We start from the raw sequence: 889,102 nt of genomic DNA on the forward strand, positions 1-889,102 counted from the left end.
ATTAACGATATTATTATACATATTTTCTACACTTCGGACAAAAAGAATTCATGAAAAAATGTAGTTTCGTTTGTTGAACTATGGACGGTAGGTTAATACTACAACCAAGTTACATAGAAAAAAAGTTTTGCTTGTCGGTTGGTCCGATATGACCGGTTCGTTTCGCTGAACCTTTTTCGAAAATTTATATGGCAACTGCAGCCAACATGCTTCCCTTGATGTCAGCTAACAGAATATAGAGTTTCGATGATTGGAACGACTTTGAGTTGTGGGACGACATGACGAGAAAAATTTTCGTTCCCAAACCGATACGACTACCTGGTTTTCGCAACTTTTCAATGTAACCTAAACCACCTTTATCTTCGTATTTAATCAAACGAGAATTCCTTTTATAGATTATATGTTTTAAATCCATATGATTTAAAAGTAATCAAAAGCGAAGAAACAACTTTAAATTTCATATAAACAGCTTTACTACTTTTGCATTCTACCGTTTAAATTCCAAATTCAAATTATTATTATATTATAGTATTAATATTATATGCATATATTATATCGAATAAAATCATATAAAGTAATACCTGATCATGTTACATAAAATTCTCTTATCATTCATAACCGTACTATTATCCTGTGAAATTTTGAACATCATAATCATCCTTACAATATCCACATTTTCATCGCTTGTGTTACATACGTCATATCTGTGAAAATGAAAGATCTAAAGGCTGGTAAAAAACTGCTTCATTGGGAAACAAGTAATATTATAATAAAAATAAGTAATATTTAACGGAATATTAAACATTTATATCGCTAATATCTAGCGATAGATGTATTATCGTTCATTCGCAATCTATTAATACAAACTGGAAGAAAATGTATATTTTTTAAATTGGTAGGAAATTGCCATCCATCTATCCGGTATAATTCCATAGACAGAAAGCAATAGCAGTGTTACCCGCGGAAGCTGAGTGATAACTCGGAAAATCGTAGGAACGGTTGCGCAACTTTTTTCGAACAACCCATTTTTAACGAGTCCGCGTGCACACATTTCCAGTATAACGGCGCATCGAACTCCCGCTACGTTCGCGCTCGATTTCAACGTTGGAAAACGCTTGAACGGTCCGAAAGTGGCATAGAACGGTCCAGCGACAAAAAAATTGGCTCTCGTCGAGCGTCGTCGCGAAATAGAAGAAGTTATCGATTCGAGTATTAATGAGAGTCGTGGACGAGCATGAAAACAGGACGCGACGAGAAAGTCGAGCAACCATCTTCGACGTTAACACGTCGTAAACGCGCGTGCTGCGTCGTAATCGTAAACACTTTTCTATGCGACGTTAAATACCATTGCCCCATCGTTTCATACTCTCGGCAATAAAAAAAAAAAAAATGTAGAAAAGAAAAAAGAAGCAAACTTTCGATGGAAATCAGAAACGTGCAGCAGATGCGCGTCAAGTACTCGTACCGCAGAAAACATTTGCAAAAACGGACGATCCACAATGTGAATAGCAACGATTCAGTCTACGAGTGGTTATATTCATATTGGCGAAGGATAAAATAATATTGGCATGATCGAGAAAGTTATCATAGCCGTACAGATAAAAGTGAAATTTTCTATCTCGCGTTTTTCACTACATACGCCCCTTTCATGGTATTGTAGTATCGAGAAAATATTAGGTATACAATTTCTTTGATACTATTTATTATTTGTAATTTATTTACAATAAATTAGTTGTACAGATATTAATGAGACAGAAAACGATGGTTGTTTAATATGGAACTAATTGTAACAATCTTACTCTAACTTGACCACTCACGCAACTGGATAACGCCAACAACTCAACCTCTCAGCTACGCTAGTAACTCACGCAACTCCACAACGCTAACACCTCTCGCAACTCGACCACGCTAACCACTCTACTCTTCGACTCCTCGATTAACTCTGACCTCTCGACTCACTCTCACTTCTCGACCAACCGCTCAACGCTTCTCGATCAACAACTCTTTGAATTCAAATCGTCCCCCTCAATTAGCGCTATTTTTTCCTCTCTCTAATCCCATCCTATTAACGCTCCGCAAGAACTAGGTGACTTTAGTCACATAGGCTTTTTTTCTATGTAAACTTATTAGTTTACATAGAAAAAAAACTTATTAGTTTACATAGAAAAAAGGACCGAAGGATATACCGAAGGATATACCGAAGGATAGACGACATTGATTTGGTTAGTTTCTAACCAGGTTTTCCCCTCACGATACTACAGTATTTATGTCGCAGAGACTCTTCTATGTACATACGGTTTACGAAGACGATTATATTGTAGTTTTTTTTATATAACTAGATTAAGATTACGCATGACGGCGTAGATTCATTAAGAAAATGACAAAACAAATTGAAGACATGAAGTATGTAGTTCTTGAAGTATGTAGAAATATGTAATTATAACAAAAAGTTCGCAGTGGGAGGTAAATTTCTAATAGGAGTAAATTTCTTCAATTTCGAACAATATGATTGATATACAACATTTACAAAACATTTACACATTTGTATGATGGTCATCGTTACATCTTTGACTCAGTTTCAGAACATGTTAGACTATCACAGACCCATCGAAGTTTACCCCAAGTTCAGAAGAGGCAGAATTAATTAAGACAACGTTGCAGTATTTCTATTGTTATCGAACAGAAGAAATTATAGAATTACAGAGGAGAGATATGATAAGCTGCACTTGCTGTTTTTTATGAAAAAAATTAGTTTTTAAATTCAATACGTCGTCAACTAATTCCATATTAATTTAGCTGTTTTCAATTGATCGAGGCATTAATAATAATAATAATAATAAATATATGTAGTAACTTAAATGGATCTTAGAGGAAAGGACAAGTAATGATGTTTTGGTTTAACAAATGATATTCAAAACAACGAACTGATTACAATATTGTCGCACGTCTTATTATCATACTCGGCTCTCGACTTCCCGATTCACACTCTCCGTCTTCTGCACTCGCTCACTCTCGCTTCTCAACTCACACTCTACGACGTCTAACTAAACTAATACCCCATGGGCTAGCATCCCTTTGTCTTTTCTTAGCCCCACCACGCATGTGTTCCGCGAAAGCCCGTAGCCAGGGTCACGTAGGCCTTTTCTACGAAACTATTCACTTGAAGGACCAACGACACATTGAGCCGTCTCGGCTCTCGCGACATTGTTTATGGTTCGACCGATATCTTAGGCCTTTTGTCCACGATACTACATATATATATATATATGAACTGCCACCCACTCACAAGCTATCTACTATACCGAGCAATACAAAAATCAACAAGTATAGACTTATCGCGTTTTTTCCGTTCAAAAGAAGGCAAGCTTTTACGTTTTGACAATGCAATAGCATTTACTTATTGCGATATTTTGTCGTTCCTTTGTATCGTTCGCGGGCTGTTTGCCGTGCAACTGAATCACGGTATTCCGAAGCAATACTACCGCCACTTTTGAACTACATTCCGCTGGGTATCGTTTGAAGTTCTTGCGACAGCGGAATTATCGAGGAACTTGTATACTTTCGAAATGAAGTTTTGTGCCTTGCTTCGCGTTGTTAGCGAACATGTTGGAAGCTTTTGAACTTCGGGACGTTACGAAGAAAAAGGAAGTGTCTACAAAGCGGACTCGACATTTCTGGTAAATTTCCCGTTAAATTTGAAAGAAATCCTCGTTTCAAGTTATCTTTTACAATCAGATACGTTGCAGCACTTTGTAATTGGCTTATTAGCGTTACTTAATGCTTCAGTATGATCGTTTGTAGTAAAAAATGTAAAAAGGAACGAGGTCGTTAAAGACACAAACCATCCGTTTAATTTTCTCGGGTAATTGGAAGGGAAGATCGACTACGTTCGATCGGATCTCGAATCGTCAATTCCATTGCTACACGTCGTAAAGATAACAACTACGTAAGAATTCAATGTCTCGGTCAGAGAATTTCCCGAATTTATTCGTTGGATAATTAATAACTTCTTCTAGGTGTATAGATCAATCTAATTGTATAATAATTTTTGAAGCTCATTAAGAGAAACAATGGATAATTTGTATATGTTTTAAGATGATTAATAGATTAATAGATATTAATTATAAAGCAGTGGAGGCACTTAAAGAATATCAGATCGAACGAGATTGAAACATTGTTAGATATATGACATTCGGTTTAAATAAATGAAGATATTACACGTCTCTTATTAATTCTTTAGAAGAGGAAATATATGTGTTGATTTATAATTAAATTATGAGCCAAGATTATCAGAGATTTTATCTTCAATCAGCTTAAATTTGAAAGTAATTAGAAGAGCCAAAGGAATTTCGTATGCAACAAACGGCTTTGAACTCTCTCTGCTGGAACGAAGATATTTTTATCGTATGGTCAAAGGATCGTACGAGAGACAATATATGTAATTTCTTCGGGCATCTTCATCGTTATGCAAAGGAATACCTTGCATGATGCATAATCGAAGCATAATTGAAGAAAAATATTTGCAACATCGTAACACATTTTCGGAAGAATGTATAAATAAATTTTAATTACAGATCTAATTTCCACATTTTCGCTATGAAATCAAAAATTAAGTAACGCTAATAAGCCAATGTTATACAAAATTGAAATATAAAATCTACTTCGCGTTATCGACTGCGGCTTTATTATTTAGAGTGCTACAAAGAAAAATCAAAGACTTGAAAGGCTCCTGATAGTTGTGAAGAAAAATAAAAAATGCTTAATTAGGAAAGGTTCTAGATATTTCTCGTTACAAGGATATTTTAGCATAAAACGTGATTTCGTATGCAGCATGTGAAATATTTAGTATTACAATATAATTTATATCTGATAAGACTACTCGGTGAGCTTATTTTTCTAGGCCATAATAAATAATAGAGAAAAAAGTGTGTTTCGGACAATATCAAAATTAATATCAAAATTTATACGTACATGTGAATATTGCGTACGAAAATTTCAAATAAAAATTTCAAATATGTTATTACATTTCACTGCAAAAGGTTAGCCTTACACACCATATTAATTCTTCTCAGTGAATGTCATAAACCCTTAAATTTTTATTGTGTAACATTTTGTATATTCGTATATTTGCAAGATCGCAAAAAACAAACATCATTGAAAATAAACGGATTAAAATCACGTACGGCGACGCATTATCTCGAGTGGAACTGTTAAGATCAAAGGCAGACATTCGTATCCCGCTGCAAAAGCACGTTCACGCGCCCGTTCGAATTATCCGTTCAAATCAATGCCGTGAACTCTATAATGCGTTTCTGATGCTTTGTAGAGTGATCGGAAATCCGCGCGCAACTCCTTTGCTCACGCGAAAATCAACTTCTCGATGTACCGCGTGTCGGAATTATTTCTACTTAAGACTACTTAATTCTCTCCTATTTTCAACCATGTCGACGCGCCGACTTTTCGCCAACGGCGATAACTCTCGTCATGTAGTATCGTAGAACATTGACTACACAGGCAAAATACAGTCAACAAGCAGATTGTACGATCGATGCGATTCAACATAGAATCGCCTGAATAAATATGGTAATTATTTAGAAGTTTGTCTTCTCGCCGACTTCAATGACCTAGAAATATGTCAATGTCATCGTTCTGAACAACTTTTTCCTATGTATGTTACCGCCGTTCGGTTTTAATTTCCAAGATATTCGCAAAAAATTTTTGTTAAACTTACCTTATGAATATATTCATTCATGGCGTGAATTGTGATACAGGTACTGGCCTGACCGTGACCATATTCTTATAATATAGTCTAAGCTACGCGATAAAGGAGAAAAGCTAAAGTTGTTCAGAATGATGACCTCAAGATAATGATGACAAGATATTTCAAGGTCATTGACATCGGCAAAGAACCTACACTTCTAAATAATTACCATAAACATTGTTATACCGCGTTCTCGGTGATTCGAATCGAGGTCGAGCGACAATCCTCAACCTACTCGATTCCTCTGCTTCCTTCTTTAAGGATTTTGCGAAAGAATTTCCACTTGAACGTAGAATTTGTTTGAATTAGAACTTGTGTATTAACTTTCGATAAGCAATATGACATTATTTAATTCAATATACATTATATCAGACGATAGGTAAGAAGTTCCTCTTTGAGAAAAAATAATGCTATTGTGAATCCGATGCAAACCAAATAGACCGCATATTTCCTCTAAACTCATACAATAATAATAATATTAGGCGAGAAATAAAAACAACTTTCTTTGCAGAAAAACGATGGATATTGTAAATGATTTGATATAACCAAATAGAGCAAATTATATGTGTCTACGTGTGAATAAAATGGCTGCCTAATTGTGAATAAAACTTAATCTATTTTAAGGATCCGCCTAAACGTAACTTCTGTTAAATCGTCTAATTACACGCGAGAAAGAATATGCGTTCAAAGGAACCAGAGCAGAATTCGAAAAATGATAGGAAGATGTCTTGTTCTATGGTGGACAATCAAAAGACTAAAGGAAACTAAAATTGCCATCAAAGGTAATCCGAAATAATTACTAAAGGCAATAGAATTTCTCACATGTCAGACGGCGCTGTACCTTTATCAAAATACCGAAGATGATGGCCTCTGGGAACGGTTACCGTCGAAAGGAAACATTTTCATCGGGACAACAACGTCCGAAGTTGAGAGTGGACTTCCAAAGAGAAGAATGTTGACTTTAAAAGATCCTCAAAAGCCGGCGAGTACGTGTAGATAACGAGATAGCAGTAGGTTTAATATACTTACACGCGTGCAACCAGTTTCTGTAGGTGAATCTACCGACTCGCACTGTGCTCTTTCTTCTTCTTTTTGTCTCCTTTTTTCCACCGCTCGTTCTAACTCCTTTTCCTTTTATGTCTATATGTACACCTCCGTTCATAAGTATCAAAACATTTGCAAAAACTTTAGAAAATTTAAGTAACCTCAAAAAATCATTAGAAAGTTATCATTAAGAAAACTCCGAGAATTATTATTTCATTTGAAACGTTAGATTATATAAGATCCATATATTCAATATTATAATAACAATCTCGTTAATTTGATATAACAAAATTAATTTTCTTCTTGTTTACGAATACCTGTCGTTTCTCTTGATTATTATTTTGTTCAATTTTGACATGTAAATTGTTATTCCATTTCTTCTTATTTGATCCTATGCATGCTACACGTAATTTAAAAATACGAATTCAGATTTTACGCAGTCTTCTGGAGAAACTTTCTAATTCGTTTTTATAATTATATATCGTTCTAATTCGTTATTATATCTAATTCGTCTGCAATTCTCTCAACAGCATCTTATAAACTGTGTATGTCAACGCGTTATTGTTATAATTTGCTACATCACTGTAATTCTTCTAAATAGCCTCAGCGCTTTTTTGTTTTTTACATTTTGGTTCGGAACCTTGCATGAATATAAAGTTGTAATCGATCAATTCCTCGATACATTAGATTAAATGTCACGTTTTGTATGAGATCAGCGGAAGTTCATATTTACTTATGAACGGAAGTACATGTGCATCTCGTGATGTATAAATCGGGTTGTGTCGGTATATACGCGTACGAAGTGATAGTATGGTCGAATGTCTTTCCACTGGAAATTCCCACCAAAACCGTCCCAATTTCGACGTTTTTCTCTTTTCGCGGAAAAGGACGGGTTCTCCAACGATGGCTCCGTGTACACGCTCTATGTAGCCGGATTCTTCAAGACGTCTTATCGGATTCCGCGCACGCTGAAAGAAACGACGCGCATCTCGTCCCAACGTTCTCTATGACTCGCCTTTGTAAAAGGCTGCCGTTGCCTGTGGACCGCTCGCAACCGGCAAGAATTCGAGCCGTTTGAAGCGGTTGATAGCGCCAGTATCGATTCCGATGGACTTCTTTGCTCGCCTCCCTTGTTTTTTTCAACCTACCCCCGCTTCCAAAAGGTATGCTTTTTCCTTGCCACGAATTCGCTGCAATTTCGAGCAACGTCTCCTCTGTGTCTGTCTAGTTCTGTCTGAGTTGCTGGCTGTTTGGCGCAATCTCGCCTTTCCTTCTTGTAGATCGTTGCTTTAGTCCCCTTTTCGTGTAACAACTGTTAATTCGTATCAGTGGTACTTAAGATAGAAACGCGGGCTAGTAATGTATCTATCCGAAGTGATGACTGAGAGAGAGAGGATTATATACATATATTATGAGCACATTGCGGATTTTGATGCATTTATGGAAAAGGTGAAAATTGTAAAAATACACAAAATGCAGATAATACGAAAAATGTATAAAATATTCAAAGTATAGTGCTTTCTATAATATTCGGTAAGTAAAACAATTCTCTACCGACGATTTACTTTTTAAATTATATCCTCAAAAGTTTGAATTTACATAAAAAAATCCGAAATTGTCGGCAACGTTTAAAGGAAATTCAATTTTCTACGTGTGTCGCGAGTTATGGAAAAATGTGGTAAATAGCAATTTGGTGATACATTTGGAATATTCAAAATAAGTAGAGTGCGTTAAAAATAGAGATACAAACAGCATGGGATTACGATAAGGAAAGAACAAAAAGAAAGCTGTTCTAAGAAAACGAAGAAAGGAACGTGGAGGAGCAATGTTTGCGGTAATAATTGATGCATTTATTCTCATCAGAACTGTCGGTGACGATGCCGCGATTAATTACAACATTTATATTAAATGAACAAATATATTTGTACTATTTTCCGTACTTTTGATGTAAACAACAAGGTGCCTAAACAATTTTATTCGTATATCGTATATCGAAAGATGCGCCCATTTGATAAAGGATATATCACGTCCATTTTCATTGTTATTTGTGTTTTAGCGCAAAAAACTTACACAGTTTCTCACCGGTGCATTACACTATACGCACGCTGTGCTGAAATAAATAACACCACTCCAGTTATTATGGGAAAGGTATATGCCATTCGTTCAGCACTCAACCGACTAACCCGTCGTTGCAAACACGAAAAGAGATCCGTAGATTTGAATACTAATTCCCGCGACGAACCGTTTGCTTAAAACAACCATAAACCGTATAGTCCATTAATTGGGGGCGATGAACCAAAAAATAACAAAATTTATAAAAACTAATTCCGAAAAAATCAGCAATATCTCACCGAGTAAAAAAGAGTACAGCTACCTTGGAATTTATGTTCTCGGAAAAAAAGCATCCCTATTTCAAGAATGTCCAGCGACCTTTATTCCGCTTAATTTGTGTGCGACTCAGATGCAAACAAGATGCGAACAAGATGCAAGAGGACATCTATATAGTGGACAAGCACGCGTATAATATCCAGGAACATGTGGAACGATTCTTTAATCGAGACTGCACCGAACTTTATCCCCGTTTAGTCTGACAGTTTGCATTTAAATCACGTTCGAACAGGGACGTTGCTCTAATTACCTGACACCAGTAGTGAAATTAGGAACACAGGTCGGGGTTATATGGTGCGTGTTACGCGCGGAGCCAATAACACATAGGAGAACGAGGACGTATGAGCGACATCGTTCCTGTCGGTGACAAAGACTCCCCCGCAGAACTGCGGGCTGGGACAAAAGAAACACGAAAACCGTGGAACGACCGTAAGGGAGAAGAATAAAAGGGCCGGCGAGGAAATAGGGTCGTCGGACGAGAACTGCGCGCAGGTCGTGCATAAATGTAGAGCGTATATTTTGTTAAACGTAAGAGGGGAGACGGTGCGTTACCGTACTTTACTGCCCTCGAAAGCGAACGTCGATCTACCGTGGAACTTTTAACCTCGCTCCCAATCTAGTTTCAAGGTCTTTTTTTCCTTTTTCCCCTTTTTCGCCGATAATCCTTCTCAGTGTTCGATAATTCGAACGATTCGACCGGAGAGAAGGTAAGAGACGAGCCTTTAATTTTTCAAACTATTACGTTTCAGCTTCAAAGGGCTGAATCTGGGAGAGAGGCTTCGTATCGTGTCAACGGACTTTGATATTTATAATATCGGTGACGATGCGATATCGATTGTGGCGCTACTTGCAGATCGGATTACAATGACAAACGCCCATTCGATGATACCTCAGGTTACGTCGAAAGGGAATGAAAAATACGAGTTTGTACGACAAGCTTCGTGCGACAAACTGTGCGGGAGAGTGACTACGAGTGGCGTTGTTAATAAATTTAATCGAGGATGCCTCGAATTTAATTGGTCGACTCGGTTGAGAAACGTGGAAACAACACAAAGAAAGATATTTTTAAAATTTGCATGTATTGAGTCGTTTATTAAAATAATACGGAATTCAAATTCCAAATATCATAGCTGTGATGTATAAAGAGATACGTATAAATAATTTTATTATTTAATAATTATTATAAAGCTTTGTATTTCCTTCTGGTTTTTAGTTTATTTTTATCGGCTTTGGCGGTCGTCGAATAACGTGGAAAGAGCACAAAATGAGATATTTTTTGGTATTTTCATAAATTCAATCGTTTTAAATTGCAAATGTCGTATCAAAATGTAGATGATGAAAGTTTATAAATAATTTCACTCGCCCAGATTTTGTGTGTCTTTCTGTTTTTTAGTTAATCTTCGTGAAATAAAATATATATGTGGTTTAAAGAAATTAAAAACACCTCTCCTTTGATCAGTTATGTAAGGACGTTTTTCGCGTCCTATATTCACATTAATTTCACGGCGGTGTGAAAATAGAACGAAATCAACTACTACGGTGATGCATATCACAACATTTCATCCCGATACACCTACCATTTAGGCGATTTAATTCCATTTGCAATCATAAGACCGGCTCGTTCGATTTCAATTAATCTAGCACTATAAGGATCGTACCTACCTTTCTAGTCTTAATCGAACCGGAAGTACTCCACGTTCTCGCGATATAGAGACACAACAACCATTCCCGTTCCCTACGCTAAAGAAAAAGAGAGAACTCATTGAATACTTGTACACGTTTTAATCCCTGTAAAATATTTACCGACTCTATTTTATTTCTTAATTAAGATCCGCTTCCCACGAATTGAAAGAAAAAGTGCAAAATAAAATAAGAATGTTTGCACAAAAGTGGAAAGTTAGTTTCGAGTGAAACTAGTAAAGTGATAACTTAAACCTTTCCCAATTTCACGGAAATTACGTCATATTTCATTTTGAAGAAAGATCTCTGACATTGACATGGCAAAAAGTAATCAATTTGAGGCAGAATGACACGATGTAATTAAGAAACGACGCAGTATTGAGCGAATCGTCGAAGAGTTGAGAAGCAATTGGATTTCAGAAAATGGAGTCATAACGAATAAAGGTCTTATTTGGATCAAAATTGCTTATTTATAAATGTAGTTTTCATTGTTTTATATTTTTCAATAAAAACCTACTTGTAAACCTAACAGTTTTATAATATAAAATACTATATAATGTACACTTTATAATTAAAAGCACGAAACCATCGTACGTGTACAGTGTACATGAACGTTACAACTTATCGCGAAAGGATCAGTCATCGCGTTATTTATGAAAAGGATTACACGAACATAGTGGAATTCTTGTTCTGAGGCCGTGCAGCCTTTATCGAGAAAACGAGTTCTTGTCGAATAAGTGGTACCCAGATAAAGATAAGGATAGTTCATATGCATACGAGCTTCCGTTCAACCAGCAACGAAAGTTGCCGCTCAAGGCAACTGCGAGGACCCCCGTAAAAATTCAACAAACGAACCCAACCAAAATCGTTCCGCTCTTCGTCCGTAGATAAAGATTGAAACGACCTGAACGTTTAATGATACCGCTTTGTAACCGTGACGTTGAAAGCGATACGATACGAGCCCTCGTAATACCGAATAAATTAATCACATTCTTTTATCAGATAGATTCTTGTTTTTATTAAGCTTCGACGTTTCGTGTTTGCTTTTATCTCTTACCTAATTCGACATCGGATAATTTAAATGTTTGGCATTTTCTGAATAGATTTAAGGTTATTTCAGGTCATGTTCTTTACATGATTATATTTAATTTGTATATATTTCAATAAAGCAATATTCTTCTTATATATATATATATATATATATATATATATATATATATAAAACTAAATATTGCTTAAACTAAAATATTACTACCATAAATATTACTACAACTGTTATAAATAACAAAATCTCAGATGATAAATAATATAATGTTGTATCGATGATATATGCAAATGATAAGTGTATGATACACAAACAAATGAAATAAATGAAACAAATATCATATATTAAGTTTCTGCTCTCATCGCACGTGAGCGTCGAAGTATACGAAATAACGATTAGTGTTATCGAAACTTCTACGCACTTTCATTCTTCTTCGCATTATTTCCAAAGATCTCATTACGTGTAATATATGATTAATCTTGTTAATCACCTGTACAAAAAAGGATTTCTAATTACAAGGAACATCTTCCTGCGGATTCTAGATTTAAATTGCAAATTAGGCATCTCCGATTTCATAGCTCCCATTCCCAGCTAGTCTCTCGTAACCTACCCATGAAAGCACGAGAATCGAGCACGATCAAAAGGAAGGAGAATTTAATAGAATTCTAAGTCAAATTTGAAAGGAACGACAGCAAATTGCCCTCGGGTGCAGCTCACCTAATGCTCCACTTATTCTCAATCTCGTACGACGTACCTGTACCTCTACAACCGCTCTACTTGACAGGTAACCGGATTGCATAAAAGGCAGTAAATTAGGAAATCGCGATTATTATATAATCCCGTGGACAATGACGGACACAGTATGACGTAGAATGGCAATAGCCGGAAGTCTAATCCCAGCGCTGAACGAGTGGCGATTGTGTTGGTAAGCGTGACGCGATAATGTGTCGCGCGGAGAGACGCTTGGAACCATGAAATCGTTGATCATTTAACGGAGTATCGTTATTGGTCAGCCACAGGGTTATAATGAGGCAGCATATCGGGATTAAATGTATTACTCTGCTGTGTACATGTAATGCCTGATATACATCGAGTGTAGATATACATCGAGCGATGCATTTGAGGGTGATGGGCGAAGAGAAGAACGGGCTGGACCAAAACACAAGCCGATAAACAGCATCAACAAGCTAAACAACATGGTTAAACAATCCACTGGTGATAGAGCTACACGAGTGCAGCGTTGAACTTGCACTGATTAATATAACGAACAGTCTAGCGCTCGTTCAAGGTATATGCTGATACACACGTGTGGAAGCTTAAGGGCGCGACGATAACACATATACCACTACAAGGCTCATTATCGCAACTTGAACAACGACTTCGTCAAATAAAGGGTTAGTAACATCCCCTCGTCATTCCTACTGGTTTTTTGTTTACCTCGATCTGGCCTAGTATCGAACGGCTACGGTTTTACCCGTGATCCGTTTGCTTTGCGTTCATTCCTTTCTTTCTACCAACAGTTCGCGGCTACTGGTCTTGAAAACGAAACATCGATCGATCGATTTACGCTCAACACGTTGATCAAGCGGCCGAAGCCACGTAGCTGTTCAACGAAATTAAAATTTTTTTTTTTTTGACACGAGTGTTGATGACGTCAACGTGGAATAATCCGCGCTCAACTTCGTGCGGTTCGATATCTATGCGTAGAAACTAGACGAAACATGGACTTATGATACCGATTGCGGCAATAACTTAATGGATGAATGTGTTCTCGTCGTCGTTAATGATCGCGTGCTAAGTTACGATGTAAACTTCCTAATACTTATAGTAACCTTGATTATCATGGAGGTAATTAAGGAACAATACGCTGGTAGGTGACTGACAGACGACGGATTTGGAGAAACTGTGAAGGAATTGTATACAGAATGTTTCGGTTCAGATTAAACGTATCCTATAGTGAAATTTTAGTAAACTTAACTTTGGTAAAAATACATTTCCCATGTTGTTACGGCATGTGATTAAACGTAATGAACGATATGAACGTAAACATATAAAAAGTGATACATTCAGTCACTGTAACGTCTCATGTATAAGAGTAACGTAAGTAAAAAAAAAAGAGAGAAAAAAGGAATGGAGAACGGAAGGGCAAGTGAATTCATGTTATGGTTTCATAAGTAAGGCTTTCCTAACAGACCCGTGCTTTAGACGCCGAGATGGCAAGGGTTAGGTCAGGAGATGTATTTATGTAAAAGGGATGATTAGGAAGGGATTTTCGGGAATTGTGTTTGGTGTACATCTTCAGTGGTGAATGGAAATGGGCAGAAGCACGACTAATAAGCTATAACAATAGTACTTTTGAATATCAAGTTGAAGGTGTTACGAGGAATATGCCAAGGTGATACTGTATAGGTTTGTAAATTAATGTCTGGAATGGCGACATCATCATTTAAACTATTACTCTAAACAAGAAATTGCGTTACAGTTGAGAAATATATGACTCCGGTTAAATATATATAATTCATAAATCTGTAGAATAAATTCTTTAATATTCACACTATAAACCCTTCAATTAGTCGCTATTAATTTCACACTCTATTTCATATATCTTTCCCAACGGTTAACGCCCAAATATTTATTAAAAAGTTAAAAATTAAAATTGTAATTTAAAATGCTACAGTAATTTCTAAAAATCGACGAATCGACGTTATATGCGATTCTCACAGGTGATAATTGGCTGTTCGATGAGCCGTTATGAATCAACGCAGCGAACCCCTCAGATCTGTTTGTTAGAGGTCCTAAACAGTGGCAACAGCTGCGATTAGCTGAACGGCGAATCCTTCGGGGCGTATCGATAATTTATCCGCTTATAAAATGAAATCTCGCCGGTGCGGCCGATCAAGGCAACGCCATCAATATTCACCGACGTGTAAATAACGCGACAAAGGGACACGTTAATTTCAGTCCCAGCTCGATATCCCAGTAACAAGAGAGAAAAAAAAGGTTGGCCAAGGTAAATCAAACGTTGAACGTTCTAACTTCCGAATATATTATGAAATATTCATTGCCATCGTAGAATCTGAGGAAGCGCCTCGACTTTTCATCTTGCGACCCGTGTCTCGAGGGCCGTAATTTTCGTTCGTCCGTGAGTTATATTCAGGCTCCTAATGAGCCACGCATAATGGAATAAACAATCCGCCCTCCTTTTTTTCGATCTTCCGCTCTTCGTTTCTTTTGATTATTTTTACATAGTTTTCTTCTTTTATTTTCGTACATCACAAATCCTCTCCGCAGGAACAAATTGCTCCACAGAACTAATGATCGACTTTCTGCTGGTTTCCTTTTTTCTGGCCCGGCGGTAGGCATTACGTCAAAAACGCATTACAGTGAAGACTTTTTTAAATTATACGTTCACAGACTGAATGAAATCGTGACATCGTTGGCAACAGGGTAATTTCTACGGGATGGACATGTTGAGTCGAATAACAAGCTCCGTATGGAATTTGAGAGATAAAAGGAATACGAATACCGCAATGTTAAGGTTAAAATCCTATATTAAAGGATCGATTCTTTCTTTCGTCGACATTCGCTGAGATGATAAAAAATAAGTAACATCGAGTTATTAATAAAACTCGAATTCCTTCATTTACCTAATTTACCATACAATTTCCGGAATTTCGAAGATGATAAAAGGCTATAATGTAACATTTCTCAAAATCGTATAATAAAAAATCATTAACTCTTTCCTTTATCAACAATCCTAACAAAGCCTAAATTCTTTCAATCACCTAATTTACTCAATCTCCATAAATCAACGTCAGGTACAAACCAATCAAAATAAATCAAACGCTGGAATATTTCGTAACCCGGCAAACTAACCAGTAGATTAGCGATAATTCGTTCCCCTTTCTATACGCACAGAAACATTCATCGGAACGAGAGTAATTAATCAACAGTTCGAATAATAAGAACTCAACAGCAGGTTTGTCGTAAATTAAGCGAATCAAGAATTCGGCAAAACTGCGTATGAATAAATGGATTTGCGCGGCGTATTACATATACTTAATTAAATAGCTGAGAGCCGAGATCAGCGATTTATGTCATTTTCAACCGAATTCGACGAGGAAGGGTAAACGTTTTGGCTTTCTCTGTTGGCTACCTTACGTAAAGGCGATGCACGGTTGTTTAAAAAGGTTCGAATGGATTTTTCAACGAGGAGAAACATTAAAACTCGGGTAATCTTTATGAATGCAAATGCCGGTACATCAAGCACGATACAAACGAACCCCCGCGCGTCTAACCCCCGGAACTCGGCCAGCTGGTGTATTCATAACGGCCATAAGTTTCTTTTCCTTTCTGCTGTGCTGCCGGCAGAAAATCCGGCGGGATTTTGAAAGAGGAAGGTGGCCTCCTATATCAAACTCATTATCTATTGTAATAAAAGGTGAGCGTGCTTCATTGTCGTGATAATATAGCCGTTGAGCCTTCGCCATTCGTGTGTATTGTGCGGAATCCGACGAGGTCACGTCGCGCCGCATAAAAACTGGCGATGAATGCGATTAATTATGGGACCATGCAAATGGCGAACGACGCGCGGCCGCGGATTATTGAATTGAAAATTGCAAACGCGTTAGACTGAAAATAATGGCGAAAGGTACGTTGACTTCTCTGGTGGGTACAGGTAGATGGACGAGAATGAAGAGTTCGGTCGTCACGTTGTAAATTAGGAATTTTCTTGGCAATGCTTGTAAATATTCGAACACTTGCGGGAATTATTTACGAATATATTAACGTGTATTACACTATTTTGACATATCGTTGTCATTGTTACGAGCATGTTTTAATCTTTTGTAATAAGAGAAATAATTCGTAATGTTTCAAGAAAATCTTTAATATGCGATTGAATCGAGAAATCGCGTATAACGATATGAATTTTAAATATTTTCTTCAGTTTAAGTAATTTTCTGACGGTAGGACAATACTGATAAGGAACAGTTTTACAGTCACTATATATTTCATCATTATGATGTTACTGCATTCCAAAATCTTCAACGAAATATCTCTCTCGAGTATTCTTTTCTCTCTCTCTCTCTCTCTCTCTCTCTCTCTCTCTCTCTCTCTCTCTCTCTCTCTCTCTCTCTCTCTCTCTCTCTCTGTAACTGAAAATTGTGTTTTTATTGAACTTCTCTTGTGTTTACAGAAATAGTTTTTTTGTTAAAACTGAAGTCTCTTTCGGAAAAATAAAAAAAATAAGAAACGACGATTCACTCCGAAGCTTCGCGATGCTAATTAAACACATCGATAAGTAGCGCGATAATCCTACGTACAAACACGGCAGGCTGTTAATCGTTTGTCTCGCTATATAAATCTGGATGATATCCAGCAAATTGAAACGATGTCGGATTTCTTCAGAGAAGAAAAGACAGAGACCATGAACAAGAAAGAGGGAAAACGGGAAACGAGTCTCGATAACGAAGCCGGTTTGCGTAATGCGTCGTGAGCAACAGCTTCTAACAATTCCTAAGGAAAAATGAAAGAAAATGGCAATGAAACGATTTATACCGTGAGAAAGTTAACTAATTTTTGACAGGGTGGAACGCGAGGCTTCGCTTCCACGGGAAACGTATCTCAAGCTGGCACGTGAGCAAATAAGAAACTGACCCGGACAGGAGAGGGGAAAGTACACAAAAAAATTAGGAAGAAGAAAGCAATGGGAGGAAGGTGGAGTAAAGGCAGGTGAGAGAGGAGAACGACCACCGGAGATTCTCGAATGAGACCGAACAGTCGACTGACTTGCATTCAGCGTTTCGATTCGCCTCAGGCTTCTCCTCTTACTCTCTTTCTTTTTCGCTCTGTTTCTCTTTATTCAATCCCCCTTCCATCTCCATCTCGATCGCTATCGACGTCCGTTTGAAATCAAGACCAGCTACCAGTTTTTCCTTTTCTCTCATTCTTCCCTCTTCCTTTCTTTCTTCCCTTTCTTCTTCTTTTCTTTTTTATTTCGGTTTCATTTCTTTTTATTTTATGATCATTATAACACTGTGCGACGAATACCGGTTCCGGCCTAGCTAAGTCCAATTATTTACAACTTCCCACCGAATCGAGATTTCATAGGGTACGGAGGAGTCTCTCGACTATTACGCGATGAGACGGAACGTGTTCGATTATCGACGGTCACTCTGCAACGTCGAAAGATAACGGAAAAGTAAACGATTGTTTTCGAGTAGCCGCGGTATCCTCATTCGTCCAGTTCGTCGTCGTTCATCGTCATCCCTTCGCTTCGTTCGATTTGTTGCTCTGTTTCAAACGTCTCCTTCTCTTTACCTTTCCTCCTCTCGTCATCGTCGAATTTCTTTTCTTTCCCCCGATTATTACGGTCTGCCCCCTTCCTACCCACCCTTCTTTCTACCCCTGGACGAAATCCAATTATTTTCCGCTCCATTCACTCACGCTTTTCTTTTTTGCGCGAACTTCGAGTACCCTTAACTATTATGTGACTTCAAACTGGTTCGACGTATCGATAGTCGTTCACGAAATTCAGCAGCGAGATATAATGAAAGGGACTACGATCTGGGTCCTACAGAAACGTCGTTTCTGCGCCGATCGAAATCACCAGCGACTCTTAATCTTATGCACCGTCACGTATCAACCATAATTATCTTCGTCAGATTTGTTATATCGATACCATATACGTTCGTCGATATTTTTTATTCTTTTTGGTTTTCCGACCAAAGAAAGTTTGAACACATTGTAGTCTACGAGAATTTTCCTTTTAACAGTAGAGGGACTGAGAATCATTTTTATTCATTAGAGAGAGAGAGAGAGAGAGAGAGAGAGAGAGAGAGAGAGAGAGAGTCAAGATTAAGCCGTTATTTCCATTTATAATTATTTGCAACTTCTGTTTTTTCAGGAAAATAAGCGTTCTGCTATGATTTGTTTGAAATGATAGCAAGTGATAATTAGTAATAATTTTGGAAGTATATCGGGAATTGTACTTGAGGCAAATATTGAAGAAATTCTAGTATTTCTGTAATATAACGTTGTAAAGAGCGGCGATATTTTGTGTTACAAGGTTTTCCAAAGACCGCAGCTTCTTGCGCTGAACTCTCGTAAAGTTATAAACATTATGAAATCAAGATCACCGACCACTTCGTTGCCCCACTGTTAGGATCGTCCCCTCGATCCTGCCTTAATCCAATCATTTCACGCCTCTTCCTTTTCGACAACCTTTTCGACATTCACGATGTCTACATGGAGCCTGAATCAATCCAGCCGTTTGAAGCTGATGATACAGTCGAAATCCATGAAGACAACAATCTTTAAAGTTACACTGAATTTCTGCATCAATCAAAAGTCAACCTTCCAACAGTGAATATTCCTTTCTTAACGTGTTTAATAATCAATTTCCATTATAATTATTACAGCTAATCGTGCATAGTTGCAAAAATATAATTCCGATGAAAATCGTTTCTTCTCTGTGCAATTTCGTTCTTCTTCACTATTCATCGATTTTACCAGAAAGTATAAATCAATTCAATGAATTTATAGAATCAAAATTTGCGAAATTGGCAATTTTTAAAATTGCACGAATTTCTTTGAAAATAAAAAGTCACTGGTCTTTTTTCGACACGTTCAATTTCCGTCGTAATAATTACAATGGTACATCGCGGAAAAAAGAGAAAATCATAATGAAACGAATTCCCTGAACCGGAACATTAACGTAAGGTCTCTTTCTCCCTTTTCGTTTCGTTTGACCCTCTTCTCTCGCTCTTCAATCAATTCGGGGATTGAGGAGTTTGACATCAAGAACAGAGAGTAACTTCGTTCTCCGGTGTTTTACGGTGAATTAAAAGGGCCTTTAAATCCTTTCAAATCGTCAAGCCGGGAAAGCTTCTTCCTCCGGTAATCCTGTCTTTTTTTCCTCTGCAATCTTGCCCCTATTGCTGCCAGCGAAGAAGAGGCACGATCCCAAAGAAACAAAAATCAGAAGCTGAGCTTCGATTTGCAGTGAGGATTTCCTCGTACAAAGTTTATCTCATTCCGTTTGTCTTTTCGTTATTTATTTATACACGTAATTTTAATTATGAATTGTTAATTGTATCCTAGGAAATCGATTGGCCTTATTGCAAATAATAGAACTCCTTATGAAAAAATCTCTCAATTATTATAAATAATTTTTTGTCAGAAACAGAGCTTTACGTCGATGCTCACCAGTCAATTGTGTCCTTGCATGCAAAAACTCTCTTCGCTCTTCCGTGACGATCGCAGGGAAACTGGGAGAGATGCAGCGATTGCAACGATAATCTAATTATTCCCTGACCATTTTCTCTCTCTCTATAAGTACATATATATTCCGTTTCGTTTGACTTCAGGATTCACTTCAGACTCGTTTTTGCGGACGTTCTTGTTTCCTCGAACAGTAAGTCAGGTGGCTGCAGTTACTAGCGGTGGCTGCTTTGCCGAAAAACCTGTGGGGTTTAGAAATAAAGAAGAACGAGAAGATGGTCCGGACCCGATCTCACGGCTAATCAAAGAGCTGTTTCGCGTGTACCCTTATTTTGATCGTAATCGAAAGCAGACATCGTCGTCGGTAGTTCCATCGTCGTTCGAAACGCTTCGAGGCGACTTCATTCGATGTCTCTTCTTTTTTCCTTTGTTTCTTTTTTTCGTTCTATCCTCTATCTTGGTCGTTCTTCTCCGTTGTCAACAGGCTAGTTGTTGGAAGATGATTTTTGGGCTTATAATAGATACACGATCGATCGCGAAAGATAACGATGCCGATAAACGACGAAACAAAACTGGAAAGTCCAGTCGGCTTATAAGACACTGTTACTGATCCTACGCGGCTTAAACTGTCGTCACGACAAAATCCGCTTATTCCGGCTTCCTTAAAAATCCCACTTGGTATTCCCGACCTTGGTTCCGAGACTCAAGGTTCTTGAATTTACGTGTGAGACGAAGTGATAATCGATCCCGTTTAGATGTAAAAATTGTGAATTCGCGTATTAATTATTGTTATTGTATATACGTATATTCGGTTGAGATTCATATAACGTAACAAATCATCAGGAGATAAAATCATAGATAATTCCATGCCATATTATTTGTTGAAAAGCTACTTCAATAAATCTTCGTTATTTACTGACACTGTAACATTGTGTTAAATGAAAAATGATAAAATATTATATGTATAATTTGTATATTCTCGCATACTATCTGAATTGTTACATCTTTCAATTTTCCACAACTATCCACTTCCATCGTAATACACTTCCATCGTAACTACCATCGATACCACAATTTTCATCTTTTCCTTTTTTTTTCCTTTTTTTTTTTTAGATTAACCTCGATCCACGTAACGATCGAAAGTCTAACGACGACAAATGATTTCGTGTTCAGAACAAACTCGATTACTCTTCGGTCTTTCAGTTACCTTTTTAAACTCTGTCTTACATGATCAAGGAGACTCGTTATCGGTGATTTTAAGGGGGATACTGCTTCATTTTGAACGTTGAGGTGGTGCATTTTGACGAGACGAATCGAAGAGTTCTATAGAAAATGGCGACGATCCTCGGACGACCGAGTTCACTGCTGCGTGATTTCATCAATCGGTTGAACGACTGATATAAAACAAGGATGCATTTCAGACTAAAGCTAGGGTGGTCCCGATCGTATTAGAAATTAAAAGAACAACCTATTCAACCGGCGACCTGATCAAATTCTGTCCTTGTCCCATGAGAGAATTAGTGTATTAATTATTGTCGGAGTAATCAGAGAACGGTCCTCCATTGAATCGAATCGAGAAGTGTTTAGGCGATTTCATGTTAGAAGGCGGATTATGTGAACGTGTCCGTTGGATAGGTGGGTTATAAGAAGATATGTGAAGCATAACTTAGATGCTTCCGATGGACAAGCACAATGGTCGTAATCCGGTTGCCTGTCCAGGCCTCTCTTCTCAGAGTTGTCAAGATGAAGAATGCTTCTTTTGATGGAGCTGCATAGTTCTTTTATCTCTTTCCTTGTCTCATAAAGTGGTTAACGATGGAACACGATAATTGACGTCTTAACTTGAACTTGTTAACTATGCGGAGCGCAGGTTGACATTTGATAGAAAATAATCAAACTGCAATATACAGATAAACGGTAGAAGTATTTCGACTCTTGCAGAAAATGCATCATTGCAATGTTTTAATAAAGCCGTTATAGAACCGATAATAAAGTGTTAAGATGTAAGTTCAATCAATGCCGACTTGAAACGAGTATATAATGCTACGAGACGATCTTCACACAAGAGTCTACCAAGCTCCTAACAGTCTCAGACCGTCTAATAAATATTTTCATAACAAATCTTTAAATACGCTCTGTTATTTATTATGATTAAATTCATAATAACATTTTATTATAAAGCACATGCAATAGAACGATTTAGTAGGATCGACAGCTAGTAAGATGGTCAAAAAGATTCCTGGTATTGCGAGAACAAACCTATGAATTGTTTTAAATTGATCAATATTTTGCTAATGAAATTACCAATAATAACTCCCAAATCAAACGCTTCTTAACGACGAACAAAGGATTTAAACCAACACCGACTACTCTTTATATTCACTTCAAAAGCAAAACATTTCCGTTCTATAGTCTCAGCCATTCGCATAGAAACGTTAAACTATCTGTGAAAATACAAAAGAAGAAGAACTGGAGTTGCTTCAGTTTCACGATCTTCGCTTCCATTCAACTAAATTCAATCATGTTACGGGCACAACTACCTCGTCCCGGGGACGAAAAGAAGGAACTTCCAACAATTTCGAGGCCGTTCGACCAGCGTAATAAATATATCTCTCCCTAACTTCAAGAGTCTGCCTAAGAGACGCGGAAAGACAGTTCTACGAGGAGAAAGTAACAATGGACGCGGAAACGTTGGCCAGCGGGGATGGTTCGTGCTCTCGAGCTCTCGCATCGTGCCAAACACCGATGAAGACTTCATTTTCCGCGTTTGCCTTTCGAACAAAGCAGGCCGACCATTCGGTCGACCAGATGCATGGCCATTCTGCGCGGCTACCTCCGATAAATTCGTCGTCTGACCGCGAGAGAGCGGCGAGAGAAAGCCCGTGGCCGATAACGCGAAGATAAGAGACAACGAACGAGTGAGAGGTATCGGGTACGAAAGGGACAGAGGAAGGAGGGTGAATAGCTGAATGAATGGACGAGTGACGGTGGTGGTGGAGCAGGTCGGCGGCCATTAATTGGAGCGTCTCCCGGTCGGGCCAGCGATGTGATTATTTTCATGACGTTTCGATTCAAATCAAACGCATTGTTAAACGGTGCCTCATTGTGCGCCCGCTCCAATTTGCAGCGGTATTTTACCAGCCGCGCTGCCCGCTCAACGCCACTGCCAATATGCAGCACGCATGACTTCAAACAATTCCGATGACATCTAGGAAACGGCCCTGGGACAGTCCATGCCGCAGCCGCGCAGGACCTCTTTTTTCCAACCTCGGTCTCATTCGCAGGTTCCATTCTCCCATTTTCTTCTTTTTTTTCATCCAAATTTCTGCTTTGCCTGGCATGCTCTAGATATTTCGATTTCTAATGACGTTTGAAGGATGCTGAAGATTCTTGCCTGTAAAGCGTCTTTTTATTGGAACTGTTATTCTTTCACCACGCGAAGAATTATATCAGTAGATGTTATGGAGAGTCTGAAAAGGCTAGATCTCGAGAAGCTGAATCTAGATTCAATCGAGGAATTATGGAGAAAGACGGTATTTGTTACGTACATAATCACTTTGGCGGCTACAGTCAAATCGATTTCACAGGTTGTTTTCCTCAAACTTAAAAGAAAATTTCTAGTAATGAAAAGATACAATTCGTGGAAGAACCTAGAGAGAGGTTAAATTACGAGGTCCCGTTCGCTTTAAATGGCATATAATCCCATTATTCACCTAACTTCTACCTTAGTCAACCCGATCTCCAGACCCAAATAATCAAATATTCCACCACAATATCATTCAGATTCTACCCGAATTTCGGCTCGGCACGGACATTCGTGCGCGTCTTCCCGATTAACCATCGTTTCACACGAACGACCCGAGGAACCATCCCTCGAACCTCTGAATCAAGTCCAAGCACGATCCGGAAACGGCCAAGCAGAAACCAGTTGTTACGCGACGGAAGAAATCTCGACGAAAGTTCGGTATCGTTGATCGATGCGAAAGTTTCGTGCTCGCGGATAGACCAACCATGGAATCTTCGCGATTCTTTTTTCACCGATGCGAACGAATAGCTGAACGTCGAAAACCTGGCGCGAATCGAGCGGATCAGAACATCGATAAACAGAGTCGGTCGATAGACAGAGAGAGGGAGAGAGAGAAAGTCGAGAAACTGGAAGAGGAGAAGGTGACCGAGGGGCAGTAAGGTAACCGATAGGGACTGGTTTTCGGAGAGGAAGATTTAATTAACGTTTTCCCCGTGAAAACGGGACTGCTCGGGAGGACAGAGACAACGACCTCGCCGACACTCGTTCGTTTTTGCTTGTTAACAGCGCAAAACATTGCGCCGCGTTCAGCTTTTGCTCTTCTTTGCTAACGTGGATTGCCGCGACTTAGAAACTGCTAGCCTCGTTAACCGGTTATGGTCATAAATCTCGTTTGGTCTGTTTGCTTAGAACGGAAGGACTGTTGAAAGAAAGGGGTAGGAATGGTGAATAATATCCAGGTGTCTTCGTGCTGGTGCTTTACTATAAGTAAGTGCTGGGTGTTACAAGTATCCAACCATTTGGAATGTCTTGAGGATCGCATGAGCTTGATACAATTTAACGATCCTTTAAAATAAATGATAATTTCAAAGTTCACGCTACGACATTCGCTTGTGCCAAAACTGTTTGACCGAAAGATTTAAGTTTAATCTATTTGCCATTTACCCCCTTTTTAGATTTAGTCTCTTGCATTAGAATGACCGACAATAACAATAAGGAATGCGATAAAGGTGAAAATTAAAGAATCTCTTTTGTTTTGGAATTGATACATTTCACGCTTTCATTCGACACAGGAAGTTAGTTCAATATAGTACTCCGTTAAAAAAGCCATTAACAAAACTCTCTTTTTACAGTCGGAGAATTATTCTATTACAAAAATCATAGAAATGATCGTTGAAAATCAAAAGGTGACTTATATACAATTATATACAAAAAATACACTTATATACAAAGGTAACTTATGCACAATATAGTCTCAGAAATGTAGGTATAGAATTTTAAAAAATAATTAAAGAAGATATTTTATAAAAACTATAAGAAGTTTCATAAAAAGGAAGAAATCTTTTCGCTGTCTAGCTGCAGACAGTTAATAAGATACTAAAAGATCGTCGAAAGAGAAATTAATACCTCGACGAACTCTACAAAAATCATATACCTTTATTTGTTAACGCGAACGAGCGAGAGAACGAAATTTCATGGAAATGGGGACAAGATCCACCGTTCACATGCATAATTAAGGAATATAATGAACGTTTTATTCGCGAAAATTTCAGATGTCATTTGTAATTTAATACCCTCGACAGCCGTGACTCGTTCTGATGAAGAAACACCGCATTTCATTTCGGATGCGAGCCGATGTTTAATATGACTGAAATTGCATTCAATTCAAGAATGGTCGCTGAACTCGTCTCGAAATATCGCCTGACACCAAGCCTTTAATCCTTTTAATCCCTACAGTCCTAATCTTCTTAACACCGTCAAACTACACGAGTCACGTTAATTTATGCATCCACCCTGATTATTTGAATCTACCCCAACCCCATCACAAGTCTTCGCCATTTCACAAATATTTATTTACAAGGTGAACGCTTCTCACGCTCTGAACCAAACTAAAGGGAAATTTGCGCTTTTGCATTCGAAGACTGCGTGGGGAACATATAATAAATCCATTTTTGATGATTTTTTATCTTACTACTTCTTTCTAGATCGGTAGAATTCAATATATATGCATAAATTTGAATCGTTCGATAGTCAGATAAGTTCAATATCTATATAAAATTCTAGTACGTTACGTTTAGGTCTTATAAAAAATTACTTAGCAATTTTAATTCTGCGCAAAAAAGAAGTACAGGTATTCCCCGTATAACACGGTATTCTTACAACGTAATTCGCTCTAATTATTTAAAATATTAATTATAAACATAATGAAAATTTGTCCTAATTTTTTCGGACATTCCTTAGTCGAGCAAACGTGGTATGTTGTCTCGAATTTGTGTATGGAATTCTTTTATACTGAAATTTTTAATCTATTCTTGTTTGTCGAATATACTCGAAAACTTTTATACTCGAAAGCTTTTTCATTATAGGGACTGTAATGAAACGACTGCAACATAAATAAGCAAGTAGGAAATAACATAAACAGTACTAATATGTAATACTTGAAGTTAATTAATGTTTGTCTTAATAAATATATTTCTCTTAATGATGAGGAAATAGTATATGTAGGCACTTTTGTTAACTATTGAAACCTAATCACGATTTTTGCATTAATTTTTTGTATAACACGGTACTTTTTCGGAACCTAGCTACCGCACTATATGGGAGATACCTGTACAATAAATTAGATGTTACACCATACAAAATTCTTCATTATATAAATTATAATCCAGCCAGTGGACACTCGACATTTCATTCAACCATCACATTCACTGTGAACCAATTGTTCACAATACATATTCAATGTCTAAATTCGCCCTAACCGAAACTTTCCTCGTTTTTCTCCTTGCTGTTTTCGTAGCGTCGTTACACGCGTCCTCCGCGACCACTCCTTCCCTCGTTGGATTTTATTTCGCGTCTGCACAAGGCTCGAGCCTTTATCGGGTGCTAACGACATTTAATTAGCGTTGCGAAATTAATTCGCGCCAGCGCCAATGATACAACCGCTCGTTACCCGGCTATAAAAAAAACACGAGGAAAAATGGGTGAGAATAGAGAAGAAAGGCGAGGGTAAAGGAAAAATAAAATACATCACAGGGGGCATATTTTTGCAGGAAAGTGCACATTACAAATGCAAAGTGCCATTTGGACGCAACAGCGTCGATCGTGTGGCACCGCATTGCCGAAAGCCAAATTGGCTTACTTAGGAATTCGCGGGAAATATATACATGGCTGGCTCTTTGCGCGTTACGCCGCAACTTGTTCTCGTAACTTTTACACCGCTATGATCCCTGACCTCTCGCCCCCCCCTGACCCCTCGTTTGCTTGCCATACTACCTTTATGGCGGCCTGATGCAACAAAATTCGACTTCGAAGCTGCCTAGAGGAACCCGAACATGCCAATTTTTCATTAATATTCCCTGTAATTCCATGTAATCGCATTACTTTCCAACTTCCGCTTTCTCGTTCGATCTTCCTGCCACGCGGAAAAAGACTCGCGAACTTTGTTAAGTACAATACTCTTTCGGCCCCAATTTCACATCCAATTAGGTATTATTGAAAATATTGCAATTATTGTTTAATTATTGTTTCTTTGCAATTATGGTAATAAAAGGTGTCGATTTAAATAAATTGTAAGTGATTTGTAATGGAAAAAACAATACGAACAAACAAGCGGTAAGATATGATTTCTTATGTTCGATGTATGATTCTACAATATACACGTTACATATCCCTCTAACATGTTCGTAAAATTTGTTTTTTTTTTCAAATTTCTATTTCTATGCCACAATATTGCTCATTTGAGGCATGAGCAAAGATGAACAATTAGTGCGCCATATTTTTTCTGAATGCGAATTTATGTTATTGATTTATTCAAGGAAATTGTATTAATACAGAAAAATGGAATAATTCATTTGCTTCAAGTCAGACTCAGAGAATATAAGGAAATTAGACACTACATTGAATATTTTGTGTTCACAGGGAATTACTGAATTTGACGAGTCTTGGCGTTAGTACATTTTTACTCTCAACAGTTCATTTTTGATCAATTCTTTTTATCAGTAGTTTAACATATCATTTGATTAACAATCGATAATTAAACGCATTCGTTATTTACTACAAATGGAAACTACGTACATCATAAAATTACGAATATTTATATTCTAGTGTTAAAATTCAGATATCCATAAAAAAGGTGTCCATTATAAAAAAAAACACACACACCAAATTTGTCGATACTTTCAAGCACGTGTCAGAACTTAAAGAATTTGTGACTAAGGATGCATTGGATAAACATCGAAGTAATAAAAGATCAAAAGACAACGATGACGAATGAGGAATGGTCGAAAAACTTACGAGATGAAATCATAGGAACCAGCAATATCAAGGTACAGAGAGTCGAGAAAGAGTTAAAGAGGAAAAAGAAGCTGATTTATTTGACTAACGCCGGTCTCGTCACGCAAAGAGGCGAATAATAATAATCAAAGCGAAAGAGAATGTCGGTGAAGAAATCGTATCCGGTTAAAAGAAAAGACAAAGAGGTTGGAAAATACTCGAGAAAAATAAGCAAGTGCTGTCGACGATCAGAAGATGAAATAGAGCCGAGACGAATTTTTAAATAGAACAGGCGAGTCACGAATTTAACAATGATATTTCAATAGTCTTAACCCTTTGAATGCTGTGGGCGCATATAGGTGTCTGGCGAAAGCTATCGGTGTGGACTAAGGACATATATATGCGTTTTCTGTAAGTGCCCGGCATAGACTAAGGACGCATGTATGGGTTTTTCAATTTTTCCGAACATCTACGCAGAAGTAATACTATTACGTTTATGTGAAATAAATATAAATGCATTCCTTACGGCAGTACACAAATGCCAATAGTGCCTCGTTATTGTTGAAGTGGTCACCACTTGTAAGAAAACTCTACATCTGGTTTTTTTAGTTTTCTCAAGCACTGAATTTTTCACACACAACTAAATTATTAACTTGTGTTATATTTACTAAATTTAGTTTTCTAGTTTATTGTTTTCTAGTTTATTACCCAAATTCTAGTTAACTGTAAATTTCAATGTTTATAATAAATAATTAAAAATAACTAAAAAATAATGCTCTTGAATCATTTAATCTCGTGCAAAAGAATTACTATAACTTATTATGATTTGCGCTTTGAATAATCAATCAACAGAGTTCAGTCTAACGAAAAAGTATTCCGTCCACAGCGATCGTCAGCGCTAGACGCCCGCCGTCCGTACGGACGGCATAGGCCGCGAGTATTCAGCACTCAAAGGGTACGAACATTAAAATCAATGTTAATAGTAACGATCGTTTCCCAAATATTTCTGAAATATCTCCATACCTTCGTACCATTTACTCGACCTATAAATTATCAGATCATTCTACATATGTACATTTAGTCGAAACAGTAGACATATTTTAGTCGCAAAGGACGTAGAGCGATTGGAATGGACACTACGATATTGATCTCAAAAATGCAATAACTCTACAAAAATTTAATTATCGAGCACGGTAAGAGTATTCTTTTATCATTAATTAGATGTCACAACACGTCTTAAAAAATTATACTCATAATACACGCAAAAATCGATGCTTTTAAGAAATTATTCCTTTTTGTGTGGTGCGGGAAAATGCAGGGTTGAATCAAGTAAAAATGTCGATGGCACATAGGAACGAACTGCATCCATAAAAATATTTCGCACTCTGTCCATGGCACACGTGTTTTCAACTCCCGTGTGTACACAAACATCTCTTGCATCGAAGAGCAGACAACCTAGGAACGGATGAGTGCAAACCACTTGTATAGGAGAGAAAAAAAAATGCAGGGATAACAAGACAGGAAGGGGGGAAAAATAGGGAAGAAAAAAAAACAACGAGCGAAACTTTTTCAGTGGCCAGTCCTATTTCACCGCGGTCTCTCTGCCTCGCTCTCGTGGATTCGGACCATTTTTATTGGCACCAGGCCATGAATTTAAAATTACGCCAATGGGGCACATTTAGCTCTTTGCCAGACTTTGGCTAATTTATTTCGCGACAAGTTTCTACCACCGCCAGATATTCTTACGCGTTGTAGTTGAGTGCTTTCGCGGCATATACATCGGCTGTCATAGTCCATGTACTTTTAGGTAATTTCTAATGTTCGATTTATTATTTTTAGAGCATGTTAAATAATATCAGATAGTAGGAAAATCTTTCGAAGTTTAAAATTCTTTATTAAAACAAGCGAAGATTCGAAATATAGCAATATAAGAAAAATGTCTGATAGCGACGATGCCATCAGTTTTAACATCCATTTTTAAGTTACTGTAAGTTATCAGTATTACAGATTAAAGAATTATGAACGTCTATGGGGACACAACAACAAAAAATGGAAACTGGCTAAATATACTAAATATTATAACTGGTACTACACTTTGAATATTTGCACATTGTGTGCATTATATATTTTTTTGCACCTTTAAATTTTCTATAAATTTTTTATCACATTTTTTGCTATCATATAAGTTTTCTGATATTAAGAACAGAATAAATGCAAAAAAGAAGATTGTAATAAGATTTTTACCTTTTCTTATGCGTCGAACATGTTAATTTATTCGAATTTTAGGGTAATAATGTTTAACGAGTCTGTGCGATCTGTTAATGGGATTACTCGATCGAGAAATTGAATGATGATAATACATGGGTCGTCGGGAGCAAATATCGATAGCTCTGAGTAGTTGGATTCAATAGTGATATGTCTGCGAAGGCCGAGTCTCAAGGGTTATGAGACACCAATTCACACAGTGTTAAATATCATCAGCAATGAATTCAACGAATAGGTGTTACGATTATCGATTCGTATTAAACTATGATCTTATCCGAATCCTGATTCACGATCTGATACACATACCATTGTTATTAGTCATATACATGTCATAAAATGCATTAACCTTGCAGTAAAAATTTATAATATTTATTGTAATAAAAATGGCCATTTTGTATGAAGATGTCTACGGTTGTTCGTATACATCTCGTGATAGACACAATTCTTAAAAAATAACTCAAGTTTGTGTAACATATTTTAACGCTTGAAAAACACGACGTTTTCAGAAACAAAAAATTTCTTCGCAAAATCGCTGAGATACGATTGTCTTATCGAGTTAATCCTAAACTAATTCGTGTATAACATCTCTATTGAAATCTTTTTTGTGACTCTGAGAGTGTCTGTTTCGAAACTGTCAAAGATAGATTACCGTTTTTGGCCAAACCGTGTTATAAAACTTGTCTATCAGCTAACTTATTTAAAAAAAAAATCTCTAAAAAGGTGTAAGCGCCTCACGCTTTGACACGATTAATAAACACATCTTTCTCCTTACATCGATAATAGAGGAACACCATTAACGTCTCATAGCATTTACTCATTCTCGTAAGCCTAATAAGGCAGCCTGCCGAAATTACGTCTCGAACAAATTTCCGTCAATTTTCTTCAATTCTGAAAATTAATTTCATATTAATTGCAAGGCCATGAAGCATCGTGCCGTTTCAACGAACGAACACAGAGCGAGAGTATCAAGGTGGGAAAGACAGAGAGCGAGGGAGAGGACGAAGGAATTTCGACGTTTCATTCAATAAACAGAGAAACGGTGGGATGGATTCACAGACGGCGAACTCGCAAGCGTACCTCATGCGCCGATTGCAATCAGAGCTATGAGAAGCGTATTTCACGAAACTTCGTTCCTCGGCGCAGCGAGCAATTGGACCAAAAAATCCGTCGAATTGCGGTGTGCCTTAAATTTCATCGGAAGAAGGTTGAAATTGGTGTGGCACGGATCAGAGCCATCTGAAATGCTAGAGAGTGCCTCTGCTGAAAATTCGTCGATGTGGAGAAAAGGGCAGCGAAGAAGAAGAAGGTGGTGGGGAAAAGTAAAGTAGGAAAGAGTAAAAGAAGGGCTAGAAAAAAGAGAGAGTGGAAGAGAGAGAGAGAAAGAAAGAGAAGAAGAAGAGGGAGTGCACGACGTACGAAAATAAAAGAAGAGGAGACCGGGTTTGGTCCAGTGTTTTCTAGCACTCTTCGAAAATTGCATGGCAGAGCCAGCATAAGTATTTTATATCAAATAGTTCAATGTTTGCCGAGCAACCGGAGCCAATTCGCCCGATGACTATACGACGCCAAGTTCAAAAATTTACGATAAAATTATTCGCGAATATTTGAATAGCGAAAGAAGTATCAGCGAGGGTGGGGGTGAAATCGCTCGCTCTCTAATAACGCTCTCATCGAGCCACACGGTTCAGACAGAATACGGCAGTGATTGATTGATAGAATTCTTTAGAATTTGCCCCCGTTGCATCCGCTCTCTTCAATTTTCTATCCATTTGTTCCTCTTTCGATGATGCCGCGCTGTTACATCAGACCGTTCCAGGAACAGAATATACCATTTTCCTCCGTGTTCACCGGCCACATTAACGACAGATTTTCGTAATGTCGGTCGGCTGGAGCATTGTTAACGTCGCCGTGATTTACGTCTCGTCCCGATGATTACTTTCGTTTACGATTACAGGTTAGAATAACATTTGGAATTTTTGAAATTGACAGGCTCATAACAGAATCGAATCTTGTCAGATTTATCGACTTTTTACAATATTGAATATTTCGAAAATATTCAAGAGACTGCCTAAAGTATATAAGAATCCCAAATAAAGGCACAATTTGCGGATTACATTACACTGTAATCAAATTTTTAAATTCCTTTGCTGTGAAAAGCGTATATGATCTATCGTGATTTCAATTGTATAGTATGACAAATATTTTGTTTAAAGAAATTGAAATGTATCGAACATATTAATATATATATTAATAAGAACATATATGCATAAGGGTAATCGTTTTTATTACGAACCCTTTAATTAGAGCCAATTAACATGTTAGAAAAATTACTCGAATGTTGTCAGTTAATTGCGTAAAGTAGCATTTTCAACATTTTCATCGCGTTCATTCGGCGAGTTCATTTCAACGAGATCCAACGTCAGCGCGCGGCGACGTTTATGAAATTTTGATAAAGCAGCGCGGGACATCCACGCTTCTGTCTCGTCTTATAATAACGTCGCGTTTAAAATCTCGTAAGTAACATAAAAACAGAGAGTGGAAAAGAGACTAGTAGCGAGGTAAATCTCCAGCCATCCCTCTGTCGTCGGTGGGACAGGTCCGGTAGTTTCATTTCCTTCACGCGCGTTCTACTCTCTGTTATTAGCCTAAGCGTCTGAAGTGGCTCCACGAGAAATGTACGACCATTTCATGTGGTTGACCCTTCCTGATGAAAGTATCAAAGGAACGCACGTTTTCCGAAATTACGTACGCTTCGGATAAACGCGAGTAACGACGTTGCACGAACAATCTCACAGTAACTCTAACACCGTGTTTTATACCCACTCGAACTGTGTGACTCGCTGATGAAAGTAGCTGATTGCTTCTTGGAAATTGAAGACGAAGTACCATGTTGAATTGTTCGTTAAATTTTTCGAGGTCGATTAATGATTTTACGCAGTGAATTTGAGATAAAAATATAGGAATTTCATTGATATCAAAATTACCAGAAACTGTATTTATTATCTTTTTATGAAGTTCTATAACAGACTATAAGTTTAAATTATCTCTTAAAAACAAGTAAATCGGGTCAAAAATGGTCGAGCGTAGGAGTAATTTTGTACAGTGATATAACTACTAGTCTGGGAATGTTTTTTAACAATAGTATAATTGCTATCTTGTGTTCGATAACACTGAATTCACTACAGCTTGCGACAGCAGTAAGTTCATTATTAAAGTTCTTTTCAATAGTAAATCATAAGCTACCGATTGTCCGAACTTCGTGAAATTACTCTTCTATGTCTTTTGTCTCCTGTTTCACTGTAATGATCGTTATCAACATGGATCGCGCGTTGGCCGTTTGCAAAGTCCGAAAATATCCGTATTTATCAGGAAACGAGCGAAACTTTCTATCCGCGCAATTTCCCCGAGATTCTTTTGTCGCGCGAGGCGTATATTTCTCTCGAATCCGCGTTTCAGGAAAGAAAACTTTTTTACAGCGCGCGCAATATTTCCCTACCCGCCCGCTTACAGCTGTATTTAATAACGCAGACTAATACCACATGCCGGTACGTTCCTTATTTATTCTGTTCTGTGGCGCGGTTCTCTCGCATTATGCCTCGCCAGTGCTTTATTGTGACGCACCGCATAAAAACATCATTACGTGATTTCTCAGAATGATAAATTGTTTGTCCTGTTGAAATATTCTTCACCTCCTCTTCACCCTCCTCTCTCATCCTTCGTACCCAGACGCCATCGTCATCGTCTCTCCTTTCGCTCTCGTCTTTTCCTTCTTTCTCCCTCCGCCCCTTTTTCTACGAGAAAGTGAATAATATCGAAGAAATAAAAATTCATTACCTACTTTCAGGAATATACAGAGCATTGTATTGAAACAATAGGCGCGGCGGAAAACAAAAGAGTAAAAAGACGGGAAGAAAAGACGGGAAGAAGAGGAGGGGCGAGGCATAGGCGGAATATAATAATGCTCACGAACGGATAATGCGACGTTGTAGCAATTTACTTCTCTACGAAGGTATGAAATTATTTCGACGGTACCGAGGACTAAAGAGAATTAGTCACAATGGTCCAGACCTGGCTATCGTAGCCACCTGCACGATCGTAGATAGAAATCCCCGAAGGAACTAGCTATGACAATGGACGAGAGCGTGAATTATACCGTTTCAAAGATTATATCGACAAAACTTGACCAAAACTCTTGACTGTCCGATTCGATTCGTTACTTTATCGCAGTTGAATCAGTAAAGTTTGCCAGGGTTTCTCGATTACAGCTCTCGAGTACATCCCTGACAGGTATCGTCGGGGAAAAATTCGCGTGAAAACTCCAGGCAAGGGAAATGAAACCCGCCGATCCGACCTGTTAACTACCGTGTAGGTTTCACTGAATTGGACAGAACCGTTGAGTCGTAATCTCATCTCTCTGAACGCGAAAGACATAAAAAGGTTCCACAGGTGAAAAATCCACGAGATTCTCTCGAGTTTAGCTAGGATAATTGCACGAAGACCCTATTTACGTGTTGTAATCTCGTTCGTCTATCTCGTCGATGCACGTTCCACTGTTAAAAATTGTTTTCTCTTTGGCTTTTTACATTTTGCTTCGTTGATGTATGTTCTCTTATTTCACTGTTTGTTCTTATCTACTACAATTAGATTCTATAGCCAGGAATTCACTTCATTTTCTTTATACCTCCGAACCTCTCTTGAAATCTTCCTAAGGGTACCTTAATCTTTAATACGTATTTGACGAATATATTGTATTTATATTTATACAACGTTGAATCTTTCAATATTTTAATAATCTATATTGAAATGCAACGTCCATTTTGGATGATATAGATGCCAGGAAAACAGCACCTATATCAGGTTTGACAGATCTGCCATTAATCCTCTAATACTGAAAAGGCGAAGAAATCAAAGAAAGATTTTATTGACCTTCTGATTCATTCTTTATTACCATTCCATTCTCGATAAATTGATTTTTCAAGAACTATTATTGAATCTCCAATTTCCCTAGCCCGCAATTAAATACGTCTAAACAAAGGGTCATCATTTACTTTCGGCTGTTGGAGTGGCTCGGAATCCTGCGCCGTTTCAAAGCAAACACGGCTCGTCGGAAATCAAGAATTATCCCAACACCCAGATACATCCCAATCCCGGGGACGCACGTTCGTGCGAGGAACCTTTGGATCGTAGTCGATGGCTTTTGTGCCGACACTGAATAACATTCCGCCGTTTTTCACGCTGCTGGTGCGCGTGCAACCGATATGTACTCCCGTTCATAAATATCAAAACATCTACTGGTTTCATGCGAAATGTGATAATTGATCTAAATGATCCAGGAAACAATTAATCGACTAGAATTTCGTATTCGGAAAATTGTGCGATTCGATATAACGAAAATTTGTTGGAACTGCCTTCAGAAACTATTTGCGGTAATATAGTAAATTATGAGAACTGTATGTTGGCCTCCACAGTTTCCTGACCTAAATATAACTATAGAAAAAATTTCAGACGAAGTAGATAATAAATTTTGAGAGGTCTGCACACAATCTGAATCTGTGCTGTAAAATCGTTTGTAGCGTACGAATACAATACGATAATAACGTGACTAACAAAACTATTTCGATCGAAGCAATCGAATTTGTAATCAAAAGACATGGCAGATATAGATAAGAGAAAATATTCTAATTTTATTACATTCAATTGATATGATTGCTATTGTAACATCGAATACGGACTCTTCTTTATAGCTTGATGTTCCAAATGACATAACAGTATCTAAAAGCTTCAATAATCTCGTAACGATTTTCCAAATTCACGTAAGCCTCCATAAATGTTCTTGCTGATACTTATGATCAGGGATATACGTTTTTTCCCATCGAACCACGTGCCTCCGTACGTGTCAATGGTAGGAAACGTACATCTCATCCTGTATTAACCTAGTTTCGGCCGTTTTTTTCTTTTTTTTTTCCTCCTTCCTTTTCTCCGACCAGTCAGTTCAAGCCAATTTCCATGGAAGTGGCGGAATTTCAGCGTGACGGTGTATGTAAGGATGATATATCGATGGTACGCGTTAAGGCCGTGTTTGTGTTTTCTATTAGGCTAATCAGGACCGTGACTGGGAATACATGGCGGAGTAGATGTGTGCCAGCTTGCCTAAGGAAGACATGTGTATCCGACCCCGTGTACATGTATAGAATGCCTTTATGCGAGTATGTAGGGTACATGAAAGGTGGAATCGAGGGTGAAGTGTATGTACCATGATAATACAAACGGAAACGAGCTGCTACGAAACTAACGACTCGGCCAACTAGACTGTAAACTATAGAAATTGAAACTTCAAGGAACGCAGAGGGTGGTGGTGAACCATTGTCGCGATGGAAAAATTCAGATGGAACCCTGATGTCTGAATGGTTGATCCACGAAAAAGATTTTACCACCGAATGAAACTTGATACATGGATATGCGTCGGCGGAAAGATTGTTCCTGTCGAGTGTGCGATAAAATGAAGATGAAGCAAAGTATTATTTGTCGTCCACTCTTCTTGTACATCATACGGTGGATGAAAGTTGTCTTTTTGCTTCGTAGACGAACGTACATGCGTTTCTTATTTGAACGAGTTAATTGGACACCGATTTATTTGATTTTATTCAAAGATTAGATTTTGGGTTGCAACATAACTTCGTTCTGTTAATATATATTATTGTGTATATAAAAAAAACAAGACTACGTAAACCTTTCAGGTAAATTTGACGTAAATGACTTTCAGTGGTGACATGCAACTTATAATTATGGCTTATAGTTTAGGTCGATTTACAATGTTCGACTAATTTGTAACTCTTAATACTCGAAAGGTGAACCTAGCTCAGAGATAGGACGAACTTAACCCAGAACACACATACATATATAAATATGTCTTATTAAACAATATCCTACACAACACGATTGTTTAATAAGAATCATATCCAAAATATGTAACACTCGAGCGTTAAACATCTTCCTAAATGAGAAAACGACAATTCTTAGATCTCCTTTATAAAGCTCAAACAGAAAAATAATGAAATAACACAACTCCTCCCTTCCACGTAAATATCAATTTTCCTAATGCCCTAACACCCATCTTAACAAAACACAATGTACACATCTCAACGGGAATAAACAATTTTCTTAGGAGGCGCATAAAAACGATTCACCAGTTGTAAGGAGCTTTATTCGTTGTCAAATACGAATGGCAGCAGTTCAGGCCGTAAAAGCCAGTCGCGGTTCGCGTCAAGAAAAATGAATCGAGGGTTGGGTGCGACTAAAGTACGATTGTCCATATTTTATGGACGATGAGATCAGGGGTGGAAGATTCGAAAAAAACATATCCGAGAATTGGTCGAGTCAGGGATAGTCGACAAGAGCGGCTTCGTCGTCGAACCAATTGAAAAGGCACGCGTTCGGTATTGATAATGATCGAAGGAATTCTCTTCGAAATGCTCAGTTCAAAAGAATTTGTAACTTTGTATAATCGGGCAACTCGGTGCGCTCGACGAGCGCCGCATGGAAGTATTAAAGTACGGCGATATACGTATATAGATATAAAGTATATTTACTTCCCTGGCCAGTGACTGTCGGGATTTTCAAATCGGCGATCGAATCAACGCAGACTTTCAAAAGGGAAGCTTGCCGCTCTACTTACCCTCAGGCACGAATCTCTACGGCACGACATACCGATGAAACTCAATATCGTTCGCGAAAGTAGGGCCCCTGCAGTTTGTAAACTCGATTATTCAACTACTTGGACATAATCACGCGTGGAAACGTACGATCCCTGACCTTTAACCCCGCTATAAGTCTACTCGCTTCGACGAAGATAACGTGAAACTTTAGAATGTCGAGTTTTGTTGCCGATATTGGAATAGAAACGTGCACGCAATCGATGCAAACGAGCTGTGAGAGATTACTGTAATCTTCTTGGCATAGGGTTTTGTTTAACGTTTGTATTTTTATGAAAAGGAAAAATGTAGATACGATGTTAGCGAAAGGTATGAATTTTATTAAATTTCAGGGGCAAGAAAATAGTTTTTTTTATTTTATATTATATATATTATAGTTTTTGTATTTTCTGTATCTATTCTTTTTTTTCGACGTGTTTGCTGGCAATTCCTTATTTGCTTACCTAAACTGTATGAAAAATACTCTCATAATCAATTTCCTAGAAATTCTTTGCTATATTGAGTACAAGGATCGGAAAAAATAGCGAATGTTTTGAAACGTATTCTTTATTGAACGCGAATTGAACACGACAGTGTGAAAAATTGCGATAGGTTATAGAGGACAGTTGTCAAATGTAACTATAAAAAATATTTGACACTCGAAAAGCATAACTTAAAAATATTTGAATAATATCATTGGAAAATTGCGGAGAGCAAAAGTTTGCAGGACTTTGTCAAGTAAAATAATGATTTTAAATATAATTTGTCTAAAGCCTAAATTGACATTGATAATGTGAAAATTGTTCCTCGTATCAACTTTCAACGATGAAAATGAAAATAAAAAAAAAATCACTATATCGATACATAGATAAAACAACGATTTTTTAAAAAAAAAAACCTTTAGTTCAAAAAAATTTGGTTTTAAAACTTTGCTAAAATTGCAGATCGATCGTATCATAGAAATTTTCGAAGCGTAAAGTATTAATAAAAATCGAGTCGATATAACTGACACCAATATACCTATAGGAGTGAATCAATGTTGCAGTGGCGTTTATCCCGCGTCCTCCCCTCGGCAAGCCCACTTTCGCGGGAAGCCAGATTCGCACGAATTCGCAGGCGTAATTAACGTAATGACTGGAGAAACGTAATTACAGGGGGCGGAAATGTAGAAACGCAAGATCGTCGGCGGTCTGTCGCTTTGCGTTGCGTCGCATTACACTTCACGGTTGCCTCCATTCGACCGAGTTTATCTCGAATGACGGCGAGTATACATTGAACTGGAAATCTGTAATGTCCCGGGACGGCGCGACATTCTTCAAGCAGGCCGCGAAACTCTGGATTAAACTGCAGCCAAGGAACCTTCCGTGACGAATCTCGTGTGCCACGAGAAAGTTACAGCGAACGAGACAAAGTTTTTGTCCCGGGCGAAGGACGGAGAGACAGAGAAAGGTGATAGAACGAAGAGAAAGGAAATGCAAAAGTACAGGGCGGTGGGTGGAGAAAGAGAGAACACGCGGGCTGGGACAAATGCAAATTATATTGCCAACGAGCATTTGCAAGGACTGAGGAACGTCACGGTGGCGATACAGTCCAGACTGGCATGTTTTAAAAGCAGAGCAGAACGGTACGAAGCGTAACCAGTTAAGGCAGTTACCACTCATTTTTTCATGTACGCGCACTGAGGTATTGTGCAAACTGACGTACGCAAAAATGACGAGGTGCTGCGTTGTGAATTCCCCAACGCGTCTAGAAATATGTTTACCAGTTGGATATAAATTAAATTAAATGAAGAGATAGAATCAAGCTGGGGAAACTTTGTTTAACTGAGCTTGTCGACTGATTCTGCCCGTTGTGAGCAATTTATTTTAACTTTCTCGCCAGTTTTGTCATATGTAAGGAGCACGGAAAGTAAATAGCTTGCACATCTTGTTTCGAATTAACGCTAAAAATACCGACTAAAGTATAAACATTGTACGGTAAAAATTTCAAAATGGAAGGTACGCTACATTAAATATTAGGACACCTGCTATGTCTGAACTAATATGCTACTTGATATAAGTAAATTGGGTATTCGCTACTTTTACTTTGCAGTTATTTTATCATAAACCTGTTATTTCATTCTGGCTGACCCTGTATATGAAAAAAATACGAGATGCAAGCCTATAGCCATATGCTTTAACGAAAATCATTGAAATTTCCAAAAATACACCGTTGAAAATAAATAAATAAATTGATCGTTCCAGCTACTTTCCGTAATTCTAGTACCTTGTAGAGCAATATAATTTAATATACCTCGAAAAGTAATAGAATTTAAAAGAGCTACGGCGATCTTCATTATATTACCTGCATCTGCATAGTATTACTACTCTCAATAACTCGACCTGCCGTCGAATCGTTTCCTAAATAAATAATTACCTTCATTGAAATCTACAAGCGGCATTCGAAGGAACGACACGAACCAGGTGCCGCTTTGTGTATCCCGCGACACAAACGAATATACCATTCATGCCACGTCGCCGAATGTTAAACTCGTTAATTAACAGCCGCAAAATCGCGTTATCAGGAATCGCGTGACGAAGGGACCTCTACGACGGGCTGGAATGTTTGTTTATGGTCGACATGCGTACTGAGGAGCGATAAATGGGAACGTTAATCACTGTACTCCGCGTAGTTCGTAAAAATGATTGTGCATTATCCAATTATGCATACAACCGGTCGCCATATCGCGTGGAGAATTGTAGCCTAGCTTCGAACAAACCGGTTAAATAATCGCCTATAGCAAGGCGGGTATCGAGCATCGCCAGATGAAATCGTTTTCGCAAATTGTAAATTATATTACTTCGATAACACCGTTGGCTAAGTCGTGTTATCGTTTACTCGTGACTAACGTATGCGTTGACAAGGAAAATAATAAAAATGGTTGCATTCTTACGGCAATAAAAGTCGCGAGGCGGAACATTGAACGCCGCCAGGGTGATAATCGCTGTCTTACGTTTCTCTTTCCTTTTCTCTCCGTATGGAAAGAGAAGAAGACGGCCATTAAATGAAGTTTACTATTCCATACGATGCGACGAGGAAACAACGCGCGCCATTTGCGACGCAACGCTTCAGAAGTGGAACTCGCTTAGTCGGTCAACCCGAGCTGCGAGTTATAAAATCGCAATTTGCCGGATTTTCCTACTACAATGGCGACTAACGAGTGTAATATTGCTTGGCTCAGACGGAAAAGTAGGTGTTTGCGATCTGTAAGGCGGCTCCCCTTCGAATACGAAACGACTGCGCGATTTCAAAACTTTGGGAAGAAACGTCTTTTCCAGGAAAATATCATCCTCACATTTACTTCGTAGCTATCTTATAGTCTACGTAGTTTAAAATATGGAATATTATACGTTTATAAACACTTTGCATATACATATAATATCTTTAGAATGATCGAACAGTAATTATTCAGGACCTACAACGAATCTAACCGTAACTCTTGAATAGTTATGCTGCACTAAGAAGAAAAACCATTTAATCTAACTACCACGAAACACATTTTCAAGTAATAAATCAATTAAAAGTACTATACTACTCCCAGGGAAACACAGATCAGTCAATAAGGACGTATCATTGTTATTGGTAAAGAAAAGTGGCAAAAATTACTACATTAGTATTGGTAAGAAATACAGCATACGGGGAAATAGATAAAATTCAGACAGACGTCGTTAAGAAGACATTAGAATTCAATGAAACTTTAATTAGAACTCAGTCGGTTATTGTGTAGTCTTATAAATATACATTGCAGTATACCACAATCAAAGTGTATACCATGTAATCACCTCATTAATCATTACTTTCGTTACATTCCAAAATTCATCATAGTGTCGCGAAGAAGCTACGTCATTGTAATATGCAGGGACTATAAATAGACGTATATTGCAAAGTATAGTTCATTTTTTGCATAACATGCGCTAAAATCGTGCAGTTTTTTGGCAATTCCGTCGTGCATAGACATCGTGTCTAGAGACATAGACATTCCGTCGTGTACAGCCTTCCTTACAATTTCTTTGTTCATAGGCTCTACAAAGGTAGTATGACCATGTCGAACTAATGCAACGCGGAAAAAGCATTTAATCGATGAGTCCATTCAAGAGTCAAAAGTCAGGATTCCATTATCAAACCAACGAATCATCTATTCGATACCTTTACCTACCTCGAGCATGAATTTACTCAAAGCCCCGTGACGCATCAGAGAAATTTTTATCGACAAATCGTCACTTTTTTTGTCTCAACACGGTATAAAATAGGAGAAACGTGTCAAAATTAGAATTCTTCATTTCTGTCTCCTCCTTTCCACCTCGGCTTTACGGTGATTACCATTTACACAACAAAATAGAACCATAAGAATGACCATAATAAATACACATACACACTAAATCAGAATGACAGACATAAACTTACTCCTAAACAAAAATATAATAAATAAATCATAACAATAATCATAGCTTGACATAAACTCTGTTAGCTATACGTTCAATTACATACATCTGTCCTTATAATTGAAATCAATTTCTACCTATGTAAATCTATCTCTTAAATTGCTCATATTGTCCCCTATCTTCATAAAAAGAATATATTTTTTCTACTATTTGTTCATTGTGCATGAACGAATAAACAAAGAATCACGACGAGGAATTCGCAACAATTAGACCCGGAGGGTGCTTTAACTTTCTAATAAAGAGACGGACGTTCTCTTTCCTGTTTAATTATTCGTGGAACGGTTGAACTGAATTATTAGCTTGAACAAACGCGAACGATTATGTTTAAACAAAATAACATGCCACATGTAACGAAGGTTCGTTACCACGACACGGCTGGAATTTTGAATAAGTATTCAACATTTTAGCCTATTTCACCTTGCTCTCTGTCTCTCTCACGATTCCACAGAACGCGGTCGGTCGAAACCGACTTAATATCTTAATTCAGCGAAACTCGCCGATTCAGCACGCAAGACGTTCCCGTAATAAGAAAACCAGTGACAGTAATTAACGTGATGGGAAATTTGTAATAAGTAAGAGATACTAACGAGATGCTCTCATCCCATTGCTCTTCACGATTGCGAATCATTGTGAACATAAAAACAGACTGAAGTCACATTAAAGTTCTTCGAAGTTCTTCGAAGTATATCATTCCCACCGAAGTATTGATAAGCATTCGAGAGAATGTTTGAGAAGATATTTATACGCTATGGAGATAAATTTCAATCCGTAACGTAAATACGAGTGCATTGCCCTCGTCGATCTGATTTTGTCTTCAACAGTGAAGAATCCTCGAAATACTCTATGTTACAAAGGGATTCTTTGTATATATTCATCTTATAAATAATGGATACTTCAAATATGGAAGTCGAATGAAAAAAAAATTGTTTGCGAAATTCGATAAATTAACTAGATACACTATTCTGTCGGAAATAACTGTTAGTCGTCATAGTGTGAATTCTAATGACCCTGCTTGGCACAAACATTATTTTAGACATGTTTGATATCCATTATTCTAAAATTCTTTGGTTCTATATCTCATAATTTATCACAGACGTTACATTTGTCTTTTATAAGGAATTTCTTAATCAAGAAAGAATATTTCTGATATTTCTGATTGATCGTGAAGATCAAAAGAAATGAAACGACAGATATATAGTACCAACAATCTCATTTTCTGTAGAAATTTTTTTCTCCTGAATTTAAGTACGTAAGCTAAACGATACGAGATAATACCTAACCAACAACACCAGAGGTTAAATCACACGTAAAGTTTGACAAGGGCAATATTTTAATGGCATAATGAATAGAATCGGATCGCGAAGATCAAGAGGAGGAGGAGCGGTATGATAGGAGAACTTGACTAAAGCGGTGCCATAGAACATTATAATTCAATTCCAACGGTTAGTCGAGCCACGACAATAAATATTCTCGCTTGGCGAAAACTTGCGCGTTAACGCGCGTAAGTAAATCAACGTTGTTATACGATGAAGCGTTGCGCACCGAACCCACCGCGGAACTGTCAGCGCGATTCGCATTACTGTCGATCGTCCCGACCAACCCGATGACCGACTGTTTCGTTACACCAAATCTCGACGATCGATCTTGCGGTGCACAGAGATGTTTACCGCGTCTTCTGTAACTTCCCATTACCGTTGGACATGGTATTATCATTGGATATGTTCATCGACGATGGTAAATTGTGGCGTGAAAGGTAAGTCAAAAGTGAATTCATTTAAAACCTTCGCGAACCATTGGACTAGCTTTCCGAAAGAAGCTAAAATATCAGAACGAACGCTTATATTCCTGTAGCTTGAAATTGATTGTGAAATATAATTCTTAATTTGGAATTTTTATGTATACGTGAAATTGAAATAAATTAATCAGAAGATTTTTAAAGAATTTATTTGGATATGTTGCATCGAGATGTAATTTCGTAATATATATTAAAATTAATAGGCTAACGAGAACGTTTAAGTCAGCATAAGTTGGAAGAATCTCTCTTTATCGTTTGACAGGGTATAGTTTATGTCACGTGTAAATAAATATCTCTATACGTTCGAATTAAACAAATTCCAGTAAACAAAACCATATTTTACTCATAGTCTCGTTTGATTTACCAGGGATTAAACGGAAATTTCCCAAAAAATGTTGCGCCTTTCTATCACCGCGCGCACTATACGGAATTTACTAGTATACAAGCATAGCAACTAATAAAAAAAAAAATTCTAAAACAAAATCGCGTAACGCGAACTGAAATTTTTGAAACGCGTAGTGATCAAAATCTGTATGGATCGCGTAATCCTACAAGTTTTAGCTGCATGTACTTTGGTTAGAGAGAAACGCGATTCAAATCCCCTCCGGTAGGCTTACCTTTCAAACCACTTAGCATACTTTATGCTCATTATGATCAATGTATCCAACATGTGCATGTATACACCAAAATATTCGCCAAATAGAGCGAAACTAAATAACCATTCGGGAATTCATTGAAGCTCGACGAATAAACACCGTGGACCTATTACGAGGGCTTTAACTTCGGTGAAAACCTCGAACGGGTCGTTCCACCAAGGAGACGCGACTCTGACGAAATAAGCGTGCTATAGGGGCGCCAAAGTCGACAACCAGGCAGCTTTTCATTATCAAACAGAAGCTTTAGCGGGTCCATTACACTTCACTCCGGATCCAGACGCATTAATTGCTGGCCCCTTTTCAGCTCGCCTCTCTTTTCGTCAATGAATCCAAAACGAATCTAACGATTATTCATTGCCCGTGGAATAACGTTGAAGACAGCACGGTTAAAGTGGGTGTAAAAGAAATAGAAAAGAAGCGAACGAGACGAGATAAGTTTAGTTAATTTAAAAAAAAGCCAGCCACAAATTGGTAGCAGAAAAAGAAGTTCTATAATTTGAAAGAAGATAGTTCGTTATAATGCTATAAAATATTCCAATTTCTTCAAATTTTACAGAATGATTGGTACTTAAATGTAAGAAAAGACAGTGACGCAAAAAATGTTTAATAAATTGTTGGAATTCCTTTCTATAATCGTCACATGAATTCAATAGAACTCGCTAATGTGAGTTAATTAACGATAAGAAAAGATTACAAATGAAATTTTGCGTTCACGCAAAATCAACCTTTAATGAATGAAATACGTTACGAATAGAATATACGTTATGAAGAGAAAAATAAGGGAAACAAAGAAAATGAAAGCTTTATTCTTAGATACACGACATTATTCCGTTTGGAATCTTTAACATTTTCTCATTGTTAGTGGCGCAGCTGCATCGAAATGCATGCGGCTGACACACGAGATTCACCGATCGACAAGAAATTTATTCGTTCAATAAATAACCGTGATTAATTCTGATCGCGTAAGCCGGCCTGCAACTCTCTTTTTTGCCTCTTGTTTCTACTCCTTCCCAGTGTCTTTTAGTTTGCATCCAGCCCCTGTCGTTGTCCTTACATCGCTACCTAATTACCTGCTCTCTACCTGTGTTTGTTATTTAGTACAGCATAATTTCTCTCCTTTTTTTTCATCGATTTCCGATTCATCTTTTAACCCTTCCATGATTATGTGTATTACTAGCGACGCAGTTGCGAGGTTCAGTTCAAATTTGAAAGATGTCTCGTTATTGTGAACGTTGTTAACATTAAAAATGTTTTTTCTTACGATTAAGAAATGAATTCTGAATAAAGTAATTACCGATAGGACGAATTGGATCTGAATATGTGATCACCATTGTACGTTTATTCTACATTAATCACTTTATCTTTTATAGTGGAAGTATTATAATTTAAAGACTTCATGTATCTGTATACGTTTCTTCTAGAATGTTCATAAAACGAATGTCAGCGTCAGTATTATTATCTTGGATAGTATAGTATTAGTATAAAATAAATATAAGTAGAACTTGTTACCACAAATAAAATTATATACATATGTATGTATATTTAATAATCAATAATTGTATATATATATATATATACATATATATATTATACTTATTATATATATATATATATTAAGTAATTGCTTTGAAAACAAGTAAAGACATTAGGAAAGTAGTAAGTGGTTTGAAATATCTTGAAATTATTCGTGAAGAAAATGCTTTCGTAAAATAGAAATAGCAATAAAAAGATAGTAATAAGACAGAAATTTTTATTTAGTTTATATCAAGTATAAAAATTCCTGTTCGATAAAATCAGGATACACGTATGTAGTAGCTAGTGTTTTTAAGCACACTTGCACGTTCCACTTATCCCCTTTCGTTTGCCTTGTCAAATACGGTCTGACATAAATTCTACTTATATCACTGGATTCACCGGGTCCCACCTTGGGAAGATTTAAAATTCGCGTGCCTCGAAAGCTTCACGGTCCTACGAGCGCACTTCCTTTAGAAAGGCTCCATCTCGACTCGCTGCCCCTGACTTTATCGAGGATCACGCTGATTTTATCGTTCGTGTCGTCCAACAAATCCGTCTGAAAAGTGCGGTCTGTTACTACTTCCGTAATCGCGAGCTTACTGCCTCTATATCTCAACGGTATTCTCCCTCCTCTACCCCGCGCATGATATACGATACGTTAATAAAAAACGAAGGCATGTCTCAAGATCGACTTTTAGTATTCGCGATCGCGCGTTCTCACCAACCCGAAGAAATTTATTCGATGTTCGTAAACTTCCTCGTCCGTGCTTTACTTGTATCATCAAGCTCTGTCACGTGGCCGACTTAGATTGCAAGACGCTGTTTCGCAAACACAAATTTATGGGAATTGTTGGCAACTAGTTCCCCGTTAGTATTTAAGACTGCACAAGACAACTACAACGTATGCCCTCACATATTTTTTCCTCGCACGATGTTAGTACACGGTTATTGCAAAATATTTGGAGTGGTAATAATTTCATAAATTGTGACTATGATTTTATATATGGTACGTATATAATAATATAATGTCAGAATTAGGATACCAAAAAATATTAAAAATTTGAAAGATTAAAAAAATTAAACGATAGAATTTAGTATTAAAATTTGATAAAAATTTTGCCAGAATTTTAGATACATTATATTTACACTCACTATCAGCCACACATTTCTATTTTAATAATTTAGGAATGATAAAGACTTGAATCATAATTAACACAAAAATAACACGAAGCTGATTGTTGCAAAATGAAACTTGGAAATTCAGCAACTTATAAAATTGAATAGGTAGAATAATCCTTTGCAAACCTATGCCTATTTATTATTTGTGCCGTGGTCTGATTTTAGGGGATAAAATTTCCCCCTAAAAAAAATACGTAGAATCTTCTTATTGATCGAATATTTCCAGAAAAATAGGAAGTATTAACAAAGAATGAATGTTATCCAAAGTAACTACGATATAAATACTCATGCGAATAAACGATGATAGACAGATATTAATTCTTAAATCAAAATCGAGCAGCTCGAGAGTAACGACGTAATAATGTGACGGTCATTCTCTAAAGGCGATAAACATCGCCATTTGCTGCAGGTAAAATATGAGAAGGCGATATTTCTCGTTGATCGAAAGGTTCCTCTTCTTGCAAGGACGTATTAAACTGCTCCGGCTATCTCGCATCCACGTGACAAGGCCCATACGAAAAACACGTATTATTCCCATCGATGCAAATGATATAAGAATGATATATCCTCCGGCATGTCACGATGAAATATTTTTCCGAAGGAGTTTGAAACCGCACCTATGAAGATTGCGATATGTTACGATTTTCGCGACGTATCATTCTCTATTGGCTTCGTCAAACAGTAGACACGCACGGATATCCATAAAACTGAATTGAATCGAAAGGTATCGCTCACTTTGGATCGACAAAATAAATAATCCCCCGTCAGTGATCGGCCCCCTCCTGTTAACGTTCATCGCGTCGCTCTAGATTCATCCGCCCAATCAGATTATTCCATTTGAGAATTACAATTGTCGGGCATCGTAGTTGCTCGCGTTATCGCTTACGCGATAGTTGTGCTTCGATGTATGATGCGAAAATGAAAAGAAGAAATATCAAGAAAAAGAATATCAAATAATGGGATTTCTTTGAAATGTAACGAGCTTTGTATTTTTTGTCTTTTCCAAAATTCTACGAAGAATATGCTACGAAGGGCAAGAAAGATTTACTTAACCTCAAGAGAAGAACCTCGGAGCAGTAACTGAATATCTTGTCCGAAGATCTGAACTATTTTCCAAAAAAGACATTTAAAAATTATCGATGATTAATTAAAGATGGTTCCAGAAATAATATATTCTAAATAATTTATAAAAATGCTAACATTTTTACTTATGAAATGACTTAATGCTTTATTGTTTTGGCATTGAATTAAGGTGCAAAATGCTGTCATAACTGTTCGGGAATATGAAGAAATTCGTTTTTACACCTCCTTATAGTCATTATTATTTTTTTTACAGTTGAACAGTATGTTTGTATTATATATTATAGACGTGTGTTACATATTTCTTTTAGACTAATCGTTAGGTATGTCAATCTTTTTTATATTTACTACACTAATTTAAAAGTCGGAGAAATTTTTGCTCGCATTGAAAATACTGAGGCTCCAAACAAATGCAAGATAAATAGCTGTAAAATAGCGCGAACATATCACGCACAGCATTATCAGTGGATAAAAATTCCGCCGAAATTCCACTCGGAGGAACGGATAAACGACAAACGATGAATTAAAAAGCAGCGCGAACACGTCCGAAAAACACTAAAAGGCATTAAAGAACGGTCGAGGAAACGCGGGAATGGCCTGGAAATGCTCGATGACAAAGACGAACAGGGAAAAGAGGGACAGGATCTTTCTTTATTGACTGTACATTCGATCCATCGAACAATGCCTGGCGGCGGGAAATATCGACCGGCTACGCGCCGCATTCCGTGGAAAATAATTTATTTGAACGCACATAGTGCGTCACAGGAACACAATTAAAAACTCGGCAGATTTCTCTTTAGCTACGGAATAAATTCCAATGAACGAAAATGACGAAAAAAGCATGAAATGAGCAAAAATCTATTAGAAATATAATAGCTCGCGGAAGTATATAAACACTTACCATAGAAACCTTTTATAAATATATTGCGTGTGTTATACGAAACATTTTGAAATTTCATTAGAACTGTGATGAGACTCGACTATTATGATTACGTTATAAAGTTTGAAACAAATCGGAAAATATACACGAAAATTAAAAGTATTTCGTACTAATAACATTCAGTTATCCATTGTATTAATAAGTCTCGTTATTTAGAGCGATCATTTTTAACATTTACTATACCTTTAATATTATTCATATTGACTATTTATATTATATACTAATTTCTTATTAAATATATGTTTTTGATAATTATTTTGTAACCTTTTTATACACATTCAGATCGGTTTTAAATTTTATCACCATAATCATATCGACCGTATCTCGTTACAATGTCACTGAAATTTCAAAATCTGTCACATAACACAACCAATACATACATAACATAACCATACATAACAGTTTTCTATGATAAACATCCAAATGCTTTCGTGAGCGACTGTAAACGCAAATGAGTAGAGGACCGGCGAAGGCTGGATCTCGCAACGCGAATCAATTTATCCTCTCGCACTAGTGGTTGAACGAGCCCTCGCGTGTATGACGAGCTGCACTTTTACCCAGTTCTCTCCATCGTTACTATCACGCTCTCCATTAGCATGCATCAGCATTATTACCTTAGCTAGCATTATTCGAACTACCGTTAGCCAGAACTCGCACAACTCGGCTGTGGCAGACCGAAATACGCGAAGCAACAGACGAAGGAACGTCCGGATCATAACCAGTGAAACAGAGGCATACATGAATTTTCGATGATTAACGTCATAGCAGAACATTCTCTGACCCAATCTTTCGAACTTCGTTGAACGTCATCAAACGTTTTTTCTTCGCGATTAGCCTTTTCGCTAACGACGCTAGTTTGCCGCATAGTCACTTGTCAGCAACCGTGATGCTAATTTGAACGGAATGAAATCTAATAATTATTTTCATTGAGGAATTAAACGCGAGTTGGCAGATTACTGATAATACTGATAATAAACCGCTTGGAACGACTAAACAAAAAAACATAAATTGTCGGTTAAGAATGACAGTAGCCTGTATGTACCTATGGTTTCGATAATACATCGTTTCAGTTCTTAACTGTTCTATCTTCGCTAGTTTGTAAACTGAGAAAATTCAGTTTAAAATTTATTAAATTTAATGTTATTTCGTGCAATTAAGACTTAAACAGTTGTTGCTTTCTACTTAGAATTATTATTTGTATTATAGCGAATTTGTATTCTTACTAAAACACACGTGGATTGGTTAATTACATTTTTTTTTAAATGGTGCTAGAATAGTTAAAAGGCGGAACGACTAATTGTCGTCTGTAGCTGACGTTCAACCCGTGGAAATATATTTGACGGTTGTTAAATATAATCGACGGTCGTAACGAAAAGGTTAAGCGAATTGTATAGAAACCAACCGATCGATTGCAACCCCGCAAACCGTCGTTATTAAATTTTACCCCGTTTACTCTTCGATCTTTCTGATGGAAAATCACCGCTTGGACGACCTTCGCTCTGTCATGTTGGACAGCACGATGAAACCGCTTTTGGCCAGCTCTCCGATGTTTAGAATCCCCAGGGAGTTCGTTGGATCAGTCGCTGCCACAGGATTAACGGAGGTTATGAAATTTAGCGATCGATAGATAGTTTCCGTGCGAGTGTACCACGATATGTACCAAGAAGCAGAGAAGGTAGTGAGTACATACTTGGGAACTTTGGTCGAAGGCCGTTAGCGGTTCGATGTCGAAGAGTGAGAAGATATATTAGGTCTTTGGTAGACGACAAGAGATTGAAGAGTATGGTGGATGGGCTTTTTTATGTTCTATCATCCTTTTTTTGTAAAATGCTGGATATACTCTTTTGTGTGTGTGTTTTTTTTACTCTTTTGTGCACTGGTGTAAAGCGAAATAACATATGCGTGGTATGATTTTTAGATGTTTTCTTAGATATTTCAATCTTTAAATTATATAGAGATTGTAAATATAAAACGAACGAAGTGACTTCGCTCACTAGGTTATTGCAGCTGCTATCGAAAGAAAGAAAAACTGGCAAGAAAAATAGGTGAAGTATTAACAAAAGATCCTTCGTCAAATGCACGAATAATCGTACAGGAATCATCGTTTGTCAAAAACACAGGAAGGGAAAAGAGCCTCTCTAGTTCTACCCACAGTGCTGTTCTTTTTTCGCCCCGACGCATTGATTACTTTGACAGATAAATAGCTCTCGCGGCGCCATATACCCTATCGACCTATAATTATCGTCGAAGGCCGACCACGGGATAGAACTCGTGGAATGTTGCACAACACCATCACGAGAAGTCCAACTAGTCGAGTAAATAAGGCGCTACGAATCGTGTCTCATCGGCGAACGACTTCTATTTCCTTTCATCTCGTGTTACGGTTGACAGTAACTGTAATAGTGTATCTCGGACGCTATGGAATGGTTTACAGTGGATAGAATTCCTGATGCAATTTCGCTTATCACCAAGTATTCGCATAGGAAGAAACAAAATGGAGAAACATAATGTAAAGCGCCATTATGAATTTTCATGATACAGAAGGAATACTGGAAATCGTACGATAGAAATTGCCACTACGACTACAAGACTTCCTTTGATCGTATCTATGTAAAAATGATGAAAATTCTTGGTTGCCTGTAGCTGTAAATTTCAGGATAACACAATTTTTTATAACGACACAATGGCATTAAAGTTTCGTTCATTCCTTGGTGTTACATTTTGAGAATTATTATAAAAACGTTACATAGCTTTTGTAAACTATCGTGTGATAAGTAGTATGACAAATAGAAAATCATAATGGTATAGGTCAAGATTTTGAATTTAATCACGTGCGATATTTCAACTTTTGAAAATATCGATATATTAATTGTTTTAATATTCGTAAACAAATTTTTGAGTAATAGTTAAACGATTTAAAGAATGTAAATGTATACATATCGGAATTTTTTGATAAAACGACAAAGGATTTGAGAGTAAATGAATATTTATAAAAGAAATACTTAAATAATTAAAAAATGACAGAGTGACATACATGTTCATGAACTAGATCTCATGCAAACAAACTTATTACACAAGCTAACGGTTCCTTGAAAGGAATGGTTGTTTTTAATAAGAGTCAGATGTGGATAAAGACTGCGATGAAGGGAAATTTTATTCGAATCTCGAAAAGACAGATCATGATGTATGAAGAACGCGTTTGGAAACGAACACGAAAACACAGGAGGATTTTCCATTCATGACTATTTGAACGACAGGGAATTTTCAGGTTTGCATTCACGAGGTTCGAATAAGAAACTCACGCGTGCGGAAAAATCAATGGCGTCGACCGGTTGGAACAGAGAAAGATTCCATCTTTCGGATAGAACCGCAAGGAACCGGTCGAAAATTTTAGAGTACTCGTGTCTCGTTAACGTATTCATTGATCCTCGATGAAACGCGTGAACGTCATCCTCGAGGAGGCAAAGTTTCAAACGCGTGGTATATTCATGGCACGGCTGTCGCAGAAATGTTGCGTTGAACGTGTCAAAAGTATTCAGCCACGATAACTTTCCGAGCTGCGCCGGGAACAGCGTCCACCAGGCCAGCCGCTGTCACCTGTCACACTTCCCTCCGTTCGTTTTCGATTATTAATGACGCCCGCTAATGATAATTGATCGTCAAGGATCCAACTCTGGAATACACGTGGGACCGAAAAATACAGCGTTCACGTCGCGCCATCGGCAAATTAATATACGATGCGACCGCATTAGCTAATACTTCCAACATCCTATGCTATATTCGTGTTGATTATTTGCAATATTTCTCGTTTTCTTTCTCTTTTCCTTCTTTCCTTTTTCTGCTAATACTTTTCTTGCAAATTTTCATTCCATCTTTATTTTATTGCCTCATATATTTGTATATAGCGAGAAAGGACTTATTTGCGTTATCTAAGTTTCGATATCTTAAAATTCACAGGATAATTAAGTTTATGTTTATGCATAAGAGAAAAATATGGTAAGTACATATTTGTTGATTCTCGCTATATGATTTACGTATTATAATATGATTTACATATTATAAGTTGCCATGCATCTTATATACATATAATAACGAGAAAATGAGAAAATATTCTATACAAGAGCATAGCAAAGAAGATATCAGCAAGGAGAAAATGACTCAAATAAACTACCACATGATTGTTTTAGTTAGCGAGGGAGTATAAGAATTAATAAAATAAACAGCAAAATAACTTCCAGAAATAACGTAATACACGCATGCTACACGCATGTGATAATGATTATAACTGAAAATATTAACATTAGTCGAACAAACTTTTTTTCTTTAATGAATAAAAGTTATTTCCTCGCAAAAGCTACGGCCATCGAGCTGTCAATGTATATGATGTATTTCGCTATTTGTCACGCAACTAACAACGAATGAAATATATTCAAACGTAGATCGCTTAAAAACTGTTCACAACCAAATTTGGCGAATCCCAAGGCTTAGCTTGGTTCAGATATCCTACTAATTCACATAATTTTACCTTACCTATATGTATAGGTGAATAGGCGGGTGTAATTTAGAAAAATACGAGGCACTGACGGCCCGTGACGTTTCATTAAACTGGATCGATCGAGGTGGCACTAAATTCCCTTATTAAATGTAAATACCAGATACAAGATAAATTCTGTATCGTAACGGCCACGCGATTTTCAAGCGTACGCTAAGCCGCCAGAATTTGATTTATACACGATCGGACCAATAAATTCTGCTGTGGAACGTATACCACCGTATCGAGGGATGGGTCAAATAACTAATCAAGATGTCGGTTTCATTAACAAAGGCCTTCATCACTCTTCGGCTGAATTACGGGCGCCTCGTTTGAAACAAGAACGAACAATATAAAATACAGCGGAGCCGATCGTAAAACAATTTACACGTATATAAAACGCGGGTGCCCTGCAGCCGAAATTTTATTTCGACGAACGAATAAATTTTTGTGCAAACGGGCTATGCTAGGAGCCGAAGAGTGTAGAGGGGTAACAGCTGGACGTATCGACGCGTTTTCGCCAGAAAATTCCTACATATTAAATTGTTAAAACCTCAATAAATTCTCCCCGATACTAATTCTCTTCTCTCGTTACAACGCGCCACTGCGATAAGTTTCAAATTGTATCATTTGACAAATTTACGAATTATAGCGTCCGCCGTGAGGCTCATATGCGTTTTCCGAAATCGTCGATGAATCGTCGGCAATATAGTAAATATCTCGTTGCTCGAAGATTCGACGTTTACGCCCGATTAACAGTTTGAAACGTACATCCCGTTTTAATTCGAAAGGTCGTAATTGCACGCAAAGAACGATTAAAAATGGCAGAAATTTCGAAACTAAATTCTAGATTCATTTTACATACCTCTAAATGTATGTATACATAATATATAACTGTCTGTTACAGTGGTAAGTGCAATTCATTTTCATTTATACATGTATAGTTATTATTATAAATGTTTAGGAATAATATTATTATATATTTTAATAATAATATTATTATTAGGAATAATATATACATTTGAGTATATTTAATAATAATATAGGAAATATTCCTTTTTTTATTTTTATATTCCAACTGTATGAATATCTTGGTACTCTCACAATATTGTTATGTTATAATATTCCATGGAAACGTAAAATTAAAAAATATGTAATTCATTACTCGCAAAGAATGCTACAAACTGATGGAATCCTCGAAAGTTATTACGTACTAGATACATTTCCTTTCTGCAAAGAATTCGAATAGGTTATATAATAAAATGCGTAACATTTATAATGTTTCATCGAAACATAAATTTTTTTCTGAAAGAAAAAATAAGGATCTCATACCATAAATGCCATACACGAGATTCCAGCGTATTTGTGGAACGAATTCAAGAATTTCGATGAAACGTTTCGCGGACTGGTCGCCTCGATTGTGAGCCCGTGATCCACGAGCCCTTTTTCTTCTTTCAGCTTTACCGAGATAGATCAGACGACCACGCCACTCGAATCCGCACAACGTATTCGTGGTCACGATTAATCATCGATATTTATAACGGAAATAAATTTCAACGCGATTTTCGGCTCGTCGTCGTTCGGTGAGGGAACAACCATTGCCGAGAAAACGCCAGAAAGGAAAGCACACGAGGGTTAAAAAAAGAAGAGAGTGAATAAACCACGTTCGTGGTTTCGTTGAACACGATCCATTCAACCCTCGTTTGTACGTGAAGTTTGTAATACCAGGTATATTTTTAGTCACTTTAAAGGCTGCATAACAATGTACTTAATTACATAGTTGTTGTACGATGTCAAATCAAAATGGATGTAATTTGTATTTAATAAACAAACTAATCTAAGACCATCCTTTTTCAAACTTCTGTTTTATGTACACATGCTCACGAAAGTATTTAAACACTTGCACAAAATTATTTTTAATATACTGTATGTAACAATACATTTTGTACGAGATACGATATGATATAATTACCGTGAACATATCGGAAATATTAAAAAAAGAAAACCCTTAGATATATGTAGAAGTTACAAGATATTTAGAGCAAACATACACTTTATAAAAACCACAAAATTAATTTAGTATCCATTGTACCAATAATCCTCGGTGAATTTAATGAAACCGTATCGACAGGCTTCATTCACAACGAACGTTGGACGTGACAAAATACGAACTTCGATTTCTAAGAATTTAATTTGAAAATAAATGAAACTGTAATCACGGTTTACTCGGGACGAAGGTTTAAATTTCAGTTTAATCCTGATAGTAACACACGTTCAATCTACAATACAGAGAATTAAAAACCAGAATCCGAAATCTATAGACCTCGACTGCCATTAACGAACTTCCCAACTACGAGACGCGGGAGCACGTACACGAGATTAGGAATAGAGACTTTGAGAGGATGAAGAAGTGTTCGAGGATGAGGCGTTCCGAGAGACAAGTAAGCGTGGATGCAGCGTTTCCACATTCACAATAAGTACAAGTATAGCAGAGTCGCGGAGGATCGTATTCTAGAAAGCGACCAGTTGCCCGGGAAGAAACGAAAAAATAATAAAACCAACTCTGGGATAAAACAAAAGAGGCGAGATCTTCCTATGCAAAAAAAAAGGAAAAAACAAAAGGTAAAAGTAAAATAACAAGAGAAGATAAAAGTGACGAAAAAACGGCGAAGAAGGAGAAAAAGAAACAGGAGCGTACTACGCGAATGCAGAGGATGTGCAGATGTATTATATAACGCGATGCCGATAAACGCGCGTCGCGGCGCGGCCGACGACGAGAGCATTAATTTCGTTTCAACCCGTTGAACGCTCAGAATCCCTAACGAATGACGTGCTTTTTTCGACGATCGCGGACGGCTGGTCTTTCACATACCACTTGCCGTGAAAAGCCTCTGCCTGCGTTTCTCCGCGTAATACGACGTGTCCGTGTCTTTGCCACGATTGGAGCAAAAGGCAACGTCGAGAAAGAGCGAACTGCGAGAAGAGAAGTGTGTATAATGCCTATAAATAGTACCGGAGCACTAACAGGAGCGGTGGTCGCGGACGAGACGATGAAGACGTGCTGTAGGACAAGTGCGAATAAAAAGATCGCAATTAACGGACACCCGTCTGTGGCATTCGGGAACGACAGTGTCGCAACCGTTTCTCATCAGCCTAAAATCTATATCCTCCTGTGTATACAGAGCGTTTCAAGATAGCGGGTAAATGTAATAACGCGAGAGATGTTGACAGAAATACCTTGATCCGATACATCCCATCTCGCTTGACTTTTTATTCAAGTTTAGGAAAGTTAAATGAAACTTTAAAGGTGAAAGTTTTCGGCGCCTGTCAACGAGCAATCCGCCATACATCAGCTATTTCTCGGGAGTTTAATACGGTGCTTGGAGTAGGAAATTGCGTGTTTGATACGAGCAATGTGCTAGTTCGTTTCCGAGTTTATATTTTAATAGAATTTGATAATATTGTACAACATATGCATATATGAATATAATATACGTACATGATCGACTATATTCTTGTAAAAGAAAGTAATTGTGCCATAATATACATATACAATGTCTTCCTATTTCAGTTTCTTAAATCTCATAAAAACGTAATATCTAAATGAAGAAGGAAATACGAAAAAAAACTATTGATCAAATTCTTGAAATTTCTTTTGACAAGCACACTGTGAATTCGATAGATTTCAATGCCATAAGTTGACTAAAAAGTGATTATAAATGAAATGTTGCGTCAACGCAACTTTGTTCCTCGATAGATTAAAAACTAACCAGAGAAATTAAAGAATAATTGAAGAACGATTAAAGAACAATCAGTTAACATATTAATTCCTTATCACAAGCAAATAGCGCCAAATCTTTCATACCTTCACTAGGCGAAATACCAATTTCTCTTTTATAATTGTCAATCCCCTTTCACTTAGTTGATCCGTAGTTCTGGAACAGCCTGTATAAGCGAGAGACGTAGTTCCATTGAATGGGACTCGCAAAGCGTGCTTGCGATACTCGTTCAGGCGACACGGAAACGCCGGCAGGGGACGACATCCGGCGCGCAATACCTGTTGTAACACCGTTACCGTCGTAATATGTTAGTCGATCCGCGTGCATATGTTTCACCCGTCCGCCGTATAAATACACGCGTGCAATCGTATCACGCACACGCGCCGCGCCCCGTCGCGACGCGACGGATGCCCCTACGGGCGCAATTTATTATCCGCGAGATGAAGCAGCCAGCCGTCTCGTGGCCGCCTCTTGCGATTGCAACCCCTTCTCCTGTCATACAGTTCTATGAACCGAAGTTGCCTTCTGTATCAGCTTTAAAAAGCTGGTGCTTTAGCAATTAGACGTGCGGATGATGGAGTATCGTTGTTTCGTTCGATAGCCAACAATGGAGAAACGTTTTGCGAAGGTAAACTCACGATCGTTGTTCGTGGTACGATGACATATAGATATTGTGCGACGGATTCATAGTAGGTTTTTCGTTCAATGGATGTTGGAGTTCGTATTTTTGAAATGTTTAACGTAACTTTATGAAAAGTGATTTGTATTTTTAATTCTTGATTGTCATGGTAAAATGGAAGTAGATCGATTTACTGGGGTTTTAAGGTGTGCTAGCAAAAAATTAGATCTAAGACAACGTATAATTATATAATTGCAAGCCTTGTCTGTTAGTTACAGACACCGAGACATAAAATTATCTGCTATACTTACTACTACTATTGCTATTGCTTAATTATAATATTTTATTAAAGTAGTTCAATGCACTCGCACAGATTAGAATTATATCTAATTAACCCTCGTTTCATAAGACGTACATATTCTTTTACCTGATTTTATTGTAATCTACCTCATAATACATTCTGAGATGGTAACATCCATCTAGTCTATAGGAAAATACTTCACTCGTGTACATTCGTATATAGGATGGTATAAAACGAAATAAGAGTATGATACGTGGAAAGTGTAGATTTTAAGTACGAGTACGTGACTTCGACAAATCAATTAGTCAATCGAGTTACATATAATAAGGGTGAGTTTCCTTTAAGAGACAGAGTGGCGTAACGTACAAAAATCGTTTAAAAGCTAGAAATATGAATAACTTGAAAGAGATTCTCTCAAACGACAGTCAGCAGAACAAAACGTAGCAGAACTCGAATCACCAGAACCGAACGGATTTAGAACATCTTCTTTGTATATCCTCGATATCTGAAACCGATCGATTTTAATTTTCCGTTGTTTCCCCTGTTAAACTCACAAATCCACAATGAATTTACATATATGTAAATCCGTCCGCGGAATGTAAATAGAAGGAAGGATGCTTTCGATTCAGAATTAAAACAACGGGAAAAAAGCCAGAACGCCGACTCGGGTGGCCGAGCGGAATCAAAAATGTAAAAACCGAGAGCGGTACGGTACGCGATATTGCCAAACGCACTGGTTCGTTGTCCGACATACGAGGACAACTCGGCTAAACAAAAAGCATCGTAGAATATATCTATCGACTCGTGTGGGTTGCATGACCACTAATAAAGAGCATTCTTCGCGCGCGTGAGCGCGTGGATCGCAATCGTGAGAAGGGGCTGAACAACGTTTCTATCCCAAACCAAGTAAACGAACGTCGCTTTACCGTGAACCATTACTTAAATTGAACGAGTCCCGCGGCCCTGTGCCTCGCGTTGCATTATATATACACGACTTTTCATATTCAAATATTTATCTGAGAAACGGAATAAAGACAAGGACAAAATGAGGATCGGGGTTAGAAAATGGAAAAAATGGCTGAACTTCGTTTTGGTATACCGAATTTGTCAATTTTCTTTATAAAACGCGATATAAGTAAAGCAGGGCTACTTCAGTAGTCTAAACTTTAATTTTTTAAATTCATGGCAAGGTGAAAACATATTCGATATTACGTGACACTGTCAGTTTTTGATATAAGAAAAGGAAAAATGGGAAAATAGAGTATATTCAGAGTACAATAAAAAAAAATACCAAAGAGAAAATGACTGGAATAACCTTTTCCTAGTTTTAGATTTCCTAGTACAAGATTTTGTAAATTTGACTTCATAAGAACGTATTTTTGTTTTCACGCTTTTAAACTAAACATTTTTCGAATCGAGTATACTCTTCTGTAGAGAATTAAAAACTGCATCGAATCGCGTCTAAAAAATGTATCTTACCATTTACAAAAACAAAGACCACCCCCGAGTCTCAGAGGTGCATCCACCTAGAAAAGATCTGCGACCATGGCCAGATAGCTTTCTCGAAATGGGACAAATTCTATTTGAAACCCTTTTTCCGAATAACGTACAGTTTGTATTTTACGAGATTATTTATCGTAATTGCATATTATTTTTATACCACATTCTTTTATATTTTATTAGATAATTCTATAAAAAATTATATGCAATTTTTTCATTTCCTATTTTGTATATTATAGTGATCCGAGTCTCTTTCGGAATTGTAACAAATTGCTCTTCGTTTTCTATTTTCTAGCGACATTTTCATGTTGAAGATTGTAAAATATTGTAAGGATGCGGGTCGGCATGTTAAAAGGGGCATCTAATAATGGCATATTTATTTTAACGGAAAGCAACAATTGATATCCGACACTGGCGTATCCGAAACAGACTATATATTCTGCCTGTATATATTGTTAACGCTGTTATAAAATATTGCGAGGACAAGAAAAGTGTGAAGCAAGACAAATGAAAAAGTGCGTTTAGTTCAAACGGTGGCCGAAAAAATATTCGAGGTTGCTGGTGTAGGTGTATAAAGGGGGATCCGATTCCCGGCGGAGCCAGAGCATCGTCTGACATAGACACGTAAAGTAGGCAGATTAGTATAGTCAAACATTGACATTCGAAATTTTTTCGAAAACTTGTGGAATATGAGAATGTTACAACGTACGAACGACCGGTTCCGAGAAGGAGTTCCTGTCCGGATGATTCGAGTCGAATCACTTATCACCATGTGGATCCGTTTGGTTGGATGTCCGAAGATAACCCAAACACTCAATTTGAAGGTGATGGAATATCCCATGGAGTACTTGCTGAAAGCGAAAAGTTTGAGAGCAGGCATGCTCGACGTCGTGCTAGCAGATCTTAAGAACGCTAACGCTTGGGAAAGAGGCATCCTTTTGCAACGGACCATGACTGGCTACATGGTTTTTTTAATCGATTGGGAGTTAGAAAGTGAGCAATGTCTCAGTTCAATACGGTTGTTGCCACGGAATTTGGCAAAAATGGCACCGTGGGCTAGGAAAATCATCCTGCCAGGTGTCCGAGACCAACCGAACCAAGCGAAGAGACATCGAGTGGCCCAATTTACCATGTTGAGACGGACAGGGAGCCTAATCAACATCGATCCTTTTCCAGGAGAAGCAACAACGGCAAGATTGCTGCTGGATCGAGAGCCGTTGGAATCCGCAAGAGATATGGCAGCATACTAGCTGGAGTGGGGATACCTCGATTCCCAATAATCGGTACTCTTACCAGACTCTTTTTTCTATGTATAATAATTCTTGCATGTATAGTTTTGTATGTATGGTTTTGTATGTATGGTTTTATATGTATGATTTTGTATGTATGATTTTGTATGTATGGTTGTACGTACAGTTTTATGTGGATATTTGTATTTTTCTATATATATTAGTACTGAATTGCATATTTTTAGTTAAGACTATTAGTGAATAAAAACTAATGAAAGCTTAAAAACTTGAAAATTTCTCTCTTATCCTTCGTTCCCATTCACACAAGTCCTACAATATTAAATTTAATGTTCATCTGGACAATTGTCTGAGTTCCTGCGTAGATGTGCATCGGAGCAAAAGTCCATATTAACGAATTTAACGATTCGTTATTATTTTGGGTTTCAGAACCCAAAGATCGTTCCGATTGAATTATTAATTAAAAAATACATTAAAAAGAGATAAAATACAATAAAGATTTTATAAGGGTATTCATACGTAGGTACTCGAGCAGCGTCTACCGTCTATCGTTCATTTGTTCCGGTCGGACCAGAGCAGATGTCGCGTTACAAAAATAACTGTAACTCATAAAATAACTGAAATTTTGAAAAATTCTTTTAAAGGCATATTCTTGAATGTATAAACTTTGGAAATATAAAAATAATTTTTTTCCATTTTTTCAAATTTGTAGACTAGAATACCCTCTTAAATGTAAACTAATTAAGTTACAATAATACGTTTCCATGACTTGAGAAGGAGTAATTATCCTTTTTCTAATAATAAGTGTTAATTAATTTACTAAAACTAGCAATGACCTGGGATATCACTGTACGTATAATTCTCAGCCCTTCGCGTATTAAAAAAAGGGTCATAGATTCGATATACTCCAAAATTCCACCAAAAACCAAAGTAGAGATATGGGACTGAAAAATGAAAAAAGGAAAACTAACGTAGAAAGGGGAAAATAAGGGGGGTGGGTGCAAGATAGAAGAACGAACGAACATACGAAACGGGTGGAAAAATGAGTTCATCGACACTGACGAGCGATAGCTTTTAATCTCGCGTTGTAGCCGCGGTCGTTTTTCTGCTGGTTCGATGTAATATCCGTTGTAAATGCACTCCGGGGAAAATGTTACTCAATGCGAGCGCCTGTGCGCACACAAGTCCTGTGTACGGTGTAATTTAGTATCCGCCGTATGAACGCTATTCGCCTACCTAACGGTACCCGAGCCCCAACGGTGTAGTCGAAATCGCGAGCGAAAACTTTTTGACAACGCGATCCTAAATTCTGAATTCCGGATTGTCCAACGACGAAAAGGGACGACGAAAGATTTCCATCGAAATTCTCTTGTTTCTAAATAGTTTCGTTCAACCATTTTGGATGGAACTTGTTTCCTCCAGGGGATTGCTACATATTCGGTGATAAGTCGACGCTGACATTCGGTTTGTTTAACGCTAAATGAATACACTCATGCGCAGAGTGATAAACAAATATAAATATTATGCTATTAAAAATCTCAGAGGAAAATATGGAATTTATCAATTGGGTTAATCGAAAGTTTGGAAATTGAAAATCACAGGGGAAGGACACGATACGTCACATCTCTTTCATACAGGAACAATATTATATAATTCAGTTTGCTTGATTAATCTTGTATTAACAGTACTATACTTTTATTTGATTTTCGGATTCGATACGTTCAGTGGTCTACGAAAATATTCTAATATTTATCATAGAAAATTCTGATGACTCTGATCATGTTCGGTATAGGAACATTTTTGAAAGAATGGAATTAACGAACTAGGCGTTTGATTAGTTTTAATTTGATATGTTGTTGATTTTGTATAATAATTCGCAGATGTATCACCTATTTTTACAAAAGTTATATGTATCTTTAGACCTGACAAATTGATGCTTTTTCCAATCATATTATATTCTATGGAGGTATCCATCAAATAGTGAAGAAATGAAAAAATCGATCGAATTTTCTTTTTTTATTCGTTGTGACGATAAAATTCTTAATATTGTTTTTCTACAAATAGAATATCTACGTATAATTGAAACTTTGGCATTGGTCAAGCTAATTAGGGGAGCTTAAACAGCGAGGTTTCCGCCAATTTGAAGGCATCAAATAGCCAATAAGGATATTACCCTATTAAACGTTCCTCTCATCCCTGACGCTCGATTAATTCCCCGACCGTTCCGCATGGGCTAACAGCATTAAAAAGGATAAGAGACTAAAATATGATGGATATAAAAAATGCACTCCACCCGTCGTATAATCGAGAGATGTTTATAGAGAAGGAACATTTACATCGAAATGGTGCCCAGTTGGCTGGTACATTATTTATCCCAATTAAACTAGCCAACCTGTATTATTTACCGAACGATACTTTGAAATGTACAGTAAACGGTGGTGCTCGCCAAACGGAGTAATATCTGTGATCGAGAAAGGATGGCCGACGCTCGATTAGCTAAATAAACCGCGTTCTATGAAAATATTCCTCGTTGCTGGTCCAACGAAGCTGAAGGGAACAACGTTCTTTCAAAGAAAATAATCGAGGATAATGGAGCCACAAAGTGGCCATAATTAAGCGATACAACATGAAAAGCTTAACATAGAATGTCGCGTAGATGCCTCTTTGATAGAAAATAACCGGCGGTATTCGTTTGGTCCGCCGATGTTCGTCATAGGACGAGAAAAAAGAAACGAGGGAGAAGAAAGCGGTAGACGAGGAAAGTTATTTTTCCCATGGACTTTACGTTATACCCGCGTCTCGGTGTACAAAATTCTGCGCAGATGGTGGGAAAACTTCAAACGGATGAACAAGAGAATGGAGTTGGGAATTCGATAAACGTATTCCATCGGTTATATAGATCCAGTGAAAATATTGTTCTTTAAGCACCGACGACACGTTCTTCCGCATGGAGAGAAAGAAAGATGGAAGAACGGGGTAAAAGTGGAAAGGAAGGAAGGAAGGAAGCAAGCAAGGATACCGAACTAAAAAATCGCTGTTTCGTTCAACCGGTGTTTTGCTTTCATCGATCTTCCACCCTTCGGACATCCTCTTCTCCTCGCTTTATCGACAGGAATCTCGTTTCGAAAGCTTCCGAAATTATCGTTCGAGTATTACACAGGTACACGGCGCAGGTAGCTTGACTCGTGTATACACAGGTTCGACCGAACTCCCATTATCTCTTAACTGATCCTGCGGCGCAGACAACCCGACGAAATCCATTCCAAGCTACTATCCACTGCCTACATAACGAGATTTGAAATATGCCTACGCGACACGCTAGACATCGTGTAATCCGATTGTATGTCAGAAATAAAAAAATGTTATGCGACACGAAGGGAGGGCTGAATTAATTTCAATCTCTCTCCTCTCTCTCTCTCTCTCTTTCTCTCTCTCTCCCTCCCTCTTTCTCTTTCTCTTTCTCTTTATCCCGGCGCGTCAGCTTGTCAAGAGGGTGCGTTACCCTCGTGCAAGCGCACACGAGGCGAGGATGAAGAGGTGTTTGTTTGAGAAAGAGATACGTACCAAACATTAAGTAATCGTTGTATTACGGATATTACGACGATGTTGTTACTGAAACGCGCATCTGTTGTTGTCGTGTGTTTACGGATAATATTTAAGTTGCGCACGATATAATGACAGATAACACACATAGATACGCGTAAAATTTCGCGACAGTGTATTCGAACGAAGAGATGACCGTAGGAGGATGTTCTCGTTGAACTTTTTTCAACGATAAACGGAATACCAAACGAACTATCGATTAATAGGATCGCGTCATACGCGAATAAGGAAAGTCAAATATTTGAATGAAATTAAACGAATCGAGCGGGGTTCGTTCGGAAGCGAGGTTCATTGTTTAAATCGTAATCGAATCATTACGATCTGTAAATATCGAGGTAGTCGCAATAACACCGATACGTCAGCGCCGCTGTGTCAACCGACAGCAGTAATTTACAGCGAGCTCCAATAATTTCGCGAAATCGCTTCTAAAGCGCGGACCATGGTACAACGAAATCCCCGTTATCGAACTCGCGAGTTAATTACAAGCCTCATTTTACGAGGGCTGCCGCGTATCCTCGAACCGACACGCGAGTTATCAACCCCCGATATCGTTCGCCATCCCTTTTCCTTCTTTCTCAGCATGACGACGTACGGTACGACATCGTCCCTTGTCCCTTGACTGGCCTTAAATCTTCTAATGTTTCAAAATCATATTTCACCGTTCTTCTCATTCGTCTTCGTCGATGGAAAATACACGGCCGGTCATACGAACGAAATATCGCGCGATATTTATTCCCTTCATGCATCACAACGAACTTTATGTAACCGTGTCCACTTATTTTTCCGAAGCACGCTCACCAGGCGATCTTCCTACGACGTCATCGTCGTCGTTCGGCGAAATGAACGACGGGGGGTTTCCGGTTAATGCCAATCGACGCTAATAAAACGAAACCATTAGACGGCGCCTGAGTATCTTCTAAACGATCATCTTCTTTCAGTGGATGAGCTTGGCGCGGGCTCCTTGGAACTCGAAACGGCCGATAGAATGGAATAGAACGAAGAAGTAGAGGGGCAGCCGGGGCAGAAACAGACAACAGAACCGAATCCACTCCCGGAGCACTTTCCATTCCGCGGATGTTACGCTTCTGAATCTCTCTCTCTCTCTCTCTCTTTCTCTCTCTCTCTCTCTCTCTCTCTCCTCTCTCTCTCTCTCTCTCTCTCTCTCTCTCCTCTCTCTCTCTCTCTCTCTCTCTCTCTCTCTCTCTCTCTCTCTCTCTCTCTCTCTCTCTCTCTCTCTCTCTTCTCTCTCTCTCTCTCTCTCTCTCTCTCTCTCTCTCTCTCTCTCTCTCTTTGCGTTGGAACTGTTCCGGGGTTGAGGATGCATACAGTGTACCATCGATTGGCGCGATGCAGTATAGCTATTGGATGACTGAGGCAGCACGATGCACAGGAACAGAGAGGAGCCGAGAGGTTACTGTTCAGGGTTTGATCAACTGGTCTGCAGACCCCTATTTCCTCTTACTATCAGGAGGAATTGCCACTTCATCAGTTGGATAGCGCGAAAGATTAATGTCCGTCGCTCTCTTGTCATTTACACAGTCGGGACCAACCGACAGGACTCGCCGCGACTCTGATGGAACTTCGGAAAAAAGCGCGCCCCAACCATAACCCGATACCTCCATCCAGCAAGGTATAGATATAAGGGTGGTCTTTTGCTGTCATAATGCCAAAGGTAGACGTGGTCGTGTCGTTAATTTTGTGCAAAGATAGTTCAGTTAACAGGTTCGGTGTAGATTTTCGATCTGTGATATAAACTTTTGTCGTACGTGAAGATTACAGAAGGAAAACACGATAAACACATTCTTGCAAAACGAATATTAGTTGAGTATGAATTTATAATACGTCTCGAAAACCTATTTAACTTTGATTAACTTTCACTTTCTTCGGTAGCCGTTTTGTAATAAATATACTTTGCAATGTAACTTTTCATTTTCTTATTTGATAAAGTAATTTTTAAATATTAGACTTTTTAAATATTAGATTTTAAATTTAAATATTAGATTATAATTGCAATAGAAAAACCCTCTAAAATATTCGTATGGACAGTACAGAATTCAGCGCTATTATGTTTTTCCGTAATTAAATATTCCAACGCAGCTCTTTCCAGAACAATATTTTCCACCCAAGTTGTAACTCGTTAAATAGCCGTGAAACAAGTGTACCTTTTCGTTTTGCACGTTGTTTTGTGATTGATACAGTATTGCATCCGCCGTTGTTTTAACAGAGAAACTTTCCATAACGCGACGAGAACAAAACCAGGAAAATGTAAGATTCCATTTCCATCGTAATAAGCGTTGCTTCGGGTAGTCCGATCTTTAGACGTATTTGCATTTTAAATTCGAGAAAAACAGGATACAATAAGATGTCCGTAATTATGTAGGAAAATAACAGTTGGATAGTAATGATGCACGTTGATGCTTTTGGCAAACGATGGAAAAACGAACAGTAGCATGGAAAAATACACAAAACTATTAAGATACTGTCCCCAGAGAACTCGAAATCCTTCTGTTTATACCACATCTCGTCACTATATAATCTTATTCAAAAGCCAAATAATAGAATTGAAATAATTACGCCTGAAGGAATGAAATAATAATATAGAAGAAGGATACGGTGAGTTACCTTTTTTCGCTTTTCATAGGAGAGTAGTTTTAAAATTCAGTACGTCGTCAATTATAGTCCGGTCAAAATAGATATTTCAAAGAACAGAAATTCCAATGAAGCTAAATTTTGGTAGAGACCTTGGATATACCTGTAGAAATAAAGTGCCAAAAATCCCTATTGATTCCATGCGGGCTGAAAAAGTTATTCAAGGTCAAAGTCAAAATTTTCTTGAATTTTTTTAATTTTTCTTGAAAACGGTAAGATTTATCGAAAATATAGCCCAGACAAAAATTGTAGATCATAAAATTATCTACAAAAATGTTTCCCATACTTTTTTTCCTAAGAATCACCATTCCTAAGATATCGTCATTCTAAAAGTTGAAAGAGTTACATTCTACATGATATGCACATATTTCCACACCACCTATGAGGTAGTGTAGAGCATAGAATGCTCGATACAAGTGTTGATGAGCAGAAGCCGATGTTGGAGGAAGACAAGATAGTTGTACTTGTTTCTTGTTCCGTGTATCTTTTACAAAAGTTAAATATCTATACTTGTCTATACAATCAATTTTCTTTGGAGCTCCATAAACAGCAAGGAGAAAGCGAATTCCTTTTGTGATTATCGTTTGAGGAGAAGAGTCAATTTCTTCAAATATTTTAGCGCAATCAATTAAATCCTTTTTTTCAAATAATTTTAATACTGATGTTTTACCCCTTCTGAACATTGTCTTGGTAATTGTCGACGAAATAAATAAATGTTAATTTTCCCGGCTTTTCTGTAATAATAATTCTACTGCCATACTTTACTTTCAATTGTATTTTTATAATTCTGTTATCTAAAGCTACATTTTTACTAATATTCTTTAATTCATCCAATGTAAACTGGCAATCATCACTACATTCTATAAACTTATAAATTTCCTCCATCGCAGAGTTTGTTGCCTCATCTTGAGGACGGCCTACTCCTACCGCCATTATTGGGTCTCAGGAAAGATTTGTAACAATTGTCATGATACTTAGCCTCAACAACAACTAAATCATACTCAAAATTAATGCGTGCAGTAACAGCTTTTCGTACGTCATCAGAACGATCTTGAGCTACTGACAAAACGGATTCTTTGAATGAAAATGTAGCAACGTTATAAATTTTTTGTCGACGATGCAGCGATTTTTTTTCAGCCTCTTCATCTGCTTCATCGCCACAAAATAAACAATATTTTTTAAAACAAAAGTCGGATTCGCTTACTCGTGCTCTAGTACGAGGTGGACTTACTTTTGATGTACTAGCTTGTCCATCCTCATGTTGTCTTCTGATAGCAACAATTGAACTTTTGCGGATGTATGATTTTCGGCAATCCATGTGAACTGTTACAGACTTTTCACTTCTCAGATAATCAACAAACTCATCGTCTCTTTCGATACTTGCATCGATCAAAGTTTTCATTCCACGACTAACTGTAACAGTTTCACCTTCCGTCAAAAGTTTATTGCAAATAAAGCACAATTGTGACATTTTTTTTAAATATTAATGGGTACAAATTGTAATAGTAGACGCTGGCAATAAATACATGTATTCACTCGAAAGAAACGTTCAACACTCAAAGTATTTCATTTAAGCCACTTCAGAAAAGCAGGTATATGAGCGTCGCCACGTGGACAATAGAACTTCAACTTTTAGAATGGCGACATCTTAGGAATGGTGATTCTTAGAAAAAAAAAGTATGGGAAACATTTTTGTAGATAATTTTATGATCTACAATTTTTGTCTGAGCTATATTTTCGATAAAACTTATCGTTTTCAAGAAAAATTTAAAAAATCCGAAAACTATGACTCTAGCCTTGAATAACTTTTTTAGCCCGCATGGAATCAATAGGGATTTTTGGCACTTTATTTCTAGAGGTGTACCCAAGGTCTCTACCAAAATTTAGCTCCGTTGGAATTATTGTTCTTTGATCACTATTTTTATGTCTATTTTGACCGGACTATTAATCCCAGTGATAAAGCGACGTATCCTTATAAAATTGCATAAACGCAATTACAAGACGTAAATAAAATTAACTTATCGCTTTATCAACCTACAAAATATATACCAGGATAATGAATAAGGATCAGGAAGTGTAATACCACAAATCAAGGACATAAAGAAAAGATTCTGTAATTATGTTACAAATATTTCAATTACTTCGAACACGATTCACTTTTTAGGAGATAGAATTAATAAAAAATATTAAGTAAATCGTTTGGATCCTCTTTCATAATTATGATGACAGAGCTTAAAATTCTATTAATTGAAAATCAGACAACCGTTAACGCAACGTGGATCCTTAGAACGGTAAAATAAAGAACATCAACAAAAATGTATTTATCATATCTTTCTTGTATAATTTTTAAATATCAAAAAGTCGGCGTTCTATCGTTTTCGTTATTATTCAAACGTTTTCACAATGTTTGTACGTACTAAACGGATCAAGGTAAGATATCAGACGAAAGCAGAAATCGTGTTTCGAGTACGGCGACATTTTTCCTTGGTTCAACATCGCGCTACAGCTTGCAGAAAGACAGACTTGAGGTCGAGGAATCCCACTGCCCCTCGGGACCGGCTATAAAATCTTGTTGCTACTTGGAAATGGGCACTGGCCAGGAACTGAGCAAATGGTTATTACACCGTGAAACAGGGAACGGTGAGGACTTATCATACCGAGGGGAACCGCAGAATAAGTCGAGCCAAGACACCCGGGGATTCCGCGCGAAGAAATAAGCTTTCTCGGTTACATCCGCTTTTCCTTTTTAATTACGATCCTGATCCGTTTAAAAGATATCGCTGGAATATATCTCGCGCCTGACATCGTATCCCCGGCAAAAAGAAGGAATAGAAACGAATCGTGTTCGAATGTAAAGGACTCGCTTAAATATAGCCTTTCGAGTGTATGCCAGGATGTTCACGATGGAGGTTTAATCACTGCCATTAGATTAATATCGGGAGAGGAAACAAACTTGGATTGTAATTAAAAGATATGAGGCCACGCGTGGTCGTGGACATTTGCATCGACCTTTTTGAGTCGATCGAACTTCGTTTCGATTATATTCGTTTCTTTGCAGAGTGGTGTTTCTTTTTTTTTTTTTTTTTTTTTTTTTTTTGAATACTCGACACTGAGGCTATGGAGTTTAGAGCAAATGTCATCTAGTTTGCGTGTAGAGTACTAACATGTTCTCTGGATCGTTTCGTTTGAATGGTTAAGAAATCATCTTCTAAAATTACCAGATTGGAAATTAATAAATAATTAATAAAAAATATTAATTCCTCCACATCTACATTAGAGTATATATTTCCTAAATTAATGATTTTACATATAAATATCTCTTTCATAATCGTAATATGCCTCAATCGATACATCAAAAAAGTATATAATACTATCAGAAAAGATCAATTTGTCTTGATATATGCTCTACGTATCCATCTACAAAGAAGTTAATCACGTCAAATCATATCCCTCTCGAAACCGTTCAACCTTCATCCGAAACATCTGCCGGTATCATTGACAGTTTCAAAGATATGGATTTAAATTAGACATTCTGTACGCGTATCACGTGTCAAGGACTGGGAAAAAAATTTGAACATGCAGATCAAAGATAAATCGACGAGATGTCATTTTTCTTTTTGGAAGGAAAAAGTCATATACGGGGCAATAATATCCCGTATCGAGCAAGGACACGGTACTGTCAGAAATGAAAAGTCTCCGGTGTTTCGTCTTATCCGAGGAAAGCGTTCAGAGAAATCGGCTCATCGGTATCTGGATGGCCGCGTTTTGTCTCTTTGGATGCAGGTATAACAGGACGCGTGACTGGTATTTTATACTTATCGCGAACCCTGGAGAAATCGGTATCATTTATTCGATTGACGTGTGTGATCGATCATCCATCTCGTTCTTTTTTTGTTCTCATATTATTCTTCGTTCATAATGGTGAAATCCCAGTAAAAATATGCAAGTCAAATATATATTATAATATTTGAAGTTATACATTGTATTAATCAAGTGTTATCATGCTCTAACGAGAGACGACTAAATTTTACTAATGTATTTACAATAGTCTCCCGTTTCATTTCCGTATTAATAAAATTTCAAAATATTTTATATAATACACGTAATATATCGTTGTATGTTTCTATGATGTCTTTAAGATATGTGACATCTGTGTGCGCAAGATCTATCACAAACGCTAATATGACATCTACGCGCGAACCTTGCGGATGACGTAGTATTCGTAGAGAGCAGAAACAAAACGAACCCGTGCAGATAAGACTAGAACAAATCGTTATTTTCTTATAAGTTAGATCTTGTTTTTTTATTTGAACCACCTTAATTAATAAAATTCAGCATAAAACAGATGCTACAATATTCATAAAATATTACTACAACTGTTCAAATACTTTCATGGATCACTGTATTATTAAATCATGCTATAAACAGATAAATCATTGTTCTACAATAATATACAAGTCAATCTTTCCTCCCCCACAAGGAATGTGACGATATACTTAGAGAAAGACGAGCAAAAATAAACGAAATCGAACGACTCCAATCATGTACATCTGATGAGCGAACAGCACGTCAGAAGATGTTAGATTTTTGGTTCCTTTCCAATTTTCTCCAGCATCAAGCATGAAGCAAGTCGCGAGGCGGGTCGCTTAAACCGGTCGTGCACTTTTGCTCGAGAAATGATTGGGATTGCGAGCCGACACTTGGTTAGAAAGAGTTTGAAAATGGGAACGCACGCTTGACCGCGTCAAATCAAATGTGCTTTGATCATCCGAACGCATTTTGCCTCGGATTCGAATTCGGCTTAAGCTTAAGCGATTGTTTCTAACCAAAGAAAAGGTCGCGAACGGTCCGGCTCCGATTTCGATAAAACTTTTTAGGCTTGAAAAGCAGACAAAAGCCGGTAGACACGTATTTCTCTTTTTCTTAATTGCAGTAATTCAAGTTTAAGAAATAAAATCATCCTCCAAAGATCATATCCTTAAAAGATAACTCAGAAACGGTTGCAAATAGGAAAAATATTTTTTAACAAAAATTCAATGCTTTCTAACACGTTGGAGGAAAATTCTCGAGTTGGCCCAAATTAACGAGTAATGCAATGTTCGTTTGGAAAAATACAACGATTGTGCTTATTGTAGACAAACGGACAACCATATGTAAACATTTAGTTTCAAACGGAGTCATTAATAAGTACCTGGACTACGGATGTTTATGCATTCATGGATAATTTAAAAGTGCAATAGTTTAGAGAATGCACATACCATGCATAAATATATAAAATATTCAAGACAAAGTGCTCAATTTAGTAAGTGATAGAAGCGAAAGAAATTTCTATTTAAGTCCTATTGTTTTAGTTGTGTTAAATATGAATATAAAATATGAATATTTAAGTATAGAAATATGAATTTGTATAAACATGCGTAATTTATTAATTATTAAGTATTCCCACATCTTAAACTCAATTAATGAAGTATTTAAAGGGTTAACGAACGTTCCACTACCCGGAATAGTTGGAAAATAAGGGTTCTAGGAACGCGTGTGTGTTTCAGACTGGCTAAGTGGCGGCGGCGAGTATACGTATGTGCGGCTGAGTGTTTTTAAGGGTAATCGCTGCATAGAGAGAGCTCCGTATTAGATAGAACAGCGAGTTAAGCGAGTATATGCATATCTAGAGAGAGTTTTGGAGTAAACGCTCTGCTAGAGTTTTTAATGGGCGAGCTTGAAGAAGGTGAAACTGTTATGTTTGCATTCGGTTCATTATCGCGACGTTATGTTTAATCTTCTAGGGAAAAAATGTTATGAGAATAATAAGGCTTCTACGTTGCAGCAGTATCTCTATTTAGCAGTTGTATATACAATCAATTATACATCCCATTACGAAAGAGTCATTTAAGTATTAAGCCACTTATGGAAAAAAAGATTAACTTTTTACTGAAAAATCAGTACGAGAATGGTTTTTATCAGAACCCTTGAGGATTATTACCCTGTTTGAAGCGTTATACTGTAAACTATTTACATACGTACTTAGTATTATAAAAATCTTATCCATTATGTACACAAAAAAATTAAATATGTAAAACGTCTATCATTTAATAGAAAGAAAGAGTAAAACAGATCTTTTTAATAAATAAACGAATCTAGGCGTTATCATAGATAGATTTTAAAATAGACACCATCCTCGAAGAATAACAGTTATTGGAAGATTCAATCCAGCGATTTTTCCCCGAAAACGTTACGTTTTTCACAAGATAAATATAAAAAAGAAAAACCGTATGCAGGAGCTTAGGTAATTTCACGTAGAATAACTACGTAAAACTTCAGCCAAATTGGTTCAGCAGTTTTTGCGATATTTCTGCTACCTTTTCCGAATACGCAGTACCGAGAAAAGGCTGAATTTACAACTCCATAACATCGTTGTTTCAAGGAACGTTTACGTAAAATTTTGTAGAGATATTCTAGTAGGAATATCGTACCACCAGATAAAAGCGTATTTTCTGAAAAATCAGCGCTTTTTCCACCTCTTCGAACATTTCGATCTTTACGTTGTTATATATCAGAAACAACCCTCATTCTTTCCCTCTGTATAGACCATCACCAGAAAAGAACATGATAAATATATTTTTATTAATTTTCTGATTTCAGTGTCATTTCATGAGGAGGAGAATTTAATACGATATAATTAAAAGTGAAAACAACCTGCTTGCTCTAAAGGTGCAAGGGTAATAACTGATAAGTGGATGTAGTTTTACAAACACAAGATGGGATATACAATTACTAAGACGAGCAATATTTTAATGTTGCAATGAGAGATGTTTTTTAAATTTTGAAAAGGGTGAAAAAACGCATGTTTAACATGAGAAGCAAATAGAAGCGAAATTTTGGTAATACGTTACTCATTGACAACGTACTGAATTTTAAAACTATTTTACTGTAAGAAGTAGAGAATATAACCTATACTATAGGGTACAGTCTTCAAATAAACGTGTTTATATTGTATATAAATTCTAATAATATGTACATCTCGATTTTCAAACGTTTCATTCGTAGCATGGCTTTGCTCGAACAATTCAACAATGTTAATACCAAACGATATAAAAGAACCGCTTTATCTGTACGTCAAACTTTATACTCGGTTACACGTTTCACGTGTGCCAGCGCGACACGTCAGAGCCGCAACTTTCAAGATTTTTATCGTGTTTGGAGCTCAGACAGCAATGTACAACGATATAAATACGCCAGAACAAAATCCAATATACGCAGACGGAAAAAGCGTAAACTCGTCGCCGAGAACGGACCCGGTATCCAAGCCGAACGTGTGCCCAACGTGTGTTCCGGCGTGTCACGTTGGAAAACGCGTGCACACACGCGCGTTAGAACACGGCGAGACCATATTCGTGCCACAAGAATCAAAAACACCTGCGTGCGAATTACGAGGTGACTGGTATCACGATATCAACTCGGAAATACGAGCGTGCCCGTAAATCCCCTCCCTCGCGTTTAATATGTAAACGACCCCATCAATCAGAAAAATCGAGGCACGCTCTAGCTTATGTTCGATAATATATCAGATCAACGAGAATCACTTTTACTGGATATGATAATTTATATCCCTTAGAAATTTTTCCAAAGATCGTATTACAATCCGCGCCGCAGCCGTTCGATCGTCCGGAAATATTGAAAATATTGACGCTTAATTATCGGCAGCCCGTAAATCAACAAAGAATTATAGAGGTGGGGGTTAACGATAACGCTAATAGGTGAAAAACGCCCTCGTTCGAGTAATTTTTATTAATTGGCTGTCGTACATCATTTACCAATGCTCGATACGGCCGTATCATTAAAAGAGATCGTGATTTGTGATTAATGGTGGTTTTGCCAGTTTGAATGTACATCGTCGCTCGTAAATGCTGAAATACTTATAGGAAACGAAGTGAATCTGGCAGTTATTAGGAAATTGGTGTCAGCTTTAAAAATTGCTATCATCTTATTTGAAACCTTGAATACACATACAGTAAGCGTACATGTTTTTAAATCTAATTCGTCTGGATATTTTTCAATGGAGTTTCATTTAATTCGATATCTGTCTAATTATTTGTGAAATTTTCTTCGCTAATCTGAAGCAATTATCGCATTTTATACGACATGTAGATGTCCTCATATTTAAACTATATTTTCACATACGACGCACACCTGATGTACATAAGCGATAATTCTAAACTTTATCCAATATTTATCGATGTTATTAAACGAAAAAAAAGCAGAAAAACTCGATAATAACTACGAAATTGCGTCCTCGAGAGATAATCTTAAAACGTCAACGAGTGCTCGAAAATTCTGAGAAAAGCTCGGTGTCCTGTTTTCCCTTCGGAGGACAGTGATGTTCCTTCGCCGATTTCTCGGTAAATATTACATTCAGCGTAACGTTCTTAAGCGTCGTTTTGCATAGAACGTGCCGGCTTTAAAGCGAGCGAACGGACCCGCCACACCGGTGCATCCTTCTTCACCGGATCACGGTTTGTGCATTCGGAAGGATATCCCTGAAAACTCGAAAAATCTCAGAGCAACCGACGACGTCGGCGGCGCGTCATCGACACAAGGAATCCTTGAATTTCATTATTCAGATGAGCATCGTTCCGTGACTGATCGATCGCGGGCCAAAGTGAGTGCAGAATTACATGAATAATCTATGTCGCCCTGAGTGCCGGATCCTCCTCTTTCGGGCTTTCAGACCATATCGCCTTTGAGCCAATTCATCCACTTCCGGTAGAGCGCGGCACTTCCTTACCTTTCTCGCCACTCTTTCTCGCGCTTTCCCTTTGGCACACGATGGCACGTGTACGCAGTGACAACACACGTATGTATATGCGTACGTATACATACGATGAACAGCAAGGATGATTCTTGATGCCAAAAATTCCGCCCGGGCCATCACGTCCGCTCAACTGCACAAGTTTTCTCGTGATCGTTTGCGTTCGCTCCATATTCCAAGCCGGTCATGATCGTCGAGCAAAAATTTGCCTGCGTGCACGCTCGCGATCTTCGAAGATTTCGGAAACCCTTTCTGATTGTACACGCTTCAAAGATTCTGCTTACGTAATCTTTTATCAAGTCGACGCACGCCTTGAGCAACCCCAAAGAACGCGATTTCTCAAGGCTCTCGGGATTGAAGATGGGTTTGCCAAATATTTGTGAATTATTGATGGGATGATGCTAGTGTTGTGCAATGTGGTATGAAACTAATGAAGTCTCGTGTAAATATACTTTCTAGAATAAATTTTGTTAACTCTGTTGTTCTCTCCGGGTCTATGTGCACCGAAGTGGATATTACATTTTGATAGATTTTTTGATGTTTGGTTTTAATATTCATTATAATTTCACTACTTTCTATATGTATTTTATACTTTTCATGAATACTAAAGGTTTCTGAAAATAGAATATCCGAAGAAGAGCGGAGAACGTGAAGAACCAGGGATAATTGTAAAAGACTAACAGTTACAATTTCCCGATATCTGATTAACAAATTCACTGCTGATCGAAATTTACCCATAATAATGTATATTAACTAGTAATTCTCACACAAAATATATTCCGGTATTTTACATTTTTTCACGTGTACACGCATTACATGAATTATTATGAGAAAAACTTTTCTTCCGATTCAGCAATATTTAATTTACCATTTACTTCCAAAATACTAAAAGTTCGAAACAAATACATACAATGAACTTATTAGTAAAGAAGAATTGGGACCAAACAAAATAAAGCGTTAACATTATCGAGTGATTAACGAATACTTCTACGCCACATGTACAAAAATTATTAGATTAAATATGCGTTCCTACTCGATTATTATAAATTTATTACTCAAACGAGTATTTATTTTATTTATTTTTTATTTATATTATTGTTTTCAAGTGATAAAAGGTATAATGAACAATTTAGCAAACTGGAAAATTTTGTAAATTTATAAAAAGCGTTATTATCGCTATTAAACACGCACGAGGAATATTATTCGGCTGACGCGATGCTTAGCGTAATTAGGGCGATAAACATGGATGGTTTATGGGCAAGCGTCAATGAGTTACACGAAGGTTGCGATCGTAGTTGCATAAATTGATTTGAAATTCATTGTCTGCAGTAAAACAACGATCGGCGTCCGCATTAAGCTCCATGCAAATGAACGTGGAACAGAATCACAGGACAATGTTCTACATTATCGTTTACATCGTTAATACCCGTTGCGCCCTGTTCGAACCGTTTCAGACATTCGACGCTCTGATTTATTTTTAAAGAACGCCGCCGTTCAAACGGAGTCGCATTGAGCAAACTTATCTAAAAGCAAACATTTATTAATCCTAGCCTAATTTTTTAAATGCCACATTAAATTTCTGCAATCTTTAATCGCTTTATTTAATTAACTGATCTAAGGAAATAAATTGAATAAAATTGACACGAGCACTCATATTTAAAGTCATTTAGAGTCTAACTCAAGATTGTTCGAAGATCATTTCAATAACATTTAAGACCATTGGAAAATCGTTCGAAGTAATTAAGAACACTAAAAATTTGAAAATTGTCAGCTCATCCAAAACCATCTAATATTCAAAAGTCATTTCCTTGATTTGTCATTTCCTCAAAAACAATACTACATCACCTAAAGTCCATGTACCAAATACATTTTCAATTGTATAAAACATAAATTCAGCACCATGATCAATTTCGATATCACATTTCCCATCCGCGAAACAAATTTCAACAACCGACATTTCAAATAAACCAAAAGTCAAATTGTTCGGTACGACAGAGCAAAAAGATTGCTTCTTCGAAAATATGTACACGCGTTCTAACAAACGAGTCCGCGGTCGCAGTTTAACATGCACACAGAGTTCTCAAACTCTGCCACCAATATTTTTTATTCCTTATTTTTCCATAAATTCATTTAGCCGATGTGTGCCCTTACGTCGCGCAATTTGTACTGGTTTACAGGCGCGGTAACAATAAAACTTCGGTTAAAAACAATTATTTATCTGAGTCCCGCTGTTCCGCGCAATGAGGGAAAATGAGTCGAAGTTATAAATAGTAGAGCCCCGCGGGGTAGTCGACCGTATTTCTGGCTATACTATGGGAAGGATAAAAGGGGAAGATCTATGGAGGACAGAGGAGTCCACGGATACGGAAAGAAAAATAAATCTATTTTTTCAGTTTCGCTCTTTTGTCTCGCTCGACCGTTGCACCGCGCGGGCTCGAAGAATTACAGCGCGGCTCTTAAGTTACCGGATGTGATTAGAGGGAAAACCCGCAGAAATGCGATACCCGGTTTTCAGACGCCCTCTGATATACTCGACGGAAAACTGCAACAAGCTGCGTGATACATTTAAAACCGTTTGTATCCCGTCTAAATGTATGTGTATCCACTGGTCGCCGTTAAAACTCTCTCTCGTTGAAAATTTCGCTGTTATAATTACGTTTTTAATTCAGTCGCATTTGCAGACGTTCACTCGCCGGTGAAAATTACGAGAAATAAAAGGTAACGGTTCACTTTATCTTCTAATAAACAGTACCATAGCGCAATCATATATTTCTCTTTTCTTTATCATTTGGTCACCTGAGAATGAAGACTTGAAACAGAAATATTAGTTATCTATCTTTGTTGCAAATATATAATAATAAAATATATCTATATCATTTTCGACGAATAAGAAGCTTACGTGGCATGTCGAGAAACGTATGTCCAAAGAAGTAGCCGTTTAGCGATTAAAAATATCGTTCACCAACGAAGAAACGAGCGCTGTCTCAACGACGGGTATTAATCCCAGCAAAAAATAAATTGATCGGAAGCTGCTCGACGTGAGACGATGTTACAGCTTGCGACGATCGCTTCCAATTTCCAAACGCGTCCCCCGGGGACACGATATCTTCCGCGAGCTACCCCTTTCCTCGTGGTAACCAACAATTGCGACTGCGCGCTACCTTCCATCTATTCGTCATGGTTTCCCATAAGGCAGAGAAAAGAGTAGAGGTGAAAATGAAAAAGAGAATGAAAAAAATTGTTCGCATTCGTAGATGTGCAATGCGCAAGTATAATAGCACCGTTCGTCGCACTGTTGCGATAAAAATAGTTGGACATGGTTAACAGGAATCGAAAATTATGGTCTACCCTGTTCGAGGCCGGTGGACGACCAGTGTACCTAACGTTGGCAATATCGCCGTCTGGCGAACCGCACATTACAACTCGCCGATCCGGTACGATGTTAACCATCCTGTATATACGTGTGTCTCCACCCACATCGCGTGCTCCCATCCCCCATACATGCCCTCCCTCCTGGTTTGTCCACACCATACACTTTCGACTAAAGTAGTAATGAACGCGTTCTGCAGTTTGCACTCGGCGCAACCCCGCCATTATTACATTGCTCCAGCTAAATAAATTATTCCGACGTGCTACCTCCGTAGCTTTCGTCCTATCGCCATATGCGAGAATGCTCACGCTACCTCGTCCGCATATCACCTCGAAAATTCCCCACGCATTCTTACTCCCTGCCTCTTCCTCGACCGGTCCACCCTTGTCAACTCTGTCGTGCTAACAGTCACGGCAATTACAATGTACCGAGGCATGTTTTCCATGCATACGAGTCAAACATTCGATCGATAAGCGCTGTAGAAATATAAATTGGTTGTCTTCTTTTATAATAGTACATTAGAATAGTAAATCACCGTATAAGGGATCAGAAGAGCTTAACACTGTACCATAATCTTAAATTTTGTTTTTGAAAATGCGATACTCGTCTCTTGTTTGTCTATATATAGAGAAACTAATAGTTACAAAAGATTAGAGAAGTAAAATTTTACCTTTTGCGTTTAAATTGGTATAATCTTCTAACGAGTTCGCATAACGTGATTTCCTATAACATCGAGTGTAGCCACGTAACCTCGCGTTGCCCGCTATATTTCCTAATTACTGAAATCATCTCTTTTATATCGCAATTACAGATTAAATTCTAAGAAAATACGATAGTATACCGTGTATAGAATCGTACACACACAAAAAGTGACACATGTACCTTACGTTGTCCACTGCATTTTCTAAACATTACTTTTCGTATATGTCAAGTCCAAATTAAATTCTAAGGAAATAGAAATTATTTACAAAAAATTCAACTAATTAACTTAATAATTCAATTAATCGTCGCGAATCTACGGAAAGACGGATTGCTCTGGAGGCAAGTGACCAAGACGCTAATTTTCAGGGAAGGCGATAGGAAAACAGGTGCGGATATCGTACGTCCGCAGTTAAATGCAGCAACCGTAAGACAATAATCGCGAGGATAATTATATTAATAACGGATGGAGGTCAAACGCGACTGGCTGGCATGTGCTGGCGTGCATACGATAGTAAATACATCCAGCGTGCGTACGTGCGGAATACATATGCACGAAGCTATGTCGTGCTCAGTACGTAACTCACCAGGATATTGGATACTCTGTTATCATAGTAAACCTCCATCCCTTACTGAAGCCGGTGACGACGTAATTATCTCTAGTAATTAAAGTACACACCTACTTTGCTCGATATTGGCTCTTTAGAGCCTGCCGCGGACGAAGTGTACGGAATTATGGAAATCATAAGCAAACAACGACGTTTAGATAACGTTGCATAAGAACGATACTGACCGTCCAGCGATCCTAACGGACCCCGCGTCTCTCAGTTCTCCGTCGAGATTGCGCAACTTTCACGGAAAACATTGGTGAAGAGTAGATTATAAAGATGCAGATCGTCATGAATATTCCAGTTTTCTATTGATATACACAAAGTATTTCTTCTCAATTCTTTCGAGGCTAAGCGCAGAGCAATTCGTCGCTAATTGAACATCCTAGAAATGTAGCTCAGTTGAAGAGACAGTAGCAGTTTCAAACGGCGAATTACGTAAATGGATATATTTAAGAAAGTATGTGCAAGCGAACAAGTTAAATATATCGAAGTTTGAAGATACTTGATACAATTGGAATATCGAGAATAAAGATCGACGAATAGTAATTGCAAATGGAAATGATATTCTATGTTCTTAAGTAACCTAGCTTTATAAAACTAAATGTATTTTTACATCTATTTCTTCGTTTTCCCCATATCGTATTTAACTTTCAACTCCCAGGTGTCTATATTTTAAAATTTTAATATATTAATGTAAACGTCCGTTTATAAATATCAAAACATCTGTTGGTCTTGTACTCGGTTATTCACATTGATAAAGAAATAATTAATTAGTTAAAACTTTATACTTTTCCATGATAACGATTCAAAATACATGAATATCTTGTTTTACTATAAGTGTTCTAATATTGTACTTATGAATAGAGGTATGTATATATGTTAATATCCATCAATTCGTATCCATTTCATAAAGCAAGTATTTCGATCAACATAAATGGAATGCGTTCGTAAGATTTTTTACTTTTGGATGGCTCTGCTATTCTCATAGATTGCGATCGATGTGGGACAGCCAATAGGGAAGGCAGTTACTCACGTTATACGATGAAAGCATTTGGCACCTGAAGCCTTGCATTTGCAGATTTGTCTGCGTCTCCCCTAGACGTTCGCCATTCTCCTTTCTGGAAAATTGTAATGCACCGTCTTCTTGCCGACCACCAGCTTTTAAGGGATTTATCGAGCTCCACATTAAATGGCACTGATCTTAGTAAATCCAGATGGAATTCCCGTGTTTCCGCCACTTGGCGTGGCTTCCAGGATTTGGCGGTAACCGTCGTATCCCTACGCCAAAAATCGATTTATTCGCATTAATCGTCGGCTTGCGGAGTGCACGACATATTTCCATATTAGGATTAAGTGCCCCGTCCCGGAACGACGGACAAAAACGCGATGAGAAATGTCCTCGATAACGATGAGCTATCGGTTGTAATACCAATGTCGCGATGCTTTCTCGTTTTACGCGAAACGTAGTTTAACAAATAAAACTCTGTTTCAACCCTGTAAACGTTATAATCTGTGTAACAACCAAGAACGTAATATCGACAATTTCATGTTTGTTCGACAAACATGAAAGATTTTAATTTTCAATAGGTGCCGCCAGTTTTATCTTCATCGTCTAAACTTCTAAACGACTCATACTTCGTGAAGTGAGATCTCAATCAGCCGTTTTTTAAAATTAATCTTCTAATCTGTGTGTCTGTGACAAACATGAATTAGGAAAATATATTATATTAACAATGTTTAATATATAATTGGGTAGATGTTTGTGTGTGAAGAGGACGTAGGTCGTGAGGATTAATGACGAGACGTTTGTTATCGTAACCGTCGAATGTATTTAAGACAAATAAGTTAAAGTATAAACGTAGACATTAGTCGTTAATACGAAGTATAAATCGCAATATAAAATCGCGGAATAAATACTCGCAAATGCTTATCACGTACTTGATAGACGCTCGCTAGATATTCAAAGTCATTCCGGATGCCGCTAAATACTTGCTATGAATTCTTTACGTACTCGGTAAGAACTATTGCTCGCGATAGGTAAGAAGTATTGCTCGGTTTATTTATACTAGTCGGAGGGGGGGGGGGATCAGAGAATTCGAATTTGTCTTCCTATGACGGTTACTGGTAGCGATGACATTGTTTTTACATTACTTGTAATCTAGCGATCTTGATACTTCGAGGCAAAACAACTACATGATTTTCTTTGTCCTATGACTCATGTGCCGCTACAATTGTATCCGGTTATCTCAATAAATATGAAAGTTTGCACATTAGTTATCACGCAGATTTATGTAAAGCTAGCATATTACCAACCTTAAACGCTATGTCCAAAGTTCGCATTCAGTTCGGTCAGTTCGCCACTCAAAGTGGCTTTATGAGAACAAAGGATTAGGACTGTGTGCATAGCTATTACGGTTACAAGTCCCAAAGCTAATGAAAACAGGATTGTAATTAGTCCAGCAACAATTATACATTTTACGTAAAATAACCTTCTCCACTCGCCTATAGTTTCTCGACTATGAATTTCTAAATAATTTTATATTTAAGGAAAACAATACAGCCAACAATTACTACCTTGCTTTATTAGGAAAGATCGCAATATAACTCGAGACCATAATTCTATTTTACAATTAATTATAATGTACAAATCATCTATAGAATATAAACTAACTAATGGAAAGGAACAGAGAAAACAAACAACTGCCAATTTTTCTCATAGAACACTGGCGATAAAAATCAAGATTTTCTGAAAATGATGTCGTTACTCAAAGATTTTATTCTCTGGCGTGATACAAGATGACCGAATAAAAAACCGTGCTAGAATGACCAGCAGGTTCGGTGGACTGGCGCATCTCGCGCTTACGTTTCTTCCAGTAGAATAGAAGAGTGGGTGGAGAATAGACACAGTGGAGGTAGTAAGTGGGCTAGTAAGTCTCACGATAACAGTTATAAATGACCCTCTCGAAGCACGGCGCCGTACCACCCAACCCTCAGCTATGCGCCAGACACTGGCTGCTCCGTAATCTAACACATGCCCGGACAATATAGTCGTAAAAGGTACTAAACAAACATACGCTAAGTGGCCTGGTCGCCGCGTGTGCGCAACTATACCACGGCTGTTTACGTATCCTTGATCGATAATCGTATATACGTGGGATATTGTGCGGTCGCAAGTCGATCCTTCCTAGGAGGGCTGTTACACTACGGATGCTACTTTTGTGAAGAACATACATCTCCGTTTCAAGCGTAATTTTCGCTGCAACATGTCCGAAGTACTTTACACTTCCGCAGTTACTCCTTTGACATAATTACGATGTTTTCTAGACACGCGACCATTGTCTGAAACATGAACGTGGTTTTCTACTGTGATCGATGCTCTAGGAAAGGCTAGAGGATTTTTCTACTTTACGAGATGCTAAATTGACAGAGTTGAGGATTCAATTCAATTCTATGAGCATTGTTATAGATTTTTATAATAAAACCTTAATCCACAATGGACCTACTCTTTTACGAGTGCTGCTTGGAGTGATGTCGATGCTCTACCCTTTCTTGCCTATCGATTGTTACGCTCCGCTTTTAATTAACCTCTTACGAGCGTATAGCGTTAAGTAGGTTGTCTTTGAGTGTTCAATTCCTTTCCTGGCAGTTCCTATTGATTGTACTTGAAGAATAATACACAAACTGTTAAGTATATATAAATAATATTCTCTTTCTTTATAAATTTGCAAAAATAAGAAATGTTAGATGATAAATATATATTATAAATTATATATTATAACAAAATGTTCAAACATTTACAATTAATTTAATTATATAAAACAGCTTACAAGTAAATCAATGAAAATTACTTCCTACAAACTTGCATTTGGTAAACATTGCGTCTGATAAAAGATTGTACGTATTGAGAAAAATGCACGTCAAAGTGACTACGAAACATATAAAAAATCATAATACAGTACACATCATTTTACCATAGAAGAAAGGATGTATCGAATATATTGAATTATTAGGTACCATGAAAAATATCTCTATCGTAATTATACTAATAAAAAATTTGTATAAAATACAATTTCATAATGATGTTCTGTGAATAGTATTCCAAAAGAATTGCAAAGGTGCATCTGGCTTCTACTGCATTATAGTACAGAGTGCGCTACCTGACGAACAAGATTCATACAATGTCGGTAATTCATTTTTAAGAAATCTGAATTAAAACGTTCAAACAAATAATATTTGCTACCTAATTAAAATACAAAAGTAAAAAACAACTAACAATTCATCTTAGTTACCTTTATGAACGCATTGAAACGAATACAGCTTAAATCCACTGAAACAAAAAAAACGAAGACAAATCTTAAGACGAAAAATGCTTGTACGTGATTTGGTACAGACTGAAGGCGCCAACCTATGGACGATTTGAAAAAGATGTGCGCGCATCGTTAATGCGCATGCGCTAAGATGTGAATTTGTAACAGACGAAATACATTGAAGTGCAAACTGGAGCAAGTGTCATGGCGCTAACTTCGGATATCGATTTTGGTCCAGTGGGATGCAGAACGCTCATTTTCTACTGATAAGGTTTTCCATTTGTTACCTGGAAGAAAAATATCTAATATGATATCGATTCTTTTTACATTTAATTAGGTTAACTTAAAAATTATTGTATATGTGTGCATAGGTGAAAGTGTTTTTACTGGGAGTGGTCACTGCCATCTCAATCTTACACAAATTTGTAAATAGTTACATTTAAAATGCGAATATTGACGTTTAGTATTCTTTTTAATGTCCTTCATATTATATTCGGTAAGTGTTTCACCTTTTTACATTGTAAGTGGTTGAGAATCATTTAAGTTTCTTAAGAAATATATCGTAATGTATGTTTCATGTTGTCATGTGATTTGGATGCGATGAACTCGATTGTTCTTACATAAAAAGTAGAAATTATAACTAAAAAGATTTATGTTTCTTCTAGGTGCTATTGGGTTAAAAATTTACGAGGCAAACCCTGACACAAAAAGACTTTATGATGACTTGTTGTCGAATTATAATAGACTTATACGTCCTGTGAAGAACAACACCGAAACCTTAACAGTAAAGCTTGGTTTAAAGCTCTCGCAGCTAATTGAGATGGTATAAAGTCATATTTTGCGATTTTGGTTTTTTATTTTGGATTTTTTTTTTTTTTTTTTTTTTATTGAATAAAGGTATTGTTAATATTTTTTTAATTTACAGAATTTAAAAAATCAGGTGATGACTACCAACGTCTGGGTGGAACAGGTAAGAGTTCCTGAAGAAATATACCATTATAAATATAATATATCATTATAAACATATTTTATTCACTGCCGATATTATGCATTTTAGAAATGGATCGACTATAAACTACGATGGGATCCAGAAGAATACGGTGGCGTAGAAATGCTATACGTGCCTTCCGAAAATATTTGGCTACCAGATATTGTCCTATACAATAAGTAAGTTTTAATGTATGTTACAACTTATTAGCAAGTATTGAATTTCATAATCATAAAAAAACATCAATTAAATATAATTTCATAGTGCCGATGGCAATTACGAAGTAACGCTTATGACAAAGGCTACATTAAAGTATACCGGTGAAGTGTCTTGGAAACCGCCTGCGATTTACAAATCATCTTGTGAAATTAACGTCGAATATTTCCCATTTGACGAACAATCGTGTATTATGAAATTCGGCTCATGGACGTACAATGGCGCTCAGGTTATAATTAAAAAATGTCGTTAATCATAAACAATTTTTTTAATACAAATCAAATAGAAATAAATTAATTTGAAGATACAAATAATTGACGTTAATGTTATTTACCAAAAATATACTTTGTAAAAACTTTTACTGGCAGGTGGATCTGAAACATATGAAACAAGAAAGTGGTAGCAATTTGGTTGCAATAGGAATAGATTTAAGCGACTTCTATTTATCAGTTGAATGGGACATTTTAGAAGTACCGGCATCCAGAAACGAAGAATATTATCCATGTTGCACAGAACCCTATTCTGGTGAGTAAATAAATATATTTGACATCAATATTAACATACAATTTATACAACGATACGAAATGTAAGTGCATTTTGACATAATTCATACAGATATTACATTTAATATTACGATGCGAAGAAAGACGTTATTCTACACAGTCAACTTAATAATTCCTTGCGTGGGTATTACGTTCCTTACGGTACTTGTCTTTTATCTACCAAGTGATTCAGGTGAAAAAGTAAGCATTACAGAGAATAATAAATAAACGAAAAGTTATTTATACTGCAAAAAATTGAATTTTTGCAGGTATCGTTGTGTTCTTCCATTCTCCTCTCGTTGACGGTGTTCTTTCTACTATTAGCCGAAATTATTCCACCAACGTCACTAGCTATACCACTTTTAGGAAAATATTTGCTATTTACCATGATTTTAGTCACTTTGTCGATATGGATTACCGTATGCGTTTTAAACGTTCATTTTCGGTAAACTAAATTCCATCGTAATAATTCCAGATTAAACACTAATTATAGTATCCTATTTATAAATTACCTAAAGTTACGTATAAATTTCTTATATAGGTCTCCATCTACGCACAACATGTCACCCTGGGTTAGACAAGTATTTTTAAATTGGATGCCGCGTCTTTTAATGATGCGTCGAACGCCGTATTCAACTCCAGAATATGATGATACGTACATGGATAGTGGATATACTAATGAAATAGATTTTAGGTAATTATACTACTGTTTATCGAATCCTAAAATAGAAAACTTTTCAGGAGTATACATTACAGTTTTCCTAATAGTGTTAGTGATTACCCACTGGAATTAAAAGGAAGTCCAGATGGGTTCGAAAGTGTTACCTCGCAGTATAAAAATATACGAGAAGACGATGCCCGGCATATACCGCATGCATCAGGTAAATATTTAAATTACTCTACAATATGTAATATAATTGATACAAAATTTTATTAATCAAATGTATTGCGACAGTGCATTATATGACACATATAAAGAATTACATGACAGTGATTGAAATAAATAAACGTGTATTGGAATTAACAGTAACCCTATAATTCATGGATGTATATAGCGCGGCACGTTATATTACAATTAATGTCATGTAATAGTTTCTGAAATGTATACTAACAATGAGATACTGTTGCAGTCACTGATAGTGAAAATACGATGCCACGACACTTGTCCCCCGATGTCATATCAGCTTTAAAGGGTGTGCGTTTTATTGCTCAACATATAAAAAATGCAGATAAGGATAATGAAGTAAGTTGATCAATAATTCAATAATTCAACAATTCATTGTTTGAATATTCATGTTTTACTTTTGATACTTCTCTTGACAATTTAAGGCTTCAATTCTAAAAATTCTTTTTTAAAAATAGTATATATATATAACTTCTCGAAATAATATATGATACATTTTTCCCTCATATATTTTTTAATATTTCCAGGTTATAGAAGATTGGAAATTCGTAGCTATGGTTTTAGATAGACTTTTTCTTTGGGTTTTTACATTGGCATGTACTGGTGGAACACTTGGCATAATATTTCAAGCACCAAGTTTATATGATACAAGAGAACCTGTGGACCAACAACTTTCTGGAATATCGTTTCGCAATTATATGTATCCAAATGTAAATGCGGCTACGCAAGACGAATAAACTTTGAGATTCGTGGAACATATGACTCACGTATAAAAACCATAATACAAAAGTATTAAATTATTAATATTCTATTTATATGAATTTTACCTATTTTATTCCTTATAACTTTAGATCGAATTTCACAAACAGAAAGTCTATAGCAAATATAGTCTAAGCAATTTTATTAACCCTGATCAACTAAGAAACTCAATAAAGAAACAATTTCAAGAGGACTCAAATTTAATTACATTAATAACGCTAGTAATATAATTAACATATTTATATTAATATAAATATTTACACCTTTTATTTTCCTCTTTCATTTACATGTCAAGGTTAATAAGAGGCTTATACTACAAAATAAAAATAGCTTTATTATTTTGGATGAAATTCCACAATGATGTTTTCGATAATGAAAAATTATACTAAGGTATCTTATTAGTTAGATTGAGTTTGATTTTCGAGACGTTAATTTACATTTTTTTCTTTCACCAATTAAAATAATATGCAATCACTCCCTCCCTCTCTCTCTCTCTCTCTCCCTCCCTATATATATATATTGATTATACAGAGGAATGCTAAGTTGTTATAGTTAAAAAGAAATATTATTTTGCTCCTTTCTTTTTCAGTTTTAAGTACCAAAAGTAAAAATGTCATGAATTCACTTATACTTAACTTTATGTAGTAACTTTTTTTTTAAATGATCACAGAACTAACAAAATTTTAGTTTTTGTTCTGTACAAAATTTGGCAATTTAATAGTAGCAATAGATGTAAAATATTCTATTCTAAATCAATTATCATCAATTCTGGTGATTCACTTGTACTGCTAATGGAGCTAGTTTGTGACTTCTTTGGCGAAGAAGTACCACTAGTTATCTTTTTTGTACTTTGTGTTGGTGTGGTACGTTCATCATCGTCATCACTGTCTGATATTAAATCAATAATAACAGCTCGTTTCTTTTCCTTTGGAGGTGTAAGATTGCTTTCATCTAAACAGTGATATGATTACCCATTTATATGTAAACACTCATAAACATAAAAACATTTATTTTTAAATATGTCATATCTTTACACATATTAGAATGAAATAAAATCTCACCGAGGTCGACTGTATCCACATCGATTTTACGATCTTGCGAATTTGTAATAACTTTCGTTTCACTCTTCTCCTTATCCTTTTCTTTCTTTAGAACCAAATTTTCCCACGACCCATCTTGCAATAATTGAATTTCATTTACATCTGGTAATAGTTTCTTAGAGTTCAACACTTCTTGAAAGTAGCCATCGATAACGAGATTATCATATAACGCTGACTTATCACAAACTGGGCAATTCCATGTTGGTTTTCTTTCATTCATTTGAAGGAATAGGGATGCATCAAAACATTGTAAATGTGAACATGTTGATGCACGACATGGTGTACACATTCGCATCTTGCCTAACGGACAAGCTAACGATACTCTAAGCGATGTTGTCGCTATTTCACTATCCGCATCTTCGTTAAGTTTCTCCTTAACTAAAAAGATTATTTCAAAAACATTATTTCAATAGTATTCATTTTCAACAATACCAAATAGTTCTAACTACATAACTACTTACTTAAACCTCTTGTATAATCCGAATGTCGAACTCCCCTACTTTTTAACCTTGATAATAATTCAGCACTTGAAAGCTTTCGAACTAAATATATCGCAATTGCGTATCGTCTGCCGTAGTCTGCCGACCACGTTACGTGAATTTGATTCGCTACAGTAGGAGATAATTTAACTAGAGGACTAATATTGACAGGCCGTGGCGGCCTCTTTGGTTCTACCCCCGGCTTATTAGTAGGTATTGGATTCTGAAATAAAAAAATAAAACATTTCATTTGTGAAACATTTCATTTTACTATACTATTAATTTAGGGTAAAGAAATAATATTTTCATGTGTATATGTATATGTATATTCTTTATATTTCTGTCTACTAACAGGTAAAGGACACAGTTTTCCATTAACTTTTACTGCAATGCTTGGTGGAAAACAGTCCTCCTGTTCACACGATGTTTCTTGCAAACAAAACCGCATCTGTATCTAAAATAGCCATAACACAGATTATAGACTCAAAAATACAAACATAACATTAAGAAACAAACTCTCCCTGTAAAATGTACCTGTACTGTGTAATCCATTTTACTTCCTGCACGACAATCTCGTGAACTTGCTACATCTGTTGACTGCTGTGGTGTTAGATGAAACATAAATGTATTCTCTTGAAGTCTCATAGATCCTTGAGGCATTAAACTAGATGGCTTCAGCAATTCAGCCAATAAATCAAAAAATGGTAGCTTTCTAAGTCTAACATCTGGATGAACAGGATATTGATTTCTAGGTTGTATTTGCAATGGTGATGGTAAAACTTTTGGTGCATATGGATATGGATTATAGGCTGCACTTGTTGTTTGCTGAAATATTAATATGTCATATGAATATTAAAAAACCACTACAAAATTAATATAGAGGTTTTATACAATTTTATATAAAAATTACATTACATAACTTACTTGCGGTGTTACGTTGGCATATGCTGTTGACTGATAGACTGGATTTGTTCTAGGTGCTTGAGGTAGAGATGCTTGATGTGCAGGTGGTAAATCCTTTCCACTAGAAACTGAAGACTGTGACTGTTGCTGTTGACTGATTGCTTGTCTTTACATTAATTACAAGTAAAAAACAACATTGTTAAATATATCTTATATAATTAATTATATAAGTTCTTCATAAATTTATTTTCTTTTTGTTGCCTATCTCTTTGTTCTATATATTTACCTTGTTGTGTAATAATTTCTGGAATGCATGTTTTGATCTATTTGTGGTTCCCCAGAACTACCTGTTTGACCATACATTTGATGTGCAGCTAATTGATCAGCTCTAAACAAAATTTAAAGACAAAAAATAAGTCTGAGACTTTATCTCAATAATCCACTGACATTTATAATACTTAAAGTATAACAATATGCCATAGTAGATATAAAATGAAAATCATTTTCGACACTTTACTAAAATAAACAAACAAATAAAATATTTAAAAATTTCATAAATGGTGATAGAGGTAGTTAATGATTTAGTACAATCTGCAAGAACAATTGTATTGTCATTAATAAATCTTATACTCACTGTATGGATTTATATAATTCACGTATTTTGAGCTGAATTGGATGGGATCTCAAACGTAACAATTCTAGTGCACGTGCTTGTAATTCGTTCTTTCTACCTGATTTATTTCTACCAGCAAAACCAAGAAGCATCTGAAGTTCAGACACTCGAAAACTCAATATCATATTCTGCAATCATAAAATTATAGCATGCATACATTTTATATAGTACACTTATTCTAAACTGTTATTTTGATAAAAGAAAAATATATTTTATAAATAACAATGTATTAATAAAAAACAAATTAACATTTAAATTTATTATCAATTCTATTTATTTCAATTCAATTACATAATAAACATTTTATCTATTATATTGGCTTGTATAAACATAATTGCAGAAATACGGAATAGAATTTGAAATACCAGGCATAAAGATCATACTTCAAGTTTTCTATTCTAAAGACAATCACACCACACACATAGAGTATTTTCATCCATATCCATATTGAATGAAAAAAATACAATAATGAAACAGAATTTTTTTTTGCAATCATAGATAATATCATTCGTCCAACAATATTTACAAATAAAATACATATGATTAATAACAAAAAAACAGTGAGAACGATTTTAATTTAAAAAAAAATATTTAGGTTACCTGTGATTATGAAGATATTGACGTTTTTTATAAGCTTTATTCGGTAAAGGCAACATAATTATAAGCACAATATATCGCAAAAAAATTCTATTGATTAATCTCAATATTTCACCGAAGAAAAAAATAATTATAACAATAATGAAGAAAAACACGCTTAACAAGTACTAAGCGTCTAGTAATATAATTCACTGACGCAAATAAATCGCTGATAACCCGGATATAACCACGACAAATTCACAATGCAGACCTGCCGACTTTTCTCTAAAATGTCACACATAATCTAACTGCACTGCACCACTTTTAATACTTCACTCACCTCTAATTCTTTGGTCTCCGCCATCTTCTTAGACGATTTTTTTTGCGAAGCCGTCTTGTCTATATTATTTCCAACTTTCAATACAAAAATTCTCCTACCCCTTACTTATTCGAGTTGTTTGTATCGCAACTCGCTTCTATATTTTTCTTGCTTTTTAAGTGCGAGTATCGAATAATACTATTTTATGGCGCGAAATTGATTTTTACATTTCAATTTCGAGATCGTTTTAAAAAATCTAACTTTTCTAAGAAAGCTCAATTCCCATAAAAATTTTTAGTTCAACCGCGTGCGATGAAGTAATTATCGATATTTGACACTTCGTTCGTTCGAAATGCGAAAAAGGGTTTTCCAAGATGGCTGCTAACAATTTATTTGGAATTCAACTTCAATTTGTATAATTCAATAAATGTACATTATAATAATTTTTTTGTTAATTAATGTTGGAAAAAGAGCTATAAAGGAGGTACTAAAGTTTCAAGAAAATCATAAATTCAAGTTATCTTCGTCTTCTTAAACTTTTAGTGAGTTTACACGCGGAGGAAAATCTTTGAATATATTTGTTGGTTATGTTTCATCTATTAGATTGCAAACATCCAACCAAACCTTTAGCATTCCTCTGTAACTGACGTGCAATGTAAAATGTTTTAAAAATATATAAAAATTTCAAATGCACATTACGATAACGAAACACAGTCATATATTAGGAACACAAGTGCACAATATGATATAAAACCTACCAAATTTTTTGGAGTATCTATTTTTACAGTAATTCATCTTTACTATATTCTTGATATATTCTTACTAAATGATCTACAATATGATTGGATTATATCTAGGGCAAACATAACTTTTATTTTAGATTTTATCTATGTATTTTAAATAATTCCCCTAGTTTATTTTAAATATTATTGGCTATCACTTCATGAAAACGCACCATTATGTAAATACGTGCTGCATAAAAGTCTGTGGTGTGCTGTCTCTAGTGAAAAATATATTTGTATCATAAAATGATGATACGTGCATCTATCTTAAAACATTCATGTGCACCAATATTTAGAATGCAATTATAAATACACACACACACACGCACAAAGTATCTTTAATAATTCAAAACATGGCTACCATGTGAAAAATAAATTAGTCGCATTACAGTTTGTAAACAAATTTCTATTTAGTTTTTACGGTAGTTTTGTTTCGTGCTAGCAGTCGAAACTTATCAGCAGTAAAAGGAATATATTTCTTCAATGAAATTTATAAGAAGCTCATGTGGCTTTCAGAAGTGAGTCATTCGTGTTTTTTAACAGCTCCAACTACAAATTAATGTCCGTTCAATGTGATCTAACGGATTTCTGGAAAATAAAAATATATCTATACGTTAATATTCTATGTGTTGTGAGATACAGCTTCCAAATGAACACTAAATAATGGTAACCTTACTTTATGATCTAAGGAAAGTTCTGAGAAATAATAATAAACTATTTTAATAGCCATGCTATGGAGTAGTTTATTTAAGAACGAAAATGATAACTTGTTATACAATTATAAGTCTCCATATGTAAGTTGAAAATAGTAAACAGTTTGTATGTTTTGACTGCACAACTTAACCTATTTTTTAGATATACGTCTGCAATTAAACATATCGACAAGTAAACACTTCTATATTCAAAAATTATTGTAAAAATTTACGCTAAAGTGTGTTAATAACGTGTGTGTAAATAATAAAGAAAAGTACTCTTTGTTAATGTCATGAATAAAATGAAAATCTGCACTTAAGGATATATTTTTCAACAAATTTGTTTTTGAGAAAGGTAATAAACTGATTCTATTATTTGGCTTTATTCACTGTGTTGATAATTGTAATATGTTAATAATGACAATTATTTATAAATCATTTAGTTTTATCGTTTATAATGCTAATTGAGTATTTATTATTATTACAGATTATACTATGTTGAAATATTGAATAAGTCACTGATGTGATAAAGATTATATGTATAATATTGTTTGTAAATTGACCTCAATGGATTCTATTGAATTTGATGCAATTATCAGACATCCGAGAACCATAATTCATATAGATGTTGATTGTTTCTATGCTCAAATAGAGATGCTTAGGCATCCAGAGCTAGAAGGCAAACCATTGGGAGTGCAACAAAAAAGTATAGTAGTGACAAGCAATTATTTAGCACGAGAACATGGAATAAAAAAATGTATGTCAGTACAAGAAGCTTTACAATTGTGCCCAGAATTGGTGTTGGTAAATGGTGAAGATTTAACAAACTATCGTCACTATTCTGCTAAAGTACTGGAGATATTGCATCAGTTTACTCCATTAGTTGAAAGATTGGGTCTTGATGACAATTTTATGGACGTAACTTCTATTGTACAAAAATATATGAATTCTGGAAATAATTCAGAGTTAAATTTAAGTATTAATATGGAAGATGAAAATCCAGTTGGTAAAGTATTTGGTCCCTCCGAAGAAGAATGTCCTTGTGGCTGTCATGCTCGATTAATTATAGCTTCCAAAATTGCAGCAGAAATAAGAGAACGAATTTATAAAGACTTGCATATTACATGCAGTGCTGGAATAGCACATAATAAGCTTTTAGCAAAACTGGTGGGATCATTGCATAAACCAAATCATCAAACACTAGTATTCCCATGCAGTGCACCTATGTTCTTGTCTACTATAGGATCTGTATCTAAAATACCAGGTGTTGGGCAAAAAACTGCGCAATTGTTAATTTCCAACAACATAAAAACAGTGGATGATCTAAGAAAAACACCTTTGGAAACCTTAGAGATGAAAATTGGTATTGACTTAGCACGAAAATTAAAAGATAATGCCGAAGGTATTGACGAGACCGTCGTTAAACCAACAGGAAAGAGACAGAGTATAGGTTTAGAAGATGGCTTCAAGAGTGTTTCTTTGGTAGCTGAAGTAGAATCAAGACTAGGAGCACTTCTGAGAAGATTAACAGAATTAGCTATGGAGGATGGTAGAATTCCTATTGCTATGAGATTAACTGTTAGGAAACATGATTTTAATAAAACAACTTCTGGTAAAAGAGAAACTCGACAATGCGCTTTACCGAAACACCTATTGCCTTCTACAAAATCTGGTGTTTATGATCATGCTAAAATGTTGGCACTAGCAATGAAACTATTTCACCGTACTGTCGATGTTTCTAAACCATTCCATTTAACTCTTTTAGGAGTTGCTTTCACGAAATTCGAAGAGAGATCTTCTGGAAAGAATAGTATTACATCTTTCTTGCGAAAACAAGTCGCTGTCCAGTCTGTTCTAGATATAAGCTCGGAAGAAGGCGTTTCCGACATTAATCTCGGATCACCAATGAGCGTAAATCAAGATAGTAACGACGGTTCTGCGATGAGTACCACCTCCTCTCCAGTTTCGAAATCAATAGGTGCTAACAACCAAAATGCGGACGATGATGTATTGAACGAAATAGAACCTTTACCAAAAAAGACTAGATTGGAAGTATGGTTGAGTGGACGTAGAGAATCTCCGAGCAACGAAATGGCTGATCTTCGACTCAGTCCTTCATCACCAATGCAATTATCTCCAAAAATTGATGCGGCAGTTCTTAAATCTTTACCCATCGATATACAAAGAGAAGTGACCCGTTCCTGGCCGACGACTAGTAAACCAAAACCCAATAATATACTTAAATACTTCATAGCCAATAAGTGACGGAGTTCTATGGCCTAGAATATAATATAGCCATCATTATGTACACACTTACACACCTACAATATTGGATGGCAGCACCATGTGATACTATGAATTTAAGTTACTAAATATTTTAAATCAATTTACGATTTTGGGTATTAACTTTCTGTATACACATATTTTCTAGAACATTTACATTAAATGAATGTTAATATAAAGTAACTTTATCGTATAATTTTGATCATTTCATTAAACATCACTAAAAAAAGACCAATGTGAATTTGCATAACACAGCTATATAAAACATATTTTTATTCATTTCTTTTTGACGAAATCAAGCACAATTGATGCTTAAATTACCTAGAATAGTCGGACTTTTTTGAGTTGCTTTGCATTTAAGGTGTATTTACAAAAGTGAAAGAAAATGAAAATGTAAATTGACTATCAATGAAAAGTATTTCTATTTAAGTAGAATTCTTTATTATAAATCAAAGATAAAGTATTGTAAAATAAGTTTTATTTGCATCTTTCACACATTCAATATGTATGTTTTATATGATCCTTAATACTATCGCGTATTTCTTAATGTTTAATATTGTTCGGATGAATAAAAATTAAGATTAAGTAAGTTAAATACTTTTGTATTAGAATTATGTTCTATATAATTCGCCTCTTTTTTTTTTCTCGCTATCTTCACAATTATTTCACTGTGAGTATTTCAACGGCAGGAAAGTATTTTTTTTACACTTAACTAGTGTGCGTGATTGATGCACTTCCAAACGTAATCCGTCTCGTTAAACGAGGTGCTGGCATTTGATTTTGTACGTACTATCTAGCTATTAAATTATAATTGTATGATTTAAAGTTTAAAAATGAAACGAAATAATGTTTATATTTTTATTACTATCGATGTTATTCTATATGTAACGGGTGTTACAAAAAACATGCCGTACAGAAATACTCAATCGCCCCTGGCGTGCTACTGGTAAGGAGCATCGTTAGAATAAGATAAGCGTAATTTATAATGTATAGTTATATTAAAAATATTAGACAATCATAAAGTTTTATCGATTCGGTATGGTACAAGGTGAATAATTATAAAATACGTTTAAGCGAACACGGATAAGACAAAACGAAAAAAAATAAGCCAACGATTTACGCAGTTTCAAATTATATTATATTATACACACGTTTACTTTCACACGATTTACCGAAAAGCATATGTGCATTAAAGCGTGATCGACGGCAAGTGATACTGAAACAGTAGCTTTTGTAAACGATCATACTTACATAAGGGAACGGACAATTTATATATATATATATATATATATATATATATATATATATATATATATATATATATATATATATAGCTCGAGTAATAACAAAATAAAAAAATATATATATTATATTATATTATATATATATATACGCGATGAAAAAAGTTACTTATGGCCAAGCTTTTTTCTATGTTTATTTATTTTCTTATATGCACGGGAGAAGCGGTACAGTTCTGATTATTAACTTCTGGTTGTGAGATATATGAGTATTTTATAGGTATATACCACGGGGAATATGAGCGGTTGCGACACCCATATCCGTTCGTCAATGTCGAAGTTCCGATTAATTAGAATAACACGCAATAGCTCGCACTTCTCAGATAATTGCGTTGATAGTATTCAAAAATTAAAAGCAGCCAATGCAGAATGAAGTTGAGTTTGATTTTTGTACAAGCAACGTTACATCGATGGTTCATATTACCTCTGATTCATTTAAATAAAGGAAGTTCAAGTTATACGTCTTTGATGTCCTCTTCTTTATTATAATATATTCCATTGCGTTAAAACATCCTTACTCCTTGTCCATTTCACAACTCATCCAACATCTTTTTAAACCACACCTAGTAGCTGAAATTATCGAAGTAAATCATCTGAAATCATATGTACATCTCCACTCAAGTTATTAGAAATGAAATAGTTTCTGTTTACGTATGCGCCTCTATAGGCATTATTGCTCCAATGTAATATAGCGATATTTAAAAGCAATATGAATTTAATTTGAGTACACAGTGCATTCGTGTATGACGACAGAATTAGACTTTTACCACTACCATACAATTTGAATGAGGCCAATCACCCAGTCACCGTCTCTGAATGGAACATAATCAGGGTGAGTCATGTCATAATGGAATAAATTGTGCAGCTTTATGCCTTTTTAAATTGTCCTGCGCGCTCTTTTAATAAGGCTCTCGGATAATCCTCTTTGAGTCACTGATCGACAAAGAAACATGAATCGGGCAAACCAAACATGTAATTATTACCACAAGTCGTAATTCTGAACTATTATGGCAAAACTAATTTGTCGCCATTTTTTAACTCTTTAAAGAATATAGTGTATCAGCAGGCGTGATATAGTTAAAAAAGAAAATATATCTTAACTTCTAATGAACTACAATTTCATCTCATAAAAGTAAACAGATTAAAATATACTTTAAAAGCTATTTCATTTGTAATTCTTAAAGGAGGTGAATATAAAACAAAAATAAGATTGGTGAAAGTGAAACAAGACAAAAATAAGATAGAAATGACACCTATTACAAATATTTTCCTATGTTGGCCCATGGTCAAAAAACCCCTATCGAGAGATAAAAGAATAGATTTTGACTAGAATTGCTAGTTTATGACTGTTCTCCTCTTAAGTGGTAGCGGTACCCGGTCGGTCACGAATTTTCTTCGGTTTTATCGCAACATACGTGAGATACATTCGAATAAGCTTTTTTTTGTAGGTAATATCTGACCTAAATTTAAATACTGGCCAGGTGTGTTTTTAATTCCCACGGTCATTAAAATTACTTGGTATAAATACTCCTGAAATGTGTCCAGTATACCAGATTGATAGCTTATTCGTTACAACAAAAAAAAAAAACAAGTGTCTTAAAATGTTTTTGTTTCTTTATATCTTCGCCATTATAGCAATACTTGAAGCATCAGGTAATGATTCTATTTAAAAAAATTAGCATTTATTCGTAATTGAACTTTCAAAATACAACGACTTAAAACTGTAAATTAAATTTAAACGCTAGTGAGATGTATTATTATATAAGATTATTAAATATAGCCGCAAGTATAAATGAAGTTCCAAAAATCGTCGGCGGTTCTGTAGCAGAGGACGGACAATATCCGTATCAAGCTTCATTACGTTACAAAAATCGTCATTTTTGCGGAGGATCTGTACTGAACGAGAGATGGGTACTAACAGCTGCTCATTGTTTATCAAGGTAGATATTAATTCAATTCCTGCAGAAAAAACTAGGTACCTTTTTCTTTCACTGCTTATACCTACAACCTATCGTTTTAGTTTCAACGATACGTCCATAGCTGTCGTGCTTGGTTCCAATACTTTAGACAAAGGTGGCGACGTGTATCAATCTGAAAAAATAATTGGCCATCCAAAGTACAGTTCTATATTGATTAGAAACGATATCGGACTGATCAAAGTGGACAAGGACATCGTTTTCGGAGACAAAGTGAAGCCCATCGCGTTACCTAATGAAAACTTCGGCAAAATAGATTATCCCGCTGTATTATCTGGTTGGGGAACTACTAGCGTAAGTACCAACTATTGTGAATTATAATTTTAGCATCTTTCTTTTATCAAAATAATTATATTCGTTAATTTTTCTTTTTCCTTATACTTGAATGGTTGTGAATGCGGTACCAATTACATACAAATGATTAAAGTATCCCGGACAAACGCCGAACGATCTATATTACATACAGCTAAGTGTAATCGATCAAAAACTATGTTTAAACGCCAGCTTCCGTGTCACCAACGACAATATCTGTACACTTAACAAGAGAGGTGAAGGCGCTTGTCACGTAAGTGCATTACGTCTAGTACTCGAGAAGAGAGCCCTTTCATGTCAAAGGACCCCTCAACTAAAGCAGCACTTTTTTTTCTTATTTGTCGCGAAAACCGTGTCGTCGAGAGTGTAACAACGAGCATTTAAACGACTATTAAGTTTCTCTCACCTAGTTCGAAAAAAATTACTCGAAGTACGCGGAGGAAATTCCAACCTTCTTGTTGTTAGTTAGATCGAATGTTTGATAAAATATTAAGCTTTTACGTTAGTATTATGATTTACAATATGATGCACACTTATCAATATACTTATATATATTTGCAGCTTGCAAACATTAGTTTATTTTATTAGTTAAGGATGAGATATTGCTCTCTCTTTTTTTTCTAGTAAATTATATATATTGAATTATTTATCTTCAAACAGGGTGATTCCGGTGGCCCTTTAGTTGCCGACAATGAACAAATTGGAGTTGTATCCTGGGGAATACCATGTGCAAGAGGTCGACCGGATGTCTTCACCCGTGTCTACAGTTATATTGATTGGATCAAAGATCACATAGAAAATAAGAATTAGATAAGGAGATGATTGAATCTAATTAAATTACTGTTAAATGAATATTACATGGTGGATTATGTATACCTTCGCACTTTGTGATTTCTCGAAGAATACAACTATGAAATAAATCATTTAATTAATTACAAATGTGATATCTTTCTTTAATGTTACTTATAAGAGGAGAAAATGTTAAAGCAAGAAGGGTAGTCCAAGAACTTTTAAAACAAAACTGTAATCTGGGCGAGAGACTAAACAAACGTGTTCCGTCTTAATAAACGAAGACATCGCATTCGTGCATTAGCAAAGTATCAATTTACCTAGCAGTTGTTCTGTTCGTTTTATACAATTTCATTTCCAATATACTATTTGCATTTCTTGTATGTTTTTCACATTGCATGATAGCTGTAATTTATGTTAAGTTATATACGCTGCAGTGCGTCCTACGCTTATGCAAATACACTTTAAGGTGACACTAATTTTGCGGCTCGTATGCACAAATTAATGTCACACGTACCTAATTCGTTGAATTAGATAGAACATTTAGGAAGCTTATAACATTTATACGGAAAAATACATGATTTGTTATAAGCACAGTTAGAATTAATTATAAACACTTAATATATATCTAATACTCAAATACCGCATAAATCTTATAAGATAAATCTTAAATCTTGATTTGTAATACATACTTTTGTTTCATATTTTATTATTTTATTTCTCACTATTACATGTATAGTCTTCCTTTAAAAGGTCATGCATTCGCTAAATTTTAAGAAATTAAAATAAAGATGTTGAACTTACGCATATTCAATCCTTGAAAACGAAGTGATAAAGCTTTATTAAAGTTAGAAATTTATTTCCGCGTTAAAATTGTGTGACCGGTGATTGTAGAGAGCGGAAGAATAAAAGGTATCCTTGATATTAGAATGCAGTAAGAAATCTTCAATCTTAATTTCGGTCAAGCGTCGAATAACCTGAATTCAATAGCGCATGTCCGAATTGTATGCATCGAAAATCGTTTCAGGACTAAGAAGGATGCTGCACGTAGTAATATATCCTTGGAAAGTAAATTTCGGATATGCATAAGATTTCAAAATTATTATGTATTTCACCGACATATAAAATATTTTATTGATACTATTTAATCAAGTAAGAACATAATTAATTGAAGTAATAAAGGTTCTTTGTGATTAAAATCTAACAGAGATCACAATACATTTATAAACCCCTCTGGCTACACCACTGGTAGCACTTATTCAAAGATTGCCAACATCGAGGCCAAGGATGCGCATTGCTACCCCGACCTCGCCAATGTTTGCAAAGCACGTGTAATCTATGACAGATTGCCAATACTCGAGGTGCATCGGATCTAAAATAAGTATCAAGTTAATGCAATAATTTTTTTAGGAAATTCGATGAAGAACAATGATAATTTAATAGAGTGAGAAAGAAAACCCTGGACCGTGTACTATAACTAGCGTTTATCTGTAATGAAACGTATGACCTAAATCACGCCGCGCACGCGCCATCAAGCAAGGACAGTTTCGAGGGTGTGCTTTCATCCCCTGTTTCTCGTGTCTCGCGAATTTCTCATTGCCTGTGCCTGTCCGTGTGATTTTGTGAGAAAAACAGAGTGCCGTGAAAGACGAGGACCGGTGGCCGTGCCACCTGCTGGAGCTTAACGTACATTGTCTGAAATCGATATCGCCATCCTTGTCTTTCGTCTTAAGAACGTCATTCTAGTAGTTTGCAGAAGAGAAATATGACCGCGATGGAAACTGTACACGGGGGATTGTGTTAAGAGTGGCAAAACCTTCGATGTTTGTAGTGGGAAAAAATAATGAATGTTGATCTGGCACTTTTATTAATTAACTACGTAAAAGCTCTGTAGCAACTGCAAACCGTTCGGACATTGTTAACAAGATAATTCAATAATCTGCGTGCTAAAGTATCGAGTGTGTACAAGACAAAAATTTGTATATACGCAAAACGATTGTCGAAATCGCGATATTCATTGACCAGAAAATTGATGAAGATTGATATACTGATAAAAATTATGTCACGTTGCCTATTCGCTATTAGCCAAAAAGTGACTAGACACTGATCAGTTTCGGCTCGTGACATGTATCGGAGATGCATTTATATCTATATTCATCGATTTCATTGTTTACATTTACAAAGTGTGAGAACGAGTATTAAATAAAATCTGCAAACGCATATGTTTATCGATATCAATGTGCACGCCTTTAACTCCTGACATCGTACAATTCTTTTGAAACTAAAAAGGATATATAAATGTTTTATTATGTCTCGGCACCTTCTATTCGTGATAAAAAATCCGACACTGAACATTTGAACATAGCTTGCTAGGAAATGCTGTTGTAAACAGTCGTATGATATTGAAGATCCTGCCGTACTTGAATCGCTGTATCATGGTGCTTTATTAGTGTGCATATCACGCCTGTGTAAGATCCTTAGGACGCCATAAATAATATATCGCGCCAATACATTGCTTGTATAAAAATAACTTATCTGAGTTTATCAAAGGAAGCTTCATGAGCTGCTGTCCATTCATGTAAGTATGTGACGAACTTTCTTAAGAGACGCGTAAACATCTACAATATAAAGTTTTATAGAATTTATGTGTATCTATTATAGTATGTCACTCGCATTTTAGGGGTTGATAAAAATGGTAAAATAAAAATATGGTCCTTTTTGAAACGCTACATGATATATATTAATTTTTGTTTTTAAACAAGTTGACAATCTTTGTAAAATGTAAAATGAGAAAATTTTCAAGAAACAAACTTACATAAATATCTTCTCTTCGTATTTTATTTTTCTTAGCCCCTTCGTAAAAATTAATAGAACGATACAATTGAACTTGAACGATGAAATTTATCTACTTTTTTATCATTTTAGTTTCTAACTCTCATTCAATAAATTTTATTTTTCAATAAAAGAAGTTTCTAATCAGATAAAGTTATCGTATGATTGAAATCGTGAAAACTTAAGAAACAGGTTCTAAATATATTATAAGGTGAATGTAATGCTGCATATAGATGAGAGTTTCTGAAAACATGAAATTCGTGACTATAGGAAACACACAGCTGTCCGAGAGGCCGGCTGTAGCAAGTGCATGTAAGTAAGCAAAGCATACACACATCAGACGCTACACCTTTTAACGGGCGACTGCGCAGTAGACAATTCAGCCAGCTATGTGGCCGTGTACCTCGCACAAGCATACCAGGCATTTCTCCGTCTTTGTATCGCCGTTGGTGTTGTGCGTCTCTTTACCCTTCAGCAGACGCGTGTATCTCTCTTTCTTTATCATCGCTTTCTCCTATATATTTCTTCTCGCTCTCGTGGCAAACGCTTGATGGTACGCCAATACTCAGGGACGTATGACGCGGCGCGTATAACAAACTTCGAATTGAATATTATCTCAGAACAAAACAACTTTTATTTTGTGCATCGTAAACGCTACGCTTAATCGTTCCACGTAGATTATAATGTATTAAAAAATTCACACACGAAAAATAAAGCATTTGTCAGTGTTATTTATTCACTAGTATTCGCGACAAAAATTCTTCGTAAAAATACATTTATCTATTCAATCTACTTATAAACAGAAAATCATTGGAAATCGTGATACGATTCGAATCGATCGAATCGTTTGAAATTATTGTTTTTAAACGTTTCACGAAGATGGTGGTATATCGGCCGAAGGAATTCTCGCAGAAACATAAACGACGAAAGAAAGAAATGGCATGTTGGTAGGCCGTAGCCGCGGGCACCCGCATAGTATACGTATTATTTCGTCCCTGGTAGTGCTGCCGGCTGTGGATGCAGGCGAGAACGTGCGCAGCTGTAAAACGTGAGTCGCTGCGCTCCGCAGCTGATGCGGTTCGTTGTTGTCCGTGTTTGTATTTGTTTGGAAAAATGCGACAGAACACTAACGAATTTCGACAGTATTATTACTGCCATTTGAACGGACTAGGCACGTATGTGATTCGGCAAATATATTGCGAGTGATAGTGACGCACAATAGGGCAAACATTCGAAATGACATCAAATATTTGCAAAAATAAACAATTTCAAAAGTGAAGTAAAAATAAGTTTAAACTTCAACATTGTTGAGTTCAGGATTGTCCTTTGCATTTGGCTTTTAATATCATTTACGAATTACATTTGTAACAAGTTGTTCAGAATACAAAAATTCATCTTAGTAACAATTCCCGTCTCGAGGACAATAGGTATTTCGAAAGAAAGATAGACAAAGAGTTTCCATCGGCATATGCTTTGTACTCTGTGGCTCCTTTGCGAGGAAGAAATTGTGAAAGAAGTGTTATGTTTATTGACAACATTTTGCGCGAACGTGCGTTTTATTCGAAGCAATAGATATTAATTAAAAAGCAAAGAACAATGCATTGTGTCATTTTGCCTGAGAATATTGTAGATATAAAAAAAAATTACACGTAGAAAGTTCCTTACTTTGATGCCTCTTAAAAACACGATATTTTGTTGTTGATATGTGCACATATTTTGATATTTAAATTCGCTAGCATAGTAGGAATTAAAAGATGCGATTTACACGAAAGTTATTTGACGAACCTGTTTGTGTTATTCTGTTCATCTGATAATAAAAATTTATACGAAAAAAAAAAGAAGTATATTCTAAGCGTGCACCGACACTCCGCTAAAATGTGTGTAATGTAACGGATGTATATATTTCTTAAAGCAACGACAGGGCTAACTCCATTATGGAGGCACTGCGTTTAGCTATACAGTGAGTTTATTATTAAACAAATGTTTTTACGAATAATTTGTTTTAATACTCTTGATATTATGGAATTTCTTTTATACTTAATCACTTGCTATGGTCAAAAGACCAAAGTGGACTGCGAATGTCAAAATGCACTACTTGATCACGATTGATAAATCGGTAAACTTTTCCGACACCCTATATAATTTTTATTTTTAAGGAATTATAAACAGATAGAAAGTGATACTGTCATAACAATTAAATATGTATCATATATTGAAATCAATTGTTATATACATATAAAAAGTTGCTTTATATATATAAATTTATTATGTTATTTAAATAACTTTTTATATTTAAATACATTGTAGCGATAATATCCCATATTTCTTATTATGTGTAATGCCTGATATATTAATAAATGAATAAATCAGTATTCTTCAATAATATTATTAATCTTTTTTATATTTTTCAAGATCACATATGTATATAAAGAATAATGTTTTATTCAAATATATTTTAAATATTACAATTGCATGTGAAATTTCTTTATAAGGACAAGCTTTTTTATTTACTATAAAGTAAATAAAAATATTTAATTTTTTGCAGGACACGGCTAGGGGAGAGGATGGTTAGTATGAGCTCTATGCTCGTGGAAACAGTTAGTATAAACTATGAAGATTTTAATGAAAGTTTTTTAACATGTGGCACATGTCTTTGTGTTTATGATGGTGGAGAACATACTCCTAAATTATTACCATGTTCACATACGGTAAATGTCATATTAATATTATTTATATTTATTAAATAGTAAGCTTTTAATGTAATGAGATAGTATATTAGCTGTTTGTTCATACTTACAGGTATGTTTACACTGCCTAACAAGAATTGCTGCGTCTCAGACTCGCGAGACCGGTGCCTTTCGATGTCCTATTTGCAGAGAATTAATAACAATTCCTCGTGGTGGAGTAGCTGCTTTACCACCTAGTTTCCTAGTGAACCAATTACTTGATCTCATGTCCAGACAAAGACGGGAGGTTTGAAACAATATTTTTTATATAACTTCACTTTATATGTTACTGAGCATATTATGTAAAATTTTTATTGATATTACAGGTTATTCCAAAATGTTCAGTCCACATAAATCAAGAATTGTTATTTTGTGAAACATGCGATACAGTATTTTGTACAGTATGTACAGGTGGTAATCATGCAGGAACATCTCCAGGATGTACTGAGCATACTATCATACCATTTAGTATTGCAATAAAGAGGATGTCTGAGATCTTGCTCTACAAAGCCAATGAATGTATATCCAAGGTAATAGTATATCTTTTTCACGAGTTGAGATTTATTAACCATAGAATATTATTGTATTTATAAATAGTATTTTGCTTGTTCTAGTTAACACAAGCTCAAGATTCTGTGAATACAGAATTACAACGTTTGGAAGCTTCAACAGAGAGGTGTTTGAGTGCCGTAGATACTGAATTTGCTGAAATTATATCAAAAATTGAAAGGAGACGTTCAGAATTACAAGCAGCTGTTACTGCTGCTGCAAGAGATAAGAAACATGTGTTAGAGGAACAACATGCTCTGATAGAAGCTGAAAAAAATAAAGTGCAACGAGAATGTGAAGGCTTACAATATCAGGTATAGTATCATTAATAAGTCCATATTGCATATATAATAAATATGTGTATAATTCTTAAAGGTTGAAGTTCGAAATATTACACAAAGAATTGGTAGTTTATCAGACCAACTCGATGCGGCATCAGCACTTAGTGAACCTAAAGAAAATGCTTTTATAACTTTTGAATTTAATCACAATAATGCTCTTTCTCAATTAGAGGAAGCTCTTAATAACTTGGGAAGAGTACGTTCTAGTACAACATTGCCAGGTACCCTGAGGATTGATAATACAGTAAAGTACCTGCTTCAAACTTGTTATTTATTATTATGCAAGCGTTATTGCTTTATATTTTTAACTTACAGTTCATGAGAAAGAATTATTACTTATAGTGGTAACTTATATTTTATAACAGGGTTATGCAGAGCCCGGTTAAAAGACCCCGCCATAGCGAAACTGCAAGCAGCTGTAATAGTAGAAACTATTGACTATCATGGACATCCTAGAAATGTTGGAGGAGATCTTATTACTGCAGAATTAACCTTAGCAGATAGTATCCATTCAGAAAACCAAAGTTCCAATATTGATACTGAAATTGTAGATTTAGAAAATGGTACATACGAAGTATTGTTCCGACCTCCATCTGCAAGCCGCTATATCTTAAAGTTGTCAGTTTTCGAGCGGCCTATTAAAGATTATCCTTTATTTTTTGATGCAACTGAACATAATGAACCTATTAAAATATATGGAAGACGAGGAATTGGAAAAGACGAATTTCATCAACCAGTTGCAGTTGCTGTTGATGATGATGGCATGATATATATTTTAGACACTGGGAATTCACGTATAAAGGTATATTTAAAGTTATAATGTATTTAGAATGATAAATATCCCAGTTGTATTATAAATAATGTTACATTTTTTAGGTACTCAATTGTGATTTGGAGTTTCAAAGGCATATAATTAACGAAGGTCTTGAAGGACGTAGTTGTACAGGAATTGGTATTTCTCAACAAGGTATTGTTGTTGTCAATTGGAGAACGAGAAGAGTAACTGAAATGAGTTCTCTAGGAGACACTATTAAATCTTTTTCCCATAATGCATTTCAAGTTAGTATTGTCTATTTTTAAAATATTTTTTGAAGTCTGCAGCTTGTTTAATTATTCATCATATTATTAATTTTGTTCTGTAGGAACCCATTGATGTTGCAGTAGATAAAAGTTATGGTCATATACTTGTTGCAGATAATGGTCAAAGTTGTGTTTTTGTATTTGATTCTGATGGCAAAATTCTCTTTCAGGTTAGATAGTATTTAGTTCTTTAAATTCGTTATTACTTTTAATGTTTCTCTGTGTTTATTATACTCGATATTATATATATGTATTTTTAATATTATTTAATAGGTTGGAAAAAGAAGTACATTCAAATTAATTACTTCTGTAACTGTTGGACCTAATGGTGAAATCGTAGTTGCTGATAGTCGTATACAAGTATTTTCCGCTAAAGGAGATTTTTCTGAGGAAATTTATTCAGAAGGCAAAGGTAAATTATAATTCTATGTCATTCTTATGAATTAACTGTCATATTTGACACCTATCGCGTGTTGCAGGAAGAGGTACTTATGGAGGCCTTGCTGTTGATGCAGAAGGCAGAATACTTGGAACTCGCACCGATAAAGGTCGCAGTATAATTCAAGTTTTAAAGTTAGGAGGAGGTAATATTTTAACTGAAATTGATTCGCATAGTTCAAAACTACGACGTCCTTCAGGTATTGCGGTACTACCTGACAATCACTTAGTAGTTGTAGACTTGGGAAATGATTGTATAAAAAAATATAGATACTGGTAAAAACAGTTGAGTTTCAAGTATCAAATTTGTTGTATGTCCAACAAAACTAATTCATTCATCGCAGACATATACCAAATATATATTTAATGTAGCTTAAATTATTTGCTTCTCTAAAAGACTTTTTTTTAAATAATTTTATGTATCAGTTTAATATCTATATTTCTTAAGTTTTTCATCTACTGTTTTTTAAAGTTATAGAGTTGGATCAATCAAAATAATTTCTTTGATATATATATTGGTGATATTTAATAATATAAGTGTTACATATCAATCTATGTGTGTAATACTCGTATGAAACAATATTAATTTATTTATATTTTAGATTTTACGACGTAAATTGTTTTCCTACAATAAAACAGACTTGATTAGTATAATGCAATTTATAGTGTTTCGTGTCATGTTTACTAATTTAATTTTTTATACTAAAAAGTAATAAATATGATTTTTTTTTTATTTTTTGATGTTTACCTTAGTTGATGTTGAGACATATTGTAATACATATTTTACACTGCCATAGTCTAAATTCATAACAGTTATCATTAGAGTCCATTTATTTCATAGAAATGTATGTGTATAAATGCAATAGTAGATTATTGAAATTTATATTTAAAGAATTTTATTTACGGCAAGTTAATTTAAACGTTAAACGAAAGAATTCCGCTTATTCACAAGACTTGAGATATTGTAGAAATTTTTGAATAGAATCTTTTATCTCCTATATTTGATTCTGTTTAAAAAAGCAGATCATTTATATTTATTAATGCCATTAATGTTGAATGAAAAATAGCAAAAATTAATAATTTCACAACTAGTGAAAAATGATTTTGTAATTACTTTTGACAAGTAACAAAGACGACGCTCATCATAAGATTAAAGTGTGTAATAAAATTAATATTCAATATTTTCTTTGATAAAAATTCGAAAAATATTTTTATATAATTTACCAAAGGAACTTTTCCGTTAATTTCTTTTTTTTTATTTATAAGTGATATTTCTTTCATTTCCACTGAATCCGTCTTACATTCTATATGTCCTTTTTTATGGCATTCTAGATTTTTGTAATAAGAGTAAAATCTTATTTTGTGAATATTAAATTAATGAAAAGTATTTACATGTTATTCTTTTATACTTAAAAATATGTAAGTGCTTTTGTATGAAAATGTCTTAAAGGCAATATCATTATGAAAAATTATTTTAAACCAATTACATTTAGTATGTTTAACACAGTATTTAAATCATTTATTTTATACAGATTTATTAATTATTCTCGATGAACATTATAATCCATTTAGTTTTTATTATCATTCAAAGCATTTCCTACTCTGATTTACATACTCATTAAAACTTTTAATTTAGAAATACATGGCTTTTTTATGAATCCATATAAGAAATAATTAGTGTATTATAAGTAGATAAAAAAATAAAGATAAATTAAGATGCATGCCAATATTTTTCCAGTATTATTAAAAATTGAAACAATATACTTTATTTGTATAAACTTATCTTAAATTTTGTATAAAATATAAAATTATGAATATATATAATTTATTTATATATATGTAAATTATTGCTATTGCTATTATTACTAGCAATAATTTACACATTTATAAATGATATCACTTTCATGATATACTTACTATAAATAATTGGCGTATCTATTTTTTTATATCACAACACAATTTTTTTATTCACAAAAATATTTGAACGGTACTTAAAATTTTGAACTTTGAATAAATTTGTAATAAAAGCGATTAAAGTGATAGAAAAGTGCTAAAGAAAATTAAAATCTTTAAAGCTTGAAATTTAATCTTATTTTAGCTCTTATATCGATTTATTATGTTTAATATTTTGCGGTCCTTTTCGTCACTATTAGTAATTAAAGAAAGAAGTAATAACATGTGTAGACTAAGATGGACTGATGTATGAATTAAAACACGTCAGTGTTGTGTTCAGTTACTAAGAAACAAACTAGTATAATTAATATAATAATAATATTGTTATAACAGATAAATATTTGTATAATGTATAACATTTCACTATTTCATGTTTGTCAATTTGATCATTATACTTGTATTTTTCACATCATTTTGTAATTATGCTTTCCTTAATAATGCTTTAAGATTCTGTTAATTAAAGTACATAATTTCCAACAATTGGTGCATACATAAGATGTACAAAATATTTACTCTTTTATTACTATTTAAATATATTTTTTGTTTTACAATTAGCATTAGCACACTATTATAATACAAAATTTCTTTGTGAATTATAAGATATTATAATTTGACATAATTATTTTTGGAATTGATGTACAGCATTCCTAAAACTATTTTGCAGAGTGATTCAGCATTACTTACAAAAATTGTATACATATGCATACATATTTTATATGTATGAATATTTATACATATAGAAAGGTATAATTAATTATAAGTACATTATGTCATTAGCCTTTAGCGAGGAGCATGGCAGTGCCTTTATTAAACAAATTTCCATGCAAATACATGTCACAACATAAAATTTTAATTTTAATACTTTTATGCTGACAACATATGACAAGTGACTTAAAGCTTAATAGTTTAAGTTGGATCATAGATTCAATATGCTTATACATATATTTAGATCATAATTTTACTGTCTTTTTAAGTTAAATATCAAAATAATAATTTTATAGTGTTTTAAGTGCAAGACATAAATAATATATACAAGTTAATGCCTGCACATACATATACACATTTGCTTTACCTTTATCTTCACATTTACAGATGCAACACATGAAAGAAGCCTTATGCCAGGTCAAAATATGTTACTTTTATTTTCACATTTACTAATGTACTAAAAGTTTTGACTGATGTTTAAAAGTTTTGGAATCTTGGATATTATTTAATCTAGTCATATGTTATCAATAGTAACACTTAAAAAAACAATGTAATGAAACTGCATAGTTTAATGTATAATATATTGTAAATAAATATACGAGCTTAATTCATAAAAAATATAATTTTTTAAACCCAACTGTTAAAAATGAAAAACAATTTTAACGCACCAATATTCTCTATCTCACTAATTTTTATAAAAAGTTGTATAGAAGGTACGGAATCATTCAACAGGAAAAGTATCTCGTTTGCCCTCGAAAATTTTGTACAAAAGACATAAAAGTAACGAAAGTAAATAAAGTAAAGAAATAGGATTTTTGTAGCCAGAGAGATCATAAAAATTTGGTATTATCAATAACATTGAAATCAAGCTCGCGCGTAAATATCAGTTCGATAGTAACGAATTGAAACGATTATATCTCGAGATTTCTCCTAGCGAGAGTATCGAATGAACGTAGCGTGCACGCGCCGTAGCTGAAAAACGTAAGCTTGGATACTACGCCTGTGCTAGTACGTGCTCCGTACACGAAAGTTATTCACACACGCTATTCATCGGCTTGTGCTCCTCCATTACGTACATAACGTGAAACGTAAAACGCTACATACTAGTCTGTACGTGTGTCGTGCAGGTGTATATAAGCAGAGTTGCGCACGTCGTACATGAACACCAAAACATCATTTTGATTCAGAGGTGATTTCTTGGTAAAATAAACGAATATAAAACGATTAGTGTCTATTTCTTGGTGGATTGGTAGGGTAATGGACGTTAGTTAAAAGAGAAGTGATTCGTGGATATCGAGAACAACCGGTAAATAAGATTTTGGACAAGAGATCAAAGCAATCGAGGAAAGGGCGAATTTGAGTGCCACTGCACAAGCGCGAATAAGACAGAGAGACTCAAAGAAGGTTAGAGTGAGATAGCGATAGGACGCTAGGTACGGTGCTACGGTGGTAGTGAATGGAACGCGGCCCCCACGGGTGAGCGTAGTACGACGCTCCACGGGCTAGCGTTGCACCAATGACCAGCCGGGACGGGCGATCACGTGACGTGCGTGCCGAGGCAGCAGCAGAACATTGCAAATGACAAGACGCGTAGGGCATTGTCGTCGCGCCGCCGCTACCACCGCTCCTGTCGTAGTTGCTAGTGAATTCGTCGCGCCATTGTCGTCGTTGCTGCTACTATCGTTGATGAGATCTCGCCCGCCACCGATTAGCCGAAGATTGTAAAACGATTCTGAAAATCTGTCTTCGGTACTGTCGGCACTACCGCTGCTGTCGCCGCGTGTGCGCGACAAAGTCGCGGGTGCTCGGAGGCCTCGTGCCCTGAACGGTGCCCGCGGCGCCCCATCCTTAGCAGAGCATATTCGAAATACAGTGTACCATCAGATACACCAGCATCGACGGCCTGAGTGCCAGCTGCCTATATGACAAAATGTCGGGATCACAGCGAATGCGAAAGTCCTCGCCATGCTCGACATCGAAGCAAGGCCCAATGCGCGCGACTCTACCCGTAAGCTCGCTGTTACGACAAGGCCGGCAAGGCAGCAGTCTCAGGAAGAGTAACAGCAACAGTCCTACTGTATCGCCAACAAACGCGAGTGCGTGGCGGGCCCGCATCTCGCCGGAGACTTCTTCCTCGGGACAACGAAGCCCCGGTTCCCTCTCTTACAAAGGTATTTACGCTCACTGCTCCACATCCTCACGTATTTACTATACACTGTTATCTCTCGCTACACTTTGTTGTGTCTGTCATTTTATGTTTTCCATACCCTCCCAACTATATATTCCCCCTTAATTAAACCAATACTTTTTATTTCTTGTTTCTTTTTATTTCAATGTTACAACACGGCCGATTATAAATGTTTATTGTGTCATTGTACCATGCATCAATTTTTCATCGATCGTCTATTTGCAAGTGTATCGTTCTGTTTTTCTTGATTGCAACAATTTTTAATATTATTTTTACGAGATTCGGTACAATTTGTTCGTGTCAGGTACGTGTCATACGTACAATCGGTTGTAAATATTGTAATTGTGACGAAGAAATTTATATTATCTTGATTCTGATATATGTTTCTTAAATCTGTAATCATTTTTGATGATAATCCTAAAATATGCAATGATTTTTAAACGTTTTCTAACTTACACATTCGTTAATTATAATTTAGCACGTTGAATTTTATATTGATTTACAGTTATAAAACAATGTAATATATTTGTAAATGTAAATTGTGCATTATGATTTTGATTGTGTCTAATAAGTAATGATATGTATCGATGGACTGAGCAATGATGAATGTTTTGTTATATATATATACAAATATGGTATATTAAGTTATATGTACAATACAGTCATTAACATGTGATAACAATTAAAAAGCAAATTAATCTCCTTTTTTTCTTTTTATCATAGATTTATAATTTTTCAAATTGATTGATTCGGTAACCGAATACATAGCTTTAGATCGGTTCCACAATAAACAGTTAAAAAACTCATTCCTCCTTTACCCTATTATTGCATTATTTAAATTTTGCTTTTATTTTTGTTTATTTTATCCAGTAACCGAATACACTGTTGATAGTCCGGTTCTGGTTTATGTTTACACAACAGTGATATACCTTTGATTTCATCCAACTGCAAAAGTTATGTTTATCTAACATCTTTTTTATAAACAGCAAAATCAAAAACATTAAGCGGAAGATGCAGCGAAAGTTTAAGTGGAAACCAAAATATTCGAAGGACAGCATCACTAGATACAATTTATTTGAAAGGACAATGGCCTCGTGATTCGTATTACATTCACTCTAGTCTTCTATTGGTTGATAAATCTACACAGGTAAATTTTATTGTATTTTAAATATGTGTATTTGTATGTTTGATTGTTCTAGTTTTATAAATATTTTACTCTATTGTACAATGTAATAACATTCTGTGTGTTTCATGCCAGCATAATTTACAAACTAATAAAATTATGTTTTTATAGACAGAAGAATGGTCCAATGAACCAAGAAAATTACACACCCGTCATCCTACAGAACAAACTACTACAGATGAAAAACTAGAAAAGTATTTCAGGCATCGGTATGTATAGATCATTGAAATTATTCTATTTTTATCTTCTAAATAATAATGACAAATTTTACAATAATGATGAGTTTTAAATGTCATATTGTAATTTGCACACAACATACTACTACGACATTTACCTATGTGTTCTAACAAAAGATGTATAACATAGGTTGCAACGTTCAAGTAAAGAAGGTACCAGCAGTAGAGAACGAACAGCAGCATTTGGACTTATAATGCCAGGTGGACCACCACCAGCTTTTCCTGCAGATCACACAGTTTTACCCAGTATTGCTTCACAAACATCTATACGTAAGTTCATTGAAGAATAAATTTCCACATAACAAATCTCTTTGTTTCTAAAATTGATTGATATTTTATTATTATATCTAGACAATCAATTTGGTTTGAGTACAAAGGCAAGTCCTATGAATATCCCTGTGAAACCAATGAGGCCTCCAATGCGTTCTTCTATTGAAGGATTAAATCAAGAAATTGAAGGATTGGTTCTCAAATCTGCAGCTAACCCTAGTGACCCTGATCATCCAGTGGAAGACAAAGCACGTGTTCATTTCTATTTATGATGATGTATAAACATAATTCCTTATGACAATATATAACTTATTTACAATAATTTAATTATTCTTATAGTATGCACGGTATCGTGAACAAATTACACCGGAAGGTCATCGTGCGCCATTAGCAGACCTACTAAGGGCTACTCGTAGTGTGAACACACAAACGCCAGCTACTGACCTTCCCTCCAGTTCTTATTCTTCAGGTAAGTTTATGTTTTGTTTTATATTATTTAATAGTGTTTAGATATATGAAGTAGTTGTCAATGTTTTTAGAAAATATATATGAACTTGATAAGTTTTATGTTGAAAATTATGGGAACCTAATCCGAACGTTAACTTTAACACCACCAGATTAATAATTATATGCAATGTTTGTTATTAGTATTCATAATACTAGTAGTATGTTTTCGTGATTTAAAAGATATAAAAAGAGTTATATGTTCTTGTTTTTTAAATGAGAGTATATACATATATGTATGTGTGAAGTATTTCTGGTTACTGGTAACACTATAAATAACAGACTAACTATGGTGTGTGCCTGTTGAGACAGGCCCTCCATCTAGGAATTCTGAGTCTCCGCTGATTCCTGGTCTTATGGATGCGTCCCGTCCGCCTAGCGATCTCTTACAAGGTTGGCGCATATTTGCGGAAACATTCTTTTTATTTCTCATGAAATCCCTTTTAATCAAATATGTTTGTTTTCTTCTTTTTTTTTTTTTTGAATGCCCTTGTTCAAATAGTTACTGACATTTTATACATCTATCTATAAATTTTTTACTATTTCGTAAATATGTATACATATACATATATATGTACACACAATATTTTAAGTCTGAAGTATATGCATGAGTTATATATATTTTATAGGATGCCAAAATCAATTACCATTAATATTACACCTGGAATTATTTTCTGATTTTACACAATTAATTAATGTTTTGTACTGATCAAAAATTTGATGTGTTTTCATAGAATAATAATGCCAAATTAAATGTTCACAATATATTATGACATTATATGGTAAACGAATCTATCTTTAATAAAATGTATTTTTTATTATTGCATTGATGCTTGCATGTAGTATTTTGTTTTATATAGGATTATATATATATATATATTCTTTTTTAAATCAATATTTTTTTAACTGTTCTTATTTAAAAATAATTATTGAAGCACTATGATGTCATTTGAAGTATGTTATTGCATGATAATTGATCATATATGTAATTTTTAGATTTATTAAATTATGTATTAATTTTGTAGCGATTATGTTTAATACATAATTGCCACATAGAGACTATTGTATCTTAAATCTTAACATTGTATATACACAAGTATCATATAAAATATCTATACAACTTTCGCAAATCTATCCAGATATGTTACTGTTAATAAAGTGGATTGAAGTTTAGTTTTAGTGTACAAAACTATTACACATTTATATTATTTTTTATTTTTTATATGAATGAATTTATAAATACAAGAATTATATAATTTAGTTATTAAGAGCATGGATTAAAGATATTTACTTTTCAATTGATATATACAATGTTGTTTGCTTACTATTTTTATATGGTTATTAATTCTGATGTTCTAATTTATCTTTAAGGTGGAAGTCGTGGCTCAACCCCCGAACAAGATAGAGAAGGGCGCCTTGGCACCTCTCCTCACATTAATAGGTTCCTTGCAAGAGAACCACCTGATGGCTGTGAGAAAGTCAATCTCAAATTTGTAGAGGATGCCAGGTAATTGTCATGCACGTTTTTTTTTTAAATTAGGATAATTTGTAGAAAATCTATTATGATAATAATTAATTTGTAACTCCTATCAGATTTTATGTCTTACATCAAATTAAATATGTATAATATTCGTATTGCCGGTAAAAATAACTTAAGTTCACTAAGGTTGAAATTCAGTTAGTTAAAATTAACATCCCTTCCTTATTTAAGAATATTAACATATTAGCATTATTGAAACAGTTATATTTGTATGTATAGGCGACCCATGATAGACTTGAGCAAACTAGACTATTGCCCAAAGCCGTGTGTAGCATTCCAGTTAAAACCTAGCTTGGGATCAGCGTTCCTGCCATTACAACAGCCAGCCAGTCCAACAATGGTTGCCAGTGCATCACCCTCTTCGCATACAACACCAACTACACCTCCTCCAAACCCATAGTCCTGCTCTTTACCTTACAGAATAATGTTCACAAACCCAATTGGTATATATATATTTTTTTTGAATGACCTCATGGGTAGAAAGTGGTTTACTTTGATATGAAAGCATATACCAACAAAGAAAAGTTACCGAAAAAGCAGCCTGTTTTCAGTGCGACCCAACGTTCGGGCATCGTGAATGTGTAATTAAAAAGTTATAATTGCATTGATACAAAATATTGAAAGCATCTGAGCTCCGTTAATGTTTCAAACCATAATAAATACGAGGAACAATAATTTGTGATAACTAAAAAAACGACATTTAGGAATGAACATTGTGTTCTACAGGGAGAAAGACTAATAAAAATTGTGTATTCTAAATTTAGTGCTAAAATGTGCTAAACAACTTTAGTTTTGTATACAGGGATAAATATTCAAATGTCAGAGTATTAAATTTGATTGTTGGAAAAAGCAAAATTATACAGATACAAAATGGGTACATGTGCCTGGATATGTACATCGGTACCCCTTTATAAATTTTTCATTAGATCTTTCACTGAAATTATTCGATTGCATACTGGAACGAAACACTTGTTAAAATTTTGTATTGTTTTATATTATTACTTATATGCTGAAAATATTGAAATTATTATTATCTGAGGAGCTCGAAAATAATGTGTCCCTATGGTACATTATTTTTTAGAATTATATTCTCTTAGAATTATTCACGTACATTCTTTACTCCTTTTTTTTAAGGTCGCGTATGTAAGATAAAGGCGTAAATTAATTGTCATGATAGTTTATTTTGTATTACGTGTACAAATGTGCACTTTTGCATAGCTTCTTTTTATAGTAATGTCTCTTAGATGATAAGTTTTTATTTTGAAAGTAAAACAAGCACTTTGTTCAAGTATAGTGTTCAGTGTCATAAAGCAACTTATGGAAGTTAAGTTAATTGCAAGAGTATATTCTGTTGTTTAATAACTAAATTACCATAGGGCTGCAAAATTTTTGGTTTAATTTGTGTTATGTTAGTTTACTATCTGAATATGTACAACCAATACAGCATGCAATGACAGGTTGACGGATGTATGATAGAATGAACCTAATGATATAAGGTGGAAATATAATGAGTAAAAATATGGCGAATGGTAAAATTAAACATTGATTAAAGTAACAAATAACGACATGTGCTTTAGCCAGTGTGGTATCAGATGTGCATACACCTGGCTCCCTAACTTGGCACAGTATGGGTGTGCGTGTAGGGTTTTGTATAAACGTGGATCATAGTAAAGAAATTTATAATCTGCGTTCTATACAAATAACAGTATGCATGTGTTGTAATATCAGAATCCTGATTAAGCCATCCACGAATAACGCTAAGGCTTATGGTATTATCGAAGTACGTATTGTATGAATATTATAAGTATTTGGAGTACTCTGAAATTTAATTATTTAAATTTGTAGTAGTATTTGTGTGTGTGTGTATACTTTAAATATATTTTTAATAATTAGCAGTTATTCGTTTCTCTATTAAATGTTTTTACAATAAGAATAATCAAAGGGATATCAAATATTGTTAAAAATATCTTTGTATAACAAACTATTCACTCTATATAAAGAAAAAATTTTGTAAGAGTTATTCGTGTGATGGCTTAACTTATTATTTAGTATATGCAGACATAGCCACTCAAGAAGTTCAATTTATTTTTTGCTTTCTAATACAGAACGTTTTGCAAACGATTTTATAGTTATGGTCTGAAGAATAAGGATCTTAATAAAATGTAAGATCAAGAGCAGGGAAGAACAGTTTTTTAAATACAATAGTAATATACTTTCTAATATTATATTGTATCTAGCTACAACAGTGAAAAATGTTAACACATAAAGTACCTGGCACACTGGTCTATGCTCTCTTTTATCCAGCTCACTAGAAAGTTCATGCCTTAGAATGCGTGGCAAAGTGTGCTAAATAGACAGGAAGGTTAATGAGAGAGTCAGGATATATACAAGATGCACTGGCTAGTTAACAAGTATACAATACAAAACTAATCTGCTATCTACTAGCTTAAGAAGATTTTCTTTTATTTATTTTCGCTATGGACCTAAATGACATCTATCCCATTGCTGTAAGAATACATGAATGTGAACGTTAAGTTTGCAGGCGCTCTAAAGAAAAGAGACAAAATTTATCAACCGCGTATTTCATCTGTTGGTATTTTCACTTAAACGGAGGAGAAGAAAAAATGTTTTAATATAAACACATTGTATTAATCATAGTGAATAAAAAGTTTCATACTTTTACTAATAAGCAGAAAAAGAAATTACTTTAGAGAGAAGCTAGCCTTATTATTTTTGACTACACTCATGAGGCTCCACTTTTTAACCTTCATGTACTTGCATAATGTGTTATCATTATTGTTAGCTTTTGTTGTCAATTTCATAAACAAAAGAATGTGTGTAAAGACTGCTAAACTAAAGATTACTTGTTATTTGGATATACCTAAATTTAAAGTTAAATAAAATTAGGCTCAAATTTCTCCGGTTACCTATGAAACAATATAGGTACTCTTTAATTCGTTAACTAAACGATCCTTATGTGACTACTGTTCGGTACATTCTCTTTACATATCTAAATCTGAGCAGGCTTCAGAATGGCAAAATGATTATGTCAATTACGAATTTATTTATCCCTAGGACTGCCCAGGACGTATCGTTGTAGTATTTCGTACAATAAAAAAGAACACAGAGATTGTTAAACATGATTGTAATTTGTAAGATGCTCAGAATTGTGTAAATTTTTTAACGCGTAAAACTTGTAAAAAGATATGTACTTCGAGAATTTTATATATTTGGTAAAGTTAAATGCAGCTTTTATTCATTGTTTTTTAAATAAATACGTAGAATATTATTTATCGTTTTTTATTGAAAGCAGAGAAATATGAAACCTTCTTTATGTAATGTTTTCTTGTAAGAGTATATTTTCGTACGTACAACTTTATAAATGTTTACGAGATTATTTAGAAAATTGTTATAAATTTTATATTTTAAAAATTATATTTTATTTTTAAAATGTATAATTTTTTTTTATAAAGATTCGTTATAAATATAGCTTCTTCTTTAATCTCAGTTACACAATGTTTCTTAGCGAATGGAGTTATAAAATAATATTATATATTGTGTAAAGAGTATCTTACAGTACAAGGCTATAAACATCTTATTAGTAGTTCACAACGGTACATCGAAAATTAATAATTTATACATAAGGATCTATCCACCTTCTAGTCTGTCCTAGGGCTAAATCAAAATTAGTCAGCGAAGAGAGCTAGTGAATGTAAATAATAATTTAAAGCCGTTTACGATGAAATCTTTGTACGGAACGTAGTGACTAAGGCCAACGAATTCTATACTTTTCGTGCGTCTCGCGAAAGTTCGTTGAACGAAAAAACTTGTGGAACAATGCGAACTTTAAAAAAATATGTGTATAAAAGAAATTACCATAATACGAGCTGTCCATAGTCAACAGAGATTAGACTCCTTTTCCGAACGGCACAATGCAATTGTCAAAATCATAGTAAATATTAATTTTATATATATATATATTTTTTTAATTTTACATTTTTTTATTATATTTCGAAAATTTCGAATTTATTAATTTTATTTAAAATTTTATGCGTTTCAACATCTTGTTTTCTATTAACAACACATACAACACACATATTTTACATTTTATTATCATTTTGTTCTTTATTTGCTTGAAATGTCATTTATCTCGGCAATATATTCTCTAATTTAAACAATAGATAGTCACACGCATCTCTATGAATCGTAAATTTAATGAGTACTGTTAATCATTTTTCAAATAAGTACCGCGTATCAGTATTGTAAAGTATGTTAATTTCTCGTGATCGAGATTTATTTTTTCTTTAATCTTGATAAACCTTCATGAAACGTTATATGTATAAATAAACTTATATTTTCTACGGAATAAAATACTCTTTAAGAGATAAGTTATTATACACTGTATTTTTCGTGCAGTATCAAATTTCAAAATATAAAAGCAAATTAAAGTATAAGATTTAGTACATAAAAAAATATATATTACCTTATTTTTGAGTATTTTATCATAATAATGCATTATTTATATTTGATATTGAAAGTTTTAATGTTATAATATGTTTACGAATACTTTAATTGCTTTCAACAGTAATCTTTGTTTTTCCTTTCTTTTTTTTATATTTCTGTTAAAGAATTGTATTTGTCCATTAAATTTAAGTATCGAATTTATATTCTTATCGAAACTTTAAGAACTTATTTAACGAATATATTCGATTATTTTTTTTCTCCCTATTGCAAGTCAGAATATTATATTATATGATATCGACTTGAAATGAATGTGTCTGATTTGTAATCGATTTTATAAGTAATGTAATCATGTACCATTATGTTACGAAACTTACTATGATTATGATGCTATGATTGCGATGCGCTATAAATATAGATTCCATAGATTCGTTTGAAGTGTATGTAATTGCAATTAATACATTGACTGCCATGCAACAATGTCTTTTCGATACATTTCGTATCGAATTAAATGTAAGCGGCTTCGATCTTTAAAGCAGCAAATGTCGATTTATCGGGATTTGTCATTTATATTGTTGCTTGCTCGAGCTACAATATAAAACTCTTGTCGCAACATCATCGAATGTATTATAATATATAACAATAATATACAGGTGTATCGTTGGTTCCTTTGTAACGAAAAAATACATTATGGTTCCACAATCGGCAGTCAAGGTATTAATGATGATTATATTAATGACTCGATAAACTTTGCTATTACAAGAAACTTTTATATCTCAATATGGAAAGGTAAAAAATAATTCACTGTCTGTGTCGCTCAGTATAAATACTAATTCACATTACGATTGAAATTTCATTGTTATAACGTATATTTATTATTTGATAAGAGTCACGTTCGAGGGACAAAAATTTACGCCTGAATAGGTTCTTCGATGATTGGTTCGTTGTAAAAATTCTCTTATCTTACCTCTCCATAGTGAGACTCCTATGCAACTTGTTAAACCTGTGAATCTTATATGCGATTAGTTGTATTATTTACCAGCATAATACTGTATGTACTTGTTCCAATAACAATATGCACTTTTATTTTTATCATAAAGTATAAATGGAAAAAGTGTACCTTTTTATATTACTGTTAAGGCGCCTTACATGAATAAAATTTTTAGAAAACGAGATTAAACACCCTATTATATAATTTAATTATAAGAACAACGTATAATGATTTATTTTTCGTATTCTGTGCATTGTCCTAGTTCTTTGATCTAAATTTGTTAATTCATTAAATAATATCTTTTATATACATTTTAATGATCATATTTCTTTTTATCATATAACATGTTTCAAATAATATTTTTTAATACGTTTATTAATTTTTAGTTTTTTAAATTTTATTTATTCTAAAATATAAGATATATAACAAATTTTGTATAATATATAAGAAATATATTTTTTTATCTGATTCAAAGATTAAAAATAGGATTAGAATTTCTCTTGAAATATGAATTAGAGTTTCAAACAATATTGCACATAAATTTGTGTAAAAAAATAATACATACTTTTGTGTAGAAAAAGAATTAACTTTTAATTAATTTTACTACATATTACTTTTATACATACATCGTCTATAAACAGCATATGTATGAATGTATATTAATTATAATTGTATACATACAGACATATGCTCGTATCTTCAATTGTCAACAATATATATATATATATACACACACACACACACACACACACACACACACACACACACACACACACACACACACACACACACACACACACACACACACACACACACACACACACACACACACACACACACACACACACACACACACACACACACACACACACACATATATATATATATATATATATATATATATATATATATATATATATATATATATATATATATATATATAGAACAATATAAGTATTTTATACATTAAATTAAAAAGCCTTCATGTATGTACAAATTATCTATAAAAACTTTAATAATTATAAACCCATGTATTGAGGGGAAGAAGAAAACGTGTTTCTTGTAGAGTTATTTTTCCTCGAATCCTCAGTATTAGGGTTATCACTAAAAAAGGTAATATTTTATAAGATCAGGATATTAAAAATACTTTTCTATAGATTTTTGAAGTTTTAGAATCGCTTGTCTATCATATTATATTAATATTAAATTAGTATTGTGAGATAAATTACCCAAAGAAAGGCATTAGGGATATAAGCGTTTGTCTACTTGGTCTAGAAGCAAATGCTGGGGAGCATTGTGCCAATCTTCCAACAATTCGTCTTAACCATTGTTGCAATTTTTGTCGTCGTTCTTCTACAAATTTAGCATCCTAGATAAAAATGAATAAAAATGAACTTCGAATATTTCCTGTAATATTGTATACTATTCTTTCATTAAGATATTTTCTATAGTATATTCTTTAGTATACTTCTGTAATGTACCTTATTTCCTATTGTCTTCTTTGGCGGAAATTCAAAAGTAGTAACAATTGCATCATGTTTCTTTAATTCTCTATAAAGTGCATGAAATTGCGCATATCGTCTATATATATTCCATTCGGTATCCCTAATACGTACGTATATCTGTAATAATTAATAAACTTAGATATATTTAACAATAATTTTATTGTAATTTATATCTACTTTAGATACCTGATAAACATGATGTATATCAGAAGACTGTCCAGTAAGGAATGCAGATGGAATCCATATATGTATGAGACATGGTGGTTCTAATGGTAAGTCGTCTTCATTTATAGGGCCACGAAGGCACTCTAATTCAGCTTGTAACAACTTAACTAATCTCTCCCTGGAAATTTCCCGAACATTAATATAAAATATAGATATTGTTACTGTTAAATATAGATATGTAATAATTTTACCTGTCATTTAATTGTAAAGTTAATCTAGCATTAAATTCCATTAATTCCGCATGCATGTCTGCAACTTGAATTAATTTTTCTTCGTATTGTTGAGCTTCATAATGATAATCTAATGATGGATCTTCTTCGGAAACTGTAGTAGAATCCGAATCTCTTCTCAACATTTGTACTGCCGTTACATATTTACGTAATTGTTGTCTTAATAATTCATTTTCTCTATTAAATCATAATTATATTAAAGTATAAGTTATTTCTATGCCTTATAAGATAAGGTGAATTATATTGCGAATTTTACCTATTTAATGCTTGTATTTGTAATTCGTGTCTTTCAAGATAATTTTGATGTTGTCTTTGTAAACGAGCAAGCTGTAATCTACTAGTCATAGCATCTTCTTTAGCTTGCTCTAACATTTCAGTCATAGCTAATAATCTTACTCGTAACACTTCAATGTCTGCACTATCAGCATCTGTATGAATATCTAAATCTGCAAATGGTTCCGTAGCTTCTACTGCAGGTTCTGCTACTTCAGATGAATCCTAAATAACAAGAAAATATAAAATGGATGAAAAACATTAAATTAAAAGATATAAAAATACGGAAGAGATGCATTTTATACATACGTCTAAGTAGCTTGGTAATGCTATCAACATGTCGTCTAACGTTTGATCTAAAGGAGACACGGGAACTAGTCCACCCATACTTCTGGAATTTGTAACTGGTGTTAATACTTTTTCTTCTTCAAAGTTTTCACTAAAAATATTAAAAAATTTTGTTATTTAAAGTGTCAATATTAAAATGTGAAATGGCAGATGCATTTACCTGTTTTCCCAGTCAGAAATTTCTTTATTGACTATTGTAGTAACATTATGTGTTTCTGGTTGAGATTGTGAAATTGTCGAACTAGGTGATGTAGAAGTTTTTGTTGATGTTACTGTAGGAGAATTGAGACAAGTTGGAGGTGCACTAACTGAAATGGAAGCTTCTGTACTTTCTTGTTCATCATTTTCGTTATCGAAAGAAATTATATGGGTTGGCACTTTTTTCCTTTGTCTCTGTTTTGAAGTAGGTCCTAATCGCGATATTAATTATATTCGTATAAAATTATATGTAATTTTATGCACTTGAAATGAAAAGCAATTACCTGGTATAGTAGATGATATAATGGGTTCAGATAATGAAATCTTTTGTTTTTCCATTTCTTTGCTTTTTGAATTATTATCTAATTCTTCATTATCTATCCTAATTGCAAATAAGATACTACCAAGTCCTAATAGTTAAAATGATATTTAATTATCTTAAATAAATAAGTTAATATAATACAAAATTGAATGAATGTTATTAAACCTGCTGCTACATCTGGTAATACAGCACTTCGTTCCTGGTCAAGTAAAAATGCCCAATCTTCATAAAACGAAGATAGTATCGAGGGGTCAATTATAGCATGTAAATGACGCTCTAAAGAACGTTCATTTAAAACAGCTCTAAGCCATGCTCTACCCCTACCATAATCAGTGTGAACTTTTTTTAGTACACTAAAACGTTCTTGTTCATGCCATGTTAATTGTTCCTTTATACATGGCCAAAAAGCCATATCTGATGTACTGCATGATTTTGTATTACCACCAGATACTATGTCTGAGACATGCCTATAAAGATATAAATAACATAAATTAATGTAACAGAATATATCTTTAGTTATTACTCATCACATAGCATTATCTTATAAACATACATCCGTGTAGTCATATTTGAGGTGATAAGAAGTACAAAAAAAAAAGTAGATGACTATATGCATAATATCAATATATATCAATCTTATCTTGAACAGACAAGGTAAACAAATGTCATTGTTTCTGTAGAAGTTTCCATAATATATATCTTATAAGAAATACTGATGAAATAAATGGCATTTTAATTTATATATGCAAGTATTATTTAGTTTATTACCTTAAAGCTGAATTAATTTTTTCAATGCATTTTGTACGTAATCCATGACTAAAAATTGATTCAAATATGTGACATAGCTGTGTAACACATATATCAGATTCAGTTGCTAATTCAGTACGCCCACCAAATCTAACATGACACTTTTTTGCAGCAGCTAATAAATTTTCCAATAGTTTCTGTCTCTCTGTTGCATGGTCATAACTTTGATTAGAATCAATTACATTATGTGTGCTTGGCACTATCGCTGACATTATACGTAAAGCCTAAAACATATAAGCCCAAGATATATGAAACACAGATATAAAATATAATCACATGCATTATTATTTATTTAAAACCTAATGCTATATGAAATTATGTAAGAAATTTATTTACTATATTTATTTATTAAAACATAAAAGAAAAACGTGGAAATCTTTGTTCATTAATACATTTCCTAAATTTTTAAAGTTTTTGCAAAGTTAAAATACAATGACTAAAGTATTTTTTGATATTTTTGTCCTTGTATCAGATACATGATGATAACATGAATTACGTATTATATAAATTAAAGGAATAAATTTTTAGGACAATTACACTTTTTATATGTATAACTCATTTTTCATTTAAATACACGCATTCATTTAAATATACTATTTAAGTAGAATATGCCACAGATATAAGCGCAATTTCTATTGTTCATTCCAGTACACAAAAGAAAGTTTACAGGTGTTTTCAGCAAGTAGTACAATGTTTAATCGTTAATTATGTTAATTGAAAGCATGTGTCGTATCACGAGATGCTTATTAATTTGTGAAAACAATGTTGACAGTATATAATACAACGATAATTCGATGATGTATAAAAAATAAATACATACCATGAGTATCAATCACTGAAGATCACGTTAATTTCCTTTCAAATTGTAATTTATTATTAAAAAGAGTTGTACAAAAAGTGTACATAAATATACAATCACTTCTAGGAATTATTATATACAGGATTTATCAAAGAGTACTACGACGTAACTATCTCATGACAATAAACAGAAGATTTAATTTTTCCAGTGAGTAATATATAAATTTATGTGGCAGGAAAACTGTAGGGGCGGAAACAGTCCCCTCATCTTTGCTCTTTTTCCTTGAACACAGATGTGTCATGTGAATTAGTTGGTATATATAAAATAGGCATAGAAAAAGTGACTCCGTTCGTCGAGCATTTTAGTATAGTACGTTGATCTCCTATATCCTGAGTATAGTAGTTCTATAGTATTCTTGTCAGTTATAATCTTGACACATTTAAGAACGCTTGTATTATTTACACAGTGATTGGTATAGTAGCTACAATTTCGTAGTTGTGGTGTTTAAAAGTATATAAAATATCACTAATTTGTTCGACGTAAAACTATAGTAGCAAATATAATGATTGTTTAGTGTCCTGTATCTTGGCAATAATGAATATTATTTTAAATTGATGAGCATAGAGATTGTCTTCTTTTTAACTTGGTACCACTGATTTCTTTATGTATGCCACAGTACATATTTTAGATATGTACGAGCATTACTATTTTAGATACAAGTCATGGTCAAACTAAGTCTGATACGTAATTGATAGGATTCTCGTCTCGTTATAATCTATGGATGATTGTAAATATAACTTGGTCAACTCTTTACAGAGTTTGTGCGATTTATAAGATGTTAGTTATGCGGTCATAGTAAGAGGTACTAAACAAGTGTATAAACAATAATGAAACAATTACAGTACAATAGAATGTATAATAATATATATCATATATTGTCAGAACAATTTAGATAAGAACGTTTATAAATCTTTGAAATTGAATTTGCGGTTATTTTAGCGCGCTTGGATTCTACGCAGTGTGAATTAAAGAAGGCGCTAAATTTAACATTAATTAAAAAGAGTTTTAAATATATGTTGCACATATAAGTAAAAAATTCATAATTATGTACTTTATTAATTGTTAATATTTAAGAAGAAAGAGATCAGTATAAAATCAACTAAATATTTAAATAATTACGTTTGACATTTTATATTTTAAGGAAGAGAGGATTTTAAGAGGGAAATAAATCTCTGATTTATAAAATCTCTTTTTTATTGATGCTTCGACAACATGGGTTGAGACACACACATTTGCTCATATGAATTTATACCACTGCGTGTTCCAACATATACATACACAATTCGTTAAATTATTGCATCGCGCTGCACTAGATGTAATAAGTAAGTTAACTTAGAATCGTGTGTTTCATATTGTTTGATAATTATTTAAGAAAATGTTAATTGTATAGAAGACTTTTACGGTCCGGTAATTTAAGTTGACAAGCTAAGCGATAATTCGCAAATTTTTGATAAAACTATCGCATTTTTATTTATATCTCATCTTAATAAAAAAATATTATTTTTACACCAAAGAAAAAGAAATGTTTTCATAATAAAGGCAATAATTTAGCTTTTTATGACAAAATCTATTTTAGAGTAAATTTGTCTATTTTTCTAGTAGATAAATTTAAACAATATGAATCATTATAAATTAACTATAAAAGATATGTTTTGGCGATAATTTGTACGATTCAGTAATAAGGCAAAGCAACAATTTTTTCTTGAGAAAATACAACGATGGAAAAAGATCGTAATAAACCTAAGTATACAAGTGTTACGATAGCACGATTCTAATGAAGTGTTCCTCTGTGCATAATTGCGTGATACCTTCAGATTCGATAAGCTCCTTCGCACCATTTATCATCATTGAACTTGATCTACACGAATAGTAATTTTATCCAAAGTGAGAGAGCGAGAGAATTGTTTCGTTTTTTTTTTAATTTTCGATATCAAACGTCTCGTTTGTGATGTGTGCTCGTTTTTTTCTTCTTTTTCTTTTTTGTCTTTCTTTTATTTCGTTTTGTCTTTTTTTGCAGCATCGAAATATGAAAAATTCATTTTCGACCATTCTATATGCATACATACATGCATACACACACTTACATATATGTATATACATATATATTTGAGGAGATCCACATGGGTCGCAAGAATAGGTTGACAGGATAGACTCTTCTAATAGACTTTGCAGACGGACATAATAGAAATATTTAATATATAGCATCATATATTAATATAATATTTAGTAATAATATAATATCTATTATATATTAATATGTATGATATTTTTTTGTTTGTTTTTAATAATAGCATCCTTTCTCTTCTCGCTTTGTCTGAGGTGTGATATCCAGCGATTTTCTAATTTTCCTTACATTCAAATTCAGTACAGGATGTAAGTACGATTTCGCTTCAGCCTTATTTGGATACTAATCCTCATTGTATTTATCAGGCATTTTGTACGACCTGTTGACTTATACAACCATCGTCTGGTCGTTTCACAACGTATGCATATTCTACCATAGAAACAAATATACACGATTTCTTCCGAAATGCTTCTAATCGAAGATAAAAATAAACGATTTTCATGTCCGATCTTAAATAAAAAGTACCTAAAGTTTACGTAACAAATTCTTACGATCAGTTTATGCATTTCTTCGACAAATTAAACGTGGGGTAGATGTTGTATGAAGGAGAAGCGGTGAATATCATAAAAAAGTATGTTTACTTCTTCTTTGATTCTTCAGAAGGATCAACGAGAATCGAAGAATTCATAGGATCGAAAGACAATGATTCATAATTTCGGTAAAGTCATCTAAGAAATTTACTAACGTTGAATATATAAATATTTCGGAGAAAACACCATTCACATAAACTTTTCTGTTTCTAGTCATCAAAGTGTTTCACAAAAATCGGAACAATTTAATTTAAGATTAAACAGATTCTATTTTAAAGGTAAGTGGTAAATGAGATATATTCATTGAAAGTTCACAGTTTCGTTTGTTAGACGCGAGTTTGCAATATCAAACATCATGAAACAATTTGATATATCCACTTAAGGTACAAGAAATAGAATCGTTTAATGTGCCACAATTTATTTAATTGATATAAGTAAAATGTTCCGAGAGATTTATTCGACGAACTAAGCGATTCCCTTAATCGTCTAATTATACTAACAAAAATCAATGTCTGACGCGCACGATGCTTGCGAATGATGAGATCTAAAATGATGATGATGATCGTCGATAAATAAAAGATATGCACGGCTACACGCTAATAGCTAAAAATTGCCCAGGAACCTTGTTTCAAGCGCGAATACAGGAGAAAATTGAAACGCACGATATACAAATGAAACGCGTGGAACAAGTGCAATTTTTCTACGCGCGATGAAAATGAAGCTTACTCAGTGTCGCGAGATTTTTGTACAAAAATGCTTCGCTGTTCCAGCGAAACGATCTCCACGAACAAAGTTTATACAAGCATATTACGAAGCTTGGAGAATTGTTCAGAGATTGATACACACACACACACACACACACACACACACACACACATTGACGTTGTTAAAAATTGTGCTAAGAAATGATAGGATGGAAGAGAATAAAGGAGAAGAGAAGGAAGGAAGGAAGAAAGGAAGGAAAGAACGAAAGAAGGAAGGAAGGAGGCAAGAAAGGGCGCAGAAAGGAAATGAAGTAAAAGTATGTCTCCGAGAGATCGGAGTTTTAAAATATTTTCATCTCGTGCGTGACTTCACTCGCGAATAATCGTTTATTATTATAGTATTATACTTGCCTACGTAACTACCATTCATCTTTGATATTCTTTTTTCCCTATTCCACTTCTTCATTTATATAATTTCAAGAAAATAACATTCGTACAAAATTGACTATAGCCGATTGCTTTTACATGATGTGTACGAGTTTGATCGTTCGAAGTTTTCAAATCATTCCCGTGCAAAACGGAGAAATCAAAGTGTATATATTCATCTATCCCCCTAACCGTTGTTCATTATTATTCTTTTTCCGTATCCGCGTTCTCGTTAAGATATGACATGTATACGTATTGACCTGACCGATAGATTCCGACCGGTTCCTTTCTTTTAACCCATTCGACGTTTTTATTCATTTATCGACATTTTCCAAGTATAGCTAGAAATCATTTTGTCGATATACATACAGGTAGACCTCTAAGTGAAACGTTAACTAAATAAACGTTATTACGTGTTCACGAAGATAAAGTTTAGCTTTGCGAACTGTTACACAGTCTGTCAAATCGATTTGCACGAATTCGCGTAAAACGAAGTTGCAATAAAGTTTTACTGCCTTTTTGGAACTACTATGTAGTATAACGGAACACTGAATCAGTTGATAGGAATGCCAAACAAGGCTTTAGAACTTTGTTTCCTATAATCTGTAAAGTTACGTAACTATCGATGAAACAACTTTTTTTTCTGAGGTTTAGTGCCGGAAAGTGCTCGTCTTTTTCGATACGCATTTATTCCAATTTCTATTCCATTCGTGAAGTTATTCTTTTTTGAATTGTTTATGGTTCTATCCATATCGTAGTCCTCGGAATACTTTCGGCTTATTTCTTTTATCATTTTAACTCTATTGTTTCCTTTCAATTTACCACGTCGAAGGGGTTAACATGTATATCAGATCCGTTCGTTCAGGGTCGCTTGGAAAAGTCTTATCGAATTAAGAAAATATGCGGGGACATCTTCGTAATTAAGTCGCTACTTTTTTTATACAGATATTTAACCGTTAGAACGTGCAGCTCGGTGCTTCTTAAGCGGAAACGTCGAGGAGCGTACACTGCCAGCTACGGAAGTACCTTACGAAGCATTAGTGGTTCTTGTAAAACACGGGCGCGCAAATCTTCTGCACGCATGATGCCGATCCTCTTCATCTCGCGTGCATGTCGAGCGGACGCAAAAGCAATGAGAACTTTGAAAAATTGCCGGTTATACATAGGGAAGATATTTGTACGTTCCAAAATTGCGATTCTACCGTCATATTTATTTTTCAAAGAAATATTTCGGATGGATTAATATTCCATCCATCAATAGAATTTCAAATTTAATATATTCATCTTAAATATGTAAGATCTTATTAATTTCGAGTAAATTAACGAAGCCTGAACAATGGAAGTATCATATTTTCGTGTTTAAGAGGAAAAATAATTTCTCCATGTACAACGTTCGATTTTCCCCAGAAATTCTATTTGCTTTTGCATCGTTGTTAAAGGTGTTAATTGCTTTTGGTCCTTCTTGTACCTTTCGTAATTGATTTTACGTTCTGTTCTGAATCTAATCCTCCCTATCGAGTGTTCGAGGCGTGCTCGCTCGAACGAGAAACAAAATGATCGCTACATATTGGTTGTCGCGTGTCGTGCGGTCACCAAAGAAAAGATATCGTGAGAAATCTTAGATGATGATCTAAGAGGTGTGGTGTGAACTGGTTGGACGTATTTAAGGTGCCTCGAGGTGTTCGATTACTTGATTGATTGAAACTGACAATGCCTCGCAATTAAAAGATTTCGCGTGACATCCGGTCGGAGAGCTTAATAAAAATTGACGCGACGGGGTTATGCTTGTTGTTTTTCTCTTTCTCATCTTTTTCTACGTACTTTAATCTTATTAGGCCATAAAGCCGTCTTCGTGACGCGCTCTATCAAGTTCTTAATCCGGCCGGAGATAATCGTAGTTGTGACTAGACGCACATTCCTTACGTAACAACTTCCGTCCAAACGCGCGATAGGAACGACGATTCGCAGGAACTCAGATCGGGGAGATTCGACAATGTTCTTTAACATCGTTCGACTCGCGTTTTGGATCCGTGTAGTTCGCGCGTGCAACGCAACGCATTCAAACGCAACACCATACTAAAGATAGGACAAGTTAGAGTTTTTTTTATTTATTTTCTTCCTTATCATCGAATATCGAGGTCTCGATATCGTCTTGAGATCGAGTAGCCCACGAGACACGAAGATGTGTGCAGACAGGAAGTTGTCACCGAACGGAAATATATCTTGAGGCGACTGACAGATTTCCAAATATCTTTCATTAATATTTACAGTAAGCTGTCTACTTTTTCGACGGTCTCACACGACGTAGTCTTTCGCTTTCTTTCTCTATTTTATTTTCTTCCTCTTTTTATGTGTATTTTATTTTTTGTTAGCCCTTCCTTTTTATCTTTTTCTTTTTCTTTTCTGTTACTTTATTATTCTCTTCAGGAGAATTTCGTCGTTAATGAGTCTGTACAAAAATGATAAACCGTGTGATCGGTGTGTATAAATCGTTTTCCACGTCGAAACGTGGTTCAGCGTTCAAGGCGTCTCAAGGCGGCCGCGATTCACCTTAAACGCTGTTGCAACGACGTCGATCTTTGGCTTGGCCATCGCATTTTCATATTCTAAGCGCTGGTCCACGCGGACCTAACCATCTAACGTCGGACGGCATGGATATCTTTCAGGGGATACACGAGTGTGTGTTGGTGGCTTGTCCTGGTGACGATAGCGCTACGGAGAAGTCTGAGTCGAGGACCAGGTCGCTGATGCAACCAACAATACCCTTCGTGTATTTTCCTCCCGTTGTCCTCACGATATCCGGTGCACCACCTATCAAACATTCGCAGTTTTTATATTTTTATCATATTGTATTTTCAGTAACATTAGCGCATAAGAAAGTTAAATAACTTTATTACCAATGCCAAATTAACTGAAGTAGTCCACAAAAAATTATATTATTTTATTTCGTTACATTTACGTTATATACTAATTAATTTTAAATTAATCGAAATAAATGGTTTATTTTATGTAATAAATTTCTCGAATCGAAAGAAAGACATGATTTTGTCATCCTCTCTTTGAATTCTCTTTTCTTTTGTAATTAATTAAAATAAGTTTTACAACTAATAAAAAGTAAATAAAGCGCCAATAAAATAGTGCAATAATTGGATGTTAAAGGTTTGTGAAAGTCAAGTTTTATGATATACACGAGCTATGAATTTTTCAAGTTTTGACACGAAGTTTCTATGCTCCGTTGTTAATGCGATGAAACATGGTAAACATGGTACATTCGACGAATTAAGATGCGCTCCCATAAATTTTCTGAGAGTGGAGCAATGTATCAAGCTGTTTCTTTACGAGTTCAACAGCTTAGCGGAAGTTACCGAGAATACATAACGCGCTCCCGAGGATGACCCACTTGGTAATTTCTGTAATAACTCAAAGACAGCTAAACTCGAATGTATAAGTCGTTTCTACTGGAACTTTCGAGTAGTTAATCTTCGATACTTATGATTTTCACACGGAAATATGATCCGAACCACAAAGTGCTTCTCCTCTAACTTTCCTTTACAATATTCCGCTGTTTTGTAATCGCAAAGCGTTTCACAACACGAGAAACCTCTTAACCTTCTAAATGAGATCGTTAAATACTTTGAATCGAGACAACTGCAATAAAAGTGGATTTAAGAATTAAAAACATAGAAGAATCTCATATTTTTTATACATATATTTAAAAAGGAATAAAAGCCTGCAAAGAATCTTCGTCACTCTAATTGTTTACAAAAATACGATATATCTTTTGCAAAATTTGTCGTTTACTCAAATTTTTAAAACGTAGAAATTTCAAATTCAAAAAAGTTGTCGGTTCTAAATTAATCGAAAGAATTGTTTCATTGTTCAAATTTGTTAAGTCATTTTATCGAACTAACACGTTTAAAACACACACAACATTCAAAATATACATATAATATTCTTTGTAATATTTAATGGATAAAATAAATCTCTGTCTAAACTGTATCCCTTTAGTTATACATAACATATTCATGACAATATAATTTTAAACTTCTGTAGTGGGGGTACTAAGTCACAATTTATTTCCATCGAAATACTTGACTTACCGACGTAAAGACCCGTGTCAGTGTTCAGCTGTCTGAGCTGTCCAGGCGATGACGCAGATACTCCGGTTCCGCTATCGACGACCAGCGACGCCCACTGCTCGTTCCTGAAGAAACATCAGTCAATTTCAGAACATTGAAACTCGATTAGGAAGTTTCCGTTGTATTAAAAACTCTGTTGATACATGGTTAACGACCAGGGAAAAGGAACTTTCTAACAGCGTTACCTGACTGCCCGGACCCGGTGCCATAGATCATCGTCCAGTCTCGTTAAGTTGTATCGTAGAACAGCCTCACCGGAACCAAGATTATAGGCTAAAGACAGATAACCATGATCCAAGCCGAGAGCAAGAAAATCGTCGTTCTCGTCCCTTTGTTCTTGTGGATCTGCTTGGCGCCCGCTCCATAGCAACAACCCACTACTGCTACTCGCTCTGAATCTCATATTAATGTCCACCCTGTAGCTTATTATCCTGCGACAAACGGATTTCTTTGATTAAGAAGAATAAAAAAGCGATCGTAAAAGCGATCGTCTATCATGAGATTGCACGGCAGCTACTTTGAGGATTGAACAAGGGAGATCAAAATGGAGGTCGCATTGAGTTAGGAAGCTTCTTAACACGTTAAACACGACCGGTGGTTATTGGTAACCTATGTTACTAAATACCTTAGAACCATTTAAAATGAGATCAATTTTGTGGACTAAAAAATTTTCAATAATTTAGATGATATAGATAACATCATGAAAAAAAGTACGCGAATGCAATGGTAATATTTTATGAGAATGAAACACTATGGTGTAGTATTATGTGTATATTTTGATCTATCGTGGCGTAGTGCAGATATAAATAATAGCGAGAAAGATCGTAAGGGAAATGGTTAAGGTTTAGTTTCCATTGTCGCGACCTGTTAAATGCAAGAACGTATAAGATCGATTAATAGTAACTTTTAAATTTCGTAATTTTTCCATACCTTTTCATTGTGTCAGCGTCATTGTAATGAAGGTAACTCTCGCTACCGGAGAAACTAGGCACGGATCTCTCGTATCGCGTACCACTGTTCGGTTTCACCAGAGAGCTGTCCAGAATCGTGTTGTCGTCCGGTGCAGGACACGGATGCGGTACGCCAGGTCGACAACGACACGTGAATCGGTCCCGGAGCGGACGACACTCCGCATCTCCGCAGGGCCTCGCCTCGCACGCGTGTCCACAATTCCCGATGTTCACTCCACCCAGTGCCTCGGCGAGAATTCCAATCTGTGCAACGTAATCACTTTGTTAATAACGATTAACATATCCGCGGCACCTTGTTGCAATAAATGATCGTCTGAACGTGAATAAACCGTTATCAGACCATTTTGTTTGCGGAATTATTGACTTATACTACTCGAAGGAAAGACGAGACAGTCTTAGATCGATCTGACAAATTCCGTAATATAATGTTGCATGTTTACAGATTTATTTATGGCTGATTGAAATTTAATGTTAATTTTACGTTCGTTTTCTAGGTGGAGAGAGGAAGACGAATGAAAATTGTAAATTCATATTGATTGTAATTCTAGAAGTATTTTGTCTTATTTGAAGTATAATCGGTATATCTTTAGAAAATTAGGGAGATTTAAATAAAATTGCTCAAAAGTGTATTGATATATTTAAACTAAATATTTAACTCCTTACATTATACGCCAGTGTATTTGTCTCATTTTATTCTATCCGTTTGAATAAAAAATATTTCGATTTGAAGATTACCATTGACAAATAACCGACAGGTATTAGCTAAAATATTTTTTACAAACGAGTTAAATCAGTCTAGATCGGGTAATGAAATTACAACGATCAAGTATCTATTTAGAACTGCTCAGTTTTTCAGGTTAAGCTAATTTTATCTTAGAATATTTTTATTATTCATTGCACAGATCACTTTGAAAAGTACCAATATTTTATAGCGTCCTGCTTATTAACTTTTCAGTTTCAAGGAATTAACAAATTCTATCTATAAATAAAAATCGCGTTGGTTGTATAGACAGACCTATACTCCACTTATTCTACTTTCCCCGACAATTTCTGGCTTGTTATATGAGAATTTCTAGCTTGTGCTACTTATCTGATCAGTTAGACCATGCTACTTCGTCGCTGAATCAGCATTGACCTGAATCTCTGACAGGTCTGGCCAAATCCCAGTTTCTCTACTTGTCCGATACAACTGACCGTACTACTTGTTCAACAATAAGCAGCTTTGACGGTATTCAATTATATTTCTTAATTATGCCAATTGTATAACCATTTAAGCATGCTTCAACTGAATAATAATATACTCTACTGGTTCCATTTAACAGACCGCTAATTATCGATAATTATCCGTACAAAAACGATGCTCGTGACTTGATTTCAATTAGACATAAAGTTCTGAAGGAAGTAGTTGTAGTTTCGTGTTTGATTCAACGTTGTGGCAGCTATATCCGTGAATTTATAAGTAGACGATAATTCTTTCGTGATAAAGGCAAACGCGAGTAGACGAATGTAATAAAAGAGCAAGCTGCACCAGGTTGGATTTAATTCTCCTAAAGTCACCGAGGGAAAGAACGAAAACATACAATGCGTGCATTCATACAGTTTAACGCCGTACTAATATCTATGCCTGGTCGTTCTACAGGATAATTCTTTATGAATGAAATCGTTAGAGACTTTAATAAATATCCGCATCCTCGTTAACTGTATTTTCTTTTATATTCTCGTTTCTCTTTGCTTTCTTTTCTATTTCTTGTATATTTTTTTTTATCTAAAATTATCATTTTTAGAATTAATGTTCTATTATATTCCGCGTACCATAAAATTCTTTCCTTCTTTCTTTTCCCCTTCCTTTTTATTTCTACTATATTTTATATTTTGGAGTATTTTACATGTACGAGGTGTTTTACGAGCTGTTGTAAAAACTTTGTGAAATGGATTTTGTCCATTAAAATTGTCCATTAATGCCATGTTTGGCATTAATGTCATTAAAAAGGTATATCATTAGAAATAGAGACATGAGATGTGAAGGGAAGCGATGGTGAATTTATTACCAGATAGAAAACAAGAATGAATGAACGATGTTTGCGTACCATATTGATTTACTGAATTAAATATAGTGCATTAAGTATATCAATTGAAAAATTGGCTTATTGTTTAGTTCATTATACCTATATAATAGTTTATTACTAACTTTTATTCACTTTTATGAATATAAGCCTAATACATATCTTGCATACTCTCGACTGAATTCAATAAATTAAATATTTATTCGCTGAGTTTAGTTTTTATAGTAAAATATCTTTCAAAAGTCTGCAAAAATCTATAAAACCCATGTACAAACGCGCTATACACCTGTATATTAATTTCATCATGTATAAACACGCTATATACTTGTATATTAACGTTTCATCGTGTGTGTACAAGCAATATATTAACGTTTCAGCATACTATGAAATATTTCACGATATTCTATATTTTCTAATATTCTAGGTTTAATAACAATCATTGTTCAACGAATTTTAACTTGTTGCCCCGATTTTGCAGTCTTCGATAGGTGACTCTTGTAGACTTTCGTGAGCTAAACAAGAATCCGCAAACCGTTTGTTTTTCTAGAATTCATAGTCTTTGGAAAAATCAATTTCGAAAAAATCAATATAGCGAATATTAATAAAGTGAAAAAGTTTGACGAAACACGCGATAGCGGCAATTCTACTCAATGCCAAGGCAATCGCCAAATTGACTATCACTGCCGCTGCCTCGTGTTTTGTTAAAATATTTCGCTTTTATATCAGAAACAGAACACGATTCTCTGGTTTCTTTTGATACTTCCCTTAGCAGGAATTTCTGCTCTACCTGCGTATCGCTATGATTAGGTCATTTTTTCTTAAACCTTTAGTTTTTCAAATAAATTGAAAAATGTAAACAAAAAATGTTACGTTTTGCGTGTCCTTTTTACTTTTATCATTATTTAAACACAATTAAACGTTTCTAATGCAACAACGATGAATATCATTTTATTCAGGAGAGTCAGCAGAATTTTTTCGTCCCAACAGTAACTCGATAGTTGCTACTATAAAGGCGCAAAACATCTCCAAGATTGAAAATTTACAGCTTTTTCCAAAGCTGATTCCTTCGAAATTTATTTTTCACAGCGCCTCGGTCTACCGTAGAAGCATAAAACATAGCCAAAGTTGAAAACTTGCAATTTTTTTTCCAAATTTGATTTTTCGAAAATGTGGCTTCTAGAGGGAGAAACGGTTTGCAGATTCGTGTCTAACTCACGAAAGTCTGCAAAAATCGCCTATCGAAGGTTCGAAAATTGGACACACGTTGAACAGTGAATATGTCGCTAATCACATTTATAGAGTTCGAGTTAAATCGTTAAACAGTTCGATAAATTGTCCGTGAAAGTGCAATTTTCCAAATCACAGTTAATCTCCTCTTTTTGTAGATAGGTCCTTTCTGCGAACTCATATGAGCAAAGTTTCTTACCTCGCGACGATTCAAAATGACCGTTTGAATGCATCCCACGAAGCTGGCGGTCGTTTTCATCTTCGGTGAGTACATGTCAGTGGATGGCGCGCCGCCCAAGTAAAGATTTAGTGGCAACGACAGTTGCGTGAAAGCTCCTGGCGCCAGGATTTCCTGCGGAGGGTCGTCCTCGACTTCGAGCGAGGCCAAACGTCCGGTTCTTGACACTCGCACCTCCACCCATTCACCCAGACGAACTGGATTCTCGCTCCTGCAATCGCGAGTCGTTAAATCTCCATTTTCTACGATTTATGATCTTACAAATAAGATTATTATTCAGTTTAGAATTATTGTTTATCGCTTACTAATGCTGATATCTTATGATATGAACAAGACATGATAATTGAGGTTCTTGTCAAATAATTGGCAATTTGAATAAGAATTGGAGTATTATCGATATCTTCGAAAAATTTTATTAACTTTAGATAATTTCTTCAACGTCTTCGAAAATTTTCGTTAAATTTTTTCTAACAAAAGATTCTCTCTGCTCATGATTAAGAGAACATGATTATGAAAAGATTAAACTCTCAGTAGAGCAAGAAGGAGGATTTTCGGTTTTGTTACTAGGGATCGAAAGAAAAATCCGACGTTTCCCACGTCACTGTAATAAAACGTCGACGCAGACTGTGGGAGAATCTCTGACGAAGGAAAAACTAGTCAGAATGGAGAGTTCCGCCGCCGTAATTCCGGTCAAACGTCGTGAATGCGAATGAAGTTTGCTCACGGATAATATTTCGCTGCTCGGAGTATACTGAGAATCAGTCAGAGTGGAAAAATCTCACGTATTGAACGACCCCACTGAGCCAAATGCTGGGTAACTTTCCTCTCGAGAAGAAAGAGTCAAATGTTGCGTGGTCACTTAACAGTCAAAAGAATCCTGTACTCGTAGATATCGAGAATTCCGGAGAGCGTGGTCGATGAATAATGTGAAAGACCAACATTAGAGTGGAATTAGATTCTTGGGTAAAACTATACTTGGTATTATATATTATTTTATATTATTATTATACTAATAATTATATTCTTCATACACACAATTAATGTTATTATATCATTAATTACATGGTACATTAGTTATATAAGTTTATTATTAAAATATCTAGAACATTTGTAATATTTGTAATATTTTTGTAATTATAATATGAAATATATTTCTTATTTAATTTGAGTGCGACTGGGGTGTAATGTGAAACGTTTGTACTGTATAGGATTTTTGAGTAAAATCATTAAGATTTATCCATTATTGATACATCATGTAATATTTTAGTCATATAAGTTTGCCAATGAATGTTATATTTTTTAATTAATTCGCATGTACTTTGTAAATAATACAGAAAACTTCAAAAGCAACAGCAGAAACAATTTTATTATTTTTTGAATAAATTGTAGTAGGACGATTTCCATTGTTATTGTATTATCGTTATTTTAAAAGACATCTTTAATACTGTAATATGTATTGAATATTCGTATTTGTTAATTAATTCAGACATAGCCGGCTAATAATGCGAAAAGCACGTCATTATGTACAAATTTCGAATAAAGGTAAACTAGAGAATGGTACTACAAAGATATTTAACGGTTTATTATTGTATTATTGGCATTTTGAATGATTCTTTTAATTCGTGATATTCTTATTAAATATATATATTCGTTAATTAATTCGGACATAACCGACGAATAATACGAAAAGACTATCATTAGACGTGATTTCGGATAGATCCGAGTTTGACAATAATATTACAATGATTCCCATTACTACTGCGCGTCACTGGTGCATATTACACGATATTCTTATTGTACAGGCTTTTATGAATCAACTTTACTCGTTAAATCAATTCAGGCGTGGCCGACGAATAAAGCGAAGGTCTCGCCATAATGTACAAAGTTCTTGGATCAAGCTAATTTCGAGAATAATATTACATGCTTTGCATATTATTGCATTACTGCCGCTTTATACGATGTATTTAATAATATTTATATTTCGTATCGAATATTTACGCTTGCTAATTAATTCAATCTACCTAAACAAGTTTGTGTATATCGTTAAAAGAGAAAAATTTCGCGATGTATTCATAAACATCGTCGATTGCCTGCATCTCGTATAAATATTAACCCCTTCCCGTGCCATTTAGTTCGACGAAACTCGCGCCCAGGCGGTAGACATCGACGCGTGCTAAACAGATAACGGGCAAAAAAACAGTCCGCGAGCTCGGCTTGTCATGTTTACGTTTGGCCCAAGTATCTGGTCGCGAGTCAGACTCGCGATATTCATGTTTGGGCCAAAATCTTCATCGCGAGTCTGACTCGATAAAGTACGGGAAGAGGTTAATAAACGATACGTCTGAACTACTTTGTACAGCAGCCTTTGAGGGTGCCTGAACACTTGTAGAAACCTTTCATGAATATATCACGTGTGTCATATGTAATATTTTGGAATTTCATTAGCTCTAACGGTTGACTTGACGGTTACGATTATATTGATAAAGCGAGAAACATCCGAAAACGTATATGAAGGCTGCAAGATATCTAGCGTGAGATCTATCCCTCAAAGATCACAAAAGTTTCTTAGTAATCCAATACATTGTATTCAGCATATACTCCATTACTCATTACATTAAGCATATAATAATGAATGGTCCTATCGGAAATATTAACGTTTATTAATACAATCGATATTAGAAATACTATAAGTATACTAATTATAAGACGTGGTATACTAAATAATTTTTTACTTTCTTCTCTTTCTTTTATTTTTCTTGACTTTCGTCAATCACTGTACATCCACGAAGGGGAAATTCACGCGTCTGTGGGAATTTTTCCTCAACTCTTACGCTATTACGAAATCTTTCGTCGCCATATGCGGGTTACCGTCATATCGGTTAATATCGAGAGCGTGGATGGATTTCGATTACAGCACTCGCAAGGGTGGAAATAATGGCGGCTCGGTGGTTGGTTGACTATCTAACACGACGAATACGAATGAAGTTTACCTACGGATATTATTTCGTCCAGACGAACCGCCGCCAGAAGATCGACACGAAATAAAAAGGCTATTTATCGAAGAGTTTCATAAAGCGGGCAAACACGGTTTCGTTTGCCTCCGTATGTAAAATAGAACCATATTTGATTTTCGCGAAATCAATGTAAAAACACGCTCGAGCCATGACGAGTTTAAATGGATCGGGATTAATTAACGGGAAATATTTTTACGTCGTGCAAAATCGTGTTTCCCGTCGATTTGCCACCACCATTGCGACAAGGAACATAATCAACGTCCTGTCGTTATAAATTGTAACTTAATTGTCGAAATGCTTGTGCCAATACGGTCTACCATGTTTGTTAACGTATTATATTATCGATTCGAAGACTCATTCGATTGGCTATTATGCGGGAAGTGACTTTTATTAGGGTAATTCTGTTGCTCAGGAGTAATTTTTAGCTTTCCCCTGTACGTCGTTTATTGTATACGAAAATCAAAATTTTTATTTCTTTCATTTATTGTGTCAGCCCGATAATCACTAATATCGGGGTTTCTTTTCGTATGAAGTATGGGGTCATTTATATCAACTGTGATTTAAGGAAATTTACTTGATACACGTGTAGAAATCTTAGAAAAATATTTTAGAAAAACAACTGCAAGCTATGACAACGCGTATATCATGAAAAAAGATAGTATCATGAAAACACCAAGTTTTTCTACATTTAAATTCTCCAGAACCCGTTTCGATATTTTTAAAAAATACACATATCTTCTGAAAAAGATGAAAGAATTTCTGAGCCATTTCTGTATCGAAGAAATTGTTGAAAAATAAAAAGGAATATAAAAATGGTTACCCAGGTTGGATTAAAAATTATATCTACCTACCCATAGAAATTCGTATCATCGTCTCATATGGATTGTAGATTTCGAATTCCCTTAAATTTCTTACCATTTGTTATCGAACAAATTCTGTACGCTCAAAGACCCTTCATACGTATATGCACATTATCTATTGACGCGACGAAGAAACAACAGCAAGTCGAATCAGAGAGCGGAATATTCTAAACAATTTCCCACTCAATCCCCTAATCTCGCGCGGGGATTTTCCATGAGGTAAGGGTTAATCCTCGTAACGAAAGCAGCAAAAATGGTAAGCTAACTCGGACCTGATTAGAATATCTGATACGTGAGAGGATGCGCTCGCGCGCACTGATTTTCCATCATGAATATTCAGAGGTTTAATTCGCGATGAGGCCGATCGACATCGATACATTGTTAGCCGGCGATAGGACGGATTAAACGATCGGTTCGGTTCTTTCGACACTGACGTCGAGCTTGGTTAATCGATCGCATCGCGCATAAACTCGTTATACAGCGTTACAAGCGACGTAATCCAAGCGTTTCGTTTCTATTCGAAACAATGCGCGAATATGGAGAAAACTATCGCGAAAGAGACGCGAGATTCCTTCCCTCTTTTACGCTTTGCAGATAAACTCGTTCTTTTGCTTTTAACCCCGCTATATTCTTTCAGCGATTCTCGATTAAATTATATGTGTTCAACGTTGGAAAATATTTTCGCATATTAGTTCGAACAAAATAGGAAAAAAGTCTCATTGCTACGCACGACTTTTCTTTTTAACTGTATGTAAAATATTTTCTGAGGACATTACGAATTCTTTTTATGCCCTAAGATGAGAGCAAGATCGAAATATATAAAAATTCGAGGATCGTGCCAGGATTAATCGCGACTCTTCGATCCACTTTGATTAGTTGATCTCACGGAAGATTTGAAGAAGGATAAGCGGAACCTGGGAATCGAACGTTGGAGATTTTAATTACGTTACGGTATTTGGATTGAAATGCTTGGAGAACTAGATAGAAGATTTGTTTCAGTAAGAAATAGTGAGAACGATAATGAGATCTGTGAAAAATGATTTCAAGAGAATTTATCTGTATTTTATGTTACTGGAGATAGGAGAAATAGAGAAAGGAATGTCGAATCTGCTTTTTTAAATAATGGAACTGTCTTTTTCGTAGGAATCCATATTTTTCTTGAATAATATTATAGTACCTTTATTCGATTTCTGTAATTAATCAATCTCTCGATACTCGTTAACTATACGTTTAAATCACAATGAAATAAGAGAAGTGCTATTGAATGTATGTTAACAATAAAAACGAAGATAACATAAGGATTCGAATATGTAAACATATATTTTATAAATATAAATAAATAAATAAATAAATAAAATAAATAAATAAGTAAATATCGCAATATTTTGTTCGATTTCTTTAATCATTTTGTTTGATATCTACTAAGAAGCTTTTATTACTGTAAATAAAGAAAAATATTATCGAACATACGTTATCAACTGAAAAGGTAGATCGTTCCTACAAAAACCTCAGTGTCTTTCATAGAAAAGTACATATATTCTTCTTAAATAACGTTACGTGTACCTCGTTAAATTTTCTTCAATTAATTAATCTTCTCGATACCTTTCAACTAATTTTAACATTTGCAGAAAAAGAAAAATATCGAACATATGTAAATGGCAAGAAAAAAGAAGATAAGACGACAATGGCCTGAATTTGCCAGTTCGAAAACCTATCAAGCTGCCACTACGTCAACCACAAATCAAGTCACTGCCTCCAACAAATTAAAACACGTTTCCCCATCCAATCAAGCGGGAACGAGGCATCCATAACTGGCCGACCCATTTCCCTTTTTTTCACCCCGTACGCTAGTTCCCGATAAAATTACAATATCCGTTCATCCGTTGATCGTTCGTTCGATGGGGACTCAGCATGCAAACGACTCAATTAGACACGGTTTGAATTGAAAGGAGTTACGGAGGAAATTGAAAGGAACAGGATGGTCCGAGGTAGTTTTACGCGCGTACATTTATGCCCGTCCACGTGCGCAAGTCCTTGCTAATAGATTTTCTCGTAGTAACAATAAGCTTGGCAATAATCGTTAATCCATTAATCCGTTTAAATAACGATTTCCTTACTTGGAGATTCTGTATCTTTTTACATCTAGTTTCATTTTTGTTACAAATGAATTTACCCAAATATATCCGATTTATCTTTACTATTAGTTCTTTTTCCGTAACTTGACGATTTATTAATATTATCGGTGAGTAATATCAATTTGATGATAATAATTCAATAATAAATTTGTCAATTCAATAATATTATCGATTAATAATATATTGTCAATAATAATATAATAACATTATTATTGACTAATGTAAATTTGTTAATTAGCTAAACTAATATTGTTAGTTAGTAAATTATTATGCAGGTTGGTCCAGATAATAGAATCACAAACTAGACAGTGTATCAGGATTATGAAATCCTAAATCGGCGTGAACAAGAAATTTTGGTAAAAACCTACGAGAGCCGTATCGAATAATAAGAGTTCACATTCACGTAAATAGATTTAATCGACACAGGAGTTCAATTAATTTACTAAAATTTCATATTGACTAAATTTTCCTACATTTCCATCTTATACTGCTGCATTTAAAATGTCATTCGATCAAAGGAACTCCACGTAAACGAAGTTCCATTATAACTTACACTTGTGTCGGATGACGATTTCGTCGTTCGTGAATAGAAGAATCGACTCACCTCAAACTAGCTGGTCCTGTTCCCAGGTCAAAGGTAAACTGAACATGCCCCGACGACAAGTACAGCGCGATGAAGTCGCCAGTGGCGTCGCTGTGGTGGCCATTGTAAAGTATAACTCCGTCTGCGGCAGTCGGTTTCAACGTGACAGCCAATTCCAGCCAGGATAGAGACGTGTCGGCCAATCCCGGGTAACGCAGATAAGAGGAGCCGTTGAACGACGGTACCTGCGCCCAGACAATTCATTCGAAACGGTTATTCCACGGACTCTCGGCCCTCTTTTTACTCGGACATCCTTCCCCAGGAATCTGATCCTTTCTTGTAACAGACAGAATCGTTGATCTTGTCGTAAATGAACGAGAAAGGGGCGTGAATGGTCAGGAACATGACCTCGTAACGCTTTCGTTCCACGTTTATTAGATTTAAACCGCGTTGCAGTATTCTAATTTGTTAATGTGCGACGAGTAATATTACGTAGGCATGAAGATAATGGATAGCGAGAACGTTGAGGAAACAGGCGGGATAAGAAACATGGCAGATATAGCGGTTCGTGAAAATATTTGAGCAGATATAGAAACTTTTACGGATATATTATGTGTGTTACATGAAATATTTAAAAATTTTATTAGAACCGCAATCAGAAGTTATTATAATTATGTCGATAATGTTTGAAACAAGTCTGAAAATGTATATAGAAGCTGCAATATATTTGATACAAATATGTATATATTTCAGAGATCATCAAAGTATTTAAAGGCTTAGTCGATTGTCTGTTACATTTAATAAACCTCGATATTCGGTGGAACTATCTTTTGACGCTTATTATATATTTGTGATAGCTATTCACGCCATATATATTAATTTTTACTAAATACATGTTTGTGATAAATATTCCGTGAATTCTCTAAACTTCCTCGTGCCACTATCATCTCCGCAAGAAGCCCCAAAAGACCTATCAAACACCTTCCTGAAAAAGTCACTTCCGTGTTGAAGTGACTTTCAGGAACATCGCTCAGCCACGGGAGATATTAAGCGCTATCGCTTTCTCACGCAGAACCGACAGGCAAGAGAAAAGCGACGTGTAAATCGCGGTGATGTTTCATCGGTGAACGCGAAAAATCGAGGGTGCTAGGTCGCTGGTTTTCTAACGTCTTCTACCGTGTTTCGAAGTCTTCTGACAACGACGTTATTTCCCGGCGGTCCGGGCCCCGTTACTTCTCCCGTTATCTTCACCCGCGTCAATTTTCGAAATGACGTAGTTACCGAACAGGAAGATGCTCTGCCCGTGTACAGCCAGTAAATTAAACGCAGTTGCTCGCCCGTTATATCTCCGCGTAAATCCCATCGGCGCTGCTGCTCGCGTTTTGTTACACGAACTCGAAGAAATGTACAGTGTACAGTGGCCTCGGTGAACGCTGCTATAACGAGACCAGGGAACACGAGAGCGGCGATAGAACGTGCTTCATGAAATTTACGTTTATCGAGGAAGGAGGAGCTGGCGAAAAGAAAAATTCGCCCTGTATATAAAGTGGCTGGAAAAAAATTTGCTCATATACTTATTTTTCAATGAGGCGTCTTATCGGATTTTACAGTTTTTCATTATCATTTACAATTCATTTTCATTAGTATTATCAGTTTCGCTTGATATGAAAGCACTACTATTACGAAATGGAAGATAATATTAGATTCGATATACTTGGACCTAGTTAGCATGTAAACGATATTAACTATATATATGTAATATAATGTAATATATATATATATATGTAATATAATTATATATATGATATAACTATAATAAATATATTAATGTGCAAGTAGGTATTTTTGTACTGTATGATTGGCATCGAGAGTGGTACCGAGATAATTTATTGATCGTGGGGTAAACGAGCTTCTCAGAAAGCTGATTAAATCTACTTTTTGACAATAGCTTAATTTCATTACGTAAGTAATACAATCACACTGTTGTTATTGTCAAGAAATTAATAATTTACCTTCATAAGTTTATTTATTGCAAGAAGATATTGTGGAGAATAGTCAATTCTAAGATACATTTAAAAAATAATATTTGCAACATCATCACTTTTTTCTGCATTTAACTTATGGTGTTGATCAATGTGGTTCCTGAACAGTTCGAACGACTCTTTATTTCTGGTTTTCTACTGCCGAAATTTTTAACTGCTTTGAAAAGTGACATATCTACATCATCTGGTCTTTTCTGCGTTTCTACGATTCAAGTAACAACATTGTCAGAGCCGGAAGCTTCCTTATCTTTCCTAACTGAAGAAGCTACGCCTGTTAAAAATGAGGATAAAGGTGATGATAAGCGTAAGCGGAATTTTTATGATTTATGATGGTTACTATGAGTGAAACAGTGGAAAACTGCGGAATAAAATAAGTGAAATAAAAAATCGAGGCTTTTAAGAGAATACTTCCGAAATAAGATGCCAGATAAAACGAAGCAGAATGAAAAGCGTATTAACTTATATTCTCGAGAGAAGTTAAAATTGAACAACGAAGAAGAGAAGAGATGGAAAAACAAACAACGAACGATTTTACAGATCTAAATCAGCACCAACTTAATCTTTTAAAAATGGTACAACCCAACGAGTCAAATAAACTTAACTATCTGCTTTCATAATCAGTTCATTTCCATCGCTTTTCTTTCTGTTTCCACGTTTATTCTACAACTTTCAATATTACAGATCACTTTTGCTTCCATTATAAATTAACCGTTTGCTATCTGTATTTTCGAGCTATCGCGGGGAGACGCGGTCGCGAGAATACGCGTCAACGGGAGTCGTAAATTCCCGTTACGATTATAATAATCGACGCCACGAATAGTTCGATCCCCTGATTTCGGTTAGGATAATAGGGGTGGTTATTGTGGTATAACACTGGGATTCACAGAGTTATAAAAATATATATTTCCAACACTTTATACAATCACACAAAGTAGTAACGCCGTTGATTAAGATACAGATAACGAAGAGAAGGATTATTCTTAGATGAGAGAGTGAGAGCTATAGGAGCTCTAGGCCCGTCAGATCTGTAGGAGCTGTCGGACTTCTGGATACTGTGAGAGCCATAGGAGACTCTAGGCCTTGTAGGCACTTTGAGAGCTGTAGGAAAACTCTGCGCCTTGTAGGCACGTTGAGAGCCGAAGGAAAACACTGAAGTTTTTTCTGATGTGATTACAGAGGAAAGCTCGGTATGGGTGTGCCCTTTGAACGAAGAACGCGAATTCGTTGCTTACATTTTTAGTTAGGAAAGTGAGGGCAATAATCCGCGATGCCGATTGGTTATGACCAATGTTGGGAAGGAAGATAGGAGGAAGAAGCCTCCTACCAATGTGGGTCCTAGGCGACATTGTTTATGGGAAAACTCGGGTTTTCCGTTAGGTAGATCTCCGTTTTTTACGTTAGGCCACTACCCGCTTTCTCCGTAATTCTTAAGAGCGCGTAATAAACACAAGGACCTTTCTAAAAACCGGCCGAAAACACTTCTAGAATTAGAAAGTCTTTTCGGGCAGACAGATTGACTTAAATCATATGTGCGAACAATGCAGTTAGGATTTCAATTTTATGGTGGGTCCTTGGGCCTATGGAAGGTTCACAGGACGGCACATAGACCGTTGGCTGTCAAGCCGCACGGGATCAGTTCCGCCTGTGAAGGCGACCTAAACGGACGTGCGAAACAGTGCTCCAGTGAAAGTGCGGCAAGAGGGAAGAGAAAGCGGCAAAGTAAACGCCCATCGATAAAACGTGGAATCATGCAGATTCCACCAATAAAAATAACTAACACAGGAGAAGCATATTTTATAAATAGAGCTACAGACTCTACATATGCAGAAAAAAAGACGAGAACATGGAAATATCACAAGCCAACGACGGGGACAACGAACCAACACACCACCAAGAAAGCTGGACGGTGGCAACTTCCAGCAAAAAACGCAAAGTAACCCCGTTCACAAGCGGGAGGAAAACCGAAACACTAGAAAAAAAACAATGGCTTCAGGATATCAAACTGCATAATTCATTTAGCGTCCTGCCAGAAGAGAGAGCAACGGACCCAACGGAAAGTCCGACAACCCGCATTCCTAAACCACCACCAATATACATAGATGCGAAAATAATAGACCCCCTCATTAAACTGCTAAACAACACTGCAGGGAAAGATAACTATGTTATCAAACAGATAAAAACAGACCAGATGAAAGTGCAAACCAACACCCCAGACACATTCAGAAAAGTGACAAGATCACTAAAGGATAAAAATGCAGGGTATCACACCTACCAGCTCAAATCCGATAAAAGCTATAAAGCAGTAATCAGGGGATTACACCAAAAAACAAACACCGACAAAATATGCGAAGAACTAGCAAAAATCGGACACCAGGTAAGGTTAATAAACAACATAAACAAGTATGATACCAAACAACCATTACCGCTATTTCTAGTCGAACTAGAATCTAGAAACAATAACAAAGACATATACGATATAGAAAAATTACTAAACACAATAATAAAAGTGGAGCCATCTAGACATAAAAAAGATATCCCACAATGCATAAGGTGTCAGCAATACGGCCACACAAAAAACTATTGCAATAGAACCCCGGCATACGTTAAATGCGCAAAAAATCATCTAACGATACACTGCCCATCCGCGGGAAAAATAGAGGAAGTTAGATGCTATTGCAACGGAAAACACCCAGCCAGCTATAAAGGTTGTGAAGCTAGGAAACAATTACAACGCAAACTGTTCCTGCCTCTACGAAACAGGACATACACTAACATACAAGTCCAACAGGACAGCACAAAACCTGAAACAATACCAAATACAGAGCACGCAATAAACACTAAACACATCAGCACCAACACCTTTGGTAGTCGAAGCTACGCGCAAGTAACCAGCCAATCGACACACTCAGACAACCAAGACCACAACAATAGTAACAACGACACTACAGAAATCAAAGAACTGCTCAAACAATCCATCAAGAACACCGAAATGCTAACCAGAATGATAAGCGAACAAAATGCAGTACTCAGACAGCAAACTCAACAAATCACAGTTATGCTACAACTGCTTACAAACGTGCTAAGCAAAAAATAAAAACGGACACGTTAAAAATAGCAGCCTGGAACTCAAACGGCCTACAACAACGGGCCCTTGAAATTAACACATTCATATACAATAACAATATAGACATACTACTTGTCTCAGAAACACACTTCACTACAAAAAGCTACATGAAAATACCATACTACACCATATATGATACCAAACACCCCGCAGGAAAAGCGCACGGAGGGACAGCAGTGATAGTCAGAAACGATATCAAACATTATCTGCACAGCCAAGTTAATAAGGAATATTTACAAGCAACCACCGTTACAATTCAAACTAGCAGCAACTACTTCCAGTTGTCAGCAGTATATGTGCCTCCGTGACACAAAATAACATCACAAATGTGGGAAGAATACTTCCAGCACCTAGGGGACAAGTACATCGCAGCGGGAGACTACAACTCAAAGCGCATGCTATGGGGATCAAAAAACACTACACCTCGAGCCAGAACACTGGAAAAATACATTAGAAATAGTAACCTCAATATATTATCCACAGGAACACCGACATACTGGCCGACTGACCTGAACAAAAAACCAGATCTTCTGGACTTTGCAGTTACAAGGGGACTAAACACAAACAAACTAAAAATAACACCCAACCTCGAGCTTAGCTCCGATCATACACTCATAATAATTGAATACAGAAACAAACCAATACTTTATAGCAAACCAGAAAAGCTATGCAATAAAATCACCAAATGGCAAACTTTCAAAGAAATAATAGAAAGCAAAATAAACTGCAACATCCCGTTGAAAACCCCTGAACACATAGAACAGGCAGTAGCAACATTGACAGCAACTATTCAAGAAGCAGCAAGGACAACCACTACACCCGAATCAACCAGCAGGCAAACAATAACAATTCCGCAAGAAATACTCGACAAAATTAGAGAAAAAAGAAAAGCGAAAGCAAAATGGCAAAAACACAGAACTCGAGAAAACAAAAAACACCTAAACAAACTTGCAAAGGAAATAAAAAACAAAATAAAAGAGCACAATAATAACGAATTCGCAAAGTTCATAGGGACACTCTCTACACACGAGAACTCCAACTACTCCCTATTGAAAGCCACGAAAAAAATAAAGAAGCCAATAATACCCGTCCCAGCAATCAGAAAAGCAGACAACACATGGGCAAGAAGCAACGAAGAACAAGCTGAAGTATTCTCCAACCACCTCTGCAACACATTCACACCACACATTAACAACAACAGCAACCTCAAAAGTCATACGGAGGAGGATGCGCAAACCACTATTATCACAACCGACAAAGAATACACCATACCTAAAACAACAGCACAAGAAATTAGAAACATAATCGATAAAGCAAAAAAGAACAAAGCACCAGGAATCGACCTAATCAATGGTAAAATCTTGAAAACCCTTCCGCCAAAAGCGATAAGACTAATGACAATAATATTCAATGCAATTCTAAAAATTCAATACTTCCCCAAACCATGGAAATTAGCATAGATCAAAATGTTACCTAATCCAGGCAAAGACCCACACCAAACTGCATCTTACAAACCAATATCACTGCTTCCAGTATTTTCCAAAATACTGGAAAAAATAATATATTACCGGATAGAAACAATAATAGAGATAAAAAAACTAATACCGGAACACTAATTTGGATTTAGAAACAAACACTCCACGGTAGAGCAAATGCACAGGCTTATCAACGAAATAATAATAGCACTAGAAAACAAGGAATACTGCACAGCCCTCTTTATGGACATAGAGAAAGCATTTGACAAAATTAACCATGAAAGTCTACTACAAACAATTAGGAAACAATTCCCGGAGCAAATACACCAATTAATAAAATCCTACCTAAGCAGCAGAACATTCGTAATAAAAATCAAGGACACATATTCAAAAGTTAAAGACATCAAAGCCGGGGTACCACAAGGAAGCGTCCTAGGCCCAATACTATACACATTATACACGGCGAACATACCAACAACTACCAACAGCACAGTATTGACATTCGCGGACGACACAGCTATACTAGTCAGGCATACTAACCCAGAAACGGCAGTCAAAATATTACAAGAACATATCATAAAAATAGAAAATTGGCTACAAGAAAAACAAATAAAAGCAAACCCCAATAAATGCAACCATATTACATTCACGCTACGAAAAAAGATACCACCAAACATCCTATTGAACGGTACGCATATAATACAAACAAAGCATGTCAAATACCTAGGACTCCACTTAGATACACAACTCACATAGAAACTACATACCAAATCAATAATAGAAAAAATACAGAAAACAAGGAGACAAATGCATTGGCAAACAAGCCGAAAATCCAAATTAAGCATAGAAAATAAATTAAAAATATATAAAACGATCATAAAACCAATCTGGACGTACGGAATACCACTATGGGGGACAGCAGCAATGAGCCATATAAACAAAATAGAGATAATACAAGCTAAAATCCTTAGAACAATAGTAAACGCACCATGGTACGTCAGAAATGATGACATACGGAGGGACCTGAGGATCCCAACGGTCAAGGAAGAAATTAGCAGATACTCAGAAAAATACAAATCAAGAATAGCAACACACCCAAACCGGCTAGCTGCGGAAACGTTCAAAACCATAAACATGGACAGAAGGCTATAAAGGAAGCACCCAGCAGACCTCATAAAGGATATAACCTAGCAAACGCGAGGATGGTACCCCGCTGAGGAGCCACCAACATGTTAATATAACTGTTAAAAAATTCTACCAAATGTCCAAAGTGGACAAATTGTGAATTTCAATAAATAAATATAAAAAAAAAGCCGCGCGGAATGGCGTGCAGATGTATTGCGCGACGGAACATCCTCCCCCCGTTGAGAGAGCACCGATCAAAACTCTGTAAAGATAGAATCAATTAAATCTTCTATCCGCCTCCTTGTTGATTGTTGTTGCCGTGTGAACTGTGGCCGTCCAGAGGGTGCCGTGGTCGCCAGGATGAATTTGACGATATGGCCGAAAGGTCGGTGCGTTGAGGGTATTTGTCTGTCCTGGAGTCTGGTTCGACGTTGCGTGGAGGGCCCGTCGAAGTTCACGATCCATGAAGTGTCGTGAAACAGCTTGGCCCATGAAGTATCGTGGAACACCTCGGCCCACGAGGTGTCTTTGAATAGTTCGCCCCAAGAGGTGTCATTGAATGAAACTCCGGTGGTGCATGGTATAGGTTCAAACACGTCGCAGAGTTTTGTGTTTGACTGGGGGACTGAGCTCCCCCCGATAATCTGCCCCAATTGAGTTATCTTGTCCCACGTGTCGTAGATTGTTTCGTGGTAAGACTTTGAGAAGGTTTCGTCTTCCTTGTATGGTATTTCCGCAACATCAGACCCGTGAAAGTATTGCATGTCATTTGGACATCCTCGTTCTCGTTTCGGCTGTGGAAGCGTGAAGGAGGTCATGGTTGATTGAGAGACAAGGCTCCCCCTATTGACCCGATCGGATTGCGCCTTCTCGCTGATGCCTGGTGGTTGTACCGGCGTGGTCCAACAATCCGCAAAAGACAAAATCAGAGATTTGTCCGACGTAGTGATCTGTGGGCTTAGTGGACAAGTGTTGAGATCAGCTGGCGCGTTCTGAAAACTACCGACAATTAAATGATTAGTCATGGTGGTAATAACGTGGAGATTATTTCAATTTGGATCACTCGCAGGCGTGGCTACTCTTGGCCATGGCGCTGGAGGATTCTTCACGTTAAGTCCCGGAGAAAGACTCTCCGATATGATGTCCATGTCAGGTGTAATATGTAAAGTGGTGTCCTCCGTCGGCGGAGTATAACCGTTTTTGTCCTGGTCGTGATTCAGTTCCTTTCGGTCTTGCAGATCTGGAGCGTTCGGCTGATTCGAGACGTTTTGTGTAGTTGAATCAGATGGTTGCGGTGCTGACAATGGGAACGTGTTTGTCGTCAGATCGCGTGCGTGTGACACGTAATGAGTGTCACGCGATGAGCTCCGCGTGGTATGCGACGGGATCGCCGTTTGAGTGGATGCGATGGTTTCCGTCGGCGGAGTTTGATCCTTGTTGTCCTGGATGGGGTTCAGTTCCTTCCGATCCAGTGGATCGTGAGGAGTTGGCTGATTCAAGGCATTTCGTGGCGATTTGATACCAGCGGCTGATTCATTGTGTGTCGGTCTCGATGACGGGGATTGTCGTGCGATACGCTGGTTACGTCTTAGCCGGTCGGATATATCGTAATACTGCTTTCTGATTTCGAGACCGCGCGTTTGTTCTTTCGGGTCTAATAACTCTATCTCAAGTTAGACAGCTTCGAATTGATGCGTCGACTCGTTTAGGTCTTCCTCGAAATCTGCCAGTCGGTTGATGTTCTGACTACCGGATTGTTCATAATCGTCCAATAGTTTTTGGAGGGATGTGAATCGACTGCACCAATAGCCTCATTTCCGGCGCAAGATGGTGATTTCGTCTCCGCTTGTCATTGTTACAACGGCGCGTAGGTGGTAGATATGAGGAACGAGCTTACCTTATTATGAAATGGACCTTGGTCCGGTAATCGGTTGCTACTCATTACAGTGCGGCGTAGGCTAATGAAGATACTGAGCGAAGGAGGTGTTCCTCTCCGTTGGCCGCTCGTTTGGTGGTGTGCTTAAAGTCGTTGGATTCTTGAATTCAGGATTGTCCGGCTGCGGCGGGAGGTTACGTGGTTGCGTTCCTTGACCAATGGGTTATGCCTCTTCGACGATGACGTTCCTGATGTCACTGATTCCGAAGGAGTGATAACGCTTCCGCTGCGGGACTTGATGTGATCACGTGGCACTGTGAGGTCACTGACGCGTACACTGTTCACTGGCACGTGATCCGGCTCGAAGGACCATGTATTTACGAGCTATCGCGGGGAGACGCGGTCGCGAGAATACGCGTCAACGGGAGTCGTAAATTCCCGTTACGATTATAATAATCGACGCCACGAATAGTTCGATCCCTTGATTTCGGTTAGGATAATAGGGGTGGTTATTGTGGTATAACACTGGGATTCACAGAGTTATAAAAAAATATATTTCCAACACTTTATACAATCACACAAAGTGGTAACGCCGTTGACTAAGATACAGATAACGAAGAGAAGGATTATTCTTAGATGAGAGAGTGAGAGCTATAGGAGCTCTAGGCCCGTCAGAGCTGTAGGAGCTGTCGGACTTCTGGATACTGTGAGAGCCATAGGAGACTCTAGGCCTTGTAGGCACTTTGAGAGCTGTAGGAAAACTCTGCGCCTTGTAAGCACGTTGAGAGCCGAAGGAAAACTCTGAAGTTTTTTCTGATGTGATTACAGAGAAAAGCTCGGTATGGGTGTGCCCTTTGAACGAAGAACGCGAATTCGTTGCTTACATTTTTAGTTAGGAAAGTGAGGGCAATAATCCGCGATGCCGATTGGTTATGACCAATATTGGGAAGGAAGATAGGAGGAAGAAGCCTCCTACCAACGTGGGTCCTAGGCGACATTGTTTATAGGAAAACTCGGGTTTTCCGTTAGGTAGGTCTCCGCTTTTTACGTTAGGCCACTACCCGCTTTCTCCGTAATTCTTAAGAGCGCGTAATAAACCCAAGGACCTTTCTAAAAACCAGCCGAAAACACTTCTAGAATTAGAAAGTCTTTTCGGGCAGACAGATTGACTTAAACCATATGTGCGAACAACGCAGTTAGGATTTCAACTTTATGGTGGGTCCTTGGGCCTATGGAGGGTTTGCAGGACGGCACGTAGACCGTTGGCTGTCAAGCCGCGCGGGATGAAGTGCAGATGTATTGCGCGACGGAACACTATCCACTTAACTATCTCAGTTTGCTGGTGAGTGCCGAAGCGTGCAGACGTGTGTCCGGTGCCCTGTGAAGTTCACAAAACAACACATGACGCCCATCTGTCGAAAGTGAATCCAACAAACCTAGCCAAGTGTTCACATAGCCTCTCGACTAGTATTTTCATATTGAATTAACTAGATCGATGATGGCCCAATCATCCCAAACAGGCTCTACGGAGCTTAGTTACAACAACGCCGCTCTTCCTCTCCCGTGGCAAAGGGGCAATACACCCCTCTTTGCAAACGACCCTCATACGAAAAAACGCAAACTCGAAGCCAGCAGGACTAATGTGAGCGGGAGGCAAACCAACCCGCCAGCCAGCCAAGTGACCACCCATAACAGGTTCGCGATACTGGAGGCTGATGTCGCTATGGACACAATCGCAGAGGTAAATACACAACTTACACAAAAAAAACCCCTCCCCCGCCAATCTTCATTGACGATGTCGTTGACATTCAATCAATGACAAAGACAATTCAAAAAGAAATCGGCAAGGAGGAATATAAATTGAAAATCAGCAACAACAGTGTAGCGGCACTCATCGGTAAAATTCATAACGGTTTCGGTCCAGTGAACCCGCTACACAAAAAATCGTGTATACAGAAAGATGAGTTTATTATAGATCCGACAACCTTAGGCGGTTACCGAAGGTTAATCAAAATCCGTCGTTTTTGTCGTGATCATATGCCCTCGAGTCGACTACCCGAAAAGTCAAAATTCGTAAACAAGGTCGAGAGTTCAGCGTCCGTTGGGATCTTTCGAGAACATCTTCAAAATTAAAATCCCAACGCCTTTTGTCAACTCCGATGATTATAAATATAGCGAACAGGGTAGCGAGGCATTCTTTTGTTATCGAGTGACACGAGCAGTAGCAGCTAAGTCGATACTTCCCTTGCGCCGATCTATACGTAATCACGAATCAAGACAGCAGTTGTTTTATACGACTAGTGTACACGTAGGGTATACTTTAATAAACTACATAGTTAAATATACTTTGGTGTTTTTAAACCTAAATCGCTTACATACACCTCAACAGTGTAAAAGTCCTGCCGACCAACCCAGACGCATACAAAAAATTAACGAAGTTGTTAAAAACCCTGAATGCCAACTTCCACACATACCAGCTCAAGCAAAAAAGACCATTTCGTGTGGTGCTACGCAACATCCACCACTCAGCCGATCTTGACGAACTAAAGTTCGAATTGTTAAAGCACGGCCACGAAGTAACTAACATCAGCAACATAAGACATAGAATCACAAAAAATCCACTATCGCTATTTTTCATAGATATAAAACAAAAAGAAAATAACAAAGAAATCTACAACGTCAACCGGCTAATGAACTCCATAGTTAAGTTCGAACCACATCTTGTAAAGAAAGAGATAGTACAATGCAAAAGGTGCCAAAGGTACGGCCACACGTAGAAATACTGCAATCATAATTTCCGGTGCGTAAAATGTGCAGGTAGTCACCCCACTGACCAATGCACTAAACCCCAGAAACCCCCGCGAAGTGCATCCACTGTCAAGGAGAGCATCCTGCGAACTACAAAGGATGCTCAGCCTATAAAACACTAAATAATATTAAGTATCCAAAACTGAGACCCAAGGAAATAACCAAACAAGAACCTAGACCCCAAAAATTCATCACACCATCAATGTCCTATGCCCAGGCAGCACAAGGAAACATAAACAACTCGAAAACCCACAGTGAACACTCAAAAAATAGTGTTCCCACCCCACAAAACACAGACAACTTCACCAGACTCGAAAAACTAATCGAGAAGCAACCAGAGCAAATTAACAACTTGCTGTCACTACTCACACTCTTCATGGACAAATTAATACGCACAGAAGCAAAATAAAACCAATGCGTATAGCTCTGTGGAACGCCAACGGTCTAGCTCAGCACAAATTTGAACTAGAACTATTCCTAAAACAACAGCAAATTGACGTAATGCTCATATCTGAAACCCACTTCACCAACAAGAACTACCTCAAAATACACGGCTACAACTTCTACCACATCCAACACCCCAGTGAAAAGGCACACGGCGGCACCAGAATCATCATCAAATTTAGCATTAAGCACTAGGAGCATCCATCATTCCAGAAAGACTACCCTCAAGCCACAAGTGTAGCAATAGAAGACCGCCATGGTACAATCACCACCTCAGCAGTATACTGCCCTCCCAGACACTCGATTGCTAAAGAGAACTTCCACAGCCTCTTTGACGCCCTAGGCAATAGATTCATAGCTGGAGGAGACTATAACACCAAACATACCCAATGGGGCAGCAGACTTGTCACAGCAAGAAAAGCATAACCACCAACAATCTCAACTATCTCACCACATATGAACCCACATACTGGCCCACTGACACTAACAAAATCCCCGAATTACTCGACTTCTTCATAACCAAAAATATCTCGCCCAGATATGTCCAAATCAACTCGATGTCCAAATCCTCGACTGAACTCTCTTCCGACCACTCCCCCGTAATAGCAACAGTCGGTTCAGCAATAATCAAGAACCCACCTAATGGCCTTATTCACAACCAACTCACCAACTGGCAGCTCTTTAGAAAAGTCTTTAATCGCTCAACCTCTGCCTCAATCCCATTAAAAACAAAGGAAGATATCGAAACTGCCACAGAATACTTAAACACGAGCATAATAAACGCTATCCGCTCCTCAACACCTACTAAGACTTCTATCAGTAAACACGAATATCCCCATTACATATTAAACAAAATCACAGAAAAACGAAGACTAAGAAGAGTATGGCAAACCCATAGAACACCGGACGACAAACGCAAGCTAAACAACGCAACCAGGAAGTTAAACAAAATCATTAAAAAATACAAAAATGACTGTTTCCAAAAGTACCTCGTCAATTTGTCCCCCTCTGCCAACTCCAACTACTCACTATGGAAGGCTTCCAGGAAACAAACGCGTCCCCCGCAAATAATCCCACCAATTCGCTATCCGCAAGGCGGATGGGCACGAAGCCCTATAGAAAAAGCCAACCTCTTCGCCAACTACCTATCCAACGTTTTTAAACCTCATTCCTCCAATACCGCTCCTGAAATAACAGAATACCTGCATTCTCCCTTCCAAATGTCTCTCCCCATTAAATCTTTCACTTCTCTAGAGGTTACTGAATTAATCCATCGTCTGAACCCCAGGAAAGCACCGGGACATGATCAAATAAGTAACAAAGCAATTAAGGAACTACCTGTAAAAGGGATTGCACTCATTTCTTCAATCTTCAACGCAATTCTTCGCCTTGAATACTATCCCAAAACCTGGAAAACGTCACAAATTAAGCTCATCCCTAAACCCGGAAAACCAATACACGAAACTAGCTCCTATCGCTCAATTAGTCTTCTACCCACTTTGTCAAAACTATTCGAAAAGTTGCTAACGAATCGACTCCTTCCACTCCTAGAGGATCTGAAAACCTTGCCAGATCATCAATTCGGTTTTCGGAAGCAGCATTCCACAATAGAGCAAATCCACCGAATAACACACAATATCAGCCAAACCCTCGAAAAGAAAAAATACTGCTCAGCGGTATTCCTTGATATTCAACAGGCATTCGACAAAGTATGGCATGAAGGGTTTCTTTACAGACTTAAAAAAGTCCTACCACACACTTACTACTCCATCCTAAAGTCCTACCTAACCAATAGGCAATTCATGGTTAAATACGCAGACGCCATTACCACAACTTTCCCAATAGAAGTGGGCATACCCCAAGACAGTGTCCTCGGACCCCTTCTGTTCTCCATCTACACTGCCGATTTACCAATATCGACAGAAATAACCATAGCAACATTTGCCGACGACACAGCGCTATTAGTGTCCCACGCCAACCCGATAATAGCCTCATCCACTGTCTAGCGAGGTCTCGACTCAATGGAAAAGTGGTTCCATAAATGGGGCTTCAAAATTAATGAAAAAAAAATCCACACATGTAAACTTCACGTTGCGAAAACAGACCTGTCCACAGGTTTCCATTAACAATATAACAATTCCTAACAAGGACACAGTCAGATACCTGGGCATGACTCTGGACAGGAGATTAACATGGAAACAACACATCATGGACAAATCGAAGTAACTCAGGGACAAACTCAAAATATTTTATTGGCTCATTGGCCGTCGCTCCAACCTAAACACGCAGAACAAAATTACGCTCTATAAGATCGCAATAAAACCTGTCTGGACATACGGAATCCAACTATGGGGAACAGCGAGTAATTCTAACATTAAAATACTCCAACGCTTCCAATCGAAAACGCTAAGATCCCTAATAAATGCACCCTGATATGTTACCAACGAAACAATCCACCGCGACCTCAAGATACCCACAGTCAAAGATGAAATATATAAGTCTAGAAGCAGATATAACGCAAGAGTCAACAACCACCACAACTCATTAGTCACCCAACTACTAGACACGACGGACCAGATCCGCAGACTAAAAAGAAAATACCCTCTAGATTAAATCCTTAGATTCTACTAGAACCAACAATATAAAACTATTATAAGCCATGTCATTGTATCACGCCAAATGAAGTTACTGAAAATTGTCAACGAGAATTGATTGTAAATATTCTAATAAAAAAAAAAAAAAAAAAAAAAAAACTTAACTATTTTGAATTTCGAATGAACCAGAGTTGAGGTAAAATCAGTTGTGCATCATTAGACTGTGGATGTTTGTGCAGTAAGCGTGGCTGAAAATTATAAATCGAGCAGTTAATCATCGATTAAATTGATTCAAGCGTTTGAATTAAGTAATATCGCAAATTTCTTGTTCAGTTTAAACGAGTTCTGTTTAAACATCGAGATAGACAAGATAAATTTTATATTTCCCACTACGCACTTATACTATCTTACATACATTGGAAGAATCATAAAAATAAACTGCCGTCACGGAAAATAAAAAACAAGCAGCTGAAAATATTTCTCCGAGATAATTGAAGAGCGTTCAATCCCTATGGAATACTTTTTCGAGCACAAGCAATGAGAAACTCGTCCAGCCAGTGGAATCATGTAAAATATGAGGAACGATTATGTAAAACGAAAGAACGTTTAAAGAGACCGTGGAAATTGCGTTGATATCGCCGACGATGTTAAATCGTGTGCAAAGTATCACGCTTAATTACATCCTGCGCGGAATGCCGTGCATCGAAGCATTTTTCGAGCGGATTAAAACGCGACTGAACTTGGGATATTTTGTATCGAATTAACCAGTGACGTGTTTTTTGAGGGCTTTTTTCGTGTTTCGCGAGATCGAAATTTTCCATAGCAAATTTTTCTTCTCGTTTCTGTTGTCTCTTTTTCATTTTCTTCCTATTCTATGTGGTCATCTTTTTGATGGTGTAAAGTTACAACGAGCGTCGAGTACAATTAGCGATAGGACTTGAAACATTTCGACCCTCTTCGAATTTATATCGTATACGTGGCAATAAATTCACTTCGAAGTTAAGACTCTTGAAAGTCTTGGAAAACCTCGAGTCTCATATTTATGATAATTCAAACTTCCCATATTTTGTTTAATATTTTATGCGTAGACTACGGATTTTTATGCATTTTTGCGAAATTGAAAGATACAAAGTTGACGTATAAAAATATATAAAATGTTGAAGACAGGGTATTTATTATAATATTTGGCAGATGAAACAAATTTCTATTTAAATTCCATTTCTCTAGATACGTTCATAACAATATAAAAATGCATAAAAGCCCACAATCAATTTATGTCAATCGTATCGTTTGGACAAAGTAGATCAAAATGCTTAGAAAATATCGAATACTCGCCATCGTAGATGCTAGATATTTACGCAAATTCATGTTTTTATGAATACGATTACGAAATAGGAATTTCAATAAAAATAATGTTTCCCTATTGAATATTAAAAAAGAGTACCGTTCTTTGGATATTTGTAACATATTATTGTATATCACGTGCATTCTGTGCATTTTCACATCTTCAAATTTTCCATAAACACAGAAAAATCCCCAGTTTACTCGTCAAGCTTTTAAAACCTATCTAAATTCTCAAAACTTTCAAAACTGTATTGATAGATATTTGACAGTTTTTACTTTTAAATCATATGTCCGAAGCGATTCGAATTTTTTGCCAGATACATATACACAGATTCGAAGAGTTCCAGGTCTCATCACCAAGTATTATATATTTGTTCTCTCGTCCGCAGATGCCACTTCGTTTGCAGGCACAAAATATTATATAAAGGATTATACGCAAGCCACATAAATATATATATATGTCGGAGATGAAAGAAAACCGGAACCTTCCCTTTGGAATTTTGGGAAGACCCCTCAGTACTATAATCTAGATTCCACCGTAGCCGTATTAAGAAACTGTTGTCATTCGATCTGACTGTATTTATTTAAGATTTATGATAGTGAGCTCGGGCTCGAGGCGACAACCAGTCGCCGAACGTAGCCGCGGTCAAGGAATGAACGTTTTGTCTAACAAAGGCATAAAGTAACTCTATAGCTCTCCTTAAAAGAAATACTTGGGACGGGGCACGACGGTAAGCATTTCAACGATTTCTATCCCGTGGCTCGCCACACGCGGACTCTATTCTTCGAGTAAGACGATTACCAGATGTTGACGCGTCTCCACAGTACATTTTCAGCTAGCCCGAGGACCCGCTATAAATCTTAAGATTTATTTAACGAAAGTCATTCAAACCGACAAACAGTCTTTGTTCCAACTATAGGAAAATTGGAGAAATCTATTTTTCTCACGAACGACGCTACCCGATAGCAACTTTCTCTTAAGGGCGGCTAGCACCCTTCTCTAACCACCAACATGGAAATTGACCAATTAACAGTAACGTCAATTTCCCTCACTTTCCGAACGAAGACTTTTCTCCACGAATCCGATGACCTCGTACCCTTAGACACACCCATCATAGTTTTCCTCGACAGCGTTACCGTGATGGAGAACTACTTTCCCGTACGATCTCAACGACGATTCAAGTAACTCTCGGATACGTAGTGATTGCCCCATGCATTAACATTGAGTACAAGTTAGACGCTAAAGAAGAGTAGAGTTCGTCATCCCGTTGACCGCGGATTCGTTATTGAATCTAGGATCATTTTCATTAGCTTCTCGAGTATCTAATTATCGTGATTACTTGTCAAATTCTATTATAATCATACTTGCACTAGTAAATATCTCCTCTATTGCATAATGATCACGTCTAATGCCAATAAGGACTCGTTTCACGCCCTTAACCCTAACTCTAATCTTAACGCCAACCCGACATATATATACACCATGTATCGATTATAACAGTGGCGGAAGCATTAAAGCGAGTCTCGTAAACGCGTGGAGCTGCATCTGATAAAATTACTATCGGCTTGTCAGTCGATATTACTTCCGGGATACTCGAGCAGTTTCACTGCCATTAGGTATGCACGGAGAAAATTGATCCTCCTTCTCCGATGTTTTGTCGCGTCTGATTTATTGAATATCTTTTTGTCTTCTCTTTCCGATCTGCTTTTCTATTGTTCGTATGCGATCTGGTTGATGCAATCTGTACATAATAACATTGCACCAATTACCGAATGAATTGAGGCAAGGAGGCGAGTGTTCCGTCGCGCAATATATCTGCACTCCATCCCGCACGGCTTGACAGCCAACGGTCTACGTGCCGCCCTGCAAACCCTCCATAGGCCCAAGAACCCACCATAAAGTTGAAATACTAACTGCATTGTTCGCACATATGGTTTAAGTCAATCTGTCTGCCCGAAAAGACTTTCTAATTCTAGAAGTGTTTTCGGCTGGTTTTTAGAAAAGTCCTTGGGTTTATTACGCGCTCTTAAGAATTACGGAGAAAGCGGGTAGTGGCCTAACGTAAAAAGCGGAGATCTACCTAACGGAAAACCCGAGTTTTCCCATAAACAATGTCGCCTAGGACCCACGTTGGTAGGAGGCTTCTTCCTCCTATCTTCCTTCCCAACATTGGTCATAACCAATCGGCATCGCGGATTATTGCCCTCACTTTCCTAACTAAAAATGTAAGCAACGAATCCGCGTTCTTCGTTCAAAGGGCACACTCATACCGAGCTTTCCTCTGTAATCACATCAGAAAAAAGTTTTCCTACAGCTTTCACGGTGCCTAGAGTTCCTACAGTCCCTATAGCTCTCACCGTTCCTATATCTCAGAGTTTTCCTTCGGCTCTCAAAGTGCCTACAAGACAGAGAGTTACTTCGGCTCTCACAGCTCCTATAGCTCTCATGGGCCTAGAGTCCTTATAGCTCTCACTCTCTCATCTAAGAATAATCCTTCTCTTCGTTATCTGTATCTTAATCAACGGCGTTACTACTTTGTGTGATTGTATAAAGTGTTGGAAATATATATTTTTATAACTCTGTGAATCCCACTGTTATACCACAACAACCACCCCTATTATCTTAACCGAAATCAGGGGATCGAACTATTCATGGTGTCGATTATTATAATCGTAACGGGAATTTACGACTCCCGTTAACGCGTATTCTCGCGACCGCGTCTCCCCGCGATAGCTCAAAAATACAGTGAGTATCGATTGATTAATTCGCTTTTTGTTCGTGATATTGCGTTTTCGAAGCGCGTGATCATTGACATTTATGTAAATTTATATTTTTATGAATACGGATTAAGAAGATGGCATTAAGATAAACCATAACGGAGGCAGTCTATATTTGCACATGAAAAAATTAAATTCTTAAACTTTAATTCCGATTCTAATTTGTAAAAGGGTAGATTGTCGAGTATAAGTCATGTATAATACAAAGTTTCAGTGCTTTGTAATAAGGTAATAAACAATGTCCATCCACACACGTTTACGAAAAAGATCATGAGAAAAGCAAAGTGTTAATATCAAATGCAAACTATTAAACTGAATGATTAAAAATACAGAGTATTTCTGCCAGAGAAAGAGTTTCTTTAATAAATATTTCCAATACGAAACCTAAAAAAGAACAGAATTCTTGCTCTCGTAATTTCATCTCATTTCCCCTCTATAAATCTACCGCCACAACTACCAATACTATTCAGATTCCCCGCTTCCACTCTCCGTGTACACCTTAAGCTCGTTTTAATTCGTTAAAACAAAAAGAAAGAAGATATTTCCACAAAATCGCATCGATCGCGACAAGTTATAGGGGAACGAGTTAAATCCAAAGCTCGGCTGGTAAACAACCAGGATGAATCAGAATCAGCAAACACTCGAAATTCAAACTCACCCTCTCTATCGTTTCCTCTTTAACTCCGCGCAGGTTCAATAGAATTTTTTCATGAAAATGTTATCAAAAGCACGCGCAATCCGCGACCACAGGTTCGAGCCACGATAAAGGATTAAACGTAAAGTTTACGGGGAAATGGGAGCTTGGTCAAGATTTAATTAATCGCCTGAGCGTTTCGGGCGTATTTCAAATCGTGGCAGCCATAATAGTTAATCGTTCATGGCTTCGACATTCGAAATCGGTTCGCGAAAACAAGTTTCCATTGAAATTTACGACATTGTAATTTCAGCCAATGGTACTATTACACCTTCCGCGTTCGATAACTCCCGACACCGTATTAGACGCTCTTGAAGGTTGGAAGTTAATACGATTAAATAATTTCTGAATTCCGCTTTGGATCTGAATTCATTGATTTTGGAAATTTTGAAATTAAACGAAGCTGAATTTATTATTACGGTCTTGGAGGAAAATTGTGTGAAATAAAAATGAGTAAGATTTTTAGAACCAGAGAGAGAATTGGGGATAAAGATAAACTCTGCTAGAAACGTCTCCTGTAGATTCTCCGAAATTGAAATTTCAACCTCGAAAACTATCTTCAGAACTGTCTTGGAAATTACCTTTGAGAATTATCATTTTCCTTCTTAGTAAGTATTTTATATATCGTCTTAATTTTTTTTTTCTTTTTTTTTTTTTTGGAAAAATTCACATGCTATTTTTTTTACTGAACTCTTTATTTATGAAGCGAAATTTATGTCATGATACACTTGTATATTTCCGCGGATTTTCACTCAAAATTTACTGGTATGCTCTAAAATAATAGCTAAAAATAACACTGAGGTATCATATAACAAAAAGTCCATAAATATCTTATTAAAAAAATATAACAAAAATGTGAAACGTGAAGAATAAACAGCTTACGATATATATATATACATATATATATATATATATATATATATATATATATATATATATATATAAACTTTCCTATATTCTATGTAAAAATCTTATATAAAAACGTTCTTTTCGTGTTACATTAAGTCGGATTTAATCATCTTTCTGTGTCCTGATGTATCTTTAAGAATACACTTTAACATTTTTCTAAGAGTGTACTTTCGACAAGTTTGAGTTTTGTTATCGATTTCCTAGACGTTCTGACATTAAAAATGATAGTCCACAGTAATCGAATGTGTACGAACGTTTTAGATTGAGAATCTTCGTGTCATTGTACGTGACTATTGATCTAAGTCCTTTCTACAGGTATAATTTTAATGTGTTTATTTGTTATAAACCAATTTTGAGTTTGATCTCGATACTGATTACTTCGTATGAAGGTAGCTAAAGTTGTATATCTTTGTGCAGTAATCTCAACAATACTTAATATAACATAAAATCAATGGATACATTTCAAATACTTGACATTTTTTCATAACTTACATTTCTACGAATGATCATTCCTATATATATACCAATTCGCTTGATTAGTATAACAGAACGATTTATAATATTAGCCATCTTCTAATTATTTTTTACTTAGATAGCTAGAGAACTCTTCCATCGAATACATTTTTACCTATGTAATTCAAAATCAGCAAATCAATATACATATACGAAGACCGCAGTTGATAAACGTGACAAGTACATTATTATCGGTTTTCTGATTTCAATATCGTTTTACAATTAAACGAACAAAGAAGGATATTAATATAATATAACTGATAATGGAAACAACCTGTTAAATTAAAAAATGCCAAGCTTTTAAAAATACTTGAGAAATGAATCATGTTTCCTAGAAGTTACAGTTATAATTACTAAGACAAAAGATATTTTAATATCTTAGGATAGGATGAAAGAGGCACATGTGTAATTTCAAAATCAAATAAAAAGACAATTGTGATAACGTGATATCGATCGACGACATACCGAGTTTCGAAATAGGTAGGCTTGTAGAAAATAGGAAATATGACATATCATGTTCTTTTCCTATAGTTCCCGTACAGTTCTTGTAGGTCCGGGAAAATTTACCTGAAGATCCACTCTGGTCTCGCAAAGATCGCCGGTGTATCCGAGGGGGCAGAGACATACAGCTGTGTCGCCTCCAGTAGCCAGGCACTTACCGCCATGGGAACAGGGCACCTTGCTGCATCTGTCCGCCGTACACTCCTCTGCAACGACAATAAATCAAACGGATCAATGGATCGAGTACGTCAACAACTATGAATACGACCGCGGAATCGCGTATGCAGCGCAAGAAATCTTCGATAAAATCGACGTGAATAGCAGGGCTCTGTTTGTATATTACGCGGTCGGAAAATATCGGCCAGTTCACTCTTTTGACTTTTCGCGTGTACGCGTCGATAGTATCGCCGACGTAAATATTTGACGAAAATACTCCTTTGCTACTATCATTTTCTGTTGCTATCCGATCTCGTTCTATCTCGTTTTCTATCTATTCTGACGACGGTAGGAAACGGAAACTGGTGAGATGTCTGCGAAATTATCTTCCGCCACGCTCGTTCGTCGACTCTATCGGAAATTTCAGACGAATGAAAGAGGGGCTTTCTTTCCCGTCTTTTTCCCTTCCTTTTTTCTTTCTTCTTTTTGTTTTTTGTTCTATTCGAGAGCCGGGTTGCGGCCGGGACTAAACCCGAGGACTCTTGAAAAATCGATGCTTCGCTTGTCGATTTTTCAATCGACGAAACGAGAAAATATTGATGATGTTCTGCGCGCTCGTGGCAGGATTTCAATCGCGCTGGGTTTGTTGCATTTCGGTTTCCAAAATTCGCATGACGTAATTTAGCAATGAATAAGGAAACAGCGAATAAGTTGTGGAAAGTTCTAAGAGTATTTCACACTCAGGTAAAAATAATTTGGCGAATCTTATAAACGATGATCGTATAAAATTCTCTAAAATTCTTTGACGATTAAAAAATACAATCTGTAGCAGACTTCTCTTTAATCGATCCATATGGAGCCTAACTTCTAACTGTGCCATAATTATAATATACCAAATATCATTTATTGTTTGTAAAAGCTATATACATATATACAATGTATTTTGATTACGTACAAAATTGCAAATATATATTACGAATATTACGAATATTACAATACAATTACGATACAATTAACGCATAATACAATTATATACATGCAAAATAATAATAATAATAATTTATTTCATTTTGCCTTCGTGGTCAGGAAATTCGACTTCGTTGCAATTTTTCTAATTTCGCACTTTCTCATCCGGTCTTCTCACTCGGTTTCATTTTTATGCTATCCTTAACCTAGATACCACATACTAAGAGTCTAAGAGTCTACGCTGGAAGTTCTTCCTATCCTGAAACTATTACTTTCGCCAGTCGTACTACTAAATGTCTGCTTATTGCACACTTTAATCTTTGATATTTCTTCCACCATTTCGTCCCTTACATTTTTCCTCTCTTATTCTTTCTATCATTTCTTAACCATTCCACCACCTGCTCCAATCTTTTATCCCTTGGAATCTTTTCCAGACTTGTGTTTATTCTTTCTGCTTCTATGCAGTCTTCTACCAAACGTTCTAACGTCTTAATATTTCTTTCACAGATTTAACATTCCTGTTCCATCCACCTGTTCCTCTTTTCCACGGTTTCACACCTCGCTCTAGTTACAATGCTTTGGTTCCCCGCTGCTCCTTTCTCCTCTAAATAGCGCGACATCCTGACATCTTATACGTATTTTATATAATGCGTATATTTTGAATTTCTGATCCTATTATACATATCATATTTATATATTGAATTTTCCTGAAATTATTCTTCCAACGTTTACATCCAATACAGCGGAATAAAGTTCCGTCTAAAAACAGATTTGACCATGTGGAGATCAAAGAAATAACTATACAAGATAACAAAAAAGTGGAACCATGGAAGGTATAAGCGTTCCAAAGGGCCAGCGTAATCGATATCGAAATTACGATACCCAACAGGAACGATTGTTTTCAAAGCTAAAAATTTCGAAGTCGCCGTGTAATCTGCAAGTTAAAAGAGTCGAAGCTTTCTGGGAAAAGTCGGTACATATTTGATTCGTTTCCGGGTATTCGAGAAGTTGAAGTGGACACAACGACGTGGAAACGATTACTTTCGAAATAACTTGATTTCCTGGAAATTAAAGTTAAGTTTCTGGTCTTAAAGTAACGTTCCCTGTGTTGAGTAGCTATTTCTTCGATTCGTTCCTCCTTAAGATGGCGATCAATATGAACGAATGCAAGGCTTGCCGTGTTGGAGACGCCATTGGAAAGACACTTTCGGTTCGGTTGTTCACCTGATTCAGTTATACACTGACACTCACGCATCCACGTGAAAATGGTTAAATTGGGATCGATCGAAAATTCTCCAACAGCTCCTCCGGATTACTTTTTTCTCGTCCCCGAAAAACTCCTTTTGTCTGCGCGATTCCGCTTAATAACGGGAACTAGCAACTTCCGCGACGAGTTTCCTCTCTCAAGTTCACTGGTTCGAAGTTGCTGGTTTAAAGTTCGAATGTACGGACTATCGATAACGGTAGTGGATTTCATTCTAGTTCTATGTTTTTTTTTTTCTTCCGATATATATACACTTACTGACAAAAGTCAAGAAACATAATAATCGCTTGAAAATTATTGTATTTTTTCTATCTTCTCAGATACATTGTTTGGAATTAAAAATACCACAAAGAGGTAACAGTTCATACATGAACATGCAATCAATTTTAATGTTAGATACCTAAAACGAACTGTGAAATTTGACGGTAATAACGTAATAGCGTGGGATCGTTTCTCACGTAATGATTCTGGTACGCTAATGCAAATGAAAGAAACTATGGATGGATTCGAGTATTTCAATATTCTACTATCTCGCATATTGCCATTTACAAACGAGAAAATGCCACGGTGGTCATTTCGACGCGATAGCGACCTGGAACGTCCCACTGAATTAATTAAGACGTTTCTTCTAGAACAAAATGTTAATATGATTAAGCGATCAAGTCAATCTCCTGACTTGAACCGAATTGAACATTTATGGGATCATGTTAGACGTCCATTGGGAGTTCAATCATATACAAATAAAGGAGAGTTAATGCATAAAATTACAAAAATATGGTGTGAAATATGGATTGCGTTTTGTGTTCGATTAGTTGAATCCATGGCACGCAAATGCCATGTAGTCATCGAATTTAAGGATTGTAAGGTTATTTAACGTCTTGTTGTTATTCAAAATTTTATTAGGTTATCTTTTATTTAGCTTTTTTTAACTTTCGTCACAAATTTTTATTTTGTTCATACGATTCAATATTAATTGTAGATTTTACATGAATATAATCGAAAGAAAACATATTGTCATCTCATGTATAGACTGTTATTTCCTTATACTATTTTTAATTTTATTCAATGTATCTCAGAAAATAAAATATATATAGTAATTTTCAAGCGATCGTAATGTCTCTTAACTTCTGTCAGTAAGTATATATGTAGGTATATTATAATCTATGGCATTGATGTTTGGAGAGTTCGCGTATAATTTTGTATCAAATTAATATTAGATACAACATAACTAGACTCCTAGTACTTTCGAGCTTTTTTTAGAAGGGCAGAATATTCTAGGAATTTAAAGGTCTTTCTTTGTTTACTTTAATATCTTGTAGAATACTGTAAATTCCATATTTTATTTTCAGACACACTTCCTTTTTCGTGGTCATATATGTTGTATGGTACATCGTTTCCGATATCTCTGTACCTGAAACTGTTCTCACGTCTTTTGTATAGAATTCTTCCCTTTTTTCTGGTAATCTTCTGTTTTTGGTGATCTTTATTTACTTCATTAGTGCACCTTTTTTTTAGCTATCCTATACTTGTTTCTTCCTGTGATTCTATTTTTAAATCTTCATGCTGTGTTTTTTGTTTGTTTCTCGTGGTCTCTTTTCGAATATCTATTTTATTATATCAAGCTCTTATAACTGCCTTTTTTTAGTATCGCAATTTTTCCTTCTTCCATATGTACTCTTTTATTGTTGTAATCTTTATTCCGTTAAGCACTTTTCTTCCTTAGAAATGTTTCGGAGATTCGTACAGCTAACAGTACATTTCCTATCATTGTTTTCTGGATATTATCGCCCACAGGAATAGTTGGAACAAATACGTTTCCAGAAAAAAAGTTCACGGTAGTCAAGTAATAGTCGTCAGAATCAATTTTGGGAAAAGACCACTTTCGACAGATCATTGTAGGTAACGTAGGGTGAAGGACGTCGTCCACGGCAGACACTATGTTGAGAGGCAGTTGATAACGTTACTTTGAAGTTGTTGAACCATCTTCGACTCTTTGATGCTCGGTAAAAATCGAAGACGTAGAAATGGATTCGAACCCTCGTGAAAAGTGCCAGTGTGACTACTCACTGCTTCCGTGAAGCTCCGGCAAGTGATTTTTAACATGGAATAACGCCTGGTTATCCTCAAGTGCTCCGTGGTATCTTCACACTCAAGTCAATTCACTACTCTTTGATAAGGTACATAAGCTCCATGTACTATGTATGTGACTATATCGCGTCAATTCCTTATGCGGTAGTATATCTTTGATTATTTATTTTTAATATGCGATTGTTAATAAACTGTGTGTATGAGTATATTCTTATGCAATTTATTTTTATAATTTTTGTTATCAAAAATTCTTATTGTATACTTATAGTTTAAATATATTAAATAATTAATTGTAGATAAAATTTTGTTATTTTAAATTATGTACTTCATTTTATTGTATTTTATTAACGAATAAACTGACTTAGAAGCATTAGCATTTAAATTGTAAATGTATTCTCAGTATATAAATAGCGACACGAAAAGGGTAAAGATTCATATCTAGAAAAACACGAGGTCGAGACAGGTTGCAAGAAAATTTCTGACTTTTATTATAAAATACCTGTTTTCTTCCTACGTACCAGTCATTTATCCCTTTTCTTATTATCTCTCATGCAAAGTAGATACCATATAGACACGGCAGTTCTTCTCATTCAGTCATCTAATCAGATATCTAGGAAGATTTGAGTTATTCTTTTTTCCCCGGCGAATCTTTTATCTTTCTGGTATAACTTTACTTAATAACGTCTCGGAACTTCCCGAAGCATGCCAGAAAAAAAAGGGAAAGAGAAATTGTTCGGAGAATCTTCTCAAACTTGGTGTTTCGAGATCAATGACGCGATATGGATGGAAATAATAAAAGGTATACATTCGAAAAATTATAGGTGGAGGGAAAGTTTCTTTGTCGAGAGAACGGAGCCGAGTTGCTAGATAAATATCCAACGGTACAAAATTCTCCGAATAAATATCTCGCCTATATTAATTTATCTTTTGCACAAATTTGTCAGATTCCATTTCATCAAACTATCAACGATGAAAAATCTTTTGTTAAAAAATCACCTTCTTTAAATTTTGTTTTCTCATTTGTACTTATTAGATGCAGAAAATTCTTTCCGTATTAAAATCGGAAAAAATTACAACGAATTTCGATCTTCAAAGACGATTAGATTTTCGTTAATCTAATTATAAATTAACGAATATTTATTAAATTGCGGATTTATACGTTTATACTAAATTTAAATATACACAAGATTAGATATGAATGAGTATAAACGCAAAAATGTATCAAATATAAAAGACAAAATACATGTCACAGTATCTAAGAAATAAAACATACTTTTATTCAAGTTTCATTTTTTTACCAGTATCTATAAAAATTAGAATTGTTATACATTTACCCAGTTTACTAATTGTAAATTCCTAGATTTTTGTTACCAAAAATATAAGTTCCTTCAAAAGATAAATTTTGTCTAGTACGTTTCACTAATTTTTATTTTTTTAATTGTAATTTTTATTTTCGCACGCATTCCACATCAACATACTATGTCGATTTAATTTTTTTTAAATTATGACCAATTACCACTTCTCGAATTACAAATGAGGCAAAACAACATAGTGTACACAACAGACAAAGCGTGTTTTCTCGCGCTGATCCGTTTTTCAAGTGTTTTATTCGAGCGAATAAATCGAAGCCGGTTGCAGACCAGGGAAGAAAAACTTCTGCCGCTTCCATCTGTTTAAAATTTCACGCGTGTTTCAGCCACTCCCATCGATAACGTATCGCGTCTACGCTTCGAACTCCTTAAGTCTACTTCATTCGTCTATACTTACTAATGCAAAGGAAATTTCGTTTCCTTGAGGATAAACGCGAGAAAAAGGAACACGTCGAGAGAGAAAAGAAAAAAATAGTATGGCGAATAGCGTCTGGTAAATTGAGAAACTTCGATTTGCGCGATTTCTATTGCCCTGGTTCGAACAATCACGATTCTTCGCCTTCGAACAGGTTCCTGCTAAAAATCGTCTAACTCATCCATTATAGCGTAATTCGTACCAGTCACGTTTCCTCTGCTTTCCTTTTACTACTGCCATTTCTCTGTTTGAATTATATTTCGTTCATACATATATCGGACGAAAAGGGTAATTCGGCTAACTGCTCTCGAAACGAGTTTATTCCACGAAAACTTTTGCTTTATCGAACGCCCCTTTCACGAGTCTGTATTACGCTTCTTGTATTTTACAATTTTATCATTCCTTTGGCGACGAGTCTTTTTGAAATTTTTATAAACTTCCCTCCGAGAACTCGATTTTTCTAGTTTAATTGAAATGTCGTTTGTGAAGATCGTTTTACTTTCGTTTTTGTGAAATTTCTTCTTTAAGGAATTCTGTAACGTATTTATACTATGATCTTGGATTTAAATTTGCATAGAAACCGATGAACATTTTTAAATTCGTATCTGAATTTTGATATGTATTAGCTTTATTACGTTATAATGATTTTATTAATACTACGTTATAATTCTTATTCAAGGTTTAATGTTGTATTGAGAGCGAAAGAGCGTAGCACGATGCAAGGGATTTTGAATCTCTGTCCGATTAGAAGCAACGATAAACGCTATGAAAAATTGATTACGATTCAAATTGTCTTTTCATACAGTATATTTTAAGACATACTCAATAGGATATAACCCAACTATCTATAATCGTATTGAACTGTTGAAAGGTTAAGGAACCCCGTTTCTCTAGAAATAGAGTTCGAAATAAAGTTAACAGTTAAAAGAAGAAACTCCTGTCTTGATTAATCTTCTTCCATTATCCAATTTGATTCATTTTAAAACATACATTCCCTAAATGTTATAAACGTATATATATTTGATCTATTTGTAGTAATGTTATTTTTGTCACGTTCTTATTACATACTGATTAACAGACGATTCGAAGCAATTTTTCAACCAATGATAAATTTGACACTTTCGTAAAAATCTGTAACTTAGCGATGATAATAACAAAGGATAAAATCGTTTCAAATGACTCGTTTATCAACAACGTTATAATTAAATTCTACAAAATATATTATATACCACATCGATAGATATTATACCAAATTTATCTATTTACTAATTTGCTAGAAAATTACTTTTACTGCAAAATTTGTTTACTGAATATACTAAATATTCTAACTAAATTATATCAACTATGTACAAAGCAAAATAAACAAATTTTACTATGTAACTAAAATCAAATTAAGCAAGGAGTCGCTATCTCTGACGAGCGCACGATAATTATCACCTAATTACTCTCCCGCGATGATGGACCCTCATAGCGTAGGTTAATTTCACATGTAATAAAAACGGTGGCGTGATGACAAGCCATTCGTTGTCGAAGAAATCTCGATACCACGCGAAACGATCACAGGGATAATTGATCAACACTTGATAATTAACGCTAGCCCTCGATTCACAACATGACGTCATCGTACGCTCTCTTGTCTTGGCTTTGATCATTAACTAATTAGCCGACATCGTAAATGCACACGGGAGATACCGTGTAGAATTTCGTTCAACGAATTCTCAGCCGACATAACGGTCGCTGGTGTTGCGTTATCTAATGGCTATAAAAGGACGAAAGAATTTGGTCATTTGTACGTTCGATGATTATCGCGTTTCAGAGCAACCTTGTATTTTTTAGCCTCCCCGAAATCGAAAGTACGATGTTCGTTTTACGTTAATCTATAATCTATGAGAAGAGAAAAATGTGTAAAGTACGATAATGAAGGATTGTAGTGATTTTGGATATTCGTATGGAAAATAACAAAATCATTTCGGCAGCGTATAGTTATGTACAATATATGTATATAAACTGCCTAAGAGTTCAAACGCGGATAAACAAAGGGACTTTCTCTGTTTAACAGACAATGCGACCTTATTTGTCGTTACGAACAACCGATTTGCCAAACAGTCAGTTCACAGACGGACAGTGAGAGAAGAAGAACGATTTCAAGCGTTAGAAATAGACACGATTATAAGAAAGGATTATTTAGAACATTGAAGATTTACAGAAGAAGAGTGGTAGTTTAGGACGTGGAAAATCGAGTCTCGATTTTCAGACTTAAGAATCGATCCTTGAATTATCCGAGAATTGAACATTATATGTATATAGGATTACAGATATCGAATATTGATACAGTTAATTCAAGAATGGAAGAACTCGATGTCAAGTATTGGATTTTTATTTACAAATTCAATATACAATTCAATATAGAATTCAATACTATAATTCAATATCTTAGGGGATTTAGTTAATTTCGAGACTGTGAAATTTGATTACTTCAGAATTCGTCATTTGTCACATTCATCCGTTAACGTTAAGTCAGTTAGGCTTGAGATTATACTGAGTTTCGCTATTCCAGATTACTCGTATCGAATTAGAAGTAAGCGTGGTTAATCAATAGATTGCTGGAACTCGAACATCGTCATATTTCCTTTTCGAAAATAAATTATGATTTATCAAAATATATTTCGTAGTTTTTGAAATTCAATTAATACCGATATTTCATTAAGTACAGAGGAAAAACTGAAACAATGGAAAGAAGATATTTCCTGGCAAATCGGGAGATCGTATACAGCGAACGTTGGAGGATTTTCTAACTAAATTCATGTGACACCTGTTGTATGTTCGCCGACATAGGAGCTAATTCGAGCAGCCGATATCGTGCGGCTTCCTACAGCCAAACAAAATGTAGCTTCAGTACGCCTAATTATGGGCCGCATTGTTTTATCGTCGCGATTATTGCTCGCTTGGAATTACGAATCACCACAAGTTAATCCGTTAAAGTAGTTTCACATTGTGACATTTATATCGTTATTTCGCTTGGATTTATCGATACCAGATCGTATATTTTATTCTATGTATTAAGTTGATCGAACAATTTTGCTGGTCTATTTCTCAAAAAGAAAGCAATCAATAGATAATATTAACCATATAAAATTTTATGACAAACATCGATCTATAGATTTGAATTCTCTTCTGAGAAACGGAAAACATATATCGAATATTGTTTGGAAATGTAAAAAGAAATTTTTGTTCTTTTATATCAACAGAATTGATTCTAAAATTTATGTTGAGAATTTTGATGACTCGTTTTAATTAAACTAGTTATCCTACGATTTTTTAAAGTACAAATTAATTTTAAAGGAACCATAACAATTCTTTAACGATTTCGGTAATTGTTCCTTTAGTTGGTACAAATTTCACAAAATTTAATTTCAAGTTTTACTTTTGAAAAAAGCTACATTTCATACGTATCAACCAAAACGTAAATTCTTCCAAAAGGTAAGCAAGGAGAAAGGTCGTTATAATAGAAATTTCCAATATAAAACCACCTACGATGCAGTAAATCCCAACTGATGCTCTCAAAATGTACGAAAACAAAATGTCAAAATGGCTCCCTTTCCCGAAGGTACAAGGAAATATTTTACCAGCAAGTACTCGCGAAACGAATGGAGACGTCCGAACGATTTGCTTTGATATCATCCAAAGAATCCTCTCTCTTTGATGCGTTTTCTGGTGAAGCCGCATGTTTTAGAATTCACGAAGGACCTAAACTAGTGGACAGTAGAGCACCAAAAAATGTACCGATTCTCAGGGAATTTGATCCTTTGATGCTTTCTGTATTCTGTTCGAGAATAGAGACGTGCACGACGAAGCGGTAGTACGTATATCGTTCGTACAGAAACCCAGAATCGTTCTTAAAAGCTATCTTTCGAGAGGTTACGCTTCAAGAGATTACACGTATTTCCTTCGAACAGGTTCAATAGAGATTTGACAGTCGATAGAACGGTCTCGACCTCCGTGGTTTCAGATAAGAAAACGCAGCAACTTTAATCGACACTTCGTTCTGATCGACTGCTTTGCGTGTTAGAAGTCGTATACGCGCGTGTGGAAGGATCGGACTGTGAAAAATTGATCTTTCAGGAAGCAGATACTCGGAGAAGTTTAGTATCACGTTTTAGTGACGATTTTATGTTCTTTTTCACAGTAAAAGAGACTTGAGAGATAAACAGACTTTAAACAAATGTAGGAACTTACTACAATTAGTCTATATAAAATGGGTTAAAGAGATGTTGGTTAAACAGGAAACGATGGTTGTTTAACGCGAACTAAATACAATAACGCACTATAATTAAGACAACTAAATAGTTAATTTGCAACTCTCGTCACTACGGTTCCAACGCTCTCTCTCACGCGGACCACACTCTCTCGACAACGCAATTCGCACTCTCTGACTTCTCGACTCACACTGACTGTTAATTCGTCTTTCTCCCTTAGCATCCCTTTCTCTTTTCTCTTAGCCCCATCACGCACGTGTACCGCAACCGCTCGTGGCCAGGGTCACGCAGGCCTTTTCCGCGTAACTATTCGATTGAAAGGCCGACGATACACCGACGATGGGCCTGTCAGCACTTAGGCTTTCTCGCGACATTGTTTGTAGTTTGCCCCATATTTCTTAGACCTTTCGTCCACGATACTACATAAATCTGGTCCAAAGCTAATTTGTTAATTTTCTTATACTTTCAAAAAAGCTGAACAAATTCTGGGATACTCATAGATGTTTCTATCGTATCATATTAATAATATTTAAATAAAATCACCAAAATTAAAGTTAACTAACTAATATTAGTTAATATTAAGTTAAACATTGGAAACTTGTACAGTGAATGGAATAAATTAGATTAAATTATTAATCTGCTGCAGACAAATTTAGTTTAAATCCATATTTTTTAATCGTTTCAGCTTTTTGAAAACCCTGAGAAAATTCTATAGCATCTCTGCTACAGTATACAATCGTTCATTGACTAAAACAATTGAAACTTTTGCAGTCAAAGAGTTACGTTAAATAAATAGATGATCGATAGTAGGTTCCAATTAAAAAACAATATTCGTTTCAACGAAAACCTTGATTTTAAAATGTGTCTTTCACATTCAATTACTACAGTCATCGAGCGATATTCAATTTAAAAATTCAAATTTACTATAATATCAAACATATTATACGATAGCGACATAATAAAATAAATTTCGTTTCTCTTCTTAAAATCGAGCGCGAAACATTTCTAGCTGTCTGCTCGAAAACATCCGAAAAATATTCGTCGCGAAGCTAATCTCGGACACGAATATTTGCAGATTCGAAGAGCAGGTGCGTATGAAAGAACAGGTTGTTACTCGGAGAAAGTAGAAGGTCCGTTTAATTAGTAAGTTGTACTCACCAATGTCGAAACCATTCACCGCGTCTCCCTGCGGCGCAAGGGGGAAACGATAGCGGTATTCATTGGCTTCCAGATGCCGGATGCAACCCTTAAATCCGATCCTCACCGGAAGTCGCTCGAGGCCGGTTGTGTTTCCGGGGCCGCCAACGAACAACGGTTCAAGGAACGTAATCCTCGCAAACAACCCCTGCAATCAAATACAGAACAATCTGGTTCACGTAGCTGTAGAAAATCGTTGTATAATTCGCGATCTTCCACCAGACTACCTATCCGCGACTGCCTGGTTTGTGCGTTCGTACGGCTTTCGAGTGCCGGCCCTCCCCCTTTCTTTTTTTCCCCTCGTGCGATTCTACTGTCGCTTTTGGCCGAATTTCGCCGACGAAACTTTTTTTCCTGTTTGAGATTGGATAGGCCTCTGATGAAGACTATTTCATCGGAAATTTTATTCATTGAAAAGGATTCTAGTTTGATGGTTCGAGGATTTGTAAATGGGAGAATGCAGATATTTTTGTCAGACTATGTTGGGAGAGAGGTATTGTGTTTGGCCTTAATGTACGTATGTATGTATGTATGTATGTTAGTTTATTTGTGCCCCTAACTTAACCGATTTTGACTTAATAGCTCTCAATTGATTCGCGTCCGCCACAGGAGTATTGTACGCTATGTAGAATACTGAAAAAAGCGAAATGGCGGCAGATACAAACTGTAAAAAAAGTTCATGTATCTAGATCGCTAAATTCAAGAAGGGGATGTGCCTATTTTTTTCATTATAGGGTCGAAAAAGATTGAACAAATATTTTAGAAATATTATCCCATTACGTAAAACTGAAAAAATAGAAAAGCAGGATGTATGTGTTTCACTAAAAACTATGAGATGCACGTACAGATATTTTTAAGTAATAGTTGCCGAATTTACAGATAAACAGGTTTAAAAATGTCATAATCGGACAACGGCACTGATTAAATGTTGGTAATAACTAACACTCCTGTAAGAAGTTTCGATGTTGCACTCGACATAATATTAATTGGTATACTTTAAAGCATCGCCAAAATGTACGAAACACCTATTGCAAATTGTATATGGTTACAATGACGATTAAACTCCGTAAATATTGTGGCTCCCGACATTATTAAACGTTACTTATCTGCAAATTCGGCAATTACACCGGTTACTTAAAAATATTTAAATGTGTACCTCACATTCTTCAGCAAAACACGTACATCTAGCTTTTTCATTTTTTTTTTCTTTTCTTTTTTTTTCTTTCTTTTTTTTTTTTTTTTTTTTTTTTTTTTTTTTTTTTTTTTTTTTTTTTTTAAGTTTTCCCACTCTGTTGTTCTTTTTGGGTTCACATGATCCGAAGTAGATGTTACGTTCCAATACATATATTTCCACCGTTCGCGGACAGACGCGATCGCGAGATAACGCGTCAACGAGAGTCGTAAATTCTCGTTACGATTAAACAATCGACGCCACGAACTGATTGATCCCCTATTTCTATTATGAGAATAGAGGTGGTTGGAATGAGTGCATACGGAATACTACAATTGATTTGTTAACAAAAATTTTAATAACAAGTAAGACGAAAATATAACAACTAAGGTTTTGTTAGTGGTTTGCTTATAACGAGACCTTTCGTACTTCCCAGCTTGAGATAGACTGACTGATTCTTTTGTTCGAAACCACGAATTCTATCCTTTGTTGCCCTTCGATATCCTTACTACACATGCGTTTATTAGATGTACCGCGGCGGTTGCTGCGTATGCGTTCTTCCGAGAATTTGGCGAAAGAAACGTAGAGATATCGATGGTACATTGGGCATGTCGATATTATGCTTTGACGGCATAGCTCTTTGTACCGCGAAGTCGTTGAAAAGTTCCGTGGTCGACGCCGCCATAAATTAAAGTTTCCTTGAACACTTGATTAGAGAGATGATTGGCAAACCGTAACAACATATTATTAAAACGTAGGTTGTTTCTAAATATTTGGTTTTAGTATTTAATATAATTCTATTATCTTTTGTATATTGTGTAAAATAAATACGACCGGATTTAATATTACCAAGAAATATCAATGTGATTTAACATTTGATATCAACAGAATTTTGTTTAATTTTTTGAACACATATTTGACGATTTTGTTAACGAAAATGTATATTACATTCCCAGAGGTTTCAGTTTCTAGGGATCGTATACTTGTTCTGTGGCAAGGAAATTATTTTCAGGACATGTAATTACGAAGGAATTTGGTTCGTGCTCCGTGAGACACGTGTTAATATCGATGGGGAGAAGCATTCGACTTTGTGATAATTCGGCGAGTTTCGCAGTTACACTTCACACGATTAAATTCATCTTCGGTGCAGACTACATATTTCTGGTAAATCGAGCGTGTCTGATGTGGCGAACGAAATTGATTTGACACGCTTCTCGCGCACCCCAGTGTATGAAACTATTGCTCCTCATACTGGATTCTTTAAAACCTTCTGCATTTTTCTAAATGAAATATAGATTAAGAAATTATGTAAGGAATATAAGGTTTATATTTCCGCTTTTTAAAAGATACAGTTTTATTAAAACTAAGACATTTCATATAGTATATAAAATTCACTCAGTTTGTGGATATAAAAAAATTAGAATCGATTTTAGTTTCTAAAATAATTGAAATTTTTCAAAAAATTTATCTAGAACCATCAGCGTTATTTTTTGAAAAATAATTTTTTTTCCATAAAACATTCACTCTTTCGTTTCTCTTATTAAAAATCTTGCTCCCTTTAATAAACAGATCTGAAAATATCATAAAAATAGTATAAAAGATTTGACAAAGTATACGGATTGGAGGAACAAGTCTCTTAAAACATTCTGCATAAAAAACACTAATTTTTGAAAATATTTTCTCCAAATAGAGAATGTCTTTTTTTCAAACTCCTGGGATTCTCCAGCTTCAACATCTCCTCAACGTCTTCAAACCTCAAACCCTGAATACACAAACTCCCCTTATTCGGGCGTCTTAACTTACCCTTGGCACTTGAAAGTCACACAATCGACCAATTCGTATTCACAAATTTCCACATTGTGAGCTCGATTTTCGTTCAAAATGACACTCTATCACGATGTCGGAGAAATAAGCACGTGGTTGTAACGTAGCCCTCGGAAATGACGAAAAGCTTCGGCACGGCGGTAAAACGCGACGTGAGATGCTAGGTAGCAATTTACGTGGGATTATACATCCAAGGTGGCCCATATTTGCCTACTCGGTGCCTGAGTATAGCTGTTGGGAATTTATTGTATTCCTAGTTCGCCTAGAACCTCCCTGTGCATCCTTATACGGGTATACTCGTGTCTGTGCATTAATACTCAAAAATATATGGGCACATATGTTTATATTTATACTCATTTATACTATATATACTTATTTTTAACAAGATATAAATTAATTACAAAAATTACAAATAGAAGAACTTAATATCGTAGAATTAATTGTTACTTTACAATGCAAAAATTTGAAATTCTAGAATTTTATCCTTTATCAAAATTATCATATTAAGTTGTCCGAAAAGTGTCTCTCTTTTACAGACCCGTCTTTTACAACGATACATCTTTACACAAACATGAAACTTAATCTGTCGAATGTTGTGATCTTTATTTTGATAAAACAAAATGGATCATACGTAATTCGACAAAATAATATAAAACGTAAAATATTGTGCATCCATTATTTCCTTATAAAACGAAAGAAACTTTTCGGGCGATCTAATAGAATATCAGCATGCGATAAAATTTGATTTTAATTGAAAGTTAATATGCAATAAAAAGATTGGCATCTATAAGTGTCAAGTATGGAGCGGTCAAGTATGATTATGGAGCGGTTTTTTAAAATTTAGATTTATAGAGTTTGTTACATTCAGTTCATCTGTTTGTCATGATTAATCTTAACGACAGTATTTAAAACTGTATCGTACGTTGGCAGATGATATATTTAATCTTAATATACGATTGATAGCACAAGAAGACATTAAATATTGCTTTTAAATCATTAGTTTGTCGTTTATTAATATAGTCTTAGTAATCATTAGACGCTATAAAAATCGACCAAAATGTCCACATATTTATGAGCGATAGTGTACTGTACGTACGTATCAAACACGATGTATGAAAAGGGCTAAGGGTTGACTTGTATGTACGCGCGAATCCTGGCTCGCAGCCTTCGAGTTAATGCACTTACAAAAGTCTCGAAAGTTTCAGCGTGAGCTGTACGGACCAGTTTGCCCGGGAATCATCTAGTTCCAGCTCCGTCTAAAAGGTTTCTCTGTTAGTTCGAAACTCGCGACGAAGAAACTATCGACCTGCGTCGATTGGAACGAAAAATAATTTTGATCGGATTTCTTTTCGGATGAGGAAAGTTTTCTAGTTATCCTGAGGAAATCTACAAATTAGGGCGCTTGGATTTTTGCTTAATTATGCTAGAGAGATTAGTTTAGATGTATTCTCATTTAGATATAATGTTGAATTAATTTAAAGTGTTTTAATGTTTTCTTTTTTTTATTTTGTTTTCTAAATATTTCTTTGTCCCTATGTTTGGCTACGTTGCAGAACTTGCAGAAAAACTATTAACTGTTCTATTATTAATTCGTAAATTAGAAATTACCAACGTGTATACAGATTTTACTAGAAACTCGCCGCTCATGTATTAAAACGATACCAACAATGAATTGACCAAACTTCTGTTTTAAACAAGTTTCCGTTAGTTATTGCAATTAATTCTCAGGCCAAACTATTTTACTTGTGAACTAAAAAAGCTCGTTAATGGAAAATCAATAAGGATCAAACGATTTATTAAAAACTTTTATCTAATTAATCCATCTCCGTAATTTGCTAAAATTCACGTGACCTGAATTTCTGTTTTCCTCCGTTTCCAGCAACGTGTCGAATTCAATTAATTATCAAATTATAAAACAAGCAGAGATAAATTTCTTAGCGTGTTAAATCTGCGCTGATTATAGTGTCATATCTCGCTGTAAAGGGTATCGTTTAGGTTAATCCCTCTTTCTACTTGGATTTTGTATTGTGTTCTGTTAGCTTCTCATTAAACAAAAGAGACAGATCGCAATCAACGTTACGTGAGCAATATTTCGTGTAGATGAGAAGGAAAAAGAGAATCGTTTCGTAAATAATTCTGTTTCCAATTAAAATACGCGCGTAGATCGTGCTCGACGAGTGGTGAGATTGTTTCGACGTCAAACTAAACGAATCCTTGGACTTTTCTTGGAGATTGTTCGTCGTGCAATGATAACTTGTAATTGACTTTCAAGTTTTAATTTCATCCAATTCCTGTTCTACCATGAAAACTTTTTGTTAATCAATTCCGGAACTGAACGCATCGGATCGTTTTTTCTTCATCGAAAACCAGGACTATCATCGTTAAAAGGATAAAAGCTTCCACGACTGAATTATATTTATTTAGATATCTTGGAAATTAGTATGTCGACCTCTTAATTAACTAAGATCTTGTATTTCGACTTAGGAAAAGTGGATCGAATAAATTGCGAGATACGTGATGATGCGAGATGAGAATGAAGAGAAAGACTCTTGCGCGGAAAATATAACATAACAACATAAAAGACACAGATACTTTAAAAAATGTCAAAGTATGGTAGAAGGATCTAATGAAAGCGTTAAATAATACAAAAAGGATATAAAGTACATGAAATTTATGTAGGAAGTAAAATATAAAAATCCAAAGACCAGAGTCAAAATCTCCTCCAGTTTGCCCTCCAGTTTGGATCAATCCTCTACTCCAATTTCTATAACAAGCTTTCTCCATTAAACGCGACAAAACGTAAACCAAGATCGTGACTTTCAAATTTTCTGTATTTTCAAATTTCCCGTAAAAAGGTGAAAGGGCAGAATTTATGAAACAGTTTCTATTTTTTAACAATTTCCATTCGAACGCATTTTCTATATAACATATTGTAGCATCCGCACAGTTTCTCTCACACGTTCTTGTAAAACCAACGTGTAAATAATATCAGAAGTTTTAGTCATAATTTTTTTTTAACTATTACCTACACTTGCATTAGAAACTACAATGACTCTTAAAGGACTTTGTTCGTTTCATGTTTGTAAAATGAACAAAAATTTCGTAAAATAATCCAACTATTTAATTGAAAAATACACGCTTGCACATATATATACGTAATATATTTACTCTAAACGTAGAGGCCTTTTCTTCAGGAAACTATTTAATCACATCGACTGGCCAAAACTAATTGTCGATAAATGCTCAAAAAGGAAATAAATTTTTCCTGGGGTATTTACGTACTCGCGAAGAAAGAGAAAAGAATCTTATGATATAGTATATCTATGATATATTTTTCGATCGTTCGCGGAGGTTGCACTTCGCTATTATGAAAATATTAAGTTGCGTATTGACGTGCAACGAAAGTGAAGCGGGCCACGATTAACATCGAGTTGTGAGAAATGATACATGTATCAGCCTAAATGAGATTTTACGGCAAAGATGAAAGGATACGCTCTTTTAGAAATGCAGGTTAGCCCAATTTCCCTTTGATGTTGCCTCACCGAAAGTCCGGTCAGTGCCGCGCGCGTGGCAGGATTCATTTTCGAAACGCGTGATTCCTCTTTGCGCCGCGGTGGTCTGTTGAAAAAGGCGCACCATGCGGTAAATCCGAAATACGCTTCCCTCGTCGCTTTTATTAACTCCGACTGTTCATTGTCGGACCAAGGATTCCGTTTTTGAAATCCAACGAATATTCTGTACGTTCTTTTCTCTTTTATACGATATGAAGTTTAATATTATATTTTGAAGCGTCAAAATTTGAAATTTTTCAATAATCGATTTACTTAGCCAAATATAGATCCATATTACAGTTCTATACAGTCTATACAGTGTCGCCGATGCTAGTTTTAATTACATAATATTAGAAATAACCCAGTATTTTTACAGAGTAATAATTTGATATTTTGGAAACATTCAAAGCATAGTACTTGTTACGATATTTAGTACATAAAACGAATTTCTGTCTAAGTTTTGTTATTTAAATTATTTTGCGCACTGTAATTATAACCAACTTATAATTTCGTTTACTCTCAACTCCTTCACTATCTTTGATTTCTATTGTTATCACGTGCCGTACAAAATCCTTTCCATCTTGTCTACCGGCGAATCACCATCTTAGACCGATCATCCGTCCGCATCCTCATCGCGCGGAATTCTTTCATTCGAGATTTCAAGCAAGGTTTCCCACGGGGGACAGCGTACAATTTATTTCTCTTTGCTCGATCCCTGTCGCTCGACCCATTTTTCACGCGAAAACTGCGAGTGTGTTCTCGAGTTGGAACCTCGTGGGGGACAACCACGAGGTCGTTTGAAGATGGAGAATGTGGATAATCCGTCGTTTTCAAGCGAATTCGCGAGACGACGCGATACAATCCGGTTTCTCGTCGTTCGTTTCAGTTTCTTTCTGGCGAAACCGACAGGGAACAGTCGGTTATCGTTACGATGAGTTATCAGATGTGTTTAATCTGACGTTACTTCCCAACGAAAGACTGGTTTTCTACGACTCAGAAGATCTTATTGAAGGGATGTGAAAGATGGGGACAAGAAACATACTTTTTAACTAATCCCATTAATTCCACGGTGGAATACCAGGCTCTGTGCATTTTCCTTGCTTTTTCATGCTTTCTTTCTTTCTTTAGAGTTGCTTTCCTCGTCATTGAGGATTAAAGACGTCTCTTCCAGTTGGAATGAAGCGAAGGAATGGCGTGTGTTCCGTACCGCGACTCAGTCGTTACACACTCGTCGATTTCTTCATCACAACAACCTTTCGAGAATAGCCGTTTCTAACTTTCTAAAGATGCCATATATCTTCTCCCAGTTTTTTTCTCTGCCTATACTTTCCTTAACATATTCTCCAAGTCAGTAATAATCCCCAAGTAGCCGTTACTGCCGCGTCGAAAATTAATCTCTATTATCACTGATTTCATCTGCCCGCCATAAGGTTTAATGTTTGCCGTCGAGTTCTTTGTTTTTACGATGCATTGTTTAAGTCGAGGCGCTGCTTAATTTTATTAACGGCAACGGTTAAACGTTGAGACACGCGAGATTTCAGTTTAAGGGTGATCAGTTTTCATTTTTCCTACCAGTTTTTCCAACCAATTAGCAGCAACGACCGTTGCCCTTACTTACTCACCGAAAATTGTAATTGGCGAATCAAGTTGCTCCATGTTCTAGGTACGCCCATCTTAAGTTTTCATCTTTTCCACATGTATCACCGATACTTCACTTGCACTCAGCTCTCCGCACAAGACACGCAGTAAAACCACACTATTCCGTTCACCTAACGTACACCTAACGTTCATCCGCACATTCAGTCTTTGAAGGTGTTCTTTGTGAAATATACAGTTATATTTAAACTTTAAAACCCTGTGTCAGATTCTGTCTAAATATCTCTATCATCGTAATCGAGATAGAGAATTGGCTGATTCGTGGTGTCTACTAATCGAGACGAGAATTTATAACTGTTGACGAGTCACATTGCAGATGCGTCTCCCCGCGAGTGTGACATCAATCACATATCAATCCGCATCAAAGATAGGATATCAATCGCCGAGCTTCGGACTCCTTTGGACACATCACCACCTTATCATCATAGCCTACACAGAAGCCATGACACACCTTAGTCCACATCATAGATAAGACATCGACCCCCGACCTTCGGACACTTTTCCATATCATAACCTACACCGAACCCCCTCAAAATCCAAAAACCAAAAAGTATATAAACCGAGACTTCAACCAGCTCGGGCGGTTCTTGTTCTAGCTCTTGTTATTGTACAACCCTTTCTTCCAGTTCAGTGTCAATCTATAATTGTAAGTGTTAAGTTTATAATAAAAGTTCGATGAAAGAAAATTAAAAGTTGAGTTACGACTCAGCCTTCTTTTCCCTTACAATTCAAGTGTCGGTTTTACGTGACACGAGCATAGTCGAACAGCGTGGAACGTAACGGTGAAATGGCGTTGCGTTTGAAAATTCGTCCTGCAGAAAATGTTTTTGATATCTTCAATTTGATGTCTGTATTTCGAGGGAATTCTCTTTGATACTGTTTGAGGACGATATCTTTCTGTGAGATTAGATATCGATCTCTGAAAATTAGATAGTGCCGACAATGTGTATTTGCTTGTTTCAAAAATCATAATTTAGTGACCTTTGAAATATTTTTGAGAAATGTCAAATTACGAGAACGGATAACGTGAAACATGAAAATAAAGTCGTTGAATTTCAACTATGCTACTTCTATTCGTTGCTGTATGTTTTAGGTATAATACAGGTTTATCACCGAATAAATCGCAAGGGATAAAACAGACATAGCGTAACGAACGAGACCAACGAAGGATAGTAATGGAATAAACGTTTATGAATTGATAAAAGAATAACAAAGATCAACGTCACAATTGAACGAAAGGAAATATATTTTTCCGACACGTGACAAATGAAATATTAAATTATTATTGTGATATCAAATATTTAATCCCAATCACGTGGAAACCATTCATTTAACGGACTCTTTTACAAGCTTGCTTCCTTTCCCGTTTTGCTTCCTTTCGTCCCACGTCGTCATTGTCTAGTTAGGAAAAGGAAAGAAAAAAGAAAGAGTGAGGACAAATTAAAGTAGCGACGATGAGTACTAGTTATTCCGCGACCCGTTACAAAGTAGAGAAAATTAGATACCCAAGAAACGTGTTTTGTGTTTCAAGCAGATTACGCTCATATTATTCAGTCAACAGCGAAAAATAAAGGTATCATTTGAGTCTCGAGCTTCGCCAGTGGAATGCTGGAAAATATAATTATCGGGAGAGCTACTTCCATCGTTTTGTCAATTATTTTATTATAAAATAAGTTAATACGTATTAGAATGAACAACGGATCAGTGTTGAATTTCAGTGAATTTTAAGCATAGATGACAATTTAATCTTCGATTTGATTGTTTTAATTAATAAAAATTGTTAAATCGTTAAAACATTAGCAGAATTTTCGAAAAAGTCACAGCGGCTATAAGTAATTGCAATACGTAATTCTCAAAAGAGTTACATTAATTAACTATAAGCAATTACAATATAAGATTCTTAAAAAAATTATAGTATTTGTAAAAGAACAGACAACCTATCGTTGGTATGAAAAATAATAATTAAAAAGTTTGAACGTTATAAAAATAGACCAGAAAATTGCCAGCAATAATCAGCAAACGACTTTAATTCCAACAATTCCAACATTCTTTTATAATGATCAAAATATATTAAATCCGTAAAGCCGTATTTTAATTAATCCTGGAAGAGGCAAACTGGGTGGTTGATTCATGAATTTCACAAAGACCCAACTATTTATCAAAAATCCTCTCGCGATGTGAATTCCTAGCATTTCCATGAATGAACCGCAAACCAATGCCAAAGGATACGTGCTAAACTATTCGAAACAAAAGGCGAAAAGGTAAAAGGAGAGACTCGTCAATCTCGTGTGGCAACGTCTGTGTTATTGCTCCTTTGTTTTGAGACTTGTGACGATTTTGTTGCGACTCGTCGGAAAAGAATAGGACGAAACAGAAAGTCAAGAAGGGCCGTGCGAAAGACGAGAAAAAAGCAAATGTAGAGACGAAAAAAGAATATGCGGAATGGTCAGAGGTTGGCTCCTCTAATTACGATGCTGTCGTTAGGATGCCGGTGCTTAATGGCACTTCGAGATAAAGTGAGCTCGGTTCGCGGACCCATTTGCCAGCGATGTCCGCTGATTTTAAAGGTAATTAAACTCACCTCCAGGGAAAATAGACGGTCCGTCTTCGAATCGCGCGGCCAATCCTCGAGACCGCACATCGATTACCCAGTTTTTTTCGATCCCAGATAAAATTTTTGCGAAAACATTGGATTGGAACGTTCGTAAATTTCAAACCTTTGTTTCCGCATTTTTATTTTGGATTAAAGGTTGATAATGATTAATCGCCTTTTTAAGTTAAGAATAGTTTTTGAAGTTGATCGAATAGAAATGTGAAGGAATTCTGATTCTTAACGTTTTAGTCTCGTGGAAAATAACGTTTGTAAAGTTCAAAGTTTTAAAGTTATTTGCCTTGACATACCCTTTTTGTTAATTTTTTTGTCGTGAAAACATTTTAATATCGCACATATGTGTAGTATCTAAATAGGTCTAGAGCAAGGACAAGAAAGGATGCTTTATTTTAAGTTAAATTAAGTTTTAGTTTAACAAGCAATACCCAATACAAAAACTGATTACAATATCTTCGTACGTCTTAGTCCAACACTCGGCTCTCAACTTGTGTCTTCTCAGGTCAAAAAATGCTGACCCTCAACCCTCGCATCCTTCTCCCACTCCTTTACTCATTTAGCTTTGACATCACCAAGGCATACACTCTTACACTCTCTCTCTCTTTCTCTCTTTCCCAGCACTTTTACGATTCTTAGTTTATATCTTAAATATATAATAGATCAAGCGTATACCCCCCCCCCTCTTTTTTTGATACTACATGTGTAAATATAGAGTTGTTTAAAATAATTCATTTTCACTATTGTGCATCGCTACTGTGATACGAATTTTTGTTGTTCTGTCTGACTACTCAGTGACCTATTCTACTTCATCGATAATAGTTCAATACTTCATTTTTCTTTCATTTATACCACATATGTACACGACGAATATACTTAATTTGTTTAATATAAATATATTAACATATTAACGAATTTGTTTAGGAGGTTAGTTTTGCATACATATTATCCCATCTAATAAATCGAGAATATACATAATCTTTCCTACCCGGCTAATTACACACATGACTTGTTCTACTATTCTAATCTTGCGTGGGATATGTTCAAACAATCTAATCATATGCTCAACCTGTCTTTCACGTCTTTTATACAAAGCTCTATTCCACTCGCCTGATCGTATCTCCACCTATTCTACTAGTTCGGTTGCGTGCGAATTCTTATTCTACTTATTCGACCATGTATCTACTACGCTTGACTTATCAAGAGCTCTAACAGTTTACATAACAATCGCGAATTAATGCAAATTTCATATAAGAGATCATATAATTTATAAAACGATAAACGTGGAAAATATAATATTGGTAATTTTTTGAAGTGTAGAGGTGGTATATGTTGTCCGTGATGATTGTAGTTGCCGGCTGTAGATGTACTGCTTATTATTCTTCTAATTGATGCGTGGACTAAAAATAGGACTACGAGAGCCGGGAATCGAACCCGCTAAGACGCTAACAACTGCTTTTTTTTGTTTATTATTACCAGATTTTGAGTACTACATATTTGTATTTTCCATTATAAACGATGAATTCCGGTTGTGAGGTGGTTCAGGCAAAAGTACCGATACGCGACGGTACGACATAGCCATGCAATATTACATTTTTTTTTGGGGGGGGGGTTACATTTGTAACTTAAATTTAAGTCGCTGTAGAGCGGTGCTTATGTACGATATTGTTTCTTTTTTTTTTTCTTTCCATTTTTATCCTGAAAGCCTGGTCGCAAAAACAGGACAGTTGCTAACAACTGCGCTACCGTGTCCGTTACTTAGTAAGTGTCAAGTGGCGGTATTTGTTGTTGAGTGCCGCCACAGAAGTAATATTACTTTGTACTTTGAATTTCTGGGACAAAATAGAAAGATTCCGAATAGAAGCAGCATCGATACAAAAATAAAAATCACACGATCTCCAATTGCACAGCGCAAATAACGTTATGTAGATAAAATATATAAATAGTATAATTAGAAATTATTGCGTCATTCGCTTTATTCCTTATTCACATTTTCATTTCTTTCGATCACTATAAGATGCTATAAAAGGTAAGAAATTTAATACAATGAAGGACTTCAAAGCAGTAAGAGAATACTTTGCGTCAAAATCTTAACAATATTTCAAGAGAGAAGTTAAAAAATTGCCGAAAAGTTGAAACATAGAAGAAAAGATAGTTAATATACCATTCATTTATAAATAAGATATCCGTATTTCAAAATCATTTAATATTATAAAGTTACATACGTATAGTGACCTCTATAATTGTCACAACAACCTTTGTAAGTGGCTAACTTTTTTAAAATTGGGCCAAACGAATTGCGTTTCTTTTAGAACTTAAAAGGATTAGTTTACTAGATAACGTATAAAAAAGTGGCAAAGAACAAAGTAAAGATATTTTTCAACTCTTTTACCTGGCCTTGTAATGGAGATTTAAATGATACATTTTGAACATTTATATGAGTTGTGTACCCGCTAAAAATTTCATCGAAATCAGTTAACGTTGCTACGAGCTGCAAACGGTTAAAAATAGCGAAAATCACGGTTTTCATGACTTTTGGTATAAAATCTATACCTTTCGATGACTGTCGCTTGTTTCCGCATTGACCGATTTCGATAAAATTTTCAGCATATATATAACTGACATAAATGTTTATAACGCGTCGTTTATATTTTCATTACAAGATCAGATAAGAAAGTTGAAAAATCCTTTACGACATTTGTTCTTCTCCTTCCAATTCCGACCAATTGCAATTTCTTCAGAATTTTTTTTACTACGTCATCTAATAAACTAATCTTTCAAACTTCTAAAAAAAACCCAAATCATTTGGTCCGATTTTAAACTACTTATTCAGTACCAAAGGGCGTTGCAATAGGTTTGGGAAGCACTGTATGAACACGATACTATTGGAGTTAATAATAATAGCGCGGCGAGAAAGGTAAAAAAATAGACAATGATATTTTTTGACTTGCAATGAACTTCTTTAAAAAACGACAGTGTTCTTCGCGAGGATAAAGCACAATTATCAGTTAATAAGAGGCCCTCCATTGTCGCGCGGGGAGAGCCGTGATTTCTTGCTCGTTGATTTAAGATTTCTTTTCGCCCCGGCGAGCCGCGATGGTCGACAATATTCTTCGATTGTTTCTCGGAACTTGGCCGTAGACGAACTTGGCTCTGGTTTTAAAGGAGCACTCGAAACCACTCTTCCCCTGGCCGAGGAAAGTAGCGGGTCTTTCTCTTCCCGAGAACGCGGCGTACTAACTTATTACGAAACAATTTGCAAGTCTTATGAGAATAGCTGAGAGGGAAAGCTAGAACGAGAGGAAAGAAGAAGAACGACCGAGACCAGAGAGAAAAGAAAAAGAGACACCGAGGGACGGAGGCTTAGAAAGTAGGTAGCTTTTAAAGACTTTTAATTCGAGAGCGAAATGCCGGCTAGCCCCATCGTGTAATTTAAAGAAAATGCTGCTGCGAGATGTAGTAAAACGCTGTTTTCTAGTTACTTAAATGTTTTGAAAGAAAAATAAGTATATAATAATAATTATTATAGAGAGAATATAAATAATAATAATAGACTTGATAGATAGTCTAACGATTAGAAATAATAAGCATTAAAATGCATCTCGCAGGATGTTTGAAAAAGTTGAAGTCAAGCTTCAAAAATATATATAATGTTCAAATTTGGGTAATCCAGGGATCGATTTTAAGTCTGGAAATCGAGTTTATTATAACAATACTTAAATAAAATACAAAGGTAAACAACAATAAATAATAATTAATAACAATAAATAATAATGAATAACAAAGCTTTGTCTACCTGAAAATCGAGAATCGATTTCCCATGTCCTAAACTATCACTCTTCCTCTGTCAATCTTCAATACTCTAAATAAAAATTTCCATCTCGTGACCGTGTCTATTTCTAATGCTCGAAATCCTTCTTCTCTAATCGTTCGTCTGTGTAATGATAGTTTGACAAATCGGTTATCCGTAACGACAAATAAGGTCACATTGTCCGTTAATAGAGAAAGCCCTTTCGTTTGTCCGCGTTTGAACTCTTAGGAAGTTTACATATATAATAATTGAAAGAAAAAAAAATGTCTTAATAAATGTCAAATATCATTAGACGTTTCCAACCAAGAGCTTAAAATGAAGGGAATTCATATATATTGTTAAGAATTATTTCCTTGCCTTGATGGATACTTTATGCTCCAGGCTCTGATTTTTTTAAATACTCTTAAAGAAGAGGAAATCCATATTTTTCAGAAATTATTAGCTTTTCACATCGTTTAAACGAAAATTCTAAACATTAGAGAATGATCAAAGTTTAATTTTCACCAACTATTGTTAACCCTGTATTCCAATCCCCAATTAAATATTACTGGATCATAAATAAGCACAATAGTAAAGTTTGGTCTACGTTAGCGCGCTAAATTAACAACGTCCTTTAATATGTAAAGTATAGAGTATTAAATAAAATTAATTGTAATTTATTAAATTTATTAAATAAAATTCACGAGCCTAATCCAAAATGACCAACTATTATACACGTACATAATAAAATTTAATTCATCTGTAGCGAGAAACTATGGTATTTATAACGCCGAAATACCGAAATATCGAAATCTTACATTTTATTGGCGAAAACGTCGCAATGTTAGCTTTCGAGGATTTAATCAAGTAAAATCGCAGCTTTCGTTGCTGCTATGCCACAAAAGGATTATAACAATTTTCATAAAAATCATGTACACACGAGAAACATCGTACACCGTCCCAGTTTCATTATACCGGCGTACGTGAATTAGGGTAAAATTAGCCTTCTCTTAGAACAGGGTGAACGAGAAAATCGATAAACGCCGATGATACGCGACATCGCGGTTGAATTTCCTTAATCGAGCAAACTATGGGCAAGTTTTACAGGTAACGCTGCACTTTACTGATTACACAGTGTGGCGTAGTCCGTTTCATGGGCGTGGTTCGATTATTCATCGTTCACAAGATCGGCCATCTGTCTTTATATGTCCGACCGTGAGCCATAAACACGAAGGGGAGTTGAAAATACATCAAACCTTTTCACGTGAACGTATTATGTTGCACGATACGCGATCTGCAGAGATTTCGTGCCGTGTAAGATGATAATTTCGCGTTATAGTACATGGATGAAAAATAGAGAAAAATAACAGACATTAGTCTGGTTTCGTTACTGACCAACGGAATTATTTTTCAGGAGTTGAATGTTATAACGTTACCTTAATTTGCATAAGTCTTTTCTTCTCCGTTATTTTTCTAGATTGTATATCCGTTTCCACGTGCTGTATAATTATCACGAATTTGCAATGTTAATTCGCATATACTGTGTTCCCTTGACATCAACCATCATCAGATTCTCTAATTACATCGTATCCATGTTGTTTCTACGACTTAATTGCACACGTGCGTATATACACGTTATTTACCATGCCAGACTGCAATCAAATTCAGATAGAATATTTCTGCTCTAAGACGGGTGGATATCGTTCTGAGAAGAGAAACTTGAAGAGAAACATTTTAACGTTTTGACAGAGAGACTCGTTATTAACCTATGAGAATGATATTTTTAACCTGATGTGTTGTAATGTCCATGTGATACGTATAATTCATCAAACAATAAAATTGCTTAAGTATTTTATACTTGTTAATATTTATGTAGCCTTGCTATAATATTAAAATTATCAAAACTTTGATAGATGTGACTTTGTATAATTTATATGTATGATAATAATTCTCATATCCTAATTTATTTCAAGAGAAATGCTAAGTTTCACAGAACTTATAAAACGGTCCATTAATTAAAAACCATCGACTAATCACTCTGTCTATACTGTATAATTTTACTCTTTGCTCTGACGCATCGTGTGATATTAAAACGGCTCGAAAATCCGGGGACAGAGGGACGGGCTTCTTCATAATTCCTGGGATTGTCGAAGCGTTAAACGCGGTCATTAATTGGCAGCCGATCAAACGGCTCGGGACAATCGCGAAAGAGATGAATTCTCATACGAGTACCAGGCGAAAGTCTGTGGGCTTGACTCGTTTTCACGCTCCATTTGGCCGCGTAATTTGCGGGCTGTCGTTCTCAAACGAGTCGAAAGTAATATTCCAACCCTGTGTCGACCCTGTTCCGACGCAAACACCGGAAAATCTTTGACGTGCCGTCCCTGTGAATGTCTTTCGCACGCCGTAGCACAGTCTTTTCTTTTTTTTTTTTTCCGCCTCCCTAACAAACACATACACGGCACCGTCCATTATTCGGCTCCGTTTTAATCATGCTCCGGCACTTACTCGTCTCGGTTTTATTCTACGAGTTCTCGCGACTGCACCGGGGTCAACATATACTTTTGTCCCTCTCTACCCCCCTTTCACTCGGATTTTTCTTTCGCTTTTCTTTTACTTTGTCCTGTTTCTTCGTCTGTCTGCCTCTATCCGTCCTTTTCTTTTCTTCTTTCAAGGTTCTTTTTGTTTCTTCTCTTCTTGTATTCTACAAATGAGACACAACGACGATGCTGGTCTTTTATCCACGGAGAAAAGTCTAACGTAAGTCAATTTCACTGCCGACGCGACCAACTATTTTTGTCTACTCCATTCCGCTGACTCTTTGATCTCTTCTCGATGCCTTTTGCATCGCTGCAAAGAATACTTTGTTTCGGTGATCGCACGTGTCGAGATATGTGCAGCTTTTTGGCAGTTTTACGGGGGTTGTAATTAGCTTACTTTTTCTGGCTCGATCTGCAGTTATTTGATCTCCTTTGGAGGATTACCGAGAACTGTTGTGTCTCTTTTGTAGATCACTGCTGACCTAGTTCTTTTCTTCATCAGTCGCCTGCCTTTTGAGATAACTTCTCCACCAATTGAACGTTTGTAGTCTTATTTGAATATCGTATATTTTATTTCCAATATGTATTTGTCCCCCTGGCCATTCTGTATGTGAATATCGTTCAATAATTTGAAATTGTTTTCGTACTTTTTTTAAAATCAGAATTATATATAGAGATATCATGAAGAAACATTTCGAAATATTAATTTCACGGAAACTGAAGCTTCGAAATCGAGAAGCAATTTATCAATTCGTCGAACAATTTGTCGTAGCAATTACTAGTCGATCAGCTATCAGAACGAGACAAGGATATACAGAGTCATCGGAAAAAAGTATCTCCCTTCGCTCGGCAGTTTTTTTATATTCTCCTTATAATTCTAAACTAATCAATATCTGTTCGCTCAAAATACAGCGCAGGCTTTCCAACTGAATAAAAAATGCACGAATGAAAATAAGTCTACAATAAGAAGATGGTAATTAAGATCACAAAATTCTCCTCCAATTCATTCGCATATTATTCTCAGTTTTTCTATTATTTTTATACTTCCCAAGCAAACAAATCAGTTCCCTCAAAACATGGAGCATATATCTGCATTAAGCTAAAGAAAAGAAGAAATAAAAATAAATATACCGCGATAAACCATAAAACAAGAAAGTAAAGTATTATGTAAAGCGGAAAGAAAAATTAATACTGTTATAACATTCTTCGAATTTGTTTCCATGATTTTATCAAATTCGATATTATTCTCATATTTTCGGCAAACGATAATAACCTTCAAAACATAGACCATCGTAATACGAAATTAGATTAGGAAATGAAGAAATGAGTATAAGGCAAAAGATCAAGAAAATACAAAATTAAAGTATTAAGAGTTAAGGTACAATATATCATATAAACGAAATGCTAATTGACACAGTAAGTCAAACTGGAGGAATAATCGAAAATCGTTGTTAGACAGACGATTTCCTTGGAAAATAACATTTTCGTCGGGAAATCTGTATCGTGGATGGAATTGCATGCAGGTGAATAACGATGACGTCGGCGTGCACTGAGGTAAGAATACATGGTGAGTCGTGAAAAGATTTGCTCGCCCCTCTACCAAAGACGTCAGCCAGTCCGGGATTTTAAAGGGAAACGTCTAAGCGAGTGCCGCGTTTTAACTGGCGGAAAATTACGCCGAGGAAAACGGATTTATATACGAGATGTCGTTGTGCAACAATCCGGCACAACTCGGTTATATCTGTCAATGGAAATTTGTCGCGAGATCCTTGTTCTGCGATCGATCGTGAATTTTTGTTGAAACGAGAAATGCCGATCTACGTTACGCTTCCTTTTAGTCTGTAATTTTAATCTCATTAAGGGTAGCTTGTTAAAGTTTACTTATCTTATAACTTTTATCTTATAACTTTATAGATTTAATCAGTAAATAAATCTTTAATTAATGATCTTTGAAATTAGAAATGTTACATAAAGTTGCTTCATGTGATAATATACTATAATTTAAAATATATCGTTTGCAGAATTTTACTTATAGATTTTCCGAGATTTTGAAGTGTAATTAAAATATAAAGATTTACAATAGACTCATGAAATCTGTTCAATGAATAAATTTGCAACGAATAATCTTTAGAACTTGAGGTTTATGTTATATTCGAAAAATAAGTATAGTTCAAATTTTACTTATGAAGCTGCTTTCTGCAATGTTATAATTTATCAAATTTAACATTATATCATTTTCAAAATAACATCTGATAATTTTTCGGATAATTAAAAAAGTTGTCTTAAAAAATTATTTTTTGGAAAGTAATTTTCACTCTATATAATCACATGAAACGTTTCATACTGTCTTCATTAATTCTTTTTCGTTTCAGCGCTACTTCAGCTAATCCTCTAACAATTATCCTTCTTCTGAAATCATCCTCGAAACGTCGAGTTTCCAAGAGTCATTGGCGCATTTGCATACTCGTGAGACTATTCATCGTGTCTTTTGGAAGTGATCATCAATTTCAATTCTGGTTTCTATAAATGCTGACAATCCTAATTCCAACATGAGATCGCGATTAAGTATTTGCGTGTCACGTCGACAAATCTCTTCCCGTTTTATTGACAATCGATCGTTCCCTTTTTAACCAACACGTAACGCCTCATTGAAGACCATTGAACTTATTCTTACCTTCGATCTTCCCTCGACACGTTTGTCTTGATTCAACCGAATCGAGGCGTCCCATCGATGTCTGTAGACGGTCAGGATGTTCCATTCGTTCAGCCTCACTGTTTGCGTGCTTCTAACTATGCCGACTCCGCTCCCACAATCGAACCTTCGAACAAATAACAATATCTCGTCACTTTTGCTTATTGCAATGAAATAATAAATTTCCGTCAAATTTATGCATAAAGCTTATTTGAGTAAGAATATTTCATTCAATAAATGTCTCGTAAAATATCAGCTTATTTTTCTGATATTTATGTAATAAATTTTTCCCTGATTCATGCATAATATGTACTATGTTTTAATGTTAAAAGTCTCGTAGAATTGCAGCTTATTTTTTTTGATATCTGTGTCGTAAATTTTTTTGCGATATTTGCATAATAATTTGATTTCAACTTATTTTCCCGGCATTTGTATCATAATTTCTTTTATGATCTAGATATAATTATATAATGTAGATTGGGAGAAAAGTTAAAACTCGAGATCGTAAGATTATGTATGACATTTTAGCACATTTTATACATTTTACACATTTGTGTAATCTTTAGTACAGAATATTAAATTTTGTGGCAGAATATTAAGCTTTCCGATCGGAAGTGTTTTATAGGTTTGGAATTAAAGACGAACAAAGCATTTATTCCCTTTTGTTCCGGTGAACAGGATAGGACGATATATTTTTAATATATAGTCATGAAATAGTAAGAATTTTATTCGATTGTCAAAAAGATTGCAATTCTTATCGGATTATTGCCTTCGATTTTTCTCCTGTTTCAACGTTTCGCTTCAATTTTTTCAATTACGTATCCCTCATTGTTCGAGTAACGCCATTTATCTACCAGCAGGAAGTGTGGTTTCCCGCGAAACAGAGAAACGTATGAAGTCGGTCGAGTATCTTAAACACGGATCTGTAAGGTTTCATTGGTGCAAAAATCGTTCGTGGACTGTTAGAAAAACTTATTTCCGGTATAATGGATCGCGTGGTACGTGAATCTGAAACATGTTTCTCTATCATGAAAAATAGTCTTTCGAGCGCTTTAAACTTTTTCAGTCGAAGTATCGGATGATTAAAAATAAAATTAAAGTGAATTTCATATAATTTATGAAAATATACAGTTTCGAACACTTTGATAGATTCTTAATACAAAGCTGGAGATCTTTTAAACATGTAAGGTATTGATTTTTATAATGCAGTTATAATGCAGTTATAATTTTGTATCCTCACCCATAAGACGATTAAATACGACGAATGAATACAAAAAATAAAATATTTGTGACTATGAATAGGAAGCTGAATTTTACAACATTTTATATTATACAAAATATTTCTGTACTTCCAACAGATTCGAGCGTTAAAATACATTTCTATACATACTCATAATAAACCAAGACATTTAGAAATCCATTTATGCACTTGGAATCGCACCATCACGCAATTTTAATATACTATTTTTATCGTTTGAAAAACTTTTCCCAATTCAAAACGGCACACGGCACATTATTTAAAAATCGTTGAGCGATTTCCGATTACCATAATCGATCGATCATTTTCAATTTGAACATTTCAATGTATAAACTAGCTAATACCACGTTTCAATCTTGCAATATTCTTAATCAACGATCTCTTGAGTCGATAATATAGAATTTACGCGCACGTCGGCGCGAGAATGAAAAAGCATTATATTTATTAACTATTCCATAACAGAGACGTCAATCAGAGGTTGGAAGCACGAGATATACAGTCATGACGAGCAAGCCTTCGCGCGAGGCGAGTTCTTGCCAATATCCTCGAAATTTTTATCGATGAGAAGAGAGGAAGGATTTGTTGAAACGAAATGATGCGATCCGACGCTGCAATTACTCGTTTGCGGCGTGCTGTGCAACGCATCGATTGTATAGATAGAATGTCGTATGTCCGTCATTGTCTTCACCGATTCTTCGCTCCTTTCATATTTTGAATGAATTGAATGTTAAATTCAATGTTAATGAAATTGAATGTTAAACCGATTACGATGCTAACTACACCCGAAACGATTTCTTGAATTGTTAGGATTTTATTATACTTTTCTGGTTGAATGTGTATAGTGGGGTGGAACAAAATATTTAATATTATTTCTTTAATTAGAGACAGTTCTAACAATCTTCTATTGTACTATACGAAAGAAATAAAAAGAAAGATACGTGAAAAATTTATGATGTAATGAAAATAGAACGTATACCGGATAAAAAATTATTTAAATTCTAAAAAGAATGCACCGTAGTAAATCTATAAAATTTCTATGCAGAAATTACGAATTGGTCATTTTTATCAGTATGGTAATTTTGCTATTAATCCTGAAATGTTACAGTAAAATGTTATTCATTCTTCAATTATTTTATTTAATTGTTTTGAAAAAACAATCTGTGAGAGATTTCGTTATATTTTTGGTAACTTTCCTGTAGAAAGGAGGAATAGGTGTGTATTAGTTTGAAGTGGTTGTTATGTTCATAAAGTCGTGTTACGTTCAACCATCTAAACTGTATTTTCACAGTTGCGACATTCACATATTCGCGTGATTTAAATTTTCCCCGGTATAGCGTTAATGGAGTTCTGTAAAGCGCAGAATTAGAGGGGTCACTATTGTACTTGTTAGGGTATACTTCCAGGGTTTAGTTTTGCCTTCGAGGCAAAAAGTTTACGAACTATTCGAATAATTGGTAATTTGGTCGTAAATGTCGCTTCGTGGTATGAATTTTAATTAAACGTTTTTTCATAAGAATGATATTGTAAAGAGAATGTATGCATATTCTAATAGATAAATAACTTTGGATAGTATTTTAAGCACGCGATCATGTTCGTTATTAATCTATCAGTTTTTTTATTTAACTTTAATTTTAATTCCTGACTATTATTACGATAACTTGGATTATTTTAAACATTATAAAAATCTTTAATAATCATGAATTGGTTGAGCTTCATAATTATAACTTCGACAATTAACTTAAGTTTATAATGTCAGTAATTATCTTAAGTTCAGATCTAAATTTTGTAATAAAGTACCTCGTAATATACATTATTACTATATATATATTATTATTATTATTATAGTAGACGTATCTCCATATCATAGCAATTAAGATTAAAAGTGTCTCATACTTCTAACCTTTAACCTCATTTACATTCGAACGATCCGAGAATAATTAATAATTACGTCTGAAATAATTATGCATAACAAATTGTCTGTCTCTATTAATCTATCGTTGCAATAATAATTATTTAATACTTCAGTTTATTTTTCGAAACTATTCTGCACGAGTACAACGAAGGACAGAAAGGAGCATGCTTAGTCACGGTGGCAAGGGGTTGAGTTCTAAGTTGTGGTAATTATCACTGTCGGAGAGTAAACGACATGATAATGAGAAATTTTAACGAGTTACGCTGACTGCAGCGTTAATCCCACGCAGTCGAAGCACGTAATTAATAACACGCTGCTTACCGCACGCGTCCGCTACTTCTAAGTTTTAAGGCTCACCACAAGTACCTCGCCAGTTTCGATTCTAATCTAACGAGAATAAGACCTATATCGTTTTATGGGTATAACAATTCCCTATATTTCTGATAATTATATCGAAAAATTTTTTAAATTGTAAAATAAACAGCGTAATAGTGACACAGTCTTTAAAATGTATCTTGGAATTTATAATTAATTATATCATCTTTTCGAGATGAATATTAACCATTAATATTGTACATTCTCATTTGGTAGTCAATAAATTTTATCTTATTTATTGAATAGCATTTTCTAAATTTGCATTTCCACTTGTGAGAAACATAATAAGAATGAGAAAAGGAAAAAGATGAAGAGTCACTATTAAAATCTCTATTATACTTAATTTCGTATTACGATAAAAATTAATCAAATAATGAAAATAATTTGTGATTCCTAACATTGTAAACATTTTGCACACACAATCTTTAAAATACGATAGAAGCATCGCGTATCGAGAACGATATAAGATCAGATAACTGTAAGTGCAGTTTATTTTTATTTACAAATTCTTATTCGTAACGACCTATACCGGAAGCTTAGCACAAAAGAATTTCATCCCTTGTAATACTCAAAGCTTTTTATTCTTTACGCACCATACAAAGTGGCATTTAAAAAATATATCCGTGACAACGGGTCGTCGTTATTATTATCACGAATACATGGTTCGAAATGATTTAAATTAAATAGCGATGCAAGCTACACTATGCATTCTGCATTCGTAGCGATCGTGAGAAAAGCCGATTAGCGAGCCAGAGGATACTCGAAGCCGAAACGAAAAGGCGGAAATTCAATTCCGGCCATTGTTGCGAGATAATATCCGGGAGAATCTAGTGTCTCTTAAAGTACGAAGATAAAAGCAGAAACAGCGGAGGAAATGGCGATTTTTATCGTTCGAAAAGTCGTTCACATTGGCCTTGTTGGCAATTTTCAGAAATATGTGCGAAATAATTAAAAATTCCTTCGGTGGCGAAGATCGCAACGGGTCGTGACCCTGACCTTGTTTGAGTGAATGCTCCTCGCGATATGCAAGATGCACTTGACATTTTCGCGACCCTCGCGTCATTGCACAGAAGTCACGTACTTGTGGCTACATGCCTCGCATGAGCGGTGAATCACGATTGCTGACGTAGTAATTAATTTATAATCGATTAAGTATTTTTGAAATTTCGTAGATATTATTATAATTTTGGTTAGGAATTCGATAACTTTGGTTAAGAGTAAGGAGTTAGGATAATTTTCTTACATTTCTCGTTTTTCTATTTTTCATATTAGTGATGATACTAGATAGATAAATGTGTTCTTTATTTCTGCATCACAGCCAAGGAATTTGGTACACGTATGATATTATTATATTTTTTTTATATTTTTATATTTATAGCTCTTTCTTATTTTTTTCTACTTTATGGTATTATGCTGATTTGATAATAATTTTCGCTATTTATATACATATGATAAAATAGAAGTTGTATCTGCACATTAAATAATAAAAAGAAAAAAGAAACAGTCATGCACGAGTAGCTCAGAAGCTATAGAATCAAAAAAATTAATTTTTGGAATTTTCCTCTGCTGTTTGTCCGTTTGTACTCGCATCACGTAAGAACTACTGAACATATTTTAATGAGGTTTTCTCTATTATATAGCCTAGTGTCTAGGAAAGAAAATAGGATATGTTTCATCTTGATCCGTTTTGTAGAAGTTGAGAAATAACCTGGCATCTAAGTTGTATGCGCTCCCAGGCCAAGAACCTTTTTACAATTTAATATTTTTTACTGCGGAGGATAACTGTTAGTATAAATGATACGTAAGTGTTTCATTCATAAAAATTTGTCTGCTTAAAAATTGTTTCGTACATTAGTAGTCCACGTGAATGACGTCGTGGACAAGAACTACGATAGATGGAAATATTTTCACTAATGAATCTCTTTTCGACGTTCTTTCCATTGTTTGTTTTTCATAGCTGGGATTATTTATCGATAGATCGATCAGATAATTTTTATCGGTGAATTTTTTTTCTTACATTATTCAGCTGACTTTTGTCACCTTTGAATTTTCTTTTTAATGTACCCTAACTGCTGTTTCTTCTGTGTTTTTTACTTCCTCTCCTGTGTCTTTCTAATTCATTTTTTAGTTGCATTATTGCCCTATTTTTTTTATTAAAAAATTATCTGTTTCGTGCATTATTTCCTTTCATTTAAACGATCATATAGTTTAAATGATGATTTTCCCGTAGCGTCTGCTTTTTTGTACTTGAAATTTTCTTTTATGTGCCCTTATCTATTACTGGAAATTTTCTTCCGATAGGGCAAATTTTTTATAGTTATGGAAGCATTATTTTCATTAGGTATTATATTTCGTTCCCACAGTACGAAATCTCTGCAACCATACGAAGGTACTATTGAATGATACAAAATTATATATCCAGTATGTAGACGCAATAATAAACGCTCTAATATACAAATAATACCTTTTGTAGCCACTGTATACCTTAGCAGGTCAAGTGTTAAATAGTTACATCCGCTCCCAACATATATTTCACGCGACCGGGTGAGAAGAAAAGAGAACAGCAGCGAATCCACACGGTTTCTTTAACAGAATCTTTTGGACACTGTCCAGGACCCAATTTCTATTTTCGTCCGATCCTCGGCTCACGCGATATTACTTCCGTTTCGAGCACGCTCGCCGTTCGGCCGTGCATGTAACCGTAATGCGGACATCCGTGTACGTGAAAGTGATTCTTTGAGCTTTCGACGAGAGAGAATCCTCGTCTGACTAACCCCGTCCTCCCTTCATCCTGGTCGAAAGACACAGCCTCGCAGTGACGGGATACGTGCACGCGGCTTAACCGAAGAAAAGACCACTCAGATTGGATAGCTAAGCCGGAAAACTCGGGCGGCGAGATTTTGTTCCAACGTTGAAAGCGAACGGTAACTACATGGCCGCATATAGGATCACGCGGATGCTTCTTTCAGGCTCGGCTGGCTTGCGAGAAGATTTCATTTCGTCTGAAAGCGACACCCGCTCAAATCATCGCCGTTTCTACTCAGGAAGGTACTTTATATCGCTGATGTATTGTGAACGAATTGAACTGTGTGCGCGAGTGTGATTAATAACAAGTTGACTGAAAATTTTTGTGGATGGAAACCTTTAGTGGTTCTGATTAATCGGTGAAGAATTTTTCGAATAGAAGATTTTTCGATATTTTGGAAAATGAAACTCAAGTAATTGGAATTTTTTAAACACATTTGCTTGGGCATGTGTCGCTAAAGGAGGAATATTGAATCTTGAAGATATCATAGAAATTGGAATATTTTGCTGTAAGTGACAGGTTGGCTTGTACATTGAGATTCCAATTTATTGATTAAGAATTTTTTATGCAGGAAATGTAATTAATCGGTGAAGAATTTTTGGAATAGAAAATAATAGATATTCTAGTGAACGAGATTTAAGAAATTGGAATTTTTAGAAATGCTTGATTTGTTATCAGCGAGTTTTCAGTGATGAAATATTGAATCTTACAGATATCGCAGGGATTGGTATATTTCGCTGCCAATGATAAAACGGATCGTGATATGAAACTTTGATGTTTCTGATTAATTGATGATGAATTTTTTCGATAGAATAGATAGAATAGATGTTTTAGAAAATTATAAAATTGGAATTTTTAGAAACATTTGGTTCGTTGTTACCGCACAATAACATTAGAAGTACTTCTAATAACGAAATTTTAAATTTTGCAATTTTAAAGGAATTGATAATGGTCGATTATTAAACGTAAAGCTGGTGCTTTAGCGATCAAGATAGAGTGAGCTTGATTTAGCTTTTCATCTGCCATTCAGATGAGTTTTGTCGATTCTTCGATTGATTAATGCATTCGACGTTCTGCATTGATATATGTTCAGCAGAACGATAAATTCCACGACCAATCGTTTGATACACGGTTAATGAATTATGGAAACGAAATCGACGAACAATGAACGATTAACACGGCAACATTGAATGAATTACGCTCTTTATTCAAACGAAATATCTATAGAGACTGTGTTTCGATTCTTTCGACGCGGTTATTTCGATAATTAACCAGAAACTTTTTTTAACTCTTGAGTTGATGGATGCGCGCTTGAAGATATGAAATTTATTTAATATTTAACGAAACAATGTGTGTACGTCACACTAAAATATTTTTGCCAATTATACAGACATTTTTAAGAGGGTTAAATTTACGTTATAATTAAACACTGTGTATGTTCAAAAGGGAAATTCTGGTAAGGGAGTTTCTCAAAGCCCAGAATTTCTAAATTCTGCAATCGTTTCAAATCTACAAGAATTATTCTAAACTTTGGACAAATATAAAATATACGTTAAATTAGGATAGAATATTTAAAATTTGTATATTTTTACGGTTGCAGATTCTATATTAAAACGGTTTAACGAATTTTCAGTAAACTTTCAAATCTCTAAAGTAACAAATTTTTGAAGAAATAAAACGTCGTACAGCGTAAAGAAAAACTTTTGTAGAAGACTTTCCAACGTTAAAGCCTAAAATTGCAAGTTTCCGAATGATCGTACTACCCCCTCAAAGAATATTTTTCCTAATTAATGTAGTATCGTGGACAAAAGGCCTAAGATATCGGCCGAACCGTAAACATCGTCGGGTACATCAATGTGTCGTCGGTCCTTTCAAGTAGATAGTTTCGTGGAAAGGGCCTGCGTGACCCTGGCCACGGGAGTTTCAGGACACGTGTCTGACAAAGAGACGCTAAAGACAGTGTTAGTTGAGAAGCGAGAGCAAGCGAGTGCAGAAGCCAGAGAGTGTGAATCGGGAAGTCGAAAGCCGAGTATGAGAATAAGACGTACGACAGCATTGTAATCATTTCGTTGTTTTGAATATTATTTATTAAATCAAAACATCATTACTTGTCCTTTCCTCTAAGACCCATTTAGATACTATATTAATAATTTTAGATTAAAGGAATACACGCTATTCTCCAGAGAGAAATTCTTACGACAGAATTTACAAAGCATGAAAGAACGTTACGTTACACTGGGAAGAAAACATTTTTCCTAACTCCGCGGGTATTTTCAAAGATATAGAGTATAAATTAAAATGTAACACCCTGTATTCCAGTGAAAAACTCTCGCAACGGAGTTTGCAAAGCGCTTCGTAAGTCGTAGGTAATGAAAACTTCGACTGGGACGGTAAACGACAACGCTAGCGCTAAGAAATACGGTCAGCACGTCGACGTGGCGAACTTCCGGGCGAGACTCGAATCTCCGAATTCATAAATCGGCCCCCAGCCACGGCTACCACTCACGAGTTGTTAGCTGTGCACGAAAAATTAGCTTACGAGCGGAATTCTTAATTAACGACCGCGTCAAACGACGCATTCAAACGATAACACCGACGTTATAGTGGCCGGTAAGCGTATGCCGTGAAGAACAGCTCCGGAAAAGTTCTTCACTTTCTCACGTTTCCTTCCTTCACCGTTAGGGAGATATACTGCTGGCGAAGTTTATCAACACGATGTTTTAACGAGATCTTAAGGCTAGTTTTCACGTGGCGAGAAGTGAAATTCATTCAGATAATGGCTATCGTGAGGAGGTAAGACTATTTTAATTTCTGTCAGCGGGATGCGAGAGTATGGATCGTTTTTCATGAGAATTTTCGTTCGGAAAATTGTTTTATCGATGGATGAGCTTATATGAACGATTTTTCAAGTTATTTAGCGCGACTGATCTATAATTGAAATTTGGAAGTTCAATCATTAATAACTGTCAGTTAATGTGCGTGTTTGATTAAGTTTTTTAATTATTTCATGTGTTTGTTTCTAGCTGGCACATTTAAACTGTTTCTGTTTGCGATATGAATTATTAAAGCGAGTTGAAATCAAACGATATATTGCAGTCGTTGCTCGTTTCTCGTAGAAATCTCCCTCATTCGATTGGAATACAAGGATTTAATTATTAATAAGTTGCATTTATTTCATCTATTTTTTAAATCGTTTAATTTATTAATTTATTTTAGTATTTGTTCAATTTATATTATCATTTAATTCATTAAATTTAAATTGTTCCGCTGTCTGGGATATAAATTGTTCGAGTTGGAAAATATAGTATCTTGCATATTACGAAATTTGTAATTTGTAATTTATATTCATGCGCTTTTTGTAGATTTTTATGCACGCGTATGCTCATTGTTGGCATATTTTCTGTATATATTTATATGTATAATATACTGATTTCTTTTTTTATATTTTTTATATGTTCTCTGGCTTGTTATCTTATTATATATTATAAAATACACTACTAAATTAACATTTTTCGAGATATAGTTGCGTTTGGATTTTATCTCTCTGTGTAATTTGAGAAGATCCAATCATTTTTTCCGATTGCACCTGTTCCAATCTCACTTTTTCTATCCTTAGCTCTCTTGTTCCGTACTTCAAAGCTCCGATCTTCACGAACCTCTTTGACTTCCTTGTGATCATTACGAATAATAAGTCTACTCTCGCCACTTCACTATTTCCAGTGCTTGTTGCAGGGCCACGAAATAAACGAGAACGAAAATTTCCAAAACGAAATCCACACACGAAAACAACCCACGAATAATTAAAAATCCTTTTAAAAGCAGACTGCAAACGCAGCAAAGTACACGCTACGATAAATAGAAACTAAAGTTTCGCAGCAGACTTGGATATAAACTGAATTAAAAAGGAATAACTTCCAAAATTATTACTCCTAACATTTTTTATTGAAATGAAGAAAATTAATTATGAAGGGAGGTTTTAGACAAATTATTCTTTGATCGTGCACCTTTGATCGTTGACCTAAAGCACCACTCGAATTAAAATTTTGTATGTTCATTTATGATCTCAGTATTAGTATCTCAATAATATTTTACAATATCCATTCAATAATTTTATAATAGTCGATCGATATATTATCCATTTTAAACATTTCTAAAATTACAAATTCATTTCGTAATATTCAATTTTACAATAATTACAAGGTCGATACAGCTATTGAATACGTTCCTAATAATCTATTTCGCAACATTTCCAAGTATCCAATTAATAATATCTAATATTGATAATATCTAATCAATACGTTAATTTTACATATTTCTAAAATTTCAAATCAGTGTAATAAGACAAATGTAAAGAAAGGAAGTCCTTTGAGTCGCCTAAACGTAGATCAAGTAGCCGTATATACGCGACAGTAACACGCGAGTATTCTGCCGACGTTCCAACGATGGAAAATTAATTCTTCGAGAGTAGACGAGCGCGTCTTCGCGACAAGTTTCATCGAACTTTATCGATCACACCCTGGCCCCGATAGAGCAAATGTGTCTCGCAGTAAATTGAAGGAAATCGTGGTTTCGCGCTATTCCTTTGATGTCCTACCGTTAATGGGGCAGTGAGGTTCCCAGGGAAACTTCCGTTATATCGGAGGAAGTTGCGGAAAGTTGGCATAATACAGTGATACATAACATCAACGAGGTTGTGCAGTTTGCGGCAAACAAGCAACTCGTTATGCTGTTCCGATCGATCGAGTTCCATCGATGCGCTTGTTCATCGGCCACGGACTACGATTTCCGTTTCCTCTTTTTCATTGGTTTTCGCGATCTTCATCGAATCAATTATTTAGCGGACTGCAGAAGTTAGCGCGGTTTATTGACGTTATCGATGGTACTAACGCCGACCGAATAATTTTAGGTATCTGGATTGTTGCGTATTTAGATGTTTGTCAGTTTGCGTGGAATATATTACATTCGAATTTAGATTGGAGTTTTGTAAGAACTGTGTGGTGAACTGATAATGATTAGATTGTGGATACGTGTGGAAATTTATGCTTCTATAATTTAATTTATACGATATAACTTAATCGAAAGATATATAGGTTAATGTAAATTTAGATACGTTTGTCAGTTTCAGTAGAATTTAAGGGCAGAATATATCCCCGAATTGAATTTGTAGTTTTACGATAATTGTATGGAGCATGAAAACTTAAAGTCCTAAATTCCTGAACTAATAATTTTACTTGTAAAAACTACAAAGAAACTTTAAAATTTCCAAACTTTTAAACTGAAATTCTACCAAAAGACTCAGACTATGAACTCGCAACGCTATAAAAAAAGACAGGAAGTTCGTAAATTTCCAATTATCATTCGACTTAAACAACTTGTTTCAGCCCCTTTTTCATCTCAATCCCGATTACATTGGGAACCACACTGAAACTCTGATCGATCTCGGACTCTACGCTCCGCCTAAACTATTTACATTTACCGCAGCACTTTACAACGCCGCTTCGACGATGGTGAACCCGCGATTAACGAAGTAATATCGTTACCTGAACTCGACGAAGCCGTGATGCAGAATCAAGGCCATGAAGTCACCCCGAAGATCGTCTCTCTCGCCGGTTAGCAGCATTATACCGTCCCAAGCCTCGGGCCGGAATTCCAGTTCTAATTGGACGTGCTTGTAAGCAGTCTTTAAAGCGGGGAACGCCAGCCAACCAAAGCCGGTAAACCGTGGTGATCTCACCTCGGCCTCTACAAAGCAAAAATTACCATCGTTAGCCAACTCTCGTTATTATTATTATTACGCATCAGTCGCGACACGCGTTGACGCGCTTAATGCGCTTGACAAATTGTATCATTCGTCCTGGATTATTCACGACCGTCCTGTTCTTCGTACAACAATCTTACCAACTTGTCGACGCTTCTATCGCCATTTGCAAAGACCATTCGCATGATGCTTGTAAGTCGTTGGCGTTATATATTTTAGTTGCAACGAAGTTACAGTGGCTGATGAAAGTATTTGGATGCTTGTCATTAGATTGCAGATTTTAATACAAATACATATTTTTCAGAAGATGATTAAAAAATGTAGAATCTCGGTAGAAAATTGTTCTATTTATCAGGTATTACAAAAAGTATTATACTTTGGATATTTGCGTATTTTTTTCATAATTTTATACTTCCAAATTTCCTTCAACTTATCATGAAAAACTTCACGTACTTATACAATCGGTGTAAGAAGTATTCTTATAGTACTTAACTTTAATAAAATTACCGTAGAGCATCATTTGGTAGGAAAATTTTAAGATATAAAAAATATATACATATTCTTACAAGTACCCAGAATAATTTTCAAACGAAGAAAAAAGAAATACCTACTTCTTTTATGAAGATATCAATAAATATGTAGAAAATGTAATAATATATGTAATAAATGTAATAAATATGTAATAATATATTCGTAACGAGTGTTACCTCTTCATAAAATAGAATGTATAAAAACATTTTAAGAAATAATCTAAGCGCAGAAAAAATGGGTTTGAAAGATAATTTCATCCTGATACAAGATAACGAACCGAAGCAAAATGCTACTAATACGAAAGCGTGGATTCTTACAATGTTCGAAAACACCTAAAAACACCTTCACAATCCCTAGATATAAACATTATTGAAAACATATTGGATCACTTGAAACGAAAAATACTGAGTCACCATATTTCAGTAAGAAATGATTTAAAGAGAATTCTGTTAGGAGAATGGAAAAATATTTTAAATAAAATATCCATCAATTTTATAAATTCAAGATCACGACGGCTTCAAGCCATAATAAGATGAAAAAGAAACCCTCCTGATAATGTGATTTTATCTCCTAAATATTAGGTAAGCTTTATTAATTTTTCCCATTAAACTATAACTGTACGAATACTTATCACGCACATATTTTTGTCGCTATTCTGATATTTGTTAATATTTTCGCAAAGTATATAGATATCTCATATTATTTTTATGAACTTTTCTGCAGACTTGTAGAAACATGTACATATTTTTTATTTGTTAGAATTTCGTTAATTAAAGGTTGTTCTATAATATTTTTACTGAAATTAATTACTGTACGAATACTTTCTATACTGTATGTATATTACTAACACTGTAATGACTGCTCATCTATGTTCTGTGTTGCATTCTGAATGTATATATTTCTTTTATGACAATAAAAATCTGTAATATGGTGCGAAAATTGCAAATATTTTTGCAAAAATGAGTTAACTCGCTCGGTATTGAGCTTGTAAGTAATTGAATATTCTATACAGAAAAACGGAGATTTCAAATTCTATCTAGAAATGACTATAATAGCATTTTTATATGCTAATATCAAAATCTTGCATTAAATAAAGCTTTTGGTGTCTTTAATAAAAGATACCAAAGTTAACCTAAAAGATACAAATAGCGTAAGAATTAATTCACTCTTTTTTGCATTAGAAATAAAATTCGAATCAGAAGTAGCTTTCATGTTAGAAATTATTTAGACATGATCTTTTTACATAACTTCAGATGCTAATATCGTAACTTTAGAAATACTGGTAGTGATATACTCTCTGCGCAAGCTAGAAAAATATTATATGCAATACATCTAATATACAAACAATAATACAAGATCGAAGCTACAGGAGAAGATCATTACCCTTCTAACCTGCTGCATTTCTAATGTTATATATCTTTCTTACAAACAACAATTTTCAGAATTTTCCAAATATTACAAGTTATAGATCAGTAAAAAAAAATTATCAATTCAGCACATCACAGACCCGTAAAACCCACCCGGCGTGGACAGAATATCGTAAAAAGATCGATCTGTCGAAAACATACGAAACGAGAGCGATATTTCATAATAAAACCAGGGATCCTATCCCGGATCAGGGTTTATATCGAACGAGGATACAACGTTTGAATAAAATAGACCTCGATACATTGCAAACACAGTTGAAGGGTTGTTTCGCGCCGCAGCCCCATATTTCGTTATCCACTTATCTCGTTCAAATTAATTGCACCATATATCGATAAACCTTGGATTGCCAGACCAATGCTTCTCCGCCTTCGTTCCTTTTCCCTTCTAGTTATTCGGGGGAACGAAGAAATATGGTTGGAGTCGAGGCTGGCAGGAACGGGATAGACAGAAAGCTGGGAATCGGGAATTCCAGAGACGTGCGAGGCTTAAGGAACGTCCTTCACCCTGGCCAATCTGGATCCGACTATCAGGTTGCACAGTACTGTACATGGAAGAAGCTGGGCCCGTGCCCATACTTATTGTATACAAGAAAGTATAGGGTGGCTATAAATCAAGCAGACACCAGGAATAGAAAAACTTGCGCCCGTAAGACCGGAAAATGGAATAACACCTCTTGATCTTCCGGTCGGCTGGCATAACAAACCGTTATTCGACAAACTGTATCGCAAGTCGCGAATAGGGGCGGAGTTTTCAAGTTGCTGACTGGAATTCTCCGTCTTTCTATCGGATCTTCATTCGACTACTTTTATTTTGTTTTATTCAGCTCCCATTTGTTGGTGCTCCGAGAGGCTTTTATTGCTACACTTCGCGCTTTCGGATGAACAGGGTTTAAAACAAGTGCAAAATTTGGATGATGTTTAATAGTATTCTTTATAGATTTTTTAATGATAGTCTTATCTATTTTATGGTTATTAAACTGCAGATGTTCATGCATTTTTGGAGCAATTCGAGGATACACAAATGTACAGAACGTATATAATGTATAATGTATAAAAATAAAATATAATAATAAATAAATATAATAAGATATATAATATAATAATGAAATATAATAATAAATAAAATATCAAAGTAGAGTATCTATTATTCAATTTCTCTAGTTATATTGGTACAAGTATGGTACATAACAAACTGGTACATAAGCGTTCCTAGTCTAATGATTATTAATAGCATAGATTGTTTGTTAAGATTGTTAGTATATATTCATATTTTATTAGTGTATTGGTATATTTTAGGGGAAAATTGGCGCCAGTGACAAACTTGTTCGTTTGTTTTATCATCAAAGTTGGTCATATGCTGTATTACCAAACTTGTTAACATTCTGTAAGACTATTTATGATGCTAATAACTTACATTTGTCGCATGTAAAATTTCGCTAATAATGTTAGAACTTCGTATAACGCGTTAAATTTCAATGAATGGAGCCAGAGAGAACATATTACGTCGTCTGTAGAGCAGCAACGATGTAAATGTACACGTAGTTTGATACACGAGTCCTCGAGAACGAGAGCGAGTTAAGTCAATTTAATCTTGCGGTTTTATCTCAGGTAAGTCAATATCCGCACAGAGAAATAAGAATACGAGGTTAACTCGATTTCCCGGTTTAATTGGCTGCTGCCGCAACCATCCTGGATTTAACAGTTGTTCATTCTAATTAGTTCGTTGCGACTGGGATATAAATTAAAGATCGAATCAAGCCGACTTACAATACAACTTACTATTGTAGTGATTTCATTAATAGCGCGCCTCTTTTCAATCGTTCTATCAATAAAAATCTCAAGTGCTTTCCTTCTTTCAATGGGATTGAAACGATAGATTCGAAAGAGAAATATATAGAGAGTGGAAATATTAAATTAATTTGATCACGGAAATAAACTCCATCTGCATTTAGATTTCCAAAAATTATATTTCTCTTCTACGTTATTAAAAGGTAGGATAATTCGGCTAATTATTTTTTTCTCTTTTCCTCTGTGTATTTCTATTGAAATAAATTAACGTATTATTATACGGTTCCATACGAAGAGGTTGGAAGTTAAGTTACATTTTCCACTTTTTACTGGAGAGCAGTTTTAGAATTCTTTACGTCGTTATTATATCGTTATTTATACGTCTAAAATTCTATCTATCATTTTACTAAAATTAGAACTTGAAAAAAATAAAAATTCTGTTTAGTTTTGAAAAATCGAAGAATTACCTTAAAAATGAAATTACTGTAATTCTTTATACGTTTCAGTAACCCTCTCTTCGAGTTTAAATTCGTCCTTGAAATAACATGGTACGTCTGATTTGGGATTATGATTGTATATGATTACAACAAATGCATTCGTTGTTGATACGGTTTCCTCGTTTTATTTGAATTATATCATTATTCACGGCGCATAAGCCGCTTAGTTTGATCGTTTATAACCACCGACTAAATCGTTCACCTATTTGTTGCTATTTATCGCAGCTAGCTTGTTTGTTACTGGTATCGTTGAATGATTTTATCATCTTCGTTCTGAGAAAACATCATGTTGCTCTTTTAACGTTGGGAAATTGAACGAAAAATTGATATTTTCTATGCTTCGTAAACTCGATATCAATATTTTAATAATAAATTATAATACAATATTTCTTCTGATATTAATTCTCAATTTTTAATTTCAATATAAAATATTTATAAAAGAAAAACACGATGAAATAGACAGAAATATTTTTAAACATCACATAGGACAGTGTATTTTATGATATGTTACACGAAAATGTATATTATATCTTATAAAGCATATAGTATCTACTCATCTTCGTTTTCGCTTCTTTATTATAATGAAATTTAATTATTTTCATTAGCAAACAGAAAAAAACTTTGTGCGTTAAGGAGGTAACGTTATACTATTTTATACAGTAATTTAACTTCCTTGATGAAATTTAACAAATCATAAGTTTATTTTTGTTCGTACAAAGTATAGATTGTGAAAATTAATAGTGAACACAATAAACTGTAACACCGGTGGTAATAAATGTAAACAAGGGTAAAGCCACGCTTCTAGTTGCTTGTATATCTGGTGATTTGTATTTCTGGACGGGAAAGTTCCGATGAATCTATTCTTGTTCATTCCGGAGAGCTGCACTGATGAAATTTTCATGTCTTGATTGTCCGTTATGTTGTTTATCATGGACTAAGTGGCTTCAATATTCGTGTAAGCCCCAGAGGAACCACTTAGCCCGGTAAAAAGCTTTTACACGAAAGTTTTAGCTCTTTCAAATTATCAAGAATTTAACAACTCGTCGTAAAATTGTCTTGCGTGCATACTAAATTGTTTATACGCTCAAAAGGGCAATGGAATATTAAGATGATGAAATTGAAGGAAATTAAGTCGTACAATACTTATATGATGGTTGAAGGCAATTAGTATGCGCTAGGTTTGGGATTTGTAATTCGTCTCTTATTCGCGAACGGTCTAAAACCAAAATGAAATAGACGAAATTTTAAGAAATTATAATTTAGCTCTATATTTGCAGAAGGTAATTGGAATAATATAGATTTATCATTTTATTAAAATTAATCTATTTTTTACTTGCGAATAATTGAATTTAGGTTACGGAGAAAGTTATAAATATGGAATCGTTGCAATGTTAGATTTTACAAAATTGTCGATTCGCAGAAATTTATTCGAGTGCGTAACAGTGTCGTGATTCTGAAACAAATTTGTGTAATTATAACAGAGTTGGACGCTATTTCGGTGAATTCTGCAGGCTGTTTGCGTTTACTTTAAAGCTTTTCAAGTTATATGTAACTAGAATATTGTTGTTGGAATGAGCAATCTGCAGGAAGGCAGCTATGAATAAAATATCAGAGGTTCGTTAAGCATCTTAGAAAATTACAATTTAATTTAAATCGAAGCAAGAAATTATTCAAACATACCAAGATATCTCATGTTTCAAATAATAAATAAAATTACACGTATTATTAAATTACAGTAAAAGCTCTTAATTCAACTTAAACTATGCACTTTAAATACTTGTGTAATCTCTGTGAAACATAGGTATACTCGTACTTGTACCAAATACCATTTAATTTATGCAATAGTATATTTTCAAATTTGTTTATATAATTTACTAATAATTAGACTTTGGATTTTTATGCTATTTCATATTTTTATCAACGTAATTAACTTACATAAAGATTTATTCCCACCATTAAATCTTATAACAATTATTTCATCTTGAATATCTTTTGTATTTTTGCATCTTTGAATTTTTTATTAATGCATAAAAATCTGCAGTCCACTTACAACGGTGCTAATGAAATTTCAAAATGTTTCATACATAATTATTTATATACATAACTATCAGTATGTATTTCGCACGTAATAAATTCGTAACAGGTGTCCAGAAGTGCTCAAATACTTTCGTGAGCTGTGTATTTTCACGAATTTTTATCGGCAATTCATCAAGCGTCGTATAATAACGCGCGGACGTGGCGTAGATCGCGTAATTCTTCGGAAAGCAATTTCCACATGAATCGTAACTAAAATTAAACGTCGCTAAAACGAAAACGGTCAGTTGATCGCTGATGGCAACAATTTCACTGGCAGAAATTATTCACAGCTTTCCGAAAATTCGATTTTAACGACACGACGCTGTTGTAGTAATTCATCGAATTTTCCACGAATAGATTTTTGTAAATAATTTCCTGAACTCGATCACGCTTCCAAATGGATTTAAGTGACGTTCAGGCTCATTTAAATGATTCGTACATATTATTTAGTAGTTTGTTCGAAATATTGTACTTAAAAATTGGAATGGCCGGTATGTATATAAAAATAATTTTTAATCTGTCTTCTATTAAATATATTTTATTATAATGGTGAAAGTTTAATTCCTGTTGGAATTGAAAGTTATTGGAACGGAATTACTCCATTGAATTATTTCTCTGATCTAATTCTCCGAATTTTTACGTCAATTTATATCCTATTTCAAATTCTTCGTCATTTTATTACATTCTTAAATGGTTAAAAACAAGAGTTGTAATATGTTCGTGTGTTGTAATTTGAAGAAAGATTCGAAACTCTTTAAAAGTCACGAGGATCAAGTTAAAATGACGAAATGGTTTAGTACGATCGATCCAAAAGATAATAAGATCTTGGCGAAACGTTCGTGTAACAAACAAAAAGAAAAGAAAAGAATGGAAGATGGTATGATCGGTGAAATTATCGAGTTGTCGGGATCAGTAACCTCCGCTTTTCTGTTCCACGTGTACGATCAGTCACTTTGGCCCGTTGCCAAAACCAGTTCCTCACCGAAGCCTCAATTAACCACTTCACTTGCTCCAGACCATGGGGCGCGATTTATCGCACGCGGAGATTTGCAAGCTATGCCAAACAGTAGAGCGTCGCGATCGAGCTTCCACGCGATTCTCTAATATTGTGGTCCGTCGAATCTGTTTCGAGAGTTCTATGGAACTCCTACAATCCCTACGATCCCTACGACTGTTTCTTACAGTTAATTTAGAATTGATTTCTCGAGTCTGTCATTTCTAAATCAGTTAAATTCCTCAGAATTTACAGGCGTGCAAAATTTCGTAAAATTCCGTAAGGTGTAAAGGTATTCTTTTTTATACACTCTTAGACGCAAGTTTTGAAATTACTTTGCGCAATTTGTATTTGTATGTGTTTAGTGAAGTCCTTAATTAAAGACTTCTTGTAGGTAACGCCGTAAATGGCAAACATCAGATTTTTTGGGAGCAAGGAAGAACTTCGGACAAAATTATTTTTGAAATTTTATTTGTTTTGATCGTTATAATATTTTAAGCGTACAATAATTCAGATGCATCCTAGTATTTTCTATTTTTTGCACTGATACAGTCGAAATTCGACAGAAAAGGAATTGTATTTGTACAAAAGCTTGTACGCGTTTACTTCTTAGTTGTAGAGAGAACCGAATGTGCTGTTCATTTAAATGTACAAGTATTGTAAGTATCAATTCTGTTTGTTTCTAGATAAGTTGTATAATAAATAAAGAATATATATGTTTTCTAGATGTTTTTGTTATTTTCATTACAAAAATGTACTTTATAACGTTTCTGCTAAAAAAAAGTGTTATTGTTTATTTGTTCTAGTATGTCTATTGCCTAATGGCAATTACAATGCCCTATACAGAGACAATATGGACGTACTGGTGGTATACCTTTTAACGCTGTTAGTAATTATTTACAAACAGAAACTGCTTTTAAATTCTATACTACAGGTACCATTGGCATATAGGAAATCATACCATGAAAAGTAATTTTTTAATTTTTGTACCTACAATATTGCCAAGGAAAAAGGATTTTGAACTTGATTTAGGTTATAGAGCATAGATAAGTGATGGAAAATGACACGCTTATCAAGATAACTAAATCAGTACTACAGTATATGATCCTTGTTTCAAGATCTAAGACATTACCTATATAGTTCATAGTTTATACATAAACTTGATTTAGAATTCAAAAAGAAAAAGCGATTAAAAAAATTGCAGATTACTCCAGAAAGATCAAATCCAACTACATTGCCGTATTTTTATTTATACAAAATATTCGATAAACTAAATGCATTGTTAAAACACGTCAAAATCCGCTTCAAATACTAATTTATTAAAAACTACCCTCGAGTACCATTCCTTTCCTCGCCATATTCCTGGCAGCTTTTTAACAATCTCCCACAATCTCGTTAGAATATTCAACTCATAATACACATAATATATCTAATTTCACTTTGAATTTTCAACCTTCGCGCAAAAAAGGAACAGAAGGAAAAGGAGAGGGATGAAAATAGGAATAAAAGGTCGAGAGAAAAAGAGAATTCTATTCAAAGTTAGCAACTGTGCATGTGCATTATGTGCGTACGCGTATACAGCGGAATACACCGCGAGGCATATTTGCATGCAAACAGCTGGCTATTACGCGGCAAAAGCGGAAGCTCTAACCAGCTAATATGATTCTCGACGCGAAAGTGCGGTCAATTTAAGATTCACCGAGGCGTGGAAGAGCTTCGCGCCGGTGTAGATTGCGGTCGATCAGAACGAACTAAGGAGATTCACGAGCTTCTAGACGGTGATCCCCATTCCTCTGCCATCCTCGTCGACGTCTAAGGTCGACGTCGAAAGGATGACAATGGTTGTTCCTCTCGTGCCGACTTGATTGATCGTTTCGCCGGCTCTGGGACGTGCCTTTATGCAAATTACCGGGATCAAGAGGCCTCCGCGAAGCAGACTAGACAGTCGCTACGTTACGCTCATGACATCGTACGATAAGAATATTAATAAGGTCGCGTGTTTTACTTTCTTTCCTTACTTTTCCATTTTCGTTGCCAGCGGACGCAGCTACTCTGTTAATTTCTTTCCTTAATTGCACAATTCCTTCCGGTTTTATCGCCGTTTCTTCGTTTTTTGTTTTTCGAGTTCTTTCTTTGCAAGCATTTCGTTTTTGCTCCTTACGCTTCTCCACTACATTCCCTTCTTCTGGTTTGCAATATTTCCACTCGTTTTTTTCCTTCCTATATATCGTTGCTTCGTCTTAGTCGTTTTTGGACGATTTTATACTAGTTTGAACGTAGGTCTTTGCACTTCTTTCATTCTGTGTATAAGATATTGTTTAGTGCTACTGCTCCGTTTCCCTGTTTGAATTTATTTTTATAATTTTGTTTTGAGTTACTAATTAGTAATTATTCGTGAGTGAAAAGCTACAATATGATTCTTTAGGAACGTTAAATTAGATCTAGACAGAGATATTTTTAATTCGAAAAGTATAAAAAGAAATTTGCTCTTTCAACATTCAACTTCTATCGCTGATTCTCCGTAAGCTTTCAATTTTATTTGTTAACTGAGACACATATGAATTCTTTGCAATTATATAGCGCCAAAAATTCCCGGTAGCCTTGATATCTCGTCGTATTTATCAAACAGAAGGGGAGTTGAACGATCTTTTTGCACGACAGCGTTCCACGCGAGAATTTTCAAAGTTTCCTGAACAATTGCTCGACAAGCTCGTTCCGAGAAAAATATCTACACGACGCTTAAGTAGCCCTGCATCGCTTTCGGGACGCTTTCGAGTCGAGAACGTATAGCGTGTAATTTAGCCACCCTCTTACTTCGCCATAAGACATTGGTCAAACGCAACAGACCTGCTACTTGTCTCTGTTTTCCCAGAAAAACGACGACCATCGCAATAATCGTGGCCCATTTCACCGGAAGCATATCTTCGTTCATTCGTGCGTTGTATAAATTGAGAATAATTTTAGTCGAGGTAAAGAGGATCGACGAAATAAACGTGAAATTCGCTGTTACCGAAAGTTTTCGGAAGTTTTCGTCCTGGTAAGCTGACTGATCCCAATAAATTCGTCTATCTTGCGCCAATCGATCTTCGTAAAATCGTCCGACGTACGAAGTCTCTGGTCGTTTTATCGAGAAAGATAATACTTCTATAAGTGGATATTTTCTTCGGGATGTTACGATATTTGTTTTAAGACCTCTGATTCTATTTCTCCTCCTTTTCTTTCTTTACCTTTTCACTATTTCTCCCTTTTCTACAATCCGAGAAAAGTTCTTAGGTGATTATGTTGTCTTTGATAAGTTTAAAATTAAGGTAACAGTAGCTTTGAAGATTATGTGTATACGTAGGTAATAAAATATGGTTTTCTTGATTATACTGTCTTTTATAAATGAAAATTAACCCAGATATAAGGTCGTTTTTGTAGGATGTTTTTAAAGATATTTTCTTTCAGTTTGGTATTTGAATCGGATGTAATTAAATTCGTTTTACTGTTTATTATTCATTTATAAAACAGAAAAATAACATTAAACATCTAAACAAATTGCAAAAATGAAAAAAGATACAAAAATTATCTTGTAGTTATTGTACCGAAAGAAGACTGAAATATTAGTATTGAATAACAATGGCGAATGTGTGCATTGGAAAAGAAATACCAAAACACATTTCTTGATTACTTTTCTTTAGACGAAAGTTTTTACGGTAAAGTAATTACGGTGTCTTTGATGCGTATAAATGAGATCAAAAGTAGCTGCAGGAGTTTTATATATATATGTACGTTGAAAAGAAAACAGCAATTTAACGTGCCGTGTAATTATGCAAAAGTCTAGGCAGAGTTTTCTCGTTTCGATCGGATCTACGCGCGTCAAATTGGCCGGTTTATCGAAAATTGCAGCGTGTACGCTGCGATTACCAGATGTCTACATGGGCATGCGTTAATGTGCTTTTGCTTTGAAACGAATCAGGAAGGAACGCTGAATTTAATACGACCAACGGTAGCAACATTTTAATAATAATAATAATAATAATAATAATAATAATAATAATAATAATAATAAAACGGGAAATACTTCGTTGGATTATGAATATCTAAGCAAATTTAAATTTTTTTTGTAAATTTTACTAACAATGGACTTTTTCATTCATAAAATGTTACAATTAGTTTTCGTACGAAGCTTTATTTCTGAATAAATTGTTGTTGAAAATTCGTGTACCATGCATACACCTACGCGCGAGATCTGTTCGGTCTACATTTTTCAGTGTTGTTCAAATTTATTACATTAGGTAGTACAGGGATGAACGATGAAATAAAAGCATCCTTTACTTAAGAATTTTTAGCATAAATGTAAATGTTGTTAGGAATGTATTCTTATTTCTGTATACGTGCGTAATCATGTCTTTTATATTACCCTTTTATGAACGTTTTTCAAAATATTTTTTCGTCTCAAGAGTTTGGAAAAATGTTTACAATGTACCGTGAAATGCCCACATACTTGACGAAGCTTCAACATCAATCTATTGAGAAATGAAGTTTCATACAGAAAGAAAGAGTCATTCTAAATTGTTAATCTACTCTTTCACGTAAATTCATTCTCTTCCAGATAATAGGTTTTTGATTTAAAAACACCGATTATTACATTATTTTCGCACATTATATATACCATTGAATTTGTTATAAACGCGTAAACATCCGCAATCTATACATCGGTGTTACAAATAACGATTACTTCCAAACGAAGAAGAAATTTGTTCGCCATTTAAACAAGTTTAATTGACAAAATGAGATACGAAATTTAAATTGAATTTAAGCTGCAATCGCAAGCTCGATTATTTTCGAAACAAAATCGCGTATAGCGGTATTTGCCGAGTCATTCTCGGTACGATATATATTAATATATATGACAAATACAAGCATTCGCAGTTTACCTATGAAAATTAATTTCCATGATTAAAATCAAACAGAGGTCGACTGTTTCCGATTGTGTCGTACGACGATATTAAAATGTTCGCGATTATTCGGTATTATTCAACGTTCTGTTCATCATTTTTCGTGTACAAGCCTTGGAGAGAGAAAGATTCTTGAAACGCGATTAATGGAAAGCGTATTAACCGTGTCGTTTGTAAGAAGGGAAAGTAAAAGAGATGTACAAGCGGAAAATGCGGTGAAATTAATTATAAGAAGAGGACAGAGGAGCCGGGACGTGAAATGGTGAAATAAGAAGAGGACTCGGCATAGAGAAAAACCGTGTGGAATAAATGGCACTGGTTCCCAAAAGTATAGTAGTAAATAAAGTCAATTTCTTTCTCTTATTCGAGGATTCCGTATTTCCGCCAGCAACGTTTTACTCGATTTAATTTAAACAATGTGTCTGTCGTTTTTACGCGAGCCACCCTATCTAATCCGGATTATGTCGTCTTCCTTTTAACCCTATCGTTTCCTTCTCAGGCAATGCCGCTGTACACGCCAAAACTCCTCGAAGCGTGCAATTGCTGAATAATTGGCGTACCGTGGAAATTTAACGAGCTTCGAAAAAGTTTCGTACAAATCTCTTCCGGTAAGCTAAGTTTTTCAAGTATATTTTGGAATCGTAAATTAGAGGGAAATACTTATCCAGGAGGGAATATGTCATAGACCGCAGATGTTTACGCATATTTGGAGAATTTAAGATTCCAAAAATTTACAGAGTTGATATAATATGTAGAAATATCTACAATATTCAAAGCAGAGCGATTACTATGATATTTAGTAGACGAAACAAATTCCTATTTAAATTCCATTTGTTTAATTACGTTCATAAAAATATAAAATAGCGCAAACAGCCAATTACATAGTCATAACGTTAAATAGTTAAGCTAGTTAATGTAACTTTATAATTATTAGTAGATTGCCAACGTTTATGCATTTATACGTAAATGTGGAAAGATAGATCAGAATGAATAAATAAGAATAATCATACTCATTTAAAGTAAATTTAATTAAAATTAAATTATCTTTGAGATAAATGAAATAAAATGCATATTAAACATATTCTAAAATTCTACAGTTTTATGCCATAAAATTCCCTCAGAAACATTTTACATTCTATTAAGAAAATAACATAATATATAGACACCTATAGTTATATCTAAATACCTAAGAAAAATCCTACAAAAAGATAATTTCATCAAAATTAAGTTACTTCTCAGGCAAATGAAACAAAATTGCATCAAGAATATCCTAAAATTCCCAATTTCGCCCCTTAAACTAAATTCCCTTCAGTCACTTTTAGAAACATTCTTTTTCTACTAAAAAAATGCAGAGTCCTGCACATAACAGGTAAGTAACGACGAAACAAAGAAGGGACGTTTATCGGTCATCGGCGATGCATCGACGCGTGTCCCCAATCATGGTGACGTTGAGACAACGCCAGGGAACGGTCGGTAACAAGAGGAGAACCATGAAATTCGATGATAGAACACGCACGGTAGACCCAGCAATTGATTCGACACGTCGAAAGGGGCGAGAAACAAAGAGGGAGAAACGCGAGTTTCCTGTTTGAAGCGCCCGAGGTCCGCAAGAGGGTAAGTGGCCGCGCGCTGCATGTGTATACGTGTGTCGCGCGAGTGTAGTGAAAAATGCAGGTGGCGGAAAAGGAGCGTCGGATATATTTTCAGGCGGCGAAGGGCCGCCGCGAGCCTCTATTAATGCCACCCCTAGCGTGATCTGGCTGGGGGATAATGGTTTTGAACACGTTCGTGCTCCGCTCGACCACCCCCGCGCGAAAGTGCACTTCTGCGCCACGAATGGGACGTCCTTTGCCGATTTAACTCCCCGTGGACCTTTGTTTCTGGGATCGATGCTGGGTCACGAAAAGAGAAACGGGGCGAGAATGGCATTGTATCGAGTTGAATTTCGTTTTCAGTGAAGAGAAGGTGCCGCGACGTAAAGGGAACGAGCAGCAGTGCTATGTGGATGTCGCACGATGTATACGCAATAAAGCGCAGACAATTGCAGACAGAGAATTCTGAATCTCACGAATGGAAATCGTTTGAGATAAGGATGCAAGTGCAGGCGTTTAGAGCCATCCAAGAATTTTAGGAGAACGCGACAGTAAATCTCGTCGGAAAGTAGGCGCAAGGTTGGAATGATAATGAGTTAGGATGGATACAGACACAGCGCGTTAGGTAGTAGATGATAAGTCGGAGAAAATGTAGTGTTGGTTGGAATATAGAATGAGTTTCGAGAGCCGAGGTCAGAGTTCGTGAGTGCTATGGCGAATTGCGAGTTAACGAGTTCATTATGGAGCGGATACCGCGTTCCTCGAAAAAAGACGTTTTCTCTTTTTTATTCGAATAATTTTAATTTAGTCACATACATACGTCTATTAATACAATATTTCCGATATTATAGCTTATACTAATATTGTAGTTGTATCTACTCGTGAAAACTGTTACATAAACATTTTTCTATAATAAGAATTCTTAGCTTGGGAATCGTCGTAGAAATTCTAATCGATATTCTTAAAAATGACAAATCTGCAGTAATCTATCATATAAGGAAAATTCTATTTATTTTTCGATTTTTCAATTTCTAAGGATGATTGAGGTTATGCAAAGGCTTTATGACAATATTCTATGGAATTATCTGTGGATCGTACGGTATGCACCAGGAATGAGGCGAAAGCGTAAATAAGGAATGGTGTCCGATCGATGGATCGAAGACGGTTGCCTCATCCATGAAAATTGGAATTTCTATGGAAGATTCCTTGCGTTATTTCGGTGAACGAAAGAATTTCGATTGAAAATTTGCAACGATTTTTTACATTTGACATATCGCATATCAGCATTGTACATCTGCTGGCATTATTTTTATTCTTTAAATATGCCATTCTTGTATCTCATTGATAAATTATGTGCGAAATTATAGAAATTGAGAAGTTCTCTGAAAAGCAGAACCCATAGCTCCATGACAAATGTACACATAGAAGTTGAGTGTTTTCTAATCAAATAGTTGCATTATTTTATGAAAAAATCTTTCTGTTTTGTAAACATAAAAAGAATACGTTTCTTTAAAAATCGTTATCCTTATGAATTCAAATATAGATAATATTAAAAAGCGACCTTTTTCCCGAACAGGTCTATAATTTTTCTGCTCCAGACGTCTGAAGCAATTTTAAATTGACCAGAAACAAATGGAGTTTCTTTTGGCTGCTCGCCAAACGTCCTCCGCGTCAAATTATCGATCGTCTTCGATTTATAAATCGTTCTTCCATTCACCGATTCGTTCGAGAAAACGCGCTATACCACCATTCTGCCCTATTCACCAGACGGTTTTAATCATTTTTAATGCTGACATTGGGGAGTAGACAAGTGGACTCTAATACGTGTCAAGTTTTACGACGTGAATTAGGTTTATAGTACGGGGTAGGACTCTGTCGCGCCATTTTCGAAAATTAAACTCGGTCCCCTACATAGTTTTGACTTTATCCGTAACCCTTCGGGGACATCTTAGTTACGATCTTAAAAGACACAAGTTTTCTTTACTATGGATCCTTTTTAGACTCTGGTTCGAAACTTTCTATAAGGTGAACTTTCGAAGGATTCAAATTTTATAACATAGTGAAACAGGGTTTTGGAATTTTACCGGAGTAATATTGGCAGACTTTTATATAAAGTTCGATGAATTTATTTTCCGTTACATTAAAAACGTGATATAAAATTGGTCTAAGAATCGTACGATAATTATCAATGGACAATATTTTAGTTGCTACATACTTGCCATAAAACGTATATATATTAAGGAACATAAATTCATTGCATCATACATATAAATTATTACCGATAGGCACTGAATATTCTTGCAAAAATTAAATCGTGTCTTTATCTCTGAAAAATTTCTAAACGTTGGAATCCCCCTGCAATATTTTCGGTACAGAAATAAAGTTCTAGCAACTCACTATTACGCTCGTAATAAATTTCTAATACATACTGATATATCGTTACAAAAATTCAATTCTCTATTTCAATTACTTTGCATTTTTCAATTACATATATTTGAAATATATCTATCTGCCTTATAACAAATATCAATCCCTAGGTCAATATTTACCGTCCCTTCCGATGGAAAATAAATTCCCACTGATAGAATATAAATTCCAAATAATAAAAAATAAAATTTTCAATTTTGTGCCGAAGGAAAACGAACGACCAATCTAGATTTTAATCCGAAGATTTCACATACGGGACAAGCGTTGCGAGCATTATGCACGCATACATGCGACCGTGAATGCTTCATAATTAGTTCCACCCGCGTCTGACTATTAACAGCTTGGTTGGAGGCGGTTCGTGACACGGACACCGCCAATAATCATACGGCAAATCGATGGTCCATTAGAAACACATGCCATCCCTTTTCTACGGAAAATTAACGCTGGGAATTAGCGGACTCCCATTATATTGATTAATATTACCATCTCACGTACGAATATTATTCCAACCTTGAGCATGGAAAAACGATATCGTTAATTGATTTCAATTTGAGATGATCTCCATCGTTGTTGCGATCGAGTTTCTTATCTTGAATATTGGATACGAGGGTAGGATTGGCTTAAATTGGATCGTGCGGCGTTTGTAGGTTTGCTAGCATTACAATGCTTTGCTGCATTCGAGGAAAATTGGTGAGGATAGGACATCGTGAGAATCGTGCCAAATGCACAGACTACGATCAGTTTGATTTGATTTTCAAGTCGATTATTGATGCCCGCATTAGGACTCGATTTGACTTTTATGACGTAGCGGCAGATTTTGTTGCGTGGAGTGCACTGATATTATTCGATTTGCAGGTTCAATTGGCGTGTCAAAGCAGAAGGGCAGAAATGGGAACAATTACAACCAGAATGTGTCAATTGAATTAAACGCATCACGTTTATCCGGGTCATCTATTTCGTTTATTTCGTGTATTCTCTTTAGCTACGCAGAACGTTAGTTTAATCTCATTCAGTTAATTAATCTTGTTTAATTGCGTATTAACTTATCTTTTGACGAATGATTTGTCAATAAATAAAGAATTAAATTCTGTACATGGAATTGTAACAGTTTTGCATGAAATTAATTAGATGCTCAGTGTTTCAACAATTTAGGAGACAAATTTACTCAGTTCATTTTCGAGAAGTATCTAACACTAGTTATTAAAAATGATATTATCACTATCGGGGAAGAAATATCAGAAGATTTTTATGTGAGAAATTTTATCAGCTAAATGTTTAGTGTAGAAATTTACAGGCCACCTCGGTAACATTTATAGACCGACTTTCTGCAAGGCAAGCGCGAACGAATGAAAGGACAATTCAGAAAGCAAATTTAGCGCGACGAAAGTAATGTGATTAAAAAGTTAAACAAAGTATCTAAATCAAACGCACATCAATCTTGCAGCTCCCTAAACCGAATATCTCTCTTCGTTTCCCTCACCTCGAGTCTAATTAGCTCGCAAGCCACACGTACCTACCTATTCCTTAATTACACCCACACCGCACCTGGAGCACAATAAATCACCTTCATTAGCAACGGAGCCTCTCAAATTAAAAAAGAAGACAAACACAACCGGGTGCACTCAACGAAATATAAATTCGTTGTATGAAATGTGACGGACGAAAAAAAAAGAAGGAAAGAAAATACACCATAAAAGTATGAGATAGGAAAACATCGACGAAATTTTCTTCTCGAGCACAGCAAGGCGAAGAAATTTAATTAACAAAGAAAGAATTTAAGGGATGTCTGATGAATCATCATTAAAGCAGAATCAACGGCATATGGCTGATGCCTTGGAATCGTTCCGACGTGAATCATTGGAGAGGAAAACGACGAAACACCTTGGATCGTCGCGTGTACGCGTATTATCGATTTTACAATCAAGGGAAGAGGAAGCTGTGAGTTTTCTGCTAGCCACGTTTTACCATCTCGTCTAGAACACGTTTTCGACTTTCCGTGGTGTACGTGTCATGGCACCCACGTGACTCGTTTCGTTTAATTCATCGGTTTGAAAGGAATCCTCAAATTGAACATATGGGTGCTTTGTAGGTAATACCTACAGTTTTACATAGTATGTAAATGCTAGTTAGTTAAAGTCATAAAGTACAGGGGCACGTTCATCATCTATTAATTTATGTAATTTTCTACAGGAGTATCTGATTACTTAATTGTAAATATATTATATGTAATATGTAACTTTTTCACTATGAGGTGGAAATTTGATATCGTGATGTAGTATAACGAGAAAAGTGGCGTAATATGATATAACTATATTACATAGTACAATTATGATGTAATATAATGTGAACGAGAAGATATTGATTAACGTTCGATTAAAGTTATAATATAAAATTTACTTATTCCTATGAAGCGAGATATATTTGTAAAGTATGTCGTTACGACTTTTGATAAATATTTAAATGAATTCTTCTATTCTACATACCAATTACAATTATAATTTAACTTATATGGAGGTCAAATAAGAAATTATAACTACTTCCATTATTACACAGAATATTTAAATCTAAGTGGCAAATAATGCACATATAATTGGCAATATTTTTAATTGACTTATAAAACATTAGTATCGCTTTAAATTAATAATGTTTATAAAAATCACCGGTAATCAACAAATCAAAATTAAATTTCCCTTTTTGTTTCTTACTGTTTAATATAGCTTCTAGGATGAAATTTTAGAGACAATTTGCTAAGAATTCGTAATAAAATTTTTAAATTCTGGGAATAGCAAGAAAATCTTTATGCAATATGTTTAAAGAATTAAATTTAAGAAGGAAAGCAAAGAATACTTGGAAACTTCTCTTTTTTAACTTCTAACACTGAATTCCAATAATTTCAAGAAATTCTCCGCTGCAAATATTGGAAAATATAGTTTATGCATACGAGTGCATTTTATAATTGTGTACATATATATCAGATATATCAGATATCTCATATATATCAGATTTTCCAAGAGATTGAAAAAGTATGTACGATCGTTGGCGAGTTGGACCAAAAGAATTCTAATTATGCCACCTCTACTACTTGCACGACGTGCCTTTTCTCTTACTTCTCGTGTTTTACACGTTCTCTGACGACACATCGAGACACGATGCAAAACAGTGTTAATTAAAAAATGGAATTCCTTTCCGATGTCTGTCGGGTGCAGTAATTTGATGGATTACTCGTTCTTAGGAAGTGGCGAAGAGTCGTCCCAAGTGCTTTTCCTATAGACTGTTAATGATGTAGCAACATTCTAGAAGTCAAGTCGTCTGTGTTTTAAGTTTCCACAAACTTCCGGAAATTGTAATCTTAAAATTCCATTAATAACTATTTTATTAATAACTATTACATTTGATAACACGAGTTACAATACGTTATATAGTAATATGATGATATAATATAAAAGTGGTAGCAATTAATATATCGAAAAGACAAACAAAGCTATGATATTCTACGAACTTGTAAATTATCATAACATAACAACACGAAAAAGAGTTAATCTAAATAAACAGCATTATGTAAGATTAACTTAAACAACATAAAAGAAAGTGATTCGATGATCATATGCCTTCTGACACCAAAAATTCGATTGAAGGAAAAATAGTACAGAACCAACAAATATTTCAATACTTTAGAAATACATAAACATTCGCGGTTCGGCCATAACAATCTCCATATCCAAAATTCTTCGCAATGCTCATCATTGCCCTCCCAACGACGACAGAAAAATAACCAAAAAGAATATGAAAAAAATCCCAAGAGCCACGTGGCAGCGTGCCAAAGATCACCCAGGAGAATTAGCCTGCATTCCGCCACATTGTACGTATCCGAAAGATCCTAGGATGGAACGTTGCAACCGGCGCCAACTTCGTCCCATCTCAGATAGGCAGTTAGAAATCTGGCCAACAACGATCAGGAAAAATTTGCGAATACCCGCCGATAAAACTTTCGCGACCAAATCGAAAACGCTAATTTCACTCCTCGTGGTCGTGCGTACACTCTTTACATACTGGAATCGCTCGTTCCTAGTTTTTGTTCTGACCAAGAAATTGCACCAGTTGCTTTTGAACGATGCACCACGCGGAAAGTTAGCGTGGCGGACGAAAAATGCCGGCAGTTCGAAGTTTTCCTCGTATTTTCACCCCTTCTGGGGATTCGTTCCGCTTAACGAGAAAAAACAACGCGATCAACTCGCTGCCTCTCGGTTCAAGAGCGAAAATTGAGAGGGCGAGACCGGTTCGTCTGGGCGAACGAATTTTTTGCGCTCTGGACACGTTGTATTTTTTTTTTTTTTTTTTTTTTGTTTGCACGAGGAACATGATAGGTTTGTTGTGTATGGCGCCGGGAATTTTATGAAGTTTCGGCCGGATCGAGATTTTGGCTTGCTTGGTAAAGAAGCCTCTATGAAACTGAGGCTTTTAAGCACGTAGCGAGACAAGAGGTTCCTAAAATTTTTAGAATTTTTCATCGAGGTTTTCATACAGTTTCGTTTCTGAATTTTGTTTAATTGCAATTTGGAAGTGAGTTTACAACCACAGTATATTTTATATTGTTATTTGATTTCGTTTATACCTGTATACGTATTATATTATATAATGTGACCCATACTTGTATGAAGCCATAAACCAAAAAGCCAAAAATTTTTTAGTATCTGGCAAAGGAAAACCTTTGATTTATGTTTCCATCAGAGTTCTTTGTCTTTTTTCTGATTTTTTCTCATACTCTTTAATTTCTTGCCAATTTCATGTTTTGTATTCACAAATTTCGTTAAATTTTGTTATCATCACCTACCCCGATTTTTGATTTCCTTTCTTCTGTTTCCCACAGCTGAAACACGAGAATTTAGTTTGTAACATGAAATTACATAAGTACATGTATCAATATGCCGCGTTATATTTGAAAATATCTAACATTTTGTAACATCAAAACATATATATGTATACACGATATATGATATATATAATAAATATACTATTTATGTTAAAATGTAGTAGCCTGGAACTCGAATTATGTTAGGTCAAGTATAATCATTCCATTTTAATCAATAAACAGCTTACCCCTTATTCATTTCTCGCAAGAGCTTTCAATAATTGACAAGATCGTTCAATATAGGAGAGGAGACGTCATGACCAATCATCGAGTACGCTATTTATTTCTGTCTTATTTTATAGAAATTTTATTTTGTATTGTAAATACATAAATTATATGTAATTACTGAAAATATTCAGCTACTAAGAACAGTCTTGTCAAAATAGGATTTTTTTCAACGTGTCAAATTATATGAGATATAAATTATAACGAAATATATAAACTGTAAAAGAAAATAGTTGTATACATAACATTAGATTGATCGATGTACATCTGTTTCGTAAAGGACCTATCGTGAACGCCTCCGCGACATCATCAATAACCTCTATCCACCACCTATCATCCAACCATCAACCCACCTGCCCTGCTCCCCTATCCGTTCGACCAATCAATTAAAAGAAATCGATCCTACGCGACAGCTTACACCTCGTATTTACCCCAATTGAAAGCCTATTCTACCCCAAAGCTGGGTGTCGCATGAAAAAAGGGGAGACGTCGTTGCGAATTGAAAACGTCCCTCGTTTGCCATACATTCACTGACCAAAGAACATTCTCAATCTGTGGAAAAGAAAATTCCCAATTGCCTATATGCTTTTTTATCTATACCGAAAGTACTAATTAGTCGGACTGTAGTTAAAACAATGTGCGTTGCGTAGTTATAAAAATATATAATTATAATAAAGGTAGATACCAGAATTAGTTTACAATTATCCTTCTAAAAGCACAATAGCCGCATCTGGTTTAATCTCATAAACCTCCAATGTTTCACTTTACAACTTCTTGAGTATTAATAGATGCGAATGCGTTAGTGATACGATTGTTACAACTCAACTAATTATAGCTAAAAAAATACGGTTATAAAAAATTGTACACTTGTAAATATTTAATTACGATAAAAATATATGCAAGAATTGAAATGGAATATAACAAAGATTTAATAATAAAGGCAATAAAATGCAATAATTAAAATAAAATAAAATAAATACAAGAATTGCTTCTCAATAGCCGCGTCTGTCCTAATCTCTCTGCCATTCCAGATTGTTCCGAAAATTAACATCTGGAAACGTTTTAAAATGATACAATTATTACAATTTGATCTATTAGCTGGGCTGTAGTTAAGATGATATGATTATTACACCGATCGTATGGAATGTGATAAGGTTTAATTGAGAACGAGACGTCAAGTCGTTAGGCATTGAAGTTACGGGGCATCGTAGACGATGTCGGGACGGGCGTAATCCTGGGTCGGATGTGCTGCACATGCACCTGTGGCGCACCCTGCATCATGTATCTAATCGATTGACTATCCGCTGTGACGCGACAAATTGTGTTTGCACGAGCCTGCTGCATTATACTCGGCCACAATAGCCTAGGACACATTTGTGTCACGTGTGTCCGTGTTATCCTTTGCACTCCTCCGCTTCTACATCTAGGACGAACCCTTTTTTCTTTTTATTCTTTCGAAGCTTTTCGTCGAGGAAGAGCATGAATTCACGCGAGCCAACGAACCGGCTCGGCTCTTTTGCCTGGAGGGTTCAGGGAAACACGACGTTGGTAATGTAAAAAAAGGGGCTGTGTGTCGTTTGTGATACGATGCGTGGAAGATTTTTTTTTTTTTTGACTCGCCAGCATGTGTGGATTTTGTCAGCGATGTTGGCTTGGTTGAGACGAATTACCCGGATGGATGTATGTAAATATCGCGTGAATGTTGCAAGCGGTGATCAGAAACGAGGGAAATGTGTGAAATAGCGGAGAGATATATTTTATATTTTCTACTTCGTTGTCACAATAATTGTATATCATATAGTATACTGATTGTAGATAATGTGATGCATTGCGTTCATTTGTTTTTATTGTTTGCAGTATGAACAAATAATGTAAATACAGAATTTTTTCATGAACGATATTTGGATAAATATTTGTAGACAATTATATTGTAAATTTATAAGTTTCCGTGAGCATCTATAACAATGAATTTTTAAACTTAGTTTCATGTTGTCCAAATTTAAAAATGTCGGTTTATATAATACAGTGAACATTTAAGGGATAAAAATTATTTTTAAATATGGCAGATTCGTAGTTTGTTCGATTCGTAAAAATTCCAGGACTTGTCGTTATTAGTAGCAAAATACATATTGTGGTGTTTCCATCTCGAGCGTCAGTTATTTATACCACTCGTTAATTTATTTAACGACACGTGGTTACCCACGAAGAAACAATAAATCATACGATTTATATAATTCACAGTAGAAACATGTTTTTGCCTGCAACTCAATATTCTTACAGTTCTTCGTACGAGAAAAATTCCATTCATCCTGGTAGTAGATATACCTGCAAATATGTTAATAAGCAGACTAAATCCTCAGACAAATAGATTCCCACTCTGAAAGGTAGAATTCATTAAAAAATTCCACTCCACTCCCGATCCAATGTCAAAAGAATTTACAAAGACGTCTGAATAAAAAAGAACTGCTGTAATTAAAAAAAAGATTTTTTGTCACAAAAAATTGTTCGATTTTTTATTTCCTTTTTAACATGTTGACTTCCACGTCACCCATATTCGGGTGACAGCAAAGTTTCTGCTCGGGCCGCGTAATCCATATTCGAGTGTCGCTTATTTGACTACTTGCGAAGGATCGTCATAGGTATTTGAAAAAATATTCCATAATAATAAAACTGTTGAATTGTTATAAAAGTAATACGAAAATGGTTTATTAAGAAAATTATTTATAATGTAAAACTTTGAAGCATTCTATACAAAGCTGAATTTGGTCGGGACAATTTGGACAATAAGTTGTTCGTTTCTTTAAATTCTCCCGTGTCTTTGATCAGTCCGTTCGACGTCTTTTATACAAGGATTTTTTGTATTTTCAGACAACCCTAATAATTTGCAGCTAATAATTCTCTAAATCTTCTAATATTTACATGCTTCCTTGTTGTAATTTTCTGAGTAAAGTAAGTAACAAGTAAGTTTATTATTTCGTCATCAACGAACAGCTATTTGACTTACTAAGAAATAAGTTTTCCATTTTTCTTTTCGACATTGTAACGAATTAGGGCAGAGATTTTAAGTTATCTAAAATATCGGTGGGAGTACCTAGCAGAGTACGCTTGGTACAGCGGCACTCGTGGCCTGAAGGAGATTTCATTGAAAACACGCGCGGCAGTCAACGTGTTAATCAGAAGCGAATTTCGACAAACTTAAACAAACCCTTTAAAATCTGTTCGTTTCTTCCAATCGGCGAGACGAACCGCGCAGCAAACTCTAGTCTCGATTCTCGATAGGCCCGCATGGAAGAAGACAGACGTCCAATTACGCACAGGCATAAATATTCAACAAGTCTCCGCGATTATTTCCCGCCTCATCGCGAACTTTCGTGCCGAGCTCGAATCAAGGACTCGAGCCTCGTCCCCGTAATTTATCGGTGAAACAGCCGTCCGAATAATTTGGGGCGTTCCACGTGGAACAAGCGGAACCAACTACGGAGCTCTGCATATCGGTGAAATTAAGTGTATCGTCGTGACGCTTCGCCCGACGCTGGCCCATCCTGATATTTACAACTTCCTTCGAGTGTCCTACTTCTAAGTCTACAGAGGCATACTGTAGCAGCGCTTTGTTCAAGAATGGCATAGGGAAGCTTGGTTGTCGAATTGGACAAGTTTACTGGACGATTTGATGAAATGTGGAATCTTAACTCTTATTATTATTCTCTTAGTATTATTGTTTAGGGTAGAAATTTGATTTATAAAGGTTCGTTTCAGAGGAATTTATTTAGTATTTATTTATTTATTTGGTAAGAATTTATTTATCCGATAAAAGAGGATCAAGAGAAAAAATCGAGTGGAAAATATGCATAGTATATGAGTAATAATAAAGCCCTACTTATGGTTAATAGGGTTAAGTTGGGGAAAGATAAATGATTATTGTAGGTACAGAATTCACGATTGATCATTTTCATGTATCTGGCATGTTAATTTTATGATAACTCAGTAAAATAATTTTTTAGTAAAAGTACTATCATCATTTATATAAAGTCATTCTGAGAATTTTCCAAATACGGTATATATATCGATCCTTTTGAAACGTGTGCACACACTAAACTACACACGCGTGTGCGTGTATGTTATGCGTGATAATCGTTTCGTCGATACCCTTTCCGAAGCGGTTGAGTCACGCGACTTCCGAGAACCCTCCATTTGCCTCGGCAATTTGCTGTGTTTTTCCCTCTTTTCTTTTCTCGTTAATGATAGACCCGGTAACATAGTATACTTCGCTTAATTTATTTTTTAAGGTACATAAACAATGACTAAATATGTATTTATGCAAGGAGTAAAAAATTGTACAGGGGTGAAAGATCTTTTAATTACAGGGAGAATATCATATACGATATTTCTTCTGTTATTAAAGCGATTGTTTCAACTAAAAATCGCTGGCAAGATCTAATGTGAAGTTGTGAGAAAATTTATGATAAGTAAGTATTTTTTTTATATCGTACAGATGTTGAATAAACAGAAAACGATTGTTGTTTAACGTGAACTAATCACGATAACGTACTATAATTTGGACAAATCAGACTCTCTCTCTCTCTCTCTCTCTCTCTCTCTCTCTCTCTCTCTCTCTCTCTCTCTCTCTCTCTCTCTCTCTCACGCGGACAACACTCTCGACAACACAACTCGCACTCCCTGGCTTCTCGATTCACACTCTCTGGCTTTTCCACTGACACTGCCTGTTAATTCGTCTTTCTTCCTTAGCATCCCTTTTGTCCCTTTGTCTTAGCCCCACCACGCACATGTTCCGTAATCGCTCGTGGCCAGGGTCACGTAGGCTTTTTCTACGAAACTATTCAATTGAAGGACCGACGACACATTGATGGGCCTGTCGGCACCTCGGCTCTCTCGCGACAATGCTTATCCACCCGATATCTCTTAGGTCTTTCGTCCCCGATACTACAATACTTTTAATAAAAATGTATGACATATAAACTCTCACAAATAGCACCAACTCGCCTAAACAATAAAACAGAAAGTACAGACTTGGTATTTTATCGAATTATCCAGTGCACTTTCCAAACATATCTAGTTCGGTTCAACAATCAGCCTGCCTCGCAAAATAAAAGAAATTATTACAACACGAATTTTTTACGCAAAAGATCTCTGTAAACGAAATATATGGGAAACAAAGTTTCATGACAGATTTCTATAAAATGACTTTCTAGGTACAAAGCACTTTCATAAAAAAGATTTCTACAATTTTCTGTGAAATAAGCTGTTACAAAGCAAATTTTTATGAAAAGAACTTCCCTTAAAAAGTAAATATCCCCGAATCGAATCTCCGGATAACAAATTTTTATTAAATGATTAAAAGCTGCAACTCTTCTGGTTTCTAAATGTATAAAAGCCTTTGACGAAAATCCCTGCAAAACAAATCTGTGCTGGTTCCGAATGATTTTCCACATTTCGGAGAAATAAGAGGAGGATGGTACGCAGGAACGCGCGGTGTTCACGTCAAGAGCAATTTCATCGTCAGTCTAGCGAGGGTCGAATGGCAACGAAAACGCCGCAGGGTGCGCTTTTCAACTGCATTAGGCCGAAAGTGGCGCGCGACCCCCAATCTTCCTGCCATTATTCCCTTCCACGAGGCTCGTCCATGGTAGAAGGTTGGTACGACTAACGGCACTGGTGTTCGCGTTTCTTTAAATTGAGTTAACGCTGGTAACCGGGCCTGAAGCGCCACTTAATATCGTTTTTCTTAGCTTTAGTCACGTTTCCGGTAAATTGAGTTTCCCTGGGGCTCTCGTTCGCTCACCATGGTGTGTATAAATAATAGAACTGACGCTTGTTTCTTGTCGAATTAACGGGTCGATCGCGTTCTCTTTTTTCTCTTTGTTTTATTTAGAAGTACAATTTTACCCCTTATCTAGCGTGGTCGCGCTAGAGCACTTATTTTTAAAGAGGTTTATTTTCAGAATTTTATACGTGACATGATGAAAATCTTCAACCATACTTTTTAAGTTTACAATATCAAATGAAATGTATGTGTAAAGATTAAATCCGCAGACGAACAATTGCGTACAGTAGCTTACACAAGTAGGAGTGCCAGTCTATATGTACTTGATATATGATAAACTTTATTTAATACCACAGAGATTGCTTTCGATAATGTTGAAATATTTCTTTAAATTTTAGTACTATTACAGATTTAATACCACGGAATACTTGTTCGTGTCATAATGTATGATATAAAAGATTTAATTTAACACATTTCATTAATTATCTTTTTCGCCTGGAACAAACTGTAATTTTCTGATGTCCCAGTAACAAGTGCAACGTGTAATTAACTTGCTACCGACTTCTAAAGATACTTTCCAAATTTTTAACCGAACCTTGCGTCGCATAAGGAAATACAACTAAATCTTTTAAAAATGTATACGCTTTATTTGATATAGCGTACGTAACTGTCTGTTATACTGGCAGTGAGTTAAAGAATAGCCGAAATTTTTAGTACACAGCAGGATTCTCACGGTTTGAGTTGGGTTTGAGTTGGGTTTGAGTTGGGTTTGAGTTAGATTTGGGTTTAATGTTACTTATAAATTTATACGGTCTATCAGATATAGCCTAAACCGCTGAATATCTTATTAGAAGTAAGAGTATTAGAAGAGAAGGTAAAATTTTCACCGCACGGCGCGATTACACGATTCGAGTTACATTTTGATTAGATTTTGATTTGATATACTTCCGAGATCTATACACTATATTCGATATAGTGTAAATGACTGAATGTCTTATCAGAACTATTAGGAGTAAGAGTTTAATCATAACGGCGAAATGTTCAGCGTGCGACGCGATTTTCGCGATAGTCTGTCGCGTTAATGACAGACCAATTCTACTTTGCGCGCTCCAACGTTTCTCCTGTCGTGTTAAAAATTTCCTGCGAACAATATTACTACATCGTGCCCTCTAGAGTCGTGGAAAAAAATTTCGTTGTTAGCCTTTGTGGTAGGAATACCGCGGAAAAAAAGAAAAAAAAGAAGAAGAGAAGCCCGAGAACGAATAGAACGAAGAGAAAAATTTTAAATTATTCCCACGTTATTACGGTCACGTTGGGAAAGTTCGTTTCGTACCGGTTCTTTCAGCATCATTCCGGGTGTCGAACCTGAAATAGTTAAGTGTCAGTGGTTGGACGTTGCACAATGTATACAACGGATAGGATTAACGAACGGCGGCCAACTTGCACCGCGAAACGTCGATTTTAACTTTAACGAACCGAGTATTTCGTCTATGTCAAATTTCTCGCCACGGTCAGCTAACTTCTTTTCATCGAAAGATCGATGTGTCAATTATCTCTCTCTCTCCCTCTCTCTCTCTCTCTCTTTCTCTATGATTAGCTTCAAAGTAATAGTCTAGATTGAAAATCATATTAAAGGAGAATTTATAAGAATAGGTGATGTGAAGTTACGTGTCAAGTAGTTTCGATAGATGAGTTGTAAGCGATAGAAATCGAACAGCGAATATAGAATTGTAATTTAGTGATTATAATTTCTAATTCAACAAATTCCCGATGTAGGATTTTTTATGTTTCTTTCATCTTGATGTCGAAGTGACCGCACGATTTATTTTAACGGGAAATTAGATTTGGAGACTTTTACGTGACATTTTGGAGATTTTCGACGATTCTTAAATGTCCACTGATAAACAGACGACGACTCAACGATAATTTACAAGGAATGAGAATCTAAAAATCACTCCATCTATACGCTAATATGCTTTATTTAACGAGAGATATAGTTTCGGTAAGAAACGAGGGGCATTTAGAAGTCACATGAATAATGAACGAGATTTGTGAAATAACAGCGACACGGAAAGAAACAATATACACATTTCACGTGATGCCGGATCAAATTAATTCTGAACGAGATTACGGCATTGGCGGGTTTATCGGTAGCGCAGAAATATATGGGCTAAATTTCGTGGCTTCGCCGGTCGAAAGAGTTCTTATCTTACCGCACGTGTACTCATATATCACTTTCCGCTTACGGTAGTACTCGTAATTCGCGTTTTGCATTGCGAAACAAGCTTAACAAAATCCATACACGCTGTTCCAATATATCAACAAAACTGTTCGCGTGCGTTTTCTATATTTCCGCCTATGCAAGAATGGAATCCGTGCACGTTGAAAGATGTTACTAATGAATTACTGTTACATCTCTATGTTACGTTAACATCTTTGTAGCTTAGTATTTTATCGATTTTATTTCTAATTCTCATACGCGTAACTGTTTACGATTTAATTAAAAATATTTTTATGTGCCATCGGACGATAGTCTTTATTTTCTTTCTTCACGCAATGAATGCTTCTATTAGTAAATTATTTAACAACTTCAAATATTTGCCTGTAATTTGTATTTCCGTTATACGGTAAAAATAAGCGATTTCTGTATAAACACCTTGACATTCACGAACGTTTAAGTATCGACCATTTGACAAGAAACGGTTCACGAAGAAAAATTAAGCATGATGATGAAATGACACTTGCATTAAAAAGAAATATTTCCTTTTTTATTGTATTTACTCAATTGAATTGAGTTGTAAACCATTATTACTTTTTCCAATTGTTAATCTTCCAACCTTTAATCCTTTACAAGCAAACTAAATTGGAGATGAATTAAGCGATATTTCACTCTTGAGTTCCTTTAAGAAGAACGTTTATTTTTATCAAGAAAGTTTTGGACATCTGATTTAACGAACAATAGTATAATGTAACAGACATTAATAAGCATTCGCGAATCTTTTCACACTTTTTAAGAGGGTAAAAGAATAAAAAGATTAAGCTCAAATATAAAAGACTCAATTCATCTATGAAGTGTGAAAAAATATATTTGCCAAGCACCGAACTACCACTAATTATTAAATGACTCAGCATACATTCAATCGACACGTTTTAGTTCGAATGGCATTTTTCGAGAACTTAGCCAGGTTGTTATTCACTTTTTTCTTCCCTTTTTATTATTCCCCCATTAACCAGCTTACGTTCTCTGGTCTTTTTATGTCCCGAGGCCACATTCATTTCAGCGTGCCGTTCGTTTCATCGGTGACCAACTTTCATCGTGGAGTTGCGGGGAGAGTTATAATAACGCTTGGGCAATAAACCATGTTTATTACTGCCCTTATTATGACGCACGCAGAGTGGAAAGTGCGGCGGACAATAGGTTGCACAGCACGGAAATACGGTTTCCAGTGGCCAACACCGTGGTTCGCCTTCCAGAAGAAATGCTTTTGCTGGCTGGAACTTAGCATAAGAAGATATTGCACCCTTGTGCAGAATGCTTGGAAATGAAACAAAGAAATAAGCAAGATTTTAATAAAGAGTTACCACTTTGTGGTATGATACTTTTGCAAATAATAATAGAGAAGCTGTACGTATAATTAAATTCACAGAATCACCGGAGAAGTCGCTTAGAAAAGATAGAAGAAATATTAAATGGAGAATTTTTTGAAATTTTATAGATAGATTTTGAACATGTCAAAGCGAAGAGGCACAATGTTTTCGATTACGACTCATTCTCTATTTATGAAATTTAAAAATGGATTGTTATTGTAGTTATGCCGTAGTTTTACTTAAACCTTTGGAATACTTATTTAAAAAAGATACGTATAAAAATCATTGTCTTATCCAATTTAAGCTTAAACCGTCAGCTATGATCGACTTTGTGAGATTATTATTTTGAAAAGGAGTAATAAATAGTAAATGAAAGATTTTAGGAGTTCTTCGACATATCCTAAACAGTCAGAGTAGATGTAGAAATTTTCTCAGCTTACTTCCTATAAAATTTTAGCCTTTATATCCTCAACTTTACTTCACTCGCAATAATATAGTTTTTGCATTTTACGCTACTACTTTACACTATTTCATGAAAACCATAAGGAACCTGGCAAACAAATGCTAAACAATCTTTTCCGCTAAAGAATAATTTAGCAAACCTATCTTCTTAAAGGAGGAAGAATTTTCTTATATTTTTTACCCAAATACTTCACCTTCGAATAACTATGAAATATTCAACGACGAAGAATTCTTGGCACAATTTTCTCCAAGAAGAGCGCGCCGAGACAATCCCGGCTCCGAACCAACGAAATTTTAAGCTCTGTCAAAGCCAGCATCTTCAAACGTCGCTTTTATTTCTTAACCTCTCGAACGTATCCCCGCTCGATCGTTGGTCGTGGGTCAACCGTTTCCACCGCAAAAAGAAACATCCTTGAAGTTGTCCAATCGAACGAAAACTAGATCGTGTCTATTCTGGAAAACAGGTATACCATGGTCTTTTTCAACATGCTCGCGAACTTCACTGACTTCTGAAGGACTATCTGGACCAAGACTGACCGGCGTTGCTTGGCGATTGGCCAAAATACCGATCTTACATGCTAGATTAAGCGGATTAACCGTATTCTCTCTTTTGATATGGTGGTACAAACCTATATATCATGGTACAATGAAACTCCATATATCTTAACTTGTCGGAAGACAAACAGTTCATATAATTCAGTTCATACAAGTTCATATAATAGGAACTCACCAATTGTCCCCAATACCTACTGCTTTCATATAATAAGGACTCAGTTGCAAATAAATAAATTCCACCAGTAAATGTTTAATAAATCGGGCATTAACTAAAATTTCATTTAAATAAATGGTGTTCTTATAAATATAGGTTTACTGTATTTTAATTCGTTCAGAATAAGCAAATTTGATTGACATTTTATTGACAGGATATTTTCGTCACGAATAGCGACTGTTGAAATTGTATCTTTTATCCTGAATCCTGAATAATTAATTAAGAATCGAATTGATAAGAATGATGAAGTAATTCATCTTTTCTGGATTATTGCGCTATTGTGAGAATCACTTTAAAAATTCAATAGAAACTTCGAACAAACGTAGATTTTAATTAATTTTAATAAGAGACAATAATCTTATAGGCGATCGATTAAAACTTTACATATATAATAGAAACATAGAGGACATATTGGTTTCGTGTTGGTGGTAGCGTTTCCTGTTTCTGACATGATTCCAGTGTCAGAGAGAGAACACGTGTGAGCGAAGGCAATATGTTGGCGACAACCTCGTCTGTTCGCCGATCGTGTGGAAAGTGAAACATTGCTCGGAATGTGTTTCCTTTAAGGTTCGAACAGATCATTCTGACTCCTGATTGATCATTGAATGGTATTCTTATTAGCATACACATGAGAAAAGATACAGAAACTTTTAAAGATTAACTTATATGATTTCAAACGATCGACGTTTTCTTACTTATAGATCATTGATGATCCCGAAATCTCAAAAATCCTGATTTCAACAAAAAAGTTTTCCTTTCTCTCTGTAACAAACTTTGTTTATATTTTTATATCATTAGGTCACGCAAAGAAACTTTTATACATTTAGTAATTCATCTTTTTAGTATCCATTCTTTTCATTCCCATTTATCCAATAAGCACATATACACAATGAGTAGGCTGCGGAGGTTCACATAAATTTATGTTCTTTTGAATACAAACTAAGAGGATGGAATCACAATGAAATCTGAATATGTTTATTTTTGCACATCTTCCACATATGCGCACAACATGCACAATCTAACGATCACTTTCCCTTTCTCAACCAGTCTATTTCAAACTCTCCCCTCAACGAATCTATTTCAAACCTCTTTCTCAACCAGTCTGTTTTAAATCCCTTTTTAAACCCCTTTCAAACCACATCTATACAAATGTATTTTTTCATTCGCAATCAATTTCTAAAGCTCGAACATTCTCAAACATCGACCCACAATTGTGTAAGTACGTCTATTCGGCGGATTATAATGGACTTTTCATTGGCGATCCAATATCACAAGACAATCTACAATCCGACAATATCCCAGCAATTATCCCCGACATCGTGCCAGACATCGAAGCCCGGAAACTGTTCTCTCCTCTTGTCCGAGGAAACCACAAATTGGTCGGCACGGCGAAATCTGATAAACGGCAGCGGCGCGATTAAAATCGAACAAGCTTCACCGTGTAGCCCGCCTTTTAACGAGAAACTTGCGTTGTGCCACGCTTCTCCGCTTCTCTCGTCAACTTTAAATGTTAGTAATTGCTGCTCGTTTGTCGATAAATCCAATCCTGTCGGCGACTTAATTGGTCATCGCGAGTCTGCCGCGCGTCGTTCGCCGTTCACGACGTCTAGTAATGACCGAGTGGACGACAAACGACGTTTTTCCATTATTCCCTCGTTCTCCGCAACGCCCCTTTCGACGAGTACCACCCTCCTCGTTCTTCGACTTTGTCCATCCGTTTCCTCGCTTGATCCTCCTTTCTCTTTACTTTTCTTCTTTCCTGACGTTCTCGTACGTTGACGTACTTTGAAAACGCTCAGCCAACGGTTCCGCCTTGCGCGCCACGCCGAGCAGAAAACTACGAACGAACTGCAACAGGCTACTTGTGATCTATAAATGCAATATCCAAGTCATTCATTTTCGCGTGTCAAACACACTCGCGAAACGGTCGTTTCCGAGCCAAGAACTCGAGGCGAGCTTTTAGCGAGTAACGAAGAAAAAGCGCGGTTTTTGTATTTTAAACTAGCTTCATAATAAGGATATGCGAGTTTGTGATGAATAGAATGCGTGACGTGAACGTGGGATGAGTTTGTGTAAATTCATATTTTTATGAATACGTTCTCATCAGAGAATGCTATCTATGGATATCGATTAGGAAGTTATATTGAACATGTTATTCTTGGAAAAGCATCTATGTAATATACATTTAAAAATGTGTCGTAAGAATCTTAAAAGTTCTTCCATTCTAAAGTACTGAAAAACACACTCGATTACACGAAACAGATATAACGGAAAAAGTATCAAATCGTAATAAAATTTGTCTATCAGATAAAAGTCAATTGTAAAAATATCACGTTCAAACCGTGGAGTATTATGCAGGATTGAGAACTTACACGAAGTTCTTTGCGCCGGGAATTATTCTATCTTCCATTGCCACGTTGCGTTCATAAATATTTATCTTACGTCGTACATGTAACGCTAGCTTCGCAACAATAGTTTTTTACGATATTTCTGAGAAAAAATCGTATATTACTAGGTTAGGCGAAAGAGGAAAGTTATCGCGAAATGTAAAATCATACTTCTTCTTCACGACGAAAAAAAGAGCACTGGTATATTAACGTCTGGTGTGAAGAAATTTGATTTCGCAAAGAAATAGCGCGATTGTTTCTCCTATAGTTATTTTATCGCCAAATGGACAGATTATTTCAAAATTATCACGTTACCGTAGTTATCAGTTACTCGAACACGATCCTTTCGAGTGGTCCTCCATATTGAATTGTTTTAAAGTATTTAATCCGTGGAAAAAATTGAGTTAGAACAAAAAATGCAACAAAATACGCTGTCAAAGTGTCCCTGGTGAAGGACTTTACGATAAAGTCACGGTTTATTATAACAAACTTTGGAAAGTTTCTTATTTCTTTCCTGGCGTTGCGAACCTACTATACGAGAAAGTAAAAGAACAGGGGAAGAAAAGTAATTAGTTACATCAGTTTAGAATGTTTTAATAGTTAGAAAGTAAGAAGTTCGGGTTAAGTATAAGCCGTTTACGGTTAAATGTCTGGATTGAGTTATGGCAAAACAGATTTATAGTCGGGTAATGGAAGATACAAAAATTGCAAAAGGCATTATTCCCGTACTGCTCCTAATTGCATTCCTTCGTTTTTCTTTCCTTCTTCCACCCTTCTTTCTTCCTGTTGGTTTATATTTTCTTACCTTACTTTTTTCCCTCTCCCCTTCTTTTTCTCTCTTCCTACTTTTCTTCTCGATTTTTCCCTTCTGTTTTACCTTTATTCACATTCTTATTTTCTTCTTTGCATTCTTTTGTTCCTTTTGATCCACCTTCGTTCTGTTTCTATCTACTTGCTTGCCTTCTTCTGCGTCTTCTTGCCTTTAATTTTCTCTTCTTTCTTTTAATTTACCATGATCTCGAATAGCAATTAAATGTTAAAAAAAGAGTTAAACTGTGTTGAAATTTTTTGCCTAAAAGTACTTACACGGGTATAATAGCCTATAGTTTTGCACTGTCGCAAGTCAGACGCTGATGGAGAACGGAATGTAATGGCTGGAACGTGCAAGAAACTTTAACACGATGTCCTAGGCATTGCATGTATTCGTGTGCGTATGTATACACGTATATGGCTTGCATATTGAACATTGTTTCGCTCCTTAAGTGCATGCTCTAAGGGAAGATGTATATAGGCATTACTTGACTGTTGTATTATCGGCTCATAGAGTTATTATCATCAACTCGTATCATTTTAATACCTTTGAAATACACATTGATAGTACCGCATAATAATTTCACGATATGCTTTATCGTTCTATCACCTAGGTATAGTCACACGTCTAATGGATATTTCAGTTTATCGTTCTATTCAACTTATATTTCAATCAAGAAGTCAGTAGAAATCAATTTCGATAGAGAAACTGTGTATATCTATAAGAAGTTTCCAGTAACAGTTCTCTGTGCAATTGAGTATATTTCAATATGCAAGATATATAAAACAATAAATTTTACACACAAAATTAAGTTCTGAAGATTAGATGTTACATCGCATCATTATTTCGTATCAAGGAATTAATAATAATAACGCGATCATTCTCATAATTTTCTAAGCCGAATCCTATTCAAAATCTTCAAATGAATTAAACGAGAAATTCCAAAGAAATTGAGACGATTTAGAGAAGTCGTTCACCGCTTGCATCGAGTCTAGTAATAACAAAATAATCGTATGAACGTAAAAATTAAGTAATAAGGTGACAGAAAGATACTGAAGAAAATTAATTCCATTACTTTATTATATTACTGGTATTAGATTCAATACATTCTTTGTAACAAAATTTTATACGAGATAAAAGTTTCAATAATTTTTAAAACTTGTAATAATTTTCTAATAATTTTTTAGACCACTTAAACCTTCCTACGTGTCTAAATGCTCATAAACAGCAGTGTACTTTTCTCCACTAAAACTCATATAAAATCATTATTAGCTTACTCACATTTTCAATGCCAATTTACGACGAGGGTTTGCTTTAAACCGTCCTCTCGATCCGACTAAATTCGCAGGATGTTCGGAAGGAACCGTATAGCCTAATCATCATAACTTCCCCTAATGGTCGCGTGTTCGTGTCGCGCGAACCGTGACCTGCCCTTCTTGCGCGGAGGAATTCGAGGGTGTCGTCATTGCTCCCGTGCTGTTGAACGGCTGCTGATATTCCGACGATGCGAGAAACGTGGTTCGTTAGGTCAGTGGATAATTAGTGCCGGCATTTTGCTTGCGGCGGTGCGGTTTTCTTGCGCCACGACACGATCGCGACACGATGCCAGCCGCATACAAAGAACCACGTTGTTCCTGCAGCTTGGATTTGACAACTTTTTGCTCGCTACGCCCGAAAGAAACGTCTCCTATCTTCTACGGAAACCTCTCTAATTTTCGGTTCGAGCTAGGCGGAATTGGCACGTGGCGTAGCAAACGCGTAGCGAATTTCTTTTACACAAAGACGAAAGGAATTCTCCAAATGTAACTTTAAATTAGACGACGGAACTTCGCAATTGTACAGCGTTATCTACAATCTGTGATACGCTGTTTCTTGTTTTTTTTAAATTGGAAGCGGCAGATTGCAAGAATTACTTGTTGTGCCGTTATATATTTGGTTTCTTCTTCTTTTTTTTTAGTATTCTAATATTGCGTTCCTTTAACCTAATGAAAAATAATGCGGAGAACAATTATTTCATATATAGATCCATCTCATTGTCTGGAAAATGCTACATCTTCTTTGACCGTTATTAACATTTCAAAATGCGAGTTGCATTTGAAATTTCGTGCCATCAATTCCAGACTAATAAATTGCCCTCAATATCTGGCCATAATTCAAACATATTTTCCTATTGCCGTAACCAATAACATATTTACATTACAATACTTTCATTAAATGAAGTCATAGCACAAAAGAGTATTCGTACGAGGAAACCAAGAAAGAATTAAACAAATTTTAATATCTACTACTGCATGTGGAGGTAGCTAATATAATCTGCTGGTCATTCAGCAGAATATTTCTCCAAATACATAACAAAATATTTCCACACAATGGACAAAAAGGTTTCCACTTTTGAATTCTCACTGCTAAAAATATTATGTCATGCATACTAAATTAGATAAAAAATACTTAGCTGCCCTGAAACAATTCTACGCATTTCGTCATACATTCCCTGACACAATGGATCGCGAACAATCACGAAACGAATAACGTTCGCGGCTTAACCAGCCTTCTACGTGCTCATTTGTCAGATAACACCCGGAACGAGATTCTGGAAAATGCGGCATACAGTACAATGCTACGAACTTCATTGTATCCAGCTCGAAATAATCCACGCAATCCGGAGGCTTGACCATAATATTGGGTCGTAGTGGTACCCAGCTCGTTCGATCTGTCGTATGGACGTTCGTAATTGTCCGGTTGGTGTTGCTGGGATTCCGTGAGAGACGAGTTCTCGCGACCGGAAGTGACGAGAGGTCGTTGATCTCGCTGCCCTCTCGGCCGTTCTTCCCTTGAAGAATCTTTTCTCTTCCCAGCGACGAAAGAATCGCCCCTGGCCCACCTCTGCTTCACTCTCGTCCCTAGAGCCGTCTAGACGCATCGAGAGTCGTGATGGAGCTCACGATGGATGATGGAGGCTGGGAAATAGCTTGTGATGTGGATGAAACGCGTGTGTATCTTTGTAATAATCATTGCATTATTTTCTAGGTTTTGAACTTCCACGACGATTAGATGGTATATTTATGATTCTTTATACAAACACGAAATAAGCAGATCCGGGACAGATCACTCTAACGTTACACATTCGCATCTTATCAAAAAAAGCAGAATTCCGAACCCTGAGAATATTGCAATACCAACATCATCGAACGTCTGCTTTGCTATAGCATCAAATTCGAAGATACACAGGCCGTAATGAAAAAATACCGAACAATATGCGATCGTTTTTAACTAATAGAACACAATGTAAAGGAAGTTGCAAGTTTCCTAAAAGAATTAGATCTTTTGTACCGCTCATAGAAGTATACAAAATTGTACTAATTCACCAACTAACTAATAACCAATTAATTATTAACTATTTAATTGAAAGCACTAACTAACGTAACTGCATCAATTGTAGACACTAATATTTTACCAGAAAATGTGACGAAAAACAATTAATAAAGAAGAAATGGTGTTATTAGTATGTTGCGCTTTGTTCCGACGTTTCGTGAATGTTTCAGTTCAATTACAATTCACGCATAAATATGTACGTCATTACACTATTGCGACTTAAGTGACATAAGTGAGGATTGTTGGAAGACATTTTTTATACAGATTCGTGAGATGTAAAATTTAAAAAGCAACAAAGACGATAAGACGAATAAACTAGATTCTAGACTATCCACGTTTTATCTATTGACCTCATATTTCCATCTCACGGTACGCTAATAATTTTGGAAAGAAGTTATCGGGGAAATTGTCGGGCTTCGAGCATTTTACATTCTCTTCACGACCAGCAATATGTTTGAGAAGTTTGAGAAGAATGGTCGGCAATTTTCGAAGATTTCACAGGGAGACGAGGACGTCGTCTGCACGATGACGAGGAAATATCGCGATAATTTCACCGGGTGGGACGAAAACGCGAGGGAAATAAACAGTTTTCCGACGCAATCCGCTCTTCCTCGCCGTTTGGCAGCGAAAAATGAAATAATCCTTTTACGGAGTGTCTTTTAAGTTCCTTCGCTCTCCCTTCTGAATTACGATCTACGCTCGAGGAGACGCACTAAAGCACTGGTTTGTTATCCAGACTGCTTGAACTTCGAGTTTTCGCGTAAAGCGATATGAACAAGAACAGGAGAGGAGGCTAAGACTGAAAATTCCACGGAGCAGACGGCGGACGTGACGCGGAACTGCGCGTTGTTTACGTGAATTTACATATTCAATGCGAGAACAGCTCGAAGAACGAATGAAAGTGGTGGCATAAATAGAGACATATTCCAGCGGAAGTTGCACTCCGATGAAAGCAATCGAAGTTCCTCGCCGTGAGGAATTGAAATCTCGCAAAATGAAATTTCACCGCTTCGCGGCGAATATCGTTGAAAATTACTAGCCGTGATCCTTATGGTTCTACCGATTTCCAGGACCGAGAATCATGTTACGAATGAAATACCTGCTTGTTTCGGAAGTATCTCTTCCTATGTTTGCTTGAAACCGTTCTTGTTCCGTGGAAATGAAATTCCGTGCGAAGCTAATCCGTCTCCTTTAACGAAGCTAATATTTGGAGCTTTTCATTGATTTGCTTCAAATGAGATTAGTTTGTTCTAATTTGCCTACTCTTAAACAAGTAAGAGATTTTAATTCATATATTTAGCCATTTCGTATTTTTGGCCAGAAAATTGATTAGAAAAATATCAGAAAGCTAGTAATTGTCACTAATTTTAATCTATAGTTGTACAATCACCTTCGATATTGACTGTTTCGCTGCAGCTATATCTGTTATTAAAATGTGTTCTTCTCCACGAAATAATATAAAACTTTCTCGTGTGGTTCCGAAATAATACAACGTACAAGGTACATCGCTTTTCGTATTTGTCTCAACGTGTCCGATCGATACAAGTAATGGACTTACATAATATCGTGCTAGCAGATGAATAAATTCGAAAATCCTACGTTGCAAAACTACGATCCACGGACGATCCATGGACGATCCACAGACAATCTTCCATTGCAGCTTCTATCCGTTTAACGAAGCAACGCGTTGCGAAATTATCTTTATGTCGTGACGGCAGGAAATCTAATAAATTTAGACGGAGGTTCGTCCGTGATGCTCTGCGAAGGGAAAGACGAAGCCGTTCACCTCTCGGTAACAACGTCGCCGTTCTTATTCCTTACGTCGAAACAACGTGCTCTTTTTGCGACTAGTGAGAGTGGGAAGCGGCGTACCAGCAATTTCCTTCGGTCTCGTACGCCCCGTACAAGTAGAACGAGCTTTTCGCGAACCTCGATATATTCTTGGAGCTTACACGCGTGGACGTGTGTGGTGAAACGTTCTTCTTGTCTGCAGTTCTACATGGCCGTATTGTTTTCCTCGGCTAAAGGGCCAAACATTGGGCCGACGTCGCGCGGCCATTGTTGCACCTTGATCTCCCAGTCAGGACGTTTTCGTCGCCATTGTTGCGGGCAAGTAAATTTTCGTGTTCCCCATGGAATAATTTCTGCGGCTATTTTCGTTATATAGTTCGTGTAACATGATGGTTGCATCGAGAAACTTCGAGTCTTCGAATTTCTTTGATGATTCGCTGATATATGCGGTGAATTTTTGAGCATTTATCGATAGGAGAATAAAATTTCTCTTGCTTCTAATGAAGATATTCGTTCTCTTCCATGATAATGATTTCTTTGACTTCTAGGAGCTCGCTATTGTGACAATTTAACCATTTCAGCACCGTTTTGCGTTTTATGCACGACTATAGTTGCTCTATTTATTTTCTATGATAGTTTGCAAATATGTTGTAGAGTAAACGAAATTTTACGTAGAATATTGCTTAAAATAGAACTGATCAGGTAATTTAACATAATGTATACAATAAGTAGTACAATCATAACATGTAATTACATGTTACCAAGATTATAAATGATTACATATAATGCACACGATTAAGGAACCGCGCAAACATCCGTTCAAGAAAACGATAAATTTCCTCTTCTTAGTTTTTCAGTTCCTCAACCGTTACTTCATAACACGTTCGTACCCTTGTAAATCTGTATTTACCTGGCCTTCAGAGGCACCGTGTACGACATCGAGTCCCGAGCGAGTCTCCGTTAGTCCCTGAAACACAGCAGGAAGAAGGGTGACGAAGGTTCAAAGTCATCAGAGCTATCGACTCTTCACAGCGGTTGATTCTTCGCCTCGTAACAATGCGAGGGTATTGTCTTTTCGTTGAAAAAACCAGACACGATAACCGGAGCGTTCGAAGGATGGCATTGTGACTACCACCGGTATCTTTTTCGCGTCGCCTTATACCACTTACCTGTTATTCTCCGCGGAGCCCTCGATTATTTTCTATTCAAAGCCGCCGGTTCGTCGAGCGTCGCGTATCGTTCCACGGCGTTCGACTTCCTTTCTTTTCAAACGTCTTCCCGTCTCTTCATCTTTCTTCTTTTTTACTTTGCTATGCCTGTTTCTTTTGCACACGCGGATCCAATGATCTTACACGTTGCATCAGTCTCGTTTGAATATCTCTCAAACGTGTAACACGAATTTCTCTCCGCCTTTTCCCTGCTTTCTTTTATTTCCACCCTCCTTTTTTCTCCGTTCTCTTGTACCGCTGACCCACATAACAGGGAATACTGAATTGAAACCGAAAATTCTTGCTGAGAGTTTTCGCTTCCATTGTATCGTGAATTTCCTCGGGTATCGTTGCTATTCGCGTCTGTCGAAAGTGATACAGCCGATCTATCTTGCTGTTCAGCGTTCTTGTTTTCCTTTTGCGGTAAAAGCTGTGGTTTGTACTTTGAGTGATTTTTTTCAGACTACGTATTTATGATTTATGAGACTGTTAGTTGTAGACTTTAACTGCGTTAGCCGTTGACATCACGTTTTATAAATAAGTCATTTTCGAACAAAATAGTCTAATTTTAGGATTTAATCGATATTTCTAAAGATAAGAAGTTCGGTCAATTATTAACGTTCCACTCCACGCAATGATTTATTTATCGTTTCTTTAATAGTTAACACAATGAGTGAGAGAGCACTACCGTCGTCCGTTGGGCAACATACAATTTTTATGTTTTTAACTAAGTTAAAAAGACAGAAACATGAGGGTACAAAATCCATTGAAATTTTACAGATATTGCGACTACAGTTTAGGGATGAAACATCATTAAGAACCCAAACGTTTGCGTGGCGTAAATTGTTTTTCAGTGAACGTCAAAACATTGAAAACACATCGCAACCGCAACGCCTCAAGACAAGCGTAAAGCTAGCAAACATTGAAAGGCTGTTAGGAAACTAATCGACGCGAAACAATAAACGAAATTTGTTCGAAAGTTAATATTAGCAATGGAAATGTGGTTCCCATCATTCGAAAGAGCGTAAAGTTCCTCAAAATCACGACTACTTAAAGAGTCGTTAGGAGGACAACGCTTCAACAGCAACGAAAAAGTAAAGCAATTCGTGTGCAATTGGCTTCTGACCTAGCGCTCTCTGAGCCTCTCAGCTTCACGTAACTGAAATGAAAAAATTACCAATCCGGTGGCAAAAAGTATATAGAGACAAACGGAACATATATAAACAAGTAACTCGATTGTTCTTTTTGAAACAGTTGCATTGAAATGTATAGTTACAAAGTAGTTTGAAAAATTCTTGTTTCGTTCGTACGTTCACTGACTTTTTCGAGCATGAATTTATTAAGACAACAAAATAATTATTTCTTTCTTTTTCTCAAAGTATACACTCGTGGAACGAATTTGTAATAATATTCATTCTGTTTTTGTCTTCCTGTTTGAATTGAAAAAGAACTACATCTTCGTGAATGTAGCACTAACATCTCTCGAGACATAATTCTAAATATTCTCCAACAAGTACATCCAAAACTCGAACGAAACAAACAGCTCCTAAAAATAACATACATCACACTAAAAACTCAAATTCCGTCTATGTATGCTGCTCCATAAATCACTATCCGGAATAAAACAACGAACGCCTCTAAAACAACACTTTTCTTCAAAACTAACCTATACCACTATAAATCAATTTTTGATATTTCGTTATAAATCAATTTTAATCCACATTATCTCTAAAGTGACGAAAAATCCGCAGAATTATAGACGAATGAAATATATATATATATAAAAAGATGAACAAAGGTTAAAAATAATTAAAGGAACAAAGACTTTTTACATAATTCTCATAAGGTTAACTCAATCCACTTCGTTGCCTCTTTTATTACATACAAATTTTCGAATGAAAAGTAAATAAAAAAAGACATTTCCATGGTCACCTAACGATAAACTTACGACCGCCAAAGTCCAGAGGAACAAAGCTTAAACTCTCCTCTTAATTCCATACTCTCAACAAAAATTCAGCGACACTTAATTCCGCGACATTATACCACACGGAAAGACCAACAACTTCTGGCCGGTGTGTCCGCGTAGTTAACCACAGTTATTCCTGCGGCAGGATTATAAACTACCCAAATGCTTGGCCAAAAACTTGCAAGCAAGCTGTTACCCGGAGGACATTACATAACTTGGTAGAGAAGGGATGCCGCTCGACGGGCCTCGTTTTCACTAGGTCGAAAACGAGACCTGCTCCGAGGGTTGGAAAAACGGTGTCGCGCAATTACAACGGTCCCCGTGCACGGCTGCCAACTTATTCGGTAAATTACCCTCGCATCGGCGGTCGTCCACGAGTTTGTCGAGCGAAACGAGCGCGAGGACTGCTCCTCTACCTTCGAACTTGCCTGCTCGTTAGGCACGCGCGCGTTTCGTCACGAAGTTACGTCGTTACAACGACATGGGATAAAAAGCACCGATACGCGGAGTCTGCCGAAAGGAGTTTCGAGAAACAGATTCTTTCGGTTTGATGAACTTTCGGAGCGTGTAGAAGTTCTGAATTTTGAGAATTTTCCTGAAAAGGGCTCGTGCGCGATTGGTAATATTGATAATAATATTGTCTATCCGTTTCAATGTTTTTGAGGCCGTACACGGTCAATAATATTGTCAATATCGTCAAGTATCGATAGTAATTATATTATTATTACTGTTATTATTTACTTTATTTAAAGCCGTATCGACTATTACTGTTATTAGCGATAATTTTTATATTCGTGTAGATCTTATACTACAATTAATTTATTTACAATGAATGGATTAAACAGATGTTGATTAAACAGAAAACGATGGTTGTTTAACGTGAACTAAATACAATAACGTACTATAATTTAGACAACTAAATTAGTTAATTTGCAACTCTCGTTACTACGGATCCAACGCTCTCTCTCACGCGGGCCACTCTCTCTCGACAACGCTATTAACACTATCTCCCTGATTTTTCGATTCATACTCTCTGCTTCTCAACTAACACTGACTGTTAATTCGTCTTTCTTCCTTAGCATCCCTTCGTCTTTTGTCTTAGTCCCACCACGCACGTGTTCCGCAATCGCTCGTGGCCAGGGTCACGTAGGCCTTTTCCGTGAAACTATTCGATTAAAGGACCAACGACATATTGGTGGGCATGTAGGCACTTCGGCTTTCTCACGACATTGTTTATGGTTCGCCCGATATCTCTTAAGCCTTTCGTCCACGATACTACATTCGTCTTGTTAAATCTTACTAAATTTTGTTCCATATCTTAGTAATACTGTATTATTCGCGATCGACACTGAAATAGTGAATATTGAAGAAAATTTTGGTATTTTGCGATCCAAATTATTAATACTGATAAATGATGGACATTAATGATAGTAAATCTCATGGATATTAATAGTATAAACGACATTAATATTAGAATATTAACAAACTAACAGAAACAATCGGTGACGGAAAGAGGTGCGTTAATAATAAAAAAAGAACGGAAGGTGTAATATTACAATAAATACTACATACATTGCATAAATTTTATATACGTAGAACTTTTAAAATAATAATCTCCACGCTGTAAAACAAAGATTTTTGCACTCTACTCTTCAAAAATTATCACGTTTTATTTAAAACAAGGTATAAATTCGGTATGTGCCGAAAAGAAGTTCTGGTTTTTCGTTTGAAAAACGTTCGCTGGCTGGAACGTAGGGGATTTAGTCGAGTGTGATTCTCGACGGAACGATCAGGTCTTGGAGGAACATTGATTCGATGGAATTGTATGTAAATTCGGGAGGGTGGATGTATCGGTTGTCGAGCCTTGGGAGAGTTTAGGATTGAGGTTATGCGTTGTTTGGTGGTTGGATTTCCAGTCTGAGTTTTCTTTAGGGGCTGTGATAAGAGAGAGTTGAATCGAGTAGGTATTCGTGGTTTCGCAGTAAATAGAAATAAGTGAACTTCTAGAGATAACTTTCATTTTATTGTGCCTATACTAAAATTATATATATAATAATAATAATTTGGGGGATAATTTTAACCGACTAACGGTATTTTGTATTTCATTGTTGTCTTCTCAATAATTTTTATTGCACAAAACTTGAAATATTTATAAACTAACAGTACGCATATATAATAATATAGATTTATTTCATAAAATAACAAATATGACGAGCGCTATTGCGTCTCTTGTTTCTCTTCGCAATCGATTAAGACAAGCGCTATCGCGCTGTTCGGGATTTTTCGACCCTGCTTTTTCAAAGACCCCTGGGACTCAAACGGTTAATATCGAGATTGGTGTTACTTGGTAATTGGTTTTCAAGTTTGATTCTTCTCGTAAAATTAATTAATATTGATTGGTTATTTTCTGTGTATGCGTAACGCCCATTATGTCCACTATCTTGTGTAAAACTTGGAATCGGGACTGTAAGCCTCGTCGCTGTAGGAGCATTTCATACATTCTCCATCTCCAGAAGCTGAATTAGAAAATGTCAGGAAAGATTCACCGCCAGCTCGGAGAGTACATACAGACACCACCATTGCAGGCTTCGAAAATACGGTTTCCAATGCTGAATTTTAACCGATCCTTCATATACGGTAACCACTTCGACCATCATGCTCACTTTTAACAGCCTAGATTCAGCCAACTGCTAATAATACGTTTCCTTTCGTTTGAAACTTACACATATCAGTTTTCTCAGAATATTACTTTTTCAGAATTTATCTTATACTCTCATAATATAATAAACGATAAAATCATTGTATTTCCATATTATAATTTTTTAATATTACAAATGGTAGCACATACCTTTTCCTAATCTCTTCAGGGACATATTTGTTGAAATAAGGAAAAGACAAATACTTTCTACTGTTCTGTGAGAAATAATAAGTCATCTTTCCACTAAAGAGAACGATATAGAAATTACCATAATGTTACGAAACGAAATAGTATTTCAGTCTTGTGATACTTATTGATACATATGTGCATACGTGAGAATTACTAACTTCTCTATTGAATGTCTTATCACATTGATTAGTATTTATCAAAATTCATTTATTATATTAATGTCCATTAATAGACATTTAATTAAATTTATATCTATCGATATCTATTCAGTAAGACTAATGAACAGATATGATCGGTAATATTAATTAAAGTGATAGTTTCGTATGATAGGTTGAATAGATAAGATACAAATTCTCGCATATCTACACAAGTATTAATTTTCTATTTCTCCTCTGCCACGATATACATTCTCGAAAACTTAATTTTACATTTCATAAAAATCTCGATTCGCGGCCTACGAAAAAGCATGCCGATAGCGGTGTTGAAATTAATCGCGCGGCTTGAAAGAGTGTTAAAAAGTGCAGGCGAGCGAAGAGTGAGCGGGGCTGGTCCTTTCAATTTTCCGCTCAGAAGGTCTAGATGTATCTGGTGCCCCTGGCAAGTCGAGCCACTTTCATCGCACGAAACGTCGTGGAAAAAGCATGGTCCCGCGGCGTGTTTTACAGCGCCACATGCCAGAACGTACAGCCACGTTGTTTCCTCTCTCTCCGCTCCCTCTTCGTCAGAAGACGTACAAAGTCTAGGCTAAGTATCGGATCCACGGAAGAAGGGTCGCCATCCCTCTTATTCCTCCCATGCTACCCTCATCGTCTCGCGTGTAACTCACGCGCCCCTGTATTTTTTCACGGGGAGACGTTTACGAGCGGCTCGTGATAACGAACAACTTTCGTCGTTCCTTCTGCTGTTCATCGATCTCTCTTTCGGTCATTTTTATAAGTTACAAAGTTTCCGCCGTGAAATGGAGCCATAAAACATCGTTTTTCTGTGTTTGCCTTTTTTCTTTTCCCCTTTCTCCTTTTTCTTTTTTTTTTTTTTTTTTCTTCAGGGGAGAAGATTCTTTTTTGCTAAAATCGGTAGCGAAGCCGCGGCAGACGTTCGAAAGAACGTTCAAGTGGAATGAGAAGGTACATGGTCGGATCACGAGGCTCCAGCGCGTTTACATTACCGCTTTCGCGCTATAAATCGTTCCCGTTTTCATAATATCCGCCAGATGCAGGATAATTCAAGATACATCCATTACAATATAGTTCCTTATTTTACATCCCATTTTAATGTAAACGAAAGACGAAAGGAATTGCAAGTAGCTAATATTGTTCTCATCGGGTTTGCGTTAACTACTTTTACTATGTCGAGTCACGATTCTGATACAAATTACGGTTGCGATTTAATATAGTCGCGTGTTTGTAGCAAATGTATTTTTCGATTTTAGGCTGGATTTTTCAGCGAGGATCGTTGAACACAAATTACTCATACCAGGAAAACATCCTGTATCCGATAGAAAATAAGTATCTGATACAATTATGTAATTAATAGAAGTTTGTAAGACGTTAATATCCATAGCAACTCTTTCACACTCGCTATCGGAATAATGCATATCGAAAATACAATTCTACGGCAATAATAATAGGAATAATAACAATAGGAATAATAATAATAAAGAAATACTTCATTAGAAAATAAGGTTACGCAAATAGTTTTTAGAGCTACTCTTCTCATTCACATCAGGCCTTTCTTCAGAAATTTTCTTAATTACAACGGCGCTATTGTCACTATCAAATTCTCTATATTTAACCAAACCCCTAATACAAAATTTACCACCCAATTTGCAATCCATGATGTTTAACAGTATTACGAGGTCTATCCGGCCAGTCCTACAGACCGATTTTAAACTTTTACGTTTATCGATTTCCCAAGGTGATTTTTCGCGTCCCTCAACCTTCTCTATACGCGAATACAAACACATGTACGCAAGAAAAAACGAGGGGGATGCAAGCAAAAAATTGCCAATGGCTTTCTGGGCTACGATGATCCCGCGAACGATGTACCATAATGGTTCCGCGAACGTTTCACGAGGCTCTTTCGACCCGCGTCGTCTCTATAAAGGCGCCATTCCAAAGGTGGATGGAATTACGTGCATGGAATTACGCCGGTCGAAAAAGAACGGTGGGAAGGCGGTGAGAGTAGAGGGTGCGGATCGAAGGGTCGCAGATTCCGTGACTAAAGGGATTTCACGAGTTTGCGTGTCCGACGCGGCGCTCTATTGCCCTGACGCCGGCAATGTCTGACTCGGGTCAGCTTATTACCATTTTCATTGAAACCCGCGATACGGCACGCACCGAGATCCAAACTTCTCCCTAACTGCGCTTGGCTTATCAATAATTTCGCTGTTATCGCGAAATCTCCCGAGAGAGAAAGTGAGAGAGAGAGGGGGGGGTTTCTTCCTAAATTGCTACTCTCTTTGATTTTCCTTCGTGTTTTATGCACGATCGGCACGCGTTTTAATTTTCATCGCAACTTCTTTTGTTTCATCCGAAGATCTTTCTTGGAAGATTTGTTCCTTTTTATAAAACATATTAATTAAGGAGGGTAGAAGAAGTAATAAGAAAATTAAAAAGAATACTAATAATAGAAGATACTAATAGAAACTAATACTAATAGATAATAATATATAATAACAATACTAATAGAAACGCGATAAAATACGAAATGCTGAGAAATATGAACGTGTAGTGGCAATAACAAAAAAATAGAAGATATAGGAAAAGCAACAATGGATACTGATGGTTCTATGAGATGCATTGGCTTCGTCAGCCGTTTTTGATAATTCACGTCAGCTAAACAGAAACCAAAAGCTTAAGTGCGGCCTCATCCATTAGCCAGACTCTGACTCTTCACCTTACACGATGACCAAGGGACGATGAAAGGCATTCCTCGCGTTGTACCATAATCTCTTTTGGCCTTTGACTCCTGTTCTACGAGTAATTTTGTTACCGAAGCACTTATAGTAAACACGAATGGAGTGATGTTTGTTGGAATCCTAGACTTAGAGATAAGTGCCGAATAAATTGATTTTTGAATACGTAAAATATAACAGAACGGTAAAAATGATGAAATGTTAAATACAATATATTATAAAGAGTCAGAAACTATAAAAGTCCGAAGATTTTATAAATTTAATTAATCAAGTAATCTAGATAATTTAGTAATTTTTGATCATTGGATTTTTCGTCTAATTCTGATACTTTAGTTCTTTATAATTTTTAAAAAATATGTAGTTATTTCATTTATAAATAAGGTTCGGTAGAATCGTGGTGCAATTAATCACATTTAAGAACGTTTAATACCAAGGTTATTTCCACATTTTACTTTGAGCTCTAGGTATCTCCTGAAACGCATTTCCTGTGTTCTCCGCAACTGTTCTCCAAACTGGTTGGCTAAAGATTTACCGCGTTCCGCGGGAATAAATATATTACACTTAATTGAAAGTACACGTTGCAGCAAGCACATGTTCGTGTATTACACGTGAGATTGAATTTTACCTCTCCCTTTCTTCAGATTTTCCGAAATCAACCAGTGACATCTGTAAGATTAAAGAATCGTAGGAGAATGTAGCTACTCGAGAATCCCATTTTATGATATTTTCCCATCGTAAAATTGATCTCTGGTAGAACAAACATCAAACAAAAGAACGAACTGTGTAGATAAGTGTACATAACATGTAACTAACTGTGTACATAACCTGTTATAATATCTAATATTTTGTTATGTTCACATCTAAATTTTGTCTGTACAATTATTTGATTAATTTACCAAACTAATAATTAATTTGACCTTCAAGCTAATAATTGCATTAATTTGCCAACTAATATGTAATTAAATCACAAAATTCCTTTCTTTCATCTGTAAGATACGAATGTTTAAAAGATAATTCTGAAGATAACTCTTTCCAGGCGTTTATCTGCACCTTCAAGGATCATTTCTAATTTCCAGAATTTTCAAGCACGAAATTGAAATTTTCCATGTTGCCTCAATGAATTAATTATAACGTGTTATATATAAAATAGGAAGAAAGATGCGCTAGCATATGGCTGATAAAAATCTCTATTTATCAATCATTTTATATGTTTAATATACAGCATTTTATTTTGAATTAATATACATACTTTTCCAGATCCTATTTTGAACGATTGGATTGCCACTCAGTCACCATCCTTATGAATAAACAGTGACGATAAAATTTATTGAAACATTTGAATTAAATAAACAGTCATATATCTGTAAAATTTTCAATACCTTCAACGTTTGCAATATCAATATTCAGTGAATAAAAGTATAAAAACAAAATGGTCTCTATCTTAGCAGATTTTCTCTCGAAGCAGAACATTTGCATCGTGCTTGCATGCGTGTATTATGCCACTTGCGCGCGATCGGTTATGGTAATCACGGACCTAAGTTCGTCTCGGCCTAATTCTGCTAATTTATCACTGTGGCCAGGTTTACGATCCCGCACATCGCGTGCATCTTCGCGAGCTACACGTTTTGTCGCGGAAAATACGATAATAACTCAACTTCACCCGGCTGTTCTCCAAGCAACGGTAATGAAACTGTAACTTCAGCCGCGTCATTTCTTCCCGCCGTCACACTCTCAACGTGAATAATTATTTACTTGCTGCGTGGCGGCTAATGCGAGCCACGCTCGAACCTCGTTCTTTTGGGGGATTACAAATCGAGTTCGAGTCAGAAACACGCTACGCGCGATCTTGTTTCGACCAGTGGTCATTTTTATGGACACCATGGGATGACGATGATAGCCTTCGTTAAGTCGAATGTGACCTAAATCATGTGGAGTTAGGGTTTCTTATGCTGCCAAATTTATGCACGAGTGTGTCATTCGTTGGTGAAAAAATAGGTTAGTTAACCAATTAATAGCTCATTTATTATTTATTTATTTATTTTATTTATTTATTACGCACTTTTATATTTTTACGAGCATAATTAAAGAAATAGAATCGAAGTAAAATATATTTTATGTATGAATACTGAGAGTCAATTTGCCGAATGAAACACGTGCAGTGAGACATCGGTCATGCAATAAGCAACTCACTTAACTAACTATTGTAGTTTCGAACTCGCGCAACAGGACATCGAAGTTTCCAAACGTTTCCCTTCCTCCCTCATTTCCATCTTTATTGAACATTTCAACCGGCTCCCCGGGACATCGTCCATCTCCAGCCAATCTTCTACACAGCAGAAAGAATGTGAAAGAAGTCCCTTTTTAAGAGAAAACATGATTACAAGGATCTACAATGACGTCCACTATGATTCAACGATCAGGAGTATCAAACTGAGACGTGTAAGGAATCATTTCAACGATTCAAAAATTCTAGTAAAAATATGCTAGAGGATAAAATAAAAAATAAAATTAGAATGAAATACGAATACAATTTTCTTTTGTTTGAATTTAAGACCGTTTTCTATTGATTATTTAGTCTCTTTCTTTTAAGTTTGCAATGTTTGAATATTACAATAGTCATAGTCTAAATCCCAAATTCGTAATCCATTATTAGTTCTACAAACCTAAATTTTACTAAACAAATGGAATGGTCTATTATATTACCTGTATATCACTACCCATAGCCTAATCTGTTAATCCACCACCCAAAGATATTAATCTATCAATCTAAATATACATGTAAATCCATCAATCTAACTAAAGCGCCAAATCATCATTGTCGCATCAATCATACGGCTAACAAATACCTATATGAGGCTCCGCAACATAACCATAACCATAACCATAATAACCATAATGCTAAGTTAATTTAATGATTATGAATGCTCATGCAAACGTATGTTCTCATAAAGACAATTAGCTAAAAGAGCCTAACTGGGGATTTCTTTCATCATATAAGTGATATAACGAGTGTTTTTAAATATTTTATACATTCATGCGTGTTATGCAGATTCTATATAACAATTCCGAACATTTCGGAATTTCTCATAAATGAGAACATTTCTTCTATCTATAATATCAAAATCATATAATCTACCGAATATCAGCGCTATCTAATATCAAAAGGGAAGGAATATTATTAATATTAATTACAGTAGCCTAAATCTTCGCCGCTACCACAGACATATATATTTTCATGAAGTTCTATTTCTCAAATTACTGTCTTATAAAAATATATAACCTTTTCGGTTAATCGGACATTGTAGAAATATTTCAACGCTGGGGTCATTAAAATTTCCCATTAGACCACGATACCAAAATAAAAATTCAAAATCCTTTCTAAACCGAACGATTAATAATCAATGGTTAACAAAACCCTCATCCGAGCTCCTGCTTCATCCCAGAGCCAGCATCATTCAAGGTGTCATAAAGTCGCTTGAGCAAACTGCTCGCCATACTCCTCGGAGACAAGATCGAATTTTCTCGATCCGATTTCCGTCACGTTAGTCGGATTTCTTCGACTCGTAGCAGGAGACGTTGATTTTCCGCGCGCAATCGCGTGAGAGCAAGACTTACTAGGACTTCATGCATCCATTACCCTTTCACGAGTCCGTTTACCTCGAGAGAAAACGTTACGAAGCTTCGGGGATGGTACACTGTCGATTCTGACGACCGATGCATCGTCAAGGAGCATACGGTCGCTCGTTTAGCCTCTCCATCTGCCGCGTCTTTACGGTAGGACGATTTTCAGACCGACTTTTTCATAAATTAGAAGCCTGTAATCACGTGTGCGCTTCGTGCTTACTTTTATATACAGAACAGGGTACGAGGTTTCGTGTTCTTGAAACGAACGCACGGCTCGTTTGAAATTCGACGGGAGGGATGCAATCGATAACTGTGGCAACGTTATCTTGCTGGTATTAATGTTGATCCTCGATGTTTGCTAATTTACTGGGAAACCCGTAGTCGCCTGCAATTTGTAATTGCGTGAATGTCGATCGAGCGATGTGATGGTCGCTTGAAAATGGCCGACGTCTGTCTGGCCAAGGATTACTTGCTCCCCTTTCTTCCCTTCTTTTATTTTTTTTTTTTTTTTATTTTTTTTTTTACTTGAAAAACCTTATTTCGAAGTGGCTTTAGTTTTAAATTGGATTGATTAATAAGTTTGAAATTACCTTGTTTGAGGGAGAGTTTACGAAGTTTCGTTGAACGAGAAAAGGTGTAGTTAGAAGATTGAAAAAATGCAAGATTTTATATATATATATAATATATTTATAATATTATATATATATATATAACTCAAATGCCTTAGAATAAGATGTTTAATATAATAATATCTTAAATACCTAGAATGAGAAACTATAAATAAATATTTATTTTGTTTAAATATCTATGTATGTATCAGTGCACACATGTGAACATGTGTCCCTACATTTTAACACGTTGACTGCCACGCGTATTTTCAAAGAAATCTCTGTCAGGCCACGCGTGCAGCAGTACCAAGCGTTCTATGCTAGGTGCTCCCATCGATATTTTAGTAATGCGAGTCGCTCATGTGGTGGTCTCAAGAATGATCTTTCGTTTTGTTTGTTCGCAACATTAAAACCACTAGCTGTCATTGAATATAATGAAGGAAAGTGTGGTATAGATTATTCCGACGAAATGGCTTTTTATGCCACCACAATTAGAAAAGGAATCAAATGGTACAGAAAACTTGGCATTCAACTCCTTCTGGGAATTTCTGTTGTAAACACTTTGACGGTTTACAAAATTACAACAAGGAAGAATATAAATATTAGAATATTTAGACAATTATTAGTCAGCATAATATCGTCGTTCGGAAAAATGATTCCGGAAGAAGCATTAGATGCGCATGCAAACTATGTTATGCTAATAAAAGACGTCGAACGGACCGAACAAAGGCACAAAAGAATTTGAAGAAAACAACAACTTATTGTCTAAATTGTCCCGACCAAACTCAGCTTTATATAGAATGCTTCAAAGTTTTACATTCTAAATAATTTTCTTAATAAACCATTTTCGTATTACTTTTATAACAATTTAACAGTTTTATTATTATGGAATATTTTTTCAAATACCTACGACGATCCTTCGCAAGTAGTCAAATAAGCGACACCCGAATATGGATTACGCGGCCCGACCAGAAACTTTGCTAGCACCCGAATACGGATGTCGTGGCAGTCAACGTGTTAAATCGAGACGATTTTAAAGATTGATATTGCTTATTTGTGGTTTTTATTCTTTTTCTATTGGAGAGTACGAAATACATATGACGAGGAACGATGATCGCAACAGAATGTGTAAAAACTTCAACCTATTTTGCAGCGTCACATCGGACGTGGCATAAATCACAACAGAGCCAGCGCAACATCAGTTTTATAAAAGTGAATAACTCAACTCTTCCTAAGTTATGAGTAAGCTGCATCGTGTAGAATTAGAGCTAGCCATATGTTGTATCAGCGTTGCGACATAACGCGTTTAACGGATATTAAAACACATTTGCGGCAATTTACTGTGTACGTGTTGCCACCAATTTAACGACAGTCTCTATCAGACAACGACGCATCTTCATGCAGTTACGAGAGCGACAAGCAACTTATGAATTCACGCGAACCCTATACCTTTAGAAACATTCAATTTGTGATTGTATTTTTAAAAAAATTTATATTTTAAAGTATTTGCTAGAGTTTGAGAATTTTTTTGAAAGTCATTAAAGAATGTTCAGAACAGACATTTTTGGTTAATATTAATATAGCTTTCAACTATATTTTCTAATTCTTTGAGAGGAAAATTATACGATACGTTATATTCCAACTCTTTTCTACTGTAGCATAGCTGATCGCCATTCACAAGCGAAGACCGAAACATTTAAAATAAATAATTCTTTTTGATTCATAAACTACGATCCATAATCTTCAAGGCAGCGTAGGATTTTAGGAAATTTTTAATGATTGTAAAAATGTAGTACTTTGAACAAGGAGAAAACCTTTCATCAAGAAATAAGCTTAAATTGTACTTCAATCTTTTGTGTCCTTTACGAAGAATAGAATCAAATATCAGTGTTCCATGATTTATAAAATAATGTAAGAGTAAAGAAATTTGGATGAAAAGTGAAGCTGTATGCTGGTGCTAGAATATTGGTTACGTGTGAAGAACGACTCGAAGAATGCAGGCGAAAATTTGGCATACACAGAGCTATGTGGAGATTTGACTACACGTGGCAAGAATGTTTGTTGCACGCGTGAAATTTTAAAAAGCGCGTGCATAATTGAAAATCGTAACGGAGGCTTGCTCGTAAATTGTCACATAGCCGACCTGACTTAACTTTATAACAAGAAAAAAAATTTTCGCTAAATTGCATCGTCGCTAAATTGCTGTCACGTCACTGTTACTTTAATAATTGAAACTTTTTATCGAAAAATGCTTGCGGCATCCTCCGATGTTAAAATTTCTCCCGAGACTAAAATAAAGAAAGTTTGCTCGATGTTATTTTAGAAGAGAAAGGAATTTGTCACTTGTACTATATTGTGTACAAAGAATAAAGTTTGCACAAGCTCATGAAGTGTATATCTTGACTATTCCGTTTCTAGTCGCTTCATCTTTCTCTTATCTAACTTATCGTGTAGCGACGCAGAAAAAGCGAGGGAATAAATAACAAGAAACAAAGTGAAGAAGAAAGTCATAGGTCTAAAGTAGCATGATTCGAGATCAGATAACAAACAGTGACGAAACTTTTTGCTTCAACTACAGAAAATAAATCTAACAAATCTCAGTTGTATAGGAAATGGGAATATCCTATAGATTTGTTTTCCTTGACACTGGACTCTATATCTCGTGTGGATCATATGTCTTTTGCGTGACACAATGCACTTTAGTAATCACAGGCAAGATTCACAACCAGATGGAAGATCAAGAGAAATGACCCTTGCTCGTTTTACGAAAATTAAACTGCAGATACAAATTCTTATCGGTGTTGTACAATTTCTTGAAGAAAAATTAAAAATGGCAGGTAAAACTGTATTCTTTAGTTTTCTTGTAAAAAGACGAACATGTAAGAACATATATGAAGAATTATTCAATTACAATGGAATAATGAGACAGTTTTAATAAAGAAACGTTTTTCCATCGCTTCAATAGACCTAACCAATAGAATGTACTATAACACAATCTTTATAATACCATATACATAATTCTATATAGCGAGAAAAATTTTCCATAGAAACTACCATACTTCCACCTACTCTCACAATATCCTACCAGAAGCCTGCCCACTGCATTCTCCTTGTACTAACAAGGTTAGCACTACAAACCTGATTCATCAAAGTAACTCATTTCGTCTTACTACACCCCGTAACATTAACAATACGAAGTTCACACACGAACGCGTAAAAATAATTCCCTAGATTTCAGAACAACTAAAAACCAACATCGAGGTAAAACAGTCACAGAGGTAGATGTGTTTTCGCGCTGCTTTATTCGCCGAGTTCCGCGATGGGATTATGCCCTGTAAAACTCGGTTCCTTCTCGGCGAAATGGGGAGTTAGGTTCGGGTGCCGTGGCCAACTTTTGTTCTTTCGACACCTCCGACTGTTTGAGCGACGCGCAGGGCCACTCTCATCGGGATCGCGTGAAGGAGACTCGGGAATTCAACGTAGATGAAACTCGTTACCAAAGTTTCACCACGATCCCACAGCATAGAGACTGTTACGACCGCGCTCTGTGTACGTGTGTCTCTATATTTCGGTCGAAGTTCTGGCTGCGGTACTTGAATGAGGAACCAAAATCAAAATTTCTGGCCCACGTTCGCACATTTACAGACCACGTTTCACAGTACCATATCTGAACGAGAAATATACGACAGAGATAAAAAGATGCATCTTTTTCCTGAAACTTGATATCAAGGGATCCGATGCGAGTAAAACTTTGTTTGTCAACTCTCTGACTCGGTTGAAACATCTTGAATATTTATTTCTTTGTCTAACCGCATACGCTGACGTTTAAATAAATAGCCCCGACATGAAGAACAATCTTCCCGTCTTTTCGCAAGTGCCACACAGAAATCATTTATCCTTCCTTGGATTTCTCGTCGGACATTAACATTTAGTGAAGAACGGAGTTTTTGTGCAACTTCTAAAATTTTCTTGGAAGAAGCGTAGTCATAAATCCACTCTTCAATCAAGTCATGATTAGGAATGAATTTCACCAAAAAGGATAAATAATATCCAGTGTAACAGTTTGTAACGTAGAAATATTATATATAATTGTTGAAGTAATTACTTCTAGGAAAACTCTACATCTTTTTCTTTTGTATACCCGTGATCTGGATACCGCTGTTACGAAGAAAATAGAATTTAGTGAAACAAATAAATGAAAAAAGGGGAGAGGTCCATATTATTGTGTCCTTGAATATGAATATTGTTTTTGTGTTACAAGAAACAAAAGAGCTATAAGTAGATTTTTATTGCTGCTTCTTGCAACTTTCAGCTAGAGTTACACACTAAGGTTAATTTTTTGGTAATGTTTTGCTATAAATGTATCAACGTGCTTCCTATCATATTCCTATTATAATGTAACACTGCTAGAAGAAAGATCTGGATACACTATACCTGTACTTATACTTAATTCAATATATATTTCTATTACAAATTCATCCACGTGTTCCTCTATCAGATAACCTCAACAATAATATAATAAGATATCTTTTTAACACAGAACAATTTGGATTACAGGATGGTTTGAACATGGTCTTCTCCGATCGTTCTTTAACGAAAGAAAGAAATTTTTAAATTGGAAATTAAAATTACACAGATCTTTGTTTAAATTCTTCACATTTAAGCTGTAACAAACATTATTCGATAAGATTTGACAAACAAGAATGTGTAATGAACGAGTTTCAAGTGATTACATTTTGATGGACAAATGATTTTTGCTAATTCTCTATCGATTTTTTGGAGAATTATCGTTTACATTTATGCTACTTACAAACTGATGATATTATCGTATAATAAGATCGAAATCGAACCCCACTGTGACCAGTTAGAAAAAGAACAAACGCCGTAGACTTACAATTTGAGAAACTTCTCTTTAATATTTGTCTTTGTTGAATTCTGTGTTTTTAGTTACTTTGAATTTTTGAGAAAAATTGTTTTGAGCAGATTCTGTAAATTTTGAGCAGAGTAATAAGTTGTTATGATCATTCGATTTGGTCATATTTCACGTGAATATTTTATCTCTTATAATTATATACAATGTATTCATTTATATTGCAGGTTTTGCACCTTTATGTATACACAATTTAATATAAGATATTGTACATCTAGAAATTTGATCAACTTTATCGATTGTATCGAATGTAACAATACAGAAATAACATACTTAAAAACATTCTTAAGGATCAATTTTTTAAATAAATTTTTCCATCAACGATAAAAACGGTAATAAGGAAAAGCAGATACTAAGTGTTTACATTTGTTAAGAAAATCGTTGAAAAATGGTAGCTGTCGAAGTACGATTAACAGATAGGGAACGGCTAACTCATTGATCCGCTCATATTTACTACTTTATTACGCAATGGATTCGCTTAGACGAGTAAAGAGATGCTCGGGTAAGAAGTTCTTAGGCGCATTATAGCCCGAAGAAACTTCCCGCCCCGATCTCAAAATCCTCTTAAGATCTTTTTCGGTTCTACACTTTGTTCTACTTTACCGTTCCCAACCGGTCAGAGATCTTGGCACGACTGAAACTCGTACCTCGTCTAAAACCCTCTTCGACGTTACGATGATATGGAAAAAAAGAACGACAAATAAAAAGGATATTCATTCCCGTGGAAATAAAACGGGCTGCCTTTGCAAGTCATTGGACCTGATCAACAAAAATCACAGAACCTGTCGATTCGAGTATTTCTTTCATTTGCATTTTTTTTGCACTTTTTACATTTTTCATATATACGAGTATGTATATACGCTTATGTACGTATAAAATATATTTGATATCAGAGAGTACGATATCTGAACAGCAAATTTTTCATAAAGGATACGTAAATCTGAAGGCACAAATTGTCATCGATTATATAATACGTACACGTAATGGCAGCCACGATGACAATGAATAAGTTGTCAATCTCTGTACATTATTGTATTATAAATATAACTAAACACATGGAATCTAACTGACGATTTGTTATATTTAATAAACACTATACTTCATCGTAGGTATTATATATATTTTTGAAAATTAAGTGTAGTCTATACATTACTATTTTCTTAAACTTCTCACAAATACAGCCTAATTACAAGGAACAAATCCGTTGCACCTCGGTTTGGGTATGATTTAATAATTAAACTACATTTTGTCAAGGTCAAGTAAATATTTAGATAATTCTGAACAATGTGTAAATTATTCTGAACATATGAAGTGAACCTTCGTAGAATACCCAAATCAAAATCTACCACGTCTAGAAGTCTCTTCAACGGACTCCTACAACGACGCGGATAAGGACAGTAAGCGAAAAAAAGGAAGAATCAAATAAGAGCGATACCAGTTGCCGTGAAAATAAGACAGAATACCTTTACTAGTCGTCGTGCCAAAAAAAAAAGAGAAAAAAATACGACAAAACCTGTCGATTTGATCACGGACAGTTCGCCACTCTTTGTTCGTATTGTTCAAAACGTAGTAACATCGAGAAATGAACGTCCTAATTGTTATCGATATCCGACGAGATCCTCCGAGTTTCCCAATCTTCGGCCCAGCCCCCGATAGAACGAGAATAGAACGAGACGTGGAAACGATTTGTGAAGCGGTTAAAAGATCGTGCAGCGTCGTCATCTATCGAACCGCTAATCGAAAGTCGGTCGTTACACGCTCGTGGAACTTTGAATCGAGTTCGTCAGATTGTTTCGACCCTTAGGGGCACAAACCGCTCTGCATAGCCGCTCTCGTTCGTTGAATTAGACTTATTAGAGAGAAAGAGGAAGGTCGAGAATTGGTCACGGATCATTTATGGTCGAGGACATGCTTCAGAAGTTGTTCGCCCGATGAAAGGACAATTAAAGGAAGTTCCCGCTAGTGGCTGGTCCAAGACGCGCCGGATTCGGAGAGCGACGAAGTTTTCACGGATTTAAGTTCGAAACGCTCCAGGGACCTCTGAAACTCTCCACAAACCGACCGGTGTATCTCCGAAAGTGGAACATCTTTGAAAGTTTAGATCAAGGGTGACACGGAATTTCGAGTGGCATTATGCTTTCTTTGGTATTTTTCATGGAATTCTTATGTCTCGAGGAATTTTAATGAACCTGCGACTTCCAGGAATATCGAGAAATTTAATCGTTACGAATTTCTTTTGGAAACTTGGACCTGAAATTTCAGAGTCGAAGAGTTAGCAATTGAGAATTTCGGGAAGTGTATTTATCAAGAATTTCCGATAATTATTTATTTCTCCTTTTCTTAAGTTCTGCAAATTCTAACGATTAAAAAAGAACTGAAAATTACCAATGCCATTAAGAAGGAAGTTTCTCGAGGTATTTAAAGTATTTGAAAATTTATGTTTCGTCAACTTTTTAGAATTATGAAAATATTAGAAGCAATAAAAAGTACGGAGAATTTCAATTAGACAATTGTCTGAACCGTAAGGACTTAAAAATCTTGAAATATTCATCTTGATAACTTTTTGAAATTTTGAAAACTCTAAGCATCATAGGAATTCGGAATATCTTAAAAATTCCAACGATTCTGAGAATCATAATGCTCTTGATACGGAAATTCTCTAGAGATTCTCAAGAGTTTACTCTAGAATTTTACATAGACCTCGTAGTATAGTTACTGACAGGATAAAAATATTTGAAACATAATAAATAATAATTCGTATATCAAAGAGAGTAATGAAAACTCATAAAAAGGTTTTAAGCTTTAAAATTAAATGGAGCTGGCGAAGGTCTGACATACGACCACAAATCGAGCAACCACGAGTGGTATCAGTGGCTGCCCTTTCGGCAGTTTGAACACTAATGGAACCGATTTTTCAGGAGTAGGTACGACAGCTGCTGGCACTACTTCGCCCCACTCATAGTCAAGGATTCTGCTGCTCACACACGGCATTATGACTCTGCCAATTTTCTTGTCCATTCCAGCATTTCTTTTTCGCAGCAATCTAGATTTCATAAGGGCATGATATTCAACCGATTCACGAAATTTCACCTTCAAATGACTTCAGACGGGTCGTATTATATTGTGCACATTAAATGTCAGTTCTTTTGAGTTTCAATCTTACCCTGAATTTGATTCTCCATATTAAGAAAAAAGAAAGTTGTTATAAGATGTGTACATTGAAAGATAGAAAAGTTTGCAGTACGAATATTAAAATATTATTAACTTCTATAAATAATTAGAATATCCGTGTGATACTTTTGTACGAATATAAGAAGATATAATGTAATACATAAATATGAAATATATGAGGAAAAATGATATGAAAATTACTGAAAACGTAAATTAAATGTTTATATGATACCTATCTAATGTATAAATATAAAAACACGTTAGAAAAAACTGTGAATGATACAGCCTTTAAATCAACCAACCTCTTATACGCAAGAGTCTTTGATATTATCCATTTTTCCGCATATTTCAAAGAACGTAGGAATTATACATTTCAGGAAGAACGAGAAATATACAGCAGAAATTGCAAGAAACCTTCTGTCACGGGTAAGTCTTCAAACGAAGCCAATTAGCATAGTTGATTTAAGAAACCACTACGGAACGAATCTAAAAGAACCCCGTTTGCGACTTTCGTAGCCAGACGACTGCGAGGAAAGTTTCCAGAGGAGACAATTAAAGCGACGAATTTCACCTTGGTTGATCATAATCGGAACAATGCGGTTGTTTGATAATTTCCAAAGTTATAGCGAGAACACTGAGAAACTTTCGTCCGCTTGTGATTTCTATATTTTCTATCTTTGGCCTATTTTTGCGAGTGAGCAACTTTTTCTACGTAGTAAAAAGGGAAAGAAAGAATGGAAGATGGTTATTGTTAGCAAGGTTCGTTTGCTCTGTTTCTTCGGTCGATACTTTTCTTCTTCACTGAAAAAGGAAAAGTTTAATTTCTTCGAAGAACCAAGAAACGTCTAGTGCGAGGAAAAATAGAAACTCTACAAGATGATGGCAAATGGTGAAAAATTGTGTGTTACGTTAGTTCGTTCGATAGTTTCCCCTTTCGAGAATGAATTTTTTGAAGTGGGCATGAACTTTTAAGTGTAAACTTCTTCCTAAGCTACTCGTCGAAGGTACATATTACATGCTTTTTCGTTTCGTGTTTTCATGTTCTGGACAGTCGGTTTTTGAAAATATAGATTAATTCCTAAGAGCCAATTGTTTACTAAAAATACATATTATGATATGATCTGATATGATGATATTATCGTATGATACGACACTCGTTCTATAGTTTCGTCTTTTATAATATGAATTAGTTCTTATATATAAGGTCATGTTTATTGAAAATACATGTTACGTATCTATTTGTTCCATGTTGTAAAGAAACTCGGAATTGTAAAAAACGTAAGAGCAATTGCTTGTTCGAATCCTTCGAAAGACTCTATAAGATATAATTCATAAAAGCAAAAAAAGAAAAAATAGGAACGTTTCCGAACTTTCATTGCAATTACTAATAACATTTCGCTGCTCTTCCCTTCGTTCTACGTTATGTTTTAACGGTTGAAAAGAAGGTTTCCTTATTCGCCAATCAAACAATTCCCCGAACTTCGTTCAAACTAATATTACCTAGTTCACGAATCAACACATTCTTTTCCCGACAGCTTTTAATTTTACCTCTTCCTCTCAAAATTTGAATATGAGTCGAGAATTAGTCAAGAATCTAAGGTGGAATCAGACTTGTGCGATTAAAACGAGGTCGAGAACATTTCTGAAGCTCGCGAGGGCGTTCCAATATTTCACCTTCGAATCTTCTACAAGCTTTGAAAACTTGCTTGCGACGCTGGGTAAAAAGTTGAACTGCGAGATTTCATTCAGTTTCTGAAAGCCATCGACTGTTCAGCTAAACTTTCTTCCTCTCTCGGTCATTCCGCTGGTTTCTGACCGTGTTTTTGTCACATCGGGACAAAACTCGACAGTATTGTCCTCGAAGCTGCATGACACGCGGGAAAGATTAATTACTGTCAGCCGTGTCCTCGTGGAACCGTTCGTTTTTCAGGGACACGCGTGGAAAATCCAATTTTCCAGACACGTCCTGCGGTACCAATTAGAGGCTCCATGGGACGTTTGAAGTTGCGAATCATATAGTCGAGGAATTTTATTTGTCCATCGGCCGTTTTGATGAAAAGGCGCGCAAGTCTGCGAGACAATTTTTCATCGAAAATTAAATGTAGATAAATTTTTTGAGATATAGTTATCGAACGTGTATCGACACAAAATTACAATTTGATAATACGTGATTTGATAATGATAAATGTCAATGAGACGTAAAATTGTTATTTTTAACTGTACCTGAATTATGTTCCAAAATTGTTTAACATATTGTAGTTTTCATTTTCATTCAACGATTATCTGACCACATGTTGTTTTCTCTACTTGTTTTACTTTTAATACTTGGAACTCACTATCAATTATTTGTCACAAGCATTTGTACCAAATTCTTTTTCACACAATAGACTGACGAAGATTATGAATTTATGACATGAACGAAATATAAATGTTAAACTTTATAATGACGTGTTATCAATCTTCAAATAATTCAGCCAACATACATTCAACCAACAATCTCCTCGTTAAAAGAAAAACAGACTAAAAAAGAACTCCATCATCTCCATAGATGTAGATCGATAAACGACAATCGTTCCGTGGTCAAACAATCGGTGAAAACTAAACAAACGGCTATCAGCAATCGAAAAGAATTATAAAAAGCAAGGGGATTTGTTTCCGCACGTTTCTCCTAAGTGATCGAGTAGAAGTGACGGCCAACTACATAAGGGTTTGTCCGCCCAATTCGAGGAAGCGCAATTACGTGACCTCTCGAGGAAGTCAGCGAATTTCCACGGAGGGAAGTATCGATAAAACCTGAGAACAAGTACAAACCATCGAGAAGCCTGGCATTCGACGAAAAAAGCCGACGTGTATACCGAACAGCGATGTAAGGGGGTGGAAAGAGAGTGGTTTCCGGAACCGGGAAGGACGTCGAGATTGCGTAGCTCGACGATCGGCTAACTTCTCGTTGAGAACGGAACAAAAGAGGAGGAAAGTTGCGCCGAGGCGATCTTTTTTAATCTCTGTCTCCAACTCCCCTCTGTTCGAAGGCCGAGCTAAGCTTCTCCCTTCCCTTCTCCCGAAATCACCTGCCACACGAACTGTGCGCCGTGTACATAGTGCAGATTAATTGCTACAGATAGTCCGCGGTCCTCCCCTTAGCCTCTTCTCTGTTGTCTCCGGGATGAATACATGCTTTGCTGGTATTTATGAAGAACCAAGAAAGTCGGATAGATTGCGGTTGATATTTGAAAAGAGAACCACTGCTAGACTCGGCTCAACACAGTTATGGTTGGTGGATTTCGAAGTTGATAAGAAGCTACGATAAGGAAGATTGAGAAGTTGGTCAGTTTTTTGATTAGAATCTTAGGAGACGATCTTTTCGAGGATTGTATTGCAGTAAGCATTAAGCTGTGTTTGATAGGATTTTATATTCGTTACGACGTGTGCTTTCGTAAGATTAGGGAGAATGATGTGAAGAGTTTGGCATAGTTTAGGTGAGTTGTTGGAGCTTGTAATTTATCTGTACTTTTTGAGGAATTTTGCGAAGATTTGAAGTGCGAAAGGTGAGGAATAATGGCAAGCACTTCGAACAGCGTTAATTACATTTATGTACAAATAACAAATGAAGGAGATATGTATGTTCAATATGGAGAGAGTATCTTTACTACTTAATTTGTTAATTATACCGTTCGTCAATCAGGAATTTTTATAACCAGGAAATTAAGAGATAATAAAGATAAGAATTTTAGTTAGATCGGTTTTAATTTTTCGAGATATAATCTATTTTTAACAATAGCAAAATGAGATATGGAAAAATTGTTATGTCCAAGAGATTAACAATTCAAGTAACAAGTTAGCTCATGTTCCTTGGTTAACGGATTAAAAATTACATCCGATACGATACAAAAAGTAGCATAAAGCAAAAAGCATATCCCTTGGAAAGTCTACAAATTCGACCGAAAGAACCAGTTCCCATGAACAATAACAAACAATCTTTCAACGAACAAATCTTCCATCGTCAAGCTGCTCTGTTCCAAACAACATTTATCTCTCCCATCAATAAAACATTGTTCTTCCTATCCGCGGTCCACCCCCTTTCACGTTCAACAATTCTAAAATTGAAAAACTTAACCCAGTAGCAGAGGCTATCGACAGTTGACGACGTAAATTACAGTTTCAAGCTGTCAGTTACGAAGTTTCAGAAACCAGAATCGATCTGTTCGACGTGGTTTGATTAATATCTAGCCGTGGAATCGGATGGTCGAGGCCGCGAATTCGTGAAACCGGATAGCGATAAAAGCCAAATCATGGAAGCTGCCGCTTTCACGTAATCCCCGAAGGAACGACGATCTGTCGTCGCTCGACTATTCGCGATCCAAACGTCTCATGCATCAAGCTTACGCCAGCTCGTGTACAGTGGAAAGCTGTTTCGTCAACCAAGACGCTGAGCCTCTGTTAATTTCGAGATATCGCGTTTTAAGGCGAACGATACAATTCGTTCTGGGATTATGCACGAGACAATATCTGCCTCGTGGTACAGCGTGATTCGACGATGTTTCGGTTATAATGCTGCGTGTCCCTTGATGTATCTGTCAGGTCGTTATGACTTTGTTGTTGTTGGTAAGACGACGATATGCTGTGATTGATAGCGACTGCAGTGTGTATGGAGAAATTAGTTGCATCGAAGAGGTTGGTTAAAAAGTTATTTGAAATAATGATTTCTAAATATATATTTTAAATAATGTCAGTTATTATATGATATATAATGTATTCCAGGTGATGTTATGTTCTTTATTTTATCCATAAGAGAAATTTAAAGCTAAGTGTGAGAATAATAAATGGAAAACAGATTTCTGGAGGAAATAATAATGATTATTTGTTAAATGAAAATTAGTTTTTGAAATGGCATTTTAAAAAGGCATTGAACTTTAATTGAAAGAAACAAATAAACCAAAAAATAATAAATAATTTATTTGATGAAATGAAATGAATCGTTTAATTGCAAATGTCTGTAATTAATCGTAAATGAAAATTACGCAAGCGATAATAAAATGATAGATATCCTTTAATTTGGTACTTCGTATGATCCAGAAAGTAACTGATATATAAAATGCTAACTATATTCAAAGTTCTATTAAAACCGTATATGCAATTTAAAAATTATACCAAATATTGCGATTTTATTAAAAATAAAAGATGTCCCCTGATTTTTGTGCAACAATCTACACACATATCGCAAATTTTGATACTCCAATAACGATATTTTTTTCACTAGAGCTCGACATTAACAATTGGTCGTCTCAAAATTTAAATCGATTCGAATGAAATCAAACTGGAGTAAAGAAGAGCGAAATAATTTGAGCGCAACAACTGGAAGCTTCTGTGACACTAGCTGTAGATAGATTTTCAGTAAATTCCATTTTATCCAGCAATACCTATAACAAAGCGTTATAGATTTACGAGAAGATTTAAATTCCAATGAAAACTATATTTTTATTCCGATGTTGTACATGTTTCTGTCCCCGTATACTCATCGAACAGCGATAAAATGGGAGAACCTATTAGAACAACTTGGTTTGATTCTCTAAACTAAAGTCAGACTGTGGAAGTTCGACTAATGTTTGTCAAATATTTGCCTGACGGGTTGTATAGTTGTTGCAATAGTTTAGCGCAAATAAATTGTAGTTTCATTAAATCCTGTACTAACTCTATCAGCCTGGGGCTCCAACGAATTTTGCCACGAGCATTTCTAGGATCGCCAAGGGATCCGAATGGCCTTGTTCCGTGATTTCGAACCTCTAGGTAAACGTGAGCTAGCTCGATGCTCGAAATAAGCCAATAAAGGCCAATAAACTCAGTTCCACTCGTTAATATTAGCTGACGCTGATTGGAACCAAATGATTCATCGTATATGTACAAGTACTTCTTTAGGAAATCTATCAGTTACGTCAACTTTTCTTAATTATAGGAAAATGTGATTGATTTCTAGGGATGAATCGGCGTGGATTATTTGGATTATTTATGAAATATAAATATCGTTTTATGTATTTAATACTGTTATTGAAATATCGATTTTATATTTAGTAAGAGAATAAATTAGCTACTTTGAAAATAGTGAGAATTGTGGAAGAGTTTATATAGTGTAACGAGTTGGCTTAATGGTTAAAAAAAAAAAGAACGAGATTAAAACCGATCATCAACGAACGGTTCGATGGTAGGAATGTTAAGATTGTCGGCGCTCGGTCTGCCGCGAACACCGATGACTGAAACGGGTCCTCCATAGAGGTTACACGTTTTATCGCCTACAATGGAATTATTGCAATGTTTCGCGACATTGTTTTTTAAACACTCGATGGTAGTTATTTTATTTTTTGTTCGAGCAACCGGAGTCTAAAGAAAAATTTTCGCAACAATTTTTACTAATTGGTTTTTGTTAATTATCCAGTTTTATTAAACTACCCATCATCATAAAATCAAAACATAAAAATTCGCAATAAATCTTCCATGTATTTCAGTACGATCAACGACAAACTTTTCCCAATTACCGTTACCAAACTATCTTCAAATTTGCAATATTAGGAAAAATTCTAGCAAAATAGAATACGCAATTGTCTTACATACAAAATCAACAAAGGCATTGAATCGATATGAACGACACGAGAACGCACAAATCTTCATGTCTCCGCGATAGCGGTTAGTTCGTCAGCTTATCGATCGTCATTGCTGAGAAATTCTTCCCCTAGCGTTTCTACAAAATAGTTAAATAAATCTCGTTCGCTGTGATTCACCGTGACCATCAAGACTATTTGTTTACGCGATCCATCCGAATATTCTTTTTCCTCCTCTCTGTCTCACCGTTCTATTTCCTTAATCGTTCAAAAAATATCAGGAAAACTAAGTACACCGATAGATACTGGATCGTGGTGTTTATTTATTTATTCGAGTAATAGAGGAAAACAGGAATTGGAGGATTCGAGGGATCGTCTGCTTATGTTCGCGGTGGGTTTTAGGTCAGAGGAAATGGCAAGAATTCGCTCTACCTTCTCGTCGATTATCGTGCTTTCAAGCTTCATCCGGCTTTTCGTTCGACTTCGCCAATACGTTCCCCGGCGGTTATCTCGTAGTTTCGCGATAAACACCGCGGAAAATAAATAAATGATAAGCAAACTAGAATTCACCGGCTCGTGGGAAATTCAACCACCGATTCGTTTCACTCCTGTGCCCGATAAATTGTTCACCAGCTATTATGCCAGGCATCTCCGAATTCTGACGAATTGTGACCATATCTGTTGAATTAAAGCTTTCGACTTTCTTTTTTTATTTTTATTTGTAGCCCGGTAGTTTAACGACATTTGATTTGAGCAGAATTGATAGAGGAAATTGGTGTACGTATAACATTTGTATTTATCCAGGGAATTTTGCTCTAAAAAGATATTTATAGAATTGATGGAGCTTATTAGTGTCCTGCGAAATATTTTTAATTGTTTATATATTTAACATTTTTATCGAAATCCTAATCTTTCGTTTCTTTCCTCTTCTTTCTTTTTTTTTTATTTCTAGCGGAGGTTTATACAGTATCCGCTGATGAAACTTTGCATTTGCCCGAAGCATTTGTTTCGAATTTGATCAACTTGAATAACTACGCTATATTTAGTATCTTTTTTCTCCATTCGCTTAAAAATTTTCCATGAGGATGTATAATTTATATGTTACGATTTACAATTTTATTCCCGAATCTACGTTTCCCTTTATTTGTATCATTCTGCTGTAAAATAAAAGTGTATATTGTATAGAATAACGATATTCGATGAAATAAAACTGGTTATCACCGCATCGATACGATGGTAGAACGCAACCGACGGTATACTCACAGACCTTTCACCGGAACCGCGCTAACAAAAATGTCGCATCGTGGGAAACAAAAATGCTTGTTGTGGTATCAGCATTTCCCGTGAAACAAAGATCATCGATCATCGATGGTGCAGAAATGCCTCAACAATAAAATGAAAACGGTTTTAACAAATTCATCTTGCGCATTTTATAAACTAGATCAATTAAATAATACTATGTTTGACCATATTCTTATACCGAATAATTATCATTAAAAAGCACTCTACTCAGTTACACTATCTCATTATCTAGTATCATTACATTATCCAATTTCTACTAACCTCTAATAATTTTCACGAAACTCTCAACGATTTAATATACATCATCACATACTATTCTGTTATCCTCATGAAGGGGTTGAAGTTAAAATAAAAAATTCGATAAAAACACCAGCAAAACCTCACGATGTAACCTTCAATGAAACATCGCGCAATTCTAAAGCGGGTGAAATTTCAAATTTCCAGAGGATGTGGAACGCGCACATTTAGAAAATCGTTTTTAACGATCATTTCACAGCACAGCAGGGCACGTTAGAACAAAGTTAAACGTCGAGCGCATATAATTGCGTTAGCATGGTGAAACTCTAATTGCACGATGGTCTCGCGTTGAATTGAATTGTGTCACCCGCTGCAGTTGAGCGATACCGTGGAGTAATGGTTCTAAGATCAAAGTGTTGTAACCCGGACGAACCCTAGTGGCCTGGTGAACGGAATTTGCAATTCGCAGACGCGTGTTGGCGCAAAATCACGTGGCACCATACCGCAAACTAGAGCGGCAACATGGTTCCCTGTTCTGATAAGTTGTCTTCTAAATCTGTCTATGTACCGATCAACGGCTTCTTAACGCTTCGCTTATTCGCGAAATTGAAGCAGTTTCGGTGAGCAATGGACAATTATGATGTTAACATAATTTTATTGAAGGTTATCTTTAATTTTATAGCTTTATTATAACAGCCCCTAGATATTAAACGAGGACCATATGCAGAAATTTCAATTTCCTAATTGCAATATGGCATAACACACATGCTTATTGAGATATGTATAATTTTGTGTGCTAAACTAGATTGGCCGCGTAGTAGTGACATACGTATATGAATATGAGTGTGTGGAAGTATGTGTGTGTGCGGCGTCTTGAAAAACAGATGAATGTAACTGTTCCGTTGGCAGTGTGGTATGGAAGATGGTGAGACAAAGAGAGTGCTGAGACGCGTGCAAATGTATATCGACGAAGATCCTGGAAATCGTTTATTAAATAAATCTAAAATTATTTTAGTATGAATTCTAAGTGTAACCTTAGCGTTCCTTTACTTTTATTTCGGCAATTAAGATCCACAATTATCAACAATACTATATTAGACAAATGGCAAATTATTCTTTGTTATTACTGTATTATTATTTCTAGATATGTAGATATTTCTATAGATATAATTATGACTAGATACGTAGACGACGGATTATGTAATAATTATACGTAGAAATTATTATTTAGTTAATTCATTACTTCAAATATAAAGTACTGTCCAAATGTGCCTTTCATATGGCAAATATAATCCTTTCTTATCTAAAAATCGTTATAGACTGTCACGCTTTTGTTACAATAGATTGGTCTACTTGCAGAAGTAAGAATGATTGATTTTTTCCATCGTTTAAATTCTGTATAGTAGAATAGCACCGCATGCTACAGTATCCGTTCCAGTATTCTGAACTTCGAACCCCTTTTCAACCCTACCGAAAGGTCCAGTTGGATAATTAAATGTGCTCCCCTGTGAAATCCCCAGGCGATCGATTTCTCGAGTGTCACACGCTGATGAATTCTCGCTCAAGTCGAGCATTGGCTCTCGTCCAAGAGCCCTATGCACTCTCGATGTCAACGAACTTCTCCACGAGATACTTTCGACCCCGTATTCGATCATACGTATTAGTATCAAATAGTGAAACGCAAAAGGGAGAACGCGAAGCATGCTTGTAAAAACAGTGGCGACGAAAGGTATCTGTATAAACCTTTATCTTTTTCAATGAAACACTTTTTAATTAGGTTTTACGTATTATTTACACAATAACAAATTTTTGTAATTTTCGCAAAAAATTGTAAAATTTTTGAAAGTACTACCAAATAATATGAAATTTATTACAGTTGGATTTACAGTAGGAAAAATAGCATAATTTTACAAAACAGAATAATATTTGACAAGAGCGGCGAATAAATGTAATATACATTTTGAAATAAATGAATCAGCAACATGATGAAAGATAGCTGATACAGCAGTTGCTAATACATGCATATACACAAACAAGTTCTTTCAAATAGCAACTGTGCAATTTTAAACTTTGCTAAATTTGAACTCCCTAAACTCGAGCAACTTTAGACTTTCTTTTTCCTATTGTACTATGAGTACAATAATAAATGCAATAATATAATATATGCATAATATAAGTAGAGGTACAAATATTTTTTGTACCCACTATATATTAGACGTATGCTTGTATTCAAATTGAAAAATATTACTCACCGAGTTCACATCGATCTCCACCTCTGCCAAGGGGGCATTGACACCGTTGCCTGAACGGTCCTTGCTTCCGTCTCGGTGCCACGTCGTTTCCTTCGAGATCCATGGCCATCGAGGCATCGTCGTTTGCATCATCGTTGTCGATTAGGTCAACGTCGTCCCCGTGGTTCAGCTCGATATAGCAGTTTCCGGCTGGACCACAATCTAGCGAACATGCTGGTTCCGTGGTCACTATACTCTCCATCGTGGATGGTAGCTTCTGTTCCAAATTCGGACCCTGAATAGACAATGAATTGTTCCTCGATAAATTAACATGCATCTATATTTGGTTTAGATTTGTAAGAAATTATGTTATTCATTTTCTTTTCTCGGATAGAATAGCTTTGCGAGACATTGAAGAAATATCGGTATTTTTATCGATTAACCTAAATGGAAGCGGAGAGAAAGATAAAAGCTTTTGCTTTTAATGTAGATTTCCATTAGGCTAAGTAAAAAAGAGAATTATCTGATATTATTCTATTTATATTTGAAAAAAAGCAAAGAAAGGAGTCGTTTTCTAAATGTTAACTTTACAGGAATGTAGGAAAGAAGGTTTCAAATGTAACTTTGGAAATACATATGTAGAGAAGTGCTTGTTTTCCTCGTTTCAGTAATAAATTTGAAGGAAAATGGAGGATTATTAAAACGAGTGAATAAATGGATAAATTTCCGAAGTAAGTATATGCTGCTTTTATATAAATAAATAAGAGCAGAGATATAACGAAGAAAATTATCCTTCGCCTATTAATGCACACTATAGGATTGGAAAGAAATAAAGGCAGACATAATCTTTTAGTGTTAACATAGCTTTGAATATAAGTAAAGGTTCTTCTTTGCTCGTTCTTTTGATGCTAACGTAGATTTGAAAGGAAGTAGAGAAAGAGAGTTATTTCTTTAATGTTAGCGTAGATTTGGAGGGAAACAGAAATGATTCGAGATGGCAGAAACGAAATGGAGGTGGTTCACGGAGAACCTGTTGCACGCGTCGCGACATTTTTAGCCGGAAGACCGGGTGAACGAGGCCGGAGGAAGTCCGGGTTGTGTGGAAACGAGCGGGGCTTTTTAAAACAGCCGTGTTTCCACTCTTCTTTCTCTGTTTTTCATAGGGAAATGAGATTAGACGCGGATAAGGAGTGTAGTTTTCAGAGACTTTGAAATTTTATTGAGGATTAATTGAAATGAGGAAAGGAAAGCCTTATGAAACGCGTTTTAGCTTTCTCTACCTTTCGAAAATTCGTGTTATATTTTAACTTCCTATTTCTCTTTGAATTTCCGTATCCATAATTAATGTATTATGATTAACATTGCTATCGACTGTTTGCGATGCACAGGAAAGTAAAGCTTATGGAATGTTTTACTCTGCTTTAACGATGTATTATCTAGCTTTAAATAAATGAAATTTCCAAATGGCAATCGCGAACGATAAATAATCAATAAGTTCGTAACTTCATTCAAATACACCTTATAGTTTTTGACATTTCAGGTGCTGAAATTGAAAATAATTTATCGGGCGTTCCAATTTCGCGAGCGAGAAAACCAAACCTGTCGATTCGACTAACCATACGTAACTGATATGTTTGGCGTAACGTCAATATTCCAGTAGAGAAGTTTTCCTGGTTATAACTTTGTATCTGTTTCGAACCCGAGTATATTCGTCTTATTAAGCTTTTATTAACTATACAAAATAATGGAATATAAGAACACTGTGCTCAAATAAAATTCGTACATCTGATGTGAACAAGTCTGCATATATACAACGGTTATAGAAAGTATTCATACATGTCCCTATTCTCCAACGAAGCATTTTTCTATCTCGTTCTACGTTTGATTTTGAGAGTATTAGACTTTTGTAGTCATATGAAAGTATACTACTACATAATACTGTAAGATCTTTACTACAATTAGTTCATTAACATAAAATGGATTAAACAAATGTTGGTTAAACAGAAAACGATGGTTATTTAACATAAAATGGATTAAACAGATGTTGGTTAAATAGAAAACGATGGTTATCTAACATGAACTAATCACAATAACGTATTATAATTAAGACAACTAGATAGTTAATTTGCAACTCTCATCATCACGAATCCAACGCTCTTTCGACAACGCTAGCAATACTCCCTCGATAACGAAATTCGCACTTCTCAACTCACACTGACTGTTAATTCGTCTTCGTCCCTTATCAACCCCTTGTCTTTTTTCTAAGCCTCACGTCTTTTGTCTTAGCCCCACCACGCACATGTTCCGCAACCGCTTGTTTATAATTCGCCCGATATCTCTCAAGTCCTTTGTCCACGATACTACAATATGAAATTCAATATATCTGAATCTAATTAATTACCATGTAAATGCTATAATAAATAATATAAATATTGTAATTAGTATATATAAATTATATAAATATAATAATAAATGGTGTATCAATGCTTGTTACGGCCACTGTATATCGAATATTACAATCAAAATTTCCATGACGAGTAACAACCAGTGGATAGGATTTTTAGTAACCCAAAGGTTCAAGTGGATCGCAGAAAAACCAACGAGAATGGATACATACGGATTCGTTTCGCTATTATAGAGCTGAACTCCAGACTGCAACTATATATGTACATCCAGCGAATAGCTGCACCAATTTTCCAATTACCCTGATTACTTTGAACCGCGCGATATTCTACGTTTACGTTTTAGAGTTAATAATAAAATAATAAAGATAGAAAGAAAAAAATAAAAAATACGAAAAAAAGAGGGAAACACGCGGAATGAATACGACGAACCGACGAGGAATGATAATAAACAACGGATCGCAAAATTGCGTTCGAACGCTTCCGGACAAATCCCGCTCGGATAACTGCGCATCGACGGCTGTTAGATCGATCATTCAGAGTTACAAGGAACGAGATCGCAGCAGAATAAAAAAAAAATAAAAACAAAAAAAGAGGATAAAACAGGATTTGTCATTTCGAGGCGAAAACAATTTTTTCTGTCTCGAGACTTATGATTCGTAACGCAAAATTCAAAAAATAGAAATTTTATTCGCAAAACTCTATTTGTATAGGGATCTTTGAAAAGTTTGTAATGAGAGGGAAATATTCGAAGATATTACATGTTTATAAAAAAGTTTTTCTTTCTTCCTGGAAAACGATGCACTTTCTATTAATCGATGCCACAGATTTTTTTTTAATTGCAAATTTTTTTTTTAATTGTTTGATGTAAAAATTAAAGCAGCAATTCTTAGGAAGGTTTATGCAAAAATGCATAATAAATGTACGGAATATAATAAAATACATCGACTGATCAAGACTACCACTTTAACATTTGGAGTAACACAATATTTTTAAAAATATATGAAACATGGTTAAATACCATACTGAACTTTTGTGAATATTCTGTGATAGTTAACTGATGAAATCAGGTAGTAAAGCAGATTCTAATTCGATAATGTTAATGTGGCCACAGATAATGTTTTGAATCGAATAAGGGATGTTTTTATTAATTTAACAGATAATATAATATCAATATTATCACTTATTAATTAATCGATTTATATCAATCAGTTTGTTGCATAAGCTAATTTATGAATTTCCGAAACAATATCAAGCTTCATTGTGTTGTATCGTATTATACGCCTCTGAGAAAAGTTTATCGCTAACCTGAGACGTGGCTCGTAGCTCGGCTCGATCGAGAGGAGCGCCAGTTTCCTCGCTAATCTTCGTGGAATTTGTAGTTGAATTTTCTGGCGGCGGGTCTAGGTGTATCGTGAATGACGCGCCACGCATGTAAAGGATATCTTCAACAGTATCTTCATCGTCGTCTGTGTCCTTGGTTAATTCATCGTTCTCGACGTCTTCGACTAATTCACCCAGTTCGCCTGTCGACGGAGACGTCGAATTCAACTCTGGAACGAAATAAATTTCTAAAGAAGACTGTTCTGTCAAACGTAATTTTCTATAAGACACAATTAATACAATACGTTATACACTGAATGATTTAAGACTGAAAAATTGAAAGATCTCTTAAAATTTTCACCCCGCTATTGTTAACTTCAACTTACGAAGGCTAGATTGAAAAGTTTCCAGAATGACAATAACAAATATTCCTTTCAAATAGTTGAATTAAATGTCTATAGCAATTTCTTTTATATACATCGCGAACAATTGTAAAATAATTCCTTACTCTGTCAATCTTTCTTTGTATCTGTGGCGCATTCAGCAGTCTATAAAGGTCAAGAATCTCAACGAACAAGAAACTAAATCGTTAGTAAGGCTAAAGAGAAAGAAGAAAAAGCTCGCAAGATATTTTGAGACTTGGTCTTTCTCAGGCAAAGAAGCAAATATTTCATTACTTCAATGGTAAATTAACTGTTGTTGATATTAAAGGTTGATTTATACTCTCTTGATTCGTAAACAACCTTTAACAAACCAATTCATTCGTAACTTCGACGCTGCGTCGGTGCAAAGTGCAAAGTGGCGAACTTCCGGCCTCGACAACTCATAAGTTCGCGAGCCGCCTTCGAATCGCTGTAAACGTTGAATTTTAGCATGTTTGGAGATCAAGTTTTCGTTAATTGCCACGAAACGAGATAGGAAAACTCGCGTAAAACACGATCCGATTCTTATCGAGATACTCATTATAGAAATATAAAAATTTTAACGAATTGACGACGAAATAAAGTTTCTTCGATGTGGGATAACTAACGTTAATATCGTGCCTTTAATATATACAAACTATTATTAGCACTATTTATTAGCACAGATTATTATAATATTATTATATTATATTATATTATACTATATTATATCATATTATATTATATTATATTATATTATGTTATATTATATTATATTATATTATATTATATTATATTATATTATATTATATTATATTATATTATATTATATTATATTATATTATATTATATTATATTATATTATATTATATTATATTATATTATATTATATTATATTATATTATATCATATTGTATTATTACCATTATCAGAATGATGTATTTTAAAATAAGAAAAATCATGGAATATTTGAAAAACATTGAATTTTTGCCAAAATCGCGGATCGATCATTTGTTGAATCTATTATCATCTCAGATGTACCTATTATTTTATCGAAGGAATGACTACTAGATAATTCGTGTATTCATCTTTCGAATTTTTACAACATTCATTCATTTGCACGCACAATTGGAACGATAAATGAATAACAAATGATACAGAATTAGTTGAAAGATTCAATTGAAATTCTAAATAGAGGGAAAATCATTTTCGGAAGCCAACGAAAGCTAATCTAATTAAAAATATCTGGAAAGTTCCTCGCCCTCGAAATTATCACGGGACACGTTAATTCGATATTCAATCAGCCCCTTGTCTCGAAGCAATGATTAAACCGTAGCTTAAATTCAGAATGTCCTCGGCCGTACTCGAGAACAGGAATTAAAACGACGAGTCGCCATCTTCACCGCAAAATTATTTCACTGAAACCGAACGTTGCAACCGACGACACAGGGCTTATTAAATTTTCAATGGTCGGATTAACGGCGTGTCTTCCCCTGTTCCGTTCCTTCGGACAAGATCGTATAGCCGTCTATATTGTGAATGATAAATCGAAGGAAAACCAGCTGCCTTGTTTGAAGAGCAAGGAAATGGTTCAAGGACTATCCTAGCCACCGTTTTCAGTGGCCTCGAAGCAGCGGCAATTAAGCACTAATTGCTACAATCGTCCTGCTTCAACATCTCGAAAAGAATCAATCTAAGGGCCACTCTCGACTCCGTCGAAATCGCGGACGATCGTCGATTGGCTCGCGATCGAACCGAGTCGAGTGGTTTGATATAGTATAGTAGAATAGGATAGGAAAGGAATCTAGACAACTGAAGGAACATTACATTAATTTCAACTGTATCTTGGAACAATTGAAACTTTCTCTTGGTTGTACATACAAATTTACTATGGATTTTGAGAGGATCTTATTAGTGATGCGAGTTATTAGAAAATAAGAAAATCTAATCTGATATTTGCCCTGACATTGCCTACAGTACTTGACAGAAAGAATCGTATCGAGCTATTTTAAAGAAGCAAAATGTAAAAATGTGGTTTAAAACGAAAGAAAATGGAATGGACTATTTATTAAAAAGTAAGGGAAATTAATCCGATTTTGCTGATGAATTTCTCTCGATGTTATCTGCGATATCGTATAGGAAGAATTGTATGGTGTTATTTTAACAAAACTATAATGACTCTGATTTTTTATTAAATAAAAATTTGTTGACAATTTTTCGTCAGAACAGGTTTTTGTCAGTTTATTAAAAGTGTATGTACATCATGTAAATTATTTTCAATTGCAGTGATATGTTACAGTGTTTTTCTTTTTTGGACGAAGTTTAAATTTTCTTTCTTTCTGTTTCAAAAAGAAACTATTCAAGAATTTTCATTTTGCGGCATCAGTATTCAGTTAATAATTATAATTTCATTGAATATATATTCGTGAAAATATTAAAATACTCTCGACTATGATATTATGAATAATAAAAAGCAGATATTGATCCGAAACTAAATCAAGATTCGACCCACTTCTTTCAACACTTAAAAAAGATAGGTTGTGTATTGATTAACCTGAAACGATTTCTGAGTTTTGGATTTCTATATTAGATAGCAAGATCAAGATACACCAGTATATTTGAAGTTCCAGATAAATAACCCAAATGAATGATGTAAAAGAAGTATTATAAAATAGAACCTATGAAAATACAAATGTCAATGTGTTTCTAAAAAACTTCTCATCGTTTTCATGTCTAAAGTCAATCTTATATTTTGTGACACCGTGTTTAGATTCCTCATACTTCAAAGTTCCAAACAAAATAATAATTTCAGAATTTTCAATAAGTTCTGAATAAGTTCTTTCGTTTATTTTAGTTTTCGTAGGTGTTATAATATTTATGAGAGCGATTATACGAAAGAGTCATAAAAGTAAAAATAAAAATTCCAAGTATATTTAGAAGCCAATTTCCTCTGCCTAGGATCTCTCAAAACCATAAATCCAGACTTGTAACATTCCACCCGTATGCCGCAGGAATTTTTAAAACGTGCAGTACTTGATCTTTCAATCAGAGGCACTGACCTCTTTTCCTTTTCCTTTTCTTTTTCTTTTTCCTTTTCCTTTTCCGTGAGCCGCAGAATTTCAGTGATTAATATATGTGTGCGATGAGACGAGAACAGTTGAAAATCACTGATCCAGTCCTTGGAAATTGCAACTTGAATTACATTTCCGTCCATACGTTATCTGACACTTGCCTTTGGACAAAATAATTGCTAAAACGTATATGCGTATCTTTCACAATATGTAATTTCAACATTTAAAGTAAATGCTAATTGATACTTTATTAATTCACGTAGATAATACTTTATACCATAATATAGGTTATTTTATAGTATAAAGTCTTGCGTATTGCAATTCCACTCGATATAATAAAACCTCACAACTCCAAAATTTATATGAGCTTTTTGGGCAACAAATAATTCGTATGTATTCGAGTTTGTATAATAGCAGTGCACAGATTCGTGATCACGTTTAAAAAATCGACTTCAACACGGAAGAATTTATTTAATCGGATGCTCGAATAAATAGAATTTATATAAATGAAGTTTTACTTATAGACGAACGAAATCAATCTAGAAAGTCGTATTCACATTCTAAAAAACCATTTTGTCCAAAAAATAAATAAGTGTCGGTTGATTTATTAATCCCGGGCGGAAGCATACCTACTAATGCAATTTGAAGATCCACGTCCACAAGTGCTTCACGATTAGTTTACCAATTCAAAACAGCCAAATACCAATGGCAAACCGTTCCCATCAAACGACTGAAACCATCTCGAATTCGATCTTGATTTGCTCCATAGCATGGATGAAATGAATTCCAGGGTGCATTCGCAGCCAGCTAGAAAATGACGGACCGTGATTTCTCGATATTTAATGAAAGCCACGGTTTTAATTTCAATAAATAAAGCGAAAATCGCAGACGGAGCGGCGGCGTAGTGCTCGTTGAATTAATGAGAACGCATCGACACGTTAATTAAAGCAAATTGTCATTTTTCAATTTGCAACGGCCGCGTTTATTCCGATAGGAACGAATTTATTTGTTCTATTATCGTCTCTCGGTTTGCTCGATGACCATTTGACGAATGAAAAGGAGAAAGAAGGATAAAAAGACTAAAAAGAGAAAATCATCAAAAAAAGAAAATCAGAGATACGTCGACGAATCGAGTGTGAAACTTTTATCGTCGCGTGCTTTTAATCTGTTCGCTGGTGAACAAGAATCGATTTCACCAGTGCGTTCGATGACTGCACGTGTACTACCCTTTATTGCTATAATGAAGGGTTCTTCGTAATAATTTCGCGCTTGCAACTTTGTATTATATAATTGGCACCAGTGAATTATTTTTTTACGATCATTAGATTATGGATGTTTGCGCAAGTTCATGTTTTAATGAGTACAATTAAAGAAACAGAAAAATCTAAGCAAAGGTTTGTTTCATCCTGTAAATATTATAACTTATACTATACTTGGGTATCTTATATAATTTTTAGTAGCGCATGCATTCTGTACATTTTTGTATCTCTAAATCTCTTATAAAAACATAAACATTTAACGACAAAGATTCAAATTTTATATCTTAAATATCATCATATGGAAGAAAATTTAAACGCAACAGAAAATTTGTGAATATTATATTCACTATTCGTTTTTCCAATTTATTCAGTGCTGTAGATTATTGATATCATCAGGTCTGTATTCATAAATGTGCACGCGCAATACACTTATACAATCGTGCATGCTTGCAATGAATGTCAGAGCGACGAGTATCTCTTTAAATATTCCCCTTTTCGATCAATTTTACGTCGTGCAACCGGCTGGAAAAATTTTAACGAAGCGCGCGATGAAATTAATTGTTCGAAAGTTTGTCTCGTGTAAAGAGTAAGACTAATAAGCGTCTCGTTTCAATCTGCTCGTCCTATTTACGCGAGCGCTCGATTCTCGATTCGATAATAATTGTTCTACAAAGAAACGAATGAAGATTTCAGTGAATGATGCGAATGATCTGCACGGAATTAACATATTCACTACAGATCCGATTTTCATCTCCTACGATGCTATATACTAATAAAAAAGCAAAAAATTTTTGTACGATATCTGTCGTTATATCGTGAAACTTTAAATACGCGTTTAGTATGTACGAATTATTATGAAATATTTTTTCCGAATTTCAGGATTCTTAATTTACCCCTCACATTTATGATACTGTACATGAACTATGACTCGTAGATATGTATATGCGTCGACTCAAATGCGTGCCATACGTGGTGTACGTGTTAATCCGTTTAGATGGAAAATTCGCGTAGATATTGTCAGCGGGCAACAATGTCGCGTGGAGACAAAGGATAGAAACAGGTTGAGTGTAGAAAGGTGGGCAACTTGCACGGAACAAAGTTCGACAGGAGTTCGAGAACTTCTCGCAAAACGGTGTTATCGACTGCGCGGAATTAAGGATAATTCTCTTTGTCGCGAATTGCCGCCAACGTCGACTATAGTTCGGTCCACGGGATGTTCACCGGTATATGAGCAAGTTCAAGGAGGGTGAAGAGCCACGAATGTCCCACGGTACTTCTCGAGATCGTGAAACTATAGGAAGAGCTCCGTCCGAGTTAAAACTAACGCGATACAATGTATACAAGTTGTATGGGAATCGGTTTTATTGGAAACGAACTCGGAACTTCTGCTAAACGAGCTCGACAAAAATTGGATCCATTTTTATAGCCCTAATGATCAGAACAATAAAGGAAATAACCGAGGTAAGTGAAACTTCACTTCGGAATAAGTTGCTATAAGTTAGAAGTTCGATCGTCGAAATTTAATTTTTGAACTTCCCTTAAAGTTCTAAATGCGAACTTGAAGTTCAAAGTGTGCATAGCACTTTGACCCTGCAACCAATGATTTTTGCGTGTGACACTTTAATGATCCCATTGACCTTCTTTCGTCACGCACACACACCTCACTTCCATTCCAATTAAAGTGTTTTCTCAGACATTCGTTTACAAACCAAACTAGTATACCAACCAATTGTGAGAGCATAAGACTGTTTCGGAACATTTAGAGAAATGTTAGCTTTTGTGAGCTAAATGCAATTGAAGTGCGCTTATAGGAAACAGTGTAAATGCCAAAATTGAAAAATTTCGATTTTCTACTGGAGAATGTCTACATATAAATAACAACATGGCGGTATAGAATTTAAGTGCAATTTCTCTTTCTGAATAATTATTAATAATGCTAGAAAATGGCGACATAAGAAAAATGTAAGTGCTAATAAACATTAGTTAATCGTTTCTTGGCTTTTGTCCATGCGATCTATCTAAATCAATGCAACGTTGTCTTTACAGTTGAAAAGTGGCACATATAGGGTTCTCTAGAGATAAATTTTTCTTTTTCATGGATTTGAACTACATTAGTACATAAGTTTTTTTTTCTTCCTGAAAAACTCATTTTCTGCTAATTACAGTGTTTGATACAAACACTCTTTAATTATCAATATCTTGACAAAATTCCGAGATAACGGTAAAAATTAGAGTGAAAACCGGTGGGTAAAGATTGAAACATTTAAAGGTTCGTATTTTTTAAACAATTTCGGATTCAACAAAGTGATTTAAACCGCCCCCCTCCCGAACTTTAAATAAACTACATCATATTTCACTTTGAAGAGGCTACATCATCGATTTAGCATTTAATGACCTAGTGTATCAAGCTTATGTTACGTTACCAGTTATCTTTTATCATTTGTCTTCATTGTCTTCGTTACAACAATTAAAAAATTCCAAACATCATAATCACTATTTGAAGCATAGACAATCTCATAGAACTAACAGAACACCCACTATCGCGAATCCAATACTCTTGCAAGTGATTATCAGTTATCGTTATCGACTTTCCGAGGAATATTGCAAGCAAAAATATCGTCCATGGTCAGACGTACGTAAGGAGAAAGTCTGATCGCGTCACTCATAGGTAAATCCTAACGTAGGAAGTCTAAAAGTTTCTGATCCCAAAGTGGCGGAACGAGAGAGTTTCGACAATAATCTTCAAGGTACTGAAGAACGCCCAGTTCAGCATATAAGTTGACGCTTATTCGAGCGTGCTGCTAATCTGGCGGGTGCATTTAGCCGGCTCGTGAAATTTGCATGAATTTTAACAGCTTTCCAGAAGAGGCGAAAGATGGAATTCTGCGACAGAATGTCTTTCGCGTCCACTTTCATCTCGTTCGTTTTCATTTCTTCGACCTTTCATTTCTGGGCGTTTCAACGAGAATCTCGTCTTTTTCCCTTCTGGAATCCGTTTCACTGTTTTTCCTTCCTTTTTCTCTTCGCCTCTCGATCTTCATTGTTCCACATCCTCTTCATAACTGTCTTTTCAACATTAATCGTAATCCATAGAAAGTAATCTTAAATTTCCTTTCGAGCACCGTCAGCCACTGCCATTCTCTCCCCATTATACCCTGCTTTATTGTATGATTTTCAAGTGAACCTCGTGCGCTGCATTATCTTCCCCCGTGAATGAAACATCGCGCGCTTTTTCGTCGCTTAAATCGCAGATACAGTACCCGCGAAAAGCATCGTCGTAACGTATCCTTATTTTTCAACGAAGTATTTTTCTATTAAGTTTTCATAGTATAGTATTCATAATATCTTCGTAGTATCAAAGTTTTGTAGTCATACGAAAATGATAGGAGAGAAATACCATAAGTCTATTTTCGCTGACTTTTCAACTTTAATCACGAAGTACATTGATATAAAATAGTTGAAAAGTTCGAATGATCTGAGAATATATACCTATTGAAAATACTTATGATGCTCTATAAAAAAAATTAATAACGTAGTCTGCATAATTAGTCATTAATATTCTTTTAATATTAAAAGCGCGACAAAGACATGTATCTATTTTGAATTTTAAAATTGCTCGTCTACGAGAGACTGAGAGGAGAGATATAACTTACCATGATTTTCACCTGTGCCTTCATATGAAAGTAATTAATACGAAATTTAATGCAGTTTTGCAGCCGTTGTATAAGAGTCTATTTAATAAATAAGACCAAATGATTATGTATATATGGTAAATATGTTTCGCGAATTATATTGCGCGAATATAAACCAAATCTAATAATTTGACAGAAGTAGTGGCGTTAGCGCGTCGTGAATCAAATTTACTATTATACTAAGCCAACGACGTAATTCCACGATATAGCACTTCGAACAAGAGGCAATGAGCGCGTTGCGTTCGTTGCAAGTGTTCCACCCTCTTCTTCCATCTCTGACATCTTTCTTCAGCACGCCGGCAGGTTTAATCCTTCGAGGCTGATCCGCGCATAACACGCTCGCAAACTTTCGCGAAAGTGCGTCAACGTGCAAGTTGAGTGACGTTTTTCATCACACTTTTAGATTATGGGCGGATCATGCAAGCAGTAAAACTAGCGATAGCAATTTGCGAATTGAATTTCAGGAGGAACAACCGGAAGTTTCTTACGTTATAACAGTTACTCTGTGCCAAATTCTGTGTAGTAGTTCGGAGATATAATATCACGTCGTCGTATTATAAAGGTATTGTCTCAAGATAAATCCTATCGATAATTACAATTTGTTTTACTAACAAAATTTTTGATCAAAATAAGAAGCAGTTGAAGTTTCCATATAACAACGTTTTATTTTCAAAATTGAGCTTGAAAACCATAAACGAGCAACATCACGAAGAGAACACTTAGAAATTCGTTAAAGTATATTTATTTACCGTTAAAAGAATTGATTTAAAACTTGTGCACAATATATAATACGGACGATATCCTTACGACCGTGCACTTTACTTTGGTCTCGATATCTCTATCTCTCCTGTTTAATCCAGGCAAACGTCGTAGACAATCACAGGGAATATTGGGTCACGTTCACCCTTAACCTTAGGTGGCCTTCCACTCCTTTTCGCCCCTAATCTCAAGCACTCAGTGCAAACACTGCTCTTTCGCACCTCCAACGTTTGAAACTCTGTCACTCGTAATAAACATACACACGAAACTTCCGTCGTTAGAATAATTAGTGAAATCCATACTGGATTAGTGAATTAGAATAAGCAAAACAGACTCGTAAAGGAATAGACAGAGATAAATACAATAGAACAGCTAATGACGCTCCAGCTGTATCATTTACTTTGTCCTTCGATTTAAATAAAAAAAGATTCCAGCTTCTAGGGATTATTTTATATTAAGGATTTAGCCTTGAATGCGTCAAAGATTTCACACATCCAACACACATTTTTGTTCTGCTCATCCCTACGAATCATTCTTCAGACGCTACTCATGGAGACGATGATTACTTACTCATTAAATCTTTATTACTTGTATGTTTAATTTATGAACTTGAATGTATATCTTTCGAACGTTTGCTCGCCTCAATGATTCTATAAATAATATAGATATTCTACATCGGAGTAGCAAAAAAAGAAGAAAAAAGAAAAAGGAAACAAAAGAAAAAACCGATTATGTGATAACAGGTACGTTTCATTTGAAAATCCACAGTCACACTCGCCGTGGACTTTCATCGTCGCATTAAATTATCGTGACCCGCATGCGCTGCCTCGATGCTTTACTTTTAATTGAAACGTTTATGAAACGAACGGTTGCGAAACGGGCGTTAAACTAAATTTTCCTCGAACAGTTGTATTTCAAAGGGGGTAAACGACGTGTCGCGGTAGATAGGCGCACTTATCTGCTAGATTTAGCGCGTCGCTCCAAAGGCAAATTTACAATTAAGCCCAGCGCACCGAGAAAATAGACGCATGCCATGCGTCAACCGTACACAAGATGTAATTTCGCGTTATCGCGCCTGCGGATGTTGTAAATCGTTGGTGTCTGAGCAGAAAAGAAGAGGATCCTCAACGAGCCCCTTAAATTACTGTCAGAAAGAACTTGTTAAGATGAATTCAAATTACCGATGCAATCGTAATTATTGTAAATACTGTAGAATCCTAATTGGATAAACGACTTGCTGCTTAGTTAGAAAATATTAGGTTGTCCGAAAAATTTCTTTCGTTTCATAAAGTGATAATAGATGAACGACAATTTCTGTTTTATATTATTGTATCGAATTAGGTATGTTCGTGCATAATTCAATAAACTAATATAAAACAAAAAACATTGTGCGTCTATTATTTCCTTGTAAAACGAAAGAAACTTTTCGGACAATCTAATACAACCCCATTTGTAAATATCAGAATACATCTAAAGAGTAAGATAAAATTATAAAAAGATGTATATTCTATGTTGTAATGTAAAGATCTCGTCAATAATAAATAGTAAATAACGCAAATTTTTTTTACATTAACAATGAATTGTTTTTTACACTTGTCTACTTACGAATAAGAATATGTATGTTAAAATATGTATGTTAAAATAAAAAATACATTTAGTAGAATTTCATTTCTTTGAACTTTTTCGTGGAATTCACACAAACATCAAAAGTTCACCGACTCTCTCTTCTACCTATGATTTTTTGTTCATATAATACGAGCTTCTAGCTAAGAGGATCTGTTTGATCAGACTAATAAAAATTTCATCCTAATACTTTCACAATTAAATCCATTTCACAATTAAATCTAAAGAAAGTACTTTTTCATTATATCGAAGTTTTTCTACAATAAATACGAATAATAATAGATGAGCTATGTAACAGGAAATATATGTAGTATCGTGGACAAAAAGGCCCAAGATATCGGTCGAACCATAAACAATGTCGCGAGAGCCGAGGCGTCGTCGGTCCTTTCAACTGAATAGTTTCGTGGAAAAGGCCTACGTGACCCTGTCCACGGATGTTTGCGGAACACATGCGTGATGGGGCGAAAAAGACAAAGGGATGCTAGAGACAGTGTGAGTTGAGAAGTCGTACAGTGTGAGTTGAGAAGTCAGAGAAAGTGAGTGCAGAAGCCGGAGAGTGTGAGTGGAGGAGCCGGAGAGTATGAATCGGGAAGTTAAGAGCCGAGTATGATAATAAGACGTACGACGATATTGTAATCAGTTCGTTGTATTGAGTATTGCTTGTTAAACTAAAACATCATTACTTGTCCTTACTCTAAGACCCATTAAGTTACATATATAAATTCTTTTGTCAAGAGTTGAAATAAAGATAATTTAGTTCTGTTTATATATAATTTAGTTTAGTTAGAATCTAACATATATTAAAGTAAAAACTTAAAGCGCAGTAAATGTATACACTGTGACCTTTAAGGGAATCGCATAAAGTTGTGGATATTTGAAACGAAATTGTAAAAAAATATGAATATTGAATTACACGATTTTACAAATATGTTTCTTGCTATTTACAATGCCACGGATAATCGACTTTACGTTCTTCTCCTCGCTATTATTAACATCAAAGGATCGTATTTCTACAACTTATAAAACATCACCGTCGTCATCAAGTTTCAAAATCCGTCCGTTAATCACTCTCGACAAGACGTTCCACTTCTTCATCCCATTAATACCCATCCTTCCTTTCAACGCGGAATTATCGTATTTCCTCGCAACGAAATCCTGCACCATATCATCCTTCTTTCACTGCAAATTTTCTTACCGACCTCTTCCTTTTTTTTCCTTTCCAATGTGAAACTACGTAGCTCTATTTCTGTCGAGAAGGTAATTTTCGAAGTAAATCCGAGTGTTAAATAAACCGCTCGCATGGAGGGACGATCAAAAACAGTCTGGAACAATCGCAGTTAATAGGAATACGAATGCGTTCGAATTCCTTCGGTGAATGGTTCACTTGACCCGTTTCGACTTGGAACAAAATCAGATCAGGCGAACGAAGAGATACGCTCGCTCTTTAGCTGGTATGCAAATGAATTACAAACGAAGCATGATGGAATCCCCAATGTATTTTGTGCACGAAAACGACTCGACGAACTTTGTTTGAAATCCAGCGTGGTTTTAGTTAAGTAGAATAAATAAGTATATAAATAATATAAGTATTTTCTTTGACACCGGAATTGGAACGATCATGCTTTTAGCAGGATAAAAACTACTAGGATGGTAAAAAAAAGTAGTGCAACAATCTTTTTCAAACGCTACTATACACTATCGGCTAATTGAACCACGTAATACATTCTCGACGGAACCTCTGAATTGCAGCAGGAAGTTAGACGAAAGTTGGAAACCAAACGGTAACACTCATTCGCAGGAATTCCATCGGTAACGGTGTTTCAGATGAGGCTTGGCTAAGTGGAGGTGAAGTTTTATCGCGATCCAGTCGGCTCGCGATTCTACTCTACCCTTGATTTTCCGGGCAAACGGTGCGTGATTACCCACGGTTAGTTGTTCTGGCTTCAGTTTCTGGAAGTAGTGAAGCAACTGTCGGAATGGTGGAGCGGACGAACGCAAGTATCGTTGCCTCACACTCGGCAAATATCGATGACTAATAAAAAATATCGCGAGCTTTAACGAGGAACGCCACAATTTTCATGGCTGCCGAAGTCGATCCCCATGAAATTGCGAAAATATTCGAAACGCGCATCGTTCGGCTCGTTAAACCGAATCTGACCGTATGATTAAAAAGCTGGACTGCCCTCTGTCCCTGAGAGAGGAATCAAGATCGGAAAAAAAGAAAAAAAAAAACGAAAAACAAACCGCCACTGCATGACGTTTAAGCCGTGATGTTTAATATTTTATGAACGACTTGCCGCTCTATCGAAATTCGCTTCTGTTAAATTAATAACGAGCCGATTTAATTAAAATTCACGCGGTTACTTGTTCGCTTTATAAGTAGCGGAAAAAATATAGTCAGGTCGTAGTTCACCGGCCAATTTATGGAGAAGGCAATCACTGCAAAAATGCGTTTGGGAAGATAGGTCGATTGAGTATGTTTTTCTTAGATTTCTTTTTGATATTGAAATAGAAAAAAATTGCGAAAAGCGAATGTAGGATGGCTGTGAATATACGTGTACATGTATTTGTGTGTGTGTGCGCGCGCGCGCGCGCATGTGTGTGTAGGATAAATGACTCGAACAATACAATCGAACATCACAGGTGAAAGAGGTTTGGTATATTGCCAATTAGTTTCACGTCAAAGCTATCTTTTCGTTTGATTTTGGGATTAGATCAGTACTTTTGGCATTCTTTTAAACATTAAAAAAAATAGTAGCAGTAATTATGCGAACTAGTATTAATTAAATTAAATTGACATAAGAAATTAAGCAAGAGCTGCATTTCATCATAGTTGGACCGTAGAATTGGTTAAATGTGACAGATTACGCCTTTAAGTGTTTTAGCGAACGAAGAGAGATCTGAATGAATAAAGTATAGTATAGTTATTCAAAGATGCAAAACGTAATCCCACCTGTTAGTGCACTGATTAAGGTTGTTACTGAAGCAAAATATATGTCGTCTAACAAGTATATCAGTTTATCCACGATATCTTCATAGCAAGGAGCATAGCTTCAGATTAAATGAGTAGTCAATCATATATTACAATTTAATAATAAGTCTTTGTATTTTACAAATTTTACAAATCTTTGTGTTTTATCATAAATAATTTTAATATGGACAAAAAGAATTTCGGAGACAAATTTTTAACTCTAATATGTAACTATACCCTCTTGTTGGTTCTAAAAAGTTGATAAATAGTCATTATGATATTTCAGAATTCTCGTATAATACATATTATGATTGGAAATAGGAAGTTGGAGCAGAAAATCGAAGAAGAATTAGGAAAAATTAAGAAAAATTTTAATGCGCGTATATAAATATTAATTATTAAACGAAGCATAATAAATTCCCGTAAATCTTGGAGCTTCTATAGCGAATTCTTCTATCGATGGTTCATAACTGTTAGAAGCTCCCTGACGTAAGCTCCTTACAAGGGTGCTCTGGCGTTTCATCAGCATTGCAAGTAATTTCATCAGGGGTTGAGTATCAGAGCGTTATCAGACACCTGATGAAGCTAACTACGGTGTTGGCGTAACATGGAAAGACAAAGAGTTAAATCTATAAGCTATAGACGCTATTAATACCATGTTACAAAAAAGCTAGAAATAAAATTAAACTGTATAAAAATTCTAAATATTCGCAAATTGAATAAATAAAATTCGCAATTTATTCGCAAATTAAATATAATTGTATATAATCGAAATAAGATCGCATAGGAAGTACTTGGTCCATTACTGATTTCACGTTGTCAGATAATATCTCAATATCAAATACTGTTTCACGTATATTATAATGAAAAAGTCATTGTTCTTAAAGTTATGAAAGTACGTCTCAATAGATAGTGTAGCGGCACTCGACAACAAATAGCGCCACTCGACACTAAGTAAGTGTAGCGAAGTGGTTAGCGTTCTAGGTTTCGAACGTTCGGGACCGGGGTTCGATTGCCGGCGCCCGTGATCCTAGTTTTCTTCCACATATCAAAATAGAAGAATAATTAGCAGTACCCCAGCAGCGACATCTACAGCCGGAAACTACAACTATCACGGACAACATATACCACCTCTACAATAGCAAACTAATAACCAAATTAACGTTGTGACACTAAAAGGAAGATATATTTAGGAATCGAATAATACGATTAACTTAAATTCGTAAAATCTTGGCCATAATTCTTAACTTGTCATGCGACGTAATATAAATTAAGAAAAGAAAGAATTAATAATAAAATATAATCCAACCCTACATAATTAAAATTCGAGATTCAGAGGCTTTCAACACTCCTCGGGTAATCAAATGGAAAGCAAACACCCTCAAGCGTCTAACTCACCCCTTGTCTGCCCAGACACAAAACTAACATTCGTAAATACAACCCTCGTCCAAAAATAAGAGGAAGATCAAAGAGAAACTCTAATAAGCGACCGTACACTGTAGCCTATTAACAGAATTCACCGAAATACCGAAATTCACCCTCTCGTTTAATAATTCCCCTCTTCGAAATTCACCTCGTTTAATAATTCCCTGCCTTCGATACCCAACTTCTGATCGCCTCACCCCAAACAGATAGACATTTTCAAAACATAAACACACGGGCGAATGAGACGAAATAGCCAATATTGTACCATCTTTCAGATTTGACGCAAATGAGATTCGATACACACGTAGAAGTACGCACAAGTGGTTACACATATCAATTCAGTTATATCTATTATTAGATCTCTGGTTAATTCCATTATCCAACTGAATTCGAAACGAATGCCACAGAAATTCGTATATTTCCGTAAACTCTTGATTAAAATGTATGCCTACCTAACATTTTATTAAATTGTTGAATTCCATAAAATTGGCTAATTCTGTTACTCATTCAAAATCAATACCGTGAAACTTCTTATATTTCTATCGATTTTTGACTTCTAAAATGTATCCCAAGCTGACGGTTTTCTAAATTCTTAAGTCTTATAAAACACATATTGGTTTTATTTATACCTGCACTAAATCTCTCTCAAATTCAGTTATTTATTGACGATGAATGCCACGGAATTTCCTATACATCCAGAGTAAAAACTCGCGAATAAAAAAAGATTTCAAGCTAACATCCCAAATTCTTCGATTCACTAAACACATACTGAATTTAGTTATACCTGTACTAAATCTCTCCTTAAATCTACTACTTGTTCAAGATGAATCTCAAAGGATTCCTATATCCAGACACCCTTGAACAAAAAGAAATTCCAAGCTGACATTCTAAATTCTTCGATTCTATAAAACAGATAACGGTTCCAAACTTACGTGCATTGCCCTCTGTTCGATAACGTCACGCTCTTATTATGAAAGTCCGTGAGAAAAATTCGCTAATTCACGTCGAGCCTTTCACAGTAGCTTCGTTCGTCACGTTTTTGTGCAATGGTCTAATCGGTTCAATGGATTCGCGGTCGTGTTACGTGGTGCACGTCGTTCACCGCGAAACGAGTACGCGCGTATCCGCAAATGAGATTGACGGGCTCGCGCCTAGCTGCAGTGCGCGCGGCACGTCGCGTTACACGAATACGCGGACACTAACCGGTTGTTATATCGGCGGCGAACAACCATGGATGCGGTCGTCGTTCGACCGCTTCCTCCTGTCTCTCTTTCCTGTTCATTCAGACTCTCTGTTGGTCGATTAAATCTTCGCCAAGGAAAATTAAACGACGTCACGCCGTTCACCATGAATATTAAACGTATGAGGTTACAAAGACCGCCGTGTTTCGGTAAAATTAGTTTATTGTCGGTCAACGTCACGAACCCTGCTATACTTGGATGGACACGTTGCATGATAGTCTTCGTAGCTATGGAGAGAATTAGATATGGAATTTATCGGAAATTGTTTGGTGTTTGCTTGAAAATATGTTAGATAGATTTTCTGGTCGACGAAATAAAATGTTGCAAGTGAAAATATAGACTAAGCCAAATTTTGTCTGAACAACAATTTATAGCATTAACTCGTTGCGATAAGCTGTATCAGTTATACGTATAAAGAAGATACAATTATTTAGCAGGATTCATGAAAAAGATTATTGTTTTGCAGAAGAGTAAATTACGAGGATCATAATTATATTCAAATAGTTGCCAAGTAATAGCAATCAATTAACGTTAAATATATTTATAAGAACGAAGTATTTCCGCCTGGTAAACGATCTAAGTGGTAGATTTCCAGACCACGATACTGTATATGAATTACGTTAAATGTTTGAGAAATTCGTTGATACACGAAAATGAAAAAAATGGAAGAATGATGAAAAAAAAGTTAATACTGATATTAAATACCTATCACGAATGTTATAACAATTTACAGTAATAGACGTAATAATTATATTATCGATATCTTTGAAAGTTTCGCTCTAAATCCAATGAAAAGCCCTCTTTCCTATATAACTGTCTAAAATACTTCTAATTTATTGCAAGAATATTGAACATTTTGGGAGAAAGATTGCCTCGTGTCTATAGCATCCTACGTTCTATGGTAACAAGGATCCACGAGGTAAATATCACTTCAGGTTGTTCCAACCAGAGTGGTTGACTTTAGAACAACGAACACCGTTAATGCAGGAAGTTTGATTGTTCTTGACACTTTAGAGATTGACCCGGCTTGAGTGAGATTTAGTATCCTTTAGATGCAGAAGGTCGATTGGGATTTACACGTTTGTTCTGATTAATGTAGTTTCCAAATTGGATTCAAATCGAACACTTGCTTACCGACAGCATTGTATATCAAAAGAAATCGATCGTTCGCTAATTTTCATCTGTTTCTCATTCATTACAACTTTCTGTGTGTTCGACGTTGATTCGAACGACGTAAAATTTTAATACATCGCATAGATTCGCCTATTTCTTGTAATAAATTTTCCCCTAAGCAAAGAGTTTAGCCACCGTACACGGTTTAATCAAATTCGGAATAAAGGCAAATAAATTTGATTCCATTGTACTGTTTCACGTTAACGTTGAATTAAAAAATACCGCGTGAAAGATATTAAAATACGCTTTCAACGAAGAATGAAAAGAGTAACTTTGTTTGCCAGCGAGCGTATGTAAAAAAAAGGAAGCCAGCGTCAAAAATGTTACGTAGCGAGCGGTGAAAAAAATACGGCGGATTAAAATTGTGGGAATTCGAACGTGTGTTGCGTGTAGCCTCTAGATGCATTGGCAACGCGTAACATGTCGGATTTGAATACGAAAGGGGGATATGACCGTCCGCGGATCGGTGAATTCATTTGACACGGCCTGAGGGTGCAAAGATTAGAAGCGGTTCGTAAAACGCTTCGCGCGAACGAGTTTCGATAATCAGGTTTCTGGTCAGACCCGTCAACCAAATTTCAGCATCCGTAATTCAATGAAATGTCTGGAAACGATTAGGCAACGTTGTTCTCATCGACGATTTGTTCGGACTGTCATATGTCATAAATCATACGACATTATGCAACAGATGGAATCGCTTAATTTATAATCGCCGATTTGAGGTCCGCTGCAATCAACGATTTACGAGAAACTAGATACGGATATTTGATATTGGAATTTTTGTTTTTTCTTTTTTATTTTTTCGAGATCCGTAGTTTACGATGTCCAGTTAGCGAGACTTTTTTTCATGAAAAAATTGGAAGGGATAAAAAGAATTGATATTTTTTGTAGAAAAAGATGGGAAAGACAAAGGATTTTAATTGATATTGTTCTATAATTATTAGAATTGAAATTTAAACTGGATACTGAATTATTTAATTTTATTCGGCGTGATTGAAATTGGTTGGATTTCATCGTAAAACCCTTTTGGATTATTTAATTTCATTACATTTGATTAGATTTTGATTGAAATTCGATTGGATTAGAAACCAGATATGAATATTGGATATTGGAATTTTTTCAATAATCATGGTTTGAAATATCGATTTCTGTTATTTTTCAGTGAAGAAATTAAAGGAAAGGAACAGAAATTCTTCGTTTTATGATTTCAAACAATTAAATAAATATGTAATTATTGAATATTAGTAATCCTTTGTGTATCGTCAATAACGATTTGCTCGCGTTCCTCGGTGATTTACTATACGCGATATAATTTTCCAATTACTGAACCGTTTAAATACATCAGATTCGATTAGAATTAGAATCGAATATTACTAAATATGATTGTCTGAATTAAGTAATTTTAAATAAATCAAAGCGCGCGATTCATAGCTTAATGCATAATTCCACGTTTGCAGTGAGATATGTATATGCTCTATGCAACCGCTGCACGTGTTAGCAACATAAATAACATACGTCGTAGATAGCAAATGAGCATTATAGAACGATGCTTATTAATATCCGATAGATAGCAATCTGTATGAACGTACTGAAGGAACTACAAATTGAACGTACTGGTAACATGTTTGAAAATGAGAATTGACTAGTTCATTAACGTGATATCGTTATAACGGATGAAATTGTTTATCTGAAATAGATAGTAGCAATTCTATTCAGTTTAGCTTCGGAGATCAGTTTATTAGGAGAGTTTAGATCTCAATGTTTAATTATACAGGCTAAACACACTAAATTTTCCACTTATTGTTAAATTATATAATAATGTAACAGCATTCCTAGTTTAGATTCAAATATACCTTGTACAAGTTTTTATATGTTTGCAAATGGATGTTTCGTAAAATACCTACATTTACGTAACTTGGTGTGCTTACAATTAGTTAAATAATGAAGACTGTTTTAATGATTGGATTTACATTATATATGTATGTTATATAATCTTCTTTACAATGATATCGAATTAATTTACACACCGATATAATGAATACGTACGAAACTTTAATCAATTTGCTTTATGGGCTTAAACTCGATAATTTTGTATTCGAAGCTGCACGTAATGATAATCCTGCTATATCCTTTGCATCGATTTCTACTCAACTCTGTCGTGTTTCTTTATCGTTAAAAAATCTTTTTAATTTAGAAAAAATATAATGCAATATCGTCATTCTTCTTGAAATAAAGATCGAGGTACAAATATTTGTAGATTACAACAGCGTTAATTTTGCTTAGAGGTGACGGTAAATCATCGTTCATTTCTTACAATTTCTGTCAGCTACACCAGCTGAAAATGAAAAGCGAAGTAAACTTGCCAGAAAAATGAAAAAATTAAGATTCCTGAAGTGTTGTTAGTTGAAGTAAACCCACGTCAGTCTATATACTTGCTGGATAACCTGTTTTGATTTCACCAGCACGTACCAGCTCTGATAAAAACTGATAAAAACATCAAACGAAGTCCGTTCATTTTGTTTCATACGTTACGACGCAATATTAAATTTCCCACCATCAGACAGTAACATTTTATTTATAGTCGAAGAGCTTCGCGCTGTGGCAATAAAATACGCGACTTAATCGAAAAGGATATTTTAGTTTTCAAAATATTAAAACACACATGCAGGATCTATTAGGCTGATGCATACGAAATGTAGTTTCTTGAAAGCTTAAATATAGCGAGTCAATTCGAGATTTATAAAAATTACCAGTTCCAGGATCCATAAATTCTTAGAACGGAAGCTGCTACAGTTTCTTGGTTTAGAGCTCCTTTTAAAAATAACTGATCCATTGAAAGATGAAATTTTTATTAATATTCAAGAATAAATTTTTCAAATATAAAGGGAACGGAATAAGTTTCATAGACGTGATCGCGACGAGTTTCTATCAATCAGCGGAATAAAGGAATCCACGATTCGACGGATATTACGCACGATAAATTCGGGAAACAGGAACTAAACGCTAAATTTATGTTTTGAACCATTTCCATGGCAATCTATCCAAGTTTGAACTCGTCAAAATATCGCCCAAATATTTTGTTTATTCACGAGTTTTATAATTTCGTTAGCTTCTGGTATTCTTCGTATATCTTGTTCTTTGATACGATCTATTGTTAACAAACTAGATGGAATATGCTTCAATCGGTAATGACTCGGTACTGACTCGGAAAATTCGAACTTTGAAAAAACGACGTTTCGTACGCATCAATTTAAATCCTCTGTTTAGTTCGAATACGTAAAGTCTCAACTTGAACGTTACATGCATTTTTGAGGGTAGGAAACTAGCATGCAAATAGACGATTCAACGCTGGAAGACTCGATTCGTCATCCGCAGGACGAGTTTTCGCGGGATTCAATCCGTCGAAACACGAAATTCTTTTACCGTTTCTTTATGCATACTAACACGTGCCTCCTCGTAGCCTGTGTTAGTTCGACCGTACCACTCCGTGGAATCACTACAAGGGAAATTTTGCGTGCCTTTCAATGCGATAGAAGGAAACCTCCTTTGAATGGGCCAGGCAGAAAGCGAGGCGGGCGAGCCGCTTACTTTTCGATGCATTTCAAAAGATCCTCTTACGCGGCGAATTTACCGCGTGTAGCATCCTTCGAATCGTCGATTCCTTTATTCTGCTGATTAGTAGAAACACTCCGCGGAATCTTTCGTCGCGACCACGTTTATGAAATTTATTATGCAACATATATATTCTTTCCTTTTATGTTTCAGGAATGTATTTTTAAATATTAATAAAAACTCCTGCAAGTTATTTACGGTTCTCGTCGCAAAAAATTCGGACTGATAATGTTTCGATTGACTACGAGACGCGATTCATCGTTTCCAAGCTTCGAACTGTTATCTTCTGCAGGATATTGTCAGAGATTCTATCGAGATTTCCACTAAAAGATCTCTTCGTTACGACATTCTTCATTCAAAAAAAAGCACAGAACTGTTACGCCTTGGCTAACCAAGAGATCGACCAGTCTCGAGATTCAATTTGTCATTCGTTACGATAAATTTCTAGAATTCCAAGTTTTATTTCATTCGTTTCGTTCAATTTATTCTTTCGCGGAGAAATTATCATATCGAAAGAATGTTTCATTACGATATCTCTCGTTTAAAAAGAGACGCTGAATCGCAATGTCTCAGCTGACCGAGCAACGCGACTGACCGGTACCAAACTTCAATCTGGCATTTCCCGCGAGAAATCTCTATAAATTCGCTTCGCCTCTCCGCAATTTCGTCGCCACGTCGCGATGTCGACGAGGATCAGCATATGGAAGGCGTAATGGCAGAAATTCGTGCCTGGACCGTCGAACGCGTAGAAAAGAGACATATTTTTCAGAGCTCACGATTCGAACAGACCAGGGTATCAAACGAGTTTTCAGTGTCTCTGCGAGCGAAAAACGAAGATGGAGGGAAATATACAGGCGGCTATATCGTTATTTTGAGAGGCGGATGACCTACGTGCGTGAAAATTTTTCCCATAAATTCTATGTATGTACTTGCGAAGTTACGAACGACGGACAGGATGCAGAGCGAGCACCAGGAAGGAAGAAACAATTGAGATACGGGACAAGTTCTGCGAAAGTCGCTGCATAACATCGCGTCTCAAGCAGCTGCTATGCGTTTCGTGAAAAGACTTTTTCGAATAGTAAACATCGTGCGCGTGGTATAAAATTTGGATATACAGCGTGTCTCAGTTTTCCGCGTCAAGCGTTATCAATATATTCCGTAGGCCAAGGTAAGAGGAGAATGTCATTAAGAGTTCTAACAACAAAACGACGTACGATACGAGCGGTAACGAAGGTGTCTTACTACGGTACAAAGCATGAGTAGAGCAGGTATATTTACCTCCAGTAGTTGTCAAAAAGTATATGATAATTCTACGAATCCAACTTGAACGAGATTTTCAACTTCAACTAACCGAAAACTTCGGAGTATAATAAATTCAACTGATAGGAATGATAAACCGTTTGAAATGAGCTATAGTTGGAATTGTGGAAGTATTATAAGTATCATATACATTCTGACTATTGCTGCATGTAAATATTTCTGGTCTATTTATAGTTTGTACCGTGATAATATGCGTTCGTTACCGCTCCTTCCGTATATCGTTTTGTTGTCAAAAATCTTTAACGATGCTTGCAATGGTATATATATATATTAGCTTGACCTAGAATATACCGACAACGCTTGGCTGGAAAAAGCTGAGATATTCTTTATTTCTAATTCGTGAAAACATAAAAAACTGCTAAGTTTGTCTTATCTGATGAAGACCATCGTGACCGTTTTTGCATAATAATGAACTAATATACTAACATTGATCGATTCTCGAAAGTATAAGGGAGCAAAAACATCAAATTTTTCAAATTCTCAATAGAGAGAAGTTAACCCATATGACTTTCTTTATAAAAGTTTTTTTTTATTGAGTCTGATTATTTCGTAAAACGAATCGTGTTAAATGAAAATCAAGAAGAGTAAATTTCAAGTGTATGAAGAAAGTAAATAACTAATGAAATGTTGAAAAGTTGAAAAACAAGAAATTCTAACATCTTACAGTACATATGGATTATAATTTACAAGGGGGGAAAAATAGAATAAGTCAAACAGGCTTGGTACCGTAAAATAAAAATGAAAAAGATTGAAGCAGGAAGGGAAACAGCAGAATAAAATAGAGATTTCAAAGTAATTACGGAGCACACACCGAAAGGAAATACAAGGGGAAGAAAAAATCTTGGTAAGATCGTTAAAAACCAAGTTAAATACAATAGGAGCCAAAATGAAAAAAGAATATATGAGAAAGAGAAAACTGCCGAAGAAAAAATTTTCTGCGCGACGAAAGCGACAGACTAAATATATAGAAAACGAAAAGGTATACAGAGTAATATGAAAAATAAAAAAGAACTTCCGTCGAGGAAATGAAATGGAGAAAAAAATATCCAAGATAATTAAAAACTCAACAATATTTTATTACGATTTTGAATAAAAACAATGTATATTTCACCCGTTATTCAACTCGTTAATTCGTTGGAAAAGAAGATGCATAAATATATAGTGTACAAATACGCAGATCACTGAGCAGTTAACACGCGACGTACTTCAAATACGGCGATTGCGCGACGATTATATTCAAAAAATTTGTGAGACTTAGCGAGAACGATCCGAGTAATCGATTAGGTATGCAAGGTGCTCCGACAATTCCAATTGGAATGCAATTGCTCGGTCGATTTAGAAATGATGCCCATACTGCACTGGATTCTCCGGCTGGTCGCAATTTCGTTATTAAAAAGGAACGCCATCATTGGTATTTCTCATTTGGAGCTGTCTCATACATATCACACTAAATTTATTCCTTCGTAAAAAATCAAGTGAGATTTTAAAAGAATCGACGTTGTTATTATTTTTATTATTATTTTTATTATTATTATTATTATTATTATTATTATTATTATTATTATTATCATTATCATCGTCATCATTATTACTATTATTATTATTATTGTCCTTTACAGATCATATAACGGATTCTTGTTTATTAGTATTACGTGTTTCTTCACTCAGAGGATTTCTTCCTGGCTTTGATTAAATATTCAAAGCTCATACTAATGTGATTATCGTAGAAATTTTGCTATTATTATAGTTAGTATTACTGTTTTCAATCTATATGAATATCGATTACATCAAAGATAAGACATTAGTCAATAATTACTCTACATACTGACAGAGTCACTAATTCGATTGCTGACTTGTATTAATTATCCCTTTATTCGTAAAAGAAAGGAGCAACGAAGGAATTGCTTAAGTAGAAGGGGAGAAGAACGAATTAACGACTTAAATAAAATAGGTTATTTGTAGTAATATGAATACTCAATTCGCGATTAGAATAGTGTTTAAGGGAACGAAGATAATTTAATTTCGATTCTCGGTCGCCATCGTTTGCTTTCGCATAATTTATCCTGTCGTTTCATTAAGGGATGAAACTAACAGAGAGAGGAACAGAAACAGACCCTTACCGTTGCAAAGCTATGCAAATATTGCTTGGTGATTAATGCCAGCTACTGGCCGAAACACTGCCGCTTGTGCAATGGCAAATATTTATCCTTCTACCCTTCGATCTAATTGTTTAATCGATGATTGCGAACTAGGTTATACTTCCGCTCGATAGAACGCTTGATTTGAAACTCAGGAAGGACATGATCGAAAAATGAACGAAAACGTTACGTCAATGAGACAATTTCTAAAATCATTCTTTAAATATTAAATTCTTCAGAAAGTTTACAATATTTCTGACAATTGATATAAACTCGTTTTGTGTATTGCATATGTCCCATAAGTAACGCGGTTTTTCTAATATCGTTAGATCATAAGTAATTATAGTAATTCGAGCTCGATTACTCGATTGCAGTACTCAATTTGAATATTCATTGAAATAAAGATTTTATTATTTTTGCGAAAATAGATTGCCTTTAATATTGTTCAAATTCCTCGACGAATTTTCCAAACAATGTAGTATTTCAAAGGAAATAGTGAATCGGATTTATCAAAACTGAAATCTTTTTCGTTCCGATAGAAATTAGCTCGTACTGAAATGACATAAACAACGAAGTTTAATAAGAAGGATATCTCTGGCAAAATCTTAATTGACGTACTAATATCCTTACCTATACCAACAGCACTCCAAGAAACTTTCCGAGAAAGTCATGGGTATATCTACTTGCAAGATAACGTCCTATTCAAAATCCCAAGAAACAGTAGGACCGTGAATCATACGGTGAAAGTAATACATTACTGTGTTTTAATCCGTACAATTCATTCTCAACGATTTTATAACTAGAAGTTTGGATTGAGTTATTTGGAGACGGATAGTGAGATTCTGGGATACAGAAATCTGAGACAGATATTAGATTATCTCTGCTTGAATTCTGGTAGGAATCCCTCTTTTCCTTCTCTTGCTTTCTTTTCTTTCTTTCTTTTCCTCTTTCTCCCCTATTTTCTCCCTATTCCTTTCTTTTTTCCCATTTCATTTCTCCCTCGTTTCTACCTATTCTTTCCTTCCTGTCGTGCACTTCGAAACTCGAAATGCGTCAACGCACGCCAGCAAATATCCCAAACAACTACACATCGCAAGACATTTGCACCTCTATAGCGGAAGAAATAGCGAAAGGACATTTTAGCCGATTGTCTTTTATGGATATCGTCCGCCCTTTAGAAAAACCAACCGTAGTATCGCCAACGCGAACCGACGATACCAAAGAGAATAAAAAATTACGTAGCCGAAATTGGATGTCCATTCCATCCCTTTATTCCCGTCGCTTTTCTTCTATTACAATACCAACCAACCCCAACGACTTTCAACGCCATTGAACCTTGTCGAGCGAAATTTTCGTCTTCGCAAAACAAACCGTGAAAACGGTTATATGCCAATAGCGCTTCTAACAGGGCGATTTTCCTCCGACTGGACTTTCAATTAAAATTTCATTGGCTCGGCGAATGCGGCAAAAAACAGAGAGGGTGAAAAATTAATTACGGTGCGTGGCGTGGCCTTCGCGGACAAAGGTGCAAACAGGGACGGTGAATGGGCGCAGAAGTCGCGATATGGAAGGATTAATGAACCACTAATCGAGTCTCAGGGCCGAGGGTCAGGGTAAACGAACGGGCATCAGACAAAATAAGAGGAACGTCGGACGAAAACACGCTCGAGAGAACGAGAAACGAGAGTTCGAACATCAAAGTCGATGGAGGATAATGGCATTCGTTTCGGACGCTGGTGTACGAGCTGGATGAAACTTATCGCCGTTGGCATCTGGACGTCGAATACTGATTAAAGTAACGGAAACGCGGATAGCAACTTTCTGTTAATTAAACAGACGATGCCGGTTTGACCTCCACCGGTGGGATTGGTTGCTTATTGCTCTCGAAATTGTTTCGAGAACGAAAAATTTAGACGAGCGCCGAACGGCTAATAGATTGTGGCTATCCACGCGGATTCATATTTTTATAAATACGACTCGACAAATGAAATCTAATGATCTATGAAAAGATAAGAATATTTGTTAAAAAGAAGAGGGTTTGAAAAATCGTTACGACGAAATCGAACATCCCGTACATTATTATTAATACGATATTTTACTAAGTAACTTTATCCAGGAACTAATATTAAAAGTAAAATTATACGATTTACGAGCTACAGATTATTATCATAAATTTCCTTGCACAATAATAATAAGCTGGTAATAAAGCATATGAATAAGATTATTACATGAAATTTGACTTAGAATTGCAAGATAGTAAAGTAGATCACAATTTGCCAGTTCGTAAAATTTATTAATTAGTAAATTATTGTGCAAGAAGATTTTAGTATTAAAATTCTCCATTAACAGTCATGTTTCTCATCAATATGATGTGTAATTGTTCAGATACGTGAAACGCGCCTAACTGATGTACCAACCTCCAGAGATGGTAATTCAACCGTTAAGCCGAGAGCCATGTTCAGTTCGAGGCACAGTCCGATCCGACCTCTTTATCACTAGCAACCCATGGGCATAATTTTGCAACAGTATCTCGAAAGCGGAAGCTACGACGCTAGAATCCAGTAATTTCGTTGGCTGTGGCTTAATCTGTATCGATTCATGTGTTCGGAACATCGTGAACCTTCCGAGCTGTTTCTACAAATGCAAGTTTCACTTAGTGATCGATCAATGCTCTTTGTCACGAATTATCGATAGAATTTATCTAACAGAATGTTGTTTGTTTCTCATAAATGATAGGTTTGAGAGAAAAATAAGATAGTTACTATCTTTTTCATATGATGAGTCGAATAGAGTTTTGTATTTCAGTAACCTTAATACTCTATCGTGTTTTAAATCGAATTCTATTTAAAAAAAGAAATTAACCTATTCCTATAATCTGTAATTGGTAATATATTGCCACAATTTAAGGAAATAATTACATTACGTTGAACTATATTAAATTTTTAAAAATTCATTCAGTCCATCCTGCTGGGCATGAAAAATTGCGAGACATCGCCCTCTCCTGTTTTTCTAAAAAATGGGCTACTAACGAGAAATCAATACGGTAAGCACCCTGTATACTACTTAACGAGAACATAATGCTAATTAAAGATAAGAACGTTGGATTTCGTATATTTAGTATAGAAACGCATCGTTCGTAGCTCCAGTTAAGAGGACTACCAGCAGGCAAAGGACAAAGTAAGTATAAGGACCATTTGATGTCAGACGAGCTTCGAGTAAATCGAGAATACCATTTGTAGGTTAATTAGACTAATCGTCGACATACAGACGGTGCTTAACGAGTCTTGCCTTTCCGACGTTTCCATTAAGCCAGTCAATCAGATCTGTTTCAACGGTGAAAGAGACTCCATTCTCGCGTTATTTTGAATTTCAATAGAGACCGATGTTATCGAAGTTCTGGAAACAGGAAATTCTGCACGAGATTCGCCGAAATTGAATTTAGGCTGCTTCGAATTCGACGAAGGAAGATGCAACAAGAGCCTCCTCGACGATGCAACTTGAAATTCTATAACTTATCGAACTAACAGGGTGATAACAAATATAACTTCCAACGAGGATGAACGTTTCTTACGAAACTGGCTGTTGCGAGCTCGCGTAGGATTGAACACAAATTAAAAGGAAATCGATACTTCGTGATTTCAGATTATCGTCTAGAGTTTAATAAATCTCAATGCAATTCTAAAATCATTATAGGGAAATTGAAGTTATTAAACTATTGCTTGAATATTTTAGAAGTATAATTTCTATGAAAGAAATAGTAATATTTACGTTTACTTTTAGTTAGTATATATAATTAATTAATATTATCTTTTTATATTATTATATTTAATATTATTTAATTAATATAAATGGATTATTGTTCTTGAACACCTCTATCCATCTTCCAAACGAGTTTTTAATCTTCTCGTTTTTTGAATTAGGACACACTTTCACTCCGATATCCAATGTATATTAACTTCGATTTTATCTCTTTATATCTCTGAAAATTGAATAACTAAAATTACCATAGATTAAAATAGTTCCATCTGAAAATCTCATCGATTTTCAACAACGCAATGGTCCATTACTCAAATTGCCTCGAGCTAGAATTCTTGATCATCTCAAGTGCACAGTGTTACGTAGCACAAAAAGGGAACCTTCAGCAAAGTTTGGGCCATCACAAATGCAGATAGCATCTGGGGAATAAGCTTTCTCGCCGTTTTCTACCCTGGCACTTTCTTTACTCGCGACTCAAGGCGTGGTAGGAAAGATGCCCAAACGCTCGTCGAGCTTCCTTCAGAATTCGATCCGATATCCCTCACGGTAGCGGCTATATCCGGCGAGATTCTGTTGTTCGATTACAGTACAGATTTATTTATCGCTGGAAGCTTCTTACGCAAACAACTTGCGATGCAGAAGAGACAGAAATAGCAGCTTGTTGAGAAAAGTAAGGACGAAGTAGTCGGTATCTTTGACGCGCCGTCATGTAGAAAATGTTATTTCGATAGAATAACGTTATTTATGCGGCAACGAATACGTAACGTAAGATTTATTTATTGCGATCTTCTGCAATTAAATGGAAGAAACATCATTCGCATTTGCAAAGACTGATGTATAATGTAGTAGAACAGATCATATCGGTTTCGATGTTTAATTAGAATTCTCGAAAGTTTAGCTCAGAGTTAACTAAATCTCAAAATTGACGTTTGATGATTTATTTATTATTCTTAAAAAATATTGGCCATGAAATTTGCATTTCTTGTGGCACATAAATTTACAAAGATAGGTCACTCGGTTTTCTGAAATATTCGACATTATGTACGTGAGTAATAAAATATGGCACTTCATAAGAGAAAGGCCGTGAAAATCGCAAAAATTAACTCTTCGCAATCTCGCTTCGAAAGAGACTCCATCTATTCCATCCACAAACCTAATTGAACTGCCCCTTTAAATAAACTTCCAGTTACTCGATAAATTTACTACAGCCATTCTTTCGTTCACTTAATTCATTCCCATCTATGAGTTCTCTAACCTCGTAGCTTCGTAGATCGAGCGCGTAATGTGTGCGTCGGTGTCGCTAAAAACACCATTGCGCCTCTCGCGTATACATTAATAACACCGTAGAGGTCCAGCAGGGGCAGTAAAAAGACCAACAAAGTCATGTAGGAAGAGAAAAAGGGAGAAAAGAGGGAAATACGCGTGGACCAAACGATGCATCATGGTACATTGTACCTACGCGTTTCGACTGCTTCGCGTCGGTTACGGCGTCGAGTGGCCTCGCACGGCGCTACAACAACGTCGCTGTGTCGCGTCGGGACAACGTATTCTCATTAACAGGTGTCGCGGTTTTATTTTTCCATTTTTCCCGCTTGCTTCTTCCGGGTCGAAGTTATAAAACGATTATTCTTCGCTTCCGAACTTTTGACATTTTTAAATGGTTCGATTTTACTAAATAAACAAGATTGTATAAGTAGGATTGTAACATTTCGCCTTTCTTTTATCTTTCTCAAGCATCGCGATGCACTATTTATTTATTTCACACCTTCTATATTTACGATATCACAAACTAAACAAGAAAATCAAAGTACTTCTCAGGAGAAAAATGTTTAAAACTTTTATATTTCAACCTTTGTTCCCAGCGCGCGTTTCACTCTCCTGTGATATTACTTAACGAATTTTTAACACCAATTTACTCCGAAATGAAACGTCACACGGGAAGAACTTTTACAAATTTAGCTCGCATTTTCATATGAAATGGTCCCTCAAGGATCGTATCGACGATTCATCAAACAGCCTGTAAATTCCCATCCAATCAGACAGACATTGCGGGATCACCATTGTCACTCATAAAACCGTATCTGGTTTCGCCCTCGCGTAGCTACGGAACAAACGGTTTTCCGATAATCTTTCTGTGCCGCGTAAGTTTCAATGGCATCCCATATCGGCGTGTAAGCAGGCTGATGCACGGTTATTTCAATAGGAACCTGTACGTGGCGCGATGAACGTGCAAAATGCAGTCGACGAGGCAAAAGGACCGTTCGTTTGGTCGTGTGCACGCCTTGTCGTACATTTCCAACTGAAATGAATCCACCCCTGTCAAAGCTTGACGCGTTTTGCCCTGGCGAGCAAGACAGATTCGAATGCCTTTCCGCTGCCTTCTGCAAACGTGATCCATCTTTCCGTCTTTCCACCATCGGAGGAAATGTTCTTCGTCGCGGCACGTGCGACGAGTTTTTATATAACCGACATTTCGAATACTCGTATATTCAAACGAAGAGTCAAATGGATCGTGCGAAGTAAAGTAAATTTCAGAAACATTCGTGCAAGCGGATGTAATATTCGTAAAAGTTGGAAACGTACCTAGTCGAGAGATACATATTTAAAATTTTCGTGGCAAGTAACGTTGAGTACGGTGGTCAATAGACCACCGCGTGTGATATACTCGATTGGTGTCGAACACATTGGTGTTGCGAAACAAGAAGAAATCGGCTATGATGAATAAAATATAACGTGTCTGTAAACGCATTAGAACTACAGAATATCAGACTAGAATATCGGTACTGAAGGGTATTAAACGATGACTAATTCGAAGAATTCATGTGAAAATTTGTCATGTATGATGTGATACGTGACAATTTGCCTGCCTGTGACAATAATGTGCTACGAAAATGCTACGTGTATATGAGCAATTGAAAAACAAAATAGTTTCTTATGAAATAAAAAATAAGAATAAAAAATAAGTGTCAGGGTTGAGAGCTTACAGGAATCAAGTCGTACTGAGTAACATTTGAGTACAGTTGAGAGGGACTTAAAATCTCTATCTGATATTTAAATATAGTCTTTACTATCTTATATACTATCTTATTCTTTGATAAAACCTGAGATCCAAATATAAAGAACGCATCATACAAGATCTTTCACGTGAGTTACATCTATTAAATTAAACGAAAATTTTTGCAGTTTCTATGAAATATATCGAATCATGCTATCTGCATGAATAAAAATTTCCAATAACATTGTCATGTCCTAAAGATCGTCGCAAACGATAGCAACGCCAAGAATTCAACGTCCGACACAAACCGCAGAAAAAGACGAAGACTTCTCGTCCAGCATTTAAAGTACCCTATAATTTCAAATATTTTACTTCCACGCGAATATTCAGGCGAAGCGTAGCCAACAGTCTTGCCAAGATAAGGCCACATTTTTAACAATGTACCGCACCGCAAGCTCTATACAGGTCGAAAACGAAACATTTTCCAATCGCTCTGTTGGCCCTGCATGGAAACTCGGTTACTTATTTCCAAACTGTTGAACTCGTCCCGGACTTAGACGAACTTCCCTATGCGGTAGACGTTCGTTTTCGATTCGAACGAGCACGAGACCTTTCTATCAAGGATCTCACGACGACGTTCGCTCCCAGGCCAGGATATAACTACTTCCGACGAATTGCGGACGGAGGTCGAAAGCGCATCGAGGCGAACCGTTCGCCATCGCGCTCACCAACCAACCCGCTGATCTCTCAACCACGCGCAGAACGACCCCAATGCACAATTTACGCGCGAACAACCTTCCATCCAAGTTTGCTTCCTCCTTTGATTCGCGTTTTCTCCGGCGGCCACCGCGGATATACTGTTCCGGTTCATAGAATAAAGACATGAAGCTCTATCTGTTCGTCGTTTCGAAACGGTTAATGGTTCCTGTATTGAAAAAAGGATTATGAGGCAAAGCAGGTTTGATAGGTTAAACAAAAAATTTTAGAATAGGTAGATAGCCTTTGGACGAAGTATTAATTTAATAAATAGGATTTTGCGAATTTCGATGCGTCTTCGCATAATTAAAAGGTACAAAAATGCGCATACGATATGCGAAGATGTATAAAATATCCAAAATAGAGTATTTATTATAACATTTGGTGGATGAAACATATTTCTATTTAAATTACATTTCTCTGGGTATGTCCATAAAAATGTAAAAATGCATAAAAATTCGTAGTCCAGTAATTTTCATTTATGCATCCAAACTGACTGTAAACTTCACCATCTATTTTTACTATAGATCTGATTCTTCGACTTAATTGTTTGTATTATAAATTATTATCTATATAGCTACATCAGTTATAAATGCCTAACCCCACTAAACTAACTAAAAGTTTGATAGACTATTAAAGTTCGATCGCGATTTACTTTGACAAAACGGACTGTTCTTGTTTTCGCGGGCAACAAGATTGCGAAAATGCCGCGTAACGAGCCGCAACGTTTTCAAAAACTAAGCTGAGTTTTCGTCGGTTTATTATTAATAACAACCAAGTGACGTAACAGGCGTGATTTCAGCTAGTTTCGTACCGGATTTTCTTGTTGCACTGTGACCAAAAAGGACCGCGCGACGAAACGATGAATTATTAGAGCGTTTACGGAGTACGTGCTTTCAACTGGTTTTAGTAAGTAGATATTCCGTGCTTCGTCGCTACGTCGAGAATTTTTCGTGCAACGACGGAACGTCCTGCTTTGTACAAGAGGAATTATGAGAGGAAGTTGTTCTCTTTTATCGGACCGACTGAACAATTTCACGCTTGTTTACGGCGAATTTTTTCTCTCTTGTGCGAAGAAATTTTGAAATCGGCGATCCCTGTTAGTCGAATGCCGTGTTACTTTTATTCGCGCTAAAATTTTAATCATTGTTACTAGGAATCTGCGATGAATAATTTCAGAGAATCTTGTCATTCTATATCGAGAGAAAATTTCCCTGAAATTCTGCGATTTTAATTTATTTTAATCATACGAGAATGTAAATAGAGGAAGTTTTTGTATTAATTACAACTTAATTTAGTTCGTAATTACTATTCGAGATAAAAGTTTCGAAGTGATTTTATATTTATAGTACTTCAAAAAAGAAGTATTTTTATTTTTCAAAAAATGAAACTTCAAGGCGTTATTCCTTACTCGCTACATAATATATTAACAAATTTTCATTAACAAATAATCTCTACGCAGATTTTGTTTCCAAAACATTGCACATGTATCCTAGAAAAAATTATATAAAAAGTCATATTTGTAAAACGTCCGCCGTATAAATGAAAGCTTCTACTCCCTTAAAAAGGAACAAAAATTAAAATTCATGATTTTCCTCGTTTAATCGATGCATGATCAATCAACACTTGAAGTTTCTAGATAATTTCCATTCGATCAAATTGATTCTCGACCTCTGCGATGATTTATATTATCGAAAACGAGTTTATTTTTAAGCTGCAGAACGTTACGATTAATGTAAGAAATTGTTTAAAGATCGAATACACAAGTCGAAAAACATAGTGACGTTGACATGATCGTCGGGTGTACGAGAAAGATTGAATTCCAGCCATCAAAGACTGGGATAAATGATAAAAAGTAGAACACGAACAAAGTGTGTATCGAGTACTGCAGACTCATATCGAAATTGAACGTCGAATCGTACGTTTATCGCACTCTAATGAACCCAACCTTAACCTAAGATCCTTTTTATCTCTGATACGCTAGTTGTCCTATAGTTTAGAGTCAAGTGTATCTTGATACGAAAGAACTGTACGTAAAAAAGCCTGCCATCTCCGAATAAAATGTCACGACACGATTTTCCTAAGGCATTTCGCGTAATATGCTACGTCTGAAACGTGTCACGCGGATACTGATTACGTGTCACTCGAAGAATTTTCCCTCTATGAATTTTCCTGATTGATGCTACTTGAAATGTTTGGATAAAAATTGGTGTAAAAAGATGATGATCTTAATATGAAATTTGAGATTGGGTTAAAATTTTATTCCTAAAATTTATTTACTGCGAATTTCATTTTACAATGGCACAAAATAATTTGTACTGTAAAACGTGTATATATACGTACAGTTAACAAAATTGAATTTTACTTATTGCACGTTAAAGGAACAAAGTTTAATTCTCTTAATTGTACATAATGTTATGATACAAAAAGAAAGTGTCCGAAAAAGTCGATACAAAACTTCTGCTATGTGTTAATGAGGTCAAGTAGATAAAGAAAGTTTATATAAACTGATGTCCGAAATTGCTTTATCGAAGAGTTATAAGCTTTCGAAGATTCCCAGGAAAGTTGTTCTTAAGACTTGCTATACAAAATCGTAGACAGACAAATGCATTTACTACTATTTCTACAGCGGCGGGAATATTGAAGAAAGTTTGATGAACTTCAGTTCGACGAGTATTCTTGCAGAAGGAAGAAATTTCGAACGTTCATTATAACTGCCAAAATGATTAATATAGATATTTTAACGCTTACAATTCTTCGATAAAGCATTTTCGGACGTTGATTTATATAAACTCTTGTTACCTACTTGACTTCATTAACACGTAGTATAACTTTTATCGCGACTTTTTCGGACGCTATAATACCTTCAATAAGTCGAAATTACAATTCATACGTGTTGATCCAGATAAGAAATTTACTTTTCAAACGACGATGGATATATTCATTTGAATACTTTTTACATAAAACAGAGAAAGGAATACGCGTGACGAAACGAACATTTTCTAAAATCAGTCTCCTATATTTCTTTCGAAATCGGAAAATCCAGGCAAGTTACGTGAAGCAATTTCCTAGAGAACTCACGAGGCAAAATTCACCGAAGTCAAGGAATCGAATAAACAGATTCGTCTACGGGGAAATCGGGGGAGACGCGTGAGGATCGCGAGGAAAGATATGCAGGGGGTAAGTTTCAGGATCAACTCACCGGCGCAGCTGTATCCATTTTTATGAAGAATGTAGCCGTCCTTGCAATCGCACTCGTACATCCCATCGTGAAGTTCGTAGCAGAGCTGCTCGCACGGAGACCCGTGACCGCATCTTCCTGAAATGCAAAAAGGATTGTCATGGTGAGAGGCTTATTTGTATCCAGAATGCGAAGAAGAAACAAACGAATGATGATAAAACGTGTTCGAAGGATATTCGACGTCGCGAGTTCAAGATAGGTTCCATTTTCGACGACTTTAGAAGGAAGAACATTTCACCATAAAAATGGAATTTTCTTCTGTGATTCTGTCGTGATATCATACTTTTGTTTTGACACGTGCAGTATCAATAGGGGCTAGGCTAACGACGAAGCTGTTGATCGTGTCATTTCTTAACACTTCGCGGTCTTGATATATTTAATATTTTATCAAGACTGGCTTAAGTGGTCACGATTAGACGACGGATATTTATATACGCGTAGTTTTACGAATGTTATCAAAGAAATGGAAGTTAAATAGAGATCTGTTCCACTTGCCAAATATTATAAGATATATAATGAATGCTTTACTTTGGATATTTTATATATTTTGAATATATGTGCGCTCTTTATGTTTCTACATAGTTGAATTTTCTATAAATGTGCAAATATCTAATTATAACGAAGTATATTTACGACATATATTGTAACACAATGAATCGATTAATTTCTCAACGAACTTCAGCAATAAATATCCCCTTCCATAATAGATCAACGATTTAAACATGCAACGATAGATACATAGATTCGATAACAATATCGAAATAACATACACGTACTTGCACGTTTAACGTTCGACAAAGCATAAGTTACCAAACAATAAATATCACAATCTCTAACTAATAATGCACGAAGAGACACCACGAAAGGTCCACGAAAAGTCCTCGAACAATCAACGACAACGTCCACGAAGAAAGGTCGTAATAATTACATCAAGCGAGCCATCTCGAATTTATTAAGTCGCAGGATAAACGGAGGATATTTCGCCGAGGGAAGATAAATCTCGGCGATTGCCAGCGTCGTATTTTCTCTAGCGGTGCACGGGCCGACGAGAAAGCGCTTCATTTACCTTTGAATTATTCTGTGCCCTCATCGAAACGCTGGCTCAGCGTCGTTGCTCTCGCTCTGCGCTTTAAGGATTTTCCAGCAGCTACGCGACGACTCGACGGTCGATCGACAGCGACGACCGCCAGAATAATTCACGTCTAACCGCGAACTTCCTGTAGGATTACAATTTCCTGGCCTTCTCTACGGTCGTAGACAGAAACAAGTGGACAGGTAGTAAAGGTAGGTACCAATGAAGTTTATTCGAACAAGTAGCAGTATTCTACACTTAAGCTTTATTTGCTATTGGATTGCAGGTTTGTATGCAACTTCGTATTTTTAAGAACAAAACTAAGGAAATGGAACATACGTAATGGAATTTGTTTAGCATACGACAAATTATAACGGGCACTCCAGTTTGGATGTTTTTTATACTATCGTATATTATATACATCCTAGACACTTTTTCGTCTTTAAATATATTACAAATGCATAGAAACCTTCAGTCTATTTATTATATATCCTTATAGTACATAGGTCATTTAGCAAACTTATTCAAGTTCATATTTACGTTTAGGCGTATGCAAACAAGTCTGGTAAATAACTGAAATTCATATTTAGCTTTAGATGTACCTAAACAAGTTATTTTTAACGAAACTTCATTGCTATGTATTTCTACTAGCTGTCCACTTATTTCTATCCCCGACTATACATATCCTCTTACAGTTCGAACCTTATTGCCCCCAGCCTTTTCCACTGGCGATACGATGACCGCCTTTGGAAAGCCCTCGATTTTCCCTCGCGTGTACTTCGTGCATGTATGCTACGTACACCAACCGTGAATTGTAGACTCTCCCTAAATTCAATTCCAAGGAATCGTAGCTGAAGAATAGGATTAACGTGAACTGGATATAGCATGGATATACAAGGGACAGTTGAAAGGGTTAGGTTGTTTTCTAAACCGGCGATTTTGCACACTTTAGTTTCTGGGAAAGTGATTTCTATTTTAGGAGATGCTGGAGAAAATGAGTAAACGGGTTACGAGGATGGTTTCAATTTTTTGAGAGTCTTCTTGTAAAGTTTAACCTAAATTATTTAGGAGTTAAAAATATTTGTTCGTTGATTTTGTATAAGTTATTATACGACATATAAACAGCTCGTACAAATATTTTCATATATAGAATTGTTTTTCGATACATTGATAAAATTTGTTCATTTTACTGGTAAATCGAGAGAAACTTCGTGCGTTAAGGAATTAATTCTTGCGATGTAAAATCAACCTGACGCAAATTAAATCGAGAGAACTATAGACCAAAGAAAAGATAAGGATATTTCTCAACTCGTTAATCCATAATCCCTCTACAATTCCCTTTGAACCTTGGCAAAATCGTACAGCGTCAAAATAAAATTACACATCTGAATTTCTGGTGATTTTCGCACGCATTCCGAACATCCGGCACGATTCACAGAAATTCTGTTTACACGTCGAAAGCATTGTTTCCGCGGATCAGGAACGTTGCACGTAGCTTCTATAAGCAATGTAGCCAGGTGGATTTATTCGAAAAGTCTCAGCCACGTAAATGCACCATAAATTCGCGAAGTGAAGAAAAATGGATGATTCGCTAACTCCGTGGCGAACAAACCCTCGCCAGCCCCCTTTCTCGCATCCTCTTTTGCGTTTTTATGGCTCGACGTTAGAATAACTTTTCGTGCCCCCTCCCGAGGAAAGCTGTGCCGCACATCTTTCGCGTTGTTCGCATAATAAATAACGATAAACCCGAGCGAAACCTTCCGTCGCGTCGTCTCAAACGAACGAATACATCGTTCCATAGTGGTCGCATCGCCTACCATTATTTACGATATCCTGTGGCGTGATCGTGCAAATAATTTAACATTTACCTACCTGCTGCGATTAAAATTAATATACACGTGCGTAGAAATTGCATTGATTGTAGATTAATGCTGGGGGCCGTTTCCGAACTTACCTGATCTTAATTAAAATTCAAGCTAAACAGTGTGCTTAGGATAATTTATGAGAATTTACGAACGATATTATAGAGAGCAGGCGGAATCATGATATCTCGACGTGGTGCTATTTTCTAGTTTGTTTCCCAACACAACTTTGAAAATGAAAATTCATGAGAAAAATTGTGAATAATACAGGTATAATTAGACTGCGGGTGTTTACGTATTTATGAGGGAGTGTGTAGATCTGTCTGAAATTCGCAGAGCAAATATTTAAAGGTAACCAAAATGTAATGTAATTATAATATTCAGAAGCTGAAACGAATTTTTATTTCGGCTGTTTTCCATTACTTGTGTCTATAATAAAATGAGGTTGCATAAATATGGGCAACCCATCTGTGATATTCCGACAAAATGATTAACCTCCTCACAGAGAAGAAGGTTTCGCCATTTGATAAAATGATCTCTACAAATCTGAAAGAGAAATTGTGAGTGCGATAGAGCTTCGATTATCCACCATGATGTCTGTGTCCTATCTCGAATAATCGAAAACTCATATAATACGAAAAGGTCTAACAGTGTTCGTCAGTAAATCGCATAATAAAATCGTGGAAAACATTTTTATAACGTAATATTGTACATGTATTTAGGTTTAATTCATCCTTTAATCGGTCAAAAGTTTGATTAACTGATCTCACAATTTCTGACTATTTACACTTTCGTATTCTTGGTGTTAAAATTTCAAACAGAATGAAGTCGTGGTAAAGTTCAAAACACCTTCGATTAAACGGGATTCGGATAACCGAGACCTTACTGTTACAAGATTATACAATAATATGTCGACATTCCTCTACCATTTAATTTATTTTACGTTACTTTCTACTATCTAATTACTATAAAACTATCGCAGTTTTCATACGAGACTCTCATTTGAAAAATTCACTACAATTTATCACATAATTAATATAAATAAGTAATTCAGAAGGAAAGGAGTTTCATAACCTCGGTGTTGTTCCCTCGTGTACGAAAAAATCTTAACCATAACAGAACCGTCTTAAAAGTATCAAAACGATATGCACGTTTCGCTGTTATTCATGCGTCGCTTCAAACATTTCGGCGCCGCTTTTTAATCCACCGTTCTATATTAAAATCCAGCTACGTGGATCGCATTTTCGTGTTAAGAAGCCGTTGGCAGATAGTATAATATAAGAGACGAGTATATAAGCCGCACGATGGCAAAAGCGATTTCGTAACGGCGTCAGACGCTCAGACGGTGCAGCCTCATTTTCCTAACAAAAAAAACCCAAGAAAATATGTGATTACTTTTACGCTTTCTGCCGGCTGTATTTTCAGAGATTACTCCCTTAAATTTCGGTCACCGTCGTGTCATGCTATTCTTCTCCGCTCCATTGTCCCGCACATTCAAACATTTCCACCCCCGGTATCGTCGTTTCGCATCGCGTTACTCATTCCCTCGTCCCTGATCCGAATCTCTCATTTTTCCTCTCCGCGAATACAGAAACATCCAGAATTACCGAAGACAGAACTGGGCCATGCCGTGCGCAGGAAACGAAATAATACAAAATGACCGGCTAGGACGAGACGACTTTAGAACGAACGCGATCAGAGAATCACCGTCTGGAAGAATCTAACAGAGAAGAAAACAAGACACTGATTCCGTTTCGCGAGCGACAATTTCGTGGCGCGCGATTACGGGCCTTCTCATTCATTAGGATAATTAACGTCAGCGGCGGCGTCACTCGTGCCAAGTGCTTCTATTATTCCCACGTGCGAGACATTCCGTGTACTCCGCGAAAGTTCCGCCCGCGTATGCATTCGTGACCCGCATTCCACCGCGGCCTCGATTGCACCAGCGAACACCACGCGCAGCAAATGTTTTTGTTCCAACGACGTAGGAAACGAGGAAACTAGGGAAACGCTTTAAACGAAGACAAAAGTTGATGGTGGAATTGCAGGATGTTGTAGGATGCGACGTTAGGATGTGTACATGACAAGAAAAATAAACGAGATAGTCGAAGAATTTGAATTTAGCAAATAGTGATACGTTGCTAGGTTTAATGAAAACCTTGATAGAGGAAGGTTCGATCTTTTCGTTTGTAATAACGACTGTAACCGACATTTACAAAATTTATCTAAATAAAACGTTTGATTGTTCATTTTTGTTGAAGTGATTCTCATTTCTAGGAAAACTCTACATCTCCTCTAGTGTTTAGTTTTCTTAGTCTTCGAAGACATTGAGTATTGTTTAGCTCTAAATCAATTTGAAGGGCCCCTCAGCCTCATATCTTGTTTTAGGAACATACCTTGCACAGATAGTGTAGCGGGATATAGACGGGCCAGTTTTTGTAATTATATAAATACCCATATGTAGATATAAAAACCCATGGCTTCGGAGCTCTATTGTAAAGTAACGCTGCTAGCGTGCGGATCTCGACTAACATACACTGTAATTATACTTATACTTACTTCAATATATTTCTATTATACATTCATCCATGCATTTCCTCTCTCTATTCCGAGATAAACTCAACGGTTTTGCGCGTTGAATTTCTGTTACGAATAGTAGGTATACTTAATGCGTGGTGTGTTTCATGCATTTTTGAGACGTAAAAAAGCACTCGCGTATGTTTATACTATGGCATTTAGTTATAACATTTTACTACAACAATTAAGTACAACGTTACATTGGAACATTTTACAGCAACATTTAACTATGACGTTTTACAGTTCTCAAGAAACTTAATTAAAAGCTGATTTCCAGGGGTAGTATACGATCTTAAATACGAAGAATTTAGACGCCCGAAAAAGGAATGGATAGAGACAACTTCCTGGTACACATGCATCAACTTGTTGGACACCGCATAGCGTCTCGAAGCACTCGGAAGGTTTCAGAAATTCTGAGGACGTCGGTGGGTTCCAGAGTATCCGGAAGCCTGAACAAGTTTTAGGGTGCTGAAAGACATTAAGAGGTTCCTTATGAGAACATTTGAAAGTCTTAGAAGGTTCTGAGGAATCCAAGAGGCTTTAGGGGATTCTACAGGATTCAGGCTCCTCCAATAATCTTCCTAAGATCACATCGAAGACCGTCTGAATTGTTTCAGATTGACAAATACCCCTTATTTAATCTAAACTTGCGGATAACCTCAAAACATTCTAAGATATTTAGATAGTATGGAACCTATCGGAGTTTACAGATGTCGTAGTATTCTCAGAGATCTTTGGAAACTATGGAGTCCTTGGATGTCATGGTATCTAGTGAAACCTTTGAAAACCACGAAACTTGCAAAGACGTCAAAGGCTTTTGATGGTACACCAGTACAATGTCTGGGCACCGGACTTGATCAGATCTGCTTCTACCGCATCTCGACCGTTGTATTAGCTATTGTTTTTCAATATTTTCAATCTGTTAACTTCTGTCATTTTTTTACGCGTTTAGGTTACATATAACAGTTTTTACTTGTTTCGTATACTACTGGAAAATTCAAATTGTACTAAGAAAATATCTCCGTAAACTATTTAGTCAATGAACTAGGAACAGAAATATAAAAATAATATATCAGCATTGTCTCATACAGTCAAATTCGTATCAATTCCAATTCTACGTAGCTAAAAGTTATTTACTATATAGAGTTTCACTAAAAATTTATTTTCAATCAATTTCTACATATTCGAAATTCATCTACGTCAAATTGTTATAGACTTAGAATGGTTTCCATCGCGTTTCCAATGTTCACTCGCAGTCGGCAGGATTGAACAACATTATGGTCGTTTACGTCGAACCCCACGGGATTGGAATTGGTCATATCGGCTATCAACAATCCGAAATCGTATGTATCGAATCTCAAAGTTTCGTGTCCCACGAGTGGTGGGTCAGCTATATCTGATGCCAACCATCTAGAGCCATCGCTAGTACCGGTCTAAATTGTCCATGTCGCGCTTCACAAACCCATTCATTATTCGATCCAAGAGAGTTTGAAATCGTCAGCAATAATATACACGAGTTCCAACTCGTATATGGAACATGTAGGGATTTAACTGAATCAATTCTATTGAGATTATTCATATAATTTTTAAATAATTGACTCATCTATGCTTTCACAAACATGACTACATGTGACATTTAGCGCGCTTTTGTGTGTGTGTGTGTGCGTGCGTGCGTGCGTGCGTGCGTGCGTGCGTGCGTGCGTGCGTGCGTGCGTGCGTGCGTGCGTGCGTGCGTGCGTGCGTGCGTGCGTGCGTGCGTGCGTGCGTGCGTGCGTGCGTGCGTGCGTGCGTGCGTGCGTGCGTGCGTGCGTGCGTGCGTGCGTGCGTGCGTGCGTGCGTGCGTGCGTGCGTGCGTGCGTGCGTGCGTGCGTGCGTGCGTGCGTGCGTGCGTGCGTGCGTGCGTGCGTGCGTGCGTGCGTGCGTGCGTGCGTTCGTGCGTGCGTGCGTGCGTGCGTGCGTGCGTGCGTGCGTGTGTGTGTGTGTGTGTGAAATTGAAATTTGTAGTATGTGAGAAGATTAATATATATATGTATATGTAACTGAATAAAATTTCTAAGTTTATGTTATCATACTGTATTATAGCAATTCTAAGATTAATATACTATACATAACATATAATTCTTCTAATTCTCATAAAATCGATAGCGTTTTAAAAGAAATAAATCGATCGTTTTAAATGAAAGATATCTATATAGCCATAGAGTCAGACAGTCAGTCAATCAGTCAATCAGTCAATTGAGAGGGGAGTTTAAATGACAGACGAGAGGGTGAACAGCCAATACCGAAGCATGGCAGGATGTGCAATGGATGTGCTGATTAACCCACATTAGCCTAGTGACACGCGTGTAAACGCGTACAAAGCTGCTCTAGCTATGTCGCCTAACTCGTAATGAGACATCCTAAGCAGGAATCTGATTAATAGTCTTAGCAACAAAAACACGCATACATCTTTATTACTCAATATTTCATGCCACTGATAGCGATGACGCATCGTCAAAGGCTTAATTATGTTCCATCAATTCTGTTTCGTCGTAAAACTTGTAATTATATTTAAATGCAATTATGTAATATGTAACTTCTGAGATTTAGTAGTTAGTTACTGCGTTGTTATGCAAATGCAAAATGTTAAATTACGATGCTACGTAAATGTTGAATATTAAGTTGTGTTCTTGTGTAAATGTAAAGTAAATTTTTTCAAACCCTAAGATGTAAGAAATAACTATATGCAAAATCACTTTATTCCATTTGAAAGATTAATGTCATAATTCGCCCCTTTCGCTGTTTTCTCACAGATTACCTAACAAGGCGTAAATACTGTGAATCAAACGATCCAAGTCAACCATAAAAATATCGCTAGTCATTAGTAACGGAAAAAAGGTTAAAAACGAGGAAAGACGTTCCGATTGAAAATAATTGAAGTTAAACTTTAAGTAGCGAGATTGGCGATTTAAAAAGGTGGCAGCAAGAAAGAAGTTTCAATCTTTTAAATGGGTTAACTTCGTGACGAATCAATCCCGTATACAACTGTATCGACGTGAATCGAGTCGACGACAAATTCTCTTGTCTATTTTCTGAAACGACCACAGAATTTATATTCCCCATAATTTTCCGCGTTCAAGTTAAATCATTGTCGTATCGTGCATCCTGGCCCATTTCGAATGTAAAAAATCAAAAACATTAAAATACGGACCAACGATAAATTTTACGGCTCTTTGGAATCATTAATCTCGCAAGTTCGCTTAAATCATGTATGATTACGTTTGCAACATTGCAAACTAGACGTTATATTGCTAATTAAGTTTAATATCCAATTATTGGATTGTTGAGAAACTTCGTAGTGCCCTTGACGATAATCAATTAAAATAGATGTAATCAGAGATATTACATTATATTCATGAAATTTCCATCAAATATTTAAATATTAAATTTAGAACAAATACCGTTCTTGATACGAAAAAGAAACAGAAATCTATCGATTAATATGATTTCTTTTTTCAACAAGATGACAATAAACATTAATTGAAATGTTTTTCAATTAATGTTTATTGTGTGATGTTTATTGTGTAATGTTTATGTGATTTCTTCTCCTCGATCTATTGAACATTTCGTTACGAGTGAAAGATCACTGTTATATTAATATAATATTTTGAGATATAGTTTGTTTCAATAATCATGATGTAGTAAAAGAGAAAACGATTCTACGTAAAAATATAAGCCGAAAGTATGGAATAATATTTGCCTATGTAAGCCTCTGCTTTCAAGAAAATTAATTCTGTATATTCGTAATGTTACTCCACGTTTTTAATGTATTCTCCTTATAGTTTGTTTCAATAATCATGACATAGTAAAAGAGAAAACGATTGTGCTTTCAAAAAAATTAATTTATGTTCTCAAACAAATTAAAGATAGTAATATCCTTGTAGTCTTAAAAAATTCGCCTCCCTAATTAAAATTAATCCCGTTGCATATTTTTAATTTATTATCTAAGAAAAATTCATAATAATAATTTTCTACTAATCGCAATAAATCTGTCTCTAAGAACTTCAAATAAATCGTATTTATCATTCGTAAATTAAAAATCCGTGAAACAAAGGAAAATAAATAAAAAAGGAGATAGTAAAGAGAGGAAAAGGAACGAAAGCGACCAAAATGAGGAAACAAACACGGATGCCGGAGGACAGTCGACGTATGTTTGCATGTATGTACGGTAAAGTCGATCCTCTTTACGAGGGAACAAATTCGCGTCGCGACCGGGCATCCGTAAATACGGGTTCCGATTTCCATCTCCGGGGGTTTATCGCGGTACACAAAGTTGCCTCAGGGTCAAACGCCACCCTAACAATAAGTCGACGATCCGAACGAGCACGTCCCGTACCCTGTCCCATCTGGATTGCCTGGCAATGGCTTCACAAGGAAATCGTCGAAGAAACTTCCTTCTCCTCGCTGTCGAATCCGATTGTTCGACGGACTTAACGCTCACTGTGTGTTATCCACCGGACAAATAAGTCGAACTTCGAGGGATGAAAAAGAGGGATCATCGTATTCCTATTACATCGTAACAGATTTTTCAGGAAGAAGATCGAGGGAACACGGAGCTGATATTTTTGAATGGATTTTACAGGAATAGACGTTCGAACCGTTTCGTCTTCCTCTTTCTTTTTCTCATCCCGCGCGCTCATCGCGGAATTGCGTCGCTCGAAGAAAATCTATGATGACGAAGGGACATTGAATTCGGGGGAACGTCTTACTGTAGCTTCCACCGGATATTTGACTAGTTCGTCCTACTTCTTACGGCTGCTCGAACGTACATACGTGACTTGCACACCGCGTTCCATATCTCTCCAGTATTAAAGTTACGGACGGCGGTATGTTCTAAGGTGGTTCAATCGGAGTTTGAATCTCCACGGTGGAATTACGGATCGAAGAATACTGGATTAAAAAGTCTGGACCAGATTAAAAAATACTGGACCTTCACGAATGTACATGAATATACATTTGAACAATTATTACATGTAGTAATCTTTTATACGTATATTATACGTATAATATAACACGTTTTAAAATTTCATTAGTACGATAATGAGATATAAGTGTTAAAAATAAACTTAGTAAACTTAAAATAAATATACTTAAGACTCGCGTTGTATAAAATACCTTTGTGAAATATACATTTTGTAAAAAAAAAAAAAAAAAAAAACTATAGTGGTTTAGCATTTTTGTAATTTCATATAGAATTACACTTGGCAACCTTCGTGCAATCATTGTCGAAAAGATAATTCTGTGGTTGACTGTATCTGCTTCCTACGAATCAATTATCGCTGAAAGACATATCAGAATGAAAATAATTTACGACACATTTACGATTGCAATAAAATTTGTAAAACACCCAAATACCAAAGCCCACGGTGTTAAATACTTCATCGGACATTAAAACCGTTATTTCGGATGTCGTGTCCCCGATACGAATCAACCACTGGCAAACCAACGGGAGGAATAAAAACAAGCGCAGAAAATCTGATTTATCAAGATCCACCGGAGGTACATTTCAAGGTTCAATGGCCTCCGCGTTAAAGCGTTACATCCGTATACCATCGTACGATTCTCCGTGTACATCCAGTACATCTCATCCCCCGCATACACTATCTTTGACGATACATTTCAACGCTGTCGTATGATTTCCACGAATCTTTTTACGGATCATATTGTTCGTTGACGAAAAAAAATTCCAAGTATTTGTTCCCTCTACGATCTCTCTGTTAGGACGATACGATATTATTTTCTTTTTCAACCTTTTTCCTTTCATTACTCCCCCTTTGTCATTTTCGACTATCGTCCAGCATTCTTCTGCTCCCTTTCATCGCCGCGTTTCCGCATTTTTACCGATCGTTTTGCGATGTCAGATTTCACCTGGCCATGGTTCACGGGTAGTCGCCGTTTTGAGAACCCCTGACGCCCACCGCCACCCACGCCACAACGAGGGAGTGGGTTTCTATAGCAACGCGCCACTCTCGGACACGTCGTCTACCACTCAAACGAGTAGTATCGTCCGATTTCGAAATCGGACGAAATCCGGGAACTCCGTATTCCTTCGTGAACGCCGTCGATTAGTCGCAATTATAGATTCGACATTTTTCTCAAGACGCGGTATAGAATTAGCAGAGCTGGTGAATTCGGACTTTTTTCTCCCTTAACGAAACCGATCGACTGCTGTATTGCAAACGGGACATATCGATCAGTGGTTAAACAGCGAAGCCTCGCACGAAATTTCGGCTTCATTTCCCCTCCCTTCCCCTCTCCCGTAATCAGCTTACGCGACGAAAGCACAAAATTTCCGAATGTAGGTCTGTACTTTCATGCGCTTTTTATAATCAGCTTTCCATCAAGTACGTTCGTCGCGACTCGTAACTAGAACAAGGTTAGATAAATAAGTAGGTAAGTACGAAGGCACATTGTATGTTGTTTTTAACTGCTTTTTCAAGCTAATGGCAAATTGTTTGTTAGATTCTCTTGTTACTTCGTTCTTCGATATAGCAATCTTAAGTACAATTTTCTACTTATCTATTATTTATTAGGTAACCAAGATTTAGAAGATGTTCTCTTTCGTCTTTTTATGGCAGGAAAGAAAGATGAACAATGGACGACGAAAAAATTATTCATCGTCGTAATCGTTAAAATAATTTCTCTGTGTGCGTTTGATGCAAATTTATAATCTTGTTAACACTACTGCGAAATGGTAAACGAAGGTTTCTTTCAAGAAAAATTGAATAATGTAACAGGTGTTCTACTCTGGGAAGTGTGAATGTTTTCTATATTACAATACACGTATTTTCATATAAAATTCGGTGTACATTGCCTTTCTATTATAAAAGAAATAACAAAACTTCCTCAATGACTATATAAAATTTTGCACTTCACTGAATTTTGTCAAAAATTCGTCCGAAGAATTTTGCCGCGAATTAAGACGGGAAGCTCGTAAGCTCGAAAAATACTATTGCGCAACGTGTACGAGAATTCTGAGAAGGGAGAATCTCGATGAAAACTCGATTCGATCCAGCAGAGAAACAAGGAAGTACGATTTTAAAAATTCAAGTGGGCGATGGAAAGCGCGGCAAACAGAATTATTGCAAGCAGATTACATCGGTCTATAATAAATAAGTCGGAAAGGAGATTTGAATTCGACTTTAAGAACAGGAATTGCGGATGGCCAGCAGGAATGACCAAGGGAAAATCCTGACGGAGAGGCTGCAAGTCAGACGCGGTTCCAATCGTCACACACATACCAACTGCTGACACAGTCACCGGTCGGAATGTTTGTTTTAGAACCTCAGATCGTTAATCCTGGATCTCCGAAGGCGTGTGGCGATTAACGGCTGGCCGGATCAAACGGATCTACTGCCGGGATTTGTTCTGAAATTTGTGCAAACGGAGGATAAAACCGCCGTATGATCAAATGAACCCTCAAAAAATATTAATCTAACGTCGAAAATTCATTTCGAGATTCTCTTTGTGACTTCGTGTAGTTTTACAAAATAACGGTTACGTGGATTTATGGACTTGGAACAAAATCAATAGTATTGATTTAATTTTCCGTTGTGGCGATCTTTTGTTCTAAGAAATCTGTTATTGTTTGACATCGATGTAAATATAGTTAGTTACCCTAAGTTGATTATTTCATTAGTGAAATATAGTATGGTTCACGCGAAACTCAAGAGAGTTTAACTCACCATTTACTTAGTTTCGAATTTTTTCGAGAAATATAGAATTCAGAATATGTATTTGAATTTTGCTTCTTTTGTCTCGTGAAAAGTAGTATTATCTTGTCACAGTCAGACACATCAGAGTTAGGAGATTGTCCTAATTTCAAAGTATCGTAAATTGCTACAACAAACTAGATGATTCTCAATTCTTTTAAATGAAGGTTAAGCTTTGGATCACAAGCTGCGCTATATGTAGGAGTAAAATACATAGGAATTTTAATTGATATACTATAACTACAATCCATACGCGAAGGGTTAAGTTATATGTACGTCACATTATATTATATATGTTAGATCAGACATCTCGTCGCCATATTTTACGAATTTTTATAAATTTTAGTATCAGGCTATTATTGTCATATAGTTCATACGTAAGTTAGTAAGTTATAATTATTGTATACAGTGAGTTATAATTATTATTAGTCATAGAATAAAATTTCTCAAAGCAAACTATTTATATGCACAGAATCGATCAGTTTTGTTTTCGCATGACTTGTATTATACTCGTATATATGTACATGTATGTATATTATTATTCGTAAAAAGTTTATAAGATTCTATAAATAGATAAGAATCTATTTTAAGAAACTACTTCTAGAACAGGCAAAAATTATCCGAAACCAGCAGATACTACCATTTCCTGTTTGTAAACATAAATGCTTTGATTACATGACAATTTATCGATCTGTCAATTACTCGGTTTGCCAACGCGTGCAAAAATAACCGATTCGATCGCGAAAGCTCATTGGTCGACACGTATGCGAATTAGTCACGCAACCGCATCAACCACTACCATCACCGCCATCAATGTCTGAAAATATTTTTCTCGCTATTGTCGACCATCTGTTATTGATATTCCACTGACAAATAACGTAAATATTCTTCAAAAAGCACGGTATTGCGTTAATATACATAATATTCAAATATCACAATTTCATTGCGCCTTATAAATTCACTGCTCGGAAAAATTATATAGTCCCCAGTGCAAACAATTTTTATTAACCAATATGCATACATATATGTGGTATATCGCCTCATTTATCGGTTATAATTTCTATTTAAGTTCTTGAGAGCTTCGGGGATTCCCTTGGCAATTTCTAGATGACCTTCTATTTTGAAGTTAATTAAAGCAGATGAATAATTCTATGAAACAAATTATCGTAGTATATAACAGATTTTGATAAATGAGTTGAAACACAGAATATGAATTACAATATTGAATAAAAATGAGAATACCTGTAAGATCTTTACGGGGTAATCTGTTTGATGTTTAATACAAATCGCTTTTCATAGTCGACGATCTATTTGTATAGATTAGGGCGAAGGTCTACTTTAAGGACGCGTTTTCTTAAAGTTTCGTGAGTATCTTATTGGTTAAGAAATTTAGATATTGATGGAAAGAGCGATGTAGCTAATAGAGATTTGAGAATATGTTGATCACTTACACTTACTATGCCTACAAAAATTTGACACTACGAAAATAACATATACATATATGGAAGCTGATAGAAAGAATAAAGACATGTATGGCCACTTAGTCGCTGCAACTGAACGTTTGTCTTTCACGTGGGGCCCATAAAGAACTGAAAATCTTGATGAGCCAGATTTGAATTTGAGTTGTTCCAAAAATTCCTATAGGGTCCTGATGAAAGATAATAAAAGCTTCGAATATGGACCACATCCATAGTGAAAAACTATGGATACCATCCGCAATAGAAAAGAGGGGAAAGAACTATATATATTTTAAAAATACAATATCGACTGCAAGTATCATATGTCGACCAAAAGTATAATATGTATCTTTAGCTTTTTTTTTTACAGTTACATCCGAGTCAAAGACTAGTCTGGAGTTCAGCCAACAACTGCCAGCTATTATTCGTCAGCCGGAATATCATTCCACGCGTTGTTCCCGATCGATTCTCATCGAGTCGCGTATCCCGCATGTGCAACGCACGCACGTGCGTGCGCAAATTTCCCGTACGATGGCATGGAACGTAGCAAAACGTTTCATGCGATGCGATCTGTCTCGTGGAAAATCCAGCCGACCGATGAAACGATGAATAGGTCGATTCCTTTTCCCTGAACGGCGAATAGACGCGACTGTCGGCTGTTGAACGTGAAAATGAAACGGATAAGGCTGTTTGCACTGAACGTGTCGTCGAGAAGCTGCACTCTCGATGAATAACGAGTGTACCTCGCACACAGAAGAAGCTTTCTGTGTAGAAAAAGTGTGAACAATCCATGAAATCACCGTTTAATTTTCGCTTAACATAAATCGATATAGGAGGAGAAGGAGGGTGGTTAGAATATTTATGACTAATGAATAAATTCTTTCTCGTTACTTGCTCGCAGCGTTTAAATCTTCGTATAATTATAACGCAACCCTTTTAATATTAAACACGCAGTTCATTCATAGTTCTGTTTATACCGCATGTGATTCCTTCATTTCTAAACAACAGTTTCCAACTCTGATTTTCCAACGAACATACAGGTTTCCATTCATAATAGACACTTACATTTAGCAATGTTAAGACGACAAGAAATTACTCGTTTCTCCCTCGAAACTCTATTAAAATTAACCAATTAAAAGAACGCGAATTAAAAGAACCTCAGCAAATTTGATCTCCAAATCTCCATCCTGAAATCTCATTCCAAAACCTACAAAAACATCAAATAATCAAACTATCATCAACATCTTAAAGTACTCGATACTCGATAAGATACTCGAAGAAAGCAGTAATTACCGAACAACCTAATCTAAATTTATTAAAAAGAAAAAAAATACAGTCTTTTGAAGACTAGCAGAAAAAAGCATCGATCCACCGAGGGGTTGTATCAAATTCGGTTGACGAGGTTCAACAAGTGCGAGGACAATTACAGCGTAACGGGAACACGCGCCGGTGACGCACAAAATGGCCTCTGCTCTTTTGACGTTCGACCAGGAGGGTAGTGAGCGGGCCGTGCTTTAAAAAGTCTAGTTGAAGCTCGTCTGGAGAGGCGAGACGTCCCGGGAGCCGGCGCGACGACTGGGTCCCGGCTTTACAAGAAGATCGCGCATGCATGCGCACGAGACGCCTTTCCGTTTGCACGGCTAATTAACCGTTTATTTTAATTACGGGTCGGGGGAAATTGTCGACGAAGCGGACCCGCTGACCGGCAAACCGTGCAAGCATCGGGAGACCGGAAATCGTTCGCGCGGAAGTATCTCAGCGAGATTGCAAAATTCGCGCGAACTTATCACGAAAAAAAGGATATCGTGATAAGTAGACTGTGAACATTTGCGCACATTCGTATTTTTAACAAATAGAACCTAGATAGAGATTTGTTTTATCGTTTGAGTTTTAGTACACAGGGCCCGCTCTAGTGACATGTAAAAACGAGCACGATATGGTTGTTTGCGGAAAGATGTAGAAAAACATGTTTTCATTCTGGAATTTGTTTTCGAGGAAATCGAGTTTGCAAATTTACCAAGTATGCTTGAACTTGGTTTATTTCGAATATATAATCAAGACAGGGATATATAATCGAAATGGTTGGAAGTCGTTCTACGTGTAAAAGTACGTGAAAATGTAGAATAAAATTATTCGATTTAAGGCTTTATTTTTAAGAAAATAGAGTTTGAACACGTTTGGTTAAGAATCAACCTTGTGCATTCGTATGGTAAACTTTTAAATTTATTTATCTTGGAAACAAAGAGACTAGCAAGCAAATTTTATTTTACATTTTCCATTTATTTTTACACGAGCAATGACCCACTGTCGATTATTTAGTCCTGTCCAATCGGAAATGAACTGACTCAAGTACAGTTAATACATTTCCAAACTCGATCTTCTTGAAAACTATGCCGAGAATAAAAAGATTTTATTCTATATTGTTTTCTTATTTTTCCAAAAGAAATCACGTCTTGCCCGCTTTTACATGTGTTACGCTTTATTTTGGATATTTTGTATATTTTCTTGCGTGTATCGTATGCATTCCGTGCATACAAGCGTCCAGCGTTTTAATTTTCTATAAATTTAGCCTAGCAATAAATAGACTGTGATATTCCCAGATATTTTTGCAAATTCAAAGTTTCAAACCTTCGGCGATAAGCTTAGAATTCTACGGGAGTAGAAAAATTATAAATGTTTGCAAGTATAAACTCAAATATATTTATGATTCTTCGAAAAGGATAATCGCAAACTGTATAATATGACTGTAGTATTATTTACGCTGTCCAATATCCTTTTATAAGGACGCTCATTTTTATGACTTGTTAAAACACAGACATAGGGCAAACATTTGCTCTCGGTTATCAATCAAATAGAAGGATCATATTTTGGCAACGGAAAAAATAATTTCGAGTGTATTTGCATCGAATGATATAAATACGATACGTTCTGGATAATTTAATGTTCTCGACAATCGTATTGGGCAAATACGTTTCCAAATGAAACGAATGATATTGTTTAACTTGTGTCTACATTATTGTAACCATCGGATCATAAATTAATGAGAAACTAACAAATGAACGAATGTTCGAACTAACAGAAGGAAAGAATATATTATTGTATATTATATGTATATCGTAACTAGGAAAGAAAACAAAACTAGTCGCTTAACCGAATATTGATCCATCAAGGAGAACTGCGATGCTTCTGCTTCGAAAAACGAGAACAAACATCCTCTTCTCGTTACTGTTTCCTCACATATTAATTATTTGATAAAAGAATAAGTTTATTTCAACGAGAAGGGTTTCATTAATACGTTCAATAAAACGACTAAAGGCGGTTGCTCTCGCTGTTTAAGTACCGCATCTTCATTTTGAATTAGGTAAGAAATTGTTTTCTCCTTTAGCGTAAAAATTTCTTTACGGTGTTTTAAGTTACTTTTATTAATTTCGAAACACTCCGCAGCTGAGAAAGTATTTCTCAGAAAGTATTTCTCTTCGTGAAAGAATAAATGGGAAATACACCCAGAAGAAAATTAAATTAGAACGAATAACTCGATTTTCTAAAAAAAACGGAGTTTTATTAAAGCAAAAATTACATTACATTTCAACATTCAGTTTTTATTATACGTTATTATCTCTATAAATCATAAACGAACTTTCTTCAATCAATTTATTTGTAATACACAACAATTATTTTTGTAAAACGTACTAATAATATTCGTCATTTAATTTGTAGAAGCTACAGTTTGTAATTTCTAAATTCATTACCATTACTGTTTGATAAATTATTATGTAGGAGCTGTCCAGCTTGTAGAATCGATGAATGAATCATTTTATAGAATAAAGATTGCAATATGGCGATAAGAAAACTATGTCGATTACATTTACTTATAGCAAACCAGAATATCGAATGAATTTATGCCGCGAATAGGAAGCCAAGCAATATTATTAAAAAGAATCTGTAAAAATTGTCAAGAATACTTTCACCATCGATGAGAAATCATTTACATGGGCGGAGTTCTTAATGAAATTAAAAAGGAAGGAAAGGGTAAAGAAAAGAAACAGAAAGAAAGGAAGAAAAGAGTCTTTGACCAAGTATCGATCCAACGACGGCCGTGTTTAAAGAAAATAAAAGAGCAAGCACGTTTTCCTTCGTTGGTTATTTCATCTTAAGTAAATTCGAAAAGCCAATTAAATTTCGAATAGAACCTTGTTACCGTTGAGATATAATTGCCTCGGAATTTTCATCCCTTTATGGCGTTCCTTTAACGATCGTAATTCTTAAACGACGTGACGTTAAAAAACTCGTCAAGCTTCTCTTGGCTTTTCGATCTAATGTAGCAAATGAACGTGATTTAAAATTCCTCCTCATTTTACATACGAATTTAGATGCTCTTCATGGGAACTTCCAGATTGCGCTGAATAAAAAATACGATTTTCTTAAATGACTGGACATGCTTGAATTTTTCATGACGCGTCTTTTAGAAACATTCTAGATACTACCGTCGTGATATAGAACCCAGTCTTGAATGTCATCCGTTTTGTATCTCTTCGCAAGCAAACGTCACTGTAGCATAGTAAAAACCACAAACGGAATAACATTCTATTGCTTATTTAGTTACAAAAGCTCGCTTTAAAATCATTCAGTTTCTCGACGTATCTGTCTTACTTTACCCTTGCTCTCTTTAATTTTGTAAAACGTGATGTATTATTAAACGATCCACCTCCTCAACGTGCCACAAAGTCAAATATTTCGTAGTACCCAAGTATTTCTTACAGAATTGCTATCGTATTTCCCTGGCATGTTTCTGTTTCAAATCCATGCTATTCCCGCTACAGCAGTTCTAATTTCATATCTAAACTAATATATCCCAACTGCACGCGAGCTCAAATCTTTGGTTACTAACGCTCCAAATCCAGGATATATGCGCTTTGCTCCGACTCGTATGTACTTACATTACTCCTAGTATTCAGTCTCGATTATAAATGTGCTTTACTTAAAAATACAAGTATGGCTTTACTTAAAAGATTAAAAAACTGGATCTTCAAATATTTTAACAGCTGAAGAAACATATTTGAAGAATGAAAGAATGCTGGACAGGAAATTTTAACTACGTAGAACGGAGAGCGTAAAGTACTGACTGTAATATATGGTTGTCTCGGATAAGATCAGAGACCAAAGTCAAATTAAAGAGTTTTATTTGAAATATATTTGATACATTTTCAAGCTCATGAAAAATATACACGGAGTCCATTTTTCGCATCTTAATCGTGAAGTCACGTTGTTTTCATTACCCTCTTAACGTCTATGCCTATGTAAGACACCTAATTGTCGAAAATACACAATCGATCAGTTTTAACACATTTCCTGTACTAGCAAACGCGTTTCTGTACTTATAGAAACGCTTATTTTCTTTCATTTCCTATTTTATGCTTTGCATCTTATTGTACTGGAAACTTAAAATATAGCGATAGAATTACAAAAATATACACATACAGTTACTGACAAAAGTTAGAAAACGTAATGATCGCTTGAAAATTACTGTATATTTTCTATCTTCTGAGGTACATTGGTTGGAAGTAAAAATACCATAGAGATAATAGTCCATGCACAAATATACAACAAGTTTTAATGTTAAGTACCTAAAACGAATAGTGAAATTTAGCGATAACAATGTAATGTTGTTTCTCCCATTCTGCTAGTACAAATAAAAGAAACTATGGACAGATTCGTTTATCGCAATATTCTGCAAAGTCGTATGTCGCCATTTGCAAACGAAAAAATACCAACAGAGTGGTCGTTTCGATACGATAATAGCTCGACGTTCCACTGAATTAATTAAAACATTTCTTCTGATACAAAATGTTAATATAATTAAGTGACCAAGTTGATCTTCTGACTTGAATTTAATTGAATATTCGTGGAATTATGCTAGACGTCAATTAGAAGGTAAATCTTTTACAAATAAAAGGAAATTGATGTAAAACACCACAGAAACATAGTATAAAATATCGACTGCGTGTTGTGGTTGACTAATTGAATCAACGGCACGCAAATGTTATGCAGTCATGAAATCCAAGGATTACCCAACCTCTTATTAGATCATTCTTTATTTAGTTTTTGTTAAAAGTAGTTATAAAATTCAAACAAAATATGTTTCTTTTAACTTTAAAAATATTAATTGTAGATCTTACTCGAGTATAATCGAAAAAAAACATATTGTAATTTCCCGTATAGATTGTTATCTTTTTATACCATTTTTAATTTCACCCGGTGTATCTTAGAAGATCAAAAATATACATTTTCCAAGCGATCATAATGTTTCTTTACTTTCGTCGGTAAATCTACATCGTTATATAGCCAAGAAACAATTTCGCTAAAAATAAAAATTGTGCGTTTTTGATCAGAATTAGATATAAAAAAAAAAAGAAAGAATGAATTGTACCAAACCCGATGTAAAAGCAGACTAGTCGCGTCGCCGCAGCGCAATCGGTGGTTGAAAATACCACTTCCACTCCAATTATCTCGTCATAAAGTCATATCGCGTTCGCCGGCGATATTTTTCATTTAGCAAACAGTCCGCTTTCGAACGAGACAGCAATGCAGATTTCAGCGTGCGACACGGACCGGTTCTCTCTCTCTCTCTCTCTCTCTCTCTCTCTCTCTCTCTCTCTCTCTCTCTCTCTCTCTCTCTCTCTCTCTCTCTCTCTCTCTCTCTCTCTCTCTCTCTCTCTCTCTCACTCACTCTCTCTCCCCGGACATGAGCCAGAATTATCCGCGCGACCAAGAGGAATGATTTATTGTCGCAACAAGTCACATTAGCGCGCGTTAATTGCGAAGGGTTCGTTACAGCCGCGCGTTGTCCCGCGGCAGTGAGCAACGCTGCAAGGCGCGGCTGAATATTGCACAACGATTCGGCCCTGTGACAAGTTCGGAATCGGGTCGACCGCGATTTTCGGTGGAAAATCAGTCCATCGTCATCCAACGTCACGCCCCACTTCCTCCTCTTCAGAATGTCCACAGTGCCGAACACGGCAACCAACATTACGATTATTTCTCGTCCCATGATCGTGTCGCATTTCCCGATGAACTCGCGATGATATCGACGCCGGCGACGATGGACCATTGTTTCTGCTCGTTCTTACACTTCGAGATGCTCAGACGATGGCACGCGTAGCCTTATCCTCGTCCTCGATCGCGAGTTCGAATAATTTCGCTGAAAGCTCATTCTGGCTTTAACGCGTGATACACAGTGGCTGATGAAAATATTGGAACGATCGTAGGTAGAGTTTTATGAACATATTACGCGCGTCGTAAGGGTCATTTCGAAATTTCATTGGCATCGTTGTAAAACTTTACTGTTATAATTAAATTGGTAAAATTTGAAACAAGTCTGAAAATTACATGAACCTTCCAGTAACTCGTTACTTTACCTTTAATACACGATCAATATTCGCCCATAATTGTAATCATTAATTCCCTATACGCAGGCTCACAAAAGTATTTGAACACTTACCATATTTTATGTGTTACATAATATGTTTCGAAATTTTAATGGGTCCATAATGAGACAGAATTGAAATATATTAACTATGAAGATTGACAATAGGTTAAATTACCCGAAATAATAGTAAATTTTTTGTAAATTAACCAACAGATATAATAATATAATAATAATAATAACAATACTTTATCATACATCAGACTTTACTTTATTTAATATATTTTTTCTTATTTTAGGAATAATTATAACCTTATAACGTATGCTAAATGTAGATATAGTTTATATAATAATAATATAATATTGAATCAATAAATAACTCATTTTCGTTTAATTAAAGTAGATTACTAATACAAAAGAAGTCTTATGAAGTATAAATACGATAAAAAAAATTAGTTTATTGGGGAATAAACGAATGTTTGAAACGATTAGCTTTTTCTCGAGGCATGTATGAATTTTCTAGTGGTAACTCGAAAAGCGATCACGACGAATTGCATTTACGGTAGATGAGAATTCGCAATTCTCATACAGATTAAACTGTTTAATTTTGTCAGGTGTTCTATATGTTTCAACGCAGATAATTGTTTTGACGTTCACGTCATGTATCGCGGGCGCAATAAATTGACACGTCAATCTTGATATCTAGTTACTATTGAACTATTACACGTACTTCGTCGAGAAATATCATCGAGCTACTAACTGATCGATGGAATCAATGTTAGAAGATAGAATCTGCTATCACGTGTTTCGTGCAGTTCGAATTATTCAAATGCGTCCAAAAATACATTCACCTTTCGGTAGAACGATATTAAAATATAAAGTGTCCAGCAATTTAGCTAATCTTTTCATCTACGATCTTCTGTTTCTAAAAAGCATATTTCTCACTGGCAAAAGATATAAGAGGATACAATAAAACTGTTATAATTATAGTTGGAAGAAATTAAACAGAAAATTCTACGATTGACTGTCCACATCTCATATAATTTACAAGTCGAACATACATTCATTCATCGCAATTTAATTATATTGTTTCTTTAATACTATCTTACCTTATTTCTGCATCACTATATTAGTAATCCTATTTATGTATTGTAGTTGTTGGTTCCCAACTTCCAAATTAAAATAAAAAATGGATAATCAATTACAATTTTTATTTTAAAAGAAAATTTCAAATTTACAATTCCAGCGGTGGGTAGTTAGTAGTCTCCTGATGTGTGGTCAGAAGATTAATAATAGCTTAGCATAGTAACGTTATATTACAACATTTGCATACGTCATTCATCTCAATTCATCTCGTCACATAAGCTGTAGTAAGCTGTAACCGTACCATTACATTAGCATAAGAAGAAAAAGATTAAATACAACATAACAAATATCCAAGAAAGAGCCTACAAATATTCACATAATTTTTTTTATTATTACTTGTGGTAATTCGAGGTAGACGAGAAACCCTCCTAATTATTTGTTATTATTTCTTCTGTTACTTTTTGCTGAATATGAAAACCTTGATCTTATTTTATTATCAGCTTTGTTATAATTTATAGATTATATTTTATATATATATATGTCATAGACAAATTCAACGTACATCCTTACGTAATATACGAATGTAATGTTTTGTTCTACAAAGGCAACTTGTAACCAACCGCCTGTACATGCAGAAGTCTCACTGTACTGTAAAACAATGAAGGAAAACAGCGAAACAAAGAAAACAGTGCTAGCGCGAGGGTGAAAACTAAAATTCGAATTTACGTAACATGAGAATACAGACGGGGGTTCCCGTTCCTGGATATTTCGAGTTTCTCTTGCAGCGTGTCAAAGTTTGCTTGCGTTTGAAAAATTTCAAGCTCGTTCGAACCTGAAACTTTCCAACGTTAGAGTCCTCGACGATAAAAAAAACGACATGTTTTTCCAAGAAGATACTCGAATATAAAAGAAAACTTTCTGCTGAATTGGAAATCTCGAAAGTCGTACGAAATTCGTCGTACAAATTTTATGTGAATTTGAACAATTTCTGACTTTTAATTTATGTCATAAGAAAAAATGTATGAATGAAAGGAAAAGAGAAAGTTTGCATGCTTCAGAGCCGTAACATCGTTCGGATGATCCCCGTAAGCCATTTTCCTCCAGAAGAAATAAATTAGAAACGACTGTTCCGCGATTCGATCCTTAGATTTCTGCGTAGCACGCGTTCCCTGGCGCATCTCTGTCGATTTATCGGCCGATAAAATTTTATCTTCGACCCACGTACGTATAAACCGACGACGACTACGCTTGCCAATGCACCAGGTTTACACGATTGGAGTCCTCACGAACTTGCATCATGCTGACTCGGTCGCTGTCGCAAAGTACCAATTTTTCTTCGCGTTAGAACAGGAGACCTTAACACTTTGACCATAAAGCAATTGGCGTTTCAATCAAAAATATTGTTGCAATGCGAATGCATCAATTTTTAAGTATCGCAGTGTGAGTATTTTAATTTTAAAACAGTACATTGTGCATATTTCGATTTCAAAACGAAACATTGCGTCATCGTTTCAATTCTAAAATATTGGAATGTGAATATTTCAAATTCAACGCATTGCAAGGTGAATATTTAAAATTTACAAAGTTGCAATGTGGATATTTCAATTTTACGACATTCTAATGTGAGTATTCCAATTTTACAACATAGTAATATAAATATTTGAATTTTTAGACATTTCTAAGTGAACATGAAAAATTTTCAATGTTACAATCTGGACATTTCAGTTTCACGATATTCCAGTATGAATATTCCAATTTCACAATATTACAACATGAACGTTTCAATTTAGAAATATTGCAAGGTAAATATTTCGATTCTTAAGCATCGCAAAGCGTATATTTACAGTTTTCACAGTTACAATTTGAATATTTCTATTATACAATGTACTATTTTGACTATTGCAATTTTAGAATATCGCAATGTGAATATTTTGCATCAAATGTGAATTGAATTTCCCTGATACGTAACGTAAGCTTTCAGTACGTCAATTGATGTGACCCAAACAGTGAAACGTTAATAGATGCAAAAAAAAGTCACGAACATAAATCATATACAGAAATATTTTCACGACTTTAGAAACACGTCACACTACGTATGTTGAAGTAGAGCCACATTCCAGATGGAAGATTTTGCTGGTAAGTAATTTGAAAATGGAAGCAGGGAACACCGATTAATTTTACTAACGAGAGTTATGGAAGAAGGAAGTGCAAAAAGAATAGAAGAGTACGAGGTAAGAGTTTATACAAGAGGTGTGAAGAGAAAGGATGACGTAGCCGATCCGGAGAGAACGTCCGCCCCAAGCTCAAATATAATTCTTCGCTTGACTAATAGATTTTTAATTACGGGAAGAGACCAATCTGTGACTAGAAGAGTATGACACTTGTAAGATGAGGCAGAGACATTAACAAGGTGTCATACAGCGACACGGAGGACCTATATATATGCTGTCATATATGCTATTAACGCTTTATTTCAAATCATGAAATCTTAAAGAAAGAAAAACGAAAAGTAATATAGATGACACTGAAACAAATTCAATGATATTATATAAGAATGCTTATCTGTAATAGCATGTTTATAAAATCATTTCTACTGAGCTTCGTAATTACTAAAATAAGTACATTGTACAGTGACTATGAAACGTATACGCGGATTCTCTTATTATCTAGTGAAACGAGTTTTTACCAGGCTTCACATTTCATTTTCATAGCGTAAAATGCGTGTAGTCGTATAAAAGTACTTCTAACTGAATGATATAAAATTTAATATATGAGGACTTAATTAATTAATATGCAAGTGTTATATGTAATAGAAACAATATTGTGCAAATATTTTTTGTAGCCACTGTATGCATCTTAAAAATAGATCATTGAAATTTTTGTTGGCCAATTTAACTAAATTCAAGTGGCGATACAGCATGATAACAACGTTTCTGTCCGTACAGGTCGTTTGGATAGAGGCAAAAAAGGATCTAACAAATCGCTGTTCTTGCTGATGCATGCTCGTTGGTGGACGAGCATTTTGTGACGATATATTTTCCCAACTTAAAAGACTTGACAACGTTTTCACAGAAAGTACCGGTCGCGTCCATAGAAGTCGAACGAACGTCAACGTGATTAATTGCACGCTGACCAACATGGGAGAAAGTAACCGCTGCTGCAGAGACTCCGAAACCGACTATCGATCCATGTTAAGCAGTCGACAGCCACTGTCGTTGCTCGCGCTGCGAGAGCCCCGACCGGCCATTAAACCCGGCAACTTTTTATCCATCGGGCTCGCTCTGTTTCGACGGGGTTTCTTTTTGCGTTTCACGTGGCAAAGTGGACTCTCAAGCTGGATGCACGTATCCGACAGAATGAGCCACGTAGAATTCGTGCATTTCTGTTAACGTCCTTACTTGTGCACAACGTTGTAGCATAATTCTGTATTATTTATCCTGAGGCGAGAAAAGCGTTGAGAATTATTGTGAATTTTTATTATCTATCTCAGGAGGTTCGTGCATTTATGGGAAATTTAGAGGTGCAAAATATACACAAAAATTGCTTTCACGATGGGATTTGTGTGACACAGTTACATGTTAGTGACTATACGAATTCAGAAGAGTATTGAGGATTACTGAAAATTTGTATTATCTTTTTGCGAAGGTTTATCCATTTACGGGAAATTCAGAGGTGCAAAAATACACAGAATTTCTTTCTCAGCGTGATTTTTTATGTACGTTCTTGCAACATAATTACGTACAGGTATCGCTGCGTTCACGGAGGCCGAAAATAAAAAAGTGGAAATAGCGTTAGATGGTAATTATGAATAGACAGTTTTCGTACAAGAATAAAAATTGTAATTGATCGCAGTTTCTCGAATTTATTTAAAACCTAGAAATTAACGAACGTAAAAGAAATAGTATGCTTCTGCAATTTTATTGCAATAATTTGAATAATCTTGTATTTAAATGTACAGAAATTTCAATGTTTTATTGTCGATGAAAAAATTGTAAATTTATACATCAACTATATATCGTTTCGTTAGATTGATTTTTTACCGTTATATCGATCCAATATCAAGGAATAAATTCAATTTGAAAATCGAGGAACAGACTTAAGCGACGAACGTGGAAGTGTCTCTCTATTTAGAATACTTTTAAGAAAATCCAAGCTGCTACTGCAAAGCACGAGACAAAGTTTAATTCGCGTTTCTAGCGATCATCATTCCCTTGGTTGTTTACAAGCGTGGACCTACCGCATTCAGAGGATTGCGAAGCTCCTCGAGCCCGATTGAATGAGTTTAACCGGGTGTAAAGTAGTGTCTGTCGGTCGTTTTCCTTTTCATCGTGGGCGCGGTGAAACGGAAGTTGCTCGAAACTTGTTGCGTCGACAAGCCGAAACCCTCGCTTTCCGGGAGTTGTCTGATGAAAGGAGACGAGTCGCTTTGGAAAACGAAGAACAAGAGCCTGTCCCCAAAGGAGTCTATGTTTTACGAAAAATACCTTGTCAAATTAAAAAGAAAAAGCATAGTACAATTATTATTAAGTCTCTATCGTCTAAGTCTATCGTTTTTGACGAATTTTACCACCAAGTTTCGCAATTGGATAGTTGCGAAGATAGAAGTTTCTCGCGAGAATCGAACAAAATTGGCAACATTTTGAGGTTTTATATCTATCAGATAATTTCGAAACCAAAATAAAATGATAGCTTGATCCATTGATAGTTCGAGATTATAATAAGCATTTCAGTTTGAATATTCTTCTACGTTTTGGCATATTGTACATTTTTGCACAAAATAAGTGTAAAAGAGCTGTAATTTAATAATATATGTCAAAACATATGTTACACAAATTTTAATAATTCCTCGTAATAAGTTGTGTTATTGTTTAAACGCGTTTTTCCTTTAAATATTACAGATATGTAATAGAACTTTCCACGGAATGTTACATTTTGAAGAATTGTATGTAATAGATGTAAGAACAAAAAGATCACTGTAAATCTGTGAATCGAACAATAAAATTTAAAGCACATGCACCAACGCGTACAGGAAAATTTCTCGGATAAGGAAGCTAATGAGTTAACCCTCTATCTTTGTATAGATAACAACATAGTTGAAAATGGACAAAACCGAAAACACCGAGTACAATAGCGATTAATTCGTCGTGCAATGGCCTAATACCTATTAACCAATAGTCAAATCGATTAAATTCTACGACAGAAAGTTTCAAATCCCCGTTTTCGAATGTCTAGAATTTGGAATTTTTTCAGAAAACTATAGAAATAATGCGAAGTGGGAAGGAGAATAGAAACGATGATTTTGTGTAATAGATTCTCAGAAAACGAATATGGAAGTAATAACGCCATGAATGTTGAATACCAAATAGCTGACGTGAAAGCGAAACCTTTGGTCTATCGAATATCGATGCTGAACTACTTTATTGTAATACATTTTCAATGGTAGGTTAACCCGTTACGCGATTCATATGGCTTATGATCGATTAAGAACGTACGCGAAATATGCTATTACTTTCTAGAAACTCTTTCAAAATAGTTGAAGATCTCTCTTTCTATCACTCGGTATAATGAGTTGTAAGATAGCGATTAACCAAATGATATGTGTATTTGTTTTCGATAAAAGGCTCAGATTTCAGTGCGTTATGTCGATTATAGGAAATCATCCAGAAAAGATGCGTTTTTTTATTAATAACGAATAAAAAATCATTTTTCTCGCTGGTTAAAAAAAAATCGATACAAGAAGGAAACTTTCCCGAATCTTTTCTTTCAATGAAATATCGGAGAAATTATAAAAAGGAGCCTGAAAATTTAATAAACCTCGTTGACCAATAAGCCCCGAGTAAGAGACCCTAATAAAACTGATACGTCGTCTAAATCCATGTAATGAACGCGCAAGCTCCGATGATCCAATAAAACCGCAATTAACTCTTTTACGATACGACAGTGGAGAGAGTGTACGATTTACAAACTCGGCCATGGAACTGCACCCTGAATCCAATACAAATTAGCCTCCTAATTACTCTCATTAATAACGATATTCAACGATCCTTTCAGGCCATCCGACGGCGTGGTACAAAAAAGCCTTGCGATCGTTCGATAAAAAGCTGCTCAGACGTGGATTAAGCCTCCGGCACTGAATTCACTGGTAATGAAGCACGAGTTCGATGCCAAGTGGCGATCACTTCAGAACGAGGGTCGCTTCCACCTCCTTTTGGTCTCGATCCATTGCACCACGTAAATATTTATCGATGGTTTATTAATCGCACAAATTATATTTTTGAAATGAAGCGCATTACGTTATGGATTTGATGGACATGTATATACTAAAAGATGTGCGGGTGTCGTCAATTAACCACACGTATAATACAGAGATGAAAAGATGGTTAGCCAAAGGAATGCGCATGAGATTGGTTATTGGATTGAACTGATAGATCCAACACGATCACGAAGATAGGTGATCAAGTGAATGATAGAGAGTACTTGCCTGAACACTTCTCCAAATTAAAAAAGTTGTCGTATAAGAAGTAATATCTTAGTTTAAGTGATTTTCGGTAGGAATAGCCATTATACAATACATTTTTTTGCTTACCTGTGACCATTATCGATGGAAATTGATGTTGGTTACAAATTACCATTGTAGATGATGAGGACATTTTTTGATCATTGGTAACCGATATTGGTAACCGGAAATTGGTTTTGGTTACCGATAGCCATTATCGATGACGCAATTTGTCGTTTTGCAACGATACGATATATAATGCTTTATATATTTACATGATATATACTATTATGTACTTTTGCTAAGTGTTACGGTTTGCCAATCATATCTCAAATGAATCGTTCAAGTAAACTTTAATTTGTGGCAGCATCGACCACGGAACTTTCCAACGGCTTCGCGATACAAAGAGCTATACCGTCAAAGCGCAATACCGACGTGCCCAATCTACCATCGATATCTCTATGTTTCTTTCGCCAAATTCTCAGAAGAACGCATACGCGGCGACCGCCGCGGTACATCTAATAAACACATGTGTAGTAGGGATATCGAGGGGCGACAAAGGAAAGACTCCGTGGTTTCGAACAAACGTATCAATTAGTCTATCTCAAGCTGCGAAGTACGACAGGTCTCGCTATAAGCAAACCATTAACCAAACCTTGATTGTTACATTTTCGTTCTTAATTATTGATCGTTGATTGTAATTGTTGTTTTTTTTATTTTTTATTAAACTTTTATTCACAAATCCAGTGCAGTTTTCCGTATGCACTCATTCCAACCACCTCTATTCTCGTAATAGAAATAGGGGATCAATCAGTTCGTGGCTTCGATTGTTTAATCGTAACGAGAATTTACGACTCTCGTTGACGCGTTATCTCGCGATCGCGTCTCTCCGCGAACGGTTGAAACACTAAGATACGAAATATACTACGATGTAGTGCGATAGTATAGAAATAAGTACGATACTATAAGAGCATTTGTTTTATTAAAATTGATTACTTTGCCACTAATTCTTTTGTCGTCGACAAAGATTAGAGACATCTGTGGTAAATTTAATTAACGTTTGAAGCACGACATGTGGATGGATCAGCGTAACGTTATACTCGTAGTTCTTTCAATAATATATTTATTACTGCTACATTGGGTGCGACTGTTCCGTTGCAGTGAAATACGTGTCGGACGTGTCCCGACTTTAAAGAGCGAGAAACAAATTGAAGCGTCAGAAAAGACCCAATACGAAGTCGGTCACGAATGAAGTTATAACAAGTCCAAAAATGAAGCCGCGCACAAAGTATATGCACATTCGTCTAATTTACAATTTTATGGTATTAACACCTCACGCGGAGTTCTTTCTTTTTCAGTAATAAAAAGAACCAGCTTCTTTATATGTATAAGCTTTTCATCGTAAACATAAAATCGCATCTTCTTAAATCTCAACGGAAAAACCCATTTTCCTAGGAAACCTTTACTCGACCATCGTGAGGTGATACTTCTCTATAAAAGTGCAAACAAAATCGCGTGCAAGTGAGCGAGTTGACAAAAGGGGAGTGACAGAATCGTGGCTGATCGAACCGTTTCCGTTTAAAATCGCGACGATAGTCGCAAACAGAATGGAGACAATCGTGAAGAAGAAGCTGCGAATATCGTGGTTTTGCTTTATGGAAGCTTTTTGCACACAGCAATTTGGCGCATCCTTCGGGACGTTGCTACAATATTCTCAAAATCGATGGATTTTCGGGTTTCCTGTAACGCTAATGTCCCAATAGTTGATTTTCGCCACTGTTCGATGTTCGCCGATGGATAACAAACGAAATAAAGAAGGAGCGCGCGATAGTCACAAGATAAACACGAATGGAGATAAAACGGGTCGTGATCTTTGAGAACAATTGCAACTCGTCCGTACTGAGAACTTCTCCCTCTAAACTGCTTAGCGACCATCTTGTCGACGTTCGACTTTAGCTAAGGATTATCTAGAAGAAGCAACGAGAACGTTATCCATGGCACCGGTGAAACGAAGTTTGACGTTGGAATTAAGATCTCGAAGCTCCTTTTCTTAATCGTATTCTCTATTCCTCGGAATAGTGCGTGTACAGCGTAAGAGAGATAAATTGCGCGAGAATAAATGTAAATGACAATTTGAAATGTCATCTGAGATCGTTGAGCAACACTCGTCAATTTTTGGAGTTACCTGTAAATAAGATTTGAACTGGAACTCTAAATCATTATTGGATGAAGGTTACTTGGAATAAAGAAAAAAGATGATAGATAATTTTGACTTATTCGTTAGTTACAAATCTTATTAAATAGCGACATGAAAAATGTGAAACGCCGTACCTGTCATATTTAAATCGACGAAAGTGCATAGAAATGAAATAATAGGAAGTAAAAATCTCTGAATGATGTTTGAATCGGAACTCAGTATCTTTTAAAGAGTTTGATACTCAAACGATGCTAATTTGCTCCTTAATTTATCCCGCCTAAGGAGAGAAATTGCCTCGAACAAAACAAAGAACTGGCGTTAATCAAAATGGACGCATACCTGGTTTCACCAATAATTACCAATTTCCCCATGAATTTTCACGTCAAAGAAGAAACAATAAAAGGAGGATTTCCAACGCTCCATTTTCTAATAATATAATATTAAAACAGTCCGTCGACCGTTAAAATACGATGGACACTCGGCGGTTCTACGCATATCCCACTGTCTGACCTGTAATCACGCCAGCTACATCCGAGCCAACTTTTTCATGCATATTGGTGTAAGAGCGCCGATAGCTGACTCGGAAATTAAGCGTGTAATTTGATCTATTCTATTGGGAATACTATGACCTGCATCTGTGTGCCATGAAATATATTACAAGAAGGAATAGGGAAAAGATAAGCGAGAGAATAAGATTCACCTTGTAAATCACATATTACCAAAACTTAATTTAAACGATGAGATCTCCTTGAAAAAGATTTGCTTTTTTTATCCTTATATAATTATAATATATAATGTTATATATAACAATATATAATATTCTTTTTTACTCTTAAACTTTTGAAACAAAATCTTTCGGCCTAATAAACTGTTTCTCCTTTTAAGAGTGTTACATATTGAAGTACACCTTTTTCAACAAAATTAGAAATTCAACAAAGCCGTATCACATATTACTTCTGCAATCATCAATTACGAGCTGGCCTGAAATCTTGCAGAAGCGGTCTATGTACATAGAGCGGACCAGCGATCATTTACGAGAAGGTTAGATCTAGTGGAGCACCAGGCCAGATCACGCGGTTCGTCGCATCTCTATCTACTGTACTTTCATGGTTGTTGGCCGGTCAGCGTAGGACAACCACCGAAAATTCCAATATCCGGGTCTGCGCGCAGTCCTCTATCGTATTTTACACGGCACACGTGAAAAAAATTGGTTCATCGATGTCGCGTCGCTAGGGAAAAATGTCCGGTATTATTTCCATCGTACTGGCAACGTGTTGCGGAAGTACATCAAATGTATCTACGCCTGTGTCTCATTTGACGATAACCCTGCGTTCCAATGCCATCAAGATGGAAGGCCCGAATCTTTCAAAACCTTTGCTGAAATATCATCGACAACGGCCGATAACGAATTACGAGTGTGCTTATCGTTTGCCGTATTTATAGCTAACGCGAATTCCAAACTGGATCCCGAATACGTGACCCAGTAACGACCAGCGAGATTGCTGAAATCGAATACGATTTGTGACGAAATAATTATTATTTGTTTAAATACTGGAATCGCTGGAATCGTCGAAATATACAATTCGGGATTTTTCAAAGAAATGTTGCAATTTCACAACAGTGCATTTTTAGAGGTTTGAATGGACTTGTAAAATTTATGGAAAGGTTGCCTTTTCGGATTGTATATTTTTTTTATATGCCTTTCACTTTGATGTTTTTTAGTACGAATTTTATATCGTCGTTGTTTGTAGTTCTAATCGTAATGTTGTCGTGGTTAAATAATATTCATTGGCAAAGGAAAATGAATTCGTATTCGTATTTGTATATGAATAAGTAAATAATCTCGATTATTCTTCCATAATGAATAACATATCTTTGATGTAATTGGAGAAGTAGAACTCTAGAAATATTAATAAATGCGCTTGCAATGTCTGGTTCAAATTTATTCAGTCAATTTATTCTACTCTGTTCCTAGCGATGAAAAAATCTTTCTGATACTCGAAAATATTTCGTTTTTAATTCATTTATTTATTCCTTTATATTCTCTCGGAGATTCTGTTCAGAATTATTCTTTAAACGTCGAGATCGCCACTCTACGTCGGATTATTTTTATTATTTGCATCAAATTATAATTTTCCATTAAATTTAAATTCTTCCGATTATATGGTGAGTATTTTTTTTATATAACATGTTCGGCAAATTTCTAGCTAGTGTGGAGTTTAAACTGGATGGCCCAATAATAACAGATGAGATTGGAGAAATCGAATGCGATTTGTGCTGAAATAATTATGCATTTTAATGTCGTAACGCTTTACCAACATTCACCAATTATGAGTTCACTAATTAATGGCAACTTGTTCGGTCACATAGCCGTACGGGATCGGCATGAGAATATGTAATGAAATCTTCAAATAGAATAGAAATTTCGAAATAACCAGTCATTTCAATAAATTCCTACGTAGGTCTCAACGTTCGATGACTCTAATCCAGTACACAAGAACTCTGTACTTTGTGCGTCTATAATTATCTTCGGCGTATAGCGATCGCTGAACATTGGACGACGACAGTCACCTTTAATAAAAGATCAGATTGCCGCAAGAATATTTACACATCCTTAAAATTAAAGTACGAAAATCACAACCCTAGCAAAATTCAACACAGCGAATCATAATTTTCCTGTCTCTTCTTTCCCGCTCCTCTATCTCTCTTTTCCATTACGGCATCGTAATTTTATCCGCAGAAGGAAAAATTACACAGAAACGTTAAGAAAGAAAAAAAGAAGTGATTCTTCGAACTTGAACATGCAAGGAGAAAACACGAATTGTTGCTTCTGATACGAACAAAAGGATCCGATGCAGTTTAGTCCTCAAAACTTTTATAGTACAAACGATTTCGAATTAACAAAGATAAGTAAAGCCACACGTGTCTGGCCAGCTGTTCTTTTCAACTTTCCTGTAAGGGGGGTCGTAACGACGTGCGCATATTTCTGTTCGAAATTGTATACGGTACGAGAAAAGAGACACGTGCAGCAGTCTCTCGACCTGGGATTATTGCGATTGTTCTGTAGCGGCGTATAAATACGTTTTGTACGGTTTCTTTCATGCAACAAGCAAGCGTATTTCACAATCGCGTGGTGATATTCATACGTTTGTATTACTAACAAGGAACTGCTTTGGAACTTCGTTCTCGGTCTTCCATACAAAGTATACTTGTATTCTGTTTCGTCCTCTTTTTCTTTTCTTTTTTTTTTCTTTCTCTGAACGTAATTCATATTGTGAAGGACACTAAAAGGATTCTCAACGACAAAGAACAAATACACGGTTTTAGCTCTTTCGGCGGAGATTAGAAAGAGCTTCAAAAACGCGTACGACGTAATGAACGTGAAAATCGAAACTAAACACAGCGATTAAATGATGTAATTGGAACATTAACTCGCTGATAGAATATGTATTTCGGCGAGCAACGGAAATCAATTGAACGATAAGCAATTGAACGAATTGTCACTATGTTCGAAGCATTGTTGCACTAAGGACTGAATAGTAAATTTATGAAAATTTATATATAAATAAGAATTTTAATTGAAATATTATTGAAGAATGTAAGCAAAGTAATTTACGTACTGTGTTAACGAGGTAAAAAAATGTATAGCGGCACGTGAATCAACGGAAGATTCGAATTGGAGAGATTCATATTGTTGTATCTTGGTGTACCAAACGTTGTTTTGGTTTGCTAGGTTCAAAGGTAAACGAACTCCGGACAAAACATTATCGCCGTTATTTGTAATCGTCAACCGGAGTTACATTCGAACTTTTTATAATACCACCGATCGATCTAAATAGACGAACATGCTCTCTAGGACAGTCAGTATAGCGCGTCATTATAGCGAGTCAGACAGTCGAATAGCGAGCGTAGATTACGACCGGCATACACTATCTCTGTACTTATATTTAAATTGATTTTAATATACGCTGACTATTACAATTTTCTCGTCTCTTTAATAAACCAACACGTATGATAAAATTCACTTCAAACGCATAAAATAGTAGATACTTTACAGTCTACAGAATTTCTTTAACCCTTAGAGTGCTGAATACTCGCGGCCTATGCGGTTCGTACGGACGGCGCGCAACTAGCGCTGTGGACGGAATACTTTTTCGTTAGACTGAACTCTATTGATTGACTATTCAAAGCGCAAATCGTAATAAGTTATAGTAATTCTTTTGCACGAGATTAAATGATTCAAGAGCGTTATTTTTTAGTATTAATTATTTATTATAAACATTGAAATTTACAGTTAACTAGAATTTGGGTAATAAACTAGAAAACTAAATTTAGTAAATATAACACAAGTTAATAATTCAGTTGTGTGTGAAAAATTTCAAAACAATTATCGATACATAATCCGACATCGCATTTTCTGCATTCCCTTATTTTTCACACAAACAACACATTTTCCTCTTGATAATTAGATGCGACTGTCCGCGAAACAGGTAGACAGCTGTTATAACGAGGCATTATTGGCATTTGTTTATTGCCGTTACTAAGGAATGCATTTATATTTATCTCACACAAACGTAATAGTATTACTTCTGCGTAGGTGTTCGGAAAAATTGAAAAACGCATACATGCGTCCTTAGTCCATGCCGGGCACTTACAGAAAACGCATATATATGTCCTTAGTCCATACCGATAGCTTTCGCCAGACGCCTATATGCGCCCATAGCACTCTAAAGGTTAAAGAAAAAATTGATAAAATGACAGAATCCAGATAATAGCGAGAAGTAGCAAGAAAAAAGTATTAACTTTTTCGAGAAGAGAGAATGCAGTATATAAGATCTATAGAAATAAAATTAAAGTCTTGTTAAATAATTTATGCTCCGTTCCTTTCACGGTAACTTTCTAATATTTATGAGCTTCGCAATTAGAAACACCTACGTAATTTTACTAATTGCGAAAATACAAATTCTGAAAGCACCTTTCACGAACACAATATTAAAAAAAACAGAACTCAGTAATATAAATTATCTGGAACGAAATCGCGAATGAAACATTGCTTCGGTAGAACGTTTACTTCTAATGGGTTAACTGTATCCATTCCGCAGCAGCGTAAACACAATACACTATACACATATCGCGGTGCGCGATGCACCATGACGAAGTAAATTTCGTTAAAACGACAGAGAAGAGAGTGGCTTCGCTATTATCAACGGAAAGATCAAGATTAATGAATTCCATCGGATACGGATAAGGTATCTAAGCTTAATACGAAGTCGGACTCGTATATCTTTGCAATCGACCGCAAAGACTCGGTACCCGAATCGATAACCAGTCGAATGGATGGCGGCGAATTGGGACCGGTTTGCATGCAATGCGAAACCGCGATCGAACAAACTTTGTGATTCATTGTAGCCCAATTAAACACTCTGTTGAACCGTGAATTTGAACCTACACCTCTATCGTTCCTCTATTATACTTTCGCAACTACGTGTCCGTGAATCTATCGCCGCTTTTGTTTCCTCGCCGTATTGTAAAATTTTAAGAAGATTACATCGAGTCAGAAACACGGTACGAGATAGATACAAGCGCCTGTTTACAGAAGTAGGTAACGAAACAAATTTTTCACCGTCCGCGATGCTTACTGGTCATCAACAAAATTTTAAAAAGGAAGTTTCGATTAAATTTCCATCGCTCTACCAATAACGACTGAAATAATCTGTTTTTTTTTAATATTGATCGTGAACTTTCGACCACTCACGGAGAGACGTGATCGCAAGGAAGCACGTCAACGGGAGTCGTAAATTCCCGATACGATTAGATAATCGACACCACGAAATGATCGAACTCCTATTTCGATTAGGATAATAGAGGTAGTTAAATTGAATATGACACTAATATAACAAGTTACAAATCACAGTTTATTCCAAGAATTTTGTAAGGAAAGTAGTCACACTGGTGCGTATGGATTAGTTAAGTAAGTGACTGATCTAAGGGTGTAAACCCGGTCAAAAGAATGTTGACTGTTTGAAAGATGGAAAATCAGTGAAACTCGGCGACGATGCCGTGGCGGAGGAGAGCTAAGGATGGGTGTGTCCAGCGCACGGGACCATCGGATTTGTTGATGCCAATTTTGGCTAGAAGAGTGAGGGAAATAGGCTTCGTTCTTAATTGGTCATTTGCTATGGTGGTGGGTGAGGAAGAATGCCAACCGCCCTCGAGATAAAATTGCTAGTGGGAGGGCTCATACGTGGGAAAGGCAACTTTCCCGTGTCAACCCATGGTGGACAATAAACTTTTGAAAACAATTCAATGAAAGAATATTTGTCCGATCTGAAGGACCTTAACTAGCAAATTCCTGGGATTTATGGAGGGTACGCAGGAAGGATCTGGTTGCCATCTTGCCCGCGGTGTGTGGCCTGATCTAGGCAGAGTGTCACCCGACATAACAGATTACTTCAAAATTGTTCATAATCAGATTTCAACAATTGATACAAGGTAAATTACTTGGGTTAATGAGTTTGATTCGGAACGACGAAAAAGTATTAACTTGTAATTGTTCTGGTTACAAATAACTGCAGCTTACGCCACCATGAGTATTATATTGTTGAACATGTATCGTATATCCGTATCACGATACACGTAGCGTGGTATGAAACAGCCCTTTTATTGTAGCCGATGCAAACGCTAACCTCGACCCGTCTGCATTTTCCAATTTCGTTCGCATCCCTAGCTACTTCTCACTTTCACGAAAAATCCTCACCGTTTTCCCCAATCCGAATTTCTCCATCTTCTCCTTCAACCCCTGGAATCCATCCCTGACCAGTCAACGTCTGCTCTACGTTCCCGTTTCGGCTGCCTCGTTGGAAGCAAACCGCTCCAGGCCTTGGACATCTCCTCAGTCTGTCTTACTTTTTATGCTTACTCACCTCTCTCTTTCCCGCTTCTTTTCTTTCGTTTTCCTTTTCGTTTCTATCCTGTTCCTTCGTGTCTATCCTCTTATTCGACTCTCGACCCAACTCGGTATTTCTAGTAGTTTCTACCCTTCCGTCGTATCCCTCGATTCATCGTACGATACACACTGGATAAATTGTAGGAAAACACCTTTCCAATGGCAATAAATCTGTGATGGATTTTATATCGTATATACGTATTGTGTGTATTATATGTTTTGTATTGTTATTGTATGTATACATATTATATCTATGTATGTATGTATGTATTGACATGTATTGGCGATGAATAGTAACAAATTACAATACACCAATATTATTTATTATATGTAAACTATTATATATAAGTAATTATAAGTACTATAGATTGTAGTTTAACCGTTCTTTATGGGACTGAACCTCTGGTCAGATAAACGAATGATCAATTAATTCAAAAATATATACTAATTATTTATCATGGAAAAAGAGTATGAGTGTGTCTATCTATAAAAAATACATTTAATTGAGCGAAAAGTAATGACCAGGGAGTGTATCAATGATTTTTCTGCTGGTCGATCGTTTTTATCCCAACAAAAATATGATAAATCAAGAGTGGATCACCGACAGTTTGCTGTACGTATATTATACACCGTATAGTAATAAATTAATTGCTATATACACAAGTGTTTACATTATGTTGAACAATAGATAACCAAGAACAATTTACTACTTATGGTATAGCGTCGCAATTCGAAAAATGAAACTTTTTTACGTGGTCTTATATCGGCAGCAATTATACAATTAAAATGAAATAATGAAAATAAACGGGTATATATATATACACAAGGTAAAACACAATATTAATTTTCCTTACCCCTTCCGTTCTCTCTTTGTTTTTTGTGTTACTTCGTGTTCATTCTCTTATTCCGATTCTCGTTTCGTTCTAGCCCACAATTTGTAATCCCCCATGGTCTCTCTCCTTCCATCGTGCGATACACAGTGGGTAAACTATCGGAAAATACTTGCATCACCACGACGAGTCTCATTTGTTGGTTGTGGTGGCCCCGAGCTGTAGATAGGTGGCCACCCAACAACGCCGCGCTATAGCTTTCTGTATCCCATTATAAAGTTGCTCGACTGTTATATCGTTAACCATGCTGCAACGTTAGCTTCGCCGACACGTCGACCTCTCTTCCTTCTCTTGTCCTTCCGGGCTAAATACCATCGCTTACCATCGCTCCAACGTTCGCGATTAATCCATAGGCGTCTCATTTTTCACGCTGGTATAAAAGGTCGCATCGACTAATTACCCGAGAGCCAACGACCGGACCGATTTCACGCTTACGCGACAGTGAACGAGTTAACCTTTGGAGCCGCGCGTTTCGAAGGCGATTCCAAGGATGATTGCTCGAATTTTTTAGCTATTATACAGGGCGAGACTCCGAAAGAAGAAGCTTCTTTTCTGGTCGGACATTATTGCGACATCAAAGGTGATAATGGCTTGCTACATTGTATATTTTAAAAGTTTTGTTTTCTATGAAAAAATCTGAAGAAGTGGAACTTACATAGTAATTCGTGTCGTCTATTGAAAATTATGACTCATTTTGGATATTTTATAACTTTTTGTATATTATAGTACAGGCATCCTATGAATTTTGAATCTTCAAATTCCGCAAAACTTCACACATGACATGATCGATAATTTTCTCCTCTTCGAATCTCCAGGGAAGGCATCAGTCTGTATGTTCGTACTAGGCAAGGTATGATACTCGTTCCTTACTCGGTAAATCTAGCAACAATGTTTCTAGAATGTCTTTAGAATGAGTTGTTAGCCTCCACGTTTCGCTTGGCTAGCAGCCAGACTTTGCGGTAAGTATGGGAATTATGAGGCTAGTTGTACAGCAGGAAACGTTATAATGAAAGAAGAATGTATTCAATATTCAAAATGTTTTATATAACTCATACGATATGGACAAAAGTTTTCTACGGTAAGTGTATATATACCTTCCTAAAGTAATGTAAATAAAAATATTCTCGTTGGTCTAATTACATAATTTGCAAGTAGCAATTTCAGGAAGGAGAAGATAAAAGTGTTTCAATTTCAAAGTGTAGAAATTAAACGTTTGAAAGAAAAGAAACGCATGTTACGTTTGCATCAATTTTTGCGTTGTGTTTTGAGGACGACTCGAAAGATGATATCTAGAATTTTTTAGTAATTACACGAGACGGAAAAGGTGTACTCATTCTCTAATCGTTAGATCAAGCGACAATGCCTCTATCTTGAGTCGTTAACCCTAATGTTTCGCTTGGATGAGTGCCAGACTTTGCAATGAATATATGGATAGTGGCGTTAAGTGTTCGGTAGCAAACGTTATAATGAAAAGGAGAATAACAGTGGTCGCTTTTTAGAGGAGGAAAGCTGGTGCAAGTCAGTACGCTGCTGTGGCTCCATATATGCATATAAATGATCTGTAATATGCAACGAGGCTGAATAGAATAATAGGAGAGGCAGTATGCAGGGGATGTGAATGGTAGAAAATCGCCCGGAAAGCCACGTCCCGAGTATTACGAGCGTTGTACAGTACAACTCGCTGTTTAGGGGATTTGCGCATTACTATGGTAGAATTTTGTCACAAATTCTAGGTAAGATGTAAATAAGATATATGATGGAAAAATTGAAAATAAATTCACTGTATTATTTGACAAAAATTGATATAAAGTTAAGATATTAGATTAGATACAAAATAATAACGTACGTTTCTCGTAAATTAACAATTTGTTCAATCTTTCAAAAATGGAGTCCTTTCGCGCATTTTTCTCACACAAATATTTTAAACTACCATAAAAATTACAGAAAAAAAAAACGAATTCCAGGCACCCTTGAAATATTGAAATCTTACAATAGTGAAGGTAAAGTTTGCGATGTTTCTCACGTAATCGTTGAGCTAGACTGTTTTCATCTAAAAGTCTTTCCGATAAATCCGTCAATGTTGACCGTGTCACATGAGTAGTTTCGCTAACGTGGATTACTCGCAAGGATAACCAAGGGTATAATACAAGTTACATTTTTCATACGGATTTTTTCAACACGGCAAACTTAACGAAAATTTTGACCTTACAAACGCTTACGTATATTATAGATGCGTACATACGTATGAATCGCGCAGAAGACAAACTAATCAATCGAAATAAATCGTTTGATTTCTGAAAAGTTGAACTCCAATAACGTAACTTTGGTATCAAAATTGAGAAACTTAGAGACCGTAGAATTAATCAATTTGTGTAATTGAAGAAATTGCTGAGAAAGTTGAAACTTGTCCTTTATCTTGAAAATACAAGCAACATTTTCTTATTGTATAATATTAAACTAACTGTGAAGTACAAACTCGTCCGTAAATCGCAAACCGACTGTGCTCTTGAAAAATGCTAGAAAAGTTCCGTCATTACTTAAACCATGACACAACATTTTCTTATATCCCACAGCTATTGGAAAAAATTTAATGATCAAAGTTGGCCCCTTCTCGTTCAAGATAATCGAACAATCAGATCTCTGCTTTCGAAGATTATCTTTAAATTAATCGCTCACAATATTTCTAAAGAACCTAAAAGCGACGAACGTGCCGTACCAAAAGACTCAATAATAATTTAAATCACTAAAGAAACATTGATATAATGACAATCGTCGAAAGATATTTTTAATGCGTTAGAAATCAAATTAACTGAAAAGGGAAAGTTTGACAACTTGGTAATTAAAAAAAAATTGGAGCTTTGCAAAAATGTAGATTCTGTGATGTTAATAACGAAAAATTTTTTGTTTCCAATAGGAAACTACAGTCTCGTAAATATTTAAGAAACTATATAAAATACAGGAAAGAAATTCAGTTAAAAGTTGTAATGTTCTTTGCGATCTATATCGCGAATGTGAAAAATTGTCAAAAACAAATTTTTTCAAAATTTATTCCACCAACCGTCGTTTCTTAAAGTTTTAGTTTTTTCTGTTATACGAATAGTGTCTTTGAAGAGCTTTTAACAAATATATAAATGATTTGAAACAACAAAATTTTTAAACACACAAGATCGACAGGTGTAATGCTGATCGTGAGCTTATAATATTAAATTATATACGTAATTTCTTATATTTACAAGTACAGGCATTTGTAGCAGTGTTTTTAATATTTTCTAACATCTTTTTATAAAATCTTTATTTATATATTAAACTTCCTTCGATTCAAACCGTACAAACCGTAATATTTACATGTTTATAAAGAACGTTTCGAAGATTGTGTAACAGTAAAAAATAAAACTTAAGGAAGGGTAACATGGGGAAAATTTTGTAAAATTGTTTCTCTAAATTTCTCACATTCCCGATGTAGATAATAAACAACACTACAACTTTTAATTTAACTTCTTTTTCTGTATCTCATATAGTTCGTTAAATATTTATGATAACATGAAAAGTCGAAATTTCTTTGGGGTTGTTTTCACCCCTAAGATCGTTTCCCGGCAGAAAAAGAACCGCTCCGTTGCTAGCAGCGCATGTACTACATTTATGCAAAGTTTCAAATTTTTTTCGAATTTTCGAGCTGCCGAGCTTCTCTTGCGAGAAAGGAAACACAAAGGGATAAGAAAAAGCTTCAAATTTCGCTAGATAACAACATCGTGCCTCGGAAGACGACGCTGAAGACAAAGCCCGCGAGCTGAATCCTCTTAATGAGCGGGCCAACTGACGCAGGAAGTCAGGATCGTTGCTCAATTTTGATGTTAAGTGGAGGACAAAATTAAGCGAGCTGCGTTTCAGTTCGCGGGACTAATTAAAACCGTTTTCATGCGTTGGCTGCGCGATCAACTTCCGTTGAGTTTCATTAAATATCGTCTCTAATTATAACGAGAGGGTTGAATTCCGCTGGGAACACTGGGGATATACACTAAGTGACTCTACTGCAAGGATACTGTCGGGATACTGTCGGGAATAATGTCGCAATCAATTACGCTATCCGCGGAATGACGGGGACGATTGAAAATTCGCGTGATTTTCCTTCGATACCACTGAACCGATCCATTGGACTTCTATCTTTATTTCGTTGGATACCGCTCTTTTTAATTCTGTGTATTATTAAAGATGGTGGAAGATGAAGTTCATAATTGGAATTATTTCTTCTATTTTTTTTATACAGTATATAAGCGTAGAAAATTACAATTTATCTCTTTAGGAACGAATTTATTCGGGTTGGAGAGAAATGGTCATATTTTTTTAATTTTGATTAATAATATAATTTTAATTAATAATATTTTTAATGAAACAAATAATATAAAAGAGCAATATTTAAAAAAGTTTTCCATTCCTTAATTATACGTAAATTTTTAGACATTTCTGTAGTATCCTATTGATATTTCTTTGCGTTATGGCAATCTTCATAAATCGACAAAAATCATAGTCTGGCTATAAACGTATCTTTCCACTTTAAACGCCCCATTGATATTGACGAATATAGAACAACGACCATAAGCAAAAATGTCAACCTCGTTTGCTGATATTGATATTGAAATAAAGCTCGGTTGTTGTACTGTATCAGTTCCTTCCGCTACATTTTACTATAATGGTTAATTATTAACGAATAAACGAACGCGAGGTCTGTTAGATTTCATTGAAGAGGAATATCTTCGTGACGTTGAACGGTCGCAAATTTTAGTCTAATTTTTCTAAACGAGAGATAAGACGTATTTGTATAATGTCACACCGTTAAACCGTGGCAACGTCACGTATAAACGCGTTTACCTGCTCGTTGTGGTGTAAACTGGAAGCCAGGCGTCTAATTACCTGACGCTAATGGCCAAGATGAGCGATCCCAGAGCCGCCGTCATAAATCGAAGTAGGTCGCGTTATAAATAAAGAAAACTCGCCTATTAAAATTCCGTCCGCGGGGAAATATTATTGCATAAAGAGCTGTGGCGCTCTTCGTTATCATTTGAATCGTTACCTTTAACCTGCACGGAAAATTAGAATAACAGGGACAGCCAGGCTAAAACGGAGAAGCTTTTGGTGATTGTTGCCAGAGATATACAAAAATATGCAAGCACTCGCCGAGTCGTAAATATTCATAGAGAGCGTCCGAATTCCTTGCTCCACCGTCCGGAGTTTCACGCCTTCGTTCTCATTTGTATTTGTCACTGATACGTGGTATTAAATGAACCGTTTATGCAACCTAGTGAAATACTACTAGGAATTACCAACTTTTAAAGTGCAACTAAATATACTACGCGAATGATTATGATTAATATTGAAATTGCTGAATCGGTCAAAATGTCGAATTGATGGACGGAGATTTCTTGTCTTTGCAATTAAGTACTGAAAACATATGGAATGTTATTTAGGCGAAAATATAATTATACTCGTGAAAGTATTTAAACATTTACCATAAACTTTTATGTCATGTAAAGCTTAAATGCATATTGTACTTACGTGTTTAACCATAATCACAGGTTTAGACATAAAGTGATGTTAAAATAAAAAAATTAATGCAAATATGCTTATTACGTTCTTCAATTATAATCATATTCCTATGTGTGTATCTCAGTAAAAGACATCATTAATTTGGTTACCATAAAGGTAAACATTTTCATGATTTTCATATTTTTAGTGTCAAAAATGTTTTCGTTTGAACAGAGATTAAACTCGACTGTCTACGCAATAAAATTGTTGTATTTAGACGTTTCAACTCTATGAATGCCTACATCTATGAACACATGCAATCTACGTGTCTGAACACTCGCGGTTGTATGCAGGTTGAGGGAGAAAAGGAGTTGCAGGCCAGATAGATTGATTACAAAATGGACTACATGAATTTATTGGATGCGTGACTATGAAGGGACTGTTGTCCTTTCTAAGATATACAGATACACACAGACCAGAGTAATAGAACATTTCCGCCACATGTCAGGTCCATTTGCTACGATCAATGAAATTTGTTAAACGTTTATAAAACATAAATACACGTAGAAAAGCGTAGTTTCGAAAGTTATCTTTGCATTATATGTTTCTAATTTTTGTAAAGGGGCTAAAATCTTAGTCTGACCATAAACGTATCTTTCTACTTTACACTGCCTACTAATGAATATATGCGAACCACATATAATAAATGATACGTAAAAAACATAAATGAAAGCAATTCCTATTGAAAGGATTAATCGAAACCTTGTTCGTGACTCCATGAATAACTACATCACTGACAAAATTATCATTTTCGATCCTCCTCTACGCGATACAGTTTCAATTAGACGATCCTCATTTCTACATCATACAGTTTGACGATTGTTCAAGTAATCAGCCCGAATTTGTACAATACATAACAGAGAATTTTCATCAAGAATACAGTATTCATTCATCGGAAATCCTCTCACCGTCTCGTAACAATACGCATTATATCAAAATACATACTCATCTAATCGTTATCGACGCGGTAGTTATTCATCGTGCGCATACTGCATTAATTTCGACATCATTCTCGCGCAATGCTATTTATTATCCGAGGTATATTCACGAAAAACAGATCAACCAACCAGCCTCAAAATTAGTCTGTACGCACAGAGTAATCCTGGTTTACGGCATCTCTAAACGCCTGGCAACCGCTGCAAACGACGTTCAAACGTGCTTCGTTCGTTCATTGCATTCATACACGTTTCGAAACGTTTTATCGTTCAATAATACGTGGTTTAAACGAAATCGGGCGATATCTAGCTGGTTAGATCGTGTTCCTCGATTTGAGTTCTTTGCAAAAATGCGATTTGTGTTGAAATTATACGTTTTAATGATAGATTCGTTCTAGGCATTAAAATAATGAAAGGTTCGTGCATAATATGCTCTCTTTTTCTCAACGAATATCTCTCTTCTCAATGCTCAATTATGCGAAATTTTAATTAATCTGCTCTACTTCTTGAATCACTTTAATCGTTTAATAATACTTGGAATTTCTTGAACGATTACGAACGACTACACACGACTTCACATTTCAATTCATCAAATAACATACACATTTCGAAGTGTCTCATTGTCTAGTAACACGCGATTTACGCGACAGAAACCAGACAACGTCTGGCTAGTTATAGCGTGTCCCCTGATTCGAATCCTTTGTTTATAATCCACTTTCGACAAGCTGCGACATGACAAAGGCTTTCATAGTCCCGCCACGTTACTGAGGGGTTTATTGCTTTATCCTCGGCGGAAGGGTCGAAAATTCAAGTTTCGAATCGTCTTCCAGGCGATCGTCTCGCGAGCGTTCAAACCATCGTGTCTGCTCGTCTTTACGTTCCTCGTAATTGAACTGCTCGAGGAAGTCGCGCGAAACTGCAGCCAACGTGAACCAAACGGACAACCCTTGTTCGACCCGTGACGTAATCTAGCCGGCAATTTCCAGGGATACGCGTAAAGAAAATACTGATAAACCTTTCGATCCGAAACTTTCTAATCTCGAGTAAGATTCGGTAATTTTGAATTCTATAGTTGGAAAAGAGCGAAAAGTATTTCTTCGATACTTAAATGTTAATAACGCCGCCGGCGAGTTTCAGGGTAAAAAATCGCTGATATTTGTAGGTTACAATTAAATTTTCTGCCGGAGATTTTGGCAAGTTTTGTAGTAACGAGGGTGAGTAAAGATTCTATAGACTCTTGTCTATCTAACTGGTAATATAAATACAAGTTTCTCACTGATTTACTTAGATAATTCTCAGTTAAACAGCTTTCCGAGGGTGTAGGTGCGGATGTTTCGAATTGGTAATTGATACGACACTTTTAACGAACAGCTACGGAAGGTGAAGCGAAAGTTCTGAAAAAAAATTCGTTAATCCCTGTCCGTCCGCATCTTAATGCGTCTTTCGGTCCCATTTGACATCTAACACAATGGTAAAAAATCTATGAAATGGAGAGATAAATCATTAATTTTGGAAATTATTTTATTAGGGTTTTGCATTCATCGCGAGGAATAAAAAAAAGTGCAAGTCAAGAAGCTGCAGAAAAATTGTTCTACGAATGGCCGAATAATGTAGTCTTTTATAGGAAAAGTATGTAAAATTGATACGAGGGACAGACGAGGGTTAAAAGAAAGAAACACATTTTCAAACCAATTTTCAAATTGCTATAAATTTATAGCATTCTAACACATACCGCTTTCTCGCTTGTCTCTTCGATTATTAATCGTGTTGTAAATTGACTCTAGAAATCGCCGTTTATTACCTGATATATACATTGTCGTTTAAAAAATGGCATTCTATACGCAATCAATCTCGTAAAAGGGGTACTTGAAATGTTACAAACGGTCGATATACTTCGACTTGTTTTAAGAGGTTAATAAAGAACCGAATAGCTGTATTCAGTGTGGAAAAAAGAATCACCCTTGGGAAACGTTATTTACGCGCAATAAAAGAGCGATCGTTATTGTATGGAGCAAAGCAATCGGCAAGTTTTAGAACCGCGCGTAAAACACATGTGAAGTGATCGAATTGAAATGTTTATTTCTTAGTTTTATTTAGAATATTTATATATGTATCCGGACTGTTTTATACGAATGTTTCTATAATATATATAACACATATCAATTCAAGTACAAAATAATTCAACATAAATTTCTTCGTCCCGTTGCCGAAGAAAAAGAGGACCCTATAATGGTAACCTGTCATAACTATGATCATATACCAACCAGTATTAATCTTACGACTTTAGAGTACAGGAGAAAGGTATTTGATGTTTCGTTTGTACGTAAAGCGTTATATGGCCCAATAACCTATTCTGACATTATAGAGAAACTTAAAGTTAATGTTCCATTCAAAAACTTACGTTATTCTGAACTATTGCGAGTTGAACATCATCGTACGGTTAAAATATCATTGTACGATTATTTCAGCCACTTAAGTCATATGATATCAAGTACATGCCAATAGTGTACATCCACTGATTCTTTCGTGCAATCATCTCGCTTACTTAAACACACCAACAATCTATTATACCGCATCAAGTCCTTTTTTTGATTACTAATTATTGATATTTAAATTCTATTTAAGTACTTAATTATTATTTGTTAAATACGTCTTAACCAAAACTAATGTTATTTATTAAATTCCTAATAATTATAATTATCAATTAACTTCTCGCTTACTTGCCTCTCTTTGTATCTTCCCTCTTTCGTATTGCAAATTATAGATTTCCCCGTGAATATAATAAATAAGTAAATAAATAATAACCTTAAAAGAGGTATAACTAAGAAACTCTTTCTGTAATAACACTTAGGAAAGAATCGATTGTAACAATCGGAATGAAAAAGGATTTGCAATAATACCACGGCTACAGTAATTAATTGGCTCTGTCGCTCGACTGAGCCGTATTATCCGCCCAGCAAGGGGTGACTTTTTTCCAGCTCGCACTCTCTAACGCGTCCATCATCTTCTTTTTCAATTAATACCAACATCGAGAAGGTCCATCATCGTACAAGCTGAGAGCCGGATCGCTAGTTTTCTTATCGTTCCCAGGAGCACCCTGTTCTCGATTCTCGTTCGACTCTCGAATTTTAAGGCCTTTCATAGGCCATATAAATCCCCCGTGTTCTCGAATGCACACTGGAAACCGTCGACCCCTATCTATATAAAACAGTTTTCGTGAACATGCCACGAAGAAGATAGAGTTGAACGCCTGGACCACTTAATTCTCTCCCTTTCACGAGGAAATTTTCAACCCTCTTCTATGCTCGTTCTACGTTCTAGGTTCTACGTTTTAAGTTCTACGTTCGAAAGAAACAAACCCCTCGAATTGTGTTAAGGAGTAAATCTTTGAGGAATCGATTTTTGCTCGTGAAATGTGTGTTGAAAGAAATTAATTAAAAGAAATTCAGTTGAGCCAAATCTCTGAAATTTTGTTTTAAATCGTGAAGGTATTTGCATTTAAAGAAATTGAAGTGAACCTTGGCTCGAAGGTGGAATAATACTGAGAGAGAGTCATAAATATTTGGAAATTTGTCTCTGATCATAATATAATCATATTTAAAGAAACTGGAATAACAATCATACTTGCTAAATGAAATACTTAGAAATAATGGTCACTTTTGTCCCGATTGTACATGTAAATCCCTGGTATGCCCGAAAGTACACTGGAAGCTATCGATCGCATCTATACAGAACGGTTTTCGTGAACATACCACAAAGAAGATTCAGTCGAAAGCCTGGACCATTTAATTTTCTCCTTTTCACGGGAAAATTTCCATCCAACTATCCTTCTCCATCCTCCTACGCTCATCCACGTTTCAGAAGTTTTATGTTCGAAGAAATGAAACTCTCGAATCGCGTTAATTAGCCGGCAAAGCAATATACCAATGAAATAAAGAGAAATTTAAGCAAAGGATGAACGATGAGAAAAGACAAGTTGCTCCATAGATCGTAAATTTTTCATTTATTTCTTGTTGTATCCTCCTTTCTTTTTTCTTCTTCTTCTTCTTTTGTTTTTCTTGTTTGATTTTGTTTCATTAAAAGTTCGTGTTTCTATTTAAGAACAATCGCAGAAAGCCCGAATCGATCTGTCGTTTAATTCCTGTTCGCTTTGCATCGCGAATGGATCTCAAACATCGTTTCGAATTCATTCGTTAATTGATTCTTCGACGAAGGCGCAGCGTATCATGTTCGAACCGTCGGTAATGAATTTCCGCCTCTACCACGTAGGTACTGTATTACACGCGAACATCATTCTGTACAGTTGAAGGTAATTTAATAATCATCACAGTCCGCTTCGTGGAACGTTCTACGGCTCTTTTAATAGGCAACGTAGCCTTGTTTTGATTAAAATTTGCTTCGAATTATTTGCACAATGTAAATTATTATGCTCCCACGGTAAAGTTTGATGAATTTCGACAATGCAACCGGATTTCCGTATTTAACGACTGTTTTTAACTCTGTTAATTCCAAATTTCCTGACTTATGGATAATGTATCTGATGTTTTATGCCTTACACGAGATTTAATTTTACCGAGGCTACAGTGAAATTTTAGCGAAATACGTTCTATCGAAATCTATTTGCGGAAGTTGTTAGAATATCGTAAGGTTTATTTTGCACGCCTATTTCTCTTTGTGTCGCTAATTAAAATTAGTATGTGAAGATGATGTGATTCTATTTCATGTGTTTATTCCTTGTAAAGATTTTTATATGCAAAAGTTATAATATATTCCCATTAAACGCTTTGACATGGAGTAGCAAGTAATGGAAATAGTGTTTACAAGAGAAGACAGCAGATAACAGTCTTATAAATAATGAAAGAAATGAAGTCTGAGATTTTTGTAAGTAATTTTGTAATTTGTGTAATTGGCATTTGAAGATTACAAATAACTATATATAAATATATATAAATTATAAATAATACGATTACATGTAATAAAATATGTAACTTATATAAATATAATAATTTATTATAATAATTGCAAATTATTAACTGAATAAAATTTATCAATTATAAATTATACCACATATTGACCCCTGATATCTACAATAATCTACAGGTTAACAAGCAATTATTCAATTAAAACTCTGAAATCTGTACCAAAAGTATGTGCTACGCGTTTCAACGGCAAACTGCAAACTACCCCTTTAATCCTCTTTCAATATATTTACATCAGACTCGTATATCACCGTACAACTGCTCGACAACGATAACTTCAACCAAAACACCCCGTAATATATAATTTCATAACTTACGAAGTGATAATTACGCAGAAACTGACACATTCGTTGCACAGTGCCGCATGTAGTAAACAAAAATTGAAATAATCATCGCTCCATTTTCATCTTATTATTCAATGGAACCATTATTCTGTAAATAGGTAATATAATTGTAAACAATAATTCCCCGAACATCTGATAAACAGACTTTTACTCCTATCATGTCGGATCCCCTGATATCAAGTTTCAGGGAAACTGCACATTGTATACATTTGCACTTTGTATACATTTGATCTTTATCCCGAATCGGTATTCGAATGTCACATCGTGGAACGTGAGAACGTGCGAACGTGTCTGCGAACGTGAGAACACGCGAACGTACCTGCGAACGTGCGAATGTAGGCCGCGAACATGCGAACCTGGTCTGCGATTGTGCGAATTTTTATTTTTATTCCGAATCTTTGTTGCAATGCCGCATCGTGCGTCGTGTGACGAACAACTTTACAACGTCAACGACGAAATATCCAACTAAAATATCAAACTCCTACGGTCGCAGGTTCATTAATTTCTCGAGAAAACGACGGTTCTTTATCCGCGAGACGCATCGGGTTTCTATTAGTCTCGACCGATCGAGTTAGCAAAGTTTGCGCACAAAACTCGTAGTCGTTTCTTCTACGACGCGAATGAGAAACGAAGTTGGCTTATGGATCGGTGGGTGCTCGTCATTAGTTTCTTTCATTGATCGATGGATCTTGCGAAGAAGAAGAGAGAAAACCTCTATCACCGCGAACGTTTCGCGAGCGGTACGGTTTCTTGTCTTCGAATTATATTTTTCCCTTGTCAACCGTAGTAACTAATGGACAGGAAAACGAGCCAGCAAAAGAAACGCAATGGCAATTTCACGACACGATTTATATTTTACCAACACAACTACGATTTCCTCGACTATTAATCGTTCGATTGAAACGATAGCAGGAAGAACGAAATGAAATTCAATATCACGTATAAAATTTCCATGATTACCAAATAACGAAACGGTATTAACATTGGACCAGTTATTCTGACTAATTTGATAATTCGAATGGTAATGCGGGTATATCAAATAACAATAAGGAATTTTACTAGCATCAAACTATACTTCTCAAGGGTAAATCTGAGCTAAATGCCGTATTGTTCCTCATAATTCTATTGGTAGAACGTACTTTCCCAGAAACTCACTGGAACAAATTTCAGAAATAGAGATCCATTCCGTAGAAGTAATAAGATGTTATTTAATAACGCCTTTATTATTTCTAGATGTTCTAGAAATAATTCCTTTATTATGAATAAATTCTTGCATAAACACACCTGTGATAACAAGTATGTAACTGAATAATATGTATTACAAGAATAACACAAGGCATCTGTGATCGAGGAATATTATCCGAAATAATAAATGAAAGGAACAACGATTCTCTCCAACATCGCAAATACTTTGCTTTCTTTATCATCTTTCCGATATACGACAAACCTTGGCGTTATGAAAAATTGAATCGAAGGAAATACGTTTGTACAAAACATAGGAAATATACATTATGCAAAAGGAATACATATGAATTCCGTATACGATGAACAACGTTTATGCTTAACCGATATCGATACATATCGAAACGTCGGATTTATACAGCTGTTCGTTCCGACAAGGACGCTAATATTGGCCGACGAGAAATCTGACTGGTTCTCTTCCCTGCGACACAACGGGTGTAATATTCTATTCCAAAGTCGAGACACCATATTCCCACGAATCCGTATCGACGTTCGACGGTACGCATCGACGTCTTACCATTCGAGAATCGATATTACGCCCGAAAAAGGAGCTCAATGGAATAACCTACATACGAGGGCGTTGCACCCTAGTGCATCGAATACCGAACCGCAATTAAAAAAATACAACGAAACTACCACGACGAAGTCTTCTTGTATTTTGTTTCTCTATGATTTTTTCTTCTATTCTCTATCCTATTTTTTCTACTTTTTTTCATTTAGTTCCATAAAAATGGAAACGAAAACTGTCCGTCATATTCGTTACACATCCAGACAATTATTCAAACAGCACGCTTTTTCTGGAAGTGGAATAGTGTCACGCGCAATTAGCAAACAAATCGAACGGGGATCATTCTTGACACATGAAATCATGGTTGGAATATTAAGATGAAGCTTTTATCGATCCCGTGGGAAAAATAGCAAGCCAATATGTCGAATTTTGTAAAATTGCATTTGTCATGTGTGAAACGTAAAACTGACTTTATATTCGTTATAAAAAAAGGTGAATGAGATTGTAGTTTAAGCCATAGTGCTCTTCGGAAATCATAATCGAACCTATTTAACCCAAAATCAAATCTCTATCGTTTTGACATGACAAATGGTTACATGACGTATCGTGGATATATCGCACGCTGATCTTTGTAAACCCAGGGAGATGAAAATTTTCTTAAATCAACGCGAAAGTCCAAACTTTCGTTCCCGGTAACCACGAAACAAGTTAGCGGCCACGAAGAAGACGAGAGCTAACGATTCACGATTCGATCCATCTTCCAGGCCACGTTGGAATTCCTTTCTAACAAAATTGAATGCAACTCAAGCCAAGAATTAATACGAAGCTGGACGATTGATTAAGCGTTCCCTCGACTGACTGGCGTAACGTCGAAATTTAATTGGAAATACTGTTGGTGCGGCGTGCAGTTGTCTATTTAATTACACGTCACGACACGGTGTTCGCATTAAACATCGACGATATTGCCCTCTTTTCAAGCGGACGCGTGGCAACCATCGGCGGAATAAGGAAACGCCGGCTGTTCGCGAAATACGACGGACCATTTATTATCTGAAAACATCGCCGTGTCACTGAGTCCCGTTCGTTTATTTACTTATTTGGTCTCATTTTCTGGGGTCAGCCGGTCAGAAAGTAACTGTCACCGCGACGAAAATGAAACGATGAGAGAAGAAAGAAAGTGAGCTGAAGCGAAAAGAAGTCCGGATAACTCTGCCCACCTCCCTTTCCATCGAAGGATGGAAGGTTTATTACCGTGAAAACGGAATAAGGGGAAATGTCGCAAAAAGCAGGAAACGCAACGAGGATCGTCACTTTACTCTTCCACTTGGAATAAGAAAACATTTAAGAAGAGTAGAGTCACTTTGCGACATTCGTTTCAGAGGGAACGTATCAGTGACGATGATTGAAACAGAATGTTGCGAGGAAGAGCACAATTATAAAGAGGAATTAAATCTTGGGAAGATTAATTTCTATTTGTGAAGTTATATGGGTTTGGAGAAATTGGAATTAACATGACTACTATAATGTTTAAGAAAAATTTCCAATGATGAAAGAAATCAGGTCTTTAGAATTTTGTTCTGAATTAGAAACTTATTTATGCTTTAAGAGATTGAGGCGAAGCAAAATAGAACATTTAAAAAAGTTACGAATAAATAATAGTCATCAGTGATCGAAAACCTGTCTATTACGTATGTTAACTTATTTATATTAAAAAAAGAATGAAAGATAATCTTTTTTCCAAAATGAAATATTCAAAAAATAAGAAAATTGTCTGAATGAAAAAGGATCAAATTCTTTGAAAATGTATCCAAAATAATACAAATCTGTTTATACAATATATGTATATATCAAAAAAATTTTAATTGATCTTACATCTAAATCTTTAATATGCCTATGATCAATAATTTATGTATAAATAAACACACTTAAAAAGACAGATTTTACACATTTATATTTCCAGAGTAGGAAAGCAAAAAAAAGTCCTTAATGGTAAACATAAAAAATATCTTTCGAAGCGGATTTCGATGGATGAAAAATTCAAGAATATTAATGGACCGACAATGTTTCGATGTATTTTTCGAAAGGTGTAGAGAAAACAGACGTGAATACCTCGTTGCACGTTCCATACGGAACTCCGTCGTGCGGTATGACTGGGAGTGTTATATTTTTTACGACAGCTGTGCTTGCGATTCGTTGGTTATTTCAAAGTAAAGCGATCACAGCACACGTTCACGCTGTTGCTGCAGACGAGAGTGGGAAAAATAACAAACGACCCTCCTCGCGAACTTATACCACAATAGTGACCGTAGAGAAAGGAAATTACGAACATCAATTTTTTAACTAGTATTTATTTTTCATTCATTGACTTGATGCACAAAATCAATTGTAAAAGTGGAGAGAAACTCTCTACTAGTCATTTTCGTTAACACTCGGCTACTCCGACCAACAAACTCGGCTACTCCTATGTTCGAGCAAAACGATTTAAAACTTTCCATTTGCGCGCTCGTTTCGTATTTTCCTTTGAAATAACTCGCAAAATAAAACAAAAGAAAAGATATATATAGTAAAATAAATGCAAAAAAGACACGAGAGTGCGGAGTGGAAGAAATAACGCCAGTGATAACATATTTTTGCCGGGGGAAAAGGAGTAGAAGAGAAAAAAGGAGAGAATGAAATATAATTGTGAAATGTCACTCTAAGTTCCTTCTATTCTCACGAATCTCGTGACCTTTCCCTTTCACGGTTGGCGCTCGACTGACCTCTCAAATGCCAACACTCGTTCGCTTCACGAAAGCGCGCACAGCATTTTTCCACTTTGCGATTAAACAGATCCTCGGATGTAATTAAATGCTAACTATGGCTCCCCGGTAGACTAGGGCTACTCTAAAACTAAATGTTTTCGCAAAATAACGTGCTCGAGATTCCTTTCTTCTATCCTACTCGTTACGCCGGAATAAAGGATAATATCTCGAGATATTTACCGAGATATTTTACTCGTATTGTATAATATATTCACACAGAAAGCTGTCTTGAGATAATGATTCGTAATGAACTTTATTTATGACTGAACGGACGTCTCATATTGGTACTTTAAGAATTATTGACTACATATTTCGCAGAACATACACTGGTATATAATATAACAAATGAATTTTGTAACTTGTTACGAATTAATCTTACATTCTGAGTGTTACTTCGCATTAAAAATATCAGAGAATCCCTTTGGTTCTATTAGATAATTAATTTGCTGCTATTTCAACCCTTTTGATATAGAAAATCTTTTGATACAATCGATCGACGATACCAGCGCTCTTTTGGTTTATAAAATCGAGGACTTAAAAAAAAACACTGTAAATTTACTTATATATGTAATATTAATTTTTCCCTGTTCCATTTTACATGATGAGAACAAAACAATTTGTGCGTACATTTTCAATGGCGTCAAAGCAGTATTTGCAGAATATAAATAGTTAAACACAGGAAAAGCTTTTAAATCTCTTAAAATTCTAATTTTCATTTCATCAAATTAAAGTTTCACAAAAATTTCAATCTCTTTTATAAACATAGCTAAAGAAATGGAATCCGCACAGGAACCTGTTTCGCGCTCTAAATATTATAACTGCAATACTTCATTTTGGATATTCTATTATGTATACATCCTGTACATTTTTACATCTTTAAATTTCTCATTAATGCGTGAACATTCGCAGTTTGCCCACGAATAAACGAATAACACGCCGCATTCGAATAAGAAGTAAACAACAGCGCAAACTGCACGCTATAAAACCAAAAATACCAGCTACAGCGTCGATTTTCTTTTTTCCTGTTTGGGTGCGAAAACCTGTGTCCCGTTTCTATTTAATATTGCAGACAACGAGCAACGACATGGATCGCTTCCCGGCAAGGCAAAGGATGGTTCGACGGTGCGCGATCAATTTTGCGGCGATCGAACCGGTGGTGAACGATGCCTGTTGTCGTCGAACTAATCCGCGGGGCGTTTACCTTCGGAACCTGAATAATTCGCGGTTCAAAAATATCGTTGGAAACCGCAGCCGAACGATTACGAGCCTCGATAAAAAAAACACGACTTCGTCGAGTACGATAATACAGCAGGGTTGAACGCGGCCATTGCGTAATAACTGTGAAATTATTCAAATTCGCGGTCTCTGCTGAGGCTGAAATTCGTCACCCGTTATACCTATGCGAGAACCATCCGTTTTAATCCTTGATAAATACCTTCAATGAAAGTGTGTTTCATTGCATGGTTAATCCCGATACGTGCACCGCGTTCCGTCACGATTTGCAGAACGATTTCGGGAACGTCTGAACGATTAAGAGCTAATTCCAACAAATCCCGCGCAATCAACCAAATGGAGATATTATAGCTTAAAGTGTATTTTGTTTTTGGATATGTTCGGGATATGACTAACGATGTAATGTTTTCTTTAACGCTATTCACTAGGATGATATTTGAAATTTATTGCCCTTTCGGAAATTTATTATTATATTATGGATGTTTATACATTAATGGGAATTTAAAGATGCAAAGATGGAAAAATTTATATGCAAAGGTATATAAAATATTCAGAGCGTGGTATTCGTTATGATATACATATGTACGTATAATGGACGAGGCGAAACTCTGTATAGAGCAATCTACTTCTTCGTGTTAATACTAGATAGATATTAACGTGATTTAAATTGTGGTTTGAGAAGATTAGACAGTTTGAGTATCGAACACGCGTAGAATATACGAGGATGAAACGTAAATATAACAAAATTTGATAGTAATAATAACATAAGATATACGTGTACAAATTTGAGGCCTAATAAATGTAAATGGTAGTACTTTATGTAATGATTAAATTAGAATAAAGACTAACTCTAATATCTGTATCTAAGTCTGCTTAATATTACCTGTTCTTTTATGATCTACAATTGCAGTGGTTGAGTGAACGACGGAACTTATACGATTATATATAACTATTGAAATAGCCGATATTCTGCGAACATCAAACATAAAAGTTATAACAGAGTCAAATCGTCTGGTGAAATAACAAAATCATCGCTTTCGCGCGATAAAGTAAACGCTGGCTTCTAGTCATTGACGAAAATAGATAACGGTATTGATCGCAGATATCTAGATTATACGCGAATCAGCCAATCAAAAGGTACATATGCTATCTGTGTGTACATTGTATACAGTTTGCGAGACGTCAATGTATTGTATATGAGCAGCGCAAACTGTGTGTACCGCTGCCTTAAGTTTGACCTACGTACCTATTTGACTCTATGCAGTCAGTAGCAATGAACGGTAATGTTGAAGTTGACCTATGCTCACGCATCGAATTGTCCATGTGACTATAGCATGAGCAAACGTTACCGTACACCTGTGAATACCGTCGAAGTATCATGTTCTACTTTAACGCGGTGCAAACTGTTGTTTGGTACAATAGACAATCCTTAGTAAGATTAATAGGTATTTCTATGATACGATCCCATAGGTGCCACAGTGTATCCATGCTGCGGAGCCATTAATCAACGTTGAGTCGTAAATAGACCCAAACGAACCGAGATGATGTGTTAAATAATTGAATAGAGGCATTAATCTCGTATGCTGTTCTATCCTCCGAACCGGTAGTGGTTTATAGTAAATAATTGAAATAGATTAACCCTCGCTGTCCTGCACAAATATTTTCCTCCGAGGCAAACATTTCCTGCTACCTGTCTTGTAAACCTCTTTATGTACTTAGACTTGACGTTCGACGTTTGAGATATATCTAGGATTATGCTGATTACTTTAAGGTTATTCCGGTAGTAGATTGCTCGAGGATCTCAGTACTTGCTCGAATATTTAAACCTGGAACTTTTAGTTTATTTGTTCCAATATCGATTATTCTACTTGATGTTCGTGTATTCTTATGGTTAAATATTTACATAAATAGTGATATGCCAGAGCACTTGGATGTTCAAACACTTATTTTTATTTCCGAGTAAACGCTACAGTTACTACTAGTGCGAATAAAGATGATGGAATTGTTACTATGACTTGATGGCTGATCTCAAATCTCAGAAATAGCAATAGCATCACGTCCATGCCGTAATCAATTATTCTTAACGGCCTTCCCATGAGGTACCTACGTACATAAATATCATAAGTGATAGAACTGCTTTCATATTTGAAATTCAGATCGGATCGAAGAAACGCAATATTCACCGGCGAAGAACTAGGAACATAATGATTTGTAGTTTCAGACTTCATTCCCAGCAAGCATGTTAAGGTCAAATGAGTTCTCGGCTATAAGCTCGTGATGCGCCTCGCAACGAACGCGAAACAGTGCCATCGGCGGAACGCAATTTAAATTCTCTTAGAACAGCCTATTCCATTATTCACTCGTCCCGTTCATAACCTGAAACGTGCATAAAGAACCGATGCAGCCGCAAACATGAACATTACCAAACACAGCTTTCGTAAGAGAAATAACTATCATCTCTCTTCGTTCTTTCTAAATCCAGTTCCTTTATTTGGTCATCAGTCGTGATGACGCTTGTACAGTGAGGAATTTGAAGATGCAAAAATTTCGACTCTTTTCTCGGCAAACTTGCTTTCCATCACATTTCTATAACGAATTTTATTGGCACGTCAAACGAAACGAAGAATAGACAACAATAAGTACAATTACAAAGCTGACACGTAAAATCATCGGGAGGAATCAATTCAATTTTTCTCAAGGCAGATTTTCTCGGTAACACGATTAGTAAATATCGCGCGTCATATTTCACTTCTCTTTACATTTTTATCGTTTTTAAATATTCGTACGCTTCTATCGAAAAATATGGAAAATATGGATAATATAGACAGATATTCGATAGAATCGGGGCAAGTAAAATTGACGGCGATATTCGCGATTCTACACGATTAACTCGCACCATCATTTACAACTGCACTTACTAAAATAAAATCGAAAAATATACAACTGCGAATCGTAAAAATTACAATGGACAACCGACCTTTTACTCAAGCCTGATTGATGGAGATCGAAATGGATTATACGCGTGTTCACTTTCTATTTTATACGTCGAAGTACAAAGTCTCATTTGTAACATTTTATAATAATGCCTAAATGTATGCAGTCTCACGGATTGAATATCAAGAACATATTATATATTGAATAATTTATTCCGAATAGAGATATTTCACAGTCCAAAGCTAGAAGTTAGAAGTCCAAACACCATATTCTAGGTTTCAATCCAACATCCAGCTACTAACAATATCTATGAAGCGGCACTAGGTCGCAAAGAACAACTCTCTTTCCAACGATTTCATCGGTACATAGTATAGCATCGAGGGAAGACCGTTTACGAAAGACCGACGAAACATAAACAAGGCCGCGATAAAACGTAAATGCTGACAGGCCTAATGGACATCGATATCCCTTTGGTCCTTCCGTCAAATACTCGGAAGAAAGCATACGTGACCACGATCGTGTCACGTAAAATAAAAAAAAGAGGTAGCTCGAACGAAAAGATAAAAAATAAGGTAACAAAAAACAAGAGAATTTATTTCTTGTACTCTGAGTTTACACTGACTGCGATTTGGTTCTGAGCTCCAGCCGTGACTTTCCACGACTGAAGCTCTTACAATTTGGCTTTCGGTGGGATCTGTTTCTTCTTTGTTTGTCACCCCTCAATATCCCCACTACCCTCCTGTAGGCGTACGTAACCGTTGGCCACGCTTCTAGAACATTCGGTGGAAGGACCGTTAGGATATAGATGACTCATTAGGCATGTAGAGGTTGTGTGGCGTTATGTTGTCGTCGGCGATAGTAGTAGTTGCTGGTTGTAGATGTCGCTGCTGGGACACTGCTAATTATTCTTTTATTTTGATGCGTGGCAGAAAAATAGGATCACGGGCACCGGGAATCGAAACTCGGGTCCCAAACGTTCGAAACCTAGAGCGCTAACCACTTCGCTACCGTGTCCGTTACTTAGTGTCGTGTAGCGGTATTTGTTGTCGAGTGCCGCTATAGGCACTTCGGCGATAACATTGTCGCCAATTCCGCCACATCTTTATCTCCATCATCGGTCCATCGGATTTGAAGTATGCCGGTCGTGACAATCGCGGAAGCTTAACGAAAATTTGCGTAGTGGGGATATCGAAAGATGACAAAAGAGAAGAAAGCGGATTAAGAGATGAATTGTCAGCAACAGTTGTTAGTAAGCAGTCGTCAGCACCAGTCGCGAGTCGAGAGTTGTGAAACAGCCACTAGTCGAGTTAATAAAAGAATTATTAAATAAAACGCCGATTATTTCTTTGGCACTCTACACGTCCTATACCTCATCTGCAATTCAAAGATCATGTTCAGAAAAGCTAATTGTCAATTAATGATAAATTTTTGCACACACTTGATCTGCTCCACAACTTCCCTTTCCCACTCCAGGTCTATAAATTCCGCGCCTAGGAAAATTCAAACTCGCTGCTTCAATTTTCAATCACTAAAAAGTTTATAATTTTCATAAAATCATCCGTAGAAGAATTAATTTTCGATCAATGTATGTTAAATTCTTCCTCGTGCTTGATTTATCTTTCCACGTTACAAATCTAAACAAATTCCACATCTAAACAAATCCAAACATAGTACTCCAGTTTCAACTACCATCAGTCTCAGCCCAATTACCCGCTTCCGTCAAGATCCGCCGCGAGGAAGAGAACCAGCAGGTTTCCCTGCGCATACATCCACCGAAATCGAACCTTACGGTATAAAATTTCCTGTAACCCAACTAGCTCCACCTACGCCAGTACATTTTTATCGCGCATCTTCGATCCGGCCTCATAAGAGATTTTATCGGCAGCGGCGATGGAACTTCTCTCGAGTGCATTTGCGAGCCGATGATTGCTTCTCGCTGCTATCATGTTCGACGAGAGCAACTGGCCCGCCCCCCGTTCCGACTCCCTCGTTGTCAAAGCTGGATGAGGGAGGAGGTAGAAAATAAGTAGAAAGGTAAAAAGAGTCGAGAGTACGAGGGGAATAAGATGGACGGCGTTGTCCTTTTGCTTCCCGCTGCGAGAAGGAAAACGAGAAAAGCAAGCAAAGTAAGGGAGCACGATAGAGAAACCCGAACAAACAAGAAGGCGAAACGAGCTGGAATTCGTTCGTTCCAAGGAAGGCACGTCTCGGCTTTCGTACTTGAAAATACATAATTCACCTTTGTTTACAGCTGGGACGAAATCGATCGATCGCTAATCCATTTTCTTCTTTCTCCGCCTATTGTTCCGCTCGACCAGAGAATTACGTCGCTCGAATGCACCAACTGTGTGAATTAACGCGCCCTTTCTTCTGTTGTTTCCGGCCGTCGATTTTGTTTCCCTAGGTTCAAATTCACCCAGGCAATGCCGCTTTCTCTAATCGTTAAAGTTACATCGGCTACTCGCCGATAACTCTTTTGTTCGCGTTTTGCGACCCCCTGCCGAAATGAACAACCTTTCCGCCCTTTTAAATGAACTCAGCCGTAACTGGATCATTTCAGACAATGGAATAAAATAATCGTGCTAGAAACAATTTTTCCTTTCGAGCTTCATACTGTTAATGAATTTCTCGAGGTTTCTTAACAGGATTAAAATGAAATATCATTTTGGATATCGTTTAGAGAATGGTCAAAAAAAGTTGAATACACGACGAAGAAGATTTATGAGAAATTAGATATTTTAATTAATAAATTGCTCTTTAAAAGAAAAGAAATCAATTGTCTTAATTCTTTTAAGTCATCGATAAAATTGTTATCCTTATTTCTTATTATCTCATACATGTGTGTGACGATTTTGTTGTTATAGAATCTTTCATTCTTCTGCGTTTATGCTGCGTTTATGATTCTCGGTATTGAACAAGTTCCATACGGATCTAAAGAAGCTATCAATCTAAAGCTATCAATCTAAAAAATACTGTGAATGCTGCCACAGTTATACATTTTTCTATATAACAACTTCATACAATGTAATGCCTAAGATACACTCTATCAATGATTTACCGATAGAATTTACGTTACCAGTTGACTTCTTCAACAATACTGCACCATCTTGTTGTAACTTATATTTCAACGACTACGTACACTTCTTCAATTTGCTGCAATTGGTGAAAATTCCTAGGTAAATATACAAAATTGCAAACATGGACGAAATCTGATGACAGAATTTGTTGACACACTCCGACATTTAGAACCTGAACTAGCTTCGAAATCTATTTCAAGATAAGTGCAAACGTCACTGACATGATTTCTATTCCAAAAATTACCTCACACATGCTCGCCTAAATTACCCCAATGAACAAACTGGAATTCCAATAACGTAATTTACCTTATTGTTATCTTTAGGAACAATTCCTCTACGACATACATAAAAGTCCCAGTTTCATTGAAATTCACGTTCGCCAATGAAGCCCTCCAATGACAAATGGACTTTATATTCGTCGGTGAATTCAAAGATTCGCCAGAATTACATGAATGACGCGCGAACTGTAACATGGGAATATTTCTAGGTTCGGACCTGGCCGTTATATAACTAACTTAGTGCGCATCGGTGATGTCTAAAGGGCAGTAACTGACCGTGATATTAATTGCTTCCTGGCTATTAGCAAATGGGCCCGCGGAGATCTCGCAAAGGGAGCGGCTTCCCTGCGCGAGTTTGCCATTAACATTAACGCAATCTGTCGTGTTATACGTGGCACGCTAGCATTGCAACACGTACCAGCGCTAAAATCCCGCGCAACCAAAATCGAAAATGCAAGGAGCATTGTTACCCATAAAAGGACAACCGTGTATACGACTATGGCTAACTGAAAGTTCAACCAAACTCGAGATACGCTCTTAGGTCGCTAATCTTGTTCCCTACTGACCTGTTCGGGCTTAATTCGTTCGAGAAGTTGAGATCGTAACGCTTGCGACGTGGATATTGGATAAGGCTATTTTTGAGGAAACGCTGACTATTAGGTTTTAATCAAGGACCAAAAATAATAGGTATGTTTTAAATCTTTTATGAGAAGTTACATGAACTATAATATGAATCATAAACGAGAAATCATGGATAATGAAGGGGATTGTTATAACTGTTGTATGAACTACAGTCATCCGGACTATTTGCTTAGTTTACTGCACTTGCAGAGTTTGATCAAAAAGTTCAGTAACATGATACATAAAACGTGGTAGGAATAAGCAATAGAATATAATATATTATGTTCTATTTTATGTATTCCATTATATATAATATTATATTATTATTACATATGTAGAGGTGTGTCAGGACAAGGATAGTGCAAAATGACGAAAGCAATTATTGCTGTCACAGCTTGTTATATGTATTTCTGGTCCTTAAATAGCTCTACGTACACAATATACAAGTATTGCGGAGATACCCGTTAGTGCTGATGATTTCTGTGTATATTCGCTTGATATTGTATTACATTCTGCCCGCCCACGAACGTGTCTGTTTATTAATACTGGTCAGAGGAGAATCGGAAAAATTTGAATTTGTTCTGACCCGACGGTTGTCTGTAGCGGCGACATTGTTCTGCCCGGAGTTTACGTTACTTGTATTCTAATGGTCTTGATGCTCCGGGACAAAACAATAACATGATTTGATTTGTCCTCTAAATCATGTTCCGTTGCACATACATATGTGTATAATTGTATAATATATTTAATTAAATATATATATAATGGAATACATACAATGGAATATAATGGATTAATAACGATAGAAGCATTACATTACAAAAATTTAAATCTTTCCTTTCTAATCACATCCATCTTGATAAAAATGACCACGGCTAGAACAGAATCAAAGTCATATCATAGAATGATATAAATCATAGAATCAAACATATATAGCTAGAAAAATATGGCTTCATTTTGACGAAAAATACCCTGTGTAAAAGTTATAATTTTTGTTTGGATCGAATTTCGGTACGTAGGAATCCATCGAATATCGTGGAAATGTTGAAAAATCGACAACATGCATGATACTTTTTCCTTTCGAGCGTTGCATATTTTTCCATTTCATGAAAAATACATATTAATGAACATCGTCGGGGATATCGATCGCTGGATTGATATCACATTGATAAACAACACCGTCCAATGAAAGTATGCTCTATACCGGAGCAATGAATCCGTATGAAAATGGTCGGCAGATTCGATTCGTGTATTGGGCAAACACTTTTCTTATACAAACTATTTGCAGTAACTACAATATTTACGGAGGTGGCATTTGCGTATTCAGAATAGTTTCGAAAATTTGTTAATGCATTCGAGTCGACTTTGTCAATACGGATTCATTTGCAGCCGACAAAACCCCGTGCGCAAATATACGAACGTTAATTAAGTTTCGATTTCGACATGCATACGCGCGGATATATGCGTTATAAAAATGCTGCCGAATGGAAAGCCGCCTTGACAAATGGATCCGTAATGGCGTGATTCGCTGTTGGCCAAATCCTGAAAAGCATCGCGCTCAAATTTTCATCGCATCGATAAAAACACTCGATGAAATGTTAATGAATATCTGAGCATAACACAAATGTATTTAATGTATCGAAACGTTTACCAGTAATATTTACTGTCATAATTAGTAACCTGTAAGCTCACTGCACATAACCAAACGCATGCAATACGCATTTGCATAAAGACAATTTCTCATTAATTGAAAAGTTTGTATCAAAGACAATTTTTGTCGATTTTTGTATTTTACCAAAACAACAAAATACTCTTTGATTGTTATTGGATACACAACAATACGTTATTTAAACGAAGCATTTATCAGATTACATATTTGTAATTATATAGCAGCAAAGTAAGTCACAATGTTGTGTATTCCATGACTGAAACTGTTTGTCAGATAACAACTTTTTTATTGAATTAATAAAAAGTGATACCTGCACTTGAACTCAGTATTCCTCACGAAATAAAAATCAAACATATAATAGAGTATTTGATACCAACATTTTTTTCTTCTTCATTGCTGTTATTAAATTGAATCATTTGAATATATGAGTCACTGTTTGAGAAAGCAGTACTCGTGATGCTATTGTACAACTCCCTCTGAACAGATTCACTGAACAATAAGATTCTCGTATTATAAGACTCACCTCTAGCTACGAAGATGCCTCATTATTTTAAAATTCGAAAAGCTTAACAAATAATCTAATAATCTCACTTCAACTGAATATCCCTTACTAAATAAAAACATATGATAGAACCCTTAATATCAACATCTTTTTTGTCCTCGTTACTATTAGATTGAACAACCATCATATGTGAATCGTTGTTTACAAAAGAAAGACAAAAACACTTTCGTCAAAAATGTCTCGTTTTCATAGAATCAGTCAATTTTTACTGAATGTGTAATAAGTTTCATATATTACAAGTCACGTCTCTGATTACTAGAACATACTACTACTTTAAAATTCGAAAAATTTAACTGGAGTTATTTTCTTTACGAGCTTTTCAATTTTTATTTTCTACTTCAATTAATGCATCTCATAACCTAAATCATTCTATTTTATGGCTGCTAACTTAACATAATCAACTATCGACGACGACGACGACGACGATGTAACGTAAATCACGTCAGAGACCGGGACACGCACGCACCGCTGGCGGGATGGTGTCGCGATCAGCATACTTCGAGTCCGATGGACCGATGATGGAGATGGAGATGTGGCGGCCTTGGCGACAATGTGTATCGCCGAGGTGCCTAGTGAATTATCTGTATCCTAACGGTCCTTCCACCGAATGTTTTAGAAGCGTGGCAACGGTCACGTACACCTACAGGGTAGTGGGAATATTGAGGAATTTTTTTTTTTTTTTTTTTATTTATTAGAATATTTACAATCAATTCTCGTTGAGAATTTTCAGTAACTTAATTTGGCGTGATACAATGACATGGATTATAATAGTTTTATATTGTTGATTCTAGTGGAAACTAAGGATTTAATCTAGAGGGTATTTTCTTTTTAGTCTATGGATCTGGTCCGTCGTGTCCAGTAGTTGGGCGACTAATGGGTTGTGGTGGTTGTTGACTCTTGTGTTATATCTGCTTCTGGACTTGTGTATTTCATCTTTGACTGTAGGTATCTTGAGGTCACGGTGGATTGTTTCGTTGGTAACATACCAGGGTGCATTTAATAGAGATCTTAGCGTTTTCGATTGGAGTATTGAGGAATGACAAACAAAGAAGAAACAGATGCCACCGAAAGTCAAATTGTAAGAGCTTCAGTCTCGAACAGTCACGCCTAGAGCTCAGAAGTGTATTATAAGTGTATTATTAAGTGTATAAACGAGGAAAAAATAAAGTTTCCTTTTTTTTTTAAATTTCTTTTTTATTTTACGCGACAACGACAACGACGACCGTTAGATATAAATCGACAAAGAAACAAGAACACGAATCGTAAGAATATACGTGAGAATGAACAATCGTAAGAATGAACACGTTCGAACTAAATCGATCGATGTATGGAAGATATCTATACCGTCATCGAACCATCGATAAATGTAATCGATAGAACACTTACCTTGAAAGGCAGCCTCGAAGGTGGTCTTCTCCTCGATGGGGTTTTGGGCGAGAACCAAGACGACCGCCAGATGAGCAAGGATCACAAAAAATCGGCAAACACAAAGTTCAGCCATCGTCCTGCGATGTACATGCACACGCTCGCTCCGATAATGTTCACTTTCGCATTTCTAGGAAATCAACCAACCAACTTCTTGATCGACTATCGATTGTCGCGCGAGTTTCACCGTCGCGTAGAAACGCACACTAAAAACTTCCCCCGATTTTAACGACCGATTCTGCAATACAAATAAGAAAAAAAAAACGCGTATCAAAGGCACCATATAGCGCATATGCATATGCAAAAACATCAAATAGCGCAGATAACACTCCTTTCGTTTTTGTACTTTTACCGTATTTTCTTTTCTCTTTCTTTCTCGTATAGACAGTACGAAGACACTCGGTCAAGTGTCTCGAAACACGGACGTTATACGACCGAAATTCTCTGAAGGTACTACGAGGTCGTGTCAAGAAGACGTATACACCGTATCGGGTATACTGCAACGATAACACGGCCACCGGCGCAAAAAGTGGACAATTGTCCGCCTTCCACTTTCAGCGTCTGTGTAAAGCGTATACACATCGAAGCACGCCGGGCCAGCTACTATCACGAATACATGACTATATACGCGGTACACGGTCGCATACTTTTAAGCTCGTGTCGTCCTTTCATGTACCATCTCTGTCCTCTCTATCGGATGAGGAGCTCTTTTCACCTCGCTTTTTAGTTTAACATTTGACTGCGCGCATAATGAGATCTCTTACCGATATTTACCGTACTTGTTACCCGTCAGCAAATGATCGGACTCTATTCTGCCGGTGATATTCGATGCAAATTCACTCGGTTACGTATGCATATCAATATCGATATCGATATGCATATATTATAACGAGACAGTTCAAAGAAAGATACATTTTTATCCAGAAAAAACAGAGAAAATATGAAAGTCTAAAGATAAAATTTGATGAATTGGAATTTGACTTCGAATCGAAATTATTAAAGAAGATTTAATTTTGATATTATTGAACGTACTTGAAGCTTGTAACACATAATTGGAAGCTGTTATAAAAATTTTTGAATTAAAGAGAGAATAACAATAAAGCTCATTTAAACGAACAATTGTTATTCACTTACGTTAATCACTATAAATTTTACGATAACGTGTTTGTAAAAAGCGGGTAGAAAAGACCTCGAAATCGAAAGGCGAACCCGGCGGCGGGTCGCAAGCGTTCGCGGCTACCCTCGAAAGCAAACTGAGAACTATGTATCTAAATTCAATACGGTTCTCCTTGACACTACCGAATGACTTAAGCTCAAACGTCAACTATCGACTGTGGTGAGCCTCGGCTAAACTCTCTCTACCTTCCTTAATCTTCATAAAGTTCAACGACCACAATCGAATCGCTTGAAACCATAGTTATGTCACACGAATCGAAACTACGCAAATATACGATCGACAGCGCCACGAGAAAACTGCCGCTGAAATATTTCAAATCTTCGTATCGTGCATATACACCATATATCGCGATATAATTAGAATTATAAGATTGATTTAATCTTGAGACGATATCTCAAAGCTCGTGAAGAAAACATTTCGCCGCGATAGAAAAGGAAGGCAGACGAGAATGATGGGAAAAGAACAGAGAAAAGTAACGATCGAAAACGTTCGTTTGGTCGTCGTACCTGTCCAAAACAGTCTCACGGTTGTTGTTCGACACAAAAGAAGAAAAGATACGGTGGCTAGAGAGACTTTAGCACACACGCGAACCCGAAGGTGAAAGGAGCTTCGCAACAGCCGTCGACGCCGGCCGGTGTCTCCAATCGAACTGCGGAGGTTGGTCGATGGTGGCGCCGCCGAGGGACGCTGAGCGTCGCCGTGTGGCATGCGTCATAACGACGTGGAAACGCCACCGCCTTCGATCGGCCGCCATTTTTTTTTTTGAAGCGCGTTACTAACCCCCTTGAAAACATTCCACCCCAAACGCTGTTTCCCGATCGGAGCTCAGGAGCGTACGATTTTCAGGTAGCAGAAAAAATCGGTTGAAAATTTAACAATTATAATTTCTTCTATGTACATTAAGAATATATTTCTTACTAAAATATTAACAGATTGTGGATGTTTATGCAGATGTATATATTTTCATAGTTTAGTAATAGAGTGAAACTTACATATGAAAATTAATTTTGTTTCTAGGTTTTGATTACATACTATTTATTTTGTATATTTCACGTATGAAATACGTTTCATCTATTTATGTAATTTAAATATACATATGCAGAAGAATTAATTTTAGTCAAGCGATCGTTATCAATTTGATTTAACTATCAAATAACATAAAATAACAGTTATAAATAACATTTAAGGTATGTAATGAGTATAACTGAAAATAGGGAAAGAAATACGTATGTATATGTCAAAATGAAATATGATTTTGGAGCAAAATTTCAATTTTAAGTGTAGTTAGAATTTAAATTATAATGATGGCATATGATTAATGAACATTCCGTTGCTATAGTATATTTTCAATGTACTTATTGTATAACCTTTACATACATTGGTGTATATCTACATACGTTTATATATTTTATCTGCATATTTTGACATATTTTAATTGCATAAACATTCACATTCTAGACATTAACGTTACAGTATGTGAGAATATTCTATAGAATATATGCACGTCAAAATCTATTAATTTCGAATGACGCCATGAATAAATGTTCCTATCTCATACAAGGATTTAATTACCAATAAATAATTCGCGAACTCTACCGAAGATGGAAGATTATATAACACTTGTCAAAAGCTGAATGAATAGATTCGACACACACATGTTTATATAATACATACTAATTGTACAGTCTATTCAAACCTATTATAATGTACATAATAATAAAGCGTAATAACGAACGAATTGAAGTACGCGGTTAACAATACCATAACTTGAGTATAACGATAGCATGGATGCTAAAAATGCTAAACTCCTCGAGAAGCTTTCTCTGCATGATATTTTCAATTTGAAAGGCAATGAGAGAGGGTTAAAACTAACGACAAAGGTTTTAATGTAAATGAAATAAATACTGGTGATGTACTTGACCTGCAACTTTCACTTATCGTTTAAATTAATTCAAATTTTGTTTAAACCGATTAATAATGGCCTCTTACAGTTAACCGAGTTCAACCATCGTGTCCTCTGTAGGATCTTAACAATAAATGGATAACCTTTCCTATAGAAAACTCGAAGCAGCAAAAAACTGGTACGAGTGTAGCGAAATAAAATTGTAGCAATACGGTAACGTTGAAAAAAGAACTTGCACATTGTGAAAAACGCTGACGATGCTTTTATCTACACTTACGTATACGTATCTAATATCGTTTAGTACAATGAATTCAAGCCAAAAAGGTACTTTTGCTGAGTTACATTATTTCTCACACAACACACGATTCTGTATATACTTTTATTTATTAACAATCAATAACATATGAAAACATTATGATGTCAGTTAATTAAGCGCAATTCCATAATACTTCTACAAACTTTTATTTGCACTCACCTATAGAATAACACTTATCGTAGTACAAAATAAATCTAAACACGTGTAAAAATCGAAAATACATATGTTGTAAAAACTAATACTGTAAACGTTACATCATAAATATGGATAATCTGCGTATATCTTACCGATAAAGACAACTTAAATATAAAAGTACCTTACAGACAGAACTCTTTGAGAGCTTCTAACAACAATATATGTGTTGCGAATAATCTCGCAGATATAAACAAACTAATGCCTTCTTTCATATATAGAAAAAAATAAAATATGTTTTTATATTTTATGTTTAAGTTATACTCTTATTTTAGACGGACATTTGTACGAATAATTTGCACGAATACTTATTCAATCAATTATCAGAAGTCAGTCTACCAAGTAAAAGGAAGCGAAGATTGAAAATATGCGAAGATATTTAAGGTCGATGGGAGAATACATCGAATCAATGCACTTAGATATTCTACGTACTACCGCTTGTAACATGATATGATATACCATTTATTATACTTCTACTATGAGAAACTTCAAACTATGTACTTTTCAACATTCGATGTATCAAATAATATAATACGTATTATCATATAACTCACACTTTGGAGTTATCTCTGTAAACGATAATTTATCTCGATTCGATGCTCATTTACATATTTATAAACAGTCACTCGAGGACATACTCAATGCGAAACAGTTTGTAACTTATCGCAATAATATTCCTGACACAGCAGTGTACATAATTCGTGGTCAAACGAATCTCACGCACAGTTTATCGCTACACGGTAACTTAATAATTTTTAATGTTGTTCATGAAGGTAACCCATAAGTCTTCTATAGGCGCCAGTACGGTGATTGCAATGAGAGCTGAGGTGAATAGGACGATCATGGTGAAATATATACCGAAGATAAATTTCCTGATTACAGTGTACTATCGAACAGAATGAGAAATGAGACGGTGAAGATTTTCAGAGATTCTCGGCGCACCGCGCCGATTCTTATTAGCAAGAAACTTACAGGAGCATCCTGTCTTGCATCCGGATGGACCATTGAACCACGAGAGTGCATGTCTTTCATCGGAAATGAATTCACCCTCTGACTCGCCTGTCTGTCAGAGGCATATCCAATGAGCTATAACATACATTGATTTCCTTCGTTACATAACGATCCTCTATAAATATCCGACTTAGTACCAAAGCTGATCCAGCTTGCCTGTCTCGAAATCGCGCTTGTATAATTGAAGTGATTTTCAACAGTGGTCTGCATAATAAAATATGAAATATATTAGACATGATATGGAACTACTAATTGCATACGGGATCAAAGAAGACTGATTCCTCTAAAACATTAATAATCCACGGCGAATTAATTCGAAACTTTATGTCGTTAGTAACTATCTGAATATTAAAAACGATAAATTATAGCCTATAGTGAAATAGAAATATTATATAATAATTATAATCAAGGTGAATGTATTTTTCATTTACAAATGGATATCATCGAAAGCGTAACAACAAAATAGCACGGTATTTGAACAAGTTTGTCAAGGTTAATTGGAGCAACAGATAAAAAAGACGCATTAAAAAAAAAGTTAACCTTAAGACAGTCTTGACACATTTAGTTGTTCTTTTGTAAAATTTCAACTACCACCCTTTTTCAGTCTATTTATTCGACTTCTTTCAAGATATCCATTTATAGATGAAAATAAGATATCCGCTATAGATAAAATAATGTACATTGCCCAAACTCGTACAAATCGAATGAATGTACAAGAATTTTGATTTCGAAATATCAAAAATCATTCTTACCGTTAAGATAAGGTGAGTCAGAATATGGAATACCACGTAAGCTGCCAGAATCCAGTCAACCCATTCCGGCAGTCTGGCCTTATTTAGTCGGACCGCAAAGAAAATTGCGATTACTGTGAAAGGAATTTCAATGCGTCGGTTAATCCATTGTCCGTGGAGAAAAGAAGTACACAAAAAACACGTGCAGTATGAAAAAGAAGAGAAGCTTACTGCCGCAAATCTGTGCCGTGTTTCCAACTAACCAATGCGCCCAATTAAAAAGAGGTCTTCGCGGTGCTCCTGGGTGAGGTCTCGCGGCTGCCATAAACGGTTGAATAAAGGCTAAGATCGTGGTCGCTAGTCCCAAGGACGCGTGTATCACCTCCAAACTCCACTCACCCAAGTCGACGAATATTATTACAAAAGCCGCTATTGTCATCGACCATGTCAGTATCATAATGAATCTGTGCCACTTGAGTAAACAACAGAGCAAAATAACATATTCTTGTCGATAATATTCATTGTATTTCATCGATAGAATTAAATTCTCATAATGAGTGACATCAAAGTGAGGAACATAAGTGACGGCGATATTATTATAATATATGAATACTCGAACCGGATATTAAATAATCTGAAGTTAATAAGTATCCTTCAGCCGTCTAAGATACGTTCAATATCATCCTTGGACATCGGCCAAAGTTAAGTGTTCTTTCGGAACGTTTAGACTCTCGAGTTCAACAACGTCAAGTACAGTACGCTGTTTAAAAAATGTAGCGTGCTCTGCATACTAAAAGCCAAATTAATAAGTATTCATCGCATTACATGAAAAATATCTAATTGTCGAGCAAAATCGATACGTTTAACCAATCTCAATAGCAATTTAATTCTTGTCATTTCATTATGAACGTAACATTACGAGCATATTTATTGTCGTATGGACCGTACGCCATAAAGCAAACAATTCTCACGACGATCGGTACAATTTCACCCGGTGTCTCCCAATTAAAATCTGATTACGCAAAATGATTAATGTGTTCGATTTAAATTGCAATCACGCTGTTCGTGCGTCGACTGGTAATTTTCGGAAAGAGCCACCCCCGTGACATTATCAAATTGCCCTTCCATTCGCGGTTCCTCCGATTAACCTCGATCCCCAACTCATGAACCCAGAGACAAGAGCATCGCCCCGTCAAATAGGTGCCATCACACGCAACCTCGGAGTCGTTACTTCCACTGGGTCGAGATCTTACCAGTAGCCCAGTTGTGCGCGCGATTATAGGAAAAATTGGATACTTACGGTGAACCAATGGTCCTTTCCGCACAACTGTGACCTGACCCATGTCTGCTTGTAGTATCTAGCCAGAAGAATGCCGATCGACGCTGTACCGATCCAAGACGCCAACATTAGAGCGCCGTGAACACGAATTAGAATGTTGCTCGCCGTAGTGTAACCACCAACGTCGGATAATAACTTTGCGTCACCGGTCGCGTCGTACGCCGTGTCATGGAATCCGATACCGTTACCTAAATGTTTCGACAAATGTTTCTTTAAACGTTTCTCCGTTTTTCAATCGTTTCACATCGCGTGATAAGGGAGATGGAGAAAAAGAAAAGTTTCAGCAGAGTTCTTGGAAAAAATCATTTCATCAGAAACGTGTATCTAGGTTCATTGTAGAGTATCCTCAATCGCGAAATTATTGCATTTATTCATTTTTATTTTCTTTATTTCTAAGAATAATGATAGATGAATAAATACTTTGTCATTGCACTAATAAAATTATGTCTTTTACTTATTTTAAAGTACTTTGGAATATTTAGTTTCCCAGAATAGCGTTAGAAAGGTTGTATAATATATAATTGCCAGCCATAAGTATTAAAAGTCCTACTGATATTTGATCCAAATTGGATCCTTCTTATTACCTTTATTTTTTTATTTATTTTGTACCTCGTAACGTAAAATATTAAATAAGGTAAAATCTCTTAGAGATTTTCAGTAAATATAACGTATCCTAATAAAGGTATCCTAATACTTATGGCCGGCAGAGTAGTTGTAGTATCGCAGGATTAAATGAAATTGAACGTACTTTTTAAACTTTTGCCAGCTGCCACGAGAAGATTGTATGGTGTGCTGACGAGGTCATACTCGCGGCCTTGAACAACCGTGGTCTTCTCTCTCCAAAATCTGCACGTGATTATGTCATCCTTGATCGCACTCGACTCCAATTGGACTGCTCCTTCCTGCTATAAAGGAAATTGCAAATGGATCAAGGTCACAAGAGATTTCTCGTAAACTGCGAATCGATGCAATCATTCCCACAAAGAACTGATCGGTAACAATGTTACACACAGGTGAAAGTCGGCCATCGCCGCGGGGCTCATTGAATCAAGATCGTATTAATTTCACTTGCTCGCGACTCGCGTGATCACGTAACAGTGACCTCGATATTGGTCGCAGGTAGAAATTTCTTCTTTCTTTTTGATCCTAATTTTATTCAATTCGAATCATTGGATGCTTATTCGCCGTCGAACGATTAATAAAATAAGTTCAAAGTTCGTTTTTTAAATTTGCAAATTGCGATGCAGACTCACTGACCTTAGCAATCAGCCACAGAATAAAATTTGTTATTACTACGACAGAATTTGGTATTCAGTTCGTATCCTGCTTTAATATGATAAATAATAGAATACGTACCATGGGCTGGCGTATATTACGTTTTCCAGAGTTCCAAGACATGTGTAATGCAATTTCTCCTCCTTCGTTCGCGCATTCAACTACACTGTCATCGCCCTGCATATGTAACATACGAAGGATTAAATAATCGTTCACCGTAGAATTACGTGAATTGAATCTAATATTCTACATACTTTCTAAGCCTACACTTCTCTAATCAATATAACCATTGTTGTATAAAATTTACCACGATCTAAATTAGGTACCGTAATTATTTAGGTAGCAAATAATTAATGTTATTCAATTTAAAATAATTTAATTTAATCGACATTTTTGGGTGACTAAGCACGATATATCAAAGTACATTATTTTTAATCAACAAGAAATTACCATTTTACTGTCATCGGATAAACCAACAGCGACATATTTACTATCACGTCCTTGCAATTCAAACAGATATCGCTCTCCTTGAACAAGTACAGTAACCGCAGCGATACAATTTTTGGCTTCGATGCATCCAGTTGGGGTACCAAAGCAATTCTTCGTGGAGCTACATCCGGCGTAGAAAGGATCCTCAACATCTTTCGTCTAAAGAATAACACGTTAAAATACAATAACTCGCCGTCATCAAAGTTCTGAAGAAATCATACGTCGGTTAATACTCAAAGCGTTTGTACAATCTTCAGATTCGAGAATCGAGTATGAAGAACACAGAGATTTATACAGGACCGAACGCAAGTTCTTCAACCGAGAACAGAGTTTCCAGGCAGCTTTCCTAGTTTCTCTAGAGAAACAGAATAATCTTTCGCACGGAAATAGAAATAGAAGTTCGTCGTGTCAATACACATCTCATATCTGGCACGGACAGTATCTACGTATAATTTAATCTAATAATACGAAAGGATGAACAAACGTTAACACGCAAAGTTAAGAGTACGGTTGATCCTAGAGCCAATAGATTCTTCAACCACGTTTATCGTCTGGCATGAATCTGGCGGTAAAGTTTCAAGAGATTTCCGAAAGATTTATTTTCATCCAAAATACGAAGATATTTCCGCGGCGAGAAATCCTACACCGGCGATACGTGTGTGCAGAGAAGCAGCTCGCGTCGCAGCCGGTTAATGGAGTAGTTTCAGTCCGCCACTCTGGAAACTCCTCAATAAAGTTTCCAAGCGAGAAACCGGCGTGGATTCATTCGCGTGTCGCCTTTTCTCACGTCGATCTCGTTTCGAAAGTGGACCGGTAACGAGGACGGTACGCAAAGAACGCGTCGACCTGTATCTTTTCATTTGTCGCGGAAGTCAATTCAAACAAAACACGCTTGCAGCTCGTATTCAAGATGACACTCGAATCAAAATTATAACCGCGGTGCACAATGCATACGCAACGCAATGTGATTAACGTTGAATGCTCGAACATAAAGATATCAATTCAATGATTAATTACAATACAAAGTGGTCACGAATGACAAAAGAGACGCAGATTGGTCGAAGTCTCGGAGGGACGGGAAATATGACGACCGACCTTCAACTTAGACACAGTTCGCGAAACAGAATAATTGCGGACTTCGAGAGCTGACTATTACCAACTTCATGTATGTATATACATTTTTCATTTCTATTAAGCACACCTGCGAGTTCGTCCGATTTTGTCGTAAGAAGATTTTTGTACATCACACGGAGTAATTGGACTCGTGATTGCTTTAATTGTTCGTTAAATAAAGATAAGATGAACGCGTGTCCGTATTAGTGACCGTAGTGGGATACGCTATTTTTCTGTTTCTTTCCATACTAATACGTTCTTACAGGCAATAAATGTTTCATATATTATTTATAATATGTTTAATATCTTACCGCTTTCAAGTACATGAACATTTTGATTTAACTATTTGTATTAATTATACATAAACGTTACTAATATATATATATGAAATAATGGGAAATTGATGGTGAAAAAGGTTTATTATCTTCTACTAAAATTGACAGACGATATTCGAATCATTTGTCTAAAAATTGATCAGTGATAAAATTAGTCATAGTCTATCTGTCAATACCAAGAAGCATCCTAGTAAAAAGGGAAGTAAAATTAAAATATGACTCGAGTAAGCAGTTTATCGTCCCCTTTTGTTTCACAACGTTTCACCGTTTCGCCATTGGCCCAGATTAATCCTCGAGGCGCGTTGCGCGTTGATGCGACGAAGATAAAGTCACGTAAAAATAAATGGACAATGGAGCAAAAATTACGGGGCGCGGTCGGATCGGAAGATACACGAAAGTGAACGGCGAAAGTATATAAAGTATAAAACCAAGAGCGTATCCCGTTCGATGGAAATTATGCATTTGTACGAAGCTAACTAGCGTGCAGATGTGCGCAATTGTGCATACATAATACATGTAGCAGCATATCGTCCAACCAATGTACATCGGAATATAAACTTACTTTCAACTCGTAATTATTGTACACGCATATCCCTTATCAATGTACTCTTTGATTAATTATACCCTTCTGTTTTGTTATTAATTATACCTTCGTGTTTTTAGATACATTTATTCACATATATCGTTAATTATCGTGAAATCTATTTATCAAAAATTCCTTTGAAAATCAACTTCAAAAGATTTCTAAAATTTCTCTCAAGTTTGTAGAAAACCATTATATTGCTTTGTACTTTCTATGTTAAAACGTAATAGAAATTCTTAACCGATCCAAGTAACTTAATATGATCGATTTATTACTTCAAATATTTATTTAGTATTCTAAATTACTACTTCTTATTAGGCCCGTACGCAACGTGTATGTACATATGTATTAACTAAATTGTTGACCTACTGCGAATATACGCCTGTGTGCTTGCAAATAAATTAATTTACGCGATTAACAAAGCATAAAATCATTAAAGTAAGTTTTCATTAAAACATTGTTCGCTGTATGAGATAGTGTTTGCTAAATTATATAGAAATGCGGTTATTAAGAACTCAATCTTTTTATTATAAGTACTGGCATATATCAAAGTTATAGTAATAAGAACAGAATATGGTTCATACTTTTGTCTGCGAATTTTTATAAAAATTAATATTTTTCAGAATATAATAAAGAAAGTAGAACCTCGATAAAAAAAATTCTTTTACTTACGAAATATTGTAGAAAGCACTATACTTTTGATATGCTGTATATTTTTCAGGCTACGTTCATTTTATGCAATTTTTGCATTTTCAAATTTCCTATAGATACATAAACATCGGCAGTCCAACCGTTACCATGGAATATTCATAGAAATACCCTATGGTACCGGTTAATTTCTCCATAAAATAGCCAATCAGTAATTTGTCAAAAATATAATAGCAAGAGAATCTAGTTCATATTTCTGACATTCCGAACCGATATAGTAAATACCATAGCGCGTCGATCAAAGACGTTCACAATCGTAAACAGCTATCAAAGAGATAGTGGTTGAATATTTCAATGTTAGGGCACGATTTCACTTCGCCAGCCCTTTCTCTGCATAGTCGATGATCAGTCGCGGCTATGATTATCGGGTGTGAAAAGCACGTTTGCCTCGTGATCAGCGGTCGGGATGTAATGGGACGCAGAATACTTACCTCGTAATCGACGGTCGGACTGTAATAGGGCGGCGTGGTAGTTCTCAGTGTACTGATCGGCGTAGACGAGGTCAATACGTCGATGGATCGCTTGCGAACGTTAACTGGCGGCGATTCCACGCCGACCCAGTACGTACTGTAATCCTGCGCGAACGTGGACCTGCAACGTGGTAGAATAGGGAGAAAAGAAAAAAAGAAAGAAACGATCGACGAGAGTTACGAGAAACATGTATCGATCCATGGACGGTGAAAAGGGAAATGGGTGCGTTTCAGCGAAGTACAAATGACTGATAGGAGGACGAAGATACCGTACTGGTATTGATTGCGGTAATTACGGTATGTTGGTTCTTTGAGAGAGTGCAATAGCCAAATGTCCAAGGAATATCGTGTGTTTCATTCGGAGCTATATTACCGACAATGGACACTTCGATCAATTTCAGGCAAACATATGTAAGCGAATTATGGATGTGCTCGAATAAACGATATGCTAAAATTCATGATGGACGAATTAAGACTATTCGTATTTTTCAGTACTTTCGATTTTTTTTTTTTTTTTTTTTTTGTAAAATTGAAGGGTCTGAACGAATTCTATTGACGAAGTTTATTAATTACGATGGTGTGGTAGACGTGTTAATAACTGTGCTTCCGTGCTTTGCCTTTATTACCGTTTATTACCGTTTCATGTCCTCATTACGGTAACAAACATTTGGGACTTTTATCCTCAAATTGGATGATATAATGAACGATGCGGATATTCTTTGATATGGTGTGATAATGGATTAAACAAATTATATGCACATGACCATCTACGTATTTACTTGTAATTAGGACATATTGTAATTAACAAAATGGAAGTATTGCGTATGATCCTAATTTGATGAACAGTGAGCTGTGTACGTGAATTACAGTGGAGTGTGCTGCGACATACGATGTTAAAACGAGTTAATGTCGTAGCTTTTATCAACAGTTTTTATCAGTAACATCAGAATGTTACAATAAAAGCAGATGATGCAAGTATTACCATTTATCATTTTCATTTGTGTTAGGTTATTTATACTTTCAATCGAAAGTTTGTACATAACTTAACACGAACGAAGTTATCTTGCACACGACTATATTTATTATAGCATTTACATACTAATTAATTACTACTTAGATTTCATATCATTTGGTAATACCTCAATATGATCGCAAAAATTATATTAAAAACGAAACGCTTTATTAAAAAAAAGAGGTACATATATGCAAATACTTTGTGTAATCAAATTGTTATGTAAATTGTTATTTCACTCGCAAGTACTTTCATAGTGTACTCATAAACAAAATATTTATTCAGATTACTGTACACGTTCTCGTTTCTTTGCTGCAACTAGAAGCATTAAAGTAAATAATAATAAATATACTGGTACTCTTAATATCAACTATGTACATTTGAAAGCAGCTAACTAAGCAAATAAAAGGCATACCAAAGTTTAGAAATCTCAACATTTGCAGTTTCTTTCATTTAAAAGTTTAAACAGACAATACAGGATGCAAATGAACTTACAGGTGCAAACTTTTAAATACCAATGAAACACCAAACGAAACTGGAAAGTTTCCCTAATTACATATACAGATATTTCTTCCGAATCGAACAAACAGAGGATTGTCAGTTGGAAAGTCAAACCATCTTCGAGTTACTCCATTTAATGATCCTACAATTACTCTAGCCGATGCATCATAATCGGTCACGAAACGTAGCCTACGTTCCTCTCCGTTTCCGTAAAGAAGGAGAGAAAAAAGGGTTATTGGAACGTCAATTCGTATTCCAACATCTCGGCAGATAAGACTATAAATTACGATCTTCCGGGTCAACGTGATGCAACCCATTACCAGTGCAGGCGTGGAAACAAAAGATAACAATGTTGAGAACGAATAACGAGTCGGAGTCTAATGTTGAAAAATCGTTTCGATAGCGAGGAGGAAGGCTTCGTATCGAACTGAGAATCAACGAATGAACAATCTAACTGGACGAGAGTGGACCAGATATCAGACTGTGTTAAAAGCAGAAATCAAACAAACCATAAATTTCTAGAGATTCGAGAAAAGTATAAAGAGATTTATTTATACGAATGAGATTTCTCGTTTTAATTACATATACGAAGATTACAGACGAAAAACATGATAAGTCATATATTCTATGTTTAAAATTCGTTGTTGACCAATTCCCGATAATTGAAATCTTTTTATTTCGGTTTGAATCCAAATATGTGTTTCTTAATCCCTTTAAAAATTTTCAAAATACTACTCGTCACAATAGTAAGATCCACAATAAAGGGTTCATTGTTCATACGGCAAGGATATTAAAATATCGTTTTAATAATTATTTCTTTGGCTTCCATAAAACTTCGTCCGCTTGTCAGTTACTTTTAACAGGTTTTTATCACATCAATCCTAACAGGTTGTTTTCATTTTCAATTACATCGTACTAAAGTGCTTCTATTTAGACGTAAGATGACAATGGAATTATAAAATCAATAACGATATACTTATTATTCCCTTCTATCGTGGTTTCCAAATTAAAATAAGGATCGCTTCGATATCTAGAACGATAACCCGAATCAAAAGGAGAATAAACGAATGAACTACGTAGCATGAACGAGAGTACCGGCGACATGTCAAAAGCGGAATTCGAACGAACCGAATGGTTATTTATGGTTATCGGCATAAATTTCTCGAGAAGTTTTAATGGAGCTCGCGCAGCACTCTGTCCCCCGTATTAATTGAGCATTCAGAAATAACCGGTGGCACCGATTACCAGCGGAAAAGTTTATAACGAATGTCCTAGCCGTTTCACCGTTCACCGTTAACTGTGTTATATTGTATTCCGTGCACGGGAGATGCCGAGGCGCCTCCGTGCCACGCGCGTTCGTTCGTTCGTTTCTAATCGTAATTCATACGTGCGACAGATCGCGGCATATTACGTGCGTGAGCTATATACACCGTGATCCGAAGACCGAGTTTTGTTCCAGAAATTGAATGAACGATTCATCGATACTTTGCAGATGAATTCCTGCATTAGCTTTAAATACGATGAATCGTCAATTTCCATTCGGTTTATTGTATGATTGCAGAGTCAATTTGTTTTATGCGAACTGGTGTAATAAATTGCAATCTGACAGAAAATCGATTCTGTTCTACTAGTTACAAGAGTTTTTGTATTCGAGTATTCGAGTTGCTTTATTTGATTTAAAACTTAGGTATCTATATGTCTACAAAGGTAGGCGTAGACAACTTTTGTATATGTATCGTACGCGTTATGTAAAACACTTTAAAACTTCATTAGCACTGTAATAAGACATAATTGATACGATTGTAATGGTAAGCATTGGAATGAATCTGATGATATATACAGAAATTATTTTTCCGTGATGTTTTATTTTATTGCTTCATCTTGTAGATAGTAAGCAAGCTATTTGTATCGATTATTATAAAAATCAGGGATGAGTAGTCGATAAAAATGATCAAGCAAAATAAGCGGTGAATATAAAGTGGCGTTTTACAAACCGTGTAAAAACTTGTAATTCATTCGTTACGATGAAAAATATTCCAAATACAAATATTTCTTTCAAGAAAATGTTTCTTCAATATCAGGAAGAATAGAAGGTTCGAGGACGCGAGAAAATAAAGAAAATTTAAATGAATTTAAAAAAGATAAAATAAATGGAAGTAGAGAAGTATGAGACAAATTCACTACTAAAAATAATTGTAACGCATAATAATTCTATTGTAATTAGGTGTAAATGAAAGAGTTATACAACCTTGAAATGGCAGTATTGAAAGTACAAGATCTCTGAATGCAAAAAGTCTTGACAGGATTACGAAAGGATTAATGTGAAAGTATTGAAGTACGACAAGGTTTGATTTTCATGATCTGATACATCTTGCTTCCGCATTCTTACAAACCATACCTCTTGCACATTCAACTGCCATATCGTGGCAATACGTTTATTGCAATATATATCATTCAACCGAAGTAAAATAAATTCATTGTAAAAACAAGAAATGCGTACGATATTTAAATACATGATATCATCGAATTACCTGCGATACTTTTAGTCAGTATCAAAATTTCCTAAGGATATACAACAATTGGTAGAAATTTGAACGAGATTACGAAATAACGTAAACCCGCGAGCGTTCTATCAAATACTCACTTGAAAACAATGGTGCCTTCGTAATTTACAGGTGCCTCCCAATCAAACTCGAGATTGTGCTTCTTGCTGACGTTCGTGTGAGTCACCGCGTTCTTAACAAAAGGAAAAGGAAAAAGCATTTAATCGTCGTGTCGTGTAGCACTTTGCCTCTGTCCTTCGGGAGCGCACGACATCGTGATTCACGTAGCCTTCGAGAGCTCGCTAACTACGATCAAAACGATCCTATCGGGAAATACTATAAATCATCAAACTTTCTAATCATTCGAAAAGAATCGTACTAATCGTTCGAAGAACACCTTTCAAACCCTTATTCCACCAATATGCTAAATTATTTGTTAGTGTATCTGATACTCGTGTCGTTATTTAACATTTGTATCATATTATGTAATCAATATACTTTATTTATGTTATCTTATCTGGTACTTTTTATTTCTTATTTCGATCAAAACGTACGAAACATATTTATTTATTTATTAATTTATCTGCTCCTGTATGTATATTATTTAGGTCGGTACGCTTGTTATTCATAGCCTTATCCTACTTATTATTTAATGATTATATAATATTATCATAATTAAATATATATATATTAAATAGTTGAAATTAAAAATGGCCTATTACCTTCTAAAAATAGATAATGATTTCAAGAAATTTTATGTGAAACCAATAGAATAGCTAATGTTGGAACAATCAATATTTCTAGAAGTCTAATAAATCTAATAAATCGAATCTAAATTGAATGGAATAACATCTTACGTAATGTGGAAGTAGCTGATAGTATGTAATATTGAATTCTAAAAGTGATTTTCTATAAAAGACAGAAAGTGTAACTTGTCGTGTCTCTTTCCTGTAATCCTTAAGAATATATAGTAATTATAGAATAATATATAACATTATTCCAATATTTTATGAATTTATCATTTTATCTATTTTTTATTTTAAAATTGGTAAATATCTGAAAACTTTAATAAAATAACTCATGACACAGTAACGTGTTTACCTTTATACCCGGTGTGCACTCGACGATTCTTGCCGAATCGGGTAAGTTGGCGAACTCTCCAACGAATTCACCGGTCTCGGAGTCATGTGCAAGTATCATAAAACCCTCGTAGGCAAGACCGTGAGGACTTCCCAGAATTAACCGGACTCTGCCTTGTCCTGCAGCTGGTAAAACTTGGTAAGGAGGAGGGTAAGTTTCCTGCTTCGCGCTTCCAGGATGACGAGGCATCAGATCTTTGCATGAATCTGGCGGTGCTCCAGTCGGCAGACCCAGCGTTCTCAACGAGAGAACGCTTAGGAAGATTATAAACGTTCCTTTCATTACTGTAACATACAAATTTTACACATTTAATCATATACGACCTTCCTTTTAAATTACGAAACTTAATAAATTAAATTGCTTAATTGAATTATTAAATAAGTACTACCGCGATCATACTTGTTGAGGTTATTCAGTATATAAAGAGAGAAAAACGCGTGGATGAAGTGTAAGATACAAAGTATATATTTGACTTAATAATGAAATACAGGAATACAATTTGAGCTGGTCGAGATCCGCACGCTAGCAGTGTTACTTTGTGACTGAAAACCCCGAAGCCAACGTCGCCTGTCTACAGTTTATGGTCTGCCTCCCTGCTATTCTTTTGTCTGTGTGCTGTCGATGGCTTCAGCGCTTGAGAAAGCTAAAAAGACCAGATGTGGAGTTTTCCTAGAAGTGGTGACCACTTCAACACCCTCCCTAAAACTCTACATCCCAACAAACTGTATATTTTCTAACTCTCGTCGTAAATATCTGAACCTTGATTTTGTCAATGTCTTCACAAATACATTTGCCAGCTGCCTTTCTCTTTTCCATTCAAATTAATTTATTACTAAAAAAAACTACGAGAAGACTAAACAGATCATGTAGAGTTTTTTTTTTTTTTTTTTATATTAGAAGTGATAGTCACTTCGACACCCTCCCTAAAAACTCTACATCTCTATAAGCAATTACCTCTTAACATCCTTTTTATTTTTCAAACCTAGCTTTTGTCTTAAATATTCAAATCTTGGTTTTGGCAACGCCTTTGTACATATATCTGCCAGTTGCTCTTCGCTTGTTACATATGTTACATCAATTTCGCCTCTATTGTATAAATCTCGCAAAAAGTGGTATCTTACATCAATATGCTTACTTCTTTGATGGAATTCAGGATTCTTAATTAATTTTACGGCACTAGTATTATCTACACATAGTGTATACTTAAATATCTCTATTTTGCATTCGAGAAATATTTTCTTTAGCCACATAATTTCTTTCTTTTCGGATCTCATCGCTTCGTTAAAATCCACTGGTAATTTTTCCGCTACGTACGTTACTGGTGTAACGTAAATCACATCAGAGACCAGGACACACACACACACCTCGGACAGGATGGTGTCCCGGTCGGCATACTTCGAACCCGATGGACCGACGAGAGGAACACATGGCGACCTTGGCAACAATGTATATTGGCGGAGTACCTGAGGATTAATTTATGGCCTAACGGTCCTTCCACCAAATGTTCCAGAAGCGTAGCAACGGTCACGTACGCCTACAGGGTAGTGGGGATAATGAGAGAACAGATGACCGAAAGTAAAAGATTGTAAGACTCACTCTCGTACGGTCACGGCTAGAGTTCGGAAGTGTCTTATACTTGTATAAACCAAGTGAAAATAAAGTCTTCTTCTTCCTTATAAAATTTCTCTTTATTTTTACGTGACACTGGGTTACCATAAAAATCGGTTCGCTTGATCTTATCTCTATCTCTCAATTGTCTCACATTCTCGCTAGTTATAAAAGGTTGTTTTTCAGTTTCACTCTCTGCACTTTCATGCGTACATACTCTATCGCTCTGTGCACGCACATCTTCGCGCTCGACAATTTTCGGTAAACTTAAATTAACGAATTTTTCAGTTTCTAATTCGGGCTTAAATATTACGTCACGGCTTAATATTACATTTCTTACGGTCGGCACGTACACTCGATACCCTCGTCCGTCATCTAGATAGCCTACCAAATATCCTTTGTTAGCCTTTCTGTCCAATTTCCTTCTCTTTTCCGCAGGTATGTGTGCAAAGCATTCAGTACCGAAAACTCTAAACTTTTCTACATCTGGCGATTTCCCGTACCACAGTTCATATGGTGTTTTCTTGTCTTGTCTTGTCGGCCCGGTCTTATTTATGACATGCACTGCGGTGTTCATGGCTTCGGCCCATAAAAACAGCGGTAGATTAGATTTCGAATATAACATCGACCTTCCTGCTTCTACTATTGTTCTATTTTCTCTTTCTGCGACGCCATTCTGTTCAGGAGTGTATGGGACGTTAATCGTATGCTTAATTCCCTGACTTCTTAAAAATTCTTTAACTTCTTTATTTTTGAATTCTTTCCCTCCATCGCTATGAATTTCTTTAATCTTATCATTGAATTGATTTTCGACTTCTAGGCAAAAAGTTTTTAACTTTTCGATTACTTCTGACTTATGTCGTGAGAAGTAAATCTTTGTGAATTTGGAAAAATCATCTTTAAACGCAAGAAAATACAATTTTTTGCCTAATGACTCGACTTCCATGGGTCCACATACATCCGTATAAATAATTTCGCGAGGTTTAGTCGCATGCTTGGTTTTCTGGTGAAAACTCGATCTATGGTGTTTCCCGTACGCGCAACCTTCACAGAAAAAGTTACTATCCTCTACAACTTTTATATTCGAATTCTTTAAAAATTCCTTAACGTGTCTGATGTTTTGATGACATAGCCGTTCGTGCCATAACTGCAGTGTGTCCGCGTTTGACTCCGCTCTATTGCTAAGATTACAAACTGACGGTATGATAACTCGCATGTCGACCTTATATAAATTTCCAATAACAGAACCCCTTGCTATTATTTTCTGATTTTGTAGAAACATGCAGTTTTTCCCTTCCCTTAGAATACAGAAATCTATACCTCTTCTTACAACAGATCTAATGGAAAATAGATTTCTTTTCATACCTGGTACATACAAGACATCGTTCATTGTACATGCTACCAATTTGCCGTCCACAAAAGTCTCTACCTTGATTTTTCCTTTGCCGTACGCATCCATGAACGTACCATCGCCGATTTCTATCTTTACCGTGTTATCGAATTTTTCGAAGACGCTGAACCATTCTTGTCGTCCTGTCATGTGATCCGTAGCTCCTGAGTCGATTATCCAAGCATCATGGTTTGCCACTTGTATCGTTGAGGTGCTTCCTAATAGACCAATTCCGCTGTGATCTCGATTTTCATTTCTGGGTTCCTGGTTGTCTCTGCTGTTGTTTCCTTTCTTATTTTTGAAGCAATTTTTGCTGGTGTGGCCTTTCCTTTTGCATGTAAAGCATCTAAAACAATCTTTCTTTAGATGGCCAACTTTTCCACAGTTGAAACAGCTTGGTCCTTGTTTCTCGTATTCACGTTTGCTTGACTGCTTCTGCTGTTCCCTTTTATAATTGTTACCTTTTGTTACCAGCGCCACCGATGTTTCCTGGTCGTCTTTCTTCCATCTGATTTCTTCCGCCATCAGCCTGGTACTAAGCCTGTCTAAGGTCTTCTTTTCTTCTTCCACCGAATCCCACGCACTGTGAAAATGGTCAAATTTGTTCGGTAACACCGATAAAATGCGTGTTATCAGCATTTTCTCGCCAATTTCACTCCCAAGAGTTTTCATCTTCGCCGCTATCAATTCCAACTTTGATAAGTTGTAAGATACATTTTCAGATTCTTCCCATTTAAAATTGAAGAACTGCTTCTGGACCATACTTAGATTCTCATCCGACTTCATGTCATATACTGTATTCAACTTTTTCCACATTTCATGTGCTGTTGTGCAACATAAAAGAAGATCCAACGGTTTCTTTCCTACTGAGGTCACAATTAATTTTCTCGCTAGCCGATCTGCCTTCAAAAATCTTTTACGGGCAATTTCTTTCTCCGCACTGTTACCTGGATGACACAGATTCCCTTCACACACGTCGATCAGGTCGTCATCTTCCTCCAAAAGTGTACGCATGACAAAACGCCACTGGAGCCAGTTTTCTTCGCCACGTAACATCTCGATCTTCGCACTTGCAGATTCCATTTTGGCACTATCACTTACTTTACTAAGCACAATACTTTGACAATTTATTCACTTCGCGTTGCTATCTTACACTTTACAGCCCTGGGCCCATAACCTGTTGAGGTTATTCAGTATATAAAGAGAGAAAAACGCGTGGATGAAGTGTAAGATACAAAGTATATATTTGACTTAATAATGAAATACAGGAATACAATTTGAGCTGGTCCAGATCCGCACGCTAGCAGTGTTACTTTATGACTGAAAACCCCGAAGCCAACGTCGCCTGTCTACAGTTTATGGTCTGCCTCCCTGCTATTCTTTTGTCTATGTGCTGTCGATGGTGTCACGACCGGCATACTTCAAATCCGATGGACCGATGATGGAGATAGAGATGTGGCGGCCTTGGCGACAATGTATATCGCCGAAGTGCCTAATGAGTCATCTGTATCCTAACGGTCCTTCCACCGAATGTCCTAGAAGCGTGACAGCGGTCACGTACGCCTACAGGGTAGTGGGGATATTGAGGGATGACAAACAAAGAAGAAACAGATGTTACCGAAAGTCAAATTGTAAGAGCTTCAGTCTTGGAAAGTCACGGCTGGAGCTCAGAACAAAATCGCAGTCAGTGTAAATTCAGAAATAAATTCCCTCGTTTTTTTTGTTATCTTAATTTTTTCTTTTCGTTCGAGCCTCCTGCTTCTTATTTTACGTGACAATGGCTTCAGCGCTTGAGAAAGCTAAAAAGACCAGATGTGGAGTTTTCCTAGAAGTGGTGACCACTTCAACAATACTATATATTACTTGCCTTAAATATACCTACATTTTTCTATTTCTTACAAACTTTACGAATGTAATCATGATGATTTTGATGAACACGACATAATATACGACTTTTATATAACGCATACAGTATATTTGAAACCCATTGTTTAATTCGAATTAGTGTAACGAGAATTTGCCAATATCAATTCTTTTACCTACGATTTTTCTTCCAAATGATATAAGTTTACGTTCGAACAATGTAAATTCTATCGTAACACGAGTTTAGTTAATCGAGTATTAACTACAGTTCTGTTACAATCCCGAATAAATGGAGTCCAGATAAGTGGGAGTTCTACAGCTACTAGTAGCTACATTAATAACGTATCGAGATAAAATTAGATAAGGATTTAGTTGGATAAATTATTGAAATAATTCGCGAGTTTCATATTCGCATTAATTAGACCAATATTAGTCGATCAATCTCTCTCTTCTCTCTTCACACGCTTTCAAGTATTTCAAAAAACACCAAAGGTCGCTCTTTAAACTTTCTACTTTAATTTCTGTCTTTCTTCAAATTTTTTCTTCGTTGGTCGGTCCGATGAAGATTTCATACTAATGAACGAGCGTCAAAGTCGTATCACGTTAGACAGTCCCATAACTCGTAAGACTAGTCTGTACAGAAGAACAAATACCATCGACGAACTGTCCTTATACGAAGCGGACGCGCATTATTCAATCTACTTTTTACACGTTCCAGACTATGGAATAATTGCGAAGACGATACAAGGATATCGACACAATTCCAAGAATATCTACGTGCGCATAATAAAACCAGCTACATTTTATAACGTTGGAAAATTCGTAGTAGTTTCTTAGTGACAGAATGTGTATAGATACATGACTTATACGACTACTTTTCCGTATACGTCACCCGCGACTATCGAACAGTTTAACATTGTGAATGTGAAGCATTAGTCACCGCTCTAAACTGACCGGAATTCCCGCTGCTCCATTTCTGCACTTGCTTCGATTATATTTAGTGCCATCAACGTTGAGAACTTTCATACCTCTTTTTCTGTCCTTGTATTAACCATTTCATAATGTATATAATTTCGTAAATTAGATAAACGATTTATAGAAAAATTAGATAAACATTTATTAATGATTTTCATAAATTAAATACTTTTCATCGATATAAATGTTTCTATAAATGTTTCTATATTACAGAATAAAAGTAATTCGAACGAAAATGAGAATAATTTATTCAAAAGTGAAACGTAAACCATGTAGGAATTCTATGATTTTCGAAAAGTATTAAGAATTTCAAATGAAGTAAATTTTTAAAAAGTTCGATTACTTAGAATCGAAACGATAACTTTGATGTTGCTGTTCATACTTTACCATCGATAGGCGAGGGCTATGTATTCTAATAAATAAAATAAAATAATACTAGAGTATATCACTTCGCGTTTTCTTTACATTATAATGAAACAAATGAAGCGTATTTTTGTACTACTTAGTAATAAATAGAAAAAAGAGCAGAGAGATCGAAAACGAGCAGAGAGATTAAAAAGTCGAACTTACAGTTCATACTCACCTTTTAATCAGCTTCGCTCTGAAAACTTGAAAAAATTTTGATCTATGTTATCCTCGCAAGCAGGATACGCAAGCTTCCTTTCGCGAGCATTTTCATAATCTTGTAAAAGAGGATGAAAAATTAAGAGAGAAATTCGGATAAGGGAAGATAAAACAAATCCGTGCTTCCCTCTATTAAATCGTATAGGTTCGCGTTAGGTATTTTTCTTCGTCGGTGAAAAAGATCGAGAACGTCTAGTGCATCGGACTGTTGGTTATCGTGGCGCAACTTTATGCATTTAGCAATACCGTAACCGCAGATTCTGCTGTCCAGATGCGGCCATGATTCATACATCAATGAGAAAATAACGCAATCCGCGAAACAAAAATCTGTGGACTTATTAGTAGACTGCGGATACTTATGCGAAGCTCACATTTTCACGAATATAATTAAAAGACTGGCACCTAAATAGCAATTTCGTTAATCTGTTAAATAATTGCTAGAACTATCTTACTATACTTTTATGTATTATGTGCATTTCGTTTGTTACTACACTTTCAAATTCTCCATAAATACATATCTAATGCAATCTACTTACTAGGTACTCTACTTTAACAAATATCTTCTGCATTTCCAAGAAAAATAAAAGGAAAAGATAAAGAATTATCGCGTTCCTCTTTGAATCGAGCAATGCTGTTGCGCGTGCCTCAACGGCGAGGGTCGATCTATTAAAGCTATTGCCTATTACATAATATAACTGGCGCGGTGTTTCAGTGTCGTTTAGGAATGTGCAAGCAAAGAAATCTCGTGGGTTGTCCAGCAGAACTCAATAGGTGAAAGTGAGCGTCTTTCATGCGTGGGTTGCACAAAACTCGGCAGTCTTTGAATCGTTGTACACTGGCAATCCACTGACGATCGCGTTTCTGACATTTTTCTACTCGTCCAAATATTTTTGTCTGTATAGACTATTGTTTATATGTATTGAAACACTCTCATATCGTTGCAAATAGAGTGGCTCATGAAAATATTCGAACACTTGCAGACACCTTTTATGAATGGAATTATGTGTGTCATACGAAGCATTTCGAAATGTTATTAGCATTTTAATGAGACTTAAATTATTATGGAAATTATTGTTAAGATTATATCGATAAATTTTGAAAACAATCTGAAAATCTACAATAAAATTTATTGCAAACATGTACTTACATTACAGTAAAAAATCAATACATAATATGAACAGTGATATTAAACATATAATTAGTTAAATATGATCCTTCTGAATGCTGTGAGTTATTAATATAATGAATAATTATTTGATCAAATATTTTGACGATCTCTGAGAAGTTTAAACTTGCAATAAATATGTTGTAATTTCTATGTAAATTTTCAGATGTATTTCAAATCTTACCAATATAATCGTGATAATCGTGTCTCATTAAAATGCTAATGAAATTTTCAAATGTTTCGTATAACACACATAATATATATATTCGGAAAAAAGTTTTTATAAATGTTCAAATATTTGTATCACTTGGCAGGAATATTTCTGAAGTCAAATTTTGTACAGATACGATCGTATTCGATGGAATCAGTGGTGTATAATTGACTTCAATTATGTGAATTGCTGGAAACTTAGATCATCCTCTACAACTCTCCTCGTTTTGAAGAAATCATGGTGTTACGCTACTATTCTATCGGGACGAGCAAATGGCCACAATGAGAAGAACAATTGTGTTTTAAGGACAATTACAAAACTTATTTTATACTTGCAGCCTGAAACATTCGAGACAAGGTCGATGCTTGCCTACTTCTGTTATGGTCCATTTACGCTATTGCGACAAATCATGGCACGTGCAAACCCGTGTCCCGATATCGAGTTCGTTAGAATCAGGAAATCTAGCGAAACGTGAGCCACGACTCTATTAGGGAAAACAAAGAATTCCCAACAGACTAATATACATAAATTTAAATTCATCGGACACAATACAGAAAACTCGTGCACTTTTACCAAAGAAAGTTTCATATTAATCTTGAGATTTTGAAGACAATCCTACGACTCGGTGAATCTAGTAGGGATTTTAAAACTGTTCTGAATTATTTTAAACCTGTAAAATCCCTAAATACTTGAGGATTCTAAAGTCTCGGTTGCTTCGAAATCTCCTAAACAGCCCGAAATTCCAAGCATTTCCATGAATTCCTGACATCTCAAAAACTTCCACGGATTTACAAATATTACAAAATTTCAACCTCCCATGTTCTTCGAAATTCGCGAAATATTTAAAGATCCGAAATTCTTGCATCCCACTGGTTCACGGGCCTGAACTCCATATATTCAGAGTTCTACATATAAGTCCAAGGTTTTCCGTATTATATCTCACGAACTAAATTTAAATTAAAATCTCGAAAAATGATCGACTTTATATGCGAAATACGTATTTCTTGATTTTACAGTTTTGAAAGCGTAACTCGAAAGCGAATAACAGCTTGTTACCGCTAATACACCAACGATCCCATCTCTATAGAGTGAAAACGAAGAGAAATCTTCAAGACTGCATGCAAACATTACCTAACTGAGTGTGTACGAGAATTCCAACTACAAAAGACGTATTAAACAGCTCGCTGTCTCGCGAATAATGTTTCAGTGTCAACGAATTTTATTCGTGATAATAGCGACGATTAGAGCGCACGTTTCTATGCATTTATGGAAAATTTAACCTTCTCGCAATCTTACAATTTTTATCTTATACTAGTTTTGTTCTTGTACCTTTGATAATTTTTATGAATGCGGGTCTTCGTATTGTCGCAAGCCTTTCTAATACTAACGACGATAGAATATTCTCTCTCTGTGAAACATTCGATGCGTCGTATCGTTGCGAAAAGAGTAAGAGACATTGCAAAACGTCGTGTTCGTGAGTAGATACGATTTTACAATTCGCAGCATACCTAAATCGAAATTGTGTTGCGATCTATACCTTGACCCTCTAAAACAATGGAGAACTTTTCCATCGACATTAGCACTTGCTGCTTAATTGTCAGTTTTTCAACGTCTTTAATTGCATGGAATAGCGGATGATCGATATCTTACTTGCATATTTTCCATTAGGAGATATATTTTTTATCCCACATGTACCTATTATATCCGCGTTGTGACTAGACAAAATGTAAACAGGCAGCGTAAAAACGCGTAATTAGTCAGCCACAAACGTTTGAAAAAGCGAAACGCATATTATGAATGCCGTACATTCAAACATGAACATAAGTCATCGTGCCAGAGTATTATTCGCCGAGATTAATATCTTCATAATTTCCAACAGTTTATATGTATTATTGAAATAATACAGATACCATCGTGTACGATACATATAGTCGACGATGTATGGCAAACTTTCGTTCAAACACACTGAGTACATACACTATCCCGCTTAAGATTCCAGACATTTTATCCAACCTATAGCGATAATGTATAAATATTAGTAAAATATATAAATTAATGAGAAAGTAATGGCTAAAAGCGATATTTATCATGTTCTTGTAAAATCACCGAGTAATGAGAACTTTTAATTATTTATTTAAAAATTTACAGACATTATATCGAAGCTCAATACACGATTGACATAATTGATGTATCTATTGATATTCATTAAAATTTATTAGGTATATTTGATTGAACTAGCGACGACAGTTTATTATGAGTTTAGAAGAATTGCTCTGTGTATTATAAATTAAATAGTCTTCTCCAGAACGTTTTGTTATAAATTTTCTTAAGAAATTATGCCATGACCCGTTTCACTCGCATAAATGCCAATATTTCATTGCATAGTTAGTCTTTTAGAAATTTGTTTAATATGCTATAATAATAAACTACTAATACTGAGTATAGCCATCATAAATCAACTCATCGTTTCTATTCTACTTATATAGTTCCCCAATTAAATTACATTATATCAAAAAATAAACAAGTGTGCAGATCCTTCTGATCAGTAGCCTATTTTAAATATTACTCGTCGTGGTAAAGCGAAAAATACAAGCTTGTGCATGTGTATTATGTACAATAGGCTTAAACGGGCACATTGTTCTTTTCATCGATGGAGTTTGTAACGGGGGAAGCCGGGAGGATAAAAATCCATTCATTAAAAACAACGTTTGAATGACAGATGAAGAGTTAAGAAGCACGGCAATCACGCTTCGCCGGTTATTATCATGTATCATTACGGTATTGTTCGAAGCAACGAGCACAAGGCTTCCCGCGTTGCATTTTACGACTCGTTCCACCCGCGATGCACGCGCGCGCATAACAACGCTGCTGCTCACTCACCGATCTATGGATCGTAGTTCGGAGAATGCACAATGTTATATTGTGACCGAGTTAACCCAAGGAATTGCGCTTTCGTTCGATCCCGTAGCTATCACACGAAAGGAAATTTCTAACAGCGAAATGGTACTTTCTGCGGCAAAAGAGACAATTCAATTTCCTTTCTTGCCTCTCCTTTTGTTTTTTATCGTCATTATCGTTCGATATGATTGACGATTGAAAGTGCACGTCTGAAATGAAAAACGAAGAAGCAACCTGAATGTTATTGCGTATAACGGCTAGAAAGAGTACTGAGAAAGTATTTTCTATGTTAAATATTTCTATTAGAGCTCTCGTTTCTCTGAGATTAACTCATTTCGCGGATAACAATTTTTTATATTCAGATTAATATACTTTATGCAGATTAAAGTATAACGTTTATGTAGATTTCGGATTACAAAAAAATTTAATATATGAGTGAACTTAATCTGTGTGTGAATAAATAAGAAACAACGATGCGTAAATATCTTTCTCTACCTAACTATGTGTATTTTACACCCTAAAAAATACTTCGATGTATACATCTTTTATTTCACATTTTCTTTCCTTATATATCAGCTTCAGAAGCTTAGAATTTATTTTTTGTTTGGATATTGCATAAGGATGAAGAGCGAGGTATAAATAAGTTGATGCAGACTTTGAATATTCTTTAAAATATCGTCATTTTCGACACGTGACGCAAAACATTGTCCTATACGAAAATCCAAAAATAAAACTCGCACAAAGATACTGCACGGTGCCTCTATCGTGTCGAAAGATACGTGCTCTTATGAATTATACATAATGGAATAGCATATGAGTCAGTTGCGTGGTATCACACATTACACGTCACTTGTGCAAATAAAATAACATTACATATCATTTATCTTCTATTTGAATTCACTTATTAGTGAACTGAAAAAAAGTCATCAAAATTGTATGAAACATGATCAGAGAATAAAAATTAACAAAAAAATTAGTTAAATGGAAAATATTTATGATTCGATGGACATTTTACATTCGAACAATAATTTTATACATCGAAATATTTCACAATTTCCGATAGAATCAAGTAGTAAACTAAGTGTTTGGCGAACGTGTAACCATAGTAACGTTACTTTCCTGTCCTAGAAATTCCTCTCTGAGCGATCTAGATTCCTACGTTAATATGTCAAACCATATGTTAATATAATATTTTATGTGTTTATTACTTCGTTCATGTATACCCGCGTTCGTGTTCTAGAAATTTCATGCTTTTGTCGTTAGTACGACATACGACGAATTAATTTATTACGCGAGCAGACTTAAAAAATATTATCAACAGCTACTATTAACAAACATAAAAACATTAGCTGGAATATTATTTTAAATTTATACTGATTTTACTATTTACGATTTAAAAAATTTAATCAACCTGTTAGCAATTTAATTAATACAACATATTTATTTTTCTAATAAATCAAATTAGTTAGGTAATATAATTAGTTAACGTCAGAATAAATTGAAATTATGCTAAAACGCTATTCTATAAATTATTATAAATTCTCTCCAACTATTAACAATTGACTTGTTTTTTTCAGTACACATTATATCGAAGCAGTAGGTTTCCGTACCTTTATAAAATATTCAAAAATATTGCTCGCGATTCGGAAAATAATATCTTAAAGACAAAGTTAAGGTTCCGAAACGCTTTTAAAAATATGTTATCGAAAAGAAGTTGAAACGATTCATTTTAATGCTATCCGACGCACTACTTATTGATAATCGATTCAGAATCAATTACTAAAGGGACAAAGAAAGAAAGTTCGTTGAAGCTTCAAACGCAAGGTTAACTTTCTAAAACATTACCGAGACGCTCATGTATTAATTGCATTGGGAACATTATGCGTCGAAACAAAATCGATTTCGCGTAATAGTTCAACGTTTTCATTCTTTCAAAGAAGCGCCTGTGCACCGTGCCACGTGCAGGAATATAAAAACGTTCTGGCTGGTGACAGGTGCACCAGAAAACTTGTTTTTTAAGCAGTTCCCATAGAATATGGAATGAACCACGACTGTATTTGTCATGGTTTTATTTTACCAAGAGGCGTCTTGAAACTAGTCACTTTTTTGTACGAGTACTCTTTCCATCAAATAAATTCCGCGTGAAATTTCATTTTTATGTCAAATGTCGTGCGACCAATGGAAATCTGTCATCTGTATGTTACGCTAGGGTCGCGACTTTCGCATGCTGAATTTGGTCAATGAACCGCGTTGAATCTATCCATCAATAAACCCCATTATCGATGAAACAACCTACCACTGGAAACACCCTAACTAGAAGTCGAATGATTCTATGTTAACAAATGCAATACATCTTAGATAATTAAAAGGTGTTTCTACCAAACATTGTTAGAATGTCTTATGAGTTTAAATAAGAAATGAAAGTTGTATAAACATAGATTATTTGAAGCTTCAGTAAGAAGTTGTAAATAAACGCAAATGTATATATCAATTCGTATTTATCATAGTTTATGAAGATAACTACAATAAATAGGGAATTATTTAGTCTTTTCAATAGTATAACACATCTACAACTAACGTTTCTCTTGTTTCGTATCCTTAATTGCGAAATAACATCTCGAGATCTGTACTCACGGTGCTTCATACTTGGTGATTTTCTCTCGTCAACTTCAATCTTATGTTGTGTATTGAGTTAAATCTACAGCGTAATAAACACGCAGTCGGCAAGGCGTGAAGTCACGTGTAGCGGAACTCCGGTGTACATATAGAATCCTCGTTGATCCTGGCGAGGGAACACACGCGTCATAGATGCATCTTTCAACGCAAAAAAACCAATAATTCACCGAGTCATCGATCACCACAAGAAGCAACACAATGTCGGCGATTCTGGTCTCGCGATCGAATCCCAAAGTGAAAAGGTTAATCTGTACAATCTACCGAGTCAAACCGGTGTCATAATATTTGCAACAGAAGATCATGAACTCAAGCCAATCTGTGTACGCGGTCAATTTCCGCGAATCTTTCTGCCACCTATGCGCGCACCTTTCAAACTCTCCTTTGCACGCGAGGTTACGAGAAGAAAAAGATGTTCACTAAGTTCGGTTAGGTCAAATGTTTCCTCGACGTAGTCTCGAGAAGCACTTGTTGATTCCGAACGAGCATAGTTCTGACCAGCACGCTGAGAACCACACCTTACGAGAGACTGTGTAGTGGATATACGGATCGAGTTGAAAGGCCCGTGAGACCACATCAGGTCCGTACCTAGTCAACGGAACCCGTGTCACGAGATCGATCCACGCTCTCTCTGATCCTTGTTTACAATCTAAACAATTGGCGCACAAGATTAGTTATGCTACATACCAGTATGTTAAAAAATGAAGAATATAAGTAAATAGATATGATAATAAGAATGGTTCCATCGTGTCAAAAACATAAATATATAGATTTTCAGTTTTTTAGTAAAAAACGGAGCTAAATTCTTTTCCTTTTCTTTAACTTTAATACATAGATTAGGATTATGAATGTAACAATGTAACAACGATAATTATACTGCAATTTTAATTCATATTTTCAAGACTTATTTGGTTGTAATATAATCAACCGAATCATATATTCATGATATTAGCATATAAAAGACGATATAATATTGTCAATGAATAAAATTGTATACATTTCGATATCTGTAAGACAGACTATTATTAAATATAAATACAATACATTATATCCTCCCATATGCTAATTATAATTTGTTGTACATACAGATTTTTTCTTTATGTATCTGGTTTGGACATTTTCTTACTCGCATTTACCTAAATTATTTTTCAATATACAGGAATAATTATCAACTTGATTTTAAATACCTGGAGGAAACGTCAAGAAAAGGTTAGAGAATGTGGCGAAGCCATACCTAGGCTTCGACGTTACTGTGTATTAATGCTGAACAACTGTTTTAGCTTTTACTCTACGGATCGGGGATAACGGAGGAAAGGCACGACATACCAAAACTCCGTGTCGTGATCCCAGGCGAAACTTAAGAAGAAACTATCAAATATCAAGGTGAAGCGTACGAGAACAAACATCCAATGACCAACAAATTATCATGAATGATTTGAGCAATTGTAATTCCTTACTATACACAAACTTTTAATACATAATTATATTATATATTAAAATCCAAATATATTACAAATCCAGCTAATCCGTTAAGTACTACATACATATAATCTAATAATAAATGAAATATTTGCATTGTGAAGTTAATTTAATTTTCTTTTAGACATCTTTATTTCGCAACTTCAAAAATTAATCGTTTTACAATACTAAACAACACTAGATATCGCTTAGTTTAATAACATCATCTGAAACAGAAACAGTATAGATAACCGATACTCGAAGGGAATATGTCCAAAAAATAAATTTGTTTAAAGACCCGTTATGCCCGGTAGTGAATAATTAGTAGGCACTCAGCGTACTTGTTCAAAAAGTCATTCAAACACAGTGGTCTCGAGCCGTTCCTGAGCCGTCGTAAAGAGAGAGGGACTAACTACTTGCCTACAAAATGGGGGTTCGGCATACCGTACATTCACCGTATGGTCTTCACCTCAGTTTTATCGACGTTCTTCCTTGTTTTTCTCGTTCCCTCTCTTTTCCTCGTTCCAATGATGTTTGACGCTCGTTACGCTTATACGTCCATGCATACCTTCCTACCATCCCTCACTCGATAACCGTGTCAACATCGAATTTCTGCCATACCATGCGAATTGACTGTAGCCGACCTCCTGCACAGGATTCGGAATATTCGTTATAGTGGCATATATAAATCTATGATTTATTTAAGATTCATAACTTTTTAAAAATTCTTTTTATCTCTTTCATTCCTAACGATTACTATAAATCCGCATTCATGTAATAAACTGCACATACTAGCGCCGTCTAAAGTTAGCGCTCAGTAAACGGTACCGATTGCGCGACGCCTGTAGTAACCTGTAGCACAGTCGGTGCCTTATAGTAATCGTGCTAATATTGCGTTTAATTACGTATTAGTAAAATGGTTTTTACGTTTTTCTCAGTCTCCAGTGTTTGTGTAATATTAATACAATATATATTATACAATATATATATTAATACAATAATACAGAAGAAGCATACTCCTGCAGAAGTACGTAAAAAACGGTTAATGTAAGATATTTTTTAAGATAAGAGAATGGCGGCATCAAAGGGACTAATCGTCTGTGAACGTATCCTGAATGAGAGAACATTCTTTGCTTTCGCCGATATTCCAGAATGTAAATCGTAAAACCGGTTTTAAAGTCAAACGCGTCCCGAAAATTTTAGAGAAAGAAGGACTGTTTAACGTCTTCGATAGTGGACCAGATTCAGTGATGAGTTTCATTGCATAAGCACTTGTTAGGATACTTAAACTATGTGACAATTAGTGAGAAATTATACCGAAAGAACTGTCGGTATCATGGTAATTACAACGATAGTCGTTAGATGGAACTCGTGTATACCGCGCAATACATGTTTAATTTAAATTGCCAGTTTATAATAAATAAAGATTAAATTCTTTATTATGCCATCTCTTTTACAGATATTATGTTATAAAGTATTTATAGTATGATATATTGTATATAATCAATAAGACAATATACATTTTCGTTACTTTTTTAATTATACACAAATGCATTTTGAAAGTTAAATTAATAATTTAATTTATCATTTATTTTATATCTAATATTTGAAGAAATTTGTTATCTTTTATTTATATTACTGTTTTGCTTTTAATTGTATATTGTTAACTTTGACGCAATTTATTAATTTTTCCTTTATTGTATTAATTCTATGAGAATATATATGGAACTACCAGTATTTGTTAGCTTAAAAAAAGTTCGTTGTTGAGCAAAAGAGTTACGTTATAGGTCTCCAAAGTATAACCGTGTATTCTTTTAACATCCTTAGTAACATAAAAAGCCATTATAAAGCTATTTTTTTTATAAAGCATATTTTTTTTTATAAAGATATTGCTTAATAATTAATAACATTTTATAAAAATATTATTATTACATTTAATTTTTCATATTTCATATTTTGTTTTACTATACAAATTAATTTTATAACAAATATTTTTATGACAGATGGTTATATTAACATTAAAATATTTTGAATGAGATAATTCTTTTCATTGTAAACATTTGTACTGTAAACACAATGTACTGAGCAGTATCGACTTATAGTGCAACACGTCAGTGGCGGACCAGGAGCATTTTCTGATGAAAGGAGTCAAAATGCGTAGAAATACATAAATGTTATTATTGAACCTTCTTTTACAAAATTTAAAATTTGTTTGTAATTTATATTCTAGTATCTCTAAAATAAGGCGATTGCCCCTTTAGCTACCCTCCCGCCCTCTGAATCCGTCACTGGAACACGTGAGGTTAGAAATCATCTTCCTTAAAGTACAGGTTTTTCTCACGGAATACTCGACCGATTGTACCTTCATTAACATCTTCCAACATAACGACCATTCAAATTCCATGCGTACTATTTAAATGCCATGGCAATAAGAACATACTTATTCATTCTTCGATATCAGTTCCCATCACGAACAATTTCGAAGACTAATTTTACTATTACAATATCTAAAAACCATCCATTATACTATCGAATTTCATAAGTCGATCAAACAATGAAAGATATGGTCTATAAATCAATTTACTTAAATTTCCCGGTAACCATATATAAGGTATACTACGAGAAAATGTGCGCAAGTACGAGCTATCAGATACGCATGTGTACTTTGTTACTTTGTACCTCATGCACAAGTTTCGTTTTGCGTCTCGTCTCGTCCGGACGCATCATTCGATTGATCGCGAAACTCAGCCAGCGGCATTCCGTGAATTTCAAGGGAAATTTCGTGAATGAAACAGCTGTAGTGCGTTCTAAGCACATTGTTATTAGTAAACACCGTACACGTTTATCGTCTAAGAAACGCTTTAAAGCAAGCGATATGTCACTGTTCGCCTGTTGCATACGTCAGGTGAGTTTTGTTATTCCCGCCCGTAAATTAACGCGATCTATTGAGTATACATAAGTATTCTACACAGGATAGTACATATGTATACAGTGAGTCATAATCAAAAACTGAATAACTTTAAAGACTTGATTTTTCCTCCTTTTCTTTCTTTCTTTTTTTTTTTCTTTTTATTTGAAAAGTTAAAAAGATCAGTTTGCTAGGTGACGTGTGAAAAGCTTTGACAATTTCATCAAAATCGGTTAATGTCGTTATGAGCTACAAACGATTAAAAATGATGAGAATCACAATTTTTCACGATTTCCCGCCTATAGCTAACCGTAATAAATTTAAATATGCTTACACCTTTCGATGCCTGTTTCCCCATCAAGCGATTTCGATATTTTTAGTATAGATATGTATAACTGACATAAACGTGTTCTTTAAATCTCCATTACAGGCCCCGATAGAAAAGTTGTAAAAGGTGACCATTACTATTTCCTTCGCGATTTTAACCAATTGCAAGTTTTTCAACATTTTTCTGACACGTCATTTAGTAAACTAATTCTATTAACTTCACAAAAAGGTCAAGTCGTCTGATTCGGTTTTAAAAACGTTATTCTTATATTTATAAGGGTGCACGAGTTAGACCGTGACACACTGTATACTTATCAGGAAATTCAAATAGCATCGAATAAACATATAGAAGAGAAACATGGTGTATTGTTATACATATTGAATTGTGTGCTCTATTTCGTTTACACGCGCTTCATTGTGCGCGCTTTATTCGTTTGAAGAAGTTATTATTGGAAGGAAATATTTTTCTTATGGAGATGATGAATTATTGTTAATAATAGATTTTTTCTTTTGTTTTAGAAGGAATTAGTGAAATATGGTATCAAAGAAGTATTACGTCTTATGTTATCGTATCTTATCTTATCATCTTTCGTAATATACTTTATTTTCAAAAATAATATTTTTTAAGCCATTGTGTTTAAGAATCAATAGGATAGCAAAATTAAAATAAACAATCATTGTAATCGAATCGTTAGAAGAATGTATAACAGCGGCAAGTGCGCAATTATAGCGAATCTACCAATATTACGTCTCGCTGATTCCAGCATTTATCACGTACGTGCGATTTGCTTGTTGAATCCAATCTTGTGGCTTTATTTACATAGTGACGTATAGCGTGTACTGTTGTATTTGCAAAGTTCGTTTCATTTGCAATTAACGAAAATCTTAATAAATCGCTCGTTCCTATTTTTAAACAAACTATTTTCTCGATTCTTGAAATTCTTCTAAATAATTGTTAAAAATATCTTTCCATTGACGGAAATACCTTTCTTATTCTCTCTAGATAATAAATACAAGGGGAAACGATGTATATTGGAAATTGATTGAATTCAGAGATAAAAAGAACAATGAGAACAACAGCGTTTCATTGGAATTCATCAAAGACAGGCTGCAACTGGCAGAAGTTTGAACGAGTAACAGAACAAGAAGAAATCGCTTGTTTACCAGAAAATAAAAAAAAAAAAATCGGTGCTGTGTCGATTTTTCCATGGCCGCGGGCTAGCCTTAATTCTTGCTCACCCCTGTCGCTCAGGTGGCAGAATCGGTAAACAGAAAAATGAAGTTTACTTCGCGTTGCGGGGCTGTCGGGGGCTCGGAGCTCGTTCAGCGTAACTCGCTAGGGTGAACGGTTACATTTTCCGCTACTTAACGGATTTCATGCTCAAGTATCAAAGAGATCGCGTCCTTGCTCTAATCAGCGCGCGTATTAATAGAATGCGACTTTGGTTTTGCAAATTTTCTTCGGAACCTTGCGTGTCTCTATTATTCCGCGCAACTTATAACGCTCCAAAAGAAACTTATTTGAAATACAGTTAAAGAAAGAAAAAAGAAAAAAATTTACAAAAATGTCGGGTCTTTCCGATTGCAAGGGAAAAGTTAAGGACGACACGCTTCTGGTCAAGGGATTCGGTCGATCAACGTACAAAGGTTTAATTATACTCGAGCCGTTCTTTTTTTAAGTCGACCACGCTCGTCAGGTTTCAGAACCGTGATTTATCGATCCGAACGAGAATTTCACTCAGCATAAATCATTATCGCGTAAATATTTTCGCAGCCGTTTGATTTTTTGATTTTACGTAATTTTACAGAATCAACGACAGATGGAAGATACTCGTCAACAGGTGTTGTTGAAGGAACCACCGGAAATATCGTGGGAGAACACGCTTGGCGCTCCGGATGGCGTTCCATTTGACGATGACACCAAGGAATTACTCAGAAGATGCATCGATGTATCGACATCCACACCCACCACTCTGCCGCAAATCATTGAGCGAAGCGAGGCGTTTCCTATAAACTTTCCTATTAACACCGTAAGATGTTCCACGCTGAGAGACAGGGGAATTAGCACAAACACCCTTGAGGTTGGACTATTAAATTTTTCTTACAAACTATCATTTATTTTATAACACTATTGTAATATTATATTTGTTTCTCTTCAATTCTTATTACTAAACTACGGATGTTTATGCATTCATGGAAGATTAAAGATTTATGGAAAATGCAAAGAATACACATAGTATGCAAAAATATATAAAGTGTCCGAATTATAGTAATTTCAATAACGTTATAGTATTTAATGAATGAAACAAATCTCTGCTTATACTTGCGTTCATAAAAATTTGAATTTGCATAAACATCCGCGGTCTAAATTATTATTTCCATTATGTGTAAGATTTTACGAAACAGATTCAATTGCAGATGAACGCGAATTCGGTTTATCCTGTGATACACGAAGCAATGTTACCATTGTTAGCTCGATGGTTGAAGCATAAACGGCTCTATGGTAGTGCAATCGAGAGAGCCATGTATAAAGATATGGGCTTGGTACAATTCATTCACCGTTTGCTAGAAAAGCGAGCCGTGCATTTCTATGGATCTGATGATCGATGGAAATTAATCGACGGTAAGACAGGCGTGGACGGATGGGAAAATGTTGGCACGGATCACGAGAAAGAACCACTGGTTAGTTATCTGTCTTGCTTAAACATGGTAATTTTTTAAAAGATTACCTAAACATCTTTTAGTTTCATTGAATACAAGAATTTCATTAAAAATAGTTATTACTTTGAAAATAACCGTAACCATCGGAATTTTGTTACTAATAGGTATTAACGAAATGTTTGTCATACGATGAGATCAAATTGTCCGCGATGATGGCGATGTCTTCCCACACAGAATTCATAAACGACGGCTCGCGCGAGAACAGAGGCGTCGTGAGTACCGATCCAGACTCTGTACAGCCGAGAGGAGTCATTATAGGTGTCGTGGGAACAAGGTTTTCTATGTTTATTTAACGCTCATCGTTAATAAAGCTAAATACGTAAAAATATACTTACATATTTGTGGAAGCTCGTATTATTTACACTTTCTGCTGATTGTTTGCAGATTTGAACGCCCACGCTTTATGGAATACCAGGACATCCTTATTACTCCTCTGCAAAATACTGCCGAGAATGGGTGAGTTGTAAACTTTATCATGCAGAATGCACAAAAAGCTAATCTGTCGTACATCTTGATTTTAATGTGTTCGTTTTTAACGTTCTTTTTTGTAAATAATTTCTTTCTCAGGTTGATGTTTAGCGAGTCTTGTCTATTTGAGTGTTATAGACATTTAGTAAAAGTTATAGCATATCTTTAAATTGATCAGGTATTAATAATTATATATTTTTTGTTGTGCGAAAAAGTTTTTTCAAAAGATTGTAAAAGATCATCTAGTGCGCGGCAACAAAATTCTGCAAAAATAACGAACAAAACTGTAGTTTAAAAAACGCTGTTCCATTACGTTATGGCAAATGCTTATTCTATATTTAAAATGAAAAATGTTTGCATAGCATTTAATAAAGAATTGTGAATACTTGGTGATATCTGTATAACAGATACGGGCCGCAAACAGCTGGAAGCTCGGAAGAGATACGTGGGCTGCGAGTTTTATGGGCCAAATTTTATGGCGAGGAATACCATCCGCTGTACGAGGAAACGCTGAAACGAATTAAATCAAAAGAAAACAGAAGATATCTCTCGTTGATAAGTCAAACAGTCTTCGATATCGAGAATTACATGAAAAGGACACTGCTCACCGTAGAAATCATACTTCTCGAAGCAAATACACGAGCGGAGAAGCAAAACACGACTGCTTTCTTACACGTTGTCGGCTTTGGCCTCGGTTAGTAAGAAAAACTTCAAAATTCAAATTCAAAGTTATTTAACCTCGTGAAATATTTGTAATTCAACGCCATAACTTTATAAGCGTTTTAAATTTCCGTAACAAGGAAAAATATTTTCAGGGGTATGGAGACTTACTCAAGAGCAAGAAGTATATTTTTTAAAGACTTTCGAGATCGCCCTTAGGAAAATGAACAAGAAACTGAGATACGTATCCGATATAATGTTCGCGTATTTCCAACAGCGGAAGTGCGGCGACGCTGGAAACGGCGATTATCTTGGAGGTTTGCTACCAATCTCAATTCTCGGCTATTTAGCACAGACAATTAGTACAAAGAGCATATCATTTTCCAGATATAAGAATTCACTTCGCTCTCAGGGAACCTCATAGCAAACTATTCAGAGCCTCGGACGCGAATAAACTTCTCGTAGTGACGTACGCGTGGGATGGAAACGCTTTGCCAGGTTGTCGAAAAATTTCCATTAATTAAAATCATGTTTGTCATTAATAATAATAATAATAACAGCTTCGTAATTTTAAGCGTGCTTTCCATTAAAATTATCGTTAAATCTAATTATGCAGGGTGGTTGCTAAAATCAATCGCTTAACTCGTAGGAAACGAATTCTGGAGCGGGCATTTGACATCGAGTGGAGATTCAGCGGCAGCGTGTAGTACTCAAATCGCAGAATTGCATACTTTCAGAATAAATCCTCGAGCATGTGGAGCCAGCTTGCACATTGCATCTGCGCAGCATGGTATTTTGCATATATCAGATTACGCGAAGCTACACCTTGCTTAGGTGAATTATCTTTCATGTTAACTCGTAATTGGTCGATAATCATTTATGATCGGGAAAGGAGTATAACAATAACGAGGATTTACAATTTCTAAATCCAGGAAAGGGCTGGCCCATTGGGCACCGGTCAGCGAAGACCATCACGATCTCCACGTAGTCAAAGAAGTCGTAGCGCAGATGTCGATTGCTTGAAGAAATACACAGAAAGACGAGTCGAGGAGAGAAGACACACAGAGATACCAGATACGAGCAAGCTCGATCCCTCCAAATGGGTCCCATTGCCGAAAAATATCACGCGAATCCAACCAGCGTTGAAAAAAGCGCAACAGTCGTCGAGAGACGAAGAGAAACGACGTTCGGTGTCGAGCGAAACCGAGGAATCCATAGCGGATAGCACAACGGACATGGGTACACCAAAGAAATTGTCTCCTACAAAAGAAGAAGAAACGACGAAGGGAGCCGAAGAAAAGAAAAACGATACGTCCTCGCCAGCCTCATACAGACAGACGGCCGGCAGAAGTCATAGCGCGGACGTCAGCCACTTAAAGAAAGAGAAACTAGTCGAAGAACGAAGGCATACGGAATGCAGCGACCCCAGAACGATCGCCACGAGGTTGACAGAGCACATTTTCCTAGTCAAAAAGAAACCAATGCCGTGAACGAATCGATTAAAGCCGCGTACACTCGTGATAAATACCGAGGTGTTGCACTAATTATATTAATCACTAGAGGTTAACTATATTGTCATGAAAATTATATGTACATAGAATAGTAATAATTTAATGTCGGTCGTTGTGTGGATAGAAATGTATATGGCACAACACCAAAAAGAACAAAAAATAATAATGATAATGCAGCTCTCGTTTATTCGGTAAATATAATGCATACGTATAATATGTAAGAGGAATAAGATAAAAAAACAAAACGTTTGATTAACTGACCATTTCTGGCGCTTAAACAAAATGTATCGAGTCTCGACACACTGGATTTCTGATACCAAATACCTTTAGGTGGCTACCGCAAATTAACACCTCAAGGTTCCGCTACGATGCATCCCCGTTCGCAAGGATCAGCAACAGCTGCGAAATCACGAAAAACGCCGCAACCAGATGGATGACGTTCGTCAAGAATCCATCCCCTTGTCCAATACCGCGAATGAACACGGAAAGAAAGCCTTCCGCGACGGAAGCGTGTCACGCGACTGACGGATCACAGCTTAAAAGCGTTAAAAGCGAATCGCCCAAGTGGGAGCCGCTACGAAAATTCGCGCCAATGGCGTCGAAGACGAGTGCCGAGTCTAGTCCAAGACAAGGTAATCAATATAAGTACGATTCTTACAAGAGGAACTTCAGAATCAAATTGTTCTGGAAAAAATGTTCTCTCAATTGGATACGACCCCAGGAAGAAATTCAAAGTCTTATATATCTTACATGTAAACGTCGTCAAGCTTTAGTCATCATTGAATGATTCGCTTCAATACTTAAACATCTGGCAATGTGTGATTTTTGTAAGCTCTAAATGTATTTTACTCATAATCGATTAGCCATCTGCAACTGAAATTACAGTTATGTTTATTTTACGTATAGACCCACCATCGCACCAAATTTTATTGAAATGGGGGGGGGGAAGACAAGTCTGAAGCTCTTCTTGTTATAAAGGATACGGAAAAATTTACATTGTTCCAAATATGGAAAATTAACATAATTAATTGCAGATAAATCGGACTCAAGTCGAGATTCGCCAACGACCAAGCGTTCCCCTGACGCCAATGAACAATCGAAAAGGCTTACCCAACGCATGCGAGATCTATACGACTTCAAAACAGAAAACGAGTGGCCGAAAAGGGCGATAAATGCTCGACGTGGGAACACGTGGATAAGTAAAAGCAGCAGCGAAGAGGAAAGGACTAGTCTATCTGCTCGTAGAAATAGCCAAGATTTGGAGTTTAATGATAGAATGAACGTGATCAAGGTAAGCATAAACTATAGAACACATTCCAGTTCTATACATTCTTATTGCATTCTTATTGAAAATGTCGCAGCTGAAGGATACGAAGGTACAGTCTGACCACCAAGAACCCAAACGACCAAGGACTCCAAAGAAAGATGGACCACATCCAAGTACTTCCTCCGACGTTTACAACAGTGAGTACGAGGAACGTTTAAGAAAGTTCAACGAGAGACTCCGATACAGCGAAGATCTAGGTTTGGCGAAGCCAAAGATCAAGGAAAGGCGAACCTACTCCGATGACTACGACGAAAAAGCTCGTCGTGCATCCACCCGATCAAATACAGGAAGTTCGGTGCGCTCGACGCGGACAGATTCGATTCGACTGACGCGTGCTGAAGGTTCGATTCGATCGGTGAGATCGACGCGCTCGGAAGATTCACCAAGAAGTCGATTTCAAGCCGAGAAGAAGAGGCCTTCGGACGCTAGTACCAAATCCAGGGGAAGTTATGCTGAAGTATCTCCTGTAACTCCTACGAAAAAAGAGTCCCGCCCAAGCGACGCGAGTTACGTTAGCGTGGCCAACTATTCGGCTAAAAGAGCAAGCGTGGACTGCAAGAGCAGCAGACAAATGGTGGAACTTCCGCCACGAAGAGCTTTCAGTCAAACGGAAGAGAGACCAGCGACGCCTGTTCCGCCGATAGAATGGAACGACGATCGTTACGCGGCTGCTCGTCTCAAACAGACCTCCGAACGCCAGAAGAGGGACAGTACGAGATATAAGGTGTACCTGACGTAAGATGGGTGGAGAAATGGTTATTTTTGATTAACACGATGAATAAGTAGAATCTTCGTCGATGTATCGAGGACGTTTTTGAAAAATTTGATTCCTCAGTGAATTCTCTTCGACAGAACTGATTATTTGTGGGAAGTTATAGATATAAAAAATGTTGTGAGAGAGGTGATCGAAGGTAGACGAGATATAAAAAGATACGTGAGTTTGATAAATTTACGTTCAATAATTTATTTCGTCAGCCCGTGGTCGTTAGTAAGACAGTTGTTCTAATCAAATGTTACACACGTAGTCGTTGGAAGTTCACTAGCACCTGAAATTCTCCCTTTTGCCACAATTCGGTGTCAAATTTTTGAATATGTGTGCCGTACGCCGGAAATGGTGTTTTATATATGGAGGATTCTTGTAAGAGTATAATTTATGACGATATCGTCGAACGGTATGCAGCTATTCAATCATGATTTTGAAAGGAATCGATATCCTTTATGAAGTTTCAAATGAAATTGATTTCCAATAATTATTGTACGACGTTGAAAAACGTTGCATTACTTCATGTACGATCGCGACAGAATGTAAAACGTAAAAGAAAAGTGTACCTAATACCGTACAAGTAATATGTAATACGATTTAACTAATAAAATATTCTTTAAAAAAAAAAGATGACATCTCAATCATCTTGATTTTACACGAAGAAACATCACGATCCTTCGCACCTTAAACTCACGGTACTATCAAAACAACTTATTCTAGACTAGATTGCACTTAAAAAACAAACTTACAATTTTGTAACTTACGATCCTATCCCGAATAACAAACCCGTAAATCAAACCATAAACGAACAAATAAATTAGGTCTAATTTATCGAAATCGAAGTTATCTCTTAAAATTACGGGCTTTCAAACATATCGATCGATTACTCCTGCAAGAACAGTTTCAATTGATGAAAGAAAGCTATTTTCAAAAATTCACACGATCGTCCATCTTATTTACGCTCGATATTTCGAAAATCGCTACGAAATCCTGCACTAGAGTCTTTAACGAACATCTTTACCCTCTTCCTTGTGGGTATCCCGTGCACCGAGGACGTCAAAGATTTACAATCTCTGCTTTGCCCGGATAATTGTTCCTCTTCCTCTTTCTCGATTTTTGGCCTCTTCTGGCCAGAATTTACCGCACTTCCGCTAATAGTGGACGCGCTACTCGTTACAGAAACACTCGGCGAACAATTTGTTAGAATACTCGAGCTAGTTACGACCTGAGCGTTTATTTGAGGCGACTTTGGAAAGGTGGAAGATCGCGAACCAGACAAAGATCGCGTCAAACTTCCGTTGGTCAACGCGGTTGGCGGAAGAGGATTTTGTGCAACGACCGTTGACGGTGTCATGCTTCTTTTGCACGCAGCATTTGTTATACTGTGACCAGAAGGCGCGATCATTAACAAATTGTTTCCGTTCTTATCACACACTACGTGAGATATCGGATGCTGTGGTTGTTTTTGGCTACTGAAGCTCGTTCTGTACGCGTGGTTCTCGCTTGTATGCTTCTCCTGTTTCAAGTATGATGTCGAGGATTTTATGAGATAACCCGTTGAATTGTGAGTGGCAAGATTGGGCTCGCATTTGATTCGGACCTCGTGTTGCGTCACTTCGTTTCGTTCTTGCGCCTTTTGCCATTCCAGAACGTTGCTTAGCAGTCGTATGTACCTATAAAATATGGAGTTTTAGATCATGGAGTAAATATTATTAATATTACTATAATAGTAAATATTGTTACTATTTATGGAGAATGTATGTTACTATTTATGTAGCACATAGAACGTAGAATCTCAAATTGAAGCACATAGGTCTATAATAACGAGCAGTTTTCGAGATCTCTCACTTTGAACACAAAAAATAACACAATTTATGTTTGTGTTTGCACTATCTTTGACAATTAATTTCTTAGACTGTTAAGTCGCTATAAACAAAAAATAAGTTTCATTGTTCATATGTGATACTGTAACATAGTGTAAAAGGATATGTACATATATCATTGTGCACTCACAGTCCAACAATCAACGATATAAATTGTTTATTGTTAAAATTTACCGAATCGCCATTCGTAAGATCTCATTCTTGGATAGTTTCTTATCCGGTGGATGAGTAGGCACCAATTTTCGAAGCTCGGCAAAGGCTCCACTAACATTCTGTTGTCTCCAACGTTCACGGCTGTTCGTGAATAACTTTCGAACTCCCAAAGTCCCTACACGAGAAGTTGGTGAACCGAGGTGACCACTGCCGGAAGACGAAATGCCGTCTAGCTATGAAATTATTAGGAATTTTAAGGATCATCGGAACACAATTTTTCAATCGTATACATTTATAAATAGATTATGAGTATTTATATAAATTTATATTTTTATTAAAATTTCAATAAATAAATGGAATCTACACAGAGATTTGTGTCACTCGTTAAATATAATAACAAGTATTATACTTTGAATATTTTATATGTTTTTGTATATTATATGCATTCTATCAATTTTTGCGTCTATAAATTTTCCATAAATGCGTAAACAATCCGCAGTCTATTTATAAGAATTCTACTGTCACGCGTTTATATCGACGATTAACCTATTAAAGACCAAACAGTATATGAATTACCATAATTTTATAAACGCTGCAATTTCTTTAAATTTCATAAAGTTACGTAGAATCTCTGGGTAGAGAAGATAGCGAGGAAAAAAATATTAAATAAATCCTTGGAACGCCACAACGTTGGAAAGCAGTCTTTGATACAGTAAACTGATTGAAAGAGAAACTACGTTATCACAACGTTGGGCGATAGTTTAATGAGTTAAACTATCAAGCGATTTGTCAGCGTAATTCGCAATTAAGATCAATTAGAATTTCTGCTCACGGAATTGTTGCGATCTCGCCTTTTCTTGCCTTGGTCCTCTTCCTCGTCGGTATCATGGGAATAAAATTCATCCGAGAGCGTCGCTTCCTCCTCCGTGTCTCTCGACGTGCCAGAAGAATCGCCGACTTCCTCCGCGAGTTCTCCTTCGCCGGACAATATTGACTCCGCTGGAGAACCGTTCTCCGTGTCCACCGTTCCTCCAGCGCAGCCATTGTACGTCAGCATCGACTGCAATTTATTAATTAGACGTCTCGACTTCACTCGAATCATTCGTTGCAAGTTTTAACGCTACACCTTCCAACGATCATACGGTGGCTTCTATTAAACGTTCAGGTGGATTGCTTTGACCTTTTAATGTTTTTTCGGGACTTTTCTACACGCCTGACTAGAACAAACGATAGATGACAAAAGTCGCGGGAAATCTGGATGAATTATCGCGCACGAAATTAGACTATATAGGCGCCAACAGGATACTCCTATCGCGATCTCCCTCCGCACTTTCGTCCCTGACATTCAATAGATCTACGTCCGTGCATGGATGAGTTATTCTGTTGCACGAATCAAAGAGTTTATTTATTCCGTGAGGAAAAAATAATTGTTTAGTCATTTTTTACGGGCAGCTTCCATAGGTCTTCGAACACGAAGATACACTTATGTGCAAAAGTATCGGAAAATATCCATAGAATTTAGAAACTTTCGAGTATACAGAACTTCGTTTATGTTAACTCGTCGAGGACAGATAATTTGTATAACCGATAGCAGCCCAATAAATAGAAGTTCACGTACAACCGACTTGTGTTCGTTTGATCAGACACTAACTAAAATTTTGTTGCAATAAATGGAGCTCGTGTAAGCAAAGATCTACTAGATTGATGTTAAATCACAATCAAAAAAGCATATATATATGTTGACTATTGAATAGTTTGTACGATGTCTTGCGTGATTGTAACACTTACACGTGAACTTTTTAACTCGATAACACTACACTCTCTTGATAAAAGTTGAAAATTGTTAACACGAGATATTAATAATTTTTACACCACAGTAGACCTTACCATGTCTAAAGTTTAAAATCTAACTTCATTTACTTTCATGTAGACACGGCTAGTTTTGTAAAATGTTGATAGAACTTTCTCTTTATAAAACGGATTACGAGTCGTGGACACTTTGTCGGCAAATTTTCCAAGGTTACTGTCGTAGCTGATATTAAACCGACTGACGAGTCCAGACGGGCAGAATTAACTAATAGAAAGTGCAGTACAACCCCCGAGAAAATGAATTTTAGGAAGGCGGAGCGCAGGCCTCATGGGTGGAGCTCCTCTCTGGACCGTCCCATACTGTTCCATGCGTATCCAGTATCCCTCCAAACACCCTTAGGTCGTTGTTAGATCCCTAGGTATCAGACGAATACGATGAAAATAAAAAATATCGATTACTCCTGGTCCAGTGTGAAAAATATTACAGTAACAAGTATTCTCAATATTCCTCTAAATATTTCTCTAAATATAGTCATGATAATATAAACACGATTCAATGCGATAAAGGATTTATAACTTAATTTTAAATAGCGCAAGATATAATCATTTCTTTGTTTATGTATTATTATAAGTATTACTTATTATATGTCTTATTTTACTTATGTAAAATTGTGTAGTTATATACAATTTTTGAAATTATATAAATTATGGTTTACGAGTATTTAAATATTTTACGCATAATATTTAAGAGCCTTCTGTATTCTCGTACATATTATCCAATTATTTTGATATCCGAATAGTCCGCTACCCGAACCGTTACTGGCAACTCTCTTTTATTGTAAATATGTAATTTTCTCGTACAAAGTGTGTATGTTTTCCTCTGTACGAGCTGATGAATCCTGATAATAACAATTTAATATGAAACTAACAGCACACAGTTAAACAATAGTGAGTGAGTAAAAAAGATATTGATATCTAATTCTTGATATCAAACCCAAATATTATATGACACAATTAAAAGCTCGAAAATATATCAAAATTAATTAAAACGCATGTGAGTGAGTTACAACTTTTACTTACAGTTACAACTTACATTGAAAATTTTGTATAATTTAATAGCCAAAAATATAAGATCCTTAAATATTCTAAAAAAATTTGTTTTTATCTCTACTTGAATAAATGAAGCTTACTATCGGAAAATTTCATTTTTCGGATACTTATACCTTCCTTCCTAACAATATCTTTACTTTGGAAAGTTTTTACCTCCCAAGTTCCCAAACAATTAGATTCTTATTAGCCGAGCTCCGCAAAGTCAACGGGGGACAGGGAGGTGTAAAAAAAAGGGAGCGTTGTTTAATACACATTAGGGGTTGAGAAGCCCTAGCCGTTGTCAAGTGGCCACCAGTCACGAACTGTTTTATTGTGACACCTCCGGAGGGTGCTACAGATTTTCCAGCGGGATGTATCCGGAGGGTGTCATCGTGCGATCCCGATTAAATGATTAAATCTGCAATCGTGATCATTCGAGCGCTATTACCGTCCTATCTGCGTGGGAGCTAACTATAATTTCGCTTAGACTCATTGTCAATATGATTATGGAAAACATTTGTTTGCAACGAAACAACTATAGAATAAATTATTGAATAGAGATAGTCATTGTTAAATGGTGCATGAACATGCGGTATCTGATGCATTTAAAGGAAATTTAAAGATGCAAAAATGCATAGTACGCATATAAAAAGTATAATATTCGTTATAATAAAGTAAATATACGAAGTGCATAAATATCCGCAGTCCAGTCATTACGTTATTATGTCAAGAATGTCAGATAATTGTATAATTTGATAGAATTGATTCATTAGACGAATGTTTATTAAATGAACTGAAGCACGAAGAGACGAAAGAATAATATATCATTATTTTACGTATCTTAACGCTATTGAAAAAGAACGATAGTATTTTTAAGTTTTACAGCGTGTTTGAGTGATTCGAGGAGAAAATGAAGTTCAGTATGCGTTTGATAATGTTGGCGATTAGATAAGGCACGAGTCGATGTTATTTACCGTTTAATTGTATGAGAAGCATGAGACATCTTCGAAACAGATGTTAATGGGATGAAACAGGAAGAAGGTGGAGACAGATTTAGTCACAAGTCTCTATGTACATGACGCACCGATAACGAAAGAACGATTTCATACAAAACTCTTCTTTTTTCATTGTTGTTGAATTAGACGACAGAACAAAGAAATCATTACAACTTGCTTCTGCAATTTCTGAATTTTCATATACGCAAAATGTAAAAAGAAGAGGAAATGAAATGTTAGTCGTGATTTAAACACATCTGAACTTTGCTAAATAGGGAAACAATGTTATGAGAGTGATTTAAAAGCGTATACCTTTAACCCCACTATTAGGATCCCGCTTTTTAACTGTATCGGCACCTTAATCTGAAAATAAAAGGCGTATAAGCGACACGTGCGTCACCCTTGAATGCAGTCGCGTGCCTTATTCGTAAAATTCGAGGGATAATTTTTTTTTTCATTCTTCGTTGATCCATTATTGCGGCCGCGTATGGTCTGTGATACTGGCCCAACAGAGAAGTGTGGCAAAATATGAATAAATAACGTCGATACGTATCTTTACACACGGTGAATTCGTTTCTAGAAAAGTTTGTTGCACGTAACATTTTGTATAGGAACCTGTATACAACGAAGATGAAAAATGAAAAAATATAAATTATATTCGAGTTTCGCGTAATTTATGACTATTCAAGGTTCATACGTCTATCGATAAATTCCCATCAAACTTATAAAAGCAGCCTAAAAAAAGCAGCAACTATGGTACAGTTAGAAAAAGTCGTATGGGGTGAGTTTTGTAGCGGTTTCCCACAGGTTTAGCAACAATACAGCTCAATTTGTGCGTGCCAACGAATACGAATTAGGTATTAGAATTATTTCCCGTGAAATATACTCTCTGTGGCCATGGAACATCGATAAAATCGCAACCACGTATGCATGCATCAAAAATTTACTGAAAGAAAATCATAAGCTAATATTTTCTACTTGGACCTATGAACCTTTTCGATGTTACGAAATGTGTTCTTAAAAATTACTATGCAACTTATTAGTTTCGTAAAGATTATTAATCCCTTAAAAATTATTAACAAATTAATATCACCGTGCAATTGTCTTTCCTTCCATTATAGAAGGATGCAAAATATAAGAATACACGGATTTATAAATATGAAAATGCTATTAACGATCATGTTCCGAATTAGATACGAATTATTAACAGAGACCGATATCTGAAATCAGTGAACTAGCATGGAAAAGCTACCCAGAAATGGTATATGGTTGAGTACGTAGAAGAATTATCATTGGCAGGCTGTGCCAATAGAAAAGAGGCGTGTCGCCGGGTTTGCGCAGTGTCCCATGAAACGTCAACGCGTTCAAATAGAATACCCATACCAGACTGAGCCGCAGGAGCACAACGAGAGGGGTGGAAAGAGGACACGAAGGGCACGGGGATGAAATCAATTTTCGTTATCGCCGTCAACCAGTCGCCCCATATTAATTCCATTATTAGTGTTTGTTTTCCACGTGTGTATCCTACCAGACGATAATTGTAGATTCGTTCTGAAATTATCCAAATTCTTGTACGATACAAGAACGCGAAAAATTAGTCATTCATCGCATTTTCCTACTAAAACAGGGGTACGAAGTAAATAAATTTTCAATTTAATTAACTGCATATTTATATATAGCGCATTCTAGCAATTCATAGCATAGCGATATTACTACATTTTGAGAAAGTGATTTGCTTTTGGTTGTAATTTTGAGGTAGTTTTTATTGACTTATTCGAGTTATTGGAGGTGCATTCTTATTGAAGCAGCTCTTTCATTTCACGTTATAAAACACGCATGATCCGAATAAATCAACAGATTTATAATAAAATAATTAGAATATAAAAGCAATGGAAAGCGTTCAAGTTATACTTGATATCAGGAAATGTCCGAATATTTACTTATAATTGGTAGTATATATAACACTTAACACATCATAATTAATACATGTCGTATACCGTAACTCGTTTTAATCCATTAAATAGACAACATAAATTTATTGAAGCATACTACAATCAGTAGCAAAGTATCAAATGCGATTTAGATAATTCTATCGTCCAGTCGATTTTTCATTATAACATACGGGTATATAACAAAAAACTACTTATATAGCTTTTCATCATTTGCTTAAACTTTCTGTAATTATATCTTCTAAAAACACGAAAGCCTGTTTTTTCGTTGAAGTCTCGAGTCTCTGTTGTTACAAGAAAAGACAGATAAGATATCCTTTGGTAATATTCCGAGATGAGTATCGAGCAAGGACATCCGCAATACAAGAACGACGTGTGGTGGGTGAATTCTCTTCAAAAAGTCATTGAAGCCACGGAGGCTGCGCGAAGCACGAGTGTTCGGTGCTGATAAGGGATGCTCCGCCCTCGAAACCCCTAGAATCGTCCTCTCGCTACCCCTCGGCCATGGAATGGCAGGGTCAAGTTGTCGGGAGTCTCTTGCATCGACATGAAGTATTAATCTGACGGATTAGGAGGAGAGATAGGACGGAGATTAATTTTTAAGATGTTGAAAGACGTAAAGGATTACCCTGGGACGTTTAATTAGGACTGGTTCGGTCACGCTACCGTCTTTTATACGAAGAAAGCAAGTTTGTTACCAAGTTTTTTACTACTTTTAATTGAGCGTGTTTTTTTTAAGCGAAAGTGAATAAAACAGCGATCGATACTATTACTTGGATTTTTTTATTGAAAATATAAATAATCTGTACAATCTAGTCGAAATTAATATCATTGAAAGTAGGAATCGTAATAAGTAGGAAAGTGGTAATAACGTTGGTTGAGAAACGAATATTCGAGCGATGCAATGGAATAACGGTAATAAGTTAAAACGTATTACATTATGATAAATAAAGTCAGTGAAGCAGTGACAAACAATTTAGGATGATTTATCCACGGTAATACCCAATTTGTATGATTAACTTTACTCGACGCTCGAAGCTTGTGTATCATGATAACATAGTATACAATGACAATTGTTCAGAAAAAAGTTCCAATACTTAAGAAAACAAGTTGATTGAAAATGAACGATATCAATCGGAATTACGTTACCAATTGAAGATAAAATATAATACAACAAAATGGTTTTGTCGACTGATAAAGAAAAAGAAAAATAGAATATCTCACTATTCATTGACGTAATAAATATACGATTCTAATCTATACGTAGATCACATAATATATATAAAAAATATAGTCCGCATTAGAAATATATACATATAGTTTTTTCGAAAAATAAATTAAAGATTTTACATTTAAACTTTTAGTAGGAGCGTAAATCTACTTCCCGGGGCGACTATGTGTACATATGTGTATATGTGTGTGTGTATGTGTATGTGTAGAATTATAACGATCTAAAAACGTCAAAGGATGTTAAAAAGCGTTTGTGTTAATTGCAATTAATAATTCGTTAACCACCTTCGTATTACCATCATTCGTATCACATGTATCTTTAACATAAACGCATAGCCTTAATACATTAAATTATAATTAGGCTGCGGACATTTATATAGATTCATATTTTTACGAATATGAATAAAAAAATTAAATCTACGTAAACAATTGTTTCACTCGGTATATATTACAATACTATATTTTGAGTATTTTATATATCTCTGCATAGTATGCGTACATTCTGTGTATTTTTACACTTCCAAATTTCCTATAAATACATAAAAATCTGCAGTCTAATTATGACGATTCTGAATTTTGGATTATTTATATCGCGATTTAAAAAATGTTCCATTTAAAGTTACTAACGTATAAATACATTAACTATCACAAATATAACGTCACATTCATAACCACCAGTTAAATGGTACGGTGAAAGGAGAAGAATACTGTCGCGTTATTGCCATTATAACAAGGGTCTGTTCTCATACTTCGGTTCGCTTTTAAATTTAAAACATATTTACAAGCGAGCATTTTCAGCGGCTGTTCTCGTCGCGAGATCACAATACTGTCTTTTCCTCATACCGATTCATCGTGCTATCAGTGAAACGCAAATATAAGGATGAGCAAAGGCACCGCTATGATGCATAACAAGTAAATAGACGTCCTAGGTTCGCACGTGGAGACAACCACATATTCTTCGTTCCATTGTGAGTCATTGCCACTCAATGGCAACTCTAAGACCGTCCTCTCATTGCTGAAGATTTTGAAAGGCAACGAACATTCTGTCGTGCTATTCTTACAGGCGTGTACTGGATTCGAGATATTATAGAAGGTCTTCAGCAGATCGAAACGTACTCGCAAATAATTCGGCTGAATCTCGTTTTCAGAATTGAAGACGAAGAAATAATATCCGTTCGTAGGTACTCTGAAAAGTAGATTAAACGCTTGAAAAATTTATTCTTATAGAGCTTACTCTTGATATGTGCTGATTAAACGTCGATAACGATAAAATTTTAACAGACAAGTAAAGATGGAATCATCCGAAATATCCGATTAGTTCCACAAACACTCGATAATTTCATACACATTTAACAATATCAATCGCATTCATACGATAAAATAATCCAGACATTGTAATCCATTTAAGTCAAATAATTCCTCAGCAACGAATGTAAATTTGTCGTCACGTACTTTCATAAACATTTTTCAATATTCAAAATACAGTTAAAGTATAATACTAAAACGAAAAAAATTCCCTCGAGATTGTTAAATAATTTATCGATATACCATAAACCGTATGGTATCGCACATTCTAATCGTATATTTGATATTCTTACAGGAAGATATTTTGCATTTAGAGGCACTTAAATTTTCTTAAGTCTTAGAATTATGGATTTTTGAACCTCTGTGCCCCTTCGTATCACATAGCAGCACTCTTAAATTCCCTTAAGGTTTTCAAATTACTTAAACTTAGAATTTTTGCATTTCCTCAAATCTTTAAGTTTCTTAGTTTCGTTTAATCATCCAATAATATGTTTATATCCCTCTTCAACGTTCCATCTACGTACTTAAAGCTCTTTTCTCTTAGGTCTTAAATCATTAAACGGGATCTAAAATCTTGGAATCTGGATTCTTAGAACTCTCTAAACAGTTTTACTATTTATTATCAAAGAGCTTCTATACTATCTAATGTCTGTAGAGTTATGAAATATGAAATGAACATTTTTCTCTTCTCTATCTTCCTACTCGTGTGTTACTCATTATCGAAACATAAAAGACTTAATAGAAATTATACTTCTATCAATGTTTCTGAATTGTCGATAACACGGAACGTAAACTGGCAAATATGATCGGAATTCGTAATTTTTATATAAAAATAACCAATTGTTTTATTCTTCGAGCAGGCCTCTCTGTTGCTAAAAGAAATTATCACGTTATCTAAATGTCTGTTTACCTTTGAAATCTTATTTCTGCTATCATTTTAAGTATTCATAAATATTTATAACGGTTTACACGCAATATACCTGTATGTAACTGTGTTAGCGAACGAGGCGGTCAAATGTTCGCTTTCGTGTTTCGGCATACAATATCGATGTGGTGTTAAAGGTAAGTTCAGAATCAATCCTTTGCAATCCAAAAGCCGTTCCTCGGAGCTACTAAACGAGCTCCAAAATTCGGAATTACTTCTGTCGTTTAACGTCGTCTCGTTCACGGTACCCCTGTCCTCAGCTATGCCATCTGGATGCAATATATCCTGATGTAACAGAAATTATAACAATTATAACAATTATACAATAATGCACCTTTTAAAAGAAATACTTAATCGTAACAATATTTTATCCATTGTACCTCCTATATTAATTCTATATGAAACGACTTTCATTAATTCATACCCTGCTTATAAGCAAACACCTTTTCTCTAATGATTCCATAATCTTTAATCGTTTCTTTCTATTTGACGTAACGCGATTGAACGATACTTATCAAACAAAGATTCATCTCTCTTATTGTTCCTGAGTTGAATCTGCGACAAATATTAACATTACCTCGAAAATATCTTGATAAGAAAACTCTCATACATTCTGTTAAATCCACGTGAATAAATTGCAAACACCGCGAATAATTATGTTGGCCTATTAATTTTTAATGAGGACAATACGAGCATCTGACCGTGTCTATCTCTGCAAGATAAAATGTCGATTACGATCTATTAAATTGGACCGTTATCGCCGACGTATTTAACGTCGAGTTATTTACCGAATGAAATTGACATCGTGTGATAATCATCCGATCGAATTAAATTTAATCTGAACATAAGTCAACGATTAAACATCTCGTGGTAACAGCATCCTCCTCCACCTTAAATCTCATTTCGAAACCTTATCGCGCATAATATTGCATGCAACTGTTTTTTATCGCTAGCTCGATGGAAATTTGCCGCTGTTAATTTATGTCCACGGAAAATTTTCTACAATCTTCCATGCTTCTACCTCAAGTTCTTTGGAGTTACATTTATCCTTTTAGTGATAATATCTTAAATACGCACTGTCATAAATATAAGTATTTGGATACTAATTCGTTACAAGACTGTGGAGGTTTATGAAAATCCATATCTTTACGAACATGACTAAAGAAATAGAACTTAGAAATTTTGTATTACCTTCTATGTATTAGAAAGAGTACTCCACTTTGAATATTTGATATATTTTTACACATTATAATTTCTGTACTTTTTAAGTTCATATAAATACATAAATATTCGAAATCAAATTATATTTAGTAGAAACTGCAAGAAATTTTATTGTACTTATTCTTTTACATTATGAGGGATATATAATGTGAATAAACTAATAATTTTATAATAAAAATAAAAGGTATTCAATTTGTACTAAATATCAGTAGATATATAAATACTTATGGTCAACAAGGTACATAGAAAGAAGTCACTTTACCTCCTCGATAGCAGCATCGTTATCTTCATCTTCCTCCGTTAATTCTGTATGAAGAGGCGAAGACAAAATCAAGTCTCTTCGTCTTCTACGTTTCTCAGCATCCGAAAGTGTCTGATCGTTCATCGTTTTGTTCACTGCCTGCCATAGAGCTTCTCCCTCAGCACCCTTCTTCTCAATTTCAACCATCAGTTTTTTCAGTATCTTTTTACCCCGATAACCCAAAGAATTGACTTTGTCCAACACATCTCGAAGCACTTCTGCGGATGAAGCTTCCGCTTTTTCGATCTTCTCTTCAGGATTTACTGTCGTCTTCTCTTTGCTCGTCTTTCCACGCTGAAGTTTTCGGTGTTTTTCTATCAGTCCTCCTGTGTCGTTCATAACACTTACTACATTTTTCTTCTTCAAGACTTCTTCAAAAGTTTTCATCAACATATTTTCCATCTGTTTGTTTCTAATTTTCTGAGAATCGTCATGGGGATATTGAGTAGGCGGCTTCTCGATGTTATCAGTTTCCACGAAGGTTCCTTCGTAATGGTGGTGAGGATTCTCTTTCTGCTTCTTTTTCGTGTCGAGCGTTTTGGCAAATAGTTCCGTGAGTATCACTTTCATAGCTTTGGCATCCAACTCATGACTGTTGTAATGGTGTGTCATGGTGTTCATCGTGTGCTTCGAGCTGTTCAAAGCGTTAGCATGGTCCTTGTGATGAAACTGTATACCCTGCTGCACTCTCTTCATTTTCTCTGGCTCATTGCTAGGACTTTCATTCTATGAAACGTACATGAAATTTACATCTTTTTCGTTTTACATCCTGATAACATCGTGCTAATACAATATACGAAAATTACCTCAAGCGAACCATTTATTGTAAGGAAACCGGTCTCTTTAGCAACTTCTAGGAGTTCCTCCAATTCTTCGCTGCTATCGTCACCAATGAAGGCACATTCATGAAGATGTTTGTGACCGCGGATCATGGTTAAAGAAGCACCAGGCCATCTACCATAAAACCCATAAAATTTTACTTTTTATCGATACTTCCTCAGTTTTATGCTTTATTTCAACTTCTTTTCACTTTTACATCAATACTACCTCACACAAGTGGATACAGTAACGCTACTACCACGAAGGAGATAGAAGCCCCAATATTCTTTCATGTCGTCCTCTAAAATCAAATGTCTCGTCATAGAAACGGGTAGAAACTCGTTTTCCATCTTTGGTTCGTCGTTCATCAGATAGGCATTAAACGTTGTATTAACTTTAATGACTTGACTCTGCGAAGAATTTTTTCTTGATAATCGTGTTATACTTAACAATGTCGCGATGAGCCATGGGATTAGAACATAATAAAAATATGCCTAAAGATAAAATGAGAATGTACTTACTTGACACCACGTGGTAGATACTTTCGCGTCGATAAGCCTTTGATCGGAAACGGTTAATGGATACAGTTGCTCGCAATAAACACGATATCGCAAGTATATCGGCCCAGCCACCAATACCGCAGGAAGAAACATTCCCAGTAAGCATAATCGAAATAATCTCAGAGGCACCTTGTACTGAGACCTACGAGGCTGCCAATCTCTTGGACGAGCACCGTCCTCTACGAATTGTATAACTTTCATGAGAATCTTTCGGTTCAATGATTACTCAAAATTAATTATAGAAACGAATGATAATGAGTAAAATGATTAGTTACAAGAGTAATTGAAAGTTTCAATTTTATTATATCAGGCATAATTTATTTTCACTTTGCTAAAAATATTTAAGAATATATTCGATATAAATGTAATATATTTTGACTATGAAGAATAAATACATAATTAATTCGCAGAAGATACTCGTTTATTTATTTATTACGTCACATAAATATTCACGCTAAATTACGCAACAGAATTATTTATCGATCTTCTTTGTTGTAGATAAAATGATGCGAGTCAGCCATGTTATTTTTGAAACTCTATACTTAAAATAAGCTACATAAATTTCATTTATGTCTGTTCGTTATTTAGAAATTTAAAATGGTGTAATTCTTCTAGTTTCTTCTTCTAGTTTTAGAGGCTCGTGATTGTGAAGATCGTAACGTAATTACGCGAAGACACATTAATTAATAAAATTTCTTCTTTGTCGACCTTATGTTTCTCGTTTGGAAAAGATTAGTTAAGTTTATTTTCTGATACTTTGTTGAAATGACTATAAAATATTTCATAACACTTTATAGACTTGCCTTAACAATCATACAATTGATAATCGTAAGAATAAGTGGAAAATTTTCCTTAGAAACGAAAGTTTTTATTTCGGTACGGAGTCACGAGTAACATCAATCCAGGATATTTTGAATTGCTATCTTGTTGACGCAGTCTGTAGCAACAAAGTACGTATATTCTGGATTGAGATACATTCACGATAAGTAATAATCAATAATGACGACATACATTCGTATCGTACAAAGACTTGTAACGTTTATGTTTGATTTTTATCGTAGAAATTATGCTTTTGATTGGAATCATTCCTTTTGAGGAGGATTTTTGAACTATTGTATTAATATTTTTTAATTATCGCTTATGAATTATGAATGAAAAATATCAAATCAATTGGAACTTATAAAACTAAAATCAAGTAAAAGTTATAACAACTTAGTAATTGTGATTAAATAGGTTAGGGGTTAAGTCTTATGTCTGCGATCGAATGCGCAAGGTTATCGAACTAGCAGTCTTCCGCGAACGTGAAACATATGTACATATATACATATATATATATATGTATTATAATTTAACAAATACATATATATATATATATATATATATATATATATATGTGTATTTGTTAAATTCGATAAGTGCAAGAGCAATAACTTTATCGGTTTGCTTTGAACCTAGCAAAAGTAATAACTCAAACCTATAATATTACCATGATTATTATTTTCTGAACATATGCGCTATTGATTTCTGGAATCTTATACATCTACAAATATGCATGTTTTAAACAAATATATGTAAGTATAAAGTGATTCTAACTCCAAAAATATAACTGCCGATAATGCATTTTATCTCAAAATCCATTTTCTTTCATAAAATAGTTTTTATAACAAAAACTATATTAACTTTATTGAGTAAAAATAACGACAATGTTTTTATCTATTCTATAAATAGATAAATATGGAATTAAGTGTTCAAGTATTTTATTATAGCTCCTACAATATATAATACTATTTATTCAATCAATATCAATGACATACGGATGTTGTATATTTTAGTTATCTATTGGAACTTTAAAAACAAAAAAAGGCACGAAATTCGATAAAATCATTATCATTTCGGTACACTGAACGATAAAAGATATCAGTGCTTTTATTTCATAACATTTAAATCAGTTTAATCACTCTAATTATTCCCAATTTACCATAATACATATAAATGCATAAAATATATACGTATAAAAACCTTTATATAGATGCGCTAAGATAAAAATTTAAAAATAAGATACTTATATCTTGCGCGAGAAGAAAGATTATTTACGGTGCTATTATGATCGCTATTATGAGCTACATTAAAGAAGAATATGCACGATTAAAGAATGAATGTGTTACATTTCGTTTCAAAGGGCAATACATTTCTTGGCTACTTACAGTGGCTTAAGTAAATACTATCATTACATAATTAGTTAATTTACCTATCAATGCTAATACGATTTTGATAGGCCGTGTTTAAAGCTCTGCACTCGATTATAGTATGTATATACATATATGATGCATGTATGCTTTGCAATGCACACATTTCTTAATACCACGTGGTAAAGGAAAAGAATGAAAAGACAGAACATCATCGCAAAAAGATTAGTAGCTAGAACACGCACTTCACTTTGGCATGAATATTTAGCTCAAAAATAGTTAAGATGTATACATATGCGTGATGAATTATTTATTTTAAAACAACGCAAATTATGGAATCAAAATGGGTTATGAAGAAGAACATGATTAGCGATTATCGCTTTACTATTACGTCTTCGAAATGATTGATGAAATATACGAACAAAATAAAGCATACCAAGTATATCTATTTTTAATGGCGTCGTTGGCATTCTCCTAGTAGAAACACGGCATAGACACTCAGGATCACTATTTTCACACGTGGATAGTATTAAAAACAATAACAGAAACAAACACACATTATATACGTTGATGATTCATTAACAAAAAAATATAATACGTAGTTTGTAAAGAACAGCAATTCTTTTTAAATAAAAATAATCCTTTTTCCAAATTTTTTATTGATTACTACAATTAAAAAGAATATTTAAATTATTTCTCTTTTTAAAACAGTTATTCAACTTTACTTCCACTGATATTTACAATAAATGTATAATTCATTAAATGAATACATAATTATATTTATGCAAACGGGAAATTACGTATGTAAATATACGATGCGTATCGTCCGCTGTCAACAGATCGACTGAATCAGTGAACGAATATGTCATATTTTGTATCAGTGTCTTATCAAATTTTACTGTGCTCTGGATAAGCTACGATCTATACGTCTATTTGCACAAAATCATGGCACTATCGTTATCCATCTTTGCCATCAAAATATTGCAGTTATCTAAAGTATGGTAAACACGACCATACGGCATCAAAAGCACACATACGTACATAATTTTTGTTTCGCAGCTGATGCGAAATTACAAAATACTAAACTACCTAAAAAATAATATCTGCACAAAAAATTAATTTTTGAATTTTAAAATATAAAGCTATCACATTTTTTCCAAAATACTACTTACTTCTTCAGTAAATGTATAAATTTTGTTTAAAAGAAATATTTAATATAACATACTCTTATACACAATTCTGTACACAAAAAAGTAATACAAAAATACTATAATTACTTGCATGTGTAGGTATAACATTATTTATGATAAATATTATTTGCGACGAGAATCGGATTGCCTATTTTTATCATCATTTGATTTATGCGATCTTTCTCCTCTTCGTCGCTTATTAAGAGGATTTCGAGGATCATAAATTTCAAACCAATCATCGTCTTTTGTACTTGCATCTTTAGCAAGAACAGGTGCTTTTTCTTCACAATGTAATGCATGTATCATCCAAGACTCATCAGCTGGATCAAAATCATCCTCTTTGTTATCTTCTTTTTTTAATGGACTCAGCGATCTTTCTCTTATAGTTTCCTTAGCAGTTTGAAGTTTAGATTTGAACTTGTTTAATAACTCCATTGTGAAGTCCTCGCGACTTTTTCCCTTTTTAGGTAATTTCGACTTTGCTTCTTTATATTTCTCTTGAGTTTCTATATATTCTTTCATAATCTCAGTTTTCTTTACTTCCTTTTCCACCTGATCTTGTCTTAGTTTTTGATCTGCTTCTTTCGCTTTTTTTTCATTTTGAACATCACGTTTAAAATCCCGAATTTGTTTTCTAATTTCTTCTCTGCATAATAGTTAATTGAAAATATTTAAATATACATTAGAAATAAATATTAATAAACAAATATTAATATAAAACATACGCTTTTCTTTTACGTTCTTCATCTCTGTCTTTCCCAAGATAATATTTATCTTCCTTTATCTCTTTATCATCTTCATCATCATCTACCTTATAATTTTCTGTTTTAGAATTTTTCTTCGTATCTCTTAATTTATTTTTTATTCTTTCTTTCATTGCTCTAAAAATACAAAACTTTTAATAAAAGATCTTACTTAATATAATACGATTATAACGTAAATAATAAACCAACTCCTTTTCTTTTTTTATAACTTCTAATTCCTCTTGAGTTTTTTCTTCCACATCGCTTTCCCAATCGCTACTACGGTCGTTTTTTATTTTTTTATTTGGAGGTCCAGCTGGTTCAATAGCTGGTTGTGCACTTAATTTTGGATCAGTTAGGTGATCATGCGCAGACTTGCCTTTACTACTGAACTGTTTATTAAGTATCACAGATTCTTCTTCATCTTCCTCTGCTTCCTCACCAAACGATAAAAGATTAAAATTTCTGTAACAGAATGTCTCATTATAAAGCATATTATTAATAAAACAAAATATTCTTTCTTACTTTACTCCTGTCCTTTTAGTATTTAAGCTATCGTTTATTTCTTCATTTTTCTTTGATACTATCCTTGGTACAATATCAGGAAATGGATTCTTCAATATTTGTGTTTTTATAATTTTTGGAGGATAAAGTGGTCTATCGTCCTGAAATAAAAAAATATGGAAAAATAGTAGTTGCACTGATTTCTAATACATTCTAACAATACTAAATTTACCTCATCTACAAGCGCTTCTTCAAGTTTAAGCATGTTAAATATAGTTTCTCCAGTAACCTTACCAAAGATAGTATGCTTATTTTGCAATTCTGGTGTGGAACCAAGAGTAAAAAAGAACTGAGAACCATTGTCATCTTTTCCAGCATTAGCCATAGCAATTAAACCTCTTCGACAAAATCGTAATCTTGTGTGAAATTCATCCTAATGTATACACACACATATATATATATATATATAAATCCAATAATTATTTTTTAATAAAACAAATTAATTTTTTGTTTCAAGTAAACTCACTTTAAATGCCTGTCCATATATGCTTTCACCACCTTCTCCTGTACCCGTTGGATCCCCACCCTGTGCTATGAATCCTTTAATGATTCTATGAAATATGGTGTTATCATAATAGCCTTCCATACATAATTGTATAAAATTTCTACATGCTTTTGGAGTCTCTTTTGCCCATAACTCTAAATCAATGTCACCAACAGTAGTTTTCATCATCACCTATTTATGATAATATATTAGTTTTGGTAATATAACATGCCATTGAAATAAAGCGTATTATTTAATGACATAAATTATTTAACATTTTAATATAGAAGTTCAAAAATAAACATTATATACAGGTTATGTTTTTAAAAACAGATATACAATCCATTAAAGTATCATGAATTAATACTTACTTTTCCTTTAGTGGGTGGTTCTTGTATATAAATATTACTCATATTTGTAAATCCTCTTTAATATAAAAGTTATATTTCAACAAATATCAACGAAAACAGTTCATATTTAAATTTTAATTTGCTACAATACATCAACCAAACAGGTGAAAATGTAATACTTAACACTATTGACATAGACCATACATAATATATGTAGACGGTATAATCAAAACTGCCGTGAATCAAAATAAAAAACACAAATGAGTAACTATTGTGAAATAACATGTAATACTAAAGAAATTATGAAATTAAGGTAAATGATATTAGCTGAAATGATATATAAAGATATATATGTTTATATTATCTGATATTATTATATAAAACAAGAAATAACAGGAATAGCGTTTAGGAATATATTTACGACTAAAGTCATAATTTAACTTGCATTTTTCATATGGTTATCTTAAAAATAAATTTATTTATTGTAAGTTTTTATTTAGCTAATTAATTTAATTATTTTACTGTTATTTAGTGATATTTAAGTACATTATTCGTAGTTGTACATTTTAAGGTTATCAAGAAAAAATAAAAATAAATTATTTTTCTAAATGTAAAACTGTGAATTAATTTTATTTTTGAGATTATATAATTAATAATTAATATATATTTACATCTCTTAAATTATCAAATAATTTTTAATAATGCTGGCTATTTTTATAACTATCTAATTTTATGTCTACTAAAGAAATATAGCAATGCTGATGTATTGATAAAACATTCTACATTCACAGTATAAATTTATTCTGTACTTAACTGTGTAAGCTAAAATACTTAGTAAATCTTTTGTAAAAATTTATTTATGTGTAACATGGAAGTAAATGTAATGGATGTATACCAATCAAATAATCTAAGTACCAACTCTTTATTATCTAATGATAATTTAATATATGATAAAATGAAAATGTGTTTAAATTACAATTATTTCAAAGAATTTCCCACTGATTGGGAAAAAAATATTTTGAATTTATTACCAAAGAAATATAACAGAAAATATTGTTTACTAATAAAAACAATATTAAAAGAAGTAAAAGACATATATGCTAAGGATATGCAAGATTTCTTAAATAAAGTTACATTATCAAATCATAAAAAGAATGATGATTATGTTTCTAAGATAATTTATGCAAACCATAAATTCTTAGATGATCAAAATGCTTTTAATAGAAATATTTTTTTAAGACGTGGTAAATTATTAAATAAAAGATATTATCTTTATTTAGAACCAATTAGAATTATTATAAAACAAGCACAACTGAAACTTCCAGTATTTATTTGCAACTTTGAACATTATCATCATTTTGGGCTTATGTCATTAACTGATTTTCAAAATATGATTAATAATGATATTAAAAAAGGATCATTGGCACTAACAAATCAGTTTTATACTAAGGTGGCAACAGCTGTAGCAACAAATAAGATTTTAAAGAACATTAATAAGAAACGATTACCCAGTATTATGCACTGTATAACACATGTTTTTGTACAACAAATTTTGAATGTCATGATAAAATCTATTGATCATATACTAAACATTATGAGTGATAAATATTGCTGTCCTCAAATAAAATTTCAACTTATTATGCAAGATGACCGATTATGTCTTAGTCCTACTGTTCAAGAAGTATATTCTTTATATCATGATATCATTGAAAAAATTAGAATAATTGCCCAAGATTTAATACCATTGGAAGAATGGCTTAATATAAAAGTATATTATAAATATATTAAAGTAGAATTACCAAATTGTTATATTAAAGAATCTCATAACAAGTTGCAACTTACTCTAGATAACTTATTTCAATCTTTAAATGAACATGTAAAACATATCACTGAAGAATTTTATCTTATCTGTACACCTAATTTAAGAGAAAGAATATTATCATTAACATCTGAAAAAATAAACTTTGATTTATACATCCAACATGTACAGAAATACAGTACCTATTTAATAAAATCAAATACTATGACATTGAATACATATCATGCAATAGGAAAATTAGAACAACATGGAGCTAAAGAATTTTTGAAAAAGGAATCCTTTGATATTATAAATATTTTTTTAAATAAACTCATTAAATACCATCAAGAATTCAATGAATCTATTTGTTCAGATTTTGAAAATTTGAAAACAAAGATATTAAATATTCCAAAAAATTCACAATCCTTAATTGAATTAACTGAATATATCTCCTATGCATCGCAAGTGTTAATAAAAGAATTAGAATGTAAAATTCAGAATTCAATACACATGTTAAGCATATTATCAGAGATAACAGTTTTATCAGATGGTCACATTCAATTAAATAAAAAGACTATTAATTGGTTATATGAAATTGAAACAATATTTAAACAAAGTAATATATTATGTGAGGCAATGAAAAGTGAATTAGAAGATGACATGCAGAAAAGGATAAATAACTTAAACATTAATGTAGATAACATCATTCCTCAACTTAGTGAGTTAGATAATATGGATAATATAAATAGAATTGAAGAATATGTTGAATATTATAAAGGTCTTCTAAAACAAATAAATCAAATTAAACAGGAAATGCAAAGAATTAACGAAGAAGAAACGTTATTTAAATTTCCTGAAACTGAGTTTTCAAATGTAATTGAATTATATGAAATAATCATATCATTTCATGATCTCATTTACGTCATTTATCAATGGCAAAGAGATTATTCTGTATGGTTAGATGGTCCCTTTGAATGTTTGGATGCTGTCATTATAGAAAACAAAACATTGAATTATTTTGAAAAAGTTACTGAAATGAGCAAAATGTTTAGAACAAAGATTAAAATGGATGTAACACTGAACAAATGTTTCAAATTTTCTGGACTTGCAGATGATCCAGATCCGATGCAACAACCTGCACCATTAAAGTTATGTTGGCAAGCTCTTAATTCTATAAACAATTTTAAGCAATATTTACCATTAGTAACATGTATGTGTAATTCAGCTCTACAAAAACGACATTGGATAGAAATGTCTAGAATATGTAAGTTTAATCTTACACCTAATGCTGGGACTAGTTTAAGAAAAATTATTTCATATAATTTAATGGGTGATATTGAGAAATATAAAACTATCAGTATAAGTGCTAATAGGGAATTAAAGATGCAACAGAAATTATTGAAAATGATCAAAGAATGGGATAAAATTTCTTTTGAAATAAGTCTTGATAAACAAACTGAAATGTATGTATTTTCTAATATGGATAATATAGAATTATTACTTGAAGATCACCTTATAATTATTGAAGAAATGAAAACTTCAAATTTTGTTAAAGAAATAACTTCCTTAATGACAGATTTTTTAATGTCTCTCACTAGAATTCAAGAAATTATTAATCAATGGAATTACATACAAATATTAGTTCTTTCCTTAAAGTCTACTTTTTGTCATCCAAGCATAAAAGTACATTTAGCCAAAGAATTTCTTTTGTACAAAGAAATTAAAGAAGTCTTAAAACATATTCAAAAGAAGCTCTCAGAAACACCTACTTTTACAGAAATTAATGATACAATAATTTCAAAGTCTTTACTCAATATTGTTGGAAACCTTGAATACATAAATGAAAAAATTAAAAATTATATACAAACTAAGAGACAATATTTTCCAAGGTTTTATTTTCTTTCTGATAAAGAAATTGAAGAAATATTATTTAAATCTGATATATCTATACAAAGTATATGTATACAAAAATGTTTTGAAGGTATACAAAAACTAAAAATTGATAAAGAAAGATCTATTTGTTCCATTTTTGGTGATTATGAAGAAGAATTACGTTTAGAAAAATTAATTTCACTTAATGTTCAATATGATCATGAAGAGAAATGGTTGATATATCTTGAAAATGAAATAAATACTACAATAAAAAAAAGCATTCTCCTATCTTATCAAATATTTAGTAAAACATTTACACATAATAGCATTATAAATTTTCCAAGCATGGCAATTGTTTGTACTTTTCAACTTTGCTGGACTATCGAGGTACATAGGTGTCTTACTCCTTTTGATTTTAAAGCTCTGAATTCTTTATATTCAAGATATATTAATTATGTAATTAGCTTAACTAGTGAATTGAAAAATCATTCGATAAAAAGATTGAGAAATTTGTTAATGTCTTTAATTACTATATTAATCCAACAAAAAGACATTATTCAGTTATTATTAGACAAAAATATTACCAGATCTACAGACTTTGAATGGGTTGCACAATTACGATATTATTTAGTAGAAGATTGCATAGAAGTATCTATTTTTAATACAACTATAAAATATGGGTATGAATATAGTTATTACAAACAACATATAATAAATACTCCTTTAACAGATAGATGTTTTCATACTCTTATGCAAGCATATGAGTATCATTTATATGGTGCTATTACAGGACCATCTGCTACAGGAAAATCAGAAACTCTCAAAAGTTTAGCTAAAACTATTGCAATACAATTTCGTTCTTTTAACTGTACTAATACAGTATCTTATAATTTTCTATCTCAAGTATTTAAGGGATTTATTTCTTGTGGAGTGTGGCTTTGTTTTAAGAACTTTGATACATTAAAAATCGATCTCCTATCAAGACTTGCACAAACTCTTACTTCTATTTTTCAAATTATAGCAACAAATTTAAAAATCACAATGTTTGAAGGTTCCTCATTAAGAGTAAGTAGAATTGGACATATTTGCATCATTACAAAACTGAATATATTTCAATATTCTAATTTACCGGATAATTTAAGAATATTATTTAGAACAGTATCTATGATAGTACCAGATATGAATAAAATTATAGAAGTTGAATTTTTCGCTGGTGGCATATCTAATTCAAAGCTATTAACTTCAAAGTTAGTTATGCTATATAAAATACTATCTGAGCAATTATGGTGTCAATCATGTAACATTTTTAATTTGTATTCTATGAAGACAATTGTCAAAACCACAATTTTTTTAAAGAGAAGTTTTCCAGATGAAAATGAAATTGTACTACTTTTACGTTCATTAATCAATGTTAATCTTCCAAAACTTTGTAATATAGATACACACATTTTTAGGAATATAGTTCATTACATGTTTCCAGATCTTACCTTGTTGCCTCCTAATTATGCAATATTTTTAAAAACTCTTGAAACAGTATGTACATCTAAATCTATCCATATTCATGATGTTTTCAAACTTAAAATTATACAAATATTTGAATTAATGCATATTCATCAATGTTTAATGATCGTTGGTAACCCTTTTGTTGGGAAAACAGAAATATTAAATATCCTTCAAGTTGTTTTATTGTCTTTATATGAGCAAGGCAATGAATTTGGTGTTAATATAAAATTAGAGACAATAGTTCCAAGTACAATTGATGTTAATCACCTTTTTGGCCATTTTGATGAAAAATCTAAAATTTGGAAGGATGGAATATGTTCCAAAATGATTCAGCCATCCTCAAAGAATGATTCCTTTGACAGAAGGTGGATAATATTTGACGGACCTCTAAATAATGTATGGATTGAAAATTTATATGCAGTTCTTGATATAAATAGGATGTTATATTTATCATCAGATGAAAAAATTAATATGAAAAATTTTGTATCCATTATCTTTGAAACAATAAGTATGGAAGATATTTCTCCTGCTATTTTATCAACTTGTGGTATAATTTATATTGAGTCAAATTCTATCGATTGGAGACCCTATGTTAAAACCTATTTTTCCAAACACAATATTTATGACGAACATAAAAAGATATTGTATCCATTGTTTGATTGGATAATAGAGCCTTGTTTACAATTTATACAAAAGAATTGCACTGTAACTTTAAATGTTGGCCAGTTACATTTTGTAATGTCAACATTAAATTTGTTTGAAATGTATTTAAGGGATGCTTTGACAGAAAATACTGAAGAAAAGGGGAAAACATCCCATTTTTTAATATGGGCTCAGGTTGCACTTATATTATCTATAATATGGGGTTTAGGAGGAAATTTAGATATAGATTCTCATACTAAATTTAATTCTTTCTGTACATCACTTTGGACTGGTGCAATTAAAGAATATCCAAAACCAGAAATAATAAAGGGTTTTGACATAACACTACCTCATGAAGGCTTAATACAAGATAATTTTTATATCTTCAAAGGTGTTGGAAATTGGAAGTATTGGGGAAGTACTGATATATTAAAAAGTGAGCAAATATTAGAAAACTCTGGTAGTAATGAAATTTTTGTACCAACAATTAATACAATAAAATATAATCACATGATTCTAAAACATATAAAATACAGAAAACCTTTTATTATTTGTGGAGATGAATCTATTGGAAAAAGTTATCTTATAAGAACTTTATTGAAAAATAAATTACCTGAAGGAATATATTCCAATTTACTTAATTTTATTTCTCTGAATACAGTTGCTAAAACACAACAATTATTACTTTCAAAATTAAATAAAATAAGAAAAAGACACTATGGGCCACCGAAAGATCAGTTTTGTATTAATTTTATAGATGATCTTAATATGCAAAGATATGAATGCCAATCAGAAATAAATGGTATCTTAGATCTTATTCGACAATATCATAGTTATGGTTACTTGTATGATATTAATGACTCTGAAAAAATTTGTATTAGTGACATTATGTTATCACTTTCAATTGTAACTAATACCAAAATTAAAATATGTCCTAGATTCTTAAGGCACTTTAATTTATACACTATGTATGCCCCTGCTACAGATACTATATTCAGAATATTTTCAAATGTGCTTTTTAGTAATTTAAAAAATAATTCTTTTACTGCAGATGTATTTAGTACTGTAACCAGTATAACTAATGCTACGATTGATATATATAATTCTATAATTAAAATTTTACTACCAATACCTACTAAATTTCAGTATCAATTTAGTATAAGAGATATAAGCAGAGTTATTAATGGATGTAGTCTTCTTCAAAAAGAATCAGTAGAAACTAAAGTTACCTTCATGCGACTTTGGGCCCATGAAGTATGGCGTGTTTTTGGTGATCGAATATTGGATAATAATGACAAAGAATGGCTTTTTTCACAGATTAAAATAACCTGCAAACATCATTTCAAAGATTCATTTGAAACAGCTTTTGATTATCTGCCAAAATTTGATAATAATGAAATTATCAAGGATAGTTTTTGTAATTTAATATTCTGCTCTTTTATGTGTACAGAAAAATATGAAAATAAAAGATATGAAGAAATAAACTCTATTGAGAAATTACAATCTAAAATTATTTTTTATATAAATGAATATAATAATAATAATGTGAAAAAACGGATTGATATTGTAGTATCGCAGTATATTTTAGAATGTTTGATAAAAGTTTCAAGAATTTTAGCTATACCAGGCAGCAATTTATTAATAATTTCTAGTATGGGATTTGGTAGAAAGTCCTTAGCAAGTCTAGCTGCTTATATGCAACAACAAGAATTATATGAACCTTCTGTGCAATCTTATTGTGACTTCAATATATGGAGAAAAGATATAAAACTAGTTTTACAAAAGTGTGGTGATTTAAAACAGAATTGTATTCTCTTTTTAAAAGATAAACAAATAAAGGATAATTTTCTCCATGATATTTGTTGCCTATTGTCTACTGGTGAAATACCTGATTTATTTTCTATTGAAGAAAGATGTGATATCATTGAAATGATACGTTTGCATGCTCAAGGTGGTAATAAAAATGAAGAAATCAGTAATCGTGCAGTAATGAATTTTTTTCTGGAACAATGTAGAAGAAAATTACATATTATATTTTGTTTTACTGAAACAAACAAAAGTATAAGATCATATTTATATAAATATCCAGAATTAATAAAATATTGTACAGTAAACTGGTATGAAATGTGGCCAACAGATACACTTTTACAGGTAGGTTTGAAATACATTCAAGACATTAATATTGAAGAAGACATAAAAGCAAATGTAATAAAAGTTTGCATACATTTATATAACTATGTACAAGAAATAAGCAAAGAATACTACAAAGAAACTGGAATGAAAATTCATGTTACATCAGTTACATATTTGCACATGTTAAAATTATATGTTCACTTGATGTGTAAGAAACAGGAAGATATTGTTACATTGAAAAATAAATACCTAACAGGCTTAGAAAAATTAGAATTGGCAGCTCAACAAGTAGAAAAGATGAAAGCTACATTGACAATATTGAAACCACAGTTAGAGTTATCTGCCCAAAAAACGATAATTACAATGAAAGAAGTGGAGAATGAAAATATTACTGTAGAAAAAGCAACTGCTGTTGTACAACAAGAAGAAGAAATAGCAAATAAGAAAACAGAAATTGCTGGGAAATTAAAATTGGAATGCGAAGCTGATCTAGCTGTAGCAATTCCAATTTTAGAAGATGCTATTGTTGCATTAAATACACTAAAACCTACAGACATTACATTGGTTAAAGCTATGAAAAATCCTCCTGATACTATTAAGCTAGTAATGGCAGCAATATGTGTAATGCTTGATGTTCCCCCAGATAGAGCAATTGATTCAGTTACCGGCAAAAAATATACAGATTATTGGGGTCCAAGCAAACGTATTTTAAGTGATATGAACTTTTTACAAATTTTAAAAGACTATGATAAAGATAACATTCCATCTAATATTATACAAACTATTAAGAAGACATACATAATAGATAGCAATTTTAAACCACATATCGTTGCCAAAGCATCAAGTGCTGCAGAAGGCCTTTGTAAATGGGTACGTGCAATGGTATCTTATGATGAAGTTGCAAAAGCAGTTGCCCCTAAAAAAGAAAAATTGCTTATTGCAGAAAAAGAATGTAATGAAGCTGAAGCATTTCTAAATGAAAAACGAAAAACTCTGTTGACATTAAATGTTAAACTTGCTGCCTTGAATGACAGTCTACAAGAAACACTACAACAAAAAATAAAACTGAAGCAAGAAGTAGAAAACTGTACCATCAAACTTCAAAAAGCAAAAAATTTAATGGCAAGTTTAGGAGGGGAAAAAAATCGTTGGATGCAGATTGCAGAAAATCTTAAAAGAAATTATGATAATCTCGTGGGTGACATAATATTGACATGTGCAACTATAAATTATGCAGCACCATATAATATTGTATTTCGTGACAAAATTTTAGAGCAGTGGAAACAATATATGGAAATTCTGAAAATATCATATAGTAAAAACTATAATTTAATAAATGTACTTGGAGAAGAAAATGATATAAACCATTGGTATTTTTCTGGTTTACCTAAAAATAGCTTTTCAGTTGAAAATGCAATTATTATGACTAATTCCAAATTATGGTCCTTATTTATTGATTCACAAAATCAAGCAAATGAGTGGATTAAAAAAATTGAAAAAAAGAATAATTTAAAAATTATTAAGCTCACTGACTCCAATTATTTGTCAATTATTCAATATAATGTTGAAAATGGTATCCCCACATTAATTGAAAATGTAGGAGAAGAATTAGAAATATCATTGGATCCTTTTCTCCTAAAAAGAATTTACAACGATGAAAAATCTTCATACTTAGATATTGGTCATGATATAATAAAATATTCATTCGATTTTCGATTATATATTACAACGCGATTACTTAATCCTCAATTTTCATGTGAAATGTTTAGCAAACTTACAATAATTAATTTTTCCATTCCCAATGAAGCTCTTCAAGATAAACTTCTTGATTTTATTATTTACAAAGAAAAGCCAGAACTTCAAGAAAAATTTGAAATTTTACTTATGGAAGATGCTAACAACAAAAAAATATTAAAGCAACAAGAAGATATAATATTAAATATCTTATCTTCAACAACAACAAATATTCTTGAAGATGAGACTGCTATAAAAAGTTTAGATTCTTCAAAAAATTTGTCTTTGAACATTATCAAGAAACAAGAAATGACAAAGGCAACATCACAAGAGATAAATAAATTTCGAAATGCTTATGTAAATTTTGTTAAATACTGTACAGATTTATTCAATACATTAAATGTTTTGCCATATTTAAATCATATGTATCGTTTCTCTTTTTCTTGGTTTATACAATTATATAGAAGATCAATTGAAATTTCAAGTAGAAGTGTTATTCTTGAAAAACGATTAAAATATTTAAAATTTTCATTTACTCAAAGTCTTTATTCAAGCATTTGCAGATCTTTATCAGAAAAACATAAAATACTGTATTCTTTTCTATTATGTTCAAAAATTCTATTGAATGATCAACAAACAACTGAAGAAGAAATTAAATATTTTATGACATCAAACATAAATCATAGTAATACAGTTCCAAATTATAAATTTGAGTGGCTTCCACAAAATATTTGGATAAATATTTATAATCTCAGTAAAATACTTCCTTCCTTCCATGATCTTGCAGATGATTTTTGTTCTAATGATAAGGCTTGGAAACAATATTATGTTTCCGAATCATTTGAAGACCATCTGATGCCAGAACCTTGGATTAATAAGTTATCTTTGTTTCAGAAACTTATTCTTGTAAAAAATTTACGTCCTGATCAAATTATAATACAGATTATGAAAATGATAGAAAATATGTTGGGAAATACACAAAACCATTCCCCTAAAATTAAAATATCTCAATCATATGCGGAATCCAGTTATTTAACTCCACTTTTATTTATTTTACCTGCTTCTTTAACACCATTATCTATTATTTCTACATATGCAAATACTAAAGGTTACTTATCCAAATTTGTCGCTCTATCTATGAGTAAAGGTGAAGAAAAGAAAGCTGAATTTCTTATAAAGAGAGCTCAGAAGGAAGGAGGTTGGGTGTTTCTGCAAAATTGTCATCTAGTAACTCATTGGTTGGCTAATCTTGAAAAAATTTGTGATAATTGTAACATTTCTAATTCATCTTTAAATTATCGCTTATGGTTATCCAGTTGTTCTATCAATGAATTTCCAATAAGTATATTGCAAAATAGTATAAAAATTATGCACGATTATCCTTTAAATATTAAAGAAACATTGTTGAATATTTATCAGTCAGAACCTATAATAAATAAAGAATTTTTTGAAGGCTGTCCTGGAAAAGAGAAAATTTTCTTAAAACTTCTTTTTGCAATATGTCTTTTTCATGTAATTATACAAGAGAGAGAACACTTTGGGTTTCAAGGATGGAATATACCATATAAATTTGATCATACTGATCTTAAAATATCCATTATGCAATTACAAAATTTCATAAATAATGCAGATCATGTACCTTTTGATATTTTTCTGTATCTTATTGGAGAATGCAATTATGGGGGCAAAATTCAAGACGAATTCGACAGTAGATATTTAAAACATCTTTTAACTGATTATTGCAATCCTAACATAATTGAAAATGGACAATATGTACATGTAAATGACGTACAGGAATTAATACCACAAAGATATGAATATTATCATGTAATTGATCATATTAGGAAAATTCCATCAGACTTATCATTTCAAATATTTGGGTTTAATAGAAATGGTATTATTATTCGAAATACTATGATAGCTACAGAATTGATATCATCTCTTTCATATATGAGCTCTCCAATTTCTTTATTAGATGAGGAGTTACAGAAAGATCAAGTATTAATTTTAATTAATGATATTAATGATAAATTATGTGATGCAATTAAAATTAATGAAATTCAAGAGCAATGTACTTCTATGCTTAAAGAACCTTTGCAAAGAGTTCTTTTTTGTGAAATCAAATCATTAAAACATATTTTAGAAATTATAACAAAGGCACTGACTAATTTAAAATTAGCATTGGATGGTTATCTTCTTTTTACGGATTCGTTGAAAAAATTAGCAAAAAAAATATGTAAAAATAAAATTCCACATACTTGGAAGATGATACAAATTAATATTCTTACTGAAAATTTAACAGATTACATCGATAATTTATTAAAACGTGCTAAGTTTATTCAAAATTGGATTAAGCAAGGACGTCCAAAAATTATTTGGTTTGATACATTATTTCATTACAAAATGTTCTTTTCTGCAATATTATTGACATTTTCTAAAAGGTATAATATATCTATTGAAGATATCACTTTCGATTTTGAAATAGATACAAAAAAAGAAATTAACGAAGAATATGATGACGCATATTTAATTTGTGGACTGCATTTATGTGGTGCTCGATGGGATTTGGAAAAAAGAATGTTAGTCGAAAATTTTACAAATGAAATCTGGCAAAATATGCCACCTATACATCTTAAATGTTCACGAAATAAAAAAAGTGCAGATAAAATCTATGAATGCCCTGTCTATATAACTGCTGCTAAAAATATTGATAAAGATATCAAATTTCCTTCAAAGAATTATATAATTAGTATACCTTTGAAAACTGATACCCCTGCAACTCATTGGATAAAGTGCGGTACAGCTTTATTTTGTCATATGTAAATTATATAAGTTAAGTAAAAAATATTAAAATAAAAACGATTTTCATATAACATATTTGTATATTTTTTACAATAATATCTACTAATATGTTTAACATATAATACTTAAAGTAAATGTATGTATGGAATTATATCAATGTGATACAATTATAGAAATTATCAAGAAGTTAAAACTAAATCAAAATGTTTATTCAAACATTTCGCGGATTCTTTCATTGTGTATATATCCGGTTCAGTTCCATATAAATGGAAGGAATGACAGGTAAATTGAAGAAATTGACGTAAAGTTGAATTATCGAACAAAGGAAATTATTATACGGGAAATTTGTTAAGCTATAATTACAAGCATAAGTTGCGATACATTGCGAGTGGTGTAATATTTGCTTTCAATGGCGAACCATGATGAGTTGGTTTCGCAATTTATAGATACAACTGGGGTTGAACCTGAAGAAGCACGATTTTATCTTGAGTTATTTAATTGGCAGCTCGAGGTGAGGCAGCATATTTATTACACCTTTTATAAACTTTAATGCGAAACGTTATAATTTTTTATAATTATAACTAATTTTTCTATCGATCTTCAACGTCAACTTTGTAACCTTAAATTTATTACATTTTCCTATTTTTATCACGCTTCATTGCGTGATTTTTTAATGTTTTGAAGCCGACTATTGCTTTTGTTACTATATTAAGGGCTTCTTTTAACCAAAAAAATGTTTGACAACGTTACATACATAGCAATAATGTCGAAATATCGTGATTGAAGTTATTAGATGTTATATTTTAGGAATATTGTCATTGACATTATACCTAAAATAAGATTAGTCATCATAAAGAAAATTCTTTTACACATTGTGACTTCTTAATAATAAAGTTTATTGATTACACAGTTTATTCTTAAGTGTGTCATTATCAATATCCAAGTATATTTATGAATTATATAAAACATTTTAGGTTGCTCTTGACACATTTTACTATCCTCCTGCTTTGCCTTCATTGTCTAATGAACCTACTGAAGGTGCAACATCAGAAGAGGAACGTACTGATATTGCAGATAAAAGCACAGGAAGCTTAAAATCGTCAGAAATGGAAGGGAAACCATTGAAAGATAAAGTAAAACCAAAGCCTAAGTTTGCAATGCTTAGTGATCTTAAAGATAGAGAAAGTAGCCCTGAAGATGAAGAAGGACAAGCATTTTATGCTGGTGGTTCTGAACATACTGGACAACAAATTTTAGGACCAGGAAAGAAAAAGGATATTGTTAGTGATATGTTTAAATCATGTCAGAGACAATCAATTGCTGTAGAACCAAAACCAAGTGGACAACAAAGACCAAATACCTTTAGTGGTACTGGATATAAATTAGGTCAGACTAGTTCAGATACTGAAAGTAAGTTATCAGGATTATTAAAATTTGCTCTATCTTCTATAACAAGTTATTATATTGAAATAAATATTTTTTATAGTCGTTACTGCTACATCATCTAATCATCAACAATCAAATTCTGGACTAATTACTTTAAAGTTATGGAAAGATGGATTTACTATAAATGATTCTGAACTTCGTTTATATAGTGATCCAGAAAATAGAGAATTTCTGGAGACTATAAAGAGGGGTGAAATACCAGCAGAGATACGTCAAGAGATACAAGGTACCGAAGCACGCCTTGATATGGAAGATCATCATCATGAAATGTATGTCCCTCCAAAAGCAAAAGTGAAAGCTTTCAGTGGTAAAGGACATATGCTAGGGAGGTATATAATTCATATCTATACTTACAAAAATTTTTTATATACACTTTAGGTATTTTTAATAATATTCTTGTTCAGTCCTTCTCCAGCTACAGTTGGCATGACAATACCAGCAGATCTTGCAGATCAAGCAGCTAATGAATCTCAGGCAAAACAAAAATTAAATTTAGATGAATCAAAACCAGTTACAACAATACAAATTCGCCTTGCTGATGGAACTAATGTAAAAGCTCAATTTAATTTAACTCATACCATTAATGACTTGAGGCAATATATAATAACGTATCCTTTCATAATTAATATTGTTATTATAAAGATAGATTAATTTATTATGTGTAAATATATTATTCCTTAATTACTTCTTAGTATGAGACCTCAATATGCTATGAGAGAATTTAGTTTATTAACAATGTATCCTACTAAGGAGATTACAGAAGATAAAACTATTGAAGAAGCTGGCTTACAAAATACAACAATAATTCAACGACTGAAATAAATATCTTTCTAGATTCTTAGTTATGGGAGTTTAAGTGATGTATTGATTAGACGATTCATAAATATACATTGAAACACTTAAAAATAACATTTCAACACACTTGAGTAATTGAATGGCACTTTAATATTGTTTATTTTAATTTTAAGTATGGTTTTTGTTGTATAATATTTTTGCTAATGCGAGAAATATTTTATTGGAGATAAATCTAACATTAAAACCTTAATTAACATGGAATAAAATTACAAAATCTTTGTAAAATTTGCAATAAAATCATTCGATTTATATGTATTTATTATACATATCTTTTATATCTGGGTAACTAGCAATTATAATACAATAAAAAAGATATAAAAATTTCTTTTAAACATAGTGCTAAACAACTTATGAAAATGTTTTTATACTATTTCTTTTGATAAATAAAGTATTCAAAATAAGAAATGTATTAACATGTGAAGAATGTTTAATATAAAAGATAATATTGGGAAGTTGAAATATTTATACATAAATTATGGAATTCTATATACTAAAATCTAAATCATTCTGCTTCGTAACAAATTTTTAAATACATGTTATATACACGTTATACAATATTGTATTCTTACATTCATACCTTACAATACATATAAAAATGAATTACTTTTTCCTAATGATAACTTTCAGACTAAAATTATCTTATAGATACATTAAATCTAATTATCACTTGTGACTATTTGATAGAAATTTATTCTCTATTATAAATTTTCGAAATATTTGTGAATTCTGTATATTTTCAGTGAATCTTAAAATTGCAGTATCTTTAGTTCCTGTTTCCAGATTCGATTTTCCAGGACAATACTGATAACGATTTAATGTAACTAAATCTTTTCCAATATCTCGTGTATACATATTATTTTTGTTTAATGCTTCATGTGTATTATAAATATAAATTGGTTGATTATCAGGGATACTTGAGTCATAATGTAGTTTTTTAAATATTATAAATGTTACATTCCTATTGGTTGTATCATCAATTTGTTGTGTACAAAATGTTAATGTCTTTAATTTGTAACGATCTGCTTTCATTCTAGACTTTTTAAAATCTGTCATTAAATCTATAAGGGAATGATGATACCTTAAAATTATATAATCTTCCCAAGATAATGTAATGATATACCTAACTTTATTATATGTACGGTACAAACAATCTGCTTGTATCAAGTCTTTTATTATACTAGGGTGAGTAGCAGGAAAAGGAAAATTCCATGGCACTATTGTGTATGTAAATTTCCAATATGGATTTTGAGATTTAAATAGTTCTTTAAGGTTATTATTATATTGGTTTGGAATACCAAAATCATACACTATAAAATTATCCACACCAATTATGTCATGAAACTGTACAAAGCCAATCATTTGTAATAACTGTATTGGTTTTGTTAATGGTGGTGCTATGCATACTCCAGTATTAACATAATTTAAATTATGAGGTTGGCTTTTTATTGGTAATATAGGTATATTATGAGCATCTAAATCAGATTTTGTAAGAAACATTATTCCAACTGGTATTTTATTTGTTTTGTATGTACAATAGAAATGATATCCTCCATAATTAGCATTTTTGTCAGTACTATTTAAATTATTACCAATTGAAAGATAACTAAAACTTCCTAAAACTGGGTCAATTTCATTTTCAAATAATATTTGACACTGCATATCCTTAATGTTATTTGATGAACCAAAACCTATTACTTGAATTTCTTTGTCGCGTATATTATATGCAGAATAAACATATAGATCATCATCTAATCTTTGCCAAGCAGAGAGTGGTTCTTTAAATTTCATATCAAATTTAGTAAACATTGGCACATTATTTGTGCAATTTATTTCACTTCTCTGATTTGGCTTACCAAAGTAATTAAAAACTTCTAAAACATACCTCAATTTGTAATATTCATGTCTATAAATTAATAAGGATATTAGACTGAATACAGCAATTATTACAAGTGCAACCTGGTAGTATTTTCGCATGTTTCAAGATTTAACGTAATAAATAATAATATAGCAATTTTATCAATTAAAACATACGGCAATTTATAATTTGTGATTTGGATTATCTCAGGTATAAATAGAATTCTGAAACAAAAATTTTATTTAAGAAATTAGATATTATTGTTATACGAGTTTTATAAATTTTTATTTATACGTACATCTTGAAAATAACGTATTTAAAAGTTTTACTTTGAAATACGTATGATATGTTGACATTTTCTTGAAATATCCCATTTACTATTTAATCTAACTGTTGAACTTATTGTTTACTAAATTTCCATTTCTTACACTGTATTATTATTGAAGATTAATTTAAATGCTTGCAGCCTATATTTGTTGAAGATTAATTCAAGCGTTTGATAACCAAATAAAAACTGCTAGGTTAGTAATCATTCGCGCCATTTTTTTAAATGATCATAAATGTACATATATAAATATAAAATATTTATTGCATTTTATTATTATTTTTTCTTACGTAACGTTTGAAAAGATTTTTTGGAAATTATTTTTAAGGTTTGCACAATAAAAAAAACAATAAGTAGTTTTGTATTAAATTTAAATTTATTAGTATAAAGATAATTTATACAATTGCGTATTGTTCGTATAACAATTCGCGTACTTTATAATAATCTTCTGAAATGCAACCTTCTAATATTACTTTTCCAGCTTCATGCTAAAAAGATCGTATTAAACTATAAAATATTTTTATTTTATCAGATTATTATATTTTGATGATATTAAATACAAACCCTCCTAACGGCGATAGTATTATTGCAACACCATAAAACACCTCCACTAAATTCAGAAGGAATATTACTTTTGTTCAAAATCTGTTTAAAATCAGATAGTTTTAATTCGTTTATAAATGTTGTTTGATGGCCGGGTACCTATAATTTATAAATACATTTATATTGTAGAAACTAAAACTTCATTTTTATATGAATACATACCTCATTTAATGGTAATGGTTCCAATGTAAGTATTTTGTCACTTTGATCTATTACATCATCTGACTCGGTACCTGCAACAGCATCTCGGCATATCTGATCACGAGCAGTTATCATTGCATCAACCCATGCTACCTCAGAATCACCTTTTCCCTTTGAAAAGTTTAAGCCACTAACGAGTGCATCTGTCAAACGAACCTGAACAAAACGTGACATTTTAATTTATACACATTGATTTACAAAAATTAATTAAATATTACTTGGTATATGTGCGTTTCTGTTGTAGCATCTAATGTTTCTCCCCTCCCTGGAATAAATACTCGTGCACCTGCACTTTGTGCTTGTTGAGCCAGAATTTCAGTGTCTTTTTGTGATCCTCTAACTAGTACAACTCTTCGTGGTCTTAATTGTGCTAAAATTTTCTGTAGTGATTCTCCGTCGGATCTACCTTCAAAATCTATATATGTGACAGATGCATTAACTGTCATTGTACGTGTAACTTGGATACATTTTGTTGGGATATCAGTGGGTATTTCTGGATGATGAGTAGTATCTTCTTGTTTTGTTTCCAGATTTTCTTTATTATCATCCACTTCTGGCATAGTTTCTGCTATTTTATAATCTTCTGGTCTATGGTATATACAAATCAATATAAATATTTAAAACTTATTATACATAGCTATTATTAATTTAATAAAGTAATACCTTATAATTTCTCCATATTCGTCGATTTTAATTTTTTCTTCTAAAAATGGGAACATAGGGTGTTGTTTTTTACTTTGTTTGAAAAATCCTGGTTTACTTTCTTGTTTTACTAATAAATCGTGTTTTCCTCTTCCCCCACCAACTTCTATTTCATCTTCTGATTCAGAACTTACATCAGCAGTCTCCCTAAAAGGTAAAAAAGTATTCAAGGAATAAGAGATATTTTAAGAATAAGTCAATTTTTATATTATGCAATCACATACATTTGTTCTTGTTTCAATTGCTCTTGCTTTAATTTTTCTTTTCTTTGATATTCTTCTAATTCAAGTCCTTCTAACTTAATTCTCCTTTTCACCTCCAATGTAATATTTCTATTACCGCCCTTTTCAACCAAATCTCTTGCAAGTGTTCCTGGTGATGTCCTGCTAGTTAATATAATACTGTTTTGGGGATTACCACACCATTGCAAGAACAACTCTCTTGAAAAACCACATTCCATATCTGGAGTACTTGCAAGTACAACCTAGAGTATTTGTATATAAATGTATTTTCAATTATAATGTTTGTAAGTTATAATTTTATTAAAGATATTCTAACCTTTGGACTGGGAACTTGATTTAATTCTGCCATACTGTGACATAGTTGTAAATGCTTAAATTGAAATGGATTATTTCTAGCACCTTCAAAACTCCTCATTAATTTATCACTCATCCATTCTATTTGTGACTTAGCAAACTCAACGACATTGTAACTAACATTGTTCAAAAGAGCCAAAGAATATGCAAGTAAACCAGATTCTTTATTACGCCATAATTGGTCCAACATATGAGCCAATTCTAATACACGACCAGCCGTATCTACACTGACCAAGACATTTCCACCTCCACGTAATGTTTGTAAAATATTTGCTGTAAATTATTATTGCATATAAAATACTATAAAAATTTATTGCTGGAATTATCATAAGCATTTATTTTCATACTCATTAATTTTTCATCTCTTGTTCTACGTCTTGCTTGCTGATAAGTAGCATTGAAAGCATCTGTTATTAACAAAGATGGTCTCTGTAGTCTTTCTAATTCACAACCATTTAAATGTCGTTCTTTTTTGTGATTAAAATCAACAGCATATATTATGTCTTCTTCACCAACTTTTACAATTTTCCAGATAGTTCCCCCAATCATGTGACCAGCTGGTAAAGGTGTTAATGTAACTCCATATCCTTTTCCTTTCATTGAAATGCTTTGATTATATTTTAACTGAACTATTTTGTCAAATGCTGCATCAACATCATCAAGTGTAAAAAGATCAAAATCTTCCATATTATGACGGGACTATAATAAATAAGCATAAATGTCCTTTGTTTGTTTGTTTATTGTATGTATATGATTCTTTCTTATGTTATCATAAAAAAATAATTGAAATTCTTTCATCAAAAATACCTGATACATATCATACATAAACATTTGTCCCATCTTATATACAGGAATAGTAGCATATATTGGACAATTTAATCCACATTTTCCAACTAGATATGGTAAAGCACCCAAATGCAATGGATCTGGATATGATAAGAGTACTGCATCTATTTGGTGAACATGTCTGAAATAATATTGTATTGTTTAGTTTAAATTTCCTATTGCATTTATAATTACTCAAATAATGTATAATAATTTACCAACCGTTTTAATTCTTTTATAAATTCTTGATCAAAATTTTCATCCCATCCACAATCAAGTAATATTCTTAATTCATCAACTTGCAATATATAACAAGGAGGAGATTCATCCATAGCCCCAGAAATAGCGTGAAGCTTTATTATCGATGTCATTGTCTTTGTTTTTTCTTCACTTATTAAAATATATACAAATAATAGATAATACCTAAAAATTCATTTAGTATATGCTTTTATTTCTTAATTATTATAGAACTTATTATGTATACTTTCAACATAACCTGACATAAAGGTGTGATTAATTATAAATAGATTCATAACTTTAAAATAATGCCAAAATATAAAAAAAAGAATAACATTTATTACCATTTAATATTAATTTAATTATTTTTAAATGTATGGAAATGTTTGAAAACAAAACATTTCAAAATATTTTCTTAAGCTTAGAAAGCAATCAACAAACGGTAAAATTGACTTTTGGCTAAAGTTACGGTATTTCATAGTAAGAAAAATGAATAATTTCGTCAATGTTACATAAATTACAATGAATATTTCATAAGTATATAATTATAAATCTGTAAGTTAAAGAAAAAAGTACAGCAAAAAGTAATTAACAACTATAAACCAATATAAAATGTATAACTTAAATAAAATCATAAGTGAAATATAAACGAGTAATTTTCTAATAATTTGTATACATCTCAAAGAAGAGAAGTCATAATATTACTCAGATTGGTATCTATGTGTGTTTTACCTTAACGCTGTTTACAAATACATTCTAAGATTTACGTATACATTCTTTGTCTCTCTCTTTATCTCTTTAGCATAACGGGACTTTTTTTAAGACGATTGCTGTCACGGTGTAGCTATGAGATACGTAAGTTGAGATTTAAGTTTGTTTTTTCCATAATTCAACGATTACTCGTCGAATTATATGGAAATTTTGTGTGAAATTAGGTCGCGTGTATGTAGTATGGATAAGTATAAAAGTGAAGATACGCGATAAAAATATCATGTAACGGAGTGGCGGGAGATTGCAAGTAAATAGCAGATCAGCTGATGAGTGACAACAGACAAACGAAAGCTTATTGTTCTTGGTCTTGGTTATGGCGACAAGCAGTTCCGATGGCTCTTGTACAGCACCTGCAGATTTTCAGCTTTCGTCAGAGTTGGAAGACGTTTCGAATCGTTTAAGCGTGAATTTATTAAAGTGCCCACTGTGCCATAATAGTCGCCGAATTTTTCATTGTCGGCAGTGTATTCAAAATGGAGATTTTATCCATTCAACTTCTGTTTATTCTGAACGGTGAATATATACTTATAATTTACGTATTTACTGGTCATTTATTTTTATGTATTAAAGCTTGTTTGGCACCAAATATTCTTTAAATATTTCTAATAATGTTGAGCGTAAAAATAAATTTTTATTCTCACTAAATTACGAAAAACTAAATTACATAAAATTCGTTATGAAGTTTCGATGCATCAATTTCTAAACTTTTAATTCATATGAGTAATAATTATATACGTTCAAATATTTTATTTTTAAAATATTATATTTTATTCTGATCGGTATTTGAACAGGTTTGCAGATAAACAATTGCGACTTTTACGGTTGAAAGCTGCCAGAGCTCAATTGGAAGAAAAATGTGTAAAAGCTCTTGAAAAACATAAACAAAGGGATAAATTGGTATTTTATATTTAATATTTTAAAGTCAATAATAAAAAAAATATGAATTTTTGTATATTATCATCATATTTAATTATTCTTTGGGTTTGTAGATATGTGATATAAATACTTGTAAAGAAAGAGTTAGACTACTCCAGTCATTAGTGAATGAAACGAGGCAAAGTATAAATAGAGGTATATATACCATAATTATGTAATATTTAGGAAAGTACTAGACTAAATGAAGTTTAATAATATGCAGGTAATCAACGTTTAAATATTCTCAAAGACGTAAACTCTCAGTTAGCACTTAGATTACCTAGACATGAAGAACGAGTAGAAAAATTACATCGTTATGTTACTGGTTTGAGAGCAAAACAAGAAAAACAAAAAGAAGCGGTAGATAGGAAAAGACAGCAGTTGAAAAAAGTCATCAGAACTGCTGCTAAACAATTAATTCAGTATATTTTTCCATTATCTAAAGTGCAACCTAGTAGAAGGTAATAATATCCATTAACTACCTAAAAAATTATTAGAAATTGTGAAACTTATGATCAAATATTTGATCATATTGATGATCAAAATGTATTTATTAAACATTTTTCTACTTGTTTTTATAGAAGAAGTAATTCTTTAATCAATAAAAATTGATAAGAAAATATTAACTGTTTTTAGTCTGTGTAGTAGTGAGGAAGATGCTAGTTCAGATGTAACTTGTGCACTGGCAGATGCATCTGGAACATCATATGTTAGAGGCAGATGGATAAATGATACAGAAAATGCTCTAGAAGTCCAACATCGTATAGTTGCCCCAACTTTACCAGGAAGTGGAGATTATAGTGCTTATTCTTTATGGGGTACATATGCCATTTAGCTTGAACTTTTTAAATAAATTTTATAAATATCAGACACATCTGTTTTAGTGGCAGCAAATAAAGATGGAGTACCAGGTGCAAATAAAGAGACTGCAATGCACAATCCAGCATATAATATAAGTGCTGCTTTAACTTATGCTACACAGTTGGTTAATATTATTGCTTATTATGTTAATGTAAGGCTACCATATAAACTTGCTTATGGGTATGTCAAAAATATTTCATTTTTTATATGCAATATTTTTTGTATGAATCATTGAAATAGAAATAGGATTACATGTAATATTTTTTATATCAATCATTGCAATAAAGATAGGATGTTATTAAAATTTGCTTTTTAAATATTTTCAGAGAATTTTGTGGAAATGAGATGTCAGATCAAAAATTTGCCAAGAAAGTAGCAAGGCTCAATAGCAATGTATTACATTTATGTTTTACACAAAATACCAACACTGCAGTTTTACATCCAATGCATACTCTGCAAAATCTAATGCACTTGCTCAATACTGAAATTAGTGATCTTGGAAGGTATATATTTATTATATTTATTTATTGTTATTATACACTAATAGATTATTTAATGATTTGTGTATTATGACAGAATTGGTCCAATGGAAGTTGATTCAAATATTGTAGCACAATTACACAGTCAATTAGTTCCCGATTTAGAAAATAGCGACGATTCTGCTTCTGATGAAGAGGAAGATACTTTTAATTGGGATTGGGAAGCTGTAAGTTTGCTTTGATTAATTTACTAACGGCTGATGTGTCATTTAATAATGTCTCATATATATTATATAAATATTTCATTTTCATAGGTACCAAATGTTGCTTGTCCTGAAATGGCAGTTCCCATTCCTGGTGCAATGATTAGTCAACAATCATCTAGTATGCAAGTGAATCAAAGTGTTGCTGGAGGCTTAGTTACAAGTGCTGCAGCTAGTATAGCCTCTATTTGGCGTGGTTGGACAACAAACAAATAGACTGTTCTATTTAATTAATAAATCTCTTTTTATACAAATCATAACTACATATGTAAGAACATATGTAACAAAAGACACAAAATTGACAATGCTCCAAAATATGTAAAATACTGAAGAATGAATGTTTAAAAGTATAATGTACTGTAAATACATGTATGAATTTATTACTTCATATATGGTACGTGAAATAGTTTAATTCCGTGATAACAAATTTTGTAAGATCTGATGATTAGTTTATTTTGAACTATTTATATAACATACTGATTTGTGCTATTATTTGTAATATAATTCCAAATACTTTCAGTATGCTGATGATAGATCATAATTCTGTGGTACAAATTTTGTAAGTGTACAAGCAAGCGTTTGGACACTATATTACATTTTCAATAATTCTTTACCTATAAATATGATTCATTAATAAGATGTGAGTTTAATACGACTGCCTTTTTTATGCTCACTGCACTTTGTGTAATTATGTATCTGTTAACATATACATAAAATATTTCCTCGCATTAAAGGTGTCATTACTATCATGATATTATCCGTGTACTTCTAAGTTATTACAACATGGTTTTAACATAATGTTTTAAGCTCTATAGTATTTTGGTTTTCTACAAATATATACAATCGGACAAATCAGATAACAAGTTTGTTACTTAAAACTACTTAATGTGTTTTATAAGCGATATAATGTCTCTGATAGGAAAACCATATCTTAAGAATGTTATCATTTTTATGTAGATATGATCATATCATATATATTTCACACATATTTTTGATCATATTATATCGAAAAAGATATGACCTGTTAAACACTTCATACCTGACAATATACTATACATAATATGGATGTAAGCAAGGTTGTATTAGATTAATGACTTTTCATTAAATTAAGTTAAAATTAAGAATAACATATATGATATCAAAGTAAATTTTGTATTTGAGGTGTTGTTGAAGATATATTATGTAGATTTAGTAAAAATCAAAAGTGATTTATATATTATTACTACTAAAGCACAAATTTACCAATGTAGCATAGATGCACCATTATATTATCCTTAAAATATATGTAATTCTTGTAGTAAATTACGTTTTCCTAATTAAATGTTTCATTAAAATAACAATTCAAATTATTTAATATCTACAATTATACATAAGAATAGGAAATGGAATGTTCTTCATTTTACCTATTATATATGTATTTTAATTTTAATATATATGTTATGAAGGAATTATAATTATATAGGAGAAAAGTGAATACCTATATGTAAAGTAAATATGTATATGTAATTGATATTAATTGTAATATCAATTTACTAATAATTGTAATAATAATCATTTTTTATAGAATATCATTAAAAAATAGAACCAATTATCTCTTATAATTGTTAAATTTAAAATACAACATAATGTAAAATTATCTATTATGCAAATAAGTAATATTATGCATAGTTACATTTGATTAAATAATTTTATACGTGTTCGTTTTTTCGAAAATTATAGCATTTTATAAACTACAAGGATAAAATTATTTTATGGAATTATAATTGAATACTAATACAAAATGTTATATGTAAACTGAAATTTGTAAACAAACTAGCACAAATTTATAAATGTTATTTGATAAGTACTTTAAGAAATTTAATAGCACATCATAGTTCATGTGCTTTAATTAAAATAAAAATGTAAATCTAGTTCTTATCAAGATATTCTTGATAAAATTAAAAATATTTTGGATTAGTTTGATAAGTAATGTAAATATAATGATATACAGTTTATATATTATATAAAATGGCTATGTTTTACCTACAAAGTTTCATTGTGATATTACAAATAAATTAGAGTTTGTTTTTTATCAATTTTATTGTATTTTTTAATTCAGTAATATGATGGGGGCCTTAAGTATAAATTTGCATACTTTTGGATTATGTAAATAACAAAAAATCAATAAAATATAATTGATAAATATTTATTGAGTAGAGAAGGATAATAATATACAACATTAACTATATGTTCAAAGTAAAAACCTATAGTATATTGCTATAGAGAACTTGATCAGATTTTAATCTTTACTTAAAAATTAAAATGCTTTGTACAATAAATTTTGTAACTGAATTTAATATTACAATGCAACTCCCAAAATTATTTAACCAGAAATTAAATATGTTTGCATCATTCGATTACCATCCCACAGTCTCTCTTCTTGTAGCACTCCTCAGTAATTCTTGTTGCTTGGTATCTCATTTTCATGACTTGTTGATTCACCAGTTTATTGTATATCACATGTATCAAATTGTATACATATTGAGTACACTAACTGGCTTGAGAATTCTGTAAGCATATCATCATATAGTATTTTAATTTCAATGTACATACATTTTATCTTACACTTAGTGTAAAATTCTTATTATTAATAATTAAAAAAAGAAAAAAAAACATTTTTCTTAGTATTTCTCTATAAAGATAGAATATTATTTGTTTTACATCATAATTTAAAAAAATATAAAATTATGGACTATATATATATTTTAATCCTATAATAAATTAAATTATATTAAGCATTATATCCATAAGATATTCATTAGTGACTAATCTAAATAATACATTTCAATATTAAGGTTGAGGATAACTATTTTTATCACATCAATTAAAGATATAAAATACATTACATACTTACACTAGTGAAATATTAAATGTTATCAAGATGATTATCTTGAAATATTAGAAAATATGACAAATATTGAAACAAATTATATTATAGCATATTCTTTTATTTTTTAGGTTTAATTTGTATTTTAAAAACTAATTAAATATATCTTAAAATGTATCTATAAATTACATTTCTCTATACCTTTCTTATTAGTAAATTGTAAATTTATGTTTGAAATATATTGTTTATATATATTTTATATTATTTGTTGTTCATTCAAGTTTTTGTTTAAGATTGTGGAAACGTTTTATATTATTTAAATTGGTATACTAATTTTTAAAAATTGTTATAGATTAAAAATATCCAAACATTCGAAAACTTGAAAAAGATAGCAGTTGCTACTCATAAATTAAAACTTCCTATTATTAGTTTGCAGTGGAAAAAAATAAAGGGATAATAATTAAAATACAGCAATATACAATTTAAAATAACAATATTATTTGGACTAATATGTTTAATGCAATCCAATGGCTACTAAAATTTCCAAACAAAATCCTTTTGACTTAAAAAAAGCATTCTAAAATATACGTGGCATATAGAAACAAAGAAAAATTTTTTAAATATCAAAAGCTGCAATATACAAATTGTGTAATAGAGTGTGTTAATTATTTAAAAAATAAAAAAAAATTTTGCAAGATAATAAAAATTAACATTCACAAAACACACACATTTATGAAAATAACAATTATACTCATTACATATGGGTTTAATTATGTATATTATATACAATAATGTAGATAAATAATAGCATATCAGTAAATCTATGTATGATGGTATTATAATACAGTTGTATTTTTTCTTATACTGAATTCAAAATATCAGGATTTTTAGTATAAAAATATAAAAATAAACACACATACACACACGTGCGCACGCACGCACATACACACACATCCCAAGATCTTAATTGCTGGTTGCACTAATTACGGGATGCATATTATTTACATATATATATGTTGATACATTCTTATACATAATTATGTAAATGTATGTATAATGTTAAATAAATAATAAAGTAATGATAATATTCTAATCACAAATAAAATAACATTATCATGATGTAATAAATTAATAAATTCAACAATTAAGATCTTGACACATTTGCAGTTAAAATAGATAATTTTACACAATATCAAGCATGTCACATTCCAAAATTATTTTATGATGCATTAAGTACTACACTGTAAAAATTAAGAAGAAATTTTATTAGTAGAGAAAATGAGGGAAGGATTGTCTTTATTTACATATACATAATATACGTGAACAGTAAAAGCACTTCCCCTTAAGAAAAGAAAAAAAATTATATCAAATGTAAAATTTTATATTTTCAAGTGTATTATTAATTTATACAAATATTATTAGCAAACCTTGGAATTAAAATACAGAAAGCAAATATTATTTTATATTAATATGTCTCTAGATATAATTTTGAAATAATAGGATCTTTTATCTGTATCAATTGTATTTTTAATCTTGTAAATTAAATTATGTAGTATGTGTAATTATATTGAAATACTAACAACAATTATGATTGAGATCAGTAATCGGAGAATTCAACTTGAACTGCAGGAAAGGACTTGAATATTGTTGAAACGTAATCTGAAGAATGAAAATGGGATGTGAAAGGATTATTGAACAAAACAATCAATTTGATAAAGATGTTTAGAGAAATTATTCTTTTGTTTTAATTGAAAATTTAAAAATTAGACATAGGGTAATAGGCATTATGTAATTTAGGATATTAATATGCAATTTAAGAAATTTACAATTATTTGAAAAGAAAACATAATTCAGGTACACACATTGAAGAAACTTTGTTTTTGTTTATTTTGTACACCATGTAATATTTATGAAATAATTTTTTTTTAAAGTAAATAATGTATAGAAATTACTATGTCATTGTAAAATTATTATGCAAGCATATTCAATGAAATTCTTTGAAAATAAAATTTAAGAGACACACAAAAGAAAAATTACAATAAGTACATACAAAACTAAAAATAAAGAGCTACTACTTTTTAAATCTTATAAGTGCATATATTTTTTATCATTTCTGTTAACTAATAGCCCCATTCCAGATAGTACTGATATCTACAATATTTTAAGTACAAAATGCAAAATATATGTATTATTTAAGAATGAATAAATAATTATTAGCATTGTTGTCTAAATCTTATAAAGTTACGAAATTAATAAGGATCATGCCCAAAATAGAAATTACAGAATAGGACTATTAGTCAAAAGTAGAAGAAACACATGTTAAAAATGTATTTTGGATTTATTTTCATAACCATTGTTATCATTATCACGAGTATACTATTACTTTTGTTATTACTAATACTCGAGTATATTCAATAAAAGAGTAATAATAAATTTATACTTGCATGTATCAAAACGAATAAAGTACTTTACTTCTTAATTAAAAGTACACAGGAATTTTAATAATAATAAAGTTTCTGCGTTTTAATTTTTACTTTTAATTATAAACATATTTTAATAGTATGAATATGTAATATCTAAGGTAAGATAGTTTAATTAAATGTTATTTAACTATCTTGTAAGTTTTATTTTGAATTATTTATAGACGAATAATGTATATTTTCAATATTTCGTCAAAAGTTCACAACGAATAATTAACATTTTCAAAAATATGTAAAATGAAAATTATTATATGAGAAAACTCTATAAAGTAAATGATTTAAGATATCAGTAAAACATATTACTACCTTTATACACTCCATACTTCATTATTAGTAAAAATAGAGGAGATAACTCTATGCAGGGAATTTGTTATTTATTTTAATATATTACTTTAAAACGATAATAGACTGTTAACGTTAGTTAATTTCAGGACCTTTTTTAACCAGGAACGGTAATATATACTTTGGTATATGTATGCTAGATTTATATACTTGAGGATGGCCTTGACAGATAGTTTCTGTTACATATATTTTTGGAGATACAAAATTAATCACATAACAAGACAAAAAAATAAATATATGATTACCTGATACATGTGGTTTCATTAACCAATTAAGTCTCTGTGTACAGATACGTTTAATGTCTTCAGAAATCAATAATGTGCTATTTTTGTAATATATCTTAAGTACTATACTTACTTGTCCTTCATTATGTTTGTATGATGAATATTGAAACCTGTATCTTAATTGATTTTTATATTCTCTCTTTACTTATAAATTACTTATGAAATATTGATTTTTTATAATTAAAATTGTTTTTTTACTCAATCATAGAATTTTAGTTGTGATGAAATCAAATAATGAAATAATTTGAGATAAAGTCGATTATTTAAATTTAGATACAAATAATGTAATTTCGAATGTAATTTTCGTCTTAAGAAACTAAAATCAAGGCCTCCTTACTACATTCCTACTGCTCGATTTTTAGAACGATTTAAATAAAATATTGATACATAATTTCCTGAACATAATTTTTATGTATATACATAGTATTGATATTTCTAAAACTAAACGATCAGTTTTTCTACTCTTCCAGCGCGTGACAAAGTTTGAGACATCTTCGAATATAGAATGAACAGCTATATAAATATACTTAAAATTTATTAAGGAAGAGCATGAAAAACTGACCTAAGAAGTAATTGTTCTGAGCGTAAGTTCTCTAGAGCTACAAAAATATATAATCGTTTATAGTAATATTATGCAGCAACATAGCAAGAGGATATGATATAAATATTCTACCCAGGATTGATTTTAATGGAAAACTAGATTTGTGAAATAATTTAAATCTACGAAAAGAAAATTACTATTCAAAAATATTGAAAAATATACATCTTTTTTTTATTCTGGTAAATTGTTTAATAGAGAAGTTGATTAATTTAAAATATATTAAAATAAAGTAAATGATTTATAAGTATTATTATAGCAACATTACTCACACTAATTTTCACATTATCTAGTTTTTCATAGAATATAGGTATATTTGTATATATTCTCGGTAGAATACTTTTAAATCCTCTGCTTATAACTGTAATATAAACATTTTTTACTCCTTGGATGAAGGATTTATAAAATCCAACAATAGATAGTGATAATTATGAGAACCACTAATACCAATATTAATTAGAATCAGCTGTAGGATGTACTTTGAGTTCATTTTTTGCGTTTTTCCAAATTTCATAGTGAAATATATCAAGAGATATTTCTTAATGTTTAAATGTTGTAGAATAACAACATTTTTTTAATTAATTTACAATCCACAATATCTTTTTGCAAAAGGATGGTAATATAAAACAAATTTCTTTACCTTTTCATGTTATTAGTTAATTTTATGTTACTTAAATTGCAAACTAAACGTTTTAACTGATAAATAATTCTAATAAATAATTCCAAAAGCAAAATTAATATTTCTCATCATCATTAGATATCTAAAATTATTTAGAAATTTAAAAAATGAATTGTGTATTTATCTTTTTGAATGGGTGAATGTATAATAGTTCAGGATTTTTAAATGTAGTTTTAAACTCTAATTTATTTTTACCAACAATAACGCATTGCAAGAATGTAAGATCTGCACATGTTTAGTAGCAGACTTAATTTAAGATTTATTTTATAATATACCAGTATATTTTTCTTGCAAGTTAAAAATGAATCTCTTTTTACATTAGATGAGATCAGTAAAATAAAGATATTTCTGATAGCATCTGCATCGTTATATGATTATGGAACATGATTGATGATGTCTAATGATTACAGTTGTACATTTGATGCAGTATACAAAAAAAGGTTAGTTATATCGAAAGGAAATCGTATCCAAGACTTACACTATCTGCTCGGTTGGGACAAACTTCTCGAAACACTTGTTCAATAAAAGGTTGCCTAAAAAGAAAGAAATTTTTATATTACAATTTTAATTAATACATATTAATATTTTAGTAAAATTGTATAGACTATAAATAATTTTATCTTGTTTTTTTTATTTTATTTAATTAGCATTAAATTCCAAAACAATAAACACTAAAAGAGGAGAATTCAAATTTTGGACCTAAGCCAAATATAACATTTCTATATTCCTTTTAATTTCAGAAACTATAACCTTAATACAATTTTATATCTAACTTATTAACTAATAGAAAATATGATGAAATAAAAACTTAATAATTCATAAATATACATACTTAGCGGAAAGTCCACCACCAGGAGGAAGATTAGGAAATTCTTGGTCCACAAGAAGTTGTAACAGTTGCAAAAAATCAAATTCATTTTTGTCCTTTTGCACAGCAACAATTTCTATAAATATAATAACAAAATTAAATTGTTTTTATTAGGGATGCTTATATCTTAAATATTATCTCTACTATTATTAGCGTGCATGTACTATTAGATTTGTGCAAAAAACATTTGATCAATATTATTTAAAAAATCAGATGCATCTTGTAGTATCTGATATATAATATATTAAAAATTTTATTTGTTTATTGTGTCACTTTAGTGTTTTATGGAACAGTATTATTGAAACAAAAAGATAAACACAACAAAATAACTATGCATGCTATGCACTAAAATTCATGCATCTACTTAGGACTGGAAAACTTAGTGTTTTAGTACATTTCTTATGGAAATTCTGGATACAAAGTCCGGTCTTAAGTAGACACATTAGTATCTATATTTATGTATAAATAAACATGGTTTTAACAAACTTCTTAAATTTATCCACCATTGGAATTGTATAATCTTATATAATACACACTCATATATACATACATACATACATACATACATACATACATACATACATACATACATACATATATACACACAGATATATATGTCTGTTGTAATGTTCCTCCATAAGAAATGCATTATTAAAAAATAAAATTTCAATAGGTAAAGTATTTCTAAACTTTCAGAAGGAAATGTTCACCTACCTGTGATATCACTTAAATATATTTGAAAAGAGGAACAAACAACTTTTGAATACAAATTTTACTTACAAAAAAGTTTAAAAGAATACCAACTCCAAGGGTGGAATGCATTTTTAAGTAAAATTAATAATTGATGTTAAAAGAGTTTAATCAAAGGAGAAACAATTAATACAATTTGACAGCACACACAGAGAGAGAAAACTAACATTATATATAAACAACTATCAATGTATCTTGCTATCTGTTTAACAGTTGAAGCAAGAAACGCAATATCATTAGTACTCTAATATAATACTCTATTACTGTATTATAATACATACTCTATGTATATACTCTATTTGATTTAATAATATTTCAATAAACGTTAAAACGAAAGTTATATTAAACGTTTTTTGTGTTTACAAATATTCTAGATATTTTGAATTTACAAAAAACATTTCACTAATCTATTCTACACAAACTTTTATAATTGCAACAAATGGTTAATTTTTATCATGTGTTATCATAAATATAACAAAATACCATTTGCACAAGTCACTAAATGAATATTAAGAAAATTCGAATTTACATTAGATGAGAAGTATTTGTAAAACACGGACTTTAACTATGTCTATTTAACAGCAGAAATAAATTTCTGTAGATGTAAATTTCGACCTTCTACCTGGATATTACTTATTCTTTTTTCAAAAGTCTTTTATATTATACACATATAATTAATTATAAAGTATCAATAATTAAAATTTATCCAATTATTTTAGTGGTATTGCACACAATTTATAAAATTACTAATGTTACATTTTTGTAATAACTGTACATGCTAAATTATATATTCAATGATTATGAATATTACATTTCTAGAGAATAATGTTATATATAACATGAAAATACATCCATAAGAATAAATCTTCAACATTTCTTAATGGAAATATGTAAGTATGTATATATGCACATATCTTTTTCAAGAAAATTAGAGATAGATATACGACAAAATACATGATATTTACTAGAAATATATTTTCATTACATATATATGAAATAAATAATTAATTCATTAAAATATTATTGCGTTATAGTAAATGGTAATTTATCAAAAAAGTAAAAATTTTGATAATGCATCAGATATTGACATCTATAGAAATATTTGCTTATATAATATATTCTGATTTTAAGTTAATATATTTTAGGTAGCAAATAAGATATTTCTATATTTTTAAAGAAAAATGAAGATCCAAATTTGATTTCCAAACTTGTAAGAAATACAAATTTGATATAGATTTGTACTTGTAAATGTTATACCACTATAATGATTGTATTTTGAATTGTACTAAAATTTGATTATTAGATAATGGTATTAAGTGTTACTCTCCATTTGAGAGCTACCAGAATGTCAAGTATGTGTGTGATATTGTGATTTTGTATTAATGCAACAGCAGAGAGAATATAATTGATTGGAATATGGAAATGTTAATGAACCTTTGATTCTCCTTTCAATGTCCATTTCAAGTTCTGCTTCTTTTTTCTGTGCTTCTGGATTTGGTTTCGGAGCAGCAGGAAATGTCACCAAAACTATGCTCATATTATCTCTACTACCCTGCAACAAAAAAAGTACTTGTAACAAATAAAATTGAAAAAATATATTTGACTGCTTAATAATAATATAAAAAGACATTAAATTTGATAAATATTTTTTTGTAAATTTGTTCTTTATCAAACATATAAAATGTTAATAAAACATATGTTTTTAATGTATGAAAACATATTAGTAATCACATATATATTTGCAGCTATTCAACAAGTATATAGAAGAAATATAAACAAAATTAACATAAGAAATAAAAATATAAGACGATAGAAATAAAATGTTCTAAAGCTTAAAAGTTATAATATATTATTATTAATTAATATTTAATACCATTAAGTATCATAGATTGAAAATTACAGATTAAGTTTTGAAATAAATAAAAGAATATAAAAATGCATACATTTTAAAATGTAGTATCAGTATCTTTAACATTAAAAATAATTTATGTTGACACACCTTTAGTAGCAAGAAATTCATTATAAAATATACAAAAAGTTTTAGACATCATTACCTTATACAGACAGGTGTCTATAACCTGGTTCGTAACTGCTTCTAGATCATCTGTAAGCAGCAGCCTTGAATGTATAAAATTACACAGATCTGTGTTGTTCATTACATCCCAAATACCATCACATGCTAAAACTAGAAATTCATCGTGTTCATCATCTCGATCTCGAACAAATATTTCTGGTTCTGGAGACACTAACTGTTCACATGGCCCTCGATCTTTCAAATTTTTGTACTCATAATCTCCCAATGCACGAGATACAGCTAAAGCTCCATTAACTCTTTGAATCATTACACTACCACCAGCATTTTGAATTCTTTCTTTTTCAGCAGGTAAACCTGGTTTGTGATCTCGTGTTGAAAAAACTGGATCTCCTGCTCGGCAAAGTACAGCTCTAGAGTCGCCACAATTGGCAATGTATATGTTTCTGGGAGATATAAATGCACAAACAGCTGTAGAACCAGATTTTTCAGTGCCAGAACTCATTTCTGGTAATTCTCTCATTTCATCGTCAAGTCGAAGAAAGCCAGAATGAATTCCTTTGGTTACATTTTCTGCTTTAAATTCTTCTGTTTGCATGATACACTCTAACAAGTGCTCCGCACTATGAGCTGATACTAATGCACCAGCATGACCGTCAAATACTGCAAAGTAACTCCAATCTGAGAGACCACCTTTTAAACCAGTTATTGCTCTATGAGCATCTTCCATTTCCATTCTCCAACCTTGCATGCTGGCAACACCATAATGTAATCCATTGCCAGAGCCATGTTCATTATATTTATCTGTTTTTGGAGTATCCAAAAGTGCCCCCATAGTATTTATTTAGTAATTGCTGTGTCAGCTCGATTAATTTATTTTTCTCTTTAAATATTATTTGATCAGCATCTTTTAACTGATCATTCAAATAACACTTTTCTGAGTTTTACCTAAAATTATAAAAATAGAAAAGGTAGAAAAATCTTAATTTTTAATACAAAATTGAAATCAAATATAATAATATAAAAATATTGCTTCTAAATTCGAATTTAAATCGAAATCTGAATAACAATATCACGTTTAGCTCATATATATGTATTTATTTATGTGTATGTACTACGCTATTACTTAGAATTTTGTCTCAATTATCCTTTTGTAACAGAAGTTTATTACGATACTATTTCGTTTTATGTCTATAATTTTAATTTAAACGGAGAAAAAAGGGCAATTAAAACACAACATCGTTGTAATACCGAACGTAACGTACAAGATAATCTCGACATGCAAATATTTCAAACGAAACACGATAACGTTTTACGTAAATGGAAACATTCGAATTACGTGCAATTACGTTCACTATATAATTATTACGGTAGCCTCGTCAATAATAAATAAATTATTTGAATACAGGAATGGAAAATCTCGGAAGCGTAAGCTGTATCAGATTCTAATAAGAAACTATTTGGCAGTGCCAAATTTCGCGACTAAAATAGTTTATACCTCAGTCTGCATGTTCGTGAAACTTACGTAGGGAGATCGTGACCAAATATCATCGTTACTTTGCGAAAGTATATATGTGTAGAGCGTGGTATTGCTAATAGACTTGTTTCATATCACTATCACCATGTTCTTTTGCTAGGCTCAACACACAGAACCAACGAAATCGACTTGCATGAATGACGGATATACACTAGGTAATTTTCTGCGCATGCGTCGGTTATTAATAGCATGTTTCATGGCGTCATAATCCGCCAATCAAAAGCCCACGATTTCCGCTCAAGCCTGGGCAATCATACAGGATTCTGAAGTAAAATTAACTCGCGCGCGATACTGGCATTAACTCTCACTAACAAGTATATAAACAACAACATCAAGTTCTTGTCGATGATAAATTGTACTGTCACTGATTACTGCGTTTATCAAAATTGTTATAGTCAGTAAGCGTTTGTTTAAATTTCAAAATTTTGTGAATATAATATAGTACTTTATTTCTTTAAATACATTTTGGCGAACTTTTGTTGATTACATTATAATATGAATTATTTAATGTATAAAAAGTTGTTTTGTAATAATATTCATAATTTTATTAATAGTTATATAACGCCATTTTTTATTATATGCAAATTCTGTTTTTCCTAAATGATTGTTTTTTTCATGAATTTTTTGTATAATTATTGTTTCTCCAAATAAATTAATTGCTTGAATTTGTTCGTTTTCTTTGTTATTTGTAAACAGCATATTAGATACTATATTCACAAAGTGTTACGAGATACGATCTTGTAATTCGCGCAATAAAAATGGCGGGCAATAGAAATATTTTAATCTAGTCTTATTACATAAAGAAATTGACAAATTAGGAAATAGTGTAAAAAATATTGTATTACGGTCATAATTATATATTTTAATCATTTCGAATAAATCCTTTTTTTAAACATTTCAATATACTTTAAAAAATTATTATAAGCATTATACTGAACATACATAGTATATATACATATCTATATCTAATAATAAGAATATTAGTAAATATGAACCACTTTCGTGGCAGATATAAACTAATTTAAACGTATAATATATAATATACATTTAAATTCGTTCTTTTTATATTTGAATTTGTTTTTTATACTGTTCTTTTTACGCATATCTTAATATATAGGATGTTTCCCTCGCTAGAGACCTCAAAAGGAAATGTCGTCATTGGCCTGATCTCTGTATGTTTGCATACATGAGAATTGGAAATAAGAATGTGAAAATAAGAACGATTTTAAATGAAACATATATACACAACACAGATGATATCGGTTTTCGATGTCGCAATAATATCAGGTCGACGGTTTCTGCTTTGAGATTTCTAGTGAAACTCATCTTGCATAATCATTATGCAAATAGTAAGTACCTAAATATTTAAAAATATAATGAAATATATTTTTTATATATTTGTAATGATAATTCTTACTTATATATAAATAAGGACTGTAAATGCAAATACAAAGTACGTATTTTTATAAAAGCAATTTAATCCATTACCATCATGACATAAAAAATAATTTTTTTAAAGAAAAAATTATTTGTGCTCCTAAAATAAATAAAATTAAATAAACTGATGAAAGTATTCCTATGTGTTTTATATACATAATAAGCAATTTGCATCTAACTATTTTATATTTGCCACAAAACCAAGATCCCTAGGAATCATATACTGTTTTACTATTTCATCTGTTAATTTATTCTTAGCTTCCTGATGTGCAGCTACCAGAGGCTGTAACACTTCAATTAATTCTTTTTTAAGTTCTCCTGTTAAAATTTCTCCACTAGTATAACCCTGAAAATTTATATATTATTATTATACACATATATATATTCTTATATTTATTAATACTAAGGAACACATTTCAATTTTTACTAGACTTACTTTTCTAAGTTGTTCTAGTTTTTCGTCATCCTCTAGGAAGAATCGTAACCACTGATATGATATATCAATATCACAATTGCCTCCTAATTGTCTGTGTTCTTCAATAGTAGCTTGTCCTCCTGAGAATGCATGCTTGTTAATTTTATTCTTTATTTGTTTAGCAGTGTCTGTCAAAAATATTGCAGTATTGTTATCACTAGCTGACATTTTTGTTTTAGAGCCTTGTAAAGCTGGAAAGAATATAGAATGTAACAGGGCTGGTTTTGGATAGCCAATTTTTGGTGCAACATCTCTTGTCATTCTAAAGTAGGGATCTTGATCTATAGCACATGGTATTAAACAATTAACTTTTGCATCCTTAAAAATAAAGGGAAAAGTTCCAGAAATTGCTGGAGCAGCTTGAGTTGGCGGAAATGAGATTTTTCCAATAGGATCACTGTCTCCAAATCCAAAAATGCCTTTCACTTGATTAAATGTAACACTTCTTTGTATTCTTATCATATTCTGATAAAATGCAGGATTATTTCCAATATGTTCTAAATTAGAAAAAATAAATGTATTCTCTGGTTTAAATCCAAGAGCAATAATGTCTTTTGCATTATTATAGGCCAATTTAATCGCATCTTCTATTTTTATGTTCTTCCATATTGCTTTCTCATCATCAGTTAGTTGTATGACTAATGGAACACAAAATACTTCTTGAAGCCATTTACAAAACATAAATGGTATAAGATGTCCTAAGTGTATAGAATCTGAACTGGGCCCTCTACCAGTATAAAGGTAAAAAGGTTTTCCTTGTTCATAAAGATTTAAGATAGTATTCATATCTCGATGAGAAAAGAATATTCCTCTTCTAAGAAAATGATGTGGTTTCTGTCCTGTGATTTTCTCAAATCTTGCTAATAGTTCTCCATCGATTTTGGAACTTCCAAATTTTTCTATAATAACAAAGAGAAATCTTTTGAAAAAGTGAAATTATAAGCTAATGTGTATATTCACATATGCATGTTATCTTTGTCCTCTTTCAAAAAATGGGAAGGATTTATAATATATGAAATGAAGATAATAAAGCAACAGTATATCATTTTATTTTATGTGATAAAAATACTTTTCAAAGATTTTTATGAAAGATATTTTCTATGGAACTCACTAATAAGCTTATCATAATCAATTCCAGTCTCGTTTTTAGTTGCAACATTCCAAGGTGTCACAATATCCTCCTCATCCGCTTTCCCATTTAACGTTGATGTGTCAATTTCAATTTCTTCCGCTGTCATTTTTCTTTATATTTAATTATTTTCTGACTTTTAAGTACGATCGTGCAAAGATTCCTAGGAGAAAGATATATCATATGCAACGCAGAGTTGGTTACAAATCAACAGGGTTATGTCGGTCTCCGCATGCTATGTTTCCTGCGCACGCATTTGTACATTCAAGGTAAGAAATTTCAGTAATTTTTTCTGCAGTTCTATCATATGCAGTTGATTACTAGTACTATATTTATTAATTTTTATTAGAATATATTTAAATTTAATTATAATTGTTTTTGTGAGGTTCGAATTATCTAACAAATTATCTGTCAATATAGTAAGTGTGATATTGTATTTTGAACTATGTATCTGAAATACTAACGTCATCTCACGGTGATAAATTCAAATAAATAATGATCTCCTTTATTATTAAATCATTTAATATAGTAATGTTTTCTATTGAAATTAGCTATTAGTTATAATCTACATAAAAACTTTGATTTTACAGTTATTTTATTATTTTAATATACAATTAAATTGTAGGATAACTTGTTACTTCTAGTGAGTCTTGTCTAGTTAATGTATTATATCTTTTGGATATATATAAAAATATGTATTATGTTATATTATGAATTATAATAAATCTAAAACAAATCATAGCGTTAGCTTTTGTAATTTTTCTGTTTAAAATTATCTGAAAATTAATTTTATTCTAAAATATGTAAATATAAATAATAATTTGACAATAATGTGTTACAGATGTTTATGGGTAAAATGAATGTTATAGGATGCAAATTTGTTGTTAACAACTGGACAATATAGTAATATATATTCTTTTCATCAGTTTCATGTAAATTTGCAATTTGTGATTTTGTTTTTTATTTGGATATTTCGGTATTTACAAAGAACGATAAAATGTTTTTTCATAAAAATATATCAGTGCCTCTCATTTTGACAAATGTTCTTTTATTTGTACAGAACTTCCAGTATGTATTATAGAGCGATATTAATCTATAACTTAAAATCAAGCATACAAGAATGAGCCAAGATTTTCATTCGTTTGTTCCTCCATGATTTATACAAATGGAAGACACTTCATAGAACGAATCGTCGGTAAGGAACTAAAACTATGAAATCTGTTTTTCTACTGGACGTATAATTAAAAAATTGATTGTACATCGTTTGCAGTCGTTAACACAGTGAAACGTTAGCGTTTACTTTTAGAGATTTCTTTGCATTGTACTAAAAAGAAAATTTTAATTCAGACATCCGCGAGACAGATAGTAAATCATATTTTACAACTTTCCATATAATATGATGCGAAATTTATTGAGAATGTAATAAATTCAGCTATACAGGACATTTAAAAATATGCCGATGAGCATAGAATGCAAATAGAACTCGTAAAAACAAAATACGAAGAATTTATGAATCATAAAATCATGTTTTTTAATAGAATTATTAGTCTGTTCCTATCTATTTTACAAATATATATTACTCAAAACAATTAGAGCATTGCATTTTTATAATATCTTTAATCATATTTTTATCGAATGTCTAATGTATACGCTATTGAATTTTTGTTTTAAAAAAATAAGTATCATTAAATAGTAAAATCATTTCACAAGGTAATTCCTTAATTGTTTTGAGTTATTATAAGCTACTGAAAATGGTGAACATTTATCCAAAATATGTAATTTTCAAAATTCACTTCTGTCAACGATTTCTTCCAAGTTTTCTAGGATGTCTTCATGAAGTTAAACTCATACTGTTGAATTGGTTTCCGTTTCCGAAATATCTTTACTATTACACACATTTGTATTATTCATTGAACTGAAAAATAGGGTGTTTCGATTTCTATATGATCGATAGTATGTATAGGTAATATTTGCGCGCACATACACTTAAGCGAGCGCTGGGGAGAATCTGTTTTAAAAAATATCGCAGATCTATGACAAAAATAACTTTGTCTCACGAAGAATCTTCTTGTGAACTTATATGTATATAAAAGTAGTTTCGATATTTCATTGGCATTGTGAATAGTTGAGAGGACGATCTAAGTCCCGAGATAGTTTTCTTCTTTTCTTTTTTAGAAATCCGAACTAGTGAAGCAACTTTTTATAGCGACGCGATATAAAAATTAGATTTCGATAGAGATATTCATAGATCAATTCAGATGTCAGACCATCAGACTATGTGATTAACATGAGACATTATAAAAGAACAGAATCGATTATGTAGATGATGTCTTATTGTATAATTACAAGCTACTAAGTCGAGGGCTGACAACATCCATGTTAGAGTTCGTATATTGAAAATTTTTGGTCCTTACGTTCTCTCTACTGTACAATACTTTTAAATAAATTACATTGGATCTAAGATGATTCTTGCTTTCTGCTTTATCTTTTCTCGCGTAAACAGCGAAACAACGATTTTTTCACGCTACTTTCTCTTTACTAAAACGCTAAAATATCTACGTTCTCTGAGCATTGTTACAGAGGATCATTTTATCGTGTATTTGCCTCTAAAATGCCGATAATCAGGTTGCTTAGAATTTTGTGAGGATCGGAACGAGGTTGATTTAAATTTCATATAATACATAACGGTACGTTTCATCATCTTGAACTATTAGTCATGTGCGTTAAATTAATTAAAATTGGATATGATTAAGTAACTAGTCGAAAGAGAAAATGTAAGTATGAAATGGAATTTAAATATGGTATAAGTGAGACAGATCTCATTGGTTGTGCAAAAACAAACGTTATCCATCGATATTTCGTCAGAAAAACTTTTGTTCGCTTGCAAATTTTTAATCAGGTACATATATAAACGGTAATTATAGTTCACTGTCTTCGTTTACTTGTTCTAGGAAAAAAGAAAGGTTTGTAAATCTTGCGCAATCCGCTTGGCACAGTGTTTCGGGTAACGTTTGATCAACGCTGAAATATATTTAAGTATTGGCCAAATCAACCACCATTAGCGAGGCAAAATTTGATAAATATAATCAATATGACGTACGTTTTAAAGAGTATCTATAAATACAAATCGAACCGTCGTTGCTTGTCCAATAGCGATCTCGCTTTATCAGTAGATGATTAATTTAATCAATTATACATTATTCGTCAATGTTCTTCCTTTGACATTTCACGCTTTGAATTTTTTTATTTATATTAACATAAGTATGTCAATGTGAATCGTGTAATATATTACAAATTTATATAACGAATTTAATCCTAGGACTCCTTAGATTAAAGTCAGATAAAATTATTCGGAGCAGTTTCTCAATAAATTAAGTTTTCGTTTCCTTGAAGCATTCTGTCCAATTGATTATTGTAACTATTCTTAGGAGTTGAAGGATTAATTATCGTCAAACAATTATAGAATTTCCTCTCTCACGTGATCGTTCTATGATCTCGCTAAAGACACGTCGTACTATCACAGTCCAGCTTGAAATGTTCGATTCCATTATTTCACAATAACCTACGTCTCAGTACGTCTCATTAGAATAAGATAGACAGAATAATTTCTCCATGCAGGCATCAGGCTATTATAAAAATACAGACATGTAATCGTATCATTATACAACATGGTATATATACCGTAAAAATTCCAATTCGACGAGCAGAACATTGCGATCGAAAAACAATTCTAAGCAAAGGTTTCTCGTTTTATTTCACCATATTTGTCTGAACGAACGATTAATTCTATTCACCAATTGCTTCGAAGCATCCACAATAAATCTATACTCTGACACCGACACCACTGTCACCTTTTATTTCCGAAACGAGCTCGATGGTAGGAGTGCAGATTTCTGTAGGTGTCGGTGAGGCGAGCGGGGCCAAATGTGAATTCTTAATAGACATATCCTTTAGGATATAGTCCGCTCCTGGTTTGACGCGCAATCTATTTCGATGTAAAGAGGGCTCTAATCTCAAAATCGCACACGATTTCGTCGATAGACAACCGTTTCGAAACACAGACTCCGTGGACTTGCTTTGCAGATCGTCCTCGATCGCTGACTTTTTCAAATTGATCGTCGATCTGGAATTATAAGGAGACAGATTGTGTTCAGAATCAGGCGTGAATTCTTCATTTTCTTCGAACGATGTGAAGATTTCTGAATCAGGTACGGATGGAGCGCTAAAGAACGACTCGCGTAACGACGATGTCAGCGCGTCCGGGCACATAAATGGATCGAGGGATGTCAGATCGTTGAGATCACTGCCACTGTTACAGACCTGAAAATTGTTTACCGAGTAAGACGAAGGGAACGCCTGATGTTCGGTGACTACGTTGGACAGGATCTCTTGGCTTCTCGACGACTCTGACCACTTCGAGTCCGAAGGTCTTCTCGAGCTGAATCTCGTCGAATCGTGCTCAGCGAAGATCGGGTCTGGTAATCTCCCTTCTCGACACTTTTCTGAGTTTTTCAACAAGGCTTCGAATAGATCGATGGGTTCTATTGGTGCTATTTGACCCGACAATACCATATTATTTGAGGAACTATCGTGACTAGATTTGTTATTGATCGATTCGCGGTCTTCGCTATAATCTTCAATATTCAACAAGACGGATGGTATCACAGGGTCTGAGTGTCTAACTGGACTCCTCCTATTACCCATTGGAGATTTTAAGCAATCGATACTAATGGAAGGCTTCGACTTTTCAGAGTTTTTCGTGTCTTCTTCTTGTAGAGGAGCAAGAGGAAGTGGATCTATGGGACTCGGTGGTTCCGAGTGTATTGTAGGTACTGCCAGACTCTCCATGACTCTGTAAGGTTCTAACAATCTTACGTGCGTCATCGGTTCGATGGTATTGATCGATTCGGAATGTTTCAGTATTTCCATGTTCCTTCGCATTTGTAATACTTTGGAAGCTGGATCTGTTCTGGGCTCCAAGTACCTCGGAGTATTATCCACATGAACAAGATTGGCTAATTTGTTAGAAGTAATTGTTATGTGCTTCGGAGACGTCTTCTGCCTTGGGTTATCCAACAAGCTCGATCTCGTACTATCGGGGGTGGACGGCGGTGTGTAATTGTTCTGAAGTCTGAGGTTTAGATTCGGACTGTTTCGATCGAAGGGACTATTGATCTTCAACTGCGGTCGTGGATAAATTTGAGGTCGCTTCTGATTCTCCAATTGTCGAGATAGTATAACGTGTTTAGCCAATCCACCCTCATACTTATTATTATGATCCAAATTTTGTACAGAGTATCTATGAACTTCGGTGGTGTTCCCACCGGTTGGAAGTCGAAGATTCACCTCTGAAGAGATTGCGGTCGCCGATTTGATATTAGGATCAGACATCGAACAAAGATTCGAATTTCTTCTTTTGCAATTGATAGGACTCAAATCGTTGTGGAAATCTTTCGTGTGCACTATGGGACTGTTAGCGCTTAGCACGGGGTCCGACATAGTATTCATTTGCAATACTTTGCGATTCAACGTTACGTCGCTCTTTAAATTCTGATAGGAGATGAACTTTGGTTCCGACGCCTTCGAAAAATTCTTACTGGTAAGCCTCTTGTGATTCAATCTTCTCAGGTGTCTAATTTTATTGAACGTTGGATCCAGAAGATATTTCAGATTTTTGATCTTGTCGATATTGTGATTCGAGTCGATCATGTGATTCCGATCGATAATGTACTTTAGATCAAGCATTTTCGTGAGATCATGAATATTCTCCTCAACGATATCTGCTTGTCTACTCTCAGAAGACGTATGATCCATGTTCCTTTCTGGTGAGATATCTGTGTGCTTTCCTGACACTTCCAGGCCTCGCCTGCTTGTGTACAAAGTGTTGTTTTGTTTTGTAGCGAAACAATCTTCCACAGGATGCCTTCTATCATCGTTGCTGTTGTTCACCTCGGCTAATTCCATATTCGTATTGGAACCACGTCTCATTGGCGAGCAACCGTAACGGCTGGGTGTCACTCCGATGAAAGCAGCCAGCTTCTTGGTAATCTTAACCACTGCAACTCTCATTTCGCCGTGATGGAAAGCGTAAATCCATGGATTCACGCCACTGTGCGCCATAATGGGCAGTCCAAGCCATACGACCGCCCATTCGGTAAGAATGTTGGTACCGCAAAAAATATCCAGCAGCATGCAGGTCTGTAAAGCAAATTTACCTTATGTTAAGAAGATAATTTCGGTCTGCTTCGGTCTTTGTTACTTGATCTTATGGGAGGGTTCTGATTTATGTTGTGTAAAACGTTCAACGAGGAAATGAGAAGCGGTTAGAGCAGTTTATGCAAAAGTTTCTTTCAATTGATTTTGTTTATAATTTATACGATACATTTTCTCTAATATTTCATAAATTTAAGATAATGTATAATATAAGAGAGGAGAATATATTGAAGAAAAATGTAAGATTAAAAAACATTGGCTAAACTTCAGAAAATTTTGTCATTATCTTCATAGATGTATGTTTCTCCCGTTCACTTGATCTATATGGATGGCGTTAATCTATTTATAACATTCAAAGCTTGAACAATACGCTTGAGCTACATCGTTATAAATATGTTCATGTAATACGTGAACTAAAATGGAAATTATTTGTCTTGATCTTTGTTAACGAAAGTTAGTAGATTTTGTATGAAACTAAAATCTACATATATTTGAATTTTGGTGGATCTTATCTTTATATGGGATTTGAAGAAGTCATATAAGACATTATTAGTATGTCGTTCCATATACATGATTGAAAAAAGTCGCATAATTTTTTCCGATGGCAAAGTCTTTATTTAGCCTGATTCTACTTTGATGTCGTTGTTTATAAATATTCAGTTGGAATTTAATAATATGATTTCATTCTTATGATAAAATACTAATAACACTACTAATGTGTTACGTATCTACTAATCTCGAGGATCTAAAAAATTCTGTAGCAATTATCATATTATTTCTGTATTAATTGTTATTAAATCATTAACAATTATTTTTTTATTATATGACTGTATTGGTCATTTTGACTTTAAGATCAAATGCAGATAAATTTTTACCGATAAAGATCTTTTTTATTGATACATATTTTAACAAATAAGTTGTAATTGACAGTTTTTTGAAAAGTTTTAAACTTTTTTTATTGAGGTGAGGATATATAAAAAATTTTCCTATATTTGTAAACGCTTTGTAGCTTTTTATAAATGAACGACGCTTCTACTACTGGTGTGACAAATTGAACGATAAAATAAAAATTCGTAAAATTGTCTTGGACAAAGTTTATTCGATTAATTTATCGTGACGAATTTTCACAGAACTATGAAGAAAAATCGCTAAAATCGCTCGTATTTGTTAGCTTTGTCATCCAATGAAATTGTTTATAATTGTTGCCCTCCTAGGAGCTGTTCTTTTAACGATAAAAAAATGGTAGGCTATTTAGAACACTTTTCCAAGAGTTTTCCGCGAGCTCAACTTCTTTTTCTTCATAGGTGGAAGACGCCCATTTCCGCTGCTTCTTCGTTACCACAATTTCGGAGGTTGTGTCGTTTTTCAACCCTCTTCTTCGCGAAACTTTTCCTCGTGGAACGGAGATTGACGGGTTACGGAAACCTCATTACCACGTCGATTTACGCAACATCAATCGATTGCCAATGACCCAAGGACGGAATTTACTATCAGCTAATTTTATTTTATTTTTTCTTTTATATATAAAAAAAATGAAATATCAATTACTTAATTAAATTACAATTTACACACATAGAATGAAATATTTTATTTGAAAAAATAATTTTGTTCTCGGCCTAGAAGTGAACATTCCTTTTCTGTTATAATTTGGGTCGAGCCAAGTTACAGTTTGAGTATTGGTTTTTGGATGCGGTAAAATTGCAAAAAAATTGTGCCTCAAACATTTCATTTTGCAAATATAAAACGAAAAATTTGGTTTGCAAGCTGGTGGATCATGCAAATTTATTTCAGAGATTATATTTAACGTTAGAAAATATAACGAGTATCTTAGTATATTTGTTTTGTTATTAACGCTATTGTTCTGTTTATTATGACTCATGATTTATTATGTAGCGAAATCTACCTAGTTCATGTTAGGTTCATGTTACGCTAAGTTGTCACGTCGTTTGCATCTTATTATATTAGTTAAAAACTGGTGATCTCATTTCGAAACTTTTTCTCTTTCATATTTGGCTTTTTAGAGTGCTTATTAAATTTTTTACATCATTCGCGTTATACGTATTTTCCTGGGCTATGGTTTACAAGTAATACTGTATTACTTTACAGCAAGTAAACTACCCATTATGCGTTTTAATTGGAAATTAACGTTTTTTTTTCTCAAGTAATTAAAACCCGGTAACTAATAAGGGTGTAATGAAGGTAAACAAAAATAGTCAGCATAAAGTTATGCAACTAGGCAAATGCTACATTCTAAACAAAATTTTCAATTAATTTTAAATTTCAGCTTCAAATATAACTTTCTCGAGATACATGCATCTTATAAATATAAAGCCATAATTGTACCATACATTAATCGTAACTATGGAATTTTCGATTCTTATACAGGTGCAAAAAGATACAAAATCTGATTAGGAAATTACACAAAATCTGATTGAAAGAATGCAAAATCGAATGGTTAAACTACTGTCTTCATCAACATAGGGGACATATATTAATTTTAATTTTGCTTGAGATACAATCAGAGGATAAAATTGGACTGGGAAACATCATTCAATGTAATTTTATATATTTGCAATAATTTAAAAATGTCTAAATACTTACAAATTTGGTGTAACGCGCAGTGTAGAAATATAAAATACAAAGAAGCATGATCTAAGGAGAAGTACGTATTTAACATGCACACCATGACGTTCTTAAATTTTACATCAGTGTTACATTACGAGCATATATGCCAGGCAAAGTAGAAATGATGTTGCGTAACTCCGATGTGCAAGTAGTATGAGAGTAATAATAGCGAAACAACGCACATTGGTGTTGCGCGTCGAAAGGAATGCTAATTTATAAGAATTTACGCGCATAGGGTGGTTCGATTACAAATGGAGATCTATCTGGTAACCGTGTGCGGTCGCATAGGAGACCATCTACTCACTTGAAAGGGAAGCCAGAAGATGAGAAACGCGCCGACCGTGACTGCTAGTGTTTGACCGTAGCGCGGTAATGCTAGGGTCTGCGTCTGGTGTCTGAACGATAGTTCTACCGTGTAAATCGCACGTGCGTGTGCACGTGCCACCAGATACACGTACATGTAGCAACCGAGGAGAACGAGAGCACTGGGTGCCCATACTGCCACTACCAGGAACACCCTTACTGGCGGGAGCACCGCTGCACCGAACCTGCAGTTGCCACTGTGACAGAAAGCAAATTAATTTCACTCGTTAGTTTAGCGATCGAGTTATATAATTGCGTCGATACGAATATCGTTTGATTCGATGCTGCACGCGCCTGTTAATTTCCGTTACACGTGTGCCAGGTGCTTTGGCAAGGTTAAGGCCTGGTTGTCAATTCTGCGAAATTTTTTTGGAAAATGCTTTATGATTAATTTCAATGATTTGCTTTATTGATTTGCAATTTTAGGTTGTTTATTAAAGATTCGAAGACATGTGGATTATTCAAAGTACTGATACAGCTATCCTGTTTAATATACAATGGTGTCTTAATGATTGATTTTATCTACTTGGTATTTTGATTTTCAATGCTGTGAATAGTTTTAAGAAATCATAAATTACTTAATATAAATTCGAGAAAAATGTGGATTATTTGAAGTGTTGATACTGCTGTATTTTAAGATAGTAGTGTGCTAATGATTGAGTTTAACCATTTGGTATAGATCGTTCTGGAATTCTTCGATTTAAGAGTTTAGGTCGATGATCGCTATTTCTTTAAAACGTTTGTTTACTCAACTATTAGATCGGAAGATAATTCTTTCTTCGACTACGTTTCATAATTATTTACCTTTACTTGAAAAAAACGGGGTTATGTAAACTTTGTAGATGTAATCTATCGTTTGATGTTTAATGGATACAAGGAGATTAGCTTGCGTTTATTATAGTAACGCAAACACGGCACGTGGCGCGGTTAAAATAACATTACTCTATATTGGTTGGATAACCATGCAATTCATGCTTCAATCCGTGACTTTTACTGTAAATCATGCATATGTTTCCTGCATATTGCATCGTAATCCTATTATGGCACGGTTGTAATTCAGGGACCAATTGTCGAACCCAATAAAGCGTAAAAAAGGGAGGGTGATAAATCTTAATTCAACTGATAATTTATTATAGAATTGATTGTATACATATATTTAATTCGTGTACATTTCATTTTTATATTCAAAAGAATCTTTCTATTCTATTTTATATTATGTTACAGTAGAGCTACAAAATTGTAACACGTAAAATGAAGACAGAATAGAAAATCAAAGCACGCATGCATCCCTAATGAACTTTACATTTTGTTACGTTTCGACGAAGTATGTAAAAAAAAGAAGTAGAAAATTAACTACGTTTGTTTACAGGAACAGAAATTGGCCTTGCTATTTTTTGCACTGTCGGTGCAAAATGTGAAAAAGGCGCAGGCTCGATTGGAACACATGATTGTATTTCCTAGTTTTATACTACTGTTCGTTCGACCCGTCGGTTGTTTGAGGAACGTGACTAGTGAGCAATCTGATTTTAGCAATTTTCGAAATGTTTGCTCAATAGGATTCAACTGCTGTGCAGAATTAGCAAAAGTTCCTACCGCGTGCATTTTAATTTATAACAATACTCACAGGAAATTCTGATTCTCGGAAGAATTAGTTAAGTTAGTTACATAAAATAAAAGAAATTTAGTTACAAACCCCGCGCTTTATTTCATTAAACTTATTCTACGCGCTTATTCTATTTAATTAAACTTATTCTAGAGTGAGATTTTCGTTGACAAAAAATAACTATTAAGACATTAAAATTTTTCAAAATTTTTGTGTCAATTTTTCATCATTTTTAATTCAATTATTCAGTAATTTGTATTTTAAAAATTTCTCATCACTTTTAACTCACATTTATTTATTCACTGAACTTTATACTTTCACTCTTCGAATGAACATATTCTTTATGTTATAAACAATGCAATTTACAATCTTTCCCAACATGAGAAAATCCTATAAGATTTGAATTTAATTAACAAACGAGAATTCAAAATGGTAAGAGATATACATGTCAGAAATGAAGATTTTCAATAAAAACAATAAATCTATTTGTTTTCTTCACCACGTATATAATCTACCACTTAGACGGTATTGATTTTCAGCGTTCACCATCTTTACAGAATTATCTAAAGAATAAATTAATGTTTATAATTATTAATTATCGTAATTATTATAAATTAATGTTAATAACATTTATTTCCATTATTTAAATTTATTGTATTTATTTCTATATTAGGCTTTCACTTTTTGTAAACACAATCTAATTAGCTCATATACAGACCTACAGATAGACCTACATGCTCAAATAACTTATTCTATCACTTACAACATTTTTCATCGTGAATTTCCACATGGAATTTATATCCGTTTGACCATTTCTACTAAAAAATGTTTTTGCTATTTACATTGTTTACTATATCGGTTCATTAATAAAACTAAAACTAAAAGAAGATTGAAGCGGCTCTCACCTGTGTGGTTGAGTTTCTCCTGGTATTTTGGCGTAGATCAAAGGCGAGAGACCGACAATGATCGCGTAGATCCAGAACACGGCGATGTACTTCTCGATGCTGCTGTGAGTGATGATGTTCTTGTACCTGAGGGGCTGCGCAAGCGACGTCAACCGGTCTACAGCGATTGCCACAGTCACCAGCACGCTCACGCTGCACAGTGCAATCACGATGCAGTATGGTACGATGCACAACGTGGAAACGCCATTTTCCGGCAGCCCAGATAACTCTAGATGCATCCCAAAGGGCATGAACACACCGACCTGCGTGCAAGTAATATCCGATTTGCATATGCTGGATGATTAGAGGCGAGAATCATCTCTACGACCTCTTTGGAACTTACTCTATAAACAACAGACATTGGGCAAAATGAAAGTTTTATAATAAACGTACGTATGTTTCCAAGCGTTCCTTAACGTTTACGCTTGCAGTTCGTGTAGAACGTAAAATTAAACAGAGTTCAAAGCCATTTTCAGTAGTAATATTGCGAACATTCTCTAAAGAGGAATTATTCAGAGAGGGCGAGTTGCTGTATATTGGGGTATTATAACGGAGTGTGCTTTAAGTCATTAGTAGCAGGTGACAACGTATACGTGGTCTGTTTCCAGGTTGAATTGTTCAAAACAAACTATTTCGATGTAGGATCAGATTGTAAGATCACGTCCGTTTCGATATAGTCTATGATTAAGTATAAGAGAAGGTGTCGTATTGATAAAGGTTTATTATGTTGAGCCAGAGTGATTTGAATTTTTTATGAACCATCCATAATAACGTTTAATTATCACGATTTATGTTTATGTTGCCTGTGTTCGATTTATTATATCATATAAATTATTTGTATTTATGGTATACATAAAATATAAAGGAGTTTGATTGATTAATTTTGGGTAGCCCTATATACTAAAAGTGAAACGTGTCAACATCAATCGCGGCGGAAGGACTATCGTACGAGTTGCAGAGGAGATAGAATCCTCGCCTCGTCCCGTTTTCTGATTTATTAGCTGACTAATTAAAATATCCCGTTAGACGATCAATCTCGAGAAACAATGAGGCACTTCAATGTTGATATCTCCTTTAAAATGGATTCTAATAAAAGCCCAGTATTGACAATATTAATTTATAATTCTTTACATTCTATTTTTAACTTGATTAAGACATTTAATTTAATTAATTTATTATTGAATAACATTATTTTATCGACAATATTTGAATACTACAGGCGAAGAACATGATAAGTCAAATTTCCTGTTTTTTGTCAAAATTCAGTATGTCGTCAATAAATTCTACATCGAAGCTATTTTCTTATTTAATTTGGGGATTAAATGTGCTTTTTTGTTACCATTCTGAACACTAAAAAAGTACCAAGAATATTAATTGTATAAATTAATCTCCCTTAAGACATTGTGAATTTATCACCTATTTTCAAAAGAATTAATATTTGTTTTCAGCTAATAAGTGACAAAAGCAAAGAAAACTGTGTGATCGTCAACTACGTCATATTAAAATTCTTTTGTTTAATTAGAGGGTGATATTAAAATTAAAAACTAAAAAAAATATACCTGTCATGTTTTTTCTGCTATGATTTCTATTTACTAGAGAAAGAAGGATAAAAAACTAGACTAATTCAATACATCGATGTCGATCGCGTCTCAATGGTTGCCATAGTTCAAATTACTTGATGGCTTACCCCAAAGTCACTGACGGCCAAAGAGACTAGTAGGTAATTGGATGCAGTCCGTAACCTTTTGTACCTATAGAAGGCGGCCAGGATAATGGAGTTCCCGACGACGGTGATCGGTGATAAAATGTAGACTATCGACATCGCCAAAACCACCGAAACGGGATTGACGTCCAGCCGTGTATCGATCTTGGTAACCGTCGGTATAAGAGCGGTCGTCAATTCCCCGGAAACGGTGGACGGCAGCGGGTCCGTGGCGGGCGTTGACATTGTAATTTAAAAGCTTTCCGCGCGTTTCCCTTCGGCTCTGCGTCTTCAAGTGAGATTCCGCTCGTAAACGTGTCTCTCGTAGAATGACATGATGTAATCACCAGATCACGTTGATGAAAATTTCGTGAAAATCTTTAATTGCCCGATAATAACCTCGTACTTCCGGCGTATCGCTCGATGCGGAAGCCTTCTAAAAATTTTATCGAATATTATTTTATCGAAGAGTTCTTTTCTACCCTTAGGGTCATTGACATTTAAATTGAGAACACTATCGGCGCAAAGTGTCAGGACATTTTTTAATTTCTAACAAAATGTAACCTAATGATCAGACTGCGGTTATTTTTGCACCTTCAAATTTTCTATGAATGCATAAAAATTCACAGTTTGCTAATGGCAAAGTTATTTATGTTTCGCTTCCACATACTAACTTGTTAGTATGTTATTATGTTATCTATAAATTTAGGTTTGTAATTAAAAATCTAAAATTCGTAATTTAAAAAGACAGTTGTAATTAAAGAAAAACGAAGAGGAAGGAATTCTTCTATTTGAGCCATATTGGAACCAAACTGGTCAAATATCTATCTATCTTTCTTAGGAATTAAATACTAATTACGTATTCTAGAAGTAAGATAATAAATGTTTCAGAAAGTGATGTTAATAGGTTTGGTTAAGCTTCAAAGTGGGTTACTTATCTTCGCTATAAAAGAGTCCTCGCAAAAATTCTCATTTCTATATTATAAACGTGACGTTTTACACTTGGAAGTTGTTTCGTTCTCGAGATAAAAGAGTAACGATCAATTTTACTAACCTTTTGTGCTTTTACAGGAATCGTCCGGTGCCATGGTAAAAGTTTGACATCCGCCACTAAAGGAGAAACGTCGTTATTTCAAATCGTTTGATTTAGGGTTCTGGCGATAAATTCCTCATGAAATCAGCATCGGTTTGGGACTACGTTTCGCATCGGAAATGGAGGCCGGAAATCGCTCGATTTGGGTAATGTACAACCTTGGCCCGTTTTCTTTTCACATCGTTTGGCCTCAACTTTTACGACTTGCGCGACATCACCTTTGCCTCGAACTTCCTGAAGACAAACATCCGCATTCTGTCACACAATTGCCTTATATTATCGAATGTTTTTTTTACGGTTCGTGAAACGTCGTTTGCTTGATAAGTGTCAGATACGTACGGTTATGTGCAACAATTATAGATACAGTACGTATATTTATCGTGTTTTTAGGACACGTTACATATATGAAAGGATTACTTCGTAAAATGTTTTGTAGCCATTGTATAATATCATGCGTAATGACTAGTTTGCGGATGTTTATGTATATTTGGAAAATTCAAGAATGGAGAAACCTACAGAATGTATAGAATATGCAAAAGTATATAAAATATTCAAAGTAGAGGACTTATTATAATATTGTATTTGGTACATGGACCAAATTTTTATCTAGGTACAATTTCTTTAGTTATGTTTATACAAACGTAAAAATGCATAAACATCCACAGTCTACTATTGGTTGTTGAAGAAAGAGAAAACGATAATAAAATTGAGAAAGAAAAAAGTAATTTCCGTATTCCTCCAATACTTGATTATAGTAAAATGTGTAACACAAAACTCGTAGAAATAGAGGTAAACAGCAATGTTCATTGTATTCGAAGAATAAAATTGGCTTGTTGGGTACATTAAATCGAGCTTGGAAGAAGCTCTAGCAAATACGAACAGCATCGATCAATCGGAAAATTCTTTTATTTGATTCTCGGTTCTTTAACGTTACAGATAACTTGGAAACTTTTATCCGCTCACGTTTTGTATATTCGTTGGATGTTTTATCAATCGATTATATTTTACATCTCGGTCCTCGGATAATCGTAATAAATGTGTAGTCTTTTAGAATCTTTGAGTTCAAAACACAAAAACCGTGATTTTTCACCTCATTGAAAGGAAATACGCGATCGTGAATAAATTGTTTTCAACGAATAAAATTATCGTTCCACTAACCTAAATTTCATTATTTTGTCTCGATGGACAAATGGACGGAAGCACTTTCACAGCTCTGATATTTCCGCACATATATACTATTGATTGCTTATAAGTAGTATTATTAAATATTAAATTGCATTTCTTATAAATATTCGGATACTCTCGTTGATTTGAAAGAAAAGAAATGGTTGTCAGTTCGCTTAGAATGATTAAATTAACTAAAATAACAATGAGTAAAAGTTATTATTTATAATATTTTTTATAAAAAAGTGACAAACTGTAAATTGAAATTACTTATTGAAAAACTTAAATATTATTGTCTCAATAATTATCGCAGTCCTTCTGTTTATCTGAAAGAAGTTCCTATATCTGACAGAACATACCACTCTTAGAAATTAAATTATCTGGGCGTAGAAAGCTTTCAAAAATATCAAAATGGTTCTACAATTTTTAAATATGATTTTATAATATTTTATTTCAGATGCAAATTATATTATTTTCTAAAGCTTAATTTTTTATCATATTGTAATATTCTGCCATACATAGCTGTAGCAATAATAAATAATAAAATCAATACAAGTTCTTTCATCCGTAATTTTCTAATTAAATTACACCGCATCGAACGTGAGAGAGTATCTACATTCTTTTTATAAAAGATAAATAGAGGTTCCTTGCTATTGTTAACTCTTATGATACGATTCTTTATTGTGACAATATACATTGTTTATTTATCAAACCAATGTACATTGTTCGTTAAAAATCATAAGTTCCAATTCCGTCGACTTTTGAAGTCCTTGGAACAATTATGTGCGATAGCATACATACATACAAACGACAATTGTTTTAGCCAGCTTTTGAACATTAAACGTACTCTGTTGAGTTATAATCACACTATTGCTTAAAAATTATAAGTGTCTTGAATTTAAATTCAAATTAATTATTCAAATTACTATTATTGAATTAAATATTCAAACAATATCCACCAACTATCTTTCACTGAGCAGTAGTGTACGTATACAGACGAAAAACATTTAGTCAGTACTTGAACATAAAGCATACACTGTTAGGTGCGGATGATACGAATGGAACAAATCCTGTCCAGCGTTGAAGAAAGGCAAACCTCATGTACACGGGCCGGAGTAGATTATATTCGACTGCACGTTTTCCATTATCTGAAATTTGAAATTCGGATATGGATGGTGTTAACGCTTTCAGAAACAAATGACCAGCAACGGGTTAACCTCTCGAACCTCGAGCGAGAGAAGAACTATTTAAGCTCATCAAAATCACCGTATAAGAGCGATTCAACGCGTTTCTTCTCGTGCACAGCCATTTCTTTCCCTGTATCCGCGACGATGGAAACGTTTAATGAATTCAGTCGAGTGAAATCGGATTTCTAGATGGGGCTGTTGTCCATTACTGGTATTTTCTCGGCGCTAGGACATTGTAATTATGTCGAGTATGATGTTCTTGGATGCTTTAACACGATTTTACGGTTATAGCGTGCTATTTAATTGATCGAGTACTCGCTTGGGAATATAATGCATTTGTCAAGGGATCGCTGATTCCGCAATCGCCATGCCTATGCACGATGTAATGATAAATGAAACGTAAATGAATTATGGGTGTGAATTTCAGAGACAGATGGTATTTAGGAAAATCAATAGAGCAGAGTTAGGAATCTCTGAAGGTTTATAGTGGTTAAAAGGTTAAATTACTTTTTTGAGTTCTATATTATATTTACAACTGACCTTATACAATCAATCGATAAATATGATCAATGCGAGAGTTAGATTAATTTTAATTTCTGTAAATATAAATGTAATATAATTCATACCTAAAGTACGTGTCGTAATATTTAATAGATAAAACGAATCTCTATTAGATTTTATTTTTTTAACCTTTTATATCCGAAATACTTCTAATGATACTATGTTCATAAAATTATCAATTCATCAAAATTTCATTCAAAAATTCATCATCACATACGAATTTGCACAAATATCCGCAATCTAATAATTAAATCGATGGTAAATGGCAATTATACTTAAATTTTGACTGTAAAATCCATTTCATTATAACACTTTTCATCACATTTTATTTTAGTCGAGTCATTAATTCATTTTATTCTATAATTCTGATATTATGTAATATTGTCATGCTGAATATGTTTAGTAAATAATAAAAAAAAACAATGTAATAATCGGTACAACTTTTGCGGGATTTGTAGGTCATGAATACATATTTATCGAAACTAACTCTACTTCGTAAATCGTCGGTAGTTGGTTATTCGTTTCGGTTCTAGCTCAATTTCAACCCTTCTCTAGCTCGACCACTTGCAATTTAAAGCCTTTCACTTTGATGTTTAGTCGAGAAGTTGAAATTACTTTTCCAGAACTTGTTAAGCCAACATTGACGTTCTTTAATATTCAACATGTTTCTGTAAACTTTGCTTATTCTCTAACGGGACATCTTCTTTTATTTGTCTAATAGCGTAACTATTATTTTAAAACAGGACAACTGAATGAACAAATGGACCATTGTATAAAAAAATATTAGTCATATCTATACTTATTTATACAAAACGTCAATTGTTTCGAAATTCTTGGAAAAATTTCCCCAAACGCAACCTAATATAACTTTTTCTGATATAGATACCATACATATAACTAATCATTTGGAGATGATAAGGATAGTACACGAACGACAGGTTACTCGTCTACTTCGATCGTATGTACGGTGTTTTCTCTCCTGGCTTTCTAAATTATTTTTTCATACATCGTAAGGCAGCTTCAGTGGGCATTACATGGAAGGTTCAAGGTCGTCTAATCATTGGAACAGCTCTTCGTCGAACAAAATGGATTTTGATGCTCGGATCGTTTGCTTATCAATCTTGCATGAAAATAGCAAATTTCATAAAACGAAGAATCGATTGAACTCCTTTGGTTTCCACCTTAAAGATTCTGGCTTTTTAATTCATTTTAATGAAACTATCCTTCTAAGGAAATGTAATTGATCATATCCTTAGCACTTTAAATACACTTCGAGCAGGGTAAGTAACATAATCTTGCGCAAAGATATTTCGAGTCGGGCTATTTTGGAAGATTATTGTTGTTGCTGCATAATTGTAATCGTTTTATTCAATGTTAATTGTTAATTAGGTATTAATACTTGCGTTAGTACTAAAGAGAAATTAAACTGAAAGATATATGGAAAACCCAGATTTTGTCAAAATACTTTACAAAATATTATTCAGATAGTAAAAAATGTACCGTGATAGATATATAAAATTCCCATGAAAAATTGTGGATTAGTTATTTCAATCACTCTGACAGTTGTAATAAAGTGTATATGATGATAAAAGAATAATCGTCACGTTGATGCTGTATATCTAGCTATATGCTACTTTAGATAAATATTTTACCAAGTATGGCTGACAACAATAAAGGATGATCCACCAATTTTTACGATGCTATCAGCACTGTACTACCAATACTGGATCTATAACAACTACAATTTCGGTTTCTTCCTCCTATCTTCATTCTTTTTTTTAAATTTTGAGGCATTCAATAATTACCCGATATAGAAATGAATGATATTTTAATGCATAAATCTTGCGGATCGGTTTGTAAATTTTCAATTAAAATGATATCATTATCAGATTCATTTTACTAAAATAATTGACAATAAGACATAAATTCCTATTACTTATAACCTGACATTATTCCAGACTAAAATACTTATTCTCCATTCACTAGTTATTCCTCGATATATATAACACAAGCTTTGAAATTTTTCAATAATTGTGAAACCAAATATATCTCTCTTATCACGTAAAGTATTCAGGTTTCAGCTTATTATGCAATACTTTTAAAGCTTGCGCGGATACATATTATATAAAATATAAATTCACAGGAGGAAGAGACATCATCGTTATAAATACTCACTTACAAAGGAAAACCAATTCTGAAAATACTAACAATTTCCGGGAAAATCCATTATACCGTAGCGTCGTGTAGACTGATATCTTTGAGACTGATGACTTTTTAATATCGTCCTAACGTCACGACTATCCTTCATAAGAATATCAAAGGAAATCTACGCTTCGGCGGCCACGTTAATGCGTTCTGTCACGTCGTTCGGTTTTGTAGCTTTCTCTCATCTATGATGAGAGAATTTGATATTTTTTAATGTCATATCAACAACGCGTTTCCTCTTTCTGCTTCGTAAAAGACGCGCAAATTTTTGTCCATCTTATAGAGCCCTATTCGCATTCCATGACACGAAAATCTCAATGATAGAGATTGTTTTTTCGTTTCTTCCATTTTCGTCGGTCAGTACGATAGACGTAGCCGATTATTCAATCCAGTGGACTATACAACTTGAGCATAAATAAAGTTGATGCCTTTTTCATCGAGGACAGGTTTGTATTAGTCAGAGCTTCATTTAAAGTGGAAAATTTCTGTCTGTCACGATACTAACGAATAAATATTATATATAAAATATATTTTATATAAAATATTATACATAAAATAAAGGGGATCAGTTTCTTTAAGAGCCCTAATATCTAAGGACATATTGTGTCTATTATATAAAACATTTTGAAATTTCATTAGCACTGTTATAAAACACGACTACCGTTAGTACTCTGGTATAATTTGAAACCAATATGAAAATGTATGTGGAAGTTACAAAACATTTGCTGCAAATATATATTTAGTTTTAAACATACCTGTACCATAAAACACCTGTTTTAAACATATAATAAGTGTTAAAAATGAGAGTAATAGAACAGTCTAGATTGTTTCATCATCGCGTATTTTCTTGCCCATTCTCATCGCAATTTTCGTCCTTTTTTCAGCTTGATCGCCTTTTATGCGTTACTAAAGCGTCAGCCGGATTCAATCATCGGAATCAAAAACGAATTTCTTCGCTGAGGATGACTAATAGTACAAGAGAATTAGTGTGGATATCGTTTTTTCTTATCTGAATTTTTGATTCACAGCGAAGAAATCGTTCCGATTTCCTATATAACTGACTCTTGATGGGGAACGTTTGATAATCAACTTTGTGATTGAACATCCAATTCAGTCACTAGCTGATCCTAACGACGATCGTTTTCTTTTTCTCTCCTTTTCATTGCCAGCGCCTTTTCCTTCTTTACGACGTGGTTACAGCCCAGAGAATTCTGAAAACGAGATTACCGCAAAGCATTGCAGAGGAGTATTATATCGATTACTTTTTTTCCCCTCGAATTTCGTCTCTGTTATATATTAAACGTTGAAATTAATTTTTCGTTGAAAATTATGTGTTTGTTTCATATGATGATTTAAGTCCTTATATAAACTGCTCTTTAGTAGAATTGTTTCCTAGTCATTTAATATAGTATATAATAAGAATAAGAGTAAAAGAAAATTTAGGAGACAAGCCTTACAAAAAAAGGAACATAATTTTAGGAAAGGGAATTGTAATTGACAAGGGCAATGAGTAGGTATGATATATAGAACTCAGAATGGAAGATTGTTACATGGTAAAAAATATTTAGTATGGTAGTCACTAATACACGTATACACAGGTATCAATTTTAAAATTTTTCTCAATATATTTTTTTGTAATTACATTATATCCGATATTTTTGGCATAACGAAGTGGAAAATGTAATGTAAGAAATAAAAGAACACAGTCCTTTTCATGTGAAAAATGTATTTTTTAATAAATATAAAAGTTTTAAAAGTTTAGTTATGTATTAAATAAACTTTAAAAAGCATGAGACAATGTATATATAATTCAATATTATACTGTTTACAATAAAATCTTTCTTCATATCTGCGTTTCATATTGATTGTTAGATAATTAACTGGAAATACTGACGTTGAATTTCTCTTTCGAAATTATTATTATTGTTTTATTAATATGTATAACGAGAAATATATAAAATTCAAGGGGCAGATGTATCATCATAAAATGTTACATGTGTCGCTGTAAAAGTTTATAAATTGTTGTTTACGTTTACTAATAAATTAACATTTATTTTAAATTTATATTATATTATTAAAATTTATTTATACGCCACGCATTTTTTCTTTACATAGAAACCCATCGTAAGCAGAATTTATATGGTTCTCTTTAGCCTTCTCTTTCTCTTTGTCAAATAAATGTGTCGGACGATTAATTATCTCTGGGTGATTCTATTATGAGTCTCCAAGTTTGCTTCAGCGATAACTTTGTCCTAATTTCCAGAAGTATCGTTCATCGCTACGACTCTTTCGTATCTTCGAGCAATAATTCGCGTAGCGTGCAAGTTATTCATTTTGTAATCAAAAGCAAAGAAACCTTGCCTTCACAATGTATAAATACCCAGAGGTATTCTCCGAAAACTGCATCTTTACGCTCTTGCATTATTAGCACACAGTTGACATCTCTGATATTGGTGTTCGCGTTAGAAATTCAAATTCTCTTCTATCTTCTCTGTTATTTGTAGTGTGGAACCGTGTATTGAGATATACATTTTCATTGTAACGATTTTGTATTCGTTTTCTCGAATTCCACAAATATTATTCGTAATTAAATTCATTAAGGGAAATTTGTATTATTTTCGTTTATAAACGAGGCTATGGTCGATCATCCCGTCCTCTAAATCCGGTCGTTCGAATTAATTTTCCCTGCATTTCCATTGCAGCTGTCGTTATTCTAAAGTTTAAAGGGAAGCATACAATTTCAATTACAAAGGTCCGAAGTATCGGTTTGGACTGAAACGAGCCCATGAAAACAGCACGTCTATTAAATTTCAAGAGAAACGACTGACATGTAACCGGGACTCGATTAACCGATGAAAGCAATTCCGCTTTGTGTTAGGGGGTACGAATCGGTGAAATGGCAGCGTCGTATGGCGATATTGCACAATTACGTAAATGTAGCTATGATGTGAGTTCGTGATGGTGCATATTATACATGTAATTTATCCTGAGAGGTGAATACGAGGTGAATCAGATATACATCGAATATGTCACTGATCGAAAATTTGTATGCCTAAGTCTACGAATGAATTGTATTCTGACGAATGTTGTTCTGACAAACATGACAGAGCAATCAAATAAATGTATAGTATCTTGAATAATGGGCCTTAGAGTAAGGACAAGTAATGCTGTTTTATTTGGAGTTAAGTTTTAGTTTAACAAGCAATATTTAATACAACAAGCTGTTTACATTATTGTCGTACGTCTTATCATACTCGGCTCTCAACTTCCCGATTCATACTTTTCGGCTCCTCCACTCACACTCTCTGCGGCTTCTGCACTCACTCTCTTTGACTTCTCAACTGACACTCTACGACTTCTCAACTAACACTGACTGTTCTCGCATCCCTTTGTCTGTTTTTCGCCCCACCACACATGTGTTCCGCAAACACCCGTGGCTAGGATCACGTAGGCCTTTTCTACGAAATTATTCCATTGAAGGACCGACGACACGTTGATGGATCCGACGACGTCTCGGTTCTCGCGACATTGTTTATGGTTCGACCGATATCTTAGGCTTTTTTGTCCACGATACTACATACATAACAGAACAAAATAATGTATATGGGATGTTAGGAAACATGTGTGAGCTAATTTATTAAGTTGTACCATTATTAGTGTATTTCTAATGCTAAATTAAACTTTTTCTCTCTTGAGAAATAAATCTCAAACCACACTTTTGTATACACAAAAACACTATGAGATCTTTCATTGTCATAATGTCTCGAATCACATATTATAAATGCCGCCCATTTTCTTTTTTAATACTCTGTACAGATTCTTGTCCGTGTGGTGGCAATATGTGTCCTTACAAAATTAGATATATTGTAAACCATCAACAAAATTATAATAAATGTGGTCGGTGGAAATAAAATAGACGAGGAAAAATAAATTTCTTTGAAGTATGAAAATAGATAAGTATTCGTGGAATTTAAAAGAGAAGATGTGTCACAGTCAACAGTTACACATGACTAAATTTAATAAAAGTAAGGAGTTCAGTGTAGTAATTTATATGAACTAAACACGCCAATTAAGAATGAAATAAGCTGAAATTCATTTGAGAGTCGAACAAGCTCTGAAGGTTGTGTAATTTCGTACTAACGAGTGAGATTTATTCGTAAATGAACAGCAGCGAACGAAAATGTACCGTGTTCGGTTAATTCAATATCATGCGAATCGAATGCGCTTGCGGAGGTTGTAATTATTATTGAATCGTGATGCTATGTCAAGACTTTAGGAAATATTCGCTTCCTTATCGGTATCCAATTTTAGTCGCTACATACAATTTTTTTATATGAAACTATGGTTAATTATAGCTGTACAGTGTTTTACTAAAAATTACATATTGCATATTTAAATATGTTAATTTTATTTTCGAATTTCTGTATACCAATCTTGCTTGTATTTCAATGAAAAAAAACTTGAAGTTTCAAGAAAAATCTGAATTAAAATTTCAATTAAAATTGAAATGAAAAGTCACGTATCTCATTAACGATTCTTTCATATTTGCCTCTTTAAGAAATTGTTTACGATAGAAAAACGCGATTGAATCGGAGTTGATCTGAAAAACGTAGTAGTCTTGCATCACTTTTTACTATCTTTTATGCATTTGTAATTGTTATATTGATGATTGCGATTTAAATCGCACCAGCCTTGATGGCGTTTGATGTGTGCTGATGAAGAACCACTCTGAAGAGAAGACGCTGTATGTGGTTAATTATTTAATAGAACTATTTACAGAATATTTGGAGCTGTCCAGTAATCTTGCCTAATGTTACACGTAACTATTCTGTGTAAACTACCTTGCGTAAGTGTTCTAATAGTTCGATTTATGAGTGATTTTAATCTACCAAAGTTCAACTATTCAAGTCGTTCTGACTGCTTGGAATGTTCGATAGGGTCTAAAGACGAAGAGGCGATAAAAATGTGCTTTAGCTTTGACTCCTCCCTTCTACAGCCAATTTTAGGAGGCTGGGAATCGCGAGTAAGCGATGTTGTATTTGGTGGACGGCATTGGCAACGTTGGAGAATTTTCACGGTTCCGCTTGTTCGTAGTCACCGAGCACCGTTACATGTACATTTGGAACAGGAAAAACAGTTGGCCACGAGAACTGAGTTACTGCAAACGCACGTGAACAGCAGGTACTCGGAGACTCGGTGGCCAAAGGTCGCCAGTCTAATACACAATAAAAAATCTTAACGGTAACATTGCTGACTTTTGCCTACAGGTCATGCTTGCCGTAATAGTAATAAATATGCATTAATTGTTTGGACATAACAATACAATCCTTGCTTGTCTAATATAAATAAATAAGTTAATAAAATTATTACTAAATGTATCGTTGTAAATTTATAAAATTTCTCTGAAACGTTATGAAGTGGTCATCTATTGATATTTTCAATGTTAAGCAATAAATACAGAACTATATTAGTATTTCGATGACATGAGTAAAATTAAACAGAAAGTTCGATCCTCTAAATTTAGATATTCTTGTACGTACACGTGTGCACGATACCAAAATAGAGGATCGTACCTATATCCGACGCGTATGATTCCATCTTCTGTTCCATTTATGGCTGACATGCATATTCAGTTTCAGTTTTAACATATCACTAATCAACTTGTCCTTGCAGCGGGAATATATAGCTGAGGAATTTGCAATTCATTTTATGCAAGTACCAATTATCCTCCTCTTTTCAATGCGATGATCGGATGACGCTCATAACGTGTTCGAAACAAATTATATTAAGTACGTTAATAGTTCTGTCTCCCGTTTACCGTTATACTAATATGAAATTACACAGATATTCCTTTTGTCGGGAGAATACACGGAAATTCGACGAACCTACGAATGCATTCACAACTATATAGAAAAAAGTTAAAAACGAGTGGTGAACGGAAGACAGTATGTAGCGGCCAATCTGTGTCTATTAGTTTGACAAAGTTTTATAAGAAATTAGATAAGGAGATTAGGATTTCGCTTGCAGTGATCGGTGATAGCTTTCAGTAAACTCTAAGTAGTGTAGGGGCATCACTGGTCAGACGCCGCGTGATATATGATGTACAATGCCTATAAAAAGTATTTAAACAGCATTGTATTTATTATAGCACCTACGTATTAATTAATTGGATCAAGATATATCATATTTCGTATTATTCAATAGTATTTTCATATGATTACCAAAATTTGATACTGTGAAAGTGAAATGTAGGTGTAGCGGCACATGAGCAAATCGAGGGTGACTCATGTTATTGTTTTGCCTCGGCGTATGAACTCTGTTTCGATGTACGAGATTTAAAAGTAAACAAACTCCGGACAAAATAACATCGCCGCTACGTGTAACCGTCAACCGGAATCGAATTCAAACTTTCCGGTACTCCCCTGACCAGTATAAATAGATGAACATGCTCTCTAGGAGGATTATTAACCAGTATCATTATAGCGGCATTGAGCGAGCGACGATTACGATGTAATATACTAACTCTGTATTCTGTGCTTAGAGCGATTTTCAATATATCCGACTATCATAAGTATTCACTCATCTCGTCATTAAATAGATCAACACGTTTGATATCCACCATATATCCAATATATGATTTATGATCCATAAAATGCAGTAGGAGTACAAAATTACGCACCTGCGTACAATGATGTAAGTAGCCTCAAAGTTATAAATGTAGGTATGTAGGTGTTTTCAGGTTCAATGAACTTCAGAGGTTGACGGAAGTTCGTTGGATGGTTTAGAGTGGTTTTGAAGGTTTTACATAAACCTTCAAGGACCTTTCAGTCATCAATCTCTCTTTCCAGATTTTTAAACTTTCATTTCATTCATTATTCTTTTTCTCTCCCTGTTTTTATTAATGATATTTATTTTCTTTTAGTACTAGAAGATCTTTCATTTTTTAAATTACAGAATGCACGCAAGTGCTTTCAGCAGAATTAATGTTGAGTCTTATCATACACCTATTTAATTTCATTGCATTACTCCAATTATAATTATATCTGTTTATATAGTTTATTATAGGTTATTAGCTTTAGTGCTAAATATAAAATGTTAAATGTTACCTTTTAAATTATCTGGAGTAGGAAACATGTCCAGAAAAACTACGTTATTATTGTATTGGAGCTGCTAGGAGTTATTTCCAAATGACGACATTGTTTATACGACTGGTTGCACTGGCACATGAAAATGCAATTGCGGGAAATCAATAGAGTCAAAGTTTGAATTCAACTTCTGGTGTTAACATACGCTATCGGAACACAATACTTACGCGCAGGGATGCAGCATAGCACGGTTCTAACTGGCAATTCTGAGATCTGTTTAAAACGAAGAAAATTCAGAACAGAGTTTAACCGATAATATTTTATATTACTTCGTATAATGTTGTAAAGAACAAACGTAAACGAAACCTTAATCTTATAACGTAGAATGAGATTTGAAGAATAAAATTGTCTTTGAAGGATTATAAACTCTTCACAAATATATCTTTATCAAACAATAAATTATTTATTTATTTTTTCTCATTCACACGTTTGTTTATATATTTGGTTTATCGGCTTGCATTTCTGATGTAAACTTTCAATAAAAGGCTTCCAAAACCAGTCTTATAAAAAACTTCCAGAAGATCGTTTAATTTTTGTCTATTTCCATTTTCGGTTTCTTTTGTTACATTTTTTGTTTATTTGTTTGCATTCCTCGTTCATTCGTTTACATTTCTAATGTGAACTTTCATTCATCCACAAAAGATATCGAACTATTTCTTAAAATTTTCTATCTTTTAGTCATTTACAAAGGCTTTGAATCTAACAACTCAACAAAACGTTAAACGACTCTTTTATTTTATCTACTTACACCTACGTAGTTTCTTTATTCAAATTCTTGATTTATTTCCTGCATTTTTTGCATATTAGTCTACATGTCCAATAAGAACATTTAATCGCGTCTGAACAATTTCAAATTATAATTAATATAAAGTTTCCAAGTAATTATATTTTGCCCAATTTCATCTTCTTTGTTTCCTTGTTTGCATTTCTGATTTATTCTTACATTTCTTGAATAGTGATATACGATTTCAAAATATATAAAATATATAAAATATCGATTTCGAAATATATAAAATTCACGAAATCTCGTTGGATTCTGCAGGCGATTTGAATTCCACGGTAGAGTTAATCGGAGGAGTGTTATTAACGTTAGCTTGATCGAAGTTTCGAGCGTCCAATGTCGAGTTTATGCCAACTATCTCTATAGATATATTCATAAGATGACTTTCGCTTGAGAAAATTTATCGATGTTGAGAACCAAAAAGCAGCGTTCGCTATGGTTTTAAGCCGCATTTCGACCGCAATGGTCCTTTGACGCGGCTCGAAGCTTCAAGCAGACTCTTCAATATATTACAGAGAAACAGAAACAGCTTGCTTTAATGGATGGTATCCAAGTGTTTCAAGACGAGATCTTAGTTAATTTTGAACGAAGTTTAAGTTAAGCTAGGCTCTAGCCCCGGATTGTTCCGATGTTAGTTCAAATCTGACATTAAGTTGTTGACGTTGAGCTTGTAACCGTCAGTATGAATATTAAGCCGAAGGAATTCGCCTATTGACCTGGATAGCTCAATTGATTAAGCAGCGTGGCGAATAAAGGTATTCCTTGTTTAGACATGAAATTATCCAAATTGTACAGTTTATGTTTATCTAATTATAAAAATCATCTAATTGTGAATATTTAATACAAATACATGTACATACAAATATATTCCTTTCGGATAAAATGATATAATCACTTAAATATAAAGTTATAATCTTAATAACACGAATTAAAATTAACAATTGCCATGTCGTGTGTGCTAAAGAAAGCTAAAAAACGGTTTCAATCACAAAGGATCATTTAAATTACGTTGAGCCGCATTATGAGAACAGCTTCTGTTAATCCCCGCTTTGAATCTACTTTCAGCCCCATCTATAAGTTTATGATGGCTATTAACTTCTTGAAAAGTCGAAATCCAACTAGTGGCGTCGTTTCTTGGAACACGATATTATACATGTATGTATAGTACATAATACTAGAAAAGTAATACAAGTACATTTATTCTAATAAAAGTTCACATTAATTTTGATAAAGCAATGTAAAAGCTACGTACCCTTGATAATCGCAAAGAAGAGAGAAAGACCTGGAACCCCTAGTTTGGTAAAATTTGGTAATTCTCATGTTAAAACTATTTTACCCGATTTATTTTTTATAATATTTGTCATGCTCAAAGGACTTATGATCCGATTGGTTACCTTTATATTATTCCTGAATAACGAATCAATAGCAGCTCCCTTCTGCATCGTGCGAGTTATGCCTTCGACCGCATACACATAGGTGCGTAGTGTGCATAAATTTGCATACGTTACGCTCGTGCTGTATACGTCACGCGCACCGTTTACGAAATTGACGTGGAATGTTGACCGATACTTATTTGCTGTACTTAAGAGTTTACTTATTCATGATGGTTAGATGCGATCCGATCCTCTGTCTATTACGGCGGAGAAAGTTTTTTTGCGATCCGTTTTTGTACTTTCACGCATAAAGAGTGAAAGTAAAAGAGATAGGGAGAGCATCCGGTAAATCTTGAATAATGAAAAATTGCGGATAAAGGTTTTCGGACCGGTAGCATCATCGTGTTGTGCTGTTTCCTCTCTTTGTGCGTCGCTTTTGCAGCTCAGATGAAAAAGGGAATTGCCCCAGAGCAGAGAGAAATTGTCTTTTCACGCTTGGGTATTTGTAAATGCGAAAAAAATGAATTTAAAATGGCTCGAATCTCAGACTATATGGAAACGTATTTCTGTTGCTTACGCGAGCAAATTGGGTCGATCCACTGGAGTAACTCGCGAAGAACATTAAAAGTATTTGAGATTTCAAGGAATTTTATTTCTTCATCCAGTTATTCTTCGGTTGGATTACGTAAACTGTTATTGGAAAAACATACCTGAATGAAATTTAGTTAGATAATTGCAATATATGATTTTAATTAATGGAATGTCTTTAATTAATGTCTTAATTAATTCTATTAGATCATTCTATTTTTTATTTTTCTCGCGCGGGTTTCAAATCATAAACTGTACATTACAGACTTCTAGTATACAGTCAGTTCTTATAGTTTTACATTAAATAATACAATTAATCAGTTTGTAATTTTTCAAACATTTTATTGCCAGATTACACGTTAGGCGTTTTATTAACAAACTTGTTCCATCTACGCAAGAGAATTTATTACGACCAGTAACTTGTAACTTAAAATTTTTTAATAACAAATTGTAAAATAACTTATAAAATTTCGATACTAATAGTTTAGATGTTCAAGAAATTTCAGAATCAATACGATATTTAAACTGAAACATTTAGAAATGTATCTATCATTTTATTCACTTTCTATTTCAAACGTACTTGGTCAGTCTATGATATAGAATCAAAAGCAATTCTCGTACCTCCATGTATCTCAATATCCACATCCTAGAGTGTATCATACTTAATCGAACTTTCGAACCGATTTAATCTTCGAGACCCGTTTCATATTGCACCCTAGCAAAAATGGAGGTATATACATGTATAATCGAAATATATTTTTATCGTCTCGGCAGAATTCATTCCTTTCGCCCGTATCGCAATATCGTTCTCGAACATATCCATTAAAAGCGAGCAAACCACGTGTTCCAATAAAATCATTCCCTCGGCCAACAAACGACTGCTCGAGTTTTTGCTCGTCCGCAGAGGTCTTCGGGCGTTTATTCGAAGAAGTCATCGATCAGTCGGATATCTGTTCAGCCATAAATTTTACTTTCTCGTTGGCCGACTAATTGCTCACGAGGGTTCGATTTCAGCAGCAAAAACCCTTTGTCGTAATAAGACGAAAGGAGAATCGTATAATTGGAGTGATACCTATACGATACCGATATGAACTTTGAGGAATTTGTGAAACGCGGGTTACGAAAGTATTACTATATTATATATTATATGTTACTATATTATATATATATATATATGTAGTATCGTGGGCAAAAAGGCCTAAGATATCGGCCGAACCATAAACCATGTCCCGATGCGAACATTGTTGGGCGGCATCGTTGGGTTCATCAATGTGTCATCGGTCCTTTCAAGCGAATAGTTTCGTGGAAAAGGCCTGCGTGACCCTGGCCACGGGCGTTTGCGGAACACGTGCGTGATAGGGCGGGAAAAGACAAAGGGATGCTAAAGACAGTATGAGTTGAGAAGCGAGAGTGAGCAAGTGCAGAAGCCGGAGAGTGTGAATCGGGAAGTCGAGAGCCGAGTATGATAATAAGACGTGCGACAGTATTGTAATCAGTTCGTTGTTGAATATCATTTGTTAAATTAAAACATCATTACTTGTCCTTCCTCTAAGACCCATTAAGATACTACATATATATTATTATAAAAGTATTACGTTGGAAAGTATCGACCGCTCCAAGTCCTTTTGTAATATTTTGAGCTAGAGTCGATAAAAAACAAAATTTGAAAAATGACTTTTCAGCACAAGTGGAATTTAATAAAAGGAAGGACATCAATTTTGTGAAATTCAATAATAAGAATTGATCATTTGTAAAAGCAAAATTGTTATAATTTGTGAGAAACGGAAAATTGTCGTTTAATACTGATTAATTATAATTAGTAGATTTTTCGGTCTAAATGATTAACAATGTTAGAAGAAAGGCATTTAGATGCTAGAATACACACAAATACATACAAATTTAATTTCTGTATATATCACGAGTAAAATGATTAATATTTTGTTGGTCTGTACATTCGATGTGTACCATGCAGTCTGCACATTCTTCGTTTTTGAAATATTGGAACCTTAGCGGCCTGTCTCTGGATTATTTTATTTTCGAGAAACAACTTCAAAGCCTTTTTTTTTGCTTTGGAGTTTTAAACGTTTCTCTATGTGAAAGGGTAGAGAATGGTTGAATGAACATTTCCAAAATTAATTTTAATTGATTAAACTTACAGATAAAAAAGGTGTGTACGATGGCTGATTGGTTAGTATCTGATGACAGTTAGATGGTACTGGGCGACAAATACATGGGAACGTTTTAGATTATAATGCAGATAAATAATATATGAAGGAAATTGCAAAACTAGGACTGGTAAATAGACCTAATAAAATAGATACGGTATACATAATAGAAAAAATCTGAAAATGTACTTACCCGAGAAACAAAATATCTGCCCTAGAAAATATGTAGTACCAACGCATATGTTTAAAGTGTTGGAACAGCGAAAACAATGGGATAAACAGTATGACTCCGAAATATGTTACACAGAATTGTTATATTCATTTGTTTATCCAAATAATAGTGGAACTAATATCTAATGGAGAAAGTGACAAATAATTTTTTAGGTATCGTATGCTAGTCGATACTGCACTGACTCTCCTCTATATATATTCTATAAAACATCTTAGAATTTCATTAGCAGTAACGAAGTTTTAAAATGTTTCATATAACAAATATAATATATTTATAAAGAATCTTCTCTTGCGCTATTCAGTTCTTCGTCTCTGTCTAGCGTATGATTTCATTTGAATGCCGATGTTTCCGATACTTGATTTCAGAAGCTTTACAAAACTCGATCGCTGCAGTTCTTGGAAACTCATCCTGTTCGTTGATTTGAACGATTATTTCGATCAGCCATAATGATCGATGCCTTCCTAATTGGCGACTCGATGAGAGCAATCTGTATAGTTGCGGTGTTTAAGCCGTTTAATGTATTTTTTGAATGTAACTACGGTGTAATCGTTTGCTGTGTAAACGAGATCAATTTCGTTTTAATCTGGAAAATGATTGATTAAATACGAGATTGCGTTTAAATTAACGTTGGATTAATTCCTGATAAAATAGCGCGTTATATAACGTTCCTCGATGAAAAAAATTGGATTTTCCAGCAGATTTAGAACGAAAGCTTCTCTTTTATGTAATTTTATTATCATTCTTTGTTCCTTATTTCCTTTTTTTTGATATATAATGATTACATCAATAATAAAAGTATAAGTGAAAATAAAGCACAACACGTGACAATAGGTATGAAATATACAATTTTTGCTAAACTCAGTAGCACTTTGGTTTCTCCGTTCAGAATGTAAACTGATATTAATTTCGATCATGTTATTTTCATTCATATAAACCATGACACTGTTTATGAAAAGTCTGCGTTGGATATTTATGGAGAATCTAACGCGTGTCATTTTATACGATACGTGATTTTTGCTACCGTATATAACCGAATATTTTTTGTTTCACGTTGGTAGTCAGGCACACATAAAACCGTAAACTGTGTGTTTTAATGGACATCCTCTAAAACGTAAATGAATAAACCAGAACGAAAATCCCCTTAAAAATTGATCACGAATCACGATCAAAATAATGAAATTCCTGTATTATATGCAATTTCTGGCGTTCCTCGTTGAATTAGTAATATTTCCAAAAATTTTGAAGCTCGAGATTAAACCTTTTTACAGATATATTCCATATTCTATAATATAATTTTTTTTGTAGAGATCAATTCTTATAGATATGATCTTGATGATTTAATGATGAAAAATATTCAAATAGCATATAGTAGTATATTGACAGAAGTTGCAAGTTATAGATTACAAACTATACTTCTCTTTCGTAGCTTTATAATTTTTTGTCAAGTAGAGTAACTACATGCATTATGATTTTTTAAATTTATTTGCAAACTTTTATTTGCGTTGTTATCAAACTCTTTACTGTTATGCAAGGTTATTCATATTGGTAATTTGTAATTTGTAAAATTTTACTGATACCTAATATTAGTTCAATTATGCAAGAGGGTCCAGGTATCCTTAAAGAAATTCAACTAATTCATAACCCTGGTATTTGACCGTGGACAAGATTGTTGTCGACGAGAACAAAATGACCGCCTCTGGTCGAGAACTTAATTAATCCGTGGTCAGCCATCTGTTTGGCCGGAATTCAACGCATTTCCCCTATCCCTTGATGTACAGTGTTCATGTCGGCGTTTCGAATTTGCCACATGTCTCGACCGCCGCCGATATCCTCAACGATCGGATCAATTTCACGATATAGAACGTATTTCCCCAGCGTATCGAATACATTGTTACCAACTGGAACTTGTCCCCCTCTTCTCAGTCTCATCATCGTTCTACGTTAATTATTTCGCTCTAATTCGATGTTGTTTGACCACCTTGATCTTTCGTTCTAGTTTTTCACAGGAATCCAGTCTAGTCGATTGCTAAAGCGTCAACAATAGATAATTTTTGGTGGTTCTATGATGCGAACACGACATCCTTGCTTTTTTTTGAGTTTTAGATTTTTACATGCATTTTTACCATACTCGTTTCAGTTTCGCACACAGCCGGGAAGCTTCTAATTTTCTAGGATTAATGAAGAATTCGAAGTTCCCTCTTGTATCGATAGCATCGATAGAGATTAGTGGTTTAGAGATATTAGAGATGTATGCAATTAAGTGACTTCAATTATCAAAAATTCAGTTAATAGAAAATTGACTAAAATTTCGTTTCCATAAATGTAGTTCTATTGCGTCTCAAAAGTAGCGAATACCGAAATACTCGTGTAAAGATTCGCAACATTGGTGATATCGATCTAGTATAAGCTCAACGCTAGACGCATTAAACACCGCTAATGGACGGCGATTTCGTTGATGAAATTTCGAATTAGCGCGTCATTAAGTCGAGCGTTATAGCGTGAAAAGGAAATCCGGGCATGTTTTACGTGGATGGTTAGTGGAAGAGGACGAAACAATTCATATACAAGGATGAAAATTCGTCAAATGGAAATCTATTAATGCCTAGCTGAATGCGTATGCCAAATATTCGAGTCACGAGTAACTCGCAGTTTATATGTGCGACTTCGATACATGTGATTCATGTGGGAATATATGTATCGCACCCTACCCGCTGACAAATTGAAATGGAAGACGATGGGGGTCAATACGAAATGAAATTCAACTTGTTTCCGTCCATGGACAGATATTTCGTGACGAGACGTGCATAACACACTGTGGTTTTACGTAAGAGGAAAATTAGAAATATATGGTTGTAATTAATATCTGAAATAGATATTAGACATAGTTGATCAAATTAGTTAAAATTACGACTGTTTTAATTGTTAGAAATTTGTAAAATAGTTGGATGGTCATTTACAGTTAAAAGTTTTAATTGAGAGTAACGAAGAGATAGAGTATAAGATTTCTATCAGGTGGATCATTTCTGTTTGGATTTTGAAACTAATACCATTCTTCTTTCTTGTTCCTCTTTTTTACTTTCTACTACCTACTTTCTATCTTGTTTCTTGCTTATCTTCTTTGACTTTCATCTATCCTCCCATCTTTTCCATTTTTTCTTGCGAATTTATTTATATTTACCACTATATCTCTCAGGAGGATTTATATATTTGATCTTAATTAATTAGTAAATGCTACGATAAGAAATGCTATAATAATACTTAATAATAATAATACTTCTTTCCATAACTACTGTATATTACATAACATACCTAACCAAGTTTCTCAACGTTCCAATCAAATTATCAAACTGCATTACTTTTAAATCAGATCTACGGATTCCTGTTGCGTGCGCGAGATTTCACTATGCATTTCGATTGCACACTATCTAGCCAAGGGCAGGCCACGATTTGCACCAAGGTTTTGATTGAAATGAATATCGAAGGTTACAGCCAACTGGGGGTGAATTAACCGAAGGATGTTTGAATAATGTATCATGAGTGTTCGAGTAACCGACGTCGAAAAAGCGAAGAGATGAATTTACTATTTGCCTTTTAGGGTCTTTCACGATTCGCACGGTAAAGGTTGTTTGCCCGGAAATTCAATTTTACCAAACAGTGTTTTAAGCGCGTGCCGGAAGTGAGGAAAATTGAATGGTAAATAATCAAGTGTTAACTTCTCGCGGCAGGGCCGGCGTAATTTCCTTTCGGATCGACAGCGGAAATAACGTGTAACTAAAAATGAAACGGATCCATGATACGGTAGTACACGCTTCTGCTAGGGAATTCAAGACTCCTTTTCCCTCTATGGGATTTTAACGACGTTGCGTAATGAAATTTTCGTCACGCGGGAATGCGACTCATGTCCAACGCCGTTTAAAAGAGTCGCCCTTAATTAGATTTGCCGCGACAAGCGAAATGATAGGGGCTGAAAAGTAGGGAAATCGGATTTTTAGATTATAAAGGCTGGGTTAATCGGAGCTTTGGATTACGGTAAAAGCTATGTCGAAATGTGATAATGACTCTGCGATATTGGTTTTTTTTTTTAAAAAAAACATGCACTTTCAACGTGAAGCTTTTATCGTAAATTTAACACCACTTTCAAAAAGGTGAAAAAAATACAGGAAAAAGGAAGATAAAAATAAAGAAGAGAAAGAGAGAGAGAGAGAATAACTATGGACTCATAGGTATAAGCCATTTTTTGGTATACGAAAAGCCTGTATTGATGGGGTTGATGCACTCTGATGGAATTCGACGATATGCCACGTATAGTTTCATAGTTACTTGCGTACAGTGGTTCATAAAAGTATTTGAATGCAAACCATAGAAAGCCATGCATATGTATATATTGTGCATTATATAAAAAATATTGAAACTTCATTCGTACTATAATGAGGCACGATTTTCATGGCTATATCGGTAATATTCGCAACTAACCTGAATATGTATAGAAATTACAAAATATTTATTGAGAACATATATATAGTAAAAAATTAGTGCACACATAAACAATGTTAAACATATAACAAGTATTAAAGATGTTTGAATAGCGAGGCTTATTAATATAACAGATAGTTGACTGTTTAAATGCTTTTATGATCTGAGCAAAATATACACTTACACTGTCTTTTGGCTCCTATGCAAATTTTCAGATTTGTTTCAAACTTTACCAATACAATCACGATTTAATCAGCTTCATTGCAGTATCAATGGAATTTTTAAATGTTTCATATAACACATATAATATATTCAAATGTTTCTACAAATGTACAAATACTTTTGTGAGCTACTGTACACCATGACAATGTTTGTCCACTAGACTCTCTATTCAGATTGTGGCTTGTTGAATTTCTGAATGGCATTGTAGATAGCACCGACGCTGATACACCTACGTCACAAGCGTCGTGGCGCCACGGATCACCTACGATACACACAGCGATTTCGTCTGCGCACGGTCTATGAATAATAACACGGCTCACGAATAATCGTCGTCAGGCTGACTGAAAATTGCCGCTACAATCATCGACCTTGATGAGGGGACGATTGGTCATTGTAAACTCGTACGCACTGCAATCTGCGGGTCACTCGTTCATCCACGCTATTGAAAAATTTATACAACAGCGGTCGTGATTACGACGAACGAGCAATGCTGCGGTTAAATTCTGCCTTGCAATTTTTATACCCGAATGAATAAATCTAAACCTGAATTTTGCACACGTGTTCGTGTTGAAAGTTATCATTTAGTGTTTGGGACTCATACATTTTTAAAGTTAAAAAGATTATTTTATTAGCTTCCTGGAATTTATTTATTGCGAAATTTAAACGTAGAACTTTATGTAGTGTGTTATTTAGTATATTTAGTCTCTTATTTAATACGGAAATATTTTTTGTATTTTATTTAGTAAAAATAAATCCTCTTAGAGTTTATAAAAATTCGATTCTGAAAGGACGAGGTATACCACAATAACTGAGAAAAATCGTAAAGCAAATGATTAAATCTTGTTTTCCATGAACTATCGATATTTGAGCCCTTGAAAATACCTTAAAAGAACAAACAACGTCGTGATCACCTCATTGATCGTCTCATCAGTTGCTCAGAAATCAGTTACCGGAAACAAAAGGAAGATGAACGTCGCTTGTCCGCCTCCGTGAGAACTTTTAATTACTCTGCTTGTTGTGCGGCGAACTTTCATGCATCGTCACTTCAGATACCGCCTTATTGCGACATCGTAATCGATTTCTAATTTAATATACCGTCACACAAACGTAGGATTGCAATTTCTTCCCACTCGATCATTGAAATAAAAGTAGAATAAGAAAGAGAAAGAAAGACAAAGGAAGACGTTAACTTTTTACGCAAAGCGTATCTATAATTGCACACAAGGTGCTTTTTCTGCATGACAATCTTTTCAATCGAATCCTCATGGGCATAATCACGAATGTGTGCCACGTTATCATACACCTGCAGATCGACCGGAATCACCCGTATTGATATCACCTTGATGACCACCAAGGTCCTTTCAACGATCGTTGAACCTTCTCGACATGCAAAACGTCGATTTTCTACGTCGCTAGTCTACCATTAACTTGCCAGCTTTCTTCTAACCGATTGCTCCTCAGATAATAGTGATCATCAAAGTTTGTTTTATTTCTTTTATTTCTGAGACACGACACGATATTGTATTTATAATACTATCACTTTATTTACTTTCCTTTTTGGTTTACATTCATGACCTATTTTTTCAACTATCGAGCTTAATATTTCTTAACATTTAGTCTTATAACCTATACTTAAACTTGACCTTAGAATATACCTCTTATGTTCCTTATTCTCTCTGCTTTTATTACTCATATTCTCGCAGCGTCCGAACTTATAACAACACACACATCTAAACAGAAACATAAAACGTGAAACTCTAACAATTCTATCTATAATGCTATATAATAAGGAAACTTTCTTTGATATAAAAACGTGGCATGTTTGACTTGTGCAGTTTCATGATGATATTGATTATATCATACTATTCCTATACAGTGATATCTTTACTTACTCTTTTTATTTCTGTCTTTTTTTAGTCAGAGAAAAAGGAGGAATGTTTTAAATATAGATGTTAATCCTCATTCGAATGCAAGAGGTACGAAAACGGACTGATCCAGGCAAGCAGGTCAGAGCAGAATTTCCTCGCCCGCTCTTTCGCAGCAGTTTTTTAAATTTGAATAATCCGTTCAAGTTTATGCACTAACGTGTTACCCTGAATCGCTATACGTGACACGTGTATTCGTATCGATCTGTAGGAGACTCATATTTTCGCTGCTTTTTATTTATAATGCATTAGGCTGTCATATGAGCCAAGTGGCTGAAATGATTAACTCCGCTTTTTACAGGCCAAAGTGGTTAATCTTATTTTTCGAAATTTTCGAAATTTTAATATCAAAACACTGAATCGATATCTTATATAATTTTATCAATTATCTCTACCTTTTTTGAAGTTAATCGATCTGACAAATAAGCGGCCCGTATATTTTACTGCTCATCTATTAAATAATAGTAAATTTGTCCGTGGCAGCTATTCTGTTTGGGAATGGAAAATTCAATTTCATCGAGTTAGCGAATACAGATCCATTCAGTTCTTTTTATCATATCGTCTCGGAATAGAAGAGATTTGGACGCGACCCGATGGATCGCCATTCAAGAAGCTCGAGACGAACTCGAGCGTCCGTGTGGAGACAGAATGACGCCCGGCGTCTGCATCGGCGTCCTTGAACCCTCGATACACGCGGATGTGTTTCCTTCGTCGGTGTTTTCTAGATTTCCCAGATGGCCGCGGTCACTATCGTCCAGTTTGCTTCGATTATTATCGATCTCGTCGTGAAGGGGTGTACAGAAATGTCTGTTGAACGAACCGAGCATCAATTATTCGCTCGTGCCAACCTCGAGGATGCGTGTTTAATGCGATTACCGGGCCGTCGTTTGTCGCGCTCCATTGTAGAGAAAGATTTATACGATTAACGGAGCTACTATGATACTTCTTCATAATAGCTGCTTCTCTTTTCTGACTCCTCCATATTTTTTGTTCGTCATGTACCATACGTACAAGATTGAACATTTTTTGGACGATGATTATTTAAATTATCTATGAAGACTGCAGCAGAAGAATGGGATAAGTGACACTTTTCTACTTTTCTTTCACGGACAAGTTAATTTTCTTAACTCGCTATTTCAAATGTTGCTTTAGATTTTCATGTTAAATAAGATTTTTGCGAATTTATTTGAATCATCTCATACATAATACGAATATTTTAAAACGAAGTAAAAGGTTGTAATAATAGAAAAATATAACAATAAATAAATTTCTTTATATTATTTATGGAATCAATTTCTATGTCTCGACTTATCAACAAATGCGTGAAATCGTGTAACAGATAAAACGTACTGAATTTTACATCAAAATACTAGCAGGAATGGAAAAAGTATATCATGCTTGACTACCGCGTTATTTCTGAACTTTTTAAATTTTCCTTGAATTCCTGAGTGCCACTGCGAAATACCGGTTATCTTCTCGGGGCGTTGTATGGAGAAACTTGTAAATTTCAATCTCTTCAGGGGGAGAAGGTTTAGGGTTTATAGATTTTCCTTAAAAAATGATCACGATCTTCGAGGCTTGCTGCATTTTCAGAAACTTTCCAGAATTTTCATTTTGATGTAATCTACAATCTTTAATGAAACGCCAATAAAATATTTTACGAGACTACTTTTAATTTAAAGTATTCTTTGACAGTAATTCACAGTTAAATCAACGATGACCATAGTTCAATTGGTAATTTATCATTATTTTGTGATTTAGAACTTATTATGTATTCTGGAGAACTAAAAATAGAATTCTGGCCTATGTAGAGATTTTAAATTGTCCTTTAGACCCTCTTTCTGCATCCCTCGTCCACCATGTTTGGACAAAAATGAAAGTTTTTATTGAAAGAAATATTGGGAAAAGGGCGTGTCTGCGATGGCTAGGACAGATAACTCGGTGATCTCACTGAATTGACCGACTCGATATTTTTGGAGCAGCTATAAAAGGGGCGAACTTTTACAGCTTGATACAATCTCCAGATCGAATGTATGATAAACCAAGGGAAAAGGTAACCACGTTCAATTCACACTTCCGAATAATCATCATATGAGCCGTTAACATTACACTGATATATTTCATAAATTGAAAAGTACAAAACAGCGATAATTACAAATATTATTCCTTTATTCAAGTTGAAATTTCTGATTACTTATGTTATGGTTTCACACAAGAAACAAAATTAAGAAATTAAATTATCTATTTTGTTTTTAAATTAACATAACGATGTCAACGCAAAATGAGTATCGCCTGTATAAAATATATCCATTTGTAAAAAGAATATCTAACTTGCTCGAAGGGTTGACCAATTCGTGCCACACCTGAAGCTTCTAAACGTGCAGCGTCTCGACGAGGAAGAGAAATCGTACATGCAGTAACGCAGAAACGTCAGCAAAGAATCTTGCAAACTCTCGAAGAACTTTCGCTCGAACTACCGTGGATCAATACCTCACAGCTCGAGGAACGTACTTCTCGAACTTGTAGCCACTTCACGTGTTTGATGCTAGAGTAACCCGCATCTCTCCGCTTGGTTAACATGATGATCAAACCTTTGAATGTGTCAATCTTGCATCTTCGCGTACTTCTCACGTACTTTCGGAAAAAAGTAGCGAACAATCAGAAAAAAGCTCCAGATTTGAATTAAACCAAAGGGAATGGTTGGTTCGTTATTACACGAAACGATAAATCACGTTAAGTCTCGTGTAGATCCAACAAGTTTCTTCAGTTCTGGAAATTGGAAACTTCTTACATTATTTATTCAAAAATATACGAGTGTTATTTACTTTATTTACCTGAAATACACTTTCAAGTTTCAAGCGAAGTTGAGGTTTTTCCGAATTTTGATTACATTATAATAGGAGGATGTTAGAATCATCAAGCATCAAATCATCAAATGTTCAATGTTACAATCATCAATCATCAAATCATCAAATATAGAATATTTAAAAGTCTAGGTCTGTTAAAGTTCATTAAGGAAACTGTATCCAATAAGAATGAGAACGTAGAAAAAAATTATCGATACCTATGTGTACACTTGTAAACTGGCAAACTCAATACTATGTGCAGAGCGAGTCAGTAAAATGTACCATCTGGAATAACTCGTTATCTATTGATTTTATCAGAAAATGTTTGGAGTGAAATTTATTGTATCTAAGGAGCCTGATCAGATAAGAATATTTTAATTTTTTAATACCTTACATTTTTTGAGGTATTAAGGTGAATTTGAGATTTGTAAATGTTTTATAATATTACATATACCCAATAACATTCAGTGTAATATTATTTATACTGAAGAACGATTATTTTAGCAGATATTTTATTTTAAATTTGTCAAATTTAATGGTCAAAAAACAAAAAAATACGCGAAGAGGTATTGTCTCTGTCCTTTGTGTTATACGTTAAATTTAACAAATTAAGTTAAAAGCTAAACCAACAGTTTTTCGGTGTAAATAGGTTCATACTTTTTTACAGAGAATACCCAGCTAGATTGATTAATATTATAAAAAACGTATGGTACCGTTTAAAGAATTCAAGGTTTTCTTAATATTTTACAAAATATGATATTAAAAAATCAAAATGTCCCCACCTGCCCAAGCCCTTTAAATATAATAGATTTCACCTCAAACATTTTTTCGATAAACTCGATAAATAACGAGTTTTTCAGGTGGTAGTTTCTTCTTGCTCACTCTACGTATATCTATTGAATCACTTGATGTTAAACATTTCATGGGCGGAGTTTGACTTCCAGCTCTGAAATGATTTTCGAGTTGGATCGCGATCGAACAGACAATTTTTCAACGCTTTGAACAGACCAGGAAGTAGACGGTTACGTTGCATGGTTGGCAAATTGCCCACTGCACTTGACCTTGCACTTGCACCCGGGGTCGTGCAAATTCTGCAACATTCTCGGGGTCACGGACGATTCTCATTTTAAACAGAGTTCGACGTTTATGCCGTTGGTTCACATTCGACACGAGCGGCTATTTCGCGCCTTTCACAGAACTGCACGCGTGCACGCGATACAACCGCAGACTTAAATGCGATCCTATTTCGAAGCGGTATGTTGAAAAACAAATGGTACGGATAGCTACATGTAACTATGGTGACTTTTTGTTCTGATATCTCGCCGCTGATTGCTCGAGTTCAAACATATTAACGATTCATTACGTAAATTACATAAATTACTTAAGAAAAAGTGTTTTAATATAATAAAAATTGATAAAGAGAAACCGAGATACAGATATCGATTAATTGATAATATCTTTAATTAAGAATGTGTATTTGTTATTAATGTAAGGAAGAATTATGCGCGCCTCTCAATAAAACATAAATAAAATGATTTCAATCGTCCGAATATTCTGTAGTGGTCTACGATATTTTTATTCTTTTTATTTTTCTTTCCTCTTTTTGTCAAATTCTCGATTTTAGTTTTCGAAATTTCCCAACCACTGTTACGTGACTGGTTTTTAGAATCGAAATCTTCCTTGAAATATATTTGATATCCGCTTTCACGTACGGTATTTACATGTTACGGTACAGTTATCGCCGAATTTAAGCTTGAACGAACCGTAGTATCGAATATACACGTTCAATTCACGCTTCCGAACAATCATCATATGAGCCGTTAAAATTACACTGATTCCTTCGCCATAATACTCGTTATCGTTTTCTAATATCAGAAATAAAATGTTAAAGAATCGAGTGTCAAAGAGAATGCTAAACTACTTTAATTTAAAATGCTATTGTGGGCTGTAGAACTAAAATCTCAGAATACTCTGCTGTATTTAATATCTTTGACCAATCGAGTCACAATAATCGATACATTCCATTTTATATCAAACAACTCGTTGCGTAAGGTATTTCAGAGACAAAATCTTTGGAAGCGTAATGTCACGTCGCTGAAATTTCTATGAAATTCCTGTCCGATCGTAAAAATCCTTGCTCTGATTTATGAAATTTTAACATCAACCTTCAGCCATTCTCATTTTCCAATTTTCTTCCGCAATTTTCTAACTGAACACCTGCCATTTCTCATGATTTCAGTGACAGCGAACGAACGTATCACGCGAAACGAAAATCTACAATCTCGAATAACCAAGAAAACACACTTTTGAAACAACTCGCGTGAATTTCATAATCGAAACTTCGAACAACGACAAGGTCGTCTTCAGATAAAATCTCTTCCCATATATACCTCTACGCGCTCACATGGTTTCTCATTTTTAAGTTATCCCTCTAGTCTTGCTTCCATCAAGAAGATGTAAAGAACAGTCCTCCATGTATATCGGTCTAGTGCATGTCACGTTGATAGCAAGTGCTATCTCAGCTGTGCAGGGCAAATATCGGTTCTTTCAGGCGAGAAATTTCACTAACGCTGAAGCCATCGTTTCCTGCACGAGCCTGACGGCGAAGCGTTTGTTCAATCCCGAGAGACGAATCGATGTGCTGTACGTCGTGCCTGCCACCTATCTCGAGGACGCGATCTCGAAAGTCTGCGTAGAAAACGCGCCAACTCTGGTCGTCGATCGTGCCACGTTAGTTAAAAATGAACGCATACAAGGTTACATCGTGATCGAACACGGTAAATTTATTAATTCGCGTAGAATATTTCTATATGGAAAAAAGAATCTACGCACTCTACAATATCTGTTCGTTACGAGGAACGTGAGGGAAGAGGTGCATTTATTCGCGAAAGATTTGTTGAACGCCGGCTATCGGGACGTGGCATTTCTGATGTTCGATGACACGGCCACAGGTACGATTATTCGTGCAAGCGCAACGGAAGACGAGATTACATCGAGATCCGTAGGATCCTGTACGTCGGTCACGAACGATGTGGATCGGATTCCGGCATTCGCTGTGGATTCTCGTCGATTTTGCCCGCTCGGTGGCTGCACTATGAAATACGCGATCGTCACGGATGCGACAGTGAGCTTCTGGCGCAGAGAGGACACGCTCAAACTGAAACGTGAGCAAACTGTGTTCGCTAGTCTGGACACGCACACTAGGGACAGTGTTTGAAGAGTTCAATGGAATGTGGATTTTTACTTGGGCACGGGGGAGCGTGAGAGATGTAGAAGTAACTATCACGCAGCGTGGATATTTTTGAAGCGGTTGAGAGGAAAATAAATTCTGTTGAGTTTCAGATTTGTCAAGTCATTTGAAATAAAGCTGCTATTTTTAGTTTATGTTTGAAATGATGCTTAGTGGGATGTTTGCTATAATGAGAGAAATTGTTAGAAATGTTGAAAAATGGTATTAAGAAGACAGTTAATTTAGAAAAGGGAGTGAAATGTTGGAAATAGTGGTCTCAATGCATTTGAAATTTTGTTAAAAGAACTACCTGCAGAAGGTAAAGAACAATATAAAAATCATTTTAGAAATTGGAAATCATCATGGAAACCACTTCGCTTTTAATACATATTTTAAGTGTACAAACAAAAATCAATATAACAACAATATTGCTATTTTATACATTACACGGTAATAATTATTATAATAATTCATATGAACTGCGCAGTAATCTACGCACTAAAAATATCATAAACTGCAATCAATAGCCTTGGGAATATTAAAATATTAAAATTCACTTATCGCTGTCTTTCTCTCTCATCGTCAAGGAAACGTTAATCGATGTAATTAATTCGTCGCGACAAGAATACCGTCAAGTCACCGCGATAAATATTTAATAGTCCGGCGTTTCGCGAAATAATTGACGTATTTCGCTCCGAGTTCCTCGAGAATCGTGATAAATCACTTAAACGAGTATATGCTTCGTTGTTGCTAGCTCGCAACAAAGCTGTTGGTTTCATTGCCAAGGGAGCGACCTTGCAGCGATCGTTTTTCAATCACATACGCTTTCAACATCCATCACACTCGTGTCCAATGAAATGGAAGAATAGAGAACAGAAAATTTATAGGAAAATTTCGAAAATTTGTAGAGAAAAAGGTACACGTAAAACATCATTAAATCGAAATCTTCTATTTCGCAGTGATACAATTCATGGCTTCAGTAGTCACATTTCGTCAGATCAACGAAGCTTTTAATTAAATTTTTATTGATAGAAACGTGTTACATGTTGGAAAGCGATGCAGCATCTGAAGCGTCGTTCAGATTAACATGATTAATTGTTACCTGAATTACCTGAATATTAATTGAATTTGGGAACTGCTTGATAATATTGGTCTTATAAATGAAACCAACCTTGAGTATTCTATACAATCATGCTTCTTTTATTATTAGCTTGGTTATTAGCTCAGAGATATGTTTATGCAAATTCTTTTTCCCTGAACAGTGAAAGAAATACGATCTAAATAGAAATTTATTTCACGCTCTAAATTTTATGAGTATTTTGCTTTGAATATTTTAGATATGTTTGTATATCACAAGTATTTTATATACTTTGGCACATTTAAATATTTTACAAATGTTTATTTATCGTTTTCCATTTAAATTATAGACAATATATCACTAAATCGCCACAACAGGTAACGAAACACTGCAAGCAGTAGGCGCTCTCCTCATCGAAGACTTCGGGAAGTACTACAACCTGACCGTCGACTCCAGCACAGAAGTAAACATATCTTGGCCCGATGTCTTCGAAAAGCTCATGAACCGTGACATAGATATGATAGCAGGGCCGAAACCCGAAGATCTACAAATCTTAGACAACGTCGAAGTCATCTGCTGGTATATGTTCCGTGATATGGTGCTTGCCAGTTTGGTTCGCATTAGAACTATTGAGAACGACATTTTAAAGCTAGTAATGCCGTTTCATTATTTCGTTTGGATCAGCGTGTTCCTTGTATTCATTGTTTACATTCTTCTATTGATCGTGCTGAAAAAATTGTCGAGCATGGGTTTGATCAAAGAACAGGTGAAATTTGCACATGTTTGGGCGATCTCGTTGTCTCAAAGCATCACGTTGCCAAGAAACCTTGGTTTGCGGCTGGTGCTGCTTTTGTGGATGATCTTCTCCCTTTATTTGAGCATCACTTATAACAGCACGTTTACCAGCTCGCTGGCTCAAGTCGACACCGAGGATCTGCTGCAGAATCTCGAGCAAGTACGTGACTCTGGTCAACCACTCAGCGGACCAGGCGTCGTACGCTCCTATTTCAACAATTCCGATGATCAGTTCATCATAGATTTGTATAAAAGGTAATCTTACCGATCACGGTAAATTTCCAATTCCTCTCTCTATTTCGTTCTAGTCAATTCTCGTGGAAGCTCTTCGATTCGAAGTGCGTTTCAACTGGATTCCTCTTTTATTGCGTGTCTGGTACAGCGAATACTGGGAATTGGATGATGGATACTATTCGTGAAACGAGATTCTCGGCTCTACAACTGATTTATTGTCGCGTAAAAGACTTTTGAGAGTTTCATTCATTTATCGAGCGAATTTTGCAATTTCCGATATCGCTTGGCTTGGTCTTATTTGATTCCTTTAGTAGGTGAATATATCTTTTTTATATTTTGTAGACGAAATTGATTGAAGAGTTATGTAAGTGTAAGATTTTATTGTTTTAAGTTGTTCTAAGCTTTCGGAAAATTTTTAAAATTTTTAGGATATTACCAATGTTTCTAGCATGTTGAATAAAAAGCAATTGTTAATCTTTTGCGTTTCGTGTCATACTAATAAACATACTAAAAATATTTTCGTAACAGATACGAAGTACTTGGACCCGAAGAAGCACTTGGTAATATATTCAAGAAGAATGGATTCGCCGTGTTGCAACATTTCACCGTTGACAGGATCAACTGGGATTACAGGAATAACAGAAGTCTTCGGATGTATACACTACCAAAACCAGTTTTCAGATTCCCAGTTTTCTTCTTTGCAAGAAGAGGATACATGTATCGAAGGCCTCTTCGACAACTCATTACGAAGTATCGAGAAACAGGGATGATAAAGAAACTGAGTAGTCGATTAATGATCGAGGAAGACCAGCAGATCGTTTTTAATCAAGATTCGGATGAAATTTTGACTATGAAGCATCTCCGTCCAATTTTTGAGATATTCTTCGTGTGTCAGGGTATTGGTTGTTTAATATTCCTCATCGAATTGTTAGTGGCTCGTATTCTGAGAGATTCGTTATAGTATTCATTGCTCGATTTTTAATTTTATTAGTTGAATCTTTGATTAATTATATTGATGAAAGATCGGTCATTTGATATTAGTATAGTTAACATAATTATTTCTATTATTAGATTCAATGTTAAGTACGAATAAGTGGCGCAGAAATGAGCGTGATAAACTACTTTATGATATATATAGAAGCGAAACAAGTCCGAAGCAGGAAATACAAATATGTCTGTTTGCGTAAGAACACGACAAATCCTTGTTTTACTTCTTTGAGAGTATTTGGTTTCCTGTTATTGCATCCGCTCTTTTCATTAAGTATGACGTAAAACGTGACGCTATATATTTTGAAGGATTTTGTGAGATATTCCACCGGTTTGCATATATCAAATTGTCCTTGAAACGAGTTTTTGAAGGTTCACAGGATGTTGCGTCACGTTTCTTCGTTCCCGCGGAACAATAATTCTTCGATATTACACAATCTGCAAGATGCATTATCATAAAATGCATTTCATTGAGTTTAGCATTTGTGCTCGGTTGTGAAGCAAAGTTGCGGGACAAATTTATCGAACGAAAGGGAAACATCGCGCATGTTGTCGACGAACACCATTCACCAATAAATCTGATTTTCCAAATTGCTCCGTGCACCATTGCACGACGAATCGTTCAACATCGTTGTTTAGGAGTATTCTCTCCAACTCGCTCGTACGGAGCTGATTCGTTTTGTTTCTTTGCCAAGACGGTCCATTTATTTTGCAACACGTGCACGCGAAACTTAACGTAACGGAACCTATATTTTCCTCTACAAAAATACCTTGATTCGTGAAATTTTCTACCATGTTGCATTCTATTTTTCATTGATTTATTGGCAATCGAAATGAATACTAAATTGATTAATAAAAAACAGATAGTATAAAACTTAAACATTGTGGGAGTAAGTTGAAATTTTTTAGAGACAGTGGTAAAGTAAATAGAAACATATCTCATTTTTAAGAAAAGCAAGGTCAATCTTTTCTTTGCATGTTGTTATATTCTATTTTTTACCAATTGATTGGTAATTAATCTATTTGACCATCAGAAGTTTTTAGAATTCTTTAAAGACTGTTTAGAGTTGAATTGATAAAATCTTTTTATTCTTAAGACAAGTAAGGTGAATCTTTCACTCCGATTTACCGTTAATGTTAATTCTTTGCAAAATACAAAGCCTTTCCTTAAGATTCTTTTCTTTTCCTTTCATCTTTCTTTTCTTCAGACTCAAATCAGCTCGATATTTCTCTTTATTTAGAGATAATACTCCTTTAAAATCATGATGCATCGCCGTAAAAATGGCCCGAGATAGTGAAATTTTTTATTTCATTAGAATATATGAAGTAAGTTAATACGTCTACATCTTTTTGAAAGTAAGATTTTCACTAATAATTCCAATTTGCCACCCCACATGTATATGTTTTTATGGCCTAGAATAAAATTATAAAAGATAGTAAAATAGTAACAACGCTGTAGATTGTGTAGTGTTAATGTTATGATCAACCGATATTTGATAAAGTCTCAAAGATAGAATCTTTAATTTAAGGAAAGTAGCTGAAGTTAAATTCTGATACAGAAATCTACATATCATAATCTTTAAAGTCTCTAGATACGGATCTTATTTTGTACTTATCTAGTTTTAAAAAAGCGCACTTATACCGCAATTTCATTAAGTTTCTCATTTATAATAAACTACAGAAAAATTGTGATAACACAGTAATTTCGCGCACTGATATTCGGTTCTCTTGCAACTACTGAAATACTTTGAAACTATCGAGAACCTTTTAAAATTTTTAATTCTCTTAATTATTTAAAACCAGTAAGATTATCCTTTGATCTTTCAAATGCATTAATATTTTTCAACATCCTCTTTTGAAACCTTTAAACTCTTTTCAACCCTCCGAATTCTTTGAAATTTTAAATATCCCTGAATTCTTTGCAGTTTTCAGTGCTTTTCAATATCCTCAATCCATTCAAAGTCCTCGAATATCATCGAATTCTAGAATCTACGGTATTCTTAAACCTTCGAAGTCTCTAAAATCTTTTGATCACCCCAGATTTTCCGAATTCTCCGTGACGTTAACATTCCATGGAATCCTTCGTATCTTCCATAATCCTTAGATTTACTAGTCCGTCTAATCAGCCACAACTTTGCTAAGCTCCCTTAATTCTTATCTAAGATACTCGCTGCTTATCAAATCATTCAATTGCGAGCTAACTGCAATATATTTTTTTCACATTTGTCTTCGAATATTTATCGAGCCGATTATACCCTCACGTCACAAGCTACCAGATGGACCTTCTTTCACCCTTCTTTATCGATCGTAAAAGTACCTCTAGAAGTCTAAGGAGGACCAATGCATGGTAAGGAATTAATTGCAATCTATCGTGGCGGGACCTTGAGCTTGGTTGTTGCGCGGAAGGCTCGTCGAAGAGCGGAGAAATTCACTTAATCAACAAAGTCAACACGGTTCACGAGGGATCGACGGAACGATTAGCGTGGTCGTTGCAAGAAGAACGAGTCTTAACAAGAACTCGTGTTTTCTATCGCAATGATCTCTCCCTCGGTACTGTTCACGCAATGTCGATTCTCCGATAGCAAAACATCAACGTTTTTTCCCCTTTCCGCGTAATTATCGTTGGCTGGTATGTTTGCAACGGCGAACACTAGATGAGCATGACCTCCTCCACGTATGTATAGTTCGCTTGTTTTTCTCCTTTGCCGCCCGCAGAAATTTACTAGTCACTTTAACCGGTGTTTAGTAATCGGTGTTTTATTTCACTGTTGCTTCACTGTGTTACCGGTGGTAAAAAATTTCAAATTCGTAAATTTTACGTAAAGGATCGACTTGCTCGTAACTTCAATGTATGATGTCACCGGACACTGAAATCTGGCCTGTACTTGACAACACGTTAGTGCCATCAAACTTGAAAGTGTTAACTTTTTTTTTATCTCTTCGACTATTGGATAGATACTCGTTCAGAGATATTAGGGCATTTAAAGAACGTGAGGAAAGTTAAAAACAATTAGACCTGAATTGTTAAATTGTTAAAACCTTTAACGATTGTTACTTGGTTCTAATTCATACAAAGTAATTTCCACGGAATTTACATTAGAGGATTGTGGGAACCAACACGTATGATTTTGTTTGCGAAAGCAAAAAATGATTTCGTTGTTGATATCACGTGGACAACATTTTAAAGTTATGAATTCGCGTTCGTCGTTAGTAAAATTCCGGCGTCATGTTCGATCGATTTCGAGAAACCATTCGAGGAGACTTGTTTACGAGGCAGCAAAAGGATTATTCAATCTACCCCCGCACGATTCACGGAGAAGAATATCAATCGACCATGACGTAGTGTGCTCTCTCCTCGGTTAGATCTGTCCAGCAATAGATTCTTTTGGAGAGTCGGACAGCCTAACGAATCGTTTTCAAGGTTGAAATGAAAATACGAACGGAGAAAAGGCGGTAATCGATCGTTTATACGCTCCCTTACCTTCGTTCTTACAACTGGATTCGCCCATCAATTTTCCACCTGTCCATTCGTTGTGTTTTTCTAAAGAAAAAGAAATGAAAGAGGAACTTGGAAGATTTGTAAGAAATTTCTCGGACGAAGAATTCGTTACTGAGGAGAAGTTACACACTTGACCATAAGTATTAGGATATTTCCTAATTTAATATAAGATATATTTATTATTAAATATGTATATAAATTGCCATTAAATCAATGGATATTAAAAATATAATGCTAATACAAATTGATATCAAAAATTTACACTATTAAGAAAACGATTAATCCATCACAATTTTACATTTATACGTGATAAGGATGCAAATATTTGTAGAAATTATTTATAAATTTCAGGAAGAATACGATAAATTAAGAAAATAGCAAAGAAAATACTCTTTCGAAGGAATCTGTATATTATCCTGAATATTTACGAAATCATACAATATATTAGAAAAGTGATTAATTCAAAAGGATATCTCTTTTGATAATTTTATTTTATTTCAGCCCTACGGCATGGTAGTAAGGAATTTTCGAGAAATATTATTCTTTTTCATGTTTTATTGGTATTCCTAATTCTTTAGAATGGTAAAGATAAGTTCATAAGATTCCTTCATATGAATTTCTATAATATTTTGATTGTTTGATCGGGTTCATCGATACAAAACGCGCTTTAATGCAATTTATTTGACAATAAATATTTATACCAATAAAGTATTTATACCGCTTATGCGTGATAATGGAATGATGTGATTATTTGTTTTGAATGATTGGAAGATACCCAAGAAGTATTCAAAGATTACACGAATATCCGTTTTAGATAGAAGCGAGGGCAAAGGTGTAACTTACGACAGAAAAATTCTTGGAAAGTTTATTAGATAGCCTGGTTGGATAATAAATTTTGTAACGGAAGCTGCATTATAAAGATTAGTTTTAAATTGAAGATTAAAAAAGAAAGATATTACAAATTATCAGCTATAAAACACGAGAATGTTAACACTTTAATTAATAATAAGGTGGCATCACCTTAAAATTACGTTCTTATGTTTTCTCCTGTTAGCGAGACGGTCAGGAAAAAAATGAAATTTCTTTCGTTAATTATCTATGTACTACGTTTAACGAGATAGATATTTTATTAAACTATATGGAAGATCATGCCTTACTCTCCAAGGATACAATTTCGCTTAACCTCGATATTCAGTACTGAATCCTTGGAATTCCGTGCACGTTGTTCAATACAGGCTATGAATCAGGCTCCAATAAATTAGAATTTAACATAAACACAAGCAAGCTTAGTTACATGAGACTGTACCTATATCTGCTGTTTATTATTAGTGTGTTATTTATCATCGATCCATTTCATGTTGCTTTTGGATCAACACTCATAAATAATGGAACGGGGAAGGCTTCGTTATTTATCACATCGTCGACCAAAAATTTACCAGTTAAAAATACAGGTTATCTGACAGAGTTAATTATCGAGAAGTGTATAAAAAATTCGCAGCGAAAGTGAAAAGTTTAATTGAAATTAGACTTTCTTTTCTTCAAGAGATCTCTATTCTTTTTTTTCTGTATAATATCTTCTGTATAAGTTTTTTACAGACCGCAATGAATAATAATGACACCATATTCAAAATTCAAGATAAAAATTCATACACACGTTCATATATCTGTATAATAATTTAATTTTTTATTAGACGTTCACGTACACGTTCATATATATAATAATTTCATTATTTAGTAAAAGTTCATTAATTTCATATGTGTTACTTTAGTGTAATAGGGAGAGTCCGTAATAACAATTTATCTCTCACGTAGCGTGTTGTCAGTCCATGATACCACAGTATCTAAAAATGGTGGCTCGATAAATGTCGTGACATCACGCTAAAAGGTGCTACTCATTGACTTCGTAAGTTGCCAAAAATATACTCTTCGCCAGGTAATTTGGAATTTTAAATACATACTTCTAATCTTTTATTGTTGTATACGTTTGGAATTTTAAACAATGCATTTTTTAAATCATATTTTAGGATTACTTATAAATTATAAATCCTCAATTTTTCTGAATCGATAAGCTTCCTCCTTAGTAACGGTGTATTTTTCATATGCATTATTCATCAATATGTTCACCTTCTATTTTAAATTTTAAATTTATACAAATCTTACTCATTCGATGGTAATGGCAACGAGTTTCTAATAAAAGGAGCTTCCACCCATGAAATTTATCCACTAAAAAATCCTGTTCTTCAAATGTTGGCAGGAAAAGTATCGAATATATCCATTATCGTTTCGTTCGTTCTGGAAAAACGTCGACTTGTTAAGAGATATTTCATTCGGAAGCTTTTTAATTGAATTCTGATTCTTTGATATTATGGAATGAAATGTAATTTCAAGAATCGATCTAATACCTTTTTTTTTTTGCCTAGATTTTATAATTGTATAAAGTTCTCCTCCATTTGCTTACGTAGAAAATTTCAGAAAACTGGAAAAAGATTCTTACAATAGTATTTTCAAGTAGAAGTACCAGTGACAGAAACGAGTACATTTAACGCGACAGTTGACGTTAACACAACTGTTTAACTGTAATCGACGTACATGTTATGACGAGTCGATCGATGATGATAATCAAGCCCGTATCGTGGTGTCCTCCGCCTAATTGCGGATCACCGATCCCCGTGTAGGCGAACACGGATCCCGGCCATGTTGTCACGTGGCTGGTTGTTCAATTTTCGGGGCTTTCCTAATCGTTCGAACACGTCTCGTGATAATTGCGTCAGCTTCCCGTGCGATGGGTTTGATCGACAGACTGCCTCGTTGAAATTAATTCTTGATACGTTCACGGGTCCGATAGATGTGTACAGGGACTTCCGATGGATTATACCCCGTAAATTGATTACGTTCTTTCTATCTCAACTTGGGCTGTACTTGGTTAAAAACTGGGATATTCCAATGAATATTTTGCATCGGAAGGAAAATAATTTGCTTCGAATGAAGCTCAAAGAGGTGCCGGAAAATTTTGAATCAAAAATAACGTTGAGACGTTTTTGGTTGAATTCGCCGATATTTATGTTTCTATTACGTAAGCTGACCTATTTTAATATGTAGATGGTCTTGGATATTGTAGAGATACAGTTATCAGAATTTCTCTCTCTCTCTCTCTTTCTCGTGGGCCACTATCGATTGGTGAATCAATCATGCTTTCTACTATACACTTGTTATTATTTTTATCTATGCCCACATTTTAATGGAAGAATAATATCTTAAAGTTAACATTAAGAGTACTTAACTATTAACTAATTTTTTATATAATTTTATATAATTTTTTATATAACTATTAACTAATTTTTTCACTTTAGTTCCAATTGAGGAAAAGATTTTTAAGTGTTTTAATAAAATTCTAGCATACAATTGAAACGAGAAATGACACATATCACGCAATAACGACTTAAAAATGATCCAAAAGACAGCAGGGTTAATAGTGTTTTAAATTTTGATATTATTAGTGATATTTTAAAGTTGATTAATAGTGAAATTATTTATAAGTAATTAAAGTTAAAGAAAGATAAATTTGAAATCCAGACCCGGAGAAAACATCTAAACATATTTGAATATTCCGATGTAGATTGCCGTTGAATTCACCTCACTGTATTCTTCTGTATACGTTGCAGAATGATCAATATCTCGGTACGCCAATTTCTATAGAAATTCCTACCACAAATTACCTCAACTCCTGCATGTTTGACTTTTTCAATTTAATCGACTTTCTGAGGTAAACCCACTTATAGATTTAAATAGGTCATCATCCATGTAACTGGGTTGTTCAATTACGATATAACAACGAGATACCATTCTAATTGTGTGTGCGTATCTATATGGATCAGAGATTTCTACGTCACTCCTGTAGTAAACAGTCGTGATTAGTGACATTCAGGATTAGGAAGAAAACTATTATAGGATCAAAGTGGCTCAATTAGGATTCCTTCGCCGATAAACGAAATCTTCCCATGAAAGATCATTATTAGACAGTGGATGTTTATGTAAATCTATAATATTATCATGAATACAGCTAAAGCTGGATAATATCATAAAAAGTATTATACTTCAAATATTTTGTACATATACTTCCACGTATTGTGTGTATTTCTTCATGTTTAACTTTTTCATCGATGTATAAAATTTCACAGTCTACTCATCAATATTAAATTAATTCTGTAAGTAAAATTTCGAGATATATTTTCAAAGAATCACTTTTCTCATAGATTTCTTGTCAATGTAAAATTATTACTAATACAGAAGAGTTTCACGAGTTTTTTAATTTTATTGGAAACTAGTTTCAAATACACAGTGTTTATTCACAAATCTTTTTAATTACTTGAAATATAGTTTCAATATAATTTTCACGTTAAATGATATTTCTGTAATATCATACGCAGTAAACGGAGATTTGTTTTGTTCATTCAATGTTCAAAAATATTCCATGCAATCTTGAGTATAGTAAATATTTCCGCTATTAATAAATCGACTAGGCTATCCTTATCTACCGTGTCTAATTTCTTTACGAAAAAGCTTGCGCGCATTGAAGCAGCACTGTGAACTCTACCGAACTGAGATTAAGGGTGGCAGCGACTAGTAAACAGAATGACGTACACATAGGTATAAGATCGGGAGTCCCGCCTACGCAGAAGACTCGATTTCAATAGAAGATGACCTTCGTATTATGGTGTTCTAATATTTGTCCCACGTCAATGTAAGCAATATGATGTGACTTCTTTTGTTATTCCAGGTAATTAAGATTTTCATTATTCAGATATCTAATATGTACTAACATTCTTCTTAATTAAATGACCAGGATCTTTTGTACAGATTAATCAATATTATTAATAAAATTTTATCAAAATAACTGACAATTAGTCAGTTTACTAATTTTATTATATGACAAATTATTATGCTAATATTGTAACAATTTTACGATATACTTTATCAAAAATCATCTAAATCTCCCCAAAATGCATAGTTGCAAATTTGCAAAATTACTATAAAAAATTACAAATTAGAATTATTGAATAATCATGAATATTTTGAAAAACAAATATTAGATCTTATAACGAAGTATTTTTATAGAAAAAGTGACGAAATCTATTACTGTCTGAAGTTTCAACAAACTCGATAACTCGAAAATCTTCATTGAAACGTGTGACTGATTTTGATTGAAAAAGGTAGAGATTGCAAATTAAATATCTACGCGTATTTTTCATGAATATAACATGATTTCGTCTGACATTTACTTAGAGCACCAACGATTACGATCATGTCATATCAATTTTGTCAATTTATCACAGTGATTAAAGTAGACTTTCCAATGACATCAGAATTAGAAACTTGAATGAATTGAAGTATGAACAAAACGTTGATCGACGAGCTCCCTACTGAAGGTTTCGGGTGGTGGATCATGACGGAAATATTGGAGACACGATACGGAAATTCAATACGTCCATCGGATAATTAAGTTTCAATATAAGAGCCTTGACATTTGCACAGCGCGAGACGATATCCGAAGATAAACGAGTGAAAGAAGAGAAAACTCCGGAATAGGAAGAACGTTCTTATTTCAAACAGTTTTTGGATTGATACCAATAAGCCTGACTCGTGATAACATCGATCGACCCTTCGTTTCTAATACCGTCTCCTCTTTCCCTGGTAGACTTAACGTCTTAATGAAGATTGATACCGTCGAATTGCCAGTAAGAAGAGCGGGAAGACTAAAATAACACGATCTAATTCCTTGGGTTCAATAAAAATACCACGAATTTGCCAAACGATACTCATATTTTTAAATTTTTATTTAAGTTCAATATCTTTGAATGATTTAATATTGCATTACGTGAAATTTTTCTGACCTAGCGGAAGTCTTCTTAAAAGAAACGAAGTGTTCTCAAAAAGTAACTTCTTGAAAAGTGAAAGATTCTGAAGAATATAAATTTGCATAAAGATCCGCAGCTTGCTCGTAATATACAAGTTCAGTTATTCTATGCAAAGTTCAAGATTGAATTTTAAGACATTGTAACTTAGGTGGCCCAAATAATCTTACCTTGCTATGTCAGTTAAACTTTGGCATTTATAGATTCAATTGAAGTATTAAAAAAAAAAAACTTGCGATATATCGAGTAACGCATTTATCGCTGCATTAAAATCATAATATATTATATTCATCGGTAAAAATCGATTCCCTAAAGGAAATAGTATTTTGGTACGATATTATTAATGGTTCTTAGATGAAGCGAAGAACAGATATCGAGGAAGGATTGCTATTATCGATCGCTTGCAGGCTGCTCGGCACATTTTCATACTTCGAAAACGAACTTTTCATTATAGAGAGAAAGGGAGAGAGAACGTGTGGGCAGTTGAATAATTCGGCACCTGCACAGACGTATTTCTTGCATGAATGTGTTACTTGTGCCACTTGTTCCGCTAGCTATCGTTGTGTAAGGAACATCACAGATTTGGCGCCGTTCCAAATCGTCTCTACCATCTGGCAGGATCTCTCTTCCGAACAGTATCCCTATTTTTCATCCTGCTTCTGATGGACGGTGATTACCAACGAAACTTTTCCCTTTTATATAACAATGCGCCCTTTTTCCATGGTGTGTTATATAGCTGTGCCTCTAAATTTATCAAAAAAGTAAGTTGTCTTCGAAAGTAAGTCTTTAAACTTCTTAGATTTCCTTGATTTTCTAATAGCAGGTTTCTTCGAATTTGAGTTCGAAAGTAACACTTAAAGAGTAGAATGTAATGTTTTCGCTAATATTTCTAATATGTTTTAATATTAATATTATTTATTTTTTTTCTTAATAATATTATTTCTTCCATAGTAGTTTTATGTAGTTATTAGTAAATTTGCAATAAAAAAAGTATATTAATTCGATAAGTGATTTCCTGCTTTCAAATAACATACATTTCTTCCTTTTTTATTAGGAAAATTTTTTAATCACGAGCTTCCTAGAATTTCAGAAAAATTTTTAAAACGAAGAACGTATAAAGAGTGTTTATTTAATTGAAATGTATCTCTATTCTAGATTCTGGATTTACATTATTCTAGATCGAGAAAATATTATGCGTAATAAATAAGTTCAGTGTGTGATTGTTCAATGTTTCACGTCTCCGATACAACATGCAATCAGGAAGATTGATTACGTATCTCTTTCCGATGTGATTATTAATAGACATAGTAAAATGCAAAGTTTAAAAATTCATATTGGACATCAACACGAGTGGTCCTTCATTCAGCATTAATTTCCGAAATGTTCTTTCGTCGATGTAAAATATTGTTTGGCATCGATGATACTACGTTTCTCTCCATATGCTACAGTTTACAGAAGTGAAATGTATTATGCATATTCAGTGAAGTATCATTATCGCCTTTGATCCTCGATGCGGCGGTTTTTTATGATTTCTTGCCTCATTAAAATTGACTAAACTTTGTTCCTCTACGCAGCGCAGAATTTTCACTTGCAAATATTATTCTATTAAAAAAATAATGCATTTTTTATTGCTTTCGTTATACTTCTATTTCATTCAGTGCAACAAAATATTCAACAGTTCTTTATATCCCGATGAAATAATATTTTTGTTCACCGCCCTATTCACAACTTTATTTCAAGCATCAGCATATTACGTCGAACTTTTTCCTTCCTATTTATTTTCCCTTCTGTTAGCCATCGTGTCGTTTATTTGAAAAATATCTCAGTAATTAATGTTTTACGAACACATACACCATTACAAATATTTGCACAATGTTCGGTACTATTTCGGATCGCAGGGTAAAATTATGTTTAAAAGACAAAAGCAGGCGAAGTATTGCACTAAACAACTAACTAATATAATATGTCAAGTATGATATTATAACAGTTTAATTGGAGATTTAAGGAGAATGGGTTAGTATGTTCATAAACACCGAGGTATTTGCGGAAAGATTGGAGAAATTTAAAAACTCGTTTTATCAATTTTACTTATAGATAATTTATCTTCTTAATTTTATTATTAATTCAAAATTTATGCTACAGATATCGATAATAATTTTCTGTACCTTGATAGATTTTTGACGACTTCTAAGATAACAAAATTTTATCTTTGACTGTCCTTTAAGTTTGATTCCAGACGTTTGACTGGTAATATGTTTATGCCGACAGCATCTTACATCGTATTATATCTGACAGCGACTAGCTAAACGTATTCCCGTGACGATGATATAATTTGTCGTGCGATCGACAGCCTTGACCGCGGTTTATCAAGTTTTTTGCGGCTGCTTCTTGATCGGATCGAAACGTCCTTAACGTACGTAGTCCGGCATCGCGTCGTGCCGCGTTATGTTATCACCAATAACGAGACGCAAATGAGGGAAACAGAAGTCCTTGTATAAATACGATTAACTGCGAAACTCTGTTGCGGAATATAGTCCATGGCCATGGCGAAAGTCGGGTTGGTTTGCATCAAAATCCGAGAATAGATGCGATCTACGGGGAAAATCGGTTTTTGATATAGTCGCTACGACCAACGAGATTCAAAGAGTGAGACTGAAAATAGAAAATTCCTGCTGTTGAAATGATAGAATTTATGTGACAGACAAGAGTGTATAAATCAGATTCATATACGGTGTGTCACGGAAGTATTTGAACGCTTATTATAGAAAACTTTTGTGGACGCTCATGTTCACAAATATTTGAACACTTTTTGGTTTCGTATAAGATGTGATTATTTGTTTAAATTATTATACACACGATTAAGTAATTATAATTTTGTCTTTGTGGAAATGACGTTCGAAATGATGCGTAGGTTTCTAAGATCTACATATTTGTGAAAGTCGCAGAAAGAACGCGATCGATTAAAAATTATAGATGGTGTGTGCGCAATACCTTATCGGAAAAGTTTTGTATGAGTTTGTGATAACATATTGCTAAACACTCCTCTTGTCAAAGAAACTTAAATTTACCTAATATTTTATACGATCGTGGTATCCTTGAAATAAACTTTTGATCCTTGTTGAGTGAACTCTTGAATCGTGTCAGATTATGCTTTCAATGAAACACGCCGTTATCGCTATAGATACGCTTCATTAATAGAAGATTTTATGAAATCCCGAGGACAAAGTGGAAGCCGTGAAAATCGAGTTTCGTCGTTTGGAGCGAAACAACCGAGTCCACGGCTTATCGTTTCGCCCATGAACTACATTTTCCCAACATTTGCGTAAACGGTGCACCCCTCTATAACCTTGATCGATTATTCATCGATTCTACATACTTCTTCATTTCTATACCCATAACGATGCTAATCAAACTTCAAAATATTTCGTATAAACCACATAATACATTCATGAAAAGTTTCTACGGATACAGGCGTCCAAGTACTTAGTTTTGCGAGCCTGTGTATGCAAACTAAGAAAAATAAATCAATAACTAAACCATGGATTTTTATGTATTTATAGGAAATTAAAAATTGGATAAATTTGCGTGAATATCCATGGTCTAGCAGTCGTAACATTTAAATTAATTTGCAACAATTCTGAAATGTGTAAATGCATCTAAAAGACGGTGTATTTTCTCGTGAGATATTTTTCATAAGTAACAAAATAAATTTCGAAAGTTTTAAATGGAATTATTATTCGTGTAAATTTAACTGGCAGGAAAGCAGATAATGTAGCCCCTTGTGAGAACGTACGCGGATATTAGTCACAAACTTAATTGTCTGGAGAGGATTTACGGAGTTCATGAAAGGCTGTTCGTGGAAGCTGACTCCGAGCGTTTTGAGTGACTCGCCCTGTTTGTAGCGACTCTCTACTGGACGTTGCACATTACAGCGGGATAATCTTGCAGAAAGCGGATTTGTATCTGTATCAATCAATCGTCAAAACGATGAACGCAACCTTGTGGAATTAATTGGAAAAGAAACTGCGATCGTACAAGTTTGTTTTAATGAATCGTTCTTAGGAATTATGCAATGGTGATAAGCACCGTTCCTCGATCACTACTCTTTGTTGTCTTTTATCTAGATTTAAGAACAAAATTCAATTCAACTTTAGAAATTTGCTTTCTCGGTGGACGATAATTTCTTTCTTTTTATCAAACGTTTCTCCACAGTAACCATCGGAGATCGGAACCTTTCACAATACTGGATATAGATAAAAATGAATGAGAGTATACAAAGTATCTTACGTTTCTTGTAGTCAAAGCGTTTTTAGTGTATTGTGATATATTTTAGGGAAAAATATTCTTATAAACGTGTAGGAAGTGGACGAGAAAGTTCGAAAGGTAAAAAACACGAAATATCCCGCAATTTTAGTAATTGGAATTACGTTTGACGCTATGGTCGAAAATTTTTAATACAGAAGTGATTAATATTTCTCGATATAAATATTAATTTCTCACTTTCTATTGTTTTCTATCGCATGCTCTTTGAAGTTCTATTAAGGGTTGTAAAAACGATACGAAATACAGAGTCTCTTGGCCTGCAAGATCATCAGGAAGGTTTTCATATTGCTAGATTCCTTCCAACTTTGAAAAAAAGATGTATTATAAGTATGTATATGTTTTGTTACATTCACATAATTACTTTTTTAATACTTAACGCGATGTATATATAAATATGATCATTTATATCAAAGTAATAAGTATCGAATTCAAGATATACAGTTAATTGTATGATAAAATTGTATTTATCGATGAGAAATAATAATTTTGTTTATTACACCTACTTACAAAAGCGATGCTGTTATGCGAAAAGGAGGTCTAAATTTATGTAGCCCAGATTTAGAGTTTGGAGTAATGAGTTCTCAACGAGATATAGCTAACTCCCAAATGCCCCGTAACCTTGGAGAAATTTCGAGAAAATCTATTTGGTTTCAAGGAAACTAAATTCACTTTTACGAGAGCCGACAGTGTTTAGAGAGAGGGGTGAATAGCATGTACCTCACACGAAAGAGAAATTGAGAAGATGGATCTGTAGAAAGGTCGAAGATATAGTAGATCTACACATAACCGATATTAATTCTTAATGATCCATTCTGTATATAGGACATTTGTTTCTATCGCTTCGTAAAGTCTGTTATCATTTTTTATTACTTTTATCAATGGTAAAATTAGTTTTTAGTATTTTTCTTTCACTTTATCCATATTATCGGATGGATATTCAAGAAATTTTATTAGAGTTGATATGAAATCTTGTGATAGTAATAAACAAAGATATTGGCGCAGATCAGATTCTGTGTAAAATCCTGCGTAAATTTCTGAGAAATACGATATTTTATTTGACCATTCTATGTAATATAACTTTTTATCTCAAATATTTCAAACTGATATCAATAATCTTTGAATTTACGTTTACCGAAAGTAGAAGTTGGAAATTGTAATGATGTCGATTTTACTTCAATAGTTGCGTAAATAGTACCTTTATTTTGAATGACTGTTATAGAGAATCGAAGTTTCTATGTCCATTTTAGTTACAGTCACTATCAGTTCTCGATCCACTATCCTTTTTATTTTATAACAGTTTCAAAGCAGTTCTATATCGAATCGATTCTTGTATCAATTTTACATTTTCGCGATAAAAATTTCGTGTTTTATCAGAAGCGTCCACAATGTATCTCTTGTTATTTATTTTTACTACACAGATGGCCAATGATAACGAATATTTATGTATTTAAACTTCGAATTCTGTCGTGTAATTTATGCATTTATATTCTACAAATAACTGAAATAAAAGAATTTTACAACAAAATTTACACAAGATTCATAAAATATATACGATATCCTATAAAACGAATAAAAGATAAAATAAAACATTTTGTATAATCAAATTTATGACAATATTCTTGTTCATTGTAGTACACACGAACGATCGCTCTTGTCAATTCGAGCCATTTACTCGAGAAAGAATATCTTCGATCAATGAAAATCACCGATGATTGGTCGCAGTGGTCTTAATCATTTTCCATCCAAATCCAAACGAACGAGTGTCTGTTGAGTTGCTCGAAGTTCATGAGCGTTGTTGGTAATGGAGATAAAAAAATAAAAAAAAAGGAATCGCCCGAGAAAGAGAGGATTGACAGGTTTCGATGGAGCTCGATCATATTATCGCTCGCAATTTAATGCAGGAGAGAATGCATCCCACTTTAAATGGAATCGAAGTGCAAACGGCTTTGACGTGGCGATCTCGAAATTGCGATCTTGAAAACTGGGTCACTTTTGCTTTGAATAGGCTTGACCGATTACGACAAGAGATTGAAGCAAGTGTCGAGCATCAAAATCTGTCGTTGAATAGTGGCTGCGACGTTTACTGTTTAGATCGAATCGATGTCTATAGAGACATGGTAGATCGACTGGAAAGGGAAATTGTAGCCAGTGTTCTCCATTGGTACATGATTTGCCAGTGGAACTATTAAAGAATTGATCAGACGACATCAATGCGTTTCTACGTTGAAGAGTGTAAGAAAATCTTCATGGTATTTTACGACGAATGAATTATGCACGTGTAATCGGAGAGCATACGACTCCTCATACATATAAAAATAAGTCAAAAATATAGAATAATAGATTCTTTCTTACGACGTTTCTTTTTCGAAAAAATAGAATTTGAGCATAGTTGGTTGAGGATTGCTACTTGACAAGTTTTCAAATTCATAAAGAAGTCATATTCTACATTTTCGACTTATTTTCACATACAGAATAAGCTCCTGCCAATTCAGGAAATCTTCCCCTAATCAAGAGATAGTCAAATACGTAATACAGTTGACAAGTTTACAAAAATCACAAATTTATGTACAGATATTATTGATGTACGTACCCTTTGATTCAATTATTTAGGTAATTATTCGACGTGTTCCTTTTTCTGAAAAAGAGAAGAGAGCAATGTGTTATGATAAGGTGATTAAAATTTCAAGTTTTGGAATAACAAATTACATAGGTGCCAGAATACAGATTGTAAAATCTGTGGAAGCGGAACTTTTTTGCGGTGCACAGGATCGACCTTAATTAAAGCGGCTCGCAACAAGTCACCCTTGAAACAGCCTATTCTGAAGTTCTATCCGCTCGAATATCCCAAAAATATTGTATTCCATTATCGTAACGCGTTTTATTCATTGCCGCATTTATTACTTATTCCGTGATCATAGTACACTATGTGACTGTATTGGATCGAAACAGTGATTTATTGAATTTCCATTCTTTACAGTAGTATTATTATTTTATAATACTTCAATCCTTTTTCATTTTATTTTTTTTTGAGAACAAACATAACGTGACATAATGTGTCCACAATTATCTGGATTGAATTTGAAGATTGAAGAAGAAGAAAATTGTTGAAAAAGAGAAGAAATTAGAAGAAAAATCTCCTTAACAACCGGAAGTATTGAATAATCAAGTCTTCTGCGATATCCCATCACAATCTAACAAATGAAGATTACAGAGGCAAAATATGGCAAGTACAATTTTGTTGATTTTCTGATTATGCTATTACTTAATGATTAAAGATTATATAAATAAATACGATATAAATAAAAGATACGAGTTTCTGGGAATCAAAAAATCTCAATAAGATAAATTTTTTTGTTTAGTAGAATAAAAGGAAGATATAGGGGTATACAAATTGTAATGTCTTAGGAAGCTTAAAACACGAGAGATTAAGATATTTTTTCTAAAAGAACACCGTTCATACTCTCAATCATATGACTGTACGAGGAATCATAAAAGGCTCAAATTCCTGATAAACCGACCTCGTTATTAATATCAATATTGTAATCACCCATTTCATCGTATTCACTATTTTTCCTGTATATTGAATCGATCACATGAACGAGAGCTCTATGCAGTTGCAGCATGTGACTAACAAAGCGGAAAAAGCAGGGTTAGATTAAAAGCGTGATCACGTGCGTCATTCGCTGCACATACCCTGAAAATTTGCATGCACTACCCTCGTACGCGTGACAAAAATTTTTCTTAAAATATTAAAGGTCTCTCTGTTTAGTGAAATAAGAGCAAGTTCAGAATATACAAATTCTAAAATCATGGCATGGTTAAAAAGCGTGAGATGAAAGCGCTAAATCTCTGATAAAGCAACCTCGTTATAGATATCAACCTCGAAATCGCTTCTTTCATTGCATTCACTATTTTCCCTGTATACTGCATCGACCGGATGAACGCGAGCCCTACACAGTTGCAGCGTGTATCTAACAAACCGAAAAACAGCAGGATCGGATTAAAAGCGTGACCATGTGTGTCATCCATTGCACGTACACTGAAAATTCGCACATCCCGTCCTCGTACGCATGATTTAACCCTGACACACATGGTACACGCAAAAGATACACATATTAGACGCTGGGGAGGTCTTGACATGAAACATCAGCGTGCCTCGTCCTGGCTACTTGTTTAATTGACCTCGATGCGCAAGTTCAAACAATACCTGTTACACGCTAAAACTGGAACGTTTATTTTCGCGGTCGATCCCGCCTTGTCTTTCCTCGTCATTGACGTTCAGCGCACCTCCTCCCAAGCGTTATGGAAACACGGTGGTGATCCCTGCTCTCTGATTATTGAAACGTCGATCAACGGGTCACGGCACGGTTGGATGTTTGTTGAACTTTTGTTATTCGCCAGGTAAAAGATTACTCTCGATTAGATGAGAATATCGCAAGAACGTTTACGTCAGAGAATGTGAAGCTTCGGGAGCTTTGGTCAGTCGCGCAGTTTAGTGTTATAATTGGCGGAGGAGATACAGTGGCTATGAGAAGTATATATACGTCATTATACTATCATAGCACTTATATAAGTATTAATCAATTAGATTTAAGTGTATTAAGATTAAGTAATATATACATACATTCAATTTATTCATATAAAACGATATGTATCATCTGCTAAAAAAGCGATTTACTGGGAATTAGGGCTATTAGAAATTAAAATTGTATTGGATAGGAGCAAAGATTGATAAGTTTCAATCGAGGATCGAAATAAATAACAATGTAATAAATAATTTGAGAGATTTTGAAGGGTATAAATATGTACAATATTAATTTGGAATTATTTCTTTCTCAATTGGGTGGAGGTTTGTTTGGAGGTTTGGCTAGTTGTTTAGCCGAAGGTTGCTACTTAAAACTATTTAAAAACATGACATCATTTGTATCATCAACAACAAGCTATTTCTTGGTTCATAGTAAATTAATTTCGTACTTAGTCTCAAAATTACGTGTATAATCTAATTTTTGAATTATAGATGGATGTTAAGAAGTTAAAAGATAGTTAATAGATTACAGAGATTGGGTTTATAATACAGAATTAGAATACAGTGGATTGACAGTTTTGAGGAATGGAGTTAATAAATCATACGAGTTTACGTTTGATAATGAGCCTGGAAGTTTGGTAGTTGATTTATAGTTAAACATACTGTCGGCTGTGTATACGTGGAATATTCTGTTCGTTCACCCTAGTTATATATTCACATATCATAGTACGAGGGGAGCGGTACTTGCAATTAATGGTTCTAATGGATGCGAAACCCTTGGGTATGAGGTCTGGGCCTTTATGAAAAGCAAAACCGCAAATCGTATGTGACAAGGTGAACCGAAGCGAAGTTATGACATGGAAAGCGTCTTTAATGGAAATTTCGGTCACTGGTTTACTTCGTTTAATAATTCACTAGTCATTATACGAATTGATTTAATTATTAAAATTAGGAACTTGCTGGGAAGTAACTGTTGGCAGGAAAATTGACAGTAAATTATTGTTGTGTAATTGATTAAAATATTACCTTTAATAGGTGTAACGTGAAAATTCTAATATAATAAATATTATAATATTTTACTACTCAAGTTTACTTGCAATTTTCTTGCGGGTTTCATTTATGGTATCGTAGAACGATTTCGAGTCGTCTAATTATCTTATTTTATACAGTTTCTAAAAATATGGAAATAGATTGAAATAAAAGTCCTGATCTAAATGTTGAAAGAGAAAAAAAAATGAAACAGAGAAGAAAATTGAATGAAAAATAATGGGAGTAATAGAAACATAGTGCAAACAAGCAAGCTTAAAATATTATCCTCGACTATACGTTTAAAAAAACCATTGATGTAATATTTCTTAATTTTGTAAAGTATATATTTTCCATCTTGTATTCTATAAAGTATTCTATACATTTTCTAAATAATTTTAAATATGTATTTCTCTGTTTGATAAATAATTTGTGACTGTAAAACGTTACAATTCTCAATATCAAAGCGATCTTAAGAATAAATTTCCAATCCACACTTCATACAGATCGAAGATCTATAAATAAATTATCTCAAATTATCACAGTTTATTTGCAAATTTCATTTGAAATTTATTTCGTCCGAAGGGGTTAATTTTATGGAACAATAAGCACTAGTTTCAGGGTGTGTATTTATACATCGCAATGATAACTGAAACTTTTCTCGGGCAATAATGACGTCCGAACGATTAACACAGTTTGGATTTGCAATTTACTCGGCGATATGAGTGTAATTGTTGATGATAAACACATAGTGTTCAACGCCTCAAGCGACTTCCTGACCCCGGAATGTTGGCGGAGCTTGCGTCGCTTCAGAGCACTTCGTCCTACAAATTCAGTCAAGAACTCCAAGAAAGTTCGTTCGCTATCGTAACACTTCAAAAATTTGCAATTTTCCACCACAGTGCATTCAAAACGCGACGCAAATGCTTCTGGTTCCTCGTTCCTGCATATGATCACGGTGATTCCAGAGAAAATCAACAAATAATCGAGCCTTGAACATTCTACGCTTGAAATTCGCCATATTTATTCACTACCACGATTCTCTGGAATTTTTATTTTCAATTTAAAGATCTTTTAATGTACGTAAAAAACTTCGAGCATTTGTTTTTAAATTCCATTAGCGTTGAAACGAAAAATTCGATTAAAAACGAGTAATAGAATTTTCGTGGCAAAGGAAAGAACAAATCCAGGATATGAATTAATCAGTATATTTCTCTGCAGATGAATTCTTGTTTCGATTCTTGTTTTCATTAGTTTTTATACCGTTGCAGTGACCTACGAGGTTCGAAGAGCTTGAGGAGTAGAATTGTTAGCGGGAGCTAGAGGATGTAATAAAAAGAGAAATTAACCTTGCAGGGTATTTTGAGAAAGTGTTTGACATACTTTATGCACAAACATTTGACGAGGTAAATTTCATGCTTTGAATAGTTTACTGTTAGGAAACAAATTTGATCGTCGGTAAAAGTTGGTGTTAATGGAGAGCGGAGTGTTTGCACGCTCCGATACGAGGCTATCAAATTGGAATTTTATGTGTCAACATGTCAAATATAGTAAAATCAAATTTGTTGAATTTTAAAATAATTTGTTTGGTTTCCCATACGATCATTTGATAGGACTATAAATGTGTGCGATCAATGAATTTCTGAATTTTACATAATATTTGACAAACGAAAGCAAACACGTGCCTAATTCGTGTAATTAGAACAGAATTTCCATGTTAATTAAAAAATTTTGCAAACGTATGACGATGGAGTACCGTACCTTTTCGTATAATTATTCGAGAAATTAAAAACTCGTAACTCTATATATTTTTAACACAAGAATTACCGACGAGGCTAAAGTGTTACATTAGAAATTCATATACAAGAAATCAATCAAATTAAGAAATCAAAATGGAAGGTACATGAAAAATTACATAACGCAAGAGGAAAATAAGCAAAAAGGAAGTAAATCCTTTTAAATTTATAAAATTACTACGAGAAATTATGAATAATTGATAATTATATTCATTTTTACCATTCTAGTAGCTCTAATATTAAGTTTTTACCTAGAATATATTTTCATGTATGAAATTTACAACGAGAATTTACAACTTACAATTTACAATAATACTATGAAACGAAGTAAAGATCGTCTACTGTATCATTTCCGTAAGATTATATTAAATCAATTGGATATGTCAACAATAAAAAATTTCAGAAAAGAAATGTTTTAAAAGTTCATCTTACAGTATAGTATACTCTATTTGTTTACTTTGTTGCTTCTCTCGCACCTTCGTAGGATGTTTTTTGGCGAATTGTTGTTCAATAAAAATCACTCACCTCCTCTTTGCAGAACAAATCACTCAGACAGCCTTCAGCGTTAAGCTGCTTTTCGAGCGACCAGCTAAATTGCTTGCCCCTAAATAGGCCGAAGCATTAAAAGTTTCGGGGAGCTCCGCGCGACATTCTCTTCCCCGTGAAGCTCAACGATCTGTGTCAAGGTTAGAGAATCTTATGGTCTCTAGGCTGAGAAGATAACCCTCGACGCAAGTTCAGACGAAACAAAGAGCAAGATCGCTCGTTGCATCAAAGCAATCTCAGCTTTAAGAGGAAACATCACGAAAATGTCAGATGTCCCGAGCTTATTCCCAATTTTTCTATTTATTTTGACATTGCGTAGTACCAGCATTTCCTTTGGTATAACGATACTATTATTGAAGTAGATTTATTTAATGATCAACGATAATGCTCGGAGAAATATAATTTTTCTGGTAGATAAGATTCTTCATGCAGAAAATCCTTATTTAAAGAATTTAAAAATGAAACTATTATGAGATAGAGTTATAAAATAATCGTAAGAAATTTGAAGAAGACAAAGGTATATATTCTTCCTTTGTACGGAACAAATCATATAACGTGATAATGAGTTAATTGAAATTTGTTTGGTCCTGGATTTTACACTTTTTAACCAATGGCATTACATCTTTTGTATACGTGTCTCTAAATAGATTTTCACGGTCACTTTTAATTTTGTTATATGCAACCTTGTAGTTTTTTGTACGTCAGCTAACAGGTGTGAGAGGTATTTATGATACAACAGTTACGAAACATAATACAATGTATGTGCTTTTTTAATATTCAATAAGGTGGTAAAAACATTCAAATATAAACGCAGGCATAAAATGATGCTGTACAAGCTGTATTACATTCAGCGACCTAATTTTTCTGAAAATTAAAGTAGATTAAAAAAGAAGCTGTACCAGAATATTCCAATGAAGTTTTTTAATTGGTACAATTACTAACAAATTTACGTATTTATTTTTTTTAACATTTACAGGTGCATAGCAGTTTAAAATAAATTCCAGTAGAGACCTTGCATGTTATTCAGCTTGTACAAAATCACTCTTTACTTCAACATTTTTATCTTCGTATCATTCTATTAGATAAAAAATATTTTTTATCAAACACGTTGAATTTGTTACAAGGTCTATTGTCTGATAGACAAAATGAACTGTAAAGTTATACATATATGCACAACAAGAATTGAAGGTAACCTTTAAAATTTATTTAAAATAATAAGCATAAGCTTCTTTATCTCGTAAATAATAATATTTACTGTGAATTAATTAAGCTTTTATCTTTTCTAGGACGAGCTAATTAAAACGAGCTGAAATCGCTGTACATCGAGAAATAATTTCATAATTTGATATTCTATCTGGTTTTCTTTCTGAACAACAACGCACAAGGAGTTCCTCCTTCTCTCTCTTTTCTCCCATTCTTCTACTAAGGGAGAATTCAACCGAAGAGCATCGTAAATCAAATCGTAAGGATTCGCAGCCCTTCAAAGGGTCCTCGAGCTTTCTCCGAGACAGCGCTGTCATCGTGGCACAAAAGCATTTTCTCTGCGGCGAGCTAAAAATCCATTTAGCTTCATTGCAGTTTTGAGAATGGAATCAGGGAAAGAGAGAAAGATAGAAAATGGTGAAAGACTGAATTTGCGATAAACGCGGACTGAATGAAACGCGGAGAAAGAATGAACTTTCGCAGGACGAACAGTTCGATGTCGTTTTTCAGTAATATTTGTACTATTGATCGGGTTCTGATTTCTAATCTGTCCAATGTCGATTTTCGCAGGAAATCGAATTCGATATTGAAGCAGCGTGTCTGTTGCTTTTTTATTTACCAATGCATTAGGGATGAGTAATTTAATAAAAATATGAAAGTAGAAAATTGCACGTCTTTGTAATTAAGGAAATAATAAGAAATCGGAGAATTTGCTTTCAGATATCAATGAATAGAATATTAATAATAAATTACCATTGATTCAAATAACTATAAGAAATTTTTTCTTTAGAGTCATTAATAATTGGTCTACCTTCTGCCTTCTTTGCCTTTTTTCTTTTACTTCTTTCACTTCTTGTTATTTTAATATGATAATTCTGTTAGCACGGAATTACTACAGTAACTGGAAAGAAACAAGAAGCAGCAGTTGACTTAATGTACCTATTTAAATGTTTCAGTAGCTTCTTATGACTGCTGGGAATCCTTGGAAAAGTTCTCCCTAGGGCATCAAGGAAAAGCATGCTTTATTTCTTTCGAGGTGAAGTTGATCACACGTTCATTTTAATCTAAGATACACTATCCTCCACAAGTATTCGGGCACTGACGATAATTAGATTATTGATTCATTGATGATTAATTTTATCAAAGTGTGCAAATTAAGGGCTGGAAGTAGCATTATCTTGTTAGGAAATTGACAAAATGTAAATTTAAATTACGTTTAATTTTCATATATTGAGACACTTAACAGAAAAGTTTTATATGTATATTATATTGCTTAACTTATTATATTAATGTTACTAATCTTCCTATTAACTTAGAAGAACTTTCTCCAACTGATACATAGCGTAAAAATTGAACATCCTGAAGATAAATTTTAAATTTTAAACAATAAAACATCTTCACATTGTTTGACAATAACAATTATCAATTTATTACTGCGCACGAAATTTTATTATTGTTGTAATATCTTATTATATGCAGTTGCGATAATAATAAAGAATAAAATTATTACAGATTTCCTACCTGTAATTTGGTTATCAAATTTTCATCGTAAAATTTAACTTTCTTAGAACTGTAACCAAATTGTAATTAAATTTCTATCGCACAGCCTAATATTCTTCAAAATCATTCCAATTTCGTCATTAATATAATCTACCAGTACATAAAGGCTACGGTTTAAAAAAATACCTCTTTGATAGTACCATTTATAAAACCATCGCCACTCCTTTCCTCTAATCCCATTCAATATTCCAATAAATTCAAATCACTTTAAACTTTCCACTCACCACGTTACACTATCGTACTCTTCGAGTTCAGTAGCTCCTTCTTTTCTGTCTAGTATTTTCGTCTACAATTAAACACGTCATGTCAGGTTTTTGCCAACGTGAACGAGATGAGACAATTATTCGATTTTGCATCACGTCGTCGTAAATCCTCGCGAGCCGGATTCCACGATTTGAACAAGCCTAGTGCATGTTTTCGATGGCGCACAATTTCGTATTATTTCAGGATATTCGGATACGCGTACAGGCAAACGATTCAATCAAACGGGACGAGAGGTGGAATGTTTTAATCGAACGCACATGGAACGACTGTGTTACTAGTGAACGCAGCCGAGCTTCTGATGCAATTAAACGCGAATTATTATTGCTCCAATTTCAATTAATCCTGGCAAAGGACCTCTCATGCGCCCCCGCAGGTCATCGAGCTCTCACTTCAGGTCGACGATATCAGCGCGTCCTGTAGCCGAGAATACGGGTCACGCTATTCGGGTCAACGGGAAACGTCCTTCGTTCCTCGATTCCCTTTATACACTTCCATGGTGTTCATGGTTATTTCTGTACACGAGGCTGCAACTGCACACGCTCAACGGCTCTCCAACGTCGAGCAGCGTCTAATTCGTCGGACGATCTTCCTCCCTCGCACCCGCTTGTTCCGCATTTATTTTTAAAGGCATCCACGGACGTCATACGGGGAAGTCTTGATTTGATGATCGTCTCGCGTAATGAAAAGCGCCGTTCGAGTGACTCGTCCTTGCCGTTCCTTCTGTTTTTGGCTGCTACACTCTGTGTTATCTAGAAACTCTCTTCCTCCATGTCGATAATTGGCAAGGACTTCAGAATTCGTTATAGTGAATGAGAAATGAGGATTTCATACGATTATTGCGATTGCCGGTAGTACATATCGAGTGTTTAGGATTATTTCTATTTTCGAGTCGTTCTAATGAGGGAGATGAATATGTGGTTTAATCCTCCATAGGTAAATATTCTAGAGAAATACTTTTGAATTTCTTCGAATATTTTTTTCTTTTTTTTTTTTAAGTGGGGCAGGCTGTAATCATTTGATAGAGTAGATGATTGTAGAATATAGTAAAGACATTGATAAGTATTCCAGAATCTTTTCCGGTATTTTAACAATATTAGGCTTGGACATGAGCAATTTAGTTTTTCTACTAACAATGAATGTAAAAAATCATATTTATTCAGGAAGAATTAAAAAATAACATTTAGATTGATTATAAAAATGTATTATACATTAGTTTCATAGCTAGGTAGTTTTTAGTTAATCTAATTTATAAATAAAGGGGAGTAATTGATCCATTCTACGTTTTCAATTACGAAATCATTCCTTCTTCTTCTTACAATATTTCATCCGAACCGGACCATTTCAAAGTTCTTAAAATTGCTTGTTAAATCAAGAATATATACAACGAGTCCGCTGAAATTTCCTGGATTCTTCCAAGCAATTATCAGCGCAAGTGGGATAAAATTACATGAAGCTGTGTCATCACTTAAAGATCGTATATTACGTGTTTATTTTATCCGATGGGATAAAGACCGTGAGTACATTCCCTGATTCCACGGATTGAATTTCAGTTTCGCGTCATCTCCATTTTTACATTATTTCAGGCAACGAAGGGATAGCCAACAATTTATGGTTTGTATAAAATCAACCGGGCAAACGATGAAAGCATAAACGGTTGTTGATGCAAATGACGATATGACACATGGACCTGTGCAGTTTTGATATTTACAGTGGTAACGCTGTGGAAGACGAGCTGAACGAATGCCAAGATCTACATGTCGAAATAACGATGCGGGTAAGAATATTCTTGTTAAGAGGGCGAGTTACGCGCGTGCTGGAAACCACACTTGTAATCCCAATGAAAGTTAAGAGCTTGTTGAGACACTATCGCGATCATCCACTACTTGTTCACGTCAAATTGTATGTCTTTCTTATCTTTTCTTACATTATCATCAGACGTAAACATAATTCGAATATTTTCTATTCGTTCTCTTGTGTATAAATAACTTTGCTGTCTTTTTAATTGGCTTTCTAGATGTTCTAAATGGACGGAACATTGACTTATATATCGTTATATATACATATTTTCATGAAAGTTAAGAATATTTATTACTACGTTATGTAAATCATTTGTTGAGTCAAATGTTTGAAATATCTCTTCGTCTTTACAATACATTTACAGTGAATACAGCATATGTTCTTGTCCTATGTTCTAACTTTATGATATAACTTTGAAACATCCTCCTTGCTGCAGAGATTATATTGTTTTAAACGTACACCAATGCATTTCCGATTAGCATATATATTTCGTTTGTTAAATTCGTAAATTTAAGCAGTTGAATATTTTCATGACTTGCAGTACGTATTTGGAATCATTACCAGCGACAATACGCAGCTGAAACAGTATCTCTCTGCTTCGTCGACTTATCTAAATTAAATCATGGCACACAGAAATAATTAGTGTCGCTTTCTTCATTTATATTTTTTTCTATCTGCGCCATGTGTTCGATTTTTACATGCGCAAGGGTTACATCAAAGCTATTTAATGAGAAATTGTTAGCGAACGAAAATTAAATATTTATTAGACAAGGAAAGCATGTTGTTTTATATTTATGCGATTTATCTCACAATAAAATGATATTCTAGCGTTCACTTGGAAATTTCACACAGCTAGCTGTATTTTCACAAAGTATCGCAAGAGTTATCCTCTGGTTTATTCAAAAGTTATAATGGATGTCACACATGCATTTTGACAAACACGATGTTTGACTTCGTTCCAAAGCGACGACGAAAACAAAGTTGTCCCGTGATTTTTGCATATTTTTCACTTCCACAGATTTTCCGTGGGTGACGAATATTCATTTTGCAATCAATGTCCAATTATATTATATACTACGTTATATACTACGAAAAATCGCTTCTGACAAATGAATGAAACGCCACTTGAAAACCATCCATTACCGTTTCGAATTCGCATAAAATCGCAAATTTTTGAAGCGTGCTTTTGCTGAATTGAAAATTCTGTTGTATTACGTATTAATTGGAAAATTTTATACTACACTATGTATTAATCGAAAGTTTTATAGCATTAAAATGTTCTTCGTGAAATATTTATCCTGACGTTCGATACGTTGATACAAAATTCGTTGCCTTTATTCCTTTGTTTGGTACTAAAAGCACTTATTAATAACATATACCAGTGGAAAATTTCGAAATTTTTACAAAAATATCTTGTGTTAATTGTAAAGTGATTAAAAATAAAATGAAAGTTATGAATTTGAACTGCTATAGAACGAACACTTTTAGTCAAACTAAAAACTTGGTGTATTTGCTGGAATTTCGCGTGTTGTATTTTAAAAAATGTGGAATGTAATTGCTTTAACAATATCGTAAAACTGATGAAGTAAATACGCTCGAGCTCTATAAACAAAATAATTCGTAATTGTTGAATAGTTTACAATCTTGAAACGGAAATTGATTATAAATCGTAAATTAATATTACTGTGATAATTTATTTATATCGTTAATTAAATCAGAATTTATTGCAAGCGTATTCAAATTATTATATATTCAATGATCTTTAAATAAATCCCTCTATAAAAGAAAGACAAATAATAAGCAATATGTTAATTTTGCTTTCAATTGTTCAAAATTCAATTCTGCTAAAATATCGGCTCGCATAGTGTTTTGTGAGCGTTGCATTGTCGCATTATACATATACGTACGTACAGTAATGTACGTGTAAGGTAAGAAGCCGCGGCCTAATGCTACGGGCAGAGGGCTTGGTAATTACATAATTAACTAGGAGATGTAGATTATCTTGAATGTTTTACGATGATACACGCCTATTGACCTTAACTAAGTACATACTTTCATTCTACCACCGAAGCAAATGCAATATTCCTCTTCGTATTCTCTCTTTTTTACCACGAACAGGATAGCTTGTAAAAAGTTGTTAAGAAACCCGTATTTAATTCTCATTTGGTATGGTACAAATGATAATGATAAATAAGTAACAAAACTTGTTACTTAATAAAAATATATTTAATAATTTATTTTATAAAAATCTATTTAACAATTTATTTAATAAATATTTATTTAATAAAATTTATTTCATGAAGAGTTAATGATTTAAGGGGGTATTCTAGTCTAGAGGCATGAATTTCGGGCGGTTTTTGAAGCTCTGTACAAACGAAACAAAAAATATTTTTACTATCCATTTTTTCGGTTAATTTTTTATGTAATCTTAAAATATTAATAAACAAATGATAAAAAAATGGATAGTAAAAATATTTTTTGTTTCGTTTGTACAGAGCTTCAAAAACCGCCCGAAATTCATGCCTCTAGACTAGAATACCCCCTTAATAAAGAGCTCGGTTAACAATTATCCTTGCATTATAAGGATATAAAAGTTAGCGAGAAACGTAATACTCTGGTTGGAGAATTGTAAATCGCGTGGAAGAATACGTGAAAGCATTGCACTTTACTGTGAATACATACAGGAATTTCGCTATTGCTCCTATTGTGGCTATTCCGTGTTGGTCTCTGAGAATATTTGAATCTTGAAAGATAAGAAATTATATATACAATATACATTCCAATTTCGTACACGTTTAATATTCCAAATAGGCAGTTATCTAACAAATATTACTTTATACGCGTTTACATAAAATAAAATGTTCCTGGAAAATAGTTATAAACCCACTCGGTCAAGTTCCGATTATATTTGAACTTGAAAGTGCTGTTTTCTCAATGTACATATAAAGATCTACAATTTATCTCACTTAGGAATTTATTGAAAAGCATAGCTTTTCTTCACTACCCCTTTTTAGAGATATTCACGAGAATTTATCTCTACTTTAAAGATCATTAAAAGGTATAGCCTTTTGTTTTCTTTTTCCAAGTATTCCCGAGATGTTTGAACCTATTTATAATACACTTGATTCCATTGCTAAATTAATATTGTAGTGTTCCCGTCAATGAACACAGAGGACCGTTATATTTTTTTCAAGCAACGATCACGTGATCTCGGCCGAAGATCATAATTTTCACCTCTCCCTAGTGGATGTTTTACGAGCTTCATGCATCAAGGTTTAACGTTTAACGGTATATCCGGGAGTCGTTGAAAGATTCAGATTACCTGGCTCACGGTGTGCATTATGCAGTTAAATGGGGCGACCTGTTTTAATCCATGCCTAGAGAAATTTTTACAATTTCACACAATTTCAAATATCATGACTCTTTGTTATTTGGCGAGATATGACATTTTGAAAACTCGAAGTATCTTTAATCAGAAATCATTTTAATACTTTGTAACTCGCGTTACGTGATAGACGCTTGTTAACATTTTTCCTTTTTGTTTAAACTTTAAGATTTATTCGCTACACACTGCAAATATAAATATACATATACATCTTGTATTCTAATATTACAATCTCCGAGAGACGACAAGGCACGATTGCACAGGTACATTTGGTTTGGTGATTAAGACAATCATATTCAGGGTTAGTTGCAACTTCGGTACCAGAAGTTGTAGAACTAATTTCGTCCTTTGAGTATGGAACAAAGAGCATTGTCATACGATAGTGATAGCTACATACGTGTATATGAGCACTTCGGGTCGTTAATTATGCGAACTCATGCGAGAGATCCAGCAAGATGCAGTTGTTAAAATTGTATTTACTTACAAATACTCTTCTCGTTGTTAAGTTTTAAAGTTAGAAATACTTAATCTTTGCTTACAAAATTAAATATTCGAAGATCCAAGTTAGATCAATAAATGTTGAAAAGGCTAGGAATAAATAACACGAAAAGTAGTTACAGAAAGTTTCACAGTATAGAAAAGTCATTCGATTGGATTACCAAGCATAGATTCGAATTTTGTTTGTCAGACATCTGCTACTAGAAATTGAATTATTCAGATCATGGGTGGATTCTTTCTTCTGAATTCAATATTTGTCCTGGCATCTAACGGCAGTTATTATTTACCAGATCGTCTCTGTATTTTCCTTTTTCTTTTATTTGCCAATTTGCTCTTTTCTTTTTCTTTTTCGTGTTCAAAAGATATTCAATTTCCTTAAAAAAAGTAGACGGTAATACATACCGTCTACATAGCTATAAAAAATGGCCTTTCCGTTACAATAGAACTTCCTTTACATGCAGTGACTACAGAAAGTATTTGCACATGTCATCATTTTCTAATAAAGCGTTTTTTACCAGGTTCTACACTTCATTTCCATGATATTACATTTTTACAGTCATACGAAGATACAGGTTCGTATAAATGCGATTCTATCATATTAATATTCTCAATTCATATTCTCCGCGATTGACATAAAGTAACAAGTACTCGTGTTTATAAAAAGTTTTAATCAACTTCATCAAGCTGACAATATTTATCCATCGTAAAATATCGTGCCTTCCTAGAAGATATCTAAGTCGAGTGGAAGTTACGTTTGTGTAAAAGTCATCCGATTTTTCCTGGCTTCGTTTAATGAGTTTCAGTTCTTTAAACACACGTTTTACTGTGCTGTTTATTTAAGACTAAAACTCTGGAAATTACGAAATTATTCACGGATCTACTGTTTTTACAGTTTTCCTGTCGATTTGATTAAACGCACTAACTTCATCCACCCTGCTCCTTTTCATTTCATATGGGTAATAATATAGCGTTAAATCTTTAATATATATGCAAATCATTATTGCTGTTCCGCTAAGTTACAAATTTCTTCTTCAACTTATTCCATGTATCAATCTCTTTATAATAATTCAAATTAGTACTATAATTATTTTGTGACTGACGAGTTAGAACGGTAAACTCTCTTATTTATTAATTAAATCCAAATATTGTGAGATTCTTTCATGTTACAAAAGTCCATATACTGTATTATTTAAGAAACTGACAATATGTTCATACGAAGACAGACACAAAGCTTATTAAATAAATCCATCTAGTTGAAATTAACTAAAGATTGGTACAGAAATCGAAAAAACTTTCGTATCTCTTAATAAGTTATCTTGCGTACTATGGAACATTCGCTCAGAAAGTTTGTGGAACATTAATTAAATAAAATCACAGAGATTTTGACACCCACATCGTTTACTACTACAACTCCCTCATAGTACGATATTAAATTTCGTGCAACATAATTTCCAAAGTCCTGGAACAACCTCGAATTATTACCGTAGCATCAAGATTCGTGAAAATCTGTTGCGCGTAATGTATCAACGCCTCACTCGCGTTGCCTATACCCGTTGAACAGCCAAACTCGCTCGATAGTAGTAAGGCTCCTCCTATTAGGTTTCGAATTAATCATCTTCTTCTGCGAACTTCTGCAAACGTTATCGTTTCGTGTATCGATATCAACGTATATTGCCATGGATGTTACTAAACTTGCCGTATCGAAACTCAAGGATAATGCGGTGGCAATTTTCTTGCTATCGGATTTTCCAGCTGCATCCTCTAACGCCATCGCCCTTTCTAGCTAGCTTAGTCCGGAGTTATAATCATCCAGAAGTCTATTCCATGCAAATTAGCTATATGATGCGAACACGTCGCGTCCAGATAACGTAGCAGTGTTTCTGTGGCCTAGCTTAGGATACTCCGTCCAAGACAGATGTTCCTTGATGACACTATGTATAAATTGTCCGCAATATTCTCCTGGAGTGAATTTCATACTGGTTAGAGGTGTTTTTACAACATTATAGCTCGTTCCATTCTAACCGACCAAAGGAGCAAGCGTAGAAGTTGCATAAATGCGATGTTATTAACGCGTTGACAGCCACACTAAATTTATACTGGTTCACAAAGGTGTTTGAACGTTTATCGTAGAGGAAAAATAGCAAGAACGGAAGAAAAAGATATTGAATAAATCCTTGGAATTGCTTTTCATAATTGCATTATTAAGAAAATAGAATTCGATAATGTAAATTGATTGAAAAGGTATCACGATTGAAATACAGCATTAATGGAATGTTGCTAGTGGATATTTCTAATTAGTGCTCTATGTAAACAAGCGTGAAAATCAAATAGAGAAATGAATTTTGATCCTGTTTGATGCGTTATTGCCTTATCATATTATTCGCATCAGAATGTCTATTTAATGTATAAATTATCGATCATGTGATCTCAATCATCAATAGCAACTAATGTATAATATGGATTTCTCGGCAATTAACGATGTCTCAGGTATGTGCATCCATATCTGTGAATTGCGGCCAACGTGTTGAGGTCATTGGTTTCATATACAAAGTTATAATAGCGGGAAAATTGCTTTTCCTAATTGATACAGTTATAGTCTATTCAGTCTGGCTATATCTAATGGCATATCTCTGTTTAATATAAAACAGTTTTAAAACTAATAAATGTTTATATTTATGCTGTAAACTTTTTTTACACTAATAAAAATATCATGATTAGACGTAATCTAGCTCCCCTCTTTCCCAAAAAATACTAAAAATTTGTGAAATATGAGAATCAGATACTCTGTACCAATTAATATTTGTTAAATACTAATATTAAAAAATATATGTAATTCTCATATCATTCTCGGTACATGTTCGCGTTTCTTATCTGATAATGAAAATATGCGAGAAGGCCAGAGTGAAGGAAATTCTATTCTCTTAATTCCGCTTGGTATACATTCATAAACATCAACCAGGGCAACCTTTCCTGTTACATTAGCGATAACAGAAAATGTGTCAGATAAAAGTTGAAAGTGGAAGGTTGAAGATAGCCTCACTGAGAATGAAGGATTTCCGGACGTTTCAAAGTACCAGTTATTTCCTTTAACGGGATACTATATTTCTACCTTTTTATTTTTATTTCCCTCTTATATATAACTTGTAATTTTAAGAAAATTAAATTCCAATGCTTATGTTAACTAACGATTATGTTATCAATAAATCTACTTTATCTTTTATTTTATTATTTTATTAAAGAAGGAAAAATGATAGTAAATATTGTAAACTGTATGTGTAATTAATGTATAACATCTGAAATATTTAGTTAAATTTGGCTCATATATGAACATTAAAATTAACTGGCTGCGATAATTTAAATTTCAGCGTGCTTCGTGATAAATGTAGATGAAACAGATTGATATTTTCGGCTCCCTCTCCGTTCCGCACATTTCTCTCGTTCTTTCTCACTCTCTCTCTCTCTCTCTCTCTCTCTCTCTCTCTCTCTCTCTCTCTCTCTCTCTCTCTCTCTCTCTGTCCCTCTACTAAGAGTATTTTAAATTCATGACGTGAGGATTCGTCCAGAGAATTGCTTTCCTTTGCATTTTTATCCATTTCATTGTCATTACGGGATTCTTCGTTAAAAATTTACATTTCTGATAAACATTTTGCAACATACGGCTCCAAAATGCCAAAAAAGATCGCAAATTTCTAATAGGTTTTCAAATTAACAGAGATCTATAATGTCTCTAATAAAATTTTGGAAGATGACAAATTTTTAATACGGTTAGTACCAGAGATTTATTTTCAACAATATCAGAAAATATCGCAAACTTTCGTTATGAATTTAAATTGACAGAGGTCCATGTTCAACAACCCAAATACTAGTCAGAAGGAATCACTGGTTTCCGATTCGGTTCCAAACGAACACACAGGGAACTTCATTTTTCAAGCTATAACTACCAGAGAAATTATCCAGTCACTTGTCCGAAACCGCACGAAACTCCAATCCTTTCCTTGGTTATCGATTCTCTTCATCCGGAATCTTCGTTCCTAAATGTCAAACGCAAACAAACCATATTGAGCTTGCGGCGCCCCTTTGCACTCTTGGCGGCATTCATGGCTTTACCACAACAATTAAATTTATTTCTGCTGTCTGGTAAAACGGATCGAAACGGTGTTGAATTATTGAACGGGTCAGACCGCGGCTATATCCGTGTTTGATCGGATGTACACGTAACTCTGTCGCATCCTGTCCTACGAGTAATTAGTCAATTTCAATCGGGTATGGGCACTCGGTCGTATTTTAATTGTATTCAGCAGATCAATTTGGAGATTCGAACTGCTAAGGGGAGTCTAGTTATAGAAAAAAAGTTGAGTTTGGTTGATTTGAATTTTGTCGATATAATGCGTTCTTGGATTTATTGAGAGATAATGTTGTAAAGTATTTTATTTGTTAATTGTGTATATATACTATTTTAAGTGATGTAATATGAGGTTTTTATATAAGCAAAAGTATTAATACAATTTCTTATTGTTAAATCATAAAGAAATACAAAATTTAGGTTAGATTTGAGGTATGTTACTGGCTTTCCATTTTTATTCCATGTTTTATTCAATAAATGACAATAATAATTTTATGTATAATTTAAAAAATTAAACTAGCTTATCAGTTTATTTAAAGATAATATTGTTACAGAATTGACAAATAATTGCCAGAAAACATTCATTTATGAATTAAGTAATTTCACTCAAACAATTGTGGATCTCGTACATTCTACACTTTAAGCGGCCATATCTACCTTCTAACGGACCTCTCCTTCCATAACTTAATCTCCAGTAACTTTATCCTTGCATTTCTCGAAACTCAGTGATTTATAGTTAATATAGTTCCTTATAAATATTCATACCAAAATTCTAATTCTCACAGTAAATATATGCCTGGAGCTATTATTAGAATTTTCTGACCAAATTGTCATTTCATTGCAATTTAAATTCTATATTACCAACAGTTAACTATTCTGTAATTATTTGGAAGGATCGCAAAGTATTTCATGAATGTTCGATATAATTTTTATATCTTGGTAGAAGTGGCAAAAGTACAATAAAATGAAATGCTGAATTCAATTCAGAATTCGTTAGTTGCAAATTTTGGTAGTTATATCTTTTTAGTAATTATATTTTTTAACAAGATAACGTCTTGTGTATACGATAACAAAATAAGTCTTGTGTACTGACGAAGAGTAGGCAAAAAATGTAGAATCTCAACTAGAATATATAATTCCATTCATTAGATAAGAGCAATAGAGTCACGTTATCATTTATTCTTGAAGTGTTTTTAATTACAAGAAATTAGACGCTTTAAGGATTTGAAGAAACATTGTTAAACAGAATGAAAAGTTGTTTAAAGAAGAACTTGTGAGGTTACTTCAATAGTCAGAAAAGATATATTATTTAACAAAATGTTAAATTTTTCTTAAATTACAATCTAATATATACATGTAATACATACATATGTACATACATGTAACTGTAGAAATTATGTAACAGGCCTTTATTTGGAAAAACCCTTTCATGTCGACACCACAATAGAATTACAATTTGAATGTCACTATATTCTTTGGGGTGAATATAGAATTAGCTGATGTAGATAACTCGATAAATATTTATATCTCGAGCGTGGCATCAGGTGTAGAATTGTAAAACAAAGTTGGGTCTGTGTGAGGCTGATGTTATCTTTAAGTTTTGTAAGCTTTGTAGTGGAGAGTGAAATTGTGGTATGATTTATCCGACAGAGGGAAGATTATATTGGAGATTATAGTTACTGGATAAAACTTTCGAGTAGAAATCCAACTTCTCTGAAGTGTCTCGATAATTGACGCACTTGAAATATTTTGTCTGTGATTTCTGCAATACTTTTATATTATTATTAACTAAAATTTAATTCGTTGTAATTTTGTAAACAAAGATAAAAATCGTTAAAATTTCAGACACTCGAAAATAAAATTTTCTTATTTATGTTGAGTAAAACTGTGATGAAAAGGAATGATTTGCCATTTTTACATTATTTTTCTCCCGTCTCTTTTATTAAGATCATTAAAATTGTTTTTCGAAGTAATATAAAACTCCTTTGGAGTATATAGCAAATATAGTTGTAGGGTCGTTCCTTGTTAAGTCGTTAATATCGAAACTTACTTTTTTCGGATAATTACTAAAGTCTTGATTGTAAAGAAACGTTGCTTTCTTTTGAATTCATAATATGAGTAAATAAAACATGAAATGTTTATCTTTGATATTCTTTCCTTATTTTCATTTGTCACAATTATTTGTCAGTAAAGAGATAAAATTCTTTAAACATATTTTCTAAAAATAAAAAAGTACAATTTCTTATTATTAATCCTTGTCTTTAATACCATTCTTCTATATTAGGATGTTATAGTAGATCTTTCCTTTATTTCAACATTCCCTTTCCAAGTAATATAAATATAAGAGCATGACAGATCCCATTAAAGATCACTATTAATCTATCGAGAAGAAAAAATAGAAACTATCTCCGAGTTTCTCCACAGTGTCATTATCCAGTCTTTTGACATTCAACATTGCATAATTTATTGCAAACAGTTCCTTCTTGATTCAATGAAATTTGTATTTTCCTAGGATAAAAATGAATAAAATTATTGTATATTTATCGTGTGCGAAATAAAAGAAATATCTCCTAAAGTTTTTGTCATTTGATATTGGATAAGTTATATAAATACTGAAGAAGATTCATCATTCATACGATCAATCTATCTTTTCTTGTATCTATTGAAAATAAGATAGCCATTAAATCGATAGGATTCTTTAAATCGTCATATGATAAAAGTTTTTATAACTGATTTCTTTGCAAGATTATAATTTCCATTTTTAATCTTTAGAAGCATAAAAATCTCTGTTAATTTATATCGTTTTTCCTTTGAATTAATTATTTATATAGAAGCTTTCTTTCTTCTTCCATCTTTTTTATTGATGGAAATAAAATAAAATAACAATTTTCACATTATTAATGTTACTGTACTGGCATCACTCAATTATAAACAATTAATTAATTTAAGTAAAAATTAAATTTACTATCAGTATAGTGTTGTCTTATTGACATGTTTTACTTGCAAACATAACGAAAACTCATTTCTCTTGGTTCTGTTATCATATATTTATCGATATTTCGATAAACTATTATAGACATTAATTAATTTTTTTGATAAATTATTCTTTAATGATTTCGATCCATATTTCACTACGAAGTGTGAATAGAAAATTTATTGAAAGCATGCGAGAACGAACAGACTTCTAGACCATGTTATTGACATTTGAATGGTATACAGATACGTTGGAACCCGCACAGATTCTTGGAATTTATTCGCGACATGATCAGATCGGTGAAATCGAATGATTGCGGACCTCGAACGACTCGACCTAGTCGACCACAGACCGATTGTATATTAACAGAGGCTACTCGGAATTCATAGAATCTGTTGCAAGTAACCATAATCCTGTTAGAACTCGATATAATAATTATAAGCATGAAGGGCGCGAAGCGATTCAGAATTGATGAAATATTGTTTCGAGATATGACAAAATCGCTGAGATTTTAAGATCTTTAGAAGATGTAAGAAGATCACTGAAAATTATTTTAATCTCGCAAAGATTATTCCAAATCTTTGATCTATTCTAAATCTAAATTTGTTAAAATCATCGAAATCTCGTATTAATTATTCTAAGTCACGTAAGATTTCCCAATTTCACTGAAATCAGGAACAATTTAAAAGTTACTGTGGTCACTTCGTTTAGAACCCGACGTGTGAATCGTCACGAATTCTTAAGTTCTGATATAGATTCCTGATCTGTTTTAGATTCCTAGGATTGAATATAGACTGCTATACATGTATTAGAACTTGATATAGGTAACTCTCAATTCTACGGAATTTAGTAAAATATACTACGGATCCATTGGAATGCTGTGGATGGCATGTTGTGGATCGGTTGGAACGTAAATAGATTCAATTCGATGGGTAGACAATTTGGAATCAGTAAGATGAAGTGCAGAGTTCTGTAGTAGTATTTTCCGAGTTTTAGTATTGTATTTGCAATGAAACGTTACTGAACACATCTATCGGAATTTATGTAAATCTATTTGATAATTTAACCTCAGGATCTCAAATCCCAGAGTTTGTCTGGACTTTGATATCTATCTTGGATTCAATTCTGACTTTATGATGCATCTACCTAGTGCATAGAATTTAGTTGGAATTTGAGTTTTAGATCTATATTTCTTAAAACCCATTGAACCATTCGACAATAATATTTGTTGTGATAATTTAGCTTTTAATTTTCTGTTACATTTGATATATTAATCTATTAAACGAATCATCAATCAGACGCTTAACTCAAAATTTTAGAACCTCTCACGTACAAGATTAAAATTTAATAAAAATAAATCATCGGTTGAATGCTAGATAGAAACGAAATAAACAAGGGAATTTTATAAAACATAGTCGGTTACAAAAAGGTTAAGTAACGTCTTTATTTATCTTCTGCAGTTAACGGGACACTAATTTGGAAGTAATTTCAAATGTATAAAAAACAATAAAAGCTTTGGAACAATTAGAAAAATTTTGGAACGTAACAAGTAAAATATAATAAACATCGGATTTCATGGATTACAGAACACTTGATATTTTCAATATCATTGCTATCAAATATCACGTGACTTATGGGCCATGCTATAAATATATACGTTTATTTTTAATGCCTTATGTTTACTTTAACGATTGTATAAAATATCCGTCATAGATACGAACTCAAATTACCCTGATCTATATTTTCCTGCCTTCCAGCAGCAATACTAATGTTTTCCACCGAAAATTCTATACCTGCACGTTATAATGAATTTAGCCAATGTTTGGGTAATGGTTTCGCTCGAAACAAGCCTGCTTAATGAACGTATTCCCAGTCAAACCAATACGGCTATATACACGTGGTAACGGTAAAACGTAATTATCGGATTTCTGTTATCGTATCTAAATTTCTGTTTGTTCATCGCCACGCGATCACCTGCATCTGTGCATCCACGGACACGTAAAACTAAATATTTAACGATGTCAACGGAATAACGATGGCAGCGCTAAATAGTTACACGATCTCCATCAGTGAAAAATATCGTTAAAAGAGAAGATTTTGCTTTGTAGAACGAGCGATTTATTTCTTAGTAAAAAGTCCCGACTTTTTATCTACATGTGTTTGATATAGTTCGATCGATAGGATACCACACACGGTCTCTTAATTAATTCCTAATTACTATGTAGATACTTCGTGTCCGGTAATTAAACTATCTTCCTGAAAGAAGTGCTTTTCCTTGTCAAGTTACAACCGCAATTTCTTTTTGAGCATTTAACTTCGAAAATTCTGATCTTCATTTTTGGTTTGTAGCAAGAGTGACTTATTTAAAAAAATTGTCAATTTTGAGATATCTGAAGGAATTCGAAGAAGAACGTAACAATTCGAATGCTGTTGTAATTTCTCGAAGAATAGATAGAAATAAGTAAGAATAAATAAAATATGGATACTTATGCCAATTCATACATTCATAATCTAAATGGAAATTTGTTCCATCTACTAAGTATATACTAGATAGTATTCTGATCAGTATCATCCATTGTATTTCAAATATATTAACCACGAATAAACGCTGTGCGATTTATAGATAGCAGAAAAAAATTTCCATCGTTAAATGGATGGCTTCAAACCGATTTCCTGATAAATGTATTTTTTCCAATGCTGTCACTCTTCGATCAGAACGACTATATTATATTGGAATGTTGCGTTTCAAGTTTCATATAAAAATGAATCGATTAACATTTATATCGTAGGATCCCAGTAAAAATCCCTGACGACACCATATGTCATTCATCATAGTTCACAATACGCGTTCTATTTCTGCGATATTTTTGTTTCCCGTAATACAGACATACGTCGGTGTTTCGTGTTTCGTCGCTTTCGTCCGACAATGAATATATTCGCAGAATATTGAGGTCGAAGATTGGATTAGGCAATTTGTTCGTGACAGGCTAGCAGTTATTTTTGCGCCACGTAAATCATTTCGATGAAAAAAAGCTTTCTCATTGTACGCATACACACACGCGAATAGAGACTTATTTTCTTTTGTCGACGAGCAATCGAGATAAAATCGACATCGGCGAATAAATCTTAGTCCTTTGAGGCCAAGAAAAACCCTCCAGTTATCAAGTATACTTTTAGCGCGACAATTAACTATTCAATTTTTACTGTCGAAAATATCGGAACTGTTGTGAAAGAATAAAGTCGCTCACGAGAGAATTTGAGCATTCACCTTAGAAAATTTCCATATTCGTATTGTGTGGATTGTATGAAACATTTTGATGTTCCATTAGTTCCGTAATAAGACGCCATTATAATAATTATAATAATTATTATATTGATAGATTTTCGAGTCGAGTTTAGTTGTAGTGCCAATGAAATTTCTGAATATTTCGTATAACGCGCATGATATATACATAAAATGTTTCTATGTACAAGTGTACAGGGTATTCACGAGCCACTGTACGTTAAATAATAGGGAACTTCGTCTATTGAGTTAGTCGGGTTATAAATAGACATCAACTGATAAATGAAACTGATGTTTGAATGTTACACAATCTCACGAGTTTGCCCTAATTACACGTACTGGAAAGAATCAAAGCAAATCTAACGGCACTCCGATCTTTGCAAGCAGTGTGAATGCTATTTCGATTTTCCTTGTTCCGGGCACATAAATACTCACGAAAAACCGTGTCAAACATCGTTTAATCAGCAACGGTCTGTACGTCACGGTGCTTATTTACTAGTCTAACAAGCGTATTGCGTATAATCGTAATATTTCGTTTCGAAAAATATTTCGCGTACGCGTGTTTCAAACTCGTTGAAAGCTAAATTAATATCCGTGGAAAATATGGAACGTTGGATAATCACAAAAAAGAAAAGGATATGTCGTTTCATCCTTAAACGTAAAAAAATCATCGCAAAAATTTTTACGAACGTCATTTTAATGAGATTTTAAAACGTAAAGTAAGAATTTATTCACCTCGTTTCTATTAGTGAATCCTATCTCTTTGAATCTCCATTGAGCCCGCGATGAAACATCAGCGGATCGTTCAATTTGCTCGTCACTATTCCAATTTTAAATCTTTCAACTATTTCAACACTTATCCTTTTCCATCTCCTTCGTATAATTTCCGATTATACAATTATAAGGTTATGAAATCGAACTTTTCTAAGGAATCGAATTAAACCGGCGTCCTTTTCCCACTGATCTACGTCCTTTTCTATTTATCCAGGACCCATTTCTTTTTCCTCGAATGTCGCTTGTTTTCTATAGGAACAAAAACGAATGGCGGCGCAACAGGGACGGGGAGAGGGTCGACGAAGAGATGAAAAGAAAGGGAAGCCAAGAAGAAAGGTGCACCCCTATTCCAACGACTGCTTACTGCCCCATTACGTAATCGACGTGCTTTCCTTCGTTCCTGCCTTTTTCGCTTCGGGAACAGAGATTATGAAATTTTTTCCTTAACAAATCTCCCGTAACATAGTACAGTGGATCATCAAAGTATCTCGACACTCTTTGAAATTTTCTATGCGTAAGATTTTAAAATGTAGTACCGTAACGAGACACGACTTTCGTGATTATATTGAGAAATTTTGGAACGCATCTGAAAATTTATATAGAAGTTATAAGATATTTATTGAAAGCGTACACTTAGCAAAGCTCACCAAGGTGTTTGAACAGTCAATTATTCGCTATGGTATTAATAAGCCATAATATTTAGTGAAATTACTTTTAGCATTAATTATATGTTTAGGACTACTATTCATGATGTATACTAATTTTTCACAATAAGTGTCTTGTCATTTCTATGTACACTTTCGGATTAATTTCAAATTTTATTATTATAATTACGACAGTCATGTCTCGTGACAATGCTGACGAAATTCGAAAAAGTTTCGTAGAATGCATATAATACATTCGTAAGAACTTTTTGTGATAAGTGTTTGAACAATCTCCAAGATCCATTATAAGAACAGCAATGGCAAATCCGAGAATGACGCTCGATTTTTCCTTCCGTCGCCTCTCCCCTTTTCTTCTCTCCCTTTCCCCTATGTTCTCTCCTTTGAAACGACGAGATGTTACGGCAGACCCGATTTCCGAGAATTGTACGCGTTGCAAATAACCGGGTGTAAATAGCACAAGAGCAAGTCTATTAATTAGAGGGAGAGACATAGAGAGACAAGTAGCGAGGAACTCGTTTATTGCTTTCGATCGGGCGGCTCTCTTTAATAATTTCGAACGTCTGCACAAGTTCGAATTATTATTAGTCTGCCGATTATTTAATTGCAATTTATGTGTTTCGTGTTTTGTTTCTAGATTTTGTAATTTCAAATCTCCATTTGAATCGAAATCTCCATTTCGATGGTTAAAAATCAACAGAAACGCGAATTCCTTAGTAACCTGATTTTTGAAATGATTAAATTTCATCTTCGATTTATTTTGTCGTAATTAACGAGATTTCTACCTTTCGGTATTGTGTTCGGGTGAATTGGCCGATTCTGTAAGTGAAATTTTAGAAGGGTAGATAAGCTTAAATTATTTGGAAATGTTCTACAATATTATTTTTATAAATTTATTATGCTATTTATTTCGAGATATACTGTAAGATTTTTATGCATCTATAGGTAATTTAATAGGTAGGTATAAAAATGATTAAAAGGATCACATAATTTATAAAAGTATAACAAATTTCTCAAATATACCTATATTTAGTACGTAAAATAATTTTCTACTTTTTTTTAATTTTTCTAATTGTATTCATTAAAATATGAATTTGCATAATATCCGCACTCTAGATGTGCTCTTTTAATTAAACTGCAAGAATTATTTTGTATAGTTAATATATATACACTATATTTATTTCCATAAATTATTTTATATTAATTTTTATATTAATCTATTTTCAAATATATGAAATTTTAGAACCGCAATAAGAAGAAACAATTAGTCCCATTATTGCTAGATAATGCTATTATTGCATTATTGCAATATTGCTAGACTAGCAACTGTATTATTGTTAGATGAATAAATTTTTCGATTAATGAAGGAAAGTGTCATTTATTACTTCACTGCATAGCATAATTAAATTATATGTTCTCTTTTATGAGTCGACTGCGATTCTTCTAGCTGTTATCTTGCATTGAAGCAGTAAAGTAGGAAGGGGCGGAATAATGAGTCATTTTAATTAAAACAGTACGTCTGAGTTAAGTGGACAGAGCTTGTCTTTTCTAAAGTATCGAGGAACTTCACGTCGCTTTCGAATATATTCGCTCAATAATTTAATTGAGGTATGAAAAAATTACATTATTCTTCGTTGAACCTCTTCAATTGAATTGCTTCGTCAGTCATACGTTACAAAACGTTACAATCTAGTACAACTACAGAAATAAAATTTTGTTTCTGACATTCAACAAGGCATTTGTACTAAATATCACCAAGGTAAATCCTATTATTTATATATATATGGTTATGCATATATGTATATGTCGGAGATGTAGGGACATCGGGCCTTTCTTTAGGAAGTTCCCCAATACTTGGGCTGGAGGTGACATAACTGGTCGCCGAACGTAGCCACGGTCACGGGATGAACGAAATGTCTTACATAGGAGGTACCGATGTTGAGGACACGCTGTATAAACAATCGAGTCTCGATCAGGAGTAATGCTGGTTTACGCGGGACTGCCTAGCTACGGCGCTTGGGAATTTGTTGATATTCCCGATCGATATGTATTTGACATGTGTGACTGATCTGTCTTTTATTTGCAATCTCCTTGGAGAGTTTTCTGTGATTGACTTGGAGGAGGTCTGAAAGTAACCCAGCGTCTGAGTTGTCGTGTCTGCGTGCTATAAAATGTATTCCATTGTACAAAGAGTTTACCCGTTGACCGTGGATTCGTTATTGAGCCCAGGAACATTGTCAATAGCTTTTGTTATACTTATTAATTATTTCACACCTAAAATTTATAACGAAACCCGACATATATATATACTCTTAAAAAATGAAATAATCGTTTATTGAAATTAATTTCCATCATGTTTATTAGACCATAATACTTTCCACATCTTTTATATTTTCTTGTTATTTTATTACAAGCTATCTTTCCGTCCGCGCAGTATTTGAATATATGTTTCTTACCTTCTGTCTGAACAGACTTTGGCTGTTGACTTTCGAAAAACGCTGAAGTACATGTTTGTTTATTTTTAATGACGTGTTTATATGTTGAATTGTACATGCCCAACATTAATAATTTGTAATAATATGTGTATCCTTTAAAAAAATGGGTATCTTTTATCTCTATTTTATTTATGTTTAAGCTGTGCGTTGATGAGTGTATCAGTTACTTTCGCATTATATTAGGTCATCCCATAAGTTTGTGCCGTTTTTCGAGCGGTTATATATGTTAAGATTGTTTACATACCTTTCAGTTTCATGAAAAAATGTAATCCCCCTCTCGTTGTACAATTTCTCCCCATTTTTCTGGAAGGGCCATTATTCCGTCTCGATAAAAGTTCTCTTGTTTTTCTTTAAAATAATTTTCTAAGCTATTTTTGAGAATGTCAATGTTTTCAAATTTTTTACCTACTAAAAAGTGTTGTAATGCTCTGAACAGGTGGTAATCAGATGGGGCAATGTCTGGGGAATATGGGGGATGTGGTAAAATTTCCCAATTAAATTCAGACAATTTTTTTGTAACGCTTTTCGCTATGACATGCGGTCTAGTATTGTCGTGATGGAAGATAACGTTGTTCTTATTCACTAAACCTGGTCGTTTTTCAGCTAGTGCTTCCCTTAATTTTTCTAACTCAGTGCAATATTTGTCTGAATTAATGGTATCACCACTAGATAAAAGTTCAAAATAGAGTGCCCTTAGACACACCCCATATAGTTTTCCTCGACAGCGTCACCGTGACGGAGAATCACTCTCCTGTACGATCTCAACAACGATTCAACTAACTCTCAGATACGTAGTGATTGCTCTGTGCATTAACCCCGAGTACAATTTAGACACTCACAAAGGATAGAGTTCGGCATCCCGTTGACCGCAGATTCGTTATTGAGCCTAGGATCATTGTCATTAGCTTCTCGAGTATCTAATTATCGCGATTACTTGTCAAATTCTATCATAATCATATTAGGTCGATTTATAAACATACGGCGATAAGGCACCAATGCACTTGAGCTGGGAATTTCTATTTAGAAGACGAGGAACGCTTCGGGCGTCCTCCTCAGACAGACAAAGATAAAATTCGGGATCTTGTTGAAAAATCACGAAGTTTGACAGTTCAAGAGATGTCAAATGTTCTGAAAATACCTAAGACAACTATTCATAGGTGTATAAACGACCAGGTTTAGTGAATAGGAACAACGTTATCTTCCATCACGACAACGTTAGACCGCATGTCGTAGCGAAAAGCGTTACAAAAAAATTGTCTGAATTTAATTGGGAAATTTTATCACATCCCCCATATTCTCCAGACATTGCCCCATCTGATTACCACCATGTTCAGAGCATTACAACACTTTTTAGTAGGTAAAAAATTTGAAAATATTGACATTCTCAAAAATAGCTTAGAAAATTATTTTAAAGAAAAACAAGAGAACTTTTATCGAGACGGAATAATGACCCTACCAGAAAAATGGGAAGAAATTGTACAACGAGAGGGGGATTACATTTTTTCATGAAACTGAAAGGTATGTAAACAATCTTAACATATATAACCGCTCGAAAAACGGCACGAACTTATGGGATGACCTAATATTTGCGCTAATAAATACCTCCTCTATTGCATAATGATAACGTCTAATGCCAATGGGGATTCGTTTCACGCCCTTAACCCTAACTCTAATCTTAACGTCAACCCGACATATATATATACAGATCTATTATTCCTTTACACTATACGTGACTTAACAAGTAAGATATCAAATAATGTAAAATGTATCCCAATAAATATAACAAGGAGGTGTTCTAACACCTAAATAGTTAAAATGTTAAATAACGCTTATCTCGCGATCAAGAATCTCCATTCAGAATACATCTCTCGTTGTAACAAACTCCAATCGTCATCCTTTTCAGTCGCCGACGTTCCAGTATCAGGGAGAATAAGAAAAGGAATGAAGAAAAAAAAAGGAGGAATCTACGCGAGAGAAACGAAGATCGTTACGGTCCATTAACGCCTGTAAGAAGTTCAATGATCCATCGCAAATGGGACTCTGGTTGGCATTTTCAGCGTAAATATCACGTCAGAGGGAATCCAGCCTGTGATAAATTATTCGGAATAGGAGACAAAGTAAGGATGGCGCATAGGTCTGTCCATTTCGACGATATTTTAATTATCGATTAATCGCTTTGAACGGCCATTTTTTGCGTCGATCTCGTCGCGTTACGTGACTTTTCGCGATCCGAATTGCCGGACCGAATTTATAATTAGCAACGCACTCCCTTGGGCACGTATGGTTTCATTTACGGATCGGCCTGAATGTAGTCCAGATGAGCTGTTATGCTCCATCGCTACGCCAACACAGATTCTGTCCGGATAAACAACGAGCGACGTGATCATTTCTGTCGAAGTATCGTGACATGAATTCGCGGCCATTATCGTGGGATTTCTGTGATTCCACAAAATTCTGGGACTTTGTGATTGATCCTCGTTTGGAAAGTTAAGATGAAAGTCATAAAAATCGAGGGGCTGAATCGTTGATGGATTCATTCGGATTGTTAGAATTTTTTATAGTTTCATGTATTTTTATGAATACCGATGATACTTTATGACGATTCACATAAAAATTTGGTCTGTAAAAGTTGAATGCTCGCATTGTGAAGGGAAGGCACCATGTTTATATTATCTACTATGTAAACAGGTAGCCTCTAGTGTTGGAATACGCAAAGGATTTTTGCGTATTTAATTTTGATTAAAATTTTGATTTATTTATCATAGATGTGTAAGACAATATTCTGCATCGCATTACATTATATTGTATCATTGTAATACTCACTGATAATAAATATCGTCTATTATACGTATAAGTAAGTTATATAAGTTTTTGCAATTCAGCAATGTCTTTCAGCGTATCGATTATGTGGGATTAGTATCAAAGTAAAAGATTTTGAGTGGATTATTAGGATCATAATACGTCTTCAATTCCTCTTGTGTGCTTTGAAAGAGTAGGCTATTGTGTGGAAATGATACGAGATATATGCTCTTAATTTTCTTTAAGGTTCTTTTTTAAATATTCGGTTTCTTTACATAAACTATCTCTGGTAACGCCATGCAACATTTTCACGTCGGTAAGGCAAGTACATTTCACCTAAAGCTGTCACTCGCACGTTTCTAGTATATCTTCTGTTTTTATACGAGTATATATTTTAGAACCGGTCTAATATATTTTAATATTGTATTATAATCTGGTTTATCTTACTTTTTCTTCAGTCTTGACATAGTAGAAATTTTTTTCTTTTGTTCGTATTTTGTATTTTAGAAACTTACCTTTTTTAGTTGCCCAGCATTTTTTTTTTTTATTGTTACCATAGTTTCTTTTTTTGATAGTTTTATGTTGTTTCTTACTATTAAACTCTACTGCTTTTCTTCATTACTTCTTTCATTGTTGGAATTCCTTTTTCACTGTATTTGCGACGTTTTATCATTGCTGGAATTTTCTCTTTGACGTTTCCTTGCCTTTTAATTTCTGAAATTTCTTTTTTTGGTACTCCCATGTTATTCACTACTGCCCTTTTTGCACAATTCTTTAGAAAATCGAAGACTTCTCATTCTAGAATCCCCATAATACCCCTATAGTAGAAGCATTGTCTTCCAAATATCGAAATTCTTCAACATCTCAATTTTTAACTATGTTATTGTAGCGTACATGAAGATTATTGAAAAAATTTCCAGAATAATTTGGTAAGCGTCAAAAACAATTTTTAAGAAAATCTATATCCAAGAATATATAAAATATTGAAGGTATAATACAAAATAAAGCAATCTTTTACTTAAGCTCAGTTTTTCAACGTTATTTATAAAAATGTGACATTGTGCAAATATTATGTAATTCTTTATTAATTTTAATCTTCAAATTTTCATCGAGGGCTTGAATGCTTGAAAACTATAATAAAAGAAAAAATATTTCTTATTCGACGAAGGATGACGTGAATAGGATCGATAATATCTGAAAGAGATGTTTGTGCTCCATTCCCTGGTTCAATATTTTGGAAAAGGGTGAAAGTAAATGGATTCCGCGTGATCCGAATCCTTGAGTAATCGTGATCGATTGGCTGCTCGCAGCAATGTTAACAACGAATGGCAATTCATGCACGTTGCAAGAATTCAATTCCCTTATGTCCCTTCATGTTTTAATTGCATCATCTGATAGCTTCTGCTATGAAATTAGTCAAATTAGTGAAAAAATTTGATTCCGCTTGAGAAGACGACTTGGAGATAAACCATCGAAAGAAAATCACTCAAGGAACTTTTTTCTCGACGTCTCTAGCATCTCTTGTTTCCTTTGAAATCTTTTAAATTCATCTGTATAATCCAGTATATGAAGACTTTGTGCCGATTTTAGATTTTTAATTTTACCGTATTTAAGAAAATAAGTTCATTGTTCACTCGAATTGCTAGTCCATTTCTTGGCCAGAATAACTTATATTTTGAGAGTAGCGTGGATACACTGTGAAGCTTCTTGGTAAATTGTGTCAACTACTCCCTTCGATCCAGATAGATTCGTTTATATCAGTCACCTCTTACCAATTTTTTCACCTTCATTTTGTCTGTCCTGAGCTAAAAAAACTGTCTACCCTTGAATAACCATGAAAACCTGTCTAAAACACAGGCGCCGATGAAATATGGATCATTCAGCCTGTGTGCGACACTTCCCAAGAGTATCGAGCATCTCGAAATATATTTCTATTTGGATCCAAGATGAAGCGTGAAGGGCGCAATCTAGGAATGAAATATCGTATAGACTTCTTCTGGAAGATTTCATCGAACTTTTCTGTTTCGTGTAACTTTTACCCTATTCCATGAGATTTTATACTTTAATAATTACATTACTCTGTAATAATTTTCTAACAAAATGATCTTATCGTAACTTACAACAGAATTTTCATATGAGTTTCATTTGTGCCACTCCTCCGCTCATGTATTTTATCCTTCTCTCGTATATTTTAATAATTGGCTATCAGTTTCAGGATATTTTGGTAAATTAGGACAGTATTTGTAGGTTTATTTGAACGAATTGCATTATGATAATAATTTGTCAATGAGGTTTCTATTAAACGATCTGGACCCTTTGATGCATCGTGTATACGCGCACAACTTTCTTCGGTAATAGTTTATTTTATTTCTAGCCACACAGTATGTGACGCTGTGATTTAATTGAACAGGGAAAACAAATTTAGTTTCACAGTAAATATTTGTATTGTAGTTTGAAGTCTGTATTTTTATCAGAATAATGTCATGCGGAGATGTTGCTGCAACGTTTATTTAAACTTCATCATTTATTCAGGGGTGAAGATACTCTAAACGGTTATTTTTAGCGATGATATTTTTTTTCGCCTATGTTAGATGTAGAACACATATTTTCTTCAAGTATAAGGGTTTCAATCGCGCAATCCTTAGCTGCAAAAATAACCAAGACGTAAATAAACTGCACTAATTATAATGTTTACCTCCCATTATATGTCTAATGACTACAAAGAAAAAAGGAAACATATTTCTCCGTGGTGTAAATCGATCTTTTCTTGTTTCACCTTGTTAATCTAAACTTTTTACTATATGATCTTGTTCCTTTCATGTTTCTTTTATTCGTATATATTCGTATACTAATAATTTCTCGATGAATTAACCTAAATAGTGTCTCAATATTGACATGATTTCTTCGCGTTTTATTTTAATAAAGCCAAGAAAATGGAGCAGTGTTTTAAAATGAATGACGACATGCCGCGATCGAAAATCTACCGAAAAGCTTCTATGATAATATGGCGACGTTTAAGAATCAAAAATGGCCAGTGGGGTTCATAGGATGGTAACTTAAACCGCGAATATCGGTCTAAGCTTCATGCACACCAGAAATAGAATCTGGGTCTACAATAGAGGCAATAGCCTCTTTCAGAATTGAGCGTGGACTGTCAACCCTATCGTGGCTTCGATATTTTCTTTCTGCTTTCTTCCATTCAGATCGTCTGGTTTCCCAGGGCGTTGTAATCGAAAGATAAAAAGAGAAACAGTGTTCGAAATTAAACCCTGCTCGTGAAATATATTTAGATTTCGCCTTTCGTTTGAATAAATATCCATAGCGATCAAGCAAGTGATAAAAAGTTTAATAAATGCGCGATCGTCAGGCGCAGACGGCGTTACTTGAAAGTTTTACGCAAAAGTTTTCAATTTATCGAGAAAAGGAAGGGATTTTCAATGCATAATTATCAGCGATTATCCAAGGTTATCGAGTATGAAACGATTGTGAGTAATGAGTATGTAATTAGCCATGGATAGGGCAGGGTGGAATTTAAAGGGTGCAAGTTATTGCACTCAATATCACTAAGTTGTGTAAAATGATTTTCTGATAGCAAACAAAATTCAGTTTTAGTACACGTTGTTCTACTTCAAGAAAACGATTATAGACAGACTTCATTAAATATCCTATTCAAAAAAGTAAAATTACTTTATTCAGTGTTGTTTGAATTCGAGTAATCTGACATTAAGTGGATAGCTAATAGAAAGTAGAAATTATTTTATTTGGTCGTTCCTTTCATATCAAGAAATCTCAAGTTCACTTGAGAGAAAGGATATTTTAAGACAAGTAAAGACTTTACATTGATACAATTTCAAGCTGCTTTAGATAATTTTGAATTCACATAACTTTAACTAGCTTTAACCTAACGCATAATATCTACTCATTAGATCAACAAAATTAACATATTGGGATTACTTTCTACAACAAACGAATGATATTTTCTTTCTCATCCACTAAACAAACACTTGGAACTCGGCCCATTTTCCAGAACAACGAGCGCGGGAGGAAAGAAAATTAATTTTTTATTCGCGTATAAAGAAATCCTCGCACACTCGTTAGGAACGGCTCGATTTTCGAGGCAAAATATTGTCCCCACGGCAATCCCTTGAACAAAGTTCAAAGCGTACTGCCGCTGCAAATTAGTGAACACGGAAGTTTCGTGGCTTTGTATATTCACTCGGTGGTGGCAGTGTTCTTGTTTTCCTCGAGAGACGTTGAAAAGCGTCTACCGCGTGACTCGTTCGCAGGACGAAAACGCGATTTCATTCCCGGCCAGTCCTAATTAACGCTGCTTTTCGAACGCCACTCTAAAGTCCACAGTGTTAATTAAATCCTGCGCGTCGATTGTATTTGTCTCGCGGTTTATTCACTCGTTCGACATGTAACGGCTTGAAGAAAATGAATTTATCGCAAGATCACCCCTTGCTGCGTCGACCCACAACTATAAGGTTGTCTCGAAGCCCGTTCTCGTAATTGCTAAGATAATAAACGGAACGAATTATGGGCGACGTGGCTCAGGGAGCACAACGCCTTTGCTTTTCACCCATTCGTTTTCGAATATCTTTAGTTTAACGAGGGTTCAACAGCCAGACAGGTTGACGCCGAAGATTAAACACACCTTTAATCGCGATCAGATATACGATTCTTTCCCTCTTTGAAATCCTCTGACGCGTAACGAATGATAATCATTTCGAATGAAAAAAAAAATTATTCCAGCATGAAAAATTGTTTCTTTCCTGATTCTCTTTATGCAGCTAATAAATTTGAAATACGTATTATAACAGTTGTAGCGCGTCTCTCTCTGATTATTTTATTTTGTCAGACATTTCTTTGAAAATATTGTTTCATCTATCATAAAGAGACTAATGTTTTTACGCTCTTCGACGAATTTCTCTTCTTTTATATTAATGTTTAATATATTGTAATTATAATTAGATAGAATGGAGAAACGATGAGAACGTGTTATGAGTTATACATTTCGCTTGTCGTACAGAAAGTGATATTTTATGGGAGCCTCCGTGACGGCTACAATTTATGAGACCGATGTACGATCGTAATGAATCGACTCGTATTTTCTGGATACGTTTCGTATTTCACGCAAAATGAGGGGAATAAAGAATTCTGGTATCAGACTAGGAATATCTTGATCTGATTTTCTCATTGAAACCTGAGACTTTTTATCTATCCTTATTACTTAGCAATAAGTCGCATGATCAATTCATAATTTTTAGAATGGAATAGAAATTTTATTAGCTTACAATGGCGTATTTTCTTGAATTAGGTATTTGTTATCTTTCTTATTGATATCTCTCGCTTAGAAAATTATCACATTACAACGGACACGTAGTACCTGAAATAATAGTTAACTTTAACAATTATGATACAATAATAGAACAATAGAACATAAGAACAAACCATCGTAATTTTTAATACTTTTTATATTAAAATTTACCTATCGAAAAATCCTTATAGTATAGAGATATATATCCCTATATATGTCCCCAATAAAATATATCTCTAATAAAAATTTACTGAAATATTGACACATATAAAAATAACATAAATCAAATATAACCTTCTTTCACAATCTATTAATAGTTCAAAAATGAAACATTAAAAATCCGGATTTCCTTTGATTTGCATCTTCTTTGCTTATTTGTATTTTTCACTGTACAGGTAAATTTCCTCGACCGCGCGCCGTTGAATAACCAGTAGGTTGACGACCGGGGTTAAATTCCGTTTAGTTTACAATCGGGAATACGACGCTTCCCGCGTGGTTGCGTTCTCATAACCTTCATTAAATGCGAGGATATATTCGTGACAGATCGTGTTACTGCAGTAAGCTCACGACGAGGGTTAGGCGTCTCCTCTTGCCTACGTCGTTTATGCCATACCACTCCTTCATCCCTCGAGTAACTAGTTAAAAAGTGTAAAAAAAGTTTGTTTTTCTCCGTCACTGCCGAAGTCAGTCGTCAAGGAAAAAAAAGATCGGCGAACTCTTCGATCGCGTTTCATTATGAAATTATTGTAGACAATGTTCTCGCTGCTTAAAGATTAAAGTAGAAAATGATGGGAAAACTGTAAGCTTATTGAATTTATAGGCAACGTCGAAGCGAGGGAGCATCTGGTATTTTAACTATGCTTTTAATATTCGATGTTAATTTATGTAATATCGTAATTACTTAGCTCTAAGTATTTTCTTTTTATATACGTAATCGGGCATTCTGCGAATAGTTGCTCTTTGACATTTTGGATTAATACGTTTTGTATATTATTTTACTACTTATAGCACTTTTGTATATCGTACTAGATATTTTACATACTTTATTATGAATACGAGGCATTTTTTCAATAATCAAATATTTATTGATTTACTATTTTTTAAAATAATCGAGTGTTTTGCAAATAATTTTTTTTGGGGATTTTTAAGAATTTTTAGAGCAATCGTGATATAGTTTGTTCAGAAAATTAAAATATTATTGCTCGTGTAACTCCAAATACTATTTTGTAAGATTTCTAGGGAATCTATTAATGTGTATAAAAGTGACATCCAGATAGTTGACGAAGATTTATTTCTTAATCATTAGTTTCTTTTCGCAGCTAGCGAATTGTATGTCTTGTATATCTTTAAAACAGACATTGTCATGGAACAAGTACCTATATTTTTCTAACTGTAGATGATCGAGTTTGAAGATTAAAAGTGTTCTCCAAAGTGTCGGCTCTCATGACTTGCGAGCTATTATAGGCAGAAAAAGAACTTTACAGACAGAACTTTTTTGCCCAATATTCTCTCCAAGGATTTAGAGAGAACAAATTGATATTACGATAATATTTCGTAATATATATCCTTTAAACATTTCTCTTTATATTAATAGTAATTTAAGAAACAAGCAATATTTGTATTCATAAATTAATTTGCGAAATAAATAATACGTATTTTGTGTGAGTTATAAAAACGAAATATTCTTATTTATATTCCTGTCGATGTGCTTAGGTTTACGGGCGTTTCTTATATACCTACCTCTACGAGCACCCGTCAAATTGACGGATAAACGAAAATACGCATTTTCTGTAAAAAACCGATTTATTCAAATTAAGTCTGAATTGGAAAATATTAGGCTTCACGTTTAAATAAATTATTAATAAGTAAAAAGTCTTTTTTTTTAAATTATCATGGAAATGATAACAATAATATTAACAATAATATAAGTATAGGGTAATAATGTTTATTAAGCACATTTTTTACAAATATACTGAATTTTGTTTGTGCATTTTCCGCATACGATCTTTTTGCAATATATACAATAATTATTACTTCTATTTTTTTCGCAATAACCTACTTGACAACTTTTTCGCACTTCTGACGTTGAAGATGACAGAAATGAAGCGTCTGATCTTTGGCAAAATATGTATTCCTTTCTGGATATTTTCAATCCGGTGCACTCTATACATAATATCCATGCGTTTATCGCTGCCAAATCTAAATTATTGAAAAAAACTTGAAGGGGCCATCGGAAACTCCCTGCTTTCATACTATATTTGCGTAGTATTTGGTCAACGACGTCCACACCAAACTTTGTTTTATTACAAAAAGCAATGATTTCTGGGACACGTTTATAATTGTCTTCTACTTGTATACCTGTATGTTTGATGCTTAGAAGGAGGACTTTTACGTTAGGTTTACTTTTATACGCAGTAAGCGTGCAGTTTTCTGATTTATATAAATTTGAGGAAAACAAAGTTATCTTGTCCTTTTCCCCCTTGAGCATCGAGTTTCATCTTTCCCTATATAAGGGAAACCATTCAAAATATATTTTGTTTGGACGTCAACTGCTAACCAAAACTTAATACCAAATTTATGAGGCTTATTCGGTATATGTTGCGTAAACCTGCATCGAGCTTTCGTTGAAAATAATTGTTCGTCTATTGAGATATTTTCACATGGCTTGTAACAAATCTGGCTATTACTTATAAATCTGTTTTATATTTCGGATATCAGCGCAAATTTATCTGTTTGTAATCTTTCGGAGGCTTTCAATGATCTCACTTCATATGCGCCCCGGACATATGGAATTCCTAGAAAACTACGTAACTCAGCAACTGTTATTGTCCCGTCTTTTTTCAAAACTCGATGCGCCTCGGTTTCAGTGCAATCTTTTATGCGTTCCATTATATGTCTGTCAATTATCAATCCGAAAGCACTAGTTACACAACCCGACATAATATTTCTCTTAGCATAGCCAGTAGGCTCTGCGATATCCTTGAATATCATACGAACGGGCGTCCTACCCCTAGATCCGCCTGTTTTCACTTTTATCCACTGTGTCCCATCAATTGCAATTTCAACTTCACCTATTACATTTTGGGATGTGCTTGAAATGCTCGTCCTTTCATCCTCGGAATTAAAACTAGAAAGAATACGCATCCTTTTTTTTATTACGACACACTTTCAAGAAGTGTTCCTCTTCACTATCCGAAGATCCTTCTATTTCTCCACTTTCAATGTATTCAAAACTTTCACTGTCAGCTTCGCTGTGGCCTAATTCATACTGATCTTCTTCGGAGGTATCCTCAGAACAATCTTCGTTCATGTTGACAATTTTGTTCAATATCTTATTATATCTCCTGGATTTACTCATGATTGCTAGAAAATGGGTATTGGTCAAAATAAGAAAATACTGTGCCCAAATTCAATTATCCTATTGTAAATACTTACAATAAGTGGAGATAATAATGGGAAATGTCTACAATAACTGAAACTTTTGCACAATGTCTTTGAAAAACGGATTGTTTATGAAATCATCAACCCGTCAATTTGACGGGTTTCGTAGAGATAGGTATACTACATACAGATATAAAAAATTAGAAAGCCTAGGAAAAAATAATTTTGTGAAAAAATTATTTAAATGAAATGATTAATTTACGATCCAAAATGGTTAAAATTGATGCTATGGTTTTTGGGATATTTCATTTCGAAGTTTGAAATCCGTCAAATTGACGGGTGCCGTAAATATAGTGTTAAGAACATTGGTCCGCTATCTTTATAAGTTTCCACTTTAACGAGATGAAACCAGCACGAAGAATTACGAAGAAAATTGAAAAGAAGCACGAAAAATGAAAGGATTCACGTTGAAAGATCCATGATCGTCGATTGAACGATAAAATTAGAATTCCCTTCGTGTCTTGCTTCTTCTGGTCCCGCTTACCTCAACCGTTGAAAAGATCACTTTGGCAGCTTTTTTCTCGAGCCGTTCGAGCATTCGCGTTTCCGCGAGCCTTCTTATACCTTGGGAGAGGGGCTGTTTACTCGGCCGCGAAGCCTAGCAGACAAAGCTATCGATTACTGGTCGACTACGTGTCGTTAAATATGACACACCGGGTTTGGCTCGAGCTTGATAAGCTGACAACTCCTTGTCAAAGGCGGTGACGGAGCGCGATGAGGGCTCCCTTTGAGTCTAGGATGCAGATACATGTATCTTTGTCCTGTGTATATCGGAGGAAAATACGGTGTTTAAGGTAGGTGCACATTGCACATGTGCAACGTCTTCATTGGGGTTCAGCGATTCTTTTGTGTTCATTATGTTCTGTTCTGTTCACTGTAATATCAAATTTTAGGTCACAATGCGGAATTTCAAATTACAATTGTATACCTTCTAGATATAAATTTTGTTTTTTGGTTTCTTGAATTGGATGATTTTTGTATTTGTAATGTTAGGATGCCCTTAGACGATCAATAATATTGTCAATATAATATCGTCAACAATATTCTCACCGAAAATGCGGTTTGTTAATAAATATTGGCAATCTTCTATTGACAATACATATTGATCCTTTTAGTTCAGAACATTCAAATATTGGCAAATATCATTATATATATATCACTTTTATATTTGTTATATATATATTCATGTATAACTTAAAGATTGATAGTCTGAGCGCACTCTTAGAATTCTAATCTTGAAGTTTTATATTATTATCATATATCGGATTTGAAATTTATATTTAACAGTAGTTAATATTTTACGTTTAATATTTAATACTTTCGAATTTTGCTATCTCGAGCTCTGTATTCATTATTTATAAGTCATTCGTTATTTAGTATTTATTTTCGAAATGTGTTTCTCTGAGTTCGATGAAGTATTCCTGTATCTTCACGGAGTGATCTGTGGAGTTTATTGTGTTATTCCATCAAGTAATACAGTAATTAAAGATGGGCAATTTTATCGTGATTTTAATCTAGTTTGCTAATTTTCTATCTAGTTTGCTGGTATGCTAGTTTTCTATTTAGTTTGCTGGTTTGCTATTTAGAATTAACATTATAATATGACGGGACTTTACATACCGAAGTAAAAGTAATATTTACAAATGCAAATTAATCAACGGATTATTGATCAATGTGCGAAATTCAAGATCACGTAAAATGATTCTCTCTTTTGTCACACGTTGCTATTATATAAATACGGGTTGCAATAATGTGGAGCGTATTGCACAATCTAAAATAATAAATAAATTTGCATTTAAAAGCTAATTTAATTCCAATTTCCTTTTTCAAATTTATGTTCATTCCAAATGAAATAAATCAAGCAGAAGCTTACCTAGTTAATCCTCTGACAGTGTAATAAAATGAAGAAAAATTAAGAAAGAAATCTATCAAACAATCATATTTCTATCGCTATGATTTCTCATAATTATGACATCAGTTAGGATTTTTCTGGAAAATGAATATTAGTAATTGCCTCAGTTTCTTTTCTATTACACTGTGAGAGAACTAAAACTATTATATTTTTCATATTTCTTATATTATCATTTATTCATTTGTCTCCATTTCCTTTGCCAAGATAAATTGGCAATTTTATAAAGAATAAAGTCTTTCCCACTTTACAAACTCATTAATTAATAAATAAACATAAGATTAGTGATTTCAAAAGCTAACTTATATAATCACAAAGATGTATAATCCACGTCTCAAAGATTAAACAAAAAACACAATCAGTAGAAATGTCAACCTATCGAAAGTTCCCTCAACTCCGCCTCAATCAAACGCAGATTGCAATATAAGGATTGGTTAAAAATTGTGGTTTCTGAGAATCACCGCGACGAACTTTGGCTCGCGTATTATGTACACGTGCAGCTGTGACCTGATTTATAAACTTTTTATGATCACATTTGTTTCATGCACGGAAACAGATTTTCGTTTCTTTCCATACTTTTATTCCATTTGCTGTTACGCTTGTTGTCCAAGCGCGTAGCAGAAACATGTGCTAGATATTTTCAGCAGTGTTGAAACCAGCCTGAAACAAGCTTTGGGCCGTCTCGATATCACTAATATTCTCGTAATATAACCGAACATAACTTTCAGATCGGAAGTTCGACAAAGTTAACGGTAGAACGATCTACCGTGAACTTCACATCGTTTCACCCGAGTTATCCGACTGTCTCAGGTTTCCGTCAACCAACTTCCGTTGAGTTCTCACAAACTGTCCTTTATTCTACCTTGTACTGGTTGTTCTTTGGATGATTTTGCCACAATGATATATTCTTCTCTTGGTTAGTCGCTTTGCAATTGCTGGATTTGTGTCTAACTGAGGAAGTCACATGTGTTTTTGTGTGTGTCACATGTGCCGTTCTTGCATAAAGTGTAAGAAGAGAAATGTGTCAGAAATAGATGCATATTTTTACAACTGAATCGTTGAGAAGCCATAATTCATTCCATAAATTAAAATGGAGATTTTAATTACAAACATCGTTCTTCGTAATTCTTTTTAGAATTGATGATTACTTGTTGCTATTTTTTGTATAAGAAATTTATGAAAAGAAGATTTCTTCTTTGAGATATTGAATATTAATTATGTCTCCGGATAACACAAAATTAATAATTCTATGAAGAATGAAACTGATCAATTTGGGCTTTGGCAGGATTTATAATTGTAATTTAGTTTCTGAATATAATGTCAATCTTTTTAGTCACCAATAAAATGTATAATATAATATATAAAACTTTATTTTTCGTAAATCTTCCAATTTCACAATTTAGGTACATGATTAATAAAATTCATAATTTAGATAGATGTTCAATTAACAAAGGGCAAATGACTTGTTTTCATCTTTATTTCATTTTTTGGAAAAAGATGGTACAAATATTAGTAAGTTCCAAAATGAAGTAAATTTGAAAAAACATATCTGCTTGCTAATTACATCTTTCTTTATATTCCACGAAACCTTATATAATTTTTTGCTTTCCACGAAATCTCAATTTTACATTCTACTTCGCTGATCCTCTTTATCCTTACAGAACAAAATTGTTATCGGGCTCGGGACAAAATCTCTTAGCTAAATTCTCAAGAATTTTCATGCTCTAAATATTAAGTCCAGGGAAAAAACATATTCGACGGTCTGCATAGCCATTCGTCTTATAGATTTCTCGAAAGTCAGTGGAGAATAAAGAAGGAAAACGTGTCCCTCCTGTAGGGGACACACGAGTAGAATCGAGTTTGCGTTACACTGCTGTGTATATAGAAGGATACACGAGGTCTTCACGGGGCTCGCGATTGAAAATCCTCGACCACTACGGAAACGATTTTTCTCTGTTTCTTTACGACCCTATTCTTAGGGTGAACAATTTACCAGAGTTTTATCACTTCGTTTATTTTCCTTAATATCTCTTTCGTTCGGTCATTTTCTAACAATAAAGGAATATGGAAAGAATAAAAGATTTTCATTTATAGTTATACGACTTTGCAATAATTATCGTAGTTGAATTTTGTTAGTACGCTGAGAGAAGTAATTTTCCGAATCTCTGGGGGTCTTTATTTAATACTTCTTAATCGTTCCTCTTTTAATGGTTTTTCTAAAACGAAGAAATATTAAACAAAAATTTCTTATAATCAAACATCGCTTCTTTCTCAATAAATTTATGAAATAGAGTATCTATCAAGGTTTTATCTCGTGACTATACATTTTCATAGATGCTATAGAATCTGCTGGGGCGTTGAAACATTTAACGAATGACTGTATAGAGATAAATTGTGGGAAGAATCAGAGTATACATAGCATGAAGACGTTAGCAGAGGCAATTTGCAAAAAGATGTACGCTCTAGATATAAATTATTACTGCAGATATCAAGATATTTTTCTAATTAAATAAGTAAGTTAATTATTTAATATATAATTAGGTAATTTTGGAAGAGGAAGTTCTACAGGAACTATCTTTTTTTCTCAATTTCTTTTACGAAGTTAAAGGATTACACAACTACTTTTCCCTCGAGATGTAAGAGAGCAATGAAATAATTCTCTTTGTCTCTACATGTTTACAAAAAAAATCATGTAAAATTACAATCTCCTCATTTTCTTATTTCTGTCTAGTTACTCCTTATCGTTATTACTGTTATGGTCAAGATTTGTTTCGCAGTGATCAAGTAGCTATCGAATAACGTTATGTAGTCGCAGTTGTACGACTGATAAGGAGAGTATCGGTCATTTTTGACGACCAACCTTATTACTTCCTTCCAAAGAGTCGGTGGTTGAATGCAGCTTTCTCTATTTAAAGTTTCCCGTGAGTGATGCAATATCTTATCGAATGAAGCGTGTGCACAGTTAAAACGATTGCGACCGCACGTGCAATTTCCGTGCTTTCTTCACCCTATTTTTATAGACCTCGCGGATGGTTTCGCGACACGTGTTCGCCCTCCTTACGACACGCAAGCTGGAACAAACACGCGTGGAACGCTCGAGTAACGGAGAAAAATTGACGTCGTCTCGGTGATCCCTTTGGCCATCGTCTTGGACGTAAATTACATTCATTGAAATAGAGGTTTGGTCGTGTGTATTTGGCGAGCACGTGTAATGTTACCTGCCTTTTTTTCGAACTTTAGCATGAAACGAGTTGCCATTCGTTCGTAAATTAAGTTTGTTAATTACATTTCACATCTTGTAAAATACTTTTTGCTGTTTAAAATTGATACTGCCGTTGATTTATACATTAATAACACTAGCGTTTTTAGGACTCTTTATAGAATTTTGTCGTGCAATTTTTGACTAATTTGATGGTAAATTAAATTAGGTAAATTGATAAATTATATATTATACTTTATAAAAATGTCTTTTGTACGAAGGAAAATTTGAAATTAAATATGGTGTTAATCAAATATTAGTGGTTTTGGAATATTTATTTTCACTACCCTCCTAAATATTTCAGAAATATTGATTATGATAATATTATAAAGATAATTATAAGGTATTATTACTATCCTTTCTTTACATTATTGCAGTACAGTGCTTATTTGTAGAAACTAAAAATAAATGACATAATGATCAAGAAATTGTAGACAGACGTGTCATATTTCCGTTCCGTAATATTCATTTGGTGTTATTTGGACATCTTTTTACTAAGCACATAATAGAAGAGTTTCAGAACTTTTAATTTAAAAAGTGATAAAAATACTTTGGTTAACAAAACTAAAATGGTAAAGATAGAATTATATTTAAGAAGAATATTCAAAAATAATATAATTAATATAATTAAAACAATATAAAATAATACGTAAAAAAGTACAAACTATTTTTCTAGAAAATTTCTTTTAGATTAATAATACTTATGAAAATGAGCCATACTCATATTCCTTCTCTTATATCCCTTAGAATGCTCATTCTTCATTACTACAAAACTACTTTAATTTTGTATTAATTATTCAAAAATTCATCGTACATAAAAGATGCGTTCGTTTAATATTTCCTTATCCATAATTATTATTCTAATATCCTTCATAGTCTTGGTCAAGAAATTTATGACCATTTGCGAGTAATTCAAGTACGTGTAAGGTTTTCGACGGAATATTTTGCACAACACAGATTACTATTTATTGAGGAAACGATTCATTCAACCCTAGTTTTCGTTTATTAATGAGTTTGTTCAACTCTATTCGCTTATCGGGTGGAATTGATCATTCTTATAGTGGTACGTGTTTCGAATGCGTTTTCATGGTTGAAGCTGAGTAAACACCATCCATACAGTTGGAGAATAGAACTTGCGTATACGTGCTTAACTATGTTAGTGGATTTTAATGGAGTTATTAAAAATGGACGAATAAAACTCGAATAAAATATATATACGCACTATTGTATAATAGTGTACGTGAAATGTGTAACATTCAAAATATGGAATTTACTGCGATAATATACAGTAACAATTTGTTGCTGTATTAAAGCAATATACATTTCAGAAAATTTTTCACACGAAATTATACTTAAATTTATTTGAATCCTCTTACATGAGTAACTTACGGTACTTATATATTTGCACAAAAGCAACTAATTTATGGTAATAAATTTGAAAGATGAATTCCAGCTATTAATCTCGAACTTTTTCCTGAATTTCAATGTTATAGACATAAGGTGCTAGGAAGGTAACGTTGCTGTACTTTGTGCAGCTAAAGATCCAAATATTTTTTATACTTTACTCATTAACTATATTTTAACAAACAGAGATTGTCTTCTATATTTTATGTGTAAAATATATGCTAATTTACAAACCCTAATCTCAAAAAGAAAAATTATTTCACTTCAATACTATTACAAATCTTACTAGACAACGTATGATCTTTAAAACAAAGTCAAATGAATCATTCGTACTTTTTTATCTCCAATCCTCTGTGTATACATATATATATAGAAACTTACTTTCGATACCGATATATAACATATTTTGAGAGGATATGGTTCGTGAAATAAAGAAGAGTCGACCGATAAACAAATTTTATTTCTGACTCAACTACCATTTACCCAGAAATACGATGAATATTAGCGTCTGAAACACATTTCCATCGCTTAAATACTATTTTCTCTCGACATGTAGCAACACGTCGACGGCGTAATACCATTTAAAATGCATTTTCCCGTAAAGATATGTAAGTGGTAGGTGGCACGCTATAAGACAGAGACGAGCGGAAGATAAAATTTAATGTTACGATAAAGAGAAGGCGGGTACAGTGGTATTGTCGTGCATGCATCTAATCGCCAAGCCACCTTCGGCCTAGATTAACAATCCATTATGCACATTTCCTCTTTCTGACAGTTTCTCCGCGGCAACTAACTCGCTTGACAAATTGCAGCGCGCGCGAACTCTCAACGAGATTCATTTCGAATAGCTTTTATCCCTTGTGATTGAACGAGAGTTCGACGATTTAACAGGGAGATTACGCACACTACCTACTACTTCTACCAACCAGAGCAGATAAGATTCAACGAATTTGAATTCTCAATGGATTTTCTCCCTTTAACTCGAGGTAAGTTCGTTTCGCCTTGTTTTAGAGAATCCGAGCGTTTTTAAACAATAAATTATGACAGATCCTAGGAGTACTCCGTGAAAATTAAATTTAGGCGTGGAGTGAAGTTGGAGCAAGTAGGTTTACGTAGCTTTTGTACGTTCAGTAAAATTGAAGGTGTTTATTTATTAGTTGGTTTATTAGGAAGTTAAATATTCAAAAAGTTTATTCGTGAACTTTTTAGGTAATTGAGTGATTGTGCTAATTTTTTAGAAAGTCGATTTTAAATAAAAAATTTGAACTAGAAAATTGTTAATTTCTTGTTGTTTTCTCTTTCATGTGGGTGATCGAAGTTTTAAATTTGGAATGTCTAGAATAAAATATTGCCTGCGTGTATTGTTTATTACTAAGAAGCTGATAAAAACAGCCTTACTTGCCAAATAATATATTATTGTTCGGTGGAATTATACTGATAAATAACTCATTTTTATACTTAACTTTCTGGATTTTTAAATATATTGCTCTTCTAACAAACCGACCGTATAATTTATATTTAGTAAGTAACCTTTTGTTCGAAGAAGTGAAACTGAAGTTGGAGTTTGAACTAAACTTCGTCACAAGTACAATTTGCTTTTATTGAATCGGTACTACATGTAATCCGTGCCATAGTACGAAGTTACAGCACAAAGGATTAAAATTATCGTAGGAGTAAAACGCGCAGGAAATTGTAAACACAGAGATTGCGTAGTCAATGATTCTCTTTAACTCAAAGTTATTTGAAGAAGAAGAAGAAAAAAAAATTAATATTGGCATAAAGTTACCAATACCAATGATATTATATTGATTTCATAAATCCGCAAAAAAATTGCAAACATTACGGTAACATTTATTTAAAACACAACGGAACACTATAAAATCAACGAAGAAGATAATTTCGGAAAAATCTTGGTAGTGTCAAAATCGATCTATGATATTCGGGGCGAATTATTAGATCCTCGATTCTAAGCTTGTAGAGTTGACAGATGCGCATAAATATTAACGGACGTCCAAGGGGATAGAAACGACGAATTGCACGGTGACGTAATATAGAGGGGGATTTCGAGGGTCAGACTGAAGGGAGGACTTTCGTTGAATATTTTAACTGTCTTCCGTAGGATCGCTTAATTAGTAAACACGATAGACTGAGGAAAAGGGGAATAAGGTACGATCGATGTAGAGATACATCGAGTACGTTAAAATCCTATCGACTAGAATAACAAGAGAAAAGAAGTCGAAAGAAAGTGCTAGAATATACTCTGAAACTGGAGATTTTCGACGAATATCTCCTAAGAATGGATCTTCGGCTCGATACTATTCCAATATGCATTTGTCAGAAGGATGTTGATAAAATTGCATAGAAGTCACCAATTTACGGAAGAAACATCAAATTATTGAATTCTATTTCGTTGAACGCTACACGTTAGAAAACGTAGGGAAAAAACGTGGTTTCATTCAACGCCTTCTGCGCGAAATTTCTTCCATTTCGATGAAAAATTTGTCGCCAGTTTTTTCGACGCCAGAAAACGTCGAGAACCTAAGCTTGAATTTATCAGAGCGAGAAGGGAGGGAGGGAGAGAGAGAGAGAGAAATTAAGAGAAAAAGAATGAATAGGCATACAACATGGAGGAAGAAAATTGAGCGGAGAATGAGAAGTCGTGGTTGCTCGAGGTACAGTGGTGAACAGTGTTGGATATTGGATCACTGAAAAAGTTGAGCAACTTTCAAACAAAATTGAGAATATTTTAATAAGACTGTCTTCATTTTGATCTTCTGAGAGTTTTCAACTTCAAGCATTCGTATCTTACTTAATTAATCGGTACGCCCCTTGTCTTAGATTAAATAATAGTAAAATGGCGGAAGATAGAAAGTTTGACGAGAATTTTAACAATGTGCTTCGAGTCTAGTTCGTCCTGCACCCTTCATTTTCTCTATGATATTCTCTTTGTTTTTTATTAATACTGTGAGCGACCACGTGAACGAGAATCGATCGTGTTGCTTCCGCTAATTTAAATAGCAATTAGACGAATGCGCGAATTGATTTGAGTTCTTCTTCCCTTAAGTTTCTTCCCGTAATTGGGTGAGTCGCGATCGATATAATTCTTTTTTCGTTTGACAGCCTTGTCAATAATTACACGAACGTGTATCAGCAAGAACGATTTCCGTTGATTTCATTGTCGTATCGTTACACAAACGCGTCGCGATTATTGCAAACCACGTTTGGGTAATTCCCGTACATAATTACACGAAACGCTCTGATGTAATAGAACGTCACGATAATTGATAGCGTTAAACGTCGCATTAGATTTAAGATACCGTAAACATACAATAGGGAGATTTATTGAATTCGAGTTCATCCACGACTACAAATGTTAATATGTGTAACGATATATTGATGACAAGGTGTTTTAATATGGATCGAAATAATTGTCGTAAATGTCGTGGAATTTATAGTTAAAAATGCTGTACAAGATAATTGTACGCCGTTGTGCACTTGTCTACGCTTGTTTTAAAGTGTTATATGCACAATATTAAGATTGGCAATATATAATCTTATTAACAATCTAAGTAACGATATATTAGTTGACAAAGTGTTCTAACGTATCTTTATACTATTGTCATAAATGTTACACAAAATAGTTAATTTCATATCAAACCATACTACACTTATTTCAAGATTCTGAATCAGTTACACGTATAAAGAAATTAATTTTGAAATTGACGCGAGAAATGTAATAGTCACTTACGGACTATTACATTTAATTGTATCGGGTAATTGCTTATTTATTCTGACCAAGATAAATTTCTAATTTTATCTTCACGAACACGAACACTTGTAAAACTTGTACCCCACTATTTACAAAAGAAGCCCTAACATTTGTTATCCGTTCTCTTTACTCTGTCATTACATCCACCTCACAATTACCTTCTATTATTTTACTCATAGAAATATTACCTGTTTGATACACCACTTGATCAGATCTAAAAATAACTAATCTTTCTATTTGAAACTCCTCGTTAAATGACGAATAATATGTCCTTAAAAAAGAGAGAGATAGAAAACACTTTTAAAACTCACCATTGGTCGAGGGCCGCAATACGGACGTTCACGGTCGCTCGTTGTTCGAAGTTCAAGGAACGTCCGCGATAGTTTGTGGCAACGAACGTAAGAGAAAAAGTCGTTTACCAATCACTTACACAACTTTCGTGATCGCAGCTCTCACCCCGAGTGTTGTTGTTTATGTTGAGGTTACACAGTCGAGCGATGGGATTCGACACTCATAGGGGACCGTTGTTCCGCGGTTGGACGAAACGCGTACGATGGAGTGCGTCGCGACGCCGCGTGCCGACTGAAGCCGTCGTTTTTCCTTCTGGGACCACAGAATCGCCAGGAGGGGGTCGGGTGCGTCTACCGGCGCTGGACGCCAACCACCCCTCCCCCCACCTCCATGTTTTCCGTCCCCTTTATTCGAGCTAGGCGCAGTCTACCCCTACTATGCTACCCCTACTGGCGTGAATTCAGATCCACGTGGTGCGCAATCGTCGACTGGTCGACGCTCGTAACTCATCGAAACGTACTGTTTTACTTTTCTCTTTCAGCAGAGGATTCTACTTTCCTTAGTTAAGAAATAGTATCGTTGGATTATAGATAGCTATAACACAGTAGAACCTCTGTTATCCGAATTAATTGGGGATCAACGGTGTTCGGATAAGAAAATTTTCGGATAATAGGAAAAGTTCCTGATGTGCATCTTCATGTATGAATTTCAGAAAAAAAACATAAATATTAATAACAATACAAGTAATGGAATTAAATATGATTCGATTAAAGATTTATGAGTGACAAATCTCTTCAGCTGCTAAATCACACAACTTTTTCAGCAGATTCAATTCGCTACAGTTACAAAACTTTTATTCCTCTTACCGTCTTAACTCTATTTTAAAAGCTTCAAATACTTCAAAATGTCGAGAAATATCATTACTGCTATTATATCCATGCCTCAATTTATTATTCGAAGCACTTATAACATTAGTATCATGGTCAATTGAAGGAGATTTATTACATTGAAACCACCATTCTACCACGTCGGTATTATCACAGTCATCGAATCCTGGTATTGTATTCAATGCAGAAAGAGCCTCTTCTACATCGTAATATTAACTTCTATTTCTTCCTGTATGGTGTCTCCAATGTATTTCGCTAGCTTTTTTCGCGCTTTTTTTAGTGTTGCACATTTAAAGCCCACTCAAGCATATACCACCACATAACAAGAATTATGTTTGAATTTAATCGGTGATAAAGCTATTTCCTCTTTTCGCTAGTATTATCGTTGATCGTTAATGCGAAACGTATTCGGATAATAGAGAGTTCGAATAATAGGGATTCGTATAATCAAGGTTTTACTGTGTTAATTTATGTCAGATTATTAAAATTTAGGGTATTTACTTTGATTTTGTATTTTGTATCTTACGTTCTTCGTGATAGGGATCAGTAGTAAAATTAAATTACTAATTCCAAAATTATGATTCTCGATTACTTTCATTGAAATTAAGTGTTAAAATGTCTGATTTAGCATTTTTGTCATTTTTCAAAGGTTTATATTGAAATATCTGAAGTTCTCCGTATTTGTTACTTATCGTTCAGAGGCCATGCTAATCAATAAAATAATGTAAATCTAAATTCATAGAGAACTAACAATTACAGAATTATTTTTTAAAATTTATCTCGGAATTTACAAATATTTATACTGTTTCCTTGCAATATATAAAATGGAAATAAGACTTTTGTTTAAGATGTTGAGATATTGTTTTTCTTTTTGATTATATTATATTAAAATAAACCCTTTTAAAATTTATCCTAAAATATATCTATTGAATAACGCCAAAACCAGAAAATCAATAAAATTGTATTTATCAGATTTTTCCATTTAGCTTTCATATATAATATTTCAAATATTTCAAACTGAATGTAGAAAAACAAGACAAAGGTAAAAGAAAATAGAACTTTTAGTATTTTGTGATGTTACAAAGATTTAGATCGGATATTTTAATCAAATGAATGTTTACACAGAGGATATTGACTCTGGGTGGGGCTTATGTTTGTTATATATGAATGTGCGATAGCAATGAAAAGAAATAAAGTTTTTGGAGGAATATAGGTATGAATGTTAATGTGCTAAGAGGAGCGATGTTAAAGGCGAATAGAGACTTCAGGGTGAAAGTTTAATGAAATAGTCTTCGAAGAACTACCTATTGTGAGACGCTTTAAGGCAAAAGAAGAGGATTGTAATTTTTATGTTCATATATTATTACATATCGTTAGGATATACATATTATGTTTCGGAGGAACGTAAATTGTTTCGTAGATGAGGACAGTGGTGACGACGTATCCCTCCTTTTACGTTAATTCTTTAGGATATCATTATTTCGTTTTACTACTCAGAACCTTATTTAACATCAAACATTGCAAGAACGAACTAAATTAAAACATACAAGGCACCCTTCAATGATGTCAAAAAATCCACTCGGAAAACAACCCTTTAATTCTATGCCTTTAATCCACAAATTCGAAACTCCACAATAACATAACACCAATCAACAAACAATTATACAAATATACAAGTTGCCTCTCAATGATATCAAGCGTGTCACCCAAAAAGCAACCCTGTAATTTTACGAATTTTCTTGATCAAACAAATTCTAAACTGCGCATGATATAATATGAGTTAACAAACAAACAAAAGAGAAGAAAGATCCAAACTGAGATTAAAAAGCCAAACTGAAAGGCATAAGCCACCCTCAAACCTCCGAATCCACCCGAAAACCATGAAAAGAAAGAAGAAAGAAACATAACCTAAAGGAACTAAATTACGACACACAAGCCACCCTCGACGACGTAGAGCATGTTATTCCCTGCTACATCAGCTGCTTTTTGCGAAACCGCGGAACACCGTTTCAGACTTTCGTTACGGGGATAGGTTGAAAAGCTGTGGCTCTTGTCGCATTGTGCGCCGTCGAAGCGGGAAACGTTGCGCCCTTCGTCGACCATGCAGCCGACGACGATCGATCGGTGCACCGTAGTGTATGCGCAACGAGGATAACGCTTTGCCACGACATCGTCGAACGAACAAGGATGGCAGAATACGCGCCTCGAAGAGGGCGAGGAAACCAGCAAGCGGAATACCGCTCGTAAATATCGGTGCTGAGTTCACGGGCCGTGACGGAGGTCAAGTGCTTGGCCATGGCTGCAGTCATTGGATAGTTTGAGGGCCACTGGATCACCGTACTCCCTTGTTCACCAGGAAATCGTACACGCTCTTCCTGCAATTTCGTGAGTGCGTCGCTCCCCCAGATGGGTTATTTGTATGTACTACATACGCGCTAATAAATTAGCGGAGAATTTTTAATCGAAGACATCGCGCGATCAACTTGCTGCGGTAGATTGTCGAGACTGGAATTGAGGGTCATAGGGAGAAAAATGCGATCGCTTTTCAGGGTTTATTCCGCAGCGGTTGTAAACGCCATGCATTGAACTTCGGCTAATGGATGGTTGGATTAGGGTTTCGGGTTTACTTTGATTTCGCTGTTTGTGTTCCGCGGATTTTATGAAATGGGAACTTTTATGCTGTTTTTGTGGTCTTTTCGGGTATGTTGATAAATATTAATACTGTTTTATTTTATTTTATTTGGTATCGTCTGCGGAAATGATTGTATTGTATTTTGTATTGTATTTTAATAGTAAAACTATCAGAGTGGTTAAAAGGAACAATTTCTTTGTTTTTGTGAAAATTTCATATATTTATAGCAACACATTTTTGCGAACTTGAATAATTTTTTTGTAAAGTACTGAAGTTACCAGAATGGTTACGATGATCAATTCATACTTTTTTGTTTAGTAGAAATTTTGTAGATTTGCAACACGGTTCATGTTTAAAGACTTTAATAGGTTTTTGGAAAGAATATAAATAAATACTTGCCTTTTTCTTTTCATTGATTCCTTTGATACGAATTGTAGACTATAGTGAATTATAGTACAGTCACTTTTTTTTAGTGTACACTATTGTCTTTATCTTATTCCAAGAAAATTAATTGGTTTGTATAATGATATAATTGCTTCTATATCATTATTCATCCACAAGACGTATTAATAGCTTTTGTTGTTAGGAAAATCTATGTTTGCCGTACAAATGTGTTGATTGAACTAAGTGCAACGGATCTTTAGAAAAAGTATTAGATTTACGACGTATCGTGTAGTCAGAAATTAAATAAAACGTGGAAAGAAAATTAGATTGGATCGAATGTACATCAGCACACCTTTACGATAATTAATTAAGCTTCGTATTCTCTTGGTAGATAAAAACAAAATGTTTGATACTCGAATATAATCAAAATTAACATAGGTATGTTTAAAATATGCATGTAGTTGAAATCTGAGAATATTTATTTTAATATGTCCATAATTATAATATGTATATCATTAGAACCTTGACAGAATTAACAAACATTTTTCCTCAAAGAAATTGATGATGATGTAATAAAGTAACCATTACAAAATTTTCAATTACACAGAAATATCATTTCATTGAATCATACCTCAAGTTACATACATACGATTGACGAGCTTCTATTTCGATTCTGAAGCGTTGCTTTAGAATATTCAACTAAAATCTTTAATCAAACATGAGATATTATTGCATAATAATATAACCCCTAATACAACTCCTATAACCCTTTGTAGTTGGTTGATACAGAAATTTTACATCGATGTACCTATTCTTCCGAAACCTTATTTTATTTTCTTATCACTGTGGTAGTATAATTTATCTATATATTGCAATTATTGCTGTTTAGTTTTTAAATCAAAGTGAAAATTATAATCAATTACAATTCTCCCAAAAATTGTTCTAAATACAAAATAAATATTCACCACGGTACAAAAAAGAAACGGAATTACTCTCAAGAAACTTCACGGTTAGAAAAATTCAAGTAAACTCAGCGATCAAATTCCACACCCTATATGCATCCTGTATTCTATTCTCTTGCGTACACAATAGCTAAATAACGAGTCGGGATAACGGAGGAAAGCTCGTAAAAGCCCACCGAAACAAAACGCGGAACCTTTTTGCCTTCGTTCTTCAAGGGATATGTTTTCGCTCCCTGTTGGAAGCGTATTCTTTATCCAATTATGGTTTACGAGATAGCTCTTTCGAAGTAGCTTTTGGGATATTATTTCTACATATGAAACGAAACTCACGAGCAATTCTTGATTTAAACTGGATCATCGAGCCAAAAATTCTTCCGTAATTTTGCAAGAAATATTGAAGAAGACAGAGACAACTGTGATGGAAGTGTCCTGGGCCCTTCTGCATAATAATTTATTTAATAATAATACTAATGTAATCAACAAATAACAAGTGTAGGTTATAGATTTTTGTTGTACAATTTTATTATTTTACATGGAATAAAATAATCAGCTGGCTTGGAATTTATAAAATTGACTCATAGAACATCATTTCTAATTATTTTCCTGCCAAATTTAATACTATTATATAAGGAAATTTACTAGCACTGGTAGTCTGGTACATACGATTTGTAAAATCATGCTAATGAGTTTAATTGTGCAAGAAAACCTACGCCTAGGCTGACTAATGGTCAATTTCCTTTGGGCTATGACTCGTTTGTTATTACTACTAATGAAGTACTTAGGCGACGGGATTATAGGTGGTCCCTCTGTGTTTACCCTTCTTCCCTTCAGAGGGGGGGGGGGCTTTTAATAATTCTATCAGAGGCCGTTTACTTGTTTGGAACGAAGGTGAACGCTCCTATAGGAAAGGGACGGGTGGCTCACAAGAGGTTTGAAGATTCGCAATAGTAGAGGTACAATCGATTAGTTGGCGGAAGAGGAAAATTAGGCTGCCGCTTTATGATGGACTGAATTTATGTGGTAGTATTAGAGGTACTTAGTGGGAATGTTTTATAGCTATACCTTTTGATTCCCGCAGGGAGCGCTCGCTTTGCGAGCCTATGGGGGCTGGCAAACCCACGTTCCCGTAGCCAGGGGGACCGTTGGGACAAGCGTCCCGCTTACGTGAGTCCCTATCTACACCGCAGGGAAGGTCGCCGGAGGAGTGAGGCGGCCACACTCTCTCCACGGGGCCTTGGGTAGTAGCGCACCCACGATCCTGATGCCAAGGGTGGGACCGTCGGGGACAGTTCAGGGTTTGGAGGCGCCCTGTGATCCCCGCTTACGTGAGTCCCATCTGGAACTGCCGAGCTCGGCTAGCAGGACGCCGGGCCGGTAGTGACGTGGCCGTACATCCACACGAAAGTCCCACCAACGACTTAGGTTGGTACCACGGGCGGGTCGAGTTACAGCCCGGAGGGAGTAGCGACCCCTCTGCTCGGCCAAATAATGGGTATGGACTCGTGGTGGCAGTGGTTGATGGCCAAGATGCTGGCAAGAGGGCCGAATTAAGGTGTCTGCCTACACCGAATGGCCTTCGGCGTGTGAGCAGCGTCCCACCTGCTCCGGTACCGTCCCGGTAGACGGAAGGGCTTAGAAAGGGCCCCGTTCGACCTGAGACGAGCGACAGCCCCTGCAGGCCTAGCTAATCCAGGAAGCAAGGCACTGTGTGCCTTGCGCGACGGTTGGGCGTTTACCCAACCCCAAGTGGTACAGAGGACTCGGGTGCTGTATGGATCTTTATCTGCGGAAAGTACCCGTCACCAAAAAACCACTAGTTGTTGTACCTTTTGATGTAAATGTCGTTCAGATTAATAAAGTTGCTTGTATTTAAGTGACTCAAGCTTGAGCTTGAAATTAGTTGAATTCAAGTTTCTATTCATATAAGTTAAATTATTAAAATAAATAGCTTGAATTTCAATCAAATTCCAAATAGTATCAAACCCTATCTTTTTAAAGAAAATGAGTAAAATCAATTTCCACTATCGCGATATGTAATGGAATAAATCTAATTATATATTTCACGATATTATTGTTTTATTGCCAAAAAATGTAAACGTGAACCTATTACTCATGACTACGCTTGTATGAATCACCACGACCATAAATAAGTATTCTACATAATTGTCAATTGCAAGAAGAATTCCAATAAGAAAATATTACCACGGGACATTTCATCTCTTTTATATGAATAAACAGTTTCATTTGACGTCATAATCTCAAGGTATGAGTTTGACACAACACGATCAATTTGTCGATGTATCCACGTTTACGATTTTGTCGTATCTTCTCTCTTTTTTCCTTCCTCGTCGTCACTTTCGTCCTCGTCGATGGACAGATCCGAACCATCAACCATTCTCTCCCTGTTTCTCGAACTTGTAATCATCATCGTTCTCGATCTCTACCACTTCTTCCTCGGCTCCAGATCTAAAACGAATTCGTTCGGTTTAATTACTTAGAACGGCGGTCCTGGAAACGACATCAGGATCAAGTTAATAGTACTAATTCTATTATGACTGTCCTTCGGGATGGTTCTATGAAGCTAAATTTCTAAGAAGAAGAATGTTTTGGAAGCTACGCTTCACGTTCCTGATATAAAACTTTGATGTGAAATTAATAATCAGATTATTACACTGTAAATGAATTATTACATTGGAAATATTGGAATGCTATTATCGATTCATTATGGATGTTTTTATGTTTGCAGAAAAATTGGAAGCAAAAATATACGGGACATATGCTGTTGGCAATAAATATAGTAACATACACTAATTACGTTTATTGGGAAATTCTACCTTTTGCTTTATTTAATGTTTTACGATATGAAACGCATATGATGCGAATCAAGCAATAGATTAACCGAAGATAATTGGAATAAACAGATCTTTAAAAATACAACGTTCGAAATCCTTTCATTCAATTGTTGATCGTGCCATTTCCTCTCTTAAGAAGAATGGTGTTTCCAAAAGGCTAATTCTATAGAATATTCTATAGAGTATTTTGTTTTATTGAGCTTAGATCATTATACGTTGAACATTCAATTTCAAATTTTCAAAATACTCGTAATTGAAAGAGTTTCTATGGGTATTTCACTTACGTACGAACTTCATTTCGGGAAGATAAAAGAAAAAAGAACTTAGTAGAATTACTCGTCACGTCTCCTGCCGTGTCTTCTTCGTGATATCCTTCGCGTCCTCCTTCGCCTTCTTCTGGATCCACTCCTGGATCTCCTTCGCCTTGAACCTCTTATCCTCCTGTTTCTACGTTGTCGCTCCCTGGCGTCCTGCACCTCGTTGTCTTCGAATCTAATCGGCGTTCGACGAGGCCTTCTGTCCTCAACTTGTGAAACAGTGCTGTCCGACTTTCTATCCTTACTTTCGTAATTGCCTTCGTTTATGAGATCCGAAGGTACACGGAAAACTTTGTACGCCGCGTCTTTCGGAATGAGATAACCGGATTCTACGCCGAAATCGAGTGCCTTCTGGATGTATCTTTTCATTTTTCTTATTCCTATAAAGAAATAGGATTTTATAATATATTTGATAAACATAATATATGCTCCAAATATAGAATTTTTAAGAATATGTACAATTTTGAGAAATGTTTCGCGTGTATTTGATATTCAGAAATTATTTTCAAAATTATTATGCTGTATTGAATAATGGATAGAAAAAATAATGCATTGAAAAAACTCATAAATGGTTTGTATATAAAATTTGTTGTAATAATCAAATGATGGTGAATCAATGATATTGATTTATTGAAAGAAAACGTGACTTGGCACGTAGAAGTTATTAATTTCGGCTAAATAGTAAATTGTATGTTGAAAAAGGGAACATTTTATTTCTATTAAGCACTAAATTACATATGAGGTGCAGTATGTCGGATTATTATTTAACTGCCTCCGATAATAATAATGGACTGCTGTGTTAATTAATCATTTTATTGCCTTTATATAACGGTGCAATAAAAGATAACAATACCTATTGCTAGACTTTCGCGCTCATTAAGCAATTGCAATTATCCTCAGATCGTAATAAATATTACTCGACCTACGATTATAGTTAAGTTAATTAGTAGGTAACAAATAATGGTATTTAGATAAGTGTGACTCATTATATAATTTCAGTACGTCATTAAATTAACCTAGATACTATGCCGATGTCACAAATGTGACTGTCTTAAGTATAGCTATAGAAAGTGTAAAATATAATTATTATATCGTAATATAATTATTAGATCGTAATAAATATTACTCGACTTACGATTATAGTTAAGTTAATTAGTAGGTAACAAATAATGGTATTTAGATAAGTGTGACTCATTATATAATTTCAGTACGTCATTAAATTAACCTAGATACTATGCCGATGTCACAAATGTGACTGTCTTAAGTATAGCTATAGAAAGTGTAAAATATAATTATTGAATAATATAAGAAAGATCTCGAATATAATAATGATAGCTTATTTTTTCTGCCTCTTAACTATGAAAAGGGATAGGGTTTACAATTGTTATTTTTATTCGCCTTGAACTCTCGACCATACATCCTTCTGATACATATATCTCACACTCTTCTCACTAGACTATTTAACTATTAACTTAGATATCGATATAGAGTATTAACGCAAAAAATGAAGTAAATTTGAAAAAACATATGTACTTCCTAATTACATTTTTCTTTATATTCCACGAAATCTTATATAATTTTTTGCTTTCCACGAAATCTCAATTTTACATTCTAGTTCGCTGATCCTCTTTATCCTTACAGAACAAAATTGTTATCGTGCTCGGGACAAAACCTCTTAGCTAAATTCTCAAGAATTTTCATGCTTTAAATATTAAGTCCAGAGAAAAAACATATTCGACGGTCTGCATAGGCCGGCATAGGAAAACGTGACCCTCCTGTAGGGGAAACACGAGTAGAATCGAGTTTGCGTTACACTGCTGTGTATATAGAAGGATACACGAGGTCTTCACGGGGCTCGCGATTGAAAATCCTCGACCACTACGGAAACGATTTTTCTCTGTTTCTTTACGACCCTATTCTTAGGGTGAACAATTTACCAGAGTTTTATCACTTTGTTTATTTTCCTTAATATCTCTTTCGTTCGGTCATTTTCTAACAATAAAGGAATATGGAAAGAATAAAAGATTTTCATTTATAGTTATACGACTTTGCAATAATTATCGTAGTTGAATTTTGTTAGTACGCTGAGAGAAGTAATTTTCCGAATCTCTGGGGGTCTTTATTTAATACTTCTTAATCGTTCCTCTTTTAATGGTTTTTCTAAAACGAAGGAATATTAAACAAAAATTTCTTATAATCAAACATCGCTTCTTTCTCAATAAATTTATGAAATAGAGTATCTATCAAGGTTTTATCTCGTGACTATACATTTTCATAGATGCTATAGAATCTGCTGGGGCGTTGAAACATTTAACGAATGACTGTATAGAGATAAATTGTGGGAAGAATCAGAGTATACATAGCATGAAGACGTTAGCAGAGGCAATTTGCAAAAAGATGTACGCTCTAGATATAAATTATTACTGCAGATATCAAGATATTTTTCTAATTAAATAAGTAAGTTAATTATTTAATATATAATTAGGTAATTTTGGAAGAGGAAGTTCTACAGGAACTATCTTTTTTTCTCAATTTCTTTTACGAAGTTAAAGGATTACACAACTACTTTTCCCTCGAGATGTAAGAGAGCAATGAAATAATTCTCTTTGTCTCTACATGTTTACAAAAAAAATCATGTAAAATTACAATCTCCTCATTTTCTTATTTCTGTCTAGTTACTCCTTATCGTTATTACTGTTATGGTCAAGATTTGTTTCGCAGTGATCAAGTAGCTATCGAATAACGTTATGTAGTCGCAGTTGTACGACTGATAAGGAGAGTATCGGTCATTTTTGACGACCAACCTTATTACTTCCTTCCAAAGAGTCGGTGGTTGAATGCAGCTTTCTCTATTTAAAGTTTCCCGTGAGTGATGCAATATCTTATCGAATGAAGCGTGTGCACAGTTAAAACGATTGCGACCGCACGTGCAATTTCCGTGCTTTCTTCACCCTATTTTTATAGACCTCGCGGATGGTTTCGCGACACGTGTTCGCCCTCCTTACGACACGCAAGCTGGAACAAACACGCGTGGAACGCTCGAGTAACGGAGAAAAATTGACGTCGTCTCGGTGATCCCTTTGGCCATCGTCTTGGACGTAAATTACATTCATTGAAATAGAGGTTTGGTCGTGTGTATTTGGCGAGCACGTGTAATGTTACCTGCCTTTTTTTCGAACTTTAGCATGAAACGAGTTGCCATTCGTTCGTAAATTAAGTTTGTTAATTACATTTCACATCTTGTAAAATACTTTTTGCTGTTTAAAATTGATACTGCCGTTGATTTATACATTAATAACACTAGCGTTTTTAGGACTCTTTATAGAATTTTGTCGTGCAATTTTTGACTAATTTGATGGTAAATTAAATTAGGTAAATTGATAAATTATATATTATACTTTATAAAAATGTCTTTTGTACGAAGGAAAATTTGAAATTAAATATGGTGTTAATCAAATATTAGTGGTTTTGGAATATTTATTTTCACTACCCTCCTAAATATTTCAGAAATATTGATTATGATAATATTATAAAGATAATTATAAGGTATTATTACTATCCTTTCTTTACATTATTGCAGTACAGTGCTTATTTGTAGAAACTAAAAATAAATGACATAATGATCAAGAAATTGTAGACAGACGTGTCATATTTCCGTTCCGTAATATTCATTTGGTGTTATTTGGACATCTTTTTACTAAGCACATAATAGAAGAGTTTCAGAACTTTTAATTTAAAAAGTGATAAAAATACTTTGGTTAACAAAACTAAAATGGTAAAGATAGAATTATATTTAAGAAGAATATTCAAAAATAATATAATTAATATAATTAAAACAATATAAAATAATACGTAAAAAAGTACAAACTATTTTTCTAGAAAATTTCTTTTAGATTAATAATACTTATGAAAATGAGCCATACTCATATTCCTTCTCTTATATCCCTTAGAATGCTCATTCTTCATTACTACAAAACTACTTTAATTTTGTATTAATTATTCAAAAATTCATCGTACATAAAAGATGCGTTCGTTTAATATTTCCTTATCCATAATTATTATTCTAATATCCTTCATAGTCTTGGTCAAGAAATTTATGACCATTTGCGAGTAATTCAAGTACGTGTAAGGTTTTCGACGGAATATTTTGCACAACACAGATTACTATTTATTGAGGAAACGATTCATTCAACCCTAGTTTTCGTTTATTAATGAGTTTGTTCAACTCTATTCGCTTATCGGGTGGAATTGATCATTCTTATAGTGGTACGTGTTTCGAATGCGTTTTCATGGTTGAAGCTGAGTAAACACCATCCATACAGTTGGAGAATAGAACTTGCGTATACGTGCTTAACTATGTTAGTGGATTTTAATGGAGTTATTAAAAATGGACGAATAAAACTCGAATAAAATATATATACGCACTATTGTATAATAGTGTACGTGAAATGTGTAACATTCAAAATATGGAATTTACTGCGATAATATACAGTAACAATTTGTTGCTGTATTAAAGCAATATACATTTCAGAAAATTTTTCACACGAAATTATACTTAAATTTATTTGAATCCTCTTACATGAGTAACTTACGGTACTTATATATTTGCACAAAAGCAACTAATTTATGGTAATAAATTTGAAAGATGAATTCCAGCTATTAATCTCGAACTTTTTCCTAAATTTCAATGTTATAGACATAAGGTGCTAGGAAGGTAACGTTGCTGTACTTTGTGCAGCTAAAGATCCAAATATTTTTTATACTTTACTCATTAACTATATTTTAACAAACAGAGATTGTCTTCTATATTTTATGTGTAAAATATATGCTAATTTACAAACCCTAATCTCAAAAAGAAAAATTATTTCACTTCAATACTATTACAAATCTTACTAGACAACGTATGATCTTTAAAACAAAGTCAAATGAATCATTCGTACTTTTTTATCTCCAATCCTCTGTGTATACATATATATATAGAAACTTACTTTCGATACCGATATATAACATATTTTGAGAGGATATGGTTCGTGAAATAAAGAAGAGTCGACCGATAAACAAATTTTATTTCTGACTCAACTACCATTTACCCAGAAATACGATGAATATTAGCGTCTGAAACACATTTCCATCGCTTAAATACTATTTTCTCTCGACATGTAGCAACACGTCGACGGCGTAATACCATTTAAAATGCATTTTCCCGTAAAGATATGTAAGTGGTAGGTGGCACGCTATAAGACAGAGACGAGCGGAAGATAAAATTTAATGTTACGATAAAGAGAAGGCGGGTACAGTGGTATTGTCGTGCATGCATCTAATCGCCAAGCCACCTTCGGCCTAGATTAACAATCCATTATGCACATTTCCTCTTTCTGACAGTTTCTCCGCGGCAACTAACTCGCTTGACAAATTGCAGCGCGCGCGAACTCTCAACGAGATTCATTTCGAATAGCTTTTATCCCTTGTGATTGAACGAGAGTTCGACGATTTAACAGGGAGATTACGCACACTACCTACTACTTCTACCAACCAGAGCAGATAAGATTCAACGAATTTGAATTCTCAATGGATTTTCTCCCTTTAACTCGAGGTAAGTTCGTTTCGCCTTGTTTTAGAGAATCCGAGCGTTTTTAAACAATAAATTATGACAGATCCTAGGAGTACTCCGTGAAAATTAAATTTAGGCGTGGAGTGAAGTTGGAGCAAGTAGGTTTACGTAGCTTTTGTACGTTCAGTAAAATTGAAGGTGTTTATTTATTAGTTGGTTTATTAGGAAGTTAAATATTCAAAAAGTTTATTCGTGAACTTTTTAGGTAATTGAGTGATTGTGCTAATTTTTTAGAAAGTCGATTTTAAATAAAAAATTTGAACTAGAAAATTGTTAATTTCTTGTTGTTTTCTCTTTCATGTGGGTGATCGAAGTTTTAAATTTGGAATGTCTAGAATAAAATATTGCCTGCGTGTATTGTTTATTACTAAGAAGCTGATAAAAACAGCCTTACTTGCCAAATAATATATTATTGTTCGGTGGAATTATACTGATAAATAACTCATTTTTATACTTAACTTTCTGGATTTTTAAATATATTGCTCTTCTAACAAACCGACCGTATAATTTATATTTAGTAAGTAACCTTTTGTTCGAAGAAGTGAAACTGAAGTTGGAGTTTGAACTAAACTTCGTCACAAGTACAATTTGCTTTTATTGAATCGGTACTACATGTAATCCGTGCCATAGTACGAAGTTACAGCACAAAGGATTAAAATTATCGTAGGAGTAAAACGCGCAGGAAATTGTAAACACAGAGATTGCGTAGTCAATGATTCTCTTTAACTCAAAGTTATTTGAAGAAGAAGAAGAAAAAAAAATTAATATTGGCATAAAGTTACCAATACCAATGATATTATATTGATTCCATAAATCCGCAAAAAAATTGCAAACATTACGGTAACATTTATTTAAAACACAACGGAACACTATAAAATCAACGAAGAAGATAATTTCGGAAAAATCTTGGTAGTGTCAAAATCGATCTATGATATTCGGGGCGAATTATTAGATCCTCGATTCTAAGCTTGTAGAGTTGACAGATGCGCATAAATATTAACGGACGTCCAAGGGGATAGAAACGACGAATTGCACGGTGACGTAATATAGAGGGGGATTTCGAGGGTCAGACTGAAGGGAGGACTTTCGTTGAATATTTTAACTGTCTTCCGTAGGATCGCTTAATTAGTAAACACGATAGACTGAGGAAAAGGGGAATAAGGTACGATCGATGTAGAGATACATCGAGTACGTTAAAATCCTATCGACTAGAATAACAAGAGAAAAGAAGTCGAAAGAAAGTGCTAGAATATACTCTGAAACTGGAGATTTTCGACGAATATCTCCTAAGAATGGATCTTCGGCTCGATACTATTCCAATATGCATTTGTCAGAAGGATGTTGATAAAATTGCATAGAAGTCACCAATTTACGGAAGAAACATCAAATTATTGAATTCTATTTCGTTGAACGCTACACGTTAGAAAACGTAGGGAAAAAACGTGGTTTCATTCAACGCCTTCTGCGCGAAATTTCTTCCATTTCGATGAAAAATTTGTCGCCAGTTTTTTCGACGCCAGAAAACGTCGAGAACCTAAGCTTGAATTTATCAGAGCGAGAAGGGAGGGAGGGAGAGAGAGAGAGAGAAATTAAGAGAAAAAGAATGAATAGGCATACAACATGGAGGAAGAAAATTGAGCGGAGAATGAGAAGTCGTGGTTGCTCGAGGTACAGTGGTGAACAGTGTTGGATATTGGATCACTGAAAAAGTTGAGCAACTTTCAAACAAAATTGAGAATATTTTAATAAGACTGTCTTCATTTTGATCTTCTGAGAGTTTTCAACTTCAAGCATTCGTATCTTACTTAATTAATCGGTACGCCCCTTGTCTTAGATTAAATAATAGTAAAATGGCGGAAGATAGAAAGTTTGACGAGAATTTTAACAATGTGCTTCGAGTCTAGTTCGTCCTGCACCCTTCATTTTCTCTATGATATTCTCTTTGTTTTTTATTAATACTGTGAGCGACCACGTGAACGAGAATCGATCGTGTTGCTTCCGCTAATTTAAATAGCAATTAGACGAATGCGCGAATTGATTTGAGTTCTTCTTCCCTTAAGTTTCTTCCCGTAATTGGGTGAGTCGCGATCGATATAATTCTTTTTTCGTTTGACAGCCTTGTCAATAATTACACGAACGTGTATCAGCAAGAACGATTTCCGTTGATTTCATTGTCGTATCGTTACACAAACGCGTCGCGATTATTGCAAACCACGTTTGGGTAATTCCCGTACATAATTACACGAAACGCTCTGATGTAATAGAACGTCACGATAATTGATAGCGTTAAACGTCGCATTAGATTTAAGATACCGTAAACATACAATAGGGAGATTTATTGAATTCGAGTTCATCCACGACTACAAATGTTAATATGTGTAACGATATATTGATGACAAGGTGTTTTAATATGGATCGAAATAATTGTCGTAAATGTCGTGGAATTTATAGTTAAAAATGCTGTACAAGATAATTGTACGCCGTTGTGCACTTGTCTACGCTTGTTTTAAAGTGTTATATGCACAATATTAAGATTGGCAATATATAATCTTATTAACAATCTAAGTAACGATATATTAGTTGACAAAGTGTTCTAACGTATCTTTATACTATTGTCATAAATGTTACACAAAATAGTTAATTTCATATCAAACCATACTACACTTATTTCAAGATTCTGAATCAGTTACACGTATAAAGAAATTAATTTTGAAATTGACGCGAGAAATGTAATAGTCACTTACGGACTATTACATTTAATTGTATCGGGTAATTGCTTATTTATTCTGACCAAGATAAATTTCTAATTTTATCTTCACGAACACGAACACTTGTAAAACTTGTACCCCACTATTTACAAAAGAAGCCCTAACATTTGTTATCCGTTCTCTTTACTCTGTCATTACATCCACCTCACAATTACCTTCTATTATTTTACTCATAGAAATATTACCTGTTTGATACACCACTTGATCAGATCTAAAAATAACTAATCTTTCTATTTGAAACTCCTCGTTAAATGACGAATAATATGTCCTTAAAAAAGAGAGAGATAGAAAACACTTTTAAAACTCACCATTGGTCGAGGGCCGCAATACGGACGTTCACGGTCGCTCGTTGTTCGAAGTTCAAGGAACGTCCGCGATAGTTTGTGGCAACGAACGTAAGAGAAAAAGTCGTTTACCAATCACTTACACAACTTTCGTGATCGCAGCTCTCACCCCGAGTGTTGTTGTTTATGTTGAGGTTACACAGTCGAGCGATGGGATTCGACACTCATAGGGGACCGTTGTTCCGCGGTTGGACGAAACGCGTACGATGGAGTGCGTCGCGACGCCGCGTGCCGACTGAAGCCGTCGTTTTTCCTTCTGGGACCACAGAATCGCCAGGAGGGGGTCGGGTGCGTCTACCGGCGCTGGACGCCAACCACCCCTCCCCCCACCTCCATGTTTTCCGTCCCCTTTATTCGAGCTAGGCGCAGTCTACCCCTACTATGCTACCCCTACTGGCGTGAATTCAGATCCACGTGGTGCGCAATCGTCGACTGGTCGACGCTCGTAACTCATCGAAACGTACTGTTTTACTTTTCTCTTTCAGCAGAGGATTCTACTTTCCTTAGTTAAGAAATAGTATCGTTGGATTATAGATAGCTATAACACAGTAGAACCTCTGTTATCCGAATTAATTGGGGATCAACGGTGTTCGGATAAGAAAATTTTCGGATAATAGGAAAAGTTCCTGATGTGCATCTTCATGTATGAATTTCAGAAAAAAAACATAAATATTAATAACAATACAAGTAATGGAATTAAATATGATTCGATTAAAGATTTATGAGTGACAAATCTCTTCAGCTGCTAAATCACACAACTTTTTCAGCAGATTCAATTCGCTACAGTTACAAAACTTTTATTCCTCTTACCGTCTTAACTCTATTTTAAAAGCTTCAAATACTTCAAAATGTCGAGAAATATCATTACTGCTATTATATCCATGCCTCAATTTATTATTCGAAGCACTTATAACATTAGTATCATGGTCAATTGAAGGAGATTTATTACATTGAAACCACCATTCTACCACGTCGGTATTATCACAGTCATCGAATCCTGGTATTGTATTCAATGCAGAAAGAGCCTCTTCTACATCGTAATATTAACTTCTATTTCTTCCTGTATGGTGTCTCCAATGTATTTCGCTAGCTTTTTTCGCGCTTTTTTTAGTGTTGCACATTTAAAGCCCACTCAAGCATATACCACCACATAACAAGAATTATGTTTGAATTTAATCGGTGATAAAGCTATTTCCTCTTTTCGCTAGTATTATCGTTGATCGTTAATGCGAAACGTATTCGGATAATAGAGAGTTCGAATAATAGGGATTCGTATAATCAAGGTTTTACTGTGTTAATTTATGTCAGATTATTAAAATTTAGGGTATTTACTTTGATTTTGTATTTTGTATCTTACGTTCTTCGTGATAGGGATCAGTAGTAAAATTAAATTACTAATTCCAAAATTATGATTCTCGATTACTTTCATTGAAATTAAGTGTTAAAATGTCTGATTTAGCATTTTTGTCATTTTTCAAAGGTTTATATTGAAATATCTGAAGTTCTCCGTATTTGTTACTTATCGTTCAGAGGCCATGCTAATCAATAAAATAATGTAAATCTAAATTCATAGAGAACTAACAATTACAGAATTATTTTTTAAAATTTATCTCGGAATTTACAAATATTTATACTGTTTCCTTGCAATATATAAAATGGAAATAAGACTTTTGTTTAAGATGTTGAGATATTGTTTTTCTTTTTGATTATATTATATTAAAATAAACCCTTTTAAAATTTATCCTAAAATATATCTATTGAATAACGCCAAAACCAGAAAATCAATAAAATTGTATTTATCAGATTTTTCCATTTAGCTTTCATATATAATATTTCAAATATTTCAAACTGAATGTAGAAAAACAAGACAAAGGTAAAAGAAAATAGAACTTTTAGTATTTTGTGATGTTACAAAGATTTAGATCGGATATTTTAATCAAATGAATGTTTACACAGAGGATATTGACTCTGGGTGGGGCTTATGTTTGTTATATATGAATGTGCGATAGCAATGAAAAGAAATAAAGTTTTTGGAGGAATATAGGTATGAATGTTAATGTGCTAAGAGGAGCGATGTTAAAGGCGAATAGAGACTTCAGGGTGAAAGTTTAATGAAATAGTCTTCGAAGAACTACCTATTGTGAGACGCTTTAAGGCAAAAGAAGAGGATTGTAATTTTTATGTTCATATATTATTACATATCGTTAGGATATACATATTATGTTTCGGAGGAACGTAAATTGTTTCGTAGATGAGGACAGTGGTGACGACGTATCCCTCCTTTTACGTTAATTCTTTAGGATATCATTATTTCGTTTTACTACTCAGAACCTTATTTAACATCAAACATTGCAAGAACGAACTAAATTAAAACATACAAGGCACCCTTCAATGATGTCAAAAAATCCACTCGGAAAACAACCCTTTAATTCTATGCCTTTAATCCACAAATTCGAAACTCCACAATAACATAACACCAATCAACAAACAATTATACAAATATACAAGTTGCCTCTCAATGATATCAAGCGTGTCACCCAAAAAGCAACCCTGTAATTTTACGAATTTTCTTGATCAAACAAATTCTAAACTGCGCATGATATAATATGAGTTAACAAACAAACAAAAGAGAAGAAAGATCCAAACTGAGATTAAAAAGCCAAACTGAAAGGCATAAGCCACCCTCAAACCTCCGAATCCACCCGAAAACCATGAAAAGAAAGAAGAAAGAAACATAACCTAAAGGAACTAAATTACGACACACAAGCCACCCTCGACGACGTAGAGCATGTTATTCCCTGCTACATCAGCTGCTTTTTGCGAAACCGCGGAACACCGTTTCAGACTTTCGTTACGGGGATAGGTTGAAAAGCTGTGGCTCTTGTCGCATTGTGCGCCGTCGAAGCGGGAAACGTTGCGCCCTTCGTCGACCATGCAGCCGACGACGATCGATCGGTGCACCGTAGTGTATGCGCAACAAGGATAACGCTTTGCCACGACATCGTCGAACGAACAAGGATGGTAGAATACGCGCCTCGAAGAGGGCGAGGAAACCAGCAAGCGGAATACCGCTCGTAAATATCGGTGCTGAGTTCACGGGCTTCCTGCCGGCCAACCCTGACGCTTACAGGAAATTAACGAAGTTGCTAAAAAACCTGGGTGCCAACTTCCACACTTACCAACTCAAGCAAGAGAGACCATTTCGAGTGGTGCTACGCAACATCCACCACTCAGTCGACCTAGATGAACTACAGTTCGAACTTCAAAATCTTGGCCATGAGGTACCAAACATAAGCAACATTAAACATAGAATCTCAAAAAATTCACTATCACTATTTTTCATAGATTTAAAACAAAAAGCAAATAACAAAGAAATCTACAACGTCAACCCGCTGATGAACTCCATAGTTAAGTTCGAGCCACCTCTCGAACGAAAGAAAGATGTAGTACAATGCAAAAGGTGCCAAAGGTACGGCCACACGCAGAAATACTGCAATCATAACTTCCGGTGCGTAAAATGTGCAGGTAATCACCCCACTGATCATTTCACTAAATCCCCTGAAACCCCCGCTAAGTGCATCCACTGTCAAGGAGAGCATCCTGCGAACTACAACGGATGCTCAGCCTATAAAACACTACATAATATTAAGTATCCAAAACTGAGACCCAAGGAGATAACCATACAAGAACCTAGACCCCAAAAGCTCACCTCACCATCAGTATCCTATGCGCAGGCAACACAAGGAAACGTAAACAACTCGAAAACCCACAGAGAACACACAGAAAATAGTGCTCCCACCCCACAAAACACAGATAACTTCACCAGACTCGAAAAACTTATCGAGAAGCAATCTGAGCAAATTAACAACTTGCTATCACTTCTCACACTCTTCATGGACAAATTCATACGCACAGAAGCAAAATAAAACCAATGCGAATAGCTCTGTGGAACGCCAACGGTCTAGCTCAGCACAAATTTGAACTAGAACTATTCTTAAAACAACAGCAAATAGACGTGATGCTCATATCCGAAATCCACTTCACCGACAAAAACTACCTCAAAATACACGGCTACAACTTCTACCATTGCAAGAAAAGCACAAGAAGATACCTCGAATTTGATGAAGACATCGCGGGAACCATCGAGGATGTCGTGATGCCAATGCAGGCACTCAAGGATAAGACACCACCCACCGAAAAGGCGACCCGAATCGCCAAGGAAAAAATCCCGAAAGGTGACAAGATCACCAGATATATGAGAAAGTCCCCAGTGGAGGGGAGCGCGTGCAAGACAACGAGAAGCCTGGCCAGGAGCCAGCCGATGGCAACGAGGGACGAAGCGGCCAGCACCTCGGAGCTAGACACACCGGCGGAAATGTCGGACAGCGGCAGCGAAGCGGCGGCACCAAGGGAATGTCTCAGGAGGAAGGCCATGGCGAACAGAGCAACGGCCGAGACCAAAAGCAATGACGAGGACAGTATCGTCATCAAAATGAGCGAATGGAAGGCGATGACGGAAATCATCACAGAAGTCTTCCGCGAAATCCAATGCATAGGTAGCAGACTCTACCTCATGAGCAAAAAGGATACCGACATCAAGAAAAGGAGGGACGCTATCAGTAAAAAAGCGATCAAGCTCCACTCGATGTTGGACGAGATGAGGCTCAAGAGGAACGCTAGGACAGTCACGGCCACCAGGATGACCACCCCCTCCCCCGGGGAGGAGTGAGGAGAAGGAAGGAAAAAGGAAGGAGATATCGCCCGTCGAGGGGAAGGGCGACACCAAGAGAAAGAGACCAACGACCGTGGAGGCCTCCTATGCAGGAGCCTGTGCCGGCAACAGCTCGGCAAAAGCGACTACGGACTGCACGGACAGCAATGTAAAGGATGACTGAATCCCTGTCCGCGGAAGGAGAGGAAAAAGAACGGACACCCCGACGGTGGCCAGGAAGGCGAACGCAGGAAGGGCGGCATTGGACAAGCCAAAGAGGCCGGAGGGACCGAAGAGGATACGTAACAGACCCGAAGCCATCCTCGTCAAAGTAGGGCAAGACAAGGAGTGAATCCAGGTCTACAAAGACTTGATGGGGGCAAGGGAGACCCTAAAAGAGAGCTGTGGAATTAGGAGGACCAGAACAGGTGACATTCTGATTGAGCTGAAAGCAGGTAGCAACGCCAAAAAGACCGCGGCGGATATGAACACGGCGCTAAGAGGCAAGGTGAGAGCGCTACCAATGCGCGACAAGACCTCCGTAGAGATCAGGGATATAGACCCGCTCGTAGGCAAGGAAGAACTAGCCAGGGAGATAGTAATGCAACTGGGCATAAGCGACATCACTGAGGTCGAAGTAAAGACCCTAAAAATGGCGCCGTGGGGCACCCAATCGGCAATAGTGACGATGCCGAAAGCCTATCTGGCCAAAGAGGGGGCGAGCCGGAAGATCAGAACCGGCTTGACGGTAGCCTCGATAAAGGCACTACCCAATGTGGTAAAGTGCTACAGATGTCACATGTTCGGGCATATCGCGAACAAATGCACGGCGATAAGCCCTGGAAAGGAGATTTGCAGGAAGTGCGGAGCCAAAGACCACACGATAGCTGCCTGCGCCAACGCACCCTGCTGCTCCATCTGCAGCAAGGAGAAAGGAGTGAAATTTGACCACGTAACCGGATCCCTGGCTTGTCCAGAATATAGAAGGCGGTTGAAAGCGAATAAATGAGGATACTGCAGATAAACCTCAACAGATGCAAGCTGGCGCAGGACATGATGCACCAATGCGCGATTGAACTTAGGCCGGATATAATAATAATTTCCGAGCTGAACAGGCAGCTACCGCACTGGTTTAATGACACCAAAAGAGACGCCGCGATATGGGTCACACTCCTCAATGGCAAACTGCCTGATGAAACAACAGAGGTCAAGAGCGACGGGATAGTGGGCGTCCGCGTCGGCGACGTCTTCTGCTTCAGCGGATACTGTTCGCCCAACATAAATAAGCTAGCATACTCCGAATACATAGACACGCTGTCGACTATGACGAAGAGCGTTGCTAGAAGACACGACAAGGTCGTCGTGGCCGGAGACTTCAACGCAAAGTCAACCTGTTGGGGAAGATCGACCACAGACAAGAGAGGGAGAGTCTTAATGGAGGCACTAAGCGGCCACCGGGTGTTTCCATTGAGGCTCAAGGAAAAGTACACCTTCTTCATGAACGGGAAGACGAGCTTCCCCGACATAATAAGCGTATCCAATAAGGTCAGCGAGATACACGCCGGAAGCGCGGTCTTGGACAAATACTCGGCCTCGGACCACCTGTACGTGCTCCACAGGTTTAAGGCGAGGAGGACCCGAACCGTATCGAAGTTCTACAGATACGTGACCAAGGACATGTCGCCGGAGGAGTTCCTGAGCAGATTCGACGACACACTGAAGAAGGAGGACCTCAACGCGGCTATCGGAGAGGATGGGGCCGAGCCCTTGCAAAAGAGCATCGAAGGTACGTGCGAAGGGATGCTAAGGAAGTCGAACTGTGCGGCGAGCCGCAAGTACGCGAACTACTGGTGGAACCCGATGATCGCGGAACTGAGAGCGCAGGCGCACAAAGCGCTCAGGAAGGTGACAAGAGAAAGGAAGAAGAATGCCGGCAACACCGAGCCCCTCGTCAACGCCTACAAGGAGATCTGAAGGCAGTTAAAAAAGGAGATCGCCCGCAGCAAAAAAACAGCTTGGGCAGAATACTGCAAGATACTGGAGAGCGACCCTTGGGGCAAACCCTATCGCACGGTCATGAAGAAATGTAAAAGCAAGGGACCAACCAACGACATGCCGATCGACATGGTGAAGGCAGTCCTACAGAGGCTATTCACTTTGGGACACGGACCCCCCCATTATGAGGGCCGCGAAGAGGCAGAGACCGAAGAAGAAGGAGATATTAGCCTCAGCGTCGCCATCGGCGAAGGCGATGTCGTCGATGCCGCCGGAAGAATGAACACCAAGAAGGCTGCAGAAGTCGATGGCGTGCCGGGCGAGATCGCGAAGCTGGTAGCGAGTCGCAGGAGCGAGCTCGTGACAAGGGCGTTCAACGGCATCACTGAATCAGGAAGGATCCCAGTCTGCTGGAAGACGGCCAGAGTAATACTGCTAAGGAAACCGGGTAAGGATCCCAGTCTCCCTAACGCGTACCGGCCGATAAGCATACTCCCAACCATGAGCAAGATCTGGGAAAAATGCTTTAAGAAGATCATCGAGAGATGCATCGGAATGGACCCGTTCCATCGGAGGCAATATGGCTTCAGAAAGAAGAGGAGTACGGTAGACGCCATCACGCAGGTGATGATGTTTGCCAACATCTGCAAACAAAAGAAGGTAATATGCGTGATGATCACCCTGGATATTAGCAATGCCTTCAATTCGCTCAGCTGGAAGAGCAAGGAATTTGACGAGGAATTTGACAAGAGGAAGCTGCCATGGAAGGTCAAAAGGCAAATCGGCAGTTACCTATCCGGAAGGAGGATCATCGTGAGCAACCAGCACGGCACGGTGGAGCACGAGGTGGCGGCGGGAGTCCCGCAGGGATCCATCCTCGGACCATTCCTGTGGAACTTGGTATACGACCGGTTGCTCGAGAGACTCGACAACATGCCAATGGTCAGAGCAACCGCCTTCGCGGATGATCTGGCCATCACATGTTCCGTTGGGAGGAACGAAGAGGCCTCCGCCAAGGTCAACACGATGGTAAGGATCGCCAACGATTAGCTGGGAGTGTGGCGGCTCCTGTAATCCGGCTACTCGGAGGCTAGTTATGATGGAGGGTCTGAGAGCGGGGGTTCCTGTTGGTGCGGGACTCACGTTGACTGGGCGTCCGCGCTAAGCTCGCCATCAATATGGACATCCTGTCGCGGAATCCAGGATGCCCAGGTTGGCTAGGGAGAGGCGAAACGGGTCAGGGGGGAAACCCAGCAGCCAAAAGTCTCCGTGGCGGGCAGTAGCGGGATCGCGCCCGGGAGTGGGACCGCAGTGACAGCCTGGTCAATATGACTCGACTCATAACATTTGCTAGAAGCATGGGAGCGGTGGCGCTCGCAGCTTTTGGAAGAGGATGTGGTACGCCCTCATCGAGCAGTCCGCGCCGTCCTACCCAACTGGGATAAGTGGAGAGAAGAAGGCGGGGTCCCGCTGACATTCAGAACGACTCAGGTGCTCACCGGCCACGGGGTGTTCGGTGAGTACCTGCTCAAGATCCGGCGAGAGGTGACGTCCATCTGTCACCACTGCGGGGAGGAGGAGGACACGGCGCAACACACGCTGGAGGTTTGTCCGGCGTGGGAGGTACCGCGACGCGTCCTACGGCTCGAGATCGGCGAGAGATTGGCCCCCGACACGCTCATCGAAGCCATACTCAAGGGACCCCAGGAGTACATAGCCGTCCGCACCTTTTGCGAGCAAGTCATGCTCGTGAAGGAGCGAGTGGAGAGAGAGAGGGAGAAAGCTCAGCATCCCAGCAGAGCGAGACATCAAGGAGTCTCCGCGCGTCACGGAGCGGCGGCACCCCCGCCGTAAGCGCGCCCAAGGAGTCATCGAGGAAGTAACAAGACCCAAGGATAAGGGCGCTAGGGGGCGTGGTCCCCCCCTGGCGGCCCCGATCTTCTGTCTAATAAGGAGGTCTCCCGCCCAGCAGGGAGATAGACGACGAGGAGCGCTTGGTAGTATTCGCAAGAGACCCCGAGCCCTCCTCGAACAGCCGTCTGGAAGACCACCGTGGAGTTTTAGTCGGTAAGAGTCCGACACTACCCAGCTGCGTGCAGCTGGATGTCCATGAGGATTTCTCCACGATAAAAAAAAAAAGGATCGCCAACGATTGGTGCACGAGTGTCGGGCTCACCCTGGCGAGAGAAAAGACGGAGGTCATGTTCATCACAAGCTTGCGAGTGCCGAGAGTTGTGAAACTCAGGTTGGGCTCCTCGGACATCGAAACGGTCGATCGCATCAGGTATCTCGGAGTCGTCATTGACTCCAGTCGGAGGTTCAGTGCGCATATCGAGATGGTGTGTAACAGAGCCGACAAGTTAATAGGAGCCCTTAGGGGAATTCTACCCAACATCAACGGGCCGCCCAGCTTGGCTTGTAGGCTCTACTACAATGTGTGGGAGTCCATCGTAACTTACGGAGCACCGGTGTGGGCTAGAGCAGCGAATACCGATAAGAACAGGAAAAAGCTGAAACGAGCACAACGAACGGCCCTGTGCATAACAACGACGGCATACCGTACCGTCTCCCACGCGGCACTTTGCGTGTTGACCGGGAATCTCCCGATTTACATAAAGATAAAGATGCTCGGAGAGACCTACGAGAGGAACAAGATCCATGGGTCCAGGATTGGCACGGATGACGGCTGCAAGCTGAAGGAGGAACTGGAGGCGATTCGCAAGAAGGCCCAAGAGGACTGGCAGAAGGAGTGGAACAACTACAAAAAAGAAAATATCACAAAGAAGATAATACCGAGTGCGCTGCTATTTACCAAAAAGAAGATGGACATCGATCACCACACCATGCAGTTGCTAACCGGGCATGGGAGCTTCGGTCTCTATAGGAAAAGGATTGGCAGGGACAGCGACAGCAACTGTCTCGACTGTGGAGACCCGAACGACGATGCAGAGCACGCCCTCTTCGCGTGCCCGAAGTGGACGGACAGAAGGATCGAGCTGGAGAACGCTCTGGGCGGGAAGATAGACGTGGGCAATCTGATCGCCACGGTGACCGCCAAGGACGAGAGCTGGAATAAATTCAGGCAATTCTGCAAGACCGTCATGTGTCACAGGAGGGTGACAGCGAGGGCCTGGGAAGAGGCAAGGAGGAGAACGAGCGAAACAACAACTACGCGGAGCAATGAGGGCAAGAACATGAAACAACGAAAAACCGCAGAAGGAGACCAGCCCAGTATTCTGAACTGGCTGAGAGGACGACATGAGCAGTAACTGCCCGAAGAAGTAGATACTACGGGGCACGAAAGGACAACCCTGATGACTGCCGACAGGTTTTACCGGGGTTGTCTGCCCCCCAAGCGGAGGAAGAAGGAGGAGGGGTTTTTAGTGGGTATGGCAACGACATCCGACCGACTCCCACATAACTCAGTGATGCGGGTCACTGGGCATGCGTAATAGCATTTTCCCCTCCCCACGCAAAAAAAAAAAACTTCTACCACACCCATCACCCCAGCGGAAAGGCCCACGGCGGCACCGGAATCATAATCAAATCAAACATTAAGCACTACGAACTTCCACCATTCCAGAAAGACTACCTCCAAGCAACAAACGTTGCAATAGAAGACTGTCATGGTACAATCACCACTTCAGCTGTATACTGCCCTACCAGACACTCCATCGCCAAAGAAGACTTTGATAACTTCCTGGACACCCTGGGCAATAGATTCATAGCTGGAGGAGACTACAACGCCAAACACACCCAATGGGACAGCAGACTGGTTACAGTAAGAGGCAAAAACCTCCTCAACAGCATAATAACCAACAACCTCAACTAACTTACAAAATACGAACCCACATACTGGCCCACCGACACAAACAAAATTCCCGATCTTGATTTCCTCATAACTAAAAATATCTCGTCGAGACACGTCCAAATCAATTCCTCGGCTGATCTCTCCTCTGATCATTCCCCCGTGATAGTAACAGTCAGTTCAACTATCATCGAGAATATACCTAATGGCTCCATTCATAACCAACACACCAACTGGCAGCTCTTTAGAGAAGTCTTTACCCACACAACTTCAGCCTCAACTTCACTAAAAACCAATGAAGAAATCGAAGCAGCCACGGAATACCTAAACACGAGCATAATAAACGCTTCTCCACACCGGCAAAAACGTCCACCAGCAAACACGAATATCCCCAGTACATATTAAAAAAAAATAGCAGAAAAACGTAGACTAAGAAGAATATGGCAGACCCATAGAACACCGGAGGACAAACGCAAACTAAACAACGCAACTAGAAAACTATCCAAAATCATAAAAAACTACAATAATGACTGTTTTCACAAATATCTCGCCAGCTTGTCCCCCACAGCCGACTCCAACTATTCACTATGGAAGGCCTCCAGGAAACTCACGCGCCCCCCACAAATAATACGCCCCCCACAATCCGCCGCCCGCAAGGTGGATGGGCGCGTAGCCCTATAGAAAAAGCCAACCTATTTGCCAAACACTTGTCTGAAGTATTCAAACCCCATTCCTCCATAGCTGCTGCGGACGTTACCGAATACCTGCACACTCCTTTCCAAATGTCCCCTCTTATTGAACCCTTCACTTCTGCAGAGATCATAGAAGCAATCAGTCGCCTAAACCCCAAGAAAGCAGCAGGTCACGACCTAATAGGAAATAAAGCAATCAAGGAACTTCCCATAAAAGGGATCGCACTCATCGCATCAATCTTTAACGCTATCCTCCGCCTTGAACACTTTCCTAAGGCGTGGAAAATCTCACTGATCACCCTCATCCCTAAACCCGGTAAACCAATATATGAAACCAGCTCCTATCGCCCAATCAGTCTTTTACCTACCTTGTCTAAACTATTCGAGAGGATGCTCACGAATCATCTCCTTCCACTCCTAGAAGAATTGAAAACACTCCCAGATCACCAATTCGGCTTCCGAAAACAACACTCAACAGTAGAGCAAATCCACCGCATAACACACATGATCAGCCAAACCCTTGAAAAGAAAAAATACTGCTCAGCGGTATTCCTAGACATCCAGCAGGCATTCGACAAAGTATGGCATGAAGGGCTACTCTACAAGCTCAAAAAGATCCTACCCCACCCGTACTACTCCATCTTAAAATCCTACCTAACCAACAGACAATTCATAGTTAAATGCCTAGACGCCACTTCCGCAACATTCCCAATGGAATCCGGCATACCCCAAGGTAGTGTCCTCGGACCCCTACTGTTCTCCATCTACACTGCCGACTTACCTATATCAAACGAGGTAACAATAGCAACATTTGCCGACGACACAGCACTATTAGCTACCCATGCAGACCCGGCAATTGCCTCATCCACTCTCCAGCGATGTCTCGACTCCATGGAAAAGTGGTTCCAAAAATGGGGCTTCAAAATAAACGAAAAAAAATCCTCACATGTAACCTTCACGCTCCGAAAACAAACCTGCCCCCAGGTCACCATTAACAACACAATAATCCCAAGCAAGGACTCCGTAAGATACCTGGGCATGACCTTGGACAGGAGGCTAACTTGGAAAAAACATATCTCAGAAAAGCAACTAAAGGAAAAACTAAGAAAATTCTATTGGCTCACGGGCCAACACTCCAAACTAAACATACAGAACAAAATAACCCTCTACAAGGCCGTAATAAAACCTGTCTGGACCTACGGAATCCAACTATGGGGAACAGCAAGTAATTCCAACATTGAAATACTCCAACGCTTCCAATCGAAAACGCTAAGATCCCTATTAAATACACCCTGGTATGTTACCAACGAAACAATCCACCGTGACCTCAAGATACCTACAGTCAAAGATGAAATACACAAGTCCAGAAGCAAATATAATACAAGAGTCAACAACCACCACAACCCATTAGTCACCCAACTACTGGACACGATGGACCAGATCCGCAAACTAAAAAAAAAATACCCTCTAGATTAAATCCTTAGTTTCTACTAGAACCAACAATATAAAACTATTATAATCCATGTCATTGTATCACGCCAAATTAAGTTACTGAAAATTCTCAACGAGAATTGATTGTAAATATTCTAATAAATAAAAAAGCTGGTTTTTTAGAAGGGTCCTTGGATTTATTACGTGCTCTTAAGAATTGCGGAGAAAGTTGATAGTGGCATAACGAAAAAAGCGGAGATCTACCTAACGGAAAATCCGAGTCTCCCCATAAACAATGTCGCCTAGGACCCAAGTTAGTAGGAGGCTTCTTCCTCCTATCTTCCTTTCCAACATTGGACATAACCAATGGGCATCGCGGATCATTGCCCTCACTTTCCTAACTGAAAATGTAAGCAACGAATCCGCGTTCTTCGTTCAAAGGACACACCCATACCGAGCTTTCTTCCGTACTCACATTAGAATAAACTTTAGAGTTAGATCGTCTCTCACGGTGACTAGAGTTCCTGCATTCCCTATAACTCTCACCGTCCCTATATCTCTCAGAGTTTCCTACAACTCTCAAAGTGCCTACAAGGCCTAGAGTCTCCTACGGCTCTCACAGTATCCAGAAGTCCGACAGTTCCTATAGCTCTCAAGGGCCTAGAGCTCCTAAAGCTCTCCTTCTCTCATCTAAGAATAATCCTTCTCTTCGTTATCTATATCTTAATCAACGGCGTTACTACTTTGTGTGATTGTATAAAGTGTTGGAAATATACATTATTATAACTCTGTGACTCCCAGTGTTATACCGCAACAACTACCCCGATTATCCTAACCGAAATATGGGGATCGAACTATTCGTGGTGTCGATTATTCTAATCGTAACGGGAATTTACGACTACCGTTGACGCGTATTCTAACGACCGCGTCTCCCCGCGATAGCTCGAAAATACAGTCAGGATAACGGAGGAAAGCTCGTAAAAGCCCACCGAAACAAAACGCGGAACCTTTTTGCCTTCGCTCTTCAAGGGATATGTTTTCGCTCCCTGTTGGAAGCGTATTCTTTATCCAATTATGGTTTACGAGATAGCTCTTTCGAAGTAGCTTTTGGGATACTATTTCTACATATGAAACGAAACTCACGAGCAATTCTTGATTTAAACTGGATCATCGAGCCAAAAATTCTTCCGTAATTTTGCAAGAAATATTGAAGAAGACAGAGACAATTGTGATGGAAGTGTCCTGGGCCCTTCTGCATAATAATTTATTTAATAATAATACTAATGTAATCAACAAATAACAAGTGTAGGTTATAGATTTTTGTTGTACAATTTTATTATTTTACATGGAATAAAATAATCAGCTGACTTGGAATTTATAAAATTGACTCATAGAACATCATTTATAATTATTTTCCTGCCAAATTTAATACTATTATATAAGGAAATTTACTAGCACTGGTAGTCTGGTACATACGATTTGTAAAATCATGCTAATGAGTTTAATTGTGCAAGAAAACCTACGCCTAGGCTGACTAATGGTCAATTTCCTTTGGGCTATGACTCGTTTGTTATTACTACTAATGAAGTACTTAGGCGACGGGATTATAGGTGGTCCCTCTGTGTTTACCCTTCTTCCCTTCAGAGGGGGGGGGGGGCTTTTAATAATTCTATCAGAGGCCGTTTACTTGTTTGGAACGAAGGTGAACGCTCCTATAGGAAAGGGACGGGTGGCTCACAAGAGGTTTGAAGATTCGCAATAGTAGAGGTACAGTCGATTAGTTGGCGGAAGAGGAAAATTAGGCTGCCGCTTTATGATAGACTGAATTTATGTGGTTGTATTAGAGGTACTTAGTGGGAATGTTTTATAGCTATACCTTTTGATGTAAATGTCGTTCAGATTAATAAAATTGCTTGTATTTAAGTGACTCAAGCTTGAGCTTGAAATTAGTTGAATTCAAGTTTCTATTCATATAAGTTAAATTATTAAAATAAATAGCTTGAATTTCAATCAAATTCCAAATAGTATCAAACCCTATCTTTTTAAAGAAAATGAGTAAAATCAATTTTCACTATCGCGATATGTAATGGAATAAATCTAATTATATATTTCACGATATTATTGTTTTATTGTCAAAAAATGTAAACGTGAACCTATTACTCATGACTACACTTGTATGAATCACCACGACCATAAATAAGTATTCTACATAATTGTCAATTGCAAGAAGAATTCCAATAAGAAAATATTACCACGGGACATTTCATCTCTTTTATATGAACAGTTTCATTTGACGTCATAATCTCAAGGTATGAGTTTGACACAACACGATCAATTTGTCGATGTATCCACGTTTACGATTTTGTCGTATCTTCTCTCTTTTTTCCTTCCTCGTCGTCACTTTCGTCCTCGTCGATGGACAGATCCGAACCATCGTCCTCTGCCTTCTCTGCTTTTTTTTCACCATCGGACTGATTTAGACGTTCGTTTTTCTCGCTTACGTTCGCGTTATCCGGACTCTTCCTTTTCTCTCCCTGTTTCTCGAAGTTGTAATCATCATCGTTCTCGATCTCTACCACTTCTTCCTCGGCTCCAGATCTAAAACGAATTCGTTCGGTTTAATTACTTAGAACGGCGGTCCTGGAAACGACATCGGGATCAAGTTAATAGTACTAATGCTATTATGACTGTCCTTCGGGATGGTTCTATGAAGCTAAATTTCTAAGAAGAAGAATGTTTTGGAAGCTACGCTTCACGTTCCTGATATAAAACTTTGATGTGAAATTAATAATCAGATTATTACACTGTAAATGAATTATTACATTGGAAATATTGGAATGCTATTATCGATTCATTATGGATGTTTTTATGTTTGCAGAAAAATTGGAAGCAAAAATATACGGGACATATGCTGTTGGCAATAAATATAGTAACATACACTAATTACGTTTATTGGGAAATTCTACCTTTTGCTTTATTTAATGTTTTACGATATGAAACGCATATGATGCGAATCAAGCAATAGATTAACCGAAGATAATTGGAATAAACAGATCTTTAAAAATACAACGTTCGAAATCCTTTCATTCAATTGTTGATCGTGCCATTTCCTCTCTTAAGAAGAATGGTGTTTCCAAAAGGCTAATTCTATAGAATATTCTATAGAGTATTTTGTTTTATTGAGCTTAGATCATTATACATTGAAACATTCAATTTCAAACTTTCAAAATACTCGTAATTGAAAGAGTTTCTATGGGTATTTCTCTTACATACGAACTTCATTTCGGGAAGATAAAAGAAAAAAGAACTTAGTAGAATTACTCGTCACGTCTCCTGCCGTGTCTTCTTCGTGATCTCCTTCGCGACCTCCTTCGCCTTCTTCTGGATCCACTCCTGGATCTCCTTCGCCTTGAACTTCTTCTCCTCCTGCTTCTACGTCGTCGCCCCCTGGCGTCCTGCACCTCGTAGTCTTCGAATCTAATCGGCGTTCGACGAGGCCTTCTGTCCTCAACTTGTGAAACAGTGCTGTCCGACTTTCTATCCTTACTTTCGTAATTGCCTTCGTTCATGAGATCCGAGGATACACGGAGAACTTTGTACGCCGCGTCTTTCGGAATGAGATAACCGGATTCTACGCCGAAATCGATTGCCTTCTGGATGTATCTTTTCATTTTTCTTATTCCTATAGAGAAATAGGATTTTATAATATATTTGATAAACATAATATATGCTGCGAATATAGAATTTTTAAGAATATGTACAATTTTGAGAAATGTTTCGCGTGTATTTGATATTCAGAAATTATTTTCAAAATTATTATGCTGTATTGAATAATGGATAGAAAAAATAATGCATTGAAAAAACTCATAAATGGTTTGTATATAAAACTTGTTGTAATAATCAAATGATGATGAATCAATGATATTGATTTATCGAAAGAAAACGTGACTTGGCACGTAGAAGTTATTAATTTCGGCTAAATAGTAAATTGTATGTTGAAAAAGGGAACATTTTATTTGTATTAAGCAATAAATTACATATGAGGTGCAGTATGTCGGATTATTATTTAACTGCCTCCGATAATAATAATGGACTGCTGTGTTAATTAATCATTTTATTGCCTTTATATAACGGTGCAATAAAAGATAACAATACCTATTGCTAAACTTTCGCGCTCATTAAGCAATTGCAATTATCCTCAGATCGTAATAAATATTACTCGACCTACGATTATAGTTAAGTTAATTAGTAGGTAACAAATAATGGTATTTAGATAAGTGTGACTCATTATATAATTTCAGTACGTCATTAAATTAACCTAGATACTATGCCGATGTCACAAATGTGACTGTCTTAAGTATAGCTATAGAAAGTGTAAAATATAATTATTGAATAATATAAGAAAGATCTCGAATATAATAATGATAGTTTATTTTTTCTGCCTCTTATCTATGAAAAAGGACAGGGTTTACAATTGTTATTTTTATTCGCCTTGAACTCTCGACCATACATCCTTCTGATACATATATCTCATACTCTTCTCACTAGACTATTTAACTATTAACTTAGATATCGATATAGAGTATTATACGCAAAAAGCGTAAAAAGAGATCTCTATTATAAAGGAATATAAAAAGATTTAAAAGTTATACATAGAAAGTATTTATAAAAACAATTCTCATTAAACACCAGTCTAATGTAAACAAAGTATCAAAGTATATCCATCACCCATAAGATGAGAAACTCATAATAACTTGTAAAAAGAAAATATATAATAAAACTTGAAAAACCTATAGTATCGATCTATAAAGTTTATACAACAGTAGATTAAACGCAAATAATCTGCTAATCTGTTTTGAACAGTGCATCGTCTAGAATGTAGAAACAATTTCCATGACTTTCATTGCACTAACCTTCTCCTCCATTGCCCCTATACATGCATGACGAGAGGGTGTGGTCCTTGGAGGTTTGGCGTCGTTTCACCCGGTGAATGTTGGAATTCCTTGCCGAACCTTTCCGTTTGTTGGCCATGTTACCGCCAGGTCGAGAATCTAGGCAATTCAAAACTTCTTCACGGCGTTTCGGCCGCTTGCAGTACCGACACCTCGTACTGTAATTTCGCAACGCTTCACAAGCTTCCTCTTTGCTCCCGCCAAGGCGCAGGAATTTGTACACCAGCTCCGAGATATTTGGTTTACGACGTAACTCTGAAACGCGATAAACTAGTCGCCGCGCAGATTCCAGCTATACTCAGACAAGGATTTTCTTTTTCAAAACTTGGACCTTTACGTGTAATTCTTTCGCAAGTTCAGGTAGAAGCGCGTGGAAGATGCAAGAGAATTTGAGACGACTGCTAAATGAAAATTCTGATGCATTGCAGGTTGTTTGATATTGAATGTAACTTTTTTTTGAAGAATTTTATAAGATTTAGAGATTTACTGGTATTCTTAAAGAGCAGTGATAGGATATGAGAATTCTATGAAATTCGACCGAAAGCTTCTGTTCTTGAAAGTTCAAAGATGGAAACTGGGATGTGTCTATTCTAAACTTTGGAAAAAAGATATTTCAACTTTAAATATTTCACTATTTGTGGATCGTCAAGCAATTGCAATGTTATAGAGAAGTTCTAAATCAGAAAAGTTACAGAGAGTTAATCCGAGTGATCTTAAGTTTAAATGTAAAATTTATAATTTTTTAAATCGAATACATATTTTAGAAATTGTTGTAAAACGTCGTAGAGTCGACTATTTTTAGGCTGAGAATACAATGTAAGAATATACTGAATTTTTCTCTAAATCAAAAATATCTATATCGGAAGTCGTGAAATTTCCAATTTAGAATACGATCTCAAGGCTAAGTAAAAGAAATTGGCAGTTGTTTCAGTTGATCAATTCGTTTTGAATAATGAAAACGCCGGGAAGGTACCTTGGAATTTGCGGGAGAAATTTTTAATGATGTTCCACGATGCCTGTTGCAAATATCGAACGAAGCTTGGCATTTCAGTTCAAAGAAATCAATTGAAAAATGACGGAAGAATTACAAAGTACCAGACGTGGGTGTCGTTACGAAACGTGATAAACAAAATAGAATATATGTTCAAGCGATGAATGTCTTCTTTTGTGGCCATTACTAACAATCAAAGAAATAGATCAATAAAATCTGCTAGGCGATAACGTATCTTTATTTTGAAAAAAATGTGTATTTTAGTCTCGATAATTTTCTAAATTAATATTCTAATGCAATTTAATTTCACCTCTTTCATCGGGAAAAACAAAAAAGTGTCGAAGAATATAAAAAGTCGTTACTTCTAAAGTATATAGAGAATACGCTACGTCATCATTCCAATGAATTTCTCGTGGAAATAAGACAAGAATTTTGTCATTTTTTGCTCAAATCTTTTCCAAGATCATCACTCACTCATCTTGTGATGGCTTCGCGCATGAGGACGTCTCTTTATGTGGGCCATTTTGTGCTTACTGATGGATGTGAAACTCCTCTGGACGTCCGTACTTGTTCCTCAGCCGCCGTGTTTCCGAAGGATTTCGATAGTCCAGTCGAATTTTTTCTAGGATTTTGATCGGTCGTGGCGCCAAATTTTGTCTAGGAATTTTCAGGACATTGATGAAAAGAAGAGAGGCACGACCGACGGTGCCAATCCATCGGTTCCTTTCGCCTATTCTTTTTTTTTCAAGGAACAACGAAATCTCGTCTCGTCGACTACATTCACACGTTTGCTATTCTCTTTACGCGTTTTATAAAGCAGGCGTTGCCTTCTGCCTACTTTCTCATTCATTTATTTTCTATTTATCATTCGAAGTTGCCGAAGAATCATTTTCTTTGTCATTTTTTTTAAACTTGATCGTATTAAATACTCTACTTTCGATTTCTGTTTAATTTCAATTAAAGAAAGATCATGAAATATATTAATAAAGATAATAAAAAAATGATTAATTAAATTTCTATTACACAATATTATGTACCGAGTACTGTACCGATTACTGTACCGATTGTAGTAAAGCTCATAAATAAATTAAGCTTGTAATTACAGAAAATGAAACTAAATTAGATCTATGCACAGAAGAATTTCAGGTTCATTATCTTTTATATCTAACAGGACAAGCAAATACTCCACAGTTTCTCATTTAGTTTCCTATTTATGCAACTATCAATGTTATTACACTATTACTTACACCAATATTATTACTTCTCCCATTTCGCATTAAGTTCTTGGCCTGTCTCATTATAAGCCAGTTCTTTGACATTGCAATATACAAACTATTTTCCGTCTGTTGACTTTTCTGTCTATTTTTCTTGTGTGCACATACACATTGATGGAATCATGGCGACAACTTCCGATTCGTGGAACCCGATCAACTAACCACGATCACGGCATTGTATAGCTGGCGAAGGGTGATGAGGTCAAACTCCGCGACCCGAGATCATCGACATCGTCACAAATTCTCGAAAAAATGCCGACTTGCATGGTAGAGCAAATCTTGTTATTGACTTTGAGAGTTCAGTCAATCGATACAAAGAGTTTCAAATATAAAATTAGTTATTTATAATTAGTATAAATTTAGAATCGTATTTCACGCGTTTTGTGATAAAAAGTTTGTCGTTGCTTGCACTGTAGTACAAATTTTAAGATAAATATATCTTTCATTCTAAATTTATGATGAACGTTGTTGAAATTTTCAATGAACGTAAAATTATACTAGACGGTACAATTGGTTCTTACACGATCACGCCGATGTCCTATGGCAAATTTATACAATTCCAAACATATACTACACTGCTATAGTTCTAAGAAATACATACTACAGATGGTCCTGTTTTGCTAGAATTACCAGAAAATCGCTAGAATAGCTGATATTACATATACGATTCAAAATTAATTTTATTTGAAATTTATATAATTACAAAAGAAATTAAAATTGTATACATACTAATAATACACTCCTAGTTAAAAGATATCCAATAAATCTCTATAAAAAGCTTCTTCTTTTAGATTTAATATTTCAAAATTGTATAGAAATCTTTTACAACATTTTCTTTACTTTTTTCTAAGTAAATTATACAATAAATAGTTAATCCAAATTCTCAATTGTATCGTTCTTGTTATTTTCTTCATAGGAGGCATCCAATTTTTCTTCGACGATTTTCGCTGGATTTCCGGATGATCCGCTGCTATTTCGCAAAGCATCCTCTCGACTGGTCGTCGATTTCTGTCGTACTATTGCCATTCTTTCGTTGATTTCTTCGTTTTCGCTCAATTCTGCGTTGTATGCATCCTCGTTGCTCGAGTCTGGTTTATTCTCTTTCGTATTCTCACTATCTCCTTTTCTTGAACGGGAAGACTTAGTCCTGCTACTTCTATGATCCTCTTTTCCCTTGTCCACATCGTATTTGTACGAGTTTCGCGTACTTCTTATTTTCTTCTGAGACTCGTCGATTTTGTTGCTCGGGCTCTTGGACAGCGTTGATATTATTAAATTATCTCTGAAACAGAACTTCAAATTATTCTTCAAGCATTTCGTCGTTTTGTTCGTGAATACCCATCGCACCGTTTTGCTCATAGTAGGTGAAATTTATAGATATTTTGCTGTTTTGTTCATAAACACCCACGTGTTTGTTTTGCTATCCATAGACCATAATACTAGAGCACTTTGTCGTTTTGTTTGTGAATGTCCGTAGTTTTCTTGTTATGTAATGAATTATTTTATCGACGAATAAGACTGTAATAAATATTTTAAATAAAATGAATCGTTTTTCAGTAATTATGATATTAGAGTAATTATAAATATTAACATTGTTTACAAATCTTTATGTTCGAATCTCGATTTTGTTTCAACAAACCAGAAAATATTAGCTATTTTAAGAAAAACTTTAGTATAAAACAGAAATAAGACATCATTTCTCAAAATCAAGATATTTTTTAGCGATATAAAAATATAATTAGTACGATAGCGATCTGAAAAACGTAGTAAGGTTTAAATAAGCATTACTACATTGCGGGTGTTTCTACAATTAGAATTATGTAGGTTTACAATATAATTATAAAGTTGCAAATATTATAATTGTATAAAATGCATATATAATATACAAAAATATAGAAAATAACAAAAATACGAGAGTGTATAAAAATCAGCAATCTAACCATTCAAACAGAATTCTAACGGTTTTAATATTGGAAAAAGATTTTAGTTAGTATTCGATTAATTAAACCCTCATCAATTATTCAAACTTGACAGAACATCATTAATAGTAGAAAAAATTAACCAGCAACGAGCAAAAAAGGCCTCATAAAAATTAACTAATGCTTCGTCACAAAAAGTGCAAGCATACCCAAAGATATTTACCCCTAATTTCCAAAGCTCTTGTAAATCCACAAAAAGCAAAGAATAACATAAGAAACACATAACAGCGTTTAGATTACTAACCTTTTTCCTTTCCTCCTTTTTCTGTTCTTCCGTGGAGTACGTTCCTGGGTTTTCTTCCTGGGACTCTTCTTCGCCTGAATCGAATTTTTCGAGGTCTTTCTTCTTTTTCGAGGCGGAGTTTCCGGTTTTGGTGTATTTTCACGGCGTGTGATGTTCTTCGTGTCCCAAGCAGGGGTTAATCGACGCCATTTCTGGGCATCAGCTATCGGGTCTTCTTCACCTCTTCTGGCCCTCCTTCGTCTTTTTCGTGACTCTATGTCACTCTTCTTCGATTCTATCAACGTTGGAGATACTCGTATCACTTGTCCTTGTGGACCAGCAGGAATTAGGTAACCGGATTTCACGCCGAAGGAAAGTGCCTTGCGGATGTACTTCTTCGCTTGCCGTTTTCCTAAGGATTAGGTAAAAAGTTTGTCACGCTATAGAAACTTTATAAAGGTTAATAGAATCTGAAACGAATGGCGAAATTCTGTAGATTTAAAAACTAACTATAATCGAGTTACATTGATATACTAGACGTGTAAATTGATTCGGTGTCTAGATTTATCCGTCGCTAATCTAAATTCATGTACTTCCCCGTCTTACGGAAATTTTAAAATGCGTCATCTTCGTTTATGTTCTATATGTTATATTTTGATGACTAAATTTATATTACGTTATCGTCAGGTTGATAACATTTCTTCTTACGATATTGGATACAATTAAAAGAATAAACTAAGTTAAAAAATATAAAGAATATTAAAAAATTCCATTTTTAGAGACGCAGTTAATTTTTATGATAACTATCAAAACTAAAGAAAACTTGTACAAAATTTGTGTATAATAGTCTTTCTATTTCCTCGAAAGTAACCCTGACAAAAAATTGATACCAACAAACGAGGCCTCGAGCTTCTAGCAAATATCGGGATTAGAGAGCATCCAAGCGATACCTTCCTCTATTCCGGCCTTGATGTAATTGTTGATGACCTGAACGAAAGACTTTTTCTTCAGCAAGGCTCTAGTGTTATCGATCGTCTTTGCGAGAGCAATCGGTTCCACGGAGGCATTCGAAACGCTGCTGTTGCCAGAGCTGCTGCCCACTGAGCTATTGGTGGCCTCCATCATTCTCGACAAGTTCTCCACGGACGTTGCCACGGATTTTGTGTACTCTGAGTCCTGAATGGACGGCGAGCTATCGCGATAGGGCGAACTATCGTACGAGGACTCTCGTGTATTTTGATACTTCCGCATACTTCCGTGGAACCTGCCGCTTCCAGGGTCTCTTTGCTTTTTTCCTGAAAGAGGTTCATAATTGTTATTAATGTTCTACGTGTTCGAAAGCTGTAATATCGCGTGAAATATTCCTTTTCCTTACAACGCTCTGGTCAGAGCAGTCTAGAAGAGTAGTGAATGCTCTATCGAATTGAAATAACTACATATTTTGCGTTTAAAGTTTTGCTCTATTAAATAAATTTCTTTATTTTTTTACTCCGCGACAATTATCTTAGATCTATTCTATTATTCAAAGATTAATTTGTATTATCGCAAAATTTACTACTAGACATAAAAAAAAACTTATGAGGAAGAAAGAAATTAAATCTTTTTCTTTATCTCAATTGTTTTAATTGAAAGGTATTATATCTTCTTGCTATAAGAAAGCTAAGACTATAAGAAAAATAATATTATCGACGAAACTCGTTATGACAATTCATTATACATAATATAGCACCTTGGTTATGTTTGCTGTTAAGCAGCCTGTACACCATTTCTCGTACAGTCGTGGGTTGATAAAGAGTCTGTACTCGGCGTGGAATGTTTTGTCGCTTAGGACGTTGTTGATAGCTATAACGTGGCCCTATTATTTGTTTCTTCCAGAGTCGGCCTTTTGATTTCCCCTTTGGCGGTGCCATTATTCAGTAATGACACTTTTTTTCTTCGTCCCGTGGATTGCTTCTCGCTGAAACAGCGGAGTTGTTGTCGCCGTTGAAAAACACTCGTTTCCTTCGGTTCATCGATTAGCAGCTACGTCATGTTGTATAAAAAGATGTCACATGTTTGCGTTTTCGTTCAGTGCCAAACTTTTGTCGAGTTTACTAATTCATTCTTAAAATACGATTATTTTGAAAATAACAATAAAATATTGGAAATCTAATATTTCTATGCAAAACAAATTATAAATATTGTACTACATATATAATACAATCTTTAGTAGATATAGTACAATCTTATAGTACAATATTACTATTGTACTACTTTTATTACTACTATTATTATACTATATATAGTACTCTGTGTGTGTATGTGTGTGTGTGCGCGCGCGCGTGTGTGCGCGTGTGTGTATGTGAATATATGTGTATGAAAGTATTGAAATTTGTTTGATGTTATTTGGACATTGACATTTTAAGCTATTTCATTTTTGGAGGACCTTTGTGCAATGGTCTTTGATACTTAGGGTCATTTGAATATCATGAAAGGTCATATAAATCGCATGGGTACTTAGGGTGATTTGAAGATCACAAGGTTCATCGAGATCGTGTCGTTGCCAGTTAGGCCAGAGTTAGTACATAACATTGAAAATTTGGTACTGAAGATTAGTTAAAGGTCATGAAGGTTCATCGAGTATTAATCATCATTTCATGCAACTAGGAAGTGCCATATAAATCATGGTGAGAATTTTCTGGATACAGGTTACTTGGAAAATATATTTAGGCAATAACTTACTTGCTGTATGAGTTCTCCGAGTAATACACAGGAAGATCTGTCACGGTCCACCATCCACAAATCCTGATCATCCTTATCGAATCCCAATTCGAAATAGCTTTTACAAGTTCAGTATATATATCGCAGATTTATCACTCTTACTGCGGCCAAATTTCACAACCGTGAAGACGTCAACCTTAGCTTGCTCAACTTAACACACATTGGATCTAAGTGTAGCGAGTCTCGAATCGTCTCGATAAGGTTTCTTTATTGCGGAATTAAGGATGTCCTTCCTGTTTTGTAATTTCGTGACTCTAACTGTCGTATTTTGCAACGTGCACTTCTTTTTTAATTTAAATGTATCCAATTTTCGTCATCATCATCTGAGGATTTCACAATTATAAAATGAATCAAGCAACACTATATTGCCATCGCCGATATTAGCAACAGCGCACTATCGTTCTTGTCAAATATCCAAGCTACTCCAGAGTTCCATCAAATTTTATAAATCCAAAATTCATCCCACTTATCCTTGACATAAACGTTGTTGAATCCCGCAAGAGATTCTGGTAACCTCGCTATCGCCTCGAGCTCGTCGTTATCACCGTACAAGCTATCTTCATTCTACCTTCGTGCATTATAACACTCATCTCATAATGTTTCCTCCGTTGCACATAGTATTGAAAGTTAATTCGACAACAATTTCACTATCAGACTTTCTCAAAGAAACTACCCTTGCAGATGATCGTCGAATTTTAAACTTTATACAAGTTATCTAAAATTTTGATATATTAAATCTGTGATCTATACATCTGGTTGTAACAATCTGATCACTAGAATACGGATATTTATGCAGTCATATTTTGGTAAATGCAAGTAAAAGAATGGAACTTAGGTAGAAAATAGTTTTATTCTATTTTGGATATTTTTCATGTTTTCTGTGTATTATCTGTATTTTCTACATTTTTATTTTTATCTTTATTTAAAATAATTTTTTGATCTTTATTTGAAACTACCTTCAAGTTTCTCATAAATGCATAAAATTGACAACATTCCTAATCACTTAAAAATTATTACATGTATTATACATGTCATTATACATTATACATTATACATGTATTATACATTCGAGCAGTTAGCTCGTTTGCTACTTTTGGCCAGTCTGTGTATCGATCAACTGTCACGTGGACGAAAAACTTTCGAGCTTTGTCCTTGACTATGCGAAGCCACCCAGCGCCCCTCGCGAATTTAACGTTCTTCGCACTCGACTGGCCACAGGGGAGAGTGTCACGGCTCTTTGAATGCCTCACCGTTGGGATTGTCGCGGATTTCTGTCTCGTTCGAGCTGGAACACGAGTCAAGAACGCTTGATGAAACTCATCCGTGTTAAAAGACGATGCATTTGCTTTAATTCGCCCTTCGTGGAAACATCGCTCGATTGAACAATGAATTACAGTTGAAAAGTTTCTTGATAGGTCGATGATCGGTACGGTGTTAGAATGAAAACATTCTAGTTCGATAATGTCAGATAGGGAGAATGTAAAACAGATGGGAAAGTAATGGATCGAACGTGCAGAATTCAAAGGGAATAGAGGTTTATTATAGTGTTAGGAAGTCGAAGATTTATTGCAAAATAAAAGTTCTATTGCTAGGTTAAGTATTGGTGTATAAGGGCAACTGACTTTAAGGGATGATTGAAGGGATTCTTTGAGAAATGATCCAGCGTTTTACGATTTGAATCGTTTCTCTCAAAACAAAAAGTATATTTTTTGCATATTATTAGTTTTTTCTATAGTCTCAGGAAATTTGGAAATTGTTGTAGAACGTGTCAGAGAGAGATTATTCTCTTCTTTTTCTATCACATATTAGATACTATGTAATCTGTGAATAAAGAAATATAAATGTATGTCGGTAAGCAATTAAATCATAAGATGTGTCAAATTAATTGTACTATATTATGTCAAGTATTATATCATTTTAGTCGTCCACTATAAAATTTCTTTTACAAAGAAACGCATCGTTATTTTCATTTCTTCTGCGAGATCGTAGAATATCAAAATATGTCTCTCAGGAGCAGTTCTTTTTGTACCTTTCCTGAGAAACTAGTACGTATTCCATTTCCATATCGTGGAAGGCAAATAACGCTCGAAGGGTTAAGAAACATTACCAAATGTAGAGAAACGTCTCCAGTTACGTTCTTACATACGTATATTGCAATAATTATTCCAAAAGGAAAGAAGGAAATGCGAAGTAAAATCGAGGCGTTCAAATGAGGGCCAAATTTAAGAACAGCGTATTTCCTTTAATGTATCGACATTATCTTAAATGTACGTAAATATTAGCAATCCTTAGTTATTGTTCGTTATTCGTGTCTCCGCCAAAGAAAATTCACATTAGCGAACATTAGCAAATATTAGACAATATTTTGAAGAGCGCGTATGTACTCCAGTATACAATTTAAAAGGATAGCGAGCGTTTGAAGTAGTGTTGACACATTAAAGACAATGGCAGTTCATTTGTGTTTTTGTACATTCGGTGGAGATAAATGGCTATTCACCATTTCTACTGATCGACGGTAAATGCTCAGGTACACGTTTTCATTCACAATCATTTATCTGACACGGATATTCAACAATGATGAAAATGTTCATAAACTTTTACGAATGTTTATAAATGTTTGTTAAAAGCACACGTTTGATGGTTATCCGACATTTAATATACGAAATTATTTTAAACAATTGCAAATACAATTATTCGTAAATATTTGCAAATGTTTGTCAAAATGGATATTCAACTTTTAATATATCCACATAATATACCTTACTTCAAACACTCGCAAATGCAATTATTTACGAATGTCTGCAAATATTTGTCAGAAGCATGTTAAAACACTTATAAATACTACAATGATACACAATTATTTAATATAGTTCGCACACACTTCGTGTTTCCATTAATACAAATACATACTAGCGAACATAGGCAAACATTCTCAAACATTTCGCACGAATATCCAGCTCTATATCCTCCGTTCTACAAGCCGAGTGATTCTATGTACGCTTTCTTTTCGACATAAAATACGTTTTGAAGGACGTGTAGCAATACACGAACGAAAGAAGTTCGCCGTGATAGCGAAAGCAACGTTCCGTGGAAATGTCTTACTTTCCTCTTAGAAGGACATCGTAAACTAGCGGCTGCAGGTGAACAACGAAGAAAGGAGGGAAAGACACGACGTAAGAATCCTCCAGGGAGGCTTTTCTTCTTCCTAAGCCGAGACATTAAAGGGAGTCTCGCGTTGCTTCTCACCCTTACGGTCGAGTTAACGTTTGCCGGTTTGCAAGCTTGTGAAAATAGGTCAAGCATCGAACGATTGTCCGATCCGACGTCTCGTGTCGTTAATGGCTTGATGCAAACGTCGTCATGCCTCGTTTGCGAATGGAGTGTATATATGGTTGGATTCGGATGATTATGGCAGTGAAAATGAATTCGCGTGTCGAGGATGGATAAGAGGTTCTGAAGTTTACACATATAAGGCATGTTAATTTGTTGTAAATATTAAATGCGAAATTTAAGGAAAATTTAATTTAGAAAATTACATAGGTAATGTAACAAACACGATGACATTTGACAAACATTTCTAAACATTGTGTTTCCGTATGAATAATTCATCATTGACCATTTACAATCTCTTGAAAAATTTTTTGTTCATTCGCAATCCACAAGATTAGAAAATTTTAACATTGCAAACGTAACAAACTTCTTTATCAGGCCGATGTTCATAGTAAATAATCTTTCTCCAATTCCGTTAAATACAACTGAAAATATATCATCTATCATAAAACAAACTTTCTGAGCAAACTAGAGAAGAGATTTCTTGTGATTGTGAAAAAGGAAGTGATATCTATCTCCATGCTTTTTGTAAGGACAGGATCGATAGAATATAATTATAGTGATTCTTATGGAGGGAAGTTAGCAACTTTGGTGGGAATTAGGTTTGTGTAGTCTTCTGTGTGTGAAGATACCAAGGCGAACATTTAGAATCTTCGACAGGAATCGAATTTGGGTAGTCTTCACTGTATGACGCTACTAAGGCGAACGTCTAAGACCTTTTTTTTTTGACGTGGAGGAAATCCGCACGGACAAATCGGGGAGGGGGGGGGGGGGAAGCGGCGTGGTAGTGCCGGACTCCAACCGACTAAAACCTCCACGATGACTGTTCCGGCTAAGATCGAGATGCCCGGGAACCGGTGCGAGCGACACACCGCCCCCCCCCCCCCGAGCACAAAATGCATCACCTAATGGACTGGTATGCGGTCCCGTCACACCGCACCTCGTCGCCGGAGCCGACGTACAAGGCAGTCTGGTTCCCCTACAGAACTGCTTGGCAGTCCCGAGACGCTGATCTATCCGCGCCTAAGTTTGACCCCCACCGGGGAGCGCGGCGGCCCTAGCGCGCCTCGTCCAAGCGCGTCCGCGGCGTCTGCAGCGCCCCCGCCGGCCGATCCTCTCGGGGTGGGAGTTCCACACCCTCACCCTCCCCGCTGCCTCCTTCCGAAGCATAACCTGCTCACAGAAGGAGGTCACGGCCCTCCTCCCTCTCTCGCTCACCAACAGTACCTCGGGGATAGTCGGCAGCGAGAAGTCCCATCCGATTTCCGCGATCAGGTCGCGGCGCGGCTGCGCTCACGTCGGACAGTACTCCAACGTGTGCTGCACGCTCGCATCGCAGTAGTGGCAACGCGCGGTCGCCTCTTTTCTGATTCGGTGCAGATATTCACCAAAGCACCCGTGCCCGGTGAGCACCTGCGTCACTCTGTAAGTCAGGGGGGCCCGGCCCCGTCCAAACAAATGTCCCAGTTTGGAAGGGCGGCCTCGAGGACCCTTAGCCCCGGCACGCCCGCTCTCATGTCGAGGCTGGCGCGCCATCTGTCGAGCAAGGCCAGTCGACCCCGACCATTAACATCGGCGCCCACCGGGCCGACCCCGTCCGACAGACCCCAAGTGTGGAAGCCTCTCACTACCCTGATGGCCACCGTCCTGTGCAACCTCCTGACCTTCAGGAGACTGCGGCGACTGGCCATCAGGTCCTCCGCCCAGCCGACGCACTCCGACGCCGGGTCCGCCCAATCGAGGCAGCAAACATCCTAATGCGCTCGCCGTCGCCTCGACAGACAGTGCCAGGCGCACGAAGTGAGCGCCAAAGGTCCAGTGACTATCGAGGGTCAGGCCCAGATATTTCATGTTGGTTCCGACCCCGATCTCAGCCCCCTCCAACCTCAGGCGATAGCCCGCTGGAGGCGTCCCGTGATCAGCCCTACGGCAGAACCACATTGCCTCGGACTTTTCAGGGGACATTCTCAGCCCCAATCCTTTGATCGCGGCTACCACGCGGGCCACCGCCAGCTTCGTCAGACGAACGGTTCCGCCCCACACCGTACCCCAAACCAGCACCAACATGTCGTCAGCGTAGCACGCCAGGTCCGAATCCGGAGACATCAGCGCCCGAAGCACCGCGTCGTACGCGATGTTCCACAGCAGCGGACCCAGCACGGAACCCTGCGGGACCCCGCGGTACACCGCCCTCTCAATCATCCCCCCGCCACGGACGTTGTAGACGATGCTTCGGTCCCAGAGAAATGCCCGGACCACACTCCGCAGGTACGCGGGTACCCGATGAAACTCGAGGGCTCGGCATATCCTGTCCCAGGGGATGCTGTTGAAGGCGTTGACCACGTCCAGCGACGCAGCCAACGCCACGCAACCGCGCCGCTCGGCCCCCTCAACCAGGGAGCGGACACGGGCTACAGCGTCGGCCGTAGACCGTCCCCTCCGGAAGCCAAACTGGCTGTCATGCAGTCCAGGAACACTCCGGGACAAATGCGACTCGAGGCGGGCCGCCACCACTCTCTCCAGTAGCTTGCCAGCCTCGTCTAAAAGGCACACCGGCCGATAGGTGGAAGGCGAGTCCGGAGAGCGTCCTGGCTTCGACAGCAAGACCATCCATGCCTCTTTCCACAAAACGGGGAATTCGCCCCGAGACAGGCATCTGTCAAATAGACGCATAAATCTCGGGGCCAAGACCCCGGCGACGTCCTTCCACAGGAACGTCTAAGACTATGATCTTTGATAGAAATTGAGTTTCAGTAGTCTCCTTTGTGTGTGAAAATATTTAAATGAAGATTAATAGTAATTGCTAAGTTAATTGGACTTTTTTTTATATTAGAGAAAGGTGAACAATTTTTTAAATTAAAGAGCGTATAACAGGCGTGTAACAAATTCAAATTAAAAAATTACATTTTTTAAGAAAATTATATACGCAGGAACACATTTCAATATCTGATTCATAAAGTAAATAAAAATGTCTCACATTCAGTGGTGACTATGGTTTGTATTTTCTTAAATCTTCTAATAGATCAACTATTTTAGTTTTAAACAAAAAGCAATTTCTGGTATACATAATTTAAATTCTTTAAATTCTACTAAATTACAATATTACTATAACATTACCATATTTTATATCATGTAGGTATAATTTCAATCACAAGAAGTTTGTAATGATCTAATTTGATTTTTAACCTGATTTTCTCAGTTCCTTTTAGTCATAGGTCTCATACATCTGGTATGTGAAACATGCAACGATATTGAATTATTCTCAACGAATCTCAGCCAGCTCGATGCGCTACTTATTCTTTCGTCTGACCAATAAAGCTATCGTTCGTGCACGTTTCCTTGACTATGGTCGTTCAGGTAGATTGAAGAGTAATTGTTACGCCGCGCAAGACATCTGCACTTCATCCCGCGCGGCTTGACAGCCAACGGTCTACGTGCCGTCCTTCGAACCCTCAATAGGCCCAAGGACCCACTATAAACTTTTTTTTTTTAATTTTCTTTTTTATTTATTAGAATATTTACAATCAATTCTCGTTGAGAATTTTCAGTAACTTAATTTGGCGTGATACAATGACATGGATTATAATAGTTTTATATTGTTGCTTGTAGAAACTAAGGATTTAATCTAGAAGGTATTTTCTTTTTAGTCTGCGGATCTGGTCCGTCGTGTCCAGTAGTTGGGTGGACTAGTGGGTTGTGGTGGTTGTTGACTCTTGTGTTATATCTGCTTCTGGACTTGTGTATTTCATCTTTGACTGTAGGTATCTTGAGGTCACGGTGGATTGTTTCGTTGGTAACATACCAGGGTGCATTTAATAGGGATCTTAGCGTTTTCGATTGGAAGCGTTGGAGTATTTCAATGTTGGAATTACTTGCTGTTCCCCATAGTTGGATTCCGTATATCCAGACAAGTTTTATTACGGCCTTGTAGAGGGTTATTTTGTTCTGTATGTTTAGTTTGGAGTGTTGGCCCGTGAGCCAATAGAATTTTCTTAGTTTTTCCTTTAGTTGCTTTGTTTTTTCTGAGATATGTTTTTTCCAAGTTAGCCTCCTGTCCAGGGTCATGCCCAGGTATCTTACGGAGTCCTTGCTTGGGATTATTGTGTTGTTAATGGTGACCTGGGGGCAGGTTTGTTTTCGGAGCGTGAAGGTTACATGAGAGGATTTTTTTTCGTTTATTTTAAAGCCCCATTTTTGGAACCACTTTTCCATGGAGTCGAGACTTCGCTGGAGAGTGGATGTGGCAATTGCCGGGTCTGCGTGGGTAGCTAATAGTGCTGTGTCGTCGGCAAATGTTGCTATTGTTACCTCGTTTGATATGGGTAAGTCGGCAGTGTAGATGGAGAACAGTAGGGGTCCGAGGACACTACTTTGTGGTATGCCGGATTCTATTGGGAATGTTGCGGAAGTGGCGTCTAGGCATCTAACTATGAATTGTCTGTTGGTTAGGTAGGATTTTAAGATGGAGTAGTATGGGTGGGGTATCCTTAAAAAAATCCTTTTTTTTAAGCTTGTAGAGTAGCCCTTCATGCCATACTTTATCGAATGCCTGTTGGATGTCTAGGAATACCGCTGAGCAGTATTCTTTCTTTTCGAGGGTTTGGCTGATCATGTGTGTTATGCGGTGGATTTGCTCTACTGTTGAGTGTTGTTTTCGGAAGCCGAATTGGTGATCTGGGAGTGTTTTCAATTCTTCTAGGAGTGGAAGGAGACGATTCGTGAGCATCCTCTCGAATAGTTTAGACAGGGTAGGTAAAAGACTGATTGGGCAATAGGAGCTGGTTTCATATATTGGTTTATCGGGTTTGGGGATGAGGGTGATCAGTGAGACCACCATAAACTTGAACTCTTAACTGCATTGTTCGCACATATGGTTTAAGTCAATCTGTTTGCCCGAAAAGACTTTCGGCTGGTTTTTAGGAAGGTCCTTGGGTTTATTACGCGCTCTTAAGAATTACGGAGAAAGCGGGTAGTGGCCTAACGCAAAAAGCAGAGATTTACCTAATGGAAAATCCGGGTTTTCCCATAAATAATGTCGCCCATGAACCACATTGATAGGAGGCTTCTTCCTTCTATCTTCCTTCCCAACATTGATCATAACCAATCGGCATCGCGGATCATTGCCCTCACTTTCCTAACTAGAAATGTGAGCGACGAATCGGCGTTCTTCGTTCGAAGGGCACACCCATCCCGAGCTTTCCTCCGTAATCACATCAGAACGAACTTCAGAGTCCCTACAGTTCTCACAGTGCCTATAGTTCTAACATTTCCTTCGGCTCTCACAGTTTCTACGGCTCTTAGAGTCCCTGCAGCTCTCAAAGTGTCTAGCTGGTCAATCAAAGTCAACATATACAGGGATTCTCTCATCTACGAATAACAATAATCATTTTCTTCGTCACCTGTATCTTATTCAACGGCGTTACTAATTTATGTGATTGTACAAAGTGTTGGAAATATACATTTTTATAACCCTGTGAATCGCAGTGTTATACTACAACAACCACCCCTATTATCCTAACCGAAATAAGGGGATCGAACTATTCGTGGTGTCTATTATTACAATCGTAACGGGAATTTACGACTTCCGTTGACGCGTTTTCTCGCGACCGCGTCTCCCCAGCTCGAATTTACAGTAATTGAACTTGACTCTTCATTTGTGTCGAGGTCTGTCCTTGAATCTTACAGCAAGTTCATGGCACAGGAGCGCAATAAATCACCGTGACTTGATAGACTATAGCCACGTCGTGAATTAACCGCGAAAGCCTCAGTTCCCCTTGCATTTTACAGCGAAAGAGCTTTTACCTATCGAACGAGCGTCGCCTACCAAGAGAATCTGATCGTTCGATGAAAATTCGAAGTCGATCGTCGCAGTGATTGCGTGATCTTCGTGGACGTGTGACAAATTCACTGGGGATGGTTTTTGAATTGTATGAGAATCGTTCGTTAGCATTAAAACTATTTACGAGTTTAATACCTACAAAGTATAATAGTTGTATCAAAAAATTTAAATGATATATGAGAAAATATATAATTTTTAGAGAAAGAGCAAGTTTTTATTTGTATACTTTACATAAAATTATTTGAACCGCCTAAAATGCATCATTGTCGACAATGGTTCAAAACATGGAATATATTTTCTTATCGTTTATATTAGACAGGGAAGATATTTCTATATTTGTGTTTAAATCAAACGATTAATTCGACAAATTTGAAAAATCAATCTACATAAACTATCAATTAATAGGGAATCCCGATATGATAAATTGCATTTCTGCCATTTACCGAATTTAAATTGCAATAGAATACCAAAACGATATGTACAATACTCGAATACTCGAAATACGTAACATAATATCATTATCTCAAAATAATCATAAATTCAAGTATAACAACATCCTAAAATTATGTTACAACCATTGAAATTCAAATCATAATATCGTATCGAAAACTAACGAATTTGTTCTCTGGCTTCACATACGCCTACCTTCGTTAAATAAAGCCCCATTAATAAACTAAACAGTCTACAAACGTAAAATAATCTGTTAAATGACATAAAGTACAATCTATTAAATAATAATTTATTAAATTGTAATCTATCACATTATTTCGTTCAATACGAGTAAAGTATACGTGTGATATTACGTTGGAGCGTTTCTAAATGAAACTAAATAATCGCCCACAAAACAATGGTCACGAACGTAACACGAAACGAAGAAACAAGCACGATATTTTCGACGTGATGTAATAAAACTCGGCGAAGTTCGAACGTGCTAGATCGTGGAAAAGTGAACGTAATGACAGGAACGCGACGCGGGAATGTCGTTAACCGCCGATTGCAATTACAGTTTCCCATTTAATTACATAGAGGATGTCTGTAAGTGTCGCGAACCCGCGGCATTTTGTCTCATTACGGTCCACCCAGGAACAGAACCGTAAACTGATGCCCAAATTACATACCCGGCTACGACTACTGTACCTTGCTATTTCTTCATTGTCCAATTTTATGTTAACAAATAATTTAACTATAATATAATGGATATATGTCTTGACTCGCGGGAGTAGATTTTTCACTTGTGAAATGTTAAATAAAATAGAATAGAATAATGATAAAACGAAATACAATTACAAGAAATATTTAAACACTGTTTATTTACTTATTTATTTATTTATTATAACATTTACATACTATTTAAGTAATTCACCATACTTTACATTTCTCTAGAGATACCTGGATAAAAATTCCTACGGAAATCTATTTAATAATACATTATTAATAACAACAACAATTTCCGATGTACTCAATGATGCTCACTCAAAATTCTTATTTTCGATTCCCTTATTTTTCGATTAAAAACTCTCGTCTCATTCAAAAACAATATGCCTATCGTATTCGTACACGATGATATTAAACATTCTAACATCAAATCTCATATGTCAATTATTATTCCTAAGCCTATCTTTCAAAATTATTGTTGTTTTTCTCCAATCTTTACGCCAATTATCATTTCAAAATTTATCTTCCAAAATTATTATTCCTTATATCCAAGGATATCTCCTCGATCCAATAGCGCTCACCTCAATAGCCGTGTCTATTTTCTATAACAATAATGATTGATATTCTATAACAATAACGGTGCGATATTTTGGAGCCAGACCACATGATACAGGAAATACCAATGGACAGAATTTATTTGAATAATTTTTCAATAACACACAGGAAGATCAGTGGGCGTTTAAGCTCGTCGTACATATATTGCGTACAAGGATCGGTGAAACGTAAAATCTCGTTTACCCGGTTCGGTTGGGCGTGAGAAGCGCCGAATTTTCGATAATAAACGCGTAGCTTTTTTCGTTCAGGATTTCACAATTCTGGAAATTCCATCGGTTTATAAATTTTTTAAATTTTCATCGTCCTCATTTTATTTAATATCTTGGTCAAAGGAGATGGAAATTTCATAGTGAAAATTAATCTCCGGATTAGTTGTACATTGATCCAAATTCATTTTTAAGAAGATCCTCTTTTAATCATAATACGATTCTCGAATTTATACAGTAGATTATTCGTTACAATTTTTAGTAGATAAAACAAATCTCTGACTATATTCCACTGATTTAGTCGCGATCATAAAAATATGAATTTGCATTAAAACCTACAATCTATCGGTAGGTAACAAAAACTTGATATAATTGAAATCAAAAAATGGATAAATTTTCCGTTTCTAAAATGGCATAAGATACGTAGTACATACAAGATAAATCCATTCCAGACATCATTTTAACGTGCCAAATTGTCGACGCACGGAAGTCGCCGAGTCTAGTTCATTTCTCATTGCCGCGGATATATCAAGGCATCAATGTCAAGCTTTTATACGGTGCAAAAAAAGTGTGGCTGGTTCCGGTAAATGCACTCTCAGTTCCTCTTTTTCCGATGAAGGGAAAAACGAAGATACACGACGGAAAATTTATGCGGGCAACAAGAGACTCAAGCACGTCACTGACATGCAAATGAGCTTTTTCGCTTAGGCCCGTTCCACATACTTATTTTTTCAGACACATCAATTTGTCATCCCGCGTTTTCGCTTCCAATTATTTTTGCGTCACGTCGTCTCTTTTGAACCGCGAATGTCGATTTACAATTCGAGAGCTGCTGTATGATACGCTGTCAATAAAATATCATAAAGTGAAAAAAGAGAATTATATTTTTCTATACTGTGTAGTATCTGTTATATGACAGTAGCAAAATTTTGCCATGAATGGACCCATATGTCGGAACCATATCGTGGTATCCTTTATTAAAAAGATTTGTATATAACTATGAAATCTCCCCTCTAGGTTTGCTATAGTTATTACATAAACATATCAATGTTTTTCTTATATATATTGACTTCAATTGTAATTCAATAATAATCGACTAAGTAATGACTTCAAAGTTATTTACAAAAGTTTTGAATTCTCCATAGCAAGAAAAATAAATCGTAGCTATCAGTTTGATATTGCGATACCGATTGTTCGTTATACTAAAAGGTCATGCCAGGAGGAGATTGCTACGAATGATGACCTGTACTTTGATCCTATCCCTACATTGTTATATATTTTATCCCCTAATTTTCCACGAGATGAACGAATATTGAGACTACAAAATAGTTTAAAGAGGGATCTATGTTCCAATAAAGAAAAACGGGTCGTTGACAATGGCTATGTTAATAAAAGAAGGGCCTCCAAGGGATGTATTCTGTATAGGATCATAATCACATTTCCTGTTGATATATTTAAAGTTGTGATTGCTTCCGTAGTAAGTAAGAAACATAATCGTTGACAATAACTTGATCAAATTCATTCACAATATTATCTAATAGAATTCTGATGCTCCTCCTTACTACTTACTACTATGATAAATACATTCGACCGAAACCTGAAGTAAATAGATGTAATTCACTTAGTCAGACACTAGCTGAAACTAGCTTTTTATATTATTATTATATATTATTTTTCTAAATTATTTTTAGGCACATCTGATAGGCATATCTATCAGATCGTCATGTTTATAATTTCCAAAGCTTAAAGTCGAAATAATTTAAATATGAAAATATGAAAATCTTTTAATTCAACTATCTAAACTACTTGGAAGCATAAAATTGAATAATTTGCATTCTAAAATATCGAGACATTCGAATTTATCCATTACTAGGTCACTATCTCTAAGTCAGTTTCAATTACAATTTGAGTTTCCAAAGTGTTCGAGTATCGCGACGCTCGAATACAACGCCACGGTTTAAAAGTGAGCTGTTATATCAACGTTTGTCGAATTCGATGCAAACAAAGCAATGGCAGATATTATTAGTTCTCAAGTTTTGCTAGAAGCGATTTCAGTTATTGTCGCATCGTATCGTTACGTTTCTCCTCGTCGTTTCAGTCCATTTATTGCAATGATAAAAAGCGAAACTAGCATGTTCTTCAAGTCGTGCCACTCGTCACTCCCGACTCAAACTCTTCGTCTCCCATTTCGTGGTCCTTTACGGAAGAAACATCTCTTCGCGATCATTTATTTGCCACTTTTCTTATATCGTCTCCCAGTAGAATGTTTCTTTTTCTTCGATAGCAGCTGCATTATTCGTTGCAGATCTTATTAAATTTTTGACTTAACAGTCTGTTGAATGGCAACGATGTCTCGACTCTCTATCGCATTGAACCTTTATGATTCGTTCCTTCAAGCTTCACCTTTTCTGATCGAAAAGCACGTTGTCCTTGTCGATGAACGATATGATATTCGCGAACGTGAATTTTTAAATTGGACGTGAAATGTCTAGCATAATGTACGACTATGAAGAACTGTGAATATGGAGCAAATATTCCATACAATTGAAATAAATTGTTTTGATCATTGAATTGTACCTTTTGGTTCAATTACTCGCAGATCATTAATTTATAACTGGCATGATCACTCATTTAAAAAATTATTTCACTTATAAAATACCAATATATGTGTAAAATCCCTAAGAGTTCAAATGCGGATAAACAAAGGGACTTTCTCTGTTTAACGAACAATGTAACCTTATTTGTCGTTACGGACGACCGATTTGAAAACAGTCATTTCACAGACGGACGGTTAGAGAAGAAGAAGGATTTCGAGCGTTAGAAATAGACACGATCATAAGAAAGAAATTATTATCTAGAGTATTGAAGATTAACAGAGGAAGAGTGGTAGTTTAGGACGTGGAAAATCGATTCTCGATTTTTAGGTAGGCCTTGTACAAAGCTTTGTTATTTATTATTATTTATTGTTATTAATTATCATTAATTGTTGTTTACCATCTCTATTTTATTTAAGTATTGTTACAATAAACTCGATTTTCAGATTTAAGAATCGATCCCTGAATTATCCGAGAATTGAACATTATATATGTATAATGTATCTCTGTTGTATAGCGTACTACGTTAGTTTTATGATGTAAATACTATTATTTACAACCATATAAAAAAACCACTTTATACAAAAATCATTTCATGTTATCGTTTATACGTATAGTTGAACATATATTTGTAGTAAAAACTGATAAAATTTACCAAAAGTTTCTGTATTTTTATTAATTAATCGATTATCGATTTCCCTAAAGTTAAATTTCTCCCTTAACCAGCCAATATTGAACTTTAATCAGCACTTTATACGAATCACCAAGACCAGTATATAAAATTACTTTTTACTTCTCACATAAAAGGAATAAAAAAGAAGAAAAGGAAAAAATGTATCGTATAACTTTTTCTATTAACAAGAAAAATAGAGAAAAATAAGGAAAGGAGAATTCACGTAACCCTTTCATTCTCCGTTCCATGAAGTATTCTGAGCTATCGCGTTCAAAGCGAATTTCTGCGCACGATCGAAGAAGAGTGCAATTTTCTTGACAAACAGGCGATACCTTTAACGATCGACGAAACGTACGGTAATTTTCTTGCTATTTCACCTTGTAGCAGCCCCGTGTGGCGTTCATTATTAACGATATAGCGAGAACGTTCGTTATCCGCCCGTTCCTGCAAACAAGATCACTCGTCTGGGGTGGTATCTGCATGCAAATAGTCTAACAATCGAGCTCAAAGCATTGTTTTGTACGAATGTCTTCGATTAACATGCTCCCTGTGGAGATCAGCGGACAATTTTCCTGGAAAAATATCCGTAGAGGACAAGACGAGCCGGCGTTGTTTTCTAAGAGCAACAGTTACAACTTTTGACCGATGAATTAGGGTCACATGCAAATATTTCATCTTTCTAAATATAATACTGTATTACAAATTGCATATTAAACTTGACTATTCACATTTCTAGTAGATCAGGCACTTGTCTATCTATATTTATAACAATTCTGAATTATAATAAAGTCAAATTAACATTTTGGACTTTCCAATTTTTTAATTTATTACATATTTTTTTAAGTTTTATGTGGTTTTAAATTCAATGGGCAAAGGCTGTGGAATTCTTTAAGATGTGGAATTCCATTAACTAAAATGTAATTAATGAATTCGGCGATTTGAGAAACTTTGATGGTTGTTGTTTTCTTCTATGAGATACGATTTGTAATTTGAAAAAGAAATAATTACAGACCATGGATTCCGGAAAACGTAGTTTTAACCGAAACAATGAGAGAATAAAGGTTAAAACTGGTAGAAAATTCGCTACGTAGGATGCGTAGGATGAAAGAAAATTACTGTAACATCAAATGTAAAACTCGAACGAAAACCTCATTCAGTATAAACATTTACACCATCGTTTGTGTTCTACACACGTTTCTGAAGTTGAAATAGCACTTTGCATACCATTCTGCATCTGTTTTTTTATTTTTTCAGTGTTCTGTTTGAATCTTTGCTTTCAAAATAATTGCCTGAATTTAACACTCAGTGGATCATGAAAGTACATATTTGAACTTGTAGAGATCTTTCATAAGTATATCATGTGTGTTATAAGAAACATATTCAAATTTCATTAGTTTTGAAATGAGGCACAGTTATCATAACTATATTGATACAATTTGAAACTAATCTGAAAATGTATATGCTCAAAGATTATAATTCATGTCTTTATTATTTTATACGTATGTATGATATATGCGTGGTGCATGAGAAATCCAATTATTCTATATTGTAACAAAAATCTTATAAATAACAAAATTAATTTTAGCATTTGTGTTATTAAATTTCCTATTATATTCTTTATTCTTTGATTTTATGCATTTCATAAATGAGATTCATATTTTTGACTGAATTTCCTAACTAATTCTATTAAACCTTTTTAATCCTGATCAATTAATTTTTCCTTTGACAATATAGGTTAATTATGTTTTATATGAGACCAATGGTTCTGTAAGTCACTGTATATGCAATTCAAAGGCTAAAAAGTGGAATTCGAAATTTTATTAATCTTCTTTTAACGTTTTATTTAATTCCCGGTTGAAAACAAGAATAGGGCTGTTTCAGGAAAAATTTACACAAATCACTACCAGGAAAAAATTGTTGTTCCATTTTATCGAATTTTCAGTAGAAGTGAATTTCTCGTCCTTTGTTTTTCCAGAAATTTCTGACAGCATACGTTTTCGAATACAGAAACGACAAGTGTAAATTTCACTTGTACAGTATTCACTTGGTAAGTATCCTGATTTCAAGTTTTCTTTGTTTTTCGATAATGTAAATTTCTCGTACATAAAATAATTATCGCTATACACAGGATCCTTCTGTTTTCGCCAGGTCATAACTTTGGCTCGTAAACATCTTTCTGTAAGACGTGTAACCGCAATAAAACTACGAAACGCGCGAACCTAAAATCATTGCGTGACTTATCCAGTTACCGTGGATGTTCTTGAGAACCTCGATTTTAATTATTCAATTTAATTTTAATTTTATTTAAATTGCTACAGAAAATGTATATATATAATCATAAATATACTTCATAAATATAAATATCTAAATATTTATATATATACAAATAAATAAAAATATGATAAATAACAATTTATCGGGAAATAAGGACTGTGCGAATACATCTTTAGCCTCTGTAAAAACTTCCGCGTTGTAATATTGTTCCAATATTATCAAACAGGGGAAAATTTTTGGAAAAGGTTAGTATTATTTTAATATCGTTAAACAAGGAACAATTGTATTGGCACGTGCTTAACGCTCGATATGATGTGCGCTTTCACGGTTTTTTCACCTTTAACCTAGATCTGAAGTCACTCCTATATATTTTTTCTTCATTCCTACCTTAAATAGCACATGACATTCTATTTGATGATCCAGTAAACATTTAACTCTTCAGATAGGTACTAAGGAAATGCAACTTAAAATAATATAAAAATTCACAGAAATATCAGTAATTTCTGTGATGTGATTTTGATTTCAAGATCTAAGTAAGAAACGCAGAAAGTGGGAAATTTTCGGGAGAAATAATAGACATCTATAAGCAACAAATAATTGCATGAACAACGACGAAGGTCGTAACTTGCTCATAAAATTAGACCGTAGTAGTATTAATAACTCGATTATACGTGTACTAGTCCAGGAAACTCTATATCGAGTAGCAAATTCCTTTTAATCGACATATTCTCTTAAAGGGTGTAAAGGGTGTCTTTATCGACCCTTCCGGTCGGTAAATAATCTCCTGAATTACCCATTGTAGCTGAAAGAGTTGCTTTTCCAACGCCAATCCAATGGTGAAATCGTGTCTGATCAGTGACCGACCCATACTACTGAAAAATTAAATCTTTATCAATAAACAGTATCTTTTAATTAATAATTTTTAGTTTTCATTAAAGTAACTTTTTAATAAGCTTTTGTAATGATTATCTGTAAAATATTAGCATTATTGATTAATACTAACAAGCTTTATTTGATTATATACAAACTATATACGGATATTAATAAGGAATTTTTAAGTGATTTCTTTCTAATGATTTGGAAAAATTACGGATGTATAAGAAAAATACTTTTATAAATACAATTAAAAAAATAGAATTTAAGCAGGAATACGTTTCACTCACTCAATATTAGACCAAAATTACTGTAGTAAAGTTCAGCCCTTTCAATTTCTTTTCGTAAAACATTTATAAAACATAATTTAACTGACAATTTGTAATGCAACCTCATAAGTAATTGACTTTTAATAGGAAACTTGCACGCAATCGAAAAATTTAATTTTGATACAAACTACAACTATACTTAATCAGTAATGTTACATATGATAAGAAAAGTAAGAGTTCCAGGTGACGCCTAAATCGCCAGACATGAAAAAATATTGCATATCATGTTTATTCTGTACCTCCTCTGTTCTAATATCAACTCTGCTTTATCAATCTCCACACCGAACCTCTTTGCCTGACTCCTGATCGATTCGTTCTACTGCAATACCGCTCTTACCGATAGCCAGTCTTGTTGTAGCAGCACTGGTTACGTTTCCATGGAGCTTACCGTGTCATGGATTTGATCAATACTTCCCTTAATCGTGTGCCGGGCGTCGTCCAAGTCGTGCTGGCCTTCGTGTATCGTGTACGTATCCCGACATTTTCCTCTTCTAATCTTTCAATCCGTGACATGTTGTCGAAGGATCGATAGCGTTGCATGTATAAAAAAAAATATGTTGCTATTTATTCCCCTGAACCTGCAAAAAGCATGAACGACGCGCGATCTGTGTTCGTGCAATCGAACGTGTAGAAAAAAACGTGACGACAAATCGTTGGGACGTGTGCCGGATTTCGCGGTTCTTCGTGGTTGGCAGACTGTGAAGATGAAGAGGCAGAATGTGAGGACTTTGTCGTTGGTAGTGTGTACGTTTACTTATTTACTGATTGGCGCGGCGGTTTTCGACGCGTTGGAGTCGAACACGGAGAGGAAGCGCTGGGAGTTTTTATCGGGTGAGACTTGTCTCGTTGTCTTCAAGTGTATATGTGCGAATGTATTGTTGGTAGAAAATTCATATAAAAATAAATGCTATATGGAAAGTTGATGGTGAAAGTTAAGGGTGAAATGTATATAGGGGAAGGGTGGTGGCAGAATACATAGAATTCGAAAATTCTATTGAATAAAATTTGTTTGCTTATTTTCACGTGTAAATATTTGAGTACGCGATTGGTAGATATATCTGTGGAAAACAAAATGTGTGTTATATATGGAACGTTCGTGATGTGAATTGATAGTGAAAGTATGGAGAAAGAGGTAAAATATATAAAATCGAAAGTTTCTATTGGGCGAGTTTTGTTTCGCTGTTCACGTATGTGAATGTGAGAAATGCTTAGAGTAAGGGATTGGTAGGGAATGAATAGACAAATAAACAATATATAGAGGGTATAGAGGAGTATAGAGTATATATAGAGGGGTAATATAAATACACACGCACATATCAGCTGCATCGGGGTTGATATTTTTACGTGTCGATGTTTAAGCGTGGGATTAAGGTAAACGTATAACGTTAAGGGTTGAAAATAGAGAGATATGAAGATGCACAGTATGATATTCAGCGCTGATATTTTCATGGATGAATATTTTAGGTAATAATTAGTAGTATTTTCCGCTTGTAAATATTTAAGTATGTGATTAAATATAATGTTAAGAGTTAGGGATGAAAAATAGCAAGGAAGGATAAATTTAGGGTAGCTATTCTCATACCTGCAAATTTTAATTCTCAATTAACAGAAAAATATTATGTAGCCAAGAATAGTAGAATATATACATAAATAATAATAATAATAATAATAATAATAATAATAATACCATCGAAAATTGTGGTTATGTTAATGGTTTTAGAGGTTCGTCGAAACATGATCAAGAAGTACAACATCACGCAGGAAGATTACATAATGTTGGAGATTGTTATAATAGAAAATAAGCCACACAAAGCAGGCCCTCAATGGAAATTCGCTGGTGCCTTTTATTTCGCGACTCTTGTGCTTGCTATGATAGGTGAGTGATACCCTCAAGCGTGTTTGCTACGTGTTTAAAATGTTGATTTTGTGCAGTAGAAGTTAAATATGTATCATAGATAATCGATATCAAGTTACAACCTTGGAATCTTTAATGTGTATGTATTTATAAAATACATAATAAATTCCTATATTCTATAAGACACATAATAATCCTAAGTTTTTAGTTGATAGAGTATTATTCTACTCTATATTTATTATTATTCTATATTTGTATTATTCCAGATAAATTAATTTGACATATTCTGGATCATTTATATCAGAAACTTTCATATTAAAAAATTTTTATATTTATATTCTTAATCATCATAAGATTTTATTTCAATTTCCTATAAAATTTCAAGGGTACGGACACTCAACGCCAGTCACCATAGGAGGAAAAGCATTCTGCATGGCATACGCCATGGTGGGCATTCCTCTCGGTCTGATAATGTTCCAGAGTATCGGTGAACGTCTGAACAAGTTTGCCTCTGTAGTCATCAAACGAGCAAAGACGTATTTAAGATGCCAGAAAACAGAAGCAACCGAGATTAATCTAATGTTCGCGACTGGTTTACTTTCGAGCATAATTATCACGACTGGAGCTGCTGTGTTCTCGCGTTACGAGGGATGGAGCTACTTCGACAGCTTCTACTACTGTTTTGTCACGCTGACTACCATCGGTTTTGGTGATTACGTCGCCTTACAGGTAAATTCGTCTAACGATAAATTCAATATCTCATCGAAATCTTATTAAACCTTTGTCAATTCGTATTAATAACCCTGATATTTTATCGAAGTTTCATAGGAAGAAGTTAGAATTTATTAATTTTTAGCAAGAACTTCCTTGTTGCTTGAATTTTATTGCTTCGTTATTATTAGTTTCTCAATTCATTTTTGTTGATAGGAGAGTATTTCTTCTTCAATTCGCTTTATCTTAATATTTAAATTTAGCGAAAGACTTTTGTAATATTTGTTTGTGATGAAAACGTTGCAGAATGATCACGCACTTTCCAATAAACCTGGATACGTGGCCTTAAGCTTAGTCTTTATATTATTCGGCCTGGCCGTCGTCGCTGCTAGCATAAACTTACTCGTCCTCCGCTTTATGACGATGTAAGTACATATTCCTTCACCCCAAAGCGTGCACATATATCTCACTTGTCCCCTTTTACTTATCGCTATTCTGTCTTCTCAGGCCACGCTGTAAATGTAGGTCACGTCCAAGATATTACTCTTTAAAAATTTATGTGATATCTTTGAGCACATTCTCACTTATTTCACTTCTTCAATGGTCAAAAAGCAAAGAGAGGTTCTTCTAACAAAATTTCAATTATTTACAGCCAAATTCTTTTTATTAAAAATTTCCAAAGATTGAAAGAAGTTCTCCAGCTATATATATAACATTACATTTAATAAGAGAGTTCTATCCCTAATTTCATTGAAGCTTGTTACAATGCTGGCGAAATATCAAAGTATTGCTACCGATTGTATGTTCTTAAGTCGTATGACTTGAAATTTTGAATCTTGAATTTTGAAGCCCTGAAAAATTCTGAAATTTCTAATGTTTCTTAATTATTAAATAGGAACACGGGTGACGCTCGTCGCGACGAAGAGCTTCAACCAGCTTCTCATCACGTGTTAACACTAGACGGTGAGGTGGTCGCTGTAAATGGAAAATTATTAGCTGGCCACGTGCCCATAGTTCACGACACGGATGACTGTGTAAGCGTATGCTCGTGCACGTGTCTAGGACCACCGAATTCTGAGCTTCTGGATCAAGGTTACCAAGGCTACAGGCCTCCTTCAATTTCGAGCCTTCGCGTGAAACGTGCATCCGTCTGATGGAAGGAGTTCCGTCGTCGCAGTTTACGTCGTCGATTATCGAGAGCTGACAGCAGAGAACTACTTGGTATCGACGTGTAAAAGATCGACTCGAAAATTAATATAACCAAATGGATTTAAAAATCCGTGAAGGAAACAATGACATTGAAAACAATTTCATTGGTATAGTTCACAATGGAGTTTTTCAAGTTGATTCAAATTGGACCGATGTTCGAAATTGTGTTCTTATAAGATCTACCTTATAACGTTCAAGGACTCGTTAGCGCACATTCATCGATTTTTGAAGACATATTTTGAAGACAGCCAGTGGAGTTTGTTCTGAGGAGGTGACTTTAGAATTGAACTATTGAATTGTACTTGGCTCATGTTGTAATATTACGAATAGTCGTAAAAAGAAGGACGTTCAGAGAATGTTTGATCGTTTGTAGACGATTTTGTAACGATTTCGTACGTTTCATATCGTACCACGGACCATTTTCTCCCGGTGAATTTCGAGAGAGTTTCAAATTCTCTAAAAAATTTAAGAATTCGAATTCGTATTCGGTGTTTATGCTGTGTCATATGTATTGAACGATTATTGAAATTATTGAAGATTGTAGATTAGTCATGAAGGTTGCATTGATATTAGAAATTGTTGCTTAGAGGATTGCTTTGTTCCGAAGATAAGTTGGGTTTCTTCGAATAAACTTTCAAATTAAAATTTTTTATGATTTTCACTACCTATGTTGCATGTTAATAAAATCTTTTACATTTTACAAAAATCTGTTTTCAAAGTGTACGTATATGATTTACACAAATTATGACAAAAGCATTTGCCTAGATTTTGATATCTTTCAAAAATATTTTACGGACAAAACGATCCTCATAAAAGAGAAAATAATTTGTTTGATGAAAGTTGAAGAAGTAGAGATCGCCGTTTCGATCTCGGTTATTTGTATGTATACTGAATATATAAAATGTAAACAGAACAATATCCAGGCCTCGTTAGCGGGATTGTTAAATACATATATAGGGCTCGATGTTTGTACTAATAAACGTAAAAGCTGGAAAATGTGAAAATTTCACGTAAATCGTCAATCGACGAAAAGAAAAAGTCGATCTTAGGAAGTAGCTTAATTTTGTAGCTACGAAAATTGTGATTATACAATTTTCGAGAATTGTAACTCGAACTTGAATAACAATTTTATCGTACTTGCGATGCGAAAGAAACATACATATATTTCAGCGTCGTATTTTTTAAACCTAAGATTAGAGAATATATCAACCAACAAACAGGAATAACGGGGAAGACTGATAGTTGAATTAACTGACTAGTTGTTATCTTTTTAACACAAATTTCTCTAGGCGCCTGTTTTAACCCTCCAAAAGTTAAAAAGTTAAGCATTGTAAAAACTTCATGTAATTTTAGTATTTTTATAATTCATTTATTATATTATCTACGTTTAGATAATCGTTTAGATCTACGTTATATTATTACGTTTACGATTATAGTATCTACGTTTGTCTGTTTCATTTTGTAATTATGTAGTATTTGTGTAAGCGATCGTGAATTTTATAAAAGTATACGATAAATAGTCGCTTATTTGTTGTTGATTAAAAGCATTCATGTTTAGTAGTTTAAACGTGAAACGAAATTTTTGAAGACTAAAAAATGATATATTGTGAATATTTCAAGTAACTGCAGAGTGGTTCCTAAGTACCTTGTATTTTAGATGTTTAAGATATTACCAAAGATACTGAGATTTTAGGGGGAATTTTTAAACATTAATTTCGGCCAGTTTCTATGGCCAACAGGAAAAATTTAGATTTTCAAAGATTTGAATATTTCGATAGTCTAGATATCTGTTTAGATAGTTTAAGTATCTAGACATATAAAAAATAAGACAAATAATTTTTCATTTTAAATATTACAAATATTTAATTGAAACATGTTCTAACATTTTATAAATGAAGCCAGATTATTCAATGCTACTTCGTAAATATTTAGTTTCAGAATATAGGGTTATAAATTTATCAAAATTTTCACAGCATGTACAAAGAATAGAAATATGGGTAAAAGGACAACAGTTTACTTTGAAAATAGCATATTTTTTGTTTCAAACCGAAGTAAGCCAGAAACCAAATAAAACTTATTTCGATGAATTTGATTATTCTGGCTTCAGAGTAACTCACGTGCGTATAAAAATATTTACCAGAAAAAATAATGCTCAAAAATGAAAGTGCATTAAACATAGCAAGCAAACTGACTGGAGGGTTAAAACGAATTCCAAAATATTTTATGTTTTATTTTTTCTTACATTCGAACTTACAGTTGCCGGTACCATACCATATCAATGCTTCTTTTCTTCCCAACGACGCGTTCTGTTTTCGTCAATTATCGATGATTGATCTGAGTGATCGACACACGCACAAAAGCAGTTACGTATCGTTTAACAAAAATAGCGACAAAAACACGATCGATCCTCATAGGAACATCGCTGCACAGAGTAAACGATAATGTGCACTCATTTGTATACATGTACCTTAGTTCATAGGCGCTCGTCGTATTCTAACGGCGGTATATGATTGGGTATATTTTTTATCGTCGAGAGTTTTTTAATAAACGACAGTTCATTATTTTCTTTCTCATGTTCATTTCTTCCCTGCCTGTTTTCATTTACATCGATTCAAAATTTGCAAACTTCAGATCGCGATTTGAAAATCGTGAAAACACTTCCTTCAGGTTATGAATTTTGATCCACAATCGAGGAAAAGTTGGATTGTGATAGAAATAATGCGATATGGAAATTATTTTACGCTAAATTATATTCGCGGTGTACTCGAACTGTGTGAAAATGATCAAAATTAAAGTTTAAAGTTTACAGTTCATACTTCAGAGTTCGAAGTTCAAAGTTTAGGGTTAAAAGCTCAAGATTCAAGGGCGAAGTTTCAAGTTTAGCGTTCAAAACTTCCAACTAGAAGTTCAAGATTTAATGTTACAATTCCAGATTTCAAATATCACATTTTAAGTTTCAAGTTTCAAATTGCTATATTACAACTAACTAGACAATTTGTGGCAAGAGAGAAGCATGGATTCCGGCGTGAAGCCCCATATCTGTGCCTTAAAAAATAGTGACAAATATTACATGTTCGGTTCAGATGAAGACATCACGTGTAAAAATATATGGATAAACATGTTCCAAATCAATGGGAAAACACCGAGGGCGAAAATATTTTTCGAAAGTATGGCGCACGTGTGTGCCGAGAGAAGAAGGCATGCTTTGATACATTGGTGGATTATTCATCCTTGCAGCAGTTGGAGGTACCTATGAAATTAAGGTCATAAACGAAAAAATAAAAAATATTTTTTTAAAAAGCGATTAAACAGATACTGCTTGCACTAAAGAAATTTTTTAGATTTCTATGGGACTTGGTAATGACAGTGGTATATATGGTCGGCTTTCTGACGATCCCATTTTCCGTCAGTTTTATTGTCATGAGTCACGATAAAATTCGAATGGATAAATTCAATTTTTTAATCTACGCTTTTTGCTGGATGGATATAGTATGCAATTGCTTCACTGGATATTACGACAAGAAACTCATGCAGATGGAATTGGCTCCCTTCAAGATATTCATGTACTTTCTTTATGTATATCTTTTTAGAATGCAGAATTCGCATATAGAATATTTTTTATTCGTTTGAATTTTAATTGATTTAAATGTCATTTAAAAAATATCTAGCATGAAAGTTGATTGATTTAAAAGTACAAATAACATGATTTATTCTCATAGGAACTATTTAAAAACCTTTCTTATATTGGATATCCTTTCCTCATTGCCATGGGATCACATAACTTTGCCATGGCGAAGTCTTCCTGGAAGAGAATCTAATCATTTAGTTTCTCTACTCAATCTCTTACCTTGTTTGAAGCTGTCGCGTTATGGCTACGTTAATATGCGAATCTCCGAGCTTTTTAGCGTAATCGCCCTTTTTTAAATTTAAAGGAAATTTTAAAAATTTATAAATAATTTTAACTGCGCGCGTACATCATTGTCACGGATATCTTTATTCGGCATTTTAGCATTTCGAAGTGATGCACTTTTATTACGAACTATTTTCCACCTTCATGTTGGCATTTTACATAATGTATTGGTCTTCGTGTCTGTATTACTTGATACCAGTGTTAGTTTTACACTTCAGTAACTCTTTACCAGAAGTAAGGGATGAAAAATATATACTAGTACGCATTCTTGTATTTCAAAATCTAATTAATAAATAATGTTTAATAATATATCATGTTCATGAGTGAAAGTTCATAGCATTGCATCTCTTTTAAATTAAAAAGATTAATGAAGTTAAACAAGAGGAATTAAATGTTTCACTTTTATTCAATATAAAGGGTAGAGAAATAATTGTTTCTAGTGATTGCAAATAATAAAATTGCAACAAATAAATATTATTACAAAACGATAATATTAAAACACAATTCGCATGAGATGAAATTTCACTAATGATAGCCTCTAAGAATTACAGAAATATAGATAGAAAATTTATAGCAATATAATTTAATAAACGTTATACAGGAATGTCCTGAATGTTGGATGACAGGGTTAGACAGCAGCAGCATACCTTCCAGGTTTCAATATACACTCTTTATCGTCGTAGAGAAATTAGCAGCGAGTGGTTACGGTGGCTACGTGCCAAGAACAAACGGTCACATTGTATTGAGCTTTGTTCTTATACTCATTGGTAGAGTGCTCGAATGTTACATTGCAGGCAAGATATTTTCTAAAGAATCACGTAGATGCATATATTTTCAATCTCTAAATAGTATATGAATCTCATTTTAGTGATGCTGATTCAAATAAAAGCAGAAAAACAAGCATCGGAATCGAAATTTCAAGAAATAATAAATCAGTTATGCGCTTACACGAGTCAAAAACAATTACCAAAGCACATGAAGATTCGTCTTCTGGCTTATTACTATTATCGTTTCAGGAATAGTTACTTTCGCGAAAAGTCTATCTTATCTAATTTATCAGGTATATCAAATATAATTTACTATTTCATTCGTTTCTTGATTAAGATTTATAATTAATTAATGAATCGTTGTAATTTAGAACAATTACGTCAAGAGATTGCGCTTCAATCGAGCCATCGTTTAGTCGAAAATGTAGCAATATTCAAGGACTTACCCAAATACGTTTTACGATCCATCATAAAGAATTTGAAATTCGAGCTTTATCTACCGAACGACGTGATCATCAAAGCAGGAGCTTATGGCGATTGTATGTTTTTTTTGTCTGCTGGAACTGTCGCTGTACTAACACCCACTGGGAAAGAGGTATGTGGTAGGACCACTCGACAGTGTATCCTTAACATTTCTAACCAAAGAAAAATTTAAAATTTCCATTAAATCTAACAAACTTTTAAATTACAATATCGATTTAACGTGTTATATATCAATTTTCCTCTCTATTTATATCTCTAATCCCTAATCCAAACATGTTTATACACACCAATATGATTATACACAAATTAATAAGAACATATTAAAAAACATTTATTTGCAATTTTATTATCGAACTGATACCATTAGATTCCATTTCTCCCGAAATACTCTTTCCCTGGTTTCAAAACCAAATTCCGTTCATAAATGTCCTTCCTCTTCATACCCACAATTTTCTCCTGTAATTCCTGTAATTTCTCATGTAATTATACACATATCAACAAGAAAATATCAAACAAAATAATTTTCTTTCAATTTTATTATCGAATAAGTACGATTAAACTCCATTTTGTATACGTTACATTTTATTTTTCATAAAGATATTTGCCCGATTCAGATATTATTTAAGTTTAACACACCAGAAAGATCGAGCCTTTCCCTTTAAAATGCTTTATGATTTAAGGTCCTACGACTTTTCATCTTTAAGATACGTCAATTTAAAATGAATGATAACTTGCAGCGTTTCGCTATCGCTGTCCTTCTCGCACTCTCGGCTCTCTCTGTCGCACGCGGCTTCCATAACCTACTGCACATACGCGCATGCGCACCAATCAGGAACATGCAGCGTACTACGCGCGTAACACGTGCAATAACTAGGTCACACTGTTTCCGGGAATTTCGGTCATTCATCTTTTCGCACAAATTCGTGCGCGTCCCTTTAAATCGCTGTATCTCCGAAACCACTGGAGATATCGACTTAAAACAAAAAGCATTTTAAAGTGTATGTTTCCTGCTACCTTTCAAGCTACTTTGCATTCAACTGAAGTGATTATTGTGGTAATTTGTCGTTGATTATTGTGACTATCTTTTTGTAGGTTGAATAAATTGTATGGCAATTAACGAATAAATGTAATGATCAATATTATGGAGCATAGTTAAAATTATATGATGTCTTTATAATGACACTGATTGTAAGCTAATATGCGTGTTATAGTTTTCTCACATATTAATTGAGATTAGAATAAAATGCTTGTTACTGATATATTTTTGTAATTACTTTTCATTGTTTGAAGGAATCTCGCAGTAATTATAAAATGAGTACAAAAATCGATATAGAGAGATTTTTTGCAAAAAAAAGTATTCGATGTGAGACACAATTCTCTTTCAACTTGTTTCTCACTTTCGTTTCTTAAGATTCAATTACCTTAAGGCAATAATAGGTATTCGTTATATTCATCATTTACGAAGCTAATTTCTTTCCTTTTTTCTTTTCTTTTGTAGATCTGTCACCTGGACGACGGAGCCCATTTTGGAGAAGTAGCGCTTCTAGTTGGTGAACAAAGAAGAGTCGCAAGCGTGATCGCGATTGAAGTGTGCGAAGTGTACCGTTTGGATCGCAAAGATTTTCGAAAGTGTATCTCCGTGCACACGGAATTATTCGCGAAGATCGAGAGACTCGCGACCGAGAGGATCGAGAGAGCTATGATCATTGAAGAACACCATAAACGTCATCTTAAACGAAGTTCTGCTCAAGCTGATCATAGAAAAACTGTAGCACGTTACTAAAAAGAGAATAGTTTGAATAATAAGTAACATTATACTCAATAATAATAAATGTTAATATAGTAATTATGTTAATAATTCTTGTAATTATTAAATAAACAATGTGATATAAAGATTTAGATGCAACAAAATGTTGTTAGAAAAATTCACATATCTATTAATTACGAGAAAGAATAATCCTCATCAAGAAGTCGCTGATAGCAACAAAGTTTCTCGATAAGAAAAATAATCATGCTAATCGTTTAATCATATATTTAAGGATCTTATATATTATTATTGTCCATACAATGTTTGTATAGTGGCATTCCTTCATTTCTACTTTTATTTTATATATATATATATAATTATATATATATTTATATTATATTAATCGTTACCTAAGGTATAACTTAGAAGTACTAAAATCACTAAAATCTTTAGCACTCTCGCGATGTGTGTGATAATACATTAGAGACACGAATTTGTATGATTAATCTAATCTATCTTTCACGTCTTTCATTTTTCTCTTTTTTGGCGAATTTTCTTGTTTTCTCGTATTTTTCTCATGTAACTTATGCTTAAATCCTTTGTCGGTGTATTCGTAGCAACAATCGTAAATCGTAGCTGATTCGTTAAGAATTTTCTTCTCTCTCTTTAGTTTATATAAGAATATTAAAACAAAATTTTTTGAGGAGACTTCTGTTGATTCTACGCGAGGTACGTTCCATTGCATATTTTTGTTTAACTTTATTCTATAGAAGTTAAATGAAATGCGTTTCTCCAAATTGTAAAACAGTTAGAAAAAGAAGTGAAATGAATTTCAAAATTACTCGTATAGAAAGATCCTATTTTCATTTATATTTTCCAAAACGATTAAATTCACAAAATTCAAGTTCTAAATAACTGGCTAAAATTATTCACTACATGAATCAATAGTTCTATTATATTATCTTAAATCCTTAATTATCTGCTTATATAATTATAATATATCGTTATAACTATCATAGCCATTCTAAACAGTATTATATGTTAATTATCATTATCACACTACCTTTGTGTTACAAAAAGAAAACGCATTGGTATTTGGAAAATTGATTGGAAATCAACGAATCAACCAGTCACGATCGTTTCTACGAATTTTACAAAGTTTCCACAAGGAATTCTCCAACGGTCTGTAAGATAGGTCGATTAAACGAGTATAGTACGTAATACAGGGATAATTATATACATGTATAGTGTATAACGTGTAAGTGAATATGTTGCCATTGTACAGACTTTAAAATCACACGGTACAAATATAAATTATTTACTATAGAATAGAGAAAATCTACCGAAACAATTTGCTTGACGTTATTTATCTCTTGTTTTTTCCTTGCGTTATCATTTCTTGTAATAAACACGATACATTCTTTTCTACGTTACATTTTCTTTAGTCTCTTTTTTTTTTGTATTTTTTGTTTGTTACCAATATGCAATCAGTAGCATATATCTATGTAAACTAGGAGAATTTATGCTATTTATACATTTACTAAATAATGTCGTGTTGCTACGTTACTACAATCGTGTCATGTCTAGTTTGGTCATATCTAAAGGAGTACGGAGGAGAAGAGTACTCAATATCTTTCCATTATTCCTTGTTTCTTTCCTTTCTTGCTACGATTCCTCCGGGTAAATGAAGAAAACGATAATAAAGGTTTACATGCTTCATTTCTTTTAAAGCAATACTGTGATTGTCACAATTTCCAAATTTTATCTAGATTCTACTATACATAAAGACCACACATGGGAAAAATATGACAAGTTCATTTTTGTTGATTTTCTCATTATTTTGTTACACGTATTTTAATATAAAATTTTAATATGTTTGTTATACATTTGTTACGTCTATTTTAATATGAAATAGTTCAAAAGCATCTTGTGATAAATGATAAACCTATAATATTTTGTACGAAACGAACAATTACGTTGTTTTAACTTCATTAATATAATATCGAATATACAATAACATCGAATTTTAAAATTGCTCTTCTATAAAAGACTTGCTAAAAAAAAAATGTGATTTGAGTCATATTTCCACTTGTGGTTTTCATACGTTTGGTACGTAATTGGGAAATAATATACGAATAAATATATATATATATACACATATATATATTTTATTCGATAAGAAAACGTAAAAAATTGGAGGAATAGCTTTTTCACACTTTGGTACGATCGTCTAATATCTTTTCCTTTTTAGTGACTATCAATAAATTTTTGCGATTGAAAATCTTCAGACAATTCGTTCTGCTTCGCGTATACTACTATTTTCGTATTTACACTAACGGTAATCTGTATGTAAAGTTCTATTTAGCACTCCTTCCTCGACACTTTCGAAGGGCTTCTAATAAGGCACTGTCATTTACTGTGACTGAAACGATCAGACGAAAGAAGAATGTCCTTTTTTTCCTACAGTTCCGTGGATTCTTTCCATTATCGAGTAAAACTTACGCTTACATATATCTATAATATTTATATATAATTATAAATGCTTTTGGTACCTTCCTTCAGAATTTTGATACGCTACAAGCTACTGATATTTTTGCGACACTTCAAGATTAAAAGCATAAATTATCTCTTACCGATGTTGGAACGAAATACGCATACAATTTTCCAGTGATATGTAACCTTCTTCCACTCTATATTGAAATTAACCCTTTGTTGATCGAACCTTCTTGAACTTCTTTTTTGTCAATTAGTAATAGAAATACATTTTTTCCTATATTTTCGTGAAGAAGTGATAATATATCAAAATTGGTATCAGCTTTACCAAGAAGAAATATGTCGTTTCTAACTTGTTAGAATATAATATCGTGTAAGAAAAGGAAATAATTTTATATAAGAGTTTCACGTTATTTTTTGATAAGTTCGGATTTGACACAACTTATGCTCTTATTCTCAAACATCGAAGCTTCACGATAGATGATACGCTATACATAGTAACAGTGTGTAGTTAACATTACGATTAAAATGTTCAGGAACAAATATATAAATGCAACACGTTAATATGGTGAAAGAAGGTGCGTATCGTGATTGATTTACTGATAAATGCTTGTAAATTGTTATTAACCTCTAACGACTTAACTGTTCGATCCTCTTTTTAACGAGCTTTGCAAATAAAATTGTAACCACCGAAATTATTATACAATTTTCAGAACGAAACTACGTAAAAACGCAAAACTTAAAATAATTAAAATGAAAACATTAGCAAAGAGTCAATTTTCCTTTTCTTTTTTATCAATTCCTTCCATTCTTACTCATTTTATGAGCCAGCATATTGTCGTCACGATGTTGCACCTTCGCCATTCTTAATCGTCGCTATGATAATCGTAAAATGTTGTTCATTGACAGAGGATTGTTTTGTGTTATGGCAATATATTGGAATATCGATAAGGGATATAAGTAGTAACAGTATCATAGAGTATATAAATGGTGTACTGCGCAATAAACTATTTATATTTTACAACGTAACGTGCGTATATTTGTATGCTTCATACAAATAGGTACAAGTTCCCCCCTCCCCCAAATTCCCTATTTCTTCTTTTCTTTTCATTTTATGCGATCGCTTAATACGATCTATCCGCTTAAAAAAAGAAAAAAAGATATAGCGATCTTAACTCGTTCTTTCGCGACATTTTCTTTGTTCCCCTGACGTGTCTATTTTACGAAGCTCTTTCACTTGAAGAATCAGATTGATCGATACATTGCATTGTCGTATGGATTCATCGTGACGACTTCCTTGGAACCTTGCAAATATCTTTTACTCTATCCTCAAGAGCTTAAATTTTTGTTAAAATTTAATAGAATACATTATTATCGCAAACGTATGATTTTTGTTTTAAATCTAGAATTAAGATATGTAATGAAGTTTTTTAGAATTTTGAATCCTTTTATTTCTTAACTTAGAATACATTAAATGATAAAACAAAGAGAGAATTTTAGAATATTTGATGAATTGTCGAATTGTTTACGTTAGAGAAAAATAATTTTGCAAGGGTTTGATATTCAAAAAAAAAGATTATCTGCTAAATTATTTTTCCTTGACTATATCTTCACTAGCTATTTCGGCTTTCAATTTCTGTATTTCATCGCATGATTCCAGATTATATTCTGAGATGGCCAACGACTGGAACGCGAACCAAACGGAAAGTAAAATGAAAAGAAGAGCAAATGTTATCGATCGATTAATCGATCAAGATGCGCTTTCTCTCGTTCCCCGGAGGACAGCGATCATTCCTATCTTGATATGGCTTCGACCGACTAGGATTCCAGCGTCAGATCGTATATACATACATAAAACGAACAACGACGAACGACGACGTTGAAACAGAATTGAAGGAAAAGAAGAAAAAGCAACGATAAAATCATTTTATGTCTCGTTATGCAACTCTTTCGTTCTCACGCTCTTCCGTCTCACTGTTGCTTAATTATATATTAAAAGTATCTATGTATAGACGTTCTAAGGCTTTGGCAGTGAATTAACGTCACGTTTATACAGCACGTGCTCGAGACAGAGGAGTTCTGTGTCCTCGATCGGATCGAATGACCACGCGGCCTCGTCGTCGTCCTCCTTCGTTTCTTTAGTAACGATACATTTGAGAGCCGAGTCTTCTTTTTTCAGACGTCTCTTTTGCATGATGATAGTGAATTTGACAAGCTACAATTTATAGATTGTAAACTGTTCTTTCGAGGTTTTACGATCCTACACCCTAGGATTTTTAATAATTTTACTATCCTGTGCTATCGAATCTTTAATAATTTTATAATCCTATGTCGTAGAATTTTTAATAATTTCACTACACCATGTCCTGGAATTCTTAATAATTTTTCTATTCCATATTTCATCCAAGTAGGATAATTAATAATCTCATAATTTGCGAAATTTATTTTTTTTCTTCCCAAAATTCATTAGTGCTGAAAACTTGTGACTTGTCAAATTTTATTAACAATATTAATTGAACTATGCAAGAGAGACCTTATCGTAATTGCTCTGCTTTGTTCATCGGGCTTGCAGGAAGCAAACGAAACTTTCTTAGACGAGATTCTTCAGAATGTACCTTCGCCTTCTTCTCGATGTGTTCAGGTGAGGCCCTCTGGAAGGAAGCTGGCCGGCCTCGGTACAGGATCGGCAGCAGAACTTCGCATAGTATTTGTGCGTACAGTATCTTGCACTCACGATCAGGTCACACTTCGCGAAGAACGAGTTGTCCTGGCAATTAGGGTGAATGAAGATTCCTAGGAACAAAAAAATTATTTCTTGAATTCTAATCAATTTCGTTTCTTTCGTGACATAATAACGTCATTTATCAAAATGTTGAAATTGTTGAGAATTTTTATATTTTGAATTCGTTGAAGATAGTTGCACAATTGAACTCTTTTTACTGTTGCAATAAGCTTTTATTTTTTAAGAGAGTTTTTATCTGTCTAATTATATATATGTCGGAGATGAAAGAACACCGGAACCCCTCCTTGGATTCGCGGGAATACCGTAACGTTGTAACTTAGATTAAACAAATGCCGCTCCGATTGTTCGAGATTTATGATCATGAGCTTGGGCTCGAGGCGACAATCAGTCGCCGAACGTAGCCGTGGTCAAAGGGATGGACGTTTTATCTAACAAAGGCACACAGTAACTCGATACCTCTCCTTAAAAGAAATAGTCGTAGCGACACGCGGCAGTAAATATTTCAGTGGTTTCTGTCCCGTGGCTCGCCACACGCAGATTCTATCCTCCGGATAAAATGATCGCCAGATGTCAACATACCTCCACAGTATATGTTTAGCTAACGTGAGGAGCCGCTATAAATCTAAGATTTAGTCAAGCAAAGTCCTTCAAATAGACAAGCAGTCTTTGTTGCAACTACGGGAAGATAGGAGAAACCAATTCTTCCACGTACGATGCCTCCCGTCAACAACCTCCCCTCAAGGACGGCCAGCATCTCTTTCAAAACGCCGATATGAAGATCGACCAATTAGCAACAGCGCTAATTTCCCTCACCTTTGGAACGAAAGCTTTCTTTGACGAATTCGAAGATCTCATGTCCTTAGACACACCCATTATAGTTTTCCTCGACGGCATCATCGAGACGGAGAGTCATTCTTTCGTGCGATCTCATTGACGAGTGACAGTACTATCTTACAACCAGTGAATACCTCACGTCTAGTTAATAAAGAGTTAGACTTGAACTGTGCGAGAACATACGTTTATCATCCCGTAACCGCGGATTCGTTTCGAACCTAAGGTCATTATCACTAGTGCTACGAGTGCCTAATCTTGTTGATAAGCCTGTGCTAATAAACTCTTCATTGTATCACGGCAATGGCTAATTCTAATGAGAATTCATCAAACGCCCCTCTCCATAATCCTGACTTCAATCCGACATATATATGTCGGAGATGGAAAGACTAATACTAATACTGTAATTTGGATTCTGCCATAGCCGTAGTTAAACAATCACCGTCCTTCAGCCCGATTGTAATTGTTCGAAATCTATGAGAATAAGTTTGGGTTCGAGGTGACAACCAGTCGCCAACGCAGCCGCAGTCAAGGGACGAACGTTTTATCTAACAAAGTTATAGAAAAAGTCTATAGCTCCCCATAAAAAGAAATAGTTGTAGCGGCACTCCACAGTAAACATTCTAACGGTTTCTGTCCCGTGGCCCGTCATACGCAGATCCTATTCTTTAGGTAGGTTGATTGCCGGATGTCGAGGCATATTCGCAAAATATGTTCAGCCAGCCTGATGACCCGTCATAAATCTTAAGCCTTAATTAACGAAAATAGGCAAACAGTCTTTTCCACGAAGGACACTTCCGGAGACTGGCCAATTAATAATAACGGCAATTTCCCTCACCCTCTGAACGAAGACTTGTCTCCACGAATATAAAAGACCTGGGGCCGCGAGAGAGTGGAGCAGTTTTTCCGAAACAGTGTCACCGTGAGAGCTTCGAGTACGATCTCATCGACTAAGGTATCATTTCGACAGAGTGCTTATTTCACGTGCTAACTGAGAGTACCACCTAGGCGTTGCCGACGAGTAAAGAGTAAAAGAGTCCCGTTGACCGCGGATTCGTTATCGGACCTAGGACTATTGTCATTAGCATCGCGAGTGCCTAACCGTCGCAGTTATTTGTCAAATCTCACATCTCCATACTTGTGCCAATAAACTCTGGATCGTATCTTAACAATGGCTAATACTGGTGAAGATTCATTACACGCCCACACCTCCGATCCTACTGACACTCCGACATATATATATATTATTATTGACAAGTTCAATACTTGAAATTCAAAAATATCTATTTTTAGAAGTTATAGTTGTTTCAAAATTTGCGAAAATAAAATAATGATAAATAAAATATCATTTTTAATTTATACTGGTCAGTAAAAATTAACTCTTAGAGTGCTATGGGCGCATATACGCGTCTGGCGAAAGCTATCGGTGTGGACTAAGGACACATATATGCGTTTTCTGTAAGTGTCCGGCGTGGACTGAGGACGCATGTATGCGTTTCTCAATTTTTCCGAACACCTACGCAGAAGTAATACTATTACATTTGTGTGAGATAAATATAAATGCATTCCTTAGTAACGGCAGTAAACAAATGCCAATAATGCCTCGTTATAACAGCTGTCTACCTGTTTCGCGGACAGTCGCATCTAATTATCAAGAGGAAAATGTGTTGTTTGTGTAAAAAATAAGGGAATGCAGAAAATGCGATGTCGGATTATGTATCGATAATTGTTTTGAAATTTTTCACACACAACTGAATTATTAACTTGTGTTATATTTACTAAATTTAGTTTTCTAGTTTATTGTTTTCTAGTTTATTACCCAAATTCTAGTTAATTGTAAATTTCAATGTTTATAATAAATAATTAATACTAAAAAATAACGCTCTTGAATCATTTAATCTCGTGCAAAAGAATTACTATAACTTATTACGATTTGCGTTTTGAATAGTCAATCAATAGAGTTCAGTCTATTGAAAAAGTATTCCGTCCACAGCGATCGTCAGCGCTAGCTGTGCGCCGTCCGTACGGATCGCATAGGCCGCGAGTATTCAGCACTCTAAGGGTTAATTTTGATTTTAGCTTTCGGATACTTTCTTCTGTACAGTATATAGAAAACACAAAGGTTTACCAGCAACTTGTATATCCACCATCGCAAAAGCAGACGAATAATCGTTGTTCGCTTCGCAACGATATTGACCAGAGTCTTCTCGATTTGCGTCGCTGATCACAAGTCTGTTCAAATCTGGAAATAAAATTTCACACATTTTTTGAACAATTTATCTGCTGAAAAAATGAATTATTCAATAATGTTAGATAAATAGAAGTACCTACCAGTAATTTGAATTCGATTGTTTTGGTGAATCAGCTCATTATCTTTGTACCAAAATACTCGAGGAATCGGATATCCATCGACGTTACAAGCGATAGTAATGTCACTACCTTCTGGGAATTGGCTTTGTCCTATCGATATGTTGGCCGTGACAGGCACTACGAAATAATTGATTTCACACTAAGAAATATTTTCCAAATGAAATTGTCAAGAGAAAAAAAAGAAAGAAGAAATACAGAAAGTAATTTGAATATATTATAGATCGTGTGCTTACCTCTTTTTATCAACGTTTGTTATTAACATAAACATTGTACATAAATTGAACTTAATCATTACTAGTAAGAACATACATGCAAGCAAATTAAGCATGGTCAATATAGCATATAATAAAACCAAAGCATTCGCAGTCGTTACAAAAGAAGAGAGAAAAACCAAATTGCACTGTGACATCGAAAGATATGCGTGTCAATTCTGTTTAAAACATCATCTCAATAAAAGTCAGCATTAATTTTATCTATAGGATTCATAAATTTTTACTAATTGCAGGAATAACGAATTAAAAAATTCTAGTAATAAACAAAACCTTTCTTCCATTTCATTTCATTATTATAAATAATTCTATGATATGAATTTGAAAAACATCAAAATCCTAATTGATTATATATTTAATATTTTTACAATATCTTTCAGTACGGTGCAATGGGAAAACTGGAAAAGACTACAGTAGAGTACCCTCTCACCTCTGAACCTCGAACCAAAGTCCAAAGTAGTATATCCAATAGGATTGACTGTAGAAATATGTGTTTGTCTGGTGGTGTACACAAATCCATAGGTATGAAAGTCAGTAGTTTGAGTTCTGTTAGGTCTATAGGGATACAGAATATTCTCATCTTTTTTAGGAGGATCGACCAGATACTTGAGATACTGTTCGTATTCGGGATTGATGTTATACACTGGGCCGACAGCTTGTAATATTACCGACCAAGAGGCAGCTCTACCAATTGCGTTAAACGCTTGACATGTGTAAACGCCCAAAGTGGGCAGCGTGACGGTTCGGATCAAAAGCGTGTAGTCGGAATCCTGTTCGTAAATTTCCGAAGACAGTGGTAACATGCGATCGCCTTGCCACCAAGTGACGAAAGGCCTAGGCCAACCCCACGCGTAGCAGTGCAGAGATATGGGGGAGTTCATGGTCACCGTCACGCTAGTGTTAGGCTCTCCAATGATAGCCGCAGCCAGTTCTCTTGGCTCTGTATAGTGTGTGAGAGAAAACAGCATGCAGAAGAGAAGAACGTTGAATACCATCACCAATTATTGCAAAGAAAGGTAGTTTAAATGTAAAGCTAACTCTACCGCGGTTTATGAATATATTTGTGTTCCCATTTTTTTCTCGTTTTAATTAATTGCAATTTTTTTAAGTGAATAGTTAAAACGTGTTATTACTAAACACATGGCAGAACATTTCTCCATAAAATTGGTTAGATCAGCTACTAAAAGATCAAGTAAAGAGATCAACCATTAAGTCTACGATGCACGATACATTCATCATTGCAAGATGTCAAGACAGTCTTTATAGTACTTAACGTATAGTACGTACCTGTGACCACCAATTGGTATTCCACTCTTACCGGTGGTCCTAAACCATTGTCAGCTGTGCAGACATAAGTTCCACCGTCGTATCGGTCTAAATTAATGATCTGAAGAGAACCATCGAGCAATATGCGACGCCTGCTCTCTGAAGCTGCAATCTGGAGACATTAATCTTTGTTATTATTACAATTCCATCTAATATGTAAATTTTACAATACTCTAATCCTTATCTAACGTCATTTATTTCTAGTCTTTTATTCTTACAAAGGCAGAATCCGATATAATTTAAAACAACACAAATCCTTTTTTACAATACTTTAATAATATTCCTAATTTTAAGTTTTATTCTATTTCATCAATTTGCAATCGTCTTTCCGATTTCACTATAAATTCAGGATTCGATAAAATTGAAAATTATAGACATTAAGACAGAACGCGAATTTTCCTAGAACTAAGATTATATCTTATAATTTATAAAAAATCTCACCAGCATTGTACCCTTCCTCCACGTAATGGTTGGTTTTGGATGTCCGAAAGCAACACACTTCAATGTCACATAGCCACCCTCCTGAGCGCTAACGTTTGGTTCTTCTGGTGGCTTGATCGAAGCTGGTTCCGAACCAACCGGCCGTGCAGTGATTACCGGTCGTGGAGTAGTCGATAGAACTTCATCGACAGCCGGTTCAAGACAGGAAGCGCCGCAGCCATTGTTACAACATTTCATTTCTCCGGTGCAATCAGCGTCTGTGAGACATTCCTGTTCGCATCTTGTGCTGTTCGATACACTCGGACAGCGGCCTGGTTTCGTAACTAAATTAAAAACGAATTATTATATTATATATAGTTAAATTATGGAAGTAATAGTAATTGGGAAATTATTAGTTGACGTCATTCGTATAACAATTTTTCGTCATATATTTAATATGTTTATCGTAAATGTGAGCGGTAAATTGCAAAGTTAAATCGTGCCAGGAAAAATTCATTTAGTTTACGAGATAAAAAGAGGAACACCAATTCTAGATGTTACTGTCGGTTTGTTTCTTATTAAAAGGAGAAAAATGTTTAATTACTTTATTACGTAACTTGTTGTGAGTCGTAATCAAGCAGACTTTCGTTAGAAGAGGGAAAAATTAACAAAGTTAGGATGGATATGTGTATTTGGATTCTTGTAAGTGGATTTGGTTATGACTGGATCTGAAATCGATAAATGAAAAGAAGATTAAAAAAGAAGAGAAGGTATTTTTAATTTTATCGATCTATCGCATGTTCTCCTTTTTTATCTTCAATACAGATAATATAGAAAATATAAAGGTTTCCAGTTACCTGATCTACAAACTCCTCTGTATTCGGTGCCATCCTCGGTACCAACCAGAGTAATGGCACATTTGGTGTCATCGGGACAAACCTGTGTCCTGCAAGGATCCACGCAACGACATCGTCCGCAATCCTGAGAATCTACGAACTCCTCTTTGCCGTAAGGACAACGAATCATATTGCATTCCTCGCGAGCTTCCGCACAAGGATCCTTTTTATTCTCTTCGGAGTCGATCTCGTTAGTAGCTATGAAAACATCCATTACAGTCACAGAAAAGAAAAATACAAACATTCTTACAATAGAAAGAAAAAAATATAAAAATGTATATAAAAAATAATAATAAAAGAATGTTAAAAAACATATTGCGGTGAAAGCAATATTACACAGATTTTGAAGCTTACAACTAGGAGCAACAATAGCTGATAAGATGAACGATTGAGAAATAAAAACTGTGAAAAAATAAGAAGCAGAGTTTTTCAGACAAATGAACATTGCTGGTCACATACATGATGTGTATATATTTGCCGCTTTTTTTATTTTAATGTTGCTTTATGACCCAGAAGAAATATTTTAAAGTGATTAAAATTAAACAGTTCAATTAAAATATATTGCTTTGTAAAAGAGAAATAGAAAATGTGATTTATCGTGCTCTTCCCTTCCAGATAGAAAAAGGATATTAGGGAAAGGTATGCACGAGGATTTTAAACAACATTGATATAAAACATTAAGGCTACAATGTACAGTGATATACAATGAAAATATGTTCACCATGTTCGAAGCTCAAAATATTAAACGTGTAACAAAAATCGTTTAGATCATTGGGGAACATCGTTCCTCGACTTACTCGACTTACTGGTAAGACAAGTGCTAATGCAAGACTCGAAGGTCTTGAATCTATTACGATTTCCACCACATCCAGTATAAATGAACCCTCGACATGTTTGTTGTTCGTCGTCGAAATAGAACCGCTTGGTATGATCATGTCGACCCGAAGCACAAGATCCTGTGTCGACCGGTTCTTTGCAAATCGCTGGATCATCATTGTTCAAAATTATTGTTGTCGCGAGCTAATTTCATTCTCTCGAAAAGAAATTCCCGATTTCTTTTTAAAGATTTATTGAAAGACAATTATGAGAAATTCTTTTCGAGTAATATTCCTTCGAATTTCTTTCGCGTTTCGTTTAAAGATTTCGGAGATCGTCTACGTTGTTAGTAAGTTTGGATGGAATTTTGCGTATCAAACGAGTGGAGGTACTTACACAAACTTGAGAGGCTGGTACCGTTTCCGGGTGGCACGGGTTCTTCGTGATGAATGCAAATCGATTCACACTCTGCCATCGTGCTGAATCTATTCGCGTTGCCTTCACATCCGCCGTACAGAAACTCGCGACAAACGCGACTGACATAATCATAGTAGTATTTGGGGAAAGAGCCTCTACAAACACCAGAATCCACTGGTAGATTACACATATCTGTAAAAAGAATTTTTTAATAAAGATTTAATAAAGTTCCACAACAGAGGAATCTTTCAAATTATTATTCAATTTCCTTGGAATATATACAATAATCTACTGATTAGACTATACAAAAATTAGATAATAATTCATGAATAAATTTTAAATAGAATCAATATTTATTAATCTGTTTTATATAATCATTATATATCTATATAATATTACTGAATTTTATCTTACTAAATATCATAAGAATAGTAAAAGGAATTATAAAACGATAATAAAATCGCTTAAAATGTCTAAAATTTCTAAAAAATACAATTTTACTCCGAATCCTGTTTAGAATTTGGCTATAGTTATATCATAACTAATAACGTTGATAAATTGCAATTAAATTAAGTTTCATTACGAAAGATTCAAATGTAGCTATATCTATAAATCTGTTAAAATTTTGTCATCATCTTGATGTCTAGAATCGATTCTACGCACATATCTGTAGATATTTTTCCGATAAATTTTGTAATATACTGTATATAGAGCTATAGTCCCACAAATCATGCTACCTGAATAGTAATAAAAGTAATAAAATCACTACACATACCTTGACCATGGAATTTTCCGCAAAGACGTTCACACTGTTCTTCCGTCTGGAACCTATTCGCGTTTCCTTCACAACCGCCATAGATAAACGCCTGACATAACTGATTGTGCGAATCATAGTAATAAGCGGTGATATCACCATTGCAAGAGCCAGGATCGACAGTCTTGTAACAAATTGGGTTCTTCGAGACAGTTTCAACTGATACAATAGGTACGACGGTAACATTTGCAGGTGTTTCTGTTTGAACATGTTTCTGACACTTCCTTTCGCAGGATTCTTTATCTTGGAAACGATTCTTATTACCCTGGCAACCGCTATATTCGAATTCGTAGCAAGAATCTGATTGATGGTCGTAGTAGTATTGTCTAACGATACCATTGCAGGGACCAATGACTTTGGGTAGAGTGCATGGATCTGAAGAAAGAAGTAAAAAGAAAAGTATGAGAAAGATAAATAGTGTAACTATTAGAGAAATTAGTAGTAAGTATTATATTTAAAGTAATTATTTCTCCAGTTTTTTCAAATTATAATTAGACGACTTGCAATTTGTAAAGTTTATTTTTAGAATTTCGTGTCTTTTGTTGTCAAATTTGTTACTATAGTACAAGAGAATTTATTATAGTTATTATGGTAAATTTATTTACAGTGTTTGAAACATGAAAACGATGATTACTTAATTAGAACTTAATGTAGCAATGTAATATAATTAAAACAACTAAATTGATAATTCACAACTAACAACTCACAACAACTCGACAACTAATGGCTAACGACTCTCTCGCAACTAACTCGCAACTCTCTCTCAACTCGCTCGCAACCAACTTTCAACTAACGAACAACTAGACTAACCGACTTTCTCCACCAAGACATCCCTTTATCATCACAGTTTTCGTATTCCTACAACACGCACGTGTTCCGCAGCCGTCCATGACCGACGACGGTCATGTACGTCTTTTCCAAGTAACTATTTTTCTGAAGGATCGCAAACATATTAATGAGCCACTTGACCCGCTGGAATTTTCCCTCCCTTCTGGCCTGTCAGCATTTCTACTTTCTATCTGCACTGTATTTCATCGGATCTTTCTTGAATAATCCTTCCACGATACTACATTATTAATTCTAATTTCATTTTCAATTTCAAAATTTCACTAATTAATAATATTGGTTGAATTGCACAAGAGAAAGCGCAGTCACATATGTGTAATGTGTAATGATACAAACCTTGAACATCTCCACATCGATATTCGCACTCTTCCTGGCTGTTGAAATTATTTCCATTGCTCTCGCAGCCGCTATACACAAATTGCTTGCAGACACCATCGCCGCTGTCGTAGAACCATTTGACGTGTTCTTCGGAGCATTTACCGGTATACTTCGAAAGGAAGCAGAAATCTGGAAAATTTTATGTATTACACTTTTAATTCGCATTTTTATGTTCAATTCATGTAATCCCAATGTTCCATTTTATCTGTAAATATTGGATTTGTATCAGACAAAATATCCGATATTTTAGCTACAAAAAATATTACCTGGTCTAAATCCGTCCTCTTCCGATGGTGTGATGGTGCTAGTAGTAGTTTGGCACCTATTAAAGCAATCTTGTTCGGTAACAAAATTATTCTCGTTCCCGCCGCAACCACCATAGTAAAATTGTCTACATTGTTGTTCGTACGAATCGTAGTACCATCGTTGAGTATAATTGTGGCATTCTCCCAAAAGCGCGGGCAAGAGACAGGTGTCTTGCTCTGTGTTTGGACAAAGATAGCATAAGAAATCTGCTTTGTTTCAGCATATGATACCGAGAAGTAAAAAGTTCAATAAAATCCTTGGAAAATCACTAAAATATTATTCTGAATCTCGAATAATCGTCGGGAACAATTTCTTTAAAAATTTTATAATATATCTCTTTCGTTTTCCCTTCATTCGTTTTAAAGATTTATTGAACTTCTTTCCCCACATTTTGTAACAAATAAAGCAACATACAACGTATATAACATAATTTATTGCAAATATATTTATGCGATGGACGTATATTAAGAATATATTTGTTTTTGCAAAAAACGCACATTAGAGTATAATCCATAAAACAATTTACATGCATGCGGTACGATTGACATCGAGAACAATTACACAAGAAAGGAACAATAACGGTAATGCAACGAAATTGACAAGGAAAGCGTTAATTAAGTTGTAAGCGTTATATTATTTTTTGTTAATTTATACTAAAAGGAATATGTTGAAAGATACTTTATAATCTAAAAGAACCTAAAGTTTAAACAAAACAGAAAAGAGATAGTTGTATGTTTAAAAAATATGATGAAAATAAGATGAATGTGGTTAGACGAAGTCTTACCAATTTTAGTCGGGCAATCAGACTCGCATGCGTCTCTAGATTCGAAATTATTTTTATTCCCACCGCAACCGGTATAATAGAATGGCATGCACCGATTCTCCGACTGATCAAAGTACCATCGAGATTGCTTCTCGCCACAGTTACCTTCGGCTCGTGGCAGCAAGCAACTATCTGTTAATCGCATTAATTATTATATCATGCAATATTAGATTTTAGTATATTGTCGTTAACGGTCTGCGGTCTTTTTTTCTAAATTAATGCACGATACAGAGTGCTCAAAAATATTAAAACAACGAAAAAAATGTATGTACACTTCAAGTAATAAATAGTTCAAACTAGTAAATCAAAACTGAAGATAGAAATTAGTTAATTTTAATCAAGTAAAATTCATCTTTTATGAAACATTTAAACGCTTAAAATGTACAAAATGCATATAATATGCAGCAATATCCAAAATAAAATACGCATTATACTACTTAAAAAGTGGCATAAATCTTTAAATTCTTTAATATAATTCTTAAAACATATTTAGTATCGTGTATAATTATTTCTACCATTATATATTTAATCGTATGTTTCAATATTTTGACAGATTAAATAAAGGTCATAATTATATAATTTATTCTAAGTCGTAAATTGTTATTGCAATTAATGTGTTATTGCAACTATCTTACGACCTTTGAGATTAATATTTTTGTAATTCCTGAAAATATAAGCATTATTTCGTGCAGCTACCAGTTCCATTTCTACATTCCACCATAAAAAGATTCCGTTTAAAATTATCAGTTAAATGTTTCCGTCAAATTCTCTTATCACAATTGGTCAATTGAGAAATAAGACAAATAAAATCAGTGCGTTCATGAAAAAATAAGAAAAGCTCGATTATTTGAATTTTAACGTCATTCGAATTAACCAAGTTAAATTTCCTTCTTTCTTGTAATACCATCAATAAAAAATCACCGACGCGATCACTCATAAAATATTAATGAAAGGAAATCGCACTACTCCATTGAGAGAGCTCGTTCGAAGCCAGACAAAAGCTATCGAACGATCGATCTCGAGACGAGAACCGCTTTGCGGAGAACATAATACGACAAAATCAAGTTCCATTGATTGGATTGACTCGTAGAACGCTACGACAGCTTGATATCGCGTGCAACTTAAATGGAAAGGGTGCTTTTAAGTGCATACTGTGCTTTGATAAAAGGCAATGCCTGATATAATCGATTACGATCAATAAGAAGGCAGAGGAAATAGATATTTGTAAAACCAAGATATTCAAATTACAATCAACACTTTTCTCATTAACCCCTTGACATCGATCATTTTGAGGAAAATACTTTACATGGAATGAAACCTGGCGAGAGATTTTCACGACTATTTCTCGGAAGCTGTCACGGATGAAATTTCATTCCATGCGAATTTTAAAGTTAGTTAAAACCCTGTTATATCTTTTAGGCATATTCGATACAATCGAATTTTTCTAACGTTAAAATGAAAATATTCTTATTGATACACGTGATTCCGCGATTTAATTTTGTGTTAAATATCTTCTTGAAACAATACAAATCCATTTCGTTGCTAAAATAAACATTCGATGATCACAACAGAGTTAATATTAGTTGTCAAAGGGTTAAACGTGTTTTGTGCCAACAAATAGAGACAACGACAAACGAACCATCACCAACGACAACATCGAGAGTAATTTCTCAATTATCCAATATTAAACCATTCCACAAATATCAATGAACGAGAAACGACTCTCTTTCTGAATATTGCTAGCGACGCTGTTATACAAGAAGCAGATAAGCTTGTTCCTTTGATCTTCCCGTTTTCTCTTTTCTGTACTATCCTTTTTATTTGATCACTTTCTTTTTCTTGGATTCTTTTTCTCTTTTTTTCTTTTTTTCTTTATGATTGTTTCCTTTTTGCTTTTTCTGATACCTTTTACGGGGCAGCGCTGCTCACAGGCAGCACGTGTAAGGAATCTATTGGCATTGCCTTTACAACCGCCGTAAACAAATTGGCTACACATCTGACGCACGGCGTCATAATACCAGCGTAACACAGAGCCCGGACAAGGGCCCGGATCTTTCTCCAAGCGGCACACGTCTGTCAGTTTTACTGGAAATATGTATTTTTACGGATTACTCATAGGGCTTTGATATATTTGACGATGGTCGGTACCAATTTGGTGCTTTTATGTGACATGTGGTGCCTGAATGTTTGCTGAGATCGTGTTTGGTGTTTGGTTGAAAATGTAGATTCCGATTGTTGGCGTGATATTTTCAGACGAATACTAAGTCGCCAGAATTGTAGTACAATAGAAAATCGTAGTTCATATCTATTTAATATATCCGACTGTATTTCGTTGTATTGTATTGTGGAATTTGAACGAACTATCTGGCGATTTAGTTTCAATTATTCTTCTCAATTTCTCCGATCGACCGCAGCTTGAAAATTGACTACTAATCAAAAAATTCTGTTCACAGTATGTAATAAAAAATAATCTCGCATGAATTATTTTTCTGATCGTCTAAATAAATTACTATTAAATAAATTAATAATAAATCTTTCCACTCCCATTGCTAACTGTACTTCTGTTCCTTTCACGTTCGTCAGAAAACAACTGCAAAAAAATCGCTTAAAAAATGAAAATCGAAAACAATCGTCAAAAAGGTTGCAACACGAAATATACGTTCTTCGATTCGTTCTACAAGCAAAAAAATAGATAAAAATCTGAAACACTTTCAAACGAATCTGGTAGGAAAGAATATCTAATATGAAAAATGGGTTCAGGCAGTAGAACGAGCATGGTACGTGCGAATGTAGAATCAAGAGAATTGTGCTGAAGAACGTACCTCGTGTCCTCCCTGGTTGCAAGCATTGTTGGTGGCAAGCGATTTCCGTCGCGAAGTTGTTATCATTTCCTTTGCATCCACCGTAGCGGAATTGCTCGCAGGCTTGCGATTCTGCGTTGAAATACCATTTGGTGAAGTTGCCTTCGCAGGGACCTGGCTCTTTCGACTGTTCGCACGGATCTTCATAAGTAACAAAACGCAAGAGAGCATATTAGCAATGAAGTAGCAGTATATAAAATATAAACTTTACTTTTACCTTTTGGAATTAGAGAAATTGTAAATTGAAAATATTTATTATCATATTAAAAAAATGATTTGTTGTAAATGTTGTCAAACATTGATAAAAACTAGAAAAGAATTTCAATAAGAATTGGTGAAGTTACCCAAATCATCGGGAGTGACACAAAGCTCTTCACATTCTTCTTTCGTTTTAAATTTATTCGCGTTTCCGAGACAACCGCCATAGACAAATTGACCACACTGTTTCCTTCCAGAGTCGTAATACCAAGTAGGGAAGTAGCCCTCGCAGGGCCCAGAGATTTTTGGCAGGTTACATGAATCTGCGAAATGTTTTGACTTCTAATATCTCGGATATAATTAAAATATGCAATGTTTAAAACTATAAGAAAAATTTAACTTGTACGCATAAACGTTGTAAATATTGCACAAATATTATAATATCACAATTATTACAGAAAAGGTGCATATGTTCTTTAATAAAAAACTAATTCCCTAAAAATATATTATTTTTAAATTTTTCTTAAATATCCAATTGTATTTCAATGTTTTAAATGAATTTGAATTTTTCAGCAGTATGTAATATTTATGTTTTATGTACTTTACCTTTTCCTTTGGGCTGCACACACACTTGCTTACATTCTTCCTGCGTCTTGAATCGATTCTCGTTGCCCTCGCAACCTCCATACCAAAACCGCGAGCAACCACCATACTCCGTGTCGAAGTACCATTTGACGGTGAAGTCCCGACATGGTCCTCTATCTTTCTCCAAAGCACACGCTGCCCCAGGAGTAGATGGAACAGACAGACAGCCCTCGAAGTTTTCTCCTTGAGCTTCTTCCACCCCATCGGGACAACATCCATACTTCGAGGTGTCACAAGTACATCCAGCGAAGTTTGGACCCTTTGCAGGAGTTCTTCCATCTGAGCAGCACTTGAATTCTGTATTCTCACAACCGCAGCCTACAAGAAACGATGTGGTACTAAGTACATTTTGAAATTATGTTTCTTCACAATATAAAATGAATTAGAATTAATTTGTACAAGGGAGAAAGATAAAGACTAGATTTGTCTATTTCTGGTTCCATTTACATCTGTATTTCTATTTCTATGTCTTTTTATGCTTTGATTATTAATAAGGATCTTTTCACAAAGAAAATTCTAATAGTAATAATTAATAGTAATAATTAAGTTAAGGCTGATATGAGTAAGTAAGAATTTTAAACTTCCCTTTACCACGCCATTATATGTATATCAGAATTAATATGATTTCAGTTTTTGATACAATTACCTTGTCCATGAGGTCCTTTAGCGATGGTGACACCATCAGGGCAGCAACCAAACTGATACGTATAACACGGACAGCCCTCGTAATTTGGTCCTGTGGCCGGGGTGAAGCGATTAGGACAGCAACCATTAGCTGTATACTTGCAACCGCAGCCCTCGTTGTTTGGACCACGAGCAGCAGTGCTGTTATCTGGACAGCATCCGAATCTCGAGTATTGGCAGCCACAACCGTAGAAATCTGGACCGCGAGCTGGAAGTATGTTGTCTGGACAGCACTTGAACGGTGTCGACAGACAACAACCCTCTTTGTTTGGACCATGAGCAGGAGTGCTACCGTCATCGCAACAGCCATAAGTACTGTTTTCGCAGGGCATGTGACAGCCATAGTTGTTGGGACCCAGAGCTACATGTGATGTTTATTAGCTGGTAATTATCTTAGAAAATTGGAAGACTGGAATTCTTTTTTATATTTAATTTACTCTGATATATCACCAGCCTGTTTATAGAAAATCAGCGTGGTAGGATTCTTGTTTCTTTTTTCTTTTTAGTTTATTTGAACACAATATTAGATGTTTTAGAAAATAGACATAACGGAACTTTTATAATTTTTGTCTTTTTCAATAAGACTATTTTAGGGTAAAAATGTGAAAATATGCAATAAGTGAAGTGGAAAGTAATGTAATGATTGATTTATAAATTAGAAGGATGTATTCTTGTATCTTTTTAAGAAAAGAGAATATATCTTGGAATAGAAATATTGAAGATGGCGTAATATGTGAGAATTGGAATTAAGTACTTTCACAGATAATAGAGCAAACCTAATAGAATCATTTGAATTTGTAAAAGTTTGACTAGAGAACTACAGAAATTTTCGAAAATGTATATTTTGAGATTTTTTTATAATTATGCAACATACCTGGTGAGGCGCCATCAGGACAACATCCAAAGTACGATATAGTACAGTTCTCTGTATTTATAACACCGCATCCTGCGAAGTTTGTGCCGGTAGCAGTCGAAATACCATTCGGACAACATCCGTAGGTGGTATTTGCGCAATCTTCCTGTACTGTAGTTGTTTCATACTCTTCTGTGAGAGGTGTGACAGAAGTAATTTCCTCTTCGCAACCTGTAGTCATTATATTAAACAAACATCTCAGTATGATTAATAACATGTAAGGATTTTTAAATATACTCAGTAAAAATTACAATGTACCTTCTTCATTTGGTCCAGAAGCGGGTTTAATTCCATCAGGACAGCAACCAAATTCAGTGACATTGCAGCATCCGATATTATCCTTTCCGCTAGCTGGAGTCTCGTTATCCGGACAACATCCAAATCTGAAATATTTATTTAATATCATTAAAAAATATCTAAATACTAAATAAATATAATATATATTAAATATCGTACTAATTATTGCAACAGAATTTCTCATATCAATATATTAAATATTAAATATTATTCTTATGGCGTTTAAAACATTATGTAGATTCTACTTACTGTTTCTCTTATCAATGTCTTTAAAATATTAATAAAATCTATTTTCTGGAATATTGTAAAACATAATAACTATCGCGATGTTTAAAATATTATACTAACTCTGTTTCGTTGCAAGGTTTCTTGCATCCTTCGAAGTCGTTGCCCTCAGCAGCGATAATTCCATCAGGACAACAACCGAACAACGTTTCCTTGCAGTGTGATTCGGGACAACCTTGGTTCTCCGGACCAGTGGCTGCAGACACTCCATCCGAACAACAACCATATCTAGTGTCGTTGCAAGTCTGTACCGTGGGACATCCTTGGCCAAACGGTCCTTCAGCCGTAGTAATTCCATCGTAACAGCAACCGAAGGGCGAGGCCTTGCAGGTCTTCTTCCTCAGCACTTTGCACACGCGATGCTTGCGCGTGGCTTCTTCTGGGCCAATGGTCGTCCAGAATCCGGATACTGAAAGAGAAAATTCATCCTCGTTTATTATTTAACGTTATTTTACTAACCATTTATTATTTAGATAATAAAATTAATATTCTAAAATAAAATTGGTTAATGTTTTTATAATTTTTATTGTATGTACTTTTATCAATACATTTTCATTTTATGAAAGTTTCTTTTATCTATCTAATTCATCTCATCGAATCTTCTAATTTACATTAACTCTTAGAGTGCTATGGACGCATATATGCGTCTGGCGAAAGCTATCGATGCAGACTAAGGACACATATATGCGTTTTCTGTAAGTGTCCGGCATGGACTAAGGACGCATATATGCGTTTATCAATTTTTCTGAACATCTACACAGAAGTAATACTATTACGTTTGTGTGAGATAAACATAAATGCATTCCTTAGTAACGGCAGTAAACAAATGCCAATAATGTCTCGTTATAACAGTTGTCTACCTGTTTCGCGGACAGTCGCATCTAATTATCAAGAAGAAAATGTGTTGTTTGTGTGAAAAATAAGAGAATGCAGAAAATGCGATGTCGGATTATGTATCGATAATTGTTTTGAAATTTTTCACACACAACTGAATTATTAACTTGTGTTATATTTACTAAATTTAGTTTTCTAGTTTATTGTTTTCTAGTTTATTACCCAAATTCTAGTTTATTGTAAATTTCAATGTTTATAATAAATAATTAATACTAAAAAATAACGCTCTTGAATCATTTAATCTCGTGCAAAAGAATTACTATAACTTATTACGATTTGCGCTTTGAATAGTCAATCAACAGAATTCAGTCTAACGAAAAACTACTCCATCCACAGCGATCGTCAGTGCTAGTCGCGCGCCGTCCGTACGGACCACATAGGCCGCGAGTATTCAGCACTCTAAGAGTTAATTAATACAAAACATATCAATGAACTAAATGTACTTACGTTTGTATATCTCCTCAGTTACTTCCGATTTTGCTTCCTCAGTGACTGGTGTCAATCCAGAAATAGTAGTATCAGTTACGCCAGACACAGTGGTTTCACCGCTCTCAGTGGTTGCACCAGACTCTGTAGTTTCTCCTGATTCGGTCGTGGCACCAGATTCGGTGGTCTCGCCGGAAACTGTCGTTTGTTCTGTTGTTGTTTTGCCAGGTTCAGTAGTCATACCAGATTCTGTTGTCATGCCAGATTCGGTAGTTTCTGTCGGACCAGATTCCGTGGTTTCGGTAGTTGCTCCAGATTCTGTTGATTCTGTTGTAGCTTCAGATTCTATGGTGGTTCCAGACTCTGTTGTAGCTCCAGATTCTGTCGTGGCTCCAGATTCTGTTGTGGCTCCAGATTCTGTTGTGGCTCCAGATTCTATTATAGCTCCAGATTCTGTTGTAGCTCCAGATTCTGTCGTGGCTCCAGATTCTGTCGTGGCTCCAGATTCTGTCGTGGCTCCAGATTCTGTCGATTCAATGACTTCCGTAGCTCCAGATTCTGTTGATTCGGTAATTTCCGTTGTTGCAGATTCTGGCGTAGCTCCAGGTTCTGTCGTAGCTGCAGATTCTGTCGTAGCTCCAGATTCTGTCGTAGCTCCAGGCTCTGTCGTAGCTCCAGGCTCTGTCGTAGCTCCAGGCTCTGTCGTAGCTCCAGGCTCTGTCGTAGCTCCAGGCTCTGTCGTAGCTCCAGGCTCTGTCGTAGCTCCAGATTCTGTTGACTCAGTGATTTCTATTGACGTACTTCCTGTCGTTACACCAGATTCTGTGGTTTCTTCTGTAACTCCTGATTCTGTAGACATCGTTGGTTCTGTTGATCCTGATTCGGTACTTTCTTCGGTGGCACCTGATTCTGTTGTTTCTCCAGTCACACCTGTTTCTTCTACTTCTGATGTTGTTTCGAACGTAACTGCTGACATATAAAATTAATATTTAACATCAACAATACTTAGTTAGTTCGGAGTTCAGAATAAGAGGCAAAACATTTAGAAAGAAAAAAGTAGAGGCCTTTGTGTGAAGAATTTATAGTGTGCTTTATCATGTAGATCAAAAGTCATCGTATAATTAAATTGCACTTGTATCATTAACATATAATTAGTTGTTAATATAGTTGTGTTGTTATTTAGTATTCCAAAATTTTTAATTGATGGTGTTTCTAACGTAATATTTCTGTTTATACAATAATGGAATTTCGATTTACCAGATTCCTCAGTAGGGGTCATTTCTGTTGAAATGGTCTGCTCAGTAACCGTACTTTCGGTTTCCGACGAAGACGTGGTTGGGCCCGATTCAGTGGATTCCGTGGCCTCGGTTGGTCCACTCTCAGTGCTCTCTAGCATTTCGGTAGTCTCGTCGCTCGATCCAGTTGTTATTTCTTCAGTTGTACCAGACTCAGTTGTCATATCCGTTCCTGAATTATTTTGTGATATTTTTCAAACAATGTAATTATTCAATAAGATAATTTCATAATAAAATTTGTTGTCAATGCATTTTTTCGGAATACAGATAGACATTTCAATTAAGCAATTTCTTCACCACGCTACAATTGTTAAGGATGAAATTACATCAACTCACCATCAGACTCAGTCATTGATTCAACTGTCGATTCATCAGTAGTATCCATGGTGGATTCGATCTCTTCAGTCACGCCGATTTCCGTTATTCCAAATTCCGTTGCAAACAGTTCACCATCTTCGGTAACCTCGTTGGTTCCACTGCCTTCGAAAGTCGATTCAAACCCTGATGTGTATGTGTATATATCCGTGAAATCTGTTCCACTTCCTTCACCCATTTCCATTTCTCCAGGAGATATGTCGCCCCTGGTATATCCGGCATCCCCTTGCATTTTATCATATATGTCGCTTCCAGTAGCATCACTCGTATCTGGCAAGCTCAGAGGAGTTGCTTCCGTAAGATCTAACATTTTACTAGATTTATCCTAAATCAATAGATAAAATTACACTTTTATGTAAATCGGGGGAATCATAAAAGTAAATTGAAAAAATAAATTTTAATAACACCTGTACTAATAGAAAAATGATAAATTAACATCACATTCATAGGAAAATGAGATATAAATGTAACGGTGGATGAAGAAACTGTGAAACTAAGTATTTGATTAACTACGACCAAATTTTACTTACGCTAGGTGTCAAGCTCGAAGAGACAGTCACGAAGTTTTCATCCTCGTACACTTCGCACTCTTCGTCCTCTTCAGTGAGATCTGGGATTTTCTCTGGTTGCATTGGTATCACCTCGTCTGGAAACAAGATTTCGATTAACTAAATTATCCTTCATTATTGTTTATTTCTGGAGAGAAACGACATTTACATTAAGAACATTGAATACGTAAATTAATATAATTGAATTAGTTTAGGTGACTTATTAGAAAACCTGATATTTTAATTGCAGCATGAATCAATTTTCAACTTTTCTGAACTTCTCCCAGATTTAGGACGTACCTTCTTCGCAGGCTTGGTTGTTGCAATTTTCCGTGGAGAATATGATCGTATTAGAGTCGCAGTTGTTTGTTGTGACCGTCATGTTGGCTTTCATGCAAATCACCTTGCGGTTCATCATGCCACCACCACACGGTTTCGAGCACTGGAACACGGTAAGATTAATGGAAGAAATTTGAGGCGGACGCTTCTTGTTAGGTTCGCTACAAAGCCGTCGAAGATATTGAATTTCTTCGGCGACCGAGGGAATAGGACACGATGTATTTCTCGCGGATATTTCCGTCACTAACAAGATTTTCGAAAGAATCAGCCTCTACACTTCTTGTCAACGATTCCGTTTGTTCAAGGAGAAATTGAAGAAGAAAGGCTAGATGAAGCATTATGAAATTATTTGAAAGAAACTTCGTTTCTCGAGTTATCCGTGTCAATGGTATTTACTTAACATTGGAACATCATTTTTTTATTATACTTGTATTTGTCTCTATCGTTATTTTATTATACATCTGTTCTCTTATATTTATTATTCATCTTAATAATAATCCTTTTATTCGTTACTTTTCTTTTTTAAATAAATTTTCTCATCTTTGATCATACGAAATTATTCTTGAAACTACATACTTAAAGTGACTGGTCTTGGTCAGAATCGTTGAGAAAACTTGAAGAAGAGAAAACCTAGGGAATAGTCAAGATTATTTCAAATATATACATTACCTTGCTCCACGGACCAGCGAACCATTCACCTTTGCACTCTTCCTTGGCGGTGCAGTTCTTCGTCTCGTTGAATTTCTTGTCTGCGTCGCACTTCTCGTCTGCCACTTTCTTCACCGTTTCATCATCGAACGTGCCACAGAACACCTTGCGTGTCTGTACACCTGACCCACATTTCGCTGAACACTATGGGATCAAAGTAATTGTGTGTCAAGTGTAACTTGAATAATGAATTTTTTTGATTTTGTACCATTATATACATCCTTTATGTTAAACTAACATCAAAGGATGTATTAACCCTCTCGAAGCGGACTTTTATTTTAACAACGAACACAATACTATTTATAACAGTACAAACTATAATCCATTCAAATTTGAAAAAAGTATCGGATTAAACGTTATTTTTAAAGTTCATTTTGTTTCATATTCGTAATAGGACGTTCTAGAATTACTAAAAATTATCTTCTGAAGTAGCATCTCATTAATGTCAAAAAGATTAAGTTGTAAATGTCTTGAAAATGAAGAATAATTGCAGTTCCAATTCTTCAAGAAATAAATTTAATGTCGCTATATAATTTGAAATGCTTTCCAAGAAGAAATGTAATTGACTTACATCGCTCCATTGAGAGGCGAACCAGAGGAATTCGCAATCCTTTTCAGCTTCGCAATCTCGCGTCAATTCCGGTTTCTTTTCAGCATCACATTTTTCGTCCGGATAAACGGTCCCATCTTGAGTAGCGCAGTACGTGGTTCTAGTCTCTTCAGTCAGACCACATTTGTCGTCGCACTAAACGAAAAGTGACCAGAGTCAGGTGATAATCGCAAAGAACGTCCGTGACACGAAAAGAAATGGGACACATTTCATTTGTACGTGGCTCTTGTAATATTGCTTGCCAAAAATATTTCTATGAGAAGCTTCTACTTTTTTGCGGAGAATATTTTTAATGGAACGCGGTGATCTTCGGGTGGGTATCGCGTGAAAAATTACAAGCTTACTCCACTCCAATCCGACGTGACCCAGTCGAGACCGGCGCAAGGTCTCAATTCGCAAGGTTTCTCAGACTTGGGAACCTCTCCCTCGCAGTCCTGATCCTTCAGCAGTTGAATCTTTCCGTTCACCTTCATGTAACACGTCACTTTTCTCGTTTGCTTCCCCGGACCGCATAAATGATCACACTGTCCAAAAGATAACAAAGATTTTTATAGAATTCTAATTGATAGTTTCATTGTTTAATAAGTTGCCTAAAAATATATTAGCAAAGTGATATAAATATATGCTAAGCAACCACACTGTCTGATAACAGAGAATAAACACGTTTATAGAGTTATATAATTAATACTTTTAGTGATTGACAAGTTACAGAAAAAATTTATTGGGTGCGTAAATTAAGTTAGTGTTTGGATTTAAATAATTTCTTTTTTAACTTCATATATTTACTTGTCTTTTGAAGAATTTTGAAGAGGTATTATAACAACATCGCAAAATTTACAATCTTTTAATTAAAAATATAAAAGTATAAAAGCAGACACGATATATAAAGATATACGAAATAACATTATAAAAACGCTATGAAGTTAACTAGGTGAAACAAATCTCTGATTAGATTCCATTCTTTTCATTGCATTCACAAAAACACGACTTTCTTTCAATTTCGCCGTTTAATGAACATTGAAAAGATCAAGTTGGAAAAATAAGACATGTTATTCGTACCGGTTTCCAGGGTCCAATGTGAAATTGTGGGCACGTCACGTTCTTGTTACACTCCTGTTTGGTCGGCCCTTTTGGTCCCACCTTCTCCAGACACTGACTATCGTCCACCACCGTAGGGATTCCACCAGAGATGACCTGTTCGCATTTGATCCCTCTGCTCTGCTCACCTCCTTCGCCGCAATGCTTGCTACAAGGACCCCACTCGCCCTCCACCCACACAGGTGGACATGGATCCACGTTACAGGCGTCGGTTGTATCTGGTTCCATCTGTGGATCGCAAAGGCTCTCATCCACCGGTTGCCTGTCCCTTCTTCGTACGCAGGCCACTCGTCTCGATTGATAACCTTCGAAAGAGAATTATTCAACATGAATATTTATAAAGCAAAATCATTGACCTATAGAGATTTGTAAACATTTTTTATTAAATTTTTAAAATGTTACTATTTGGGAAATTATTTTATTAATACTATGTTCCTTATTGCAATTCTATTATTCTTTTAATGAATATTGATTTTTCAATAACTGAAACCTAATAATTATCGTATTATTGATTTTATGAATAAAATATGAAGGGATATGTCAATATGCGTATGATAAGTGAGACGATACAATATAAAAGTAATCTAGCAATTTAAGAAAATAATGTATCTGTAATTCATAATTTGCCTTCTAAGTAAATAAATTACGATAAATGATACTTCGAAACTAGAAAGCAAGAACTGCTTTCATAGTTAGCGAAAATACGACAACTTTCACCCTTGGCGATCTACCGATTCGATAATTCAATATGCGATGAACACAGAATGATCTGTTTCAGGTAGGTTAAATGAAAAGCATATTAATTAATAAACGTTCATCAAACGCTGAGTATCCGTCCGTTCGTAAATTACTCTATCAAATTTAGAACCGATGGAAACGCGTTCGGTACGCTAGCCGGACGGGCTATCCGGTTATTGATTACATTCACCGCGTATTTAGGTAACGGTATTAATTTTGGAAATATTACCTCCGCCACAAGTCGCACTGCAGCTAGAAAATTCATCGGTTATCCATGTGTAGCTATCCGCATCATTTTGCTGCGAGATTCTCTTCGGCACGCTATACTCGTAATGCACGCCGACATTGTGGTCTTGATACAAAAGCTGTCGAAATCAATTTGGCGAATTATTCTTTCTCTTATCTAATATAATGTAGCATACCCATCTACTTATTCGACTGATCATTTTTTTTAACAGTATTTTACCAATTATTATATTATTATATTACATCTACTATTATTGTATTGCATCGATTATTTTTAGTACAAAAGAAATTATGCTCGATGAAACATTGCAGTCGTATTTCAGCAAATTAGCTTCATAAACCAAAAGTGGAAAGAGAAATAAAAAAAATTATGGACAAGGCACCATTTTACTACTTAGCGATTTCACTTATTTTATTGGGAAGAATTTGCACTTTTTTAAATGGATGACATTGTAATTTGCTATTTAAGAGCGATGCAGCCACTCACCACCACGTAAATTGGTTCACTCGTCGGCCCTAAGGCGGTAATGGTATCGGGTGCCGAGAAACCTTGCGGATCTCTCGAATAATGGAATATGGTCCCGGCAAATTTTAAGCTTCGTGGAAAATCTATCCTCCAGTTTCCATTTAGATAATAATTGCCTGAAGTGTTTCTAATAGCTGCCGGTATAAAATGTATTAAAACATCAACAACGACAGGAGTTTCATCAACACGTTATTGGATAATCATAAATGGTAATCGCTTATAATTAAGATATTTCACTTACCTAGATAATTGTTCGATGGTTTGATTTCTTTTATTATCACGTTTGTTGCAGCCTGCGGGATCAGTATAATATCGATGTATCCTAAAGAAAATTTAATAAAATTGATAATCTTACGATAAAGTTTGTTTCAGTATGTTGAATCGTGTTTTATCTACCAATCGTATCTTACAATAATATTAAAAATATAAAATTTCTCAGCTTACCCACTTGAAGATCGTCGGTATCGAATAAACCGGAAACGGTGTTACAGTTGGACCCATCACCACCGCATTCTCTGCATGCATCCTCCTTCACGTCGCTTCCAAGCATCATGTCACATCCGACGTGCTGACAATCAAACAGAAATTACGTGCCGGTACAGTAATGTTCCTCGTTTAAATTCCAATGGAGTTGTTTTGCCTAAATTCAAATGCTCCCCAACAACAAACCCACTCTACAATATTCAGTATTTAGAACTCAGCGTAACCTAACTCTGACAAAAATAGTACTTAAATAGATACAGCGAGAGTAAACAAGAAATATTATTTCTCTTTCTTTTTCTCTCTAAATCTATTCTTTTTCATGAACTTTTGTCGTTCATTCGATTGTCTCCCACAGACAAAACAACTCGACGTGCATGAACGGAAACGAATTCGCGTTGGTCCCGCTGCAGTGAATTGAGGATCGTTAACTCACCATGCATTTGCCTCCGACACAGACGTCGTTCTTCTCGATCTCGCATGGCGTCCCGTCGATCACCATCTGTTTGTGCCTGTAGAAGAAACGCTCGCCGCGCGGCATGCAATTCAATTCGCACTTGTTCGGCCCGCCGGTGTACGGAATCCAACTGCGAACGATTTTGCGCGATTAGTCTCGCCGTGGGCCGTTTTATGGCGCGGAAATCTGGCGTTCGTCATCGATCTTCTCGATAACTAGCTGTTCTCCCTTCTGAGGGTGATAACAGCTTTTTGAGCCACGATTAGGTACTGAGTTTTCACTTCTTTTGTTTTATTTTTATTTTATTTCATTTTTTAAAGATCTTCGTTTACTGGATTGTAATCCTTACAAAAATGTATATGTAGAATCTTAAAATTAAAAGATAATAGAGAATTAATTTTCAGTCATGATTCGCTTGCTCGATCACATTTTATCGTGTTTGGAATAAATATAAACACATGACATCAGCGATCAATCTCGTTTCAAAGTATTATTGTTTAAGAAGATCGGTCACCTTCAACTGTTTAAATGGATCTATATACATTATTTATTGCGTCTGCTTTCTTGGCCGCTATAAAATTAATATGAGTCGTATAACTCGTAACAAAAAACGTGCACCGGCTCTGAAATGAATACTGACGTTAAGTGCAAAACAAGGCTATATAGTTCTACTAGGTCAATTCTAAATTCGTATTCTAAATTGAGCACTACAATTGAGGTTCGAATTTATTACTATTTTCATATTCTATGAGAGATCTGAAACTTTTGATAAAATAAATGAAGGTTTCACAAATGTATATTTTCGTTAAATTTCCAATTTTAAGACTTCTTTATAATTACACTTGTTATTAAGATAGGCAATATTGCAATATTTTAAGACTTCTTTATAATTACACTTGTTATTAAGATAGGCAATATTGCAATATTTTAAGACTTCTTTATAATTACACTTGTTATTAAGATAGGCAATATTGCAATATTATAACGACATTTAGCTCCAAAACTAAATAAAAGAACAATTTTAAGAACATAGAATTTACTCGTAAAGTATTGAATTTTAAAAGTATTTCCTTGTGTAAGACAAAAAATTGATTTATCGTGTACCCTTTCCCTATAGCCTTGAAATATAATAGGACTATGGATCGTAGGAACTAAAAATTGAAAGCCACAAAAAACAGAAAAAAATGAAAACATGTTACAATAAAAACATTTCAATAGATACTGTCAAAATATTTCTCTATCAAGAAAAAGTGCTTTTTTACAAACAGTTCGGTGTTTCAGCATGTATGTAGCGTGACGTGAAATTCGAGCGTGAAACCTCGCATTGAACGCGAATTTAAACGAGCATGGATTTCAACTTCGGACGACCATTAGATCTTGTCGGAGATTCGCAAAAAGTCCACGACCTTTTCTTGTCGAAAATGACGTCGACAATAAATCACTTTCGCCGCGTATCCAGAAACTCCATCGGGATTCCACGACTATTTTGAACGAATGTACTGACAAAATGGATCACAGGTAATTTGCGGTTTGCGATACTCACTCATAGTGAATTCCTTCAAACGGAACGTTGTTGAATTCGGCGCACTGCTCTGCTCGGAAATCCTTCGGTTCACCGGGACATTCCTGAATAAAGAAACAAAGAGCACTGTATTAATAAGTTGCGCGAAATTCTTTTCTAAACGTGCGAGTTATTTCGATTTATTCAGAAACTTCAAACGAATAATTTATAAGTAGACAAAGAATTAAATGCACATTCGTATTATTATTGATGAGAATGGAGGAAAGATATACTAGTATATAATTTTGTTGGTCTTATGATTTTAATGTTATTTAGTAATTAGAAAACTTAGGTGTATTTAAGTATAACATAGTTGAAAAAAGAAATAATTCATTCGATCTAGAAATATAAGCATTTCAGCAATAGACAGATCCATGAAGTTTTGTGAAAAGATTAATCAAAAACCTTTTTCGTATACGAAATGGAATAATTAATATTTTTGATGTAAATATTTTTCGAGAGAACTCCACATTCAAATTAAATAAAAAAGTTTTGGTAATATGTGAATGGTTGACAAGGCAATGGATTCTAAAATTGCTCTTATATGAAAAACGATATTTTACGCTCTTCAATTACATCTATTAAAAAGAAAGATAAAGAGAAACCCGTGCGAAAAATGATTTATTGAATGCCCATTCCTTGCTGCATCGTTCACAAATATAATTTACTAGATCCCCACATCTGAAACCTGTACTCTAGATCTAGTCACCCTCTTGTTTTCGTCCTATACGTTGTATCGTCATATACCGTGACCAGGCACGTTTTCTAATCTTCGTCGTTGCTATACGCACACGCATATTTCTTCGCGAAGGGTCCGCCCCCGTTAGGTTACAATATTTATTTCCAAGTCTCGCAAGATCGTGTGGGGCAAACTGCAATTTTATTGTTTCGTAGGCAGCGAAGAGGAAAAAAGAAAAGCACATGAACGCACGTTACTTGTAATTGTAACTGCGAGCTTTTCGTATGCTTTTACATCAAGATTTTTTCCTATTCGCCTCAGATTCTCTCGCGATCCAGTAATTTATCGTCAATTTCCATGTTCTAATTTTAAATTCGGATTTATGTTTCTTACAGACATCGTTATTTCGTGCGAAAAAGGCAGCAACAAGTAAATAATAACCTGTTAATAATAAATATCAAGGCTAATAAGTTTTGAAATGATGTATATGTATTTCAAAGCAAGAGGTAGATATATAATCTAACATTGCAACTTTCTTAATTTAGTCACGTTTCTATCATTAACATCGCATGCCGAGTAAAACACATTAAGTAAGTAAATATCCACATTGAGTTTTCATATCTAATAAATAAATATCATTTCATCTATCCATTTAACAAGTTTAATAAAGAACCCTTATAAAACCACAAAATTCTTGAAAAATCTCTATTTCTGGTCTTCAAACTGTGCAAAATCTAATCTCAAACAAATCTCAAATCAACCTGCAAAACATCCATACGTGTGCCCTATAGAATCTCCCGTATCAATCAAATGCAACCACCAAATCAATATCTCACGCCCCAAAATTCCCCTTAGAACGATCCAACCATGATACTCCGCTACATTATTTTCCACCAACGACTGGTCACAAAAATTAGATGGTCCCAGTCACACACGGGGAAACATTGTGAGTCAACAGGAAAGCTACAGGAAAGTTGGCCTGTTCAGGTAATGTCGATAAATTGAGCGAGGTGAAACGGGCAAAAAGATATCCCGGAGGGACTGGTACAGCACGCACGAGGATACGTCGGCTAGGATTTATGACGGGAGATTTCTTGCGGAGACACAGGACCCCGTGGAAAGGGGTGGGGCCATTGGGTGAAATCGGGCCGCTTGGTGACCGCAAAAGAAAAAGGATCTTGATCGCGAAACCCGCGATCCCCAAACGATGTCAAAGGTTCTGTGACCCTGGTGATTTATGGCGAACTGCTTTGCCGTGGCGGTCCTGCGATTGACCTTGAACGCTTGGTAGCGAATCGATTCATGGGGCACCGTTTCAGAGTCAGAGGAACCTGCACGAATCTCGTGGAAAGTCTGAAAGATGCATGACTCGTGATCAGAGACTTCGCCTCTTTTCAGGATTGTAATTATTGTTTCAAAATTGTGGTTAACCTCTGTAGTGTGGTATCAGAGAGAATTGTTGGTTTATTTATGTTGGGTTTGAATGTTGGTTTATTTATTATTGGGTTTGAAAGCTACGAGTTAAGTTTGATTTGATCTTATTTAAAAATAAGCATATGTACGTTCTTCATACAGAAAAAGAATTCATCAGCCAAGTTTTGTGATTATGGAAATGAAACAATAATTTTGTAGTAAAATGAGATAAAATTATTCCAATTGCTGAGGTAAATAGACTGATTTTATTAAATAAATGGGATGATCTGCAGATATTATTGGAACGGACAGAAATGAAATAAAATTTTTCAGTTGTGAAACCAATGAAATTATTAATGAATAAGGATATGAAAGATAAAATATGAACAATGAACATAACGTAACAAAACATAATGAATTAGCAATAAAGGCCATGAAAGAGAATTTAGAAGTACATCTTTGGAACAGTGCTACTACTATCTGAATGATTCAATTTTATATTCTCTTTTCCGTGTGATTTATGGACACAGAGGTATTAAAGCATACGATTGCTCTATCATTTTGCCAGTACACCGTGGTCGTAATTCTCAAAAGAATCGCAATATCTCACGTTTGGGATACGAATATGCGGAACGTCTGTTTGTTTCAATCTTTTATATGTCACTTGCCTTTAGCAGGTGTCGTCCACCCCGTCAAACGTCAAATATGCTTCAGCATAAAAGAAAGAGGAAAAATATGCAATGCATGTTTATTTAGTTTCAAAGAATGTAGAATAAACATCCGATATTAACGTAGAATGCTTATAAATCGACTATACTCACGAATGTATAATTAGATTTAGAGTTCCCAGACAAGAGATATATAGTTCTAAATAAAGATCTGTTACATTTTCCATGTCGTCACTTCGAAGTGTCAGACGTAAGGAAGAGGAATTTATTCGATCTCATGTTCAAATAGCTCAAGTGGCGAAGCAATCGACTGACGAGTGGAAGACCTCCATCAAAATCCAAGTGTAGTTTTATTCATCCATCTTTCATACATACTTTATCCACTTTCACACGTCTCTTGAAAACTTCTAAATCAAATAAAATATTAGGTATCGTAGGAAGTTCCGTTATTTTCTTTAAGCCATTTAATTTATAATAATAATATCTCCCATAAAATTATCAAACTATCACCTTTCTACAATTCACAATCTACAAGCTCAAAAAATAATTATTACATGTAAAAAGTCCTACCTAAGTCCTAAATCTTTTCAAAAATGGAGAAAGAAGCTAGTAATTACCATTTCTGTATTAATCTTAATAATTTTATATCTTACCCTACAATTATTCTTCTATCTAATTCCAGCAGTAAACTAGAGAAGTTGGCGAGAATTCAGTGGAAACAGTTTCATAAATACAGGACCGAATATTCCCACAATTACGAGGACTCGCAATTAAAGGTTTGCCTCGTTAAAGGAATCCATCTTCTTCAGCCTCTTTTCCGTTCCCTCGTTTATTTCTCGTTCTGGTCTGGCTTTCATCCACCGAAGTCTCCCGGGAGTTTCCGCCGTTCAATAATCTCTGTTTAGCCGGCAGGCATTGTTACTAATTACGAAATGTTTCGCGGTGCCGGGACAAAGGGGCGAGAACAATGAGCGGTGTTCCGGGAGGGAATTTTTGCAACGGCGAGCAATTCGCGGCGAGAAATGGATTGCCCCTGATATCGTAAGTGGCCTGGCGTTCGTTCAATTCCCTTGGAATGTATCGCAGCCGTGGGACGTCTCTTTGCCGGGGAACTAGATTACACGCCGAATGATTTTAGTAGAATACACGATGGGACGTTAGGTAAGTATTAAAATTTAACGAGATTAATTAGTGTTCAGGGGATTTTTTCTTGTCCTGAATGTGAGGAAAATGAAGTAAAATTGAAATAGAATCGAAGACAAAAATAGGAAATTTTTCATTCCGTTACTATCTTTTAACTGTTCGATTCAACTTTCTTGTCTTTTCTGGAAAAGATAACAATTTTGAAAGAATAGAGCGAAATACGATTAATCAAGAAACTTTTATATACTTTTTTAAAAATTAGAAAATCTTTTGCAGTGAGAACACCATTGAAGAATGCAAAATTTCAAATCTTTATAATGAAATAAAATTTATAATTTACTTATGGAAATTAGTCTCGAAAAACAATTCTTGAAACACACCAAAGATAAGAGATACAGATAAAAGCGACACTTCTCATGCCAATTTTCAACAGCTTTCTCGCACGGAATAAACGTAATTAAATGATGCTTAGAATGATAATTATCATTAATTCACTTATTGCTACGTTATATCTAAAATGTGACGACAATAAAAAAAAGCAAAAGAATATTTGTTATGGAATATCATTAAAAAAATGTATAATCATATTTAATGCGGATGAATATTTATATAGATTTGAAGCTGATTATCGTGGGCCAAGCTGAATCAGCGATCAATATCCATAGGCCGAGGACGCATAACAGCGACGCAGCTTGCGGCTCGTTTCATTTAGCACGTCACTTTAACGAAGTTAATACTTCGCGAGTCCATGCTGTATAATGCCCAGCCGTTCATAAATTTTAGCATCTCCGACAGCGCACTGCTGCGTTATCGGGTGGTTGGGTCATATTGTTGCTCTCGAGAATCATTAAAGAGCCTTTAAGCCACGCAAGATTTTCGACGATCCTCCTTCTATCAACTAACGTGATTTTGCGTCCACAGTTTGATCCATCGTATTATAATATGTATCCTTTCATATTGTTGAATTATCATGTTTTGGAACTCATATCCTAATTAAATGAATCAAAAAATATTTTTAAGATGACAAATACTTTTATATTGGTATTCTTCTTGTTCTCATTCTTGCAATGTTTTATTTTCTGTACCTATTATCTAAATAGTTCAAAAGTTAATCTTCAAACTTGATTTGTATTTAATCAGTCGCGAAAGTCTTCTAGAAAATTTCACCATGAAGTTAGTACGTTCTATGTGAAGAAGATCAATTAAAAGCTATTTTAAATACAAAATATTATGCAAAAGCATTAGTTCAAAATAATAGGGGTATACAAATACAAAAAAAAGAGTTTCCCTTTTTGTTTCTGCTTAAATATTTTTGTGAAATAACACATCTTGCTATAAAATATTCATTTCCATACGCTGTTGTATTATAAAATACAGAAATATGTTATAGATATGTATTATGATATGCATATATGAGATATAATATCATATATGTAACATCTATTGTAACATATCTACGTATAATATTTTAATTGTGGAAACATCAAAAAGATATCCTAGAAACAATTCCATTGAAAAAAAGACATTTATGAATCTTTGAATTTTTAAGATTTTAAAGAAATTCTCTGTACTTCTACGGAGACCATTATATTCTCGGAAGAAGCGCGATTATGAGGACGTGCTTAACGCTGCATAGAAGTTCGAGTTAGATCCATCTAGCAGAAAAGTAATTCGAAGCATCGTAAGTTTTGCGATGTGATGGAAATAATTTTTATAGCGGGTACGTGACTTTCAGAAATACATTTTCACTAGTGATCTTCTCCATCTAGAAAGAAACGGTCGAGGGTTGGAGCAAGTGGTTCTGTTTCCGAAGTAGTTTCTTGTGTCTTGGTAGGCCGTGATCGAGGGTTCGTGATTCGGGAAAATGAAATTAAAGCTGTGGGATCGGTGGCTCGATTGGCGTGGCGGGCGCTCGTGAAAATTGATGCGACGACGTAGCTTCAATTACCGGCAGGAACAGCGAGGGAAAATCCCGTGGACCGTGTGTGACGGGGAAATTAATTTTTAACACGAAAGGGAAACCTCGTTCGAGACTCTCGTACAATTTCTCAAAAGTTTGTTTCAACTCGAGTTCGATACGAACAAAAATTGGCTTCATTGTTTTTATCGTACGGCCACTTGAAGTATTAACAATACGTTTCGACACTTAAAAGTTTTTGTTGTTTTCGTTTCATGGTTTGAGTAAGAAGTAGATAGTGTTCGCTACGGAATCGAATAAAAAATTAAATAACACACAAGTCTAAGAAAAAGTTTGGTTGTACTTCAACCCAATTTTAATCGAATGAATGAATTCATTCAGTAATTGAGAAGGTTTTCAAACCTACTCGTATGTGGCCTCAAAGAATTAAATAAAAATCCATTTTAACATTTTCTCCTCCTTAGCAAATCTTGCTATTTCTCTAAAGAAATGGAACTCTAATAGATAGAAAATTACTAAAAATCCACTTTTAGAATTACTTCTCCTGAACAAATCTGCCCTTTTCAAAGGAGAAATCAATAAAATTATTAAAAATCTACCTCCCAAATTCTTCCTCCCCAAAAATACTACCTTTGAGCAGAAAGATACTCTGCCCGCTGAAGTTACTAAAAATTCACCTCTAACATTCTATCTCCCCAACAAATCCCGTTTAAAGAAAAAAGAAAACTCCAAAAAAAGTTCACCAAACTTCGAGCCTCTCTACCACTCCGATTTCCTTGAAGACGACTATATACAGTCTCCATGTGTGTTTACGATTGCCACGAGCGAGATCGTACGGTTTTAACTTGGCCAACCTTCCTGAATACACCCTCGAGTGCCCTCGACTCAAGATTTAGTGTTGGCTTGTGGGAGGGCGATCTTAACCGTGGCTATAAACTTTTAATCCCTGCTCGCGGCTTCGAAACGGGTCAACGCGTCCATCAACCAACGGATGTACTGCGAAACGATCGTCGTGGCTGCTGCAAACGCTACCTGGGCCAGAGATTTTACGGCGTCCCGGTGACCTCGTGAGCTTACAGTCATCGGCTGGAATACAGCGGCATGCAACGTTTCAGGGACCGGCTCTGCTAGTCGCCGATTATTAACCCTTCGTTTTGCCTAGTTATTGATCGATAACTCTCTTTTGTTCATTTTCGTCGTGGGTTGATTGGAATCGACTATGTCTTTGGCAGAACATGATCGTTTAAGTGTTTAGAATCGTGTATTATTTTATATCGTTTGAAGTATTTATTTCGTAACGAATGATTGTACTTTTAAAATTTGGGATATAGTTTCTGATGTAATTGAGTGATAGAAAAGTAGAGGATAGTTTTAATTGCCGCACGAAAATTGTCAAACTAAACCAACAAATTTTATTTTTCAAGTAAATTTAGTTACCAGATAGAGGTAAAAAGTTTTTCAACCGACTCTTTACTTTATCAATATAAAATCAAGTATCAAATCAAATTGAAATTCGGGTCCTGCTGTGCGAGGGTTGAGAAAATAATTGTTTTAATCCTTTCAGTACCAATTGTTTTTCAAACTGACGAAGTTCTCAATTTTGTAATATCACGCTATAAAATAGTGAATATTCTGATTATAAAAATGAATAAAAAGTAGAATTTGGATAATTAGACAACATAATTTTACGTACCACCCCAAACAAGTTTTCTCATGTTAGTGGTTCAAACTGTTCGTTTTTCCATGTCAAGGAGTTAGTAAGAAAAATAAATAACAAAGAGCTATCTCTTAGAAATAGCTAAAACATACGAGTGGAGAATGCAATATCCTATTGTAATACTCCAGGATTAAAGTCGTAAAGCGCATTCGTGACCTGAATACATATTTGCTCTCTTTACAAAAATTCTGAACAAATAATACAGAGATTATCTTCGAAAAAAAGCTTCGGATTTATTTGATCATTTTTATCACTTTTCACCTCCAAGTACATATTCATAGATCACAATAATACAATTTTTCTTAACCCATAAATACGTTTGTACAATAAGGACACATCTAAATTTATAAAGTCAAACAAGTTAAAATTACGCTTATTAAACGAAAACAACGTTTTTCTTCTTCGAAAAATAGCATTCATAGATAGATTTTCAAGCAGGACCCGCGGCTACATCCCTCGAATCGCGACTGTTGGTGCGGATTAATGGATCGCCGGGCCAATTTGTCAAAATGGGGCGAATCGGACAGAAAGGAATGGAGATTAACAGTATCGCTTTGATTAAGTGGTTTTAAATGAAAGTTGGACGGGCAATGCCACGTGTATGGAGAGTCAAAGCGACGAGAATGATAGCCGGATCGATCCAGGTTAAACGGTGGAACGAGACGCGTGATAAAGGGACAAAAGTTCTTTCGAACAAGCCACACGTGAAACGTCGATCGTCGATGGGAGATCCGTCGTCAGGTTCAAAGTTCAGCCAGTCTGCGGCTGACATTTAACGAACTGAATTAAATAATGGTATAAATCATTTTATTAAAGACCGTCGAACCGATCCGCGAGAAATTGACCGACATATCTAAAGGTTAGGGACGTGCACCAGGCAACGTATATTTACTCATAGCAAAGCTGTTCATTTGATGAGAGATCTGCTTTAAACGCGAATAGCTGAGAGAAATTTAGCTGACGAATTTCTACTTCACAATACGTTACGAAATTTTAGGAGGGAAGAGTAAGAGTGAAAAATGATTTGTTTGAATTGAAAAGTTCTTCTTTAATAAAATGATGTAAGGTGAATGAGATAAAGTATTATTGTGTGATCAATTTTTATATTATTTCTTATATTATATAGGTTTTAGAAAATCTTTAACTATAGCATGTTTATTACACAAATTTATTTTTGTAATATTTGTACGATATAATATGCACACAGATTTATATGCATACATATCGAATATGAACTGTGCTGTATTTTACATGAATTAGTTTTCTGGTTCATAATTGTCAATTATGTAAACAAATTATTAATGCAAATTTATATAATATAGAAGTCAACTTCGCACGAAAATTGTTTATTAGTTTTATTCCACATAGCGTGCATAATGAAAATGCAATCAGTTGTGGATGTGTTAAATCATATATCTATGTATAGTTGCATAATAAACTTGTTATTATCATCATTACTATAGTACTATCATTATATAATCTTCTTGTTAAACTCATGTATAGGAGAAGTATAATTTCTTACGTGTCGGTAGGGATTCAATAATAACAGAGTAGAATGTATTAAGAAACTGTTTAGCCAAAGTGAAAATATCGGGCAATTCTAGATAATGGAGAACGATACTCATTGGTCATGCAGATGCGAGTAATTGAAGCATATGACACGTGTCGCGGCCTCGTTACTGTTTGATAGATTGTCCAGAGAACTGACCTATTACAATAATAGATCGCATAGATTTTCTCTACCTACATGACTATTAATGATGTATAACTGCGCGTTTGATTTGTTTATCTTATGCTATTCTTTATGTCTGATATAAAAATAAAAATAAAATTGTTCCAATCAAATTAAAGTGGGTGTTATCGAATAATGTTTGTTAAATGATTTCTAAATGATTACCAAATAATACTTGAAATACTCAAAAAATTGATTTGATTTACGTAACTATATTTGGATTTTTTATTATATTATTGTGCTAATACTTTATTGATATCTTACATATCGATATTTTGAGTAGAATAAATGTAATAACATCGCGTGTTATAGATCACACTCACCTGGATATTGCAAGAGAAGAATCGCCTCGATGCACCACTGCACCTGTTGTAGCCATTGTCGCTGCAACGATAAGACATCTTTATAGCGTTCAATAAGCCTTTTCACAACAGAATATATCAATAATCAAGATAATCAAAGATCATCAAAGATAATCAAGATAAATAATCAATAAGATTGATACTCCCAATATTTATCTTAGACTTAACTTTAAAATGATTCCACATTTATTGTTCTTAACAAGGCGCAAAAGAAAATTTTAAAAAATCCAAAATCACAATTAATTTCATAGTTATTACAAATTTATTGTGACCAAATTAAATTTTAAAAAATTCGTGATTTCACAAAATTGCAATTTCATCCGCAAAGCATGATCAATTCCATAATTCGATAATTTTATTATTAATTCTGTTCGTACCAAATTTAATTGATAACACGAATAAGCGAATATTTGTAACGTGTTACACTGATCCGTTCGATTCCAAAGCGTAGATCCAACGATCTCGAAAAAATGGCGGCTCCTATCTCTAATCGGAAATTCACAGTCCGTTAAATCTTGCGTCGGTCGTACCTCCTCGTTAATGAGCTTCTTTCGAGGAAACTCGAAGGAAAAGTGGAGCGACGAATTTTTTTCGCACCGTAAACCGCCAACGTTCTCCACCTCGACTCGCTGGGGAAAAAATGCGATTCGCTGGCTCGGTTTCTAAATAATTCGTGCGCAATCCTTTCGGGGAAATTGCGCTCCCTCGCCTTACACGGCTTCCATTCGAATGAAATTTTTATACGGAAATCAGGCGGAAGGAATCTAACGTATGAGTTTAATGCACTTGTAAAGCGGCGCTGAATTACCGCCCTGGATTAGTTGAACTACTCGCTAAAATTTTTTAAGTAAATATATACTTAGTGCGAAGTTTTGAAGTTTATTTTTAGATCATAAAGCAAATCTTTATAGTATAAATGAGATGTCAATTTATATTAAGCCTATATCTATTCACCTTTGTTCGTCTGAGCAAATAGATGGGTGAAGTGCAACAGATAGTAATTCTCTACCTGTTTTGAGTAGTATATTATTAGATAGGTATTTTGTTTGGAAAATTACGCTCGTTTTTTTATGTTTTTCAAATTTGAGTGTATTATGGTTCGTACAATTATTTTATTACATCCACTAATTAAATTTAAAATACCTATCTTAAAAGATTTAATCTAAATATTTTATCAATTCCAACATTGTATTAAACCAGTGATTATAAGCCAATGAAAATATTAAAATTAACTTCTATCGGAAACAATTAAAAATAGCACCTAGAAAGTTTCTATTTCACATCGTGAACGCTTTCTTCAGCAATTTTGGATTACGATATTACGATGCAATATAATCGTAACATGAAATTAATCTAGCATCGGGTTCTTTGAAATTAGATACGCTAGACGAAGAACGATGGTCATGTTCGAAATTCTAGTCGCGGAAATCGTGAAACGAAGTTCGTAAATTGAAAAGAACTGCAAAGCAGCGCGATTAAGATTGACCTACGACGGACATAATCCATCCATGAGATCATTCTACAAGCCGAATGCTTTCACAAGATACGATTAGCCCGCTTTCTCGTTTCATCGAACGTGTTATTAGCGATTGGCTCTCGATTTCTTCGACCGATACCCATCGTTCTCTCGTTCGATTTTCCTCTTTTCCTCGTTTCATTTACGTAACGAACTTACGGTCTCCGCTACCTTCCTTTCAGTGCGAAAGTCTTTGAAACGATTGGAGTGATATCAGAAGAATGCATTAGTGGTCACAATTAGTCTTATTTCTTTATTATTAAATAGAGTTTATTATTATTAATTTGTTATTTATTATTATTGAACAGATTTTAGATATATTTTAAATAAAACAGATTTCTTAATAATTTACATAAATTAAACATGTAAAATTTTATAATATAAGAAATAGAGTTTTCTATACGAAAATTGCGAAATTCTTGGAAACGAAATTTTGAGACGACATTAGAAGCGTGAACGAGGTACGTTGAAATATTTCTTTAATGTTTCGTGATCTTTTCTTTGGCTACCACGCAGATAATATAAAAAAAAGTATTGATCAAAATTCATAATATGAAAACCTGTATGATGAAAGTTATAGCTAAAACTTTTTACTCCTTTTAAAACTTTTATATATGTAGTATCTAAATGGGTCTTAGAGGAAAGGACAAGTAATGATGTTTTGATTTAATAAATAATATTCAAAACAACGAAATGATTACAATGCTGTCGTACGTCTTATTCTCATACTCGACTTTCGACTTCCGATTCACACTCTCTGTTTTCTGCATTCGCTCTCGCTTCTCAACTCACACTGCACGCCTTTTGCATTCGTTCTCTCCGGCTTCTCAACTAACACTACCTTTAACGTCTCTTTGTCTTTTCCCGTCCTATCGAACACGTGTCCCGAAACGCCCGTGGCCAGGGTCACGCAGGCCTTTTCCACGAAACTATTCACTTGAAAGGACCGACGACACATTGATGTACCCGACGATTCCGCGGCTCTCGCGACATTGTTTATGGATCGGCCGATATCTTAGGCCTTTTGTCCACGATACTACATATATGATTTAAAAATATGTATTATAAAAGATGCTTATTAATTCATGTAAAGCACAACATCAGATCTTACGATGTAAAAACAAATTTAGTACGAAAAAAATTGTGAGATCGTTTGAGACGAAGCTTCAGAAGGACACCGGAAGCGCGCGCTGGTGGTCGCGATTAATCTTAGCCGAGCATCCCCCTTCAGATAAGAAGGATTTACCGTGATTCTCCGCAAGAAGTTGACCCATCAAAAACTCTCACCAGAAAAGTCTTCGAAGCGTGGAAACGGCGACGAGACCGAATTGAATTTGAATAAACCCATCTTTTGCGAAAAGACGAGATAAAAAATTAATTTTCCATTACCGAGTCCGACTGGGGACATTTCGCGGGTCGTTGGAATTTCAAGCTCAGTTTCGTTAACGTTTGCCTGCAGTTATGTCTTGTAATGAAATATTAACGCGGTATAAGAAATTCTAAACGTAGGAAAAACATCTCGTGAATATTTATAGGAACGAAAACCGTATCTGAAAATTGTCGTGAAAGTCTTCAGGTGCTTCCTGTTTGGATATGTAATAGTTACTTAATTAGAAAGTTCTCTTCGTCACATTAAACTGTATATATACGTGTAATTAATGTAAAGTATATATAATTGGAAGAGTTTCTATGGTAAACGTGGTCATTAGAATGCTGAATGTTCTTGTAAAATTAACATTATTAGCAACTAATGCAATAACAATTATAGTAAAAAAATATAATAGAGTAATATTAACAAGATTTTATAAATTACCAGTGATAATAAATTCTCTTATAATAGTTATTTTAATAATAAATTTTCTGTTAAAGCGAGTAAAGTTCAATAAATGAATCTTATAATACAAAGTATGCCTGTTTTACATAAAACCGTAGAGTTATAAATATTTATCAATTTATCACAAAATCATCAACTAAACTTATAAAATTTTCCCCTAAAGAAATAAGTTGAACCACTTACTCTATATCAAGACACTGTCTGGTCTGATGCGCGACACCACCACCACAGGACCTGGAACACGAGCTAGGCGTAGACCATGGTCCCCACGTTCCTTGTTCAGGTTCATCCGTATCCAACACGAAACTACTAGGCAAATAGCTTTCTCCATGTTGACGACGATGTCTTTCGTGCCTCAATTTTATGTGATGCTGAAACATAGAATTACGAAAATACACTTAGCACACTGTTCCTGTAGCACAAAATCCTCCAAAGAGGTCAAACAAAGGGCAAGGTTCGACTATCGAGTATCAGTATCAGAGGTCGCGCAGTAGACGTGGGAACACAGGGCGAAGGTTTCGCGTTAAGTGCCCCCTTATTCACCTGTGTGCTGGGTCTTGCGTTGCAATAGGAGCATGAGTGACCTTCGTGGGGAGCAACATAGGCGTGATCCCCTTATCGGTTGGCTTCGATAAGGTATAGGCTTTTAGCAGTGATAAACGGCCAGCTAGTGACAGGAGTGAAACGTGAACTACGTTATCGTTGCCTGCAAGTGTATATTCGATGGCTTTATGGGTTAGATTCACGTTAAACAGCAGGCACAGGTGTGTTTTCTTTGGTTCAGTTGGGTTTAAGTTGGAGGCGAGGTGATCGAGTTACTACGGCATAGCTACATTTTAGATTCATGACGTAAGCTGGTGGCTATAAGTATTAAGATACCTACGCATTTGTTGGAAAATTGTAATAAATTGTTCTGTTGTAGTTTTCTTGGTATTTTAGTATTATGAGGTACGTGTGAAGTAACAGATTTCTAATGTGAAGAAAATAAAAGCAGCGGAAAATACTCAGTTTGTACCAAATAAAGTATTTTATCGAAACGCAACAGGTGTTTTCGCAAAGTCTAGTTCCTTTTTATGAAATAAGAGATTTCTAATAAAAGAAAATAAAAGAGATAATAAAAGCTTAAACATCGAGCAACGTTTTCTTCAGCAGTTCATTAAGGGTATTCAGAATGGTTTCATTTATATTTCTCTATTTTTCTGCTCTACCGCTTTCGTCCGTATAATTCGGCATCGTTCTACTTGGTCCTCTCATAAACAAAACAACCAACGTTAGCAAAATTCAGTTTAACTTCATTCAACTAACAACGCTGTATAATAGAAACTCCTGGTTTCGTTTATATTTTTCGATTTCCCTATTTCTTTTAATTTCGTCCGCATAATCCTATATTATTCTACTAGATTCTCCTACCGCGAAAGGCAACAACGGAACACTCCAAGAGATGAGCGTTCCCCTAGTCATTCCCCATTTTCATACTTGCAAATTAGAAACCTGGAAGAAATATCGCAGTGGGTGAGCGTACCCCTTGCTCAGTTGACCCAGAAAGAAAAGCTGGAGATTAATATCCAAGCAAATGGGGCGACAATCGTGCGATCTTGAAAGGACTCCTGGGTTCTCCTTCGTGCCTCTTTTCTCTTTTATAGCTCTTCTTTCACCTTTAGAACGGCAGTCACATAACGTTTCCGCCGGTCGACCATTTCTGGCATGGCTCCAAGCCAGTTTGCATTGGTTGGTTGTAAAGTGCATGCCCTCCCGTTTCCAAATAGAATTATCGCTCCACACTTTTTGCCCTTCGGCTTTTCTCTTCTTCTCAGATAGATAAGATTGCCTTTCGTTTAACGATCTCTACCGTTTCCTTCCAGTTTCTATATCTTAATATCTGGGAGATTTAAGTTCTAGATTCCACATTCTAGATATTAGAGTATAGCAGGGTTACATTATTAGAGTCGGCTTCAACATCTTAAAATTCAACTTTGCACAAAATGATCAAAGTTGTTGTATATTATGTGACATATGTTACTCCTTAAGATAATAACGAAAGGATTAGAAAATGTCGTATCCTATGCAATGTATTTTATCCAAATATTTCGTTATGTTAACGAGATCACTAACAACGAGTTAAACAATCCATTTTCCATTTTAAGTTACTTAAAAATTATTCATAACCAAATTTGGTGAATTGTAAGGTAACTCGCTTAGCTCAAACATCCTTCTAATTCAAATGATCCTATTCTAGCTGGAGTTCATGGATCGAAGATACTCGTTGGTTAGAATCGAAAGGAAAGGAGAAGTTGCATGTTCGACTGGCGTCGGTGTACATTTCCTCGAGATTATTGGTCCGCGAAGGAAGTTTCCAGAGTTTCTGGTAACCAGTTGAAACTTGTCCCACGAGCTGAGTTAACCTCGCGGCACAATTTCGAAAGTTTCCTTGATCGAAGTGTATCTCCGACCGATAAATAGCGGTGATAAATGAACCGGCCCGAACAGCCGCTCATTTTTCACCGACTTTATTAAATTTCTTGCCGCTCTCGGCTCGAACCCAGTAACGCATTTACGAAGCTAGGTCGCGAGTAATCGCTCGATGATAGTCCGAGGCGAGATACTATTTCAGAGAAGCAGCATGACCCGGGGAAAGTAATATAAATCGACACTTTTGGACAAATAAGGTATAAAATTTGATATGATACTACTTCGATATAATATGAAATAATTGGTCGGCAAGATGTTATGTTTGACGAAATTTAGAAATTTTATATTTTCATACAGTTTAATTCGATCGAAAATGGTAATTCAACTAAACGGATATTCGACTAAACGGATGCTCTGTATCATAATGGAAGCATTCATAATCATTTCAACATTTTTTCAACTTTTTTAAAGGACTAGAACAGTAACAAAGAAACGGTTTGACTACGGATCGTGGACAAATATATTTATGTATGAAAAGTTAAATGGCTCGAAATGATAATTTGTATAACATACAGTTACTATATATTCTATTTAAATGATTTTGAAATTTTCTAATTGTTATAAATATTTTAGTTTGATAAAATTCTCTATTCTCTTCTTTCAGACTGATTGCTTCTTTCGTTCTTTAATTTACTTAATTATACAGAGAATTCGCACTGTTTTAATATTTTAATTGACGCACATACAAAGAATTGTGCAGTACAAGCGGCGGTAATTCAGAACCGAGCTTATAAATCTTCGAATCTTCACCGACCTGGTGCACCATGTTGGATAACACGCAACGAGATTTATTCAAACATTGGTCAGTACATTAAGTAACTCTCGGGGAATCTCGTTTCATGATCTCATCAAAGTTGGAACACAAGCTGGGCATAATTTAACGCGTGGCTCGTGACTCTGTGCCGTAACTTGCTAATCGGATGAATTCCACGCGGCATAATCAATACGAACGCAATAAATCTATCTTCTATTAAACATCCGTGCAATTACGAATTGTAAACCCATCCATTCCTTCTCCGATTCCTCTGCGTTTGTCTTGGTCAATTATTCATATACAAAATAGTAGTTAACCCCCAGGTGAACCTTAAATTGGTTTTCACGATACCTCCAACGAAACAATTTCGAAGCAATTATCCACTGACACGCCAATGTTCGATTTCAGATTAGCCGGTAAACACTACACGAATGTTTCTTCCTTCTTTTCCTTTTCCTCAAATACACTAATTGTATTTTCAATATATATTGAATATATATTGATATATATTCAATATATATATTGTATATTCGTTGTTATTTATGTACTTCTTGTGGAAGAAATCGAAAGTTAGGAAATTTTTTGAATTTTTGAAATATTACAAAACCGAATTTTTGAAAAATTACAAAACTTAGAATTTTGGGAAAGATTGAAGAATTTGGAAGAAATCTTTGCGAAGTTGAAAAATTTGAAAATGCTAAAATTTCTGTAATCTTTAGAAAAATTTATAGCAAAGGTTCCAAGTTTACAAAATTTTTAGGATCGGCCAATGGAATTTCCTAAGAATTGTACCAACTTTAGATTATCCCAAAAGTTCCAAAGACCTGCTAAATTTACACGGAACGTTTTACTTTTTATTATACACGCCACAGAGAATCATCGCTTCAAATTTCGACGAAGCCTTCAAGCGAACCATCTTCGATCGTCCATATTCTAAAACACTCTCCAACTGCAACCGGTTAACATGAAAGAAGAAAGAAAGCAAAAGAAAAATCACGCAACTTAAGACGAATTTAATTCTATGGAAGTTTCTTCGTTCCCTTTGCAGTCTCGCCTGTCGCAATTAAAGATGTGTCGCGAAGTCTCTACGTCGCCCGTATCAAGCTTCAAAGGGTTCCATATTCCTGTTCCTCGTGGCGCCTTTTCCGGTCGTTCCTCCGCGATACAGCGAAAAAAATAAGAGATTACAGACTGGCAGGCTGTAAATAAGTTTCGTACAGCTGTACGTGGATTTTTGTGGAGCGTGGGAGAACACATGGGCCAGAAGTGTCGTCAGCGTTTCCGCATGAGTCGACTCAGAGGCTTTTCTTTCCAGTGAGCATCTGCGCCGTGTGTCGTGTGGAACCGTAACGTGAGAATATACGACGATAATAATGGCACGACTGCAACGTGGGTGACTATAAAACCCTGTAGACGCGATTCCGTTTTGCAAAACACCTCTCTAAGAGGTCCACCGACATAGGGAAAACCGTGCAGATTAAAACGCCGGGTTTCTTCTTCGACGGCGAACACCCGGTGGCCGGTGTAATTTATGCGTCGTCGCTCGGAGAATCGTAATTTTTCGACGTTCTTTCTTCTGGCTGGCAAGGACTTCCGGTCTCGCTCGCCTGAGTTACTCGCGGTTCAAGTGAAAGGTTAACCAATGGTAGGGATTGATTTACAATGAAGGAAAGCGAGAGGTGAATGTGGGGTGCGTAATTTTGTATTTGAGATATTGGATATTTTGGAATTTCGTTAAGTCAGTAGACTTTTAGGTTATGTTCTAAATTATCAAGGATATTAAGGATATCTTCGAATCTTTAAGCATAGTTTATTGATGATACATAATAAAATACAACCTCGGAGTAGAATAGTAGATGTTTGTTTAATATCGAAAGATTTATCGTACGACTGGTGTGTACGAATTAATTCGCCAAAATTTCTTGAAGTGAAAATTGTCTATCTTCGTGAAACTTACATCTGAGTCAGTTAAGGTAAATGTGAACCAATTGACAACTCATAAAAATTCCTTCAAATGAAGATCATCTGTTATTTATTTAGAAGGATACAAAATTTAAATATACAGAATACAGAACAAAATTTGGAATTAGACAGAATTACATTTATCAAAAATTGTTAAGTGCTACTATTCAATAGTATCCTACATCCTCTTCTTCGTACATCGTACAAAATTCCTAGTAAAACAATCAACCAAATATTCCTAATCTAAAGTCACTCTGTCAAACAAACAAAAAAAGCTCTCAGCTAAGAAATTTAAATGAAAGATTCCCGAGAAGAAGCGATCTCAATTCAAGCCATGACACAATTCCTAAGATTGATCCAGCAGCTGTGCAGATTCCAAGATCTCGAATATTATCAATGACTCACTTCATTCCCTTTGATACCGCAGCTATAAAGGGATCTTTTGAAAAATAAAAGAGGAAAATTGGGTCTCTAGCAATTCTCACAGCAATATAGCCGCGATCACGACTAGCTCACGATAAATCATGTAATTAAACCCGCTTCTTAAACGGTGACTAACCGTTCCGTGTACGTGAAGCCAGCTGCTACTGTTGTATGGTTTACGTTTACATCATCGGGCGACACGCGCGTGAAATGATCGGCTATTTCTGCGCCAGACTAGCAGACGCGGCTCGACTAAATTGCAAGACGGAGTTCACTTCTGGCAGGCTAGTAGCTTCTGTTGGATACAATTAAAACAACTGCCGGGTTTTCTAGCCACTTTTTCTTGTTAATCATGGAATAAGAATTCTTGGATTAACCCAGTTCCCGCGAGTCGAGTCGATGTCTGTCATTCGTGACTGTGCGTTTATTCGTGGCACGCTGTCTCATGACTCGTAAAGCTTCGTTAGAATGGTTCGTTGTTATATATAGTGTATCGTATCATATTCTCGTATTGCCAATGACCATCTTATGGTCGGCCGAATTTTAGATTGAAATTGGAATGTGTTCCATTTGCATCTTCTTTCTTTTTTGCATTATTAGATATCTCCTTTTGATATTGTTCCATTGTTTTTCATTGCGTTGTTACTATTAATAGGTAATAACGTAATTAATAATTAATAGATTTGTAAGTACAAAAATTTGAAACTTTAATTAGGATTGAAGATCACAGACAAAATCATGATAAACAATTTTATAGTTCAATAATAATCAACTCCATGTTATCAAAATTGTCCTTTTATTTGGTGGTAGAATTGAATGTGTATTTTTGCACTCTATTGAACATTTCGAAAATGATTTTCCAACTATTTGAAGGTTTGAACTTCGACTTTTATACAATTTCTTTCCTTCTAAAATTCTTATTTTTCTGTGGACGGAACTGAAAATTTGATAAGAATGACAACAAAGAAAAGGTAGAATTATCAAAATTAGATGGCGATGAAGTTCCATCCTTATTCGACAGTCTCCAAAAGTCCGCAGATGAATATAATTTGGTTAGAAATTGCTATAGAACGTGACCGGAGGATGAATTATTCACCGTTCATTTGGTTGCTTGTGCTCATTCCTGTATGAGCATTTAGAAACGCGCGAAAGCCGTGCCACAATTACACAAATTATGTCAAAGAATGCGTTTAACCCGGTGCAATGTTTCACCGTGTGCGCGTCACTATATTAAAGCGGACGATCGTTTCTGACATCAAAGCGGAGACCTTACAATTGTTAAGGTTTACGACACTCCATGGATGACCGGCTAATTTATGCTAATACGAGGTGGTTACGCGTCGAGGAAGTGCAACGTCCGCACCTTTGCGGCTTGACGCGTCACCACTCCAGAACGATGCTATCCAAATGACCATGGAATGCACCAAGAAATTGTTTTTGTTCTGTAACGGTCTTTCATTTCATTCAACTTCTATCTCGCGAGATATGTGCAATCCATACAAAACTGTATATTTCAGATTTTATAAGTTTTCAATTTATGAAAAAAATCGTATAATAAAAATTGCATTTATTAAATTATCTTTATAGTCAATATAAAGTAATAAAAATGGAATTCAAAAGTTCAGTACTCGAATTAACAATTGAACAAAATCTTTTCTTCATTGGATTAATTTTTCATTGATTGCGAATTCACGAAAACTTTCTATGAAACTTTTCTATTAACAATATTCTCGAAACTTCCTCTAGATCATTTAAAATAGAAAATCTGGTCAGGAGGATCCTCAAATTAATATTACTCACTCAATTACTAACTTCATACCATATAATATTAACTTTCAATTCTAGCATCTATTCTTTCACAAATTCATATGAAGCTTCTAAACTTCACGGAATTTTTCCGTTGGAATCATTCTTCAAATTTCCTGTACAAATCAACAGAAAACAAAAGCTGTGAATCCTAAAATTATCATACTAAATACTAAGGCAAGATATCACACTATATTAACTTTCAATCACGGTGTCGATTCTTTCAGTAGGTTTCATCAGCTGTCAAATCGTTAATCAAACAAGGGACGATCGACACGGATCGAGGCTCGGCAATCTTGACAGTGTCGATCACGCTCGTTTCCATGATCGATCCTGTAGTCGATTAGCCGTGGCATTGGCTCCGGCGCGTCGCACGTCTGCCGTGGCGAGATACGAAACGTAACCTGTTAACAGTGAAACATAATCCAATATCCCGAGGGCAACGATCCGCAGGAGAGGCTTTCTGCGACCACCGATCGAATAACTCAGCCGAGCCACCGCTTCTCCGCATCGAGATTAACATAATCTCGATGACAGTGAATTAAGCTGCTCGATCGTATACGCTTACCTGTCGGGCTCGTTCTCGTTCGCACCTCGATAAAACACATCAATCGTTCTATTCTATTGGAAATCATATTCACTCGAAAACGATTTCATACGTTTATAGAGAATTTTTTTTCGTCGAATCGAAATCCAAGCGAATTTGATAGATCTCTGACGTGAATGAAGCTGATGGAAGATTGAATATTCTCGACTAGAATGTGGAAGCTTGAAAGTCGTTTCAATTTTTCATCTAAATTTGAATAAGTATGCTATGTGTCAAGATAAAATTTCTTATAGATCTATGTATGAAAATTTTTAATTTATTATCCTACCTGGAAATTTCCAAAAATATATTTAAATCATGTTAGTTTTTGTATATTTATTTTAGTCTTGAAATACTATGTGGAGCAATTCATTTCTCACTCATTTTCGTTTTGGTTATTTCTAAAAAATGATAGCTTCTTATACCTTAATATTCCATATAATCTTTTATTTTTGTCAAAGAAAAGAATTCGTAATATTTTAAGATGTTCAACATAAAATTGAAGTGAGAAATCATGTATCACATTAATTTTTCATATTTTGTGTGTACAGTAGTATGCAGCCACCTTTTAATAGAAGAAATTTATAATTGGGTCGAAAATGATTGAATGAACATAACAGGTTTAAAACAAACATACAATATTCATAACTATATGACAAAATTCCAGCTTGAGATGACTGAATGATTATATTAACAAAATTATAACCTTCATCCATTTAAAATCCCCTTTGACTAATTTTCCCAGTTGGGATATATATCTAGTTCTCTATTATGGTATTAAGTGAACTTTTCATGGATGTAGTATTGAAAGGTTAAGAAGCAATCAAAATTTTCTAAAGGACGAAAAGTTCTATCGGCCGCATAATTTCCCATGAGAACGTTGTTATAACATGTACACGCCTAAAACACATTTTCGTGGAGCATGGACCAATAATCGCGACATTAGTGGTTAGATAAGCACGAATGCTTTTTAGTAGCAGCGTCTCAGCAATAGAACGATAACTTCTCCTAGCAAGAAGGAGATCATTAATCATGCACACCATGAATTCGTGTTATGAAAGGTGGAGCAGAACTGGCGACAAAAACGAGGATTTAAATGCATCGACTTACTGCATCTCTGGTACTTGCGTTCGTGAAACTCCAGAATAGCTGGAATCGTTGGAAAGACTTACATACAGCATTATCTCCAGCCCTTTGGCCTTAAACTTCTAGATAATCGCGCCTTAATTAACCAACGATACAACCAATTTTCATGCTTAATGCCGTGTTAGATAAATTTTAATTAACCTTTTTATAAAATCTAATCTTTATCATAAGTAATAAATGTATTTGTTCTAATTTTTGTACATTATATATGTTTTATAAAAACATCTCTGAAAGAATCATCTGAATCAATTGTCATCTGAAAAAATGGTCCCTTTAATAATTTGAGAATAATTAATGAAAAAATAGCCTTTCTAACTGACAAAAATAAATTTGTTTCTGAAAGAGTTAATGGGCAATTTCAAATTTCGTTTAACTTCTGACCCACATTTCATTACACGCTCGTTGAAGTGATGCACACGGTTTGGAGGCCGTGAAATATTACAATCACGTTTCGTATACTGACCACTGTTCCATGTTTCTGAGTATACACTTTCATTGTTAAACCTCATTCAAATTGATCAAACAATCTGAATTCATACAACATACGTCACCCCTTTATCAGTGTTACCCTGTCATTTACTTGAAATATTCTTTCACATTTCTATTTGAAGTATTCACACGAAGTTATTCAAACAGCTTCAAATCGAAGAATACGACTTGTATCAAGACAGACTTCTCATTTTATTTATTTTACGATGCTTTCTGTAGCCACTGTACTTGAAACAATAAAACAGTAAATTAAAAATTCATTTTACTCTTCCAATCCCCATTAAACAATTTTCTACATAATTACCCGCAAACTCATTCAAACTACGCCGAACATGCATTAACCGCAATTACTCAAGAATTATCTACAATAATTACTCGAGAATTTCATTAACAGAGAATTTCACTAAAATATGATATACCTCCTGTACCAACCAGTGTACCTAAATATCAACATTTACCTACAATGTGTCTGCAAAATAAATCTCATGCCGCAAACGTTCGTTCGAAGATCAGTCATGAAATGCGTTAGGATCTCCGGTGGCCACTGGTCCTTGAAATTCGACGGTCATACGAGATTGCGGTTAGGGAAGAGTTAATTAAATGGTTCGGGGAAGTTGATGTCGCTTGGGTCAGTCGATGAACCGTAAACGAACGCAACCGTACACACCACCACGCCTTTCCCTTAATAATCACCGCGTATACATTCCGCTCGTCTGACTGCTCGCAGAGACGAACCGTGCTCGAATCGTGCAAATTGCCACGACGATTTCGTCTGCTCGAGATCCGGCCCGATAACACAGGCGAAATGGGAATGTCTCTGACACGACGGTGAATTTATCGCGCCGCTTCGTTCGTTGACGAGCCGTCGTTTCGAGCCTTCGCGCGATGCAACCGCGCGCCGCGTTAACGAACGCGTTTTTTTCCTGTAGACTTCCCTCTTTTTTTTCTTCTTCCTTCCTTCTCGCTCGCGTAAATCACGGACGACACCGAATCGCGGGATTTCTGGCAGACGGACGAGTTAACAGGATTTGATAATGATGATGTACGATGCGTTGCTCGGGGTAATAGGTAGGCTTAAACGCGACATTGAGGGTGTAATTTAGAGACGAGTTGGGGATAAACGAGTTCGTTTAAAACGACGTTACGATTGTGTGATTGTGTCTGCGATTTATTTGGGGAAGTATTTCCTGTGTGGATGAATCTGTTCCAAGTATTGTCGCTGGACTGTGTTAATGCAAATTATGCTTTTACGAATACGGCTTGAGAAATGAGATCCAAATGGACAATTTTCTCGCATCTTTTTAATTTGTAAAAATATACTTCTATACCTTTGTATATCTGTGTACATTTAAAGCTACGTAATATCTTGGCGTGCAATCACCTTGGATAATTGTGAGTGGTAGAGGTTTGGTGTGGTTTCTATGGTGGAGCTGATGGGTGATTTATGTAGAAAATTGTTTATTGTGGGATTATGGCCGTAGTAACAAAAGTATTTTTGTTTTATTCTCTCTTTCTGTCCTTCAGTATGGGTATATTGTAAATGTTTGTTGAAATCCATACAAATTTGTAATCTAGCAAGTATCACTATTTAGAGAATTATTATAAAAACAACGTGTTTAAGGAATTGGCTAATATATTTCATGAGAATTCTATTGAAAGTAAGTTTAGTGATTTACAGATTCGTCAAAACTCAAAAGTAAATAAAGTAACTTTATTCATAGAAGTATTTTACAAATTGATTTTCAGATATAGTGGCGCATAAACGCGAACCTTTATCGGATTACTTTAAAGTTACTTGTGTAATTAACGTTTGCAAATATTCTGGTCACAACGAGGGTAATCACAGATAAGTTATCGTGTTTCTTAACTATTGCGGAGCCTGCAAGCTACGACTTGGCGCGTTTCCTTTTGCCGCTGAAATTTCTGTTCCATTCGGTGCTTATTCCACAGAGATACAATTAAAAGTTGCTTCTAACCTGTTTCCCGGCTTACATCTGCGCCACAGCGAAACAGCCAAATATAAAGCGAGAACTGTACGAAAATTAACGTTTACAGAAAGTAAAGAGAAAGAAAGCATTGCAAGAAAGAAAAGGCGTAATTCCAAGAAGTACCTGAGCAGCAACTTTTCGAACTGCTGCTTTATTTCCATTTCCTGCTACGTTTTAAAAACACGTGGCTTAAGAACACCGAGGAAAGAACGTTGCCGAAGTAACCAAATGGCTTTATACTGCATTTAAAAGCATCGAGGGAATTAACCACTTTTTGTCACGATTCGTTAGAAAATTACTTTCCGTGTTAATTCAAAAATTGGATTTGACGATCTGTTCTCTTTTTACAAAATAAACTGTTCTGTGTGCAATGACAAAAAATATATCTACTCTGTTAAATGGCCCATAAAATCTTTTCGCGTTCGTTTTACGAGCTGGATACTGTGAAAACGAGCACAAAGAGATGGAGACTCGTAAAAGGAGTTTAATTACTTCATTCCTAATCCATCGCGGCTGATAGATATGGATTCGAGCTCCTCGTAAATTCTGCCACCACCACATTTCCTCACTGAAAGACAAGGACTGTACAATCGTCTTTTATCTTTTCCTCATATGGTACACCGTTATGACATCCTCGTTTTGTAACTATTTTTATGGACACTCAAATTGATGTAGGAAGTGTTGTACAAATGGAAAAGAGGAAATTCTTTATGGAAAGATATTGTCAATTAATATGTTCGATTTTAATGTCAAGTGAAGAATGACATTATTGCAGAAAATGCCATAAAAGAGGAATTCGGAAATGTCTGGGTAAAGTTCGAGAAAACATAAAATGTAAATTTTATCAAAAATATTTTATATATCTTTTGTTTCTGACAGATTTCTTTCTAATGGATTTGTTTTTAGGAAAAATATAATGCACTAAAATTTGGACCAGTTTCATTGAAAATAAATACATTCATGATTTAACACAACGTGTAACGCGAAAAGGTTAATAACTGCGGAAAATTCGAATAATTCGGAAAATTCTATTCATTACCAAGGTACACGAGTTATGTTTATGCTCCATATATTCTTATATTCCAATATTCTCTCAGAGTTTAAAGTCCGTAAGAGAACGAAGGGCATTAGTCGCGGGAGATTTCTTCTTTCATTCATTGCAAACGTAGTTACGTGATAACCCCGATCGTACCGCTATTCACGGCACTTTATTGCTCTTATTATATAGCATAGTTTCAAAGTACCACATTTGATACCTCCCTCTCTTTTCTTTCGTTTATGATCCTTTGAACCCCCTGATCCTTCGTATATACACCTAAATGTACACATAAACAGAGAAATGTACCGTACGGTAATTACAAATCTAGAAGAGACAGATTTTCTCCGAACCACGAGACAACTTCCGACTATCAACGTTTACGTTCCAAGAATACCGTGCTCGATTCCCAATAGATTCCCGGGATCATTTGCATTCGTTCGACGTACGAAGATCGACGAGACTGACTTAAAGAGTTGTAGCCAGATTGACGCGACTGTCTTCAACATTTTCTCGTCCTTTTAACTGCTATTTAACAGAGAAGATCGTGGATCACGGATTTAGAAATTTGAGCACAGAGCGTAATATTAGTTAGTTAATATTTAATTAATTTATAAACGAGGGAAATGAGAAATCTATTTCAATTGTAAATTAGATAAATTTAGTTGGTTGCATTTGTAATTATGAAAATTATTGGGTTATTTCGTGAGTGGTTTAGTTCCATTATTAATTACGAGAATTATTATATTATTTGGACAGCTCACATCATCACAGTATTGTTTTTTATAATCCTCGTTTTATTATAAATTTGATAGGATAGATGCAGAACTATATCATTAAGAATAACGAAATAATGAATTCGAACAAATGCTAATTGACTTTAACAATAATTTGTACTCTCGCCCTCGTAAACTCTGTACACCGCGCCTGAAAAGTTAGTCAGGAGAACCCTTAACTCAAATTAGCCACATACATCGCCAAAGGGTTGGCGTCCACGTTTAGGATTGTAAAAGGTTACTGCAGAATCTAATTGTTATAACAGTACAAGCACACTAAATAGTACAAAATACGTAATACACAGCGTATATTACTACAAATGAAATAAACTTTATGTGCAAGGGAGAAAACAAGAAAGTAAAATAGATAGCGTGGGTCGAAATGACGCGCGATACTCAATGGGAACACTCGGACTGCTTTTCTTCCTGCCTTTCTTGCGCGTTTCCATTGTGCCCGGTGAAAATATCGTAAAAATGCGAGTCAAAGGTTTACCAACGTTTTCTCTGCGCTTTTTATTCCTTTAACACCTTTCCCCAACGACATACCATTGTATTCTGACTAAAATTTATGAAAATACTAATTAATAACTACAAAAAGACTGTCTCGACTCTCTTGAACTCTGATCCAATAATTTCATCAGTAAAGTCACTGTGGATATTTATGCATTTGTGAGAAATTCAATGGTGTCAAAATGCACAGAATGCACAAAATCTAAAGTATAATACTAGTTAAAATATCTAGTAAATGAAAAAAATATGTGCATAGGTTCTATTCTTTTTAGAGTGTGTTTATAAAAATACCAGTTTGGATAATCTGTAGTCAATGTTAAAGACATCACGGTTTTGTGCAGAGAGAAGCATTGTAAGCTTGGATTTTAAATGTAATTTCCAGGTGTCGGTTAAAATATTGGCGCGTATGACAAGCTCGTGACAACCACGAAATCGATACGATTTCGAAATAGGAAAATGGACGCAGCCGGTATTTTATATGTTGTTGGATACCCTGTCACGCGTGTTACCGAATTGTACGATATTCTTTCAAATGAGCGTAATAGAATTGACGAGAAAATGGAACGATTGCCGTCTTGGAACGTTGATAATCAGTAAATGATAATATTGATATTTTCACAGTTAGTTTTGTCAATTTAGTATAATGTTATTTATATGTGCAGCGTAATGAATTGACTGAGGAGCTTTGTGCAAATTTATGTTTCTAAGAATATAATTAGGAAAATAGAACCTTGGCAGAAAATTGCCTCTATTAAGTATTATAGAAATAATTAGTACCACATTAAATAACACCACAAGTTTAGTAAAGTTTAGTAAAGTTTTAGTTTAGTAAAGTTTAGTAAAAAAAAAAAAAAAAAGGATACAATTAGCTTTTAACGAGATGAGAAAAACACATGTTTAATAATATAAGATTATTCGGCAGCGTATTGAATTAAAAAAAAAGTAAAAAATCTAAATTAGCATATTTGTCCTCAATAGTCTTCTTATTTTGTTAAATCTTCGATTGTCTAGAAGCTTCATCGTTTTAGAAATTAAATTAAGTCAAATTCATGCTTGATCAGCAGAAAATATGTACGTTCCACGTAATACTGAAGTACCCGTCGTAGAATATATAATTAAGAGGATCGTATTTCTGAATATTCAAAGAAAACCAAGATAGCCTAAACTGAATCAAACTTCGCAAGTCAAACCACAAACATGCCATAAAGCCAACTTCTAAGTAACACAAAATCTCCAACGAGTTTTCCTATTTTTTATTCCACAATTCATCCTCTATAATCGTGATTACAAAATCGCTTCCTCGACGATTAATCAATTGAAATTTCTTCGAACAAAGCTTCGAACGAACACCCGCAGAGTTGATCTCGAGGCAAGAATACGGGCAAGGGGGACACGTTCATGCAGCAAAGCGTCGCGTAAAAGGACCAGAGGGGGTAACACGATCCTGAGTTATTCCTACGGTGAGTTATTTCTCATGAAAGACGGATGCAAGGTGTATGGAACAGCAAAAGGAACGGCAGCAACAGCGGCCGAGCAACGAGATTATCGTTTCTCGTCTTCCACATTTCTACTTCCCCCTTGACTTCTCTACCCTCATCCTGAAATTCTTCTTTAGCAAAACAAAGCTGGACTTCCATTTCACACGCGAATATTCGCGTCATAATGATGAGATCTTCCACACGCGCGTTTTTATTCCTTTTACCTTCTCGTGGTGCCTTTCGTGCCTCGAGACTGTTTCTTTCGGAATTAGGAACCGCGTGGATGATATCTTCAGGATATTTGGGCTTTATTTACCCTGAATATCATTTCGTGGTCTCTCGAGCGTCTTTATACGAGGAAAAATGGTTTAACCAAGTAGTTTCCGTTTTACCACTAGGAAGCGAATTGGGAAAATATTGCTGTTAAAGTTTCTGATTCAATTCGTGAATAATGTTGAGTTAAGATGGAAATTTGAGAAAATCTTGTTATTCTAACAGAAAACGATACGAGATGTTAACGATTTTTTAAAAATACGCTTACAATTCCAATATGTAAAAGAATCTTAAGATGGAAGGTAATTCTAAGAGACTGTGCGTATAATAAGATGACATAGTCATATGCTATGTAAATTTTCCATTTAATTCAATAATTCTTTGTAAGATGTAAGAGAAATGTCAACGAAATTTCTAATTAATTATAATTTAATATATATTCCCAATTTTAATACAAAAGTTCAATTTTGCAAAGAGTTTGAGAAATTTATTCGTGCAGCAATTCTTTGTAAAGCATTAAAATTGGAAACACGTGTTACGACCCTTGTAGTACTTGGTTTGAATACATTTCATATTCCATGTTAAAGGACTGTTTATTGAGCATTGAGATTCATTTTAACGATGCTGTAATCTCCGAATTTTATTATTATCGATTCTTTTCAAATATGGCGTTTTACATCGAACGCGACGGGTCACCTGTGGCTTTTAATTCGAAATTAGCAGAGCTAATGAATGAGACTCATTTGATATAAATTCTACATTCTACGTTTCCATATTTTGTACAAATTACGTTGATTAAGATAATTCGATGGATAACGTTCCTCATGCAACCTGCGGCAGTGATTTCAAAAGCAGTAAAATTGAAAAGAATGTATCGAATGGATATTCTGTCGAAAACGTTTTGTAATTATCGTTAAATTTGAATAAAATGATGAGCAAAATAAAATAACAAGCTTATATACTCACGTGTTTTGCAAAGACGTCGTGCAGGCATAATCCTATAATAAGTATAAGAAGCACCGACGACCTGAAACAAAACAATATTCTCCTTTACAATCTCGTTTTATCATCTAAATTAACACTTTAATTAGTATCCTACCAATAACTAATTTGCTGTGATCGTGATAAAAATGATAAACGAATATATCGTATAATAAATCATAAAGCCTTAATGAATACTTTGTTGCCTAAACTATACTTTATTTCATTTACCTCGTAACGTCTTTATTATACAAATCAAAGATTGAAAAAAAAGTAAAACCTAACTTAGATTTAAAGCAAATATAATATTTTCTTTTACAATCTCGTTTTATCATCTAAATTAGCATTTCAATTAACACTAGGATATTATTTAATTTTCTATGATCATGATAAAAATGATCATATAATGGAAGAATGCAACTATACCGTATAAATTTCTAATCGGCATTTTCTAAAATTTATCTGTACAAACTTTACTTCGTAACATTCATTTTAGTACTGAAATCAAAGATTGAAAGAATCTTTACTCGAATCTAATCCGAACCTGAAACGAACACAATAACTTTACAAACGCATCTTATTGTCTAAATTGACATTTTAAGTAATACCACAGCGATATTTAATTTGCCATAGTCATGATAAAAATGATCAACGATACAATCATATTCTATCAAATAAATACCTAATCAGTACCTTAAATTGTACTTTATAATATTCACTTTATAACATCCCCTTTATTACTTAAATCAGATAGAAAAAAGACAAGACAGGTAATAATAAACCATGGCTGAAATAATCACGCGTCTCTGCGTCACGATCTATTCACATCTGTCCTTTTCACGATTCACACATTCACCCATACGAATCAATCACTCGGCCATCCAACAAGTAATACCGCCAATTAAACCACCCAAGAAACCGCAAGCTAATTACAAGCCGCGCCGTCGTTTTCCACGATAAATCAAACGCAACGGGACCAATGCACGCGAGGCAAACCGGCGAGGAAACTAGTCACCGGCAACATTGACCCAGACTTTGATTCTTGCGTGAACGCTGCGACGAGTTTCACTGCGAACTTGTCCCGCAAGTAGTTACGTCAGCCTTGGATACGCAGTTACGTGTGTCATTAGGTGAAACGAGTTCTGGCTGTCATCGATATTACTGACCGTAGTTACTGGGGAAAGGAAAAATGATTCTTAATTCGAAGATTTCTGAAATGAGAGTTTGCGATCAGTACACCACGGATTTTTATGCATTTTTACGAAATTTGAAGATACATAAATACACACAATGCATATAATATGGAAGAATATAACATGTTTGGTAAAAGATTTCTATTTAAGTTGGATTTATACATGTCCATAGACATAAAAATGTATAAAAAGTCTGATAATGAGGTTTTCGTGTCAAGACACGCTTTCGTAACTGAAGAGTTGAAATGGTAAATGGTGTAAGTGCTAAAAAAATGACCCTTTTTAGTGGAAAGGGATGAAAATTCTATGGGAGATACAAAGAAAAAAGATTAGAATAATTTATTGTAGCTTTTTACCCTCTTATCCTCACGACGCAACGTTGCGTTACTAAACTAAATAAGCGTATTTAATGTTGATAAAACACATCGTAATTTTAATGCATTATATTTTCTAATATTCTATAATAAAAATATATGTATATATTTTCTCAAGAATTTAATACGGTGAGTTTATAAATTATATTTAAAAGTTTAAGAAATTCATACAAATACACCGTTCAAAATCTATAAAATCTCTATGAAAAATTACAAATTGGTAATTTGGACTACTGTAATAATTGTATAACTGAAAATATAAATACATCTTCTCCCAATTGATCCTCAAAGGGCATCTGTCAATTGTACAGAATTGCAAATACTCCTATCGAGGTATTTTCGCAGAATCTTCGTGGGAGCTCTATCGAATGTCGAGAAATACGTGCGGCGCCTTAGTTTCAAGAAGTTCTGAGTTAGTATGCGAGTCTCACATCTGCAATTCATTCTAGATTTCTCTGGAATCCCAATGGAATTTTGGAAAATGTAGACTGGATTCCGGATGTTAGTTTTAAGCAGTCTGCTATCCATCCTAAACTCCGTGTATAACAATCCATTTCGGCCACTGAGCGTCTAACATAGATTGTAGATTAATATTAAGACTAGTATCAAGGTCTGATATTGAGGTTTATGCTAACATTAAGTTCTGGATTAACTACAACTATATCGTAAATTTCATATCCTAGATTATGCTACATATATACAATATAATTATTAGAATCTATCATTCTATTCAACCAATCTATCAATCTATCAGTGTCAAGTCATGTTTTTAACATCAATTGTTCTTTTGCAATTCGTTGTAACTTTATCACACAATAAAACATTAACAAAATTTTAAATATAACCCAATTTCACTCTACATATACGAATACCAACATATACATAAACAATTGGAAAAATAATATTAAAACGTCCGAATACATAACGAAACCGACGTGAGATATATGACGGAAGCCACGAAGGTCTCTAACTCTCAGAATTTATCTAATTAAGCTGATAAGATAGCGTCTCAAGAATGTCGTCGACGTCTTCACCTGACAAACTGGAAATTCAAGATATTCTCCGTGCGTTACAAAACTGGAACGAGCCACTGGGTAATCGAGCCGATGCTCTCCCCTGTGGACGAAAGGATTTATAGAGAGAACAGGCGAACCATCACGCGCTCGTTGTTCCCCGCCGTCGCGGTCGACGCGATAAATTATTTTGCAGCAGCCGCGAGGCTCCGCTCTCTTGCTATTTACATGCGAGCACGCGCCGAGGCTGCCGATAAATCTACCAACTGTCTGAAATTGTATGAATTAGTCGCGACGCTCGCTACTTTCTCGCCTGATTTATCGGCGAGTATCATCCGCCTGCGAATCAGGAGCTCTCACGTGGTACGAGTGCTGTTAGGTCGCAATTTCGTCGTGCTGCCATGTAAAAGCGTGTTAAAGTAGTGGTTCCTGGGTGTTGTTTTAAGGAAACTGGAAAATTTACGGTGAAAAAGATTTATCTGATCCTATTGATTTCTGATGAAAGTTAGTGGGAGGGAAAAAATGGAACTTATAAAAGTGGTATTCTAGGACTAAAGTATTATATTATCACACAACAATGATACAAAATATCTTTTGTACTCATTAAAATCGTCATCTCTAGTGAATTACAAAATACTAAGACACATGTGCAGATTCTTTATTCTTATGCTATTTATGCTCTGTATTTTTAGTAAATTTATAAAAGACCAGCAATGTGTATTATATTACAGTATAATTTGTACCTCGTAAGGGTGCAATAAAGAAATCGAAACGGAATTATCGACAGATTAACAGTACATTAAAGACAAATTCTAGTAACTGAAAGAATGTATATCCTTTTCTATCGCTGCTGTCTCTATATGCATATCGTAATTTACCTACTGTAATCTCATCTAATCTATTTAAATTATCTCTTATTCTAATTTATCCTGAGATCACTCAACATAGTCTTCGAAGAAGTCACACATTCTTAAAAGAAGTTATAAATCCATTAAACAAAGTGGAAGCAGGTGTTACAAGTCTATAAACAAAAACCAATCACCAACAGACAAAATCGATCAAACCCTTTCATCCTCTGTCTCGAAAAATGTTCGAGTAATGTTTCGAAGTAACAACGATTCGAATATATGGAAGTTGAAACGTGCGAGTGCGCATCGATGCAAGTAGGAATGAAAAAAAGACGGTGATATCTTGAATCGACCGGTGTAACGACTGCTTGTCCGTCGTCAAAACGTGAATGAACGTGTTTTTCTGCTGCATAAGCGCGCGTCGTTACGTAAGTTCTTTGAGTGGGCGTCATTCACTGGTTTGGAACGTTGCCCGGGAACTGGCGTGAGCCATTCGCTGTTCGAATCGTTGAATCGGATCGTGGCAACGAAAGATAGAAAGAGAAAGAAAGGGAGACCGTGTTCTGCTATCGGTCGGAAGATATAATATTCTCGTGAAAAATGGTTCACCGGTGCTATTGGCCCAGAACAATGCGAGATGTCGTGCCGTTTTAATGGCCGGCGAACAACAATCTTGCCCCGGCCGGATATAAATTGCTAAAAAGCTCGCCGCCCGTAAATTTCGCCATGCAGCTTCCTTCGCGAATTATTTCCGGCATTTCCACCTCTCTCTCTCTCTCTCTCTCTCTCTCTCCCTCTCGCTGGTTGAAAAGGGATTTATCGTGCGGTGAATTATGCCAGAAAGGGAAAAAGAAAGAATGTTTGTTTCGGTTAACGGCATACTTTCCTTCGACGGGGAAATTTGAATTTTTATTGGAACATATCTTTTACACGATGGAATGAAATCGATCATAGTTGCATCTACATTTATGTTCTTGTACTTTGCAAGGTCTTATATTACTACTTAGTACTCTTGTATTATAATTTGTCAATGATATAATTAATTAAAATTTAGAATAATAGCAGTAGCAGTAAATAGAAGTAAATACTACTTCTGAAGGGTTTTTTACTTTTTTATGTTTCTCTTTCTCCCCTTATCCTTCTTTCTTTTCATTCTCTTCCTTCGCCACAAATTACCTAAATCTTCTCAAAACATATAAATAGAACAATAAATAGAATCAATAACATATTCAAAAATAGAGTTATTACTTTTATATCTCATTTTGCTACTAAAACTTCTTCCGATGATCCATCTAAACTCCATATATTCGTGTTCGAGTTGCATCATAATTCTACATGTACGTAGTACGTACGTGTAAAGATAAATTTGATCGAATGAAACGGGTGAACACACGAATACCTCTTTCGATCTACAATTACTTTGTAACCGGTCGCAGGTACTTGCACGAGGCGGTTGCATAAAACATGACAGCAAGCCACAGGGATCTACGGAGGCGTTAATTGGAACGCAGTTTTCAGAGATCTAATTGCGTCCGCGAAATCCTCGTGTGATGTTTCTGTTCGCGCGTGAAACACCATGGAGCAACCGGTTTCACTGAAACACGAGACTGGTTTATCGTACCTCGGCCTTGACGTCTAGATGCTTCGTGGGTGCGGTAATTGATCCTCGGTGAATAATTTTAATTGGGTGGCGAACGTGAAATTGATGTTAAGTGGAATTAAATGGCTCCGCTAAGAGACGACACGATTCTAACGCGTACAATTACAAAATCTAACCACGTTACGATGCGACGCACGTATGGTGTCCACGAATATACACACTCGGTTGAAATTTCAACTCTTGGTTTCGTATAACTTGATGTTACTCGAGTTTTTGTAGTTAATTACAAATTAATTAACAATAGGATCGTTTAAGTAGAAGTGAACTGTAGGATCAGACAAATCAGTTACTTAAGTTCATTCTTAAAACTATTTTTCGAAACTGTACTGTTCTGTTATGGTGGTTATAATTCAGTGTATATGTGAATTTTACATCACATTCTTGTAAACCTTTTCCTATTTTTATAAGAATTTGGGTAATTCTGTTGCTTGAGAGTAAATACATATATACATCATTTTCATTAAATATCATTACTAACATATATCTACAATTCCAATTTACAAGGGTGATTTTTAAGTTAAAGTAGCGAATCAATTTCACAAAACGTTGCCATTTCTGCCGAAACGATCCATTTTGTCAAGTATAATGTAATATCTGGTACTCTTGAAGTATTTAGATATGAGAGATTTTTAAACTCCCCTCTCAAAATTACCTTAAATAAAATCATAACAATGCTCTAAGTGTCCTGTCAAACAGAACAACTAGTAAAGAAAATTTCTGTAATCTTCAAAATAACAACGAGACATAATCTTCTGCCAATGTGGCTATTAACTCGATCCTATCGAATATTCTATTACGTTGTAAGCTTTTAAAGGTCGGTAGTTTGGCCCTCACGGCAATACGCAGCATCTTTTACGATTCCAAGAACGAGCTAAGCTTATAAAGCGACGAGCAGTTGGCAACTGTGAAATTCACAGTTCGTATCGAACGAGATTCGGAACAGCATGAATATGTAAAGCGAAGCGACCGACTGAACCTGCATCCTGAAGGCTTCTAACGAGGACCTCCTACGGTCGGGTCCGTTACAGATGACAAGTTCTTCGGCTTGCACCTAAGTCCTACCCTGTTGCTGAGGTCAGAACAATTACGAGGATCCTGCTTTCCATGCGGACCTCGAAGTTTAAACAAGGTTTTATGTCTAATTTTCGAAGGTCCATTTCAGGGAACCAGCACAAAGCTGTTTACATGATGATACTACCTGTTTGTGATTATTTACTGAGAACGCGAGGAACTTTCTTAATCCTTTGCACTTCAAAAATATTTATGTATACTTTAATATTTTATGGAAAATATTAAACATATGTCTTGTTTCAAAAAAGGAAGATTATAAATATACCGTAGATATTAATACAATTTCATGCTTTCATGAACATAACTAAAAAGATGGATTTTAAATAACGATTTATTTTCTCTATTAAATATCATAACAAATACTTTATTTTGGGTACATTACATATTTCTGCATATTATTTTCACACTTTCAAACTTCCCACAAATTATAAAAATTCGCATTCTAGTTATAAACACTTGTAAACCAATATATAGCAAATAAGATCGTACATTACTTAAAGAATTCTTTCTCAAATATTTTATACTAACATCTAGTCAAATAAAATCATCTACTGCCTGAATATTCATTTTTCAAATATCATATTTGAATGACGCTCGAGTTTTTAAAAAAGAATTCAACTAACCCCAGTTTAATTTTCAACACAGCCTTTCTACGTACCCCTAAAGATTCTTAGCATCCACCTCTCTTAGCTTCCATTCTCCTAAATATCCTTCTCCTTAATCTGCAAAGTAGCTTTTTCGTCACACGTTTCAACCATTACCTTATCAAATCGCAACAGGGACACGATGGAACCTTAACGAACCAGGGCCACACGTTTTCTCGTTATCCAACCCCGATTCTCGTCAACATTCGCGCGAGCCGTGGCACGTTTTCAGCGGCCACGCGAAAGTCGGCTGCCTAAACCGCAAATTGCCCGCGCTCCGGACGGAATAGGATCGTGATAAACGACGAGAGAGAGAGAGAATTGGAGAGGCGGGTACGATGGGATCTCAGTGAATCCCAGCGAGCGGACAACGGGCTCATTAGTAGCAAACCGATATGCAGAATACCAAAAGTTGCAAAAACGCGGCGGTATGCTCACGCGAAAGTGCAACGCGGTATCTGATCGCGACCACGGAGCCACGCGTGCCTTCATTGCATGCCGCTGCAATGGATAACGTTTCCGACAGCGCTTTAACCGACCTATCGGTTATTCATAATTGGACGTACGTGGTATCGAATACGTCGCGTATTTTTGAGTAGATGCACGGAAATTATATTATGCACGTATTGTATTATGGGTTAAGTAAATTATTCCTTGAACTGACTTCGCTTTTTGATCGCTTAACCAATACGTTTGTAATGTGCTTGGCAGTTTCTTTTTATTGTGATCATTGATTTGTACGGATTCAAGTTATGATATCTAGTGTCAAATCTCGTTTCCATTTTGGCGAACTACAAAGGTTTTCATTTCTTTTTTTCTTTTTAGAAATTTTTTAATATTAGTTTCATACGATTAATAATTTTTCGTTGGTGGTTAAAGTTTTATGCTATATCAAAACTCGAAGCTTGATATAAAAATGCTAACAGATACTACATCTCTCAAATTTATATCGTTTGAAATAGAAAAATGTTCAAAATGATGCAAATAAAACAAAAATACAAGATGCAAAAAAAAAAGAAGACACGTTAAAAAGTATAATTGAAGTTACAAGTTATTCGTAACTGCAACATGTACATATACATGTGTTAGAGTGCAATATCATCACATAGGATGAACATTTGTTTGGTAGACCAAAACGTTAACCACTTAACGAAGCGGTAAATGGAGTGGTAATCAAGCGACGTGTTGAACCAAGAAACCGTAAGTCCGCTTTAAAAGTGTAATTCCACACAGGCGACTCTCAGGCATCGGATTAAACGATCAGCAACGCTGCTAATTCGTTAATCATAAATATTCAAGAGTCAATTAACACGGTGCGAGGGGTCGTGCACTTTCGCCGGATCAATTAATTATCGATTTCCATTACGCTTGCGTAATGACCTATTAACAACGCACGCTCGAGATCCTCCAGGCCAAAACTTCAATTTTAATGCCATGATTCGTGAACGTACGACTTATCCCGAAATTATGTTTTATCGATTCTGTTTAATATTGGATTAACGCCAGAACGCGAAAATCTGATTTATGCACAAATTAATTTATGGTGAGAATAATACGATCTTTTGGGATAAATGAATTCGAATGTTTTGGAGTTAAAAATTTCAAACTATGTCAAATTTCAAGAATCTCGGATTGATTTATCTTTTTCGATTTTAGAGTTCAAGTTACTTGTTCACTGTCAGATGCGTGACTTTGAAAATCCAGAATAGCTTCTATTGAATTAGTAAAATATTATGTAATACAGTTTATTATAGTATGCTAATATAATTTTAACGTATAAGAAGTGTTTTTAACTACAAACAACATAAAAGTGTTAAATTACAACTAAACAACTAAATGAACAAATATGAATTAACTTCAATTAACAAGTGATTGCAAGAAATTTCTAAATAAGGAACAAATTCACATATAAGACAAATTCTAAATACCACTCGATACTTTATTCTAATGATTAAATTTCATTACGTTAACAACGATATCCTCTTACGTCTGAAATATTTTCATATTTCTGTTACAATGTATACCTCCTTTTCCCTTAACGAATCAGTTGTGGTCCAACATCCCAGAATAAGCGAAACATTGTAATTCTAAAAAATCATATCATGTCGCGAATCTCATTAAAATCGACAGATGGTTTGCACGCTAGCCCATATATCGCGCATCCCTAGTACAATTGATCGATAACAGAAACGCAGATATCATCGACCACCCAGTCGTTTGAAACCACGCGAAATATTGAATTCGATCTTGGTTCAGTGCATGCACCACCTTTCCAATGTAACCACGTCTTGTACAATGGATAGGTGCACCCCGTCAACGGCTCCGGTCAATTACTATCGTCTGAAAAACAAATGGCCCGGCTTCGATAATTAACGACACGGTGATCGGTTTCTCGAAGCGTCGACTCGTTTCACGCACACGATTCGCAATGAAATATTTCGTGGTGATTATCGCGTTTCGTAACGGTATATCCCTTTCACGATGATAACCCACATTACTCGAACAATTTCGTTATATTACATTTCTTAATTTTATAGAATCCCCATTCGTTGTATTTCCCCGAACTAAATCGACAACATGATCGTTTCGATCGAATGTGTGATTTTTTTTCTAAGCGTAAAACGAACGTTTTGAATGATAAAGAATCCGCTTTATGAAGTTTGACGATGCTTAAATATATTTGTCGGTTGACACCGATGATTAAGAGTAGCAGTTTCTACCGTAGCGATTTTCGATCTTTTCGATGCGAACTCGTAAATGGAACGAGATTCGGAGGTGTATGATTTTCGAGGTTCGGTGAACACGTGCACTAACGTAATTCGACCGCCCGACTGAGACGTGTAATTTTCACGATTGCACAGGGGAAACTGATCCCTTTTTATCGAACGCGAGCTCGCTCCTCCCTGTACTTGATCAAGTGTGATTACTGTGGACAATACGGCTGGGTGCTAACAGCACCAAATAAGAGTTATGAATGTTGTTCCATATTGTGTAATTTGGCGAAAATTTGCTGGAAATTTTTATACACCAACCTTCGACCTTACGATGCGACGTTAATATCATTCCAAATTTTTTCATATCCATATCATTCTCTCATAACTTTTAGTTTTTAATTGTTTGTTAGATGTTCTTTCTTCAACAAAATTCACCTCCAGATTTTCATATAAATAATTTATATAATTCATCAATTTCATCTAATTCTAATTTGATAATCTCATCTGTGGATTTTATTTTTTTGAATACTGTTTCATAACAATAAATTGGGATAGTCTATAGCAGTATTAATAAAACATATTTACTCCAGACACCTGAAATACTTTATACATCTGATATAGGCATAAGAATATCCAAAATTCGATACAAACAATTTTCCTATGAAGTATTGAAATACATATTTTCACGAAAAAAGCTCAATCTTTTTCAGGTATTCCATTTTTTATACGCTCATTTCTCTCAAACAATATTTCACGAGGTATTTAGCGCATTAATCGCGATCGAACGAAGCGACGCGAGCTCCAGCAATTACTATCGATCATTTTCCCCATAATTTACGATTTCCCCTCCCCCAACGGTGTTCCGGGACAAATTGGCCTTAAACATTTTTATGAATTCGGATTCGCGCGGCTCAGCCGTCGTCATTTAGGCCGTCACGATTAATTTAGGCGACACTCGCGTTTCCATCATCTTTCACGTCCATCGTTCCTTCCTTTTCTCTTTCATTTTTAAACGCATAGAAATTATCGAAGAATATAAACGAGAACGACCGCGTCAACCATTCATAGAAAATTGGTTAAGACGCGGTGTTAACTTGGAACTCTTTAACCGGACAGACGGGACCTCAGAAACCTGGCAAGTTTAATATTTTATCGAGCACTTTCTGCCTCGCCTCCGTTGCTATGGTTATTAATTGCGTGCGTGCAGCTCGTCTCGTTTTTCTCAAGTGAACATTTATGAGATGCGATAGGTACTACTTAGTCGCTAATAGACAACGTGGTATTACAGCAATCGTGAAGACACTTGTCTGAAATCAGCCAATACATGTGATAGAGTAACCACTGAACTCCAATCGAATTATTCTATCAATATAAAGACCGCAGGGAAAGACCAAAACAGTCCTTTTATCTGATTGTGAAATTAAATATGTACTTTGCACTCTATTGGAGTTTCAAAAATTTCGATTGTTATAATATTAAATATGATTGCTTAGAAAATTTCTTTGCAACTTACCTATTAAGAGAAAAAATAAACAAATCAATTGAACAGCGTGTTCTCACGTTCTTCCCATGTTTTCTTCATATATCACGATTTTATTTTTCACTTATAACGATTTCATAAAAAGATATAAGAACTATCGTAAAAAGTACTTTACACCTTCAAAATATCGAACAGTAAACGCTCTGCCATTTACATTCTTCTTTACCCAATAATGCCGCCCAAGTTGCTTACTTTCATTACGATAATTCTTCAAAATACGTAGTGACTTTATACGCTGTAACTAATCTCTTCTTTTAACCCGAACAAAGTTCCATCCACCATCACCGTGGAAAATCCACCATCTGAAAATCAGATTCATCTTTCGAGATCCTCTACGATAAAAATTTCACGGGTCCAATCGCCAATTTATTCTTATAAAATTCATCCTTTTATCGCAATAATTTTCACCGTGAAAAATGTAGCTTGAACGTGTTATCAAATCAATTTCACGGTGCGAGTTTCGACGTAAAATGGAACCGGCGATCGCTCGAAGAAACCTCGATCCTCGAAAATTTGAAACGCGATTTCGCGGTTCTTATCTTTTGCAGCGCGAATAATCTCTTCATTATATATCCCGACTCTGGTATCCAATTACTCGACTCCAGGGCCCGCCGCGGAGATCACTACCCTATTCGTGGACGAAAAAGAGCGTAAACCTCGGCATTAGCCGGTTATCCGAGTGAGCATCTAGCCGCCGGCCGGTTCTTGGCAACGTGCCAACATTGATGGTCGAAATTATGATGCCTCGTAAAATCGCGGTTAGAACTCCGTTGGTTAGCACCTGCACGCGAATCTCAAATATCTTATTCCCGTTTCATATACTATCGACAGTAACCTGTACCTTTGGCACCTTCCGCACTTCCTTTACGTAAATCTGGAATTGCAACTTCGGCTTTATCGTTCAATACAATATTTGTATTTGTGGATTTATTCTCCCTAGAATAGCAGTTCTTGTTTGCTGTACGAGATCGCCAATAACTGGTATTTTTGGCACCTTTTATGTCTATTGTTGCGTGAATATGAACTACGATTTGGAATCCAATTATTTGCGGAGTTAGTCTTTTTGGAGTATGTTTATAAATCTCTCCCATCAATTCCATTTTTTTACAAATTTCTTAAGTTTATTATTCAGATGATTAGTATTCGGCATATCAAAAAACAAACTACTTACTTCCATAAATTCGTTTATCAAGACGAAGTAGGATAAATACATAATTGCAAGTACCAAAGTATTTTTTACTTAAGTATTTTATGTAATGTTCACAAGATCGTCATTTTTCTCTACGTCTCGTGTAACATTCTTAGAATTGATCAGCATAAAGCGTACAAACAATTTTGTAGAAACACTGGAGCTCTTTTCCATAATAATTTATCGACTATGGTAATAAGATGATTTGTAAACTTTGATTGTAAAGTTTCATTCGATTTAGCACCGAACGCATTGTGCAAGAAAATGTATTACTGTTATGTAGTAATTGATAACTTTTGTCTTGTAAAATTTTATTACTGATATTACTCGAATTGTGCAGGAGGAGCCGTTGAAAAAACGGTCGATGGAAAACATCGAAGAGGTGGGTCCGAGCGATCACTCGAACCGCGTACATCGCGTCGTTTCGAACGTAGAAAACTCTGTGGCTGACGCTCGCGGCCGCGTATTTCAGCTTTCAATTAAGCCGATTCGCCGTAACGAAGCCCGTTTATTAGCCTGCTCTCGAGGATTCGAGGATCGTCCGGAGAGAGTACAAACCCACTCTTGTTCCTCTCTGACACCGGCCGTTGCGTGGCCAGGTATATTGTTGCAATCCTAATGCGATTGTATCATGAGAGCAGGATTAAGTCGTATTCAGCCGGCCAATACACCATTGTTCTCGAAAGAATACCGGTTACCGATGCTCAGAATCGATAGTAATTGCGGAATTCGACCGGCTCGAAACAGGTATGTTTGGCATATACGTACACGCGATTAGTATATTTCATGGCACTCATCTTCGTAATAAGATGTTATGAGTAGATGTAGATTGCTGCCGATATTTGACAAAGATGAGAGAATGAGAGGCATCCTTCCGCCATTGTTTTATTGGCGACATTGTGTTTGTATGTGTTTCTACGTTAAATCAGTTTACGTCATTCTACGTTATTCAATAGGATTGCGTAAAATATGTATGGAGTTCAGATTTCATAGAGTTTAACGCAGTGAATAGGACTCGTTGTGTATAGGATTAGAAAGCTTTAACCTTAATTAAACCTTCAACTCTGTCTAAAATTAAAGCTTTAACTGATAAAGAATGAACTAGAGATGGATAGATGTAGAATTTTAACGATATATTAAAATGTTCGCTGATTCACTACCGATATTGGTTGTTAATAATTAAGGGATTTAGTGGAAAATTTAGTGGAAACAAGCCCATCTTTCTCCAAAAAGAAAATGAGTATTTATGTGTGAAGGATCTTTTTCTGAATTTCCTAACCTTTGTAGTACGTATGATGTACATGTATGCGTCCATGTTTGACAGCCAACAAATTTTCCTGTCAAGATATCGAATAATTTATAAAATTTCATTTATTCTATTGCCAAATTTGTCGCTGTCATATGCAATAGAATTTATCAATTCGGGTAACTTATGACACGTAACATTTCTTCTTACAACTTGTGGCTTGTAAAATTTTACTTATACACAACACACATACAAATATAGTAATACAGACGTCACTCTCTTATACTAATAAAAAATCCCTAAGAATTAGAAGAACCACGAATTTCTTTTCGATCTATCTCTTAACCCAGCGATATCGATCAATATGAAATTCTTTCATCTTACCCTAGACCCAGTCTCTCGAATCACATTATAGGACATTTGATTCCTTTGTCCTATCTGCAGAAAGAAGATAAAACGAACTGCTGGTTGAGAGGAACGAGCCGTCGAAGAAAGAAAACCGCGAGCAACGCAGCGTCGCTAATTGGCCCGCGTCTGTGGTCAAGCTGACGAGTCTCACTTCCGTCGAATTGCCAATAAATCCCGCGCTTTAAGTTCCTTTCCGCTCCGTATCTATATATATGTAGGAGCACTAGTTGTTGAAGTCGCGCGAGGAAATCAGCGATCAGGTTTTGCATGGCGGAAACGGGTCGTCGTTCGTCGTTATTCGTTGTCGTCATTAGAGAATTAGATACGCATTCTTCGCGAGATGATTAATCGCAACAACTGGTCGACTCTTGGTCCGGCCTTAAGTCACCGGCGATTTTCTCATTGCGATAAACTCTCGCGACTAAAAGTTTCGTTTTTGTTCCTTTCTCTCTTTCTTGAATATACAGTATGTTTCAAAAAGTATCAAATTTCTGAAGCATGTAGTACTCGTCAAAATAAGCAGAAAGAACTTCATAAATCTCGCTAAAATAGATAACATTATTTTCGAAGTTATAAGATAATAGTTACGAGGAACAAGATATCTTTGCTTGTTTCGTTGAATATTACTTTTGGTGCTTCTGGAGTTTGACCCTAACTTCTTGAAACACTCTGTATAGCTCGTACCAAGATTATTATGGATGCAATATAATTCGATTCGTTTGCGGTTCAGCGCTCAAAGGAGGGTCTTAATGGGGAATATATTTAGTTATGCGGCCGGAGGAGGATTATTACGAGGCAGTGTTCTTGGCGAAAAATCGGAATTCTTTTCTGAGAAGCAAGTATCTAGGGCCTGATTGGTTCGATGAATGGAGTCTGTCCCGAAGGCTACGAGCCACCCACCGAGCACCCAACTCTCAGTCTAGTCGTTTTTATCCAGTGCTTTTTGCGCTTTGATCTTCCGCTGATAAATAGACCTCGCGTGTCTTCGACGGTGATGTTAAGTTTTTGATCCACTTGCTGGATAAAGTTCAATTTTTACTTCGACTATGTTATCGCAACTTTCTTTTGTGAAAGCGTTAAGTGACAGAGTTCGCAATAATAGACTACACTCTTGTGATAGAGATGTAGCGAAGATGATATTTTTTGGAGGTTATAGGATTCTAGTAAGAAATTTTCTTATATTCTTTTCTTTTTTTTATTGATCACTATTTCGGATAAACTGTATCACAGTTGAGAATCACTGAATTAAAATTAAAGTCGAGGTTGTGATATTTTCGCTAGAGTTTTACTCGATATTTATAATAAATATCGAAGGGATCACGGTGATCGCATCGCGACACAAATTTTTGAACATTCGAAGATTGCACGCGGGTGATAAATCTTAACTCAGTGCACAACACAATGGAAACTTATCCCAAAACGAGGAAACGATTTAGACGGAACACTGCGCCAATAGCAGCGAGCAATTTATCAAATCCGCAGCGAAGAATTCACGGCTACCAGAGCCAGCTGTTCTTAAACCCATCAAAACTCCGCCTGATGAATTTCTGATTACGACCGGTGGCCCAAAGACTCTTCGAAATTAACTTCATTCCTGATATTCTTCTTTCAATAGAATCCACCTTGACTCGAGAAACTTTCATATGTGTAGTCTCACTAATGCCTCAATCCATTGAATCTTTCTAACAAAACATCTTTCACACAAAAAATATTGTTCGAAAAGTAAAAAGAATTTGAATATTGTGTATTTTTATAGAAAAAAAGCAAAAAGATATTAAATTATTTGAAAAGTTGAAAGAATTTTTTACATAGTTTCATATTTTTATTAACATAGTCAAAGAAATGGAAACCACATAATTTGTTTCTCCCATTAAATCCTATAACAAGCACTTTATTCTGAATACTTTTTATATTTTTGCATATCATATTTTGCACATTTTTGTATATCATATTTTACACATTTTGGCATATCATATTTTACACATTTTGGCAGCTTTAAATTTTCCATAAAAATCCACATTTTACTCATCAAACATACAATACAAGCGCAAAATATAAAAAAAGTTTAATCCACTGTCAAGAACGTTATGAATTTTTCAATACAACAAATCAATCTTCGAAACCAAGCTATTCACCAGAGAAAATAACAGATGTCGTATCAAGACTATGCGCAATATTTTCGCGGTGACGAAAGAGAAAAAGTAGCGAGGAGCCAGTGTTGCTACATTGTTGTCTGCTGGCCGAGACAAAGAAACCGATTTCAAGGGTTTCTTTGCCGATGGGGAGGATGAACGTCATGTACCTGTCCCTATCCACTGTAACACTTATCTGTCTCCTCGTTTTCTGCTCATGGTCGCTGCAATCCTACTTCCACTGATGAAACTTTCCATTTCCAGCCGTCCAACCTTATTCCTGGCGTTCTTTGAAGCGACGCGTTTCGTCTCGTCCCAATGAGTATCTTTGCCGAATCATCGAACACTATGGCGCTTTGGGTTTGCCAAAGACTATTCTATAGTGGGAATAATGGAGGTCCGGACTGATTTCAGGGAATAATCGTGGATATTGCGGTAGACCAAACAAGTATCGTGATTGTTTGAAGGGTGTTGGGTATTTCAGTTCGTGATAATGATGTGGATGTCCGATATTGTAAACTATTGTACTCGTGACTTGTTAGTTCTGCTTTAGATGAATCGTACGTGTATACACTATAGTGTATACACGTATTATGTATTATACATGTATTATGAGCTATAGCTCATAATTATTCGAACGACGTCGATAGCTGGTAGATGTTGTTTGAATAATAGAAATTTGGCACATGTATAATTTTTAAACAAAGGATATGAACAGTGTTCATCATCCGAATAAATCACTTAGTTTTATAGAAAATTTAAATAAAGTATTTACATGGTGTGTATAATAATACCATTCTCTAGTCCTGATTTATATCTTTGTGATTATTTTCAATAACTTTCTATAGCACATTACGATTTCTATATTTTCTCAATCTTATTTTGTTTATCATACAACTGAAAGATAAGTTAATCTACAGTTTCCCTAAATTAAAGATTTCTATGATTCAAGATCTTTTTTCAATCTTTGTATTATACAATTGTTGATCTGAAGTACCATTTAATTTATGAGATAACATACTACTGTATCGAGATATGATGCACTACCAGATTTAGTTCTCAAAAAATAACTAAGGCATACTCGAGGTCCATGAATCCTGCAACTTCTAGGGTTTCAGCATCGTTGAAAACCTGTTAGTGTCGAGGAGAAAGAAAGGATGTTAACGCTTAAAATTCTTTATTAATTTCAGAGAATTCTTCTGATTACGAGTCTCTAACAATTTCACGCATGTGAACCTTTTCAATTTTATTTTTAAACGCAATTCTACAGCAATCACTGTCATTTCCAAATCTGTTATACGATTTATTGAAAAAAGGTATTTTCGATTTTCGAAAACTATTCGAGTGAGTAATCGTCGACAGAGTTATAAATAGAAGATAAGATAAATGTAATAAAATTAGTCTGGTATGTTCATTAAAGGGTTACGAGTATTCTTATTGTATTGTATTATATACGAAGACCGCGGTTGTACGGTCGCTTTTGTAATGTAGTAAAAGAGGACACGCGGAATTGCGGCTAACATTACTCACTGGCTTCGAAAGCACGTCCAGTTTCACGCTCGGATGCCGTAAAAACAAGTGTCCCAGCCACGGCCACGTGAAAGAGAAGGGAAAACAAAGGGATGTCCTCGCAAATTCTAGCCTGGTCGCCGTGAATAGATTCACCAAGATATCGACGAACGGTTTTATTTTCTGTAGCTCACGTTGTTTCTGAATGAATTACGGAACGGGCTAAGCGGATTCGTTGTATATGCTCATGTACATTCTAATATATTGATCAGTTAAATGCTCGTTCTACTTAGAACATTGTTTCCAATGTTACATGCATCGAAAGATGATTACATTAAATATTAATTAAATTAATAAGTATTAAAAATTAATTAACGGAAATGTGATACATTATGTATCATCAAAATACTTTCCAGGACACATACAATTTGCTATTCATCCTTTTCTGAAAAATATATAAATTCAGATACACGATAAAAAACATCATTATAATCAATGTTATTGTCGTTACTGTGTTAAAATGTCTTTTATTATTTATTTAGTACATATATAATTATCTCTTGAATTAAAATTAGATTCTTTTAGTTGGAATACTAATAATAACGAGATCATATGAAATAATTCCAACTTAGAAGATCATTTGAACCTCAGTGCAAGATAGGAGGCTTTGTAAAATAAGTCAATGGATTCATTGTAGATTCCCATGACGCAATTTTATTCGCCGCTACGAAAGCTAGCTGAATCCTGAACTCTTCTTCGGAAACCGGCCGCGTCAACAGAAATGTAATTTCCAGCTGTTTCCAGCAAACGTATTTCGAAATATTCTTTCTTTGATGTGGGCATCCTTTGAAAGCAGAAACATACATGGTACACAACCACCGCCGCCGGTTTTAAACGGAAACTTCGTTAATTTCATTCATAAATCGCATCAAATCCGGCGCATTGCATTAACTGCACACAGACGATTCCATTTTCTCCTAGTATCCTCCGGTGGTTCGTGTAGTTCTCGGAACAATAAACGATGAGAGCTTTATGGCTCGCGGTTAATGAGCAATTTTTTGCCAGAGACCCGCCACCAGTTGAGACTAACGAAATCAAAAAAGAGAAAGCCACCGAGACAACCTTAACATACGCTGTGACAATTAAAAAATGGAAAACTCAAACAGACAAAAATGGAAGAGAAAGAAAAAATGGAAAAAGAAACTCCAGAGGAAGGATAATTTTATCCACGGCCCACGATTTCAAGCACCAGCATAATATATCAGATTTCTTTTTTTTTTCCAACCCACCTCTCGTCAACTGCCTCGTGTATGTATTACGTTAAGCTCGCAAAAAAATTACGGGTCGCGTAAACGGCACCCCCTATCAAGATCGTTGTTCCTAAGAGAGACGATGAAGTAACAAAGCAAAATAAAACAAGAGAGAGATACACAGGGTAGAGGATGAAAAGAGGATACGGAGAGGAGAAGGAGAGAAAAGAGATCCGTCGTCGACTGCCAAAACCGTCGGTAGCCCCTTTGTCTCTACTACGAGCTAATTGAGCGGAACCATAGCCATGGCCATAGGTAGAACAGGCTTCGAAGCTTCGATCGACTCTCCGCTTCTCTCGTCCTGGCCGGTTTTCTCTTCAAAGTGTATAGCCGGCCAACTTTGGCCAATCTCTCTCTCTCTTCTCCCTGCCGTTTTTATGCTAGCCCTTTTGGAATTCCTTTCACTGGTCGGGAAAAGGTCCCTCTTCCTAGGATCATCGTGAGTAGAAGTCCTATGAACGCTCAGAGAATTCGCTACTCATCCCGATGTCGAGTGGCTACGGAGAAATTATTTCAAGGAATGGAATATATACAGTTTCCAAAGGCACCGCGGTGCAGTCGTGGGCGTTTGTAAAGAGCTTGTAAAGAAGCTTCACCCAATACATGAAACAGTACACGAGATGTGTAATATACTTTATGCGTGAACGTATCAAGCACCGTAGAGGAGTTGAATAATTTAACAGTTGGCGTATGCACGTGTTTTCAAGTCTCTCGTTCTCAATCGAGGTTTGGTTAAGATGAAAAATTGAATGTAAGATGAGACTTTGATATATGTGTATTTGCAGAGGTTGGAGTACTTTTTCGTCTGAAAATAAATATTTTGTATATAGAATTTTATAGTACTTTTAGAACTTATCTTGCTTTTTTCCAATATATGTATGCTTTGTTTAATATAATATGCACAGAATCAAGATTGAATCTTGATAATGCGTTAATTTTTCAGCAATAAGTTGGATACTCTGGTATAGTCGGAAGATTGAAATATTTTTTCTCGCTGATGTTTTCATCAATCTCCTTACCTCAACATTCTGTTAATGTAACCAAATCTACACGATTAAAACTCTCGTTGATAGCGTGCTGGTAATTCGACTATCTCAAATAACTTTAGTTACCTGCTGACCTATTCGTTGTTTGCATTTGAACGTGCATCGAAATTGTATGATTCAATATAATCTTCAATAAAGATCCTTCGAAGAGGTGCGATTGTTGGAATTCACCACGAATCGATCGTGCTAGGCTCAAGACTGTTGTGTTCATAAGATGAAAACAGTTGAAAAATTTTATTGCAATCGTTAGCTGCAGAAAGAAAGATTGACGTTAATAGTGGTTTTTAAATAATATTAGTAAAAGACAGATAATTATTTTGAGGATATTTTAATACTAAGAATGAGTAAGTATGTTTATGTAGTAATAATGTCGTTTTGCGAAGACATAATTATTGAGTTAGCTAATTATTGAGTTAGTACTGAGTTAGCTAATTTACGCGAGGTTATGATGTAAACATTAAAATGAACCTTCTTAACTAATGACGAATGGAAGGAGGAGACAAAAGGGTTTTGTTGGCGTCCTGGAGGCATTCCCAAGCAAACTGTCGAAGAGCTTACGACTCACTGTATTACGAGTCTTGATATATTGATATTTAATCTATCGATAATTGATATTGCATTGTATAATCATTTTAATAATAAGTGCTTTTAAATTACATTCCTACAATCTCATAAATAACTCTTTCTCAATTAAATACAATATATAATTCTTAACATTAAACAAAAATATCTGCCAACAATTAATATATTTCTCCTTATATTTTATTATTTTTTCTAATATTTCTACTAATTGCAAATTTTCCATTGCTCTTTTATACATAAAATTCCTTTCTTAGAAAATTTCATCTAAGTTCAATTCTAAACAAAACCGCATTATTTACAGGATGATCTAAAGAAAAATCTTATTTAATATTTTATTTGATAGAATATCGTAACTTTCAAAGTATTGATTGCTTCCTTTGATCAAAACCAACTTCGCGTTTCCCTGAGATATTACAGTCCTCTGCTCGTCTGTAACACGAAACAAATATCGACAAAAACGAAGCTAACAAATAACATAAAAGACTTTTCTTTCATGGAGGCACCTATCCAACCGACTACGGGAACCATCTTTCCATGTCCTCGCTTACAAACCCTCCATTTATCGGAGCAAAACTCTTTTTCCAGTCTGTTACACAAAAACATCCCCCGTTTGTTTCCTTCTATATTTTTGCCCACATCAAAGTTGAGCCAACATCATGAGAAACGAAGCAAATCATTCGTAATATTGTCCACTACAGGAAAAATCATTTTTTAGCCTCGGTTTGGTCAACTTCAATTTCCAATTACGTATATAAAGAATTATCGTAAGTATTCTCAATCAAAAATGTTTTATCGCAGTCTTCTTTTTTCTTCAATATATGTGAAAAAAATGAATTACAAACAAATTTTTTAAAAAATATTAGAAGTAATATCGCAAATATTTTGGAAATATTCTATAGTAGAAATATCTCGAATATTTGGACAATATCGAGTAATATTTCAAATATTTCCGAACTGCCGAGTAACATTTCAAGTATTTCGAAAATATCGAGCAATATTTCAAATATTTACATTTCATTCTGGATCGCTCGCAATCCTATAATATTTAAGAAATCTCAACAAATTCAACACTATCATTTTAGGGTTAAATCGAACGGTTCACAGCATCGGACGTTCTATAAAAAGCGTATGAGGATCTGAGGATCATCGCGTGAAACACGCGATCCGTCGCGAAGGACGCGATACTCCGTCATTTTCGGAGGATGATGCGTATTGAGCGCGAGGAAATGCGGGGGAAGAGGCACTATCGTTCGAGCATCCGGGATGTTGTTGCTATCTAAACGGGCAGAGGCTGGTATCGTCGCCTACACAATACGCCTGGCGAATAACTGCTCAATGAATCGACGATTTCGTTACGTTATTAAGCTTTTTGCGCACGAAATTCTCGTTGGAATTGAGTTCATCTTTGGCTAACTTGGTGGTAAAAATTTTGACAGATAAAAAGGATTTTAGAGAGATTTTATAGTTGGCCTGGTCCACACGAGAATTTGATAAGGAGAATTTTCCTAAAGTATTATGATCATTTGATTTACTTTCAGTTTTGGAAATTGAAACTTATCTTTCTGACAGTTCTTAATATTAAAAAATAATAATAATAATAATAATAATAAAAATCTAAACTTTTTCTATTTGTATAATTTTTATAAACGAACGTAAATGATACTACTAACAATTAATCTATTTCTAGGAAGATCAATAAAATATTCTAAAATCTTTGATCTTTGTTCGATAAGCTTTAATTTCTCTAACAAAATAATAATTAAATCATTGAACAGTATCTAAAAACTGCATTATAACTGATTTAAGAAATCCTCTATCCCATAAAATTTACTATTGTTTCTCCTGAATTTACGTTACACCGGAACTTTGAACCATGTCAGTTAACAAAATTCAAACACCATCCAACCTGAACACGGTCGAACTGTGGACCTCAACATCAGGCCAAACAACCATGAAACTAGATCTCGCGAGTGTGGATAGGACGCAACGGTTGCGTCGTTGCGACGAAAACAGTGTGACCCGTAATTAAATCGTTAAACGATTTCATTTGCCTCCGGACACGATCGCAAATATCGAAATCGCCGCACACTACGTAATTCGTTGTTTACCAGAAACAACGGTGTACAACACGGGGCTGAAAGTTGTTTAAATGGTGGCCACGAGCCGCGTACCAATATAGTTGTTATTATGTTAATGCCAGAACGAAACAAACCCCAGCTTTAATTATAATTGCATGGCCCCTGATCACGTGAGCAAAATACTAATCAAATTTCTTGGAAACTTTTCAATTCCCTCCTTTGAGATTCATCCACTATCGAAAAGTGATTCTTTCAATGCGAATTATTGAAATTAGAACATTAAGAAAATTAAGTAGCGAAGGTGATTGTTATATTTTTAGTGATGATTTTAATTTCTTGGAGCCGTTTCCGATCCTTTTATTATTATATGGTGATTAGTTATATCTATTATGAGGAAGCTATTTTACATTGATTAAATTTTTGTACTCAAGCTTTCGAATTATAAAAATATAAAATAATGAAATATGAAATAGAGTTCGATGTTTAAGGAGATTTGTACAATTTAAGAATAGCTGTTCATATCAATTATATGTCTAGTTGTAAATTTAGAAAGTACAAATAGAATGTGCCAATCCCTGCATATTCCGATAACGATTTACATAACGACTTGCTAATATTCATATTAACATACATCGATTTTATCACTAAAAGTATGTAAATTTACCTAAGTAGAGAAATCAATTTCGTGCATGTAAGTACATTCACCTAGACTATCTAAAATGTTGACTAACCAAATAAAAGCTCTTCTTTATTCCTTTATTCCTTGTACCAATATCTGAATATTATAAAATTTAATTGTAAACAATTTCTCGATTTACAGGATTTCGATTTATAGACATTTTATAGGTCAATAACAACATATTTTTGGGGATTCAAGATTCATTTTTGATAAATTATATTGGTGGATACTTGTCTTTGATTTCTCTGAAACAAGTTCCACATTTTAGTCATAATACAGACAATATAATTTTTAATAATATCCATAACACTAATCACCACAATTCAATAGTTACCACTTCAAAGAATTATTCATATCTTATCACCATCAATACCATCTCCAATCTGTTACCAACTTCCACCAACAATCACGCACGGAAATGCTTTTATGAAATCCGCTTACGTAAGCTTGCAAAGAATCAAATCCTCTTGCACCCCTTACGTAACATTCTCAAATAACAACTGCAACATAAAACGTTGCGTTTCAAAAGGATCCTTCGAACGATCGATTTATGAAAAATTGCTCGATATTTTGCCCAATTATAGCGATTTACGAGGAACACCGATGCGCCTCAAGGACGCGGCGGACCACCCGCGCTAACGCGAACGCCAGACATGGAGACGGGAACACGTGGGACCTCCGGAATTTTTGATACTGCCCGCGTAACACAGCAACGAGATCTGCTGACGCAATCGTGCAAGACTTTCCTGGCTATTTTTACACGAAGCAGCACGTGGCGCGGATGGCGAAATTCAATGGAGAATTTCCCTTCTGTTTCCATCTTTCCATCTTCTCCCGCCCCCCTTTCTTTTCTGCTTTTTTGTCAGTATACGTTGGCGTTATGAAGTGATGAAAAAGGTTTCTGCAACCTCGTATGTGATTCCACGAAACCTGGTAAATTATGACCGGGCGGGATCGCTTTGACGCTTTTTTCAGAGCTCTTCTTTATGCATCATGGCGGTTTGTCGGCGTGACTTGTGACTGTTTCTTTTTGGTGAGGGTTTCGTTCTTGCTGCGTCCAGTGGATGTTGGGATTCTTGAGGATCTCCAGGAATTAGATTCATGATTTATCGTGAATTTTGAATGCAATTTGTGTGAATGTTTATTTAGTTGTAAATACATCGTCGTGATATATCTCGAAGATTTAGGTTTATGATTTGTGGTGAATGGCGTGTTATGAAGTGCAATTTGTAATGATTATTTATGTAACTTTATAAATGTATTACTGTACTATGATTTCAAGCCTCCGTATTTTCAAGCCTCCGATTTGTGATTTATGATGAAAGTGTTATGAGTACAATGTAAAAATTATTTATTTAAGTGTATATATATTACTATGATATATCTTGGTTCCTTGGATTTGCAATTTATACATAATAAAGAGTTATGAATATAAATTGGAGTAAATGTGTATTTACGAATCGAAAAATTATGGAGACAACATGTGAAATGATTATTCAATTGGAAATATCATCAATTGCTTGGTTTCTCAAAGAAGTCTAGGAATAGAATTAATTATTTTGACTTATTGCTTACTGCGACGACAATATACCAAAAGTTATAAATGCAACTGAAATATATTCATTTAATTTTCATAGTATAACGTTACTACAGATTAACATGAAGAATATTATAACAATTTCGAGCTACATGTATCTTTACATTTTCAACGATCTTCCATCTATTCGTACGATTCTTCTGGAGCAATCGTCGGATGAATGAAAACATTTTTTACTATTTACTAAATGCGATTTTATGGTGAAAGAGATTTTCAAGTGAATTTATCCAGTAATTCGTACGTGGAACGCGTATCCTTCGGAACGCATACACGATTGAGCGAACATTCTGACACGTTTATATTTGGTGTTTTAAGTTTTGATGCGTCTCTATGGCGAGTTGAATGAATTATTAATGACGTTGCGCTGGATGTGATTACCATGTATCGCATACTGGTCGTGTGCGTTATGTCACGTCTTTTTAATGTATGCAGATGACTTGAGCGATGTCATCGTTGTGGTTTAACTGCGGCCGAGATTCGTTTTAGTTTGACACCAGTGTCGTTCCGCAAAAAATTATGTATGTCGATAAGGGGAAACACAGAAACGCTTCCACGTTCAAACGCTTACATGTTTAGAGGTTTCCTTTCATGATGTTCTATTCTATCTTTCTCCTCTTTTTTTCAAAGTAAAAATATCCTACAAAAATGACACAAACTTTCTTAAACATTAAATTCAATGTAATTCTGATATTACTAAAATTTCATGCTATAAATGTCTCAATTCGTACTTTTCTTGGAGTAAGAATATTTTATAGAACTAGCAGGAAGTTTCTTAAATATACGACATAATGCAATTTCTATATTGCAAAACAGGTAAAAGATTGGGCTTCAAAAATTAATGTATATCGTGGTACAATGTTTCAATTCGTTCTTTCCTTGGAATATTTTATAGAACTAGCAGGAAGTTTCTTCAATATACGACATAATGCAATTTTGATATTGCAAAATAGTAAAAGATTGTGCTTCAAAAATTAACGTACGTCGTATCATAATATTTCAATACATCCTGTTTTTAGAGTAAGAAACAGGAAAAAGGTTTTTAAATATAAAACTAGAACTACGATGAGATTTTAATGAAAGGATAGCTAAAAAGCAGTGTTTGAAAAACAAATGAAAAATTTTATAAATACTGATTGATTCTTTTTTTCTCAATTCATATAATAATGAAAAACAAGATATCATAGATATATGGAATCTATCATGCACGACGAAGCTCCGAAATTCAATAAGCTGAATGGAAATGCCATACAACTTTTACGATATTGCTGCCAAAAAATATTGAAAGCGGTAACATAAACCTACATGACAGTCGTCTGCGGCAATGCTATTTTTATCATTTTTGTTTTTGTGGATAGTATAAAAATCAACCGAAAAGGAACGGATATATTTTACTATCCATGTCCGCAATATCTATACAAAGTCCCGTAATCCAAAAGATGTTTCACAATTTATTTCGAATCGCTTTTTGCATTTTAGTAGCCCGATCACCGATGTTTTAGCGATGGTTCAATATTTGCGAACGACGTAGTTATTTGCTTACGAAAATTCTCACCAATCATCGCGGATTCTGCATTTTCAACGAGTTCTCGATTCGAAATCAAAATAATGTGTATCTCTACTCTTGTGGATCTCGGAGAAATTGAAAATCTTCTATTAAATTATCTCAAAGAAATAAAACTTTCTGATGCAAAGCAATTTTTTAAAGAATTTACACGAATTTCTAACGTTTTAATGAATAAGAGAATGATAAAATATTTATGTTGCAGGATTGATGGATTACTTATAGAAACTAAAAGTGTAATAAAAAGATCATATTTGTGACTAGCCGACATACTCGTGAATAATGAGGTATGTCTGAGCGAGTAAAATTGATTAGAAACGGGTCGATCGAATTTTCTATCAATCCAACACCGCGCTGTCTCTGTTTCGATTCAATTCTCGATTAACTCAGTAGCCTCGAGGACAAGGCAACGCGCGCGTACATTCGGAATTAGTTACAGGCTAGATTAGGTATGGTGGGCGTTTCAATCAGTCATCAGGCATTTCAATGACGACATTAGTGAAGGTAAGTAGCCGAGACGCAGGGTTTCCGTTATGGGCCTAATATCGCTTGTCTCTTGTGCAATCATATAATATTGATAGAATGTCAATTGACTTCGCAGACTTCTCATAATTATATAGATAAAAATCATAGAAGATTGAGAAAACAAAACCGAAATTCATTGTACTCGAAATTCGAGAACTTATGTATAGAAAATTAGTGCTCTAGAATATGGAGTCAACAAAGTACAATCCAGTAGCTGTCAAAAGCTTCCAGGCAAACTGTAGTTACGTTTCAGGTCAAATTATATATATAAAATATTTAATAAGAATGTATTCAACAAACTACGGCGTACAATAAGCCTTTGTTTTAAAATTTGATTACCTCAAAAATGTGTTTAGTAGAATTCCGCCCTGGCTGAATATTTTTAATATAATTATTCGAAGATAGACAGTTTAAACTCACAACTGAAATTCATATATAAGTAGAAGTTTATTAATTCTTTCAAGTAATCGATAATTTTTCGTACAAACGATACGAGTTCACTTTCAAATAAATATCTCTTATTAACTCAATCAGATGCATTTAATCCTGATTAAAATTTCGTTCCAATAAATGTAATACCATCGAATATATTATTTTTCAAGTAATAAATCGAAGTAAAAATTCGAAATATTTCTCTATTTACAATCTTCGAAGCTTAAAATATAAATACTATTTCCGTAAATATTATTAATAATATAAAATTTATTAAATGTAAAATATTACTTATGATAATATTATATAAATATTAAATAACATATAATATTAAAAGATATATCACCGGCAATAATATAACAACGGTTTCCATATTTCTCTGTCGATACCGATATCGCTCAAAATTTCCCGAACTATGACTAATAGAAATACCCAGTCTAAATCGAGCAAACGCTAATGCGCGGAACACGTTGACGAGGAAAACAAGAAATCACGTTACGGACGAGGAAGAGCCGATAAATAGCTATGCGTATGCGCGCAATCAGCGACTGGCTGCCGCTTCCGGTTTCCCGTGTCTCCGTGACTGGTACTTTTAGAACATCCGATAAACAATCCCTATAATAGAGACGACGAGACGACGGCGTCGCGCCAGATAGACACGATAGGCTTTTGATCCTCTAATGGTATGCTGATGGAGTGACGCGCTCTGCTAACTCCGACCGATTGCATCTCGTTCATCGAATCTCTTTCCCCTTGTGCACGCGCGCACATTCGTTTGACCTGGCTAATGGCACGTGGCACGCGCCAACCTCGGGACATAACTTTTCATGCAACGAATCGCCAAGAGTTTGTTGGAATTTTCAGATGTTTACGACCAGAGCCTAATGTCTTCGTTTTACGAGGAGACAGAGCACTGAATGTTTGGATGACCCAGGCGAAAAACGCGATCTGGTTTTTGTAAAATCGCGCTGCACGCCAGATTTCTGTCTGTAGCGATGAATATTAAAACAGAGACAGGCTCCTGGAGAAAAATCTAAATTGTAAGAATATTCTTCAAATAAAATAAGAAGTGAAAAAAGTGACAAAATACAGAGAATTTTGCACATCAACTAATTGACCACTATTTGTAATGGAGGGAATTCTACCTATTTTTTACATGTAGCATATGTATGTACTCAAGTAAACATGTTGTTGAAGGTGTTAAAATGTTTTCGAAAAAGAAATAAATTACAAGAACACACATTTGGTGAATAAAAACGTTATAAAAAGAAATAAAAGATTATTGGTAGAAGAAAAATTGGCTTCCACTAATAATACATTTTTATTCATTCTTATTTCTAACTTTCTCCTTTTTCGATATTTAAAAATCCATATGTCATTTTTCGAGCAGCTAAACGTCAGTTCGTTTACATATTGCCCAACGCTGTTTCATTCCTCACCTACCACGAACCATTCAAAACGTGCTCGAATGCTATTCATCGCGACAGCTTCACAATCGTATGAATTTATGAAGTTCCGAAACTTTCAACTCGTAAAACAAACGTCACCCACAAAGTCCTCGTTGTTAGTCGTTTGGTTAAATAATTCAAAAACAAGTAAACTCGTACGAGACTACTTTGAATTTAGTTATGCGGTGACGACATTTTGTGACGCTTGCGTCATCTCTGTATTTAAACAGTTTCTCTCCCTAAAGGAAAAAGAAGCGGTTTGCATCGACGAAGAGAAATTTAACAATGCGATAATCAAAACGTCCGCGGCCGCTTCCGGGCTTTTACCGTTTGCGGTTGAACCGCGTTATTTTTGGATACGACAGATAAAACTCTTCTTAAACGCATTATACCGAGAGACGATGGAAGTAAAAAAGACAAGCCAAGGGTGCCGTTAAAAGTTCCCCCGGGAGAGAAGAGATCCGAAAGGTCGTCGCTTTGATGGCTTGGGGAACGAGTTATATCTTTGGAGGCGAAAGAGAACGTTCTCGGAGAGGACGGGGATGGAATTCTTGGAAGTTCATTGAATTCTACTTCGGTACTTCTAATTGACGATCGAGTTTCTGCTTGGATTTCCTCCTCTTTGATGGACGTTTACTAGATTTTCGAAACTTTTGTAATATAAACCATCTTCTTTCAGAAAAATATTACATAATCTGATGTAGAAAGGGTTATTTAACTTCAATGTAAAATTATCTTTCTGCTTGGATTTATTCCTCTTTGGTGGATTGAACTTAAATTTAACTTATTTTACTTATAATTAACTTGAATTTATTGGATTTTCGAAGCTTTTGTGGTATACATTATTTTGATTTATAAATTTATTATTATTACTATATATAAATTATTAATTTGACGTAGAAATATTGTTATTTAACACAAATGTATAATGATCTCTCGTGTTGGGATTTCTTGTTTGTTGAAGCATTGAGCGTTCACCCAATTTATAACTTGCAAAAGCTTTTGTACTCGAAAATTATCTCGTTTCGGAAAAGTATTGTTATTTAATACGACGCAGAAATTATGTTGCGAAAAATATTATTTAATTTGATGCACAGATATGTATCTTTATTTAGCCTGATATAAGATAATTTAACGTTTAGAAGATAATAGGAAACCCGAGAAGCTTCCTTTCATGCTATAAAATCAATTGTATAAATTTGAATCAGCAATAAACACATTAGTAGCTGTAAGTTTCACGAGTTCATTTACTTTTAACATGACTCAATTGGATGAATTAAGTGTAAACCATTTTCATTAATTCCTTTAATTGCTTGTATCTAATTCAATTTAATTAATTCAATTTCCACTTTGTTATTCCACTACTGTTAATCATCAAATCACCCCGACTATCCTTTGCACACCTCTTCGGATATTTCTCCATCGTCATATATTTATTGTGGTATTTTCTTTGTCTTTCCTATCATTTACGATTAGTTCCATCTGCGTGAATTTTTAGTAAATTTGATAATACTATGTCGTACTACGAAAAATAACTTGTATTACTGATTATACATTGGATTGAAAAAGATGTGAACCTCCATAAAATACAAAGTGAGATATAAAACAGAACAGTAAAGAAAATAGAAACATTTGCGACGAGAGGAACCATCAATTTCAAATAAAATACTCGCAATGTTCGCAAATGTTTTAAAGAATTTAGAGCACTAAATTTTATTTACAGTGCAACTCGACGAGGCACTTATTGTTTCATAGAATTCTTCCGTTCAAAGAGCTCTCGCTGAAAGGTATAAAAATCGAAACTGGCGCAAATGAAAGCTTTTTGGCCGCCATCAAAAAGCTACGAGATACTCGAACGTGTGCACGAAGCACGCGTGAAAAGTAAATGCCGCGAATATTGGAGAAGCAAGTGTAATTCGCCTGGTGCGAGTTTAAAAAAAGCAGGCATTCGCTTTCGCCTGGTAGTAATTGAGGAAACTGAAAGTCTCGGTCGCGAGTCGAGTCGAGAGTGTTTGGAAAAAAAAGAAAAAGCCAGACACGTTGGAGACGAGGATTCGTTGACGGGTTACCGGGCTATGATAAGTGAAAAAGCTAGTGTAGGATGATTAAAGGGAACGCACGGGCTGTTCGTGGAAGAAGGCACTTTGTACTGAATTTTTCTCTGGCTTAATGACAACACTTCTTCAGTGCTCTTTCCAAAGTTTCATTTTTTTGATAAGCGAACAAATCAGAAATCTGAAAAAATTGAAGGCGAGTTAAGTTAGAGATAATTAATTATTGCAGGTCAAGATAAGACTATTGAGAGCCTATTTTGATATTTTACCCAAACTGGCACAAACTTGATAAATCATATATGTGCATTTATTAAATAAGATTTGAATACGAAAGAATGTATACTTTGTATCCCGTTCGAACTTCATTCAAGCAATCAAAGGATTTATACTTATATGTTACCTTAAATCCTAAAAATTAATCCTTTGCAATTTTACATCGAGTTAGATCTTAATCTATTGTAATTCGTTTCGTTCCTCTATATTTAATAGATGATTTTCAATAATTTATAATAATAAGATTTGTTAAAAGTCAGAAAAATAAAATTAAGTTTAGGACGGCTAATTATTAGAATTTAGAATGGGAGGGAAGTTCGAATGAAATATACAAATTTACTTAAAATGAACAAAATTTCATAATTGTACATACAATATAATCATTCGCTGTTGCAAATAGAAAATCTAGCCACGTTATCTCATCATTATTCCATTTGAATCAACGCTGTCGAGAAGTCGATGGCCCGTGGGCCGTGGGCCGTGGGTCGTGTCATTTCCGAGAAGGCATTCAGGACTACGAAAGTGGGTTTGAAGGATCCACCGGCGTACATCGTAAGGGGGATCTTCAAGAACGTTACTGCGCGTGAGTGCACGTAAAGTGGCCTTTAAGAACAACGTTCAAAAGCCTAATATCAGTATACTCGTTAGCCATAAATACGATACGAACGAATACATGTTCTCGGTTCTTTAAACGCCCACATTAACCTCCTACGAAACCAAAAAAGAAACAAGTGCTTTTATATATGTATTTTAGCAATCTGTATGAATTATCGACTAGCTAACTTTCATTTCGAATTTTGTTTGAAATTTTGATAAATTCATTTAACTCTTTATGCTCTGATAGGATTTTGAAGTATCATTACCATTAAAACATCGTTACGAACTAAAGTCGTTCTTATCGAAGGAAGTTCAATAGCAAAGACTGTTTCAGATAGCAAGCGCATTTACGAATTAGAATTCAGACGTTTGACGATGAAATATTGATAGTGATTCCGTAGTAACACGTCCCTGAGCTCTGAATGCGTTCTGTTCGTGTCAATTAACGCTTGAAGTTCTATATCGTACTCCTGAGCTATGCAGCTCGTACATTGTTAGACTATTGTATGCGGTAGGTTATTGACAAGTAATAGATCATCTAATACGACGTCTTGACAGGTATCTGTGAACGACAGATTACACCGTATTACCGTAGGCGCGCAGTATATCAATTAATTGCCTCGAGTTTCGTCAAATTGTGTTTCAAGGATTATGAATTAGACCTACAAGCTACAAGTATAATCCAAACCTAATACGCGATAAATAATATTCAACGTAATATCCCACTTAATCTTGATACCATTCGTGTATCATATATGTTCAACGTATATCTTTATATGTTCAACGGTTAGAAATCTAAGAATCCAGAATTCGCTTGCTTCAACAATTTTGAAACTTCGAAGAACGAGACCACTAACGAAATTCTCTGTTCGAATCCAGTTCGTCGTTCGAACAACATAGTTCTGGCAAAAATGAAATTAACCCTTCTCCACGCGAGAGCACGGTGGAAACAAACGGAAGTAGCAGCGATTGAATCTTAGAAATTTCATAATAGACTCGCAGAAACTCGCTCGGGCGTCGTGAATTCGCGACACTACTGCATTTGCAACTCCTATTTCGAATGTGCGTCTTTCCACCCCCGTTAGTAGCACGCGGTCCAAAGTGGCACTCGAAATTTCAGTGTTATCAAGCCCGCGAATGCCCGACCAAGTAAAACGTAAGAGTTCTTCTCTTGCAAAGTAACGTCAACAACACTCTAAGAGTATCCACTTTTTTCTCTCTTACGTAATCTAAGCGAGTCTTTCTGTCTGTGTCCTTCTCGCGAGGGTAACTTTCTTCCTTTCGCCCTTTCGTTCTCCCTGTTGGAATTTGAGTGCACTCCACACCACGGGGTTATCCTCCGTCTCACGCAATGATTTACACGTGTTACACGCGCTACACCTGAAGTCGAGAAACGTGTGTGCGAGATGTTTGTTTAGCTTTTTATCTCGGGGTGAAGGAAGCCAACGTGGGAGATTTTGTTATTTTTCGTTGATAGATAGAGAGATAGAAATTGAAGATAGAAAGATAAGGAAGTAGGTGGCCGAAATTTTTAAGAACTACTTACATAATAAAGTGAAACAAAACGAAAGTAGGTGAAATTTAAAGACTATTTTCGGAGTTTGTCTATTGAATTGTGTAATTTACAAATTGACGTGGGATGTTGAAATAGAAAGGCAGTTCAGCTTTCTATTAATTTAGTAAATTGATAAAAAACGACTCAAAATCAATAAAAATCGAATTACTTTTTCAAGTGTGCTCTAAATACCTTGTTAATTAATATTGGTAGTAATAAATATTTGCATTTTCGAATATTAAACTTATATCTTTCTTCTGCTTCCAATACGTATTAGATATTGGAAGAACTTTATTGCTGCAAACTCTTCAATCTTTAATAGAAATATGTATTTCTAACTCTTCTAATTAATATGTAAGCGAATTCAAAGTTAAGATCGTGAAATGTGTAACAGTGATAAAAAGACTTTTAGAAAATATTTTTATTTTATCGTTCCATCATTGTAAAAAATAAAAACCCCTGTAATTTCTGAAAACTACCGTTTTTAATAAAATATTTTAATTGTCTACAAATCCACGTTTGAGTAGAATGGAATAGGATACAAATATATGCACACATATATAAAGATTTATTCTACACTTTAAATATACTATGACAAGTACATATTGTACCTTAAATATCTTTTATATATTTTAAATTTACCATAAATGCATACACATCCGCAATCTAGTGATATCGAACGTGTCAATAATAATAAAAAAAAAAAAAAAAAAAAAAAGAAAATAAAATAAAATAAAATAAAATAAAATGAAAAAGCCAGAAAACAAATTCACGCATATACATATATGCGTGAAAGCATTAAGAATCAAAGTTTATAGCTAATATTATCACAATGTTTCACATTATGTTCCACTCCTAATTCCGTGCTTACAGTAAAGTACAATGTTGTATATACATAAAACTGAGCAAGAAGGGATTAAGAACCTAAGTTTGCAGCTAATATCGCCACGATGCTTTGCATTATATTTCATTGTTAATTCCCTGCTTACAAATATCGGAAAACTATTTAGTATTAAGACCCAACGACAAATATTTCATTCCCTTTGGACGTTATTTTCCGGCCCGTATGTTAATAGGAAAACACCCGTGTCCCGTTTCTCACGCGAACGATTCCCTTGTAATTTTTCCGGGCTTAAAAAGCTTCCGAGAGGTCTGCTCCTTCTCCAGTTTTTCAAGGAACGCCATTCTTCCAGGAACGTCCTTTGGAATCTTCCTCTTGGAAGGTCCCCGCGGCTCTTTATCGTACGAAGAAGAAAATATAAGAGAGTAGATGTATCGTCTGATCCCGTTACATTGGAACTACTGCCATGTTTTTTTCGCGCTTTTTATCTCCACGTTGTTGTAGTTGTAACGCGGTTCGTCCTTATTTAACGAATACAATTTTGCGACTGCAACACAGCGTTGGAGTTTCAGACGCAGGAGTTTAAGCTCCGTGGGTTTTGCCGAAGGGATTATGGCCGGCAGGTTGTTGAAATAATTTTAGCTACAGTAGATAACGCCCGTTTCCTTGTTGGAGTATTGTAATTGTTTTGCTAGCGTTGCGTGTTTTATGTGGATAGAAATCTGGTGCTACGTTGTGTTGTAAAGTGAATATGGGTTAGAAAGATTAGAAATATCTTCGTTGAAAAGGCACAAATTACACCGTACCTATCTGTGATTTTTACAACGTACAATGAAGTAAAACTACATTTTCATGTAATAAATAGATTAGATACCTTTATGCATTTATGAAAACGTTTAATGTAAAGGAGTGAAAAGCCTGTATAATATTCAAAAATATATAGAAAGTATTTAGGACGAGCAAAGTTAAATAACTTTAAAATGAACATGATGAATAGCGCAAAAACTAATTCGAGTTCGATTAAATAATGTCGTTGTTACATTCGTGCATGTTTTCAACACATGTCATCAATATATACCATATATCGGTCAAATCTATTGTATATCAGAGACGTAGTCACGATCGCATATCAATAAACGAAAACGCGAAACAAGAACGCAGCAAAGGCTCTTTCGAAGTTGCTTTTCACTCGAATGTCATATCCTCTTCTAAAAAATTAAAAAATAAAAAACCAGGAACTTCACGCCTCAGCCGATGATTTTCCGGCAGCATTGAGCATGGTATCGTCGCCAGCTCGTCAATTCGAACGAGTAAAATTTTCATTTGCATCGGTGCACTTCCACCCACCTATCCACTTCCTCCTCCCACATTCCAGCTTTTCCTTTTTCCCTCCTTTTTTTCCTATGTTTTATTATTTTTTTTGTTGGTCCGTTCCTGTTTCGAGCGAAACGGACGCAACTCGTTTACGGGCGTCATACGAGTCGCTAGTTCCCATTGCAATTGAAGGGCGGTCAAAGCCACGCACACCGCTATTATTCCATCGCGGCGGAAATTCAATTCGAGATCGTTCTTGACCACTATCGCTCGCCTGGCGAGGAATTACGTAAAACTCAATGAACGCAATTCCGCGTGGTTGCGCGTGTACCTCGTAATATCATGCGAATTTATGCAAGAATCTTCGCGCGCGCGCGCGCGGAAGAGAGAGAGGGGGGAGGAGGAGGAGGAAAGAAGATTGACCCCGACTACGACGACTTATCGGTCCGTCGAAATCGCGGGATTCTACGAGTCAGGATTTCTCTAGTGAATACTATAGTTCAATGGTAGGTTAGCATCTAAATTCACTCGTTGGGAATTTTATTCAACGATCATCGTCGACCCGGGAAATTGTGAAATTTCTGAAGATGCGATTAGAAGATTCTTACTGTACGATAGGGGGTTGTCTCTGAGAATGAAGATTCCTAGGGGACCTGTGATTTTGGATATGTAATGTACTGATACACGAGAGTGTTTGAACGCTTATTATAGAAAATTTGTATGTATATGTTGCATATATTATACAAAATATTTTTAAATTAACACTGGAATGACATAGAACTGTCACACAAAGAAAGTAATTCTAAATTCACGGTTTTTGATAAATAGGAAGAATCGTTATCGTGATTTTAAAAACGGTGTATGTATTACGTGATTTACCAAGGTTTGTGGCCTACAACATGTCAAAAGTAGCCAGAATTTATATTCTTGATATCGAATGAGGTTAGATACTATTGGCGGAAATTCCAGCGAGGAAGAAACGAACGAAAAAAAAGTTATTGATTCATTGTAGAGGTAGCTGTAGTACATGTATTACATTGGAAATAGATGAAAGGTTATTGAACTTATAGTCGATATGTGTTGCAATACAAGATTCGTTTCCACGTAGATGAACGTAAGAAAAATTCGATTTAGGAGAATTTCAGGCAAATCTGCTTGGAATAAATATTCCATGAAAAATAAATTTATCGTTTCTGCGGCAGCTGGAAAGCCTGGCAGCTGGCGTTGAATATCCAAAACGCAGTGAGAAATATTAATTTCAGCTTTTCATTCTCACGCCGATGTAACTGTAGATGTCTCCGAGAAAAATAAGGATGACTATAAAATCTCGTGGAACCTGTTAAGAATGGATTTATACGGGGCCACCCCATAGACCATCTTGCGGCCGATGAAACGTTTGACAATAATCGTCACGCAGCATCTTCTGGCGATAATATCTACCGCCCTTCATCATTCTTACCTGTTCCTCAGGCTCAGCTGAGCGGACGTTCCTGATTAAAGCCAACGATACCGTAACTGTTAATTCTCCGCGAGGACCTCTACCTCTCGTCGCTCGTCGGAAATAAACGGCGAAACCTTGCTTGACGTCTTTATGCGTCCACGATACGGCATTCCAACGTGTAGGCCGAGAAAATGTGGTGAAAAATTCCAAAATTTTTCAACAGTGTAACGTGGAAGAGTTGTAAGCTGGATTTTTAGTAGAATTAAAGCAGCAAGAATGTATTAACGCTAGATCAATATTTTTGAACTGTTCACGAGGATGGTAAAGATACATAATAACTCACAAACCAAATAAAAATATGATCCTAATTATATCTCAATTATATATATGATATTATATGGATATGTAATGAATTTTAATATCGAATCTTAAAAATCAAATTTTGGCTTATTATCGAATCTCCTATCTAAAATTGAACACTTGGAAATTTCTATTATATTCGAATTATGTGTATGTATGGTAACATAACAAATTTTAATATCAATTCATGAAAAACAAATTTAAAATTACCATCAAATCAGTCTCCTATCTAAAATCGAATACTTGAAGATTCCAACAAGAAATTTTCAACAAGAGTAATCGAAAAGCGATCTAACAGGAATGAAGATCCTCTAAACGAACAAGAAACCACCAATTTCTCATTCCATTTAACACAGAATAGACAATCGATCGAATTCCATAACAAGGATCGTAATTCTCCATGAACCACGCGAAGTTGTAGGAAATTGCGGGAGGGAGGAGGTGTGGAATAGCTCGTTCGCGTTTCTCAATCGAGCTAAACACGTGGCAATCAGTGTTAATTACATTCACGTGTCAGCAGTGCGACCTCGCGTTGTTAGGCTAATATTGTACGTTCCGGATTGCGGCGACATTGTAAGTTACAGGATACGTTTCTGTGGTTACATTTGTGTTCAACGAGGATCCCTTGATGCCGTGAAGAGCGAGCTAAAGTTGCTAAAAGGACGACGATAGAGAGAAAAGGGACGACGATAGAGAGAAAAGGGACAACGATGGCATCTCGAGCGTTCCTGAGGATTATCTCCTCGACGAAGATACCCTCTCGCGTCACGGTTTCTACTCTTGATCTTTAGCTGATTGCCGGACCTCGGAAAAATTAGTTGGATCGCTTGAAACGGTGGCTCTCATCCTCTTACGGAGGATTTGTTCCACTTATTTCGTTCTTAAACCGAGCTTGCTTGTAACGATATACGCCTATTTATGAATCCGACCGGGCAATCTCGTCTTCTTTCGTTTTCATATACTATGCTCTCCTTTCTTCAGGGATTTTTCAACACCGTTATAGTTTTCCAGCTTCAACGTCCCAATCTTGCTTATTTGCTTATTTTGAGAAGAATTTTGATATTTTTTGTTAAATTTAAGAGATCTCTCAGATAGTGAAATGGAAACACAATTGGGTTGAAAATGACCATAAGGACGCTGCAGAGTTGACAACAAAATCTAACGTTATCTTACATTTTATGATTTTATTGTGATCTTCGAATTTTTATGTGTCAACCTTGATCTCGTTACGACATACAAAGAGAGCTTTCAATATCTTGGGGATTTATCTTCGATAAAGAAACTATATGAGATTGTCTTGAAAGCTTATTTGTTTGCAAATTTCGATGAATGATCAATGAAGGAACAAGTTTCACGATAGATCAAATTCCTGAATATGTTTGATATCAGATCTGACAAATATATTTCCTCTATAGAAGCTGTAATTTGAGGAATCTGCTGAAGTTCTTTCTCATATTTTCTCATATTTGTTACAGATAAATGTAACTTTGACGGAAATTCAATACTCAGAAACATTAGAAGAGACATAAAAGGATACAGATATTATGTTACACAGACTAACAACATCAATTTGGTAACACATTGCATGAGGGATGAAGATGACTCTCTTCAATCTAAATATACTTGAACTTTTTAAACATAATGTATTAAATTGAATATATTAATGAAATTTTTGTGTTTTCCACTGGTAAATTCTTTTATACAAAACAAAGTTGCCTTGCAATCATTCTTTACAATAAAGAACAATAAAGAACATATTTCGATTAATTTAATATTCAGTCAGGTCATTGTGGATTATAATATTTGTTTAAGTTTCATCACAATATATATGTCGGAGATGTAGGGACATCGGGCCTTTCTTTTGGAAGATTCCCCAATACTTGGGCTCGAGGTGACATAACTGGTCGCCGAACGTAGCCACGGTCAACGGGAAACTTTCTGTATGTTTTAATATATTTTTGATAGCACACTGACACGTTCGCTCAGGCACAGGGTTTCTCTAAGACTAATTCCAAGACGATGACAATAAAATATAACGAAATCCGACATATAAAAGATAAAAAAACGAATAAATGCATATAACATAATTTGTATTAAAATATAGATATAAACATCCGAAACATGAAATTAAAACTGAAAATTATTGAGTATACAATACGATAATAAATAGATAACGTACGATATTCAGGTTATCCAAAATTCCAGTCTGCAGAAAAGCTCATATTCGCTTATTAAAACGCGGAGACAAACGCAGTATACGCGAAACCAGTTGCTGAATAAATCTCATAATTAGAATTTCATTACATAATCTTGTTGTTGTAGGAATTTCCTTTTTACGTTCATGATTCATTATTATCTTCTTGACCTTCATCATGGCTGGGAAATTAACCGGATTGTTTCTAACGACATCGTATATATCCTCTTAAAGGATTTTTGTTTCGTTCCTTTCCCCTTCTCGATTCACGGCGTCTGAAGACGCGGTGGTGTACGCATGCACAAAGATTACGTTGCATATTCGCGGCGAGGCGAGGGTCAACCTGACTATTTCCTGATTACAGCTTCGTTGAATTTATTATGCGCTCGAATAATGTATCCTATCTAAAGAATCAAGCGTTTATATATCGGATGTGATTGCGACTGCAATGATTCGACGACGAGCAATTAAAGATTTTACGGATCGATTGTGATTTGATAGGACACTCGTGAAAATAAAGCAGAATAAGAACATTCGAAACATTCACAATAAAGTATTTCTGTTCCAGCCTAGAGAAACAATTTAACTTTGTCATCCATCCCCATCGTAGCGAAGATTCTCAACAGTGTTCACAAAGCAACGCGAGCTGTATTCAGACTAACAGCTCGATTCCGTTACAAACATTGGAGAGATTCTGTCAAAGAGTCTTCGAACTTTTTGATTCTTCCGCCTCGTATTTCTGACGATCACAGTGCAATCCTTTGAGCCCGCATTTATCGCGAACAAGAGACCCATCGAGTGGCGCGATCGAACAAAATTTATACGGAACACGGTTTCGCGTCGGTGTACGGCAATTTGCTGTAATCGCCGTTGCTGTTACACGCTGGGAATCTTACGGCGAACGACAAATGGTAAACATCGCGTTCGCTTTGTACGATCGCACAAAAGGAAGATTAGAAGTAAATGGAGAAACATCGTGAGACGATGGCAATTAGACGATGAAAACTTAATACTTCGTTTGTCGGAAAATTGGTCCTCGATCTATTGGAGAATTTATTGGATTGGTTTAATTTATTCTCTAATAATTAAATTAAATTAAAGTCTAATTTATTTAACCCTGTTATTCTTGTATTTACCTTTGTATCCTTTCAGACATTTTCTTTCCCAATTTTAAGATACTTTATTCACAAAAGGTAATAGAACTTAAATATATATAAATATTCCAAAGATATCTATTTAAAGAATAGTAAAATATTCGGTTTAGATCACAAAGAGAAGTTAAGGGATTAAAAGTTAGAGGTATACACACATATGTAGAAGTAAATGCTGGAATTAAAGTTTCGTAATTTCAAGGGAAAAGAGATTAGATTGAGCAAAAATGAAAGGAAAGGAGAAAGGATTAAATGATTAACCTTGCTATCAAAGAACTACTTTAGTACCCCGTATCATTTTACTGAAGGATTTAGGAAAATCCCGCGATAGAATTGTAACCATAAACCGAGTAGGAAGAATTTTTCTTAGACAAGTTTAACAAGTTTATAAGAATACACAAAAATACTAATAAAAAGAAGCATTTATGGTAGTCCAAAAACGTACGTGTAGTCTAGGAATCCGCTAGCCGGAAGTTCATCCATTTATTTGATCGAGTAGTAAATTACCCGAACGAAATTCCCATACACCAAACACTCCTTTCCGAAAATTCGTAACTGGCTCGTTAAAAACGACAAAAAAAAAAAAACGAAATCCCAAGCAGACGAATGGAATTACCTTCAGCCAAAGTCGCTACGTAAACGGCACGAAAAACAGAGCGCCAAAGGGACAAAAGAGATTCGAGGTACGAGGGAAACAGATACCAGAAGAAGGCCAGAAATCCGGGTTAAAAAAGAGACCAAAATAAACGAAAGCAAGACAAAGAAAGGGGAGAGGAGGCAAAAAGAGCTAGGAAAGACCGGAGAACACAATAGAAGGAGGAAAGAGAAGGACCTCTTTAAAAACCGAGCAGAAATCCGGAGGAGGAAGAGGAAACGCGTTGGACCGCGCGCAAGTTGAAGCGGAGAGGAGAGAGAACGAGAGAGACTGGTTGTTCGCGCGGAGGATGGGAGATGCAGAGAGCATCAGGAGGAGACAGAAAAATCGAGCAACAAAGAGTAACGCCGGCAGCGCTGAATATTGTATTCGCATTCGCCGGCTGCGTCGTTTTCGTCGTCGCGTCGCCGCCACGTATGAATGCTGCAGCCTCCTCTCTCGCCCGTGAAGTCGGCTAGCGAGTGTGCTCGCAGTCTTATTTGTGCAGCTACACAATATGCAAGTGTGCACGCGCGCCTGCAAATACCTATACATTTTTATGGGGGAACGCGGAGATCGGCTTTCGGCGGTGTTACTCGCGTCAGGATTTCGTTGAAACCTTCCATGCAGCTTTTCGCGAAACGATCGCGCTGCTTTCCTATACGATGATCTGACAACGGTTGGACTTATTTGGCGAAGTAGGATTTGCAATCTGCGAGGATCTTACTTTGGATAAGGGGTATTTAGATCGTGAACTGCCTAGGATATAGCATCTGTTTTGGTGGATGTATCATTTTAATAAGAGAGATTGAAGAAGATGGAGCTTTGAGAATTGAAAAGTTCTTCTCTGATAATAAATGATAGGGATTTGATAGTCGGTCTTTCGTGCTAATTTGTCGTAAAGTATAAAAATCTTTTTTTTGTAAATGAAAATAAAGATGGAGGTAAAGAGCTTTGAAAATTGCGTAATTCTTGGACCTCTGAGGTTTCTTGATAACGATTGATAAATAAAATATGGTCGTTGGACTATTCGCTAAAAAATACGACACCTTTCTTCTCAATTGAAACAATTTTAAGCGAGGAGATTTTAATTTTGAAAGAAGGAATTTGGGAGATCGAAACGTCCCTCCTCCGTAATGATTGATAAAAGATTTAGGATTTTCGTCTCTGGCGATCGTGGAGAAGCGAGCTCCTCACAGAATTCTGTCATAACAAGTTTTCCAAGAGATTTTCCGCTCTGTATGGAGGACGAGGTGATAAAGGGAAAGTGCCTCCGAAGAGACGGAAAGTGTCGGAAATTGAATGAAACGGGACTCGAAGCGACACGGTAACCCTCATCGACGAAGTCTCTTCAGACGCAATTAGTTCAATCGCGCGTCTCTTCGTGTTCTATCGATTTTCTCTTTGAGGTTCGGAGTGGCAAAAAGTCGGGAAAACGCCGGAGAAAGGTCAATCGTCGGTCCTCGAAGCTGTAATCTTCCTCTTAGAAAAAAGGAGGCATACGCTAGCCGACAGAAAAGCGACGTTTCACCTTTGCGTCGAAGAGCGATTCGAATTAAACGAAGGGAATAAGACGGCATGGCGAATGAACCGAAAGGGGAGCGGAATGGAAGCGAAAAAAGAAGAAAAGACGCGTGGAAGGTCCGAAATGGAGTAGCACAAGGAGATCTCCGGATCAGTAATTAATTGCACCGTTGGTATCAAGATAATAGTTACTAATTAACTCTACCGAAGCCATCGTTGGCTCGATCAATTCGAGCTCTTACCTCAGATCTTCCACCGTAGAAAGGAAAGAGCGGAGCTGTAGTCGCGAAACCGAGATGCTTTTCTATACGTATCGCCATGACTACAAAAATTATGCAACTATATGCGCGATCGATAGTAATTTTTGCCAGATGTCGATACAGATACCCCGGAAGAAATGAATAACTTAGCGTCTTCTCCGGAAACCGAATTTCTCAAACTGCAGCTTGCCTCCTATTTCCATTGTAATTCACTTCTCAAGGCTAAATACCTGAGGATGAATTTAATCAAGACGAATCTTCCTCGTTCTGTCGTAATTGAATCAACGGACATCGCTGAATGAGAAACTTTAGGAATTTATCCTCGATGGTTTAATAAATCAGAACCAACGTTATCTTTATCACTAAGTTTTCCTCGCAGGATAATTTACTAGCTAATAGTATATTAGCAAACCGTCGTAGAGATCATTTACGATTCTATTATTTTCAAATTTGCTTTGTAATTTGCAAAATTTATTTGTAGAAGTTTATATATTTCCTCGTATATACGATGAAACCAGGCAACCCTATTGCCAAAGACTCTGAGTTTAAAAGAAGTTTTCTTAGATTTATTTCAATTAATAATATGTAGCACAAAACGCGATAAATACATACGTACTTCAAACTCTTATTTCTCTCTCATTTTCAAAACCTCACAACTTTTTACTTCGAAAGTTCGACAAACATATTAACCTATAACTAGTTTGTACTACGGTTAAAGTAAAATTTGTAACTAGTGACTTATCAAGTTTCAAAACTCATTAACAGAATTACACCAATCCTACAAAAAGAGATCCGAGCGATTCTATGCGTTAAACACCTGTCAACCAATCTAATGGCCAATCATAATTAATTATTCCCACTGCCGCCAACATCTGTTATCCGAAACGCGAGCGCCAACGAAATAATTATCATGGTCAATTAATCTACACTGAGTTCCATCGGGAATTCCACGCGGTAAAACGCACTCACGCGGTTCGTCCGAGCTACCTCGAAGCAAGTTCTCTCTCACTACGAAGGCGTTGAAATTCCACCGGGAGGCATCACGGTTCTCTTCCTTTAAAACCGACGATAACGGCTACGGGAGAGGGGGCGTTTGTTCCCCAGACCTTCTCCCTCACCCCCCTCTTAAGAGAGACGCGCCTTTAAAGCTTGGAATCGCAGGAAAACGACAGGAACGGGGACTTACCTGAAACAGATAAAAAGGTATACGTTAGAGGGCGACGGTTTTTAATTGGGACGACGTCATTTATTGCGAGCCAGCCGCCGACGACGACGACCGCGACGACGACGACCACGACGACCACGACGACGACGACCACGACCGGCTCCAGAGATTCCATGGTGGCTCTTTTGTGGACCATTAAAAGGGCTGAGAGAGAGCCTTTTAGAAAGGCCTGGCCGCAATAAATGACGGATGCCCCGATCTCGCACAATACACCAACCGCACGAATTCAGACGGCACCGCGACACGCCGGAAGTGGACACTTTTTCCCTGCTTCCGACCGCCCCGTTTTGTTCGAATGAGACGGTGGTTTTACTCAGGCTCGTGGATTTTTCAACACGGAAATTGGAGATTGAGGTTATTAACCCGTTCATAATGAAACGAGGAAAAATTAAAAACGGGTGATATAGAGAGTAATTGTTTATTTGGATTACCGACGCGTTCAGTGTAATAAAATGGCGGAAGATTTGAAACTCGTTATATTAAAAACAAATACATTTAACGTTTAGTTAATTAATAGCTTATAGAATGTACCACGTTAAGCGTGCGAACACTTTATAATTGTATATAATAATATAATACTTACTATATATATAATTATTAAGCATATGTATTATGTAAATGTTACATTAACAATTACGTATAATGACATCAAAAAAATAAAATTTCTAATATTATAATATCTCCGACAGTATACTGAAGTCTCTTTGAGGACATTATAGAGGGATTAATTCAATCGATTAGTTCAATCAATATTAAATGTTTGCAAATTTGATGATCAATCACAGTAGCTATATAAAAATAATAACAAACGAAGAGAGCTTGGATAGTTTATTCTGCTAATTATTTCTTTACGCAGATAAACTAAGAAGCTTCAAATAAAAATTATTGTGTATTGCTGGGTAAATATTAAAAGAATTAATAAAAATACACTGTGCTCACGAAGGCGGGTTTCTACTAATAAAACAGGCTTCCTAATCCGGTTGATCGGTGGTACCGATTTAAGCCGATTCTTCGAACCATGGAACGTGATTGAAGCAATATTTTTTCGGTGTGCGATTGGCGACGGCCAGACTGTCATGATACGGTTTTAAAGAGAGCCGGGAAAGAAAATATTGACTGTCGTTCCACAAATTAAAGAGGACACTGTGGAGAAATAATCGGCAGAACGGCAAAAAAATGATCAAGCGAAACGTGCCTCAAAAAGAGTAGCATGATGGTGCGATTTTTCGAATGGATTTAAATTAATCGAACAAAAAAGAAAGAAAAGAAGGGGAAAGACGGCATCTTTCGAGCATGTAGCGTGTGTTCGTCCAAATTGCTACATAACAGCGCATGGGGAGAGAAAGAATGATAAATCTCGATTGTATAAGCAGTGAAAGAAATCGAGCTACTGTCATTAATTCAAGCAAAACAGTGAGCGCGTGCCTCACGTTTTCATGAGCGTTTCGTAAGCGAAGAGACCGGTCCTATCGATCGCGGTGATCTACGAGAGTATTTCGATCGTAGTTATAAAATCGTGGTGTTGACAGCGAATTACGTAATTGAGAATGAATGATATAGATAATGATGGTTCAAAAAATAAGATAAAAGACGGTTCAAAAAATTTGGGACAGACCGATGAATCGTTTATTTGATTCTTAAAAAAAATTGAACGAAATTTTATTATAGTTAGTGGAATGGTTATTTTTATATTGTGATATGCATTATATGTCGTTGATACTCATTTTCGCAGACAATTTCGCTGATAGCTATTGATAATAGAGACTGGAAGAATATGTTCTGTGTTTTCCACATGAAAAACAGAAAGTACTTAAGTTTAGCAAAGATTCAAGAAATATAGTGTCTTTTCAAATCCATTTGTGTATTTTCGTCGAGCATTGGATTCGTGGCGATTCGATGGGCAAAGAAAGAGATTCGTACGAATGACAGAAAACGAGTGAAGGCAAATGGTCAGAAACATGTCCGGGGCTAAAACGTAGGATGAAGTCGTACGTGGAGGGTAAACGTCGACGACGATGCGCTAAAAGCGGCTGTAAGTGCTCCACAGAAATTCATCGTTCCAGCATAAGGGACCGATAACTCGATGGTTGTGTCGCTGTGAATGATGTAATGGCGATGATAAAATTTGTTTTCACTCTTCGCCGGCGACACTGGTGAGTCAATGGAACCAATGATCACGAGTCCTGTTTACTTAGCGCTCCCTTGTCACGTTGCCGACGCAAATTTCCAAGAGATAAGGAAACAAATTTCACTGTAATCCTACTTTTAGCATCTCCTAACTTCTCTCATATATTTTCCTTTCTACAGAAATAAATCTATTTTCCGAGGAAATTGGAATGAAATAAGGAATGGGGAGATCAACCTTCTATACTGTTCCCATTAAAAACATTTTCCAAAAACGTTTTTATATTTCCACAGGGGGAAACTTCAATTTCTTATGGATACAAATAATAATTGTTCTTTAATTTCCGTTATACATTTCTCTACAAAGATGTATATTTATTATCCGAGAAAATCAATGAAATATCTACGAGATTAAAGATGAAACATCGCTATCTGAATGAAAAATATTTTACGAATATCCTTAAAATTTTGTTTCCATAAATATTTCCAGATTTTTAGCTTGCAGAAAATATTTCCATTTCTCTAAAAATCAAGCAAATTAGTTCTTTTCGTGACATCTGAAAAACCATCTGTTAATTTCCTTCATAAATTTTTCGCGTGGAAATAAATTCTATCTTTTGATAAAATTACTAAAATAAGGAATCGAGAGATCAAGCTTACACTCTATTTTCAAGGAAAACATCCTAGGAATATTCTTACCGTTTTATATCTTCACATTCAGAAAGAAAAATTCTCACTTCTAAAAATTATACAACTGACCAATTCTAGTTATAACACCTGCTTAAAACAGATCTTCTAACTTTTCACATATTTTTCCACAATAATAACTTTCCTCTGCCGAAACGTAAGATATTCGAATTCCGATTTTAACAATTAAACATTTTCATTATCAATTCATAAAAGATTAGCCTAAGAACTTTATTTCCAAATAACCTTAAAGAAAACTTCCAATTAGTCAAATACATGCAACCAATTATATTATAACACTTATATTATCTATCAATAACATCTATCATATGTCTTTACAAAATAACCATATTACCTTTTTCCAAATAAAACAAAAACTAAATCTCATAGTTCCAAAATTAAATACTTCCATTAGGAACATTCTACGGACGTTTTCCTCACAAACAAAGATCCCGTTTCCCAAAAGCATAAAATCATCCATTCCTCTCTACAAAACACGCTTAATCCACATCGAAACGCATTGTACCTTTGAAAAGTCAAATGAAACTGTTCGAATTCACCCTGTCAACGTCTCTCCGCTAATTACTATTGCGTTTCCGACGTCGTGCAACATTATTCTCTCGTGCAACGGGATGTTCGCAACGTCGTGATTCATCCCGCGAAATATCTGTGGAACCGGTGATCCCAGCCGTCGACAGGGAACGGCGATCTCTCTGGCTTGGTTGCCAAAGGGCAAGCTCTCCCGACGTAATTCCGCGTTGCGTAATACACGATCGGGGGCACGGCCGTGCGAGAGCGCGCCGCGCTGTCTGCACCGGCGAGACTGCAAGGCGGCACCGCGATGCACTTGTTGCAACAATATGCCGAGGCTTATCCACCGCCGGCTAAGTGCATCCAGTGATTCATACTGGCCGCCTGTGCAATACCAGCCGTGTGTACGCGCCTATCCATGCAACTGCTTGTGTGTATTGTTTGCGTGTACATACAGTTACGCACGTTCGTTCTTTTGTGCGTACGAGTTACACGCGCGAATCAGCATCTGGTTGAGCCGGCGGCGGATCGTGAGGATGTTTTAATGTTACTTCGAACGGTATACGAGGAATGAGAATAAAAGGCTGTGGATGGAAGACACAAGAAGAGCTAGGGACAGCGAAGTGTGTGCGAAGAGGGTGGTTTATAGGTAGAAGATTGATGGAATCGTGAGACGGTTGTGTGACTATTTTGAGGATTGTATGGGGCTTCTTTGGTAATTGGGAAGATCGGTTTGTGGTGTGGTTGGGGAGCTTGAAATAGATTTTGCCTGGTGTGGATGAGAGATCGTTGAAATATATTTGTGGGAATTAACCCGTGTGTGACCAATCTCTGGTTGTCATGGGGTGACATAATGCACATACTGTACACACATACATTGGTCTGCGATAGCACGATTAACATTATTCACTGGTGTCTGATTTACATCGTAAAATGAGGAGTGGCAAAAGAATTAGCAAATATGAGATTATAACATTGGGTTACGTGTTCATTTTTCGAGTGTATATTATTACAAATGTATAAAATGTGTTTCTGGAGTTACAGTTAATTTCCTTCGAGATATTTTCTACAATAATTCGCATTATTGTTTGTTTATAGTACAATCACTCATCCAATTGATTTATAAAAGAAAGAAATTAGTATTTGCAAAATGATTTTTAAAGTTTTGTTGATTATGTAAACGGTTAAAAATAGAATGAGATATAAAATGCTCAAATGATTCCTTCCAATTAATTTATTTTCCTCAAGCAAGAAAGTATACTACAGAATATTTTCCGTTTAAAAACCTACGAATTCTATCATAGATTATATAAATCAATAATGTATTCCCGTTTGAAGGCAATTCTCGCTAGTTATATACGTTTACAATACACTATGTAAACTTCTAGGCCGGAATTATCGTAATTAACTAGAACTAAAATCACCTTTTCGTTAACGTTGCTTAGTAGATACACAGTAAATACACACGAAATGCGTGTAACGATTTGCAGACAAACTCATTGTAAAATCAGATTCCGTAACGACGCCGTCAACGTCGTCTTTCTTACGCACGATCTTCATCCATCATTCATCTTGCCTTCGTTGACAAGATTCCAAATGCAACTCGAAATGTGCGCAAACAATTGCGACGACGTTGCAGGTTGCCATCGCAGGCTACGCGATTCACTTGCAAAGGACCGTTGTATCAGCGAATGCAGCGATTATGTGCACTGAGGTGTTTATGGGAGCAGTGAACTCCTCGGGAAATCCCGGTAACCCTTTCCTCTATTCCTTGTCGTCATTCAACGACTACTTACTTACGTTTCCGTTCTTGCTCGCTGTCAGAGACACGCGCGACTATATACGTGAATTGATCTACCTCTGCATTGTCAACCTGAGCGTAACCTTAACGATAGCGCTCTTCCTTGTTCCACAAACTTTTCCATGTTTTTCCTGACGCAGACTGTTTGTCTTTTTCCTCGGAAACTTGCTTTTCTCCTATATTTTCACGGTATAGTTTCGTTTATTGTTTGATTTCATCGACTATGCTTTTGTACTGTAGAAAGATGTTCTTTTTGTGATATGGTGTTATTTAGTATTAATAATACTATATATATTATATATATTATATAGTATTATTGATATAATATTATTATTTATATTACTATAGATTTATAGTGAGAGTAAAATAATTTTATCATTGTAAAATTACTGAATAAATGTTTAAATTTCCAAATTATTCAAACTTTTAAACATCCGAACTTAATATTCAAATATGCAACTTTTTGGGAACTTAAATATTTCCAAACATTTAAATATATTTCCAGATATTGAGATGTTTAAGTACTCAGAATTTTAAATGTTTAAATCCTTAATTTTCGAATTTTCAAATTACGAAATGTTTGAATCTATGAGTTTCAGAATATTGATTTTCCAATTCTTTTTATTTGAATCATCGTCATAGTAGCAGTGGAAAACGCCAATTCAAAATTCTAAAATTTCTAAAATCTTAGAATTAAGATTAATTCTCAGAATTAACGATGATTCATAAACACGGTAAATTCTCTTATCAAACTGAAAAGAATTCAACGTACCATTCGCCATTCAGAACGAAGGGCCAGTCTATTGATTTCACATTTAACCCTTTTATCCACATTTGCCATAGCTCAAATTTTATCTACATGTGTCTACAGTCCATTCTTTCCACTGATCGATCATTTTACCCAGGCACTTGCATTTCGTGGCTACTTCTTCCTTGGTTCTAGCTGGACTGGTTTCCTTGTTGAATTCTCAGTTCTGATCCGGTAAGTTCTTGCTTCCTACGCTCGACCACGTGAAGACGTTCTATTCAGGGAACTCTTGTCGCAGCAAAACTTCCCCTCGTGAATCTAGGTTTATGGGTACAACGCTGCCGCCAGATATTTCCGAAAGAGAATATATCGATCGATGGGAAAAACCGTGTTTTGTACCTCTACAGCCGTGCCATGTTATAAATATTCCCAGCTATCAGCGGTTCGGATTCCGTTGACTTTTGTTAACTTTCAGCCTGTTTCACTTCGAATAATGTATTTTGATAAGTTTTTCGACAACTTCGTGGAAAGGTAATAAAGTAGTTTGATCGGAAGATCGATCATTTTTTATTTAAGATAAAATTGGATTAAAGTTTCCGCAGTTTATCCGCTTTAAAGTCGATAGACACACGTTGATAACCGTTGTTCTACTAAAATCATGAATGCACCACGCTGTAGGTTTTGTTTTATGCATATGTCAAATATATTCGATGACACGATATTGATAGAGTGGTACGTGGCTAATTAATTCAGCACATCTCGACAAATTAATTGTTCGGGCAAACTTGTATGATTAAAATATCTCAATTTGCATGCTCAATTGGTATACTCTTATTTGCACCGGTTCGCAAAATTTTAGAAGAATTTGAACAAATTAAAAGATTTTTAATATCTCTAGAAAATCATCAGACACAAAATTGAAACAATAAATTCACGTGTCTGAATAACAATTTTATCACATTTTTCTCAAATCTATGACATTATTTAACGATAAAGAAGTAAAAGCGTACGATTGTGTCGAAAATAACTCAAAAGATGCGATATAATTAACCAGAAACACTATATACATATATAGAATATAGATCCATAGAGTAATTTGGATAAACGTACCAACCCTTTTTCTGTCTACTTATTTTACTTAGATATATATATATACGGATTTCATATATATATACACGCATATACGAATTTCTCTTCATCTATGTTAGGCTTCCTCTATTCTCTCAAATGTATCTCTTCGTCAACTCACGGGCCAAATTTTTATCATTCCTCTGACAAAGTGTATTTCTTTGGTCCACGATTTTCGCGAATCCGCTCGTACACGATTATGCTCTTCTATCAGATGATTTCCTTGGTGGGAAAGATGGCAGGCACGTAGGTACGCCAAGGAATTCCATCGAAAGGTATTCTTCGCGTTGCAAAATTCCCGCGTGCATCGAAATCTAGACGCGTACTGCAAAATGCCGATTTACAAGAGGAAAACCCACGGCGGTAAATTTTTCGTGAGAGAAAGAGAGTAAGTTGCCCCTACAACTTCTTTCTTTTTTTCTTCTTCTTCTTCACCAGGGAATAAAATATTCGGCCGACGTGAAGTCTATTACGAGAGAAATACGTAAGCAAGCACGGCTATATTTTCACGTAGGCTCTGAGACCGAAATACCATCGAGGGATATAAATTATATCTGTTAGAGATACACGCGTTACGCGGTTAAGGAATAGTTGAAATGTGCCGGCGCTGTTTCTTAAGTCGTCGACGTTAATTTACGCGTGCAAGTCTTTGGAACGTGGAAATGTTTCGGTGGAACTTTCACCGACAGTTTGATGTTGTGAAAGAGATATTTACTTTATCTCGTGTATTTGCTTAATTCATAGGCGTACATTTATATCCAGCTTGTTCTACGTCCACGCATACCGAACTGAGAAGTGAGCTTCAATTAGGTTGCTTTGGCTCTACGGTCGTCCTATTGACTTGCCAGTATTTAATCGTTTAATCTAAAACCAAAAGATACACAGACGGAAGTTTGACGAAACTATGGTTCATTCCGATTATTCAATGTTTACGAAGCCTTATTAAATTATATGTAGAATGATTCATATACCTCTCATATTTCACATTCTGATTTTCGACTTTCCATTTTTCATCGCGGAATATATATATATATAATTTCCCATTTCTTAAAGTGTCGCTAAATGACAAAATAATCATATCGCCTATCATATTCATCACTGTTTCTTTTCTAAAATATACAACGAGATGGGAAGCTTATAGAACGATGGTTTGCTGGGATGATTATATAGCACATAAATCTTGTGAAATCATAGAACAACCAAATAATCCATCATACCTTCACTTTCACTTTACCAAAATAAGCAAAAAAGCTTCTGAAAATTATAATTCGCTTAGTTTTTTAAAAATCATATAATATTATATACTATTATATTATACATTTATCTTTTATACTATTATACTATTATACATTTATCTTTTCCAAACCTACCTCAACTAGATAAAAATTTATTTTTATTTTGTTAGATCCCTCGCAAAGATTAAAAACTTTCCCGAAATTATGATTGGTTTCGACTTTCCATTTTCTAAACTATAGCTCATCATATCCACACCTACTTTCCCCCAAAACAAGCGAAACATTAAAAGAACTTACGAAATCCTGGACCAAAATGATCAAATTAGCTGGCGCGAAAATTTCTCGAAAGTTTCACTAATCGGGACCCCGTACGATCGGTGTTGCGCCGGGACAGTTTCTCCTACAGAGGACACGAGGAACTTTCGAACGAAGTCGGGGCACGTCGAAAAGTTGGGTCGATCGACGTATGGTTGGTTGACGATTCGACGTTTAATTGATTGTAATTACCGCATACCGAGATAAATAGTTAGCGTTCACCTTGTGCGCGGCTGGCACGGTGAACGTGGCCGGAGGTCGCCGATATCGATTCGTGGCAATCGGAAAACATAATTCGTCGACTAATGAGGCCGACTTGGCTCGTGTTCCATCGAAGGACGATCAGTGAATAGGAAGAGAAGGGCGCAACCGAGTCGTCGTTGCGGTGGTCCGACACAGATTCAATAAAATCGTAAAAATACGAGACAGCCAGCTGTTCAATAAAGGACACTCGATCGATGGCAATGTCCAAGATAATTATTTCGATGACTATTAGTAGAATCGACTCGGGATCAGTATTCGGGAAAGCGACTACCTTTGCGATTCGTTTTCATGCCAACAGTGAAATTGCGTCGCCTTTTAAGGACGAAAGCGGACAGAAGCTTCGAATCTTAATACTCGATCTTGCTATTTGTTGCGTGAAATTGAATGCGAAGGTTGTCTTTGGCCGCTGCTTTTATCGCGGAGACAGATACGTACACGATGTTCCTAAAATGGTAATCTTTGAAGGTTTAAAACTGCGTCACTGAAAGTCGTAATGGGAACAAGATTCAATGAACGGGCTCGTAAACTTCTTTCTCTTGGAAGTATAATGATTTCTGATATTAATACAAGGACATAATTCGTGGTTTAATAAGAAAATAATATCTTGTATTCATAAAGGTATATAGAATAGGTCGTATTTTATTATGGATAAAAATTGCTAATTACAAGAAACATTAAATATAATTGAAAAGTCATTTTAAATAACCTTCGTTACTCTACCCGTACACAGAGGAATCATCGCTGAATTAAAATTTCAAATAAAGCAGCGAAGTCCACAAATCTAAATTTTAAATCCACAAGCTTCCATCGATCGCAAATTCTGCATGACATTGTTGAATTTTCGGATATCATTTTGAAATCAACCTATATAACACAGTTTTCCAATTATTTTCTAAAGTTATGAATCAGATGTCGATCATGGTTTCCCTATCAGAGTGCCATATATAACGTCAAGATAAATATCCCAAGGGGTAGATTTTTGTCGTGCGTTTCACCTCCGATCATACCTATACGGCTCTAAATCATACCACATCGTTGCCCAGTTCTAAATCATCGTCGATTCGAGCAAACTGAGCAACGCTGTCAGCCAGTTTAATCTGATCTGGTGGCCACCGCGATTTATATTTTAATCAGCGAACTTCGGTCCCGCCCCCTCACCGCACGCCGATTAGATCGCCCGTGCAAATTATTGTCCGACGTATTACCACCTGCTACGTCAACTGACTTCTGGTAAATATTCGATCTGTGCTGCCCATTTAGAGCTTTCTGTTCAGATTCGACGATCTTCATAGACAAATTCGATAGCGACACTTTGGCTGATCTAACGATATAATATGAGATGTTTATTGTTGAATTAAAAGTCATGAACGTGGAGTCCAAATTCATAATGTTACTAAAAACTCAGGCTCTCTCTTTCTTTTTTTCGTTTCTACTTTCTCATTATCTATTTTTTTAAGGAAAACTTCTGGGAGCTTAATTATAGGTACGTGAGTTATAATTAGCAAGCTTGCTTTCTTAGGATAACATCTAGGACCTTAAATAATAAAATATACAAAACGTCTTACGAAATTACGTATATATACAAGAACTATCAAAGATCAGGGTATAATTCATGGATATAAAATAGAAAAAAGAAAAAGGTTAGTATAAATGTATAAATAAAAATTCATACATCACATATGGTTTTTCCTTATTGAAGAATGATTCTCGTACTACAAAAATTTATTATCCTTGGAATTATTAGAAATATTAAATGTTATAACAATACTTCAGGTATAAACTGGGAAGCATTTTATGACCCAATTAAAACAGGTTACCTCTTATTTAATATTTCGAATTTAATTTCTGTTATCGGAATAACTTTAATAACCATTCAAATATTTCCAATAATTTACACAAGGAGGATGAAATTGTGGCAATAGCAGTAGAAATTGCAACGCAACTTTCTGTCGTAATGTTTTATCGCTGAATGGGAGTGTTTGAATGAAATAGCGAGCGATTATTTAAAAGAATGACGCGATCATGCAGTGCAATGTGATCACAAACGTTAATTGGGCTCGTAGCTCTTTTTTCGTGGCTATGAATAAGTATCATGGATTACGTCAAGCGCCATGATATAAATAGTTTCACGGACAAATATAGAATTCTGCATGCCTTGAACGATTCGTACTGAGGTGTGACATCCGCGAAAGCAACGTGAACAGCATCGATGTGAGACTTCGCTTCCTACCGACTTCGTAGTACATCGATAACCAGTAATGAGTTACAGTTAAGTTAACTTAGTTAACTATTTCTCTCTTAGTGCTTAATCGCGATCACTTTCGTTTATATCGCTTCTTACGCTTATATCCTCTCGACACACACGCTGCTTCTCACCAGCTTCGTGAGTGAAACTAAACTCACAAGCAATTATTAAGAAATGGCTTAATATTTTAGGCTGCACCAAGTAACCAATTCCAAATAATCACCCTATATCGTTCACGATTATCGTTTTACTGAATATTTTATTATTAATTCCAGAAATTTCTCGTTTTTTCAACACAATCGAACCTCAATTCTTCTATCGACGACTCTCGCAATGTACACTTCGTATTATCAACAAATTAGAATCCTACAATTTCTCTCACTATTCCTACACAATCATACCAAGCAATCAACTCAAAATAAACTTACATCATGCACAACTACTGTTTCCTCGAATCATGAAATTATTGGTTCAATCAACAAATTATCCAGAAATTCTCAATGTGATCTCGATCTTTCGCTCGATCGCCTGCTTTTTCAACCTGCAATGCGTATTATCAACAAACTAGAACTTACTGATCGTACATTGTTCCTCAAAATAATCACTTCGTATCATCTAAGAATACCGTTTCACCGAATTCTCGAATCACTAATTCCAAAACTCGATTCTTCTATTATTCACTCTTCCGATCTATGATCCGTTTGAAACTATATACACATTTACACTTTTCGATAGCGCAGAGAGTATTATAAGCTTGATAACGAGCCATAACTACTGATCGCAATTGAGCGTGAAGTCGTGCGGCGGACGGTTTCTCGCCTTATCTCGCGGTTTGCGGTGTCTCGACGAGCGAAAAGAACGACGGCGAGAAAAGAACGGAAAATAATAAGAGGAAGTTTTGCAATAAATCGAACAACGGTTCCGCCTGGACCGGAAGCGGATCGCGCTCGAAGGAACTCGTGAAAATAAATTTCTATCCGGCGGCGATCGAGGTGAACATCGAACGGGCAACCGGTGAATTTCAGCGGGAGGCGACGCGTCCGAGCCTAGATTTACTGCTTGCCTTCCAGGAAAATAATCGACATTATCGATGCGCATTGCCCCGGTTCGGCGTGGCTGGCAACGTGTTTCGTGTCATCGTTGGACCGATGGTGAAAATCCGCGGCTCCCAGTTCCGAAGGAGAAATAAACGATTCGTTACTAGATAGCAGAGAACGCGAAGATGCTAAATTTGTCCACGATCTATAAATTCCTCTCTCCGTTCTTGGAGCTGCGAGATACCATCGTCTAAAAGCGATATGCACGATCGTTTTGACCAGCTTAGTTATGCTAGTTGAATACGAATGAAGAGATTTTTGGTGGCGTAAAATCCTAGTAAAGAGATGATACTTTATAATCTAAATATTTTTCTGGTTGAAAGTTTCTATGTGTTCCGTTATATGTATCATATAACCTGGAATGAGATATTTTTGGTGATTTAGAATTCCAGTTAGAAGAAGATACGTGACATTTGTATTGTATTGTGAAGGAAAATTGAAATATTTTGTTGGGTGACAAGAATATATCATATCACCATATTCTACTACATTTAGTATTTACATTAAGGAAGATTAAAACCATCATTTGTCTTTTTACCTTAAATCTGATAATTAAATCATACCGTGATTATAAAATCGTGACATCACGTTATATAAATATAATCCTTGTGTATGGCGATTTATATGCGAAACTGAAGATTCGGGGAAAGACGAACAGTTGGAAGTGCAGGATAAGGTTCTTACATAGAATCAAGTTATACAATGCAACGAGTAAATTTCAATTACGCTAAAACCATCCATTAATCATCTAACTTCCGTTCTACCGCACGAGTGAGTGGTCGTCATGAAATTCGGAGATAGTAATTAAGTCATCCAAAGAGCGCACAGACCAAGAACACCGACGGGCCGGTGTTCGTGGCTTTGTACTTCCGGCCGGCTTCTCCTGGTCAGGTCAGTGATAAATGGATCATGGGCACCTCCTCTTCCTTATGGTATTCGGTGAACAAGGAGCGTCAGCAGCAGCGGCTGAGCCAAGATATAAGATCCAGCCAACTAGATATGCTCGATTGGTTCTGGCCACGATTGGTCCTCGCGCCTTGTCCCGAAAACGTCTTGTCGAAGACGTCGATTTCAACCAGCGAAGACTTTTAATAAAACATCCCGTACGTCACCTCCTGCTACTTCAAAACTTTCTTTTCGGTGATATCTTGCCAAAGAAATCGTTCACCTAGGTCGAAACGTGACCATCTCCATTTTTGGAGAAGTTGAAGAAACTTTGTTCGGGGAATTGATTTATGGGAAATTTCTTTAACAAAGGTACTAAATTTTATGAGTTGATATTAATACCAAATTGTGGATGTTTAATGAAATGAGATCTAAATAAAAATTTATTTTGTGTTCTAATCATTATGCATACGTTGCTTCGAGTGTCTTAGACACATTCACGCATTATATGCACGGAATGTGCACAAAGGAATAAATACCTATATGTTATTATAAACAGAGTGGATATTATTGATAAATCTGAATCTGTTTGGAGTAATTTCAAAAGACCTAATAAATTCCTGAAGAAGAAGAAACTATACAAATCACCAATACTTTCCACCTAAAAGTCAGCATCCAATCGATCTCTGCGCGTTAACTCAATGTAACTCTTAAGCACCGAAGTTTAATAGAGTTTTAGGAAAACAGTGGAAGACACAAAACCCCGACACCCTACCAGAAGCTTGAATCTCGTTCCATCAACCTCCCGTCTCGGTCCGTGCACACTCGCCTGCTTTCCCTGCGAAACTGGTCCGCGGTGTTCGCGGAACATCCTCTCACTGGAACAGTTGGAACACTTTAGCGCCGATTTCCCGCTAGGTGAAAGGTGTCACCTCTTTTCGCGAGTGTTTGACTTTTCCATTAACGTCGCCTTGAACCGACGAGAACAACGAGAGGACTTTGATGTTTCGCGGTGGTTAATTAGCGTAACTCGCGTTAACCCTACTTGTGTGCTTTATGCCTGAGGAATGCGTGCGCCGTGCGAAAATCCAACGGCGGCGTTTCTGCTAATTAACCGGCGCTCGTGTGCTCGATCTACGTCGTTCCCGCGCTGATTGAAAAATTCGTATCGCGTTACGCGACGCGCGGAATTTCTGCGAAAGTCGTTAACGTAACGAGCCAGCACGAAATAAAATAGGCGAAAAATCTGCTCCTAGTTGTTTGGTATGCGCTTCCAAAGAGTGGATGGAATTTTTCCGAGATTGAGGGAGTGAGCGAAATCCGCGATGGCTATGGAGCGTAAGCAGGACTTTTTGTTTTTGAGACATTGAAATGGACGGAGGAATTTTTAACGCTTCGTCTACGACTCGCGAAGGATTTCGTATTTTTACTTTCAGCATTTTTCTGTAAATGTGGTGATTTCTATTCACGAGTTATGTCGAGATTATGTGAAAAGAAAGTGTAGAAATTAATTAATTTATAAATGTATAATTAAATAAATGTATAAAATAATGATTCTGAAGGTAGATTTTAAGAAATTAATAACTAATTTGACAAAAGGAACTTTTTCTGAGAATTACTCGTTTTTAAAGATATCAATTTTAACTATATTCTATAAATAGCATATAAGAAATTTAAAAATTATATCAGAAATATTTTCTAAATATTTCTGCTAACATTAACAACTAATTTAGGGCTCAGATACATTCGTACTTTGAATAACAGGAATTATTTCAATGAAATAAGACTTGAATTTTGTTCTAACAAATACCTAGCATCTTACTCCTTTCTTTCTCCGCAACCAAAAATTCACCAGCAGCGATTCAATGTTTCACTCACCTAAAAGAACCGATAATTTATTAAAAATGACACCGAAAATCGTAGGCCTCGTGGCGTTCGTGGCATCCAAACGCTCGTAAAAGGAAGCAGAAGAGAATGGCGAAGGAGAAGAGGTATTCCGAATATCGACATTTTCGCGGAATCAAGGAGGCGTTCGAAAACCCGAAGCGGATATCATGGCGTTGGGCCAAGGTGGAAATTATGGCCTACCTAATCTTCGGGATTTTCAAACCGGGCTGATGAGAGAGCACCCTTTCAGGAATCGTGGAACGACGCCGCGAGCGACGAGCCTCGAGGTGCCGACTTGTTATTAACGCTAACATAATCGCACGATCGTACCACGTAAAATCATCACGGCACACACCGTGCGGTCGATAAGTCATGCGCCGGATCGCGTTTCCCTGTGAATATTGTAATTATCGACTTCGCGGCCGCCAAGGGACTGGTCCATGTAATGAATTTAATCCGCTTGCGATTCTTCACTGAGTTCTCGTTATGCGTCCATCACCGGTCATGCTCTTCTCGAATGGATTGGCTTCGATCGTGTCTTGCTTCGTTGCTCGATTTTATTAGCTCCTTTCCTACCTTTCGACGAGATACTTCTTTATGAGTTTTGGATACAAGTGTGGTGGATAAAATGAGTATAGAATAAGTGCAATACAATCTTTAAGAAGCGTTTCATGTTTTTCGAGTTACACATTTTTATAATAACCATATGGCTTCTTTATGTTTGTACCAATACTATGTTTACGACCGTAGTATAACCATCGCGCTACTATCATTATGTACAAAGGCAGGTTTAACAGAGTAAAGTAGACACATGAAAATGGAGTTTTCAGACTATAATTTTAATATAATTATATAATTTTATTTAATCAAGAAATTAAATATAATTTCTCTATCTTTACAAGGAGTATAAGCAGCTTCTACTTAATGAAAAACATTTATTTAGAAGTACATTTATCATTAAAATTATATAAACATGTCTTGACTTGTACCAAAGCATAAACGTTGAAATACATAAGTTGTCATAGAAGAAAAAACATAAATTAATTATATTTGATAAGCAAATAATTCTATAAAAACGATTCTAGTTAAAAATGACCACGACCCTTTAGAATAAATTTTACGATCCCCTTAAGATTCGCCCCTCAAATTTCACCCTTCAAAGTTTAAGGTAATCCAGGGACTGCTTCTCAAATCTATAGAAATTCATCCTTCTATTTCATATAATACATTCGAGTAATCTTTACCTGTCGAAACTCTCATCGAAATTCCCATCGAAATTTACCGCTGTCGAACCAGCCATCCATAGACATACTTTATCACCGATACGTAAGTAAAGCCGTCACAGAGCGAGTAACAGGCTATCAACTACATTTTCTACGTAGAAAGTCGAACCAGCCCGCTCGATAATTACGGTTGACAGGTAAATAGAGAGGGCGAGTTTTCTTTTTTGGCGCGATTAATTAAGATTAATTAAACGAAATGCAACCGGTACCCCACGGTATTTGAATCGGTCGTCAGTGGTCGTTAGTCGTCGACGTCGACGTCGACGCCGACCTTTCCAGGCAAGAGAGCGTTTGAAAAGGCTTTCGCGGCTCTCTGGCGGTCGCGCGCAACTCCTTTCACCGTAGTCGGTTTAATAAACGCGTAGAAAGTGCCGCGGAAAGGCTGTCATGCACCATCGGCGCGCCAAGTAACACGTTCGGGTTCACGGAAAACGATGCGAGCGTAGAGATACAGAGGCGCAACGTTTCGGAACGGGGGACCTCCATATACATACGCGTCCTTTCTTCCATATTGAATAAATTTCCGACACGAGGGTAATCGAACAGGTCCATCGGGGCAAACGTGATTTCTCACCGCGTGAGAATAAAGTAGTTGCGCGTCCGGATGGTACCGGGATGATCGTGATAAATGGCAATCTCCGCACGAGGTACATATTTCGTTAAATGGCTCTTAGGACCAAGAGCTTACGTATACATATATGTATCGTGGCGAGCCATGATCGAGATAACCGGGCGCAACACGCTTCGAAAGTAGACGATGGGTCAAAGATGGAATATCGATCGTGAGAAATGGAAATTTTGAAAGATCGACGACTTGTGCATGTCGATGAATTTCTGAGATTGGCAGAAGAAAATAAAATTATTACGGAGATATTTCGTATTGAAAGATACGTTTAGAGTCTGATTACTCTATTGTACTTATCAATTAAAAATTAATGTATGTCGCAGATAAAATACCATACATTGATCGGAAATACATTGATCTATTTCTATTGTGACATTTAATAGATACTCGTATTTGAGCCGCTAGCAAACAACATTAATTAACTCTATATATATGTTAACTATGTTAGTACTACTATGCTAACCAATAGTATTACATGCAATTGAATAAAATACAATTTTTACAACTATTTACTACTTTATTGCATTCAACGGTGTATTGAACCATAAACGCGCAAGTCTAATTATTCGCTCACCCTCTATACGCGTGTTCCTATTCTATTGGCCTACTCCGAACATCGAATACCTTCGGTTCCCGGAATACACGGAATACCTGCTATTCGTCGATGATTATCCCGCTCTATGCATCAATGTCATCGCGAGGCCCATTGTCTTGGTGAAGCTGGAATTGCGTTTCTGTAGATATTCATCTTGACCGATCGCAACTCACAATTGCGACGTTATAAACTAATGTCGACTAGGACGTTGACTACCGGGTTTCAAACGATGTCTGATTGCAAGAAGGATCGAACAGAAAATGAGAATTCATTGCCTGTCGCATCGTCAGAAGAAGAATTCAATTGGAAAGTGGAAGAGTCATTTGTAACAGAGAAAAGGTAATAAACTCTAAGAGAGAATATAATTGAAAGATGTTTGGAAGAAAATCAATTTGTTCACGTCTAAAGGATTGCATTATATGTAATAAAAAAAATATGTTTATTAAAAAAGATTTAAGTATATTAATCCTCGTTATTTTATATTTGTGAAAAGAATTTATGAATATTGCGATCTTACCTTATGAATTAAAGAAGGAAAGGAAGATGACACGATTACGAAAAGTAAATGGAAAAGTAAATGACCTAAATCGAATCTCGAAAAAAGTTTAATGCGTTCAAGAGAAAAGAGTTTAAACTTGGAACGCTGGTATCACCAGATATCTCCCTGGTTCCACGCGAAGCTGTGGATACTATTATCATTGCCTTGTCGGAGTTGCGCCTGCCCTACTCTCATAATATTTAGTTAGACATCAGAGCAGGTTACCCTTTATCGTGTAACCCGCAAACTACCGTCTATGATAACGACGGCGAGATAACGGAAGTCGGATTTTCATGAAACGGTCCGTTCAGAAGACAAAAATGTTATTCATAGGCGTTTATCTCGCATGGAATGAAGTGGCGTGATCTTTGAAGCGCGTACCGTCGGATAAAACTGTTGACAGCCGTAAATTTTATTTAAAAAATATCAATGTTTAAAATAACGTTAGTTTAAAATTTGTAAATATATTTGTTAAGAACGTCCACGTTTCGCTAATTAGGATCGACTTTTTTCTACTTTTTATACTCTACTTTTTACACGTTTCTTTACTCAACAGTACTTCAACAGTACTTTCAACAGTACTTTAATATAGCCGTGAGACACCGAGGTGGCGTTTACATTTCATTCTGTTCTCTCACGGCACAACAGAGCTGTTCGACAAAGAAAAGTCATCAGGCAGTCATCTTATTCACCGAATCTCGCCTCATGCGACTTCCGGTTGTTCTTGACACCAAAGAGTCGGCTTAGAAGGGTCAACGTTTCGCGTCGGTGGAACGAGTACAAATAAACGAGACGCGTTTTGGGAACGAGCCCACAGAAGGTTTGTTCGACTTTCTACCTACGCTACTATTGTAACTTTTTGATCTTATCGACATTCAAATTTTCTCCAGCGAAAATATAATCGAGACTTTGGAGAACTCGGTCTTTCGATATTTGAGAGTTTAATTTTTTTCAAAATTTCTATCGCCATGCCTACATTTTCTCGGAAACCTTTACATTTTGCTTCGAAAAAGTAAACCTTAGAAAAATGTCAAAACAATAACATTTCTAACGCTTCGATCAATCGATCAGAATTGATTAATTATAATTATAAAGTGAACCTCTAATGAATAAAATGTAACAGTATATTCCCCATCTATTTATTAACAATATAAAGAACATTTTTAACAAATAGAAGCAATGTTTTGTTACGAACATATAGAAAAATGGAAAAGTGCTGGATTACACAAAAGTTGTTAATTTTTGTGAAATTGAACGAAACGAACTATCCGTGTGCAAAATTTTCTCGAAAATCACCCAGAAACATTATTGTGTTCGTCTACTGTTTTATTATCCCTGTATACTGCAACAAAAGAAACGAATCCAGCTTTTCGACACACCCAATCAAAAATAAAAAAGCAATTAATGAACAAACTGCTACACCCTGCCATCTCATTTACAGGGAAGCTCTAATTAATATCATCTCGGAACACTTGAAACTTCTCAAGGATGGCTGTGGAGAGAAGCAAGCTTTACGAAACGAATCCCCGTCTTAGGACTGCTAATTGACTTATTCCTGACGAAAATCCAGACGGCGTCTGACAGTCGCTTGATTCTACCTCTTCATTGCGAAACGCGCCTCTCTTTCTCGACACAGGCAAAGAGGAAGAGCAAATTTTGTGCGAGAATCGCGGAAAGAAAAAGAGAATGAAGGGGTGACGTTGGACTCCGCAAAAATCGCTCGTTACCGAACGGACTTGAAATTAACCGCGACCTTTTTACCCTCGTGCATCCACTAGCTGTTACCATAGCGGATTTTTACGCTACGTCGAATTGCATTTTCTTTTCTTCAACAGCATCCTCTTAGACCGCCATTACGCTGTTTATTAATCTCTATCTCGGAAGCAAAATTGTCGATTCACCTACGGTTCCGAAGAAAATACTCTATGGGGATAACACGGTGTTCGTGAACTTGTGAATGGGACATTATGCGTCTTAATTTCTAATATAACGTATTCTCAATGTATCGAGCCTAATTTCTGCGATTTTCATAAGGTTTCGGATATCTATCGAATTTCTAAGAATCTAAATTAGCGTTGTACATTATTCGTCACTAGACTGTGGATTTTTATTTAGGACATGCAAGAACACACAGAATATAGAGGATATACAATAATGTATAAAATATCCAAGATAGAGTGCTCGTTATAATATTTAATAGCTAAAACAGATCCCAATTTTAAGATCTATTTACCTGTGTTCATAAACATATAAATTTACACAAACCGCAGTCGATTTGTCACTGTAAATACGAATAGATTTTATATTCCACAAAATAACATATTTTATTTTATTCAAAGTTTCAATTATAACAAGCTAAAGGTACAAACGTTATCAGCCTTTGCTGTATCTCTATCATCCCATCGAACTGTGACAAGATTCGAAAGCTACGTCGAGCGAAATGGTGGTCACCCACATGGTTAGCAATGGTCAGCAATGAACGCGTGTCGGAGACACCGATCAGAATATCGAAAACGGCCATCGAACGCCCGTCTGTTCGGCACATTAGACCGTGGCAAAACACTAATTAATGAAGACAGTGCGGCGACAACTCATGCACGAATGTCGAGTGCAGCTGCGCACGCGTGTTTCGCGTATGCCGGCGTGCGGGACAAGAGATGCCACATCAATTAGATTAATCACGTGTGCCATAGCCATTTGGATTCTCCGCTGGCCGAAATGCGGGCTGACGTTTGTCCTAGCCATCGTGTACGTACTTAAACGGCCAATTAATCATACATGAGCATCGTCGCGCTCATATTTTCTTCAGCCAGTGAACCTTGTTGGACGCTGTGATTTGCTGGTCGCAAGGGCTGGTTGCTTATGAAAGTTCCTTTTCTTTATGAGATCTTGTATTACGTACGTATGGTAGAAAACATCGAGTAAAAAACAGATTTATTTTTCACTGCAAACCCGAAATTCATTTTCTGAGTTAGTTTCAGCTCAGAAGTGAAGGCACGTTCTTTTAATCCTTTACACTTAACTGACATAATATGAAAATTCTTCTCTGTATTAATTTTACGGATATTAATAATTTGAGAATTGTTCTTTGTATTTTATCCATAAAAAATGAAAAAAGAAAGAACATTTCATTGTAAAAATGAAAATATTAAAATTTATTACGGAAATATTAACATTAAATTATTAAAATTTATTGAAAATATCTTTGTATCTGTACGAGGATGTATTTTTTGAATGTGATGTCAGGAGAGCAAGAAATTTTGCGGAAAAAGGTATCATTATTTTCGAAATTGTTCCTTTTGAATTCTTCTTCGTTTTATCACACTGTGAAACAGTTAATAATAATAAGTACATCACTAGAAAATAATTTTATAGATTTTATAATCTAATTGCAGAACATTCGCATAGGAGTGAAACTGAATGAGCCATTTAGCTTTGATATTCTTGGAGCAGAGTACAAGGTTCTCCATCAAGGTAAAATCAATGAATAAGAGCGTTTATATTCGCCTGTAAAAATCGACAAGTGTATGGTTTCTTTACGATCTCGAAATCACTGAAAGCTTTCAACAATTGTAAAAAGTATCGCGAAAGGTATTGTGTCTTAATCGACATCGCGCCAGTCTCCGAAATGACTAAAGAAAGGGAAGAGAGAAGATGTGCACGACGCGAAATGCAAAACACTAAATATACAGACGTTCATCCTAAGTCAATAGTCATCAGCGGAAGATTTGTTTGCTCACTACTCACTGGTGGAGATCTTTTTCCGCGGTTATTCCAAGGATCGAAAGCGAATAATCATCGAACTATTTGTCTATTGTTCGTGGAATGACATTTGAGTTTTAAACGGGGCGATTCATTATTCATGGGACAATGCAAACTTCTCGTGGCGTTAGAATTATTATTATGCTTCTTCTAACTTTATAAGTAGATTGTGGGTGTTTATGGAGAATTCATATTTTTCTGGGAAAATAATTGAAGAAATGGAATATAAGCAGAAATTTATTTCATTCATTGAATGTCATAAAAGTAGCTACTCTGTGTATATTTTATGTACTTTTGATTATTTATCATCTTTAGATTCTTCACAAATATATAAACATCCGCAATCTAGTTGTACTAAAGTACATCGTTGATCAATGAAATATTTAAAATAAAAATATTAAGTAGTATCGAATAATACTTATTTTGAAAATGATCACTTAATTCATAAACTTTTAGATTTACATATTTATAAATCAAGAATGATTAATTCATTCGAATGTTTCTTTAATTCAGCAGTTCAAGTAATCTATGTAAAAACAAATTACATCGACAAATTTAAGTAATTAGTCCATTGTTTCGGATACGAAAATGGAGAATGAGATAACCTATGACCTATACAGCTTTATGACTTTTCTGACTAGATAATCTCTTGCGCAAAGCTCACTATTCATTCACAAGATCCCTAGAGACTATGGAAACTTTATTTTCTAGTGTATCTAAAGCAAATAATTTCCAGAAAATTATGTTTTCGTTCATCTCTGACAACGTAAAGATTTGTTGTGGCCAGAGGTAACTAAGGGGCCAATTTGTAGACGAGATCTTTCGATGGAGGTTGAAGCGGCCGCTGAAAGGGAAAGGGCTCTCGTCTACCTGACGCGACCGCAAAAATGCTCGTTTGAGACGGGAGAAGGATCATAGAGGACACCGCGACAAAATAATCATGGAACGTGCCGGACGAAATGGACCTGGAAAGAATGCACCTGCTGCCGTGGCGACAGATTGAAAGAACTTCAGGAAACTCGGTCAGCATTGTTCCCTGAGCGGACTAGAAAGACCTCAAAGAAAATTTCCACCGTAAATCTTTTCCCACTGCGCTGCGAATAATTAACGACCATCCTGAAATTAATTAAAGACGAATTAATCGCAAATCTTTGAAAAAGAAATGTGGTCTAGAATAATTTTTATTCTGCATCTGACATTGAATTTACTTTGACGAAAGACAAACGGGGCTGCAAAGTACAACTGCAATTGACTACAATTATACTCTAATTATATATTAAAATGTAATGTATAAAAGTTAAACAGGCTTATATACGGTGTACTTGAGAGACCTTCAACGAAACAATTTTAAACTATATTTTTTAGTTATTTCCGAATTTGGTGTAACTTCCTGTGCAATTTTACACAATTAAATTAATGTTATTAGTGAAATTTTCATTCTCAATACATTTTCTTACGTAGAATCACATCATACTCACTAGTACTACGATACATTCTGAAGTACAGTGCATACGATCATTATCATATCATTATTATATACCATAATAAAGAGAGAGTGCTATTGTAGAACCAAAGATGAAGCGTAATTCACAACTCGTCCTTTCATCGTGTTCTAAACAGCGACAGAGCCGACATAATGGAAGTGAAATGAAAAAAAAACACGGTAGACCGTCAACAGCCAAATTAGCCAAAAGTTCGGTTCTTTTACGGCCCGTCCAAACAGAAAAGCGATTGGTTGGTGAATGAGCAAAAGAAAAGACGCCTATACGTCGATACGCTATCGTGGTCTGGAAAAAAACGTGGAAGGGAGGCAGGCATAAATCTCGTGCAAATATTGGCAGAAAAACCAATAATGTCATCGAGACCCGACGAATTGCGCCATTCACGAAGGAGCCGTCTATTGTCTCTGTCGCATAGGGGTGCAACGACCCTACGAGAGTGCCTTGCGCGTTTACGATACAACGTAGGGCGAAGATTTTCATTCACATGGGGAGAGGGATAGGCTCGGCCAAACCCCTAGTGTACGCAAGAGCTTTTGTTTGTTCCAGTCTCGGTATAGATAAAACCCTCGCGAGGCAAATATTTTCTGTCAGTGCAGTGTGGAAAGCTTTCTGCCTACAAGGGTGTTTCATTCATACGAACTACATCGTGTCTCGGTATCGAAAAGGAAAGATGAATCGTCGACAATGCGACACGTGCCGCTCGACACTGCGCCGCGACAATCTCGCGCGACTGACGATCTGCAAACGAACAGGTACAATGTGACCGTTCCCTGCAAACAGGCCTCGATTGTATTTTTAATAATAGTTCTCTGCTTGGTAGTTCCAGCCTCCGGCGGATCTAGTACTCTCCCACCGGTCTCGAGGGCTGTTTAGACGAGAGCGTCGTACGGGCGAGAAGATGAAAAAGTAAGTCAGAGATGCAAAGGGCAATTCTCGGTGCTTGCGCTTTTCGGTGTTCTTTCACTGCCGTTCTAGGTGAATAGAGAGCACGGAAATGGTTGCATATTCTGGTTGAATGACATTGTTTTCGGTTTAAGAATTTACTCAAATGATAAAACGTGTTTTATACGTGATATATGTTGCAGGTAAAAGTAGAATTGAAAGCAAAATTATGTATTAACGTGATCGTTTCACAGTGAAGAATCATTTCTTGGACAAAAAGTCGATTTATGAAGATGGATTGATTTAGTCTAATTTTTGCGAATCTTTAGACGAGTTTATTATGCTATTGATAAACTTTTAAACAAATAATATAATCTTCCTATGATTACACTAGAAGAATTATAATTTTCGTAACCTTAATAAAATGCCTGCACAACGTTACTATGGATCGAACACAAAATACTCACGAGCTGTGTATAAAGCTACATAAAAGAGAACCATCATTATCCTCGCCGTGCAAAGAATCTCTAAACTTCTGTAATTATTATTCAAATTAGTACAACTCGCGCCTATACGTAACAGGATAATCCGCAGCTCCGCCGCAGTACCTGAAAACTTTCTAGGATTTTAGGATTGAGAGGATTAATCCCAGCTACCGACACTGGTAAGAGCAACTCTGCCAGAAATTTCACTTGACAATGTTTGAATACCACGTAGAAACCACTGCGAATGTTTCAAGAGAAAAGAAAAGAAAAAAGAGAAAAAGATCTTCGGAAAGAAGAAGACACCAAACAGTTCACAGCCTGAAAGATGCAAACGAAGATGCTTATGATTCAAAGAAGAGATCGTGTTGACTTTTGCGTTGCAGGTGCAATGACGTCGCGGGGAAATAAGCAATCGCTTTGTCCAACGAGATTATGGCGGAAGTGTGCTTCGACGCGTCCTTGCTAATGCACTATGCATACAAGAAACTTGTCTTCAGACACGGTAGTCGCACGGGAAGAAGTAACGAGAGCTCACGCGGCCTTTACACGAACGCTGCTTAATGTCATGACACACACAATGGAGGGTTATTCATAGGGAATATGGGTCGACGTTGCTCCCACAGGACAATTAAATATAGGGATAGTATAATTGACAGTGATGGGATCAAGTTCAATATGAACTTATTGCAATCAAATCCATTATAGATTCGAACTTTACTCAAAATATAGAATCTAAGGAGCCAAACTAATCAATTCTAATTTTTTTTCTTTTTTTTTTTTTTTTTTTTTTTTTTTTTTACTTCCATAAGTTCATTCGTAGCAAAAAGATGGCATAAATAACGGCGAGTTATAGTAATGGTAAAAGCATCACTTTTCTTCATTTTTCAATTTATGTAGTTGATAAACGTTACTTCTGAACAATTCACGTAATTGTAAATATTCGTATAAAATATTCGACCTTCACAAGTTAACTTCGAAGCTCAATAACTTTTACTTGGGTATTCGCACTTGTAACTTTATAAATGTTCAAAAATTTCGATTACACGAATCAAAAAATGATTTCAAGTGAATTTTTGGCTATAAAGTTTCGAAATTATTCATCCAATCGCGTATCTTTTAATCTACAATATCTTTCTTATTTTTCAAAACACTCATAGGAAGTTTGTCTGTCCTCGAACTTATTTACAATTTCGAACTTACTTGGAAGTATTGCTTTCTTGTACAAGATAGATACTTATAGAATGTTGAAATCTAATCTGTCAATGTTTTTACCTAGTTACGGCGAATTTAAACCCAAGACTAAATAAAGAGGTGAACTTGCGGCGAAAGGACAGCGGGGCTCTTGGGGTCGTAAAGGAAGACTTTAGGGTGAAAGACTTCGTCGATACGAAATGAATCGTAAACGTGTCGATAGGGAATGTTTACGAAGTGTGCCTTGCAATTTCGTAATTGATATTGTGGTTGGTACTGGTGATGATGGAGTTCGGGAGGCGTTTGTACGAAGTGGTAATGAGTTTTCGAGAGTTTAACATTGATGATATGGCATTGAGTAAGAGTGACAGTTTTATTATGAACCGGTGGTTGGTGTGCTCTCGAAAGTGCTGTAAGGCAAACTATTGAAATATCCACGATGCGCCACAATTTCTAACGACGCAGTTACGTAAAATATGTCGTTCCAAAATTAATGCACAATTGCTATTTTGATCTATATATATTTTATTAGTTATGTTTACTCGGGCTTAATGGTTTATGAAACCCAGTTATAACGCTATTTCTCTTTCATTTACAGTGCTTGATCAAATTATTATTGTCATTTTGAAATGTGAAATGTGAAACTTATTTGAAGTATAACATAAAGTAACTTTACGTTTTTTAAATAATACATAATAAGGATCTTTAATCTTGTTCAAACTATTTGAAATTTCTAACTTTTTCGATTAATAATCGTATAATTTATATGGTTCAACGATCCATAATTTACTTTCTCTACATAGTTCTTCATTTCTCATCGACCGCTATGTCAAAAAACTATAATTTAAACACGTGATCAAATAATTGTTCATTCGTGCCGACAGCATTCCAATTGTTGGACAATAAAAAAAAAGATACGTGACGTTTTCCACGAGATCAACGCACTTGTACGAACTATTGAATCGATTGCAACGGGCCAATAACGAGCCGACCGTGATTTCCGGATAGCTCGAGTGAACGCTAGCATGTCAACGATCTCATAAAATTCGGGAATTCGAATTGACGTCACGGTGAAAACCGCGAGCGTTGGTTCTGCCGGATATCGTGCCAATAAACGCTCGATTTCGTGATATTCTCACACCTCGACTGATCCTGTTCCGTTCGATTCTGCTCTATCTATAGTCGCGACCAAAGATTTTCAATGTTCAAGGACAAAATTTCTTCCGTCGTTAGATACGATTAATCGTCTCATAAATTTTCCACGAAAGAAAAGTAAAAAATTGCACGTTATTTCAACGAAACAGAAAAAATTATCTTGTTTATCGTCATATGGATTTTCTATTTCTAAATGTATTATTTTTTATGTTTCTTTTTAAATACATTATGTCAGTTGTAGAATTGAAATAGATCTTTCTTCGTTTTACTTTTAATCCTACGATTATAGAAGTATCTAATTGAGAGATAACTTCCCTAATACGTTAAAGAGCAACATTTTGAAACAATTTTTAATTACTGGCCGTGAATAAACAGAATCTTTGATTCGAACTACAAGTGAGGGATTGTGTCGTCTGGTGTCGTCTTGACTAGTCTCGTTTATATTTGATTCCCGCGCGAATCCTGGCAGATTCTATTACAGATTAGACTGCAATCCGGGCTAGGATCTACGTGCAATCAGTGGGATTCGAGGATCGTTACTCGAAGTTGAATCCCTGGCGCGTACATTCGTTGAGTGGCTCGATCAGCTCGATCAGTTACGCGATAGTGAAACTCTCTCGTAACTCTAGCTCCACGTAATCGGTCTCCTTTCTTTCTTTTTCTCCTTACGCGTTCTTTCCTTTTACAAAATTTCATTTCAAAAAATTCTAACCACAAATTCTAATTCTTCCTTCTTAAAAAACGAACATACGCTTTTACTTAAAGTTAAAATTACCAAACAAAATTTCTTAAAAGTTTAGAATTAATGCTAAATTAGAATCTATACTAACAGTGTTAATACTAAAAATATCAAATAAAATTATTCAAATTGGTTTATATCTTGATATTGTTATTATCTATTTGTTTAACGTAACAATGAAACGCAAAGCTATGTGACAATGAATACATTTGCCGGACGATGAGAGCTCCAGATAGAACCACTTCGAAACGAGTATTCACCGAGATAAAATCTTCGAATAATCGTGGTACCGTTTGATATTGTTCGCCGCTCCTATGCGTTTCCATTTCCAACTGATTCAACCCTCTGAAAACGTATCGATCTCCCGCGAGAACGCTATAATCCTTCAGTAGATCCAAACTATATCAACGTGACACAGACGCGCGTCTACATACCAAAAGGGCTGGTTTCGAGAAACACGACGCGGCGACGTATTATGCTATGTCATGTCGTGGAATATCGTGAGTTAAGAGTCAGGATGACGAAAATGTACGGCGGTCAATGGTCGTTTTCTTTTCTACACACTCTCGTTTCTAAACTCGTTGGAAGGCATTGACGATCGACGTTCCGTTTTTGGTACGAGGCTCCAAAATCCTTTTATGGTTTAAACGATCTTCTCAACAGCGACCATTGTGTGCTCAATGGCAAGTCATTTTTCAGTATTACAGCGGATAAATGGGTATGTTAGAGATATTAATCTGTAAAATTATGGGCATTAATTAATAATAAATATCATTACGTAATTAGTGGAATTATGAGATAGAAATCTTTAATATAATCGTCTGCGATTTTATTTTTCAGGATTAAAATAGGTAAATGGCGTGCTGTTAGAAGCATTAATCTGTGAAGTTCCAGGTATTAATTTGTGGTAAATATCATTGCACAATTAGTGAATTTATGAGCTGCAATTACACACATAGATGGGAATCGTTGATATACTCGTTTAGAATTCTAGCTAATTCTTGTCTGGGTTTACTATTTGCAAACAAACTATATAGAGAATATAATTGCACTTTTTAATCGTCTTCTATTCGTTTTATATTCGAACATGGATAACCAACGGAAAGTTATTAAACCAACAGTCTCGTGAACGTAAATATACGGCTCGAACCGAGACCTGACTCGTCGGTTTTCACTAAAAACTGTGTCGTCCTAAATCTCGAAAACTGAACTAGCGCGAAATTTTATTTCGCTCTGCTATAACCATTTTCCATGTCGAACGACCAATCATTTACATCGAAATTTTTATTTGGATAAGATAACGAACAATAGGAAAGCAGTAGAATTTAAAAGTCAGCAATTATCGCACGGGTCTCGTATTATGCAAAAACATTATTTGCAAGAGACGAAAACTAGTTGACAAAATACAAATACTAATAATCACTGAAATTATAGCACTGGCCAGGGCATAACTCAAGCTGTTAAAAATCTTCAACCAAAAATAACCGCAACGGTCACCAAAATATACTGCGTCAAAAAATCTCCTTTACGTTAAAAATTTCTTGATACAATCTTAACTAAAATCTCAACTTCTCGTTCACTATCCGCAGTTCTCTCAACTTCGTTATTCCAACGTCTAGAACACGCTTATTCCAATTATCACCCAATTTTACGACCTCCCTATCTATACCATAACGTGTACCACGCTTAAACATAGGAAACTTAATCTATCCGCGAACTTCATCCAACTTGGGTCAGTCGGTAAACCACACTCCGTGTTGTCCATAAAGGAGGTTTACTAACAAACAAAGTAAAGTTTAACGAAACTATAACAGTAACGAACAATCCCTCCAATAAACTCTAATAAATTTTCGACAAACGACCCACGAAATTCGACGTTGTTCGAGTGCCAGGTACTTGGAGTGCACGTGAGACGTGTATCGAGTGACCATGGCAGGAAAGGGGGGCCGGTTGCTGGTAAGATATTCGTGGAATGTCGAAAGGATCTCGGGCTTTGTTCGAAAGGATATAGCCGTGCGAGTGCGTCGCGTTACAGCGTGGGGGTGGTTTAAAGAAGTCGTTGCTCGAGTACTTTGTTGGCATTGATTCATTGTGCGGTTACTCGAATCGTAATTCACAATGGAGGACGTTTTGTACAGAAGATACGCTCACCTTGGACACGTGCGGGATCATTATAATGGCATATTTGGGATACCGCGACCTACTGAGATCCAGTTCGTGTTTCGTCGATGGGAACCGGAAAGATGGTCAAGGACGGTTTATGTAAAAACGAACAGCGAACTAGGAGCGAAGGTAGATTTTTATTCCGTTAATGGTAGAATTACGAAATTCTATTACTTTTCTAGTTTTGTAATTAATAGACTGCGGATTTTTATGAAAATTCGTATTTTTGAGAATATAATGGAAAAGTAGGATCTCGGTAGAAAGTTATTTTACCTGCCAAATATTATAGAAAGCATTATACTTTGGATATTTTATATATTTTTTCGTATTATGTGCATTCTGTGCAATTTTGCGCTTTTAAATTTCCTATAAATGCATAAAAATTCGCAGTCTAGTAATTATAAAAACGTGCTTTTAATAGAATTAATACTGATTGTCAAAAAATTGCGAATAACTATACTTATTGAAGAAAGTAATAGCTTTTATTGATTTCTTGATTAAAATAATCCAATTAATCGTTCTAATCTCATATAATATACCCATAAACAAACGGAGAATTATATTTTTACATTAAAAGTATTGATTTTAGAATTCATACGGATTAAACGTTTTTAATGAATGTAACATTTCTTAGTGAATGCTACATAACACTTTCACTATAATGGTACATACATTACAGATCTTAACACTAAGTTCTTCGAAGAACTCGCAATATAAGGTAAAGTTTACCTACTATACCTAAATATTACGTAAATGTTACGTGTAGAAAGTAAGAAAGTGAGTAACAAAATCGTCTCGTTCAACGTGCAAGAAATATACATGTATCTCTGTGTCAATATTGCTTTAGAAATATTAAATATTTATACAAATAAGGTTGTAAAGGCAATAGTTCGTTATGGTGATATTTATGTAATACTCCACATTAGAAAGCACGAGGATGAGACAGATTGTGTCTGTCCGTACGGGAATCACGAATTAATTTGTCAACGCAAGAAACCCGCGATGTTCACGACCTAACAAATCGATGTCTCCGATAAACGTCCAACACAGCTGCACTCCAGCCGTCTAAATTTAGACGTCGCGTAACTCTCTCCTTATTTAAATATAACCGCGCAATTCTATCGGGTTATATCATCCATCTTCAGAAAAAATAGATCATTAACTAATCTAATGAAATATATTTTATGAATATTTTTCAAACGTTTGGAATTTCTTGCACATTTTTCTAACGGCACTAGTAATCATATTTTAATGCTATAGTACAATTTAATTTTTATACTATACATATAATTAATTGTTTTAACAGTTTTTGGTATATTTTGGTTTTAAAAGAAAACAAAATTCTTTAACTCGTAACCTTTTTTGTACCCTTTATATTACTAGAACGCATACGTATAATATGTATGTATGTGGTTGTAGATCTACACAACCAGTAAAAGAGAATAAATTTTGACGTCATGAAAATAAATATCGATTAAAGCCAAACGTCGACCGTAGAATAATAATTGTTTCCCATATGTAATCGTATCTTTCTGTCGAATAAAAAATAAGACAAAAAAAAAAACAAATACAACTATATAATATTATGGCAATAAAAATGAAAACTTCCTTAAATTTTCTTTCATACATGATATTGCAAAGTTGTGATTCTTATTACTATGTTGAACGGTGATACAGTGATAGCTAAAGAAGCTATTAGAAAAGTACTACAATTCTTATATGATTATTCGGTAGTCTGAGTAGTAGTTTTGAAAAGGATCAGCAGGCATGAAAGCAACCAGCAGACGATGAAGCGAGCCTCTTGAAGGGGATGTACGAGCACGTGAGGGATTATTGTAATGGGGTCCCCGCTTTAGAATTCTTTCGTCAAACAAGTCCTACTGTCCTACATTCAACCGGGTGCCGGAGATGCGAAATCGAGGCGTTCTCGAGAGGATCGCCACACCTCGAAAAGACCACCGGCACTCGGAACGGCGCGGCACACGGGCCTCGAGCAGTCTAAATGTTTCCGGGATGGTGATCGGAAACCTATAACTAAGCACGCTAGGAATTTAACTCGAGATCGAGGCCGCAAATCGAGCAATCGCGCGAAATATATGAGAATTATTTGGCCTTTTCTCGATTGGTTGAAATGAAATTTGTATTCATGTGAAAATAAATGAAAAGTTCGATAGGTATTTGGTAGAAAAATGGAATTTTTAGCTGGGGCAAAATATGGGCGGATCACGGATTGTCATTGAATCTTTTAATAAAGATTAGACTCTGAGCTGTTTCGGACCGCGTTTAAATTTTCACGATTGAGAATTGATCTTGATACGAGCTGTGGATCATCTTTGATTCAATCATATTTTATTATCAATAAAAAAATTTTTGAATTTGTGGAATCTGAACAAAGCATTTTCGTTATGTATGCGTGATTTCTTGTTTCAATTTTATGTTAATCGTTTTTATATTAAAAATCTTTCGTTTTTAATTAGATTGGAGAAAGATATATTTGTAGATTATTATATCTGAAGGAAAATTCGCTTAGAAAATGTACAACTTAATGTCATCTGTTACGTGATTTTTGGTACAATTGAAATTTTGTTGAAATATATAAAATTCCTCGTATACTAAGGAACTCATTTCCGGAAGGCTTTTAATAAAAGAACACCGTTACGTCAATGTCACGATACAACGACATGGACGACGAATTATGGAGGTGTTTTCTTAGTAACATTGTGTTTGGCCAAGCGGAAAAGGAACAATAAATACATATTGTTATTTCAAACACTGGTATCAGGTTAATTGAATTTGAGCAAATGAGCTGAAATGCTTGTGCTTATGAGAGATTCTAATCGATCGTTTGCTAGCTTCCTCTTTCATTCATAATGAATACCAATTATAAAGACTAATTAACCGACAATATTCTAAGAAATAGAATATCAATTTTAATACACTCCATATACAATAATTTGATAATATCTATGTATAACTATTTATTATTAAGAAGAATATTAAAGACAAAAAACAAAGAATAAAAATTACAAATTATTTAAAGACTCATACATGCTCCATGCATAGTATCGTTTCGTTTAAAGAAAGGACGAACTTTTATTTAATAAAATAGAAACCAAAGCAAAGAAAAGGATAGTTGAACGATGTCCGGCTAAATCGGCACATTGCCCGAGACCCGTCAAGCGAGAACAATTTGATTCGAAGCTCGAGAAGCTGCCGCGCCGTGCACGCGGATGGAAGTTCCAGTCTGCTGCGTTCTCATCTTACAACGTTAGACTGCGCCGCGGCTGCAATTGCGATCTATGCACCGGAAGTTTCGCGTAATGAGCGCTGGCTTTGAGGGAACGACGCGTACCATTAATACTACGTGAACCAAAAGCGTCGTCCATCTTTTTAACTGTCTGGCAAGATGTCTTTACATATGTGCGAGTATTATACTTCGACCTCCCTCACGGCTGGAAGAAAGAATTTTACAGCTGTCTGAATGTAGCTTGTTTATTAATGTATTCAACTACCGTTGAATTTAATTTTAAATGTATACTTTTATTTAATTACTTCGTCCTCAATTGCAAAACGATAATTAAAGGTTATATTATATTTCTTTTATATTAAATTTTATTTTATAATTCTGAATGAATTCTATATTTAAAAATTAAGACAAAGAAAGAGTTGTTACTAACAATTGCTTGTAACTTTGATGAAAATATCAATAATAAATAGAGTTAAAAATATCTTAATGTCGATATATCGTTAATTTCATATTATATACGTTTCATTAACTTTTGCTGCGGATACGAAAAGTAATTATCAAAGGCGGCCTTATAAAGGCGAAATTTGTTCGAGGATGAACGAATCCACAGCCATTCAGCGGCTTGGGATTCGTCCAGACTTTGGGTGTTCTGCGGTTTTTTGACCGCAGAACGAGAGGTGAAGCGCCGCGCCGCAAATCGTCCCAAACTGTCTGCTCTGTTATTAGTCGCCCTCGAAAGCCACCGTGGTCTCGTTTGCAGTGATAAGAAAAAAAAGCGAAGAAAAATGGAAAAAGAACAAGGGTCTGAACGAAGAAAGGCGTACCTTGACGCAGACGCCCCTTGATGCTCGAAAACCTTGGCTTCTCTTCTCGTGCAGAGACGATAATAATTTTTAGAAGACAGTTATGACTGACGAAACACATCGTACGTAGAACAAACTATTGGATACAATGGCACCCCATGGTATTTGCAAATATTTATGGTAAAACGTCATTCAACTTTACCATTCTTTTTCTATCTTTTTTATATACACGCATTCTTTTGTTATTTCTAGCTCTTTATTTTTTAACATGTTTTTAAGTTCGTAGTAAATTTGTAAAATTTATACAGTGATCAACTGTTATTTTTCAAGAAATAGTGTTCTGTGTCTATCGCTATAAAAAAATACATTGTATTGTTTCGATTCACAAAAAAATTCCGCTTCAAACATAGTTTTAATAGAACTATAAATTACTTAATTGTAAAACTAGAGAAGTGATATTCTAAAGAGTTGATATACATAATTAAAAACAAATTTTCAAGATGTTAATATACACCGCTACGACTTTCCCTGCCATATGTATCTTGAATCGAAATAAGCTTTCAGAAATTTTTTCCAAACCAGATATTAATGTGATTTTATTTTCTTATCTCGTGCGGACGGAGTGTGGATGAAATCATATTTTGTCAAACGTTTCTCAGGTAATAATCATTAAATAACATATCGTAATAACGTTATTTAGCGAAACAAGTTTTTATCGAAAGGTGTTGCAACTTGAACCGAGAAAACTGGCCCCATATGATGTCGTAATGGGTTGCATGCTTCGACCAATTTATGTGAATCGATTAACTTCCTTCCTCGATAAAAATTCATGAGCTGACACCTCTTATAAATCGTTAGCACAAAGTTGTCCGCATGCTACAACAATTTGTTCGCGTATCTCCTCCTGACGCACGACAATATCCATAAAGATAAAGCTAAACGATATAACTAAACGTTTCGTGTGCGCATGTTACCTTTCAAGAACCAATTACTTCCATCCTCTCACATTATCAGAACGACTGCAAATCTGTCATACCTATTAACATCATTCCGTGGCAATTGAGCCATTGATGGCCGACGGAAATCGGCACAAATGTAACTTGCATTAGGAACAATCTTCCTATTCATAAAGTTCTTATGATATCTTCAATGCGAACCTCATTTCTATGGAAAACTTAAAACTTTATGCACCTACCTGAAATATTTAGGGAGCAGATCTTGTGGCCACTTAATAATAATTTAAAATAATTAAAACTTCACTGTGTGGATATGTGAACAACCATCCTTCCGTAAGAATATTAAGTAGACAATAACCGCATTTAATTAATTAATTACTTAAATTGTAACATATAATTAATTTATAATTAAGTTGTGACAAAATATTACCCGTGTCTATCAGCCTAGAATTCAGATTTAATTTTTAAGAATTGAAACTTTCTCCAAAGCTTTTCGTTATCGAAAGAAAACGTGACAGGGCAACTGATAACATGCCAAAAAGGTTCGTCTCAAATTATTGTATCAATTAACTATCAAAACCCTAAGGAACATGCTTTGAACGATCTAGAGCACCATTACTCTACGTAAATACGTATTATACATCGTTAATTTTTTAATGTCAAATGACTGTATAACTCTTAGACAGACTTCGCACGTATACCAGTACCCAAGTAGTTAGAAAAAAGATAGGATGCAGTGTTGAACGAGACCGCGCTCTTCTACATAGAGAAACATCGGATCAAGGCATCAGTAGTCGGTAGAGGAGGCAGCCAGCGCGAATTCGACCCGGCTAGAAAGCAGCGTGTACCACCGCCGCGACGCTGGAACGTCGTGTACGGCACACGCGATCGCAAGAAGAACGAGGAAAGCGAAGAAGGAAGAGCCGGGACGAGAAAAGCCTAGGCGCGTGACAGCTGGGATGTCGGGGGACGAGCGGCGGCAGTGTGAGTCGACGAGAAAGCGGCATAGGCGTTGACGACGGTGCGACGAGGACGAAGCGACCAGAACGGAGCAACAGAGTGCGACGCGTCCGGCCTCCGCGATACCAGGAGAACATAAACGCGGACGAGTCGCAGACGAAGGGCGTTCTATCGTTCCTGGAAAGAGGGAAAAAGACGAGAGGCGGCGGCGGAGCGCGAAAGAAAGAACCCCGACTACCAGCCAGAAAGAGAACGCACAGGCCTCGACGAGGAACGAGCCGGTGCAAGAGCAAGACGCGACAACTCTGCCGGTCGATCCCGAAAGAGGAACCGAGAAGAACGCCACGACTAGAAGCAACAAGTTGCTGCTGGGGTCGCAGAATGCCACCCCAGCCGGGGATGTGCGACCCCGGAGAAATTCCACGCTGATAGCCGCGATACACGCGTCACGACACGTCCAACGAAATTAGCAAACACACCAGAGGACCCGGGGACGCCACTGCGAATGATCGAACGACGCATGGTCGCTTCTGCGCGATTACCGCGCCACGTGCTTGCACTACGTATGGGCTTCGTTCCACGGATAGTTGGACATTTGTGTATGGCATTCGTTGGAAAATGAAATTGAGAGAAGTATGGGGAGTACGATGAGGGTGAAAGGAAACATTTTTGGCAAGGGGGTGTGGGTATCTGCGTAAATGTATTTTAAGAATACAGTCAAAGGACGAAAACTAAATGGAAATTTGTTCTCTCCTTTGTACGTGCTTTGGACGTTTTGGATAATTCTGCATGTTATGTATTTTTATACAAGTTTGCACATTTAAAGTTTCCATAAGTATATAGTATAGTTATAATGTTTATCATAATTGTGTAATGACAATGTAGTTATGTGATGTATGTATAATGTTTATTACAATGTTAGAAAAGTATCAAAGAAAAAACCACCCTAATCTAAAAACGATTAGAATATACGATATTTTTAAAAATAAATTGTATATTGAAAATATTATTACGATCATAGATGTGTCTGAAATTAATATGATGTATGAAAAACGATTTAAATATGTCAATAAATTCCCAAAGAATTTCACTTAAATTTAAAAATGCTATTTAAATTTACCGAACTAAGTTAAACCGAGAAGTTCAAAGATTTTCACTCCAACCTCCTCCTATATCGAAAATAAATTTTTCCCCATATAATTTAATGAGAAATATCTCCCTAATTCAATCTATTCCAATATCTTGAATAATTTAGTTACTCCCTGACTGCGATCAGAATTTCAACAACGCAAATAGCCCGAACCCGACAGACAGAATGTCTGGCTTACCAGCACGGATCGTGGCACGTCGCCATGTGAATCATATTTAATGCAACAACGGCGGTGAGCATCAGAAGCGATCGTAAAACATGCTGCACCGCGGTGGCCAGCAACGAATCGCGGACTTTTTGCCTGCCTCCAGTAGAACACGTAGCGAGAGCAATTCTCCATGGCCATCTGGTCGTTCGTTTCTGATCGGTGATCCCTCGATAAACGTCCAACGAAACAGTAAAATTTCGCTTTTAACAACATTCTTCGCGTAGCTTCATCTTCGCCTTAATCTTCCTTTAATCGAAAAATGATCGTGCTTTGGTCAAGGTCAAACAAGGTCACACAGAACTTTGTCTTTTTTTTATAAAATTCTGATTCTATATTTTTTTCGTTGCTATATTGAACTCTTGACTATTGACACGTAATTAAACAAACTTTAATGTTCAGTAGGTAGTTAAAACAGGTCCCATCTTTCTCAATTTTTATCTCTTATCAAAATTTAGAATACGATCAATACATTCACTGTTTCATTTTCGTATGAAGATTACGGTACTATATATAATTTCATAAATATATAATTTATTTATTTTATTAGGATTTGATACTTGGAAGTTATCAGTACAGGATTAATCTTAATCGCATTTGATTCTCCCTCCTATAAAATTCTAAAAACCAAGGTTTTCAAATCCAGTAATTTCAACCGCTTTGTGCCTCTTCACTTGTCCCTTCGAATAATAAATTCCCAAGCTACTCAATTTGCAATCCCATCAAGAGATTTATTCCGGACTAATCCCCTAAGGTTTCCCAAGCGAAAATCTGATCCAAACAAAACCAGCCACTCACTTCCAGAGCGTTCATCGCAGCCTACATTACCCTTTTCATTCCCATCCTCAATTTCGCAGCCACGATTCTCAGTTTCCTCCTCCTGATCCCCTCGAACCACGAGGCTAGAGGGTCGCATCCCTATCACACCGTATCATCTAAAGATGAACCGTGCACTGTGCCTGTTGTTCTTTTTCCGCGAAGCATTATCATCCTGGCCAGGAAAGAATCACGACGCGTGCACACACAGGTGAAGCTTGTCGAGGAACCAGCGACCATTTTCTCATCGCTTTCATGCTCGATCCTTTTGCTTCCTTTGCCAGGCATCTCGCGGCTCTCGTAATTACCATCATCAAACAATGCAACGGAGAATAGTTATGTTGCAACAGGGAATACTCGACGGCGTCGATTCCCTTCGTAGCTTCGCTGGTCCCTTCGTAGTGCTGCTGACATCATGAGCTCTCAGCAATGCGGGATCTAAGGAGACATTCCACGATAGACCACCGCAGAGGCCGTGAATTGATTGTGGTTATACAGGATGCTCTTTGATCGGTACATATGATAATTCACAAACGGATCTGAAGAGCTATAGTCAAAGAATATCTTATGTAGTCCCATTTGCTTATGACGTTTACACATAGAAAATTATTATCAAGTGTGATAGGTAAAGCTGTGGAATAAGAGGATTCTGTGTCCTCCATTTCTAAGATAATTTCGTATGAATTTCTTGGGGATCGAATGTCTTCCCGTTTTGATTATTTTGTGAGAAAGACTAATTTTTATTTCTTAAACTTCTTAGGATAAAAGCTTCATGGAACAGTTGAATATCTTTTCAACATGGAAAATTATTATCAACTGTAACTAATGAAGCTCCGCGTATACAAAAATCCTATGTATACCATAAAACCATTAAATATATTTTCGGTACGGAAGATTACTATTAACTATGATTGAGATACCAAGATTCTACGTAACCCATTTCTAAGAGAATTTCATATGGATCCCCTAAAAGTAAAAGTCGTTCCATAAGAAAGATTAACTTCAATTTCTTAGACTTCTTAAAACGAATATGTATTACGAAATCGTTTTTTTGGCGTGAAATATGGAACTGCGATAACAAATTCGATTACATCGATAAATTAAAGCTTTCTAGAAGATTTAAAAGCTCGAAGTTTACTACCTATCAACCATTCGACTATTTATCTCATCAGGAATCGCGTTAAAATTTCAGAAAAAGACTGAAGGGTGCTCACCGGACTAGTATATCCTAATCAGGATATACTAGTTGAAGAAGGAAGAGCAAACGAGAGAGAAGGAATGGCGTAAAGTGTTCTCCAGTCGGGTGGTGAAATATCCTTATCGTATAAACGAGGATGGAAGGTTATGGTGGCGCATGAATCACTTCAACCACGGGAATAATTCATGGAACGGTTAATACTGTTGCGAAACGCCTCGGCGAAAAGTTTGCGCATCTTTCAAAAATATAAAACTGAAAGGCTCGAGGTCTGGTCGAGAACTTGTAACTTCACGCTACGAGATCGTACAAAGTTTAACCAGCCACGAATCTGACCAACTCTTTGTAAATATGTATGTATTTTGCAAGACCGTGAGTTTCATTCCAGGCTATTTATGGTTCAAGAATAATACTCTTTAATGAATGAGTTGAAAATAATATAACTTATCTCCTGACTGAATATTTGTAAAGAAATTGTAGATGACTATTTCGAATATCCTCTTTTAATCCTTTATGACAATTCTAAATGTGATAAAATTGTTTAAAATTGTCAATTTATATATCACACTCTTATAGGAAAATAACTTTAAAAATCGACCTCGCCTTTTTTATCTTATGTAATTTAAGAAAAGAAAAGAAGAATATTTTGTGCTTATTTAGAGGAAGAATCGATAGAAGAATTTGTACTTAGCTGAAGCGTAGCTCGTAAAAATTATACAATTTGCAGGAACTGAGACAATCCAACAAAAACAAAAAAGATTGTTAATGGGAAGTAGTTCTTAAAAATCAATTTTATTGCATAATTAAGCTGTATCGTGTCTTTTGAACGATACCGTAAGTATATACACAATATTGCCAAATAATCGCGCTATGCATTAAAGGGCCAAAGATATTCGATCGGCATAATACTGCAAGCGAAGTGCATTGCGGCTATCGCAAGTACATTGACTTCGTACATTGACTTAGAGCACGATTCAATTAATTTCAACGATCATCCGGTCAAATCTTCCGAGAATTAATTATCGTTCCTATCGAGTTTGACATTGAAAAAATACTCGTCTAGAAACTCACCGTCATAAAGTAAATCTTCTTAATTAGATCTCAAAATAAGTACTGTGAATAATTTCTAATTCCAACATAAATATTTTCACGCAAACTACGTCCGATGAAATTTCTAATTTTCGTTCAACGTTCAAAGCGATTCTCGTAGGAGGCTGATATCGATCGCGGGCGTAAATTTCGGATTATCTGAGAACAGCAGCTCGCGAGTGGAGAGCTAACGAGACAGAAAGAAGGTTCCACGACACCATCGTATCGCATCAGCACGGTCTTATCGGCTTCACGTCAGCTTGTATAAAGCGGGCAAAATATTTAAGCCGCGAAGTCAGCCTCGAACTTTTCCAGACGACATCCCTCGAAAGACACGGACCAGTTGCGCCAGTTTTACCACCGATTTTCGAGACCTGGAACGTACGAGATCGAACGGAAGGGCCTTCGCAGGGATTGAAAAAAAGAAGAGGAGAGGAAGGTAAAAAGAGAGAAACACGCAACCCTCTCGAACCGAGAGGACAAGAACCAGACGAGCGCAATCGAAAGGGCCATTGTTACCAGGAATCGGGGACAGGATATTACTCGTTAGTTGTGATTCGAACTTTTTATTACGACATTGTTTAACCCCTGCACCGCCCTTCCTCGCGTGTCTTCCTGTTATTCAAGCCTGCAATGGAATATTAAAATGCACCGTGCATTAATAAGTTGCCTCGGAATTCTGTAATTGCGCTCGTTACGATTGTACACTAGCGAAGCTTCATTGGGAAGCAATTAACCAAATTGCTGGAACGTTAGGTAGAATTATGAAACTCTTGTGACGTATGCGAAAACGTAGTTATGTGTATAATATCGTGTGGTCCGTATAATATTTGTCATGTAATTAAGTAGACGCTTGATGAGATATGTACGTATATTGTCGGTCGATGTACAATATTGTCTTTCAGTCCAACACGTTTTATGTAAATTTGAGCCCATTTGAATAACATATTCGCAATTGACAAGTTCATCGAGATATTACGGCAAGACATTATAAGATTATGCGATTAAGATACAAATAAGAATTTTGAGCTTGGTTGCAAATATGTATCACGCTTTGTATCACGTATGAGACTTGTCGATTTTTTATGTATTTTGTAAATACAGACAAAAAAGCTAATTTCAGTATTCATGACGAATACTTTGAATATTTTGTATATTTTTACATATTATGTATAGCATACTTTTGTACATTTAAATTTCCCATAAATACATATATAAACATCTACAGTCCACTCGTTGTATCAATTGAAATCCATATAAGAAAATTTTCTCAGTGTTAACGATAATAATTGTCTCATCTTGCTCTAATCGTGAAAAAACAGAGTAGTAGCTCGTGGTCGTTAATGGAACGTTAATATTTCGACGGTCTATCAGCATTCCAACGCTCCAGCTCTCCGTTATTCCTCTAACATCTCGGAAGTAGAAAATTGTGACAGAAAGAGTCGATATTCCTAGCAAATGAATGTTACAAACGTGCTCATAGACGTTCAAGGCCACACGAAAATATCAAGTACAATCCCGTTTTCCACAGTCATCGATATCAATCCAATTCTATAAATAATGGAGCTCCGTCCATTGAGTTCATAAATAATGGAATTCTTACTCTCTGGCTATTCTTACGCTGACAAGAATTGACTGGCCGCTACTACGGTTCGTGAATTCGAGGATACAACGTGCCGCTATTATTTCACGTAGAAGAGCAGCACGCGGAGCATATCTCGATGGATCTTCGTCCACCGTATGTATTTTTAATGGCAAAGGGAAGAACAAGGGGCTCTAATTTATTTACGTTAAACCGGAGACGTAAATCTAATTCGTCTTGAAAGAAAAATTGCGCCACGCTTTGGAATTCGAAAAAGGTATCTTCTACCTACGTTAGTACGTTGGTTCTTTTCAATAATTCCCATGTGAATTTCACTAAGAATATACATATACGAAACCATTCGGAGATATCGGCGTTTCGCGGTTCAACAAAGCGTTCCAACTTTGTTCCGCGCGTGATGGTTTAGCAAACAATTTTACCCGACTGAAAAAACATTGAGTATTACGTCTGAAGGTACGTCGATTCTCTGTACCGGAAATTGCGGGCGCAAACGATTATCGAGTCGGCCAACGCTACCCATCGACAATGTATATATAGGATCCAGAGTAACCAGACTAACATTCGAAAGACAAAAATATCTGTTGCAATGGAAATAGAAATCGAACCACTCACTGGAATTTCCTTTCGTACACTTGTATTCATTTGAAAATCTATATTCGATGAATATCAAATCTTTTCTATTTTTAACTAGAAAAAAACTAGCTATTTTAAACCGTTTATATCGTTTATGTGACTCATTGAAGCAACAAAATACTTAATTAGTTATAAAGAAAATACATATAAATTATAAAAAATTTTAATTTTTACAGAACAAACCCTTATGCTCACGATCGTTAAAATATTAAAGATATCATGCTTATCACGAGAAAGTATTTGTATCATTTTTTTTTTTAGATAAGTACAGATTCTACATATCATTTTCTATATTTATCTTACAATTAGTTATAGAAAAAAGTACATTCCTGCTACTTTTCCGCTCAGCTCCTCGATTATTATGTTCTACTCAAATCGAATTATATCGAAAGATACAAAAAAGACTTATTTCGTTTAATATTTTACAAAAGAGAAATATATTAGATTGTATGAAAAACGTTTTTCTATAAAAAAAATTTACTTCAAATAAACACTATCACTAACGGAATACTATAAAAAAAAAAACACTAAATATTATATAAATACTATTTGCTACCATAAAACAGTGATCTAAAGTGTGAATACACGTTTAGTATAAATTGCCTAATATATATTATACTAACAAAAAACCTATAATATCCTTAATATCATTAAAAAATGTTTTTTTCTTGATAAAAATGTATTAAAAACTTTACATCAAAAATATTTTAACAAAACGAGTGCCTTAAGACTTTTAAAAGCCTCCTTCGCTATCATATCTATTTAACAGCTGAAACGTTCCTCCGTGGCTTTTCATAGGCGTCACGGTATTCCCAGGCCGGCGTAAATTTAAAGTCGTATGGCGTGGCCGGAAAGGTCGTGGCGGAAAGTCTAGAAGTTAACGCGCGCGTCCTTTTGGCCGACCTTTCTCCTTCCGCGAAAAAGCCTCGTGTCGGGACATGGATGGGCAACCGGGGAAGAACACATGTGCGCCACGGCGAAAGTTTAGCGTCGACCATTGACCTGGCTTTTCGAATTATTCAGCAAGATCCCGCCGACCCTCTGGCTGAAAACCGACCACCAGAGATATTGGAGTTGTTCCGTGAATGGTGGAAGTTGAGGACCCAGTCTCGAAACGCGTGATACTTAATTCACGAAACTGTGCTTTGTCACTTACACCCCCAGGTTCGGTTACATTCAACTACCGTTCTGTCTGTATTTCGTGGCTCGGTTAGGGTGTTGCCAACTACGTAGTTTTTGCGAATGTTTAATAAAAATTAACAGTGGAAATTTATTTGCTTACAGGATATTTGATTTAAGAGAAATAGGTGACTTGCATGTAAATTCTTACACTTCTGTCATTCTTATGACTCAATGACTATTTGCGTGTGTATTACTGAAATTAGTAAGTCTCATTTACAGAGTTTTCTTTATATGCGTTAGATTTGTAAGGGAAACAGAAAATTTTACCGCTTATAAGGAAGATGATCGAAACTAATAATATAATATGAAGAGTCTGTTACGTTCTATTATATGGAATTCTAATTAGTGCTCGATTATCTAAATTCCCGCTTCTTTCATTCACTAATCGCAGGAATCGTATGTAATGAAGTAAAATTAGTAAACTCCTACACGTATTACGTATGAAATGTATCTTTATTAACTAACCGTTTACCCCTCGACAGATTCAGATAAATAGAGTTCTACAGTATTGTATTTGTATTACGTAACCGTACTATTGTAACCGTATACCGAAAAATGTACAGTTTGAAATAATGGGATATGACCGTAAAAAATATTCGTTATAATGTTATATAAGTTTCTTAGTATATATAGTGATCAGTATAGTAACAGTTTAAAGTTTCCGCCAAAGTTTGATGAAAACATAGAGGAGGTGTACATCTTATGTATAAAATTTACTATGAAAATGTTGCAGTTAATATTCATATTGTAGCATAATACGGTAGAGTATTACGATGGCTCTGTAATTCATATATTAGAAAACTCATGTATTGAGAAACCTGTACAAGCACAATAACATATCGTTGCATTGTAATTATACTTAATTTTTAGTGATAGAGAGAAGAAGCGTTACAAACAGATAGTAGTTGAGTGAGTGATAGTAGTTGAACACAAAGGGCCAATTGATAGGATATTTTTGTGTATTTCGACGTGTTCCTTAAAACCACCCCGTCATTTCAATCACACTTTACTAGGAAAGATGAATTACCTTAATGAGCACTCGACGTTCATTTCGTTTACTGTACAAGAATATAGGTGGCAATTACAGGCAACGTGCACACATGTGCGACTACTAAAGGGACGTTTGGTCGGCTGCATCAAAGAAACGTGCAGTCCCTCTTATTAATTCATGCTAATCGCCTACCCTCTAAAAGCGGTTCTCAATCATTCAAGGAACTCGATTGTTCCAAGTATACGCATTAAGCATGGGAACGTTTATCATGAGAACGGAACGAAGAAATTTTGTGCTGCATAAGATTAGACACAGAAAAAATTCCATTTATCTAAATAAAAATTACAGTTTCGAGATCATTATCAGGATAAAAGGTTCCAATAAGTAATCACTGGTGTTAAAATGGAAATTTTGAATGAAAGTAAGAGACCATTTTAAACGATGCATTTTTATGCAGATTGTGGGACGGGTTTGTTGTTTTAGAGATAGGGCTTGGATAAATGTAATATTCATAAAGAAAAATGGTTCTCCGCTAGTTCCCTTCCAAAAAAAACATTATCGCTTTAAACGAAAGATGAAAGCAGTGAAAGATATAATAGAAATATAGACTAAAACCTTTTGAATAAAACTATATACTAGCGGGAATAATACGAAATAAAAAGAAACCTTTTGAGAAAAACAAACATCAACTATTTCAAACTTTAAACTGATTGAAATATGAGCCCGTAAAAGGCCAACATTTATAACAAAACAGTAGAACACCACTCATCTAAGCTCAATTTGTAACCACCACATTCTCATTTTGTAAACCGTCATATTTATCATTTACGTCCCAATCGTTTCTTCATGTCGCAAAGGCAAGACCTTCGGAAACAACCGAAACATCATCTTCCATCCACATTCAAAATAATCGAAGCTACTCCGTTCCGAAACGATGCAATGTATTCACTTAGTCTAGCAGAGGTAAACGTACTCTTCTCGACTCGAGAGATCAAAGCTACTATTTCGACAGCACTGTTCCGTGGGTAAAGAGTTCAACGCACGGAAAACAGTAATTTCACTTCGGCAAACAACAAGTTGCCTCGGCTGCAATAAATAAACGGCAATACTTTCGAGTTGATCTCGCGAGCGACCGGGAATAAGGAGGCAGAGGAGATGCATGCGTGTGCAGAACGAGAATCCGGTACCGACTTTGCCGCCGTGCGTATTAACTTATGGAACAGAAATAACAGCTTTCCCCACGGGAGCCAAAATAACCCGGAGAAACACAAAATTGTCCGTGACTTACAAGTCTTTTTACTCGAGAGACCGCTTCCCAACTTGGGAATTCCGGGTCGATGCATATTCGAGGGCGCCTCCATTTGTTCCTCGTCGTCGTTGCCTGGTTATTTATTTCGACAACCCTTTACGGACACCCTGTCGCGAAGAGACAAAAGTTCGAAAGGCATAAAAGCCACCGATGAGAAAAGAGACCATGACTGGGGCAGACACTTGTCCGTCGTTGGAGGCATTAAGATTAACCTTGACAGACATCGTTTTCTACGGGCGGAGGGACACAGTGGAAACGCGGCCTCGGCTAATAGTTTTAAATGGCTCCGAATCGGTTCTCACAGACGCGTTTAGCTTGTTCAATTTGTCGCGTGATCCTCGAGGGCGTGGAAGGACTGAGGCGCGAGTATATAGTAGCTACGTATGCGGTTTTAGAAAATTTTAGGACAACCGTTTGTTTGCGGGAATATGTTCGCGTGGCTATCGATTAGGATCGAAACCATAGGAATGAAAAATATGTATAATTCGAAACGTTTCGTTCTTGAATTTTCAATGTTTCGAATATTTAAACTTTCAAACTTTCAATTCTCCAAATTCTTTCATTCTCAAATCTTTTCATTTTCAAATGTTCATATATTCAAATTTGCACGTTTGGAAGTTTTCTAACTTGGAAATTTTTTAATTTTCAGATCGTTAAATCAGAATTTTCTAAACTTTAAATTTTATTTCCTTCTTTATAGACACCGCCGTATCACAGAGATGCAGTTAAATCGGATGTTGCAACCAAAATCGAGATAAGGTAAGAACGAAGGTAAAGATCCAAGTATAGGTATAATAGCTTGTTGAAAGTTTTTACGAGTTCTAGGCCGAGTGTTAATTACAGTTCCTATCGAGATCTAAAGCTTCCAGAGGGTTTCTTCTCGGAGCACCAATCTGGATTTTATTTTCTTTCGTTATGACGGTGGTCTTGTACAGTTGTACGCGGAGAGCGAGCATCAGCCGAACACGGCTCACTGGAATATTACGGAACAAAATGATTTCTCAACGTTGCCAGCGATATATATACGTGTCATAAAGGGTACAAATGGAACGTGTGCAGGGAGACAGACCGATGATCCGAGTCAGAGCAGACATTTCTTCCGCGGATTCCCGAATGAGCTGATTAATGACGCCGTTAACGTGTATTAAGGACACGGTCTATTTGCAAGAAAAATCCTACGTCACAATTCCAATCCGCGATTAAATTAACGCCAATTCTGATATGGATGAATAATCTGCTTAAATGAAGTGCGGAAATATTTCCACATGACTGCAATAGCTCTAATGAAACAGAAAATAAACTATCGTGGAAATTCGTAAGTTCAACACGTTTGCCACTATTTACAGATTTATCTGTAATCGACGTTAACAATTGTAATAAATTACAGAAACCAAAAGCCAATAAACATATTCGTTTTAATATAGCAATTTACGTGTGAAATCTACTTACTTCACAAATAAATTATTCTTAGTCCCATCGAGCGTTATACGAATACATATATTCGGTAACATGTGCAACACGCATTCACGAAATTCACTCTAGATTCAAGTTAAATTTACATTTACACTCTGCCTCTATCAGAAAATTTGCCGATATTAATAAATATCTAATAAAAACGAGTTTACAAGCAAATTTTGCAAAATTAAAATTCTAAAGTCATGAAAGCTGTTTGAACGGTTTTAAAAGTCAATAATCAAAAATTCACCTGTCGATTCACTAATATAATCAACTAATAAATTGCGAGAGGATCTAATTAGTCAATTATTGCAACTTAACAAAATCACCAGTGAATATCCCAAAAAAATCAAACGCGAACTGTAGCCAGAGGAAGTCCCACGAATTCACTTTCGAAACCTCTCGCGGGATAAGACACGTGGAATTAATCGCATCTCCTGTCGCACTTCCTTCCCTCCGTATTTTCTTTTTTTCTCCTCCTCTTTCCTCATATATCTTTTTTTCTTTTGTATCTTCTTTTCGTTTTGCGTCCGCAAGCTCCGATGGTTAATCTTGTGCTCGCCGCGAGCGTGACCCGAGCTGAATTTTAAATCTGACGTATTACACGCGTAGCTGGTGTACAAGAGTCGGAAGGACATCTACATAGAGGCAGGGAATTAGCATAAGCCATTGTCCTGCCAACGGCTCGACCAGGAGAATGGTACCTGAAAGCTCTACCAGCTACAATAACCCTTTATACAGTGCAGGTGGAGTACTGTTATAACCGTAAATCGTATGAAAACGTATCGTGAGCGCTTTTGCGATTCTATTCGGTTGGCCAGAGGAATTACGACTTGCCAATTAACCGATTAGATTATCGCCAGGGCCAGATATTGTCAACTCTCAATTATATGTGCGAAGGGATGTCTTGATAATACAGGCCAAGTGCGATAACCGTTGCTCCTATTATATGGGACCGAAATTGATTTAAACAATCGCGTAATCGAATATAAAATATCGATAGTGGTTATTCCCATGTTGTTGAGATAGAAACTTTGGTAATTCTTGAAGGATATTACGAACAAATGTAAAGATTTCTAAAAGTTAAAAGAGAGAAGACACTCTCTTAGAGAAACTTATTTTGTGTTAGTTATTTGATTCGTGGTATATTCATTTGATAATAAGTTATTGAAAAAATGTTTGGCTTAGAGAATGAACAAAGAAGGAAGACTGTAATTTTGTATCGATTAGTTACTTGATTCGCAGAACTCTTTAAGGGCAATGGAAATGAATGGTCGAAGAAATCTTTGACTTAGAGAACGAAACGAAAACAAAAATTGATATTGCGAGTGTTGATCATTTGATTCGTAGAAGAATTCTTGCAGTGTGATGTGAATGGGTGGTTTAAAAAATCCTGAACTAAAAGAATGACCATACAATAAACAATGATTTTATATTAATTAATTATTTGAGTTTTAATAAAAGAATTAAAAAACAGAGAATTAATTAATTAAAAAACATCCAGACCAAATGGATGGTCAAACAAATATTTGGCTTAAGAAGTAAAGAGAGAAGATAGAAATTTGTTTTATCTCTCTTAATTATTGAATTCGTAAAAGAATGCTTGAAAAATGGGGAGAAAGGATGGTTCACGAAGTACTTGACTTAAAGAATGAAACAAGAAGAAAATTGATTTTATATAGGTTAGTTGGTTTATATGCTGGTTTATAGGTTGGTCTATGGATTGGAAGTAGACTGTAGTCTATTTCGTTATTAATATCGCGTGCAAGAGTACGTGGGAAGCTTCCTGTGATCTTAATTACTCTTTCGATTAAGTAAATACTGTTATATCAATCGTCATTGATTGCATAGACGCGTTCTACTAACATCCGCAGAACCTTCCAGTAAGTTTCTATCGTCGTTTTCGAAATATTAACGCGAATTATCGAGTATACGCAAAACTTGCGGTCTTCAAAGACTCATTGTCAGATAAATCCTGTACACTCCGTTTTAATTGGGAGACCACGTTAGAGATCAGGAATTTGCAATTGACGTAAGATATATTTTCTCTCTATATCGAAGAGAAGAAGCAAACAGTGCTGTACTAAGAAACGTGATTCATTCTATCTCATCCGGGATTTCAACTTTCCCGAACTTTGCTTCCAAGAAAAAGAGAAGAAGAAGCAAACGAAATATACAAAATTTTCTTATATAATGTTAGACCAACTTACTACGACAAAGTAGCTTATAGTGACACACGAATGCTCGTAAAAATGCGACGAATGCATTCCCCTTGCTAACACGTGTCTAGACGAAAATAAAACTTTTATTAATGAAACAAAAATATTTTACTGAAATAAAGTAGAAGCAAGGGAAGGAATTTAGTATTTTTTTTCCTAATTAACACTAGCACTACGTGAAAAGAATTACGCAAACCGCCATTGCAGGCTCCTTTCTATATCCACGCCTTGTAATTGCAATATTTATGTAATTACGCTTGTGTAGTACGATTATCCTGAATATTCATTTTTATATATGTACTTCTTAATCTTTTAGTACTACGATCGATCAGTCACGCGATAAAATGTTTAATACATTGACATAGCAATTAAGTAGTAGTAATAATACATAGTACTTTACTGTATCTAGGTTAAGTAGATTAAATTACTATGTAAGTAGTGGGTAAGTGTCGTATGCAATTATATGACTATAGTGTTGCAACGAAGATGACACACAGACTAACAACGAGTGATTTTAAACCAATTTTAAATAGCTGCTCATAGAATCTTAAAGCTAGAACTACCAGAATAGTGATCTGACAAAGTGATCAGTTCGTTATTTTTCATAGAAATATTATAAATTTACAACGATGCGTTTTCTGAAACTTTTGTAAAAATATATGAGTAAAAATCTGTTTTTCTTCTTGGATTATATATTTTTTTGTACATCTTTCATCTTAATTTCTTTGTTCCTTTAAAAATTTAGTCTAATATAAGATTTAATTGAAATTTGTAGCCGCACATAAAACTAACATTACTAGAAATCGAAGAGAAATATGAGCGGAAAGAAATTAATTCCTAAGTGTGAAATTTGTCCAACTGACAATAAAAGAAAATTCTAATAAGGTTTTCTCATAAGACATGTAATAAGACGCGACAAGCCTCTTTATCTCCCTTGAAGGAAGAGAACTGCTTACAAAGAAATTATGAGGAAAAAAGGAGGAACCGTACGGCACATGACGCAACACACAAGCTTTGCTGGAGTGTTTTGACAAATGACGAACGAGTTCTCGGGGAGAAGAGTGCACATGTCTCCGCTCCGCATCTCGAGGAACTCGCCAGAGGGTCTACCCTTTCATGGCATATGCGAATTGTGTGTCAGGAGGATCGTAAAAATCCGAGAACAGCCGGGGACCGAGGATTTTTCGATGAATTTTCACAGGAGAAGGATCCAGCTATCGGCTCGTCCCCGTTCAATTAAGTTTCAACGCCGGAAACATGTGAACCTACTTTACGCTTTTAAAGTCATGCCTTATTCGGCGAAAAACCAGCGAGAAAAACCGCTTTGCCGCTCTCGATCGACGATCCTCGATTAACTGAAACTCCATCGAGCCGCGTTCTTTCCCCACTTTCGAAAATTGTCCGGTGTATTTTGTTCGAAGCGATTAGGGGATTGAATTTTTTGGGCGAATAGAGCAATCAAGGAAATACTTGAAAATTTCAAACATTTATTTTATGATCATAAAGGACAATTTTCTAGTAGAGCTTTTAGAATATCGATACAATAAGCTTTAATAATAATATATATTTGTAAAAATAATCTTTTAAAGTAATTTTTTTGGATAATTTAGAGTAATCTGATGGTTAAGAGAAAGAAATAGAGGTTCATGGAATAAAAGAATTCCATTCAATAGAATAATACCTATACTAAATATTTAACTTGTGGATCGTAATATATAGTTTTTAGAGAAATAATTTCTTTCAAGAAAAATAAAATTATAATATTTGTATCGATAATCCTTTGACTAAAGAATTTCGAATAAAAGAGACTTTCCATACTTTCAAACATCAATTATAAAAATATTTCTAATATCTCCTATGAATCATCAAATGTCTATCTAGTTTGATACTTGAACTATTTCCTAATTTATTCTGATTAGTATGGCGCCGAACAGACAGCTTCTGACGACAATAAATTAACGAGAAATTTATATCGTTCAATTCCGCACAGACAAATATGCATTGATGCATTATCTTCTTACTTGATGGACCATAACATTACTTACGAAAGCAGAAGCAACTCCACTCGAAGGGAACGCGAAGTGAAGGTCGAAAAACCTGCGAAAAAAGTGGACAAATGCGACGCGCGGCCTCGTAATTATGTCACAATTGTACGCGGCGCGCGTATGTGGCGTAACACTCGGATAAGCGGAGTAATGAGACCGATAAAAATGTATAGTCCTTCTATTTTCAAAGTTTTTACGAGTTTCGTCGCTAATACAATAGATCGTCGAATAATTGCCTGATGAGAGGATCTAGGTCTCGAAGTTATCTCCAAATTCAAAATCGAAATATAAAGTTAATTCACTTACTCACTTACTTCAAAAATGATAATTCATCTGAACCACACTATATGATCTTAATTAATATTCGACCAGTATAAACTCTAATGTGTCCTAATTATGAATATTCCATGAAATATTCCAAGGCAAAACAAAGAATATCAATACAATAATATTTACCCACCAACTACGCGCATCTGGTGGACATCATTTTTTATATAATAATATTTGATCATTGTAAACTCTAATCTGTCTTACGTCCTAACAATAAATTTCAAAGTCCTCCGTTTATACTCCAAGGAGAAACGAGGAAATTAAATATAACAATATTTATCCACCAACTATATGCACCTGATGGCCGTCATTTCCAACGATAATAATTAATATCCGATCATTAGAAACTCTAGTGTATCCTAACTATGGATAGTAAATTTCAAAGTTCTTCATTTATACTCCAAGGAAAAATGAAGAAAATAAATATAATAATATTTGACCACTAACCACGTGCTCCTGATGGCCGTCATTCCCGCTGAAGATCGGCCGGACCCACGGCTTGGATACCGGAAAACCCCTCTCGACACTGGTATGAGAGCCGAAGGAACGACAACGCGCACCACCTCCGCGGACGGGAGTCGGCCACTGACTGAACGTGACTCTGATTCTCTGGAACCGGGAGGAGGCTGCGTCGACCGGTCAGGGACCACGAGCCTGCGGCCTTCTGACACTCAAGTCACCGTCAATTTCTCCCCCTTCGTTCTTTCTCTCGTTCCCTCACTCCTCTTTCTTTTTCTCTTTCGCCGAGCTGTTGCGTTTCGTTTACACTTTTCTTTTTTCCTCGATAAACAGACGATCCCTTTTACGCTGATCAATGGAATTTGATTCTTTAGAAAACCATCTGCGTGCTTGGTTACTTTCTTGCATGCTTTCTATTTGTCTCTGGTATCGGGATTCAAAGGTGTAATTCGAAGCAATGGTAGTTTCATTGGTGAAGTTTGGGATCGGCATCTTTTTAGAGATTACGGCGCAATAGATGATCCCAGACGTAATTGAATATACTTTGCACCGGTGTTTCTGTTTGAGGATTTTGTTAGTCCGTTTTTGCTAATCGTTCGCTAAATATGCTCACGAAATGGAGGAGATACGAGAGGTTCTAACAGATGATTCGAACGCCATTTCATTTGCACGTTGCACTTTGGAAAGTTTCTGTTTCGTATAGATGAAAATTTTACCATTTTTAAATATGCTAATAAGCCAGTCATGGTGTTTAAATCAATCGAAGGGCTCAACGAAAAAGCGTGCAAGCGTATCTTTTCGTTTTTCTCCTAAAAGCATGTTAAGTACAAAACGGTATACAATACATAGGTAACATTTATAATAATGTATAGGATTTATTCAGAAGTTTTCAAACATTTATGAATACGTATAACGATATGTTTTATATATAACGATATCAACTTTATTTATAATTTTTTCAAATTAAAGATTTTATCGCTTGTACAACATTTGCTTTTGACCTTTGCAATATTAATAGAAAATTTCGATGAACATTAGTCTATTTAGTTAATATATTTCATGCAATTTCTAAGAACCTAGTCCCAACCCACTAGCACGTTCTTCATACGAAACACCATTAATATTCATTCCTCATAGCAAACTATTAGACTGACCGCGACTGTAAGATGCATGATTCACTTCAAAATTCGCATACTACGTCGATAGCTATCAACAATACTAATGGTCTATGTTTATATAACATTTTTTGTTTGGTTACATTTATAAAATATACTCATAAAATATAGCTATTACACTTTTGGACACTTTATATATACCATAAATTTTCGATATTTTACGTCAATACTTCCAAATCGTAAAACAAGAATATCATCAATTTCTATACTGAAAATTCTCGATAATAACTAGTAATACCATTGATATCTCTCTATTTTTCCCACGTATGTGTTAAATATGACAAGTTGTAGAAAAATGAAGCAACACGGTTGTGACCCAGTGTGGAATAGTTCAAGGGCAAGTGGACAGGAAGAGCAATGGGTTCTGGAAATTCATTCAGCCGCTCATTCACTTTACTCGCGGACGTCTTAATGAAAAGTGAACCGGCGATTTACGAGCGATCGTTCGATGCGAGTGTAGAAACGGCCGATGAATAATGGAACGCGTGCTTGTTGGATAGCCCCCTTAATAGTAACCAGCGACACGATTCCATCATGATGGGATACTCGAGCGACAGAAGAACAGAGATAGGCAAAGTCGATGACGAGGAGTAGCGAGACAGTTAATTAAATTTAACGGGGAGGTTACCACGTCACCAATGATCGTTTCTATGTAGGTATCATGGACCAGCTTTTCGCGATTCTAGCTGGATTCTATTCTCGATCGTCGAACGAGAGAAGCGTATGGCGTGTCTCACGCTTGAAAGAAGCTCGAAACGACAAGAAAGTTTTAACGACAAGATTTAATAGCTATGGGACAGGCGGTAAATCGTTTTAACAACCTATGTGCACAGAACCAATTGTTCTTCCGTCGTTCCTTTCCCAGTTTCTGCCCTGTTTTCTTTTTCCAACCCGGTTATTTCCAGTTTTCCTTGACGCCCGAGATATCCTACTACCGTGAACAATTCGATTTTGATGCTTGAGAAACAACTACCTTAATCGCGCTGCATTTTATTCCCTCATCATGAGATTTATCTGGTATTTGAAAAGAAATCATGGATCTTTCGTAATGATTTTTCGATTTTTAATAATTCCGGAAATGTCTTTAACTCGTTGAGAAAACTAACCTTACGTTAATCCATTTTTTTTTTTTTTTTTTTTTTTAAGTCAATTTATAATATCGAATCCTATTCCCTCAGACTGTTCTCATGGTTATGAAAGACAATTACAAGGATTTCTTTTTCGATGCTGGTTTTTGTTTCGAATCTAAATATTTAGGTCCTACGATTTTATGAAATTTGTACAAATTAATGTATTTATAACATTATAATAATCTATTTTTTCAAACCTGTATGGTATACTCCTGTAAACTACCTATTATTCTAATATATTTTTCAATGTGAATTACCATATCCACGTTTTCCAATAATCTTATATATGTGTAGTTTTTTGTCGCGCTCAATACATAATACCTTAACCATAACATTTACTGGAGACACTAGCGAACGAAACGTCGGATGTAAAACCCTTCTTCACTAAAATAATCCCAAAATTATCAAATCGTTCAAATAAAAGTTTCCACTGTAACACAAATACATACACTCTCTCACCACCGATCGATCAATCATGCAAAACACGAAGCAAGATACAAGCCCCTTGACCATCGAACGTTCCGTTCGCCAGAATCTCGAGACGAATATTCACGGAAGAGAAAAACGACGTAAGTCGATCCATTAGGACTAACCGTGTGCTTCGACGGCGCATCGTGGCGGATGACAGTTCCCCGTCCAGCGGGAATCCTTTGACAAGAAGCCTCCTCCTCTCTTATCCGGTTAATTCACGTTAAGACCGGCACCAAGTGAAATCCTTGCGAAAGGACGCGCGCGTGGAACTCACGAGAGAAAACTGACCGAAAGAAGCGCGGTACACGAACAGAGTACCGACCCCCGATACCGAGCTGCTCTCTCGGTTCGAGTCGAGAAGGAAAGAGGAAGAGCAGAACGTACGAAGAGAAAGAGAGAAAGAGTTACGAGAGACGCATGGAGAGAGGAAGGCAGATAGAAGGTTGGCTGCAGAAATGGTCGTAGAAGGGGCGGGAGGGACGAGAAACAGCGACAGGGTGGAGGACCAAAAGAGAAGAAGAGAATAGTTGGAGGGTGGGAGAGAGGACCTGGTGGGGACTTCTTACTCATTCATACTCAAACGCCCCCGCAAAATTGCAAGTACCGTAAAGACGGTGCTTCTTCTCCACGCTCGAACTGCCAGCTATACGCTGCTTGATTAACGAATTCGATGCACTCGGTTTGATCTTGCTCGAAAAATTGGATGGCGGAACTTTCGGACGAATGCGGTGATTCATGAATAGAAGATTTTTGTTCGGGTTTCTTGGATGTTTTTCTATGAATTCAATTTTGATCCGGTTTGAAAATGAAAGCCTTGATAAGTAAGGGTGACCGATGTTTGAGAGATTTTTGTTTGTGGTGTGTTCGGGTACGATTTTAATTTCTGGTTAGAACACTTCTGGAGATTTATGAGTATTCTGTATGAATGAGTACATGAATGAACTGATCGATATAAATGCAACCGAGTTACACATCGTGTTATAATAACATTGTAATAAAGAGGTTAAATAAACGATATAAAGTTTAGCGATAAGATAGAGCGATTTGTCTTTAGATCGTGCTATCAGTTGCGTTATAGATTAAAAATAAAAATTAAATGAAAATATCGAATAATGAACATAAATAATGTACTGTTCTAGAATTACGTATATTTCAATCTTTGTGTATCCTATTTAATATTTATTTGTTTTGGAAAATCAATAACATAGTGACGTAAAATATTCGATTGTCGCTCTAGGATTTTAATCTTCAATTAATCAAATTACAAACGTTGTCATGAGACTGACATAATCTGACAACCAGAGAAGATGAATCAACTCTTGGATAATATAATTTTTTTTGTATAAGTGACATATTTGATACCATAATTACATCTGAAAGAAATAAAATGGATTTATCTAAAATTTATAATTATCGAAATTTCTCGTTAAAATGTGATCTGGATAGAATAAAATTTTACCTGACTCAATATAGATGCAATCAGAAAGTGATCCTAAATTTTTCACCTGTACGTTATACTAACGATATAATGCAATATTACTCTTACCCCAATCGCCATCCTACAGGCCTCCTGTATATTTTCCGTGGTAACGGGAAACGAGGTCACCCTTAAACCGCAAATAGTTCACGCAAAGTAATCAAACAAGTTGTTACGATGTTGCAAAAAAAGCAAAACGTTTGCGTAACGTAATTAGAAACGTGCCTCTTGTCGGTGCTATCGGGCGTGAATCTCATTTCGACTCGGACGCGACGTCGCGCGAAATTCGACGGACGCGATTAGCGGACGAACGTTAACGTCCGTTTGTTAATTAATGCGCGTGGTATGGTCGCACGAACAATACGCCCGTCGAACCCGCCAATTCAATTTCGACAAGCCGGATTAACGCGTCAGGATGAATCGGCGCCGGCGCTCGATCACGGCGTCAACACGTGCCTTTTATTAATCACCCTCCGATTTTGTTAATTATCCCCTATTACCGGATCGCCGCGATCGAAATAATCGGAGCAACATCGATCACACCTACGCCACTCTGCGTGGGCTTAAGACGAAATGGGTCCGCGATTGATATCAATTTTTTTTTATTTATGACATAAATTTATCATTAATTCCTCTTTGAAAATTACAAGGAAATTTATTGATATTTTATTCTAGTTTACCACGTGTGTAGCCAAGATCAGAAAACAAACCGCTTTTCAATTTCAAAGCACATTATTTCTGCTGTGTATATCTGATTGTGTATCAGGTTCAAGGATATACATGTCCTGTAAGCTTAAACGTGTATAAGTTTTATGCTAATGATATCGATATGGACGAGAGTGATTGAAACGCGAAGTTTAGATTACAGCGCTAATATAATGAGTGAAATTATGTATTTATTTTTAGTGATAATATTTGTGAATGATTAACATTTATCGACATTTACCCATATCTCGGTGTCGATATTTGTAATCATTGATACAGTTTAATCGTTACTGCGAAAGATTTATATTTCGAAACTGTGAAAGAAGGCATGGAGTTATGCGAATGTTGTTGACAATTATATGATAATATTTGCCGTTAGTTATCGACATTAATGAAATTGATTTGGTGTGTATTTTACTTTTTGTATTATTATATTTCTATCGATATTCTACTTTTTAATTTTGTTTTGTTCTGTACTGTGAATACGTATTATACACGCGTGATATTAAATATATTGTAAATATTGTTACAGATTAGTACTTATTTAAATATTATGCATTTTTACAATCGCATTCTGTACCTCCTGTTTCATTTAAGAGATTAATTCTAACATAAAAAACAGAAGAAATATAAACTTGAAAAGCAAGTCTCGTTACTTCTCGAAAGCTATCGCCGCTTATCAATATTTGCCGACAATGATTGACTTTGTTTAATGTCTGTCGACGATTTCAAGATGAATTTAATCTAATATAATTTAAAGTTCCAACATTAAAACACAAAAACATATAAAACATCAATGATACTTTATACATGGAAACACTGATAATTTCCAATAAGAATATGTAATAAAGAAAATACAATAGAAACCTAATTATTTTTTCTACAAGTCCATTCTCCGAACATTCGTTAGCTTTGCACATCCATCGAATGATGCTATCCGATCACTGATCGAAGATCGATAACGTTTACATTTCCGCCGTTGTAAACGCGAATCTCTTTGCCAGACGCCACCTGTTATACCATTCGCGAAATTACGAGGTTGAGATTATTAGCGATTGAGCCATCGAAAATTCGCTATGTGCCGCGGTTTGACCCCTCCCTAAACGAACCCTCATTGACGAATTGACCCCGATGACAAATCGCGTCGCACGTGTGACTAACTGATAGCGGCGCGAGTTTCTGTAATCCCCGCAATCCTAAAGCCACTGGTGGCCGATTAGCGAACGCGATTGCGTTCAGTTAATTAGTGCGTACAGATTGTCAGCCTGCAGTCAGGATTTCCTCTCTCTATTCCAAATCTCCTGGTTCTATTGATTTTCCTGCAACTCTACATATTCGTATTTTTATCAACGACAATGGAAACGAAAAGTAAGATTAACAGTTTCGGCTTCAAATTTCTTATTTTGTAGTCGTGATTTTTGAAGGAACTGCAAATTTTTTTGAAAAGCTATTTTCAGTTACTGTTTGTATAGAAAATTTGATCATGGAAATATTCAAGCAAAGTAATTATCTAGTCCAATGTGATAAAAATCGTATTATAATGGTTTGTCGCCATACGTAAACATTCCATATTATGCTTTTAAATATATTATTTGTTATATTGCTTCAGTTTAATTACTTTTCCAATAGTAGTCCACAGTTGAATACATATTAAAATAAAATTGTATTTTGATAAATCGAATTTAGATGTGTTCCCTATTGAAAACACGTTTTAGTTAGTTCTGCGGGTCATTCTATTATAGGAAGGAATCGCAACTTGAAGAAGATTGAGAAATATAGACGAATTTAACCTGACTTCGAAAAAAAAAGATCGGTCGAAAGTATTGTCAAAATTAGACGACGATGATGGGAAATTTGTTAATAATGTATGGTTATAACTTTATTCGCATTAGTTATTCATAGTGAAATTATGTATTTTGAAGAAACAAAAACATTTACAGTAGAGCAGAATTATTTTTTCAATAAATAATCTTTTTATGCAACATGAAACTGTAAATACACAGACTCTTACACTCTTTGATGGAAAATATGTAGAACAAGAAACATATATTTAATCGGTTTTAAATACGAATTAAATACGAATTTTAAATTCTATTCAATTTATTAAACATATTGCCAGTGATCTTTTTAAAAAATTTCTTGGAAACAGGGTAATGCGTCAAACGTTGCGTCACATTTCATAAATAACATTTGGCAGGCGAAAAGTTACAAGACCAATTGCGTTTCGTGTATGTAACGTAATCATGTTTAAAAATCAAGGTGCTTGGTAAACTATTAACACTATCATACGTTGGATGATCATTTCTCTGCGGCATATCTTCTCCGTTGTGGTTCGAGGAGCGCGTGTTTAGAAACGGCTTGTCGTACGGTATAAATTGTATATACACATCGTAAGAGAAATTGGTCATGTTCAAATAAATAAACATCCGTCTGAAAATGGGAGCGCTAAACAAACGATGATCTTGATCGTAAAATTCGCGGGGGCGGTGGCAGCATCGCTATTTATTTAAATAGTGGATATTTTTGTAAAAGTTCTCTCCGCGCTACAATTCTCAACTTGCTTGTAATTTCAATTTCTTTTTCTTTCTACTCCGCAGACTAATTTTCCTAACCCTTCCACGAAATTGTATTACTTTTGTTATTTCCACTTCAGCAATGTTATATAATTCTACAATTCGTTGTACGTGAATATGGTTAATAAATTCTAAAATTTACGAACCGAATCAATTATTCGTTGCGAAGTTTATCTCTCTATTGGTGTAATCTTAGTTTCAATCCGGATCATAACGATCGGATAATTGAAATATCGGTAAATTCAAATTGTACGGTTACGTATTACCTAAAATATCACGATGATTCCTCCGTTTTCGTTATTTTTATTATTTCCAAAAGGTATCTATCCGGAGATATTCTAAATCGAGCTGTTTCGTCGGTTATCGCTCTGTTAGGTCACTTTTTCCGATGGCAGGACACGTGTCCTGTTACACAGCACTAGGGATGGGCGTCAAAGGAAGCAGCTAGTGACCTCGAGAAGCAACGTTTCTATTTAGGGCAGACGATAGACGATAAACCGTGCTCCAGGATGCAGCCTGATAGAAAGCGGCGCGTGCGATTTAATTTCATTAAGATAGATGGTCATTCATATGCGCGACATAATTCATTCTCGCGTCTCTCACTGTACTGCGCCATTAACTTGTTCATTGTTGATTGGATTTTGATTATCTCCGATGTTATATACTCAATATTAAATCATTTTCGTATAAAATTTATATCTATATAGTAAAACTTCTAATTTGTGATTTACATGAATTATTACAAAAGCTTTTGTTTTAATTTCATAACGTATATTTAATTTATTTCTCGCATTCAGATCGACATAGTATACGTAAATCATAAAAAATGCATTGCATTCTACGTCAGAAATATAAAACCATATCTTCTGCGTGGAATTTAAATCGAGTCTAGTTTAAATACATCTATTTTCCACTACTCAGCCATCAGAAATCAAATTGTTTAAATCCCAGCTTAATTTCAGGTCAAATAACTGCAGTCGTATAACCACAAGTTAACTTAACTTAAACAATAACTTAAATCTGATAACACATATTTCTAGCCAAAACGTAACTCATTTTGATACAAATGAATATGTTCACGATGAATCTCCATTGTGAATAACCTCATTATTTCCGGAAACAGGTATCAGCGAAAAATCAGCGGAGTAACATTTATCTGCAGGTTTAATTAATTTCATTCTGATTAACAACGTTTTCGGTTCGTTAATGTAATTGGGTCATTAGATAACGCTTTCGAAACTGTAGCCGCGAGTAACCTAAAGCGTCCGTGGAACGGATGAACGACACTGATTATACGCTGAAAATAAACGAAGGCGACAGAAAAAAAGAGAGAATCGCCATTGTCTGACACCACGATATACGCGTATTACAAAACGATGACATCAAACGTATAAAACGGTTACGTTTTAGTGTACGATAAAAATTAGAAACATTTCGCGTAGTTTGCATCGAAAACAAAAGTAGAATCGTACAGAAATGCGTTGGCGGAGAAAATAAATCGACGTTTAAGATGGCGTACAGCTATAACATCGAAGAAGTACCGCCCGACGATGTTCCCTGCGTGGAACATGATATACGGCGTGCTAAAAAGTTTCTTCAAAAACACAGTCCAAAGTCAGGTGATAGCTTGTGAGTTCATGAATTTGAAACGCGACTGGCTCCACCGAATTTAATCGGTGGATCGGTGAATCGTTGAACGTAGAAAATTTGAAAAAAGAAAGAGGAATTAACCTCTTGTGGGATCAATTGATTAAAGTTAAAAAAAAAATTGGGATGTGTTTCTAGATATAGAATGACTATCGAATATCGAAATTCCTGAGAAAGAAAAGTTTGAAGCGTGTTAGGAATTGTAATTGATTATATTTCAAAGTGACAGTTATGATCACGATATTCTTATTTCTCGATAGAATGTATGAAAAGATTAGTTTGATGTAAAAGGCTGACAGCGTACCAAACTTTTGAACGTATGTATATCATTGATCATTATATCATTGTATATTTGGAATTATACTCGTAAACAGAAACTAAATGTACAGACATCTCTTAGCATCCCTTATGAAGTTAGAATTTAATAATAATTACATATCAGCTTCTTAGGAATAGCAAGACGCTTCGAGGAAATCTTATCGAGGTTATCAAATCAAAAATATTATCTTTGACTACTACTCGCTTTTGAATATAATCAACTATTTTAGTGGTCGATTTATTATTAATAAGTTTGCCTTACGATCTTCTGAAAACTACTTAAGGCAACTTCAACTAGTCATTGTTACCATATCATGTTACTATAGTATATGAAAAGATTGCACACAGACAATTTTTAATTAGTAATTCCCAGTCTGCAAAAATTGCTAGTAAAGTTGGAATTTAAATTAACCTTTGTTAGACATATAATCTTCCTTTATTGAATCGATACCAAATCTGTACCACGAATGTGATTCGATATTATGATATAAAAGAAGTGTTTAATGAAATAAAGACTCGACTGTTTCATTGCTCAACTTATAATTAATTAATAGTGACGATCGAAGTCGATCTTATTATTTTTACAAATACAAAGTATTGTAATAGTAAAAATTTCCTTAGATATTATTCTCGATTCTGAACGATTCTTAGATACGATCACTTGACGGAAGTATTAGCGAAGATACTCGCCGAGAGGCCAAAGAACGCGGTGGATATTTTCGAGGAATTCAGCAGAAAAGTCAAGGAGGAGAGATTCAAGACTCAGTCCAATCATCTACGAGACGTATACGTTGCACCGGCGCAGTATGAGGATGCGAAAGAGATCATCAAACTGTTCAAGGTACGGGCAGCGGGCAATTAACGATTAAACCGGGATCTTTGATTTAACTGTCGTATAAAATAATAACGTGAATCGTGAGGAAGTTGGTCGTTATTTAGACGGATACTTTGAGCGTCTTACTGCAATTCCAGAATGTTCAGAGTATCTACGAAGACAAGAGAGAAAAACTCGAAACAGAAGAGGAAGAGGAAGAAGGGGATACAAAGAATAAAATACCCAACATGTTGGATCTTCTATTTTATTTCGAACAGACTGGCGTGGGCTTGCCACGAGTACAAATGGTGTTACTTAATTTGTCTATACGAAAACTCATGGCCGAGTCTCCTATAGAAAATGTCAGGTAAATACCGATAAATTTTATTATCGTAAAAGATATGTTCGAAAATTAATAAATTCGCGCGATAGATTTCGGATAAAAATCCTTAATAATTTATATATGGTATATTTTGGACAAAGGTACTGAATAAATTTTTAAACGATATTCTTAAATTAATAATTACACATGATAGATTTTGGGGAAAGATACTTGGGAGTCCAAAAAATTATTACGTGGTAGAAGCAGACTTGCAACCAGAGGAATTGAACAGAAGATTAGAGGTAAAGGAATGACTTGGAAATGAAACTTCCATTTTTCACAATGAAATAACTCCAAGTTCTGTCTATCTTGATATTATTTGCTTGAATCACGAAACATTGTAAGCCAACACGACAGAGTAAATTCATTTTAGAAAGAGAGAGAGAGCAAAGCACTTTCTGAATATCGTCCACGCGTCTGCAGAGAATGGCGGAGGAGGAGAAACAGAGGCGTGAAGAGGAGCGAACCAGAGCGGAAGAAATGGCTATAGCAGAGAGAGAAGTTGCTGAAAACATGGAAAGAGAAGCGACGGAGGAAACTGAGGGAGTAGCTGAAGCAACGGAAGAAAAAGAACCGGAAGGTTTGAAGCTCGTCTTTCCGCCTCTACCTACTCATTCGTGGGTACCACCAACGGAAGTACCGTCGGAGAGAATCGGAACAGGTGCAAATACCAAGGTACACTTCATAAATATCTTTAATATAGGAACAATAAAGACAGCAAAATTTTTTTACCGAAAAAAGATATAGAAATTAATTGTTACACGCGAATTAGATTGAGCTTTATTAAATTTGTGAAAATTGTAGTTCATGTGTTATTTTTTAAAAATAAAACGCTTTTCATGTATTCGTATAATTTTTACGCAAAATTACGACGTATTGTAAAAAGTTAGGAGCGCAACTTCCACAGAATTAAAACTGAAATTATCTAATATGAGTCATGGTTTCTGATTAACGATTAAACGTAACGATATCATTACGCAACATTCCATTAATCGAAGTGGAATCACATTGTACGCGTGGAAAACATCGACAGCATTCAAAGCGCAACGTTCGATCGAATTAATATGCGACGCAAAACACGGGGCGTGTTTTCCTGAGCGTGATCCCGGTGGTCGACTTTGTTCCAGGTGTATTTTGTATGCAACGAGCCCGGTTTGGACAAGTGGATCGAACTGCCACCGGTTACACCGCAGCAGATAGTAATTGCACGACAGATTGTTCGTTACTGTACGGGAAATTTGGAAACGCCGGTACGTGTTCATTTTCCACAGAAACAAAAAAATAAAATAAAAAAGAAAGAGAAAGGTGAAAAATATCAAGAATCGAAGAACCACGATTAAATTTCCGATTTATAGTTTCACACTTTCCCACCATTCCCTGGTACCGAAAAGAATTATCTCCGTGCACAAATAGCCAGGATTAGCGCGACCACCCAAGTTTCTCCGATTGGATTTTTCACTTTTGGCGCCGGAGACGAGGAAGAAGAGTTGATGGAGGAAGTGGAAGAAGGTATATAACGTTTCGTGTTTATCTAAAAGAAAATTCGAAGAAGAAAGATCAGTATTATAAATTATTCGCAACGCTCGTTGCTGTTTTATATAAGACTCGTTTTATTAATCATAAAAGAGGAATTTTTCTACTTTATATAAATATAATATTTTTCAAATGTCATTCATTGCATGTATAGGCGGAGTATTGTCAGAGAACGTACATTACGATCCTTTGCCTATTAAGGATTTAATAGACCCTTCCATGTCGAACTGGTGTCATCATGCACCGTATCTTTTGAAACAAGGCCGTGTCGTGTGGTGGAATCCAAAGGCAGCACAAGAAGAAGTTAGTCTTTCTTATAATAATAATAATAGAAACACAAGTTTGTAAAGAATAAACGAAACTTCTAAAACTATCAAATATACTTCGTTATGATCGAAACAAAAGAATCTTACCGAAAAAGTTAATAGAGAACAAAATTTTATTTTTAAAATGAATATTGCACCGATCTAATATTGGGAGCTAAAAGATTAACTTGAAAAAAAGAACAGTATTTATATAAAGTACTGCAGAATGTAATCTACTTACCTTATATCTATATAGAAAATATCTACATAGAAAATATCTATTATGGACTACTTATCATGAAATTAGGAAATTGGGGAGGAAGAGGAAGTGGGTGAAGAAGAGGAGGAGGAGACTAGAGCTGGACCCGAGGCAGAGGTTGGTCCACCACTTTTGACACCGCTATCGGAAGACGCTATCGAGGATTCGATAATACCGTGGAGAGTCTTGCAATCTTCTCACGTCCAACTTGACCAGGCAGTTGCGTTAATTAGATCAAATATTTGGCCTGGCGCATTCGCGTTCGCCTGTGGAAGGTGCGTGCATTCTAGCTCCTTCTCAATAATGATTTTCCATTAAGCAGACGTATCTTTGATATTTATGTCGCCGACGAATATAAATTCCCCTTGGGATATCGAAGAAATAGCACGGCAAGCTTGGCCACGAGGGGTACGGTTTTATCATGGGGCGAATCAACCGGGAAAAGAGAAATTATGGCGCGTTAAAGGAAAATTAATGCGCGAGAAATTACGTTAATGTTACTTTAATGATGTCTCTCCACAGGCGTTTCGCTAACGTGTACATCGGCTGGGGTCACAAATACATCACGTACAATTACAGTCCACCGTCCATGCCACCTGTGCAAGATCAGTACATAATCGGTCCCGAGATTATGGAAATCCAAGATCCCACCTTCGAACAAGAAGAAGCTTACAGAATTTCCCAGATGCCACCTCCGCCAGTTATACCGATGGGTAAAATCAATGAAATTAATAGTATAATTGGGATTGAGAAAATTTTACTTTTCTCGCGTTATGCAAAAAGGGAATTGTTCTTTCAGGAGAGGAAGAGGAAGAAGGAGTTGAAGAAGAAGAGGAAGAAGAAGAAGAGGAAGATTAAAAAGATGAGCAATCTAGATAACTACGTTACCAGTAAGGTTTGGATCTAGAAAGAAGTAGATTTACTGGTAAAACAGACGAATTCGATTGTTGGTACCCTTGTAATTGACTTATCTTGAGAGAGAGAACAAGGTTTCTTACTATTCAAATCAATCTATGTAAAAAAATAATATTCTAATGTTGAACACTTCATGTGAATATTGCACATGAAAGACTATGATACTATATATTATATATATTACAATTAAGTTTAATACTTAAAAATTAATTGAAAAGATACATGATCTTTAAAAGTTTATATCTATCAAAAAATGTTTGGAAAGTGTTTCAATATAAGTATTAAAAACTATAATTATGGCAATTTGTATATTTTAGTGGTGTACAGCATTTTTTAAGAATTAAAGTAAAAAATATTTCTTATGGATTAGTTTTCAATCGGTAAGATAGGAATTCCTTCCTAGGGAATTTTGTTTCCTAAACGTTTAATTTGAATTACTGTAACACGTGCTACATATGTATATATATATATATTGTTCTATATCATATTATAACCTCTAAACCACGAATTTCCCGCCAAGTTGAATTAAACAACATATGCTTTTTAATTGTAAGAAGCGGACATGTCTGAAGAAACGCCGGAAGGTGAATTTAGATTACGACCAATGAATTGTGAATTAAACCAACTTTCAATGCCTGATGGATCGGCAATGCTAATGCAAGGTAGGTTAACTTTAATTATCACTATCATTATTTATTAATAACATTTTATATATTTTAGGAAATACTGCTGTAGTTGCTGGAATATATGGACCGATAGAAGCAAAACCACAAAAAATGATTTATGATAAAGCATCAGTCGAAGTATCATACAGTCCTATCAAAGGTCCAGCAAGTAAGTGAAACAAAATTTTTAATTATTGAATTAAAGCTGATTCAATTGCTCAACAAAATAATGATATTAATACATTATTAATTTTTCAAGAGGTGGATGACAGAATGACAGAAATGTATATCAAAGAAACTTGTGAAGCTGCAATAATTGTTACTTTCCATCCAGCAACTGCTATATGCATTAATGTACAAGAATTAGAAGATTCTGGTGGGGTATGATCTTTACATTCCTAGTATAAAACCACTTATACTATATATTAATAAATATGAATAAATTTTAGATATTAGCCTGTACAATAAATGCAGCATGCTTGGCACTTATTAATGCTGGTATTCCAATGAAATTTACTATTGCAGCGGTGAATTGTATGATACAGGAAGGCACTGAAAATATTATACTAGATCCTGATACTACTCAATTACAGGTATTTAAAGGAATATTTGTATACTTTAAGGGAAAAATGGAGATATTTAACGAATTATCTATCTATTTTAGGAAGCTAGAGCAGAATTTACATTTGCATTTGATAGTATGAAAAAAGATGTTATATGTTGTAATACTGTTGGTTGCTTTACGGAGACAGAATTTTTGGAAGCAATGGAAAAATGTAAACATGTTAGTCAATATATATTTGATTTCTATAGAAATCTTGTAAAAAAGTATGCAAATGTGATATAATATATATATATACATATATTGTTTGCAAAACATGTTTTAAATACTTCTATCAGGATCAAGCAACTTGCCATTACCATCTTTTTACCACATGCGAAAAAATCAATTTAATGATCTATTAAATCAATTAAAAATGAGTATTTTGATTTTATCTCAATCTTAATCTTAATCAAAGTGATATATATTTTGTCAAATATCAACTTTAAATATAAGAAAACAAAAAATTATTTATTTATTTATTTATTATTTATTTAGGGAAACAATCATTAAACAAACATTAAAAACAATCGCGATATCTCGTTATTCGTAACATTAAAACAAACACAACTATCATTTCATTGTATTAAATTTGTCGGGTTTCTTCTAAATTTAGTCCCGAAAATCTCTAATTACAAAAAAAAAGGAGCCATGGTTAACCATTGTCTTACATACGTACGTGCAAACAATTATAATGCCCATACATAATTATAAAATCGCAAGTTCGTTTTGAAAACCTTCTTGTGACCACGACTGTGATAATGAATTTGAATAATCCATAAGCGAAACTAGAGACGAGTTGAATTTTCTACTCGTGCCAGTTTCACTGTCGATTTCTTAAATTTGAATTTCAGAGACAGGTTGGACACGTTATAACGCGCCTACCCGATCGGAGACTGTCAAATCTGTCCTGATCCTACCCATTTATAATTAACATTCACACCAGAAGGTATGCTACCTGTTTACCTAACACTAGATTTGAAAAAATGGCAAGAATCGAGCAAACCAACACAATCATCCTTCAGTTCTCAGACATACCATCCGGATGCGAAAAGCTTATACTAGAGAGAGGTTCCGAAACGTCTCCAACATTCGAGTTTGACATACAACTTTTACATTCTAATTAACATAACATTTTCCTAAAATCAACTGACGGTGGCTAGTGACCATTGTTTTATTAGCGATTAACTCTAAATAAATAAATAAATAAATAAAGCATAAAATATTATTACTCGCAGGTAAAACATTTATGTTATCTAACCAATCACCCGTGTTGATTCGGATTATTCGCCCTACGACATGATTGGGTGACTGGAAGAATAAAAATTGCATGCAACTCACCATTAGACGCGAGAGATATCGTCATTAATGTTACCTTTGTTCAGAAAAGGTCGTCCCTCAAATATCATATCCTATGGTGGAAGTGGAGGTTATGCAAAATCTATAATAAAACGTGTTTGAAATCTATCAAATGCTCGAATTTGCTTGGATGTTATAAATTAATGGCTTAACTGTTATAAATTAATACCAAACCTTTGTAAATCGTTAAATATGAGAAAGTACTTCATGTTATATTCACTTCTTCAGTACCTTGACTTTGTTTCAAATTTTACCAATTTTCTTGTTCGAATTGAGTATACAGTAGAATTCCATTTATTTGAATTTATCGCGGGATGAATACGTAATTCATATAATTGAAGTTCATATGATAAAAGCGTACTTATTCTCCTTACTATTTATGATCTCTTCTTCATACAATAATAGTTCACTTCCAGAGAAGTAAATTTAATCACCAAATGTTTATTTCATTATAATTTTGTATAAGTAAACGACGCGCGTCAAACGAATTAACTACATTCGACATAATGTTATAAACTGTAGAGGGCGTAATAAAACCTCTAAATTGGTCGGTGTTACAGAACATGTGGCGGAATTTCTCTATGGATATAATATCACAGAATAAGAACTTTATTCTGTCTAATTTTCAATGTTATATTTTTATAATATTTTGTAATATTTTTATAATATTAATTATTAGTGTACATAAAATATTACAAGACTTTAACATCCTATCCCTACAAACTTTCGTTTGAAATTAGCGTTTAGTTAAATATAATAACTGCAGATGGCTCCAATAATTTCTCTGTAAAGTGCTGCACTCTAGTTGTAGCTTTATTGACGAATTCTTATTCGCGGTTTGTGGTTTGTCACGTTTAAAGAAAATTTCGTTTTCGTCTTATTGTCGTGCCATAAATTATAATTCAGTTTTTACTAAACAACGAGCACAGGAAACAATCTAGTTAATCATTTTTCTATTACCATTTTTTGGTATTCAGTTCCTTATTACGATGTACTTATTTCTATTTTCAGATCAGCGCTAGAATCAATTGGGAAGTACTTCTAACCGTCATACTTCAAATTCAATCAATTTCCGAGAAGATAGGTTTGTCTAATCACTTTATTGTTTAATTACATATAATTACATACCTGCATGATCTTTCTTATATCTCAAACGCATGCAATTGCATTAATATGTTCAGAGTTATGTTATCGCTTCACCAGACATTCTCGTGCAATATTTCCCTGTAATGCATAAATATCAAGAAGCAAATTCAAATCAACAGGTAGCTTCTCAACTTCCTCCGTCGCCCTAGCAATATAACTTTAAGTTTCGCGGTCATTTATCATCGTAGCCCATTAACTTACGCCATAACAATCGGCGTTTCTTAGATTGCAATTATAGTAAATTTTCGTGCAGCTTTAACGAACCGTGTATATGCTTCTCTAATAACAGCAACGACTTTTCGTTGCCATCTTGTCTACTGGATACAATGAATTATTATACAAGTGTTTCGTTACTTCCCTCTTCCATCGTGATAGTTTGAGTGTCGTGACGAATCGCTGACTCAGCTGTGTCAATCATTTCGGTTGCGTTAATTTCTGTGGCTGCTTTCAGGGGAACCGTGCAGTAGACGATTTAAGGTTATAGTATGCATAGACACATAGATACCTATAACCTATGCATATGTATATATATCTATCTGTAAAAAATAATGTATATATGTACCTATTTGTAAAATACCACGTTTGTAGAAATAATTCAAATACAATAGTCATATTATCGCAGGAGTTTGAATTTTACATAATATTTCGTGTAATCGATCATATTCGCGCGATTTCGAAACAATATAACAATGCATACAAATAGACTTCTCCGATAATCTTTGCATTACCATGCAAGAGTAGATATGCATCGGTTATGCATGTTGCTTAGTTAAAGCTAGTGTGGCGTGTAGCGAACGTGACATTGTGGAATAAATAAAGTTATATAATATGGTAGAATAAATGTGCATATCGATATCGTGTCCGGCGAATTTGCATCCGTGCACGTGGTACTACATTTCGACCTATCGCCGTAGCGCAGCGCTATTAAAAACGAATGGCAACCAATTACGCGGGAATGCAATTGCGACCATCTTCGTACGAAAATGATCGTTCTCTGCGATATTTCCCAGATCCGTTCTCCGACTTTGATAATTGCCAGTTGGCCAATTATCATTTGTAATTCCGTCAGAGGTCGAAGCAAACCTGCTCGAGAGCAACTATGCTACCGTGACTGAAATTCAACCGTGCTTGTACGTTCGTTCTCCGTTTCTAAACTGGCTACAAACGGTTCCCTTAACGTACAGGATAATGAGGTCTATCCGCGATTCTGGTTATCGTTGCCGAGTATCTTAGACCTTTTCCAGGGAGGCAAAGAGCAACTAACTGACACGTAAAAAATCCTTACCAACGTCCTTGCTTGACGGTTTTCAACCTTGTCGGGAGTCTTCCTACGCGATTATCCGTGTCATCGACGAGCTTACAGCGATTGACTGTGCATGTTAGTCGCGTATGAGTGTATCGTATGTGTACTATGTAGCGTATCGTGCAACGTGGGTGACAGTGGAGAGAGTGATGCCTACGAAGGAGATCTCGAAGAGGAAAGAGACAGCTAGCCTCGACGAAACGAATAGAGTGAGAAGGGTAACGATGTGAAAGACGAAAGGAGAGAAATAAGGGGAGGAAAAGGGAGAGGAAGGGGGACAGAGAAACGCGTAGCATGAAATAAAAGGGGTGGGAGTGAACAGCTAAGGGGGGAGAGCAAAGTAGGGTGGGCGGCGACCGTTTCAAGCGGAGGAGTGCCGTAGGGGCCGATAGAAACGAAGACCGTTGAGTTTGAGGCGAGGTGAGTGAAGCGCGGGCGTCACGACGACGTCGGTATCGTGGCTGGCCTCCGCCAATCCGTCCCTCAGCGGCCATGTTGCTCGTATACCTGGGGCGGAGCGCCATGGTCTCTGTCTTTTTACGTTCTCCAAGCTTCTCTTCCGCTCGCTCGCTTACTCTCCTCCTTCTTCGCAACCAACGTCGCGTCCTCGTCTTCTTGTCGTTTCTATTCTTCTCCTTCTTTCTTTCGTTCTTTCTTTATTCGTTTTGTTTCATTTTTCTTCCTTCGCCTCGCTCCCTCTATCTGGTACGCGTACCTTGTTCTTCTCGTTCGCGCTCGCGTTACACTTCTCGCAGTCGCGCTTCTTTGTAGCTCCTCTTTCCTTCTTCTTCTTCGGGGGTAGCCGATCGCGCACCTGTGTGACCGGTGACGTAATACAGCTGGTATCTTGACCGCCAGCCGACCCTTTTCGCTTCGGTACAAGAACCGATCGTGTCACGGTAGCGTTGATCTTCGTGGTTTATGAACACTCCTTGGTTTACCAAGTCTTGGCGTTCTTTGCTTCATTTAGTTAGATATTCTATACAAACCACTTAAAAATTGTACGTAGAATTATTATATACGGAATATTCTTAATCCTATGGAAATCTGATGCAATATTGCGGTATGATAGGTTATATAGTATTTCCGGGACAATTATTTATCTTATATTCTTCCCAAAATCGTTCATTTTCTATCATCATTTTTAAATGCTTCTCCTGCATTCATTTTGCAACAGAATGATTTGGGACGTGATTGGGACGTAATAGAATCATAGAAAAGATCTTATAGGAAAAGATACAAAGTTGAGATATATGTATAAACTTAAGATTTTTTCAATTATTTCTGAATACGAAACGAATAATAATTGCTATTGTACCACTAGTGTCAGTTTCGGATATCATCCCTTTCAATGCGATTTTAAGTATCCATCTTCCAGTACATAAGTATGTACCTACTTAAAGTCAGGTGACTTGAATACAGACAAATTTCAAATCAATTAACGTGTATAAACACAAGTTGGATATCAAGTTGTAAGAATTCATCTAACTCGACTAATCGAAACGAGGCTTAATTGAAGATCTGTATCCCTGAACAAATGATCGGTTCGCGTGGAATCTTCCACGCGGTGGTTACTTAAACGCATCGACTCAATAGAATCTGTAAGATATACGAGACGGAGAAACGGCATCTGTGAAGTTGAAGTGAATTATTTCCAGCGTGGACACGAGCAATTATTAGGATGCACACGGCCACTCGAGTTTCCCTCCGCGTCGTTCCGTCTAGGCGGCGGCGTAGCGGTTGATTTACGTCGCGTTACTCGGCAACGTTTTCGCCTCGCAACTGGGAAATAACAGTTCCGTACTTAACGTTTCGTTTTACGATTACGCGAATCGTATGTAATTGCCGGCTGCGAGCTCTGGCCGCCAGCGCGATTGTATTTCGCCTTCGAGACCGCGTCAACTGTCCTATAGATCTTCGCGCGGCGAAAGAGAGCTGAGATAATTGTGCGAACGCGGGTCCCGCCGGGAAACTCTGCAATTATCGGTATAGTATAGCGTTGCTCTCACGCGGATGGAATTCCTTGGCTCGTTACGATCTTTCTTACAAATCAATTAGTTGAACATGAAGATATCACCGAGGAAATCGAGAACGATCGCGTTTCGTTGCACATCTTTTTTTGAGAATTCATCTTTTTAAGTTGTTTGCTCTGCCGGATATGTGTAGGACAGAAGGCAGCATACCAATTTCTAAATATTTTATATATGTAATACGTAGATGTATTAAATGGTTTATTTATTGTTAGTATATTAATTTAGACAGATTTAAATAATATAATTGTTCAAGGTGTATAGAAATCATTAAATTTGTGATATATGCTGTGTTTTATTGCATAGAAAATATATAACAACGAGTTTACAAATCTCTAGGATTTAAATATTGAAATATTTCGTTGTACCTATGTAACTATCTACTTATATTAAAGACATTTAAATTATTAGAAGTTAAATTTGATATGATTATTAACAATTCGTCTTTATACATTTTTAATTTCGCGATCAAATTCTGATTAAGAAATAATTCAGTAGACGTCTATTTCAGTAAGTATTTTATGAAGATGATTTGAAACGTAATTACGATATCATTTGGCTTAAAATTAACTTTTATTAACGTTTATCAACTTCTTTCCACAAACAGAGATAGTATAATTAAATATTATTCGGTTGACGACAGCGCGATGCGACATCATTCGGATTCTTTTGGTGCATCGAGGCTTATGCTGGAGCCAAAGATAGTAAATTGACAATACTAAAAAATACGATACACAAACGTAGTGCAATTTGTTCTACATTTTCTATTTATTCATCTCGAGAGTAAAAACTTGGAAGAATATCTCAAATTTAATAAATATATGAGAGTTACATCGATATGGTAATTTCAAGTTGCTTGAGTTCGAATAATTTGAGTAATCTGAACAAAACTTAGTGATAGGCACTTTTATACAGAACTATAAAATGGGGATAGAATTTTCACGTAGGTATAATCCGTAAATATTTTTCCATCATTTTATTCAAGTACCTATACCTGCTTACGTTAAAATCGTATTTAATCATTGTGAAGATTGCAGAACAGCATTCGAACGATCGTTCTACAATTCAACCGTCTTTTCCGGTGGAAAACGCGGCGTCCGGCATGCGGATCCCCGGTGTTTGCGTAACCCGACAAAATATACAGATCGAATTCGGAGTGATTTGTTTTCTTTGCCGTTAGAAATTTTGTTCGGCCGTCCTAGATGGCTACCGGGTGAAAATAAACATTTTTCCGGGCTTTTTTGCCGGTGCACACACGCACACGTTATTCGCGTAGCGTCGACGCGCGCGTCAAATAGTTGGAAACGGCCGAGCATTCATCTTCCAACTATTATCTCCAACATAACTCATCTGTTTTCCCCATCAGCCAAATTGCCGTTCTCTCTCGAAATCGACCAATCTCCTCCCTTTCATCCTGTTCTCTCTCTATTCTGTCAAACACTGCCCGCTTTTACATCGGTGACTTACGATTCGCGAAAAAGTATCACCCTGAAATCCCATCCAGTTTTGTGATTTACTGAAAAAGACAAATTTTCACCTAGATGTATGTAGGTACAAAAATTCGAAAGTTGTTACGGAAATCAAACCTGTTCGGAAAAAATTCTATCGTTATTTTTGACTGGCGATCAACGTAGTTTCACTCTGAATAATTCTATGATCGTTAGATATCGGATATTTATGTACAATCATATTGTTCATCTATTAAACATTGTAACTAATATTAAACTTTACTTTGGATATTTTATATATCTCTTTTTAAATTTCCTATAAATGCCTAAGAATGCACAGTGCAATTATCATCCCTCAATTTTGTCAGGCTTCTAGCATCTGCCCTAGGTATCTGGGACAACGATTTAACGATATCGCGTTATTTCACGTTACTACTTGACTTTCTTCCATTGGGGCATCGAATTTCAGGGTTCTGGGGGTTCTAGAAGCCAGGACATCCCGCGGACGAGACCTAGCTATCCACGGGGGTCAGAAATGTAGAAAGATAGACAGATAGAGAGAGAAAGAGAGAGAGAGAGAGAGAGAGAGAGAGAGAGAGAGAGAGAGATCGTGCTCGATCCGTTCTCGGCGGGGATGCTCCGAATTCCGAAAACGAGACCGTGCTCCTCTCGTGGGCGGATCGTGGCCCATAAATACTTGCGGTGTAAACACGAGTCGCCGAATGTTTGGCCAGCCCGAGCTCGGCCAACCGTGCCACGGATTCGATCGTCTGATGTAAACCCTTTGGTTAAATAAACCGGCCGGCAGCGTACGAGCCACGTTTCGTACGCACACATCCAACGATCGTTGCCTGACGGTGTTAGTGAGCAATAACGCGAGTGAATTAATTATTAATTCCACCCCTGGCCTGGCTATCCTTGCCTGGACCGAATGGCCTGGTACTACGTTGAAACCAGACGAGATTTGCGACGATCTTCGGTTAGAAGAAACGTGTTTACGATACACAGAAGATATCGGTTTTATAGAGTATCGAAATTCGTAATATAAGGGAAGGAAATTTAGCCGGTCGATAGTAAGATCCGCGTCTCGAGGTGCGAGGATTTTATCTTCACAATCGCGAGCTCTTATCTGATTCGGCAAAACACCGTCGGAGGAAGCAATAAATCATTTTGCCCCGGGAAACAATCGAAATTCAGGTATTGTCACGTGGCGGTCATGAGATCCGTCGTTGCGACATAGAGCTCGAACGTTCGATCTACGTTTCATGCACCGATTTCTCGGAAACGTTGAAACACTCATATCATAATATGATCGTACACCGAGATATTTTTATACTTCTGAATAATTTTGTAACACCGTGGCATACAGCTACGTGATATAAGGCACTATTTACAGAAATAGCAAATATTGTAGATAACGTATGGCTAATTAATTAAAATATTTAACAAATTGTACATACGTATATTTGAGGGTTTATAAGTATTTGGTCATGCACGAAAAAAATATAACTGCCATTGCATTGTATCGATATAAAGCGAGGATTTTATTAAGAAATACTATATCCTTGTCATCTTATCTATGCAATTATTTAATACAAAGAACAGTTTGTTTCTCTTTTTTAACAAATTTATTGCGTCTTTAAATAAAATAAATGAGATTGATATATATTTCCAATATATCGACGCCGATCTCTATTAGCCACAAGTTTCAACGAAAACCGTGTATTTACAGTAGTAGCACCAAAATTAACCTCATCTGCGTCACCAAAAATTATCTCGCTCTTACTTTAAACACCCATATTTTTGCAAAATCAAAAACCTATAAACTCATCGATGAAAGCAATAAAAACTTCTACCAATACGTTAGCAATAAATATACCTAACCATTATAATGTGAAATAATGTGAAAAAGAAAAAATCCCGACTCGACCCATCAATTAAATCGTCCAACAAAATAAAGAACAGCAATTGATCCTCGACCCAACGGGAGAGCAGGCATTCCACCCGAATACCTCGTTCGTAAACGCGAATATTACCGAACTACCCTCAAACGGACGTGTTGCGTACGCGCCGATATACGAGCGAGTATTAAAACGCGTTATCGCGGCAAATAGCCGTCGTTTTTCGACGTGGGTAACAGGGAAAGAAGGGTCGCGCGTTTCGTCGTCAAGGCTTATTCATAACGCGCGCGAACGGACGCGCGAGTAGTGCACGTGTAACCGCGAGGCGAGAGGCGCGTTTATCGCGCGATGCAACGTGCAATGTGCGTCGGGTGGGCTGCGCCACGGGGGTCTCTCGTCCCGGACGTGTATTTATGGCCGAAAAAATATTTTATCATAATAATACGAAGATACGTAGCCACGGTAGACTCTACCTTTCTCTCTTTCTCCTTCTGCTTCTCCTTTTCCTTCTCCTTATCCCTCGTTCGTGCGATCGTGGTGCAAATGAGCAGCTCGCGTATCCACCGTATAAAAGAGAACTCGAATCTCCACCGTGTTCTCTCAATGTTGCCTCGTTTCCTCGTAAGAACTCGAAGGTAGTAGATACGTGGTACGTAGCCGACGCGATAGGTTCACGCGATTACCAGAAAAGTTATTAGGATATCGATCGGGATCGAGGATTTTTCGTTGGTTTTTACGCCACTTTGTCCGTGCACGGGGGTGCCACCGTGTGCTGCTGGAACCGGTGTCGGCTTGCATGGCGAAACCGAGCCGCGCTATAATGCACGCTAACGAAGCATAAAATGTGAGAACGAGCGGAACGTATTACGCTCCCTAGTACACCGTTCGTTTTGCTTGCTTCGTACGCGCGAGTGCACTCAAGAGTGGTCGAGAGGCTCGTCGTTATTACGCTCGGCGGGGGTGGGCGGGGGAGGTGGAAAAAGAGGAGAAAAACGAGCCAGCGCGAACTCCGCGATACGTTACATGCATCGCGACGATCTCGCCGCCGGTGGATCGTCACTGGGGTTCAAAGGGTCGAAGTTTCGCGGGCTCCGACGTTCTCACGACCCTCGATTCACGTCGGGTGCTTCTTAATCGTCTCTAAATCTCGGAGGTGTTTCTCGATGTCCGAGCAAGCTACATCAGAGTCAACTAAATCGATGATAAAAGCGCACGCTTCCTCTCCCGCTGACTGGCCTGACTCGCGCGTACAACCACTTAACACATTAGCCGAGGCGTATATGCGGGGTGCAAAGTATCCTCGTTTAAAGAAAGTCCTGGAGAAATCGTGGTATCGTGTTCGGTTGGTTACTCGCCGCGACGTATGTTCAGACGAGTTACGAGGCGGCCGCGCGAGCAGTTGCAGCTGCGACTCTAATTGCACTACCGACTCGTATTTGCATACGCGAAAAATATCCTCTGCTTCATAGCTATGATTATTATTAACTTCTCGACGGCGGGATACTGGTATTATTGAACCTTCGTTGCGCAGCTGAATTTTGTGACGGCCATTTTACCGTCGTTGTTATTATTGTTTCGTGTTTATTGCGCGTCATAATCGACTCATTATGATCGACTCGATGAGGGAACAGAAAATATGTAGGTAGTTGAATAACATATATTGGGTGCGGGAAAGAATTCTGTATACTTTATAATTTTAGTTTTACGGTCCATAACGTTACTTTAAATTGAGATATCTTGTTGCTTTTTGCCGTGTCTATGGAAGTGATATTGGAGATAGCGTTTATCATTTTAGATAGCGTTTACCATTCTGTTTGGAATATAAATTGAAAAAATAGCCGTAAATGTATGAAAAGTATATTCAATAGATGTTATGTTTTCGTTACGCATTAAGTTAATAAAAATGTTGCTTAAGTTATGGAAATGATTTATTCTGCGTTTGATAAAAATCAACATTAAGATCGTGTAAGAGAGATTTTAGTTTTAAAAGATCGATGAGAAGTACATCGAAATTATATCCATTGTTAAAAACAAAGATACATTTTATTCAAAAGAATACAGAACTCACTTTTAATCTTTGGATTTGTATAAATCTTAAGATCGTGTACGATGTTATTCAATGGTTTTTGTAACTTTTTATCATGATGTTTAGAATACTATGCAATATATTCACGAATCACCGATGTATATATCTCTTCTGTTATATATTTGTATATATATAGATGTAGTAACACTTATCTATATGGGTAAGTAATGCGGACAGTTGGGTAGGTTCGTAATAACAATATACAAGTGGTTAAAATAATGACTAAAAGCAATATTTATCATTTTATAAGATCAACAGATTATAAATTCGCGTAGTTTATTTAAAAACTTACCAACAGTATATTGGAATTAAATAGACAATTCACTGACGTGTTCACAGGCTTGAAACATCATTGTTTATTAATCAAACATGATAGCATTTCTCTATTCCTATAGTATACAACGATTTAATACATCCGATCCGTAATGTAGAAGCAAAACATTCTGAGGATAAAGAACTTTTGGAACAACATAATTGTTCTATAACGTTTGTTACTTATAGATTTTATTATTGCATATTAGTTTTCGAGAATCAGGTTTATTACGTGGTATAATAACTGTAATAGTAAAAAAGGATAAAATCGTCACTAGTATGTTTACTTGTAGCTTCCTGTAATTAGATCTCATCGTGTTAAAAATAAGCAAAATAGTTGCAATGGCAATATATGCGTATATATGTATGAGGATAATTTATGAACAAGATTAGAACTTAACGCAACAGTTAACATCAACGACTAAAATTAACGAAGAGTATAATAGCCTACGAGTAGAACGTTAGATGCAATTTTTTTAATCAGTCTTTCATCAAACGAATTATGTATGTAACATTTTGTGTTGCGTTCATGCTACATAAATGCATAGAGTTTATCGTTAACGTAGACGCTAGACTTACTAAATTCGTCACAATGATGTTCGAGACTTTTGGTCCTTACGATTATTAAAAACATGTATTATACAACTATTTTTAATTTTTTTTCAAATAGAAACATGATTCTACCTATTCATTTTCACTCATAATTTTAGTTATAATAATTTATATAATTGTGTTACTTATTGTAGTATATTATAAGTCAGAAGTTCTAGCGTTAAACAATACAATTGCCTAATTATTAGTTCTCGCAGTCTATTTCACATATGTTTCCCATTCATTTTAAGCTCATCACTGGACTCGAAATATTATCGATCGTAATAACACGACGATCGCAGTCGGCAATTTCTAACGTCGACTTTTTGACAGGAGTCGCGGGTACATCGTAAGCAGCCCCGCTGGCGATCGTTAAACTTCCATTTATAACCCAGCAAGTAGTTTACAGTTTGGCGAAACGCGATGAATAGAGTTGTTTGGGCTGATCCTCGAGGATCCGATGACACGGCACTGCCCGCTGAATCGTGGGTGTATCATTAATCATCGTTCAGTGAAAAAAACAGATCGCGTCACTTCGATGACGTCACAAGTTTCGCGGATTGCCAGGTCACGTATCATCATCGCTGAGTTTCTTATTGTTTTTTCTAGAGTAAAATAACTTGAAGAAAGTATTTTTATAGCTATATTATGGTCAGTAGAATGACTACGTTAAATATAATAAGTGGACTGTTAAGAAGTAACGCTCAATTGATGTCTAGCACGTGGGACTTTGAAATAGGTATGGATGATCTTAAAAATCAATAAAATCTTTCGAATAAGTAATTCAATTATTCTAGTTATGAACTCTGATTATGGGATTAGATAGTAATTGAATTATCCATCCCAGTCAATTTTACTCGTGGAATATATATTGATATAAATTGACACAACTACTTTATATACTTTTCCTGGTATATACTCTACAAAACAGATACAGTTAGATAATTATTTTTCCTACAACTAATGCCAACAACAGCAGCGTACCTTATACCACAATGATTCTCAGCGCACCAACTCTCTAAACCTTTAAATTTACATTACAGATGACAATCTAATAGAATCGTTGGCGAGAAAATTCAGTTCTATCCTTCGTGTCTCCACAATTGTTTCTTTATCAATTTTACACATTATGTCAGGCTACTGCAAGTAAATACATACTCGTACCTATACTCATTGTCATTAGATCAGCTTAGTAGTTGAGGGAAAATACTGCGAGTTTCGAGCTCTTAACCGGTACATCTGACACAGGCAGCGAATGGAGAGTGAGAAAGAGAATTTCGAAAGAATCGGTGAAACCCAAGGGCTACAGGGGAAATTTCACCCTGACAGCAGGTGAAACGCCCGCCGCGTCCGCCCACATTTGACGGCTGCGGGTTACCTCTGGGCACTTAAACTGAAATCTTGACCGTTCCCCGCCCTTTGCTTCTCCTCCAAACTGGTGGAGATCGGTCGTCCGGGTCAGTCGATCTCGCGCGCTTTTAAAAAGCGTGGCAAGGGGTGGCCCACCGCATTTTGCTGGGCATTATTCGTCCCTGCGGGTGATCCCCACGGCGCGCTGCTTTCTCTTCTCCTGACCCTTCCATCTTTTCTTTCTGGTCCCGCGAAGCTTTTTGTTTCTTTTTCTTTTCCTTTTGTCTCCCCTCCATTCGCCCAGCTTTTTCCTTCTCGTAGGTCGCATTGTATCCTTTTATGAAGTCGTGCGCCCATCTCGGATCGCCTGGACGCGATCTTTCGACGTATCGGTGTATCTCTGCCTCTCGTACCTTTCCCTCGTACCTTCTATTTGACGCGACTCTGCTCGAAAATAGTTTCTACTTTAGATGGATTTTTGTAGCTGGAGTAATCGAAACGGCTATTCGTAATCTCTCATAGGAATTTTATGGATTTGTAACGTTCTTTATATCTTTAGTTTCATGATACGATATTGCACATTTTATATTTAGATAATAGTTTCACGCGTTGTTTAATTAAAAAATATAGTAACCAAACGTATTATTTACGTTAGATGAAAGATTCTTTAGTACTAGGAAATTGCAAATGTTTGTGATCCGAGGCTTAAAAATTTATCTATGGTCATTCTGAACTCTTCTTCGATACAAAACTGCAGAGTTGGAAGAGTTAAAATGGTAAATGATACAAGTGTCGAAAAAGTAAAAAATTATTTTTTTAATAAAGGGGAATTTAGCGAAAGTAAAAGGTTATAAGCGCTAGAATAATCTGCTTTAATTTTTAAGTTTAAGTATTCCAAGACAGTACATACTAGAATCGTACCTGGATTTTGTGTAGATTGTAGTCGAAACAGACTAAAATACATATAATATATAAATACATCAATTTAACCAAATCGATATTTTCTTTTTTATCATTTACTCAGAAGAATTTTAGAAGAGTTAAATAGATAAACAAGTAGTGAAAATCCATATCGTTCATGAATGATAGGTATAAATACGATGATTAACAGAATTGCATTTTTTGTTTCCATCAGAAGCCTTAAGTTCCAACACAACCGTTTACCATTCCAATCGGCAATTCAATCCTCTCGATATCGATTCACCGTGTCGAGATACCTACACGAATGATGCGAGCTGATTCTAAACTTCTGTATGTCGGCTCGGTCTGTGGAATCCGTGAAACGATTGAAAATCTAAAAACGAGTCGTATAATAAGATAAGTCGGAACGATCGGACGGCTCCGGGGATCCTCATTTCGAACAGAGTCCGAAGGAAACCTATAATTACCGATTACTTTAACCGAGACTTCATAATTCCACGGCCGACGAACCAGGCACACCTGTTGAAAACACGTCGTCGCGGTGTCTAGGAATTCCTCGAGTTTCAACTGGCGGAAACGGGTACCTCGCCGAGAGAAAGAGAGAGAGACCAACAAATTATATTCGGCCAGTCACGGCGAAAAATTAATGCAGCAATCCGATCACGACGCGTAAACAACCGTAGTTCCACGCCAGATATCGAGGATATCGGCAATTTCCATATGTAATTTCGAGAACTATTAATTACAATGGATAGAAAATAACGAGGCAGATCAATAATCGACAGAGAAATTTCGCTTGGAGAAACAAAAATCGATTAATTCGGAGGTAACTCCTGCGTTTAGCGAAATCTGTGCAGAACTATGATTTATATACCATATTTATTTCCATAATTCATTCAAAAGCCCGATGAGATTATTTGATAGTTGGTTCCAAACATATTGACGTGTCTATTAATAAAAATTCGTTATAAGAAAATGTTTTAATGAATTATCGAATATATTTTGTTCTGAAATGTTCGTGTCACAATTGTGTTTTTAAAACGTGCTATAGTGTTTAGTAATTATTAGGTAAATTCAATGAAGAAACATAATTATAGTATTTAGGTACAGAATATTTTGGAAAATATTGCTGGTCATTTTCCTGTTCCTGTATAGTTGTAAACTATGATATGGTTTTAAAAATCAAATCTGTACATGCCAGGGTACATTAGTATGAGATAGTAAAATTGGCATATGAAAGATTATATCCTGAACACTACTGTCTATAAATTATTGTCTAATTTTTTGGTAAATAACAATTATAAAATAATGCAATTTATGCAATAAGCATAAAACAAACGAACTGAGAAAAAGTAGATAACAATGAAAATGACGTTTATTGTATATTTTCACAAACAATATGTTTTGCATTCATTGAATAACGATACAATAAAGTGTAAAGTGCAAAATGTGCTAGATAGATATACAAATTTAAATGACACTGTTTTCAGTTCGGATTAAGATCAACGAGGGAAAATTCGAAATACGAGAAATTTTATAATTCCAGTATTATATTTAATCTCTGGAATTTTATTTCCTTCATATCGATTATAAAATCACTTAATATGTAAATATAATCCTAAATGCACAATTTATTTTCCACATGAAACAGTTGTAAGATCCAGAAGCTTAAGTATTCGGTTACATTATAACATTCCATTCTCCTGAAGCGCACTCCTCGTTAGTATTTTTTACATTACGACAGTCCTCCTAGATTTATAGTCTGTCGCGTTCTGAGCGACGGCGCATGTTTCATCGATTGTTGAAATTCGTCAAAGGTAGCCAGGGGCAAAGAGAACAATTTGAATTTCGGCATCCTGTGAATTTGAGAATGAAGCAGGAGGGACAAAGGTTAATATTTGTAAACGGTAGGTAAAACTACATTTTGTCCAAGGTAAATCCTTGATTTTATGTCGGGGATAGTTAACCTTTTCCCTGGACCAGATAAAATTGTCGGAAGCGAAAGTTTGCAATAAAGAGTGAATTGCGCGTTTACAATAGCCAGTAATACTGTGACGAAGGAGTTTAAAGCGATTAAGAGTACCCTGTAATCAACTTCATAATCCAAATTGCAAACCGCATAATCCTTTTATAAAGCGGCATTTTTGACGGACCTGGATTTCGCGTCAAACTTTTACTATTGGAATTCCTATTCATGTATTGTCCCTATGATCAATTTCAGCAATTATTACTGTCTTGAAGCGCTTTCCAACAATTTTGTTTTAGAATTTCATTTTTTAAGATTTATATAAATTAAATCATGTGAAATAGTAAGTAAATAATGAGTAATATTTTGTCGAAATTGAATCTTTTAAATTGATCACGATACTAATGCAAAGACAGGGGGACGTATTGAAGATTTTCTTACTATTATTACACTTCTACGTTATTCATATATTTTCATTCAAGTTAAATGAGGTATTACTTGAAATATTTATACCTCGTGTTTACACATTGCAATATATATAATATATACTTATATTGCAATATAATAATTATCTTATACAAGGTGCCAATTTTGGCGTGTTTTCCTTATTAAAATCTTCGTGAGTAATCAATTGTATACGAATTATTGCATGAAACTATCGAATATTTAATTCAATTCGTATTTCAAGTATTCAATTCAACTGGAGCGACCCATACCTCACTATTCACGAATCTGGCGATTCACTTCGTTGAAATAAAATATTTCGACGAGGGTTGTCGAATGACTTTTTCATTATTGAACGAACCGATACACAGTGTGTTTGATTGTGCACACGTTGCTATATTCGGAGCCCTTGGGTTTCGGGGATCGGAAGAAAAAACGCTTTCGCCATTACTCATTCTTGCTCTTGTTTAAAAATACCATGCGCGTGAAACATGGACCGAATTGAAAGTCTTCCGTAGTGGAGAACAAGGAAAGCAGGCTAGGAGGGGTTGTCGTGTTTAAAAGAAAAAAAGAAGAAGAGGGAAAGGAAAAAGGAGAAGAGTAAGCAACCCCTGGCGTACGAGTCATGCTTCGGCTAACAGGGAGAGCTCCTGTAGACGCATGATCCCTAGAATATTTGAAGACAATTAATCATAAGATAGCTGGGAGGAACGCGCGTGAGAAATACGAGACAGGGATGTCGCTTCTTGTATCTAGTCTATCAGCTGCGTGCCACGCTTCTCCAAGAGCTGATACACCGACTAAAAATAGTAATCAAGTTTTGCGACGATTTGCAAAAGGATAATTAAAATGTTGCTGATCTAGTCGTCATTACATTATAATTTACCTATCGATTGATAATATCGGTAAATCGAAAAGTTACAAGATGTACGTTATAGAGACATGTTTTTTATAATTGTATAATTTTATATCAAATGTAAAGATTCTGCAATTTATAAAATTTATTTAGAAAGATTCGTTTATATATTATCGCAAAATTTGTTGCTGTTACATAAAAGAATTTAGTAACTTGTAACTTGTGATTCGTAAGATTGAATCAATAATAATTCTATTTTTCTGATTCAATTGCGCAAGAGCTTTTTACGGTATTCTTTGGTTTGTTAGGTTTTGACTCGAGAAAAGTTCTATCCTTTTTCAGCTTCAAAGAAAACATACATTTCAACAACTGTACAAAATTCTAGTACGTAAATCTCACATTCGTACTAGTATATTTTCATTCTAAGCACCTGCCATTTAGTCCAAACTAACTATTCCGGGCGTGCTCGATTAAACGCGCGAAATCCGCGCGGAGAATTCAGCGGCTGTCAAGAAAAGCGTGGAACGCCATGTATCTCGAGAGCAGGATTTCCTCTCAGAATTGATTAGTCGCACCGTAGTCTCCATCCCCTTTTTTTAGCTTGGTAATCTGAGTACCGGGTACCGGAAACGAATCTTATCTGCGTAAGGCGAAAGAGCAAACAACAGAATCGGCGAACGCATTTCCCTCTACCGTCCAAACAAACCAGGTTTCTCCATGCTCTAGTGTCATGAATAATCGGGGATCCACAACGTGGCTCTCCTTTTCGTTCGCTCCTTCTACCAAGGACCGACTTTAATCCGGTATGAATATGTAGAAGACCCAGATCTCGACCTGGTCTGTCCCTTTTTCCCTCGAATACCTCCCTTGCCTTTTCGTCGGTGCAATGTCGGTGACTCTTTGACGCCGATCACCAGCCGACACTCCTTTATCTGTGATTTGTAATTAACATAAATTCGAACCAGACATTCCAGGACAGAGTGCCGGTTATGCGAAAATAAGAAACTCGGTGAAACTTTATTGAAATTTGAATTTATTGTATGGTCCTAAAAATGTCTTTATATTGTGTCTAGTGGGAATAATTTACAAGCGTCACGAGTGCAAGTGAAAAGGTATTAAGAGCTACTTAGCTTCTTTTGTATTGTAAAAAAATTTGTGTACGAAGTAGTGGATTATCCAGCTAAATATCCATTATGGATCATATTTTCAACGTCGTATAATATCTTTGTATAGCATATTTGACTTTTACCGTAAAATATAAGTGTTTCAGATTTGTTCCTCTGTTAATCAGTTGTATACTCATTTATTTCATAATTGAATATTACAATTGAATTATTTCGTAAAATTAAATCTAAATCGATCTTAGAGTATAATATACATAGTAGCAAATGTTTAACAGATCAATGTCATTATTACTTATATAATATCGTTAGATCAATGTTTATCCGTTTACGATAAATTAATACGAGAATATATATATAAAAATAATGTAATATACAAAAATATTCAAAATATTCAACCTAAAGTACACGTTTCACCATCAGAGGGTCAGGCACAATATCCAGGTCCATGAAAAACATAAATCTGCATAAATATCCAGACTCCAAATATTGCTTCTATCATAAAAGTAACTGAATCAACCACAGCGTGTAGTTTATTCGTCAAAGCATAGAAAGGCATTTATACTTTTGCTCCTCGAGCAAGTTTTCGAGCAAGCATCAGGTGATGCTCACAGTGTTCCCCGAATCGCAAATCAATTTACCGTTTCCGTGTGAGGAAGCGCGCGTATTCGTACGTATCCCCTGTTCCTTCTTCGCGTTCTAATACGAAATGTGTTGCACGCGGCACAAAGAGAGCAAGAGTCGATCCTCGGCTCGGGGGCAAAATTTATGGACGCGTGGTCCCTTAATAGAGACTTTGAAAGTCAGGTCGGTGCTGTGCGGTGGAGCTTTCGTCGTAATGGGAGGTATAAGCAAGCATTATGCACTTAGCGGACCGCTATAGTCACGCGTAAATACACGAACGTGGCGTTTCTACGTGGCACGAACCGGCGTAACGAAAGAGAAGTGACGCGAAACGGTTTCGAACGGTGCGTCGGTTCCTGGCGTCGTGTCATAAAAGGGTTGACGGTTGTATATCACTTCCAGGAGACAGAGAGACGGTATAGACAGATAGAAAGAGAGAAAGAATACGAACCATCGTGGTCGTGTTCGACGAGGATCAGTGGCACGATTTCTCATGTCTCGAATGCTACAGGTGTACCTGCGGGGACAAGATAATAATTAGTCCCGATGTCGGGACACCGATACTCCTTTCTGCCCTTCTTCCTCCCTCTTTCTTCTTCCTTCTGCCAGTTTTTTCACTCCTACTCTCTGGTCTTTTCCTTCTCCAACCAACGAATGGGGATAATAAAGCGGAACAACTACGCGCAGTCCATAAATAATTCGGACCGTGCTTTTCAGTGGTAGCCGCGCGCGATAGCCCGCGCCCGATAATTGTTTTTATTCGTTGAACCGGCTAATTTCACGTGGCCCGTTATCGTTTCCATTAGCTGGCCATTTTTTACAGGCTACGTTTATCCGCGACGAAAATCTGGGATAAACCGTTTAGGTATACTCGATTTGGAGGGGTTTGCTACGTTTTCTGATTGCGGTTCGTGCGCAACATTCTGTCCTCGTAGAACATAGAGCAGAGGAGAGGGGTCGATATCCACTGGCCGATGTATCTACTTATTAATCGGACGGAATCGATTGAAAAAGCTCGCTGCATCTGGACGACTGATCTTTCAATTTCCGACTGGAAGCTTGGCTGCTTTATTAACTTTATTGATTCGCGTCTACGTTGGTTATGCGTTGTGCTCGGCTTGCTTCCACTACTATGCTACTCGTCCCAATGGCGGATCCAACTGTGGTACAAGATTGTTCATGAATGTAAATAAATTGGAATTTCAATGATTTTATGAGCATCGTTTTACATAGTATTCGAGAAATGCGTTTTTATGATCCTAAAGAATACAGGATGTAAAATAATTTTTGTCACTTGGCTACAGATGATTCTACGCCTTGAATTGGTGATAGCGTACTTTTGTAAAAGTTATTATTGTGTATAATAAAACACAGAAACTTAAGAATCGAATTTTTCAATTCCACTATGTGCCCTCTTGCAGAAACTTGAAAGCTTTCAAGCATTAAAATATGTCCATAACAGTTGAGTTGCTCAGAAGCCATATATTCATTAACACCGTAAATTGAAAAGTAAAAAGAAGTATGTTAAACGTTACGTTTTTTTATATTTAGCCTTACTTGCAGTTTTTCTTGCGGCAAAAAAAAAAGACATATACAAGGAAATAATTTATTTCTTCGAGAACATAACCAGATAATGAAATTAAAAAAGTTAGAAGAAATGGAGTTGATCGATCAATTTGCATTTTTAGAGGCTCGTTCACAAAATTTCGTATTTCCAATATACTTTCACCAGCAGAAAGTACTTTTCTGACGAATGACTCGAACCAAAGGCAAACGCCAATTAGCTCCAGCTGTATCCAATATTGTCACCAGGTGAACAAATGTCACCGTTTACGATCACGGTGATAGAAGTAAAGAATTGCAGACACTTAGGGTTCCATCTTGTCGGCTTTATGTCTGGTCGAAGGCATTCGGCCGGTCGTGTCTTCGCCTGTGTCCGTGACGAGACATGAAAGAGTGACAAAAGTATATAGTTCGGTTTTATTGCACTAACGACAGACGAAGGTTAGGGAGGAGGTGCCGTTTTTATAGCGGTCTACCTTTTTACAATGTTTGCATACAAGATTTTTCACGGTTATTGCAACATCGTAAATTATCACAGCCAACAATCCGCTGCCAGAATACAGTGGAAAAGCAGCGCAGGAAAGGGGTAACTTTCCTCTCTTGTGACGGACCATTGTATCCTTGTCCCTTCCTAATTCGATTTCTGACCTTTTCGTTCCGTTTCAGGAACGTGTTTTGATCTTTTTCACTTTCGAATTTTGTGGTATCTATTATGTGTATGCAGATCGAAGCATGGAAAAATCGTTCGAACAAATTAGATTAAGGAGTTGTTTTTCTCTCTTATACAATAATTTATTAATTAATAATATTCGTAACTAATAAGCGACGGTAGTATGATATGATTGATAATAAATATCCTTTACATTTCTATTTATTTTGAATAGACTATCCAGTTGATTTAAAAATTACTCGTAAAATTCTATTAATAAAACTATTAATAAAATTTACATGTAAACCAGTTTTATTATCAAACTTGTTACTACATGTTATGTAAGCAAATATTTTAGTAACGTGCAACTTGGTAGCATGCAGGTTATAACTCACAGGTTTGGGTAAATTGTAGACTGTGTAACTTGCAAAATTCTATCAATAACATTAGTTCAATGTTGCATGAAGGCACAGTAACTTGATTTTATCTGATTAATATATCTTGATCAATTTAAATTATCTCGTAACTATCGTTTTAGAAACTAATACTTTGCATACTTGAAAATTATTTGAAGTAACGCTATAGAGGTAGAATCGCAAACATTTGCAACGTAGTAATACTAAAAAAATCCCATTTTTCCTCTTTCCCTACGTAATGGTCTAAATCATGTGTCTTGTACTCAAACTCTCCGTTATTTAATCGTTCATCGATATTGCTACGGTTGTCAAGGCAATTAAAATAAAGACATATTTCCTTGAAAATATATATCTATGTAAATCCGTGCAAAATTGTAGTCCGCGGTTGAATTCATTAGAATAAACTCCGCCGTCGCGTTCAGTCCTGTGCAGAGCCTGGTAAAATAGTGTTTCAGATAGGAAAGACCAGAAAGTTTATCTCGACCGTACTCCAGCCTCTATAAATAATATTCTGTTGCAACGTGTACGTGCCGGCGAAATAAATCCCTGGAAATATTTGCTACTTACTATTTAAAACTATATTCATGATTCTACTTCACTGCTCGCGAAACCTTGAATCGACGGTTCTCACATAATCCCGTGAAAAAATTTATTTCATTTGCAACTTTTTTCAACCAATTTACCTTATCGAATTTTGCTTTTTAACATTGCCGTTTTTAAAAGGAAATTTTTATATTTTGCTGAATATTTCCTCTTTCATCTTCTTATATTCTACATTTTTGTGAAATTTGAAGAAACGTAGTATCTAATAACGTTATGTTTCGTACCATTTCACTATTCGACTTCTAATGACTCAACTTAACATTCATCATGGCGTAATCATCCGAGATCCGTCAGAAAAGAATCGAAAGAGAGAATACGACGATCGTAACGTTTAACGATTAATAAAGATTGTTTCTGGTTACAAATAAAAAGGATGGAAGAGATCCAAGGGAAAAGGTTCCCCCTTTTAATTCTTCGATCGAAAAGAAAAGGAAAAAAGGTACAGAAAAAGAAGACATTGGCCCGTGTCCCTGCAACAATGGCGTGAAAGATTTGAATATCGAGAGACCGACCGGGTAGCATCAAGTTTCCAACGGCACAACTATTCGAAGAATATGTAAATGCCTTTTTTATCTAGACATCGTCCTTTCGCGATCCGTTCGACGGGTTAAGCCGTTCGTCGCGTCCTACGCACCGCGTCGTTTATCCTGTTCCTGATAAAAAAGAAGGAACAAACAGGAGATCCGTGAGGCGCGTGAAAAAACGATGTCGCGACAATACAGCGGGGTTACCAGAGTCCTCTGCCCCCAAACTTTTTTCCCATCGTTTAGTATCCATAGACTCTCGTAACGAAACGAAATTCCAAAAGTAGACTCTCTCGAGAAAGAGAAAAAATTCAAGAGAACAGTGAGACGAATAAGAAGGCAACGCGAACGAACGGCAGAAAGAAAGCCGAAAAGCAAAGGGCGACGAAGAGCAAAGGAAATCTAAATGGAAAGGAAATCTAGGGGGAGAGGTACGAGAGGATAGCCTTATGGGCAACTATGGAACGCCATGGGTATGGGATCGCACGCATGCGTCTCGTCCAACCCAGCGGGTGGTGGTGCGTGCTCCTTTTTTTCTTTTCCCTCCTTTCTCTCCTTCTTTCCGCTCTTATCCCTCTTACGGACTGGAACCGATCTCTCCTCTCTTCGGCTTGCTGCTTCCCCTGGTACCTCGCTGCCAGTCAGAGAACTCCTCGTTTTGCCTCCACGAGGCCCTTCTTCCTCCAGTTGGTTCCCCGCTCGCGCACACACGGCTCCGTCCTTCGTTTCGTCTCGTTTCGCCTTTGGATTTCGGCCTCCCCTTTAAATAATTGTCCGCCACGGGGAAGACGAGACGCGCGGCTTCGAACCAGAGGCCATCCTCCACTCCGGGGGGATTCAGAGATGCATCGGGAGATGCATGCGATGTAGTCCTCTTCCACGAACATGTGGATCGCGTTTTGGCCCCCGTGGAACACGCCGATCGCGTAAGTTCCTTGGAATTCCTTCACCGTTGCGATGCATTTCACTAGAAGTCGCCTAACATTTTTGCTGTTATCGGCATCTCAGTTTTCTTCCCTAGCAAGGGATGATTTTTCAATCAGAAATTATTTGTACGAAATATGTCAAAAATCATATACCCGTCGTTGCCAATATAATAATTTTCTATTAAGTAAAAACACGAGAAGAATAAAGTAGCTTGATCGAAGCTTAAAATTAATGATTGCAATGTTTCCATGTTCCAATAATTTCTAAATTCTGCCTCTATCAAACATTCTCTACTGAAGAAAACAAACTTAAAAGTCAATGCTTATACCGAAACAACTATTATTACCAAAACATCGAAGATGATGGGAAGCGTCGCGCCATCAAGTCGCGGTCGATATTTATCGCTCGAAATACCACGATCATCGCCGTTGCTCCTTCACTGATTTCCAAAAATATTCGACCGTTAACTCGAACGATACCGAAGAAGGAGCATCGAAGATCGACGAGTCGCATTCTTCGGAAACGAATCGAGAACGAACGGATCGAAACATGGAAGACGTAGGAAGAATGGTGACCCGAATGGTCCCGGGTGCGAGGACTGACAAAGGCGAAAGAGGCTAGCAGCTCGCGCGATTCACTGGAAGCGGCGGAACAGACGAGGACAAACATAATTCAGAATTATCCCGCGAGGCGGTCCCGTCTCACATATTTCATTTCTGGAAAGGGGTTTTGTCGGGGCCAAGGGGTGGAGACGCAGAGATCCCCGAGATCCCGCGGACCGGCCGCTCTCTCGCGTGTATACTACTGTACACACACGGCCGTGCGTAATCTCGTGATTGTCGAGCATGCAACGAGCGCGTTACGCGCGTGTACGCGATCAGTTCGAGCCAGAGTAAACTTTCGTTGGAGCAGAAAAGCGCTGGCCAGTGTAAATACGCTGGCGATTCGCGTGCGCGTTCGACCTGTCCGGATCTGGATTTCTCGCCATGAGGCACCGGACCCGCGTAATTTATCGAGCAAACTCGCGGCACGTTGGTAACGCGAACTGCGGCGTCGTAAAAAGCCTATAAATTTGTGCCACCATCTATGGAAAATATTCGCTTTCGTTCTTTGGTCGTGTTGATCAAGTTCATCGAGGTGTTCACCATGAAACATGATCAGTTGGAATCATCGTTCGATTCGATCAATCTTACCGAGCAAAATTAATTAAAGGAAACACTTTCGATAGTAAGGAATGTGTTGCCCCCAGCTAAATTACGATACAGATAGCACACACATAGAATGCAAACGCGACTTATCATTGCATGCGACTTCTTTAGGTAGGTCGACGTCGATCGATGGGTGGCGCGTCTTAAATCCTGGCAGGTGTCGCTCGCACCTGTCACCCGGCTACGTTGTCTCTGATGTCCCCTCGCGACAACATCCACTTTGACCTTTTCGCCCATTTTTTTCGCCTGGACGCGCAGCTGACCTTCGTTGACTGACGATCAGATACACGCTCGGTGCAGTAACATTGTGCCGGACGTGCGGCCGAGATAAAAGATCCGCTGTATGTCCGACTCCAAAAGGGCATAGGGTTTATACGTTTCCCCTTGGACGAATTCGACTTCGTTCCCAAGGAGTTAACGAGGACGATAAGGCGATGCATTCGTTTCGCTAGAACGTATTAACCTCGTCTGCGCTCCGATCACGATCATGGAGTTCCACCTGTGAGGATACCGATGTTAAAGAGGCGTGTTGGTTTCGAGTTGAAACAGCTCGTTTTTACAAATGACACATACTCGTCGTGGCCGCGCACCATCTGCATCCGAAGCGTAGGCGGCCACGCCAATGTTTGCCTTCGACAGACGTGTCGACGTGGCTCAACCCTTGCGCCACACGTCTATTTTCTTTGCTTCTTAATTGTGTTTTCTCAGTTGTGGAATAACCTTCTAGCTCTCGTCCACTGATATACTTTTACGCCATGGCTTTAGCGTCGAACCTGCTCGCGAGCTCTGATCGCGAAAAATGAAACCGATGGTGCGAGGTACGCGACGTTAATATCATCTATTGAGTTTAACATGTTTCATGACCTGTGGAGTTTTGGTACAAAAAGACAGAACGATAGATAGAGGCGAAACTCTCGTCGAGGAAATGAAGATACAGGGTTCTTGCCATACTGTTTTGGAACATTCATGTTATTATATCTTAAAATATACACTTCCCTTCGTGAATTTAGATTTGCCCTAAAATGTTTATACGTTAGGTTGTTTTACGTAAAACAACCGATTTTAGAACCACTTAAAATATTTCCGAATTTATAGTAATTAAACATACAAACTAACTTAATACAATACGATTTGTATTTCGTGAATTGTTTTATTATAAAATTGCGAGAATGTGTATACATTACTCAAACCCAACCATGCATCAACGTCTAATTTGCAAGCATAATGCGAGGAAATCTGTTCGCAATGTTAATACAGCTTTTGGAGAATAAATAACCTGTCGTCTGTGTGAAAAATTTCGATCGAAAATTATGAAGATAAAACAATAAACCACGTAGTTGAATAGTACCAATAACGATCAACTAAAAATACTAATCTGAACGACAACCTTATTTTACAATAGCTAGGGTATATTGCACCTGATCATGCTTTGATTAATATTATTTCATTAATTGTAATCAAGAACTCGATCATTTCATCCGTAACAACCTGATATTCTCCTCGATCAATGGATTCGTTAACCGAAGCTTCACACAGTACATTGAAAAAAATACTCTAAACTGCATCAGAGAACAGTCGATTAATTTAGGTTGTAGATTCTAGAACGTCGCTGGTTAATTAGATAAAACAGAATTATTGAGCACAGTCGTCCGCGTTAACGACAAACGTTTATACGAATAAAACCGGAGAACAGCGCGTATAGGTGTCGAGGTTCGTAACTGCTCTCCGTATAAAATCTAGAATCTTAACAGCAGATAAAGGTGCAGTAAAATTTACAGATGGAACAAACAAGGTTTCAAAGGCCGGGCTATCTGTAGGGCAGCTGAGACGGTGTACCTGAAAAGATACTATCCAGGATGTAAACGTTGATTCAGAGCTCGAACGAGCTCGTTCAACGATGTGGCTTAAGCAGGGCGCGAGTTTAAATACGGCAGCGGAGTTCGCGACAGCTTTACCGCTCGCTGTAAAACAAATCCTAATCTCTTGACGTTGCTACCGTGCCACTATCTGCTCCACTTGTTTGCGCTGTGCCGAGGCAGACGATGGCGCGTATAGGCACACGCGTGAACTCACGAGGTTTTCGAGCGACTTTGATAAAAACGATCCGCGCGCTTCGTACTCGTTACAACGGGGCGATGTTTAATCTTCGCGGTGGAAGCGAGGTGGGCGGGCGAAACGATGAAAGGAATCGAAAGAAGGCTGGCAAACAGTCTCGAAACAGGTATCAAGTGGGCGAACTCTTTGGAAAAGCTATCTTGAATATACGGAATTCGTCATCCTCTCTTTGTTTACAAGTCGAGTGACTCGGCCTCGATATCGAGAGGATTCTCTCGAACGAATTTGGATTGAAGTTTGAAACTGAAAATAGAATGTCGAATTAAGATTTAATTGGCCAAAACTTCGGCTTTTGATTGATTTGTCCCTTCCTTTGTTGGAATGGAGCTAAATCGCGTTAGACAAGCTATCTCGAATACCTATGATATTCATCACGAGGTATTCGAATATTTGCAAAAATCTGTTATAAATATATCGTGTGTGTTATACGGGACATTTTTAAATTTCATTAACACTATAATGAGATTGATTTATGTTATGATTCTCGCGGCCTATCGTATAAATATATATACGAATCTATTAAACCTATATAGAACTTCCTTATGTTTGCTGAACTGAAGCAATAAAATCGATCATGATCCTTTCCTGATGGTATCGAGTCACATTTGTGATAAATATCGTTGCTCAACAAAGATTCAATAAAAACAAGCTACACTTCTAACAAAACTTAATTTCGATTCTAATTTAAATTTCAGTCCTTTGATAGAGATCACCAACTTCAAGTTACGCAAAATATTTCAATACTGCGTGCCTGATATGACGTTACAGTAGCGAATACATAACGTTCGAGTAATTAGATATTTAAAAAATTATAGGATAAGAGATTGAAGCGTTAAAAATTGAATAAACGTAATAGGAAAATCAATTCGATCCAGCCATATTTCAAAGTCGCTTTCGCACACTCCTCAGAAGAATCGATCGCTGTGTAGGAGAATATATCGAGGTTTAGACGAGTCGAACCGACAAAGAGCCGGCGTCCGCGCACAGAAAGCGTCCTCCAGGCTAGTTGCATCGGATGGACTCATGCAGATGAGCATAAGCGATGCCTGGAACAGCGTGTACGAGCTCGAACAGGAGAATGGGAGGGGCCATTCTCTTGTTCCAAGTTCCCTTCCACGTTGCATCGGCTACCAAGATGTTTATGTAGATGAGCGAACCTGGTTGCCGAGCCGTCCTCGTCGTCGACGACGAGACGTGGATTCTGGGCGCGAATCGGCGAACCGATGGAAGAAAAAGAAAAAAAGAAAAAGGAACACACAGAGCCCGTTTCGCATAAATATCGAAAGGGCCGAGAAACGAAACGTTCGCGAACGAGGAAAGAAGATTAAACCCAGGCGGAAATTAACGTTCGATTCCAGCGGATGTCTTTAAACGCGAATAATTTCGTAAATCAACGAAATCGGCCAAGAAACCGAGGTATCGTGGGTTTACAGTCGTCCGTGAAATTAGGAGAGCAACGTTATCGTATTTTTTCGTCGCGATAACGGCTGCGTTTTCAAGCACACACTTTAGGAATTATATTGTGTTTACGACTTCGGTTTCGTCGTGTTCTTTCGATCGTATAGCCTTTTCGTTTCGTTACGGTCGTTCATGGGAAAGGATGCGAGAACATGGTTGAGAACATTCGTTTTTCGAAAGTAGCCTCTCTATGGCCGCGTTGAGCAGCTATAATGCAATAATCGTCATGGTAGACATTGTAGAGTTTTTGAGTTATTCGACGAGACTTAATTACCCTTCAAAATCGAATCGTTTGTAAGAAATATAAAACCGAGATTTTTTTAGAAATCGAGTGGTTCCGATGATCCTAAATGTTAACGAGTTAACACTTATCCCATAATATTTATTATACGTACAAAATACAAAATCTATTATTTAATGGATTGGGAGTTGTAGTGTAAATTTCGATTTCTAGAGACTCTTCGTCTGTGACGTTCATTTTAAATGGGAACGATGCATAGTTTAATGTTATTTATCTATACATTTATTCGGAATATATTTATTATTATGATGTAAAATTAAATATTAAGTAAAATTAAAACTACGGACTTACTTGTTTAAATCGTAAAAATAATTCATTGAAAGTTTCTATTTCTTTATAAATTGCGTAGTGTGTTTACCAACTGTAAACGACGCATCTATTTATTGCAATTACACTCCTCGTCAAAGAGAGAGCCCATGTGAGCTATCTTCCATTTCTCAATGACGCGTGTAAAGTTTTTCATCTATAACATACAATATCAAAACATTATGAGTCCAGGATATGCGGTTCGTTGAAAATAATTAAAAATATTATGAGGTTTAGTGTGTAACAAAAAAATTTGTTTTGTTTTAAGAACGAAATGATAGCACATGTACAATAAGAAAATAATAATCAACAGAAATTGTAACTAACAATAATTACTTATCAAACGTATATACTTATTTAATAATGGGTACATCTCCCCTTATTTTCTATTACTTCTATTGTACGATTTGGTATCGATTTATATAGTTTCTGGATGTAATTTTGACTTAACGTATCCCATTCGCGTACAATTACATTTTTTAATTGTTGTACGTGTTGATACTGCTTTCCATTCGCGTATACGCCGTGAACAAGTTCTACCCAGCAATTTTCGATAATATTAAGGTCCAGGAAGCGTGCAGGCCACGGCAAAATAGATATGTTATTTTCATTAAAGTATGATTGGACCAATTTTAATGTGTGTACAGGTGCATTATCTTGTTGAAAGATGTAATCAGGTCCAGAAATGCGTTCTGCATGATTATTTATTTGTTCTTTAATTAAATTTATGTATCGGACACTATTCATTCTCCCAACGATGAACTTGATACTTGCGTTGTCGAAATAACCGATGCCGGCTCAAACCATCACGCTGCCTCCTCCCATTTGTCATCGAATTGCTGACATTGTCTCTTTTCTTGTGTCCAATAATATTGGAACCCATCAGCACCATCCAAGTTGAATATTTTTCGTCTGAAAATAGTACCTTTCTCTATTTCTTTTTCCAATGCACTCTTTCTTTTGCAAAGCGTAAACGTTCTACTTTGTGCTTCGTTGTTAACGAAAGTTTCTTTTTCAATTTTAGCCTCTTGATATTTTTACAGGATAATAGAACTCAACGAACGCTTGAAACACTGACACTAACACTAGATTTTTCCATTATTTGCTTCGTTAATTATTTGCGTTAACTGCGAGTTGGAAGCTACACGCAAAATCGCTCGCTCATCACGATCGGATAACGATGACGGACGACCGGTACTTTTCCTTTTGCCATAATCTTCAACATTTTTTAAGAAATTGTGTATTATTTTACAACTTCTTATTATTACTTTCGATATTTTTGCTACTGATAACTGTTGCTATTTTACTTTTAGACTTCGCTTTTTTTCAGACTCGTTTAATCTTTTTCCGCGTCCCATACTTATAAATTTATATAATATATATACTGTAACCTTTCCTCGTGGATAGATCATGAACTATTGAGCAATTTCTAAACATATTAACATTATTATTTCGACCTTAGTTTGGAATAGTTTTTCTTCGTTGTATAAAAACATCTACGACATTGTGACTTATTCCCAGCAAGCCGCATATCCTGAGCTCATATTGTTTTGATATTATACGTTACAGACGAAAAACTTTACACGCGTCATTGAGAAATTAAAGATAGCTCACATGGGCTATCTCTTTGACGAGAAGTGTATATTTAATTATATTAATCTACATTACAAATCAGTAATTCTGATGCTCATTCATAAAGATAACAATCAGAAATAACATTTCAGAAATTTCTATTCCCTTATTAAATGGATACACATTCAACATCACTAGAAGAAATCTTGTAAATTTCATATTTTTCCATCAAAGAAAATATTCTATCATCTTGTAAATAATATTTTTACCGGCTACCATTCAATAAAATCAGCAAGTAGATATAGGTTCTTACACTTGTCAATGGAAGGGACCACCAGACGATTCGCATGCTCGGCGTCATGCCTTACACCCGTCGACCGACCCCGTTAAGTGATTCGGCTAATTGCATCGTTCCAGTGACTCGATCCCTCGCCCTTAATCACCCTAATCGCCGTCCGCTAATTATTCGCGGCGCGATTGAAGAAGCCAACATGGTCTACGGGCTGCGTGTTGGTCGGCTGTCGCGGTTTTCTGCTCGAATTTAAAACACAGGGACATAGATTTCTTCGTTTTCATCCAATCGCACCTTTTTTAAAAATTTGACTGCTTGTTAAAACACAGTCGCTGTAAGATAGAATAAGATAGGATTATTTGAACCAGCTAAATTCAATGTTGATCTTTGCACAGGATAATACATTTTATAATATACGTATTATAAAACGTTATTGGTCTAATAACAGAGGAATGAGAAAATATTGTGTACTTTAGATTCGACGAGATAAAATATTAAATATGAGAAAATGATTCTACGACAGAATTATTTCAGTCCATGAGTAGTTTAGACGAATGAAGTAAGAATTTCAGGCTTAAATGAAAGACGAATAAACAAAGATAAAAGTATTGGCAAAACAATAAAAATAATACGATAACAATATGACATTAACTCTGCACAATTCGATTCTTTCAAACTTTGTTTCTTCGAACTCTTACTACAATCGATCTCTATCCCCTTTTTCAAAATAAATCGTTTAATCACGCGAGATAAACAAGCGTTGATGGTTCAAGTTGTTAAATTTAAATCGTGGATCGAGACGATCGCTCGTAATTTCACCGTAAAGAGATGGATGAACTAATTGCAGGAATTTCGTTCCTACGTCGAGGTACACGGGGAAGCAGGCAATTAGGAACAATAACGAGTGCCGTTGTTCCATGCATGAGCGGTACGTAGCCCTATAAATCGTGGTACGAGGCGTGTCTTATTTTTAATCGGCTTTTAATTTGTCCGTGGCGAACCTTTGTGTTCGCCGACACCAAGTGATATCTCACTGCTAGTTCCTGGTCTCTGGGAATTTTCTATATTAATCGTATCACGTAATTATATTAATTTTAACGAATGCAAATCCATTGCGCTTTCTAAAATATTTTCTATGGCCGCGATACTTTCAATTCTTTTATGCAACACGACAGCAGAAAGTCAAGAAGAAAGCGATGAACACGGATAAGTAATTCTTACGGAGCAATGAAGACATTGAATCGTAAAAGTCCAATTTATCTTCATGAATTATAGATAGTATAGACTTAAAATAGAATTCTCTTAATTCAATCGTGCGATCGTAATTGCCATAAAATTATTATTGGATGGAAATCTCGAGGAAAGTTATGAATTTACAGTTGCTCCTCAACCGTATAGAATCTCCAATGCACTGACTCCACCGATAGTAAGTATCGTATTAAAGCAACACACGAAATACTATCACGCATTCCTTCGAAGTTTACTTACTTACTTCCTTAAAAATATACCTTAGAGATTTTACTAATTTGTCTCTTATGCTCACGGACAGGGAATTAACGCGTTTTTCGTTGCATGTCCAACGATCCAGCTACGATACGAGGATCCTTGAACGATGAGACTGGATCCTTCGGTGAAATCGCAAAATCGCGTGAGAGATCAGCCAAGGGGGATATTTGAAAAACAAAAATCTTGACGGGCGAGTGTCAACGGAACGATAGCCTTCATCGTAGGCGCGAACAGGATACGATTAGCATTTTCCATTTGCATATTGACGGGTTTTCGAAAAGTTATGAATATTTTACGACCCTCGTTGCCGCAAAGCGGGCCACGACGTCGACGACAATGTCGACGACGTGTGTACGCTCGTTGGTCCATTGATAACGTTATCGTACGATCGCGTGATGAGTTTAACGAGATGTGGATACGTCAGGATGATCGTGTGATTCACGGAAGTCGAGGAACGTCCAGAGTGAATTATAATCGAGTACCTATCATTGGAGTTGCGTATCGTTGGTGGATGAAGGTTGTAACGAAGATCAGTCGCCCCGTGATGGACGTACGATAAGGTTGAATTCTAAGCGAGGAACGATGACCTTAGAATAGTTCGAGCTGATAAGGGTACTGGAAGTATCGGCTGAGTGTAAATAGTTACGCTCTTGGTCGAGAGGTGGCAGCGCTTGGCCCTTTGCACTCTTCATCGGACAGAAATTATCCGATTCTTAATACAATATGATTTTCATTGTAGGAGTAAGATAATATTTTGAGGTGTAATCAATACTGAAGTGTTTTGTCGGAATAGTATTCCTGAATATCCTAAATTATTGAGAAGCTCTTAAGCTACCGTTAAGCGGTAGTTACAAATTACTTGCCTTTTAATTAAATATCGGTTCAATTATGAAAGTTAATAATAATATATTAATATAGTTAATGAGTTATATAATATAATAAACTTAATAAGTAATAGATAGTATGATATAATAAATAATGATAAGTTAAAGTTAATAAAATATCTCAATGTTAAAATTCTAATATCAATTCGTTAATATTATATGCTGTAGAGGAAGAGAAAGAATTTTTGCTTATAAATTAAATATTTGCTTTATTGGAAAATAAATCGTTATATAATAATCGAAAGTATATAATGAATGTATAGAAAATTATTATATAAAAATATGATTGATGTGCAAAAATAATAACCAGAGTATCGTAAGATACGATCGACGATGGGGTATTTTCGATAAATATGACATTAATTTATACAATATTGACCATAATACTTATCGTAATGTAATCGTAATATTTTGCAACGTCGCTCTTTCTAGGAAACAGGAGGGTTACAAATCATTTCGATGTCTACAGAACATCTGTTTCATTGCGGAAATTGTGTAATTTTTAAGATACTATCGGCGATGAAATATTTTCTTATCAAAATACTGCTATTTAAATACTATATCCTAGGTACTATTGGATTGGCAACTAAGTGATTGTTGAACACTTACTTTCCAACCCTATAAATTAGCACAAATTTGTCTAGTTTCTAATTAATCATCGACATTGCCGAAAAAATTATATAATATTTTAGGGTGTAATCAAAGGAAAAGTTCTTTCGTGATTAAATATCATGATATAACTTTTACGTCTAACTATTACATCATGGAAAACAAAAATTCGAAATGTGGAATTTCAAAAAAAAGAAAAAAGAAAAAATGAAAAGGAAATTTCCAAAAAGGAATCTCTCTGGGAAAATTACGTTTGAAGTGATAATTATAACGACTCCGAAAGAACATTTCGTCCCCTATATCTACGGACGAAATAAAAATGTCACAGTAGTTAATTCAATTATTTCAAGAAACACATTCGATACCTCTTTATTTTTCCAGAAATGCTGTTTCAATAATTGGCTATCTAAAATATAGTACACATTGTACTATTTAATAGGCGAAATAAATCTTCGAATAAGTTTTATTACTTCAGTTATGTTCATAGATCTATGAATTTGTATAAACATCCGCGGTCTGTTAGAAGACTTTTTAGCTTCTATTTCTTCTAGAACCTCTTTGCTTGCAAAAAGAACAGACATTTACAATATTTCTTTCTCCAAATCGAACCAACAATATTACATTCGTCGTATCACGTATCTACCCCTAGAATTTGCCATACCATCCGCAATACCCCTGTGACACGGCCGCGCGTATCCATGGAACCGAACTAGCTCGTTAGTCAGAGAGCAAGTTCAGTCGAACCGTATAAAATTCTGATTTCGTCGCGACGGAATTCGAGCTATTTGAAATTGACATTGAACCGCTTGCAGGTACGCGTTTCGCTTCCGGTACATAAGTTACGCGATAGTAGTCGTGACTGCCACCAATCAATGTTCCGATTATCGATAGTTTTGGAATTTCATTATCACCGAGCATAAAACGGCCGTTATTTAGAAAACTTCCAAGCGATGTGACAAATAGAGACGCGAGAAAACGAAGAATATTTATGCGAACCACTGTGCGCGGTTGAATCACGAAGAACGATATGATAAGGTAGGATTATTTGAGACAGCTAGGCCTTAACATGTAAAAATTCAATCTTGAATTTTGCACAGAGTAATTAAACTTCCTGTACACTATGAGCAGACCACAGACTTTTATGTAAATTTACATTTTTATGAATATGCATTAGTATAGATATAGAGTTTAAAGAGAAAGATCTGTTTCACGTACTAAAAATTATAACAAGTACTGTACTTTGTACACTTGATATTTCACGTACTTTTGCAAATTATATATGTATATGCATTCTATGCGCATTCGCGTTTTTAAATTTTGTCTAAATGTATAAAAATCCGCGGCTTAATTACGTGGCATCACTAGTCTTTAAAGTAATAACGGAGAAATGAAGAAACTTTAGGCGTACTTTAGGACTAGCGAAAAGGAAAACTGCAAAACAAAACGAGAAAATGATTCGAAGAACTCTAACATAGAGTTATTTGTGACAACGATAAGATATTATGTATATAAGTTCTGATTAAATAAACAGTAAAACAACTTGGTCACAAACACATAGTATATTTTCAAATGTATGCCGCTTAAAAATTATTCATAACCAAATTAGATAAATTACAAGAAAAATTACTTAACTTGGCTTACATATTCCAGTGACTCAACAAACCTATCTTATCTTAATAATTAATGGAAACTTGGCCGATGGTTGATACGTATCTGGCACGTGGTTCTGGTGATAACGATTCATCATTTCGGACACGTCAGGACGAATTTACTCGGTCGATGTATCGGTCCATTGGTTCGAATCGTCACCAAGGAGAGGAACAACGATTTAATAAGGCGTTATCAACGGAACTCGTTGAAAACAGGCTTTTCAATTGGCAGCCGGCGGAAATGTCCAGGTGATCGATGGCGCTAGCAATGTTTTCGCGCACGGTGAAAAGAAGTCGCAAGACACATCAAAATAATCTCCTCTTCTCTCACTGGCTCTTTCTTGAATTAAAAGATAATTTGAACAAATCCGTATCGCCTAGCCACGACGTCGAAAAGGATGTCGCTTCAAAACAAGCGATTTATCTTTTCCACTGACCGAGCCGGTATAGGAGAGCCAGAAAATCATAGCGAGAAGATATCGCGTTGACTGTTGTCGAGAGAAAGGTCCAGAATGTGTGGGAAAAAGTCATGGAATAGTGGATGACTGGCTCCAATCGAAGAAACCAAAGCAGCCACGAATGGACCGTGAGGTGCTGCCTTCTGGTAGAGAGACTCGACGTAGATCAAATCACGACGAGTCCTCGAACTTTGACTTTTTCCAACGAGAGCGAACCGGTACGTGTTATGCAACCTGTCTTGGAAGCTACTGTCCGATCGTTGATGCGACACGAGTCGGTTTCAACGAAAAACAGCGCGTAGTTGGTAGCTACAGTGCCAGCGATAAATTTTCGTTTCGTGTTGCTCTTCCACGAGAGTTCACCCTGGGTGCCTCGTCACTTCGTCGATTCCTCGCGTCTTCTGTCTTCGCACAAAGCACCGGCGATAAGATCCTGCCATCCAGATAGAGGGATTTTACTCGTTGGAGCAGTACGGAGCTCGTCATATTCTTCTCGATTAGCCGCGATAATGTCGCCTAACGAAGGAACGCGCGCGACAAATCAGCGCGTAACCAGAAACCTGATGTAAAAGTCAGCGACGAGCGCGGTTGGACGAGAGCCTGCAAACCCGTTTCCCCGAAAATAATTCCCAAGACGCGGTGTGTCCCCATGGTGTTCGTAACCCGTCTCGGTCTCGGGACAGTCGGTTGATTCTCATCCAGGAATTCCTCAGGTAAAAGAGAGACAGATCATGAGAGGAGCACGAGTTGCAGCCAGGCTGCATAGGGCTCCTTTTTTCTCTTCTGGGGCGGAGCACTGTCCATCTACCTGCCCGCGACCGGAGCACAAACGCGCATTCTAATAATAATCTATGGGAACCCTGCTCAAAGGCACGCTCTGAAGGGAAAGAGGCGAGGGCAAGCGCACGGGATGGAAGGAGCAAGAGGAACAGAGATCAGAGGTTAGAGGAGGACCAACGAGAACGATACAACGCGAGGATACGGTCAGGTGAAGGTACACGGTAGGGGGGGGAGAAGAGAGGTATTAGAGGAGCTTAGCTTCGTAGAGCCTATTATGAACGCAGCGGGTGTGGGTGGACACGGATTGCGGTGGATGCGACTGAACCTCGGTCCATGGAGGGGAACCCAGAATGGATTCAAGCATTTTTCTCCTGATTTCGCTGCTCCTCGTCTCTCTGCTGAAAGCCGGCTGTCGATATTTAATGCGATAATGTCCCGTCGCGTGTGACCAAACGTCCCCGTTGACTGACTGTTCGACCGACTGACTGACTGACTGATGTCCCGACTTTCGTGCTCACGGCCGTCGACATGGCCGACTTGTCTTCGAGAAACCCTCCCTTGGGCTTCCAGGACGAGCAGCTTCTCTTTCGCTGTTCAGCGCCCCGTT

The 889,102-nt window shown here is 35.3% G+C and overlaps 31 protein-coding genes and 2 long non-coding RNA genes across 78 annotated transcripts; 15 read left to right on the forward strand and 18 right to left on the reverse strand.

Annotated features, from left to right (window-relative positions):
- Positions 1-84,233: 84,233 nt before the first annotated feature.
- LOC126922054 (E3 SUMO-protein ligase PIAS2) lies at positions 84,234-93,936 on the reverse strand. 6 transcript variants are annotated; one of them, XR_007712644.1, is made up of 12 exons: positions 93,263-93,936; positions 92,308-92,474; positions 91,960-92,061; positions 91,695-91,839; positions 91,305-91,595; positions 91,123-91,224; positions 90,753-90,993; positions 90,253-90,669; positions 85,881-86,069; positions 85,765-85,802; positions 84,979-85,136; positions 84,234-84,814 (listed from the first exon to the last, which is right to left on the reverse strand). XR_007712644.1 is itself a non-coding variant. In XM_050734246.1 (9 exons), exons 1-9 carry the CDS (start codon positions 93,284-93,286, stop codon positions 89,934-89,936), a joined length of 1,698 nt encoding a protein of 565 aa, XP_050590203.1. In that variant the 5' UTR covers positions 93,287-93,916; the 3' UTR covers positions 87,507-89,933. The 6 variants fall into 6 exon arrangements, 4 of the variants coding, with proteins under 4 accessions (XP_050590203.1, XP_050590204.1, XP_050590206.1 ...); XR_007712643.1 differs by having other exon boundaries at positions 84,979-86,069; XM_050734246.1 differs by lacking the exons at positions 84,234-84,814; positions 84,979-85,136; positions 85,765-85,802; positions 85,881-86,069 and adding an exon at positions 87,507-90,142 and having other exon boundaries at positions 93,263-93,916.
- LOC126922055 (acetylcholine receptor subunit beta-like 2) lies at positions 86,131-89,236 on the forward strand. 2 transcript variants are annotated; one of them, XM_050734250.1, is made up of 12 exons: positions 86,131-86,278; positions 86,448-86,605; positions 86,708-86,752; positions 86,840-86,949; positions 87,035-87,215; positions 87,355-87,511; positions 87,602-87,729; positions 87,798-87,973; positions 88,070-88,222; positions 88,285-88,409; positions 88,659-88,771; positions 88,960-89,236. In XM_050734250.1, exons 1-12 carry the CDS (start codon positions 86,227-86,229, stop codon positions 89,167-89,169), a joined length of 1,608 nt encoding a protein of 535 aa, XP_050590207.1. In that variant the 5' UTR covers positions 86,131-86,226; the 3' UTR covers positions 89,170-89,236. The 2 variants fall into 2 exon arrangements, with proteins under 2 accessions (XP_050590207.1, XP_050590208.1); XM_050734251.1 differs by having other exon boundaries at positions 86,138-86,278; positions 88,297-88,409.
- A 270-nt stretch (positions 93,937-94,206) lies between the features above and the next one.
- LOC126922051 (DNA polymerase iota) lies at positions 94,207-98,756 on the forward strand. Of its 3 annotated transcripts, none has more exons than XM_050734243.1 (3): positions 94,207-94,817; positions 94,879-95,070; positions 95,203-98,756. In XM_050734243.1, exon 3 carries the CDS (start codon positions 95,253-95,255, stop codon positions 96,978-96,980), a length of 1,728 nt encoding a protein of 575 aa, XP_050590200.1. In that variant the 5' UTR covers positions 94,207-94,817; positions 94,879-95,070; positions 95,203-95,252; the 3' UTR covers positions 96,981-98,756. The 3 variants fall into 3 exon arrangements, with proteins under 3 accessions (XP_050590200.1, XP_050590202.1, XP_050590201.1); XM_050734245.1 differs by having other exon boundaries at positions 94,207-94,689; XM_050734244.1 differs by having other exon boundaries at positions 94,207-94,541.
- LOC126922078 (uncharacterized) lies at positions 98,571-102,861 on the reverse strand. The gene is made up of 2 exons (XR_007712650.1): positions 102,178-102,861; positions 98,571-98,866 (listed from the first exon to the last, which is right to left on the reverse strand). It is a non-coding gene; the product is annotated as an uncharacterized LOC126922078 (long non-coding RNA).
- On the forward strand, positions 99,495-101,523 carry LOC126922072 (chymotrypsin-2-like). The gene is made up of 5 exons (XM_050734278.1): positions 99,495-99,949; positions 100,077-100,236; positions 100,317-100,566; positions 100,700-100,837; positions 101,245-101,523. The coding sequence occupies exons 1-5, from the start codon at positions 99,832-99,834 to the stop codon at positions 101,392-101,394; spliced, it is 816 nt and encodes a 271-aa protein (XP_050590235.1). The 5' UTR covers positions 99,495-99,831; the 3' UTR covers positions 101,395-101,523.
- Positions 102,862-102,976: 115 nt separating the features above from the next.
- On the forward strand, positions 102,977-109,624 carry LOC126922045 (tripartite motif-containing protein 2-like). 5 transcript variants are annotated; one of them, XM_050734222.1, is made up of 12 exons: positions 102,977-103,951; positions 104,476-104,517; positions 106,751-106,913; positions 107,005-107,178; positions 107,258-107,461; positions 107,546-107,794; positions 107,856-108,042; positions 108,187-108,623; positions 108,698-108,880; positions 108,964-109,071; positions 109,175-109,313; positions 109,381-109,624. In XM_050734222.1, exons 1-12 carry the CDS (start codon positions 103,932-103,934, stop codon positions 109,617-109,619), a joined length of 2,145 nt encoding a protein of 714 aa, XP_050590179.1. In that variant the 5' UTR covers positions 102,977-103,931; the 3' UTR covers positions 109,620-109,624. The 5 variants fall into 5 exon arrangements, with proteins under 5 accessions (XP_050590179.1, XP_050590181.1, XP_050590178.1 ...); XM_050734224.1 differs by lacking the exon at positions 104,476-104,517 and having other exon boundaries at positions 102,980-103,951; XM_050734221.1 differs by lacking the exons at positions 102,977-103,951; positions 104,476-104,517 and adding an exon at positions 104,535-105,253.
- Positions 109,625-112,917: 3,293 nt separating this feature from the next.
- Positions 112,918-124,245, forward strand: LOC126922063 (protein FAM117B-like). Of its 2 annotated transcripts, XM_050734260.1 has the most exons (9): positions 112,918-114,168; positions 115,172-115,332; positions 115,480-115,577; positions 115,735-115,874; positions 115,956-116,122; positions 116,214-116,343; positions 116,691-116,771; positions 117,750-117,885; positions 118,138-124,245. In XM_050734260.1, exons 1-9 carry the CDS (start codon positions 113,928-113,930, stop codon positions 118,316-118,318), a joined length of 1,335 nt encoding a protein of 444 aa, XP_050590217.1. In that variant the 5' UTR covers positions 112,918-113,927; the 3' UTR covers positions 118,319-124,245. The 2 variants fall into 2 exon arrangements, with proteins under 2 accessions (XP_050590217.1, XP_050590218.1); XM_050734261.1 differs by lacking the exon at positions 116,691-116,771.
- On the reverse strand, positions 124,150-128,648 carry LOC126922046 (sorting nexin-29). Of its 4 annotated transcripts, none has more exons than XM_050734230.1 (12): positions 128,099-128,648; positions 127,240-127,502; positions 126,637-126,938; positions 126,434-126,559; positions 126,112-126,259; positions 125,913-126,042; positions 125,587-125,828; positions 125,292-125,507; positions 125,062-125,218; positions 124,852-124,992; positions 124,600-124,739; positions 124,150-124,474 (listed from the first exon to the last, which is right to left on the reverse strand). In XM_050734230.1, exons 1-12 carry the CDS (start codon positions 128,099-128,101, stop codon positions 124,390-124,392), a joined length of 1,953 nt encoding a protein of 650 aa, XP_050590187.1. In that variant the 5' UTR covers positions 128,102-128,648; the 3' UTR covers positions 124,150-124,389. The 4 variants fall into 4 exon arrangements, with proteins under 4 accessions (XP_050590187.1, XP_050590186.1, XP_050590184.1 ...); XM_050734229.1 differs by having other exon boundaries at positions 125,913-125,994; positions 126,112-126,361; XM_050734227.1 differs by having other exon boundaries at positions 126,112-126,361; positions 128,099-128,646.
- A 665-nt stretch (positions 128,649-129,313) lies between these two features.
- On the reverse strand, positions 129,314-394,010 carry LOC126922042 (pikachurin). 4 transcript variants are annotated; one of them, XM_050734216.1, is made up of 15 exons: positions 393,852-394,010; positions 392,130-392,406; positions 324,185-324,301; positions 288,776-289,020; positions 285,087-285,360; positions 212,812-213,013; positions 200,903-201,047; positions 181,053-181,239; positions 169,446-169,585; positions 147,174-147,397; positions 140,522-140,771; positions 136,992-137,275; positions 136,247-136,492; positions 136,023-136,126; positions 129,314-134,733 (listed from the first exon to the last, which is right to left on the reverse strand). In XM_050734216.1, the coding sequence occupies exons 2-15, from the start codon at positions 392,242-392,244 to the stop codon at positions 134,585-134,587; spliced, it is 2,682 nt and encodes an 893-aa protein (XP_050590173.1). In that variant the 5' UTR covers positions 392,245-392,406; positions 393,852-394,010; the 3' UTR covers positions 129,314-134,584. The 4 variants fall into 4 exon arrangements, with proteins under 4 accessions (XP_050590173.1, XP_050590176.1, XP_050590174.1 ...); XM_050734219.1 differs by having other exon boundaries at positions 392,130-392,298; positions 393,852-394,009; XM_050734217.1 differs by having other exon boundaries at positions 392,130-392,374; positions 393,852-394,009.
- Positions 394,011-395,613: 1,603 nt separating this feature from the next.
- Positions 395,614-422,971, reverse strand: LOC126922050 (putative ferric-chelate reductase 1 homolog). Of its 2 annotated transcripts, XM_050734242.1 has the most exons (13): positions 422,375-422,962; positions 419,723-419,949; positions 408,968-409,290; positions 407,968-408,059; positions 403,772-403,931; positions 400,563-400,760; positions 400,194-400,289; positions 399,586-399,742; positions 398,799-399,025; positions 397,730-397,970; positions 397,520-397,632; positions 396,729-396,842; positions 395,614-396,642 (listed from the first exon to the last, which is right to left on the reverse strand). In XM_050734242.1, the coding sequence occupies exons 3-13, from the start codon at positions 409,286-409,288 to the stop codon at positions 396,502-396,504; spliced, it is 1,860 nt and encodes a 619-aa protein (XP_050590199.1). In that variant the 5' UTR covers positions 409,289-409,290; positions 419,723-419,949; positions 422,375-422,962; the 3' UTR covers positions 395,614-396,501. The 2 variants fall into 2 exon arrangements, with proteins under 2 accessions (XP_050590199.1, XP_050590198.1); XM_050734241.1 differs by lacking the exon at positions 419,723-419,949 and having other exon boundaries at positions 422,375-422,971.
- A 1,763-nt stretch (positions 422,972-424,734) lies between these two features.
- Positions 424,735-432,091, forward strand: LOC126922049 (uncharacterized). Of its 4 annotated transcripts, XM_050734239.1 has the most exons (12): positions 426,549-426,776; positions 427,626-427,880; positions 428,110-428,370; positions 428,915-429,187; positions 429,525-429,788; positions 429,932-430,101; positions 430,212-430,283; positions 430,703-430,989; positions 431,111-431,272; positions 431,343-431,453; positions 431,605-431,789; positions 431,888-432,091. In XM_050734239.1, the coding sequence occupies exons 4-11, from the start codon at positions 428,927-428,929 to the stop codon at positions 431,787-431,789; spliced, it is 1,512 nt and encodes a 503-aa protein (XP_050590196.1). In that variant the 5' UTR covers positions 426,549-426,776; positions 427,626-427,880; positions 428,110-428,370; positions 428,915-428,926; the 3' UTR covers positions 431,888-432,091. The 4 variants fall into 4 exon arrangements, with proteins under 4 accessions (XP_050590195.1, XP_050590196.1, XP_050590197.1 ...); XM_050734240.1 differs by lacking the exon at positions 427,626-427,880; XM_050734238.1 differs by lacking the exons at positions 426,549-426,776; positions 427,626-427,880; positions 428,110-428,370 and adding an exon at positions 424,735-424,898.
- LOC126921946 (muscle M-line assembly protein unc-89-like) lies at positions 431,835-435,184 on the forward strand. The gene is made up of 5 exons (XM_050734029.1): positions 431,835-431,849; positions 431,888-432,399; positions 432,797-433,098; positions 433,501-433,757; positions 433,828-435,184. The coding sequence occupies exons 1-5, from the start codon at positions 431,835-431,837 to the stop codon at positions 434,530-434,532; spliced, it is 1,791 nt and encodes a 596-aa protein (XP_050589986.1). The 3' UTR covers positions 434,533-435,184.
- LOC126922066 (uncharacterized) lies at positions 434,733-438,642 on the reverse strand. Of its 2 annotated transcripts, XM_050734265.1 has the most exons (4): positions 438,480-438,642; positions 437,425-437,652; positions 436,614-436,825; positions 434,733-436,229 (listed from the first exon to the last, which is right to left on the reverse strand). In XM_050734265.1, exons 1-4 carry the CDS (start codon positions 438,480-438,482, stop codon positions 435,509-435,511), a joined length of 1,164 nt encoding a protein of 387 aa, XP_050590222.1. In that variant the 5' UTR covers positions 438,483-438,642; the 3' UTR covers positions 434,733-435,508. The 2 variants fall into 2 exon arrangements, with proteins under 2 accessions (XP_050590222.1, XP_050590221.1); XM_050734264.1 differs by lacking the exon at positions 438,480-438,642 and having other exon boundaries at positions 437,425-437,909.
- A 4,556-nt stretch (positions 438,643-443,198) lies between these two features.
- On the reverse strand, positions 443,199-451,547 carry LOC126922048 (uncharacterized). Its single transcript, XM_050734236.1, has 7 exons — positions 451,418-451,547; positions 448,757-448,974; positions 448,464-448,645; positions 448,223-448,370; positions 447,378-448,142; positions 445,950-446,179; positions 443,199-444,850 (listed from the first exon to the last, which is right to left on the reverse strand). Exons 1-7 carry the CDS (start codon positions 451,449-451,451, stop codon positions 444,523-444,525), a joined length of 1,905 nt encoding a protein of 634 aa, XP_050590193.1. The 5' UTR covers positions 451,452-451,547; the 3' UTR covers positions 443,199-444,522.
- Positions 451,548-451,600: 53 nt separating this feature from the next.
- On the reverse strand, positions 451,601-454,483 carry LOC126922058 (spliceosome-associated protein CWC27 homolog). Its single transcript, XM_050734254.1, has 7 exons — positions 454,334-454,483; positions 453,945-454,154; positions 453,651-453,851; positions 453,440-453,579; positions 453,125-453,379; positions 452,897-453,052; positions 451,601-452,817 (listed from the first exon to the last, which is right to left on the reverse strand). The coding sequence occupies exons 1-7, from the start codon at positions 454,373-454,375 to the stop codon at positions 452,295-452,297; spliced, it is 1,527 nt and encodes a 508-aa protein (XP_050590211.1). The 5' UTR covers positions 454,376-454,483; the 3' UTR covers positions 451,601-452,294.
- Positions 454,484-454,518: 35 nt separating this feature from the next.
- LOC126922037 (dynein axonemal heavy chain 7-like) lies at positions 454,519-466,871 on the forward strand. 2 transcript variants are annotated; one of them, XM_050734203.1, is made up of 2 exons: positions 454,519-454,625; positions 457,222-466,871. In XM_050734203.1, exon 2 carries the CDS (start codon positions 457,236-457,238, stop codon positions 466,815-466,817), a length of 9,582 nt encoding a protein of 3,193 aa, XP_050590160.1. In that variant the 5' UTR covers positions 454,519-454,625; positions 457,222-457,235; the 3' UTR covers positions 466,818-466,871. The 2 variants fall into 2 exon arrangements, with proteins under 2 accessions (XP_050590160.1, XP_050590159.1); XM_050734202.1 differs by lacking the exon at positions 454,519-454,625 and having other exon boundaries at positions 455,042-466,871.
- Positions 466,872-467,017: 146 nt separating this feature from the next.
- Positions 467,018-469,352, forward strand: LOC126922069 (NSFL1 cofactor p47-like). The gene is made up of 5 exons (XM_050734271.1): positions 467,018-467,307; positions 467,771-468,206; positions 468,283-468,571; positions 468,647-468,850; positions 468,935-469,352. Exons 1-5 carry the CDS (start codon positions 467,206-467,208, stop codon positions 469,062-469,064), a joined length of 1,161 nt encoding a protein of 386 aa, XP_050590228.1. The 5' UTR covers positions 467,018-467,205; the 3' UTR covers positions 469,065-469,352.
- Positions 469,353-469,506: 154 nt separating this feature from the next.
- Positions 469,507-471,453, reverse strand: LOC126922064 (uncharacterized). Its single transcript, XM_050734262.1, has 2 exons — positions 471,251-471,453; positions 469,507-471,176 (listed from the first exon to the last, which is right to left on the reverse strand). The coding sequence occupies exon 2, from the start codon at positions 471,069-471,071 to the stop codon at positions 469,761-469,763; it is 1,311 nt and encodes a 436-aa protein (XP_050590219.1). The 5' UTR covers positions 471,072-471,176; positions 471,251-471,453; the 3' UTR covers positions 469,507-469,760.
- Positions 471,454-471,631: 178 nt separating this feature from the next.
- LOC126922043 (probable cleavage and polyadenylation specificity factor subunit 2) lies at positions 471,632-474,927 on the reverse strand. Its single transcript, XM_050734220.1, has 11 exons — positions 474,786-474,927; positions 474,427-474,627; positions 474,187-474,346; positions 473,727-474,078; positions 473,342-473,652; positions 473,008-473,267; positions 472,745-472,930; positions 472,300-472,669; positions 472,043-472,237; positions 471,842-471,979; positions 471,632-471,765 (listed from the first exon to the last, which is right to left on the reverse strand). Exons 2-11 carry the CDS (start codon positions 474,573-474,575, stop codon positions 471,673-471,675), a joined length of 2,214 nt encoding a protein of 737 aa, XP_050590177.1. The 5' UTR covers positions 474,576-474,627; positions 474,786-474,927; the 3' UTR covers positions 471,632-471,672.
- A 573-nt stretch (positions 474,928-475,500) lies between these two features.
- Positions 475,501-479,032, forward strand: LOC126922062 (beclin 1-associated autophagy-related key regulator). 2 transcript variants are annotated; one of them, XM_050734258.1, is made up of 9 exons: positions 475,501-475,725; positions 476,004-476,109; positions 476,202-476,283; positions 476,351-476,588; positions 476,764-476,945; positions 476,997-477,168; positions 477,315-477,491; positions 477,565-477,694; positions 477,782-479,032. In XM_050734258.1, exons 1-9 carry the CDS (start codon positions 475,526-475,528, stop codon positions 477,944-477,946), a joined length of 1,452 nt encoding a protein of 483 aa, XP_050590215.1. In that variant the 5' UTR covers positions 475,501-475,525; the 3' UTR covers positions 477,947-479,032. The 2 variants fall into 2 exon arrangements, with proteins under 2 accessions (XP_050590215.1, XP_050590216.1); XM_050734259.1 differs by having other exon boundaries at positions 477,012-477,168.
- An 867-nt stretch (positions 479,033-479,899) lies between these two features.
- LOC126922070 (protein phosphatase 1B-like) lies at positions 479,900-490,325 on the reverse strand. 3 transcript variants are annotated; one of them, XM_050734275.1, is made up of 6 exons: positions 490,155-490,324; positions 488,652-489,577; positions 488,032-488,149; positions 485,812-485,923; positions 485,458-485,512; positions 479,900-480,277 (listed from the first exon to the last, which is right to left on the reverse strand). In XM_050734275.1, exons 2-6 carry the CDS (start codon positions 489,462-489,464, stop codon positions 480,260-480,262), a joined length of 1,116 nt encoding a protein of 371 aa, XP_050590232.1. In that variant the 5' UTR covers positions 489,465-489,577; positions 490,155-490,324; the 3' UTR covers positions 479,900-480,259. The 3 variants fall into 3 exon arrangements, with proteins under 3 accessions (XP_050590232.1, XP_050590230.1, XP_050590231.1); XM_050734273.1 differs by lacking the exon at positions 479,900-480,277 and having other exon boundaries at positions 482,460-485,512; positions 490,128-490,325; XM_050734274.1 differs by lacking the exons at positions 479,900-480,277; positions 490,155-490,324 and adding an exon at positions 489,895-490,056 and having other exon boundaries at positions 482,460-485,512.
- A 1,299-nt stretch (positions 490,326-491,624) lies between these two features.
- LOC126922065 (tryptophan--tRNA ligase, cytoplasmic) lies at positions 491,625-493,620 on the reverse strand. Its single transcript, XM_050734263.1, has 3 exons — positions 493,190-493,620; positions 492,040-492,977; positions 491,625-491,949 (listed from the first exon to the last, which is right to left on the reverse strand). The coding sequence occupies exons 1-3, from the start codon at positions 493,314-493,316 to the stop codon at positions 491,782-491,784; spliced, it is 1,233 nt and encodes a 410-aa protein (XP_050590220.1). The 5' UTR covers positions 493,317-493,620; the 3' UTR covers positions 491,625-491,781.
- Positions 493,621-494,939: 1,319 nt separating this feature from the next.
- LOC126922039 (uncharacterized) lies at positions 494,940-624,841 on the reverse strand. Of its 8 annotated transcripts, none has more exons than XM_050734207.1 (8): positions 624,499-624,841; positions 557,265-557,309; positions 509,950-510,062; positions 507,712-507,984; positions 506,643-507,093; positions 504,917-505,218; positions 502,350-502,605; positions 494,940-499,405 (listed from the first exon to the last, which is right to left on the reverse strand). In XM_050734207.1, exons 5-8 carry the CDS (start codon positions 506,901-506,903, stop codon positions 497,030-497,032), a joined length of 3,195 nt encoding a protein of 1,064 aa, XP_050590164.1. In that variant the 5' UTR covers positions 506,904-507,093; positions 507,712-507,984; positions 509,950-510,062; positions 557,265-557,309; positions 624,499-624,841; the 3' UTR covers positions 494,940-497,029. The 8 variants fall into 8 exon arrangements, 7 of the variants coding, with proteins under 7 accessions (XP_050590164.1, XP_050590163.1, XP_050590162.1 ...); XM_050734206.1 differs by lacking the exon at positions 624,499-624,841 and adding an exon at positions 607,798-608,139; XM_050734205.1 differs by lacking the exon at positions 509,950-510,062 and having other exon boundaries at positions 624,499-624,838.
- On the forward strand, positions 537,091-540,397 carry LOC126922202 (uncharacterized). The gene is made up of 2 exons (XM_050734568.1): positions 537,091-537,781; positions 539,302-540,397. The coding sequence occupies exons 1-2, from the start codon at positions 537,091-537,093 to the stop codon at positions 539,976-539,978; spliced, it is 1,368 nt and encodes a 455-aa protein (XP_050590525.1). The 3' UTR covers positions 539,979-540,397.
- LOC126922203 (uncharacterized) lies at positions 596,388-597,062 on the reverse strand. Its single transcript, XM_050734569.1, has 3 exons — positions 596,864-597,062; positions 596,471-596,775; positions 596,388-596,399 (listed from the first exon to the last, which is right to left on the reverse strand). The coding sequence occupies exons 1-3, from the start codon at positions 597,060-597,062 to the stop codon at positions 596,388-596,390; spliced, it is 516 nt and encodes a 171-aa protein (XP_050590526.1).
- A 14,620-nt stretch (positions 624,842-639,461) lies between the features above and the next one.
- On the reverse strand, positions 639,462-643,837 carry LOC126922071 (probable splicing factor, arginine/serine-rich 7). Of its 2 annotated transcripts, none has more exons than XM_050734276.1 (4): positions 643,589-643,837; positions 642,085-642,378; positions 640,493-640,853; positions 639,462-639,769 (listed from the first exon to the last, which is right to left on the reverse strand). In XM_050734276.1, the coding sequence occupies exons 1-4, from the start codon at positions 643,635-643,637 to the stop codon at positions 639,526-639,528; spliced, it is 948 nt and encodes a 315-aa protein (XP_050590233.1). In that variant the 5' UTR covers positions 643,638-643,837; the 3' UTR covers positions 639,462-639,525. The 2 variants fall into 2 exon arrangements, with proteins under 2 accessions (XP_050590233.1, XP_050590234.1); XM_050734277.1 differs by having other exon boundaries at positions 639,463-639,769; positions 643,649-643,837.
- A 2,761-nt stretch (positions 643,838-646,598) lies between these two features.
- Positions 646,599-650,375, reverse strand: LOC126922204 (uncharacterized). Its single transcript, XM_050734570.1, has 4 exons — positions 649,312-650,375; positions 648,320-648,547; positions 647,541-647,885; positions 646,599-647,002 (listed from the first exon to the last, which is right to left on the reverse strand). The coding sequence occupies exons 2-4, from the start codon at positions 648,498-648,500 to the stop codon at positions 646,599-646,601; spliced, it is 930 nt and encodes a 309-aa protein (XP_050590527.1). The 5' UTR covers positions 648,501-648,547; positions 649,312-650,375.
- A 17,270-nt stretch (positions 650,376-667,645) lies between these two features.
- LOC126922351 (two pore potassium channel protein sup-9) lies at positions 667,646-672,207 on the forward strand. 2 transcript variants are annotated; one of them, XM_050734842.1, is made up of 5 exons: positions 667,646-668,069; positions 668,959-669,114; positions 669,479-669,822; positions 670,111-670,229; positions 670,700-672,207. In XM_050734842.1, exons 1-5 carry the CDS (start codon positions 667,943-667,945, stop codon positions 670,956-670,958), a joined length of 1,005 nt encoding a protein of 334 aa, XP_050590799.1. In that variant the 5' UTR covers positions 667,646-667,942; the 3' UTR covers positions 670,959-672,207. The 2 variants fall into 2 exon arrangements, with proteins under 2 accessions (XP_050590799.1, XP_050590801.1); XM_050734844.1 differs by lacking the exon at positions 667,646-668,069 and adding an exon at positions 668,097-668,702.
- A 1,819-nt stretch (positions 672,208-674,026) lies between these two features.
- Positions 674,027-677,956, forward strand: LOC126922205 (potassium/sodium hyperpolarization-activated cyclic nucleotide-gated channel 1-like). The gene is made up of 8 exons (XM_050734571.1): positions 674,027-674,259; positions 674,355-674,637; positions 674,701-674,925; positions 675,023-675,157; positions 675,498-675,717; positions 675,792-675,983; positions 676,062-676,285; positions 677,672-677,956. The coding sequence occupies exons 1-8, from the start codon at positions 674,027-674,029 to the stop codon at positions 677,954-677,956; spliced, it is 1,797 nt and encodes a 598-aa protein (XP_050590528.1).
- A 232-nt stretch (positions 677,957-678,188) lies between these two features.
- Positions 678,189-839,357, reverse strand: LOC126922196 (papilin). Of its 9 annotated transcripts, none has more exons than XM_050734554.1 (39): positions 839,146-839,357; positions 739,497-739,557; positions 723,018-723,205; positions 719,446-719,506; positions 709,835-709,917; positions 708,271-708,421; positions 707,799-707,922; positions 707,596-707,676; positions 707,316-707,488; positions 706,812-706,947; positions 705,806-706,149; positions 705,091-705,270; positions 704,708-704,881; positions 704,098-704,280; positions 703,390-703,531; positions 703,072-703,187; positions 702,503-702,866; positions 702,129-702,338; positions 700,893-701,840; positions 699,615-699,960; positions 699,228-699,352; positions 698,931-699,140; positions 698,019-698,417; positions 697,334-697,690; positions 696,874-697,050; positions 696,491-696,670; positions 695,574-695,753; positions 692,806-693,021; positions 692,498-692,668; positions 691,277-691,690; positions 690,481-690,693; positions 690,066-690,251; positions 689,230-689,466; positions 688,394-688,716; positions 687,914-688,064; positions 687,057-687,566; positions 686,319-686,474; positions 686,116-686,229; positions 678,189-683,206 (listed from the first exon to the last, which is right to left on the reverse strand). In XM_050734554.1, exons 1-39 carry the CDS (start codon positions 839,163-839,165, stop codon positions 683,004-683,006), a joined length of 8,607 nt encoding a protein of 2,868 aa, XP_050590511.1. In that variant the 5' UTR covers positions 839,166-839,357; the 3' UTR covers positions 678,189-683,003. The 9 variants fall into 9 exon arrangements, with proteins under 9 accessions (XP_050590511.1, XP_050590512.1, XP_050590515.1 ...); XM_050734555.1 differs by lacking the exon at positions 839,146-839,357 and adding an exon at positions 836,236-836,481 and having other exon boundaries at positions 700,893-701,837; XM_050734558.1 differs by lacking the exons at positions 695,574-695,753; positions 839,146-839,357 and adding exons at positions 693,630-693,800; positions 836,236-836,480 and having other exon boundaries at positions 690,075-690,251.
- Positions 839,358-845,219: 5,862 nt separating this feature from the next.
- On the forward strand, positions 845,220-850,323 carry LOC126922199 (radial spoke head protein 6 homolog A). The gene is made up of 11 exons (XM_050734563.1): positions 845,220-845,407; positions 846,395-846,584; positions 846,716-846,924; positions 847,094-847,181; positions 847,363-847,614; positions 848,067-848,189; positions 848,295-848,448; positions 848,627-848,775; positions 849,085-849,311; positions 849,559-849,749; positions 849,836-850,323. The coding sequence occupies exons 1-11, from the start codon at positions 845,289-845,291 to the stop codon at positions 849,892-849,894; spliced, it is 1,761 nt and encodes a 586-aa protein (XP_050590520.1). The 5' UTR covers positions 845,220-845,288; the 3' UTR covers positions 849,895-850,323.
- An 80-nt stretch (positions 850,324-850,403) lies between these two features.
- On the forward strand, positions 850,404-851,687 carry LOC126922197 (exosome complex component RRP46). Its single transcript, XM_050734562.1, has 5 exons — positions 850,404-850,613; positions 850,672-850,785; positions 850,876-850,997; positions 851,066-851,209; positions 851,281-851,687. Exons 1-5 carry the CDS (start codon positions 850,514-850,516, stop codon positions 851,461-851,463), a joined length of 663 nt encoding a protein of 220 aa, XP_050590519.1. The 5' UTR covers positions 850,404-850,513; the 3' UTR covers positions 851,464-851,687.
- A 1,970-nt stretch (positions 851,688-853,657) lies between these two features.
- Positions 853,658-855,502, reverse strand: LOC126921656 (uncharacterized). The gene is made up of 2 exons (XR_007712502.1): positions 855,008-855,502; positions 853,658-854,258 (listed from the first exon to the last, which is right to left on the reverse strand). It is a non-coding gene; the product is annotated as an uncharacterized LOC126921656 (long non-coding RNA).
- Between the last annotated feature and the right edge of the window lie 33,600 nt (positions 855,503-889,102).

This window comes from Bombus affinis, chromosome 11, assembly GCF_024516045.1.
Source record: "Bombus affinis isolate iyBomAffi1 chromosome 11, iyBomAffi1.2, whole genome shotgun sequence".
Lineage (NCBI taxonomy): Eukaryota > Metazoa > Arthropoda > Insecta > Hymenoptera > Apidae > Bombus > Bombus affinis.

Bases quoted from the DNA above. Each gene is read 5' to 3' on its own strand.
- LOC126922055 (XM_050734250.1), top strand. From the start codon at position 86,227: ATGCGAATATTGACGTTTAGTATTCTTTTTAATGTCCTTCATATTATA. The intron at 86,606-86,707 runs GTATAAAGTCAT...TTTAATTTACAG, and splicing joins TCTCGCAGCTAATTGAGATG to AATTTAAAAAATCAGGTGAT. The intron at 88,223-88,284 runs GTAATTATACTA...TATACATTACAG, and splicing joins ACTAATGAAATAGATTTTAG to TTTTCCTAATAGTGTTAGTG.
- LOC126922054 (XM_050734246.1), bottom strand. From the start codon at position 93,286: ATGGCGGAGACCAAAGAATTAGAG. The intron at 91,840-91,959 runs GTAAATATATAG...ATTAATGTAAAG, and splicing joins AGAAATTATTACACAACAAG to ACAAGCAATCAGTCAACAGC. The intron at 90,143-90,252 runs GTGAGATTTTAT...ATCACTGTTTAG, and splicing joins TGTGGATACAGTCGACCTCG to ATGAAAGCAATCTTACACCT.
- LOC126922051 (XM_050734243.1), top strand. From the start codon at position 95,253: ATGTATAATATTGTTTGTAAATTGACCTCAATGGATTCTATTGAATTT.
- LOC126922072 (XM_050734278.1), top strand. From the start codon at position 99,832: ATGTGTCCAGTATACCAGATTGATAGCTTATTCGTTACAACAAAAAAA. The intron at 99,950-100,076 runs GTAATGATTCTA...TATTAAATATAG, and splicing joins AGCAATACTTGAAGCATCAG to CCGCAAGTATAAATGAAGTT. The intron at 100,237-100,316 runs GTAGATATTAAT...CTATCGTTTTAG, and splicing joins GCTGCTCATTGTTTATCAAG to TTTCAACGATACGTCCATAG.
- LOC126922045 (XM_050734221.1), top strand. From the start codon at position 105,147: ATGTTGGTAGGCCGTAGCCGCGGGCACCCGCATAGTATACGTATTATT. The intron at 107,462-107,545 runs GTAATAGTATAT...TGCTTGTTCTAG, and splicing joins CCAATGAATGTATATCCAAG to TTAACACAAGCTCAAGATTC. The intron at 109,314-109,380 runs GTAAATTATAAT...CGCGTGTTGCAG, and splicing joins AATTTATTCAGAAGGCAAAG to GAAGAGGTACTTATGGAGGC.
- LOC126922063 (XM_050734260.1), top strand. From the start codon at position 113,928: ATGTCGGGATCACAGCGAATGCGAAAGTCCTCGCCATGCTCGACATCG. The intron at 115,333-115,479 runs GTAAATTTTATT...ATGTTTTTATAG, and splicing joins TGGTTGATAAATCTACACAG to ACAGAAGAATGGTCCAATGA. The intron at 115,578-115,734 runs GTATGTATAGAT...TGTATAACATAG, and splicing joins GAAAAGTATTTCAGGCATCG to GTTGCAACGTTCAAGTAAAG.
- LOC126922046 (XM_050734227.1), bottom strand. The intron at 126,043-126,111 runs GTAAATGCATCT...TAATATTTTTAG, and splicing joins ATTTCTGACTGGGAAAACAG to TGAAAACTTTGAAGAAGAAA. The intron at 125,508-125,586 runs GTAAAATTCGCA...ATGATTTAATAG, and splicing joins CAAATACAAGCATTAAATAG to AGAAAATGAATTATTAAGAC.
- LOC126922042 (XM_050734216.1), bottom strand. From the start codon at position 392,244: ATGGCTGAACTTTGTGTTTGCCGATTTTTTGTGATCCTTGCTCATCTG. The intron at 181,240-200,902 runs GTAAGAATAAGT...ATTTGATTGCAG, and splicing joins GTGTCGAGGGAAGATCGAAG to GGGTTGTTTGCGAGGATTAC. The intron at 169,586-181,052 runs GTGAGTACAACT...TTGTCGTTGCAG, and splicing joins GGTGAATGGTTTCGACATTG to AGGAGTGTACGGCGGACAGA.
- LOC126922050 (XM_050734241.1), bottom strand. The intron at 400,290-400,562 runs GTAATTTCTTGT...TTACATATGCAG, and splicing joins TATCCGATGACAGTAAAATG to GGCGATGACAGTGTAGTTGA. The intron at 397,971-398,798 runs GTAAGTATCCAA...TGTTTACTCAAG, and splicing joins GAAAGGACCATTGGTTCACC to TGGCACAGATTCATTATGAT.
- LOC126922049 (XM_050734238.1), top strand. From the start codon at position 424,788: ATGGTTTTTACGTTTTTCTCAGTCTCCAGTGTTTGTGTAATATTAATA. The intron at 429,188-429,524 runs GTTGGACTATTA...ATTCAATTGCAG, and splicing joins TTAGCACAAACACCCTTGAG to ATGAACGCGAATTCGGTTTA. The intron at 431,273-431,342 runs GTTTGCTACCAA...ATCATTTTCCAG, and splicing joins AAACGGCGATTATCTTGGAG to ATATAAGAATTCACTTCGCT.
- LOC126921946 (XM_050734029.1), top strand. The intron at 432,400-432,796 runs GTTGACAGAGCA...AAATACCTTTAG, and splicing joins CCCAGAACGATCGCCACGAG to GTGGCTACCGCAAATTAACA. The intron at 433,099-433,500 runs GTAATCAATATA...AATTAATTGCAG, and splicing joins CGAGTCTAGTCCAAGACAAG to ATAAATCGGACTCAAGTCGA.
- LOC126922066 (XM_050734264.1), bottom strand. From the start codon at position 437,694: ATGATTCGAGTGAAGTCGAGACGTCTAATTAATAAATTGCAGTCGATG. The intron at 436,826-437,424 runs GTGAGCAGAAAT...ATAATTTCATAG, and splicing joins GGCGAGATCGCAACAATTCC to CTAGACGGCATTTCGTCTTC. The intron at 436,230-436,613 runs GTAAATTTTAAC...CATATTTTATAG, and splicing joins ATCTTACGAATGGCGATTCG to GTACATACGACTGCTAAGCA.
- LOC126922048 (XM_050734236.1), bottom strand. From the start codon at position 451,451: ATGCCAACGACGCCATTAAAAATAGATATACTTG. The intron at 448,975-451,417 runs GTATGCTTTATT...TACAATTCGTAG, and splicing joins ATTAAAAATAGATATACTTG to AGGACGGTGCTCGTCCAAGA. The intron at 448,371-448,463 runs GTAGTATTGATG...GTTTTATGGTAG, and splicing joins ACTGTATCCACTTGTGTGAG to ATGGCCTGGTGCTTCTTTAA.
- LOC126922058 (XM_050734254.1), bottom strand. From the start codon at position 454,375: ATGAGTAATATTTATATACAAGAACCACCCACTAAAGGAAAA. The intron at 453,852-453,944 runs GTGAGTTTACTT...TGTATACATTAG, and splicing joins TATATGGACAGGCATTTAAA to GATGAATTTCACACAAGATT. The intron at 453,580-453,650 runs GTAAATTTAGTA...TTTTTATTTCAG, and splicing joins AAGAAGCGCTTGTAGATGAG to GACGATAGACCACTTTATCC.
- LOC126922037 (XM_050734202.1), top strand. From the start codon at position 455,172: ATGTGTAACATGGAAGTAAATGTAATGGATGTATACCAATCAAATAAT.
- LOC126922069 (XM_050734271.1), top strand. From the start codon at position 467,206: ATGGCGAACCATGATGAGTTGGTTTCGCAATTTATAGATACAACTGGG. The intron at 467,308-467,770 runs GTGAGGCAGCAT...AAAACATTTTAG, and splicing joins TATTTAATTGGCAGCTCGAG to GTTGCTCTTGACACATTTTA. The intron at 468,851-468,934 runs GTATCCTTTCAT...ATTACTTCTTAG, and splicing joins TTGAGGCAATATATAATAAC to TATGAGACCTCAATATGCTA.
- LOC126922064 (XM_050734262.1), bottom strand. From the start codon at position 471,071: ATGCGAAAATACTACCAGGTTGCACTTGTAATAATTGCTGTATTCAGT.
- LOC126922043 (XM_050734220.1), bottom strand. From the start codon at position 474,575: ATGACATCGATAATAAAGCTTCACGCTATTTCTGGGGCTATGGATGAA. The intron at 473,653-473,726 runs GTATGAAAATAA...AATAATTTACAG, and splicing joins AAGAGATGAAAAATTAATGA to CAAATATTTTACAAACATTA. The intron at 472,931-473,007 runs GTATGTGATTGC...TTTACCTTTTAG, and splicing joins CAATTGAAACAAGAACAAAT to GGAGACTGCTGATGTAAGTT.
- LOC126922062 (XM_050734258.1), top strand. From the start codon at position 475,526: ATGGCGACAAGCAGTTCCGATGGCTCTTGTACAGCACCTGCAGATTTT. The intron at 476,946-476,996 runs GTACATATGCCA...TATAAATATCAG, and splicing joins TAGTGCTTATTCTTTATGGG to ACACATCTGTTTTAGTGGCA. The intron at 477,169-477,314 runs GTATGTCAAAAA...AAATATTTTCAG, and splicing joins CCATATAAACTTGCTTATGG to AGAATTTTGTGGAAATGAGA.
- LOC126922070 (XM_050734273.1), bottom strand. From the start codon at position 489,464: ATGGGGGCACTTTTGGATACTCCAAAAACAGATAAATATAATGAACAT. The intron at 488,150-488,651 runs GTAATGATGTCT...TTTTTGTTGCAG, and splicing joins TAGACACCTGTCTGTATAAG to GGTAGTAGAGATAATATGAG. The intron at 485,924-488,031 runs GTTCATTAACAT...TTATATTTATAG, and splicing joins CATTGAAAGGAGAATCAAAG to AAATTGTTGCTGTGCAAAAG.
- LOC126922065 (XM_050734263.1), bottom strand. From the start codon at position 493,316: ATGACAGCGGAAGAAATTGAAATTGACACATCAACGTTAAATGGGAAA. The intron at 492,978-493,189 runs GTGAGTTCCATA...TTGTTATTATAG, and splicing joins TGATTATGATAAGCTTATTA to AAAAATTTGGAAGTTCCAAA. The intron at 491,950-492,039 runs GTAAGTCTAGTA...ATAAATTTTCAG, and splicing joins AACTAGAACAACTTAGAAAA to GGTTATACTAGTGGAGAAAT.
- LOC126922039 (XM_050734207.1), bottom strand. From the start codon at position 506,903: ATGTCAACGCCCGCCACGGACCCGCTGCCGTCCACCGTTTCCGGGGAA. The intron at 502,606-504,916 runs GTGAGAGCCGCT...TTTCTGTCACAG, and splicing joins GGAGAAACTCAACCACACAG to TGGCAACTGCAGGTTCGGTG. The intron at 499,406-502,349 runs GTGAGTAGATGG...TTTGCTTTACAG, and splicing joins TCTTCTGGCTTCCCTTTCAA to ACCTGCATGCTGCTGGATAT.
- LOC126922202 (XM_050734568.1), top strand. From the start codon at position 537,091: ATGTATATCGGTCTAGTGCATGTCACGTTGATAGCAAGTGCTATCTCA. The intron at 537,782-539,301 runs GTGAGCAAACTG...TCGCCACAACAG, and splicing joins GGACACGCTCAAACTGAAAC to GTAACGAAACACTGCAAGCA.
- LOC126922203 (XM_050734569.1), bottom strand. From the start codon at position 597,062: ATGAGTAAATCCAGGAGATATAATAAGATATTGAACAAAATTGTCAAC. The intron at 596,776-596,863 runs GTAATAAAAAAA...AAAATGTAATAG, and splicing joins ACACTTCTTGAAAGTGTGTC to GTGAAGTTGAAATTGCAATT.
- LOC126922071 (XM_050734276.1), bottom strand. From the start codon at position 643,637: ATGGCCCACATAAAGAGACGTCCTCATGCGCGAAGCCATCACAAGATG. The intron at 642,379-643,588 runs GTGAGTGATGAT...ATCGCGTTTCAG, and splicing joins GCGAAGCCATCACAAGATGA to AGTTACGTCGTAAACCAAAT. The intron at 640,854-642,084 runs GTTAGTGCAATG...ATTTCTCTATAG, and splicing joins TAGGGGCAATGGAGGAGAAG to GAATAAGAAAAATGAAAAGA.
- LOC126922204 (XM_050734570.1), bottom strand. From the start codon at position 648,500: ATGGCACCGCCAAAGGGGAAATCAAAAGGCCGACTCTGGAAGAAACAA. The intron at 647,886-648,319 runs GTGCTATATTAT...AACCTCTTTCAG, and splicing joins TAACAGCAAACATAACCAAG to GAAAAAAGCAAAGAGACCCT. The intron at 647,003-647,540 runs GTATCGCTTGGA...CCTAATCCTTAG, and splicing joins CAAGGCCGGAATAGAGGAAG to GAAAACGGCAAGCGAAGAAG.
- LOC126922351 (XM_050734842.1), top strand. From the start codon at position 667,943: ATGAAGAGGCAGAATGTGAGGACTTTGTCGTTGGTAGTGTGTACGTTT. The intron at 669,115-669,478 runs GTGAGTGATACC...TAAAATTTCAAG, and splicing joins TCTTGTGCTTGCTATGATAG to GGTACGGACACTCAACGCCA. The intron at 669,823-670,110 runs GTAAATTCGTCT...AAAACGTTGCAG, and splicing joins GTGATTACGTCGCCTTACAG to AATGATCACGCACTTTCCAA.
- LOC126922205 (XM_050734571.1), top strand. From the start codon at position 674,027: ATGGATTCCGGCGTGAAGCCCCATATCTGTGCCTTAAAAAATAGTGAC. The intron at 675,158-675,497 runs GTAAGGGATGAA...GAAAATTTATAG, and splicing joins TCAGTAACTCTTTACCAGAA to CAATATAATTTAATAAACGT. The intron at 675,984-676,061 runs GTATATCAAATA...GTTGTAATTTAG, and splicing joins TATCTTATCTAATTTATCAG to AACAATTACGTCAAGAGATT.
- LOC126922196 (XM_050734552.1), bottom strand. From the start codon at position 836,258: ATGACGGCCATCAGGAGCACGTG. The intron at 723,206-739,496 runs GTGAGTATATAA...TCTATGTTTCAG, and splicing joins ACGACGTCTTTGCAAAACAC to CATCACATAAAATTGAGGCA. The intron at 695,754-696,490 runs GTACGTTCTTCA...ACATATTTCCAG, and splicing joins GCAACCAGGGAGGACACGAG to TAAAACTGACAGACGTGTGC.
- LOC126922199 (XM_050734563.1), top strand. From the start codon at position 845,289: ATGGCGTACAGCTATAACATCGAAGAAGTACCGCCCGACGATGTTCCC. The intron at 847,615-848,066 runs GTACACTTCATA...ACTTTGTTCCAG, and splicing joins GAACAGGTGCAAATACCAAG to GTGTATTTTGTATGCAACGA. The intron at 848,449-848,626 runs GTATATAACGTT...TTGCATGTATAG, and splicing joins GATGGAGGAAGTGGAAGAAG to GCGGAGTATTGTCAGAGAAC.
- LOC126922197 (XM_050734562.1), top strand. From the start codon at position 850,514: ATGTCTGAAGAAACGCCGGAAGGTGAATTTAGATTACGACCAATGAAT. The intron at 850,614-850,671 runs GTAGGTTAACTT...TATATATTTTAG, and splicing joins ATCGGCAATGCTAATGCAAG to GAAATACTGCTGTAGTTGCT. The intron at 850,786-850,875 runs GTAAGTGAAACA...TAATTTTTCAAG, and splicing joins TCCTATCAAAGGTCCAGCAA to AGGTGGATGACAGAATGACA.